General features: G+C 43.8%; 31 protein-coding genes across 54 annotated transcripts in view; 14 read left to right on the top strand and 17 right to left on the bottom strand.

The window, feature by feature from the left end:
• Nucleotides 1-11,536: 11,536 nt before the first annotated feature.
• On the bottom strand, nt 11,537-67,007 carry LOC126565326 (metallo-beta-lactamase domain-containing protein 1). Its single transcript, XM_050222498.1, has 3 exons — nt 66,833-67,007; nt 57,972-58,139; nt 11,537-11,892 (listed from the first exon to the last, which is right to left on the bottom strand). Exons 1-3 carry the CDS (start codon nt 66,999-67,001, stop codon nt 11,537-11,539), a joined length of 693 nt encoding a protein of 230 aa, XP_050078455.1. The 5' UTR covers nt 67,002-67,007.
• A 12,897-nt stretch (nt 67,008-79,904) lies between these two features.
• LOC126563907 (uncharacterized) lies at nt 79,905-104,927 on the top strand. The gene is made up of 8 exons (XM_050220698.1): nt 79,905-79,939; nt 100,197-101,522; nt 101,610-102,100; nt 102,171-102,306; nt 102,395-104,071; nt 104,209-104,355; nt 104,429-104,585; nt 104,660-104,927. The coding sequence occupies exons 1-8, from the start codon at nt 79,905-79,907 to the stop codon at nt 104,924-104,926; spliced, it is 4,236 nt and encodes a 1,411-aa protein (XP_050076655.1). The 3' UTR covers nt 104,927.
• Nucleotides 94,792-96,364, top strand: LOC126565866 (pyruvate dehydrogenase [acetyl-transferring]-phosphatase 1, mitochondrial). Its single transcript, XM_050223076.1, has 3 exons — nt 94,792-94,930; nt 95,014-95,322; nt 95,396-96,364. Exons 1-3 carry the CDS (start codon nt 94,799-94,801, stop codon nt 96,362-96,364), a joined length of 1,410 nt encoding a protein of 469 aa, XP_050079033.1. The 5' UTR covers nt 94,792-94,798.
• A 588-nt stretch (nt 104,928-105,515) lies between the features above and the next one.
• On the bottom strand, nt 105,516-106,082 carry LOC126565908 (uncharacterized). The gene is made up of 2 exons (XM_050223116.1): nt 105,847-106,082; nt 105,516-105,780 (listed from the first exon to the last, which is right to left on the bottom strand). Exons 1-2 carry the CDS (start codon nt 106,080-106,082, stop codon nt 105,516-105,518), a joined length of 501 nt encoding a protein of 166 aa, XP_050079073.1.
• An 882-nt stretch (nt 106,083-106,964) lies between these two features.
• LOC126564649 (DNA polymerase delta subunit 3) lies at nt 106,965-108,623 on the bottom strand. Its single transcript, XM_050221737.1, has 4 exons — nt 108,522-108,623; nt 108,292-108,447; nt 107,230-108,220; nt 106,965-107,158 (listed from the first exon to the last, which is right to left on the bottom strand). The coding sequence occupies exons 1-4, from the start codon at nt 108,588-108,590 to the stop codon at nt 106,965-106,967; spliced, it is 1,410 nt and encodes a 469-aa protein (XP_050077694.1). The 5' UTR covers nt 108,591-108,623.
• A 2,242-nt stretch (nt 108,624-110,865) lies between these two features.
• LOC126564016 (vacuolar protein sorting-associated protein 54) lies at nt 110,866-114,166 on the bottom strand. Its single transcript, XM_050220917.1, has 2 exons — nt 113,880-114,166; nt 110,866-113,593 (listed from the first exon to the last, which is right to left on the bottom strand). The coding sequence occupies exons 1-2, from the start codon at nt 114,086-114,088 to the stop codon at nt 110,866-110,868; spliced, it is 2,937 nt and encodes a 978-aa protein (XP_050076874.1). The 5' UTR covers nt 114,089-114,166.
• Nucleotides 114,167-121,478: 7,312 nt separating this feature from the next.
• LOC126563940 (tyrosine-protein kinase hopscotch) lies at nt 121,479-128,420 on the bottom strand. The gene is made up of 13 exons (XM_050220802.1): nt 128,175-128,420; nt 126,018-126,340; nt 125,647-125,917; nt 125,404-125,561; nt 125,208-125,303; nt 124,413-124,526; nt 124,024-124,322; nt 123,802-123,929; nt 123,069-123,720; nt 122,780-122,893; nt 122,148-122,698; nt 121,699-122,036; nt 121,479-121,626 (listed from the first exon to the last, which is right to left on the bottom strand). Exons 1-13 carry the CDS (start codon nt 128,418-128,420, stop codon nt 121,479-121,481), a joined length of 3,438 nt encoding a protein of 1,145 aa, XP_050076759.1.
• Nucleotides 128,421-153,572: 25,152 nt separating this feature from the next.
• LOC126564854 (protein Wnt-4) lies at nt 153,573-160,211 on the bottom strand. The gene is made up of 5 exons (XM_050221975.1): nt 160,018-160,211; nt 154,504-154,753; nt 154,166-154,423; nt 153,885-154,097; nt 153,573-153,819 (listed from the first exon to the last, which is right to left on the bottom strand). The coding sequence occupies exons 1-5, from the start codon at nt 160,209-160,211 to the stop codon at nt 153,583-153,585; spliced, it is 1,152 nt and encodes a 383-aa protein (XP_050077932.1). The 3' UTR covers nt 153,573-153,582.
• Nucleotides 160,212-190,765: 30,554 nt separating this feature from the next.
• Nucleotides 190,766-211,659, top strand: LOC126564725 (protein Wnt-1). Its single transcript, XM_050221819.1, has 5 exons — nt 190,766-190,871; nt 198,547-198,809; nt 208,600-208,901; nt 210,870-211,183; nt 211,338-211,659. The coding sequence occupies exons 1-5, from the start codon at nt 190,768-190,770 to the stop codon at nt 211,642-211,644; spliced, it is 1,290 nt and encodes a 429-aa protein (XP_050077776.1). The 5' UTR covers nt 190,766-190,767; the 3' UTR covers nt 211,645-211,659.
• A 27,378-nt stretch (nt 211,660-239,037) lies between these two features.
• Nucleotides 239,038-255,870, bottom strand: LOC126564674 (protein Wnt-6). The gene is made up of 4 exons (XM_050221760.1): nt 255,741-255,870; nt 244,062-244,297; nt 239,622-240,226; nt 239,038-239,499 (listed from the first exon to the last, which is right to left on the bottom strand). Exons 1-4 carry the CDS (start codon nt 255,800-255,802, stop codon nt 239,038-239,040), a joined length of 1,365 nt encoding a protein of 454 aa, XP_050077717.1. The 5' UTR covers nt 255,803-255,870.
• Nucleotides 255,871-281,406: 25,536 nt separating this feature from the next.
• On the top strand, nt 281,407-295,170 carry LOC126565877 (protein Wnt-10a). Its single transcript, XM_050223087.1, has 5 exons — nt 281,407-281,657; nt 287,157-287,383; nt 294,061-294,446; nt 294,526-294,898; nt 294,983-295,170. Exons 1-5 carry the CDS (start codon nt 281,590-281,592, stop codon nt 295,168-295,170), a joined length of 1,242 nt encoding a protein of 413 aa, XP_050079044.1. The 5' UTR covers nt 281,407-281,589.
• A 3,982-nt stretch (nt 295,171-299,152) lies between these two features.
• Nucleotides 299,153-304,924, top strand: LOC126563805 (neither inactivation nor afterpotential protein C). Its single transcript, XM_050220552.1, has 12 exons — nt 299,153-299,455; nt 299,533-299,836; nt 299,913-300,193; nt 300,266-300,544; nt 300,619-301,007; nt 301,073-301,621; nt 301,695-301,845; nt 301,918-302,926; nt 302,992-303,242; nt 303,477-303,862; nt 303,938-304,310; nt 304,383-304,924. Exons 1-12 carry the CDS (start codon nt 299,162-299,164, stop codon nt 304,857-304,859), a joined length of 4,743 nt encoding a protein of 1,580 aa, XP_050076509.1. The 5' UTR covers nt 299,153-299,161; the 3' UTR covers nt 304,860-304,924.
• Nucleotides 304,925-305,497: 573 nt separating this feature from the next.
• Nucleotides 305,498-306,066, bottom strand: LOC126565535 (cardioactive peptide). The gene is made up of 2 exons (XM_050222721.1): nt 305,966-306,066; nt 305,498-305,890 (listed from the first exon to the last, which is right to left on the bottom strand). Exons 1-2 carry the CDS (start codon nt 306,053-306,055, stop codon nt 305,498-305,500), a joined length of 483 nt encoding a protein of 160 aa, XP_050078678.1. The 5' UTR covers nt 306,056-306,066.
• A 4,375-nt stretch (nt 306,067-310,441) lies between these two features.
• LOC126564895 (ficolin-2-like) lies at nt 310,442-311,786 on the top strand. Its single transcript, XM_050222020.1, has 4 exons — nt 310,442-310,572; nt 310,631-311,016; nt 311,087-311,319; nt 311,394-311,786. Exons 1-4 carry the CDS (start codon nt 310,442-310,444, stop codon nt 311,784-311,786), a joined length of 1,143 nt encoding a protein of 380 aa, XP_050077977.1.
• Nucleotides 311,787-313,130: 1,344 nt separating this feature from the next.
• Nucleotides 313,131-314,469, top strand: LOC126564903 (ficolin-1-like). Its single transcript, XM_050222028.1, has 4 exons — nt 313,131-313,261; nt 313,320-313,705; nt 313,776-314,008; nt 314,083-314,469. Exons 1-4 carry the CDS (start codon nt 313,131-313,133, stop codon nt 314,467-314,469), a joined length of 1,137 nt encoding a protein of 378 aa, XP_050077985.1.
• A 3,251-nt stretch (nt 314,470-317,720) lies between these two features.
• LOC126563969 (uncharacterized) lies at nt 317,721-335,365 on the top strand. Its single transcript, XM_050220847.1, has 6 exons — nt 317,721-317,853; nt 330,412-330,659; nt 330,739-330,914; nt 331,524-331,773; nt 331,868-332,014; nt 332,988-335,365. Exons 1-6 carry the CDS (start codon nt 317,789-317,791, stop codon nt 335,333-335,335), a joined length of 3,234 nt encoding a protein of 1,077 aa, XP_050076804.1. The 5' UTR covers nt 317,721-317,788; the 3' UTR covers nt 335,336-335,365.
• Nucleotides 335,366-370,159: 34,794 nt separating this feature from the next.
• LOC126563720 (neural-cadherin) lies at nt 370,160-1,048,424 on the bottom strand. Of its 12 annotated transcripts, none has more exons than XM_050220379.1 (23): nt 1,048,414-1,048,424; nt 553,761-555,288; nt 530,491-530,502; nt 529,970-530,408; nt 529,663-529,879; nt 528,807-529,592; nt 528,502-528,735; nt 528,215-528,406; nt 523,514-523,704; nt 507,454-507,643; nt 495,562-495,744; nt 492,602-492,791; nt 420,469-420,612; nt 410,940-411,055; nt 409,130-409,294; nt 395,939-396,076; nt 387,922-388,159; nt 384,356-387,743; nt 384,101-384,271; nt 376,306-376,547; nt 371,938-372,147; nt 371,675-371,845; nt 370,160-370,352 (listed from the first exon to the last, which is right to left on the bottom strand). In XM_050220379.1, the coding sequence occupies exons 2-23, from the start codon at nt 554,896-554,898 to the stop codon at nt 370,237-370,239; spliced, it is 8,871 nt and encodes a 2,956-aa protein (XP_050076336.1). In that variant the 5' UTR covers nt 554,899-555,288; nt 1,048,414-1,048,424; the 3' UTR covers nt 370,160-370,236. The 12 variants fall into 12 exon arrangements, with proteins under 12 accessions (XP_050076336.1, XP_050076329.1, XP_050076324.1 ...); XM_050220372.1 differs by lacking the exon at nt 1,048,414-1,048,424 and adding an exon at nt 606,291-606,296 and having other exon boundaries at nt 553,761-555,372; XM_050220367.1 differs by lacking the exon at nt 1,048,414-1,048,424 and adding an exon at nt 596,860-596,961 and having other exon boundaries at nt 553,761-555,495.
• On the top strand, nt 597,632-599,467 carry LOC126564534 (geranylgeranyl transferase type-2 subunit alpha). Its single transcript, XM_050221612.1, has 3 exons — nt 597,632-597,871; nt 597,962-598,143; nt 598,203-599,467. Exons 1-3 carry the CDS (start codon nt 597,708-597,710, stop codon nt 599,387-599,389), a joined length of 1,533 nt encoding a protein of 510 aa, XP_050077569.1. The 5' UTR covers nt 597,632-597,707; the 3' UTR covers nt 599,390-599,467.
• On the top strand, nt 753,317-893,191 carry LOC126563785 (neural-cadherin). Of its 4 annotated transcripts, none has more exons than XM_050220522.1 (11): nt 753,317-753,427; nt 835,064-835,207; nt 871,685-871,800; nt 871,970-872,134; nt 887,073-887,210; nt 888,027-891,646; nt 891,723-891,893; nt 891,988-892,229; nt 892,308-892,517; nt 892,747-892,920; nt 893,022-893,191. In XM_050220522.1, exons 1-11 carry the CDS (start codon nt 753,394-753,396, stop codon nt 893,138-893,140), a joined length of 5,133 nt encoding a protein of 1,710 aa, XP_050076479.1. In that variant the 5' UTR covers nt 753,317-753,393; the 3' UTR covers nt 893,141-893,191. The 4 variants fall into 4 exon arrangements, with proteins under 4 accessions (XP_050076479.1, XP_050076478.1, XP_050076481.1 ...); XM_050220521.1 differs by lacking the exon at nt 753,317-753,427 and adding an exon at nt 778,794-778,986; XM_050220524.1 differs by lacking the exon at nt 753,317-753,427 and adding an exon at nt 778,794-778,986 and having other exon boundaries at nt 892,308-892,513; nt 893,022-893,087.
• Nucleotides 937,061-944,966, bottom strand: LOC126560442 (tripartite motif-containing protein 45). Its single transcript, XM_050216402.1, has 7 exons — nt 944,101-944,966; nt 943,724-943,944; nt 942,589-942,749; nt 941,784-942,047; nt 939,466-940,042; nt 937,383-937,912; nt 937,061-937,318 (listed from the first exon to the last, which is right to left on the bottom strand). The coding sequence occupies exons 1-7, from the start codon at nt 944,964-944,966 to the stop codon at nt 937,061-937,063; spliced, it is 2,877 nt and encodes a 958-aa protein (XP_050072359.1).
• LOC126564943 (putative odorant receptor 83c) lies at nt 945,480-947,750 on the bottom strand. The gene is made up of 6 exons (XM_050222071.1): nt 947,523-947,750; nt 946,924-947,456; nt 946,749-946,848; nt 945,920-946,009; nt 945,700-945,855; nt 945,480-945,533 (listed from the first exon to the last, which is right to left on the bottom strand). The coding sequence occupies exons 1-6, from the start codon at nt 947,748-947,750 to the stop codon at nt 945,480-945,482; spliced, it is 1,161 nt and encodes a 386-aa protein (XP_050078028.1).
• Nucleotides 951,075-952,687, bottom strand: LOC126564942 (putative odorant receptor 83c). Its single transcript, XM_050222070.1, has 6 exons — nt 952,460-952,687; nt 951,857-952,389; nt 951,676-951,775; nt 951,414-951,503; nt 951,193-951,348; nt 951,075-951,128 (listed from the first exon to the last, which is right to left on the bottom strand). Exons 1-6 carry the CDS (start codon nt 952,685-952,687, stop codon nt 951,075-951,077), a joined length of 1,161 nt encoding a protein of 386 aa, XP_050078027.1.
• Nucleotides 953,935-955,409, bottom strand: LOC126564908 (uncharacterized). The gene is made up of 5 exons (XM_050222032.1): nt 954,637-955,409; nt 954,448-954,547; nt 954,287-954,376; nt 954,061-954,216; nt 953,935-953,988 (listed from the first exon to the last, which is right to left on the bottom strand). The coding sequence occupies exons 1-5, from the start codon at nt 955,407-955,409 to the stop codon at nt 953,935-953,937; spliced, it is 1,173 nt and encodes a 390-aa protein (XP_050077989.1).
• On the bottom strand, nt 957,160-965,752 carry LOC126565017 (plasmanylethanolamine desaturase). The gene is made up of 6 exons (XM_050222155.1): nt 965,588-965,752; nt 962,885-963,065; nt 957,947-958,158; nt 957,618-957,836; nt 957,355-957,524; nt 957,160-957,280 (listed from the first exon to the last, which is right to left on the bottom strand). The coding sequence occupies exons 1-6, from the start codon at nt 965,711-965,713 to the stop codon at nt 957,190-957,192; spliced, it is 999 nt and encodes a 332-aa protein (XP_050078112.1). The 5' UTR covers nt 965,714-965,752; the 3' UTR covers nt 957,160-957,189.
• On the top strand, nt 974,837-976,078 carry LOC126560441 (mitochondrial ribosome-associated GTPase 2). The gene is made up of 2 exons (XM_050216401.1): nt 974,837-974,992; nt 975,056-976,078. Exons 1-2 carry the CDS (start codon nt 974,837-974,839, stop codon nt 976,076-976,078), a joined length of 1,179 nt encoding a protein of 392 aa, XP_050072358.1.
• LOC126564023 (alanine--tRNA ligase, cytoplasmic) lies at nt 976,395-979,301 on the bottom strand. Its single transcript, XM_050220924.1, has one exon. It carries the CDS (start codon nt 979,299-979,301, stop codon nt 976,395-976,397), a length of 2,907 nt encoding a protein of 968 aa, XP_050076881.1.
• On the top strand, nt 981,812-982,909 carry LOC126565088 (WD repeat-containing protein 82). Its single transcript, XM_050222226.1, has 2 exons — nt 981,812-982,563; nt 982,642-982,909. Exons 1-2 carry the CDS (start codon nt 981,864-981,866, stop codon nt 982,881-982,883), a joined length of 942 nt encoding a protein of 313 aa, XP_050078183.1. The 5' UTR covers nt 981,812-981,863; the 3' UTR covers nt 982,884-982,909.
• Nucleotides 984,975-985,759, top strand: LOC126565257 (uncharacterized). Its single transcript, XM_050222420.1, has one exon. It carries the CDS (start codon nt 984,980-984,982, stop codon nt 985,757-985,759), a length of 780 nt encoding a protein of 259 aa, XP_050078377.1. The 5' UTR covers nt 984,975-984,979.
• LOC126565793 (uncharacterized) lies at nt 988,423-1,003,009 on the bottom strand. The gene is made up of 11 exons (XM_050223003.1): nt 1,002,804-1,003,009; nt 1,001,134-1,001,266; nt 1,000,897-1,001,060; nt 999,783-1,000,823; nt 992,378-992,516; nt 990,995-992,304; nt 990,596-990,916; nt 990,379-990,526; nt 990,022-990,230; nt 989,009-989,192; nt 988,423-988,687 (listed from the first exon to the last, which is right to left on the bottom strand). Exons 1-11 carry the CDS (start codon nt 1,002,922-1,002,924, stop codon nt 988,423-988,425), a joined length of 4,035 nt encoding a protein of 1,344 aa, XP_050078960.1. The 5' UTR covers nt 1,002,925-1,003,009.
• LOC126563985 (probable nuclear hormone receptor HR3) lies at nt 1,018,015-1,118,666 on the bottom strand. Of its 9 annotated transcripts, none has more exons than XM_050220876.1 (11): nt 1,118,359-1,118,666; nt 1,030,468-1,030,695; nt 1,021,355-1,021,520; nt 1,021,106-1,021,272; nt 1,020,165-1,020,755; nt 1,019,599-1,019,772; nt 1,019,253-1,019,356; nt 1,019,039-1,019,185; nt 1,018,553-1,018,796; nt 1,018,299-1,018,449; nt 1,018,015-1,018,209 (listed from the first exon to the last, which is right to left on the bottom strand). In XM_050220876.1, exons 1-11 carry the CDS (start codon nt 1,118,363-1,118,365, stop codon nt 1,018,086-1,018,088), a joined length of 2,103 nt encoding a protein of 700 aa, XP_050076833.1. In that variant the 5' UTR covers nt 1,118,366-1,118,666; the 3' UTR covers nt 1,018,015-1,018,085. The 9 variants fall into 9 exon arrangements, with proteins under 9 accessions (XP_050076833.1, XP_050076832.1, XP_050076825.1 ...); XM_050220875.1 differs by lacking the exon at nt 1,118,359-1,118,666 and adding an exon at nt 1,081,731-1,081,878; XM_050220868.1 differs by lacking the exon at nt 1,118,359-1,118,666 and adding an exon at nt 1,034,004-1,035,063.
• Nucleotides 1,118,667-1,136,869: 18,203 nt separating this feature from the next.
• The window catches only part of LOC126564042 (histidine decarboxylase), a 5,266-nt gene continuing 2,753 nt past the window's right edge, over nt 1,136,870-1,139,382 (top strand). For both annotated transcript variants that reach the window (XM_050220950.1, XM_050220951.1), the window contains exons 1-4: nt 1,136,870-1,136,935; nt 1,137,803-1,138,089; nt 1,138,159-1,138,560; nt 1,139,177-1,139,382. The exon at nt 1,139,177-1,139,382 is cut by the window's right edge and continues 24 nt beyond it. In XM_050220950.1, coding sequence (XP_050076907.1) covers nt 1,136,908-1,136,935; nt 1,137,803-1,138,089; nt 1,138,159-1,138,560; nt 1,139,177-1,139,382 — 923 coding nt within the window. In that variant the 5' untranslated portion in view covers nt 1,136,870-1,136,907. The remainder of the gene's footprint in view (nt 1,136,936-1,137,802; nt 1,138,090-1,138,158; nt 1,138,561-1,139,176) is intronic.

Here is a 1,139,382-nt window from a genome sequence, read left to right as displayed (position 1 = left end):
ATCAGACGAACGCCGGAGAGCATGTTGTTGAATATTCCTTACCATGGAGGGAAGTAAGCAAGGAAACAAAGCGAGGTAAGGATAACCGTAAGTGTCCTTCTCATTGGCCGGAAGGTTTGTTCTCTCCATGAGCACGAACGAATGCTGAATGAATGATCCTCCACGTACGCTTCACTCGTCGGGTTGGCAGGTCAAACCGTTCGTCGGTGGAAGACTAGGGTTACGGGTGGCGTTCTATTTCTGAACGGAAAAGGATTAATTCGCTCCATGAAATGGGTCGTGCTGGAATTAATGTACGCATGCACCTCCTCCCCCAAACTCTCCTTCGATACCTCTCCAGCAGGTGACATCCATCGCTTTTTTCTCTCTCTCTCTCCAGGTTGAAACCCGTCGGAAAGGATTGAATTGGTTATAATTTCCTCCAAACACAGGCCTACACTATTGGAAGCGACGTGATTTAAAGGGATACCAGATTTGAGCGACACCTTGCTTGGCTTGGGAATGTTTGCGGACCGATAACGTCCGACGCTCAGGATTGACGTCAGACGTCCCCTTTTTAACGATGTGACCGCTAAATGATGAGTTCGGGCGAAACCCCATAAACTAGACGCAACTGTGAAAGTATAGATATTATCTGTTGTGACGTTGTTGTCCTTTTGTTTTTTGGGAAAGTTTTTCGGTGACGGACGACAACACAACAGGTGCAGCGGCAGCCGTGGTAGTGAGCAGCCAGCGACAAAGGGGCTGATCTATCAAAAGGGTACAATCTTGAAACCGTAAAGCGTCGTAAATCATACATCGAGACAGTGGGACGCTTTCCGGTAGATAAAAGACGAAAGCTTGGGTGGATTAAATTCATTAAATTTAATATTTCATCCATAAAGTCTGTATTGAAATTTGAGCGAAAGGCACGGCCTGCTGGGACATTGTGCTTTTGGAGATGAGTTATGATTTAATTAGATTAAAATCTGATGCAGAGAGCGATTAGCACTCGTCAAAAGATTAGACGAAGAAGAAATCTTTTAATATTTCTTTCATAAGCTTTATACAAGAGACGTAAAGTTTTTAATCCAGATTTAGTTGATTCTAAAACGCTAAAGTACAGAAAAAGCTGATATAAGTTACTCATGCGTAGGGTAGCGCATAACAACAAAATTTCATAAAAAATCTTAAATAATTATAAGTCAAATATACTCCTTCAAATTAATAAACTGAGTATTGTGGAAGTTGTCTTAGAGAAGAAAAGTACCAAACCATTGCAAGCACCATTGCAATTATTGAAGCTTTAAAGCCTTTTAACGAACTAATGAGACTAAAATCTGATGCATTTGACTGGCTACAAAGTGGCTGTTAAAAGTATTAAATCAGTGTAATCAAACATTAGTTGTTATTTGCGTTAAATAAAGACACCAAATGTCGCATCAGCTCTTGGCGCCTATGAGTATGCAATGACAAAACTCCATAGTCCAGTGGCTAGCATAAAAAATATTTCATGAAAGGCCCAGCGATTTCGATCGTATTGTTTAACAAATGAAACCATCTATAAATGGGAAATGAAATTTAATCTATTAATCGTGCAAACAAATCGATAATCAATATCGAATACCACATGATCCCTCCTTTTTTTCTCCATCCCATACGTACCCAAACGGACAGACAATACACCATTTCAAGTGCACTTTAAAGCTTATACCTTAATTGATTTCACTACCACCTCTGACCCTTGTGCGAATCGATAATGCGATTATAAACACAAACTCATTAAATGCATTCAATTATGCATTTTTATACCCTTACCGCCGCGCACAGCCATGCACTTCAAGGCAGCGAAGTTAAGGATCAAATTTTCCAACACAAAAATAAAAAAAAACCCCAGCAGCAACAACACGATGTACGATGTTTAATAAATATTGCAGAACAGCTTTTTAACCGAGATGGAGAATTTTGGTGCCAACATTCCACACAGCTACTGCAGAATAATGCTGGGCGCAAAATGGGAATGGCCCGCCAAGGACGGCTCCAATCCAATCCACCACGAGATGGATGAATCACCCGGTGGGAGCGCAAAACCAATTGCCTTGTACAAATGTGAATAAAACATTCGTCGAATTATTCCTAGATGATGATGGAGATGGTGATGATGCTGTTTGTGCTGTACTGTACGCGGCACCAGGCGTCTCCATTACCCCGGCGTGATCCACTTCATTTCATCCGTTCGCATCCCAAACGGCTACGGCTTTGTGCAAGTGAACTCCGTTCGGCAAACACTAAACAACCCAAAGCATACGGGTACGCAGCTCGAATGAAGTGAAGGCACCCCAAACGGACGATTCCGCACTTCGGCGTTGCGTGTGAAGGAGCGGCGAACCCAAGTGTGGGCTAATTGAAAGGCTTACCAAACGGCTTGTGATGAATTGAATGTTTGCCCCATGCATTTGGGATGTTTGAGTGGGTGTGTGTGTGCTTCTTTTTTTTTAGGCAAAAGCTTACTGCCCTTGCACGCCTTACATTAAGAGGATTTTTATTCTGTGATGTGTATTTCATTCGGAAAAATTCAACGGAATCGAAGCGGATGCAGCTGTGGAGGAGTGAAACAAGCAGCCTTTTTTGCTATTTGCTTCCAGGAGTAACATTAGCTTGTGTACATCATAATGCGAACATATTCCCAGGAAAAATGTGATTACGCCGATGTCATAAAAGCGAAAAGAAGTTTTGTTTGATCGTTTTTTTCAGCTGCCTTGGGCCATTTCCGCTTCATTCAGCTCTTAATTAGGCAAAAGGATAATTATGTCTTTGAAAACATGACAGTGTGGGTAATAAATTGTTATCGTTTCATTGTTATTAGTTTTGGTTAGCTTTTATTTCAACATTTAGTTTGCTATTGTCAAATGCTAGGGCAATTCATTCAAAAAATGGCTAAATTAGGCAAAGACAGAGAACAAACAGCAAAAATCCTTTGTTTTGTATACGAAATGTTGCATCGTAAACTTGAATCAAACCGTTCATTGTGGATCATTCGTCTTAAAGGCAAAAAACAAATTCTCGACACTCGACGGACCGACGACAAGGCCTACAATATGGCCCAAAATGGGCAACTTACAATGCCTTGCCTTTCCGTAATTGAACGCATCATCGATCGTAGCTGACCGTCCTAGCTGACCTCAGCAGTGAGCAATACATTTTTTGTACGAATTTCCCTTCGAGAGCTTTATTTAACCATTTTGTTGTCTTTTATTGCTGTAAAACTGCCACCTCTGCCACCTATGAAACTTGCTACCGTCAAATGGTACCTTCAGATATTTAACAACGAAATTTTAATTATTGTTCCGCCCTATAATTCTTCGTTAATCGTAAGAAAGCGTTGCTTTGCATACTGATCACACACTCACACACAAACACACGCACCGTCCATTAATGAATGTAATGTTCCGGCAGCATATTCAACAGCGACATTCCCATTGCAACAAGTACCGCCATTTTATGAGTTTCTGTCCTCACCTAACCTTTCCCTTTCTCACTACGCTCATTGATTTTGCTTCAAACACATTACGCTTCGATGTAAATTCCAATTAATGATGATATTACTCCATAAATATTGCCACAGTGCGAGCAACACCTCACACCATTCCCCATCACGTGCCAGGCCGCGAGGGTTCCCATTATCGAACCTTAGTTACAGTTTATCGAATACGCTGCCAAACGATCGCGATTGTGTGGTGGTGGTGTGGGTGTGTGTGTGGCCGAAACGCAACGAGAGAGCGCACGGTTTCGATTAGCAATCGTGGAAAGCTCGACCGCGCGTAAAGCTAATGAGAGTGTGATAATTTGTAATACAAGCCAATCACGCGATCCTTACCGTGCTCTTAGCCCCCCGTGCACAATTTTGGGCTTCGGAAGTGAGTATGAAATTTTATGTCTTTTTTGTAGCTTTGGGTAGGATTTTTACTTCTGCGTAAAAATTAAAAAAAAGGAAAAATAACGAGACAACACATTTAGCACTAAAGACAAAAGGTAATAAAAAAGGCCACTGACAGACACGATGGACGAGAAGCGTTTTTTGACCAAAGCGAATTTTCAATTCCACATTTGGGAATGGGAAAAAGAACCGGACCAAGCAGAAGACACAGGTAACACTATCGGACTCGCCATTTTGCCCTTCGCACATACACTAGGAGAGATAAATAAATACAACCCGCCACACCATCACTGCAAAGAGATACATTTTACGATCGAATGGTTTAGCTCGGGCGATGAAGTATCAGCACAGCACAAAGGCCAAGACCTTGGGGTCTCGGGGTTTCGTCATTTTCATTAATGTTGATGAAAAGCTCTAAACAACAATCCTTTCTTAGACGATGATGATGATGAGTACAGGGAGAGAGCGGCTACAACGGAAGCAGCAGCAGCTTACCCGGCACCGATGGACATTCCATTCGAATTCCCATTCCAATCAAGCACTTAAACACTCAACCGAACCGAAGCACCGGCAGTTTCATCAACCGAACTGCTGGATAAAAACGGGCCAATCCCTAGTCCTGGGACTTGCCCATGTTCACTGCTACATACGGTCACGATTCGTCACACACGTTCCTTCACGGTCGTCTCTTAAAATCCACAAATCCCAGTCACAAAAACGGATTGTACCAAACGCAACGCAAAAAAGGGTTTTTTCTGCCACTTTTTTTGCGCTTTTTCCCAACTTCCTTTTGTCTTTCCGTCTTTTCTTCCGGCGGCCTAACCTTTCGGGGGGTTCCTAAAACCCCTTTTTTTTCGTCAAATACCATGCCGCGCATTGTATTGGATTAAAAACGGCTTCGGGGGTTAAATAATTGATGAACTACACAATCCGGCCGTACTGCAACCGTCGTGGAGGTTCCTCAGAAGGTCAGCTTTGTTGTATACACAGTGTACACATGATGTCTTGCCTGTGCCAAAGGGCCGGCGCTGGGGTGCCTGTGTACAAGTGGGACTGTTTCGTGAGGAAAACGGAAAAGCCTTCTGTTTTATCTCCGCCGGGAAGTAAACGAACATTGGACAACAACACAGCCCTTGACACGGAGTCGTCACACAAAGCAAACATTCAGTTAGAAAGAGCAAAACAATAAGATTAAAATAATAATGAATTTCGGGACCAAACTCGCTCTAAACAATAAGCGAAAAAATGAACAGAAAATAAATAAAACACACCAACACTCACACGCGAACACGCCGAAGCGGGCTAGTGTGCGTTTTTCTGATTGTGTTTTTTTGTGTTTGCTGTTTTCTTTTCTTTGTTGTCCTTGTTTTGCCTTGTTACAACTGTATCCGGAATTGCTGTGCAAGCGGCTACGATTGCAGTTAGCCATGTCCGGATTTACTTCTGCTCTTTTTCACGCGCACACATTCACATTCTCCTTACTGTTGGTTTCACTTTCATGTTGTTATCTCTTCTATTTGATGCTTTACTTTTCTTTTCTTTTTAATGTTCTTCTAGTTTTGCACATTTGTCATGCTGTTACTTTCACTGATTTTTTTTACCTTTTCATGATGTTACTTCTTCCATTTTTATGTTTCTTTTTTCTGATTTCCATGTTGTTACCAGATTTTCTGTTTTGCTTTTTGCAACATATCTGCGTTTCTTTTTTCTCTATTAAGCACTTTTCTTGAAAGTATTTGTAAGACTACTGTGTGGTTGATGTGTCGCTTTTATGTGGCTAGCGGGGAGAAGATGCTGAAATTCAATTAATCATTTTTCTGCTTGTATCTTGCCTTTCAAGTAGCCGTTAAGCATGCGAAAAACACACGCCTTATTGGTGTGCGTGTTTGTGTATGTTTGTGTGCATATGTGAATTATCGTTTGCAGCTTGTTTTTTTCTTCTGTGCTTCTCACGGTGCTTTTCTTACTATTTTTTCGTGTGATGCTTGTATTGTTTGTGTAGCGATGTATATTCCTGTAATATATGCTCCTGTATGCTGGTTTCACTTTTTGTGCATTTTTGTTTATGTTTTTCTTGATTTTTGCATTGTTGCTTTTACTTTCATCAACTATTTCTTTTTATCTTTTTGTTCTCTTTTGATGTGATCTATTGTTGAGTTTTCATCTGTGCTTATTTCTTACACTGTTTTGGTCTACGCGTAGTACATTGTTCCGTTCTGTTTGCTTTTATCTATTTTTTCATTTCCAATCTGTAATAAGCATTATTACATCATCCTGCTAGCTCGCTTCCAGTGCTTCTGTCATTAGGTTGTTATTTGTAAGCTGTGTGTAGCTGCTTTTTCTCGCTTTCTTTTTCCTTCTCTTCCTCCCACACTTAACCTTCACTTTCAACATGTGTGTTTGTGTCGTTACGGCAAACATAATGTTTGCGCGCCAGTCCTTCATCTTCACTTGATGGATGTTGTTTTTATCACCTGATTTCGCCACACCACAATTCCACTTTCTGTCCACAGCTTTGTCACAGATCATTACGCGTATTTATCGGCACAGCTTTACTGTTGCACTTATGTCATACATTTGCTTTCACTCAAGCCTGCCTGGATTGCTTGCTTTCTAGCTTCTGCGGTGAAGCGCCGGTGTACTTGCTATCACTGTAACGCGTTTTTTATTCTGTTCTTTTAACGTTTCCTTACCTTTTCCTTAATCCGCCTACTATGCTTCCGGTTTTGACACCAAAGTTTAGCGCTTTCCTAAAGTGCTAGATGTGATTTATGTCCTGTTTTTGGCGCACAAACTTATTTTGCGTTTCTTTTCGCTTTTGCCGCTCAACATTGCGTTTGCGAATACATACTTAACAATGTGTCTGTGTGTGTGTGTGTGTTTTTTGTCTGTTGTTGTTGTGTGTTTATTTGCTTCAAACATAACGAGCTTCTCTTACCTTGTTGTTCTGTTTTTCATCTGCTGCTTTTCTTGCCTTGCTGCCTCGTTCTTTTTAACTCGCATACAGTTGGGGAGGCTTTCTCTCTATTGCTATCACTCTACCCCCCCCTCCCCCCCACTCCGTTTTCATCTTCTCAAAGTAGGTTAAATGTGTAATAGCTAAATTGTGGCTGTCGCTCACATCAGCAAGCGCTGCAGATGCGTTTCGTACATTCTAATGTGTTTTGTGTTCCTGAATGTGTGTTTCTGAGAGCTGACCAGCACACGCACGCATGGGGGATGAGAGGGGAAGGTTTGCTGTGTGTATGTGTGTGAGTGTAGCTGTGTGTGTGTGCGTGCGTGGCTGCGCTTTCTCAAGCGTTTAACAAGTACAAGCTTAAATAATGTGTATGTATGGGTTTGTGTCTATAACTGCCCGCCCATTATCAAGTTCGTCAGCTACGACATTTTGAGTTCTTCACCATCTATTTGTTATGTGTGTATATTGTGTTCATTTTATTGTTGCATGTAAAGATATACTGTGTGTGTGTGTGATGTTTGCTTTTTAAATGTACTCTTAATGTATTTGGTTTTTGCTTTAATTTGTCTCGTTTCCTCAAACAAATATGCTTGCTCACTATGCACTACTCGCTCCACTGTAACGTCTTTCATTTATATGTATAATGCATGTATATATATATATATATATAGTTGTGTATTCATTTATCTGTGTATATATCATCAGTTTATGTGTTGAATTTTGCATTCTTTCGCAGTAGTTTTCGCTTTCCTCTTTTGTCATTCAACATTATTATCCTTGTGTCTTGTGTTTTCTTCTTCTTCTTCTGCTTCTTCTTCTTAGTTCAATCCTAACACACATACACTCATGATAACTGATAATAATAATAATAATCATAATAATAATAATACTAATAATAATAATACACTACATTAGTCATATTCAGATGTTTTTTTTTTTAATAGGAAATAGATGTTTAAGTTCTACAGTTTTTTTTGTTCTCCTTTTTTTCGTAACTTCCATTTTCCATCTTCCAAACACTACAACACTATCGCCAGCTAGGGCGTGAATATGGATTTTATTGATTAGTTTTTTTTTTAAGTATATCTCCATCTCTTGCTTGACGCCTATTTTCCACATCAAACATCAAAGCTCCAGAGCACGCCTACAGTAGTGCTGGTTTTTGTGGGTACGTACCCACCGTCTCCGCCTTTTTCTCCACTCGCTCTGTTTATGCTAATGGTCGAATTATTGTTTTAAGTGTACTAACCATCCTTCCTGCAAAATGTTTGCATCGCTCCCGTCTGTTCGGTACAACATTGTACCCATTCGCTTATTGTGACAACTTTTTTCTCCCATTGTGTTCGTATCATGTGTGACCTACATGTGTACTCGTTCGTTCTTTTCTACTATCTTCAATCCTAAAGCAGAGCTTCCCATACAATGGCTGTGGCCTTCGTTTTCCAGCTCGTCATTTCCATTTTTCTCCAAATAGTACTGGTGGTGATACTGGTCAGAGTTCAAGGAGTACACTGCCTCCGTAGTGGTAGAACATCATCATCATTAAATCAGTTTTGCATTTGGTTATACATGTGTGAGTGTTTGTGTACCGCTTACAATGTATTTTTAGGAAATAATTAAATGTTTCCTCTTTTCTCTTCTTGTGTTTTCATCTGTGTCAGTTATCGCATGTTATGCTTGAATTTTGCTTCATAGCTCTCCCTCGTTCTTTCTCTGTATGCATTCTACTGCGCTTTATGCGTTTTTTTTCCTTTTGTTTGTATATCCATATATATATATTTGCTTGTATATATGTGTATGTGTATGTATATATATATATATTGTACGAATAAATATTCTTTAGTAGAAAATCGTGTTTGCCAGGCTTTTCTCCACATACGCTTGCCCGCCTGCTGGGGATCGTAGCTGTGGAGAAAATCGTTCTAATCGTTCCCTATAACATTTGCTCTCCCGTTTTCTCTCATTTAACTGCTATCGTAACGTTTACTTGTTTTTTTTTTGTTTCTTCTCTACTAATATTAATGCTCTTATCATCAAACATTATTCATTATCTGATCTTATTTCTCTTAGTTTGCCAGGGTTTTCTTTATCTTCTTTTTCTTCTTCCTCTTCTTCGTTACTTATCGACTAGAAGTTTTCGGATCCAAGTGGTGTAGAATGGTGCGCCCAGCTCGCAAACGGTTCGATGTTGTAGTGTTCCGCGAGCCAGGAACGCACACACGTGTTGACCTTATACGCCTAAAAGGGGTTTTGCACTTAAATGTCTAGCTTATTTTTCCTTCCTCTTAAGTTTAGTTTGATGAGTTGGGTGATTCATGAGATGAATATTTGCTTTGTTTAATATATATATATATATAACTCTTATTCGATTATTATTACTTTTTTTCATGTAATTTGTTTTGTAGTTTTGTTTCTTGTGTCTGTGTTTGTGTCTTTTATTTCTTCTTTGTTTGTTTTTTTTTTACGAACTAAACATCCATTATACGTAGAGTTATGCATTTTACTGGTTGTTTTTTGTGTCTCGTTTTTGCTGTATATATTCTGTAAATGTATATTTTCATGTTTGTGTTTTCTCCTTCCTCTTCATCTTCTGTATGAAGCTGTGTGTAGTGTCTTACTATTCCAACTAACTTCCACAATTTGCTTCTACATGCGCTGTGTATGTGTGTGTGTTTTTATTCCTTGTCTGTATGTATGTATGTGTGCATTGTCTCAAAAAGTTGGCAAATCGGTAGAAGCATCAGTAAAGAAAGGCATCAGGTGTGTTGTGTGTGTGTGACCCAGCGCTTCAGCGTCCCTTCTGTTCCCTTGTTTAAGCAGAAGGAAAACCGTCTGAAGGCCGGCACACACCAGCAATCCCTGTCGTAAGCCCATAGATTTCAAACGTGTATAGATATATATATGTGCGTATGTGTATGTGTAGGTGTTTGTTTATGTCTGTTAATTCTTTTACCGTTTTTTACTAGACTGCATGGGATGTGTCGTGGCGGATCCCCTACTGGGATTGGGTAGTTTTCAGCTTGCTTTTGTTTTGTTTACTTTGCACAACCATTTCAAAATTGGTACCATTGGTTTCCCGTTTTTGTTTTGTTTTGTTAGTGTGTTTCTGTTTTGTTTGCTTTTGTATGTTTGTTTTTTCATGTGTGTTGCGTACTTCTGTTACTATATGCTTTGCTTGTTTGTCTTTATGTTTGTTTCGTGAATGCGTATGTGTGTGTGTGTGGTGGCGTTTGTTTTTTTTATTTCTTTTTGTTCTTGTTCGCTTGTATTTTTAAGAAACTTTTGAAACTCTAAGTCCACTAACGTTTACATGTATGATCAATAAACTGCTTATTTTAATATCGTGTATTATGTAAATTGTGTATGTATCGCTGCTCCGCTCATTTTCCAATCCTTCCATTACTTCTTTCGAAATTGAAAGCTAGTTTTCTTTGTTTTCCGCTTCTCCATCTCACTTTTTTCTTCCTTCTTCAGTTTACCATAAAGCATACTTATGTAAGTTTGTTTTTTTTTTTCATAAAGCTTGCGTCTCTCAACATTCAATTAAGAACATTTCGTAAGGGTGTTTACGTTTTTTTTTTTTTCATTCATCCAGTTGTGTGCAGTCCAGGGGCTGGCAAACTTTCTGGAGCACTTTTTTAGGGGGGGGAGGAAGTGTTTTTCCTCCTCATTAATCTCCGGTTCTCGTGTTTCGATCTGCAAACCGGTAAGGATACGGAAATAAGCGGTTAAAAAGCGATCTTATTTTGGGTTAGCGGTTCGCTATCGTACCAAACCACATGACTTTTCCGAACTGCACCTGCGTTCACCTCAAACCATACCACTCCGCCACACGACCATTCCACCCATTCAGCAGTCATCAAAAATGGCGAACGATACGAGCGTTACTGTAACTAGCTGTAATATGCAGCAACGTCATGTGCGACGTTCTTCATAACGATTGTGAGAGAAACAAAAACGGAAAAGCAGGAAAAATAACACATTTGCTTTCGATACAAACAACAATCAACACTGCACTAACAATTAGAGTAACATTTTGCATTTTGTTTGTTAAATATTTTGTTAACACATCATCAGCATCAATCCATTTAATATGGCAGAATTAATTTGCGTGTGTTTTGCTTCGCTTTTACGCTTTGCTAAGCGTTTGCGGTTTTTTTTGTGTTTTTGCTTTGCCATAAACATGAACAACACTATGAACGAACAATCGATAATTCTGTAATGCACAATGAATATAGCAATCTTTGTTTCATTTTTGCTTTTGTTTCCAGATACACGGATAATAATCATATTTAATAGTTCACTTATATTAATATGTTTTGTTTGCATTCGCATGGCGTGCGTGTTGATTTTACTTCCACATATTGTATACTTTAAAAGCTGCTTCCTTTTAATCTCTTTTAACAGGGAACAAATGAAAAGCACATACGCTAGCGGCGTTTTAAAATGCCCTTTGCAGTGGTAATTCAGCTTACAATCAAGCAAGTAAAATGGTGTTCAACAATAATTGGAATAATATTATCAACGCACACGAAACAGAATAATTGTAACTGGGAACATCACACCCGCTTCCATTTTGTTTCGATTCCATTCCAATAATTGATTCAATTCTACAATTTTTCTTTTGCCTGTCACTTCAATCAATTTACCGCAAGCTACCGTTACATAACACTTTCCACTGGGCCGCCGCTGGATGCTGCCGCTGACTGATGTTTTAACTTGTCGCGTATCGTTGCATCCACACGGAACAGTCCACCGTGTCCCGGTATGATCCAATCGGCCAGATTGGCAATACGCGCGCGATGGAACCGTTGAGCGCCAGGGTCCTCACTGCCAGCATCAAGCCACAGCCGGTCATCATCGATGTCCTGCTGACGTTCGAACAGATCGCCCACTATTGCCACCGGTAGTCCGGCCGGGGTAGAGAGATTGTTCCGTGCTACCAGCACCGACACGCAGGACATGGTGTGGCCCGGTGTGGCCTGAATTTCGATGTCATCTGTTAGTGGGAATGGAGCTGTAAGGAGAAGAGAAGAAAGGGGCATGAAAACGGGGGTGTTTTATTTGAACCACGGCCAAACATGGCTAATGAATGCAGCACCAGCGAAAGGGCGCCTAATGGATTGGCAGAAAAACTCATGTTTAACTATTATCGACGATGTGTTCAGGTGACTGGATGAGATATTGGGAGGAACGGATATTAACAAATCTAGTTCATGGCGCTTTGTAAAGCCTTGAGTCACTTACAAGCCTTTCATTCTAGACAGTTGTGCATTGTTGGCCACAAGGATGAAAGCAAATAAAATGGTTTCCCAATCATGCTTTGCTTACCTAAACTCAACTACCAAAACAGATCTATTCACCTCGTACGAAGGTGAGCAATATTTATTTGCTGAGCAGAGGCTCTTTGTCCGCTTCGGACGCTCTCAATTTCTATCTACTGCAAGGAGCACACGGCACAGAAGTATCGAGACTGACGCAGGATCTAAACCATGAAGATTACCATCATGATGGTCATGGTACCGTTCATCCGTTCGATTCTCTATCTATTCGACCCGCCCGAACTAGCGCTGTAACGACGCAAACTACGCTTTCCATTCACGTTCCAGCCATGAAAACTTGCACCACCGCACACCGTTTATCTTCGCTACCACTTTTCTTCCTCGCTGCAAAACCGCAACGCGCAACATACCGTGAACGGAATATCGTAAAAAGAAAACAGAACGAGCCAGAAAGTTCATTTCGGTGAACTTTCCACCGCACTGCAGGGTTCCGTGTGCTCATCCATGTACCCGTCCGAATCGGGGTATCCTGCAGTGCATACACATTTGCATACAACCTTACAGGATCACCGCAGGAGGCGAGGTTGTTTGATTGGATTGGTTGGCAGAAGAGTGAGAGAGAGAGAGAGAGAGAGAGAGAGAGAGAGAAAGAGATGAACCTTTTTCATCAGCTAGCCAACACAGGGATGGCCCTACAAACCTGCAGCTTCGTCTAAAGGCTTTGTTGCAACAAATTATTACATCGCAAAAGTTCATTGGCGCTCCGGTTGCCCAAAGAATGCGCACCGTGTAATTGGTTTTCGTACACTTCGACCCTCACACACACACATACACACAAATAGAGAGTACGCGGGCAAATTTTGGCTATAGGAGGATGAGAAAATTAAACTGCCCCAGTCCCAGCACAAAGAGCCAACTGCCAGCTACCGCAGACTCCGGGGAGCTGCTCATTGTATGATGGAAATTGAATACTTTGATGCTGATTAAATATTCCGGTCCGGTTAGGTTGATATTGTTGCCTCCTGTGCAGCACCAGTTGCAATTCCCTATCACAATAGCGAAAGGAACGATCGGTTTTGAAAGCAAAGAAGAAATGATTAGCGTATTGCATACCTTTTAGGCGCTTAAACGATAATGTGACTGAAAGGAAATGAAAATGTTGTTCTAGGCGTTTTAAAAGAAGATAAGTTTGTTACTATTCATCACAGAAACTATTTTTTAAAAAGTTAATTGTTCAATTATTGTCACTATTAACAATCGATATCAATATTAACAAGTCTGTTTTTGCGTCAGTAGAACAAAAAATCACTTGATTAGTGCCTTCCAAGCGCTTATAATGTCTGAACATGAATCAAATAATTAAATTCCTCCTATGTTTCATTTGTTGAACATTAACATTGAACAAGTCTATACTTCAAGGATAGAGAATGTTTAATTGTTGCTTGCACTAGCCTTCAATTGCGACAAACACTAAATGTCAGTTGCATTTGCAAACAAAAACACGAATCAAAGGGCATAAAAATGCTGCACCCAGATTGAAAAATAGAGATAAATAGAAAATAAAATAATGATACGTTTCATTCGATGCATTTGAGTTTCGCTGCTCTACCCTCAGGGGAAAGTTCCACTTCACTTCTACTTCAACTGTTGCCCACTAGGCATCAATCAAGACCAACACTAAAACACCAATTACCAGGTGCATTTGCATTATCAACACAATGCAAACAAATCGACGCGTGATTTTGAAATCAAATTAACACCTTCCCAACACTCGCAAAAAAAAAGGAAAACACAACACATACACATGTTCAACGCTCCAAGCCGCTTCCTAGCAAGCGAGATGTCCCGGAATAGTGCGCAATTAACGATAATTGAATTCCTCGGCACGAGCGCCCGAACCTAATCGCTACATTTAATGCAGAAGGTATTGAAGGCACCATCTGAAAGCATTACTATTCTCCACATTCAATCGCTTATCCTTGGTTGATGACGATGGGACAGAAGGATATAATTTACCCACCATCCTGGGTTGCTCGACATCTGGGCGTTCATCAAATCATAACTCTAACCAATTCCGAACGGACTCAACGCGCAATTGAGTTGGAAGCTAGCGAGAGAGAGAGAGAGACGGATCGTTTGATTTGATTTGTGATGTTATGATTCAATCGTCGATCGTTGGTCCTTCTTGTGTACTGCCGTTGACAAGCCGTCTGCTTTGATTCGTAATGAAATTTGTAATCAGTTACAGAGCAAAAAAAAGGACTTTCGTTAGCCACTAGCCAGCTCCCGCCTCCATTTGCACCAGGACAGTTCCAGTAACCGGTAACCAATGCTAGGGCGTTCGTTTCTTCGACTAAAGAATGCATGATCAAGTACGATCGAGATAAAATGTGCCTCATCGTTCGATCAAAACCATCACGGCGTAGTCCGAGCGCATAGTTTTGGGGGAAAATTACTAACTTCAATCAACGCTCAACAACGCCATCACGCTCGATGACAGCCGTTGACAATCGACTATGCGGGTGTTCAAAGCGCCGCCCAGGGAACAGGTACACTTTATCTATCGTTGGAGCTTGAGGTGAAAAGCCAGACGAACGCTCAACATTCAAATTAAGCATTCCATTGAAATTCATTCCTGTCCACGTCCACGCTTCCTTTTCCGTTTTGCAGAATGAAAACTGATCCCAAAACTTGATGTGCTACCTGGTGTACTAGGCTTCAATGAACACCGAGAACACTGAGTATACACTCACACACCGTCCTCTCGCAAACCAATTTTACCCCCCTTCCCCCTCCCCTCTTTCCCCACAAACAGCCGGAAGTTCGCTTTGAAGTGTAGTGATGCGTATTAAATTGTAAACTCCAATCTACTGCTGTTCCAGGGAAAACGTCCTCACCATACGATCCCATACTTTGCTCTTGTACGCCTCTCCGTCTTCCTCTTACCTTTCCTTTTTCTTCTCCCGCTCAACCCACCGCCCAAAAAGCGTACAGCAGAGACACGAGGGACAAGGGTAAAATATTAATGTTTCTCTAAAAGCGTCCAACAGCGATTGCATTAATATTTCACCAAAAGCTTAGAGTTGTGTCCCTCCAGGGGACGGGGGATGGGACCCACCCGCACAAACTCGGGTGGGAGTTGAAAAGGTGAATCATCTCCTCCCCTTTTCTCATGCTGCCTTCACCTGTCTAACCTTAAAGCGGAAGCTTTCTATATTTGCTGCTGATGATAGCGCACTGCACAAACGATAAATGCATGATATACAGGGGGAAAAACACGTTTTCACCTGGCCCCAAAAATTACGCCCAACATCACGGAACTCACACGCACGTGCATACGTGCCACGTAGGGTAATTTCCCACCTAACATTGTGGTAACTGATTCGATGCAGGGAAAGTCTTGATTACTGTTTGTCGATTTAAAAAAAAAGATAAAGAATGTTGGAAAAATCTGGACAAATGGTTCCGTTCCCAGTTGGTCTGGTTGCCTTTTTTTCCTCAAACAACACAGACACTGTTTCGAGGGGTTTAAGGTTGCAGAACAAAAATGTTTCTTTTTCCTACCCTGGGGGCGTCTCAAGCAAAAATCTTGAGCGAAAAACTTAGACAGTAGTAGATGGAATCGCTTCTTTTCGTCGCTTACGAAAGCAGAGGGGCTCATGTTTAGTGTTTAAACAACAAAAAAACACACAAAGATAATTTTTCAAACTCTCCATCGTGCCGTTGCGTAACTTTGTTCCCAGTTTTTACAGTGCGAAAAGTTGCTATTTTTTATTCCCTCGTTTCAAATGGAGTTTCATTTCTTTTCTGTGTGTTTCTGTTTTCTCCCCAGCCCGAATTTGCCATAATTTATTGAAACTTCTCGCTCTTCTCGGAGGGTCTTTAACGAACGCTTTTCTATAATAACATAAACATTTAAAAAGTCCGGACGCACATAAAAACACTACCGTGCTCGATACACCCGGCACCGGTGTATCTTCTGCTGCCCATCCGTTAAACGGAAGATTACTTTCTTACACTGTTCGCGCTTCTCGTATTTTTTGTTTTTGTCTTTGAAAAGGGGAAGAGAAGTTCATCACCCGCTCGTTGGTGTAAAAGCGGTAGAGCTCAGGTGTTTTGTAAAACCGAGCACCGAACCGAAAACTCTGAAGCACGAAATTAACGAACATCGGTTACAAAATTATGGGACGAAGATGAAGAAAGAATGCGCTCGAGCGATAGAAAGTAAGCTTTTGCGTCAGTTAATATTTTTCGCCAGTAAGATACCTTCCGCCAAACGCCCATTGTTGCTCCATGGTAAGCGTCGAGGTGGTGATGAAAACGATCGTAGGGAGAAAAAAAATGGCAACAAACCACCCAGGGACGAGTTTTTCCAACCGTTTCACCGTGACAACAAGAAAAGCACCAACAACAAAAATCGTACAAAACACGAAACAGCTAATTGAAAAGAGCTTTTCCGAAAAATGGTGTGATGTACACGATCGTTTCAATACTAGCACCCGTAGGAAAGCACCCATGGGCAAAAGGTGGGAAGAGAAATTGGGCTGAATGATGCTCTTACACCGGTAGTCAAATATTAATAAGCTAGCCCCGGGATCGGTTAATGGTAGAGCTCGGGATGGATCGCTTCTGTGAGGTAGCATTTTATAGCATACCGTTGATGTTTCCACAGAAGTAACCAGATACACGAATCAACTACGGTTGTGCATTAATTTATGTGTTCGAGCGTAAAAATTGCTCAAGCTGAAGCAACGGGCTGTGTGAGTCGGGGGTGTCTACGCAAAGGAAAAACGTGTATAAAAGTGAAAGGTTTTGGGTTTTTAATTAAATTAGAAGAATTATGTATTTAGTTCCCGGTAAACAGGGCGTTGCTTGTGAAATGTGTTAAAGATACGATAAAAAGGTTTTTGTATTTATAATAACAAAAATGAACAAAGATATACTCTTTTACTTTAATGTAAATACAAATAGGCGCTGAGAAGAAATATATTCTTTTCAAGAAGATAAATTCAAACATTCAATAACTAAAAACCTTGTTCAAACAAGAAAAAGGTTCAAACATCTTTTGAAATTGCTAAGTTACTTCAAATACAGATCTTAATATCTGATAATAACCAGGCGGGGCCTCCATTTCAAATCAAAAAGTTTTATTTATTTTTTTTATGTTTTTGGTTTCTTAAAAGATGAAATTTCTTAAAAGATGATTTTTCTATGTTTCCATGATTGTTATAATAATTGAACAGGATACTGGGAACGTTTTTTGTACAAAAGAATCTCAAATGTAAAATTTCCATGGCTATCAACACTCAATAATATCAACCAGGCGTCTCCATTTACTCACAAGAGAGACACAATTTATCTTGATAAGCTCGAACGCGATAACTTCAAAAGGATATATTTATTGAGGGATTTTACATATATATATTTCCTTAGCTTAGATTGTTTATGATAATCTTTTTACATCTTTTTCCAATCTTCTTTAATCTTACAATTCCGACGAATAAGAATAAATAGACGAATGTAGTTTTAGAAACTCAAAGCCTCTAAAAAAATGAATAATACAAGTAAAACTGATATGAAAAATAACACTCTATCCACCGGAATAAAGCTTTATTTGTGCTAGCAACAAATCTATACAAACTAACAAACCCAAACGTTCAATCACTTCCACGCCTTCGAACTACCAAGAAAACTCAATCACCCGTGCTAAAAATTCTCTTCCCACTCGTCCGATTAGGATGCAGCTGGCTCCGGACAAACGAACGAAAAACGACCCTCTTCGTCTTCAGTGGAGCTGCGCCATTTTTCATCCACCGTACCAACGGAAATGATTTATAACTCACACCAAAGCATCCACCATTTCCGTGTACCATTTTCAAAAGCATTATTGGCGTACATATACATTTGCTCCCGTGTTCTCCCCCCCCCCCTCCCCCCCTCCCCCCACACCATGCCCCAACTAAAATATATATAACTATGATGCATGAAAAATCATCTAACCTCCACCCCAAATCGAACGCTGGATTCGTTCCAATGTGGGCCCGAAGTGTTGATCATGAAATAAATGCGTCAAATTTGTTTGCGAGTGCAAAATAATGAGCAGCACTGGCTGAGCAACTTTGTGTGCCATTTTCTTTCTTGGCGTGTAGCGTAAACGAAAGAAACAGTGGTGCCCAATACACACACTCGTAAAGTAGCACATTCTTTTCAATAAATTTGAAACCTTCCATAATGCTGTAATCTATGATTTTTCGCTGGTCGTTTTTCGTTTTTTTGTTTTCTCCCTCTCCCTTTCCGTAACAGGACGATCCGGCGAAGGATAAATTGAATTCGGCCCGTAAGTTTGAGTGGAGCTTAACGAAAAATACAAAAAAGGCACAAACAGCATCGAAACGAACCACCATCACCACAGTCACACGGGCGCATTACGAATGGAAATCATTGGATGAATTGAAAACGATTTTATGTAATCGATGGATGACATAAATCGTCGTTAGAATTCGTCCCAACCTCATTTTCTCGCTCTCTCTCTCTCTCTCTCCCGCGTTCAAGTGGCACCTTCGATGGGAAAATGTGTTCCCCTTTTTTCTCGTTTTGCTTTTCAAAAAACAGAAAAAGATCACTCTTTCACCACTCCAACTCCAGCGTTTTTTTTTTCTTCTTTTCAACTCCGTTCGATGGTTCAATTTATTCCACTTTGTGCAAAATATCCCATCATCCAACCGGGGGTATTCGCTGCTAGTTGCCAATTGAAATGGCACTCACGCCAAGTGTAAAAGCTCCTTTTCCGCTACGGAACGTACCGAAGCGGAACCGAACACAGCCAAAATGATTAATTATTAGCCAGCGTTTGGGGAAGGGCAGCACTAGCATTATCCCGCGTGATATTCCATAAATTGTTCCCTTTTATAATGCTGCTTTATGTGCTGGGATGCTGCCCTAGTGTAGTGTGCAGAAGAAAATGCATGCTGATAGAAGATTAAGTTTTTATTCTTTCGATTATGCCGTGAACTCACACGAAAAGCAAAGAAAGAAAATTTTATACAAAATTGAGCTAATATTGAATGAGATTGGAGGCCTTTTAAAACAGTTTTAGTTGTGAAGAAAGGTTTATTTTTATATGAATTTTGAAACCTTTTCAAACATGCATAAAACGAAATAACAAACATGGTAATTTCAACAAAGAAATCTCTCAGGATTGAACTGATTCCATTACAAAACTTAAGTTACAATCACCTCACACTAAACAGAATGCTCGCATTCATGTAACTACAAAACAAGGGATCAACTCACATAAATACTAACACCCAGCAGAGGAAGTACATACACACAAAAACATACTCCTGATCCGTTCCACTCGAGAAACTTTGTTTGCTGCACATTTGTGCTACGAAAAAAAAGGTGGAAAAAACTGCATCTCCAAGCATATTCATTTCCCTTGCTGATCCTTCGGTAGGAGAGTTAAACTTCCCTGACTACAATAAATCGTGCACAATTTCCGATAAGAAAATGGCTGGATAGTTTGGAATGTTTTTCCACCTACTTGTAGTATACATCCTATCGGTGAGTGGGAAAATGTAAGGAAAAATAGGGGAAAAAAATCAGAGGAAATATCATCGAAGATTTGACCGGTTCGTGCTCCGTTTGTGTTTTGCAACAACACGCTGAACACAAGACAGATTCGATAGATTTTAGCAAAAGAAAAGTTTGGTTCTTTGTGTGCTGGTGTTTGAAATTGTTCACCCTTTTTCCCCCCCACAAAAAAAAAGTTCTCACAAACTTACATAATACGTAAAAAAAATAGAAGGGAATCAGGAAAGAAAAATGATTACTCGAGGTTTTTTCGCCCTTTAAAAAAGCGACATTAATTTATCCTTAGCTGTCTTTGCCTTTTTTTCCTTCTCCTGCACTGCACGATGACTGTCAGTTACTGGATTTCGGTCGTTCAATAATCGAGTGCACACATACACCGAGACTCAAGGCATTCAAGCCATGAGTTAACGTATTAATCCTTCCGGTTGGTGTCATCCCGCGTTTCGCAGTCGTACCCACCCGGACAGTGTAAAATTAAACCACTAATGGAAAATGGCAGCCACAGCAGCGCACCGTACCGGTTGACCGTGCTTGTTCGTGTTGTGATTGAATTAACAAAAAAACGAAGATAAAATTCATCCAACGCGGAAACGAACGAATCTCGTTCGCAAAAATGTGATATTCAAATAAATAAAAATGCACTCTCCTGGTCTGGTTCAGGGCACAATTTATGGTTCGCTCGCTCGCATATAAAACGCGCAAAAGGACAGATCCATCCGGCACCGGGGTTCGTGTGTTTCCGCGGATACAGTTTATCGCGCACGCCGGCGGAAATGGAACCAACAGGCGAGAGAGAACGAGAGAAAACAAATACGACCCTACATACAGCCACCGGAAAAAAAAACCTTACCGGTGACGGTGTGGTAGAGCGTAGCCGGATCGATTCATTTCAATTTCGAACGGTTTCAGCCAACACAAACCGGCGTTCGCTCTGGAAGTGTCATTTTGTGTGAGGGGTTGAATATTGATTTATGTATAAAAGTCGCTCGCTCTTAGTGTGCTGTTCGATGTGCAAAAAAAACACACACAGCACCCCGACCCATCACGGACACACTTTCCCGGCACTCTAGAGAGAGAGAGAGAAAGCATCGGCGTGTACCACTAAGGCTAAGCGGAAGCTTGCTGACGTAAATTAAATCTTTTCACAGTATATCGAGCAATACCGGTGAACCAAGCAGCAAGTGGTGGGGAGAGATGGGTGGGGGAGAAGAGAACTAGAGGATGATGACCAAGGGGAAGGCACAAATGAAGCACTCGGTAAGGTCAAATCGGTTTATAGTGTTGGCCCCCGGTGTTTTTGCGCTTCTGTGGTGTGGTCCTGTGCGCAGATAACAGCCTGTGAGGCATGAAAAAGCATCGGAGTACGCGGGGGGGAGGGACAAAATAAAATCTAAATGCAAAGCACAGCAGTGGCGAACGCTTCCATGAACTTCCGTCCGCTGTCTAAACATTGCCAATAAAGAAGTTTCAAAGTAGGTAATTGCTTGCGAAATAGCGAATGAGCGACCCCTGGCCGAGAAGACCCAAGAAGAATCGCTTCATCCGGTTGCTTGAGATGGCCAGCGGAAAGGAAGGAGAAGGGGGAGGGGGAAGGCTTCCGGCTCACAAGTGGCACGACTCCAACAATCCGGCACCAGTATGTATGTGTGTATGTATGTACGTGAGATACATATTCGCCTCAACCGCAAAATGACATTAAACCCCAAACGAAGAGGATGATATCCAACTCAGCTTGCATCGTTCAAGACGTTCCAGCTATCAACCAACAAGCGCGAGAGAGTGTCGGAACGAATGGTTCAGCAGCAGCTATACGTCCAATGACAAGCACCCTTCCCGCACATGGGGAAGAATGGATGTTGGAGTATGTGCAGCATCAAAAGTGTGAATATTTATGGAATTCATACTTTCCCTTTTCCGAACACTCCAACATACATGTTGGAGCTGCTTCAAGGAGAACCGAGTCCACCTGTCCGAACAACAGCAGAGGAGGAGAAAAAAAAATGGAAAATGCAAGAAACTTTCGTGACACATATTAGGTGCATTGTGCCGAGTTTAAGCCCTTTGCTGTGCTGTGCAGGGACAATTTATCTTCCACAAATAATCGAGAAATTTTCGGCCCCAATCGAAACCCGAGAAGGCTGGCTGAGGATGAGGTGTCGGGTGAGTGTAATAAAGGATATTTAGCAAGATAACAACTTTTTTTTAAACTTTCCAGCGGTACTAGAAGCGTTGCCGCTCAAGAAGCTAATTTTGTTATGCAGATTGCATAGGTTTTTGGCATCATGATACGTAATTTAATATTTAAATTGTAAAATTAAATTACCTTACGAGAGCCTTCTATAAACGGCCTGTTTCTCGGGAAAAATCTCTCTTTTTATACATGAATCACTGATTTAAGGTGTTTGATTATGCGAATCACATAATTTGTGCCGAACATTGGCTAATCGATTGCATCTTAGCTTACTTGTTGCACGGCAGCGATAGAGCTGTAATAGCTGTTCTCGTGTGGAAACATAATCAATAATTTGTAGGACACAAGCCCTTTGAGTTAAACCATTGTGGCATCTACCAGCCTAACAGCCACACAATATTGATTTGTGGTGTGTTGTTGTGATATTCCTAGGTTTAACAAGTTTGAGTTTTCCAAGCAATTTATTTCTAGTATTCAGCTTAGACAGTATGTTTAAGATTATATGGCATTTTAAAATTCAATTGCATACTTTCAGGCGTTATAAAAACAGATGGAAAGGTAAATATTTTACCGCTCACAATATTCCTTCAAGCGTTACATAAAGATTTTACCAAAACACTTGACCAACCACAAATATTATCTAATCAAGCAAAAATTGAAAATGCATTATGCAAAATCATTTCACTTGTAAGCAAAATTGCACCAGCCGGACTCGAATGTCATCACACGGCCAATTGGTTTGCCAATCAATTTGCGGTCCCTAGGTTATTTACGAACCACCAACCGTACTAGAACCGACCAACAAACCCGAGGCAAGACTGATTTCCATCATAATTATCAAACTATCTAGCGTAATACCCGTACCGCAACTCTCACAACCCATCAGATGCATCCGATGCACTTCCCGGAAGGTAACACGGTACTGGAAAATTTATTACCCCCCCCCTCCCTCCTCCTCCTTCTCCTCCTTACCTTTTTGCGCTTGCGTTTGCAAAATTAAATAGGTTCTTTGAAATTATAAATTAGATTCGTTCAAAACCGCCGCGATCGATAATGGACGACGCAGACCAGTGCAAGAGCTCTGTCCTTAATGAAACGATCAAATTGCATTCCGTAATTGGTAGCCGTAGAGCGGAACCGGTTAGTGTGTGCATTTTTCGCAACCAAATGGAAGTACTGAATCAGAATTAATTTTGAAATAATATAAAATAAAAGCTTACGTGTCCATACATACATGAGCACTGTAGTGTGGCTGTTGAAACAGCGTATTTTATGGATAAATTATTAATCTTTATATCATTTCAATACTTTTCGGAGATAATCCAATGTTTATCCAAACATTTTATCGTCCAAACCCCCATTACGGGCATCATAAATAAGTGTAATTTTGCGTGCCAGCTCTAACTCAAACAGAGGAAGACAGATCTGCCAAACTCCCTGAACGAAACTATTCTTCCTGCCTTCAAGCACAAGATAATACCCGCTGTGCGTGCTTTATGTGTCCCCTCACTTATTCTTTGTCTTTAACACCTCTCCCGGCGCGCATTCCACCGCACTATTACCCCGATGCGTACATTGGTCGAGATTTATGCACAAACCTCCTCGGCAAAGACCTTATCTCATCTCCCACATCCTTTAACCTTTTGCCGACATTCGGCCACAAGATAGGCTACAATCACGGGGATCCCCATTAGTTCCGGCACCGTTGGTGTCGTTTATCAAACTTAATTACAAACACATTCCCGCGTACACAAACTCAAGCAAAAACACACAAACACAATACGAAGAGATTTAACTACAGGGAAGGGCATTAGACGCAATTAACGCATCCAAAATGCTTTTACTAAACTTCAACACACACACACCGCTGTAAGAAGAGCAGAGCCACCTAGCGACGGTAAGGCAAAATGGCGCCAACGTTTACCAAGGGGGTGGAAAAAAGAGGAAAAAACTGGCAAACATAAATAAGCGAAAAAAGGCAAGAAAAGGACGTAAACATGCACAGTTAGAGAAAGAAATAAACCAAAGGCGAACTGTTCTCCTTCTCTGTCTCTCTCTTTCTTATTTTCTCACTAATTCCGCTAGAAGAAATTTCATACATGAAAAGTATTATCCTTGCCGCGGAAAGCAAATCCATTCCCGTGGACACACACAGGACACAAGACCAGCGCGCTCGGCAAAATAACGCCGTCAGCAGCCGGTTATTGCCGTTTCGCGCGAAGCACCCGGGCACTGTAGCAGTGGGCGCGTAATTGAAGAAATTATGAGCCCAAAATTGATCCTTGAGTTAAGCGCTCGTAAAACCACGTGGGCGCGCGAAGACGGCGACGCCACCGCCAAAAGCGAACGGAAACCATAACCAAGGCAAGTCTTCCCAAGCAACCCCAAAACCAGCCAACCCTCGGGGTGCTTAGCCAAAGTGCAATCACAAAGTTGCCAATGTGGCTGGATTTTTTTGTTGTGTATGTGGCTGCTGCCACTTTTACTTCTGCCTGCTGCTGGGGAGCGAAGCAATAAGACGAAGAAAACCGCCACCATTTACAGGCTGTTGGCAGAAAAACGGAACAGGCAAGATTCACCGCCCGTGGTGCACAACGAACCGGCGTGTAATGTAGCACAAACCGTTAAAACTTTCCTTCCCACAACCACCACACACGAGCTTTCGGAGCCGGGGACTATGGTAAAGTCACTTCGTCTTCTGCTTCCTGCTGGTACGTCTGGTAGTACTTGGAGCCTCGTTACAAATATCCTCCAATATTGCTCGAAACGGAAATAAAACTCCACGTGGCACAGGAGAGCCTTAATTTGTATGGTTTCGAGTGGTGGCAAAAAAAAAATTACTCGCTTGAAACCGCAAGTTCGCTTTCTTATCACGAAAATCGAAACAAAATATTAATAACAAAAAAACAAGTCCAGTACTACAAGAAATCTTTAGCCAACAAGACACACAGGGTTAAGCTTCAACGAAAGCCACGAAGTGTTTCTACCTTGTAGCGTCATGTTTCGCGTCCAAAGAAAGGAAAAACCTGCTCCAACCTCAAAATCCCTGGCGCGATTTTACCGGCAACTATTGGTGGGTATTTTACTATCAAAGAACACCAGAAACAACCCCAAGCACATATTCGTCGATTTTTCCACGTCCGTTCATCACACGGACAAGCAGCAAAGGATGAGAAGTTTTCGTGTTGGCACGTGTGTTTTTTTTCCTTTCACCGTTCTTTCTGGTTAAGATTTCTCAAAGTTCGTTTCGCTGCTAAAAAGAGTATGAAAAGAAGGGCTGTTTTTCAGCGAACTTTGAGTGGGATGAGAAGTTTTTGGTTTTCTCGCCACTGCTAGCAGCTTATGATTGTCGATGCCGGCGATGCGCCCGACCGAGGTTACGCTCGGTTGCCGCTCGGTCAAAGTGAAAAGAACGGCGAACAACAACAAAGGCATCCGGCACTGCACGTATTTCTTCCCATTTTCCCATTCTCAGGGTGTGCTCCTTTCCAAAGAAAGTCCCAAAAGTGGATGAGCGGACGGTTCTTTCGATCATTTAAGCACAGAATATCCGGCAACATACACACCGATGCATGCAGTGACCCGCGTTATCCAGTCTTAGAGAAAGTGGCAATAGTAGGTGGGAGTGGTTCTGGCCCAGGAAGCCATACTTCCGCAACCTCCGGGCGCCGCACTGTGACTAAGTTTTAAACGAAAACGCAAAAAGAAAGAACTCTCTCTATCTCTCTCTCTCTCTCTCTCTCTCTCTCTCGTGTGTTTTTCTTTTCAGGGTAGTGATGAAATCAGAACAGCGCTTGCAAAGGAATCATCATTTTCCAGAACAATCAGAGTTCTGCCGATGGTTTTGGCCCCAAAAAAGCGAACCCCATCCCAAACAGGATAACATGGGGTTGGTGGAGATGCACGAACCAGGAGATGATGATATGGTAACTAGGCCAACCAGAAAGGAAAATTTGAAAGCGGGCACACCGACCAACCAACACAGCTTCAAAGCAATTTCACTCCATCTCCGCCACTACTTTGTCTGCTCTGTTTTTGCTGCTCTCACCCGGGATCACCCGTCGCCGGTTCTGTATGGCTAAATGTGTATATGTTTGAATATGATCCCCGGCATCACCCATTGCTACCGACTCGTGCAGTACTCATCTTCCAGCCTTCATCAACATCATATGCTCACGTCAAGGCTGTACATACATGCTCGCTGTCCTTGCTGCTACTACCACTACTACAGTCCATTCTTGAAAGAAATTTCATTTTTCCACTCGTTTCCCATTCTCCACCGGCCTTCCCTTCCCTTGACATGAAAGAATTAAAATAGGATGCAAAAATACAACATACCATTCAGAAGCCGGCAAGGGACAACAAGTTCTCAGTGCTGTTAAACCAAGAACGCTAAAGGAACGAAATACCAGAATAAATCATTTACAGAACTATAATGAACTTGCTGATGCGAACCGAGCGCGCTGCTTGTACTTTTGCTAGCAAAAGGGGGAATTTTATTCAGATCGTCGGATGTAAAGTATGGAGGAGCGAGGTAAGAAGGAGGCAAGGTTGCAAAATGCTGTTTTGAATGTGAGTAAAATTATTATAACCTCCATCGGTGTGTGTACTGTATGCTGGAGAGCAACCCTCAACCAGATGGAAAAGTTGCGATGGCGGTTGATAATGGTGTGTCTGTGTGCCGTGGTAGGCCCCTGGAGGACAATTTCGTTTCCAATGTTGGATTATTTATGATTCGGGACGCTTCTTGAGCGAGAGCGCGTAATATTACAAGGAAGAGTATTTTTCATTATCATTCGAAATAACAGTAATAAGACGAGAGTACAGTAATGAAAACAGTAATAAAACAGTACTAAGAAATAACAGTAAATAGATTATGTGGTAAATGATAATAAAGTGCCAATTTTTACCTCTAATAAACGTCAGCAAAATTGGGTCGGCTCGGTGGTATAGGCGACATCGGCGCTGGTCTCCAAACGGCAGGACCGGGGTTCAAATCCCATCCGGACCGTCCCCCCGTAGTGGTGTGAGGACTGGCTAACCGCAATACGTGGCATTCATTAGTCAAGCAATATGGGCAGGCTGTTCTTACGAAAAAAAATTCAGCCAAATTATTGTCATCAAATGGCAAATACCGAAGAGTATGGCGTAACGCTAATTCCCCGGTTTAAAAGTATAGCCGGAGTGATCTACATGAAGGAATGACTTTTTTGTTTTTAATACAGAAATGCACGCATACAGACATCATACCACAAGTACAGTTACATCCTCATCCTCATCCTCCTATATCCTCAACATTTGATTGCTAACAAGGATCATGTGTGATCCTGAGCCGTTCGTTAAATAGCCATCTACTGCAAACCAATACAGATCCTGGGGTATAGGGATGATGAACACCACTATCTTCAAATGCATTTTCTTCTATTTTCTATTCCAAAATTATAGCAAAATCTTCTTCAACGGATTTCAAGTAAGTTGGAGCTTTGGGCTGTGTTGGAAGCTTTGGATCAAAAGACCTGTCACAACGATGTTGTTGAGATTCGTTAAAGTGTGCTAGCAGTTCATCATATGACTGGTAAGCCCTCAAATAATATTGGACATTTATCCAGCATGGACTGTCAAAAATGTTTGCATGTGTGTACCTCGGACATTGAAATACAGTCTCAAGGCTCCTATTAAATGGTTATGACACAATTACCCAACCACATGACCTAGCCCATAAAATCATTGGACCATTCATCTGAAAAGATAAGGAGAAGCAAGCTCAAACTCATAACAATCTTTAAACGAACTACAATTAGTCAACACATATCTCAATTTCGCACTACTCAGCAAAATTCATTGATTCATGGAACTTCTCTTTCCAAGCACTCTTTTGATACCAAATGAGTCATCAATGTAGGCTACACAATTTCAACAGCACAAAGTGTCAATAAAATATCCTGTAACAGCACATAACTCATTATAACACAACATAAAACAACTTCAATCGAACTCGCAATGAAATGATCAACTTTTCCACTGTGTACCTACCACAACTCATTTGCGTAACGAACAAACATCCTGGAAACGGTACTGACGGGAACGCACAGTGCGAGAGCTTCCAGGAAAGTGCCAGCTCCACAAAACATGACACTCATAAAATTCTCCGTACACCTCGGTCTCTACCTGCTGCAATCGATACCGCAACCACCGATATCAATTTCATTCGACTTCTCGGGAAAAAGGTGGCTTTCCATTTCGCACACCGGCAAAACCATCCAAAACTCTCTTTGATCGTTCCCCAATTTCCGATCCCCTCTCCGTACCCCCTTTTTCCCGCACCTCAAACACATGTTTATGCATTTGTAAACATAATCCTTCCGGGGAAGTGCAAATACAGTGTGCAGTGCTGCACAAACCGGTACAAAATAATAACAGCTTCCCTTGGTTTCACTGAATGCGTTTGCGCCAGCTGGCTTCTCCAACCAGCCAGCCAACCAACGTAAACCGGTGAGATGCAAATTTGCACACGGAAATACCGAATGCCAATGCACCAACATCAACAACATTCAGCTGCTGCTGCTGCTGATGCAAAATTGCTAACAGCCTGTAGCACTTTCCGGAGTTGGGCGCCATCAGGTGAAATACTTTGCAAAAACCTGCCTCCTACTTCTATCACCCGTTTTCCTCACGCTTCCAACGGGAAAACAGGGAACATGTTTTACATTTCCCACCCAACTCTTCTTCTTTCATTTTTGCTTGTGAGCAGACAACTGAATCAATTGCAAAAAAACCGCCCAATTACTCACTGTGAGACGAAACTGCGAGAACACACACACACACACACACACACACACACACACACACACACACACACACACACACACACACACACACACACACACACACACACACACACACACACACACACACACACACACACACACACACACACACACACACACACACACACACACACACACACACACACACACACACACACACACACACACACACACACACACACACACACACACACACACACACACACACACACACACACACACACACACACACACACACACACACACACACACACACACACACACACACACACACACACACACACACGCTCGCGCGAAAACTTGTAAATGGGTAACTTCTACTTTAACAAACAAAAAAGAAATTTCAACCCTCCAGTGGGACGAAATTTTCTGACTTATTTTCCGCTTTGCTGGTTGGAAAGCAATCTTACTCCCGGGCTTGGGGAATTGTTTGACAATTTGTTGCCTCACGTTTATCTGCACGATTTGATGTCTCTTTTTTGGGTGGTGGTAGTCGATACGAAGGTCCTACCAGAGGATCAGAGGGATATAAGCGAGGGATTGGTGCCTGCCGCTACACACTATAGAGTAACTTTTTATTCATTGTACGGAAACTACTTACGGTCTGACCCTACGGGTAGTAAAATCAGTTGAGCAAGGTACCGAAATTAAACTGCAATGAGTGTGTGTGTGGGTGTGGAATCAGCCCGACGTCAAGTGAGTTAACGATTCGCCATATAGATGCCAACCAAACGGCACAAGCGAGTGCTTTGGTGCTGCTTCTGCTACCGATTACTTGATCTTCTATTTGGTGACGCGTTTATGGCGTACGGCCGAGTACTCGAGTAGTGTGTTTAATTGCATGCACGTGCACGTCTGTAAAGCACACACGGGTGTGAAGCGGCAAACGGCAAGACCAGAAATTAATTGAAGGATGAAGGACCGCAACGCACATACACAGATACCGGTCCACGTCCAGAGATCGTGGGGTGGGGTTGAGATTCTATGTAGCTTCTCGAAACTCTGTACGCTCCGTTGTGTGTCTGTGTGCGAGAGTGATGGTTTTACACATACACGCTGCTGCTTGGTTGCCTCATCTGACAGGCTACATAATTTTAATTAAATGACTCAATCCACAAACACACAGCTTTGAGGACACAGTGTGTCCTATTGAGGGGTTTCACGCCGAGGCCGCATCACATTCCGTATCTCATTTAACCGATGTGATTTGCAAAGGACACATACGCAACGTCCCTTCTTCCACCTGTACCTGTTCCAGCTGGCAACGTTCTACGACATCGTTAAAGCTTGTTAGTCAGTAACCATCCATCGGGTGGTCGGCTTTGGACAGCGACGTTGCTCCTTCTGATGGTCTTCTGATCGTACCCTACCACCCTGGAAGGGTACCTTTTTCGAAGCCCAGCTTGGAATTGGAAATAACACGATTACACGAGCCTGTGCGTACCCCTTTTTGCCCGGCCACGGCTTGGCAGAAAGTAGCTTATCAGGGCCCGATCCACCATAATTCTCCATCGACCGGAAAGGCGAAGTGATTCATGTCATGTTCCGGTGTGCATTCGGTTTTTGTGCATGTGTAATCATTTTCTACGTCGCTAGGCTCTCCTTATTGCTCTAGCCACCTCTGGCTCTGGGATTCAAAAGCACGACCACAGCAAAATCCAATAAACGATCACATACAACCATTTTCACGGAGGTAGACAGCTGGCCGGTAGCAGGCTGGTTTGAACCGAGTGGTTCGAACACTAATCGATAGTGTTCGGCTATCGGGGTAGCACACTTCGGGACACGTTTGGCAAGACCCGTCGTGTCCAAGTTCCCGGTGTCAAACAAATGTGATAATTAATGTTGAAAATTCCATTTCACAAGGTTTTTTTTACGGAACTGCTTTCCACTCTCTCGCTTGCTCACACGCTCTCACCGTTATTCAAAAGCCACATCAGCTAATGGAGTAATGCTGCAGGGCGTGTTTTTTTTTTTTTGCATGACTGTAGCACATAATTTCGCATGTTGAAAATGCCTGTACCGTTTTGCATAGTGGGCATTGAGGCAAAAATCGAAAGGCAAAATTTACGTTATGCTTTTTGGTACTTGATCCTGGTATTTTGTCACACAATTCTCTAACACGATAATTTTTGCTGGTTATTGTACCTTTCAATTTAATAATCAAAATATCAGCGAAAGGATTCATAATGGAGACGCCTAGTACTTTATGGCTATATTTCGATTGAATCCGTAGTTCTGTACGTTAAACTTGAAACTCACTTTTTATTACAAAACGGTCACAACTCATCAACAAATAGAAGAGGTAACTTTTTTGTAATAAAACTTTAAATGCAATAATTTATCAAAAATGTGTACAATACACTTTTCATCGTGTGAGACTGTAATTTATGTGAAAAAAAACTATAAATACTGATTCTAAAAATGCAAAACTGATTTTGCTACTTTTCTCCCAGGCAGTTCTATTCCACTGTGCATTGGAGAGATGTCGATGAGATGATTGGTTTTGGGGGTGAAAAAGCTCGACCGCCTGAAAGCTCGATAAGCTCGAAAATCGAACCGACCCAGGATGTGGCGGGTAGTTAGCGCATTCGGTCGGCCTGCCCACCCTCTCTTCCTTTCTACCACCCCTGTCGCTCTTCTCGGATGCGTCAGCATATTTATGTTTTTATCGCCCGTTTTCCATAGGACTCTGTTGAAATGGCAAAATCACACTACCCGCCGCCAAGGCAGTACTGTGTTGGGGAAGAATTTAGGAGCCTTTCTACTCCTTCTCTTTCTCTAACCAGCTAAACGACAGTATCATGCTGGACATGCTGGAATTTTCGTTCAAAAAAGGGGTTATCAGAAAGCTGGCTGGACCACACTTTTGTTGCCCGGCATGAGAAAATTGACATTTGCAACAAAATCCGACCGTCCGACGGGTGGCGCGTGGATGGGTGGAAGTTTACTTTTCCGCAGATTTTACCAGCAAAAGACGGTCCCGATCCGAGCAGTGCTTGCGCTGCTTATGCGCTGAACCGTCGGTTTAGATAACAATCGGGCGGGCGGGCAGGAGTCTGATGGTTCTTTGCGCCGTAATGGTTTGCGGGGGATTTTTCAAAAGAAAATCCGGTTGCCAGCCTTTCTTTTTCGCTCCCCGGCAGCGGACGCTTTCGAGTGAATTGCGTAATCGCCGGAAGGAAAATATACACACTGGTGCGCCCTTGTGCGCATTCAAATTCCTTTCCGTTCGGCGCGTTACACTTCTCAGAAGGCGCCAAAGGCAACATTTTTATTTGCGTTTCGTTGCTTCCCGGTTGGTCGGTAGTATTTTGAAAGGAAAAGGTACAGATTCCACGATTATGCCTTTCAGTTATCTGATTCTGGTGCATTCCGGGGGTTTTGCCGACGGGAAGTACAATGCGAGAGAAGCGTATTTTCTATTCTGTCTCATTTATTTATAATCGCAAGCGTCGATGTGGCTTTTTTGGTGGGAGAAAATTTGTCAAATCACTTGTTTCTAAAATTACATTACATCAGTAATATTTATGTGCAAAATATTAAACTGGAAAATAGACATGTTTCCATACACTAATGAAGCACAACCCCAATAACGTCATTCGGTTTTAATTTGTAGACTGCGATCGACAGCAACCCAATAAGCTAATCTGAAATAATTTCCCAAACCTCCCGAAAAATAAACCCTCTAAATAAATACGACATCCGAGCTCAAAGCGTACAATCAATTATGCTTTTCGTTGCTCCTCCATCTGCTTCTCTGCTTCTCTGCTCTGCACTCGCTCTGACTCATAGTTCATATTGGACGAGATTTTCGATTATGAAATGCAAACAAATCTGTCCAACTTTTCTCCTTTTTTCCCAAGCACAAACACACACCACCACCACCATCATCATCATCACCACAGCGAGAGATTAATACGCCAAAGCACTGTTTCCATCACAATCAATTGCCATGGGAAAATGGAAGACCAACGGCCCCCTGCTTCCGCTAATACAAACTTTCCACCACCTGGTTTTGGCCTTTGAAACAAAAATAATAGCCAAACACCATTGTGTGTATGTGTGTGTTTGTGTATGCTTGTGGGAGCAAAAATCGCAGGGATCGTGCCAAAAATAAAACCACCACCGACCAGCACACACCAAAGCAGCAATAAAGCAGCAACAAAAGCACACTTCCACAAACGAAACAAATTGATATTACAATCGAACGCCGTCGTCCTTTGCTTTCTACCAACTGGGGAGAGGGAGAGAAAAAACCGTGCTGAATTATTTATGATATCTGATAGGAAGATAATGGTATCTTTATCGCGCGGGTATCATTCCCTCCTCCCATCCCCCCCCCCCAATTGTCCTCGCGCCTCTCCGATAACAATGTGCACGGTATCGCATAACATCGCGCCCATCAGAACATCCGCTAACGAGCCCGCCAAGCAAAAGTGCAAAAATGAGGAGGCAAGCTGAAGACGAAACAGAAAGCATAAGCAGTGCTATTACTCGTGACACTCGTGCTCGGATGTCGATTGTCGAACGCTTTTTTCTGCTTGTCTTTGAACGCCAAATCTAATCTCTCCTTGCTTTGTGCCATTGCATCAAGAAAATGCTGCGAGCGAAACGAAGAAAAAAAAGGATCATCTGCCACAAAGTCGTTAGTGTTCGGTTGTCGATTGTCTGCCCCTTCGAAATGCAAACAAAGCATGGAAGAATTCGCGAGTGCGCTGATAGAGAGAGAGAGAGAGATGACAACGAGTAAAGCAGTAAAACATTCCTAACTGCACATCGCACACGTGTGATGGTACTGCCAATTGTCTGTTTTCGAACGGGTAGGAATGCATCGATCCGCAGCATGCTGTTTCGGGTAGAGCAACATGAGCTGCATGACAAATGAACACCGAAAGGCTAACAAAGACAAGCTTTTGTAAGAGTACTGACGGGGCGTTAAGGATGGGAACGTGGCAGAACGACAGACAGAAGGGTTGAAAAAATTAATGACATGTCTCGAGAACAAAGTGGTAACAGTTCTGGTTTACATCTAGATTAGGTAAACTATCAATTTCCAGTCAGTAAAGAACGAGAACGAATGTAAACCATATAGTGTATAATCATGGAATAGCTACGACTTTCGGAAATTGCTATTATTTTCTCAAGTGTTATTTGGAAGGATTTAGCACTATAAAATATATTTTAAATGCCTTTAAGCATACGTCCCAAGGTGTGAAACATTGCTGAATGTTCGATAATAGTTCTAAATGAGATGCAACTCAAATAAATTATCATTATTAAAATGCTTCGAAAATGGCCCTACGTGGGCCATTTTCTTATTTTTTTAAATATTGGACGTTTGTAAACGGAATCGCAATACATATATCAGATCTTGTTTCACAACTAGAAATTTTTTCACCAAATTTGTAGGCATCTAAAAACAAATCAAATAAATGTACGGAATTAGCATACCAAATTAATTTGATAAGCTTTTAGCACACTTAAATTCTTTTGATACCTAAAATGTAAACTTTGCAACATAAATCAACTCACATAGCCAATATATTCTATTCATAGCAATGACTAAATTCGCTATTTACATAGATCCTAAAATTCTGATAATCTTATCACCACCCCCATCACTACATGCGCAAACGGCAAACATTCATTTGCCTAATACTAATGACTAATATAATCTTCACCCGAATTAAGCATACAAACGAAAATTCCTTCCAGGCTCTTCCGAGCGCTATGCATTAGCACCCTAACTGCTTCAATGCACACACACACAACCCGTCCGCCGCACATGCAAATGCACATCATAACCATGGTGCAGCCGTGGCGGGTGTCACGTTCATCACCATCTGGGGCCGTGGCTCAACCTACCACTCCAGATGCACTCGACGCTTTTATCTGCAATTCAAATACAATTTTCTGCTTCCAAACTTTGTGCGCCCAGTAAAGCTTTTAGCTTTCCTCACTCACGCCACGTCCTGTCTTTGCCACCGGAAACCGGAAAACCTTCAAAACTTAACTATCTTCGAGTCGAGTGGGTTTGGGACTCGGGCCACTTGTTTCGCGACCCTCAAACCCCACAAAGCCAACCCGGTTGACGTCATTGTTGAGACCTTTAAACCCCGAAATACTGTGTCTCCGCAATGCATCATCAGTTTCGTGGGACTGACGGGTGTGGGAAAACGAACCGGTGTGACTTGTGTCTGTACCGTTGGGCTAGTCACTTTTTTCATTATGTTTTCTTTTTTTTCTTTTTTGCTGCCCACCCTTAACCAGTCCTGAAGATAGTTTTTATAGCCTACTGGCTCTTTCGAGAGCCGATATATTTGTCACACAGGCGCGCATCCCGGGGACCTTTCGGGGAACTTCGTTCCTTAATTTGTTTCCTAACTTTATTGCCGGCCACCGCAATCATTCGACTCGTCTTTCATGATAATTTATGTCCGTAGATAAATAACAGCAAAGGGGACAAACAGGTCATTGAAGCAGCGGGCAGATTGTGTGTGTATGGGGGTGAGGGAAATGGGGAAAGAAACGCCTAGCACCGGATGGCCAAACTGGACCCGAAACTCCCTCCCGCACGTTGAAAACTCGGAAGGCTTCGAAAACGACCGGAAAAGGCGAACTTCTTCGACAAGTTCGTTATGCTTATGGTTTGGTTGTTTGGCGTTGTCTGTGTTTTTTCTCTTCTGTCCTCTGCTTCTACTACGGTCACCAGTAAGGTCCTTTTTTTTCTATAATCACGGGCGCTTTTATAATATTTTCCTTGAGATTTTTTTCTCATTCTCGTTTGCCCCATTCCTAGTTTTTATCTTCACCGGAGAGCCCGGCAGTAAAGGACACCAGTTTCTTCGTTGGTCTGATCGATTAGCATGCGTTATGCCTCATCAAAAGCGTAATGAACTGGACACGGCTGTACTTTATTACCTGATTTTCTTTACCATTTTTTTTTGCTTTTGTATTTCATGGTGCTTTTTTATTAGGACAACATTGTTATCTCATCCTTCGGTCTAATAGTTCTGTCTTGTGCACAAAGTATTCGAATTAAAAAAAAATCACGGTACTCATTTGCCATCGGAAGTAATTAAACGAAGCTACAGAAATTTGTTTGTGAGAGAGTTAAATGGAGAATATCGTTGTATACAGGTTTTTTTTTGGGTTCAAGGAAGCCTGTACATCCTGAAAAATATAAATTCCCATGTTCCCTGTAAATTAAAATTCATACAGCAAATTATTGAAATTCCATAACTGTAAAGGCGCTTTGCAAAAAAAAAACTCCTTCAGAAAAAATCGAAAATCGAAAACTAATCATGCGTTCGGTTACGCCAGACAGACGACCACATATAAACATTTCACGTCCACGACCACAGATAAAATATTATTTCGCAAAGGGCGGCAAAAGATCCCATAGGGTGGCCCAACACAAAAACGAAAAAGTGATTCTGCATTCGATTTCATCAAAGCTATCGAACCTCATCACCACATATCGATATTGATTTGCCTAACAACGACACGTCGAATGTGCCAAACACCATGTGACACATTTTTGAAAATACAACTAGAGAAATAGATAGCAACAAACAAGGCGAGGCGAAAAAAAAAATCTCGCTCCGTCCTAACCAAACCAATCAAAGAGCATTTTTGACAGAACGTTCCATTCGTTCGGAATATCAATATTTACACGAGCCATACGAAAACCCCGCAAAGGTCTGCCGGCACACCAATCCCTTGTGGTGCGATGAAATGATTCGTTGTGAATTACGTTTTGACACGATTGCTTCCATTTTTTTTTTTTCGTTCAACTCCAATAAGTCCAAGAAAAAGACGGTGAAGCTTTTCTACGAAACCCTCCCCCCAAGAGTATGAGGTTGATTCAAATTTTTGCACGAACCATTTCACATTCATCCCGTCGAAGGGGCAGGGCCACAGGAACAAGGAGTAGTCCACAAAGAGAGCCCACGAACCGGGCGCGATAGCGAAACATCGGATGCACGGCCCCCCAATCTTGTAGGTCACACGCAAACAGTCGATTTCTTTTATCTGGATGTGGGTTGCGAAGTCAGCCGTTGCCGCTGTTGGTTGGCAGGCAGCGCCCAACTTTTGACACGCCAAACGACCCCCTCGTTCAGTCGACTTGGTTGTTTGACGCCGACCTCACCGACAACCACGCACACATACTGATGCCGTTATGCCGCAATCAATTAAAAGACCTTCTTAAGCCTCACCGTCTGGTACGCAGGCATGCACAAGAATTGTGCGATATCTTCTCCGACCGACTGAATTCGTAGCAAAAAGGGGATTAGGCTCTAGCAGCGTGCCTAAAAATAAATCAGTTTTTTAGTTCCCAACAAGCTCTCGCCCCAAACCTATGCTGCCATTAGAGAAGCACCACAATAAACATCACCTATGGAAGGTCCTGTAGGTGGTACTATCTTCGGCAGCCCACACAAACACACACACACATGATGAGCTGACAAATTTCAAACGAATCACTGTACTAGCGTTCTGATGCATTCCGACGGTTTTGATCCTACCCAATAAAGTCAAAGCAAGCGAAAGCCTCAAATCCAATTCCATTCCAGCGAGCGGACCCTTTAGTCCATTTGACTAGCGCTCGTCGTCGGCTATTCTATTGCGTCCGTTCGACCGTGAAAGCTCGAAAACACGTGTCCTTTTCCCCAGGCGCCATCAAAACCGCCGATCAAACTAGCCTGCAAATGCTAGCGAACTGATCTCTCCCCGGTTTGCCGGTTGCTGGAGTTGTGTCGCCGCTGTACGCTCTCCACGGCCAAATGGACACGAATCCCGCAAAATGGCCGTCGAGTGGGGTTGCGCGCTGTAATAGATAAGCCGCTTCATTAGGTGACTTGGTTTTAATTGATTTTTTTTCTGTACCGTGCTCCGGGCTTCTGACGGTGGTGTTGATGATGACGACGGTGGTACCGAACATCACGGTGCGATATAAAACGGGACACCAACTTCCAAGCGCCCCATCAACTTTATTGTTTCCATTCGGTCAACATCAACGGCGACGACAATGAGCTCTCGGTCCGCCTCTATGAGATGCGATGTACTGTCCCTATTCGACCGTACTCTTGGTGCTGTGTGTGTGTATATGTGTTTGGCGTCCTTTGGCGCGAATTATCCTTCTGCTTACTCTCTATACGTTCCTTCGTGTTTTGCTTAAACGAAATCAAACAAAAAAAAAAAATAAAACAACCACCAAAGAGACACCAAATCCGAGTACCAAGAGATCTAGCCAGGGAGCTGGGGTTATGATGGACTAAATGAGGAAAAAAGCCATCTTTCCCTGAAAGCCTGCGGGGAGTTGACCATGTAGCCGATGTAGCATTGGTAGTGCAAACACCGCTCCAACAGACGAAGGATACATGCTCTGAACGTTTGCTGAGTTCCGGGGCTCGGGACTCCTAGCGACCCTCCATTCCTGTACTAAACTGGACAAATGTGTTCCATTTTAGTTGCTGTTGATGCGCTCGTCGTTTTTTTTTCTCGACTCGTTTTTGTTGGTAGCAAATTCGCGCCCAACCTTCTCGCCCGCTTTCCACTCCACCTTCTGTGAACTCGTTTTTGGGATCGTGCAGCAAATAGTGCTCTCCCACAGGACACCGTCCGGTGTGTCCTTTTTCGCACAACAGCACACTCGTCATTCATTAAAAGCAATCTGAGCTTGAGCGTTAGTGAGTGTGTGCGGGCCTCGGTTTCGTTGTGACCGGTCCCGGGCATCGAGAGTACAGCGAAATGCTCTTGATGATGAGTTCCCCGGTCCGGCACAAGTACCGTGTACCACTTTCCGACCGAGGTAGCAGCACAAAATTGGGGCAACAATGCAGCAACGGCAGCATCGCATCTCTCGGCTTCGTCCGGGTCTAATGTACGGGCTTCGCTTTTGGTCACTGGAGCGTCGGTGTCATGTTAGAAAGGATTCAAAGGAAGGGTCGGTTGTGGATGGGAGCGCCATGTTGAGGCGGAAATAGGATCACGGAAAACCAAGGTAACCGTGTGCCGTCATCATCAACAACAGCTCTATGGAATCGTTGCATCATGGGAGAAGTCCAGCATCAGTAGTGGATACACAGTGTGATGCAAACATCTTACCGAAAGTCGACAACGAAATTTTGATGTGATCACTAAACTGCAAACATTTCAAAGCTGAACTAACCTAGATAAATCATCCGATTTTTAATTTATTTTCTTAATGCCTTTTTATTTTATTTTCTTTTCTTGTTATACAATCCTGTGTTTGGGGAAATTTCTGAGACATTGTTTTTTTTTAATATTGCACGTTTCCTTTAAATTTATATTGTTATCTGCATATTATTCTATTTAAAAATCTATACACCAACTTCCTTGCTTCTGCCCTCCATCTTTGCGATTATTGCAGCAAACTATTCTTGTTTTCCTTGCTTGAATGATTGAAAATAAAGTGCTCATGTACAATTGATCAAAACCAGTCAAACAAATGCACGTCAAACAAGCCACTCTTCTGACCATCACTGTAAATTGTTACGAATCGTGCCGTTGAGCGCCGTTTGAAATAGGATGTATCGCACCAACAATACTCAGGCCCCCATTTTTCCACCACACGTTTTACGCTTCCCATGGGCATCAAGTTTTTGAGCCATTTTTGAACCGCTTTTCCGAACGCGATTTGCCAAATATTTCCTCGCTCCGACCCTGCCTTACCGTCCTCACCACAGTCGTTCATCACAGGATGTCCTGTACTCAGCACAAGTGACTCGAAAACTTTCGTCTCACAAAAACCTAACCTTTCCTAAGCTGCGTGCTTTGTCTCTCGCTCTCTCTCTCTCCCTTTTGTCCCTCGGTACCCAACCGACCTGTACAGGAAAAACACAAGTTTCATCCGTTTCCCTGGTGAATGAACCCTGGTGTGTGAGTGTTGTTTAGAAAAACCGTGTACTGTTTGTTGTTTCGGTGCAAAATTTGATAAACTCTAATGCCTCATGCGTTTTTGTTTGTGTCCCATGGTTTTGTTTATTTCTTTTTCTCTGTTGTGCTTGGCAATCGTGAACAAGCTCTGGCGATTGGAATGGATTGTTCTTGTTCAAATCCCACCTGCATTGTATGGGGTCGATGGGAAACTTTCCTTGCAAAAAAAAAAAAGAGGTAAATACACAAAACACCATTCTGTTCACCCTGAAGGCCAAAGGCCCAACCGTTTTGGTGAAGCGAAAAACTCCATTCTGTCAAACTCTAAACCATTTTAGAATTCCCACCAGGATCGACCGCGCATTACACGTCGCAAAAAAAAAACAGCAACAACCTGCCATAAAGGTGGGTGACCCGTCCGGAAAAAATTAAACTCACTCTTGCCAACAACAAAAAACTGTCCTTGGAAAAAAAGGATGAAGTTAAATTGCAAACCGTTTTACAAACGAGCTGACGTGTTTTGCTAATGGTATCAATTAAAGTGAAAACCACACTAACACACAGGCTCGCGAGGAAAGAGGATGATGGCGTACAATAACCCGCTACGTGCTAATAGTTGCTATAAAAGTTGATGTACAGCCCGCATTTCGCTTGCATACGAGCAGTTCAGAGTTCAGGGTCCCTGCTTCCCGAAAACCGCGCCGAGTGCAGGCGCAAATAATCATTTTAACTTTATAAACTCCTAATGGGTGTTTGCGAAAAAAACGATAACTAGACTCGCGGCTCGCAATAACAGCAACCCTGAGGCGCACGTATCACATACGATCAAAGATTCCACGTAAACGATTCCGACTGAAACTGACACGACACGTGCACGTGAATATTATATGCGCCTAATCGGACTCTCTTAACGGTGTGACGGCGCTTCATCTCGCTCCTACTGTCAACCACAAATGTCATTTGTGAGCTTTTTTTTTTGCTCTTTCGCTACACTGCGGACCAAGTTAAGTACTCCTAATTAATAACACTTCCATCTAACTCTCCGGTGCTTTCGGTGCTTTTCAACAGCAAAAGTGTCACAGCAACAAAAAATCACAGATATGTAACAGACTCTTGATTCGGGGAGCTCTCCAAGCGCCCGCAAAGAACTCAAGTCAATCAAACCGTTAAAAAACATGAAAAGTACATTATTACATTCGCATAAAAGTTACCGCCAGAACAGTCGGTGCGGTCGTCGCCGTCGCCGTCGGGGAGAAAGTAATTTGCTTCGCATGGGTACCGAACGAAACCAACCAGAAAAGTTGTTTCCTAAAGTCCAGCGTTACCGACATTACCCAAAATGTCGACAAGCCACGTAGCAGCAGAAGAAGATTCATAGCCTAAGACCAGCAATCTGGCGAGGAGAAAAAAAAGAGCCTGCAAACAAATTAGTATGAGTGTTGGTTCTTGACACACGTCAAAAACTTTTCTATTCGTTCCTCAGTCAGCCTATCACCACCGCGGGTCCTTCGAGTCTAGGAGGTTGGGTGCAGGAAATTAAAAGCTTTTTTTACTGTTCCTAAGGGGAACTGCGGTAGGCAACCATGTTGTCACCATGAGAGACTGCCACCGTTGGATACAGTGTTGGGAAGCGGGAAATGGTTTTCCGATAGGGAAAAACTTTTCCCTTTGCAGGCTCTCTTTGATCAGGTAATCGATTCTAGGAGCAAGCAGAGAAAGAATCACTCAAAGTATCCACATATTCCAAGAAAGTCTCAGATTACTTAACCACAGCCACCGGATGATGTTTGGCTTTTTGTGGTTTTTGGGGGTGTGCTCAACAGTTATCAGTTGCATTTCCTGTGTTACACAGTTCAAAATGGCAAAATCTCTGATGTTTTATGGTTTCGCTTTGAAGATTTGCATTTCCCTGTGATGATTAAATACATCAAACTTTTATCAATTTCAAGCAAGAAAGCGAACCGAATACTACGGTTTAGCACCTCGATACTTCCTAACCGGTGTTCGATAAGCATCAGACCAGAAGTAGTAAAACAGACGAACGATCCCGAATGGGTTATAATTTTCGCTCCTTTTTGGTTCAGCAACCGTTCGAAGAAGCTCGGCCAAGCTCAACACTTCAATAGCCAAGAACGTTCAGATCTCCAGGGAGACGACCTTTACGACACAATCTCCCAACACACAAACGCACACACACACACAGACACGCATTCGATTCGTTCGTTTCTGCCGGATGTGTATTAATCAACTGTCCCACACGTATCACACTTGTCATGTGAAGCCGTTATTTTGATTTGGGTTTTTGGGGGCCCATACACACACAAAGACATGCACAGCTGGAAAAGCGATAAAAATCGACCGGTCTAGGGGGTTTGACCGGCGGGTTTATGCATTCATGGACCATCGCCTGGGACCATTTTTCTGCTGGCCGAATATAAAATATGAGGTTACAAAACGATCATCATTTTTATGAGGCTCATCGAACGAACGGGTCGCCTCGCCTTTAACACGCAGGATCTTGTATACGGTACACCGGGTTTTACGGTTAATGGTTTAATGGCCTTCAATCACGCGCTTCGGGCGACAGGGTTGGAACGCAGGTTTCGAAAAAGCACAATAATGTTAAGACAATCAATTATACGAGGTTTCGAGATAGATTTTTATTCTCCAATAAACATGACACTTGGGTATGGTTGGGGGAGGGGGGCTTCGATCGGCACAAAATGTCAAGTAGAATTGTTCCCATTTTTGTGTGACACATCTGTCAAATCAGCATCTTAGTGCTACCAACAAAAAAGCTTCCTGGTCTGTTGAGTGCGTGTAGATGTAGACTGCCAAGACTGCAAGACACATGATGCACAGCATAACACGAACAAACAACATTTATTTAAATGATACAGTTGATCACTCATATTTCTATAACCTCTAAAGAGATCTAAGGCTCTAAAGAGATCCATAAATAGATAAGAGGGTTCACATGAAGTACCAAAATTTCTTGGTAGACGTGTGCTTTTTTGTGCTTTTTTTTACACAAGCTCTCAAAAGTGCTCCAAAATATTATCAATGCTTCCTTTACGAAACTCATTTTGTTCCTTTTTTGCAATTTCAAGCGCTGTATCAAAATTACCTGTAAACACACAATTACCTCTACTTCTTCCACTGACACAACAACAAACACTTCAAAAGACTTTCCGACTTTCTTTTACTTTTTGCGGTAAAAGAAAAACAAGCATTCGAGCATTCGCTTTTATCGAGAATGCCAACTTAATTCGAACCGATCTTCACTTTTTCGCTGAAAAGCGAAACATTCGTCCTACGTTCTGTTTGTTCCGAAAACAATTTAACACATTTTCAGCTCGCATCAAGCGAGCGCAGCACAGTATGATTTTCCCGAGAAAAGCAACGCGCCTGATGCTGCGTGTGGGGAAGGGAGGGGAAGCAGTCTTTTCGCTTAAAACGAGGTTAATAAAAACAAACCCTAACAATAACGCACAAAAACAACCACAACCAGCCTTTGGGAACCGTTTCTAGTGCGGGACAGATTTCAATGGCTGGAGACACAACAAAAACACAAACACATAGACAAAGACTTTGCCTAGAAAAACAGCACATCCTTTTTGGGTGATGAAAAACTCGTTCCCTTTACATACCACCTTCCGAAAGAAAGAAAAAAAAACAGCAACCTTTTGTAAGGTGAGCTCGTGAAGCTATAGAGCCCCTTGCAGGGGAAAAACCATTGCAACATAAAATAGCGGACAAACGTGGCAGCGTGGTCATACTTTTCAGTGGGCGTTTAGTCAGTGCCGCACAGTAGACGACTCATCAGGGGTAGAGCGATGGCGATTCAGCATCCCGCCGGAAAGTTGATGACACTCAAATGAGGGCGATAGGACGACCAGGTCGAACAAAACCCTCCAAACGACGACAATGACCCATCCCGAGCTGCTGAGTTTCAACGTGCACTTTTAGCTATCGCAATTTACCGTAACATCTCGCCTCGCTTTGCCGCGGGTTTTCTCCGCGCGCCATTAGCATCCCTTTGACTCGGCGCTTAGCGATGGGTGGAGAGTTTGGTGGGTAAATTTCCATCCCAAGCTGCACAGCAGAGCACAGTGACCGTAATGGATCGTGCCGATGGGGTACACTATACTACGCTGCAGATGCCCGCAAACGATGCGCAAGGAACGAACCCCTCGCGCGCGAACTGGAATATCACCGGCTTCATCGGGCAGTGCTTACGGCACCGGGAAAATGCTGCTAAAATTTATTCGATCAGCGTCAATTTAAGCCCAGACCCACAGCCCACTGCGAGGCTCACTTCGCGCTGGTGAACATCACCGGGTACCAGGCGTCTCCATCGTCGGAAAGCTCACCCAAGCTCGCAGCAACTTCCCATTGCGAATGATGGGATTTTTCGGAGAAAAAAAGGAAGCAGTGCAACGGAATGGAAAGAAAATCGGGCGGAAAAAAAATAATATCCCATCTTTACGAGCCTGCGGTGAAATAAAAAATTAGTTCACCTTACTGGAAACCTTGGGGGAGACTGAGAGGGTTGCAGGGTTTTCCCGGTGGGTGCTTCATTAGAGATTTAAATTTTCACACTGAATTTAAGAAATGATTAAAATATTCCATTTTATTTAATTCAAAATATCGAAAATATTTACTACATCAATAAGAAAACAAATAAGAATAAAATTTTGCATCAAATGATACACTCCGTATTAATGTTATGTAGCATTTGAGAGCAGCCCTGTAAAACCCAACCCAAACACAAAAAAAGGACAACCACCCCCTTAAAAAAGCTCTAAAACGGCGAGATTGGTGTTTTTGCATCATTCCGGCTGTCAAATTTAGGCAATTCGGTGTCACCAAAGCAGTTTGCCTCGAATACGGTCGCGCCAAATACCGCCGCGCAGAAGAAACATAACACTCCAGAACACACAACATAATGACTGCTCATTTGTATTGGATTCACCCTCCGTGACACGTGCACCAACACACAAACACACACGCCCGAAACGCACACGGCACACGGCGCACCATTTCGAGCGTGGTACATACCGTGGGGAATTTAAATTAATTTTACCATCCCATATCCTTGCGCGAACACGGCGAAAAACGTACACAAAAGAAGAAAAATACTGTTAGAATTCCATTCTCTTTTTTCCTTTTTTTTGTGGGGGGGGGGAAGGGGGGGTAAAGAAAAATCGGCGCGTTCGAAGGAAAAAAAGGAAAATCAAAGAATGAATGATGATAATGAAAATGCTCCTTCGCATAATAATGTGAATTTTCGCACGAGCTGTGCGAATCCGACGACGACAGCGACGAGTTGAACGATCGCGTTCGCACCCTCCCAAAAGAGTAACTAAACACACTACGTTTGAAGCTCCAACGTCAACCAACGCAACCGTGAAAAACTGAACTCACCCAAACCCACCTCCCAACAAAAATAGGGCGTGGAAAAGTGGGAGAAGCATTCTCACCGCTCATCACAGCAGCACCATTCCTTCCCAGTTCCCGGTGGTATCATTGATTCAAATGCCTTTTTTCCCGGTTTTACCAACCTTTTCCTAGTAAGTCCACGAAACTTCTTCTCCTCTTCTTTCTTTACCCATCCCTCGGTCCCACTCTCGTTTTGTGGGATACATTTTCATCTTTACGAGTCTATCGTAGCGCTTTCACACTACATACTGACCAACCATCTATAACGTTTTCTCACTTTGTTACCTGATGCTGCCCATGCCCATGGTTCAGTTTTCGGACACACACAGCAAACTCCTACAGACACAAACAATTACACCTGATGGTTGTTGCTAAAATATTTCCCAGGCATTCCTCGTTTCGCCTTCACGAGCGAAAGGAAACTGTGAACCTGTGCTGCCTCTTGGAGTTTTTTTTTCTTTATCACTTGTGCCATCTGCTTTGCTCCAATCCTCTTAGCTGATTTTTCGCTTCACTACCAGCACGGAACTCTATCCATTTTCCCATCCGCTTCCCTTGCTCTTATGACACAACCCACAAAGGTTCATCGCAGAATGTCCATCACGTTCGTTGCTTATCACCTTTCGGTGAGCTTTGTTTTGCTTCTTCTGCTTTTTTTCTTTTCTTTTTTTTTTGTTCCAAATCCTAGCAACCTTTTCTGCTTGCTTCTTAACAAACACTGTCCCACGCGCTTCTTTACCCACCCACAGAAACATACAAACAATAAAGAGAAAAACAAAATAAGAACGAACATGGTGCCAAAACATTCCATTCCATTCCTAAACTACACCTCTCCCTGCCATCTACAGCACCCACTTTAACCAGCACGATTTCTGACCTGTTTTTATTGCCGCTTCTCTACCTTAGGATCACAACCAGCAACTAGCAAGCGCAGCATCAGCAGAAGACAAAACGTCCGAAAGCTCTGAGAAATGGATACAAATTAATTTTCCATGCCACGCGGTTTCTTCTTACAGTTTTGTTCGCTCTCCATAACTCGGCTGCCCCGGACTGCCTGCTGATGGCAGCAAAACCCCGGCAGAACCTTGATTCTGATTGAGACCATCCGTTTTCCGGCCAGGTGAACACATCACCGGCAATAAAGAAGCAACCAGCTGCTACTGTTGTTGCCGTCGCTGATGCTGATGCGAGACGAGTGGGCAGTTGCTCTAAGCGTTGCTCGGACGTTACGGTACATGATACGCAAAAAAACAAACCTTAAGAAACAAAAAAAAAAGCTCTTGAAGCGGTCCACCGGACAAAAAGGAAGACAAAAAAACGGCTCCACTGCGGAGTGGTTTAAAGATTCTACGAAAATCAGCAAGCCTGTTTGTTGCTTCGGAAAGTGGACGATTCTACGATCCGGTTTGTGGTGAAGCGCAATTGTGCACCGAGCCCCCAACGGATCGAAAAAAAAAAAACAAACCAAAGAAAAGCTTTCCAAAAGCTTGGAAGGATTGAAGGATCGGATATTTGCCTCATTTCTGGATTTCCCAATCAATTCCCGAAAAACTCAATTCACAATCGCTTTCCCTCTTTTTATTTGGAAGCCATTTGTGAAAGGGGACTCCATTTTATCGGGACAACATTTTTTCAACTCCAGCAGAAGGAGAGGCTTTCCCCGGCGTTCCCCATTTCCCAAAACGCAACCACGGTTCGAAACGAAAACCAAAAGGTTTGTTGTTTAAGTGGCCTCTCTCAGTTTATTGCGCTTGTTACATTGTGATTCTTGTGCGCACTTGTGTAGGAGATGACGAACCTCTTTCTCCGCTTTCTTCCCTGTTCTCCATCCCCAACCAGGGAATAAGAGGAAAATTGGAACCAAAGTACCGTTCGAGCACTCTCCATATCGCCATATCGCTGAGAGGCTCATTCTTGATGGGAAGTGCATCGTTGATGGGAAGTGCTGTGGGTGTGTATGTGTGTCAGTGAATTTTTGATTTTTTTTTCTTTTTCTTATACTACCTTCCGAAAACAGCACAACAGCTAAAGCGAACGAAAAGCATAAACCACTACAGTCCGGAAGGGTGAGTTTAGAGAAAAATTAAATAAAAGTTGTTGATCCTACAGCGGCGACCGATGATGCTTTGGCGGCATCATCTCTCCTGGTATTTTCGTTCGCGTCCTATCCCATTTTTCTAATGGTTTATTCGAGTGCGTAAGTGTTTGCTGCTGCCATTTTTGAGGATGGCAATTTCGAGTTCCCGCGGCTTTTTTTTTATAGTGCAGCACGCGCTGAGGGGCTAATAAATTTTCTGCAAGCAAGCTGTTCAGCGTCCGGAAAGTGTGCGCCCGTGGCAAAATACGTGGCGCAACGGCTTTTACAACGTACTGCCGTACACAAGGATCGCTCGCGAAGGCACATATACACGCGCCGTCTAGATGATAATCAATTTTGTGCGCGTGTGACGTTTCGGGGTATGGCGTTTCAAAGCTTTTTTTTTTTATTCAAAGCTCACTCGCTGTGGGTGAGTGATTTCTTTTTCTTGTTTTTATGTGCTTTAATTTTACGCAAAACATTATTTTTTTTTGGTGTGAGAAACTCTTGTAAAAATGTAAATTGATGCCCAATAAAACAAGGATTTATCGTCTGCGGCAAGAAACGTTTGCTCTGCTAACGACGTTTGTTGGACTGAATCGTCAATATCCAGCTGTTGTAAAGCTTTGCTGACGTGTTTTATCTTTCACTGAGGTAAACTGAAACTGCTGAACCATTATTTTTTATTTATTCCTATTCGATGGTATTGTTTAATTCGCCACACAAACCATCATGAAGGAATCGTAATTTATTTTATCAATATAAAGCTTATAAATCACCATTCCAAATTAGTTCGATCATGTGAAGATTGTCCGAAAATTCTAACGAATATCTCTTGAAAAATCATTTACAATGTTTATGCTGTTCTTTTTTTGAATATTTTCAATAAAATATTCAACATTAAAAGAGTCTCGTACTAATTTAAAAAAACTGGAATTGATACGAGTTTCAAGAAGGAAGTTTTATGGAAAATTGTATTTTTAATTATATTCTACGGTAGGTATTACGACGGTTTACCTCGTAAGGTAATTTTGAAAAATTACTGATTTTTTAAATTTTCTTTTATGATCTATTTTTTTGTTTGAATAATGAAAATAAAATTTTAACCAAAAAAAATATGTTGCTTTAAATCATTTGAAAAAAGTCGTAATCCCAACTCTTAACTTACAAGAAGTTCCAGTAATATGCTATGAAAAATAAATAATACTAAATTGCTTTCACATCGTCCCAAACGGCCGGCATACTTCTAAACACCGATAGAGATGTATTTTTTATGTGACAGCATAGAAAGTACCTCATAGTAGACCCTTCAACCGTCTAAGCTTTAGTCCTCTCTTTACGCCTATTACACACAGCTGCCAGCAAAAATAAGTACCTGACGGGTAAATCCGTCCTTTCAAGCCACAAGCTCTACACCATATTCTTCCACACACTCACACACATAAACCGACAAAAAATAGGCTTCGAACAGCCGGCTAGAGGGTTACTGAAGGGTGAAAAGAACAGTGCCGCCCAGGGACCAACTGTGACGAATAACAGAACCATAAGTCAAACATAGAAATTAGGCAGCAATCAAGCGTTGCTGGTGCAACCATTTGAAGTACGCGCTTACGCTGGCGGCGTTGTTTACCGGGCAACACTCCGGCTCCCGTCACACCAGTAGCCCGGGGTTTGGTACGATCACAAACTTTTCCATTCCATCTCATCAGTTCTCATCCCTTTCTTTATTCACCACCAACAGTAACCAACAAAAAAATAGCAAACTCACGACAATAAAGGTAGTGTCTGCATAGAAGGAGGAGGAGGGTCCAGAAGCAAACGTCCCACCCGAATACTCTTGACTGGGTTTCCACTCGACTGAGGAAAGGATAAACGGTACACACAAACTCAACGAAAGCAAACACCAACCGACCCTCCGAAAAAAAAACTCCCAAGCAAACTGCACGTTCTGATTCAGCCTTCCTGGAATTTGTACCAACCGGCTCGGTGTGGTCGTTGAAGCTGCAGTTCGTGCAGAAGTTCCATCCGGCACGGGTAGAAGCATATGGGTGTATGGCCGCGCGTGTTGGTACCGATTTTTGGATAGGCCCCGGAGTTGAATAATTAATCACGACCACCAGGCCGGAACGTTTGGCCCTTCCCCCGTGCGTAGCGACCATTCGAACTAATAACGCCACGGAACAGCAACAACCACGGCGGAAGCACACAGCCCAAACCAAACATACCGTCTAATCCGCACAGAACGCAACTTTGTTTCGGAAGCTTCTCCAATATTGCTCCCCAAATCCATTATTCATCGTTGTCTCGCAACAGTTTTAGGAGGACAAGTACATTGCGAGCGAATTGCTGACTTGGTTTGGATTCGGTTCGTTTCTGTTTTTCCTTTTTCTCGGGGCAAGAGTCTGAATTCTGAGAGGATTTCTGGGTTGACGCGAACAAACGAACGCCACGTTCGTGACCTTTATGCTTAAGCAAAACGGCGGCAGCATGCATCGCCGAAGACACTCTGCAAAAGTTAGCGTCAACAATACAAACTTCTCGGCCAAAGGGGCAGCATCAGCTGGATGTTTTTTGGGGTCTAATACACCAAACAAAGCGACAAGAAAATGGAAAACAATCTTAACTCAAAGCCTTTACCCTTAATCAAAAAGCACAACAGAAACACGGAACCGTACGCCGATTTCGAATGCTGGGATCGGATGTTTGAAATAACTTTTTCACCGGGCAAGTAAGCAGACAGCAATCAGCCTTCATCACAGAAGGAAGATTCTTTTCTGTGTGTATGTGTGTCTTAATTAAGGTAGCTAGGCCTTCTCGCGCCTGTCATCGAAAAGAAATATTTTCACAAACAGCTAGCCAGCGAAACAAAGCCGTTGGAAAAACTTCTCTTATTGTCTTCGCAAACGATAAAGGGGACAGAATAAACTGGCCCGGCTAAAGGACCTCTCTCCCTCAAGTAGACAGCTATGATGGAGCAAACATGGGGCATGAAAGTAAGCAGCACCTACAATCAGCAGGAGATCAGCGGCAGCAGAAAAAGGGATTCGTTTCGCTTTTGTAAAGCTCGGGTTTTGAAATATGACTTGAAAAATTCATAAAGTCACCATTTTTTAAGCCGCAACGATTTTTCTTCACGCTGTACGTTTGTGTTCCCCCCCCCCCGTCTTTTCATCCCAAGTGTCTTTATAAGTATTCTTTACTGCCACTTTCATCAGCAAACTCCACCAAATTCCGTGACCGATTCATTCGCGCCATTTGCCAATCGAAAAGTGGAAAAAACCCAAGAGCCACTTGCCAGCTGGATGAGCGCCCACCAGCCCAGAAGGAATAAATTTTCGGTTGCAAATCAAGATGCGAGAGGGCGATAGGATGGGGCCAACCACACAACCGCTACCACCCTGCAATACACCGCATTACGCAGGTGTTGCGCCCGGGTGTCCCGGGAGGTGGAAACAGCAAGAAAGCAAGAAGAGCGAACAAAGTATATCGCATTATGAGAGGCGCACTGCAAAAAAAATTGGAATAAATGATGATTTTAATGTCTGCTTTCCGTTTTTTGGTAGCGCATTTTAGATGAGATTTTCCAATAACTTCGCGGGTAAGTAGAAAGAAAATGAGATTTCCGAATGATTTTATGCTTTTTTTCTCTCTCTTTTGTTTTTCGAGAGCCTTTGAAGCACAATCGGTGCGTCCTAAAGGGCGAGAGAGACCGGTAAAGCGGTAACGGAAGTGATCTAAAATATCAGGTAATTCAAGGTTTTGATAACGGCCGGAACGGCATTGACCGACCGGGAAGGGAAATTTAATGATCTAAATGAAAGTTCCCTGAGATTTCGTTGGAACTCTGCCCACACGGTGCCAATTCGCTAATCGACTGATAAAAGTTAATTTGCCGGAAAGGTTCATAAACATTTGCTTTAAAAGGAACGATTTAACGTTTCGTGAACGAGCACTGTGCGGCGGTGGAAGTTGTAATTTGAAGTTGACGTTGGCATCTTTCATGGCGTAAAAGGTGGACGAATTTTCTCAATAAAAAAGCACAGTTGTACTCTTGCAATATGGAACATCGTGGAAATGTTACCAAAGCATTAATGGGATTCAATTATTATTCTTCTTCTGAGCTTAACGAACATTCTAGGGCGGTCCGGGTGGGATTTAAACCCCGGTACTGTGGTTTGAAGACCGGCGCCGAAGTCGCCAATACCTACGGGCCACCCCAATAATCCAATGGGAATGATTGTATCTTGTAAATATTGAATAATTGCTGGCCCATTTCTGTCCTTTTTAGACTAATGTAAGATTTTTGTTTTCTTCATAACTAGTTAGAGAAATCTGGAAGTAGTTATTGGTCAATTAGTACATAGATTTCCAACCATTGCTGGATTAATAAACTATAAAACCTCTTTTCACCAACAAAATTGTCAGTTGATCCTTTCCGGATGGAGGCAACTGTAGGTACAGAACGACCATAATACGCATCTACCTAACCGACAATTACAATTCCCGCTAATGGCAGTTATTATCATCAGGAAAATTGTGCCTATATTGTGCCTCATGCATCTCCAGCCCCACCAGGTGTAACGTGGTGAAAATTTCGGCAAAGCGCCACCCCATATGGAATCAGGGAAGCTCGCAAAAGACACATGTCTCGCTTTAACGTCACCGGAGGCTGCGCGAGATACGTTCGCAGTAGAAATCGAATTTCCGCCCACCGGAGGAAATAATATTACCCACCAGCAGATGTGTGCGCGCGCGTGTGTGCGTGTGTGTATGTATGTATGTCTTTCCATCAAGTTCGTTCCCCTGTGGACATTAGCACAGTGGGAGATGTGTGAAGAATAGTAAAAAAAAAACTCACAAAACCTGTTTAACGAAACACTTGAACCGAGCCGAAGCAGCCCCCTCGAATGCCTGAGGTGTGGTGATATTAAAATTGTCCTGGGATCTGGTCACACCGCCAAAAGAAGAGACAAAAGCGCCACCCTGTGTGTATGTGTGTAGCGCTTCGGAGGAACCCATCGCAAGAATCACTTCAAATGAGGTTCCGGTCACTGGAACGATAACAGGACCTACATCCGGTAAAAGTTAGTCCGAACGGAGATCTTCCGGAACTCCCTCTGGTTCGAGTGTCTCAGTCTCCTACCAAGCGCTGGCCAAAGGAAGTCTCCATTTTGTGGCATCCCTCAGTAACAAATGGCTTCGGCTTAAGACTGCCAGCAGCAGGACTGGCATCATCGAGTAAAGCAGGTCGCTTCCCCCCGAGGAGCACACAAAAAAAAAATGAACGATGAACTCATAACCGTCTTGATGAAAGTTGGACTCGGGACGAGATATTGTCTCCCACGCTACGAACGTTGTCCATCCTCCCTCCGGAACCGTTTTGATCGACTCAAACTCATGTCGGCAATGTTGGTTCATTTGTTCACCGCTAGCAGGAGAGGAGAGGCGAAGAGCACAATCCATATGTGGTATGCCTTTCGTCGCACACAGGATATTACCGTCGCCACAAACCTTGCGAAATTGAATTTTAGTTTCCTTCACTGTCGCAACACCCCAACCATGCTTCCATCCATGGAGCGCGTGGGACAAACACAACAACAAAAAACATCGATCCGTGACGCAAAATGCTGCGAGAGATCGCTTGGGTACAATGAACAACAAAAGATTTTCCTTCGCTCATTTTCCTTTTTGTTGCTCTCTATTTTTTGCCTTCCGCTCGGGAAACAGGGAGGCCAGTTATGTGGAAACACCTTCCGCTTTTTTTTTCCAGGAAACGAACAGTACAAAAGTGGGACTCCAGACGGGAAAGACAGCTAACCGGAGGGATGAAGCCCATATCCGTCAACTGTTTCCCGATGCCTGTATGTGTTCCGCTCTCAGTTAAAGGCAACTCGATTATGGAAATGTCACGTCGTGCGGTACCACACAGCGTGATATGGATTCGAAGCTGTCTCGTCAAAAAAGAAAAGCCGGATCAGCCTGGATCCCTGGGACACCAGCGAGGGTTCGTCTCTATGGGGTGCGGAGGAAAGCGAACGGATGAGTCACGGGCAGGCGGATGAGTGTGGAATTTCACACTGTTTCTGATAGCTTTCCGGCCGTACCGTGCAACGCCACCGAATCGTCCCTCGGTCATGGTTGCTCTGCAACAACCAAGTGGCAGCTTAAGCAATGGCGGCGGGCCCAAAGTACCTACTATCATCATGTTACTCGCTCAAATTTTCCTCTTCCGAAGCGTCTCACACCGTCGCCCCAATGTGCACGGTGTGGCGGAAATCAAAATCCCTCCTGCTGATGCTGCTGCTGCTGCTGCTGTCACTGGATGGATGGATGGATGAGGACAGGGACATGGAAAATCTTACCACGAGCAAATACGTGCCGACTTACGTGTGTATCGCACAAATCGCGACACACAGTCAAACACACACACACACACATACAAGTACCCGGGTACACCGCAGCGCAGATGAAATTACAGCGAATCCTAGCAACTGCGTGATTTTTTAACTTGACAGTGACAGAGACGTCATCACAGCGAAACGATCACAGCGCCGTCAGAGTGCAGTTGGCAACGAAACGGAAACACCTACCGGATGTCAGATATTTCTTTACGCGCGCTCGCTTTTTTGTCGTTGTTTTCGTCGTCCCTTTCGAAAGCACACAAAACAACGCCCTTTCGTTATTTTGTGTCGTGGTGCACACACACACATTGTTGCCAGGGAACGCAAGCTCTCAAATCAAAATTGCATTCAACTCTTTCTGTGCCAAGAATTGGCGAACAGCGAACCGGCGTAACACTCGAGCGAGTTAAGTACACGTGATCCGCGATCCGTTCGCTTTATAATCAAGATAAAGGAATGGCGGAAACGCACACGTCACACACACAAAGGAGCTAACGAAGAGAAACGAGTGCTGGGAGGTTTGAGTTGCCAGAAAAAGCATATTGGAAACATTTGATATTTATTGTTTGGGTTGTTATTACCTTCACTATGGTAAAGCGAACAATGCTGCTTGACGTAGGATGTGAGTTGAACGGAATGACAAAGAGCTGGAAATTCTTCTATGAAATATTAATTTGGGATTATAAGGCGACAAGTGATTAAAATGTTCCCAGAAATATCCTCGATTGAGTGATAGCAGATGCTGAAGCAGTTTCCTTTAGTCTGCGAAGAAACCTCGTTGTTTTAAGCTTTGTAGGGTTCCGAACTCCTTATCAGAATAGGAGAACAAGAAAGAAATTTCCGGGAAAAAGTGGGATGAGCCTACACTAACAGTTGAAAATGAAATGATGCTAATATTAAGTTGCATTCCCTCTAAAACGATTTCTTTCAAGGTGCAAAATGTTATCAATGTATAAAGCGTTGTATCCTTCACGATGCGAAAATACAATATCTCCACGACGCACCTTCACTGCATCGTCTCGTTTGGTTTCAATCTACCGTATCTTATCCAACCGCACAACATTGTGTGATCACATTTAAGTGGTCAATTTTCATGAAAATTTTCGAATATCGCACCCCATCCCATTGCTTTTTCAGTTTGCTATTTATTATCACGCTAAAAAAGCGAACATACACACAACAAACCTCCCCAAATTTCTCTGAGTCACCCTAATCAAGCTTGTTTGACACGTTCGCACTCTGTTGCGTTTTTGTTGCGATAAAAAGTAAGTGGGTGAAACATACCATTGTCTTCACTTTTCCCAGAAACTGCCTCCGTAAAGCATAGGGCCACCGCTCTCGCAAACTCGCCGTAAACGAACTGGAAAAGACTGTGAAGGATGCTTGTTTTTGCTATCAGTAAGCGAGCCGAAAAATGGTTTTGCGATCACCCCGCAACAAAAAAAAAAAAAAAGATCGCAACGAACTGTATCGCCTGGTAATGTTTCGTCGTAACAAAAACAAAAGCAGCAATGTGTGCGCAGTGTTCCAGGCGAACGTTTTCATAAAATTTTATCTAAATCCTTTTCACGACAGTAAGCGCCACCAGTCAACCGACCGGTTCACAAACAGTCTCTATATCGCCTGTATTGTTTCTAGACGATGGTGACGAAAATGAAAAGAATCGCGAAACGCGTTCCTGAAGGATATTCACCGCGTGCGATGCAGACAAAGGCGCCGTCCTACGGTGGCATCGATTGCGCTTTTCTTTTGATTTGCCTGCCGTCTTTTTGATGGCACACAGAAGACAAAACATCACAATGGAAAAGTTAATAAGCATACGCAGAGCGTCAGTGTATATACTCTGGCATCTCAATCTTTGACTTCCTTTACCGCGGCAGCCATTATCGCGTTGATGGTGGTAGTGATGCTGCAAAAATAAAAATCACATCCCCAAACCTTGCCAACATTCCCAATCGCACACACAGACACAAAAGACTTCGGCAAACAAACACACCCGACAGAAGAACCGTAACACCCGTAGCACAAAGAAGTTTAAAAAATACCTTAAACTTCCCAACTTCCACTTCCGCACCGCCAACCGTAATTGAAAAGTCTTCAGGAGTAGCACCCAGCAGCAGCATCACCACCATCCAGGGCAGGATTCATAAAGCAAACAAAACGGAACTCGGGCACTGGCAGCACCGAATCTGTATCAGGATCGTACCATTAATTTGCGCTACGGGTTTTGGGAGTATGGGTTTTGTGCCAGGGCGGAGGTTTTATGAGACACCGCCGTACCTGTGTCCCGTATCATTTTCCGCAGTGTACAACCGCACTATCTGACGCAGTCACGGTACACGAGAGCATGCCCGAGAGCGGGCGATCCGCGGCGAAACACATTCCGTTCATTCATGCTCTGCCATAACGCGAATGTTAAGTGAGCCGAAAATGGTAAACGGTAAAGTAGTAGTTTCAAGTTATGAGTTGAATTAAAATTATCGATTTTTGGGATGTTCAAAGGGAGTCCAGTCGATTAGTAACTGTAAGCGTCTGAAGGTATGGAATTTGCTTTTTATATCGTCAAGGATACGGGTAGGATTAGGAGAATTTAGGATCGTTTGTTAGGATTTATTTTATTTAGGATTCAGGAGAACCTTCAAATTCAGAAAAATTCTTCGGAACATGAAAGAAGCTCCAAAAAAACAAAACACACCAATTGCATAGCTGCAGGAAATGTCCTACTCAGCCCAATCTCTAAATAATGTCCTATTTCTTTTGTCTCTCAAAACCCTGACGAAAATAGTCCCCCGACAAAGGGAAACTCATAACGCACGATTCCAACATATTCCTGGAAGTTAGCTCCAGATATCAAAATGGTTTCCACGAAGGAAATAAATTTATTGCGAAACCGAGCTACCAGGAATTCGGAATTCAACCGTAAGGTATTTCTTCAAGACCAATCAAACACCACCATGGCGACTAAATTGCCTCTTGTGTATACACACACACACACGCACGTGCACGCGTATGACGCTACAAGGCCGTACATCTTGTGGTTTGTGATAGCTGCAACCAGCCGGAAAAGTAAGCTCAGGTCAAACTACAACTCGGCCGGAAAAGAGGCGAAAACTCTCCCACATCCCCCACCCATGAGTAACGAGCATGCGAGAGTCGATCATGCACAAAAAAAACGAGGAACCACCGCCTGGAATTGGCACGCTGATCGGGAACAAATTCCGACGGCAAGAAAATAGCAACGGACTCCGAAAAGAAAAGAAAAAAACCTGGCACCCGCTCAAGAATGTCACCGGGCGAAATGAGGCGAAGAAAATAAAATTCCACAGCTCGCCCAAAAGACGTCCTACACAGGGTACACGCGGGGTGTTTCTTCTTCGCTTGCGCTTACACTCGGCAGAAGGCAAAAACAAGCCCCACGCCAATAAGGCCACCAGGGCGAAAAATGATACATCTTTTCCCCATGATCCGACACGGGAAGGTCCCAAGAACGAACGAATCTACCCATCCCCAAAGCTCACGTTGCCGGCTAAATCGCGACCGGAACGGCACATCCGTAGCGGCTTGGCAGATTGTGCCGTTTGCTGTGGCGACGGTAGGTTATAAGAGGGTGATCTAATTTCGACTTGATTTTTCGCATTCGTTAGTGCCCAAAATCCCACGACATTGCCCCCTCGTGAGTGTTGGGGGCGGTATTGGGCTGGGGAAGAGCCTTTTTCCTTGCAGTCCATCGGCGCACTGGCACAGTCTCTCGCTCGCTGCTGGTGACGTGTCAATTTTCTGTTTATTTATTTCGGTAAATAAGTTTATGTCGCACGTCGCCACCAACACCGTCGTCTTCGCTCTTGAATCCCCCGAAACCGTACGACGAAAACACCCAAGATCATCATTATCGTCTTCATCTCTTCTGAGTCGCTCTCGTCTGGGCTTTGCAATGGGCGAAAGATTTTGCTAAAACGGTATCAATTTCGGACAACGATACCAGCTTCACCGTTAACGCTGAAAGACGACGGATCCATGATCCCAAGAGCGTCACTTACTACAGCAAACGCATGCAGGAATTGGAACCGCTTTGAAATGAACATGATTTTGCTGTCGGATGTCCCTTCCTTGCCAACGTGCTTCGTCTGCCCGTTTGCACAGTCGGCTGCGGATGGTTCGTTGTCTTAATGTCAAACAATCAAGTCCATCCGGGAATCATCCACCAAGCTAGACACATCAAACCAATGAGCTCTGCCAAGTTCTAGGGGGAAAAAGCGATACAAACAGGGACGGCATTTTGCTAACGAAATCGGGACCTGAACCTTCTTGTGGGACAGTTCTTCTGCAACAACAAAAAAGCAACCCCCTCTCCCCGTGCCAACCCAGCCCAGCTACTTACCGGCGTCGAAATCATGGACGTAGTAACGATTCCGGTGGGAAATATTAGTGCCAACGATGTGCCGCTTCGCCCGCAGGAAAAGGTTATTATTCCCCAGATGGTCGGAATGTCCATGTGTGCTCACGACGTAGTCGATGTCGTCCGGATGCAGCTGATGCTCCTGCAGTCCTGGTTGTTCAAACGCGCGCGCATCGTCCACGAACGCATTTATCATCGTGTGAAGAGACATGGGAAAATAAAGGCAAGAAAGTAAAAGAGAAAAATAAGTTAGACAGCAATCAGACACTTGGTGCATGTCGGTGAGACCTTCTAGAGCGCAGAAGTATACGTACGAACTGCACGAAAACACTGTCAGACCAGCAGGGTGAAGTACAATTGGACACCAGCGACTGACAGATGGTACAAAACGATGAGAAATGTGATACACTTTGTACAGCTTTTGTGTGGCGCTTCTCGCTACAACAAAAACCTCAAAGATAACTCCGAATCCTTCCTGTTCTTCTACCGCTGTTTGCACAGCTTCCCTCTTCTGCCTGCCGATAATAGATCTTCCAGAATCTTTTGATGATGCATCACCATCATCATGCGTCACACATGACATGCGATCTGGACCAGACTTTCGCCGGCACCCGGAAGTGTTTCTTACAATCTTTGGAAAATGACACAGAAATGACAGAAAAAGGTATCATACGACAAATCGTCATTCCAAACGCTCTGGTACGCTCTCGGGCCTCTCTTTCTCTCTCTCTCTCTCTCGTATGCTATTGATTTTCTCGTCCCGAAAGTCTCAGCTTCCCGATCTGCTGTGGATTTGCCAGTGTGGTGGAATTGAAGGGAGGTTTTATCACCTTCCCGGCGGTACCTAGCAACCACCCGCAAAGCTGGGCAGGGAGAATCGTTCGATTATGAACCCACGTGTTTCCCTTTTTCCTTCCTAACACCAATCCCCGGGTGCGATCCGATGCCTCCACAACGAGTTAGGTGTCGGAGGAGAAGAACAAACAACAAAAGCGCATAAATCGCACAATTGCCGTATCTTGCACGTTGAAGCCACCACCATCTTGCTCCCGTTGTTTTTTATTACCACCACAACCACCTTGCAGGCGGAACCATGAACAAGGCGGTGGAAAACAGGACGACGGCATTCCCAAGCAGCGAATGTCTTCGGTGGTCACGTATCCGTCGGCTCGCAGATTACGGTTCTCGGGTTTTTACGGAACCTTTTTGTGTTTGAGTGTGTGCGAAACTGTACCATACGTTTCCTTAAGCCTCTCCGCCAACCCTTTTGGATGCTGTTTCCCCGTCCTTGTTGGCTGGCTTATAATAATCAATAACTACATTCATCTCCTGATTCTCCACTTAGTTAAGGGAATGCCGAGGGAAACCCTCACATTGGTGCTGCAGTTTTCATTCCCTCTTTTCCCACACACATATACAGACACCCGTTCACTCATGGCAGTGAAGCCTTTCTAGAGCCTAAAACAACTCCATGTTCATACTCGCTTCCCAGTGTGTGGGGAACGGTGTGTGGTCTCTCACCCATACCACTGCACCGAAAGCCCATTTTCCGTTTTTCCTCGCAGTAACACCACCGAAAAGGACGAACACGCTCGGGTCGGGTTTCGTGAGTGCTTCGGTACGACTAACACCGCATTCCGGAGGCGAAGTACACACAGTACACAGACACCACCATCTCAATCCCGATGACCCGAATGTTGTGGTTTCATCGTGATGCTCTGGAATCGGTCACGAGGTTTCCTCCCATCTTTTTGCCCTTGCGCTTTTCCACCACTTTCCTACGGAGGCCAATAAACTATTGCCACAGAGTGATGCAGTGGTCCTTTAAATCTGGATCCCTTCCGGATTTTGCCAGCAGCACACTGTATCCGACCTGAGCTCCTTTCTTTCAATAGATCCGGTGATACCGAAGAGTGTGCAGCAGGTAACAAAAGCATCCGTATCTTCCCAACAACGATGGTGGTACGAGAATGATACGAAAATTGAATGAAGATATAGAAATGAAAAACGTAAGCCTTCGTAAATCCTCATAATCGGACATCAAAAGGGATTAGACGATGTCTCGGAGCTGCTAAGTTAATGTTCTTCTGTAGAACTTCCTCCGCTTCCTCCAGGCGTAAGCTTCTTTCCAAGCGATTTTGTTTCCTCGGGAAGTGGATATTTTCCACCGGCAGGTTTTTGCTCGTGTATCCGCTCACCCGAAACCGAAACGAAACACAACACGAATCTGAAATGTAAGACATCAAATTAAAATTATCGATCAAAAGGAAAAGCTGCCCTGAAGGAGCCGTACCTTTTATTGGTTGTAACTGACATGCTCGAAAAGGTGCTTTGTTGCCGATGGAAGACAAAGTGGATGTTGCAAATTTGCATTTGCCTTAAACACAATGCCTAACTTTTTCGGTAGCAATGAGGGTTTCTTTCCCATTTTTGTTTCTTTTTGCTTTGACCGAGATTACCAACCATTCCACCTTTGCAGGGCCCATGAATAATGGTGCGGCCAGCCCCGTTCACTTTAACGTCAGTGTAAGAAATATTGCAAAAATATTCATACACTGGTGTGTGTGTGTGTGTGTGTATGTGTGTGTGTGTGTGTGTTCACTTTAAAGTGTGTTTTGCTTCTTTCCTGTTTTTTTGTTTTTGTCGTGTGTCTGCTGTTTACAGCAATATCCACTACACCATGTCTGCCAGCGCTGCAGGGCACGTGCTAGAGGGCGATGAATATTCATCAAAATTTCATACTTCTACCACAAGAAACCAGCAGCAACATACCGGGGCTCATTTTCGCAAAGAATGCCACCCGCTCATCAACTGCAGATTGGGGAGCGGTTGGTTCAGCGCTCTAAAAACATTGCTGCCTCCACGCCGAAATGGGAGATTATTCAAATCGACATTGCACATCGCCATTTTGCTTCGCCAGCTAAAACCAGGGCAAGTAAGCGAGAGATGGAGAGGGATATCCTAAACATCATGAAACAGGGGTTTTCAGATAATTGCCAGTGTCTCATTTGATATCACAATATTGGCACATAATTGCACACAACCTGCAATTTGTGGAAGGTTGTTTAGGGAAGTATATTACTGAACTATCTTGAGCTGAGGTTTTTAGAGCATATTTATGCTTGCTTCTCACACACCTTTAGTCCATGCACTTACATCCACTTACATCCATGATTCCGAGATATGGAACTTGTACAAAACTGTCAAAATCCTCTTAGCTGCAATTTTTTTTTTCTTTTTTGTTTATTTATAGAGACTTGGAGTCTTAGAGACTATTTTCGCCTCTCTAAACTTAGCTGCAATCAAGGAGAAGATGCTAAGGTTTTTTTTAGGCACCATATGCTTCGAAAAACAATGCATGACCAGCTACCAGCTGAGAGTAATGGTGTGGATGCGTCCACCGAGACTCCAGAACGAATCTTATCTACTGCGAAACGATTTCTGTAGCAGACCGAGAGCTCAAAGAGGTTGTGGCGCATGATAGGTAAGTAAACAAGCATCACATTAGCCGCCGTATTAACTATAAACCGTACAATGGTAGTCATCAGATGATGGAAAGAATGACAGGAATCGAGCTCTGGTTCTAGGTCATCTAACGGCTAGAATCTAACGGCTTATTAGACTTGCCAATACCATGTTATTACCCGGCTGGGATTTGAACGCCGGTCCAGCCGTTTTAAGAACGTCGCAGCTGTGTCGGTCCACTCCAGTTCCCAATAACTAGCGGTACTAATGTTTTTTCTCCTGGAAAAACCTCCTCTTCATCGTGAAATTATTTCACAGCATCATTGCACCCAGAGCTGGTATTCTAGCAAAATCAACTATAAACCCCTGCAGGTCCGACGGACGAAAAACTGACTAAACACACATGAAACACACACACATGAATTCACAGCATCAGTGTGCAAGTTCCATGCTCTGGTGTAAAGCGCTGTTGTATCTAAAAAAGGCCTCTCCCCAGTGCCGTTAGTACGTACAGATTAGAGGCTGGCCGAAACACGAATGAACTTTCGTACTGCGGGAAAACACATCAGGACCAGGCGTGCTGGAAAGAGGCGATCAGGGTTGGTAAGCAAAACTTCCCGACCGTTTGCTAAAACCACTTTATGAAAACTACCAAACTAACGTCCAGTCCAGTGCCAGTGTGCTCGCCCGCCTACCCGGAAACCGGAAGCACCATCGGTGAGAGGTTACGCTTCTTCCGTGTTCCTCCTCCTGCCCTTTGTGGAAAGTCGTTCCAGCCAGTTAATTGTGGTAACGTTTCTTCGTTTCGGGGCAGCCGGTGTATGAGTTGATAGAGATAAAGAGATTTTGAGCAAGCGAGCGAGCGACAGAGATAGAATGGAAAAGTTTTCCCGCGAGATTCTCCAATCCGATTGTCCGATGTGCAAAAACGGTCCGACGGAAGATTAATCCTCGTTTGGCTTGATTGGCATCATTATGAAGTTTGGAGGATGTGGCAGTAGGAGAGAGAGAGAGAGTGAGAAAGTGAGCGAGAGTTATTAGACTTCGGTCAGAATTGACAATCGAAATCGAGGGGGCTGTGGACCAGGCACTGATAGCGATGCAAAAAGCGAGCAAAATGCTAAAATAATTTGCTTCTTCTCCGGCCGGTTTGGTTGGTTGGTTTTAGCTAACTTTCTATCGTTTCCCATTTTTATTTGTGACTCTCGCGAGAGTTTCATCGTTCATTACTGCACTGGTTTGGCTGTTCGAAACCCCCGGAATCGAACTTTTATCCCTTATTTACATAACCCGAGTGCGTTTTTGCTTCTACTAGGTCGGTCCAAATTGTCGGGAATGATTAATGTTCATGAGCATGTCCCTTTAACCGTTGTGGCTTTTCGTCTCGATTTTCCATTTCATTCGTTTTTCTTGTTAAGGTGTGGGTGTTTTTTTTTAATTTCCAGTTTTTTATACCCCCCCAAAACTGAAATTCATCAATCAAGTTTGCTCCTATCACGTGACTGTTTCTCAATTTCTACTCAATTGCAAAACGAAAAACATATCACTAAGTCAAACGCAGCTCAGAAAGCGCTCTAAGCGCCGACCCCGGCACCTTGCACCGGATACGCGATGAGATCAATTTATTTCGCAACTTCACAATCATGCTGCGAGCAATGATTCCTACCAGTGACCTGTTTTTTTTGCGCTAAAATATCGCACAATCAATTGTGAACAAAACATCGCTTCCGGTAGCCTGATACAGTTCGTTTTTTTATTTTCTCTTCGAAATGGAAATGAAAAAACTTTCTAAATTAGTGTTGCACTGCAAAAGCTGTGCGCACGTTATTTTCTCGGCTTTTGTCCATTTGCTTTCCTTTTTAAAACGTCACTATACGATAGTCGCACCGTTTTAGGTCGTTTCCCAGTTTCCCTATCTCAGTCACTTGAAGAAGGCAGCCTGTTACCGTGGAAGGTAATACAAAGAATGAGCGCAAAATTAAATGAACTGTACGGAATTGTTTTTTGAAATATCGTTCAACTTGAATGGTTCGCATCGAATCGATGGTGATTCCTAGTTTATTGGGTGCTTAGGAAAGTGCGTCACAGATTTGATTTAATTTGACGGAAAAGTAGGGAATGCAAAAAATGGCAAGAAATGTTGAAACTTACGAGTTGACTGAAAAATACTTTAATTGTTAATCTTATCTTCTGATCTTTTTTGGGAAGCTATTTGGGTAGTGTGTATTATTCTTCAACGTAGTCAAAAGGACAGGCGCATGTTTCTCACTTGTAGACGTTCATCTTATTTTTATCAAAATTTCCTCCACTTTGACGTAGAGATATCTCTACCGTTTGAATGTCATACAATCCCTAATTTGACGTATTCATACTGATTTAATATAAAGTGCCTGAAAAAGTCATCGTTTGCTTTGAAGTTTCACCATTGATAATGACATCCGACAATTATTAGCGATCTTATAAACCGCCTAGCACAATGACTGGCAGCATTGTTTGTTAATGCCGATTCTCTTTTGATTCACACTTGACTTGGATCAAATCATATTACGGCAGAGCGTTTCTGGAGCGTAGTTTTACTAAAAATGACATTCTTTGACAACTACATTTGAAGAGTGCAGGACCTTGAGTAGCCCCATTACTACTCTTGGTTGTAGTTTCAAAAAGAAAAGAGCCACTAAAAAAAAAACTATATTTTTAGGTGGCAGAGCCTATTGGCAACGGTAAAAGAAAGTTATTTGAATGTTGTGAAGTTTTACTTCAATCGTTAAATGTTCAACAAGCCTTCATATAGTTTGTTTCTTTACCAATTGTGTATTTTGATTTAATTATCAATTTTTCCATAGAACTGGCGTTCTTTTCGGAGTTTTTCCACGCATCCCCATTTATTCGTTACATTCCTAAAATGTATTTCTTTACCAAACTCTCATCGCTAGAAGCTAGTAGCTAGAAGCACAAACTCTATTTGACATTAATTTTTAAAAAGCTACTCTTAAGCTACATAAATTGCTTGCATAATTTTGCATATTTCTTCCAACCCAACACAAAAGCAAATCGAGAACATTATTGCCATAGCCACTGAGAGAAACCTTATAAACTGAACAGTGAAATTGAGTGTAAATAGCATCACAACTTTCACACACCCCCAACCGGTTAACCAAGTATCGAAATTTTCTAAATCCACATCCAATAACCATTCCAAAACCGGGCCTCGGTACCGCCTGGCTGGTTGGCAAATAATATTTGTCTACATCCACCCTCCCTAGGACACTGCGTTCTCCCATCATCTAACAAGTAGTACACATCGATTGGACAAAAAACCTTCATCGTACAAAACTTTCTTCTAAAACCGTTTGCAATTGGAGCAAAAGCAGAAAAAAAAGCGATTGCGAGAAAACGCCAACGCCAAAAATTCGCTATCGTACAACCGTCCTCGGGCAAACAATTTACCCGTCGCGGTCGCGCGACTTCATTCAACTGTTCCGTCGCCTTTGCGAAGAACAAGCGACGGCAAACCATTCAAATGACCACCGTCATCATCGGCAGGCGGTCGAGCTAAATCGTGACCGTGTGGCGTGTGTACGTTGCGGTATGTTTAAGCTCCAAAGCGAAAAAGAAGAAACGCACCAAACGCGCAAAACGACAAAAGCTTAATCAAAAGTTCACCAAGCAGCAGTGGAACGAGCGCTGACTCGAACTCACGGTAAGCCACACCGTGTTTCCGATGAAGAAACAAGGGAAAAAGGTGGTTCTGTAGGGGGATGGGAAAACGGGATTCTAAAACCGTACCGTATCAGCGTTTTGTTGCTGCTGAATGTTTCCCGTGTTTGTCGGTTGTTTGGATGACGGTGCTGCAGAACTTCTTGCTCGTCATTGCGTGCTTTTCCGATGTTTCACCTCGTTCCGGAAATGTTCGCAAGCTCGCAAACATACACACACACCGACCACATTCTCACGCTTAGTTTTCAACCCTCGTTTGAATGTTTTATTCTAACTGCTCCGTGCCCTGTTCGTTCGTTTCCATTCCTAATCCCACCAGTCCATTCTGAATCCGACTCCCTGGAAAGGCGAATGATTTTCCACTGTCTTACTACCCGTCTATCTGCCGCGCTCTCTCACTACTTAACGATAGTTTTTCGCCTTAAAGACGATGGGAATACACAAAAGCACTCCCTCTTTTATATCCATTCCGGGTGTCCCTTTTTCCTCCGGCTTCCTTTCACCCGTTTTTCCCTACCGCGTGACAGGAATTGATTGGTTTGCGGGAAAACCTGTGTACGAAACCAAAGAACCCACTTTTCCATTTTCACTTCAAAAAGGTGGCCGCACCGCTTGCTTTCTGATTTGTGAAGTCGTATCCCCCGCACGAATCGAATCAACCCCCAAACTGCCCTTTGAAAACGGAAAACTATTTCAAACAGTTGTCTTCGGTAAAAGGCTTCGCTCGCTTGCTATCAGCATCGAAACATCACTTCGAAGCACATCACCAAACTTACTCCTTTCAATCGTGCACATATACATGTGTGTGTATGTGTTTACAAGTGCCACAAACGCTTCTGCGAATCGTTTGTTCTTGTAATGCGTGTAGCTGTATCCACCATGCGTCTCCATCGGCATCATTACCCAGCGCATAATGTTCTCGAAGAAAGGGTTTTTCGAATGGAGCCAAAACAAAAAATTGAATCCTCTGTATCCAAGCTACCGAGCACCGACGAGTCAATGGACGTAGTAAAACTGCGCACTCGTGAATATCGTGAAGCACCGAAAGGATATTGAGCCATTGTGTATCGGCGAACAGCACGTTAAAGTATCTTCTTCTGTTCGAGTACATCGAGAGCGAAGCGAAAAGAAGGTTTCTTACCAAGAGGACCGAACAGATTAAGGAAAGTGGTTATATTTTCCACCACACACACACACATATGTGAAGATACATACATACGAAACCTTCATACGGGGACCGTTGGAACCGGTCCAGAGGAAAGTGAAAATGCTTCTCGCACTTGACCCCTGCCGAGTGTCTATCTCCGTAGCGTAGTTGCCAAAATAAAGAGAAAAAAACCCTTCAGAATGTCCAAATGGCAATTCGATTTCAGACGGCTGCTTTCTGCACCCACCCATCGCTACGGTGCCCGTTGAGGTAATGAGCTTTTTTGCTTCTTCTTGCCCAATAATGCTCGAAACCGGCCATCAGAGCACGAAGATACGATACGGGACGTATAAATAAAGCTCGCTAAACTCTTAATTTCCGGCCATCTTTTCTTGTGAGTTTTCTTGTATGTGCTGATGTGAGATTCTTCTTGTCGTACAGTTCCTTATAGTTGGAGAAGAGTATGGTTAAGGCCATGACTGTATAAATTCCCAATGTACTTCCAAGTACTTACGCTGCAAAAGCAGATCGCCATCCCAAGGTGTCATCGTGTCGACGATGACGTTGCAATCGGGGCCTTTGATCAGGGTGCAGGTGCAGTTGGCCAGCATCGGATCGTCGGGCTTCGGGACCTCCACCTCGTACTTCGAGTAACCCTCGCTTAGGATGATTATTTCGTTCATAGTTTGCTGGTCGAGTTTGCGGTATCTTTGCAGAGGTAACGAAAAATTGATTATTTGGCTGCCGCGTTTCCTGCTCGCTTGACACAGTCCGCCGGGGTGATGCACCACGCATAGAACGATGTGATAAACCGAACCGAACCGTTAAGAAAATACAAAACAAACTCTCTCAAACGCACAACGCAAAACCGAACTAAACGTATCCTTCTTGTCGCTTGTTTTAAAACTATCTTCCCCATTCCGGAGTTCCGGCGTTCTCCGGGAAGGGATGCTTGGAGCATATTATCATCTCCAAAGCAAACACGGGATCGAAATGATTCCCGATTTACCCAGAAAGGAGGACCACGGCAGGAGCGAAACGAACCAACGGACCGCACCAAAGGGCCGGATATCGGACGACGCTAGTGACGACGCGCGTAGTACGCGTAGCTTTTTTCTTCCAGAGCCAGGATTATCACCTTCCCTGTTCCATTTTTCGATTCGAAATTGGAGTTGATGTTTGAAAGAACATCGGCCGGTTATCTTTCTACGGGTTTCTTTCACACACAAATCACTTAAAGCACAGTGCCAACTTTACACTTTTCCGATCCACACATTTTTTTACCAACGCGGAAAGCGATTTCCGTTCCAGCTGTTTTGCGCTTTGCGGGCTTTTCTCCCGTATTTTCTTGCATTCTTTTCCCTTTTTTTCTTCTTCTCCTCTCCCTCTTGCAGTGCTTTATCTTTTGCGCACGCAAAAACACTCACGCCCCGTGTACACAAACACACACACACGCAAAAAACTGACCGATGCACACGCACATATACCGACACGAAAACACAGATACAAGCGCGCGCGTGTTGGCCGCACATACTCACATAATACCCGTTCAGGTTTTGCGGGTTCCGATGCGATTTTCCCGTACCGCATTGAAGGGAGGTGAGTTTTTCTGCACACCTTCTTCGCAAACACTGGCACCCGAGCTTGCACTGTGTGCCGTGGGAAAATCGTGCGGGGTCAACGGGCCACTGCTGCGGCAACAATAACAACAACGCGCGTATCACACACACGCATATTCCGGTACCCCTTCGGCCGCGTTTGTCACCGACCAAAGAAGCCAGGAAGATTTTTGCTAATGGCCGGTCACGCACATAAACACACGCGCGCACGCGGTTCCTCACAACACGATATCGGCCCCGGCCTGACCCGTTTCCCCGTTTTGGCAAACGCACCAAAACAACAAGCTCTTTGCCGTCCGGGCTCTTTTCTTTTTGCATACGTGGTTTCGAACTTACGGTACGAAAAGGCGTCAAGCTACGCGTACTACGGGGTGCGTCCAAAACGTCGTCCGCTATCCGGCCACACGGGCTGGCTGACGGTCACGTTTGCGTTTCTGTTCCGCTCCTGCCGAGTGATCAACCTTGACTGGAAAATGGAAAACGGTGAAAATTGTGTGTGCGCGCCCTTGTTCGACACCGGGGACAGTCGGTTCCTGCAGTTCGGCGAAAATTTTCGCCCCGTACTTCGCTCCACCCGCGCCGCCTACGTTGTTGGTGGTGAAGGTGGTGGTAGAAAATCGGTCATCGAGCATCGGTTGTATCGTCGTCGGCTTATCATCGTCGTTCGCCCGCATCGTCAGTCGCTCACGGTGTGTGGCGCACCATCACCGCGCGGTCACTCACTCACTGAGTGGTTTACTCGGTGTCTACCGTGTACTGTGGCAGTGCGGTGTGTTTTGCACTCAACTTACCTTCGGACTGTGATGCGATGTTATTTGGAGCTTTTCCGAACGGTTTCTGTGATAGTAAAGGGCCAATCTTAAAGAAAGAAAGAAAATTCAAAATGAGCTACAAGTAAAACAGTTGATTAAACAAATATAATTTAATATTTTCCTTTATTTCTTTCGTTACATTACTTACAATACGGACACATTGGCACACCAATGGTGGTCGTATTTTTTTCATTTAAAATCAAATAGAGCAGTTAAAATGGATCAACCGACTGTATTACTTTTACTTAGAAATTGTAATTTACTTAAAAATGCGGCAAAATTCAAATAATCACACCAAGTGCAAGACGATGATTTCCAAATCCAAACAGCTGCGCTGTCGCTGACGCTAATGCTTGACGTCACGATGGCAGCATAAGAAAGCTCTGGCCAAGCATGAGAGAGTGAGCACACACTAACGCGCCATACAACAACACTAAACATGGGTTGTGACTTTAACGGAGGCTTATTGTACACAACAAAAGCTCAAGCTGCCTCAATTGTGTGGAGTTCACTTACAGGGTGACTCGTAAATCGCAAAACAATTTTATGTTACAGATTTAATGTTAATATTTTTATAGTTATAGGGGCGGCCCGGTGGTATAATCGAGTAAGCCAATCAATGGCCGGAGTGACCTTAGAGGGTCGTTAAGCCAAGAAGAAGAATTAATTTGCAGTTCATTTATTTGATTTAGCAACAAATAACGAGTATTGCTATATGGTGCGATTTTCCCAAGTTCAGGACACAATTGGCTATTTCTCATGGGAATTAGTAACGGACATAACAGACTCGGGCAGCTTACACATCGTACAAAGGATCGAATAATACACATTCCGGCACCTAACGTAGATCAATCGACGGATCGATTCCGTACTTTTGCATGTACAAGATAAGAAGATCCTACGTTAGATGTTCTTTGTAAAATCTATTAAATCCAATATCTTAAAAAGTCTTGGCCTGTCATATCGGGCTTCCTTGACTAAATGATGATATAAATAATAAAAAGGATAGATAAAATTGTGATAAAACATTTCATTTCCAAACATTTCATAAACATTTCAAGTCAGCAAAGATTCTCATTATTATTTTCATGTTCGCATGCTTCACTTTGTTTGTTGGTTTAGCACTTCAATTAAAATATGAAACAGGATTTTTCTCCTTACATTAATTATCTACCATACAATTTCAATGCCAGACCAAACACATCTGACCACTCATTGTAAATAAATCACTTACATGTGAAATTGCCAATCAAATTCCGAAACTCCGTCTTACCGTGTACAAATTCCCACGTAAAACTCCGTCGTTGACGACGTTGAACTGGTCCTTCAAAGCTTCTCCTGTTTTTTTTTTTCGGGTCGTCCCTCGTTCAGCACGTTTGAAGTTCAACGACAAAAATCTACAAACCCACTCGATTACAACATAACCCACTACCTCACAAACATGTACCAAGGGTGAGGGTTTACATCGTGCCCTTGTCCTATCAGGGTTCAATACGACGATTGAATATCAATTGAAAGATGCCATACCACACACTCACACGCACACGGACATACGTGGTTATTACTGGTACTAACCCTCTTCAAATCGATCATGTCACGCCGGTCATGGGGACGCTATCTGAAAACGCACGAAAGGAGAACAAACTTTTAATTATAATTTCGCTCCGTTGCACTCCGCGCACCGTTGGCGCTTTCCTTCGCAAATCGGCCAACAGACACGGGGTTGACGCGTTTTTCAGCAGCTGCAGGTGCATTTTTGGGATCACGGCCATAAGGTGGTGCACGATTATGCCGCCAGCAGTTTTTTTTTTTCATGCTACTTCCATCGCATAATGTGCGTGGAGATGAGGCTCGATTATGGTTATTGGGGTCCAGAGGTTCACCGGTAATGTGTCAGGCGAGCGACAGACAGCCGGTGAGTGCGGTTACCCCCTACGCAATGGGGTCCTCTTCGAGTACGCAACCGAGCCTAAACACGCTGGCAGCGGCTGTGTTAATGCCGCATAGAATTAACGTACTGTGAAGGCACGCTTGGGCACGGTGTGTGATGTGCAGCAAAGCGATTGCGCTTTCGCAATCGATCGATGCCTCTCCAAAGTGTCCGATTCCGACCCCCGAATCGGCTCCCAAAGCCAGGGCTCATCGCAGGGCTTCATCGCGCAATCCAAGCCCGCCAAAGTATTTCCTGTACGCATTGCAATGCAGGCTTCCCGCTCGGTATGGGTCGCTGTGTGGCACGATCGACACGCTCACGTGGTGCTCACGCGCCATGATTATGGCTTGGTGCTTGAAGTGGACAGAACCTTAAGCGGTACCGCTGCCAGCCCTCAAGCCCATACAAACAACACATCATTGCATTATTGCACAACACCTTTTAAGGGTTGGATCAAACAAATCGCTTACACATAGATGTGATCCAACCAGAGTTCCAGTATTCACAGAAATGCATTCGAATTCGCATAGCTACGTCCGTTTTCTTTAGCTTAGCAAAGAGCTCCCAACCAACAAAAAAAACTGAAGATGAACTATTAAGTAACCGGAAATCTAATGTGTAACAGTCGATAAAAGATCACTCACGTATTCACACACCGGACTACCGGTTGTCGTCTTCGTCGTTTTCGTCAACAAAGCTTCGTAATCGGATGCGATCATCACAAAAAAACTGCGTCGCCGTCTGTCGTCTGGATGTTGTCTCGGGCGCCAAAATATCGGCAACATTTCTTCCCTCGAAAGTTGACCAAGTCCAGAGTAAAAGTCGACCGCGATACGGTGAGCCCAGAAACACAGAAGCAACCGAACCACGCGGGAGAGGTTAGGTTACGGTTGCGATAATCCAAACATTGCCAACATTGTGAAGAAAGAAGAAAGCAAGTAAAAAAAAAACTGCGTCATCGTCGTGAGAGTGATAATGAACACTCTCCTCTATCTCCTGCATCGTCAACAAGACACGAGCACCGGGGCCAGATAATGTGTCCCACCAACAACAACAACCACGGCCGGCACCGGATTCATCGGCAGCAGCAGCAGCAACAGTGGTATGGCAAGGTGCTGTCACCTGTTACATAAATGTTGATCACTTTCATTTTGCATTTTTTGTTCCCCTGGTATGCCCCGTTTTTTCTTCTTCTTCGGCGTCGGCGGCGGCGGCGCTGGTTGTTTGCGACTCGATGGCTCTCCCCAGGAAGAAAGCGGGCACCATGGTAGGTGAAGGGCGAAGCAATGTTTCCCTTCTGGTTTTGGTTATGTTCACTCAGTCAGTAGGTTTGTCTGTCGATTCCATCACCTTGCCCGGTACGTGTTGTTGGCTTAAGCTGTTAGGCTTGGGTTCGTCGGGGCTGAAGATTGAATTTGAATGCGGCTCATCCGATGAGAGATTTGAAGCGCTTTTTTAATTGCATTTTAATTTAAGAAAACATAATTTACCATTTTGTTTATTGATTGAACTGCTATTGAAGCAGAAGCTCAATATGTTTATACGATTTTTGAAATTCTAGGCCAAAGATATCATATTTTCAAAATCTAAGTTTAATTAAAAATTCATAAACGATATTAGGAAAAGCTAAATTATGCGTCCTAACAGAAGTTTCAAAGAGCAAGATGAAACAAATGCAACAGCACGACAGTGATCAGATAATTAATGTAGACAAATCACAATCGAACTAAATTCAAAAGCTTCGTAAATTCAACAGATTTCACGGATCAAAAGGAAAATTTATCCTTGATAGAGCAAGACAAAGGTTCTTCTTCGCCTTCTAGAACACTTTATTTTTGTTAATTTGTTTTTTTCTTCTTCTTTTCTCATCTTTCGTTTTTTCATTTCTATCTTCTCTGATTTTAGCTCTTTTACATTTTCCTTCTATTCATTTGATTTAGTCCTTTTTCCTCCTCCTTTTTCCTTTACTTTTATTTATCTTCTGTCTTCTTTCTTGCATTTTTCGCTTACTTCTTCTTTTTGTTTTGTTTCCTACAAATGTTCAAGTTACAAATAGAGCTAGGAAGCCGAAGAGAGCGAGGAAACCTCAAGTTAGGAATAGAGGTTTAATTCTCCAGGTAATATTTTCTTTCTCCTCCTTTTTTTCTTCCTCTTTTGACCCAAAAACTAACCAAAAACCAAATGTCCCGAAGTATTTCGATCGTGAAATATTCTGGACACATTTCGTAATATTCGGTAAACCGCCATGGACCATGGATACAAACTGCCAATTTATTTTGTCATGATAATCGAAAGATGCAACAATAACAAAAGTTGATAAACTAAATTGAGGTGAAAACATTTGTCAACAAGGAACACACACAATTCTTCACTTTATTACACAAATTTTCTTGATGACAACTTTATTGATGCTTCATGCAATCATTCGAGCAACCTTGAAGCCTTGCTATTGCAAAACCGTACCATACATTAACGCTGAATACATTGGCCATAACACCATGTACCGCAACGAACTACGCGTATCCTTCGCCCGCCGATAATGCACGTGCTAAAGTGCTAAAGTAAACGCCATTCGTGCAATTGATCGGATCCCCATCGGCCGGGAGGAACGTGCTAAAATGTTTGACAACTTGTTTGCTAAATGTCTAAATTATTACAATTCATCGTGTGGTTTCCACCAAACGCGCCCAGGAAAGGAAATTCGGAAGCAAAACCACCGATCGAGAAAGTAGCAAATGCATCGGCAAGTTTGCACGTTCCTCCTAACGCACATTAATGGGTAAAGCAAACGCTTTCTGGCGTCATCAGCTGGAATAGCTGAAGATGGAACAGATCGAATAGCGGTGTGGTTTCAGAGTTTTGCTTCAAACGATGTGAAGCCATCTTCTCTCCTGCTCGTTACCCGTTTGGGCGCAAAACAAATCGCGAGCCTTGTCCGGGTGAATGAGTGCATTGTTGCACCACACCGATTATGGGTTAGTAGCAATGGCGATAATGTTGGCAGTGGGCACTGCTTGGTGTTACTTAGGTAGTAGCCCTTACAACTTGCCCCACGAATAACTTCATTACCGGCTTCATTAGGCTTTCCGGTGGGGAGAAATTAGACCAGACGCACATGTACCAACTCCGGCATACGCATTACGATACTGTGATTACGGCTTCACAGAGCTAAAGCTAGTCTTACTGATACATTTTTCGAGCTCTACCAAAAAATTATGTCAAATAAACAAACACAGAAAAGTGCTCCCAAAAACTCACCTTCACCAAAGTGGAAAGGTGAAATACAATCTTTCTTCCCGACGTTTTGGGCACAAGTTTCCCCGCGAAAGGACCTGTAGCGAAAGGTTGTGACCGGGCGTCCCGATAGACATGCATAGCTCCAGAAATCTCAAACCAAAAAAAAACACATCCAGCCATCCCCAAAACAGCCCCTCGGTGCCCTCACTATTACGCAATTACGTGCCACTCGGGCGCTGATTATGACATTTCTAAATCACATAACCTCATCACCTTCCGCTCGATTGAAGGAACGCCTCGGGAAAGAGTGGCTGCTAACCCCTGCTCCGACCAACAAACACCTTCCCGCGGCCCTTTCGCTTCACCTCTCTTGTTTAAGGTGCCATCTAGCGCCGCTTAACCGCTGATCGTTAAGCATGAAGATAAAAGTTCAGCACCACTAGCAGCAGAAGAAGCCAGAAGGACGGCTAACGCTGCTGGCAACACTGCCTGCTTGCTTGCCCGATGAAGGAAAACCTCCCTAAAAACAAAACCTACCCTCTCTAGTGTTTGTCTACTCTCTGGGAAGTGTGCGAAGAGCGAAGAGTACCTACCATCAAAAGCAATTACTTGCAGCAGTTGTTAATCTGCTTCTTCTTCACATTTCCCCCCCCCCCCCCCCCAACCATTCAACCCCTTCGTCTCTCTAACTGGCCAGGAATGTTTTGCCTATCTACGGACGGTGCTGTACTACTCCAAACGGAGGATGGAGCATTATTACTCTGTTTTTTTGCTATGACTCGACTACCGATGCTAAAACACTAGTGACACAGAAAAGCCGTACCAACGAGACGTGTGGTTATGCGCCTGATCGAGCATACGAGTGCACCGGGACCGGGGAGCCTATGACGAAAGAGGCTATTGCTGCTGCTGCTGCTGCTACTGCTAGGCAATAGTGTGAAACGGTGGCGCATCATGCTTATGCTTTGTTTATGTTTGAAGTTCTCTTCACGCTCGAGGTACCCTTTTCCATTTCGAGTACATACATTTCCGTTGACTAAATGGGTTTTGAATTTGGTAGTTTTATACAGAGGATGGTTGTCAATGTTCATGATTTAAATATGTAGTTTTACTTGTTAAGATTTGATACTTTGTAAAGGAATAAACGGGAATTAACACGATAATGCAATCTGAAAATAGCGTAGTAAACTTATTGTAATAAACAATTTAAAAAATACTATTTTTGGGTGTCCTTTTTGTTTTATTCGCCTTTAGATAACCATTTTTGTGATAATAACAATAAATTTCAATAATTTCGTAAAGATTTAATTAGATTTTTGCGGCAAACTTTTGATCGAGGGAAAAATATTATCAATTGGAAAAACTGGAAAATTGAGAAATGTTACAAAAAAAAAACTGCGACATTCTTATAAAAAATTCTATTAACATTGAAGCATGACGGTGTATAAGAACATATGAATATAAATAAATAAATAAAAAAGAAAATATAAAAAATAAAAAATACATGAAAATGTAACATTGAGTTATGTTTTTATGCATTAACTCTAACTACACAAAAAACAATCAAAACAGAAACGGTGACTCTATTTGCCAGAACTAATTGAATTATAATTAAGTAACAGACGATAAAAAGCCATTGCAAAAATCCATCCATCCTCCATCCAACCCATTTACACCACATTGAACAATTCCCAAATCAGTTCAATATTCCGCCTGTAAATTATTACGAACTGGTTGATCTGAAGTAACCATCATCCAGTTCGTTTCTTTTTCCCACCGCATTACCATTTCTTTCACATCCGCCAAAAAATGCTCCTCTTCCTGGTGACTGATCACGAATTGGCAAATTTCTGAAAATTTCCTCCACTAATTGGCAAACCATTGATGGGAAGGAAATTTGTACTTTCCAACGGGCGAAAAACATTGTCATGATGAACGAATTATCGTTTATCACGTTCGCGATAGTGCACGAGAGTAAAAGGTTGTACATTTTTCCCTTGGAGAAAGAAATACTAAATTGCATAACGCTTGATCAGCTTAGTTTGCTTACCCATTCACGGGACTATGCTCGAAGTAAGCTTTACAAATTAATACAAGGAAGAAGAAATTGATCCTAAAACACCTCATTCGTGGAACATAATTTATGGTACGGACGAAATTATGAAACAGTTTATGATAATACACGTTCGCGGGTTTAGATTAATGATATGAAATTTATCCTCGCTCACGTGCCACTAGCACTAACGGCCTCCGTGTGCCTGTGTGCGAGGAAAATTAATCGATACAGATTTGCCTGCCCTGGGGGTTAAACTAACGGAGCGAAACGATCAACCAGTGCGATCTCCATTAATCTGCAATCGAAATCATTTAGATGCGCGTGCCTAACTCCTTGGTTAACGAAATGATTAAGCATAAATCTATTTGATTTTCTTTTTTCTATTTCTAAAAGCAATATGGTAAAATAGAACGTCCCATAGAAAATTATTTTGCTCTTTAACATTTATCACTGCCAAACCGTGCTTGGAAGACAGGTAGTCTTGGGTCAGCTGATGCAGCAATTATGTCTACCACTAATAAACGATGACGACGGACAATCCCCTTCCAGACAGGCGGACCGAAACGAAGAGGACTTACCCAGGGACATGGGACATGAAGAGAAACTACCAGAAGACCTTGATGGGCGCCATCCAAAAAACCAACGCATAAACTCCTTCATCGAGGTCAAGTTTGACGACGATGATACGGTGGCCGTTGCATTCCGAACCCATAGTCTTTCACATCGTTTTTCCTCACGTCCATCTCTACCAAACCTTACCGTAAACCAACAGCTAACAGCAACAGCTACAAAATCAGCACACAATGTCCGTTAGGTAGCGGTGGGAAGGTAGCTTAAGATGCGCCACTCTGAAACTCAAGCTTTCAGCACGACACAATACGAACGAACTTGGACGGCCTTCCAGTCGTCCAGTCCAGTTTGGTCCGGAATCTTCAACCACAAACCCCCTTCATCATCGCATTTGTCCCTGTGTTAATGTGGTCGTTGCGCAACGGCAGCTTAATTATTAATTTTGTGCACACCCGCACACGCACGCACGACAGCAGCACGACAACACCAACAGGTGGGCCTGTCCCTCCGGTCGGACAGGTTTTCGGTTAAACGTTGGTTCCGGCTGGTATGTTTACTCAGGATTCGCTACCCGTAAATAGGTGATAAAATTTTTAAAACCGTTCTGGTTGATAACAATGTACGCCGAGAGAAGATTTTGAACAAAACATTCTACCATGCTATTAGCAACCGAATCTGCTATTCAAATAAACCAAACAATATTAAAATATGAATTTTCATCTTTCAGAGTTCTGGTGCTAAATGGATGAGGGGCATCACGTTTCGCAAGCCAAACCAGCAAGTCGACGACAACAACATCAACTGTATCGTACAGTTCACGGTCACACCATGGCTACACATACTATTGATTCACAGCACACAATAATTTCACAACTTGAGATAACTCTAGCGAGAAAAACCTCCCATCGAATACATTCCGACGCCAGAAAGACAACCTTATGTCTCAAACAATATTATGCTGTTAAATGGTATCTTTTAGCAACAACCTTAGCACAGGATTAACCATTTACAATGAGCTATTAATGAGTTGTGCGGAAAATTATTCCAACCGGATGCTACCAGCGGACGTGCCATTTCATAAAGTTGGATCTTTTTTTAAGTTTATCCAACGAAATTATGCATTGGCATAAATTCACTCACAATTAACTGTTTCTAATTCAGGGACACATACCTTTATTTTATTGCAGGTGCTCATAAAATAAACTGCTTTCCTTTCTTATCGTGATGTTTGCTTACGTTAAGCTTATTTTGTTTGTTTTAAATTTTTAGTATTAAATTCAAATAGAAAATTCAAATCAAATCAGAATTACAGGCTTTAAAAATACTTGTAAAGCGCTTAGGCAAAACAGAAAGATATATAATCTAAAGCCAGCTAAAAACAGAAGCTGAATTTAAGTTTAGAATTAAGGCAACCATAAAATCAGGGTTCGTTGCTTCATGCCATATTGAGGAAGTCATTTGATATTTGCTTTATTATTCTTTAAAGGATGTAATCCTATATTTTTTGATATTATCCTTTTACAACAGTCGATTTGTGATTAATCGACACATAAAAATATACTCTTGACACCACTTAATGAACATAATATTGAAAAAAGTTAAAACAATCATTTAAATCATAAGATAGGCATGCATAGATCTTCTTTTAATTAACGAGCACGGTCTGTCGGCATTGCAAGGTAGGACATGTAAAGGTAGGTGCCATAAAATATCACAAATGACACCAGAAGCCTTAAAGAAACGATAAAATTGAGATTCACTGCTTGTTGCCTAATAGCGGAGATCTTTTGATATGATCGTTTTAGTACTAAGCTGAAAGTGTTTTATTTGCGTACGCTAAGAAAAGACACTTTTAACTTATTTTATACTATAAATAAATCAATCTAAAGAACAGAAAACAAACTTCTAAAGATAAAATTCGCACATAAAGATTTTTTTTATTCAATGGAGACCTGTCCTGGTCGTCCAATATCTCTAAATACACCACAAGCTTTTAAGAAGCGACAAAATCGAGGTTCATCGCTTAGTACCGGCTTGCGGAAATCCTTTGAAATTATCCCATTAAAACACAGTACAAAACTGGACAGTGATTCATCGATTCAGATAAAGCATCTGATACAATAAGAAACAGAGTTCTATCATTATGTTCGTCCAAAATCCCCCCATTTTTCAGCATGACGCCAACACGATCGTCTTCACACGGATGCGCGAGCTTTTTTTTTTTTGTTGTTGGCTGATTTTGTTTGTCACTGGAATTCTTACCTATGCAAATGAAAATCACTCGCACACGCTCACACACAGCCTTGGCTCAGCACTGTTTGCTCACGATCGACACGAACGGGCGCAGTTCGCTGATGGGGGTTGAAACTGCAGCCGCACCATCAGCATCAGCAGACTTCGTGGGACGCTCACAAAACTTTCTCCACTCGGGTGCCGGCGAAGATCGTACGAACCGTTCCGCACGAGAGATGCGATCGTGCGATCTCGCGGATCTCGCGGATTTTTCAGCACAAAAACAAAAAAAGCAACATGAAAAAAAAAGAAACAAACCACCACATGTACGTTGAAAAACGAGCTTTAACCGTCTAAAACCAGTTCGCCCAACGCGACCAGGTGCGCGGCACGAGAGCAAGAGAGTCAGCCACCGCGAGAGTGCCGTTACGACTTTTGATTTCATAAAAGCACGATCAGCACCACGCACCGCAGGCCAGTCGTTGAGAAGTCGTTGCGGAGTGAGCACGTGTACCCCTTACGGTTTTGGTTCCATTGTTTCCCTGTTTGTGTTCTGTTTTTTTTTTTTTGGTTTCAATTTCTTCACACAGAAGCCACTGTAAAGTGAAGAGGTGGTGCACCTTACGGGGGAATAAGGAGCCAAACGTGTGCGAGGAATCGGTGGGAGATTAAGGGGGCAGTATGAGGTGATTCAAAAGTGTTTCAAATCGATAGTATAAGAAATTCGAGGTGACTTGAAATGTAGATTTGTGATTTTCGATCCAAAAGTGCGCATTTTTGCATGATCGTTCGCAAATTCGTTTCGTGAGGAGTGCAAAACAAGCAACCACTACTACAGATTCAGACACGAAAGTTTCCAGCTTTGTGAATGTGAATTAAGTGCTTCTGTTAATTTTTTTCTTTGTCCATACATCTTCTTTAATGCATCTCGCTTTATTCCTTTTTGTAGATCAGTTAAATTAATTATAAAGTGATAAAAGTGTTTGTGATAAAAGTGTTAAAGTGTGCATTCAAAACTCGAACCGAAAACAAACCCTGGCCCTGTGAAGTGCGCACCGTACGTTCAATTCTGTGTAAACCGTTCGTCCTTAGAGAACACACACACACACCCATATCGGTTAACAAAGATGAATCGAAGCGTCGCAACAGTCCGTCCAGCAAGGTTGGTGATTTTTATTTTTGTCAAATTGCTATTTTTCCATTTTTCTGTGTGTCTGTGGCTAGTAACGTTGTGTATGGTGTTTCATCGTACCAAAAACATAAAGCTATTTTCAAATAGAATTTGAATTTTTAATGAACACCAGCATAACTCATCCGTATTTTATAGTCGTATTTACATTGACGCACTTTTGTTACGAATCGCTGGCGCCTTAATGTATGCAATGTGTGTGATAAAAACTTTAAAACACTCTTTTACTGCGTCTACGCTTCAATTCGCCTTCTTTTTGTATGGTTTATGATAATGTTACGCAAAAACTGAAATCCTCAAAGGTATATGTACTCGGACAGCTCAAGAAACAAAAACAAATCGAAATAAAACCCTCTTTTCCCACTCATAATGGCTTCAGTTGCCAACAAGACAGCCTTGTTTGCATTAATTTGCCCGATGCAATTTACTTCGCGATTTCAACCCCAGATTAATTCGATGCTGCAATTATTAGACCAAAAATTGCAAAACAATGCCAAACGGCGAACTGCCTTCCGGGCACAAAGCTCCATTCCGTTCTTGTGACCGATTTTTATTCTCACAGCCGGGCTCTGCTTCCTACCCTCGGAAGGTACTTGATTTATTATGCACACCGCCAATTCTGGCCCACTTGTACAATATTATTCATCACCCTAAAATTGAATAAAAACAGATGGGTTGCCCACTCCCTCCAAACAATTTATTTCCCTAACGCTTTCGTCTACGCAACATTCCAAATTCCTGCCTGATCTTCGAAAGGCACGCAGGGCACACAAGCGACACCCGAGCCACATTTTACTTCCTTCTCGCATTTACACAATCCAAACCCTAAATCATTGTGCCATGGCAACGGCGAGTCGCTTTTCGCTGCGTAAAATCACGACTTCTTTCTCACACCGCACACCAAAAACGTGCGTCATCTTCTTACCGCTTCGTCTCACCACGCTTTCGTGATAGATAACTTTTCAGCATCGACAAGTTGCACTGTGGTGATGTTTATGCGCACACACCTTCCACCCGCCCACCCAGTCTGATCCCAACATCTTCCCCAGACTTGATGTCTTATGTCCAATGCGTCGCTCGTTTTCGTCTTCACCTCCGCCGAGGTTCACTCGGCTGTTGCGTAAGATGCAAAGGCAATTTCATTGAGGTATCTTTGGACTTTTCCGCCTCGAAGTTTCTCCCCGAAAGCGTCTCGTGATGCGTCGTGTTGTGTACGGATTGCGAGTGCTTGAAGCTAAAGCTTGAATTTGGCACCCAAAGATGGTAAAGAAAATGGTTGTTCCGTTTTTTGCTGAAATAAAACACCCACTAGTGTTGCGAAAATATTGTTGGCAGCCTACAATTGTTTATTTATTGGTGAAAAAAATAGCTGGACCATCGTTTGGAACCATTCATAGCCATGAGAAATCGATGTGAAATACTCGAAGCTACACAAAAGGGAATTTTGTTTCCATTTATTTTAAGCCACACCGTGTTCGAGGTGTAACAATTTATGTCAATTTACAATTCTTCGCCAACTTTTGGTCAATTTCGCTTTTTATAGATTCATCCAAAACAATCAAAACACAAACTAAATTCCTCACCAATGAAAGCTAGCAGGCAATAAGTAGGAGAATCGAAAAGGTAGAAAAACAAAACCCATTTTTGTTTGGCTGTGAGTTACGAATTCGCGATTAATTGACATCATCTTTTATGGCAAACGATCAGCATTTGCATCCGGCTGGCTTTGGTTCCGTATCAATTAAATGACTGTTTTGACAGTTTTATTTGCTGGCTTCGCTTCTGCCTAGAAAGAACAGTTTTTCCCGAAGAACTATTTTTATGTTCCCAAATGCGGAACACGTTGCAGTCTTAGGGGCAAGCAAAACCTGTTGTCCTGTTACTAACTGTGCCAATGGGGAGGATTGCTTCCTACATTTGGTTTGTTTTCCGTTGTCTTCCTGAAACCCGACCCAACGAACCCTGATGGTGCCTTGCGGGCCTATTATCCAATTCTCTCTCACTCCCTCTTGGGGCAGGAAGCTACAACCCACCGAAAACAACTCTCCTTCACCCAAGGGACCGGTCACCCAACCGAAATGACCCGAAAGACCTGTTGTTGCGGTTGCCTACCTGCCACGATCACGATCATTTGCAACGGACAGAAACATTATTGTACGCTTCCTGCACCTGCTGCTTACTGACCGATACTGACGTTAAACACGAAGCATAAAGCAAACTCACAAACAAAAAACAATCAATTTTGGCAAAGGGTAATAAATAAAGCCTCCCGTATCAGAATTCATACGGAGCACTGAATACACACACACAGTTTGCCGATGGTGACGTAGTCCTGTCGTCAGCCACGTAACATTTTGAAGCGATATTTTGGCTGTCGCGCCTCTCCTCCATGTGCTTACGGATCCGGACCAGGATCATTTCGCCTTCACCGTTCATGGTTCATTAATAAAACATAAGCGCTTTCCCGAAGCACCACACTATTCGTGCAGCACCAGGCCACTGCCGATAACCTTCTCCCTGTTACGCCACAAAATATGAAACTCCAGCCGAAACAATTTATTATGTACCCTAACACGCGGTTTGTTACGATTTTATTTCTTTTCTGCAATGCAAAACATACCGCACAACGTTGGCATGCGCATGTACCGCGTTCGCAAACACATGTAATGTGCATAGTTTGAAAACAGTAGGGCCCCAGTAACACGGTAAACCAATAAGGATGAAAACTGCATCTAATATTGCAACGCCAAAACTGACTGTTGCTAACCCGCATCGGTCTGTGCAGTTGCTGAATTTAGGTCACCCGGATCTGTGGTCAGCTTTCCCGTGTTGGCATTGGACGACATTCATAAGCGCATGCAAAACACATCCCATTTGAAGGGCAACTTGACGCGAGTTAAGCACTTACGCCAAGTGTATCGACAGACACCATTGACGATACACCGCTTACCAGGAGATCAGTGACGCGACGATGCACGCAGACAACGCGACACGCAACACGGCACATGAACGAATCGTGTGAATCATCCACAATAATTATTTTATCGAACAACATCCAGGACATTCCGATTTAGAAACGTCATTCTAAAGAGAGTAAAGAAACATTCAAAATTAATCTTGATTTTTTTATCTCCTTAAGTGTTTTTTTAAATCATATATATGATTTCAATACTCATGAGATGCATCATAAAAATTGTTATACATTTTGGAGAAACCTACTACGACTACCAGTACGTTTCAACGGAGTTTCTCTCTTCAAAATTCAGTGGAATCCTTTGTTCTGCAGCGAGAAGATAATAATCAAATGTACGGACTTTGCTTAAAATGTGGCTTTTTTCATTAAGAATCATTAAGCGTTGAAAACAGTACCAAAATGATAAAATCAGAAGTGACTGATTAATTGCAACATGTGTTTTATACATCCTATTGCGGCTTAATAAACCTCACACATCATTTTAGCATTCATTCGATGCATCAGATAAAATTAGTAGAATACATTTATTTGACAAGAACGCGGAAGAAATGAATCATTATTGACTCACCGTGACTTAAAACGGCATGAAATATTTGCTTTTTTTTAAAGGAAATGTAAATTGCATTTGTTTACTCATCACTAATTAGATTTTTGTTTTATTTTGATTTCAAATAACCTCAATAACCTAACAGTTAATAAAATAACCTAATGAATTTCAACACTCAGACAATGCATCAGCTAAATTTTAACGACTTCTCATAACAAAAAAAAATCAAAATTACGAGGAAGAAACAAATTACGATCGATTCCACGTGGGGTTCGTCGCTTCAAGTCTTTTGTTTCAACGAATTAAACTAATTTTCTTTTCTATTTTGTGTCGATTTGGATACAAAATTAATTCAAGCTAATCATCGAAAATCTTCATAACTTCTTTTCGCATTTTATAATAATTTTTAACGATAAAATAATTACTTAAGTGAAAGTGTACAGTTCCTTGATTTACTAAGCCCATAACGTTCTAATCTACTTTGTATGCTAGAAGAATCAAAAAAAGCCTCCACCAACCTCCACTATTCTGCACTAATATTAACATAATCCGCCACCGAAGGTGAATGAATTCCGTATAACCCGTGCTGTCTGGTGGTTGGACTGAATCCGTTTGTTAAGAGCTTGATCGTGACCGGTTTGACACGAAAAGCTGCCAAACCCGCGAGGCGAAACTTAGAATCTTGGTTGTTTCGATCTTGTTTTCTTCCTTCGCATATATCTACTTCCATCACAGCGGAGATCATCAGGAGGAAGAAGAACAGGGTTGCTGGTGTCTTCGAAGCAGCGACACCACATGACATGCCGACAGTTTACCGTGATTGTGGAGCCTGATCGTAGCAGCTGTGCTTACTGCTGTGTACGTCAGCCAGTCAGCCAAGCCAGCAGCTGTTGCAATGTTGGACGCTCCCACGGAAATACTTAGCACGAACGCAAAACGAGCATCGCATTAGAATTGATCGTAATGCCCTCGATCTACCGACCGCCGCATGCTTCTCCCGTCATCATGCACCACACTGCTCTTTGTCCAATTAACATCATTAACCTTTTTCCTCTTCTCTTTCTGCTCGTCTCATCCCCCCCGATCGATCCAACCCGAACCAATCGTTCGATGTTGTTTTTGAACTCTCTGAATGTGTTTTGAGATATGGTTGCATCTCGAAAGCTATCTCTCTTAGTCCCGGATTCTGACTCAAAGCGAGTAGGAGATTTTCCGGAATTCACTCGTGTGTTTGTTGGTTTTTTTATTATTATTTTCTACTACTGTGCACGTTAACGCAACAAAAAAACAAGACCCCGAGCGCGCGCACGTGTGTGTAATGTGAGGCTGCGACATGCCGATCGCACGCGAAGATCCGGGATCGTAGCCCGGGAATCGCTATAGGTAGCGCGACAGGCACCACATCTCAGCCCATAAATCTTCGCCTTCCCGGCTTTTTTGGTGGTGTCGTGGAGATGAACATAAAACACTGCGGGTGATTTGGTATTATTTTTGACACCGAACGGCATCAGGAGGGAAAAGATTCCCCATTGCCCGAGACACCCTGTAGGGCATCCGAAAACGAGTCTTGCAGTGCGCTCCGGTACGGCACAAAGAGGGTTGCGCCCCTTCTCCGGTTTGCGGTTTTGTAATACGTGCACGTGCAGAAAACCGGCTCCGGTTTTGTCACCTCCGACGATCGTTTGATGAGAAGAGTAAGCTTGCGTCGTGCTTCTCCATTTCCTCCATCCCAAAACCCACACACCGTGCAATACGACTGACATCATCTTCGACGAAATCATCCGCCGACCTGTTCGGTGTCAGTTTTTTTTTTCTATCACTTCCTCAGTCACCCTCTATCTTTTGTTTTGCTGTATCGATTCCGTCGCCATATTTCACTTTCTACTCGCGTCCGGATCTTCTCGAACAGCTTGTGCCCTTCCAGCAATCGGTGGAGTGGTGGCACGATCGCCAATGAGCTGTCAAACCCATGCCCGTGCCAAACTGTCAAACTCGTTCGCCATCGTGTGCGCGGTGCATTTCCTCGTTCCATCTTTAATTAACATACAAAGCCTGTGCTGATGCTGTGAGTGTTGCAAATATACACAACTACGCGTCACCGACACACAAACACACCGCGGCCAAGAGGAGTTGGTGATCTTCGCGCGTCACCGCGTACCAGTGCATGATTGATTGCTTCGCTTCGAGGCGACCTTAACGTTTCGGGCGCATCATACTACTACGTCGACGGCATCTCACCGGGCGGCGCGGGGTTATCTGGCGTGAACTTGAAACATGACAAATGGTGACATTAAACACCTGGCAACACTACAACGACAAAAAAAACGAGCAAAATGGCCAGGTTCTAGCGAACTCGCGGGAAAATGCATTTATACAAATTAACGCAAATTTGCAGCGATATATTATTGCAAATGTGTTTGTTTTGTTTTTTGCCTTCCATATATTTAAACCAACACTTTGTCTGCAAGGTTATTGCTCCTTTTCCGATTTTGCGACACCCACGATTTTGCAACAAACATACACACATTAAAAAAAACACCTTCCAGACACCAAGAGCAATAGGATGGCGGATGCATTATACCGGTCCGTCGCCAGTGCTGCATCCAAATCACCGCTCAAGGCGAACCGGTTCCGGACCGGTGAAGATGAGCACAGAAAATGTCTCCCCCTGAAATCATCGATTTGCATTAAATTCTTCTTCTACGTCGATTTCGAAGCAGCAAACAACTGTGTCTGTGTTTGATTGTATACCTGTTCTGATCGGCTGCAGAATTCACGGGGCACCGCTCTAGCCAACCAATTAGCACCAAGTGTAATGAGACAGTTTAATTTCAGTTCTCACCTTCACACGGTTTGATTTTTTATTTTTTATTTTTTTGCGCACGAAAAGTAGGACTGCTGGTGGATAATTTAATGTAATTAGTGAACAATCGCTAAACATAAAAAAGCACAGCGAGAAGAATAGGGTTCGTCGCTTAACCGATCGTTGATGTTGTTTGATGCTGTCACTTGAATACAATTCCCAGGTTGCCTTATTGGGAATGTTTTTCATTTTTGGGGTGTGTTAATTTGTACATAAACAAAAACTAGGAATAAATTCACACTCTTAAGCTCCCTAGGGGAGTGTTATAAGGCGATTATTTAATTCACACTAGCTATCTAGCCCTACCTAATAAAACAGAATTAATCAAAACGGCAACCTTCACGACATTATCTCGCTTCATATCCGGCGTCACTCGCCGACCGGATCGGAAGAAGCTGATTTTCTTCGCATGTGTTGTAACATCTTGTTTTTCTCTCTCTCTGTATTCCTCTTTCTCCCAAACAAACTTCACGTTATGTTGCCTTGGGAGGGATGCTGTGTGTGTGTGTGCCTTGGCATTAAAAACACCCAAGATGTTTTTGAAAATGGTGAAAGAGCTTCATTTCCTATCGTGATCAACACACACAAGCTCACGCGCGATCGTAAAAAACCCATCAGTCGATCGGTTACCAGGGCTTGCACACCGTGCACCCGTCTGCAGATGAAGTAAGCAGACGAAGCCGTACCGATCGAAAGTGAATGCCGCATTGCGTGAAAGTGTGCGCGTCCACGTTTTGTGGGATTGTGCTAGGGATGCTGGAGGCAAAGTATTGCTTTCGTTTTCCGCACACCGTTGAATGGAAATGATGTGATGCGTTTCATTTGAATTTGAATGTTTCTAACACCAGCGCCAGTTTAACATCCATTTCGATATTTTATGCCCCAAAAAGTAATAATTTTGCTCCCTAATGGTCATGACATTTTGCCAAAGATCTATAATGGTTAAGCTTTACTCGCAGGGCGATTGCGATAAGGAGAAACACACACACACAAAACACACACAGACTAGCTTGCATAAGCCACGACCAATAAAGCTTACACAAAAATGCATCATTTTTAATGAAATGTTTCCTTTCTTTTTTCTCTCTCTCTCGCGCTTTCCAGGTCAGTATCGGTGTCATGTGTTGTTTGTACGGGTAGCAGTGCGTCGACTCAACGACGCAGAGGGGAACCAACCCCGCTGGAGAGGAGTTGTTTGCAGTTTGTGTATCTCCGCGTTTTGTTTTTTTTTTTTTTTTTTCAATTATGAGTGATAATTTAAGCGCGAAAGCATCCAACACTCACGAACACTTCTACTTTCCACACGACGAAAACCATATTGTGTGTTAAATATAACCCCACACGGTCTGACACATTGTGCTTTCGGTTGCATTTCCGGTTGTGTTTCTTTTGCATCTCGCACAAAACACACAGCCCCGAGGACCTAAAGACTAGGAGAGAAAATCGTACCCACCCGGAAAAAACAAAAGCGAGCTGAAGCCGGCTGAAGTTGAAGAATGCAATGCACTTCAGCCAGGAACGCGTTGAGTTCGGCTGCGAGAAGGGTTTATTGAAAATGAAAGTTCCCTAACCCAAGCTCGCCAACCACTCGAACGTTCCAGTGATCGCTCTACTTCTGATGCGACGCTTCGGCGATGTGGTTTCTTCTTCCTATCGATCGCGTGGGGAGTACTCTTTGCCGGTGTAGGAGATATCCTCTCACGTGTCTGCGCTGTAGTCAGAGTTGTAGGGTTGTTGCCGTTTGCAAAACTTTCTCCTACAGTCGGGCTCCAGCAAAGGGTGATTCTGTTTGACCTTCTCTCTGTGAGCCTGAAGACACAGGGTACGAACCCTTCGGTGAATCGACTTCCAATTTCCGACGTAATTTCTAACAGTTTTATCCAATTAGAGGGACGAAAAAAACACTCCTTCTTCATCTCTAAAGAGTAACTGGTCAATATGAAATTTTTAAAATAAAGTTTAGCGGATGTTTTGCAACGCAAACATGCATACCTTGTCCCACAGTCTGCCAAAAATGTTTAGTGCCAACGAAGGCCGACGCCGATTTCGAAACTGGCATGCACAAATCGAAATTCCTCTTCAGCTGTGCACATTTCGGTCAGTCTCTCGGCGTCGTCGTCGTCGTCATCGACCGCAAAAGACGACTCGATTATGATATTTTTTCTGCCATCGCGCGCGCTTTCAAACGGTTGTCCAATTCTGCAGCGTGCCGGACGGATTTCACCATTAGCTCACGCTTGCAAAACACTTGCGTTTAGCCCTGACATCTATGTGCTTTGCGGTGTGCGGGTGTTTTGAAAGAGCTACCGTTTGATTTGTTTTGGCCTGCAACAGGCGGTCAAGAAGTTCTGAGACCATACTCTATGGGAAATACTATAAAATTGCTCCTAAATTGATGCCCTCGATTTACATTTTTATGCTATAAGGGTACATTTTATAATCCCATTTTTCATGGTTGTTTTGAAAATTGTTCTTTTTACTTAGCAAAACTTTTATTTTATCTCTGAAATAAATCCCTCCATCTCAACCACCGACAGAGGCCAAATCTTAGCTCAGCCCTGATAATTATTTGCTTTATAGTGGAAAGTTTGGAAGTCTTTCAGGCGAGCTACTATAGCTGTTAAAGTCTTAGAATATTAAAATGTTCTGACACCTTTTCTTGAAAATACGACCTAAAGCACAAAATTGTTCACATTTTTTGCCACTCATTAATGTTTCAAAAACTGTTGTTTTCATGCATCAAAACCCTTCATTTTCATCTTCTTCACCGATTTGATTCCTCTCTGCAGTTAGAAATCTCCTCCTAAAACTGTATGAACTATGGTGTACGAACTGTTCCGGCGATCGGTAAAACAGTTTCAGTAATCGGTTTCCCAAGGCGATTGTCGACGTATCTTGCGGAATCTTCAAACTTTACGCGCTGTACTCAATTGAACTGCATCACGTTCCCACGAAAGCTTCGGAGCCTCCACTATCATGTTCGAACCATTCGTCCCGTGCCGTTGATTGGAGAAGAGAGCCTGGGAAATTTCGCGCTGTCCAACTCTCGAACCCGAGCCGACGAATAATGGCCGCCGACAACCGGCGTTTGTGAAGCTGCATGTAAATGGCGTTAAAAACGCTTCCACCCCGAACAACGTTTTATTGCGGAAGTTACCAAGCTGTGGCATGGGAAAAAACGCGTCCTACGAGCGACTTAGTAGCATGATTTAAAATATTCATACCAATTCGCATTCCGCCGCATCGCCGTGTTGCACTTCCTGATGGAACGAACGCAAAGCTTTGCCGATATCTGCCAAAGGAAAGCCATTGAACCGAGTCAGCTGCGAGCAAAAAAAAAAAGTAACAACTCGCCGGTCCGAAAACTGTTAAAACACCACACACATAATATTTACCGTGCAGATTTCGGTTGGAGCACACCAAACTTTGTTGTTGCTTGGGCGGCAGTTAAAAAATCGGTTTCGCCTTTAAAATCATCTTACCGTGGCGCGGTTTTGTAATGAAGCCGGCGCAAACTTCAACCACCACCACCATTCAACACGACGAGCTAGTTAATTGCGTGGAAAGCGATTAAGAAAACTACGGTAGGAAACACCGGTAGATCGATATGTTGAACAATGATAAATATTTACAAACAGCTAATGGTGCTTATCTTGCTTTTCTAGATACAGCACGATAAGATAAAAGGGTGTCATTGCCCTTAGACAGGGGAGGGTGTATGACGATGTCTGATGACCTGGCCGATGGACCTTCGACCAGGTCAGAGCTCTGGTCATAGCGTCTTTCGTTACATTACATGTTTGTTACATGTTGTAACGAAACCTCAGCCAAGTTACGTATTTTATAGCTCATGATCTACTGCAGACCCACGCAGTTCCTCATTTAACCGTTAAAATAAAAACATTTAATTTCGCAACCATTCCACGGCCATCCGTCTGGACAGGATGGTATGATGCATTGTTCGTAAATTATAGCTTCATTTATGGCAAAACAAATGCAACCCTCGACGAGGCGTCTCGTTTGGTTTGCTCTGCACCTACGCCAAACGTCACGTTAGTGCACATTAATTACGTGCAGCGCTTACCAACTAATGTGTCAATTGCTACCTGTCGTACGCAGGGCGTCTGCAAACTGTCATTACTGCATCCACGACGACCCACTGCACCAGAAACCCGAAAAGGGACGACAAATGATTTCGCTTTCGATAAACGATGCGACCGAATTGATGGTTGTGGCTACGACCACGACGTCGACGACAGTATAGACGACGAACCCTTTTCCATCCGTACGGTTGGGACGGTATTAGATGGGAATCAGCTGTGAAGTGATTTCAAATGAGCTTGTTGTCTGGTGCGTTACCTTGCACACTTGTTTTAGAGTGTGCCAAGAAGCATAGCACAGACTCTTGGCGGAAAAGGGACCTCCCCACTTTACCGCCGGTACACATCGAAAAGCACTCGAACAAAAAGCCATTAACGATGAATCCTAATCCCTTTCGGTTTGAGTTTTGCTTTTGTAATATGATTTCTGCAAGAACGACTCTTGCATCGAGCTTTTGTAATATGATTTCTTTCTCTTGGACTCTCGAGCACTGATTCCTATAACCTTCTAGCGCAAAGCTCTTTTGAATTGATACATTACTCGACACAGTGGCACAGATGGATGGGATTACGATTTGGTTTTACTAGGTCACGTGAGCAGCTCAAGGAAATCACTTTTATTTGTTGTTCGTAGAATCGATCTGCTGTGACCAATTCCTCACAACGGATCCTCTTTTATAAGATTCTTCTTTTTTTATACAAAAAAGATCAATATCGCCACATATCGACTAGCTGAAAATGATCAATTTTTAATTATTATCCGGCATTTTCCCACCGGGGAACCGTTCGAGAAATTTGAGTTTAAGCTTGAGGTTGAGGTGAACGAAAAAAAATCCGCTCAATGTATCAATAAAGGTCGTACACGCTCGCTGCGGAATCATATTTGGATGTGTAGTAAAATCTCCCAACCAATTTAATTCACCAACTACCGCCGATGATGGTGGTTGATGATCGCATCGATTCAGGGATTCCCCCACGCTGTGTTCGCAGCTTGTTTCCTTTGCTTCGTTCCTGGAATGTGACAATGAACTTTTGGCATCTCGTAGAACGCTTCACAAGAACCTCACAGCGTGAGTAAAGTATTTGTCACGAACGGCTTCACTTGTTGGCCGCTCGTTTCCACTTACGAAGAGACGGCTTGAGCCGAGCTAGAAGTGCTGTGCAAATAAACACTGGTAAGGCAAACATTCCATTACATCTTCAGCTCTTGAGGACCATTGTTGGTGATTGCAGATTTGGTAGATTAACGAGGCGCGCGTTTTGTGTGAAACTCTCCCATACACACTGTGGAGCTGTCAATACGATTACCAAGATCAACTGGCAGGGCATAATTGTGATACTGAGATCATCTGTTCTTTTTGTTTTACCAAGCAATATTGTATGTTATCTACTAGCAAGATTTTATCGGGCACGTTTGAAGGGTTCGTCGCCAGAATAATGCATTCCTTAACGAGAAGTCTTTTGTTGTTGTTTTTTCTTTACTCACCTGCCTCCGTAAGCTTATCCGTAAATCATTCCTAGACCGCACCACAACACAATGTAGCATCGGTGAGGCGAGGACCGCACAATAAACACCTCTCCAAAACCCATTCATAATTAACCAACCGGGCTGACGATGATGATTTAATCAAACAGGGATCGCAAACATGCATTCCTCGCAGCCCTCTGCTGCTACTGCTGCTGGAATCTCCGTTCTCGTGGCTGTCCAGAAGTCACGTTCAACGACGAACCTCCGATCAGCGAAAATAAACGTCAGTAAGAATTCAAATTAGCATTCCGCGACATACTCGTCAACTCGCTTACAAGCGCACACATATCACTGCCTATCCCTAGCGGCGAAAGTACAGAAGCCGGTCAGGGCCTCTACCACACGGGGACAGGGAGATATCTCGTGAGCACGACCAGTACTACCCATGACGCTTGGACGATTTACGATGCCTGTTAGAGTCATAAATTGGCAGTTGCACGGGCTGCAATTCTCCTCACGAAACGGGCAATCGATGAGCGCCTCATCAGTGTCCCTTTTCGCGCCAGAAGATGACTTTATTCAAGTCACCCTGGCACGAATCGAAGCGTTGCACGGATGGCGCTACAGTACGGTGTTAGATAATTGTAGTCCTTCTACGCTTTACGGTTAGCCCAAGTGCTGCGGCCAAAGCCGATCTCACCAACGTCACCGAGCGTTTGATTTATATTCTTATTCACACTGGAGATCGAACTCTCGAGGGGGAGTGTTTGAATTGCACCATCGCGCCCATGCCCACCTTTCAGACACGGTTAGGGACGATCGGTACCAATTTTACTTTCACTTTTTACCGAGCAGGTATTATTGGGTGCCAACGGCACATTCTTGCCTGCATTTAATCGATCGCCTCGGGGCTTTTCGGGAAGGGAGGAAGGATTGATTACCGCATGGCTTACCGTGACAGCGATATACGCAGATAGCTGTCTATCTACTCCAGTAAGCTGCGGATCCATTTATCTAACGCAGCATGAATGATAAAGGTCAGCATTGTCTGTCCTCTCCAGTCAAACAGCTAGCGTAAAACGGACGCTGGGCAAGAAAACAAGCTGCTTGTTTGCACTAGCGCTACGCAAACCCTCCGAAAAAGGAAGTTCCAAACTGGTGTCATCAATCATGAACACCAACACCGTATCATGAAGATTCTCCCGAAGGTCATCGAAAAGGTAGTAGTGTGTTTGCACTCAATCTTCATGTCATTTTCAACGCTCTTGGCTGCATGGTAGAACTCTGCGAATCTCGCGATTGCGACAACAAATCAGCAAGCAAACCTCCACAATACACTGGATTGCTCTCCACAGGTTCCATTCTAGAGAGTCAATTTTTTAACCGTAATTCAATTATCACGCCAATCAAGCTACAGATTCTTCTTCACGATCGGCAAACAGCGAGCGGCTGATTATCTCACCCCAAACACGCTAAACGATTCATCAATGTTTGTACAGAGCCTTCACACGTTAATGGTGCAAAACCGTGAGTTTCATTCACAACCCTACCGGGTGTTGGTTTTCGCTATACTACTGTCTGCATTTTATTCGCGCTCGGCATGATCGTTACACACAGCGCAACCATGACAAGTAAATTTTTTGGGCACGAGCAAGGATCACGCGAACAAAATGTCGAAATTTGTATTGTTCACTACACGGTAGTTCGGTTCAATGCGGTATAATCCGAGTTAATGTCCGGGATCGATATCTGCGATTTTTTCCCCCCAAATACCAGCTTTAACTGGAAGACACTTGAAACACGGTTGAATGGTAGAAATGTAATATCCGGGTCCTGGGTGGCGTTAGTTTAATATCCGGGATGGAATTGCAAATGCCACACGGATTTGATTGTTTGGTGGTTGTTGAATTAAAAAAAAAACTAATAGCTTCTTGATAATATTCTTCTTTGCCCTTGACATCAGAAAATCTCTTGGAGATGTTCATCGATCTTTTCTGGCTGCTTTGGCTTAGTATATCTGATGCACAACTTGTTTTTTCTTGCCTCAACGATTTACCAAGGCACAACGGGCATCTTTGGCTGACTAGACTTGCAAATTCCACGTAGAATTTAATAGTCAATCCTCACTACGGGGGAACGATCCAAATATGATTTGAACTCCGGTCCTGCCGTGCACCGTTGTCGCTTTACCACCGGGACGCCCATCGCACACTCACAAATTATAAAATCAAATAAATTTTCAGGTCAGATGGCGATTTCGAATCTCACCAAGAAACGTGCTCTCGCCTCACACACAAAGAGAACTATATTATGAACTTCAACCAGTTGTCATTGGACACATACCAATATTTACAACGATTTAGAATATTTTTAGCTACATAAAATCACATGTTTGCAATACCTAAATTAATTTATGAACCAAATTTATTAGCTTTACAAAATATTCACAAAAACCGTTTTCGCCCAGTGTCGCCCTCTACCAACAATCTCATCATGAAAAACGAAGCGAAAAACCATTCCCTAGGGCGAAACCACCGGAGCGAAAATCTATAAACGTCAAACTAGAATCCACACGTTTGTTTACGTTCTCTACCGATTACGTTTGTCTCTCACTTTTGTGTCCCGTTTCGTCGCGAACGAACGTGAAAAGCAAAACAGACGGCGCCTCAACGGAAAAGCGCATTCCCAGCAAAGTGCAATAAACCTATTTTTATACCACGGACACGGTTCGGCTCGGACGGGTGATAAGCGTACAGTGTGGTGTGTGTGTTTGTGTCCGGTGTTGTTCCGTGTGATACAAATGTAAGCAGAAAAGCGGTGAATTTCTCGCATCGGAATCTTCCACCCGTCGAGCAGTCGGAGTGCCAGTACTGCCGAAAAATGTCGACTTGGTCGCCTAAAATTCTCGCCATCCGGATCCACTCGCTGGCGGCAACGTTCAACCGAAGAAGCTACCATCGTGCCACTGCCCTGCACCGTCCGTCCGGACCACCGAAACTCTCGCCATACGATGTACGTGCGCAGGAAGAAATAAAAAACAGGTTCCTTACGGAGAATTACCCATCTTTGTTTATCCATCGTTCCCATCTTCGTAGGTAAACTGTATACTGCGAGCGAACGAACACACGCAAGAGTTTTTTGGCGGGTCCGTTAAAAGCTACGACTCGAACCAGCTCGCCTCAAATTCACCGATCGAAGACTCGCGCAGCGAAGCGAGCTGTGTCCATACGTCCGGTTTGCTGGTGGGGATATTCGATGGCCACGGTGGACCCGCTTGTTCGCAGGTTATCAGCAAGCGGTTGATGCGATACATTGCGGCATCGCTCGTACCACCGGATGATCTGCGGCAGCATATGCTTGGTGGTGCTCAGAGCTTCTCCTTCCTGAGCTGCCACAATGATAAGGCAAGAAGAGGCGAATGTGGTAGTTTTTGAAATACTTCCAAGCAATACTAATGTGGAGGATTATTCATTGCAGCTTGAATTTGTGAGCGAAATCAAGGAACTGTACGAGAAAAGCTTCAACCAGTTCGCGAACGAACTCACCAACACCACGCTCGCCGGTTTTCAGATGCATCAAACGCTCGAGAATGCTTTTATCCGGCTGGATCAAGATCTGTCCCGGGAAGCGATTGAAATGCCCAGCCTACGCACGATGTCGGTTGCGATGAGTGGTGCTGTGGCGCTCGTTGCACACATCGACGGACCCCATCTGCACGTCGCCTCCGTAGGGGATTGTTCGGCCGTGCTCGGTACCGTAACCGATACCGGCCAATGGGTTGCCAAGAAGCTAACCAACGAACACAACTCCGACAATGTTGGGGAAGTTCGCCGACTGCTCAGCGAACATCCGGCCACCGAGCGGGACACCGTAATACGCGGTGAACGTTTACTCGGTCAACTAGCTCCACTGCGTGCGATGGGCGATTTTCGCTACAAATGGACACGCGAACAGCTCGAACAGCTGGTCGTGCCTCAGTTTGGTGAGCAAGTCATCGCACCCTACTACCTCACGCCACCCTACCTGAGCGCGTGTCCGGAAATTACGCACCACATACTAACGCCACGGGACAAGTTTCTTATCATCGCAAGCGACGGTCTGTGGGACACGATGAGCGCCATGCAGACGGTACATCTGGTCGGGGAGCATATGTACGGGAAAGCGTTCCTGCAACCGTTAACGCTCCCGAAGCAGGACATAACCCTTGGGGAAATCAGTCAAATGCTAAGCACCCGGAAGGCGGGCCTGCAGAAGAAACCGCTCGATCGTAATGCGGCAACGCATCTCATCCGCAACGCGCTCGGCGGTACCGAGTACGGTGTGGAGCACTCGAAACTATCGCACATGCTATCGTTGCCGCAGGATATCGTCAGGTTGTTCCGGGACGATATTACCATAACGGTTATTTATTTCGACTCCGAATATCTCCGGAACTGTCCTACCTGATGACCGGGTCGCGAGGAAAGTGCTTCACAGGAAACGTAACTGCCGTTCTCCTAAGCATTTAATCCCCGGATACACGTCCCCATTAAAAGGCTGGCCTTTTTCATGTGTGTGTTTGTCCTATCGCTCAACTATCCTGGTAACTCTCGGCTGAGGCCTCTTCGATGTGAATTCTTGCTGTATTTATGTTTCCGTTTTAAAATAATTGTTTCTAGGCGCGTGTGACCACGACCGATTTTTGTTTGGTGCGAGAGTCTGATTTGCGTGTGTGAGTGCGTCTCAATGACGGTAGAAATTTATTTAACGGAAATGGGAAGTTGACGAGCAAAATCCTTTTATTCTTCCTTCTTTCCGTTGTTTTATTTGTTGAATTTTGTAGCTAAAAGAAATAAATTACAAAAACCTTCTTCCGAACAGTCAGACATTCCTTAATGTGTCTTCCATCATTAAACACGCCATCTTCGACAGCGTGTTCGGTAACTGATTGATGTGGTAATATCACATCTGAAACGAACGGACTGAAGGTCACAGCTCAATCTCTCGCGTGGTCTCGTCGTCTTGAGTCGAGTGTGTTAAACCGTCTTATATCGGGAATCAGCAGTAATCCGGAGAAAGTGGTTCAAATTATTACGCCATTTTTGCTCATCAACTGGGCAACCCAACGTCCAGCGTGTGTGCGTGTTATTCAACGTCAACCGCCAATGGAGTCCGTGAAGAAGAATTTCGACCCGAACCCCCTTGGGCGAAAAGTTCCGGCTGGTAATCGTCGTTTGGGCGAACCAACGAAAGGCAAAAACAAGTGTGTTAATTTGCGTTGCGCGACGAACCTGTTTGCTAGCAAACGAAATACCGGGCCCCACCATGCGCGCGTTGTAAGGTGTGTGTTGTTCCTCCTTTCGCCCGGGAGCTTTTTGGGGAAAATAAATAATAGCCAAAGAAACTGTGTCTTTCCGCTCGGCTAGCCTCTCTAATGCGGTCCAAGAGGCGTGTGCATCGGGCCAGCAGCTGATCGATCGAATGGCAAGTAGGTGTGTTGTCCGGTCCCGATGGCTTTTGGCCGGTTTCTCGCTCAGTTTGTAGTCTGCGCGTCGGCGTGTAGGCACGAAACCGAAACCAAAATATAACCTAATTTTAAAATTACCGTCGTGCTTGAACGTACAATGCATTAGCAATGAGTATCAAACAGCTAAAAAACTGCGCGGGATCCGTAGCTACTGTCATACGTATCCGTCTCTTACTTACAATAATAAATATATCACAATAAGTACTTACATTACGATGTATGGAACAGGAAACAAGTAATTACACACACACACACACAAACTGCACTTAAATCACTGTTCTTACCACAATAGTGGACACCCCACCTACTAAGATGCTTTGAAGATTACAAGACTTCCAAGAAAGCACCGCGGCGCAACGCACTCTCCCTTTTGACACATGTAAACAGAGAAATACAGTGACAGCCAAAAAAATGTATTAACATTTTTTAACATTTTGCGCTCTTTTTGAGCCTTCGCATACCGATCCCGGACTCTATGTCCGCAGACGTCGTCAGATTTATTTGGATACGAAGGGCGTCAGCACTTTTGTAAAGGTCGGAGTGTTAACCTTTTTTCGTGGAATAGTGCAAAGAAGCATTTAATCGCTGGCCATGGTTCAACCATCGACGATTCCCCCTATTTCATCCGACGGTGCGTGGAAGTACTGGAGTCCGGGACAGATATCCGTAAGGCAGGCAAAAAGAAAACTTCTCCCGAATCTGAAAAGATCTTCACAATGACTTACATCAATCGTACAGTGAGACTTCATACCTAGTTTTGCCTTGTGGCAGACTGGCCCCACTTACGCTGAGCTATCCGTCCTTATCTTATTAGTCAGCTTACTTCGAAGTCGAAGTCAAAAAAAGCCAGAGAAGTGCGCCTAAAACATCTTCAGCTTGTAGGGCCAAGGCAATCTTGAAGTTATCAGTTTTAACTGGTTTCAACAATGTAGGACATCCAATAAATGTTCGATAACTTCCACATAAATCCAGCTTCAGCTGGAACTTACCAACAAAATACAACCTCATTTCCATGCACCACGAAACGACCACTATACCGGCATAGAATTTGCAAAAACCGTTTGCGTAACGCCATCTTGTTGACGCACTCACACACGACTCGGACATTAAGCCTTTCCTATTGCATTTTTGAATGATCCACTGCCGTTCAGCTGGAAGTAGGAGTTTTCGTATCATTCATCCCCTTCTACGCTCAAACGACAGTTAAGTTTCAACGCAAATGTGTCTTCTCCGTGTCCAAAGTAAAGGTCGAATTCGCAAATGATTTATCCTTTGCTGGAGATCTGCTGCTAGGTTTGTTGCGCAGTATTTCAAGACCGAGTCCAAGACGATCATTCGAATCGGTGCGTTAAAAGACCTTTCCGCTTGATTATTCGATATCATCAGCGGCATGAGATGTACCGCAAGTAATTTCCTTATTGCTTTGCCGTTTTGATCGATCTCGTTTGATCGTTTTCTGACGGTGCTTTTAATGCTTGATTAAGCTGTACGTTAGATAACTGTCATAAATGCGACGTGCGATCAAGTGCTTCTGAGCCTGAGCGCTTCAAGACACAACATCCTTTCAAGAGCTTCCTTGATCAATTTGCACTGCTTGCACGATCAATAAATTACGCACACAATTTCCTACAAGATTATTATTTGTTTTTACCCAATGCCTAAAAATCACGCAGACGACATCCGTCGAACATTGATACCACGCCATGAGGCATACCCTCTGAACAATATAACCGTGCCAAAACAAACATGGATCCTCCTCTCTGTTGGACAAACATCGCGTGCCGTTGGGCAAGTCTTGCACATGAACAAGACTTGTTTTTGAATGTCGATAAATTTTAATCCAACAAAAAACGCTTGTAAGCTTGGCGTGCAATAACAAATTTACCAAAAACTCTCCTCGGGAGGTCTTGAGAAATGAGGTGGACATTAATTTCAAATAAAGGCGCTTTCCTTTTTTGTTAAAGCCCGCTATTGGACACGGGAAGGAAACTCGAAGTATGTTTATGGTTCTGATCGTAGACAGGATGTTCAGCTCCATAAATGGATACGAAATGACCGGAATAAATAAAATTTACAACAACTAGAGTCCGGATCAAGAGTACGATAAATTTAAGGCGAAAAGAAAAACAGGATCTTGGGACAGGCTTCTTGTCTGCAATAAAAGACATTCTCTTTCTTAGCGAAGACAGGATTATAAACCGTTTTGTGCAATATGCATAGTCACACTTTCACTCGACTATTGCTCCAAATTTATCCACATCATCATCACATCATCTGCTGGCCCAACTGATGCGAAATTCGCAGCATCCTGGTTTAGTGATAAACAAAGCAAACAGGTTACCGTCACTAAAGATAGAATTCCAAGAATGTTTCCATGCCACCATTCGAACCGGATTTCATATTATTATCATTCTATTAGGCCTTCAAGCGCCATGGTACGCGCGACTGCCCGGGGTGTGACGACATTCCTTCGTGATATCAACGTAAACCACATGGACACCATCCATGACGCCTTGCCAATCAATTAAATATTCAAATCATCTTCATCTTGATCTCAATAGTAGCGTGCCCCGGGCACATTTTCACCGAAATCGAAGGCTCTCGAACCGTCTGTCTGCAAACCGGATTATGAGAACTCTCTTCACTCCACCAATGAAAACCAATGTTTTACCAAGGCCGCCAGATAGAGCGTCATTGACCTTCGAAGAAATCCTACGCATTGTTTTAATGTCGTTTGCTTTTCTCTCTCTCTCTCTTCCTCTACCCTTGCAGGTACCACCCATGGCGCCTGGCTGGATGCGGTATACTACTACTAGTAGTCCTGGCACATTCCACTACGGGAGCCGACCTGAAGGAACGGGCCCGTGCCGCTTTACTGCTGGAAAAACCGAACGGTCCTGCCAGCTGTAAAGTTGAACAACCTCAACCCTGTCCACCGAGCAAGTTCCGTTCGGCATCGGGTGAATGTAACAACTTCAATCACCGGTTCTGGGGTGCCCGTGGAGATGCATTTATCCGTCTGCTGCAGCCGGACTACGCCGACGGACGGTTGAAGCCACGTACTTCGATCGGATCGCATGCATTACCTGCACCAGACTTCATCGTCAGTCAACTGCAACGATCCGTAGATGAGAAGGCTATCCATCCACACATTACGGCTATGCTGCCCGCCTGGGGACAGCTGTTGGCGTACGATCTGGTGCAAATCTTGTCACCAAACTCACGCTACCGTTGCTGTCGCAATCAAACGCAAGCTGACGAAACGCAGGACGACGTTGTGCAGTGTTACGTACGGATGGGTGAAGGATGTCGCGAGTACAAACGATCAATCCCATCGCACGATCCTGCCAACTGCGAGTTCCACTATCGTGATCAGATGAATGCCGCTTCTGGCTTCCTAGATGGTTCGGGACTATACGGTACGACGGAGAAGGAAATCCATGCCCTGCGTACATTCCTGAACGGCAAGGTAGATACCGGTGCCTGTCTGCGCTGTAACGAGCCTGGTGCGATCGGTGCATTGCACACGGTTCTCCTGAAGGAACACAACCGCATTGCCGAACAGCTTGCAAAACTTAATCCGGAATGGAGCGATACTACGCTGTTCTACGAAACACGTCGCATTGTGATGGCCCAGATTCAGCACATCACGTACAGCGAGTTCTTGCCCATTTTGTTGGGCAGTCAGATCACGAACAATCCCGACCTACGGTTGGAGAACGGTGGATACTTCAGCGGATACTCGAGTGCGAATCGAGCCGGTGTCTTTGCTGAGGTAGCGGTCGGTGCTGTTCCAGCGTTCCTCACGATGCTTCCACCGGACATGTACAACGATTCTATGTCGGCCGAGATTTTGCTTTCGTCACCAGCCATGCAGCAAACGTTTATCCCGGACCATGCTAGCTTTAACGACGAGTGGACACCAATTTCTCTGGCAATACAGCGTGGACGCGATCATGGCGTACCGGCGTACCACAAGGCGATCAATTTGTGCGAGAAGCGCTTCGGCAAACCATTCGGCAGCAAGCTCAGCTTTGACGACATGCAATACTTTGGACTGGGTCAAGGCAAGCGCGAAGTGTTAGAGAACATGTACCAGTAAGTAGTCTCGTGTTTTGGCTTGTGTGACCACCGTGTTGTTCTGTGCAATCTCTAACCAATTTCTTTTCATTTGACAACTTTCAGAGACCCGGAAGATATCGATCTGCTGATTGGTGGACTGATGGAAACGCCAGCCTTGGGCACAGTGTTTGGACCAACGCTATCCTGCCTGATGGCGATCCAATTCGCAAACATGCGCAGCAGCGATCGATTCTGGTACGAAAACGATCTTCCACCGTCTTCGTTGACACTGCCCCAGCTGCAAGCCATTCGACGGGTAACGCTCTCCGGGTTGTTGTGCGAAACGAAGGACGTTTCACGAGCCCAACCGAAGGCCTTCATCCGTGAGGATCCTTATCTGAACGCACGGCTTAGCTGCGAGCAGCTTGGTGGGCTTGATGTTTCTGCATGGCGTTCGGAGCAGGATGATGTGGTGGAAGAGTACATGCAGGAGGAGCAACCGACACCGCCCGAGTTCGAAGAACTCAACATGGATCTGATCTCGAGTGCCATCAACAAAGCAAAGACGAAGTTGAACGAACGCAAACGGCAGGAGTACGAAGCATGGGTGCGACGTAAGTAATCTGGCTGACATGTGACACGTTTTACCGGGTTATTCTTATGTTCAATATATCTCACCCACAGAGGGAGGAATCGATGCCAAGTCACCGGACGGAACAGCAGCTTCCTTCAGCAAGGCTAACCGAAATGCACTGATCATCGCCAACACCTCACTGTTTTACGAGCTAGCAACGAACGAGATCGTCAACTCGCTGCATACGTAAGTAGACACTGATCCACTCCTACGATCTTACCACGGATAACAATCGGTTAATATAAATTCTTGTCCCTTTACCTTCTTTCTCCAGGCTACGGCGTCGCAAGCGTCAAGTATTTGACAATAATCTGGGTGGATTCACTAGCGATGACTTCAGCAATGCCCTTCAAAGCGTAGATGTCAATCAGTTCATTACTGGCTCGATCTCGCCCATCAATCTGGAACCTCAGTGCGAAAATCTGGAAGCACCGTGCGATACTTCGACGCCCTTCCGTACATTAACCGCCCACTGTAACAACCTGCGTAACCCTGAGCTGGGTCAGTCACTTACCGTGTTTGCCCGTCTACTGCCAGCAGCATACGATGACGGAATATCACAGCCACGATCACTGTCCGTCACCGGATCACCGTTGCCAAATCCCCGTTCCATCTCCTCATTAATCCATCCGGACATTTCCAACCTGCACACGCGCTACTCGCTCATGGTGATGCAGTACGCCCAGTTCCTCGATCACGATCTCACGATGACACCGATCCACAAGGGTTTCCATGAATCCATTCCCAGCTGTCGATCGTGTGACTCTCCTCGTACGGTACATCCCGAATGTAGTCCGTTCCCGGTGCCACCCCGTGATCACTACTATCCGGAGGTGAACGTAACCAGCGGCGAACGGTTATGCTTCCCATCAATGCGATCACTGCCCGGTCAGCAAACGCTTGGACCACGCGAGCAGATTAATCAAAACACAGCCTTCTTGGATGCGTCACAGATTTACGGCGAGAATGGGTGTATCGCGAAAAAGTTGCGTGGATTCTCAGGGCGACTAAACTCCACCATCCATCCTATTCAGGGTAAGGAACTGTTGCCCCAGAGCCCGGTACATCCGGAGTGTAAATCGCCGAGTGGGTACTGCTTCATTGCTGGTGATGGGCGTGCCTCGGAACAGCCAGGTCTGACCGCTATCCATACGATATTTATGCGCGAGCACAACCGAATCGTCGAAGGACTTCGTGGTGTGAATCCTCACTGGAACGGCGATCAGCTGTACGAGCAGGCGCGACGTATCGTCATCGCTCAGAATCAGCACATCACCTACAACGAGTTCCTGCCCCGTATCCTCAGCTGGAACGCGGTCAACCTGTACGGGCTGAAGCTTTTGTCGCAGGGATACTACAAGGAGTACAACCCCACATGCAACCCGTCGATTGTGACAGAGTTCGCGACTGCCGCATTCCGTATTGGCCATTCGTTGCTGCGTCCGCACATTCCACGACTCAGTGTGCAGCATCAGCCGATCGATCCTCCGCTACTGCTGCGTGATGGATTCTTCCGCACGGACAACTTCCTTCAGCCCGGACTGGTGGATGAGATTGCGCGCGGTCTCGTAGCGACACCGATGGAAACGCTCGACCAGTTCATTACCGGAGAGGTGACTAACCATCTGTTCGAGGATCGACGCATTCCATTCTCTGGGTTCGATTTGATTGCATTAAACATTCACCGTGGACGCGATCATGGCGTACCTTCGTACAATAACTATCGTGCGCTTTGCAATCTGAAGCGGGCACAAACTTGGGAAGATCTGGGACGGGAGATTCCGCCGGAGGTCATTGCGAGGTTGCGTCGCATCTACGCACACGTCGACGACATCGATCTCTTCCCGGGCGGTATGTCCGAACGGCCGCTGCAGGGTGGACTGGTTGGGCCAACGTTCGCCTGCATCATTGCAATCCAGTTCCGACAATTGCGCAAGTGTGATCGTTTCTGGTAAGTGTTGCATCGGAAGCCTTGCTGTCCTCACTACGGAGGAACGGTCCGGATGGATTTTGAACCCCATCCCTGGCCGTTGTCGCATCACCACCCCAACAATTTCCATTATTAACTCTACACGATTAACCCAACAGGTACGAAAATGAAGATCCGGTGGTGAAGTTTACCGAGCAGCAGCTGGCCGAAATCCGGAAGACGACGCTGGCGAAAATCATTTGCGAAAATCTCGACATCACCGGTGATATGCAGCGAGCAGCTTTCGATCTGCCAAGCAACTTCCTGTGAGTACTGTAGATTTGGCAAAGCTGGACAGAGGATCTTTAACTGACCCCGTGTTCTTCTTTTCCCTTTCAGCAATCCACGAGTGCCGTGCAATTCCGTGCCACAAATTGATCTCAGTGCATGGAGGGAAAACGTCGTCCAGGGATGCCAAATAGGGGGCAAGAACGTGAACGTAGGTGATTCGGCCTTCCCATCGCCGTGTACGAGCTGTATCTGTACCAATGAGGGGGTAAGTTAGCTAGAGAAATTGCCATCTTCTTGCTATTTTTACTTAAAAATCTCCTCCCTCTCTCCTCGAAACAGCCTCAATGTGCCTCGCTGCGCATCACCGACTGTGCCCAGCTGGCCCGCGAGTGGCCCCGTGATGTAATCCTGCGGGACGATGTTTGCAGTGCACAGTGCGGACTGGTGCTACAGAACGTTACTCCTCAGGGCCGCAACATTCCGATCAGCTTGCGGCCACCTCCTCAGCGTATTGCGCGGTCCCGCATCGTCCAACAGCAGACGGCGTCGGCACCGTTCACCTTCCAGGGCTTCCAGTTCCCCGATCTGTCGCAGTTTATCGGCTAAAAAGCCGATTGGAGAATGCATGAGAAGACGGTGCCTATGCCACGCCTGTGAGCAAAGACACCTTTATTGTACATATTGAGCGGCCATAATTGATAATTTCTCTTTGCTGTTTTTTTTTTATTTTTATTGACCACTTTATTGACGCATCCAGCTTGAATGTTTCGAGAGTTTCCGGTTTCCTTTTTCTGTCCTATTATTATGATCCTAAAATTCTGTCCTTAAATTATGATCTGTGTATTACTGAGGTTATGTACATAAACGTGTACTGTACTACTATTAACTATTACTGTTCAAACACACACTGTCCTACCAGTTTTAACTACGGCGCGACTTTCGATTACAAATTAGAGCGGACGAACATGGAAATCAAAGGTTCAAAAGCGTGATCTAAATGATATGTGTAGGCATATATTTACTATTTCTTAGCTAGCAAGAAACGATTCGTACAACCGTATAGTGTTGTTGTTAGTCTATGGGCGAATGCGATCCAACAGGGATCGCACCAAACCCACACCGTCGATTTAAACTGTAATAAAGTGTAATACAATTTTTCAACCTTAAAACCCAACGATCGTGTTCTCTCTATCTATCAATCCGGCGACAGTCCCAGCAGGCCGAACACGTTCCGAGATAGAAACCGGTACAGATCCCGTGCATCCTCCGCACCGAAGTAACCGGCCAGCCAACTCTGCAACGTACCGCCACCAATCTTCGAGCTGAGCGGTTGAAAGGTGAACGTGTACATCAGCAAACACTTGGCCACTCGCAACTCGGCACCGAATTTGCGCAGAAAATCACCAATCAGTCGAAACAAATAGATGAGAATCTTGACGCCACCGACAACGCCAGATGTCCTAAAAAAATTTCGGATGTTTAAGTCATACGACGGATTTTCTTGAACGAAGACGCTCTGTACTTACATGCGTGAAGAGAGAGAATCGCGCTTCATAACCTCCACATTGGACAATGCAGTTTGTTGCTCCGCAATACCACCGTAATACATTGAAGAATGCTTCAACCTGTTCCACTGACCAATTTGTGTTGGAGGAACAGTTGGTTCAACCGTTCGCTCGACAAGTTCACCGGAAGTTGCGTTTGTCAGCTGTCCGGAACAGAAAGAACACAGCAGTAGCACCATCCACAGTATGGCCGTCATCCTTCATGGATATGTTACGATACGTTTGATGCGGTTGAAGTTTGCGAAGGAACTGAACGGTACGCGAGGGGAAAAAAGACGATGCCATGCCGGGATAACGGCGCTATCGTCTCAAAGGGATGGCGCTAGCGTAATAGAATTTAAATGGGTTTTGTAAAGGGCGCAGAAAGAAAAGGTAGAGATAACCGATGGAAAGGACATCACACACACACTCTAACTTAAGCCACTATTACCGGGGTAGACTTTACATCACCAAAAGGGCATAACCATTATCGATTACCCAAGGTACATCGCCGACACGAAGCAATTGAACAGTGCCTCGGTACAAACATCCTAGACACATGATCTTTCGTAGCACGTGGCCCATGAATCGAAGCTGATCGAGTTTTACTCGAGGCTTGATCCTATCCTTTTTTGCTGTCCTACGCTCCTATGCTTTTTTGCTATCAGACTTTTTATTAAAGACCTAATAGATCGAAAACTTAATTAAATTTATAACACCAGCACAATTCATCAATTTGTAGATACCGACCATCCTTAAGAACTGATGCTCGTTGAACTTCCTATTGGTGCGATCCTCATCACACATTGAGGTGAATAATTCAGGCTCCGAGCATTTGTTTTGGACCTAAGTCAGGAAATTTCCCTTCTTAGCACAAATCATCGTTTCCTACCAAGTTTTGTCCCCAATTATTTCTCCCCGCACTCTACAACCAGAGACTCCAGAAGGCAGCTGCTGTACCTTAGAGCTCGTGTAGAATACCGGACTGTTATTTCACATCCATAAAGGTTAGTTCATTCGACCTCAAACTACGTTCATCTTTCACTCCCAGTGAACATTTAACGGAAAGTTTATTTTACTGCATTTTTTTACGATGAGAATTACTTCTTTGCAAAAAAGCTCATAATTGAACCTTGCTTGGTTTTCGGTGTTGGTGGCGTTACCTTCTTCTCTACCGAAGAGGCTTTGCCTTGGGCCCCGGCTTTCTGTTTTGGAGTTTCCGTCGGTGTTGCAGTTTCTTTTTCTGTAGCGCTAGACTCATCTTCCGATACCATTTCGTAGTCCTTCATGGTGACTGAAAATAAGACAAACAATTTTTTTTAAAGAAATCCTTTTTTAATCCCTATAGAAACCCAACAAACTCACTCAAATAACCCTTCTCATCGGTGTAGGTTTTAGTGATCAGCTTCTTAACTTTGCTCCGATTACGGTTCACACTGTTCGAATCATTCTCGACGGGCTTTTCCGGTGAAAGCGATGACGGCTTCTGTGCTTCCGGCTCTTTCCCCTCTTCCTTCTCATGCTGCTGCTCCATTTCTTCATGATCAAACTCCACCAATCGTTCCTTGCGTTGTTCGACCGCCGCTTCCTTTTCGTCCAGTTCCTCATCGCTAGATGAGTCACAAATTTCCAGAAGACGTGATTTCTTTGAAGGATTCGACGCCTTTTTCCGCTGCAGCAAAGGTTTCTTGCTGGTACGCTTCTTACTATCGGCCCTCTTCCGGTCCTCCTGAGGTGTGTTTGGGATGACATCTTCATCCTCTTCTGTGGCCTCCTCATCATCGGTGTGGGTACGTTTGCGTGTTTTTTCTTCTTTTTTCACTGGTTCCGGTTTTTTCGTTGCCTTTTCCACTGCTTTCGTAGCAGGTGATGGAGGTTCCTGTTTGATGGCAGCTTTCGGAGCAGCAACAGCAGTAGATTGACCAGGTTTTGAAGAGAAAAACGATGAAATTGCTCCCTTCCCAGTAGCGACAGCTTTTTTCGTATCCTTTTTCGGTGATTGCGTTTTTGGTGAAGCTTTTGGTGGTGTGGCCGTTTTCGGTTCCTCTTTTACAGACACTACCGGTGTTGCTGGAGGGGAATGTTTCTCTTCCTTTACCGGTGCTTTGCTGGCCATTGCGAACATGTTCGGTTTGGAGGGTTTCGGGTCCGGCTTTACCGGTGTTGGAGCCTCCTTTTGGGACGGTTGAGCAATTTGACGCTTTTCCGAATTCAGTCGTATTTTCATCACACTGAACTCATTATCATTTACCACGTTCAGCGGCCTAACATCCGACGCAATTTCAACGGAATAAAGCATTTTCATGCAGTGCGGATAGTTTTTGCTTACTTTTTCCAATTTTTCCGCGTTTGCCATCTGAAAAAGAAAATTTAAACGCAAATCAAAAACGGATCATTATGAAGCAAGCGCAAAGCAATGCTACGTACGGAGATGAAAAGGTTTCCATTTTTATCGATCCCACGGACGACGTACTCCACCGAAAGCTTCTTTGACTCTTTTTGTTCTTCGAGCCATTTCTGCAGCACTTCTATGGCTTGCTTACTATCCAAACTCCACGTGTTACTAATTTTCCGTATAGTAATCTAGGAACAAAAGAGTGAAATTTGGAGTTAATCTTGTGAATCTGCGCTGTTAATAATGGCATAATTTGACTCACTTTCTCGTTGGCATCAAATACGATGTGACCTATTTCACGGTGACACGTTTTCTGTAGCTCTGCATCCATGGCTAAGGGCACTTAATACATCCAACTTCCAAACTTAACTATATTTAACTATTTGGGTAAAGATTTCGCCCGAGAGATTCCCGAAAGGAAGCTAACAATTGAAGCACAGAAATGCACAACACAAAATATTCGCGCAATTTTCCACTTGTTGTGACAATTTAGCTGTCAACCATTTGTTTACGTTGGGAGGAGCGTTGACATATGAGCGAAATGCGAACGCCATCTGGCAGAACATGTTTGAAGAAGCAAAATTTAAATTAAAAAATCGTGAAAAAATCGAGAAAACGTCCACGTCCAGTTACATTCTACTGCTGGCTGTATGATCGCCAATTCTTTTCCAAAAAAATCGGTCCATGACTGCAGTCCTCAATTCACGGCTATTCAGCTCTCTGACTGGTGCAACTCCACCGGATCCAGCCAACGGGCTCGCTTTGCTCCTCTGCGGCTCGTGCTGTACGGGTCACTGAAGAGTACCTTCTTGGTGGGAGCATAAGTCCGGGATCCGGCTCTGACTACCGTCAGGATATCAGCAACACCTAGCAGCTCAGCTGATTCGAGGTTCCTTCGCCACACACACCACCAAAGACAGCTCCCGCCGTTCGAAAATGACGAGAGCATTGGCGTCCTCCGTTCGCAGGAGTTTGTGGAGCCCTCTTAGTAGACACGATTTCCGAGAACATTGCGCAATTTGAATTTAATTGCTTACGTTATTGTGTGATGACACACACTTGGCATGAATTGGAATGAGACACAAAACGATGAAGACGAAATAACTTAAGCAACGATTTTGTCCTGGGGATACGTACGTACTTTGTTGCTTGTCGAGTGGCTCTAGTTGAATTAGACCTGCCAGCGAACGATTGCCACTATAAAGCCTTGGATCATGATTCTTGGACGTGGATTAAAAAGCTTTGGTACACACCAACGACGAGAAACAAACACGTGTGCCACGTACACGAGAGCTGCCAATTTTATTTATTTATTAAATCCACCCTTCCACGACTGCAAGAAGTATCGTCCATACAATGATTACCTAAACACCTCTCCCCATCCTATATCCAGAAAACGGCCACTTACTTAAACGGCACGGAATTGGTCAAAAGTGTGTGTATCTTGATTAGCATGCGCAACGCTAGGCTGAAGAATTGTTTCGGTTTATTTTTTTCCGTAATTTATCTACCATTTTGCTGGTGGGTGCTTGTTGGTGGCGTTATAAATGTGTCTTTACTCGATTATATCATAGTATTCTCCATCCCTCGTTCCCTTGCTCAAAGCCTTCGCGTAATTACACTTGGAGTACACACGCGCAATACGCCACAGTCTTTGCACATTGCCCACACTGGCCCTCGGTTAGCTATACTTTCCCAGTGAGCGAGCAAGGCTTGGAAAAGAAAATTGTAGATGCCCTACTAAAATTAAAATAAAGGAAGCAGTAGAATATGCCCTTTCGGCACAACAGAAACAACACCTGACCCTGAATCGTATATAATACTCTAGCGTGTTTACTTTTTGGTATGAAATAATATAATGTAGCAGTAGCAACGCATATTACTTAAGTAAGCAACCATAATTAAGTTTACTACTGGTTCGACAAATGAAAGAAAAGCGTAATTAATACGTTGCAGTTGTTGCAGTTGGCTTCATTATGCCTGTAAGTCAACCAATTCTTATCGCTTATGCATGAATTATTGTCTCAAGGTTAAAAGTAAAATTAAAAAAAACTGTAAAGCTGTTTAAGCTGAATTGCATCAGTTATTATAAATTAAGTGTTTAACTTAGAAATTTTGTGTACAAAATAAATGAAAGAATTCAAGCCTAAATGACAAAAATTGGTAACTTTGAGACAAAATTCAAATCCAACGAATGTCTTACGGTGTAATGCTTTTCCCTATCATTTGCATTTCCCTGTATATATATATATATATATATATATATATATATATATATATGTAAAAAAATTATTATATAATTCTGTAACTGTAACTTCGCAATGCCCTACCACAACTGCTTACTGTTCCCTTATTTATGTGACGAGAAATCTAAGACCTGCAAAAGTAAACGCCTAATTAGTTTAACTAAATCGCACAACCACAATACATCAAACACAACACATTTGGCAAGGCGAAGGAGAATATGTCTGTGCTTACCGAATATAAAATTAAAATAAAGGAAAGTATATACGTCCGGTATAGTTAAACAAGCAACAACAAAAAATGCACCAGGAAGCAAAGCGTCGTGTGCTGGAATGCACCAAAAATCCCAACCAACTCCCTACCTACTTCAGCCAAATATCATCCATCGTATCGTCGTGCAGTTCGTCGACCGGCATCGCTTTTAGCGTCCGCAACGTTTCCATGTAGAACGTTAGCTCCGACACAACGACTCCGTGCTGTGGGCCACCATTGTTTGTGATGTTGTTCCGCAGCAGCTGTTCCCGTAACTTATCCTTAAAGTTGCGCTGCACCGTCCGATAAATGGCGTGTACCTGCTTTTCCGGCAGTATTGGTGCAATCGCTTCGTGCAGCTTTACAAACTGACGGCTAATGTTGCGGAACGGTTGCGAAGGAACGGGTGGACGAGCGTCCCAGTTGTTAAGCTGTCCAGTCACAACATCGCACACGATCGAAAGGACTTTGTTTTCGATCTCCTTGATGTGGCTAACGAAATCTTTCTCCACCGAATCGTACCCGGAAGTGGTGGTGGCGATCGGATGCGATCCGCCATTTGTTAGTGATCCGGTCGTTCCGGAGGTAGTATTGGTGTGGTTGGTGTTGCTATTAATGATTGATGCCGAGCCATCAAGCGACCGGAAGTGACGTTTTACGTGTGGCAATAGCCAAAGGACTAGTTCGAGCGCTCGGGACACGAGCGCCAGATTGCTGCTGGTGATGGTTTTAAGGCCAGCCACGTGCAGTGCTCCGGCGCCGAGGACTAGCTGACAGCAGCGCGAATTAAACATACGAAGCAGATCGACTACGTTACGCCCAAGCTGAGGAGCAATCACTGGAAGTTGTGTGGCACAGCGACAATATTCGGAAACGATCTGTACCAACAGTAAGGCGGCTCCAACGAGGGCAAACGGTTCACCTTCTACCTTGAGCACGGATTGGGGTGGTGGTGAAGCAGTGCCACCGTTCGTTTGTGCCGGTTTACTCCAGTGAAAGTCCCCCCGAGCAATGCAATCGATCATTGTCTGGAACTCGGCAGGAACTTCAGCTTGCTTCCAGCGTTCGCTGTCGAGCAGAAGGGCCAACTTTGACTTCCGTTCGGTGTGGAACTTTTGCGCAAATCGATTCCCCTGTGCAGAGAGTGCTAGCTTTAGTGGGACACTCTGCACACCACACGCCTCCTGACATCCGTCCGTAAAGCGTTCCACAATCTGTGCCAGCTGTGCGATCTGTTCCGCACTGACAGAGCTTTTTTCGAGGCTTTGGTTTGATACGAGGTTCGCACACCGTTCATGACAGTAGTTACAGACACTCTGGAGCAGGTTCGCCAACTTATCCTGCACAACGGTATAATCCGGCGCGGAAAGGAATGCTTCCGTATCGATAAAGCTCACATCGTCCGTAAGACGTCCAGCACTAGCGTCCGCCGTTTGCTGCATAACATCGTGCACCGCCCGAATACGGCGTAGCAGCTTTAGCAGCGTTCCTGTTGCACTTTCCAACAGAAGGATCCATTCGGAAAGTGATAAACTTTGCGCTTCCTCACCGGCCCCGGTTAGACAGACTTCCGCATCACCGGAAGCGATCACCTCGATCACGAGCTGCTTCACAATCGCCCTCACCGTCGTAATTGCTTCATCCCGGTACGTGTCGATAAAGTCCAGACTGCGCTTCCTCAACAAACCGGAAATGATGCAAATCAGCTTATCCTCCTCCAGCACACGCTCCTCCCCATGCGGTTCACCGTTCGCAAACGGCCGATTCAAATCCGCCGTCGAGTACCGTTCAAAGTCCGTCTTGAGCATCTTATCGATCAGCAGCTCCATCTCGCACAGCTGCGAAGGCAGATGACGGAAGCAGTGCACCCCGGTCAGCTCCTGGCCAAGTATTTCCTGCGTTGTACTTATTAAATCCAGTGCGGCCACATAATCCTGCGTACTTAGCAGCAGCTGTATCATCGGTTGCGTTTGATGAACCGTAGACATCAGCTTCAGCTTCTCCAGCACCAGATTGTTGTTGGCCCGTATCCTTTCCGCCCGGATCACCTGCAACGATTCCTTCACGATCATGTCGTCGATCTGCTTTACCTTGGCCCGCAACCGTTTCACATTCGCTAGCGCTTCCGTCATCTGCTCCATAATTGCATCCTGCGAGGTCATCGCGTGGAAAAAGGCGGACGATTTATCGGCCACCTGTTTCGCTATCAGCACCTCCACAATGTCCAGATAGTGGCTAAGTCGTTCCTGTAGCTGCCGGCTAGATTGTCGCGTCTGTTCACCACCTTCCGTCCCGAGCCCGGCAAATGCCGCCCCAAACGTTGCCGGACGATGTAATTCCAGCTGTTGCTTCAGAAACACCTCCGGAATGTCCTTCAGGCTGGCCGTGGCACCATTCGGAAGACGATCGCTTACCAGCGCCTGCTGACTAGTAGCGTTCGCTGTCGGTACATTCGCTATACGTGTGTGCACTCGGTACCGCTTCCCGATCCGCTTCAGATAGCCATCGAACGCTTCCCACCGGATGTCGGCCAGTCGGGGTGAGGGTGCAACCAACGTACCCTCCACAAACGTATCGCCCCATTTTTTCGTGAAAAAGCTCGTCTGCTTACCCCGGCTCGGATCGTTCAGCACGGCAGGAAGATTTTGGGCGGCGGAAAACACCGACCACTTGACGTGCGGTTCCCTCTGCTGGGCGTTCACGTGGCACCGGGTGACGTGCATGTCGTAATCGCGATCGCTAACACCGTCCAGCGGCAACGAGGCGCACACACCGTTGTAACCATAGCGACACACGTACGAGCCACCTTCAACGGTGCAGTGCTGCTGGCGAAGGTGCCTGTTCCAACGTGCCGGAAAGAAAAGTAAAGAAGAGTGAGTAAGCGAGTGTGTGTGTGTGTGTGTGTGTTAGAAAAATGCAAAAGAGGAAAATGTGAAGGAAAAACTGTAAAAAAGCAACTATACTGATCAATTTCCTTCCCCGTGCTGGCATGCGACAAGGAGGAGCTCCCGCCAGAGGGGTTTTCGACAATTGGTGCTAATTAACCTCGGTTACTGCTATAGAGAGTCACAGTTGACCCCGGTGGCGCATTGCACGCTATCAGTAAGTCAGTTTCTCTCCCTACCTAACAAACTCTGCGGTATTTTTGAATAAAAACAGTTGCTGCTGCTGCTGCTGCTGGTGGGGTGACTGTTGGTCGCATGATGGCCACTGTTGCTGTTGCGGCAACGTTTGATCGCCGCCCCGGGTCGATACGGGCGATAGGCAGTATTGACAGCTTTGCCAAGGCGGAGGTTCCTTCAGATCGAAACTTCCCGAGGTAGACTTTGCCATTGGCACATATTGTTGGAACGGGAAGACTCGCCGCCCGCCTAAAAAAATACACCACGCACAATCGCACACACGTACACACACACAGAATTTGGTACGATGACAAACCGTAATCCAACCGCTTTGATGGAATGTTTCGAGGGTCTTTATCAGTGCAAACAATAAACTACGGTCGACGTGGGACACCACACGGGTACAAATAAATGATACGGAACGACCAGTGCCGAAGGAGGGATTGGAAAAATACACACAACGTATCAAAATTGCTGCTTCAGCTGACACAACACCGATTATTTTTTGCTTTCGAGTTTTGACACTAATGACGTAAGCTTATGTGTACGGTTGTAAGGTGTATAGAGCTTTGAAGGGTGTGATTGTACAGGCGGTGATCAAATAACACCTTCGACGAGAAGACAGTGGCGCGAAAATGAAAGCAAAAATATAATTAATGACGCAAATGCAAATAAAAATTACATTTTGGAGACAAAAAACTCATCAAAACGAAATAATGAAAGAATCCTGCATCAATTTGCTTGAGGCGATCTGGTGACCAAGACGGTAGAGGCAACAGTCTTCACACAGCAATACCTAGTATCGCATTTTATTCGGATTGTCCCGTCCTGTTTCCCATAACTCAAGGAAACCGGACATGTAGAAGATGTCGATGCTTGCACACTGAAAATTGTCTTAATACTAGGAAAATAATGGAGCAATATTTATTAAAGCGAAAATCATGTAGGAGGATAGTATGACAAAACGAAGAGTAGAAAGAACGATAAAGAATTTCATTGAAGACAAGGGAATCTGATACTGGTACAGAAATTTAAAGCCCCCACAGTACACGTTTGCAAATCCGAGAGAAATATATCCTATCTGTGAGGAAGCGGTTTGGTAGATAAGTGGCGTAATATCGACGAAAGTCCTAGTTTTAACTCCACCCCGCCAGTTATTCCATGAACAGGACTGAACTGACAGACCAATCACGTGTACATAGTTGGTAAGAGTAGGAGTATGGTAAGTGTAAATGGAAATAAAATGAGAAGGCCACGGGCCACAGGAAATTTCAAATAGTTGAAAATTATGTGGAAGTTTTAAAAAAGCGTCATAAATACGATTGCAGCTTTGCTACGTTACCTCGTTAAGGTAGATTGTGTGTATGCGCGAGTTTCTCAAAAAGCAATTTCATAGCGAAAAAAGTTCAAAAACACGAAAGCGAAAAGCTGAGATTTTCGGGAGAAATGATGCGCTCTAGAATGAAAGCAGCAACGTCGACTACCCGTGAATAATTTTCGTTCGTGAAAAATCCAATGCCGGCGATAACAGGTTGGCTGATAAGTCCCCGGTCTAACAAAGAAAAACATATTTTTTTGTCAAAATTCGTTTTTATTATTCAACATAGTTCCCTACAAGAGCGATACAACGATTATAACGACCTTCCAATTTTTTGATACCATTTTGGTAGTACTCCTTCGGTTTTGCCTCAAAATAGGCCTCAGTTTCGGCGACCACCTCTTCATTGCAGCCAATTTTTTTCCATGCGAGCATCCTTTTGAGGTCTGAGAACAAGAAAAAGTCGCTGGGGCCAGATCTGGAGAATACGGTGGGTGGGGAAGCAATTCGAAGCCCAATTCATGAATTTTTGCCATCATTCTCAATGACTTGTGGCACGGTGCGTTGTCTTGGTGGAACAACACTTTTTCCTTCTTCGTTCTTTTTTCGTTCGTCAAGCAACCAAAAGTTGCTTGACAAAAGACGCTCTGTCTCACAAACTAATTGACATACAGACGTCAAATTTTGACACGAATCATTTGAAGGTTGGTGCTATATAAAAATAATATGCATTTAATACTAGCGGCGCATTCTATGTGTCAGACCGAAGACTTATCAGCCAACCTGTTAGTCCTAGAAAGCTTCTTTCGTGTCGTAGAGACCGGGAACGATGATTAGAAAACAACTAAACCTTCGTTACTATCACAGGAAAACCATTCAAATCAGGATCATAACAAAGGTTCAGTGTTCTACAACACAATGATTTGTTCTTCAGTACTTACCCAAGTTCCCCGTACATAAAAATGTGACTTATCTATCTGGCACAGTGATTCCATACACCCACATCGTCTTACCGACGACTTAAACCGCAATTGAGGAATGGAGCAATAATTTAGATCACCTTTCGGATATTTTCGATCGAACACTCTTCGATTACATTTTGAATTGCACGATTTATTTTGCCTTATCTTCTTCACCTTCACTTAAATCTTGTTTTCACTTGTGAACACCGATAAACATCTAGTTTTTTTTTGCTTGCATTACTCAATCTCATTACGAGGAAGATAACCTTTTTTTCTCTTGTTTACCACATTTGTGTGTGTGTGTGTTTTCTATAATGTTTGATCAATGTCCTGTGACGTGTGATGGGGGCTGGTGGATCAATTGTTTTTTAGTGTTGTTCACGTTTTGCTTTCACGACGAAGACAATTACATTAAAAAAGTGGGACAATTGATCTTCTAATTCGTTTATCCGTTACAGTTTTCATTCACCTAGCGCGTGCGCCCTCCCCTTGGGATAATAAAACAACAAGTTTTCCACAAGTGTACAAGGGAAAGAAGAGATGGGGAGAAACGGGGAGCACATGAAGCGCCCCTTTCACCAACATCTTAATAGTTACATCTCGATCGTTACACAAAATCACATTTCCGTTATTCCCAAGAAATTGCCCAATTAAAATGGACGAGAACAATTTAAAACATGCACCACACGTGTGCATCTCGGTTTACATCCTTTCTTTTTATTCTGAAAGCTGCTCCAAATGAGCCTTCTCAATTCCCTTCATGATCAATCATTCTGACCCCGCTTGTGTTCTGATGGTGTGTTCCATCGATTTTGTCGATTTTGTTCAAGCAATTAGACGCTACTTGGAACTTAAAAAGATGGGCCTGGTTTCTTAATATCTTTATCAAATCCTATCCTGTTAGAGTATGCTCGAATATTCAAAGCTTAATGGCCGCTAACGAAACGAAAATAAATACATTCGTAAGCAAATCAGTTCGTAAAAAAAAGCTATCACTATCTAATCTCGCAACCTAACGCGATTGGTCAAAAAGGCAAATATAGAGTTGTTCTTCTCAAAGGTACTTGAGTACTTATAAAAAAGGGGAGGTGAGAAAATCGGAGCAAATCATTTTCCCTTCTAGCGAAAAGCTCATAAGATGTTGCTGGACAAAACATCTTGCCAACTGTTGGGTCAACTGTTTTTGTTTTGTTTTCTTCTCGTATCTATCTAAGTATAAGTAAGCCTGAATTGGCGCAACTCGTAAGGCGCATATACATACATCATACATATATAATATATATATTTTAACACAACCATTGCAGCAGCGCGCGTGCACACAAACGAAGTAAGTAAAGGTGGCTCAGTAGTAATAGTAGTAGTAATAGTTTTAGTAGTAGTAGTAGAATGAATTAGCCTGAGGCATTCGCTAAACCTTAAAAACGGCGTTGTGTGCTTATTCTTATTATCGTCCATTTTCTATACAACAAGCGCAACAGGATATATAATATTAACAGAACGATTTTCCTAAGGGGTCAACGAACCTTGTCACAATTGTTTTGTGTTGTAGCGCCTTCAAAAAACAAAACCCAACAGGGGATGAAACCGGAGCAAACCTAAGTTTTGTTTAAAACTAACCTTTTTCTTGTATATAAAAATAATTATATGAATTCATCTCTCTCTTTCTCTATCTTTCTATCTCGCTTCGGACCGATAATCGGGATCAATATAAACTATATACTACGTCAATCACATTCCCTTACTTTTCCTCGCCTTAATCTGATCTTAATGATCTAAAATGACTAATAAACAGACCGGGGCGCTAATCTCTTACATGCGCACTCACGCAGACACACGCTTTATACAGAATGTTGTGAAATGGTAGCAGCATCATATACTTTTTCTATTTTTATTTCGTATATCGTATAATCGTATCTAGAATAAATTCTACATACAGTTACCATTTTGCAACACACTGCTAAACCTTAAGTCTGCGTGGATGATGATGATGGATGGTGGGTGGGTTTTGGAGGAAAAAGCAATGGAAAACTTAAAATTATCGAACAATGTACACAACAAACACGCCTTTTTTCGCGTAGTTTTCTTCCTTCGTCATTCTATCATCCATCAACATTTTGTTTTGTGTAACTACCGCACAACAATTCCATTAGTCCGTGTATTTTGGGGTGGAGAAACCATTTGTTTGACGACGCTCACTCACTCTATATCAACACTTTTTTTTCTTCTTTGTTCTACTACCTTAAGCAACATTCTTCCGCCTCTTTGCTAATTGGCATGAACTATACACACTCACACACACACACACATATACATATCTTGGAATTAATTTCTTTAAGTCCTTCGTGCGCTTCAGTCAAGATTTTATCCAAGAACGTGGAAAGTGGGGCGCTTTGTGGTAAAGTATCGTGCGGTAATCTAATTACACTAACATGACCGGGCCTCCCCTAGCCAAACAACGTTTTTTCTCTAGGCCCCCTACAAATACCTTTTCACCAGGACACACATCTTCCATTTTTTTTTCTAAAGCAAAGTGTGTACTTCCATTGGTCAATTTACGTTTTTATGAATTCCGAATTTGCATATTAAGTTTGCATTCTTTCATTTCTTTTTGTTCTTGTTTGCTAGTAGTTGCGAATAATTTGCTTTATCTATATCATTCCTTTTTTTGTGTCTCATTAATTGTGTGCATGTATATACGTATTCTTCTTCTTCTTTTTTGTTCATTAAAACTTTTCTACGTTTTTTTCTCTTTCTTCTATATGTTGTTCTTTGTATGTTTGAAACCACCGTGTGCAGAATGTGTTGAAGCAATATGACTATTATTATTATTGTTAAGCGACTACTCTCGTAAAAGTTTCCTTTTCCTGGCGCCTACTGTGTTCTACATATTCCGTGCTGTTCTACGCTTACGGTACATTTTGCATGTCTTTTTAAGTTTCTCTCCTCGTTTGTTTGTTTCCCAGATAGTGTCATGGCGGCTGTTGTTTTTGCGCTACTGTTTTTTTTTATCTCGTTGTTTGAACACACTTCAATTTGTTTTACTTTATCTTTTTGCTATCTTTTTTCCAGGTTTTTTTAAACTCTTTGTCTTCGGGTTTCAAATTTAAGTGGCACTTTGAGAAATTGATCTATGTTTAATTCATTACGTTAATATTTGTTCTTAGTTTTGTCTTTTTTCTTCTTCTCTGAACTTGCATTTACTTCTTCGTTTTTCTCAATCGTTATTATGTGTTCAACTACACTTTCCTTCCTGGTCAGGATATGATCAGGATCAATTTTTTTCTTAATGACGGAAGTGTTTGATTCACACATTCCTGTAACATATCAGGGTGAATTGATTTACGTTTCGAACAAGTATAGTAAAACTCCTATCATCGATGGTCGTTTGTTTCTTTTCGGAAAGTTGCCACACTACTAAGTATCCGCGAGTGTGTGTGTGATCAGGACGGTTGTACCGTATAATCCCGGTACACACGCACACAAACACATGGTTGGCAAAAACTTTGAACTATATTGGAAGCGTTTTTCAAATTTGGTTCGCAGTAATGTGGTCGTCCCTCGCGCATTGTTGGTCGTCATCGTTGTACTGAATAACAAACTCAGTTGTATTTTCTACATCGTTCGGTCTTAAATAACTTTTTTTTCACTATCTCAGCCTTGGGGAGGGGAGATCCTAAGCGAAAATGCTCCACACCCGGCGCACTATACTAGAGTTCAGAATAAAATTCTTCATAGTAAAAAAGTGTAGTCAGAATAGATTATAGAAAAAGAAAAAAAAAACGGTGCAAAACTATTGTTTTTTTTTTCACCAAAAAGGTTTTTTCACAAAAATCACGCTTGATGTTGCGTTTCATCGCGTGCTTGTTGCTAGTAGGTAAATATTTCTTCGCTGGTAAATTGTACGAATTAGATCGGGTTTAGTTTCTTTTTGTTTCCCTTCGTTTAGAAAGTTTTTTTTTTACTTCAGAGTGCTTTCAGCTGTGGTTTTGTGTATTTTTTTTTCCTTTCTCCTTTTTAGGCTACTTCTTCGATAAACTTATTCGAGTTTAATATAGGACCATTTTGGTTGTTCGCGTTTCGTGTGTTTTTTTTCTTCTTCTTCAAATTTCACTAATAAGCCACATCTATGTATACATAATCACGGCACATACATTTCATCTCATTCCTCGGTTCATGTTTAGGGAGGGAGGGGAGTTTTAGCAATTATTCCTTTACGGTGTTTTTTCCCCCATCTGTTTTCTTCTGCTTTGTGCAAGTTTAATTGCTTTTGCATCGCTTTTTCAACCATTATTTTCTTCTTATTACGACATTAGGCGCACATTGGCAAATACAAACTACACAGTTTTTTTACGAGTAAAGTGACAACATTACTTTCAGTTAGTTAGGTGTGTGAGTGTGTTTTATCTATTCTTATCAGTTTTTTTTTTAAATTCTATACACTTGTTGCGTGAAAAGCGCAAAAAACCAAAAATCAATACTATTTTTATACACCACCGCTAGAACACGGGACGAAGAGTATTTCTCTTGTAAAAAGGACAACCATGAAGATTCGTTCACACAATACATTTTTTTTTTGTACATTGCAGCAGGTTTTTCTTCTTTTCTTTTGTCTCCTTTTTTCGTCTAGGGCTTACCAGGAACGGCTAAAACGTCATTAATTTTTTATTCTGCAGTGTTCTGTCTTTGCAAGTGCGAATGTTGGTTTGGATGTTACTGTACTTTCTCTCTACACTACTGCACAACAAATAGCATGTATGTGTGACTGTGTCTCTGGCTAATGATCATCAAAATTGACAACATTTGAAGATGTGTGTTGGTGAGTATAGAGAGGAAGGTAGCATATCAGTGCGTGCGAATCGTAACCAACTGTTAGCAGCGTTTTTTTAATCTTTTCTTTTAGGCAGGACGAATTGTTCTTTTTTTAACAACCATTTTAGGTCACAATATATAACTCACCATGGGCGATGGAGCGTGTGCGGTGTGCACGGTCGGTTTTTTTTTTTTTTCTATACACATTACTATCAATTCAGAGTCATACACGCACACACGTTCACACGCAGCATGGTGTGATGCTTATCTTTGAGTTTAAAATATAGATCTAACACAACACCCTTAGCCCAGCGGAGTCAGGCTTACGGGGTTTTCCTCCTTTCCTACGGTTAAATTAAATTCTTTTCACATTTGGATCAAACCATGGCTCATACCGATACGGCAACAACATGATCTTTAGCACTATTCACAGATTCTAACATATGAGTCGAGAGCTTGTTTTTGAAAAGAAGAGGCTCACCCATCCGCATATTGCACGTAACCTCCCCCCTTCAATAAATCGGTTCACCGTACTGATTTATCATATCGTTAAGTTCCTCCAGCAGTTCGCTAAACGTCATCCGTTCGTGCGGATTTCGCTTAAAGCAGGGTGCCATTACCTTGTCGTATACATAGGAAAATGGTTCTGGAAGCTGTAATCTATAATGAGGGAAGACGAAAATAAAAATTATTTGAAAAGAAATAAAAATTTTATAAAGAAGCTATACGAACATCTTAGTGTCGCGCTGCAACAGTTGATACAACTGAGTCGCACTTTTGACGTCCACGTGCCCGTACGGCACGTTGCCGAACGTAAACATTTCGTACAGCGTCACACCGAACGACCAGACGTCTGATTGGAAGGAATATTTCTGCGTTTCGAGCGTTTCCGGTGCGTACCAGCGGATCGGAAGTTCGCGGCTGTGACGTGCAACATAATAGTTACCACCTTCGGTCACCTGTGCCAGTCCAAAGTCCGATATCTTTACGCAGTTTTTACTTTCCACCAGAATGTTGCGTGCCGCCAGATCACGGTGGACGATCTTCTTCTCAAAGAGATAGTGCATGCCCTAAGGAAGAGAGAGAGAGAGAGAGAGAGAGAGAGAGAGAGAGAGAGAGAGAGATAGAATTTTTAATTATACTACTTTTTCGCTTCCTATGCAAGAGGATTTAAGTATTACATTTGCAATATCCCGTGCCATCCACAGTAAGTCCGGATCCTTCAGATCGCATCGCTTGTAGCCAATGTAATCCAGTAACGATCCCATTGGGACATACTCCATCACCACCACCAGCTTATCATGCTCCTCGATAAAGCGGATAAACTCCACAATGTTTTTGTGCCGCAAACTCTTCATAATGTCAACCTCCCGCCGGAAATCATCCTTCACCCGGCCCAAATCGGGCCGATCGTCGTAGATCGTTTTCAGCGCAACTGCTCTTGCCGGATGGTTGTCACGCTCGAGCGTACCCCGATACACCCGACCATAATTTCCTTCCCCGAGTATATTGTGGAAGAAGATGCGTTCGCTACTGTTAAGCTCAATGTAGTTCGAACAGTTGACGAAAGTTTTTTCGTAGTACGAATCACCGCTGAACCGGTTGATGGGATTTGAGAGTAGCGGGAGGGAACTGCTTCCGCTTGATGCGTTGCTGCGCAGCTCGCTATCACTTCCATTGCTGACGTACGATGAAGAGGTGCAGTCGGTGCGTGATCGAACCAGCGTGGAATCTGTGCAGAATAAATCGGGAATATTTCATGTTTACATTGTATCTATTTAAATTTTTAATTTTCAAAATTAAAATTACTCACTCGTTTCCATAGACAGGATACTATTTTTGAAGACAGATCCATTAAGCATGTTGCTTGTCGAATGACCGTTTACATGCCCATTTCCTACCATGCAATAGCTTCCGTCTAATTGACCTGTTTTAGGGTGTAATTAAAAAATAAATTAAATGTCAGTAAAAAAAAATCATATTGTTCACTCGAATAAAACAATTGTCGCTTTTGTATGATGACACGTCCGATATGGACATAGCTTGCTATAAAATGAACTACTGCTTGTCCTTTGCAACTGGTGTTTAAAACGAATACTTACGTGCATGCACCAACAGTCCCACGATTGTTTGCGGTGCCAGTCGTTTGTCCGGATCCGGATGCCACCCACAGCTTAAACACTCATAGATCTGCTTCGATTCCTTCAGCTCCTGGGGCATCGTCTGAAGCCATTTCCGAGACGGCAAGAGCTCCGCCGGCTTGTACACGTGCATTTTAGTACCTCGGCTAAATATTTCCCACAGCGTCGAGGTGCAGGCCCACACATCGGTGGCCGGATCTTGCCGCAAGCTGGCAACACTCTGCTCGCTAAGATCCTGATACTCGTACGGTATCCAAAGCAGATCGTGCTTGGTCAACGGTCGCTGCCCATGCATACCCGGATCGCCAAGCTTGGCAAGAACGCGCTGTTCCCCATCGTCGTACTGCGTCACCAACATCGACGAACATCGTATGTGCCCGTGTATGATGGAATGCTTCTGCAAATAGTAAAGCGCACGAGCAAGCGAATGGCCTATCTCGATCAGTGCCGTCGGACGGACCGAAGTGCGCCGTGCTCGCAAAAACTCATCCAATCGGCCATAACGCGGGAATTCTAGCACCATCGTGATTGGCTTACACACGGTCATACCGTAAAGCTTAATGATATCGATCGAATCGATCGTTGCCCACTGGCCGGCCACCTGCAGAAAGTCCTGCGGAAGAGAAATAGCACCAGGGAGTGGTTAGTAATGAAAGGGGGTGGGAGATAAACGTGGTGAGATTATCACCCTTACCTTAAGATAATCTCCTTCCTTTTCGTTCTTGAGTAATTTAAGCGTCACCTCCATCTTGCTATTGTTCGGAAGCAAAAAGTCTGCCCGCGTACGCTTCGTGAATCCATCGCTTTCGTCTTCCACGGGATCTGAGAGGCAATAGTACAAGAACACGGTAATAGTCAACAGTGAAAAATAATCATTTCGCCTAATTATTTGACAAACTTTTCTAATCATACGCACTTCGATTGATAACCAGCTCCTTGGCGGCATTGATAATGCAGGCCCGTTTTTGTCCCAGCTCTTGCGTACCGCCACGCAACAAGCGTTTCGGGGAGGTCTTTTGGGTTGGCCGGCAGAGTAGTAGATTCGGGGCGGTATCGTTGTCAGACGGCGGCAACCGATACACGCTCGTTATCGCTGGGTTGAGGTTTTTCAGCGCTTCTGTCAGCTGGTTGTAGCGGTTTACCTGTTCCTCCTGCTCGCTCTGCACGTGCCACTGATCTTCGACGTGAATAAGCTTGTACGTTTTTATCAGTCCACTGCGAGACGAAGGCGAGACAAAAAACGTAGAAAGCAATTGATAGCAAATAATTTACAAAACTGACGTCGCTCTCCTTTTGCATACTTACTCGGTTTCTAGCATATCGACATAGTACGTATCGTACCGCTCCTCGCATTGACGTATAATGCATGCGCCGCAACTACTGTTCTTTTCCCGAATTTTGTCGGTGGAATATTTTCCGCTAAAAAGGACGAAAGCGTAACGAAAGCGAAAATGTAACCAATACAGTCCCCTACTCTTGCTAATTCCCTTAAGGTATGCAAAAATTCCAGTTAAACCACGTGGCCGTTAAAAGGTTAAGGACATTTGGAAGATTTCGTTGCAGCTTCGTTTGCTTTTTTAATATGAATTCTTCGTGCGTCAAGAAATTCTACACCAAAGATGTTCCAATCCGTTTTAGAACTTTTCCCCCCAAAATGTTTATAAATATGAATTGTAACAACATCTTTAGGCGTTGAAAATAATACACGGTTCATTCGTAAAATGTATCCCCAGCGCTTGCGTTTTCAGCACGTACGACCGAACTTTCCATTCACATCTTCTTGGGCCTCTAGGATTTGCGGCACGGTAGACGACACGCCAGTTCTAGGTATTGGCGGCAAAAACCGATGCCTACCCATCGCTCCACCGAACAACTTCAGGGCTAAGCCCTTTTTCCAAGAGATCTAAACGGTCTAACGGTACTGGATCGTCGCAATGCGATAGGAAAAACGGATCATTCGGGACGCAGGTCGGTTTTATGAATGAAACCCTACACAATTTCGTTGATTTTGCCGGAATCGGTTCCACTTTAACCATACCCAATACCATCAGCGTCACCCCACATCATCCCAACCAACAAAGGCTTTCGCTGCTTACTTACCCGATGGGTCCGTGGCACTTGAGTTCTTTCAGCAGGTTGAGCATCGGCGATGAAAGGTAGTCCTGACATAGATACACGGTCCATTTGCACATTAACCTGCAAGACGGGAAAGACAGGAACGCCGTATTTATATAAACCCTTAACCTGAATCGGCTGCATAATGTAAGCAAAATTTCGGGATGTCCTGGTCTCTTACCTATAGTAACCGGCTAGACAGGTTACGAAAGAGTTCAATTCAGTCTGATCATGAAAGTCTATACAGTATGGTTCGGACTGGTCTTCCAGGGCGAGTTTCACCGTCAGCTTTTCCACCAGTATGGTAAGTATTTCATCGATATTCGTCACATGTTGCCACTGTTGAAAATGGGAAGGAGAAGATAAAACTAAATAGCCGGCTCTAGAATTGAGGAAAGTGCATCTCCCTCTCCTTCAACGTTACCTTGCTGGCGTAGAACACCTTCAGGCCGGGTGTTGTCGTTGCTTCCTCATGCTCCAACGTTCGCTCCAGTCCACCACCGGTGGAACCGTACTTGGTTGTGTCGCGTGTAGTTGGCACCGTGCCGTAAGGTTGAAACCGTAGCTTTACCGGGCACTTACCGGTCCGTGAACTGAACTCACCGCGCGGGTACTGAATTTCGGCCGTATACTCCTCATACAGATAGCCCGGCGCGATGTTGTCGATATCGTTGATATACACATTCTTCACGTAGCTGATGATGATAATTGAGCAAAAGCGGGGTACACGAAAACGTCGTTAAGATATTTCGAAACGGGGACACAGGCGAGAGGGTGATCAGGTTTGCCACTTACTTGACGTCGTGATCTCGGTTTTGGATCGAGTTGAGTGATTCGAATATTCGCTTCTGTGCCACATTGACGAAACACACCGAATGTTCGCGGCTAATCTTGCGCGGGATGTACTTCTCGAAGTCGCGCTTCAGCTCGTTTAGGCCGACCTTATCCTCGATCATCTTCCGGTACATATCGTTCACAACATAGCCGAGTATTTTGTTCTTGTACTTCCGGTAGTCGATCTCCGGGATGCGGTTGTGCAGCAGGTCGTACCGGAGCTGGCTGTAGTAGTAGTTGAACAGCTCTTGGTCGAGCGCTTTCAGACAGGACAGATCGGGAACCTATCCATTACAGATGAAGGAAGAGAAGGAACGTTTCGGTGATGTAAATTGTCCAGAAAGTTGTATCAGTTCGGCTAACTGCAACGCAGTATGCGACCTCTGTTTTTCAAAGATTCTGTCTGTCTTTCCCGGTGGTACTGATGCTCCTGCTCCTAAATTGTTATAGCTAATGATGTATTAACACACCTTTTTTAGCAAGATTCTGAAGATTGTTTCCAATCGTGGTAGGCGAAACGCATATCCACAAATCCTTTAATAATCGGTATCATTGATGACCAAGTGAGTAGCGACTCTGGCGATCAAGTGTCAGGATTTTTTTCTCGATATCATTAGTCCACAAATTCTCAGATACCTTAGTATCTTAGGATATAAAATTGATGATAGGACATCACGTATACCACGAAAAAACATCTCAATTCGACTAGAGATCACCTGCCCTAGTGTCGTACTGTGCTCTATAGCACTGTCAACATTACGGGGCGTCTAGACACCAAAATGAAAGACAGTAAAGATAATAAGCTGCCCAGAGAAGCGACAATGTTTGCCAAAAACTGATAGACGACAACGATGCTGTTGGGATGCGATATAAATGGCGAGCTAGCTAAACCTAGCCTCCTTCCTCGTGAGGGAAACGGCCAACGATAAGCTTAGCTACGTGGTAAAAGCAAAATCCCATGAGGTGCAGAGTAATGCGCGTGGGGGTGTAGCAAATTGTTTAAAGCTCCATCATCATCCCTCTGCAGGCACAAGAGGCAGGCGCACTGTGTGTGTGTGTGTCTGCAATCCGGGAATGGGTAAATATTTTGCAATCTCATCACTTTCGTTTGTCTTGTGTCCCAGCGCAACAAACAGAGGCAGTAAAAACATCAGCAGTTTCTCCCGTGGTGTCTTCCGAGCGATACGGTCAGCTAGAAGCTGCACTCACCTTCGTAGGCGAATGTACGAATTCCACAAAATCGCAATCTCATCCCAACACACCGGTTGTATGTAAGGGGTGCGGCCCAACAGAAGTGAGACATTTAGGATACGGAACATGGGAACATGGAAAGATTCGTTAGTAGTAAACCCATACGATGATTATGACATTGGGTTACATTTTCATCTAAAAAAAAAATGTTGCAAGAAAAGATTATCTTCTTTACACCGTCCTGGAACTGGTACGGGGAAACGTATGCAGTTAGTAAGACAAATTGTAGGCTATTTGCCAAGGACACTGGACAACACGGCCAACTGCGGCGATTGACAAAGTTTAGTCAATCTGTTTGTTGTTCTACGAAAATGGCTAGCCAAGAGATAGAGCGCCAACGACGACCGTGAGGACGACGAATTAATTATGGATGCAAACGGGGGAAAACGGAAAATTAATATCCCGACCCCGGAAGCTTGCTCTGTCGATCGATGTGCAGTCAGCCCCTCCTGTCCCCGGTGTATCAGTTATGCATGAGCTGATGTTTAATGTATTAATGCTGTACGTAGTATTTCCCTGCTAGCTCCCTCCTCTGCCGATTCATAGAAATAAAATGCACGTTTTATACGGCGGTATCCGAGCACGGTGTTACAAATCTGACCGCTAAAGGAGGCTACGCCACAGCGCTAAAACCGCAAAAATCATCCATTATGAAAAAGGCTCAATTAATTTTATTAGTAACACAAGATTAATGCTGCTGGTGATATTTGCGTGGTGTTTCTCACAGGTACTGGTAGGTCTACTGTAGGTGTTGCAAATGAAAAGTTCTTTAGAACTTTCAATGGCATCAATTTGTAATATTTTTCTACATTTTACTATAATTCTTTAATGAGTCCATAAAATGTCTCCTCCTCCCCCTCGACTTACCTTGAATCGAAGCCGAAAGTCGTACTTCTTGTCCGCCGACGGACGACAGCATCCTGCCAGAAACCATTTTTCCCCATGCACTCGCAATCCGACCAGCGCAAAGACGACTGGTTTAATCTTTAGCTGCTGGCAGATCCACCGGCAGACGTGCTCGCACGTATTCTCCTCCTCCCGACCGGCAACTGGCACGTTGATGAAGCCGTCCGCCACATAGTTAAACACCTGGTACGATACTTCATCGGGCATAGCGCGATTTTCTTAGGCGTTGTATCGTAAGTCACCACGACAACACACACTATGGGCGGGAATAATGAGTGCTATAATATGCCCTCGCTTCACGCTGCTTAACAAATAGGACGTTTTACACTTTTTATATGGACGCAATTGCGAGTTACTGTCACTGCCTCCACATACAATCCATCCTGTGGCTGGCACCTTTTCTCTCTCCAACTATGTGCCACTAGCCTAGCGTTTTCCTCTTGGAGGATATATCAACGCGGCCAACAACTACATTCGCAACTTACTGATCTAAAACAGGTTCTAAAATCCCTATCCTGCTGCTATATTGAGACAACTTAGTCACTGCAGCATTGCGGAAGGCAGATACGCGCGTCAAGAGTACACATTAAAATTGGGAAACCTGCTAACTTGTGTGGCCACACATTCGAACAGAACTGGCACACTGTAGCGTGTGTTTTATCAATGCACATCTAAACGCACTTTGAACATTTCACAATATCACAGATCAAATTCCACGATTGAATCTCACAGTAAAGTTATCTAGTGTGCCTTTGGGGGTTTTGGGGGTACGCATAGATTAATAAAAGAACGAATGTCCACACAACTGGCTAATCTAATCGAGATTTTTCCTATCATCACAAATGTGAGCCGTTTTCCGCGTACTTGCTGATGACGCACTGTCGGGTGGGAGAGCTTTTTTCCGGGTTTTGGTTTTAAATAAGAAGCAAAATGGATGGATGCTAAGTTGCGATCCGTTTTCAATTCTGGTTATTTAACGACACCGGTAACAATTCACGCACAACAATTTGCATCTTTGCTCAACGAATGGGGCCTCTATCTAGTTGTATTTCGTTTGCTCATTATCCACGCATTACGCTACACATCCGGCTGGTCTGAAACGATACAAAACAGAAAGAAAAAAAAGGTTAATTAATGACATGAAATACATTTTAATCAATAGGAGCTATTGTAATACGGAAAACAAATAAATACATTTCAATCCAAAATCCCACCCCAACTGCCAGCTCCAATGCAATGGGTGTGGGTGTGTATTGTACCTTATTTATGCTATTATTTGATTGATCTAGGATTATATGTAGTGCAAGCGCGAGCACGAGACCTCCTTTTCGTGGAAACTTTAACTGGGCAATACTATCAAACGTAGTTCATCCTTTTACCATCATAGGTAACCACATAAAGCATGCATCGTGGTCGGTCATCATCACCAAATTGGTGCACCATAAATGAATGGTGAAAAAGGTGACCACTGTCAACATTGCGCCGAGCGGATGATAACGAGAAGATGAGTTAATATACGCGGCCGCAGTAATGTGGCCGGTGCGGAAGGTTTTCGGGGAGAGACACCTCAGCACACATTCGCGTGATGCTGATTGATGGCAGGATACGGGAGGATGGAATTAAAGTCGCCCATATTCCCCCACTCACCGGGTGGTGTAAATGTTTAATTTCGGCGAAGCCTTGCCGCCTAATGGTTGTGTGTTAATGACATCGCTCTTGAAACATGTTGCATACAGCTGATGCAATTTTAATAATTAAAGTGTGCTTTAAAGCTTTTTGTAGTTTTTTTTTTATGAAGCTCACCTTTCCGATTAGTGTGGGAAGTCCTGGGATTCTGGTGTGTTCAAAACTGAATTCTAGAAGTTCAGGAGGAAGCTCTGAACATTTTTATGATAGGAGATTGCCGATTTGAGCTCTACAACAGTTTAGAATTTCAGCATGGGGCATGATTACGGCTGATTCAGAAAGTCCAAGACTTGGAGGTGTAATAGCACCGCGCTTTGGACTAAGAAGCCGGAATATCCATTGAAACGGTCAAGCAGATTAGGGACAAGATGAGCCATTAAGATCAATTAAGCCATTAAGACAATCCCCAGTCAAATCTCACTTTGTGTCCACTACTCACTATCAGAGTGAGTTCTGATGCACAGAAGCTACACCCAGCTTCCCTCAGAAGCGATCAAAAGGATGTTTAAGCAATCCTCTATACAAAGAGTTTCCGAAATTATATTTCGGTCCAGGTAGTGGACCAAATGATCACCAAGGCAGAACTAAAAATAGGAGAAAGACATCCATCGATAAGGCCCTAAATAAGTTCTGTATGTCTTTCAAATTTTTGCACACCTCAGGCTCCAGTTTGGCTTTTACGTTTTATCAGGCTAGCAAAAAAAAAGGTCTGCAGATTTCAATTTTTTACAGTAAAAACGTTAAGGTAATTTTATGTACCAAGGTTGTTTACTGCTATCAACCTGCCTCCAACCTGAATCTACGCCTGTAGATTCAAGGCAACGATTCGTCGTCGTTAGGCAAATGTTTGTTGAGCAATTTCTATTTGCACAAAGTAAACAATCAGTCAAAATTCGCATTAATTTCGACCATTAAACTCACCACAGTAATGCCCGAGACGACGGCTCGGAATCGGAAATCGGCTCGGCACTCGTAGTGGAATATTCTCCTCATCAATCATCCGGAAAACAAAACTCGAACGACGAGCCTTTTCATCGTAAAATGGTTGGAAAAGGCTGGTTTCTAGTGCTGGCTAGTGATACGTTTGCCCAGCATTCCTTTATTGTTTTACTTTATTCGCAGCACGTGTACGAATAGTTAATGTTTTTAGGTGAAGAAAGCATCAATCAAGCTTGTAAAAGTCATTAATATGCTTATCAACAAACGATGAGCACGAAGTGAATGAATATTTAAAGTCAAGTAAAAGTAAAGACATAATCATATGCTACCGTGGAAGTTGTTCTCTTGGGCTTTCGTAGAAAAGTTCATATTTGACCAAAACAAGGTGAACCTGCAAAAAACAAACATATTTTTTTATTGAGCAAACTTCCCTCGGGATTAATAACGGCACAGCATAACTGAAACAAGTATTTCAAACGTTTTTTTTTCGGTCCGCAGCGCTCTTCGGCCTGTCGCGTGGAACAATCAATATTCGAAAATGGCTCCGGGGAAGAAAAAAAAAACAGCCAATCCATCATATCAAACACCGCGCGTGCGAGTTTGCAACGAGTGAAAATGTCGGTCAAAAATCGTTTGAATCTGTATGACGCGTTAATGACGTTCGCTTGCACCAACTACAACTGCCCGCTGTCGCTCGACTGGGCTGGGTACAACACGCATGGTCCTCGTGGAAAATGTATATTTTAAGAAATGAGAATGGAAAAAAAAAACACACGAATATCTCAATGGCGTGTGTGTCCCATTTTCCAACGCGTGGATGATCGTGCTCTGTGGCACATCCAACCATTTTCGCTCATCTTTGCTGCAAACGTTCATCAACCAATTGCTCCAATCGTCTTCGCACCAAACAAGGAGAGAAGTTGTATCGAATTTTCGTGACCAAAACCATCAGCAAAAGCGAAGGATGTCCGCGAGAAGGATGTTAAAAATAATTCCAAACGTACATTTTATCGATAAACACACAGGCACAAGAAACACTTGAAAAACTGCATCCTCCTAACGAGCGTAAACGGTTGAACTATAATGCATATACGACTTCGTAACGCACGCCGAGGTATCACGCGGTAAGCTTTAAACCTTCGCTTTCGATCTCCCTCCGCGCGATAGGGCCGCGGAACGCCCTTCAGTGAGATAATTAATGCACACACATTAAATGCACACTCTGACTGCCCGTGCCCGCCAAACACGCAAGCAATGGGAGGGACGAAACGGGATTAATTCTTGGCAAGTTCGCGCGCGCGAACGAAACAACCAATCGTCGTCAGTGCACTGCAATTCGCACTGCACCTCATAGGAGGTGGTTGGCTCAGGTGTTTGGGTGCCGTGCGGTCCATCAACGCCGTCACGCCATCTCGCATGACTTTGCTGCTCCCTTCCAGTGCTAAGAAGCAGTCGGTAGGGCAGTGCCCACAACCACCAACCCTCCTTTCGCCGTTTGTTGACAATAGACGAGTCGTGATCAGAGACGTACAAACACGCACACAAGTGCTTCGCTACAGTCGCATCAAGTTTATACGGATGGATGCATTTTCGCCGTTTGTTAAGCGTCAGCGCGTAGAGAGCGAGAGAGAGAGAATGAGACGAGATTTGTTTTAATTATTTTCCTTTTCATGTTTTTTTCTGTTTTCCGCGTGTTTCCTTCTATGGTGTACGGATGGGGATGATAAAGATTAAGCGCGGGAGGTTTGGTTTAATTTCTCGATGTGCCCACAAAAACACACATTCGACGGGTCTGACATTTTATGATTCTGTTTGCATTTAGATATACGGATATCAGACACCTTTACCGGGGGAACGATTGCCGGCGAATATGTGTGCCGATGGTATTTTCCCTTCTTGCGTTTGGTGTCGCTGAATTGCTGACAACGTCACCTCGTGTGCACTTTCTTCTCCACACGCTTTTAATTTTATGGCTAAACAAACATGTTGCAACGCTTCCTTGCTCAAGCGACATGCTTCAACACCATGCTTTGACCGCATTCCAGTATAGTGTGGGGTTGCATTAAAAAGCTAATGCAACAATTTTTAACAATTAAAAAAAATGTTTCCATATTTTTGGTTTTAAATTGTTTGAAGTTAGACGCTTTAATTTTTATATTTTATTAATTAATTGTGTGATTTTATGTCGATTTATTTTTATTATTTGTTTTATCCATTTCATTCTTCTTTAAATCGTTTAAATTATGTATTGCTAAAATGAATCGTTTAGAGCAATTATGCAGCAATTGAACACGTACCATCTCTTCATAGATTTCAAGACCGCATATGATAGCATAGCCAGGGTCAAAATTTACGAGGCCATGAGCTCTTTTGGAATCCAGGCTTATTAGAATGACCATGACCAACGTCACATGCCAGGTGAAGGTGGATGGAAAACTCTCAGGGTCCTTTGCTACCAAAAAAAGGCCTGCGTCAGGGAGATGGGCTCGCCTGTCTCCTATTCAACTTGGCGCTAGAGAGGGCCATCCGTGACTTGGAGGTTGAGACTTCGGGAACCAGCTTCTATAAGCCAACCCAGATCCTGGCATACGCCGATGACATAGACATCATTGGTCTGCGGCTCTCCCAGGTAGCAGAGGCCTACCAAAGGATCGAACAGGCGGTAGAAAACCTCGAGTTGCAGAATAACGAGGCAAAGATCAAATTGATGGTGGCACCATCAGCGACCTTACTAAGAAATCCGGAACTACGTGGGGGTGATGTACGGATAGGTGATCGCAAATTTGAAGTAGATCAAAACTTCACCTATCTCGGATCAAAAGTCAGCATCGAAAACAGCATAGAGTTGCTGAGTTGCTCGCTAGGATGCTGGCTGTCAGCCGGTCACTCTACAGCCTGAGGAAACATCTCACCTCAAAAAACCTGTCGCGTCGGTCGAAGCTGAGACTGTATCGTACCTTTATAGTCCCAGTACTCACATACGCCTCTAAAACATGGACCCTGTCCAAAAACAGACGAAGCCCTCTTAGCCGCGTTCGAGAGGAAGATGCTCAGAAGGATTGTTGGCCCCGTATGTGTGGAAGGACAATGGAGGAGCCGCTACAACGAAAGAAAATCCTTTTAGGCCGTCCACACGAACAAATGAGTTGTGGTAGGATCAGATTGAGGTGGGAGGATGGCGTGGAATCATCTGCCATCAAGGCCGGGATAACGGAATGGCGGACGACGGCGCCGGACCGTGACCGGTTCCCTACTCTGCTGCGGCAGGCCAAGACTGCAAAGCGATTGTAGCGCCTGATAAGTAAGTAAGTAATTGAAAGCAAATCGAGAATAAATCAAAATGTAGAAAATAAATTAAAACGCTTTTGTTGTTTAGTTTTTGAATTGTTTAATTTAAAGCTTTATCTGTAATTCTTGTTTCAAGTGCAAATTTCTGTTAGTTTCCTGTTTTATATCTTTATTTTATTATTATTTCCTTATTGATGCATAACTTTCACTTTGCATAGAATTGTTTTTGACTTACTATGACTTAAGAAAAAATCAATTAGATAACAAATTATACAAACAGCATTGCAAGATTAAATGACATTCAAAACAATAAAAAAGAAGAAAAAGAAGAAATGATAAAACTTAAATTATAAATATTATCAAAGTAGTACGTAAAACCAATAAAATAGAAAAGAAATATATGAACAGAAAAAAAACAAAATTGAGAGAGCAAAAATTTTTCAAACTCGTGGAGCCATAAAATTTGCTTTTGAGTAAACCTTTTGGCATGCAAAAAAAATGCATCAACCACCACCACCGCCACTGGTTGTGCGCCATGCTACTTCTCCATGCTACGTGTTCTATGAATTTGAAAAATGGACAAAAGAAGTCTCTCTCTCTCTCTCTCTCTTTTGCTTTGGTTTTTAGTTGCAGTAGTTGGCAGTTTGTTGCTACTGCATAAGTCAGGCGTTGTGTGTTGATCAGTCTCAAAGTGATAGGGATCCACCAGAAACCCACCACCATCCCTACTCGTGCTTTCTCTCTCCTTGCCACCCTCTATCGGAGGGTAAATAACACTAACAAACTGCATTTATTATGCAGTGTACGAGCGAGCGAGTGAGATAGGAACGAGAACACACACACAGCACTGACTCCGGGTGCATAAATTAATAAATTTTGCATTGTTTACACTTTCAATCCATGTGGATTGAATAGGGGAGTAGGCAGCAGGGGGGGGGGGGGAGGTATGTGCGGGTGGATCGCGGTTATCTATAAGTTTGTGTGTCCGTTTGCAGGCGCGCCGGTGTAACCGTATCGCTGGCTAGATGCTTTCTTCGATAATTGCAGTAGCAGCCCTTTGCGTCCCATTTACACCCCACCACCCGGTAAGCCCTTCTTCCCCTAGCCCGTTTTGCAGTAGAATGAGAGTGAGAGAGTATCAAGAAACCGAGCGAAGAAAACGGGAGACAAAACGCCAATGTGCCGTTTTAAACATCCTCGCGAGAAATCCGATGAGGCAGCAGAGACGAACGCGCGCGCACACACCGATTATGTACACATTTTACAGTGACGGGGGATGCACTTGGATGCAAGCCCCCTTGGCCAGCACCTAGCTCCCCTTGCCCTGGGCAACCCTGTTCCGCTCACAAATGCATACAGTTGCATAGTTCTATTGTTTTTTTTTTTTGCTGAGCTAAGTTCTGTTGACGGAGGCGAGTTGAATGGAACAAGAGGGCCTTTGCTTTCCACCGTGAACCGTTTCCATCTCCCTTTTCTCATTACTGGAACGTGTTACTGGAAGGAGGAAGGTGTTTTGCAACTGCGTTCGAGTTCGCGCGCGCAAAAGGAAAACAACGAAAGAGAAAAAGTAAACATACACACGGCTAGGGCGAAGGTGCGTTCGTTGCGCGCACAACCAGCAAATGGAGTTATGCTTTCAGTGAAAAATCAGTTGAGAAAGGCTATAGGAATGAATGGGAAGGGGTGGTGGTGTCGAGGGGTGAGAAAAAAAGCCAAGCAACTGGTCGGTCATGGAATACTCATTAATTTCCACTGCAATAAGAACCGGTATGTGTCAACTGGAGCGGGGCAAGAGAATGACCTAAGCCCGGGAAGCGTTGGTGGAATGGTTGGAAAATGGCGCACGCATAATTACTGCGAAAGAAATGCACCGCTTCGCTCCCTCGTGTGGGTGGGACGAAAATCTGCAACTGGTATGCAAATTTTTAAATCATTCAATAATTATCTAAACTCTAAAGGAAAGAAGGACACAACTGGAATGTAGGAAACAGTGCAGCGGCAAATAGCGCAAAATGGACGAGATTTCGCGAGATTGACTAATTAAAATATTTATCCCACCCATGATTGGAAATTTTTCATTTTCTACCAGGCACGTCGGTGCGCTTGGCTTCTGTGATTGATGTTTCACTAAAGCTGCAGCCGAGCAGAGTATATTGTTCCTGCCGTTGTGCAACTGCTGCGTAAAAGTACCCCCAAAAAACCTATACCTTCCCCACACGCTATATTTGCATTTGCAGGGTAAAAATGGAGACTTTTTAGCCGGGTTTTCCAAAGCGCGCGAGGGATGGCTGTTCATTTTCCGCCTGGTTCACTGCTACTGTGTGCACCCGGCATCAACAGCAGAACGGACGGGACGACGACGGGCTGAGTTCTGTAATTGATATTTTCCATTAGCGCTAACGTCAGTAGTGGTGGCAGCAACGGCGACTATAGCCTGGCCCACGGAAGTGGTTTGAATTACACAAGCATTGCACACATTGACTGCTGCACGCCTGCATGCCCATCACGGGGGCACACACGGCGGTGGAATGTTTAAAAGGGTAAATATTGTGCGCTTGCTGCTTACGAATCATGCATATCATTCCGAGGAAAATATTTGTAAAACGGACGAAGGGAGGAAAAGAGAGGGCGCGCGGGTGGTGCTGCATCAACTAGAAAAGGACCAAGGCAATATGCAGCTCGCCCCCGTTTGGTGCATCCTACGTATGCATCAACAACACACAAAATATTTAAATTTAAGATAATTTAGCGTGTTTTTTTCCACGGTTTGAATTGTTGAGTTTTGTGAACTTTTGACTATTGTGATAGTTCGTCCCGTTTCGAGTGAATGTAGAACTTCAACACTCCTTCCGCCCATAAATGCCAAACAAACCCAAAAAAGTGAAATTAATGATAAAGTTACGCGATAAAAATCACATGAATCACATGATTGAGCGTTTAAGTGGTAGATTCATATGTGGGTGGCCAATGTGGAATGTTGGATATAAATTTACAAAGGCAATTAGAAGACGATGTGAGCATTATTATGCCAATGATGGTGAGCTGATAAGTACGACCAATGTGGTGGGCTTCAAATTGTTATAAAATTAGTATTTATCGATGGTTGTTGAACAAGGTTAGGTTAGGGACCCAGGGTCCTGCAGTTGCCGGTTTACAGTAGATAACTAAGCCTATCCCCGATAGGCCTTCGCAGGACAGCAATTTCCAGCATTTTTGTGGAAAAGTATGGCCATTCGACCAACAACCTAATTTTTATGCTGACGGATCCTCATCAGAACAAGGCATCGGTTTTGACGTATATAACATTGTATCCGAGGCATATTTCCGGAGCGGAGCTCGTCGCAATCTTTTACGCCTTGTTGATTACAAGTGCTTGTCCTCCAGACGACTGTTTTATATTCTCCGAAAACTTACGCGCTGTCGAAGCATTAAAATCTGTGGAGGGTATTAAGAGCCCGGACTATTTCGTAAAAGAAATATTAAAGGTCTTAAGCTCATTGTTTGAGAAATCATTCCGGATATCTCTTGTTTGGCAGCCTGCGCATTGTGATATTGCCGGCAATGTAAAGGCATACCAATTGGCCAAAAAAGGTGCTTCGGAAGGGTCCTTTTTCGACAGGCTTATCCTACCTCACGAGTACATATTCGTGCCTCACAGTCTCTCTGCTTGGCTCGGTGGCGATGAGCTCGGGAGGTTTATATATTCGATCACTCCCCAAGCGGCTTCAAGCCTTGGTTCCACGGCATCTCAGGTGATCGTGCGATCATACGCATGATGTCTAGGTCTAATCTTTCGGTTTGCGTACAGGACAGGTCGACTTCAAAGTATGTGGCTACCGGCCTCGGATACCACGACATAGTTCATCTTCTATTGTTTTGTGTGGACTTGTTAGACGCAGTCCAGAGCATTGAAAAGTTGCAAAATTTCCGATTGGGGACCAGCTGGGAGACTGCGACGAGATTTACCTGAGGACTATCCTCCTTTTGTGCCGTGCTAACGAATTATTAATGTGCTCCCCTTCCATGGAAAACGATCAAGACCTCCGCTACCATAAGGACTACGAGCATGGAAATGCCCACACACACACACCCCGGGATAAGGTGCCCTCACACGATAAGACCCTCGCTATGAACACGACATTGGAAATGTCTCTCAGCAAAGATGAAAGGAGTATCTTACTTTTAAGTTCATTGTAAGCAAGACGGCCTGGACGTCCTTTATGAATAAAAAAAAAAGGTTAGAAACATCGCTACACTGGACATTATATCGAGATAGTCGCTTCTAGACAAGTTTTCCGCTGAGACCTGGTGTCTGAAACATTTTCATTTGTATTATGTCTGCCATAAGTAGGTTGAACAAAAACTAAACTAAATCTAAAGAGTTGGGAACGGTTGATAATTCGGGGAGAAAACGCGGGAATACAAGGTTAGGGAAAGCGCTTAGAACCGATGTCGGGCCTGGTCGTCGCATAGAAAAATGTCGAGTGAACTTAATAAATGGAATCCGCCGCCAACTCCGCGCCGGACACACAAACCGGGACATCAAGACGGAGACGCAGTGTGCATTAAACACGGTGAAGGATATTCTCACAAGCAGGTTGAAACCTGCAACGGAGATTTAGGGGCTGTAGTACAACGGAAGGATCCTATCAGGCGATCAGATTGCTTACGGATCGACGATTTCGTCGACATTTCTTCGAACAGGTCCCGAGGCTAAACGCAGACGACTATGCGAAGCTGCTGGACACGGTCGCCAAGCCCTGGATGGTCAAATGGTGGGCCGTATGTGTGGCAACAAGATTCGGCACAAATCGCAAAAGCTAGCTTAAAGACAATTTTTAAGTTGAAAAACCGGTGAGCGACCCACCCGTTGGTGGTGTAGGCGACAGCGGCGCCGGTCTTCAAATGGCAGGACCGGAGATCCGTCCCCCCGTAGTGGCCAGCCAAGAGGATGAACTATGTGTTCTTACACACACGCGAAAATAATTTCTATTCCTGTTCTGTCTCTTAATTCAACAATAAAATGCATCACCATCCAATCCAATTCAATCCATCAACTAGTAGTATAACACTCACTATGTCCTCTTTCTCTCTCTCTCTCTCTCTTTCTCTCTCTCTCTCCCTCTCTCTCTGAATGCACACATCGGACGGATCATTCCGGTGTGATTGATCACTCGTACTCGCACAGCATAAACTTTAATCTTATCAATTTTGAATTTAATGAAACAGAAACCGAACATAAAACAAGTTTTCGAGTTCCAGTTTTGATACTTCAACAAACTTGACCACAGATCGCATTACACATTGAAGCGATGTTCGTAAACCAAAAACCGAAAGAAACAATCAGAAAACGCGAGTTTAAAATGCTAAAGGTTGCTTTACGTTCCTTGGTTCCGCTGGCGAAGGGTTTGTTTTGCACCCGGGTCCAGTGTGTGTGTGTGTCCATGGAAATGGAAATGAAGCGAGGAAACATGTTTCTTTAATTCGAAATTTAGTGAAATATATTCTGCTCCATGTCAGGGCAGCATCAGCAGTCAAATTGGAATAAAAACTCTTACTACGAAAGGTTGATCGAGGGAAGAAGCTTGGAAGATGAATTGGACTTGGAAAGGCACAGCCCCCCCGTGGGGAAATGGGGTTTGGGTTAGTTTAGCTCTCTTTTTCTTTCGTCGTAGTGGGAAAATCATAAAATGTAGCAAAAATACCCTTCGTGAAACGGGTTAAGGATACACATCCATAAGCAGTAGACAGCATGCAAGTCCAAAAAAAGAACGATAGCGAAGGATCGTTTCGCTCTTGTCCTAACAGTGGGTATACGGGAGGTTTAGAAACCTTTTATAGAGGATCTGATGGTGTCATTTAAGAATCCAGAGAGAGAGAGGGAGCGAAAAAGTGAGATCGTCAGAAAGACGACAGTCTTAAGTTTGCTGCTGTCCTGCTTGGGATCCCGGGGTGGGTTTGGGAGGATGATATTCTTCGATTAATCAAGCGTAGATTCGCTCAAGCGAAGGAGCATAACAAAAGGAGAAAACACAAACGATCAAACAGCACAAAATGCTTTTTCTTGGTGCGTTTTTGACGCTGACTCGGGGGTTGCTGGGTAGAGAAAGATCGTGCCACACCAACAACTAGGATAGAGCCAAACCGGGCGAAGGAAAGAAGAGAAGCAGCGGAGAAAAACGAAACCAGACACATAAATATCAACAACCGTGAAGTCAAAGTCGCAGATCCCGCGTGTCCGCCACGGGTTTCCAGGCAGGCAACGTCGGTCAGAAGCGGGTGCGGTGCGCATGAGCAATTAAATGTGTGTGGCGTGTCGCTTTTTTTCTCTTCCTTCGCATGACCATCCCACCCAACATACAAACACACACACACAAACAGGCACGAAAAAGGGTAGCAGCATAAGAGAAGAAATCAGAAGGCAGCATAAAAACTCACCACATTACGACGAGAGAAAAGGAAGAACCCGAGTTTGGTTGGGGGCTTTGGGTGAGGGACTGTGCGCTGTATTTAAGCAGCGATTATCAAGTCAGTCGCGTTGCGTCGTTTTTTTACACTGTTTTCTGGCCATAGTTTATGCTTCTTCTGGTTTTAGCTCCGGCCGGCCGTTGCTCCACCGCACACGCGCCTGTCCTCCACGTCTTTTAGAGAAGTTATGGAGCGACAGGAATACACATCGGTCGGTCGGTCTGTGTGAGCATGAGCATATGCACGACTGGAACCGGGACACACAGAGCTATACGCATTGGTAACCGAGGGCCCTGAGAGACTTCGTGCAACACAACCCGTCCAGAAAAGGGAATCCATCAAGGAGAAATACCTGATGAAGTTGAACGTCGAGACGTCGTGCCCGCGGGATTCGTTTGGAACGTTGTAACGGAACTTCGGAGCGGCTTGGGGCTTTGCTGCAAACCGAATGACATCTGGACGTTTTGATATGGGTTGGAGAAAACTTTGTGTTCCAGAGTCATGACAGAACGGACGCTTAAACCGAACCAATCGGAAAGATTAACAATTCTGCCAAGTGTTTGGGAGGACCTTATAAAACGTTAATTTCTATTTTTGATCCCAACATTAATCTCCGACTTTCAAACATTCTTCCATTTCAATTTACAGTTCACATCCAACTCAAGGTCAAAAGCGAGTTCGATACAATGCGTCAGTTACCCATATGCGATTGGCGGGATTGATATTAACCCTCTTTCTTTCGCAATTGATAAAGTACATTGCGAAATATTTGCTTGCTGAAGAACAGCATGACCTCACACTATCAAGAATGTGCGGGGAACGACATATGAGTGTTTTTGGTTGGATTGTCAAACATTTTTTCGATTGATAATCGGTGGCAAAAGTAAACAAAACATTCTCATCTCTTGCCGTACACCTCATTAGTCAGCGTATGTCGTAGAGAAGATAGAGGAGAAATCAATTGGTTTTCAGTTGTATTTGGTAAAGGTTGGAAATCAAAGAATCGTTGCAGACAAGCTGTCGAAATCTTGCCTCAAGTTCTAGTATCATGCGTTGTACTCATTTGCACTTTGAGAAAATATTCATGATTTCTCGTTGTACTTTGAAACGGGGGGAAAAGTACATTTTAACACACATTCAACACATTTTAGCCATGCAAGGTATCATACGATTTAAACTAAATTCCCTCACCTCGTCGTGTTTGGAACGTCAACTTCATACGGAGGAGATGTGGTACACCTGAATAATGATCCTGCATGAGGACAGGATTTTTGATTGGTGACCAACATGTCAGAGCATTTGAATTTCTACAACGCTTGAAGATGTACGAGATCAATATTTATATTTATTTATTTATTCACAATTGATTATTACGGTCCAGTGCCGCATTGTCACTGTTCATATTTGATTAGACATTTATTTTAAATTTCTATTTTAAAGGTTTATCATCGATCTCTAGTTGTAATTTGGGATGTTATAATATTAAATTCTCTTGGAGTCCCAACGTGACCGAAATCCTACAAACACACAGGGTATCCCGAGGTTTTTTGACGCGTAACCATACCTTTTCGTTCTCGTCCCGAGGTTTTTTTGTCGAGTGCCCATAGATTTTTGTTTTTGTCCCGTAAGTTTTTGGCACGTTTCAATATTATTTTAGGTTTCATCTACTGATTTTTTATTTCTCGTTTGAAAGTTTATTAGTACTTTCGCTTCGGAAAAGAAATTGTTAAGGAAATTGTATGAAATTTATATTAGCTGTATATAAGTTATAAGAAATATGACCGAGCCGTTCTTTGAAATACAAAAATAAACTCATAATGTTATATCACGCTATCGTTATTACTGTTGTTATGGTTGTTAATGGTATATTTAACGAAAACTTTCCTGCTGCATTAACTTAATGAGAATATGAGAATATAGAGAAACGCGCTTAAAATATAGTAAGAATAATTAATAAACTTGTATATGCTCTATTTCATTCCCTTCCATCAGTGGCAAGTAAAACGGTAAGCAAACTAAGCAGTTGAGGGGGGCTAATGGGACCCTCGAACCTAATAACGGTTGTGGAACGTGCGGCTGTGGTGGACCCTGTTGCCTGAACTACTCGTCCTGATACGCCCTGATCTGCATGGACCCAATAGACCCATCCTCACCAACCCAATTGACCAACAAAATGTTTTGTTATAGGAAACAGTTTTTGAATAAAGCATAAAGAAGCAAACACTTAATGTGTAAGTATAACAGTATATTTATAATGTTTTAAATTGGACAACGATAAATCGTCTTCTTCAGAGGAGCACGATCGAATCTGTGCTAAAAACTAAATCAGTATACAATTTTTTTCGAATCAGCAAACAACCGGAGTCGACAAACAATTAAATAAGCCCAAATTGCTTATTAAATTTTTATGTTTTATGCCATAAATCTTCATACGTCCCCATGAATTTATAAGCGTTATATTTACAGCTTTACAGAGTTCTAGGCTCTAGTATAGCAAACCGAAATAAAAAATCAGTAGAAGAAACCAAAAATATATGGGCACTCGTCAAAAAACCTCTGGACGTCAACAAAAATTTATGGTCAAAAACTGCTGGGATACCCTGTAAACTTTTGCCTTGAATTAGTGATAGGAAAAACGGCTCCGGGGCCGGTTCTCAATGTCTCAAGGAAAAGCAGAATACCGCGGCTCCGAACCAACGGTGTGAGTCAAGAGAAACCTTTCTTTCGAACCATTTTAGAAGTAAGAGAAGTTGAGAATTCAACATGCAGCGACATCACGTATTGGTTTCTTATGGTACCGAAAGGAATATTCTATTGGCCGTAATGATAAACTCAAAACCGTATTTAACAACCATGTCCTCCTACGATAGACATAATTCATCCAAAAGACATACTGTAGACGATTAATTATAAATCCACAATACCGACACACGCTTCTTTTTGCAATCATTGTGTCCTAAACCCCTAACTACTGCTAAATTTATTCTCGTGCCTAGCTCATCAACATTCCCAAGCTGCCTAAACTGAGGCAGACCTCCGCGTTCGTGCCGTGTTCTTGTGCAAACGCACCACACAATTGGGACCGCCAAACATGAAAATCAATTAGCCACGAGGGATGTCGTTCGGTCAGTCAGTTCGCCCCAACCGCAAACCCATCGAGACAGACAGGCTAGGGCCAGGTTTGAACGGGCTGGACAGTGAAACAAAAAGCAATAAGCGCTGTACACACACGCACAACGTTATGAAGTGCCTGCGTCTGGTGAATTAATTCCAAAGACTGGAGAGACTCACCCCGGTCGGTGGTAAGCTGTAATATATCCTGACCGCGAAGGTCTTGCCCGTGCAAGGTCTTCATCAAACATACATAAACATCACAGTTCATTCCGGAATCGGGCATGTTGCGCGTCCCGATTCTCCGAATGCAGCAAGATGACATGCGGGGGTGTAGGAAGGATGGGTTTTGGGGCCTGGTGGAGGGCAAAATGTTGTACCAAACGGTCAAATTAAAATCCCTTCATGCCAAATATTCCATCATTCGAATGCGGATTCTTTCATAAGCAACAAGCGCCACGGCACATATTGGTCTCTGGATGAAAAAAAAACTCCACCACTGCATTCTCGCTCTGATGTTATTGTTTTTTCGTCGTTCGGCGTTTGATCGGCATAATGGTAATGGGATGTAGGTATTAGGGTTCCCCCCGCTGGGGACGTTCAGACAAGGCAAAGAAGGAATAACACACCGAGCCCTGGCTGTTCATAAATTCATCACCACACATTCGGTGCGTTTATGCGCGAAGGAACGTAGCTGATGGGGTATGAATACCCAATGAGCACACCCTCCCTCCGAAAAACTCCACCAAGAAACGGAGAGAAGACTACACAAACATAACACATAACCAATTCGTTTAAGTAAAAAAAACGAAAACACGAAAAGAAGACTCTGTGTTCTTCAAGACACACTGGGCACCAAACGCCAGCAAAAAGCACATCAGCAGAAGTCGTATTTCTTCGGGAGGTTTTCTACTCGAGCATCAAAGGTTTTTTTTTTTTTGGTTCCGACTTTTTTTTACAACAACTCTCCGGGGTACGGGATTTTCAATATTCTCAAACTTCTTTACCTTTCGCTTAAAATCTAACCAGTTTTAGAAGAAAACGGAACAACCAGAATGGGAGATGGGGACTTCTTCATCCCCAAATCACCCAGCTCAATGGCAAGCGGTATCAACAACACAAACAAGCAGCATCTTTTTCCATCCTTGTGAATATCCAACCGTATCCCTCCCTTGCAGTCTTGCCTAAGAAGCAAAACTTCTCCCCCAATAAATATGCTGCGTTCGTGGGGTGGTGGCAGTTCCACAGTTCCGTCGTAGTAGTACGGCAATCGGCAGTGAGAACAACTTCTTTTGAAAGCTTCTGATCCGGGGCCCCAAAAAGTTTGTTATAGCTGTGCCGTCCTCTTGCATGTTTCGCTTTCTCCCCGTTCTTATCATTCGTTCGGTTTTTATTGCGCGTCACACAACAGCCCATTTACCAAAACGTGCCTAATGCTCCGTCGAGGAAAATAAACACATGCACACCTGTTACTGCAGCTTTTAGCTGCTTGCCTTATGCTAACCTTTTTATTTTCGTTGCTTTCCCAATAAACTCTACACGCTGCGTAAAATAGTCGGGCACAAAATTGACATATACTTTTATACATCACTGCTTAAGGAAAGATGGGACACGGCCAAAAGGAATACTCCACTCCTTCCACTCCTTCCTTTTTTTGCACCCGCTGTCTAGCTGATCTCGAAAGCTGCTGTCTTTATTGGAAAGATCGCCGATAGGCACACACTTTAGGAGGTAAAAATAGCGCCCGAATTCGGAACTAGATGAAATGCGGGCGAAAATGAAAAACATGTCATCTCCCGTAAGGCAATCACGTTTCAGACTATGTTTTCCCAGCGAACACAGCACAACCTGACACTTCACTATAGTCTGAGCAAACATACAACACAACACACAGGACATGCATTTGAAGAGATGCTTGGTGATGGACGGCAATGGAACACGAAACGAAATCAAAATCGATCGAGCTAAATTTAATCAAGAATTGAGACACAGAGCGATAAATATACAAACTAGCTTGTCGCAAGTTGCATCAATTATAGAAATTGCAGTTCAATTTTTGTATCAGAGGGAATATTTCTCTTTCGATCTTTAACACCTCTTCCATTTATCAGGGGATCGCATCCATTGGGGAATATGAAACTTAGATATCTTTCAAAATCACTAAACCCTTTACCTATAGCGCCTAAGCCACCCACAGTGATTCGTACAAAAGCTGGGTCGCGTTAAGGCACAAACAGGTTATGCCGCTATTGATAACATTTTACCGGAGAGATAACCAAAGCCCCAAAATCCGGATCGGTACGCAATCCATTCTCGAATGTCAAGAATTGTTTTGGTACAGTGTTGTGTCCTCAACAATTTGGGTTTTGTAGTTTCATTAATCTAAGAAGTCATCTGCAACGGCATATTTGGGAAACTTTCGGCACGTTTGGTAAAACCCATGATGTCATCAGCGTATGTGGAAGGTCTTTGCTCCCGCGATTATCATAACCCTTCGTAGTGCCCTGATTTTAAAATGAAGGTCTTTAATTCTGAACTTGTGTGTGAGGTTCCTCATTCGAGGCAGTAAGAACAAACACGTCATCCAGTCTTAGACTTGAGCTATTTATGATTTGGATTCGGGGTTTTTTGTAAGCTGGCTCTAGATAGAAATGATGCTCATTGGCATAATTTAAAAAAAAATTTATCTTGACATCGTAATGTACGGAACTCGAATCATTCACCAATATTTATAATTATATATATTTATATTTATACATATTTATTTAACGAGTTCTTAGTTCTTAGTGGGATAAAAAACACCATAATTTCTATGCAAGAAACTAACAGTATAATGTGGCATGATCGCCATACCACCTGATAGTTAAAACTTACCAGCGCTAATAGGGTTATAATTTTGCTGTGTAAAAAATCCCCAAAAAATGGACACGAGTTGGAAGTTATATGTTATATATCCGAAAAATCGTGACCTTTAGCAAGGTCCGCTCATGTCAATGAGGCACTTGATATGTACGACATTGGTCCCAAGGGACCAACAACTTACTTTCCCTTCGACCCAGGGATGACCTAACATGCTGACCTAACCGACAATGACGTTTTGATAGGCATACTTTTTGGAGCCGAAAGCGCTTCATCGTCCTTAGAATCGTGGGTTGGCAGGATTGACCGAATGTGTTTTTTTTTTTTTTTTACAAAACATAAAAATAGATTTGGTCGTTTTGTACAATTAAATCTGTTTCAAGTTCTACAGTGGGACTTTAAAGTGTTAAGGACAATCTAAGCGTATTGCTCAACAATAATTCACACTTTGATTGGGAGATTTTTCCTCCTGTGAACTCTGAATAGGGCACCTTATTCTTGATGCGCTCTGTTGCTCCGCTGCGTGGCGTTCCGTAATCCACAGAATAAGTCCTGTTCATAGCGAGGACCTTTATCATACGAAGACACCATATCCTGGGCGTACTTAAACGATTCAATGTCAATCAATACGTAGCCCGTTGAGAGTTTTGACCATAGCGAGGGTCTTAACCGGGATCCATGTCCATTATACATATCTTGGCCTAGCTTGGAGCTTTCGGTGTGCTGTAGCGAACCTACCGATCTACCATTCTGCCGACCGAAACCTTCACATGGCGTACTCATTCGAACTTTCTTTCATTCGTCATCATACATAGAAGCGAGATATTCACAATTCACAATAAACAGACAAACAGCCTAGAACAGGATTCTAAGAAATGATAACTATTCGGAGTTTATATCATCTCGACATGCTTTTTACACTGTTAAATAGCCCTAAGCAGACATGCTGAAAATTTTTAGCGCATGAAAGCTTCCCAGTTTCAAGTTTGTGATGCGTTTGCGGCACACAGAATTTCTAGCTGAAGCCTGCGTATAACCTACGTTTCGATCTTCTGGACATGATACTATGCATTGCCAATCCTACCTATACTGATTGTGTTCCATTTTAATGAATTTGTGGCCATACCAAACTCCAAACTAAATGAAATTCATTACCCAATTACCGATAATGACAATAATCAAGGAGAGGAAAACATATTTCATGTGCGGCGATTGATTTCTATTAATCCTTCGCAATCGAATTAGCGAATGGTCCGGGAAGTTCTCGGAGAGCTCTTGGGTGTTCCGGCGAAATTCTGCATTTGCTCACCCAGCCAGCCAAACGCATTTCCCGTATCCCAGGGCCCCGTCTGCTAATGCATGTATGTGTTGTGTCTCTGTGCGTCTGCATGCTTTACCACGAATGTAAGCCGCCATTACCTTGAATTGCGTTTTGGTTGGCAATTTTTGGAACTCGAACTGTCACCAGACGCGTGGAAGTGGTCGCTCTAGTAAATTCGTTTTCCCCAGATGTTTTCCGACATTTTCAGCCCACAACAACAATGCCCTAATAGCCCCGAGATACATCCCGGGCTCAACAAGGGTGTGTGTATGTGTGTGCGTGTGTTTACAAAAAACACTTTCTCCCTTGTAAATTTGATCACAAGGAGAGAGAGAGAGAGAGAGAGAGAGAGAGAGAGAGAGAGAGAGAGAGAATGTGAGCGAAAGGAAATGGGGGCGCACAACGCAGTCTTTTAGAGCGAACCGCTAATTCTACGAAAAATGAAGTACACGCCGGATCCCTAGAACCGCGCGTCATCATGTGGCGTGGCACGTCGCGTGGAACCAAAACAAGGCTTCGCGTGCCGTGCCCGTGTCGCGCTCTTGCTCGTTCTCTCTCTGGCATCGCTCTGCTCCCGCGCATCATCCTTCATTATTTATTCCACGAATGGAGTTACTGTAAAATGCCCCGGGATAACCTCGTGCCGTAGGAGAAGTGCGTGCGTGTTGGTGCGCGGAAAAGGACCTCGGATATTCAAATTCGATTTCTGATTGTCATGAGCTTCGCCGAAGTCTGAGGGCGCGTGGTGGACGCACCACTGCTGACCGTGTTGCAGCCAGTTCTCTAAAACAAAAGGGAAACCATGTTGGCTGCTTAGTATCCAGTTGGTACTTACTCTTCCATCGAACTCCGACGGAGTCCCATCAATACAAATTGCATGCTGGCGCGATCGATTCTTGGCGGAACATGGGAGGAGACACATTAAAAAAGGAACCTTTTCCGATTGCTCTCGCTCGCGTTACATTGCTCGCTCTCTTGCTCTCGATTTTTACACCAACCTGATGCGCTTCTGAGTGATTTATGCTGTAACTTGTTGTACGGGGTTGGTGATGTTGGGATGTTTGTACTGCTTTGTGCTCTTTTCTTCAAACTTTCACGAATGTTTTGTTTTTTCGGGATTGAAGATGAGACTGGAAAATACAATTTAGTTAATGTCAATAGAGACAAATATCCCAAATTTTGACCCAAAAAGGATATGATATCCCACACCTGGACGAACGCCCATTTGCTCCACCTTTTCCAGATGAGTTTTTCCCTCATTTTCTAGCCCTCGATGTATTACTTTCTCTCTTCTTCTCGCTCTCTCGCTTCATACGCCTCTCACATAGCACGACAAGTGCAAAAAAGGTAGTCAGTAGGTTGTGTGCTAAGGGAAAAAGAAACGGTTAAAGAGCCGAATGTAGCCTCGGAGGCTCAAAAGCCTCTATAAATAAATGAAATAAAAAGAAGTGGCCGTACGGCGACGGCGCGCACCCGGAAAAATCATTCCCAAACTGGATGGACCCAACGGCGAACGACACACATTTTCCGATCCTTCACAGGCAGTGGACCTCCGGCAAAATAAAGGGGCCGCACGCAGGAGTGTGCCTTCATTCATGCAGCCCTATTACCAGGAACTACTTCCTGAACCGGTGGGCGAAAGTTGGATGGATTTTGACAGGGCGGGGTACGCACCACCAGAAATGCGTGAGGGGGGTGCTGGGGGGGATGGAAAGGATCCTGGAGAGGTAAACACACATTCACACACACACACACACACCCATATACAAGCGGTCGTTTGCGCACGCGATGTCGATGAGTAGGGAGAAGAAAAACCATTTTCCCGGAACCCGAAATGTTTACGTGCAGTTCAAGGAAAATGTCCAACGCTTTTCACAATCCCCACCGGAGAGCGAGGTAAAGAGAGAGAAAGAGTGAATCGGATATTTAGGGTGGCGCGCGTGGCCTACCGCTTGTACGTTGGCTGCCCAATGCACTTACATGCACTAGCCCTTGTCGGGAACCTTGAAGAGTAATATGCAATTTTTGAAAGACGGAAAACCAGTGAACTAACGCTCACCTGCATTTCATCGTTCCGAAAGCTGATCAAACGTGCGACGAGTTGCTGACATTGCTGTGTGTCATGGCACACTACACATTCACCAAAAGCGACATAATTTTTCTTCGGCTGTGGATATTTAATTCCAACGCATACTAGGATATTCTTTTTTGATGGTCGAATCCTCGTCTCGGGAAATCAGCATACGAGAAAAAACACTTTTAGACTCGGAATTTTTCACGTAAACATTTTTCGAACACATTCACGTAGGCACACACATACACAAACACACACACATGCTCAGAACAAATGCACATTTGGATGTACCAAAACACGGACACATACACTGCACCCGGGCTGCAGCTAAGGAGGGTTGGAAGAACAAGAGGGAGGGTGTAGTGTGCGTGTTTTTATGCTTTATATGTTGTACGCTTGATTCTTGCTGCACTGCACACCACCACCACCAACACCATCACACCTACTGCGCCCCGCTCGTGTATGTATGTATATACGCTCGGAAAGCCCTTCTCGGCTTACTGCTGCGCTTCCGGATCCAGGAAGAAGCCCCAGTGTGCCCCGAACCAGTAGTTTTATGCCCCTACTGCGCCCTGTTCCTTTCCTCCATTTACACGCTTACCACACATCCACCCCGACCCTGCTGTTGCGACCTTAGAAAACAATTTCGACCTGCCCGTGTGGTGCGCGATGTTGTTGACTGCGTTTCAAACAGCGTAGGTGGAAAAGGGATTCCGAAGCACACCACCATATCACTCACACATACACAAATACACTTATACACGCACGGAGAAGCTTCCCATGCTGGTCAAAAAAAGGTTGCTCTTGGTTGCATTTTTTATCCCAAAATAAAACGAATCACAGAATAACGCAAAAAGGACGTTCGCACACACACTCACGATCACTTCTGCACTTTAGAATGCACCACGCACATACACACGCGGAAAACTAAGCACAATAAAACGGAATTTTCTCATGTTTTTCGTTACACTGCGCTACCATTCGTTGTTTTTTTTTTCTATCGCGAGTTCAATAGTTTACCTTTGCTGCATTGTTTTCGGCTATGAAGTTTTTCTTTTCCTCTTTTCCATCCAATGGACAATTGGAAAAGTGGTCGGAGGTGGAAATCTTCAAACAAGCACGAGCGAAAGAAAACACAACTGCGTCCGCTTGTGGTATTTCTGTTTGTCAGCGCTGCGCTTGTTTTGGTTCTCGCACTGACAGGCAGGAGAACTGAACCCGCCCGCCGGTGATGTAAACGCGTTTGCCGAAGTGGAGCCGATCGTGTTCGAAGCATTTCGAATGTGTTGTTCGTCCGAAATTATTTTAAAATGCCCCAGTCGACGATCGTTGCCTGCTTCCAGGGCAGCAATGATGAATTAAACTCCACAAAAAATTTTAATACATTCGACGCGCCAAATAATGCTTTTTCTTCATAGTTTATAAGTTCATGTTCAACATCAGCTGTTCTATTCTCCTCACTGGTGTATGATCCGAAGTTGTTGTGCTGTTGAATTATGTGGACGACACTTTTCTTTTCCAAAACGTGAACAATTTAAAATGCATTTCATTTAGTTTCGTCTTCATCACGGGCAAATTGTACTTATTGTTGTAGAAGACTCGAGAAGGTATCCCCTGCACGAAGTTTATTCGTCACTAAATTAAAAATCCTCTAAACTAAGCGCAGTACATGTTGTCAAGGCTTCACAATATTTAGTCCAGGCAGAATGAGTTGGATGAATCAAGAGAAAATATGATTTTAAAAATCGCCTTTCCTCGACCCCTTACAAGCATCCGTTTTTATGATAGTATGCGACATCTCGTGGTCGGTTGAAGGTTGATTAATTTGGTATGGTACATATTCTTCGGAAGCTTTTTCCGGGCTTAGATGTTTGATGCTCTTAATAAAGAGCAAAAAGAAACTGGAAGGCTAGTACGTTATTCACATACTCCTTGATAAATCTCCGTCAGCTGACCAAGGATGAATAGTAGCATCCTGAGGTTAAAAACTAGAGCTCGTAAGGGTAAGAAAAGGGATCTAAATTTAAATTCTAGCTATATTTTATACTAATTAATCAAAAAAAAATTAACACACTGAATTCACACTTCATCCTGGGCGAAATGAGCTGCGCATTGCATACATTTTGGAGTTTTTCATGGTAGGTGGGTGGTGGAGTCCACTTATCAAGCCCGCCCATGTATTTTCAGTGCTGGCATCCTAACTTGATCCCTTAGCGTCATCCAATTCAACTTGATGCAAGCACAATCAGGTTGAAAAATGTGAATCACTTTTGAACGCGACTCACAACAAAGTGTAACTTGGGTGCCAATCTTGGTTTGATGGAAAAATGCATTGGGGCCAAGACACTAGTAAACGTGTTATGCTGTGAGAGCCATTGACTAGTTGTGAACCTTCCAAATCGATAGAATAAAATAGCCTCTCACTCAATGAAAAGCATATTGGAACATAAAGCAGGAGCATAAACCATGCTTCTCTTCTTGGTGGAGCAAAGGAATATAATGGATAAGCCCCATGCGGAAGAATGCTGTTCATTCCTCTTTGTGTCTCTCGCGTTTTGCGGAGCAAATGATACAGTAGAACCTTAACGAAAGTTCTAGATTTCTTTTAATAATGAGGGAGTGCGAGATCTCTAAATGCTCCAAGCTCCAGGAGCGCACAGGCTGCTTAGAGAAAGATCCTTTATGATCCGCACCAGGCGCCCCTTCGACAAGGAGATCACTTGATTGAGAAAGTCTCTTGAATGTCCTCCTTCTTCAAATATGAGGCGTTTTTGACTACTATATCAGAAGGACGGACCATTGCAAGGACTCTTCGAAAACAATGCTGAACCGACGGGTCCTATAAGAATTTATAGGTTATTAGAAGACGTGGTATCCAGGCCGGAAAGTTTGCGGGAAAATAAAACTGGAAAAATAAACACGTTATCATTTGAAAGAATGATTGTATTCTACTACTATTTTAGATTTATTTGTATAATGTATGCCTCAGTTTAAGGGCAAGAGAGAATAAGGTTTGTAAAACTAGCCTAGCTTGTATGTTAGCGTTTGGATGCTATTTTAGAGTAAGCTTTCCACATGCGCTACCATTCCACGGGAATAAGCTACTATACTATTAAAAACACGATATTTTAAGGACTTTCCACTTGCACTACCGTTCCACGGGAAGAACCTACTAGTGTTACAAACACGATTGACATCGACTATGATTTAATGGTTACTAGGGTAGTAGTGGTAGCGTTGACATTCCGATAAAGATACACGAACTAGAAAATTTTCTGTTGATGGCCACCAGAGAACGTAGTGAAAAAAGCCTATGAAAAACGTAGCGAGCAGACTAATCCTGCTGCCCCGATTAGTGTTGCTCACCAACGTTTGCAGCTCAAATGTACACGAAGCAACGGGCTGACTATGTAAATCGTTGTTTGTTCTTTGCAAATAATCTCTAACATTAAGATGTCTGTGAGTACGAGCATGTGCTTTTGCCGCTCCAGTGATGGGAAGCGATTTCTTCTGTCCACTTTTGCTTATAATGTGGTGCGATTGCTTACAAACTACGGTGAATGCGAAATAAATAAATGTGTGTTTGCCTTCGTTACAGTAGGGCAGATGCTGCGATGAAACTATTATTTACAGTAATATCGATCCTCGTACTTTTCACAGTAATCGCACACCACTTGGCAGCAGCGGCCGTTCGTAAACCGGCAACGACACTTTTCGAGCGTCTTGATGACCTTGGTGGTGTATCCGCGTCCGCAGCAGAGTGTCGCACAGTTGTCCGGATGCAGACAGCGTCGGCCACGTGTCACCGAGCAGAACGTGGGTGAGGTTTCGAAGTAGTACAGCTGATCGTAGATCGTTTCCTGTAAGCGACGATCGTTTTTAAATGTTTTCTCTATGTTTCTTTTAGGAGAAATGCAAGCCTTACCCTTGGGCGGTAATCTCGCGAAGCTGATCGGCGAGATGTTTTATTGTTAACAGGAATCTTCCGTATGGCAAGATGATATTTCGTCCTCAGCAGTGCAGCAGTCGTGTTAAAATCGCCTAGCCTTCTCCAGCAAGTTTTCATCGAGCAGGATCCCGACACGCCGTGGCATTTGCAACGATCCGTCATTGCACTAGTAATTGCACTTATGCCAACCTGCATCACAAGCGATCACATGATTTTATTTGGAATTGTATTTGCGCTTCCAACAATTCAACACTTACCTCACTATCGTGTCGTAGCATTTCAGTGACGGGATCACTATTTCGCGGCTGCAGCTCGAGAAAGTTTCGCGCGACTCGTTTACCGTGCTTTAGATTGTCGCTGCAGCCACCCCATCGAAAGGCAAGTCTCGTAGCCTCGGGTTTTCGCTCGGAAGCACACTGGCATTTGGTCATTCTTCCTTCGGCGCACGCACGTGCAACTGCGTGTGTAATCGCGGCAGCAGTGAGTGCGTGCACAAAAGCCGTTTCACGATACACCTGCCGAAATGATAGGAAAAGAAAAAAACGTTTTTTCTAAGAAGTTTTCAGCTATTTGTGTAGAATGATGTGAATGCTACCTTTTTGAAAATATTACGCTTGCCTCTCGTTTCTATCGAACAGTTCCACCGGTCGTATCGAAACTGTTCCTCACAGTGCGTAACGGCTAGTCGGCGTGCTTCCTTGATTGCTTCTGGAAGTCCGATATCACGCCGGCACTGATGGTTCTGTTTGCGTGTACCGGACAGAAACTTGCACGGCCCGGGTGATTTGACCATTGGACTGAATACGGCCATTACTGTATTTTTTGCTGATATTGAAGGAGTGTCCCTGGAAGAGATAAATAAAGCAAACAGATAGGTTCATTAGTAAAATTTATTTTTCTTTATTCAAATTTGTTGGAATCGATTCAAAATTACTGAACAATTCTGCACGCTTGTATTGAAAGTTGCATACGGTCAGGCATAATAGTTTCATACAAGTTGCATACGATCGTAAGTCGATTCGAATCTCGAGTTTTGTGTGGTATGCAATCCGCAGTACAGTACTACCAACAATGTATGCAATTCTCTATACACATGAAACCAAGAGTTATAGAGCTAATGGTTCCATGGCGCGTGTTTGTTTCAATTTGAATTTTTAGGTAATTATTCACGTGTTTTCATTCTGTGCACGAATATATAGAATAATAAATAAATAGACTTCAGTAAATAAGTCGAGCATTGCAGCCCTTATAAAGCCATAATTCGGATTTGTACTCCAATTTTGATAACAACAATTAATATATTTTTGCTTTTAGCTGTTGAAATTTCTCTTGGTAATCCGAAGCATTTGTCTTCCTGAATATTCAACTACCGTCCTTTCATGTGAAGACAGGTGCCGTTATCACCTCTGCCACGCGAATCTGCCACCTGCTGCTAAAGTGCTGCTAAATGTTTATGACCGAGTGATTTGTATGGGATCGATTATAATAAAGATAATATAAAATAACATGAACATTGGACAGTTCCTAGGCTTTAAGAATACTTTTGTCACGTTAATTCCAAGCATTACGTTACTACAGAAATTAAAACTCGTGGTGGGCAATCCGTTTCACTTGGCCACGGTAAGAAGTGATTCGTCACAATATTTAGCAACGAATTAATTAGCCTGAGTGGGGCAAGCAAACGTCTTCAAGTGATCAAGCACCAATGCAAACTGAAATCAATATACTCTCTTGCTGTTACTGTCGCAAGCTTCAGTCACAGCAAAACAACGTACTATTTGTCTTTGAATCGGCAAGCCTAAAGGCGTCCCAACAAACCGTGGCCTGCTTAAGACGGGGAGATTCCGTTAAGCATGTCAGATATTGCAGTCATTTAGCGAACATTATCCAACCAGTGTACCAGCGAACACCCATCCTACATCAGCAGCAAGAGCCCTTCGGTTTGCCACAAAAAATCCCCAAAGCTACTTAAGCACAAGTGTGTGTGTGTGTGTATGTGTAAGCAGCTTCATGCCTGCAATTTCCATAAGTAACGAAAGGGTGAGGTGATTGAGGGGTGAAGTACGAAGGTGACCCATGTTTACTGAGTGTCATTTTCCGCTAAAAACCCTCTCATTGGTGGCATTTAACATCGAAGATGCAATGGAGTAGCATAAAATTAATGAAAAACACACACACACGCACAAGGTTGGGTAGCTAGGGACAGGGAATGGGTTGATGAGTAGCTGGAAATTTCTACAGACGTTATAATAGATATTTTCATAAGGAAATTGACTTCAACTGCACCGGTTGGTGGGGGAAACGATCAAGACAAAAACCAACGACCACCATTCATTCGACATCGTGCTCGCGACACGATGCAACATGTGCAACCGGAAACTTCGCGGAAAAAGATGTTTTCATATCGCGGTAAAACCGCCACCACGGTTAAAGCCGTCGTCGTCTGTTTAACAAAGAATCGTTAACGTTAAAAAGCGAAGGATACCCATCTGAGCCGCGGGACACGTGACTGTGGATCGAGATCTGAACAGTTGTTAAGCGGAGGGGGCAAGATTTGTATTTTTAACCATTTTTACTTAGATTTGTCGTACAGATCGTGTTGTAGAAAGGTAAGGTTGGCCGTTAGAATCCTCAGACAAGCACTCAAACTCAGTACAGACGGTAATTTCAAACACAACCCGCTGAAAGACACAATTCTAAACCTTCTACCCCACTCAACAGACCGCTAAATGGAGCACTGCCGTCTGCCGAATAGGGGCCACTTGTTGAGTAGATTTTCCGCACCATTCAACCATTATGTTAGGGGACCATCATCAACTACCGGTGGGAGAGGTTTGCCGAAGCATCCATAGGATGTAGTATTCGGGAAAGTACTGCAGACAAAAGTCGTAAAAGGAATCAATTCAACGTACGGTTTGAAACATTTTTGTGGAATGTACCGTGAAGAATGCACCCACAAAAAAAATAGAAGGGAGCGACTCGACTTAACTGAACAAACTAGACGCAATTAGAAGGGAAAAGGACGGTTAAGTGTGGCATGTGAATTTAAAGCGTTCGGAATTCGAGACAGTATTAGGAAAAATATTTATCCAGTTAAGTCTCATTGCTGATTTGAAAAATATGTAATAATTATTTTTAAAAATTCATCAAAAAAGAATTATTGCCAAAGCTTATTTTATCGATACGTGTAAACTGCAGTTCATCCACTACTAGCAAACAGTTCATCCGCGGTGCAAAACGCCATTGCCTATCTTAAGGCGCTACAATATGTTTCATGCTGCAACACTTTACTACGCCAATAAACCAACTTACTGCAAATAAACCTATCGTTCAATGGCTTTGTTTAATGCATAAACTCTCCCCTATTTTATTCACCATCTGTTTCTCTGCTGGGTTGAATTGAAACAATGGAGTAAACAAACAGAAATCGAAACTATGTGCACATCAATACCGAGAGTGAAACAATTTTTTTTTCGATTGCCTCGCACTCGAATCGTTGACATTGCTGTATGAAATATTCATAAATTAATTAAAATATTTGGTGATAGCCACTGGGAAGATTCGCAAAAGGGATGAAAATGGGTGGTATTTGGTTGGAAAATAGTTTACCATTTCAGGTAACTCGTCCTGTGCCTACAATGTACACACACATACTCCACCGCCCAGCCGGTCAGTATGTTGCCTTCGAGGTAGCATGTTGATCGGGGGTTTGCTATTGTTTAAACACAAAAAAGTAGAGTATCACAACAACAATCTGATTGTATCGCCGAACTGATTGATGTACTCATCATCACAAATCATGCCACCTCCAATGTCATCGAAGTTGCAAAACCCATGGCCACAGAACGATCATCGATGTCACTTTTATTTTCTTTGTGTGTGTGTATGTGTGTGCATTTGCTGGGGGAGTGGGTGGGAATGGATAAATTTTTGATGATCCGTATGCATTCCATCGGATTGGTGTATGTTGGATGCTATTTTATTCGCTTTGAATACAGCAACCCTTCTCCAGTGTCTCCGCCGGAGTAATCCACACCGCCCGGGGACGATCTGTTGGCGCGATGTGGGAAAGTCAAACATTGCCATCACGCAGAAGGAAATGTCTATAAATTTTAATTCGATTTCACGTTATCGCTCATTTCGAGGACTTAAGTATCTTCGGAATGCTGCTCATCGGTACGTGCAGCGCTACAAATGTAAATGGAGCATGCAGGTTGTTGTGTGTGTGTGTGTATGTGTTTTTTTTTCGAACGTTGACTCTGGTTTGAGTTTGATTTCCTTTTTTTCTAGACTTCCCTGCGAATTACGACGAATCGGAGCGAACCTGGCCAGTGTATCATATGCTTCCTATTCAGCCCGGGATTGGGGGGCTGGAAAACATGGCGAGGAGCAACCAGCTTGTGGAAACGAAATGAGGCAAAGCATGCGTTTGGCTGTTGGTCAATTATAATAATTGATGTGGGGAAAATTTGCAAACCGATATCGATGTAAATTAATTCTGTCCTTTCCTGTCGTTGCCTCGCATCGTGCCTTTCGCAGCCACGCACGGCCATCCTGCCACACAACGGTTAGGCAAGTTTATTTAGCAGGATTTCGGATATCCGGCTTGAGCATTAAATGAGGTGCGAGGAAGCGTGAGACGGTTGCCAATCCATCGGCGAGCATCGAAATCCGAAGCAATCGATCGTGGGAGAAATGCCGTAAGTGGTAAATATTTGACAAGCCTGTTGAGATAGATCACGGTGCACGGTGTGCTGGGTATCGGGTAAGCCGTTTTTCGGGTGCGTCAGGCCGTAAATACAGTTGTTAAGATTATTGACTTTCAGCGAAACAACTGCTCGGCAGCGGCAGGTGAATAATTGGTTGAGCGAGCAATGTAAATGAGTAGTGCTTTGGCGTTGGTACATTGTGCCACAGTGGTTGAATACAGCAGCACGGTGGATGAGTACATCTTCTTTGAATGTTGATTAATTTACTCAATAATCATAGGCAAAATCATTCTAGAATTTTTACTAATTATGGACGAATATTTCTTGAGCAAAAATTGGTCGCTTTATAACTCAAATTTAACTGAGTATGCCCAGGATAAGGCAAAGAATAAGGAGATAATGCGTTATCATTATATGTATACAAGTTAGTCAGCACAAGCGGCGTTGACAGTACGGCATTGTACCGTAATAATTAATTGTAAATAAATAAATGATTTAAATTTAACAAATTTCTTTGCGACAACCGAATACGAACGGGATAAGGCAAAATCCAGGGAGTTTTTTGTAATTCCAAGGATTTTGTAATTTGTCAACACATGCTGTGTTGACCATACGGCAAAGAGCCGTCATCTTAGAGCGATACATAATAAAAAAAAGTGATAGAAAAATTAGGTTTTTCTATTTGTATGGAATAAGCACCTAAATTTATGATGTTCAGTTGAAGTTAAAATAACTGCTTGTTTGCTTTAATCATATACAAATTACAAAATTTTTATTAATTTTATTACCATATATTCAAAAATTTAGTCAAATTGTTGATAATAATCAATTACGAATCCTTCAGCGGTTCGTTTTATATAATATGAAGTTGGTTCTGTTTTATTCATAATTGATGACCTGACCTGTTAAACTTAAATTAATTTAAATACTTGAAATTAATCTTATACACATGTACATTGAATCTAAGTGCCATTCGTGAGGTACAGTTTGCTCGAAATTGCATTAAATTTATTTTAAGCAAGATTATAAAATGCATCTAAAAGTGTTTTATTTATTCCAGTGGTTTCTAAGAACAAAACGTATTTTGAAATTAAATGTCGATTTATGTTTATACTTCAAGCCGCATTAAAAAAAAATGAAGAAGAAGAAGAGGAAGAAGAAGAAGATGGTTCATATTTCAAGCTTTTTGCTAAAATAATTTCCGTTTTGGTTTGAGATAACAATTGAGATTAGTAATCAAATTATTAATCGAATATTTCATGTTCGAGTTAGTAAAAGCTATTTGAATTTAATGTTCACCCTAGTTGTAAAATCACTTCAAGAAACATTTTCAAAATAATATTCAAATCACACTAAAGAGCAAATAAATATAAAGAGGCTTTTTAAACATTTGCACTCACCCTTTCGACGAGATGACATCGTTACATTCGATGAAGCAACAAATCGCGCTCAGTATGAGCAAACTGGCGAATATATTCTTCTGCTGAAAGGACCCATCGGACCGACAGCGACCGACAGCGCTGCTCTGGCACTGGCCACCCCCACTACCCAATGGCTCCGGCATCCCCACTGAGTCTGCCCGGCCCTTTGCCATCGAGCCTCACAATCACACAAAACCCAACACGAGGCACCCCAACGAAAAACCCCTTTCTGGATGTCCACTAAGGCCGGCCAACGGCCATCACCTTTCACCACGATCGGCGCACAATGATGCGATTGTTTCGCGCGCTACAGCTCAATGTCTTCAGGCACCGTGGAATCCTTACAGCACGATCACTTTTCGACGGCAGCGAAAACCAATCCACACCGTGCCACACACTAACACCGACTAACGAGCAACTGTCAGCGCGGGAACGATGGCTTCACCTTCACGGTACCAGCGGCGCTGTCGCTGATGGCCGTCCATGCTCATGCCTGGTCCGGTCCTGGGTTGGAAAGCTGCAGTTCAAATTCGAACATTCGATTGCCACAATTTCAGCCGCCTAGGGTCACGAAAACTTTTTTGCAAAGTTGAGTAATTTTTTTCGGAAAAAAACTCGCCACTATTCTTTCCTGACTGGATCACGGGCTCAAAGCAGATAGGGCCCCACATCACACACATCAGTTTTGCATCCTCTGTCGGTGTCGCTCGTAGATCGACTGTGGTATTTCGCACACATTTTCCGCTGTCTCGTATGACGACACCCGACCGTACACGCTCGCTATTCGCTTCGCGGTGTCGGTGGTTGTTCTTGGTCGATGGCTTGCTAATGGCGCCGTCTCGTTGCTCGATTGCCGGTGGTTCGGTTTTCCATTCGGCGTCGACCACCAAGCAGGGGAATCTCGTGCGAAGATGAACGAAAACAACACACTAAACACAGCTGCGTACCGGCTGACCAAACCAACGCACGAATCCACTGGGCCGCAAATCCTTCGGCATTCGGATTCGGTTCGTCGGCTTCCTTTTCGCTCACACTGTCGCGCTGGGTGTCGCTGCTTCAACCGATGTTGTATGGGAAATTTATCTTCCGCTTGGCTGTATTCACGCCGGAACGATCGCGCGGATGTCCTCCTTGGAGGGGGGGGGGGGGGGAGGCGAACACGTTATAAAGTTCCAGTGACACTTTTTTCGGAACGGAACTAACTTCACGAACTGAGGCACACGTTCAACAACTTCGAACCGCAGTTCAGCGTCGTCTGAGCACGGTCCGATCGCATCATTAGCGCGGACCTCGATGATGCGTGCGTGTGCGTGTATGTGTATGTAAGTCCAGTGCGTGACCACCGTGGTTTCCCTTTCTTTACCCTCCCCCCATCTTTACGCATTGCATCACAAAACGTTAAAAGATGTGCACATTGGCCCATTGGTTTTGGAAGCTTTGGACACTGTCACGTGCGGATGCACTTTTGCCCCATCAGACAACAGCAAACAACCGGAAAGGCTCCGTGGTATGGTAAAGCCGTCCCAAAACAAAGTTCCGAAGGCAAATTACCTGTTTACCTTATCGGGAAAATAGAGACAAAACGATACAGCGACGAGTTCGACGACGAAATAATGGTTTTGTTTGTTCCCTTCGGTTTAGGTGATCGTAGATTTTTTTTTTTTTTTTTGGTTGGTATTGGATGGCGTGTCCTACCTATTTCTACCATCTAGCTCGCCTAGCGTGGGATGTGCTGATGAGGTGCTTTTAACACATTTTCGGGGTTTTGGGAACTGGGTGCTAGCACAAGTTGGAATGTAGCATCTTTTTTCCCCGTTGGGCTATGGTCGTCTAAGGTCGTACGTTATTAAACTTATCCGTGGGAAAATAAGTAAGACATTGAAGTCATTATTGGATGCATTCGATACACTGTTAACATCACCGCATGTATGACACGCGAACCTTTTTCTTGACGAATCAATCCCTGTAGTAAGGCCGCTCGAATAAGCCGTTCTTACCCATCGCAGCGCGCCGTTTGCTGTCAGCAAAACGTCACCCTTCACTGCATGATACGACCGTAGTTGTAATAAACGCTTGGGCCAATTTGAGCTGACGATTGCGCTTTTCCTGTGGAAAACTCAACCTACGTACGGTATTCACACACGCACACACGAACCGTGACGCCGTTAACGTGACTCTTCTCTTAAACAAATCAAAACAAAATGGAACACATGATGGAAGGAAGGCAGGAAAGGCGGCGGGATGTGCAACGGCAGGAATCATCATAAAAATGGTTCGTTGCTTTGAATCGACCACCGGCCGGCCTTAACCGTGTAACGGAGGGGTTGCCGATCGTTCCTATCAAAATCGTATTAACTTTAATTGAAAATAGGGCCGATGACATGTGACCGAATACACGCCAACAGTACACCCAAGATACAACCCAGGTTGGAATGGATGGATGGATAGATGCAAAAAAAAAACCCCACCTCCCAGCACCGAACATCCCTCCAGAGACCAGGCGGACGAAATCGTCCGAGGAATCGCCGGAACCGGAGGCGAGTCGGGTTTATACGGTTTTACGATTTCGCAGCGATTTCGAATCATGTGGGACATTAAATTTTAATTGCATCGTCGAACTCCTGGTTTCTGCGCCGGCTGAGATAACCGTTTATGGGTCTTTGTTTTTCCTTCCCGGTTAGCGTAGACTAGCCGGTTGGGCAGGATTAGAAGTCGTTTGAAGCGGTGCTTTTCCCGGACGATGGAGAGCTGCCGGGTAGGGGTATGAAAATGGAATAAAAATACATAAAAAGTATTGACAGTTCGATAGAAGAAGCTCTGTCTGTAGTGTTTGGGATTTTGAGTGTGTGTACTAATATTACAAAAAGGTTTGTGACACAGTTGAGAATTTTTATCGGAAATTTAGCTCCATTTCTTGCAATTGCATTTAAATATTGTATACACGGGGTTTGTGGATTCTCCATGCCGCAGTAAGAGACAGGTTTTTATGGTTCTCCTTGTGACGAACATATGTCCTAGTAATTAAACCCATGTCCTTCTCCTTCTTGAGTTAACGACGTACTAGGTTACATCGGCCATCAAACTTGTTAGGCTTGCTGTTGACCAAGTAAGTGGGATAGTCATCCCTCATTACGGGGGAACAATCTGGATGGGATAAGAACTCTGATTCTGCATGTTGAAGACGGCGCTTCTGTCGCAATAACCACAGCATTTCTTTCATACTATTGGCTTAAACCTTTTACAAAGAAATGGAATAGAGTTAGACACATCCTATAAATATTGCGCCTTCTAGAGACCAAAGACCAACACTGATAGAGACGAATGGTGGTCCAAGACTAGTAAAAGTGTTACATCGCTCAACAGTGATGCACCAATGCATCCTAATACGGCACAAAGCCTGACGAAGCCTTACCGATTTTTTGTAGGAACGTTTTGCATTCTTTATCCTTGGTTTTCAGAAAATCTAAGTATATCCGGGATAAGAAAGACTTTAACTATATATTTCAGATATTTCTGTTCATGCTCATGACTTAAAATGAGCTAGGAAGATAGTACTTTTATGATATACAGTTTTATTGATGTGCCTATCGTCAATCGTTTTGTAGCAAAGTCAAGTACCAAAAGCATCTGAAGGAATGGTGTATCCCGGGAAGTATTTTTGTTGTGACAATATTTTTAAGGCGCAATTCCTGGATGTGGAACACAAGCAATGTGGGATGCATTGAGTTATCTAGAGTAGATTTAAATTATTTTCTGCGAAACATAGTTCTTTGTAATACACCTATTACCTCCTAGAATTTATTAGCAAAAAAAAAGTACTTCTTTGAAAAGATTTCTTTTGTCAAGTTGAAGCCCTTATAGCTGAGTGAAGTTCCAGTTTTCCGGTCATAAATCGCAAAGTAATTTTACAGAGCATTCCTTGCTAAGCGTAAAGCTTCTTTTACTAGCTGCTTCGGTCTGCTGTTGAGTTTTTCAAATGATCAACCATCAATGCCGTTATGTAAATAGTGCCATCCTCATCTGTCAAGGGTGTGTCTCGAATGTGTGACGACGATGGATGTTTGCAAACGTGCAAAAGCGTGGAATGTCTTCGCTGACCCACAGCCGGGCAGACGAGCGTAAAGACGGTCCGAAAGACAGACCGCACATCATCTTGACTGTAATTTATTATTTTCTATTGAAGTAGAAGGGATTTTTTAAACCGATGATAAGGTAAGGTGAGGTGAGAAATTTTAATGAGTTATTTTAGCAAACAAGCGTTTGATAGAGCGCCCTTCGTAGGTGGTACGTGAAAGTAAAGTTTATTGTGCAAAGATTTATTCGATTATCAATACAGTGTTTCACAATTTAAGTTTCTATGCTGCATGAGAGAAAGGTAATTGAAATTATCGTCCCTTTTTTTCAATGAGCGCGTGTGTGCGTGAAACTCCAAAGACGTTAAGTATCTATCCATACTGCGCACTGCATGGGAGTTCCATGAGTCATTAAATAATTGCCTGAAGATAAACACACAAAACGCTCCAAGCAATGACGCCGGCGAATAACACAGAGCACACATCGTCCAGAAAAGGGCTCGCAGTCACCGGTTCGGCCCGATACATGCGGCCCGGGAGAAGTGCTGCTAATGTGTTATGACTCAATTTACTGTGAAAATTTAAATATTGATTCGAAGCAACAAACCTGCACCAGGAAGAGAGGGGGAGGAGGGAAAGAAAGGTCCACATACAGCACGGTGGGGAGTTAAATAAAATCATAAAAATACCACACGCCTCTCGGCGATCACCGCTAGAAAAGTGCATCCCAAATGGTGCAGTCAAGAGCATCCCTGAGCGCTCGGTTTCGGGTGAAAGGAGGCGCAGAGGTAGATTTGTTTGCGGGAAAAACACTTTAGAAATTAAATATGAAGATTCTATCGCGCTGACTTTTATCTCCATAAATAACGATTTTATGAACTGACGCGCCTGCCATGGCCGCACCTTTAGGATGTCTTCGGCTGCGCACCGTTACCGTGGTCGGAATACAGCGGGACGGTGGCAAGATAAACATATCGGCGTACCCCTTTTGTTTTCGTTTCAATCGGTACGGGTGGGACGGTGTGGAAAGGTGGCGGTGGCTTATGTTTAGAATACTGTCCCAACTTCTATTTGGGAAGGATTTTTCGGGGTGAGGTGGTGAGTGACGTTCTCCGCGACAGGCAAGCAGCAGTAGAAGAAAGTCACTCTTGCTGCCGACAGGTGCTGCATATTTCTGCTGGTGGTGATCGGTGTTCCAGATCCTCTGGAGACACTATTCGATCGATACGATCATCTACGTGGCTGCTGTATGAATCGCTTTCGATCTGGGTGGTTTTGGAATGGGTGCCGCGACTGTCGGCGGCACCGGAAGCAGGTATAATTAGGTTAGCGCCACCGGGCGCCACCCGAATGCCACAGGGGAGAAAAAACGGGTTTGTTAAATTTTTTGGTCGTTTTTTATTTCAAACCCCAGTAGCTACCGTTGTCCTATAAGTTAACAATTTTATGACGATCGTACGAACGTTCCTCGAATTTAAGCTATGGGAGTTGGCTGGAACAGTCAGACAGCTAGCTTTAATGGGATTTTGTCTGGAGCCTGCGATTAGTTCCTTTGTGGATGGAAGAGGAAGCGTTTTAAAACTTTCCGACCAAACAGGAGTAAAGTATCTGCTTACTGTTTTCGAGAATTGGGCCTAAAGTGCCAGCGATGTGGTGTACACCACACAAAAAAAAAACAAAATCATTTTTGGCCAAATTAAGAACGGGAAAATTATTACACAAACAACATTTAATCAAGTGGCCAACCTGGAGCCAGACACTTTCGGATGGAATGTTTGTGATGTTATTCCGCACATCATAAAGTGCATTACCTTATTATGGAGCATTATGCGCGGTAAGTAATGATCGCTGGCATTATTATCATTTTTGGTACGATTTATGGAAATGTCTAATGGTACAAGAAATTTTATGAGAGTGTTTACACCTTACTAAATGAACTGTACTAGTATAGGTTTGAAAGTTAATGCTTCTGACTACTCCACACAATCAATTTTGTTCGAATCCTACATGTAACAAATATTCTAGAAAAATATCGCTAGCCGATCAAGGGAAACTCATATTGGAACATGAGAAAAATATTGAAAGCAAATCAAGGGGTTTCTCGTCTATTTCTTTTGCATTTGGAGTGTCACTACACCAGTCACTAGTACACTGGTCACTTATAGGTCACTACAGCCATCGATCGGCTTGCTAGACTTACCGATACCACGTAGTTGGATAGTCAGTCCTCTCACTAAGGGAAGGGCGGTCCGAATAGGATTAGAACCACGCATCTGCCGTCTAAAGACTGGTGCCGCTGTCGTCTATACCACCGAGCTGCCCCCTATAGCTATCTATTTTTTAGATAATATTCACGCGACAAAACATAGACAAGATGATGAAGAAGATCGCTGAGGAAAGGACCATTCCTCAGTTAGCCATTAAATGCAGTAATTTTTTTTATTCATGTAGGACGGCCAGGCCCTACTGGTAGACTCAGTCATTAGTCAGGAAGAAATCACTAAAATCAGTCTATATTCTCAACGCATGTGTTGATATGTCTTGATGAAAAAGAAAGCAATTGCTGAGGACAAATTATGCGCCATAAATTCCAACAAACGAGCTACTTTCTTTTATCGTGCTACAACAGTCTGAGCACTTTTATCAGACGAGAAGGTGTCTTTCCACGAATTGCTGGAGCGAATGGATAATATTGATGCAATAGTCTAATGTCGCAAGGCACAAAAGGATCGCTGAGGAATGTTTAGTGTGTGAGTTTCCATTGCGGTTCGCCGAGCGGTGCATTTATGATCGGTAAACAAACAGCGGATAGGGCGTGAGTGCGTTCGTTCTTGCGCGAGCCCTGAGAAAATGTTTTGTTGCCTCGCATGACAGGTTGAACTGTTGTGAATCAGTTTGTAAGCTGCAAATAGTCGTTTCGTTCTGTGAACTATCGCAGTAAAGCTCGTAACCTACGACAGGAAGTGGTGACCGCACCTTCAGTTGGTGGATGTGTGTTTCGTGTTTGAAACCGGCCATTACTGGATTGTGTAGAGTTTTTTTTTTGGTTATCAGTAACTTGGCGGGTATTTTGTTCCCAGAGTAAAGCAACAAAGATTTCGATCGAAAGTATTTATCTTAAACAGTTCGTAAAACTACTTCAATTCAATTTATTTCTTCCGATTTTCTTAAAGTCATCGACATGTCACTTCAAAGTAAATCCGTTTCCAATATAGTAGAGGTAGCGGTAGAGGCAAAATAACGATTCTTTCCTGCTCGTTTAAATCCAAACACGAGCGACAGTTTGCTAATAAAACCCGTCTGGTATTGTAATCGAATTCAATCGAGCTTGAACCAAAATGGTTGCATCGTTAACCGGACCATACAGTCTGATTTTGGACCATTATGTGGTCTGGCGAAGGGCAATGATTGTTTCTGGACATTTTTCTCTTCCCCTAATGTAGGACGTTTTTGGCGTTCGAATGGGTGGTGTCTTGGGCGCTATGAAACGGCAAGTGTGTAGAAAATTAAATCATAAATCATTACCATCGCAACAAAGTAGTAGCCTGAGCGAAGTGGAGCGTTCGGGAAACATCAACCGATTGGAAAACCGAAAGCTCCTCTTTGTGGCTGCATTTCAAAAGCTCACCGCTAGATGGCAGGCGTGACCAACAAGGGTTGAAAATAGGGGTTGAAGTTAATGAAGATGAGTATTTCTAAGAAGATTCTTTGGTGTGATTTTGTAGAATATTTTTATATTATTACAATTAAGACACAAAAATACAAAAAAAGATTTAGCAATTCATGTCTCATTTCCAAGCGGAAATCTACAGCTCTAAATTTAAGCACTTTCCCTCCCAAATCGATCCGACAGGAAAAATCATGCTAACAATGCCCGTTTGAACCACCCGACCGCTAGCTCTATGTATCCGTCTCGTTACTTTTGCTCTTTTACATCCACTTCTTCATCCACGCATACGGTTGTTTGACCTGTCTCATGTGCTCACTCAGGTGGATGTGCGACCATGCATAGGCTGTCCTGGACCGCCCCTAATCCCTCTGAATGCATTTGCAAATTTCGAACAAAAGACAGCAACTCGCATCGATAGCAGTGATCTTACTTGTGGATGTGGATTAGCAGCATTAGCCACTTTTTCTTTTTTTTTTTTAGGTTGTGCGTGTGCATCCAACCAAACCACGGACCGGCACTTAACTTCGTACGATGTACCTACATGGAGCAAAAGTGTTGATGCGCACTGCATGATATGATGATACTCATTACACTCATTATTCGTTAAAATATTTGCGCTCCCGGCTCGGGGAAAGCATAATTACAAAAGTAAACAATCCTCTTAGGTACAGCATCTCAGGCTCAGGCTTTTGAGGTTTGGATTTGGGATGCGTTCGGGTCATCCGTGCGCATTCGACCATCCTTAGAACAAAGGGATCCGAATGTGAAAGAGGCAAAGTACAAAAAAAGATGACAACAAATCCGTATGGATGGATGTGCATATCGTACTGCTCGTGCTCGTGCTGATCCAGCTGCCGAATGCTGATGGGAGCATGCTGTCTGACAAATCAAGTTGAAAAAAAAAAAACCGGGACACGGGTCCCGTTAGCCCTTCAGGAAGAAGAGCGTCCGAAATTAACTTAAATTCTTCCGCTAATCAGCCCACCTACAGGTACGAAGGATCTGCTCACTTTTGGGCCATATAATGTACCCCGGAACGACTCAATCTACCTGAGGGCCAAACAACATCGCATCACAGGATGAGGTTGTGAACACTTCATTCAATTCATTTCATTGATATGAAGTCGTCGCACATTTGTTGCCACCACCAATCGACATGTTTGGCCACATTCCAACTACTGATGTGTGTGCGTGTGTGTGATTGCAGTGATCGATCATTTCGTAATCGTTCCATTAAGAAATCAACAAATAGTTTAATTTACCCCTTGTTGAAGCTGTACCCCGTATTTGCCACGGTAGCAAATGGCCTCGAAATTGATCACGTTAAGGGTGCACTCGATCAAACATCGCTTGATACCTGCCCATATGTAGTTGCGCCAGGTACCAGGTGAAGCCAGGTGAGACTACTCGGATCGATCGCTAGCGAGAACGAAAGGTAGTTGTTTTCGCTATGCCATGTTTGGCATTAATCATGCATAATAGCTACATTAGTAACGTTTTTACTGTGTGCTAATTGTATATCAATTTGTCTTTAATTAATGCATGTCCACCGGGTGGTGCTCTGACAGCGGGGCTTAACAGCTCCTGTGAACAATCGCTAACCGCTACCACCACCACCACCACCACCAACGAGTTGTGTTATTGAAACCGCTCCCCTCGAAGACAAGAGTTGTTGAGATTGTTAAGCGCGATTCCGTAATCCCACTTAATGATCATGTTTTTGGAGAAGATTTCTCTAGAGCTTCCAGCAACAGCGCCATTTTGAATTCCAACAAACTGGTTGCTTGCTAGCGAACACAGCACTGTGATCAGTGCATATCAATTTCTCTACCGATCGAACATAAACAACGAGAGACGATCTTCCCAAAACAAACGAAAAAAAAGCAACGCTTTTTTAATCCTTCTCAATGGCACCGGTTTCAGCTTCATTCGGGAGCTTGAGCTTATCGAGCGGTTCGTTCGGTGCTATATTCGAACGCTTTTCGGCGTGTGTATGCGTGTGGATCAAGTTTCAACAAGTTTTGCGGCCTGTCATAAGCCACCCCAAAATAGGGGTGCTTCAAACCTGCCCGCCACATGCGAACGCTTGATAATTGATTTCTTTTCATGTTTCGCCAACACATCACCGAAACCCGTAGAACCTCTGCACGCCACCGCTACGGTAGGAGGATCAATGGCGATCGTCATCGAGTATGGGTTCGCCGCGGATGACAATCGCCACCCCATGGACCAGTTTCCGAGCTACCCAAGACCACACACACAAAACGCCAAACGCCGTGACCGTTGCTTGGCGAAATCGCAAAATCGCCATTGAGTACCTCCTACCGGGCGACCAGATAAAGTCTACCGCCAGCCTTCCCAACATTCCAACAACAAACGGGACGGGTTGGATAAAGCGCCCAGCGAGAGTGAGCGTCACATCGATGTCTGGTGGAATTGAATCATTTCCTCGCGGCTTGTACGGCGCATGTACTGCTTTGACGCAATCGGGGGCAACCTGTTTTCCAGATGCGCCTCCGGGCTTCTTATCACTTAATTCCACCGTCGGCCCATATATTATCATTAATTTGTAATTTTTTAATAAATCCACAAGTTATTGCAGTTGTGACGGGAGGTGAAGCTCGCTTGGAAGTTGTCGTGGTCATTAGTCGACTGATTGAACATGCGTGCGAACATCATCGATCGGTTTCGGATTGACGATCGGGCCCGTTTTGCCCCTGTCCAGTCTATCTTTCCTATAATGTCTCATTAAGGATGACGTTCCACGAGAAGCCTCGTAACGGTTCACTCTGGCAGGGCCCCCCCGGAGGCGATTATATGCGAGTTGTACGGTACAGTAGGGAGGCCTGGAAGAGTGTAAGTGAACCCAGGCGGTGGCGGCAGGCAACATTAACCCATCCAACATGCTGCACATGAACGGAAAGCAGCGAACCGGGCAGAATGACACGAAACAACAACAGAAAAAAAACGACAACAACTGATCGTTACTTTTAATCCACGTTGAAATATCGTATAAAACTGTCATCCAGTGGTCAAACCTAATGGACTTCCAGTGATAAGCGGGAATGTTACTGCCCGCTCTTTATTATTGCCATTGCTTCTGCAGGTTGTCGATTGGTGGGGTGAAAGGATAAGGGTGAAGAAAACACACATACAGGGTAGCAAACGGTTTTCGAGCAGATATATCAGTATTACTCCCAAAGCTATCAAACAGGGGAATGGAAAATGGAACATGGGCAACTGTTCCCATACCATGCGGACCTCCGGAGCGTTGGCTGTGTCGCCGGTCGCCAGGAGATGCTCGCGTATCGAGTAAACTCACCTGTTTGCTTCGGAAATCAGTTATCTGGAATATTCTAGATAGTTACGCGTGACAGGCGCAGCCCGTTGGCTGCCTGTTGTGGGAAGCACAAATAGGGACCCCACATGCTTGATGTGCTGCTGCTTGGTGCATCGCAATCGCTCGGAAATAGTGATGCGTGTTTCTAAGGAGTGGAACAGTACGTGAACCATTTCCGAGACGGCAGTAAACTGTCGGTGTAGGCTTTAGATTAGATGCTTCCACCGACGTGGACTTACCTCAAAACGGGGGGTTCCACGATAGTGCTTCCTAGTTTCTGTGACTGTAACAGAACGGCAGGAGCATGGGAAATTGGAATCGTAATGCTAGTAATTCCAGATAGAAAGCACACTCAAGCAAGTGAGAGCCATCAGGAACGATTAACTAATAGTCGTTCAAGGCTTAACGTGTTCTGGTGCGCTCCATTTGTCCTGTTAGGCCAGAAGTGATTTAGTGTTGTCATGTGTGGCAGGTTATCGGCAAAGTGTACATTTGGTTGTAATATTTTTACTCCAAACTGTCTCATACGTTGTGGACGAGACTTTAAACCGACCTCTTTTAGTAAGTCACCGAGGAGCTGATTCACCAACAATATATTATTCAGCTCAAGATGTTCTGATAAACGGGCTGGGATTTATAGCTGAACGTTAGTCGCAATGTCATATCGCGGCAATGTGTTTTAAGAGCAAATATCTAAAGATTTGAAAAGCTTTACGTAAATGAATGTTGTCGTACGATAATCGGATGAAAACATTTAAAAAGGAACGACCTGCTGTTACTGTTTTATTAACATTTGTTCTCTCTCTATCTCTCTGGAATCAAATACCTGCAAGAAGTTCCATTTTTTATGATTCACTTTATTTATGTAAAAGTCTGCACCATTGTTTTGAAAAGCGCTGCAATACCTTCATTTGCCGCCATTGATGCTTCCGGTTTTGTTATTTTACTGTCCGGGAGGGTAGTTTATCATCAGCTGACGATTTCTTGTAAGGCAGTTAATATTTTTAGGAAACAATCGTTACTTTTTGGTTTGGTCAAGGGTAGATATGATAGGTTTAATGTGCAATTTAGAAGATGTTTAACTTGTTTCCATTGCCGACATTTGGGCTGAATGCATTTGTTTTGTTGTTCTAGCTGTCTGGGCTTTGTTATGTTTTATTTGTGGCAACATTCGGGGTTTCAATTTCAGGTGGTGTTGTAAACTTGTAAACTGTAAACTCCCTAAGGGGAGGCAATATTCGTTTACAAGCTGTTTCGAGGACTACTAATGGGTTAAGGAACGTTTTCGGAAAATAGGAGATTGAAGAACTTGATCGACATTTTTGATTCTTATTCATACTATGGGATTTGAATTAGGTAACTATTTTGCAGCTCTTTTGTACAGCCTTCCATTAAAAATATGTTTTTAAATTATTTACAGATGAATTCAAAATGGTAGTAAGCAGGACTGACTATCTTACTGCGGGTAAGAATCCTAAGAGATCCTAAAGTGTCAAATACAGTTCAATAAAAGTCTTGCTAGATCTGTTACAAATTGTTTGTGATTTTTTTAAAATGATGATGCTGAGTCTCAAATGTTTGTAAAACCAATTTTCCCCGATCATAATCTCGTACATGGCATTTGTGGCTACGTACGTGTAGCTCAAACACTTGAACTACGCTTGGTATGGATCAAGAGCAGAATTTCCTGTTTCTGCGGTACTGTGCAATATTTGTAATAAGATGACTGACTTTATACAACCAATTAGCACCGTGGAAAAGAGACTTTACGGTTGAAATATCTGTTTGCACAACACTAGTTTGACAGGGTCAGGAGAACGATCGTTTCGTGAAGTTGTCCTCACATGTCAAATGTGAGTGCCAGGGGCACTCCAGCGAAAAGGCTATAAATAAATGTAAAAAAACATTGATTAAACTCTCTCTCTGCTACAAAACGCTACACCAAAAGGTAACAATTTCGATCGTCTACAAACCGAAAGAAAACCATCCGAAATCCGCGAGTCTGTTCAATATCCTTTATGGCCAGCAAGTCCCGTACCAATGTCAATGTATTGGTCAAATTCTATGTAGAAATAGAGCGTGGCCTAGATCTAATCAACTCTATGTATCTATCGGCTTTCTTATTTTAATTTTTAAAGGGATGCTTGATGCAACTTCAATATTCAGAAATTTTTTGAGAGTTTTTCTGTAAACGACTATCACCTCGAATACATACATCTTTACTGCTTTAAGTAGCAGTTGCTTATACTAAGTTAGCTTATTCTAAAGGCTAAAGAATAAATCGCATTCCAAATAGGGCTTCATACTATATTAATTTCCCTTAAAGAAAGATCATTAAGAATCTCAACAGCAGACAGACGTACACATCCGTTAGCTGCTGTTAAAAAATTTCTTCTGGTCAAGACCTCCCCCAAGATACTCGTTCGGGATCCTTTGTCTCTCGGCAAGCACTGCATTTCAACGTCCGGTGAATAAATTAGCACATGCGTATTAATTTTATTATGTTTGCTCATTAAAAATGCCACGAAGGTGTTCACTGCAGGGAAATGACGAAAAATCTACCACCGCCACCGGTCGACACTGGGGGTGATGATATTTTAGGCAGGGTTTTGTTTACTTCCCAGTAGTAAACGCAAGTTTGTGCGAAAGTGTGTGGACCGGCACGGCAGAACAGCAGCCGGGAGAAATCAAAACACGATAATATGGTCGGTGGGATTTGTTTGCCAGACGTCCTGTCGGAAGAGAACGTCCGTGGACGAAGTTTGGTGCCTTCACATGCCTGCCGGGTGGCAGGTTCGGGGTTTATTGCACCAAACACGGTATGGAAACGCATCCGAAAATCACACACCAGAAGTCCTGCTGCATGTATCATGAAGGTGCAATTAAACGGGATCCCGGTACGCATCGTCCCCGATGCCGAAGTGCTACTGCTGGGTACCTGTTGCGTTTCGAACGTTTCAGAACATTCTCAGAACTCACAATCCTTCGTGTCGGTACGGGGCAGAAAAGGTTTTTCCGTTTTTTTTTTCTTTCGACGAGCTCCCTGTCGTGGATGCAGCAGGAGCAGTCATCGAAATCTCGATCTTTCATTGAGCATTCGTCGCGCATGGGACGCCTGCTGGTGATCTCTGGTCAGCGCCATAAATGTTTCCCCCATGCAATGATTGCCATCATCTCGGAGGCTAATAAATCCATCGAACCACAAAGTGTGCAAGGTGAGCCAAGGTCGTGCGTTCAGCTCATAATGAAGTCATTACGGTAACCGGAGGTTCGTTCCGGGTAGACCGATGACGTTTGCGCAATCTTTCACAAAAAAAAAAAACAGCCTACCAGGGGCTCCAGGTGGCTGTTTGGGTTTTGAAAGTTGCAGCAGCGGATCTTCTTATCAGGCTGTCAATAATGTCGTGAATAGGCCTTTTATCTGCTTGTCTCATTATCAACGACCAAAACCACTCGAGTTTGAACTAATTGTGTATATAGGCGAAGAAATTACACTTCAGCTTGTGAGCAGCTGTTGCAGCGATGTGAAGCGAAAGACTCTGATCACGAGAAAACGCTGGCAAGCTGAAGCACAGCTATTGTAGAGCCCGGTGTAGAGTAAATCAAAAATTCTCCACGCCCTAGCTTAACAGTGTCGTTCGAGTGCATGCAATGGGACTTTGGACGGTTATTTTTGGTAACGCTTCGATGCGGCATCCGAGGGTCAGTCTAGCGCCACTTGACCGCACGCACTCGAAATGTGGCTGGGCAGCTTGCAGGCAAAGAACAGTTTTGGAAAAGCACAGCTGTTAGAATGATTACCGATCGTACTTGTGACGAATTACAATCCCAATTGGGTATGAATTGTTCTGTTTGGGGCAATTTTTGTCTCATTTGATGCGTTGTTTTGCAAGCTCTGGTTGAAATGTTTGAGCTTTATATGGATGATCTTGTACAAAAAGAATTTGCAAAATTCCCACCACCAACTCCCGAACTTCTTAAAGTTTATCGCACTTAGTTTGTTGGTGGGCAACCGAGCTGGATTTTGAGTAAAAATTTATTAAAAAGCAATAAACTCGGTTGAGCGCACCGTTTGTTCTGGGTTATTATTGAATTTCCGACTCTACCCTGTTAGATGTTGCCGACAGCTACCAGGAACGTTGAAAGCGGGCTGTAGGTAAAGGCGCTCCAGAATCGATGTTTGACCGGCACTGTCAGTTGTATCGATGGGCCGATGAAACCCATCGCAGCGCAAGGTGATAAAGTTGTTGGAACCACCACGAAGCTGCAACCGTGTTGTAAAAAAAAGCGACCAACCGGTACGATTTGTCGAAAACAATAGAATAGAAGAATAGGTCGGAGAAAGGAAGAGATAGATGGAGCGAGAACCAATTCTACAGCTTTATTATATGTCTCAGATCGGGAGCAGCAGTTCTGTTTGTCTGCAGAAGGACAACGCACAAGAGCAATCGGGACTAGCTTGTCGGTCGATCTTCCGGATCTCGGCAATCCTCGAACCTTTCACAAAGATCCTTTTCTATTTTCGTTCTTTCTTTCACTTCTGCTTTGCTCTATCCGGTAAGCCGGTAAGTTAGGAACATTTTCCGGTGTTGTTTGATGCATTCGAACGACAAAAAAGGACGAATGAAAGCACACGCACAGAAGTGTCTATTTCTCCATTCGCACCCGTAAAGAAAGAAAAAAAAATTCCAACGATCGCTCCCGCGATCTCGGTAGACGGAGGAAACCTGCCGGAAAATAACTTAATTTTTTTTTTTATTAATAGGCTGTTAAGACTCGTGTGGGCGATTAGCTTAATACATCGCCCCGACTCCGACAGTGAAGCACGCTTAGAAGCAACACATGCCTCTCTAAAACGTCAGAAGGCATTTGTGTTGAAGAGGAATGGGAAAATTATCCCTGAGAGGCGGGTTCGATTGCTTTTCGTTGCTGTCTTGACGTTTGGAGTTCGCTTCAAGCGCGTGATCCTTTCTGGGTTGGGCATCCCTACGAATATTGCCGCTGGATCGCAAATGGATCGCGATCGGACGATGATCGGGCGAGTGTGCATGATGGTGAACGAAACCCGTAGAGAGCGGGGACGACGAGATGGATGGGATGTTAAGTAATTAGTGGAAAGCGAGAGATTTTACTGCTGTTTGTGTTGTTGGTTACTCGTAATTATATACACAGCGCTATTAATTAACATTCTATCGGTGTTTAGGACTCGGTACGCCCGGTACCCGGGGCCACTTTGGTGGGGTCTTTCCTTCGTGTGCCAGCTTTTATGCTGTGCGGGAGATCGCTGGATATATAAGAAAATAAAAACCACCTCCGTAGGTCGATAGGTGAGAACACGGATTGAATGCGATGCGTTACAGCTCACACTTCCGTGAGAAGCTCGGGGAAGAGTTTAATTCAATTATTGCCAGCTTAATCTGACCGGGAGAAGATTCCTTGTTGTTTTTCGGAGATGCTGATCGTTTGATCGGACACTGTAACACTTCTGTAGGGCTGGGTTTAGAAGGGCGGAAAAAAAACGTTGAGAAGCGTTTCCGATGATTATCCAAATGAAAGGGTAGTAGCAGCGCCTTAGGAAGGCGTTTTTCAAATCACTTTGCAAAGAATCTCTTGGAGCATCGATGGGATAAAAGGGGAAATAAATTTCCGGTATTGCTAGCGAGCGTCTAAGTAAGACGTTGTGGTAAAACTAAGCAAATATATAAATCTTTTCTACCTAACTTGATTTCTTATCTCTCCGCCCTTTTCCGTTTCGCAGGATGTAATGGATTATGGACATTTTTTTTTTTGCAAAACAAACACACCATATTAAGCTTTATGGTGTTACCTGCTACAAAACCTGGCCTAGGATGAAGAAAACAGCCGGTCCAAAGCCCACCCACTCGGCGGGTCAATCGACTAATTCTCGGCGTAAGCTAAAACGTCCGCGAAAATTCACTTCCCGAGCAGCAAGCCTGTAACCTGTAATTTAATCGAAATTGAATCTTACCCGCCATTAATAACTGCCATTAGAATCAATAAAATGGAATTATCCATAATCAAGCCACTCTCATGCATGCTCATGCGCCCGCAAGTGTACTTGGGGCATGGAAAAGGCGAGACTTATCTTCTGTTTACTCAACTCGATTGGTGTTTCGATAGGACTTGCCCCGAACTCGTTTGCTTATCAGCCAGGTCAGCCAGGTGGACTCAGGTGGGACGGTGGTTTGGAAATTTTTTCGAAACGGTATGTGTCATACATGGTACAGTGAGTGTTCGGTAGTTTCTCCACAAATTGCTCAAACTTCAGATGAAGTAAACGATAAACTTCGACAGTGTTTGAGTGAGGCTAGAAATACTGGTTGCGAAAATGGTAGGATCTTAGCACGAACGGAGGCGACATTTGGTTGTTGTAATTGTTGGTTGGGGCGGCTCGCTGGTACATGCTTCAAATGGCAGGTTCGAGGTTCATATCCCATCAGGACCCTCCCCCCGTCGTGAGGACTGACTGTCCAACTACGTGGTATTGGCGAGTATAGTAAGCCATTCGACGGCTGGCGTGACCTTAGAAGGTCGTTAAACCAATAAGACTTGCTGGTCATTTTGATGAGTTTTGATGGAACGGGACGACCTGGTAAAGTCCTGATGTGAACTTCAACTCTGGAAGATTTCTAAATGATCTTGTAATCCTCTGCATATTTGCAAGCAATCCTATGTTGTCTCTTTCTGCAATAAATGAAATAAAATGCTCCAAAATGGCGAATTATCTAGACATTCATTAATCTGTTGATTTGATTCCCCAGACATGAATCATTGACAACTGTTTTTGTCAAGTGTTCACGCATAACGGTGAGACAGGAACTTGACGAAGAGCAATTCGTCAAGTGAGTAGTGAGTTCACTGAAGTGAGTAGTGAATGAGTGTCATTGGCATGAGTGACACTCAAAAACTTATAAATAGTAAAAATTTTGATAATAAATCTCTCTTGCACTTTCAACACAAAACACGACGACTACACTTGGTAACTATAACGCAGCGAATTATCATCCGAAACCTCCGCGAACCAACATCAAGTAAAGGATAAAAAATCATATTATTTCTGACAGATTTTTGCAATGTTGACTCATCGCCATTCCTTCTAAACCACCCATCTAACCTGAATTCCATTCCATTCATTCCACTATATCCATAGCAAATTACACTAAAATACGGACAAAAAAAAGGCAGATCTCGCAGATCCTCAGTTATTAGTCTGGTCGTCTTAATGACCACTCTGCGATTAATGGCAATAAGACAGCAACGTCCTTAGCCTCGGTCAGTGGTTTTCGGTGGAGAAACAAAATTAACAGCAGCATAAAAAAAAATAAATAAAACGATTCGAAAAACAAAACATCAAAAAAACACAGTCAAAACTAACAACATGAGCATGATCAAACAAGTTTGTTAAAGTGATGTTGATACGCGCCGCGCATTCACTCTGCTCCCAGCCTGCCCAGTCTGCTTAGTCATACGTTGTTGCTTTCGTCGACCCTGCTGGCAACGGTCCGCGGTGAAACAGTTTCCGAAAGAGGCTGTTTCTCCGCTCATCAAACAACTTCTTTAATTTAATTTGAATTTGTCACGCTTCCGTGGCGATATTTCGGCGTTATTAAATATTTTACTGTTTCGTTACATTCCACCTGAATGGGAATGGGGGATGAAGGTGGATTTTAGCGGGGTGGATGAGTGGAGGATTCCACAAACAAAAAAGCAAACTTGCTCCATCACCGCGGTTTGGAATGAATTTTATTTTTGTGGTGTGTGCGGTTGGTTCGTTCAGGATCGTTTTAATAACATACACCGTTCCTGCTGCTATTTGTGTTACCTTCGATGCCGGGGAATGATCATTTTCATTAGGAAGATTTGAGGGTGGAGGTTTGAAAAAAAAGGGGGGGGGGGAGTTTTTAACGTGGTTCTTTGGACATTTTCCTTTTTCAATCGCAACAGAACTGTCCGTATTTGAGTAGAATTCCGAGTCCATAACCGCGATCAGGTATCCCATTTTTAATCCCAACGAACCCCAAACCCACAAACGTCACGTCAAGTCATGGCGATAATGATGATTTCGGTTTTAGGATGGGCAATAAATTAGATACAAATACTGTGCGGCTTTGCTTGGGTGTTTGTACGGAATCGAACGTAAGGCCACCTACTAATTGCCTTCATTGCCTACAGGGGCCTACTGTGAAGGAACGGGACGAATCATCTCGGTGGTCGCGAGGAAAAGATTAATTACTTAATCAAGTTATTAGCAAAAAGGGAGTTGACCACGGATAGTGTCTGTGTGGTCCTTGCTGGGACGGGTCTAATCAACCCAATCGAGGAACAACGCATCATTAGTAGGCAGAACGAGCTGCCAGAAGCCCGGTCTAAATATCTCACACGTTCTTTTTACCTTCTTCTCACCTTAAACATCCGTTTTGCTGTACTGTATTTTGGACCAAACAATAACCTTTTCTACACCATTTTAAGGCACCCACACGAATCTTCACCTTTGAAGAAAATATTTCACTTCGCAACCTTTTAAGCGAGGTTCGTCATCTGCGCTTAGCCAGAGTAATTAAATCTTTCCGATATGGTGATGATGATGGTGCTGACTTTCTGCCAGCGAACGGTGCATTCTTTACAGGAATACCACTGTTCTGCTGCCAATGCGTGTTTTCTAATCCCCTCAGCGGAATGGTTCAGACAGATTCGCTCGCCCCGTCAACTCGGTGGTCGCTCGCCGGGATACTTTATGTGTAATTCCCTGGAAAGGAATTTTGACGCCCCTTCCAGCAACACTAGAAGTATAATTAGGACTGTTGGCAGTGTACCTGGCTGCGGTAGGATGGCGCTTGCTTCCATCTTCGGACGTCGTCGATTCATCCTTTCATCCTGACCACCGTGGTAGTTTAGGACTGGGAAAAACGAAGCTATCTATCGCCATTTAACTATCCCAAACCGGCACCAAAGCGGATTGAGTCATTCCGTAACAATCGTTCCCACTCATCGAAAAGGATCCTATCCGCGGACTTGGGGTTTTAATTCGAGTGTGAAGTATCAATTTGCCATGCTTTTAACATTCTTTCCCGATTTTACGCCTCGCCTAAGTGTCTGTGTGTGAGTGTGTATTGTTTTGAGCATGGTGGAATGTCTTGAGCTCAATAAATAGCTAAGAAAATTGAGTGATTTAAGCTTTTCCTTTGTTTTGTTCAGTTGAGCTGTTTTTTGTTTGTTTGCTAAACGTTGACGATTCGTTGCCGGTGGCAAGCCATTCAAATTACAATCAGCAAACGTTTTAGATCTCATCTCATCAACCGTAACACACTGATTTAGAAGGGGCAAACTTTCATCCAGCGGTTAAATGATGTTGATATCTTAGCTTACTGGAAGGGAGATTGGCGAGACTGTGGGTGGTTTTGCTTTGACTAAAGCCTTCTGAAGGTCGTTAACATGCTAATGAGGATAAAAGAAAATGCAAAGCTACCCGTATTGGGTAGTTGGGAAGTTTTTTTTTTTTGGAAATTGCAGAGCAAGAAGTTTATGAAGTTGTACCAAGAAAAAACGTTACCGAAGATATAAAAGTATCTAGAAAAATACTAAACATTCTGGTCGCACAGCACTCGGAGTACAGGCTAGATAGTCGAGAACGGGAGAATTTTTGTCAAAAAAGCCAGAAATCTTGAGAAGGAGTTGAGGAAAACTTGTCAACAAAAAATTAAGCTGAAGAAATTGTTAAAAAAAATTTAAGAGATATTCTACCAGACAGTTGTCCTCTCCGAAATATCTAGTCTGCCAATAGTATCACACAGATGTATTAAGATTTCAGGTAAACATTGAATCGGTTTCGTTCTGATTCTGTTCTAATTATCACGTTTAACCTCTGCCCTGGAATGCGCTCCTTGCGTTTGATCCTCTGCGGTCAGTGATGAAGAAAGATCGTACAAGGATCACCCGCTGCGCGATACGCCCGTAAGTGTGATGACGGCATGTGTGGTATGTCGGGTTGTTTCTCATCCTTTCTGCACCGTTCAAGACCGGCAGCACCACGGCTAGGGTCTCAAAGCATCCGCCAACGCACGGCCAATTCCCGTTTGATAGAGATGAACGATCACCGCACCGCAGTAGCTTTTTGACCCGAAAGCAAGCTGCTCACACGGCTGACGATGATGTTGCTGTCGATCGCACACGAACATAAATCACACGCTCGCTCTCCGCAATCATTACACCCACGGGGAAAAAAAAAGAAATATCCGAAGGTGAGGAAAACATCCCGGCCTGGAATCGATTGAGCAATAGACAAACTGGAGTGTATCTCAATGGAGAGAATAAAACAAAAATAGGAACAAAACACTAAAGTGCAATAAAACTGTGCCCCAGAGCCCTGAAACGTAAGCAAACGTTTGCAAAGGAAGCGTTGCGCTGCCGCTGCTGCCAGAAGCGGGAACACTGTCGGCTGTCAAAAAGTTGTGTAAAATGTTTGAGAAAGATCGAAGATCAAAGGAATGCATGTCGGGAAAGAGCGAAAAGCAAGGAAGGAGGCTTGAGAAACAGGGACGAAATAATATTAATTGTTGTTGGTCCGATCGGGTTTGCGATCCCATGCGATGAGGACCACCAAGGTGTGAACGACTGACGGCTTCTACCGGCTAGTGAATGGTGGAATGCTTTTGCCTGGGATAAACTCATTACAATCGACTTATGACGACTTGATTGACGACCACCTGATCCGAGAGGGCGCACCGTGTTAAGGATGTTTCAATCAGCGTTAATGCTGACATAATTGCAACTGATCCTTCCCGTGAGGAGGTCATACTTGGTTTCTGTAGGCCGAGCTCTGAAGGTATGCGCTGATAGCTGAAGGTGTGGTCTCGCTGTTGGACGACTTGGTGCACACCTCCGGGTCGTCTGCAACGGCCCCGCTGTGCCGTTGTTGTTTTGCTCTCGAAATCAGGATGGTGTGGAAGAAATCTCAGAAATCACCATGCTGCTCAATCTGCAGTAAAGGTTGCAGAAACGTGGAAGCTAATCGATCAGTTTTGAAGCTGCTATCTTAGCAGTGGCAAACTCAGCCTGTCCCCGTAGGGTGTTGTTTCCTACCGGCGGAACTTATTGCCCAGCACAATGCAAGAGGTGATGCTACCTGACCGGTAAGGTGGGTAGCAGCGAGGCAACCAATGCATCGTACTGGATGTGTGTGGCCATGATCTGACACCGCTCGGTGTTGCAACAATTCCGACAGAAGCTACAAACAGCGTGAGGTTCCTTAAGGTTTTCTTCCCGAAGCTGCTGGAGTTAGTTGTTTTTATTCTCCAATTCAAGCTACAGAATATCAGCCACACGTATAAGACACTACTAGAAACGTCCGGAAGCAGATGGTTGCTAATTTTAGATCGGATCGGTGTTCCCATTTTCTTGTCTGTTAAGCAGCCCTGGCTGTGGTTAGGGCAGCAAGATAAATCAACCCCGACCTGACACAAATGCATTTCTAGTGTGGCATCTGGATGCATCGGCCTGTGTAAATCGGCAGCAGAACATCCTTCTCCAACCTCAACGCCGGCTGGCCAAAGTGTTTGGCCCATTGCCCATTGGGGGTGGTAAATTTATGGTCCAAGATATCAGACGTGCGCGTGCATTCCGTCAATTAAGTGGAGCAATTTATCATAACGTGCTTCCATGTGAGAGAAACATCAAAATATAGAGCAAGATTTAGAGCAATCACGTGAGGCTATTTATTGTACGTTACTTCGTAATGACCTTGGTAAAGTGTATTGATTGACGGTCTGCATTGGTGATTTAATTTGTAAAACAAAGTATTCAAAACGAATGTTCAATCATGATCCTGAACGTTTTTCAGCTTGTTTCCCGCACGATCAATAATCCGACAAAATGCATATAAATTGCACCGATTCGCAATCGGTAACGCTGACCGTCAAGTGCAACTAATTCATTCAATGATCAATCCGTTCTGTTGCGCTTGCACCAACTGTTCTTGGGCACCTTGTCAATCCGAACTGGCAAAAACTCTGTTTTCATCAACCCTTCATCGCGATCGTCATGATGATCGTTACACCAACGGACATTGGATGATTGAGATGATTAATTCAACAACACCTGTACGGTTGCGGGTATGCTAATTTCAATTAAATGCTAATTTACTGCATTATTGATCGTCCAATGTCTGGTGAGTGTTGCCGTGTTTGCCGATCGGGTGAGTAAAACCGAGACGAGGCGTCGTTAGAACTCAACTCCAGCTCCACTGTTTGACGCAGACTGGTAGAATGAAGGAGCAAAACCTTCACAACGCGGTGGGACGCTAGTTCTTGTGCCCGCAAGGCTTCGGCAACGTTGGTGCATCAGCAGCAAGGCATCCACGGAAGGTGAGTGTGTACAATTGAAATAGACAACAATGCCACAGCAGAATGTGCGAGTCGGTGCAGTAAAAGAAGTCGTGCGCTTTTCTCATTATGCCCCGGTGAACAGAGAGACAGATGCTCGATTTTCCATGGGCAGACAGCATTTGTGAAGCGGAGGCTATAATCGATGGTTTCGTTCGTTCGTGAAGCTACTTAGGAATGGCGATTTGAGTGGATTGGGTGCAGCAGCATCTTCCCTGGTATCGCTGGAAGCTTTTTTGCAATTGTGGTTGGGATGGGTGGTGAGCAGTTGAAAGCGGATTGCGCTGCACGATCGTTACGATTTTATTGCCGGCAAGCTAATGCGCTCGATGTGCTAGGCATGGAAGCCTCAATCGCAGTTCAATGACTAAGGCCAGTGGTAAAGATTTGTTTGCAAGTAGATTAGATTGCATGGGTGGAATGTGAGGTTATAGCTGCATGCTGCAAGCGATTCCAATTTCAATGCATGCGTTCTCTTGCTGCAGTAGCTGGGCAGGAAAAAGGTAATAAAAGACATTTACATCTCTAGGTGGTCTGATGTGCAAAAACATAAAATACAATGATTGATTGGCACAATAAACTAAAGAATCATAAATTTGTTAGAGTGCATCAGGCTGGTTACTCTTCTCTCAACAGTTGAAAAACATTTTTACATCGCTTAAAAATCACAGCTAAACCTTAAGTGGAGTAGTTGTGTTCCTATCGTTAGGGAAAGGAGGAGATGAGTTTTCCAACGGAAATATCTTTTACCCTCTAGACGGAATCTCGTCAACCTCTCAAAACCATCCGATGAAAGTTTGAAAGATTAAGCCGGAAACAGTAGCTGTTGGAAGTCCTCGGAACCACTTACGGCCCTTGTTTTGGAGGAAATGAAGGAACAAGAGCTCTCAGCGCTCCAGCTGTAACTAAGCGTGGTCTCTGCGATAGTTTGACCTCCCATACTAGCAGGATACAGCAGAATCTGCTACTCGGAAGAGCATGCATAACTTTCACCGAGCAATCACTTTTCAACCGCGCGATCGTTTTCGACCGTCTCAAGTGGGTGATTGTGACCATCGAAGGGAAAGATAATTTACTGCTTGAAGTCAATTTCTGTGTCTGTTATGGCGAAGTGTTTCTTGGTTTATTTTTGTAACTCTATAGCTTAGGATGGCAATGAAGGGACTCTGTCTGTTTTTTTTTTTTGGGGGAGTTAGCATACAATCTTTCGGTAAGAATCGACACATTAACAAACCTCAAGATGTTGTCTGTTTAAGGGTGGTGTTAAACATGTCTGCATCATTGTAGCATAAGCGACCTCCATTTTGTTGCTCAGAGAGATTCAGCAAACCGAAAGGTTGCTCACTCACGTTCATAATCAAGTAATAAACACAAGCTTAAAACCACTTAACAACAAGTAATACGCGTAAGAACTACATGTTTATTAAATAATAAAAGTTTCCGCTTCGTTACACGATCCGGTCAGCAAGCAGGGGCGGACAGACGGCGGCGAAACACGTTCGTACGCTTTTCTTCTGCCGTTTCGTTTTCAACCCATTTTCCACCCCGTTTTCACGGATCCCCACACAAAGGCAGTTTGATGGGAGGTTGGAGGGAGGGAATGGGGATTGGAGTGCAGACTTTACCCATTTCATGGTCTGTTGATTACCCGCAGTCACTCATACCCAATCCAGTCCAGCTCGTACCGCGCACTTCTTCAACAGTCGTCTGAAGACATCGTTCCCTAAAGATGTACTCCACATCGGGTTGCTGTTGGTGGACGCTTCTTCCGAAGGCGCAGCGAACACTGGAACTGGTTTCATTTCACACCACGTTAGGAAGGGAAAGGCAATCTTTGTTAAATGAAAAATGATTCGTACAAAACAATTGCGCTGGGCAAAGCATGAGCCGCCATTTTAGAAATAAAAAATACAGCAACCAACACGACAACGAGCGAGTGCGGTTACGATTATGTCGTTGGAAGTTTTTGGAAGGGACATTGTGACTTTGTAACGTTGTGCATTATTTAAATTGTGTCTTCATTAAAATTAGTTTTGTGAGCCATTCTCGGGACACATCGCAGAACTGGAGTTTCTTTTTTTAGGTTTTATTACATTATTATTACTAGCTTTTTGTGCGCTTTTCCTGATGGCTATCTTACGCGGCTTCTGCATAATGAATGGGCTCTAGATAAGAATGTAACAGATGCACTGAAGCTAACACCGGACAGTGTTATCTATCGCAAGACCCAGAAATAATGTTAATGTCTTCATTCTGGCCACGAGCGACAACGTAACGAGACGTACAAACCCCGAATCGCCATCGCCGGGATCCGTTGCGGTCCGAGGAAATGCAGTTTTCTTCGGCACGTTCAAAAACACGATGCCTGCTCGAAACTGCTCGAACTTCAACGGGCCACCGCGCTAAGCGATCCTAATCGACCACACATTTTTCTTTCGGCCGCAGCGTTTCGCGGGAAATTCTCGATCGTGCTCGGTTCTCACGGTTTGAGTGGATTGTTTAAATTCTCCATTTTTTATCCAGCCCCGTTTTTTAAAAGCTTCCTACCATCCACCCCACTTTGCCCGCTTTCCTCATGCTTTCAGGGGCAAGCTATCTTCGCGCACCTTACGGTCTCAAAGCGATCGTTCAGCGCGCCATCATCGCGATTGGGAGGCAAGGCGGCTGATTGTGGCTTTTTTTTATAGCGTTCTTTCCCCCAACCTCCCTCAATTCGAAGCAGCCATTCGGAGGCTTTTGGGGCTGGGGATTAATCATTCCTTTCCGCGACGCCATTTTGGAGGATCCATCCATTCTGCGGGAAAAAGGAAAGCGGTGGCGCGAACGCTGGCCACACTGTTTTGCGGTAGTAATTTGAAAATCACTCTCGCATAAACGCATTCGGGGCGCTCGCATTTGCTGCGTGCAGGGCCAAGGGATGTTGGCAATTTCATCATTCAATTCCCGTTTTTAGCTGCTTAATTTTCTCGCTTCATCTTTTTGCTTGCTGGAAGCCCGGGTGGAAGGAATTTGAAGGCTGCCCACACTGATTGTTGGTTTTTGTGTTTTGTGTTGCGCTTTTACCACTGCGGTGGCCACGTTTGGGACTCGTGGCTGTTAAAACTCACGACTTGATTTTTGGCTTACCATTCGCGGCTTTGAGTCTCGAGATTGCGGAGTTTTTTGCTCGGGTGAAGGTAAAGCTGTGAAAAGCCCACACAATGGACGTTCGGTGGCCGGGGGCTGTGGTCCAGTTCGCCATTTACTGCAGACTGACTTTACTGCAGAGGAGAATTTAGTATAATTTAGACATTCTTTTAGCTTCTCTGCGTTTAAGATGAGGTAGTAATACTTCGACGCAGTTTTTGTTGCTTTAGCTTGAAGCTGTGCAAACCCTCATTGTTGTTGTGTATTGCAGAAAAGAAATAAAAAACCAACAAAGCTCTTTGTTGTTGTCTGTTTTTATTTTGCAAAATTAAAAATAATTAACCCAACCTCGAAAGCGTTAAACGGCACCCGAAAAGGTTGGAGGGGTCGCAGAACCACTACATCAAAACAGGCTCGTAAATGTCGCCACACACGACGACGAGACTGGTGACTGGTTTTTTTTTTTGTTGTTGCCGTTGTCTGCTTGCGGCTTGAAGCTTCTTGCTCCACCAAGTCCACTAAAATGCGTCGCCTTCGATGCATAATTTACGTGTGCAGTGACCATGTTTATTTGGCATGTTTAACAAGCGAGCTTTACGATTTGTCGCATGCTCCGAAAAGGACAATGCAAGAACACGTGTTTACACGCCGCCAACCAGTGTAGGAAGATATAAAGCGTTTTGATGTGGTTTACAGGCTTGATTTCTTGGTGTTGTTGTGTGATCTTTCTCTTCCGAACTAGGTTCAACATTTAATTGATCTTCCCTTTACACTCCTGCTTTGCCACTTACCACTCAGCTTCTCACCTTGATCGTCTGACCTCAATTTTCTCTCAGACACCCAAAAACATAATCTAGATAGTGACTGCGATAGGTTTAGAAAGGCATCGCCACGATCACAGCTTCCCAGTGCGCGTCCGTTCGCTTATAATTAGTGACGTGCCAAAACATGGCCCCAGTAAGCAGAGCAAAACAATAATAAAGCTCATTGTTTTCGCCCGGTCATTGTGCGATGTACGGACCTTTAGCGCCACTAATGCCACTTGAAGTCAATCAAAGTTCAGCTGCATCCCTGCTGGTTGCTGTAAAGAGTGCCTTTTTGGAGCGCTTTTTGTGTTTTGCTTCTCTATTTTGCTTCCTTCACAATCCTTACCTTCTTGCCGTTCTCCCGTTACATATTATTTAAACACTTTTCTCCTGTAATTGTATCGATTATCGTCATCTGATCATATCTCGGATGAACGGAGCCGAAGGTGCGCAGGCTGCTTACATCCGGATCGGAACGCTCTTACTAATATTCTCTCCCATTTGCTTGGCCCGAGTCCTGCTGGGGTGCCGAGGGAAAAATGGGAAGCGGTCACCTTTAAAAAAGCACCCTTAAAAGTCAAAATTCGCACATTTTCCTGGTAATTATGACGAGGCATAATTACACCGATTCTCTCACCCCATGCTAGCCGTGCCGTGCCCAACGTTCACCGTCTACCTGTCCCGTGCTCGACATGCTAAGGGTGCAGGGTGCCGGTGCAGTCCCGGAGTCACATGAATAATCCGCCCAGACGCCACCACAAACACGAAGGGTTTTATCTGGGTGGATGAATCGCGACAAGACGCGCTTCCTAGAATTGTCATCGCGCGATTGGGAAGATCTCGCAATAAAGCTGGAGCTCTTCCAACTGGGCGAATTGATGAATGGTGATGCGAGTGAATGGGCTACGGTCGCCGTGCGCCCCGATCACAATCGGGTCGGCGGTAGGTCGTTCACTTGATGCGTGATTGCAACGTGCGTCGGGCAGCCTACTTGAGAGACGATTGGAGCTTTGATTTGAAACTTGTTGCACGGTGCGCTGGATGAAGAGTTGACATGGATTGCTTGCCAGACTGTTTGTGTGTGTGTGTGCTGGAACAATCAACAGAAGCGGATGCAGGGCAGGGCAGGGTCGCGGGTGTCAAGAGGGCTTGAGATAGGCTGGTCAAACATGGGTAAGAGAAACATCATTCACCACTTTATCTGGCTTAAAAACGGGGGCTTTCGGGATGCTGCATTACGAGCTCAATTGCGTGTGGATCTTGGGTTTTGGTTGTGGTGGTGGTGCAGTGGGTGCCTGGTAAAGGGCTTAAGCATCGTAATAAAACGTGCTTCAAGCGCTACTGCTAAGGTACCGGACAGTGAGCAAATGCATTTAGAATAAGAGATATGTTGTTCGTGTGTTTAGGAGAAGGTTTTTTGGAGCAAGAAATTGAAACTAGAATTTGTACAACATTTTTAAAAGCTGGATATAAAATTGTAAAACACAGTTTCGCTTACAAAGTCATTATTTTGAACTTAAATGGTAACAAAATAATGGAATCTTGGCGTTGCGTTTCTCACCACTGTTCCAGCACACGTTAAGCGTCAGTTTAAACAAACGTCACACGTGAGCCGGCTTCAGAACTCTACAACACTGGTTGTCACCGTCAACATCGTACGCAGATTGCGTCCAACATTAAACAGTAAGGTAGCTGGGTCTAGCCGAAGCAGAGTCAAACGAAACCCATGGATTAGCAGTGTGTTAGCGACCGCTAGAGCGAAGGGATGGATTTCGACAAAAAGCTTGTTAGAAATCGCTACAATTTTTGGTGAAATCGTGAAGTTTGTGTGTGAGTATTCAGATTCGTGGTGTGATTGTTTGATGTTGATGAGTGAGTGAGTTACATCATAGTGGCGAAACTTGGTCTTGCAAAATAAAAGCATCATTCACGATTGCAATTCAACGACTTTAAATGGAAATCAGCACGTAATTAATTATTTATCTACTTTCTACCTACAATATGGCGGTTTTTAAACTACGATTAATCGCTAGAAACAAATGAACCTCTCAGATGAACTCAGTTTCCATGGAAACAGTGAGAGCACCGCGGTTTTCGCTCGCCGTCACCGTCACTCTCTTCGCTTCGATCGGTCTAGTGAGATGAAGCTAGACTCCGCCCACTTTCTTCACCATGCACACCATGCACTATGTGCCAAGGTGGACAAAACGCACGCGTTGAACACATATTCATCGGTAAAGTGTATCGCCATTTGCAAACCTTTGGCGAATAGTTTTGTAAAAATTAATGTCCTTTTTGAGTACATATAGAAGTTCAGAAATTGAAGACTAGTTGTTCGAAGTATTTGGTGTTAAAAAAGCAGTCGCAGTGTGATTTTTTTTTTGTTTGCATGAATTGATGAATGAAGCGCCTCAATCGTAACCGCGGGACGAAACAGGGCAGAGCATAAGAGTTTCGGATTTCGGAGGTCCGTAGCTCAGTATGCAATTTTGCCTCGATCGGTGCGGTTTTATTTGTGAGCTCGTGTGTGTGCGCGTATTGGATGAATCGGGTGGGTTTCACCGGTGCGCACAGTCTAGCCGTCCCGCTCGTACCAACGCGAGCCATAGCCGAGCATAACCAGCATAACCATAGCATAAGTGCGCGATCGTCGTGATTGATGTTCGCTCTCCCGGAGGAGGAGGAATAGGACTTTCTTTCTTTTCCGGCGCTCACGCCGTCGTCGTCGTCGTCGGCTCGTGTGTCGGTTCGGTTTGTGTGGTGCGTGTTCGACCAGCGACTCTAGCTCGTGGCAGTTAGCATCCTTGCGTTTATGGTGCAGGACCGGTAAGCCCTCGTGTGTGCATGATCCCCGGATGCGTGAAAGTGTACGGTCGTACGAGTGTGTATGTATGCCGGGTGTGCGGGTGTTTTTAGTGCACGTGAGCAAATGTTTGATGAGTGATAATGTTGAGCAGATCGAGCTATGCGGATGATCGTGATCGTTACTCTTTGCAAGAGCGGATGCTAAGTAATGCGGTTTGTGATGATGATTTTGCACGATAATACTGGTGTCAGTCGTCTGCTAGCAACAATCAAAGTTGGTGCACAGTAGTGGTTGCCTTTTTGCCCTTGAAGTTGGTGCGTGTATAGTTGAATGTTTTATTTGGAACACGTGTGCGCAAGTGTGGAAGTGAGCCGTGTAAAGCCTGTGTATATTCCAGCGGTTTAGTAACTAGAAAGCAACAACAACAAAAACCCAAAACTTCCTAAAACACAGTGTCAAAATCTAGACGAATAGTGAAGAAATTGGTCAGTACATCTAGTGGCCAACAACATGAATCTAGTGACGGTCGTTATGGTGTGCCTGATGGCCATCAGTGCCTGGGCGGAGGTGGAAAGCAAATCAAAGCCCGGCCGGGGACGAGGCTCAATGTGGTGGTAAGTAATTGCATCAGAACTACTTAACCTCGCAGGGCATGGAGATACGCCAACCGAACGCATGCTGCAGCACGATCGTCACCCGTAATGTAGGGTTGAATGTGGATGAGTTTGACTACGATCATGATGATGATGTCGATGACATCATTATGAGGGAGAACAGGGCCATTAAAATAGAGAGAAAGAAAAAGGCACACCGAAAGCGCCTTGGTGCAAACTTAGGGGCAGAGTTGGAAAGGAAATTAATATTTCCTAATCGCCGCTACTTAAGTGTACCATTAGGTAAAGCAGGCAGAACGTTTATCTAAAACGAATCCCCACACACTTGCCCGTGCCCGCTACTCTTCCCGCCCGGACCTAATAGCAGCTGCCTTTTGCTCGATTATCGCCTTTCGTAGGATGGTTGCTTATTTATTTATATGCCTTTTTATTTTCATAGTCTCTATTTTGTCTTTATTGGTTAATCTTGCTCCTCGCTCCACCCTTCATTTCTTCTCCTTACCCTCCCTGCTCCAGCTGAATATCGTTCGAATTTGTAGTGCGCTCCCCAGCGACTCGGGAGACACAGCGCAGAAATAATCTCGCACGGCTCGCGTGATAATGATTAATAGAAAATTTATGGTTTCAATATCAGTGTTTTATGGTTGCTTTCCGTCTCGCGATCTTTTATGTGATCGTGTTGGCTAGTGGTGTGTGTGTGTCTATTTTTTTTTGTGTAGTGTCTATTCAACAGTTTTGGTGCCATTTTCGGGATTTAATCCCAAACAAGCGTCCGGTTCGGATGGGCTTAACATTTTATTTATTCCTCGCTCCGGTGTTCCGCCCGCTCGCTCTATCCACTTTGTAATCACCACCAGGTTAGTGTACCGTGTTTTGCTACCTTTTTGAAAGGTGTCACTAATAGGTGTTGCGAAAGGCGCAAGTGTTTAAAGCCGTCCATTTTGCACCACGGTTCCTGGGAAATGGTTCGCGCCGCGTCTCACTTGGGATTTATGATTTAAACTGTTTTTTGTTATTTTCACGAGCTCATTTTTAACTTCCTTTTTTCCGTTTTATTACCCGCTCTCAAGTTGTTGAGAGGGGTGTGCCCTTTCGGTCGACACCGGTGGCCTCGAAATGGATATCCAACTTTTCACACTCCCGCGGGTGACAAGTGACAACACGCTGCTGTGCCTTCGCGAAGGTTTCTGTCACTTTGCATTATATTTCGCTTGAGCCATGCATCCTGCTGCGTTGAATGATCCAGCAAGGGAAGATCGTGTAGTTGATCAGCTGGAAGTAAGCGGACGAAGAGAAGGACACACAAAAAATACTGTTTTAATAAGCATAATAACGATCGTAAATGTTGATTATTATTATTTTCGTAATTTGTTTTATTGTTTAACAATTTTGAATCGCTTTTATTCAAGTCAATCACCGAGCACCGATAAACTGCTGAGTGTGAACAGGTGTAACCAAATGCAAATTATCGCAAAGTTTCCCTTTTTTCACGACGCGAGACGAGACAGAGAGAGAGAGAGAGAGAGTGAAAGACAGAAATTAACACAGAAATTGATTTGTATGCATCACTCCGGATACTTTTGCAGGCCCGACGGTAGGGGCCCCTGGCTCAAAGTGATGGTTCCCCCTTGTACGCTTGTACTGTCGGTTTTAATTAAATTAAAACCGATTTCTACATCCCCACCAAATAAACAAAACAAAACGCGAAAACAGTCGCACTAAAGCGAAACCTTCACAAACTGTTTCGGCCAATGTGCGTTTGGTGTTTCGCAATGCGCACCGGTATGTCTCGGCAGTATTGCAGTGTCCAGGCCTTTTTGTAGCTTTTGTTTGTTTTCGTTTTAATTAAGATGGAGATATCTTTTTAACCACAATTGATCGTTATCGGTGGAAGCGTCGTCGCTTGTCGTTGTCAGGGTTTTGGCCTTTAAGTATGTTTGCTTGTGGTGCAATCGCACTTCGCGGAGGTTATGTCCTCCATTCGCACATTTCACCAGTCCGCTTTCGGGGCTAAGGAAGCTAAAGGCAGAGGAGGTGCTGGTGGCAAAACAAATCACTCGCGATCCTCAAGCCCGCAAGCGCTCACCCGTCATAAAGCGTGTGAACGAAACGATTCCTTTCCCTTTTTTGGGGATGTCCGGACGGAAAGATGATCGGCACGGGATGATGCTGGTCGAGCGAGATTTATTCATTTTCAGCAGTGTGCGCGAAAATGTCCAATTCTTTCGCATCTTTCGGTACGTCGGAATCCCATCCGTCAGTGTGAAGGATTTTCTTTTTCCGTTTGCCATTTAGTGTGACTTCGTTAGGCTTATTATTAAAAGAGGTTTTGTTTGTCTTTCTTTTGCTTGTCATTAAGAATGTGATCCTTTTGTCTTTTACAGCAGAGTTCTATTGATGAAAAGTGCGCGTGGATTGGTGCGAAACGATTCGCATGTGTATTTGAAGGTGTGAAAATGGAAGCTTCCCTAGTCTCGGAAGCGACTTACGGTGCGATGTCTGCAAGATGACTTCACCCGTTTGCGTGGCACGTCCTGGACGTGAAGCATTCCAAAATTCCATCACCTCGAACCGAGCGGAACGAATTTTCTCACGAGGATTACCGTGAGCAGGGGAGGGCAAGTAGCGGTGTGAAGGGGCTCGCTTCACCTCCGAGCATTTAATTTAACTTCCCAATGGGCCCCCGCAGGCCAGCAACTGATGAGTGGTGTCCGCCGGAGAGCTTTTAGTGTGCGGACCGCGAAAGACTTCAACGGCAATTAAGCGACAAACCCACCCGCAACACGGCGGTTGGCGAGTTTGAGCTCGCGCGCCCCCGAAAGCACCACGCTGTTCGAGTTTCCGAGCTTATCGTTTGCACATAAATCTCCGCACCGAAACATTACGCCGCTTGACGTGGTAAGCTTCAGCGTCGTTCGGTTCGGTTGGCTGCATTCCGGTGGTGCAGGTGCAAGCCGGTGGAAACGAGGACGCACGGAGTGTTGTTTGGCTTAGGGCAGAGCATCTTCGAACCGAACGAAACGCACTGAACTTAACGCATGAATCTTTCGCTCCCTTCCCTGCATGTTCCGAGACAGAACAAGAGCAAAACAGCGCGTTGGGAGTTTTGTAAACCTTCCTCCTTCAGTTCTTGTCGATCCCCGTGTGCGCCATCCGTTTTAGCAAATATGCGCACGAAGTCACTTTTTCCCAGGCTCCAGGCTTGCGGGTTTTTGTTGCTACCTTGCGAAATGTTTGTTGGCTTTACATCGCGTTGATGCAACCGGATGACGGCTGGACGTCGCTCTTACTGCTGCTGCATCCATCCGTGCATGCACAAGCACCACCGTGCGGCTCGAGTCGAAGCGTTTGTTAATAGCGTAATAAATGACAAATTAACACCGTAGTGTCATTTTTCATTCGATCGTTCGAGCGTTAGGAAGGAACCTCCGATGAACTCAGGCTCCACGGGTGCATTCCTGCACCGTTGCGCCTGCCTGCCGTTCCAGACGCTTCGGCCACACCAGCCGTCCCGCGTCCGTGTGTTTTGTATGAAAAATGATTACCGATGTGATTAATAGTGACGGATTGTGGTGGTGTTGGTGGTGGCGTGCGCCACCATAACCTTACCCGAACAGTCCGGTCGAACAAGCGCCCGGTTCTAGGCAGCAGAGTTGAGGGTTTTATTCTTTTTGATAAATTAATTTAGCTTCTCATTCCACCGAGCTGGTACTCGGTGGCACCTGGTCGCGCTGACGCGATGCTATCTGTGGCGAACCGATCCATAGCCTTCCGTCACGTTTGCCGGACCGAATGTGTGCGGGAGTGCGGTCGCGTGGTGCAGCAACTCTATTCGACGACCCTTGGGGGGACCCACCCGGCAGTCGACGACGACGGCGGGGATAATTATTCCAACACTGGGCAGATCGATTGATGATCTGTTTTCGAGCGCTTTGGCTTCATTTGTTTCCGATGCCAAGGACGGTGTGGCTAAGGTGGCGTCCCATGCTCCGGTCTCCCCGATGATCGGGTTGTACAATTTTTCCCTCCTTCGTGTGCTCTCGTTGTCACTTGCATTATCATTAATTATTCGATGAAATATCGTTTGCATTACGCGCATTAAGGGTAGGTGGCCGTGTGGCCAGGTATTTGACAAATGAGGGACGCAATTTTCCGTCAGTCTTTGCAACCGAGGGGAACGGAATGTGAGCGGCACGAAGTGTATTGACTTTTATGCAATCTCTTCACAACGGTGGAAAGTTGCAGCGAAGTTGCAATTTATGGACCTCACACAACATTTGCTTTATGAGGTGCTTGTTTATTGCTTCCCCATTAGCCCCACTCGTTGCTGGAGTCCGTCGGCCCTTACGGCTTGGGTTTGATAATTAGTTTTTCGATTATCTACCCATATGCTGGAGAGCCATTTTACAATCGCCAATCGCTCAATCAATCGACGTTTAATTTAACCTGAATTCCGACATTGCGGAAAACCGCAATTGCTGAGCTGTGACTGGGCGTGAGGTGTCACGTGGCATGAGGTTTGTGCGGTCTGGAACGGATTGGCAATAGGTAATTTGATAACCACACGCAGACGCAGTGGTGCAAAAGTAGTGCTGATTTTCTGCTCCATTTTTTTCCTCGTGTTTTCCGTCCGGGACGCCACATTCTTTAGATTTGCAATGTGATCTATCCGATTTTCTCGGTCTGATATTGATAGAGTTCAGTTAGAGGATAACCTGGAACGGAGCTATTTATTCGGAAAGAAATATAAAGAACATTTTCAACTAGAAAACAATAATCTTGGATGGATGGTACAAAGTGGTTTTTCCATAATGGCTAGCTGGATAGCGGACACGATTGGAGCCGCTCGTAACTGTTAAAAATGAATAGAAAGGAAGCACCTTACTGGCGACGGTTTAGCGATCGTTTATGTTTATTAAGTGTTTGAAAGAGCGCATGGAACGAGCAGAAAAAAAGACGAAACCACCACCATTTGAAGCGTGTCTGTCAAGCGCAACTGCCGGCGCTTATCCAGTTACCGAAAAAGGACATTCCAATCGGTGCCAACGGGAGCGAAAGAGGCGATGATCAAGTGTTGATAAGCTGTAGCGAAAAGCGAACTGGAAAGTGATGAAAGCTGGTGCTGGTTGCCGATGCTGGTGACAGACGCGCAGGACAAACTTCTTGCCGTTTCGGTACGCATTACAACGCTATCAGCACCGGGCCGCAGTTCGCATGCTCCTTACGATCAAGATCAAGACTCAATAAATAACGCATCAAAACCGTCCGTATCCGGCACGCATCATAAATTGTGAGCGCACGTCAAGCCGGCGGCACGTCCCGGCAGAACCTGCGACCTGCGTTGAGTTGATCGGGATTGATAGTGGCGACGGTGTTGCGGTTGATTCTCACACTCGCCGGCTGGCGTCGGTGTCGTCTCGGTGATGTATGATGCGGCACTGCCTTGGGCGCACTCAAGGCCTTCTCCGGTGGAAGTGCATTTCTGTTGAGATTTCGAAGTTCTGCCACACAAAACAACCGGACGATCGCATTTTGATACATTTTCTCGTGGATGATATCGATCCTTCATTTTCTTTCCTTCCTTGGTGGCACGTCGGTGGTGGTTCTTCGCTCCAACACGATTGAGTCGCTGTACAAGCAAAGCTAAAAAAAAAGTAAGATTCTTCACGAGTGCATGCGTGCAATGTGCCGGACGCACAGTCCGGCAAAATCTGTTAGTAGAGTAAGCGCATACACAAGACAAAAAAGACTCGAGCACTAATGCTCACATTCGCAACGCGTTCCAATTGCTGTTCCGCGTTCCGGATGCTTCACACGCGATGCAGAACACAAGACAAGCTAATTTATGTTTACAACCATTCGTTCCATCAGTGCAACGGTGCATTATGTAAGAATGGCCAAAAACGAGCTGGAAAAGTATACACAGTTTTGGAAAAACTTGACCACAAGTATGTGAAGGATGCTGTAGCCCTTCAAATGCCTGTTGACGTGTTGGAATGTTTGCTCGCGATGCGTATGTGACAGGTTTCCGATCGCAGTTTTATGATCGCCGTCCTACTGACGGTGCAGACGCGCAAAAGCCCTCGGTCACGTTTCGGCAATCGACGGTGCGATAAATGGACGCAGACGGACGGACAAACTGTCGAAAATGGTTGTCCGACACTTCCGAAACTGCTGGTGAGACAGTTTTCGTACGATCGATGGCCGGCCGTGACAGGGTGGGAAGGTGTTTTTGTTTGCTTCCAAGAATGTTAGATTGTCCACTTATCATGAATCATCGTGAGCTTAAGGGTTGATTTTTTTCTTCCTTTTGCAGTGCATGACAGGCTCAACAAATCCATTTCAAGAGCTTTAAATTTCATTCGCAGAAAATAATTCAAAAAACAGGTTCGTCGCTTGATGATTTTCTCATCCCGAAGTCTTTCATTTAATCAAATTATTAAAACCCACATCCACAGTTCGATCACTTTCACCGGTTTGGGTCACTTTCGCCATCCCGCGGGTTGTGTTGTTGTTTGACGATGACGAATGCTGTAAAGCACACATTTTGCTTCCCAGCTCGAGAACGCCACTAAAACCACACCGGATCCGGCCACCGGCTGGAACCGTGGGAACGCAGCATTTGTCCACGCAGCAGTCACGGTCAAAGCAGCGCCGGTTCCGTTCCGCTGCCATCCATTCGGCACTATAACTTACGCAATAAGCACGTACAAAAACTGGTGACAACAGTGGCTGGTGACGGCGACGCCACCAACCAAGCTATTGATCCGGGGCGCAGCCCCATAGGGAAGACCCGAAGACCTTCGACCACCTTCGCGCGGCATGCGGTGATGATGCTGACTGTTTGTCCAATTAATCATACGCCAGGCTACTGCAGGAGCGACGCGTTGTTGCCGCTGGAACTGGAGCTCCGTTCGTTGCTGGTTGCTTGTTTTGGGGAGGGCTTTTCGTCTCATTTGCATTTCGTGACGCTGCGGCACTTTTCTGGGAGGTTGATTTTTTTTTTTGGTGGTGGTGTTGGTTGTTGTTATGCCGAACCGTCGAAGGACGGAAATCGGGTAGAGCCGTGTGGAGTAGCCAAATATTGATACAACTAATTTCTTGTGAAACAAACAAGGTTCGGGGTATTCGTTTGTACGATAAACTGCGAACTGCGATGGCGCTTGTCCAAGCTTGTTGCGTTGTGCGGCTTGAACAGGTTGGTTTTAAGGGTGAAAAAATCAGCTCACCAAAGGAAAACAATTCAACCAAACCTTGTGTACTTCGTCGAGATGTGTTTGTATCGGTGGAAAAGGTTTGTTGGAAGGTTGGAAAGTACCAAACTGCAACGACACTCTGTCTACCGCTCCATGTGTGTCACCTTGACAGTATACTGGGACGGAGAAAATGGTACATTTTGGGGTTTTCCTGCTTACAGGGTCAATCATCTGTTGTTTGTCAGGCGTATTAACACCTTGCTGATTGAGATGTTTCTCTGTACACCATGTGTTGGTAGTTTTCGGTTTTTTTTCGGGAAATTTAAGGCCACAAAACACTCACTCAATGCCATGTTATGCTAGGTGACCATCCAGGCGAAAGTTGGTGCTACACTGCGAAAGCAAAAGTGTTGTGTTTCTCTAGGGTTGTGAACAGTGTCACTAATTCGTGTTTCTCCTATCTCTTCTCTTTTCCCCAGGGGCATTGCAAAGGCGGGCGAACCGAACAACATTTCGCCACTAGCGCCCGGTATGACGTACCTGGACCCGGCCATCCATGCCACGCTGCGTCGCAAGCAGCGCCGGTTAGCGCGCGAAAATCCAGGCGTTCTGGCTGCAATTGCCAAGGGCGCAAACCTGGCCATCAACGAATGCCAGCACCAGTTCCGGACGCGTCGCTGGAACTGCTCGACGCGGAACTTCCTGCGCGGCAAGAACCTCTTCGGCAAGATCGTTGAGCGGGGTAAGTGTGATCATTCGCCCGCGTTTACCGTGTAGGTGGATTACCAGGTTAATTACTATTCCGGTGAGCGCCTTCCCAGCACGACTGTGTGGAGGTGGGTTTTGCTTTATGGACGCCACGATGCTGCAACGGAACGCGCGTGTCAGCCTACGCGGTTTCATGTTTAAACCCTGAAATTAAACCGAGATCTGCCCGGGAAGATAGATAGCTACTTGCCGCCGACCGGCAAGCTCACGTAAAGGCGGTGGCGTCGCTCGTGCGTTTCGGGTTTCAAGTTTCGGTACGCAAGCCCTTTTTGTGATTGTGGACACTGTCACACGCGCAGATACGTGCCGTTTATGATATCCGTCAGTTCGTTCGCCTGGTTTGCTCGTGTACTGCTGCCGTGTAATACGATGAGACTTGGGAAGTTGCTTAAAGCTGGTGAATAAATATGCACAGCATGCAGTGTGGATTAATGAGATCGTTTCAGTTAATCCTTCATGTTAACAGGCCGGCCACTTCTCGATCGGAAGATTGCATGTACAACACATGCGCTTCGGGATCTGCAGAGTGCAAAGTCTTCGGATTTCCCCCTATTCTAAACCGTGCATCCCTTTGTTGAAAGAAGCGAAAAGAAAGCAAACCGACACGAACACACGTTACATCTGTTCGTGGCTGGTAAAAGTCTTCATATTTCCATCAACTCATCAGCCCAAACCTCAAAGCCCGATAATGCTCGCAATAAGCCACTTCAATTGCATTCTCTTTGCTTTGCAGCAGGCTCTTAGTTTGTGTGTGTGTTTTTATCATGTAATCCGGAGGGCATTTGTCACAAACCGCTTTCAAGCTAATCGCACCATTCAATTGCACCATTTTCCAACGATTCTTACCGTCACACAATGTTGCCCTACTCAAATTGGGTGTTGATTTTCCATCCGAGCTCATCGGTTTCCCGTTACAAGCAAAAAGCGATGGCATCACGCCGGAGGCTACTTTGGCGGTAAACGGTGTTCATTTGCAGGCCGGCAACTTTCTGCGGCGTCCTTTACCAATCGACCGTTGACGTGGAGAGAATAGATGGGAAAGCAAAAGACACGCCTAAGGGTCGGGGCGGGCTTCAATCGTTTAGAAATTGTAGCAATGAATTCAAACAATTTGTTTTTGGAAAATGTTTGATGTTTAGAGAACCCAAAAAAAATCATCCCAAAGACCACACAAATTGACGCTTGGATTGCCTAACGCCAGGAGTTGTAAGGCACACAGCGGGTCTCTATCATCCTGACAAAAAAATCCTTCGAAAATAAAAAAAAGCAGCAACGAACAAGCATGACAAACGACCGATGTGGGAACTAATCGACTCATTGACCTGTCGTCAGTCGCCGCGGGATGCTATGGATGCGCGCTACCTGTAGCCGAGGGTTTGAAAAATCCTTCGCCAAAGCTTCCTTCAAACATACCTCGGGAACGGACCCGTCGGTCCGGTCTCTCCCATGTCCCAGGTTCGTTCCCGATTGCGATAAAAAAGTGAGCTGAATTGCAGCTGGAAAATGCACGCGAACTGCACATTGTGGTGCCGGCATTGGTGGGTTCATCCTCGCGTAATGAAAATGTCTCTTTTTACAACATAATTCCATCGATCTTCGCTTGCCGGGGAAGGAAGTGGCAAAAAAGGAAGACGACCTGGCTGTCTCATCAACTCGGTCCCGGTAGGCCCTGCGGGCTAACGATTTTAATTCTATCACCATCACCGCATCCCGTTCCACATCCGTAATTGATGTGCGTGTGTTTGTGTGTGTGGAGAAAGTGCACTTCACGCCCCAACCACCGTCACCTCGGAAGGAACGGTGGATGCACGGTGTGGCCGAAGAAATTAAGTCATTATTCATCGCTCGCTTGCCTCCCGGTGGCAATCCATTAGCATTTTTACTGCAGCTCCCGCTATCAATAATTAATGCACTCGCGATAGTCCACGGCACGGGCGTTCGGACGATTTCCCTTTTTTTTTGTAGTTGTTGCTGCTGTTATTTTGCGTGCCGCATCTGGTGCAGTTTTGTTTGAAGCGGCATCGCGGCGTTTAAACGGCTGCGTCGGTGTCTGTGTACGGAAATTGGAAGAAGGTGTACTGTTGGTGGTGTTTTGGTTTCTTGCTGCTTTTCTTCGTCTTTAGCTCGTGGTGCGAAACCCTGCGCGAGGTGGGCGAGGGCGATAAATTATAATAATTGTAGGAAAATTAATGGCAATTTACTATCTCGCTCACCACACTGCATGAAGGACTACGGATTGAACTTGGGAAGCGATGGGGTAACAGGCGAGCGCCAGGGGGGAAAAAAGGTTCTTTATTGATTAACCTACCGTGTTATTAATTGAGAGAATGAGTTCACAATTAATAACGCTGGTAGGTATCGTTTGGAGTGGTGGAAAATCCAATAACTTCATCTTCAAGTCGCTGTCCCATAACAGAGTTGTGCTCAAACACGAAGGGCAAATGGAGGAGCTTGTTTGCTTCGAGCTCGTTACAAATGTTACCACATACCTTGACTTCAACTTCAATACTACAAACCGACACGATCCGCTCTGTGTGTGTGTGTTTTTCGTGTGAAGTATCGAGCTTTCCCACCGTGCCGTGACCGTTTGACAGGCTGTTTGTTTTTACTATTAACAGCAACCGTTTGAGCTAGCAGCAGCAAGTGGGTGGCCACACTCAAGTTAGGTCAGTCTTTTCCACTGCCCCGGGAACAACGGCTCCAACTGATCGAGTTTCCTCACTGATCGCGTGTTTGCTGTTGATCTTTCGCGTCACCGAGTATTGGACGCACTCGACAAAACAAGAACCCCGGCTACCGCTGCTGTTGCTCGAGTGTGACCGGTGGCAAATAGGAGTTGGCCAAACACAAACAGCCCCGAGTTGATCGAGGCCTCGGGCCAGCTAGAAACAATAGCTTCATTCATTGCTCGTCGCACTTGGTGAATGCTTTGCGGTTTGTAATGATCGAAAGGATTTTTGTCTCTCGTGCGTATTCTGAGCTCGAAAGATGCCCTGGTTATGGGCTCTTGATGCGTGTTTGAAGTGGGTTTGAGCGATTAAGAGGAGTGCTTGTTCTTGTTAAAACCACCGATGGTGGTCTCCGATGATGCCCGGTGGCACTTATCGATCTGCTTCTTTTCCCTGACACACACACATACTCGACACGACACGACTCCATTTCTGATCGATCCGCTTGATAGTCACGGCTTGGCTTCCCGGCTTTTCCAGGCTTTTATTACCCGGACACACCGTGCGCACCGTGAGAATGTATCCCATCTTTATCGCAATTTTATCTCTATTCTTCGATTTGTTTATCGCAAAATCGCGGAGTTTTTTTTTTTTTTTAATATTTTTATTCTTCGGTGTACGCGAGCCGGACGACCGGCACCGGTCTTAATTGACCGGCAAATTAGGGCCTCATATAAGTTGAGGTCTGGTGTAGTTTTTTGTGTGTGTTCTTCTTCGTGTCGCACACGTACGTCATCGGGTGCTGCCGGTTGCCTCGTGACCGCTGCGGCAAGTTGCGGCCGGTAAAGCGCCTCTCAACAACTTTATTACCGAAAGCCTTCCCTTACCCGAGAGCAATTAAACGCTATAAATCTTGTCACACTTTTCAAGATCCCGAGATCATGGCAGCACCCACCAGGCTTTCGCGAAGCTTCCCGTGTTATTTTTTTTAGCTTCTTCTCCTATCCTTCTCCCTTTCAATTGGCGACGGATTGTCCGCAGAAGCTGCTTTGGTCATGATCGGATCGGGCTAGCAAAATCATTCTCCCAAGAGCGGTTCGACTTTGAGGGGTTTTGTTCCGCCTATTTCCACCGCTCGGTGAGCGGTGCCTAGAAATGGTGTGCCTACCGTGTTTGCCGGTGAAACATCATGCCGATTTTTATGATCGACCCCCGGTCCCCGGGGCTGATGATGGTGATGATGACAGTTTTATTTTTATAGCACACGGGTACCATAAAGAGGCACGATTCGAGATGAGCAAAGCCGACTAACAGCACGGGACTAGTGTTTCGTTTACGTTTATTTGAAGGGAAGATTTTGTCTGATAAAACGGTAAGTCGATTGAGTGATAGTAAAAAAAAGCCGACTGTTTTGTCGGATTGAGAATGTCTAAAATGCAGCATTAGTTGTAGATGAGCGGTGTAATAGTCGAAGAATCCCGTCGACACGTTACGTTCACTCGAACTTGGCGTGTTGCGAAGAATCCCTTGGTAAAGGAAGGGCATCGCTTCGCCTGAGGGTTCCTTAGGACGAGCGGATGCAATGGGACGAGAAAATGGTCATGGGTGCAAGCGATGCGGTGCGGGCTGAGCTGTGCAACGGCAAAAGCTCGATCGGTTCGCAACCTACCGAAGACCCCGTATGGAACCGTGTTAAACCGTAGCGATATATATTAATAAAAGATTTTATACGCTCCATAAATCAGGCAAGCGAAGAGATGAGAACAGAGAGGGAAGGCAAGAGAGAGAGATACAGCAGGCGTGCATCAAAACTTACCGGGACCCGGAGGTCCAAGAAAAGGGACCCTCGGTCGGTCACGGAACATTGTCTCGCTTGGTTGTTGTTGTTTTCGGATGTGTCTTGGGTGTTGTTTTTTTTGTCCTGTCTTTCACCGTGCCACATCTTGCCAAACCTTAAAACCTTTCTAGGTTTAGGCAAAACGGCTGACAACATCTACTACGGCAGACCTACCGGGTTGCTGGAAGGAAGCGATAAAATATTCTGCTGGGACAGTTTTTCGGAATATTTGCGCACAATATGCGCCTTCGGCTACCGGCAGACGGACAGGGCGATTGGTAACTTCGCAAAAAGTGACACACACACACAAAATTACAAGAATGGACACACACAAATTGCCAGACAGATAATTTCCGTATCGATCTAACATAATCTATCCAAAAAAAAAGGCCTTAATAACTTACCCGATAATTAACATCGCTCCGAAATGAGGAATTTCGAATTCGACCGAAATAGCGAGCGAAAACCCCCTCAAAATTGCCCAAACATTCCGCAAAAATTAGACAATGACCATGATGAATGTTACGTTGCGTTGATCGTTCGTTTCATTTTTTGGGTTGTTTTATAGTCTGGGGTTTAATTTTTTTTAAAATCAATCTAAAACCCTTGTTTTGCTTGCATCATACAATCATACAGACTTCCGTTTGGTGAAATAGGTTATCTGGGCTCTAAGCATTCGCTCACAATTGGAAAAGCGTAACCTGTTCCGATTTTTATTCACCTTGCTAGTCTGGAAACTGCTACGCCCCGCGCTATGCAAATGCAATACATGCGCCACGTGGTTTTTTTTTTAAACAACGGAAATGATCTCATGATACACGCATACAAAGGAAGAATGTAAAGAAAAGGACACAACAACAAAACAAAGCTTGTTACCGAAAATTCGATTCATCTATATATTGCCTGCAAAAACAAGCCAACGACAACCTTGAGCAAATCGTGAATGAACGACCAAAAAAACCAGTGGTGCAATACGGATGCTGTGCTGCGAATACAAAACTCAAACGTAACGCCCAAATTGAACCATTAAACTAATTGTTTGTGGAGTTTGGGTTCTGTTTTGTTTTGTTTGTTTTTTTTTTTACCTTTAAACTTCCCTCCCCAGGTTTGTTTTACTCCTTTGCCAGCGCCGCGTAGTGATGCGATCGGAACTGAAACCCTTTCATTATTATTTTTGGGCTCCCAAAGCTACGCGAGATGCCACGCAGCCTACCGAATCAGAAGGTGTGGTGGAAAGGGGACGAGAAGGTGAGGCGGAACCCCATTGTGTGATTGCCAATCGAGATGAAAATGAAATCGAAAACGAATAAAAAAAGAAGCTAGGATCAAGCTGAATGACGGAAGAAACAACACCAAGCGCCCAAGAAATAAAAGCGCCCAGACACATGAGACAAGATTGCGACCGGATTTCCTTTCCGTACGCGCGTACATTTCACGAGGCTTTGGCGATACACAAATTTTGCTTCCTTTTTGTTTGATTTACCTTCTCACATCACCCGAAAATCGTTTGTTTGTTGTGTTGTGTGTGTGTGTGTTCCTTTACTCTGCTCTCGTTACGTTCCACCCGGTGGACATTTGTTTGCAGCGTGTTTGTGCAACCGAAAAAGCTCAACGAGCGCTGCAGCGACGAACCCGGCAATTATCGAATTGTGCGAAAACAACCTAGACAGCATTGAAAAAGGCTCCACGAGCTGTTGTGGGAAGGGACGGGGAACAGCACAAAAAGACGTGCAAGGGAACGAACCGAAAGTGAACCGTTTTGTGTGATTTGAGAGATGAAAATATTGTGATTCCATACAGGAGAAATAAGAAAACCCAAGCGCATTTGCATGCCACGGTAGGACGTAGGACGGTATGAGGATCGACAGGAAGCAAACGGTTCGATGCCAGCACGCAGGCTGTATGAAAGGTCTTGTTGTCTGGCTCAACTGTAAACCGGCTGTAAGGAGCATGAATGGATTTGAAAGAAATTCTTGTTCTTTTTAGGGAAGGAAACGTTATTTTGATCCCCTTCTCAAATCGATCGCTTTAAACCATACTAGCGATACGCATTATGCTCCACTTTATCGTCCCAGAATCACCGTTGTTGTTGTGGATGTGAGAACCGATCAAAATTGGAGCCCCCCCCCCCCCCCTCTCACTTCATATTGATCGGCAACCGTTAACGGCGAAGAAAGGCCAGGGAGAAACCTGATCAAGATGATGTCCGAGGTGATTATGCAGAGTTAATTTATTCATTAAGTAACCGATTGGATCGCGATCGCAAGTTGATGACCCCCGGGATGTCGATGATGGATTGCGGACCCCCTCCAGAATGGAGGTAGCCTGATGGACATGTTCGATCACGATCATCGTGCGACTCGGGCGGCTCACCGTCGGATCGTGAGGACCCTAATGTCTTAATCCAATAAAGAAATTCATCGATCTCGGGACCGAGCGTTGTTGACTGTTTGTGGTAGCCGGTGGTACCGTTTAGGACACCCATCCCAACCGTCTAGTTTTGGCTCCCTTTCTTTTTCGAGAACTCGTCAACTCGTCCCCAATCACGTACCGCTGCTGATCCTAATAAATCAATTAATAACCGATCAATCACTGACGCACAGGCAGCGCATTCTTCATCGATACACTCGAAACTCGTCCTGTCATCTATTTTCGATTGTCGTTGTGCTGGTTCTTGCTGGAGCAGCATGAAAACCGGCTAGGGTCGATTCCGGACCGCTCGTCAACCGTCGGGACCCGTGATCGGTGACAAACGACATTTGGTTGAATATAATCCGGGCCCGTGCTGGAAGCTAAGATGCCAGGTGAACATTCATCCTCTTCAGCGTTGGGTTTTTAGCAGTTTTAGGCGGGTGTTCAATTACCTATCTTCTGCTAGCTCCTAACATGTAGACGGAACAGCCGATAGGCGAATGAACGTAGTTTTATTTATTTTTTGTTGTTGTTGGTAGACAGGAGTTCGTGTGGTGAGCAATCGTGTCAGTTGATATGACAAATGAATTGTCACAAATTAGTGCCGGTTGACAACGGACGCGTTTCGTTTTTACATTCGATATGACAACATTCCAGAAAAATTTATCGTTCGCACACTGGTTTCCACATTGAAAATGTGTGTGTAATTTTCACTTAGCGTAACACACGTCCCTGCTATAGAGCGATTGATCGATAAGGGTAATTAGAGTCACAAAAAGAAATACCTATAAGTTTACAACGTTACACAAACAAATCACACTTAGCAGGGTCTTATCTTTATTTTTTTTTGTCTCCTCGAAACTGTACTGATATCGCTAGGCCCAGGTGTAAAATGGGCTCTCCATTTGCCTTCAAACAAAGGCAAAGGTGAAACCCATTACTCGCTGTGGCCTGGTTAGCCTGGTCGTAAGGAGTGGTTTGTGCAGCGATCATAGACACTGTTTATGGCAGTGTTAGCAACTTTGTGGCTCACTAATGATCGGCTCGTAAAAAAAAAAAAAAAAACTACAAACCCACCACTAACCACCATCCCATAACCTTGCGTTACTGTCGGGTGCGTAGACAATCGAACTGATGTACCATTTTGTGGCAAACCTCACCTGAATGGCCGGGACGCCCTTTTGTTCCGACCGACCGGCTCGTTATCGATTGCAAACTGTTGACGTGTCCTTGGTGAGTTGTTGTGCATCGCACACACACACGAGCTCACATAACCAGTTTATTCGATTCCAAACCCGCCGGGAGGCTTCATCAAGGTTTCCGAGCCGTGTACTGATGGACCGAGATGATGGATAGAGATGAAGAGCGTAACACATTTGACAAATCAATTGCTACCAGACCCTTGTTTTTCGGGGGCCAGCCCTGTCCGGTGCTCTTTACCTGCACGAACCGGTAACCTCTTCCGGGATGCGTTTTTGCATTCTCCTGGCTGGATGTCCGGCTCGAGGTCATGCACGAGAAGTTCTTCCAGGTGTTGGTTCGTTGTGATGTTCATTGACACATGCTGCTTCACGCACAGTTCCTCAGTTTCATGGGATGCATTTCAAAGCGATGCAGGAAGACATGCATGATTCCGCTGCTACGCTCGTCTTTAGCTGCCCTTTTCGGTCCGTCACACTAGCTCCGTCAAGGGCCCACTCGACTGGAGCTTTATGATGATTGATGATTGCGAGCAGACGTACCATCGTTACCCCTCGAGGGAGTTGCAGTTTATGACAAGCTCCGGACAGCGCTGTTGTGACCGTACGGGTCGCAATCGTTTAGCAGAGATGATCGACCAACTGCAGAGCACACCCACCGTAGTAGGTGTAAATGTGTGAAATTGGTCCGGAAAATTGGTACTAAAAGTACGGTTATGGGTGTCGAAGAGCGTCGGTGAAGAGCGTCCGAACTGTGAACCGGAGACGGAGGACATGGAGAACCATCTTCATAATCAGTTCCAGGCAAAACCGTATCCTTGACTAGGTGCAATCGATTATGTGTAGCTTTCTAGAAGACATTCTAGAATCGTGTTTGAGTTGATGGACGATCTAATCATTCTTCTGACCGCAACACTCGGCCCGATGCTGTAGATCTTTTCGAACGCCTCGAAGAACTTTTGTGTCCAAGAACGAAAGAGACTCCTTTCAAAAGTATCATCGGTTACAGTTTACCTGAGGAATAGGTTTTGTCCTCAAGAGTGGTCCTTCTAAGGCACAAAACTGGATAGAGTGGACGTGAGGAACTCGTGAAGGTTTGCTAGCACGAACAAACACTTTTCAACAGCATTCAGATTGGATGAAATTAAAGTCCCGAATGGTAACAACAGATCACCCTTCTTGAAAAAATCGGCTATTTATCCGTATTTCAACAGCTAAGCCTGCCTCAAGACTCTTGGATGGAAAGGAGTGCGCTTTTGTTTTGTGTTCTGGCACGCTTTGCCTCGTTCGTCCAAAAACCGATTTTTCGAAGGGATCGAATCGCAAACACAGCGTTGCATCTTAAGCTTCTCCGTAGCCTTCGGCTTACCGGTCATGATTAGACCGTTCCAGCCGTACCGAGGATTACAAAACGATTTAATTTATTTTAATCATACCACTGTCTCACTCACCCGCTGCCCAGTTGATGGACAGCGGAATGAAGTAAGGGTTCGAGTTCGATTACTGTTAAGCCGCTCGCCGTAGCCCCCGGCGAGGCCTATTTGTGTCACTTTCCTTTAACGTTAACCCTGCAAGGGAAATGTAGGTAAAATGTGTCACTTTACTGATCGCATTGGTTTGTTTTTTCTCTCCTTCTCTCAACAACAGGTTGTCGTGAAACGGCATTTATCTACGCGATCACCAGCGCAGCAGTAACGCACAGTGTCGCGCGGGCTTGCAGCGAAGGTTCGATCGAATCGTGCACTTGCGATTACTCTCACCACAACCGCGAACCACAGCCGATGAACAATATGGGTGCGGTGGCGGGCGTCGGCGACTGGGAGTGGGGTGGATGCAGTGACAACATCGGATTCGGGTTCAAGTTTTCCCGTGACTTTGTGGATACGGGCGAGCGTGGCCGGACATTGCGCGAAAAGATGAACCTGCACAACAACGAGGCGGGCCGAGCGGTAAGTTTGTCTATTATTTATTTGTGTGTGTGAAAATGGCGATAATAATCATAAACGTCCGTTTGTACGTTTGCTGCATTCGATCAATCGATCGTTCAATGGTTCCACTTAAAAAGCGTGACCCTTTTCGTTAATTTCGCCACCCGGGACGATTGCCTGACGATGGTTCGCGATTATCAAGAGGATTTTAAATGCAATGGCAAAAAGGGAGAAAGAGAAGAGGGTGAGGGTTGCCACACAAGTGGAAGCTCCTTTTTCCAAGCTACAGAGTGATTGCGCTAAACGTGTACCTTAAAATTCGATGCCAACATTACCTGGGGAGGGTGGTCTTTCGTGGCTGCCGGCTGTTCGTGTGGCCATCGATAAAACGATTTCGTAACGATTTTTTCTTTCCACATTAAGAGCTTGGGAGGTAATCACCCCACCACCGGGTGGGTGGACTGGATCGCACTGAATCCGGAAGGGGGTAAAAATCAAATAAATAAAATTTATTTATATCCTTTTCTGCCCGTTTGCCACCGTCGAAGTGACTGTGGATTGTGGTCACGGTGGAGCTTAATGTTGTTCACCGGTTTGGTGGCCGGAGCGATTGTGCCGGGAAGTGTTTCTTTTCTTTCCGCTCTCGATCGCTTATAAAATACAAAATGCCTCCTTCGGGGCCTTCCTCGATCGGTCGCCCGCCAAGTGATCCACCGGCACGATGGCTCGGTCTCACGCGACATTCAAAAATGGGGTGGAACTGTGGTTCGCCAATAATCGGCAGGACGGAGTTTCGATTCGCTCCCTCGCTCACGTCCGTCTCCAACGGACCCTCCATGCGATGATGCGATCAATTTCATTAATAAATGTTTTAATCCCTTTTCTGCGTCGATCGTTTGCTGAGGTGAGGTTTGGCTTTGCTTGCTTCCAACCGATTTTTTGTTGTTGTTGGTGTGTGAGCAGCTTTACAGTATTTGTCTGATTGCGTGATCGTACGCTTCAGGTGGCTTCTTTCAGCTCATAAAACGAAAACAAATTTCTTACAAAGAGCGAAACAACGACAGCAATAAAAAAAATCAATTCACTCCCATTCCAACGAATGCACGCAGTGGGGGTTTCAAAACGCATGCATTAAATTGTTGACAGCTGATAAAACTGGAATGAATTCATTTATGCATGTTATTAATTCGTGGCGATAGTAATTAAGTGACATATTATTTGAGCTTCCTCGCTGTCGTTTCAGGTTGTTTTTTTGGTGCTTAGAAAATTGTTTCCATCCCTTGCGATCGATGATTCACACAAACAGAGCATCCGAAGCATCCAGATATGGTTTCTGTTGTTGGTAGTCTTCTTTAAACATTCCATACACCTCTGCAAGAGGTTCCACCGTTCGTGTGACCATGTGCGAGAATTGATAATTAAATTTGATGACTCGACTCGTGGGATGCATTCGACGAAGGAAGGGAGTTTAAAATTGAGAGGTTTAGCAATCGAAAGGATTAGCAAATCGATGCTCTTAACGAAAATGGACAGAGGCTGCAACCACTTCGGGACTCTCGGGAGACATCCGCAATCCCCTTCCATGCAGTTTTTTGCAGAGGAATTTTGCTTCAGCTCTTGGGAACCGTGTAGAGGGAGGGAGACGTTTAATTGATTTTTATTGCATTTTATTTGTGAATTGCGAAAGAAATGAATGGGCCTTTAATGTGACCATAAATCTTGCCCAGACGTCGATGAATTGGACCTGTGAGACCTCGTCATCGCAAACTACACACACGCACACAGATACATACGCCATTAGCAGGATTAGCTTGTGCGATCGATCGATCGATCGATCGATTGATGGAAACGTTTTTATGGCAATTATCGCTTAGGATTTAGCACGAGAGATTTATTTGATTTCTACCCAAAAGTACGTGACAATATTTGGAGTTATATTTTCAATCTTTTTTTTCTTTATTTCCATTTCATTTTTGTTCCATATAACAGCACGTACAGGCAGAAATGCGACAGGAATGCAAGTGCCACGGCATGTCCGGCTCGTGCACAATGAAAACGTGCTGGATGCGGCTGAACAGCTTCCGCACGATCGGTGACATCCTGAAGGATCGCTTCGATGGGGCATCGCGCGTCATGGTCAGCAACAGTTTGCGCAGCACCAGCGTCAACGAGAACACGCTCACGAACCGGGCCGGCTCGAACAATCTCAAGACGAACGCGAACAGCGTCGGCGGCGCGAGTCCGAACAGTGTGCTGAGCAATTCGTTTCATGCCCGTGGCCACCAGCAGAAGCGAGTGAATCGGTAAGTGGTTCCCTGGACGCGTTTGTTTCTTTTTTTTTCCAAATTCCGTGTACCGCTGTGGCAGGATTCCGATTTAGTTCGTCACTTAAGTATGATGAATTGTAACATTTTCGTGTTGTTTCTTTCCGTTTTCTCCTTCTTGCCGTGCGTACAGGTACAACTTCCAGCTGAAACCGTACAACCCCGAACACAAGCCACCGGGCACGAAGGATCTGGTGTATCTGGAACCGTCGCCCGGATTCTGTGAGCGTAATCCGCGGCTCGGCATCCAGGGTACGCACGGACGCCAGTGTAACGACACCTCGATCGGGGTGGACGGCTGTGATCTGATGTGCTGCGGCCGGGGCTACCGAACGCAGGAGGTGACGGTGGTGGAGCGCTGCTCCTGCACCTTCCACTGGTGCTGCGAGGTAAAGTGTAAGCTGTGTCGGGCGAAAAAGATCATCCACACGTGTCTGTAAGGAGCTGGGTCTGTCTGGACGGTCGTTTCTTTTTTTTTTTTCGTCTCCTCCGATTCGCCCCACGATCGTCCCATGTCCTTCGTTGTGCTCGAATGCGGTGAATCATAATCGTCAGCCATCGTTCGAGTGAGTTCAGCTTTGGTTTGGTCTCGCTGGCTTCTCCTCTCTTCGGCCTTCCTTATCTTAAATATTCGACTTTTGTTTTTCGTAAATGTGTATAATGGATGATGGCGACTGTGTTGATGTCGCGAGTAGAGTTGCTGGAATGTAGCGATAGTGCGCAGGCGGCTGGGGGGAGGGGGATTAATAATCTCATCTTGCGCCTGCTGCAATAGGGAGTATGGAGATGCGCGAGGACAGGATTTATCGTTTGTACAGTGAGATACAGAGCAGTGGGTAGGGAAACCGATATCTCGCTCTTCGGAACGAAAACTATCAAAGTGGGCAAGCGTTTCGCTTTCGATAAATGAACTCGAAGTTGTCTTGATGGTTTGAAGACTGGGGAAAAAAAGCGACAGATAGCGACACTAGCGACTGGTGGCCGTCTCTTTCGAATGTGGAACAAAGATTCGTTACGAAAAGTCCAGGCAGGCAGGCATTTGTAAATAGATTATTTTTTTTTAAATTTGTATTATCATAAATTCTGTACGATTCTCTCTTCTCCGCTAAAACCGTCTTCACTTACTTACGTTTTGCACACTTACCACACGAAGTAAAGTTGAACCTGTCAAAGGTTTACGGTTCGGTGCTAGTTTCAGCTTTATCGTGTCTGTTTAAGGGCTTATTAACTACCAAAAACAAAACAAAAATCAAACAATAATACGTACGAAGCTAGCTAAAAAAAACCGATAAGAAAACCAGATGTTAGGAAACTTTGGAAAAAAAAAAACATTTCTTATAAGCTCTTGGTTGCTTTTGCTGCATGCAAAAGTGACAGAACTTTAGAGAAAAGAAAAGAATCCTAGAAAAACCAAAATTTATCACACACGTGTTGGAACATTTCGGCATGACTGGTTTATAGGAAGTTAACTTATTGAAATGCTTACTTAAAAAAAAAATTAATGGTTTTTTTTTTGTAACAAATAGGTAGAAAGCTTTGGCGAGGTGAACAAATTGTTTCAGTATTATAGTCAAATGCACACTGGAAAAGGAAATAAATTACCCCACTCCCCCCTTTCCCACCCTTCCCTAGGAACTTTCTGTGCTCCATCAACCAACAGAATCCCTTTTTATCCCCCTCCCTTTCCCTCTCAAACGGTGCCAGTTAAGTATGTGTGAGTGTGTACAGTAGGAGTAGTGTTAGAAGTAGGGTGGAAAAAAAAAATGGTGCGCAAACGATATCCCAGTTATTTTTTAATTGTTTTAGGCATCGTTTTGACTTTGATGCATAAGTGTGTGTGTAAGTGTATGTGTGAGACGATGAAAACATTTTTAACCCCTGTTGGGTTCAGCCCACATGTTGTACATAGAGTGAAACATAGTAGTTGTGTATGTGTAAGGTGAACATAGCGAAAGCAGCAAGCAAAAACACAATACAACAGAAAATAGAAAACAAAAACACAAGAAATTATAAACTTTAACCCATTTTCTACAGCGAAACAGAGGAAAAGAAAGTAGCAACAAAAAGGAAACAAATGAAATAGAAAAAAAAAACACGACGAGAAAATGATAAAAGCGTAGCAAACGAGAATCCTGAAAGACTGAATAGAAATTAAAGCGCCAAAAAGGTTTTGCTGTTTATTTTGTTGTGTGTTTAGAAAAAGAAGGAGAGTAAGAGAGAGAGAGAGAGAGAGAGAGAGAGAGAGAGAGAGAGAGTGAGAGAGTAAAATCCTACAGAACGTAGTGTTTTGTTCAGTGTTTTTTTATTGTATGTAATTGATATGTAGTAGTTGTCCTATCTGCGATATAAAAATACCTCGAGTGGCTCGTATGCTGTGTGACAGTTTGAAAAAAGAAGTGCGCCGGGTTATCTGGGTTAAATTTGGAAGAGTCGGTGCGAATGACGGTGCGAATGAAGCAGACGGATGCACTGTCCAAAAGCGGTACTCACTATCAATCGGAGCAACCACGTCGCACGAGACCAAGGGATGGCTTTACTTTGTGCTCGTTTGCAAACGTTTGTTGCTCTTGTGTTAAAGCGCTCGCTTCTTTCTTGTGGTGGGAAGATTAAACTTCGTTTCGCAGGGTTCGTGAAGGGGTGAAGGAAAGCTTGGTCGGAAGGTACCACACGATCCACAATATCCTCACAAAAAATCGTTCGACACTCACCATCTTCTCGTTCGAACGTGGAGCGTGTGATTCTTCCTGCTTTGCTTGTGCCTTCGATCGAAACGGGTGCTCTTCAATCTTCTCACTACATCCGCGTACAAGGAAACCGGGCGTGGTGAGTGCCATTTTGTACCATCTGGCTGTGAAGCGTATCGGTAAACCGTTTGTTAAACCCAACCCCAAACAAACCCACGCATTTTTTTGCAATTCGAACTGTAGCATGAACCCGTCGGCCACTCGGCGTAGCTAGAGCTAGAGATGAGTGGGGATGAAAACTGTTCCCATTTGCAGTCGAGCACGCGACTACGACTCATGCTCGTTAGTTTGCATCTCTTCCTTCGTATGTGTATGTGTATGCAATTGTTCGTGTAAGCAAAACCAAACCAACTCAGAGCGATACAGTCCTTCGGCTCTTGCGTTGGTAATTAAAAAAAAAAAACAAAAAATGCAAAATTGTTTTATATTGTTCATAAGGTGTAAAAACAGGGTAGAACGTAATGCACAGCCTGGAGCTAACCGAAAGGTCCCGTTTTGAATGTGCTAGTAATAGCTTGTAAGCAGAGTAGCATTTTTTTTATTATTCGTAAATGTATTAATAATTAATATTGGGTTCTCTGAATGCAACCGGAAAACCCTGCTGTCTGTATTATTGTGTAATGCATAAGTAATTTATTAACATCGCTTCCGAAACTGACGCACAGAATAATACAGAGCTTATTGAAAAAAAAAAATTGGAAACGGAACGCGATCTTTCTTTGCTTTATAGTGAAGCGTACGCTTACATGCCCTACCGCGTAAGCGAAAGGATAGCAGCAGTAGTGGTGTGTTTGTGTTTGTGGCTTCGGTGTGTAAATAGTCGCTTTTAGTAGATCGGTTCTGTTCATAGGAACGCAACCGCCAGGCTCACAGGATGAGGAAAGCTAACGAGGACGCTTCTTAGAATTATTAGCTCGAGTAAGGCAGGCAATCAAAACACCCGAGGGCTCTACGGTTGGTTCCAGCTAGCCAGCCGAAGAAACAGGAACTAGAAGCCAAGTGCGTGAAACAGGTGAAATTTGTTATGTTAGAAGCGTTCGTAAACGAGGTGAAGTTTTTTGGAAGTCTTTTATCTGTACTATCACGTATGTACACGGCACGGCATGAAAATCTTGTGCAAAAACGAACAAACAAACAAAAAGTTGTGCAGGCATGCAGCGAAATTAACTGGTAATAAAACGAAAATAATCAAAACAATTTAAAATTGTCAACGGTGTTCTTTTTTTATTTGAATAATGTACGAAAGAAAACGAATTTTTAGGACAATTTCTTCAGCGTAAAAAATGTAAAAGGTAACTATAAAATTTGTCAAAAATGAGACAGATTGCCATAATTTTCATGCTTTTATGTTTATGACGTATCCGGACTCGAGGAGTCCTGTGACGGGAATGACTCTGAGCATGGCAATGAGGTTTCAACTACAAGCTTTTGTTGATAGGTAAAGCTTCCATCGTAACGATACTTTTTAGACGAAATCCCTTGGATGATCCTCGATATAAAGTCACGTGGTTGATGGAGCTGAGAAGACGAGAATACTTTAGTTACTAGGTATTTTTGTAAATAAGGTTCTTTGGAGGACGACCCTTGTTAGGGTACAAGGTCCTTAAGATGATCCATTGCAAGGTTTCTTGGAAGCCACTGTGAGCTGCAAAATTGAAAGACCAGATTTCTGTCATCTCAAGGACTCTTGGACTATAAAGATTCTTCCATTAAGAAATCGTTGGTACTATAAGGTCTTTACTATGAGGTAGCTAATGATGATGGACATTGAACGTCCAGACCGCCCTTCAGAATCCCTTAGAAGAAGAAGTTTTATTTGGGAGATGATTAGTACTTTAGATTAAATGATAATTTTTCCTTTTAGGTCGACTATAATCCTCGCACGACAACCTGATAAATGATGAGTAACAAACGAATAAAAGGTTGACACACGTTTAAGAAATGCTTTTTATTAAATCCGAAAAACTAAATTACGTAATATTAAAATTTCTTGTTTTGTATGACACCTGGAAGAAGCCACTCCGGTTATACAATTTTTGAAAAATAAATAAAAGAATTGTACGCACACGTTTGGATGGATTACTCATGACATTTGTAGCTCATTGTCGGCTCTAAATTGCGTCATCGTGTCAGGGAGGAAATTGCTCATGCGTCATTACACGAAAACCACCCTACCATGGCCTCGGCACGGAAATCTATTCCATTTTTGGCAAGCGTGGTGGATTATACGGCACCCGTTCCAATTTGATTCGATAGGAGATGCACAGATTGACTATTTGCTAGTTGCAGTTCCTTTTCCGGGGCAGAAAACGAACGTACGAACAATGGTTCACAAACACGCACACTCCCCGGTGGATTAACACGGTGAAGTTGTGTCGCATTCCGAACGCCGAGAACGTCGGGTTTTATCATTCGGTGAAGGTTGTCCTTTGGAGTGTATTCGAGTGTCAGCCCGTGCTCGTCACCATCTGCAGGTTGATGCGACAATTTTCCCCACGATGAACCGCGCTGTTTCGCTCAATATATGGAGCTACATGCATGACGCTACGAGTAGGTACCGGGAGGGAAAAGAGGGTTTATTTAAATTAATCGTAACCACTGGCTGCCGCTTTCAATGTCACGGTCGACTGTGACACGGTTGGGTTTGGTTGGGCATCCGTAAGGAATGCCATGCCAAATCCGTCGAAATGAGACGAGTTGGCCTGCGCTTGATGGAATGCATTAATCCACGGAAATAAGCGTTGCGGAGGGGGTGGCTTGACTCGAGGAATCTTCTCACCGGCGCAGTTTCGTCGATCGTACGATCGATAATCGATCGAACCCTATGAATATGTAGACGCGTGCAGGTAAAGGGTTTGCACTTGTCGGTTATGCAGCGCACAGGCGATGATATGGCCACCCATCGATCGTCGGTACCATTTCCCTCCTCAAGGAGTCACAGTAAGACGGTGACGAAAAAAGGCGTGCATGAGAGCGAGTAAGGGAGTTCCAACCAGCAACAAAAAAAAAAAAAAAAAAAAAAACAGCGAAACTCACCGCAACACCGATGGTATGAAATTGATTTAAATTGAATGGCTACGACACTTTTCATGCGCTGCGAGAGTGGCTGTAAAAGGATCGAGGACGTACCGGTGTCACCGAGCGGGATAATTTACTACGTGCCAGGTTGTTAACTGCTGTTGGTGTTGCTGCCTTCGCTGAGAGTGGTTTTTTTTTACTAGCAAGTGTTTTTAAGTAGCGTCCCTGAATTTCCTCCAACAGGGTTGCAGCCAACTGGTGCGTTGAGGTAGGTCGGCAAAGAAACAAACGACCCGGCGTGCGCGCAGGAAGCAAAATAAACACTTGCAAAACCGATTATGTGCCGTGTTAACTGCAAGCCGGAACAAAACGGGGCTTAATCCGAATTAAGTAAGCATAGAATGTTAACAAGCGATCGATGTCGACAGCTTTTTAGACGCGCGTGGTTGAGAAAAGCCAGAGTACGGGGAGCGAGATGGAATAAATTTCAACAAAAAATAAAACGATCTTCACAAAGGACTATGTTTGCTTACAAGCAAGCATAACCGCTTGCTAGAAGGTCTGCTGTACATTGCATACCATTATCTAACTCGCATAGATCGCAATAATTTGACCTTACGGAATGAAGTATCAATTAGTGAAACATTTTATTTTAATTTAGTGCGCTCTTCAAAATGCGCTTAATCTGCTGCACGATCGTACTTGCGAGTTATTTCTTGGTGTGCCTGTCCTGTGGCCGTGTGCTATCGATCCAGAACCTTGTGGAATCTTTGACCGATCGTTTCTCATGCGTTCCTGCGTGAAAATACCGTGGAAAGATTCTACATTCCATAGCGATCGATATCTGTTGGATGTTTTGGTGGATTGCTTGCGATGCACGACTTTAAAGAATGTGGTTGAATGTGGTGAGCGAGCGTCGTGCAAAAGGAGAAAATTGGGAAATGGTTCAAAATAGGTGGAAATGATTTCAAAAGATGATTCAGGGTGTATTAGCCCATAGAACAGGCCCATAGAACAGGCTGGTAAACGTTGTATTATATTTGTTAAATATGTGCTAAAGTAATAGACAAAACAGGCTCGATTATCGATGAGAATAGAAGTCTGTAGTACGCTGCTAGATATGATTTAAAAAATGGGAAACACTTGTCACGAAAATAAACCGAATGTGCACGTGAATACAACAATGAACAATCATCAAAAACACTCCCAGTTCAATCGAACCCAATCCGATGCTTTTGTGTATACGAATCAAATTGTTTGTGTTATGAAACCATTATTTATCTTTTAATTTTCGACGTCCTGCACACCGAAACTCTTTAATTAAACTTCAATTGAATAATCGAACGCATGCAGTTCATTGTGTACTGTGTGTAGCGCGAGCAATAAATTTAGAGAGCACGACAATCTCACACTCCAACAACATGTTCGTGCCAAACATCCGTGGAGGTGATCTTTTGATCGGATTAACGCCTGTAATGATATATCAATTATTCCATTTTAGCCTTCCCAACAACACACATGCGCGTGCGATTAAATGGTGATCGAAAAAGGGTGGTGTAAAGGAGCTTTTTTTGCTCTCTCTTCTCCACTCGGCAAGAATTCCTTCCCTTTCAGCCTTCAATTTCGGCGCTCTGTTTCCCATGCGCACGGTCTAACCACTGTGGGAGCCACTAAATGTCCAACTAAATGAAGAGTCATTCGGTTAGGAGATGAATATTTTTGTCAGTGACAGTGCAGAATCGCGCGACTACCATTACCGTGCATGCCTGCACCGCACAATGGGGGCACAACAAGATTAAGCGGCCATTCAACGTGGCCGGGGCAGTGCGTGGGCCAAGCCAGAAAAGGCCACGACGTTCCATCGCATTGGAGGCGAACGCTGTGGTTCGGCTGTGGTCAGCTGCTGGGCGAACCGCCGCAAAACCGGCATTCATGGGAAACCGTGGCGGAATGAATGAATTCGAATTATTTTTCTTCGATACGGCCTAGAAGAATAGAAAACTATTTCACGGATAAGCGCACGCGGTGAGCTATTTCGGTGGTTTTTCTTTCTGTTCGATTCAGGAACGGTCGGAGAATCTGTGCGGAGTCTTCTCGTACGGTGTGTTTTTGTTAACTTTTTACTTGTTTATTTAGTGCTCGAAGGTTTTTTTGTGTTCGATTGGATCCAGGAATGATGTGGTTTTTGTGCGTGATTATTTAATCTCAGCTCAATAGCATTGTGAGAGTTTAGTACCGGAAAAAAGTTAATCGCAGAAATGGATGTCATGAAAGAATAGGACAACTGCTCCGTTGTCTCCAGTACGTACCAAGAGGCGTTCCTATAGCGGTGCCATGCCCTGTACGGCTAGACCATGGTTCAAATCCCATCCTTACCGTTTTTCCCGTAGTGAGAATCGATGGCCGGCATGACCATCGATGGCTGGATGGCTGGACGTAAAGCTAAGAAAAAAAAGGGAAGAAGTTGGTTCCAAATCTCACCAAACGAAACCAAAAAGCTGATGAAGGGAAGCATCCTTACTCATAAAATAAATATTTCTTCACTTCATGTCGCCGGAGGGCAACCAAATGAAGGCAGCAGATAAAATATGATACGAACATGCCCCCGGTGTCATTTTCGGCTCGTATCTATTGGTCATCTTCCGTTGCTCATCCCGGAAAGCACAGAGGGGAAAAGAAAGGCAAGAAAAAAAAACCAATGACTTAAGGCAGTCGTGATGATCGAGGAAGTTTTGCATTTTCCAGATCTCATTCCATTCCCGTGGGTCGTTCTAGTTTGGTTCAGCGTTTTGTGTTTGGACGTTCGTTTGAGCATCCTTTCTTGCTGGATGACTTGAGCCGAGTGTGGTACCCGGCACGCGAAAGCTCAGGCTCGTATCGTACAGTGCGGGCGTAAAGAACATTCCCCCGTGACGTGAACGTGCTGGAGCCCTGAGCTGTCGCTGGCCGGTGTGGTTTTTTGTGGTTTGGTACATCGGTAAGGCCGATGGGGTAAACGTTTTTATGTGATGATTTCTGTGAGTTGGCAGTAACTGATTTTGATGTCCTTTGTGACTTAATAAATGGGGGAAATATTTTTTTTTTGTAATAGCAGCAGAGGTTTCCTAAAAGCTAAATATTTTTGGTTGTAAAATTGAGTTATGGCAAGGGATCTTAATAAAAATCGCAACTGTATTAGCCTCCCAATAACCAAAAACTACATCAACTTCAACATGCCTTCATGAAACATCCCCAATGTCAACTGTAATTGTTGTTGAAAAGCTCAGCTCACACACTGCCCAAAAGCTTTTAAAGCCTTATTGAACCACTTCGACGGCTCGCATAATGACAACCGAAAAGGAGAAACAAGTGCTGCGGAGTAAAGCAAAAGCATTATTAAAAGCATTAAATCATTCGTGCCCAGCGTGAATCCCTCCGCATAAATGCTAATAGTACTGTTTAAGGCTTACTCTCACGCTGTGTTTATCGGGTTATTAAACCACCATGATGCTGGCTGCTGCGGGTGCTGCTGCAGACATGCCGTTGGGTTGCTTATGCCAGCGCTGCATACCATTGCGCGGCCCCGGGGCTCGAGCCGAGCGAACCGAACGAATGGGGGCCGTTTTTACGATTGCTTCTCGACTAACGAAATGGTCATCCCGTGCGCCGTGTACTCGTTCTGATCTTCACGCCCGCTGAACTGATGCAGTACCACGGTTGCATCGATAAAAGAAAAGAAAAATAAAAACAAAGATAACTTGTTTCCTTCTTAAGATTGTGAATTCCACTACCGGTACCACAAACAAACCAAACTTTTGAAGCATAAATAAACCAGTTCTCCTGTTGATTTTGACGAGGTCGCATCACGCAGGTTGAAAAGGTTGGTTAAGATGTTTTTTTTTTTTAAAGAGAAACGCCCAAAACCTTTTGCATTGCTACGGGATTAGCTACGAAAGAAACCTCTAAATACTGATCGAAAGACTTGCGCGCTGTAAATGTCAAGTGACGAACCCCTTCAAAACGCAATCCGCTGCATTACACAATCGTCTGTTTTGGGTAATCCTTTTCGGTCGGGTTATTGTGCTACTTGGCTTGTGAAAGTGTGATATAGATACGGATAGGAGATGACGTTGAATTGATCTATCAGTCATCAAAAAATCCTATTTAGCTGTGGATCAGAGCCAACGGTTTGGATCGATGACAAAACTCGTATTGTGGCCTTGAAATGTTCCGAACGAGACAGAAATGTGTTTGGTCTGTTGTTAGCTGCAGTCACGTTCGTTTACATTGCACATTGAATTGTGGGAAAGTGTCAATACTTTTTTGGAAAAATTCCCATCTTATCTGCTTGCATTTGGAGGTACACTTTAATTGCAATTTACAAACCTTGTTTATGCGTATAACAAGAGAAACCAATTAAACGATCGTCTGATATTGCATTCAATTTTTTCTTATCCTTTTTCCCGATAGTTGCGCTGTGAGTTTGATTCGTTGAAACAATAAGCTGATAACGCTATCAGTTGGCATAAAAGAAAATAAAAATTATCTAACTAAACATGAATCATTCAAACCTTATTTAGAAGTAACGTTGGTCAGCATTGTAAAAGTTAAATAGTAGAAGATTGATTTTATTGGTTTATTTGAACAGGTTACATTGTCTAAAGTTTATCAAAAGTTCTTCTTTTAATCTTATTGTTTATTTCTTCACAAATAACGATTCCTGTAGAATCCGCCCCGTGCATGTGTAATGTGGGATCCTGCAACCTTTATCAAAAAGGAGTTTGCCATTCTCTTAATTGGTGCACATTTTTTTCGGTTGTTCGACTGATAACGCCGACGATGCTTGCGGATGTCGCCGGTATGGAAAAAGGCACAGAAATACAACCGTTGGTCTTTTGCAGTGAAATGATTAATAGGCACTTTAAAACGTTTAGCCCAAGTTAAATGGCAAAATCTGTCTTCACACGAAGCGTGGCAGTGAAACCGGGTCAGCTGACCCAACGTAGTGAGAGTATGGGAAAGACTTTTTTTTCTTGGTTTCAGAATGCTAATATCATGCATATTTCGAGGGATTTAAGGAAGAGATTTGTTCTACAAAGTTAGTACGACAAAGTTCCATCAATAATAATTTCGTCCAGTTTGGTCCTGTATGAAAAAAAAAAAATCTAATCGAACAGCTGTCTCCTACCACTCCAGGAATAAGGTTGTCTCACGTCGATTGAGAGACAATCCTTACACGAACGTTGATTATGTTCCTTTCTCGACTCTCGTATCCTCGGACGTGAGCGACAAACATCGGAATAAAAAGTAACTAAAAACAAAAGGAAACGCTCACCACTTCACCGCAAAATGTCATTCCGGAATCGGTTGACCGTCATTTAAATTAGCATAAATTAATCGGCTGCAGTTTTCGTCCCATTAGCCAGGCCCAGGGCAGCGGGTTCAGTAGCAACCCGCAGCGCCACAGCAATATCGGACCAGAGCGATTCTGTAACCTCTACCACGTCTTGATTACTCGAACCCTGATGGGACTTGGATGGCGTTCCGGCTTGGGACATGCCATTCGAAACGATTCCACCCGGTGACAGTTTCATATATTCGTTGGCCAAAAGCTTAAAAGAAGGAAGAAGTAAAAACAACCTCCACATCCATTCGGCTTTGTTCGAATCCCCCCGAGGAAAGACCGGTCTGCCGGTCTTGGTTAGTCAATAATGTGGGCCCGAACGCGTCCCCTTCTTCCGTGTCGGCGGCAATATGAACAGTGGGGTGTTTTTTTTTTTTTTGCTGAAAATTGAGACTTTAATGGGTTCGCACACTAATCAGAGTGACAAATTGAGATTCCGAAAATTGATTCCTGCCACCCGCAAAAAAAAAAAAAAATAAACCGAACAAAAAGCTCTTCAACCCATTTCGGTATGAATTTCACCGGAGACGGAGAAATCCCAACGATACTTCGCGATGCATACCGTACTGTTGAATGTGATATTAATTGAAATGTTCCACATAAAGGACGCATGATAAAGTGCCTTAAATGATCGTGCAGGAGTAAAGGAGCAAGAGTGCAACAACTGCTGACTCTACCTACGCCCACAGAAGAGAAGCTATTGATTGGGATCTTGCATTAGGTACAGGTGTCATCGTCCTTTTCGGATGGTTTTGGCTTGTGTCGGTGGGAACCAGCAACGAGGAAGGGCAAATGAACAGCACAAGAACATAATTTATGCTGCCTTTGCTTCGGGTTAGCGATGGCGCTGTTGCAATCGGTTCGATTAACCCCATGAATCATTCGGTCGCTGAAACACTACATGGGACGCTGGTTGTACTGCGTCATGACGCAACGACGATGCACCATCGCAGGCGTGCAAAACGTCGATGCTTACGCTCGGTTTTGCTTGTTCTGCAGGCAAGTAATGTGGATCGCTAAAACAAACATAAATGGTTGTGGCTTGGATCGTCGAGCGGATCGTGCGCGCGATCGAGCGGGAGACTCATGTGGTGGAGGTCAAGCAATGCTATATCGAAAACATATTAACTTATCAATAATATTTATTAAGACATAAATTGTTGTTCGTGAATATTAAAATACACAATATTTTAATATCGTTTGGGGTGTTCCAGGGGGAGTGAGGAGAATGATATGATGCAGAAATCATTGAGCAATCGAGAATTGGCGCACGCCGCACAGTAGACAAAATGCTTGGACAGAAAAACGAATCGAAGAATTGGTCAAAATTCAAGTCACGGTAACCATGATTGACGGATTCACAAGGATTTTGTCAAAAGGAATAACAGCATCATTCGTGATCTTGATCTTGATCTACTACAGTCTTCCATACCGTACACGGTTTAGCGCTGTTGTGCATATGTTCTATGTCCTAGATTTGTTGGCTGAAGCATGAACTCCGTATATCTTAGTTTGAGTTTTACATGAAAATTTTGTCTCTGTACAAAGCTTAGCTAAAGAGTTTAAGAATGAGGACGAGTTATATAATACACAATTGTGAGGCGACTGAACAGCTTATATAGTAAACGTAGAATTTAATGTCCGTCTGTGTACAGACAATAATAATTATGACGTTGTTGTTTTCTAGGGTTAAACATTAGTTTTTATTATTATCAATAACTATTACTGTTCCTCTTCTTTATCTTATCCTTTTTCTTGGTTTAACGACCTTCTATAGGTCACCCCAATCATCGAAGGGCTTTTAGTAGGCTTGCCGATACCACGTAGTTGTATAGTCAGTTCTCACTACGGGGTCCGATTTTTTTGTCCACTTCCATCGCCTTAGCTTACTGTGCGTTTGCAAGGAGCGCACGCGCGTTATGGTTTCGCATGATTTCTTTCCCCATATCCACGGTGGTACCACGACATAAATTGTAATCGCGCACCAACCAACAACCATTTCCAAGCCGTTCCCGGCATCGATCGCCTGAACGATTCACGTCGATTCTCACCATCCTTCAGGACTGCTCGGACCTACTGGGACGTGGATGATGCTGGGCGTAGTTTTAACACGAACGGCACCCCAAAAGGGACGCTCACGGACCACATCCACCAGACACACGCAAAGACATCCGAAGGGGTGATTCCCAACCTCGACTCTACAGGGTTTGGCGAGCAATCGCAAAACATGCAAACATTTCCAATCGACAAAGTGATATTGCACCATCTGGATCTGGGTAGAAGGTGAACCAGCGGAACTGAGGATGAGTTTTGCGGAAAATCGAATTCTCCTCCCTATATCTTTCAACCGGGGGGGGGGGGGGGGGGGGGGTGTTTATCGGGGTGGTAAGGATTCGGTCGTCTTTCTTCATCCGGTGAGCTGTCGTGTATGTAAGACGGGGATGACGGCAGTTAAGGGAGCATTTGCTGTGAACCATTATGCTTCCCTCCCCAATACACAGTATTGGATTTCGGTGCCGAGGTTTGACCATGGTGGCAAGCTTATACTTATTATTTTACCCTTAGTCCCCAGATACTTCTCCCCCCTGAAGTCTTCGCGATCAGCGTAAAATGAACGAATCACGACGCGTTTTGGGCTTTGCCAACGATCACAAACACCCCCGCGCGCGTACCATAAGGGTCGCGAATTGGATGATCGTGGTGCAGCGATAAGAGGAAAGGTTGTTTGTATTAGCTGAGAATCTTGCCACGAAGAAGATCTTCCGCCCCCTGTGGTACTCCTGGGTGTCTCTTTCGCTCCATCGTTGTGCCGTAGCCTTGTACACCACAAGCCAGTACGGACAAAGTTGGGCTTTCGTGTTTTGTGGGTGAAAAAAAGGTTGAATTCGCCATTGCTTTATTGATCGCAAAACCAAGGCACCGTAATTGAGCAACACGGAGGAAAGTGAGTGGTGAAGCTCCTATACAAGCTCATAAGTTTTCGTACACGCGTACACGATCACGTCCAGATCGAAGGTTTACCGTACCGTTTCGCGTACGGGGCACGGGGATGCAAATGAAAATATTATTATTTATTGAACATGATACTTACAACTTAATCCATATATCATACGACGCTTTAAGCGGGCGTATATCGTGCTGCACTCTTTTGATTGGCTTTCGGGACAGCGAACTTCGCGAGCACGAGTTCCGGCGGGCAGAAAAGGTGTAGTGACCTCTTTCGGGAACTGCATCGTTGCGCGGTGGTTTCGCTGCAGTCTGGGCGGTCAATCGTGGCACAGTCGTGGCTTCTCTAGGCTCCCCTTTTTCGGAACGGAACGAATTAATTTTGCATTCGGCGTTCGGTGTCTCGATTCCCACCGGCGAAGACAGGGGCACGTACAAAAAAAAAAAAAAAAGGCGAAAAAAATCCCCAGAGGAACGACGAAAAAATGTTTGCTGCACCATTCGCGAAACCGAAAATTATCTAAATAACTTTATTTACACACCCGTACCACAGTGCACAGTCGCCCTGCATCGCTCATTGCTGACACGTGAAAGCCGAAGACTTTATCTCACGCCTGGTGGTCGGCCAGCGCTTATTGCTGGTAGAACGTTTCGGTGTTTACTTCTTGCCCGTTTTGTGTTGATGCCGTCGGTCCATTGCTTGTATGTGTGTCCGGGTGGGCCAACAGGAAAACATGGACATGCGTGCCTCCGCAGTGGCGTTGATTACAGCCCCGGAGGGAAATTGCAACGCGCCCCGGTTTTTCTGGGCGAACAGAACCCTTTACGATTGGTGTGTGCGTGTGTGTGGATCGGTGGATGGCAAGCATCCCCACATTAAAGTCACGTTTCTGTGTACAGAACTGCTTTTGTTCCCTGGGTAATGAAGCTAATGGAGTAGGACCACTGAGTTTCGAACAGAGTGTGAAGTCTAGCTGATGGCATCGAATCGGTATGCAAATCGTTTGATTATATTGCTGATGCTGTAATTGTGGTTGATGATTTTTTTTTTATGGCATCAGGTCTTCATTAGATTATTTGGACAAAATTGGAATAATGTATCAATTTAAACCTATTTTTGTAGGAATTTTGCTCGATAAGTTCGCCTGACGAAATTTCCTTTTCTCATTCAGTTATTCATATCGGTTTGTAAAAGTTATTTAACGTCCACATCAATACTAATTTAAGTCAAACAGCCAACATACTGCATCAAAACAAAACGCTCATGCTTTACAACACTGAGCCCTAAAATCGAGAAACGAAACGAAACCTTCTCTCGCGTAAAGTAACACAGAAAACCAGAACGATGACGCAGCGACCACACTTAGCCTCGGGCAAAAAGTTGGTTCCTGTTCCTGCTGCTTCTGCACGGGACGGGATATGGGATGCAGCAAGCCAAAGGGTACGCGGCCCAAAAGGTGCACAGAGCTCAGAGTGTGCCGGAGGTCTGCCCGAACTACCACCCCAGCCGACCAGGCTCTAAATAAAGACGTTTCGTGACCATTAAACGTATCTAAATAAGGGTTATTAGTCTTGCTTTCGCACCGATTTTGGCGTATTATGTTATTATTGTTTTATATTTTACCCTCCATATTTCATTTTTCGCCGCGTTCGGTTGTGTGCTTCTGCTGCTTCTGCTGCTGTCAGGGTCTATCCTGCTTCGGCCTACTCTTTTGAAGGTTAATGGTTCTTTTGCACACACACACACATGGTGGTAAGGAAAACGCGAAGATCACGCCGGATCCAAAGTGGGACGGAAGATTGAATTTTTCGGATGAACCCTTTCGTGTCCGTTCGGCGTCACCGGGCTCTCTCCATCGGACGGTCCGCGCCGTGGATGATCGATACACATTTTTCAGAACACCATCCATCCTTAAGGAAGCCAAACCCACCACCACCTAAATGGTCTTCTGCGGGGAGGTGTTGCGCTGTGAAAACTGTGGCCACAAAGCGACCACATATGCGCTTGATTGACTCCGTCCACATGTATGGGTGTGTGAGGCTGGTGCGGTCAACCCGGGGCTGGATTGTCCCGTGCTGTCGATATCTTCTTTTCATTCTCCGTGCGACTGGACGGCGGTAGTCGAAGGGACGAGGGACAACAGCACGGTGCCACGCAGGTTCGGTTTCGGTTCAGTCAATAATTTTGAGGCGTGAGGAACACCAACGTCGATAATTACAAAAATGATGCCCGGAGAAATGGACGCGTTTTCCTTTGCACACCGCGCGTCAAGTCTCACTCGAAATGGGGCTTTTTCGTCGTTTCGTTCTTCATAATGTGTCCCCCCCTCATCCCTCCCTGGCTCTTTTTTGCGCCCTCAGATCTTTGACCCGGAAACCGAAGTATGTTCCCTACATAATGTTCGCTTGTGTGTGTGTTGTTTTTTCGGTATGAATTTATGATTGTGCGATTATGAACACACGCAAAAGAGTGCTTCAGCGCCAAAGGTCGGTTTGTGTGCATTGCTTAACCAAAGCAAAAAACCTTCACAAACCTGAAAAAGGAAAGAACGGTGGATGCAGCAGGGAGTGCACATGCTGCCAGGTTTTGCTTCATCCACTCTAAGGTGGTTGTGGGGTCAAGCGTTGCTTTCTTCCTTTTTCGATGCTTGAAATATGTGACCACCATTAGCATTAAATTGAAAGCAATCTTCCGGCTGGGGCAAGCTTTAGTGGTTCAATTTTTCGGGCGACAATCACGAGGTGGTCCGTAAGTGGAATCGACTAATTAACTGCAATTCCGACAAAACGGTGGATCTCTCTACAGTGTGCATACGTGCTGGGGTAGATTTGCATCGGAAATTACGCTTATAATAAGCTCCTGGATCACAATTTACGGCTACTTTCGGACAGGAATCGTGATATTGTTAATTAATAGTAATGTATGCGTATACTACAGGTCATTTAAATTCATTTTGTTCCTTAGTAGATACTGAAAAGCATTTTTCAATTGCTTGACGGCCAAAATAATTTTTAGCAGGCAGCAAATTTTGGATTACTATGAGAGAACAACAGTTACACTTTTACCATTTCTTAATTGATTTTAAAACATCTTTCAACAGCATTGCCATGGAAAAACTTATGAGCTGTGAGGTTTTTAAAATTCCCAGAAATTTTTTTTCAGGTGTGGAAGAATGACAACGACCTATAAAAAATCAGTGAAGATAGACGGACGTTTTTAGGCAATCTCAAGTAACACGAAAAGATTTGCATCATGATTATAGGATTGCTGGTCAACATAGCGCTAGAAAGAGCCATCAGATGACCCGACGTGGAAGCTTTTCGGACCCTCTTCTACAAGTTAATCCACAGCATAACATACGCTCTGAAGACTTGACATAACTTGAGGTTCTCCTATGTATCACAAGCATACCAAGCATACCAAAGAATCAAGCAAGCTCCTGACACTTTTGAATTTGTAATTTGGATGTTTAACTACGTGATCGAGCCTTCGTTCTACACGTAGTCTATCTTAGTGCAATAACATAGATGTTGAGATACGCGAAGCGGTCATACTATGAGTCATCTTCTTCTTCTTGGACTAACACCGTAAGGTCACGCTGGCCATGACTTACTAAACCTGCCAACACACCAAGTAAGTTGGATAGTCAGTCCAGTCGTTACTACATTTGGGACGGTGCGGATGGGATTTGAACTCCGGTCCTGCCATATGAAGACCGGCGCCGCTGTCGCCTATACCACAGAGCCGCCCCCATACTACCAGTGTATAAACGGTTTGATGTTTAACATCTTAACACAAGTTGAAAAATAGTGATAACGGTAGCATAACCTTACTTTTTTAATTTAAAATTTCGATTGTCCGTAACTCTATATTCAATTTAAAATTAAAATTTCTTAATTTTATTGAACGCATCGAAGAAAAAATCAGTGAAATTAGTACGATTTAATTGTCATGAATCTGGAAAGACCCGTACGACAAATAATCGCACATTAAAAACGGCACAAACACACGATCACTCGTAACACCGCTTTAGATCCAGCACACGCACCCGTACGATCGGTTATAAAATAGGAGATTCCCTTCTTATTTTTACAGCCTCGCGCACAGCAGCTTCCGCACGCTGCTACAGCGCACCTTCCCCATCACAGCGTAGTATAATTTAGTTGTAAACGTTTCGATTTTAGGACGCACGGTGGCTTTATCGCTACGCTCTTCACACTCCCCGAACCGTTTACCGATATCCTCGTCCCCATGCATCCTGAGATCCACGGATTTCCCTGAAACCGAACCAACCGCTCCCGGTGGTCGTGCTTGTCCCTGCTGCTAGCGACGACGGTGGCGGAAAGAGGCTGCCAAAGGGAAAGGTAGTTTTTATTATTATTTCGGAACCCCAGAATTTATGGTCATAATATTTTGTTCGCAGGAATTGATTTTGATTCCCCCTATCCTACCGCCGCTCGTCCTTTTGCCACCTACCCAAACCCGTTTGACTCGTTTGCACTCAGCACGGACTGCACACGAGACTCTTTCGTTGGGGGGAGAGGAGGTTTGCAAAGCCATCATGCACGCCAGGCTTGCACCGTACATCGAGGGGTTTGTTTTGATTTCTGCTTTTGCCCTGCTGCTGCTGCTGTTATCTGGAAACTATATTTTATGCCACTGTTAAAAGCTTTCAGCGCGTCGATCGTTCGATCGTTACTCCGATCGGAGTTGCATCGCATTGAATCGTCCTCGGACGCTGGGGTTACTAGTGGGAGACTCTTCACCGGTGGTTGCTCTGTTTCGAAGGACGCAGCACACGACGATTGTTGATTATTAATTAAAATACCTCACTACCTGAGTGTGTGGCAATCCGCATCCGAACGTCGCTGGTGCATTCTGGCCCGAATCGGGCCCGTTACCATTAGCATCAAAACCCAATTAATCAATGCCAAATAAATGTGTTTGCAATGTTCAATATCAATCATTAATATTTTTACCTCTGCACCCTGCCTTGGTGGGGGGTTTTTCCCCTCCCGTTTTTTGCTTCTTCTTCAAGTGCACCCGAATCCCCAACTGGCACATTCCTAATTTACACTCACCCGGCAGCCGGGCAGCTCATTCCAGACAACCCTACGAAGGTCTTCCCCAGTCCTGGCTGACGAACATAAAAGGGCGTCAGAAGAACACGGAACATGATCTTGAACCTCACCAAAAATAAATTCAAAATTATGATGTTCACCCGAGGCCGGGGTGGCTGACGCACGGTGAAGCGTCGATCGGACATACTCAATCGGGACAGTATGGTTCCATGTAAGGTGCCACCGGTGGCCGGTGGTGCCTGCGCGAGCTGCCCAACTTGTAACAGCAATCCGCAAGCGCTATTTACAGCCAATGACGCGCCACTGGCGACACGGACCGGATCCTTGGTAGTCGCCAGCTCAAGCTCATATTATTCACCTCCCTTTCTGCTTCCCTTTTATTGTCGCTTCACTTTTTCCTCATGCTGCGGTTGCGAGCATTGCGGCACAATGCAACGCACGGTCTTATGTTGCGCCCTTTGCGGTGGGTCGTCGATCTTACCCGTGTGCGCCCGGGTGACCGCAGCGGGACACTTTTTAATTTCATTACCATCACTTGATTTAATAACTTTTATGATTCCACACCGCGTGCGGACAGAAGAAAACCGATCTTCAGAAGCTACTGCGCGCATCTTACTTTGCGTGTGTTTTCTTTTTTCCAACAACGCTATACAATCCACCAACCCGTGGATGGGAGAATCAACCATGAAGATCACTTGTAATAGGGGGCTTAACTCCACTCACGGCGATGATCCTTTTGATCGAAAGGGCAGCCACTCGGTGGCCCACCTACAGCAGCGATACGATTTCTTTGTTGAGCTTACAACATGATCATCAAATCGGTTACAGGCCTGTCGAGAGGAAATGAGAAAGTCAAGTGATCGTCTAACAAAGTTTCGTCTACCAAAGCTGCACTGATCGGGAGATTGAACGATGAAGACTGATGAAACGGAGTTTTTGTTGCTGTGCTGTGTTTAGATTTATTAAATTAATCTTTTATCCAGTGACTCAATCCACCGGAGGTTTCGTCGCTTTCACTCGCTGCAGTCTTTTGCGGCGAGGAAGCCTTCTGCGCAGTAAATCGCTTCAGGGTCGGCAAGAACACTTTCAAATGGCGCCTCTTTTCGATCGGAGGCAAGTATTGAGTTGCCGCACGCTTTCCTTGTCTTTACTGCAAATGTACCGATAGTGCACCGGTTGGTTGGTGCCATCTCCGTACCAGCGCCGGGAGCACTCGAAACCCCCGAGGGATTTTCCGTCTGATTGCATTAACTTTACAGCGCACATTGGATGCGGTGTATGTCTTGGTACAAATTAAATTTACCCGTTTTTGATTGAAATAAGGTTGGTAGAGACGATGCTGATAGCGTTTTTTTTTAACGTGCAAACCATTTTGCGAACGTCGTCGCAGCGTTCGCCGAGGAAAGCTCAACGTGAGAGAGTACCATACCCTCTGGGAATGGGGTTGCTGACATCGATCGGTGGCCGTCTGTCGAAACTATATCGGTTTCAGCGAGGTAGCTGGTAATTGAAACTGATGGTTTTAGTGGTGTGCCAATTAAAAAAGTGATTTTTTCGTGTGTGTTTTTTCTTTCCCAAGGCTTCCCAGGCTTTTGCTAGCACCTGGTAAATGGATTAATATAATGATGCGAGGATTTATTTTTCAATTAATAGTAGTCGTCCGATTCAATGCTTTTTTGAGTGTGAAAGGTAAGCGTCCTGGAATAACAAGCGATAAAAAATCGAATGCGTCACTTGTGCAGATGAATCTTTGAAAATATGTGGGCTAAATAATGTATTGAAGTGATGTTTTAGGAATGTAGATTCAGCCAATAATTACACCATTTACTATGTCCACTTACAGCAATTAAGATCGACGCCCGTTCTAAGCAAACGAAGCACAGCTTCCTTCCACTGATTGAGATCTTCCGAGCAATCAAGATGCAGCAGCCCATTAGAATTAGTTAACATCACGCCAAGCAATCCCATCCAGTCGGTTTGCAGGTTGCGGTTGTATTCTCCATCCACTCCACTCTACTCGAACGCGCAAACAGAACGGAACGATCGAAAGGATCGCCGAGACAACGGAAAGCAACCGCAGCAGAAAAAAGCACACCAAAGCAAACCTCTCAAAAGCCAATTCACCGGACCGGACCTCCGGACACCCGTAAGGCAAACATCAAAGTACAAAACAAAACAATAGCCATCCGATGGGTGAGAGGAACCGGCATCGGGGCCGAGCAAACGGTACGAAAGCAGCAAAAGTATCATCTACTAATGCATCCTAATAACATAGGCATGGTATCAAAATCTTCACGTTCGGTGTTAGGTCCGAAAAAAAACGTGGCAAAACGTGGACGACCTTCTGCGCCTGTCTGCGCCTGCCCCTCTCCTTGCCCTATGCTGTCTAACCGAACCTAAAAGGAACGTCTCTATAGACGGGATCGGAATGTATCGGAGCATCGAAACACGGCGAAAACAGGGACAAAACAGGAAGAACCCAACCTTTCCGACCCGGTAGGTCCCGGTAGGTTGAGGCGTGTAAATTGATGAGCCCCTTTTTGCAGCAGCGCAAGAGCGTTTGCCTTTGCGTGAGCATACCGCCCAAAGAACGCATACCCATTGCCGGAGCTTCCAGCAACAGGTCGCCGCATCCTCGTGGGATGGGGTGGGGTGCCGCGGAAAGGCACAAGAATAACAAATTTCCAAATTAATATAAATTATACCTTGCGGGGAACACCTTTTATGTTTCGTTATTTTCCCAGCTTTTCGCCTGGTCCGTCCGTCCGGCGAGCTGTGACCTTCCAGAGCAAAGCCCGTGGAAGTGAGGGGAGGGGGGGGTAGGTGCTAGTGTTTTTCCTATGCTTAGTTCTGCTCGAAGGAAAGAGATGAACTAACTGTGTGTGTGTGTTGGTAAGATTTCATGGAAGGATGCGCTGTATATCCCCGTGCCAAAAGATCATGATCATGCCGATGATGATGATGATGACGATGAAAATGGTGATGGCCCACGGAAGCGCAATATTTAGACCACCGTCTCCGTTCGGTATCGATACCGGCACGGGAATCAAAGAGGTTAGAGACAGGCTCTATCGGGCATAGCTTTTTCATGAATGGGAACTTCGACCCGTTCCATTCCGTCCGCATAATGCTACGTCATGCGTGCTCGTACCACACTTAGCCGCTCCATTAGGCTCGTCGTTCGGTGCAACCGATGTTCGATACCGATCGGTCCGATTGTTCGGTACGGGCGAAGGGTGTTAAAAACATTACGGAAAATCACAAAGCTCACCGTCGACCTGGCGCCGTATTTTTCCCACGATATTTGCTTCTCTTGTGTTGCGCAGGATGTTGCTGTTGGGATGTTTCTGAAAACATCTGAAAGCAGCCGGAGAAGGAACTGCAGGACGAAACCCATTTCATCACTGGGGCAAATGGAGGAAAAACATTTATGCTCTCTTTGGAGCTTCTAATGCCTGTGATATTAAGGGTAATCTTCTGCCGGACCGGTCATTATGGGAACGTGAACCAGAAGCACCCCACACGTGTGTGTGTGTGTGTGTGTGTGTGTGTGCGCCTGTGTGGGTGAGCATTTGTTATTTTCAGTTATTGGTCACTACTCTGGCAAAGGTGATCCATTACTGCCATGTAACAAGCACCGAACGTTGTGATTTTGTGTTGTTTTACGCGAAACACTTTTGAGGATAATTTTAATGTTTGCACATGCACGCTCCTGTGAAGGTCTTGTGGGCATTTCAACCCCCTCACTCCCACCCTCCTGGTCGATAGTAGTTTGAAAAGCATTCCTGAGAATTGTGAAGGCATTTTCGGATGGGGAGGATCGTCTCGCCAATACCGTAGTGTGTGGTCCTGCGCCGTCGGTCGGCTTTAATGATTCCATTCGACCACCACGAGTCCAATGAAAGCTGCTGCCAGGTTTGCGGAGTACGATGAGCCATTATTCACCGCCGTATACACGAAACTGGAAGCCCCAAAAAGCAACCCCCTTTTTTTGCAGGATATACACCAAGGGGAAACAAAAGCTAAGCTAAAGAAAGACAACGACGAACAAACGCACAAGAAAAGGGTAACCGCTTGCGGCCAAGTTCCGTCAATGTGTCGGGAAATAAATTATTACATCGCACCACGCAATCTTTTTTTTTTTTTTGGGGGGGAGCCAGGTCACATGGAAGCCACCTTCGAGAGGATGGTGAGATGTTCGATCGAACCCAAAAGGTGATGCAAAAAGATGGAGGAAACACCAGATATCGCTACTCAATCATCAACTTGCATCGAGCATGTAGAAATCGAAGCAAGACTGGAAGTTTGAAGCCTGTTTGAAATAAAATCTTACAATTCTTGCATGAAAATAGAAGAACAGTTTTAAACTTAACACAATTTTCCAAAACAAAAACCACCCGCGATCATCCAACAACAAAATCAATCCAAAGAATCGTCCCTCCTTTCGCCACCAGTTTTGTGTCCTTGCCTCCAGAAGAGCGCAAACCGCTTGTGATAATTATGCAAATTGATGCTCATTAAATTAAAGCATCTTTTGTTCGCTCTTGGGCCTGAATGAAATCGGGACCCCGCTGATGGGGATGGCCTTTTCGTGGCAGTGGGTGGGCACGCGTGTGGTTCCCAATCGAAATCTCCTACCCGGGTAGGTGGCGAATCGAGCGATGAAAAAGCGTAGACATTTGGAAGAGGTTTCAGCCTAAGTGGAACAAATTAGCAGTGGTATTGTTGTAGCGGCGGGGGCAGTTCGACACCAAGCGAAAGCGGAAACGGAATCAAAACATTCCGTGCTGGCGGCCGGTCTTTCGTTCTCTGCTCCTTTTCGGCCTACATGGGCCGCTGTGTGGTTCGTTGGTCCTCGGCCGATGGGTGAGCTGGGTTGTTTAATTAATAATTATAGATGCCTCTGTTGCCCGGAGGTCTCAACGGAGGCCGAGCCGAATTCTTCAACTTCAGAACGTGCCCGGGTTAGCTGGAAGAAACATATTAGATTTTATTACCATATCACCCATTATAGACGTTCGGGTGGGCCGAACGATTCGGTTGGAATGTGTCCACCGACTCGTCATGGTGAAGGTGGCATGGACATTTGTTGGAAGCAAACCATTCACACTATTACAAATAGCTTTATTTATGGCATTCCTGCTGCACCACCCTGATGCGATCGATCGGAATCGGGTTTGAAAGCATAGGCATTACCTAGAGCTGATAAAAAGTCAACTGCGTGTTAGTAACCAGAATGGAATGAAGACGAATTAAGTCTCATGCTAGCAGCATGATGAAATGAGCAGTATCGATGGCATAAATTTGGAGGGAGAACACTTGTGACTCACTAATTGGTAATAGGCCACGTCACAAGGAGTGAGACTTGAGATAGTATGCATACAGTTACTACTCGATGTAACAGCTACTTCTAAGAAAACCCCATTACTGGGGCCTTTTTGGGTGCTGTCCTCATGGTGTCTCATCCTGCCCTAACCCAGGTCCCTGCGCATCCATTTGCACAAACAATGGCATCCGTGATTGCACGCATTACACACGTCGATCTTGATGACTCGCTACGAAAACGGTGATTCATTGTACCACATGTGCCAAGCAAAAAAGGGGATCTCAGACTCAACGGGTTGGAATTTCGCATCACATCAGTACGCCCGGGCTAGTGTTATTTTTCCCTCCTAAAATAGTCCCATCACAGGTGCCCAACCAAGACATCACAGAGGTGTATGAATCAAATCTTTTTGGTGAGCTTTTTTTTTTGCTGTGTCATGGCAGCGTTTCACAAGGGGAAACCCTGTCAGCTTTCCTTAGCATACATTGCGATAGGGAGGCTCAATGAAGGTGGGCTTGCAAGGTGGTGGGTGCATTTACTTCTAGTAACGATTTATCAGGCTTCCAACTAGACGAGCTTATTAAGGAGCCTGTTTACTTAGCCTCGATCGGTGGCTGCATCACAACAAATGCAAACCCAAACACAATAGTACAAGTGACTACAGGGAGAAGGATTAAGGAAAAATGGAGTTTCAACATCCGAGGGCGGAATTGCGACATGACTCTAAATAGCTTTAAGTAGTTGTGACAGCGCAACGTTTCGCTATTGTCACCGTTGCAACAGCCGTCGCGTACGTAGGGCTCGGTGTCCAGGCACCGCGATTTCCGAAGTAGCTGTCGATCTTGATGATCGTCGGATTGAAAATGAAAACATTTTGACTTTATTGTATTACCCGCATTCGTGTGTATATGTGTGTGGGAATTTATATATCCAGATCCCACCATCCAAGGCGTTGTCTTCGGTGTCTGTCTTCCTGAATGCCTGCCCAACCATGTCCGTGCACCAGGATGACTGGCGTGCTTTTTCGTCGTACGGCTTTGCCGAGGGTCGGTCGCGCGTTTCGAAAATGGATCGATGTAATTTATCATCATCACCATCATAAGCACGATCATCAGCATTGATCTTCATCTGCTCACCGTCGTGCCGGGTGCGATCGTCGGCAGGCGAGCTTAATATCATCCCTCCTTCGAGGCTGATGCTTGGGACGAGGCTGGCTAAGGAAACGCTCCCACTCTTCCCTGCTCTTCCCTTGCAGGATGGAAAGCAAATGTGCTCCTTTGCCTGTACGCGGTGCAGGACATCTTAAAATATTTGTATTCATCAAATTGTAAAACTGTCATAAAGTAACAGTTTCAATAAAATAGAATTGTACTGACAAGTCCATTAGTCCATTTATGGTGAGCGATGGGTACGACGTAAGCAGTCGGACTATTGGAGCATGAATCGGGTATGGTTGGGAATTATTTTGGCCCCGATCTGGTGGGGCTCGGTGGGCATTTTTCCTTCTCGCAACTGTCTCTCGTTCGGTGGAGCTGCCCCCTCCACACATAATACCTTAAGTCGGACGTTAACAATATATAAAAAAAAAAAACGAGCGGCCGTACTCCAGCGCAGCACTCCGTAGCACCCGAAGTCAAATAAAATGGAAATTAAGATATCGATGATGATTTGTTAATTTTCGCCGTTTTCTCTGATTCCCACCATGCTGTTCAGGTGTGCCTCGAGCCACAAGGGGAAGAAAAAAGCCTCAGAGAGAGAGTGGGAGAACGATGGGCAAGAATGCTCCATAACAAAGAATAAATAAACTCCACCCGTATGTTGGTGCCGAAACCGCATGATCGTCGTTAAGATGATCGTTCAGATTTTTTCCTTTCTTCCTCTGGCTTTACTTTATGCTGTGTTTGTGCTGTTATTTGGCTCGTAATTTCGGACACGATCTTGGTGCGGCGATAAACGGGTCGATGGAAAAGCTCGACCCGACGGACGCACGATTAATACGATCAATTTCAAGCGAAATTAGTCGTCGCCAGCGCGCGATCGATGAGGCCACGATCCTGTCGCACGTCCCGGGGGATGGCCTTCCGCGCAGGGCAGGATCTGAAAGGGATGACTTTTGTGTGCCTGTTATTGTTGCTGGTTCTGGCTGGTTGAAGGCTGGAATTCTTTATTTTGGAGTGCTTAATTGCAAAAACATTCAATGGTTGAGGCGTTCGGAAGGGAGATTTTTTTTTTGCGGTTTTGAGAAGCGGCTTACCAGTGGAAAGAGGTAGCATTTAATGTTTTGCAATTTAGGTCACAACAGGTGATGGGAGTATATGCTGGGTTTTGTTTTTTTTTTTAACTCCCCATTTCTTTCTTAACAAAGTACGGCTTACGGCTTGATTGAGTGGCAAATTAGGGGAGGAGGGAGAAAGCTTCGACCCGGTTTTTCGGCTGACTCTTTCGCATTTTGCATTCAACATTGTAATACATCGTTTGCGTTTGTGTGCTGCATGTCTGCAATATTTTTTTTTTTTGCATTTTATTATGATTTCTCATAAGCTCTCTCACTCTCGCTCACTTACTTGCATCTACCAAAGAAGCTACTAAATTCGTTCGTTCGATTCGTTCACCCTGCAATCAAACCGTCCGCTGCACAGTCATCGTTCGATCATACACTCGATCAGCACTTAACAATAAATATCATAATCGGTTTACGGTTGTGTGTTCACCACAGATCACAAAAAAGCATTAGAGTAGTTAAATGATTTCAAAGGAGAGGGTGGTGGTGCGCGTATGGTAGGGGGCCATGAAAAGGCGGAAGGAAAAAGGAAAACTGGGGATGTTGTTGGTCGGTATATACACACAATACTCTCTAGTTTTATATCTCGCTTTCTTTCTTTCTCTCTTTCTCTCTCTCTCTCTCTCTCTCTCTCTCTCTCTTCTATTTGATCCTTTGTGGCAACTGGCTTTTCATCCATCACTATACGATTTTTTGCTTTAGGTAATAACATGTGGTGCGCTCAAATATGTTTAAACTTCACAAATAATTTCATCAGTCTTTAACATTTCTGCTCTAACGCATTGATGCCTGGCTTCATCGATTTCCCTGTTCGAATGATAACTTACATACACTTGTCAACGCTTAATTGTCCTTGCTGTCACTGTGCAGTCCACTGGCTCCATTTCATCTCTTCTCTATCTTCCCCTCAAATCCGTACGCGTCGTCTACACCACATACTGTGAAGATTTGTGATTTAAACCACCAAGAAACAGAAAGACCAACATTCGTCTAACATTTAATTCCTGTCACATCACACACACACATACACACACGCACCCAGCAATACTCCCCTCATTTGCAGGTGTACACATCCTGGATGTCGATGCAGGTGCTGCACGTAACCTCACAGCACCATTTGAAGCTGCAGTTACAATTCCGCTTCACCTCCACCTGGCTATGGGACTGGCCGCGCTTGCAGCACATTAGGCTACACCCATCCACCCCGCTCGACGTGATGTTACACTCGCGCCCGTGCGTCCCGAGCGAGCCCGTTTTGGCGTTCGGTTCGCAAAAGTCGTCCGAATCTTCGGTGTACACCAGGTCGCGCTTGGTCGGCAGCTTGATCGTCGCATCGTCCGGCATGAAGCTGTGCCCATCGTTCCGTGCGATCACCTTTGTCGCACCGTCAAAGTGTTCCTTCAGCCGGGCGCCCACCTCCGAGAACGGTGGCAACTTCATCCAGCAGGTCTTGGTCGTGCACGATCCGGACAGCCCGTGACATTTACACTCCATGCGCATAAACTGCTTGACGGCCTGTGTCCCGCGACGGAGCCGAGGGAGCGAGAGAAGAAAAGATCCAAAATAACCATACAAGTTTGGTAACTGTTTAGCGTACAGTACAGCCCACACACACGCACACACACGTACACACTTACCAATCGTCCCGCGTCATTGTTGTGGAGCCGTACGAGCGTCTTAATGTCACTCTTCTTGCGCAACCGTGCGTCCAAGAAGTCTTTCGATTTTCGGACCCCAAAATTCACATTATCATCGCAACCGCCCCACTTCCATTTGTCCTCCTGGACGGTGAGTATCGTGGGAAGTTCCTTCGGCAGGCCCGCCGTAGGAGCGATCCCCGTCATCCCACCAACCGCCATTCCGCCCGCCGCGTTCACACCCTTGGGTGAATGGCGCTGGGCACGTCCGTGCGGTCGGCGAACCGATCCCGGTACGCGACCATTTCGCGCAATCTCGGCCGCTGTCAGTGTGCTGTAGGCTGGATTCGCATTGACATTTTGCTGATAGGGCGCAATCGGGGTGCCCAGGTTCTGGTTGGCCCGGTTGCCGACACGGCGACGGTTCCCACCGGCTGGTCTGAAGCCGCCCCCGCGTCCACCGCGACGCCCGTCCTCGGCCGGCTTTGATTTCGAGTGCTTCTGGCAGGAACATTCGAGCAAGTCGCCCATCGTGCAGGCCTTCGTTACCGCGTACGTAATGCCGGCGGCGGTGATCGCGTGCACGAACGCTGTTTCGCGCGTATCTGGGAAAGAGAGAGAGAGAAAGAGAGAGTGAGGGAAGTAGGGAAAGAGTTAAAGAACATGAGAACGGCGAATGGCGGAAGTCAGCAGCTGATTAAGGTTCGCTGATTAAGGTGCGGCCTGCTATTTGCGATAGTCCTGCCGTAAAGTGATACGACAAATATCGTTTAATTGAATTAGGCATCCGATCGATCGAAAACCCACCACAATCTGTGCATCATTTGCATAACTCGACGCTAATATCTCTACCCAAATTTCGCTGGATGTTACAGGTGAGGATCTTAAAAAAGAAACCCGTAACTTTTTTTTTTGGAATCGTTTCCCTACCAAAGCAATCCCTTAAAGAGCATGAGTGGGAAGCAGGATGCTAATTATTTGCCCAAACATATGCACATAAACAGCCTGCTCTAACCCGCACGGACGGACCACCGTTCAGTGTCTTGTGTGCCAAGCCGAGCGCCTCCATCGTGAAGGTGGAGGAAAATTATCAACACCAAATTTGAACGTTCAATATTTGCTCAAATTTTAGGCAACTTCCAAACCGATATCGCACCCCATCAACTTCAAAAAAGGTGTAATCTTCCGGCCCGGAGTGTTTCATAAACCGGACGACAAGCCGGTGACGGTTGTGAAACTTTGGAGTCTCCTATTGGCGCTTCCTAGCTGGGAAGCTTAGAATTAAGCTATTTTAACGGCAACCGACCAGTCTTCCTCGACGTCAGGTTTGGAAACAGCAACCCGCGAACGCATGGGTGGTGTTTGGTGGAAACAGTTTGCTGAGTGTTTTTCGGTTCCACAAGGTGTATTACGTTGCGTTGGCGCCCACCTTCACGCCTGCAATGTAAGGGTGAGATGGTTTCTCCAGCTTTCGATGTTTTTGATGTGGTTTTTGTTTGTTGTTGTTGCTGTTGCGATTCCTCCTTCTGGTTGGTGTTGGTGCAAAGTTGCGCAAAGTCGTTAAAGTTTATGGATGGCATTGATTCATCGTTTTCGGAGGTATTTTGTTTGATGTCTTAATCTCTCGAAGCGCCTGGCAATTTCCGGACGGCGCGCGCGCACCGACCCGTTTGTTTGTGCATCTATGTGTTAGTCAAAAGTGGGCAGGGACGATAAATTTTCGATATTTGTTTGCCAGCTATTTGCTTCCCAAACAAATTAAAACTCGCATCAGTATTTATGTTAACGCAGCCCGGGGGTTTAGGAGATTAAACATTCCAAAACTTCGGATGGTTCAAAGTTTTGTGCGTTGGAGGTGTACTGAATTTAGAGAACTTTGACGTAGTTCTGAATTTCCATTTGACTCATATCAAGCTTTTTCCATTATAATTATCTCGTACGTTAAAATTCCTAACGCATATTAAAACAAATCTGTCCTATTTGTTCATTTTCTCAATCTCAAGCTCGATCGATCACTATCAAGGTGTACGGTTCTGCCTTCTGACAACAGCCGTCTTTCCGTCCACGTGTTTAGTCACGTACGCGAGATTGAAGTGGACAGCAAATGAACTCGGCGCAATAATGAAACCCGGCAACACGGTTTTAGGCCAACGCCAATTGCCGACGCCATGAAAGCGTCCGGCCAGCGAAACAAAAAAGAGATTTGTACCAAAAAGGGGGCAAAATAAATCTACAGCCGAGATTTTTCTCCCTTTTTTGCTGCCCGGTGTGCCGCCGCGGCATATGCACTTTTGCACTTGGTTCAGCACCGTCCGGCCGAAAGCCACAAATGGATAATGATGGTGTCGTGTTTGCTTACAAAACATGTATTACATCGATCGTTTTACGATCGATTCCGAGCAAGCGTAACTGGCAGCTGCTCCAAGGGAGGACTCTGAAGGAAAGCATCGGGGTTTGCGGGGAGGGTCCCGGGATAGAAAGTGTTCCGCAGTTGCGCGATTGGGGAACGGGTGTACAGGTCTGGCACGCACCGAACAACCGACGGGAACATGATGTGGGTTGGTGGATTATTATGCACCCGCGGCACCCATCAGGAGCACTTTGTCAGAGCTGTTGAGCCTTGAGCTGCTTGGTAGTCAATTCAACCGTCAGTAATCCGTCTCGATCGATCGGGATCTCTCGTACGGATCGATGGATCGATCGGGATGGAAGGACCAGGTAAGGGGATAGGGTGACTAGAACTGCAACTTCTTTCGCTCTCTCGTTCCATCCCATGTGTAGTGAATAAATCCCAACCCGGGTCTAGATCCCGAAAGCTCGTAACACGATCACGAAGCGGAAGAACAAAGTCCGCGCACGGTAATCGCATCGGCAGCGGTACAATTTAACTGTCAATTTGTGAATAACTTAAATTAACTTTATGGCGAATCAAAATCAAAATTAATGTTTATTGAATTAAAGTGATGTAATCTTGACAATTGCAATGAGATTGTTTATCTTCAAACCGCGGTGGACGAGTGGACGGGTTTGGCAGCCGAAATACACTCCACCCAATCGGGATCATCGGCCCTCTGGCTTGGCTGAACTTGGCCTGAAATTTATCTTCCAAAGTTCCCCGTGACAGCGGTAGACAGAGCGTGCGCGAAACATGAAACAGTTTACGAGCAGAGGAATTGTCATGGTTTGAATGTCAGACCATGTCGCTTCGCTGTCGGTGTCGCGTCCGTTTTTCCCCACAGTTACGCAGCAAAAGGGTTTGCCCTCAGCGTGGGACAAGGCCCTACCGACAGTCAAACCCCTGTATAATGGCTCACAGCTGAAGAGATCTCAGAAGAGGGAGTGCGTAGGGAAGCCCCGACCCATCTTTATCGGCGACGGGTTAAATGGTACTGACGGCGAAACACACGTGACACGACACGACGACGATAATCCACAGTGCTTGGCTTGTATAATGATCAATCTGTCCTTTTCGCACGTGGATGATGCGATCGCCGGTAGGCATCCGGTAGCCAACCCTTGTCTTTCCCTTGTTTGGGGGTTATGAAGGTCGAGATGTATTAAAAAGTGAACTTGAAGCAAAGCAAAGCAACGTAGAGCAGGTCTGACATCTTCGAAACCTGGTAATTCGTTAAATGTAGCAGTACCTCAAGTAATGCTTTTAATTTTTCTCACAAAACTACAACAAGTATACTGTATAAAATCTACTCTCCCAAGCTCTTCACCATCCTCAACATAGGAAACAATCACCGGACGAAGGGAGCAACCCAACACACAGCATTCCAGATGCCAAAGCGACAGATCGCACAGATTCGGACATTCGAATGTCCACCTTTCCGAATGTGGAGAGGGCAGATTCGTTCGTTCGTTTGTTTGTTTGTTTGTTTTATTGATCCGATCGGGCAGCAAATCAGAAGAACCAGCTCTCCAGCTCGGGAACACCAGAAATGTCCGTTTGGTTCTTCAGCGAGTGCCACAATTCAAAGGCCCGCGACAGGGCCACGACAGAACAGCGACAGTACAGCGACAGATCCGCAACAGTGCATGCTTTCGACAGACAGACAAGTGCAGCATGTTTTCGACCCTTGTCCTGCCTGTGTGAAGGGTCGGTCAATTCGGTGGTCGGATTCGGTCAAATAATAATCACACAAAACTGGCTGGTTCGCGGGGCGAAGCGGGCAACATTCGCGTCGTGCAACGTTCGGTGGATTGAATGTAATTTATAGCGATGACAATATCGTTACGTTCGATTTAAATTTTTCAATTGCGGGACAAGCACGATCAGAACTCGCCCAACATACAGGAAACTTTGTGACTTCACCAACGATTCTCAGCAGTTCGAATGAAGATCACTCCTGCATTGAAAAAGCACCGGCATGGTGGGGCTTTCCGCTCTCGTCAATTATGTACAATTTACGGTGGACTCGGTGCTGGGCAGCGTACCTTTGGCCAAAATGCGGCGCATGCTGCGTTTGATGGTCCAGGAACAGTTCCACATGTTGTGCCGGAATTGGTTCTCGCATTCCCGAAAACCGAGGCTGATTCCGCGGTGAATCTCGCGCATCAGCGATGTGTCGTTCTTGCAGATGTCGGCCAACTTTCCCGAAAGCCGTCGCGACTTCCGGTGCTTGCTTTCGCAGACCCGATCCGGATCGAGCAGCACATTGCTACCTTCGGCTCTGGAAAGAGGAGCAAAAAATAAGAAAGAAAGATAAGTTTTATGCTGATATGTATGTGTAACAGTTTAATGCGTAAAATATGATAAGATGAGCTAAGCCATTACTAGAAGTGGTAGTAATTGCTGTAAGCTTAATGGTAGCATTACCATCCCCTTATAGGTGGCATCTCGTTCCCTTAACACTTCATTAGCGCAATGTGCAGCAACACGCAAAAGACACGGCTTGATGATCGTTGCACAAACACCGTTTGCAGCCGATTGTTCGCGAACATAAACAGCCTCTTTTGCAGGTCAGGTTCAAGTTCAATGTGTCAGCAGCAGCAGTGTCTTCCGACACTGGGATTTGGCTGGAAACCGTCCCGTCCCAGCTTACGCAATGGACACGCAGTGCGAAACAGTAGTTTGCTTCGCAAAACCGTCCAAACAGTCACACAACCAGCTTCCAGAACACACCACATGAACCAACCAATCAGCGCAATCAACAGTCTATTGCACAGACGTCAAGTGCAGGTGAGTGAATTAGTTGGTTCCTGCTGGCTGGCTGGCTGGCTGGCTGTTTTTGCTTCCTTTCCCGGGTGAGATGGTTTCACACGACAGCTAAATATAGCTTGCGCCCTTGGCAGGGGCAGGGCCATAAAATTCAATAATGAAGATCGTTTCTATCCATTGGCTTCAGCTTACCCGTCGGCCGTACCAGTAATGTGTCCGTTTTTTTTGGGTGGGGGGGGGGGTACCGCGCGGCCCCATTGGGAAGCGATGGTCGGGATTGAAAAAGCCCCATTCAAAACCGATTATTAACCACTCGTGCAATTGGCTGTTGAGCATTTTTCCAGCATTTTCAGCTCATTTCTGTTTCGTCGCTATTAACCCCTTACCCATCTTCCCTTACCATGGCCTCGGCACTATGCGTATAAAAATGATCATACCACCCCCTTATAAACACTGCTCTGCTGGCGATGGTTGTGAGACAGAGCGAAATAAAGCTACACACTGGAGAAAGAAGAAGGAAAAAAACGCAGAGCTACCTAATTTCTTCGTATCTAGCTCGCTTGTACAACTTGTTCCAGTTCATTACATTGAAAGGTAAATAATCGTGAGTTAAAATAAATAATTTTCACTTTGCGACGCACTTGGCAACCGGCAGTAGGCCCCTCGGAGGATGCACGAGCATGTACATTTTCCAGACGCCGTTATGACGTTTTTAACGGTTTCTCCGGTGTGCTTTGGCCCCAGCACGCCATCGCGTAATGATCCGGACGGATAGCAGGCGCGATGATTTTTACGACCGGCTCAACGGGCAGCCAAACAAACGCAATGACTAACCCGGGTTGACTGACTAATGGTCGGCAGTGGGCGAGTGACGAATGAAGGCGCTAATGACTAACCGTGATCACCGTGTCACCTGGAGACTGCTGCGTCATTTGTTATCATCCACGCGACCACATCCACAACATCTTATCAGTCGGCATCAATTTGGCCGAACTTCAAAATGCAAGTTGTTCCAATCGTTCTGGAGAAGCAAAGCAGAATGGAGTAGATCGATGGATTGACTAGTGTTTCCACCGTTGGAACACAACATTTCACGATCAGTCAAACGATCGCAAACGGCGGGAGATGAGATAAAAATCTCTGAACCCTGGCCCCTGCTCACCCGTAACCGGGGCCTCACAGTCCGAAGCGTTTGCCTACCGGGAGAAAGAAATTATAAATTTAAATAGCACCCGTTGTTGATCGCCCGCTAAGACCAATCGGTCCGAATGGTAGCAACCATTTGTCTGTGGCCAATAAAGACATAAACTTGTAGTATTGCTGTTCCTTCACCGATCTTTCCCGAGCCCACGGGGCCCAGGGTTAGAACCGTCGATAGCAAACCTGGGCAGCAAAAAAAAACGGACAACGAAACGAAAAAAACGAAGCATAAAACTGTTGATATTCGGTTTCAATTTGTCGCTTTATTTGATGAAGTTGGTGAGACGATTTAGAGAAACATTAGAAACACGAGGAAGCCGGTGTTTATGGCGGTGTGTCGTAGCTATTACTAGGCTTTGCTGAGCTTTAATTTGACTAATTAACGCGTCGCGCCTTTTGTTGTGTGCGATGTGTGAGTTGATGGGTTGGGTTTTCGGGAGACCAATTTTGAAGGGGTAGCTTGATTTGAATTTGAAGGATGAAGCAGGAAATGAAACACGTTGCATTTCTGGTTTCGGATGGATGTGTTAGTCAGAGTTTGGAGCACGATGGGAAATGGAGTTTATTGGAGGAGGGGTGGTGATGTTTTAGAGACAAATTACAAATGAATGAGACATTTTGTCTTGCTGGTTCGGTCAACAGATGATGAATGGATGTGTTGTTTGAACAGGACTTTAATGTTCGCTTTGGATCAATATCTTTACACTTGTGTGTGATATTTTGAAACCATAAATTATTTACTAATTTCTACTTCGCCGATGCTGCAATCGCTGCTCCTAAGTTCCCAAGCTCGTCAGGCACGACAAATCATCTAGAATGCTGCCATAAATTACGTCAAAAGCGTTGAGTGTAACACCGGAGCACGGCACATACTAGTGCTTACTTTGTCAACCTGATTTTATGACTCATTGCGAGGATATATGGCATCATTGTGTAGTGGCTGAATGGAAACATTATCATGCAACTGTAGCCCTGCGGGTTCGCGAGTTTGTGCGGTGATGTATCCGGCACAAATCAACCACTAACGAATGCAACGAATTCATTGAATACTAATCACCGGTAACGAATAATTTCAACAGTTGTCGGAGCGTTTGCTACTTGTACTTGCCCGCGCTCCAACTCGGCCATCTGTGTTTCTCGCGTTTCGCAGTCGATCTTTGCTAAGCAATGGTTGCTTTTCTTCCGCAATCGTGAGATGCATCGTGAGTCTAGTAGCTTTTTTTTTGCCCTCCCGTTTGTCAGCAATTTCATCTTGCCCTAGCACACTACGAAACCCGCCACGGTGTACTACTGTACCGACACGAGTCTCGAAACCAGCAGCCAGCATGTCTTGTCACCGATCCGACGTAATGGACGTTGATCGGAACCATGCACTGGTGGTGTGTCTGTTTGTTGCAACGATCGCATCCCCCCCCCCCACAGGATGGTTGCCAACTGTCGCTACGGATGCCTTAAGCATCTCGACCGGAACCACACCGCACCGACTTCCCATTCCGAGCGGTACGATACAGGTTGAATTCGTGCGAAAATAATCGCTTGTCACTCAGTCTGTCCCGTGCCGATCTTCGTTTGGTAATGGCGGTACGTTTCGAGCGAAAGCTGTACGAAGCAAGTCGTTTTCAGAATGTTTCGCCCCAACGCGAAACACTTTTCCCTGCTCGATTGCCTGCCGTGTGTCTACTACCTGTGCAATCTACATCGCTAGCTTCCGAAATGAGAAAGAGCTTCCAACGGGAGGTTTGCTGTTAGGTGCTGTGTTTAACTTAATTTTCTCAATTATGCATTTAGATTGATGCACACACACCGGTCGACATGGTACCGGCCTGGTGAAGTGTAAATTTACCAACCCAACTGCGACCACCACCGGTTCGCTTCGTGGACTTCTTGCAGCCATCGCAACGATCCACCGGTACGTACCAATCCATACTCCGTATCCGTGGACGGCTCAGATCTTCGCCGCACGATGGTGGCGTGTTTGAACATGGCCGCAAACTCGACGACCGCCCCACAACCGATGGGCACAATTTGAAACGCTATTAACACTCTTCAGCTAGTCGTTTATTTACTTTTATGAACTTGTGCATTTTAATTTCAATTTAAACAATCGCTAACCATTCATGACACACCGTACCTTCCGGTGGATCGGAAATGGAAGGGAAGGAAGGAGTGGGATGGGAGTCGGTCCTCCCATTCCCATGTCCAACAGCAATCTTTATGATGGACACCCGACCCCAAAGGAAAGCCGTAGTCTTTTGTGCCCCACGCACGTGCGGACGAGTTCCTTTCGAAGCCTAGACGCATTCGTCACGCTAGTCGTCTGTGTGTCCTAGGAAGAAAATCTCGTTCGTTGCGCAAGATTGCACACGAAGCCAGCCAGCCAGCCAAGCAAGCTAGCGCGAGGAAGAGACTTAACTCATTTTGTGCAATTTACTTTTATTTGCGTAAGAGGTTTTTTTTGTTTCGTTCTTCGTGCGCACCGATTTGCAGTTAACAAACATTGTTTTTTCCCCCCCTGTTGGTGAATGCGTGAAGTTGGACAGAGTTGGACGAGTTGATCTTTGGGAAGTAATAAAAGTAATGAGCTTTTAGTAGGTTACACAAACAAACGGGAATTTGTTTGCTTTTTCGCGGTAAGGCTTTCTGCATACAATAGTTGAGGAGCTTTCTATTTGTGCAATTGTTTTTCTTTTGGCTATAATTGATGATGTAGAACCTTTTGTGTTGGAAGTCTTAACTATTTTTTTTTCTGATGAAGATGTCATCTAAAAGCCAACTGGACTTAAAGATACCACCTAGTTGTATAGTCATAACTCAATAAGAAGGATGGCATTTGATTCCAGCTCCTGTGTAGAGCGGCGGCACTATCTCTTTCACAAGAGACAGACACTGGAGGACATGCTATGGTACTGACGATGATTTGACCATTGTGCAGCGAGTTGGGCTTGTGAGGCCCCAGGCATAGGCTAGCCATGTCATGAGAATGTCACAGAACAACCGAGTTCGTAAAGTCTTTTAGCTGTCCACGCGAAAAGATCCGGCGTGGTAAGTTTAAATTGAGTTGAAGTAATGGCGGTGATGCCTTTGGAAGTACGGCCGAGAAATTGGGATGGATTGAAGAACAAAGCTTCAACTTCTTTGTATTTTGCTATGAATTTGCTAACAGAGCATACAATTTGGAGAGCTAAAATTGAACGTTCATAGCCCTGTGGAAATGTCCTAAAAGAACTTTATGCCGCGTTTTCCAATATTGAGTAAGAATGAGACTTATTTTTTTATTTTTATTTTTTTATTCATAAGGGACGGCCAGGCCGTATTGCTAAGAATGAGACTTAGTAATGGAAGCATTTCAAGAAAAAGTAATACAGTTTTCTAAAGTACATTAAAATTAAATTTTAAAGCAAAATATTTAAAAAAAGTATTTAAACGGAATATTAAATATTTGGTAAATTGGTAATATATTCCGATGTAAAACACAGCATGAAAAAAGGTGGACATTACTCGATAAATCTACAATATACGTTTCAAATATATTGTTTCTGTCGAATATAATTGTTGGCCCGTAAGTACCAAAAGCGGGGCATTTTTTCCCAATATTACCAAACATAATCCCATAGTGCTGCAACCTCCAGAGTATTACGAAGTCAACTCGTCTAACTGTTCATTAGTAAAGTGTCTCTAGACGGCTGGTGTCTATTCCCTTCGGTGCTTGTTAAATCATCGTAAATTAAAACGACATCAGGCTACGACCACCTCGGATCGGCTTCACGCACCACCACCACCAGGGAACCGCTCCGGTTCCCAGGGTGCCCCCCGCACACCCGCTGACCGCTGTTTGTACGTGATGATTCGCTTAATCAACTCCGAGAGTCGCTCGGGGAGATAAAAGATCAATATTTCACCCATCGCGGGTCCAACCGTCAAGAGCCAACGAAATGGAAGAAAGAGCCTACAAACAGACACGCTTTCAGGACCAACGAAGCGGAAAACCGTCACACTTTGCTTTGATGCGACGCGCTCGGATCGAAAAGCTTTACCGGGCAGGGATGGTGGATTTACCGGGCAGGCAAAGGGCAGCCACTCCTTATCCCACCCGTGCCGTAAAGCCGAAAAGGTAAAGCAAAAAATGCATTTAAACCCACATTATCCTCCACCATTTTTTTTTTTTTTGTTTTGTTCACATGGCCAGTTTGCTTTTGCAAACGCAGCCACAAGCAGAGCGACGGGCCCTTATGGGAGCAACGGCAAGAATGCATTCAGCTTGAGCAAATACAACATGACAGAGCCGCAGCATAAATAGCTCCGCACACGGGTCCATAACCGTTGGTGCGCCTTACCCTTACCCGATTCTCGATCCCAAAGGCCAAACAGGCTCAAAGTGCATCTGAAGATGCTTGCCTATTTATTCGCCGTCATCTTGAAAATATTGAAGTAGTTTGTTTTTTCTCGTCCTCTCGATACGGGACGGTCCCATGGCAGGGGTTTTTGGTGGTGTATGCGGTACGGATGAGAGCCAGGCGAAAAGGTAGTGTAACAAAATCATCAAACATTTGACTCCTTCGTTCAAGTGGGTGCCGGCACTCCACAAACCACAGCCACCCGTAATTTGGAACCTTTACCGGGTCACAGTGGTTCGGGGTGACATGGTCCTGTCACCCGGGGGATTGAAAAACATATCTTCATCGATTTTTTTCTATATATGTGTGTGTTTGCTTACCAACACACACACACACACATACACACACACGCGCACGAACACACACTCGCTTCGCAAAGGAAGCGCAGGAATGCAAATGGTGCCCGTAGGCCAATAAGGGACCGAGGTGTAGCTTTACAAAGCAAAACTTACCGAACCAAACGATGGGAAACCCGGCTCTACAGGTGCATGCACGCACAGGTGAAGATTGACAGATCGCCCGTGCAGCGGATGCACGCTAGACGGATTCCAGGGAGAGCAACGACGAAAAAACAAAACCGACCCCGAGTGACGCATTCCGCCAGGATGAGCCTGATGGCCTGGGTTGGCAACAACAGTTGCAATTAAAACGTCCCATCGCCTACCGATCGCAGCTGCCACTTCGGGAAGGAAACCGATCATCAACCGCAATGAAATAATCAATACGATCGCCGCTCCCGGCTAATGAGTTGATCCAACGCCGCTAATGAAGCTAATTATCGCCGCGGTACGCCGAACATCAGGTTGATTCGTAATGTCGGCGCGATGACTCCCGTGAGCTACGCGTGGTCGGATTGTGTTAGCCGAGTGTGTGGCAGGCGTGCGGTGTGGAGTGTATTATTCAATGTAAACATTGTAACAGCGCCGAAACGGCTCCAGTATAAACAGTGATCGATCTCCGTTTTGCTTCCACTTCGAGTGGCAGGTTGAAAGTACACAGGACCGAACACGGGCGTGGAAGGCAAGAGGGAACGGATTGCTCCGTTCGGAGAGGGAGACCTTCCAGTGCGGTATGGATTACGGATCACTGAGCCAATTTTATGATCTTAACCGTCGATGCGCATCAATGTTTTTGGAAGAATTTTTTTTATGTTTTTGTTGCTTCGCTATGTTGCCGTTCTTCATCAATTCAGCCTCATGCGTCGACGCAGGACATCGTCCTGGCGATTGGTGGAGAGGTGGAGGCGTGCGTGATGGGTAATGAATATGACTTTCGACATGATTGGCTGCCATCAAAGTGATGGCCGCCTGCCGGATTCGATGTACCGATCGAAGCCGTTCTCAAGGATATCGGTTCCGTTACGCTTTTACGCTTGCTGGTGGAATCGATCGCTCGATACGAGATCCTCGGCTGGTGAATGGGTGACACAGGATCCAGCCCAGGTATCGCTACCCAAAAGCGCACTGATGGCCATTACTGTGCTTGATGGGTCGAAAGTATCCGGTTACGGCTGTCCCTAGTGACAGCCATTTTCAGCAACGCAAATGTCTCCGATGTAATCGTAGACGGGCCTGTACGCGTTGTTGATTCGGTTCGGGGTGGACACTTTTGGAGCTTTCCGGTAAGTGATTGTTGGCACAACAGGGATGCAAGGGATCGTTTGCAATTGCAACAAACTGCAACGGAAAGGTGGTGGCCATTTTCTTTTCACTACCCGTTCGATACAAACATACAAAAAACGAGGACCAAAGCCAGAATGATCCCAAATTGTAAAGCTTGTCTGACAGAATACTTTCTACTGGATCAATAAATCCTGAAGTAAAAGATGATGTCTTTGTTGCGAAGCAGCAGTATCATTCCAGCAGAAATACTGCCGAAAGGTACAAAAATCCTCTCGAAGCTTCCAGCAGCTACCGCCCAGCAAGCGGTTGGGTAAATGCAAACTCCTGTTACCATTATCTCAATTGTCAAATGGTAGCCATGATAAGGCCGGTTGAAGCGATTAACCCGCTTTGCCTTTACAGATTTTTCATTTTGGCGCACCAAATACCAACCGTTCGGACAGGTAGATAAGCCTGCTCCAAATCGGCTGATGAAATGATACATTCTGCAAAATTAGCATAGGAAGGTTTAAGATTTGAAAAATCTGGAGCCCACACTGTTACCGCGCTGGAGCACTTTCGCCCCGAACCCTCGCGAACGTGGAGGAATGCGTATGCCGGGACGCGTCCACGATTGCTAGCGAACGTCAGGATTTGTGTCGACCCTTCTCAACGCCGCACGCCTTCACCCGTCGCGGAATGCTTTGCTGACGTTCGTCTGCTTCTAAGTCTCACCGTCCGCGTCCAGCTTGATGGGTCTGACGCTCGCGAAAGACGGTTTGAGGTTTTGGGGTTCAAAATCGTAAAGATTTAGATAACCGTGGACCTTCGCGGCGGTACACGGGGTTGTCGCCAAACGTACTGCTGGTTCAGCATTTCAAGTATGACCTCTGGATGTCTACGCGCCGGCTACGGTCATCGGAACGCGTCATCTCCCGAAGTGCCCGTGATCATCCGTGAAGTAGCCGCCGTGGCGCTTGGATGTCCTCGCACGACATGTCCAAATTCCATGGAGAGGAACTTTGTGTGTGTAGCGTTTATCTTTCGGGGGCTGTTACAAAACGTGCGTCGTTATGCTGCGATGCGTGCAACGAATTTCTTATAGGATAATTTTTCCACTGGCACTGTCTTTGCGTATGCGTGGCTACCCGCTCGCACTCATTTATGAGAAATGATCCCAACGGATTCTGAGTCGTCGCGACAGGGAACTTGATTAAGGCACGATCATCAAGAGATTGGTTGCGAGTGATTGTACCGTCTATGTGCTTATGTCTGCTTAGGAGGATCGTCCAGCCAGCAGCAGCAACCGGTCGACGCGTTGCGGTCCAGTTCTCCAGTTACGTACGGTTTGTTTAACTCCCGCTTATCTGACGTACACTGCCGTAATACTCATCAAATTGCGATATTGCTTATCAAGATACACTCATCCCGCTCTCGGGAGGCCAAGTAGTTAGGATCCTCAACCTCCCGGCACCCTTCTCCGGCACTCCAATTTCGCCTTAGGCTTTCGCCGCAAAACGGACAGCGTGTCATCTGTCGCTCACGCAAGGTAAGTGTAAACTTGTGATATGATGTGCTAGCAACCGATTTCATGGCTGCATGCGTGTCCGGGTGGCTTTGCATTTCCATGTCTTCGGTAGCCAAGCCGGTAGAGATAGCCATGTGTATCGGCGTAGTAGAGTAGAGTTGTAGCGTTGGGAGGGCCGCACATTAGCTGACGTTTTCGCTTCATCCACAGACGGGAGAATCGACGGGCTCCTCGAGGCGGAACGTTTAACACAGACCCAAGTCCATATCGTGGTGCGATCGTCTCTTCAGGGGATGACTTTAGGGCGAACGATACGGTGGGACAGGAGTGGATCCCACCATGTCAGGGCCAAGCTAGGTGAGAAGCGGGCCTAGCCTCCGTCAACTAGTAGGCGACCGCTTATCACAACATCATCGCTAATGATATAATGAGGGGCAGTTTATAATATTTATAATCGCTTCTAAAAGCGTAAATGTAATTAAGGATGCATTTAATGGCTGCTCAGCAGTTTGTCGTAATCGTATCTCTTCGCCGTATTGCTGGACGATGAGATGGGGAGCAAGATCGTTACAGCTAGCGAGGTGATTGGCGTTCTAGTGGGCCGCGTCCTTGCGCACCCCCAGATGAAACTGATCTTTTGCCCCCATCGGCTGACCATCGACACTAGTTTGTTTGCAACAGTGTAGCGCACAAATATGCTTGCTACGGCAGCAATCGCCGACACACGTTATGCTTACGGTGCGGCAAATTGCGGAAGAAATAAACAGAAAAGGAAACGTTCTTTTCCAGCATCCAGTAGAAGCGGTAGAGAAGCAAAAAAGAGGTAACCGTCACCCCACACACACACACAAACACGCTAACACTTGAAGCTGCGGATTGCAGCTTCCATCAGGTTCTTGGGTTAATTATGAAATTATTAAGATAAAGTGTTGAATACATATCGATGCGGCCGGCAGATCGTGCCGTCCGTGCATCTTGCAAACAACGGTTCGGGGCCCAGATGCCACAGGTGCAAATAATTTATTGAATCGCTAAACTAGCGCTCCCGCCTGTTCGCTCGGCCAGATTCACACAACTAAGTAAGCGTGTGCGGTAGAGAGCACACGTTTCATTTTATCTTTATTTCTGCTCTCGGACTTCCCATTCCAGCCCCGGGGGCACACTGAAAGCATTCCACCGTTAAGACTGGGCGCCCGCCTCGAACGCTCCTCTCCCTACGCCATCACGCCGCTAGAGCAGTTCATAATTTAAGCGCTTGGAATTTAGTGTCGCCCGAGCATTAAAATGGCCGCAGCTAATGGGCCGCAGATGATGATTACCTAGCGCATCGTAAATGAGACTGAAGGATGGGAATTGTGGGTCAAGAGGCACACAAATGGATGCTAAACAGTTTGACGCTAAAAGTGCGCCAGCACAAAACGGTGCTATTTTAAGGCGTTTATTTTGCGGAGAGATGAGCTTCAAGAGGTGATCGATTTCGGATGAGTTGAGATCTTGGAAACATGTCAATAGTTGTTCAATTTTGAATTACAGTTTATGTGTGCTTATTTTTGCTCTCAGTTAAAGACAATTTTGTTTTAAAACTATTTTGTCTTTATGGTTATGGCCTGAAGGTTTAAAATAAAGCTGATAATAAATTAGTAAATGTAAAATAAAAAAAGGGATTTTAAAATATTCTATCAAATAAAACGAGGATACTTAAGGGTATTCGGGTCGTCAAAAGAAAAATTAATTCAATAGAGAAAAACTAAACGCATAAACTCCACAAACAATTCTCTTTCTGGCTTTACGATCTACTAAGTCACACCGGTCATCGAATGGATAGTTGGATAGTCCTCACTATGGAAGAATGTTTCGAAAGGAATTTGAACTTTGGTCCTGCCGTGAGAAGATACTATCGTTGTCGCTTCTACCACAAGAAAGCCCTCAACTATGTTTAATAAAAATATGATCGATTCGTTGAATGTCTTCACCATAACCTCACTTTTACTGGTTAAAAATTTAGTTACCTCATTCTTTGTCCTTAACAGTTAGGTTACAATTTCGTTGTGCTAGTCTAGTGAGAGTTAAGGTAGTCATTCAGTTGATAGAACTCTTTCCGAATCGCATCCAGAACATTCTTTCTAGGAACTAGCTATCCAGCTCAGCTCGAAGGCTGACCAATTTGTATTATATTTAAATTAAACATAAGAGATAAAATTTAAAACCAAGAAAAAATAAAGCCTCGCTTACCTCCACAGGCCGGTGATGGGCATTATCAGTATCAGATAGATCACAACCAGTACCAAACGCATACTTATAACTTCCTTTCCCGGTGCAGAAATTCAGTTCAGTTAATCGAATTGGTCTTTGTTTGCCAACTCGCTGTCACAACGCACATCTACATCAACAGTGTGGTACGGATTTTTTCAGCAGGTACGGAACGAACAAAGATTACACAGGAAATGGTTCACACAATCACACGACAACGACGCACGCAAGCAACCCGACCGGATACACACTCCCCCGCGATATCAGCCGCACCAAACGAAGATAACTCACCACGGTCACTGCGGTACACTTGAAACACTTAACTGCACGCACAAATACACGCACACACACACGCGTACACGCACGTACACAAAACACACTCCCCCAAAACCCCGGAAATGGACCAGATCACACCTCACTGGATCAACTCCAACTGCATCCCCTGTGCAAACGGCTTGAACGGGGCCATTTGACGTTCACATTGTCGTTCGTATGTATGTTTTTCTCGCTTTCGATGTTGAGAATGTTGAGGATATACTAGCCACTGCTGGAAAAAGGAGAGGAAGGGCGTCACTTAGCGACGGGAAGGGCGTCAAAAGGACGGGGAGGAGGGTTTACCGGGGGTTTGCGGTATTCACTTGAAAACACGATCTTGACCCTGTGTCTTTGATTTTTGACCAAATAACGCTTTACCACACAGCTTCACTCACATGCCAGAGACGCAACTGGCCAGTAGTTTCGTCACAGGACGCCCTGCCACCGGTACGGGTTGTGTACTGATCGATACGCTACACATGGTGCCGTGTTATCCTTGTTTTGTCTGTGTGTTGGCTGCTTTAGTAAACCAATGCTTACTTAGGACCGTTTTCGCACTCAGCTCATCAGACACCTACGATCGCACCACGACAACTGTGTGTCCCCTGTGATCCAGCTGCAGGGGGAAACACAGCCCTACCGGATGTCTGCTGTACCATGCACACATGCACAAACTCACGGACACGGATCTTCCTCCCGGTTTGCGCAAGGCGACTGCGCAGACGAACGGCGAAACGGCGAAAATTCAACTGCAACCAGCGGCGCTACCGCACAGCCGTTTTCGGCACCGGCAACCCAACGAACAAACGCGAACGAGTGAGCGCGATATTCAAAATCGAAGCTCGGACCGATGCGCCGCACGTCTGTTCACTGCCGTTTTCGGGCTGGCGCACGTACAACCCGCCACAAACACACCGACGGTGAAAAACCGGGGGGCTAAAACCTATACCTACACATACATGCACAAATACACGCACGGGGGCACCGGATTCGTCGTAGCCAAAAGACAGCCCGCAAACGCGCAAGACCAAGCGGCAGAACGGAGACTGGTAAAGATGGTTTGCGCGATGCGAGGAACAAGCGCGCACATTAGCTCCCTCCCGCCACCACACTCCACCCACCCCGGAAACCTACCACACTTCGACCGGGTCTGGTGGCCACGGTTTGTTCTTCTTTTCGGGTTCCATTCTCCCATATGATAGGCCTCTTTTTTCGCGAATCCGCAAAAAAAAGGGGAGAGCACACATACAAACACACACACACATGAAGGAGAGGTAGGGGTGTGCACCGAAAGGTATAAAACCAACAACAAAACCGATTGTGGGAAATATAAAATAAAATAAAACGGTCCACTGTGCTGTGCCGGTGGTGAGCGGATCGGATGAGATGCAGGTGCGCCGCGAGGTACGCGCATACGGCGGTGAATGAAATGAAATTAAAAGCAACAAAAATTAAAACAGAACCAACAAAAAAAAAACACAACACACATACACACACACACACATCTCCCTGTACACGTACAACTACACAAACACACGGAGACGTAAATACACACACACACAACTTCTGCTTAAGAAACGTGCGTTCTCACCGGCACGAGCAGCAGCAGCAGCAGAAGGAAACAGCCCGACCAAAACACACATATGATGATGGGGAAGACATGCTTATTCTTCTGCTTCTTCCTCCACACCGTTGCAAATGATATATATTTTAAAAGGTTATTGCGCGCGCGGATTTCCTTTCATCTCACCGCGCCGCTGTGTGGTGGTGGATGGGATGGGGGGTGGGCGGGAATGGGTGCGGCGAAGGGGGATTGCGTTGCCGGAGTGCCGATTGTTCTGCTTTCGAGTCTGCACGGTCTGCTCACTACTCACTGAATCGTTCACTCACCGGCACGATTAGCTCACGCACGTGTACTGTGTTTTCCTGGTATTGAGACAATGAGAGCGAGAGAGAGAGAGCTATGGTGGAAATGTGCAGCGGAAAATCGATCACAGCTTTCCTCACAGGTGGAGGAAAAAGGTAATGCTTCCTCCTAAGGTGCACCTGGCTGGCCGGGTGTGAGTTGGTAGCGCTGCCAACAGCAAAAACAGAACCAACCGTCCGAACGGTGACACTATGAATGGCGGAATTAGAGCTTTTCTCACTGCGCTTTCACGGTGCTCATTCACTGTCGGCGGGAGATGAAAGAGTGTGTGAGCTGGGAATTAAAATTCTGCCACCCTATAGTCCTTACCTACACCCCCCACACACCACCTCCCCCTACCCCTCCCATTCCCTCTTTCAGCAGCATAGGGAGCGAAACAGCAGAGGGAAGCCGAAATGTGCCGTTTTGCGAATATTGGCGAACGAATATAAATATGAAGCGAAAAACTATATGTGAACGTGGCGTGGACGCTTGTTTTGCCCCGTCTGCCGAAGACACACACTAACGAAACGCACGCATAGACTGGCCGGGTTGCGGGAGCGTGTGTTTTGCACGCGCTAATAATCAAATGAGAGCCAACCGCACCGAACAGCACCGACCAGAAGCGGGATCCGCGTAGAGAAAGAAACTTAAAAAAGATATAAAAACGCATCCAAAATTCGACCACGAAATCAATGTTAAGCGAAGATTAAGAAATGAATATCTTACAGTGCTGGACGACGGTGGCGATACACTTAAACGAAGAGGATTCTTTTCATTTGCCTGATATGAATCACTGTTCATTTGTAAAGTTGAGCAGCCTTTTTGAACTTTGCAACATTTTATTTAAACATCGTGGTGTTCAATTCGATTCTGTCTTAAGCTATATCTGTAGTGTGTGAAATCTGTAGTGGGCGGATGTTGCACTGCAATATGAACAGTTTCTTTTCGTCCAGAGGATGAGATCCTCGCCTACTTAAGGCCCTTGTCTTTTAAGAGACTTTTTGCGTCTAAGGAATACCATTTTTCGCACGGCTAAAGTATACCAATAGACCTCATCGTTCAATAAAAATCGTCCATGAGGCCTCGCCGGATTAAAGCTTGTGATTAAAGGTTTCTGATCTACCAAAAATACCTTTGCCTAACGTATCTCTTAATCCACGTAATCACGTCTACTAAGAGACCTTATTGTCCAGAAAGCCTCGCCGTCCAAGGTGTTGTGAAAAGATGTAGGTAGCTGATTCCAAGAGTATATTTCTTCTTCTTTTGTCACGACCCTACTTAAGTCTTGATACGCCACAGTCTATGATTGGATTCTATGATGGCTTCAAAAGTTGTGAACCACTGTAAATTAAACCTAAATCTCGGTAAAGAAAAAAAAAATCTTTACGTCGATCGTTCTTCGTTTTTCTGTTTAATCGAAACTAATCGGAGGGTGGCTCAAAATTGAGCCACATAGGATCGATCAGTGCAAAAAAAAAAAAAAAAATGGGAAGCGAAACGGATCCGATCGACGTACGGCAGATAAGGTGAAGATGTCCGGTCGATCGTGCGATGGAATTGATTCGTCCTCCCATCCAACACCCTACACCACCGTGTGTTCTAATAATGCCCGAGCCGTTTTTAATGGATATCATCGAAAACTGGAGTCCACCGTCCGACCGAGGCATCCTCTCGTTCTGCAGCGATCGCGAAAACTAATCGACGGTCTGCAATCACTGTTCGCTACTAAATAAAACGAAGCCACGAACGAAGGAGCGTAATATAACAGGAACAAAAAAGTGGCAAAACCAAAAGGAAAGCGCTTTCTACTTCTTTACGCAATAGATTTGGAACCGTTTTCCTCGTGGACTTTATTTGCTAGCACTTGCTTGGTGCGAACCGTGAGAATAAAATCACTTGCCTGTTGTGATTTTCTCATCGTTTTTCTTTTCCTTTTTTCTTTTTGTTTGCTTTGGATTGCAGTTCACTTTTTACATGCGATTTTTCACTTCTTTTATTTCACACTTGGCGTATCAACGTCACTTGCAATCGTACGGTGCACACCGAAACGCACTCAACGCCACCGATACATTGGCCGATTTGGTATGCAAAACGCCGGCAACAATCGTTTAACACTTGCCACTGCCGGACCGGGGGCCGCCGGTACACGATCGCGAATCGATCCGGGGCCTGGTGTCGTCAAGACGTCCATCTCACGCACCTGCAAGACGTACTGGCACGACTATCTCACCGCGCAATGCCAAACACGGGTGTTGGTTTATCTCGGCACAGCCCGGCATCTCTTATCGGGCTACGAACCGTCCGGGCGAGAGAAGGGATGACGATTATAAGATCTTTATCTCCCGTTTTCATCGCTTCATGCTTCTTCTGCTTGCCGTTTGCAGCCTGCCAAAGGCTAGAGAAATATTAATATAGAGCCGTATCGCTTTTCTGGGCTGGCTGGACACCCTCCATCCGGTTCTGGTGTGGACCTTCCCCGCGCTGTAACACCGCATCGTAAACCTGCCGAAGATGCCGCGTGTGAGTTTTATGAGTTCTCGGGAACTGTTTACCCGTCACTTCTCGATGAACTGGTGCGCGTGACGTTAAATTTATTTACACAGAGCCGCACACACGGCGTACTTTCAGCTTCCTTTCCGTCTGTGAGTGGTTGTAGTGTGTGGTGTGCCAGCTCCGGCCACCAACCTGGCAGAGGACACTGTTGCAATGTGGTTTGTACGCTTCCGGTAGCAAGGTGTAGGGTTTAGTTCTATTTTTGGCTGAAATTGGTCATTGTTGGAGGGGTTGCGGTGGACATCTTGACAGCATCCGATCGGAAACAGATTCATCAGTCGATGGAAAAGTGTATATTTGAATAAGAATTGTTGAAGGGCAATGTTAATGGAGATGTTGTTGGACATCAAGGGAGCGAGTTCAATTGTGTAACTGTGTCATGAAAACATTTGAATCTGTTTTTATATTTCACCAATTCTTGCGCATTTTCTTGTCTTTTTTTCATGCAAAGAATATTCAAACTATGATTATAAATTTATTTATTTATAATTAATTTAGATGGTCGATATTATATTGTAAACGCTGCTTGTGACGACTGAATTCTATTAACAAAATGACAAGGAATTTCCTCCTAATTCTTAGCCTTATCACAGGCATCTAAACTATGTCAAGTTTCTAAAATATTATAATTTTTAGTAAAATATATTTAGAATCATTAATGACAGTTGCTTCAGCTCTTTCTATTCTGCTTGCTTTCTATGCTTTAACGACCTCTAAGGTCACGCCGGCAATCGAAAATGGCTTACTAGACTGCGGAAACCACGTAGTTGGATAGTCAGTCCTCAATGCGAGGGAAACTGTCCGGATGGGATTTTAATCCCGGTCCTGCCGTGGGAAGTCCTGCACCTCTGTCGCCAATACCACCGGGTCTTCCCTCCACCGAGTCCTTCAATTAGTTTAAGCAATAATCGGCATCATCTTAGGTTATTATCATAGATATGTCTTCAAAAATATGATTTTTTGGTAGTTTTGCAATGGGAAATTTATTCCTGGGATTAAATTAGAATTACATCAATTGAATAATGTAATTTTTAAGTCTAAACTCCAGCGAAATCGATAACGAATTTAAGAAACAATTTAAATGTATCATATAATTTTTAATATTGTAATGAATCATTTGTCAAAACAATGAAATAAATTTTTTAAAAATCTATTTTATATCTTTGTTGGATGGTGTGGCAAAAAAGGGAAGTGCTTACATTTTTACAGTTTAGTTCCCATCGATATGGCCCAAACTAAACAACCGAAAGTCAGCGAAAACATTGCTACAAAAAAAAAAAAACTATGGTTGATTTTTTTTGTTTGCTCAAACATTCCTCATGTATTCATGAGCTTTTTCATTCAATGATGGAAAGGCAAAATAAAAAACCGATGCCTTCCAACATTCACATTCTACTCCAGATTTATCCCACACGTAACACACGGGATCGTAACAGAGTTGCGAAACAAAAGCTTCTGAAATGCTTAAAATATATTTTATCCCACATCAACTCGCATCATTTCGTCTCTATGGATGCTGAACTGCATTGCCTTCAACCCTAAAGGTACTTTTTTATGTGTGTATGTGTGTGTGACTTTTTGCGATGCATTTACTTTTTTTCTGCTAAACTTTATCGCCATACAGGCAACAAGCATTCCACGAGGAAAGAAATCACTGATCACTGACAAAAATTAATTCACAATCCGCAAAAGAATTCTCATCATCCCATCAGTTTTCAGCGACGACAACGACGACGACGATGAACTGCCGTTTTTTTAACTTCTCAAAGGCAATTTTCTCATACCTCTCTGCGACGCAAGAAAAACCACCAAGACTGTCCACTGCAGCTCATTTCGTTTTCTTTGATTCATCGCTAAAAACTGGGGAGGAATATTTCGGTGAGTTTTTCAGGTTTTTTTTTATCACTATCCATCAGGTCTGAGCCGAATAACTTTTTAAGGTGATTTTTACCGTAAAACAAGACGGCACTAGAACAACAACAAAAAAGGCGTACCACAAAATATAGCACACGGGCTGGCCAAAAATCACGGCTTGGAGCAAAAATAATGAGACTAAAAACGCGAACCGCAGTTTAATGTGTTCTCGGCATTTGGTCGATGCGATGGTTTTTGGTTAGCCACTCACTTAATTCAGCAAAAACTATGAAATTTTCCGTTTTATAAAAGCCACCGGTTGATAAAAACGGCTCACAGAACTGCAGCCGTACATATTTTCACCCTGTTTCGTCCATCGTTTTTTTTTATGCTTGCTGCTTCCATGTGCCACGGCTTCGTTCGTCGCCCTTGCGACGTGATTATCCTGACCGGAGTGATGGAATACGGCGGGGCGAAAAAACAAAAAAAAAACCCAAATTTCCAAAATGGACAGCCAAAAAGATCCCAACCCAACCAGTGACAGGATGTTTGCGAATGGCAAATATTCCGGTAGAAGAGCCATTCGACACCGACAGGGAATCAGTCGATCGGTGAAGTTTTTCTCCGCCCGATCGAATGCTTTGCTTGTTTGTACGCCCTTTAAGGGCTGACCCGTCACTGGGCAGTGGTACGGCGTGGCTCGTTTTTCCTTTCACTTCTGTCACCGTACGAACCCTTTTCCACCTCATCATCTTTGAAAGGATCTTTCTTGCTTGGGTCAGCGATTTCTAGTGGGTGATCATCGGGCGTACGTGGGACACGGCGATCAACAAAACGCGCTAAACGCGTTCCACAAAAACACAACAGCTAAGCGTCGTTGCACTTAAATTGTTTTTCGGTTTGATGGGACTTTTCTTAGCCGATGTATCGGTCCGTTTTTTTTAGGGTTTTTATGTGCCCTTTCGCAAGGATTGGAAGAATAGTCTTGGGATTGGAAGATCGGAGGATGAAACGGATCACTTTTCCGTACCCCGTTTGTCTTTATGCGCTGTTCCATATTCGAACGCGTGGACCTTATCGCTTTGCACTGTGCAATTGACTGCTTTTTGTGTGACAAGTTTCAAGCCAAAAAACTTTAACGAAAATCCTTTCAAAAAGCGTATTATTCATTGAGAGTCACTTTCTTTTTTTTTGTATCAGTGTTAAACATTATTTTACGCAACTTATGATTCACGTCCCGGTGTAGATCCCGGTCGAAACGTGATGAGGTGTGCTGATGGTTCCGATTTTCCACAAGTCCACAAACCGTTTGTTTTGTATCAGCGAGATGTCTACTTCCATAGTCCCAAAAACCAGTGTCTGTGCTGCCGAGATCGAGTCCTTAAAGTAATGTTTTGAATAAACCAATGCTTCCAATATCGACGCACTACACAAGGCTGTCCCTGTGCACAGGAGGGACAACAGCAGACGATCGCGAACGATCCGGAGGGCAAAAGATTTATTGGTAGTTAAAATAAACGAAGCGATTCACATCCCCCAAAACATCGACTGGGAGAATGGAGCCCCGTTTAATGCACGATTTCGGCTCGTTAAAAATTATGGATCTTTAATCGGTTGCCGGATGACATCGTTTCATTACGATGTGGTGAATCGGTGGCGAGATGGTGGACTGCATCAGCTGCATCGGTTGCCAGTAAGCATCCAGAACTCTGATCATATCACTTTCACTTTCCCTTGCGCAGAGATACCCTTAGCATAGTTGTATTTGCAGCTTTATTTATTTCTACAATGATCACAATCATACGTACGATGTTTAGGAAGCTGACAAGCCCTAGGGACGGACTCTCAGCTTCTGGTGAGAGCAGCCTTAAAAATGTGTCTCAGTTGATCTCGTGGAACGAGACAACGAAGTTCCCATACCGTGTCATAAATCCTTCACACCAACAGCCCACCACCCCTTCATCGTCACTCCCTTTCTTCTGCTTCTCCTCCATCCATCGAAAGAATCCAAATAGCCTAGTAAAGGTGATTTCCGGCCTTTACGGGGGATGATGGTATGCGGAACGTGATAAACCACGCACCGAGACGAAAACGCACGTAGATGAGATGATGATGATTTTTACTATCAAACAACGACATACACACGCACACACACATTCGGACGCACGTACCAGCAGACAGAACAGACACGGGCTGTGTGACGGCCAAGGTGCATTATATGACCCGTTTCGTTGATCCTCTTTTTTATCTTCAATTTACTGTCCCCCTCGTGCAAGCATAACTCGACTGTTGACGTGTGAGCCAACAGAAATGTGGGGTTTTTTTTTTCTTTAAAGGTGTTTACAGCATTTTTTATGGTAAGTAGCTCGAGTGAGAGAGTAGCTTTCGGTGTACTGTTTGAGTATAAAACATCCATTAAGGATGGGGTTTTAAAAATGTTATCCCGTAATCGATTAGATCGTGCGCCGAGAGTGCATCCGAGGAGATGCATATGAATATCTTGTTCGGTTCCGATCGTTAGGGTTTTGGGATCGTGCAACGGGTGAATTGGGTGGGATGATATGGGTTGACCCTTTTAGCATGTTTTATGATTTTTGCTTACGATTGCGTGGCGACTGTTAAGTTTAAGTAATAAACAATAACTCAAGGCAAAGGAATAAGTTTTGATGCAAAAATTGATTGATGAGCATTTTGACCTAAAGTTGATCAACTGAAACAGGGAGAGAGCAAATCGCTTGCAATTCTTCTTGTTTTGTAGTTCTACACGAGGTTCAAACTTAAGGCAAAATAGAGAACTATTTTGCCTTAAGTATTGTACAGTGTCAAGTCTTGAGGATTCATCTCCAAAGAACTACTGAGAGTCCTGAAAGCTGATCGTTATTTGATTGTATTTACCATGCGAACCCTCAACAGTCTCTGAAACTGGCGATAGCCGAATACATAATATTCTAATCAGTTTCAATATTCTTCATATTGGAATATAGATAAATGTCGTTCGAACTCTCAAACCTGTACATCGCGAACAGATTCTCGTCTGAAAAACGGCATTAATGTGCAGCGTACCAAAGGAGTAGATCGCTATAAGTTCACAGGTTAATTGAAGTCCTTTCCCACACAATTTTGAAGTTCATCATCGCTTAATACTAGCGATCGGATCTCAACAAACTGGACAATCTCTCTCATCATTGAAGCAATCTACCTCGTGTCGTCGAATAATCTTGTGTTTTAGCGCAAGTCTACGCTATGATGACCGTTTTTATTGGAAATACCATCGACACTTTGGAGCGGCCCGGTGGTGTAGGTGACAGCGATGAAGGTTTTCAAACGGCAGGATCGGGGTTCAAATCCCATCCGGGACCGTCTTCCAGTAAGTGAGGACTGACTTGACTATACAACTACGTGGTATCGGGAAGTCTAGTAAGCCTTTCGATGGCGGCGTGTTTTTTTAGAAGAGAAGGTCGTTAAGCTAAGAAGAAGACCATCGACACCGTGTTTAATGCTTACCAAGTAAAACCATAACTTTAACTGTCAGAGCTTCGTTTCAAAGCATTATTTTATGTAATACTCAACTCTAACAAAATATTCCATTCATTTATTCGAACATCTGCTATGAAACGATCGCTACTCCAGATGTTAATTTCCAACTGCTGCACAGTATCTTCAATGACTTAATTACCTTGACACTATCTTTTATTCCAAAGAAAATGAACAGCTTTCCTTCACCGCACAGAGCACTGTTACTGTCAGCACCACGCATTCATTCATCTTTTTTTTTTTCTCCAATGTCCCGATACCGTTGCATTCCATTCTTTACTTCATTCCCGGGCATCTATTTCACTTCCCCCTCGTGGTTGTTTTTCCCACTTCCAAGGATCCAACGAGAGCTGAACAAACCTTCTCAAACCCAAGACGGTCTTTCCCTCTTCTCCCGATTAGTTCGAATCAGTTCCGCTTTCTTCGATTTCTTTAGATTCTTTATTCTACCACAATGCGAACAGGGCAGAGGATGTACAATAGAGGGTGCGAGTGGGACCGATGTCTAAAAAGTCAGAGGAAAAAAAAAAACGCACCACTGAAATGATATGAAATAAAGCAAAAGCGAAACAAAACGATATGAATCCGTTCGATGCGCCGATTCTTCGATCGGTTTTTTTTCCCCTCCTATATATTATTTCCATTTTTTGTTCCCTTCTGTCTGTCTACGTTGACCGACCGCTCCGCGTATCATCCCCTTTGCTCTTCGGCCGGACATTCCCGGTCACGCTGATTTTAAAACCAACGTCGATGTTATTTATATTCATCGAAATAGACATGTTACACAGCGGGTGTTAATTATATTAACAACAGTTCGAACAATAGGTACTGGCATCGTCGAGGAGGTCTTTCAGGTCCCGGACACAAATGCTTGTGCCGCCCCCGAGGGCTCATCGGCATGTGGTCTCTTCATTCTGGGCATTCGGCTGGCGAAGCAGATGATGATGGTAGCTGAGCTGGTCACCGAAAAGCGCATCATCTTCATCACCGCCTTGAAGGTGCACAACAGGGGCTTAAAATGTCTCACACGTCGCCGAATGCCTGAGCTTTGGAGCGCGTGGTTTTGTTTCTTTTCAGCCCGGCAGCCACACAACGGAAGCTCGCGTCGTGGTTTGGTGGCTGCTGTTGTGTGCGAAATTGCGTCCGAACGGACCAAGTTGCAACTTCCGCCGCTGGCGTTGACAGGGCAGGACATGTGGGTATGTGTGTCTGTGTGTGTGTGTGCGTGTTTTTCTTGCCATGTCTTTGCGACCAGCAGCAGACCACATACGGTGCAAGGTGGCTTTGTGGCTGTGATCATTAGGAAGAATTCACACATCTTCCCTGTCAACCCCGGATTGCGGATGCACTTTCAGGCTGGAGGTTGTGGTTTTGTAAGGTTCCTCATCTGAATAGATCCCGATCTGTTTGTGACTTAGCACTGAAGATGATCTAGACGTAACTATTCAATAAGTATTGCGGGACAACAAAGAAAAAAAAAAGGAAATCTCTGCTTCATGACCAACCGGTCACCCGGACTGTCAGACAAAGTGTGGTACACGTATACACTTAATGATGGAGTAAATTGACTGTGAAAAAATATTATAAATGATACGATCGTGAAATGCACTTTTGCGCTCTCCCAATCACCGGGATTAAGAGAAGCGAACAGCGAAGAAGCAGTCTAGCATTCTCTTGGGCAGGATGCTTCGGGCGACCAGCTTCCTACTACCACTGCGGAGATAATACGTACCCGTGGTATGTCGGTTTTTGTGGTTAAGTTGTCTGCTTGCACGAGGGAGGCCTTGATGGTTTTGTCACTTTGCCACCTCAGTTGGGGAGCTCGTTATGCTTCTCCGCGTGTCAACGGGAGGAATCAATCTTACCGACCTGGTCGCTGGAGCCAGCGCGAAGCCACAATAATGCGATAATTTATTATGTCGCTTTGATTGGCAGCTGGCAATGAGGAATCTCGCTCGTTCTGCCAACTGTCTTTTTCCCGCCAAGAGTTGTATTGCATTTTTGAATGCATAAAGCATTTTAGACGAGGTGCCCTCGTGCGCATCGAGTAAAGAAGGGTTTGGTGTTCTATTTTCAGGAAGCTGGACCTAATTTTCACTAGAAATCCGTACGGTGCCCCTCATACTGTTCCGACACCGAAAATTGTCGGCTCGAGTTCAAAGCATTAGCGCCGGGAAAAGCCAACGGTGGAAAGGTGCAATGGGGTGTTGGTGGTGGTAAATTGAAAGTACATAAAATCAGCCCCCTAATTGGCAGTTTAAAAAGGTTAATTGACCATTAAAACAGCAAGGAATGGATTGCGCACACGCAACGGCAACAACACCAGGCACACACACACGATCGCCACAAGTGAAAAGCGTTGCAATGTACAGCGGAGGGGTGGAAAATCAGGATGGGGCTAGGGTTGAGGAGGACTTGGGGAAAGAATTTGGTTAGCGCGTTTTTGCTAGGCACTAAAATTGAAACACACACCCAGGGCGTGCTTCATTGCTTTGATGTTGTTGACTAGGATTTTGGAATTGAAGCGTTGGCGGGCTAGTTTATGCAGTCGATCAAATACGCGGAGGATCGAATTGTACGGAACGTAGTTGGGAACCTGTTCTAGCAAATGATACGAATTGTTTAGACTAGCTCGCTTATTGGTGAGATGTTTATAGCTAAATTTATTAATCCATATTTTTACCACCGAAAACACAATTTTCGTTCAAGATGGTGCATAAATTAGCTTATTTATTTGAATGGTGTGGCATGCTAAATAAATTCGGCCTCAAATGAATTCTCTTTTTAACACACAGCACCTGTTTAATCTCATGGCTTTAAAATGTTGTCCGTAAAAAATGTCGGTAGTTAGCAAATTCTTGTGGCAAATAATATTTTCCAAATAAATATCTACCCCAGTGAGCAGTTCATCTCACCCGAAGCATCTCACCGGGTGAAGCAAAATGAACACGCTCTCACCGCACCATCACGGAGAGCGAGAGCGAGAGAAATCGTGTTGGTCGTGTTTCACGCTCAAACGCAAACGCCTCACAAGCGAGATGGAGCCACTAAAGGTGGAGCTTAATTGATTGTGCTTTCCACGAATCGAACGAATACGCAAGGAAATCAAACACGTTTTCGCGCAGTTTCGTGTTTTCGTTTACATGCACAATAAAAAAAAAACAACGATAATTGTGTTCTTTTTTTCCCCCTGTGATGGAATTTCTTAATGCGTTTTAAACGACAAAAAATGTCTGTGGCTCATTTGCACACAGTTTAGTTGGAAAGAGCTTAAAATTTGCTACATTTAAGCGTAGATGCGCGGTTTGCAACAGGTTGGTCCGCTATTAGTATCACATCGTGTTAGTGTGCAAATTGGCGATAATCACACGGCCCCACACAGAGAGCCGGAGCCTGAAGCTGCATCCAATGCAACGTGTGAGGTCGACCGTCAGCATAAGCAGCAACGGCTGCACGATTAGGTTGGGTGATAATGCAGACGGAACAGGCTGTCGGCAGTTAAAATACTGCGTATGTTTATTCAAATATGATACAGAGCAAACTAATTTATTCGTTGTAACCAAAAAAAAAAAACTTGTTTTAGGTAAGAAAAAGCCTTAAAAATTTGCAGTTGAAGTAAAATTTCAAACTAGTCCTCTCAATAGGTGGATAGAAAACAGGATCAATTATATCGATACACCTCTGATATTCGACCCGCTTCCACTAACATGCTCACTATGCTAATAAATCCTTATCATGTTAATCACTCGCCGCACTTGTCGTACATGTTGCACTTATGCAGGGTGTAGTAAGTACGGCTTTGCCCGTGACCATGATTGTGCAAATTATACTGCAAACACACATACTCTTTCCCTGCATCGGAGCATTGCGTACGTGTAATGCAAGCTAAAGGGAACCTGATTAACCGTAATTGTAATCAACGCAACTGATGAATGAGGTATGAAAAGCGTGCTTTTAAAAGTGAGACACCTAGACGATCGGTGGTCAGCAAGCAACAAGATCATTTCCGGCACGACGAGAGCGCAATTTCCTTTCCCGGAAAATTGACCGAACAAATTGTAGAACTACTTCCAATTGTTTACAAGGAAGTCGCGCGTAGAATTACGAACAGGTAAATAAGCTTACGAGGGAGGACCACTTTGTCGAAAATCCCCAAAGTGTCTTAACACAAAAAAAAAACCTAAAAAACCGAGCCCATCCTGTATGATTCGTTTGCTTGTCGCTTCCCATAGGGCTGCATTGCTTTACCGGAACTGCGATCCGAACGCGTCGGATGGGTGGCATGGACATCCGGTGATAATGGGAACATCAAACAAATCAACATTCCAACAGCGAGCGGTTCGCTTCGCACCAATACGTAAAACAACCGAAAAATTGAAATCAAAAACCCTGGCCCAAACCCCTTTTCGGGGTTTCGGCTCGCGTCAAGCAATTAAATGAATAACGTCTTACTTTGGCCGGCTGCGGGGTTATCTTTTGTTTAACCAGCTCAAACAGTTCGAATTAGTTCGACAAACAGTCACGTCGCGTTTCGATGGGTGCGTGCGTCGTGAAGTGGTGCGGATAGTGGCTTCGATTACTGAATGAAGTTAGTTTCACTGGTTTTCGAAGCATGAACCTCTGTTTGTGTTGTTTAGAGCTTCAAAGCGATACATGCTTAGTTTAAGATTGAATGTTTGAATGTGGGTTGGCATAAAACAGGCTTCAAAAAAGCTTTAAATAGCATACCGTGTAAACATTCTCTTGCTGAAAATGAAATACCTGCTTTATCTAATCTCCGTTGATAAGCGGAACGAGTACGTCTTTCGACAGAAAAGATTTAACCCGTCGGGAAGAAATTCTGGTGCGTTACCTTTAGGGGTTTAAAAGCGCTAAAACCCACTCCAAAAAGCATTCCGATGACTGTTTGATGGATTTGACTCATCCGTATGACGACAGTCCCGGCGTGCCTCCCAAGCTCCACACACTGTACAGAGTTGCGCGGTTAAATAACCTCCACCAGCTGCCCCTTGGTGCCACCGATTCGTTCGCACCCGGGATCGAGTGTGTCATGGGAAAATGTTGCACTGCCTAATTGGTTCCTCAGCCGAAGGGGTTCCAGTTGAATTGGTAGATGGCATGAAGCAGCCAAAATGGAAGCATAAATGGCTCTGCGCAAACAGAGCACAAACAACAATTAATTGTTGGCACAAGAGAATTGACTTGCGCAAGCCAGTGCGCGTCTAGCTCGGCAGGTTGGTTTAGCCGATCGGCCGTTCCTGCTTTCCCCATGCTTCCCAACTCCACCGAGTTTAAATTGACACTTTTGAACGTTTGACGGAAGGGAAGGATTGACAAAAGCTCGGTACAATCTCCGATTTAGCTTGGCGCTCGTACTCGGGCGCTAAGCGCTGAAGAGCTACGGGAGTTGTTTATTTGCCAAGCAATCGTGTCCAGTGGTAAGAAAGGAGAATGTAGGGAGGGGGGAAAAGGAACTGCGAATTGGAATTGTCCCACACAGTGCCGCACACAAGCGCTTCTCACTACACGCTGTTTGAAAGCGTTTTGAAACGCGATGAGCTGTAAAGCAAATGTTAATATCGGTCTGAAAGGTTTCCATTCATCGTGGAACCGCGAGAAAATAAAATTTACTGCATAAGGGGGGTTGTGTGTAGGGGTATGGGATGGGTGCAAATAGTTATAGACGAATGAATTTCTATGCAAATGCCACCAACAACGCGCCAGTTGACCACCGACGGAGGGCACCGATTCATTTCGACTGTAGTCGAACGGTTCACTCGACGGAAAACCACCCACTGGTTGCACACAACAAAGACACCGACTGAGCATACGTGGTTTTCCACCCCTAATCCCTCCCCTCCTAGCTGCTTATGTACCACAACATTACCTGGGGTTTTTGGGGTCAGCAATGTTTATGCCAAAGACACACATGCTCGTCTGGCAATGATGCTTTCGTAGGCAAATACGCGTGAAATGTACTTCTGCAGCATGTTGCGATCGAACGTGATCGGATTTAGTCGCGGGGAGTAAATTATCGGGACAGGCGAAAGAAAGCGAGTGCGAACGAACCGACGAAGTAAAATGAAAACTTATTAGCCGTAAACGCAAGCATAAAAGTAGCTGGTAATCAGGTAATAAACCATAGCCAACCATCATGTATGCATGAAGTCGTATGTGAACCTAGTACTTAATACCTTCAGCTTGCCAGCCCTAGAAGCCTCCCTGCTAAAGACAACCTTCGACATCGATACGCTTTGCTCGCACCTTGCACGTTCCTCGTCCATACTATCGCGCAGCTCCTTCATGTATGGCTACGGTTGGTACTTTACTGCCTTCTCGAGGCGGTTGTTTCTCATTCGCAAAACTCTTCAACTCTAGTCAGTCTTTTGCAGAGCATGCCGATTCCTTTCTCAATTTTCAGGATCACTCCCTTTAAGAACAGTGCCATGTGCTGCTGCCATGCATAATATTAGTTAGTCGAGTGCTATTTTTGGGATGGAATGTTTTCTTTCTATTACCCCCTCTTGTTCGAAGGATAAAGGGAAGCTGGATCGTTGAAGAAGACGCGGTTAGATCAACTTAAAGCGTACCGTGTAGGTGGGCCTCTGCTCCGATGGACAGACATCCTGTGCAAGCGTTGCTGAGCCCTTTGATGTTGCGATGAGTGTGCGAGACTGAGGAGCGATTAAAGGGTGGAATTATTCTGTGGCAGGTTCCACCAGCCCGGGCAAGAGCCAATGTCTCTGCGGCTCAACCGAATCCGATGCTGTCGCTTTCCGGTACGAGGTTAATCATTCAAATTCGTAATGTCCGCGAAGGTGTATCCATTCCACCGTGCTTGGGGGGAGGTAGCATTGGTATGCAAAATAAAGAACTACCGTACTGACATGTCCGGGAGCGGGAGTTTTCATTCACTCTTCAATCCACAGGAAAATGCTACCGACTTTATTGAGCCAGGTGAAATGCACGCGCCCGTAAAATAACCAGAGTTAAAGGATTAAAGTGTTGTAGCGTGTTACTGATGAGTGATGTGCTTATACTACGAGGCTTGAAGCATCCGTAAGGAAGGGGCTGTTTCCCCTTTGGTGGATAAATTGCAGAATTAGAAACGTCACACGGAATCGTCGACAGGTACAGGTGAATTGCTAATGTTGGAGGTACCGCGCGTCATCTACCTTTTTTTGCACGTGCAGCAGTCGAGCCTTTATGCACACGTGTTGGGATTATGATGATGATTAAAATCATTAAAGTTAACACACGCTATAATTGGTAATAACATTGCCGCAACGGTTTCGCTTTGTTATGGGGTGAATATTTTGTTGAAATTGAATTTTAATTCCAACAGACGGGTATTTGCAAATCAACAAGCGATAAATAATTAAAGAAGTGAAAACGAAAGGAGATGATTTCAAAGCAGGTTCACTGGATGTTTTATTTTATATATAAAGTACTAAAGAAGCAATATTTATCAGCACGGTTAAAATGAGAAAGAGTGTAGCAATGTCTTTTAATCTTGAAGAACTTCTTTGAGGTTATTTTGATATATTTAATATTATTTACAAGAACAAACGGCTTTGTGTTTGACCTCGCCAAATGAAGTCCAATTTAGCAGCCAAATGTAAGCAGCAAGGACATAGCAAAACAAGTGGTTTTCAAATGGTCAGAAATGGTCACTAGGAGTCTTTCGTCATTTCCATAGATGCAGAGTAAGCAAAGTCCATCGGGCTGGGCCTCCTAAAAGCATAGTTTCGACCATTTTGGACACACCATGTCTTCGGCTTAAAATGAAGTAAAAATGTACAAAATTAAATTATGATGAGCCTCTATTGTTTTAAATAATATTGTTTAAAATTAATCTTTGATCTACTGTTCTTAGTTCTATGTTAAAACGAATGATTTAACATTGGACAGTGATAAGATTTTAATTGATTTGGAGGTTTCAAGACATTTTCTTCTGCTCGCTAGTGATTAGGACTGTGGTATTTTACAACATAGAATGAACTTATCTGTCGACTGACTTTCTGATACTTCCTGATGACTTCTCGGAGAAATGTAGTTTGGAAAGCCTATTCGGTGCTCTAATAGCATAAATGAACCATCAAGACAAAAACCAGCGCGATCGCTGTGCAGACATTAATGTTAAGGACGATATAAATATTGGTTAAATAATTAAAACGATGAATGAGTTTATGCTAATGCTTTGGATACTTTTTGTAGTCCTAGCAGTTGAAAGCCTAAAACTCTCTACCTTAGAATTCTCATTCGTTGCCTGATTCCTTGTACTTGGTTAATAAATAGGTAAGTAATTAATTTATAATAGTAAACAAAACAAATAGATGTATTATCAGACATGCTACAAGACTCTCTAAATGATCTAAAATCTTTAGAAGTCTTTCGACAAAAACCTTAGGATTTGTAAACATAGAAAAGCGTCGCAAGTGAATAAAACAAAATTTAATATTATTACCAGAATTATTTTACAAAGAACAAACTTTGTGCTAAATATTATATAAAAAGGCAGGAAGGCTCACAAATTACATTATTCTTTCATCTCCATTAATTCAGCTCTCCTGGCTCACGCTTCCACCCCTTCTTCTGTAACCATCACCGTACCTTACCACCTCCAAAACGCTCAACGCCGGTGGTCCTGCTGAAGGTCGATCGAATTATTCGCCATATGGGTGCAAAAATTCCACCGCACATATCTCACACCTTCGGATGCTCGAGGGCACCGGGCCCGACCGCAAAGGAATGTTAGCCATCGTGTGGCCTTCGTTAAAGCTTTAATCCTTCACCCTTTTATTACGACCCGGCATCCCCGGCACCAACGAATCGGCTCGCATTTATGGCGTAGCAAACGGTGCACATTTCGGTGCATTGATTGTTTATGAGAAATAAATTATCCACGCCTCGGCCCATTCGGGTATTTTTATCACCATTCGTACCTTCTCATCTTTCCTCTCTTACCTTCCAAACTGAAAGAGCAACGCTCCACTCGGGGCAGCCATTTTGCGATCCTGCAACACGATCGGATGCAATTGTGGTTTGTGAAGCAGCATGGCAGCTGGCCACCACAAGGCGACCATATGGGATAGTTTGTTGTATCTATGTATATATATTGCATCCGTCGAGGTGGAGGATGAGGTTGTTTTGAAGAAATATTACCAGCACCTTATCCGGCGCAGGCCTTTTGATTGCGACCTGGCTTAGTGAAAAGCTTGTAAAATGGTGAAAAGAAGGCGTGTGGTTTAATTCGGTAGGATCGTCCATTGTGCGGGGTGAAAAGAAAAGCGCCCGGACCGAAACAACCGATGCACGGGAACGGAATGGCCACCATGCAAGCCATAGCCGTACAGTGCCACCAAATGGGGCAATCCGGCAAATGAAGAAAACGGTACAAAAATAAAAGGCCCAAAAACCCCGAAGGAGTGACGCAATGGAATGGTTTTTGGTGAAAATATGTTGAAACAGCAAATTAAAGATGCTGGATGAACTCGGGCGTTTTCTCTTCTCAATCTCTCCGCAAGTGTCCCTGCGGCCTTGGTTCGATGGGCTCTCTGTGGACCGGGCGTTCATACGGATGATGTCTCGACTGATGTCGAATCATTTTGCGTTGAATGCTCATCTACAGCGTATAACTCTGGCTCAGACAAAAGTATGTGGCTGCGGTAACGGATTCCACGATGTGGATCACCTTCTGTGGTCCTGCGTGGAATTTGAAACCGCAAGATCCTCCTTGTTGAGCGCAGTCGAGAATGTCGGCAGACGATCGGGTACAGAAATCAGAGAAGTGTTGGCTACCAGGGACCTCCTCTACATGAGGATTATTTACCGATTCGCCAGAGACAACGGTCTTGTCCTATGATTCCACATCCCAAGTATCCTTCCAATCCTTGTTCGTATTCCCCAATTCCTTTTTTGTTAAATGTTGTGTTGTCTATGTTTTAAGTGTATTTTTTGTAGTGCCACGGGTGATCCGATGACTGGGCAATAGCACTCGAGGGTGATTCCAACACTGCCGTAAAAGGGAGGCAGGCGTTGTTCAAAGTGCAGTGTTCTCCACTCCAGTCCAGTTTTGGCACATTGAGTTTGACAATGTTGGCGTCGGGTTCGGGGTGTTCGGCGGGTTCAGTCTCGGGAGTAGTGAAGTCGCTTTCGCTGCTGCGGGATAGAGCTTGTCGATCATCCTTTGATTGGACGTTGACTAGATTGAGCTTGGAATGTCATTGCTGGAATGCACTGGAGAACACTGTACGAAGACAAATAAATGTGCTGTCTAAACAATATTTGTTTGTTTGTTGCAGTCCAGACCAATCCACAAAGGACAACAATAGAACGGCCACATCACCACTATAGCCGGAATTCGGATGTAACCAACCACCATCATCACAATAGACACAGCAATAGCCCCGGACCATCAAAACTCACAACAACCACCACTACATCATCATCATCATCATCATCATCATCATCATCATCAGCATCATCAACACCATCACCACAACCATCCACAACCGAGTATGCCCGGGATAAGGCAAATAATAGGGAGGAAATGCCTTATCAATATGATTGTAATTTTTTTTTTTCAACACAAGCGGTGTTGACAATACGGCATTGGACCGTCATAATCAATTGTAAATAAAATAAATAAATAAATTAAAGATGCTACACAAATTACAGCATACGGTGTCCACGCTTTTGTCTTCCACGCGTGCTGTTGTTCTTCTTTCGCGCCCGCTCACGTGCACTGTGGTTTGGCAAAAGGGAGGAAAAATACCATCTCATCGTTTCGTGCCGGGGATTGGACACCGTGTTTTGGTACTCCAAAAACAAAACAAAAAACGCATCGTAAAAGGATCAACCTGGGCCTGATAGCCATCGCGAAGCCACAGCAACCATCGACCGAAAAAAAGCAAATTGATTCTTGGAAAACGATTCCGACAGAAGAAACAAAACACTGCAACAACCAAGTCGAATTGGCCGTGATTTTGTTCCCAAACTCCCGCAGTCCAAGCAGAGGGTGAGATGAAACAATTTAAGGATAATTATTTTTACTTTGTAACGGACCGCTGCCGCTTAAAAGAAGCATTGCCGCCACTCCAAACTCCCTTACCCAATGGGTCCCTTCTTTCCAAGCTCCACGAGTGAAATGGATGCTGTTTATCTAGGATCGAGCGGCTGGGATTGTAAATCGCTTGCACATGAATGACACTCGCCTCGGTCAAGCGATACTGCAGCCAATTTACATATCACTTTCAGACCCGATTGCTGGGAATGTATTTCATTTCCCTCATCCGGTTGCTGTTGGGTTGCTGCTGGGTGGGAAAACGTTTGCCATCCGCTGTCCACAGTGCTTCTACAGCACATAAAAAGGGGTTGCAATTGATTCACATGTGCTTTTTTTTTTGTTATCCACGAGCTCTTTATTGCTCTTATCCGCGATGTAGGATTTCCTGTGTCATTTGTCACCCGAGAAGCGTTTTTTTTTGCCCACGATCTGTTTACCTAAATTGCACCACAGCCGCAGCAGAAGCGAATCGAATCCATCCCCATCTGCGAAACCCGGTTAATCATAATGTTAAACACTAATTTTCATGTCATCATAGTCGTCGGTGTGTCGTGGCGCGGCACACGTGAGCGGATATGGATATGCTCGTGCTGCGGTCGTTGAAGCGGTGCAACGATGCAAACCCATCCGCACAAATAAAAGGGAACCGAAGAGAACCGTATGAATCCTGGGGAGTGTTGATCGCACCGACAGAAAAGGGAATTTGCGCACACACATGCATCCTAACAACAGCAAATAAATAAAAAAAACGGTCTAATTGACCCCTTCTAGTTCTTAGCGGCAGCTACGCGGGATTTACCGGCACAATAATTCACCTTGTTTCGAGAGTGCATTCTTTGGCGTGCTTTAGGGAGGGTTGCCGGCAGCAAAGGGTTGTCAGTTTGGGTTTCGGTGTGTGAGAAAACCCTTCAAATATCTGTTCTCCGGGTCTAGCTGTTTGTAGCTTCGATAGATGTGATTCGATCCGCGAAATGGTGGCGTTGCGGTGATGCGGTTTGTTTAACGAAGGATCTGCTTTTTAGCTATTATGAGGGTTTTGTTGCGTTGTTTTACGATTGTGCGTGAAACACCCAGATGAAACTGTTAAAAATACTTTCATGAGAATATTATTATGTTTTTTTCTGTCTGAGCGAAGCCAAGTACACAGCGAAGTGCACATAAAAATTTTAATTAAAATCAAAAAAATTAGCAGTAAATGTTAAGCTTGCATTTCTTAATCAGGATAAGAGATTAAAATAAATATTTTAATTTAAATAAAAATTGTTTTGAGGCTTATACAAAATACATATGAAAAAATAAAAATTACATTGTATATCAAATTAAAAAAATTGACATCAAAATTAAACCAGCTACCTTCGTAATCGAGCTAAAGTTAAGTTATGGTACTGATATTTAACGAATCATAGTAATTTTCTTTTTATAAAGGCCTTGAGAAAAGAAAAATTGCTTAAGATATCTTTAACATTTTGGTGGCTCAAAGATTCTATCTGGAATTCGACTCTGATTATGAGAATCTGTATCCTTCTTTCACAGAGGGCTGTGACGGCAAACTGAAAAGATAATACATTTTGTGTAGTTTTGTACAAATTTTCCTTTGTTTATGAATTATTTGAGGCATCTGAAGCAGTAGCTTCAAAAACAGATAGTTAATTTGTCCATCAAGGTATTTAAATATGTTATTATTCTTTTGTACAAAAATACTAAAGCCGAAAAATGACTAAAGCTCAGGATTCCGTAGTGTAAAAAGTGCTAATTTTCATGCAAGCATTTATCGCATCACGCTCGTCTCTGGATCGTCATCGTCTGTCTGGATAAAGCGAAACACAAAACATCCCCCAAATGGATGGCCGCTCCCACTTCCTGGCCGCAGCATCCGGAACCACCGAGGACTCCGCTTTCAACACGGGCGCTGTTTTTGTATTTCCAACATTTCGGTTTCCGGCCACCGTATCCGCTTGTCGGGCAGCAAAAAAAAAAACCAAACAACAACAAAAACCCCTGCCAAATCCACTGTATGCGCTTCCAAAGCTTCGAGAAAGAGATAAAACAGGACCCTAGACTCCGTCCTATTGGGATTGGTCCGGAGGAGAAGATCGGCCCGGGCCAAAAACTGTACCATGCGCAGTAGCATAGGGTGCGCATCGCTGCTAACAACATTGTTGTCGCCCTGCCGCACACTCGTGTCTTTGTGTCGCTCTGTGTGTGTGTGTGAGTCGGTTCGCGGCCGCATTGTCCTAGCGGATGTATAATATCATCTCAAACGGTGAGCGGTGCACACTTGGTGAGATTGACTGGCAGCACTGGCTGCGTTGAGAGGGTTTAGCGGTGGGCGGTCCGGGGAGGGAGGTATGGGTTGGAAACCATGTCAAAATCAATGCTGAAAGACACATAAAAATCGGTCGTGTACTGGGTGAGATTTACGCGCTCATTCAGTTGTCGTCCTGCGATTCTGCGGCGTGGAAGCCGCGCCTTTCGTACGGTGTACCAACGCACTGTTGTGTTGTCGTGTTTCGGTGAGTGTGTGTGTGTGTGTATATATGTCTGGTTTCGTGTGCTTTCGGAGTCGTAGGGCTAGAGGGTGGGATCACTACGAACAGAGCAGGAATAAAGAAAAAGGAGAAGAAATCTCAAGTACGATTTGAGGTCCAAGAGCTTCAATTTTGCTAGTTATTCGCGACAGGCCACATAGTTGAAGGGGAGCATAGAAAAATCACAACAATCCTCCCCCCCCCCCCCCCCCCCTTCGGAAAAAGACAATTTAACGCCGCCCAGGCTTAGTCACCGTGGTTTGCGTTTTCGAAATCTCATCAAACAGCTCATCATCTCGGTTCATCTCGGAAAAGACGGGTGAGCCTAACGGGACGCAACGTCAGAGAAGAAGGTGGAAACGTGGCGAGGAGGGAAACAAAATCCAACGTCGAATTCCTTAACTATCTCCCCACCAAAAACCACCATCCGTTACGTCGCGTTTCATCGCACTAGAGGGAAGTCTTGAACGGGCGACGTGCGGATGAACTCGCGTGCGGACCCTCGCTTGGTGAGCTCCACTGAGCGACAGTCTGTGGCACTCAGTCCGGGCGTCGTGCCCGTGGTTTTTGCTGCGAAGCTCCGAAAGCTCCCCAGCACTGCCCGGGACAGATCGCCGACGAGAACTAGAGAGAACTAGTGTTTCATTTCGCGCGCGCGGTTTCCATCCGAGGTTCGACTGGCAGACGAAACGTGTGCCCGTAATTGTTTGAGGTTTTTTTTTTTACGTGCGGAACACGAGATTCACTAGCAGCAGCAACATTTGCGGACGTAGTGTGTGGGGTCTTAGTACGTCGGAATGTGAAAACAGTGCACCAGGGCTGGAAGTATTTTTGTGTGCTTTTCTGTAGGGAACGAGAGTGGTGAAGCTACTTTAGCAGTGCAAAATTTAACGTATTTTCAACGGTTTTTAGTGTCCAAACAAATGAAAAAATGTTAACCTAAAGTGTCGTACGAAAAATCGATATTTTCCACACTTCTTGGATTTAGTGAAGTGGATAAGTTTTCCCAAAACTATAACATCTATGCCAGCCACTATCCCGCTGCTAGAAATTACGATTGCGTGTGAAGTGCTAAAAACGCCATTACGCCATTTGTCTATCGGCTCGATCTGCAGCAGCAAAGCGAGAAAACAAAAGCCAACCGGACGATCCCAGACTGTGTTGGCATCTGGAGAGATCTATCCATCCAAAAAGGACCGAATTTCGACAATAAAGCCATCCTAAGGAAAGCTGCGCGCCAGTACGCGTGTGAGTGCGAGCAAGAGCCACACGCGTGAGTTCCCTCTTGCGTTGTACAGGAGGCATTAAAGTGATCCGCCGTACCAGAGCAGCTCGTTCGACCAATCGGAAGGACCACCAGGTATACCAGCCATCGGTGGTCGGCGGATTGTGCTGTGTTTTCTTCTGTGGTGTGCTGTGCGTGTGTGAGGCGTCCTCTGCGGGGCAGGGAAAAGAAAACACGCACAAAGTGTGACCAGTGGCAGCGCGATGCGGACGGCCGCAAATCGACAACAAATTCCGAAACTACTGCCCAAAACACGGCTACGACCGCACGGTGACTGTGGCTCGATACGACCCGAAACCTACCACAAATTGTCCAGTTGCTAGAGAATGTGTGTTTGGGCCATTTGGGCCACGCGCAAGAAGAAAGTCTACGGAAGCGGATTAAAGCACACGGTGGATGTGAGAGGAATTTCGGTTGACAGTAGTGCGTGAATAGGCGTAATCACCTCCAAAACAGAAGGGTGAATGTTAAGCATTGTGCGTGAAGCATCCCCGATTGTGTGTGATCGTGTGATTGATTTGAGTGATCGGTGGGCGTTGATTTGAAGCTTGAATGCAGTGGGCTTAGCCGTGGTCGGTTGCCAAACTTCGTCCCCAGTCAAAGTGTCCGCGAGTGTCCTCCGAACGCCGTGCAGTGGTTGAGATGCAATTGCAAAGTGACCGGTTGTACGATACTGGCACGCAATGGATTAAGCAAGCGATCGCACTGACACTGAACTGCATACCACCGTGGTGCACCGTGCAACGGGTGCATCCTTTCGCAAACTTTTGCAGCGAGGCGAAGCAATGGGGAACTGGGAGGTTCGTGGTGTACGAAGGCTTATACTGTGGTTGTTTCTAATTGCACTGAAGAGGTAAGAATTTCGCTAGCAGTATAATATTTCGTGTAATCAAGTGAAGGATTCGGGATGGAACCTTGATGAAAAGTTCATTAATTTATCGACAAGAATGTCAGATTTCTTTGGTTTAAGATCGGTTATATTAAGACTTTATTCTTACGAAACAATCATATGTTAATCAATGAGTGTGTCAGATTATGTTACAAACGTAGAATAAATTGGCTTATATAGTTTATGTCTTACTCCACAAGGTTATTATTTTATTTGGGTTTTTGCAAGATTTAATAGACATTCTGTTTACTGCTGTCTTACGAACAAAAAACCTGAGGTCTAAAAGCTAAATATATTGTAGCTAAATTATTTAAGAGGATGAAAATAGTTGACTCCTGCATATAGACTCTATTTGGTAGAAACTATAATAGTTATCGAGTTTGAACTAAGGACAAGATTCGATCTCGATTTGCTAGTCTTAGCGTCAAAGCAGGAAATTATGAAACAACCCTGTAGTCTCGAATTCTATCTACCCTTTCCTGCATAAAGGGAAGGTTATCAAAGAAAAACATTATGAGTAAAAATCGATATAAAATAAAAGCTTGCTTTTTTATTAAAATATTATTCATAAACATTTAATGTGCCAGATCATGACAGTTGGCCCATGAAAAATACGATTTTACTTCAATTCTCTAGAGGCGAATTCTCGTAGAAAGGCGTCAAAAACTGTGACTTAATGTCAACTTAATTTTGTAAATTATCCTCTTAATTTTGAGCAGAGTCTACAAAGAGTTCAAACTTTACCAGTAGCTAAATATTGACAACCTGCGATAGACCAGTAACAGACCAAACACAGCTACAAAAATTCTGCTAACCTCGTTCCTGAGCGTACGTGAGGAATATTTATCTGAAATTTGTTTGTGTTTCAAGCAGCATTACGTCTTCTTTGCTGGGTATGGCACTAGCACATTAAAAAAAAACACAGCAATTGACTCTAGCTGCTACTAGTAAAGCAAGACGCTCAACTTCAACCAACGCACATTAATCAAGATTTATCAACCACAGCTTGAACGTTTGCCAAAAACGGAACGCTAAACAAACGCGCTACCAAATCCCATCTCTTCACTGTTCGAATCCGTCGAAGCCAACACGAAGAAGACTACCCTGCGTTCGGGTACACACCCGTTGACGTACCATACCGCAATCAACGCCCGTAAATCAACATTATACCAACCTATAAAACATTTGCGAAACTATTTCAAAAATAATAAACTGCTCTCCGAGGCCAAAGATCATTTGTCGTAGAGCCTCGGGCGTAAAAACACTGCAGCAACTGTGCAAGAAAACAAAAGATGCAGCTGCATCGGGTAGCGTTCACGTCCGTGTAACAGAGTCCCTCTGATGGATGGATGGGTGAATAGACCAGCGCGAGTCTGGTTGTCTGAGCTTCGATAAAGATCCGATAAAGTGATGCACTGAAATGAATACAAATATACACATTATACGCTCCGTGCGGCAGTGTGCGGCTTGACCGAAGAATCCTGCAAGGGTTTGGGGGGGGGGGTAAGATGCGCCTCGCACGAAACTTCCACGTAGACGCATCATGCCAGCAATGCATTTATCTTGTCAGCAAGTTAGCATCGAACTTCGCGTATGCATTTTCGCCACTCTCCCGACGAGAAAACCTGGCAAGGGATCCGTTTGGTTCCCAGCAGATCTATCCGGTGTGATAAGCGACCAAGAGCGAATCCTCTCCGTCCGTGCACAGACACACGAAACCCAAAACACTAAACAAACACGGCGGTAAACAAGCGCAGGAACGCATTTGTATGTGCAGTCGAGTCTCCGGGCAGCTTCCTGTCCGGGGAAAGCTTATCTTCCGCTTCGTTTCCGTACTGCCAAAAAGGATTTATAAATCGCCCAAGTGCCGCTTCGTCCATTTTTCCCACCCTGCTGTCCAGATGAGACGGACGGTCTCCATACGGATTTCCATTCAACAATCTGTGTTGCGTGCTCGTTGCATCAGCTGCTGCACCGGCGTCTGGGATAATCCGAATCGAATTCGTGTGGCCGGGACGAGATTTTGGCATTTGGTATTGTGACATCGCCCTTTTGCTAGATTTCCGATTTCGTTCCCGATGCCTATCCCGATACCGATCGGCAAGCAAAAAGAAAACGGGGAAATAAACTCGAGCCGGGTAAGAAAGCGAAGCGAAAGGCCCAAGTGTGTATCAAGATCAAGATCGCAGATAAGCGTCTCAGTGACAACGGGACGATGATGATGACGACTATGGCAATGGGTTCGCTGGTTGGTTGCCTGCGTTTTTTTTTTGGCAGTGATCCGAAGGGATTAATGGCATCAATCAGGGAGCTGCGAGGATCTATGGCCTGGTCGTTGCGGGATGACATTCGATACTGGGGATTGTTTTTCCTGTTTGTCGTTTCAGATCGTTGCGTTCGATCGCTTGACCAGTGTGAACCAGTTAGATCCGATCGTGCCCAAGGCGGAAAGTGAACGTTTGGCTCAACTTTTGGGTCATTCATGATTTTCGAAACAAGCTTCTATCGTATCAGCTCCTGTTCTTAAAGCGCTTTAAGTAGTTGACGTGAAAGTGATCGAACCGTTCAGTGGCACACGTGCACACGAACTGAAATATAATGTTGTTTTCAGCATAAAAAAAACTCCAACTCGATCAAGCTGAGGATCATCGAATGGCTTGCGAGCTGGACTATTTGAGAAATCTGTTCCACGCTTGTTCCCATGCGTTACAAAATTTGTTCATTCGAATGCTTTCCGTGGCGTGATTAGGAATGCAACGAGTTCCTGCATACCCGTACGCTGCATCGTTGAAATTAATTTCGTACATTGCTCTTCCTCTGCTCACTATCATCTCGTATGAGTTTTTTTTTTTTGGAACATACATTGTGGCAATTAAAAATTTAAACCTTCACCCGGTTTGAAACGGAGGTGCATTAACCACAGGACCCGACCCTCTAGGACGATCATTCGTCCATACGCTTGATAATTTTCTTATCCTACGCAGAATTGCACTGTGGCTCCCCAAATTGTTGGCATATTTTTGAATCCAGGCATCTCAACCGAGAGTGCTGGCAGCGTCCGGGCCCTCGAGCCCGCGAGCAGCAATCGCAAATTAGTATAAAGTTTCATCACCTCCGTTAGTATGTTACCATACGGCCCTTCCAGTGTGTGTGAAGGCTCGGCCATGCTCCCATCCAGGGTAGCATAAATTCCTTAATGGAGTGATTATTTTCCACCGGGTTCCACGCATTTAATCGCCACCGCTGTACGGTTGCGGACCGCGAACCGAACATGAAGCAAAACCATGCGAAGTACGAAGCTTTCGCTGCAGTCGTTAGCTTCTGAGCTTGAAGATCCCTCCGAGCAGAAACGAGCCCGTGGAATGCGCTTTGCGTTCGAGTGCGAGATGACTAATTGGTTGCAACAGGGCTGAACCAACCAGGGAAGTGATGCAGTGGAATGCTTTTCTTGAGCAGGGAGAGGGAAAATCGCTACGCTCGCTTGTCCTAGTATTTATGAACTTTTCCTATCAAATAGCGCCCATTTTACTGTGCAATGCGATAGTCCTTTCCTGAGATTGCAGAAAATTATTTCTCAAATAACTCGCCCAGTCAGCAGCATCAACCTCAAATAGCATCTGCGTCCTCCGATTAAATGAATAAAATCTCCTTCACTGATTGAATCACGAATTGGGTACGATCTTGAACCCCCTGTGCCTAACACTCTTCCATTAGACCCATCGGACCCATCTGCAAGCGGACAAGGAATGTCAAACATTTGGTGCTATTGGTTTTGCTTTCCGTTGCCTCTTGCACACCCAGCGATAAGAGGATCTCCTTCCAAGAGACGAGCGGCTTCGCTGGCTTCGCTGGCTTGATTGTTGTTTACGCTAAGATCTTCCCAGATCGCGATTTACTCCCGCGGGAGGGAAACAAAAGAAAAACATCCGGGGGTGAGGATTGAAATATCTTTACAGAGTTCTCACGGCCCCAAACCGTCCGCTAAAGTTTGCCGCGCAAAGGGTCAACAAAACGGGAGCCAGAGCTGACCGGTGACGTTTGTGGGCTTCGCGAAGATGAATGTCGAGACATCGATTTAAAGGGCTCATATTTACCTAACCCTGGGCCCCGCTGGACGGTATGCACACGGCCCGTCGGGACGGCGTCTTCTGACGGGAGCTTTCGCAAACATCCGACCCACCAGAAAGGAATCTAGTGCAAAGCAAGCAATTATGATGAATGTCGTCCCGTCGAATGTCCTGAATGTTCCCAGGATCACGAATGCAGCGAATGCTTGAGCGCACAGGACAGGACGATCGGTTTCCGTACTGGCAACTGGGTCTTGTTGTTGCTACGCACTGGCCAATTGGTGGGAATCGGAGTGAAGAAGTTACAAAAGAAATATGTTCCACCGTTCCACCGATGGGTGATGAATGAGATGAATGTTTAACCGGTAGACATTAATAACCGATATGAATTTTTTACCTTCATTTTATTGAATTTCTCATGGTTGTTTGGCATCGTGAAGCCATCTTTACTGCAACCCGAATGGTGGCAGCACATTCCAAAATGGGTAGCAAATATTTCAAAGCAAGCATTTCGCTTCACTTCAGCTACATATGCAACGCGAGGATAACAAAAGCAAAAGCATATAAACAACAACAAAAAAAAAAACAGGAGGGATGAATTGGGATTACAAAAGCGAACCCAGCGATGGACATGATTAACTCATAACTCACCGTTGACACCAATTAGGCTCGGATTAATGCGCACTGCAGCGCGAGACTGCATCGCCTGGTCGCTAATTGATAAAATTAATTCTACCTCCCTACCGCACGAACACCCCCCGAAGGCACAGAAGAATGCAGCCAAGTCCACTCACACACACACACTCTCAGTGACTCACACATGTTCCGAAACACATGCGGTTGCACTTCATTATTAATGAGCATCTTCGCACACACACACACACCGGGTGCAACGGGTGTTAAATGCCGAGCGTTTTGCAGCCAATATTTAAACCCCTTCCAACTTCCTCATCCAACCCCTCCCCCACCCCCACACACACACACAAATTACAAAAAAAAGGACGGGTCAAACTGATCGTGTTCCACATTTAGGGACGAGCTGGGGTGCCAAAATGGAGCATCAAATTAGTAAGGGGTAGCCTTAAAAGCAAAGAAACCAAGATTCGCGACAACCGACGAACATAATGTTGACTGCTTGCACGCCGTACGCACACAGGATGCATAATTTATCTGCCACACATTAATTGGCCTACAATTAAGTTAACGAGCCGAAATTAGCAACCATTTCCGTGGGTCCGAGATTGTCTTCCGATACCGTACCGCCCTCGTGTGTGTGCGTGCGCGCGCTCGCGTTTGTGTGTGTGTCTGTAAATATTAACCATAATCGGTGTGAATATTTGTATCCAAGGTTCACTTTCTACTGCATTCTTTCGCTTCTCTTTGCTATTTTCCACAGGGTTCAAAGTTTGCCGGATGTCCGGGCAACGTGTCGGACGGTGCCGGGTTTGACTCGGGACCAGCTGGAACTATGCTACCGAGCCAGCGACGTTACGGCGGCCGCCATTGAGGGGCTCGAGCTGGGTGTGCGTGAGTGTCAGTATCAGTTCCAATGGCACCGATGGAACTGCTCGTCGCTCAGCACCAAAAGCCGCAATCCACACACATCGAGCATGCTGAAACGAGGTAAGTTTGAGCAACCGTTTAGTCCTTCCAGGACCGATCATCCGTTCTGGGATGCATTTTCCTTCTCTCGAATGCAGCGAACGCACACGTCGTACTGTCTGAGCCGGCAGTCAAACTCTCCGGTTGGTCCTATCACAAAAAAAGAAGCAAAAAACAAAAACCGGACGACCCTTTAAATGCGTGACCAATGGGCTTATGGGTCATAATTGTCTCTAATGCTACCTTTTTCCTTCCTTCATGTACCGATCGGGAAATCTTGGCCGTAAACTTACCTACCAACTGTCTCATCACTGGAGACAATTTTCCTCCAGAATGTCATCCTCACCGTTGGGTTGGGACATAAAAATTGGAAAATTTATGGTAAATTAAAGCTGCTCGCATTTCAAGATGGGAAGGTGTCGCTTTATGCACCCCGAGCGAGTACTGTGGTCCGCTGACCGGCGGTGGGATTGCTCATTAGCATAGTCTTTCTCTTGGGCTGACACAACAATAATGGACGAAACAGCGGTAGTAATTCGTTCACCTTGCTTCTGATGAGGGTCCCGGGTGTGCTGTACGTTGTTGTTCTTGGGTGTTCTCGGATGGTGACAAAGAATTGACACAGGATGACACAAAATGCACAAAGGGTGTCGACTGGTGAAGGTGACGTAGACATTTTCAAACAATAGAACGAAGGTTGTGTGTGTGTGTGTGTGTGTGTGTGTGTGTGTGTGTGTGTGGTTCCCTGCCCTGTTTTGGACACAATAATTTAAATTTATGTCTTAATCGAAGCGATCTTCATCCGGGAAGTTTTATTATTAGCTATTAGCTTCAGCGAATGATCAAGAGACATTCCTTTGGCGGTTGATCGAGAATGTTGCATAACTGCCAGCATCAATGGACAGTATTGTGACAGACACTGCATTCTTTCGACCACAGTGTCCAATGGGAAACACTATCACTTTCTGTATTCTCGAAAACCATAGGCACGCTTATTGGCTACTCGTAACAGCGGGTATTTGCTGATTGACTGTTGCTCTTTGGCCGTCCGGCACACTAACAATCCGGCAACCCGGTCCCATTCAATTGTCAAACCGTGTGTCAAAGCGTGGTCCATCAAACCGGTGGTCCACGTCGGTTCGTCCGTGCATCTCATTCAATCGTCAAACGCAACCAGAAGGCAATCAATCCTTCAACCACCGGACAAAGAGCGACCAGTTGACAACCCGACCAGTGGTGCCCTCGTGCCGTGTGTTGGCGTGTTGGAGTGACTTTCTACTCCGTTCCCGGATGGATGGGTGAACTGAAACATCAAAATCGAAGTATAAATTGATGTAAATTTCGTTCCTCGACGATTTCCGACGACAAACCCGGCACACGGGCTCGTCCAGTTTCGCCCCAGTGTATGTAAATGACACATCATCATGTCGCAGCATAGCGCTGCGGAGCACTCTGCACTACGGATTGGGTGGGTTCCACCGGAGCGGAAAGGCAAATTTAAACACGCGAAGAACATAATTTGTCATGACATATACATATGTCAAAGTGTAGCCACCGCGATCAGCTGCAGAATGGGGTGAGGAGGGAAAGGCCTGCCTCCTCCTTCGCAGTTCGGTCATCTCATCGACGTCGTCAATCCATCGTACGCCCGGAAGGTTGTTTATGTTGTTGCGATTCTTCGCGATTTTCCCGCTCGTCAACCGGTTGACATTTCGACTGCTTGCCGATTTATGCAGTTACAGTTGCAGTTGGCAGATACTTTTCTCCTTCTTTGCATCGCAATCAATCGATCGATCGATCAATCGTGGTACGCAAGCGGTATATCCATTCGTCAAATGGATCGTTTTCAACGAGCCGTGTTTGAGCGTGTTGCAATAAACCGTCACCGGCAGCAAAAGGTTACAGGAACACCGGGAAGCTAGTACGGGATGCGCATCCTTACTTATGCTCTGCCGCAGTTCTGGGCGATTCTGAAGATTTGCTCGCTCCTCGAAACAATGGTGACACAACAAGCGGTGAAGAGGGATTGCTAATGGAAGGGAAGGTACTTATGCGCGTGTGTTTGTTAGGGACCGGTGGTGCGGCCGCACGGACAGATGGTGGTGAATACATTTGAATGCACTTACCGAATACTTCCTTTGATGTGGATGACGCAACGGGTGATGGTAATATTTATAACCACGTCAAGCATCGTGTCGCTCCAGTAGCTAATACAGCCATCCATCTACGTCAGCAGGATGCTTCACCCGGCACTGTCATCCAATGCGATGAGAAGGATATATTTTTGAGGCATTGGGGGTTTTTCCTTTTTGCAGGACAGAAATGAGACAAATCGTCGGCGAATGTCCCAAATCCGCGAACACGCGATTGTGAAGAGAAGCAAACGACGTCAGGATCTCTAATGATTTGCATATCTGGCACACGTAACCCGAAGCATATTGGCACTAATGTTGCTTACTGTTTGTTTTTACCTCGCTCCAAACCCTTCCATCAGCGTCTCATAATTGCATCCAAATCGTTCGAATGTAGTTCAACCATCGATTCGCTGAAACTGAAACTCACCCCTCGAAGCAGTGAGCCACCCCGGTGCCACTGAACCGACTGGCCAAATCAATTTAATTGAAACGCTTCCGGTGGTCTTTCGCAACAATTCCGCCTGCTACACACCACCTCCAACACGAGCGCTCAACTTCAATGCGCTCTAAGCGGAATCATTAAATTCAATAATAATTTTCTTGATTGACTTCCAATCATCTCGCCCGGCCCGACCGAGCACGTGTGCGTGTGTGATTTCTTCGCCAATCGCCTCTTTTCCGTCTGCTGTGGCCAGTCCTGCTGCGATTACCGTTAGGGCTGGTTTTAATCCATCTCACACCCACGACTAATGATGGGGCTCGCGTGTGGCATGTTTTGTGTACACATTGGCGCATATCGGCGCAAAATATCGTTCCCAATCTTCCAACCGCCCCTGTCCGGTCGCGCATGATATGATCGATTATTTTTACATTTGCACCCCGAGGCGGGATAGTGGCGAGAAAATTCACTTATCTAGCCGCGGTGACGCGGTGGTTCCTATGCGTGCAGATCGTGCAGTCCGTTCGTTCGGGTATTGATGGAGCCGTTCACACATTGCGAACTGGCGTGCTGGCCGTAGTAGCCGCAAGCAGATGGAAAGGATTTCAATCAATGTTGGCCAGCAATTTTTGAAACGAAACTGGAACGAAGCGAGTACATAATGATCCGATCACTGGAAGGGAACGACACCGAAAAGACGATGTTTGCACAAGCCAAATGACGCAAGTTGATGTAACGACTCGATAGGGCTGCTCGTGTACACGGGTGCCGATTAAGTGGACATGAGTTATTGAAAGTAAATACGATATTATTAGCTTTAATGAATAGGTTTCGAAGAGGGTAGACTTCCGTGTGCTGCATTAGAATTAATCCATTTTTGATACATGTTTGCGAACTATTGTGAACCTAAGCGTAATAAGGTTACTTTCAGCGTAAACTGGGTACGATAAAAACATACGCTTGCTTTCGGTTTGATGTGCAGATTTCCTACCGACTGCTCTCGCAAATACTCGCTCCAAACAATGCGAAAAATGTCCCTTCTAACCCCACTGAAAAGGCCCACTTTATGCCGCACATCATCAGCTCGGAACCTTATCATATGGAAGCATTTTCATTGCTCATTGTCAACACTCGTACGATGGTAAATTGCGATGCAGCTGTCAGTGTCCATCGCATTGGCATTATTCCTTCCCTCCCAATCCGTCCCAGTCTTCGAAGGAATCTTGCGCTACACGGTGAGTGGCCCGGAGGACGACTTTCGATTTAGACGATTGAACACAAGGACCATATATCTGTCCAAGGGAGGCAAGGCATCTTGCATGGAAGCAGAAAAGTTATCCCGTGATTGTGTCTCCGAGCTTTGAAGTTCACCAAAGAAGCTGGGCCCGTTAACAAAGCAAATAAATTCACCCAACTACACGATCAGATCAAATCAAATCAGATATTTTCCACAATATGTGAGGGGTGGTCCGTCCCCTGTTCTGCCCTGTTGTTCTCCCGGTGAAGAATTCAACCAAACGAAACGTATCTCCACTGTTGAAGTGATACGAATGTAAAAAAGATCGACGCGAATGTAAAGATCATTCGTTTGCTTGGCTTGGCTGGAGTTGGTTTTATTTATGCGCACCTTCGGGACCGTATTCAAAACCACACACACACACGCAAACACACAAAGTGACGTTTATTTACAACGGAGCAGCGTAATACGGGAACAAGCGCTTGAAGTTTCGGTGGACCTAGAATTACTGAATCCTTTTTACATCGCAACGCATTGTCTCGTGATATCTGCACCATTGGACGGCAAATCGAAGCAACTTTATCATACAATGTACTGCGAGCCTAGGTAGCCTTAGACTATTGACACTTTGCCGCCTAACGACAGCGATCAGGCGGCAACAGGCAGAAGGTGTTATTAATTTGATTGAGCGTATCCTAGCCATCAACATCACGGCGCGCTGCTAACCATCCTATCGAGACGGTTCGCGTCCGCACTATCATTTGCTTAGTCTGATCGATAGGCCAACCGGTGCCCCACGCGGGAACGAACCAAATCTCGATACTGTTGTCATGATGGTGCACGAGCGTGTCGTTTCGGGGCGTTCTGAAAGCGAGCCTCAGAACCAACAGCATGCTTACCAATGCAATGGACCGTGCAGCGGATGCAGGAGACCGTGCAAATTCCCTCCTATCAACTTCAGCTCGGTTGGCAGGTTGTAATAAATAATTCAAAAATCACCAGCCAACATCGTCTGCGTCCTTGCGATCGCAGCATCCAACCCACCTTTCCCCGTGCGGTGCGGGTTGCATGGAGGAGCACTTTTCAATTTAATTTCCATACAAATGAAATAAAATTTATTGGCTGATTGTTTTCGGATTTCAAACCCTACCTCCGTTTTGCTACCATGCAGGAAAACCGGGGCTCGAGACCGATTGCAAGCGTCATGCGACATCTTGTCTGTCTGTCGTACGTGGCCCGAAGCTGCCAATTCTTCGCGGCAGAGCTCGTTTTGCTTCGATGCTTGAGGTAGAGGCGTGTGGTGTGGATGGGCAAGCAAAAAAAGGGGCACGAAGGATGAATTTAAACGTCCATCCAGTTCGGTGTTTCTGTGGATCATGTGGCGAAACAGATCCCACGAAAAGGATCATCCAGGGGCGGATGGCAAAAGGTGGATCAGTTTAAATCCGCTACGCTGGAACGGGAACTGGTGTGTTGGCAGTGACTGGATTGAAGACGGAAAGCTAAATCAAACATTGAATGTGCAGCAAACTCGTTGGCTAACGAGCGCTTTGAATTTGTGTAAGTCATAACAGAAGGGAATAAAAATTCTAACTAAACACGATAAAAAGATGTGCTTGTGATATTCATATAAGCTTGCTCTTGTTTTTGTGGTTCAAAAATGTGAATCAAATGTTATTAGACATTTTTACACATTCATCGTTATTGATGTAAGGGTGAACAGTTAAAATAGGGATCTCAAACCTCATCTGGACCGTTCGATCGTAGTGAAGGCTGACTACCCAATTACTTGACATCAAGTCAAGTAACTTGAAGTCTCGTAAGCTGTCAAATGGCCGGCCAGCAGACTGTAAAGCAAGAGCCAAAATTAACTTGAAATATAAAAGTAATTTTAAAATAATTACTTTTTGAGGCTCATTACTGAAGTTAAACTTTGATTGTTTAAACGCACGATTAAAAATATTATTATTAATAGTTCAGGTGTGGTAAAAAGGAGCTTGGGAAGGGAGGACCGCGAGTTATGTTCTGCTGATGTAATACCGCACGCGTGATCTGTGTATGCGTCTACGCTGTGATCGTTTGATCGGTATTGTCAAGGCACTGATGATTGGAGCTATAAAACATTGAATTATTGGCGACCAAGTGAAGTTCAAAAACAAGTTATTTTATGCAATAACGACTGGTTCCATATCATATAGATATTGAAATAAAAGTATTGCTTGAATAGCAACTGCTGGATGCTGCATTGTTAGGTATTTTCTTCGGAACAGCTCGGCAAAAAATTGTTTAACATCAATCCAAAATTTTAATAGTAATAAAGCGAATGAATGAGCGAATAAAGTGAAATACGGCTATCCAACTTCGTGGTATCGTAAAGTCTAGTAACCTAAGGGGGCATGAAAGCATCACGTGGTACGTTCGCCGCAACATTCATGTTGGTCACAGGTCGGTAAGGGTATACACTCAACAGGTTTTCTAGTATGAAGCTATTCAAACAGTTTTAAAGTGATCCCGGGTCATACTTTGAAGATCTGTGCGATCAATTTTTAGTGCTTATGACATCGTCATAATCCAACGTTATAGTAATGGCTCGTAGAGTGATGCCTTGAGGATCGTTAAACTTCCAATTTTGGGATAATTGGACTACAAATTATTTATCACTGTAGTTTGTTGGCGAAACGATTGTACATCAACAGGGATCACTTAAATACTTATAATAATTGAAATGAAATTTGAAAAGAAGAAAATAAGTACACCAACACTGAACTGCATAAAACCCCTTCATATATTTGCACCTTTGTCATTTTTAAACGGCGAAAATTTAAATCAAAATCAAAAATCGTTAATTAAAATATCCAACAAAATTCTATCTCTTCCGTTCAACCAGGCTACCGAGAGAGCGCTTTTGCGTATGCGGTCGCAGCAGCCGGCGTTACGCACAGTGTGGCCCGGGCCTGCGCCCAGGGCCGTCTCATCTCGTGCGGTTGCGATCCGTCCGTCAACCGAAAGGGCATGTCCAAATCGTTGCGCGAAAGCTTGGAAAAGGAGAAACTACGCTTCCTGGACGCTATCGCGGAAAGCAACAGCGTGTTCGAGGAGGGCGATAGTTTACGCAAGCTGAAGGTGAAACAGGCCAGCCGTTGGAAATGGGGCGGCTGTTCGCACAACATGGCGTTCGGGGTGGAATTTTCCGAACTGTTTCTTGACTCGCGCGAAAAGGGTGCCGACATACAGTCACAGATCAACCTGCACAACAATCGGGCCGGTCGGAGGGTAAGTTGAAATTTTGAAGTAAGCTTTTAGGCAAGCAAGTGTCATTATCGGAAGTTACGTCTGCGTGTGTTTCTTGCAGGCCGTCTCGAACAACATGCAGGTACGATGCAAATGCCACGGAATGTCCGGTAGCTGTCAGTTGAAGACGTGCTGGAAATCGGCCCCAGACTTCCGGGTGGTTGGGCGCGTCCTGAAGCAACAGTACCGTCGGGCGATCCTCGTCGACCAGTCCAATCTCGGCAATGGGCCACCGATGATCGTCTACCGCAAGCCAAAGAAGCGCAAGCACGTGTCCAACCTAAGACCCCCGAGAAGGCAACCGCGGGAGCAGCAGATGGTGCCGCTCGGTACACGGCTCGGCGGTCCCGCGAACCGGAAGCTGGAGAATGCGCTCTTCTACTACCAAAGATCACCGAACTTTTGCGAGCGCGATCAAATCTCCGACATACCAGGCAAGTGGAGGATTGTTTTGTCACAGTTAGTCTTGCTGGCTGTCGATTTTTAACTTGATGTGGTTTTTTTTTTCAAAATTACAGGCACTATCGGACGACGCTGTAATCGGACGAGCAGTGGCAGCGAGGGTTGCGCATCGATGTGCTGCGGCCGTGGGTACAATCTGATCCGCGAAAAGCGCATCGATCGGTGCAATTGCAAGTTTCACTGGTGCTGCTTCGTGGAATGTGACGATTGTGAAATCGAGGAGTGGATCAGCGTGTGTAACTGAGGCACACATTATGCCGTGCACGTTCGCAACGCTGGTCAATTGTTTCTTCGTCCCGAACTGTAAGGAAGAATCCCGGGTAGGAAGACGGCAGGAAGGATGGTGGCAAACTAATTAAAACCCTTTCCAAGCTTCTCGGCACTGACCGAGCAGTGGACAGTGCAGCAACTAAGCAGTATTACGGAACGTAGCGTGGCGTTCCCCATCGATAGCTAATCCAGTTCGGCTGGATACTTCTGTACAATGTTGTACAATTTTTGTTTTACCTTTTTTTTTTGTTTTAATGCGTGTGTGTGTATGAGTGGTTGTGTTAAGTCGCAGTCTTTAGACAGGCTACAGCATTCGCCGTAATCCAGTAACTCACCACCCCAAAAACCCATGCTCTCGCTTCTCCAGTGACAGTGATTTCATTCTAGCCCCCCTAAGGACGGTGTTATTTATTCGAATGTGTTTTGCGTTTAAATTAATTCTAACCCAGTAAGAGCTATTACACTTGTAGTGTCATAATGTGCCGCACGCGAGACAGTTGTTTTATTTTTATATCGGCTACCGCACACTGTACATGACAAACTTTGAAGCTGGCTGGTGGTGTAATTGCCGGGTGCCATCGATGTGAAGCAGAAAAAAGCGAGAGCGAGACGAGGGCTCTTGGACGGCTCGAGCGACAAAACCGAACCGAAGGATCGTATATGAGGCAAACTGATGGTTAACGCGCAAAAATGTAGACTAAAAGCACGCGCATACGTAGAGTAGCAGCATTAGCGAGCGCGCAAGTAAATGTAGCGAATTGATTCGTGATAATAAATTATGTCAGTCAATAAAATGTAACACGTGTTTGGCGTTTCTCTTAATGGAACACTGCCACAATAATTGTTTGTTGTCAGGCATTGGATGGATTAATCTCGATGTGAGACTTGATGAAAAAAAAAATGATGTAAGAAATGCTTTTCTGTCCTTACTTTCGACACTTTTGAATCATCTTGCACAAACAATGCAACATTACGCTACAAAAAATCCCATTGAAATGTGTTTTGTGTGCTTGGCCTCTTACAACTTTAATACGTCAAGGGTCACCCAAATGGAGATCGTTTTGCAACAACGATCCGCATCGATTCATAGCGCACTTTTGTTTCAGTAATAGTCCCATTCATGCTATTTCGAAGACTAAATCCTCCAGCAATACTGTACCCATGTGCCTAGAACGGTCCTAGAAGACAAAATGGACGTTTGCGCAGAAAGCGATCGTAAGGAAAGAAGCAAAGAAGCACAGAGATAATTACATCGCCGGCTCATCATCATCATCACCATCAGCGAGTCCTTCGAGCAGGCTGAGTAGGCAGCTTTATGTCCCATTGATAAATCTCTTCATACTCGAAATGCTCTAAAATCGTGCTCAGGCTAACTGCAAACCGGTGGCGGAAATGCAAGCTCATGCAACCCGCTCCACTACCTGTGATGCCCATAACGATCGGCGGTGAAAATCTCGCCCCCGACCTTAAAAAAAAAGGATCGCCTCACGACGTCTGCCTTTTAATCATCGTGTTGTTTCCTGTTCGGAGGTGGATGATAGCTTCTTTGTTTATTTTCAGCACACCTTCAGCGCTAGGCTAGATGTCTTTTGATCTTGCCGACCGGGCGCACGGAAGGACACGTAAGGACACACGAGTGAAAGCACTTCTGCCGGGATCGATTGATTTTCTTGCTAGGTTCCGCAGGAAATCAGGGATTGTTTGGAGGTTAATCTGATCATCGAATTATGCGCCTGAGTGCATCTTAAGCTGAGCTATTAAGGGCCGAGAGTTGTTGTGTTGTTCTTTCTGTGTGCTCTCGTCAAAAGTTAACAGATTGCCCTAGGAAGATACCCGCAGCAGCTCGCCAGTGTACCAGCGGCACGATACATCTTGGCAGTCTTTTATTATGAACTTTGCAGGGATAGAAAGATCTGAAACAAAGTCAAAACAAAACAGCACGAAATCAGCTTACAAGGTCCGCAATACGATGCGTGAAGCAGAAAAGTGAAAACAACTAACAAGCTTACGTTTGGCTGTCTGGCTGCGTGGAAATAGTGAAAGGGAAATTGTGGCCCTCTAAACATCGTTAATAGACATCTTACTGCAAGAGCGTAAGTAACCGATTTTATCAAGGGCTCTGGCAGAAAGAGAATTAAATCAAATCAAACTCGATTCGAATCGAGCCCGCTAGCAATGGGCGAAACTTGACACTCGCTGGTCAGTATTGACTTTCACGTGACATCCCAAAACGCATCTTAGTGTTGCATTAACACCAACCCAGAGTGTCGTTGCAAATAGCTGCTAGACGAATCACGCGGAAAACCTCGACGTTACTTGCATATCAATTAGGTCGAAGAGAATTCAACTAGTTGCCACTTTCTAGCAACCATCTTCACAGTGACGAACCTACGCTCGGCTACCCGCACTCACACTATACCACCTTTACCGTTCCAGACGGAAAAAGTTTCAAATTTTGGAAGCTCGATATGCCCACCGATATGGTGGACTCTTGATGGCGTAACCGTGAATTAGACCAGGTTGGTCCTGAAGGGAACTGAACAATTGAATTAGCGCAAGTAGTAGCAACTTTTGTGGCTTCCCCGGGCGACGTAAGACTAGGCTTGCCGGGTCGGTGGTTTCCCGTTCAACATCGGCAGTGACTAACGGTCAGTAGGTGTTTAGAATTCGCGGTAAGCAGTCGAGCCCTCCTTGGAGCTATCCGTTCTTGCCAAAACGGTGACGGTGTCGAGTTGAGTTGCCACAGAACAGCCCTTCATAAAAGTGCTTCTTTAAAAAGCTGCAGGAATTGTCCATCAGGCATCGAAGAAAGTGTTTAACAGAGTGAAAAATAGTGTAAAATTCTGTCTTGGTAATGATTTTTGCTTTAAAGTGTTTAAATGTGTTTTTCTAGTGAACGAAAATAAAATCAGCTTTAGAAGCTCAAATTAAACTTTTTTGCATAATTTAACTTGACCAATGGTTTCCTCACCTAAACGAAGTTAGGCAAATTAGGCGAACAGTGTTGGCGCCGGAAGTGTTTCAAGTGCTCCTCCATCCCTGATAACCTAACAGGATTAGTGCGCAATACGACCTCGAACTCGAAAACTCGAGCAAGAATTTCGAGCAAGGTTTCCTGCCTTGCAGGGCAGCAGTGTCTTCGTGTGGTTGGGTTTACGTAACTGCGGTACGAACCGTTGCAGTACGAAGCTACTTCCGGATTGGATGCGTTTATTTAATTTTGTGTGCAAGCAACATTACAATGGAATCGCATCAAGTGGTGTACCTAATATCGATGGAGTGAAAGTAGCAACTGTCACATTTTTGTTGAACCAGTTCACTAATGAAGGAATGTCCATCTAATCGAATATTGGCAATAAAATGCAGCACCCTCCAGGGAATCAATTATTTATCACGCGAACGAACGTTGGTTGGTTGAGACAGGCCAAGGCTTGAAGTTATTCGCTTGAAGGATGTGTTTTTCTACCTCGTTTTTTCAACAGTTAAACCTTGACACATTCCAACCAGTTAACTAGTACGACCTCAATCACCGTTGCAATCGTTAGCGTCGATCGGAATTTTAAACCACAAACGGGCGGAGTGTTATACGTTAGGGTTGGAGGCTGAGAGGGGCGAATAACTCACTCAACTCAGGCTTCGCAAGTGAGGAAAATGAGTGAAATTCCTTCCCTTCAATCAATCGTGGTTGAAGTTCGATCGTGGTTTTGTCATCCATTTAACACTATAAGCGATTGAAACCATGATGATCTTCTAGGAGAAATAAAAATGAAGTGTTCTACTGGAATGGAGCTATCAAATACTACTTTCTGTATTTACTTATGTTTGTATTTTCTTTAAAATAAACAAAGGTATCTATTTGTTAAGCGAAAACGCATTTATCAGTACCTTACAAATTCATGGACGTCAAGATTGCATCCGGATAGTATAGAAAGTGACACGTCTGCATCAAATCGTATCCCGCAGCGATGGCAAACCTAAAAATCGAAACCCTCCCCGATCCGGGCACTCGGTACAAGCTCGGTGAGCTCATCGGAAGTGGTGTGTGTGCCAAGGTGTACCGGGCTACCGATACGCAAGCAGGCAACAAGAATGTAGCGATCAAGGTGCAAAAGTTTGAGGGCGAAACGAAGACGGCGATCCAAGAGGAGTTTCGCATTTTGCGCGATCACTCGAAGCATGCGAATCTGATCGACTTTTACGGTGTGTACCGGAAGAAGTGTCCTGCGGGTGAGTGTGACGAGATATGGTTCGTGCTGGAGGTGAGTGTTTCTTTGCTAGCCGTTAAGTGGTGATCATAGCGGGATGGTTATATTCCGGTTGACAATGCATTTTGCAGTACTGCGAATATGGTCCAGCGGTGGATGTGGTCCGGAAACTGTTTGTGAACAATCGTCGCGCTAGTGAGCTGCAGCTGGCGTACATTTTGCGTGAAGTTTCGCGGGCATTGGTGTACCTGCACGAGCATCATATCGTTCATCGGGATGTGCGAGGAAGCAACATTCTGCTAACGAAGGATGGCGAGGTGAAGCTGTGCGATTATGGGTTAGCACGCGACACGAAGTCTACGCTCGGGAAGCGAGGCACTTGCATTGGATCGCCATGCTGGATGGCACCGGAAGTTGTTACCAGCTCAAAGAGTGGTTAGTATACTGCACAAGCACACTGAAACAAAGTTTCGTCAGAACAGAAATACAGATATCGCCCTCGCCCTTTCAGACAAAGATGTGTACGACAATCGATCGGATGTGTGGGCTTTGGGCATAACGGCGATTGAGCTGGGCGATGGAAAGCCACCGTTCGCGGACATGCATGCAACACGGGCCATGTTCCAAATCGTACGTAACCCTCCGCCAACGCTCTATCGGCAGTCCAATTGGTCCCAGGAGTATAATGACTTCATTGCCGAATGTCTCGAGAAGAATCCGGATCATCGACCGTTTATTATGGAAATGATTGAACATCCGTTTCTGACCCAAGTGCCCGATAATGATTACCATGTAAGTTGGACCAGTGTGTGTGTGAGCTATTTTCTTCTTGCGAGTGTCACATCTTTTTCCATCCCTCTCTAGCTGAGCCAAGAGTTGAAAATGCTGGCCGATTCGGTACTCAACATTCAGCTACCGAAAAGTAAGGAGGAGGTGGCGGTGGTACGTGGTATGCTGAAAGCGGCCGAAAGTCGCCCGGAAAAGCTACACGTCGAGGATCTGGCCGCACTGGAGCAACTGTCCGAGGAAACGATTCTGGAAGAGGTTTCGCAGCGTTATAAAAACGGCAACACGTACACTTTTGTGGGTGATGTGCTGATTTCCCTTAATCCTAACGAAACCATTCCGGAGTATGTACGTGGGGTAAGCTTCATTCGAGGACACGATGGCTTATGAGGGAAAGGGCAGTTAGTTACGATTTTTTGTTTGCTTTACAGTTCCACTCGAAATACATGTTTAAATCGCGCTCGGACAATGCACCACACATCTTTGCGATCGCCGACAGTGCGTACCAGGACATGTTGCACCACGAAGAACCACAGCACATAATTCTGGCCGGTGAAAGCTACTCGGGAAAAACGACGAACCTAAAGCTGTTGATGAAGCATCTTGGGGTGCTGGGCGAAGGAAATCCGGGTGTGTACGAGCGTATCGTCAGCGGATACAAAGCACTGAGCGCTCTCACTAATGCCGGCACGCCGCTGAATCCGAACTCGACGCGCAGTATTGTACAGACACAACTCACTTTTGGCTCCACTGGAAAGCTTTCGGGAGCCATTTTCTGGGTGTATCTGCTGGAAAAGCTTCGTATTTCTTCCACTAACATGTAAGTTGTTTTCTTTACAATATTTTCTTAATAATAAGCTTATGTAAATCGTAATACCATTACAGGAATCAATCTAATTTCCACATCTTCTACTACTTCTACGACACAATGGATGTCGAGGAGCGGTTGCTAGACTTTTCGTTGGAGGGTGGCCGCAACTATCGCTATCTGCGCATATCCGAAGCAATGAGTTCGGATAAGCTAAAGTATTGTCGCGATGACATCTCCGGCAACGTGAGAGCCTTCAAGGAGTTTGAGGAGCAACTGCTAGCGCTGGAACTATCGCAGGACATTCTCGAAACGATCTACCGGACGCTGGCAGCAATCTTGTTGCTGGGTGAGGTACGCTTCAAGGAAACGGAAGGGTTGACCGAGCTGGAGAGCTTTGAAGTGATCAGCAAGATCGCGACTCTGCTGCAGTTGGACGAGAAAAAGTTCCAGTGGGCTTTGCTGAACTATTGCGTTATAGTGCGTGGATCGGCGGAACGTCGCCGACATACGGCTGATGAGGCACGGGATGCACGAGACGTTTTGGCCGCCACCATCTACTCCCGGCTGGTGGACTGGATAACGAACACCATCAATCAGAAGCTTTCGTTCGGTAGAGCCATCTAGTGAGTAGCTTCTCTAATGTTCTTTGGCATTTGTACACAAACACAGTATCTTCTCGTTGGTTTATACTTGCAGTGGAGATAAACACTCCGTTACGATCACAGATCATTTTGGCTTTGAGTGCTTCCATCGGAACCACATTGATCAGCTTGTCGTGAACTCGCTCAACGAGCAGATGCAGTATTTGTACAATCAGCGAATATTTGTTTTTGAAATGATTGAAATGGTAAGTTCTAAGAAGAAATTTGTGTTCGACTGTACCAAAGATCATGACGATGTCGTTCCTTCTCGCCCACAGGAAGAGGAACAAGTTCCGGTAACGTCTCTGCACTACTACGACAACAAGATGGCCGTTGATCACATTCTCACCAAACCTAAGGGTGTGTTCAGCTTCATCGATGACGCTAGCCGTGGACGCCACGGACAGAACTACATCATCGATTCGATTCAATCGAACAAAAGTCCCTTCATAAAGCGTGCCAGTGGGCACGAGTTTACGGTGGCACACTACACCGGGCGCATCACGTACGATGCACGCGGTATGCCCGATAAAAACCGCGACTTTATACCGCCGGAAATGGTCGAAACGTTACGCGCTTCCGGTGAAGCGATCATCAAGATCATGTTCTCCAATCAGCTATCGCGCACCGGCAATCTTACGATGGCAGCCGAAGAGGCTCTGGGCGTACAGTCGGACAAACCGACCAAAAAGAAGCGTTGGGGAGCGGCCCTTGTAGCCGAGAAGAACAAGGCGAAAAAAATGAACACACTCTCCAAGGGCATGTACTCGCAGGTCCACAAAATGCGCACCATAGCGGGCGTATTTCGGGCGACCAGCCTCGAGCTGTTCAAAACACTTTCGATCGGCCCGAACAGTGGCGGTACGCATTTCGTTCGCTGCATACGGGCTGACCTTGAGTACAAACCGAAAGGCTACTCGCCGGAAATGGTACGCCAGCAGCTGCGTGCTATGGCCGTACTTGATACGGCTCGCGCTAGACAGAAGGGTTTCTCGCATCGGATCCCGTTCCAGGAGTTTCTGCGGCGGTACCAGTTCCTCGCGTTTGATTTCGATGAGAACGTGGAAATGACGCGCGATAACTGTCGTTTGCTGTTGATCCGTTTGAAGCTGGAAGGATGGGTGATTGGAAAGACGAAGGTGTTCCTCAAGTACTATAACGTGGAATACTTACAGCGGTTGTATGAGACGCAGGTCAAAAAGATTGTCAAAATTCAAGCGATGATGCGTGCATTCCTAGCGAAGCGTACCGTTGCAACCAAGTTGAAGCAGATCCATCGTGAATCAAGTGAGTAATAGCGAATGGTATATACATTTCTTCTTTTTAATTAAAAATATCTCTTACTTACGTAGTTCGCAAACGCCAAACAGGTAGCCAGGACAACCAGGATGAAGCGGCTCTTAAAATTCAGTCCGCATTTCGAGGCCACATGGCTCGCAAGAAGTACCGTCCGTTGATAAACGAACGGACGGGAAAGCTGGACGCCGAAACGGCCGAATTTATGAAACCGTTCGTCTATCGTTGGAGAAAGAAGTCGATGTATCAGATACTACTGCAATACCGTGCGGCGCGCTACCAAGATTTGGTGAACTTGTCCCAACAGGTATTTTACTCTTTTAGTAAAGCTCAGTATTAATAATGTAGTTTTTTGTTGTAGTTAATTACAATAATTGTTTCATGTGTAAACGACACAAAATTTTAAATATTAGGTTCGGCTATAACTGCTCAAAACCTACGGACAAGCGTTACTCAACAACATGTAGTACAAATTGCATACTTTTAGGGGCAATACCCGAAATCGAATCATGTAACGCATTTTGTTGCCTTTTCTCCACAGGTTCACATTTACAATCAACGACTCGTTGCTGGGTTTGCTACCAACAGCAACTGCATCATGCTGGACAAGATCGATCCGAACCAGCGTAATCCAGCTCTGCTCGGTGCCCAGCGGCCACCGGTATGGAAATTACGCTTCCTGTTTGACGACATTCCCTTCTTCGATACGACGTACATGTGTGACCCATCGTCGGCATCGTACATCTACACCGGTAACGATTCCGACACCGAGGACTGGGATGCACCGTTACGGCGTAGGAAAAATCTTTCCTCCGAAATTACCCGTTCCGCGCAGAAAGGTATACGGGCGGACGGACCCGGTGAAGTCGGTGAGCATACGCTCGCCAACGAACCGTTCCATCGGGATCCAAGCTTACCAATAAAACGGTGAGGATCGCAAACGCTAGATGAGTTCGTAAAGGGATTTTGAATAGATGGCTAATTTGTTTTCTTAATTTCCAGCCTTTCTCCGCATCGTGTGGTGGAACCGTACGCTATCAATCGTCCACGGTCGCCGATTCAACCTTCGGTTCAGATGTCCTCGGTTTACTCACCCATCCCGTACGCTCGGCAGAGTGTGGATGATATTCGTAACAAGTTCAGTGGCACTAGCTTTGATGAAACGGGTTCCATAACCAGTAAGACGGCCGTATACAAGAAGCGACAGGCACCGCGAGTTCCGGTGCCCGAACCGGAAGTACCAATGGCGGCCGAGTTTCCACAGAAGGGTATCAAGAAGCGGCCTGCCCCACAGCCGCAGATTCGACCGATTACACCAACGAAGATCAATCCGATCAAGGAGATGGAACTGATTGGCAAGAAAAATGCCGACGAGGTAGCTAAAGCCACGTCTCTTTTTTCTTCTTAAATTCAGTGTAAATGAGTATGGTTCAATTAAATTTTCCAGAATGACAACTCGGACGACGAACCGCCGTTCAACTTCCAGGGATTGTTGCGTAAAACCAACTACAACCGTGCCTCCATGAAGCGCAACTCGGAAGGACTTTCACTCACCACCACCAGCATCGACTTTGATGACGCGAACAATAACAACAACGGTAACAGCTACTACCCCACTGCCAATGTGGATGCCAAGCGCCGGGACTCGTCCTCCACCAACGTGGTCTATCAGAGCAAAGCGACCGAACGCCCCAAATCCTGCCAGGGTACGGAGAATGGCAACAGTAGCCACAGTACCTCACCCAACCAGCGCAAGCTATCCCTCACGCAGGACACGTTCATGATGAACGAGCAGAAGGCAGGACCGTCGCGAAGTCGCTCGACTACACCGCACGACGAGAATCAAAACAGCCTGACCGGTGGCTTTATCACCGAAGAAATCGTTCCGGGCATCATCGTGGAAGGATACGTGGAAGAGTTCTAAATCCCGTCGGTGGGATCTATATAGCTAGGTGTTCCGAAACCGGCACACCATTATTCGCAATTGTTCTCGTTTATCTGTTGCAGGTTTTGTGCACCCTTTTATGGCCGAATAAAGTCTACATCTTCAAGTAGCGCTCAATCGTTCGATGTTTCATTTCAGATTTATACTCGCGATTTTTATTGCATTGCAGAACTCTTGCCGTGTTTCATTAACTCACCGTACGGCGGGGGATGCCCCAGGGTCCCCAGGGTCGTACAGAAATGTATCGTGTCCCTTGTCTCCAATGACAAGAGTGCCTTGTCTACAGTGTGTTAGGATTTGGTTTAGTGTACGGGCTTTTTGCTTCCTTAAGACTAGTAACGATCTACAGTATAAGAAACATTCCTCTTGTTTCTTGAGGGCGTCGCTCGCATGCGACCTTGCTTATGTGTTGTGAGAAAAGAGAAGTAACAGTGTTCAACCGTGGAGCTTATGTCCGTTTCCCTAGCCAGTACAGTTTTTAAAAGAGATTCACAATTCGCCCATCAGTGCACGGTTTGCCGAGTGGACTATTTATACATCAAGAAGTAGAAATATTGGTTGCTTGGTAAGCGATCGTTTGGTAACGGTAACCGGAAACGGTGCGATACAGCTACAGCTTACTGCGTGCTGAACGTCAGCGGGAAATCGGTACGCTGCTCCTTGACGCCCGATTTCTGCAGGTAAATTTCCCGATTCGCTTCCTGGATCGCTTCCCACAGCTTTGCCTCGGACATGATCTGCCGCAGCAGATCTTCGACGGCCGGTTCCGTGTTGAGATCGAGCAGACTGCTGATGGATTCTTCGTTCGGGTCAAAGTCGCTGCTTATTCTGTCCCTTCGGTTCGCTTCCACGTTCTGCATGTGGCGCTGCAGCATGGCGGCGGCGGCCGCAGCTGCCGCAGCGCTCGGTGGACTAGACGCGGACGATCGCTTTTTGCCACACCCGGTAAAGGCATTGCAGAACGGTCTCTTCTGTGGTTCGGTGTTGTACTGTTTATAGGCTCGAGGTTGCTAAAACAAAATAGTCCATGTTGTATCGATTAGAGCTAGTGTAACAATTTTACGGAAGATTTGATAAACACTTACTCGATCCACTACTCCACACTCCAACATTTGAAGTACGCAGAACAACGATACCAGTGCCAGCACCAGCTTGGCCGAACTTCGGTGTGCCATCGGAACACGCTTTCGGGACACGGTTTCGTCTGTAAGTAAAACGAACCAAACAAATCATTTCCAGACACACCAACACCATTACGTCAGCTTTAATTAGGTGCAATCCGGCGCATCCCTCACATCACTCAGTAACCTTGACCGAATGTTGAATGGCTTCGGGCAGCACTTCGAGTGGGCCGGTTTGATAAGAGACAAGCGTCTTTTAAAGGCTATTCCATTTTCTTATCCACCTTCCACTAGCCCTTGTCAACGCTTCCCAGTTTTGCAAACGTACGGCTTCCATGCATGTTTTCCAAAACATGACCGAGAGTCATCTGTCTTAGCCACACATGCTGCTCCGGAAGGGAGGTATACGGTGAAGCCAAACTGGAACGGGAGGCAGCTTCCATGCTGTTATGGGTAAAGTGCGAAAAACTGGGCACTCGCTTCCCGCAGCGTGTTTTCAATTGCATTAACGTGTTTGGAAAATGTGCCTCCGGACAGGGCTGTCGAAGGGGGTGAGGATCAATGGGGGTGGTATGTTGGGAGTAAAAGGTTGTTCATTGATATGGGTTAATGATTGGTTTTGGTTTTGATAATACCATAATCCTCTTTGAAGCGAGAAGTGTTAGTTTAAATTGAAACAATTTAAGGCACACAGCGAATAATCTAAGTCTTATACAGTCAGGATATAACACTTCCAAGAAGACAAAATTTCAAAAAATATTTTAGAGTATTTCCTGAAACCTGTAGAAGGATTCGCATACCTTTTGTGCTTTAGAAACATTAGTTTAGAATAATTTTTACTGTTTATAACTTTATTTTACAAAAAGCATTACTTCTGAATAAAAAAATCTACCATCATCGATCACTTCCAGCATACAGTGATCGATAAAAGAAAAAGACTTGTTATAACGTAAAAATAATACTTAAAATGAGTATTTCACACTGTATCGTTGAAACTCGAATCAATTCATTTTTGGGAAGCTAAAAAACCTTAGAAGATCTCCGAATATCTGCAACTAGCTTCCTAAGTCACTGTTTTGTCAGGTGTTCTACTCAATGAAGGAGCTGTAGCAATGGCAAATACGCAACGGCTGATCGAGCGTCAGATTTCGCTGCTCGCAAAGCTTTTTGAGAGGACGCCAAACGGCCAAGATTTGGGCTAATGAAACAGATACTTTCGTACAACTTATGTTCAATATTTGTCTTCAAATTGCATCTATTTTAACCAAAGGATGCCAACATGAAATGAAGTTTACATAAAATAGACCAATTTTCTTAAGGCCTCTAAGCGAATCCATCAGACAATTTTCACACAATTTGTACAGGAACAATCTTTGAGGATTAAAGAAAAAAAGCACCCTGTCATTTCTCACAATTTTCACCATTTCTCCGAACACGACGAGTTCCTCTTTGAACCGGCGGTTTAATATCTCGCAGCAAAACAATCACCCTATTCTAGTCCCCGCCAGACATTGTCTCCGGCAGACGTTTCTTACTTTCATTTTAATCCCTTCCTTCCCTTTGCGTTCCTGCGCGTATCCACCACACTCGTACCCATGTATATATCCCATATATCTGTGGAAAGCACGTTTTCCTTACGCGCTTTACTTACACCAAATCTCACTCACGCGCTTGGGCTCGCGGTTTTGGGTTGCAATTTCACGGCAACGCTGCCTGATTGTTTGTTCAGCAAACGATAACGACACGCCGAGCACTAAACACAACCACAGGAAGCAAACGGGACCGATCACTGTCGCGGAAATGCACTAGCGTACAAGTGGGTGCGTGTGTGTGTGTCCGGGAAATTCACTCCGTCTCGAAACACTATCGCGGAAATCGGCTATCGGCAGACACGCTTTAAGGATGCTGAGCTAGCGTGTGTAGTAAGCGGCTTGCGTGCTTGAGACTGAGCTAATCTTCACTGACTGAGAATCCTTTGCCAAGGGCCTTGTGCTTTTATATAGATTGCAAACCGCACATCCGAGCGCCACCGAGCACGCCCGAAAGGACCGCCCATGGTGTCTTTTTCTTGTAAATACTCTCCGCATCCGGGGGAGACTCCCACCAACCACCTCCTGCCAGTTGGCAAGTTGTTGTGTGTCGTTATATAAATGCACATGATTTTTGCATAAAATCCTCGTTTAGCGGGTCCTTATGCCGGTGCTGCGGTGGGCGGAAAACAGGGCTCGGAAAGTGTGTCGCGGCAAGATGATTCTCGAACGGTGTACTGAAACGTGCACTAGACGGTCGCTTCGTGCTCCGATAGCGATAAAGATACGGCCAGGGTTCGGGTTTTGGGCCGAAAGGCATTTGGTAGCCGTGACCGTTGGCATCCGATCGGCGTGACAGCGCTACCCGCGGTGGAAGCGGTTGTATTACAACGATCGTTTTGCGTTGGCATTTACCAGCAGCCATTTTGACGCCCTGACCGGACACGGACCTATTGACAGGCGATAATGAACAAACCGCAAGAATCGTTTTTAAAAAGTGAGCCTTTTCCTACTTCCCTCGGAACCACTGCCGGCAAACAGCGACCCGCGGGCGAACGGCGGGCAAAAAGAGTGTAGCACCAAATTTCTATCGAAGTGACATTTCTTGTACCAAAACAGCAAGCAGCAGAAAGGCAAACGCACTCGCACCGGCACCGGATTGATGAAGGAATCCATCAATACCATCCGTGTGGAGTGCTGAGCCGGCCCGACATGCTTTTGACGCGTGATATTTAGGAAAAAAGGGGAGTAATGCGCCCCGGCGGGTGGTATTCACCTACTGAACTTTTATGCGGTTTAGTCTTCAACCGACTCATCCCTCGCCATTCTGCCATTCGAAATCCTTCCCAGTGCAAGCTCCTGGCGTTATGCAATTGCATCTACGGGAGAGCACGCACACACACAAACACGCACATGTTGGAGTGCATCACAATTACAGATGCAGAAAGGGTATTTAATTATTGGATTGATTCGTTTGCCTTCGCGAGCCAAACTGAAACTAGCCCATCCCCCTAGCCAAGGATGGGCATGCACATGCGAGGCACTCAATGCGTTTTTGGCCTTGTGGTTGGCAACGTGTGAGCGTAATCGATTGGCTGGCAGCGGGTGATATAATTCCGGATCGTGCTTTTATTTTGTGTTTGATTTCCTTGCGAGTGTTTGCTGTAGTTGATTGCCGAAGGAGCATGTTTTGACTACTGGCTAATTGATCCTGATAAGCCGACCCCGTGGTAGTGAAAATCACATACCGATCCCTCATTGGAGTTGTTTGTTTTTGCTCTTGGCGCTGATGAACATTTACACTCTTTGTGGTTTGATAATTCATGTTTCTCAACCAGGACTCTTGGTCTGTCTGCAATGCCGTAACATAAGGATAACATACTTCAAATGTTCTATTTGGCACCCGCGTTTAAAGTCATTCTTTTTCATCTTCTTCTTCTTCTTCTTCTTGGCTAAAAGACCAACGGTAACGGCTGACGTGTGAAGATCGGTAAAATAAATAAAGTAAGTTAGTTAATAATTAACTTTAAATGGTAAAAAAAGAATTAATTTTCGTCTAAAGCACTTCGGCCCTCCGTGTTCTGTTTATTTAAAATTTGTAAAATCATACTTTATTATTTATTTGCTTTATTTATTTTTTTAAATGTGTGATTTTGATTACGACTCATTCGTTCCATGTAAAAGAATACTCTCAACAGTATTAAAAGAAAGCAATTCAAAAATAGTCTTCTTTCGCTGAATTATGTGGCGCCACCTATTGGGAAGTAGCAATACTACACAAAAAGGCTGTACTGTTGTATCTAAAATCTTTCTTTTTGTGTTGCTTATTATGCAAAACCAATTGATTTGCTAATCCACATACCGTGAATCAATACACCAATGGCTAAATATGTCATTAATAATTTAAATACTTAAAAAAATCCATCGAACCATTTAATAAAACCTGTTGGCATCCAAACACTTTAACTTCAGAAAGCTTGAGCGCTTTTTGTAACAGAAAATTACAAATTTCCTTTGCTGTACTAAATAAAAACAATAGAATAGCACAACCAAAAAAATGGGTCTTGATAACAGAGCTTTAACCAGGCAGTATTAAACTCCAGCTGATTAAACCAACCGCTCTCACCTAGTGATGCGCGTTCCTTTAAAAACAATCACATTCATTCATGCGAATTTGGTCAGAGACGGGGAAACGGTGCGCGTGACTGACCTAAAGTAGCTAACATAACCCTTGTTAACCCCGCGGATTCAAGGTCAATGCATTTTATTTCTTTTTGCAATATTATTCTTCATCGAAAAATCACAAATCTGGTTCTTCGACTTAAACGGCTGTTGTACGCTGCTTACGATCAGTTCATTACAAGTCGTGTAGCAATCCGGTTCTGTGTAGAAGTCTTCCTGTAAGCACAATATGGCGCTGAAGGTGGCATTTTGTGTTTTGTGTGTATTTCTAGCGCCTGTACTGTGTGACGAAAGCTGTTCAAAACTTAGTGAAAGCTTCCTATCTAAACTCGCCATGGAGATTGCTGTTTTGGAAAAAGGGTTCGAAGAAACCTGGTTTATAAAGTGATCGCTTAGTGAACGCATGTATTTGCTTTAGGTTTGTGGAACTTTCTGCCTTCACAAAGGACGTTGTATGGAACACGATGCAAACTGAGATGCGACTTCGTCAGATGAAGATGGAGATGGAATCATTTCGACAGTCATCATTGTCTGTTACTGGAACAGAAAAAGTATCAGAACCAGTTACGAGCTCTACTGCAGCCACAGCAACATCCTCATCCTCAGCGTCCGCAGTGGCACAAGCATCAGCTGCAGTAGTTTCGTCCAATGAGCTCTCTTCAAATACTCCCTTAGCTTCAAGCACATGCAATCTGCAGCAGTTGCTCAAGGATCAGTTTAAGGGGAACGTGTTGATCGAAATTAAAGCCGCTCCAGCTACGGAAAACACTACGCCAACGGTTCAGGAACAAACTGCGAAAACAGGTTAAAATACTTCCTAGAACCGCTTACTTCACTTAAATGAGAATGATCCCTTTTTATTTTAATTTCATAGGTGAACTATCCTCATGCGCTAATGCAACTAAGACCGGTATTTATCGGCTAAAGCTATCAGCGAATGTATCGATGGATGTGCTGTGCGATACAGAGTTTGATAAGGGTGGATGGGTTGTGATACAACATCGGTTCAACGGATCGGAAGAGTTCTACCGTAACTGGACCGACTATGAGAACGGATTTGGATCGCTAAATGAAGAGTTCTGGCTGGGAAATGAGAAGATTTTCCTGGTGTGTTTAAGAAAGAGCGGTGGGTACCATTTTTAACTGCCATTGCTCATTTGTTGTTCGTTTTTCCATTGCAGCTTACCGCTGAAAAGCCTCGTGAAATAGCTTTCGTGATGGACGATTTCGAAGGCAACAGAGGAATTGCACGTTATGCCTCGTTTAAGCTAGGTGATAAAACCGAGAAGTACACGCTTAAAAGCCTAGGAACATTTAGTGGATCAGCGGGTGACTCGTTGTCGCGTAATGTAGGATCGAAGTTTAGTACGCACGATATGGATAACGATCGATCGTCAAGTCATTGTGCGCAGCTGTACGTTGGTGGATGGTGGTACGACGATTGCCATTTGTCGAACCTTAACGGAAAGTACATGAAGGGCACTTCAACTGTTTATGCAAAATCTATGTGCTGGAGCTCGTTCAAAGGATTTTACTACTCACTAAAAACATCACGCATTATGGTACGTTTTTAAGATGGGCTTTTATCGAAAATTGATCATATGGCTAACTTGAATCTGATTGCTAGCATTCTTTTATGACTTTGTACTATGTTAAACACACGAAATACATTCTAGAAAAGCAAAATGACTCAAACTATACTATTACTTGGGACATTTATTACCAACAACATAAGTTAGCATTAAGGTATAAAAGCACATTCGATGTTTATGGTCAGCGACGAGATTTTTCACTGCTTGAGAGTTACCAGCTTCGGCTTCGGTAAGAACAGATATCGAATCGCGTCTAAGCCGCTTCCTTGTACACAGGACATGACTATCCATCTATGGGTAAAATAAAGCCTAGGTAAGTCAGTAATAACTAGTAAATAGGCGTTATTGAGGCTGTAGTGCCAAAAAACGAGAAAAAGAGCCTAAGAAATTCATGTGCTATTAGCTTTGCTGTTGCTCTGAGTTATGATAATTATGTGAAGTCAAAATTTCCTAGTGGTATTATATCCTGTTTCCTCCTAAATAGCTTTTTTAAATAGCTATTTTAGCGAAAATCCTATCATTTGTGCCGAGCCCCACATATGGGCTTAGTTTGCTAATAATATGATCCATCCCTGGTCACGACCATGCTGCTACGTGGAAACATTGAATCTAGTAAATCAGCTTAAGACCAGTAAGATTTTTAATGATGTCAAAACCAGTTAATTGTTGTACAAATAACCTACAACGATGTTATGAGATATTTAAATATCTATCAAATATTTTCATTTCTATCTAGATATGTCTCCCAGCTAAGATGAAAGGTGTATTTTACTTAAAAGTTAATTGTAAGCAATGTGGTCTGGCCGTTCTACAGGAATAAAAAATCTATTTAAATAAATATAGTACCGGCAAAATTAATTATAAATAAACAAATATCTAAAAAATGCATTAATACACCAAACAGCTACACTTTTGGAATACAAACCAGTTTTTAATTGCCATTATTTTCGAAAACATAAAACAAAGAGATTAGAAAACTACATAAAACATTGTCTGCTGATAATAGAGCTGTGACAGGATGGTATTAAACTGATGCTGATTAAGCTCACTAAGTGTTGAGCGCTCCTGAAAAAAACAACAATCTCATTCATTCATGCGAATTTGTTAAGACATGTCGGCATGTGATGGGCCTAAAGTTTCCTCTAGCCACCATGTTAACCCTTATTAACCTCCAAGATTCAAGGTCAATGAATCTTTGTTCTTTTAGTTTTCTTCATTCAAATCTGGTTCTTTGACTTAAACGGTTGTTGTACGCTGCTTACGATCAGTTCATCACAAGTCGTGTAGCAATCCGGTTCTGTGTAGAAGTCTTCCTGTAAGCACAATATGGCGCTGAAGGTGGCATTTTGTGTTTTGTGTGTATTTCTAGCGTCTGTACTGTGTGACGAAAGCTGTTCAAAACTTAGCGAAAGCTTCCTATCTAAACTCGGAATGGAGATTGCTGTTTTGGAAAAAGGGTTCGAAGAAACCTGGTTTATAAAGTGATCGCTTAGTGAACGCATGTATTTGCTTTAGGTTTGTGGAACTTTCTGCCTTCACAAAGGACGTTGTATGGAACACGATGCAAACTGAGATGCGACTCCGTCAGATGAAGATGGAGATGGAAACTTTTCGACAGTCATCATTGTCTGCTACTGGAACAGAAAAAGTATCAGAACCAGTTACGAGCTCTACTGCAGCCACAGCAACATCCTCAACCTCAGCGTCCGCAGTGGCACAAGCATCAGCTGCAGCAGTTTCGTCCAATGAGGTCTCTTCAAATACTCCCTTAGCTTCTAGCACATGCAATCTGCAGCAGTTGCTCAAGGATCAGTTTAAGGGGAACGTGTTGATCGAAATTAAAGCCGCTCCAGCTACGGAAAACACTACGCCAACGGTTCAAGAACAAACTGCGAAAACAGGTTAAAATACTTCCTAGAACCGCTTGCTTCACTTAAATGAGAATGATCCCTTTTTATTCTAATTTCATAGGTGAACTATCCTCATGCGCTAATGCAACTAAGACCGGTATTTATCGGCTAAAGCTATCAGCGAATGTATCGATGGATGTGCTGTGCGATACAGAGTTTGATAAGGGTGGATGGGTTGTGATACAACATCGGTTCAACGGATCGGAAGAGTTCTACCGTAACTGGACCGACTATGAGAACGGATTTGGATCGCTAAATGAAGAGTTCTGGTTGGGAAATGAGAAGATTTTCCTGGTGTGTTTAAGAAAGAGCTGTGGATACCAGTTTTGACTGCTATTGTTCATTTGTTATTCGTTTTTCCATTGTAGCTTACCGCTGAAAAGCCTCGTGAAATAGCTTTCGTGATGGAGGATCCCGAAGGCAACAAAAAATTCGCCCAATATGCCTCGTTTAAGCTAGGTGATAAAACCGAGAAATATATGCTGAAAAGCCTAGGAACATTCAGTGGATCAGCGGGTGACTCGTTGTCGCGTAATGTAGGATCGAAGTTTAGTACGCACGATATGGACAACGATCGGTTTTCAGGTCATTGTGCGCAGCTGAACCTTGGTGCATGGTGGTATGATAGTTGCCATCAGTCGAACCTTAACGGAAAGTACATGAAGGGGAATTTTTCTGCAAAATCTATGTGCTGGAACTCGTTCCAAGGATCTTCTTTATCATTAAAGACATCACGCATTATGGTTCGTTTCTGAGTTCAATTGATATTGACTCGTCAACATTGAGCGAACAATAATTGAATAACAGCATAGAGCAGTTATTAATCGTGTTGGTTGTGGTATAGATGGTACTGTTGTGTGAGACCAGGGGTACGGAGTCTGTCTCGAGTTGAGCGTAATAAAGAGCAGTCGTGCGCTACTGTACGGGATGGTGTTTTGCATTGGAAATCACATTTATGACTAAGTGGTATCCGTTTACTAGCAACAAAAACAGATTAACACTCTGCTTTGTCATATTAACCACAATATGCTTTATGCTCGCACCAGTATTCTGAACCATTTAAAAGCGTGCTTGGAGTAAATTTTATTATTAGAAAACGAGTTCTACTAAACTACGAGGTATCACTTAAAATAACGAGCATAAATTCGAATTTTCATTGACAGCTGTCACTGCTCAAACTGTTGTTGGGTCGATAGCACGTGTAGCCGCGGGCTAAATTATGCTGACACACGCAATACAGGTCGTAACAAAAAAAACTACGCATGTGAGAATTCCGTCCGTTTGTTGTGTTGCCAGTGTTTGGCCAAAATAATGGTCTGTTCCGTACGTTTGCTTCAGAAACTTGGTCCATATATTTTTGTGTTTTGAGCAACTGGCTAATAAAGATTTTTTACATATAAAAAACAAAATTATAATCAATGCTCGTTTGTGCCGTTGTATTTTGGGCGGCTCTGTAAGTTTTGACATTTCTGATAATCGTTTTTGTGTGGAAAAGCTGTGAAAATCATGCTTTTACCGCATTATCAAAGTGTACACATTAATTACGTTTAAGAAGCATTTTGCTTAAACAAAATCTCTGTGCTTTTCGATAGTAATTCGAATGCCATCGATCATAGTTGTGTGCAGAAATAAGGAGAAAAAAAGGCAGCATATGCCCGTGTGGTGGTAAACGTCAGTGCCGTAAGTCATTCGTAAACACGGGCAAGCTTTTTATTGTTTTCCTGTTCGTTGTTGCGTGCGGTTGTGTTCGCGTGTTCCGTGAAGCGAAAAACTTGAACGTTCCTGCTTTCCCGTGTTTTACCGTCCGTGCCCCGCCAGCTCAAGTGTAAAATGTTATTCTAAATGGTAAATGTTCCTGTGCTCACACATTTAGTGGTGGAATTTGGTTGCGTATTTCAGGGTACATGCGTGGTAGTTGTGAGCCGTAAAGGCAATCGGAGGAGGTTTCCCGTGTCTTATTTTGGTTGTGCGTTTGATGACCGGTTTGTTTCGGAAACGATACCGAAGGCTTTCCACATTGGTTTTAGTGGAAAAAAGGGTCCGATACAAGTGCATAAAGTTGGCCAAGTAATGTGCAGTTTGGGCCTTTTGTTTGTGTGTCGTGTATTGTCATCCCGCGTGACCGCGCATGTTCCAGAAGGTGTGACGGGGGCCGGGGAGCTTTCCATGTTGAATGTTGGTGTTCTTGTGCGCCCCAGTCAGGGTGCATATGTTGTGTGTTTACTGTGAAGATGATGCGATATACGGTCAGTGATCGGTAGTGGCATAAGCTGGTGCGGTAATGGCAAGCGAGAAGAGTTGGCTAGGGTTAGTTATTCTAGGCGATCTATTTTCGGGTGGACAGACGAAAATATAGTAATAATTAAATTATATCGCGCTTGCTTTTAAGTACGATCCTGCATCTTCTGTGTATGTGGTTGATTTGCGAACGTCTCTCGATTGGTATGCGTGTGTTTGTGTGGCTTGTTCGCTGTGTCATTTCGCAAAGCCAACTTAGTGTACGATCCTGGACAACACAACCAACAAGTGCGGTCGAATTCGTCATCGTCAACAACAACACAACAACGACGACAACAACGGCACAACGATGATCAATCCATAGTTTGGTCGCAGAATGCCCATACGGTAGTGTGCGTGTGCTTAAACAGTCGATCCCGTACCGAATCTCGCTGTGTGTGACGGAATGCTGTCTCGCTTCAACCAACACGGAGACACGTACCGTACCCGGATTGTTTACTACACACAGGCGCCCCGCGATATATCGATTTTCAAGGGCGTGTAACGACGGCACTCATCACACAGAGACGCAAAGACCCACGAGAACACGAACGTACACGCACGCAGATGAAGGGCGCCCCGTTTCGTGCGTGATAAAGGACGTAAACCCGTGGCAGCGGGATGCGTGTCGAGGCGACTGCGCGAGAACGCGTCATCAGTGTGTAGTGCGGTGTAAGTGTGTGTTGCGGTCACTGTTTGTGTTGCCGTTTCGATGATCTCATGCTTTTTTGGAAAAAAAATACACCATTTCTCATCCCTCGAATGCGAAATTTAGCTTGAAATAAGTGTTGGCGGAAAACAACGGATAAATTGTTAACTTCAAGAGAGTTTCTAGTGATGATGTGATATTTTTTTGGAAACATTTTTGAAGTACAAAACTTTAACCTTCCAACCGTAAGATATCGAACGAAACCCGTGAAGCCTACGAGGGTTTATTGATTTCTTATCTGGACAACATGCCTCTCCGCCGCATGCTCTGCATCTTGTTTTACCAGCCCTCCACCGTTACAGTCACCCGCTAGGTTTATCTCCCCTTTTCGCAACATCAAACCACACTGAAGGGTCAGCCGTTGAAAGGGAGAGCAGCGAAGGGAAGTACTTGTCGTGTGGTTATCAATCGCGCAGTTTTAATTCCAGCACACACAAGTGTGGACACGGAAAAAACGGGAACACAAAATAGCAAAAACCAGATAACAGAATCGAAGCAACCCGAACCCGAAGAGATGTAAGCGTGGAACTCTCCTAGAAAAGTGTGTGTTGACCGCGGTTGGTCGTTCAACAATTCCTTACCCAACACGCAGTCGGCTAAATGGTGTGATTCACGACACGGCACCAAAGTCGTGCCATTGGATTGAAGTGTTTGGCTCAGCATTTTTTGTTTTCCCCCCTCACGATTCCAAAATTATCAAATCGTTCATTATCCTAGGGTCTCTAAGGGTGTGGTTTTTGTGAGTGCATGCGTGTGTGTGTGTGTGTGTGTGATATTGTCCGGTGTAATTTACATGACCATTACTCGCCTCGTAAGTGCGCACACAAAACGAGATTACGAGAGATCCGGCATCGGGAGTCCCGTTTACGTTTTGCGCTGGGGTGCCATCAGATCAGCTGCTCTGACGACGACGTTGTTGTATCTCTGTTCTTTTCCTCTTACAGCCACTTTTGCAAGAAATACTAGCAAGAAAAGGCATTCAAACACACAGCTTTGAAGCGAGTGGTGCCAAGTGAAGCGCGAAAAACTTAAGAAAGTGCAAAAGCTTAAATGCATCTAGTGACAGCGCCCCCCGGAACGCGTACCGAATGAGCAGAAACATGAAAAGGCAGCTGGAAAAGTTCAAAGAGGAACTCAAATCGAACCTATCGCGGTAAGTCACTGAGCAATTCCGGAGGACTCTTCGGAATATTGTAGCATTTCCCACCACCAAAATCATAGTTGCGTTTAGTTTAGGAAGTAGAGTCCCGAAGTAGGTTACTCGCAAACGGATTATGCCGACGAACCAGGTTTTCCAATGAAAAGCGTTTAAAAGAGGACATTTTTTGGAAAAATGGCGAGTACGACAGCAGCAAGCAGGAGAGAAGGGATTGATGGTGTGTATTACATGTTCGCATCGTTCGCATATTAAGCGGCTTTTACCTCATTTGAATCACAATTTAGCGAAACATCCGCACACCAAACTGCCATCCGCCAATGTCGTTGATCGTGGTTTTTGTTGTTGTTTTTCTTCTTTCAATTCGGTTACACTTTCTTTCCCCACCGACCGGAAAGCTCTCCGGTGTCCATCAAAATGCAAATGAGGGCGTTTATCCACTTGGTGCGCTAAAGTGTATGGTGGTGGTTGCTTCAATCAATTCGGTTGGTTAGCTATAATAGTGTCGTTTCTTGGTCGTTCCGCAGTTCTCGCGGTTCGCCGCTTTCGACTGGAGTATGAAAAGTTTATCACTTTACGCATCATCGTCTAGTGGTGAGATTAGACCGTGAAGAGGTGGCCAGAGGTGCCGTACGAGTATTGAACTTTTCACGGCCATCTGAGTTTACAGCTAGGAAGAGTTGTACCTCCATAGCCAACACAGCCCACTGACCGGTATGATGACCCCCACCCCGGTAATCGGTTCCCATCCGTTAACAATCATAAAACGAGGTGACCTCGGTGTGCGGTGAGGGGACAAATAAATGGTGAACGCTTTATGACTCCCCTTTCTTGAAAAAGATGTCGTTGAATGGTGGACTTTGACGAGGGCGGAAAATCTGCAAGAAAAGAAGCATAGAAACCAGTAACGATGCCATTTCTCCACGCTTCTCTTCATGCTTTCTCAAACCCTATTTTGGGATGAGCGGTGAAACAGTCCGGTAGCTCATATGTGGCCATATTTGTTTTGATTACCTCACACACACTCATGCTACTTCAGCTGCAGCTGTTGATCCCTCCCCTCGTGCGTATCGGCTGCCTTCGGATGGCCAACGAAGACGGTGAACTGAAGCTGATGGGCTGCTGATTGTAGTTATGTGATAATATGCCTCTATCTGGCCGTCTCCATCCTCCCCGCACGACGCAACATCAAAGCAGCTAAGCAAATGTGTGGTGGGAATGTGTAACCTGTTGCCGACGGTCGAGCAAGCCGGTTGTGTTGCACACTGACACGCTGGGTTGTCTATCAAAGGGGAGCCAGCAAACGGGCTGGATCGAGACAGACACTTTGATTAGGCCAGGAGATGTGCGAGGCGTGGAGACACATTGAAGAAGATGCGTTAACAAGCATTGTGTCATCTGGCGAGAGGGCAGAATGCAAATATATCGCACTCGGGAACAAGTTTACAGTACGTCGGTAAAACTTATAGTACATTCGGATTAGTTAGGAATTTTGAAGTTTATTATGTAGGATTGTTGCATTTTATAACGTTATAACTAAGGGGAATAAGCCATTATTGGAACACCTTTTGGATCAATGGGTTAAAGGACAAAATCCTCTGGAGTCCTTAAAACGATCGAAGGATTCATCAAATGCGATATTTGACGAATCGGCGACTTGAAAAATTAAAACATCCCTAATATCCACAGAATCCGCAGGACCTCATTGTTCAAAAAGATCTTCTAGTCGTTGCTACATTAAAACCTTAACTTATCCATTGATACAGGGTGCTCCCGAAAGTATAAACACGATTAAAAATTTGCCAAAAAATAAAACCTCTTCCAGGAACTGAATCCAGAAACGATAAACAGTGTTTGTGGTGCGTTCTGGACTATTACCCGAAATTAAAAAAAAAAATCATTCGTATGCTAATGATTACACTTTTGATCTGACGCCTTCCATCAGGTTCAGCACATACTTGCCCCAAACGATTTTCGACGCTTTCCTCCAGTCTTTTTTTGAAAACTGTCGTTGTTTTTCGCAGCTTCAAAATGCTTTCTCAATCGGTCGTAGGTATCGGTCCCCATCGTCTCCATTATCACAAGCGGTTCGGACATCAGCCGGCATTCGCTGGTTTGCCACACTATCGCCTTTTTCCGATTTTTTTTAGAAATACAGATTTTTTGGGCTTTTTCAACATTCTGGCTTTCAGGCAAGGTGTAGTATTAACTACACGGAAACGTTTTGTAGTCAAAATTGGCGTACGACTCATCGTCCATCGCGATGCATGAGGATTGTCGACTTTATCGACAATGGCCAGGATTTCGGCCACTTTTCAGCGCATCCTCGAAGCTGAACCTCATTCCAAAACTTTCGGATGATGGTTCGTACGGCTCCGATACCCACACCTTTCGATTTCGCTAATTGGCTTAGCGAAATGTTAGAATTCGAGCACCATTTTTGCACTATACTTTTGCCCCTTTTCGACGGAAATGCCTCGCATTTTAACAGATGCCATTGAAACAAATAGTTTGCAAAACAAATAGTCATCTGTTTACTAGAAACGTATCTTAGAAATCGTGCTTATACTTTCGGGGCCACCCTTTAAATTTAGCAAGATATTTCTGTTCTATGTTCTGTTCTCTGGACAATGGAGGAGCCGCTACAACGACGAGCTGTACGAACTGTATGACGGCCTCACCGTCGTGCAACGAATTAGGTTCGCCAGGGTCCAATGGGCTGGCCATGTTATACGCATGGCACCGGACGACCCAGCTCAGAAAGTCCTTTTAGGCCGTCCACACGGACAGAGGAGGCATGATAGGCCCAGATTGAGGAGGTAGGATGGCGTGGAATCATCTGCCTTCAAGTCGAGAATAGCGGATTGGCGGACGGCGCCGGACCGTGAGCGGTTCCGGATTCTGCTGCGGCAAGTCAAGACAGCAAAGCGGTTGTAGCGCCTGATAAATAAGTAAGTAAGTTCTGTTCTCTACATTGTGAGAACAATGTCGTATGATATCTTGTGTGACTAACTGTGTCTACCGGATGTCGAAGAATGGGAATCATTGATCTGACCGAATAATCTTCAAGGTCTTAATCCGGGGTTTTACCTAGCCGAAACGATAAGCAAGGCTCAGGCCAAGAGATGAGTTGTGGGTGGATCAGTCAGGTAGCGCCTTACTCTCTGATGCATTGCCCAGAAAGGGTTTCCATTTTATTAAAAGTAATAAAATGGACCGAATATTTTGAACACACAAAATATTTTTCCTAGCACCAACATGCAGGTGAACTCCCGACTGTGTGATGCTCCGCGAATCGATCCGTTCGACAGTTACCGGTTCGCAGATGGAAATCTTATCAGCTTCGAACACAGGGAGTGTGGAGTGTGTTTTCTGGTCCTCGGCTGATAAGGGACCATGACTCAAAACCACTGTCTAGTACGTGTGAGTGTATTTGTTTGTGGCATGATGGAAGAATGCCTGAGCAAGGTGAATGTGTGAACAGCCCCACCGTAGCTCTGAACGGTGGTGTGGGTTGTGTATCAATAAAATTGGATGGGGCCTTTATTTATCTCGGTTCCTGCCAATGGCCCCTCCTCGTACTTGGCGTTGCAATCGAGAAGCCTCCGCCAGAAGGTGACCAATAGACGATTACGGTTTATGGTTACATGGATATGGATGGTCCACTACTTACCAATAGCAGCAGCAGCAGCACCAGCAACAGCAAATATCACACCAACTACCATCTGCCAAATGGAGCATAAAACGAACCATTTAATGCGATGCATTTTTCATGCTTTCCCAAAAAAATCAAACCCTTAAACAAACCACAATTAAGCTCACGCTGAAAGGCGGCCGATCTAGATCGTGTACACCCTTCTCCAGATGCTCCAGATGCCAAACGCAAGATCTGTCTTTAAACGGTGCCCAGTTGCCAGCTTAAACGGTTGGTGGATGACGAAACAAAGTGGCGAAGAATTGGATCGGAAAACTTTCTCAATTCACTTTTTTCTGGTGTCCAATCTTTCCCCCAAGTTGGGTGGGACGTCGCCATACAGTTTTGCTTTCAAAAAAAAGGGGAGAAGATTAGAAAAAGTCAGTAGAAGATTGACCGAAAGCCAAACCCTCCGGGCGATCTTCTGTGGGATCGATCGATCGTTTTTGCTCCAAATTTTCGTTCCAACATAAACATTTTGTGGTTGCAAATGCACAACAGCTAAACGAGATTTCCGTCTCGAAATGACTCTGTTCCGTTCTACTTAAGCATTTTTCCGAATCTTTCATTCCTGACAACCCTTTTCATTGTGCTTTTCGTGCCGGAGAGCTGGTTATTCGAAGCCGGAAGAACGTCGGACGGGGCTACATCCGTGTAAAAGACAACCGGCAGCAGTATTCGCCCTGCGGAAAGGTTTTTTTTTTGGGACTTTCGTCATTCTATCGCACCCAAAAATCGCGGAGTTTTATGGCCTTGTCTCGTCTAATTCGTTAGATCCGTTCCGAAATGATTCAAAATTAGCTAATTAATTGCAATTTAGCTGCAGAAACTAAGTCAACTAGTTCAAAATTCAAAGCCAATATATCGTTAATTACTTGAAGTTTGCTGGGTTCTCTATTTATGGATGAGCAAAGCCCGTACGCATACAGAATGAAACAAAGCAAATGCCCTCGGTTTGGTTTGCGTTTCCTACTGATCGACTGAAACACATGAGTGCGAACTAATAATATTTCATTCCGATATTATTAGAACACCCAAACTGGATCGTACAGCAGAGCAGCGAGACTTGCATTGCAGAATTTGCAACACTTGCCTGCTGATTGCTTCAATGCATCGGAGGTATTTCTGGAATTTTGTGGCGGCGGAAGGTCTCACTCTCTTCACGGTGACATTCCATTACGATGGTACGGTTCGGTGGAGGAAAAGAAGCGTTAGAAGGGACCTGGGATTAATGTCATTTGCTTTTGCCATTTGGTGGTGTTAAACGAACCCAACCCAGCGCATCACCAACGGTTGGTCTGCGTCTCTGCGTCTAGCCAAAGTGATTTATTTAAAATCAACGCACATTACTATTATTTATGCTTTCGTTGTTGCTGTTCGCTTTTGCTGCAAACGAACGATAGAAGCGCGTCAAAGTTGGTGATCAGACAAGGGTTTGCTTTATTTTGGGGGAGTCCCTCATTTCAGCATGGCAGCAACGGGAGAAGAAATTTCCGCACACAAAAGACATCCCCCACTACCCAGGTTGGATGACTACCAGTAGAAATCCCTCGCATTGATGCGAATGACGGCGAACGGAAAAGGTCGGCCCGACTGGCGTGGGTTTTTGCTGACGAGAGACCTTTACTTTCCGTCTTGGTCGGGGTGTCACGGGTGTTCGACCCCCACATCCTCCGGGAGTGATGGAATGAAGAGAATACATACACAGGATTAGTCACGAACCGGAAGCCCTCTCGGTATGACGACGACGCCGACACCGTGGCTGATGATGATGATGTATTCTGCACTTTTGTCTGGGACCAGTGGGACACACCGACGCTTAATGGTTGACGGTGACATCAACGGCAACGCAACAGTAACAGTAGAGGACGCACCGGAAGGAAATGCATGGGACGGGCGGCAAGTAGAGCCGAGACTTTCGCTTTCATTATTTTGATGTGTGAATTTGTCACAACTCTGGTTGTCGTGAGGTTTTGGGGGTTGACCGGATTTGTGAGTCAGAGTCAGTGTCATTAAAAAAGGGAGCGTCACACGAATCTGTTTTTTTCCGGAGTAAGTTATTTCAATCAGCATATTGGCCCGTATGCCTTGCGGAAACTTGATTGTTTATGAATATTTACATCCAACTCCTAATGGCGATCATCAAAGCAAAAAGTTTTCCTCAAAAGAGCTGAAATTTTTGTGCAAATTTTTGCGTATCAAGCAGAGCGATCTTACATTGTTGCTTAGTACTTCGCTGGAATGTTTTATTGCTCCAAAATTTCAAGTGTTTCCCTGTTTCTCCACTAGACCAGCTTTCCGGGAAGCTCGCGTCACTCCCGTTATGCTAGAGCTACACCAACCCAGCTTCATTAATCATGTCGATTGCGGATTTATTTAATTATCGCATCCACGTTCTTCTGTGCCGGACTTTGCTGTTGAACAGGACAAACAAAGTGTAAAGTCGCTCAAGATTAATGAGCTATTTTTAGGGCTATATTCGTTCAGTCGATGTGAAAATCCATCCGTTATAATTGGCGAACCATCCCGGGGCAGGCAGTCTCGTCCGAAACGACCAAACCTTGCGTTGCAGTTGGTGTGTGTGTCGCTTTTGTGTGAGCTGGGTAATTCCCCGCAGAGGGGGCTGCTTCAAACGCATCGCATGATGCATTGGCAACTGGCCAGTTAGGCCAGGCATACCAATCCCGATGACCAATCTTTACCGCCATTTTTTGGTGCTCGAAACCCCGCTCGAAAAACCAACCTTTTCCCACTGCTTCCGGAACGAGTTTTATAGGTCGACATCACATAAAATTGCAGCTTTATTGGGGCTACATTGCAGGTAGATGTAAATCGGATGGACGGACGTTCTTTGGGTCATTTGGGGGTTTCATTTTCTAGAGCAAACATCAGTCTGAATGTTTTTGCTCTATTAAAGTGTCATTCATTTAGAACTCGGTCACTCATCACAGGCTGTAAAACGAGACATTTTTAACATAGAAATATAATTTCTACATCAAACGACGGGGTTTTTCAGGTGCTCTTTTATCACATAATTCAAGAAATTTTTTTTTGTTTATGTACAATTTAATTTAAGCAACTTTCTGGCCGCACAACTGGTTTATCCACTTCAGTAGCTGTTTTTTCCGACTAGTGTCCGTGTTGGGCAGTAGGCAAATCAGTCCAGAGCTTAATTGGGCCTTCATGAGCTTTAATAAAAATCAAAAAACACTTTTCCAGGCACTGATCTTCATAAAATGTCTATTTTACAGCAGATTGATTTGTTATAAAAACCCATGTTTTGTGGCCTCAAAGCTGCAGATGGCTTACGATATCAAGAGTTTGTGGGCAAATTTGTCAGCAAAAAGTGGACAGATTCCTGCCTCAAATCTATTTTTACAATTACAATTTTTGGAGCACGTGGTTTGGCGATGTAATTATGCTGCAGAGTTCTGTTTGGTTGTTTTGAAACACGAAAAGACGATTCTTCTGACGGTATTTATGCTGCACCGTATTTTTTTGCAATATCCCCATCCGAAGGTCCAAGGTTCTACACTTTCAACGCTTTCAACACCTTCCAGCTCAGCCGACGACCCACTGTTCGTGAAAGACGATTTTGATGTACCTTTCTAGTGATGCTTTAACGTTCCCGAAAAAATTTCAACACATATTTGAAAGAAGAAGACGCGTTTTTATGAATTTTTCCTGTTTTTCTCCCCGACCAAGATGGATTTTCGACGTGGGTGTGCACAATTAATCGTCTACGTTGCAACTCCATCGTTAATGATAACTGAAACAAGCACGATCATGCCAAAACCACTCCATAAGAGTGCTCCAATACCTACTCATATGTGTCAAAAAATTCCAATAGATAGAGTGACCAAATTCTAAATGAACAGTGCTTTAGGCAAATTAGCCCAGTTATTCCATGTACGTCATCCGAAGTCCGATCGATCGATGCTTGCTAGGCTCTACTACTTCATATTCTTTTTGGCTTAATGAGCTTCAATGGGGCACGCCGGCCATCGATGGCTTACTGGGCTAGACCGGATGGGATTTGAACCCCAGTCTTACCCATTGAAGACCGACGACGCTGTCTCCGGATGCATCATGCTATCAGCTTAAAAATAAAAAGATAAAATTATTGGAAATTGTTGGTGTAAAATTAATGTTTTTACTTTTCACACCCTTCCGACGTGCATTTGCCAAATAATTTCATTGACCTTTTTGGATTGCCGCATTACACCCGCAGATACGCAAATAACGGTTTATGTAATCGTGATGAGCTGATTGGAAAGCAAAATGCAGCAACAGAAAAATGGAAAGTTTTCAATAATTCACTGCGTTCAACATCGGCATCTGAACGATATCATCCGTTCGGACAAAAATCGACAACATTGTACCCAGAGCTCTGCCCACCGGTGGAGAGGCTTAGTCTCAAACCCGAGCTTACTCGAAGTCTCGCCAATAATTGCATGAATGTTTCTCCAATCGCCTTTTCCTCTCGTTGCGGAAGTAATACACACACCAGAGCAGGCTGAGGAATATCAACAACAACCAAAGAAAAAGATAGCAACCTCCCCTGATAGATCAATGATCTTCTTCGATATGCACACAAGATTCAGATTGGGCAGACAGTAGAGGCCTACAGCAAGGAGGAAAGGAAGGGAAAAAACAACCAACATTATCGCTTCCTCGAGCGGAAAGTCCAGCCGCAAACGAATTTGAAGCCGGTGTGCAATGTTGTTACATATTTCTGTAACCGCCTATCGTTGTTCCCCCCCCCCCCCCCCCCTCCGATCATGCCTTTTCCGCTGTGTTTCAGTGTGTGTGTGCAGTGTAGTCTTAACAGCTGTTTGTCGATTACCAGCGTCTAGCGCGAAAGCTCCAAAAGAGACGATCTACTCCGCCCGATCGTCTTTCGCTTTTTCGCCCGTTCCGTTTCACGTTGGGTGATTTGAAGCTGCGCAGATGAAGTCTTTACCCGGGGGTGTCGATTTGATTCCCTTACCGCTTCTTCCTTCCCTTTGTAAGGGTACTACCACCACGAACGTTTGGTGGATGGTTTGGATGGAGAAGGAAAATTTTGGTGCTCTCGCTTGGGCTCGCTTTGTTGTGCTTTTTTGTTGCGTTGCACAGTTCGATTGATCGTACTTCCTTATGCCGTTCGTTCGCAAATTTACGCCTCTACACTCATCCCCTGATGTAATTCGTTGCCGCTCCCTTTACCCCTTTTGCTCTCTGATGCTCCTGTTGGGGCTTTTATTTGTCTAATCTCCCGGGCTGGTTCGATTGTTCGACAAAGACTCGCGTAGTTCGTTGCGCTAGTTCATAATGGGGTGCGCTGCTTCCAAAGGCTGCCCAACAGCAGCAACACAGCGCCGTTCAATTGTGTTTTCCCTCGTTGCACTTAAGACCAATCCTCCCTTGTGGTGTGGTTTGTTGGGATAAATATTTCTGTGTTTTTCTTGTTCCGATTTAATAACGTACTTCCTTCCCAGTGGTGTACTAAGGGTAGGTTAGATTGGGGCTTGGGAGTGCGTGTTGCCATCCAATCCACGGTATGGTTCGCGGGATGAATGGCTGCACCAATGCGCACGTGTGTGATGCGAGCAGCGGACGATCGTACAAAAATGCCTTTTGTGCTTGTGCTGCGTATGGTTCTTTTGCCTCCGGTGGTTTGGGTTAGGGTTTTGTTTTTTCAGATTCACACCCCCCCCCCCTCCCCCCCCGCGTTTATTGTCTTGTGCATAAAAATGGCCATGACGCTTTTTTTTGTTTTCTTCCCACTTGTCTCTTGGTGGTGATTGTTTTGTGCAGTTCGTGTGAAATTTATGCTTGCTAAATGTTTACTTTATTTTTTTTCCCCGTGCCCCATTGCTACCCTGGATCGCTATTTGTGTGATATTTCTCGCTGGCCGAGTTTTTTCATAAACTAGAAAAAAAAAAACACACGCTAAACAGGCTCTTATGCTTGAGCAGAAAAGTTCGAGCGATAGAATACAGCTTCTGCTAATGAGCTGCTGTTGGTGCAATCAATAAGTGTGGTTTCTGGTCAAATGGGGGTAGTGGGTGGGTGCCAATGGTTTGTGTTCTTTGGGAATGTATTCATATTTTGCAAATCGGCTTTTAACGTTGCCCCACAGCCTAGTGTATAAATATTGTTTGCATGAGTTTTTGAGGAAATCGTTGCAAATCGGCTTTCGAAATCGTTTTAGTTTTTCTAGTTATGTTTGTGAATTGTAAAATAAGCAAAAAAAAAAAAAACAGTTATTCGATCTTTACTTGGGAAAGTAATGTTTGAAAACAATTTAAAACATCTGGGCTCACGATTATGTTCGGGTTTTTCTAACGTCAATCTTGACAACTGATTGATTTTAACGATTTTTCATGCGATCATAATGACAATTTCTTTTAGAGATTCATTTTGCTGTTTCAACTACCAGTATGTCGAGGCAGATCAATTGATTTGTAGTCACCAATCTCATAATTCGATCGATAAATTGTGATATAAAATTTGCTGGGCTCTATCCCTGAGTGAAGAAGTTGCAGATCGCCAGGAGCATCCATCAGGAACTGGCAATCGTCAACTCGACTTTTACAATTCTTCTCTTTAAACAACGTAGCTTTAGTTTAGCTCAACATCCGTCCTGTAATACCCTTAAATGCGCCGTTAAATTTTGAAAAATTCTGATGAAGATCCTCAACAACTCTCGACGTAGTGAGGACTCACTGTCCATCTACGTGGTATCGGCAAGTCTAGTAAAGTCATTCGATGACCGGCGTGTTCTAGAAGGTCGTTAAGCCAAGAAGAAGAATATCCTCAATCATTGAAGTCAATTTTTGAGCATATACAATTGTGAGGCTCTTTGCAATCGAAAAAATCCATAGTAGAAACTCTTAACTTCTGTGAGTTTTCTTTCTTTTATTCATCTTTGACACTACAATCGCCACTGATAGTGGCACACCACATCTGGTTTTCTGGTTTTTTTTTGACGTTGTTTTACCCAAGGCTAAATGTACGGGGAGATGGTTTGGATGGGATTTTATATTTGGTCCTGCCGTGCGTTGTTAAACATAATTTTACGAACAAATTTCAGTTGGAAGGCGTATTTCAATCATAAAGTGACAAAGATGGATGCTCAACTAATCCTTAATCCTTTGAAACTGTTTTGCTGACCGTCCAAGACAGTTATAATTGGTAAAAACTAGACGCCGATGGGGAGGATCAACAATATTTTTGCTATAAACCTCTTGCACATGAGATTTGAGTAAAATTCAATCCATGGACTTACCCTTTTTTAATTTAAGTCTTCAAATATGCAATTTTTAATGCTTTTTGAACACAAGGAATTATGGGTTTGAAATTTCTTGTAATTTATGGATACAAAAAATTGCTTCCTGACTGTGATGGATTGGCCCTTTAACTTCCTCGTCATATGAATGAGGTTTATCTTCCCACCTTAAAAACTGTCTTGCACTTTGCTCACATAGAACTCTATGTTTGAGTCTTCAAAGGTTAGGTTAGTGAAGAAAAGAATGATTGTTTTCCTACGTTACTTACAAGAAAGTGTTCAAAACAATTGCATCCCTCTTTCTCTCTCTCTCTCCCTCGACCGGTGACAACAGTCTGCTTAAATGACCGTTTTTCACATGTAGGTTGGGACACGTCCCGTACGCCCGGACACCCCCCAATCGTGAACCTCTCGAAGGACGGGGGCAACAAAAAAATAAAAAAAAACATCGCACAACTAATGACGTTCTCACGAACTGCAGTTCGATGCAGCAAGCGTCAAACCAAAAAGACAACAACGTAATGGAGCTCTGTCAAGATGCACTCGTTTCAACTTTGTCGTCTTTGTTGTTGCTGTCTGGAAGGCAAGATCACCCGACTGGCTGTGGCGAGCCCCGTTGTCTTATGTGGGGTTTAATTGTTGTGCTGTCCGCTCTGCTGTTAGTGCAATTATTGAAGTCTACCCTTCAATCCATCGGAGTCGTCTGTTTTTTTTTACTCCTACTTCATTCATCCCTTTTTGACCGTGCGGTGTAGGGATAATGGTTTCAATTAGACACGAAGATGCTATATGGTGAGGTTTCGACTTATCATTCTCGCTACGTGACAAATCATTACTTAACAGAGAAGTTCGTGCTGAAACTGACAGACAATCAATGAGTTAAATTTTTGAAGTGATAAAAAATGCATATGCTTTAAGATTCCTATTCGTCAAGAGCCAACCATTGTTAGCCAAGCTAAAAGGAGTTTGCAATAATAAATAAGAGTATCCATAAAAGCAGATATGAATCGTTTTGGGTAATAAAATATTAAAATGCCTGAATGCGTAAATACAAAAGGTTTTTGCCGGAAAACATAAAACCGTTTATCGCATTAAAGCACGTCCTTGCGCATACCAGATGCACGATTGAATGTTTTGAATCGATTTCGAATTTTATCGCACAATAAAAATGTGACTAAAAATGCACACACACACCGAATAGAACAGCTGTTTCATTTCAGTAAACAAGTGCCAAGCCGGTTCGGGTTTCGGAAGCATTGGCCATTTTTAGAACATTGTATCACTTTGCACCACACTTCGAACGATGCGTAAGCCGGTTTTGTGTACGACGAAGGCTGTGTTGCATCTGGAATGTGTAAATAATTTTCTACCAACGTCAATGTCTTGTGCGAAGTGCCGAGAGAGAAGACGCACGATGCGATACACAAAGTGGCAAACGGCCCAGTAGAAGCTGTTGACCATTTACATGCATTTTACATTGAGACAACGTGGCAGTGGTGCCGTACGAAGTCTGTCTGACCTTCATGAATTCTTGTGCAATTAATTCGCTATAATCGTTCCCCGTTCTCTTCTGCTACCACGCTGCAGGTCCAGCAAGGCGGAAAAGAATGCCGACGGACTGCAGGAGATCGAGCGTGAAGTCGACCGCTACAAAGACATTCTGCAGAACCTTAACAAGCGGATAGCGACGAACGTTTCCGCCGGCCAGCCCCAGGATGCGGTGGCGCGCGAGAAGCGCTGCAAGAAGGTGCCCGAGTTCCAGCTCGGCCAGCTGATGGAGGAATCGGTCAAGGATCTACCGACCGGCCTGCTGAAGGATGTGCTGGACACGTGTGGTAAGCAGTGGTGGACAAATTATTTAATCAAAAGCCGGCCGGGTTTCCAACCTTCATCCGTACGTTCGTTCTTTTCCAGCACGCGTCGAGAAGCGAATAGCGACGGAGATTGTGAACAACGAGGTGAATGTGGAGAACTCCGTCAGCAAAAACCTTAACGACATCATCGAGCGCCACTTGTCCACGATCCAGAAGCAGAAGCGTGTCGTCACCAAGTGCCACCAGGAGTATGAGGCCTCGCGGCAAAAGTATGATGTAAGTGGCAAAAACTCATCGGTTTGATTCATGTCCAATCCCTACCCTGCTGTTTGCGTTTCACCCTTCCGGCAAATGGCTTAGTGTTGGTGGTAAACGGCTCACTGCCCACTCGATACTACTATATATATATTGGTGATGCATCCAAGGCAGAGAATGCAAACATGAATTGCTTGCAAAAAAGCCCACGGATCACGGACGATGGTGCGAGAGGAGAGGAACATACGGTATCATCTCGGTGCGATCGCGCTCAAGTACCATCGCAATGAGCTGCCACCCAGTCGTTATGATTCATCGCCCTTGTTGCCCCCCTTCGTCGATCTGATGCATTCACTTTTTCGTTGCTGTTACTGCTTTCGTCTGCTGTTTGCGTCCGCTGCAAATGAATCACTCGTTTATCGTTGGCAATGATCCAAAACCCGGACGGAACGGAGAACGAGTAGAAGCGTGTTACTGCCGTGGTACAAGTTCTTTGAACTGTGAAGAGCTGTTTTACTTCAACTTGCCCGCCTCGCAACTACATTAGATCCCATTTTTCATGCTTGCGCCTTCGCGATGACTTGTACTGCTCTTGTTCTAAGCAGTTTCTATTCTCGTTGCTCATTTTAGTCGGCCCAGCGCAACAGCGATCAGGCGGGAAATCAGGCAAAGATTACACAGCTGAAAGATGATCAGGAGGAACTGCACACCAAGCTGGAGAAGGAGCGCGATCTGTACGAATCGTACATGTACGAGCTGCTGGCGGAAGAGGAAAACATCGCCCTGTTCGTGAAAGAGTATGTCAAGCACCAGGAGCTGTACTTCACGTCCGTCTTGAGGGAGATACAGCACACGATGCGCAGCATGGATGGGTTGTTCCGTAAGTTCGCGTCGTCCGCTGTCTGCAATTGCGCTTCTTCTAGCAAGCATCTTAATGAAGTGTGCCTTGTTTCGTTACCCCTACTGGCTTCTAGGTCGCAATAACAAGCAAATCTTCAACACACCCCTGCGGGATCATCTGAAGGCGACGGATCGTAAAATTGCTTACGTGATCGAACTGTGTGTTTGCTGTCTGCTGGAGAAGGGCCTCTACGAGGAAGGGCTGCTGCGAGTCGGATGCGGTAAGTCGTGGAGCGAGCGAGCGCGCGTGCGTTTGTGTCTTGATTGTGGGCACGTGAATAGAAGCGGGGTATCAATTCCATTTAACACTCGGAGCAACTCGCTCTTGTCCAGGGTGCAGCTTCAGCTGTTTATTTGTTTATTAGTTTGGGTTGAAAAATGATGACGATGATGAACTCTCGTGTCAATGTGAATCACGAGCGGGTGGTCAAGTAAAGTTAGATTTATTGTACCGATTGTTTTATTGAACGTTTTTTTTCACTTTAATTGAAGAAGCGAGTATAGGGCATCATTCGGTCTTGAGCTGTTTGTTTGACTTGGTTCTAATCAGTTTTGGAATTCAGTTCAATTAACTGCTTTATTGGTGGTAAACACAGGAATATATGATAAATAAATTATGTCATTATTCGTGTATAGGAATGAAATAGCTTTTTCCTTCTTCCACCTTACAGCCCATGGTTACAGATTTTTTTAACCATAGAAGTTTGCGAATGGACAGGCACAGTCGCAACGTCTAATAGGGAACCGATTTTGACCAGACAACAGACCATACACACGTGTTATGACCTTTCAAATGCAGCAAAAATTCATGACTCATGTTTGAGACGAACCCGTTCTTATGACAATCCCTCATTATGAGCGACTGACGAAGTTGAAAATTGAAAAGAGTGAGGGTGCGTTATTGATCAAAAAGACTGTCAAATGAACATAATGGCGATTCAACTTTTGGGATGAACCCTTTTCGAAGGATCTTACTAAATCATGGAATGGTTCAAGCAAATATGCAGTGATCGCTAGTTGGTACTTTTATGGTCGGTTCTCAAAACATTTCCATCCTTCTGCTAGGTATAACTATACCAAATGTAGGTGCAATTGGCGACTACTGTAAATTAATTAAATTAGCTAAATAAGTCTATGTTTTGAATGCATTCATTAATATCCTTTTTTTCTCTCTCTCTCAATTTTTATTTTTAGCATCATCCAAACTGCGCCGCATGATTTCGGCGATCAACGCAAACTACGTGTCGCCACCGCTTGCCGACAAATACAGCGATCCGCACGTCGTGGCGGGCGTACTGAAAAAGTACCTACGAAGCTTGCCGGACCCGCTGCTCACGTTCGAGTTCTATCCGGACTTTGTGCAGGCGGCACAGAAGCCGAGCGATGCGCAACGGAAAGCGGCCATCCTCGATATCGTGAACCAGCTGCCGAAGGAAAACTATGACAACCTGCGCTACCTGACCAAGTTCCTGTCCTACCTGGCGGAGAAAAACCAGGAGAACAAAATGTCGCCGCAAAACATTGCGATCGTAATGTCGCCCAACTTGCTGTGGTCGCCGAACGAGAACGAAAATTATATGGATCAGGTGAATAGCACCGCCACGGTGAACACGATCGTCGAGGCACTGGTAGCCGATTGGTCGTTTTTCTTCGACGGTGAGGTGAATTTCTACGTCAGCATGACCCGGGATGCGCTGTTCCCGGACAATGGGGGGTTCCCGTTCGACAAGGATCAGCACGTACGGAGCGTTCCTGGTGCGGGTGGTGATATGATGTCGCGGTCGATGTATGTTACCTCGTCGACCGGTGGCCAGCCGACGGTCGCTGTCACAATGACGGGTGGTAGCAGCCAGGACGAGCTGCGTCTCGGTCGAGGAGAGGGTGGCGGTGGAGGAGGAGGAGGAGGAGGTGGTGGTAGTGGCGGAGGAATAGGAGTGTCACATTCCCGGAGCAGCAGCCACGATACTAGTCTTATTCTAATCAGTAGTAATAATAACAATCATAACAGTGGTGGCGGTAGTACGGACCAGTTAAAGTATCGCAGCCAATCGAACAGTTCACTATCGGATCATTCCAGCCCGCCCCAGGAGTACAGTCCGAAGCTACCGATCAGACGAAAGCACAACAAACAGGTAGCACCAACACCGCCGGACAACAATCACCATCATCATCATACTAAAGGTTCCCGGGAGGGGAACAACAAGCTCCACTCGTCGACGCATTACTTCAAGCAGCTGAGCAGCAGTTCGGCAGTTGGCATAGGGTCCGCGAGTGGCACACACAACGGGGACGGAGATGACGGATTTGCGTCGCTACAGCATCACGCGTACAAGCAGGCTCAGGCAGAGTACGAACGGCAGCCAATGTTGCGGGCTGAAAGTCACGACAATCTGCTGAAGCTAAAGTCGACCGACAAAATTCCGCCGCCCCGACCAGCCGCCGTCAGTATCAGTGCCGACAGTCAAGTGCTGGGCAAAATTAAGGCCAGTGTAGCTAGCAGCACTCTACAGCAGCACCAAAATAAGCAACCAAATGCTCCCAATTGTGATACAACTAGTAGCAGTAGCAGTAGTAGCGGCAGCAGTAGTAAGGACAACAAGGAAAACAATAACAGGGCGGCGGCATTGGGTGCGGCGGGTACGGGAGCCAACTTTCCTCCGCTGAAACCCGTCGCTCTACCGAGGACAACGATTCTTGGTTCGTCGACGAAAGCGCCGAGTGGCGTGAGTGCTGGTGGGAATAGCAATAACAATAACGATGACGGATCGGGTGAGAATGGATCGGGCGGTGTGGTAATACGGGAGAAACCCGTCATACCCGAACGGCCTGCAACGTTAATGCGTCCGATGAGTTTCAAGGGTTCGATACCGGAGATCTCGAAAGTGAGCGAAGGTACCAACACGATCATTAGCGGGTTATCCACTACTTCGGCAAGTTCGCTAAAGAAAGCGCAAAGTTTCCGTGGTGAAACGACGACGGGTGGTAATCGGATAGGAGGAGGTGGTGGGTCGGAAAAATCTTCCGACCTAGAGCGGGGCACGCTCGAACGGACACAAATCTACAACATCGACAAGCAGCAGGTTGCATTCATCGACGTGGTAGAACGATCGTCCGATGAGGATCAAGGTTCCTCGGGTACTACGGGTCTGTCGAAGCCGAAACATTCGAGCACGCGCAAGGACAAACCGGACCCACTGCCAGCCAGTGCCGTGATGAACCACCAGCAGGTGGATTTGATCCCATCCTCCTCCGGCAATACTACCGTTCCCCAAGGCACACCACCACTAGCAATGATGGAATCGACCGGTTCACTCGGCAGTGATGTACAATCGCCCGTCAACCCGATGCCACCACCACCGACTGCCTCCACGACACCACCGAGCAGCGGGACAGCCAACAACAATAATACTACTACTACTACTAGTCTGCAGCATGTTCCACAGTCGCCGCGTGGCATCGATCCGAAAATTAAGCGACCACAGGTACCGGCACCGCCACCACCGGTCGGGCGACCAAAATCGTCCGACTCGACCGATTTATAACATTTCGGGGAGGTGTTGATTTAGAATCCGGCTTAGAGTGCCGCTACCGGACGACGACGACGACAAATTCGCTTAGGCGCAGCCCTTAGATCTAGCGGGCCAGCTTATTACCCACTTTTTCCCGTTGTCCCCTCTTTTCCACCTATGAACTGTTTTCCTGCTAAATGTTGTTTGTTATACTAGCATTTTCTTTTCCAAAACTCAATGCTTCGGTTTCGTTTTTCGTATAGGACAATATTATGTTTTCCTTTTTGTAGCTGATTGCGTTTTACTACCACACCACCCATATTCAGTGGATGGAAGAAAAACATAGTGAAAATGTTGTTGTGATTACGTTAGTTAGTTTAGAAACCTGTAAGAATCAGACCGGAAACGAAACGTGAGATGAAATTAGAGGAAAAACCGGAACATTTTTCGAAGGTTTTCACGATGTACACCTTCAGTCTATTTTTTTTTCGTTCTTGCTTCAATGTAGTAACCTTTTTCGAAAGGAACCGCATTAATGTTTAAGTGAAATTGATTAAGTTAAGAATCATCACGAACTATTAGTGACGCATAGAAAAAAAAAGCCGTGAATATGTTGAGCCTTTTTGTTTTTGAATTAAGGATGAAGAATAAATGTGCGCAAATGTCATCACAGCTTCGTATGGCAAGGCATACGCATCACAGCAAATTTTGGATTAAGATTCGTTAAGGGAGTGTAATGTTTTAAAAGTAATTATTACTACTACAAGCATGTACATACTCTGTTTCTTGTCCGTTTCTACCCCAAAACACTTGCACCACACTTGCAAACACTTGCCTTTCATGTGTGTGCGTGTGTGTAGGGAAAAAAGGAGTGTAGAAAGAAATAATTTACCGATAACTAAAAAGAAATAGTAAACAGCGATAATTGAAAAAAAAAGAAATAAATTTGAAATGTTTTATTTTCTTGCCCGCTCATGGTTGAGATTTAGCAAATGATTGCCATTTTGCCTGTTTTTTTTCTGTTGCTCTTGCGGAACTAGCAATTTGGCGTTTTTTTTTCCTGGCGTCGGAAAGCAACCACGTGGAAGCATTGTTGCAATTTTCGTTGCGTCTCATTCTTGGACGTTTGATTAATGGTGGCGGCGGTGTGGACTGCACACTTTACACTTTGTGTGTATGTGCGCGCGTACAGACACGATTTATCGTTTTGGGTCGGAAATTGAATTTTTACTGTAGAAGATAAAACGGAAAACCAGGACACAAAACTAATGAAAGCCAAGCGCGTGTTTTTTGTTTTGGAGATGAATTTTCTTGGCCCCGAAAAAAATACGCCAGAAAGCACTGCATTACTGGCTAACATCACATGGTTTCCTTTTACTTGTTCCATCGCTTGAAAGCTGCCTTTTCTGACTTCACTAACCAACGCCGAACAATATGCTCTAGACGAAATCAAATGTCCAAAGCAGGTCAATGCTAGCACGCCAGAGCATGGTGCAGCACCAGACGGAAGCATCTGATTGCTGACCGAAAAAGGAGCGTTTTTCGATGACTTTCAGGATGCAACTGAACACTTAACACCGTGAAGTGAAAGGTCATTTCGGTAATGTGCAATAGAGGAATGGTAGAAATGGCAACGTGATTGGCATAAGGAACCAGCGTAACCAAACTTCCAAGAAAAAAGCAAATCTTAGCTAGAGTTAATTAAAGCGTTCAAAGCTATCGCTTACTATTTTGCAGCATCACTTTACAAATTTGTGGCATATTCTTCAAAGGCTTAGCTTAATTCTGATAAAAGGGGGTAGTACAGTCTGGTGGCCAGGAAAGGACGTAGTTTTCGAGCAGATTATTAAAGATGACCGCAACCTTGTCGCGAATTCACGAAGTTTCAGCACTCACATACGTCTCCGAGGCATAAACTCTGTCTAATAAAAGTTAAGTTAAGCCAAGGGGACTTTATTGGAAAACTACGGCGGCATCAAGGACTTGTTTTGTACCTCCGACACTTATCTTCTGATCGGCTGATGCTGCTGTCTGCTGATCCTGACATCAGCAGACTCATTACTGCGACTTTGCTGTGCTTTTCGTCCATAACTTTAGTAGTGAGTGTGTCAAAAACTTGAGGAAGAATTTAAATTGCCGTCAATATTTCAAGAATTTGGTAAGCAAAACATAACAAAGCTTTTTGGACACACACAGTGCTTACTACCCTCTTAAATACCGTAAGGTATCGGATAAGGAAGAGGATTGCATCTAAAAGGTACGAAAATGTATAAAAATCTTTTGAAAGCATTGAAAAAACTAACAGGAAAATGTACATAATTAAGCATCATGTACAAGCAACAAAGAAATAAATTATGAATGAAGATACTTGGAATACTTACTTCATAAGGAAATACGGTCATCCTATCCGCATAAAAAGCTTTATACACCCTCTTTTTTGTAGGGGTGGTTTTTTTGATCGAAAGATCGACGTACGTTACACCTTGCTAATGATAGGAGAAATGTGTTTGAATAAAAATTTACTAAGAGAAATCATTAAAAGAACAGGAATGATAAATCAAAAAGAAATCGCAACGAACATATCAAAAGTAAACGCTATCTGCTATCAATATATGCTTCTTCGTCGCAAGAAAAAAAAAACGATGATAAATATCCTCCACAACGTGCATTACTCTTGCATTATCATTACGATACTAATTAGCTTTATAAAATATACAAAATGTTTTGCAAAAAAAAAAAAAAGAAAAAAACAAGAGATTTCTCGTGCATTTCCGGCACAATGCGTGTAAGCATTTGAATGCATTCAGCAGCAGCGTATGTTGTGGTTGCATACCGAATCAGTATTTTGTTGATTACAACTGCCTAACCGCGTGTAAGCTGGCCACTTTTATCCTGCTGCATCGGTGTGTGCATGTGTGGTTAAGGGATAATCTTGTCCCACCGGCAAAAACCGCGGGACGGTCCCCAAAGGTCCCCATAATTTACATCACAAATCCTCCTGTTGCAGATCGGGGAGGTTTTTTAATGGACAAATAAAAAAAAAATAACTGGTAAATTACCTGCATACATGAGCTGTAGGGTGAAGGATACAGCGCAAAATACCAATAACCGGGAATGACAGCATGTGTCGGAGAAATAAACGGGTGAAACGGTTTTGTGCGTCTCACGTGCGGTTTCGTACCTCACTGTGGAGCAACGCGGAGCAACTAATTTCGATCTCATATCAAATGCACCGGAAGAGTGATGGAACTAGCACATAATCCGTTTTTTTTTTTCGTTCTATGTACAGTGTGTCGAAAAAGTATTTGTTTAGCTGAGTATTTTATTTCAAACAGTAATACAGAACGGGAAAATAAAACAAAAAACAAGCGTTTGATTTTAATTTGGTGAGTCTTATTTTATAAAATAAATTTTAAGGCTATTACAGTTGAAAGTTGTGGCACATACGTACACAACATGCATTCGCTTTAAAAGTTTTTTGCTATCGCAGAGGCCTCGTTTCAAGAACCTTACCTTTCAAGAGAGAGATTGTTCAAGGGAACTCTTAAACACAAAGCTCTGGTAGCCGAAGTCTAATAAGAGACTTCATACTCGGAGGGGTTGCTTTGTCCAATGAACCTCGTCTACCGGAAGACGTCTCAAACCGAAGAGATCGAAGAGGTATCAAATAATTTCTACCAAGAAGCCTTGGTCCCGAGAAGTCGTTGTCCAAACTTATCTACTAAAAGCCTTCATAATCGAAGGGACCTTACAGTTCAATCTGAAGACTTGTTTAGAGCTTTTTCCGCCTCCTGAAAAGTGGATTCGCCACTCATTCTACACGATTGCTAGGCTTGTGTAAGAGTCACGGCTCACAAAATGGCAAAATAATTCAAAATGCCTTCATATTTATTGCCTTTTTTGGTATTTTCTATACCCCGAAGACGATTGCTAGCCATTTCCAGTAAAATTTAACGTCAAAACGCGTAAAAATGAAGCATCTAAGTGATGTCATTCTATCAATTTTTCAAATATCCCAACTCTCTTTCTGGACTAACATATGCAGCTAAACGAACGCTCATTCGACGCACTGTAAAACAAACAGCCACCACAACACAGCTTATTCGGTTGCCAAAATTTCAAAGTAGCAAAAGCGCAGCATAACACAGCAAACGGAATATCGGGGTTTTTATCAACGGCAAGCTCCGGGTGTCCGTTTGAAATGATGCTGACAGCTGAGGCAAAGAATTTGTGCAAGAAGCGGAACAATCGTGGAGTGTCACATCCGGCCCGGAACAGCGCTTTACCGTTGTACCTCCGACGTTCGGTCCGGTCGCGCGGGTCGTCACTCAGGGTAATTAGCATTTAAACAAAATCATCATCAATATTCATTAAAATTTGTTACTTCCGTATTCTCGTGGCTCGGTGGAAGAGAAGCCCTTCTGATGGGTGGTGGATGTGTCCAAGGGTACACCGTGTGTGTGGACATTTAACGATCCAGAGGAGGGTTTTTTTTTTTGTTAACGTACTAAGGGAGCGTAATAAACCGCAAACAAAATATAAACACACACACAAGAAGGGCGCTAGAAAGGGTGGAAAACAGTTCCGCGTTGCCAGGTGCGTTTTTCGATTGCATCGTAGCAAGCTGCCCGGTGTACTCACATCATTATGCTTTTAAGTGGACCGTGTTTTTCTTCTTTCTCTCGCGTTTGCTATTAAACGTGTGTATGATGGTTGGTGGTGAGTGTGATCGGACTTGTGATTATGATGTTGATTGTGCAAACGGCTAGTATGTTTCCTGCGGCACTTTTCGTCGTTCATTCCTACAAAAAAGAGCGAGTGAGTGAAAGGAAAATATATCAACAATGTGTCAATGTAGCAGCAACCAACCTGTCCGATCGTTTCGCGCACTTCACAGCTTTTCCAGTCCTTCAAAATGGGAAAATCTGGGGATGTGAAAAAATGATCCGATTTTTTTTTGCACTTGTGTGTGTCGTATTGCCTCGTTACTCCGGCAAGCGCTAATTACGATCGATTGTTTCGGTGGTTATGTTGAAGGGATTTGCAATGTGACTCGCAGCACCGGTTTTAAAGTTCTTTTTTCATTTGTCTCCGGAATCACCATCCCAACACGATAAAAGAAAAGCCTACTTTAACCACTGGATAAGTACCGATACCGCGTTGAGTGTGTGGGATTGACCGATACAGCTCATGATTTCTGTGCACACTTTGATGGAATGTAAAAAAAGGGGTTTACTTTGTTCATTTGTTCTTCCATTAGCTGGTTCAGTTCGATGATGTTGCGTGTTAGTTTTTTTTGTTGGTTATATCGCATTCCTTGCGATAAAGCAGAAGGGCTGCTAATACTTAGACAGTTGGAGGCCACTGTCTAAGTATTAGGCATTTTAGAGTGGATTTTGAAACCGAAAAATATTTTTTTGCTTATAATTTGTATATTAATAAATGTTACTGCTGCTACTACCCAATACTATCACTACTACTACTATTACATTTTCTTCTACTTCTTCTATAGCTTTAATATTGGATAGTGATGTATGCAAAGAACTTTTTTTAATAGACAATTGATCTAACTATTATTGCTTGTGCTTAGCTAAAAAAATATATATATTTGCAATAACAAACACAAAAATCCAAACGCTTTCTTTTCTACTAACCTAAAACTCCTCGTAAGTGCCCCATTTTCTGCTGCGAAGCGAATAAGAGAAAATTAAGAAAATCAAAGAAAAAAAAAAGAAGGAGAAAAAACGCTTTTTTGCCACATTAAAAGATAACAGTGTAAAGTGCAACTGTAACACTGAAGAATTATTGAAGCAAAGAAAAGAAAATACAAAACAAAAGAAAAACTGTGTAAGTGTAAAGTACGTTAGTGTAACTGTGAAAAATGAGATGAAAAACATGTAAACCAAAACAAAGGTGATAAAAGTGTTACATATGGAACAAAACGGTTCGAAGGCATCTCGAGTCACCGCGCTACCTAGTGTGGATCGCTAGTGGGAATGCGCTTTTTCTTTAGATTGTGTAGCTTGCGGATTGAATTCAATTTATATTGTACTTTCCTTGTTTTTGTACTCCCTGGTTGCTTCTCTACTATTAAAAGAAAAAAAAATTGAAGCAAATCAAGAAAAGAACACAAGAAACGCTTCTCGTTGAAGGGTAAATTCATAACACGGCAAATGCTTGCTAATGATTATTGGCAAACGCAAAACAGCGAATCGAAACTTATTATTACAATCAATTATGCATTAATAATTAGTACGGCTGCATTAATGATGAATACAAGCAAAAAAAAAAAAAACAACACACACGCAAACGCTTTGTATATGTGTTCTCGTGCGCGCTTATTTGTATGTAACAGATAATGAAATTTACCGAGTAACGGTAAGCAAAAACTGGGCAACATGTTTTTTTTCGAACCAGAAATTGGACGGTTTGGGGTGAAGAATTGGTTCTTGAAACGTGTCGAACCAGTAATATGTGTAATGTAATAGGGCAAAACTGTATTAATGAGTATGGGGTACCGATGCAAATAAGAAGAAGGCAATGCGAATCGTTACAGCAACAACAAGCGCATCTCGCACTCGGTAACAGATGTAACAAATTATTAATTATTGAAAATAAAGCGGCAATGAAATGTTGAGTTTTATTACAGTGATAATTATTATCGGGCATGTGTTTGTTTCTTCTCCAATTGCATTGCACGCTGATGATGATACAAACTTGTGGGAAAAATCATGGTGGTAGTGTACACAATCGACAAACCCACAATGGGTCACTAATTGATAAGGGATAGAGGAGAGGGGTGGGAGCCTCTGGGGAAGGGTTTGCGTTGGATTAATTTTTGCTGTAAAAATTGTTGCGGTATTTAAATCATGTGACCGCATCGATGGTAGTTGTTCTCGGTCAAGCTGGTAATGGGGTAACGTTGTGCATGCTTAGGGGGCGTCCTTAAATTACGTAATGCATGAAGGGGAAGGTGTGGTAATTGTCATATTATTTCACTCTCTCTCACTCATGTTGACGTGCTCTTTTAAGGAGCACGTCGTCGTGACATGGCCCGGTCAACAAAAGGTTTCCAGGAAACTCGATCCCTGGCTGCAGCTTCCCATCCGTGTAGGCACCCCATCTCCGACATGTCACCCTTCACCTGATCCAGCCAACGAACTCGCTGTGCTCCCCGACGCCTCGTGCCGAACTGGGGGTCACTGACGAGCACCTTCTTGGCGAGGCATGAGTCCGGCATCCTCATAACATGCCCCAGCCATCGTATCCTGCAGGTCTTTGTTACCGTCAGGATGTCCGGTTCTCCGTATAGCTCAGCAAGCTCGTGGTTCATCCTTCTTCTCCACACTTCATGCTCGAACACACCGCCAAAGATGGTCCCGAGGATGCGACGCTCAAACACGCCAAAAGCGTTTGCATCCTCTGCTCGGATGGTCCAAGACTCGTGGCCATATAGGACCACCGGGCGAATCAGTGTGCGATATATCTCACATTTCGTGCGGTCTCGAAGTCTTCTGGATCTCAACAGACGATGAAGGCCGTAGTAGGCACGATTCCCCTGAACAATGCGTCTCCGGATTTCGCTGCTGACATCGTTATTCGAAGTTAGGACAGTCCCAAGATAGCACAACTCCTCTACTACCTCGAAGATGTCGCCGTCGACTAACACGCTGCTTCCCACTCGGGCTCTATCGCGATCAGAGCCTCCGGCAAGCAGGTATTTCGTCTTCGTCGCATTGATCATCAATCAATTCTTGTTGCTTCACGCTTCAGTCTCGTGTACGCCTCACACACCTTCGCTGTCGTCTTGCCCACAATGTCAATGCCATCGGCGATATCATACATCATATATGTCATATTATTTCATAATGTTCGATTTATATGACCATTTGTCCTGGGCCATTTGTGTTACACGGCAGGAACTTGGGGTTAAAAACTCATCCAGACCGTCCTCCTCCCTTAGTGAGAGGACTTGCCATCCAACTACGTGATATTGGCAAGTCTAGTAAGCCATTCGGTGGCTGGCATGATCTAGTAGATCGTTAAGCCAAGATGAGAAGACCCGTAGTCCAATCTCATCGTTTTTTGTATTATATCTCTTTGTTAGAGTCAAAAATTTATAACTTCCTGTTGTGGTAATACTTCTACCACTGGACCAATCTCTTTCGTTATATTTGCGATAAAAATACCAATTTTAGCGTTACGTAATTTGTGGACCGTGCCTTACTGTTATCAATTAGCATGCGACAAAGAGGGGATGACCAATTATATGCTGGGAAAAGGCACATTAAAGCTAGCAAATAAATATTGATTAAATCCACTAATGGATAGAGCATGTGGATGCGCTTTATAAATGAAAAATGGTTTTGTGTGCGTTTTGTGTTTTTCTTTTTAAAGTTGATCACTATAATTTACTCATTACGCTTGAGAGTGAAACTCAGTAGAAAGGGTTCATATTTTTAGTGGTTCTAATTTATGGCATTAACAACGAGCATTGGAGCATTTTTTTTTCGTTCGCTAATGTTCGATTAAAGTACGGCTCGAAATCGTTACAATAATCCCTCGTGCTCGTATCCATCTCTGTCCATGCCAACACCGACCAGCTACCTGGCTATCAAAATCCAATCGAATCCTGGCCCTCGGTTTTAATTAAAACCCCTGTCAGGTGCGGACAAACTCTTTTTCTAATTCTCCCTCTCTCTCTGTCGTTTTCCGAGCACTGTCACAGCAGCGTTTCAAATCGGGTTCCCTGGCCATAATTTTGCTTGTTAGAATTACGCTCACTGCCAAACTCACTGCCAGCTTTAAACGGTGGGTGAGCGTTGTAGGGTGATGAATAATGTTGATGCCCCTTTTTGCGAGCAAAATGGGCACGGTTTGCCAAATGAAGAGTTTTATTTTTTGGACAATTAAATTACGCCAATGATTTTGAACACAGAAAACTTAAAAAAAAAACACACACACAGAGAGAAGGAAAAATGTATCATCTTGTCGTGACAGGTGAAGATCACAGAGGTTTGGCCAGCGATAGTAAATATTTTGTTGCTGCTTTGGCTGAAAACGGTTGCGGATGAATTTTTGAACAAAAGAACGCTTGGATTGGAATGTGTTTTAAAAACAGTTAAGTAATTTTTTGTTCGATAAAAGTTTAAAAATCGATAAATATAAGACATAATACATAAGGGTCATTGAAATTGAGGCGACAGTCTTCACACGGAAGTTCCGTGGTTCACATCCAATGGATGGAGTGATTATTCAACTAGGTGGTATCCGATGGCCGGTGTGACTTAATAAGTTATAACCCAAGAAGAAAAAAATTAGTGCTTTTTGTAAGCTAGCATAAGGCTTAATTAATTAGCTAACATCGAACTACCAGAATAAAATCTCTAAAACTAATTTTTGGTATCACGATGAGTACTTTGGATCCTGGCAACTCTCAAGGTACAAGGTAACTACATTGGTTAATATTATTACAAAATCTCTGCATTAACCACAAATTGTTGTATTTGCCTTTAGGTTGATTCTTTGGTCAACTTCTACTTGGAACATGGAAGAGCATCAAACAAATGATGCCTAATTCATCAAACTATTGCAATATCTGAATTAAATTTATAAGATAATCCACGTAGATCCCACCTACGAGTCTCATGTGACCATCTTTAAGTGAATAAGTGAGCTGATCGTCGACTATATCTTGAGAAAACCTTCCGACTAAAAAAAAACCTGTAGCGACGGAGGAAGCTGGGACGTTATAGCACTTTTAACTAAGATAAATCCCCTGTCCAAAACTGTCCAAAAAGTTCCTGTAAGCCATGAACGAGAGGAAGATGCTCAGAAGGATTTTGTTGGTCTCCTCCTCTGTCCACATGGACGCGATAGGATCAAGCTGATATGAAATGATGGCGATGATTCGTCCACCAGAAAGCGGTATAGAGTATTGCTGAAGCAGATCAAGACCGCGAACTTTGGAGGCAGCATTAACTTCATTGGCATAGTTGAAGTAATTCTGCAGAAAATGTGTTGTGAACAGAGGCATTTTGGTTTTGGGGTCCTTGGGAGAGCGGAACAGTGGCGGATGAAGGTGTTAGAAAGCCCATGGCGGAAGGGACATTGAGGCCTCATAATCGGTGAAGTTTCTCTCTCCGGCGAAGCATCCCTGGTCACGCTGCCTTTCAGTCCGCTTATAGAAAGATCCGCCTCTGGATGTGAAGCAAAGATATCCAACAAATTTTTATAAATTAACTACTAACTAGTTTAAAGGAATTCACAGTTTACCTAACCCTATCCTATTAGCTTGAAGTACAGCTAGCTACACGCAGAAAGAATTTTAAACACAAAATGATATTTATCTCTAATCCTATTTTCGTAATTCACTACTATCACGTACAACTCGGGACACTCACACACAAACACACATAATCTATTGATTAAGTCATGTGAGTGTGATTTATTGCTGAACTATCTAGACCGACATACAGTGTGTGTTTTCCTTCCAGACCTCATATCTCATAATATTAACCCCGTTGGAAAACACGTCACCTTTTACGGTGCACACACTCCCAGACAAACAAGGCTATCATTATTTGCTCACGTCACCCAGATTCACACAAGGTACCCATCTTCCTATTGTCCCAGGGGAAACACTAATAACCCGGAAGGCGCAACATAATCGTACGTAATTTCTGCACCCGTCATCCATCAGCATTCACCGCACAACAACAATGCATCGGTGGCTGCCATTCCTGCATAAAAACCGCCCAAGATATCCTTTACTTATTCCGCTCCCTTTTTGGCACGCTCCCCCGCCTCTTACCAAACCAATCCCCTTTCCTAAGCTCATTTAGGTTCCATTAGGTTGGCAAAAAGTGCATCCGTATCCGCCCTGTTCGTGGTGATACCTTTCGGTACAACGCACGTTGCAGACAGGATTAGGAGCGATTTTATCGCAACCAACCAGCATCATAACTCCGAAATCAGTACAAATGTGTGTGTGCATGTGTGCGAGGGAAAGGAGTGTTTATGAAGCTGGAGCATTATTTATTGCACCGATGGGGGGATTGTGTGGGACAGGAAAAGAAGAACCATTCTTATTCCGATGTGAAACTGAAGTAGAGGCGTGTACGTTTTTCGGAGCGCACCGAGATCCGTCTGTTTAGTGCAAAACAATGCAAAAATTGTATGAATGAAGTCACTGTTTGGACCACCACGGTACGGTGTATGGCGCACCCAAGCAAAAGTATTGCGGATTGCATATTCATCTTGGAATGAAAAGTTATGGTGATGAGACAGTATGTGGGGAATCTTCCATTCCGAAGACTCTGAAATATGTTAATTCCGTTGGATTGTGTTCCAAGTTCAAATGAGTCCTTATCAGATTTTCGGCTGTGGAATAAAAATAGGAAATAATGTGATTGATGGCATGTAATCACCCTTTTTTGTAACGCTCCAACAAATAGCTATGCTGACGAAGCAATGCACTAGTCTTCGGGTTCGATTACATAGCGCTAGTGACGTAAATATAAAACCCAGAACTTTCACAAGCAACTTCATCTCTTCCCAAGATGCGAGAATTGCGCGATAAGATCATAAATGTCTTGACATGAAAGAAAAGCTAGTCAATATGCAGTGCCATAGAAATTCCCTCCGAGCCTTCCAAAAGTCCTGACATGTCCCGGGACTCCTGTTTCCTGTTTCCGCGCCAATCTTTGGCACCATGCATTTACTGTTAGATCGCGTTTGCTCTGCCGAGCAGTAGTTGCAAACCGTAGCCGGAACCGGATGCCAGTGTGTTAAGAGAAGTTTCCGCCGTGTGAGAGTGTGTGTGTGTGTGTGTGTCTCCCGCGCTACTTCCGCCCTTTCCGGCGCTGCTTCTCCAGCACAACGGTCCGGGTGAGACACGTGGGAAAGTGCTGGAAAATAAATGGCCAACATAACTCAAATGATGCCAAGTGATAATCGTAAAAACAAACTTGTATTTCTCACACGTTTCGCACACGTTCGCACAAAAGGGTGGAGAACAGAAACGGAACACAGTTGCATTCGCTGCTCGGTATGGAACTGCTAGGATCGGTATGTAACTAGCAGACAGGAGTTCCGACCTTACCGGCACATACACACCGAGCAACAGAAGAAAGTGAAGCAAAACGAACCCTGGTCCCTGGTCCAGGTCACAAGCGTCTTAGTAGAATATTCTCCGAAGTGCAGCTTTAAGGTCTGAATCATGGTCGATGCAGCCCTGGTGACATGCTTTTGGTTACGGTGAATAATTTTGTCATTTAGCTGCTAGCGTGTTGTGCTGTTGGCTTTCGATTTGTGTTGCTACTGCCAACAGCGGTGGAACTTTCACGTCTGTCTAGAGATGGAGTGAGTCAATATTTACGAGATGAAAACAGGGGAAGAATTTTTCAAAAGCTTTAGCTTAAGAGGGCCCTACATACCGGGAAGCTTAAAGCGAGCATCAGAATGTTAGACAGTGAAGGAAGTTTTAGAGCAGTAGGATTTTAAATACTATTATTTGGGTTTTTAAATTCTAATTCTTTACAAAATAGTCAAATGGAATAAGAGTATTAGAGAAGGTGTGGCCTCAGACGCCAGGAAAAGCATTGTCTTATGATGAATGTTGGATACTGGGCGACACTTACACGTACTGCTTCAGAATACCATACGACTTCAGTTTTCCTAGCTCAACAAGTATCTATGGGACGAGCCTTAATGTCGGAAGCTGGAAATTAGAAGTCCAAGGACCTCGCGCACACCAGCCGTGATAAAATCGATTCGTGTGGAAACTGGAAAATGGATCAGGAAAACTGATCCTGCGAGAATCCAGAGAAAACTTCTAGAACGAGAGTGAAACGTCACTTGATTATGAAACGTGTACAGCAACTATGAATGGTTCGTTTTCTTAGAAATTGCGTTCTTTGTTGAAGAAAGAAAAAATGATATTTTCAGACGAAAAACTGCTTAGTATCGGATGTTGTTTTGAAAGAGACGATAGACACTTTAGATAGACTCTTTCATCTGTTGGTTCATCATATTCAAGGATGTTCCCGGGAATGTAAAATTTAAACTTCAAACTGATGTAGTGATTTTTGGCTTTGGAGTGTCTCTCATGGCGTGTTGATGGTGTGAATTTGATAATAATATGTACCATAAGTTTGAAGCACTTTTTATATCGGAATGTAGCTTCATGTTACAGGTCAGACCCATAGAAGTCTTAAGGAAAATGTAATGTTTTGGTCCATTTTGGACTATTATGTTGAAGTACTAGAGTGAAAACTATTTGAATCTAATGAGAAGGTTTGGAAGGCTGTTAGAAGTCTTGGTATCGTGGTCTTGGCCTGCTGGAATAATCCCCGATACCGTACACTTTCCAGCGCCATCATCTGCCTTTCGATTATTTCCGCCATTGTGGTAGACGTACTATCCTAGCCATTGCTTCTGAACCTAGGTAGCCTAAAAGAGCTTTATGAGCCGAGTTGTTCACAGTTTACCGCCTATTTAACCCAGCTCCTATTCATGGCGGTTAACGGACCTATAGATTACGTCGGCCATTGCATTACTGACTGGACATGTCGTTACCAGTTGGAAGTTGGATAGCGCTAGTACTCCAAACAGGATGGTTAGCAAATTTCATTGTCAATCCTTTAGGACTGACATGGCGGTTGACGAAAAAATCACGGGACTAACGTGGCTCGAAATGAATATTTCACTGTCAATCACTAGGGACTGACGTGGGGGTCAACCATAATTTCATTGTCTTTCCCATTAATCCAGTCTTAAGGGACTGACATGGCGGTGAAGCAAAATTCCGTCAGTTCATGAAGACTGCCGTGTGGGTTAACCAAATAAAACTGTCATTAAGAAACAAATTTTCACCTTCAAACATATCTCTTCGCACGGAAAGAAATTTATTTTGTCCTCCAAAAAAAGTATCAAGTGGTACCTCTTCGCCTGGTCTGCTCTTCTGTTACTCGAAATCGAAATTTTGTGCATATTTTCCAGTTTTCCGGCTGGTGTTTGGTGCTGGAACAACCTGATAGTAACAGAAGAGCATGAATTTGAGGAGGTAGCTGGTACTTTGCTGAAGTTTTAAATGCAGCGGTTAACAAATAAGAATTCAGTTGGAGAAATACGTTTTCGCTCGGAATTAAATTTATTTCGTCCTCCGAAAAATTTAGCAATTGCTACCTCTTTGCTTGGTATGCGCTCCTGTTACTATAAATCGAAATTTGGTGAAAATTTGTCTCTTTTGCGGCCGGTTTTTGGCGCTGGAACGACTTGGTAGTAACAGGAGATCATGCATTCGAGGAAGTAGCTGATTATTTGCTAAAAATTTCTATTTTTCAGTCAAGAAATAACATTCAGTCGGAAAAATACATTTTCGTTCGGAAAGAAATTAATTTCGTCCTCAGAAAAATGTAGCAAATGTTACCTCTTCGCCTACTATGCGCTCCTGTTACCCGATATCGAATTTTGGTGGAAATTTGCCACATTTGCGGTCGGTTTTTGGCGCTGGAACGATCTGATAGTAACAGGAGATCATGCATTCGAGGAAGTAGCTGATTATTTGCTAAAAATTTCTATTTTTCAGTCAAGAAATAAAATTCAGTCGGAAAAATACATTTTCGTTCGGAAAGAAATTAATTTCGTCCTCAGAAAAATGTAGCAAATGTTACCTCTTCGCCTGCTATGCGCTCCTGTTACCCGAAATCGAATTTTGGTGGAAATTTGCCACTTTTGCGGTCGGTTTTTGGCGCTGGAACGACCTGATAGTAACAGGAGATCATGCATTCGAGGAGGTAGCTGATTTTATACTAAAATTTCAATTTTTCAGATAAAAAATAAAAATCCAGTTGGAAAAATATTTTTTCGCTCGGAAAGAAATTAATTTCGTCCTCCGAAAAATGTAGCAAATGCTACCTCTTCGCCTGTTATGCTCTCCTGTTACCCGAAATCGAAATTTGGTGGAAATTTGCCACATTTGCGGTCGGTTTTTGGCGCTGGAACGATCTGATAGTAACAGGAGATAATGCATTCGAGGAAGTAGCTGATTATTTGCTAAAAATTTCTATTTTTCAGTCAAGAAATAACATTCAGTCGGAAAAATACATTTTCGTTCGGAAAGAAATTAATTTCGTCCTCAGAAAAAATGTAGCAAATGTTACCTCTTCGCCTACTATGCGCTCCTGTTACCCGAAATCGAATTTTGGTGGAAATTTGCCACATTTGCGGTCGGTTTTTGGCGCTGGAACGACCTGATAGTAACAGGAGATCATGCATTCGAGGAGGTAGCTGATTTTATACTAAAATTTCAATTTTTCAGTCAAAAATAAAAATTCAGTTGGCAAAATACTTTTTCGCTCGGAAAGAAATTCTTTCCGTCCTCCGAAAAATGTAGCAAGTGCTACCTCTTCGCCTGCTATGCGCTCCTGTTACCCGAAATCGAATTGTGGTGGAAATGTGCCACTTTTGCGGTCGGTTTTTGGCGCTGGAACGACCTGATAGTAACAGGAGATCATGCATTCGAGGAGGTAGCTGGTTTTATACAAAAATTTCAATTTTTCAGTCAAAATTTAAAAATTCAGTTGGAAAAATAATGTTTCGCTCGGAAAGAAATTAATTTCGTCCTCCGAAAAATGTAGCAAGTGCTACCTCTTCGCCTGTTATGCTCTTCTGTTACCCGAAATCGAATTTTGGTGGAAATTTGCCACATTTGCGGTCGGTTTTTGGCGCTGGAACGACCTGATAGTAACAGGAGATCATGCATTCGAGGAGGTAGCTGATTATTTGCTAAAAATTTCTATTTTATAGTCAAGAAATAAAATTCAGTCGGAAAAATACATTTTCGTTCGGAAAAAAATTAATTTCGTCCTCCGAAAAATGTAGCAAGTGCTACCTCTTCGCCTGCTATGCGCTCCTGTTACCCAAAATCGAACTGTGGTGGAAATTTGCCACTTTTGCGACCGGTTTTTTGGCGCTGGAACGACTTGGTTGTAACAGGAGATCATGCATTCGAGGAGGTAACTGGTTTTATACAAAAATTTCAATTTTTCAGTCAAACTTTAAAAATTCTGTTGGAAAAATATTGTTTTGCTCGGAAAGAAATTAATTTCGTCCTCCGAAAAATGTAGCAAGTGCTATCTCTTCGCCTGTTATGCTCTCCTGTTACCCGTAATCGAATTTTGATGGAAATTTGCCACATTTGCGGTCGGTTTTTGGCGCTGGAACGACCTGATAGTAACAGGAGATCATGCATTCGAGGAGGTAACTGGTTTTATACAAAAATTTCAATTTTTCAGTCAAAAATAAAAATTCAGTTGGAAAAATATTTTTTCGCTCGGAAAGAAATTAATTTCGTCCTCCGAAAAATGTAGCAAGTGCTACCTCTTCGCCTGTAATGCTCTCCTGTTACCCGAAATCGAAATTTGGTAGAAATTTGCCACTTTTACGGCCGGTTTTTGGCGCTGGAACGACTTGGTAGTAACAGGAGATCATGCATTCGAGGAGGTAACTGGTTTTATACAAAAATTTCAATTTTTCAGTCAAAAATAAAAATTCAGTTGGAAAAATATTTTTTCGCTCGGAAAGAAATTAATTTCGTCCTCCGAAAAATGTAGCAAGTGCTACCTCTTCGCCTGTAATGCTCTCCTGTTACCCGAAATCGAATTTTGGTGGAAATTTGCCACTTTTGCGGCCGGTTTTTGGCGCTGGAACGACTTGGTAGTAACAGGAGATCATGCATTCGAGGAGGTAACTGGTTTTATACAAAAATTTCAATTTTTCAGTTAAAAAATAAAAATTCAGTTGGAAAAATACATTTTCGCTCGGAAAGAAATTAATTTCGTCCTCCGAAAAATGTAGCAAGTGCTACCTCTTCGCCTGTTATGCTCTCCTGTTACCCGGAATCGAAATTTGGTGGAAATTTGCCACATTTGCGGTCGGTTTTTGGCGCTGGAACGACCTGATAGTAACAGGATATCATGCATTCGAGGAGGTAGCTGATTTTATACAAAAATTTCAATTTTTTAGTTAAAAATTAAAAATTCAGTTGGAAAAATAAAGTTTCGCTCGGAAAGAAATTAATTTCGTCCTCCGAAAAATGTAGCAAGTGCTACCTCTTCGCCTGTAATGCTCTCCTGTTACCCGAAATCGAATTTTGGTGGAAATTTGCCACTTTTGCGGCCGGTTTTTGGCGCTGGAACGACTTGGTAGTAACAGGAGATCATGCATTCGAGGAGGTAACTGGTTTTATACAAAAATTTAAATTTTTTAGTTAAAAAATAAAAATTCAGTTGGAAAAATACATTTTCGCTCGGAAAGAAATTAATTTCGTCCTCCGAAAAATGTAGCAAGTGCTACCTCTTCGCCTGTTATGCTCTCCTGTTACCCGAAATTGAAATTTGGTGGAAATTTGCCACTTTTGCGGCCGGTTTTTGGCGCTGGAACGACTTGGTAGTAACAGGAGATCATGCATTCGAGGAGGTATTTGGTTTTATACTAAAATTTCAATTTTTCAGTTAAAAAATAAAAATTCAGTTGGAAAAATATTTTTTCGCTCGGAAAAAAATTAATTTCGTCCTCCGAAAAATGTAGCAAATGCTACCTCTTCGCCTGTTATGCTCTCCTGTTACCCGAAATCGAATTGTGGTGGAAATTTGCCACTTTTGCGGCCGATTTTTGGCGCTGGAACGACTTGGTAGTAACAGGAGATCATGCATTCGAGAAGGTAACTGGTTTTATACTAAAATTTCAATTTTTCAGTTAAAAATGAAAATTCAGTGGGAAAAATATTGTTTCGCTCGGAAAGAAATTAATTTCGTCCTCCGAAAAATGTAGCAAGTGCTACCTCTTTGCCTGTAATGCTCTCCTGTTACCCGAAATCGAATTTTGGTGGAAATTTGCCACTTTTGCGGCCGGTTTTTTGCACTGGAACGACTTGGTAGTAACAGGAGATCATGCATTCGAGGAGGTAACTGGTTTTATACAAAAATTTCAATTTTTCAGTTAAAAAATAAAATTTCAGTTGGAAAAATATTTTTTCGCTCGGAAAGAAATTAATTTCGTCCTCCGAAAAATGTAGCAAGTGCTACCTCTTTGCCTGTAATGCTCTCCTGTTACCCGAAATCGAAATTTGGTGGAAATTTGCCACATTTGCGGTCGGTTTTTGGCGCTGGAACGACCTGATAGTAACAGGAGATCATGCATTCGAGGAGGTAGCTGATTATTTGCTAAAAATTTCTATTTTTCAGTCAAGAAATAACATTCAGTCGGAAAAATACATTTTCGTTCGGAAAGAAATTAATTTCGTCCTCCGAAAAATGTAGCAAGTGCTACCTCTTCGCCTGCTATGCGCTCCTGTTACCCAAAATCGAACTGTGGTGGAAATTTGCCACTTTTGCGACCGGTTTTTTGGCGCTGGAACGACTTGGTTGTAACAGGAGATCATGCATTCAAGGAGGTAGCTAGTTATTTGCTTAAAATTCAAATTTTCAGTCATTAAATAAAAATTCAGTAGGAAATGTAATTTTCCGTATGGAAAAAAATTAATTTCATCCTCCGGAAAATGTAGCAAGTGCTACCTCTTCGCCTGTTATGCTCTCCTGTTACCCGAAATCGAAATTTGGTGGAAATTTGCCACTTTTGCGGCCGGTTTTTGGCGCTGTAACGACTTGGTAGTAACAGGAGAACATGCATGCGAGGAGGTAGCTGGTTTTATACTAAAATTTCAATTTTCAGTCAAAAAATAAAAATTCAGTTGGAAAAATATTTTTTCGCTCGAAAAGAAATTAATTTCATCCTCCGAAAAATGTAGCAAGTGCTACCTCTTCGCCTGTTATGCTCTCCTGTTACCTGATATCGAATTTTGGTGGAAATTTGCCACATTTGCGGTCGGTTTTTGGCGCTGGAACGACTTGGTAGTAATAGGAGAGCATGAATTCGTGGAGGTAGCTGGTTTTATACTAAAATTTCAATTTTTCAGTCGAAAAATAAAAATTCAGTTGGAAAAATATTTTTTCGCTCGGAAAGAAATTAATTTCGTCCTCCGAAAAATGTAGCAAGTGCTACCTCTTCGCCTGTAATGCTCTCCTGTTACCCGAAATCGAATTTTGGTGGAAATTTGCCACTTTTGCGGCCGGTTTTTGGCGCTGGAACGACTTGGTAGTAACAGGAGATCATGCATTCGAGGAGGTAACTGGTTTTATAAAAAAATTTCAATTTTTCAGTCAAAAATAAAAATTCAGTTGGAAAATTATTTTTTCGCTCGGAAAGAAATTAATTTCGTCCTCAGAAAAATGTAGCAAGTGCTACCTCTTCGCCTGTAATGCTCTCCTGTTACCCGAAATTGAAATTTGGTGGAAATTTGCCACTTTTGCGGCCGGTTTTTGGCGCTGGAACGACTTGGTAGTAACAGGAGATCATGCATTCGAGGAGGTATTTGGTTTTATACTAAAATTTCATTTTTTCAGTTAAAAAATAAAAATTCAGTTGGAAAAATATTTTTTCGCTCGGAAAAAAATTAATTTCGTCCTCCGAAAAATGTAGCAAATGCTACCTCTTCGCCTGTTATGCTCTCCTGTTACCCGAAATCGAATTGTGGTGGAAATTTGCCACTTTTGCGGCCGGTTTTTGGCGCTGGAACGACTTGGTAGTAATAGGAGATCATGCATTCGAGGAGGTAACTGGTTTTATACAAAAATTTCAATTTTTCAGTTAAAAAATAAAATTTCAGTTGGAAAAATATTTTTTCGCTCGGAAAGAAATTAATTTCGTCCTCCGAAAAATGTAGCAAATGCTACCTCTTCGCCTGTTATGCTCTCCTGTTACCCGAAATCGAAATTTGGTGGAAATTTGCCACTTTTGCGGCCGGTTTTTGGCGCTGGAACGACCTGATAGTAACAGGAGATCATGCATTCGAGGAGGTAGCTGATTATTTGCTAAAAATTTCTATTTTTCACTCAAGGTATAAAATTCAGTCGGATAAATACTTTTTCGTTCGGAAAGAAATTAATTTCGTCCTCAGAAAAATGAAGCAAGTGCTACCTCTTCGCCTGTTACGCTCTCCTGTTACCCGAAATCGAATTTTGGTGGAAATTTGCCACTTTTGCGGCCGGTTTTTTGCACTGGAACGATTTGGTAGTAACAGGAGATCATGCATTCGAGGAGGTAACTGGTTTTATACTAAAATTTCAATTTTTCAGTTAAAAAATAAAAATTCAGTTGGAAAAATATTTTTTCGCTCGGAAAGAAATTAATTTCGTCCTCCGAAAAATGTAGCAAATGCTACCTCTTCGCCTGTTATGCTCTCCTGTTACCCGAAATCGAATTTTGGTGGAAATTTGCCACTTTTGCGGCCGGTTTTTGGCGCTGGAACGACCTGGTAGTAACAGGAGATCATGCATTCGAGGAAGTAGCTAGTTTAATACTAAAATTTCAATTTTTCGGTCAAAAAATAAAATTTCAGTTGGAAAAATACTTTTTCATTCGGAAAGAAATTAATTTCGTCCTCCGAAAAATGTAGCAAGTGCTACCTCTTCGCCTGTAATGCTCTCCTGTTACCCGAAATTGAAATTTGGTGGAAATTTGCCACTTTTGCGGCCGGTTTTTGGCGCTGGAACGACTTGGTAGTAACAGGAGATCATGCATTCGAGGAGGTATTTGGTTTTATACTAAAATTTCATTTTTTCAGTTAAAAAATAAAAATTCAGTTGGAAAAATATTTTTTCGCTCGGAAAAAAATTAATTTCGTCCTCCGAAAAATGTAGCAAATGCTACCTCTTCGCCTGTTATGCTCTCCTGTTACCCGAAATCGAATTGTGGTGGAAATTTGCCACTTTTGCGGCCGGTTTTTGGCGCTGGAACGACTTGGTAGTAATAGGAGATCATGCATTCAAGGAGGTAACTGGTTTTATACTAAAATTTCAATTTTTCAGTTAAAAATGAAAATTCAGTGGGAAAAATATTGTTTCGCTCGGAAAGAAATTAATTTCGTCCTCCGAAAAATGTAGCAAGTGCTACCTCTTTGCCTGTAATGCTCTCCTGTTACCTGATATCGAATTGTGGTGGAAATGTGCCACTTTTGCGGCCGGTTTTTGGCGCTAGAACGACCTGGTAGTAACAGGAGATCATGAAATCGAGGAGGTAGCTGGTTATTTGCTTGAAATTCAATTTTTCAGTCATTAAATAAAAATTCAGTTGGAAAAATATTTTTTCGCTCGGAAAGAAATTAATTTCATCCTCCGAAAAATGTAGCAAGTGCTACCTCTTCGCCTGTTATGCTCTCCTGTTACCTGATATCGAATTTTGGTGGAAATTTGCTACTTTTGCGGCCGGTTTTTGGCGGTGGAACGACTTGGTAGTAACAGGAGATCATGCATGCGAGGAGGTAGCTGGTTATTTGCTTAAAATTCAAAATTTCAGTCATTAAATAAAAATTCAGTTGGAAAAGTAATTTTCCGTAAGGAAAGAAATTAATTTCATTCTCCGAAAAATGTAGCAAGTGCTACCTCTTCGCCTGTTATGCTCTCCTGTTACCCGAAATCGAAATTTGGTGGAAATTTGCCACTTTTGCGGCCGGTTTTTGGCGCTGTAACGACTTGGTAGTAACAGGAGAACATGCATGCGAGGAGGTAGCTGGTTTTATACTAAAATTTCAATTTTTCAGTCAAAAAATAAAAATTCAGTTGGAAAAATATTTTTTCGCTCGAAAAGAAATTAATTTCATCCTCCGAAAAATGTAGCAAGTGCTACCTCTTCGCCTGTTATGCTTTCCTGTTACCCGAAATCGAAATTTGGTGGAAATTTGCCTGTTTTACGGCCGGTTTTTGGCGCTGGAACGACTTGGTAGTAACAGGAGATCATGCATTCAAGGAGGTAGCTAGTTATTTGCTTAAAATTCAAATTTTCAGTCATTAAATAAAAATTCAGTAGGAAATGTAATTTTCCGTATGGAAAAAAATTAATTTCATCCTCCGGAAAATGTAGCAAGTGCTACCTCTTCGCCTGTTATGCTCTCCTGTTACCCGAAATCGAAATTTGGTGGAAATTTGCCACTTTTACTGCCGGTTTTTGGCGCTGGAACGACTTGGTAGTAACAGGAGATCATGCATTCGAGGAGGTAGCTGGTTTTATACTAAAATTTCAATTTTTCAGTCGAAAAATAAAAATTCAGTTGGAAAAATATTTTTTTGTAAGGGAAGAAATTAATTTTGTACTCCAAAAAATGTAGCAAGTGCTACCTCTTCGCTGGTTATGCTCTCCTGTTACCCGAAATCGAATTTTGGTGGAAATTTGCCACTTTTGCGGCCGGTTTTTGGCGCTGGAACGACCTGGTAGTAACAGGAGATCATGCATTCGAGGAAGTAGCTAGTTTTATACTAAAATTTCAATTTTTCGGTCAAAAAATAAAATTTCAGTTGGAAAAATACTTTTTCATTCGGAAAGAAATTAATTTCGTCCTCCGAAAAATGTAGCAAGTGCTACCTCTTCGCCTGTAATGCTCTCCTGTTACCCGAAATCGAAATTTGGTGGAAATTTGCCACTTTTGCGGCCGGTTTTTGGCGCTGGAACGACTTGGTAGTAACAGGAGATCATGAATTCGAGGAGGTAGCTAGTTTTTGCTTAAAATTCAAATTTTCAGTCATTAAATAAAAATTCAGTAGGAAAAGTAATTTTCCGTACGGAAAAAAATTAATTTCATCCTCCGAAAAATGTAGCAAGTGCTACCTCTTCGCCTGTTATGCTTTCCTGTTACCCGAAATCGAAATTTGGTGGAAATTTGCCTGTTTTGCGGCCGGTTTTTGGCGCTGGAACGACTTGGTAGTAACAGGAGAGCATGAATTCGAGGAGGTAGCTAGTTTTTGCTTAAAATTCAAATTTTCAGTCATTAAATAAAAATTCAGTAGGAAAAGTAATTTTCCGTACGGAAAAAAATTAATTTCATCCTCCGGAAAATGTAGCAAGTGCTACCTCTTCGCCTGTTATGCTCTCCTGTTACCCGAAATCGAAATTTGGTGGAAATTTGCCACTTTTACGGCCGGTTTTTGGCACTGGAACGACTTGGTAGTAACAGGAGATCATGCATTCGAGGAGGTAGCTGGTTTTATACTAAAATTTCAATTTTTCAGTCGAAAAATAAAAATTCAGTTGGAAAAATATTTTTTCGTAAGGGAAGAAATTTATTTTGTACTCCAAAAAATGTAGCAAGTGCTACCTCTTCGCGGGTTATGCTCTCCTGTTACCCGAAATCGAATTTTGGTGGAAATTTGCCACTTTTGCGGCCGGTTTTTGGCGCTGGAACGACCTGGTAGTAACAGGAGATCATGCATTCGAGGAAGTAGCTGGTTTTATACTAAAATTTCAATTTTTCGGTCAAAAAATAAAATTTCAGTTGGAAAAATATTTTTTCATTCGGAAAGAAATTAATTTCATCCTCCGAAAAATGTAGCAAGTGCTACCTCTTCGCCTGTAATGCTCTCCTGTTACCCGAAATCGAAATTTGGTTTAAATTTGCCACTTTTGAGCACTGGTTTTTAGCGCTGGAACGACCTGATAGTAACAGGAGATCATGCATTCGAGGAGGTAGCTGATTATTTGCTAAAAATTTCTATTTTTCACTCAAAGTATAAAATTCAGTCGGAAAAATACTTTTTCGTTCGGAAAGAAATTCTTTCCGTCCTCCGAAAAATGTAGCAAATGCTACCTCTTCGCCTGTTATGCTCTCCTGTTACCCGAAATCGAATTTTGGCGGAAATTAGCCTGTTTTGCGGTCGGTTTTTGGCGCTGGAACGACTTGGTAGTAACAGGAGATCATGCATTCGAGGAGGTAGCTGGTTTTATACTAAAATTTCAATTTTCCAGTTATCAAATACAAATTTTGTTGGAAAAATACTTTTTCGCTCGGAAAGAAATTAATTTCGTCCTCCGAAAAATGTAGCAAGTGCTACCTCTTCGCCTGTTATGCTCTCCTGTTACCTGATATCGAATTTTGGTGGAAATTTGCCACTTTTGCGGCCGGTTTTTGGCGCTGGAACGACTTGGTAGTAACAGGAGAACATGCATGCGAGGAGGTAGCTGGTTTTATACTAAAATTTCAATTTTTCAGTCGAAAAATAAAAATTCAGTTGGAAAAATATTGTTTCGCTCGAAAAGAAATTAATTTCATCCTCCGAAAAATGTAGCAAGTGCTACCTCTTCGCCTGTTATGCTCTCCTGTTACCCGTAATCGAATTTTGGTGGAAATTTGCCACATTTGCGGTCGGTTTTTGGCGCTGGAACGACTTGGTAGTAATAGGAGAGCATGAATTCGTGGAGGTAGCTGGTTTTATACTAAAATTTCAATTTTTCAGTCAACAAATAACATTCAGTTGGAAAAATACTTTTTCACTCGGAAAGAAATTCTTTCCGTCCTCCGAAAAATGTAGCAAGTGCTACCTCTTCGCCTGCTATGCGCTCCTGTTACCCAAAATCGAATTGTGGTGGAAATTTGCCACATTTGCGGCCGGTTTTTGGCGCTGGAACGACCTGACAGTAACAGGAGATCATGCATTCGAGGAGGTAGCAGGTTTTATACTAAAATTTCAATTTTTCAGTTAAAAAATAAAAATTCAGTTGGCAAAATATTTTTTCGCTCGGAAAGAAATTAATTTCGTCCTCCGAAAAATGTAGCAAGCGCTACCTCTTCGCCTGTTATGCTCTCCTGTTACCCGTAATCGAATTTTGGTGGAAATTTGCCACATTTGCGGTCGGTTTTTGGCGCTGGAACGACTTGGTAGTAATAGGAGAGCATGAATTCGTGGAGGTAGCTGGTTTTATACTAAAATTTCAATTTTTCAGTCGAAAAATAAAAATTCAGTTGGAAAAATATTTTTTTCGCTCGGAAAGAAATTAATTTCATCCTCCGAAAAATGTAGCAAGTGCTACCTCTTCGCCTGTTATGCTCTCCTGTTACCTGATATCGAATTTTGGTGGAAATTTGCCACTTTTGCGGCCGGTTTTTGGCGCTGGAACGACTTGGTAGTAACAGGAGAACATGCATTCGAGGAGGTAGCTGGTTTTATACTAAAATTTCAATTTTTCAGTCAACAAATAACATTCAGTTGGAAAAATACTTTTTCACTCGGAAAGAAATTCTTTCCGTCCTCCGAAAAATGTAGCAAGTGCTACCTCTTCGCCTGTAATGCTCTCCTGTTACCCAAAATCGAATTGTGGTGGAAATTTGCCACATTTGCGGCCGGTTTTTGGCGCTGGAACGACCTAACAGTAACAGGAGATCATGCATTCGAGGAGGTAGCAGGTTTTATACTAAAATTTCAATTTTTCAGTTAAAAAATAAAAATTCAGTTGGCAAAATATTTTTTCGCTCGGAAAGAAATTAATTTCATCCTCCGAAAAATGTAGCAAGCGCTACCTCTTCGCCTGTTATGCTCTCCTGTTACCCGTAATCGAATTTTGGTGGAAATTTGCCACATTTGCGGTCGGTTTTTGGCGCTGGAACGACTTGGTAGTAATAGGAGAGCATGAATTCGTGGAGGTAGCTGGTTTTATACTAAAATTTCAATTTTTCAGTCAAAAATAAAATTTCAGTTGGAAAAATACTTTTTCATTCGGAAAGAAATTAATTTCATCCTCCGGAAAATGTAGCAAGTGCTACCTCTTCGCCTGTTATGCTCTCCTGTTACTCGAAATCGAAATTTGGAGCAAGTTTGCCAGTTTACTTACCACTAGAGAACTTACCATTTATATGCAGCATCCATCGACTTTCTCGTTACGATTTCGGTTCATTTTCGCTACACAACATTCCAGCATGTATTTAAAGTGCAATATTTCCAGTTTATGACAGTTACTTCCCATTGTAGCAATTTATTTCAGTTTTCTTTTTGTCTTACTGTTTTCCTTACTCCTCTAGTTTCGTTTTCTCTCCCAGCAAATGACTCTCCTATCCAACATTCAGCATTTCCAGTGTTTTCTTGCATGTTTTTCTTGTATAATGTGTTCGTGTAAGTGTGTTTTTCCTCTCTTTCTCTTCTATTTCATAATTGAACGATTTCGATTTTACTTTTTACGTGTATATGTGTTGTTTTATGTTGCTTTTCTTTCTCATTTTGCTTTGTTAGTCGATCGTTTCTTCGCTTGCTTCTCTCTTGGCCTTTGTTACACCACGTGAAGAATTAGTCTCTTTACATTGAGATAGTGTGAATGGTAAGTATGCGTGTGTATTGCACAAAATGAGCACTTCCACAGTTGCTTGTTTTCTTCACAAGGGGATGATGATGCACGTGTTTCAACATTAAGATGTCGTTTTTCTTTTGCTTGCTTCAATGTTCACTACTTTTCGCCTTGTGTTCTCTTACACTTATCTTATTTAACGATGTTTCTTTTTATCTTCTTGTTTTGTTTTCGGTGTTCTTAGTTGGTATTCGATTGAGGGGATTTTTCCATTTTCTCTCCGGCTTCTTCTGGTTACATTAGCTTTTATTCTGTTTTCGTGATTTTTCTTCTTTAATTATTTTTCTTCACGTCCGTTTCCGAAGAACAATGTTCATCTAGGTGATGGAATTCATAGAAACTGTGGAATTAATGCATCCTTTTTTCCTTTTTGACCCCGGAGAAGAAAAAACAACATGAAACGTGAAAGACTCCCAACTAGCGCTGATACGGATTTTGTATGTAAATGTCGTCAATGTTCAACGCATTCTTAACCGAAGCCTCTTAACTGGAGTTTGTAGGCTTTGCTTGAGAGGACAAATTTTTGTGTGATGTTTCCGCTCCGGGGGGGAATGATCCGCTCATGTGTGTTGGGAATGATTATAATGTCTGTTATGTATATATGTGTATGTGTGGATGGTGTTTGGAGCAGATTCTTGTGGTATGTAGAAGATATTACTTGCAATGGGAGGAAAAAAAGGTTTCAAACTTTCAACACCACCATCACCACAAACACACAAGCGCTCATCGTTTACAGTGAATGTCTGTGTGTGTGTGTGTGGTAGAGTGTGTTTTTGCTTTTGCATTCTTTAATATCATTTCACTATATTTACAACTAGGATTTTGGTATCGCTATTAATTAATATTTACTGCACACCCTCCCCTCAGTGTTATCCCTCCTATTTCACCCCTTTCCCCACATTTTCTGCTCTCTGCTCTTTCCCAAGAGGCTCGTGTTTCCTTTCGTTAAACATTCTTAGCAATTTATGTTACTCTGCGCGTGTGAGTGTTGGTTTCTCTTGTCGTGATAGGTTCCTTCGTCTGAGCTTCAAATACCAGTAGGCTCCTTTAGATCAACGTTCAACCCCCCCCCCCCCCCCCCCCCCCTATATGGCATCTTCTATCCAGATATCAATAAAAGTAGATGCGTTCTGCACCAATCCACCGACGGATGCAACTGTTTATAACTTTTTAAAGTACTTTTCTCGTTCGTGCGGTGAGGAAAAACACTGAGGAACGCTTTATCTGTTTGCTCGTTTTCTTAATTTTCTTTTTTTAGGAATGTCCCCAGCGCCCTTTCGCTATTTTCCATTACACACACACACCATTAAGATGTGTTAAGTTGCTTGGTTTTGTTGGGTGTGTGTCTGTGTGTATGCTCATTTATTATAAACTCACCCAACGATGACACGTTGATGCAGCACACGCGCACACACACAGCAACAATTTGCATTGTTTGTTTTCTAGACTATCTGGATTTTGCGGACTCTGCTTCTCTCTGTGTTTTGTTTGTTTAAAAAGTCACTAATATATAATATGTATAATAGTGTATATATCGTTTTTTTTGTTCACTCAATTAACTAACGATCTCGCAAAAAATGGTTTGTTGGAGAAATGGGGGAGATGGGAACAAGGGATTGTTTGTTCGTTTTCGTTTTTTTTTTCCTTTTTTTTTGGTTTGGTTTGGTTTCTGCTTTTCTATTTTCCTTCTCTGTTATCTCTTCTATGGGATTTATCGGTTTTTCTTTTGTTTTTGTTGAAAGGTTTTTCTCTATTGCACACTTTTTTATATTTTTTATATGTTTTTTTTACCTGCTCCGTCCCACGTTTTTTTACTCGTCCTTTTTCTTTTTTCTTGCTATTGTGTTCGTGATTAGATTAGGATATTCGTTCGACCCAGTCCGGCGCTCGCTTTCGAAACGCTGTCGGGGTTTAGATTTGGTACTATAAGTCTAACATTGTTTAGATTTATCATTTTTTTAGGATACAGAATCGGTTTTGCTTGCTGCTCGTGTGCGCTTATGTTGCGGGCTCATTGTTGCCGCACTGCTTTCTGTTCTGTTGTATGAATCGCACTTCGCAGTCGTTTCTCGTTATGTCGTAGTGTGTGTGTGTTTGTTTTTAAATTTACATGACCATTTCTATAAATACTACCATGCAAATGGCTGAGCATATGTTTTTCTTTTCTTTTTCAGATGTGTGTGAATGTGTGTCTGGCTGTAAGTGTGTGACTTGCTCCTACAGATTAAAAGTGAAACATGTTAACTCAGCCAAAGAAACTTTAATGCAATTGGGAATGTGTATGTGTGTGCAATATATGTATGTATTAGGTATAAGTATGTAGAATGGTTACGGCTGAACGAGAGTGGTGTTAAATTGTGTTAAAAAATAACACAATAAAACATGGAATACAATGACAAACGCCGACGTACGGCGCGGGCAACAGATAGTGGGTTCTTAATTTGAAGCTGGAGACGATTAGAGTAGAAGTGATTTTGGGAAACATGTTCAGTTACGTTTTGCTGTTCGTTCGGAATCCGGTTTTGCTACGATTTTGCTACGATGTTTGCATCTCCCTCCTGTATTCGATTTAGCTAATTATGCCGATTTTTACTCTAAATGTAGTGCTTGAGTTTTCTGTCTTTCGTTAACAATTAGGTAAGGGTTTTTATTAGTTCTTCTGTTCTCTTAATTTCATACTCGTCGCTTCGTCGCATAACCCTTTTTGTCGTGTGTTTCCATTGCCTTGCACTACTAAATAACTACCGATGTGTGTTTTTTAAATATTTTTTTTTGGTGTGTGTGTGTATGTGTATAATAAACGTGTGGTTGTGTAATGAATACTTTTGTAATGTTTTTCTTGTAAATTCTACCGCCCGGAAAATGTACGATTTAGGCGCACCATTTCGTTTTTTCCCCCCAAATATAAGTATGAGTATAAGTGTATGTTTGAGCGCTTCGATTTTGCATCCTGCTTCACGCCACCCACTGCTTAGGTGAGCAACGATAACAAGAAAAAAAAAACGCACACAAATATCATGTCATTGTTTTAAAATTATTTCTATCTGTGTAGCCCTTTTTTCCGTCACGCGTCACTAGAGACAGATCAGATCGAGAGGTGCCTCCCACTCAGGGGGTTTTTCTGCTGAGGTTTTTGTTCTGACGTAGAAAACTCAATAAAAGTTTCATGGGAATAAAACTAGTTTTGTGGGGATAATCGCTTACACATATTGCAATAAAGATACCTGCTGAACGATTCCCCGCTTAATACATATTATCGCCTTGGATTTGTTTGATTAAATTTAAAACTTCTCGCTGCTGTTACGCAGCTGCGTTACGTTACCCATCAATTGCCCACCGATGATGACTGGCCTTAGTACCCTTTCACGAGTCTTACGAAAAATAAAATATAAAAAAAAACATATTTTCTGTACCTCATGTACAGGGAAATGTGTGTTCGAGTTTCCGTATTATGGCATTGGCTAATTAAATCCCTTTTTTTCACTCTTAATCAATAGTAATCGATCCTCAACTCAGTACGCATCCACCGGATAGTGCTCTAGCCACTAGAACGGATGACGCACAAACGACTGTTTTATCAAACTAAGATTTTAAATAAATTCTTACTAACTTAGGGATGGAAAAACAAAAACCTTAAAACGGCTTACTATAAGCATTATGAGTATAATATAATTCAAAGTATTTTTTACAGTCTTTGGATACGCATGTGTGTGTGTGTTTGTAATATCAGTTTCGTTTTGCTTTGTTTTGCCTTGTTCTTGACTTCCATCTTTACCCTTGTTAATAAGTATCTTATCAGTTAAATAAATTGTTACTTACGATGACATAATGTTTACCGACCTGCACGCGACACTTCACCACAAAAAAAAAACTAGTCGCTTTAATACTCATATAATGGGATGAACCCGGGGGGGGGGTGGTTTTTGCTAATTGGCAACACTTCCCTCCTTTTGCATTGTGCTTTATATGCACGCACCTTTTGCTTTTGTAAGACAAGTTTCTCATCAAACGTTTCGTGCGGTGCAGCAAAAATAAAACTGGTTGCGAAAAACGTGAATCAACTTGCTTTTGACGAGATGAGTGCAATGAGGGTACACCACCGGTGGTGAAAAGAAAATTTCAACCTACGCGGTCGGTTCTCGTTAGGCGCTGCTGCCGAATGATACGATGCATGCAGCGATCGCTTCGGAATGGGATGTCTGTGAATGTGACGAGTATGTGCTAATTATGCGCGCGTTTCCCTTTGCTGTGGGTGCATCAATACTTGTTAGTGGTTGTATATTTAATTTACTTACGGCTAGGTTTACACAGTCACTTAGTTCTGTGCTGCTAATCGTTCGGCCAATAGCTACGATGCGGTTGTTTCGTATCTGTTTATCTTTTTATCCGTTACTAATAATTGTTAAAAAACATGTATTCCTTTACCAACGTTTCTTTTCCTATGTTCCCCCCGCATTGCCATACAAATTGCTGCACCAGCAACCCATCCATGGTCGAACAAAAATCGTCGACAATCAAAAGTTCATCTCAACCGTCCAAATGTAAAATGGCCACCCGGAATAGCTCTTCTACTGCTGTGAAAGCTAAAAGTAAGTGCTTATCGTACACGTTCCCTTCACGAAAAAATGATGGACAAACGATGTTTTCATAAAGGGGGGAAAAAAAACAATCGTAACACGGTTCTGTTTGCTTTCCCGTTTCGTTGTGTATGGTTGTAAATGGAACGGAGAACTTAAAGTAAAAACAATGCAAAACAAAACAAAACGTAACATTGTTTACTATTTAGAATGTATCTCTTATAGCTATTGTTGTTATTCTATTTTTAAAAAAACCGAAAAAAAAACAATAAAACAAAGTAAAAACACTAAACCTAAAACCATCTAGAATGTACAATCAAAACAAAACTTTACACAACTCTTCAAACCTTTCCGTTTCAGGCGTGCGCGCGCGCGTTTGTGTGTGTGGCCTCCTTTACGCTTCCTTGACTTTTCGAGACAAGTCTTGCAAGTTCGAAGTTTCTTGTTTGTCTAATTTCACTGGTACAAATGTTCCAGAATGAAAAAAACACACACGACAGTCGGTAAAATTCGTTTCTGTTCCAACCGATTCACAGCGAAAAAAGACCAACAACAACTACCGGCACATGTGGTTCGTGTTCGTGGGTAGAATTTGGGTTCGCCTTTGCAGTGAAAGCGGAGAAAAATAGGGAAGCGCTTAAGCGTGAAGATAAATAGTGAGGCGAGTAGTCGCACGGCTAAAAATCAACAACTGGACAGAGTCGAGCTTGTTTATCAGAAAATAAAACAATCAACATGTTTGTGGCAAACCTGCTCGAAGGTTGAGGTGAGCTTTGTGGTTCGATTATTGATTTTTCGATCAAAAATCCATACCAACAAGAGTGATGCATATCGGTGTGTATAATGCAATTAGTGTTTTGTAACGCTATTGTTAGGATGAAGCTTTAGAGGTTTTTTGTTGTTGTTGCTGTTGATGGTGGCTAGCTTGACTCGTTGAGAGGCTTAATAAAGAAAAATGACTGTATGGAAAAGTTTATCCTTCCGTGCACTTCTCTTTCTATTGGCATTCTGTACGTGTTGTGAGCGTGTTCACTTGAATGTTTCATTTTTTAAATCCTTCATACCTTGTATGTGTGTAGCCGTGTATAAGTGTGTGCGAGTATTTTGTAGGTTTGTAAAAATCGTTCATATTCATTTTCCTATTGCAGTATATGTACAAGGGTATAAATTATTTGAGTGTAATCATGTTTTGCGGACGAGCGCGTTAGCCCGCATTCCTATGGTTTCTCCCTGCTTTTAAAATTGTATATTTGTAAAAGAAAGTGTACAGTAAAAAAGTGTATCATTATACGTGGAGGTACATAGAGAGTTGTTGGAAACAAGGCAACAAATTAAAAATACGCTTGGGAAAACTCCCCAATAACAAAGGGAGGTAGTAGAGAAACAGTGCTTACAAAAACCACTAACCAAACAGTTGCGCACTATAAACCGACCTTGATCGGACTAAGGAAGGAAAACAAAACCGTGGAAAATGAAATCCTTCATTTGTCTCTGTTGAAACCACTCATACGTTTGCTTTCGGGGGAGTATCGTTGCTTTTACAAAGAGGGAAGAGAACTTGCATACTTTCGCTGCCGAAAATTCTTCTGCAAACCCGAACCGAAAAATAATGAACACAACTTTCCGCAATGCGTTGAATAATTGTAGCATAAGCTTATCCAAACGCTTTCCAAACAAACAAAAACTGTGGGCAATGTGGAATATTTTTCTACCAATATTCCACCATTTATCACAAATCTGTCATCTGCTTTGCGTACCCTCGCTTTTTCCGTTTTCCGACTCCCGACAGCTAGCAAGAAGGTTAGAAATGAGGTGCAAATCTATCTTTAAGAGTATGAGATTTACGCCATAAAACGAGACAAAAAAAAGCGGTCATTTACGTCCCGGCAGAGAGTCTTCAAGAGATGTGTCCTTAGTGATATGGTACAGACAATTTGTCCGATATATCCAAAAGGACATAGAAATGAATGGGAGCAAAAAAAAAAAACATTCTGCGCCTGTCCATTCTCCAAGCCTGCTCTCGCCAAAAAAAAAAAAAAAAATGTTCCTCCAAATCAACAGTTTACAACACGATAGCTGAGCTGGCTGATATGAAGTCGAATGGTAAGGTGGTCTCCCGCCGCCGGGTGTGATCATTTCAATTTTTCACGCTTCAGCACTTTCTCATTCGTTTCGTACGAAAAGGAAGAAATATTGCACCCTCCATCTCCCCCAGCGCACGGTGGAACTGGACTCAGAGGAGAGGCATTATTACTATTCCACCCTCATTTTGTCTTCAAAAATTTGGACAAAACGGAGCAAAAAGAAGGTAAAATGTGCTGAAAGCTGGCCGGGGAGCAGTGCGTTTTGTGTCTCTTTACTTTACGGTACCGGATGATTTTGCTTGGAATTTGGCCACTTTGCTGGCAGGCATCACTTTGCTTTGCCTGCTCGTGCGACCGGGCGTGTGATAGTACCGGTTGCCGCATGAGTCGTCTTCGCCTTTCTAGATCAAGCAACGATAATTCATGCGCTCACTCGTTCTCCCGTTGTTTTCTCCTTCTGTGCTCGGCTTCCCCTTTTATCTTTATCCCACCGATCGAACTGCTCGATAGCGTTCGGCAGTGCGGGAATGACTTTTTCCCCCATCTTCCATCGAAGCGTATTAACGCACACATACACACACACAGACTTTGTCCACATTCCTGGGGTCCAATCTTCTAACTGTACGCGAGCGCGCGCTTAACCGTAACCTTAAACTGTAATCTCAACAATGATTATAATTAAACTTTGGTTTAAGGTATGCTTGCATTTGTTTGTTTTTTTGTTTTTTGTTATTAATGCTCGGCTTTCTTCCTTCCTTCAATCTCTATGCTTAAACATATACCCCGCTTCAGTCATTTCCCCGTTATGGTTCCCCTCCATCGAAGGGACCCAGACACACAAGCATGGCAGGAAACCTTTTCATCTCGTCTCGGTTTGTTTCTTTTTTTTTATTACGAGGGACAATTAAAACTGGCGATTGAGACAACGAAAGCACAAAGAAAGGGGAGGGAACCAAATGTTGCATTTTGTTTCTCCTTTTTCACCTCCGGTACTGATACAAGTGTGGGGCGCAACCAAAAAAAAGGTAGAAAAAAGTCCTATTCCTCCCTTACAAACGCCTTTTCCCTCTTCAAAGCACTTCAAGTTCGCCAGCCCGCACATTTTGTACCGGGTACTGGGCGTCTCCATCGAATTGTGAAACGACCGTAAATCATCACACTCCGACAGTGGACCACTCTGACCAGGGGGCGTCGCGCAGTACGGTTCATTTTTCATTTCTCCCTCGTCTAGAATGGACTTTGCTCACTCACCTGCCGTCTGTCTTGATGGCGCGTGCGGGGAGGGGAGTCCCGTCCCGGTCGACTTGCTTAGGCCTAGCAGAGACCCGATTGTGGCTTATAAAATAAGTACGCCCGGCGCGTGATCCGAGACCAAGTCCCGGGCTGGTAGATTAAATGGCAGTTCTACGGTTTCATCATATTTGGGCGAACTGTATATGTGTGTGTGAGGATGCGGAGAAGAATGTTGTATGTACGGGTGTACTGTTGCTGTTACAGATGGTTTCGGTCACCGGTGACGACTCACTCTTCAAAAGAGAAAAATGTAGGAACCACTACTTGCTCGTTGCTCCTTTGCTTTTTTCCTCCTTCATAGTCGAGCTCGCCGAGCTCGAGAAGTAAATTATACTAAAACGCACAACCCCGCAAATCGGTAGCTGTTGGCAACGAATCTCGTGTTTCAGTCGTCTTTTGTTTTGTGTGTGTGTGTATGTGTATGTCTCCAATTTGTCTCTCCTTCGTGACCGTGGTGTGGTGATGGCGGCGGTGCGCGGGAACCGGTCGGTGCACGCTGTTCACTCGATTTGCATTCACCTGTTCTGTCTGGGTGTCTCATCTCTGTTTCGTGTTTTGTTACGTTTCGGTTTCGCGTTGCTGTTTCTACGAGACTCTCATTCGTTCGTCCGTTTCGCTCGTTGTGCTTTTGCTTGTATCATCCTGTCACACTGCTTTACATCCAATGGGTTCCCGAACTTCCCACGTACACCTTCATACGTACGGTCGAAGGAGACACGCGCCCATCCACGGTGGTATCGATCGAGCGAGCTAGGATTTAATTTAAATCATCAAGCTCAGTCGGATGATGATCGCCGTACATGTTGGCCAGCTTGTCGAACCGAGGACCCCAGGCATCCAAATAGTCGAATTCCTGCACCTCGTCATCCGTGCCTATTTGGTGCAAAAGTAAAGGGAAGAAAATACATTGAAATAGCACGCGTAAGCTGCTTACACCCAGTAGGTTCTGGGAAAATTGTCATTGGCAGAAGGACAGTCGAAAGGAAGCTTTAACGTGAAATGGTACAGCGAGCCCAATAGTGTCGTTGGTCGCATGCGTCCCAAGAGGTTTGTATCATTTCTGTACAAAAAAATAAAATATAAAATAATCCCCATGGTGAAGAGAGCAAATTTACTGGACATACATTGGACCAATTGGTGGCACAGGCAAACCACATCAACCACAAGCTAGAGTACAAAAACATTAACTAATGATAGATATAAAAGGCAATTCGATAAGATGAAGGGCTTATCGAAGGTACCGAATATGATTTTTACCATACAATAATTGAATGATACTGTCCTGAGGTTTAAGAATTCCTGGAAATCCTTGCAATCAAAACCAACAGATCAATGCTTCATCACAGTTTGACGCAAGGTTACCGATTGGTCCATTTCGCAAAACCGGCGTTTTGATCCCCGTTTTCTAGGAAGTATCGCGTCATGTTGAGGACGTGAAAATGTGGTTAGTTTTTCATTGCTGCTGTTGTTATTTGTCGAACCTCTCAACGATTAAGCACATCAAAACTGATTTTAAAAATCAATTACCCAACACGTGCAATCATATCGCAAAACCTCCGACCTCAAACGTGTCACGTAGATCCATCGCCCGCGGAAGCATAATATCAACAAAGAATTTATATTGATAATTCAATATTGTCATGCAATTTTAATGTACGTGAAGCCTTGGAAAACATCATTGACGATATTTGTGGCTTTTATTGGTGGTGGTGGTGGTGCCGTCACCATCGTCGGCAGTGTCGTCGCCGGGAGCGTTCCGCGGGACGATAAACATTTTTATGATATTTGCTACCGGCTTTTGTTTATTTGATGGATCAGTGAAAAACGTGATAAAAATGACTGTGTGCGAAGCGATATGAACGTGCGAAAGGTAGATAAAGGCAAGATCATGAATCATTAACAGCAGCAGCAGGCTTCAGGCAGAGATTTAGCATAATTTACGCGCTGGCTTTGCCCCGGCTCGTCATTACTGTTATTGCTAGTGGAACAGTTTATTTGCTCAGTTTAATTGATGCTAATGTGCACCAATAAATTCCATATTAATTATGACGAAGCCAAGTGCTTTGTTGTTTATTTTAAAATATTTATTTTTTAATACAAATACTTGTTATTAATCGAGAGGGTGATTGGAATGTTTTTCCTGTCCTGCTATCCGTAAAATACGGATAAATTAAAAGTAAAGTAATGCAACTCACCTGACTGTAGTGAACTAAGCGATCCAGCCGTACTGCCACCACCTTCGTAAGCATAGTTGCGCAGATCATCGAAGGGTGGCGCATTAGGGTCACTGTCGGCCCGCTTCTTGTGCTCCTCGATAAACATGCCAACGTTAGGTTCGTGTCCCGGTCCCATCGTCATGACCGGATCTGAAAAGAAAAATAACAAGCAAACAAAAATAATCATTAGTCCTCGTCGTCTACTTGCTAGAGAGATTCCTCGCAAATTTCGCTACACTTACACATCAACGGTGGCATCTTGCACTGCGTCAACTCCGGCATCGGCCCGATCGGGATTTGCAGTGGCGTAATGTCGTACGCGGTCATATCATCCTCACCGCCCCCTTCATCGTCGTAGTTGATGATATTCTCCCGCACGTCATCATCCGGGCCCGGATATTTGATGTGCGACTCTCGCCTTCGGTTGTACACCACGAACACCAGCACCAGGACTGCTCGCGGCGAATGGAAGGGAATATAGTAAGGTAGAAGAGAAATGCGACGGATTTTAGTAGATTTCAATTTCGATGCATTAAAAATGGAAGACACCGTATGAGCAGGCCCTTTTCGCATACTGTGCCGTCCGGTAGTGGTTTATTCTGCTTCTTTTTGGTGCTTGCAATTCTGCAGCCACCGACCGATCTGCTCATTTCCGTTCGATTCGAATTTCCTTCACCAAGCTACTGGTGGATTGCGTTTTTTTTTCTTCTCTCTGTTTCATCTTACGTTTGTCACGTGTTTTTAGCAGCTTTGCACAAAATCGTACCCATTGCGGTTGGTGGTTGGTGGCCTCCTGCATGCTTGCATAATCTTTTACGATGCTTCGTTCACTGAATGTCGCTTGGATTGTGGGCGAACGAACGAAGGGAAAGGCGGGCTAAATTCAAGTAGAACATGAGCTAAATGGACCGAAATGACCATTGCATCTTGGTTTTTATTACCATCACCCCGGAGACCACCCGTACCACAATGGATCGAAGAAGCAGTACTTGCGCTAGCTATTTCTTACATCAGGAAAGGATTCGTATTTGCCCCAGACACGAACAACCAAACTCTCCCCCATGATGATGATAATATGGGGGAGTTTCTGCTCTGTCTGAAAGCTGGCAAAGGAATAACGAATCGTGGAAAGGCAGATACTAGTCGGTGGACCGGCAGTGGAGGGTGCTTATACGCCCGAGCAAATGAATGCAACTTGAAGGAGGAAAAAGAAAACACTAGCACAATGTTGTCACATTTTCCCCATTCAACACACACACACACTCTCAACTGCACTGAGGTTGGTTTTGTGGATTTATCGAAAAAGTAACACTTATGCAATTCCACACTGGGAACGCGTATTACGCACACGCTTAAGGTCGCTGGAAACCTTTTAACGTGCCGGCGCGTTCGCTAATGCTTTCAGCTCGGCGTTCGATAGATCCACAAGGCTTACCAACTGCAGAGTGCAGAGATGTTGCAGATAGATAGAAGGATGCTAGCAAAACAGAGGCTAGAAAATACAATATCTAAACTAGTATAGTGGCTAGATGCTAGAAGTAGTAGAAATAGTAGAGTTGAACAGAAACACCATTACAACTAGAGTGCTTAATACAAACCCGTATTGTTGGACTCGATTGGGTGCGAAAGGAAAGGAACAACACGAAGAATGTTTCACACATTCGCAACGTAACGAAACTTAGAAACCAAAAAACAAAAATACGGGGAGAAACATTCAACGGGTAATAGCAAGTTGGACGTGTGAGGTGACGATAGATTGAAAAGTCCTGTAACTTGAACACAATGCTACCGGAGTGGTGTATTCGTAGCGATACATAAACACACACATACGTCCGGACGGCTGCTGACGTCACCGACGTCACAGAATAAGCTGTGAACCCGCGCACATAAAGCTTTTGAGGATAACAAAGTAAAGTATAAGCTCACAAACACAAAGTGTGTTGAGTGTAAACGAAGAAGAACAAAATAAAAAAAAATGGAACCATTTCGCGAGAGGATTTAGGTTTTCTGTGTTTGTTTTTAGTTTATACTTTCAATCGACACAAAGTGAATGGTCGCTTTTCACACGGCAAACCCCGGGAAATCTGGGTGTTGTTTGAAGGTGTTGCTTTGCCCAGCTTGAACCCACGTGCTCCATTGACAAATTCACAACCTCAGCTGGTGGGTACACACACACACACACACACCTACACGTGAAACACGTTTCACAATGAGGTAGAATATTTAAAATCCTAACATTTTGGTGGGTGGAAAACAAGGGAACACGACAAAAAAAACCCACCCATACTTTTCTATATTGTTGATCCTTTTCCCGGCGCTCCAACATGACGGGAGAGCGGGGACGCGGGGTGAAAGAAATGCACAAAAAAAAATGGGGAACGAAAAAAAGGAAATCTGTGAAATTGAAAGCTTTCAGTGAAAGCTTTCTGCCTCTCCTTCTCGCTCTCTCTCTCTTGCTCCCTCAGAGGAACGTCACGATTTTCCAGGGCGTGTACCTTCTTTTCGGTTCAATTGTTCTTGTGGTAGATTTAGCATTTTCCCATAAAAAAAGAAAAGCGGAATGATATTTTTGTTTCAAATTGAATACACGGCATTGTCACAACAATTGGCACAAAAAGCTTTGAAGCATGGTTGGCGTACCGGGGCGCCATTTTTTAAGGATGAATTTTGTTGCTTTCTAGAGAAACATTGATTCCTATTCCGGTTTTAGATCTATCTGAATTGGATGAATGTTTCCTTTATGTACGTTTGATTGTGGGGTGGGGAAAGGAGGACCTGGTAGTGGAGGTAGTCTTCACACGACAGGACTGGGGTTGAAATCCGGATCTTTCCTCAATAGTGAGAACTGACTATCCAACTATGTGGTTTTAGCAAGTCTAATAAGCCATCTGATGGCTGGCGTGACCTAGAGGGACGTTGGACCAAGCGAAGCGAGAGAGAGACTTGTGATGGGTTTTTGTATATTTAATTATGAATCATGTTTTCAACCTGAGTATGCCCGGTATAAGGCAACATCCAAGGAGGAAATGTATTATGAAATTTGTAAATGGTCAACATATACAATGTTGACCATTCGGCAAAGAGCTACCATATTGGAAATATATAAAATAAATATGAGTCATGTTTTGTGATTGACTTGAACATGAAGGAAAAAAAAAACGGTTCTAATAACATATACAAATATGCGAGTAATACGATACTTATTAAGACGGATAATATTTCCATTTATAGAGAAATATTCTCTGCAACTCAAAGCACCAAAATGCACCCGTTTCAATGAAGCCTCAAAAGATTCGTCGAACTACGCTACCATCATTTCCCCGTCGTTAGTGTTGTTAGTAAGGTTTTGTGTGTTAGTGTTGAGCGTTGAACTTCCGGCCGCTGAATCAGACTTCGGAAGGTATACTTACGTATGAGCGTACTGACGCAAATGACAAGCGCTATGATGAAGTCCCGCGAGGGCGTCAGGATGCCGGACGCGAGCAGCTCAAGCTCGCAGTGCGCACCGGAAAATCCGAGCGGACAGACACACTCATACGCTTTGGGCGGATGGTGATCCCGGCAGCGGCCCCCATTCTGGCACGGATGCCACAGGCACTCGTTCGCGTTCACGCATCGCGGCCCGGACGGTTTATACCCGGCAGGGCACCTGTGCATCCCGAAACCATTACGCGAACCCGATCGTGTTTGTGTGTATGTGTTTGTTTACATTTGAATGCGTCGGTGATGTGTCACCCAACCCCACAGCGAAGACAAAACGGGACCATTTCGCATTGTTCGAGTCACGTTTAGATGGCACGTAGCGGATGATAGAATGCCGTGGTCCGCGTACAGATTGTAAAAAATTTATGTGTGTTTGGGTGTGGTGGGGGTTTGATTTTTTTTTTTATTGAGATGCGTGCGTGATCGAAGTGAGTGTGGATAATTAAAACCCAACAGAAATGTTGCAAAAGTGCCATAAACATGAACATCGAATAAGGACACGAGACAATTGGGCGGGTAGGACCGCATGGACACAACACACAGGGGATGATGAAAATAAAATGAAAGAAATAAAAAAAAATCATTAGCACAGCTATCGGGGGGCTACTTACCAACATTTGGTGACCATTGCTTTATCTTATCCGATCCGATTGGGTACGTGAGTTGGGAGAGTGGCTTCTAAGTCACAAAAAAAAAGGAACGATAGTCTATTCTCTATGGACGAGATAGTGCTTTCAACTTTTTTCTCACGCAGTCTTTTGCGGAGTGTTGATACAAGATTCAGAGAACGAAAGCATAACATTAAAGGATAAATTGGAACAAAATTGGATGGATAAGAGGAGGTGGGTATTATGCAAATAGTACAAAAGCAAAAGCAGGAAAAGCATGCAAGAAGAAAGCCACAATGGGGTTTTCTTAAAAATTACACAAAAAGCTACACATATAAAGCTATATACACTAATAAAAAGAGACAGAGAGAAAGAGAGAAAAAAAAACTATCACCAATAACAAAACAACAAAAATATAATTTTATTCAAAAACAGAACGGGCTACCCGCAATTTCTATCGGTTATAAGAATATAGACAAAAAAAAACACATCGTTATGTGAGAAAACTACAATGCTCACTCAATATAATTAGCAGACACACAAGAATGGCCGCCAGGGCACCCATGCTCAGCTTGAGCGTCTGGCCCTCCTGGATGAGTTCGCAGTTTTCGCCCCAGAATCCGTCCGGGCAGTCGCACCGGTAACGCAACCGTGGCTCCTGATTCACGCAGATGCCACCGTTCAGGCACGGCAGATCGAGACACTCGTTTCGATCCATGCAGCCCTTACCGTCCGGTGACATGACGCGCCCTTCACCGCAGCTGTTGTTAGTTGTTGGTGGTCACAGGTTGTTGGTGCACGCGGAAAACAAAACCCCCCCCCAGCACGAGGAAGTGGGTGGGTGGGTTGAAGAGAAAGAAAGGGCGATTGGTCAAAATTTTTGAGCCAACAAGAATGGTGCTTCGGTTAGTGAACACAGGCGTTTTTGTCTTGCCAGTGGAACATGGATACAAAAAGGATCGAAGCGAATCGATTGATTGGCTGATTGATTGGTAGGTAGGTAGGTAGGTAGTAGTAGTAGTATGATTGATTCGCGGGACGGTTCATTTACTTTAAGGGTGGGTGTGCGCTTGTTGTGTCTGTGTGGTCGCGCGCCCCCTTTTTTTCGGATCAATTTCCGCTCCAGCAAGGGAATTATCCGTGATACACCGGAACCGTTCGAACCCGCGGTTGGCCTAAGTGGCGCTGAAGCATGCAAAATGAGTGCCGCACAAAATAACGATCCCCGAGAAGGTGGGGTGATTTTGTGTTTTATTTTTACCACTGGACGTTTGCCCTAATCGGGCGCTCGTGTGTTTGTGCGTGTGTATGCTAATAATGGGGTCAGAATCGTTATATGATGCGGCAGATGATGTACGGTTTTTCATATTTTGGGGGAAAAAGAAGCGAGGACGTTCCCGCGTGTACGAAGAGAAAGGTCGAGATATTATATATGGTTAAGTGGAAACTGATTGGCCATATCAGGGCGGGAAGGGATTTTCACGGGCAGTAGCATGCGGAAGGTGCGTATGTTGGTGTGTTTTTGATATGAAATTCCGCCGGAGGTGCTAGGGCATAATAAATCCACCACCAGGGTAGGAGTGTTCCTTCCTTTCATCTCGAACAAAAACATAAAATAATCCGCCGGCATACGCGGTGAGGATGACGTTTGGGTATTGTAATAATGTTAATGATGGTGATGATGATGTGATCATGTAACGCGTAATGCTTGCTGGTTATGATGAAAGCGATGTGTGTAATTACGGAGAATAAATATGGGCGTGAAGTTGTGATAGTGATGGCCAAGGTATAGAGGCAAATACGGTGACAAAATAAGAATAAGATAATAAAATATAATATCAACGCAAAGCAACAGCTAAATGAAAGACAAAACCAATATTCTATTCTACGAAAATCATTCACAACCATTCAGCATGTAATTACATACAATTGTACTCATTCGAATTAATATAAACGGCATGTTATTTATTGCACCATAATATTAGAGCGAAACTACTGCAGCAAAAGTCCTCGGTATGATAGAAATTAATTAAAAGCAATTTCAAAGCGTGTTTCATTCCAGCTAAAGGCACAACAATACACCGTACAAAGTATTCGTAATCAACGTGTAATTTAAGATAATCGCACAAGCTATCCAGCAATCCGTTCAAAGTGCGATGGTTCGTGGAACCAATCCAACCCGAGCTCAGACTATTGGACAAAGTAATTGTAGTGCATCCGAAATCCGAAATCCTTCACTAACCAGCCGGCCAGCCAGTAGCCAGGTTTTGCGTTTTTGAAATTTCAACTTCCGCATAAATCAAATCAAGCCTATGCGAGCAACGGGGCAATCGAAACCTCAGCACTCAGGCAAGAGCTTTTAGGGCTGTTTGAAGCACGATGCATTTGCAGCCGGTAGGGCCTTGCCACAACAGGCTTTGCTTTTGCAGACCATTGGTTTAAATTACATAAAATAAAATCCAAAGCCCAGTGCGTCCGGTATATCACACACGTTCGTGCTGTTTGATGGATTGAGTGTATGAAATGCATTCCAAAACCGTGCGGTGCACACCGCGTGTGTGATCACTGGCGAGGATCAAGATATTGCGTTAGTTTTGCACGGGACATGGGAAAATTTATGCCCTCAGCAGAGAGGTACGGTGTTGAATAATTATTTAAATTCGCCTCTGGTGGTGAGCAGACTGACTGTGACCACAGAATGTTTACATCGCACGCTGTAGCGACGGCAGATGCTAGGAAAGCTCGTTATTATTCATGCCATATATTAATCAGTCAAGCATCAGAATTCAAGTGAAATATGATACACTGCAACAAGAGAGGAACAGTTATTTTTTCAAATATATATTCCACTGATTTGATGAAGGATAAAAATTAGTTGTGAAATTTTAAACTACTAATGGAAACTTAATTTGATCCTAGCTCTTTCAACAACTCTCTTCAATCGGCTGTCAAAACAAAGCCCAAAACAGCACAAGAGAAATGGAAAAGCGGCTTATGAACGATACTTGCGCACAAGAAGTACTGCTCAAACACCCCCGTTCGCCCGGTCCGGGTCAAGATTGCTACAAATAAAGCCTTCTTTTGTTAGATTGCAAGTAATTTCTCTCTCCAAGCACATCATCACCGTTGACCAGTTTTCTGCCGTGGTTCAACGTTTTTGTTAAGAGTTTCCAATCCGGACGAACGCAGCATCTCGAGACTGGCACCGAGCCTTCGCTTCCGGATCCTACTTTACAATTCCACTCACAGCTACGGGCCAACGTTTTAATCTATCAAAGCACAATTCACACCAGAGAAACAGGCGAAAGCAAATAACTTCCCAACTCAATCAACTCCTTCGCTCCACGGCAAACCCGGTTTTCCAAAACCATGCACAGCACCAACGCTCAGGCTTTTCTCCTTCTTCCGGGTAGGTTTTGAATTGATTTGTGAAATGGCGACAATCGTTCACCGTCGCTTCCGGATGGTGAAACGACAGACGTCCACAATCTCGCCCAATCTCTTGCTGGAAGGCTTTGTAATACACGCTAAATAATAGATTTAGCACCGGCAACGAGCTGCTACCGATGTCGTCGACTTCATCTCAACAGTGGTGCGAAACGTTTTAAGTTACAAATCTCATCGCATCCGGTGCGAGATGTTGAATTTGGTGGCCGTTCCGGGGGTCTTTCAAAACCTGAACCTAGTTGCGCGAAAACGGAAAGCGGAAATGACCTAAAGACGGATGACATCGTCCATTGAGTTTGGCTTGGTGCCGCGGGACCATTGCGTATACAAACATAAATCCAAGCACGGAAGATATCGGCAAACTCGGAATATATGTAGAAACGCCGAGAACCGACAATAACAATTCCTGCATTAACATCGCCTGCACTTCGGTTCTTGGGAAAGCAAAACCTCGAGACGCATACAGTTCTGCGAACGGAGAGGAAGTCGGTTCGGGTTTTCGGTCGATGGTCAACAGGCTTTTCTGGAGCTTTCTTGAGCGTTGATCGCCAGCAGGCTTCCGGGAATAATGGATCAAGAGCAAAACCTCGCCCCGGGCGGGAGAATAAATTATGTATTAAAAATGTGTTTGTTTTTATTACCGCTTCTCGTTGTCGTTTGCAGTTAAGCCTTCGATAAGAGAGAAGGAGAAAGAGAGATGGTTGGTTGGTTGACCGAGACAAACAAATGGCCATTCCGAAATAATACAATTTACGACTGTGGGCATGGTTTTGTCGGGAGTTGGGTTCTCGTTTTTTTTTTCTCCTTAACATCTAACCCACCCTTGTGTGCGGGATTCCAATTAGTATTCCATCCTCGATTTCGTCAACTCGCTCATAAAGATGGTGCACGTGAGCGGGAAGGTTTGAACGGATTATATCATCACCGCTTCTTAGTCTACCCTTCCTTCCGGATGCTGGATTCTATTTCAGTACCCAGAGCTTCCGGCCCCTTTGGTTGGTGCAGGGGAAGATTTGACCGATTTTCATAATATGCTTTACGGGTTTAGTTTTGTTGTTGTTTTCCTCGCTCAAAATTTTCTTTTAACCCGCGTTTTAAAACATTCAAGCTTTGGATGGTTCAACAGCGTAACAATTTTTTTTTTCTGTACGACTTTGGGCAAGCGACGACCCAAAAAGCACCGTATTGTGATCCTTTTTCGTTAGACAAAATAAAAAAAATCAACCTTACTAAACACGAACCCTTCTGTTTTTGCCGCCAGTCACCCTAGTTAGAATACAACGGTGTGATTAGCCTGAATATGGTCATAGTACCGTTTTGGGTGTGCAGTAAAGTATACCGCTGGCAGATACCTGGCTTTAATATCTCTCTCGGTGTTATTACACACCACGGGATCTTTCACGGACGATCGATGTACGAAGCAAGCACAGGGTAGTGATGAATTTTGCAATTAATTTTGGGCTTCATTTACGAGAAACCGGTGGATGATACACGGTCAAGTTGTGTGTAAACATACCACCAGAATGTTAATAAAACTGTGTAGATTTTTTTCCAAACCATACCGCGAGGAGTAAATGGGAGGGGTGCAAGGATTGCCCGAAAAAAAATGCGACGATGTTCAATAGCATAAAAAGCAATATCTAAATATGCACCCGCATGGGCTTTTCGTAAGCCAAAAAAAAAAAAAAAAAAGGAAACCGGGAGTCTAAATCCCAAATAAAAACGCCATACAACGGCGTACCAAATTTCGTGAAAAACAAATTTTGAACTCCATAGAGTGAAACCTTTCAAAGCATACACACACCAACCCTGTGGAGAGAATGGAAATCAAATACCTCCTACTCGCAGTGGATGCATTTTGTTGGTTGCACTTTTCGGTTTGCCCAACCTCATCTCGAGCCGAGCTCACGAGTCGGAGGATTTCATGAAGGCAAAAGCTCGCCTCGAAATTCCTATCATTTTAAACCCGTGGCTCGATATGACAACATGCAGGTCTCAGCGGAACACAGTTGCTGTGGAGATGCACGGTCTGTTTATGAAGGATACCCATCATCCGGCCACGGGTACGGGTCGCTACCAGTCGTAAACATCTATCGAGGGATTTTTTCCGAAACTGATTGGTTTTTTTTTGTTGTTGCCTTCTTCACGTTCGCTGGCTCGCCTTCCTCTAGCGGTGCGGTTTATCCACAAAACACCAGCCAACACTACACAGTCCGTATGAGGGATTCAGCTGGAGGAAAGAATACCCGTGATTACCATATTGGGTCGAAGGCTGTAAAGTTTCTGCTTGCAATTACTAGTTCACTTCCTGTGTCTCTGCATTTTTATTTTTTTTTTGTTGGTTGCTGTGTTCCATCATCGGGACCTGTTACCGAGACCGGCGTGTGATGCAAACGAACATTAACAGCAGTACAACTACACTCGCCACCATCATTGGACACCATCATTACGAGTTCGCAGTGCCATTCACCGTCGTCTTACACCAGCTGTAAAGGAACACGGGTGTCCTCCACACGCTCATCGGGGAGTACCGGCTCTGTATGCGGTGCTTCAAACTCCCCGTGTGTACGGTTGGCTGGAGTTTTGGCACAATGACAAGCGACCCAATAATGGACGAACGAGGAAACCTCCGGAGCAGGCGTCTCCGTGCGGGGTAAGTCGCGAGTGCGGGACTAAAATTACGACTAACGCGTCTGTCATCAGCTTTTCAAATCTGTCGAAGGAAGATTCGCTGGCAGCGGATCGTAACGCTAGACGTGGGAAAATGGGAAACTCCCCAATCATTCTTCATCCGTTTCGTTCGGTGAAAACGCCGCATCGCATCGAAGCATTGAGTCGTCGTTTGTGACAATGGTTGTCCCAGCAGAAGGGGTACACGCCGAGCGCATCCTGCATGGTGGCAAATTACCACAAAAGGAGTGACTCCGTGAGGTGATGATGGTGAGAGAAACTGATAAGAATCTGTCTGTTCCATCTGGGCCGCGGTTGTCGGGGGAAAGTGTGTTTTTTTTTACGATCATTTTTCCCTTAAGAAGAAACCATACTCTGGCTGAGGACATATTATAACGGGCATGTGCTTGGGAAATGGCATCCACTCAACCAACTACTCTCTACCACCTGCACTGCACAACCATGTCTATGATAGACGCCTCTGAGTGTACTTCGCAGGGAGAAGCATTTTCATATTCTATAGCAACTGAGACGGTTCTTTTGAGATGTACAATGGCGTCGTTGAGTAGGTTGATTCTTCAAAGGTATTGCTGGTTGAAGAAATGCATACTGAGAAGGGGTACAGAATACTGATTTGTAGATAATCAAGGGTTTGTCTTGAAGGAACTAAAAAAAAAATAAGCAAACTGTCATTTGAAAACTTCAATAACATTATTATAATTGCAATGCACATTGACAGTAAAATAAAAGGAATACTTTTGCAGCTTGGCAATGTCGCAATCATTCTTTAACGAATTAACGAATTCCTTAAAGATCCAATAAAGCTGTTAAAAAAAGTCGTACGAATCAACGTTCAACAAAATTGCACTCAACCGCTCCGCTAAAGCTTTTTGGATCAACAACATGCGAGCCGGGTGTGGCGTTCATCTCGGCACAGCAGGCCAACCTGAGTTCCAAACCGGCTAGGATTACATCCATTCGTGTGAATAAATAAATAATAAATGATAACCAGAACCACCATCACCACACCGGCCAACAACACCTTCGGCACCGGATTGCCGGGATTCGCCTTTGCATTGTTAATGATTGTCTTCTCATTTTTCTCCCTTGATCTTTAGCTTTAGCCTGGAAAATTTTCCGCCTCTTCCGTGATTAACCTATCCGCCAACGCAACAAAACACCAGAAAAAAGGTTATCCGCTTTTAGTAAGCTCATCGCTCTTTTCTGCACCATGGTGATTCATTTTCCATTCCGGGTGTTCCATGCTAGCGTGGGTCAAAGAAGAAAATTGAACGGCAACCAAAAACAAGAGCCCAAAGGGCAGTGCTTGCTGATGTAACCGGAAGTAGATGAAGTTCGTTCCGTCTGTGTAAGATGGAATTACTTCTTGTTATTTTTTCGTTGGTGTACTTTTTCGCGAACCACCCATGAAGGTATGCCCTACGGCGATGTGTACATGTGCACAAAGGATTTCTATTCACCTCGGAATATGCTCGCCTTTCGTAGCGGCTAACGCTCGCAAACCAAGGTCAAGGATTAACTTTATGCCCTTGCGTCTAATGAAACTCGCACACTCGTTCTCATTCACCCACACGCACAATCACACTTAGCAAAACACGAAAATAAACACATTCCTTTCACTTTCCGTGGACATGCAGAAATGATCAATAAACAAAGGTAAACCGAAACGGCACACCGATGAGATGCTAAAGGGAATGAGATGATGCTCGTTCCGAGGAAGGAATGAAAGGAGATGGTGATGAGATGAGCAAGCAAGATGAAGTAATGGTATGGATGTTTATGCTTTCGTGTATTGAAAATGAATGACTACCTGAATGAATGGGGAGGGATGAGTGGGTAACACTAGATGGTGGATGTGTTTTATTTAATGTAGGTTTAAGGATGATGTTTAATGTAGGATCAATATGGGGGGGAAGAAGGGCTCTCGCAATCGAATGATTAGTTTGTTGTGCGCTTCAGCAGAAGCTAGCCCAGGAACAACGTAACACCCGCAGGCATGGAGCAGCATGGAATGGAGCCTAGACTTCATTCTGTACATAGCTCATAGTGCCAAGCTAAACGTTTGTCTTGGGTTGGTTTCATCTGCCGAAGGCAAACCGGGATCGGTATATCATGGCTCACCGAAATGACGGGGGGAGGATGACGCAACGCGTTTTGTTGCCTCAGGTTTACTTACGTGCACTCGTATTCGTTCCACAAATCGACACACTCGAACGGATCCGGACAGATCACGTTGGCGCACGGTTTGTTCGATGGACAGTTGCGCTCGAGGTTGCGAGCCATCGTTGCCTGACCCCATTGCGTACCGTTCATGGCCGGTGGCAGCGGAAGATGTTTGCCCTCCAGTCTGTTTTGCCAAAAGAAAGGGGAAAACAAGCGCTTCGTTAGCAAGGCAATGTAATTTGTTGAGGAAAAACGATCCTGCACCTACCTGATATCATCCAAACAGCTTTTTTGATAGTCAGCGTACACCTCGAATGTGCGGACACCGGTATACTCAGCTTTACCACCCGCATATACACCTTCCTGCTTATCAACCAGCAACCACTGGTGCCCATCGAAGGTGAACGTTTCGTTGTATCGGCGACCCTCACCACCATCCAGCTCCAGCGTGGCGGCCGATCCATGGCGGTTCACTCGCACCACATGCCACTGACCGTCGTCCACGGCAATCGCATTCAACCAGATATCCTTCTCCTCCGTACGCAGCGAGTTAAGATTGTAGCGGAACCGTAGACGTGCGTCCTTAATCTCGAGAATGCCGTACTCACGGTTGTGCTGATCGCTCACACGGAACAGCTCACCGTGCTGCTCACGTGTACGGAACCGCAATTGTATCTGTGTGCTGAAGCGATCCGGTTCGAACGACAGTGCGTACTTGACGTAGCTCTGCTGCTTAAAAGTGGTCGGTATGGTGGGAATGTTACAAGCCGGACCAGTCCAACCCGGCCGACACTGACAGCGTGCCTCGGTGAAGCTGCCCACACAGTTGCCATGCTCCCAGCAGCGGGACGTTTGCTCGCTCTGACTGCACACTTCCTCCGTTTGCGGGCAACCGGCCACACTGTTTCGCGACAATCCCGGATGCGCCAGATCATAAAGTTTGCTATTGTGCACCAGATTCTTAATGCACCCATCGAAACCCTTGCCCATCGGCATATAGTTCCAGCGGTAATGTGTCGGATCGAACTGCTCACGATAGAACCCGCCGATCTGCAGCGGTGCATTCACGTTCAAATACTCGTTGAAGGGTGGAATTGTACCCCGAGCCTGACACGACGAATCGTCAAACTCTGGCGGTGAACCATCCTCCATCTCAGCGACTTCGGCAGACTTGCAGTAATCCACCACCATGCGTACGTTCTCCGTGTCCCAGAAGATGTCCAGCCGGTGCCATTCACCATCGTCCAAACTTTTCTTCGTTTTCACACGCAGCTCCAGCGTGCCGGAACCAAAGTCAATCAGCAGTCTTGGGAAGCCTCTCTCCAGCTCGACGGAAATGAAGTCCGACACTAGCAGCTCGTCACGCTCCGGTGGTACGATCGGTCCGTTGTACAACAGAAGCCCATCAGATTTGCGTGTGATAAACTCAAAGCTAAGATGGGAATCGTCACACATTGCTAGCGGTGGATACCAGGCCCAACCATTGCCGCGGAAGCTGCGCGTCGTCTGCTGACACCGTGGCCCAGTGTATCCGGTTGGACACGAACAACTCAACCCGTACCGTGTTTCCATACAGCGACCACCGTTGTGACAGGGTGACGAACGGCAGGACTCAGCCTTGCTGAAGTTTCTAGCGCCGCAGGTACATTCGGCAATCACGTCTACGCGGACACCCACCAACGACGTTTTGTTTGCATTTACCATGTACGGCAGTGAGCTAATGTCGAGCGTATTTGTGCAGGAACCTTCGCACATTTGATTCTCGTACAGACACTCGTCGATACCGACCATTGTGATGTTCACACCGACATCCTTTTCGATTTCTTCGCGATGCATCAGTACAATGCCGTTTAGTCTTACCGGTTTGTAGTACGGTGATCCATGGGCAGAGAAGCGTACGTCCGTTAGAGGGGGATGCTTACGTCTGAGCTGCACACTGAAAACGTCCACATTCTCCCGGTCGATGTTGAGCAAATCGGCTAGCTTGTCCTTAAACCGGTCGGCCTTGCTACGTGACAGACTCTGCGTCCGATAGTTCCACACACGTATAAAGTCTTCGTCCGTAATGCCTGCTATCCGTATTGAGCCACTGTTGATAACGGCATCGTGTGGTATCTCGCGCACAGTTACGGTCACGTTCGCTGGGACATCTGCTTGCGTGTGCTTTCGATCGTACACCTTGAACCTTAAATGGTACCGTCCATCGCGCGTTCCCTGTCGCATCGTTATCATGCCCGTATCCTCGTCCAGTTTAAAGCGTGGATGCTCCTGCGATTCCCAGTGGAATTTCTTGTCCGGCAGATCCCAGTCGTCCAGATCGTACACGTACACCCGGCCTATCTGCGTGTCGGGCGCCTGGCCGAGGTAGTTGTACACGAATATGTCCTTCGAGCCAGGCTGCATCTTATTGTCGTTGACGTCGCCTATCACTACCGTTAGTGTGCTTGTGCCCGTCATCGCAGGATTACCGTGGTCTTTGATTACGATTGGAATCAAATATTCTTTCTGCTGCTCACGATCGAACGAGCGGAGGGAGGACACGATCGCCATACCATCACCGTTAGCACCCTTCTGGTCCTGCTCCACCTTGAACGAGGCACGGATGATGTCGTCCGCGCCCGGGTCCAGCCGGAACTGGAACGGTGGTCCGTTGCTCTTCGATCGGTCGTCATCGTCGGTTGCCAAAATTTCGACTACCTTGCGCGGTGGCACATGTTCCGGCAGCACCGGTCGATAGTCTTTTAGGAACTTGGGTGGATTATCGTTGATATCCTGCACAATTACCGTCAGCGTGGCTGTGGCAGTTTTCGGCGGTATTCCATCATCGATGGCCAGTATCTTCACCTGATGACGGGGCGTTACCTCACGGTCTAGGTTTCGTTGAATCGTAACCGTACCCTCCTGGTTGATGGAGAACTGCCGTTGCCGATCGGACGAACGATCGATTGCGTACGACACCTTGCTCTTGCCACCCTGATCCGGATCGGTTGCCTTGAATGTTTCAAGCGTTTTGCCTACATCCGCGTTCTCGTAAACCGAAACCTCGATGTTGGGCCGCTCGAACTGTGGCTTGTTATCGTTGATGTCACGCAACTTCACGACTACCCATGAATACGCTACGTGATACTTATCGTTGTCATTATCTTCGCCTTTGTCGTTCACTTGGATGCGGAACCGGAAGCCATTGCTTTGCAGCGGATCCTCGTAGTCCAGCGGTTGCACAATCTTCAAACTGCCGGTACCGTCGTTGTTGCGCACCATGGTAAACTTGTCTGCACCGTACCCACTGTTGTCGATTACCTTGTACTGGAACTTGTTCGTTTCGTCCTCATCGTGCACGGTGACGGTGAGGATGGGCATCTCCGGTAGGTTTGTACCATCCGTTTCGTCCACTTCCGTGAACCATTCGTCCTTGGTGAACTGGGGCGGCATATCGTTTATATCTTTGACGCGTATAGAGGCCGTCCCAGTCCCTTTTAACCCCCCGCCATCCATCGCTACCACCTGTATAGAGTAGTCCGGTGTGCGCTCGCGGTCGAGACAGCAAACTGCCGTCTTGATAACGCCCGTGTCCGCCTCTATCTCGAATATCGGTGAGCCTGTTTCCTCTTCTATCACGTTCTTTTCGATCGAATATATCAACTTTGCATTCGTACCTGTGCGCGCGTGTGTTCCGGTGTGTAAGAGAAAAGTGTAAATCAATGAACATTTGCGAAAGGGGCCACTGGCCATCGTAAAAGTTCGATGCGCCCAATTATGTGGGTATCTACCATGGCGCACACAAAAAATAAACCCCCGATTGGGAAAACAAGCGTAAAATAAAGCACCACTTACCTTCGTTCGGGTCATCGTAGTCAACGGCCGTCATGGTCATTACAACCATGCCAGCAGTACCGTTCTCGGTCACATTGCCGAAATAGACACCCTGCGGGAAAATCGGCGCATTGTCGTTGATGTCCTTTAGGTTCACCTGTACGTCCGCGTATCCGACCAAACCTTCGCCACCTTCATCCTGGGCGAACACTGTAAATCGCCATTGTGGTCGTCCGTTTGGTTGATCTCGATCCAGTGGCTGTTGGGGCGCGCAAGATGAAAAGAAGAAGCAACAAAAAACACACATTCTGTTAGAGAAGATTCATTCGAACCGTTTGCACAGTCCTGCCCGTTGACCAGTCGGTATCCGATGATAAATCCCTAATTTACTCAATCGACCTGCTTATAGGGGTAGGTCAACCGTGTCGCCTCGAATCATCGACAAACGACAATGTAGGGAACGCCTCCGGGAACTCCAAAGGTTTGCCAGAAAGGAATCGAAGCGAAAATCATTACAAATACACACACACACCAAGGCTAGCAGTAGAGTGTCATAGCCGTGAAGGGACCTCACTTTCGCTCCATTGTAGTGCCACACCGGATGCCAAATCGTACAAGCAAACAGTGCGCACCGGCAGAAGGGCATCATTATAGACGGGGTGAGAATCGATCAGTGTTCCATTTCCCGTTCAATTAACTCAACAAATTGAAAATGGCACTTCATGTTCGGTACGGTACGGTACCGGTTCCTGGGTGGAAGTGAATTCGTCAAAGATCCAAACGAAATTAGATCCGTTGCCGGTTGTGAAGCGAGTTCCACTGGATCAGGTGAACAAAGCACGGATTTCCCATCGGACCGATGGAGTAAATGGGGTAATGGTAAAGTTGTAGCATCGTGAAACGATTGCACTATTAGTGTTTCCTCTTCTTGTAACAGTTCCGTTGATTCTGTACGATGAATCGAGATGAGGGATAATGATAGGCAGCAAAAAGTTTCAAAAGAATCTTCTAAATAATAGAGGAGAGGATGAAGTATGTCCGTGTTGGAATTATGTAAAAAATTAGCATCAATTTGCAAGTGAATATGGAAAAAAAATACCGATAAAACCAGTGCTTTGAAATGTCTTAACACAATTCCATTCGCAAACACATTTCATCAAACACATGATAACATTCATCAACTAAGAGAACACAAATATGCCATAGCAACGTTTGCAAGAATGACGACATGAAGACAGCATGCATCAGCTTCACAGTTCCGTAACTTGGAGTATGGTGCTGATTCGTCGGAGTACGTCCTGCTGACACTGAGGTTAGTTGCATTGCAGTTCTGCATGTTACCCGTATTCACCAGGTGTGCCACCACATGCAGGCAACTTTATTGTTTTACCAGCTTCCCAGTGCAGTCGCGTTGCTAGCAACTACTCATAGCGAGATAGGTGTGTGGCAACAATTTCTTACAACATTTAATAAATTATTCAACAGCTCAAACGAAAGGAAGACAGCGAACGGGAAAGCTTCCCGGAAACCGTTTGCTGCACGATCACGATCAGGGGTGCTAGTGCTTGAGGAGAGACATTTCATCGCTTGTAAAGAGAGTCAACGTGTGTGTCCAAGTTGACCAAATGTGCTTTTCCCGATGGTAAATAATTAATTAAATACAGCTGGACAGAATTGGCTTAAATTGTTCTCTGCCTCGTATGTTTGCTTCTTGCTCTCTGTCCGGTTCGGATCGGTCAGGTATGGGGTGGTATACGGATGCAATGCATCGGTATAAGCATACTTTTGAGGGAGAATACCGATGTGCTCACCGTTCCGTACACGTGTGCGTGGTGAAGACTGATTAAATTAAAGCTCCTTTTCCCATCTCGCAACTGACCATTGTTGATGAAGCTGCGTTGCAAACCTGCGGTTAATATGTGGCTAACCTGTGCACACCAGGCTGGCACACACGAGCTTTCATCAGAAAAGCTGCATGGGTGAAAATGTTTTCCTTCCACCATCAACTCGAAACGCTCGTTGCGAGCGTTCCTTTTGATTGTTATGTTTAAAGGAAGCATCGTTTGTCCATAACGAGTGCCTCAGCTAACAACTGTAACTGTGGCGCTTAATGTAGGGAAGTTGAAATTCTTGTACGATTTTGCGGCACACGATGGCTGTCATAAATCAGGGTCCGATTCAATTAAACAACGTGCCTTGCAATCGAACGGCAAGGCCTCCCCGTTTGTTACGACACAAAATTAATATTAATTGATATTGGAAACGATCTGCGCCTGATGCTGCTGTTGGCGCTTGCTTGGACGTCGTTTTCGTCAGCAAAAATTGACGATGGGGACATGTTTGCACTGGCATTTTCTTGGTTCACTCACGGCTCAACAGCAGCAGCCAGTTTCTTCTAGTTCCAGCAAGATTCTAGATCTTTTATTTTCGCTTCACCAGTCAGTAAACGGAAGAGTTTTTTCAACCATCATGCATATTTTTCACCAATTTTCAACCCGTGTCCCAAAATCCTGGCAACGATCTTTTAGTGGAGGATACTCATAAAAGTAAAATAGTATCAAGTGGAAAACATGATTTCGCCGAACAAGGTTGGAGCGCCCGTGGGGTAGAGTTGTAAGAGGACGAATACAAGAAGCAACGTTTGAATTGCGCCCATCAGGAACATTTACATGAATATTTCAGCGACATCTCCACACGAAACACCAGGCTCAACCCTAAAGCCATTAGCTTTTATGACTTTCAAGATGCGACTTCTTCTCCGTTCTGTGTGCGCGTGTGTTTTTGGTTGGCAAAATTTTGCTGTTCTGCAATGCTTTCTCACGAACTCGCGCCCAGCGCTGCAGGACGGGCTGGAAGCATATTTTCACACTTCCGCAGAGCAGTTCGCGATCAGCAAGGTCTCTGCATGTTTCTATCGTACGGTTCAGCGGCATTCAACGAACCATCAAACTGTCGTTAGAAGGTAGTGCCGGGAACAGCCAAAAAAAAAGGCTCTGCATCGCGAAAAATTCGTTAAAAACGGCAGTCAGCGATGGTTCAGAGCCCGGAAACAATGGTAAACAGACAGGGAACGATCCGACAGCGTTTCGACAGCAGTTTGAAGCGGCCCAGCGAAGTTTCGGAGCATTCTAAGCACAGCACAAGGTATCATACAACCGATGATAGGGAGAAAAAATTGCACGACAAATTGAAAACAAAAGCAATGAAAGCAAGACAAAAATCAAATTAAATGTACAGCCCAGATTGAGGTTTTCCGGGCTTGCCACATTGCCAACGGTGACCTTTCCACCGCCGCTGGTAAAACTCCAAACGGAACACGAAACCGGGAGGACATTTCCTTTCCACAGCCGACAGAAGGATTACGGAAAGAATCGGATCAATTCTGGTTGCTTGAAGCCTTCAATATTTTAGCTGGCGGCTGGAAAATGTGTTGGATTATGGGTGTGTCGCTGCGTACGACCGATCGAAACAGTGGAGGACGAAGCCGGAAAATGAGATGAGAATAAAAAAGGAAAAATTTCTCCACCTCACCAGCACGCAGCGCAGGAGGCTTGCGAAATGTTTGGTCGATCGATTGAGAAATCCAATAAAACACACAAATGATGGATAAAAGTACATAAATAAATGGCGATTGAAGGTTCCATTTCGATTGCAAATAAAAACATTAAACATAAATTCCATCTCTTTTGTCGGGTGGTGCGGGTGGTGAGCATCATCCCAGGCACTCCGGGAGCTGAGCTGTGAGCAGTTTTCGCGAAAATACCCGCATTTTTACAGTGAATTAAATTTCGATTTCCGTGGATGAATAAATGGTTAATTGAGTGTATGAAAGCATCGTTAACGGGAATACATAGAAAACACTTATTGCACGTAAGAAACAGCAGATTTTGTGAGGGAGCGAGATACGGCGTGTTTAATTACTATTTTATTGGGACAGTGTTTTACGCTACGTCTGAGAGAGATTTATAATGTGTTTCGGGGAAAGTTTTCCTACTTCATCGGCCGGAAAAATACATCCTACAGGCATGACTTAAGTAAAACACGATGTCATGGCTGAAGCGTACCAAATGTCCAAATTAAACCACTTAAAGCAAGAGCGTTCCGGGGGGCTGCAAACCGACCGACGGCAACGCAAACGAACTATCATTAGTTAGCTATTTAATGCCAACGAAGAGTAGAAACACGGAACAGGCGAAAATAAGCAAACAATTTCATAATGTTCCTGTAATTTTTGATAGCTTAAGCTGCCGGTGGCAAACAGCAGCAAGCCAACTTGCCACCATCCAACAGCAGTGCTGGCGAAAACTCCGGCTGGCACTTGTTTTCCGGCGTCAGACGGTTCGGTTCCCTATCATCGTTGCACACGGGGGTAAATGGCATGGCATGGCGCAAGATGTCTGCGGGTCATGAAAAATGCATCAATGAAAATGTTCCTCATGACGGCAGAGCATAACCGAACAGGCAAAGTTGGACCTCCTCTTCCCGGTAATCGAGCTGGGGACATTGTGGTACCGGGACGAAACGTTCACAAATTCGGCTGCTTATCATAATTACGTTGTGCTTTAGGGACAACGGAACGAAGGCAGCAAAAGAGCACCGAACCCCTAGCCGATTATATTGCTGCAAGCTTCTTTAACAGATTTTTTTCGCTCTTGCTCTCCAGCGAATGGTGTACGTCTTTTCGGCGGAGGATGGCGAGCATTGAGGCGAAGAGAAATGAGGCAATTCTGTGCCAAAAGTCAGTAAAGAACTACCCTTTTTTGTGCCATTTTTGTACAGCCGTTTGATAAGTTCGTGATAAGTTTACCTCGTAAGTTCTGCTATCATCCACCAAACCACCACCTATCCCCCAAACCAGGTAACAAAAGTTAAAGCAGAACGTCTCCTTTTTATGCCAAGCAGCTTTTATTGCTCCTTGAGTGACACTTCCGGAACTCGAAACGATTGCTGCAGGATTACACTCTTTGCGCGGAACGGAAAGTGGATGGCCGAAGAAGCAAAACAGGAAATCTCGGGCTAAATATTCCAACCTTTCATTCACCACACACCATCATCACTATTGCTGTACCTTAGTAGCAGAAGAAGAAAAAAAAAAAAACAACGAGCCATCAAGGCAGTGTTTGAGTGGAAACAGAAATGTTCCACAAAAAAAAAAAGGTGGTCAACTTTGGCACAAGTGGCTGCGCATAAGCTTTCTTTCGCCGTCCCGGTGGGCAAAGCAGGCACACACGCACACACTTTTTGCGCTACGAATCCAATGTTTAAGAGGGCCACTTTTTAGTGCCTTCTAAGTCGACTTAAATATTATTTATTGAACCTTTGTCCCCATCGTTCACCATCACCGAACACCGTCGTGGTGGTACTACCAGGCCGTGCGGTGATAACCGAAAAAGTTTTGTTCACTCGCTCTCGTACGCTCGATTTGGAGATGCTGGTTTTTGTTGCTTTGCTTTATTCCCGGCTTTCCCGAATTTCCCGGAAATTGGTGTATAATTTCTTGCCTTCTTGGCCTCGTTAGGGACAGCCTCTGTAACCTCTACCTGGCAAGCGTTCTTTTTATGCTGCCAAAAAAAAGCATCGAAGCATAAAACAAGTAGAAGAGACAGAAAAGTTTTCGGCTAGCGAGATGAAAAAGTAAAGCAAGTCTGGAGACATCTTTTCTCATTTGTTACTTCCAAATGGGCCCATCCGGTCCGGAGAGGATGCGTTTAAAATACGATCTAAAGTAACCGTGATCTCCACACCGGTGGAAGGTTTCGTGTTGAGGAAGAACTTTTTGCTTCCTTTCGCAGGAAGCATACAGCGCTGCTATATAGATGAATAAATAGTGATCTTCACAGATGGTGTCCTGCAGAGAAGCGGCCTGGAACTGACGGATTTTGGCTAGTGCAGTGATGTGGCTCCTTCGATGTAAGATGTCTAAGATCACAAATTCAACGAAGATCACATATTTCACGCATCGATGGAATGAAAACGATGTGTGTGTGTGTGTGCTTGCGAGAGATTCCAGAGAATCGGCAAAGTTTTACCAAAGAAGCTCAAAAGCAGACTGACTTTGGTGGGATTGAAAGCTGAAAACTTCTTCCCTTGTTCTATTAACTCTCAGCCAAACGATAGACGAACTGTGCGACAAAAAGGCACACACACACATACACCGTGCAACAGCGACACACACACGGATGATATTCGATTCGATTTGCGATGTTTTTGTTTCATTCTTGGGTTCGCGCGTCCCAAACGATCCACTCGCTGGGCAAGCGTTAAATTTGCTAACTTTTAAGTGCTTCGCACAGACTACCCGAGAACGGTTCTAGAATCTGCTTTCGCTGCTACTAGAGCCAAGCAAAGCGGCACAAGTTGCCACACGTGGGTAAGTGTCGTCTACTCAGTAGCAGAACATTTCGATGTCATAAAAATGGCATCACAACCACCGGAACTGACTGCTGGCTGGTGGTAGTTGCGTCAAAGTTTTGTCTACCTTTTGCAAATGTATTTTTAATGGCCAACTTTATTGGCTGCGAGTTGCTTGAGTCCCTGCATTGGACTTCGTGTTTTGACTTTTTCTCTAAAATCAAAGTTCCCGTTTGGTAACCGCTGTCCGACTCAACAGGTGACGGTGGTCCGTTGGTTTTGTAAAAGCAAAGGACAGTTTGCATCGCATTTTGATGAGTGGCCGTTATCTTTTGACTGTTGTTTGCTTTCTTTGTGGGAAAGTTTGATGGAGTTCGATTTGGTGGTATCGTAAATCATAGTTACGACTGTCTGCGCTGTCTTTGCGGAAGGTTAGAAGGATTATTCTCGCTTTAACAGAAAGATAACGCAACGAATATTATCTGACAGACATTTTCTACCATCTCCATTCTACCAGCAAACTTTCTAACACAATCGACACAAAATTTCGCACGAAGCATTTTAATTGCAGCACGCGCTTTGACGCGCCCTAAATTGCATCCAATTAGTGCGCGAGCCAACTTTTCGCATCGGTAAGCTGAAATCGCTCATTTGAATTTATGACTTCTCGGTTCTCGGGATAAAAATGAAGCTTCCCGCTCGCCCGCCGCCCACGTGAGCTGCCTGTGAACGATGTGATGAAGTCATTAATTTACCGGAAGACCACCAGCAAGCAGATTAGTTCCGGCATTTTCATCGTTTTATAAACGAATGTTGACAGCCTCCCATCGTCGTTGCGTCGTTGCGTTTTGCTACACCAAGCCAAGCACTCCTGCTACGCCTGCCTTCTCGCCTGGTTACCTTATCCAACCAGCATTCCAGTTCCAGCACTGATATCGATGTCGATGTGAGGACATGGCAAGATAAATTGTGCAAAGTTTTTTGATTTATGACAGCTTACGACCGGAACCTCCGGAAAATCCGACCGGAGGATACTTATTGCAAAACGGGGTGTCGAAAGAAAGCGGTCTTCTCGGTCTGCTGGATGGCAGCGTTGGCGGCGGTTTCTGCAACCGACACATATTGAGAGGAAGCAAATGCTCATAATATTCTTGTCGTCGACGACGTCGTCGCATGATTAAGCCAATCTCCCAGTAGAGTCTATCGCTTGCGCTGAGAGGCTGAGATGACCGAAAGTGGGGAAAAACTTTCTCATGCTTCGTTGCCCGCAAGCTATTTCTGCATGCATGGCGCTCCAGAGAGACAGCACTTGCCATGCCCGGAAGTCAAATGGTCACACGACGGTTTAGAAACTATTCAATTTGCTCTTGATGTCAATGAAGTGATGTAGTGTGGTGGCTAAAGCTTTGGCAATGATGCGAAACCGAGACGGTTTATCGATTTGTTCGAATTCTTGCTGACTCTAGCTTGGAAGATGGTACACGATGCTTTCGATTGGTCGATGAAGGTGCTTTGGGTGGAAATGTTTTAGACACCAGACACGAGCGGTAAACGTACACGCATTTTGCTAAGCATCATTCGTAGGGCGGACGGAGCCCAAGTTCAATGCTGACCGAACGATGTCCGTACGAGAATACACGAGCGTAGTTAATTAAGGCTGCAATAGAACAGTGATGTGACGACTTACCTTGAGGACGAAAATCTCTCCGGTAGTTCGATTGATGTCGAACTTGCTGTTGGCAGGATTGTCCGGATCGATACCCTGACCGGTAAGGAAGTAGACGATGTTCTGTGGCCGATCCTTGTCACCATCGGTAGCCGTAACCTGTACACCACGAAACCACATTACCAAGGGTATGTTGTTCGGGTATGTATGTATGATATGAAAAGAGTACAACGAAAAAAGAATCAATCAGCGATGATACTTCGATTGAGCAGTAAGCAGGTTGGATGTCGCCTTGTAAAGGAGCAACTTATTTTTACGAGATTTAATCTACGACATGCAGTACTGGGACTGGGAAGATTTATGCAAATTGGATAAAACGAATCAAATCGGGATAAAGGGATTAGTACTAATAGCAAATTCAAAGCAATCTACGAGCAAGATGGTTAGTCAAACAGATTTTCCTTTTCCATTAGAAGATTTTCGAGTTAGTTTTGATGACCATCACCACTGCACACTGATGGAAACAGTAGACGAGCTGGTAAGGATTGAAAATTAAATGAATTAAATTTAAATTATTTACAACACAATTCTTTAGAAACAGTGCCATGCGCAACGATAAACACTGCACGCTCTCGCCTAGGTCGTACTTATATTGATCGAACGAAACACAGATTCAAGATGATTAGATTTCGCTAATCAAGACCATGTGGTTTGGGATGAGAAGGTTCTTTGAAGATAGCTGGATGGAATCGGTAAACAAGCGACGAAATTGAACCACTACCCGAGTTGGATAGAATCGGGTGCAAGAAGCAATCGAAGTAACAGACAAACAAAGCACATTGGTGGTACATTTTCCACCCGGCTGGACATGAAAGCATACTGTGTCGAACGGGTAGTCTTCGTCTGTGCGTCTGTTAAACGTGTTTTAGCTGCCCCGTTGCGTCGCCGACTACTGTTTGGTGCCGCTTGCATTAAAGAACTTTTCATCCCCGAAGCGATTCTTCGGGTACGTGCAGAAACGCACCTGCACCAACGGTGTGTTGTGTTGCAACCCGGATATTTCGAGTACCGCCCGGTTGACATTTTCACTCTCATAAAAAGGCCTAATGTGCGAGAGGATGGATTAGAATTTAATTAGCGCTCGGATCAAAAGGATTCCGTTGATGACACTATTTTGTCGCGTCGCGTCTCGTTGGCGATGCGCATCTTGCATCCTAGGTGCAGGTATCGCAAGTTGCATTTGGCAGGATTAAAGGATGTTGGAACCGGGTCGCACTAATGAGTGACATAAGCGGCCTGAGGTGAGCTCTGGGTGTACGTGTACGAATGCACCTCGGTTGCGATTTATGCATTGAAGGCATGTGGTCCATCCATGCGATCAGCTGCTGCAGCAGCACGCATACAAAGGGGTGTGCTAAGAAGCTTAACGGATTCCGTTGCGTGTGCTGCCGCCCGTACTTGGAAGTGAATCGAATAATCTAGCACTCTTCATAGTTAATTTTACGAATGAAAGCACGTCATAATTGGATCTAAGATGGCTCATTTCTTCGTTGCCATTTGCTGGAACGTGTCGGGTGCGTTGTGGATGTGAACGGTGGATTCTAGGGAACTTACAATGTACCGTCTTTCATTTGAATTCACCACTTATTAGCTACGAAGAGAAGATGTACATTATTTGCATATTGATAAAGATGCTAAACCACCATACAATTCCTGGTTAAAAGTGTATTTTAAGAGAAAATATTTTATCACGATTATTTAAGCGAGTTCTCAGAAAAATAGCACAGCAAAGCCAAGATAAAAGGTAAAACAACCGAGCATTCTGTCACAGCAACGGTAACACTGCGTGGGCTATCGGAAAATCAGGCTGTCTCGGCCGGCTCACCATGATAACGCGGACTTGTGCTAATATTAAGCACAAATCTTGGCTTCACTCCATCAAAGCATCGATCCACAAACCGGCTAGACAGTCCATCCATTTCGGTACTGGGATGCGATGGAAACCCCAACCAAATTAATCGCCCAACCTCGGCGTGGTTTTCGTGGCGTTGGGAAAGCTTGATCGGTTTTCGATTAAGTGTAAATTACGTCAGGCAGATTTGTTGCGGCAGATTGTAGCGATAAACGTTGTGGCAGCGCAGCAAATCAGGAGCTGATTTACGATGGGTTTGGGATTTGGAGCACCGGTCCGCTTGTCATGCTAGACAACGTTAATGCCCTTAGTCTTTTCGTCCGTCTGATAATCTGGTGTCGATTCGATAGAAGGTAAATTTAATCAAGAGCGATGAATGAAGGCGCTCGGTTATGTTTGTGCACAAAAGATCAACACACTGGATAAATTACAAAAACGGTAGGGTCAATTATACAGCGCACCTCTAGCATGTGGCCCTCTTTAAACTGTCGTTCAATTTTGATTCAATCTAGATAATAGCACGGGGGGGCACAAATTTAGATGAAACTATAATCAGCAAATAACTTTTCATTTTTGCTGTCCCACTATCGAAACCTCGTGTGCAGGGTAACAACGTTACAGTGCCGAAAATATGTTCCATTTCCCCGAGATGGAGTGTATCGTTGATAGGGCTAATGCAATTAAGTATGTTCGAAAAAGGTTCATGTCGATTTAATCACAACACAAAACTATCGACTGAATCGCAATCAGACAAGGGTGGTCGAGATGGTTGTACTGACCTCGCAGATTGTCGGTGTAAAAGGTTGGTGACTAATGGGCCGACTGGGAGCGTGTTACGACAAATTAGTGATTTGTTTCAATTTGTTCACACTCCCTTGGTGTATAAATTTGATACTTTATAACGCACCATGTTTCCCGCTGGAAAGGCAATTAACCTGGCAGGGACACATCGTGGCTGATATAAATGGGTTACCAATTCGATTTGCGATATAAAAGCGGGATCGTTTGGAGCTTTTTGTATTTAAGCTCGAATTGCATAGGAGTTGTTTTTTTGTTTGCCGATGAAATCATGCTCATCGGTGCACGGAAAAGGAGGGTGTGAAACAAATGTTTTCATGCTTTGTGATGGGAAAAATTTATTAAACATTTGCATCGTCGGCGCGGTGGGAATTTGTGAGGACTCCCTTGGTTGATTATAGTTTTTGGAAAATAATAGCTGATGTAATTTACTACTTCCGTCTGAGTGTTTTCCTACGCTACCGGTTGCCGGATGCTGCCACACATCGGTGGTTCAGGTGATTGGAATAGCATGTTCCAACGTTCCAGAGCATAGTCGTTTTTTTTTCGCTTTCAACCACACATCCTATCTCATAGGAAGTTTTAAATGATTGTTGAATAAACTATATGCTTGTTGGTTGAACTATGTACTACGCAATCGCTGACAGATGCAAAATGTAACATAAACGCATCGTAATGAAAAGATTAAACGTTGGATTAAAGTTGTTTTAAGTGTGGTATGAGTGTCAAACTAAATAATGCTATTCGCATAAACCTTTTATCGCATGACAAACTTTACATCAAAGCACTTTACATCCTAAGCTGTATGTATCCGCTTCACCGTTCCACAGACACATGCAAACAAAGGCCACAACGTTATTATAACATTTGTGCTACTTTAATTTCATTAGCTTGTGGAAAAATCTTGCGTGCAGTGTCACGATAAATGCAGCGCACGCTTAAAAGTGTTTTGTTTTAAAAGAACACAAAGAAAACTAGAGAACAACTTGGGTCAGGATTACTTTCTCCCTTAAGAAGGTGCCTTCCGAGCAGTGCTGTGAAAATATACCACTCAACTGGGCTTTGAGCCGCCTAAGATGAACGACCGAGTTTTCGAGCTTTTCTTCCAATTTCTGTGAAAAGTTAGATAATAATAAAAAAAAAAAACGAAATGATCAAGTATCGGGTACAGGTAAACCGTACACCGAAAGGCGGTGCCCAGGAACCGTGTGCTCAAGTGGAGTGAGAAAAGTAATTTTCATATTTCATATCTACGATAACTTAGCCAGACAGATAACCTCGTCTGCACTGCCTGTCTGTTGGACAAAGAAGAATTGTTGTGAACTATCGGTGGCTTGGGGAACGTACGGTGTGCGGGAAGGCCAGGGCCAAAGTGTTACCCTGGAATAGGAGCAAAAACGAGTGCAGCAGATAATCAACATCTTCTACCACTTCATCGGTTCGAGGTTTTGAATGGCAAGCTTACCTTTCGCGAGGTCGCTCTCAAAAGATCGCACGACAAAGCGCACGGATGAAATATTGAATCTTAAGAAATTCCTCACTTGCCTGATGGTGCCTGAGGTACACTCAGGGTGGAACAAGCGAAGGCGAAGGGGGGCTATAGTTTTGTAACGAAATCTGTCGAACGGCTGCGGTTGAACGGTACCGAAACTTTGTAATTTAGCATCCTATTCGATTTTCGCTACTATCGCCCGCTATCACACGCTGCTTCTTCGACACCATCATCATCAGTAGTTGCAAAATTGTTGTTTAGTTTTTGGTTTTATCGTCGGATAATGCAGCAAAAAGTATACATACACACACACACATACCTTTCGCTGTAATATTAGCTCGTAGAAAGCTTTCGGTAATTGGTTTTCTTTGCAAACGGGCTGGTAATTCTTTACCGTCATCGGATACTGCAGGAAAAATGCTACAACAGTAGCACGAGCATCAGCCGACAAGAAAAAGCACTAGCGCAGTTGTTCTGGATGAGCGAAGCTGTTTGGCAAGATTGGCACCGGTAGGATGCACATGCCAAAACTGCTATGATGGGTAATGATGCACAATAAGGTCAACGACGATGGAGAGGCGCATAAAAAAAGTTGCAAGAAAAGAAAAAAAAACAAATCATCTAAATAATGTTACGTCAGTTCGGTGTTAAGGCACCGCAATTGGCAAAAGTGCATCCTTCTTAAAAGCGCACAAAAAAGAGAGAAAAGCGTACAACAGCTATTTTTTGCCCTAAACTGATCCAACCCAAAATATGCTGTGGCACGTTCCGATTTCTTTTCACCGTATTTATGCGAAATGATTTATTGCCAGTAACACAACGTTTATAAAAGCAAGCATCGAACGTTTGGTAGCAGAGGATATCTTCATACACTTTCCATGTTTTTAGAATACTTGGCAATGTGTTATTCGTGCGAGTAATAGGGTGCGGGTTTTGAAAGCAATCGATTTCGACAGACTTCCGAAAGCAGTCATAATTGTGCTGGTGATCGCAACATTTTTCCCACCACCAATTCCTTATTCGGAAAGCATGTGTTCGGTGCCGGAAATGATGCAAGTGATCCCAAGAAAGTCTTCGATAGTCTGGTAGTTTTCGAGCAGCAGAACAAGCTGGCAGACGAGGCAAAGGTACGTTAAACCAACAATTTGGTTGTGTAGTCATTCAGCAAACAACTGTAAGCAGCAATTGATCATTCCTTTGCAAATTTGCAAACCGAAATGCTAACCATTCATCTTGTTCGCATCACGTTCGAAAGGAAAGGAACAGATTGTGTGAAGCCCAGTCAAACCATCGGAAGGTTCAGCATTGGGTGAATGGCTTTGTCATTTGTTTTGCTGTCCGGGGGGCCAATTTTCAATGGCCAGTTTTTTCGTTTGCTTATTTTGGATCCTTTTAGCTAGTGGTATGCATAATTCATCAAACAAATGAGCTCTTGTCTAGTGGTCCGACAGATGAGATTGGTAGAAGAGCGAGTCCAACATTTTCTCTCGCTTAGCCTTTCGTTGCTCAACCGAATTGGTTCGTCAAAATTTTAACACTCGACCTTTGATGTTACCTCACCGGTCAAGATGTGCAAGAATGTATCGTTTCGGGACGGAGTAGATAACGTAAAAAAGCATAAAACAACAATAACATTTCAATTCAGAAAACTGTCCATCCATCAAAAAGGGGTCCTTCTTCCTGACGACCGAGTTAGTTCGTTGGGTTAGGTTTTAATGGAAAAACGGGGTTTACAATTTCTCTCTCAAGCACAGCATTCTTTCACATTTTCTTAGAACTCAAACCCAACAATTCGTCATGTTGGGTACCGGAGCCTGGCCGGCAAGCAATGAAAACACAGCTTCCGAGAAATGGCACAACAATAAAAAAAAAAAAAAACGCAAACTAACTCCCACCGAACAACTCGGGAATAGTTTTGCACTAGAAATCCTATGCTTCCCTAGACGAATCGAGCTGCCACAATGCTACCAACTTGTCTACATGCGTGCGCTTCTATCGTTGGGAAATAGTAACCTCGGTAACCTACCCTCATCGTCCTATGCAATGGGCAAAGCAGCAAAGTCGCACCGACAACGCGATGTGGCGCAAACAGAATGTTCATAAATTTCACTCGCGTTGAACCAAACTGACAGTAGCTGCATTTGCAGACCAGATTCGTGAGGCAAGCTGCCGGAAACGTGGGTAAGTAATGCGAACGGAAACAGCAGTAAGAAGACGCGGCGCGCACACTGACCCTGCAGCTATTGGTGCGCAATTTTTGTGATGCTTGAATGGAGGGAGAAAATGCACTGAATAAAAGGAAATCTAACGATAAGAGAGGAAAAAAAGACTAAGCGTCCACTCGGTTCAAATGAAACTTGAATGAAGAATCGGAACATCGGAAGAAAACGCTAGCAAAACGATCACTAGGTACAACTTGAAAAGATACTCAGAAATTGTTGCTAGCTGCCAGGAATAGATACAGAGCGAGCGTGAGAGCGAAAGAGACAAATAATCGCATGAGAAAGAAAAATGCAACAAGAAAATTGGCACACGCAAAAAAGGAGCCAAAAAGAAATGGCATGAAAATGGACAAAACTGTTGCCTAGAACAAATTGTTCTAACGAGATTTTAATTGAATTTGGAAAGTTGGAATGCTTTTCGTTTCTGCGTTCTGCATTTTTTTTTGTTCCCATTTTGGGGTTTCATTGGACGAAACAGTGAACAAACACTGTGTATCGGGATCGGCGTGAAGCAGGTGGAAGCATTCCAAAGCTTTTCCCGGTGCGCCCCATTTCACCTCATCCCACCATGCGATGGAAAATGCTCCATAGAGGGAAAAAGATACAATTTTTCCACACTGTCACTACTACTTGTGATCTTCCGCTTGTGATTTTCCCATGGCTTTCCCCGGTTTCTCACAGTATTGTAGTGTTAGTGGACGGAAAAGCTTCAAAGGCAGCGAAAGCAACAAAAAAAAACGATGGTCATTTTCTGCATCGCATTCGTCATTCCGAGCTGGCACCGCTGGCAGACAAGGTTGTGTCGGTCACGGTAGCGATTCATCATTAAAACTCAGCTCAACTTCCGTTCTCCCGATGGGCAAACGATGGGAAGCACAGGAATAGACAGGTAAATTACTTAATTTCCGTTCATTAGACAGCACCGAGGCACCACCGGGTAAAACTCACGGCAAAGTTCTTTGAAATTTTTAAGCAGTAAGGCGCCGATGTGCTGTGCTAGAAATAACTTAGAAAATATCGGAAATACTACGAAAAACTGGCGCGTCTTTATACGAAACGGAGGCTTATGTTGTACGTAGACTCAAGACACAAAACTGTTGTCTCATTCATGTAACGCGTATCGTTTAAAGTTATTGAGCTACTTAACGTTTTGTCAACGCGAGAAGATCCTATCGGATAAGATTACCGTCACCTTCAAGCGTCTGTCACCGTGACGAATTTCAACATGGATCGCACGCGAACGATTATCGCCAGCATCGACACGGAAAGTGCCATTGTGCCTTACGCACTCTTTAATATCCATTAGTGTGCGCCACTCAGCGTGTTATGGGTTTAGCGGGCAAGAAGTTTAAATCTGAGGGTCCCATTTTACGCACATGATAGTCATGGAAATTTGCCTAAGTACCACATAAAAGGGGAAATATCATTTTGGATTCGTAAATTGGAATAAGGTTGGCGTGCGTGCAGTTTAATTCCGACGGTTGGCTGTGTACGAAAGAAAAAAGGCGGCCAACGATCAGCGAGCTTAAATGCGCAGACATTGTGTGGAAGGCTATTGAGCGTTTTGTACATTTAAAGAGCTTTAGTTTAAATATCACCAAGCGTGATGTAAGCAAGATAATACCCGAAATAACAATTAATGACCATGTCATTATCCACTAGCACATGCGTGCGTGTGCCCGCTTCTTTCACGTCCACATCAAGGGGTAGTTGCTTTTAATTCCAATATTTGGTGCTTTAACAAAACGGACCAACGCACAATTATGGGGTAGTCGGTGGCCGACAATTTTATTCCTATTTTAGGCACGCAGCTGGTATGCGATGATTGTTACATTGAAATCATTGGAATTGCGAAAAAGCGCCCTCCCTCTCTCTGGGGCAGGATTTATACATCGCTTCGGTTGATGGTGAGCTTCATTTGCGTGATTGCCGATGAACGCAATTTGATAATGAAACATCGTCCAAAACCAAGTCGAGCAGGCAGAAAAGATTGTCCAACAAGGGGACAAGCGACGTGGTACAGAGTAAGGCAAGTCATTCCCACAGAAAGAAAAAAAAATCGACCCATAACACCATGGAAACATGGTCGGAACGGTTGATTTGATAAAGAAAATTCGTTTTTCCTTTCCGGGTGGACAGCAACTATGTGCATGTGGCTTGCGGCTTGTTAGTATCGAGAGATTGAATGTGTGTGTGTGTGTGTGTATGTGCCTATTTTTTCGTTGTTGTCTTGTCTTGTTTTCCACTAATTTTGCTTTCAGCACGGCACATCTTTCTGCCGGAATAGGGGGAAAAAACACCGGAAAACAGACGTCGAAGGACGATTCAATCGGAAATGGACCCGGAGTGAGATTTTGCTTGCAGTTTTTCTTCCTCTTCTTCACGTTTTTTTGCATTTCTCATTCACAACCGCAAGCAATAGAAAGCGTAATCCGGTAGTTGGTGCAAGGCACCAAAAACGAAAGCAAGGACGAAAAGCGTTTCCAGGAATGCTTATTCGTTACCACGACACAGGACACCGAACCAATGTCACTGTTGTTCGTTTGTCCTTGGCATAAATATCGAATTAATTCCCGGATGAAACATTCTCTTCCCTAGCTATGCTTTTTTTAGGCTCCAATTCTTTTATTTGTAAACCATTCGCCAAGCGCACAGCACATTGAGCAATGTCACTGTGTTCTATCGTTTTAATATTGAGTGGATTGATTTGTTTTTCTATTCCAAAGAAAAGGTAGTACAAAAAGCGGACCTGCCTGTTGGTACATTGCTTTCGGGCACGCTGGGCGCAACAGAAAGATCAGGGAGCAAAAGCGAAGCTCAAATATGATGGCACACTGCGGCAAAGGAATGCCGTCTCGGCGAGTGTGGAATGTATTTTCGTTAGTCGGCTCGCGGCACCTTATACAAAACTGGATGACGATGTAACGAATGTTCCGGTTTGGAACGTCAAAGCCGAAGCTCTCCGTGCTCAGTTGCTCAAGGTGGGATTCAATTTTGAGTAGCAGATAATTGAATTTTCAAATCCAACGCCCATACGTCGTCGTCGGGCGTGGATATGCAAAAGCGTATTTTTTTTTCTTTTTTATTCCTTGAAGCTGCTGTTTCGACGTTTTAAGGAAAAGAGAAAAATAGCAAAGAATTTCACTTCTACAAAATCTCACGCTGAATGGGATCATGCATTTCTGGTGAACCTATTTCCCGGTGCAGCTGTACCAGGGGTGGCCGCTCTGCACTGCCATTTGAATGTTACCCGTGCGATTTGCTGGCGGTTGGTGGCTCTGGATGCAATTTCCTCTCTAATGCCCATTTTCGCCTTTACACTCTTATCGGTTCGTCTTTTTCGAACCGCACTTGTCAAGGTGTGAAATCGAATGAAAAGCACCAAGTCACCTAAACTCGCGCATGATTGACAGAATGTATTGCAGCGTACGATCGAGCGAATAACTTCACTCCATTTCAATCTTTCAATTTTACGCGACTTTGAACGCGACATCACGATGACATGCGTGCAGAGCATAAATTTGTGAGCAAACAGGTATGCCGCCGTAAATGAAGTCGATGGCATAATGTTTGCTTTCCAATTTGCAAACTTTGGTGCTTGTAAAAGGAAGATTTCACGTCCGAAACAACCCCGTCGTCAAAACAGCAAACAGCGGCTTCGTCGGAAATGGTAACTTTAATGTCAACAAAACCACACGTAAACCTTCTGGGAATGGGAATTCCTGCACATTCTTACGTAAAGGGGCCAACTCTGCACGAGCAGCATTAGCTGGAAAGGAAAGATTTAAGCAAGTGGTACGGATATTTCGTAGAATTCAAAGAAACAAGCTTGAAACAACCAAACTGTGCTGGAACGCGTTTGCAGGGGTCTGTGGGTTTGTAGAAAGTCCTGTTGGGGATATACTCGAAAAGGAAAATACCTGGAACTTGGTTAGAATGATTTTTGGTACACACATACAATTCAGTTACTGTAACATTGTCTAGGACTGGGGAAGCGTCACCAGTGTCTTCAAACACAATTAAACTAATGTGAGGAAAGTGTGGGTACTGAGAACAAAGAATTTGCACTGTGGCGTACGTTAAATGGCTCGCTGGCGGAAAGTAAATAACGTTTAATTAATCCTACACTTAGTTGACGATGAACGGAACACCTTCCGCAGGTAAAGAGGTATGGAAAAACGGAGTAGATTGTGTTCTTCTGATGAAAACCTTAGCGTATATAGGCAAGAAAAAGATTATAAAAAGATCGAAGTATATCAGAAACCAGGAGTTTATCTGGAGATGGAATTCCGGTCGTTTGTAAGATAAAACTTCATATTGATAAAGTTTTATGACTTGTAGACTGGATTTTTTCTACTTGCAGTAGTATAGCCAAGCAACGGTCAGTTCTATACAACAATAAAGGTTAGTAATACAGAAAGCGATTGTGCAGAAAACCACTACCATCAGCAGGTATACTATTGTATCCCTCCCTACATCCCTTAGTAACCATCAGGACTGTCAGATCTGGCCCGAGTTCGGCCTGTAGGTGTTACCCAGCGATAAGGCCTTGTCCTACGTAGAAGTCGATTTACGCCAACTGTCAAGTCGATTAACATGCTACCCATACTCTCGATTGAAAGTACACGTAACCGTTGTTAAACGAAAGCCATGGTACAGTGACTACGAACAGAGCCCTCAGCAAGCGGGAGAGACAGAGCGAGAGTAGCGACAGGGAGATAATATTGAAAGTTATTGTAGGCTTGGGTTTTGTTCGATTCAGTACCACTTTGATGGATGGATTAACGTTCACCCGTTGGTACGGGAATACACCGGGCAAGGCTTTAGTGGCTGTGAGAGTGAGGACAAAGCGTAAACAGGAAGGAATCGATCAGTAACGCAAGCAGCAGAGCCCACTATCGCACGAAAACCATACAAAGGGAAACATTTCCCCGTAAGACACCGTCACCAAAAGCAATACCACCACCACCACAAAGCACTATATATATGGGGAACAACCTGCATAATCGGAAACGGGACGGCCAGTTCTTCGTCCATCGTGCGCTCGTAGACCTGCTGCGGGAAGCTCGGCGGCATATCGTTCACGTCCTTAACGTTGATCACAATGATCGTTTCGTTTTCGTTCAAACTATCGGAGGCAACCAGCGTCAGATGGTACTGATGGGCAAAAACGGGTAAAAGGGAAGAGACCATGTTGCAATTAGTTAACGGTTTGCTGCACGTATTGCGCACCGCGGAGGCGGAAGGTGTGCGGACTTAAATTTTGCGTGATCCGATTAACTACCCCCGGAGGTGGTTTGGAACTGTAACGGAGAAATATGAAGGCGCACGAAGAAAAACGATGACGGAGAATAGAGGTGTAGCCTATCAATTGCCGGGCAAAACCGGAGAGCGCATACATTATTCAACAAGTTGTAAGCCGATCGGCCCATTGGCAAAACCACGGAAAATCGTGGCATACGGCACAGCTGCTACCCGGCCCATCGCGGACTCGGCCCAGCGCGGATGGTAATTTACATCACCCACCCGAGCACATCAAACTCTGCGTTCGATTGGAAGATTTCAGGAAGACACAGGACCGGAACCACAACGGTGAAATATTTACGATTACTTTCTGTTTGATTTGCGGTGGGAAAACTTCAACATTGGGAACCGCCGCTGCGGGGTGACCGGAATTTTGCGTCAAACTATCAGCATCGCCGGGCACATCCGACAGAAGGTTCATAAATTCTGCCGCAGCTTGCAAATTTCCATTCACTCCCGCCCATCAGTGCGCACCTGCTTTACCAATAAATAGAGCACTCTCGCGGCACCGATTAAAAATGGCCACCAAACCACGACCCACACGGTTGACCAATCCGGTTGCTCTTCTTCCCTTCCGGACATGGGTTCGCATTTTCCAACGTCCAGCAACAAAACCGCAGACTGTGCGGTACGAAACAGTGCAAAGCATTCGCTTGGGAAACCATTCTGTCAATGAGTTATGGAAAATAAATGAATTATCAATTTTATAGCCCATTTAGAATTGCCGCAGGTCGCAGCAGTGGTAGTTTCGCTCCGCTCGCACTGTGGGAAACACACACACGCACAGCCCGTGTTGTTACCGATGGAAATTAGGTGATAAAATTTAATCAGTTGTAAATCTGATTTCGAACATTAGCGAAACATATGGTGCGAGTACTTGATGGGGTTTGTTGGCTGTAGTAGTGAGTGAAGAGTAGATCTATCCCACGGAAAGATAAACGCATTATGCGATGTTTTAAGATATGCGTACGTAAACACGTACACGAAAGCGTTTAATATCGCCACAGTGACCTTGTGCATGGGTTGCGACATTTTGATACGAAAATTTGCACCTGTAAAACATTCATTATCTGCTGGAATCGATGTGGTTTACAAAACAGCCCGAAGTTTGAACAATATTAAGGCTCAAATTGCTCAACTTGGGTGCAATATTTTCGAATATTAAATTACTTCGATGGAGCTGTAGTGTACGGTATCTTCAAGCCTATCTGAAATTATTGAAATTTGTGGAAATCTGTTGACCAACCATGCAGATATTAAAGGAATATTAAAATTTTTCAAACAAGCATTCTTAAAAAGGTTCGTACGTAGGACAGTTGAAACTATAAAACACTCGAGGAAGGTTACAAAATGAAAATTCGAAATGGATCAAACCATAGACGAGGCAAACGAACTCAATGCTGGTTAAATGAGGGCAAAAGGAATGATGCAAGGAACGGAGAAAAAAAAACAGGAGGACTTTTGAGCGAAATTGCATGTTCGACCTGCAGGACACGTTTGGGTAGGTTCCGATCGTCCTCCTCGGTAATCTGCGTTCGGTACGTTGGCCGCTCGAAAACGGGCGGATTATCGTTGACGTCCTTTACGTGAATCACGACGGTCGTGTAGTTCTCCTTCAGGTTATCCGATGCTGCGAGACGTAGTTCGTACTGGTGCGCCGAGCATGTGTGCGTGTGAAAGCATTGAAGTATAGGGAAGAGACACAGAACAGATTAATGGGTGAGAGGATAAAGCAACTCCCTTCGTCTACAATGGTCCATTTTGATGAGTGGTGAAAGCTGTTAGGGTTTTCGCAATCCGTCAACGGTACTTCTTTCCTATGGTTACGCGACATAAATCCTGGGGATCGTTGTACCGTTTCGCTAGGTTCCAACGAACCCACAGGCACTCGTGGACTGTGCAATGCTGCTCATTCTCAAAATGGATTAGAAAAGCCATTGACCACCGCTGTGTTAAGCTATTACCAAAACCCTAAGGGAGTTCAATCAACGCAGAGTGAACTTTTAGCAACAATCCACTGTAATGTGCGCTATTGGTTCGAAAATAAATCGCAAAAAAAAACCGAGGCATATCGCTCATAAACAATAGCCATAAAACGTTTCGTTGTAAGCCGAAAGGAACAGGCCAATCTGGGACACAAGCTAACTTTGTCCTCGGAACCGAATTTCTCCACAGGCTATACACCGATACACCGCTGTTGGTTTTGTTTTATGTCAATTCACGGCAGGAAATCGCCCATTACCTGATTATCCCTACAAAACGATGCTGTGCTGCGCTCTCTTGAACGCTTTCGACGATAAGGGTGTCTGAGTGCGTTTCTGTAGTCGTTATATATATACACATCCAATCTTATGTCCGCTGCAATGGAGGGCTTTCAATTTTCAATCGCGTTTACCACGCCAGATTTAATGCGGCATAAATTTTCCACATCATTGTTACGATTAATCACAGCCCACTCACTCCCATTCACACACATATCTATGCATACGATGCGCAAAACGATCGAAATGTTATGTCTGTTATTGAGTAGTGGTATAATATATTTAAACTGGGAAGAATTAAACTCTTCGTTTTTTGTTCGGTGGGAAGTTTTTTTTTTTGCGCTGGTTTTGATTTCTACATCCATTTTTATAGTCATCGTCACAATGCACACCAACATTTTGGATGTGAACGTACGCTTCCGTACCGGAAGGCACGTAAAAATAATAAATCTATCCATTTGATTTTTGCTGCGTCGTCGCCGGTCGTTTTTCGTCCGTGTGTATTTTTCCTTCTTTGCTCTGCCACTCCTGGGAAGAATAAACGATGATATAAAACTGTGCGCAGATCGAGCACTTGCGTGCGAACGCGGTTTTCATCCACCCGATCAAAAACCCCGCGATAGGTGTGATAACGTAAATCGATGCACTTTGAACGTGCACGAATATCATATGTGCAGGACGGAACGCAAAACGAGCGCACAAAACCAACAAACGCATAAACAAATAGAAACGCACTCATGGCACCACTTATAAACGTCGGCTTTCGACAGAGAGAGAGAGAGAAAGAGAGAAAGCAGCGTGGTTACCCATAAACTGTAGCAATAAAATGTCGAACAAAAATAATTCCATGTCAGGGAGTTGTGTTCAGCATGTTCCTTTGTGCGCATTGTACGTTTTCACCTTGAACGATGGAGGCGCCCGGTAGCTTGTACCGGCTTAGCAAAGTGAAGTGATCTCTCGCTCTGTTGGGTGGATACGGCACAAAACGTGTGCCGCAATCGAAAAACCATTGCAAAACGGTGCTTGTACTTACTCGTTTCCTCGTCTCGTAGTCTAGGGCGCCGGCGACGTAGATAGCGCCCGTCATGTTCTTGACGGCGAAGGCACCGCCTATGTTACCGCTCGTGATCTCATATCGAATACGCGACGCTGAAATAAAAGGAGCAAACAAGTGGGTTAAACATCAGGTGCATAAAAGGAAACAGTGTCTGGAAAGAGGTTATAAAATAGAGACAACAGTTTAACTCAACCTTAAACACACACAAATTGTGATCACTCAATCAGTGCCAGTTCGCTGTGTGTTAGAGTGATGATTTAGACTTTGTGTTTGTCGAGCGCATGTCGTTACCTTCTATGCGAACACGTGTCACGATAATAATTTCTTACATGTGTCTTCTAAAGTCTTCAGTCGGTAGTGAGTGTTTCGATTCAACAGGAAGAGCTCCCGCAAAGTGAGTTGAAGAGTTAAGAATTAAAATAACTGCTCTGGGAAATGAACGTACTTCCCATGACATATTGAATAAAAGAAAGATGACAACGCTCGAAAGTTTCTCCTTTATATTGTTTAATGTATTCAAATACGCTTGTACCGGTGAAAGATAAATGCAAACAAAAACAAAACTACGCTCGGAAACAATCAAAGATCAATCCTGAGGGAGAAGATTGGATTTAGTTTGACATGGGAGAAAATTTTACAACCATAAGTTGTGCCTTACAAGCATACACCCAGCTACCGTTTTCATGGTGGTGTGGTAAACAAAAAAGCTAGCACCAGTCGCAGTCGTTAAAGAAGCGAAAGGCGAACCCAACAAACCAGAATTCACTTTACCTTGGCTACGTTGACACTTTGCAGGCATGCCGGAACATCAAAGGAAAATAAATACTATACCGCCACTGTTGGCACCGTTCTGGCCCGTGTGCGTTACATTATACTGTCGAAAAGGGCGAGAAAACGTGCCAGAACAACGGAGCAGCTAGTACGCTTCGTGCTTTTTACACGATGATGCAAATAATGGCAACAACTTGCGTCACCGTTCATGCCAAAATCTCCCGTACAAAAACTGTGGCCGGATTAAAGTGTCAAGTACATTACGATTAAAGCTGACAGCAACACACCCAACCGTCGGTTAAAGTTCCGACCAGAGCTTTGCTTGGGGTGAAAAATATTCGAACAACAGTCTCGATTCTTGGTAGGTAACAGGTTTAAAACGGTAAGCAGATGCAAGGTGTGCCAATTGCCAAGTTCGCCTACCGAGAACGACTCAAACGACCCTGCTCAAACGACCCTCAAACGATCACGCAAAACGGCTCCGATAAGCTTTGTTTGTTACGTGGGGAGGCGGTTTGATCCACTTGTGTGCTTTAGCCACAAAATAACCTGCCAAAAAGTTCGTTCGATCCTTTTCCATCAGCAGCCACATGTTATTTTTCAATTTCAATAGAAACACATTGCACATTGCGAGTGACAATACGTTCGTGGGGTAGCGTTTGATATATTTTTGTACTTATTCATGTGGAGTTCCATGCTTCATAAAACAATTGATAAAAATGAACATACACCACACGAAAAATCGAATGATTTTTATTGACAAAAAAAAGTAGCAAGTAGCGACGACAAAAAAAGGAAAATACAAAGAGCAAGAAAGGGAAATAATAATGGTGAAACAACATAAATATCGCTGTTGGCGCTTAAAACTTAACCCTGCTCCGGGGGGTTTGGGTTGGCAACATTTATGAGGATGCACACATAACGTACATCCAAACACACACGCATAACGTTATGCATTGTACCCAGAAGTGATCCCTTTTTGGCCGGAAATGAAAATTACTGTTGCGGTGTAAATAGATAAAAGGGTAAAACAAATTTGGAGATAATGCTAACCAAATACGAAATGCCATGTCTGTTGTTTATTTCACCCGTTGCTGAACCGTTTTGCTGTAGTTTTTGGAAACTTCCAGATATGGTTGCGTCGGTGTGTTTCGACAAAAAGTCAACCAATGTAGGAGTGGTAAAACATTGGTATCACGATACACTCGATTCCAGAACTGGCTAAACCTCAATGCCAAAACACTCGAGCAATTGGATATTCGAGTTTTTCGGGCAGAATAAGCGAGCAAATGAACAGACAAAATATGAACTTTCACGGGTCTCTACTACTGGCAGCAATGTTGAGATATGGGAAATGCTGTTTTTTTCTTGTTCGATTGTTAGATGGAGAAGGAATAATTTGGAGACTCCACGAAGGATAAAACGTTCACCAGGAAATGGTTCGTGCAACTTCACACAGAGAGCTTTGAAGTAGCGTTTGAATTTACCAGCTAAACTATCAACACCAATTTATGACTGAAGACCACAAGCAGACACCACACACGCACACACAAAACATCCAGCCACTGGTAGCAGAGAGTACATTCGGAAAGTTTTTGGGATGCATTACGCCGTCACTTCGAAAGCCGGATGCCTTGAATCGTTTTAATAGTCTGTCGGGTTCACTGTAGCGCTCGCATCCCCAGAAAGCACACGCGAACGAAACAATGTTGCAGCGTCGCGGGACACGTTCTACTGTTCGCAACTCACACAACCGTCACACGAATGCGGCGATGACGACCGGATTCGTTTGTTACCACTGTTTGGCGGACATTTCCGTTTGCTTCTTTTTAGCAAAACGAGCGTGCCCCGGCGTACGGTAGGAAGCGTTGTCAGATAAATTATTGTTGACATTTATGCTTCGTTGCAGCAGCCCGTGTGCGATGCGCGTCGTTATCATCGTTCCGTGGTAGTGTGGTTTCATCGCGAGCACGACACGCAACAACAACAAACAATGAAACTGACAAAAAAAGGCGCCCTTGGCTGGTTGTGTAGTGCATGCGTGTTCTTGCTTAGATGCATGCGCTGGTGACATGGCGCATGGCTTCACGAAGGCTGACCTGATTATGTGCCGTGCTGGGAATCCTTTTAAGCGTCCCCGAACCGGAAGACTGATGACGAAAAGAAAGCTCATCCATTTTCTGATCAGTACTCCCCGGTCGAGATCGGCGACGCAGCGGAACCGAAACTTCGTTGATTGGAACGGCTCAGCACAAAAGGGATGCTCTCGGGCTGGGGCATGGACGGTTGCTTGTTTGAAAGATGCTGGAATTAATTTAAATTAGCTCGTCCGGTTACCCGGCCGTGTGCAGCAGTACGCCGTGTTTTCATGCGCGATGCATACACGAACCAGCACCGAATGCAAATTTATTGCATTCCTATCGATGCATCACCTCATTTGCAAGTGTCTACCGCGTGACATGTCACTTAGAAACTTTCATAAAACGAAACTTTCGGTTCATATTTATCTTGGCTTTTTTCATTTATCTGAAATTTGCTATGAGATTTTATTGAATGTGGTTTTAAACCAGAAACATTTAAACGTTTTTTATCCACATCGGACTCCAAAGCTCGATGAGCCTGAAAAGTATCTTTAAATTAATTTTGTGGCCGTCGTTTCCTCGCAACGGGGCCAAAGTTTGTGTTATTTATTATGCTATTTCCTTGAATTTCTGTCCAAAGAAACCTACATTTGTTTCGATTGGGCTTCCTAATGGATACTTGTTTACAGTTTCCAACTTCCCTGCCTGGGAGATAATTTTCCAGTTCATTGCACTCGGTAGTTGCCGTCGTAAAAAAAGCAAATCAGAAGAATATAGAAAACCACCAGAACGACCCTTCGCGCGAATGTAGGAACAGTTGGTCCAAGAGAAGCCATGAAACCATAAAAAATAAACAAATTACTCTCACACAGCGGCACATCTACCGCGCGGCTATCCTACCGAGCGTATTTATCACAGAAACCCCGCGATCTTCTCACGATCTTGCTCCCAAAAATTTGTCCAACCGAAATTAAACTCGTTCATCATTCAACCAGGACGGAACGTCGGCCGGAAACCATGGCGAGTTCTTGCTTTTCGGGTTCGCCAATGATTCGCTACGGTGGTGAAAGTTTTACTGTGCTCTTCAACCGGCCTCTTCGTTTGGTGATCGATACCCCAGTAGTCAGCCCAACGAATGTACAGAAGAAAAAATGGTACCAAATCTACCACATGCCGACCAAAGCAGCATGTCCCGAAGTGCCACTCAGTGCGGAAAAGGCACAAAATTTACTGCAACTCGAGTGCCCTTAGTGAAGAATAAAAGGGAAGCGAAAATTCGAGAGGACGTGCACGTGAAGAAGAAACTGTCCATGATCCGCTCTCCGCTTTTTCTATCTTTCGCTGCTATCCGACACATTTTCGGTCATGTTTTACTGCAAGCACAATAACTCGCATGCATCCTGTCTACCGGGGCGTGTGCTTTCGTCGTTTGTTCTATTTCATTTCGAACGATTTATTTCGCCCTGGCCTGCGAAAGACCACCGAAAAGGTCTAAAGTTAGTGCTTCTTGATCTCTTCTCTCTCTCTCACACACACACATACAAGAACACACGTCCACAGAAGGAATGCTATGTTTCCGATGGTTCAGACACCGGAAAAATAACCGAAACCGCCGGAAAACCAAGAAAGGTCCATCATGTGAGAGATTTTCGCTTCGGGTGCTGTTGCTGCCCCAAAAGGTCAAAAAGGAAAAGCTAAAAAAAAAGCGATAAAATGTGAAACATACTGAAACTACACAAGTTACACGGATGAAGTTGTTCCGATGGCATTTTTGGTTTCAAAATAAACAAAATTATTTTTCGACGATACCCGCGACGTGGCATGCACAGCACAACACAAAAAGGAAAAAAGCGGCACGGAACGCAGCATCGTTTGCACTCAGCAAGGGTCCGAGAAACAAAATATAAAAACAACACATGAAAAAAAAAACCCCGGAAATTAGTCAGCAGTCGCTGAGCGAGAGTCAAAAGTTGTAAACAAGATCGTTCCGGTTAATTTAATAAGGCAATTAAAATAACAAATTGAACTGGCTGGATGGCTCCGGCTCTGTTTTCCCGGTTTCCCGGGTTGGTTTGGAAATTAATGCCATCAGCTTTTTCGTGACGGCACTTTTCGGAGTAAGTGAATGGAAACAGGGCGGCGTGTTTTCTCTTGTGCGTAATAGAAATGTCTTACCCTTAATAAAAGACAAGCAAAAGCGAATGATCAATGAATACTAAACTTCCATTGTGCTAGCACTTAAGTTGTGGTAATTTTAGCAGAAACTAGGACGAGTAAATGAGGTTTAATTAAAAGCGTTCTTTGAAAATCTACCTCTTCATTTGATGTCCAGCAAACAAAAACACTAAACCATCATAATTCACAGAAAATGGAGCTTCAGTTAGGTATTGAAAAAGGACACGCTTAACGCTTTTATAAGTGCTGAACGAAAAACGCTTGCATTGGCTGGATATCATCCCTTTAACAAGCATTTTGTAGGTTCATTCTGCCATTTTTAGCCTATTTCTCTTCCGGTTGCAGCTCTTTTAGAAGCTTCTGATGGAAGCCATTCTCGTTAACAGTTAAAAAAAATAAAATACCCCAATGAGCGTAAACAGTTTTCCAGGCTTGGCTGCGTCGAGAGAATGAGGCATAAAAATAGCTACCATCTCTTGCCAGAAGTCAACACGCTGCATACTCTATAGTGGTTGCCGCCAAAATCATAAATTATGCACCGAAGGAACTGCAGGTTGAACGAAAACTTCTGTTTTTTCGATGAAGGAAAAAAGCACTTTTCTTTCATAAAACTAAGTCTCTGAGATGTTTGATGGATGCTGATCAAAGAGCTGATGGGAGCAGGGAGAAAAGGGAGAATGACCTAAAGAAGATAATCTGCTTTGTTGATGTTCAACTCTTACCTGGGACATGTTGAACGTCAGTCAGCGAGAGAGATTAATGTAAGGCGATTTTCGAAATGAACAATACGATTTAAATAAGCAATAAAAAATAAAAATAAAACATTATAGGAAAATGGTGAAATAAAGCTCGTGATGTGCAAACAACGTTCAATTAAAATATCAGTATCTATTACTCATTTAATCCGGATGCAACCACTTCCATCGCAAGCGTTGTTGAAACGAATTATACAAGAATGATGTGAATTTTGAATTAAATTCATCTCTGCTTGCACGGTGATTAACCGTTTCGTAGGACAAACAAAAAAGGAAACAAAATTAAACAAATACGTCCCTCAAACATCCCCCAAACCCACCACCGAACACCGAGAGCACCGAAAAGTTCACCCAAACCACGCACACAGCAGACGCAGTAAACAGTGGCCGCCGCCAACGAGTTACCCCGCGTTCAGCTCGGCCTAAAATGTGCGCTGCTGCTGCTGCTGCTACACGCTCATTGCACGTTGATATTTTAATAAATTTAGAATGGCCTGCGTTATTAAAATTCATAAGCTTTCGCTATCTCGCCCCGTATTGCGTACAGCGACGGGACGGGAGTGGACCGGTGTCGCCCGGTTGCAGCTGAGGGCTTTTGTTTTATGCGCTTCCCGAAAGCACAAAACGAACCAACCTGTTTTTCACGTACAATATTTCGCACATTGAACGAAAAAAGAAGAAAGGCAAGCATGTCTCCACATACAGGCTCTGTACACACGAACACACAGGCGCAAAGGACATATGCATAAGGCTGTTCACCCGGGCTAGAGGTGGAAAAATGTTTGAAAGTTTTTTTGTTCGGTTCATGTGTTTTTTGTTCATCATTCCCGGAAAGAACCGCAAGACGGAAAATACGTTTTCTCCTAGCTGATGTCGTATAATTGGAGAAGCTTTATCGGTTGACTTACGTGGGTAGACCAGTATTTTTTGTCTTCCTCAAGTTTCAGAAGCTCTGAAAAAAGGGCGTCTGAATCCTTGAAAAAAAAAATCCAAAACGAAGTACGATAGACTCTATGACACTCGAAGAGGATCATTTTAAAGTATGTTATATTCAAAGCATCTAATGCCAGCAAACACGCTGGCAATGTGCAGCAGTGTGATGTTTACTGTGTCTTGCAGTCAAATGCTTACTTTTTGGATTTTAGCCTACAATAGAGTGGGTTTTTTCACTGCAGTGTGTTGCAAATGCAACATTGGCCGTCATCGTATCAAACCGCCACCTTCTACAATGTGAACGTCGAACAAGAGCTTTCTTTGGCACATTGCTGAAAACAATGCAGTAGAAGAAAGGGCTTTACTTTTCCCTTTGTTATGGTTTGGTTTTAGTCAAAATAATAGTCAACAAATACATTCTGTGGGTTACAACCACAATGGCAAAAAGATCTTTCTTTGTACGCTAAATTGATGAACCTTGGCCTAGCAGTGTGCTCTTTTTAGTATCGTTGGTTGAGCACAAAAAAAGCATTCTCAAAAATTCAATCACACCATCTGCCGGTGGGGATGAAACTGGGCAAAAAACATACTCTAGCAGAACTATGGACAGGATTCTGCTGGCGCCAATCGTAATAAACATTTTACTGCAATAAGCAACGCAATGTTTATACGAAAACTTTTCTCTTTCCGGATTGCAGCAACACCAGTCCTGCTGCAGATGCTAAACACGAGAGCGAGTATTTGATTGTGGCAACTGCATTCAACTACGACCACAACACCATGGCTCTGGACATGGAGATCGAAACTTTGATTCTACCCATTCCAGACGCGGTTGGTGAAGCCGAAATCGTAACCAAACGTACATCGTGCGTAAGCACCTGGGCTTGGAGCGGTCAACGTTGAACCTACCTCCCCCACCACAGATCATACGAGTTTTGTAAGCCAATGTTTCATCACTTCACTATTCTTCCTCCAGTGGTGTACGCTCTGGAAAGTACATTTCCCAGCTGCACAAGCAAAAGAGAATAGTGAGCATGATTAAGAAAGCCAAAAAAAGAAGTAGCATTGTGACCCATGGTTTATGTTGCTTGTCGAATCGAATAGTCCTCGGTCTATTTCATTCTCCCAACTAGCAAGACGGATAGAGAAGCCGGGATGGGGTGAGCTACACAAAAAAGCCAAACCAATGTTTCCTGTGGAGCTGCTAGCAGTGTTCTGGACGAAACCCAGACCGAAGTCCTTCTGATCTGACCTCAATGCAAGCGAGCACCAAAATTCATCCGACCGCGACTCCTTTACACCGACCACAGGTTCAAGTCCGAAGAGGGAAAGCGAGCAAAACCGGAAGCAACTTACAATTGCAACCGGGGTCACACATTGTTGTATCCGGGTTTCGACCGCTCGACTGGAACGTCACAAGCGAACTCTGTCCCTTTCGCACGTTCACCTTCTCGCTACACAACTGTCGGAAGTTATTAAATATATTGCTAAACTTTGGTCGCCGCTAATGGCAAGCCGGGATACGGACGGACGTAGTTGTGCAGCGCATCCAGGCGCGCCAGAGGACTGTGTATTTACGAACCAAAAGTGACACTATCAATTTTGTACAATCGATACCATAAGTGCAGTGGGATCGTATGAAAAAGGGGAGCGCCGTCCGTTATGCCTCCAGCTTTTGGCCCAGCAGCAGGCACATCTGTACTCGGGCAGATGCGAGTGTAGCCGCTGGGGCTTATTTTTCCGACCCTGGACTAAATGAAACAATTTTCACCAGCTGCATCAAATTGTCTGCGTTTCTGTTCGCCAATGATTGCAGATAGTCTTACTGGTAGTTGTAAAATTTGACCGGACGTACGGAATTACATCATGCCTTTGCCTTTGAACCGCTCATCCAGCAGTGGCCCCGATGCTAAGAAGCTAAGCTGCAGCTCAAATCCGGCCCAAGTTCTGAAACCATCCGGCAAAGCGTACCAATCTTGGCCGTACAATGTTATTGCTCTTGTCTGCTAAGCGTTTCCATTAATCTCGAAGATTATCGCCCACAGTTAGCCGTTCTCGGGTGAGTGTGTGGGCGTGATGCTGCTACTATATCGCCCCGGGACTCATCTCGGCAGCATCCATGGTTTCAGAGCCCCATGGATGGGGTATATGGGTGATAAAAAATCATAGCTCAGAACACGATGCGGTGTTGCTGTGGGGGGTTTTTCTTTTAGCCTGAGGTTAAACATTCTTGCTAACTGTGGTCATGGTTGCCGGGAGAAATATTAGAAAGGATCGAGCTCGTTGGGGTAAAATGGGACGAGAGCTCGGTATCGTCTCGGCTCGAATAAATGAAAGGAAAACTATTTTATTTTCTACGACTACGTTCGTATGTAGCCTTTCAGGCACATATTTCCTTCCGGTAACTTTCTGTAGCTGGAGGTGGGAGTCTGGGTATGGGTTGGTCAGTGAGTAACGCGTGGTGCAGACTTTTTACCACGTCCCGAAGAAAGTAGCTCGGAAAATGGCACAAAATCAATGAAAGCAAAGTATCGAATAAATTGTATTCCTGTACGAAACTAGGAATGGGAGATGGGAGCTCAAATCTCACACGTTGGAACGCCGACTAGATGGACTTTCATTCCTTGATAGTTTGAAAATGAGCTCAGAGAGGATTCAATGTTAAACGTGTAAGAATTTGATGTACAACATAAATACTAGCCCGATTTTTCCTATTCCATTGAGTGTAGCTTTCAATAAAGGTAAGAAGTACTCTTCCCATAGTTACATGTAATTTAACCGTTTACTTACATTCATCGTGATCCTTGGCGGTAACAGTGAGCACGGTATGCTGTATGTCTTCGTTTTCATCAACTTCCGCCTCGTATAGGGCTTTGTCGAAGTACGGTGGGTTGTCATTCTTGTCGGCAATACCAATACGGATGAATTTGGTGACTGTTGAAAGAGATAAAAAATAAGTTTAGTTCAAGTATTATTTAAAGCTAATTTATTGAAGACAAAAAAGACCTTTAATTACTAAAGTTGAGATGTACAATAAAGCTGAAACCTTTAAGTATTTAATAACGTTATTACAGGATTACAAAGCGCCTTATCAATCCAGCCAATCCTCGAATCCACTCAATAGTTTCATTCATCCGGCTCGATAGCAGTAAACATTGTACACAGGGCGTTCCCTATCGGAATATATTTTTTATTCTGCCGTCCATCATATCCTCTATCCCGCTATCAATGATCCATTAAGTTACATCCCATAATTCACCTCTGTGTTGTGTACGGGGTATGCTGCTACCGGAAACAAATGTAAACATCGTCCCCGGACACCGCGTTCCAGCACTGACACAGTGCAATCCCAGCTAACCAGTACGATGAACGATACTTTGTTTCAATGCATCGCTACATTCTGTTGCACATTCTCTGCAGCTAACCTTCCGCGTCAGTCGTTAACCGCAGCACTGGTAGAAGCTTATTTTAACGATCTGTCACACCAAGTTCGGCTGAGGCGCACAGACCACCGTGGCACGTGAGTGAATGCAGATTTTTAGACAACCGGCTCCCAGCTATGCTGTGCGGTACAAATGTTCGGCAAAGTATAGAAGTGTGTGTGTGTGCGTGCAATTTTTAGCCGGCCAGAGTTGCATTCAAATTTAGTAGGACTCCCGCGGGTTAGGGGATGACAAGCGCAGAAAAGGCTTGGCCGAAAACTGTGGGCACAATTTGGTGCACAATCTGTTCACCACCCCATGGAAAGACTTAACTGTATCAGTAGCTGTGCATATTCGTTCTAGTAAAAAAAAGGGCCACCTAGTGTAGACCAAAAGAACCACCGTTTGACGGGACACCACGCTGGGCTTGGAGTACAATAAAATGTTTTATTTAGTTACCAGTCAGACACACACACACGTACATACACCACTTCCGCTTTGTGCGGGGTGAAGAATGTAAATTCGGAAGTTCTGACAGTGGGTGTGCCGAGAGCGAGTGAGAAAGAGTTACTATATTATTCTCATTACCATAATAACTCCTCCTGGGTTTATGCAGGACAGGGTTGGTTGCCGGGCAGCGGCAGACAGATTAATCTGATGCACGGCATCCAACGCTAAGGAAAAGGTGTTGTGAAATAGGTGGTGCGAGTTTTCCGGAAACAATCTCATCCACCCCGTGCAGCCAGCGTCCGCGATATTCATGGCCCAGCGAACGTGTGCGGTGTGCGCGACTACAGTCCCAAAGCCAACTACTGCCACGTCAACGCGGCTCTCGGCCGCCGGACTCGCACGAGTTTTTGGCACTAGCGTTAATCCCCAGGAATGTGGGCTCGCTCTGCCAGTGCAGTCCGTGGCGATGGCGGTGAAGCGTAAAATTACATTCCTCCATAATTAGATGATGCAGCGGTACGGACGTGCGCGAGGCTCTGGGAGTTTACTGCACTGTCAACGCAGCGTGTGCATAGAAGCGTGCCTCGGTTAAAAGCGTCCACAAGCCAACCTGTAAGCGTATTCTGCATAATTTGTACGTGCTGCTGTGTTATGCGGTGAAAGGGGTCATTTTTCGTACGGCACGCGCGCTTGCAGACGAAATTAGTTAAAATTTCAAAGCGATATGGACGCTCACCGTCGACATGCAATAATTGGTTGCAAGGTGGTTTATTTATTTTTTTTTTCGATTTCAATTTTGTGATGGAATTTTGATGAAATGAATAATGGAAAGGAAAATAATAGGTGACGCAACTTCACCACCATACTGCTGTAACAAAAATTTTACGGGCTAAGCATACAACAATTTGATTTGCATGCATGACAGGATTAGTTTTGGTCTAATTTTTTTCCCCCCTTCTTTCAGTTACCGGAAATCTATTGCAGTTATGAGCACCGATCGATTGGCAAGTCTGCAGCAGCTTCTCACACTCTATTTGCTCGGTTTTGATTAACCCATTCGCCTATTCGCCTAAGATGGAAGGTATCGATTACCCGGACCCGGGCATTGTGAATATCTGGGTACTGACAATAAGCTCCAGTTCACCGTATGGAAAGTCTCAAATTCAAAGCATTCGATTGGATTGGATTTATCGGGTGATTTTTCCCTTACCCCGAGTATAACTGGAAAAAAAGGTGAAAATGGTGCTTCTGTGCCACACTGTTTGAGCACCGGTGGTGAAGCATTGCAATCACTCACGTACACGCACTTACGCTACCCACTAACCCCGAACCTCCGTAGGCTCTAGTACGCGCTATCTAGAGTCAACACGCTGGTACCATCCTTGTCTGTGCTTATCGTATCGTCCTGAAAATAGGCTGACAGATGCCGAAGAATTGCCCGTATGGCTGTTGATAAAAAAAAAAGACGCATGAAAGCAACATTCCAGCAAAGCGAGCTAAACCTCCCACCGTCAAACTCATCCGAACTATTGAGACATTTCAAAGCGGTGGTGAAATGATTGAAGTTCGGAAAAATGTTTTGCCCATTGAACAGATAGATAAGGAATGTGCGTGCTTTTTTCGTGCAGATTGCAAAGAACACCACAATACTGGGTCGATCGGTCTCGTGATATTTTTTTTTTTTTGTTTGCTACAGCTACTTCTTTTATGTATCACTACTTTTACGAGCTGCCGAAACTTTTCTATCTTTCACCTGTCGCACACGGTTTGCGCCTGATTGGAAAGTTTGAAGTTGAGATTGAAATACCGGCATGAAAGTGTAAAGGGGCGGACCGGCGGCTGTGTGGTAAAATTCTTCTCCGAATGTGAGCAGGACGTGACTAATCCAGAGCAGACGTTGAATTGCAGGACAAACATTTGTTTCTTCCTTCCAACTCCATCATCCAGCTTGCTCCAGGTCCAACGTGTTCGTATCAGCCGCATTTTGCGGTGCGAATTCATCGGCCCCGATAGGCCGACAGATGGGCAGGTGAGTATCACAAGAAATACGCGTCAATATGGCGCACAGGCGGGATACTTTTTTGTTGCTGCTGCTACTTGAAGGCCGACACCTGGAGAGCTATCCTTCCACATGTTGATGGGTTTTTCGAATGTATTGGTAGCGATGCGTGAGGATGCGTTGCGAAGCAGTAATCAAAGCAGTAAACATCCTGTAACACCTGTGCCGGAAACTTTTTCTTTAAACCTCAAATCACCTCATTCTGCTTGTGGCTGTTTTCATCCGACATTCAAAAGAAGTTTATTCGATTTGAAAATGAAATGCGTGCTTGCGGGAATTCTCCTTCGCCAAGCGGTACCACACAACCGCTGCGTGATTTCTTTCGATGCATATCAATGAACTAAAACTCCAACAGCACCTGGAGCAGCGATCGGAGTTGTGAGTTGTGGTAGTAGATTGATCATCATATGGTGCAGAAAGAGCATAATACGAGTTTGGCTCGGTTTTGTTTGCTGCTACAAATAAGCAAGTTCGATCTTTAACAAACGCTGAAAAACAATTCCGGATTCCCACAACAAATTAGAAAACATAGCGAGCAAATTATTTTCTTGCCAATCAATTGAAGAAATAGACTCAATTGCTTTAATTAAACACTCTTCCGAGAGTTTGAATGTGGATTCTACAAAACATATAATTGTATCGATTTTTCTAGAGGTCACCTCTACCACCGGACCACCTGACCGACCGCTTTTAAAAGACCCTAAATCTCTCAGAAATAATTTCGTCCTCTTTGTTTGCTCTGCTGTCCTTGCACGATCTTTTTATAAATGGCACACAATCCGATTGAAGTACAATAATTGGACGTTAGTGTGGGTGTGCCACGTGACGATCGATTTGTTAGACAAAATTGATCCCGATACGTTGTCCCAAGTGGCGAACACAATTCAATGATTGGCACTTTTTCTATCGTGAACCATCGGAAACGGGACAATTGGGAGCAGAGCAGTGTGTGTGTGCGCAATTGTTTGATCTTCGATTCTTACTTCTGTCGGCCTAATATACTATATTCGCGACAGCACTCAGAGGACTTCCGGAAAGAATTGGTCAGCGGGAGGTTTTTTTTGTGCTGCACAACATTTTGTTCGACTCGCGCATTGATGCCGGTTTCGCTCCAACGGAAGCTCCGTTTTAGCTTAATCGGAAATGCACTTTGTGGTTGTGACCTATCGTGTGGATTTATTCCACGGAGCGTCATACTGCAGCTAACTACGACAAACACTAAATTGTGCTAAACGTATACATTTCACCTAACAGCACGAACGGTGAACAAAAATACGCGCCACTGCACACCCGAACGCTTGCGGCGGTGGCGCTTGTGATGGAGTGCGATGACAGGCTAGGGCAGGAAATGCAACCAGCGGTAACCAAGCCCGTGCACAGTTTGTGTATACAAACATATAAAAAAAGCAATGGCACACCAATAGACACACATTCTGCTGCCAGAACGTGTACCAGCGTCTAGCCTTTCTATGGAACTGGCCGCACATCTAAAACCGGCGAGCTGAAGTGGTCACCTATAGAAGTTATCGAGCTTGGACCTGCATCAACGGGGGAAAAAAACACAGTTGTCATCTGAACCGTGTGTTTAAGTCTACCCATTTGCTTCGTTTCTTATCATATCTCGCTCTCTCGCTAGCTTCTCTTGCTTCCTCTAACATGATACCGATGCAGATAGCAGATCGGAAACAGGAGTAGGAAATGGCAGTCCACAACCTCCGGCATCCGGGAAATACGGGACGGAACCATTCGAGAAGTTCGTTTCGGTTCACCGCCTGGTGTGCCTGCATGTGCTTGCACCAGTAGATTGTGTGAGTGATTGTTAGCAAATAACAGTGGTCCGTTTGTTTTGAGGTGACACATTTCCACCTCCTACAACCTCCCAGCCCACCTCGCTCCCCCCCCCCCCCCCCCCCCCATTACGAAAATGAACACCGGGCACACATCGGTCCGATTCACGGACCGTACTAAGTGTGCGATAGTTGTAACCCGGGCAACAACGCTCACAAAAAGCACGAACCGGATGGGTTGCGCATTAGAACATTACTATGCACCTATTACCCCTTCGGCGTGACATTTTGTAAACCGACTGACGAGTGGTGTGGGTGAGCGCCGGTTGGTGTTTGAGCGAAGTTTGACGGTTCTAGTTTACCGTGTGACTGGGTGACCGCACGAGATTTTCCTGCACCGGATGTAAATGATGGACTGAAAGTGGCTGCTCGGTGGTGCTGCATGACGTTGAAGGTGCCCACGGAGTCACATGCTACCTCATGATACGATGATGATGATGAAGAGGAAAATGAGCTCGGAAACAGACGTGTGTATGGGCGCGTTGAATGTGAAAAACGATTCACACTACATCGTTCGCTACCAGCAGAAGTCACAGCGCTGCGTCGTGCCATTTGGAATGAAAGTTTTTCCTTCATGAATGTCTTTACCCTTTTCCGATACTGGTAAGGTAAGGGTAAGGTTGGGTGGTGTAAGGTAATCGCACAATTTTGTGGCTCCCGAGCGTAAACCGCACATCATCAAACATCGGTTACCGGCTGCATATGGTACTCATTTACAATGTGTTTGCCCTAAGTATGGTGCAACGTGGCACGGCACAAGTAGCAGTGTGTTAAATAGTTTCCATTTCGAAGACAAGAGTCAATATCCATACTACTCACGCACACGGATTAGTACGGATGAGTGTACCATAAGTTCGGTGTGATAATTTACTTAAACAAAGCATTAAATCTTGCTGTTGCTGTTTGAAATGCTGTTTCGTTGTGCTTTAAAGATTGAGCTATGAAGTATTTTTATTTATGCTTCCATCATAAAACAGTACATAGTAAAAAGAAGTAATAAAAATGCATTTTTATTGGGTTTATCACCTGATCAGCCGCTAGTAAAAGCATTCAGATTACCAAAAATAATTCCATCTCCAACTTGCTGTACGCTCCAAGTCCTTGTAAAGAATGCTCAGGTTCTGTGAAGAAAGTTTTACGCTTTCTCTTTCAACATTTTAATGAGCTACGAAATAAAGAATTTATTCGTTGTCCTGTTAAGGGAACTCTTGCAGCCTAACAACATTATAGAAACATGGAAAAGATAACGCAGAAAAAAAAAGGATGGAATGTACACAACAATTTACTGTTCCTTCTAAAACCAACTTTAACGGTTTACGCTACTCCCTCCGCTTGCACATGTGCCATTTTACCTCGAAGCATGGAAGAATTTCGTTAAGCAACTCAAACGCCTTCTTCTTCGCATCGGATTTCAAAGTTTTATGATAACGCACACACACACACACACGTATGATCGTGCGTGTATGGAGCCTGCCCGTTTTCCCTAGCCGACGCAATGCAGCCAAGCATATCCTCTGCTACCTTAGCATCGTTCTCCAGTTACTGCTGTTTTACATCCGAAACTCTTTGCAACAATACGCCGAAAGAGCAAAAGAGTTTAAAATATTCGTGAACAAAATGGAAGAAATTAAAGATTTTTTTTTCTCCGTTCATATGAACGTGATGATACAGAAATGCTCACACGAGCACACGCTCCCGGGTGGAGCCCACTCCCCCGGGGCAATGGGGTTGTCTGATTAGAATATTTTGCGTCACTCACCGTAAGGCTTTGACCTACCGCCAGCTAAAATGAATCACTTAATATGTATAGTCGCGGCAAATGTGCTTTGGGGCGGCGCAGCCGAGCTGGTTGAAATTAATTTTTCCCTCCAAAACAATCATCCCGTGCGTGCGTGAGTGGCGAATGCCATCCTTCTTGGTTAACTTTTTATTCGATGTAAGTAAGAAGTGTCGATAAGACGTTCGTAGACGAGCGATAAGGATAAAGAACAAAAAACATAACAAGCAACATTCACCCGAAAAGATGTACCCTAGTGAGGTGAAAGTTGTGCGTAACTTGCGTTTCCGCTTGCAAGGAAGCACACATTACGCACGTTTTACACGCACCCATCGTACATCGTGTGCCCGTTGTTGGATGAGACTGAAAGGTAGTATAAATATTTACAATGTGCCAATGTGGATTTCCATCCCTTGGCGCGCAGTTCCCGCTCGTTCAGGAAGCGACCGAGATACACCACAAACTCACGTGTGGAACTTTGAAACTGTGTGGAAGGCATAAAACTTTAAGCAATCTGCATCGTTAGCCAAGTGGACCGAGAGAGCACGAAGCGCGCGGGAAAGGAAGGATGCCGTGCGTGAAGCCGGTCCGGTTTTTGATGATATGCAAATGATTCGACCCGCTGTGGTGTCATTTGAATTCCGAGCATAAAACGCACTGTTGTGACCATAACGATGATCCTAACTTCTATAAACGGCACACACACACACATGCTCTGGGTTATTCAAGAAAGTCTTGGTAGAATAAAATTATGGGTTTTCTCTTTCTCCCACACTATACAGGACGAAAGGAGTACGAATCGGTCAGGAGGCTTTCATGGAGAAGAATCATGAGGTTAGTTATGGATTTTGAAGTGGCAAAAAAATAAAAAAATAAACAACAAAACCACACCAAGAATAATAAAAAGCGTTCCACCCATGACAGGCCACTAACACTCCAATGGATTCAGGAGAAGAAGAATTGCTTTTAGTACGTCACAATGTACGTGTACAGTGCCGATTGTTTGTTGCGTAGTTGTTATGCCGCATTTTCCACCAACATACCCACAAGATGCCATTTGACTCTCACTGTTTTTTTTTCGTGCCGTGCTGCGCTGCTCTCTTGCTCTCTGGAGTTGACTTTCCGGCCAAATATTTCAAACGATACGAGCGCACCATACAGAAACCACATCCGGATGGTTAACCGAAGCTGTTGTTAGCTGGAGATGCTATAAAATTTATAGTCCTTGCTTTTTCCGTTTTCTCAAACCCCTCGCGCAAACCCGGACACATGAATTACCTCTTTTCCACGCTCTGTCGGTACGAAGGAACGAATGAGCAAGAAAAAAAAAACAAGCGTGTGACTATACAACGAGTTCTGTTCTCTTCATGTGAAGAGTTCCTTCGAACAGTGAAATTACTGCGATAAAGCAGTACCAGCTCCGGAACCAGCGAAGGAGTCACCGACCCTAGAACCATAGTACGGTGGCTAGATGCTGCAAGTCTCGCAAGAAATAAGCGCCAAGACTTTTAGCGCGCACTGCCAACGGAAAACCGTTTTCCAGACGGTCCCGGTTGGGTCTTTTCGGAATCGTTCGCGAACCTTGTGCATGGGCGTTGCGTATGCCAAGGATGGTTGTAACCATGCTGGCGAACGAACACAGATTGTGTTTTATGCTGGTCGTTACAATCAAAAACATTTACATAAAACTTAGATGCTGCACGTACGATAAAAACTACATTCGCGTCATCTATGTCATTCGAATTGGTGGTTAAATAAAACATTTATGGTAAGTTATGCTGTACAAAAGCGTATGCGACACAGTGTTGTGGGCTAGAAAAACAAACTACAAATGTACTTAGGGGGATTGGTTTAAGGATGTGTTTCGTGTGTTAAATATGTTTCATATCTTTTTGTTAAGATGTGGCTTGGCTTTTGCTCCAGCTTTTATTTGTGTAAATAAATTAATTACAACTCGAGATCATTTAGAGCACAAACTGTTTTTGATTGACGTCAGGGGTTAGAAAGAAGACGTTGAAGTATATATGATAATCCATTGTATAAATACACGGTTTACTAGTTGTTAGAGCAAACGCTTTTAAAGCAAATACAATGCCAAAGTAAAGGTGCACGACACCAGTAAAGGATTTCCAACTTGACAATTTAACATTTGCTAGAATTTTGCGAACAATTGGCGATTATTTTTGCAAATTTGGTACTCTTTCTTTGCCTTGATCATGGTTATCTGTTGTTCAAAGTTTTGTATCAAGATCGCTTTGCATATTCTGTTTACCGTTTAATATCGATTCCTTAACAAGATTTTGATGAAGATTGTTAATCATTCAGTATAAAAATCTAACCAAGAACTCTCCTTGATATCAAAAGCATGTCTAGCATCAAGGCATCATCTGATTTAAACCCTCAGCGGAATGAAAGTAGAGGGAACATTCAATCTGTTGACATTGAGGGAAAGTTGTTTGTGGATTAGAAGCCTCCGTGCTCATTCACTCCGCGTACCGTTAAACCAACCACTGCATTAAGGTTTAAAATACATGCCCGACAACTTCTTGAAATAATTGTAAATTATGATATCAACTGAAAAAGGTAGCGTTAGCTTTTCTATCGCTTTCTCTATTAGGCTACTGCACAACAAAGGATTTCTCTTAAACATTCTACAGAGCTACGATTTACCGTTCAAAAGTAAGTAGCAAATTGATTTTCTTTTAAATTACCCTTAATAAATATAGCAACAAACATCGGTGCACTTCCAAGGGATTGCCTCGTCGAATGCTGAACAGGAAGAATTAAGAAACTATTGTAAAAACATCAAAAAAGTGCTACAAACAATGAAGGAAAAACAGAAACAGAAACAGAACGATTGCCTATTCACTCCACTGCGCTGCCGGAAATCCTATACCGCTTCGTACGGCAATGACTCTCTCCTGCCCAAAAGCTTGCCGGAAGACGATAAAAACTGAAAACTTTCAACTATCGGTGCAAACACAGTCACATGCACAGCTGGCGCAAGCAAGTGTGCAGAATCAATAACATCAAACGGCCACAATGCTGCCACAATGTTTGCCAATGACCGTTAGCACGGGAAAGGGAATCCAACCAGGGCAACATAATCCGGTGCCATAAATTGTACCACAAACAGACACACACACACACACGCACGGCCGAAACAGTTGCTGCCGCAGAGTAAAACTGCAGCAGCACATAACGTGGCGCGCGCGCTACAATTCGGTGAATGAAAAATGGACGCTTTTCTCGATATTGAATTGGCTGCTCGCGGTTTTGGTGGTGGTTAGCTTTTGGCAAACAACGCGAACACATTTTGTCACCAACCCTCTTGGGCCACCGGTACTGCCGGTGACAGCAGTTCTGCACCGCTACGGTTTAACGCGCGTACCGACGCTTGGAAGCAGATTCGTGCCGGTATGTTCCGCGGTACGAAAATTAAGGAGCAAAAAGAGAAAAAAAAAACAAGTTTCACTTATAGAACAAAGCAAACAAAATGCAAACCCGTGGAAGAAAAATTGCGCCATCCAAGGGATCCGCTTTTGGACGGGGTGCACAGTTTATATACACCGACTACTTCATCGATGTCTTTGCATTAGAAGAAAATCCCACAACAGGAAAGCTTCCAACGTAAATAGACACACGGAGGCGAAAAAGTGGATTTTTTCTTCCCAGCTCCGTAGTGGTGCTGTGTGCCGCACGAAAGGATTCTACCGGGATCAATATCACACCACACGCTAACGATAATTTATTACCTTTCATGTGGTGCGCGATTTTGCAAAGCAAAATTTTTTGGCTACTGTCACACCATTGATGTGGTTCGAGGAGAGAGTATATATTTATGCCATGCTGCTTATGCTATTTTTGCTGCTGGCTTCTGGGTGGGTTCAGCGTATGGCCTTCCCAAAAAAAAAGGTATCCGTTTTATTTATTCACTCGTCTCAGATTCGGCCTGCCTTTCTGTATTGTTGCTTTCGTTGCGGAGATAATTTATTGCCGTCTGCTGCTGATGCTGGCAGGAAAAAGATTATTGCTACCGCTAGAAAGACAAAATAGTTTAACATTGATGTATTTGAAAGGGTTTGAGGCGGTACAGGCAAAACGTGATAGTTACAGGTAGTTATAACTTTTAGTTACAAGGAAGGTGGAGTCCTAGTGCAACTCGAAACTACAAAGTTGAACGAGCCAACTTTTTTCCAATTATTTATTTATAATTAATTATGACGGTCCAGTGCCGTATTGTTGACTTTTTTCCAATTCTAACCAATGAAATATTCATAAGCGAAGTCCCCCTTCGACCAGTAGTAGGAGCGAGCGAGAGAAAAGAAAATGTACATGTTCCAAAAAACATCACCAGCAAACCGAGGAACATCCCGTGTTCCATTAGTGTCATCCCTCATACAAAAGTGTTAATTTTATGTAACCCATAATAATGCATCCTCGGCAAGGGTGGTGTGGATCTGATATCTTTGGCCGAGGAATAACGAGCTGCGAGACCGTAAACCCAACCAAACTATCCTACCGCAAATCGACGGCACGAAACTCGGTACGTTTGCTCTGTTCAGGAATTTTGGGCACGGTCTGGTCGGCTTAGCAGCGCGTACAGGAAGTTTTAGCTTAAAATTTATGACAAACCATTAAACCGATCGACTACCCACTTAACGCTTTCAGGGCTGGCAAGTAGTGCCGTTTTTACCATCAAAATGACCTGGAGCATAGCCAGCGCTAGGAAAATGTGGCCGTGATTTAGTACACCTTTCGAAACGAAGCGAGTCGTACCTACTTCCACCAGCCACTTGATTATCTGACCATACACGGCCGAGGTCCGAGAGTAAACAAGTTTTTATTCATCCCTGTTCTGCATAAACACCTCTCACTGCAGTGGTAGTATCGGCACGGCATATAGCTAAATCGCTCACTTGGTATCATGCTTTGGAATCGCATTTGAAATCGCTCAAAAAGGTACGAAAAAGGGAAACTAACGACTCTCAGCCGAAGTTGCTGGACAAGTTGGACTTGCTAATGGAAATGTAAATTGGTTCGGAATTGAAACCTATGGAGGAAGCATATTAATTTGCAGCAATTTATCGTTACCATGCTCAGGGCCCTGGTACACACCGTCCGAATCGAAGTTGGAACGTTCAATTCGTCCCGATGAAGTTGGTCTTTACGGACGTGGTTCGACTATCGATGGGCAGCACACGGTTTCTGGATGGTCTGCGATATCGTCGGTAGCTAGGTGGAGGGTTTTTTCTACGACGATTTAGGAATAAGGATTATTTTAAGCAATTTACTATTGGGATTGTGACGATCATCGTGAGGGTTGTGTTGAATAGATTACTGTAGCTATGATTTTTCTTGCCCATAATAAACATCCAGGTCCGTTAGGCTGTATGGAAATGTTGCGATAAAATAGAATATAAAATTTGGAAAAAAATTCCGAATCAACAAAATGGTGATTCATCGATTGTCTAAGCCTTCCAATGGACCGCAAGTTCAAGCAAGTTCAAGCAAGACACTGAACAAACTTTCAAAGGCTCACGACAAATAACCACAGGGAATCGCTAAAAGCTTGCAAAAGCGCACCACTACCACGTTTGCAACCGAGTGGTTTTGTTATTCCAATTGCACTCAATCCTTCAGGGATGCACTGCGGCAAAATATACCTTTGTTGGAGCTAAAATCAACCAACGCTTTGCTACGGGACAAACGACCACTCGCCAGGATAGCATTGCGAGCTTGGTACCGGTGGACGAAAGTTTACTTTGTTAAATAGCGTACCACAGCCGGCGAGAGCTTAACTAAATATTGTCAAACAACGGCGGCAAACTCGTAATGCAAAACCGCTACCGGTATCATCGCCTCTGGTAAAGTATGCAAGTATTGCAAAGCTAATGCCATCGAGGAATCGAAGAGAATTTCTAGCGCTCACCACTTTGAAGCACCTTTGACAGTTGCCATCGTTTGGATCGTCGTCGCAAGCCGTACACAGCATTTACCCCCAGTATACCGCCGAAAGAAATTTACCAATGAAAATTCAATTAGCTTTCAACTTCGAGCTCAACAGCTCCATTTGTGCGCGGGGAAATGCAAACGAAAAAAAAAAACCCCATCACAAACAAAACAAAATGAAAGAACGAGATTGCTGCTGTAATACACAATTGTTGAATACCAAACAGCGATCAACGATGGTTCGCTTTCACCCTATTACCCACCACAAAAGGCTCGAACACCGGACGAACTTTTAGATGATACATAGAAGCTCTCGGTATTTCCAATCAAAACTGCACTCAAATTACAAGTGAGAGGGAAAATTGAATCGTGCAATCAGTATTGAATGTCGCTCGAATAATAGGCATAAGTTTCTACCGAATGAACGATGCATTTGATGCGAAATGCGAGCCGAAAAAAAAGAGGGAAAAGGAGGAAAAAGAAATGGAACCATTTCCAATGCCATCCGCGACACAGTTGCAAGGTACACGCTTTGCACTCCAACTATGGTCCATTGATCCGGGAATCTATTCCTGCACCATCGGGTTCGGTTCATTGACGATGCAAGGCGACGCACCATTTTTCGATTGTCCTTTGAACGCGAACGGGATGAAAACAGGATGGAAGGGCACGCGAGTGTACGAGCAGTGTTGTGATACAACTTTGATATCGGTGATTTTTTTATCAGGCTGGTTTTGTTCTCCTCGGCAAATGGTGCAAAGGTTGTACGCAAGCCCACGGCTAGCTGGAGTACAGTTTGGGACAATGTACACCTAATCGAAGGCGACATTCAGAAAACTCTCAATGGCAATGGTTCGCCATCGTACCGCTCTGTTCGTTTGTTGTGAAATTTTGGTGCTTCACTCTTTAATGAAATTTCACATTCGTACGATGATAAATCACGGCCCAGAAACGTGACTTATTAGCTGAACGCTCGAGCAGAACGGACGACATGAAAGCAATCGAAGCCTGACTGGGAACCTTAGGACGGAGTATGCTCCAAAGAAAAAAAGGTAACAACAAAAAGATCCTACTACCGGGCAACCGGGTTTCGATTTTTCTTAATAATGGCAGACGTACACGAGGCGTTCAAAAGAAGGCAACTAGTGGGCTACAACTACAAAGCGCACTGATGGAGATAGATTGGCTTCGTTCGAAAGCTCAGACGACGGCGTTTCGACGGGTAGGAGAAATTCTTCAAAATTTTGCCATGATGTTTTCGAGAGGCTTTCATGAAAGATTCGCCTTTTTTCTCACTCCCTGCAGGCGCTTTTTGGCACCGATGCGAAAGTCCGTGCGATTTCGATGTTGCACTTTTCCTTCCGTTCGATTGGCTGTGACATGAAATATTGTACCGTTTGTACCTTCGGTGGCACCCGGCCGCGTCTGTCCTTAATTCCGGCTCGGGGTGTTAAAAGCCTGACACGAATACTGGTGCCTGTTGGCGGCTTCAAGCATGCTACAATGTTTGGTTCGAGGTCGAAAATGAGTGACAGGCAAGTCAACCGGTGGTCAAAACAGGGCATTGATTGACATTTCAAAGCGGTATCTCTCTGGAGGTTCTGTTTCAAAGGCTACGTTTGTGCGTTTGGTTGTATGCGAAAGAGAAAATGCTTCAGCCCGTTGGTTGCATAGACGTGTACATTTCACATACAGATACTTCAACTGCAAGCCGCCGAAGCTTCTATTGAATTGCTAGAGTTAATTGCAGATGTTGTGTTTGGGCAAATGTACTCCCGTATCACGGAAGTAATTAGCAGCGATGTGTTCACTCATTTCTCTTGCTCACATGGTACCGATTTAGTTTCGCGTTTGAAGAAACGATAACGTCAACAAATACTTATTTCATCAAAGAAAACTTAGCTACAATTTTTATTCTTCAAGGAAAATAATGACCTTTCATATTGCATGCTAGACTCATAAAGAAATAAAGCTTCAAGTTCATCCTGAACATATGTAATCCAGCTCTCGTAACCGTATGGTTTGAGGTTATAAAATTTCGAAAGTATCAAACACATTCTGGTAAGAAGATGCATGTGTGTAGGAGAATAAATGCTAAACTTTTGGTTCGTCCTGCTTTCGCTACTGTGGCGTTGCTTGGTTTATGAGTTCCCATCACAGGAACCATCATCAAGAGAGGGCAAGGAAGGGGCCTTTACTAATGAGAGTTTAGCAAATTTCCACTTGTGTTAGTAGCTGTTGTGCGTCATCTTCTAATTTACAGCTTGGCACGTCTCAAGATCTCCAGTACCGAGTACTGACGTGGGGCGGTTTTCGTGGTCGGTAACGAACACGCCATTTACAGCCCTACGAAACTGACAATGGTTCTGAAGAACGTTGAGGTCTGCGCTGTAGAAGACCATCAGTGCGGAAATTGAGTGTGAAAAGTTTTACAATTTGTACCCACAGAGCAAGTGTTACCGACCGCACACCACTGGCAGCTGGCGCCAAAAACGGGAAGGAAGTCTCAAAACTTCGTATCAATCTCCGCCTTTGGACGAACCCAAACACGCGATGGACTGCGGCATAGTGCATCGTCTACTGAGCAAACCCGTCCCAAATAGGGAGTTCTATCTGATAAAACTACTTCCGCTACCGACTGCGACAGCCGGAAGCAGCTTCCCGGCAGCATCGAGGCAAGCGGAAGCATGGCAAAAATATGGCCAATAAGTGATATCCCCACTCTCTCTCTCTCTCTCTCGTTCACTCACTCCTCGGGGAAAGTTTTTCCCACTCAAAGTTATGGCAACTGGTGGAAGAGTAACACTAAAAAGTGTCAAATGTGGAACCGAGACACACAACTGGATCGGACAGCAGAGTGAGGCTGGATTTCTACTTCTGGACGAACGGGACGTAAGGTCGTTTTGTGGCGAGAGTGAAAAACTTTCCCCGTCGTGCAGGACGTCATGTTCACTCAGGGATAAAATTTTTCGTCACGGCTGAAATCGTTTCGGCCACTTGAGACACGCAAAGAAGCGTGGGATGATTCTTGAGAACAAATTGCAAGAAAAGATATGCAGAATACACACCAAACAGCGATTGCCTTTTTGTTCCATTTTCATACTTAAAAAAAATGGGTAGATAAGAAGTTATGAATGAATTTATCTCTTTTTCTTTGCTGCGTCACTTTATGTTGATTGTCAAACTTTACAATTTGTCCGCACAACTGCAATTTTTCCATTTATTTGCTTCCATTTTTCTGAAGCACATTCTCAGAGCCAGTATGAATTTGTGAAAGATCAATAGCTATCACACACATGATGAGGGTAAATGATTGTTACTGATAAAGAAAGTTAATAAAAGAACTCGGACTGAAGAAGTCCCTGGAGGAATACTCTACATGATTGTATCTTGAGGGTTACACAGCTAACATATTTATTAAGGCATTACATAGCCCAAAATGTTTAAACTAGGCAACATACAACAATTCCTTGTGTTTGAACATCCGGCTCCGTGTTTTGTGCTAACTTTAAACCACACAAAACATCCTCAAGGCACAAACCAACATCGGATAGTTTGGCGAACAAACACACAATATAAAAGCAACCGAAAAGTTGGAACCGCCTTCAATGAACCACCTTTCACTTTTTCTCGCCCGGTTACGGTCGAAGGAGTTTTTTTTTTTGGATTGTTCCGTTGAGGGCTGGTTGGTTTCTGTTGGCGGCGCAAAACAAACCCATTACACACAGAACACCGAGCATCATGCGCCCCAAAATTACATGTAATCGGACTAATTCAATCGAAAACAATCGCCTCTAGCAAACAAAGCAAAACCTCTCTCTCTCTCCAACAGCAACGAACCAACAAAACAAAGAGGTTTCATTTTGTGACTTAAAACTAACGAACGAAAGTACAATCTTCAACCATTGTCTTTAGTGCCGTTCGTTATTAAAAATCTTCCATCGGCAGATTCCGGCGATGAAATAGCTTTAAATAACAACATCTTTACCAGCACGGCACGGCAGATAAGCAAGTTTAACCACGAGGCTCTTTTTCCTCGATAACATTGTTAAGTGTTGAGTATGGCTCCAGATTTTTACAGCCGCGGTTGAAAACTCTGCTTAACTAAGGATACCCGTGCTGCGTTAGGTTGATTGGAATAAAAGGGGTTTTATTAAAGCAGCTAAAACCACATTCGTTCTACAAAGTGCTCTTGAGTGCGGACTATGAAAGGGTGGCAGCGAAAAAAAAAAACACTGTTCACGAGGGGCAAAAATTGGTTCGTCCTAGCTAAGACCGAGTTTTATTCAAATTATATACGGTATTTCAGAAAGATAAAAACTTCAAAACCGGAATCAACGAACGGTCCGTCTTAAAGCGACGCAACAAATGGTAAGAAGGAAAAAAGTCGTAATTTCTTTAACGAATTAACATTATACAGAACATCATCGTCAAAAAGTAAGTATCATTTTTTGAATTTGAAAAAAATCAAGCCACATGGTTCAAAAGCTTGCCGTGCTCCTCACTTTTGTGGACAAGAAGGATGTAAAGTAGGAAGCTATTGCACACTGGACTACACCATTCATTTCACAGCAGCCAGTAGTGAACAACAAATTTGCATAATCCTACCCAATTACGAGCATTTAAGCTACCGCAATATAGAGTGCGTATGCAAGTTAGACCTGAAGCATGTTCTTCTTCAGACAGCTGCTAAGGAGATTATAAAATGCACATGAATGGGCGAACAACAGAAAATGTGCATAATAAAATTTGGTGCCACACCAAACGGCCGTCAGTTAACTGAACGAGCTAGATCCGGCTGTGTAGTTTAAATTTTAATTTATATGTTTCATTTAATCATGGTTATGAAACTGGAAAACAATCCACCTAACAGGTGCGTTTATCGCTGCTGATGGAGACGCCTGGTAGCTGGCCTTAATGGAGACGCCTGCTTGGTCGTTGTTATCATATTGTGTTAAACGCAACCGTTGGTTAGAAAATCTGGCCGTCAAAACTTATCAAATCAAATTTCAAGCTCTTTGCATCCCACCAAAACAACAGCTCAGTTGGGCCACAGTTGACTATCTTTACCAAATGGTTCCTTTTACTATCGCCAGGGAGAATTTACACAACTCACACTATCCATCTGTCTGCTACAGTGCATTTCGCGGCCAGGTAGATGTGGAGCGCGTACAGTACGCCGTGTTTTCCATTTGCAATGCAAATATTATGATAATTGTCTTGTCGACATCGCTGTCAACGTTGGTATGGGTTCCTCCTGTCGAGGTGTAAAACGCTTCATGCTATGTAATGCTGGTGAATTCGAAGGACTAGACAAAGTTTTCACCAGGCTCATTGTTCGAGCGACAAGACAAGGACCACCCATGCTGGGTCGGCGGGTAGCCATCGACTATGGCGCAGTGAATGGCTTCAAAAATAACTTTCAACAAACACTGTTTGACAAATCCGCTTTAAAGAAACAAATGAAAGGTGAAACAACTTTACCTAGATACGTGCTATTCGTAAGTACCCAGAATATCTTGAGTGGATCTACCATCACTTCTAGTAGATAGACGTGATGCCGCTGTAACGAGGCACTGCTGCAGAATAGTGTTGCGATTAGAATCACTAGTCACCAACAGGCACTGTACTCCGCTTGGGGCGATGCTTTCACGATTGACAATTGTGGCAATCGCAGAGCAGCTAGACGGCTCTGCTTGCGGGTGTTGCAGTGGTAGTCGTAGTGCTGGTGGTGGTTTGGGTAGCTCTCGTTCAGCGAGATCACTGCCGGTGAATCTGTTAGCTTTTCTAATGGGAATAAACACAATGGCGACGGTTCTAACGGCAGTACCGCGTAGAGGAAAATGACCGGAAGCAGACACGTTGGAACACTTTTCATCGCAACGGATGTCGCTATCGCTCACCGAAAAACGCTTTTAGCCACAGCTCTTGATCGTAGAAGCACATTCACACATTCACTTTTAATGTAAACGCACTAGAGGCTAGGATGTACGCATGGATTTATTTTACAAAGAAACAGATTCATGATTTTCTTTTCTTTAAATCTTTAACCATCACTTGTTTAGGAACACATCACGTTTATATTTTATTACATATGAAATGAGAAAAACCACATTAGATGATAGCTCCTTTTATCACCTTAAACATAATCCTAAAAATTCGTAGATTTACGCTCAATCTACGTCAACTGCTGATAGATACATAAACATTAAATTTTAAACGACCGTTTCAGTTACCGAACGCGTCCGCGTTTCTCAAACAACTGCCAAGACGAGATGGAATCGTAAAGAATCCGAAAGCCTCAACATTCGGTAACTCACGGACCCGACCGCTCTGTCAGTGCTGGATTCAAGCTCTGGCATCAAAGAGCTACCCGAACTTTGGGTGCTAGCTTAGTCTAGGTCATTGGGCCACAAGGACGAACGGAGATTGTATGATCTGCTGCAAGCTTCTGGCACCGACAGCGACACCGAAAGGTTAACTGAGAACCAAAACAATCGGCTCTCACTAGCTCGTACACGGATGCGCAGTAAATTCACGGTCACAACCAGAACTCACCGTGATGTGGCGCGAAATTTTCCGGGCTGTTCCTCTTCGGATGGTAATTAAATTGTCAACCAGGCTTGCACACCGGTTTCACCGGCCTCTCACCGGTGGAAACATGATTTAGATGCTCAGCGTGCAGCAAATGTGTGGCGATGGTTTATGCCTTCGTTTTTGGTTCTTGCATTCGCTTTTGCCTGGGTGGAGAACCCTTGTAGAGGTCCCGCGGTCCAGTTCGGCAAACAAAAGAATGACCTTCGCCTTCCTTTAAATTTCTGTGAAGTGCGCGAACTCGAAACAAGGTTGCACCTTTCAGAAGGGTTTCATCAAAGAACCAAACTTTGGGTAAACAATGCTTAAGCAACGCTATACGATATTCATCAAAGTTTTCTTATTGTTTCCCTCCAAATAAAAAAGTTTTTTGTGCTAGTGTTGATATGCGATAGGATCCAGCTTCTCTTCTGATACGTCTGTATTTTGTCAACTGCCCATCATCCTGTGGTATGTAAAATTATTGTGTTTAATTAAAACTTTTTTTAATGATTAACAACAACCTTTTGCTTGGCACGGAAAGAAGATATGTTGAAAACTTTAAAAGCAGGGTCTATATAAGTAACATTTTTATATTTGAAACCAAAAATTTGACGGAAGAACTAGATAAAATGCAACATAATGCAAAAATAATGTTAAGATACGCCAACTGAGAGCTTCACAGGCTTAGAAGTGGTGAAGTTGATTGACAAATTATTGAATCATTACAAATTCAGCATGATGTAAAATTAATTTATCTTTATTATGTCAAATGAAAATCGAAACCTGCTAACTTTATTATCCCTGTCTTGAACAGGGAGAGTAACAGGTAGAAAGGCAGATTCTTTTTCTTTGTTGTACATCGTCTTAAATGTTGATTTCTACGGTCGTACGAGTTCTCTTCGAATCGTTGATTCGTACGTACACTTGTTCACCCGTCATCGTGTCTGTCTGGAACGTTAGCTAATAAACTATACTACTGGCAGAGGCGAGAGCTAAAACGAGCCAAGCCAGTGCACCGGGCACCCGTTCCAAATGCACCGTCCCGGCGTAAAAGCAATCGTTAGCTTCTTGAACTATTTCTCAAATACACCGTGCTCGGCAACGTCGTACATTTGCTCAACACTGTACCGGCAAGATGCTGTATCGTGAAGCTAACCGGGGCACATTGCATGCGGCGGAGAGGAAATGTTCGATCCTTTCGTCTGCAGGATATGTCAATTTATCGAATTGTGCGGTAAAGATAATCGTTGTCAGTGAAGATGCAGACAAACCGGTGGATGAGAAATCTTAAAGGTAGGGCATGCATCGAACACGCTCCAAGCGACAGCAACAGAAGTAGCCGGTGCAATCCAATTTCCTTCATTGTGTCCGAAAAGTAAATCGAACTTTTCCCAATAAGAAGAAGAGTGATAAAGCAACTAGATAAAGACGGGTTGGGGCTAACGGTTTTTGCAAGGATCAGACATCTTTTCATTCGTGCAGGTGATGAACTCGAAAACTTGGAACCCGTGCAACATCGGTAGCTTAACAGATTATCCTCTGGAAGACATCGAACGAGTTGCGAAAAGGAATGAGCTAGGACACAGACAATGGGAAGTTATTTAAGACGATTGTGAAGCAAATTGAAAAGTAACGATTTCAATAATCCATTCGTTACATTCATCAGGACTATAATTTAAAGCTTCGGTTTTATTAAGACTTTCGAACAAGACATTCGGATTAAATCCAATTTGTAATCAATTTTTTTATGTATGATTTTAATAGAACATTTTCCATTCCAGCACACAAGCCAACCAACCTCAATGCAAAGGAAAAATATTGTTCAAATAGCTGCTAAGTACAAAAGCAAACCATTTAATACTTCTGCAGCTTATTAAAATCGGAACAAAATCAACAATCATTAACAAATTGTGAAGCAAACAACTAAAAAGAAACAACCATAAATACAAGCAATCTGAAAAATAATCAACCCGTTAAGCAAACAGTCTTGACTCTGCTTCCGCATGCTTCACTATTGCTTTACGGAATGTCCTTTCGTTGCAAGGAGGAACTTTTTTCCAAGCAAAAACCGTTTTAATTTGCTTAACGATAATTAACTCCTTCTGTGTACATTATTCGTCGCATTTTTCTCTTTCTCTTTTTAGTGTGTGAATGGAGTAAGTAAATTTTCAACGTTTGTTGCTTTGAACAATTTTGCCGTCCCGAGAAGGAGAAGTAAAGGTAAATTTTCACACACAAATTCACTACGCCCATACAGTTTTGTTTTACTTTTTCTATTTTTGCTTGATCTCTGTAGCTTGGGGTTTGATTACCTTTTTCGCTTCTTTTAATACCTGCACACAGTATTTTGACAAGGTATTATAGAACAGGGTGTTGGATTGCAAGAAAACTTGAGCGTAACAATTTAGCAACACGAATAATGCACCACCAGCCCGTAGAAACGCTTGCTTCAACGGAGGCTGCTAGAAAGACCTTGAAAAACTGACAAAAGTAAGGCATTTTTGGTGTTTTTGTTACACGTGGTTCTTTGCTAGGGTGTTTTATTCAACCCTGACATTCAATATGCTTGCTTTTCATCGCGCTGGAGTCAAACAAACCAAGCGGACAGTGGCCGCTTTTTGTTGCGATTTCAAGACCGTACTTTTGCCTGTATTAAACATTAAACCAACAACAGCCGCTATTTACATGATGGTTTTAATTAAACCATCATCGCACTCCTTTTTTTCCAAGCGAATTGAACGAACTTTCAAACGGTGACTAAAGAAAATTGAACTGTTACAGCAACAAAAAACAAGAAAAACTCTCCGCGTTTCTGGCCCATTTCAAGCTCTTCTTCACGTGCTAGCTATAACGCCAGTGTTTATTAGTAGAACCTAATCGAGGCTAACGATTGTTGCATAGCGTCACAGGGCACTCAGGCACGTGGCAGTGGGTAGGAAACGGGGGTGGCAAACCGTCCAACTTCTCTGATGTCTGCAAGAGATTTGAGGGGAATAAGCTTGCCGAAGTTGGAGGAAACTAATTGAATTGCTTGCTTTAAACATTTGAGTGAGAATCGGTCAAGACGTGCCACACGGGTGACATAATTAGCAAGTAAACTGAGCATCATCGGCGTCATTGATTTAATTTACGTGAAATGATACACTAACGAGTGTTTGGTGTAGTTTGGCATAATAAATGAAGATGAATTCTGACAGTTTTGCTAAACGTGCAAATCGTAGTTGGAATTTAATTAGGTAAAATGCCACATTTTCCTATCGGGTTTTTTTTCGAAATTTCAACGAACTGATGGAAGTTTTATTTTAAACAATTTATCTAATAATTTACAGCTTGGAGAATGGTGTCATTGAGAGGAATTTCGCAAAAGTTTTGAAAGGTTGGTGTATGTGATAAGCTTATCATTTGAATTACTCATATCGCAAAACATAAGCTAAATATTCCAACATAAATTTATATTATGCTTATAGGTTGCCCACATTTCAACTAGATGGAGTTACGGAATGATTCACCTTTTCCAAGACGAATCAAATGTATGGCAAACACTTCCTTTTAGAACAACGTTTCTCGTGCTATACAAAATCGTGTCCTGTTTGGATTTTATCCCATCTCGCTTGAACGAACGATTATGGAAGGATGATTGCTGTCCAAAAATCGTGCTTTTCTAGAGGAAAATAACTTGCCATAAAAGTAAGGACCAAAAGCTTGGAGAGAGTAAAACTAAGACATGCGCACTGTTCCAAGCTGAAGTTGAGAGTATTATAAAATTTTCCCAAAGCTGAAAGGCAGAAAAGCTTCACTCATGATATTCAGCAAAGCTTCTGCGACACATAGGTCCTTGAAGCTTTCATTTATGTGCTTTTGCACATTTCATACCTCATGAATTCAGAGCCTAAGTTAGGCAGTTTAAAGATTTTAAACTTCAGTCATTTGAATGTGTTTGAATACATACGATTAATTTCCTGTTTGTTTTAACTGCGTTGAAAAGGAATGAATCCCTTACCTGCAATGAAAGCAAAAATAAATTTACATGACAAACGAGTAATATGTGGCTGTGAAATAAATGCTGTGTTTTTTAAAGAAATTCCTAAGCTTTCCGGTTACATAATATACCGCCAAAAAAGCCACTGACATTTCCACGAACGTTTACTTCCGGCAACCAACAGCATAACGATGAACATGAACATGAACACAGGAAGTTCAAAGCTTCATTAAGACGGCGTAATTAAATAATGTACTTCTAACCCTTGTCTTTCGATTTTATCACTGCGCAATGTACCGTGCAAACACTACTAATGCGGCCAACAGGTACCAATTTAGGGCTAGAATTGATCGTTTACGATTTTACTAGCAAAGTAAAAGCAGCATACGGTTCTTTTCGGGTGGGTGAAAGTCATCTACAGGCATGGGAAGCGTCTGTATGGCATAGTCAGCAAGACAGTGTATTGACAAACACACAAACATAGAACAAATAAAGCTTAAGATATGGAAAATTGGCAACCAGCAAAGCTGGAGGGATTCTGTTTAACAAAATTACATTTAAAGCAGGTGTGGTGCTTACACAAATCATCTCATTTCAACTGAATTTCATTTTCTTGTCTTTAGTTTGGATTATTACACGTCATAATCTATTCTTAAAGATTTGATTTCATAAATCCGACGCTTTTCAACCAGAAGATTGTGAAACCACTGCCTTTGGTAGGCCGTTTGTCTTGTAGATAATGAGCAGCTGAGACAGTTCTCACATCGGTTGATGATGCGAGAAACATCATTGTCAAACCATTATCATCTGCTGGACATACCCCGTGAATGATTCGTTGTCAGTCTTTGGTTCTGTACGTGCAGAATTTACTGCTGTTATGATATTATGCAGCGCTGGAAGCTGACAGCTGCCGAAGCCAAAGGGAGTCAGTACCAGTATCGTTGCTGCCGAATGCACCTAAGGCGTCCTTCGACCATCGATGTGACGTGCAAAGCTTCTAACCGCACTGTACAATAAAGCTAGAACCACGAGATTGATGATAATGTTTTTGCAAGCGTAGCAAGCGCGAGGATTGAACTCCAAGGGAAGATTGAGCAAGATTTTCCTCAGCGTACATATATACACACACCTACACTTCTTCTCGCAAATGGTGTATAGAAATTGGTGCCGTACGCTAGACACTGTTCAAGATTCTCAAGATAGCAGTAAATAATTTTGCAAGCAAACCACAACATGATTGACATGCACACATTCGCAAACATACGTACCGGGTGCGTCTTGACAACCTTGCAAGGCGAAGAGTGTACGAGACATATTGTGCTGCACTGTGTGGTGCAAACTTCGTACAACCATCGAGGGAAAAATATACAAACTGTTTATCGACCAACAATCGACAAAGATGATGATGGGGGACCAATTTCCCGACAGCACCCGTTGTGATCGATACGCTGACTTTCAGTTAGTCAAACCAGGCTAACCGAAACGGTCATTGGTGGGGTAAGCTGCCGGAAGCCCGAGGGTGGAAAGCGATACCGTTTCTTCACGCGGTTGCCTGCGATGGACGCAAACCAGCGTTACCCTTTCGACCACATCGTTTATCAACAAAAGTACCAAGTGTATTATATGCCTTCGCCTCCGTTGGTTAAGGGTCTCGTCGTTGGCTGGCAGTGTTTCTATCGAGCCATCGAGGAGAGCCCTAAGGACTGAAAATGCATACGGCCTATGTAGTGTACGCTGCACAGACGCACCAGTACGGTAGTGTTATGACGTTGAACCAGCATCAATATATCGCACCAAGATTGACTATCAAATATCAATAGCCTAAAGAACACAACTGGCAAACCCTTCCAATTTGGCATCACTGAGTGAAGCTTACAATAGTGCTGACGGGAAGCGGACAGCTTACATGGCTTTAGCAAATGTTCTACAACGGTCATACAGTTCTGTATAGCACGTGTTTGACGTAGGATGGAATTGTTAGCGAGAACAGCAAACAATGCTTTGTAACTTTTCTACCAAAGAAAAGTAACCATTGATTAGTTTCAATAAGGAAGATTTTTCAATGTAAAAGAGCCAATCGGGCAGCTATTATTGCCAGTTGTAACATGATAACCATAATATGCATCAATAATCAGTTTTCAAATAAATCCATTACAAATTGTTATCATACCAAAGCAAGACAAACAAATACAAGACTATTAAATTAATGCTTAAAGATATCTTAAAGACGTTCCAAGAGAGCGTCGAGCGGAAATCACTCCATCAACAATACCAAATAATGTACGAAACATTGATGGACAGCATGTTAAAACTTTGCAAAACTGTCTTCGCTTCCACTTTAGTTGCACTGAAACAAAGACACAGCATACCTTCCTGTTAACTTCACACGTAAAATGTATGCAAAGAAACCGGTGAACCTACCCACCGCTTGAAAATTATTGCGAAACTTCTTTCAATCACCATCCTCAGTCTGACAGAGTATGCATGTTGAGATCTTTCTGTGTGGCTGTGTGTACCCACATAACAGTTTGATAAATCTAATCGAAACATACCCAAGGAAAGCAAACAGGTAAAACCTTCTTTATATGTTCTCTCGGACGGTTTCAGTCCCGGATCGTTCATCGTATCCGTACATTCTCATTTTCTCATCCCTGCGTCCAAATCGAAACCAAACAGGTGGGTTTTATAGATTTGGAACTGAACCCCACAAAGAAGAAGGAAGCAAAGGCTAGCACATTAACAACCGCTGTGTGTGTGTGCTGCTGACTGATACCCCGAGAGCTTTTTCCAACACCTGTTCACTTGCCAATTTCTAACTGCTCTCGATGGACTCGCCATCAATTGGGACGGGGATTGAGCAGACAGATTTGCATATGTTTGACCTTACTCAAACAGCTATTATCAGTTCGCACTTCTTAGGGGGATATACGAGACCCCTCCCCCCTCCAGCCCCCCTGTCTGTTCCATTGAATCCCTTCTCCCCTCTCAAATCCTCCACGAGCCGTGTGTATGGTGCAGACAGCAGTTGGAAGCTTATCCGTTTCGATATCGGCAGCAGAATTGGGCACCCGTAATTGATGATGATCGAGGTGGTTACTCCCACAACGGTTGTACGAGGAAATTTGTAGACGTAACCTACCCTTTGCCGACACGTGCAGGAAGAACTTTTGCTGGTTGGGGGGGTGTAAAATACAAGGTGATGGTGAATTACTTTTCACCACTTTCTCTGGGCACGAAAAAAAAAACTGGAACTGGAATGAAATCCGTACGAACTTCACAATTCTAAAGACAACGTCAGCAACTGTCAGTGTCAGTTACGGCTCTTGGACATAATTTAGAGTGAACCGATTTTCAAGAGAATCGAGAGGGAAAGAAAAGTATGTTCACCAACCGATTGCACTCCAATCCGTTGCACATGGGAAGGTCGGGCTTGAGAGCTACTGCTTTTCAGCGAGCTATAAAATGGTACTTTATCGAACATGGGAAAGCAGCAGGAAAAAAAAAGCTTGCCTCCACAAAAGAAAACTCCTTACAGTCGATTCATTTTAACGCACACCTTTGCCGTACGGATTGACTCGGGGAGAGGGAATTGAAATGCAAATTTAATATCTCTATTCGCTCCGCTTCAGCAACCATTAGCTTTAAGCTTTTGTCGATACTTTACAAAGAAGTTATGGGCGAAAGGCAGGCCTGCAATTGATATTCGCTTTCCACAACCCCTTTGCAGTCTTAGTTTCTAAATTACGAAGAACAAAAGCTTTTATAAATTTCGAGTAATTTTAATTTTATGCTAATTTTATCGTCATTACGCTGGCGAGAATGAGTAATGCTTTTTTTTGTGTGTGTGTGCAATTGAATATTTCTTTCCAGAGCAAATTGCATCAGTTTGCATTAACCGGTTTTGAGAACGGTACGCGCACGGATTGAAATGCCATTCCAATTCATACAATAATGGGTAATTTACACCTCACCCTATTATTGAGTGAAACGGTTCGATTCAAATGGAGGACGAACAGCAGACCGAGTGGCAAACATTCATAAACACCACCACCATTAATGAAGCGTTTACAGTGAAGATACAATTAAACATGAATCAACCGCAAAAGAACACAAATAGTACAATGGCCTCAAACAAACAACTGTGGTTGAGTGAGTTGCAAATACTTTTGCCCATAATGTAATGCAACATACGACCATTTCGCTCTGTATCCTGTGAAAATAAAAACTATACAAGGAACTTCACCAATGGAGAAAAAAGCGAACATATTGAAATGTGCAATTTATTGTGTTTGATCAATGGGTAGTGATTTTTTGCAACAGAAAGCAGCTTCATCCACACTGTGATTACAGACCAATTATTCATATTAACACTCCATCATTGTGGAGCGTTATGTTGACTTTGCGTTTTTCTTCATTAAGTTTCGATTATGACTGTTGATGGATGCGAGCCGCACACAAGCTTTTCCCAGCAAACTTACATAAACGATTGATTCAATTCATTCTTCAGAAGCGCCATGAGGTACGTTCTTTTTTTTATTTCAGACAAAGCCCTTCATTTCAAAGATTAAACACCCCCAAAATACACAGTTTAATCGCAGCAAACAATATACCAAAATGAGGCTTCCTTTTTAGCGCGTTTTTTAATTCTTTTTCACACCACTGAAAAGCAACGTTCGTGGACAGCAACATGCGAGAAGTTGTTTTATTGCACGTCGTTCACAACGAAAAACAAACCTGCTGTCACGTTTCAATTAAAAACTGTCGTCGGTCGCTTAAACTTTGGCACCCGCATTTGATTGCGTGCAGTAAATAAGAAAAGCGACAATTCGATAAGTGTCGAAATGCGTCGCATTGCAGCTTACAACGAACCGTTTAGCGACGGATGAAGGTTGCGTTCACATTAATCAAATTGACAGTGGCCATGTTTGATGGAGTGTGCCTCGCGTGAGGTAGCAGGTACACTTCCCGATAAGTAAAAGTGAACGATAATCGCATTATGTCATGTGGGGTTTTGTATGGGAGGTTGATGAAGAGGGAAGTGTAAGTATGAGCCCTTCAAGGAATGGAGCAAAACGTGCGTCGTTAATCAAATTTATGGGTTTGAAATTAGCATCTTTATTGGTAACGCCATTCGGCATTACTTCTGCAACCATCGGAAGGTTTCGTTCCTTCAGATATTCATATTTATTTATTTATTTGTGCGTGCGGATGAGTTTTTTTTTTCCTTCAAGCAATAGAATGAGGCAAAATGAAAACGGCTTGCTGAATGTGAAGGTGTTCTATGGGATTAATAAACAAGAAAAAAATATAAAGCACGATAAACCGCATAGGAATGCACGATCATTTTGAACGGTGTATTTGGTGAGACAAGGCGAGTGATAGAAAAAAAAAGCGTTAAACCGTACTTGTGTGGTTAGGAACAATTTCGAAAAATTCCCATTTGCTGACCGGTGCAAAGCTCGCAACCACAAGTGCATTTGCTGCACTTTTGCTGCATCCGTTTGAACAAAATCGGCCCGGCAAAGTGAGAAAATGGAATAAAACAGACACACGAAAAAAGCAATCGCTTCAACACAAACAGACTCATCTTAGGGGTTGGTGAACATTTGAATAGATACGCCCAGTGCGTCAAAACATTCCGGACGGTTCGGAACGCTCGGGTGTTCTCACCACTATCAAACAGTTTACCCAATTTGTACTTTAATTCCGGTGCGTTTATTTAATTTAGCACACGGTGCACCCGCACACACAGCCACGCGGAACAACCGTAAATACAAACAAGGAGGAAAACGATGGAAAAGAAATGCAACAGTAGGCGCACAGTTTGGCTCGGCAACACTAGCGTTGGTCGGACAGCGATGTGAGCGATTCGCGTTTCGATATAAGTTAGATCGCAGTTCTGCAAGATGGATGGTAAATATCGCCAACAAGCCAAACTAGGGAAAAAGTTCTATTTCAAGCGCCATACTAAAATCGATGATATAGGTGCACCTTTTCGTCGCGCGATATGAACCGTGAGCAATGAGCGTAAAAATACTCTTCGAACGGGACACACACACGGGAGGAAAGGGAAAGAAAAAGTGTAACAAAAAATAATTTTTAAACAAACACAAAAAAAATTTACTAAAGATGGGGTGTGCGTGTGGGAAGCGAAACAACGTATGCAACCGATGGTCGCTGCTGTTGCTGCTGCTGTTTGTATCTCAAAACTAGCATGGGGCAAAAACACGTTGTTCCTCAATTTCAGATTTGCATGTTCAATATCTCGAACACGTTCCATTGCATGTTTTCGATTTCGATTAAAGGCGCACATTGCTAGCTGCCAATGCAGATGGAAGTGAGGTGGTTGGCAAGAGAGCCCTCCGATTGGTTGGATTGTTGAAAATAGAAATTTTTTGGCAGTGGGTTGAAAATTCGGAGGTGGTTAAACCTCGTTACCTCGCTTCGCAATCGCACAACAGGGAAGCGTCACGGCGGAAAATGTTCGTTTGTGAAGCATGCTCACCCACCCACTCGACCGGTCGGTTTTAACGGTTCACTTGGTTGGGGCATAGCGCAAAAGTCGGGCTTTTTAGCTTAAAAAACAAACCAACGACAGCGAGCAGCGCAACATGAGTTTTGTTTTGGTTTGCAATGCTGGAGTAAACGGGGGAAAAAAATCTGAGCAAGAAAAACAAAACTTTTACAATAGCATGGGAAGCACACGAGCGAAAAAAAAAAAAAACAAAAAAGCCTGGACCAGCCAGGCTGTAGCATTTACCCAGGACTGGTATAGTTTATTTGCTTGTATGCCGTTTACCCACTTTTCGACGCTCGAGACATCCAAGTTTGTTTTGTTGCACTCTATTTTGGACGGTTTGTTTAATACCGTTGCTGTTTTTCCGATGCTAGATTTTGAATTTCCAGGATTTTCGGTTTTGTTTTTCATTATTTTAAATGCTATCCATTCCTGCAATTCACTAGTTCGTAGCTTGAACCGTTAAACACGATGGATGTAAATTGGTGGACAATGAAATGGAATGATGCAACTGTGCAGAAAAAATGGATCCTTCTGCGCTGATTGTTGACATCCATGGTAATATTAGAAACGATAGCGACCGCTGGCATACTATTTTAGCCGACTAGCCGATAAACACGTATACGGGAGCTACGAGTGTTTTGACATTCGCAGTCTAAACGTTGAAGTGGTTGTTCACAACTTTGCACTGGAAACGTCGCTAGATATATCAAATATTCAATGACACACCGTTGGGTGAGGGTTGATTAGACAAGAAGAGGAAGATCTGCTCTCACTGGGATTCGTTATATTAGTGCAGACATAGCTTGACATCCATGCATCCATGACCTCTTCCTTCGGATATGCGCTCACGAATGTCAACTAGTTTTGCCTGGTTTGTGTGTTTATAGAAGTAGATTGAATGCTGGTATTTAAACTCGAATGTTGCATTCAATTCATATGATGAAAATACACAACAACTGACACGATTTGCCGATAAAAGTGGAGGATTAAAAGGCTACAAGCTTGTCGCTACGAACCCTAGCGAATATTCAACCACAAATTCATAGCTGATGCAATTGCTGCATGTTTCATCTAAACTATCACACGCATAGATGTTGTTCCCGCTTGGATATGCTTCAGAGATAGCATCCACAAAAGCCATCCAAACATTAGTTACGTTGTAAATGAACAACTGTTGGCAAAAAGGGAAGTGGAAACGAATTCTGCTCGCAACTATCGCTCGGCTGATTGTGTCCGTATGACATAGAGCCTAGCACGTTTTTGCTCATTTTGAGGGCAAAACGGAAAATCATCACCCATCGGATTGACACTGATGCCCAAACAGGACGAACCGGGCATGATCCAGCACGTTTCCGTAGTTTTGAAACTTTACGTTGTTTGCAACGCAATGCAAGTATTTTTTGGTTTTTTTATTGTACGTGTGCCTACAGGAACGTTATCAAACTGGAAGCTCACACCAGACGCACGGTTGACGGAAGCACGATTTTTAGGTCTTGCCCACTTTTAGACAGCTCGTGTGCATCATTTGATATTCTGTGACATTGATTAGACAGCATTCGCTACGCCGGAATACACACCCAGAGACATCGAAAAAGTGACACATCAAATCATGCCCGTGATTTGAAACGCATGGCTCGAATACGAGCGCAAAAAAGTTTTAGCAAAAATTAGCGTTCTTTGTCGTTACCCTATTGGGTAATACGGTGGGCTTTGACGTTATGGCGCGATGAACCTACACACTAATTAGAAGAGTTTCGTTTGCCTGCACAAAAGTTACAAACAATACATTATTAGGATGAATCGTTAGGAGAACCTTTATCCCCAGCTTTCGTGTCGGGATAACCTTTTCTGAAGTAATGAGCGACACAAACACACACACACGCACAGTAATACAAAGAGAAAGAGTGAAAGCTAACATAACAATGCCCAACGCAACTCTGTTGACAGTTGCGTCAACTTTAAATAGAGTTGTACTGGAGCCTGGAGTATTTTGCTGCCCTCTGCTTTGTTCCAATCCCTATCGAATTGTTTGTGGTGCCGCTCTTTAGTTTGGGATGCCGTATAAACATTCGCAAGCAGAATACTTTGGCAACCACTTCCGGCCTGATGGAAGTCTTTACTATACATACACACACACATAAACAGAATGCCTCCTGCATTTAAAACGGGACGTAAGAAAGTGAGACGGAATTGTAAGCAGCTTGCCCTAAACACCCTTGACTACCTGGGATGCGCTCTCGCACGTAACGGAAATTCCATTAATTTCAACAAAGCCATCCAGTTTACCGAAGCTCTTCAGCATGGGCGCGATAAAACAGCACTTGGACTTTGAAGTTACGAACTTTTGTAACTATTTACCGAAACCGACAAGTCAACAGCAGTCCGCCGTCATCGTGACCGTGCACCGTTTGCGTCTTCCGTGCCCCGGTAGCATGCTACACTCCAATAAACGAACCAAATCGAGACGACCGAGCAAGAGAGAGAAAGCTTAAATCATTGTATCTTTTGGAAGCCGCTAGGAATCAAGAAGATGTTTCGCAGCGGGCCGGGGATGAATATCTTCATTATCCACGGCTTGGGCATGAGTAAGCACTAAACGAACGAACGCTACTCATTCCGAGCCAATTGATTCGCCTGAAGCAGTTTAAACATTCGGCTGCGAAGAAATTTATCTCCTTCCGTTTTTTGGAATGTTTCGGAACCCCCTCCGAGAGCTGCGGTCCTTTGCATAATGCAATCATGTTTAAAGTTTATATTCACCACATTGATAACATTTGCTTCGTAGCCTTAAAGTTTTAAATTCCGACAATACGTTCCCAGTTATTTGGTTTACAAAATTCGTCAATAAGTTCATTAAACAAGCGCTCATTGCATTTGCATTCAAAAACGGTTCAATCATTAAAATAAATACGCTTTACGATTGTGTTAACATTTCACCAGAAGTGTGTTGTGCCAACCTCAGGACCTCTACTCAATATTTATAATCCAATGTGTGATTCTGTTTGACAATATTACTCTCTCACACACATACTTGACGTCTCGTGGGCCACGCTCCTACTCCGACGCACTGAACGAGTGGGAAGCGTCGGAACGGCTTTTCAACACGATCCCTAATTTATTACATTTCCGCACGCACCCACTCACGGCAACCGATCCGCGACCGCTCAGTATCATCATCATCAAGATGGTAAAATAAGAAAAGTGGCAAATAAAAACACAAATTCTTCCTAGTCACCGTGCGGCAGTAGGCAAGCGCAAGCACACCGAATCAATGGCCATGCATATGTATGTACATCCGAGAGCGCGTCATATCCGATATCACTTATTGGTGTTCTTAGTCCCGGTGGCCGGAAGCGAACGACCGCCCTCTCATGCTAGATATTATTATCACCGTGAGAGCCGTCTTCCGGGGAAAAAAAACGTCTGCGCTTGTGCTTGGCAGGCGGGCTGGGTCGCCCTCCGACTGCTGGCAGTACTTTCATTTATCAGCGCTTTTCTTTACGCTGGCGTTACTTGCAGATCACATTATCATTACCATCGTTTGCCGCATGCTGTCGTTTTCGTCATCATCGGCATTCAATGTTGTTTAAATGGGGCAGGATTTTGGGGGCGGCCGGGTGTCGCTTTCTTCTCTTAACACATTTTCCACCGATTCGCTTGTCACCGGTGTACCTACCGGCAAAGCGGGACAAGAACAACGACAAAGAGAAATTTCTCAAGCGACACGTGGGTACCGCAGCTTCCCACATTCACATGGTTAGCCGGTTGGATGACTTTTGGGTAGCGGTTGTGGAGTAGCAGCAGCTACTCGTTACGCAGTTACAAGTTGATTTCTTGCGGATATACCAAAATGTAGCCATCACAACATTTGCCACGCACTTTTTTTTTTGCTTTGCAGCTTCCGTCGGCTCCACTGTACACGAGGCACAGGCCCGGAATTGATGGCGGAAGGCGAGAAAATAAAAGCAAAGGAACTTTGACATTCCCGCCATGCTTATAACTTCCAACAACGAGGCTTTTCTTTCTGTCTTGCCTTGTGGAGGTCTACCGCGGGTAAGATATTTATGACGATGCCATCAGTCTTTGCTGGCACGGCAAGAATGTTACTTTCTTACGGACGGCACCGATGACAAGGGATCGATTTGTGAGCCAACTTCATAAATTTACCACACGAACAATAAATTAATGTAAAAATTACACACACACACACGACATGGTACGCAGTTGATAATCGAGGGTTCCTCCCTCCCTCTTTGCTACATGATCAAATTGGTTTGAATTTTGTTGTAACGATTTCCCTTCTACCAAACACCAGACAAGCAGCGAGCAGTGGGCAAGAAATTGATGCTGAATAATAATTGCATTTATCGTGATTCGTGTCTGTGGAAGAATATGCTACCGAACCTCGCCGTAATCCAATTTTGGTAATTCTCTTTTCCGACATTTTGCCCCCGATACGGTTATTCGCTTTATCTTGCGGTATCGGTCAAGGTTTGAAGAGAGCTGTGCTTGAAGCTTCTTGAAATAAACCCGTATTTTGATCAATGTTTTGTTCAAATTTTGATGCTGAATCGGGCACGTTCTCGTACTGCAAAAAGGAATAAACTTGAGGAACAAAAAAAAAAATGATAAGGACACACAAGAGGAAGCATCATTCATTCGATATTCGAACTTCCTGTTCCTGAGATGACGTGTGTCTGTGGGTCTGTCTGCTGTTCCAAGACCAAGCGATGCATTTGTACAACCAATGCAATTGTAGCGCCAATGCATTGCACAACTGGATTAACGCTAGAGTGGTGTGTACGATGAAGCGCAAACGAACTGAAAGAGGCAACAGCACAAAAAAAAAGAAGAAAGTCGCAGACTCTTCACACATCGCACAGTGTGAAAAGCCCAAAAAGGTTGTCCACAGGATACGCCTTCAAGATGCACCAAACAGAACAAGGTGAGCCGGTAGGTAGAACACTAGGTGACAGAAAGAATACAACAAAAAAAGAAAACCCCGGGTATACACACAAAAGATATTCTTTCGCCTCAATAAAGGACCACATGTATCGGAAGTACAAATGTATCATCCTTCTCTGGACTTCCTCCGGTCCAGGATCCCATACTCGCCATACACATTTAGGCATGATCGGGGGTGCTTTGAATTTGCTTTCGAGTGAAGAATTGAATGAAAATGTCCTCCTGTGATGTATTTCTCCGTCCAGCTAACCCCCCTTTTTTTTCCTCGCCCATATTCTATGAATGTAGCAGCTGCAGATGCGTTGCTTCAACAAATGGGTGCTATCTGTACGGTCCCGTGCTATCATTGGTCGAAATGAGATGGAATTGAAATTTCCGTATTGCCTTTTGTACAATAAAAAAGCGAACGCCAGAGAGAAAAAAAAACACACTCACACTACCCAACCATGGTTCACTTGCTGGTGAACCTGGCTTTCACACAAGAAGTCCAGAATGCGAGATAGTTGTTGTTTTTTTTTTTTTGGTATTCTTTTCGTCACACAGTCCTAACCTCACCATATGCCTTTTTCCACAGCCAGGATCTGTGTTTGAAAAATGAAAATGAATTCTGGCGCGTTCGGTTCGCCCGACTCGCACGAATTGAAACGAACGACAACTGTTTCACGTTCGTACAACTTTTCCAATTTAAAAAGCTCCCTTTTTTCGCAGTTTTCGTCTACTTCTGTTCGATCGCTTTTCTCGTGCCCGAAGAGCAGCACTACACGATCATACTGATTATTCTATCGTATGCTGTTTCACCTTTTTTGTCTACTTCCGGGCGTGATGCGAAAGCACATATTTGGCCCTTTCGAACCGGATGTGACAGGATGCATGATTCGTAAACAAGTGCGAGCACTTCACACCTATTCCGGTTTTAACCCCGGGTTTGGTTTTCTGCAGGTGTGCTTCCGAATTGTATACTCGACTAATGACAATGATGGTACATATAAGCACCGTTCCGAGGGGATACAGTTCGGTGTAAAGGTTTCAACAACGCTATACCTGACTGCAGTTTTTTTTTTGCTACGGAAATTGCCTCCAACACGAAGGATGCAACGGAAAACTTCTCCGAGATTTTTCCAAAACCATCACGTACACAGTCCGTTTCTCGCTGTCGATGTCGAATGTAGGGCTTTTGAATGATCATTTTCGTAGGATGAGTTCCATGGAGCAACATCGACGACTAGTAGAGCATGGTTCGTACAATACCTTGCCATTGCTGCAGCTCCGATCATCATCGACACGATAGAACATCGCCTATCCGACATTTGCCTCATGTCAGTCAATCAAGCGAAATAATCCGCCATCACTGTCTAGAGTACGCCAAGCCAGCGATAACCGATGGAAATGAAAACTCGACACAAAAAGCTGCCGGTTGCTATATTTGGTGGTGTAGATCGGTCGTAAAAAAAACCCCCCACCCCATAACAAAACCGCAAAGACAGAACTTTCAACAGACAAATAATGGGGCGGAGATGATACACACAAAAAAAAAAAAAACAATCTACCGTGCACTTTGAAAAAGTGCATCAATTTGCTACCGTACGCGTACAACGATGAAAAGCCATCAGTTGACCGTACGTTTTGTGATGTCTGGTACGGTCTCTCAATCGCCACGTTTGCTATCGAAGGTGTTGTGCATCCTCAATTGAGGGGAGGAAGGTGAAAACGAACAACATGTGTCGCTGTGTGCTAGCTCTATGGTTCGCAACGGCGATAGAGCCGTCCGAAAAGTGGGTCCAATCTAACGATTAGAAATGAATTTGGTGTCGTACGCAGGATAATGCAGCGGTAGGTGCAAGAGCTTCCGCTGTGCCAAAGGTGCTATGCGACAACACTAATGATTGTTTCTGTCAGCGGTTGCAGTGCTACGAGTAACGAGAAGAGTCTATGCAACATAAAAAAGGCAACGCAGCTCACTCAGTTTATTATTTTCGGAGAGTTTTTTCCTGATCATTTGTACGCAGAATGGGGACTGAGCTGAAGACAACATTTGGTTTACAAAATTTTAACAATAATTTGATACAAACGGACTAACATTTCTAGTCCTAATTTTCATCTAAACGAATGATTTCATTTATTTTATATAAATTTCATGGAAAAAATCCCCATCAAACTGCTGAAAGACAGCAATATACAGTATCTTGCTACCGATACTCAACAGATCCCGTACGGAAATGGAGCCACTTTGTCGTTCTTCGTAAGCATAACACTTCACTCACAAACACGCATTCCCATAAGCTTGCCACCGTTGCCGGGGGTGTTGGGCATCAAACGAATTTTGATCGGAAAAGATTTAACTTTCCGTCATCATTACGGCGAAACGCATATCTGACGCAAGCTGGCGTTTTCCATCGAAAGAAACGACCGTTACCTTGACCGTGCGTCTGCTGAAGCCTCGAGGCCTTACGGTACACGACCAAAGTGAAAGCAGAAACGAGCAAGCTCTCGATCATCCTCGCCCTGCCACTACTTTACTACCCTAATGCTACTATCGCGAATGATCGATCGCGATTTTCTCGCATAAATCATAGTTTATCTAAATCCCGTCGTTTACCCGTCATTTTGTGCCATCGGTCGGTTCGATCGAGCGATTTTTCCTTCCATGGAATAGCAAGCAGCACATGTGGGCAACACAATAACAAAAAGCCCGGAACTGGATGTTAACTTCCGGGGCCGGTTTGTCGCCATGCTACAGGCTCCAAAACGGTGCGCTTTTGATTGACACGTTTCGCACATGAGAAGAAAGCATGGGGTTCAACTTTCATGCGCTTGTGTTAGGTAGAAACATTGCTGAAGTGTTTTTCAGTGGTTTAAGCGCAATTTTTCGCGAGGAAATATTGAGCGCAAAGAATTCAAAGGTTCATTCTTCGGTGGCCACACCAGAGCACCACCGTAAACAGCTGCTTTGAAGGTTGTTGTAAATGACGGTTTATTGTCGTTTGCCTTCATCGACATGATCGAGTATCATCAATCATCTTTATTATTGCTCATATCCTTTTGCTTGTCATTTCCGTTGTGGGGGGAAAAAAACGCCACGTAGTGAAATCGTGGAACTAGAGCGTGGAAATGGGGTGTTATTTTGTTTTTCTTTGGAACACATTTGGTGGAAAAATAAGCTTCCATTTAGGAAAGTTAATAGCCATATTTAAACCAACCTCAAACACCAGGCGTCTCCATCATTCGGTGCAAAAAGCAACTACTAAGGGACGAATAAAAAAAAAACGTTCCTTCACTTATCGAGCGATGAAAATGCATACTTCAGCACAATGCTAATATTGGAAACAATACCAACCGTTGCCCAACAGCGAAATGAAACAAAATGTGCATAATAATTCCAATCTCACCGAACAATGTCATGCTTGCTTTGTCCCCTTGTTAATAGGCGGAACCGTTAAGTCAGCAACATTACTTATTCACATACAAGTAATAAACGAACGAAACCACCGTTGTTGGCATGAAGCAGAAGAAAAAAACTCCCACATGCACATCATAACACAACACCCATACCTAGCATTGCACATTTTTCACATGAGTGTCGTTTTGTTATTGATAGCGTCGTAAATTATTTAGCGAGAAAAACTAAAAATTAACTGAATTATGGCATGAACGTTCAACAAGTTGCTGAAGCACGCTGCGGCATGCAGGACGCGCTATGAATTTTGGTGCTTATGTTTCAATCGATACGCTCCGTGCGTAAAATATTCATTCAAAAGACTTTTCGCATTCGTTTTTACAGTATGAACGAGAGTTTAAAATGGTTTGTCTAGTGTTTTACTCACAACTTTTATGGCACTTCAATGTCTTTTTGTGTAGAGAAAATCCGCTTACCTGTAGAGAGATAAGAAGAAACAAAGACAAATTGAAAAGCATGTTAAAGTGCGGGGTGGCTGAGCCCATTAGTTTACAAAGCAAATGGATTTATAGACACATATATTTCAATTAAGCATGGTACATTTTCGCTAGCATAGGTTATAAGCTGTCAAAGCGAGGACTCGTACATGTAAAGAAAGATCCCATCTCTAGGAAGATAGTATATGGGCAAAAATACCCCAAGACACAAATTCTGGGTAAGGAATAAACATGATAAATGTTTGTTCAGCTGATATGTGGTTGCTTACGAAACATTAATCTATAGAATCTACCGAGTAATTCTACCTCATCAGAGTTGGGCGGAGTTCTGAATACACACATGGAATTACTCGTCTTGCCCAAGCACAGAGAACAAATAAATGATCTGGCTTTTACTTCAGGGCTCGTCATTTGATCTATCGATTTGCTCCAAGTGCTAGCCGACGTTCGCATGAATAACTTTCCCAACAATTTTACAGATGGTTTCGCTGGTAAAACTGGTTAAAAGCGGTGTAAAAGCAAAACTACAAAACTATTCAAATGCAAGCACCATTCAAATCGGAATCACAAATAAACCTTTTCCCTTTCTATCCCATTCCATGAGTGTGTGTGTGTGTGAGTGTGTTTTGCTTTTCAATCCGTTTTGCATCTCTCCAACACCGCAAAGGATTCTTCAATTCAAGCAGAAATCAAGTAAAATCACGAAGCTGCGGTAAGACAGCGTGTAAGGCAACAACAAAAAAAAAAGAGCCTGGGAGCGAAACTCATCTCGAACCAATACAACCCGAAAGGAAACCGAAAACTTGAATAGCTCGCCTCTAGAAGTGGTTTTTGATTGGATCAGATAGCTAGGCATCAGTAGCAGCAGCAATAAAAAGCAGCCAGAAAAAAATAGTAAAGCATTATAGGCCAACATAACCCTTGGCTCTTCTTCTTCTCAGCTCGGTACATTACCTTCTTCAGAAAAAAAGCACACAAACTCGCACACCCACACACAGTCAAGTGATATCTCTTGAGCGTTCTTCGATCGTAAATAAATCACGACCAGCGACGCGTTCGCGAAACCCACCTCGATCTTAGCGTCGGATGCGATGGGATTTGAAATAAAATTCCGGAAACGCAATCCCCCCCCATGTTCAATTCGCTACCCCTAGAAAACGTACGTTTTCTTCCGATTTTTCCCTTTTTTCGATCGCCTCTTTACATACGTTCACACTGCCCCTGTCAGTGCTCCTTATAGGTTCGATTTATCGCATGCGTCGGCTTGGAATCGATGATGATCCTGATGAAATTTTACGACCACTCTCAACCCTCGTTCTCTCTCTCCCTATCGCAGTCTCTTTTATTCGTCAATGCGGGCACGTGAGTTGAAATCCTTGAGGAAGGAAACTGATTAAATTAGCATCACTAACACGCACGCGGTCCGATCCGGTACCGCACGCGTGCCATTGCGCTCGTGAATGTGAAAGAAAGGTGTAATGTGTGTGTGTGTGTGTGTGTGTGCACACGCGAGCGACACGTTACGGGGGCAACACGTGAATGGCCTTAAAAAAAAGACGAGCGAAAGGAAAAGTCTCAGATCATCGCACACACCGAGGATGACGGTGTTTCGCACGCGTAAATCAATGTAAAGGGAACTGCAGTGACTTGCAGAATGCGTAATTTTCTACCACTGCCAACAGGGATTTCGCCGGCTCCGGTACTTTACGGTTTGGCGGCAGCCAGGCCGGAAGGTTTTCATCGTTAAATCCACGAATCATCATTTACGCGGTGCTTGGTTTACGGTTAGTGCAGTGGTCCGTCATCAATCTCAATGTATCAATTATTGAGCACAGCCGAAGAAATGACTTCCAAAGAAGCAATAAAACCGAAATCTGATTAGTGGAATGCGCAAATCAAGTTCCCAGGAAGAAATTTAATTCAAAACCAAATTTGTGCAGTGCGAGTGGACATTTCTCCCCCGCGCAGCCCGACACAAGGGCAATGAAAGTTTGCCGAACCACGTACAATTTTCGGGCGAACTGTAATTCAATTCCATTTCGCCCGATTTGAGCCAAAATTACGATACAAACGGTCGAACGAGTAGCGTAAAATTTCCATCGCGATATTCAGTACTCCGAACCGGACAAAATTTGTTCCGTGCTTCAAGTGGCTTCGATCGATCGTTTATAGTGCATCGAATCGAAATACAATCGAAAAACAATTTTCTTTACATAAATGAATATCATCTTGTCCGGTCGGTAGACCGTGCACAATCGTACCCTATAGCGAAAACCTCGTCCGCTGTCCCGTTGGGATAGTAATTTCGATTCGATCCAGCCCGCTGCACACCGGGTGCCGGGACGGGAGTACGGGGCAGACGAAACGTCAGAATCGGTTTCGGTCGCGATCGACCGTCGCCACACGGTACACGCTCACCACGGTGAGGTGGAAAATTTCACCGGAAAAGGGAGTACACAACTAAACCGTTGCCGGGCCCGGGTTTAAGCTGCATATTAGCAATCGAGTTGTGCATCGCTGATCGTCCCTGTGCCCGCGACAATGTGCCAGCAGTGCCAGCGGTAAAGAAGAAACAACTCGATGACGAGATAAGGACTCTTCGCCCCGAACCAGTGATAGCGTGGTGCACGGATGCATTGTATCGTTATGGCGTCGCCGACAATTTCCGTTCAATCGATCGACAGCAACCTGCAGTACGCCCTTAGTAACGCGATGGACGGACAACCTGCAGGGACGTGCCTGAAACGTGTTCTCTCTGTCATTTGCTGTTTCACCAGGTTCGGGTAGAATGCAGCAGCTGCAGCTAATGACTAAACAAGACAGCAAGCGATCATTCAGGTTGTGCGGTGCATGGCGTCCAATGTTTGTGTTTGCGACTGTTGGAAGACTTTTGTAATTAATTTAACCTCAAGTCACCGGAAGCTTGAAATGAGTACGGTGAGTGAGCGAGCGTTCGGAAAGGACGAGTTATGCGGCGAAAAGCTTCTGCTGCTCATGGAGAGTATCGGTTTAATATTATTCGTATCTTGAAGCGTTATTGATCCTGGCGCCGAGGTTCCCTGCCAGCCCTCGTTCGTTCCCACCAGCATTATTAAGTATGTGCATTCTCAATCATCGTTCACCGGCCAACCAAAGGGATGATTGTCAGGTGTGCTTTGCCGATGCACACATTCCCCTCATAGCATCCCAAACCCCCAGCAAGCTGTATCCGAATTCGCTGCGTTTGAAATGAAAAACCGAAACTTCCATTATGGAGCAATTTCGTGAGATGATCGCACTTGATTGGGTTGCGATGCTATCTTCGAACGAAGAATAACGTTTCAGGACGCAGCGCTTCGAATTCGTTTGCCTTTTGGGTGAAGCTTCTCTCAAGTGGGTTTCAACGGGAAGGTGCCCTAGACAAGGAATGCAAAGTGTGTTCACTTTGTGCGGACGTTTCTTCAAGAAGCGTACATTTCATGTCGAACCGATTGGAACGAAATCGACCCTGACATGTTTACTGCAACGACGGAAATAATTTACTAATCTACGGGTTTGCTCGTAAATTATGGTATTTATAGTTCATGTATATTACTCTATTGCCTCAACGACGATGCTGAAGCATCATAAAAGACGGTCTATTTTTCGACAAAACAGCTCTCAATGGACTGCTCGCTTGGCTAGACTTGGAACGATAAAAGGGGCATAATAAATAAACATTAATAGCAATCGATTGCTTTTGATTTGTCAAATAATTTTCATCCAACATTGAACAACGTGCATGATGGTCTCCCAATAACAAAGAACAACATCGTACATTGTTGCTAGTTTTGATGGCTTGTGAATGGTGGTTCTATTTTCACTTCACTGTTTTTTTTCCTTTCTCGTCACACAATACACACTGGACGCGTTTGAGCGAATCAATAAATGAGTTGAAGTAAAATGTAAATGCTTCTCTTAGTGTGTTAGCAATAAACTTAATGCTCGTTGTGAAAGCTCATCGGCAAATGAAATCGAAAAAATTCGATTTTCAAAATTAGTTTTAGCAGGCAAGCTATTGTTTTATAAAAGTACCTGGTCGCATGTTTCCGTGCTATGAAATTAACGGGCCAAGCGAGGTAAACCGTAAGTAATACGTAAGGTTTTAAAAATCGAAAACATTAAATTCCAAGAATGATTTTAACCGAACAAAATGGAAAAGAAATTAACTCCAGCGCTCCTGTGGCAGGTAATTGCATCGTACGAAGAATCCATTCCAAATGGCAATGAAATGGACCAAGCACACACACACACACACACCTGGTTTTATGGCCTGTTCTACCGATGGATATGGCATACAGTTTCGTGAAAACTACATCACAAACGATCTCCATCATGATGATTGGTACAGAGAACAAGCGCATAAAAAAAAAGGATCAAAACGAAAAGAAATAAACCCCTGCTGCAAGCTGAACACTAGCAGGGCACTCTACCAAGTGCACAACACACATCCACGCACACATGATTTAGATGTTGCTTCTAAGCAATTAAAATGATTGCACTCAGCCATGGCTCAGCTGATTCCTTTCGCCACCCACCCGCAACACAAAGCATGCCACTCGGTAAACGAAACCATATTTTGACTTTCCACACCGGAAAGTACCCCAATTCAAAAGCTTTTAACCGAATCGTAACGCTGCCACTACTACTACAGCCCACCATTTCCTCCAGGTTGTTACTTTTCTTGCGCCACACATTTCGATACAGCCAATTTTTTGTGGAAGGGTTTGCATTTTTTGCAAGGGAGGTTTTTTACATTTCATATTTTTTCACAAGCTACTGGCATCTTAACAAGTACAGCTGGTCCAACATGGTACTTTAATGATGGATTTAATTTTTGTAAAATTAAAATGTAAAAATACATACTACCGCCACTTTTCACTCATTGAACGATAAGGCTGAAATGTGGTACATTTGCTAGGAACGATTTAAGACATTTAAGCTGATATATAATCAATCTTTGGCAGCTCGGTGATGAATGTTGTATCGGCGCCAGCCTTCAAACGGAAGGACCAGGGTTCAAATCCCATCCGGATCATCCCCCTGTAGTGAGGACTGACTGCCCAACTACGTGGTATCGGCAGAAGGTCGTTAAGCCAAGAAGAACGGGGTTCAACTAACTAAGTGGTTTAGTCAAACTAAGTGGTTTCAACAAGTCTAAAGGCCATTTTCCTCCGTTACCTTGAGGATCGTCAAGCCGAGAATAAGAAGCAGTAAAAGATAATAAATTTTTTGCATCACATTCGCTAAGTCAAAGAAACGATGTTGAAGCAGATTATGAAGCAAACCTGTTAGCGGCTTAGAAATGTTAATATCAAAACTTTCATGAAAGAGGTCCATTTTTCAGACCGATTGGTGCAGAACTCATTTTTTCTAGTCGGATTATGTGAAATATACCATCAGTAAAAGAAACTCAGAAACTCATCAATAATAAGAATAATCACAAGCCAGTTAGTTGAATATGCAGTCCTACGCGAGGTGAGACGATTTAATCAATTTGGCAAAGTCGTTTCTAAGAACAGCCGACAATATTTTATCCTTCAAACGTCAAACAATATACAACAAAGTTATCATAAACCGTCGCGTTCATTAAGAAATTCAATACGATATTTCAAACCGTAAATGAAGCAATCAAAAAATATTGTTCACACATGTCCACTTTATCCACTTTCGAAAAGAAAATCCCAACGTTCACATTTCGCTAGCTCATCGTCGGTTGAGCTTGCACCATTTACCGACGGAATTGTTTCCGTCCAGTTTTACATATTGCCAATTGCTTTAATATCTTTCTTCTATACATCGCTTTTTTCCTTCCTCCTTATCCACACCATAAACACACCTTGAAATGTTCCACAAACGGCGGAAACGACCGTTATGTGTGTGAGTCAGAAATTCATTTATTTATGGTGATGAAAATAAAAAGTAATTGCCAAACAGGACAGCTGCTGAATAAAACATTAATTAATTTTATCATCTCCATTCGGACGGTAAGTAAAGGCAGGTTTTTCACATCGAAATCGAGTTGCGGAGAGCGAACCTGAAACCTGGATGCTCGCGGTACCGCCCGCCACCACCACCGTTGGAATCGTGTATCGTGCACACCGAGTCATTTCCGGGCTACAGCAGGGCAAATTAAAGCTCAAGCAGGCTGAACGGCTGTCCCGTGTGCCGCTGGCATTGGTCACCGGTTCGGGCACATTGACACGCGCCCGGCAGGTCGAAAGTCTTGCGGCCAGTTAGTAGCGGTTTTCGGTGAAATTAAAATTCACTTCCGTTAACTAATTTCGTCGCTGTGTCGCTTCGTTTTTTTATTCGCAACCCGGCACGAGTAGTGTTTAATGTTTGATTGCAAATATCGGCCGACGGTGGGTGTGAGGATGAAACCTTCAATCCCTCAATTGAAGGTTTTCCCATTCGCGGAATGTTTTCACTCATTTTTCGTCATCATCGATGAAGAATTCGTCATTGGATCACGCACGGCAAAGGCATCCGGTTATAATGGAGGGCACCGTTTTTTTTTCGCATTTTTGTTGCTACCATTTCATTCTTCTCAATTTCACAAACACTCTCTCTTTTGGCCGTAACTTTGTGCGCCTCCATCATTCATCTGTGAGGTCAGTCATATCTACCGGTGTGAGTCTGTTGATGTGTGTATGTGTATATACGATACGGTACATTACGCACCCCACTGAGGGAGGTCCACTCGTTCTACGCCACATTTCGGGAAGCATGACAGGTTTAACGTTTCAACCGATTGCATTCGAATCTTTATCGTTGACCGCAGCAAATATATAGCTCGTAAGCAGAGCGGTGGTAGCTGAAGGACACGCTCATACACACATACACATACACACACACACACAACGAGAGCTCTCTTAATTTCGTTTTCATGAAAGTATAATTGAAATTTTATTTATTTACCATTAACTGCCCGGGTAACCGAGCTTTTACCTTCTACGGCGAAAACAAAAAAAAAAAGGGAAAGCAGAAAAATGGCTTGTACAAGAGCTGCCATATGGAAACGTGTCCCAACGGGTGGGAAAACATTCCACGTGGGCACACGGCTGCCGCCATAATCATCCACCGAATCCGACCCGAGGGTGTGGGTAAGCGTGGTGAATTATTTTTATTTTGCCTTTTGCCTCGTTATAATGTTGGGATTAATGAAACAACAACAATGCAATTATCAACGCGCAAACTACTGCTTAACCGGTGGATATGTGGACAAGCTGTTGCGGCGGTGGAAATAAATGCGTTAAAATAACGTTTTCCAACAGCATCGCATCCGCTTTTCATAATATTCCTTTCCTGTAAGCGGACAATAAGGTTATGAGTACAAACAGAGGAATGAAAAAAAAAGCAAGGTAAAAACCAACCAAGCTTCAATACAGGAAATGAACCCGACAGTCGATCAGTTCGTAACAAGAGTGCCACTTCCGACGTCCTGACACATCATCATGGGTGCTTCCTAATGGAAAATTGCATCCATTCGAAACCGAAAATTGTAACAACGCGGGTATGGCACGCGGACGCAATTCGATAGCGTTGAGCACCCCCGAACCGGTGCTACACATCACACAGTCACCTGACAGCGTAGGGCGTTAAAAGAGTGATATTTTTCTCACCATAACCACAGTTTCGTGGATGTTAAGCTACAGACAAGTGAAGGCTCCCCTTTTTAAAGCTTCCGAGTTTGTTTGGCGTCTGAACATGTCACCGTCAAGAATAGTTGTTTGGTTTTGGTCAAGCAAAAGCTGTCTTTCTATAGGCATCATTCTGTTATTCTTTTACGTCAACTTTCTGTGCTATTCATTTGATTATTCTTTACTCCCTTAGATTCAACGAAAAAAAAAAAAGGTAAAGCGACAAGAAGAAGAAAACAACAACAAAAGTCAAACAATTTTATGCAACCGCGAAGAAACGTAATCAAAGAAGAGTTCAAGCCATAAATCACGATGTTTATTTACCCCGATTGACAATTGTAAGCAAACTCGCTGGACCGATCGCACAAAACGGCGTAATGGGCTAAACAAAAACGAAGCTATAAATATTCCACCGAACCCGATCCATGACCTATTTCGCTTGCGTTAAAGTTCAACAAAAGTCCAGTCCGCCCAGCGTTGGTAAAACACTCTTCTCTCTTTCTCTCTTTCTTTATATTTCGTAACCCCTAAAGTTGGCATTCATGCTAGTAAACCAGCGAACCGTGGTGGTGGTGAAGGGAAGCGGAAAGCACAAAAAGTTGGTTGTTTCACTGAGGAGACTGTTTCCCGGTGGCGTTCTGCAACCATAATCCCAGCAGTAAAACGGTTTTCCAAGAACGAGCTAATACACATCAAACGGTTGAGCGAGCGCTTGTCAAACAGTCGGCAGGAATTCATCCACTCCAACCAAAGGAAAACCCTTTTTTTGTGCCAGATGCCCACGTCTGCGGTAGTGGTCCTGACGTTCGCTGGGTGACTGGAAACATCAATCAAACTCGAAGGTGCCGCCATAAATTAATGACAGGCAACAACGAGCCCTTCCGTTTCTCGGTGGAAACTTTCCTCGGAAATCTTTTTTGTTGTTGTTGTTGTTGCTGTTGTTCCGGCTTGAGAGAAACACAGAGAGCATCCCAGGAGTAGCAAATCCTATTCATTTGCAGCACTGTGCAGACATCCAACCAGCGGGATCTCTCTTCATCATCGCTTCATCTTACTGCAGTTTGATTCCACCATTAGGAGTAAGCCACTCGCAACGCTATTAATATCGTACGCGTTAAGTGAGTGGCCACGGTCCGAAGGTCCTGCTGTGATTTGCACACAGCAGGGACCGGTTATGTTCATTAGCTGCGCAGGCTGGTTGGTATAACTACACGTTCAGCGTGAGACGTAACGTGCCCGGGTCATTCCTAGTGAGACAGACACCGGTCAGGGTGGGCCACACAATAGGCTTTAATTAGATCATACATCCAAGTGTCTTATATGATGTGCGGCAAGCACTTCCCGAGAACTGGCAACGGATAATGCACTGGTAACGAAGGTATCACACCCGGGGATGTCCTCTCCCACTTCAGCTAGTAATTAAGATATTTCAAGGACCGGACTTTCGTTGCTGTGGAGGAAAATTCACTAACATAATTAAACGAAATCTCCTGCTAAGCTTTGTGCTTTGATGGGACAATGGGTATCGTGTACGATAAATAATTAGAATCAATTTCAAAAGACTTGACGCCATCATAGGGCGATCTTTAAGTTTATTACATAAAAAAAGCTTTCTGAATAGCAGAACCGAACCATCGGCAAACAACCGCAACTATTTAGACAAGTAAAATGAAAATTGTTTCCTTGCAATACCCACTCATCCATTTACTGGTTGCAATTTTATTAACATCCCCTTACCTTCCTCATACAGGTCTTTCCGTAGAGAAGAAAAAAAAATCTCCAGCAAATCTTCGAAGGAATATCCTTCATCTAGCTGGCTGCAAGACACAGTTTCAAAAGCTTCTTTAGTACCAAGAGTTCCGAGCTGCATACTGACCGCTCCCAACTTCTGCCACACCGAAAAACAAAATCCTGAAAGCACTTACCGGATTCAATAGGGCAAACTGGCAAACCGACAATAACTGCTATTACAACCAGTAGCACTGCTAATACTCACACTCCCTGTCGCAGCCGTGCTGCCGGGGGTAAAAGTTGATGCAAGTCTCATCGTTTAACTTTTGATAAAATGTTGATCATCGAGACGAGGCCAAACGGGTTGGCAACAATTTGTTACAGCGTCTAGCCTCATCTGTGATGCCCTGGTCTCTTACCATGTACAGCAACGTACAGACATATTCTGGCCGTGTCGGTGTGCGACTGCTATAGAATTTTCATCAGCATGCTCAAGTGTTTGTGTAGTCGGTCCCATTGGTACGTCCATGTGAACCGGGGAGGGAATGTTTCCGGGAACTTATCCATACCTTGCATGGCGGTGGGTGTACGAGGAACAGGTGAGACGGCTTCAAAACACTATCTAATTCCCTGAGCAACTGTTTTACATGTGTCGAATAGTGATTTTCTCAGGAGTCGTTTTTCCTCAGTCGTCTGTCTTTTTTCCTCTCCAATTCGCTCCAGCTTTCCTGTTCTTTCCTTACATCCGTCCTTGGCGAGTGATAATCTTTGCCTGCTGTTGTCTCCTAATAGTCGTACGGTGGAATGAACGTACCAAGCCCGTACATCACAAACAGCTGTCTTGAGGCCTTAGAGGACGCACATACGGAGCACACCGCAGCATACCAAACCGAAGAAAAGCGGTCCGGTGGGATTGGTTTTTGAGAGGAAATTTTTCAATCTGATCTTCCGCTCCGTGCCTCACTAGGCAAACAATCTCGGCTGTGGCAGCTAAGTCAACTTGGCACAAGAAAAACACCACCCTAACCAAACTAATCCTTATCATGCCCTGTTCAGATGTGGTGTGTTATGCAACCGGTGGGGATTCTCGTTTTTCATTACAATTTATTTCATTGTTGATGATGAATCATGGTAATATGCACCTTTGCTTCTCCCTACACAGCTCTTTCCCAAAATTCAGAAAAGAACAAAAAAATACTCATCAGTATGCAACACCAACACACTATAAGCGTAGAATTGTTGCTTGTCGGTTCACCACCGTAGATCATTCTACAGCAATCAAATACTGAAATAGCATTAAAATTAGCATCAAACATTATACAACCAACCGAGGGATGGTGGTGGCACCGTTTTCAGAAGGTATAGAGGCAAAGTAATCGGATCGTGCACTGATTCAACTCTTTGTCCGTGGAAAAGCAGCAAGCGGCAGTTGGGCGGGTGGTATTTGGCAATCCGTTTAGTTGGCATTTCAATGCAAATTGCGGCAATTAAAATGTGCAATTATTCATTCATCAAAACCAGCGAATCATTGAACAGTCACTAGCGCGGCCGCCTAATGAGGCCCATATGCACCGGGAGAGCGTATGAAGAGCTGTGTACGTGTAAAGCTGGCGGCATGCGGCGCCAGAGGGCAACAACGAAGGGACATACAAAAGCAATAATGTCACATTGCCAACACACGCACAAAATAATAACAAAAAAAAAAAAAAGGAAAAGCGATGCATTGAAACGTGATGCCAAATCCCCACACTACCACGGGCTAATAAATTTGTTCACAAAACGCCAGTTTGTCAAATACCAGCGCACCGCACCGACCTGTGGGTGGTTCCCGAAAGTCCCAGTGGATGTACACACAGGAAGAAACAGTATTTATGTCGGTGATTCCCACTTTCTTTCGCTCTAGCAGCGACACACATTCTATTTCACAGCAGGCGGACGGCGGTGTTTGTGAGGGTTTGTGAGGAAGTTCAGGTGGTACGCATCGGGCGAAAGTTGATGAGAGAGCATTAATTAATTGTGTGCTTCCTGTGCTTCCGGTCGATGAGAAAAATAGATAGAAAGTGGAAACAATTGCTCAATTGCGATTCCATAGTAAAATAGATGGTTAAAATTTGTTGAAACCATCATTCATCGATTGTTCAATAATTTTATTTTTATTTTTCAAACTTAACCGTGAGCTTTAAGGGCGACGAATGAAAAAAAAAAAAACCGCCAACCTACTCCACCCGATACGTTGGTGTTTCGATTGCGTCCAAAAGCGAACGAATGGTTTGTTTACAAGGAATTTCATCAGAAACCACCCAAACACGATTAATTGACCTAATGGTGCATGCGCCACATTTCCCTCGAAGAAAATGTACTTCCAGTCGGAAAATAAAGCTTTTAAATTGCACTCCCCTTTTTTTCCTGGAAGATGCACAGCGAAGTGGCATGGAAATCTTTCTGCTTTTGCTCTGAAACGCAGGAAAAAACTTTCACCACACTGGAAGAGCCCCGAGTTCCGGGGTTGTGCTTTTGACAGTATCCAGCAGGGAGGAGAAATTATTGGCCAACGAAAACTGATTCCCCAACGGCAATGAGCACAAGCGCGCATGGTCACCACATCAAAACAACCGAACGTTCGTTGTACGACTGGAACGACCCGACCATGATACGACTTCCAACACGACGCGTGATAGAAACTCACCACGCCACTATTTCACCACTCAGGGAGAAAGCGAATTTTTGGAAGTGTCCGGATGAAAGTAGACGAGAGCTTCCGAATGACAGGTTTGACGGTTTCCTATGGTAATGTTTTTGCCGGGAAACGGTATGAAAGCGTTTTACTTCCTTTCGGAAAACTTCCATCGTGAAAAAAGCGTGCTTAGGCTATATGAATCGTATTTTGACTGTTTTTGCGATATTAAAGAAGGGAAAAATAAACGTCAGAAAATGAAAAAAATGGCGTTGAATGTAAGTATGCAGTAAACAAAACAATAACTTTAATCCAATGTCTCCGTTAAAAGTTGTAGTTTCTTTGGCTTATTTCCTTTTCTACGTTTGAAATTAATTGAAACCCATTTCAAATTTGAGTACACAATTATGGTGTTGTACCAATTGGTGTCAGTCCATACTTCATCGTTCGCTCATCGCACTTGAACTTTCGGCAAAACAATCTCATTTTACGACCAGTCCAGTCGGTCTGGTAACACTTCGAACATGTGTACCAAATGGGAACAAACACCGTGTCCGGGCCAGTTTTATATCGCCATACAAAAAAAAAAAGGCGGCCGTTTTAGGTGTTTTATCACATAATCAAACGATTTATGATGAACATCCATCGTATACGGCCTAAAACGGTGTGTATGTGCGTGTGCGTGTAAAGTAGCAAAGAACTTCCGATACATAAAGACACTGTAGGCCTCTCCTACATCTACATCCCAACCCCACACCACCCCCAACACGACATCAAACGTTTTCGTGCTTTTAAATGAATAGACGCAATACTGGTCACCAGTTTCAAGCATGACTCTCCATCAAAGGACATCCTTCCTATGCGTTCTTTTCCGTATGTTCTCGTCCTTTTGCAATTTGCATTGCTCCGTCGCTCTGACACTTTATCAAAACAGTGCCATCACGAGCGACTTTCTTTCATTTCATCTGTAATAACTTGCCATCGCCCGTCGGTTCCGAACGCACCGAAGTTAAAACCGGGTCGCTTGCTCCAAACAAGATGTACGTGCCGGGTTTATGCCCGGACACGGCTAGGGGAGGGGGCGATACGAGCATCGTGCCGGGCAGTGCTTTCAAGGACGTCGTCATTTTGTGAGTGTGATGGGCCGTGAAGCTTTGTGTGAGAAGCAACTCTAACGGCCGCCCCCAAACCCACCCTACTAAAGCAGCTGCACCGAGACGTAAGCAAACGCTTGTCGAGAGCCCCGAGAGCGGATATGCGAAGTATTAATTAAGATGGACGTTAAGATACGGCTGAGATTTTAATTTTAGCGGACAATTTTCAGCTTGTTGGGAGGGGCGGGACGTTGGAAAACGCTCGGTGGTGGGAGGTTATGGGGACGGCGCACCGACAAGAAAAGCAAAGTTCTTGTTCGTCATGTCTTCCACCTCCGCATGCTACTATCTGAACTGTGTAATCAGCGAATGAGCACTGGAGCTACGTTTCCAATTGCGACTTCGCCTTTTTCCAGCTGGATGTGCTGGGCACCGTATCGGTGCCACAGTTTTGATGCTATCGCACCCCTCTTATCTTATAATTCTGCTTGAGCTGCAACAGAATGGAGAAAACGACCTTACGTCCCAACTATTGGCCGTTGAGCTGCAAAGCAATGGGAAGGTTTTTTTGCGTTTTCATATGCATCACCGGTTGTGTTCAATAAATGCGAACAGCAAATCATTTCATCCGTCCGAATCGTGCCCATTTATAGCTGACCGAGACAGGGAACAGGGTGCTCGAGGTACCGGAGTACGATTGCTTGGATTAATAATTAATATTCCTTCCTGTCAGTTTTCTAAGCAAATTCACCATTCTTTAAGGCCGGCCATTTACCATTCCACGACCATAATAGCTCCGTCCGTTCTACAAACCGGTGTCACCCTCCTCCCCACGAAAGCGAAAGCTTTGCAAACTTTCGCAAAACGAGTGCTGCTGTTTGATTGGTGAAATGTTTGTGATGAAATTAAATTATCGTCTACAAACAAGCGATCGGGGCGCAATATTGCTTTGGGTTCGAATAAATACCGGCACCTAGCATTCAATACACGATCAAATAGAATCGCACGGTACAGCGGTAACAGAGGCGGAGGTGCTCCTGCCCAAAACGGGGCCCCGTCTGTGCATCCATGCGAGTCCCAACTCCGATGAGTTCTGCGCGCCTGGTGCAATTACTCGCAATCATCCAAGCAAACAACCGAACGGAAGCATCACTCTCGCATCACGCCATCCTCCCCAGAAGCCGGACGCGAAAAAGTCAAACCATAGCTTCTCAAACAGTGCACCCAGAGCACCGGTGCAATTTACGATGCACATGGCTTCGCCCTCGTCCTGCACGTACGGTGCTATGGAGAGACAGTGCTGGCGCTTTGTTTTGGGAGAAGAGATCACTGTGTACTGGATTGTTCCGGGCACCTTTGCATGCATAATGCACCGAAGTTTGTTCCAGTGCAAGCAAATAGCAAAACCGGGTGCACGGTTATCAATATGATTTTACCTGCAGAGATGCCAAATTCAGTACAACAGGGACGTATAATAATTTGTACAAAAAAAAAAATAACACACACAAAAATTGTGATGAATACAAAACAATGCCAGATGCTATAATTTTTTAGCAAAAATATGTATACATATCTAAAATCGGAAAGAGTCACGTTGTAAAGTACAACACAACTCGAAACAACGTAGCCAATAACGCAACAAACGTCACGGGGCCTTCAACAGCAACGACCACAGCAAATCTGCTGAGTCGTTTGCTTTGACACGCACCTATCGAAAACCAACAAAAAAGCAACGTAACCACCAGAGCCCATGGTTATAACGAAGGGAAAAACCTACTCCCCCTCTCCCCACGGTAGGCAAATTTATTACTGCAAAACCCAAATCCTAATTGATAAAGCTTTCTCATTAGCGGCTACACGTGTTCTGCACAATCGCAGCAAATGCAGCACATAAAACACACACGCACACACTCTTTTCCACAAACCAAATTGCTGGGTACAAACGTTAGTTCTCGTGCTGGGAATGCTTGACGTGAAAAACACATTTATACGGAAACACACAAGCTACAATCCGGTCGGCTACTGAAAAGAGTTCTGTTTGTATGCGTGTGTGTGTGTGTGAATGTGCAAGTTTCAATTATTTGCTCGCGATGATATCGCTGCAGCGGTTGATGGAAACCGTTAATGCTATTGCCACTTCCGGATGTTTCGAGTACTCTACCAGGGGCAAAAGGTAAGGGGAGTGGGGAAAATTCTGAGCGGTATGGTGATTGAGAGAAACGCGCGGAAGAGTGACAGAAGGTGGCGTGTGTGTGTGTGTGTGTCCTGTCACTCGGAGCACCACTATCAAATCGACCCAGGCAGACATTCATCACGCCAGCAAAGCGCACCGGACGTGCCGGAGAGTAAATGCACATGCAATCCTGCCTGCCTGATGCAACCGACCGGGGCATCAAACCATGTTTATTCAGTGGCACGCACCAACCGCACCAGGCAGAACTGCACGAGGGAAAAAGGGAGATGATTTCCGGGTACGTCAAAGTTTGCGCGTGCAACGCAATCGGATCGGAAGACTCTCTCTGTGTGCTGCATTCCTGAAACGTGCGAGGGCGCGAGCGCGCGCGCGAATGCTCGCAATGGTATTTGAATTTTAATATTATCAAAAACAATTTCATGTATAATTCTATTTGGACAAATGTCCATCTCATCTCACCCACTTTCCACCCCGGATGCACCTCACCCGTGTGCAGCGTGTGCCAAGCGTAGGAACACAATCACAAGCGCTTCACAACGCTACGAGCATGTCTGTGTCCTGGTTGAACGTACGAAACCGGGGAAACACGGAACAGGAGAAGAAAAAAAACCACCTCCCCCGGAAGACTATAACGAATGATTTTGCACATTTTGGAGAAACAGATTTTAGTTCCGCAGTTTGGTTGGAGGAAAATCGTACCATTTCCCGCATAACAACCGGACACAATCGTACTGCAGGCTGCCGTTTTGCGGAGCGTTCTATACGGAGCACAGTTGGCAGTTTACACAAGCACACACTGCCATGCAATGTCCGGTTTCGTTTAATTTTTCTTGTCTTACTCAAGGCGACTATCCTTTCCCCGGGTCGCTTCGTAACGCGTCAGGGGATATAGTGTGCTGGAAGAAGGTGTGCTTAAATGCATGTATTATCGTCAGCACAGACCGAACGCCATCACATGCGCCGGGATGCAATAATCTCGGTGGAACATGCGGAACATACAATGGTATTGCTTCCCTTACCGTTGCCCTTCCTGCCCAATACAAGACTAGCGAACGCGATTAACACATAAAAAGTGACCTTTGGGGGAGGTTAAGCGAATAACACTAGCAAAAAAAGCTCATTTTATCTGTTAGTTTTCGGCTTTTACCACAACTTTCGTATAAAGAGCGAAGTGCAACCGGAAACGGACAATAACTTTCCGGATGATTTTCTTTGTTTTCTCGTTGTTGTTGGTGAATTGCGTACGTATGTGTTGCGCTTTGTTTCGCTTTCATTTAACTAACACTGCTGCCAAACTTGACCACACTTGACACTCGCCTCGCACGGTTCACCGTGCACTTGCACACAGGAGAACTCAGGCGACAAGCGCTTCTACCACCGTACCAAAGCTTAATCGTGGATTATGGCTGACGATAACAATAATAATAACAGGCGGTAATAACAATGATAATAATAATCAGCCACAAACCGCTGTCCCGTTTTGCGTTTGCCCTATTATCCCATCCTTTGGCACGCAAAACGTTGGAGAGTGACCCAGTGAGGTGGGGGAGGGATTCGAGTTGCCAAACCCAAAATACCACCGCAGCCCAGAAAGCCAACCTTTTGATCCGGCTGATCGGTACCCTCATGCATCCGATTTGCATCACGTTGGTTGTGTTGGTGTGTGTTTTGGGGTGGACTGGTTCGCGCGCACACGCTATGAAATAGAATGCACCTTTCGGTGCTGGTTTGGTTTCGATTACCAATATATGCCAGGAGACCCCCACCGAGAGTGATGTTTGCCTTTTTTATTTGATTGCCCTTGTGTTTTTCGCATCCCAACTGCTGCCGAATGCTTTGCAATTCGTTAAGGTCAATCGAATGTCTGCCCCCGTAACCGACACGATTCACCAAACTATTCACTGCTAACCAATATAGTTACCCCGTTTTTTTTTTCCTTTTCGTCGCTGACCAGTATTTTTCCACCCTTTTCTGCTCTGTTCTCAGTTCCATCTAGTGCCCAAGTGTTCGTCAATTTCCACCAATCAGACCGAGGTTTACAGCACTTTTAGATGGTTATAGCCATTTCAGTGGTTTTATAACGCATCGGTAAACGTTGTGCACATGGAGTAATGCTGCAAAAAAAAAGTACAGTGTGCAAAAATGTGCAACCGTAAGGGGTGCGAGCGCTTGTGTGTGAGTGTGGCCAAGCAACTTTACCAAACGAGCGGTTTTGAGTGTGAATCGGTAAAAGGTCAGTACTCGTTTCGCAAGCCTTTTCACGATCGAATGCACACCAATTTTATCAGCGCAAAATAGGAAATCAAAACAAAGAGGTTTACTTGTGCTGGATGACTCCTTTATTTTTTGGAAAACCATCAACTCCATATTAACAAAGAAAATTGAGCTACGTTCATTCGCGATAGCGTGCATATAATTGCTTGGATCATTGCTTGGGTTTCATCTAAGTTGTTCGTGCTATTTGTTCAAGGTTGAAACAAAACCACAATCAAAATTTTACGACATCGATACATTTGAAAGAAAAATCAATCCCAACAAGACCAAAAAGAAAATCCATCCCTAATATGCAAGGAACCAATTTAAATCATCAGTTTTATCGCTAATGAAGAAAGTTTTCGAGCGCAGGACATCAACCGGCAGCACATCAAGCAGTTAGAAAGCTATAAAGCGTTAAACTTGGCTTTTCCTTCTCCCGCGTTTCGTCTTTCCCAGATGGCCCTAGATGTGCGATGTTTGATGTGTTTCATCAAGCACATTCGTCTCCCCCCTCGTTCTACCACACCAAGGGCCGAAACGTGAAACCGATGGAAGCCACGTATCCACGAACCAAAGGAGGACTCAAGCAATCAGACTTAATGAGTGTGTTCCGCATGTTTTTTTCTTCTTTTCTCGTGTCCTGCGGATGTGTCCTGTTCGATTTCCTCCATTCGGAACACCATACGTATATCGAAACGGAACAGCTATCTGCGCATGTGTGTGTGTGTGTGTGTGTGTGTGTGTGTGTGATGGAACAGATCTCGTTATTATGTTATTGCCCTTTGAAACATGATGCACAACAGATCGTGACCGGCAGGTACAGGTCCGGTTGTCTGGGTTGTGTGAAATGATTTCGAAAGGAAAACAAAAATATTCCGATTGGGAATGAGAAGCCTTTTCGCAATAAAGTAAAGCAAATAAATCAATTCCCAGACATAACGCACAGCATGTTGGAACCAAAATCGTAACCCAACGTTCGGTCTGAGATGTTTCAGATATTTGGAACTGTTATGCGTTTTTCTGGTTGCGTGGTTTGTTTCGTACATATTATTATTAGTTTTTGGAAGACAAAAATATGGCAAGCTGTAACGCGTGATGCCGACCGGTTCCGATAATAACCAGCGGGAATCGGTCGGCCAACAAGAGCTAAATCTGTCCTTCATCGGGCAGAATGTATGAGCCGTAACACATCGATATTCTTGCGAAAATTTGTAACTAAATACCTTGCTGACCCAAGAAAAAAAAACATGTAGCTTTACCCCACGGCATCCCAAGCCAACAACAGCACCAACGATCGCTTGAACACGTCAACCATAAAGTGAGTGGATCTTACCTGCAATGGGAAAGAAGGGTGAGAGAGAGAAAAGAACGCCATGAGCAAAAAAGGTAAACCTGATGTTCCGCTTTTCGCGGCACAAAGGATAACGAGTTTAGAAGTATGATTTATAGCCTGGATAAGAGTATTCATTACACGGACCAGCGTTTCTCGCTAGCCGTTCAAAGCTTACGCTGGAATTCTGCCTTCTTCTAACCCAACAACCAGGAACTTTGCCACTTCGACCGGGTTAGTGGCGCTCGTCGGGATGATTTTTTGTGTGCTTTCATTTTTGTTTTGTTTCTCTCGCCCTCCAATAATCCGTACAAATAAGCTTTTCAGTGTGAAGTGAAGCGGAACAAATAAATGACCGATGCAAAGAAGCAGCATCGTAGAGCATTGAAGAGGGTTGAACGAAGCGTTTCGTTCCATTACGTTGCACACACATATACATAAACAGAGGAAATGAGTACGATTGGAAGTAGCAGATAAAGCCGGAAAGGAAGAAAACCATTGCATAATCAGAAGATCAGCTGATTGCTTAAGAAGCAGCTTGACGGTGCTGATCTAAGAATCAGCACTCAAGCTAAACTCCGCTCAACCGGTTAACGCGTAATATTTTAACTGCGCAAGCTTTACTTTTCTTTTGAATGTCCTTCTGAAAGCAATGAATGCATTCGGACCGGTGATTTGCATCTCATTTGAGTCAAGAAAACATTTGAACCAGGAAGGTGCAAAGGATAAGTTATCCTGATCACAAAAAGCGAAAGGAATAATAAATGTTATTTGTGTTTTCATAATTATTTTAATAATTATTTTGCCAATCGAAGCCTTCGTTCGGTTATGAACGAATGCTTAAAAGCGCAGAATCAATAAGTCTTGTTTTTATTTTCCACCATGAAACACTCTCAGATACCATCGACCACAACAATAAACGTGCATGAAAACCGGCGACCGTATTGTAGCCGATCGGCTACTGCCCAATGGAAAGAGGAAAAAAGCAAGTCAAAGCTAAGATAAATAAGCAATCGTGCCTCAGTCGTTTCTACGGCTAAATAATCAAGCCATAAAAATGAGGTCAATATAGCGACTGAATTTACTATACCCGGATGTCATCGCCCATTCCGGGGATGGGGGAATAGCGGAAGATGCTTAACTCAATAACGAATCTGCCACCAGCGGGGCCACAACCATGTCATGAGCGTTTGCTGTCGATAGCAAACCATCTCGTTTGTAACAGAAAAACCAAAACAACGAAAAAAAAACTCACACCAACGATCCCTAGCAAGTACTTCTATTTTCCCACCAGCAAGGACTACGCAATAGTTGTCGAACGTAAGTGGTCACATTTTTGACTCTTCTTGCTTCGTGCGATTATTTTCCATTGTTCGTGCTGGTAGGAGTTTTCGAAGAAATTGCGAATTCCAGCGTAAACGAGAGTGAGGCGAAATGATGACGCTTCGAGCTTATTATTGCTGCGTCCGGCAGCAGCAGATGAGCGGATCGTATTCTTGTGTTTTTTTTTTCGTGCTCGCTTAGTTTTATTTTCCATTCCGCAACGGTCGCTTTTCACTGCGAAAAATCGTTAGTTCCGGTTGACGTGCGGTACTGGGAAGCAAACGCAAATCCAATTCTGCGTCCATGCGAATTGGAATAATTGGTTTAGCGGCAATCACTTGCTTAATGCTGCAAACAGCTTTCTTCCAATTCTCGTCCAATTGTGGACTGTTGAATAATTTTATTTCCCTTTGACTGAAGCTTAATGGGTGCGCAACCATCAGTTTGAGGGCTTACTACACAATGGGTTCATAAAAAGTGAATCAATATAAAATTTTAAAATAATTGACAATTGGTAAAAGTGTCGCTACAATACCCTAACCACTGCCGATGGTACTAGCCGTACAGTAACAACCGTGCACCAAATGCTAATCATAAAACCGATCATAACTCATCTATCCAAATTAACCGTCAGCTGCCAACTATTTCACCACCCTTCTACCCACCGCCACATACCTATAATCAGTGTTTGCAATTAAAATGACCGTACCAATTCACGCTAATCACACCGAAATGATCTCTTGGACGGTGGGTATAGAGCCAGTTCCCTTGGCCAACGGAACAACAAGATCGGAAATGAGCAGTATCATTACGGGACGAACTTATCATTTTGAACGCTGTGTGTGTGTCTGTGTGTGCGTGTGTGTGTGTGTGTGTGTGTGTCGCATCCCAATCGCTTCCCCACCAAACATCCCAACGAGTGAATCGGTTTTGCCGGAATCAGTCGAATAAATTTTCCCACGTTTCCGCAGTAAAGCTGCTTATCTTTGAAGCAACTACACAGGGATTTATCTCTGCCATAAACGTGCATCACCACACCATTTTGCCAAACGTTCACGGCGGCCATTCGTCTTGCTCGGCTCGGCTGCTTGCTGCTGACGTTCTTCCCGCCCGCGCTCGGTCTGTTGATTCTAATCAGATCATGTCACTCCGATAAGCAAGCACACCTGGTAAAGGTGTGCCGAGCAATGAAAGGAAATTTGATGCTGAAAGAGACGTACGGCAGGCAAATGCAATTCGCAGTTCGAAATACGTACATAGCTCACCGGAAATGGTGGGGTTTCAGATGCAGCGGACGCATAAATTCAAACCAACTCCTTCACAACCCATCAGGTATGGGAAATAATTTACCAAACTGCCATCGATTTGCAGACCCATGCATAGGCAAATATGTACAGTATAAAGTTTTCAAGCGTAAATTATACGAACACAGCCCCTTCCCAACAGCCCCAGCGGATCGGTTTGGATCGTCTTCGTGTAGCGCACGTTCCGCGGCATAGCAATAACTTCCATTCCGGCGGCGAAAGATGCAATCAAATTTTCCACTTCACTCAAAAGTAAAAGCATCATAAAATGCGATTTTTATCTATCGGATGCAAGATAGCCTACAAAGAATAAAAAAAACAGAGCGAGAGAGCATACGACTACCGCGGAACCAAACAATGAATTTAAAGGGGGAAAAAAGCGACAGTTGCAAATTCTCGAAAGATACAGCATTAAGTCGCAAGTATCCATTAAAACAATATCACTTTACATTTCCCGCGCCCGGCGTCACGCTAAGAAACCACTTGAGAATGTTACTTCTGGCCGCAGGCATCTTGGGCGATGAGCCATAAAAATAAAAGCCTTCCGAATGCCCGGGCAGCACGATTTAATTCAATCATAAAAATACATCAACACAAACAAACAAGAAAAAAAAACGCTTACAGAATATCTGAGCTATTCCCCTTTATCACAAAACCCTTCAGTGTACTGCTAGATAAAAGGGAAATCATCCAAACACTACCGTCCCACAGTGGTACATCACACCGGGACGGGCACAATTGTGAATGACTGAATCCGTAATGAAGTTGGCAGGAGCGTGAAGTACCGGGCGTCTCCATTAAGACGGCTATGAGGGGCGATGATGATTGCTGCCGGGTTCTTTCTTTCCATTTCCTGAGACTATGGGGACTGGAAAGGCAGCAAAAAAAACAAAACCCTGCTGCCATAGTGATGATGATGGTGTTAATGTCATGTTAATAATGCGTCACCGGGATGGAAAACGTACATGCTGTTCTCCGTTCTGTTCGTGGACGTACGTAACGATCTGGCCCCTTCCTGCCATTCTCCTGTATCACGGTAATCGCTACTCCCTGTGTTTTTTTGTTCACAAACCTCGATGGAATCAATTTATTGTTCGGAAATGAAAGATGATGCCTTCATGACCGTTGCACAACAGACGCACGTACACGAGTGATGGCGCGAGACTTCATACTGACTATCAATGACATTTTTTGTTTGCTGTCCAAACTGTTATGAAGTGCTGATGATGGATAAAAAAAATCTGATCAACCAAAACCTGAGAGTTACCACCATAATCGTCCTGCAGTAGGGAAAGAGTAGGAAAATTGTGCAAGCAATGTATCCAACAAACAGTTGCATTTTTCGCTATCGCTGCACAAGTTTACATGAAAAGGACAATGTACAGAATATGTGCATATGTTTGCAAATCGATCAATGTCAATCATCGACTGAAAAAGCAGTTTTATTCTTTTTACTTTGTCAATAGAATCAATGACAATGGATGAAACAAACTGGTGCGTCTGAAAACATCTTAGTGTGCAAACATGTTTGACAAATTTTAAACACTCAAGTCGATCTATTTTTTTTTTTTTTTGCATTGCTATTTGAGCATCAGTTAAAGAAACTCTTTCAAAATCAACACAAAAGAACTATTTTTTTAATAAACTGTATCTCCTAACGCTGTTAAACAATCTCACAAATTGATTAAAACTTAAAAAGAAAAACAACACTTGACCGTTCACCGCATGACAAAAAGTAAGATTTATTATTTTTTCGAGCTGCCATCTCAAAACAAAAGAAAGACACACATTCCAATATCTCTGTCATTCTGCAGCCAGCCATCATTTCAACCTTCCGGTGGGTGGGTGGCAAGACCCAAGCCAGCAAACCAACCAAGCAGACACGATGGGGCAGATAATTCGATTCGATGGCCCCAACTGTCACTTGTTTTCCAACCGTCGGCCAAGCTTTTAGCGTCAAATTATGTCTGCCATGGGAATTTCGTTCCTCTCGCAAGCTGAAGTGCCATGTGCTGGCAGCAAAACCGTCTCCAGCCCGTTTGCAGCATCCCTCCCAGGTATTGAACACAGCACGAAGGAAAACCAGGTGAAATAAAATTAAATTCTTTCCAGTCCACCACAACCCATATACGTAAGGAACACATACTTAAACAAAATTTTGCCCTCCGTTTCTGTGGCCCAACGGGTGGCAGCGTTGTCCAATACGCTTGAACCGATCTAACCCCATCAACCTTTACAGAGGCCTGTTCGGGTTGATAAGAGTAAGGGTGTGTTAGAGACATATAAACGATAGAGCTTGCTGGCACATACTTCATGCATACGTTCCCTAAACTAAGGAATTTGCTTTACAAGATCCATGATACATGTATGTATTTGTGTGCGAGAAGACGGTCTGTGTACGTACGTGTGCAAGCAGTTTTGGTACGCTCATCGTATCCATTTATTTTATTATCTCTAATCCAAAAAGCTTGTCGTCACAACCACACGCATCCATCCCTGTGATCGGAGCAAGCCCACACCAGGAAGCAAGAGCATGCTCGAGTTTTAAGATCCTTACAGAAAAAATACGCTTGTAAAAGTGCGTAGAAAAAGGGGTTTTCTTCCTTATTGTAGCAGACAAACATCTCCAAATGATCCAAGCTAACACAACGCAAAGTGCTCGAAGGTGTTTGATTTACATGTTACTGGAAGGCCCGAATTGTTGAAAACTGATTGACTCTAGCATCCTTCCTCGTACGCTAGTTTCTTAGGCAAAGAGTAAAGGGAAGAAAATGGATGACAAAAATCGAATCTTACTTCCAAGAGTATGGCAATACAACTTGTGAACGATGTTACTGCAAACACTTTCCACTTCCTCCTCCCGTTGCGTTTAAAGTACAAGGAAGCGGAAAAAGTTTTATTCGATAAACTGAATGGATCATTTCCCCGTAGGCTACAAGCGGCTTAGAGAGGCTGTACGGTACAAGTAGCTTACACTACTCCGTTTTGCTTATTTTATTTCCAGCTGATCCAACATCCACCACCACCAAATACGGGAACATCCCTCATTGCCTACTGCAGCATTCGTTTTTCTCTCCGTTCACTTAATTCTTTTCTATTTCAATTTCAACCTGTTCCCCGAGCTGCCTGTGAGCTGGTAAGCGCTACAATTCGGGAATGAAACAAACTCTCCAAACAAACTAGATTCTTCCTTCGTTTCTACCGTGAAGAGATTTAGGGGCCTCATACGAATTGTGTTTTTGAAAGGCTCGGATTTTCACCCGACAATACTTACAGCCTTAGTGCTGTGGTGTCGACGATGTGCCAAGTACCCGTCCATAACCCCGACGGGAAACTTGGGTCCAGCACAAGCGGAAGCCGCTTGACACTGGGTCAATAAGGGTGGGTGGGCGTTAGTACCTAGCACCAGAAGCGACAGCATCGAAATCACCTAGGACAAGGGATGCCATCGCTATTTTTGGTAGTATCTCCCATACGTTGCCATCGCGATGGGAAGAATGCAAACTGAGCACACACACACAAAATTCAAGATAACGAAAGCCAAAGACACGATAAGCAGTCGAAACGCGCGACACCCCAAAGGATACCGTCGGTGGGAGCTCCACGGCAATATCAAGACGCAAATTGAATTTGAATTCAGTCGTTCCGGCGCAAAATGTCGCTCACTTTCATCGTTCGTACTTGAGGAAGACACAAAAAAAAATGGAACCGTGCGCTAGTTCTTTACTTTGGCAACCGAAGGCAAAAAAAAAGAATGAATTCCCGACAAAGCCTTACACTCGTGACTCTGTTCCGGATGAAAAAGGAAGAGAATTTCTTACAAGACGGGAAGAAACATTCGGTTTCAACCTTGTAAGTAGCTTGGGCGAAGAAAAGTTTTTTTTTGTTACTTGCTACACCTCGTACTGTTGTACTTTTTCGTATCTCATCACGCTTTACTTACTTTGCCATAAGCAATCTTTTCATTTGATAGCAAAAAATAAAAATGGAAGTCACCAAATAAAAAAATCGATGTGCTATGGTAGCATTGTGCAGCAGCTTCGTGTATATATGAGTGCATCTCCCAAATGGGATACGGACAGAACTGCCGATGGCGCCATATGTGTTCAACTGCACCCGAACATTGTTTTACAAAGTCGTCATAAAATGCATCCCCTCGTTCTTTTGCTCGTCAGCCCTACGCTGCCCTGACGGAGAAACGGCACTTCGTTAGCTTTGCGCTGCACAAATCGAACGAAACCTGTGCGTCTCAAGTCGTACTCGAAGACTTATCCACGAGATCTGCCACATCCTCAATACTGTAGGGCACCGCTTGTAGTACCACTTTGTGCTACGATCAAATTCACATGAGATTTACTGCCGAGGAAGTTTCGTAAAGGTGGAACGTGAGTGCTTACTTTCAACGGTTGCCCTACAGACGTTCGGCTGATGGAGACATATTTAAAATTCATGATCAATTCGTTTTAGATTGCTATTCTTCTTGCAGGCTACTCACGGCCACAAGCACCAAAACGAAACTTCTCAGAACACTGTGTTTCGGCACAACATTGTCCACAGGCAATGTCCCGTTTCAATTGACATACTTTTGCCCTCGAATCGAGGCAAATCCCGAAACAAACCAAAGCCGTGAAAGAAAACATCCACGACGCCAGGGAGATGCGGCACAAATCAGCTTCCGGGCATGACCACGGCACGCACGAAACAAAAATTACAAAAATCAATTCCATTTGCCCACCACCCAAAATGTATTGTCGGCGCGCACGAACGAAATAGCTTCAACGCTTACGGGCAATGATCCCCCTGTGGTCAGGTCGTGTCATTTCCCAGTTTTGAAACCATCGCCGGTGTACGGACCAATTCATCAAATTCATTATACATCGGGCCACCGGTAAACGAAACCTTGGATGGGACGTGAGCAGTAAGAAAAATTCAATTACACAATCGGTAGGGAACTGAGCAGGATTCCGGAACAAGATTTCTGCGGAAAGGAAATTTCTGTGCTTCGTCCCAGAGTTGCCACACGTTTTGTTGACAAGCTCAACAAAGCTGAATTGATTCGGAGAACGTTTACATCGTTTGGAGATGCGTGGTGCAATAGAACAACAAGACTTTGAAATTTGTGGATTTCCGGGTGACCGGTAACGCAATTTTGATCGTTTCCACACCGAAAGCGGCCGATACAAATGTCATTAAGCGGAATGGTATTGAACGGTATAAGGATTTTAAAGAAAATTACCAACAGACATCTGTTTTGAGACAGGAGAAAAAAGCTTTTGCACAGCGAAACTCGTTGCTCGTTGCAATTTTGCTCTAAATCATCACTCTGCAATAATTCTTTTCCACACTAGAAATAACAACGAGCATATTCCTTGTACGAAAAGTAATTCTATTTCGCTTATTATTACGCGATTGTTCGGCGTCATCTTTCGGAGCACGTTTTTGATCCGCGTGGACACTGTGGACCGGAATAATAACGCAAATAATAATTAACATAATGAACTTCTTCTGGTGTACGCTGCGCTGTGCCGGTGGTAGGGCGATTGGATGCAGCTACGTGCACGCATTTGCATCCAAGACGACGAGCGTCTACAATCTGCACCAGAGCTCGTCTTACTCCCCGGTGGGCAGCGGTGCTGCGATTGCTGGTCAACCATTAGCTGCTTGTTGATTGAACCAACCGTTCGGCAATCAGCGCCCTCGTCAAGTCGTCAAACAGTGCACACCAGCTGGATCCCACACAAAGCGCGTGGCGTCTTCACACCGGCCACTAAAAGGGCGGGAGGATCAGAGCCACTTCTCGACTGCGTTTTAGCGTCAAAGCATGAAGTAATGATTGCGGGAAAATTGAAGTGAAACACTACCATCGCTGCCACCATAATGCGAAGCGAGCACCGGAAAACCATCGTCCCACTATCAGTTCCTGGTAGCACGGTGGGGGCACTATCATGCATTTAAAAAAAAAAAGTAGACACAAAACCCCATCTGCACGAAACAACACGACAGATATTTGTTTTTAATATAAATGTAAATTTATTTTGCTGCTTCGCTTCCTGGTGCATGAGCCACCACGGCCAGCGCTGAGCAGCCGGGGCACGAATGCGTACGGTGCGCACCGTCGTGTTGTATTTGCGCTGGGAAACGCTGATACTCCGTGCCGTAAGACACCGGCACTGGGAGTCCTGTCTGTGCCGACCATGATCGCCTGGTGAGAGGATTGGATGCTCCAAGACAACTAGCGGGACCCGGTAGAAAAATATGAACATCACACCTTAAGCTAAAAAAAAGCGAGCAATCCTTGGGTGTGCATTTCTTGCCAGCACAAACGCAACAGTGCACAAAGACGACTGCAATCACCCCAATGCACAAGGTGAGTTTCAAAAGACCTGACAGTGCATGGATCACGAACCGTGCCAGCAGCACCACACATACATACACACACACACACACACATTTAAGATACTTGGACTCGGGTTTCGCATTTCTTTTTGTTTTTCCTACCCAAAACCCAATCAACCGACAACGATGCCAACATCGAAACGCTTCAAAACGAAGCAAGTGCAACGCTAGCACCATCAAAATCATCATTTTCGCACCAACAGATTGTCCCCGTCAAAGTGATAAGTACGAGTAAAACGATTTGCGAACGGACGGATCCCACCGCTGCTTGGTAACCGAAAGAAAGCGCACCTTTGCCATGGGTGTTCGAGCGAATACGCTTTCTACAAAATACACTTCTGCACGAAATAATTAACTGTCAACGGGTAATGTTATTTACCACCCAGGTTCTCCGGGTTGGTTACTACGAATATCAGCAATCTGCAAGAACCGTTGTCTCAATTGCATTGTTCTATTGCAAGTGGCTACTGCACGTCCGAAGCTGGCCACGTACCGAGTTGTACCATTTTCCTGCTAATGGAATCTCCAAACGGAAGACGAATGAAATGTGCCATTAAAATGTGTTGCTCGTTTGTCACAGAAAAATACGATCCCCAGCTGCAGCACCGGGAGCGCTGACAAGCTTATGTGTTAGTGTATAAATTTTTAGTTAACTAAAATGGCGTCATAACGAAGGCAAGGCTGAAGAAGGACAGGCTACAAAAATGGAATAATGGTAAGATATATTTATATCACATTACATCTCATACGAACCACAAGTAGTGGGAAATGCATTTTAATTTCTAACCCCCAACTCAGTTTACAATTTAATTTGTGGAATAGCCACTGAGAACATTAAACTATTTTTCATCCCACGACTTCAATGATGAAAAAACGTTTCATTTCAACAAAGCGCAAACGAAACTGCAGCTACTTCTTCGCCAAAAACCTTATTTTGCCATCAAAACAAATCAAATTCATGAAAATATGTACCCGCCGCCGGGCTTCCACAGCACACAAAACCCAAACCATATACCATTTAGAGTTTCTCATAAATGAGTAAAATTCATCACTACAATATCAAACCATACCGTCAAGGTACGGAGCAGCACTGCGCTGTGACCTGTCATAGGAGAAATTGATTTATTTAGCCTCAAATTGAAATCCAGTCCAGTCGCTGGCACAGGCCCGAGTGCACGAGCCAGGCCCGTTGACGGTTTCCTTTCCGTGTTGAAACAACACGTTTCCAGCCCCGGCTGTTGGTGGTAGCGTGACGTGAAACAACACATTTCAACGCAAATAAAAACCTGACCTCAAAATCCTAATCATAATAATTTATGCACCACTAACGGCCAGCTGTGGGGTGGGTCAGAGACAAAGCCATACGCCATGCAGCACCGTACGTGGTGGGAAAACGCAGCTATATGCAGGCATAAAAGCGAGACAGCGTACGTAACGGATTCGTTTGTGCTGAACTAGATTCGTTCCACATGAACCGAATGATCGCCGATTTCAATATGATTCGGTTGAAATCCGGCACAAAACTTTGTCCTTTCAGGCCACACGATCACACAGGATGATCCCATGTGTGAATGTGTGCCCAGCTGTATCTGCGCGCGCGTACCCACAGTCGTATAGTTTGGGCACAAACCGGTGTATAAATGCATGCCGTGTCGGATCTGATGGGAACAGATTTGTATGCATACGGTAGGAAAGTTTTATTATTTCACATGAAGTTAGAATAAATATAAAATGTGACCAGCACACTTTCACGGCCGTTGGATATTCGACTCAAAACACAGCCGGATATTCCCAAAAGTGAAGCACTTCCAATCCCACGTTACGTTTCGTTAGGGGCGGTATGGTGTGATAAAAAACAGGGGGCGGGGGTCACTGGGCGGGTCACTTTTTTATGCTTAATCTAGAAAATGCACATTGACATAGTTCAAAGCCACAAAAGCCACTGTTGCACTGTGCTTAGGCGTACCAAAAGCACAACACAACGAAAAAATCTTTGCAAATGAAAATCCCGAAATAACCAACCAGCACGACCCGGAGAGAGAGAGAGAGTGCCCGGAAATTGTGAGACATAAGCCATAACTTCATTTTTGACTTTTATGCAATGCAGACGATGGTTGCTGCAGCGATCAAGTCTATCTAGGTTGGGGCAAGAATTTCACATGACACTCGTACCTACTGTCGGCCATTTCCCAACAGAAACTTCATCTCAGCTTCGTTGCTGCCTGGTACAAGCAAGCAGCCACGCAAGGTTATAACCGTACGACCGGTAAGAAAAGTTCAAACGAGAGGAGCCTTACTCTGATGTATCGGAATCAAACCCCATAAGCCTCGCTTTTCTTCACTACCGTCGCGTTAGCGGTGGTGTGAGTGCTTGCTTTGTGATCTGACCCATAAAGGTGAAAGCTGTTTATATGCGAAGTGCGTTATCTTCCCAAAGACAAGAAATATACCCTGGTGAGACTTAAAGATTGGCTCTCTGGGAAGGACTTTCGGATTTCTTCACCGGGCTTTAAATTGAGCCGGGAACAGGGCACGCAATAAAGCGTGGCATCGCCTTTCAACAGTAGCGTGTCTTTTGTTTGGACGATGAAATAAGAGCCGATGTGAAGTATGGCTACGAACGTACCGTCCCGTTTTGTGTGTGTGTGTGAGTGTGTGCTCTTGCAATCATAGCTTTTGCTCATAAATTCGCCTCGAATTAACAGTGCGAACCTTTGCCATTTATGAATAAAACAAACACACGTCGCTACAACCAAACCACTCTTTCATGACCCCAGCCCAGCCCAAACTGTCTTCCTGTGTTTCACACAACTAAAGGTCCTACTGGTGCTGGTACGATAGTAATAAACATGTTAAACATTATCATCCCCCTTAAGCCACACGCACATATGCTTACCGTGCCCCGACTGGCTTGCCGACTACTACTCAAAATCCTTCGCTGGATGCATGCATGTAGAATTTGATTTTGAGTGTGTTTGCCTTTCAGGAAGCGAGTGTGTACACCAAAAACCTTACAGCAGGGTAAACGAGCGACGGTGCATGACTGCATGACTCGCAAATCTCGGTCGGATGAGTCGTGGCTCAGCGTGCCTTGTGAAGTTACCCTCTTGCTGTGCTGCTTTAAACCGGCCTGTGTGCCGATGCTCTAGTTTCGTTTAACGCAGAGCCACATATTCACCATAAACTTTGTACGATGTGACATAAAAGTTCCGAATTAAATTAAAGAGGGCTCGGGACTAGCTTCCGGCGAACAGTCTGGCCAAACCGGTGGTCTACAGTTTGGTTCCATTTCCGGAGCAATAGCTCCGCTGCTGGTAAGCATCTTATAACTCCATTTCCAACAAACCACTACTGTGCCTTTTGGGCAAAAGTACACAGGAACAAGGCAAACGAGGAAGTAGTGCTGAAGAATGAAGGTCCCGGTTTCGTGTGTAAGTGAGTTTATTTTAAAAGTTATTGGCTGCTCATAACACCTCAACCGGTGGTAACCTATTTGCAGGCAAACCTCCAGCCGGACAACACCTAACCAGAGAATCCATTTCCGGTCCATCCTGGGAGTGGTTTGTAATTTCGTCTCTTTACCGCAACTCTCTTTACCGGAAAGTGATGTACCTCACAAAATACCTGACATTGACGATTGGTCACTTTTCTGGTCACTACGTAGCGAGACGGCAAATCCTTCGAAGAGATTTAATCCGGTACGGCAGTTCAATCCTTTTGCAACCCTTGGCGTGTTTCCGGAATTTGGAAGGATACGTATACACTTCTTCTCCCTCGCCTGGGGTTTAAAAGCAAAAAGGGCATAAAAAAACTAATTTCAATCATCATCACGTCGTACTCAGTGGTCGAAAGGGACGATGATAGGGGTTTAATGATTGACCGTAAGGATGGAATTTAACTTGCCATTTAATGGACGGATATGGGTAAGGTGCTACATGGTTTTAGGACCAACCCACCGACTAACCGCAAGCCGATTGACAAGCTGCAGGGAAATGTCGTTTGTCGTGCAAAATCCATTTCATTTGTGGTTCACAAGCTTGTAGCGAAGATAATCCATTTTCTTCAGACTGGTCCGTATTTTTTAGATGGCAAGACCTGGTTACAAATTCTATTCGTACTGTGTCTTGAACACGAATAAGTAACTATCCAGATTCAGGGCAAATTAAATGCTAAAATTGTTGAGGTAAAAATGAAATAGTGAAGAAAAGTCTTTTGTAATATTTCGCTTATAAATGGGAAGCTATTAAGCATATGCATAACGATAAAAAACTACTTAATCATGTATGGTACCGTGCGTTATTTAGGTACAAATGTAAACCCTGCGCAAACTATAAGACAACAAAATGCTCAGCTGGGCATCATTTAGTGTAGTAATGTAACGAAAGTCATTTATCATAATTTATCATCTTCATTTGCTTAACACGACCCTTACCCATTAAGTAATGATTCCAAAAACGTTTCATCAAAAATCAAGTTGTTAATGATTGTTAGTGATCTTCTTTGATACCAAGACAAGCAAACAAACTTAGATGTACAGCACAAAATCAAACTTGAAAAAAGAGCTCATTAAAGCGCTACCAATAAAACGGTTAATTGCATCAAAACAATCTTTAAGTAATCGCTTTTTGCTCAGAATCCATCACCGGAAACGCAAAAGGCTTTTTTCCGGAAGCATACGCGTCAGATACGAACGATTTCGGGCGACAACAATATTACTTGCCACGAAGCATAACGAAGAAACCTCTTTGCGTCCAAAAAATTAGCAGCGGGCCAACAAAAATGGGAAACGTTTGCCCTTTCCTGCAGCATTTCTTTAACTTGAGAAAAAAGTATGTCACACACACACTTTAGCAAGGTTTAAAATTGTCCCTCATTCAAGTAAAAAAGGGGACTAGAATTGGACCCTATTTTCCGCCATTTTAAATTTTATCATCACGATGATTGTTGCGCGTCTTTTGCTTCCCGCGTGGCTACTAACCAGGCTGCTTCCGGGCGTTTCGCGTGCCGAAAACGCAAAGTTATTAATTCACAAGTAATGAATATTAAAAAAGGGATCGTTAATTGCTTTTCCCTATTTCCGCTACGCGCTCATTTTGCTGGCATTGTAACGCGAATGGAGAACCATCTTGTGTTTTTTTTTTGCTTGACACCTTTTACGGCACGAGATAGGCCTTGCGAAAGATCGATCCACTCTTTCGCAAGTTTTGTTCGGTTGAAGGCTAGTTTTGCAAACGCTTCTGGAAGACACAAATGTTTTCTAGAGCACGTGCGTGTACCGGAATGTTGGGGCGATGATCATTTATTTAACACGTGACAGAAAGCAAACATATTCCAGAGAAGAAAAAAAAACGTATACGTATACAAGGTACCAGTCCTTTTTGGGCGTAATAATCAATACAGCAAGACAACCGTCGCGGTTCATACGGATCGACAAAAAAGTACCCATCCCAAAAACGATAAGCGAACGACAAAAAATATAAACATATATGCATAGCAAAAACGAAATGTACGCCAAAACTCACCTGAATTGGGTTGCTGATTGCTATTAGGCCGGGCGGATGGTGCACCATCACGTGCCTCGACTTCCAGAGCGTAGGCACCCTGCTTCTCACGATCGAACACAACTTTGGTGAATATTTCACCGCTCTGGAGGTTGATTTCGAAGAAGTCCTTACCCTCGTTTCGGGGCGAATCGACGATGTAGTAGTACACCTGCAATTAAACGAAATGCATGAAATGCCGAACAAGCCGAGAGGAGAATACACAGAGCAATTAGCATTAATCGTTGCATTCGGTGGATTGCACACTACTACCCATGTACAGCCATCATCCCACCATCCCACCATGACAGCACCATTAAAACATCAGATCGAACGCAATGACACGATAAGGAGCATTTTCGTCGAACGCTGGGAGCGATTCAGGTAACATCTCATCCGGAACAAACCTTTCCTCGAATTGCTTCCAAGTGCACCTGGCCAACATACACACTTGGTCGGATAGGCAAAAACTAAATAAAAAGCACACTCATACCAAAAGCATCTCCCAAACACCCGCTTTCGAAGTAATCTCGTCCTCATTAGCATCCAGTGCCTGCAGCCCTGGAGCACGCCGGCGCAAACTTTCGACTTCATTCTAATTAGTAAACATCGAACCCTTTTTATAATTGAATCCCTAGGTTCAAGGTTGGTTCACCACCGTCCGAATCCTCAGTGCTAGCCAAGGCTCACACGCTCAGTTAAACGCACCCCATCGTGTCGTTGAAGCGTTAGGTTAAACCGAGCAAAAACGGCTGCACCGGCGCACAGTTCGTGCTAAAATTGCCATAAAGGAGTTTGTGCAAGTGCTGGATCTTTACTATAAATGACTGGGGCGAGCCTCGAGGGTACAATTAAAAATTTTAAATCGACAACTTTTGCATCCTTAATTCACACGAAAAACACATTACTCTTTTGCACCGAGCTCCCTTGATTCAAAAGAAAATGTAATCAACCGAATGTAACACGGTTGAGAAGGGATCACAAATGGCAAATGCCAAGAGTTCATTAGCACCCTGTTGATAGGTAAGTGATTTTTTTCTACTTCTTCTAACGATAATAGACTGTCCTCGGAAAGCATAGCGGTGCTTAATATTCAGCGCAAGGAATAAGGATGATCGTTGAAAGTGAATCATAAAGAGAAAAATGAATCAGTTGAGTTTGGAAGCTGTGCACTTTTATGAGAAGACGTATCATAAAAAAAATATTTCAACCATTTTTGTTCCTTTATTTAATTCCTCTTAGCAATAAAATGAGAAAAATAATCATCGATCGAAAATTTAAACACACCGATCGCTACTTTAATGAAATAAATGCGGAAAAGCAAAAACAACCAGTTCAGCCACTGTTACACATCCGGCCGGATGTGTATGCTACATATTCTTACCCCTTTTTAAAAAATATGCTACCGAATGGAGAAGAACAAGAAAAGAAAACAAGAACACACTCCCTTCCATCTTTAACAAATATTGAAACCCTCCAATCCATAACGCACACTGGTTAAAGTTTTGCCTACACCCCACTCTGGCTTATCTGATCATCTTTTGGTTTTTGTGGTTGCAAAAAAGTTGGTGTCAGGGAGTGGAATAATCTGCTTTCCTTGCCGCACGAGAGCCGCACCGGAAACCACCCCACAGCAAATGAATATTTCATAATCCTTCTATAGGGAAGGCAAAAAAGTGAATGACCGGTGAAATGGAAAAGCCAAAGCTCCGAAAAAGGGATCGATCCTGACAGGCGATACGGCGGGAGGTAGATTGAGGACACGGTGTGCGGTCAGTCGAACAAAAACTCGGGTGTGTATGTGTGTTTATGTGATTGCAAACTCGAGCCAACAAAATGTCGACTTGCGTTGTGCACAGTTCATAAACACGATCGCTCCCAGCCCGACGGTTAAGAAGAAAACAGAGGAAGCTGACGCCACTCAACGAGACTAAACTGGAACCTCCTTCAGAACTCGTCCTTAAAAGATCCCAGCGCAAACCCTCCGGCCCCATCTGCGTGGGGCAGCAATGTGCCAAAAGGACGAAAAACAAGAACCACACAACCATGATGCCAATTCGCCGAAATCTCGGATCAAATTCGCCGCTTGCATTATCATGAAACAACATCCATTTTTCCAACCCGTTTCGATCCAATGCCGACCCTCACCAAGGCAGAAAACCCGAAACGGAAGCCACCATCAAACACTGGGGTTCGGAAAATCTTCCCACCAGCGACCGATTCCAGACGAATCGGAATTCAAGATTAAATAATCAAATGGAAAGTTATTTGCGATAAAATTCTTTTCTCCTTGCGATTTGAGGCCGCGAGGCAGCAACCGCAACGACAATGCTAAGCTGATGTCGCAACGACCGCGAATCAAGCGTGGAGGGACGCTTAGCGGGGGGTGGCTACCGCTATCGGTGAAGCAGACGAATAAAAGAGTTGGTCTGTGTGGTAAGCAAATGCTCTGGAAAACCACATCTCGCGCTACAGTTTTGCAGCAGCGAAAATATACCTCGAAACGATCGGTTGTGTGTGTGTGTGTAGCTGAATCTAAAGAATGTTTGGGGTTTATTTGAAGCCCCAAGAAAAAAAAATGAAAAAAAAGATTATTTCGGTTGTGAGATTAGAAATACTTTACCGATTTTAAACCTTTCGCGAATCTAGCAATTCGGAAAGAGATTTGCCAAAAAAAAGCACACAAAGATTCGATACCTTTCTCGACCGCGAATTCGTAAAAGGGTTGGCGTTTTCGTAAATGTTGCCGCTCACTGTTTGGCATCATATTGAATCGCATCACAAATGTATGCATGAAACGTGATTGAATTGCACGCGGCCTTCGTGGGCGAAATCCTCACATACAAACACCGAAAACCAACATAAAAAATCCCCTGCGATGCTTTTGTTTCATCTTTTTCCACCTTCTGCATTCGATGCCGCGCTGCACACTCACTACTCACCTGATTGTTTGGGAAGGTACCGTCCTTATCGATTGCATTCACCTGTGTCACTTTTGTACCGATCGGTTCACCCTCGAGCACGGTTTCCTGTTCACGTTCGGTAAACAGCGGTATTTCGTCGTTTACATCCTCTAATTGTATGTAAACAGTCGCTTCCGATGCAAGTTGCTGGGCACCGTTGTTCTGCAAAGCGCGACCAAAACGGCGCGGCGAATAGCGTACGACGAGAAGGAAGCCAGCCAGCAGAGATGAGCGCCAGTGATACAGCGATGATGATGATTATGTTGAATGTTGTGAGGTTGTTTTAATATTGTTTTGTGTTTGTTTTCCAGGCACGAAAACAACACACCGGAGCAGACAGGAGCATGAAAAAAAAAGAAGAAAAGACAACAAAACGTTACCAAACGGAGTCAGATTGTCAGTCGGCCATGAAGGTAGCCCGAAAGAAATGAAGGTTGAAGCAAAATGAGCATTAATTTGATGATGTTCGACATAAATTTTAAATTTTACACCATTCCACCACAACGGGCGAACGGCCTCCCTTTGCCACATTTGTCGGCACTGTCGCCCTGCTGTGGCGCTCGTGGCAAACAAACGCGGCGGAGATTTCGTGACGGCAAAGGTGAATGTGGGGGCTCACTCATGACTTCGCTTAAGGTGGTATGTAAATGTTGTGGCGCATTTTCGTACCTGCTGTTTGTGATGAGAATAATAAGACATGGCTGCGTTCATAATCTTTTCCACATACACACACACAGACACAGTGCAATGAGAGTGAACTACCAATCATATAATTTGTGGGAAGAAAAATTTCCTCATACAGACACGCAACGCTGACCGAAATGGGTTCGTTTCTATTGTGGTACCGGGAATGGGGTTGCTTGCCGGCAGCAATTACATTTATTCATTTTGGGGCAATAATTCCTCCAACGGTCGTGCAATGACTGTTTAAGCTTGAAAAGTGATACTGAAATTCGAAATTACTTGCAATCATTTTTATGAGTTCGTCACAATTTTATGCATGCACACGGATACGTGTGCATAATGTCTACTGTTTTGTATGGAAAATGTAAAAAAGCTCTATCCTTTTATGCGTATCAGCATGCAATAAACTAGAAAGCTGTTCTTTTTATGGAACTTTATTTTCTCAACCTTCCATTTGCATTTAAAAATGGAGTTTCTTTTCTACAGTCCCAGGCGCTATTCGTAACACTAGTAAAGGATTACTTTAACTTGACCCTAACCGATAGCCTTGGAAAGATTTCTTCCAAACCCTGCTACACAAGCATCAGAGTTTGTCATCTATCTTACAATCTGCTTCTTCCCTCGGACAGCTCGCCATAAATACATTAAAGAACTTTGGCAAACGTTTTTGTTTCATGAACGTCATAACGAAAAATCCTTCCCACCGTCGTCCAGGACTCTCTACACCCCACAATGGTTGTGCCCTGCAAACTGCAAACGTGTATGTAGCTGTGTGCGCCTTCGTGTAGTGGTGTATAGAGCCGAAAACTTTCGCAATCACCAAACAGCACGCGATACCGCGCGCGTACATTCCAAACAATTTGATCCTATTAAAACTGCCATCAAAAGTGTTTGAAGCTTTTAATCGTCCTTTAAGAACGATTTCACCCCAACCGGCTAGCCGCGCTTGGGGAAACGCGCAAAAACACAGTCGCGGTCGTTCAATTGAAACAAAGACACAACTTTTCCACTTTTTCACTATTTTGCAATGGTTCGCGGTGCGATATTGTTTGCCTAGAACGCGAATGGAGGCGCCTGGTGGCTTTTAAAATCGATCATTTCGCTCATTTTTACGGACTCCAATGCCGAGCCCGTATCAGAGCGTCCATTTTCCATCAATCATGGCAATTGCATTAGAAGCTTGCTTCCTTCACTGGGTGATAAATCGCTTGTCCCGCTCAATCATACCGAAGCCGAGTAGAAGTACTATCGGTGCCGTAAAAGAAAGAAATTAAATTGCATTACTTCCAGCGGGAGACACTAACGAACGGTGTATAGAAATTCCCCATTTGCAGAGCAATGCAAATCGCTTACTATTTAGTGCTGCTTTTCTGCCAACTAGTTGCAACTGTTCAAGATTTCCAGCGTCACAGAGATTTGCGTGACGGAAGAACTTTGTCCTCATTTTGCTACCTCAGCAAACCGCTTTGGGAGCTGCAAATACTGCTGCAACAGGGTTGCGAGTGATACAAAATGATACAGAGATAAACAAGTTAAGTAATCATCTCTTTGGTTAACATGATTTCTCTATACCGCTGGAGGGAAATTGTAAGCTTCCTGTGTCTCGCAAGGCATTTTACTCCTTACCACCATTCCCAGGGCTCTCCTTCTGCAAACAATTTTCCATTTGTTTCTCCGCCCTGACACACCACGGAAGCAGCGACAACAAACATCGATGCAAACGGTCGATATTACACACAAAAATGCCTCCAGTGTTCTCATTCCCATGCCCAAGATATCATCCCCGCATACAGCAAAACTAGTATGCACGTCTAGACGAGGGCTCGTAAGAAATTCAACTTCACCCATATCTCGGCTCAACTGCCCAAAGGCGTGTACGCTCATACTTTCTCTTACACATTATGTTTCCTCACTCGCACACGGTTCACTGCATAATCGCAGATGACCCAGTTCCGACCGGAAGCATAATCTATCATCGAACCACTGCTCTGCATACTACCCCGGTCGGTGTTGCTTTGCTCGGAAAATGCTTCCCGCTGCTGCAGGCGTAAAGAAGGGCACGTTGGAGATGATGGTGTTCTTACATTGTCACGCTTTCCTTGGTACACTTCAAGCGGCAATGAAGGAAGCTAGAAAAAAGATTGCACTTTCCTTACGAACATTAATACCGCTACTCTAATGACCATCAGCATCAACAGTGTCGCTAACGGTAAGCAACACGAAGCACAGTGCTTGCGCTAGCCAATTTATCGTATAATTTTGTCCTTTATTATAATAAAAGATCGTTTTGCTGGCAAAAATGGCCAATCATTTTTAATGCCATTATCTTAGCTCACTGGCGCACTGCTGGTTGAAGCCTTCGCTTGCAAAGTCTCACGTAATGGAGAGACTGGCTAAGAAGGTTGCTTTATTTGTCTTTCCGATGATTTAGTTGCTTTTTTAAAACGCATTTACCTTCCGCCATCGAGTCAGTCATCTTTATCATGATGCACTTGTTACATCAGAAAAAGGCGTTAATGTAGCGCCTGAACACCTTTGAACGCCTTGATAAAGGTTAAAAACTACACTAACACTATATTGTATTCAAGTCCTTTGTTCCACAACACACTGTCATTGTCTGGGAAGAATTCAGCTGTATTGAATCGGATTAAGACACCTTTCATTCGTTGCAGGATATTTTTTTTTGCCTGACAAAGAGTATTTCAATAATCCTGCCGAAAAGACAATTTAGTGCCAGGGGCGGCACCACCCCGTAAGCCGCTTAACTATGCCACATAATTATTCTCGCAGCAATATCCTTCTGTTCATTACACGCAAAGGTGCCCGGTGCGCAACGAAACGTACCAAAGGAAGGCAAAAAATGGTACGGAAAAAAATGAAGCACCAAAAGAAAAATACGTAGTCCACCCCTGGCGAAACAAGAAGAGCTCATTAGCTACATTCTGCGCTACTGGTTACACGATTCCCAATTAGAGCTATCCTGTGGTACTGACACAATTCTTATTCAGTGCTTACAAATGCAAAACGTGGCTTCATTGGAGTCCGCCGGCACCGCAACCCGGTGACGATAAATGGGAGCTTAAATTTTGTTTAAAATTTCTCTTCCATTGTTCACCGTTACATGCAAGTTCAAGGCACGTCCAGGGAACCGTATCTAGCGTTTGTGTCATTTTATTTATTCTCGCTTGCGAAACCATGCCCCCAAACGTCGCCTCGGAGGACGGTTTCCGGGCCACAAAAATTAACACTTTCGGTCGTGTGAGACTGCATCAAAGAAATTTCTTTCCATTGTGCCCCAAATGTGTATCAAATCCCCACGTTTGATACCCAACACTCCATACGGCTGGTCTACTTTGCTTTGCCGTATACCTCACAGAGAAGAATCCCATATTATCGCGGCAACATCATCATCCTCATCAACGCCTAGCTGCTCTAGTGGCATGCCACACTCTCACTCAACTGTGCACCGTTTGTATGCTGCCAGTCCGTTTGTCCTATCTACACCAACTATTTCTCTCACAAGCTCTCTCTCTCTCTCTCTCTCTCTCTCTCTCTCTCTCTTTCTCTCTCTCTCTCTCTCTCACTCTCTCTGTCTCACTCCAAAGGTATGTTTAGTGCTCTACAGCTTTCCATTTCCCGTCCAAAGCTGTGGAGATAAATAGATTATAGCTTCCGGAATATCTATGTCGCCCGATTTCGTATTAATTTATGAAAATGTAATTTATATGCAAATTTTACGCCCCTCCTCCCTTCCGAGTCAACCGCCCTACCTCTCCGTTGCGAGTCGTGACAAAAGTGCATTCAATGGATTATTATTAGATTGCATTAGATGGAAACGAGACAGATACGGCTGGATCGGATACACTGGCTGGCCCGCTCGCTCGTGCTGATGCATATTGTACTCGCTGCTGCTGCTCAATGATGTGCTGTTCCTACTGTACGTACAATCGTTATACATGCAGCAGGGCGTTAAGATGGGTGCGTGTCTCACTGGAAGGTTGCCACAACACACCACCGCACACACCCAGCGGAACCACAATAAGCAGAGATCGTGGTTCACCTCCAATTCTCACGCGTCGGTTGGTAAAGATAATCCACTTGGCGACAACCCATTGATGAGGCTAGGCTTATGGTTGGTTCCGGTAGGGTTTCAAATCATCAGCCAGCTAATTCCACCAAGGGTTTGCATCTATGGTGCGATGTGTGCGACTGTGCTCAGGGTTTGGTGGGTGGGAAAAATAAAAATACTACAAATCTGTTCAGTATAATACGCTCGGTGTTGAGCTTAATGATTCTGGGAAATGTACAATGGGACCAGAAAGAGAAACAAATCATTGGAACTCCGAGTCGAACCCCAAACATTGTTGACTGAAGGAGTGAAGCAAAGTCCACTCTGTCCAAAAATTACAATTTTGTATTAACCATTCGTGCGCATTGAACCTTAAGTAATTTAGATTTCTCCCTTGTTGGTTACGTACATATCCTGTGGTACACAAGCATCTACTGGCTACTTTTCCGAAGTTCACCCGATACGTAGCTGCCGATTATAGTGGGAGCAAAAATTACTTTTGTCGCGTTGGCATGGCGTCCTACTGCAATGGAGGAGAGCATTTTCCATCAACGTACCGAAGGAATGCTACCAACCACAACCGTCCTCCCGGAACGTTCCTCAACACTTTGATGGAAAGATAAAGTACTTCTCATCATGATAATCACCGTGCACCACCTTCAGCAGCCGAGAAGCTGCCCACGGTAGTGTGCCACCGTTGCAAAGGTACGGAGTGGAATATTTTCCCTGAGCTGACTAACCCGTCTGTGATCCACCGGAGAAATGCGCTGGTAATGGATCTTTGTTTCCCGCTCGTGCTACGTGACCCGAGGGGAGGAGGTTGGACCCGAGTAAGATTGGAAACTGTAACATCACCCAACCGCAGGTGTTCATAATTTGCTGCTTCATTCATCAAGGCACTGGGTGTAAGTATGCAACGTATGCACTGGACCGAGGTTTGTGATGCAGTGGAGGTTAATGGATCACCCCTTCACCGCTGGTTAGTGCAGTGACATTTACGGTTGCAGTGCTGTGCCTTGATTTTTTGTCATTTCGAAGGGAATGTGTCATACATTTCACAGGTATGTAAGGTTTCAAAGCTATATTGGCAGATGCATCTGTTAAAGCAGGCCTTTGGCGACTTAAGCAAGAAAAACGGACGATTTTAACCACTTTATGTCTAAAATTTAAACAACTAAACATCTGCTAAGCTAGATAGAAATACTCATTGCCAATTTATATGGAAATCTAATAGCTTTTTAACCGTCAAGCATCAAAGCACTTACGTCAAAAATAGCAGAAGCAATACCGATGCCAATGGTAGTATTTAATAGCTAATTCGATTCATCAGATGAGCATCAACTTCCAAATATTTACAGCGATACATCTGAATCATGAATAATCCCTTCGACTTGTAAACGTAAGGTTTCTTACTTCAACATTTGAATGCTCTTTGCTATAATTTAACAATCAACTAATGAAACCTCAGCAGCTTACTCCAGGGGTTAGAAAATAGATAACAATTCATCTTCATCGTATTGTTTTCTATACTGCCCTACCTACCAACTTCACTGCTGCCCAGCTGCAATAAACAACTGGAAATTATTTTTCCTACATGTTTCCCAGCACACGTTGCGCCAGAAAACAAAAACGCTCCTTGCTGTGTGGCATGTTTTAGCGAAAGGGGCGAAAAAAAAACAAACACCCGGTACTACCATTGTTTTGTCACTTTATATGCTTCTTGAGGGTAACATTCGTACTGTCATATGTTCGGTACGTAGATATATCGCTTCTATTTCAGTGCCATTTTGTTTGCACCATCCATATGCGACCACCATCCCCACCTTCCAAATTTGCCTGTGAATGTCGCGTTGCGGTGAACAGATTTTTATGTTTTGTACCACAACATGTGTGTCCCCTTATGACATCTCCTCACCGACACCCACACTTTAAAACTCTATTCCAGGGTCACCGACGGGTTTTTTTCTTTCTCTTTTCCGTTTGCATTGAAGCAAACAGCACCGTTTTTTGGATGCAAGCTCGTTCGCCTCTCGACACACGGTGAAAGAAAAAGAAAGGACCGGGAACGAGACGAGGCGAGGCAAAAAGTTTTACCAGTCAACATACTGAAACGACATCCCGCGCAATACAACACACCAGCAAAGGGGGGGGTTTTCGCTTTTCCACTGCTAATGGAGTAACTTTTCATAGAATACCACAAATCAATTTTGTAAAATTACCCCCCAGCGACATCAACATCGACCGCAAATATTTGCCTACGCCGGCTTTTAGCTGTGCAGCACTTTGCAAAACAACAGTCGTACACGAGGATGCGCCACTTGCCCTCCACAGGACATACCGAGCGTGCCATACGCGATGTTACAGCAGCACACACGCGAGCGGGCGGCGAAATGAACTTTAAAATTACCGTAAGAAAGGCGACATCCCATCCAAAACCCACCTCTACACGGCGTGGCTAATCAAAAGTTAATCACAACGTCGCACAACGGGCGCCAAATTCATGGAACACTGCTTTGGTTAATTTATTTTAACCCGGCCCTTTAACTCGGTCGAATCGAGCCCGCGTACTGCAAATAAAAACGCAAATTCAATACCATTTGCAGCAACAGTTTCACAGCGGTGCGCCCATCGCAAAAGCAGCTGAGCGAGAACGCACGATTTGTTTATTAATCGCAAACGGATTTAATGCTACATTAATCTTTACACTCTCCGGGACTTCTCTAATGAGTTGCGACCGCAAATGTCACTCCTCCCTATTCTCGCGAACTCTCAACCTAGTAGGGCCCCCCCTCTCCCCTCCATCCCGAACTCTACGCCCCAATAAGCACAAACGCTATCTTTCGTTTCAAACGGTGCGCAATGTCTCCATTTTTCATCCACAAGAGGCAATATGATTTCGTACTCGCTTGATTGGTTCCTTTATCCGCGATACGATCGGTTTCCCTTCTTCCCATTTTTTTTTTTTGTTTTGATTCCGCTCAGCGAGAAGTTTTTCCGCCTAAAATCATTTTCAGCCGAGCGTGCGTTTCTTATTATGATTGTGTGTTGGCACTTTGCGCCAACCCAATCACTTCCGCCAAAATGGATGGTGCGAGAAGGGCATGATCAGCAGAACTGCTTCCTAACTGTTAGCTCACTTTTGGCACGAGCGCGTGTGCCGTTTTACTTTGTTTGTTTTGTTGCCCCCTTTTTTTATTTAGCTTTCTTCCAAAACGCACCAAACATAAATCTGTTTCACGCTTGTGAAATCATTTTAATAAATTATTCCCCAAAAAATAATACACAGCGTAAATGCATATTTATAGCGCAAAAGTTTCGTAATTAATATTCAATTTATTTCCCAAACCGCAAAACACGCACACGCGATGGGCAACAGTGTCGGTCGGCAATGGCGGCACACATTTACTGTTCGGCAACCGCAAATTGGCAAGCGAATATCGAAGAAGCTTATGCGCTTTTCACTGGAGGATAGAAAAAAAACGGGCCGCAACACATTATTCGCTAGAACGGTGGTGGTTTTGTATTGCGTTCAATTCGGAATCCAATGTTCTGCTCAACAAGCACTGCTCGTTTAACGCAAACTCTTTGCTAAGCGTTGAAACGTATTGAAACATTTGGTTCAAATCATTTACTTCCGGCTGCCTAACACACGCACCAGCGACAGCAGAACGTAATGAGCATCGTATTGTTTCATTCAATATTCTTCACTTTCAACGCGGCTTAGCAATGATTTTTGATCTCGCGGTTCGATGTTTATCAAACGAATTGGTCTTCCAATTCAGACACTGAAAACGCTGAGAAATTGTTATTAAAACAAACTAATTATCTTATCTGCAAGGCAACTCATAGAAAAAAAAAGTGCCGCAAATATAAAATGAAGGCGAGAATAGAGAACGACGAATAGAAAAAAAGCAAATCGAAATGAAAATATCGCTTCATTTAAGCTGCAAGTGCTGCACAGCTGTACCGACCGAAAGTCGGGCGCAAAGTTAGGACGAAAAAAAAATTCGACCGTCTGTCTGCAGCAAAATTTAAGCAAACGACACCCGTTATAGCTTGCCCGTGCTACATATCTGCAGCCCTAATTAAAAGTTTCCTGCAACAAATCCATGCCCGCGCTACAGATGGAACCGATATTTCTGTAGCTGCTGAAGACGAAAAGTGCTGGCAACAAGAAGAAAAAGAGAGAAGGAAAAACGACGAACGGAAGAACTTTTTCCATGCACCAACCTTCCTTCCCCCTCATAAGCTGCTTCTACTACTACTACTACGGACGCCCCAAACTCTCCGATCGCATCAATTTCGAGCGAAAGAAAATCGAGAACAGGAGAAACACAACTTGAATCGTTCATACTTCGCACGAATTAAACACGTCTTTATCGAAGAACTTTTCACTCCTCTTTTTTTGTTTGTTGGTGATGGTCTGACTGGTCATGAATTGCTCTCGCTTAACCACGGCAAATCAACTTCAGCGGAAACGATCATTCTTCGGTCGGTCGGGAGAAGCGGATCAAAAAACCTGGGAGTGGGCGAAACAAACTCCAAAGATCTTGACACTATTTTCACCCGTAGCGCTAAGTGTACTTCAGTCTGCTCGTAGTGCCCAGGGATGGACGAAAATCGCCACGAGAAGATTAGCAAGACGGGTAGAAATGATTTTCGTACGATATGAAGCAGAAAGCTTCTCGGAACCTTTCGATCACACGTTCGGTGAAATCAGCTTTTTCCTTCTTTTTTTGACGAAAAGCAATGTTAGTGTGCCGGAACAACTATCGCGTAGGTACCAGTTTATGGTTCAAGCGTGGGTAAGTTGTTCAAGAAAAGCACTAGAACCGATATTCAGTTCTGTTAGTTAAAAAAAAAGCAAGTGTAGCCTATCGAGCCAAAACTAAACCGATGGAAGGAACGACCACCAAAAATAGACTCTATTCCCCGTGCTGTTTGTTTGCTCGAAGGAGAGGGAACGAAAAAAGTTGCTCCACTCAACTCTTCAGCTCGTGATTCGATGCCCAAAGCGAACAAAAATTCGCAGGATACTCATTGATTTTTTTCTTCCCCTTCCGTTGGTCCTACCACAAACTACGGTAAATTGAGAATGCCCGAGAGCCCGAGAGCGATGCCCGCAAAACGCTCGGGAGGATATTTGTTGGAAGTTGTTTTTTCTTTCTTCTAAGGACAGAAAATTCAGCTCAGTAGATAGTTGGGAGGACGAATTCCAAACAAAAACTACTTCTAACATGCACCCGAAAGTGCAATTCTAACTCTTCGTCGTTCGCCGAGCACTACACCTCGATCGCAGCATCCACTCACAAGCGGCACAATGACGACATCCGTCCAATCTGCCACATCCGGTTCTTTAAACATCTTCCGCAAGTGCTCTACACCATCCGCATTCTTCGCAACGATCGTAAAAGCAGAAAATAGGCCTTGAAACTCATTCTAGCGCACATTCGAAAGCCAGAGTCCGCGAATCCCATTATGGATGTGGGGGGATCCGAAAAATTTTCAACTAGGCACGTTCCGACCATTGCGTTTACTCTATTTTTTAGGTTTGCTCTTTTTTGTTGAATATAGTTGGTAGAAGAAAAACAATAAAAAAAATACCAAATTTTTCGCTTAGTCCCAAATAAATTCATTTTTGGCTTTACGCGAAAAAAATCGTTGCACGCAGCACAAATCTTCAACGAGCGATTGACCAACACAAATACATCCCAGTTACAGCTAGGTTTACGTTTTTTTTTTCAGAGGAAAAAGAATTAAGAATAAAAAGCGACTATTGTAAATTCACACCAATTTTCAAATGGCATCGCATAAACCTACTTCACTTTGTTAGCATTACCCTTGAAAATGGTATCATCGAGGAAGGTAACAGCAGTACGGTTTCCGTATTGAGTTTAGGTCGGCGAAAGCCAACCAACAACAGGCAAGACTAAAAAAAAAATAAAGCCAATCTCCTCCCCAAACAATGAGCAAATGCGCGAAAACGAGAAAAATCTGTAACATAAAGCAACCTCTCCCAGCGCCTAACACTTTCCAAGCTACCGATCTTCTTTTGCTCTAACTTACTGCGTTCCACCACGCAGGCGAGAGAACAAGATCTCTAGCCAAAAGGGATAAAATCACCTTTATCTCTTTGCCTCGTACGCCATGGCACTGCTGCTGCGAGCAACGAAAGTGGGGAAAGCGACCGAAAAGTTAATTTATTCAAATTCAAAGTTTTGACTTGCCGTTTTTCATCTTAGCGCACGAATAGGCCCCAGGCCGGCGAGGGCCGGTATGGCGCTAAACTTTTCCAACCAGCTCACATTTCTTTAACCTTCGCGGACCGTTCCGAAATGTGATAACGACGATCAACCTCCCGGAACGCACACGTTTTCCCGTACAAGTTCAGATGCCATTTTCATTCATAACGCACAGTTTTGCAGAAGAAACTTTTAGCGTGGATGTTTTCTGCGCAAGGAGCAATTTTTCTTTTATATATTTTTTCTTCTGTCGAGTAGAGAGCGATGAGTGGATGAGCGATTATGATAGGTGGGCGATAATTCGCGTACCAGCTGATACTGGATCGATGCTAAGGCGAAAATGATCGCATTCGATAATGATGGCCGGCGGGAGGCTGGGGAAATAATTACGTGCTGATTGGAATGTTGCCGTTCAGCATATTAGTTACGCTTTACTTTAACCGAGAAGTTATTAGCCATTTTTCCCGATTTAAATAGCACTGAAGTGAAGTTTTTTTTTTACATATTAAATACCACAAAGTGTTAAGAGCGTTCTACTACGCTTCTAAAAGCACCATTTTCATCGGGCTTGCTGATTGAATTGCTTCCTGGAAGCAAAAAGATGCAGAACACTGTCCAATAATCACAGTTCCGGAAACGTTTTTAACGAGAAACTGATAATGGTGCTCCGCTATGGTAACAAGGAAACTGCTGAAGTTTAACGAAGCGTTGCGTCGCGTTATGCTACCCTAATAAGCCGACGCTTAAGGACACACATTGATCGTACATATTTAATTAGTTTTTGGAATTATTATCGCTAGCTAGTGAGCCAATTTATGTCGAACATCATGAGGAGTTATGATTTGATATAGAGAAATGGCAATTTGGTTCACTTACCTCAACACGAACGGTTAAGTTGTACTCTTTGATCGTTTCAAAGTCCAGCGGATGGTTCACCTTGATGTCGGCCCACGTATCACCATTGTCCGGTCTTTGCTGCAGATAGAACGTGTGCAGCTTGTTCGTTTGTGCGGTCGAGCCCGGCATAAGCCGATAGAACACCGTCGGATTACCCTCGATTCCCGAGCTGTGTACGGTGGCGTTAGGTGTACAACAAAGTTGGTGATAATGAAATTTAAGAAAAGAATATATTAAAAAGTCGTTCACCCTTTATCGCTGCCTGTTACGAAACAACACTACTTAAAGATAGAGTCTACCATTACAAGTTAGTATTGTTAAAATAAAACAGAACGAAAAAAACCAAACGCAACGCAAGAAAAAAAGTACATCTTGCCGTAAATAAAAATCAAACATACAACTAACACGTAAAGAGAACCCCCACGGGGGGTGGTTTCATTGGTTTGTTTTTTTTTATCTCTGACTCTTCCCCAGCTAAGCTTCGCAGAATCAAAAACATCCTTTCAACCAGCCCCCGTGTCGTTGTGTACGGATCCTTCCAGGAAATAGATCTTTTCTGATTTTTGAGTCACCGGTTCCAATTAGCGAAGGTACCATTAAAATAAGGACGAACCCTCTTCGTCAACAGGGTGCGCGAGCCAGCTCGTGAACCGGGTTTGTGTTTCGTTTTTCGGAAACACGGGTGTACGGTTTCTGTGCTTCGCGAAATCCGTGCCGGAGTGACAAGAATTAAAGGAAAAAAGCGTACTTTTCTATTTTCTCCATTTCATCATACACTTCTGGACAAAAAAAAAAAGAAGAGAAAGTCGAACACAACTAAGACAGTGCTTCGACAGGGCACATGGTTGATGAATGTCCTGCAAAACACTGGATCCCGTAATCCCGTGCTCACGAACAAAAATAAACCTCGATGTAGAAGAAAAAACCCTTTCTCTGCACGAAGAGATGAATTAGAAGCAACAAAAGGATAGTAGTGGTTACTGCATAAATTGGTAACAGACCGCAAAAGTGTGCTTTACGGATGAAATATTACACCTTGTATAATAGGAATTTACTTTAAAAAAAAAGAGCACTACAAGTAAAAAAGACAAATATTTAACAAAATGTTGTAACCGACACAAAATTCAAAAAGTTTCGTCGCTAAGCTCGAGTAAACAGAGTTCTTTTACAGCATAAATAAAACTACATAAAAACCCCAACATAAATCAGCTCGACCAAATCTTTAACCTTTTGCTTAAGCTAAAGCCTGTAAATCAAATATGTGATGATAAGCGCTCCTGCATGATGGAAAAATGCTTCCACTAAAGTAATGCTGCTGCTGTGTGCTGTCTCTCGGTAGAAAAATTTCTTCGCACAATCTGTGCACGGCCATCGTTATAAACCCCCAGCGAAGGATCCTGCCTGCGTGGCGAGTGACAAAAGGTACCGTCTTAAGCTGCCTCTTAAAGATATGGGGCCATAAACGGGCCGCGGCGCTTGTACGCTCGCACAATAAGCCGTTCTTTAGAGGTTGCAAACGAAGAACAAAAAAAGCTCCAAAGGAGCAAAAGAGCTTCCACAAGGCTGCCAAATATATTCACGAAAAAATATACAAAACTTCAAAAAACTGCCACACAGTCAGTCCGGAAGAAACAAGCTTCTTCTGCTTCTTCTGACAAGCTACAAGGAAGGGAGAGACAAAAAAAAATCAAGCGAGCTCCGTAACAGCAGACGGCATGTCTCGCAGATTTACCACGACGCCATGTGACGTGTAAAATGCAAACGAGACGAGTGGTGATGAGAAAAAGCGAACGGCAAAACGGCAAGCCAACAACACAAAACATTGTAGAAATGCTCCCTGCTTTCGTTTTCCCTTTTCATAAATAATAACGATCGGGAACTGGAGTAGAAAAAGAAAAAAAGGCGCCCGAGGACTCAGGATATCAGAAACAAGAACGCAAAGAAGGGCACCCTCTTTGCAGGCGAACAGCTAGCCCAGGGTGTTACGATAAAGAGGGTGAAAAAAAAAGCCTTCCGAAAGACTCTTGTTGTTCTCGTACCGTCAGCCTACATATGTTGCCGCCGGAGATAAAGCCAATCGGCAGGCTTAGACCCAAGATTTACTTACAAACTTTCCATTATGCTCTGTGTTTCTTGGACTCCCCCCACGCGGGTTTTTTTCCGTTTCGTCTTCTCACATGCCGGTGTACACTTTTTAGTTGAAAAAGGGGTTTTTCACTCACAATTTTGTTCCCCTTCAAAAAAAAAAAAAAACTTCTCATTTTGAAATGGGCTACGGGAAAGGAAAACTTCAGCCATCCATGATTGCTCTTGTGCCTCATTTCATGAATGCAATCTCATCCACCCCATAAGGGCAGGGAAACCGTAACGCGTGTTTTCCTACTGATGATTCTTTCATTTTCTTGCTGGCTCACAACATTATACGAACCTTTTGCAGCAGTTCTAAATAAAGTTCTAAAATGTTTGTATGCGCGCCTAGCGATCGAAAAGTTTGGTCAACAAAAGTGTATCCTCCTTTTTTTTAACAAAGATTTTCTTCATTTTGATGAACTATGTAGTCGCGTAGTCTACTGTTCCTTCTGAAGGGTTTTGTGTACAACACAACTCTCCCTTTCTTTAATTCTACAAGACCGAATGTTTAGTAGTCTCTTCCAGGAAACTTCAACCCAGGCCATGTTCCAGGCGATACACATGGGCTTGATGAAAGTGAATGGAAAAGTTCGTTCGCAGTGAGAAGATAAATGAGTAAAAATGAAATCCATGCTACCCGCTTATGAATTATTCAACCGTTGGCGGGGCCGTTAAAGTTGGGGCGCTACCACCGTTTTACAACAACATGTTGATTTCTTATACATTCACAGGTCCCTTCCTTCACTCGGTTGGCTCGAGTGTGTCAAGGATTTGTCCTTGAAAATGTCCTCACACAAATGAAACGGTCGCATTGGATCAATGTACGTGACACTTCCGTGTGCCAGGCAATACGCACGGCCATCATTTAACGATCGGACGATAGTTTGAAACTACTGCGGCAGCAAAAGCGCACGGACTTTGGTTTCGTTGCACAGATGGTTGTTATATCGCAATGATGCGAAAATCATGAACGACTTGTTATCCTTTGTGGAGACTACATTTTTTCTTTTCCTTCGCAGGAGCTAGAGCTTCCGATTGTTCAGCTAGAATTTCTGTGTAAGTATGTACCCAAGTGTGTGTGTGTGTGTGTTTGTCATTGTCGTGGACAAGCATCGGTGAGGGTAATTGAATTTTTAAACTTTTTCCACCCACCCAGACAACCCGGCAAACCGGCAACCCTACAGCACCGGAAAAAATATACATTAATCAAAAGTTATCCCAGCAACACACTGACCCACACGGTCCACCGCCGCCACCACTTGTTGGCACTGAGTCAACGGGGATTAGAGAGCGTCTGTGCCGTGGCAAGAAAGTACGCTGAAAACTTTACCGCCCAGCCACCGAACCACAGACGAGCGTAGCGCGATTTGCTCGGGTGGAAATTTTTGTCCTGAAAATCCTTGAACGGCAAATGACAACAGCAGGAAAAAAAAACGGCGGCTCACAAAATACATTTCTATTGCTCACAAAAGCGTACCACTTGGACGACAAGGGTCAACCGGTGCCGGCTGACACACCGTGCGCGCTGTGTCACACACCCTGGTTCATCGAAACACGAATCGTGGAATGATTATTAATTGTTATTTTGAGCCATGATTTGTTCACGGTGACAGTTTGCTGCCACGCTCAGGGGAAAATTGTTGCATAAAGTACTCATAATTTTGAAGCAACAAAATGTTCAATTTGAGGAGCCTTTTGCGTTACTTCTTCTTCCAGATGAAACCTCTGGACATGGTAAAATATGAACCAGAATGAACCAAGAGGACGAAAATAAATACGAAAGGCGATGGAATCAACCGCGATTCGTAACAAAAAATCCCTCAAAGCCGTCCTTTCTTCGCCCAGCACCAGGGTGTACCGATTCCATTACAAAAGGTCAAAAACTTTTGCAATAAATATCCGATTTATATTTATCTCCTTCGATGGGAAGGAACGATACTGCAGAGAGCGCCTCTGTCGTTTGATCCGTCTCTGAATCTGGCAGCGCCAACGACAAACTTGCAAGGGCAGCTACAGTTGGCCTGTTCCCGTAACGCGCTTCCATCCGGAAAAGAAGTATGTGTGTGTGTGTGTGTCTCTCTTCCTAATTTGTGATATTTAGCTTCGGCCCAAAGCACCTAAAGCTCTCAGAAATTCCCTCGATTCGCGGTGAAATTGAGACGAAGAAAAATGATACCTTCAAACTACTTACCACCGCCGAAGGCGCAACACAAACACATTGTTTAATGGGATCTGATCCATGCTTTCCAGAATTGGATTGCAAGCAAATGTTTGTACCGGTTCGGGATGAACGGAAAAATTGAGGAAATAGTCCTTGAGATCTTCCGACCCTCCCACTTACCAGGGAAGTTCTGTAAATATTTTACTGCTAGCCATAAAACAAAACGCGGCAACACACTACAACCGAAACCCGATTCGGTGGACCCCAATTGTGGACCCCGTCCCCTGCCCGAAACGGAAAGAGAATAACCACATTACCAGGCATCCTTTGTTAGGAAAAGTCTTTCTTTTTTATTGACCTCAGCGTCTCCATTACCCTTGGATGAGATGGGCAGAAACGGGAAATGATCACAATCGAAAAGGCTCACCTTTACCTGGAGTTATGGATTTTCCGGTCAGTTCATATTAACGATCCTAAGGAAAAAAGCATCCCTCCCCAACATCAACACGTAGAGGGAAGCCAAACACATACGAATACACTTGTTGCTTACGAAAATATCTTTCCAACCTGGCCGACTGGTCATAGCTAAAGAGTGAATCTTTTAGGAGACTTTCAGAAATCGACGATCTCTCGGAAGTAAACCCTTACCCATCCCTAAGTAGGGGACTTAATCTCAAGGTAAAAAGAGCCATACACAGTGTAAGGAAATTGGTTCCGGAAGCAAACATTCATCCTTGTGCACGGTTCCACTGTCGCTTCCAGGTATTTTTCCCCACGAACTGTCGGAAACATGAAGCATAACTTCCCATTACTCACGCACAAGTTTTTTTTTGCTTCTTTTTCCTGTATTCGCTGTGATTGTGCGAAACGCGTGTACCCATCATCTTTTGTTACGTGTAATGCATCTTTTTACCTTTCCCCATTTCCCATTGCTTATCGCAGTGGGATGGGATTTCCAAAAAATATTTATACTCACACACACACACCCGCGCGCGCACATACACACACTTCATGAATTATCGTTTACATCCCCTCGTAACTTCCCAATTACTTTGTCCTTTGCCCTCTTTGGCAGGGCAATCTCGGAACATCATTGGTTCGCTCCGTTTTGCTCTCGATTGGGTAGATATGGGAGCTATATTAAAATCCGGCACTGACCATCCTTCCATCCCTTCGCTGACTTTTCAAGGGTAAGGGAATGTACGGCGGTCGTGATAAAAAGAAGATCACACACACACACGCAGGACGCAGATCAGACCGTGCAGCTATTTTATCGGCATGTTTATGACAGCATAAAGTGAATCGCACCATCCAGGAATCAGGGTGTGCGGGGGTTTTGTTGGTTGCTGATTGCTTGTACCGATGCGGATACACGAGAAATCACTAAAAACCGGCACTAAAGTCATGGTGGATTGTTTTGGGGGAAAGAAAAATCCATGTTCCATTCCGATAATCAAACCATACTCAACCAAATGTGTGCATAATTCGCGTTCCCGTTTTCAGATGTCAGATGATGTTTGGGAACGTTTTTGTTGTCTCCGATGCTAAAGCAGTTCTTCTACTATTTTGTCGCTGACGTCAAGCGAGAAAGAGGGTCATCAGTTGTCCTTTTTGGAGCAGTCAAAATGCCGAATCGACAAAGACATCTTTAATGCACGCAAATCTCGAATTGGAATCTCTGATTCGCAATCATTAAACGTGTTATGTCTGATTATGATTGTTTGATGCTGGAGCTGGAGAAACTTAATAAATTCAACATAAGCGTGCGAATCGATGCCCTTTAACTCCGACCATTTAATCATTCCCGTACGTGTTTTCTACGCCCTTCATTTGCTGATACTAAATTTAATCGTCTCTGTTTTCCCATAACTGATATAAAGTTAAAGCAATTTTCAAAACGTTACAAAACGCTTCCACCAATTTGCGCACCGGCAATTTTAGGAAAAAATGAAAGATTTCATTTTCTAATTTCGTTGTACACCAAACACACAGAGAGAGAGAAGGTCACATTCCACGCCATCAATAAATTATGCTTTTACACCTGGAATGCAAAAGAAAAAAAAAACACAACTCCAGGAATTTTTACCATTCACCAGAATGAAGCACACACACAAAAAAAGCTCGTTTATCACAACTCAATTTCACTCCCGCTGCCTTTTCCAATGGGTGGCCCGGTGAACCGGGGATAAAAAAGAAGAAAAACCTGGTAATTGAATGACGTCACAAACATCGATAATCGTCGTTTTTTTTAAATTCCGTTTTTTAACTACATCTCACACGGGTCCTTGGGCTTCACCGAATTGCCACTCGAACGTACCGGAACAGGTGATGTGTTTGTGAAAGACCGGATGCTCGATACACGCTTACGCCCCACGGTATATGCGCTGATAATGAATTTTCATTTTCAATCCCCATCTTCACAATCCCCACCCTGCCCATGGATGAGAAAAAGGACACACACAAAGCATCCGGTGGAGTTTTCTGTTTATTTGTACCCCACACAACCGCACACACACATGCAGTTGGCAGGCTTTTTCTGACAGTGGAGCATATTTGCGAACATTCAAATATAACTCTCTGTGCTTCTAACTTCGCAGAGTTCCTCCTCCCATCGCTAAACCGTCCATATTAAACCAAAGATGGCATGCACTTACCAGGCAGACTCGGTACCACACTCGGTATACATTTTTACATTTTTCGCACTGAATGATATCAAAAAATTGTCCAGCAATGCTGCCACACTAGATGTGCACTAGATATGCCACTCTCACAGTTCCTCTTATCGATGGGCTTTCTCGTTAAGTAGCGTTTTGTTTGCGTTTTATTTTACAGCCGTCACAACTGAGCAGCGGGAATGAGCGCGGGACGAGAACAAGATAAATACAAAAGAACCGGGAATGGGACAAACAGGCGGAACTATCCCTTCCATTGCCAGATATGCCTTGCAAAGACAACATACATCCGCGCACACAGGACGCAAATACCGATTCATTTACATCCCAATCCATCCATGCGGGGGGTGGTGTACATCCATGGACGCTGATGACGATGCAATGGTACGTAGGATATCCTTCACATTCATTTCTCTCTCCCTCACACACACACACCCATACAAGTTCCTCTCGCCGGTAAATGTTCGTTCGGAGGTATGACTTAAGTATCGGGATTCGTGTGAGGGCCTCCGTTACTGTGGTTACACAATGCTTGTTTAGTGGAGGAACGGCAAAACGTAGCTCCCGCACTGTGTCCCAACACACACCGTGACACAAATGAATCCGATGGCTAGCTACGATAAAGAGGCAAAAGCCCCCAAACAGCTGTGGATGAGGTTTATGGATGACTTGTTGCGGAACACAGAAAAAAAAAAACAAAAACAACGTCATGGAAAACCAAAACCCCTTTTTTCACATACTGCACGACAAAGTTTTTTACTGTACTCCCGTCGCTTTCCTCTGCTGCTTCCGGTAGCAGCCAAGGACTCCCCGTTTCCATCGATCAGCTCCGTGTGCTTCCGGGGAAACACAAAACGAAAAAGCGGGAATATGCTCCATTTCACTCAGTGAGCATGAAGTTAGTAGATTACAAGCGGAACGTATGGGAATGTTACCGCTAGAGCATCCCGGCAATTGGACACGGAATGCAGACAGCGAGAGAGTGTGAGAGAAAGTGAATTACATTCGAACTGTGTCGCACATTACACGCGCCCGGTAATGCGTACCATCTTAAACAACATAATTACAGTTTCGCCTAATCTCTCACTAATCCCGGGCTGTGGGTGGGCGCCCCAGGCCGTAGTGCGGTAGCATGCATTAAATCCATTCCGATTCGTGCACGGTACGTCAAGCCCAGCGCACGACCTGGCAATCGCAGACGTGTTCGCACTGAGTCGGAAAAAAAGGGAGGAAAATCACCAAAGTATGCATGATGTAGGGAATTTTCTGTCAATGTATTAGGACAGCTTTAAAGCGAATTGATTTGGGTAGTAGAAGTCCGAGCAATCTGCTTTAAATCAATATATGTATCAGTCTATTGCCTATTGATGATATGCGTAATTTGAAACACATAGTTTTTGATAGAATCATGTTCAATTTGTACTTTTGTAAGCACCAGGTTAGAGGATGGAATAAAAACATTAATAGATTCTCGGAATTTCAGACAAATTAATGCCAAATATCAGAACATATTAAGTTGAAATCGTTATCTCCTGGAAGTATGTTAATCTAGATAATTATGAAAATTTGCAAATTTATCTATTGTAAGTTTCAAACTATTAAACAGATCTTAGTTATTTTCAACTCAAAAATAATAGTAATCATTCAGTATTAGAATGTGTCTATCAAATCTCAAATTTGGAGATTTTTCTGGAGTATAGATCAATGACAAGATCTTTTCTACAAAAATTATAGGAACCTTAGTATTATTTTAAATTTTGTAACAATTTTGACGACCCACTATGAAAGAAATTAGGATTTCACATGTAATTTAAGGGTTTTAAGCATGCATAATTGGGGCAGCTCGGTGGTGTAGGCGACATTGGCGACGTTCTTCGAACGGCAGGACCGGGGTTCAAATCCCATCCGGACCGTCCCGTCCCCCCGTAGCGAGCACTGACTATCCATCTACGTGGTATCGGCAGTCTAGGCAGTCTAGATGGCCGGCTAAGCCATTAAACGGCCGGAAGAAAAAGAAGCATATATAATAAGCCCTGGATTTGAATATTTTACGTTGTTTTTAAGAAGGACTCAATTGCAAAACTTGGTTTCAGAGCAAGCAAATAAATTTGTCCCTCGCATGGCATCCAATATTTGACCCATAAACGTAATTTTAATACACGTTATGTTTGGTTTAGTTCCATCTATATCATACCGCACAACTTCAATAGTCTAGCTTAATACTTGGACTGTTAAATTTTTACTTCTGTGCTTCACCATATCATGCACGTTCACTGTTGCGAACGCGAGAAATAAATATTAATCCTTAATCCGTTGCATTGTGAAATCTAAATTCATCATCACAACGCCGTGTCAAATCAAATCCGCACTCGGATAATTCAAACGGCATAAAAATATTGTAAACTTACTAGAATTAGAAGAATTAGGAGAAGGTACCATCGGCTGTGCTTTCGTCCGCGGTTAAAAACTTCCCTTGGCAAGTCCAGGAAAAAAGGTTCACCCGCTTCGCCTCAGGAAAGCCGGTGACTCGCGTCGTCCCAACGCGTTATCAGCAGACACGCGGATCCACTGGTAGGAACTGACCTGGTCGACCCAGGAATAAACCTGTCCGTCTGATCCATGTAAATCTGGTAACGCCAAGAAACTGCGCGAAAGTTTCGTATTCGATCAGTCCTTCGCGTGATCGGTCCACCCAACGGCGGATGCATTGCGTCCGGTTTTATTCCCGTCAGCAACATTCATACTAACATTTTTGTTGCCTCTGATAGTCATGTCAATAGAGTTTTAAAACTCTTCTTAAAGGCAGCCGGATTCAAAGGATAATATTTTTCAATAATAGTAAATAAAGAAGAACGTGAAATAATCAATATTAAATTATTTTATCCTTTCAAGTAACCAGCTATGTTTCAAGTTTCAAGCGTTGGCAACAGTAATTTTAGAATTTTATTTAACAATGCCACTCATGTATGCTACACCAACCTCTTGAAGGTCCGAAGACAACCCTATAAAATGCTTGTTTAAAACTTTAATTCACCGTCTCGCAAGCGAAACGAATTTCCGCCGCCCTCCCATTTCGCAACCACTGACCATAATCGGTTGCGCAGGATCAAAACCAGACCCCCAAATGAGAATCCGCCCGAATCCCTTATCCTTGTGACCAACGCAAAGGGGGGGGGGGGGGGGGAATCGAAAAAACGACGACAGAAAAGGTGCTGCGTGCTGGTGGAATTACTTGCGATAACAAGACACAAACTAACTGCAAACAAAGCCGAAAAAGAACGAAATAGGGGGAAAAAAAGTGTAGAATCGCTAAACAGGAAAAACTTGCGGGCCACAGAGCGAGTGTCTGCTATTCTGCTTCCTTTTTTTTTTTTTTTGTATTTTAGCTGATAATGCCAGACAGCGGATCAGCCGCTTTCGGACATGGTTTTGCCACTAGCTAAGGCTCCTTGATAAGTACGTGTGGCCGCGTGCGCACGCGTTTCCCAGTGTGTATGTGAGCCTTGATCCCTAAGGATCGTCAAATGAGACGAACCCGGAGAGGTCAGCATCGAGCAGCAATGGTAGCAGCCACGCGTGACATTTGCAAGAGAAGCGCCATCGTGATACAACATCGCAACAAGAGAAGAAGAGGGGAGAAAAAAGCACATCGTGAGAATGTTATTCCTTGCATGAAATATTCAAAAGCTTTCCAAAAGCCCCAACGGGTATATGTTGGTGTGGGCAATGTACCGAAAGAGCACCGGTACAACAGCCTCCTTTCCGGCCCCGAATGTCCGGAGGGCGTGTGTGTGTGTATGTTTTTCATCAAACAAAAAATGATGTCCCTTTTTTATGGTTGGTTTCGCAATGGCGAGAACCACGGGAAAACCATTTGGCCTGGTTGTGTGTTTTTGTTTTGCTTCGAGATTTCTGTTTGGTTTTTTTCTCTCTCTTTCTACTTTTGTCCACCCATTCCAAACCCTCCAAAGACAACCACAGCTGTAAGGCAAGTGTGTATGTGTGTGTGTGTGCTTTAGAATGAGACTAAAAAATCATCCGCATGAGATATGCATGGGGTGTTCTTTTACCCCACATCATCTCCGTAAGAACCAACCGGCCTAGAGCAAACCAACGTTAAACCCACGACTATCCGACACATGTAACGGGGGGGGGAGGTGGTGCCTTTTTTTGCCTTTTTGTTGATTTTGGTTTAAGTCGGATATCGCGTAAAAAATAAAAGAAAAACCCGAAAGGGCGGTTTTGGGTGGTAATGTCGTTTTTGTTTCGCCAACACATTTCTTTTAACTACCGCCACTCCGGGTCGCAACGGCACACTGTTTTATTTGCTGGCCAGCACACATTGTGTATGCATCGCACGAACAGACCCCTCACAATCGCAAAAAAAAAGCCAAAACCCAAAAACCACTAAATATTGCGCACATCGTGGGATCAAACCTTGACAAAAAAAAAACGAAGCTTCCGGAGGTTGCTGCTGTTATTGTTTAGTGTCGTGGGCCCGACTTGTACGTTGCGTTGGGACAGAAAAATAATTAATTTCCTTATTACCAGCTGCGCTCGTCATATCGCTTTGGGTGGAGGGTGTTTCCATCCGAAAAATAATGGAGCGAAAGAAAGCAAACGGAGACAACGGAGAATGATCAGAACACGAGCAGTGTGGGTCAGCGAAATGTTAAGTAGAATTTTCATCATACGTTCTGCACACACCCGGCAACTGGTTCGTAGTAAATGAGAACCCCTTAGTGGGGACAAAAAACTGTTTCTTCGTGTTCAACTACCGAAATCCAGGAAGGAAAACCAACAGCTCAACCGAAGGACTGCTTAACTTAGCATATAACCAACACATCCCGGGATATGCTTTCAAGCAACCGTTACGCTTCCAATTACCATCCCTAGCAATGGGACACACCTCTCTCATTTTGCAGCACGTTTTGCGCCGGGATCAACCGTCCAAACGTGTGTAAAGGATCGTAGCCTATCAGTAAATTTCTTTTTAGGTTCAACTCTTCTCGCTTATGCAGTTGCGTCCTCATTTGTATGACTTTGTGCACGGGCATCACATATCATCTCAGGACACGGGCACAAGCGTGTGCCAGCTAAACCTCCACCCACTGGTCCACTGCTGGCTGCCGTGATACGCTAAACAAGCAGTAATTTATGGAAGTAAATAATTCATAATGTGCCGGCGGTCAGTAGCAGGCTGGCAACAAGCAAACAAACAAAAAAAGGGGGGTGCACCATGAACGTCCAGCGAAACTACTTGTGAAGTTCGGAACACAAAAATTTGCTGGACTTCGTTGCTCGATTGTATAACGGATATCAATTAACTAAATATGATCTTTCCCTGTTGCATACTCTTAATTTATGATGCAAAACAGCTAACACGGGTAAAGAGGCGCATCCGTACTTTCACGGTAAGTGAGCAACGCGTTAAACGTTGGACACCGGAGTGGTCCTCGTGCGCTCGCTCGCAAAGAGGTGATAATGGTAATGATGCTAATGGAAAATTAATTAACTCCCGGTAAACTGTGGAGATTCTTACGTAGATTTTCGGTTACCTTTGCCGGATCTGGTGTAGTACATTCAATCGACTACCAGCAGCAAGGTTTTCTGTTGGCTAATGAGTAATTCAACAACCGGTTCCCAGCTATCCGTTTACGCTGAAGCGATAGTAATTACATGCTCATGTTACATTCCGGTACACCGTGGAATGTAAACTATCGGCAAGAAGCTATTCAGATTCCCGATGGAATCTTCCTGCACACCCAACTGTGCCGTCTCAATCCGCACAGCATTCAAGCATTACAATGCATTTCCATGGGGGGGAAAAAAATGTCCCGACAGCATAGTTGTGGGAGTTGGAGTTACCCGCTAAACAATTGCCATTCAAATAGTTATTTGCATGCTGATTAGTGTGCTTCTTTCACAATCTGTGGCGCTTTTGCGAAGTTGAAATACCGATCACATTTCTCCAATTCTGCAACGTTGTTTCACGTACTGTTGTGTCCCATCATTTTGCTTTGGGAACGTGCCCATTATGGATGGCATTCCATTTAGTAATTCTTCGAGCACATTCATTTTGGTATTTCAAATCAAACAGGCCTCATGACATAGTTTCATCGTTAGAATGTCGACCACACAACTAGAAACAATTCGATCGAAAAGAATAAACCATTCAGCCCTGTGGATCGTTGAAATTGCAAGGACCTAATCTTAGGATGAAGGTATTCGAAGGAGATTTCTAAATTTTCTTTATCATTATGTAAAGAATGCAGCGCACTTATCGTCACGTTGTTTAAGATTATGTACCATCGAGCTGATTTAAGGTTTAGAAAACGAAAATTATACATTTTATCATTTTTCCCCCCATTTAAAAAAAATTTAATAAAAATATCATTACGACCCGCCACAAACGGCTCGTTTTGTGTGTTGTACAGAATGACGTAATGAAACAATAATTTCCTTGCGAAAACCCGAAAGCAAAATTCAATTTTTAGCAAAACAAAAATTAAAAAAAAAGTATACCGCGCATCCAAGCGCATCAACACAGACCTGGCTTTTATCGAGACAACCTTTCCACCGACAGGCATATTTTCTTTGACGTAAATCGGCCCGTAAACCGTATTGTCCCACACCGGTGGATTATTGGCCCGATCGACGACATCGATCTGCACCTCGACCGTCCGCGACAGCGGCGGATATCCTTTGTCTTGGGCCATTGCTTCGAGCTTGTACGTTTCGCGCTACGAACAAAAGACCGTTGTATCGTAGGTTTGGTGGATTTGGCGATTGGCGGTGGCGTTGATAATTTTTAAGGCGAAATAACAGCGACAGGGGGAACAACAAAAAATGGGATTTTTTGTGTACGTGGGTGGGAAGGTGATGGTGGTGAATTTTTTTTTTGTGTTTTTTTTTCCACCCGAACGTTAGAAAAATTTGTAACAAAAATATCACAACCATTGCACGAGATGGAAATACACAGTAACAAAACACAAATACAAAAATCAAAATGTAACAGCAATACACGCACACACGGACCAGGGAAAAAAATATACATCAAAAATCAAATTTGTCCGTTCCGAAGCAAGAATCAAAAAATTTGGAAACAATTTTGAAACAAATTCAAAATGAACATTGTAAAAAAAATGCAAAATGTTTCACGCAAATGCAATTCATCGAAAATGTGTTAAAGTCGTAAATTATAGCAACAACAAAGAAAAAAAAGGAAACATGTACCACAATGTGCACGTATTATAACGAACCAAAATAACAGCCACATTATTGAAACGTGTGCATGAGAACCGTGTAAATCGATCCACAAAACAAAAAAAAAAAACAGAAATTGAATTTAACAGATTTACAAAACAGGTTACGTGCGTGTGTTACAGGAGCACAAACGCAAAAAAAAGAAACAGATGAACAATAAAATAAACATCAATCGTGTGCGTTTCAATCGTAGCCATAGCCCGACAAACGGCAGGAACGAGCACAAGAACGAAAAACAACAACAAAAAAACGCATAATATACAGCGAGAGTGAAAATGAATTTTGATTTGTCCGCGCGTGTAACGGTGAAGGGTACACAGTTAAACGTCGATCGTGTTGTGCATTTTCCGCGTTTTATTTGAAGAAAATTCGTGGTCCATCGTGTCGCAAAAAATCACGCGTTACGCCCCGGATCGATCGTTATCGTTTGCAAAAAAGAGATAAAAAGAGAAGAGAGAAAAGAGAGAGAAAAAAGAGAGAGAGAGAGAAAGAGCAAAAAACAAATTTCGTGATCAAAAATTAGTTCACTCCATTTTTCGGTGGGCCGTCCGATTGCCCCGTTCTGCGTGTGTGTTTTCCGTTGCATATTGCTGTAGTAGGGGGGGGATGTAGTTTTTTTTTTTTTTTTGTTTCGGAAGGAAGGGATTGTGTGTCCCGCCTCCTGGTTTACTGTTCTGAACGTAACGTGAAAAAATTTTAACTTCGTTTCAAATGATTTGCAAAAATCGATTAATCGCCGGAAAAATGATTGCATACGATACGGTTGCAGGCCGCGACGAAGGAAAAGGGTTTACTTTCTTTAGAATTAAAAAAAAAATCTTTTTTCAGTGGGCAACATTTAAGCATCGACCAATAAAATGCGAGAGTGAGAACGAGAGAAAAGCACCAGTAGTTTATTTAAAAAAAAAAAAAACACAACGACACCGTTAAACAAAAATAACCGAACGCAACGCAGTACAAAAAATTAAAAACAGGTTCAAAAACAAGAACTCGTTTGTTTAACAACATAAAAGTGAGAAACGGTTCCGTTTGAACCATTCCGGAAGGTGATTTGATTCGTTTTAAAGCAAACACACAACATAATATTGCTGTAAATATGCGTCAACAGGTGGTGGAAATGGTCTCGATCCGATCACAACGAGTCGATCTCGCTGGATCCCAGCCCGGAATGTCGATGAGATTGTTGGTTAGGATAATATATGTATATCCCTGCTGCTTCGAATCACTATACACTGTTCATTTAGCATTTAGTTTACATATAGTTCAATATAATAATATTTAATATAAATATTATATAAGGCATATAGCTATGGATAAATATTAAATACATATGTTAGTTGAACCAACGGCACACAGGTGGTTCGTGCAAAATGTTTTCATCAAAAATTCAGGTCAAAAACATGTTCCACGACTTCCATCCCGTTGCACATGATTCGGTTAAATGGAAGTTCAAGCTAGCTTCAGTTCAAACGTTTAGGCTTCATATTTGCTAGAGAGCTACCGGACAATCGTCGATGAAGTCTATTTCCCCTCCAGCAAATATGAGCGCATGCGCACAAACCACATCGAACGCATCGAAGTTGAAATGCTGAAAACGCTTCGACAAGAGGTGTGTGCGCTTGGGTTGCATCGTACTTGGGAATGCGTTTTAGTAGATACATTCGTACGTAGTAAGGGTTTAACACAATTCATTAACAGACAGGGACAGCTTATTACAACAGTGCAGTGCGGCTTACGGAGCTAAGTTACTGGGTGAGTGTGTTAAGTAATCTATGTTCTGGCAGCTTCCGGAACCCAATTTTATACCAACCTTGCTTTCACCGATGTGACTACCGTACCGACAGTGACATTTTCCCTAATGTGAATTGGGCCATATATAGTGCGATCCCAGATCGGCGGCTTATTGTTCCGATCGACCACATCGAGCTCTACGTCCACGTCGGCCGTGGACGGTGGGTCACCTCTATCCGAGGCGTACACCTTCAGCCGGTACCGTTCACGCTGCCGGGAGGGAGGGGCGCCATTTACGCACAGAGTAGACAACACAAGATGCAGACCGTGTTGCATCCGTGGAAAATGAATATTCGAATTTTTAGATCATTTCAGTTTTGCCACACAACGCGTCAGTCAGTTTTTTGTACAGGTTTTTTTTTTTCGTTTGGTTTTGTTTCGCATAGGGAACCGGGTGTAAGCGGGCGTTCGAAACGTTCGTTGGTGTTCACAAATTATAACGTTTTGTACAACCAACCGAAAGCGTACGGAACCGCGAACCGCGCAACGACAAATACCGCCGACAGCATACGACCAGAAAACCAAAGCAAACGGAATATGAAAATAAACAGAAAGAAAGAAAATAACGAAAGAAAAAATGAAACAGGTGGATTAATACAAGGTTTGAAACATTTTTTATTCTTCTAATAATAGCATTACCAAACACGAAACAATAAGTTAACACAATTGAATAATTATAAAACATAAATGAACGGGAATTACATGGGACAAATAAAGCAGATGAATAAGTAGCGCACGGAAAATGGGATGTTCGACAAGGAGTTACGAAAACTAACGAAAAATGGAAAGGAAAATTTTACCATGTAACGCTATCGATATGTGTCTTGACTATGTCGTTACAAACCAAAGGAATGAGCGTTATGCGTTATTGTGACTGTGAGCGCCACCTATAGGTGACTAGCGGAGTGACAATGTGTGTGCTATTTGTTTTATTTTCGGGAAAAAATAATAATTCGCTATGTAAAGAAAATTATAACTAAATATTAAACAAAACTGTACCCAAATCATTCCGAGTACAAACGTTTAAGTTAATAAAACATGTTACATCTTTAAAACGCAGACTAAAAGGAACTTTTAGTCTAGCAATTACGCAACTTTCTAACAATTACGCATCTCTACCGTTTACTCAACACTAAACTGTTTGGAACTGTGTGTCATGGGAAATTCTTCTGCATGATCATACTAAAGCAATCATTGCTCAAACGTTTTGGCTACCACAGATCATGAAAATCCGAAACATATGTATTACGATATGGTTTAAATTGTGCGAGAAAATATGTAGTTTTGGCTTCATAATTTTTGAAACATTTTGTGCCTAGGTGAATTGTTTAGTTACCGAACGGGGTGTGCCCACAGCACGCGCTACAACATACATGGATCAAATTATGCCGGATTGAAACATCGAATTATTAGAACGGATATAGCGATACAAGCTCTCAGTGCTATCAACATGGTGGACATGGACACGGAGGAGCGGCTACTTACGGAGTAGCAGCCCTGCACACGATTGTATTTCGCAGACCGAGTTTGCACACAATCGTCAAGTATGAATTCGATTGTATGCGAAGAAACGGATATCCAGAAGAAGAAAATCAAGAGCAACGGAAAAAGAGAAAAGAAAAGTACATACATTCAATAAGAACTTATCGAAACAAATACCACGTAACAGTGCAGTTGGAACGTAAAATTTTAAGTTAATCTAACTGAAAAGGGTAAAGAAAAATATCAGAGGTTTGTTTAACTTGAAACGATACAACACACCTCACTGGAGTTACCTCACTACCGTTTGTATTGAACAAAAAATAATGTTGAATAAACATTCCCGGAAGCAATGTGGAGAAAGATGGAGAAAATCGCTATGTTCGAGTTGCTCCATCTTTCCTCGTGATTTGCTGACTGCAGTAGTGATCTTGCTTTACAGTTTTGGAAGCAGTACAGATAAATAACCTAAAACAGGGTACTGTCATGCATGGAACGCGTGTAGGTTTAGGATGAACGAATCTTAAGCATTCCAAAAGGCAACCAAAACTGGGGTGAATTGAATTAAGAAAAAAAAAAAATGTACACAAAATTCATAAATAACCAAAAACACCGGTATAAGGCCGTTCTTGAACATATCGGTAAACAATAAAACACATTTTTATATTGCAATTTCTACAAAAAGAAAAAAGAAACCTAAAGTCAAGGTGATGAGTATTGTCTATGCTGTTAATTTTTGTAAGTGTACCGAGTACCTTTGTACCCGAATGAGCGAATGATAAATAAAACCGCGCCGTTAAAAATCTCACTCCTTTCACATACCTTGAAAGGTTGGTTACTAGTCTGACCACAACTAAAAGCCAAAAACAAAACAACAAACAAGGGAAGAAAAATCCAATTTACTCATACAAAAAACTGAGACTGAGTAGATCGTTACCGGAAAAATTGGCGAACACGAAAAGTTTGGCGAATGATCAAAAAATAGGTTCTTGTAAAAAGGTTCTTGAGCTCGGTTTGCGACAGTCTACTGACTTTTTTTTTCGCTCTCTCTCTTTCTCTCTCTCTCTCTCTCTCTCTCTCTCTTTCTTCCCATTTCAGCACGCTGTGAAAATGTCACTTACAATCGTGTTTTTTTTTTTGTTGCTTTTGTACGGGTAGTTAAAAGGTTCTTTTTTTTCTAGCAAAGTTGGGAAATAAAATCAAAATCTCAAAAATGCATTCCACAATACTGCTAGTAGTGTAGTAAAACCCTCCTAAACGAATGAATCGTTACCGCCGTTGATCCCCTACATCTCGAGAGCCTTTAAAAGATAGAGAGCTCCACAGGTGGGATGGAATTTATGCTTGAAGAAACATCCTTCGTGTGATCCTCAGTCTACGGTGTTTGCGTGGCTAAAATTGTCCAAAAATTACTCCACCCGGCTTTTTCCGCAATGTAACACTACAAACGACGAAAAGCGTACCCAAAACATCAAAAATGTTTTTAAATTTTACTTTGGATGATCGTCTGAGTGGAAAAATATTGCTCCAAAACGAGGAATTTGCAAAGGGTACAGCAAACAAGCGACCAAATGTACAGGTACCGTTCAAAATTTCTCGTTAGTAGAACATTTACATCGAACGTATCAAAACGCGTTTCTTTTGTAATAAACCAGTTGTAAAACGTAAATCAAGATGGACTGTGATACGGAACGGAAAGTGCTGCAGAGAATACGGTGCCGTAGAGGTTATCATCATCATCATCATCATCATCATCATCCATCGCACAGTGCTGAGTGCTACCAAAAACACACTAAATAGTGCAAATATAATGTTACAGAGAGATATGGTTCATATAGTTTGGTGCATCTAAAGAAAGAAAATAACTAGGGCAAGTAGTGTTGGCACACTAACAGAAAAGCTAATACAAGTGTTACTCGGTGCAGTGGAAACCATACATATTACATATATACTGGTGCAGAACGAGAGGTGTACTTCTCCTCACTACGGATTGTACGCGGTGCAGTTGACTGAAATGAACAGAATATGCACATTTGGCATGTACGAAACAATCGCTAAAGAATACAAACTATAAAATCAATATGTGCTGCGAAGAGAGATCGAGCCATCTTCATCCATTCGGGCGTATTTGTGCCCACCGATGGCCTGGCTGATGATTAGCAGAACAACACCCCCGCGGGGGCGCAGATCGGCCGGCTTAACAAGAAGATGTCTAAATCTCGTACAACTGGCAACTGAAAATGTAACTGGTGCTGTAAATAGTAGAACAAGCTTCTATTGGCATGGTGAAGCTTGCTGGTGCCGATGGACGACCACAAACCACAATCATAGAGATGCAGGATAAGCGAATGGTAGTTTCGAACCGAGATTTAACTTTTTTATTTAAATTTTATACATCTTTTTTTAATTTAACTTCAATGTTTTTCAAACAAGCTTTAAAAAGGCATAGATGCAAGTTAAATCTTGATAAGTTAATTAAAAATTAAATCTTTCGGCTAAGCCACCATACCTTTATCCATCTGGTTTTTCAATCAGTGTAATATATTCACAGTATTATAATCACTCGTTATCTCGAACGAAGAACCAACAAAAACAAAATAAAAAATAACATCACTTAATAATACGGTGCAGTATTATGATAACCAAATCATTCAAACCAAATTCCATACCAAAAAACGCAAAACGAAACAGAAAACAATAGACCATTAACATCGCTCAGATCCGAGAGAAATCATAACGACTTTTGGCAGAATCTAATTATTTTCTCTCTTTCTCTCTCTCTCTACCTAGATGAAACATCTATACTTTACGACTCATTCATTTCAAGAACAATCACGGTCGTATTACTGTTTTTCCAAGAGTATGTAAAAGGATGATCCTTGTACACCTATCGTATATCCTATTTTCGTACTATATCTGCGGCAGCCATGTTTAGGAGAAAAAAAAACTCTAGCGAAGAAACCACGCGCCTTGACTTGACATCATTCGCAAAAGGATAGTCTTGCAAACGCTAATTAGCTGCTAAGACTGTCGCTACTGCTCGATGCAATCTCTTTCCGGAACACAAATGCACTGAGTAGTAGTGGTAGTAGGTATTGCAAACAATTTTCAAACAAATGTTTCGAAATGTTCTAGACTTCATTAGAGGACAGTGAACAGGAGAGAGACAGGGGTGGACGTTGTGGGTGGTATTCGAATCGATTGATGTAAGCCGGAGATAATCGAATCAAAGAATACTTACGTCTAGCGGCTTCTTCAGTACGATCCAGCCGGATTCCGGCTGAATTTCGAAATACTCTAAATCGTTCGGACTATGCGGAGCGCTCAGCGTGTACACGATGGCACCATTATTATCTGCATCCTCATCGGAAGCGGACACACGCAGGATGTTTGTTCCGATGCTTGCATCTTGTTTCACATTTTCGACATATTTCTAAAAAAAGACACAAAAAATAGAACGTTGGTACATTGAAAATTCATTCTCCGATAATTTGAACACTCCCTCCGGGTCGGTCTGAGCTATATTACCTGTCGATCAAACAGTGGTGGGTTGTCGTTCACGTCTGTAATTTCCACCGTAAATGAACAAACACCTTCTAGGCTGGGTTCACCCTGATCGGTTGCTTTCACCGTGACAGACACAAATTTGCCATCGTCACCTTCACGATCAAACACCTTGTTTGTGGAAACTTCGCCCGTTTCCTCGTCTACGGTGAATTTGGTACCTTTCTGATTTGGCTGCTGTACGATCGAGTACTTCACCTGTAAAATGTAACACCACCACCACCGACGATTATTTTTTGCAACGGAAATACGATTCACTCCCTGCTTACCTGTCCATTGACACCCTTATCCTCGTCGGTGGCCTGCACCTTAATGACGGGGCTACCGTTCGGTGCACCTTCCTCCACCTTCGGATAGTAGGTGCCGCAATCCTTAAACACCGGCTTGTTGTCGTTCACATCGGTGATGAACACAACGACAACAGCTGTAGATGTATGGATCGTCGCGTCTCCATTGACGCAGCACGACCCATCATCCATAGCTGTTACATTCAATTCATACTTGTCCCGATCGAGCGAAATCGCCTTGCTGTGCAGCCGGATGACACCAGTGATTTCTTCGATCACAAACTGTCCACTGCTCGTACCGCCGCCCACGAACCCGAACCGCACATTATCGCCATCCTTGTCCGAAGCGACAACCGTCGTCACGAGCGTGTTTGGGCCCGCGTTTTCATCCACATTCGGTGTGTAGACCTGCTGGCTGAACTTGGGTTCCTCGTCGTTCTTGTTTTTCGTGTACACGCGCACGGTAGCAGTGCCAGTCTTGGCCGGTTCTCCCTTGTCCTTGGCAGTTACGACAAATTCATAGTACGCATTGTTATTATCCGCATCCAACTGCTTGTTATTCACGATGATACCGTTCGAATCTACGGCAAAGTGGTCATCGGACACGAGATACTCGATCTCCGCATTTGCACCGGAATCAGCATCCATTGCTTTCACCTTCAAGATGCTCGTTCCGAGCGGAATGTCTTCATCCACATTATGTGCTTGATAATCAGGCAATTCAAACTTTGGTGCGTTATCGTTTACGTCCGTTACGCGGATGGTAAGCTGTGGAAGGAAGAAGGGCACATCATTAGAAATTGCGCACTTCGCACACTCATCGTGACTATTAACATACCTCTACTGATGTGGAGAAGCCACCCGAATCTTCCGTAGCTGTAACGACCAGCGAATAAACGTGTGGCTGTCGTAAATCCTCAAAATCCAGCTCCTTAGCCAACTTCACGATACCGGAGGTGGGCCCAATATTGAACGTTCCCGCACCCTGGCCCTGAGCTTTCAGCGTGTAACGAATCTCCCGATCGGCGAACGACTTTGCCTTCACGGAAATGATGCTGCAAAAGAAGGTCAAAATGGCCGTTAAGAATGTGCAAATTTCCAAGAACATTCCAAGTCGCCTTCAGCGTTTCATTTCCCCTACTTACTCGGAGTCCTTTTTCTGGTTTTCCGGAATTTCTGCTTCATAGCTCGGCATGTAGAATTGAGGCGCACGTTTACCACCGACAATCGATAACCGTTCTTCCGGAGTGCTCTGGAACCGCCGATCATCCACCTTACCGTTCTGATCCTCCGCCTTCACGTACAGCACATACTCCATGTCCAGCTGGAACAGATCCGTACCGCGCGTCCGGACAACACCCGACCGTTCGTCCACCTCGAAACGACCGCCCGTACGGTCACGTACGATGAAGTAATGTATGTTGTGATCGGTGTCCGGATCGCGTGCCTGCAGCGTGAACACGGGAGTGTTTGGCGGAGCATTCAGCTGCACCACCGCCTGCATTGGCAATGGACGGTTGATAAAGTACGGCGGCTCATCGTTCACGTCCTTCACGTGGATTATAACACGCTGATTGTCGGTATCTAACGGGGTGCGGAGTAGAGAAGGAAAAGTAATTAGTTTGGTTTCCTGTAAAACCACCCTTTTGGTGATGTTTGTACTTACATTTTAGGCCAGCTGCCAACGGTAAAGATGAGTGGGATGATCCGTCAAAGGCAAGGACATGAAAATGGAAAATGGAAATCCACAAATTAATACCGACGGAAATTGGATATTGGTCAAAAACAAACTTTTTCCCTCATCACATGGTTCTCCAAGTCAATTTTCTGGAAACGGCAAAGACATTTGGGACTTAACAAACTGGTTCAGGATTTAGTCGTTAAAAACCATTATAATTTATTTGATTTTCATAAAGGATTGCTTATATTGATTAATGCAAAACACTAAAATGCATTATTGCTCTGTAACTAATGAGCTGTTATGCAAATATGACTCCATCACCTAGCTGTAGCTTTAATATAAGTTTAAGTTTCTATCCATTCTCCATTCACCACCCGTTTCACTGGTATCATACCTTTCCGAGAAATGTAAATCAAATGAAATTCCTTCCATTAGTTCACCAATCCTCACTTCAAGCGTAAGATTTCCGCAATACCATCCCAACCGTCCATCAACTTGTGTCAAGTGGCTCTGATAGCAATCACTGGTAAGCCGGGTTATGCAAGAGTACTCTATCCACAGATCTTAGCAATGCACCAAAGAAATGCATTAGATATGCGGAGAAAATCTATCGTTCCAGATACGAAACACCTGCAAATGAAGCTTCTCGGTACTTCTCCGGAATTTATATTCCAACTTCGCAAGACATCGACCCATCGTCGACCAAGCAGTGGAAAGTGTGCTCAAGAACGACAGTCAAAGTTGGCGCACAAAGTATGCTCAAGTGATGAGATTTACTTTCTGATAATTATCATCTAAATTGGGAAAAGGCAGAGAAGACGATGCTTGATAGTCACAACGCTTCGGCCGTTCCCACAGGAACACGCTACCTGGCCCATTGGTTTCACGAAAATTCGGACGGAGAAAGTGAAGATTATCCGGAAATCGGTCGACCAAAAACTACCTCCGAAACTAACCTCCCCAACAAAAGGTGCCAAAGCGTGGGTTAAATAAATTTCCTCACAATGTTTATACACAGTGCTGGAGAAGAGTCACGCTGTAAATTAATTCAATCAAGTCCCTCTTGTGTTTTGTTTTACACCTGACCGAACACAACGGTCCGGTGAGTGGATCAAACTACTAACATCATTGTTGTTTATATGTTTCATGTACCTATCTACCAGCGGTTGTGAAGGGATTATTCTGGTTTTTTTTCGGCATGTTTTCCTCATTCTCATGCACGCGTTTGCTTCCTAGAAAACGCTCATTTTCCCAAAACCTAGTTATTTTCAACCCGCCCGGAACGCACCCCGGTACGCGGTAAAGCGAACTGCTCAACTGGGACACGATCATTTCACGGATAAGTGCCGTCCAGTGCCATCTAATGTGGCGGCTATCTTCGGTGATAGATCTAATTTTGACCCGATGTTGCCACCTCTTTTTACCACCTTCTTGAGGGAGCAGTCAACCGGCCGAAACTATTACTAGTTGACCATTGACTTTTCACGGCAATTTCCCACCACCGCTCGTTGGCACATTTACACACTGGACACACTGGTCTCCGTCTGGCAATTGTCACACGCCCCTTTTTGGCGGTCATACCTGCTTGTAGCTGTAGCTGGTAACGACGGAGGCGACAACGTGCTTCTGGTGGCTTTATTTTTATCGTGTATTGTAGCGATAATTTTATTTCCACTGATAAAATCTAATACCTTTTCCCACGCTAACTACCGGCGGTTACAAGTGCTCCGGGTACTGAGTTTGCTCCATAAAATACCTTTCAAACATCAGAGAGCTGCCTGTCATCATGACACACGGGGGAGAGCAAATTTCTTTTTTTTGTTTTGGGACGCTGGCAATTTTGCGAATAAAAAGGGGAACAGGTGTCTGGTCACGAAGATGAAGTGCCGTGCTCCCAAATGCGAAATGTCTTCCGGCCTTTTACATCAATGTTTATGGACCGTATTAAATTATTGAGCCACGAATGACACATTAACGAGATGGCAAGGTATAAGTCGAGTTGCTAGTTATCTACACAGGTCCATATTAGATCCGTTAAAGCAATACTTCAAATTTTAGGATACATCCATTTGAGTGCACAGTAAAGAACTATATTGAACAGGAAATCAAATTTAATACAACAACATTTACCTAAATGAACAAATAACACCTTCCAAATCAATCCAAGTCGATCCTTCCGCCTATCCAGAACTATTTGTGCTTATCGATCTTATCCGGCAAATGAACATCATTTCCGAAGGGACGATTTGTCCCTTGCCGGACTCTACGGAAACTCCATCATCAATAGTTTAAACAGAAACACAATGCACCTCCAATCTATTATTTATGCTAAGCAAACTAACCTCCCACATAGCAGGTGTAGCGTGACGGGAAGTCCTTCGCTAGCCGTAGCCTGATAACAACATCAATATCATCCTGTTATAAATTCATGAACTGGATGAGACTTCATTTTAGATTACTGCGTATCGCTTTTACCCCAAATCATGCATACAACCGAACATACGTCGGAACCAGCATCCTGCTGACCAACAGGCTGTCGAGAGTTACGCTGTGAAGAATTTTCCCTGCATTCAGTGTGCAGAGGTTCACATCGAGCGTAGGAAGTATGCCGTCATGCCAAGAACAGCAAAACCCTCTTCGCTGCAAACTCCCATCGGAATTTACCATAATCCTACGTAAGAACGTAAGGAGTAAGGTAAAAGTCATCTCAATTTGATGCCGTTTGATGAACATTCTTGCCAGGAATGTTAAAAAAGAAGTTCACTTAGCTAAGAACTAGGATCTGTTTTCCGTTTTCTTTGCACAATTTTCGTCGAGTATTGCTCAGTAAAATGATAAAATATTGAACTTATAGGGAATGCAAGATATTCAACAGTAAAAGATTGTTGAGTGGGTGCAGAAAAAACAGACTTTAATAACATCGTCGGTTTATGTTTTCAGTGAGCTGGAGGCTTGATGTCATTTTGACTCTCAAAATGGTATGAGTATCTTGCGATTTAAGGGAGTATAAATTTAAGTTTTTGCAGGCATTCTCGAGAACATTTTCAAAACATTAGAGAATATCTCCAAGTAACAAATACATTTCCCATAAATTTTAAATTTATATCATAATAGCTCAAACGTTTAAATTTTCACTAAGGAAACCAATATGTCAATAACTTATAACATAACGCCCTGACGAAGTTCTCTAGTTTCTTAAGGCTCTTCTTTTAAACAAGTACACCCACAATCTGCTCCAAGCGTTACCTCCTTCAGAGCACAAATACCGTACACCAAAGTAATTGAGCAAAAAAAAAAGGAAAATTTTGTCCCGCCTTCTCAGCCTAACTACCAACAAGTCACGGAAAATGTAGGTATGATCAGAACGTCATCGGAGCGCTTAAGATAGCTCTCTTTCTCTATGTAGGTGGTCTTGGGATGGATAGACTAGCAGCAGCAAAGGAAAAAAAAATCTCCTCCCGTCTACCAGAACCTGACATAAGTGGGTTAGAATTCAGTTAAAATTGATTGGATCCGTTCCAGTGTTCCACTAGCGGTAGAAATTAGCGTGAAAAAGCGCACAAAATGAAATTGTGTTCCCCAATGGAATTATTTTCCACTTCCCCGAAGCGAGATTAACGTTGACTGTGGGGGGAAACACTGCATTCCCTGTTCATTCTTCTTTTGTGTTGTATTTTGTAGACAAAAAAAAAAAATACATAAATAACAAAATTTTCCTAACACTATACTCAAAAACTGTACCAAAGCGAAAACATACCCAGCACCTAATGGCGTAGGACATTCGCTCACAGAATAACATGTTTACGAGCCAGTGGTCGCTGCGGATTTCACACTGTCGGTTGATGCATCCAACAAAAACGGAAGGGTATGCGACAGTGGTGGAAACATAACCCTAACAACCACACAAAATAGTCCGCTTAATTAAATATTAGTCCTTTTCGCTGATGGTTTTACCGTTTGCTAAGTGCCTATGCGGGTGGTTTTCGGGTCACCACAAAATCAACTCATCAAACACCCAGCGGGCGAACGGGACAAGCGTAAAACGCTCCCTTAGAAACAGTGGACACAATAGAACGCCCGGACTGCAATTTCTGATCGTTCGCCAAAATAAACTTGAGTAGTTATTAAACACAAAACGATGAGAGCCACATCGTTTAATAAAGCCTAACGTTTAACGCTGCATTCCGAGGTTATGCCCGTAACTGGTAAATTGAGCCTCTGAATATCTCCCAAACGATGTGCAAGCACTTTAAGAATGTCTATAAATTTTTCCACCCCACAAAACGCACTGTTATACTTAATGAAATTGCAATTCTACCCCAGCAGCGCACCGAAGATATATTGCCACTCTCGCCAGGATGATATTAATTTAATTTACTTCTTTCACACATGCGTGCACACGCGGGGCAGATCGCTCGAAGGCTTGTCTCGAAGGAATAAGGTACACATTTGCTAGCTGATTTAGTCCTGACTCGTCCAGAGACGTTCTCCGCCTCGAATCGTATATATTTCTTCATTTGTGTTGCATCCGCACCATTGCTGAGTTGAATCGTACTCACAAACGTACATCAATACCGTACAAACAGGATCGAAACATTCAAAACAATTGCACATAAAAAGGGATTAAAACCCCTTTGCGGGAAAGCATGGTGCGAAGGCAGGTGACGGCAAATTCAATTCGCTCTTCAAGCAAGAATACATAAATTCTTCCCTCTCGTTCTTCCAATCCAACGTCGAAATGGCAATGATTCTTATATAGTACATTCATCCATCCAATCGAACATTGTACACGAGACTTGAACACAATCGACCAAGATAAGCCGTCAACACAGGGAAACAGGGAAAAAGCAGTTCGTCATCCCGCTTTAGGAGAGAGAGAGCGAAAAAAAGGAAAACCCTAGACAAAAGGCTGCTTCCGGCAACAAACTACAGCCAAACCGTCTCTGAATACCAAGAAATAAAGGAAAAACTTTCTTCCAATAATACACTTTTTCACTCCTTTTTTTTATACATCTCAGTCTCACCATCGATTGTCTCGAGCTCTAATCGGAAGTTCGGTACGAGCGGCGTCCGGCGAATGGCAAAATGAATGCTTGTCTTTATCACGAAAGCCCATCGTTGCAAAAAAAAAAAAAAATGATTCACCCCGAAAGGGACTTTTGAAACATAGCCACACCAGAGTATTCGAAAGGGATTATTTGTAGAAAATCGAAAACGGCAACGCCACCGCACAGAATTGTCTGGAATCGATTTTTCCAAACCATTCCACTCCCAGCGTCCATTGAAGGGAAAGACTTCTGACTCGATAGACCCGCACCCCGCTCGGAGCAGGGTTTGCCACCCCTCAGAACGGTTTAGGTAAGTGCAAATATATCTCTAGTGACGATGCCGGCTGTTTGGGCCGTTTCCGTTCAATGTCTCGGGGTGGAGTAAGTTTTTGCTAACCCCCGGGAAAGTCTCCGGTCGGCTGACCAACAAACATGGCGCGCGACTTGACAGACACCATTTCCCGGTGGATTATTCTCACTCTTCCCCCGGGTGCCTGGGGAGCGTGCCTTCATTTCCCCGCAAAAATTCACCCGCCAGACATTATCGTCGAATAGGAAAATAATTAATTTTTACCCTTGGTTGGAATTTTCCTGGAAAACACATACCTCGAACGCACAAGGAATACTTAATCCTGCTGCAGCTGGCTTTAAGTCGATTGATGGGAGGTATTCGAAAGGAATTACTAATTGTAAAAGAAAAAAAACGGACGCCGGGTGCGATGGGATATACTTTTCTTAAATAATTTAGTGCTGACTTTGTGCAGTAAAATATTGTACAAAGAAAAGGATTGTGAATGAGTTTCGTACTTCCTTACAACAACTAAGACTAAAACCTTATTTGGTGCGTTGCCAATTCTAAACACCATCATTAAGTTCAATGCAAAGTTTCCGTACACTAAAACAAAGAGCGTGAACTAAACTTTCCGAGCCCATCCCCAACAAGGCGTGTGTGTTCGTTTATTTGCAACTCTCGCAAATTGTGCTCTGCCAAACATCCAGCAAAGCAAACTGAAACATGTCTGGTATTATTGCATGTGTCATTCTATCTCGGAATCGGAATGCAAGACGAACTCCTGCAGCATGCTCGTGCGACTGCAAAGCTGGGACTCGATAAGTGAAACCGGAAACCGCCCCAAGGATTGAAGCTGATGACAACAAAGCGGTTCGTTTAGTAACCGCTCCAGTCCACAACGGTGCTGGCGATACGGCACATCAGCAACGGGTTCGTCTTCACCATTGCAAGTAGTTAGTGTTTGTGTGAGCTGGAGCTGGATATTCTTGCAGCGAGCAGGCACCGCTTCACGAAAAGGCACTGTGCTCAGTATTTTATTTCAACCTAACGCATGTGGCTCGTTCCGTTCTCCTTATCTTATCCACTTTCTTGAAGTGAAACTTTTCCCCCAAAATGGCATTTGCTTAGCACGGCACACATTTTGCAACGATTGTTGTGCTGCGAAGTGAATCTAATACGCTATTGTTTAAATGTTAGCACCCTTTAGCACCGTGCCAAGCTGGGGAGGAAAGATGATACATCAATGTCTTGGCAGCAGCAGCACCAGCAGCAGCAGGGCGCTGCTGATCTACTAACGGCTTCAGCGTGTGTTGCAACCGATATCGGGTTTACAGTGCTTGAAATGGGAAACGGCTTTACCCAGGGAACATTTCGCTATCAACCACTCCCCAAAACGTCTGTTCAATTTTCTATTAAATTACTTCTTCGCATGTACTCTCTCTGATGCGATTCTTCAATAGCACAATACTTTTATTTTCGCACGAAGATAAAATAAAACTTCCATATTCGCCTTTCTCCTTTCCGAATCTATAAATAATTGGGAGAAATATGTGCACTTGCGCACTTGCTCAGTGGTAAATCTATTATTCAAACTATGGCAATACCTTATTTTATTAGATTTTATGATTTATTTCCGGAACGTGAGGTCGATGATTTAGGTGAGCGTGTGCCCCGATTGCATGCTGCTTCCGAAGCGAACACGCGCGGGAGGACAAACCTTAATGGCCGCATGACCGTCCCCCACCCGACAAAGCGGATCTAAGCGTACCTAGAGTATGCGGATAAGTATGCAAATTGGATCTAATTTCATTTCGGTGCGCTCATTTTTCTACCCCACGAGAGAATGGCGCCCGGTTTCCTCCCCACGAATCCAGCAGGTTCGACAAAACCGTTGACTTGGCGAGCATGCTTTGGGCGGTATCGTAGCCGGCCAGAAGTTGACGATAAAATCGTTTGCGGTTGACTGTTTTAATTTTTCGCAAGCAAAACCTTCACCTAACTGTGTTAGGAGCAAATATAAATGCCTCGAGATCTGTGTGTCGAGAGATTTGTGTTTTCTTAAGTGGAGGGAGAAAAACCCTGTTAATAAAACAATATTAAACTTTGAAAAATACGTTTACAACATGGCTCGAGTTTAGTGCTTGCTTTGCAGCAGTTTTAAGCATTTATCGCACAAGTACCCACAAACAGCTAACTTCAAATATGGAAAACAAAAATCACTACTAACTGTGCCGCAACGTGGAGGAATTGGGGGAAAAAAAACTGCGCAAAGTTTATACTGTATCTAGCTTTTGCTATTCTCAAACCAAACAAAACATTTCGCTTCCAGCATTCGAACCATCGTTTGGGACCGGATTTGCCTTCTGCGAATCGAAAGGCGACAAACACACCGGAATCACTTGAACAAGTTCCAATTCAATCCCTGGATGATTTCTACCAAACGGAGTAAAAGGAATATACGTCCGAAAACTTTCCACTGCCACAGACTGACTGTTTGTACATTTTTTCCCTTTCATCTTTTCAGTTTCGCCTGTTTTCCTTCTCATCTTGCCAGGAACACACTGCCAAACGTAAGTGGCCAAAGTTATGGGAGCAAAACAAAAAAAATGTCATTCCTTAAAAGTTTTCCTTCCCCGAACTGTGTAAAGCACACGTTGCCACGATAAGCGCAGGGAAACACAACCACAGATTGTTCTGTGACTTTTGCTCCATTGACCACTGCCTTCTACTCTCACCCGGTACGTGATGTTTGGAACTGTGGGTAGGGGTTTTATTTGTTCACGAAAATTGTTCCAAGAGAGCACACGCGTGTACAACAAACATCGTCCGTAAAATTGCATCGAAAAACCTCGCCTCGTTGGGCGTTAACCAGCACGGAATATGTGCAGGGGTCGTCCCCCTTGCAAGTTCAAACGTAAAGCTATACTAATGTTTGGAAGTTCTTCCTGTATCGATCGCAATTTGTCATGTTGAAATGATCTTTGCTAACATTGTGAGGAAGCTGGCTGCGTTTGAAACATTGCCTGTCCACTAAAAAACTATAACTACGTACGGGGCATCAGTTTCATCCATACTCGGACGTTCATTGCTTCCTTAGGATACTTCAGATGGCGAATCAGCGAACAAACAGGGGAAAGTGTTCTCTCAGTTTCACACTGCACGTCTCGACCGAGGGAAAAGTAAATTTTGCATGAAATAGCATGTAAATTTGCAACATAAACAAAGCACCGTACACCGTAGTTCACCATCTCCAAACGTATCATCGATCTATAGTGTACGGCTTGTCTCGAGCACGGCAACTATTGGCTCCAAACTCCAATAAGCTAATGGAAACCACGCTTCTCTTTCTATCTACCGCCATGCACAAACGTGGTGTATGCTTAATGCAGTACAGGTTGTAAACATAAAACCAACCGTACGGATGCTTCGCAAACAAGGAAGGAACAGCGCCAAGAGCACAGAGTATGTCTCGCTGCTAAACTCGTCGGGGAAGATATAGCATTCGGAGAATTTCACTGAAATGTTTGGTGGGAATTATTTCCACGATTAACTTTGTTTGTATTATTTTATTTTAAATGTATTACAAATCGTATAAAATTTGTCGAAAACAACACTACTCAGACAGTATAATGAAACACAAAATTAAAAACCACAAAAAATGATAATCACAACAGAAAAAGTATACAAAAGAAAATGAGAAAAATCAAAAGTACAATAAACCCTTTTTTTCTATCTCATTTTCCACACCCGAAAAAAAACCCATTCTCCGTGGCAAATCTTTAGCCACGGATTCGAAGGGGAAGAGAAACGAACCGAATTACGTCACACATCTGCAATGCGCAATCATATAACTAGGAATCGACAGGAGAGCAATCAAACAATACGCGTTTGTTTACTTGCGTCCCGGTATTTCTTCGGTTTGTTTATTTATTTTGCCATCCTCCATCGACCATGTGGCTCTCTAGAGCACAGCTTGCGCTACGAAAAGGGAATGACAACAAAAACCCAACAATTTTTAGATAGAACACACCAGGAATTGATCCTCCGCAAAAGGATTCTCCGGCGAGATCCCGGCCAAACGATAGAGGCATTTGAAGTGCATCCCGTTTCCTTTGCCCGTATCGGAGCGTTTGTAGGAACAAAAAGCACCGTCTAAGACGACCGAGCGTAAAGCGTGAAGGCAACAAATTCATCGCAGTTGTTGGCAGTGAGTGGAACAATTGTTTGGTAAGCGAAAGATTAAGATAAACGCGCCGAAATTCGTCCACCAAGAGGTTCATTTCCGCAGTGCCACGACCAATACGACGAGAGCGAGCACAACCCTACCGTGAGTTCACCGTGGCCGGCTTCTACCGAGCGCATTCACCATTTCTAGTGCGCCAAGGCACTGAAAGGCTCAACTCCCCCGGAGAGTAAATTATTAAAAAACCACCAGACCTAAGGATATTGCCGCCTTATGTGTGTGTGTGGAAACCGAGCGCGTGAAAAGCATTCTGAGAGACAAAAATCGAAACACAAACGAAGGCGCCGCCGGCAGTACCACGGTAGCGGCATGCAGTGGGAAAAGCAGCTATCATCAAAAAAGAAACCGCCGACAGCGCAGGCCACACGGTCAACTCTTTCATTTCGCTTATCGCGCATACCCATTCAAACGGATCTGAAGAAGCGGAGCGCCGTGAAATGTGCACCGCGCACCGCTCGTACTCCAGGATGACACAAAAGGACCTGCGACGGCCCTTCCAGCGCTAGCGGTTCAAGCAGCATGAATGCCGGAAATGTTTTCTTGGATATAAATTGAATCCTTGCGGTTCGCTGCTGATGATGATGCTGCTGCTTCATCTTCCGGCCAGCCGGCGGGACAGTTGCTGCTACTGTTGCTCAGGAGTATGTGTGTCCCTGGGCGAAATATACACGGGCAGAATAGGCGAAAGAATGAACTGTGAGTAGTAAGGTATCTTCCCATTTGTGGCGTTGTTTGACTTTCGGTGAGCCAGCAAAGAGGATTTGCTTGCCTTCGGCCCAAAACTACCAAGCTCAGGAGCGTGATGCTTCAAGCACTGTAGCGCGCACTACCAACGAAAAAGGATAAAACATATTTTCTAGCTTTTCAACAAGACGAGCGATATGGGAAGGTATCGCACTATAAATTCTAAGCAGATTTTTCCAAAGGCATGTTAAAAGCATTATTGCTATAATACATTCTTATCGTCGAGGAGAACATACAAGATAAAATGTAGCTCTTGCGGAAAATAGTTTTATCAGGACACTAAAAGCTTTTCCATGTTATGCGCGATACGTAGAATCGTGTAGACAGAGATTGTTTAAAAATATTGAATCAATTTCTACGAAACATAAAACATTGCATGCTGCTTTAGTGCTGTTGCTTTCCAACATATTGCATTTTCCTTCAAAGTACACAACATAAAGATAATTGTCAAACTGTTTCCAGTTGCATCCCTCATTTAAACAAACCACAGTGTACGCTCGCTCCCTCTCTCTACTGGCGTGGCCCGCTGAGTCAATATCAATTAGCTGCGCTGGCCACTGCACACCAACCCAGCAATAAAGCAATCGAATTTGAATGCAGCAGCGAAAAGCACACACGCTACAAAACTACAGCCCGCGTTCAGCATGATCGAACGTTCTCATCCAGATGCACCCCCCAAACAAACCTTTAAGGGACCTACCCTACAAAGTACGGAGCTTCCGAGGCATGAAGCAGGGCATATGAAGGGAGATCCCACTGAACCCCCGGCCCTTAACCGCAACGCTCAGCTGCAGGAAAGGCTTTCCGGTTTGGCATAGGACGTACGCGGCTTCCGTTACCCCAGCGTTACTGGGTTAGTCGGTTTCGATTTTCTGCAACGTTGCGATGACGACATCCACTCCTCCGCTGTTTGGATGCCCTTTTCCGCTATATCTCTGCCCCTTGCTGGATTGGAGCGACTGGTGAGAACCGCAAGCACCAAGAGGAAACGATCTGTCAATCCGTCTCGCTATCTTCGCGCTTCACTTTCAAGAGAATGATCGTCGTTCCGTGCCGATACGCAGCTACGCAGGTCGGGCGTGTTGCTGACAACATTGTGAAGGATATTCGAGAAGGTGGAAGATGTTTTGATTCTCGTCGTATCATACACGAGCCTTTCATCAACCTAAAGAATCGTTTCTTCTTACACTGCTGTTGTTGAGAAATGTAGCTTCACATGAAGGGATTTGTGTTTTACTTTCAACGAAATTGTTCTACCCAACGGAAATGCTTCAATGAGTCGTTTTAAACCATAAAAGCAAAACCTTCCCGACATCGCACACATCAACTTAAGGTCCAAACTGACCGCGATCACACCGCAACAGAGCTCATTTTGCGGAACGGAACTAAAAATAAACCCTCGATTAATCATGTTACTCTCCCCCTGTTTTCAAATCCCAACAAACGCACCCAGCCGAACCCCATAATGCATTTGTGTTTACTTTGCGAATAGCAGGAAACGTGTGCGAATGGGAATCCGTGTTCCGAAGTTAAAATACAACAAATTTTATCCAGAGACAAATGGCAATGAATTAGCAGCAGCAGTTTGTCGCTGTGTGTAGGGATTTTATTTACCTTAATTTCTCCCCCTCCAAAAAAAAAAAACAATCTCCCCAACTTATAATGAAAATTGGTGCGTACTGGAGATTATAAACAAACAATAAAGATTGAGGCACGCATGATTATGGCTCAAGGGATGAGGCAAGCCATTCACCTCAACGACAAACGAGCGACAACATTGTTTGATTTTTCACGACTCATAATTTCAAAACGACTCTCTCTCCCTACCCCCCCCCTCCCCCCCTCCCCCGGGCATTGGTGCGATGAACTGTATCGACATGTGAAGCCCAAATGCAAACAAACGAAACAATGTTCAACAGCGGAGGGTGAAAGATGCCAGCCTCATCTGCAGTCAACCTTGACCATGGAAAGAAGCATTCAGCGGCAAATGTGTGAGCGCTCTCTCTCTCTCTCTCTCTCTCTCTCTCTCTCTCTATCTCTCTCTCTCTCTCTCTCTCTCTCTCGTGGAATCTCGCATGAATTCGCCCGGCCAAAAACGATCGAATTGATTGAGCATTTTTTGTTCCCTTTCAATAGTTTTATGCGATCGTTTTCCGCTCCTTTTTCATTCGTTTCGCGTATTCATAGTGGGCAGAAGGATGAGCGGTCCCCGCAATTATTTAGTTTGTTAATAGTTTCCTGCTGCCAGTAAGGAGGCACCCAATACAGAGCGATCATTGCATCGCTTCGGAACGAGGATCGTTTTTCTGTACAAACAATCGGGACGGAAACAATCGTAAAGACGGAAATAAACATTAGACGAACGATATATTTTACATCACAATGTAAGAAAAAAGATGGAAAGAGAATGTACGATGCATCGTATAAACAATTCAACAAGGGTCACACCAAACACAACAATCAAACATTAATCGAAAGCATAACAGTAGAACAAACGAGCAAGCTTCGATGAATCAAGCCTGCTGTCTGACAAAAGGAAAATTTACGTTTGATCGTAAATTTAAAACAAGCTTTCTCGCACGACAAACCACTCCGATTGTGTGTGCAACGCAGGAATGTGCTGCTAAGGCTTCAACAGCATCGAAAAACGCGATTCGCGTTCTTTGATGTGTATGCTAAATTCGTATGCCGTGTATCTTTCTTTTTGTGTTCGATTCTTATGTGCCCTGCAGGAAAATTCAGCACAGGAAATCACGGCTTAGAAAAAGCATCCACACAAACAAACACACTCGACGCTATCATCAATTGAGTTATCGAAAGGAAAGGGGCCCGCAACAACGCAAGCCCAACGAAGGGCTGAACGTAACATTCATTTTTTTGAAATTATAAATTAAACCTACGTCGAACTCAATCAAGTAACCACGCAATCGTGCCCGATCTGCCTCGGGCAGCCACGCCAAAAAGGCCCGAGACCCTTGTTCTCTTCTTACGCAGATGGATAAGCATAAAAATATACATCAACACAAAAATAGAAGCATAAACGATTCTTTGAACGATCGTACAACAGAGCTGTAGAACATGGCGCAAAATCATAACAATGCTACTTCCTTTGAAACCATACGCACGCGGGTAGTGGTGGTGGAGTTTTCCGAAAAAGGACTCCCATAACGTAAAAAGAAAACGCTGAAAAGGAATAAAAGCATCAAATCTCAAGCACTTCATGCATACAAAAACAAGGAAAAGCCGTCGTCTTCTTCCGACGCCAGCCAGCCACGGACCGGAACACAGGCTGCCGATCTCGTACCGCGGGACGTCCCTTTATGTGGAGGCTGGCGCGCATGAAAATGCTTTGTTTCACACGCGTGCTCTGTCCTGCAGATTCCTTGGAAGGGGTAGCGGGTAATGCCGGTGTGACGTCGTCGTACCTTTTCCGTCAATTTGTTCAACATGCAGCAGGCACAGTTGAGGAATGAGCAGCTTGTGCTGTGCGCCCCTGTTTCATCTCAACTAAAGCCTACACACCATCAGACCCTTGTTCCTTTCTGTGAGTGTGTTTTTCCGCTTTGGAGGGGTTTTTGTTTTGCACTCAGGTTAGGAACACCTTATTCATGAAAAGTGGTATATCCTGTAGTTGGTTTATGCGAAAAAAAAACTCCGAGAAGCAAAAAAAAAATACACCTTTCGTGAATACTCCACACACACCACCGTTACGGAGTAAGCGTGCGCAGTTACAACATCAGGGCAATTTGTAGACCACTTCGACAAACGGAGAAGCACACGGGGAGCAGGAGCAGCGTTCTATGCTTGAAGCGTTCTCGCTTCTGCATGAAAGCCATGTGGCTACCGGAGTTCCCTGCGGAGAAGCCATTATGCTACGTGTTTTTTTGCCAGTTATGCTACGCCGCACGAAGAATAACACTGCACAAGCGTATCGCAAAACTTTCGCAAGATGGTGATCCGAAGACGGGAGAGTGAGAGCGTGTGTTACCTCATCAGCCCATGACGACGGTGCCGAAGGAGGCCTACATGATGCGCTGGGCATGTGCGCGATGTCAAAAATGATTGGATGGATCAGGACCAACGGAAAGGGGGCGCACCAGGACACGAGACTTCAGCAAGAGGGTTTCAAAAAAACAAACAACAACAACAAAAATGGGAACTCGCACATTCATCTTCCTTATGGTAGATGCTTCCGTCAACTTTGCTGCTGCGGAAGATTCTGCAATGAAAACATCCTCGTCTCCGATGATGTTGATGCTTGTTCCTTTTTGACTCAACGGCATTTAGAGAAGGGAATCGTCTCCGGGATGAGAGTCTAACGCTAGGCAGCAAACTTTGCTTTCAGATGGATGAGCCTCTATCTATCGCACTGAACACATTAAAACTTTGCAGTCGATGCAGATACACACGCCCGGTGGATGGGAAATGGTGGACGATTTTTGGGGGTAATCGTAGCGTCATGATGAGGAGCGCACTGGCACCACATGTGCATAACGCGTTTTCTTCTACCACCGTCACGTCTGATGAGCATGACACAATTCGGAGCATCGTGGAAGGGTTGGATCAAGTTTCCGGCAGGTAGCAGTGTGTAGGTATCCGGATATGTATCTCATTTGCAAAAAAAATACATTTATTGGTCAAAATTATCAGCTAAACTTTTCGTTTTAAAATAAATACAAAAAATATTACGAATTTCATAACATCTGTGAACAGTCCTCTTCCGAAATGGATTAGAGTCAACATTTACGAAGATGTCCATTACATATTTTGAAGGAAATGTGAAATGCTACCTTGGTACGATCGTAACTTTGGACAACAACGTGAGCAGCGAAATCCGAAGGCGCAATGTACTGGGGAATGGTGCCTACTACGGACTCCACAAACTCCTGCGAACCAGAAGACTCCATCAACACTAAGATACGTCCGGTAGTCCTCTACGGGTACGAGTCCTGGACTATACTGGCGGAGGACGCCAATGCATTCGCCATTTTCTAACGGCGGGTGCTAAGGACTATCTTTGGCGGTGTGTGCGAGCAGGGCGTGTGGCGAAGGAGAATGAACCACGAGCTAGCTGAGCTGTTTGGTCGTGCAGAATCCTGACGTTAGTTAGGAGGACGTCGGACTCATACCCCACCAAGAAGGTGCTCGTCTGCGACCCGTTCAGCACGAGGCGTAGAGGAGCACAGCTAGCTCGTTGGCTGGATCAAGTGGAGTCTAACCATTCGGAGAGCGGATGCAGGTCAGTGGATGGAGGACTGCAGCCCTAGACCGTGTTTCCTGGAAATGGATTGGCAACCAGGCCATGTCTACGCGACTTGCTCGACCCTGAGCAGGCCAAGAAGAAGACGAAGGAAGAAATTTGTTCTTCTCAACAAAAACATAATGTAAGACATATTCTTCATATGCTTTAAGTTTCTTTTTTAGGTCACGACAAAAAAGGGTAAACATCCCACCACTTCAGTAAGTGCGCATGAAGGCGTAAAAGAAAAGTAGTTAAGATAGGACGCACACACTTCTTCCAAAAAGTTTTAATCGCTAGTAAACATTTTAACGACACGCAAGCCAACGCCTTACACAAAATTGTACCTTTGAGAGACGATGTGTTTCCAGAGCATCTATTAAATTGAAGAGCTCAATCTCAAACCCATAAATCCATATCGCCAACCCCGGCACACGTTTTCCGAGTGGACCCCCAACCCAACCGCTTTGGTGTTGCGTTTCTGGCGACTTTTGTTTTGCGACACTTTCGAGTGGTCCGCTTCAAATGTCACACGGAAAACCGAATCACAACACCGAAAGTACCACACCCGTTTGCCACGCACGCCACACGCAACAGCGCTGATGACGGACTGTACTTTTACTCCGATGTCCACAGCACATCAGCTTTTTTCCACGTCGAAAAATTGCGTGTAAGAGGGAGCGCACCGGACAACACAAACAGACTATTCGGTAGTTTTGATTTATGTTTTTAACCTTTACCTTTGGAGCCGCTCCTCACTGAGCGTGCTGTAGTTACTGCTGTTGGCCTTTTAACAGTCTTAAATGTCCATCCGCGTATCTCCACACACCTTGCCCCAGGTTTTCTAACCCTCGCGAGTAGAAGAAATCTAAAAATGTTACACTTTTCTCTACCGGCTGCCAACACGCACCATCGGAATGCACACGTAACCTTGTCAGCGAGCAATTAAAGGATTATTGGTGGTAGGGATATAATAATCCACAGCAAAAGTTGTTGAAATGCTTGCTGCTCACAGCTAACCGATGGGTGCTCCGGGCGGTGATGCTTTGGTTTAATGTTTAATGCTTATTTTATGTGCCCAACCGGACACACCTCCTCACCGTTGGGACACACACACACACACCAACTCTGTGCGTTTGGTAATAAACTGCGCTTATCACAAACGCGCACAGGGGCACATCCACTTTACAAACAATTAATTTAATCAACACAATCGACCCATTCCGATGCATTGCGTCGATTTTGGTCGCTCATCTTTACGCTTCGTTTGTTGTGATGGCGTGCCAAACAAGTACGAGGACTCTACAGAGCAAAAACGATCCTTTTCGTTTTCGGATATTAAAAGTACTATTCATTTAGAAGTTGGTCACTCTATTTTATGTACAGTAGAGCCCCTAGTGGAATGCTATGTGGAATTTTTTGACTTCTATGAGTAGATATTGAAGCACTCTTCCCTCTTATGGAGTGGTTTTGGAATGATCGTGCTTGGTTCAGTTATTTTTAATGATGGAGCTGCAACGTAGACAATTAATTGTGCACATCCATCCACTTCGAAAATTCAACTTGGTCCAGGAGAAAAATAGGAAAATTCCTTAAAAACGCGTTATCTACTTTCGGATATGTTTTGAAATGGTCTCGGGAACGTCAAAGCGTTACAGGCTAACCTTGGCCTTTCGTATGGGGGATATTGCAAAAAATGCGGTGCAGCATAAGTACCGTCAGAAGAATCGGATTGAGTGCAGTATACCGCTCTTTCCGTGCCTCAAAACAACCAAACAGAACTCTGAAGCATAATTATATCGCCAAACCACGTGCTTCAAATATTGTAATTGTAAAAATAGATTTAAATCAGGATTCTGACCAATAAATTTTATGTTGCCACAGCACGGGGCGATGTTCCCAACAAATATAAGTCCGTTCTCGCTGACGAATTTACCTGCAAACTCATGGTATGACAAGCCATATGCAGCTGTGGGGGCACAAAACAATGGTTTTTATAACAAATCAATCTAAGAACTCGACAGGTTATGAATATCAGTTCCTGGAAAAAAAAATTTGTTTTTCGCTTGTTAATAAAGCTTATAAAGGCCTGATTTGCCAACTGCCCAACACGCATACTATTGGAAAAAAACAGTTACTGAAGCGAATGAACCAGTTGTGCGACCAGAAAATTTCTTAAATGCATCCGTACATAAACAAATATATTTTTCTTGAATTTTGTGATAAAAGAGCACCTAAAAAACTTTTTGTTTGGTGTAGAAATTCTATTTCTACGTTAAAAATGTATCGTTCTACAGCCTGTGATGAGTGGCCGAATTTTAAATGAATGACACTTTATGTGGTAGAATTCACTCCTTTTTTTGTGAATTTGGTGGTTGCTGCTTTGTTCCAAGAAAACAACTAAATTCGAGTGCCAGATGAGAACATCAAAGTTTAACCATCAAACGGTTCGATAAACATAAGGTATCGTTAGTGTCTGTTCAGCAAATTCCACAACATCAACACTGAAAGTATGTTATGTTTCATACAAACGAAGCTTCATAATTCGCTCGCCCTCGAAGCGTACTTGATTTTGTGACTGAATTACCAAACGCATACACTCGAGGTTTGAACATCAACTGTGCCGTGCGGACCGAACAGACGAACGTCTAACAACATTCGAACGCTCGTCCGGACACTACTCGAACGTATCATGCATTTTTTGGGTGGTTTGTCGCTGCACACCCTGATGCAATAGCAAATTTCCGGTGCATGAGTAATTAAAACCGACGCACAAATGCGCACCGCACACTAATGGATGAAATATGGATCATCGCTAAATGCATTCCGACAAAAAAAACCCACCCACCCTTCACCACAACCGTTGTGCATCACTCCTTCGGCAGTGGGTGGTGGCGTATGCATACGAAAAAAAATACAACCAGAATCAGCGGCCGCGAATAAATGCACATTATTGATGCTACCTTGTGGACGGTTTGCATACTCTGCTCGTTCGCTCGTCCCGGTGAAAATCGATTCATAAAACATGATCGCAATCAAACCCGCTGATTCAATTAACGAGCAGGACGTCCGATATGCATCGTTATCGAGATGCCGATCACGATGCATCACCATCCGAGAACCAAAGGTGGGTTGGGATCGGGATCGGGAAGTTGCTGGCGGTGGAGAAGGCTTACCCAATCAAATTTAAAACCCGACAATATTCATCCGTCGATGGGCATGCTTTTGGGTACGCGGGCACGCATCGTTCGTGCAACAAAAGGATCGGTCAGGAATGTTTACATCGCAGGCTGTGTTTTTGTTTTTAACGCGGTAGAAAAATTAATTCTCACGCAAACGGGCAGGAGCGAAACAAGATGAGTTTCATTTTTGTTGGACCCAAAGTAAACAAACGTTTGGCTCCCGGCAGCAGCTGGAAAACATCTCTGCAATGATGGATATTTATATGAAGAATTATTTATTGAACTATTTGAGCTATTTCTAGCGATTTTGAACTGAAATTCTTATATAATTAGTTGTACTGGCTGTTTCTTACTTAAAATGACAACAATTTTCTTCAGAATGCCGCCGTTTAGCGTCGTCGGAGCCTTTCAGTATCGCAAGCAATTGAATTGCACAATGAACAAATCAACTCAAATCGGCTACGCATATTCTGGCGCTAGAGAGATGCGACTCGCCCCACCAACGCACATACAAACACATACCTTGGGAGAAGATACAGCACCGTCATAACATTGATTCGGAAAGAGGAAGAGCATGAGTCAGCTATTTCCCCGCTACAACTGACTAACAATCGAAGCAAGATGTGTGGTTTCGGAACTGGGAAACACCAACCAAACGAAGGAGGGGTTCAAAGTTCACTGACTTGCGTGAACGCACACGTAGTTTGGGCGCCCGAAAAAGATGGGCCGATGGGCATCATTCGGCGGCAATATTCGATAGAAACCCATGGGAAATGAAGCAACAGTAATCGGAACACGATTCTTCCGAGCATTCTTACTGTGGACGAAGAGGTTTGAAGAAAACGATTACTTTGAAGATTATTCCGGCAAAATACCGACCGAGAATGAGAAAACTCTCTAGCGCGTGGAGCAAAAATCAATTTAATCATCTAAATAAAATTAACCACACAAACAGAAGAGCTTGCAGATGCAGATCGCCCAAAAGTATCACAAAAGCTTGAAAGAGTGCAATACATGGGAGCAATGGATAGCAACACCCCGCTGCAACAGGACGGTGCCAAAAATAGAGCATAAAACCTGACATTGATTTGGCCACACATTTCAACAATATCATAAATCTGTCAACGAGCAGTACGATTTTTGTCCGCCCAATCTTGCCCCTAAACCTTTGCCTTTTCTACCCGAAAAATGGATTCAACGGTGTCCTATTGCCGGTGACGTACCGAAACAGCAGCACATAAAGGCACATGTCCTTTTCGGTTTTGTAGCAGTGTTTTCCATTTTGTCCATACTAGAACAAATAACGCAAGCAGCGCGAGCGTGCGCGCTCCCCCAAAAGCCCTCTGAGGGGTCTGAAATCATGCATGTTTGGCTGGCACTTTCGTCATACGAGTGACACTACACTTCGCGCAGCAACAAAGCTCGCATCGCAAGGACAATAAATTCGTCCCGTTTTCGTCCGCAGCCAACCAGCCAGCCGTGGCGTGGAAACTACTTTCGGCGTGTGTGACACTTAAGCAAAGCGTGTGCCATTTCGGTGACAGGGAAACGACAGGGAAATGAGAGTTTCCCCTGGCATTGCTCAAGCTCAACGTTTCAGCGAGACTAAACTTTATGTGTTTTTGCGATCGTTATTTATTTATCGTCCTCTTTTTTCTTTTTGGCTAAGCTTTTCAGCACAAAAACGAAACACTTTCTATGGCTACATCATCGTTCGGCTGCCGCCCGGTTGATGGACAACATTTTTATTTGTAGTAACAGCGGTTGGTTGTTCTCGTTGTACGAGAGAACAGTGTGAGCTAGTGCAAAATTGTGTACAGCCGTGCATCAGCTGACAGTGTCCAATATCGCTCAAGAGTGAAACAATTGCAAGCTTATCGCATCCGAGGCGAGTTGACTGGTCTTTTTTTTTCGTACTCTCGTACTTGTCACTACGTGTCACGACAAAAATATATGACAGCATGTTGTGACGAATGACTAATGAATCCATTAATGGATATGCCTTTATTCCTGCCTGTATTGTTGCGCGATACAAATGCACAAGTCTTCTCTTATAGCCGAAGCTACCATCACTTCTGGCATCTATTACCTATCAGGAAAAAGCTGCACCAGATCGTTTGTTAATAACTTGCCCATTAAATTAACGAATCCCGCTCCTGCAAACATCCCTGGTAGATCTCTTATTTGGGTGTGTGTATGTCTCCACTGAAGCTATCCCATTTTTGCGCATTGACACCATCTGTCACTGCGGGCGAACGCAATTACAAATTATGATTGGCGCAATGCTGCTCAACGATGGGCGAGTTGAGGGGCTCGCGTCCAACTTCTTCGGTATTCATGAGTTTATATTCCCTGCTGTAGCAAAACCCCTGATCGAGCGATGAAATTGCTCTAAACGTCCAGTTCGTTCTATGGCAGTAATATTCTGCTCCACCCTCTTACGAGACACGATTAACATTAATGAGTAAAATAGCAACGTCGACAGTAGAAAGTGTAGCCACCCCTAATGGTTAAGAAAAAAAAGAAAGCAAATGCCAATTAATGCTAGCCGGATAAGCACCAACAGCCCGATGTTGATGGGTCCGAGAGCTTACATCCGCGCTGGTAACTGGAAAAAAAGGGGGAAGCCCAAGACCGTGTTCGAAGAATTGTTCAAAGCTTTGGACATTTTCCAACATTCGCAGAAGGTTGCTGAGCTGGTTAGGATGGTAAAATAATAAATTTTCATTACGGTCAATTTAGATATTTATGCTGCGTGCATGAGAAAAACCCCTTTTCGCCATTCTTTACGAAAAGAATCCTATTACCAGCAATTGAAACCCTGATTGAGAGCATTCCTTAAAGTGTCATAATATGGTGGTCGTCGTCGACTTGACTTAACTTATTACCATTTTCTTTAAATATATAATGCACAAACCTACTTCAAATCAGTTGCAACACAACATCTTTCAAGGGCCAACAGCCCAACGAAACATACCAACCGAAGATCAAATTTATGCACACCCTCTTCGTTTTCTCGAAACGAAACGCATTTTATCACACAATCTTTTGCTTCCGGGCCCGTCCAACCGGCTACCGTATCACCCGGCTTGACCGGGTGAGAAAAATCCATTCCCAAACCTCCTTTATTTAGCGTTTGTTTACATTAAGCCCTTCGCCAATGTACGGCTTCCGGCCAGCATAGAGAGGCCTGCCACTTTCGTACGGCCAGCTTTTTTCTCAAGACAGCATACATATGGTAATCATGTGCTTTTGTTGCGATCCAACAGCTCTAGTCTCGTTTCGCTCGAACGGATCAGTTAAAGCATCGAAACGCTCACCACCGGGCCTCGATCGTGCGCGGGAAGTTGGATTGAAAATAGACACTGAGCGACAGCGCGTCTTGATAGGCAATTAGTCGCCGGAAGAAAACAAAACCGGCTGCCGGCGCTGCGATGGAATAAAACACTGACAAACAGTTCATCAAGATTGTTTGCTGTAGCGTCCACTTTCAACTGTCAAAACTTCAATTGAATCGCCAGCCGCATTGACATCGATATCAGTTTACATAAAAAGAGCCTGCGGGCTCATTAATTTGGAGATTGCTCGGTCAAACGGAGGGACAAACGGATCGATAATAAGTTAATTGATCGATCTGATCGGAGCAGAAGCTAGACGTGTGTCTTAACATAAATTTACATCTGTAAAGGCATTTCTAGCCGATAGTTACATCGCTCTACCTCAAGAGGCTTGCTATGCACATCTATCAATAAATATATTATTATTCTCGGGCCACCAAAGAAGTCGTTTCTCTTCCGATCCCGCTCTAAAAGGCCTGTCACTGTGTCTAATCTGTGAAATAAAAACATAATTCCTACTACAGACAACTACATAATCCCTCGGCATCGTAACGCACGAGAGAAGCAAGAATGAAGACACATAAAAAGCATCAACCAAACCCGAAAAGCTTTTCATAACTTTTTGATATTCAAATGTGTCGGTGCCACTTGGCGTTGCCCTTTAAGATCGCTCTTAAAACTGCTCACGGTGAACGCGACGGTACCACTGTTCGGGTGATAATACCATTGCTAGTGGGTTCATCGGTGTTTGCGAACTGAGGGGAAAAAAATGCTGTCCAATAATAATTCTACCACAACCGGCTCCATAATCCACCGGTTCAAGCAAAATGAAGCTAACCTTCCTCACAAAAGCCTCACTCTACGGACGCAGAGAAGATTAAAGCAAATCCACGATCAATTAATGCACGGGAACAAAGCGAGAAATCTCGCCACCATTGCACCCTCTGCACGGTGTATGTTCGCACCCTTGACTCGACGTTGTTCAAGGAGGTTAGGAGCACGTATGCAAATGTTCTCTTTTTTTCACAACTTCCCCGAAATAAGATAACACTGTACGAGATGAAAATGCTTATCATCGACGTTAATCGAGACCTCGCCGCTTCGCTATTCCCTCCATCCCTGAGAACGCAATTTGGTGGAATTTGACTTTAAGTTTGCCTTTAACTCACCGTTGTGACCCTGATTGGTGATGATCACCCAGAAATCGATCGTTTTCTCCGGTCCGAGCTCCTCGTAGTCCCACTTCTTCTTCACGCGCACCGCACCATTCGTTTCGACCGTAACCCACGGGTTTTCGTCGCGTATCTTGAACGTTTCGCGGTCCGTTTCCTTCTCGAGCTGAAACACGTTCCGCCCCTCGGTGTCGCCGTCCGCTTCGGTAAACTCAATGCGCTTGGTCGGACGGACCGCCCGTGTAACGCGACGCTTGTCACGCCGGTGCGAATGCTGATACTCGTGACCCATATGCTGCACAATCACCGGCAACGGATCGGGCGCAACGAATTCGATCAGCACGCGGGCCGGCGTTTCACTCTTCTGGCTCGGCGTGCGCAGATCGTGCGCTTCCACATCGACGAACAGCTCCGACACGTCCGGTTCGCCGGCGAGCAACAGTTCGCCGGTTTGCGGCACGATCACGACCGTGTTGCTGGGGTTCGTTAGCCGGTAGGCAACCTTGTCTCCGTCGGCATCCTTTGCCTCGACTCGGCCAAGGCTGGTGAACCGTTCCCAGGTAACCGTTTCGTTGCCGGCCGGTGTGGTCGCCTTAACGCCCGTCACCGTAAAACGGTAATCTGGCTTACCGAACACTGGCCGGTTATCGTTCACATCGGTAATGTGCACCGGCAGATGAATTTCCGCTTTGTTGATGCGTTTAGCGTCGGTCGCTTCAATCGCGATCGTGTACTGTTCGCGATGCTCCCGATCCAGCGGTTTGGCCGACACCAGCCAAACACCGTGCTTGCGCGGATCCTCAATACGGATGGTCAATCCGATCGTACCGGTACTGCTATCTTCGAGCGCAAATGAATCGCCCTCGTTGCCTCCGATAATGCTGTAGATGACCGTCTTAGCACCACGTGCCGAATTGGCCTGCAGCAGCGGAATGTCGCGCACACGCGTACCGGCGTCTTTGTTTTCGCTCAGCTGACCCACCACGTCGGTCAGCATGGTCGGGAAGTGTAGCATATCCTTCCGATTCATCACGTACAGCTGCAGCTGATGGGTCGCGGTCGAATTTGGTGTCTCTTCCAGCACCACCAGCTTCACCGGTCGATTGACCAGCGGTGACAGATCCGCCGTCGTCATCACCAACCCATCCTCCAGCACCGTAAAGTACTTCGAGTAATCCGTCTCCAGCAGCCGATAGTTGAGCGGCTTCGACGAGTAGGAGGAGATCGACGAGAAGGGCGAGTTTGGACCGGTGAAGTTAGCGGTGAACTTCTGGATACTGTAACCGGGATATGTGTCGTGGGGCAGCACTAAACTAATAAAGCTGTTCGTTGGATCGAATTTGAACTCCTGCCCACCACCGCCTGCACCACCACCCTGGTGATGATGGTGATGTTTGCCCTCCACTGGGGCCACGTTAAGATTACACACTAACACTAGATATATGGCTAACACAAACACACTGACTTGCTTTGCGGATGCACTACTGTGACGGTTTCTAGTGGCACCGCCGCCTTCACCTCCACCCTCACCACTTTTGGCCATCGTGACCATGCCCACGGGCCGCACTCTGGTAGCGGCTCCGAGGCTGCACATTATTTGCGCCACCACCTACGACGCACGCTTCTATGCACTAGTTTTTCACACACACACTTCGATCTCACTTACACCTTACGCACACGGGAGTTATGACTCCTCCTCGATAGGAAACAGATTCCAACAACACGCACCTAGCTTAAATTACACAAAAAGAAAGAGAAACTTTAGCAACCCATTTTTGCACTCACTGCTAAAACAAACCCAAAAGCTAACACACTGATTCACTGCACTCCACACACCACTCTAACCACATAACCACAAACTGCACATGATTCCTAATGTGGCACTAGATCGTGCCTTTACAAAACACTTTTCATATAACGCGTTTCGCGTTTCGATCGTACGTGTTAACACACGCCTACAGACACGAGTGAAGAAGGTTTCTATCTTTCATTCTATCGATTACGACGCCCTTTCGATGTTTCGAATCCACTCCAGTGCGGCGATCTGTAAGTAAGGAACAAAAAGTGAGAAAAACCCCATTAGTGGTGTTGGTTAAAACAGCAGCTCGTGTGAGGAGTGGCTGCTGAGCTGCATCAGCAGCAGCAGAAGCCCATTAAGCGCAGCAATACAAGCCTCCGGCCCGGCAATTATAAGTGTTCGATCGAATTTCATTCCCCCGACGCGATCGTTACCCAATCGATCGATCACATGTATACGGAGAGTTCTGTACCATCACGGGTACGGGTGCCGAACAAGCGTCCAGTTCCCGAGCTCCGTTAATTATTGTTACCACATTGTGATCTAATGCTGTGGGGGCTTAGTGATCGCGTGAAACGCAACTATTGCAAGTCGTTTGCACCATGCAGGAAATTGAATATGCTTCCTCGAACGCACCGATACGACCGCCGGCAGGATGTACACTGATCTCGGGGTAGATTGGCCTGCTTTACACGAACGGAAGCGTACAACTTAAAGCATAACTACAAACGTATGTTTCTTAACCGTTCACAATCAGAAGGAGGCGGGAGAAGAAAACAAACTTCACCATTTTTTTTTTTTAATGAAAGCGAAAACACACATGGCTGCCAGATGCGGAATAGCGCGCAAAAGTTCGAACGGGAATCTGGAAGCAACAATTTAAGTCGCTTCAAATACGAACAACTTCTAGGAAGCGTTCATATTTATGACATCTTTTACATATCTTCAAGACTCACTCACACCCATCTGCAAATAGAGTTATTCCTGTGTTCCATCGCCCCCATTAAATGGGCAACAATTAGTTTCGGAAAGTCCATTACAGTTTCATGGAAGTGTAGTAAATGTGTAATGCAAATTCTTGCCCAACCGAAATAGAACCATAAATACCTTGATAAAGCCAACGAAGAAAAGAAAGAAGAGGAAAAACTCCCCGACCCGGCAATTACCCACCGAAGTGTAGGGACACAAAAGCAAAAGTAATTATCTCATTTCGAATGAAGATAGTCTCAGACACCGAGGCGACACGGGAAATCCAATTTAGGCCTATTTTTTCCACCCGGCTGCATGGCTGCTAATCAACATTAGCATCAAATCCCCATCCCTTGCAGCGCGTCTACAAAGCGTTTCTTGGACGTTGTACATGGTGTAGCGCGATGCGATTTTTTTTTTCAGATGATTTTTACTCCTAAAAGTGTCAAACGATGATTCGTGGAAAATTAAATAAAATGCGGCGGTGGAACATTTCTTGACAGAACGATACGCGAAACGAAGCGACTGGAAAATAAATAAGCAAAACCTTACAAACGATCCCAGACGCGCAATACGCAAATCGATTTCTGCCATCCAAAAACGAGAGAAAAGCTAGACACACACATCCAGTTGACCTGTGAACCCTTCGCTCCGGGTTGCCGATGCCCGGTGACACCAGTTGGTGAACGATACAAGGTAACACAGCAAAGTTGATTGAATTTCTTGCCTTTTTCACATCCTTAAAACCCTTGCTAAGCATGTAAGAGAACGAATGAAATATGGAAAAAGCTGCACAGCTCTCGGAATTGAAAATTATGAAACGAACAAACAAACCCACGCATTTCATGTTTTTCTGTTCGTATTTTGAAATGATTGAAAAAAAATATTGTGGGTGGCATTTGAACAAAACCGAAATATCACCATGTGTCAGATGTCACCAGGCGTACGAATTTCCGATGAATCGCACCCAAAGCATCATACGTACACGCAGATGACGCGAGACCATATTCTGGCTTATCGGATGCGAACCATACCGGCTGAAAGAGCTGAACCACTTTTCTCGGACTCCGCGTTGGAACGCTGCACATTCTCGAGCGAAAGATTAACAGTAATAAGAGTAGATAATAAAAGTCATCGTTAACTTTCAATATTCATTAAACAACGAACGCAAAGCAAGAAGCACAGCAAGAAGGATGGGCAAAGCGCAACAGACCCTTACGCTTTGGTGTGACCCTGACAGAACCGACCCGACCCGACCCGGTGTGTCTTTGGATAGCTCGATGCAATGAAGGCAATAAAGAATGCAGTAAAGAGGAATCCTACGGCTGTACCGGCATCCACCAGCGACGCGGAAGACTTCAATTGGATGATGTTGCTGGCTGTCTGCTTTGCTCACGCTGGACAAGCTGTCACGCGGATCGAGTTGTTCGAAGCGGGGGGCGAAAGGATGAGATCGAGTGCTCCTTTAACGGATCCCGCCACACGGTCGGATGGTAACAGGCGAAAGGTTAGGTACATGATGACGAAGATGAACCCATCTTGTGAGCGCTCTTCAAACGTCTCTCTCTCTCTTTGCTCCAACGAATGCCGACCGGTTAGGGGGTAATGTGTGCTTAACTCCCAACAGCGAGTGCCAAGAGGGAGTACCAGAAACTGTCGGCAAAACCCGGGGCATGATGGGTCCATTTTAATCATCTACAGTCGAGCAACATAGTGATGCGCTACTCTCAATTCACAAATTGAAGCTTCAATTTCAAACAGACGACGTTAGACGTTGCCGATCCGATTGGAACGATGAAGATATTGAAAAGTACGTCCCTGCGATGTATGCGATTGGTAAAGGACCACTGTTCTGTACGCAGATATATGATACCTCAAAACAGAAAACATTTTAGCACCTCAAAAATTCAGCATAGGAACAAGAGTGTAAACTCTTGTGAGAAAACTGATTGCCTTTTGACTAGTTTTACAATATACCGATAAAGTCCAAGCTGGTGGTTTCTAAACAAACAACCATGCAGAACGAAAATCTATTGAAACCGTAATAGCCGTTTCAATTCCCAGCGGCAAGATTTTCTTCCCGAAAGATGACCACCAGCAAACAAACATCAAACAAAACCCGGTCAGTTAATAGTTTACGAGTGACCTACAAATCAAAACGATGCAGGACATTCCCGAAACAACAGTAACACACCCACACGGACTTCTTTGAACGTCCCTTTGATCTTGGTTCGCTGCTCCCTGCCACATACATGCTTCGATGAAAGACCATTCTGCCGGAAATACGTTGGGCCCGTAACGAAACCGATTGGCTACGAAGCCAATGAAACCACAAGCGTAAGCGTCTCGAAAAGGATCGCCCGTTGGCTAAAGTTTCGAAGCATATTGTTCCAGTATCCCTAAGGTAATCTGACCACAATACAAACCAGCACCAAACCGAGTCCGTCCGGTGTACGTCACTGTCAAAACCAGGTGAAATGTGTGGTGCACGTCAATGCAAACAATTGGTTGACAATTATGAAGCAGTATTTGTTCACGTTGAGAATGCAGTGAATGTAGTCGATGAAGTAGCGCCGCCGGTCTTCATGCGGAAAGATCGGGTATCAAATCCCGTCCAGAGACTTTCTTTCCCGCACGCAGGACTGTCTATCTAGGTACGAGTAAGGTTGAACGAAGTCAATTAAAGCTGGTATCAGCAGCAGGCCCAAGACTTTTTAAGAACTGTGGTAGATCCAAAAGTAAGAAAAAAAAAACCCATCTGAAATCTCATAGCAACTTGCTGACAGTTGATTAACAACCTTATCGTTCAACAAAACTAACCGGTAAAGTTCATGCGCGAACCATGCAAATGCCAGCAAAACCGCACGAGACATTTCGCAGGTTTGATGAATTGTTTATGATTAAACTCACCAATCCGATAGCATCCCGCTGAGACGACGCAGGACATCTACGCGTACCGTGACAGGCACCGAGTTCTATCGCCGGAACGAAACTCAATTTTCACGCCCAATTAGCCAATGATCGTTCGCCGTATCTAGACGGATGACCGCGAGTCTGCAAATGAGGCGTCCCAACGGTATGCGGAATAGCTAATAACCCACCAATCCAATCCTCCGGTGCGTTTCCAATGGAAACAAATCGTGTCAGAATGTCTTCTTACGCGAAGTACACAAAAAAAGAAGCTACCCAGCACATCTTCGCTTCGTCCGAACGTGGAATGAAGTCACGCATATCTCGTGGTCCGAAGGCTAGTCAAGCACGTTCTTCCCTAATTGGAGGAAGATCGTGAATGGTGCCACATCATCATTCATGCATCCGTCAGTACACGCGGCGTCTCATAAATCACAAGTGTAATTGAGGCTCTCACACATCCACAGCCATCCTGGAGCACGGCCGCCCCGTACCGAAGCCACCTCTAATTGATTGACAACAATTAATTCACAAGACAAGCGGAAAATTACCCTTCGGCGTTTCATGTTTGCATTTGTATGCAGCCACGCAACGCACTCTCGCATGCTCTCTTCGTCCGCTTCATCATCCGGTTCGGCGTTACTGGCAAGGAAAAAAAAAAGGGGTATGCTCAGTGTTACTCGCCAAAGCCTGTTCCATCGAGCCTTGCCAAGACGATGAAAGAGTCTACCGCAAACAATGTCAGCGCGTGTGCGGACTTCGCGATTACCGCCCGCCGAGACGCGAAGGAAAACGAAAGCGGAAAAAATGAATTATTTAAAACTGGCAAGATCTTTATCGATCATCGTTTACACCTTTCCTTCTATCGTTGAGGTACGCGCGCGCTACAGTGTTCGCCTCGTTCACGCCGATGTTCTGGTTTGATACCGATACTTCTCAACCATTTATTCTGACATATTCACCTTTGGAGGTTGCTTAGACATCAGCATATTCCTTTATCTGCATGTCACAGACGGGTGTCCATACGGTATGATCTTTCTTATTGATGTGGCGCACAGTGTGGATTGTTATTGTCCAACTCCAAAAAAAGATGATTGATATTCTTTGAAAAAAGTATGAGATTTTTCAAAGCGATAGGTTTGTTTTGTTCATTTTAATGTCGAACGAATGAACGCACAACAAAATTACAAACAAAAATGACACCAACATCCAACCTTTAGGAAACTAACTCTCTTGACCGTAAGGCGGGAAGGGTGTCTGTGACGTAGATGACTTGAAAATCGTTCAAAATTACGACAAACGACATTTTAACGAGCTGCTCGAGGTTTCCACAATGACACCTTTTGCGCCGCTAGTTTCCATTACAGGGTGATCATGGGAACGCTAAATTCTGTAGCTATTGCAACCAAACGCCTGCTTCACAAAACCTCCGCTAACCTTTATCTCTGTTTGATGAATTTATCAGTCTCGTGAACTTTTGTCTCTTGAGCATCGGAGCCATTAGGGCAACCGATTGTGTCGCGTCGTTGAGCGATGATGGATAGCTGGATAAGATTTATTTAATGACCGAACGAAAAACGTGCTTTCTAAACTCCCGAAACAGCAAACGAAGCTTCCATTTACTGGGCAGGAACTGCTCTCCCTGTGTACAGTTTCGTGATGCGAAAAAGCATGTCGCTCACCTGGCAAGTCTCGAAGGGAGCAAATTTGATTCCCCCGCACATGACTGGGGCAGACAGTCTGTCTGTCAATTTATGCTCCCGTAAAACCCTGCAGACTGAATCATCATGTCCCGATTCCATAACAGCTCGCATACTATACTGTTACCTTAGCCAACTTGTCTATCTCCCGTGACGCCAAGCGAACATTCGTCATGCCAGTTATGCACAACCCCCTATTTACCAACGCACATTGCAGACCCTGACATTGGCATCAAACTCAATTTTGATTCCCTTCTTCCGAGTTTGACGCTGAAATCATGACCCAACGTTATCAACCCCTCGGAACAATCCTCCCTCAACGGGCTCACTCACTTCCCCTAAGCCATAGCCAGGCCCTAAAACCGAATGACGTTCACATGCTGGTTCCCTAACGCTGTCGTGCTAGAGTTTTCCAATTTGGTGTTGGCAAAAAAGGTAACACACAGCTGTTATACTTACAAAGCTCCGTAGGGTTGCACATGCTTTTCACTTCCACCGCACAACCAGAGTAGATGTTTGATGTACCATCAAACTCATACTCACCGACGGTTCTGGAGGATTTATCGGAAAATTCCGATTTGATTGCTACCTATTCAGTAAAGCCAATCCCCGAAGGGAGTTCAGAAACACTCGCTATCGATAGACGCCGATGTCAACAGACCGAATCTCCCGCGGGGAGTGTATATAGCGTCCGACACACTGCCGCAGCAGCCGCGACAATCGCTAGACTCTCCCGTACACGCACAGACCGGCACGACACCTATGCGAATCATCGTGATTAATGGCGTTGTGCGTTGCAGCAGCAGACTGAAAATCCATCCTGCGGATTGTACCCATACTCTACCACCATTCGCTGGCCCGGTATATTGAGCTTAAATCGAAAGATTCTGATGCTGCGATAATGATGCACACTTTTACCACACGAGCGCGTTCCTTCCGCAGGACGCACCACCATCGGTTTAACGATGTCCAATGGCAGATGACAAAGAGAATAAAGAGATTTTTCACGCACGATAACCGCACGAGCTTCGCACATACACCACAAAAAAAGGCGACGACAATTCAAGACCGCTCCCTTTACCCGGCTAAATTCCATTCAAAAATTATGACCAAACTAAATTAAACCCACTTCACGATGTCCTTTTACGATCCGGAGGGATTTTCCGAATAGCATTACGATACGAGTGGCTGTGTGCATGTGGATTTTATGGCACACTTCTAGCAACTGAAATAGGCCTAAATGGCTGTCTACATGTGCGGTCGGCAGTCTTGTCTGCAACGGAAGGAAGGTAGAATACCGCGCAGGACATGGTTGCAGTCATCATCTTCTTCCGGCTTCGCTTCGCTATGTGTGAGTGAGTGTCCGTGTGTTAAATCGTACAGAGACAGACAACCTACCGCAACATAGCTGCAATGTATGAATCTCTCAAGCCGGGGCAGCCGGTTTGAGTGCACCAGAAGCATTCACAACTTTCACAGTGCCGTAGTCATGCTACGTTCTATCCAGCGCCTCACTCAATGTATAAACTTCCCCATTAATGGCATACCGTAGTACTTGAGCGGACAGCGGTACCCCTTACCATGTATAATTTCGTTAATGTTGAAGAGATGCAAGGACGACGATAACGAATACAATGCACGTCCAACATTAGGCCTGTCCTTAATACATCATAAGCGAAAACTATCGTGATATCGTCCGTACTGTTGCAATACACAGAATTTTGTTTTCCGTAGCTCAGCGATTTGATACATAAAGTACTGTTCATTTAGAATTTGGTCACTGTATCTTATGTAGACTAGAGCCCCTAGTGCTGCTATGTGGAATTTTTTGACACCTATGAGTAGATATTGAAGCACTCTTCCCTCTTATGGAGTGGTTTTGGCATGATCGTGCTTGGTTCAGTTATTTTTAATGATGGAGCTGCAACGTAGACCATTAATTGTGCACACTCACTTCGAAAACTCAACTTGGTCCAGGAGAAAAATAAGAAAATTCCTTAAAAACGCGTCTTTACGCGTCGGCTTTGACGCGGCGTCAAAGCGTAGCAGCATGGTTCAATAAAATCTTCTTTCAGGAAAAATGTCAGCTGAATTGGAAGGTGTTGGAAGCGTTGAAAAGTGTTGAACCTTGGACTTTCGTATGGGGATATCGCAAAAAATACGGTGTAACATAAGTGCCTTCAGAAGAATCGGATTGAGTGCAGACTACCGCTATTTTCGTGCCTCAAAGCAACCAAACAGAACTCCAAAGCATAATTATATCGCCAAACCACGTGCTTCAAAAATTGTAATTGTAAAAAAATATTTAAAGCAGGATTCTGACCAATAAATTTTATGTTGCCACAGCACAGGGCGATGTTTCCGTTAAATATAAGTCCGTTCTCGCTGACGAATTTGCCTGCAAACTCATGGTATGGCAAGCCATATGCAGTTGTGGGGGCACAAAACAAGGGTTTTTATATCAAATCAATCTATGAACTCGACAGTTTATGAAGATCAGTGCCTGATAAAATGTGTAATTCGCTTTTTAACAAAGTTCATAAAGGCCTCATTCGCAAACTGCCCAATACGCATTCTATTGGAAATATACAGCTACCGAAATGGATAATCCAGTTTTCCGGCCAGAAAGTGGCTTAAATTCATCCGTACATAAACAAATATATTTTTCTTGAATTTTATGATAAAAGAGCTCCTAAAAAACCTTTCGTTTGGTGTAGAAATTCTATTTCTACGTTGAAAATGTCTCGTTTTACAGCCTGTGATGAGTGACCGAATTCTAAATGAATGACACTTCATACTAAACGATTTCCAACAGCTTGTTTGATTTTTGCAAGAGCAATAGATCAAAACACTATGAATAAACTAACAAAAAGACCTTATCATCGTTCTATTTTACACGAAATTCAATTGCCCTGCTTCTGGCGGAAGGTTCAATCGTATTTCTTTAGGATTGTTAGTCATTTATTTCAATATGCTGATCACGCTGCACCCAAAACAAAAATGCATTCTTTCTACCACCGCGTTATACCTGGTACCTAAAACACGTCCCTAAACTCTGTTAGGCTCATGCGACACACAAACAGCGTGCCACCAAAGTACAGTAAACCCGCTGGATGTATTCTACCAAGAGCGAAACATTTCTTTGTACTGCGTGATGCGTCCGTATGCCATGCGATACAATCACCGCCCTAGGAATTCTACCGGAGGGAAAGGTCAAACAATGGAATATTAAATAAATTCAATCAACACATTTCGGTTAACGCTCCTTGTGTGTGCACCAGTCTTCTGTCCGAAAACTTCGAGGCCTTTCAGTTTGGTTGGAACGCATCTCTTGTGTCGGTGCAAACAATCTTCACTTACGAAGCACGTATTTGTTTCGTTGATCACCGGCACATAGTGGCCGCCGGGCGTGTGAGTAAGAAGTGTGGCAACGGTGAGAGCGGTTAAAGAAAGATCTGGCCTTTTTTCCGACAAAGATTGAATTATCTTTGCGTCCACCAAAATTCATCACCCTAGGCAGCAAAGGGCGGCAAGCGATTTGGTTTTTGCGGTCGTGAAATTGGAGGAAGAATGCTAACATTTCACATACCAACAATCGGGCCTATGCTAGCGAGGGACTATAATTTAATTCACAGCCATCACACGGCAATCGACCGGGAAGATGTTGAAAAGAAAAGACAGGCGCTAATCAATCAGAAGCGAACGTCAACTTCTTTCGAACAGTGTCCACGCGCGGAACCGTCTTCCAGGTCGCAGCAATGGCGCGTTGGCCATCTCTAGCAGCACCATACAGTCGGTGGAGAAATACGACACTCAGTTCGATGCGATTGTTTACAGCACTGAACGATTCGAATTCCACGCTTTCAACGCATAAATGTGATCTCCTGGCCCATCGCGCTTTGTTTACGGCCGTGGATAGGGAAAGAAAGATGCCATATGACCGTAACCTTGAGTGAGGGAGACCCACAAGAACGGGCGTGTGTGTTGGTGGTGGTAATCGAAAACGAAACTTCCGTCCATGCGTTACAGCCGCGTTCCGCTTTGCATTACCTTCTCTTTGCGTCGTTCAAAACCCTCGGCGACCGTGCGTAAATTGAACCGAGCAGAAGAAAGCAAGGGCCCCCTTGCGTCTAGGATACGCTAGTGCGTGAGTGTTTTGCTGTGTGGAAGAAAGTAAAAACGGCGACCCTTCCGATCTTGTTTTGGGACAGAAAAACGCAACGGTGCACCACTCTGTTCACCAGCTTCGCTAGCGAGCTTGCTGAGTCAATGAACTCGCACAAACTGCACCCTACAACGCCACCCCTAAATACTGTACCTCGGGGGGAGGTAAATTTTGATCCTGAATCTTGAACGTATCCTTGTCATCTCTTGCGCATTCTGCAACCCCTAAACAGGGGTTGATTTTCTGCTCTGTCCCTCGGGCCAACCAGTTCACCCTAGAGGCGCTTGCAACCGAGACCGTCGCACCCAAACAAGCACACGAACACATTCGTGTCCCATTTGATGTTTGGTGCTGCGAAACACTTCAGCAAATGCTGAACCTTCGCAGGCACTACGATGTACCAGACAAAATGAACCTTTTCTGTCTGCCACATCCTCCGCACAAATGATTCACATCGTCAGAAAATACGAAGGGACAATATTTCGTCCTTTCAGCACGCGACAATTTCGTGCCGCATCCAAGGCAAAATGCTCCTGTCTCGTTTGCTGGCTTAGCACGCTTAGCAGTATTCTGCGATATGCCAGAACCTCAAGCACGTTAACAGCAAGCGTTACATTCTTCCAGGCACAGCACCGGGCTTAGGGCTTTTCCGTTGAAAATGTTTCATAATTTACCTGTTCGCGACAGACTTTGAACTTTTTTCGAGTGTTTTTTAAGCAACGCTCTCGGGGCGTCGCCTAGTCTTTGCTAGCCCTCCAGATTTTCCCGTTCTCTCGGCGTAAGAAATATTTTCGGAACCATAAACAGAAACACTTATAAAGCATACCAGCCGTAAAGCATCACCGTGCAAAGCCGTTTTGCCAATCGGAACCTAAACAATCATGTACAACCGTAGCCAGCAAATCGGCTCCTAACCGTGCACAAGGAAAACGTGACGCATTAATTAAGCACTGCTTCACGGTGAACCAACCATCCAGTGCAAAAATTGTCTTTAAACGCAGCGAACCGTTGTCTGGCAACAGTCCAAACGGAAATTCCCTTTTATCCGCGAGAGCAGGACAATGTAAAATTGATTATCAAGCAGATGAGCATGGGTAGCACGCGGCATAATCACCTGCTGCGAACTGTAGTCTATAGTGAACATCAGGACTTATTTCTAACCCCCTGTGCCTGAACGGTTTCGGTGGCTGTGTGCGGTCTGGTCTGTCCAAAACTAGCAAAAGCTTGCTGCGGAACATGATTACGGTATGCATTCTCGCGCGATAATTAACCCACGATTGTGTTTTCCCAGCACTGGCTCAAATAATGACGAACTACGCGTTTAAACGATGATGGTCCATTGATTAACTCCCAAGCGTGGGGATCCATTCTTCTGGTGGACACAGCATAAAACAAGCATTCGACGAAGCTATACACTTCTGTTGTTGTTCACCATATAAATGTCCTAAACAAAACATCCAATTTCTCTGTTTTACAGCGTACCATAAAATCAGACACACATTATCTCACACCATTCTACAACACCCGGACACAATGGGCAGCGAAGGTGATGCTGCCGATGGACGACGCATAAGGCAAAGCTTTTGTCCAGCTATGGAGCACGATTTCCAGTATCGAACCTGTTTCTAATTTGTTTTTCCACGAAAGCCAACCCGACCGGAGGCGTTGATGAGCCCATCAGTGTTTCTAATATCGTTTACAATCATCGCGCTCTTGATGTGGTTTGCGTCTAACTTTTCCACATTGGCTTACGGCACACCGAAAAGGGACGGGCCATCGCTGGGGATAAGGAACGAAAATTGATGATGTATTCTTTTTGAATAGTTAACAAGAAGACGAAAAAAAAAGGTCCTACTATTTCCGAGTTTGTTACGGACGGAGATCCCTTGCAAACCACACACTTCGATCAATGCCGGATTGTGATGTTTCTCCTCTCTCGTCGCTTTCTATGACATCCTTTTTCATCGCCTTGCACAACAGCAACGGGACGGACGCTTTTGCCTTTGAGGTAAACTGAATCCATGTCACTGGAACTGTATCTTATTTTGACATGTTTTTGGATCAACAAAACTAGATCCCTGACGGACGAGTGTATCGGCTTGCAGCGGCTACTGATTAATGGGCGTTGAAAGGTACGCAACCAGAACTGTCTCGGAAAAGGTATCGAATAATTTGAACCTTTACGTTTAAACCAACAAATAGAATCGAAAGAGGGATTGAAGCTTCAAAAGCAAATGATTATGATTGGAAAAATATGTTTGCTTCAACATTGCTCCGAAAGAGATCCAATCTGTGTAATGATGTTGTGAAAATCAATATTTTATAACGTCAGTAACATCACAGATATTCTATAAAATTCTGATGTTTGATACTCCACTGTTTCATAGCCATCACCCAGCGAAATTGTATGAAATCGATACTTTATCGACTGTTTCACACGAAATACATCCCCCGATCGCTATAATCTACTGTGCGACGGTATCAAACAGTTCAAAACGCTAATTCGCTACATGCAAGTAGTCCAGTTAGTCCAAAACCCCTATTATACCACCTCTGATTCTGTTGAATGATTCATCTGCTCGATAATTATAAAGCAACATCGACATGATTTACCAAATTGGATTCAGCTTAATCTGTTCACCCTTTTGAGCAAGGGGAGAAACTCGCTTTCAGAGATAATTGGTTCCAGTTAAAAACGATACCTACTTTTTACCATCTTTTCAAAAAGGGTACTGTTTAACACCTCGAGTTCCGCCAGGACCACCAGTGCGAAAAAGTAACGAAAAGTAGCCAGTAATATTTCAACACGTCATTCACCAAACCCTATCATTATAATTTCTTGCCACGCCAAAACGATACCCAACCTGCTCAGTGCATAGCTGGAAGGACCTCATTCACGCGAAGCTACCTCCCTTTGTAGTTCATATCGATCGTCGAGCATAATAAGCATCTTTCCACAGAATTCAATTATCCAATATAAAACGCACCAGACAACGTTTGTTATGCTGTAGCTATCGAAGTTTGTAAAAGGCAGTTGCAGAAATCAATCATTCCCAAGGATTCGATCATGTCTCCTGCAGCCAATGGTTGCGTTCTATTAAACAGAATAAATAGATTTATTGATTTTCCAAACAACAATCTTGGGCCTTACGATCTTCCGAATAAAATCCATTCTTGAACATCATACAAATTTTGCAATGTGTAAAGCGTAATTATTACCCCTCCTTGGATGTAAAATTTTTCTCCATACAAACTGTATACGAAAGGACGAAGCCATAGACCAGATTAGATTTTACCCGTACGCCAGGAACGAGCTGTAGCGCGAGGGGCGTACACAAACCATATCCAAGGTGCCCTGTGTCATCGGATTGGAGCGTTTGATCGTCTTCCTGGGCATGTAACGATATATGTATGCGCAGTTATATTTCCTCGATTCGAGTCGAATGTGGAGCAACAATGAAATGATCGACGTGCGGTTCGCGCTTAGCAGCATCCTGGACCGGGTGATTGTGGCTACCCTCCAAAGCATGTTCTACGCATACAATCCACTGGCTGCCATATTCCGGCATGCGTACGAACGTAAAACACTTCACGCAAACTTGCAGTTACGTATCAACGTAGGATTGTCAAGTCTCGATATGCATCGCTATAATCGTTCATATGACGATGAAGTTGGAGGCATATTTGTCAGCAACGAACAAGGACAGTCGCGTGATAGTGTACTCTAGAACCGTAGTACCGGAATTCTCAGCTGTAGTACCGGAATTCTCAGCCGTCTTTACGAATCGCATCAGGTTTAAGATGCAGAAGTCGGATGATATCGTCGTTTGATATCGTTTGTGCGGATGGCTTTGCCTCATCGAAGCAAATGACTCCTCGAGAATATGCCATCTTCAGGCTATGCACATTATGGACTTTGTCGGTCCAGCCGACCAGCAGTTGCAAAATGGAGCACCTGAACAATCCTAAACATTAGAACAAGCAGTAAGGCGTGTTATCCTTGGCACATTGTTTCCTGGCGGAGATAGTTTCATGCGAGCTGTGACCTGCGATTGGTAAGCCTGATCTCTTCATTATAGTGACGTGGCACCCAAAGTGGCCAGAGGTGACCGAGTCTTTATTACCAGGGCTGCAAGCTTCCGAACAACCAGATCTCACTCAACATGTTTTTCGATATAAACTCAAGGCAATGCTGGAGGACCTTTCGGCGGGAGTGCTTGGGCTTCAGATCGCACGCATTCATGTGTTTGAGTATAAAAAAAAAACGTGCTCACTGTTTGCTGATCCTCGCGAAACAGAAAGCAATTGCGGGCTGCATGAGCCATGCATTAAGGCGAATCCATAGGCACCTTTCATGAAGGATGAAGTATGCTCGAAGCGCTTCCCGAAGTGTTAAGATATTCCTTGCAATTTTGTTGCGTAGATTTGTAACCGGGCCAATTGACAAGTCGAAACAAACAATAAGCATACCGCAGCATGTGTAAGATTGCTTCATAAACACACGACTCTTACGATGCCTTTTCGCCAGCTTCACATAAAACAACCTTTTTGAATTTCATCTCTCTTTATGCTTCGCTGATACGCTGTCGCAAACAGTTCGCTTTATGTCGAGTGGTGAACCGGAAGTGCCAAAAGTTCAACGGTTTCAAGTGCTTTAGGTGAAATGCAATTGACCATAACGCTTCTACATGATGATTAAAACCACTCGAAACGACTGTTCTAATCGTCTGCCACTGTCGTTCTGCACCATGCTTCTCAGAAAAGGAAATACCAAGAGATTATACCCTTACGAGCTACTTAAGCTCATGTTGCCTGTAAACAGAAGATGTTCCAAAACTTCACAGATATGACACACCATCTCCTAACGGTAACTTCACAGAATACCGAAGGGACAGCGAACCCAACACGAGGTAGTTATATCCGATCAAACCGGTCGATTGCACGTTCGGAAAGATAATCCTCCTCACTTGAAAAAGGACCATCTCGTGGAAAACAATTAACGAACAGCACAAACCGTGAAAAGTTGTTCATGTTTCACCGTGTACGAAAAATTCACCCGGATCATTTTGAAGCATTTTTCAATCGAAAGAAGGAAATAATTTAATTCGATACACTTAACCATAGAGCGCACGCGGAACACGTTGTAGAACACGATCAAAGTACATCGCATTTCGGGGTACGTGGATGAGGAGGAAGAGGTACACGCTTCCCAGTCAACCCCGGCATGACCATTTCCAATCTTGCATCAAGAGTGGAAATAAAGCACTTGAAAAGCAAACTCAAACAGAAGCCCTACCTGCCCAACGGGAATGCCAACGGTCGGAAAAGCGAGGTGTTCGAACTCATCTCGAGTCTCGCCTCAATTTCAAAGCTAATGATGATCCGGTGCCCCGGGATGACGAGGCTTGTTTCTTTTTTCGGCATCGGAAACATGCGAAACTCGCCTTCAGATGTTTCGACACTGGCACAACACTAAACTAAGCACGCACACACACACACTAAATCCAAATCCGAACACAGCATCGTCGTTGAGTCCAGCGTTCGCGTCGTTCGCTACAGTAAATTCCATGTCTTTTCTCGTTTAGGGAGACGGCATTTTGGTGCGAGAGCAGAAGAGTAACTCGGATTATGCGTCATGGTCCAGCGCCTCACCAAGCGCACATAGTTCGCAGCGTGAACATGAATTCAACGCGCTCCAACAATTGAGCAGCAGCAGCATCACCACTTCCCGTTGCGTGGGGCGCCCCTACTGCACGGGCGCTTGCTTGATGATTTTTCGGCCCGTGTCACAGTCCATAACAATCCGGGGAAAGGTTCCGAAAGGTGGATAAGCCGAACATTTGCCATGCCACGCTGGTATGCTTCGGAAATGGGAATAATGAAAGAAGGAATACAACCGTCTCAAATATGACTGTGTTCTAGTTCACGCACGATTGGCCGTTTTTTACGGGCAGATGTTTCGAGAGCGAAAGAGAAGCATCCGTCACCATTTTTGCCGTAGCCGTAACTCTAATCCTGCCCGCATATGAGCCGTTTTACGTTCCAACAATATTTGACGTTTCTTTACCAACCCCAACACCCTAATGTGCGAGCTCTCCATTACAAAGAGGAACAAAATATCTTCCTTCTTTGGATTCTTTGTAACCAAATCGAACCGTGCCAGATGATTGGGCTCAATGCGGGAAGAAGACCGCATACGAACTACAGTTTCAAGCAGCATCACGAATGAATGTCAATCATCCACCATCTCCCAAGCCCAGTACACCGCGAAGGTGAACGGGAACGACGGCACGATTAAGCAATTTTTGTACCGAACCGTGAAAGTAATAACAGAGCAATGGTCGCAAGTGCGGGAAAAAGCCGTACATTGGCCACCGCTGGGGCACACCCGCCGTGCACGGTCAAAGCGAGAGCGGCACGCTGGTGCAAGCGAGGACAGGGCGAAGTTTATGTAGCGTGGGAAAACGTGACCGAGAACTCCAAACGGGCGCGAGAAGCGTTTATCTTTGAAGCACACGCAAAGCACCGGGTACTAAGAACGCAGACAATCCACCCACGGTGTGCCGACCAGCACCAGCCTAGATTGAGACGCAACGAAATTGGGTTTTAAAGTTTTTCTTGCTTGGCGAGAAGTTTTCGGAAACGGTTAGACAATCTTTCCATAGCGTTTGTGAGGGACGAAAATTGGGCCTAGCGGCCTATAAAGCACCACACAGAAATGTTTCGAAAATGCTAGACATTTCGATGTGTAAGAATTCGCCTATTCTGCTCACACCACCATCAATCTTAAACCTAACACAAACACATTCTTCCACCGTTCGGCATTTGGCAGCAAAAAAAAAAAAAACATGAAAGTAATTCGCACATAAAACTATCAACCGGTTCGTTTAACGTGCGATCTACCATAGAGCGACCTAAGACCTCCGTAACGCATTCTAGCATAAATCGCTCCATCTTCACCAGAATCATAAAAAACACATACCCGCTCTCCTTCTCAACCCTTGCGTTTGCAAACGCTACAGTCTCGAAATTCAAAACAAACGGCACCAAAACCGATGCCCAGAAAGCGCCAGGCAAATAATTTGCTCGTAAATATCGTCAGCCCAGCGAGAGAAAAAGTTTTTACCGCCCGGAAGAGAATGCACGGCACTTTTTCTAGTGTCAGTGCTGCCTTGGTGGAGGGGTGTTAGCGCTGGTTAGACAACTAATTTACTAACCCAAACGGAACTGAACCATAGAAATGCGAGGAACAGAAGAAAAAAAGCCAAACCACTGCACAGAGCACGGCAAACCTAAATGAAGACAAACGAGAACCGGGCGACTTGTGCTTGGGAAAATGGCATCAGTCATTCTGGACTGAGCTGGAGCCTTGTGAGAAGTGGCCGTGGGAACCTCTCTGGATGTCCAGTGTCTTCGCATTCTGGCAAGGCTCCTGATGCTGTTAAGTTTTATGACTACCAAATGCTACTGATCTTCCTTTGTTTGTTCCCTTTTAGTTGGAGCTTGTTTGTGATTGTTTAAAGCCCTCGGTGTTTTTTTTTCTTCTATTTTGATCACTTCCCAACATTGAAATAGGCGCACGTCGAACGTAATGCTGTAATAGGGAACTTTTCGATCTAATGTCACTTCATTAGAAGCTTCCTATCGCTAGAATGGTTAGTGATAGTTGGCACACAGCATCAGATGCAACTATCAGTGGAAAAGGCGCACCATTATTGACTGCACTTGTAAATCAGTAAATCCGATTTACGACCTGGTAGTTCATTTTCCACCACTTTACGTGTTGTTTCTTATTATCCCCATTTTTAACACAGCTACCCGCGCTATAAACCAACATCTTGGTCACGTCACATAGCCCTAGCGAGATTGTTGTTGTGCCCTACGGAAATGAAGTGCACGATCGGGCCGGTAAAAGTTAATCACCCTTCCGTGAGCTAAGCAATCTTGTAGCTTAATGTAATTTTCCTCTTCCGCCTAGGTGTTTCCGATGCGTTCCGTTAGCTCTTTAAGACACGTTGGCATGAAAAGCGAACTGCATTCCACATCCTGCACAAAGGTGGCATCGGTTGTAGTTCGTTATCTTGTTTGCTTCCACAAAATAAATTCTTCCCACTCCAAAAATATGAAGCTTATTTTAATGTTGCAGTTCAACGTTTCAAGAATGTCGGTCTAGTCGATCGATTACTTCTACTTCAACAGCCAAGCCCCGGGACGATCGTCAACTTACGAATGATCGTGCCTTCAAAAAAACCGCACAAATGAAGTCGTGTTACAGCACAAAAATCGTGCCAGGTCGGTGAGTGCGAAGACAACATCTACTACACCCGCTCTGGACAAGGGCGAACGATTTACCCTCTGCTTTCCTATTTCTATTCAAATCACGTCCACAAAACTCTTGTACCCGTACCAGCATTTCCTTGTTTCTGGCGTTTGTCTTCTACACTGCGAAATTCCATCGATCAGTTGAGTGAAACATCTCCTATTTCTTGAAATTTCACATGGACTTTCCACCATTTTTATACTTTCTGTAGCAGGTGATCCGTGTTTGGTAGAATACAACCTTCTGCATGCACAGGCACTTTTGTCCGTATCTTGCCTTAGCCTATTTCACCGCCCTTCCATCCGAGGTTAGTGTTAAATTAGCGTCCAACTGTGGGATGCGTCGTGACCCGGCGACCTGAACTAGCCAAACGAACCGCACCGCAGAGTCGTGATTTCTTCCCATTCTTCTCAATCAATCGTTTTACAATGGTTCTCAGTAAACAACAGCGTAAAAAGCAATCGAACAGGTTATTTGCATTCCTGCACGACTGCTGAAGGTTAGTTGGCTGGTTGAGAAAGTTGGCTCCAGCATATAGTGATTGAGATCTTCTCTTGTCTACAATTTTGACACCGCTATTTCACGTTCATTTTAAGAGAGCATCAACTAGTTGTACATCTCATAGTGTTCATAAAACCACATACCACCAGTGTCCGCTAAATTCAATCTACTTGTCAGCTTCTCCAATATTCTATTTCTAGCACCCATCGGAAACTATTCCAAGTGCTCCCCACGCATGATTGATACGACCCGTAGTTTTAGCTAGTCGTGAAACCTTTCGCTATCACCGCTCAAACACCGACGTCGATTGGCATTTGTTCTTACCGCGTTCCGTGCCCGTACAGCGCGCCCGTAAGTCAACCGTAATTGGTGTCGCTTGGCTATTACCGCAGCCCAACGAGAACACGGGGTCTTTGTACCGGTTTTTGTGTAGCCGGCACCGTAAGAATCACGCCAGCAGTACACTGGTTGAACTTTCGCTAATTGGATTAGTTTCGCTGCATCGCAACGTATGGTGCCGATCGGGAAAACTCAGACGGTGGCCACCGCTGGCTGTGGAGGGTGCCCCAGCATTGGCAGCTTCCGTCGCCATGCAGTTTATTGCATTTCCAAGAAAGGAACGTTGAATAATTGAATGCTTCCTTCATTGGACGAAAATTACTCTCCACATGCGTGCTCTACTAACGTCATCTACACTCAAGAGCTGTTCAGAAGCATTAGCAATCAATGGTGTAGGTAAATGGGATTATCAAACTCTTGGAACGGAAAAGACGTCGTATAAAAGTATGGTAAAAATAATATTTAGATTACTTCACGGCATTTGACATTAGTTCGAGAAAAGTTTTGATTGCTTAATCGTTTAAAGGGCTTCCTCTATTCAAGATAAGCGTTTTTGATTTTTCTTCTTATTACAATCATTATTACATTCTAAGGGCGAATCCTCCAGACCAGTATTTTATGTTTAATGACAGCCTCAGCGCTGTCGAAGCACTGAAATCCGTCGAGGCATTAAAAAGCTCTGATTATTTTACAGAAAAAAACTGAATTTCTTGTTGCTGAAGCTCTTTGTTTAATAAAGCTTTACGAATATCGCTTACATGGCTGCCTGCTCATTGCGGGATTCCCGGCAATGAAAAAGCAAGACTCCTTGCCCAAACGAGGTGCCTCCATTGGCAGTATTTTTGAGAGGTCGATTCCCCATTACGAGTTCCTTCGCACCCCACAACAGCCGTGCATGGCCCGCTGGCAGAGCACGTGGGATGAGGACGAACTCGGGAGGTTTCTGCACTCTATCTTACCATAGGTTTCCCTGCGTTCCTAGCTGTCGAACCATTATGCGATGAATGCACATCTTCCACGTGTAGGCAGCACAAACTCCAAGGTTTGTAGCTGTAGCAACGGATACCACGACATTGACCACATCCTCTGGTCATGTGTGGAGTTCGATGCGGCTAGGACCCAGACTCTTAGCAGCTGTTCGGAAATCAGGAAGATTTCCGGTGCTACCGATGCGCGATATCCTGGGACAGAAGGACTACGAATATGCGCCGATTCTGTCCCTGCGAATATGATTCGCATGTCGGTGGCGCCAACATGCGCCGGTCGCTATTTCGGCCCAGGAGACGATAAAAATTGGTTTAGAAGATCTAAGATCATAACTGGCGACCTTGTCGTTAGTGGAAAGTCTGGATTCGATTCTGCAGTAACCTTACAAGGATATTGCGGCTATCAGCTCCATGCGTTTTGCAGGCGTCAGGGTCGCCCGCGACAACAACAGATCACTGAACCAATTGAATTAGGTTTGGACGACGTGTAGTTGTGACTGGCGGCTTTGCTGTTGGCGGAATGCGTGAGTTGGAAGCTACTGTAGCTTCACAAAGTTATAGTGGCTTTCGGCATTCAAATTTTGGCAACGATATAGAAAAAAGGAGGTTTTCCCAAGAAACCTCCCAAGAAAGGAGGTTTTCTTGGGAGCCAGTTTTTGGTCTTCACGGCACGTTGCTTCAAAGAGGCACTAACCTCTTAGCGGAAATAGAAAGGACAACATCATAACCATGCCTGTCAGCAACACATCCATAACTGAGCTCACCCGGGATAAGGTACACTAGAATTGAGGGAGAAGGAAATGTCTACCCACCAAATAGGATATAACTTGAATGAGTTGTAAAGCTAGATATAAGATTAGATTTTAAGGAATAGCTGGCCTGGCCGTCATTACGAAATAATAAAAAAAAAACCATTCAAACATTACTGTCAAAGCATGTTTTCCCAGTCAAAATTCCTGGTATTAAATCAAACCAATTTGCTAGAAATTACTGCACATCACAACCAGCAGCACAAATACCACAAACCATTTGCATAGAACCGCAATAAAAAAAAAGTAACTTGGTTGCTTTCGATGGTTTCCTTGGGAAGGATTTCGACTATTCGCAGCAACATTTTCTAAAACATAAAAGAGAATATTCAAAACGGTCAAAGTATCGCGCTGAGCGTGTGCAAAACGTACCAAACACATCTATCCCGTGCGGAGGGCACGAAGACACAAACCTCCCTCGCTTGAAATAAAGAGGTGTAAAGCGAATCAGAATGAAGCCAACATCAAGCAATTCCTGCGAAAACCACAAACCATCGCACAACATGTTACGCTTTCTACACGAAAAATTCTCAAATGAGTGCCTCCACCATCACCACCATTACAGTAGAGTACTGCTTCTCATGTGGCGTACCACTCGTCGTTTTTCCGCGACAGCGGACACTAAATTGAAGGATCATAAAAATTAACATAAAATCATGAATTGTTAGCGCTACGCGTTGTTACTACCCATATTTCGCTACTCTTGCCAACGGTGATGGACTGTGTGCACTAAACTGCTTGCCTTGTTGGTCGGAAGAGAGGAACCTGGGGAGGTCCCTCTCTTCCGCCAACGTACCACCCACGGACGCGCGTTACGCTGCCGCAAACTGTTGTAGCCAACATGCAATAGGATAATTTTGTCAATTATTACACCCGTACGCCGATAAACGTAAGCGCATGCAATCGTGTGGTATTCGATGTATTTTCATGATTACGAAGCAAGTTAAGGAGGGACCCTAGTGCGCGTAGCAAACGGACGCGTATTCACACACCGATCGATTCTGGCGGACAGGATTTGAAGGGCTTTCGAGAGAGCGAGCTTTTCGAGCTGTCATTCACGAGAATCGGATAAGCAAACGATTTACGAACACAGTAAACCTTGGGTCGACGACCCACTTTACGTACGCTTCAGAATTGTTCAGCCTAATGAATAGGCACCATTGCCACTTGACGCTTTAAGGATTGTGGGATCGTAAGGGCTTTTCAAGTGCTTTCATCATTATCAATAAAAATGTAAGATTATTTGACATCCAAACAACAGGTACCCTTGTGTGCCGATGTGCGGTTAAAGGAGTTAAAGATCCCGCAGTACGATAAAAGCTTGTTCGCAAGACGCTACAAACAACAATCATCAACACGCACCATCAACACGGAAGGGGAAGCATCAACCACAGCGGTCGATGCAACAAGATGCAATTAAAGTTTTATCACCTTGATTGCGGGTGCAGCAATTAGTAATCACATCCTTTTTTTCTTCGCATATATTCACGATCAATGTCGAAGATGAAACATACCGCCAAGAAGTGGCAGTATCCACACACCGGTGTAAAATTGTATTTTGCAAAAAAATAAAACCCACAGAACACATACAGCTGTGTATCGGTTCTCGGCGTCGAAAAAGTTGCTTACCAGGCGGTAAGCAACTTTAATTGGTTTTGACACGGTGTTGTGTTGCAAAAGCAAATTTCCACAATAAAAAATAACGACAAATTTCATTTCGCTAATGGCTCTCTCGCGCGCGCGAAAGACGTTGCTCAAATAATTGCTTGCCGTAGCGTTTTGTGTGCAACTGAGGTGAGGTGTGTACCGGATGCTAGATTTCTAACGTCTGTACTGGAGACGAGAAATCCTTGCAGCAAGCATACTTTGCAGTAAAACCCTGCTGCACTCGTTTCCCTTATCCGCTCACGCGTTTTGTGTTGCGGCATTCGAAAATTCAATTTCCAGTTATTAATTCTACGTTTTGTATAACGTTCCTTGTGCTGCCATTCCCACAAAAGGCGACATCCTCCTTTTTTCTTCTATTTGCCAATTCTGGGAGGATACTTCCGCTCACGGTAACGTCCAGCCAAAGGGGCTTCGGTATTTCTATTTTGCTGTGTTACATCCTCCTCTTAAAATACCTCACTTTGACCGAGCTGTGGTCTATGGTGAAGAACCCATTTGGCCTTCGGGAGAAACTTTGCTAACGTTTCCGATTATCGTCACCAGGTTTTGACCAGGCTGGTTCGGTCGGTAGTCCATGGCATTAGGGGTTCAGGTGTCAGAAATCAAACTCTTAAGAGCAAACGCTGCAGGGTAGCAAATGTCATGCTGTTACCTACGGTACAGTGTTTAAGCAAGGTAGATGTACGTAAATTGTTACCTATGGAAGTAAGGAGAAAACCCCAAACGAAAGTATCTTTCGTCTTTGACGAGTAATTAAATGTAGAGTGGCGCCTCGTACCAATCGAACCGAACCGGAAACTGCGCTCCATGAAAGCGCACCACAGGGCGTTCGAGAGGCGTGTTTTAAACAGGATGAAGCTGGGTTTTAAGGTTTTATGACGTGAATTTACCGTAGTGAGGTTTTCCTACTATTTTTAGCATGATGAGTGGTGGAATAGAAAAATGCATCCACAAATTTAGCAACTTTCAAACATTAGTAAGAACTTGTTAAGAATTTCCGTCGACCCTACCGATACTGTGCAGTAGCAGCGGAAAAATTTACATCACAAAAAGCAACGCCATAAAAACCCATGGCGCTTGCATTCATCCAACTTAAAGCTACATTATGCAGGAACAAAAACTCGCCAATTCAAACAAATGCTAAGGCACAAACGAATGGGCTGTACCGTGTGATTTATGCAGGGCTGAGACTGCTGAGACCGGACTCGATGGAAATACTGCGGACGGAATTTGCTATCCCTCGTAGCGAGCATAGAAAAACGACCGATTTTTTTTCCACTATCATGCCAATCCCATGCAACGGAAAAAAAACAAACAAAAACTCCTTCTTGTCCGTGTGGATGTGTTGCAAGTGGAAAATCGTAGTGAAATCATAGTGGAACGCTTTTTTGGCTGACACGATTTGTTGTGAGCGAGAGAGAACGAATGCACCTTACTCAGATATTCCGAATGGTTGGGTACTCATTCGTACCTTTCGTTTGTTGGTTTCATATACGAATGGCGTTTTTTTCTTTCCCCAACATGCTACTGCTCCCACAAACACTGCTCAAGGATAACAACTCCGGGTCTCAAACTCATTATATCATTATGTATAGTGAGCGAATTCCACACACTAAGCCGCTCTTTCGCTGCGTTAAGTGGGATGCCTGGCAGGATTGCACTTTGGTGCTGCTACATAGAGAAAAACAAAACCCCATTCTGACTAAGACTGTGGGAGAGATCCTTCGAAGAGGAACATTACACCACAGTCGGCTTAGATCGTATGCTTTAAAAATGTGCATGTAAGAAGCATCGATGTAGTATTTGTTCCTCCATTCTTTTTTGCAATAAACTCTCCTTCTATGCTGGTTCTCTCTCTCTCTCTCTCTCCCTCTATTTCTCTCTCACCCATACACAAACACACGTAATCATCAGTATCATATCTCTCTTAAAAGCGTACTCAGCAGCATAAACGCATACATATTAAAACCGCGTTCGCTTCATCATTACCGTCTTTCCCCCCGTCATTTTCCACAACGGTCTCTCAGGATCTGGTCTCGCGCGTAGTAGTATTTCCCGCCTACGGGCACTTTTTCCGTACCACACCTCACGTACAGCCCCGTTTTGCTGGGTGGTGGTTTGCTATATCGGAATTTTCGGTACACGAGAACTCGTGACAGCTGCCGTTCGCCGCCATATTTGTTTTCTCTCTTCGCAAAGCTTTGGGACCAAGGCAAAAAAAAGGGGAAGCTCGAAGAAGGAAAAAAAGAGGCTCCCAATTTTCCAACACCATTTGTAGGAGCATACACCGCCGAGAAGTTTTAAGTTCTTAAACCTTTTTTTGTTGCAACGAAATTTTGCATAAACAGTTTACACATTTTAATACCTTTTTTTGGTATGTTCATACGTTGCTATACACACACACACGCACGTCAGCTTGAGATTCCGCTTTTCCCGTGTCACAGCAGTCAGGTGAAAAGTCCATTCATGCTCGCCAACCACACGCGCATCACGCAGATGGAATCGGAAATGAGGACACAGGCTGCGCCCATTTTTCCGGGCGGTTGGTGTACAGCAGAGCTACACGATTGAATGACGCAAAATGAGAGGTTTCACTCGGTAGCATTTATCCATCATGCTGCTCGGAGGCCATGCGTTTCTTACCTGAAGAGGAAAGGACTCTTTCTTTAGAAAGAAAAATCCTTCTTTCCTTGCATCGATAGCGTTCTTCAAATCCTTAATGATGGATGGAGGGCAGAAGATGATTATTCCATGTACCCCCTGCCGATGACTTCAAAGATGGCAGAACAAACAATAGTTAACCTTCCCACGTTCCCAAGTGTACGCACACTTTGCGCGTCTTCAAAAATTATTTTCCACAATCACATTCACTGCGTTATTGCTTTCCTTTAGCTGTACAACACCACATTTTGTATCCTTTTTTGGCACAAAAATCGCAAATTTGAAACACAATCACACACCACACACTGCCGCGCTCGGTACTGCCCGTAAAGAATTTTGTTTTTTCACCGTACCACAAACTGTGCACAGATTTCTCAACAGCTTCCAATAGCTCGACAAAAAAGCCTTTTATCAGCAGTTCACAGCACAGCACAAATTCCTGATGGCAAAGCATACAAAACCCCTGTGCAAAACTTGCCTTCAAGAGGGACCGGATAGATTTTTTTTATTCCTTCCTTTCTGCTACTACTAATCGATGCACGGTGGCAACTTTCTCCAGACGACTTCTGCACAACTTCACCACAAACTGAGGATGACCAGCGCCGAAAGAGCTCGGAAAATCTTCCACCAAACACGCAGAGCAGCAGTAGCGGTTAGTCGTACAGAACTTTGCTCTCTCGCGGCAGCTTTCCCGCTTTGGCGCGCTGCGAAACAAAGCGAGAGGGCAAATGTACACTCTCACGCAGGAAACACTGGGATTTTTCCACTGGGCTCCTAGCTTCGTCGGTGGTAAAATGGTTCTGACGGTAAAATCAATAAAATTTACCACCACCCTTACAACAGGGCACTAACGCACGCGCCACCGTATCCGTACACACGAATGTTTCGTCCTGGCTCTCTCGCATTAGGCTCGGCACCAGGCTCTCTGGGTGAGAAACATTTTCCCTGCTGTGTTTGTGTGCGAGCATAGAACCTCTCTAAAGGATGGCCGGAAAAGCTAGCGCTTGTCTGCGTGTGTGTGTGTGTGTGCGAGGGTTTGTATTGAACTGTGAGTGAATTTTCCTGGCTCACTAACACCAACGAATTGATAAATCAGCATTGTTTCGTGGTAGGGGGAACCACAATCTCAGACGAGCAGTTACAATGTATTGGTCGTGTTGGCACTAATGCTTTTAAATTATTGTATTCAGTACATTTCCGAGATCTTTTTCTGAGAAATAATGTTCTAACCTAACCACTTCCATACCGTTCAAAAATCTACTGAATGTGTTGGAAAATAATCCACTTTTTTACGTGCTTCATTACATATTTCCATCTCACCCATGAGGGTCTCCCCGCTCATGTCTTCAATAAATGATCCCGGCTGTACGGTGATTTTGCAAAACGCGACCAATATAGTGGTGTTGGTGGTGATGCTTTAGAGTACCAATTTCGCAAGGATCACAACAAGAGAATAGCGTCAAGATACGAGCAAAAAAAAAAAAAGTCAACCACCCTCTCTCACACCCAACACACGGCATGGATATGTACGACAGGTCACACTTGCGTACCAACCCCGTTGGGGTGGGAAGAAAGAAGAAGACCACTTAAAGAAATTTTGTAAACATACTCCATACACGCACAGGATACACACAAACACAAACATACTAAAACTCGGAAGTGTTCCTGACAAACACACACGCGGTTCGGAAAAGCGTGCTGTAAAAGTGCGTCCTTTGCTGCTGCGTGTACACGCGCTCTTCCAAGGGGGTTCGTCGTCGTCCACATGTCCACATGGTGGTGGCGCTAGCACCGAGTATGGTGCAGTGTACGATTGTTTTCGCCTACTCAGTCCTAAATTTACGCCAGCCGTTCTGTTGCAGTGTGCGTGTGATTTTGCTGTGGGTGAGAATTTGTTTGCCAGTGGTTATGAAATACTCCGCACACTAAGCTCCGCATGAGAGACCCCTAGCTCTAGGGTGAGTCTTGCTGCTTCTATGCATTGAACCATCCAGCGTAGGGTGTGCAGACTGGCTTCATCCTCCCTAGTGAACAACCTGCCAGTTCCTGTCGTTCCTACCGCCCAACCGTATCCCTCTGTTCTTTTTTCTTTCCCTCCCGGCCAGTGTCTGCAACGTTTGCGTAACGAACGTGTTGATTGGGTTCTATAACCTTTCGGCCCATAATGCCCACCGGACGGACAACCATCGGGGGGCTGCCAATGGAGTGTTGTGAAGCAAACGTGCCCGGTACTGCAGCTATTTTCAACCCGCAATCAACTCCTTTTCCAAGAACCACTATGTTCTGTATGTAGCGGGTTGCGCCTCCACTAATCTGAAGATACTACCAGTCGCTTTGTTGGTTGTGTTTATATATAGAAGCTTGTCGATGTCTAATACGAATCATCTCTTTTCAACACCCATTTTCATGGCTGCAAGGATTCACAAAAAGGTTGACGATGGTGGCGAACCAGTCAGTCGTACATGGCAGCTAAACACGACATCGCACCACACCATGAATGATCTGACCGAGCACTTTGCTTTCCACCTTCCAATTCCCGTGGCACCAAAGGTGGAGAATCCACAACCAGAACGTCTGCCTGTGCTGCTCTGTTCAATGCCCCGAAAGCCAAAATCTATGCCCCCCTGCGGGGGTTACATTGATTCGAAAAAAAAGTCAAGCGTTTCTGTTTTAACTTACCGATACGCTAGCGCGATAAAGCCATTTTATGTCGTTAGGGGTTGTTAGGATTTCAACGCAACTCTGTTTTTTAACTCACCGCCTGAAAAATAAACAAACAAAAAAGGTGAAAACAATATATTTTGGTGAATTAGGAATGCATTTTTTTGTTTCGGCACACACACATAGAGAATGAATCTCATAAAAAACTGTAAAGGAACATGTGTCAACTGGATGTAATAAAATCTCCTTAAAATTAAGTTACAAAACTTTATTCGATGTTATTTTTAGCTGGACATGTGAAGAATTTCCAATTCCATTTTTCCCCTTCTTTAACTTTCAGCTTTTCTCTGTGCAAATCCGCACATGTTACAGGGTTTACCAACTTAGTTTGGACTGGCTGCCCACATTTTTTGACTGATTTTTGATTGGGACCATTGAGTTTCATCCGCCCGATATTCGACAGCTAGTAAGGCCGTATGTTTAACCGAGTATGCATCCCGTAGAGAAAGGTTTATATCCATGGATTGATTTCAAGAAATCAGTTACGCACATTTAATTCACACGATTTTCGTATCACAATAAACATAACAGATTGCTTGGCTCAATGTTCGAAAAAGCGTTCAGGATCTCGCTAATTTGGGTCCCTTCTCTTTATGGAATTCCCAGAAATGAAAAGGCTGACTCACTGGCCAAAACAGCTTGTAGACGCCTGTAAGGCACGCTTTATGACCCAGGAGTTCCTTCGATTTCCACAGTCACTTTTCCTGTCTCGCTGGCAGAGATGTTGCAATCATTTTGCATTGAATGCTGATGTACAGCGTATAACTCTGGCTCAGACAAAAGTGTGTGGCTGCGGTGACGGATTCCACGATGTGGATCACCTTCTGTGGCCCTGCGTGGAATTTGAAACCGCAAGACCCTCCTTGTTGAGTACAGTCGAATACATCGGCAGACGATACTGGTACTGGTATTAGAGAAGTTTTGGCTACCAGTGACCTCCCCTATATGAGGCTCATCTTCCGATTCGCCAGAGACAACGATCTTATCCTATGATTCCGAATCCCCATCATCCTTCCAATCCGATAATCCCTTTCTGTTACATGATGTGTTGTCTTTGTTTTGTATGTTTTTTGTAGTGCCACGGGTGATTCCAGTCCAGTCCAAACTAAGCCGGTAAACCCTGTATGTTGTCCTCTTTGCCTTTTTTTTCTTATCGACGGATCTTCTCTGGTTCAGCAACTTTCACCATAAGCGAATTCCAATCAAATCATATTTGATTCCAATGATGATTTGCCAGCACTGTCGACCATAAAAATCCTTGCAGCGTACTTTTACGTATTCATGGTGCGTGCCTGACACTGCGTTCTTCGTTCTAAGTGATGGTGATGGCTTTTCCCTTTTCCCTTCTGCCACATCCCAACCAACACCCGCCCCCTCCATCGCTTTCATCCACCTTCGCAAGGGCTAGCAAATTCGATAGATTGTATTCACGTGCCGTTGCTATAAAAAATACATTTTTTACATGAAGCAAACACAATACATCCATAGACGTTGGGTTGGATCACTTGACCAAAACATCGGTATCCTGATGCTAGTCGTCGTCAAGCCCCTCGCCACACATAAACATTACTGGCGGTATTTTGGGATCGTAGCTTTACGTCTTTCCTACGATACACTTCCCGACTAAGAACCCTTTTGGAAAACGACGACGTAGGAGGATTTTTTTTTCGCCGTCCCAAAACATACTGAGTGAAGCCGAAAGAAAACTAGGACTCTCTGGATGTACCCCTTTTTATGCTGTGTGCCGTCGTAGACTCGTACCCCACAAAAGGACAACAAGAACTGAAGGCAACACATGAAGTAAGAGGGAGAGAAATATATAACGATGTAAGGAATTAGCATAAAATCGAAGAATCGATTATGGTAATTTGAATTCCACTCGCACGTTATGCTCGCGAGCCTCTCAGTGTAGCCGCTCAAGAGGGAAGACACCTCCGAAAAGGGTAATGCCATCAAGCGGAGGAGGTTTTGGGGAGAGCAATAGACAGACGCTTTCGTAGGTAGTACATACACGCCATAATTTCCCCATATCTGTGTAAGCGATCGGCGATGTGCACTTGTGCTAACAGGCACGAGAAACACTCTTCTCTGTTACAAGGCTCGAAAGATTTCGCCCACTGCCCTTGCATTCAGGGACAACAAAAACAAGAAGGGAAAAATTGTTCATCAGCTCGCTTTTGGGAATTACGCCGAAAGCGGACACCACTGCTGCTGCTAGCTGCATTTGCTGCAGCGGTGACGAGAGCTAAAAGTGCACCCGATCCGAATATGTGCTTGTACTTGCAGCGCACACGACAAATGGGTAAAGTATGAGCATAGGGTGCTAAGGCGACTGTGGTTATTGAAATTCAAATGCGATTCCATTCCAAAGTGACAATGCGATTCTTATTGGTAATCGTTATCGAGTGTAATGTGACGTGAATGCAGGCCAATCTGCAAAGAAGGCGACCAGTATCAGCGTTATCCCTTCCCGGGAATGGGTGAGGATGGTTTTGTGGTTGAAAAATCGTTTATCGTGGTACGGCAGTGGGACACTTGCAAACAATGTTCTGGCGTAGTAAGCGTAACCCATCATAGATTTTAAAGCATCTTCGCCTTGTCTGCTTTTCCAAGTCCAATCGGGATAAAGATAAAACGACACAACAGCAGATGGTCTTTATTATACCGGAGCTTGATGTATGTCCACGGTTACCGTTTCTATGTCGCTTGGAGAGCTGTGTCCACTTGATCGGTACGACAGAGCACAGGAAACCTTCCTTCCTTTTACTGATTGGAATCTGAACCACTTCAGTTAGCAATTATGTGCCCATGTTCATGTTAGAAAATCTCTGATAAATTTTAATGGGTTGATGAATTTCTGAGTTGTGTTTAAAACAATTGTAAACCTGGGTTCTCTAAATTTGTATGGCTCTAAAATAGGAAGAAAAGCGATGGTTATCTTTGTTAACAACACCACACAGGATGGAGAACGTGTTGCGTTGCTTGTGATGCTTGCAGCTCTAGAAATATTTTGTTGATCAATTCTTTGCAATGTCACTACAATTGTGGTTTAAAGTGGTTTACGAACCGCATTATTTATAGTTCTTGATTGAGTTATCGTGTCAAAACATACGATACGTCAGTCGAAAGCCACAAGTGTTTGGAGACAGTGAAAAAAATATCAAGTTAGATTAGTAAGTGAAGCCCGCCGGAAACTATGGAAGCAAATTATACAAGTATTGATGATCCTCGCCGGACACACAAACCGGTACATCAAGACGGAGGCGCAGTGTGCATTAAACACGGCGAAGAATATTCGCAAGCAGGTTGAAACCTGCAACGAAGATTTTGAGGCTGTTGTACAACGGAATATGATCCTTCCAGGCGGTCGGATTGCTTACGGAATGACGAGTTCTTTGACATTGTCCTGAGGGACTGAGGCTAAACGCAGACGACTATGTGAAGCTGCTGGACACGGTCGTCAAGCCCTGATTAACCAAAGTGGCCAATGATAGGCCGTATGTGTGGCAACAAGATTCGGCACCTCATCATACGGCCGCCAAATCGCAAAAGCTGGCTTAAAGACAATTTTTACGTCTTTAGCACCCCGCAATGTTTGGCCTCGCTCCCAAAAATTAAGACTGCTTTGCGGCCCTACCCAAGGCTATGGATTCCGGAAGCGGATACAGGCGGTCATCGATGTCGAGGGTGACTACTTTGAGTAATTTGTACAGCCAATATGGTAGAAAAACAGAAATAGAAAAACAGTTCGTAGAAAAACATTTTTTCCTATTTGCTTTATTAAAACAAAAAAATCTTTTTTTTCAATTCCTTCAGGAACTGTCAAATTATCAATTCGTACCCAGTGATTGTCTTGTTCATTAAATTTTTTATTTTTTTATTGTTTTTATGAATTTTTTTCTTATGATTATTATTATTCATATGTAATTTATTTTAATTCTGTTTAATTTATTTTATTTCATTTATATGTTTGATTTATTTATTTTTTTTTTGTTTTATTATTTTTCCCTCCAAATTTCACTGTACAAACCAGTGTCTTTGGGGAAGTTTATCAGTCAAGTTGCGTGGTAGAAATGAGTCTCGTAAGCTTTTACAGGGGCTGTCTTGACCTTGTAAGCCGTGCTTAAAAGTGCTAAGTCATGTAATGACACACCATGCATTCTGCATCAACATATAACACTTCTTTATAATGATGATGACGATTTGTGCATTGCCAAAGGAATCTAAATATCATCCTCGGATTTTTTTACATAATCTTCAACTTCAACGTCTCGTCAATCTCGACTGCAACTGCTTTTTTCGCACTTCACACTCGGCACTCCCATTTACGAGTTGTTGAAGCCAGTTCGAGTTTCGAATGAAGTTTTATCCCACACTGAGTGACTTATCACGCAGTCCGGCTTGTTAAAAAGCAATATACACCACGCAACCCATACCTCTCTCGTCATTATCCATCTAATTCGATCAAATTCAGCATCCACCACAAAGGTACCACACAATGTATGCAGCAGAGTACGCCCACCCTTCCCATCACAGACCCGCACAGTTTGCCGGCGGCTGAGGGATGCGAATATGAGAATAAACTGCCGGCCCGAGAGTCATCCATCGAATGTATCTCCTATGTGGCTGAAAACCATTTTCGAGGATCCTTGGACTCATTAATCAATCCAGCGTCGAAGAACACTTTCGAGATCCATCGCACACACAGCATTCCACGGCCGAGAGCGCGCACGGAAGCATCAATTTCGGGGTAGCTAATTAGATCACGAACCTATCTTTAAGCTGTCACGAAGGCGCTCGTTTAGCGTTCCTCTTCGGCGTGCCATTAGATCGCTCTTGCACGCTGGCGATGTTAGCAGCAGTCGTCCTCCGCTCAAGTGGCATTAGAGACAGCAGCAACAAAGCTGACTGGTTGCTCCACCATCACAATATAAGAAGTAACAACGCGAACGCACACACACACACGGGCTCTTCTGGTAAACAAATTTTCACTCTGAAACACCCAGCAGTTCGTTTGGGGGGATACCAAGCAAGTAACGGAAGAAAATCAAACATCATTAGCTGTGGCTGGGACAGGAAAGGGCGGTCGCAGCTGTAATGATGGGTTCACAGTTCAGTTCAGGAGACCAGAATTATTTTTGCGTTAGAGCATTGTGCGGTTTTTCTCGCATTTCTACAAGCATTTTTTTTTCATCGCGCTGCCGGACTAATTAGACGTCATTTGGGCGCGAGTGTGCTAGTCGTGGTAGGGTGTTAGAAGCAAAGGGGGTTTTTTACACACTCCTACACGAATATACTCGTTAAAAAAGCCCCTTCTTTTTGACACCACTTAAATCCCTCACACACTCCAACTCGCATGTACGCGCTGCTCTTACAGAGGATGAAAATACATCAAACTTGAGTACCGTAAAATACACTGTTTGACCAATTTGTAATTTATTTTCTAACGCCTTCCGCACACCGGCCGGGTGCTGGTATCGGTGCGGTCAGTTTCAAACTCAGTTTTGAGCCTGCCTACACACGACGAGCGCCACTGCCGAAGGCGTCCAATAATCCATGTAAAACAATAACGTAATAGCAGCTATTAGCTCGAGTTATACAGTTTTTCATCGAGAGTGCAAGCGCATCGATGCGAAAGAAAAGCAATTATACAAATTGCCACCCACGTCCGGTTGTTGCAACGCACGGGGGCAGAAGCGAGCGAAAAGCTCATTGCCGTCGACAGCAATCCATTATTCTGGCCTTACCAGCCTGACGGAATGGAAAACGTTTTGCCCTAGACAAGGAGGATTACACATCCTTCGAGCTCTTCTGTTCGATAGCCTGGGCGAAGGACTCAATCGACCAGTATTGGGATGGAATCGTCTTTATTAGCCGTACGCCTACACACACACACACACACACACACACACACACACACACACACACACACACACCTCCGGAACTGAAAGCAACTTCTGCCAATCTCGTTTTAGTGTCGGTAAGGTAGTTTTGGGTGGAATTAAAATTTTTCTACGTAGGATTTTGGCTCCACCAGCTACGAAAGCTAACGTCTAAAGCATGGCCCAGTGCAAAACCCAACGAAAGCATGGAAGCCTCTGTGTCAGAAAACTTTCGCCTTCGAAAGACAAACCATCGTTCCATCCACACTGCAAAGCAAAGTGCACACGACAAACTCACTCGTTTGGTGGGCCGTATTTCAGGCGGGAAACTTTTTTTAAATGAAAAACAAAATCAATTGTACGCTTAGTAGAATCCATCCTTTTTTTTTTTTTACTTGCCAGCATGGATTTGGGTTGTAAATTGTGTAAGGTTTCACCACAAACCTGTCCCTGGCTGTGACAGACTCACGAGAGCGAAATGCACCAGAGGAAAATCCGCTGTTTGAAAGGAGACCCCGGCTTTGTGGGATGGAAATTAAATTTTATGAGAATTAGTTTCACTCCAGCAGCTCAGCGAAGTAGTCCTTTCCGCAACATCGGCCGCCCAATATCCTTTGCGAGCCACACAACGATCGCAACACCGCACCAGAAGTGTATTACACAACCGAGATATCGACCAAAACACCAACAACGGCAACAGTTTCCCATTATTTCCACTGGCACTGTCGTGTGTGTATGGTGTGTGCGGAAGGCAGAGTTTTCCCGCTAGCCACCAGCCAAAAACGGCCACAATGCCACACTGTGCAACTGTTGTGCTGGTTGTGGCAAGTGTTGCTGCCGGCCAATGTGCAGTTGTGTACAATTGTGTGCCTCGTGTGCGCGCCAGCAGCCAGCAAGCAGTTACTTTCATTTTCTCCCCTTACTGGAGCATAACAATTGCAGCAGCACCAGAACGCCAATTTAACGGACCGCGCGCAACCCGGGAGGACAATTCAGTGCCACCGGTAGCCTGCTCCAACCGGAAGGATCAACTATAAATATGGTCGGAAAACCGGCGATTGTACGACGGCAAAAGGAAACGCGTGCGAGGTGGAACCGCCATTGCACCAACCCTACCAACGAGGAAAACGAGATAACACCGAACAGCGGATTCCGTTCGGGATTTCAAGTAATCTTGCCCACCCGGCGCGCGCACACACTACCGTACGCTCCGGATCATCAAAGTGAGTCTTCTGCTCGGTTGCAATAGGCTGCAATAGTTATTAATAAATAAAAGTTGCCGTTCGCGGGAGGCTTCATGCAAGTTTGCACGCGAAAATGGCGGACGTACCACCAACAATTGGTAGAAACGCGGAACGCGCTACAGTACAATGCAATTAAGCTGAATCTCACTCCAGAGAAAGGATGGAACAGAGCGGTTTTGGGTTGGGTAATTCATTCATTGCATTATGGAAGTTGTTTTCAAGACCACCGTTCGTATCAGGGAGCTATGAATTCTGCATACGCACTATGCTATGTGTACAAATGCACTTGTAAAAAGTGATTCAAACTGCTAGGATTATCTTGTTCCATAAAACGGACATAAAAAGTAGCTCAGACAGCGATTACATTTTATATGCGACACCGAAACACCGCCAATCTAGTCACGTCATCAAGGCGAGAAAAAGAGTTTGTAAGACACATTCAAAAAGCTTTCATAACGCAGATAGCACAATTAATCAACTCCAGCCAGTGAATACTTCTCATCAAGAATTTTTTGTAGAACCCCAAATAGTAGTCCTTCTGCTTTGAGATCCGATAATGTTGCTCATTAATTTGAGAATAGCATGCACATGGAAATGGAGGAGTCGAACCTGGGTGTCATTCTCCCATTCTACAAAAAGGGCGACAGACTGGAATGTTCAAACTATCGTGCCATTTTAGTCCTTAATGCCGCCTATAAGACCCTATCCCAGATCTTGATCTGCAGACTTACCCCCATTGCTGCAGATTTGTTCGGCAGCTACCATGCTGGGTTTGTTTGAGGCAAATCCACCACCGACCAAATCTTCACTCTTCGACAGATCCTCTAAAAGTGCCGAGAGGGCCAGATCCCTACGCACCACCTGTTTATTGACTTCAATGGGTTATGGAGCATAATGCAGCGGTATCACTTTCCTGGAACGATGATCCGCAGAGTGCAGAGTGAGGGTGTCGAACATGTTGTCGGAATCGTTCGAATCTCACAGGGTTCTGAGGCAAGGGGACAGACTCTCCTGTCTCACGCTGCCTGTCTGGATGCAGCGTGTTAACCGATTGCGACAACCTCGATGTGGTAGAGGAGTTCTGCTATCTTGGTACTGTCGTAACTTCGGATAACGATATCAGCAGCGAAATCCGGAGGCGCATTGTGCAGGGGAATCGTGCCTACTACGGCCTTCTTCATTGTTTGCTGCAATCCAGAAGACTTCGAGATCGCACGAAATGTGAGATATATCGCACACTGATTCGCCCGTTGGTTCTAATGGCCACGAGTCTTGGACCATCCGACCGGAGGACACAAACGCTCTTGGCATGTTTGAGCATCGCATCCTCCGGGACCATCTTGGGCGGTGTGTTCGAGCATGGATTATGGAGGAGAAGGATGAACCTCGAGCTTGCTGAGCTATACGGAGAATCGGACATCCTGACGTTGGCGAAGACCGGAAGGATACGATGGGTAGGGCATGTTATGAGGATGCCGGACTCATGCCTCGCCAAGATGGTGCTCGTCAGTGACCCCCAGTTCGGCACGAGGCGTCGGGGAGCGAAGTCGTTGGCTGGATCAGATGAAAGGAGACCTGACGGTAATCGGGTGCTTACATCCTGGAGATCTATTGTTGACCGAGCCATGTCACGACAACGTGCTCCTTAAACGAGCAGGCCAACATAATGATGATGAGCATGCAAATGGCAATGCACTCCAAAATACATCAAGCAACCACAGCCAACAAAAAAAAAGCAAAATGTAACTGCAATGGTCTGTGGTAACATTGATTTTACAACCAACATCTACTATGCGAACGTTGGACGACGTTTATAGAAATATCATCCAATTGACAATAGCTAAACTTCACCTGACTCATATCTCCACTGCACATGTCGGCGTTGGAGACCAACATGAATGTAGGTTACGGACAGGACGTTGTAATGCATCGATACCAATATATATCTGGAACAGATTTGTTTGAATTAATTTGGAACTCACTGAGCTCAACCTGCCAGCAGACCAATGTTTGCCACAATTGTGTTGCCTGTCTTTTGCTTCACAAACATACGGACTTTGGGTATTCCTTTTTGACTTTACCAACCTCATAAGAGCTCAATTTATCATAATCAGCAACGCACAGTAAACAGTGCGTTTGTTTCCGTGACGACAACGAAATTGAAACCAACAGAACATAGAATCCCGTTTTAAGAGGGGACCCTAAGAGCACGAGACGATGCTTTAATACTTTCCTGATCCTATTTAACGGGTAGCGCAGATTGTGGGGTTATTTTTCCCTACTTTTTTGCTTGTTTCTTCCTGAGAGACCCATGAGAAACTCGAGCTAGAACGCAACGGAAATGTACGGGTAAAAGAAAAATCACCGAGGGCCACAAGCATGGACTTGGCGAAGCATAATAGTTTCCCGATGTGAAGCGTGTGTGTTTGAGTAGCGCTTTGGCGCTACTAAGCAGGAAGAAAAGTTTTTAACCGAATTATGATTTTACGCTCAAACTGAAACTCATGAAAGATAATTGAATGGAACCGATGGTTGAGGACCCCCATACTACGTACGGGCGACACTGCTGATGACCATTGCTTGATCAACAAAAGGCAAAACCCCCCTTAGAAACCCGACCACTTCTTCGCCCAAGTCCGTTCGAATGTGAGAGAAATCTTTAATAATTAAACTCACCCACCAATCTTCGACAGCTCCACATGGAGTAGCGTGAGGTTCTGTGGCAAACTATACATCGTGTGGAAAAAGTCACCCGAAGCACCGGGCCATGGAAGGGGGTGGCGAAGCGACCGTAGTGGAGCAAAATTTAATAATCCCTTCCATCAGTATCTACGCATGGTCGGACAAATTAAATCAAATAATAGATTCCTTCTTCGTGACACGTTCGCGACTAAAAGGGCGAACTTTGCAACTTGGCCTCGCAACGAGTCGAGAGGGCGGAAGATTTTCTGGTTGGCAAGCAACACTTTTTTGTGCCGTGTGTATGTTGATGTTGGCTGATACGTGGTTGACTTTTTCCCCCAACTCACTGTCCAGGGAAGAAGATCTTAATGAAGAACTAATCCAAACTCCCCCTGTCTAATCAAGAATTTTATGAGTTTCTTGTTCCCTTTTTTGATCCGTATATGTCCATTCTGGAATCGAACTTGGGACCAAGCAAAGATGAATTTTTAACTTTTTCAATTGGAAAGTTGGAATTGAGTTGAGCATTAATCTTTCACTCATTGATTCAAATATGCATGCACTAATTGATGTCGAAGATTTCCAAGGATGCTACGAGGATTTAAAAAAGTCTGGCTGCAACACACAGTTCCAATGAAAACTCAACCACATACCACACACACATCACGTCAACCATATTGAAGGGTCATTCTTGTTTCTCGCCAGAAAAACCACCAGAAATAGCTCTGCTTGGTGGTGTGTGATTGGAATGTGTTTTCGGAACGAGACCCACACATCGGATTCCCCAACAATGGACAGACGTGACATGCCGATAGATGACCGACGCACACAAACCACCAACGGACCGTGGAGCAGCGCGTTTGAGTGATGGATGCTGCACCGTGTGGCTAGACAATGCTCTCTCAGGGCATAATTGATGAACCACCGCAGACCTGCCAACCAAGCTGCGATGCCTCTCACACGTTCCACCAGGTCTGGGGGATCATTTTTCATGAAAATTTCTCGCGCGACAGAGCTTACGGAGGGAAAGCGATACCTTCCGCGGGTGACTTCTCGTAGGAAACAAAGAGTATTCTAAGAAGATTATGCGATCGCAGTCGGTAGACCTCGAACCTTCAAATTCTCGTACGAAATAAAAAAAAGAAACAAAATCTTCACACAAACAGGAAGGGTCGGACAATCGGAAACATCTCCCGAAAAAAAATCATCGGTCACGGGCAGCCGAGGAAAGGTCAGAATCATTAGCAGGTGCAGAAAGAAAGACCGATAGGAAGAAAGAGGAAGGATCACACCGCGCGATCGCGCACACGATCACCCAACCCCAACACCAGGGGTCAAGGGTTCAAGCTATAAACAATTGACCTGACATACGCAACGGCGCAACGAATTCTTGGCCTGGTAAGCAAGAGGAACACACCAACCGCAGCATAAACAAAACTACAGCAACAAAAAAATCTCAACAATTCGTGTGAGAGGTTTAATGCTCGCATTTCCAAAACTGTGTATCTTCTCCTATTTTCTTTTTGTCTGTTCCTTTTTTTTGTATTTCTCTCTTGTTTTGGCAGTTGTTTTGATCGTTTTTGCACAGGGCTCATTCGCTTGCCCCTCTGCCGGAAGCTGTGGTTTATGCTTTCCCGTATGTGGAGCCAGCCAATGTTTTCGTTCCTTTTTTTTTTGTCTTTGATTCTGCCTTTTTTTGATTTCGTTTTTTTTATCTTCTCTCCGCGAGTCTGTTGCTAGCAGCAGGTTTTCCGACGGCGACATTGAACGCCACAGCTACAGCTCTGGAGCAACAACAGCGCGCGCTCGCGTTGGTTTTATGCTTCACTCTGCTTGTTGGAGCGCGCCATTTAGCGTTCCCAGGGAGCTTGGGTGCGTGCGTATGTCGGAGGTTACGTTGTTGTGTGTGTGTTTTTGTTTTCCCTGCTAATGCCCGATGCATTTAAAGCGGAGAGCATCTAAATGAATCCAGAGAGGGGAATCTCACGACCGGGTCGGACATGTGTAAGGCACGCCGATGGGCGATGCGCCAAGAGCGGTCTGCGCATTTATGCTGTCAAGTGCGCGGAACGTGAACGGTGGAGCAAGCACGTTCCGGACTAAAATATCCCATATTCCATGGACAAGTTAATCGTGTTTATGTTCCCTTTTGGGGTGGGGTTCGGGTGAAGTATTCTAAAGTCGACTTGGAGCATTTGAAATGGTTGAATTTAGTCCCAAAAACATAGAGTCTTCAAATATCTAATTCTAGTGTCGCTTATAGATTTTGTTGTACTGCTTCGTTTTTTTCAGCTTTATATAACTAATAATGATTAGGTTTAAACTTGTTTAAACACAAGCCTTGAATGAATAGCAATCAATGCTCCATTTCAATCAAAAAAGAAGTATTTTTACGAGGATATAACAGCAAAATTTGGATGTTATCAGGGCCAGTCTTTCAAGCGGCAGGTCCTCAATGGAATTTATTTTCAAACCTTTTCTCCTTACACAGAACAAACTGCCTAACTTGGGGTAAAATCAAACCAAGGAAGCCAAAAATAACCTCACCAAGACCTCCTGAAGCTGTCTTGCCAAAGAAGACCCAATGAAACCCATAGAGCATAGAGACAAAAGAGGACTTAAAACAGAGTAATAATTGAATGCAACAAATATTAAAAATGAGCCAATCTGACTTACCATGTGGATTGCTCGAACGCATAACTTTCTTCGATCTGCATTTTCCTCGATGCAGAATGTCTCTCCCACAGTTACTCCACGTTTGTACCGCCAAAACGATCCATGGATAGCAATCCTGTGCGATCCGGCGCTTCTTTTTCAAACGTTCAAGGTTCACCCACCCGCCATCTCGTGGGGAGGTCACGATCTTGGCTCAAGCAAACCCGAGGAAGGGAACGTTCGAAAAACAAAACCAAAAAAATTCACCCTATACTTGACAGGCGGGAAAATATAAATAAACCGCTTTAATGTAACAGCTTCTTCTACTCTTCAACCACGCTTTTCATCTCGTTCCAACACGCGTTACAAACGGTACACCACACTAACATCTGCCGTGGTAGGGGCCATGTTTTTTTTTTTTACTGATGTTTGCTGGCGCATATTTTCTTTCAATTCCAATTCCAATTCTAATATCTAGGCAATATGGATTGCCAATGCCGGTGATTACTGTTTTGCCGGGATATTTTACGACTTGCTATCGGTTAAATTAGCACTTGTGGGAAGAAACACTTTGCGCTTAGAGGAATACTACCAAGTCGTAGAAGCGCATCTGGCTCAAAACGAACCATCACTAGAGTAAGGATTAACTGACGAAGCACATGGTAATCATAACTATAGTAAGCCATTTTTATTGGGCATGACCTACTAGGTCACAACGCGAAACGAGAAGATAACAAAAGCACTTTTACCAACAGAGCTGGAGTACATTAGCTCCTTCTACCGGCATTTTTTGGGCAGTAGAGATGGTGCAAACAGACACTATTAACCACAAACGCGTCATACATCATATAGTACACCTGTTTTTGTTTTCTATTGTAGAATCACATCAAACACTAACAGCTTTTGTCTCACTGCGCTTTCACTACACGACACATAAATTTGAATAAAAATCGATCACACTTGCTCTTAGTGCGTGGTTTTTCACTAGCACGGTTCAGCCTAGCATTTAAACGACTGCAAACGTGCTACAAAGTGCCCAAACACTCCACAAACGGACCAGAAACGAAGTTTAAACAATTAACATACACTAAAATTCTATTGTTTCGTTAATTACCCGCACTTCCAAACAAATCGCACGCAATTTTCAATCCGAGAGCGCAACGGCATATCCTCTCCTGCCGGCGTTTGATCACAAACTACTCGGTCGCGTTTATCCGGGGCATACAAAAGTGCCGCACGAATCTTGCGTGAATACTTTGCCGCACATACGACTTTGCTTCCAATTTTTTGTCAACATTATATTTCATTATTTCTATTTTGAATGTGTCATCTAAAATGGTTTTAAATTTTGATTTACTACACTCTTTTATGTTTTTGTTATTTATTTAGTTACTAAGAAGTAACCGAGTATGTCTGGCATAAGGCAAATAATAAGGAGGAAATAACTTATCAATAAGTTCATATAATTTATTCAACACAAGCGGTGTTGACAATATGGCATCGTACTGTCATAATCAATTGTAAATCAAATAAACTAAATAGATACTAAGAAGTTCTAGTATCTAGTAGAAATAGGAAAAATCAAATTAAATTTGATCAAAAAAAATCGAAATCTCACCCACTGTGCCAAACACCAAACAATGCCGGCGAAAATGGTTTGTTGTTCCATCTCACTCTATGGGCGAAATCCGCGTGAACTGTCAAACTCCAGTCAACGGGAAACAACAAATCACCAAAACAAACCGATTTGTGAACACACGATTTTCTTATCACACCGTTTCAGCTAATTATTTTTCAAAAATGGTATGTTGATTGAATTAAAATTCTTCTTTTTTTCTAGTGTTAATTTTTTTTTCCAGCACGGACGATTAAAAGTGCGTACCAGTGCGGAGGAAGCGGCCCGCAAGAAGCTGGAACAGCAAGCAAAGGTCAAAATGTTCCGCGCCGCAATGGGTCGTATTTTCGAGAAGAAATCCACCCAAGAGTATGATACCGAAATGATGGACCTAACGACGAAACTGTTGGGAAACAATCCGGACATTGCGACCCTATGGAATTTGCGTCGGATGTGCATTTTAGCGCTAAAAGAATCAGACACGTAAGTTAAAGTCGGCATTTTGTTTTTGCTGTTGCTCCACGCACGGGTGTGACTCATCGCTGCTCGTTTTTGATTATGCTTTTCCAACAGTGACGACATTCAGAGTGTTTTCGATAAGGATCTTGGCTTTACGGAAATGTGTCTTATGGTGAACCCGAAATCGTACTGTGCATGGCACCATCGTTGCTGGATATTGGAAAATGCACCCACCGCCGATTGGCAAAAGGAGGTAGAATTGTGCACAAAGTATTTGAAGCTGGACGAGCGTAATTGTAAGTAGCGTGTTGATATATTTCCCTTACAAATATTAACGCTTTTTATCGTATTCTAGTTCACTGCTGGGACTATCGGCGGTATGTGGTGGAAAATGCGAAAGTAACTCCGGAGAAAGAGTTTGCATTCTGTACGGAAAAGATCGAGAAAAACTTTTCCAACTACTCGTCGTGGCATTATCGGAGCAAACTGCTGCCGGTGCTCTACCCAAACGTGGATGATCCAAGCCGTCCGATAAGCGATGAGAAGTTGAAGGAAGAATTGGAACTAGTCCTGACCGCAGCGTTTACCGATCCGAACGATAGCAGTGCTTGGTTTTATCAGCGCTGGTTGCTCGGCTATTCACAACCCGAGCTTGATGTGGCCACCTGTCGGGTGGATGTGAGGCAAAACTTGGCTGTACTGTCGTTCAGTGTACCCATCGACCTAACTTCCGGTGGATATAAGTTGGACGTGCCGTGCTGTGATAAGTGCAACGATATTAGCGATTGGATGCCAGCTACTGAAGGAAACAATTTTGATACAACTTGGATAATGAAAGGCACATTCATTGTTAAGGAAGAAAGAGGCGCAACTGTTACTCTCATCACACCGAGTGACGTAAAACACGTACTCAACCTCCACACCGTATCCCGGGAAGGGGTGATCGGTGTAAAAAAACCAAAGTTTGGCTATGAGTTTGGGTCTGGTATCGTGGACGTGCTGAAAGCACAGCTCGCTTCCTGCCAAGAACTGTTGGAGTATGAACCGGACAGCAAATGGACGCTGCTTACTGCCGCACTACTGATGAAAGCGATTGATCGACGCGGATATTACGAAACGATCCGTCAGCATCTGGCAAAGCTCGAAACGGTCGACGCACTCCGGAAAGGATACTATTTGGATCTTGCTAGCAAATGGTCTATCGAAAATCGGTTAGAAGAATGGATTGAAGCTGGCAAGTTCGGTATGGAAATTGATCTATCCGGTCTTCAGTTGACCGTCCTGAACTATGTGCAATACCTCGCTACAGCGGATGCGATCAATTTGAGCAGAAATCGATTGATAGATCGTAATTTGGGTGTGCTGGGAGGGTTGGTGTTTTGCAGAAAACTCAATTTAGAAGACAATGCATTGCAAACTGGTGCAGCAATACAGAAACTCTCGCTTGTGGATGAAATTGTACTGAAAGGTAATGAGCAGCTTGTAAAGAACAATGCAATGGTGGAAGAATTGCGAACCAAAGTAAAGAGCCTGGTGCTTTAAGTACATTCCTCTTAGGTAAAGGGAACAATTACTATGTGAATTTAAGCACAAATAAATATTTCTTCAAAGCACGCATACAATCGATTCCTAGCTAGTTGTTTAATCTTTTTTTCTTTTCAAAATAATAGTGCTAACGATTAGCAAACTATTGCATCATGACTGTTGGCGCCACCTACAGGGCAATAGCTGAGGATTTTGAGCAATTTCCACGACACATTTGAGCGTAACGAGTAACGTAAAGCGTAACGGAGGTTAGCAAACATATATTAATTATTAACGGGTAACGGCTATCCGAGACACAAAGCGTTACTAGTGTTCGAAAACGTTACTCGTTTGAAAAATCAAATATATCTAACGATATTGATTGGCATTACAAAAAGTACAAAATACTTTTGGATTGTTGTAAACCAGTTATGCATATAAAGAATAAGTTTTATAATTTCAACCTTTAAAGGACATCTGGAGTAGACTTATCTTGCGCTTTGGTGTAAGGCTATACAAATAAATGAATGAATAGACAGTTGCAAACATTAAAAGGGAAACTTTCATTTTCATTTCTACCAACTTTCGTCGATTTTGGAAAGGAAGACATAAATTATAAATAAATATTAGCCTTTCAGGCCAGACCAGAAACGCTTCATGCTTTCTCACCTGTTGATTTCAATGTTTCCCCTATTCTTTTGTGGCTAAGGAAAGTAGGGGAAATTCAGCATGTTTAGAGTACGCAGTAGAGAACGAATCGAGAGGTCGAGAAAGAATTGATAACATGTAAATGTAAAAAGACCTCTCTTATATCCGACACACAAACAACTGCTTTTGGTACTTTTAAAACAAATTTAAATATTCTTAGATTGATTTTGTGACACAAAACAATTAAATATTGTTATATCAGAGAGCCACTAATCACCAAGGTGCAAAAAATAAAGAAGAGATTTGTAAAATATTGTATATATAACTTTAAAATGAAAAATATTCAGAATCGACTCTTTTATTGATTCAGGTAAAGGATTGTATTGCTTAAATCTCCAACATTTTTTTATTTATTAATTTATTTTTTTTTTTTAGTATGACGGGTCTACGCCGTATTGTCAAAATCTCCAGCTAAATTATACAAAAAAACTAATCTGACTGGTGGAAAATCGGAACTACCGTCTCATTTTTATCCATCTTATTCTTTAGAACATCACCATGAATAACAATTTTAGGACAGCAATTGACCATCACACTGCTAGACTGTGAACGATCGATCGTGGGTTTCTGTAGCGTCAAACCAAGTAGCAATTGTAGCGCCTATAATTATAAGTACTTTAGTAAGTAAATTATAAAAGCAGTGTATTTAAAAAATTAAAATTCCTCAAATTCTTAAGACTAATAATCACACACATCGTGGTTAATTATTCATACTATGCTTGACAATATGCCGGATTAAACTGTTGCAACAAAGATCATAAACTGTCTTTACATTTTGGCTTTCGGGGTTACCCGTTGGGCAATATTGATCTTGCGGCTTTAGAAGAAATAAATGCACAAAAAACTAATACACATGCCCTTCCATAGCCCCCTGTACCAGCATCCCCAGCAATCCAAAAAATCTCTTCCCTTTTCGTAACCTACATAATGCATTTTCCTCAAACCTACATTTTGTGATACATCCTCCAGGACCAACAAACACACTAGCCTAATTCCACTCCTACCCTCTGTGGGTGTTTGTGTGTGTGAGTTAAAAAAAAGTTCCGCCTGCAGGCATCATCAGCATCCATTCGCACAAAAGGTGAATGATTCTCAAACAGTTTGTACACGCGTAAGTCGCCAGGCAAAACAGCTAATGAAATGCTTGATGATGCACAACTTGTTTACCGTCGTTTTGCTTTTAGGATTCAGGTTTTGTGCATCCTCTCCTTCTTATTCGTCCACTATCGCTTTTTTATGCTTCGGAAAACTACTGCAAAACAGTCTGTGTCCTTTAGGCTGTTTCTAGGCACCGAAGTGCTAAAGCGAGTAACAGAGAAGAAAAGCTGACGCTGGAAGAGAAAGAATACCACACCAGGACGGCGAAAGATAATCCCTGTTTCGAGCCCGTTCCCTTGAAGGCACCCGCAAAAGTCGAACGGACGAACGAACGGCACTGTCGCCAATGAGTCGTCGTCCCTAGGCGTTGTCGCCAACCAGCCAGACGGCCTACCGACGCAACCATCGGGTATGGAAATCGTACCGTAAGGAAAAACCGGGTGAATATCGCACACCGGAAAGCGGACACAAAGAATCACCCGACGTCCCAGCAAACAAAGACTGGCCGCAGTCACTGATGGAAACCCGGCTGCCAAAGAAAGGCTGCCATCCGCTCGCAGTGAGCGTGAGTGTGTCGATTTCTTGGTCTGCCTGGCTTGGTTTCGTTGTTTTGTAAGTGTGCATTTAGCCCCCCCCCCCCCCTCACATTTGGAAACCCTTCCCCCGATGACGATGAAGTGTCCTCGACGTTGTTCGTATGCATTTCATCACACCGGTAAAGCACCTGTGCTGGGTGCATCCTGTGCGAGAGAGAGAGAGAGAGAGAGAGAGTGCAAAAAGAAAAGCACGGTGTCCTCGTTTTGGGGCCGACGAGAACTCGACGACGATCGACATCGAAAGGTACGCTTCATTCTCACCGAAAACAGGCGAAACACAACAAACGTGGCCTGTGGGATGATGACTGTGTGATGTAGGATGCTTCTTAAGAACCGCGCAACACAATGATAACGTGCCAATGATGATAATGGCGATGTTGAGAAGCAGCGAAAATTACGTGCGCTTGTTGCCTGCTGGCGTTTTGTAGGATTTGGGTTTTGGTTGAATTTTTTGGAGCACAGAACTCTGTGCGTGTGTGCCTTTTGGACCGTTTGCGTCCGATCGTTATTGTTGTGAATCACTAAATCAATCACTAAAAACTTTTCTAAGTATTTTCGATACTTATAAATAAATATAAAGCACACTGAAGCACACTGAGCGTGGTATCGGCAAGTCTAGTTTTGTCTAGTCATTTCGATGGCCGGCGTAACCTAGAAGGTCGTTAAGTCAGGAAGAAGACACTGATCAGAAGACATGTCCTTCCTCAGTAATTAACCCTGGACTGGACTCGGCTGTTTTGTATTGTAAAGTCTCGTTCCTTACCAGGATATTAATCGTGATCGGGTGTGTGTGGGTGTCTTTTAAGCTCCTGAGATGACGAGATCCTGACGATCCCCTGAGATGCCGTGCAACTAAAGCTGTAAGAATACGCAAGAAGAGGACGAATAGGAATGATCTTCAAGGTACTATAATCCTTCTCGTGGCCTAGCATCCCGCAATACAAGAACAAAGAAAAAAATACCAATAGCCAATGACCTTCCAATGTTTATTCAGAGTCCAATTCAGAGTTTAATAGAAGATAAATTTTTATTGTTTTAAATATTCAATAAAATACTTGCTAAATCTGAGAATGCAAACATTAGCATTCTGTAAGCTCGCGAGCTCACCATCGAGGAGGACCAGAATTTGCACATCATTTGAATCAAATCTCAACAAGCGCTTACAGTTTGCTCTTTAACATTGTGAACCTTTCCCAACCTGCCCATTCAATAGTACGCTAAACATTAATAAATTAATGAAGTGCAGCATGCACCGATGGTACTACAGCCAGCGAGGCGAAGGGATGAATGCAAATAATTTACACAAAAGCATGGACATAAAGAAGGGCAGAACGAAAAAAAAAACCAAAACCAAAACAGACACTTAATACCACTCCAACCCAACGAACCTGCAAGCTATTTAGACATTAACCCGAGTGCCCGGGTGAATAGTAGCTGGCCTTTGAATCGGATCCTTAACTGGAAGCTTTTGAATAGCAGAGTAGCGAGTCAAACAGGGTAACGACGACGGGGCCATAGAATAAAAAAGGGAGCCCAATGGAGCGTATGGTTAGCGATGGTTTCGAATGTGATAAACTATCTCTCTCTCTATGTGTGTGTGCTCATTAGTTTCCATATTGCTCATCATGCTTTCATAAGCGGCTTTCCCATTGTAATGATATACTTTTGGTACATTTTCTGCATAATTTTTGGAACTATGTTTTCAAGCGTTGTTTTGAATAGCTGCGATAGGCGTAGAATTCCGAAATACTTGGGGCTTGTCTGAACAAATTATTGCTACAAGAGGTTTCACGATTGATTGGATAAAATAATGTTGATACTATAATAAATGATAGGAAATATAGTGCACCATAAAAATCATATGTGGCCAATTTTTCTACTCTATTTAGTCACTAATGTCACGATGAGTTTTCAGTACTTTCGTTGTTTTTTGGGTTTACTAGAATTTCTCTGTAAGAATCCTAACACCCTTTACCTCAACAATCAGTAACTCTTGTTAAATGTTTTGTATTCGATATTGCAATGATATTTAAATAAATGTCAACTGTTTTTCTTGTATTTCTCAAAACAGGTGTATCAGAACATGTTATAACTATTTTCCTCCATTTTTCGGAGGCTTTATTAAAAGCATCAGTATCCGAGGCCGCAGACTCATATTTTGGAGTCGACCTGTCATGTACGCTGGAGATGCGCGGCCAAAAGCGAAATGATTAGACCTAAGCCTAGACATCATTCGAATGAACGCACGATCACCTGAGATGCCGTGGAACCAAGACTTCAAGTACACTTGGGGAGTGATCGAATATAGAAACCTCCCGAGCTCATCGGTGTCCCACAAACTCTGCAAAGGAGCGTTTCGAATGTATTATGCTCGCCTAAATTCTGACGAATGACACCGCAGGTTTTGTTAATGTTACACTTCTTCTTTCCTCGTTTTAATGTTTCTTCCTTAAATGAAGGATTTTCAGTTTCGATTATCTTTCATCAGTGATTCTACAAAATTATCCATGGCTTGCGATGAAAACTTGAGTATAAAAAGTGGCAACAATAACTCCAAGCCTCAAGCTGATTGAACGACTCAAAGACATGCTAGCTAGCTGTCACGCTATGTCCGGCCATACCGTGAGCGCCGGCCGTCCGGAGTAAATCCGAGGCTGGTCAACTTCAACAACCCCCAATGGCCAACGAGATGACTTTCATCTCAGAAACCGTCAGGACGTTGACAATGCAACAAGACCTGGGGGAAAGCAAGGGCTCTAAGGGCTCCTGAAGACTCACATTCAACAAAAAGCATCAACACGTAAGGAAAATGAGTTATTACGAATTAGTTAATGTTGCCTGATCAAACACAAAACTTAGAGCAGGGAGGCGACGATTATACGAACTGAAGGGAAGATGATCACACCAATTGCTGATAATAGGAAAACCCAAAAGGCCAGAACTGTTCTTGAAGGAGAGACGAATGTAGATTGTAAAACATTACAATAAACATTATGTTTATTTGAAAAAGCTATGTTGCGCTATGGAAGAACATAACATAAATGAGATTTGAATCTCTCCAAACCAACGAACCGGTCCATTGGAAGAGGGTATTTACTGGAAATACAATCTTTCGTAAAATGTGTTCAATAGAATCGATTCCAAGGCATTGTGATCTGTCATGCATCAAATGCAGCCATGCCCTTCAGGTTCGTCATGCTACTGCAGCCCAAAACACCACAATTCACGATGAACTTATGCTCGGATCGTAAACATAAGCTCACACGACATTTTTTTCTCACAGAGCAATCTAAAATTGCGCTACATACGGTAATTATCCAACTTTCGATCTTTATTGTATGTTTTTCGCTTCTGTTTGTCTCGTTTTTCACAAGCACAATCACAATAAACCCAGGCGCACCCGGGCCATCTTCATCTTCTGGCTAAAATTTTGAAAGCTAATGTCTTTCAAGGACCACCGGCAAGATCCGTTGAGGATAGCAAACTTTTAATGAATTACTCGAACAATGTTGATCCCGTGACGTCGAGGAGCGTGTTTTGCTGGCACACAGCTAGATGGAATATGCATGCATGCATGTCGCATCCTATGCGTTTGAGTTTTACGTCTCATCATCCCAAACGCTACCCACTTCGAGTGCAGGCAGTGCTAATGATGATGATAACACAACGTTCTGAAGAGTTTTCTCCACGCAAAAGTTTGTCCTAACCTTATCACGAACAAAATGTGATTGGAAAGGAAAAAGGTCGTTTAAAAATGTAAACATCATGACAAGGTGGGATTTTTTTTTTAAGTTATTCGGCAAAGCTTACCAGCATCTTGTGATGAATTTAATCAATTTTCGACAACAACATTCTACCCCTTTACGATTATCCTAAATTAATCAAGCTCCTCTCATAAGTTTGCAATGGTTTTAGAGATGTTCAACTAGAAAATAGAATTTGGGCATGTAAGTTTCTGAACAACGTGAATTTTCCAATAATTAATATTCAATAAACTCGGTCTGGCTTTATTGCAAAAGTCGAGGAATTATTTTATAAATAAATTACTTCCCCAACAACATACAGCTTACCTAAGATATTTCTCCGTATTCCAAGTCCAGCAAAATTTACCAGGCTATAAATGATCTATGCAATCTCATTGCAAAGATTTTCAAACCAGTTTACGTTGTTAACCAAGATTTGAGCCAAAAATTTAACAAAATTGGTTCCCAACAAAAACCCTCATCGACCGTACGCCTCAAATGGAGCGATTTGGAAAATTCTCAAAATAATACCTAGAAATCAGCAAATCAATAATTGATTTTCCAGAAGTCTAGCTCCGTACTTTCGAATACCAAGAATCAAAACACACCAACAGAGGCTTTTAAGAAATTCTATTTTTAATAGACCGTACCATACGGAGTGCACAACCGTCAACGGTTTGCACCTAATGCGCTCCCATCTGCTGAACATCTCGAAGACAAATTACGGCCGTAAATAGGACTGCAGTACGCCTGAACGCTTCAACGATTAGCAACGAGCGAGCGCACCCGTTTTGGGTTCGCTTTCGGCGGCTGCCGGGCAGAGGACGAGTGGTAATGCCGGCAAACAGCGTAATTGATTTCGTGGTTCCGTAGACGGTTGGGATGTGTTGAGACGTATTGCATTTCCTGGCTTGCTGTAATACGTTCCAGCGTGCAAAACCCGCTCGTTCGCTCTTTCTTGGCAATACCGAAATGCGACCGTGTAGTGTACGATTCCACAATAAGTTCCACAGTTAATTAATATCGGGCAAATATTTAAGTATCCTTTCCCTTGATTGAGGATACGGTTTCCGCAACGCTAGGTGAAGAGCGAACCCCGACGTATCAAATGTCGGTGTCCTATTTCAGCAAATCCGGAAAAGCCCCAAGCCGAACAGTTGGTGTCAGAGTGGGTCCATCACATCCGGCATGAGTACGGAGAGACCCACCGGATGGGAAATCGATGTCGGTACGAGTCGTTAGCCGATGCTCTTATCCTTGGGGTTGGGCTAGCAGTCACTTACTTAGTCGGAAAACCTTCCTTGGCACCTTGTTGTAGTTGCTTGTTTCGCGCGCTCGCTCACTACAGTGCAGTGCGGCCCGGCACGGGGCCGCAGAGAGGACGAGAAGAGGCAGTGTCGGCTTAATAGGCCGTAATCCAATCAACGTCTCGTTCGGATTGCATTTAAGTAACGGAAAATTAACTCAAACGTTGAATAAGAAATTCATTTGCAGCAATCTAATTTAAGAAATGGCATTCCCTGCATACCGCCCCTGCTTTACGCCAGCAATGCAATCCTCCTGGGCACGGAGGGATCGTTAGTAGGCACACCAGGAGAGAGAGAAAGAGATTGAGAGATTGCTTCGTTTGCTCCGCTACTACCTGCGGAAGAACATCTCCGGACGAGCACCGGAAGAGGTGGCAGATTGCAAGATCATCATCATGGTGATGGGCGTCGGGAGACTGGGTGATCGGTTCATAGGGGGAAGAAGTGTACAACCTCCATTTGGATCATCAGAGTCCTCGTCGGCGTCTGTGCAGCTGTGAGCAGGCGAGTACACGGGCTGCATGCAAAACTAAAGCATCGTTCCTTGGAATGCTCGAACCGTCGGTTGGATGGTGTGGTGTGTACATGTGTTTTGCTGGTTTTCCTCTCCATCAACACACACAAACACACATAGTCACACACTCTTGTTCAATCTATGCAGTTGGGTATCGTACCATACCATCGATGAAAAACATCCACCGCATACAGTACACACACACAGGAAGTACATGAACTCGGAGACAAACGTCTTTCGCCGTCAGCATGCAGCAGTTCGTTGCATTGCAGTCGGGCAAGCATCATTCGCGCGGCTGCTTTTGCCGCGCGGACGGATTTGGCCTTGTCCTTTTGAGCAGGATCATCCACGGCTAACGGTCGGCAGGAAGGCGCGGGCTCGAGAAATCCGGTCGGACCCAACCGGGACGGGTATCTTTTCAATTAATCTGATTTATTCCGCCACTAGTTCTTCAATTTCAATGCGACTTGCATTCGGATGTTTGCAGCGCGCGGCACGCAATCACAATTCACAGCTTTCGCTCGGTTGGGCAAAGCTGGCGGCCCTATACTATCGCCCCCGGGGCGTTATAGCTGACAGTAATCATACTTCTCAGTGCTAGAACATAGCCACACATACACACAGAAGCACCACCGAGAAAAGCTTTAAGCTGATGTCCTTTCTTCGTGCCTAGCAGTTAATAGGAAGCAGGGAGAGCGTAAGTAGCGAGCCCGTACGATTGAGTGGCACATCTTGTTGGTAGCGTCTTGAGCTCGGATTTAGACGCCATCCGGTCCAAGGGAAGAAAGTACCCACGCTCGTATTTTGATTTGTTTCGTCGCACGTTAGTCTCCCCCATTCGGAACAGGCGCCTCCAGACAGGATTTGTTCATTCGCTCGGAAGCATTTTGTCAGCTAGCTTGCACTGGGTGCAGTCGTTATTTTGGGACGAAACGGATCAGATGCACTCGCAACTGCAGTACATCTTGTAGCAGTGCAAGTCGGTGCCATTTGCTTCATTTCCCGATGCCAGCACGTCAAGGAAAAACAGAACCAACGGTTGTTGTGCTACGACTTGTCGGGTGCTAGGACTTGCCATGGCCAACAAAGCTTTTGCAAAACTAAAGACTGACCTCGATTAACTCGAACCAGAACTAGTAGTGGGGGAGAAAGGGCATTTGTCGATTTTTTTTTCACCACCACCAAAATCACCACTTCTTCTCGCTCCCAAGTAAATCATTTCAACTGTACGTGGGCGATCTGCCAAACCGAGAAAAAAAGGTACCGCATTCTCTTAACTCTTTTGCCGGTTTGGAGGACTGTTTTCTTTCCGAGTGCAATAAATACAAATCTCGCCGTCGAGACGAGAGTAATGTTGTACCATTACCTCCTTTCCTTTCTCTCAGTACGCTTCTCTTAATGCCTAGGGTGCGGGTTTCATGTCGCAAGAAGCTTTGATTTTCGGTTAACGGATACAATCAGGAGACTGATTACTTATCATGAGTCGGGGTGCTGGGTAGTCTAAGGAAAAAAAGGACTATAAAATTAATGTGATTGTTGTGGTTGGAACAGAAAAGTTCTCAGAAATTACCCGTTTGCCGAGAACACAGTCGTTGGGATTTGTACTATTGGGCCAAATATTTCGGTGGAAGAAAATGTATTACATGCTGTGTTCTTAGAAGTAGGATTTGTGCGACATCATCAGTAGCAGCTTTGCTATTCGTTTCTTAGCAAAGTTGTCGCTTTAACACATAATGGTGTAACACGCGAAAACACATGGCATGATGGATGCTTGCGTTGGTACAAATGGAAATTTAAAAATTGTTAATAATAGATGAAATGGCTGGTTTGTTATCCAGGCTACAATTTTCGGTCGAATCCTTTTTCATTTCTTTGGTATTGTGGATACCTTAAATTATTGCGTTCAGTTGCGATGCGACGAAAATAAAGCACTTGCTTGGCAGAGGATCATCGTGAATGAACTTGACTGGAAAGCAGAGTCTCAGATGATGGCGATGATCATGCGTTGGTGGAAGGGTTCTGATACCAATACACGATCGAGACTACGAGCGCTGGACATTGCTGACGAAGGACGCCACTGCTATTGCCAGTTATGATCGAGGGCTGCCTAGGACCGTTTTTCGAGAAGCGTGTGAACAGTGCGTGTAAAGCTAATTGAATTGTGGCGGAACAGTCAGAAAGTTAAGATAGAAGTGTAGTGTAGCTGTATTGAGTGGCTGTTTCCTAGGACAAGCAGACACATTGTTCTACTTCTTCTATGGCTCCAAAAGCTCCAGAGTTCTTGACATATAATAAGATACAACAGTTTGATATGGTACGTCGTTGAAGAAATGGTAGCGATTTTTTCCCGGAGCATCTCACTTCAGACATTTTATAAAAGCTCAATGTGAAAAATATATTTATTTGCTTGTTTCAAAATTAGTTCAGAGGAAAATCGATAATACCAAATTAAATCAATGCTTTCTTACTTTACGCAAAAAAAGCTTCCATTACTTCACTAAAAAGATGAGTACGAATTTCCTCCATTTCTCACCAAGGGTAAACACACAAAAAAGCACGCAAATGATGATGAATTTGTCACGCAAAGCAAATTTATTTACCAAAACAAAAAAATCCCAATCCATCACATCATATTTACCATTCTCTCTGGAGGATCGGGCACAGTTCCGGTCTAATTGACCGGAGCCGTTATCGGCCATTTTGATGTACTGAAAAGTCATTAGTTTAAACTAGGCAAAACCCTAACAAGCTTGATTAAAATAAATGCCACTCTAGTGTCCCTTCGATGGGAAGCCGCCCATCGCTGGGACGGTAGTAGCACCAGCATCATCATAAATAAAGCAAGCAAGGTGAAAAAAAAAGTACACCAACCATGAACCACTCGCTAATTCATGGATTTGTACGAAACCCGGTCAACGAAGAGAGAAAAAGGGAGAACGAGTTAAATATTTGTTTTAGAGTTGCAAAGACAATCACGCAGATATATGTGTGTTTGTGTGCGCTTATGGAAAAAGAACAGACAGAGCTAGTGATAGAGATACTGCTGGGAAAAAGGACTTTTGTTCCATTAATGCCCTTGCAATAGCAGCGTTAAAATGGTCGCCTTTCAAAGTTGACACCTTCCATTTTGACCATTCTTTTCCATCATCATTTTGTAGTGCTTACTGTGTCGGACGACTTATGTCTTCCCCTTTACACATCCTTTTTTTTTAACCCTTTTTTCACCCTGCCCTAGTAATTGTTGTTGTGTGTTGTGCTGTCGTCTGCAACTGACCCAAACCCTCGGGGGCAGTTTACGGTGTTCCCGGCGCTGATGATGATGACGATGATGATGTCCGAGGCGTGACCTGGATTTTAAATTACTGAATAAATGTTTAACTGGTAAGAACGGCCCGAAAAGCGGTATCCTTTTGAGAATTAAAACGCTCTTCCATCAATTGAGTGCGAACATAATAATTTACCAAATGTGCTTTTATCGAAAAACCGTTTGAAAAGTGTGCTTCGAACAGAATGTGTCGTGAAACGATAAGCCCTTTTTGGTTTTAAGCATTCTTTTCAAACTTTTTGCCACTAAACGAGATCATTTAGGGGCAATTTAGTGTTGGAAGTTTTTGAAACAGTTTCATAATTTCTAGCATCGATATTATCACTCCTCTGGTAGCATTTTTCGCTCAATTCGTGTAGTGGATATTGCTCATGAACGTGTGTGCTGTTACACCAATTTGAAGGTTTTCTTCGTTATGTTTTCCTTTTAAAGTTGTTTAAAGTTTTTCATTATTATTTCAAAGGCTTCTATCAACTTTCGGTTTTGCACAAAATCTTCAATGATGTCTGAGCACAGGATGGACGGCTTACCATCGTTTTCACCTGGCTTAAATATAGTTTTATGAGTTGCTTGATTTTTTGTACCTTTTCCCACACCATCATCTTTAAAAAAAAGAACTCCATCCGGAGCATGACTTAGCCAAAGGGATGGTCATATATTGGGATGTTAGAAATATCTCCCATAACAGAAACGCATCCATATGGTCCTTGGTGGCAAGCATGTCAGTAAAACTTTACTCATCTTGAGCGTCGCGCTTGTCTCGAGCGTCGATCGCCTTTCCAAAACGAAACCCATCGTTCCCGGGTACGCTGGCAGCAAATATACGGCGGCCCACTTGCTGAGCTGCTGACAAGCAACACGGAGCCGATGAGAGCAACCGGTGTAAAAGTTTGCATAAAGCAACTGTCTTTTTGCGCTGCTCCGGTCCTTCCCTTTTTTTTTTTTTTTTTGGTTCACTTTCACTGTCCTCAGTCAGTGTGGAGGGCCAAAACCATCAACTGGGAACTGCAACAGGACGGTGCGGAATTGAACGAAGGGAAGCAGCAAAGTTTGGAAACTTCACACATGAACATGGGAAGCGATACCATTTTTTTTTGCGATGAACAAAATTGTGTTAAACAAAAAAGGAAGAAAACATCGACATGAAATATAAAACGCCCGGGAGAACATGGAGCGCGTGCGTAGGTGCACCGCACGAAACGTAACAGCGAGTTGTGAAACATTAAAGAAGTGGATGGGTAATATTATGAAAGTAAAATTTATTTCCAAAGTTCCCAAATTCTTTCTGCTTCATTATCTTACCTTGGTGTTTTCATTCGATTTCTTTTTTCTTTTTTTCTGGTCTTGCGCTTCTTCTTGCTATGTTCTGTTTAGAATCGTAAGGCTCGATTCTCGGCGTGCGCGTGAACCGCGTACGGTAAAACCGCGGGTTACCGCACGTGTACCAACAGCACAGCAAGATTGTGCTGGCAGTGGAAAGCATGTTTTTTTTCTTCTCGCTTTTAAGACTCACCACTCACCATAGCTACCGTGCCCGGCAGTCGGTGATGGGGTTGCAAAGAAGACCGCGTCTCCAAGCTACACAACTGGCTCGGTGGGACGGTTGAATCATTCGTGTAATGAAAATAAAACCAACCCAACCATAATAACTTCCGCCAAGGTGGTCCGTTTGCAGGAGAGGTTGAGCTTTCCCGGGAACGGTACTTTATATATTTTTTTGAATTTTGCTCTTATCGCGTTGAAAAATCTCTTTTTCCTGGAGGTTTTGTTGCGTTGTCGAAAAAAAAGCCACCGCGTCGCCACACCGGAACCAGCAGCAGTGTCCCGAAGGAGAGAAGGTTTCGTGTTTTTTTCCATGTTGTGTGGTCAGTATGCGGTGTTTGGAGGCATGAACATAACACCCCGTTGGGGTGATGAAAATTATTCATAGTTATTAAAAACATGATGTCGTTAATACACCTTTTTAACGCACAGTGTAAAGCACATAAGTAATTGATATGGATAAAGCAAAACAATAAATACTGGAATAAGGCGGTAAAATTGCTCGCAAAACGATCAATTTATTCGATTGAACGGAATAATTAGCAAACGTTTCTAAGTACTATTACAAATAAATTATTTTAACTTAATTCATTAACCAAAAGTTGATTTAAGTGCAAAAAGCAGACATTTTTGCGCTTGTTGTTGTGCACTTATTTCAAGAATTATATAATCATTAATTAAATTAGCTTTTCGAAGTAATTTTTCATTTGGATGCACATAGTCTATTATATCAGATAACAAATCCTTGGTACTCCTATTTCTACGAGCTTAATAAATTTAATTTTGATTTAAATTAGGATGTTTGTGATTTCCTAATTTTCTACAAAATTTTGTGTACTTACTACATCAACCATGAGTAATCCATTCAATGAAAAAAAATGTGCGCGGAAAGGTTGTAATAAATAAATTAAGCTTGTAATTGTATTACAAAATACAGCAAACAGTGGCTTGTTCGGATCATGCAGATCAGATTTGGACGTATCGTTAGCTTCATAATGCTTGGATGTGTTTTTTGATTAATACATCACCGACTATAATGCATCACCGTGAAAATCAATAGTGAACGATCCATAAACCATTACATGTTTTCCGCAATGGTACACGCCAGAAAGGGACGAAACAAATGTCAAGCAGCGTATTATTGTGCTGCAAATGTGTTTCCAATCCATGTTGATCGATTTAATCCATATTGATTGATGTGTTGGGAGTATGATTTTCAGGGTTTTATCGTATGATAGTACAAAGCAGGTAACAAGAGTCACAACTGCAGGGGATGACAGCTCAACGGCGGCGTATGATACGACAAAACCCGAACGCTTAGAACAAACGTGGCACATTGTATGGCAATGGAAACTATTGTAAGCCGAGTCTGGGTTCTGTAGGAGATGTAGGTTACTGTAAGATTTTTTATCTGCAACATTTTAGTTAGATAAATAGATGGAACTGTTGTAAATAACAATTGGTCAGTTTTTTGTTGCATAGAAATTTCCAAGGATCAACCAAAAGTCGGGTTCGTTCTTACAAGAATCGAGTTCGACCCGTGAGTGCAACGAGTTCGGATCAACCAGTGCAGCAACGGGCATGGTCATCCCGAACCTATTGCCCCTCCTGGTTGATCCGTAATCATTGCACTCACAGACGGAAGAATTTTAGTCGAAATCGTGCTTTCATTTTGGCAACCATAAATGCAAACACATAATGCGAATAGTAAATTTAACAACGATAATACCTATGACTCGATTTAGAGGACTATTGCCACAACAGAAGGCTGGATGGGATAGGTTTAACGTTTTAAAATAATAAAAAAGCTGCATAAATATAGATATAAAAGGAGCTTAAATATTTTGTACCTATTTTCAACTAAATATTTAGTGGGAAAAAATCCATTTCACGCCAAATTTTTCTCACTTTGCAGTCCTTGAACTTCAACGAAGATGATGTGCCCTTCGAGCAAGTAAGTAGATTTGTTAGCAAAAGTTTTCTACCATTCCCTTGCATTTTTGCTCCATTTCAACGCTACGGAAACACATCGTGTGAAAAATAACGTTCGAGTCTATGCCGTCGGGCCAAAGGGAGACACATTAATAATGTTTTAAGTTTGTCTGACCTCGGAAATGGTCGCTCAAGTCAGTGCGAGCTGATAAGAGCGTGTCGCTAGCGTTTCCAACATGCATACATTTGTCTATTTCTCACATTTTTCTTACAGGTTGTCCTGTCGAGTTGATTACAGGAGTGGAGCATGTTTGTTCACACCGGTATTTTGGAAATCAACCGCTCCACAGTACAAACCATGATGAAATAATGGTGTGTTTGTGTGCGTATATGGTGATAGACGCACAATTTCTGCACCACTTGAAAGATATGTTTCACCTGGCCATTACGTGGAGGAGATCGTTATGTCCACCCCGACTGTTGTTTCGTGGTTCCCTTTCCTTTGCTGTGGAAACCGGGGGTAAGTGACTAGAAATTCCAGCCACACAAGCAGGAAACGCACAGCCAGGGAGATACCGGCATCATATTATTTATCGCATTCCTATGGAAATTAAGTAAATTAATTAAGACGAACAATGCTTCGGGCGGGAGATAAATGTAATTACGCCATCCACACCTTGACGCAGCAATCTGCCCTTCTCTCTCTCTCTCTCACTCGCTTGCTGTGTCTTGTCCTTGGGACAAGATCATGGGCCATCTGCTTCCTTTTGATGTGTTCAAAATCGACATCGCCAAGGGACGGTCAGTCACGTGTTCGAAGAAGCAGTCCTGCCCTAGCTCGAGCTGCTCTTTAAAACATTTCACTGCCGAGAAGTGGAAGGCGAATAATGTGAAAAATTACACACAAACACAGATACATCACACCGAGCGCATCTCGTGTCCATAAGTCGTGGAAACTTCGGTGAACTTTTTATCGGCAAAAGTGTGGTGCATCGGGTCGCGAGCGCGCGGGACAGGTGAGCAAGCCGGCCAATGATAATATTATGATTTTAATTTGTCTTTCCATCCTCGTTTAGCTTCCTTCTCTTCGGTTCGACTTTTTGTGACTTTGAAAGGTTGACATTTTGGGATAATGTCACGTTCACAGCGTGCTCGGTGTGTATAAAAGTGGACAAACATTCGCGTGCAGCAGTTGATAAGAGCATCAATTGGTTTGCTGGTGGCCATTCCACTGCGAGTAATTATATTCGTTAAGGTTCTTCCAGGACGAATACATAAGCATAGCTTTAGCTCTCTCAGGCGACGTCCCACGACAGCGTCACGCTGTCCGTTGAGCAATGCCAACCATTAACGATGCGTGCTGGTTTACTTACATTTTTATGGTTTAAAGCGTACCACCTTCTTCATCCCAGCACGTAAAGGATGCTAAAACGATTAACTAACACGCTCGAGCATCATGACGGGATGAATGGATGGCTAATAAAGTGGTTGGAAGTATGTAGAAAAGCAAAAAAAAAAGTAGAAAACACAAACGACTCTCCATAAGTAGGGAACGACTTTTTGCTCCGGCGAAGAGGTTGGAAAGTCACGACCTCCAGCACCACGCGGTTCGGCTGAGTCGTGCAGCGAAGTAGCAAATTGAGCATTAAATTTGTTGCTACTTTACGAGTTGACTTAGTGCGCTGTTGCTACACGGATGGTTGGCGCTGGTGGTTATTACCTCCCGCACGCATATGGGACGTCCGTCCGTCGATTGCTGGCCACGTGGAGAGCACAGCGCTGCGATTTCCTCGCCATTAATAAATCCAACCGAACGAACTGTACGTGTGCTGCAAGTGCTGCAGAAAAGTTGCTCGTTTCGGGCGTTCTAATCTTGATCAAATAACGCGGTCAGATCGGGCCCCGGGATCTCGGGGTACGTGTTGAAACGGTGACTCCCGGGGCCCAGGGAAATTGACCCTTGCTAAATGGATAGGTAAAGTTTTTGCGTAAATAGACAGGGCAGCTACAAATAACAGCACCGGAAACAGTGGATTATGTCCCAGCGAGCATTAATGCTGCGTAATGGTTGTTTCGGTTGATTGTATCTCCAAAGGATTAAGAGCGTTTGGAGAGTGGTGGCCCTGATGCAAGATAGCGTAAAGACGATGGATGGAGCAGTGGCAAAAAATTACAAGCTCGTTTGATAGAGTATCAGATTTCATATGTTTGGTTTGCTGTGGTTTCCTTTGGAAAATATTTGCAGCGTATCGAGAACGTTTTATTTGGTCTTTGTTTGGAAAAATGTACTTTGCATTGCTTTGCAGTCAAATAGGGCAAACAATTGCAATGCCTTCCAAACTGCTTGGTCATGAAAAAAAATTAGAAAGGATTAAAAGACCTAGTTCAGTAGTCCCTGCCACAATCAGTCCAGATTAAGCAGACGAATTGCAGCGTACAGTGACTGAATATTCATACACTCTCTAGGATAATCAAGATGAAAAATGGTCGATTATTCGCACATGTTCTTTTGCGCCACCTGCCTAAAACGTTTGAATGGGCAGGTTGTTAGGACGCTGCAAAGATACCGACGATATAGACGGACCAATCAGTCTTGTGTACTGAGAGACACAGTTAACATGAAATTTGATATCGAAGGCGCTGCTTGCGTCCTGGTTTGTATTGGATTATTGATTAAGCTTGTGCAGTTTGTAATAACTATATCAATTGAAGGGTTACATAATTACCCAGTTTAGATTGAATCCTGCTTAAATTCTGGGCATTCTGTGTATAACATAAAGATCAAGCTCTTTTCTGCCATCGGACAGATCGGTTTATCAGAGAAAACTTGAATATAAATGCTTTTTTATTTATTGGTAACACTAAAAGATCAAAAAGATGTCTACGCGTTTTCGAAAACCATATCACCATATCATAGATATCGAATTTAGTTGACTAACCAAACCATATCAATAGGATTCAAAACATCCTTATACATGCTCTCCAACAGCATTCCCAGCAAACTCAAACAGTCAAACGCATTCTTATCAACCGCACTGTGTGCAGAGCTCTTTGCAAAATTGAGGTTGCAAGAATATATCCCAATAAAAACCTTCCCCGTGCTGATGCCGTGCTGTCATGCCGCCATGACGCACAGAACGAACAAACAGGCGATGCGCTTCCACCAGTCACACCGGGAACCGATAAGCGGATTCTTTATCCGTACACGCTTGTCAAACGTCTTTTCAGGTCTATGCAATCGATTGATTCCCGTTTTTCCACTGATTGCAAATCAATTTAGAGTATCGCATCACAGGCACCTGGTTCCCTGACGTTCCAGAGATGCTTAAAACGCTGCCCTCCCAACCAACCATACGTTTTTCTCCAGCAGCACGGACATGCTTTTCCTGGTGAGATGAGACACGCACCGGTCGGTAAAGGTCGGAAAACAGTGAGGCCCACGGCACGAGCACATCGGTGGGTGCTTACTACTGTGCGTGTGTGTGTGAAAGTAGGATGGCACATTGAAAAACGTGTGTGCGTACCCCGTTACTCTCCAGCAGGATTGATGATTACGCTCCCACGAGAAAGCGAGGCAAAAGCGAGCGCACATTTTCATTCAGCACTGTCACTTTGATCGTGTAATTGAATTGATTTCGCTTCCCGGCAACCATCCCGCATGCTGCCATGCTACCGTGGCTCCGTTGCGGCTTTCCCCAATCCTGGCATCACTGTTTGGTTGGTGACTTTTATCACACAATCATCGTTTTCCTCCGCTCGGCACACTCGATCACGAACGGCGGAATTTTCAATAAACAACTGTGGCTCAGACCACCAAAGTTCGCCCGTTACCGCCCGCTTGTGGTCTCTACCTACGGAAATTTCACCATTTGCCCCCGCTTTTTCTTCGCTCTAGTCGGCGGGATTAATGGGACTAGAACGGGAGGGGCTAGAAAAGTTACCCCCATCGAAAGAAAAGGGACGAAAAGAACAGAGCTAACGGGATGGAATTTCGCAAAGTGAAAAAGCGCCACTAGCACTAGGCGAAAGTAGTGGCTTCCCGGGCGGTGTGGTTCGTTCAACAAGTTGCTTCGGTTGATTAAATTTAATCGTTTTGTGTAGTGTTTGGTGGCTGCTGCATGCGCGGCTTTATCGTGGCAGAGCGTGCAAGCGTGTCCTGAGTGCTATTGTTTCTAGCGCTACCCGCGTCCGCAATCGCCAAGACGCTATCGAAGTCTGGGATCGTTCCAGCACGGTGCGGGGCATGGTGTATCAGCCAAATGTAGGATAATGCGGCACCAACCGGTTTTGCTGAAATTTCTACTTCACTGTAATGGAAAGCGTTAAGGAGTTGACGCTATTGGACAGCAACAAGAACAGCAACCACCACAAAGAACCAGTATTTCACGGTAGCTGGAAATGTACCACAAGAATCTTTCCTTTCGAATGACAGCGTCCGAACGGTAGCATAGTAGCAGCTTTGCGTGTTGTTCGCGTACTAAACGAAGCTCTTGGAACGTAATTCGACGCTGTTGCCTTCTGCTGTCTTTCGCTATTGACATAACATTTCGTCTCGGAACATTTTCTTTGGAAACGCTTTGTTATCAGTATTGTTGGCATTCGAGAACGAGATAACCACGGTTGGTTATTGTGAGTTCTGGTTTTTTGAAACCATCATCCATGCGTGCACAAATTGTACGAACTACAAGGACAGAAGCAGAACAGCTATGGGACTGTTTAAATAAGTATTGAGCAAGAAGTACCTGTTGAACTAGCAACTGGAGAGGATACTTTAAAGACCATCAACCATTTCAACCATTATCTTGTTTAAAATAAATTCTGCACGCTGATCATTCCGATCATCAATTTTATCGCCAATCAGAATGTCGAACATCATGTCGAATCTTGTAGGAGCAAATACTGATGAAAAATAACCCTAATTTTTCGACCAACAGCAACCTCCGTCAAACCAAATATAACTTTCAATGACATTTTGTTAAGTCAATATTAACTTCCTAGGAAATTGAAGATCTAGGTCGCCGAAAAGACATCTTCAAATAGAAAAACATTACCCATTCTTTACCCGTTGTACATCGCTTTTTGGTTCAGTATGCGCCTTAGAAACAATAAGCTGACATTTATCTATCTTACCCACACACGTTCTTGGCCCTTTTCACCCTCAAACGATGCTGCAAAAACATGCTTTCCTGGGTATGATGAAGTTCGATCACGGGTTTCCCGGTTTCGATGTTATGCGGAAAGTAGCAACAAAATAATAAATACGAACACAATCCGCCTCAAGCAGTTTCGGAAAGTGCTTCAGGAAGATGCGCTTGTTCGTCAAAACTTTCACCTTTTCGGAAGTGCTCCGCTTCTTTCGGATTCTTCTTGAGGTGAGAATTTTCCCCATATTTTTGGTAGGGAATGTGAAGAACTTTCAGAAAATAAGGGGCATTATTTTGGAGCCACGGAAGCTTCCGTTGTATGACAACAATGCATGTGTGGTTTGCCCGGCCTGTGAGTTTGTGGATTTTGGACGTGCATTCCCAGTGTGTGTGTGTGTCTGTATGTGGGTGCTGCATTATTTCGGTGCGTTAATGCAGCTTCCGAGCAAGCTCATAAGAGTGACCTAAAAACTAGCCCAACTACTTCACTTAAAACCACCGCCGACGGGCTCGGCAACAAAGGGCAGGGAGTGTTCTAGAGTGTTTGACGGGAAGAAACCTCACCCTATTGCGAAAAACCGACCGTGAGGAAAGCCGGCATTTCGAGGGATGAGAAAAAGCGATGCATTTAGTTCTCAAGCTTAGCATATCATCAAGATAGCGTGAACCATCGTCACGGCGCTCCGAGCGATAGCTGCTGTTATTTTGAATATTCATGAACTTAAAACATTAAGATTTTATCTGAGCATGACGTCCGGATGGGTACGGTGGGGCATCCGTTCGGTATGCTGGAGGCTGCTTCCGGCGTACCACCAGGGCGCCCTGAGCGGGTCAGTCGCTCAAAACCAGCGACCGACCGGTTTGATGAAGCGTGTACACAACTGAAGCTGAAGATTTGATTGTGTCGATCATAGGAGTGGGAGCATACTTCACTTGGCACCATGGTAAAAGGCTCTGGAAGGGTTGCAAATGGAATAGAATATCCAAACACCACCTGAAGCACTTTCGGCGTGCCGAGCACAGTACTTGGAAATGGGAAACAAAAACCGAAAAAGAATCAAAACCGGATGAGGAAAGATGAAAGCACCTGAGCTAAAGGAATAGAAAAACAACACACAAACACTCAAACATCAGTCGACCAGCAATTTTTTTCCTTTCTTACCCAACTGTAAGATTGGGTGACCAGTTTGGTTGGCCAGAGGGTCGCAAAAAAGGGAAGGGTGTTCGCTTTCTACATTTACTTGCCGCAGCAATGCAAACACGCACCACAACCATTGCCACCACCCTCCAGTGTGTTTGGTGTTCTTTACGACCGCAAACATCGACCACGATAGCGTCACGTTTCCGGATTTCGGAGGAAAACGAAAAAAAAAACATTTGGTCGAAAAATATCGATTTCATTCGGCACAAGCCGCGGAGGAGAAAAGTGGGCGCTTAAAGTGGGATAAGAAAAGAACAAGGGCGAAGGAATAAAAGTAAAATATCGACGAATGGCCAATGCTATGCAGGGCATGAAATTTGTTTATTCGATTTCTTTCTTTTTGTTTATTTGTTGGTTCAACTTTAAGCGGAGAAGGGTACATTGGTGGAGGGCCGGTTTCCGCCAGTGAAGAAGTTTTTGCTTCAAAGCAAACTCCACTTTACTTTTTCTGGATGGCAGGATGTGTTGGTACACAGCAATGACTTGGTTGGGTGTTTTCTTATTTGTGTGTGGATGGAATGAAACGAAGCAATGATATGAAGCTGGGATAAATGGAGGCAATCCTTTTTTGACGCCATGAATCGAAAGACGAGTGTCCCGGGGGTGATGACTGGTACTTGGAGGTCGTCTCTTGCGAGGCACAAAAATTGTCTTGAGCGTGCCGATGTGTGCGCCTATGAGAAGTCTCGCCACGACAAGAGTCGATTGAAGATTTTGCCCTGGGAACCCTTTAGGGCATGTCACATCGAGCCGGGGCAAGGGATTGTCACACCAGCACCAATTCAATCCCACTCCGGATCCGAAGCCAAATACTGTGCATAAAGGCTCCCAGGGTATCAAAACACGAGCAAGCACGACGTCGGCCTGCTGTCTTGCGGACGAAGCGCATAAATCGAAAGCGAAATGGAACGGCAAGAGGTCATGGCACAAGCGAAGAAGAAAAAAAAACGACAAGGGCATAAAAATGGCAGTAAAACGAATCATGTATCACCTCCGGGAAGAGCCGCCATCCACAGACAATTGGTTTTGGCATGAAGACGAGTGGAAAATTTTACTATCCCAAGATCCCCAATCTTCGACGCCTACAGAGAAACGCCCGATGTGTGTGTGTGTGCAGCCGTCTATTGTCTCTGCATCTACTTGTCTCCTTTGCTGCCACGACAATCGCGTAAGATGTTCCATGCCCATGTCTACCGGTCCTAGCCGGATGACTCGTTCAACCGATTCCCCTTCCGAAATAAAGCCGATATCGATTGTGCCCGGCTTGTGGAGGAGATTTATTATTTGCCGAAGCTGACATAAAACATTCGTCCTGCTTGCTTGCCGAGTGGCACCGATTTTTTAACGCTCTTAACCTCCACCGCCAACGTGGTGGGTATTGGTCAACGTATGATTTCGGCGTGCGCTAGTGCCGTACACCGTACCGAATGGCTTCCGGTGAAAGCTGCGGAAAATTGTTGAAATGGATCGGCGGCTGTGCTACTACGCCACTCACCACAGTGAACTCTCCGGGGGGCTTTTGTGTTGGATGGGGATGAAAAATTTGATGGATTTCTAAATCGGACACTGGTTTATTGGTTGGTCGGGGAAAAAGGGTTATCGAACTCTATGGGGTGAAGGCAACTGATTGCTCTTGCGGCAAAAGGCTTGTTTCGGGAAGCTAGGGCATTTATTATGTTGTGATAAAAGATATCGAGCCGAAATGCTTATCCTTGTGGGAGAGATAAGATAGCTTGAAGTGAAGGATAGGAGATCACAAAAGGTGCAAGAGTGAATAGGGAGGTTTGAAGCTTAGGAATATGTCGTAGAAAAAATAAAGCACAAAATCGATGAAGTAAAATTGATCCAATTAAAGCAATATGGCCGTCTTAACAGAATAGACAAGAATGTTTCAGAAATAATTCTATGATACAGAATCTCACCAAAGGATCAAGTAGGTAGCAAAAACCTCAGATTTAATATTGACAAGGCATACGCAAAATTTATAGAGGCTTCTCTAGCCATAAATAATTTAATTTCCTGTGCGTCTAAAGTTAGCTCTAACAACAATATCGATACGCTCAAGTGTGCTTGCTTGCTGGTAATTACGTGATATCAATAAGTCTAGTAAGCAAGTGCGGTCTTGTGATCTACAAGATTAAACATATAAACAGAAGAAATTGAAGCAGAGTTTCAGACAATGAAGGATCACTGTAATGATGATCCACAGCATCACTGTGATCTTAGAATGTTTACTTTCGTACAGGGCTCCGATGGGCAGCTCAGGTCACGAGAATGTCAACGAGCAATCGGGGGTGATATGAAGTGATGGCGTTGATAAATCCCTCAGCAAAGTCAGATTATTAGATTAGCAATCAAAGGCGCTATACAGTAAGCAGTATCAAGTAAAACTAAGCCAAGAATCCCAGACACGGCTTACCAAGCCCATACTAATTACTATAGTATAAAATATGAAGAAGAGCAGGAATAAGAAGGAAACAAAAGATTAAAGCAACTGAATTATGAGTACAAAAACTAAAAAAGCCCATTACCTTACTATTTTACCTTAAAACAAACAATAGCTTTCCAACAACTTCATATTGTAAAGGATATTTTGTATTCATATTCACATTCACGCACCAACTAACTGATTGTCATCAGCTTTGACTGAGTTTTCCACGCTTTAAGCACTAAACTGTTTGTACACACTGCTGCATTAGCGCAGCATAGCAATTACCGCTCTTTCTTAAATAATGCACAGAACGCTTGCTTTACGATTCACCTTTCATTTTGGAACGATTCGCTCCAACAACTCACCGTTTCCCAGAAAGCAGTTTTGCAATTCAATAAAAAAAACTTTCAACTTTTCGCTTCTCGCGCCGTACATCTTTGTTTCGTGATTGTTTACCGCTCGCTGCAACTGGCACGCCAGCAGCCTACCGCCAGCCAAAAACGGAAAGATTTTATTTAATGTAATAATCAAATGCACGGTAAGAAACGCTCAAAAAGCGTTGCTCTCGTGGTAGTTCGCCAGTGCTACAGCAGGCACTGATTCGGATTGCGCCACAATGCAACGTCGGTTTACGCGGACGTCCCCCCACCCCGCCAGCCCCCCACCGAGCACCGACAACACCGTGCACCGAGCCAATGATTAAAATTTCACGTACCTCGCACGCTTGGCAGCTCATAGTTTCCGCAGACAATTTGGCTGGTTCCAGAAAGAAGAGAGAAGAAAAAAAACAACGCACCGAGGACATCCACACGCCCTTCAAGAGAGCAAAGCTGGCGTTGGCGGCAAAATGTAGAAGGAAAAGTTTTATTAAGAAAATTCCTTACACAGAGGTACGTGTATTTGCTTGTGCCCCGGGGTGGTAAGTAATCTCCTGGAAAAGATTAAGAACGATAATTAAATTTTAATTCAACTACATCACATTAAAATGTGTTCACTTGGGTTAAAAGGGGGCAGTATGGGGGAAGAAAGAGAGATACGGGAAGAAGAAGATGGCAGCTTTGTGCTGGGAGCTGTTTTTGGTTACCCCCACCAAGTTGCCAAGTTGCTTACAATCCGAGCGTAAGGAGTTGTGAGCTTATGGGATGGGGATGAGCCAAGACGGAATACGCGGTTCATTTGTAAGAGATGTTCTATGCCCGAACCACGAAAACGGGAAAACGAACTTCACCAATGAAGACGCTTGTCTCGAGAGCGATTGTGTCGATGTTACACTGTCGGTCTAATGAGTCTTGTAGTGTTTCGGTAGATGGTTCTTTTTGTTTTTGCTTGTATTTTACAACTCCAAAGAAACAATCTTATGTGAAAAGCACAGCCAAGTTTTTGCACCACCAAGAAATGGCGCCCAATTTCGTCGGACTTACAAACACTTTCACAGCCGTTTGCCACACTTGAGCTAGTTCCGGCAAAGTTCTGTCTGTCCGCGATAGTGGGTAAACGTCCTTGCCGTAAGTACTTACAATTTTGACAAAATGCCTGTTGGGACATCACGACTTCGGTTTCATTATGGACGAAACGGGTACGAAGATTTCGTTTGGATGTATATGTTTCGCGTTAAATTAACTTTGAAGCAGGTCCAAGCCCTTTTATGGACCTCAAGTTCGGAAGCTAGATTGGCGAGCTGTTGCAAACAACAGCAGGACGGGGTTAAATGTGAGTGTTTGTGCCCGGAACACAGCTTCACACGCTTCATATGAGCAGTTTTTGTCACAGCAGTTGATTTCTTGATTGCTTGCGGTTGGTGGAAGTTTGATCCGGTTTCGGCACAGTTTTGTGATGTAGAAAGCAGCACGCCACCGTTGTGCGGTTCGGTTCGGAATGGACGGATGGACTTAACTATATAAAGGACTGAAAAGCTTCTCATCCGAAATGACAGAAGTTTTGCTCGGCAAAACAGCTATTTGGTGCCTAAAATTGTACTCACTCGGTACAGTCACTGATGAAAATGTTAACAATTGTGTAATTTTTCGGTAAACTAGAACTGCTCATAGTTGATGCAAGTGTTTTAGAGCGCTGAAAGTTTTCATAAGCAGCAATTCCATCGTTGCATGAGTTTCTTGTCTTCATTCGTTCATAACACGGGGTAAGAAAGAATCTTCTTGCTTTTTTTTCTTTTCTAGAAGTTTAAAGCAGTTGCTGTCACAAAGATGAACGCTTACTCCCAACTCAACTCTCCCCAATCTGGTGTCAACTGTGTCGTTGAGGGTGGGTATGATCGAAGCGTACGCATTAGAAAACATTATTCTACGATTGTGGCTAGGCAGCGTGGTGCAGAACATACAGCTCATTGTTGATGAGCGTATGAGCAACAACTGGTCCCGCAAATGGGGCATGCCTCGCCGAGAAGGAAGAGACACGACATCAGGCGAGGCAAGCTGCTGTGAATTAATGTGATGAAAAGTTGCTGCCGGAAGTGTTTGAGTTTGTGTCTGCGTAAATTAAATACCAGTGCTCTACTTGGCTCTATCCTTCTAACGAGCGAATATATGTGTGTGTGTGTGAATAGGAATAAACTGCTGCAACAATGTGTGCGTTTGTTTTCGTGTGCCATTTTGTACGTGGAGGCAAAGTCTAGGGGACCAGGGGAGAGAAGTATTTGCGTTGTTCGGTTCTTCTTGAACGGTTCGTTCTATTTCACTGCACGCAGGCACACTCCGATGGGTAAGTGATTTGCTTCGAACATGTTGCTAACAGTTTAATTGTGTTTGAATTAGTCCTAGTGCCAATTTGAGCGAGCACGCTTGTTGAGTTGTGAAGAGGGATCGAGTCAGTTCAGCAGTGCCAGCGAGGGTAGGTGATTCTTTTAAACGCAGTTTAAATTTAGCTTGGAACAGTTGAATTCGAATTGCAGATGAGCGATCATGCATGTAGGTTTACAAGCATTTCTGTGGAAGTACTTTAAGCGTTTGGAAAGGAATGAGTCAACACAGGAAAGCGTAACAGTTTCTAAAAACAGCTTATTATTTACCAAAAAGCAGTATTAGAGTCCTCGCTACTCGTAATTAATGTAATATAGAATACCGAGTACAGCTCAACGCTACATTAATTTAGCAAATCAAAACGATTGTAGTGGTAGTATCTCTATGCATTGTAAGAAATTGTATTATGATCCAATGGAGGCGCCCAGTTGCTCTCGCTGTTTGAAAACCGTTGCACGATCGATCAATTTTTTCCGTTCCCTTTTACTTATGACAAATTTATCTGTTTAGTAATCGATATCTTCTTCAACAAAACTTTATTTATAAAATCAAACGAATCTTCTCATACTTTTTTTGAATATTATACGAAGGCATTCCATGGAGACGCCCGGTCACTCACGCTGCATGCAGACCGCTGTATGTACGATCCATGAGCATGGTTTATTTCCCTTTTACTTACCACAAATTTATCTGTTTAACGATCGATTACTACTTCAACAAGACGGACCGCACCTCGCTACGTACGAGCGATTCGCTCAACCGGGCAGACAAAATGTGTTTGGCATATTTACGAGCAGCGCACAACCACCAAAAATACCGTCAGCGAGGCGAAAGTGTTTTGAAAAATCTTTCATCGTTTGCCGGGCTCGTGCCCGAAGAGGGAGAGCAAAAAGGAAGATTTTTCTTCATAGCGCTCGCCCATTCACCCCTCCAGTCACTGCAGGCTTTCGAAGACTTGCCGTTGAAGTTTACGACCGTCCGAGTTATGCGATATTCATGGTAAAGCAAGTTGAGCGATGGCGCAAAGATTCCCCCTTCCCACCCTAAGGGAGATATGGATGGGAGTAGAACGTGAGAAGGGAAAACTGTCGCCTGGGTACACATCCTTCTTGATCGGATCTTTGACAACGAAATCGGAAGAAGAAAGCTAGCCACAAGATGTGGCAAGATGTGTAGTAATATTATAAAACTTGTATGAGTTTCGTCGCCATTTCTGGAGTGCCAAGTGGAGAATGACGTTGTATGAAGGAGGGGGGAATATATCTGCATACTTCAACAACATCCTGAGTATGGCACCGTATTGATGCGTATAAAAAGAAAAACGCGTTGCTATGGAAATTGTCATATCGGTTGCTGAGGAGGTTGCCTATAGTTCCGAGAAACGAACTTCCTCGAAAGCTGGAACGGGTTGTGCATGAATGGGTAGTTAAGGAAGGTAGGAAAGTGAAAACGCTTGTAAAACATGATCGAGTTTATGGAAAACATGCCAACACGTTTGTAAAATGCTAGATAGGAGCAAGTTTTTGGTCGTCAGAATGTACCAAACGGTTTAAAATGAGGAAAAAGCAGTGCTGTAGGCGAATGATATTAATATTAATAATTCCTTCTACACTAAGTGGTGAAATTGTGGTACAACATTGTTCAAATTTGTCCACAAATGAAGCCATCGCAGCTGTGATTGAATCAGCTCAATACTGTGGTCGACTGCGTAGCGTTAACGGGACAGTATTCACGAACGCCTAATATCTCAAATCATGCCGTAGGCGTAATGGTTTACATTAACTTCGTAGCTCGATGCCTTTTTATCGGTTGCAAATTATTTATTCAGAGGCAGCATCTCCTTTTCGTTCCTGCCTGTTCGTCGGGCGAAGGACAGATGGAAGTTTGGGCCTCTTTTTTTTTGTTGGTGGGCACTTTTTACCAAAGAGAAGAAGAGTACCGAAAGCGTTTGAATAATGTATGAAGGAGCTACAGGTTTGGAGTCGATAATGTTTGTAAACACATCGGTTAAAGTCGATGTGGGTGGGGCAAAATGGAACAAAAAAAGATAAAGATGAAGCGAATACCCCCATTCCAGCAAAAGTTTGAAGCTACTTTCACCACGCCAGGTGTAGGTAACGCGCCAAGTATTTAACGGTTCGTTATCGAAGCCAAGCTCGACGATGGGAAGGATGTGGAAGCATTATTTATCACAGCATCATCGGCTTCCGAGTGATAAATGCTTGCCCATCAATCCCGCGAAAGAGATAAACGCATTTCAATTCATCGCAAACCATTTTGATTCACATCGAATCGAATAAACAGCCCATTTCGGGTGGCCTGGCGAACGTAATTTGTGTTTCGCTGTGTTGTGTGCCTAGGTTTTTTTGGTTTCATTCCCTTGCTCTCTTTCTCTCTCTCTCTCTCTCGCCTTGAAAAGAAAGCTTTTTTTGTGGCATGAAATCTGTACGGCTGGAATTGAAACACTGTCCCAAGAGTAATTTGATTGTCGTACCCCGGAAGTGGACGGAGTTGTAAATAAACGTTCGTTTCCAAGGGTACATCATCATCATCATCAACATCATCGGTTGGTTGGGTTCACTCACATTTAGTAGCACACGGCAGCAGTAGAGTTTACAATTTTCAATCTAATCAATCGTCTCGGTACGTCGTTCAGCCATAAAACCGGCTTCGTTCAAATTCGTTCCGCAGGTTTAAAGCCTTAGCAAGCGTCATTTAGGCTGGTTGATTTTATTGCTCCCGAGCTTTTGTCAAGCTTTCGTCCCTGGAAAGGAAGCTTCTTCGCAGGTGTGTGTTTGAGAAAACGGGGCGGATTAACAAGCAATTTGCTTGTGCGTAAATGAAGCCGATAACTGAAAGTTTGATGGCTTTGAATTAGGTGCCAGTGCGGATGAGGCTTAGGAGGCTTTTAATAGCAGTAGCACACGATGGAACCGCCACAGTTCCCCATGGCGACATGGCGGCGTATAAATCTGAGGCAGCCCCAGACACCGTACTGGTTGGCAGTTTTGAATAATTTAGTTCGAAAACTGGTCTGCCTTCCCGACTAAACCTCAGCCTAGGATCGAGCAATGCTTTTTAAGAACCGATGGCATGGCCGCAAAAAGACATCGCCCACCGTATCCTTATCCGCGGACATCTCTCGTGGGAGCGACTCTTTGTGACGGGCTGCTCCATCGATCCATCAGATTGCGGAGAAGAAGTAATTTCATCAGCGACTCACTGTTCCATCCCCACCGTTTGGTCGCTTCGCGTCCAGGGTCGTCCGGCCGATTCGTCGCAGCAGACGGCCCAGCGAACGCGCTCGCTTGAAGACAACGTCATAATCAATCATCTCGTGCACGGTACCGGTACGTACTACTTGGAGTGCCATTGTGTCGGCTGGCCTGAGTTGGCGTACACTTAGCTGCCTGACGGTTCCCGTCCATACTGGGCCGATCGCCGGTTTCGACGAATGATGGCGAAACTTCATCCGGTGCCAACGAAATAAATCTGTCAAAGAAATGTGAAATCCGTTTTCCCCCCTCCGTCTTGGAGAGATGAGCCAGAGGTTTATCGTCCGGGACTGGTTGGGAAGGTAAAGCGGGGGGCAAAGGCAAAGGTTGGTATCTTTCGCACGGCGCCGGTTTTGCGATCTAAGGAAGCAGATAGTGGTATGCTTTTTACGTTGGCGCCAAGGCTGCAGATGACGTTGAAGTTCGCGGGAGAGCGAGGTCTTGACATGATATTACTTCCCAAAAGAGCTGAACAGGCAATTACTGTGAGCATTAGGCGCGTTTTGTTTGACCTCAAGATGAAGCCTTGAAGAGGGCTCATAAAGATCGGTTTGATTTTAAAAAGCTGCTTATTCTGTTGAAGTAAATGCAGTGGGTGAAAATAGTCGAGTCCCAAACTCGTGAAAATGAAAAACTGACAATAAAAAGGGGAAGGAGTCAGCATTCGCGTTAAAAAACGATTTTCAAGCCAATTTTTTGTTCTTATTGACAAATTGACATTAGTGTATTGTTTTCCGTCAAATTTCCTTTACTGAGAATGAAGCACAGAAAACGGGAGAATAACAATGGCGGATACTATTCCACGTCCAAAAGTGATCGTAGTAATAAGAGTTCCTTTATGAAATGAGACAGAAAATTGCACAGATGTCAGCAGTTTTCCGATAGCTGCCTGTCTATCAGCGTTATGAATCGAAGTCTCCAGCTGCGTTTCAAACCGCAGCACGCGTCTGGACGCTTTCGGGCACAGGCACGATAGGAGGAACGCCGATAGCAGGGGATGTTTTAAAAGATATGATTCTTTTTCCTTTTGTTGGAGCTGTTTGTTTGTTACCCATCGTCTACATGGGGACTCCGTTGGAATATTGGCCATTGGAGGATATTTTTCGTCCGGTTCTTTTGACAAATTGAGCGGCATTTTAATGGTTGTCAGCTCTCGAAAACCATCCAGCGATGTGGCGAAATAAATAGCAGGAAAAAAACTAAATAAAAAAAACAACAAATCATCACCCAGCTTTGGGATTTTTTGTTCGGTACGGGGTGCCATGTTCCGAGAGAATAAAACGAAAGAATAAAGAAAATAGTAAAAAAAAAAAACCGATCCACTGTGGAACTGTTGAGCAAGTGAATGAAACGAGACGGTTGATGAAGGCGAGACACGAGTGCGTACATTGAGTTTCCTTGTGTTTCCCGAACACTCCCAGACCATCTCGCCACAGCCAGCTAGACTTTTATTCGGTTTAATGAGAAAGAAATCTCGCTTGAAAGGAACAAAAAAGCAGCTAAGGAAACACACGGTTTGGTCCATTTGCACCAGAGTGAGTGTTTTTTTTCCTTCCTTTTCTTTGGGCAGCTTTCTGTAATTTTTCCATGTCCGTGATCCTCACACTTCCTTCCTGAAATGTTTTTTTTTTTTTTTAGTTTCCAGTAAAGCATAGGTCATTTTGCTTGATATTTGCCTTCCTCAAGAAGATGGCCAGCTCGCTAGCTTTGGACGAACTTTTCTCTTCACGCAATAACGATACGGGAATGTTTCGCTCTACACCTTCCACACCGATTTCTATGCTCCTCTGGCAATGGTTCTTCACCCGAGACAACAGGGAGTGAGTTCCTTTTTTTGACTTTTCATATTATTATTTCTCTTCATTTTAACGTTTCACCTCGGAACTCGGAACAGCTGTCAGAGCGAAAAGCGAGATTTGAATGGTTTGGGGCGGGGCGACGTATGGTGGCGGGGTTGAAAAATTTATGTCGAACCGTCCGAATGATTCCGGTCGATTGCGAAACGAAACAATATATTTCCCCGCCAATCGGTGATCGCCCGGATCGGCTGCCTTGTTAGTGGCAGCCGAAACCTGGCAGCCGCTAATCGAGCGTTCGGCGCGTTCCACCGATCGATGTCTGATTTCATGTCTCGCCCGATTTTTTGCCATTAGCACTGGGAAGAGGATGTACAAAATATGGCAGAAAGAACGAAATCCCAACGGGAAAGTACAACTGGTGAACGTATTAGCACGGTGACAGTGATGCTTAATGGCATTTCCCTTTTTCTTTGAGTTGAGTTTTTCTGTAGCGTTGTTGCTGTTGCTTGAAGACAAATAAATAAAAACGGTCATTTATTCAGGTGATGTCTTGTGAGTGATGAGGTTTTTTTCCTTATCGGCAGAAAAGCCTAAGATTGGCAACGGAAGGCAGCAAGGTGGTTGTGATGCAATCGATTGCATGATTAATAAATCAAATGGAATTATAAATCATTGGCCGCTTGATGTCTGCGCTTTGGCACGATGTGAGCAAAAGCGCACAAAAAAAATAACAAAACAATTAGCAAGTGTGTGAGGTGAATCTGTTTGAACTTAAATTTTAAATTGAATTTTAACAACCCCGGACAAGCATTCCCCGGGTGTCCTTTTTCTGTCGCTACTTTGACACTGTGTTCCTATGATTTCTATTTCTTCACCCCTGAACAGCCTCTTCTCTGGTTCACCTTCTGAGAAAGAGGAAAAAAAGGTTGCCGGTGTTAAATCATCAAAATATCGCCACACTTGTAGCATTCCAATGCCGAGGTATTTGCTCGAGTGTCATTTTTATTTTCGTTGCTTTTGTTCTAAATACCGCAAGATCAAAGCCCTGGTGACTGGTGATGATGAACTGCCCGAGCTCGAGTGGATCAGCATCGGTACGGTGCGAGGAATGCAGTGAAGCGTCAAGGAAATTAGTTCGGAAACCCGGAAACCCGACACTTTCCCGATTCCGGCCCGTCAAGTGAGAGCATCGGTCATACGAGACATGGTGATAGGATATGATATTTTTCACTTGGAAATGTATCAATCATGGAAAGATTTTCCATCCCACTTGATTGCAGACGGAGGCGGCACCGGCCGGTGTGCCTGTTTGGATATGAAATGTGCAATAAATCAAGAATAAGACCACTTTCCATTGCCACTTCAGCTTGAGCGAACGGTTGAAAGCTGGTATGTCCATCTGATGCTCTGCTGGCTACCTTTGGAAGACATTTTAGTCGGTGCTCGAGTGAACGAACCAATGGAACGAACACCATCAAATCCGGTTCAAGATTGTGTGAGATAGTTGTGTGTCCCATCGCGTTGGTTCTCAATAGCAGAACGCAGACACAGAACGGCTTTGGATAGCGACGAGTGGCAGATCAACCTTGCTGCTGCAGGACACACTCACACCTCCCCCGAGAGCATGAGCGATGGAAAATTTTCAATTTCCTTTCCTTCGTTTCCCATTTCGAAGACTGCAAAATGCACCGAGTCGTTGATCCAGCAGAGGGAAAGCATTCCGGATGCACTCGAGTGGCTTATCGGTTATCGGTGTGCCGTCGTCTAGCCAGTGCTGAAGGACAGTTTGTGTGGCGATTGGCAGCATATACGGATCACACAGCATCTCGTAGTGGTAGTGGATGGATAAGGATATTAATAACGATCGGCAGTAGAAGAAAGAAAAAGCATTCATTCCCCGTTCCGGGAAAATATCCGAAATGGCACGGTGAGATTACGGGGCTGCCGTGTGGTGACAGAAATCAAACTACCAGCGGATATGAAAAATCGTAAATAAATCAAACTTTCTGGTACGTTTTGCTTTTCCCTGCTTCGGCGTCCTGCCCTTAAGGCTGCGAAAGGATGAACAACTTTGACCCAGGAAGCTGGCAAAGGAAGGAACTGCTCACAGCCATTCTACTGCTGCTGCTGCTGCTGCTTCTCAAGTGCATCAATTTTCAATTCAACTTTTCAAATTTCAGCTGCCTGGTGGAAAGTTTTCCTGAGGTTGTTGGTTTGGAAAGTCGTTATTTTGGACTCGTTTTTTCTCCCTTTCTTTCACGCAGCTCCCTTCGAGTCTCGACGAATTCGTTCAATTGAAGGAAAAATTCGCGTATCAACGTTTTCTGGGGCGCAGTGGTTTTCGTAGAGTAGTTTCGTAATTTGGCACGAGAATAGAGGGCCCGCTTAAAATTGGCTCCAAGTTTACCCAACAATGGGCAAACGCTTTTGTGCACAGGAAAAAAATAAAGGAAAAGCCATCGACGGCCAGCTACGGAAAGAGCGGATAAAAACTTAAACACCGTCGCACAGCTGAACGTTTGCAAAACATTTGTAACAATTTTGCAGCGAAAAATCAACGCCATGGTGGAGTGTGTAGGTGTATTCCTTTTGTGAAAAAAAGACCCGACGCTACACTAGTGTGTCGTGGAAGGCAAAGGCATGCAATAAATATTCATAGCGTTTTGCCGAGACAGCGTCCCAGCATAAAGAGTTGCTTGCGTGCGGTTGGCTGTGAAGATTGTGAAATCGACCGCCGAAATCGAAGCAACGCTGAATTGGTACACAAATTGGCAAACCTTCTCCGGATCCCTCTTGGTGGGTGAACGGGCTGCATGGAAGGTTTTCGGGCGGGATTGGGTTCGAGAACGAGAAAGCAACGGATGCTGAATTTTGAACTAATAGGGTGAAAAGCTACCAGCTGCTACACTAGCTTTCACTTTGAATGGTGCAACTGTTGAGGAGCCACTGTTTGGATCTGTTGTGACTCTGTTTTTATGTGAGTGTGTTTGTGGGTGGGTGTGCATAAACTAGAAAGAAAGTGAAATAAAATGATCCAAACCGCTCGAAACTTGCTGCTGGGACAGAGCAATCGAACCATCTGGTCGCTTTAGTTTTGAAGAAAAAGCAAAAAATGGTCACCATGAGACTGTGTTTTATAGAACAGCTTAGAGGGCGAAGCGCTTTTTCCCTTCTTTTTGCATATTTAGTTTACTGACAGTTCATTGAAAGTGTGCCTATTGTGGGTAGAATCTGACGCTGAAATCAAAACTACATGATAAAGGTAAGCAGAGTGTAATCAAATTGTAGACAGACTTTAGTAGACAGTTCTTAATGTTGTTCTTATTATTGCTGACATTTTTAATGCTTTAATATTTTCGATAAGATTTTTATAGGTTTTGTTTATTGGTTATGGGGGCGGCCCGGTAGAAAAGGCGATCGGCACCGATCTTAACACGACAGGACCGGGGCTCAAATCCCATCCGGACCGTTCCCTCCGTAGCGAGGACTGATTATCCAACTACGTGGTGTATCGTGTAGAGTCTAATAAGCCATTTGATGGCCGGCACTACCTAGAATAGAAGGTCGAAACGCCAAGAAAGAGAATAACTTTATTGAGGCTTAAACGTACTGAGCTGTAAATAATAGAAGAAAAATAATAGATAAATAGAATATAAGCATACTAGGCCTTTTCTGGTGGACTTCATTTTTTGACACCATTTTACGTTTTGAAATCCTTGAAATCAAATTACTCCTGCTTAAATGATAGTTTGTTGCATCTTCCTATTTATTTGCATAGTTTCCGTAAAATAATATACATTCTATCTGGTCTGGATCTGCACAAACAATTTTAATAATCTGAATGTACAGGCTTAAATGAACGTAGAACAAAATTATCGGTTGCATGTCAACTCTTGTCATTAGCGCACCATGGCGAAAATTCACCAGGGCCGTCAAAATCAACCGTTTTGATGGGAAAAACGATCACAGTTAAATCAAATGCACGTTTCAACGGTCGTGTCAAAGAAACAAAAACACATAAAAAAGATTTAAAATCGTTCCCTGAAATCACTTATTTACAGCAAACAAAAAACAAAACAGCAAAAAAAGCAGTCACACGAAGGTGCAATTTGTTGGCAAAACTATTTAGCAGGATTTCCGTGTGGGAAAAGCAAATAAACAAACACAAAATTTTGCAACCCAACTTTGGTGCCGGTGTGTTTTTATTTTAATTCTGCTTTTAGAATGTCCCTTCAACCAAAACTACACACCACGAATGCTTGCCAAAGCGGTAGCATCGAAAACTTTTACTACTCACCGGCACGCTATTTAAAGGACACTCGATTCCGTCCCTCGTTGTTTACTTTCAAACACGTTAGCTTTCGGTGCGGAAGAGAGACAGAGAGTTAAAACACACACACACACACACACACACACACACACACACACACACCGATGCAAACACTTTCCAGGCAAACTTTTCATTTGGTTGCTCATGCCACTGCCACTGTCTGGTTGTGGTGTTCGGTCACAATTTTTTGCTTTGCTTTTGTTTCCCTGCACGGTGCACTGTTCGTGTAGTTCCCCCTTTTTGCACCGGTTCTGGAACGGAGCAGCTGTCGGGTGTTTTGGGTGATAGATGGGAAAATCTGGTTAACTTCGACGGCCGTACCGCAGGGAACGAATGTCATGCTCAATGAAACGAAACAAAAAGGCGTAAAAAAGCGGAAAAAAACCTCCCGACAAAGCACGTGACTGTCGTGTTCCAATGTCCTATCCCTCCCTATCTCTCATTCGCTCCCTTTTGGTAGCTTTGTTCCTTAGCGTTTGTTTAGTATGACTTGCACGAAAACACGCGCGCCAAGGAAGCGTCGCATGCCTCGTGGCAGATACGACCCGATGGGGAGCTATTTGGCAGGTTCAACCACAAGGGCCACCAAGCCCGCTATAAAGGGAAGGCGCAACAATTAGATAATAGCGTTTCTATGTAAATGGTTCAATTTCATTCACATTTCACGCAATGACACCGGGTAGGCGGGTGGGAATTGCTTCTTCACCCTCAACCGGAATGAGCCGCCGCCTTTTTGGGGTAATAGGAAAAGTAAGGCGTAATCTTAAGGCGGATTGAACGGACCGATAGTTAGGCTTCCCTGGTACGCTGCATAATAGGCGCTGGCGCTGGTGTTAATTTACATTGCTTCAATCTCGTTGTGGCTCGGGAATTTTCACCAGACAGGGCTAAGCTTACGGTGCTGAAGAATTTTAAAGAGATGTAATTGCGAAACAGAACAGCTTTAGTTCTAGTTGGTTTGAATTCTTCCGCACCCCGTTAGGCAACAATTTGCAGTAGTAGCGGCAGCAGCAGTCCGAATTGACGTGCTAGTTGAATCGAACGGCTTCACCATAAACTTCCTCTTTTACTTTCATCCCGCCTGCAGGCTGGAGCAGCACCACAGCGATGAAAGCCCACCGCCCAGTAGACGAAAAACGACACGCAAAACATGCAAATTTTTCGCTGAGCTATCCACCATCGCGCGAGCAATTGTGAATTTCCATTTAAATGGACGCAACCACGACGATCGGGAAAGGGGGCGCGGGAGTATTGTTTACCCCGGAAAGATTCTCTCCCGTTGTTCCGGCGCGTGGATAAGAATTCCACCACCGGGATCCTCGTGGAGCATCCCGGTGGCAAGGGAACATTTTTGTACCGAACGGATAGCGGGGCTGATGAACTCTTAATGAACGGTTGATAATTCCCCATGGAAAGGGTACGGGAGAAGGCGGGAGTGCTGTCGATTTAAAGCTTTTCACTTTTCGCTAGACCAAGTGGGAACGGTTGGCTGGCAGTATTATTGGTTTAGTGGGCAAGCGGGATGAGGAGGGGACCGCGTGAAAGACGAGGCCGAATGCGCGGGAAGGAAAATGTGATGGGTACAGTTTAGGATTTATGCTAGAGCCCGGTTCGCCTAGCCGGTGGTTGATTAGGAAAAACTTTTAATTGGTTGGTAAGTGAAAGCGGTCCGCAGCGACTGTTTTTCCAGTGAGGAAAGGGAATAGGGGGTAGGTGGTGGAGCTAATGGAGGTAGCCACATGGAAAAGGGATCACTGGCAACCGTTGACACCGTGCAGGGCTAGGATCGGTTGTAGATTCTCGGGCGCTGATAGTTGGCCGTTCTGCTGGGAGTTAAGTAATTGGTTTGAGAATTATCTTCGTCACGTACGAATGTGTTTTGCTTGGGGGAGAAAGGATCCAGATTGTGATTGAATGGAGGCAGTTGAATAAAGTGGTGGGTAGGATAGCTTTGCTGCAAAGTTTGGCATAAATTCTTCAAGAACATATGGCGTGGAGTGAAAAAGTAAAATATTAAAGCTTATGCAAAACATATGAATAAAAATAGTATATTTTAATTGTTAGTGCTTAGAACATTAATACCATATCTTTAGCAAAGGAACTTAAAATTTAATGATTCGGTTGATTGATCGTTTCAGACGTTGATATTACCCGAATGTCCAATATCATTGTTTCCAAGAAACGCTATCCATCACACGATAGTTCACCATGTCACGCTACTTAGACTGCTTTATTTACGACATTTTTTAAACCATGGTCAGGCCTCATTTGTTTTCTAAAAAAACTACAGACAGGTTCTATATCACTTGAACCAACCAATGCGCTCTTAGATTCCCGAATTCTCATCACATCCGGTCAGCTTTAGTCAATTTATTCTCCGTCGATTGTCTTAGCTAGGTTGTTTATTCTACTTTGCGATTGCATGAAAACACTGCCAAAGATGGTTCAAGACCGTAGTTTCGCGCTAGTTTGTCTCAGATGGGATCACAAAATGTTTTGAAAGATCTTTAACACGAGGCTTACGATGTAATGATCTTGATCAGACGATCATTCGTACTTTTGTCAAGACGTCCAGTAGTAGATCGGCTAAGCTGATTATTGCAAAACATCTTAATTTGGCATAGAAACATCGTTTCGACTAGGCCAACTTTCATTTCTAGAAATTGTAAGTTCAAGCCAGTCACTAAATGGGTCTCTAACAGGTTGGCTGATAAGTCCCCGGTCTAACAAAGAAAAACACATTTTTTTTGTCAAAATTCGTTTTTATTATTCAACATAGTTCCCTTCAAGAGCGATACAACGATTATAACGACTTTCCAATTTTTTGATACCATTTTGGTAGTACTCCTTCGGTTTTGCCTCAAAATAGGCCTCAGTTTCGGCGACCACCTCTTCATTGCAGCCACATTTTTTCCCTGCGAGCATCCTTTTGAGGTCTGAGAACAAGAAAAAGTCGCTGGGGGCCAGATCTGGAGAATACGGTGGGTGGGGAAGCAATTCGAAGCCCAATTCATGAATTTTTGCCATCGTTCTCAATGACTTGTGGCACGGTGCGTTGTCTTGGTGGAATAACACTTTTTTCTTCTTCGTTCTTTTTTCGTTCGTCAAGCAACCAAAAGTTGCTTGACAAAAGACGCTCTGTCTCACAAACTAATTGACATACAAACGTCAAATTTTGACACGAATCATTTGAAGGTTGGTGCTATATAAAAATAATATGCATTTAATACCAGCGGCCCATTCTATGTGTCAGACCGGGGACTTATCAGCCAACCTGTTACTTCTTCTTGGCTTAACAACCTTAAGGTCACGCCGACCATCGAATGGCTGGCGTTTTAAGACTGGCGTAGATGTCGCCTATACCACCGAGCCGCCCCAAGTAATGGGGTTTTCACTCTCTTTTATCGGATGTTCCAGAATTGATGATCTGCGCACGAGGTTATGCCTAATCTTGGGATTACAAGACTTAAGCCTAAAACCGTTAAGCTTTAGTATATCTATCTTATTAGTTAAAAATATAGGTTAATCGCTGTTACGAATGGAGAGTGAAGAAAACTGTAGTAATTGGCAGTGTATAAAATTTGTCAATAAGCATTCATCAACGCTGAAGGATTAATTTAACAAAAAAATAAACTTATTTTTATTCCCAACAACAAGCCTTTTGTTAAATTTATTAAACCGATCTAAAAGTGACATATTTACGATATTCATCGATTATGCACTCATAACACTTTAAGCAATAACAGTCTAGCGCTGAAGTACGAATTTCACAAGCAACTAGAAGAGTAAAGTTTTGCCCCAAAATCTGCCGTCTACTGTGCCAGCTCATCCATAGCAAAGCATCTTTTATGATAATAGACCCAAATCAGAGGCACACCATAAATAATGGCAAATTATGAAACGGCTTGTCATGCGCTTCGGGGGAAAATGTTTCTCTCACCCGTTTTCCCAGCCTTCAACGAGCGGCTCAGCCCATATGTACTTGAGATAGAGCAAATTTGCATGCGTCCAGCATTTGCCGATCCGCATTTTTTGTGTGCAATATATGACACCGGCCAGGGCGGCTCTAGCTTCGCCGACTAAGGCTTCATTTTCCACTTTATGATTTTTATGCCATCGTTGTCTCAGCCTCATTTGCTTCCGCAAGGCAGACATGAGGCATCCTCCGGTGGCGTCGTGAAAATTAAGCTTCGCAGCAAGAACGTACCATAATTGTGCATTGTATTGAAAGATTAACAAAAAACATATCCATTCTGGCCGTGCCGTCATAAAAGCATACACTTCTGAGAAACCGAATGCAACCGTTACTTTTATGGATGTTCGATTATTGTTCTTTTCCTACGGTGGCATATTTTTCCTACTCCATGCAATGCCACAATCAGTTCTCGGCCATGTTGTATGAAGGTTCGACGATGATTCACTTTAATATAGAAAAAACGAAACAAAGCAACAAAGCAAAAAAACAATAATAAACGTGACAGTTTTTATTGCGATAGTTTTCCTCCATACCCTCGGTTATACTCGAGCACTTCGGTAAATCGGATCGGCTGTGGGAAGCTTTCGAGTAAGCATTCATATAAAATGCACGTTTGAGTTTAATTATTTTTTACCCTCGTACACGTAGCCGGTTCCGGGATGCACGCGGGATGCAAGACAAATAAAAGCGGAACGGACAGCCAGCAGCAGCCGTCCATCGTCTTTCCGGTGTGCTCTATCGAAGTTGTCACAACACTATCATACGGTCTGACGCTGTCGGCACTACGTACGGCCGAGAGGTAGTGCCTTTCCTTGACGTGCTCAGACCGACCATATGAACAACGGCGACGAGAAGGCGATGGGAACGGCATTCCGGTCCTATTTTCCTATTCAAACTGTAAGCTTTTATTGCATAAATGAAACGAATATTTTATAGCTTTATTATTAAGCCGATTCTCGTTTTCCCGTTTGTTCCGTTTTGCCATCTTCACACACCGAGCACATCTCTCACGTTCTCTCCCACACACACACTCTCGCTCGTGCTTTCGTTCACTGTTGGTGAGAAGTTTTCGAGGGCTGTTATCTATTTTATCCTTCCTGTTCCGTTTTCTTTTCCCTTCCATTCCCTATCCAACAAGCTCGACGCCTATCAAACGGTTTGTGATTGTTGGTGCCACTACTGCTGCGGCCTCTCACAGCGTTGACATTCGGTTGCGGTGGCACACATTTTTCCGTAAGCCAACGCCATCGCTTTTTCCGGTTTAACGCCAAAGGCAGATATCGGTAACGAATGAACACTTGGCTGCCGGCGAGAGTTTCCATCGAGTGGCAAAAAGGGGGAACGATAAACAGGAGGGGATTGATAGAGAGAGAGAGAAGCAGAAAGAGCAAGAGGAAGGGAAATCGGGGCATGTATCATCTCCTAATGCCCAGCAGCTGAGACGACTCTTCGCAGATGCGACATTCGGGAAAAGTGGGTAAGGATAAAGCTTCATGCTTTCGCACAGCGATTGAGTATTGTTTATTTGTCTTATGCATTGCAACTATCTCTTCATCACTCATATTTTCTCTCACGCTCACTCACACAAACACATATAAACTCAAACTACTTCTGCTTCAAGCCGATGCCATCGGGGCCACCACTATTTCGACATCCAGTTTGGCCACACAGCCGCTCATGAAACGATAGTGCACTTCAGCTCGAATATTCCTTGAGTTTCCTTTTTGTTTTACCCGCTCTTATCTTCGCTCTTGCTCTAGCGCAGCGGGAAACCCGGAAAAAGACCGTTTTTCTGCACCCACCACCGTTTGACGTTTTCCACCAACGTTGACTGATGCAGTGAATCACATGACCATGCAGACACGCTTAAACACACACACACACATACCGAAAAGGAAAACAAAAAAATCTGAATTCTGGGTTTGCCTTCAGGGAAATCTGGTGTGTGTGTGTGTGTATGTGTGAACGAAAGCGGCCAGATTTTTCCGGGTTTTTCTCTCTCCCCTTTTCTCGCCCAACCCTCCTCCTTCCAGTACGCTCCAAATCCGGGAGCGTGATTGTGGCGTTGCGAGTCAGCCTGCGGAAAATTTCATCATCGTTTCCGATTCGCTTTGTTTTTCTTTCTACCACGGTGTTCGTGCTGCCACCCCACCGAGGGTTGCGGATACCGGTGTCCGGTACCCGATTCCGATCCGATTGCCGATGCAAATTTTGATTAGACTTTAAACTTTCCGGTTCCGCTTTCGATTGCTCGGGTTTTAGGAGCGCTGAGCGAAGCAGGCTTTTTCCTTTCCATTTTCCGTATCCTTTTTGCGCGTGACACTGGCTGTGGGTATGCTGGTGTATGTGGGCTGGCATGCTAGATCGTTTGACCCAGTTCATAGTATGCGATTTGGTGCGGTGTGTGGGTAATGTCGATCTAATTCCTTCCCATTGGAAGGATGGAAGAGGACAAAATTAAAGAACCATGAAGCGTTGCTGAAGGGACAGAGCTTTCCCCCCCCCCCCCCCCCCCCCCGAACGACACCAGAACTCTGAAGCAATTAGAACTGTCCCGGAATCGGGAAAGATGTCTCTACCAGAATGAACTGACCGTTTGACGGACGGAGGGGCATGTTCTTTTGTTCTGTTCCGTCTGTTCTACCATCCGGTGTGACTTGGTTTTTTTTTTCTTCTCTCGGTTTGGTTATGGCACAAACCTCCTAAGATCAACAAGACGGTCAGCAGAACCGGTTCAGCGTGTTGGTTGGACTAGGTAGGTGCTGTTTTGTTGATGTTCATGAATATTTATCAAGTTGAAAGGATTTCGACTACGATTGAAAGATTGAAGGCTAGAAGATTTTTGGTTTCTCCGCAGGCCGGGAGGACCTGTGTCCCTAGCAACTGGCAAATTGAACCCTTTTTGGCCCGAGCCATATCACGGTGGTCACTTGACACGGCAAAAGGATATTTGATGGTGTATTCGATCGGTCCTGGTACCATCGAGTGGTGCATATAAAGACATTACGAACCGTAATGATTAAGCCTGCTGGGACCAACGCTCGATACAACAAATTGTGGGTTTCCTTATCCTCACGGGACAGTTTAGATTGAAACGATATCGGATCGGGTTTGACGCGTTTGCCGGAGATGGGAAATTGATGTGATTGGCACTTGAGTGGCTAAATGTTTCATTCATTAGGGAATGAAGCTCTTAGCAGTGCCGGTACATTATTCCGATCCAAATGGAATGTGTTTGTACCATTTACCATCGTAAGGGGTATTTTTTTAGCGTTGGGCTAATCAGAAGAAAAATAATGGATTAGTTGTTGTTTTGTTGTATTTGCAAGGAATTCCTAATTAATTCCTCAGTGACGTTCTATAGCAAATGGTACAATGTGAAGAAAATGTGCACAACGCATTAAAAAGAATATGTTATTGATTTAAATTATAATTGAATGGAAATTATACTACAAAAACATTGTTGAAAAAGCTTTTCCCAGTTTCTGTGAGGCATGTTTTGTGTGCTTTTATTAATAAATATTACCCAAAACTGCCTCCCCATGCGGTACAGCTCCATTACATGAGTACAAATTACGAGGAACGAATAGAAACAAGGACACGTACTACAAAGAAAACCTCTTTTAAGGTTAAACACGGCTCAGGTAGAATAAAAAAAGGCCAACTCTACGGCGCTTTTACTGGGAAACCATTACATGGAGTGCACAGGTTTTCATTACGGCTATCGAATGTTGTATCGTATTTAGTACAAATCATCATTACAATCCGCCAATCTGTAGGAAAGCATCCTTGCATGCCCATAGGGGCGTACTCGCTGTTGGGAAGCACAGCCTATTGATGATTTTGCTTGCAAGCATATGACACGCACCGGTTAGCCTGGCCTCGTTACGATAGAACAACCCTCGAGCAAGACGATGCCTGTAGGCATCATCGAGCGGAAGATTTCCGTTGTCTCGATTATCGCCCCCAGGGGAGCCGAGCAGGATTCAAAGACTGTTCGTGTTGTGTTTTTGTTAACTTTTGATTGACTTGAGCAAACACCTGTTACAGAGGATAATTAATTTTCAATTTAATAACCTTCATCCGTACGAGAAGGGGGGGCAGAGTAGTGAAAAAGGCGTAATTGGTGATGGGAGAGCTATTGTTCAGAGCAGGGTGGCGGTTGCTCCAAAGCATGACCAGGGCAGGCGAAGATGGGCGAACTTTCGCAATGTTCACAACGAGCTGAAGAACTTTTCATTCGCTCGTTTGTTAATGTGTCGGAAAATTGACAGAGTTTTCTGAGGCGTCTTTCGGCTGACCACACCGCACAAGTCCGCCTAGCACGGGACCTGGTTTATCTCAACCCGGTCACTCAGTCACTTTCTTCTTACGTGCTTTCGTTCATTGTCGCTCTCTGTCTCTCTTTCGACTGAAGATTACCCTGAAAAGCACAAAGGGGTTGGGAAGCTTACCGTGTCGCCATCGCTGGACGCTTGCGGATGTAATAATTGATATAAAGTATCGTCTTAAATGTTTCCACCGTCCTTCGGGCTATTATCTTAACGATGCTTCCTCGGTGAAAGAACCTTCTTCCGCGGCCCGTTGCAATTATCGGGGACCCGACTAAAAACTAAACAACAGGGCAAGGATAAGTGCTGCTAGAGTGCAAAACGTTGGCCATCTTCTGGCTAACCTTCCGAAGCTAATCTGCGGATGCGTCCTTACATCGACGTGTCAAGCTGACACCTTAACGAGCCCGCGCGGACACTGCGAAAACTATGCTGCCTAATTGCCGACCGTTTGTACCGTGCTGGCTTTAGACAGCCGGGCTTTAAACTTCTCCGTGACCAACTCCGCGGGTGGAGAAAATCCGGACACGCAAGATTTCCCCAGGGTGCTTTCGCCCTTTTGTTGAGCGGGCCGAGAACCGGAGAACCAAACGGCACATGCCGCGACAAATGGCGATGATAATATTAATGACATTATTAAAGCTTTCAGATGAGCGTTCTGCTACAATGCGCTCGTGCCGGGACACAGTGCTTCGCTCACCGGGCTCCGTTCCGCTTCTCAGCCAGTTCAGCGAAACCGGTTTGCAATCGTTCCCTTGAGGGACATTAAAAATTTAAATTTGAAAATAATTTAAAATGTGCTAACGCTTGCGCTGGAATGTGTCCGTGTTTCTGTGGATGCTGTTAGATTTCTTTTCGCCTGTGTTATTCGGTCGTATTTCAAGTCTGATTACCCACGCGTGCTTCGGTACAGTTCTGGTAGTCCACTTTTCATTTGCTTTCAGTCTGCCTGTTCGCCCGCTTTTCTGTTCAGGTTTTTCTTTTGTTTTTGGTAAGATTCTTCCACTTTTGGTGCATATGATATGTTCCAGGTTGGTCGGCGAGTACTGCTAGCTGGTAAGATTCGATACAAAATACAGGACACACTAGCCAGCAACACGAACAGTGCCGGGTGTCGTAAAATTCTACCTCAGGCACTCAGGTGAGCTTTCGGTTCACCCTGGGGTCGTTTGTTTGCCGCTTGTTAGCGTGGTTCGAAACTTAAATTACCGGCCCTGTCCGGGTGACCATTTTTTCGTCCTTGTTTGATCACGGCGAGCAGCGAGGACATGAGTCCGACCAAAAAACGCCACTTGTGGCCAGTGCTGTTAAGTTACCCGGTGGCAAAGGAATCAAAAAACCAAATCCGGAGGTTTTCGAGTAAGGAAGCTGCAGGATCCAGGTACCACCGTATAAAGCTGCAAAGTCTTGAGTTTTGTGTTAAGAACGAAAAGAGCAAAAATCCTTCAAAAGGCAAATGGTAAACTGCAACAACGAACACATTGCCCTGTAGCGATGGAAAGTCGTTTCGGCACGAGAAGAAATAAAAACTAGAAGCCGAAAAACAGGCAAACTTTGCCAGATTAGGTGTAATGGCTTTTGGGAAGCGTTTCTCGGTGTCGTTTGTTAGGGATGCGTTTTTTTTTCATCTTTTTGTGCAAAAAAGCACGAAAGAAAAACAAAAAAAAAGAAACCCATTCCGGATTTATTTTAACGGCTTTGGACAGCAAAGACAGCAAATGGCTTACGGATGTGTTGGCTGAGAGTTTACATATACCTGGTGCCCGAGCAAGAGAAAAAGAAATGGCTCCGACGAAAGCTACACAAAGATGTGGTGTAGAGCAATTATCTAAAGTTTAACGAGTGACGGAAACCGTAAGATAATGTGAGCTCGTTGCCTAGGAAAAGTGGGTGAAAATGGTCCTGGTAAGAAATTAGTATTCGTTTTTAATTAGTAAACGGCAAATGCTAGGGTGAATGAGTTTGCGTTTGGTCAACTTTTCCAGGTCAGGGTTGCGTTGAGGTTGTTTTCTTGTTTTCGTTGTTTGTTATTATAAAAATAGATAGCACTTGTAATGGCTTGTTTTGGGCAAACATTTCGCTTTTGTTAGCTATTGAGCAAGAAGTTAGACGGCTAGCTTCGCGATGTATTCGGACAGGCCATTAGAAAAAAAACCCAAGGCTAGCATGCATTTTTTTACGTTCCTTGAGAGCATGTTAAACAGTTAAGCTTTTACAAAATAATTTTGGAATAGACGAAGTTGTATTGTTCTATATTCAACAATTTACTGATTTTTTTTCGTCAGAATTGAAGATTTTTGGTAGCAATATTTGTGAATTTGGGACAATACGGCGTTGAGCTGTCATGCTTAAATAAATAATTTGTGTGTTTGTACATAATAAACACAACTATATAGCATGGAAGGTAGTCTGGTGATGTAGGCGACAGTGGCACCGGTGTTCATACGGCAGGACCGGCGTTCAAATCCCATCTGGACTCCCCTTAGTGAGGATTGACTATCTTCACTACGTGGTACAAATAAGTCAAGAAATACGTCCACGCCGTTCCAAAAGAAAATATAATAATTATGGGGTGTTTTAGTTTTTCAAAATCGACACAGTAGAACGAGATGTGAAGGAAGCAGTGTTAAAGGACAACGGCGCCGATCTTTACACGATTGGAGCGGAGTTAAATTCTCATCCGGACCGGAGTTAAAAATATCGGTTTGCTGGCGTGACAAGGAGATCGTTAAGCCAAGAAAAAGAATAAGAACAAGAGCGACAGATGTAGGAAGACTAGCACACGGCTTTGAAGCTATCCGAGACATACACGAATGATTTAAGAGTAACTTCTAGAATAGAAGCGTTCAAAACAAGTAAGGATATCTTTTCTATTTATGGTAATTCACATAATTTCCTTGATATGACTCGAGGCTACGATCGTTTTCAGGGTTTATTATTGTTTTTAGTATGACAGCTCTACGCCGTAATGTCCCTTTTCAAGGTTTGATGAACAAAATACCTCTTAAAAATGAGAATGGTGACATTTATATGGTTTAGTTCATCGGCTTGACCAATCGATTCAAAACGAATCGTGAAGAAATCAATGAAACAATTTTTAAAATCATTTGATGTTAAAGAAGACACAAAAATAAGCTAAACACAGCAGAAATCTAAGTTCAGATGTTTCTAATCAGGGTGACATTTTCTTCAAAACGAAAGAAAAGTCAATTAGTGAAACTGAAAAGCGGTTTTCAACATAAATTTTCAAACATTTTGGCAACAATCACCAAAGTTATGAGAATGTTTCTTTGGTCTAAAATTAAATGCGAAAAACTTTTCACACCCATCTCACACTGGTAACCGTTCTCGGTAAAAAAATGTTTGCTATCGAATATGACAATCGCCGAGTGAACATTTTCCAAACTGGCCGGCGAAGACAATCATGCAAAGTGTTTTCTTTTTACTCTCTGCTCACCAAAAGTAGAGAAAAGGCCAAAATAAAACAACGCAAAAACCCTTGCTTATTTTCTTCGCACTAGCACACTACTTCTTTGTTGGGCAAGCGATAGCTACCGGAAGGCAGATGTGGAGTGGAGATAATACTAGAAGATCCGCTGGACAATGGTCGGCCATAAACGTCCTCCAAGATTTGTGTGTACAAATCAACGTAATGGTTTGTGGCAGGAAAATTACGCCATCGTCGCATTTGTGCTGCCTGCCTGCCTGCCTGCCTTGCTGCGAACATTCAACATTCCTGCCACCGATTACCATAACAATAAAGCGTTTTAATTTCGCATCCCGGATGCAGATTCGAACGTTTTTTTTTTTGTTTTGTTTCTCCGGCAGGTGTGGCCGGCTGTGGTAAAGGCAGCCAGGCAAAATGGATCCACATTTGTGATCAAACAGTGCGCTAGCAAAAGATGGCGGCTGGATGACAAGAAGTTTGCTAGCTGATGGCGGCACAAGAACGACGCGCGACGCCGTATGTTCATTAACGTATCCCTCTTGTTGCCACTTCGCTGACGGCTGACGGTGGGGGATGCGAGTGCGACAAATACGCAAAATGGTACCGGGTGGAAATTCCCACAGGATAAGGAGCCTCTTGCAGACGTTATGGCACGGACTCGTTTCGCTTGGTGGATGTTATAGTATGTAAGTATGCACGCGCGTGTGTGTGTTTATGTAGCCTGTAGATATTTGTTTTTTCATCAGCACGTATTTTGCCACACAGATTGCTCGCTTTCACCCAAGCAGCACCGCGATGGCACGCCACGTGCCGGCCATCTTCATTTTCTTTTGGGGGGCCGTGCAGTGAAAATCAACGCAAGCACCGTTCCACGGTCGTGGCCGGCAGTGGCGCGAATCCGCAAATGTTTTATACCGTAATCAAGCGGAATTGCGGATAGTGCAGCAGGGGCTAGTCCAAGTGGCGGTGAAGAAACTGGACGTAAAATAAGGCAAATGAGACGGCCAACCAAACGCCTCGGCTGTGGAGTAGAGGTAGAATCGGACGTGTTTTTCTTTCCACGAATGGGCAATGTGTATGGCCAAAGTGTGAGCTTGGATTTAGATAATTTTTCCCATGAATAAAGTCACTGGAATACAAAAAACGCAATCCATCCTGTTTAAATGGAGTGCAGCAAACGCGTCATTTGTTTTTTTTTTTATTCGTTCTTTCGCTTCTGATAATTCTTTCCCTCTTTAGCTATGAAGCGTTTTGTTCCTTGAATTCTATCCCTCTCTCTATCTCTCTCTATCTCTCTCTCTTTTCTCTCTCTCTCTCTCTCTCTCTCTATCTGTTTAAGTCCCACAAAGCACTCAAGGCCAACTCAAAGAAACGATGAGCATCGCGCGCGTGAGACGCTTGCATGTTTTCCGGTGGGAATAGTTTTGGGGGAAAATAAAAATGCACGTTTGCATTTGAATGACGCTTCCACCTGCATCCTATCTCCTACCCCAGGAACGAGACGTTGTGCAACCAGTTTTACCACACGATTCTTAGCATCTACAACGATTCAACACCATCTCCCAATGGGGATGGAGATGGTTAATGCTTTGCCGAGGTAAATACCATCCCACAATTGCACGACAAGCGAGCGAGAAGGTTTTGCGACTAACGAACGAACAAACGAACAAAAATGGAGCGTATTTGTGGAGTCTGCATCCCGATAGAATTATCCACATACATACAAACGAAGCACAAAAAAAAAAGTAAGATGGAATCCACCGATAAGGAAACGGTGTTGTGTGTTTGGTGTCCCTGCGAGGAAAAAAGAAGGAATTAAAAATTAATGCACGTTCACGGCAGGTGTGTTATTCTTAAGACTCTTTCGAAAAAAAAGGAGTGTGGTTCCTTTTTTATTTTCATACTATCGTATCCTTCACATTTCAAGTCCACCCAGTGAAGCGCGTCAAGAAGTCTGTGTTGTGCAACAGCATTTTCCTTGCACCTATCTCTCTCTCTCTCCCCTTTCGTGGGGATGCATTTTGATTCGATAGAATTGTGTGGCTCATATTGTGTTGGTTTGTTCTGGCGAAATAGCTCTCTAGTACTGCGGGCTTTGCGTTCGAATGAATAGTTGACATTGAGTGGAAAATTAGCGCATTGATAGCAATCTTTGCGTGGTTTAAAAACTCCCATACGTATCAGTGCGCATCGGTACGATGGTGCCAACAGATATACGATGTAACTGGTGGGTCCTGGGTACGATTTTGTAACCGTTTGCCTGTCGGTTGGATTGTGTTTGCAGTTTTGAGGTTAAATTGATCGCCAACCCGTTGCCTGCCGCTTGCACCAAATACATTCCCGACGGAACCGAAATAGCAACCGTACACACAGAGTGTGGTGTGGTTTGCGCGTTTTGTTTGCGATCGGTTGGTTTCTAGTTTTCAATTAAGCTTATTTAAAATAATCACAATACACGATTGCCCTCAGGCACTGTTTGTATAGTCTTACCATTAAAATGAAAGCAAAAAATAGCAGCAATGATAAAAAAATGAAACTATTGACGGTTTGTTCATGCGAAACAATTTAATAGCTCATCAGTAAATACACTCATTAGCAGTGATTGTACCTTTGAGCCAGTTTGTCAGCGTGCCTCACAGTGGAATGAACTAGGAATGCTCGAGGAAAGTGATCATAGATCTATTAATAAAACGTAACAAGAAAAACACACACACACACACACACACAATAATTTGTATCGTTTTTTTTTCGTTACAATTACAACACAATGTAAGAAGCTTGAGCATAATTTAAATGCCAACAAAACGTCAGCCGTCAGTGATTGATGATAATTTGCTGCACGAATAGTAATGAAGCAGCCAAGCAGCAAGAGGCTAGCCGTACAAAACGCATGAAAATCTCCTCCGGGGAAGAAAAAGCACGCAAACACACCACATGGTTCGAGCACGCTTTGGGCTAGGTCTTGCCGAATGGTAAGCGGCGTGCAATGGAAAAGCTTTACCGAGACATGGGCCGAGAGGGTTGTCCATCTGCCGGCGTACGGTAGGGCAGTGTTAGGTGTGAGCTTTTCTTTCCTTTGCTGATTTTCCCCGGATTCCCAAACCTCAGACTGGAGAAAGCCAACATTTCCAGTTCCAGTCCCGTTAGGGGAAAAACGGAGTCCACAGTGCGCCGACTCAACACACGCTCGCCCGCTGCACGAAGCACAGCGGGACACAGCGTACCGCGCCGCGAAGGCACGATCTGAGGCGTTGTATCTTGACTGGAAGTTGTTTGCTGCTACGAAGCAGTGAGGCACGCGTTTTGGTGGTGGCACTGGTGGGCGACGGTGGCAAAACACGACGGAAGCTCGGAAGCTTCCAGCAGCATCCCGTTCGGCTGCTCAGTTACTTGCCGGATTCTGTGACGTATGGTTTTTTCCCGACAAAAACGGGCGTACCCCCGCGTGGCGTTCTCTTCGACGTGCGAAACCTGTTTGTCCAGTGTTTGTGAATGTTTTGCTCGCTCGTGCATAAAAGGATTTGCAGCATCGTCAGCATCCCTTCCGTGGCACGAAACCGCGTGTTAGTATTTGGCTGGGTTTTTTTTGGATTATTGTGACCGATTAAGGCGTGACGTGTGTGTGTATTTGTGGGTGAATCGTGCTTGCAAAAAAGGTGATAAAAGAGCAAGTGAATCCACCCAGCTTACCATACTCTGTGTCGAAATGATTGTGCGTGCAATCGTGCACTTGCACGTGTCACGGCACGTTTGTCCCATACCAGAGGCCCTCACCTTTTCACAGCTTTCCGTCAAGTGTTTCGATATAGTATTACTTATTTCCTCCCAGTGTGGCTTTTCCTTCGCGCTCCCCAACAAACCCCATTAGGCACCGCAGTGTGAAAAGATTTTCGCCGAATGGCAAACGCGCTCGTTACGCCAATTGCTTCCCTGCAGCCCTTAAAATAAGCCGCAAAAATCGTATCCAGACACTGGAGGGACGGCAGACAAGGGGGGGAACAGTCTGGTGGGGAGGGACTGTCAGTCGCAATCGAGTTGGACGAAGCCAAACATTGCTCGTGGTGCTCGTTTTTCGATAACGGTACGGTAGATCTGTGTGTATCTTTCTTCGTACCATTGCTGTGTGTTTATTTCGTGTTTCGACAATCTGCCGCAAAAGTGAAGAAAATTAAATTTTCAAAAACTCTCCACCGGGAGGAAGCTGCTGGAATGCACGCCGGTTTGCGGGGTGTGCAGAGGGGGAGGGTCACCATTTCTCCTAGCAAGTGGTTCAATCGTGCTTCAATGGCGTCACTTGAATAGAGCAAGCGGGAGCGTAATAGAATGCAAGGCGTAGCAATAATAACTCTGGAACTGTTACGGTTGTTGCGGTGGTTTGCGTTGATCAGTGGCTCAGTAGCGTGGTATCTTCGATACTTGGAATTCTTGGAAGGAACGAAAAAACCAAGAATGATTGGGTACGCGAGATAAAGAGCATCATGCTTGGTGTTGGTTCGTGTTCTTATTAAAAATTCTATGACTTCAAAAAAAAAAACCGTCCATCTTACCTGCCATTCGAACTGTGTGTATTGAAGTCCGATTCGATTACCCTTGTCTATGGACGTGATAATACTGCTCAGTGCTATAGTCCCATAAAGCGGTCAAATGGATGTGGCCAACTAAAAAAAAACCAGACAAGGTGATCAGTTTGATTGTGAACCATTATTCTTCCGCTGTGAGAGGCGTTCCTTGAAGGCCTCTTTTGACCTACTCTGAAGTTGATCTTCACCCCGTCAAGTAGCAGCAGCTTTCCAATCGCTCCGAAGCCTCAGGCTGCTGGCAAAGGCAGCGAAAAGCGTGTGCTAAAGCAATCGACCGGAAGTTGTACGTGATAAGACCAGGAAGTATCAGGAGGACCCAAATCCAAAAAAAAAGGAGAAACGCAAAAAACAACCGCAAAAAAAAATGATATCCACCATTCAATCGGGCTGGATAGGCTGAGGGGGGTTCCGGAACCGGTGTTTCGAAATCGGATTATACCGGGCACCGGGGGTGGTTTGGTACCTAGTGGCTGTGTTCGACTGTGTGAGTCCCGCTACTGATCCATAACATATCAGTAAAAAAAAACCGCGTTACCGTAACTGTAGCCGGTAGAAGCTGTGTGCGTGTGTGTGTGTGTGTGTGTGTGTGTGTGTGTGTGTGTGTGTGTGTGTGTGTGTGTGTGTGTGTGTGTGTGTGTGTGTGTGTGTGCATGTACTCTCGATTGCAGTTTCAAGTGGCTGTTTGAGTGGCTGTTACCAGCTTGTTGGACGCAGCAAGGGACCAACTGCTGATGTTTCACAATTCGTTTTGGATTAAATTTTCAAAATCAATTCAAGCTTTCTGTCTGGGAGGGCGGCCAGTGTTGACGGGGAAAATCCGGCCCGAGGTGGTTGAAGCGTTTTGTGGTGTAATCCTAGATGAAGGCGTATGTACCGTACGCTGTGGAGTGTGTGTGTGTGTGGTGGCTGAATTTAAAAGCTTTTTTTCTGGGTGCTGCTCGTACAGCTAAAACAGTTGTGAAGCGAAGCAAAAGCAACGTATGTAAGGGCCGGCATTTTTTTGTTGTCAGTGCTTACCAGGAAAACGGATTCTTAAGGTCTTTATACGTGGGACGTTTGGGACTGATAGTGACTTTCATGGCGAAAGCGCACTTTGCGGCTGTGATAGCGAATGCTTCCGGACAAACACATCAGTGGCAGAAGAGGAAGAAGAGAAGGAGGGTTGAAAAAAAAAACGGATCCTTCAAGGCAAACCATTTTTACCAGAAATTGAACGGATAGCGTGTGGTGTGTGGGTCTGGTTTGGTTGGGTTGTGCTGGAAAGTCAAGTGTGTGCATTTTAGCAGTGATTTCCAAAACGAGTGCTTGATGGGCTCAAGTTACGCGTTACGGAAATCCGGCCTCTGTCAGTGTGCGCGCGCGTTCTTTTTCCACTCCGGCAGTCAGTGCTTCGCTAGCAACAAGCATTTTAGCGTTCTTATTCCATTCCCAGTATCCAGCAGTGCCAGTAGCATCGGCAGCATCAGCAGCTGTTGTTGTTTTGTGAGAGTGTCCTCATTGAAGCGTTACCAAACGAAAGTGAAGTGTAGCATACTTACACACACCCACAGAAAGTGTGTAAGAAGGTGTTAGCAAGAAGGTACGGCGACAATATTCTAGCGTAAAAAAGAGGTTTAAAAAGGTGACGTAGTTTGTCTGTCTGTATGTTTGAGTAGGCCAGTGCTGCTTGTGGGTGTTTACGTGCTTGCATATCCGTTTCAAAAAGGGGTTTTCCGCATGAAGCTACCGCGTGCATCTCTAACTGTGTCTGTGCTTACGTGTTGAAGTGTGAGTGTGTGTGCATGTCGAAAGGAAAGTTGTTTTTCAGCGAGAGTCCTTTTTGAGCAAGGCTTTACAAAAGTGGAGGGAAAAAAATCCTTCAACCCATTACGTCCCCTGCTCTGGCTTCGGTGATAGTGGTGAAAGGTGCTACATTAAGGTTACGCGATACACGCTGAGCGTGTTAGTGGAAACGTGTTTGTGATGCCACGCCAGCAGTGAAGTGGTGCAGTGCTAAGAAGCTAATTCATAGCCTTAAGGATGTGCTACCGGTTAAGTTAAGGCGAATGCAGCCGGGCCCATAGCAAGGGAAGGCTTGTGCATTGCGACCCCGTTTTGTTGTGTACAGCCGGCAAAAAAAGGGGCAGTGTTTACATAGCTCGGTAGTGTTTCCTGTTTGCTGGGTAGGTGTGGTGCAGTGAAAGGTGGTGAAAACGAAAGGAAGCCAATTGTTGCCTACTGCTTGTGCAGCGTATAACGTGAGTGAAACTGACCGACGAAAGATTACCGTCCTACTCGGTAGACCGTTTCCGGTTTGCAGAAGACGTGTGTACTGCCCTTTGCTAGGATTCATGGAAATAACGACTCGATTCGATTGCTATGCGATATAGATAAGGTGCGTTGATGATTGAATTTGTTATATAGTTTTTACTGGGGAATTGTGTATAAATCAGCGAATCAGAAGAATTAATCAACGTAAGGAATTCTTGTGAAGCGATCCTAAGTAATGGATCAAATAGATCTTAGTTTTTGGAACCTTTTATGTTTGAAAACACAAGATTCTAAATAAACTATTTTTATAGATAAAATATATTCATAAACCTTGAATTGGAAAAGTCTTCGATCGCCGCCTGACCTCATCCTTTAGATTGAATTTATGAAACCAGTGTTCTTCTTGATTTTTGCCAATTTATACAACTGGAAAAATGAGCAGATTGACAAGCATGGCAAGGTGTTACAATTGGAAAAAGGTGTTAAACCAGCGTACAATTAATTCCGTTCTGTATGCTAACACACCAGTTGGATTGTTGGATAGACGCCGGAAGTTGAAAGTCCTGTGTCTGATACAGGAAAAAGCAAACATGAGGTGCACTGATGGAACACACCCATCCGTTCTGCTTTCCGGTACAAATGTTAGAAAGCATGGATGTGTAAATGACAGCAAACGAGGCAATCACTCTAAACATTACGCTTTATCCGGTTTCAGATTGAAAATTGTAGGAAGCATCGCTGAGCTGAGCTGAGCAAAAGGTACCTATGCAAAGATGCACTACAGTTTTGACGAATGTAGCCTTATATCGGTAATTATCGGTCGATGGTTCAAAGCGCACAAGGTCGGTGCAAAGGTGAAAGTTATTGGAAGTAATTTCATCGCATCGGTTCCAGATTTCCCGGGAAGCAGGCTGTGTCTAGCGCAAAGTTGTTTACAAGCGTTTACCCGCACCCGTGCGTCGGATAACTAGCGTCCAACGCGCCACCAAACCGACGTACTTCAGCACCCATCGGCGAGCATCTGGCACAGAGTAACGCTAATGAACGTTCTTGGTAGCAAAACTTACACTGAAGGTTACGGTTGCTGACAGTGTGTTCCGTGCTGCTGATGGTTTTGACTTGCACTGAAAGCTAGAAGAAACTGTGCAGCACTTAGTGCAATTGCAATTCGGGTTGATTAAGGTGTACGTTCGTTACCTTGACGACCGGCTGAATAAATTAGGCAAAGTTGAGGCATTAATCACACACTTCATGCAACGTTTAATATGAAAAGTTTGCTACGAAATGGGGTTTGCAGGCTATTTGAGAATTTAATAGCTCCGTTGATTGCCAAACTTTACGGGCGATAGTTTAAAATTGAAGCATATTTGATTTTGCAAAGGAGCACAAAAATAGTTCAATCTCGAAACAAATCACACACATTTGTTCTATCAATAAACATGCTATAACAGCATCAAACGGCAAAGATGGGACGATTGATCGATCGATCGAAGAGTCCGGATGATAACGACATCTTCCATTTCCTGCTGTTACTGTGTTACTTACCATCCTGAAAACGCATCAAATGCCGAACGAGAGTTTTGGGCCGAAGCAAGTAATAATATAGCACAAGAGATAGTGATGTAAAAGCCATACCGCTCATGTTGATGACCTTCTGGTTGGACAAAAACGAGCACCGGAGAGGACGCCTTTGTTGTCTGCTTCAGTTGGTGCGTTATGATGGATTGATCTTCAGGCACCACTGTTTTTGTTCGCTCAAATCGGTAGCTTTAACGATTGGTAGCGCCTACCAGCCGGCAATATTTTACTACCATTTAAAGAAATAACGTATGCGGTACGGTGCCACACAATACGGCTCGAGTTGAGCACTTTCTTATTTCTTCGAATGCAATCAAAAGAACGATACGGTGGCTACCGTACTAGCTGAAACGGCAAAACATTCGAATTTGACTCGAGGATTTTTTTCCGAAAGTTTTTGCTCGGGGAAAAGTGTTTTGCCTCCGAGGCGTACATACACACATACAAGTGACGTAAGGTTGAGAAAACGCACCGTCAACGTGTCATTTCACGCACGTGAGTTTAGTACAAACCGTAAGCCCTTAAAACGTTTTCATGGCCCATAAATCGGTATTATATCTGTCAGCGGCGTGAAGATAGTGTGGCTGTTAGTCTCGTGTTTGTGTGTGCGGGGCGTGCGTATGCTTAGTAACAAAACTGTACCCGGTGTAACAAGAGTTAAACCAGCCAAGCTGGAAGAAAATAATACGCTTGAAAGAGACAAAAATCAATGATAAATCTGCGAAAAATTGTTCCCTGCTTCATAGCAGTTTGGACGTTGCCTGAAGTTCTGTTCAACGCACAAACAACAGTCCACACAACAATCCGAACAGTTCACGAGGAGTAAAATTGTATTACTTCCACGCAACTGCTCCGTGTCGATCGGTGTGTGATGTGGTATATTTGCAGCAGCTTTAACTTTCCAGTTTGCTATCCGAAAGACCGACCGACTGAATGCGTTACAACCGAATGATGGTGATCCTGCCACTGTTTCGAGCCAAGCTCTACTTCTTTAGGTCGGCAAACAAAAATCACACGACCCAACACATGCCACGCTACGCGGCCGACGGGAATCAGCGGCCCGAGTGTCCTTTTAACACAAGTTGACGAGCGCATTGATGCGCTTGTTGTTGCCAGAGCTAGCGTATCATTCGATTATCGTCTTCCTGCCTTGATAGTTGACGTCCACATTAAGGCTTTTCGGCTAGCCCGACAGTCTGAAGGTTCGGAGTAATCACCCATTGTCATGTAAGCTCTGTGTATGACCGTGTCTCGAAACTGGCACCGTGAGACAACCGGCGCTGCCGGCGAGCTTATCAACAAACACGCACGAACACGACACCAACTGACCGAGGAATTGATTTGTACTGACGATTTGTGCTGCTGGCGAGTGGTAAAGATTTGTGCCGTGACTCATCACCGGTCCGTGCGGATGAATTTTGATCACTTTGTGTCAACTTAAGCAGCACGGTGGTACAATGCGGTGCGGTGCTTGGATCGAGCCTTCGGAGGGATTAAATAGTTCTCTCCCTGATGATGGAGAACGTACAAACATTCTTCGGTTTCGGTACTGATTCCTCTGATAGATCTGATAATTGGCTCGACCCGGTGCCGAATGTACGTACCGTATCGTGCTAGCTGCTTGCAGAACGACCGATAGCAACACTCCGGGTGTTCGCTGGGCCACACAATTGATGTGTGCATGTTTTTGGGGTGAATGTTTGGTAGGTTTCATCCTTTGGGTTCTTTAAACACCAGTCGGCGTAAGTAGGGTATTGCTGTTGGATTGATACACACGTTCTTGTAAGATGAGACGAACAATATAAACCATCGTTAAGATTTTGTGTGCTCTGGTCGTGTATGAGATAGCGCATGAAACTGTTTGGATCACTGCTGGTTGTTTTGAGATTTATAGATGTTTTTGAAGATTTTTGTACTTTTGAGATCGAAAACAATGCTGGAAGCTAATTTGAGTGTAGGCTTTTTATTTGAAACTGTTTCATTTGAAGGGAATTATGATGACAGGATAGATTTTTATTTAAAAAATCGCTTTTTCGTTCATTTAAATTTACTTATTGCTCCTTGGCTGTAGGTTTTCAAATTTTTTATCATACTTGAACAATTATGACAGTTTAGGAAAAAAAATGTGAGCTATTCACTCCTTCATAAAGCTACTTGTGGATTGTTCAGTGATTACATTTTGTTAATAGTGGTCACTAGAAAAGTTTTCAATAGAGGGGTGCAACATTTTGAAGGCCTGCATTCTAGGCAACCTAACCAATGCTCAATAATCGCTGTAGTAAACGGTACACCGATACCTCGAGCAGAAACGAAAGCAACAGCCATCTGGCAGTAGGATTCATTTGAGGTTTTTTCGAGGGAAACACGTGAGAGCACTTGCTGTACGTCCCAAATGAACAATGAAGTAGGAAGACTTCAACCATACTTTGAAAAGACTATCAGACGGGTGTGAGCGCAAAAAGGAAACGTTGGTCCTACTTCCACCCTTGGTAGCATTAGAAATACGCCAGAAGTCAATTAGAGACGCACACAGTACATCCGTTGCCATTCGCCATTCCAATCCGGCAACGAAATCGTCATCGTTCGTACAAGTTTTAAGGTCTCACATTTGCCCAAAAGTGCACAAAATGATAACGATAATTTCACGAGCATATTACCGATCGTTAATGGCACGATGGCGTTCCACGCCAATGCCGCCGGCCAGAGATCTGGTTTTCTTCGGGAATGACTCGTTGCTCGCCAATTGCTTTCTCGTGGCACTCAAGTACGGGTACACCGTATCCGAGAGGCCAGATATTATTTCCATTAGATTTTATTTTCCGACCACTAACCTCCGCTGCCACAGCGTAAACCACCAGGCGCCTCCATCGAGACCGGTATTTGAAGTTCATTATTAAGCGAGTTTCGGGAGGAAGTCGTTTGAAAGCCGATAGCCGATCTTGCTTGGCTCCAGCAAACTTTGAAGCAATTCGGGTACCCACAGCCACCCACCGAGACAGAGGCATTGCATTCCATCAATAGTACATTAGAAAACCATCGGCAGAGCTCGATGGATTTTCTATGGAAGGTAATTTGGCGTACGGTATTTTTGCATCATTGCGTTGGAACGTACAATTGAGGCATACGATATAGCAGTGCATTGGAGCAGACTCGGATCAACCGGGTGCTGAATGTAGAGGTAGTAGCGCGATGAGGGTCTTTTTATTCACTGGAACGGTTCTGTGGTTTTCCGAATATGTTCATCGGTTCACGGAGCAAAGTCACCCGCATCTTATCGCTTGCCGGTGATCGCACCGGCACCTGACCACACTGGTACACATATCGTCTACCTTCGAATGCAGCCACCAGGAAGCTAAAGTTTTGCCCACTAATAGCGAACTAATTTGGATGAAGAAGTGCTAATTACCTTTCCTCGATAAATTTGATTGAATTATTCAACCATGCTAATTCGATATAATTAGTGAGTCGTGTGTTGTCGAGCCCACCGCCAGCTCGATGGTGCTGGACGCCGCTGCACTGGTCACTGGGCTTTCAGTGTGCGGCGCTTACGGACGCACCTTTAACTTCTCGCCCTGCATGGTGAGTCGCGCGGTGCTTACAAACGCCTGCGACTAATTATCCCTTTTCATCGTACCCGTACGGGAAAAGGACATTTATTCCATGGAAAGGATGGATTTACTTTTGGAAGAGAAGTGGTGCCGGCCCGTTTTCGTTGGGTTTGGAAAAGTGTACATGTTTTTCTGTGAGGATTTTCTATCCTCGGCTCTATATGGTTCGTGCCGTGTTGTCCTACGTCGGAGGATCGTTGGTGGATTTCCTGCAGACAATGGTGGCCAATTTCAACCAACGTGACATACGGGTGCCAGTGTCCAGCGCTTTTCGTGCTAGAATGTGGTTTTACAAAATTATTAAGCATGTGGTTGTTCCTACTTTACACAATGCAGATTCATGAGTAGCTTCAAAGGGGTTTTGTTGTATGAATAATTAACTGAGATGACCTAACAATGCAAGTTATAATTGTACCATGAATATAACAAGCATTGAAAGTTTTCGGGGTCCATACTTTTAATAACATTTATGAACGTTTATTTAGGTATTATATGAGGAACATTCAATACAAAGAAGCTGTTGTACTTCATCGTTCACATTAGTAGAATGGTTAATAATTTTTCTTTCCTGTAAGCAAAGGAAAAATTATTTGAAATGAAGAATTATTTGAAATGAAGATGCAGAAAAAACTGCCCAAACCTCTAATCAGCTCTAATCGAATGGTTAGCTGAAGTCAACAAGAATATCCAATTTACTGACCATCCCAAAACAGGAACCTTGTACCATTTTATGGGAAATCTTACCCAGGATAATGATAGGTTTCATTATATTTAACCTTCAGTGTTACGGAGACATATAGTTTGCTTCTGGTTCACTGGTCCGGAGTACACCGTTCTGATAAAAAGGTGTCTTCCGCGGTACACAGTACGTGTCAATCGGAGTAATTAATACTGCCATTGGTATGAGATCAGCATTTCGTGGAAAGGACAACGACATTTCCGTACGTTTGACAAACAAAAACGCTGGCTGAACGATGCCTTCGAATCATAAGACACGCGATAAAGATGAGTGGCTGGGCGTTGGGCAGGAAAGGTGTGCCGTTATTTAATCAGATGAGATTACATATTAATTAAAACATTCCAATCTTGCCCATCTCCGTGCTTGCGGATTATGCTTTTCGTCTGAACATCCTGCCCGTTGTCGGGCATCCTGCACCTACAGAAGCTTTTCAAACAGAGCGTACCGTACACCTTTTCTGTTCACTCAAGCAAAAAGGCCTCGCCACATTATAGTCCGCAGTAATCGTTAGTGCACTTCGTTGCTGTATGTGTACGTGTGTCTGTGTGCCATCAGAAGCGGACTTCGCTATAAATCGTACCGGTGCTTGTGAGAAACGGAATCGGTGTCTGCCACAGGAACTATACCTTCCCAGGCTGGTGCGCATACGGCTCGTTCCTTCAGGAATGGTCGTTGCTGGTGTGAACGGTTTGAAATCGCAATTTTAACACCCTCATCAGCCCCCGTTTTGCAATGCCAAGGACACTCAAAAGCAGACGCCGGGACAGTGTGCAGTTCTGCAAACGGTGTCCTTGATGCTGCTTCACCGGCTCGTGGCAAAGTTTGCTGCAGTGATTGTGGGTGGAGCATAGTTTCCTTCGGCTGCGCGCTAGGAGCTACAGCCGTGTTTTCTGCTGCTCTTTAGGCAAACACCCATACGCAAATGGCGTGTCATTCAAATCGCTTTAAATACCGACAATTCGTGGTGTCATATTCCCAAACGGCTGCGTCTTACGGGCGATCCATGCACAGCGCAACACACACATAGAGGATATTTATCCACACCCAATTCAAACGCAGTCCACTGAGTGGAAACGCAACGTACACCAAGTGTTGAATAAATCGAATGATCCTTCTAGAGAGAGTGGAAAGCGAGCAATTAAGATGGGTGTAAGTGGGTGTCGTTACTTTGCCAAGAGCTTTAACAACATTTAAACGCCGAAACAGTGCGTTTGCCGTTTGCTTAGCATCTTTTGAGACGTTGAGAGCTGGAAAACTATTTCCGAGACCAACGGGTAAAGCAGAATGGAAAGGAAACACGATTGATGTTAGGAAACGCAATCCATCAATTGATCCGCTTAGCTGGTGGTTGCTGCTGTTCGCCGTGGTGGAAAAGTTGATGAGCTGTTGCTAATTAAAATTGATGGAAAGTCGATTTAATTTTACATCGTTTCTTTAACCTGTTCACCTTTCCTCCTAGCAGGCGCTCTCTAGATGATCGATTTTCCGCATAGAAAAAGAGCCCAGCCTGAGTGGACAAAAGAAATATGTCAGCTGCAGTCATATTCGTTTTGTTGTGTTGTAAGGCTAGAAGCGTTTGTTGATGATACATCTTGTAGAAATTAGTTTAATCACAGCTAAATGATTTGTTTGCTAATGAGAGGCGATCACCCGGTATCTAAACACAAACTGTGGCGTTGGTCTGTGAAAGAAGTCGATTATAGTTTTTACGATATACATAATTAACGAGAAGTGTCAAGTTTTCTGAAGCAGAATAAGAAAAATGTAACGACTTATAAGGTGGTAAGGATTCTTTCCCCTAACCTTTTTTTTTGCCTCCCCCAGCTCAGCTTAGCCCATCAATATTGGACCACAAAAAAGGGAACGAATCGACTTAACTAATCACATCCAATATTCATGGAAATATTTCATCCGCCTCGAACGGCCACCGAGACAGAGCGAGAGAGAGAGTAGCGCTGGACGAAAACTAAACTAAAATCTTATACCCCAATGGTGAGTGCCGGGTCGAAGGGAAGTCGAATAAAGGCACTGTTACTTTAAACGGTCGTCTGGCCCTTTCCGGAAGCAAAACCGGCACACTCCTGGGAGACTGCTTCATATTAATGAGTCCATTTATAGTTGGATTCTTTCCGCTACTTCCCGGCATTTAATGCTGGAGGGAACTCACGTTCTTCTCCAGCGCGTAGAAACGTTTGGGGAAGGATCTGCATCGACATCCTTCAAACCGTTGTGCTTCAGGGACTAATCAGTCCCATTCATCCGTTGCTAATAGCGGCAAAAGTATAGCGCTGCGGGTCGAAAGGAGGAACGAAGCGAGGTTAAGCAAGGGGGCTGATTTGTCTTCTTTGGTCTTGGTAGTTTTTCCCTGCCCTGGGGACTGGCAGTTGATTTCTGGCTGCAAAATGACCAGGCTGACTGTAGTGTAATGATTTTCCGGTGGAAATGCTGCTCTAAAGGCAAACCTAAAGTAGCTTCTGGTAGCGATGGTACGCTCAGCTCTACCACCAGGGAACACGGAAGCAGTAAGAAAGCACTTTGAAAAGTGTCCAGCGCCAGGAGGGAACGCATTGTGCGTGAGCATGGAGCAGCAAGGGCAGCTTTAGTCTGCCGTACAAAGGTAAGACATTGCAGCGAATAGGCGGCAAAAGCCGGACACTCATTGTTTCAAAAGGCGAACAAAAGGCCGGTTTTTGTACAAAGTTGCTTTTGGCTGGTTGGTGCAAATATAAAACGCAAAAGAAAGCAAGGTAAAAAATCACCTTTCAGCCGGCGGAGGGGCACCCAGCAAGCCCGCAAGAAACTAGCGCCGGTTTTGAGCCATAAGTAAGCAGGTAAGTCTTTATTTTCCCATCGTCTACACCGGGCAAGAACTGGGGATAGACAGTCTCGGGGTTCCGTGAACACTGGCGAGGGATGAATAAAAAATGGAGTAAACAGACGTACGAAGCAACAGCCTACCGCCTTCTCGGTTGGCTTTGTGACTGTGTCCAAAATCCTGGTTTCGAGGGAAATCTCAATTTATTATTGTTTGGGGAGGGTTCGCCCGAACATGTTTGGTCATCCGGCGAAGGGTGGAAAGAGCATTGTTATCGTGCTTTTGCTAACTAAGAAAGAAGACTAAAGCGAGGGAAAGAAATTCGAGCAAACAAGAGAGCCTTAACAAGCATCAGGGACTGGCAATACAGTCAGAGACTTGTCAGTGCTTACCTTACCGGTCGTCCGTTGTTGCTTTCTTTGCTGCACACATTCGAGCGCAAGGTTTGACCAGTTTTTTTTTATGTTTTACTGGTCACCATTTACGATCCGACGACTTTGTGTTCCTTTTTTGCATGCTGGGTGGCAAGTGCTATTTCACCAAGGGAACGAGATGGCTTAATCAGACCAATGAATCTTGATAGGGGATATTTTTGTGGAAAAATATATCCTTTGTTTTATGTCTTTGTTAGATGCATCTTCTCTGAAACATATTTTTGGAGCAAAGAATCTCACAAATGAAGACTTCAAACCGAGATAGGGCAAATGCAAGAATTCGTCTCAAACGTACCGATACTCATATACACGTCTCACCCGCTGTGAGGATATATTGAAATTGAGAAAAGCAATTAAAATTGGAAAAGAAATTAATACCGCACCACATGCAGCGATCCGTTTCTGATGCATTGATGTTGGCACCCGACGCACAGGCATACGATCGACTCTACTGCAGCACAAACGAGGGTGCCCCCATAAGTTAGGCGAGTGCAATTTGAATGCGTTCAGCGTTGCAGCAAACCATCGATATAGCTCCGATCTATGATATCCCAGAAGAGATGCTAAGTGCATCCGCATTGTGGAATCGTTTGTCCACACACAACTTGCTGCTGCATCTGTTCCGCCGTCTTTCGCACAACTGCTCATTACTCAATTATCGAACCATCGGTGAAAGGGACCGTAGATTGGAGTAGGTGGCTGGGCACAGCAATCACAACAAAACCGTTAGAAACGGCGAAAAGCGTTAATGCACCGCGGCAAACACGCTGCAACGGCATTCTGGCTCGCTACGCAACACGGACACGAATGCTAACAAATTAACAACTGCGTGGACACGTCTCTTGTCAGAGCAAAAACCTTCCCCTCGCGAGCAAAAACCTCCCCGTAGGAGTTTTATGATTTTGTGTTTTCATCGAACCTTGCGTACAATGTTGTGCGAGTTAAGGTAAGAATGGAAGAGAGAGAGGGAGAGAGTCTCAGGGTGCAGGCGCGGGTCGCGAACAAACGAGCGTACACTTGTTCGCTTTTTCACAAACTCGTCCGTCCGAGAATAAGAGTGACCTGGTGCATGAGCACTTGTGTATGTGTATTATCATTATTATTATGTATGCACCGCATGCAACAACGTTTGGTGATATCGGGAAAACATGAGGGGGGTTTACGGTGGCCCCACGATCACGGCTCGGGAGGAAATTGTTTGATCCCACGGGTACGGACATGCACTAACCGTGCTCGCAACGGGTTTAAATGAGAAATGATGCAAGTTAAAATAAATTGACATTATTCATGAAATTATATGGATGGCTTGATGCCAGACTGAAGAGAGCGAGAGACTCGTACTCCGCTTACCACTTCCCTTCGGTCCGTCGGTTCCTGTCGTGTCGTACCGTGACAAGCAAAAGCATAGGGTGTCTTGTTCGGACATAATTTGACCAATTTCTACCAGACCTGTGCACCCCCTAGTAGTGTTGGTGGGTGGAAATATTGAAGATGAATATAAAGGGCAAAAAAAACACGTACCCCGAAAATGAACGAATACCGCAAATCCAATAAATGACGACCACTAGCAGAGTCACCGAGCTGGAAGGCTGCAGCACAGGATGGGCTGGGTGACGTTAATTTGCATTCACCTTTTGCAACAAGCCGTTGTGCTGACAAGAGCAAATTAGCACACTGACGGCTTCGATAGCTTGGCATGTTTTTTCTTCACTCTCCTCACTATGCTTCGCTCTTCCGGCTCCCCTTAATAACATATCCACAGTACACAGGCAGAGGTCAGATGAGTATGATAGCCTGTTTCATTCCACGATCAGCCAACAATCACGTTTTGAAGGGATGAAGATCTCGACGCATCGTACACGTGCGTGCCGGCAGGGAAAGATAAAAGGGATTGATTAATTTTCGGTATTAATACACCATCCATACATCATTCGGATTCGGCTGGCGGATTCCTGCTGCTATTGGCAATCCTCAGATTCGGTTGATGAGCACGGGATCATCGGCAGCGCTGCTGATTGTGAGCTGGTGTGCATGTGCTTGTGAGTAGATGAATAATTGCATTATCGGTATGCGGTAGAAAGTGTTCAAAGATCGACAAACGGGCATCGGGACGCAGCAAACGGGAAAAGCTGATGCTATCGAATGCATATCACGATGGAGATATTAAGTATTGTTGGAGTGTGTATGTGTGTATGTTTTGGTGAGTGAATGTGTAGCCTTACTTAGTAGATCGAACGGACGATGATAATCCACACATGATTCGGCACACGACGCAACATGTCTGATTCCTGTTCTTTACATTACACACCTTCCGATACATCTCACCCAATTAATGGCCGGAAAGGCGATTGCTTCAGGGGTACAGTAAGCTTGCCAAACAGACGGAACACATTCACATTGATAGGAATTAAATGCTGACTTGATGAGCATCCTTTTTTGGTGTTTCGTTCGTTGCTCCTGTGCCGGTGGATTTGGGCGCCAAACGATCCAACGATGTGGATGTGGTTCATGAAACGCCACAGATTTGGGGTGAGATTTTCTCCCTTTGCTGGTGCTGGAGTTTTTATTTTTTCCCCTGTGCTGTGGACTGATAATTCTGTGTAAATAATTACGAACATGCGAAACGGGGTTCATGTTCTCCACACGCGCCATATCACATTTCGGGCGTTTTGGGCGTTTTCGGAAAAGATACAGAACAGATAACACATCAACGCAGATGGTACATAAACGTGAAGCGAGCTTTGGTAAGCATTGTGTGTGTGTGTTGTGTTTTAATGCAGACAAATTCCAATGAAGGCAACGAGTAAGAAGCAAGCAGATAAAACAATGAAATTGAAACATTAAGATCGGTTCCACTGAGAGGAAAACTTTGTCGACTCCATTAACCGGTCGCGTGTGTGAAGCTCGCTAGCGACTGACGAAGGTGTTCCGTTGCCCGGTACGCGAGCAAGTACGTATATTTAATGTGAAGAAGTGTCATTCGTTTACCGGGCTCGTTGTTGGCGAACTCCACTAGCATCATCTTCCCTGGTCCGGTAGCAACCTTTGACGGCGTATCTTTTTTGACGTCGTTACACACGGTACCATCGCGATATGGATTGCTGGGGCCCGCAGGACCATCTACTGCTCCATGATGATGATGATGAGGATAATGTTATGTCGTTTTCCGTTCGTTTGTGGTATCGTTTTGCTTCGGTTTCGGTTTTCGGGGTTTACCAGGTTGCGCCCGCCTTATTCCGTTGCGTACCCAGCGGATAGGGCATTATCTAGCGTTGGTATCTACAAATGAAAGAACCCCAAACATGCAAAGGCATCCGAGGTCTCGAGAAGGCTCGATTGTTTTGTTGAGGGGGAGGGGGGGGGGGGGGTAACAACGTGAATGAAGCGTGAGTTTGGGAGCTGTGTGTGAGGCTTGTTATGTATGGGAAAGAAAAGGTAACCATGTAAAACTGCCGGAATTCAATTACCACTTTCTTGTACGACTTTGTTATCGTAATATGTTCCCCTTACAAGCGCCTGGAGGGAATCCAGCACAGCGCATAGCGGGTTTTCTTACGCCTTCCGGGTGTAATCTCTATTCCCGCATAGACTGGCTGTCAGCACTGTACCGGCTTGCGAGTGTATGGGGAGTGAGCGTGTGATGTGATACGGATGGTTCCGAGGATGGTTCCATTAGCCATTCATTTCGACCCATTCGGTACAAATTTTCCTTACATTTAATTGGCTCCCGTTTCATCATCGTTTGCGTTAGACGAGAAAGGTTCTCGTGTATAATGAAGACGCTGGTTCGCCCAGAAGGGAATAATATGAAGGACAAACGTATTTCTTACGTTCAGTGTACTTTTCCATACAAGTACGTACGATGGGATAATCGTTCCAACCGATCCGGTTTGATGTGTGTAATATTCACCGTACAACACCCATTAAAGCTTCCGACAGTTCCAACAAAAAGGAAAAACGAATCAAGCGAAATTTTTGAACCCCTGTTGGGATAAGAAATCTTGTACAACTTTTTCTGTGCTGAATTTCGGTACCAAGTTTAATAACTGGTAGTATTTTGTATAATCGTTTCATCATTCGTGTTCCTCTCACGGGAACAATTTCATCCGAACCCACCGCTGGAGGCATATTACCACGAACAGAGGCATTCCGTTACACCTACTGGACGAAAGTATTTAATCATGAAGGTGGTGGAGCTGATGCTAGGATACATTTGCTGCAGTAAAAGTTGTAAACATTTTTGGTAAAAGCGGAGCAAGGAGAAAGTTCAACCTCGCCGTTCCTCCGTGCTGCCATAACCACGCACAACAATGTAATGTTCCACAACACACTGGACGCAACTAATGCCCAACTAATTTTGTAACTGGACCGTGATTGCTAAAACCTGCCACATATCTGCACGTATGTATAATGTTTCTTTGTTGAGTGATACCGCCCTACTTGGAACGCGCGTAGCGTAACTGTTCGCGATAGGAAATCAAATCAAAATTAATTAAGCCGCCAGCCTCATCATTTCGGGTATGGTGTTGAGCATTATCCCAAAAAAAAAACCGCTCCACGGTGACACGCACGGGTTTTGCCCCGGTCAGCAGCAATCCCACATCCGGGTTCCGATTGGTCTCTCGCTCGAGTGCCGGTTGTTTACCACTCTCGGCTGGCTCGGTTGGTTGGTTGATTTAATCGGAAAATTAATTCGATGATGAATACGACAATCCGTCCACCGGCTCCAAGACCACCACCAGCATATCTACTTTGAGCATATCGCTTGCAGAACAAACCCGTCCCGGCGTTCGGGTGAAATAGGACGGTGACACATTACAGAGATTGTTAGGACGAATTATTATTTTCCCTCTGTACAGTCGACCGTAGCTCGGCATTGGTGCGTACTTTGCACAAACCCGAAAACCACAACTCACCACCAAATTCTTTGTCCGGTTTCGATGCAAAGTGTTGGGCTGTTGGGTTTTGCCCGAAAAAGGAATGCTGCATAAATTCATCATCATCAAGATTTCCGATTACCAGTTGTGTAATGTTTTATATTTATTGTGCAACATAATTCTTGTTGCTGTTTGCTGGTTGATTCGTGTTTAACATTGCATGCAGGAAGAACAACAATTAACACGCGGTTAATAGATTGATAAGAAAGGTAGGATGGCTTTGGCTGTCAATTTAATAGAACGATACCGATCTTTCAAAAGATATTTTTCAAAGTTTCTACACGTTCTCTAACCCTTCGGCCATAGTTGCGGAAATATAAATCCTGCAGGTTCCCTGATTATCACCCTTTCTCTCAGCTTTCAAAGCATTTTAATTCCTCACATGGCTGACGGGTCGTCGGGAGCTACCTTCCATTGAAAATACAATGTGTTTCCCAGACAGGATGTAAGAGAAACATATCGAACTCTTTGTTTGTAGTTTTATGGAAGTTACTCTCGGCCTATAATTTATTTGACCAAGAATAGTGCTAGTGTACTAAAGGAAAGCGCTGAGGGTACTAGCAAGGTTGCATGGAAATTTAGATTAAGCAGTATTAGAGTCGCAAGACTTATTGAATTACTTCTAAATACAAAAGTTCCGACTTCAAGGCAAAAGCTGCTTCAAATGCAGTTATAGGTCAGTAAGACTTAGACTTAAATGTTATTAAATTAATTATTCCAAATAACCTTGGTGATTTGGTGGATCCCTAGGACATAAAATTCCCCCTAGGACAATTTACCGATTAAAAAAAACCAAATAAAATCGATGACCTTCGTTAGTTTAGTCAAACGAATTGTTGTTGTACAGCAATATTCAACGATGTTTATAGCATTAAGGCCAGGCGTTTCCAATGGAATAATTAAAAATTGTACACATTTGTTGTAGCATATCATTTAACAATTAAATTCTTCACATTTCCCTATTTAATAATTATAATTGCTATAACACAATGAAAAAAGTAACATTTTCCCTTGTATACGTATGAAAAAAAAAAAACAAACATCCTGACATTGTTCAACAGTGCATTATGGTTGCCTTTAATTTGCCGGCATGCATAATCAAATAATGTACCCATCAGCAGCAAATAAGGGCACTATGCTAATTAAGGTACCACGCCAAACATGGGACAAAAACCACTCTCATTACTTCAGATCTTGAAGCGAAGTGTATACATTGTTTTTAAATAATTTGGATGAAATAGCAACACTTTTAATGCTGCTGCTGTTGCTACTGCTACAACCTTACCCGGAGGCCACATGACATTATAATCATGCTGATAAACTACAACAAAGCGCGAAATGTTAAAAAATAAAGGTTTTTTTTAAACTGCGCTACACAAGAGCAGGATTAAAAACCGTCAACCGTTCTGTGCTGCATGGTTTAGCTCGAGTACTCATAAATTAAACCCATCACGGTGAAAGCTTTCATGTGCTTAGAATACATTGTACAGGCACAATGAAGCACAATGGGATGCCATATTTATTTTGCAATGCATTTCACTGGAATGTTCAACAGAAATAATGGTTTGTCGTGGCTTAGCCGTTATCTGTTCGCATTTGTTCTGCGAAAATAATCTTTTGCAATGCTTTAATTAATCTGTTTTTATTTTTTTTTCTCCATGCAGGTATGGATCACCCCTAGGACGTGTTTTAGTCCCAATCACCGCTCACAGCATCATTAGTATGAATGCAATCTAGATGCACGATTGCAGCTCGACTGCAATGTTTTGTTGTGCGAAAACATTATATACGTATCGAAGCTATCGGCCGCAGAACGGTCAATATGTGAGCCCACCGGTGGGTGGCGTTCTGGACAGTGCCGGACATCGAAGTGGCAATTATGGCAACAGGAAAACAACGTCCCTTTGTTGCTCCCTAAGGGTGTAATGTGTTGCTAGTGCCATCGCAACAATAATGCTCTTAGCTGCAATCTCTTTCAGTGCTTCCGCTTTGCAAACACGGTAAGCCCAACATGATATTTATGTCCGTTACCTATTGCGCATCACGCTATGAATATCAATAAAATTAATAACCAAAATTATTTACGTCGATGACGAGTGTGTTTTCCTTTGTTTGCCGGGATGCATAAGCTAGGAGATGCTGAGCTGAGTCCTATTAGAAACGTGCATGGAAACGTCACGTATACCAACGGTCTGGTAGAAGAGACGGCAAAAGCATTGCATGGGAGCTTGGGGGGCGTGGTTAGGGGGTTGAGCGTAGGCTTGTCTGACTGCCTGTCGATATGTTAGGATGCTACATTTTAAATTAAATGCGTGGCAACGAATACACCAGGCAAGTGAAAAAAGGGAGATTAAAAGAAAATGTATCGAGTGTTTGAATGCAAACAGAAACAAAGTGCATCAATGTATCCCACATGCAGTAACTAGTAGGAAGAGAGGAGCCAAAGAGAGGGACAGAAAAAAGGGGTCACAGATTTTCCTGATGTACAATAGTTTTTTTTAAATTTCCTTTTTACTTTATCGTTATGTTTGCTGGGATGCTTGAAGTTAGCTTTGCCCTCCATTGAGTTGAGCTCCGGGACTGTATGCAAGCAGACGGAAAACTTCATCCTACGCATGGCATGATTTGGTTGGTAAGCGGTCATTTCCATGATGTGAGTTGAGCCGCAACATGGCAGCACTAGTGCAGTACAGCAGCCAGCCAGTGTGTTGCAGTAGCGCTGGAATGGCAATCAACACATACCATGTCTGCAACTTATTGAAAGTGAGTGAGCGGAATGGGACTTCTGTTGGAAAGCTCTGGGCTGGAGAATGTTGGCTCTGCTGCTGTTTTGCGTTTGTGAGAATCAGATAAAACAGCAAGAAATCGATTGAAGCTGCACTCGAGCAAAAGGGTGGTAAACTAAAATTCTTTCCAACCTCTCCCCCCCTCTCCCTTCTCTTTCTCACTCTTTGCTTTCTTCCCACCCTAGCTCCACTTCCATAAGCTCCTTTCAATAAACTATTCTCGTCAAGGAGAAAAAAAAAACATGGCGCCTTAATTGAAAAATGAAAATCCTCTTGTCGGGCTGGTTTTTATTTATTTTGCGCACCGAGGGACTTGACTTGAGGATATTTTCCGATTCCATGCGACCATCGGATGATGCAGATGAATGTTGTTTTATGCACAAACAGTGTGGCAAGGTTGCGAAAGGGGCTCCCTATGTCACGAGACTTGAAGCGGTCTTGTTAAGAGGATGGAAGGTCGTTCAGCAGATGGGGAGCGGATGTAGAATATTTTAAGATTTTGCAACCCACCACAAGTACACACACACACATAAACTGTGTGTGTTTCTGTGTTTGTTTCGAAAAACAAGCGCATAAACAAAATAGGAGCTAAAGCTTGCAAATGAAGATATTCTCCCAGTAGCGTCTCGTTTGCATCGCCAACAGTCAGACAAGCGAGACGTACTTACCGCATTGGAATAAATTTGTAGCAAACACCCCGAAACCAGCAGGCTGCAACGACTCGTTGACCATCACGACCACCACCGCCACTACAGCTGCAGTGTTTCACTGTCGCAACTCGGGCAAACAACACTACAAAACCCTTTGGAAAATTCACGCTTGGCCAAAGCGTCCGTGATGCTGTGCCGTGAAGGAAAATGTCTTTACCCCTATTGCTACTACAAAGCTCCCCCGGGAGTTAGCTTTGGTCGAGCGTGGACGTACAGATAACGAGGCAAAAATGAGGCAAAAAGGAATAACGTTAGTGTGGTTAATAAATGCAATCTTGCTGTTCTCACCCAGCTTTCCAAGCGTTTATGATCTTGAAGAAACCGAAACGTACATATCTGCAAAGCTCGCTTCTTCCTTTGCTGCGTTTTTTTTTTTTGCTGCCATCATCCGCGGCCAGTTGGTGAACTGTGAACCGGTGGGTTCAAAAATGGAACAAATTCTCTCCCAAGGGTGAACAGTGAACCGGGCAGCTGAGCCGTGTCAGAATGGTCAGCAAAGTGGGCGAAGATGATCAGTAACGAGCAGCTGCCATTACCGTTAAGATGCTGTGCATTGAGCCGTTCCCCTGGGACGGCGTTTTTCGCTGCACTTTGGCACCGACCACATGCAGCCTGGTCTGAGCTGTTTATGAATACTTTATTCGCTTTTAAAAACGTAGTTTGGCTTCAGCAGTGGTTATGGTACTAATTTCCTCGAAAATGCAATAAGGGAATGGGCGCGAGATGGTGAGATGTCTGGTACATTTTATGGCTTGCTTCCGTTAAACTCCTGGAGGTGAAATTGAAGCATTAGAGGGAGAAAAAAACAAGCTTTAAGGCTATAAGGAAAAAATTATCAAAAGAGCAGTTACCTTCAGCCATACACATTTTCAATAGAAAGTCCGTCATACATGGATGGAAGTTTTAAAGCGTTTGAAAAACGACCCACGCTACGAGAAATCAAAAACTGGGAGCAAAAGCACTGCGATAAATTCTGCGTAGGCTATAAATAAACGGTGCAACAACTAAACAAAGTGCCCGAAGTTTGCTGTGAAAATGGAGGAATAACACAAGAGGTGAAGCAAATGGAATGGATAACGGATACTCCGTTTTGTTTTTGTCCATCTCCAGCGTGGTCCGGCGAGGCGATACTTAAGGCTACCACCAGCAGTTGGCCTGTTTCTGTGGACGTGAGTATTTTGCCAAATGGTGCTAGTAGTGTCATATATCATTGAGCGTACTATTGCTGCAGCTATTTTCTTAACGCTCTGAACCATGGTAGAATAGAACTGGACAGCAGCCAGCTAGGAATTGAAATCATAACGGGAAAAGCGATAGTAGAACTTGCTAACGAATTGAAATGGTTGATTTTTAAGACGGGCAAGTTGTTGTCAATAACCTTTGTGGTGCAAAATGAACGTTAGTATGAGTTTTGTTTTACAAATCACTCATCACTTTCAGTATTTTTCATTGCAGATTTTTTTAAATTTCACTTTCAAAAACTAAAAATCCATCCATCCATCCATCCATCCATCCATCCGTCCACCTTTCCAGAAGCAAATCTCAGTACAAATATTAATGATAATAATAATAGCTCATAATTCAATCAATTTTTTCTGCAAGGTTGTATTGCTTCATATTGCAAGCATAACTTTCGATAATAGCATTTTGAAAAAGACTAACAAAAAAAAAGCTAGATGATTGATAGGATTCAGTTTTGTTTTATACGTTGAGCGAATATTTCAATTAATGGAAGATTTATCGTTTTCAATACAAAAGAAAAGTTGAAATTATGACACATACTACATGGTTCGTAAATTGATGATTTTTGCAGTAGATTGAAGGTGATTGTGAAAGATTGAAAACAAAACCAAAATTGTTAATGCATCATAAACATGAGATACATTGTGTTAATTGATCGATTAGTTAACAGCTCTTATGTGCCGTTTCAAACCAATGATTGAGCAGAGGAAATTTTTCTCTTCAATACTATGTATTTATTACAATTTGCTAGAGGCAACAAATGGCAACGGACTTCATATGGCACGACCAGGGTTTGAATCCTTCCAGGAACCGCTGACAAAAACAGACTCTAAAATATGAAAATACCAGAAACAATTCCATCACTAAACGCAACAGTTTCTCTGCAATCGCGCTCTTCCCCAGACGTTAATCATTGTGATGATGATCTTCATCTTCATCGCTTACGGTGTCGGTTTCGATGCGACTGGTCCTTCGGTGTGTCGGTGTGTACAATAATTTATTCAAAACGAGCATGTCATAATATTTAATCCTCGTATGTCTCCATTTGAATGATTGGACCGGATTATGTTCGAGCAAGCGGATCAAGCTTCATTTTCAATGGACACCATGCACCCGTACGAACGGAGCGGGCGAACGGAGCAATTTCCCACGTAAATTGTACTACCGAGCAACGAAAAACAAAAAAAAAAGAAACGGACCACCAGCATGGAATGCCTTCCCAGGAAAGCGGAGACTTACTCACCGTTCGCTTGCAACAATGGTACGAATGCTTTTATGCTCAGTTACAGCTTGCACGGGGAGCCATCGGGCGCACACCCAAGTTCCGGGTATGTAAGCGGTGATCAAAACGAACGTCAACTGTGGGGGCCGGTCTTTCGGGAGAAACTTTGCCCCGTAACTGGCACGGATTTAAATGATGCATCCTGATGCAGTGCCAGCGCATCGCTTGAGGCGACACGTGCGTGTATGCGGGAGCGTGCCTCGGTTGAAGACGAAAGCCGGCTTGGAAGGGTTTTTGGAAGCCGTTCGGTTCAAGCGTTCGATGCCAGTTTCCATCCCCGTTCGTAAGTCGTTTTGCGACTGTGGGGCGTTGTCACTTATTTTGAAGCTTCCCAGAGCGAATCAACCGTCCGACAATTTGGAAACGGTCGACCAGCTGAGACCGTGAGCAGGAGCAATGCCGAGCATGTGAATGAAGCGAATTCTTTCATCCCATAATGGGGTAGCCTGTCTGGAAGGGAAGCTTTTGCCGAGATAACCTATTGTTCCTTTTCTGGGCAAAAGCTTCCGTGCCTGTGAAGTCTTGTACGGAAGTGTTCGTGCCCTCGAGGGGTTTGAAATGGATATAATCAAATGTCGGCACGGGAATCTTGACAAGCATCGTCTAGCCTCTGTGGTATGCACCTTCAACTCGTCATGCTGGGGAGCACGCTAAAGAAAGGAAACCTAAAAGCAGATCAAGGGTCTGCCATTCATTGTGACGCTGAGAGCGATTCTAATCTGGATGAACTAAACGCATAATGATGCACACGGCTGCTTTCTTGCCGAAAAAAACTGTAAAACATTATCTTGCATGGCCAAAAGCAAATAACCGTGTGTTAAGTTTTGTAAATGTTTCTGATGTCAAATCATATTTGTGCTCTTAAAGTAAATTTCCAATAAACTTGTATCATCACAAAAGAGGAGTAGTTTATTCATTCACATTTGTTGTATGTAATTTGCATCGCGTTTAAAGTTTTCATACTAAACAATGGTGCAAAAACATTGCATACATTACAACCGATCATCATTTCCCCAGGTGAAATGAATGATTCGGACAACCCATTTTTATGTACGGCACACTGAACACGGACACGAACAGGCAATAAAAAGCGAAACAGAGGATGGAGAATTTATTGTTCGATTTAAAATGCGGAGCTCTTTCCACCAATCCAATGCCGGGCCATTGGCCCATTTCTATTGAATTATGCCACCCATACAGAGACGGTTGCTTCAGGTGGATTTTTCACAGCATACTCCACCCTGTACTCGCCACTGCCACGCTTCCGAGCAAGCATCGTTTAACAATGCATAAAACATTGATCATTGCAAGCATGCGAACAATTTGAAATTCACATCCGTCCCGTGCGAGATAGGGTCACAGGATACGAAAACTGATGACGATTCGCAAACAAACGGAGCTTACGACAATAGGCAACAAACCTAGCACCGGGCCAACAATAACGAGTTCTTCAACAGTCAGTCAGTCAACCGGTGTAGTTCGCCGGTTGGATTGTGTCATTCATTTTACCCCGCCGAGGTTGCGTTTCGTTTCGCGTCACGCTCGAGAATGCTCGTTGTACTAAGGCACACCCGCGTGGTTCATCGATTTATGCGTTTTTGAAAAGCTCTCTGTACCGCACCTCAAAACACACGATGACTCCGCCGTACACGGGTGTCATCACTTCGCGCACAAGTAAAATCCAAACCCGTGCAGCTATTTTTGATGGGCGGTGAACATTGTGAACATTCCTCGGAATTTAGAGTCCCGATCTAGGAAGTGGAGGCGGTTGTATCAAAAAATCATTTGTCAAAAAACCGCTTCCAGAAGGTTACGGGGGAGGTTAGGGTCATGATTCAAATGGGGCGCCCCATTTGGCGAACCATAATGGCTCCCATGTGAGGGAATCTAGCAAGGGAGTGAAGCCAGAATCAGATGGAGGCACGAAGGTATGGAATATATGACGAAGCCAAGGCAACAGTCATGAGCCCAAAACATTATGCTCTCCGTCATCGTTCTTCATTTTAAAGCCATCAAATACCGGCAGTAGTCGCTGGTGCGGACCTGCGATATCCATCGCATCGCTATTATTTGCGCCACTACCTATTTCAACTGTAGGACCTCACCGCAACACATGCATCTCGGAGAAGGAACTTTGAGTTTGCTGCTCATAGGGATGGTACTCTACATGCACACACACGTAGACACGCACATGCACAAATACGTGCGGAAGAAGAAAATGATTCATATGCTCTCGAACGTAGCTCGAATGAACCACCAGCCAAGACGGCACACCGTGCAGTGTGGTGAGCCTTTGAGGCTACCCAACGTTGCGGCCCACGGCTGCCTAACGTGAAGTGCAATGCCACACGATTGCAGTTGCGTCCTGGGTAAATGCATCATGCACTTGCCATAACTCAGCCACCACCGGGACTATGATGTATTGTCTTTTCCGCTTCATCAACCGGCCGGGGCAGGCCGAAGGCGGAGTGGGAGGCTTTCGGTGGCGGTGGATTCGGAAAATGTGGTTCTATTGGATAGGGATAAGTTATGATGGTCTACTTTAAGCGGTGCACTGGTTGTCTCTGTAGGAGTTGAAGCGTATTTGAAAACAGATCTATTTTGTAGCGATTGTGTGGGACGATGGTTTCGGTACAGGTGTTGTCATGTCAGATACATATCAAAGTGACACCGAACGAGAGAGAGTGAGTGACTGTGATTACATTTAATGAAATGGGAATCAAAGCTGGCTGTAAGGGTTCAGGTGCAAATAGCTTATGGATTTTTCCATCATCAAGAAACATTCTTATCAGCTATGGCACATCCTAGTTGCTAGACAACATAATAAATTTTTGTTTTTAATAGATTTTTAAATAATATATTCAGTACCTAATCCTCATAACTCATCCAGGGTCTGGAATTGACTAACACTTTCGTTCAACCATAAGCTTTCTCAAGGATCAAATTTCGGTTTGAAAGGACAAAAGTTTGACTTCACGTCACAGCAACAGCTGGTTGCGTCCCAACGCAATCGTTCAGAGCTCTAATCGATCAGTGATATTGGATACTCGGCACCGACTGAAAGTTGAACACAACACTAAGCACTTAATTAGTGTTGGCAGCTTAGAGCAATATCCAAAGTTCGTCCCTCTCGTCTCGCAGCGCGCCCGGACGAACAGTGGTGCGTTGAGCAAAGCATCAACCATCAAGAAGTTTTAATTGGTTTGATTGAAATGCTTTTGTGACCACGTGTTCGATTGTTCTTGGTCGGGTGTCCTTAAATGTGGAGAAGCGGTTAACTACGTCTTTCCCTACATTATGGACGGGAATAATCGTACCCAAACACGGTATGTACATCGCATACGAGCTGAAGTGTTTGAGGACTAAAAAGAGAAACCTAGCTGAGTCGTCCCTTGTTCGCCCTTAATGAGATGCAAACGAGCACATTCAGTGGGCAACATTACATTCTACCACCCACATAATTTTTGCCCCACTTCCGGCACAATGGCCCGGCTGGTAACTATTTCAAACTTGACTTGTTGATAGGCTATTACCGGATTTATCGCTACGAAGAAATACCGCGCCGGATCACTTGATTGACCGCTTGTCCACTGCACCGAGCACTGCACTGGAAATTGAAGCCAGGTTTTCAATATCCGGCCGGTTGGATTGGTTTTGCTGATGCTGTACTTATTGTATCACCTTTGCCACTATGCCTTTGCACCCACTTTGCAAAGGATTTATGAAGCTGAGTGTGTTGTTGAACGTATCGATTACGCTGAGGTAAGAGAAGAAGGATATAGTAACCGAATTGAGGGAAAGGGACTGTGGTCAATGTCGATGGTTTATATCTGCTAAAATGCTGTCAATTATCACGTCAGCTGTGCTAGACTGAAACTCGACCATTAAGGATCGGAGTAACAGTTGTCCGTTGACTGTGGCGAGGTATCGATTTGTGGTTTCGTATGAGTGATATTTATTGATCGATGAGTGGGAATGTTGCTTACATGCTTTTAATCCATAATTTGACGTAGGATTTTCGGTCCATTGTCATGTATTAAAACTAAAAAGATTCCACAAGAAGTTTCTAGCAAAAATAATAATAATTCGTAATCCTGTTTCTCCAATTACACTTGGTAGCATGTACTCAACTGTTATTCTTTTGATGCCAACATTTGCATTTCGTTTGCAAAAGCACCAAACACCACTCGCTTCCAGGAAACGCTGTACAGAATGCTTTTTATGTGCAGAAGAAAATTTGCATTCCTATTGTTTGCATTCTTTTACGATCCGAAAGAAGCTGCCTCCAACCTCGAGAATAAAAAACCAACATCCAACACAGTGGGTGCGTAAACTGACGCATGAAAAGCAGAATTACCCTGCAGCTGGAAGCGTTTAGCAACGACAAGCATGCTGCCACATGCGTGCTTGTAATTTCAGCTGGAAGATATGTTTCACTTTAAGAAAACTGATCTGAAACGCCGCGCTTGGCGCGTACAGGGAAAGCGAATTCCAGCTCGCGGAAGCCACGGCGGGCTACGTACTTGGCACCAGTGTAAGTGGCTAAGGGGTGCCAACATACCAATCCACTACCCTACAACATCAAAGCCTTCCTTCTTCTGTTGCTGCGTAACACCGCCGCGTGCCTTTTTCGCCCACGATCGGTAAAAAAGGTAGGGTTCGGTACTGTGATTGTACACCGGAGTGAAAGTCACGAGCAAAGCAAGGCAGAGAAAAATAACTTTCCCATCGTTGCTTAACGAGCCGCGCTACTGGACGGGGACGGGTTTCAGCTTGCACCGAAAAATGATGTAATTCGCCACTCTTTAGAGCCACCTTAAGGAGAATTCTTGATCTTCCCACAGTTTTTTTTTGTTTCGTTCGGCATACTGCAACGAGATACGTCCCATATGGTTACCATCGTTGAAGCATTATTACTCTAATCGTTCGCACTGTTCGACGTTTGTTGAACGTGTTGTTTTGTTGCATTTTGTGGACATGGATGACGCTTGCCTTTCGTCGTTACTTTTCTTTACAGTTTTGTTTGTGGATGTAGCTTATTAGTTTTTGTGTGTGTATTTGTTGAAGTTTTCCTTACTTCGCGCGCTTTGTTCCTTCTGTGCACGAACGAAACGAGAACGGAAAATATTACACCATCAAGGATAGAAGGAACGAAAACCTTACGTCAAGATTCAATAGAACTCGGATAAGTTGGAAAGTTGCAAGGCGCAACAAAAAAAACGTTGACATCGTACCGTACAACGAGTCTCGCACTGGTCGAATGCACCGTTGCGAAAGCTTGCACCACCTTTTCCCCCCATACACACACACACACACACATATATAAGCACATAAACACACGTACTCTTACGAGCAGGAAAAAGCGACGAAGCGCTTAAGCCATGTTACAACCAAACATGTAGCCATTACATCCTCCCCATTTTGGAGGCTACGTGTCGGCGCGAAACTTAGCCCCGATGGTGCTGGCCGGTGCAATAAATCATTTTCCTTGCGCTCGGGCTCTGCCGATGTCTGCAGATGAGCAGGTTCCAGGAAGTGGCCATTTTTTCTCCCATTTTTTCACCGGGATTTAGACAAGCAACGTACTGATAATCTGCCATGGCAGGGCAGAGCCAGGGCTGGCAAACTGTGGAAGATGGGAAAGTGGCCAGAGCATGCAGCAAGAAAAATGGACCCAATGTCCAATAACGGAACATTAGTTGTGTCCATTCGGAACTTCCCTTCCTTCGTCCCAAACTCCCCTTTTTCCGCCAGCCTTTATAGGATAACGGGTGAAAACGGTAAAGCTGTCTTAACGCGACCGTACGACAAACATCCGATCCGTGTAGGAGAAGATATTGAACGAAGGAAAAACACCATCCATCGATGGGTGCTGAAACATGGATGACAGCCTCGACCGTCAACCATACGATGCATTGCATACGCGGCTTCCTGTTCGGGTGTGTGTGTGTGTGTGTGTGTGTGTGTGTGTGTGAAAGCCGTTTTTTCTGTTGCATTTGTTATCATGCCTTTGGCTGTACGTTGGAAAAGCAGGAACGGCTAAAGCCCCGATAGGAACAATGACAATCTGCACGCTGCACGCTAGCAAACAGTGAGTAATGAATCAACAGATACACCGCTGGCAGAGAATGGTGGAATGGATCTGGATGGATAATCTTTGAAAAATGATTTTAACAAGACAATAAAAGATGTCCACAAGTGTTCTTACAGAACCAAGGATCGTATGGAAGCGGATCAAGGTACTGGTAATCTCTCTATTTCCCAGCGCTTCAGATGTGTTTCACTAGGTCGTAGCGTTTGTCCAATCAGCCTACCCTATATTCCCCAAAACCGTCATCAGTACCATGACAGGCAACTTCATAATCCGAGCCAAAATGGTGCCACCATACTAACGCATCTCAGATCATCGTCATCGGTTTAGGAGAAGAAACATTCTCAGGCGTTACGAAACTTTTTTTTTCATTCCCCATCAGGACGACAATCACACCATCTTGCACAACCATTTGAACCCTTCGAACCGAGCATCTGACATGAGAGAATGTGCGGTTGGGTTGGGCAGTGGACGGGCGAATAACCGAGACACACACACACACACACACACAACTGGGCAGCAGGATTTAGTTCAGCCCATTATGAATGGCCGTTAGGATTGTGGGGGCCGTTTGGAATGCGAGAAAATATTTAATAATGTGAGCTACGGTTATAATCCTCCGATTTCTCCATACTGTCTGCTTCGTCTCTTTTCTGTCACCCGACAAGTTCGAGCAAATTCGCTCGAGTTGGTTGGGTCGGGCATTGCAACACGAAAGGGAAGGTGTCTTAACCCGGCATCGGCAACCATTTTCCGCTCTATTTTATTCCAATCGCGTTGCCAACCATTGCCGTGCGAAATGATCACACAAGTGGCATAAAATTGTTTTTTTCCTGCGGCTGTTTGGCGTGGGATGGCAAATTCCCCGGTGAAGCTCGCTTTCCGATGCTTGGTGGATATTCGTTAGGTACCAGGCACCTCAACAATGCGGGCGCAACTGATCCTGTGAAGGAGATAACTCACGCAGTAACACACTCACACAGGCACATAAAAACACACAGAAACTTTTTCATTCATTTCTTCATCTCAGTATCTTTCATTATCGTCTTGCGCCAGTAGAGAATGTCACCCGGTGGTTGGTGCATTATGCAGAAAAATCGAGAGAATGCGCATCGGGCTGGGGTTTTTGCGCGTCTGCTTCTTTTTCTATGATGCAATCCTGCTCGTCGTGTGGAACAGTCTTAGGTCAAAGTGTGTGTACTAGTTGTTTTTGCCTTACTCCATGCAATCCATCGGGGTTGCAGGTTATGTGTTGCTTTTCATGGGCAAAAAAAACGACGGTCCTACCATTCACTGTTCAAAGACTGCCTCTGTTGCACTGTCTTTCAGGGTACTTTCTCTTGCAGTGGACCGGTCTTTGTACTTGGTTCTTGATTCGTTTCTCAGTGACGCATAGTTTACTGCAGTAGGCTACCTTCTTCCCATTGCGTGGACTTTCGCCACCGATAGGAGCAAACCGTCCTGAACGGGCTCTGTGTATGAGGAGTGCTATGAGAGGAGAAGATCTTATAAGTAAGGTAGGTACGGTAACAAGGAATGCACCAACGAACAAAAGACACCCAAAGCAGGAAGCAAATGACTCGGAAAGCTTTCCTCAGCTTCTTGGGGCTTGTGCGAGCTTCCTTTTTTTTCGTCTTGCATTTTTTTGCACGTCATGTGAACCTTTTGGACGCGTCGTATGGTTTCGACGCCAATAGAACGCCCTTTCTCCGACACATACTTGGGAACGATCATCACGCTGTGCTGCTCAGTGCTTCCTTATCCAACCATCGTAGCATCGATAAAATTGCACCATAGTGAAACCAATTAATCACGGACAGTGGAGTGAACGGTCCTTGCTTTCGTTTGCTAGCTATTTGCAAGTTAATCGATTCCAATCTTGCCACATGGTAGAACTTTAACGCTGGTGACGGTGACGATGTTATATTGGCTCCGTGTGTCGGCTGTGAAAGATGGAACGGGGGCCAGAGCAAACAATCGTTAAGAAAGAAGAAAACCGATCGTTTGCAATTGTTGTCACCTTGGTTCGGAAGGGTTTTCAAAGCGGTGGTTCTGCCTGACAATTGATGAAAGGAACGGAATGATGAATGGGGCCTGATGAAACTGGTGAAATGAACATGCATTTTCATTGACTTGGACGATCATCCTGAGATTATGTGAGTTTTTCGTAGTAAATTGTTTTGCCGTGTAGCTATCGATTGGTTTATTAAAGCTACAGAGAGTTGATACTTGTACCATCAATCAATTAATCGTGCTAAGAAGTGTTTCATCGATGGCAACAATCTTTTAGCACAATTCCAACTCTGGAAATAAAATAACATAAAGCTAACATTGCAGAAAGACAAACCGAATTGAATTTACCAAATATATTTACCATTGAGTGCAACTCTATGCCTCATACGGCTCATATCTAAACGTACCCAGGATGGGCTTGTGCTCAATTTCTTCCAAGAAATAAAGTTCATGGAAAGCTAAGCACACATTTGCTCCCTTGAACTTCATCACGAAGACTATCAATAAAACAAACCAAAAAGAAAAGCAGATCCATAAGAAAATATGACCAGACCGCTGACATTGGTTGATAAGAATTATATCAGCGTCGGCGGCGACAATCCCACTCTCCTGGTGGTCTCATAAAAATCATATAAAACAACCATCAGCTTCACCGCCCTCGCCGTGCAACCAACCAAATCAACGTCTCCCAATGTCTCCGGCGAACACTGGCTCCGTAGTTCACCAGTGCGTTCGCGACTGATAAAGACTTGTACGCTGTTTAGCCGGTTCCAAGAAAAAGACACACCACATAAACACGATGCGCTTGTGTCACGTGTGGAACGATAGCAGAAATCGAATAGGCGACCACGAACAGGTCGGGACGTCGGAGCTAACAAGCTCCGGTGAACGTGTTACACCGACACAGGTCGAAGCCACGTGGCGTTGGGCGAAGCGTTCGTAGATAAATCTATACTGGCTACCGTACAGCTTGTCTTGTAAGGCTTTGAAAATTATATCTTTACCAGCTAGCTTTGTGAAATCGAGGTTCTATTTTTCGTTGCATACATTTTCCTAGTTGTGAACTACATGGGAAGTACTGTTGTGACACGTTTGTTGAAGGCATGAAGCTATAAAAAACACACTCAAAATGAAAGCGATCATACTAAGCGAGCCAATTTTTCTCTACAAAAGTGGTCCGATGGTGATACATGAGTTGGTTTTGACAGGACTTGTTGACGTTATTTTACGCAAAAATGTCATGGAACAGTTTTCAGTAGCTGGAAACCTTCAAATGGGAAACTAATCAGAGAAGTTGAGTATTAAAACTTGGAAAAAACAAATTTGCAAACTTTGTGTAAAAACGCTAAAAAAATTGCATGCCCGTTTGATGTCCAGAACAGTTCCTTTGAAAAAAACTAGTTTTTTAATTGAAAATCTTTTCATCCCCCTGAATAGCTCTGCTATGTGTCACGTTAAATATGACCCTTGAAACTACGATACATGTTGGCATACCATTGGTGTTGAACAACCTCACACCATATTGCGATACAAATGGTCAAATCACATGTCATTGTTCGTGGCACATGGCAGAGGGAAACCGTGACCGGGTGTGTACCGTTGTGTAGCAAAAATATTATTTTGAAGTACAACATTGTTTAGCCACCTGAGCACGAAGGACAAGAGCAATCAACCAGCCCTCGAACGGGAGAAAGAGCTTCCAGTTGCAACCTGACGCGTCAGGATGTGATGATAGTGAAAATATTTGTTTCACGCTTCACCGAACCATGAAGCGGTAATAAAGAAGCGAGATGGTGGTTTGGGCACCGAGCGATTAGGGACCGCACGAAAGCCTTTCAGCTCATTGGAAGTATTGGTTTTCTTTGTTTGCGTGGCTTTGCGTACCCTCTCCCGAAATGCGTCATCAGTCACTGTACCGAGTCGTTGTGTGGAGCAGCAGTTTTGGCTATTAGAAATTCACCCCATTGCACTCGACTCGACGGGGAGTTATGGAGATTGATGGGCCGGAGAACGGAGTGGATGTGTTTGTTGAAAAGTCGAGAATGCCTGAGAAAAGAGTGGTTGTTTGAATAGTTCAAGCAGTTCCGTACGTAGAATGCAGCCCGAAGTCGTGGTGAGAATGTGAAAATACTCATCCCCCTATAGTCCGACAATGTGTGTATGAGGTTCCTCTGTGTGAATGGTGCTCAAAGGACAAGCAGCGCCTCTTCTCATTCTCGCCTAGTCTCATTAGACACAAACACTGGCTGGTGCTGGATCGTTCCGATTTCGTTCACGCTACGTCAAGCACATGCCACACAAGCGGGAGCAAAACTATTGCAGAAATTCAATTAAAAACTTCTCAAATGAAGTTGAACTTTTATCAATCCGCACTTGCCGAGTGCCGTGGAAAAGCCGTCGTGTGGAACTGGTGTGTATCGACGCTCACGACGGGTTAAAGAGGCTGCATTGCTATTGAGCGACTGGCAGAATTGCCGTTGAATTGCCGTCAGCTTACGGCAAATAGAACTTCAAACACCAGCTAACGCCGGCTGTGAAAAGGGATGCCTTTTGTTATTGCTCTTGCAAACGCCCCGTTTCACTTGGCGTTTGCGGAAGTGTGTGTGCGCTACTCCGTGCAAAGTACCTCTATTATACGTCACGAGGTTTCAAATGCTTTATTCCGCGACTGGCTGCTTCGAGCCGCCCGGGACAAGAGCTCCGGGAAGAAGCCTTCCATCAAAGCAAGACAGTGCTAACCTTTGCCTTTGGCAGGCTAACCAGTAGATTGGTGAGTAGAATCGACAGAGTTAGATCGTGTTTCCAGTGGTTTACAACAGTGTTGGCAAGACTGGTTAAGCTTCTCGTTCCGCTCCTACCACACGCCGTGCTTCTGCCAAGCTTCCGAAAGCATTCAGAAAACTCTCGCCCCTTTGCAGATTCAACCACAGATGAGACAATTTAAGTCAGCTCAAAACCCACATCCAGCTATCGAAAGAGCGTAGAAAAAGTTTGTTTTCTTTTTGTTTTTTGTTCGGCTGTAGGGCTGCACAGAAAAATCAAAGAAAAAGCTAAACAACCGGGCCTTCTCAGCTTTTTTGGGCAACTCCCACAACTGCCAACCGGGCGAGTTTCGAGGAACTGATTTTGGGCTTTTAATTAAGCTCCTATTCAAGGTTCCATCTTGTTCCTTCTCTGTCGGTGATTCTCATTCCGTTTCGGTTAAGATTTGTTCTTGAGGATTTTAATTATTCTCTCTCCTTTTGCAGTTTGACTGCATGCCACCAATCTGTGTCGGTTGGGAACGTGAGGAGCGCAAAAAATTTTATGTCTAAAATATTTGCTCCAGAAAACTACTTCAGTGAGGGCGACGAAACGATAGCACGCACCTGCACTAGATCGACGCAAGTCACAAGTCTTGCTTGACAGCCGAACAGCTTAACAATGTGCCGATTGTGGTTAACGACTTTTTCCACTTCCACCCTCTTTGGAGTTGCAAAAATTGCATCCTAACAAAAGCGTGTGATGGTCGCGTCTTTCTTCGTGCGAATGGTTTATTGGCTTTTATGTGCAAATGGGAAACGGGGAAAAGTTTATGTGACAATCACGGGTGGCTCGAGGTAGAGCACAAAAACCTTTGTCCTTTCTCGTTGTCCGTGTCTCCATATTTGCCATCGAGTGCGTCACGTTCGCAGATACTATTAGCTGCCAATAATCCTTCGCCCGCTGTAACGTGCGAGGGTGAAACTGTTTTATGCCTTACTTCCTGTGCCGTTTGTCCTGAGAACGCCCCATTCACACCCGATGCGTGGAACAGTAACGTGCGGTAAATGACCGAAATCAAAAATTAATTCCTACTTCTACACATCGTCCACATTGGCGGAGGTTACAGCTGCAAGACGATGCCAAAATGTCATTCTCTGGGAAGTCGGGAATCGGGAGCAGGCGGATCGGACTGCAAGGAGCGAAAAGTTGCGCGCTACTTTACGATGGTTTGCGCTGCTGGTAGCACCATAAAAAAGCTCCAATGCCATTCGCAAGCCATTTGGTGCTGTGCTCATTACGAGCTCCATTAGGGCAGTTAGCATTCGAAAGATAAGGACTCAGCTCCCCGAACCCATTTCGCAGGGGGAGGTGAGCGCTTCCCGGGGAAAGTAGCATTGGGAGGCATAATATTGGAACTGTCTCAAGGAATGTTTTCATGCTAGGGGGGAACGCAATGGGAACGAAGGTGGCGACGCTTTATGACAGTTGCGCCCGCAAGAGGAACACGATGGAGTTTATGGAGACGCCTGGTGCTTTGTACCGCGCTGGCTGTGATGTGATGGATGACCCGATAAGAATGAGTTGAACAGGGAACCGGAGAAGGTTAACGGTATCGTATAGTAAGGCCTAATGCTTAGAGATGAAACGCGTTCTACGAGAATTGGAAACCGTACCATAGGGCAACGTGTTGTGTCGTTGATTTGGGTCAGGGAGATGGAGTTCTTTCGGTTGGCAGGAAGCAAAAAAGGAAAGGAACAGAAAGTTTATTTTCGCTGTGTACTTTTGTGGTGGCATCGGACTTCGAACGGATCGAGTGTGGGTCAGTGAGAGACCGAACGATGATGTACCGATAGCGCTACGCTGTACGGTACGGCTGAAAACCGGCATGCATCCATCGAGAGCAATTTTCCCATAAACGACCGAAATGCGTACGTTTTCTTTCATCATAGAGAAATTTCATGAATTATTCATGCAATTGACATATGCGTACGATTTTGTTCGGGTGTCCGGTTTCGTATCCATATCCGGAACCGGCGTCAGATTTTCAATGTCCATTCGATCGTGGCAAGATGAATCGGTTCGCAGCCCAAAAGCCGTACATTCCTTACCGCCGTATCGTATTTTAGTGTGTAAATGTGCGTTTTCCTAGAAGCTGTTCCGCCCTCTATCGCTGTGAGAAAACATCTAGAATTTAAGCATTAGACTCCTCATGATGGAAGAATAAATTGCCTCACCACCGTAACGTGATTAGGCTCTGGCAATTTAATTTCGTTTCATTCGCCTCTTTTCGTTGCCGGATGTTCGTCGCACGATGGGCGGGGATTTTGAATTTTCACCGTACCTGCAGCAGAGCTACGAAGGATTCCCTTGGGATTCTTGCCATCTAGTGGGTCGGAAGTAGGTTCAAAGAATGAAAAATCCCGAAAACAATCCATCTCATTTCACTATCACTCTGTTTTTGTTTTGTGTTTATTTCGGTTTACTTTTCGTTTATTTTTATTTCTGTAAAGCTTAGACGGGCTTTTCTTTGGACAGCTTTTATTTAAAGTGCCGAACCGGAAGAATATTCACTGTTGTGTACGTTCCTAGCCATGTTTTTGCTTCTGTGATAGCAATCAAAAGTAAACCAAAGCTGGTAGCAATATGTTTTTCATAGAAAAATCTTCTCTCAGCGTAGACATCGTTGACGCTCTGTAGCTGTATGGCTTGAATTTTCTATTTTTGGAAAACTTTTAAATGAAGTAGTACAAAAAAAAAGGAAAAGAACACTTGATGGAATAGGTTTTGTTTTCAGTCTGACATGTGTTAGGAAAAATAAATATAACAAAACATTCGCTCACTTTGAGTCAACATTTTGTGTTCATTTTTCCGGTTCAGTTACGCCGAAACCAGTCAATTCTATAGTTTGTCCTGCCAAAAAACTCCAAACCTTGCTAGCGTACAATCGTTTCAGGCTAAACTGTAAAACCAATAAGTCTGGTGGACTGGCCACACCGTCCCTGGTGAAGGACGTGTTTTGTGAGTGTCAATTTGGCGCTGTCTAGCGTGCGGACGTCTAGCGTTTCGTTTTCGGTGACACCGTTTTCCCTAGCCATGGCGGCGAGATGGATTGCATCGTACAAGGCCGGTGACATTTTTATTTCGATCCGGAGATGGATTTTGGACGGCCCGCTGCTGTGAGCTGCTCTAAAATGGGATGCGTGTGTATTATGCCAGACGTCGCAATAGAAATGGGAAAAAACCCAATTCACATTTCTTCTTTCAATTGTGCTCGTGATTACTTCCGTGGGTGGGCAATCGCGTAGGCGATAGTGTGCGTGGTTTTCTATGTGTGCCGCTGCTCTTATTGTGAATTGCTTGTTAGCGGATATATAAAAACGCACGGAAAGTGGCACGCTTCAGCAAACACTTTCGATCAAATGTCGAATCGATCTCGTATCGATTGAATCTGGATCAGGAGGTAAGCTGTGGCGGTGAGCGGGGAAGTTGATCTGTTTGAGGGCAAAATGCAGGACAGTTTCATTCAGACGACATTTCAAAACGACTCCTTCACGAGGTACCGCGAGCAAAATCGCATATTATCGAATCGAATTCGCGTACACCCAAGGTGTAGTGTTCGCCGTCAAAGATCCATCGCTTGTAGTTGAAGCTTTTGATGCTTGGTTTTGATGGTGAGATTTCAAAAGGTACTTTATACAGAGCGGTTTCTACTTACGTACCTTCCTACCTTCCCGGTGTGCTCACCTGTTAAACTTTCAAGACACGTCCAACAAGCGCACCAGCAGTACTGAGCGGTCCCCTCCCTAGGGAGCTCGTTGTCGGGTTGATAGAAAGTACGAAAATAAACTTAATTCTATTTCCTAGAAGGACAATCTCTGCAAAAGCTAATCCCAACAACACACGCACACTCATAACGGTGTGGCGCGCTCGGTAATGTCGATGAACTGCTGCGCGGCTTTTGTGGCAGATTTGTGTGGATTCCGCTGCTAGATTTCGAAAAGTGTACAAAAGGAATTTCCTCTTTAGGTGCAGAAGATGAAAGCCGGCCTGGCGAAGGACAATAATGGCAATCGCGATGCTAGAAGGACATCGAAACGATGTTGGGTCACATTGTGATGTGGTGGACGGTGGATGGTGGTCTTTGAAGTTTTCTTTGATTGAGTTTAGCGTACTCGGCAGGTGGTACGGTTTTAGGAAACGAAGCGCCGCGATGAAAATGTGTTTTCCTTTTTTGTTTTTGCTTTATTGTTTTGTGAATAATTCCCAAGACAATAAGCTGGTTCGCTGCATTGATGATCAAAAGTTAAACGACCGTTTTAGGATCTACACAAGGCTTCTTTCCAGATGAAGGCGTTGTATTGTTCTTCCCATTTTTTTTTAAATCTGTCGAATGTTGAGTAAAATTGTTTAATTTATCGTAGTTTATAAAGAATGAAGCTAAAAACCAAATTAATTATAAGACAATGAATAACAGGTATAAATGTTGGTCTAATCGATTGAACAATGGATATATTCTTCTCTATCAGGACATAACCTGTCAAAAAATAATAGAAGATTGAAACGAATTTGTCAAAGTGTCGTTTTGAATATCCTAATACATTATGTTGCAATTGCCTTCAAATTTCTTGTACGCTTTGATAGTATTCTACTGAAGTTTCCCCGGTGCAGTAATACTCGTATAAATACGCTCTCCTCATTTGAATTGACTTTTTCCGCATTTTCTGCTAGCAGCGTTGTGTAAAGCAAATTTAAAAGATAAACATTAAATGAATACTCATACACATCGTAACTGCTTCAATCATGTCAAGTAGCACAGCTATAATCTCGCCATATCTCACTGGTATTCCTCTTTCCATCTTAAGACTATTGCAAATTGTAAATGGATTCCACTGTTTACGCACTGTGTGTGCCAGCACTACCAGTAGCTTTGTTTATTGTGAAGTTGGAAACGATAAAAGTTATTCCAGCTGAGGCTGTCTCATGCTCTCGTATCGCCCTACCGCGCATCTGTCAGCTGTTCCGTGCACAAGCAAACAAAACCACGTCATCCAATGACATCCCGTGCACGACACAACCGCCGTCGCAAAACACTTTCCATAAGGACGTCGAATGTTGAGATTCCATTAGAAAAGAGTGATCGTCCCGGCTGGCAGATCTCCTCTGCACCGAATCCAGCGATCCATTACGCGCGCAGTGCAAACAACGTGCGCAACGTGCACGCTTCCCTAAGACCCAACGCCATTCACTATAAATATCAATTTGACCCTAGAACCGCTGGATGAGAATAGCTCCGGGGAGTCATTCCGTGAGTGGCAGGATTTGTGTTCGTTGTCCTACTGAGTGTGTGTTTGTGTGTGTGTGTTTTATTGTTCCGTCCCATTGCTGACCTTCTATCTTGTTTCCGCATCTGTACGATATGTTCGACAAAACGAGCCTGAGCTTGCTTAGCGTGGGTTAGTACGCGTTGTCGAAGAACTACAATTGCAGCGAGCAAGAATTACATGCTGCCACCAACTACCAGCACACTGACAGCACTCACATGAGTGGACGTTTCATTCCTCTACCATTCCGCACGCAGCATACGTACACTTGAGTGCAAAGCTAAAAGGGAAAGAAATCACTGACTAAATAAAATAAAATTTGTTTTCTTCTCAGGCAGACATTTCGCCACGAGACATGTATAGAGAGCCGGCTCCAGGGACGAACAACATAAAAGACCGAAAGTCATAAATTTCAATTTCTTACAACAATTTTTATTTTGCGCTTGTGCACATTTCGTAACCGAGCGTGTGTGGGACTTGCGTCCGATTCTTACGGAACTCGGCATGGTAAAACGTTGTCCCCTTACCGAGACGCACGGGAACATGTCCCCTAAGTATGGCATTCAGAAAATGTCCAGCACAATCCATGATTTCGATCGGTGAGGAAGACATGGGCATGAGGTCGCCTTGAGGTAGATTTGGTCCCATCATGGACGCGACCCAACTCCTAGACGTTGCAATAGGTGAATTTTTAAATTTATTTCACTTCCTCATGTGATGCTGTTTAACTTTCTAATCCTGTGCCCATCCGACTACTGATGGTTTGTGGCAGAACAGCGGCAAAGCTGAACTGTTGGTCGCCCGACGGTCTGTTTATTCTTTGCTCCGAGTTCACCGAAAAGTTTCGTTCCAAGGTCCTTCCGTAGCACATGCAAAGGCAGGCGACAGTGGCGCAACGATGACGCTTTTGCCGTTGTTGTTCGTCCAACCAAAAATCGACCGACGTGATGGATGGAAGCTGGCTCCGGCATCTATCATGTTTATGCTCGTTAGTGCAACCCGAAACCCTTACGCTAACCGTCGAGCGCAAAACGACCGTGGAAACGGCTCTTGGGACGTGGAACGAAACGTCCCTTTGTATGTGGGCATGCCACCATTTTGGAAAGAAGCGTGATGACACCAGATCGAGAGCAATAAACTGCACCGACAAACATACGTGACATCCGGATGATATGTGTCCGAGCTGTGCCGGTTTGCTTTCCGGCTTGATTTTTTCAAATACTGTGAGCACAGCCACGACAACAGCCCCACACAAGCAGCCCTTCGAGCAGTTCCATTTGTTCGTAAACGGTCTTCATTTCTCACTGCTGCTGCTGTGTACCGGCACTCCGGGGCAAGGCACATGCTTCAGTGTCCTTCGCTTTCGTGCGGCGCATTGCAGCGTCGATTGCAGTCGTCGTCTGGTCGGGTAGGTGAAATAAAATTTCAGCACACAACGAAAAATTACATTCACCGCTCGGTGTTTGAGGATTTTTCTCGGATTTCTTAGCGTTTGATGGTGCTAAAGCAGCGTCAGACCGCTCCGGGAGCATTCCTGCACTGTGGATTGTTTATTGCACTGCACATCGCTGGACGATGTTGGTACGGGTACGCGATGTGATTGGTTCTCGTTAATTAATGTAATCGGAGCAGTTTAGCTTGGGAAGCGGTAGTTGCAGCTTAATAATAGCCACGTGAGTCCCTGTGGAATGTAATAACGTTGTGTCGTTGATAAACGGAAACTTTATCTATGCGAAGGGTGTAATATGTTACGCTGTCCAGCAATGTAGTCGTAATGGAGTGTCAGGTTATTATTAAAATGGAAATTATAAAATTTCTTTTGTGGCATATCTGCTAATAAACGAGACCATTTTTTACAAAAATACCGCAAAAACACATCGTCATAATATTTCAGAAAAAATGCTAATTGCAATTCATTTATGTTTTACTCAGAATCTAAATAGCTAACCAGGCGAGTCACACGTTGTCACAAGTGTGACGATGTCGCTGAAAACAGAGCGGTCCTGCGGTCCTACAAGAACGGTCCTCCGTACATTGCATTCAGTCAGAATTTGGTACATTGCTACAATTAAACTTAAAGAATTTCTACCAATAGTAAATTTTCTGCGATCCAGAAGACTCCAACAAAACACGAAATGTACGATTTACCGCACCTTGATGATGTACCTAGCTATCAATCGTCCGGTAGTCCTCAACGGGTACGAGTCTTGGACTATGCTGACGGAGTCAAAGACGGAAAGATACGTTGGCTGGGGTACGTGATGAGGATGCTGGACTCATGCCACACTAAGAAGGTGCTCGTCAGCGACCCGTTCGGTACTAGGCGTAGAGGATCACAGCGAGCTCATTGGCTGGATCAAGTGGAGTCTAACCTGTCGAAGATCGGATGCAGCCATGGATGGAGGAATGCAGCCCTAGATCGAGTTTCCTGGAAACTGATTTGAGACCTGGCCATGTTGACGAGACGTGCTAAGTCTTGAGCAGGCCAAGAAGAAGAAGGCACCCGTCTTCAAACGGTGTGATCGGGGTTCAAATCTTATCTGGAATGTCATCCCGTAGTGAGGACTGCCTATCCAACTACGTATATCGGAAAGTCTAGCAAGCCATTCGATGGCCGGCGTGACCTTTACGGTCGTTAAGTCAAGAAGTAGAAGGAGAATCAACCGATCAAACATAAACAATCTCACGAAAAACTCGGTCAAAAATATTCAAATTCCTTAGACAGTTCATTTAATTTGGAAGAATGCTCCGGTTTTCAAATAAGCCGGAATCAATCTCAAATCTTCCAATCAAGTTTGAGGCAATCCAGTGGAGTCGGAGGTATTCTTCAGTCTCAATCTGTTGAACGGGACAAGGGTCGGGCTCAACATTCATGCATCGGAACTTGCCTGGCCAAGTTGATCCTTCGTTGAGAATGTAAAGCACCCCTTTTTTAAATAATCTCTCAATATTTCTAATACCATGATGGTTCGTGTTGATCTCTTTTGCAATATTCACGATTGTTTGATTGATCGTTTTAAGTCGACAGCCTGTAGTCGTTGTTCCGAAATTATCACGTAATCTATGTGAGCCTAAAGCTAATGCATGCACCCTCTAAGACAAATATATAGTTGTGAAATCCTTGAGATAGCAACGATAAAGCGAAACACTACCACCGCTATGGCATGAGAGGATCACACCGACGAAGACGAACGAGATAGGATGACGAGAATGGATTCCCAAACGCTGTCGCCGATCACGATGGGCAAAGGGTCCATCACCGTGAAGAAATAAAGAAATCCGAAAGAAATCATCCGTAGCAATACGGAGCCCCAACAATCTCCAAATAACCAAACTAAAATTCTAACTAAATTTGTAACATTTTTGCTAAGAAAACGATAACGACTGATAGTTAGGTACATCATCAAATATGCTCACATTTTGTACAAATTAAAAAGTTAAACAAAAATAAATTAGTAGATAATTCTGCTTTCGGTTTAAAAGCAGCATTTCTTCAGTCGTTGCAAGTGATAAGTTTGTAATTTATTTCTTCACATGCAATTTAAAGCAATGCTTCCCAGAAAATGAAAATGAGTACTATCCTCACCCGAGAAGCACCGTACCACAATATGGTGCCATCTCATCATGCACTGAATGCTCAAGGTGCCTACGAGTTGACCTCAGCCAGCAGCTTCTAATTCATTACGAACTAAAGCATAACTGCACACTTAAGAGTAACTTTTCGAAAACAAAAACACAAACACATAACGGTCAAACAATCTAACGGTCGACGCCCGCCCAGCTGGCCCAGCTGTGTCCTGTTGAGTGTCCAAATGAACCTTAAAACAAAAGAATGAAGGGCGATATACACACTACCTCCCGTTTCGGTGCGGGGCGTAAACTAACCGCAGCGCAAAGGGGGAAAGTTCAACCGGTCACCCATTAACACCAAATGGGTTCGAATGCGAATCGGAATACCCCCGTTCTATGGCACAACAACATCGGCACATCTCTCTGCGGTGAAATGGAGCGTCGATGATCGACGGAACATTTGGCATTATCACCCGTGGCCGAGCACGATACCAAGGCTTGATGCTTGGGACCGACCGACCGACCGAAAGTACCATTAATACACCAACCCATTCCGGTTCTGAATCGCACCATTGTGCCTTCCCCTCGTCAGGGTGATGCTGAACTTTCCGCCGTGATTTCCTTCATACACACACACACAAACAATTTTCTTCTATGGCGTCATCTGGTGGAGCTGTTATTGTATGTTTGACCGGGTATGCGAGTGTGTCAACCTTCCTGTTTCCCTTGGACCTCATACAATTGAAGTGAGCTCGTTGGGGGTGCGAAAACTTTTCGGACACCCCAATACCGGGTCAACAAGTTGAGGGGTATTGGGGGTGGAGTTTTGTATCCACAGCGCACGCAACGAAGCGTATTGCCGAGCGCTTTTGCACCGAACAAACGGCTGGCTCGAGCCGGAAGTAGTAACAGTTGCTGGGGCGTGAATTATGCTTCTTAAGTCAACTTGGTAGCGGAGACAGGTGTTGAAGGTGCAAGGGATGAAGGGTGTGGGTAGAGTGGTGGGCAAATGCAAACCGGAAAGTATGTAGCTTTGCCAGCGAAAGTAGCAGCAACTTGTCTAAGCGTTGTTAGCAAAGTTTAATATTTGATTGCCAACTGCCGAAAGCAATCCGAACTTGTTGGTGATGGGCTACCTTTTTTCCCCCATCTGAATGGACACGGACAGCAACGAGGCTCGCAATTGTGACGATTGCCCGGAAATGCTGCGTTTGTTTGAGTTGCTATCAGACTTTCCATCCGAGTCTTTGGGTCGTGTTTTTTTCTGTACGCTTCTCTTTCGAGAATCGGGAGGCCGGCTATGTAACATGGTGGATTCAGGAGGAATAGCGAAAGAGAATAAGGGTGCCTATGTGTGCTCTTTGATGGCTTGTTGCTGTTGCTGGCGCTCCTGCTGCTGGAAACTCGACACGGATCGTCAGGATAATGTCTCGCTGATTTGGGGTGAGCTGCGTACTGCACGAGCTTCCACAAAGTCGTCATGGAGCCGTTCCGGACCTAAGCATGAACCATTCGCTACGGTTGCTTGTTGCAAAACGACCCATCGAACAGGCAGCCAGCAGCAGGTTGTAGGATAAGTCAGCAGACATTCACTTAGCACGAATCGACGCGCATGGCCCCACCAATGGTGGACCGGAAACGGACGGGGATTGGTTGGTTTGCCATACTGAGAAAGGTAAACGCTACCGGTAAAACTATACCAACTGAAACTACCTAAGCGTATTTCTCCGTACTTGGCCGGCCGTTACCAGCGCGCGCACACACACTCGAAAAAAAGAACACCGAAAAAAAGGGAAAGTTTTGTGTGTATAGAAACGAAGTACAATTCGCTTATCTTCCCTCGGCTCTAAGCTCGCCTTTTCCCAAGCCTAGGTGTATGATATCTTACTGAGAAGCTTATCTGTTTAGGCTTCCGTCCGAGCGCATACACACACACAGACATGCGAGATTGGTATGCTCATGTTGCGCCGCATGTGATCCGACAGTATTTAGGGCCGCAGTGGTGTTCGCGCTTATTTGCGCTTGCCGGAAGTTGGAAAATTGTGCACGCTTCGCCAGGGTTTCGAGTGGAGAAAAACTCGCGTGCATAGACACACACACACACGGTGCGTTGGTGGATTCTCCCGGTCAGTGGGCAAATAGAAAAGTAAATGTTTACAACTCTCGCTGAAATGTGGTTATGTGCTGGGGCCAAGTTTTGCACCGGGGCTTTTTGGAGGAAACCCTTTTATATGGTATGCACACTTTTTGCCACGCGTCGTGTTAACGGGGGCAGTGTGAATTAAAATTCTCTACACTAACGTTTCGCACGCGGTGCAACCTAGGGCAGGCAAGACCTGGCTGCATCATATCGGGCTTACCCGTGAATCGGATTGCTTGCCACGAACTCCATCAACGACCGATGCAAAACGATGGTGAGGAAGATGATGATGAGAATGTTGATGGCGAATGGTGCTTGCGGATCATCAACGAAAGCTGAATTTGGGCGATTGTTCGAAAAAGCTGCTCGCGGAACGCAATGAGACCGAATTTATTTGCTTGCATGTGTGTACTAAGAAAACAAAACGCACCCAGAGTCCTAAAGCAAAGCAAGAGCTACTCTGTTGTGTGTGCGTCTGTGTGCGTGTGTTTGTGCTAGTTATGTTTTTCGGAAAAGTTTCCGATTTTTGGGTACCGGCTTTGGTGCTTTTCAGGATGGTAGCGAGTACAGGGCGCCACATCAAAAGCCATAAAGCCAGTATGGTGGAAAATTGAAGCATATTTCCTCGTTTTAGGCGCAATTTGTTGTGCGAAGGTTTTCGGTCCGCTTTCCGGCTTTCGTTTACACTTTCGAGTGATGTTGTTTCGTGTGCTTTTTTTCGTTTCTTTGCCTGATCTTTCCCACACGATAGCGAACATAAAAATACAAAGCTTAAGAAAACAAAGGACACTTAGAAAATGAAGCAGGGTAACAGTGAAATCCTCCAGTCCAGCAGGAGAGGGTTTCGGTTTTTTTTCGAGGAAAAGGAAAATTACTCACACTTTTCTTGCTCACAGTTGCGGTGCGGATAAGAACAAGACCCCGTTTGCCCATTAAAGCGGACAGTTTGGGGTTGTGGAGCCGTGTGAAAGCGAAGAGATGCAAGCACATCCATTTCGTGAAGATTGTGTTGCGTTTTTCGGTTTGGCGCTTGGACTGTTCGCTGTTTGCTTCCCGCTGGAAGATGCTAGTAGGGGGCTGGGGAAGATTCATTTTGTTGCTTCCTCGGATGAAGGATCCGATTTCGCAAGAAAAAAAAACCAAGAAAAACGGAGAACCTTAGATGCTCTCGTGCAGGACGATATGAGCTGGGCGGTAGTGTAGTGAGCACCAACATGCAGTAATAAATTGTTTCAATTTTGTACGCCAACCTTCAACAATTCCAACGCCGCAATCTCACCAATCTCTCCCGCTTACGTACCCCTGTTCGTTGCAAGAAGCTAAAGGATAGCCTCTTCATGACCAGTGGCATCGGGCTGGTTTGGCTAGGTAGACCGTGAGCAGAAAATGGCAACGATATGTTATTTATATTCAGTAATACAAAGTCATAAAATAAAACGAGACGATGAAAAAGTGTTGAGTTCATAAAACTTCATAGCATCAAAAGAGACTGAAGGATGGTCACACACTGGCCGGATTAGAGCGGGCACATGGCCTGGGTAAGACAGCATGAGAGATGATTGAACAAGACCTTCCAAGGCGGGCAAGTGTGTGTACGTTGCCTGATGCTTGCCGGTAATGAAACGTTCATTTATAACAGTAAGCTTGGCTCGTTTCGGTTTTAATGCGTTGGCATCTCGGTGAGATTGCACGGATGCTTCCGGGCTTTGATGCACGAGGTTAAAGTCGTGTGAAATTATGTCTAACTTCAATCGAAACTTGTTCGTTTTTTTATAAACGTAGGTTGAATATAATTTGCTGTTAGCGATAATAGCAACTAATTTTTGCTTATTCTTCCTCCTTGGAAATTGTTGTTACATTGCTAATCCTCCGAAGTAGCTTTTTTTTCTATTGAGTGCAATTGAGTGTTTTCTGTGCAATTGGAAGCAGTTTAAAGGTTTTTAGTTTAATTGAAATAACTTCAAAATCCCCATGCTACTGCCTATCTTTTCTATGAATTCAATATTACAGGGTACCTCTGCAAATTTCTGTTTCTCGCTCTACCCTGTCCTTCCAAATATAACATATGAAGCAAAATCACTGGAGATTAGTCACTGATCGTTTAAATTCGCTTTAATATTGAAATATATTTTTGTTGTTTTAGACTAATTTATTACTAATTATTTTATTATGGAAGATAATGAAGAATTTAAAGTTTTTTGAAAATTGTTTAACAACTGCTAGGTGGCCCTGCGGAGAGCTCGTTTATGCATATTTAAATTTATTTTATTTAATTTATTTTAAAATTTATTTAATTATTTTATAGTATAAAATAATTTTCCATAGTAAATTTATACTTAATAAGAACGTTCTGCTTGCCGAAGCGGCATTTTCGCCAATCTTCATACGACAGGATCAAGTGTCGCATCCATGCATGTAGAAAAATCAATTTGAAGGTTTGAAATTTCACATAACAAAAATCCGCAGAAACGAAGAAAAAATATTTTTTTTTGATGAAATACTTAAGTGAATCGACATTTTTTTTTATAAAGCTTAAAGACTTTTAAACTCCTGTAAATCATTCATTATTTACCTACAGAACGAACAGTTTCCCAAATGGGGAATGAATAAAATCTTAAACTTGAATAAAATCCATTTACCAGTTTTCGTTTCTAAATCGTTCACAAAAAAAAACTCTCGACAGTAACAGGTAAAACTAACGCGGAACAAAATCATTGACCGGAAAACCTTTTCCAAACTCAATTTTTCTAGTCCAGTCATCCAAACTCAAACACTTCGATTGGCATCAAAACAAAAAAGGCGGCATTTGTTTCTAGCTTTTGAATTAGGATTTAAATTTAGCTGTGATTGCAAAGGGGTCGTACGATTATTTTCGTTTCAATTATTTCTGTAACTGTACCATGTTTGTTTATGGTAACAGAAGGGAGCATGGGTTTGTTTCGTCCTCGTTTTGTTCTGCTCTGCCTAAAAGCTCTCACGTGAGGTACATGGAAAAAAGGTCTAGCTGGTAAAGAGTGACTGTTCAATTTGAATATTTTTTTCTCCGATTTTCATGCGTATTCGGTTGCATTCAAACGCTCCGAACCAATCTGCTCGAGTGGGTGAGAAAGTGAGTACAGTACAGAGTTGTGTTCAAGGAATCCATACTTGTTTTGTGATTGGTTCGAGGATCAGACTGTGACGAGCTGCAATCAATATGCAACTGAGAGTGTTTGCTTCTGTTTGGATTGCTAGTCCAAACAGTAGTTAGTTGGGAGTTGAATAATAATAACCAAAACGTTGGTTAAAAAGAAAGTACAAACAGCTTTTAGAAGGTAAAAGTAGTCTGGTGAGACTTACGATTGAGTTGAAGAAGAATTGCTCCGATGTCAATCATGTTTTGCACCCACGAATCTAATATTCGAAACGCATTTGTACGCAACAGTTCAACCTTCCAAGAAACATCAGGACCAAACACCCATACCAAGAATTAATTTCCTAAGTAAACTCGATTCAAAGTTCGGTCCATTCGGTGGAATTTTAAGTGTGATTTGTTTTCGTAAATTTCCACACTTTTCCCAACCCTTAAAGTGAAAACCAGATCCATCCGGTGGTATTGGTCTGTATGTGTGTGTGTATGTGTTTGTGGGTGGGAAGGAAATGATAAAGTCTTGCTTATATCGAACATTAATCACATCCTGCTGCATTCATCCCACGGCTCATAAACTGCTACAAATCGCCTGTCTTGCCGAGCAGGAGCAGCTTCTTCATCATAGTTAATGATTCCGCTGCTGATTGTTTCAATTATCCTTGTGCCACTTTCGACGCTTCGTGCGCGCGCTTCGGGGGCGCGTTTTTCACTTCGTTTTCGCGAGATTTAGCGCACCAGTTATAGAGCGCGCGCGCCGGGGGACGGAGAAGACGGAATTAGAGGAAACCAACATAACGCGAGGATATCTTTCCGGATGCGCTGCTGAGCCATAATTTCATTGAGCTCAACGCGCGCGTCCTTCCATGAACGTGGCTAAGAGCTGATGGGTGGTTTAGTGCAGCTGTGTGGCAGGGCAGGGCAAGGAAGCGGGCAACATACATGCGGTTATGAATATTTATGCCGTTCGTAACTTTTGGCCTCGATTTTTTTTTTGCTGGCTTTCCACTTAGCTTTGGCAAACGAGCACGTGGGCTTTTTTTCGGGTTTGCTTTGTTCGTCCTTTTCCTGCAGTATGTAGTAGCGGCACGCATTTACTTCACTTTATCGGCTTGTCCGTATCTTGAGTATCTCGAGAATCGAGCGAATCTTCTCGAGTAAGTGTACTTGAGCGGTGGTTTGAGAATGTTGATAGCAAAATCGGTGAAGGAGGTTTCGAGAAGAGTTTAAAAAAAAATCTTCACCCTTCCATGAAAATAAGGCACAAAATCCCGGAAAGGAAACACAAAATGTGATCAATTTTTCTTATCGGGTTTGGTCCTATTTCCTGCTAAATTTCTTTTTTCTCACCTCAATTTTTATGCCCTTCACCCAATGTTCTATCCATGCCCATGGCTTTCGATTAAGGTACATACACGTCGTTCCACATCCCGAATCTGGCGCCTTCGAATTCCGTAAACCGGTGGCCCCCGTTCAATATATTCATGACCGAATCCTTTCTGCTCATTAATTCAGCTCGTGTATCTTCCGCTGCTTGTATATCTCTGCCACTGTTGCGGAAACGCGAAAACAGCACTGAAAGACTGCTCTCCGGGCAGCGAAAAATCTTCCTTTGCCGGGATATGGCTTTCGAGCGTGTTGGAATCTACCGGAACTACACATATGGGACACCTACCTGGTGAGTACACCTCGAAAAAGGGGAGGTTGCGGAAACCCAAAAGCTGGAAACAGGAGGCGGGTCATTCGCGTTTTGCCAACTGACACTAGGTGTGTATGGTCTGATGTGTGTGTGTTTTTTATGTATGTGTTATCTATTTGGGAACGAATCAAAAATGAACACATTATCAGTGGAGCGAGCGAATCGGGGCTCCAACATTGACTTCACAGTATGTGCCCGTAAACCAGCAAAAAAAAAAGGAAGATAAACATAATTTACTGCCTATTGGGTCCTGTTTTGGGGGTTGTATTATCGGTACCGTAAATCGGAATTCTGCTCAAAGGTGTATCGGGACGGTAGGTGTAGGTGACCCTCGGGTAGGATGCCAATGTTTCGGATGTGCAGTGCTGTAACCCCAACCTGTAACTGGAAGGCACGGGCTAGGAAAAGCATTCGTTTGGCATATTTTTGCGTACCATTGAATAAGAAGTACATTACTCTTGCTTTTGTGCCACTTATTTATGTTCTACGGGGCACGATTGCTTGTCGGCAGATTTCCCGGCCAACGCCCGGCAATCTCCATCGTCTTTCTCGTAAGCTTTGAAACCAATACCAAGACGTACCCATATGGTACGCCCATTTCGCAGTCGTTTCGCATCCTTACCATTGAAACGAGCTCAGTTCAATTAATTTGCCACAAAAAGGCAGCTGTGAAAAGTGGAACCACGTTAGCCGGGGAAGCGTCCTCATCGTCGTACGGGTTTCGTACCCACGATCGGGTTCGAATTCAATCTTGAACGTTTGCAATGGGCACCGTGGAACGAAGTCTTTTGTTGGTTGGTGGTGTAATATTATGTGAAAACATGAAAGTGTTCTCCCGGGAGCGGTGGAAAACGACGCCCGTTAACGGTCATATTTCTGTCGATGAATCGGAAAGGATTGTGTTCGTGTGTAGAGAGGGCAGACAGAAAGATAGCAAACTTCATTATCGCCCTTGCAGCTCCAATATCATGTACCGTGCACGGCGATGTATACGCATACAGAAACTGCGAATCTGCCTTTTTGCAAGTTCCTTTCATGGACGCGAACAGATCCGCACAATTATCCTTACATTCAGTAAGGACGCTAGCCGACCGCTTCGATGAAGAAGGCACGGCTTTGGGAGATGTGTTTCTCTGTCTTATTTATTTTTTTCGCTCCTTTTTGTTTGGTAAGGATTTTTCCAAGCCTGAAGGCTTACATTTCCGACTATTACAGTTCGTTATTTTTCCTTCCAGAAGGCGAACGGACTCAAAAAAAAAAAACACACAGCACAACGGGAAGAAGAAAACGCCGAGAATGAGGAAAGCACAAGTAATTAACGAACAAAGGAAAACGTTAACAAAGTGATATCGAGTTTAGTGAATATACCGGCACACCATACGCACACACATTCGAATGGAAGCTTACGCGTTAAAGAAGGACGGTACACGTTCGACGAATCGTTGCACCGTATGGGGCAGTCGGAGTGTGTTATTCTTGGAAAAGTTTCCCCTCGATCTGCCATTGAACCTTTCCATGAATGCGTGTGTGTGTGTGTTTGTGTTTACCACTAGCCACGTCAATGGGTTCATTAGCTTGAAATCCCATAGACAGGCACGCACATATACACGTGCGCCTGTCTCGTTGCAGGGAAAAGCTTGACTACACGAGTGAAAACGGTAATTGTCACGTTCATTAAATTATGTCACATCTGCGTGCGAACCGGTTCGATGTTTTCAGGGCTTAGGTAATTTATATGGCCTGACAGGTTTAATCCTGACCAGTCCCATGCACTGGCCCGAGATGGTTCCGGTGGATTGGAAGTTCCCTTTTCGAACCCAAACAACTGTTGGCGAGTGGGTTTCGAAAGTTATCACAGTGGATGTCTTTTTTTCACTTTGTTTTTTTGGAGGTTGGTATCAGAAGTTTACGGTATGGTAGAGAATCTAAATTAATGTGGGATTGTCTGTGGAAAACAGATGTTTGATAAATATGTATTGTTTGGTTTCAGTGATAGGAATTAAAATCTAATTATAATTTATTTAATTATATTTGGTTTTCATAATATTAGTTAATTAAAACCTTATCAAATAGTATTTGTCACAGGAAGATAACCAAATTATTTACTATTAAGTATGACGGCACGTCACAATATTGTGACAAAACACAGTAGATGAAATAAATTTACTTCTCAGAATCAAGAAAGAGCAACTTATCCCATGTGAGTAAAGCTGTTTCGTCAATTGTAATTTCACCATCCAAAAAGCAAAGTCCAGTTTTGAGTAAGAATCTTAGTGTAAGAAGTCACAAAATCCGGAGTATACTTGAAAGATCGTTATTTATTTTTTTTTTTTGCGGTCCAATACCGTATTGTCAACACCGCTTGTGTTGATTCGATTTCTACAGATTTATGAGGCATTTCCTCCTTATTCTTTGCCTTATCCCGGGCATACTCGGTTAAACATCGTTAATTATTAGAGTTTTTTTTAAAGATGTTTTAATATTAACCTTTTTCTTGTTTTCGATCTCCGGGGTCATGCAGGCTATATAATAACTTACGAGCCTTCCAGATTCCACATAATTTGTTTATCAGTCCTGCCTCCGGCGAACGGTCTACATGGGATTTGTATTGATTTGTGAAGATCGGCCCTGTTGGTTTGGCACATCATGAGGCAGGCCTGGTGCCGAAGTCTTACACACGTCCTCAATAGAGCTCACGGTTTAGTCTCGGTCCTATCAAAGGATTGTAATTCGTTATCAATTTGGTTGTTGTATTTTATGAACATTGGCAACAATATATTCTTCTTTACATTCTTTTTGCACAAATTTCTACAATTTTGCGCCTTGCTTCAACACAGATTAATCGGTATTTTTATCAATTTCTTTAAAAAAAAACACACGCTCTCACATTAGCATATTTCCATAGAAAAATCTTAAATCGAAGCCAAACAAAATCAGACGATAGAAAGCAGTCAAAGCAGTGATTCCAACGGCCAATTTGATGCCAGACAAAATTATACATCAAACATTGGCCGTTTGTTCTTTCGCAAAATGGCAATCCTTTACCAGACCGTGTTGCCGGGACCGGCAGAAGAAAGTTGGCAACGAATTTTGCTACCATGCCCCATCTTGATTCGTATTTGGTGACGGCGAAAGCGAAAAACAATTTATTCCAACCGAACTTAAACCTAATTTCCATTATGCCCATCCATAGCGGAAGAGCAAATGCGGAGAATAGGAGCGAAAGAATGCAACGCCAAATTTCGGCCCCAAACGCTTAGCCGTAACGAGTTGGGCTGGCTTTTGTTCCACACTTGGCGGGTGCGGCTACGCTGGCACGTTTCGGAAGCGGTGGCATCGTAATCGATAAAAGAAAATGGTTTCACTGCCGAGATGTGTTTGATTTTTGTTGACATTTTTGGTCATTCAATTTTGTTCCCTTCCTTCACCCGCTATATCGCTCCTCTTAGACTGTGGGTTTTTCATCTCAACTCATCTGAACGTGCAAGGAAAGGGAAGAATATGTCGAGAAATTGGGCACCAAAACCTATACAGAGAAAATAAACATTGTTCATCGAAAGAGCCGAAAAGCGTCCCCAGCAACACCCCTCCCCCTGTGCTTCACGAAACTTGTGCCAAAAGCCATTTCCCAGGGGCTGACTGGTGGAAAACAGTGTGGGAAAATTTGTTTGCTCATAATAGAAACAATTTCCATCAAGTGGCAGCTGGCGATGGGTAAAGCAGCGGGAGAAAACAGTTTTCCCAAGCTCATCGTTCCGAAGCATCATCGAGCGGAATGGCACATCACGTCACTCAGCGTTTCAATATTTTCCTTGCCCACCCATCCATATCCACATCCCACCGTGCAATATGGTACCCATGCTGGGTGCTTATCAGAGGATCTGATTCCTTGAAGTGAAGAATAATACTTCTCGCAGAACGGTGGGCAGTACCGAAATGGGTGCCTTCTTTTGCCAGCACTCAATCGTTCAAACTCCATTATCCATTATACGAACCAATACAGTTGGGGCGGGAGTGTATGAGTGAAAAAAAAAATGGACGCCAAATTAAGACGGCACAGCTCATTCAAAGGTTGCAATCAATTTTCAATGAAGTGTAAATATTTCGACGTCAATATAGCGACAATTGTATCGTTTCCCATTCCTATTTTGATTGTGCCACGCGCCCCAGTGCTGGATCGATTTTCCATCAGCTTATTCTTTTCGGTTTTCGTTCCGCCCTAAGGGGGAAAGGAAAGTATTAAGTGCGAAGTATTATTGAACGAGGTGACGGGGCCATTTTTGCACCATTTTACTTCTTCTCTCAGGAGGGAGTGGAATGAAGTTTAAGCGACAACGTTTTTCTCGTCCACTAGACAATAATCTCTCACACACACAAATCCAAAAGTCCAGAAAAATCGCAACGAGCGAATTGGTTAAAGTTGTGCTAGCGCCAACCGTGAAAAGTTTTTGTTTTACGATTGTTCAACTTTTTAAGCGGCGAAAATCGAAGCCAACATTCTCTGTTCCGTGGGTTTGTGTTTTTGGTTGAAGCGTCTTTAAATCGGTTACCGAGACTCTACGGCATGGAGACAACGGTGGCTTGCTTCGTCTGCTTGCAGGCCGAGCACGAAACAACTGAATTATTCGATTTCCCAAAATGGTGGCGGTACGCCAAATGCGCCATTTTACTAACCCAAAAGCGGTGTTCGGTTTGGTGTTTTGTGCCCGCGTATTCGTCTCCGTTTTGTTTCCGTGCTCCCTCCCTTGCGTGAACCTCGCAGCGGAAGATGTGTATATGCTCGGCCACAGTTTGGCAACAATGTTTAAGATTGTTTTGTGAATTGGACTTTAAGCGTTTCCATTCACCGTCTAAGCTGCAGAACTTCCACTGACAGAGATAGAGCTTTCCCGGTAGACTGCATTGGCGAAGGTACAAAGCACCGCAGCAACAAAGAGCAGTACGAGAGAACTCGCGAACAAGCGGCACAAAAAGACGTTGTGCTGTGCTAATAAAGTATCTCCTTACGTTTGATCATCCTCTTTCTGCTGTTGCAAAGCCGGACAACGACAAACTAGTGAAGCAGATCCTGCAGCAATTCAAGCGTCATCGTAACAGGCGCATAACAAAAAAAAAATAAAGGAAAGACACGCAGTTCGGCGTATCCCCGCCGGGATCGTGTTCATTTCGCGTGTTTCCCCGTGCCCTAAGGATACACATTTCAAGATTCAATTACTGTAAATTAGTATCCACAACTTTCCGTTAGCAGAGCAGAAAGATTTCGCGCCCGAAACGAGCAAACGCACAGACAAAAAAGTAACCGACACTGAAACCATTTGTCTTCAACTTTTGCTGGAAGCTGGCCGCGCTTTGGATGATTGCTTTGTGGAGCAGGTCGCGGATTTTGCGTGCCGTAAATCTTGCTGTCCGGCGAGTGAGCTTCAAGAACTGTTGTGCCTTGGAGGAGAAGAGTACCAAACAAAAACCAAGAGGACAGTTTAACAGGAAAGCAATGGCAAACGAAAAAACGCATTTCATGCTCGAAACGAGCACTTGGCAGTAGAAGAATCGAACTGACTAAGCTCGGACACGGCAGTTAATCGTTCGGAGCGCCAACCGATGTCAGGACGTATTCATGTTGAAGTCAGTCGACAACAAAGCCATTCGTCACGGTTGAGATAGGAATACCAATGAGATGGACGAGGTGCTGCTATATGCTTAGACCTACCATTTGTATTTGATTGCGGATAACGTTAAGTGATGATGGTAGTTGCCAGTTGTGCAGGGTGGCTTTTTTCCGGCTGGTACTTTTCCGAAGCGATAAGCTTTTTCTGGCCGAGCGTGATAAGGGTGTCGGTTGCCATAGCGTTAAGGTTAACATCTAGCGTCTATTTTCAGTTGACGCTTTATGAGCATATCGGGTTGAGAGTGTTTTTTTACGGCACCCAAAGTCCTCCAAGTTAAATCAGCCTCACCATCGTCCAAACTGGAATCATTCAAGTGTAGCCCATAGCAATGCCGGCGGTTACCGGGGTTCGGGATGTTCGGGAGTTCAATCCATTTCCAAACCGGTTGCAAACTATTGCGACAAAAATGTCGAGCATGACTTCGGCAGCAAACTAGTGTCCTATACGTGCAGGGTTAGACTGTAACAGAGTTTCGGCTTGCGGTCAACCGACGTCGGTATTTCCGGTCATAAAATGGAATTACATCGATAATCTAATAGCCCCAAAGTCACATAAAAAGTTGTTTTATTGTTTTTTTTTTTCGGTCCTCCAATGCTGGTGGATCCACACGATCGTCCGAGCAGTTTGTGGTTGCTGCTGATGATGGTAAACGGATACGGAATCGCGCCCGGGCACGCCTTACCAAGGGAAGGACCATGAGTAGTTCACTTTCACGACCGGAACCCCCTCTTCGTAGCATTACAGCGCGATTTTACTTCCCAATGCGGTGTGATATTTGTAGCCCGGGAAGTCCCAGTGAACGGAGCATTCCCGGATGCTGTGAGTGAGTGATGGGGCACAATTTTTCCAATCGATTTCGGATCTGGTGGGATCGGGGGTTTTTTTTTAGGTTCGTTTTCTGCGGTTGTCATGCTTCAATAAGAACTTCCCAATGCAGCGGTAGCCAGTGCAGGCCGCTTCCTTACACGGGAAACTGCAATCGTGATAGGAGTCGCGTTTTCTGAACCCGTAAACTCGTTAGTATAGACAAAAGAGTGTTTTTTTTTTGCAATCAATGGGCCAATGGGAAGGTTCATCGAGGGGTCGAACTTTTCCTACCATCGAGGTCAATCCTTTGTTGAATTTCGATGCTCCGTACAGAGCGGAAGCAAGAAACGAGAGGAGCAAAAAAAAAAACAATACCAAACGCCCAAGCTCAAAAGGTACTTAATGGTGAGCACGACAAAGCGTGGCAAAAAGCGTGTCCGGGGCGGTTCGAAAGAGAGAAAAATTAGCTAAATGAAAAAGAGACAATGAAATAAATGAATAAATATTCAAACACGAGAAAAAAAGGCCGATAGCTTTAGCAAATTTATCACATTCTCTCCATTGGGCTTGGGATGGTGTGATGTATTTTGTTAGCTTAAGTTTTTGTTCGTTTGGGTTTTAGCACGTTTTTGTTTGCTGCTGAATCCGTACAGGGTAAAGCAACTTTCGGTACGAGGCATTGGTGCATGCACAATTTAATCTTGGACGATATTTGATGAAAATCTCCTGTTGAATATTTATGTTAACAAGCAAATAAAATTGATACAAAATTTTCATTTCTTTCAATGTGGGAGTTGTAAATGACGGCACGTACCTTTAAACAAGATCTAAAAAACAAGAACTAAATTATAATTCCTCTCTCATTGCACACTTGTCATTAATCAAATCGGGGAAAAAATTGTGTATCCCTGCATCGTCGGGCATTAGGGACGACTGTTTGTGTACTGGTGCAAAGCTCAGAATACGAAACTTATTCTTTTTTTTGCTTTCGGAACATCACCCGCCACGTATTGTTTATGCAGCAGTGAGGATTATGTGTAATTATCGCATACAAAACGGCACCACACACACACGCACACGTGCTTCACGCATTTTGCCTGTGCCGTTGACATGATTGTACATTAATTCTTTCAGCCATTACACTTGCGACCCATTTGCGCGTGTTGTTGTGTAAAGGGATTTGGTTTTGTAGATTCTGGTGGTTAGTTATTAAACGATTATTGTTTGTTTGTTGCCCACTTTAAGCTTTGCGTTGAGCTGTTCTGTTTGTTTCCATCGGTGTCATACTTTACTGCTACTTGGACAGGAGAAAAAGAGAGATAGAGAGACACAGGGAGGTTTTCCACATTGTTCAATTTAAGGACAACGCAACACCTAGTGGCTTTGTAATCCTCTCCTCAACCCTGGGCCGCGTACACGATGTGAAACGTTACCCAACGCGTCCCCATTTCACCGAGCAGATCTTTTCCCTTTGATGTAGATGATTGTTTGCATAGGGTTTCGGGCAGAGTTTGGGAATTAATTGAGCTACTAGCTAAACAACATAATAACTCCCATTAAGCGTGTGTTTCACCGCTGGGAATTATAGCCAGTATTTGTGTGTGTGTGTGTGTGTTTAAAAATTTCAAATACAAATTTACCAACCCATAAAACGAACTGATTGCTCCCACCCCGTAACCCATCAGAAGACCCAGCGGATCCAATTTTTCCACGGGAAAAGTACTCTCTACAACCGGCACAAGCAGCAACAACTCTCCCCGGTGGCTGCCAGTGTTCGAATTTGTTGGATTGTTTTCGTATATTTATAGGCTAGGTACGCTTACAAATGAAGCAATTAAGGCATTACTCTGATCGAATAATTTATTTTCCCAACTAATCCCGATGCAATTTTCCACCGGAGCGCACATTCGATGCAAATCGCTATTTTATTTGATGCTAGATAAACCTCAATTACAGTTGCATGTAAAAAAAAACGGCAGACAATTATACATGCTGGCAACGGGATGGGGCGTTGAAAATTTGATTTTTTTTTTTTTGTTTGCCATTCAGTATCCAGAAGTCCACGAACAAGTTCAATTGAAATGAAAAAAGTACAAACTGCATGAGAAATTTATCTAAGAAGGAAGCAACAACTCCTATTACGTTGTCTGGGGCGGCTAAACCATAAAATAATTAGTTTTCTACTGCAATTCAAAATTACGGCATAACAAGCCACATGAGTTGCTGCTGCTTTTCCTTGGTCCGTTGCATCAGTACGATTTGGCTACCTCCGAACCGTCAAGCAGCGACGTAACCAGTACGAAACCAAACATCCTCAAATCGGATAGTGAAAGCTTCTACCTTACTTGAGGCTACAAAAGCATTCGAAGGTTTTCGCCATCCTCTCCGACGGGCTGGGGCTACAACAGGGAACGTCGTGAAGTGGAGTGTGTGGGATTTAAATGGGTACACTGGTAGAAATAATGTGCGCTCGGAATGTTGGGTTTCCCGGTAATAATTTCTCTCGAGTGCCGTTTTGGGGTTTTGGAACACTTTCGCACTCGTGTGTTCGTTTTGCTTGCTACAAGGCTAAACATAACGAGAGCTGTGCTTTAATGCACACACACACACACATACCAACAGAGACGTGTTTGAAAAGCAAAAGCAAACCAGATATCTGGCAAAATTTAAAAGATTGTGCATTTAGCATGCGGAACGAAGCACAACCGTGTAAGGTGGATAATGTTACCCCATTAGCATGTAACCGCCATTCACTGCAACGGAGGCAATGTACCGGACCAGGAAGTAGAACAGAAAATTGGGCAAATGCTTTTTTGTGAGGAGTTTTTTTGTCTTTCTACACTATGAAAAGCGATACTTAGTCTTCAATATTTTTGGTAACTTTATCATAAGAATAGTGTCTTATTCCGTTTTTATACGAAAACATTTTCCAAAAACCAAATGAAGACGTTTCTATTCATTCTATCATCAGATAAAAAAGACAGTAGAACATGAGTACACGTACCAAAAACATTCTGCAGACGTTCCACACGGCCATGTGATGTGATGATGTTAAACTAAAGATTGTTTTCCATCATGAACGTCCACCAGCATTCGTACTGCGACTTGGGACACAAGTGAACTCGAATTTCTCTTCGCAGTACCGTGAAAAACGCAGTGATGGTAATAGCAGCTTCGTGTTGTACTTTGCCCCGTACAATCCCTCTAACAACATCATTGAACATTTGCTTCTCATTTCTTTTCGGTTTCAAACGAAATCTTCAAATAGTAGTGTGTCAGCTCACTTGCTTTTATGTAGTGGAGCTGTTTTTTTTTTGGTTTTTCTATCTTCCTCCATAGTATCTTACTGGTACGACCTTTACCGAGCACTCGATGAACCGAAATCGAATCAGATTGCGAAAGCATCATAAAGAAAGTACCCAGGGTACATGTGTACACTGCAGACAAGGGCGTACACAACACACTGTGGGAAGACGATCGACAAACCATACACGCATATGTCTGCTGAAGGGAAGGGAAGAATGAAAGAAAAACTCCCAGCAGCACTAGAACCATCATCATCATCATCATCAGTAGCAGTTGATGTAATGTGCAGAGATAAATTAAGAACAGAGGTAGAACGTTAGTAGGACCAGCCATAGCATTCGTTCGTTGCTCGTTCTTAATGGTAGAAGATGTGGCTGCTGGAGATAGTAGTCGGCACCGTCGTTTCAGTTGTTGAAATATGCTCTAATGTCTTTAGTCTGGTAGATGGATAGAGTAAGAATCGTCGGAGCCGAATGAACCAAAATCGCGATTGATGGAAGGAACATTTATTCATTTTGCATGAATACCTTGGGTAAACAAAAATTCTCAAGTAAAGCTACAGGAGAATGAATGTTTGCTGCAAAATTAAAGAAGTCAGGGAAATAAGTTTATTAATCATTGTTGGGTTTGTTGATTTAAAGACTGCGAAGATTTCAAGCAACATTTTGGCTGATTTTTTCAAGCAATCCACAGTGACGTTGAAAAGGAATGATTCTTCACATCTGCAAATTCTATGATAATCCAAACTGCAACTTGAAATCACTAGAAAAACAGTCGTAAAATTGTGGGAAAAGCTTGGGCTAGGTGGAACATGATAGAGTACAACTTTTGAAACATCAGTACAAGTTACCTCCTTCTATCTTCTTTTCCATTTACGGTTTCAGGTGGGGGCGCTTACATCGCGACTGTGCAACCTTCATTCCTTGGTAATGCTGTAACTGCAGAAAGTGTACAATATTGGCAAGATTACACCGAGTTTGGAGGATTTCCCGGTAAGTTTAGTTGACCTGGTAGCAATGATGAGCAGTTAGAAATTGTGTCTTTTTAAAGCTGTCGGAAACCACAAATAACTTCTTCCAAGCGAACAAAACAGTGCGATGGAATTAGTATTTCCACGTAAACATGATGATTTCAGTGCTTTGGCGTTGTTGCAGCACAGAATTAGTTTGTCTAGATGGATGTGTAGCAAAGTCTTTACTGATGATTCTGTGAGAAATGAATTCTGGAGAAACGGTTTTAATAATGTTTAAGTTTTGATATCCATAACTAAGAAAAAGGAGATAATTTTTTTTATTGAATTTGACATAAGTTTGGGCGAATGTTTTAAGTAATTGTTTTACATTAATATTTCAAAAACTACACAAGACAAGATTACTGAGACTTATGATATCCTGAATTCAAAATTTAATGTTTCTAATCAAAAAAGTTTTGTTGCCACTGTTCATCTGTGCATTGATAAATTACTTGATCACAATTAGTTAAGAGCTGTTTGACAGCGTTCCACAAAAGGCTATTTACAGTACGCGCCGACGAGAGCGGTACTACGAATGTAAAACAAATCCAATGTTTATCCTCATCAACGTTCACCCAAAGAACATTCCATTAATCAAAACCAGCTAATAAACCCATCCCCAGGAATGTAGCCAATTGTTAGGCTACCCACCGAGACAGGCTGGACCATTTCCGCTTAACCGTTTCTATGGCATTAACTGGAGTAGCAGTAGGAGCAAAACCTTGACCCAACGATAACGTAGACGCCTCAAAATCATGCTTCATGGTTTGCTCGTTTTTTTTTTTTGGTCTCTTTTAGCTTGTGCGATGAGTGAATGGATCGGTTCTTCTTTACTTAACCACCGGAGCGTGAAGTAAACTAGGACCTTTTTTCATTTCGTTTTGTCTATTGTTATTTTATTTCAAACGATTAAGACCGAGCACCCTCCACCGAGCTTTCGTTATCTAAACCTTGACAAACATAGAAACAGCTGGATATGGACCGCTCCTCTCTACCTTCCTATCACTCTTCGACCAACATCAAGCGAAATTGTATTTAAAAGTGAATTTTCTCAGTGAACTTCGCAAGACAGAAAACATTGTTTAACTTTGCTGCCTCCGCCTGCGCGTTGGTTTGCTTATTGCAACATAAACATCAATACTCGGGTTGGTTCACCCGGTCGGATATCGAATGCTTTTGCTCCCTTCGAAATAACCCGTGCAAAAAGGCAAGAAAAGGAAAAGATTTGCTAACGCGGGGGAGTGGAAAAAAACATAGAAAACGAAAAAAACAAATAGGGACAATAATACCGAACAAAGTTCAGCACCGGTAAATAAAGACCGCCCGCAAAATGGACACCGGACACCGGGAACAAGGTAAATCCTTGTCGTTGGTTTGTTTGGTCCCCGGCTAAATTGATTCCCGGATGCCTCGGGCCTCGCAAGCCGCTTGCGTTGAACTTTATTTTGCCCCCCCCCCCCCCCCCACGAGCAGTCCGGACCCGTTGCTGGGCAGCATTAAAAGTTCATTCATAGGTTTGTTTCTGCTCGTGTGACGGTGCCATTAAAGTGATCATCAAAGCCCCCGGAACCCGGAACAGTAGTATCGTCTCGGTGATGGTACGTCGTTGTGTGTGGCAATAAAAATCAATAAACTTCAGTGAAAATTCGCTAGTCAACGAGGTAAAGGGGGTTGGGTGTGCGAACGGAGGTGGCATTGGGTTGGGGTTAGCAAGGGAAGCAGATATAAGAAAGCTTGCTTGGTTTGAGTTTTTGTTCATTTTTTGCACACGTTATATGCGAAGCGTGCAATCATGCTTCTACATTCCTTTGGCAGTGGTATCAGAGAAGGGAACAAGAAGAGGGCACACACACACACAGCGAGGGAGGAGAAAGAGTACAAAGAATCGTAATCGAATAAACCCGGACAATATTGGATCACTTCTTAGGGTAAGCAGCGGCCCTTGCATACTCCGGATTGGTATGTACTGCCGACCGACAATAACACCGGGCCAAACACACGGCCCAGGCAAAGCAACGGAGGAAGAACCCGACCCTGGACGACGTGCAGTACGAATGATGCGGTTTAGCTTTATCGTGCACCCCGTTTACCCTGCTGCAGCTCTCCCGCCCTACCGCACCCACCAAGTATAATGCCGTGAGTCGTGAAATAATTTCATCTGTTGAAGCGATAAAATTATATGATAATGGCACGTTTAGCTTAAGGGAGAGGCCCAACCGGGTTATTCCTCTAGCCCAGAGCTCTGGACCACCACGTCCACACGCTGATGTCTGTGTCGTTATGCACGTTTCGCCGTTTTTGCCGACCCAGTCACGTAGCCCAAGCCAAAGGGAATCGGCATCGCGCTGCAATCGACGTTGGTTTCAGTTCGACGCCTTGCGCCGAATGAATCCACATGCGGAAAATCTGTTTCCGCACAATTGAAGGTATTTTCCAACGAGGATTCCTGGGCGTTTTTTTTTCCTTGTGTATGGCATTTTTTCTTCTTCTTGTTGTCGCTACTGCTGCCACTGCTGCTGCCCATTTTGCTTTCGATGTTGATTGTACCAATCCCGATGGTGTGGGTGCCGAGTAGTATAAGAGTGCCGCCGTAGGAAAGTGTTGAATGGTGCCTCAAGAAGGAAGCCTTTGATACATACACACACACACGCCAGTGTGAAAAAAAGGAAAAAAGGCCAACAAAAGAATTACGGACTCTGTTGAGTTTCTCCACCCACAAACGGCTGATTGCCATTTCGGGTGGAGGTGGAGCTTTCAGCTTAAAGCAGAAACCTGGCTCCTTTTTCATAATGCTTCAGCAGAATGTGCTGCCGGTTTCAACCGCATTTATTGCCGAAAACACCAAAGTATGTTTGCAACATAAATTCACTCCTTCCTGGTGAAAGATTCTGTTTGCGACAGAACCGCTGCAATCAAATGGAACCCGATTTCTGGAACGGCCAATCTACGGAAACCCCACAAAAAGGAAGGGAGCTCGCTTTTTGAAGCTATTAGTGGGGGTTTGAATGCTATTTTAAATCACACTACGCCACCGTACCACGAACGCTTACCCAAACACCCTGGCGATCGTGGGAAGTGTGAAAGTTCAAGTAGCAAAAAATATCATTCAATACCAACATCACATTGACACACGGTGGCTGCGGTGTGTGGTGGAAATTAATTTTTCTTTCCCTTCGTTTTGTGCCAGATTTCTCTCGGCCTCAGCACAAAATGGGTTCATTTTTGCACCTGTTTTTTTTTCTTCTGTATGCATGTTTGGTGGATAAATTAACACACTTTACTTTCCCGCCTCGTTCGTTGTAGCAAAACAAGCGAATTGGATTGCTTTATATCGACTCCCTTCGGTGTTTGACCTGTTCTACTACCTTTGTACTTAAAAAAACATAGCAGTTTTTGCCTTCCGTAAAGGTTACGGATTTTTTTGTGTGCTCGAATTTAGCAGGAATTATCAAAGCCCTCCAAAATGGAGTGTGATACAAAATGATAATACGGAGACGCAAAAAAACAGACTGCCCGAAGTAAAGATGATGATTATGGTGATAGGGTCGGGTGCTGGTTGAACCTCCGAATGATGATTCCGATGCTGATGGGGATGATCCTTTTGTATTGATTTTTGTGTCATATATTTTTTGAGCCTGCAGTTGAGAGTACCCGAACACATCTGCCCGGCACCCAAAAACAGAGTCTTGTTTATTTCCCAAGCCTAAAGAATCAGAAGGCCTTATCACCGCTGCCGGATCGCATCAGCCTGTCCCTTGACAGGCTTAGGCGAGCATAATAGAACATAAAAGCGTGTAGGGCGACAACAACAACAAAAAATAAAACACGCAGAAACATTAAGGATCAAAAGGGATACAAACCAAACACAAACGGAACCTTGGTGGGTGGTTTGCGGGCAAAAAAAATATCTTCTTGTCAAGTTGAAGGCATTCGTCGTACGTTTTGGTTCAGCGGATGTCTCGGAGTGTGTAGGGTTTGAGGGAGAAACTTTTGAAAATTTAACAACCGGATTTTACCCTCCAACTCCCCGATCTGACCGATCAATATTTGCTGTAATCCTTTTATTTGGCGAAGCAAATACACCATACCTATTGACTCAATGACGTTTACCACTTCAGGGCTACCCGGTAATGGTGCTATCGTGCGAGCAAATCTGTTGATCATCGATCGCTTTTGATGATGTTCGTAGAATTGATTGTGGCCTAAGAGGGGAAGTGAAGGACCATGTAGCTTATTAGTGATTAAACGGCTCAGGACTTACTCTTTCTTGGAAATATATGGTCAAAGAACTGTTATTTTCGCTGCAAATATTACAAGAATTTAAGTCTTTAGGCTTGCGCAATCCTTTGGAAAACATGATTCAAGGAGGAAGTCTTTTGGGATTATGTGACACCGTTGGGAAGACCGGATGGATGATCCTGCTAATATGATGAGGTTTCTTCATACGAAATACCCGGCGAACGAAGAGACTCTTCTGACGGGTTGGTTTCTTGTCTCGGTTCTAGACAATTCGATCCTAACTTCTTCGAGATCGTAATACAGAGAAATTTTACAAAAATTCTTAGAATTCCGAGTCGTCGACAGCAACAAGGTTTTATGAACCCTTTGGTAAATTTTTAACTGTGGACCATTACAATTTTCCAACTTTTTATGTATCTAAAAACCGTTTTACTTTACTCATTCATTCACTATTTATTTTACCCCTTAGAAAATAATTTGCACTGCACCTTCAACTGCTTGGATAACATTACTTTTCACGAACATAATCTTTCCCAGTTCTCAACTTCAACCCGTACTCTTACGCCTTCAGACTGGCACTGTCGGGAAACAATTCCCACTAAATGTCAAATGATCCCCGGTGGTTGAATTATTCATCAGCTGCCATATTTTTACGTACCGCTTACGCATCAACAGGCTGACATAGTGAGAGGATCCCGTCAGGCGTGCGCGAAAAACATACCATCGGCAACATATTACACGCTAATCTTATTCAATTCAAAATCTAGCCGGCTTGATACAAGGCGAGCAAGGATTGCTGGCTGCCGTGTTGGTGGCCAATAAATAATTCACTCCTTAATTAACGCTGTCACATGGGATTGAAATACGGCGAAGTTTCACTGTACGCTGACTGCCTTAGATTTTGTGTGTGTGTATGTGCGTGTACTCCAGCAAACAGCACAGCATGCGTTGTTGACCTTTGTAAGCCTCCCGTTTTTTTTTTTTAAGGGAAAACATTTTGTGGATGAGACTTTTGCCGGTGATGCTTTGAACGCCCGGGCGGTTGGCGTGTAGCATTACAACGAAGGAAAATTGGTGAAATTGTGCCCGGAGAAAGTTTCCCTCTTCGGAGACAACAAACAAATCGCAGAGGAATCACACTAACCTCTGCTGTTTCGCAGATGTCTGGTGGCGCGCGATGGCACTTGGTGTTCGTGCTCGAGTGATAAATATTTGATTGTTATTATTTATTGCTGCGGTAGTAATCTGGTTTCACTGATCCTACGCGCGGCTCGGGATGAGTTTTCGGTACGGTAAGGTAAGGAGTTAGCATCGTGTTTGTACAGGGTGACGGGCCTTGAACGGATGGTTACACGCCGTGGCCGTTGAATCTCGGATAAGGCCCAGCGGAAAGTGGCAAAATCTGAGCCCGTGTTTTCTGATGAATCGCGAACGCAGCATGTGCTCCGCTCGGATCTTGTGCGGTATCAGTTAATCACGCGACAAGACGCGCGACTCCATTTTCCGACCCATAAATTATTTATTGCTCACTTCACACAGGATGGCTGGTGTGTGGCCAGCCGCTCTAACGACCGGATGAGATAAGAGGGAATGCGCAAATGAACCGGTGAAGTGCTTTCAGCGCGGACTCCTGACATCAACATACTCGGGTATGCAAATTGATATTCTCTGTTTGCTCATTACTAAAAACGATGACTAGCGGTGAACATGTTTGGATGATGGGGCATCGTTTTACGGCCCGCTCATCCTTACCACACTGTACAATGATTGCTGGTAATGGGTCGTAAAGTTTTAGGTTCCGTTTTTGGTTTTTGTGTGTTTCAGTTTCAATTACGCTGAGGTCAAGCAGGGCTGAACATTCAGCGGAAGGACACTCAATCAGCATAATCATGATCTTGTGAGAAGGACAGGTGAACCGTACCCGTACTTGATTTTGTTTGGTTGTGAAACGATTTAATGGTAGATCAGTCGCAGTCATAAAGATTCGTAATTGGAAATAAACGATTCAAACGCCTCAAGCGAAATTCATCAACTATAGAATTAATTTCTATCGATAGTGGAGCGCGACTTATGCCATTTAGCCGTAATCGACTTCATCAACAGTTTTCCTCTAATCAGTTAAACAATCCTCCACCGCGTCAAGGCGGCCGGCGCCACGCCAAGGATTTGCATTCCGCTGCAGCTGCACCGATTTTGCGCTGATTAATTACCTCGTTAGCATAATCGGTGCTGTGAAAACTGGCGAAGTCAATCAATGGTCACAAATCAGTCGAGCTAATCATATTATCCCGATCTTCGGTGCTGCTTTCGCCTGTCGGGATCGTTGCGAAGTTGAGAAGAGTTTCGTATGGCTTTTTCCCGTGTTTGTGTCAACACCCTTTTGCCAGCAAGATTGAATTTTTAGATACTGTTGATGGGTGGCACCATTAGCGTCAATCAGCGGTGGATCGCTGAGCCGGGGAGTTGAGAAAAGGTGTGCAAACTTTCTTGCTGACATGGTCACTTATCTCGCGCGCACCGTCATTGTGCGTGAACAATTATTTATTTAACTCGTGCACTTTGATGCGGAATGAAATTAATTAATGAGCCCGGTTAGTTAGGCCCGGTGGCACGGTTTAGCGTGCTTTTGGTGGTAGTAAATTAGTGCAAAAAAAAAAATTAAACAATTCTAACGATTCTTGATTGACCTAATTTGAGAAATTGTATACTCATTCTTGTCCCGATTTTTTTCTCAAACTTCGAAAACTACAATGGTTTAAATTATTACAAATGAGAAACAGTCCTTCAAGCCTTTGCTCTACAGGATGAAATAAATCACGCTATGCAAAGCACCTGTAACCGCACTACACCTCAGACAAGATTGTTTGCACATAGTTCCGTTCTGGCTTTCGAACGTGTGTAGTCCACGGTTACAATTAGATAAGTCATTTACCGTGCCTGAATGTGTTCACCCGTGTTCCTCCATGTCCACCCGGGTAAGATGAGCGGAGGTGAAGATCACATTTGCAGGTATTTGCACTGGTGGCCATGTAAATTTTACGCTTGTCCTGCTCCTGGCTCGTATTGTGGGAATCTAATGCGTCGTCCGTAGGCAACGTTTTGCTCGTGTTCGTTACATTCGTGTGTTGCTGCTGCTGCTGCTGCCCGAATCCCGGTTCTCACCTTATCACACAACCATTAATGTTTGTTGACGGTGTCGCACACACAGCACAGACGAAGTTTGGGGACACGCTGTTTGTGTGGTTTTGTGCGCACGGGAAAGCATGGTAGTTGACATCGCTGACAGCAGCGAGAGCGCAACACCACCAGCAAACAAACGCGCCGGATGCGCGATAGAGTGTGTACTTCGGCACCAACGGAGCACACACACACATACGCAAAAGCTCCGGACGCTCCGGACCAAAGATGGGAGAGATAGAGTGTGCCGAAACGCTTCAAAACTCCAGGATGCAGAGGGACGGCAGCGATAGCGACTAAATTGTGTCTCATTGCGGGCAATCAGCAAACGGAAACGGATACAACGGCAAGCATAAATTCCCGCCACGCTCGCAATCATAATTCGATCCAAGGCTTGACGCGCGGTTCGCATCCGTGCTCGTCTACCCGCCCGCGACTTTTCCTTCCTAATGGTGCCTTTCGCACTGTTTGTACCGTTTGTCACCGCTGCCACCTTCCCGAGGCAGTGCCCGAAAGGACACGAACCACGCGTAACGCACGCACGGCGTAATCAATCTGATAATTTATAAATTTGTTTGCCCGGCACACCATTAACGAACGGTTCATAATTTATGCGCATTGGGTCGTCCCGCCAGCGAGAAGATGTATGTCGATCTCCATGGTACACTGGCGTAAGGGAATTTCCTGCGAAGGTAGGCACGGTAGTTTGGCCGTTGCCGTCGACACGATAAGCGCACCTAGCGACGGTAGCTTTACTGACGGGGCTTTAAAGTTAATACAGCAACCATCCTCGTGATTGTTCCGGTTGGGGAAAGTCGCCTTTTCGTAATGGCCCAAGCGCTCACGCACGCACAACCGCACACGGGAGATGAAGAGTATTCTAACCGAGTTAGATAATGATCCAGACTATCGTTCGGGTGATTGAATCGGTGAGAGGTTTCGCACGCAGAAGAAAAAAAATCAACCAGGAAACAGAATTTCTATACTTTCCAATTAAGCGCATCTAGTAAGTACTCGAGCCGCATCGAGTACTTGAGCTTGCAAACGATAGCTCTCGAATAACAGCACCACTGTGCAACACGATCAAAGCACCGACGAGTGAGTGCACGGACGTGAATGCCTTTGATGACTAGCGTACCACTCAAAACCTGCCCATAATGACCCGGTATCGGCGTCGATGGGTGCCTGTCCGGGAAGCATCGATATTGCATTCCCACCTGAAGTGTGTTAGAATTCCGAAACGTGCCACGCACAGCTACCGATCGGATCGGCGGTGCCTACTAATGCTACCCATCTTTGGAATTTAAGGACCTACACCGCCCAGCTGCCCGGAGTGGCGTCCGGACTACAATTATCCACAAAACTCGTCAATCGTACCACCGTTGCGTGTGCCGCCGATAGGTTTCGACATTCAGCAGCTGAGCAAAAGCTCGCAAAGCGTGATCCGAGCACGTTTTAGAGTAATGCCATCGTATCGGACTACACCCAAAGCGCATCGGGCACGGTTACAACTTAGGGTCCCGAAATTGGTTTTCGCTTTTGGAGTGCATTTGTTGGTTAGTGCGGTAGAAATGAGTGTACTTCATGGGAACCCGAACGCCGAACGATGGCAAAAGCTTTCCGAAAAATTAAGTACACTTTTGTCCGCCGTGTGATGATCGCTGCACAAAGGACGCTGGAAAGAATGAACGTTTTTTGAGGCTTAAAGGCTTAGTTGCAATATTTAGCCACTAAGATGAGGAGGTTCGACCGGGTACCAGGGTAGACTTTAATGAAGATTTATGAATGGAGCGGTTAGGGTTAAGTGAAAAGGGGATTGTTTGGAGACTATAACTTTATTGTTATTTGTATTTTGGGAATTTTCAAGCCTTCTGTTGCTAACGTGATAATTATTTCTTCTTCTTCTGCTTTTTGACTTAAAAACTCTCAGATCATGCCAACAATCAAGCAGCTTACAACACTTGTCCATGTCACGTATTTGAGAAGACAATCCTTAGTAACTGGCGCCGCTATCGGCTTGACCAAAGGGTCTTCCAATCATTATACATCATTCAACGATTTTAAATAAATTATCGTAAATACATCTACAGAACTATGCAATGTTATCCGCAAGCCGTAAACTTAGGCTTTATATTCTTCTAATAAATTAAACAAAAGCCTTGAAAGCAGTCAATACGATTTACTCAATGTTTAAGGCGACAGTCTATAATCCATCCCTGCTTCAGGAGGTTGTTTTCAAAGACTCGGAATGATTGGGTTTATAATACTTGAATTTTTAGGTCTGTTACTGTTAAAGACAGCTATTTTATGCGTTTTTCCGATTCAAGACTTAAAACGTGCTCGATCATCAAACAACCTGACAATAAAAAATAATCAATGCCAAAGTCATTTGATTTTTGTGAAGCACATGGCATGAAGTAAATCTGAATATATTGGAAGAGGGCATGCTGAATGAATTATGACATTAATATGAGTGTAACTCGAATGAAGTGCCATTTATAACAATGATATAAAAAGGACAAAATAATGCAAACTCTTCCAATAATTTTTTGAAGTGTAACGCTGCGTTAAACCATACTTTATATTGCACAAATGTTTAAGATCATATAAGATTTTTGGAAAAATAAATCAGAAACCAGCGTTTTTCGTATCGAATGTCAAAATGTCAAAATGTGAAATGCCAGAGAAGGAAGAAAATTTGGCTACTTTTGCTTATTTGCACTGATTTGCTTCCAAACAAATCAATAATAAATCACAAAACAACCTCAACCTCACCGAAAGTGCTACAATGTTTAAATCACATCTTCTCAACAAAATCATCAAAATTGATTAAAAGTAAGCCACACGTAAATACGGCAACGTTAGTAAATCTTCCCGCTCAACTGCAACTGGAATCTAACTTCCTTAGCCATTTGGCGAAAATTCAATTCCACGCAATATTGTTTATTCGGTTCAATTCGATAGGAAATCACCAATCAGCAAAAACCTCCCGCACCGGCTCTTGACATCGCCGGAACATCACCTTACACCGTATCACTCCAGTGTGTGTGTGCGATCTCGCCACCATCGACAACGACTCAGTGTTAAATAAAGTGGAATTTCCAATTACAGCTAAAAGCACTGTCTCTCCCTGTGTGTGTGTGTAGGTCTGTTTGTGCACCAACCAATCAATTTTACAGCAAAAACCCACAGCTAAATGATGCTTAAATCGTAGTTCAATTTCGATGCACTTGTGCTGCCTGTAGTTGGTTTCCGGTTTCCCCAGCAATACCAACGCTGTCGGCAATGCCGGGAAATGTACCGTCAATGCCCGAACGTCTGGAAATGTACCGTCCAAGGGAAACCGTAAAACCTGCCGTTGGACAATGCCGAAGCAGAGTGGTAGTAGCAACAGAAAATAAAAAAAAAAAACCTTCTCCTCCGACACTAAAGTTGGACAAGTCTTGAAAAGCGATCGCAAGCCCGCGGAAGTTCCGCAACACCAAACATCCCGGGGGCAACTGTCGGTTTTGAGGTGATCGATTGGGGAAGGAGAACGGAACGGTAACAGGGGACAGAGGCGTACCGTTAAAGAACTGGCCGCTTCGGGGCGAAATTGAAACCGCGAGCGCGGAAGCTTGGAAATGTAATTTTCTCACCGCCAAGAATAGTGCCAATAAAAAAGTTGCAGCTCGTAAAATGGTGCTCGCGCGCCTGGGGTTAGTTTGTAGGTCTTGCCTGGTTGTCAGTGACTTTGGGCCACTTTGGTGTCCTCTCGGTGGCGGGTTGCATTTTCCTGTGTATTTTTTTGCTGTGTTAGTTACATTATACGACTCGTAAAGAAAATGGAGAAGCAATGAGCGAACAAAAAAACACACACACACAATCTGTGTAATCCGTAGTCCTGCTTAACAATCCCATTCCGTCAGCAGGTTCCGACCGTTTCAGCGAAAGGGGCAAGAAATACTGAGCAACCCAATACATCCGTTACCTGAGCCGGATGTTTTTCGGTTGCATCCTCCTACCGGCAAGCAGAAAACCCGACGAAAGAAAAGCCATGAATAGCAGGCAGAACAAAACGGCGCTCCATGAACGCAGTACGGCCGATTGGCGTTGATGTTTCGTCGCGCGCTGCAAATCTGGCAAGGGTCGCACCGGTGGGACCGGTGTACGGGGAAAAATGCCTTTCAAATGTGTAACGACAGGTTGAATGGAGTGAAACCAGCAGCTTGTCTGTACATGGTGACTGCCATCGCCGCTGGGAAAATTGTGCAATGAAACCGACCCAAGCTCGGCCAGGAAGGCCAGACAAGACAACAACGCTAAGGGAACGATGTTGTCTTCCGCCGATTGCCTCTTTCGCGGTGTTTCGTCCGTCCCATTCGAACACTTCTTCGAACATTTCCGGCCGACCGTGGGAAAATATCTCGCGAAACACGAAATAACACGTTCTAGCTTTCAGCTGATGATGGTGGTGGCGTCATTGGTTTGTTGGTTGTGGAAGGCAGTCGTCGTTCCCGGGAGCTAGACTCGCTACCTGTAGTATGCTCCTCCGAATGTTGCTCATCCGAGTGTCAGGTTTGAGCGGCGAAAGGTGCAAAGTAAAATTGAATTTACTAAATTGACCTGAATAACTGTATTTTGCAGTGTTTTCGTTTCCTTCGCTCGTGCCGAGGCGTTTGGTACTTTTTTTTTCGTAACAGCGAGCGCCTAGAGAACTTTTTAGGGGCAAGATAGAGAGCTCAATCATGTTTTTCAACTGCACCAACAGCTCTTACCTTCCTATTAGTGCACACGGAAAGGGAGAAAAAAGATGCAGGCACCCATACACAAGAAAGTCTTTCTTGAGATTCTCGCTTTGCGACGAGTAGCAGGTACTTCGTTAGTGATTGCTTTCATATCTTCATCGCGAGGGGTACTAATGCTCGCGATGCTGGTGCCATGCAGAGAAGCCGTGATAGTGCATTCGCTTCGGTTGATTTGAAGGAAATTTCATTAGATGCCGCCCAGCGTGGAATCAATTAGTGCCAAAAGGGGAAGATGAATTGCGTCAACGATTGGCACGGACAGGATGTTTGTTTGCTTTGGAATATACCACATCATGTTCGATCGAACGACTGTGTGAAACGGAAGAAATCCCGGAGACAATCCTGCTTAATTAAGGGTACGTTTAGGAGAACGTTTGCCCCTCTGCTTTGTTTGTGAGTGTAAGCATGTGTATCTTGCCAATTAAGTAAAATATAAAAAAAACAGAGAAAGTATTAATGCAGCTTATTAAAAAAAATCGTCCGTGATTCATTCAAGTTTAAACCATTTTCTATGCTGAAAAAACTAAATACAAATAACACAACAATATTTCAAAAATAATCTCAGAAAAATTCACATCTGTAGCCGGGGTGCCACAGAGTAGTATACTTTCCCCACTACAGTTCAATACCTTCACTTCAGACATTCCTCACATGAAAAATTGCACACAGTACTAATATGCAGACGACTTTGCTTTAACTACCACATCTGGAAATGCAAATACAAGGATAAAAATTCTAAGCAATGCATTTAAAGTTAACAAAAATAATTGCCCAAAATGATAATTAAAAAATAACTAATCTGTGTCATCGTAGGCTACCTACCAAGACCTTACATTACCAATGTCACAATAACCTGGCGCAATAAAGTCAAATATCTCGGCATACTATTGGACAAACGTTAGATGTTCAAATATTACATATTACATGTATTCAAACGTTGTAGAAAAAGCAGAAAAACTTATCCAAATATTAAATCCATTCTTGAATACAAAATCCAAACTTAATTTGAAGAACAAATTATTTATTTACTACAGCTTTATTACACCAACAATAATTTATGCTTGCCCGATATGGAGTTAAATTGCTAAAGCTCATTTAAAAAGCCTTCAAGTACTACAAAACAAAGTAATTAAATTATAGTGAATGTACCCATATGCTCCAGAACATCCTCAATTCACAATATAAGTAATTCCTTAGTTATAACGGAAAACGTTAAGAAACATGAATTCAATTTAAAAAAAAAATGCCAACAGCAACAAACGCCCTGTAATCAACGCATTAGCTAGGATTTTTTTCCTTTTCTATTTTTCGTCATCTATAGTCGTCTATCATTATAATTTTTGTTCTTAGTTCTTTCGAGGAAGATATTTTAAGATTACTAGTTCATAGAATAGGTTTAAGATCTTTTCCATTAATTGTGGGTTTGTGTGTTTTCGTGGAGATTTAAGAGTCAAAATAAGCTAATGTTCATTTTTTTTGTTGGGGAGCATATATATTACTGGCCTGAAAGCAATTTGAACAGATTAAATTTCAATTACACTACTTAATTCTAGATCGCACATCATGTCAACTGATTTTAAAACTGAAAGCAAAAATTACAGCTATTTCACTTGCAAACTCGTTCACAATTGATGTATGTTGGATATTTAACACGCCATCTATGCGTAGAAGTAGGAACTATTATCACCATTGTTGAAGTACTATATAAAGTGACACAAAGTTTATACATCACTAACGAAGCACAGCGGCTCATGGTCGCTCGACTAGGAAATCATTGGAATAAGGGAGAGAGTCTAGAGAAGAATTTTCAGCAAAAGCTTTAGGAGTAGAGTTCATTTCGTATCCCAAGTCTGCCTAGTTCTGAAATCTTACCAAGGTCCTTGACGGGTAGCCGAAGTAAAACACTTCTCCGACAGTGTATTCGAAGCCTGAGTTGGGAATTCAAAATCTCTTCCCGGAGTAGGCCATAGCTCTACAATGTTAATTGTATATTTTCCATCATATAATCTTAAATTTTGTGCTTTTAAGCATGTAAGTATTAAAGTTTGTTACAGAAAATACTTAAACTTTCATCGTCATGTTTAAGATCATTTGGGAGAAAAAAAAACGACTATCACAAAGCTTTCAGAAGTTCATGAAAGTGGCTAAAGCTATTTAATTAATTGTATAGAATACAAAAAAGAGAAGGGTAACTTATAAATGTGTCCATGTGTAAGCTTTGTCACAGTTTGAACTATTTCTTAGAGCTTTTCTTTAATTTTCTAAGTGCAACTAAGTGTTTGTAAAAATGCTTTTAAGACTGTACGATTTGAGAGCGCTTGTCAAACGATCCGGTTTGAAATCGATGTAGCATAAATTAATTTAAAATCTATCAAATGATGCAAAATTAGCCAAACAACATTAGGTGATCCATACTATCAGTCAAAATATGACGTTACATTTTAACTTGTCACATTCTCGAATAGATCGACAAGCATCTGTTAAACTGAAACAAACCCAGAAACCACGAACCGTATGTTTATCACTTCTGTAGCCATTGCCGCACCGATTCCCAAGGCGATACCAATGCTTCACGGCAATCAGCATCCATTCATCAAGAAATCCGATGCCGATGAATTCGATTTATAAATCAGTTTTTTTGTGCCGGTCAATAAATCAAACCTTTCCCCGCTGCCTGGAGCGAAAGGGGGCCAACCGGGTAACACGTGTTACACATCGCGTCAACGCAGTGTGTGCAAAACAATGGCAACACTTCGCCGAAGCCAGAGTGGACGGAAGCAAATAAAACCATTACGCCACCCGAAAAAAAAACTGAAGGTGACAAATTTCACGAAACACCTACCACTCAACGTGAAGAGATGTGTGGGAAGTAGTAGCAGCAGCATGAGCAGGAGGAGGAGTGTTAGAGAACGATGATGCCCTTGGATCGTATTTTGATGCCCATTCCGAGCATTTGCTGCCACGGATCAGCCACCTTCTGATGGAGCAGATGCAGTCAGCATTAGCACGCACAGACACACGTACACATATGGTTGAGAGAGCGTGTGGGATTGATGGAAATCGTTCAATATTCTCGTCGATCAATTGTCCGGAACTCCTCACCCCGGGAGTTTCAGACACCTTATTGACTGTATTGTCCCGATGTTCTCGTCCTTGTTGGCGTTGCCTCGTTGTCTTGTTGTTATTTCACCGTCCAGCGTTCGTATTCATACCTTCAAATCGTCAGCATTCGAGTGCGTATCAAAAAGCAAAACAATCAATCAGTTACCAATAAATGGCACCTTGCATCGGAGACCACTGTTGGCCGTGCCAGGGCGAGTACGAGGAACAACTGATGCTGATTAATGACAGCCGGTATGAATGGTTGAATGGAAAAAGGCACCATCAACCGTTTTGTCTTCTGCTGCTTCAGCTGATTGTTATTTTGTCGCAAAAAACGGCTCCACTTAGACACACGCGCGCACACTCACCAAAGAAATGTAAGTAAATTCTTGAACAATGAAACGAAGGCTTTCATGGGCATGGGGCTGGTCTGGATTTGAGAAGGGCAGCAAAGCTAAGCCTCTTGCTGTGCGGATGAGAAGTCGTTGAGCTTACGTGGTTCGATTTTGGCTGCTGAAACTGTTGGACCGTTTGCGGGCTCTAACCTAACAGGTTGTGCTCTTTCTGCCACCGGGCAGAGAATGACTGCAAGTGAAGTTCTGCCGTTTTTTTTTCCCGCTCAACTTCAGTTGGAAAATGGCTTCGCTTCTTTCCCGGCAGAACGGCAGAAGTCATTCGATTGTCTGTAGCCGGAGTCCCGGATGAATGTTCTGTGGAAGCAGGTCGAGTGATAGATCACTTCCGGCTCATTCAGTATGCTTCCTGCGAGACTCTTTCATCCGAACCTTAATGCCACCCTCCGGAGTTCTGCTGGCCGGGGAGAACGGGGAATGGAGGAGTGGAGGGGGGGAGACACTGAAGTGGCGGGACCAACTCCAACAATGCGCATCCACGCGGTGTTCGCGGAAAAAGCAGCATGCATCTTGTGCGCCGACTGTGCTGCAAAAGGCATCCAAAGCGAGCGAGCTCTGGCTGAAGAATTGCCTCGCGGTACATGGGTACGAAGATGAATTATTTCCCTGTGCCGGTCGATGTATTCATTTGTGAAATGGCTTCACCCGGAGGATCATTTTTTATCGCACCGATGCCATGGCCATGTTTTCCGTACCAATGCTCTCACCGTGCACAGCCAACCACTGTTTCTGCTCCCACTGCTGACTGGTGTTTGAAAGCACTGACTGCCTCTAAGACCTTGGGAGCATGAGAGTTTTCATCACCATTATCAGTTTATTAGCTGCGCTAATGTCAATGACTTCGTTTCACTTCGGTGCGTTATTTACGGGTTTTTGTTTGAAGTATGATAGAAGGGGGAAAAAGCGCATAGTTCCCGACGGCAGCTGAAGTCGCTGGCACTGACGGATGAATACTGCTGCGCTGGCAATGAAAACCTTTCGTAAACTCGACGGGAGTGTGAAAAATAAAAAGAAAATACCACCGAGTGGCGACATAATGCCTCACATTTGTCATCGGGGCGCGTGATATAATTAATGAAGCGTTTAGGCTTGCTCCCGTGACCAAACGTGTCTCGCTCGGTGGTAGTGGGAGAATCCCGGACAGATATTTAACAATCGGCAACACTAACAGGCGGACACTCGCTGTCATGCGTTTTTCGTTTGCGGTTATCATTATCGGTAGAAAGGGAAACAAACCGGAGTGCTTTAACACTCCGCTGGGAGCTGTGGCCACGTGACAACGGATAGCTATCGCACCTTCGCTACTTCACGCTACTTCGACTCATCATTGATTTATTATTAGCGAGGTGTGGTAGTGCGAGAAGCCATAGCTCGGCTATACATATGTGTGGGTGTGTGTGACTGTGTTTTGCTAAAGAATGAGCTTTTATCTCACATTACGGCGAAATTCAATTTCAACAGTGTTCCCCCGGGCATCATATTTCATCGCTCGCAGCAGCTGTCATTCGCCTGCTTTTTATTATCATCGTTTCAACCGTATTTTTTGTTGTGGCGTCGACTAACGGTTGCCTCGCTTTTACCTTGCTGGTGAAGGCTTTCGGTCAGTAGCAGTGAAATGTTCGTAGATTTGCGCGAGAAAGTGCAGTATAAATAGTCACTTCTTGTGAATTTAATTGCGTGCCACGCTAATCACCATCGAAGTGGTAGCGTTAAGTTGCCATGAACTGGACTGATGGTAAGTGGATTATGATGAATCTCATTAAACAGTACTTAGAAAATGGAGGAAGGCGTTGATTTACAAAATTGTCTGGAGGAATCTTATGCAGATTCTCAATTATTATGTTCAGTGGAAATGATCTATCAAGATAGTCAATTCAACTATAAATATTTTAGACGAAACATACTTTTTATCCAATATTGTTAAAATAAACAGATTAATTAGTGTTCTTTTTAAGTTAAAAAATATATTTCTTTAAATTACTGACATGTCCTTTCGGCCACCATACAGTAAAGATCATTAGTTAAGCACGGTTAGACTCATTTTGTTGCATTGTTAGCAAAAGACTTCACATTGAAACTAAGAGAATAGTTTGCTTCTAGTGGCTGATACTTCTCTCCGAACGAACACAGCAAAGAACCGTGTTTACGTTGATGAATAAACTAGTATCAAACAACAACGGGTAACATCATTGAACGCTATCCTTTCACTCGCGAACATACCCACCAACAGGCCAGTACGCAAAGCACTCGACTCCTTCATGGCTGCCACAAAAGCCCAGAGTACAGCGTCCAATCCACCGCCCACGTACGCCCATCGTGCGACAAACGGAACGCATATTGAATCAAAAATCCATTACTCACATGGGAAATTAACTTTCGCAACAACAATAACAATCCATCTTGGCGGTTTGGGAGTAGCTGGCGCGGAAAGCAATGGCCACGAGACCACTACCACGCATTACATCCGAACCGGGCAACAAACCGGCTTGGAACGCTTTCCAAAAACAATTGCAGAATAAACCAGAAACGGGGACGCGGGCGGGAGGACGAACAGATCTTTTTTTTTCCGCGGCTGGAAGTCCCCGAAGTCTTGGTCGAATATGGCCGTACTTTGGCGGCCGGGGTGGAAAACTTCCGATCGGTACTTTGGTGTGGCGTTTCGTACTGCCACGGATTAAAAGTAACCCACCTTGGTAGCATTATAGCGAGTAGCCCTGGACACTCACACGCACTAACACGCCCAAGCTGAAATAAGGAGGAAAAGTCGTTGAAAGAAATTCAGCAAATCTTTTTCCTCCCATTCCCAACCTGATTGTTCCCTGTTTGCTACGATTCGTAGGACAGCAAAGCATTTGCCAAGAAAGTTCCTTCACCAACGCACACCACCAACTCCATTCGCTGACCATTAGGTGTTTATCAAAAGTGACAAAAGAAAGCCCACCGCCGTCGTCGGCGTCGTGCAGCGAATGGAAAAGTTTTCTTACCATGAAAATGTTTTATTAATTTTGCTTTGACGGTGGTTGTCTTCGTTAGGAAAATGGTCAGTTTTGGTTACTTTGGACCATCCCTCCTGGCACTTCTTAAGTTCACAAAATGGCGCTAAGGCAACAAGCATGGCGCAGAGCCACACAATGGTGACGGTATTTTGGGCTGTTTTTTTTTTTGGGTTGTTGATTTGTTTCATTCGTTTGTTTGTTCGTTTCGTTTGTTTGTTGAATGATTTTTCCCAGGTTTGCCAAAACTTTTCCTACCGTTCGGTCAAGCGAATCACTTCACCGTTCGATTGCTTGAGTTTCGATGTGAAGCGGAACGGTTCCGGGAAAGCCTGATGCGATCGGTGCCGCTGGTAAGTGGATGAAGGTTTTCCCGTTTCGTCCTGACCCGGTCGATACTCTGCTAATAAGCTTGTCAAAGTTACGATTTTACATTTGTTAACCTGCTCGGAGTGGTGAATGCGCTTGCCCTACGACACAGCTTAACCAATGTACCAATGTTGGGATAGTTTTAATAACAGTTTATTATCGGTTTTATGTGACATGCCTATTCGTTGGCATAGCCGAGCGGGCATGGAGTTTTCCAATCCGTACGCTCTACTGCTACCTGCTATGGGAGTACAGGTTACAGGTAAGGCAAATAATCCGACTGCGAAACGGATCTCCGGCTCCAGCAAGACGACCCAAGCTGCCACGACATTGTGTTGTGCCTTGCCCGACCGCAGGGAATCGGAGCGGTGGCGGAAATGAAGCTTCCGATAGTACTCGGAATCAGTTTCTCTGATAGGGCGGGAGACATTCAGAAGAGAGGCAAAACCAGCGGGTGCCATCAAAATCGAATAAATTTGAACTTAATTTTAGCTCGAGAAAGGAAGCTAAAGGAAGCTCAATCCCAGGCGGACGGCGGTATTGGCGCTTGTTGTTAAGGACCAAAGTAGGTTACGGCGAGCGTTCGATCGATTTTAAGTGCAGGATTGAGAACGGCAGTTCGGCCCCAACGATAAGTTGTCGTAGAAGCACACTAACACACGTATTTGCCTAAGCGTTTTCCATTTTACGTGTCGTCCGTTTGGGATGATGCCTTATTTGTTGGCATGATTATTACTATCCTACCAAGGTGCCTTTTTGCTTGAGATTACACTACTCTCTGGCCTGGTCCAAAAGGATATTTAGCAAAGAAATTTAGTTTACATTCTGCTTAACTGCCTCTGGCCGTACACAGTTCACATATTTTGTTCGAGTGAAGATATTGCTACTGGCGCCAGGAAAAAAAAAAAAATACCACCCAAAAACACAAGCTGTCGGTTTGGCACTCCTCCACCGCCCTCCTCCACAGAACTCCTCCACCGCCGGAAAGAGATACATCCGGTCGCGTTGGATCGCGTCCAATCCGACGCCTTAAACAGTGTCCCGAGAGGTGGAAATTTTGTGGTCTTCCATGCGGCAACAACCGAATTTGTCTCTTTTAATCTGTCCCGGGCAAAGCGAAACAGACGGAAACGGGACACGCAGCACGTGTTATCTATTGCCGGCCGACGGTCGGTACACAACAGCGCATCCCGGGCAGTCTCCCCATGGGGAGCCACATGCCGCATGGAGGGATAATTTTTTATCTTCAGTTTGTCCGCGTTCGCTACACGCTCGGAATGCGGTGAAACAAGAACAAGGGGATATCTTTTCCGTTCAATTGACCACACAGGCTTCGTGGGAAATATATGAGCCTACGCGGCACACGGTGAGGGTAAGTGAAAGTGACACGACGGGGCGGTGCACGGCGGGCTTTAGCTATTCGGGATGATTGGTTGAATGTCTGGCCGCGGCAGCGGTACGGCAAAGATACCCACTCAAGGAGCGCTTTACCGAGTGAAATTTACACTCGTTTGGAGAGCGATCATACTAAAAGTGTCAAGATGAATTTGTACCGTAATTATGGTGCTATTTTTCTAGAGCATATTTGAGTTCGTTTCTTAACCAGAAGGTTTTGTATATTTTTAGGATGTTTTCACACTGATATCCTATCAAATTTCGAAGCAAAGACTTAATGTGCTTTGAATGCTTACCCTCGAACGGAAATTTCCAGTACCCTATGCGTAGCGGAAGTTTGTGTATCTTTTGGGCCCATTTACGATTCTCGTTTCGTACCATTTCATTTGCTCATTTCCCGTCGGATGGAGAGGAAATGGTTTTGTTTTTCTTTTTAATTATAATATATGGGGCTTGGGCGGTAGGACGATAACGATGCAACCGGCACTTTTTCGCACTAATACGCACAGGGAATGTGTTGGGCATCAGTTTAGTGGGTTTTCCGTGCCATTATGCTGATGGTGTTATAATCTTGCGTCCTGTTTTTCCTACACCCAGCTCGTGTTTCTTGCATATTTTATACAGCCAGTCAGCTTGAAAAGATGCTCTTTTCTTTGCAGGGCAAGATTTGTTTTGCAGATCCAGAAACTCCTTTTAGCCAGTTTAAAAGTAGTTAAAAAATGCCAAATGCGCTCGCTCGAGAGTGAGTGGGCAAGCATTCGGAGCATTCGGAGCAGATAAGCTGTTACGGTCCAAATGGAGTTGGTCGGTTTTTTACAGTTGTTTCGTTTTTATTTTAACTATTTTAGCAAAGAAATTCACGAAAAAGCTTAAAAATGGGTCCGAACTCGTCCACGGCGCTAGCTCGACTGACCCGGCTTCTTTCCCTCTCTTTCGTCTCTCTCTCTCTCTCTCTCTTTCGCTCCCAAACTATGCGCCTACCCAACTAACATATTCAGTCCGGGTGACATCTGTCATCCGAACATCCCCCCGACCGTAACCCAGTATACCCTTACTGGCGTTACTTTCTACTGTACTTCTAGTACAGCAAGATGATGTACTGCTCGCTTGAACCTTCCGTTCTGTGTACGCACCCATGCTTGACGTACCCGTCCGTCTCCTGCCTTTATAACCTGTTCAACAATTCCACGCACCCATTGTTTCCTACATTTTCCATCTACCACATAAACTAAGTCGCCTACTTCCAATGATCGACTATCCCAGAACCACTTTTTTCTTTGATTCAGTGTGGGCGCATACTCCTTTACCCATTTTTCCCACATCAAATCTGCAAGTTGCTGGGATCTCGCGTATGTATCGCGCATTGCTATTTTAGGGTTAGTAGGGGGACTAACTCGCTCATCTCTACCATACATTACGCGCAAAAAATTATTAGGTGTTAGTGTTTCTTCGTCACTACCGTGTTGTGACACCGTTACTAGTGGTCTGGAATTGATGATATCTTCTGCTTCAAGAATACTGGTGTGCAGAATCTCGTCCGTAAGACGCCGCCCATCGTCGACGGCCTTGAGAATGTCCTTCACTGATCGTACGAGACGTTCCCACACCCCTCCCATATGGGGTGCTGCAGGAGGATTAAACGTCCATTTGGTCCTCGCGCTCGTCATCTGATCCGCACAATCCTCGTCAATCGCGCTGGCTATCTGCTTGCTGGCACCTTGAAAATTGGTGCCATTATCCGACAGAAATTCCATTGGCCAGCCTCTACGACAGACGAAACGCCGAATCGCCATCATGCAGGACTGCGTAGTCAGCTCACTGGCCACTTCGAGATGAACTGCTCGCACTACCAGGCAGGTAAAAAGCACGACCCAGCGTTTCTCCACACGTCTTCCAACGGTCACGGTAAAGGGTCCAAGATAATCCACTCCAGTAAAACTGAAAGGTCTTAAAAAAGGAGTTAGACGTTGAACAGGTAAAGGCGCCATCCTAGGCACCATCGGTCGGTTCCGGTGCACCTTGCACCACACACAGGCTGACGACACTCTTCGAACTGTACTGTCCAGATGTATTATGTAGTACGTACGACGGAGCTCGTTCTTTACTGCATCGCGGTACCCGTGTCCGTTTCTCTCGTGGTAATGACGTACGATGGACTCAGTAATCGGATGCTTGTCTGGTAGGATTACTGGGAAACGTAGACTAAATGGAAGGAACTCGGCTCGTTCAGTTCGCCCTTCCATGCGGATAAGTCCGTCCTCATCTATTAATGGAGATAGCTTGTAGAGTGGACTACCTTTGTCGATAGTCATCCATTTACTTGTGGGGCGACCTATATTTTTAGTCAACACCTTTATCTCATCCAAAAAGCAATCACGCTGTGCCATCTTCAACAATAACTTCTCAGACTTTTCGTACTCGTGCTGTAGAAAAGGAGTCCATTTTGTATCCACTTTCGTCTTTAGGTGCAGTCGCCAATGATTCTCCTTCGCTCGCAGCGTTTCAAGAGGTTCTCCTTTCGCTTTTCTGCGACAGTTGGAGATAAATCGTAGTACGCATGCCAATGTTCGAACCAGTACTGTCCACTTGGATATTCGACTGGCATCTATAAGTGTTTCATGTACAACCACATCGTGTATCAGCAAATGTACTCGCATCTCCTCTGCGGTATTAAGCTCCGGTTTCTGTTGAGGTGGCCATTCGCTTTCCTTCTCTCTCATAAAAGAAGGTCCATAGATCCAAACACTTTCATTTATAGGGCTGCTTGACTTTCCCCATTTAGTGATCACGTCTGCTACGTTTTCACTCGAAGGCACCCAACGCCAGTCCTCTACGCTGCTATGGCTGAGAATCTCTCCCACTCTGAGTCCTACGAATTGTTTGTATCGTCGAACGTCGGATCTGATCCAGGACAGCACTACTTTGGAGTCTGTCCAGAAAAATTTACTCGTTATTACCAGATTATGGGACTCAACAATGGTTCTAGCCAGTCGTATTCCCAGTACTGCCGCCTGAAGCTCTAAACGCGGCACCGACATCGGTTTAAGTGGTGCAACTTTCGACCGACTCATCACCAACGAACAGCATATTTCGCCATGCGCAATTGCTCTTAGGTAAGCCACACATCCAAAGGCTGTTTCGCTAGCATCTGTGAAGATATGAAGCTGGATGTCTGATACGTCTGTAGATCTTGAATCTCCGAAATAACATCGAGGTATCTGTAACGATTTTAGACTCATTAATAACTTCAACCACAACATCCACTTCCTATATGATTCGGCGTCTATGATTGTATCCCAATCACATCCCGATCGCCACAAATCTTGTATGAGCATTTTTCCTCGTATTGTTACTGGTGTAATGAAGCCCATAGGATCGAATTGAGCCATAACTACACTCAATACGACACGTTTTGAAGGATGGATGATTCCGGTGATGTATTTGCTCATTTGTGGCTCAGATGTGGTTTCAAAGCAGAAGACATCCTCTTCAGATCTCCAGCATATTCCCAGTACACGATCGATTGTTGATTCTTTATTATCCGTAAACCGGAGGGTCGACGTCGACTTCTGTTCTTTCATAGCTTCCAGGAATTTCACACTATTGGAAACCCAATTTCGTATGTGAAATCCTCCACGCGAGTGTACGTACCTGACATCTCTTGCCAAATCGATTGCTTCACCAACGCTGTTTGTACTGTCGTAATAATCATCGACGTAGTGATTCTCGATGATCGCTGACACTGCCTTGGGAAATTGTTCGGCGAACTCCCCTGCGTTCAAGTTCTTCACGTACTGTGCCGAGCATGGAGAGCAGGTAGCCCCAAAGGTGGCAACGTCCATGATGTACACGCGAGGTTCTCCGCTGAACTTTCTTCCGAACAAAAATCTCTGGGCATTTTTATCTTTCTCGCATATCCGCAGCTGATGAAACATCTCCTTGATGTCTCCTCCAAACGCTATAGGTTTCTCACGGAACTTACAGATGACCTTAGGTAGCGGAACCAACAGGTCCGGTCCTTTAAGCAGTTGAGAGTTTAAAGATACCCCGTCTACAGATGCTGCTGCATCCCACACAAGCCGTATCTTGTCTGGCTTCTTCGCATGCTGTACCACATTCAATGGTAAATACCACACTGGATCACTGGAACTCTCGGTTAGCTCCGCATCCCCTAGCTCATGAGCGTATTCTTTGTCCTGATACTCTTGTATCATCCGACATACCGCATTGTTCAGGTCTGGTTTCTTACCGAGCTTTCTTGACAACTGCATCATTCTTTTCTCCGCCATAGGGTAGCTATCGGGAAGTTTTCGAACATCGTCACGCCACAGCAAGCCAGTTTCGAAACGATTTCCTACTCGACATGTGGTTTTCTCAAGTATCTCTCTGGCTCGTTTTTCATCGTTTGCTATAGGCGGTTTATAGTTATCGCTTCGAAGCTCTTCCAGCTGGTACTGTTGTTTCATCATATCATGCAGCTGTCTGTTGTCCCAAGACTGGATTTGGTGTATATTTACGGGAACATTATACTTTTTACGATTTCCATCGATACCGTACACGGTCCATCCAAGCTTGGACCTTACAGCTATCGGTTCACCACGGTTGCCGATTCGAGTCTCTAAAGCTGCAAACAATTCTATGTTATCTAGTCCGATAATCATAGATGGCGCTTCGTTTGGTTGATCTACTATTGGAACGTCAGATAGATGTTTGTATCTCTTAATCACCTCAGCTACTGACATTTTCGGCTTTGGCAGCATAAGCTCAGATACTGTTCTAACGTTTAATAGATTCCACTTCTCTGACGAACCTTGGGCTGAAGCCTTCAACGAAAGCCTCATGGATTTATCTTCTTCACGCCTGATGTTCTTCGTCCACGAAATAATCAGCGGCTCAGTTGGTCCAGTAACCTTCAACCTCTTAGAAACTTCGGCATCCAACAATGTTCCCGAAGAACCTTCGTCTATGAAAGCGATGACATCAACACTGTTTTGTTCGGCATACAAAGTGATCGGCATCGTTCGGTAAATGATAGTACCAGTGCCTTCTGTTTCTGAGTGGACCTGTAGACTCTCTTCTGCACAGTGGAGTAATGTATGATGTCTACCATAACACCCTTCTACCCGACATTTGTAAATAGTTTTACACTTACCGCGACAGAAACGGGTCAGACACAACTTACATAGTTTAAGCTTCTCCAGCGTTGCTAGACGATCGGTGAGAGTCATTGCTTTAAACTGTCCACATTCCTTGAAGGTATGACCCGGTGCGCTACATATCCAACAGGTCATTTTGGTCAAGCTGGCTCCTTTGTCCCGCAAGTCATGCATATGGTTACGAATTTGGGCTGCATTCGATTTCATCGGCTTCGGGCGTTGTCTTGGAGTATCCCATCTTCCTGGTTTTTGGTTGCTCACTGGTGTGTAATCAGCTACTTCAGAAACATCGTCCATTACGGTTTGAATATAGTTTCCAAACCTTGTCAGAATGCTGTCGGTCTTATCTCGTTTGAAGCGAACCCACTCAACCTGGAATCTCGGGGGAAGCTTTTCAACAAGCTCTTCTACTAGCAATGGATTATTCAGGTGGTCTTTCATATCGCTAGCTACCAGGTGGTCACACATTTGCTTCACTCTAATACCGAAAGTGATGAAACTCTCCAATCGATTTTCTGTTGGTGACGGTGTTTCATGGATTTTCTGCAGTAAAGATTTCAATAACTTTCTTGGTCTTCCAAAAAGATTTTCCAGCTCTTTTATTACACTCGGTACTGAATCAGGGTAGATTAGCCTGCCTTTCACTGCCTCCAGTGCATCTCCTCCCAGACTGTCCATCAAACGCTTCATATTCTCAATATTGGAAAGCCCACAAGCCTCAGTTGTTGCTCTAAAGCTGCTTATGAACAATGGCCACATATCAGGTTCTCCGCAAAACTTCGGAAGAGTCATACAAATGGTGTTCCGAGTCGACATTTGTTCCTTTGTTATGCACTCTGAAGCCTGTTTTATCGCCTTTGGTTTTGCTTCCACTTCAGCGTTCAAAGATTCCACCAACTCCCGAAGTTCCTTTTGATGTTGCCTTTTCAACTCGATCAGCTCCTTCCGCAATGCCATTTCAGTAGCGTGTTTCGCTTTCTCATCTTCAATCAGTTGCTCGAAAACTGTCACATCTCGTTCGCTATTTCCGTTATCGAGGGATTCTAAAGAAACATTAGCTGCTGAAGAATCGGTCTCTTGCGCATCTGCTACTTCTGCAGCTGCAATTTGAGCATTCATTTTTTGCGCCTTCCCTGTTGATTTTCGTGTTTTCGGCATTGTTCAAACTCAACGATCAGTAAAGTATTTCTGGAAATTCACTACGCTTCGCAGTCTATGCACACAATCGTAACGTTTACCCGAATTTCGGCAGAGTTATCGAACACACACAATCACACAACAATACTTCGGCGTGTTGGCAAAACGCTACAAACTTTCAAGCTGCACAGCACACACCACCGTGGTTCCTGTTCCGACGCGACTCTTCCGAGAACAGCACGAACTCACACACGTACGCACAGTACTATCTTTGGCGTGTTAGTAAAAGCTATACACTTTCAAGTTGCACAGCAACGCGAAACCACGCGACCACCATGTACGATTCCTTTTCTAACGTTTCTCTTCCGAGGATCACACGAAATCACACACGGACACACTATACTTTTCGACGTGCTGGTAACAACGCTGTACACTCCTACGAGACGCACAACGTACACGACGACACTTTGTACAGTTCCCGCTCAAACGTGTCTTTTCCAAGGATCACACGATCTCACACACGGACACACTATACTTTTCGACGTGCTGGTAAAACACGTTGTACCCTACTACAAGACGCACAACGCACACGACGACACTTTGTACAGTTCCCGCTCAAACGTGTCTTTTCCAAGGATCACACGATCTCACACACGGACACACTATACTTTTCGACGTGCTGGTAAAACACGTTGTACCCTACTACAAGACGCACAACGCACACGACCACTTTGTACAGTTCCCGCTCAAACGTGTCTTTTCCAAGGATCACACGATCTCACACACGGACGCACTATACTTATCGACGTGCTGGTAAAACACGTTGTACCCTACTACAAGACGCACAACGCACACGACGACACTTTGTATAGTCTCTTGGTCCTATATTCTGAGTCCTTAGCGCATTAAAATTTGGCCATTTTTAAGAATTGTTACGGTCCAAATGGAGTTGGTCGGTTTTTTACAGTTGTTTCGTTTTTATTTTAACTATTTTAGCAAAGAAATTCACGAAAAAGCTTAAAAATGGGTCCGAACTCGTCCACGGCGCTAGCTCGACTGACCCGGCTTCTTTCCCTCTCTTTCGTCTCTCTCTCTCTCTCTCTTTCGCTCCCAAACTATGCGCCTACCCAACTAACATATTCAGTCCGGGTGACATCTGTCATCCGAACATAAGCATGCCGAAGGAAACTTCTCGATTCCAATGTGACTGTGCGTTGCAAGAAGCTTATACAGTGCAGATCAAAATGTAAACCATATTTAAAACTTTATAACGCATATCTAATCAGCGGGAAGGAATGTGAACGATGCATAACATTTTATCGAAAACATTCCATTCCAACCACATGAAAGACTGGGCGCCTCCATCAGCTGTTCTTATCGGTAAGTTTTGGCCGATTAGATGGATATGCTCGACTAGATATAAAACAAAATATGTTTGTCGCTTAGCTACGCAGCAGCAATGCACGATTTAATCAACTCCAATTCACTTATTTAGCATTCCTGAATGCCGTCCTGTTTGATGTCATCTGTTGAAGTAATAATACCAGTAAAACTCTCACCAGTCCAGGCACATTGGTCCAGGAAATGAAAGATATTTTAATACACACCAGCAGTTCCAAAGTTACCGAACGAGTGGTGTGCTTCTGGGTGCGTTTTTTCTTCCTTCGCTTCTCCATGCTAGCTCATTTTTCTTCCTGCGACGTGCTGCAGAAGTAAAATTACTTTTCTACCATCCGCGAAAGGCTCTGTTCCAGTTTCAACTATCGCTCGGACGAAAAGGACCCCGGAACTTGACATCATGCTTAGGATTGTCCGTTATGGGTATACTTTTTTTTTGCTGTTGCTCTGTCCTTTCTTCTTCACTGTAGTTAAAAACACATTTACATTCAATGTTCACAAAGCTAGAAAACCGGGAAAAACAGTGTGCACACGCAAGGAAAAGGAAATTGTTTTGTGCTCAGTTTTGCCGACTATCCCGTGTCACGCCTGTCCAGAGCGTGCGGTAACAAGGGATCGCTCGTAACGGGGTGGATCAAAAGTTTCCGGCTAGTTTCACTTGCCGGCTCACCGAATCCCTGAAAACTGACTTTAAATTCATACCACAACAAACCACGACATGATCACGGTACGATGGTATCTCATTAAAGTTTCTCCGATCGTACTGGCTGCTGCCGCTGCTGCTACAGGATAGTGAGCTCGTGCGTCATGGTGAGGGACACAGCGGACACAGTCGGGAAGCGGAAAATAGATGTGCTGAATGATGAAACAACTTACCGGAAATGAGTTGAGTATGGTCGCTAAGTTCTCCATCCTCCGGCAACCGGGTGCCGGGAAGATGGTGCCGCTTTTCAACCGAGAAAGTTGCTCTGTGATGCACCGTTGCATCGGCACCGATACAGCAAACCGCGGCAATGTGTATGGTTTCTTCTTCGCTCAACCGAAAGTCTCCTGTGCTAATGTCATTTGTGCTGCTGACGACTAGCAAGCGTCTTTGCAGGAGACGGCGCAAGAAAGGGGCGGGGTGACGTACGAGTTAAAACTTTCGGTGCACAAGCGGGCGTATCTGAACGAGCGAAAAATTTATGAATAACACTTCAAACCTCAAGCACGCTGAAGGAATACACAAGCACCCACGTAATCGATGTTGACAACGGCTAGAAAGAGCTTTCCAGAGAAGGATGGGGGGGGGGGGGGAGTGGGAGTGGCATATCGGGTCAGAAGCGGGTGCTTGGAGTGCAGAAAGTTCATGACAGGAGGTCGACCACAAACAGGTCTCTGCGCGATAAACTCCGGCACAGGCAGTAAGAAATCATTCCCGCGCATCGAGTCCTTTTTCGAGCGTTGTTCTTGATTTTTTTTTTGTTTCAATCAGGCAAGATAGTGGCTGTGGCAGTGCCTTAGGAGTGATAAGTGCATGCAGTGGTGCATCGGTCGATGGGATTACGTGGTGGCCAGACCACGACCAATCGCATACGTGAGCCGGATCCGTAAAGCGGATTCGATGCTGTATGTTTGACGTGATAAAACGCGGCTGGCACTAAACACGGGACGGAGCCGAGGTCGGGATAAAGGTTAAGAGATGTGTTTTTATGGGTAATATTGCTGCTAGGAGTTGGTCGCTGCATGGAGCCTGATGCAATTGTGCGAGTTGCGAGGGGGAAAGTTCCTCAGTCTTCATGGAAAATACATCCGCGGGGCTTAAATCATTGTAAAGGAACTTGCGCCTTTGTACGCTACATTGCACCATACGCTGATTAGGTTTGACGGAGTTTACGTACATGTGTATGGATAAAAAGTGCTGCCGTCACAATGCTTTAAAAATGTGAAGTATCTTCATATTCATAGCAAATGGAAATATGAGAAAAAGGATTCAACGAATGGCTCCGTGAGCGAGCGATCATATTACAGTGGGATTACATTTCTCTGGAATGGGTGTACTTGAATGGTTTTATTAAATTACAGCTACGCTGATTTGAAGGGTTGCTCTTGAATACAGATATGTTTTTGTTGACTAACAAGAAATTAAATTTTCAGTAGAGTTTCTTCAATTAAAGTTGCAGGTTTTGTGCCAGAAGAACTCGTTACTTTACGATTATTTATTTAAAAAATAATACAAAACTAAATTTAATTCGTAGAAACTATGTTGTTGCATATGGGTAGAGTAGTTACTCGTTGCACGAGCATCGATCACAGCTCAATCGCATACAACATTTAGTTGATAAAGTTGGTCTATAAAAAAGCTTATCCTTCGATTGCATCTCGGTATTTCGACATGTCCTGAATTTGTATTGAAAAAATTTATGTTCAACAAAACGAATATTATTTTCAAAAGCATCATCTTAAGTATTATAATTAAAGAATAAGATTATAATCGTAATTTGTCTGCTTTTATTTGACTAAACTAGAATCAGCTTTACCAATGAATCATTAACACAATTAAGATTCTTTGCATCAAAAATAAAGAAAAAATTCATCATTGTCAAATTTTTCTCACTATCCAAACACATACAATCAAATTTCATTTAAAAAAACATGCATCTAAAGTACAGATAAAATCACCATTCTAGGGAAAATGGGACTCACTCACGCTCAATAATCAACTGCTCGAGCGGAACTGGACACCATAAACTCAACTGATTGTCAAACCGCACTGCAAAAAAGGCTTGCGCAGCCCATGAACGGGAAATTTCGATCTAAAAGTATCACCGGATGTGTCGAGGCTGAACCGTTGTGATGCGCTTTGTGTTAATGAAAGGTGTACATTGTAAATAGTGTTGTTGTTATGTTAACGTTTTTTTTTTGTTTCGTGTGTACGTATTTTCCCGGAAAATTGCATACTTCGTGTGGTTTTTGTGCCACTTTTCTTTTCTTTTTATTACGTACGTTCGATCATAAATTGGATCAATTTGCAACTGGTACACTTTTCAATAATATTTCGCTGCCCGACAACAAAGCCGTGTAGATGAACCCGTTTTTAACACGTGCACCACAAATGCTGTTGCTAGCATGCGAGGGGGAAAAAAAGCGCAACTACATTCCACTGTGAAGCCGGGCCTTGGTTGGCTAACCGTGTGGCATCATGAGCTTCATGTTGATGGTCTATTCAAATGTGTATGATGCGTGCACGGGCATCAAATGAAGCGAAATTACGGTGTAGAGCAGAACAAAATAGGACAAAAAACAGGTACAGGTGCAACTACGCAGTGAAGCTATTTAATAAACACACTATCGAACATCCGTGTCACATCGTTGAATATCGGTACAGTTAATTGGCATCGTTGTTTAGGAAGGCGCATAGTTGCACTCAATTTTGTTGCTAAGGTTTTTGTGTGTTTTTTGAAGAAAAGAGTAGTGGTCAAAGCTTAGTGAAACTGTTGCAAACTGTTAGGTTCGTAACTGAGTGACGAGCATTAAGCTATTTTTGAGCCTTTTTTTGACATATCCAAACAATCACATATCAAGTCCGTGCATAGAGCGAACAATTCTAACTGTTTTGAAGTGATTTCTTAACATTTCGTGATTAAAATTTTGTTTGTGATTTTTCAACAGCATTCGTTTTAGCAGCATTTTTCATTTTTCAACCGCATCCGTTTTGTGAAGTTTTGGGTTTGTTAATGTTAGTCATTCTCGATTAGCTCTTGCTTTGGATTTGTGTTTTGTGCTTTAGCTTTAAGTTTTCTTTGACTTGATTTGAGACGGTCCTTTCAATCCGTAGAATTATGAACTAAAATTGATACTCTAGGTTTGTGCAAAAAAGGTTTGCTTTTAAAGGGCGCCAACTGTTACGATTGCCCAAAAGACTATTAATAAGAATGTGTTTGCTTACAGCAAACACGAACAAGTACATACGAGCTGATTTCTTCTCAACAAGCGACCTGTCCGACCCGATTTCCAAGTGTCAGTGTTCTTTAGAAATGCTACGAAAACAAATTTCAATTGACATGCTAGGAAATTTTGACACCTTTTAATCGATGGGAAATGGGCAAGCTAACAAGCAGATCGAGTCTTATGGCTAATTGCCTCCAAAAGCATTGAGTTCTTTAAAATGAAATTCAAATAATTATTGAAAACTATGAAATAGTTATAACGCACTATGGCAAATAACTTGATTGACATACTTTTCTGATTAATTTAAACACTAAACGTCAATATTTCCTTATGCAAATAAGTTATGTTTTTCAATGAATCTAAAAATATCGGACCAGAAATAAACACTGAACCAAAAGCTCTGAAGAAATGGGGTACAAATGTTCCATTTTGTGTAAATTTTGTGCAACAAAGTATGCAAAGCTCCAATCTCATCGAGCTCGGTTTACAATAATACCCGTCCATCATTTTGCATCCACGATATTAGACATCGCTGCACAACGAATAAATAGCGCTGTCTGTCTGTTCGTGCTTGACCAAACTAAATCTCCGGCTCCGTACCCGATTAGGTCATGTTTTCACATAAAGCTCATCGATTACCAGCGGCATAGACATGGATAGTTCCAGTCTATGAGCTGTCCATCCAAATCAATGCTCTGCTCCGGCATTCCGCCACTGCCCGTCACTCCAACCCTACCCTAAAAAAAGACCCCACCGGGACGCGAACGCATCGCTGTCAAACCGTTGCTTCTAATTTTCCTCGTTGTCATTATTCATTTGCTTACCCCATTTTGGGGGTTTGGAATCCGGATCCGCGAGTGTAGACACGAAACTGTGCGACGTTTTCCACCCGAACGGGTTTTCGACCTGGGTACCACCGACCTGTCAGCAGTAGCGTTATGTTCTTACACGCCGTATATCCGCTGGCTGTGCTTAGCTTGTGCTTGTTTTTATTCTTCCGGCAGCTCCTATCACGTTGCCAGCGATGCTTTATTTTCATTACGCATCGGGCACGGTCAGAGAGATGTTTCTGCAACGTTGTCGTCGTGGTGTCAACCGGCGTAGGGTGCGTCGGTGTTTTGGTGTAACAGAAAATAGACCAACGAAAAGAACACGTGCGCCTCGTCGTAAGCTTACTAACTTACGTATGCACGACACGCTGTCGTCGAACGCCTATTTCCCTGCGTTGTGTCTGCTGCTGGTGGTGGCGGCCCATCGAGCTGATGCCGCCGTATCCGTTTGCGGGCGCGATGAAGCTTATGGAAAACAACAGTTACAAACAAGGTTGCGACCGGGCGCGTGACGCGAGAATAAGGTTAGCGGCAATACTGGCAGCAGCGCACCGAATCGGGGTTTTGTAGGCAAATGGTGCGTAAAAACGAGGTTTCATTTTGGAGCAATTTCATGTTTGCAGCGCGTTGAAGCGTTTTTTCACTTCTTGTTAGAAGCAATTAGAAATAATTGCCTTGTTGCTTCGACCTGACAGAAGGTACGTTAGTATCAGTGGGTCGTTAATTTTCAACACGCACACATGGGTGAAATATCGTGTGAAAAGATAGAATTGTTCAACTGAAAACATTCTAACCTGAAGGTAATTTTTTTTCATTCTACATGAATCAGCAAATATTTCCTCTGCAACATTCTCTTTAAGACTCTGAGACCAAAGCCTGGACCTAAACAAATTATTATCATACAAGGAAATACACGTTGAATTAAAAATTAAAAAATGTAGATGCCACAAGAAATATGTTAAATCGTCAAAAGAGCTAACTTAAACTTTTACCGAGCAGATTGAAGGTCAAGTGGTCTTCAAATCCTTATTTGTTTTAAGCGTTTATTATTTCTGTAACTTCGACACCTGGTGGTCCTGTAGGTGAAGCACCTAAGACCCGGAGTTCAACTTTCATCCAGGATGTTCCCAAGTAGTAAGGCCTGCCTAGTACGTCATGAAGCCAAGAAAAAGATTTGGTATGCTGTGTCACTAGTGCAAAATGTTGTTTTCTATCGTCTAGATGTAACAGTAAAAAATTATATGAGTTCTTAAAATTCTATGATTAAGAAGTGTAGATCAAACAGGTCGTCAAAAGTTCCACTTAAAGTTTCAGCAATGACGAGACAATTTCTACAATTGCTACACGATTGACTAGAAACGTCTTGCAATATTTTTATGTACAGCGAAAACACTGAGCAAGTAATAATCCCATGACAATACTATTTACATTTATTTGCACTACTTGTCATACGAATCGGCAAAAAAAACTTTTTTCCTCTTATCTTAGCCAAGTCGTGGCTAGCGTGCTAGAAGTGCTGCACTTTTATGCTTTGTGCAAACGATTGAATGCAGGCAAGCAGCTCATAAATTTGATTTCACACTTTGGCATACGCGATGGAACAGAAAACTTCATTGTACCCTGTCAGGATGGTGCAGGATGGAATCGGTACATTGCATAGCGGAAGCTATGGTGTGATGTTGTGTGATGCTTTTTCTTGAGTTGACGTGTACGCTACACCGTGTCTGTATCGCTTTGTGTTCCTTGCATTGAACAACAATTCTTTCCGGTACTTTACGGTACTCAACATCATGCTGTGAAGAAGTCTTCACAGACAGTGGTTGTGAGCAGTGTGGTATTTGGTTAACGGTTGTCAGCCAGTTTAAGCTGGATGTTCCGTTTTGGCTTTCGGTGCGGTGAGATGAAAATGTCTGCCCCAAATAATAACAAAATAGCACAATGCTGCCAGTTTCTGCTTGGATGGCTGGATGGATGACAGCGAACGCTTCAGTTTAGCTGTCGAATAAAGCTAAAAAAAAGGGTAGTGGTAGTGTGAAGTTCGAAAAGGAACAGCATACTCGGAGAGTTGTATACGCATTGGTCACTTTAAAGTGTTTCCTACTTTCCATCCCAACGAACGAACTACCCGCTAAATGATGATCAGGTTAGTTCCTGGAAAGCACCATAGTTCCATGTCCAGGCTACTAGTAGTGATGGTTGGCTTGTTTGTTCTACTAATTAAGCTTTTTTCCCTCGCTCTCTTTCTCTGAAGCATTGCCATAGCCAAGCAGGGGGATGATCACCGGGAACAACACAGGACGACAGTCTTTTATAAGCATTTCCTGGCCCCGGTGCTGAGGTTGTGTGGGAAGACCACTTTTTGAGAAGTGTTTTGTACCCCCGGCCAGAGGCAAATGCAATTTCGTCCCTGCCTGCGGTTGGATGAGTTCCGTGTGCCACATGGTGTGAATTCCCGGTACGGGTTTTGGGGAGCTTGGACCGAATGTTTTGTGTGCATAGTTAGTTGCTTGGTTGAAGACAATCCTTCTTGGAAATGGTACGTTGCACGGTACACGGCACGGTTGAACTACAGCTGGTGATGGACAGTCTGTGGTTGGCATTTGTTCTATGCTCTTATTAGCGTTTACTGTGCAAATGACCTAAGGCAAAGTGTTTTCCCATAGAGATTTTTAAGGGAACTTAAGCACACGTACACAAATGATAGTGTACACTGAGTTGATGCAAATGTTATGTAATTAACATTTGGTCTTAGAGGCAAGAATAGCTTAAGAAGTTTTAGAAACGCTGAACAATACATCAAAATCATGCCTCTCCCATTATCAACAAAACTTGCCTTCACAATACCGAGTGGAATCATAAATAATTCCTACAGGTATTGCTGTTTATCGATGTGCTTACCGTTAATGTAAAGTTAATGACAAAAAGCTCATCGTATCAGGGTGACCAATTTCCTTGGGAAGAATTACCAAGAATAAAACCGTTTCACCTGCTCTCACCTTCTGTGCCTCGCAAAAGTACTTTCCAGCATAATTAATGTCTGCCAACAAACTTGTAAATGTACCTTCCTGTGGCGGTTCGAACAAAGAAATCTCTTTGTTTAGAAACACCAAGCCATCACAGCCAAAATGTTGGTAGACGCTTACAATGAAGGACGCAATGAGGATTAATGGGCTTATCATGCTTTGAAAACTGATTTTCTTCATTTTGCTCGAGACAACCGAACGGCCAAAATTGCCCGATAGCTTCCAATCGAAGAAAGGATTGAATCCGGGAGCAAAGATTATAATTATGATGATTATTTACATTGTACGCGAAATATTCTCGCTGGCGGTACCCATCTGTTAGGTTTTACATTAAATTTATCATTTTGCTAGTAGATGAAGGATAGACAACAATGGTGAGGTGGCACCAAATTCAATTATTTATAACATCCAGCAGGAACTGTCACAAAAACGGAGAGAAATTATTTTTCATCTCTTATTCATGTGAGGTTAACCGTGTCAGAAACGCCATCCACATCCCCACACACACACACACATATGTTCGTATGTGGAAGGCAGAAAACGTCATGGCGCCAGCAAACGGTTCAGTACCACACTAAGAAAAGCAGCAAACAAAAACATCAAACTCAACAAAAAGCTGTTAAAAAAAACCCTTCAGATTCAAGTTCTCCGTTCGGTGTATGTCAGCTGATTATGGCTGGCAAAACCGTTTGTGCAACCCCGAACCTGGAGTCGTGTGCGACCAATATTCCCTCCAGTGGGACAGTTGGTTTGCGTCCCTCTCCCAAGGGAGTGGAAATTTCTCGCCGGAGACATTCAACAGTACTGGAACATTCTTGAACAACGACGACGACGGCGGCACAACGATGCTGGCAGTGAAGCAATTTGTCAGACGATGGCACACATCTGCACACGTATGCACACAGCGAGCACAGTGTCCCGAATCGAATGCCGAAACACCAAAGTCATCCATTTTCCCGTTCCCGTGTGCGTTCGGTAGCAAGCGGACAGATGCACAATTGCTCGAGTAGGCGGCTCCGGTGTGCGAGAGTTAAGGCGAAGAAATGGCGATATTCTAACGTTCGGTATGGTTGTTGGTTAGTCGGTGGTTTCACGAATGCACTTCGCAGCTTTGCTGCAGGATGTGGCCCGCCAGTCTCGGGGGCGGGTTTTTAATGTTCTTCGAACCATCGAACCAATGCACTTCCACCCGCGATGCCATCCGAAAGTGGTGTGCCGCTACTAGTAGCATTAGCTTCGAAATAGAACACTTTCGCCTGGAGGGAATACAGAATATTCGACCTCGCGTGGTGGTACTGGTGGTTGCAATAAAAATTTAGAACAACGACAATTGCAAAGCAAAGAGGTCCATCTACCGGGAGAATTTGCTTGCGGGCAACTAACGAAAGCGTTCCCGAAACCCGGACGGAAACCAGGCGCCAAAGATGGCAATAACAAAGACTCAGCGGGAGCACGGGATGCTGCCCAATTCATCCGGGAACGGTCGTGTGAGTGTGTGTGTTGAGTATGTGTGCTTATGTACACGAAATCCAGACGCCCCCGTTTTTGCAAATTTATGATTGCATGCCCACCAGAGCCAAGCGTTTTCTTCTGCGTGTGTGATTGCGTTTTTCGGCATGACCCCCTTTTTTGTCCCACGACAAGCTCGGCGAACGGAGTCGTAATGGGATTGTTTTCATTTCGTTCGCACCGTCTTCCCGTTTTTTGTGTCGGTTAGTTCAATAATGGCTAAGCTATTGGCAGTTTGCTGACAGTGCGAACAGCAGTAGCAGCAGTAGTAGTAGTCGAGTTTGGAATGCAAATTGAATGAATACCATTCGGTGTCCCACAAATCGTGTCGAGCATATCGTGAAGTCGCGAATGTATTTACGGTGAATAAGGGTTTGCAAACGGAAGCGAGCTCTTGTTTGCTATTTTGGCTAGTGTTTGAGAAAAGATTAAGTAAGACATTAAGTAAGTGTTTACTACCAAAAAGATTGAAGAGCCCCAGTGAGCCAATCTGTTACGGCTGCATTATCCGGAGCTGTGGAGAGTGTCGCGCTCAAGATGAAAGGTAATTTAAATTCGTTCTTTTGTCCGCAAGATGTTACAAATCGGTTTTCATAAACAATGATTACGATCGACGAGGGCACTTTTGGAATAAATTGTTTTTATTTGTCGCCCACTATCAGAGCGAAACCTTTTTCTCACACATTCCCTTGAGACTCGGTTTGGCCGCCTTCCCGCAAAAAAAGCTTTCTTGGGCGCGTTCGTTTTTCGTGTCACGCAAGATTTATCCTACCGACCCAAAAAAACTGTCTTTTTGAAAGCGGAAAATTCATGTTCCTGCGGTAGGATCTTTTTGTTCCGGTAGCGTCCAGAATTTACCCGAGGCGGATCGGTTTTCTATCGGTCCTTTTGGTACGGCATCTACACAACGTCTTGCGTAAATCTCGGTACACCTCAGCGCCTGGCCAATTGTTCGCTCACACGGTTATGCACGAAAAAGCAGTTCTTACTTCGAAATGGAAGACAAAGGCTTGTATTTGATCTTACCACTGACCGGCCAGTATTGTTGCTCAACCGGGGCTGACAGTTCCATTGTGCGCCATATCCGGTTGGCTCCGAGCGGAAAGTGTTTGCCGTAAGCGACCGTTGTTTTCACCGTTCAAACCTGGTTGAGCTGGAGTGTATTTGATTATGTTTTGCAACGGTAATCGGACGGAGCTTCTTGTGGGGTGCATTGCATTGTTTTTACGCTTTCGGTGGCTTGTTAAAACAAGCGTGTTCAACCCTTAGCCCTAGCAACCGTACTGGAAAGGTGTCCTTAGGTTTTCTTGGATCACTAAAGTTTTCTGCCGCGATGAGTGAGTTCAATTGTCCCCGAAGAACAAACAAAACATTTCCAGGAAATTGGAACAAAAGACAACCTCACTCAGGGCGCCCTCGGTCGTCGATGATACGAGCGTGTCATTAAAATGTGAAATATGACTATCGTGATACACGTGCTACATACACATCCAACCTGCAAACCACATTCGACTCATTTACTCGCTCGGTTGGCAGCTTTTTGTTTTTTTGCTGCCTGGTTTAAATTTGCTCCAAATACTTCTCTATTTTATTTCCATTCAGCTTTTGTTCTGCTTTCAGATTTTCGCATTGTTAAGCTGGCCTGGTACCGGTTTGAAATTATCCGCACAAGGGCGAACAAGTGGGAAATCTACCGGAAACCCCGTGTACTGTGGTGAAAATAAGACTGATAATGTTTCCACCGTGTTTATTTCCACCAGCGGGTCGGCGGGCGGGATCCCGTGCCTCATGCGCAAACGACCTCATCGCGTGCTGGTGACACTAAAAACCGCCAAGCCTCGCGATGCCATCCGACGACAGCTCCAGTCATTTATCTCCGGGAAATTGCCACACAGTTTGAGAAATAACTTTTCTCCTGCCATGTCATTGCGAATGAGGTTTCACGTGGATGGGTGGGTAAAAAAGGGGCAGATGGGGGGGGGGGGGTGAAGCAAGAGAAAAGGGGCTGGAAAATAGCCCGGGGGAAGAGCGACAGGTTAGCGATGCTTTTCTGAACGAGTTTTAAAGTGTGTCTCCCTGTTGTCCTAAGAGCTCAAGTCTCGGTGAACAAACTAGTGCGAACATGCCTACGGAGGCATTTGTATCAGCATTGATCTGCTTCGTACAAAATCGTTCATTTCAAATACTTTACCACCCGTTGTGTCGATTGTGTCAAATGGTATGGAGGTGTTTAAAGTGAGACTTTGGGTATGAAGTTTTTGCATAATTAAAGACACAGCCACGGGCGTTTGGGCTACGGGCAAACTTCGTAAAGTTGGCGACAAATGTGTGTGTGTGGCCGACCGCACACCGGAATCACACGTAGTCATAAGCTTCTGACGAGGTAAAATTTGTGTCCAGCCAACGCCACCAATGCCAGATGTTGAGTTGAAAGTGTGAAAAAAAGCTGTGCTTCGGAGGACTCGACCACAAAACGACATCAATTTCTGATTTAAACAGAACTCAGTAGCTGTGAAGCATAAGGCGTTGGTGGTGTTGAATAATGCTAACGTTTACCATATTTGATGGTTTTTTTGGTAAAAAATCAATGTCAGGTGCTGAAAGTCCCTTTCATTTTAAACGGTAAATATGACCTGTGGTGGTGCCATTATTACACGACAATTTATTGGTTGAGGTGTTCCACGTTTGGGCTCATCGAGTTTGGTACTACCACTGATTGAATATTCATAAGCCTTAACCATTTTAAATGAATATATGCATACGGCCTGCAAGCGCAATCAATCTCACTGCCACAATTTACCTCATTTTTAGATTCATAAATCGTTATGATAAATTCTATACAAAGGTGCTTACAATCGAAAGTATGCAAAACAATCGAAACACTAGCTAAATGCCACATTTGTTTGAAGTCTTTACCGGCGGTTCGAACATTCGGAAAACAGCTCGCTCACTCAAACAGAGGGAAATCAATTTTTCTTTCCTTAATTATGACACTCATTGCACAAAAGCTGGAACACACTGGGAATATACAAGGCCCTATTGGTCATTATGCGATACCTCCCATTGCTCTTTTTTTTCCTCCCCTTCTACGCAACCAGCAATCGATGCTATAAATCTTCTAAATTAGTTTACCGTGAGGACGATGCCCATTATCGCAGCACTCATTAACTCCTGACACTAACAGCAGCTTAACGGGCATTCCCTTGCCGGAGTGACTTAGTGGCTCGCCCCGTTAGCAAGGAAGGATTACTCCTTCCTGGAAGCCCATGTACCAGCGATCCTGCCACTTTACTTCTTACTTTGAAAAAGAAACCTGCCATATCGTAACTCAAGGATTGTTTAATGAGCTTCGAACAATTTCGGGGATCATGATTCCGGGCAATAAAGACGATTGGAGACAGGTGCCGTTGTAGTGGTAGGAGCTGCTTGAAAGTGGTTTATTTGAAGGTGCTTTCCCGCCGAGGTCAGCAATTATCAGCTGTAACAAATCTATTCCTGTTTCCCTTTGGATCTTTTGGAACCGTTCGCTAAAGCTATTCCCCCACTCACTTCTAGGGCGAACAGGTAAGGCTGTAGGCTGAAAGCAGGGGTACTTACGTTTGAGTTTTACCGCAGGTTAAGCTTTACCGCGAATCGAAAGCGCCTGGCGCTAGATGAACGTGTCCGGATCGGTGTACCTGTGAGGGCAAAATTGGAAGGGGATTTTAGTTTTAAAAAATTCCAGTCATGTTCTGTTCGCTGCTTGCTCAGCGGTTCGATTGGATGATTGCAAACATTGGCTGGTAAAGTTTCGATGTATTTGCTCTTCCCTTTGGTGTGCTCTTCTGGCTCTTGCCACGAACAGCACGAAGGTTTTACCTGTCGCCGTCGATGGAATACTAACACCATTTTCTTACCATTTCGATTTTTTCTCGATAGAACGGACTACCGTTCTTGTTGGAATTTAACCATTCTAAAGCCCGGTTTTCTTCTCCTTTTTCCTTCTCTGAACGACTCTATTTGCAGGTATTGGCACATCTGAACGCGGAAACGGCTAGGACGGTGCTTGTGAGTGATAAAATACGCAACGAGTCTCGTGACCTGCTTGCGACCAGCTGTGCATGAATTTCGTTATCCACAGGGCGAGACTAGGAAACAAGAGCAGCAAAAAAAGGGGAAAACTTCAAGTGTCCCAAAAAGAAAGTTGAGTGTGGATGCAATTCGATGAAAGTGCAACTCTCCTAGCTGGACCTCAACGTTGCGGTTGTGATAGTGAAAATAGAAAACGAACGATTGAAGGCAGTTTTACCGCGCTGGAGAACTTTTTGTGCGAGGGATGCGATCAAAAGGTGCAACCCGAAGTGTGATTGGTGTTTGAACAGTTTTAAATGATCGATCAACGATCGCCAACCTGGGTAAAACGGTGAAGAGATATGCTTCGTTCAACCAATGACCAGCAGCAATAAAACAGATTCCGGTCAAGGACAGTGAAAAGGGTAGGGACACAGTTCTAGTTCTAGAAAACAGTGTTTTTTTTTTGCCGTTGTTTGCTAACAGCTTAACCTAAACTTTGTAAATTGTTTCTCAACTATTAGGCGCACTGGACGAGCACGAGACGACGAGTCCCTCTTTTTATGCTGCATCCAGACGGTTCACTACTAGACGATCCCAATGAATGTGGTTGGATTGCTGCAAATCATAATAGGTAAGCCATTGATAGTTTGTACATTTTTGCTCTTACAACAACTCGACACGATTTGAGCTGTCACTTAAAGAATGTATTTGCCGTTCTCATTCCTGTGTTTACACAAACACTCAATCCTGGAATTTTAAAAGAGCTTCATTAGGTTTCTAGAGCTTCCCAACAAACATAGCAAACAGCACCTCTCATTTCGCTTTAATCTCGGAAAGAAAAGAAAAGATTCATTTACATACCCTTGAACAATTAGTTCCTACATTGCGTCCATTCAAGATTTCCATCTGCTTTGTCGCTTTGTGCTAAAGAGTTCGAATAGGACAACATTTACGCACTACCCAAGAGTGCCCCAGGGTGCACTGCCCACCCGGTGGGATGATGCTATCCATTTTGGTTTCATTGGTCCTCCCCCAATCCCATTCCGTTGTGTCCGTCCGGTACTTCAACTAATTGATTGAGAATTTCATTCAATCTTGTCATGGTAATCAAAACAAAGGCACTCGACGACCCATTCTGTTGAGATCTGTCCATGTAGCTTGCCTTTTTCTTGCGCACGAAGACGATGATGGTCATCTAAATGACCGACCACCCGTTTCATCGTCTAGTTCCACCCGTTCCCTTAATCGTAGCGAATGCATGCCGGAGAAAAAGGAAACATTTGGAGCTGGCATTCTATCGGGCGGAAAATGACACCAAGATAAGATGGCTAGCACACGGCAAAGAAATAAGAGCTTGGTGTCTCCGCCCTACCGGTTAGGATAGGGTGACATTTTTTTTTTACTTTTTATCTCCAAAAGTCAGCATTCCTGGTGAGGCTCCTATTTTACCTCCATCATCGTTGCCAACAATGGGGACGCAACTTCCGGAAATGCTGCCGCCGAGTTCTCCTACTACGATTGCTTCGTGTGTTTTCGTCCGTTTTCCATTTTGCTTTATATTAACACTCCACGAGAGCGCATAAAACAAATTTAACTGTCAACCATCGTTAAAACGGACACGAGCGATGCCAAGCGTCGCAAAAGGGCTCTTACTTGGTGGCTTTTTTTTTCTTGCTTCGGTGTTGTTTCTTTCGACAAGAAAAAGCTGTTCCTTCACTGGCGGAGCAGCACGGAAAGCACCAAGAAAAGCGGTTAGGCGTACGAGACTGCTAGAAAAAGGGCGACGGTAAACTTTTGACGGACGAAACCGGACGACAGCTCAAATTATCACTCTTACTCGCCAACCCAGCATGCTAGACATCTGGGCGGGTCAGCCATCATTTACTGAAGGGCTTTCAGCGAGGAAAGGAAACAAAAAGCCTCGTTATCACAGCGACGATCAGGCGATCTAAAATCTCGGTCCCGAAATTACCACCCTAATTGATACTTGTGCGGACGAAGATGACACTACTGCAGTGATTGAGGAACAGTTTCGTGTTCCTTTAAAAAAAATGTAGACTCTTGAAAAAAAGGTCTCCAATATACCATGTACGGCCGTGAACACGGTGGCCTGTGAGACTTTCTTCTCGTGCTCATCTTCTAGCAACAGACGGTGTGTATTTTCGTGGAGGGACGAAAAATGTAAGGAAAGAATGAACGAACGGTCCCGCAAAAGAAAAGTAAGCAAAACAGAAAATGGGAACTATCAAACCAACAAAAAAAAGCTAGCAAACCCCTAGAGCATACAAACCCAGCATAGGGACGATAAAATCATCATCTTCCGACTCACCCAAAAACGTAACCTCACAGCTACGGCTTTATCGCACTTTCTCCAATGAAGCGTTTTTCTGCATCCCTACGGTAAACGGTGGAGAGTGGGGATGTACCCAAGCAACGTGCCGTCGTGCGTTAGGTTGGTTTCCCGAATGGTTTCCTTTTGATCTTGAGTTTCAATTCCCCGGATGGCTTCATTTGCATTGAAGATTAACCTTCGGTACCTTACGGTGAGGTGAGTGCGTGTACGATTTCGTTTAGAGGTTCGATTGGCTTAGGTTTAGAGCTTGGTGCGATGCGGTACGCAGCAGAAACTTTTACACCCGAAAAGAGAAAGTCTCAAACTCGATTGCAGCGTACCAAACGCCAACTTTGGTACGTGAAATGACGTAAAAGCTCGATGGGGAATAAAGCACTACGATACTGTTTTCATCAATGGATTCTATTTTGATCAGACCCCCTGTGTGATTGCTTCTTTGCCAGATAAAGTTTTTTGATTGATTTAGATCCCATCAAGAAAGTCGTCAATGACACTATTAACAGTTGCAGTGAAATAGTGTTTACCAGTCTACCATAATGTAGCAAAAAATTATTACAAACAATTGCATTGTGTTTTACAAGATTGTATAGTTGATTACAAAAATGTAGGTAGCATAAAAATCGCATCTGAATACTACCGTTTTAAAATAAAGTTGATTGTTATAAAAAGTTGACATAAATAATTTCAGATATCTCATATTCAAAATAAAAAAAATTTAAAATTAAAAAAAAAATTAGGAAACCTTATGAAAATCTATGCAGATTATGTTTTGCACTTCAAATCATACTGTCACACATTTAAGCACAGTAAAATTTAAAAAAGGACTCAGTCCAGCTCAGTTTTTCAAAAGCTTACTTAAAAGCTTGCAAAAGCTTTCGAAGTTTAATCAGCGTATGAATCCTGTTTCTAGTTTACTTTTTCCAAAGGATATTGAAACAATGTGCTATAAATTCGAAATTTATGGCATACTTTATATCATGGAAGTTATAGCATATTTCTATTTCTTATTCTGCGTAGATGCAAAAAGTCCATTTGCTATAATGTAAAGCTTTTGCAGTTGAATTCGAGTTGAAATTTCAATTTCAAACAAAATGGAGCTATAAATATGTTTTGCCATAATAGCTTTTAGAACATCCTCATTCGCCCACTACCATGCAAACAACGTATTACAAAACAGAGCACTAAAAGCTCATGCTGCCTAGCGGAAAACATGCGAAACGTTTTGCAGCCACCATGTTTTTTTAATGCAACTTTGAACACCATGCTATAAAGTTCAAAAGCTTTGACACTTTTGTGTACGAATTTGTACACATAAGATTCTTGGATGAGTTTGCACTCATTCGTAAATTGTAGCTTATTTTAACACAGCTATTGAACAACAGGATAGTTTTCATTTCAAATCATCTATTTATTTTATTTGCGTGCAACGGTCACCAAACTTATCCTTATAGCCAATACTTGTTGACATGGTTTTACGCTAAGTTTTATATCGATCCTGTGCAAGAAAATAACCCTTCAAAGGATAATGGAACAAAACCACAAATAAATCGACGAGTTTCATCGTGTTTCCTTTCGTTCAAAAAACAGGTATTTTTGGTTCGAGTGACTTAAATTACCGTTTATCTGGATAGTCAGTCTGCAGCAAGAAAGGTCATGAGAAGATTCGATACTAGTTCTTGCAGCGTGTTATCAACTGCGTACAGAGTCAATCCTGCAAATACATTGTCTCTGTATACCAAATAGCGCGACATTGTTTTCACAGTGCAATACACCTACGGTCAGCACATCGTAATGGACAACAGAGAGGGCAATTATTGAGGGCGTTGTCATACACATATCCGGGGGTCAACGATACACATAACCCTTGGTGCTATCTCCTGTTCCAGCGCATAAAAGATGCGTGTGCATTCCCATGCAACGGATAAGTTACTCTTTCCTTTTGTTTGGTGAGCTGGAGCTTTTGCCACCAAAAGTGGATCCGGTCAGGATGAATTATCATAAATGCATAAATAATACGTTAACAGGCGTACTCACTCCACTTGCAGTCGTATTGAAGGAAAATACAATTTTGTCGTATTTTCACTATAGTTTTTTTACAGTAATACTGTAGCAAATCGTTGATTGTTTGTTGAAGTTTCTTTTTTGTTCCGTTTATAAGTAGATTTGTGTGGTGGTTTCGATTCTTATTGATAATAAACATTCATCGCAAAAAGGATATAAATCCCATTTGTCGGTTCCGATCAATTTGTGTGGTGTTTTTTGGCTAACACTTTTTTACCACACTCAAAAAAAGGCACCCACTTCGCGCTCGCGAACGTATCATTTGGGGCAATCGTAAAATAAACGATGCCGATCAGCTAGCCCAATTTATGGTGATTCAAATTGTTGTCACAATAAAGGTGAATCATCATCGAAATTAATTATGACGATGGTAATTGAATAATGATAATTAATTGATATGCAACACTGGCCGCGTGGTACTGATGGTTGATCGGAAGCGGCACTCGTGGGCCCGACACAGGAAGCGGTACCAACCACGGAATGTTTAAATTGGTGCAGCTCGACGCATACCGCTAGCCAGTGCTTTACCGACTTCAAAATTAATGTTGCTCAACTATTTTGGTGGTCGATAAAATACCACCTTCCCTTCGCATCATCTCGGAGCCTCGTGCCCACCCAGAGAGTGTTGATGATAATTTAATGCTTTTCAGCCGCAGGGTCTTTGATGGGCATCGTGTTTTTGTTGTGTTTTGTTTTGCTATCGCTTCTTCGCCTGTGACTGTTGATCAGTCCAGTGGCTGGCACGCGGGAATGAGCCACCGGCGGCTGAAGATTGAAACTCCAAACCGCACCACTCCGTCACCGGGCCTGAATGCCTGGCCGTGATGTTTGCACCAAACATATCAATCATTTAACGAACCGCGGACGAAGGACCACACACTGAAAGGAGGTAGCAACCGCGACGTTTGTCGATTGTGACATATTTGTGGCGTTGATTGATCGGGCGTGTTTGTGTCGAATGGCGATGAAAGCATTCCCAGGGCACACATGTGCGTGTGGGGGGGCGGCAGCTTAAAGTATCCCATCATAATCTGGATTGGTAAATTAACTGAAAAATTGCTGGTTGGCGCAATGGCATGAAATCGATTCACGTGATTGGAACACATAACATTAGCTGTCCTTCCCCGTGTTGAAGTTGTACTGCTGAGCTGCCTAATGTAATCAAATTAATTAAAATCAATAATACATAAAACGTTACGTCCCACCCATACAATCAAAGTTGAGTATCGAAAATTTTACTTCCTGTGGAAGCATTATGACTTAATTCTTCCATAAAGCATTTTTGTTGGTCAACAAATATCCAGCAAATATAGCCGGCAAATCCTCTCCTCATCATCATCATCATCAGCAGCAATCAATCAATGGGATCGGTACGCACTCGTTTTATCCTTAACCGAAATGGGGTGATCAAGCAGGGTCGATCGTTTCACGGATTGTTTTAGGCTTCGGTAAGGGCCTTGTCAATTTGGACTATCAAAATTTCGCCCGTTCCGAATCGTTTGACCGCCGTGATAATGCATATGGAATAATCCCGCTTCAAACCAGCTGCGCCTAGTGATTCGGACGAGATTTAGCGGTTTGAACCACCCCGAAACATTAACAAACAAAACAAAGAAAAAAGGACGGAAGTAATAGCTGACCATAATCCATTTACATCCTGACGATGTGACTGATGGGATGGTCCTCTTGTAGGAAGCCGTGTGTCAGTTTGAATTCTTGCCCCATCATCACCATCATCAGCATCGTCGTCGGGCGAACCATAGAAATCCGCCATGTTTCATATTTATGGATTTATTACAATCACATACACACTACAAAACCTTTCCCCTTATACCATCATGCCTAATCGAATTTTGCTCTTCCCATGTGCACAAATCAATCGAAATGAGAACGAACGATGGGTGCGTGTGTGGTTGCTTGTTTGCTCCCGACACACGCAGACCGAGCGTAGTCCCGTCGGCTGAAAGTGACCTTTCCGGATGGTGAAAGGTTCGTAGTATCCAGCCGTTTTGCTTGTCATGTCATCGCTTGCGTTACAATCACTGGTCTCACTGGCGACGTCCAGTCCATCCTGGAGCTAAACAAAACTGTGAAAGAAAATAAAACAAACCACCATCGAAATCATCTCCTACTTTCTGATTTTTGCTCGTGTCCAGTATGGCAGCGAGCTCTCGACGATTCCCTGACGAGCCTGTCCGGCAGCAAGAATCGGGCAAGTTATGACATGAATTATCACCAAACATTTCCTTTCGCCGTTCGTCTATCGTCAGGTTTGAATGCATTCCTTTTTCCACCTAGGACAAGCACGTCCAACTGTCAACGGAGCAAACCGTCGGTAGCGTAATTGTCCTGCTGTTTGTCCTTCGGCTGAGGCGTGCGTGTGGCGTGCGGTATTCTATAGTGCCAGTGCATCACCCTCAGTTATGATTAAATCGAGAAACACAAGTCTTTCCCTACTGTTGACCATTCGAGAAATGGAGCGAACGGAGCAATCAAAACATTTGTTCCACTTTGTAAGTCCCTTCGAAACGCTCGTTTTTGAATAATAAATCTCCCTTCTTGTCCAATACTAGCCTCTTTAGATTGTCCTAAAATCATTCCCTTTTTAAAAAACAGCTGCCTGAGACACGTGTCATATCCATTTCGTGGTGTGTAAAATTTTGAACCATACTTTAGCGACAGTTTATTGCAGTTTTATTCCACCAACATTTCGCCACAGCCAGCAAAAGAATTAACCGAATAGTTCACTCAATATGTTGAAGTAAGTGACGCATAAAAGTTACTTGCTATAAGTGGGATGGACTGAGGGTTGTGTTTAAATTATATTGTCATATTTTTTTACGACCACCATCAAACGATGTTATCCAGCTCCGTTTATTTTGATCCTCGGAAAGGAGTAAAATTAAGTCCCGCTCGTATTAAGGAAGATCGAGTTGAGCAAAATCAGTAAAAAAAAGGATGGATGCGTACGCGTTTGATAGCTTTCACTTGGAGAGTTTTTGTTCTAACCCCCGTTGGACTGACAGGCTGGACCTTGGAAGGTTGCAAAATTTAGCGCATAGAACGGTAATAAATTCTTCGACGAAAAGGTATTACTTGCTGCATCGAGCAGCGGTACGGCCCCATTGGAGAGCTTGAAGCGCGGACAAGGATTTCGCTGTATACTGTCGACCGCAAATCGGAACAGACTTTAAGAGGATAATCTTGCTGAAGCAGTAGTCCAACCCACTCCACCCAAAAGTACCAAACTGCCCCAAACAAACGAACGCTGGGTGAAACTGGTGGATTAAAACCAAAAAAGGCAAACCTTTCGGCCTTCCTACCAGCGTCGCCATTCGGAACAAGTCGTGCTACGCAAGGTCAGTACTAAAGAACGCGAAGGAAGGAACGTGGAGCGTGTGGTGAGTTTTTTTTTTTTTCACCAGAAAACGCAACCAACAAACCGACCGACCAAACGAACCGGTTGATGGCTGTCGGTCGACGCCTGTCGTTGATATCGGCCGCAGCCTGCAGCAGCCGGGATGCAATAAAGAATGTGAAAATTTAATGACCTTCCAGCCTGTCGATAGAATGGGACCCAAGACAGGGGTGGAGGTTGGGGTGCCGGAAATCGTATGTATGTGTTGGTTCTGCTCAGCATTTCCCTTTGACAACGATTTTTAAACGGTCCTTGCACGGTTCCCTATCGTGATCACCGATGTGACCGGGTGAGTGTGTGTGTGTGTGTGTTGATTTTTCCAGCATTTCACTCCCCTCAATCCTCAATCCAGTTTGCTTTTTTGCCAGCGGCCCTGTTATCAAGCGCAGGGCTTTCGGTTCGCTTTAGGGCGGCTTGCGCCGGGAACTGCCCGAAAGCATCCCGTGTTCCGGTTTAATGGTTACCGTCGACTTTTTATGGACTGGTGATTAAGCTGATGATATTTTTATTCCACCATAAAAAGCTGAAATCCATGGCAATCGATTCCGAACGCTCTGCCGACCGGTTGGACCGGTGCCATTCGCGCTGTACATGGGCTTTCGGTGTTGTTGTTTTTGTTGCAGCTATTATTACTATATTTTTTGTTGTTTTCACGGATCATAGAAGAAGAAGGAAGGGGGGGGGGGGAATGTAGAAGGGTAAAGGAACTGGATGGTATCGGGTTTGGTTTGGTTCCCGTCGCCCGTCGAATGGGTACTATTTTTTATGACTTTATTAAAAAGTATTCGTTTTGTCACGTTGGCCGTCACCACGCGCGGTGGCGGTTTACACCGGGCGTCGAGGCTTTTGATGTCCTGCTGGGTGTATGTATTTATTTTATTTTATGTTTTTTTTTCGATCTTTCCACATCGAATTACCGCGCATAACCCCGGAAAGGTGGCAACGCTTCAGTGGATTTGAGATTATCGATCAACGGGTAAGGAATCCTGAAGCTTCCTATTTAGTGCAGAATGAGTTGATAAAACCCATCGTAGCGAGACAGAAAATGCAAAAATCGACTGTTTATTTAAATTTATAAATAATTTTAATTTATTTATTATAATTTTTACAACAAAACCGTTACTTAATCTTGCACGAGAAGCAGCTTAAATACATAAACAACTCATTAAGCTTCCAAGGGATGTGATCTCACACTATAAATTCAACCATAATCATCTGAATGCGTCAAACTATCGGAAATACTTCATCAACGTAAGCCCAATAAATCATTTCCGAGGAAAGATACTAACAAACCAAATTTCACTTATCAACAAGCAGCGGCTCAAGCATATTTCACCTCTTCAGTGAGCCATTGCAAAACGGACAGTAAAAACGTCATGATTTTAATCCACCTAGCATCACATTCAGCAAAAAAAAAAAAAAAACGCTGGCAAAAAAGTCACATTCAACCGGAAGCAAGTGCCGCCATGAGCGGGCTGAAATAAAAGAAGTGGCCAAATTTTTCATCCACCATTATTCCGATAACGAATGATTACGAGATGAAGCAAATTATGTCATTCGGAAGAATGCGCACTGGCGGCGACCGAAAGTAAGCCAGTGAAGCTTTTCCGCGGATCAGGAGCGTCTACCGGCGTTGCTGGATAAAGTTTCCGCTGCGCTTTTCATTGTGTTCTATGCGAGCGAGCGCGCGCGCGTGTGTGTTTGAATTCTCTTTTATGTAGCCAAATCTGCCAAATGGTACACCGGGTCTGCTACCATCGTAAACTGCCCGTTCCATCGCGTGCGCGCACTTCTGCACGTGCAAACGGAGCCGGTCATGCTTTCCGCTTTTGATGGTGAGAAGTATAAGAGGTTGGACAGGGATGGGGTCAGTCGGGACGACGGAAACGCTTGAGCCGACGTATTCTACCAACTCTTTAGTATGCCCCTCGGTGGTATTGAATTGGAAAGTTCCTCCCGGAGCACGCTGGTACAAGCGTGGAAAGCTTCCCTCTTTACCCGGCACTCACAAATTGCATGGCGCCTTCAGTTCGCGAGAACTTCCTTTTTTTGTAACTTTTGCGCGTGTCTATGAGTGTATTTTGTGTCGTCTTTCGCGTCACCCTTTCAGCGAGAATCAGTATGAGAATGTGAAGATTTTATCTAGTAGATTGAATTGGAACTACACGACGCCAGGCTCAGTGACTCGCAGCCTGGCAGTTCGCCCTCTGCCATGTTTCCTGCTTCCTGTGCTCTGGATGCGGGTTATCTACCTTCTTGTTTGACCGTGCAGTTAAATCGCAATTTTCCTCTCGCGCTGCCACAAAAAGCTTCCCGTTTCCAGCTTGCATCCAAACCCAACAGTATGATAGTGAAAAAGTAACTTCCGCTCACCGCACAAAAAAGACTCATCCGCGGGCGCTATCTCAAGCAATGAGCGATAGCGGTTCACAAAGAAGACGTTAGACAAACGCTCACATGAGTAAGGTAGAAAGAGCTCTAGCGAGGCCAACCAAAAAAAAAAAAAAAAACGTGTCACCTATCCAATTTTTCCACGAATTTGTTTGATAGCAGCGAGGGGGAAAATTGATGCTAGGAAGCAAAGTTGATGCTGTGGCACGCAGTTAAGGATACCATTTATGAGCGTTTCGCATGCGACCGTGCACAACATCAGCATACGAAAGCACGTGAAAGTGGCACGTCCGGACTGAGTTAAAGCTGATCTGTGCTGGTTCCATGAAGTTTGTGAGAATGCCGCTGAATAGTTGCACCGTACACCGGGTTTTTTGTTGTGTGACCGGTTGGAGGTGATATAAAGTGACTTTCATGGCCAAAAGCAAGGCAATCAAATGATGCAGCTGGTGCTGTTTGCTGTAGGAACCGGTAAACTTTAATTGAGATTGATTGGAACGAAAAAATTTTCTCACTTGTTGAAAATTTTCCAAACAATGAGTACCAAGGTGGTGAAAGTCGATGGTGAAAGTCGTTTCTTATCGGATGCATAAAATGGACTGGATCGTCCTTCATACGATTGTTGGATAAGCAATGCCAATCAGAAATGGGATCCACTGATAAATGCTGATGTAACTAGAACTTATTGAGAATCATTCGTGGAATTTATTGAGAAATAATCCTTAAATTTTCTCAGAAATTCAACTCAATTACGGATTGTAATGCTTTGGAAGGCGGTAAGATTTTTTCCGAGAAATGTATGGATTGCGATCGACCATAAGGAAACCATGCTCATTTACTGATGCCTATCATATACAGCTTTTCCTTGTTCAGCATGCTTGTCAAGTAATGTAAAATCAATGAGGATTAGTTTCGAATGGATCCACCTTCAGAATTGTATTAGAATGTTATCAGCTTTTTGTGTGATCAGTATTTTATGGATTTTATTCAAGTGAGTTGCGATGTATTGAATTTATCTCCCACGTGTCTTTAAGGCAGTTTTATACATGTTTATTAACCTCACTAAATCATTTAAGTGCATTTAGATGTTGTTGAGATGGATTTTTTGTATTTTGGTCATTTACTTTAAAGTGAGCCAATTGCGGCGAAGATTTCGAGTCTTTTTAAAGGTCCAGGTGCGTGTAGGTTTCTTTATAAATCTTCTTTTACAAAAACAAGCATGCTTGATACAGTTTAGACGGGATTCGACTTCCCATCTTGCCGTGTATAGAACGATTTAAATAATAATATTCCATTTTAAATAAATCTTTAAACTTAAGCTCTCGATAACATGTTGAAAATCTCAACAGACATCAATTCATTACTTAAAATCTCCCCGACACCAAATATAAATGGCTTGTGTTTCGAGAAGAGCGTGAACCCTAGCAGCAACGCTCATCAGTAAAAGACCGTTACAAACTGCCCACCACCAAACGAAGGTTTGACGTTGGCCAATTTATGCTAACTTGAGTGCGGATCAACGAAATTACCTTCCCCATAAAAACCACTGCACCCAAGATGAGTGTTAAAAAAAAAACACACACACACACACACAAGCGCAATGATACAGACTGTAGCAGGAAGCGGCTGCGCCGCTGTCAATGACCGACATCAATTGAGCAAGGGTGGCGCAAAGCGTTAAATGCCATTCTGGATGCCTCCGTTCGTCAAAAGAAATTTCCTTGCCACAGTCGCTCCCACCTGAAGATACCAGCAACCGGGCCAAATGCCTTTTTTATTAGCAAAACCATAAAACAACGGCACCCTCCCCAACGGAATGGGTTTCAAAAACGTTTCTTGACCGGTAAAATTTATTTGCCATGCTTTCACATTTGTTGCGCCGCGGCATTAGTGGGCCCGGAAGATTTATCCATTTTCTTGCCAATTTCTCTAATTTTGACGCCTTCGCTGGCGCACAACCGGGAGGGATGTTTGTTATTTAATATGCTTTACCCTGGTTTTAAGTACGTCGCTCGGTGGTGTGTATGGTGTACGGTGGTATGGTGCGAACTGGTAGGCCATTTTGGGTACGAGTCCGCTGTCAATTATCTGCCACAGAGACGAAAAAAAAAAAAACACGACGGCGATGTGAATCATTTTAGCAGTAAAATGGCACACCGGACAGGATGAATCGTTTTCATTTCGTAAGCAACGACAAGAGTGGGCGAACCGTTCTCCTACCGTTCCGTGCTGCGGCGGAAACGAGTGAAAATATTTGCTTATAATTTGAATACATTATCATCTGCGGCCTGACGATCGGACCCATTTCGCATCCCCCTGCAAAAATGACGGGTCGAAACTTCGCCCGGTATGTGTATAATATATTTTTCTTTTCCCAGCCATTATATTTGGTTTCGGAGTGATTCCAATCGAACGTGTGACTTGGCTTGTTCACGTGGGGTTTTGGCTTTTTTTCCTTCCTGGTAACCAGTTGGTGCAAAATTTAACTCGGTATCTGATGAAAATGGTAAGGATATTTTTCTTGTTAAAGAGCCCGGCAGGAATATGGCGAATGGAATACAGAAAGTGGAGAGCAAAAACTTTATATTCAAACAACAACAAAAAAACACGCACACCCCAACGCATGAAGCGAGCAGTCACGCGAGTTACCCTACCTGTCCCGGACACCACTCCGCAGCGCACGATCCACCACGAAAACCTAACTACGTCTGAAACTTCCGGTTGAAAATTCGCGATGCCGCGTTCTCCTGCGGCATTTCAATAAATTTCAATCATCACCGCACGTAAATTATGTATTACAACCATATGAAATGGTCAATATCAGAACCGTCCGTACGACCATATTGAAAATACGCGCTTCGCAAAAAAACGCGAGTGGTACGGAGCTGTGTAAAGCATCATCATCTTTCCCCTTCCAGCGCTGGTATGTGTCCGTTCCGTTCGTTGCCGAATGTAATGCTTTCCGCATCAAGCACCAATTCGCAGCAGGGCGAGTATATCATATAGTTTGATTCATCAATAACGCTACCGAAGCGTTATCGCAACGTAATGAACGGTAACTGCTCATCGGGGCTATAAAAGTGGTGTCATTACTATTTGTGTACCTTACTGCCCACTTATGGATCGATTTAATTCAACTTCAGCTGTGCAAACTGAATTAAAATGCTCATTGACGGTGGATTGGCAATCGCATTGATCAAGCGTGTTTTATGACCATGGATGATGCATGTTTTGCATAGTCACTGTCATGCGCAAGCTCGTGTTTAAATTTATAATTCTTTTCGCTTTATCTCGAAGAATGAATTCGGCCAAATGGTTGCATTTGTTGCAAGGTGCTATAAGTAATCTTCGACAGTTCATGCACACTATCAAATAGGTCGATTTTTGGAGCCAAAACACAAACTTCGATGCTGATTAAAAGGCCGTTGGACGGCTCATGAACTTTTCTCACTTTAAACAATGCTTGGGTGGGTAATTGGAGATTTTTCCTTACGTCAAACACGATCCTTGAATGTACACATTGGAAATGAAAGATTATAAATGTCTGCAATAATGGGGTGTTTTGCACTAATCGCAAAACGACTTCTCTGCATGGCAAAGCTTTCTGAGCAATTACTTCCTTTTTTATTACAACAATTTCTTTCCGTTTGTGCGTGTCCGTGTGTGCTTTTTCGTTTTGACTGATTTTTCTTCCCTTATTATTTCTACCTCTCTAGTCTTATGCTCTTAAGTCGCACCCTTATCTTCCAAGTGACCATTTGTGCGATCAACGAATAATTCACGCGCTTAAACGCTTGCGAAGCGTTTCGTCCAAGCATGGGGTTTCAATGAAATCAAAAATTGACGTGGAAATTTTGAAGCAATAATATCAACAGCTTTTTCCTTGTGACACTATGTTTCAGCGACCAAAACGCCTATCGAACCATCGTCTGACATAGAAAACTCGTCGTATAGATCTGAAATGAAACAGTTATGGGAACATGACGCATCGTGTGACAAAGATTTATTTTACGAAAGAGAGTGCCGTCGATGTTAGAAACTCCCAATTGACCACAACCGAATCCTGTTGGATCTTCTGTGGCTAAAATTTCATTAGAGAACTTTATTCAATCCGTCTTTAAGCAGCATTGCATTAGCACCTGATCTTCGAAACCCAAAAAGTGCTGCAAAGGCAAATTAAAATTAAATTAAGTCCACCAGAACCATAGTCTTAACTGATTGCTGCAGTCTTATGTGCATCATCAAATTCCATTCAAATCCTAGTGAGGAAGGATTATCCAACTCCTTGGCATCAGCAAAGTCTAGTAAACCTTTCGATGCCCATCGTTGCCTAGTAGGTCGTCAAACCAAAAAGAAGATGATCTTAGCAGCATGCAACTTAATTTATTTGTTGCATAGCTGTCCCCTTCTGAGCTAAAAATATTTTTTTTAAAAAATCTACCCTAAAAATGCTACATCAGTTCAGAATGAAGAAATATTTTTTAAGTGTTTGAATCTCCTAAAGCCAAAGTTGAGAAGAAAAATCCAATGGAATTAAGTACGATTGAATACAACCTAAATTCTACAAAATCAATTATAAAAACTTCTTTTTCAATCGATCTACTGCTTTCCCCAATAGATTATGGTTTATGGTTTTTGTGGTGTAAAAATCGATAGCAGTTCTTGAAATTCTCTTTCATTTGAAGCACTTCTTTTCCGTTCGAATTTTATAGCGCTTCATTATGTGGATGCAAGGAAAGCAACCACAACAACAACAACAAAGCAATGCATCGTACATTTTTATTCACCCTGCAAATGTCTGCTTCGCCCTGAAGCGATCACGAGAGCGATTGCTTGACCTGCATTTTCCATCATCCGTGCATATCGAGAGTGTACGTGAGCGTTATACATCCCTTTAACCGGTGGATGCAAACCTGCTCATGCATTCCACCATTTTTCATCTAACACACACACATACACGCTAACACGCACGGTGACACGTTTATTTATTTTTCTCGTTTCTCCGATGCATCGTTCACAGGTAAGCATTGCGATGACGCGTTGACGCTTGACAAATCGTTGTGCCCTTGAACCTATGGCCTGGGTAAGTCCTCCGGCGTGAGATGAAGGTAAGTTGATGGCCTTGCACTCCCACATATCGGCTGATGGAACAGCTTGTCCTGCGCTGCGTGGAGATGAGAGAAGGGGAGACCATTTCTTCTGTACAGGTGACTATTTTTCACGCAATACGATTAGGAAATGGAGCACTTTTACATGGAGTAGGACAGAAGAAACTCGCATGGTGCCGGAATGTGAATAACAACCATCATACGTACGGTGGCAAACATAAAATTCATTGTTGACAGAACTTTCGAACTATTTCAGCATGAAACATCGTTAGGTTTTTCCTCAAAATCTCATCACCAATGAACAGCCTGGCATGAGCGACCTTTTAAATATTAAAAAAAAAAAAACATTACAAAACTCCAGGAAGAGAGGCGATGAGAGGAGCGGGGAAGAGCGGCTCGTTGCTCGGAACGTTAATATCAGATTTAACTTTGACAACGGACGGACAGCACAAACGGACGGGCGTTAGCTCGTTAGGTTTACCGCATCCATCAGTGCCATCTCTATGTCTTCAATCTCGTTGGAGGCCTGATTCCCATGCACATTTCCGCAAACGATTCTGACCGTGTCACCTAGGTGTATGCAGCAGTACTCGGGGCAACTGACGGAATGAATTCGATTGTTTTCACTTATAGTGCTTCCGTTGATCCTGTGCTTTTTTGCTATCGGCTTGCGTCTTTCCCTTTTTTTTTGCAAACCGTGTTGTGTCGTAACGGAATTTATTCCATTTCAAAACCGACTGATGACTCCTCCGTCAGAAACAGATGTATGGTGCACCTTGCACCCGGACAGTACAATCGATTTGACCGTTGGTTTCACCTACGGTTTTCTTTTTTTTTTTGCAAGCTGATTTACCTTCTGGGCGCATTTGAAGCAACAATGGAATTGTTCCTCCGCTAGGCTGTCCACGTGGGTACGGTTCCCTATGGACAGCTGCAGCACTACAGGTGCAGCATGCATTTTTATGCTTTCGTAGCACAATCGTATGAAAAAGAAATTTATTCCACATTTATAAACCGAAACGAAGCGAAGGTTGGATGCATTTTTGAAAACAAATATATATGAATTTTGATTGAATCTCCCCGAGTCCCCGGGAAAAAAGGGTTTGGATTTCCAAAATGCGAACTCGAAGAGCCATTGTACCCGTGTTGCGAAACTCCTCACTGGCTCACTATTCGTGGGGGCTTTGTTCGTGATTGTGCTACTCAACACGGGCGATGAATGGGCTCGAGCAATGGCGACTGAATTTCCCAACAGTGCGGAACAATTTTGGCAAACGAAGCTTCTGACAAGCTCAATGTGACTTTTGATTAGGAAACCACTGGGACTGGGTCACCACCACCATCACACCGCTCGCCGGTGGCTGTTTACTCGCGACTCGCGATACTCGCCCGATATTACCGACCCGTCCGCGGGAACCTCAAAAGCCCTTCTCAATCCTTCACACGGTCCCTGCTTTCAACACATCAATCTGTGATGGTATTGGTTCCGTGTTTTTGGTGCACATCGGTCGGATACAGGGAATGCTGGATACCGAAACAACGATGCGGTACCTCAACCGAGGTACTCATGGTTTTTGGAAAATGTCGTGTTTTCGTCATGGCGCGACTTTTCCGTGCATTGCCATCACCATCATTCGGCGCGAGCCGTAATTCATTTCAAGATTGATGTTTGCTTTCGTTCCTTTGCTCAAACATTGACCCAATGTGTGGAAATAGATGGGGGAGGGGGGGGGTTGGCGGTGGGGGGAAAGGTAGTAAAATAAAGCAGCAGAAGGGAGACTAGTATTGGGCGTTGGTGGCCTTTAACCGCTCGTCTCGCGGGATGCTGGCAGAACCAAAGAGTGAGCGGGCGCGCGGCGAGTGTTTTTCCGGCCCCGTAGCTCGTTTTGGCTGGCTGACTGACTAGGTTGGATGGATCGCACTCGAACACCGGTTACTGATGCTCTAGCGAGTGACCACAAATGTGGAGGAAAAAAAAAACGACAACCGACGGTCTACCACGACAGGCGCTATTTTCCATCCACTGCACTCGCACTGACGCAGTAATGGATGATTGAAAAAGTTTGATAAGATAGCGTTGCACCGAGGGCGGGGGGCAATTTTGAATTTAAAATGTTCATCTATCGCACCCAAATGGGTTCCGGGGGCGAATGCATTAATACATCTGGATTTTGTGTATCGTAAAAGTTTTATGCGCCCTCCACAAAGTAGCCAGTACCACACAACCGTGTACCATGGCTGCCGGTGTTGTTTGAAGCTAAATTTTCATGCGCTACAATGTTATATATTTAATATGTGTTAATTTTATAAAATACAAGTTTACAAACAAATTCGAGAAATAATATTTTTAGCCAATAATTGAAATACAATTTAAAAAAATTCTATAAAAAGGTAACTACCACCTCACGAATAGCCTTGTGAAAACAAATCGACAAATACGCCATGAAAGTCTTCAACATAAAAATGTTCTTTTTTCTGCCCTAGGCTGAGTTATCAGTCGTTTGAATGTTTAAGCCCCACAACGATTGAATAAGGTCTTTGAAAACGATAATGAACTTGGAAATTTCGAAAGATTCTGTTGGTCGCTGCTGAGGTTTGTCGCGAGTCTCTTGGGTCGACGACGCTTTTACATTTTATTTTGTAGAGATTTTGCAATTGGATACTCACTCCAGCTTAATTCTTGATTCTAAGACTTTCGATTCAAGGAGTCCGACCAACAACGTTGAGTGATTGGAAACCATCTCCCTGCAGATTTTACACCTTTTTCCAAGTATGAGAAGACGTTGTACATCTCATAGCATGATGTAAGTGAATATCAGGTAGTGCAATGCTCTTTTTAACTTGTGTTGGTTCGGAAAACAAACATTGATGTCTGCAGCGGTTATGTACAAATACATAAATCATCACACCTTTGAAGGTGTTTAAAATTATGTGAGGCCAAAAGTCAACACTAAGAGCAAAATAGATGATACATGCAAGTGTATTGGTTACCATCATGTTTTTGCTTAAAATATTTTTCGCAAACGATGAAGTTTCTGCCTTAGTTTAGGCAATCACACCTCAATACCTGAATTTGTATAATTTGCTGTAGTTTAATTAATTTCAGCAATTGCGATAAGGTTCCTGATTGAAGGAAAAGCTTAATATTTTTTCCCGTATCTTTGCTGTAACATAAAAAAACTTTAAAATTTATGGATGGACGAATTTCACATATTACAAGCTTCCATTACGAGTAGGAGTTAAAAATCAAATCTGATTGAGAACAAAGCACCTACTCACGGACCTCTTACTACCCACTTGCGATCGAAACCGTCACCGGCGGGGTAATTTCAATTATTGAATGTTAAGGAAATTGCAAACCAGCTACCAGCATTGTAGCAAGAGCACATTGTCTACCAGCACTGCCTGTATCAATTACTGCAAACTGTGTCATTTTATTTACCGGCCAACACTTTTCCCACACTCACCCCTCCACCATCTCCACCAGGTCATCATCATCTTCGCAAAGCAAACGTACCCGACACAAACAAATTGTGCCTTGTTTCATTTTCTCCTTGTAACGCTAGCCGTTGATTGTATTGGCTCCCCCCGAAGCTGCACCGTCGAACGTTGCACGCAAAAGCGGCCACTCCCTCCACTGCCCACCCTTCGGGGAGTTGGCAAGAAAAGACGAAACAGCACTAGCACTCAAGATTACTCGAATTACATAATTATCAGTTCGTTTGGCTTATTAAGTTTAATGGCACTCGACACTTTCGACGTCATGCTTCGGAGGGTGCTGCTCGAAGTGGGTGCCGTAAAACGCTTTCGCGTTTCCCAAAAACATCATCCGCTTCACTTTCGATCCATTGGCACACAATACGGCTAATGAAGATAACGAATAACGCTGTCTGGTTTAACGATGCTTACGAGGAGCAAAATGGTTTGAAAAGCAGCCGTACGGACAATACAATATGATGGTGCTAAAATCGATTAGCAGGAAAAACAAGCAAGCAGGAAATTGTTTTCGGGATTGTTTCTTGCGATGATGGAGCGACCCGACGGAAGTAACGGGTCGTTGCCGGAACCCCAGTACAAGGGGTGAGAAAATTAAATAAAATCATCCTGCCCCTTCATCGTCCCCAGGCTTCCGAGTCCTCGCTTGCTCTACTTGCAAAATGAAACAAACTAAAAATCGCAATCATACCACACTGGGATAGACATTCCTTCAAAAGCAGCAGAGTTTTGGGGTTGGGCCATCATCCAAACAACAGGCTTCCCTGGCGTGGACAGGTTCCACTGGTTTGAAAAATGGAGAATCAGTTTTCCTCGTACCACCTCCGCCCAACAACGCGCACACCGATGAAAGACCAAACCGGAAAAGTCTAATTGATTTCGCAAACAATTTCTTTCCAACGCTCGCACCGGCCCGATGGCTGTAAGTGTCCTGGACGGCAAGTTGGATTGGATCAACAACAAAAAAGGGGTTTGAGAAGAATGTTCAAATTACCGAACGATTTGAGCTGTTGGGCAAATAGCGCTGAAGTGTTGGTTGGTTTATTTGTAGATTGTTTTGTAAAACGGATAAGTTTATAAATCATTGTGTGGCACGGGGAGGGTGGTCGGAGCAATTTATGATTCGGGTGAACGTAATGGAAAGGCTAGCCTTTTGCACCTCGGTGGTGGTTTCCCCCTGCAGTGGGAAATGTCATGGCGCATTAAAGCTTTTCTGACCCGCAACACATTTTACGAAACATAAATTGGAAGTGAAGCTTTGATGTTCCAGCAGCATAAATCAATGGAATCTGGCGAAGAATGTCCCCGACGAAAGTTTTCTTTGTGTTTTTGCATTGTGTTTGTCCTTTGCTCTTGCCCTCCAGAAAGGTCGTTGAATTCATTTAAGCGCAAAATATCGTTAGTTTTCAACTTCTCACATCAATAAAGTTCTTCGAAAACCATAATGCCTTCGTTACTGTAGTATCAACGGAGCAAATTCACCCAAAAGTTTCCCGCGCACTCGGTTCTGGATTCATCAGCAAAAACCATGCTTTACTTAGAACATTGTTTCTTACTGGCGTCTGTGTGCCGAAGCTGTTGAATACTGCTCTACTTATTAGCATTCTTTGCATAGCTGCAAAACTTTACCCTCCCCAAAACAACAACCAAGCGCCAATGCAATGGTTTGCGGCGGTCCAAAATTACTTTTTCAGATTTAAATTAGGTTCAATTTCGTTTGCTTATTATGGTCATTCGTTTATTCGTCGTCCACGATTACTACGGTTGATTTGAGGGATGTACGCTGCGGTGATGCGAGCCCGAGTTGAAGAACGGATCGGTATCCGCTGCCTCGGCAAGCCGGACGCCGGTGTGGATGTGGGGATGTTTTGGTAATTGAATTTTTCATTATCAGGCGGTTGTCTTTTGCAATTCGGAATCATTTCCCAGCGCTAGAACGTTTTGCAAACATTGTTTGTGGAAAGCTGCCAACAAAAAGTCCAAAGTTATTCTTGCAAAACGAACGAGTTCTTGGAAAGGCAACATCAGGAGTTCACGAAACGTTAGGCACGGTAGAAAAAACTGAGGAAAACGATGCTTTATCCTTATCACTGCTTAATGAGTGAGACGAGTCACAAATGATTTTTTTTTTGCATAAACAAAATATTAAACAAAACGAATCCTCTATTTTCTCAATGCTCAATTTGTAAAGTTCACGATTTCATGTCATGTTAATCATCTCCCCAATACCATCTTGCGCTCGATATTATCCCGCCATTCAAAACCCTGTTAGCCATTAAGTGATTTATGCCAGGATTATATAGTGCACAATAAAATAACAATTGTGTTCATGTCCTTCGCTTTAATATCCCTCACCAAACCACCAAGCTTTTACCTAAAACCTCAAGAGCATCTGCACACAAAGGTACGACCGATGGTCATTTCGGCAGGTCGTTAAACTCTTCAATTATTCCGACGAGCGTTTCCGTTGAAGAACCACCGAGCAAAATCTTGCAGCACTATCTTTAGGTCAGGTCGTTTCGGGTGGTACAGTGCTGGGCTAGAGATCAATCAATGTACCATTTTACGACCATACAACGTCAGTTTAAGGATATGATGTACTTCACCTGTCAATAGAAATCATTGATCGTGTGTTTGAGCTGCTGGATAAGTTTTGCCGTCAACCTTGTCAAGCTCCATCAAAATTGAGAATTCATTCAAAATTTTGTCCAGCCATCTGAACCGTTCACCAACATTCATGGGAAAGATGTGCACCATAAAAAACTCTTATTGCAACGTAAATTTAACAACCACTTGCAAGCAACCCTCACAAAACTCGTCGCTTGTGTTCGGTTCAGGCATGAACAAGGGATGATGAATTAGAAATTTCCCAAGGGTTGCAATGCGGAGGTTTGTCGACAATTAAAGTCCCTTCTATTGAAACTATTCAATTCTCTGATTGGGGTTTGATTTACGAGACACAAATTGCAGTTCTTCAGACAGTTATGATTTTATACTTTTGATTTTTTTTTAAATAAAATACTTTTCAACAAATCCTAACACATACGGTAGCAAATCTTTAACTGATATTTAACGCATATAAATTTGTTCAACAAATTTAATACAATCACTGCTCAAGAAACTTTTTCCAAGCTAATATTTTCTAGTGCATGAAAAGCATCTACCAAGGTATTCTTAACAGCGCACCGACTAACATCTTCAAACTTTCTACAATAAACTGTCACAGATTTAGGTACAACTTTTGTCAAGCCGGGAGAGACTTATCAAACACTGTTCACTCTTCCGACCACTTTTTGTGCTGCTTACACAACGCTCAACCTGCCTGCCCCAGTGCCGGGAATCAGATAAGCTTTTAGTAACTGACAATGCAGACTGTCCTCGACTCATCTGTGAACACATGGATCAGAAGCCTTGGTTGACTAATGGGCCGAAAGCAAGCTGATGGAAGCCAGACAAAGGGGGAAAAAAGTTGTGTAAAAAATGCTGGGAAAGAAGAAGGCATTTCAGTTTTACCAAGTGTCTAGGCACTAAAGTTACCTTGAGGGTATATTAGCCCAGAACAGTGCGTGAGTTACCAGGACAAGAAAAGCTTTATTTATATGCTTGAGTTTATCTTCCCTTTTTTGCTGATATTGTCTAGTTTCCTTTGTCTTTGGCCTATTGATGAGAGGCTATCGGGATGCGCAATATTGAATAGTAATATTTCTACGGCGTATGATGCTACGATGAAAGCACTCTGGAAGGTTGAATCACACGCTGGTAAATATTGGAAAAACAAAATAATATCACTCAAAGCTAGAAATGATTTGCATCGCACAATTTTTGACGATATTTGTTCTATTCATAACATATTATCCATGTGTCGTATAATTAACGAATAATGAATTACGAACCAATGGACTGTTGAGCTATTCATTTACTTGCTCATAATGTACTTATTTCATTAGCTTTGTAACGAATTGAAAGAAAAAAATCAATTATTAAATGGTCACCTAATTAGAATGATTACAACAACATTCCTCTCGAATAAATATGTTCGAGTGTCTACGGTGCCCATCGCCGTCTTGCTGCTGTGCGTCGAATCCTTCCATATCGCTCCGTTCCTCTCCTTGCCCTATTGCCGGAAAAGCACCTTTTTTCGGTCAGTGGATAATGAGCATCTCTTATCGGTGCTGCTGCACCACAAAACCGTTCAGGGGCGTGAGGGCGATGGGGAACTGTGGGGATTTTTTTTTTGCGCCTAGTCGTAATGCAAAATCGAATCGCCAAAGCTCGCCCTACCCCAACATGGAATGCATTTGCATGGTGACGGCGAAAAAAGGCGTATATCCCGTGCCAATGCAACACGACCACATCGGGAAAGCTTTGACGATAAAGCTGCGCATGCGATACCCGAACCGTACCGAACTTTTTCCGAGAGCGTAAAATGAACCTGTTTCACCGGGTGAAATCATTGAGAAGCTTTTAGCATAGCTCCGATCGGAGCTTTTTTTGTTTATAGTGGCTGTGTTCACCCGTTCGCACGTTTTGAAATGAACATCGATTCCGTACACCCTTATGCCGGATTCATCGGGCATTCAAACGGGGTTCGGGTTCGAGTTTGCCGATCGTGCCAAACACAACAGCCATGGCCCTGATCGTGACCGTCCGCCAGTTTATCTTTGACCGCAGACGGGATTGGTTCGACTACGGTGTCTAGATTGACGGCTGATTCTTGTGTTATCTGAATCGGGAAGATACATATAAGCAATAAATGCTCGATATTATCAACGTCCATCTAATGTGATTGTGCCTAAGTGTGATGTTCTAAAAAAAAGCGATTATATGCATCAAGAGTGAGTTCAGTCATATTGATGCTTAGCGTTTCTTCATTATGGCAGATTTATTTGATAAATCAACTGATTCGTAGTTTTGTTGGTTGTTTTTACATGAAAAAAAAACACAATAAGTGCCTAAAATAAAATGTAAAACCATTAAAGAAGAGGATAAAATGTTCTGCTTGAAAAAATATTATTGAAATAATGCTTCAAATCCTCCAAGCAGTATGTGAAAGTGTTTCTTTACGTGTGCGTTCGTTTCTGAATAAACCCGAAGGCCTTCCCGCATTTCAAGCATATAAAAAGCTAAACATAATACAGGGAAGAAACTCATCTACCTGTGAAGTAGTTTCAGTTACGTTCGGAAAAATCAAAAGAAACGCTAAACTTCTTTCACCGTAATGCGCCAAAAGAACCGTTCCACGCCAAGCGACGGCATCACATTATTCCCGGTCGCGTTTGTTGTATAAGGTGGAGCACAAGTGGATCAACACACTTCACAACAGCAAGCGTTCGGTAGCGCGTTCCGTAGCGGCAGAAAACGTTCCCATGCTCGCGTACTTTGCATCCCTTCTTGCACTGCGTATGGATTAACGTTTCAAAAAATAATCCACAACGCGGCAAATGGATGACTTACGGCAAGGAGCACCGGTCGTCCCACGATGTGCTTTTGGAATTCTTATCAAAGTGCAAAAAAATTGAGCAAAAAGGTTTCTCGTCATCTTTTTCTGTTCAACTTTTCGATGCGATGCAAGGGTGCGAGTTTTTTGTTTGTGCTTTTGCACCTTTCTAGCGGTGCGTGTGACAAATCGCACCGACGGATAATACGACCTTCCCGTGCGTACCTTTACCGTTGTGATGCTGATTCTATTCCATATGTTCCGTTTGCTGACGCCCGCTGTAAGCCTGATGTAACCGACGACAGTCGGGAAGGATAGTGTGTGCGATACTGTGAGTGTATGTGAGTAAAACAAATGACCTCTTGTGAAAAGCGGATGTACAGCGTCAGAATACTCTGTGAAAAAGGTGCCCAAAGTCATAGGAGGCACTCACCCTCTGTGAGTACACTAGCAAAGGATGCTTCTGTACAACGCCGTAAAAACCAACAGCATACCCACAAACACACAGACAACTACAATTCAACCCAGCCTCAGGATTTTCTGCTCTGTACGAGATTACGAAAACGGGCATCCGGCGCCCCTTTACGGGTTTGGTGAAACCATTTATCATCGGAACGACACCGGAACGTGGCATCTTGGTGACGCGACAGTCAGGCGCGTCCCCGGGCGCTTACCAACCACACAAACAAGTGCCCAACAACGCGCACACATACACAAACTCATGAGTGCAATGAAAGTGGATTATCGCGGCCAAAATCCACTCGAATAATTGCACCGCAGCGCGTATCGACGTCAAACCTTGGCTTCCAGGGAGAAAAAAAAAAACCTTCCAATGAAAAAGGTGTAGCAGCTACACACAATGGTGGGAATTTTCACTGGTCCTGGGGATGGGAGGCACAATGATAACCACCTCTTCCTGCACCGGAGAAAAGTTGTTCAATTATAACTGCATTAGCGTACCATAATACGGAGTGTTTGAGTAAGATCCTCGGCAATTTTCCCACTTTGCATAAGTTCCCAACGTAATCAACCATTCACGCCGGAAAAGCATCCACTACTAATAGTGTATAAGAGCGCACGTGTTTGTGTGTGTGTGTTTAATTCAATCTATATGTGTGTGTGTGTGTGTGTGTGTGTGTGTGTGTGTGTGTGTGTGTGTGTGTGTGTGTGTGTGTGTGTGACAGAAAGGAAGGAAAGCGATTCTTTGCTTTCCAACCGCACTCAATATTCGCCATTGCCGAAGGAAAGAAGACATTTCGGTTTAGTGAAATTCCTTTGGCACAGTGCGAACGGAAAGCAAAGTGGTAGCATACAACCGGAAGCCTGCCTCGGTTCCGGATGCTCCGCAGACAGTGCTTGCCAAAGTTTTGCTCTTATGTTGAAAAAGCAAGAAAAAATTGTGCTTGTGTGTGTATGTGTGTGTGTGTGTGCTTTTTGTATGTGAGTGTTGAAGTGTGCGTGTGTATGTGCGAGCCCGTTCGTTGGCTGATGTTCATTTCCTTTCCATTTTAGATGCCATTAAAACTGGAGTGTAATTGAATTTGATAATTTTCCTCCGTTATCTCTCTAGCAAATTATTCAACGTTAAGTCTCGCTCGAAGTATATTTGTGTCCGTGTCGGAGTATATATGTGTGCGTGCGTGTTTTAGTGTGCTTGTGCCAACAGTGACAGTAATCGAAACCGAGCGACGAAAAGAGAAAACCTCAACAACCGCGACCGATTCTATTGTGCGCATTGTGATAGAAGTGCAATCGCAGCTTGCGTGGTACGGCACCCATCCCTACATAACCCCACATACCTAGTGCATCGCGCAAACCATGTGCATTGAGTACGATTTGTGGTTTTGACTAGTGATACTGCAACTGATCGGCGTTATGGTGGATCCACTGAAAATATTCTGGGTACTGACAAACAGCACTTATTTAGGTAAGTCGAACTGCGTGAGGAATCGACGCGTGCGCATTTATATTACATACTTTTGCGCTTTTTTTTCGTAACTAGAAGTGCCCCGCATTTTAGAGTTTTGCAGTACAAACCAAATTGCTACGGTAGAAGAGGGTACAATCTGCATCGTAAAAAGACGGAATTTATCATGTTTTATGCTCATTTTGGTCATTTTAAAGTAGATGGAGATAGATTTGCTTGACAAACTTTCTCAGCAAATAAGGAACGGTTATGTGAATTATCGAAAATAGATTTATTGAGAAAAGACCTCACCACACGATTACCCATTGTTAGAAATTTGTGCTTGATGTGCGGTTTTTGGGCCGGAGATACAAGTGATCCGAGCTTCCGAACGTACGCCATTCAAACAAGGCTTAATCACTTCTTGAACGGCGACGTTGTTTCTGGTTTAAACTGGATGATACAGATCTGGACGAGAAGTGTTTGAGATATGAGTAAGTTCACATAAGCGATTCTCGATTATCTTGGAGGATTTTTGACGTGTACGGGGCAACAGTACGTATGAGATTTGAGCCCCGGTCCAGTAATGTGAACGTCGGCGCTGCTGTCGCTCACCACCACCGGAATACCAATTGGATATCGTTGTAAACTTGAACAAAGAACCCATAGTAAAGAACTCATGCAATCCTCGAAATACCTTTTCAATTAAATCAGGCCCACGAGCTAAAACTGAGTTTGACATCTCTGATCAAACGGCTCTCTTTGCCGTTCCGAGGCGCGTGGTTTCGCTTTCTAATCTACAAAAGCAAAACAAAAAACTCCTTGGATGAGTTTAATGGAGTTTGAAAACTGTGCTCCACAGTGTCCGCCTGCGCATATGTTAAACGAATGTTTTCCACTCTACATCGCTATCTAGCTATCACATATCTATTGCAAATTTGGTTATTTTTTCGCCCACTTCAAATCATGGGTCTTGTGCATTTCCATTTAAGAAATCCTGGATTTTTTTTGCCTTTTTAATGGCAAAGGCACGCTTTGCTCGGATGATTATTTTTCGAGCGAATTGCAAATCTATACTACCACCCGTCAGTGTGTCCTTCCGTTCGGGTTTCCACTCTAGCAAGCGTACATACGCACATGGGTTCAATTTAATCGCTTCGGGCTAACGGCTTTCGCTTGCCAGTGAAATGGTTTCTGGTGAGAAAGAAACATTGTTTTGTAGCGAATCGAAACCGTAAGCTGTCAGTTCGTGGAAAATCTCGATAGGAAAGGCAACGACGAATCTCTTACCCTTCGACAGGCTTCGTCACTCGTTCACCCGCCGAAACACGATGATGGAAGGGACGGCAGCCACTACAAGCCGTTTCCAATCGTGGGCGTACATAAGCGCGAGAAAGCTTTCGCGATCCTCCTGTGGCACATCGTCTGGACAGGGTTGTAGCAGGAAGCGCACGTGCGGTTGCTGGTCGTGGTGTGATGGGATGCGCATTTTCGGTTCCATTTTCTTTGCCAGCTGCTTGCTAGACGACACGTAAAATTGCTTCGAGGAAGGTGTTGTTTTCTTGCTTGGGCAGTAGTGGCTGGTTGATCTTTTAAAGCAAGTTTATGTAAGTGAACGTTTGAAGTCACCGGGAGGCTTGGATTGTTACAATTTAGAGACGGTTTTCATAGCAATTGAATCTAGTAGGATGGAAATTTAAGAGATCTCATTTTATGTATCCCATTTTCCTGGCTGTGCTTCGACAGTTTTGACAAGCTTTGGTTTATTCATGACGTGTGTCACCAGCAGTCAAACCACATAACCACAGTGAACAACACGTAGCATTTCAGCTGAAAATCATCTCGAAAAAGTTACATTTATTGGCAAAGAATGTGTTAAAGCTAATCACGAGCTGTTTAAACACGCAAATGATAAACATTGTTCAAGTGGTGAAAAAGTGTTTGAATTTTCGAGGAAAACAACATAAATATGCAACAATCGATCATAAAACGAAACCAACACATTGTGATTATAATAATATAACTCAATTTTTTTCCATTTGTCCCTGTTTTGGTCTTAAGCACGAGGCTTATGTCATCAACATTGGAAGATGAAATTCATTAGTTTCTTCCGCTTTGTTTGTGTCGTGTCCAACAAGGTCCAGTTGGAAGTAAACTAAATCACCACGGCGTACCACCGTCGATTGCAGCCTTTGGATGACGCGTTAAGAACCACGTCCGTTAGCGAAACATCGATCGGAAGTAAAACGTTCCCATCTGGACGGTATCATTACTGCTCTGACAGCAGCAAAATAATGCCAAATATTCAATTGTCATCGTGTTGTGTTGTGGGGATCGAAACGAGCTTGCCAGCAGTACACAGCGTGGCACATATTGCCATTCCCGAGATTTTGTGTGCGGGAAATCTTCACAACCCGAAACGGATAATTAATCATCTAACAAAAGCGACTCACGAATGAGCCAGGGAGGCAGGTTAATAAAAATATTGCCACAACCAGACCAGACCATTACACAACGGTGCTGCCGCTGGATGATAGGCGAGCAAGAAAAAGGAACGTGCAAACACAGAATCAGCTTCCGGTCAGAAGTGTTAATGTTGAATGAACCGCAACTGAACCCCAAGGCAACTCGTTCGTTTCGAGCCAGGAGGGAAGGTGGGGTGGAACCGCTACGTTGGCATTGCGTGGGTTTGCTTTCATCTCGATAAAGCTACTTGCAAACTCGGTAGACCGTAACGTTCCCGGAAAAGCGTGAATAATCATTTTTTTCAACGGCACAGTTCGTCGGACAGCTGTTCTTGGTGGTGGTGCAGACGTAAGTCATGCTCCGAACGGGACAGTATGATTCTGACAAACTTTATTATTTGTCATTCATCTTATGCGTGGCTTCGGAAGGCTGGAGGAAGAAAGGATTTTATTAAGTTACACGCTAACTGCTTCGAGCGCTTGTGAGGCAATAGCACTCGAGTAAATGACAGCGAAGATAGCATTTTGAGTATTTAGTTTTAAGGAACTTCTCTCATATACCATTTTTGAATGATTGCAAAGAAATCATTAATTGAGTAAACATGAAATCCATCATCATCTCCTTTCGAATGCTTCAAAGAGATCGCTCAAAAGCTTTTTATTTCCATCAACCAACCAACGAACCATCGAACTGTCAAGCCCAAGATTAGGACTAAGCAGCTGAGTCAATCAGGCTTTCTGTTTTCCCTTCCAAAAGCTACGCGTCCTACAATGCGATGCCATAAGTATCGAACGGGAAGCAAAGTTGCCGATTCACTGTGGCGTTCTTTGGCGTCGTTTATCAACGATGGAGACGCCTGGTCGTTCAACCAGTAATCGTTGGCCCATGAGAAACGGTTCGAACCTTGGCAGCTGCTAACCAACGATTGGTGGCTATTTACATCATGTTTTCACTTTTCACTTTTCATGCAATCATGCAGGAAAAGAAAAGGAAAAGAAAACATCCTACTCATATGTGTAGTATATGAATGAACACCGACAGCGAGAATTTGCCATTGCCTCGTAACGCTGCGTACTAACCTCCGCATTATTTTGCATTCTTCGACCTCAATTTTCTATGTGATTGATTACTGAGGTGCGGCTAATTTTTGCACTCCTGTACTCGTCATATTTTATCGCAAAACGCTGGACACGAGGGTAGAAAAATCGCACCCTCAGTATGGGCAAAAATCAACCCTCGTCTCGCTGTCACGATGCCATTAGGTGAAGCATTTCCCTCGCTGTCCTTAATGCTTCGCACGAGCAACGGACTTAAGAATGCTTTTGTACCGTTACCCTTGTCAAGCAGGGAAGTGCGGATCGGTGTTTTTTTTTCGGGGCAAAGGTCAACCCAATGGTCACCCTCAAATGGACGTGATCCGTTGTTGTGTGAGAGGGAAAAGAGTTCACCTAAGCACCAGGCGAAAACATTTATCTTGGGATGTTTTCGGGGGAATTTGTTGCATCATATTTTATCAGAACACATCTTCAATTTGTGTGGTGCTTGTAAAGCCACATAAATTATTCGTTATCGAGTCGGTGTAAACGTTCCGTAACGGATCTTGTTCATCTGCCTGTTTTATGAACCGTTCGCTTGAAGCAACTGGCTAAGGTCTTGCAAAACGTAACACAATCAAACTGACCAACGTAAGCTCGGCGGGCTTGGGGAAGGGAATAATTAAAACAATTATCCCAACCCGTGCTTAGCTTTCCTCGTTTCGTTCCCTACCCATAATCCACGCTTCCAATGGCTTCCTGGTGCCGGCATTCACTGCTGGTGGAGTTGAGATGAAAAATGAAATACCTCAACCAGACCAGCTGCTATCAGGCGAAAGAAAACCAGCATCCATATTAATCTTCATGCCAAAAACGAAAACTGAAGACCATCGTGCGGCCACGCTTCTGCTCGCTAAACTTTGATTTGCCTGCCACCGTTCGAGCGCGTAACGGCGTAAGAATCGCTCGCCAGCACGCACGCAAAAGCCAGAAAACAACACCCCAAAAACATTCCGCTAATAAGCAAACAGATTAAAATGATTTCATTTGCGAATAATTGGTTTTTCTTGATTGCTTTTCTTGTCTTTTCCAAGCGCAATTTCGAGGTGCTGGGTGGCAGGTAACCGTAGTGGATCGAACCAGCAAGAAACCAGAAGCCAGCAGTGTAGTGTTGATTTCAGTCGCGTGAAGAGAGGGCAAACATTGTTGGTGCAAAGAAATTTAGCGTAAAACTTTCCTAATGAAATTGAGAGTGAGCTTTTTTTTGTTGTTTCGTTTCACCATCAACGAGCGTAAGAATGTACTTTTTGGGCCTACGGAAGACCGGTTGGTTCGATCGTAGGATTATATTACAAACAACAGCTAACGCTAGGCAGTGTTGGCATCTGTTGAGTGTTGGTGTGTTTTATGCGCTTTGCAGGTTTCTTATCCACTCGGTTAGCACGGCACACACCCAATTACCACTATCCACCCAGTCAGGGAGTGTTTATGTTAAGTTTGGTTTTCCTTTTTTTTTTGTTCATTTCCACCCTTCAAACTGGTGTTACATCTCGTTCGTTACATCCGTTGATGTGAATGTTCGGGTTGAAGAAAGTTCGCTTTTGATTTCTTTTTGCCGGGCGCAACTGTCTGGTTGAGTAGTAAAAAGTGCAACAATATTGCTGCTTTGGATAACTTCATGAATTGGGACGCCTGGTTAAAGCATTAGGTCAAACGTGGGCAACCAATAAATTGTACCGACGAGGGTTTGTTTCACTCGTGCTTTTTTCTTCATCCTCCGAGAGTGGCGTGAAATAAACACAAAACGGTCTGTGTCAGACCACCTTCAAACTGTAACTTACCGGTTGCGTGTTGCTTTAGCTGTAACGAAAGCAAGGAAAAAATACTATAAAAAACGACGCTGGAATGTAAAATCTTAACGCACAGAAAAACTCCTACACAGTGAAGTGAGCTAGCGAAGGGAAAGAGACAACAAAAAAGCCCGCCTAGTCTAAATATGGAAAACATCTTCTCTGTACAAGAAAAACTGGAGCAGTGTGACATCGTAAACGAGCAAAACTTTAGCACGGCCAGAAAGAAACCAGCTCGTTTGAAATCAGAAGCTCTTTTTCTGTAGCGGATTATTTCTACACCTTTTCCAGTCAGTTGCAGAGTTTGCTGGTCGACTGTCGGGTAGTTCTGCTAAGCGTTTTTCCTTTCCCAGCTATTAATAGAATTTAAATGGTCTCCATTAGCAAATTGCTCCAGGGAAGAGCGAATCTGCGTTTGAAAACTGTCAAACTTTCAACTGTTTTCCATCAACTAGCGCACTCGTTATGAGGCAAATCAGATTAAGGTTGATCGATAGTACGCTTTGCCGACACCGGTTTTATTTCACTTGCTAAATGTTCCACCAACGTTCTCTTAATGGATACATTAAATACACCCATTACACGTTAACGAGTGTAACAGTAATGGATCGCATTGGATTAGTGTTCAATGTCAGCGCAATGTAAGCTTTTTTGTGTAAAGCATCCGGAATATTGCCTGTCTCGTTAATGCCCCGTCTCAGTTAACCTACAACCCAACAGCTAGACTGCCAGGATGTGAAAAGGCGAATTTTTAGATTCAATTATGATGGGAAGATCCGGTTGGCGATAGTAGCTGTTTTTGTGACAATCCCGCTGGTACACTCTCAGCACTCAGTACACTACAGTACGATCGCAAAACGCAAAACCGAACACAAGCCTACCGACATTAATTATTCATGGGCATACTGTTACGGAGAAGTTGGGAACCCGCCCGTAAGGAACGTTTAGGAATGCACACCAGATTGGAATGTTACCTCTTTTCTAAGCGCTTCGGCATCTTTCGTTCCAACCGCCACATTTTTCGCTTTCTGTCTTGCTGCAGGCTCACGCTCACCTCTTTCCATGCTAGCTAGCATGGTAAAAGTACAGTTTTTCCCGTCTTTGATGTTGCGTCCTGTGCAAAGCATTCAAGGTAGAACTTTCATCTTCCTTGCCGAGCGTATCATATGTGTTTGCCCGGAAAGATCTTCTGATGAAATTAATGTCTCACATTTCATCGTGTTTCTCGTTCTCCGGTTCTAGCAAGCTGGTGGTCGAGGAGGCATGGAAATAACAGGAGGAACACGGGAACATAGTTATCATCACGGAGTTACTGAGCAGACGAGATTTTCCACTTTTGTACCCTCTAATCACCCGGACAGGCCCATTCGTTTTAAACATTCTAACGATGTTCTGTACGAGTGCGCCCGGAATATCTTGACGGTCGGTTGATTACCGACTTTGGTGTACGTAGTGCAAGATTTTCCCTCCGTAGTTCCCTACGCTCCACCCTTAAACGTTCCTCCGGCGGAAGGGTTCTGGTTTCTGTGCCGTAAGAGGAGTAAGTTATTTATGATATTGATAGTCATATTTACCGAAGCGGAAGAGATATATGTGAGGAATGTTTTGTGTAAAAGAAATCTGCCTCCCACTTCTTGCAGCTTCCCCAAACAGAAACGGGAGACCGGAGCGCATCCTTGTCGAGGTGAACCGATCATATTGCTTTAAGTTGCTTCAGTGAACCGTGTGAACTGGCCTCGGTACGCGTGGTAGCACAATGCAAAGAAGCTGGGAAAATGGTTTAATGGTTGAAATCACATAATGGTATTCTTGCCCCAGCTGCTCCACTAATTTCATTCCTCTTTCATTATTTCACCCTCCTGCGATCCGTAATGAACGTCATTATCCATGGAATGTCAAATTTATTGGTTTTGCAGACAGTGGCTGGATCTGATGCATGCCTTACCGCGCGTGGTTGGACGTGCGAACCGTGTGATAGGTTGTACAGTTTTCCCATTTTTTGTTTTCGTTCTGCATATTGGTTATTCTTTTTTCCTGGCCCGTTCGAACGACAGCAGTAGCATCATCATCATCATCATCATCACCATTCGCATTGGCATCGCAGAAAACTTCATTTACTATGCATTATATGCAACCCGTACGAGCAATTGAGCCGCATACGGAAAGCAACGGCAGCGAAAAGCGGCCTTTCACATCCGGTATCACGAATATTCGACACGTCGTTAATTTTCATTGCCACCGCTTGGTCCGTTCCCGTATCGTACCGGTTCGAGGCGTTCTGTTTGTGGATGGTTTGCATTCTTTTGTTGTTTACATATCCTCATCCTTGCCAGTACGACACTACTGCAGTAAGGTTTTGCTTTTACTTTTTTTTCCCTTCACTCGTAAGGCAATCGAAGCGCTTCTCCGTTAGACGTTAAGTCTACATAAGCCAAGAGGACGTAACAATCTCCGCGTAAAAGCGGGATATTTTTCAACAATTTTTCACTCGGCTTAAGCTGAGCCGTGTGCTTTTTCCCTCTCATCTATTTGAGTGTTCCTTGCTCGGATACCGTAAGGATGATTGTCAGCTTTTAGCGCAGCATCCCTACAATTCACAAGGCAGCGTGGGACGAGCTGGTGCGAGCTAGTTAAAAAGAGAACAAAGAAAGAATGAAAAGGAAAATCACACACACAAAGACTAGCTTGTGGAGCCAATCCAGTAGTAGCGGATGGTTGTGGCGCAGCATGACAGACAGGCAAAGATGCATGATAGTGCATCAGCGACGAAGCGAAGGCATTTCCCCGTGATCGTTTCGCTGTTCGCTTGCTGTCGCTATGCTGCGCCATCTTTCACACCGTCCATCCTAAGGTGGTGGTAGCGATAGGCAGTATACCCAGCTTGCGGGATTAGCTCCGATGTAAGAAGCGTTCCAAAAACGTACCGAAGCGTTTGTGAACACGTCCGCCCTGCGAGCTGTCGACCATCCATCCGGAACGCGTTCGAAGTAATTGCGTGCATAAGCCGGTAGAAGATATTGGGAGAGTTATCTTCGTTGTATGTGTGTTTTTGATGCTGCTGTGTTTGTGCAAGAAATAATTCATCCAGTTGCATTCAAAATGGCTATCCATTAGCAGCGTACACATCCCTTGCCTCACTGATGCTGCATGGTGCGCTGCTTTAAGTATGGCCAGCTTTTAAGAAGCTGCGTGCCGAGATTTCCATCCATTACTAGCAAGCGGAAGCAAGCGAACTGTTGTTGGTGGTACGGAGCACGCCTCAAGAAGGATTAAATTTATGGATCGGAAACTGTCGCTTGTGATTTTCAGTATCTGCAAACTGACCGTGAATAACAGATTTGGTGTGCATTGTACGGGCAGCTTCAAACTTCACCCTTCATTGGTTCTTTGTATATGTATGTGTGTGTGTGTGTTTTTTTTTGTTGAGCGTGTGCGCCTGTTACAGAAAGTAACGTTGACTAGCCGGAGGAAGCTGCCATCGTGTCGCGTGACGAATATAAATCAACGCCTGCCATCGGCGCCTGTGTCATAATCAAGCGAGAGTCCGGTACCGGGGTGAAGCTGGTGAAACCGGCAAGACTACGAGCTCGGTGCTCAGCACGCCCAGGAAGAGTGTTTTCGAGCGTGACTAAAATATTCCTACGCAAAACAGCAGCCCGCGCAGCAGTGTTTGCCGGCAGGAAGATAAAGAACGTGCACATGCTTGGGAATGATGTTCAAGCACACTGCCGTCTTATCACGATCGATGCTTTTCACTGTGCCTGCTTTATTGGATTATTTTTAAGGGGTTTTCTTTTCGTGTCCAGTATGCTTCGAAAGGGAAATTTTCAATGGCAAACTTTTTTTTTCGTGACTTAAATGTCAGCCGAATAGCAGTGCTTTAAAAGCACGGGTGATAAGAATTATGGTTTCTTTTGAACGCAAGTTTGCTTCGTGAAGAAATCACTAGCTTTTGGGGACCGTTACTTACGTGACTGGATTTTCGAACTATGAATGCAAGGTTAAACAATGAATAAAATATTTGTGTTGTTTGGATGATTAAAAGCAACAGTATGCTTTTAATAATAGGGCGTTGTTTTTGTGGTCTTATATGATATTTCGCATATAACGTGCGTTGTTGTTACGGAAACACTATAAGCTTTCTGTCGTAAAATCGTAAAACATTGTGGTTTTCCATCTCCATCAACTTAGGTTTCATTATTCCTGGTCATTTGAGTCTTGTGGTGTTTCAGATATTAAACAATCTTAAGCAAAAATCCATGGGAAGGATTGACACGGCACGACCGAGGTTCAAATCTTATCCGGACCGTGCCCCCGTAGTGGGGACTGATTATCCAACTAAGCGGTATCAATAAGTCAAGTAAACCGTTATCTAATGGCGACGTGACCAAGTAGATCATTAAACAAACAAGAAGAAATTAAAGAGTCGATATCGAGTTTCAAAACGAAGAACAGGAAATCCATGGTTAGTCAAAGCATTGTTTATTGCATGCCTGATCTTCCAAGAGACTAGACATGTGGAAAGTTCTGAAATTGAATGTTTACGTCCCCAAGTAAAGTTTATGCTATTTGAAAAAGGGAAGTCACAAGTTGAACCCTGCCATTTGAACATAATTTTATTAAAGCGACTCCTATAATTACTAAAGCTCTTCAAGAATGTTGAGTTAAATGCTACCAATATAGCAGTTTAATTAATTCTTGTTGATAAGATAAGCTCGCCAATAATGTGGAAGTGAAACGAGCAGCTTAGCACTTCCCGGAAGCTGGTGACAGTTTAATTTCCCCGAGCATCCACACTCCACTGCGAGTGCGGCATAAGTGTAAACATCCGTGTAGACTTTTCCCACCGCAAACAATGCGGCCGCTGTCAAATATCGATTTGATGAGGCATGAGGCTCACACACACGCGTTACACCGCAATCGTCTATCTGAAAACGTTTGCCCCTTCTTCGCTCATTGAAACTCAGTTTGTCATCGGTAATCCTTATCAAATAGAGCCCACCTGCGTCCTCCTCGCGATGGGTCTTCATTTTCATCGTCCTCCGATTGTTCCTGTGTGATTCCGTGTGTATCTGTGATTTTGTTTGTGAGCAGCGTAATGTATGTGTGTATGGTATGGGAAAGTTTTTTTTTTCTTTGACAAGTCACTACCCAGGCTACCCGGCCAAAATTCATCGCTCCGCTTCAAGCGCCAGCAGTCGATTTGTCATCGCTTCCGTTGGTAAATATGTTCGGCGATGGTCGCAAAACATGTTGACAACTTGACGACAACAACCCGAAGGGCCATCCGTGTCGTCAGCGTCGGTGGCAATTCTTTTCATTTTTGATCCGTATCCGTAACATTGACACACGCTGCCGCCTCTTTGGAGTGTCGAGATTGATGAAGCTATCTGCTCACCGGGCGTGAGATCCGGGGCGTGTTACTTCGGCGTGTACGTACCGAGTGCGCTAAATCCCAGTGCAGATCAATGTCTTGTTGTGACTTCTCTCTTTCACCTGGAAAGAATTGGGGAAAATTTATCATCTCGATCGTTTCATTAAGATTGCAGCTAGACGTTGCCACCCTCCACGGTGGACGTTAAATCCTTGAATGCGTGATAAGGAGATGTGTATAAGCTTGGTAGCTTACAGAGTACATCGAATAGCTCACCGAACTTCTGGGAGGGATGAAAGATGCTGGTGATTGGTGTTGTGATTGGTAAAAGTCACGCTTATCGATGTTGTCACTTGTCGATTGGTAACACTGTGTACCGTAGTGTAGGTTTTGCTGAGAGAAACGTGCTTCTGCTCGCCAGACGCCAACGAACGGAGGGTTTGTGCTTCAAAAGCAACACAAAACCGTGCTTGAAGAGGATGGTTTTTTCTTTATGTCACTTCATCATTACGCTGACACTTTTTCCGTAGTCACAAGGAAACGAAACCTCCGATAAGAGGCTTTACAGATGACGAGCAGTGGGATGAATAAGTTCGTAGCTGTACGGAGCCTTGTCTTGTGTTCTCCATGAAAACTGTTCTGGCCTACTTTCGGATTAAATACACTTGATTGAATCTCGATGTCATGAGCACGACTCGCCTTACGAATGCTTTCAACTTATCCCTTTATCACAACTTTGATATCTTTCGATACTTTCACCCATGCACAAGCATACCCCAATGATCCTTATATGCAAAATATGGCTTTAAAGGATGCGTACAAGCGTTACGTATCATAACCGCACCGCATATTTCCCGTATCATACCGCAATAAACAAAAAGCTCATGGGTTGCATGATGGCGCATCTCATAATTTTATCTTTCCATCGAATTGACTTTAGATCTCATCATCTTCCGCCACTTTCGTGCTCTGCTCGGCGGAAGTGAACGATACCGCAACGCGAGACGACCCCTCGTCGGAAAAGCCTCGCTGACAGGACAATTTTTCGCCACAAGACACATTCCCCCGCTTAGGTTGACGCGCGATCGTTTCAGTGAAACAATAAAATATTGTTTACGACGTCCCGTGTTGTGCCTGTGCGGTGAGGTTCAGAACGGAGGCTCGGCTCGGTATTGGAACCGTTCCGCACTCAGATGACACAGCGTGCGAGCGTGTATACGGTAATCAGCTTCCGCGAAATTGAATCTCCAAACCGCATGTTGTCTGATGGCATTATGTCGGATTTGCGATCTAAGCCCTATTCACTGCACATGATGTGCGCAGGTCGTACAAAGCAATGTCTTACACCTCGTCGAAAGGTGCCCGTGCCCTTGTCAGCCAGTGGCCATGACGATGGTTGAAGTTGCGTTGCGGGAAAAGCCAAGGTAATCTTCCCACCGCCCCACGCGGATGGTGGTTGATCTTTCTTCCTGGCTAATGACTTTATGGAATTGTGGATAGGTTTAGGGGTGTGACGATGAACAAAACAAAGGGAGTTAGAGATAAAGAGAGAAAGAGGGAGAGTATTTCTTCCTCTTCGTTTACCCATGTCATATGTGCAGAAAGCCAACAAAGTTTGATGTTTGCCACGGGTTGATTTTGTATGCAGGCATCTAATGAGCAATGTGTTCCTTGTACACGTTCTCGCACTCAACCCATCATCAACAGTACCGGCGCCGCCTCCTTTCACACCTCACCGATCACACCGCCCCCACTAACCCGCATCTTCCAAGCTTAAGTTCGCACCCAACGGGCTAAGAAACATCCCTCCGAGAATGGAGGATGGGATCGAAAGCGCCTTTCAGTCACTCGAACATCAGCGTCATCGTTGTCACCCGTAGTCACGTGGTTGAAAAACGGCTCCCACTTAAAAGCCACGGCAAGTGATTGTATCTGTCACTCAAGCCTCCCCTCCCCTTTTTCCCGGGGTCGTAGGATACGGATTCCCGTCCCAATCACCACGCGCCAGTGGCATTGACAACCGACGCAAGTAAAGGGAGGCCACCATTTCCTAAGGTCGAGCTACTTCAGTCACGTAGCGGCTTCTATTTTCAGCCAGCACACCGAAACACCGTAGCTATCGGGCAATCTGCCGTTTCGGGCAAATTGTGAAGCGAAATTCCATTGCTGGAAGGATCATTAATTTAATTTTCCCGATTTTACCCCGTCGGCGGACCGAAACGCACACACGCGAACACAATGCTGACAGGAGGTTAGTGGTTTATTGGGATGTTATTGCGCCGGAACAACGGTTTTAAAGCTCCCCGTGCTCGAGAAGTGAGTGATCGGATAACGAAGCTTTATTGCCAAACGTGCGTCTGGTGGGAACGCATTGTTTTCTCATTTTCCCATGCGCTTAAATGGACGAAAAGAGTATGAGTTGAAAAACGCAAGCCATCAGCAAAAATCCTTCCAAAACCAACCGCAGCGATAAGCAGATCCGGCTCGTTTGGGTGGATTAGTGATAATCGTCTGCGAAATGATTGGCGTTCAGTTGGACGAACCGAACTCTTCTTCGACTCATTTTTCAACAGATTAGGTAACCGGCGAAGCTAAGCTTTTGAGCAAGAAACAAACCGGAAAACTAGCCACCACTTGTTCCTTTTGGCTTGTGGAGATCAATTTAGCACCAAAAAGGTTCTCCCCGTACAGCCAGCGAACCACTCTAAATGGTTCTGATCACCATCACCATCCCAGTGGCTGGTCGCATCACCCTGACCTCTCGTACGGTTGAGTGACACAGGAAAGATAGAAATCAAATTAAAAAGTTCTCGTTTCTCAACCATCAACCCGAAAAGAGCTTTGTGTGAAGTCTGTTTGAGTGGGACAGCAAACTAAGAGAGAGAGAGAGAGAGAGAGAGAGAGAGAGAGAGAGAGAGAGAGAGAGAGAGAGAGAAAGTAAAAAAATGTTTCCCTTTAAGAGACATTTGTCTTATGTGGTACAACGTAATTATGGCTTTTCATTCTTCACCGGAATCCCGTACAAGGACGCTTCGTTAGCAGTATTTGTTTTTACCCTACCAGAACGCACTCACGGCACCGGACATCTTCACTGGCGGTCTCTCCCCCATTGCTCATTTCATCATTTGTTGGGCCGGTTTTGCATGAGCCCATTCCTGGAAAAGCTTTTCTCTTTTAATCAAGTTTTTCGGCTTCGATTTTAGAAACCAATGGTGTTGGTTTTTCTCTCTATCTCTCAGATGCACCTCCTTTAACGGTCAGTTTTTTTTTCCTTTTATTCACCGTCGGTCCGAAGGACAACAAAACGAGAGCGACTGATATTGGGCAACGGCTGAAGTCAGACGTTGCCTAGTGCAACACACAGCAATCAGCATTTCCGGTTGCTTTCTGTGCTCTTGTGTCCTATTCGCCAAACGGAACTAATTCGATTCTCGGGACGAAAATCAAGGTTTTTCCCTTCGGATGAAACGATTTTCAGGGATGAAAAATCCAATTGATCGGCTTCTCGTCGTGCCCGATAAGTGGATGTTAAGATATACCGGTGGACACTAGCAGGACACTCTAGCTACCCTACTGCTACAGAGTGAGTTTTGGCAGTGAAGGTGAGTGCGCCAGTCGGAAGTGATTGCATCCCAAAAAGGCGTCGGGAGTTCCGTTCATTATCGATTTGCTAATGCTAATCAAGTGCCACGTGCAACGTGGGACTGATTTGTTCGGTACCGCTTTTGCAAGCGTTCGGGTAGAGTACGCGAACCGATTCTTCGATTGCAATTTGAATTTGATGATTTTTTTTCCTTTTTTTCGTTCCAGGTAAGCACGATGAACAGACGATGGATTGTGCCAACGCAACAAGAAGGCAACGACGTTCTTCATGACGGTGCGAGCAAGATGGGAACAGCAAAAACGCAATCTGTATCGTACAAAATTGCAACCGATTTGAATCGTTTTCACATTACAATTTGATTCATGTGATTTTAAATCGTTATTTAGCGGGAAACAGAGCAAAAAGAAAACAAGCAGAAAAAAGAATAGATGTGCAATGGAAGTGCACATCATGACTTTGGTGTTCAACCCTTGCGAGAGCCCTCTGTCGACCGCTGTGGAAATGGCAGGAACATATTTCATACCAACTAACGTAACACAATTAGTGTCATGCACGAGCAACCGTTTCAGGCAGGGTCGCATGGTGACGGTTGACCGGTAAAAGTTGGTCATCGGACAGCATACGGTCATTAGGTGTGCTGATGCAGTGCTCAGGAGCGATGTGAAATTTGGTTTCTAAAAATCATGACTTATGACACTCCTAATCCAACCACTGGACTTGGTGCTTCCTCCAGGAAAGGGGGTCAGCAGTTGGCTCACTTCTCGACCTAACCTATGCACCCATTGGCGAATAGATGAAGCCAGGATAGTGCTGTTGGTGAAAAGTTGATGTGGTTTAGCATCTCGTCTAGGTGCTACAAACACGATTGTGCTCAGGATGCGATAGGGAGAAGCTAGCGAGCATGCAATAAGGTCGTCGTGGTGCTGAGGAACTATGACAGGAAACCGCAAATAAATTCTTCTTGTCTAGCAACAGCAGCAGCAAGGTACATGTGCATGAAGAAGTTAATTTTCGCAACAAGCAAAAAAAAGAACATGTTTGAAATTATCAATCATCTACATGTTCAAAAACACCGGACCACTTATCCACATTCTTCCCGGAAAGTGGGCAAACATTTATTAAATGGATAGTGGTTCCTCGGAACTCTCTTCCCAGGTTTATGACCTATTTCACACAAACAACCTTTTAATCTAGCCATCACGACGCACTTCATGCGTAGCGTGTGAGCTTGTCAACTGTTTCAACTATTTAAAGCTTGGGTGAGGCTATGTCACCGTTTCGATCATCGAAACAGATGCTAGGAGAATGTGGATTAAACATCTTATCTGAACCCATGGATCCACCATCTATGCTTCGTACTAGGCTGCACATGAACACACCAGTATGTAGGTGCATCGCTCGCACAACATCCCTTCTCGCACTGCACAACTTTTACATTGAGGTTCGACACAAGGTTGCCTTTATCCTTCCCAACGAATGTAAAGCTGCCGCTTGTGGTAACGCCTAGATTGTAGCGGTTTCCACCGAGTTAAGTGTGTTCGTTAGTGTTGGTGAGAAGTTGCCTCATGCTGGCTGGTGCCAAAAAAGGGCAAAAAATGAGGCATGCACAGATAATGGCGATGCCGTGGGTTGTATCTAATGAAATATTTATTTCACTTTTTCTTCTACCAGAGGATACGTTGCGACTACGTTCCCTTGGCAGCCAGGTCAACTCCCTCCTGTTAGTTTGTTGTAACCTAAAACTGTACCAAACCTAGCACGATGTGAAAGTGCAACTGCTGCAGTTGGTGTTTTAAGCATACCGACAGACACCCAGCCGTGGTTTGCCAGGTTCGATCAGCAACAAGGTCCCCGGTACAAGGTCCCGATGTCTGGTGTTTCTGCATAATCATGTCAACAGTTATGGTTTTGTGAACAGTTCTCCAGTGGCTACACTTGCTGCACCGTGCGGTTTTGCTGTTTGCTGTGAGAAAGAAAGATTGCTCGCCATATTCAAATCCCATCACCACTTGTGCTGCGCTCGTCGGGGAACCACCGTAGGAAGAGCCGGCTGTTTGCCGCTAAGCTGTTCCAACGCTTTGAGGTACGATACTTGCAGCATTATTCCACTGCCAGTTGGCAGGCTAGTGCCAGCAATTGTGCCGAGTGTCTACGGCTACTTTTACACCGTATTCGCTCCGCTAGGGCAGCAGTCCCGGTCGGAACTAGCAAGTGAACATAAATATTTGCGTTTTGTACCGCTTGCTTCTGGCAGTTTTTGGATGCTTTCACTGTCAGCATAACTCGAAGCTACCCATTACGATCCGTGGCGCAAAAACCACCAAGCCATTAACGGCAGCATAGAACTGCTCCACCACCGGACAGCTGGAGTGCCGCAGGGAGAAAAAGATTTCATAAAAATACGATTGTTGCATGTCCGTGCGGTGTAGCGGCTGGTCCTTGGGGGGTTGAGATAGCGATAAGTTCACCAACATTGGTAGCCGATTTCTTTTCCGGTTCCGTTTTGGCTGCGCTATGTTTCACCCCGATAACACCCGGTCAACAACGGGCGCAATGCGTAGAAATATGAATTATGTATGCTAGAGCTCAGGCTACGCGCAGAAGGATATGTGCTCGGGAGCATCCCATAACGGATGCATAAAATAACTCAGGTCTGCATTCATTTTAAATAACAATTGATGCTTCGGCTTACGATGTGCTAATGTTGAAATGAGATTTTCCGGTAAATGTTTCATGCCATGCCAAGCCGATCGAGGTTACACGGAACAAGGAGAATACGCTCATGCAATCGAAAAAAAACATGGAGCAGAACATGTCTCGTGTGCCCTCCATGGCGACCATCCTCCATTCAAGCTGTCTTACACTCACAACTATTCAATCCCAACAAGAGTTTCCAAAACCACTTAGCGTCTCAAACGAACGCTGAACGGTCACATTCACTCGAAGTTCCAATCTTCAGCTGGAGAATTCCACCGCGTCCACAAATTCCCTGTTCATGCATAATAACGAAAGTGTACCGACTCCGGGGTCTCCCGTGGTCTAGCCACCGGTAAAGCTCAATGAACAGTGACAGCACTTTTCTGCCTTCCACTTCCTTAGGATCAGCGGAATGGTGGCAGGAAAGCGACCACGTGTACAGTATTGCGAAACGATGAAGATGGATCAGGTTAGTGATGGTACCGGGCGCACGTGCGCCCCAGCCAAAGTCTTCATTGCGATCGAGAAGAAATGATTGTAAATTGAATTCTTCACATTTCTCATAGGACACCGAACCGGGTCGCCCGTGCACCGTTTGACGACACTGTCGATGGTCGCTGATTTACTTCGAGGCGACTGCCTGCTGGTCCTGTTGCTCATGGTGATGACGTGCCATGTTTGAAAAGTTTTTTTTATTATACCCTGAACCGTGTCGTGCTGTGCCCGTTGAATGATATGAGAAAAGAGACAGTGTGCCGTAGAATTGCTCTTGGCAGATAAAATGAGGCGTTCAGTTTCAAGATGGAAAAAAACCCAACAAATCTAGCTACGAGCCGAAAGTATTCATATTTTATTGAGCGCATGTTCTTCAAATGCACAGAATGTGCGAAACAACCCCCTATCGAAATTGACGTAAACAGTCAAAATTTATCGCTGTAAGTTAAATTATGTTCTGGAATATGTTTTATCACCATAAGCAATTGTTTCTTTCTAGAATGATAACGTATAAAATTCTAATGATAACTACGTAACTTCTTGGTAATTTCTTCTTATGAGGTATAATGTGCCTCCAATCAAGGTTCAAGGTTCAGATTTCAAGGTTAAGTATTGCAAAACCCAAACCCATGTCGTTGTGGAAACGGAAAAAATAGCAGTAAACGAATGTCATATGAATAATTTTCAAAATTATTTTACGATTTTTTGAAATGTACAGCCTATAAAATTATTGATACGCTTCCAAGAATTCCTAAGTAAATGGAGGCGCCCAGTACTTTGCAGTAAGATAGGAGTACTGAATACACATCGGTGTTTAAATATTTAACGTAACTCTGTTTGATTTACATTAAAACTGTATTTGATAAAATTTTAAACCAAGCTTTCTGTAGCAAGCAACTAACTGATTATCACACAAAAGGTATTGTTTTCCTTACATTAATTAAGATGTTTAAAATCATTTACATTTTTCATTATTAAGGAAACCAAATTAAGCATATGCTTTTTTTTGGCTTAACGACCTTCTAGGTCACGCTGGCCATCAAATTGTTCACTAGACCTGCCGATACCACGTAGTCGGATAGTCAGTCCGCCCTATGAAGACCGGCGCCGCTGTCACCTTCACCTGGCCGGTGGGGGGCCTCTTATATATGTAAAGGATGCATGTTGAAATAACTAATTTTTACGTTATGCTTAGTTAAAATTGTCTTTTCGTATTGTTTTTTACTATCGAAGAAATTTACTTTTAAACATGAACAAGATTTTTTTTTACTTATTTGTTGATTAAATCCGCAATAGAACCAGCTAAGCCATCTATTCACTCATGTATAATTTCGTTGTGGCTGATTTGTGAAACAACGAATAATTTACCTCCATTTAGAAAGATTTACTTAGGTTTAAGCATTTACATACGATGACAGGCTGGATTAATCTCAAATGTGTTTCTTTAATCAGACGATCAAGTGATCAAATATTGTCTTCCCATTAAGCTGTACCGTACAAACTACAAGACATTTTTCAATGAAATTTGTTCAATTACTCGAAACAACACTGCCGGTTGCCATTTAGCCCATGAATTTTAATGTACTTTCACACGAACACAAACCATTGAACCACCATGGTCGATCGGAACGTTCCATAGACCGTGGAATACAAAAACTCCCTGTTTGCAAAACCCATTAAGCCTTCGTCTCCGGTGAATATTCAATGTGCGCCTCATTTATTCGCTGTATTCCACATTAAAGAACACCCAATTCTGCACCCAATTCCCAATTTCATCGGACACCCACGCTTGAGTCTGTCAAAATTGAAGTCCCTACACAAAAGCACCTCCAGAAACGCCGGTGAACAAATATCGATCGTAGAGTACGGCAGCTGGCGGTGCCGAAACATTTCCGCTAGGTTCTACATTTATCGCATTAGGAAGCAGCCACCGACGCTGATTAGAAGAGCTCGGTGTCGGTCCGTTCGCCAAAGAAAGGGGGATTGAGGTTAGGCAACCCATCCGCGCCTGGGCAAACACCGACAAAAATGCCAATCTTTCGCACGAACGCTTTGCCAAACCGGCATGACTTTCGGCCGTGCCGATCTGTCGAGATGCGGCATATTTCTGTGCGACCGTGTGAGCTTATGATCGGGCGCTTTTGAGTTGGGGTTTTTTGGGGAAAAGAAAAATAAGCTTCAAATTTATAACAATCGTCAGTTTGCGTTTGTTCCGAGTGCCCGGGATTCGGGAAGTCTAGAATCTTTCTTCACTAACATACTGTTGTCCTAGTCGGCATTGGAAGTAGCCTTTTTTCTGGCCTTGCAACGAAAGAAACGGGCACACACACACCGAGTGCGGGTCATGGTGTTTCACCGTGACGAGAACGTTCTGTCATTTATATGCATGACTGTGTGGAGCACGTACTCGTGACAAATGTGTTCACAACGCGAGAAAATGAGACCCGCCGACTGTGCTTGTTTGCGCGATGAAATGAATTTTGTACCATAACTGACTCGTATGTCAGCTTCTCGACCGGGCAAAAACAACGGCACCGATGTTTTGAAAATTGTGTGAAGTTAAAATTGCATCCGGCGTTCTTCTTCTGCCAGAATATTCCATCGGAGTGGCACATTACATGGCTGTTCTAGCCTGTTTCTCTGGCTGCCTTATGCGTGTGCACATTTCTTGGGTGTTTGAGCTGGGTGCTTGATATTATTTAAGTGCGTGTGCTCAATCCCATGGCCATGTCTGCTTGTAGTCAGCCGCCCATGTAAAATGTACACCTTTGCTTACCTTGACTTGACAATTTAACCGTCTCCCAAGAAGACACTCTTACACACACACACACATACTTTGAAGATGAATGTCGTTTTTGAGCACATGGCACGTTCGAGTTACGGATTGTCACCGCAAGAGGAAGTAACGGCCGGAGAATGTTCTATATCACGTTACTTCTCACCGTACAAGCAACACGGAAAGCCATTCGCCCGCTCCAATACCCCTCAAACCAACAGGTCGCCCACTGGTCCGCTGGAGGGTAAACACAAGCGCATGCTAAATACCTCATCATTGCGCACCGGTGCGTAGGGCGTACATTTCATTAACATGCAATGAAGCACTTGCCAACGATACGGTTCAAATCACTCGCTTTCACGTACCATGGGAAAACTTTTTCCTTACGCGTGTGTGTGTGTGCGGATTTGTGTATGAATGTATGAAATGCGATAGTGAGCCGGCGCTTCTGAAAATGCGCTGGAAATCCATTTTACGTTGGCCACGCCACGGTGGCGGGTGTGTATTTGCGTTGAAAGTTAGCCATTCGTTACGAGTTCGGTAAATATGACATGCGACTGGGCATGGGTATGGCCAAGCAAACTCCCACACGAAGAAGCGTCCGCGAAATATATGACAAATGTTTTCATCTCCCCACGGGAAAACTAAGATAGATGTTTACCAGCATGACCCATCCCATTAGCTGCGTCAAGTCATGTGAAGCGGTCATCACCTGCGCAGTACGGTGGACTGGTAGGCAGGTGAAGTGTGCAGGCAGTCAACTAATTTCGGTGGCGCTCGGCCAACAAATCGTTTGTCGTCGTACGGTGTCGAAATATGACTAACTGCCGGACTGCGCCGGGGATTGTGATAACTTTGGGCCACGGTTGGGCTACTCGACTCGTAAACTTTGCTAATCGCTGTCACGAAGCTTTGTCGTGGTGATGTTGGTGAGCAGCTACTGCTGTAAGGATGCCATAAAACACTGGACCAAAACGTGCTTGGAAGTGAAAACGAGCGCCAGCGCTCAGTTCCCATTCTTGTCCGGTGTATCGATGGGAAAAGTTTTTCTATTTTTCCAGCACCTTTTTTGCTGCTGCTGTTGGGATGGAGTAACAAAAGCAAAACAAGATCGCTCTCCCTAATCCTTAATCTTCTAGTTTATCTTCTAAGTAAAACCTTAGGAATTCGTCGGCAATGCGTAAGCTTTGTTTTCGACTCGTACTCCACTTTACTCCTTCCTTTTCCTCTACCAACTTCAGAGGTTTCTCGCCAACCCTTGAGTGAGTGATAGCTGCTCGGGAGCGCTCTTGTGTTTTAAGCCAGAGCATTGCGAGCTTACAGCATCCTTTTGCTCGTTTTTGCACGGAGTTTCGCCGACACTAGTTTAAGCAGTTAAAACATCCCAAAACCGCCATTAACGTGATTCATGTTCGACCGCAATCAAGCCGCTTTTTGGGGTGAGCACTGGCCAGCAGACACTGACGCCAAAGCCAAAAAGCCTACCCAAAGAAAACCTACACACACACACACAAACACATGCCTCCATGGCAGAGCTCGCCCGAAACCTTTCCCCAAAAGCACACCTACACGCACACGGCGAAACCTTTCCCAAACCCCGCCGCAATGGATCGATGGCGATTTATAAAAATTATCCAGGTGCTTACAGACATTATCTTGCCGGGATGTAATCCTATCATAAATTTCGACCTTCGCTTTGTACAATCCGGCTCACACGCAGCTTACAGGCGGGTACGTTTGAGTGGCAACATTTCCTGTACTGTCGAATCCGAAACAATCCGAAATAGGCAATGGCAGCCGAAAACCGTCTGTCGACTCACTAAATCCTTACGGGGGTTGTGTGTTTAGTTAGCTCGGTGCTAAGGCAAAACGGATAGACTTGAGCTAAAATATACGCACGCACACGCTTTGCTTGCTAAACAATAGACAAAACAATACGCACCAACGAAGGAGTTGATGGTGTGGAAAAACGAAGACTTCTACCGTGGCCTTTTGTGTCATGAATCATTCCAGCTCCAGATAGGGATCCCCCGTTGGGAAAGGCTGACAGCGACTTAAGGGCACGTCGTCCGCGACATTTCGTTCGGTGGGCCTTTTGTTGTGTGCTGTCGGATCAGTTTCGCTCGCTGATTTGGCTTTCATCCTACCGAGCACGCTTCCAGACAGATCATCTTCAAAATGGCAAACAATTTTGCTAGCCTTTCTTCGTGTGGCTCCGACATTGAAAGCAGGAAATGAATTTATTAATCAAAAAATAGGCCAGCCCTTTTTTCCCGTTCGGCATGGGCTTGGTGAAGTTCGGGAGATTTGCACTGTGTGTGTGTTTGTGGGACTCTCATGGATGATTTACACACCAGCCCATTGATGGGGATGACAAATGAGAGAATAAATTTTCATTACATTATAGTTTGTCACAGTACGGGAGTATGGCCGAAGGGGATATGATGTTGACAGAACTAATTGGAAATTGATAAATATATTTACATCTACTTAGTGTTTGATTGAATGCGTTCATTAAGCTGCGCATAATCAACTTCATTTGTAATATTTTGTCGAACTGTAATGCTGATAACTGGATCTGGTATTTAGTGTAGCGTGCTATAATTTGATTAGACATGCCATCGTCTTGCAGGCAAAACATCAATAATATTGCAAGATTATTGTTCCTCGAACAGTATGCCTTACATCCAACTGCAAGAGAGGAAAACTCGGCAAAAGCGCAACCGAATCTGTTTTAAATTTTGATTAAAATCATCTTACAACAACAAAAGCCCCAGTGCGGCATTGGATGTGGTGCACCGCCCGAAGTAGTAACGCAATGCCGCATCATAACAGCATGTCCTTAACCATCGCATACTCCACTGCCAATACAGCAGTATCGCTTGGAGCGCTTTTAAATTAACTTTTTCGTCGTTATTTGATGCGGATGCTGTTACTTTTTTTTTATTCACATTTTCTCACTCCTTTTGCCAGGCGGCTAATTGTCAAAAAGTTGCAGAAGCTGGGTGCGCTTTACGTGACACCAACCTCAACCTTCAAAAGTACTCGGGCTGGCAAATTGAAATCGAAATTGGAAAAAGGATCCGTTCGTGGGTTGCTAGCTAGTGGCTGTGTGTGTGTATGCGAAAGTGTAATTGAATCCATTCGTCTTTTAACACGTTCCTCAGAAATGGTCGAGTTCACGCAAAAAGATCTGCTGCAATCGGACAACGACGGTGAAAACAGTGAACCCGGACACAGCTAAAAGACCGCACGCACGCTGTGACGTGATCGGAGCTGGTAAAGTTGATAAAAATAATTACTCCAGAGGTACGGTTGGGTCCGATTCGAAAAATAAAACTCTGGGAAAATGGTCACACTGCGACTGCTGGCATCCCGAGAGGCGTTGTTGTTTCCGCCTTATTTCGCAAGCGGACCCACCATCTCAAGTTGCTTTGCTTTGAAGAGTGCAAAAATTAAATGCGCAAAAGCATTTCAAAGCCAGTGGACAGAAAGGAAAACCGAAAATGGAAACTGCTTTTTAAGCATCAACCGTCCTACGGGTTATGAATATTTTATCGATCAGCCATAAACGGTCCGGTCTCGGTGACTGCACGACTACCCATCGTGTGTCTGTTTGTTGTTCATTTTATTTTATTTTCACCGTAGTAAAAAATCAAAAGGGGAAGAAAATGAAAACGGAAATCAGACGAAAATTTAACTATCTGCAGCGAAAATCTGCACCGAGGAACACACGACGGTCGGCATTATAAGCCCGAGCCGTGACTCGTCCGACTGTAAGCCCTTTGTCTCACAGCCACAGTCAGAGTCGGTGAATGAAACACAAGTTTGGCCGGGCAAACTATTCTTTATGGCAGCATTCTTCCGTTACGAACCGCCTCACCGCTCATCATTTCTAGCCGGAGTTTTAGTGCTTTACTCGGTACTGAATTTTTGGAGCTCTAGCTTAAATATCAATCACCGAAAAGTCCTGTACAGTAGAGGAGAGCAAACACAAAAAAAACGGAACCTCTCCAAACGAAAACCTAACGGAAATGACAGAATTCCATCTCGATTCTTTATTATGAGATTTTTTTTGTTCGTTTCGCCTATTTTTCCTCATTTCCACGCGGAAAATAACATGAGACGAAAAACGGAAAAACGGCGCAATTGCTTGCTTCCGAAAAACTTCATCGCCACCACCATTGCATTGCACCCTTCGAACCGATTTATTTTTGCCAGCTTCCGAAAGTCAGATTCGGGAATGGAAAAAGTGCGGACGTAGTGCTGCTTGCGAGGGACCAAGGGAAGCACGGGGCAAAAAGTAAAGATATATAGAAGCGAAATAAAAAGCATAACTTTTCTCGCATGATGAATGGGTGGTTGTTCGTTTTCGAGATGGAGAAATACCTCGCTTCCGCCGGACAGTTCCATCCCATAGCGAAAGGATTCGCCTGCAAAAGAATGTACGCCACGTCAGAAGAGTCGTTTTCGGGCAAATTTCTTCATTTCACCAGGTGTGGGGCGTGTATTGGGTCTATTGAAAAGTTTTCCAACGGGAAGCTGTTTCTTCTGCTGGAAGGTTAAGAATGGATAAAAATGAGCTCCAATGATCGTTGCAATAGATCAACATCGTTGTAGAAATAGCTAAACCGAACATACACTCGAGCTAATTTGGTGATATCTTTCCAACCAGCACGCTCGTTTTTCATTGCTCGATGTAGTATACCATCGGTTTGGAGGTACTGTGTTTGGTGGATGTTTTATTTCATGGCCCATTTGTCCACGTCGTTCGACCATAAGGCTCTTCTTTTTTGACAACTCCTGGCGCTCGTTGCTGCGTGTTTTCGGAAGTAGCAAGCAATTGATGACCAGAAGATGGTTTTATGTGTGACAAATGAGCAAAACAAACATCAGCGTCAGCAGGAGTGGCTGCACAGGCCTGACAATAAAAAGAGGAACAAACTCAACGAGGGAAAGTACTGCAAGGAATCATTTCAAAATGAAACATTATTAATACTCTGTAGTCTAAATAACGATCATCAACAAAACAAACGACAGCTACTTCCGTACACTCAACATTTCAATGTAAAAATTGTCAACTCGCATTTCAGTTTTAAGACAGGGAAGCTTTAAGCTACTTGCTTCATTACACTACATCCCAGCTCCGTGGGCTTAAGATTTGTTCGTATCTGCTTCAAATGGAAGCATTTAATGAATTTTCTCTTTTCCATAAAGTGAAAGTTTAAGTGATTTAATCTGACACAAAAATCGTATGATAAAAATTATCGCACTTGATGCTGCGTTGTGTACAAACTACGCGCGTAAGCCTCATTAACTCTACTCTACACAATAAAGGTATAAAAAATTGGTTTGACTTTTACTCACTCCTTATCGCACCGCCAGAGTGTTGGGAGTTGTGGTTCGTGCTGAAACTTATTTAAAGCTCTCACGTCACTCACGGGTCGGCAAGAGTACAACAAGCATAGGGTGTGAGTTGCTTTTTATTTTTATTTTCTCTAGAGAGGGGATCTATCCACTTCCGGGGCTCCACCTCGTGAGGGGTTTTTTTTTTCTGAGGATTTACGGAGCTGTGGTTGAAGCTGAAATCGAAACGAAATGAAATGCCGGGTCAGGACTAATTAAAATTTTACTCATGAAATTCGTGGCGGGCCTTTTCATTTCGCTTCTGCCGGTCCGTGCCCATCTGTAGTCGCGTACGTGCCGTGGGAAATGAGCACGCCGTCGTCGTTCCCTACGCCCGACACTCATTTCCGGTCGGTAAAGCATCCCTGCAAAACTGAAAACCGTTCCCTCTGCCGAATGTTTTTTTTTTTTTTTTGGGGGGGGGGGGTCAAATCGGTAATTTATTCGCACCGCGCATTGCTGTCCGGTTGAACTTTGGACACGTTTTCCCAATGTGCGATAGTTGCAAGTGGAAGTGTTGTGTACAGGGGGAGCGATCGTTTGCGGAGGATTGGTTATTATGTTTATGATAATGTGCCCTTCTTCCCTTACAATATTTTGTGTCCAATGTGTTGGTTACGGTACACAATAGCACACCAGAATCTTCCCCGCACGGAAGGGATCCCTTCCGAATCCCTCCCATCCGAACCCAGTCAACGTGACGAGAAGTTCTCGATTCCGAACGGTTTGTTCACTTGCAATGCGTCAGCAGCGGGATGTTGTCTTCTTCGATCGACAGTAAAACATCTCCCATCGCCGGATACTGGGTGCCTTGCGGTGACCCGAAGATGCTGCACACGCTTGGAAAGGTCATGGCCGGTGCCATTTGTGGCATTCGACCCGTGCAGTTCGATTTTCCCGTTCTCGGCAGCAGGAGACGATGTCTTAGTTAAGGCAGTTGTGGTCGGGTCGTACACAACAATGTCATACCAATAGTGCAGGCTTTCCGGATGGGTAGCTTTGCTGGAAAGATGGTAAACAATTTGTTGCGAGCCTATCAAAAGCTGCCGCAAACAATGGGACGGACAGTGGTCCTGGTGCAGAAGAAGCGACCCCGAATACTTCCGTACACTACACCAATTTTCTTCGCACATGACTTGACAACTCTGGAGACGTTTGTGTGTGGTAATGTTACGATGGCAACAATAGCAAAGCGGGGCCAACACGTATGCTGAAGCCCTTCAGTGCGAAAAGCACCGGGCTTAGTTCGGGCGAATGTGAAGCGCACCAGCAAATTTACCTAATCTCTTATTATCGTTATTATTCAGTGGTGAATATTTTATCCCATCACATGCTTCGGCTACCTCAGGCGCTGTCTCAATGTGCCATTATCAGCATACCACACGACGCTCGACGTTGACATTAGGCTTTCGGCTTTCTACACACACGCACGCATTTTGGTTTCGTGAACCAGTGTACCGCATTATCACACACTGGATTCATCTGACAGCTGTCATTGAAATTCTAAATTTCACCCAATCACACCCACCGTGCAGGGTTGGTGTGATGGTGCCGGTGGAAACGAATTTAGACAGGGTCATACCATCCTTACAAGAGCATTAACCAATGTGTAATTCAAATAACAGCAGGTGTAAAATTCAAATTATCGCCTACCGAAAAACCCGATCGTAATCGGCAAAATGGAACGGTACGGCATTAATTATGCAACCGGGTTCGATCAGGTTGGCTGGTGTCTAATGCGGTTGGATGGGGTGGGTAAAATGGGTAACGCGAGAGAGAGAGAGAGCAGTATTGAAAAGGTGTTCCCCGTTTCAGTGGTTTCGATTGTCTGCACCGTGTGCTGAAACGATTCCCGAAGTTTGCTTTGCGTTCGTGGACGAGTCAGAGCCGTATTGTTTCTTTTCCATTACGCAAACGATGCTCATGTGATGTGTGCGGGTGCGTATGTATGTGTGCGGTTGGAAATGGCCGTGGTAACTGTTATGCGTCGAAGAATTATGTGGCGTGCGGTCGGTGAGCCAATCAACGCGTTCTGAATATCATTTGCATATTGAACAACTGGGAGCCTGTAATCGTGTCTGAGCGTATTTCAGACACCGTGCACAGGGAGCATCGAATCTTCGCTGAACATGTACAACAGACATGTACACGGATCGGACCGGTAATACCTCATCAAGCGTGATGCGTGATGAAATAATATTTCCACGAACGGATAGTATTATAACATATTTTCCCGCTCACTACAATCATGATGCATTGATCTTACATTTCGCCTTACATTGCTTAGGCTTGAAAAGGAATACTGTAGCATGCTGTACGTATCCACAATGAGGGAAGTTCACACGAGGTTTCATTCCACCAGACGTTGAACGTCGGTTGACGGACGTACTAGTTGTAACATGTACACCGGAGTAATTAGTGCAAGTAAAACCGTTGATCTACAGCCCAACTTTTACATCCACGTGCCAGCGGTACGTCCCGTCCTGTGCTTACGGCATTTGTACAATTGAGATATTTTGCACATCCATGAATCAAGTTCTCTTGTTCCAGTAACTTACCGTAGCTTACAGCACGGGCTGCATTCAAAGAAACCAAGCACACAAGACACATCCAACCACTGCCTCGTAACCGGCAGTAACGTACTTTCACTTCGCATCAGCCAGGTGTACTTTTTCCATCACCTTGCCCATTAACCTGCTCAGTCGATGGACCGTAAACCGATTGGAAAAGCTGTGCGTGCTGCTGACCAGGTACGGTCGGAGGAATGGAAAACCCGCCCAAGCCTAATGAAACCCCGTTCGGTCGATTATCCTTTCCTTCTAGGAAACAAAAAGCAGTCCTACGGAAAATAAACTGTTTCGATATTTGTTTTGTTTTTCTTCCCATCTTAGACATGTTCCGGTCTAAGCTTCTTACGGCGTACTATATTTTACATCGAACATGTCCTCGATGAAACGATCCCTTGTGTACCGAATCCATTGTACTGTAATGGCCATTACCGGCTTAGCAACACAAACAAACATGCGTACCGGACAATGGGCAAAAGGTACTAATTTCACTGCATTAGGACCGTGGGCTTTGGAAATACAAATGTGCCACATCCATTAGGACGCATCCTTGGCCCAGGCATCACCACCTTCTTCACGCTGCGCTGAACAAAAGTCCCATTACATCAAACAAAACCCACTGTCGTGGACACGCGGCGAGCTGGTGGAAGTGGGCCCGTATTTCCCGGACTTCCCACTCTGCCCTGCCGCTGTTAAGCGTCTGCACCGAGGTAATGACCGTATGGCACAAAAAGCGGCGCTATCTTGTGTCAAAATCAACTCGCTTTTCTTTTCCCCCTTTTTCATTTTGTTGTGTTCTCATCTCCAGAGTTATAATGCAGAATTGCTAGCTGCCAGGGATGAAGATGCGAACAAGAAGGCTTGGAAAGAAAGACACACATTAGGAGAAACGAACGAGAAAAAAAAATAGCAACTAAATGGAAAGAATGCAAACAAAAACTCTGAGCCGAGATGAGCATGAGATGAAGCGTTTTGTTGCTTTTTTGTGAAAATTAGAATCCGAACAAAATGACACCAGAATGGCAGGGCGTGTGTGTGTGTGTAAAAACACATACACCAAAGTGAGCAAAACAGGACAATACGTTGGGTGTTCCGATGATACGGTACGAAAGGAAATGTTTTATTGTTTGTCTGTCGAAAGAGACAATCGCGAGAGGGATGGTGGGGAAGACGAAAGGGATGGCCTTCTTTCCAGAAGTCTGTTTTTGGTTCTTGGGACTTTTTGTTTTTTTTGTTTTTTTGTTTCTTTGCCCGTTGTGTTGCTCAGCTTGCTTCAATTACCTTGACACTCGGGGAAACTCTTGGCCGCCCACCAGGAAAAAAGGGCGTAGATGGAGGCACTTACATTAACAAATCCATTTTCAAAAGGCCTACGGAGTACGGTGGACCCAACGAAGCCTGGCAGAGACTCGCAGGCCTGGAAAATGAATCCCGCGTACCCTCCTTCCCATCAAGCCGCACACTCCAAACAGACGGACACAATGCTCCGTCAAATATCGGCTCTCGAGGGCGTCATGGGTTCGTTCTGATTGTCTTTTGAGTTTGACACACGCGACCCATCGAACCAGGGGCGGGCATGGCGGTAAAGGGTTGTTCCGAAAAGCAACCACAAAAGGCCTAGCCCAGCAAACGAAGAATCCTTTGGTTCAATCGAAAGACACACGGTCCATGGTGGGCACGAACATGGAGCGTGTCTTTTTCGCGGCCGAAAGTAACAGTGGATGGGTTTTTATGTCGTACGGGCAAAATGGGTGATTTGTGTTCTATGACGATTCCCTGCTTCGTACGAACGGACACACGTGTACGCTGTACAGCGCAGTGAACACATGCCGACATGCCGGAAAAGCCCGGGATTCGAGTGCGGATCCGGTTCTGTGCGTTTTATTTCCGAAACGAGACAATTCCATTTATCAGAACACAATTTATACGATCATATACGTCCAGAATGGGTTGTTTGCTTTTTCCTCTCTTTTTTTTTCGACTGCTTCCCTTTTGTTTTCCAGCTCTCGCCATGCTGGGAGCTTTCTCGGGAATGATGGTAAAGCTTAAAAGCAACGTTGGTACGATCAAGAGTGAATCCGGGGGTATTTCGTGCGCATGGATAGGTTTACAGTAATAGAATACCCTGTAAAATCCGGCCGTATGTGCTGTTAGGGCAGCCCAGTTACAACTTCCTGGATCGATTTCCTAGCGGTGGAGGTAAATTATTTAGCTGACAAGCCTTATCGAGCACACTTACTCAAGCCTCAGGCCGGTCTCGAAACGTGTTCACTTTAGTGCGGTGCACCTGTATGAGCTGATGAAGATATGTAACTCAAAGTGTTTTGGTTTCAAAGTTAAGTCGTATGTCCGGCTCCGAAGGATGAGAAATGCGATGTGGAAAAGCAAAAGTAATTAAGAAAAGATGATGATATCTGCTTGCTGAAGTGGACAGCTTCTAAAAGAATTTATTTTATTTTTTAGAATGAAGTACAGAAAAATGTGGTTGTTTTTGCGAGGAGTATAATCGTGAGCTTGTCTGAAGAACATTACTCATGCTACATTGGAACTAAATTTTTAAAGAGCGCAACGTGCTTAGAATTTGCTTTTTGTCGGGACATCCGCTCTGTAAAGCTTCAGCTCTATTTATTGTACATTCAAGCGCCTCTCCTTATGCATAAGATATATTCAATACGAAACCTTCCAAATAATACCACTTCGTACCACAGCCGGAGGAAGGAAACCCAACCGAAGTAGCATCTTTAACAACGCTATTCTACCGTAATGGAAAGCACTTGTGAATCTGTCACTGCGGATAGGATCTATTTCCGGCATTAAGCAAAGCATGTTGAAACTCTATAAATATCCTGACAAAATGAGGATTCCATTGCGAACATGTTCTGCACGGTAGCACAATGCAAAACTATTGCTTTGTGTTGTATTTTATGTGAATTTTACCAATTTTAACGCCATCAGTGAGTATTTATCAAAAAAAAAATGGAAGGAAAAATCCCCATATCCCACTTCGGTGTGTTTGTGTGTGTGTCTTTTTTGCTACCAATGTATCCCATTCGTAGGCGTGGATTAGATTGCTGTTAAATAGATCGATATATTTCACGCTACGGCCTCCACTACCACCGTCACTACCAGTTACGGTATTCCGAACCACAAATTCAACGAACAAGACAGCTTGTCCTTAACAAAAAAATGGCGCAACATACAACGACTGAATGTTGATTTACGGTTTTGCGTCGCCGGGAAGTATTTTCAATGACAGTGTTTATTTTTGTTCGTTTTCGCATCGTTTCGCTTAATCGATTTGATGCCAGCCCGTTTCTCCTCCGATGCACGGTCGAGACCGTTAAAGGATAAGCGGCCTGATGGTAAAGCGGATTCTTTTTTGTTTGGTATTTAAAGCGACAAAAACGATATTCTAAAACGACCACCGTTCGACACACTATCAGGTTTGCCGTGTGCAGACCGATTGTGTGTATCTGACAATAGTCAGCTTTTTTGTGGTTGAAAGGCTTCCAACAACGGTGCCGGATGCTTCCATCATTTCGCCAATGGGCATGTCGGATGTCGGAAGGCATTGTTTGATTTACACCGAACCAGCGTGACCATGCTTGCTGAAGTGTGTTTATGTTTGTTTCGTGTTTTACCGTACGCTTGTGTCACTTTTTGCCACTGTTGCAATGCATCGATTGAGGGTGAGAAAGAAAATAAAGAGCAATAAAATATTGTGCACCGTTGTGGTCAGTGGGAATGTTATGATTGAAAATCTGGAAAGAACAGGAAAATGGTAGAACAACACTAATGCATTGTTAAATGTCACATGGTGTACTGGGAGGGAAATAATAAAATAATAAATAACAGCAAAAGAAAAATCTTTAAGTACCACAAATATTCATGTTTAAAGTCACTTTTACTTAATTAAAAATACAGCAAGTGTGTATCCAGCACTTCAGCAATGCCCAACGGCAATCAGTGACGCATTAATTATTACACTCAGGTAAGTGGAGCTTATATTTCCACCAATAACCCAACATACCTACAATGTCGGAATGCAATAGAAGCTGGTAGCTATTTTAAGCACCAAATACTTCACCATGATGAGGAGCAGATTTGCTAACATTCCTTGCGAACAAAATTGAAATATTTGCTTGCGGTGATAAATTGTTGTGCGCTTATGTTAGTCCATGCGTGTGTGCGTGTCAGCATGTTTGCATCCTTTTCGATCTGTACTGGCAAGTTAATTAAAATGTTTTTCATATTCATAATGGACCAACATTGGCTTACTTTTTGCGCAAGTGTTTAGAATGATTTATGTCTAGACCGTAATGTTGCTCGGTAAGGGTTGCTTTTGGAATTTTCTCAACTAAATATAGATTACATTTATGACATTGAAATGTTGCTGTGAGAGTGTACGATTGTATAGTGCATAGTAATGAACTTTCTATACAAAAGACACCCATTTCTATATAGCCACCAATACGAAGAAAAAGCTACCACACCGGTTCGTGACCGACGGTGAATACGCTGAAACATTTCGAGATTGATAGTCGCTCTCTGACTCTGTACCATTCATCTCGGGAATAAAAATTGAACACATTCACTTTCGCGCCGGAGGTAGTATGAGACTAGTCCACTAACAGTACACCGATACTAGTAGGATAGGATTTTTTGTACAAAACAAAAATTCCCATAACCACTTCACCTTGGAGCATTTTGCTTGAGTCAAGGGAAACTTTTTCCTGTACTCGAACGCTGGTACCTTACACTGTTGCGAGGAATTCATTTTATTGCGGTTATTAAGTTGCAACCACTGTATAAAATGGACCATAAATTTTCCATTCCCTTCGGCCCGGGGCGTCATCATACCGCTGGAGAGAGTGAACGAGAGTTAGAGGCTGCTTTCCCACGTCCACATACACAGCTTCAAATCGGCTTCATGACTTAATCGTCCTTCGGGAACGGTTTTTCGATCTTGCGCTCTTTGCCGGTGCCGTAAGGAGTCGTGCGGAGTCCATTGCTTCCGTATCGAAATTTTGCCCAATAAGCATGTTTTTTTTTCTTTTCTCGCCTTCATACTGCCAACCAAGCTTCTACACCCTAATTTTCGCGACCGAGTAAGCATGTGAGCTTTTCCAGCGTGTTGTTGAAGGTCACGATGTTGGTGTGGTTTGCTGATTTGCCGTAGTCCAACGGTTCAAACGCGTCAGCAAAAGCAGCAAGAGAGAGGGAGAGAAAGGCGATCTAGGGCAGCTTTTTGGTTCGGGTTGGAATTGCTCGAGATGTACTGCTAGCTTGCCCGATGCCATCCGTGACCTCCGGCTGCCAGGCACACTATTCGGCCCACCACTTAACCGAGCAAATGGAATCAAGAGACGTGCGAAGCATACATTTAGCGAACAAGCAAGTGAATGAATCTCGTGCAATAAAATTGCGGGTACAGCGTGATTTTATCCACGATGGTTGGGATGAACTGGCAAGTAGATGAAAAATCGTTTACACCGTAGAGAAATTGTAAAACTATCAAATACATCTAAATGGAAAGAAAGATAAATAAAACTTCAACTATTTAAAATAATTTCTTTTAAAACTCTTATTGGAAAGAAAAGATCTAAAACACATTTCCAAACACGACTCATTTTTCTGTCAAGCGACTGCAATTTACTTTTATCGACTTTCCGTATTTATCTAGCATCAACATTCGCCTTCCATTCCATTGCACATTATATGGAACGTTACTTTACCGATTCCCGTTTACCGTTTCCCGAAAGTCAGTTCGATGTAAAATACAAATTGCCTCGCTCGATTCGAAAGTTTGCTTTTACCAGCGCAATTATTTACAGCCAACCAACCATCATCCTGACACCGTCTGTACTGCCACGACAACAGGCAACAGCAGCATGAAATATTGAGCATTCAAATGAAGCATTAAATTTGTTTGTTCTGCTTTATTTTAATGTGACCAAACCGTGCTTTTTCCTCGCCCCATGTTAAACACCTGGCCGTGAAAGAATTTCACGAATTGCACAAAGATTGAACTTCTACCAAACGAAAAATGCACGAGAGTTTTGTGCTCATTGGGACAGAAGAAAAACGTTTTTCTTTTTTTTTTCTTTTGTTGTGCACAGTATCGTTCCAGATCAACCGATAATTGAATTCCATTTGCTTATTCACAAAACACGCTTTGAAATGGGAAAGAATTTTTAAACCCCCCGAAAAAAATGCAAAAATGTAAACTTGAACAATAATCAGGCAGTTTGCTTTCCTTTACCAGGTTGTATTTTGGAAGCTGTTTAACACGGGCCACATTCTGGAGCTTAAAAATGCTCCAACTTGTTATTTTTGCTTATCAGAAAGTGTCGGAGAGGCTGCCCTTCCATTCCATGCACTGTTTGTTTGACTTTGTTGATGCGTGGAGGATGGAATGAAAATTTCACCCAAACAAAGTTGAAATAACGTTTTAGCAGCTCACAATGCGCACATAATCACAGAAATTCAATGGAGTGTAGAAGGTGCTACGAGAATTCAATTACGGGTCACAGGTTAGTAAGTAAAGGTTCAACCTTCTTCCTAGCTTCTAAGGCTGCAAAACGAGATGGAAAAAGTTGAAATTGAAACCGTTAGGAAAGGAGTTTATGGGTGAACTACCTTTCAGCGCCCGAATGGTCGGTAAAAAAACCGTTCCGGGAGAGCCTTTAAAATATAAATTTTACAGTATCAACTATTCGTTGCTGCCGGAAATGTTTTCCGATTCTTTGTTTGTCTTTTGTTTCGTTTTTTTTTGGGTGGAATTATTCTTTTTAAGACAATTTATCTGCAAGCTCAGCTGGGACTAAGAAAAAGAGTAAAGCAGAACAAATTGAAATATACAGAAACTTCAACAATTATTTTAAATAATTCATACACTTTTTCCAAAGTTTTCTGTCCCAGAAATGGAAACAAAGTGTTTGATTGAGCACCAATCATTCAGTATTGAGATTTTACTTTGATTTCTAGTTGTGTAAAACGATGATGGACATAACATCAACCAAAATTAGTAACATTAAAAAGCAAATCTTCCAGTTTGAGACTTCCGCTTCTTCTCCTCTCCTTTGCTCTTTTTATTCGCTGATAAACCACCATTTGTGGTTGTCGTATTACTTGTTTGTCTTGCCCAGGTGATCCAAAAGCACATCACCAATGGCACCATACCCAATGCCCAGCCCAAAACTGATGATTTATGCAAAGCACGCACCGCAAGCCACATTGCCACCAAGTGGAAAGTGTTTTTCGAAGAGATTAGCCTAAGATTTATGACCTCCTTCAGATTCACGTCACCGACGGCCTGGCCGAGGAAAAAATATACAAATCCGTACACGCTGCTTTCTAGTAGGAGGATGGCTATAGAGAAAGAGAGAGAGGAGTGTTTAAAAAAAATCGAAACACGTTTAGTCCGGGATGGGTCCGATCCATCAGTCACCTATAACGCAGATCACGTGCATTTCCGATCAGCCTCGGGGCGTCTTTCAATCGAGGAATGGCGGTGATAAATTGGCTGAGAAAAAATCGCCAGCATGCCTCCGGTGACACCTTGGACACCATTCCCTTGGTGACATTTTAAGGTGAACGATTCTACTCGGGGAACAAGGCAGTCGGAAGCAGCTGAAGGAGAAGAATAATGAAAACTTGCTCGAAGCACGAGTAGAAAATATCAGGAAAAGGTGGAAAAACGTTAGTTCCCCTTAGGGAATCTCAGGGACTCCAAATATCGGACCAAGATAATCATAGCAAAATTTGGTCAACGACATACCATCGTTTGGGTCATGTTGAGCACCGTGAAATTGCTATCCAACACTGAGCAGCTTTTCTCGAGGCGGCTAGAACCGACTGCCTCATCACCTCCCAGTGTGAGCTGTTCTTTGTTTTGCTTCCGCTTAATATAAATGACCAAAAATTAATCGGCTTATTGGAAAGAAGATAAGCCTATACACCACGAACACAAAATATGAAAGACGGATGGGTACACAAACTAAACAACAACGAAAAAAAAAAGCACCCGAAAGCAATCAGTTAGTTTTCGTTACCAAACAGGAACACAAGCTTCGTCCGGTGTGTCCTTTTGCTGTTGAGCCTATTGTCTTTCGGTCAAGCCGACGAATGAAAGATTATTTCACCGGCAACACCACCGGATCTCTTGCTTTGGCAAGAAAAGCACGTTCGAGGACGAAGACCCTGCTTCACGATGTCCGGTTTCACAACTTGTTCGTCAAGCGTGCTTGCGTGTTCCGGAGTCATAATCCAAACAACAATAACCGTACCCTCACACTGACAAACCGTAGAAAATACCGATCCGCTGGAGAAACACTACTACGATGGTGAGTGGAATTTGAGGCAATCCGGATGAGAAGCTGCTGTTGCTGCTGCTGCTGCCGAGCTGACGACCTACCAGCGGAAGCTGATTTTCAAGCGCCTATGTCATGGATCTTCCCACATTGTCCTTCAACCTTCAGGACCTACATCGGATCAGGTCAGCAAATTGTGCTGTGGGTGGATGGATCATGAATTCGGGGATCGCGGGAGCAAACATTCACTTCCGCGGTTCGTTAAATTGCCTACGATTCGGACGTTTGTTTCGGTGCTTTAAAACAACACACTAAACCGCCAAGCTACATATTGTGGTGGTCCACCGGGGTTTCAACGTCGTCAGAATTTGTATATTTAACTGCAGCACCACTACCCGCGAATAGCGTCCTCTCGGTTTGGTGAACGGTAGTGCACGCACCGGAGAAGGCTGGGACAAACTGGGTTCAGCTATTCGCCGGATGTAAAAGTTAACCGAACAAAGTCGAGGTGACGGAACGTGACGGTAAAAGTGTGCTAAATTATGATGCATTAATTAAATTTGCTTCTCGGCGGGTGTGAACCGCAACGTCCAATGTTTGAGTTGGACGCGAAACATGCCGGCTGCATGCAATGTTCTGTACGCTGGCAATGCTTTCACCCGACCAGCTGAACAATGGTCAACCGAAAAACCCATGTTCTCAACTGCCTTTTACGATGGTCTACATTAAACCAGTGCCTAGGTGCTAGAATACTTTACTATGCCACGCGGTATGTTGGTTTGAGGTTATGTTACCATTTTCATGATTATTCGGATCCGATCAGCGACGCGAGCGCACGATGCAGTTTGGCGTAAATTTGTGCAAACATACTAGTATCTGCGCGAGACACAAGGACAGGAATCGGTTTCCCATTTTCAAGCGATTGAGTGAAAACCAAAATGCGGGAGAAGGTACAGTTTAAAAGATACATTTTCTATTTTGTGGTCATTTGATTTGACACAATGGTGCGGAATAGCAAGCAACACCAAAACATAGCTAAACGGCAGCAAAAAACGGTTGTCCGGAACATAAACCTTTTTTTGTGAGGAAGACGGGGGTGGTGGGGGTGGGGGGATGTGTTCGATTGGTGTGCTTTGAGCATTTAGTATTCCTAACCAGCAGTTCCGGAATTGAATGCGTGACAGTCACACGGAATCGGAAAATCCACACATCCACGCAAAACCTAACCTCACCGGCAGGATCAATACTTAACCTGCTTTTGCTATAATTTATTGATGTTATTTTTGTTGCTCACGGCCTGTTCGCTGCTCTAATGTGGTCCCACATTCGGTGGCAAACATTTTGCACAAAAGCTGCCTCCTGCCCCGTTTATGTCAAACGCCCGCCACTACTGTCAGTGCGTCAGTGCCAGAACAAGCGCACGCCAAACGCCCGGACAACAAATGGAGCAGCAGCAGCAGCAGCTGTCGGCTCATTAACATTTAGATGAGGTGAAAATTTATTGGGAAATAACCAACCGCACACTCCTTCACCCTGTATCACAAAGCGAAGCGGGTTTTTTTTTTGACGGGAAAAGGGTCACGAGGAGGTTGATTCTGATTTGACCTGCAAACCGAATTCGCCAAGGTGTGACTTGGTTTTCTGACTGCAGTGAGCAAAGTTAGCTTTTGCTGACGTGAATGCGTGTCGTATGGATGAGTTTCGGCTAAACTGATGTAGATTATAAATATCTTACCATCTCTAAAAGCACACAAAAAGGAAGCTTAACAAGGACCTTTTCTTTGAAGCGTCGTCAGTTCAATATGTTGAACTTATTTATCGCAAAGCAACGATGATGAAAGTGCGTCACTTAAGCGGCAAAGAAGAAACCATTTTGTTCTCTCGTCAAAGCTGTTTAAAAAGCGCTTATCGTGCTATTTATTAGAAAGAATAAACTAAACAACAAAAACTGTGCCCCATTTTACGCCAACTTTCATATCTTGCTCGCGTACCCTCCTATGATAAGGGTTTGGCAGCTTTCAAAATGAAAGCGCTGTAGGTGCGTGTACGTATGATTCAACAAAGAAAAACAGGAAAATAAACCAAAATAAAGCAGAAAAGAAGTCGTTGAACAATACGGAACACATTTTATGGAAAGCACAGTTGTGAAGTTTTTGTTTCGACTATGAAAATTATTCTACCGATTGCCCTGAAGGAATGGGCTGCGCTTGGAGCCGTTTTCGGAAAAGCGAAAACATGCCACTCACAGCAAACTCATACAGGCAGCAAAGGGATTAGAGCAAACAGATCCCCTGCCTCACTGGATGGGTTCGATATTGATAAAGATATCGAAACATCTGCCGTTGATTTTCCGGAGTGTACGAAACCCGAATCGATTCAATGCGACCGATAATACTGGCAGGTAGGATCTCAACAGTACGAATCGAAAGGAAGAAGCCACCCTCGAACGTGATCTTCGTCAGGGGAAACCTTGCACGGCGTTCTTTTTCAAGGGCTGGACGGGTGCGTAATTTAGCAACCATAGCACAAGCACTGCAAACATTAGCTCATCAGTACGTCGTGTGTACGACTGCTTTCTGAAGTGGCGCAGATCCTTGCCCTAGGATTTCCAGCGCTTCACAAAACACAACACCCACACTGATTGAATTTGGCTAAACATAGGCGCTCGTGTGTGGGTGGTTGCGGTTTTTTTTTTTGCGACCCCTGCGTGTGTTGCGACTTTTCCGTTTGGCTTGGTATCATTCTGGGAGTACCACAGTTTTCCGGCCAGTCCATGGCTCTACGGTGCAGATTATGTCTAGGAATGCGACGAAGGCCGCTGGCAGCTCTGCCGGTGGAATCTTTTGTGCGTTTTGTGCAGCACACTGGAAGTGGAACAACAACGAACTAGATTAAACTTTACTGAGGTCTACACCTTGGCAGCAGTAGCGTTGATCTTTCGCACAGCCTTGCTGGTAGGCGCGCTGAGGGAAGAGAAGCTGGTTTACTTTGTAACCAACAGCAGCAGCGCTATGTGGTTGCTTCGCGGCACTAAGTTGCGTTCTACACGGGGAACGAAATAAAAAAAATAAAAATTCTCCAACCACTTTGCCACGGACCAGCATAAGAACTGTTTGCGCACGTGTAGCATTTACACACCGCGTTGAGTTTTGGCAAGTGCGTCGTCAACGGTGGGCATTGTTTGCGGGCAATATTTACCTCGCGTGTATGTATTCCCCCCCCCCCCCTCCGGTTTGCAGCGTAACCCGGGCTCACCACATTACCATCATCGGCTGGGTTTTGTGTGGGTCAAAAGTTTGCATTTGAGTGCTAACGCATGACTGCAGCGGCAACTTTATTGCGAAACAAATATTGCATCACGGGGGAAAAAAAGCTCGACAATGAGTGCTTTGCTGCAGTACACGGAAATTGAAATGCGTGTATTTATAGTTTTTCGTGCGGTAGAAAAGTGGCCTTTTACAATGTTTCTAACTGCTAGCAGCTCTCCCGCAAAGGAGAAATTCGTGGAATTTTTATATCAAAAGCACAGTAGATTGGTTTCAGAGAAAATTTTTATTTTCAACTTTATTAAACATAAATTAACATTCTCGTTAAGAAGTGTCAATGCAATAATATGGAAAACGTTGGAATTAACATTTCATGGAAATTTAAGCATCAGATTTTTATGTAAATAGATCGTGGTTGATGACGTAGTTTTTTCCGAAAATTCATTACCTTCAATATTTCAATGGTAACTCTGAATGAAAAATGGTGTGTAACATTAAAGACATTTAAATCGATACTTATTAAGCTTTCATTCGTCCATTCAAGCCAGATAAGACAGAAAGTGTTTGAAATATTTTTTCTGTGTTTTCCATCCACCCTCCCAAATTCGTTGCTATTAAATTAAAAATTGAAATTATTTATAGCTGATTTTTAAGCTGTTTCGATGACTATGTTGAACCGTTTTTGCAATTCAATTTCGTGAAAAAAAGAATTACGAAACTCAATAATAGCAGTCAAAGACAACAAGATGCTATAGATCTCTATAGTAAACTCAGTTAGCTGTGCTATTTATTGAAGGTTTTGGAATAACTTTTAGCTCCAAGCTACCTGACTTCAAATGCTCCCAAGCTCAGAAGTTCAGAGATGTGAATGTAAAGTCGTTCAAATTAAGGACCTTAAATGAGCTCACCCGTAGCCCAAAGCTTACACTTACCCGACGCTCTGTCATTCAATTTATTTGTATGATCTATTTTTTACCAAATAGAATTCCTTTCTCAAAACAGGTAAATAGACTCTTCTTCAAAAATAAAAACCCACCGTACTCAACCACCCACCGTTAAGTTCGTTTATTGATGTCAGTTTGCTGTCGTTTGCGAATTCCAATCATACCATCCCGTTTCATGTGTCAGAGGAAATTCGTTTAAAATTCAAACACAACTTCTCGTGCGACGACCATTCCAAACCCGTGCCAACGCATCCGATCAAATTTCACTTTACACCGGTTTTAACGACAACTTTGGTTGGATAACGCTTTACCGCGGGTCAGGGGCGATATCCTGCAATCGGTTGCCACAGAAGCGAACACGTAATAAGCGTTTCACGATTTCACAATCCACCAACGCCAGTTATCACCAGCTTGCGAATGGCGCACAAACGAACTCGAAATCGTTTTTCATTTTCTTGTTTTCTTTGCTTTTTTCCTCTCTTTGCCTCTCTGAATCTGTTGGAAGGTAAATAAAGGAACTGTTTTCGAATACTATCGTTCTGTGCCTCACATCGAGCAGAAGGAAAAGCATTAAAGTGATCGCGTCCTTGCTTGCTGGCGTGATTTCCACATTCGCCATCCACACGTGGAGCGGATTTCCCACAGCCATATGCATTTTATAGATTATAATGATTTTTATAGCGAAGATAGCCGCACCGATGTAAAATATGTAGAAAAGATGGGATTCCATTTACCGGAACGGGCCGGATACATTGCCGGGTAGCTTTCCTTTTGCAAATCGTATGTGCAATCATGATTTGGGGGTGGAGAAAAATATCAATTCCTATTCCGATAGCGAACCAGACAAACGGACAAACCGGACGGACCTTTCTTATGAATTCAGTGCTACGCTGTGGAATGGAAATTGCTCCTAAGGGGAAAACCGATGGTTCTCGCAAATACCTACGTTGGTCGTTTTGAAATCCTTTTTGGGCAGATTCAATGCACCGCAGCACGGGAGAGGGTTTTCGTCCCGTAAAACCGGACGCCAACGGACAAATGAGATGTACGCTTGTCCACCTTCTTGAACGACACACACACACACACACGCATACATCCATAGCACAAATTACGAATCTGGAATTTCGGACTAAAATGTAGATCCTTACGCACGGATACAAAAGCGACCATCACTTATGTGTACGATATGTGAGCGGTAGCGTTTCATTATCCCTTTTTTTCGTGTTTTCCCTCCCTTCCACCATTACGAGCAACATATTGGTGTTGTTGTGCCCTTTCCTTCCGAAGACGAAAGAGGGTGGGACGGACGTACACACCCAATCTCACCCAAAACCACCATCTGGCAAAACGGAGGCGAAACAACCTGAGAAAAGGCACTGAATTAGACGGTGGTTCGATTTTATGCAAATTTATGCAGCCCACGCTTCGGGCTTGGAGCTGTGAGTGTCCTCCGTTGCTGTTATCGCTCTCGTCCGGCCGGTGTATCTCGTCGGTGGCCCTTCAGACGGTAGGGGAAGTCAAAAGCTCTAGAAAAGCACGTTGCCTAACGCTTGTTAGGAGAAAACGCAAGGGAAAGATATACAGAGCTGCCGGATTGCCGGATTATCACCCAGATTACAGCCTTTCGGTGAAAGTGATCCGAATGGAGCCAGCATATGGTCAACGGTGAACTAGGGGTGGTGAGTGTGATACGCTTTTCTTATTTAGGACCATAGCTGGCTTTACTCAGGCAGCCAAAAAAGGAAACCAACCAGATGACCGATTCCAAATGACCAGATTATGAGCATTCGAACCGTTTCGGTTTCTTGGAATGTGCCGTCGAGAATGAAGCTCACATTTGGCGGCGCAATCCAGCGTTTGCTCGTTCTACACTTCCAAAGAATTGGTGAGAGAACTGCGTAGTTTGGTAAGCCTAAACACATGCTATTAGATGATTGAGATGATGGTGTGATTATTACATTAACTTCGAACTAGAACGCAATAGTCTATAATTGTTCCTATTTTTCCCGGTAAACCTGCCTCAAATATTGAGGAAATAATTTATTTCCAATCCTGCGTTACAGCAAAGAATCATGATCAAAAGATGGCAACTCGAACCACTCTAACGATTTCATTGTTGCAGTCAAACAGTGAGTGAGTATCGCTTACGCTGTGATGTTTGCAAACACCCATCAATTTGCCCTAGCACATCAGCAACAAACTGGACAACCCCATCAGGAAGCATTTAGACCTTAACAACATAACGTTTCCTCGTTTTTGTACAAACTGCCGATCAAGTTCATGCGAGGTGGTCCCGACACAAAGGACGATTGACTCGCCCGTTGATTTTCATCAATTAATTCTTAGAAAGTGGTAATGAACTCGATTGCGGTGCTGCGCACACAACGGTAGTGTGTATCGTACGGTGCCTCTGATAAACCTTTCGAAAATTGCAATGGACTATTCGTTCCCGGAAATACTATCGATACATCCATTACCGACAAAGCAAGGGGAAAATTTTTTGTTGTTAAGGTTCAGCTCTACAGCATTGCGTGTGTATTACCGATGCGTTCGATGTATCGTACGAAACACTAACATGATTGAGGCTTCTGCGTGGACAGCTGACAGGTGAAAAGCAACAGTGAGCGTTTTTTTTTTTGCGGTATGAATGACGTCCTTATTTATGATAACTAGTCCAAGATAATACTATTCAACGTGCCAAATAAGCCTATCTTTTCTACGAGCTTAATCATTTCAAATAATTTAAACCCCTTTTTAATGAGAAATTTTATCAGAAAAACGTGTAAGTTTCCATCTACATACGTTAAAGCTTGAACAGTTCAAATTCAAATGTTAAAAAATCTTGTTTTTTGTTCTCTTTACTATACAAAATCGAACATTATGTTACATCCCTCCCCAAATACCAAACCCCAAAATAAGTCCCTTTGATCAATAATTAAATTAAAGCATCACTCGGCGTTTGGACAAATTTGTGTTTCCCGCATTAAAGGTCAGCTGGTTGGAGCGCACAAAAAGCACGTTTGGCTCTTTTTTTTATCACGATCTATCACTGTCACTCAATAAGACCCAAGGCCCGGACATTTTGCAGCTTGTTCACGATTAAAATGTGGATTTGAGGGTTCCGAGTATCCGCTTTTTTTTTATTTTGTTGGGTAATACAAGGGGTTTATACGTTCATCGCATACATTATTCATTTAACAACCTTTTTGTTCCATTTTTTTGTGACAAATATTCCCAAACTTTTTCCCAGTACAGCAAACTTTCACTACTTGGGATACATTTTTTTCCAAGTATGCTACTTTTTACTCGAAACGCTGGAGCCACCATAGTACTGCGACTACTATCTGTCAGCGAAAGTTGTGTGCTCTACGGAAAGCCACCGTGCGGATGTAATTTGTTTTGAAGTGCCTGTCAACGGTGGCAAAAGTTGTGCCAGCCGTGGATGAGATTAGCAACACAGGCAAAAACTGAAATATACGTTTTCCTGTTCAAGTGGCAAATGGTTCTCCGTTTTTTTTTTTTTTATATTTCAGACGCACATACAATCCTGCACAGTCCTTACGTGCGTAGTGCCTCTTTCGGCTACGTGTAAACTTGTTAGGAGAAATTTTTTATCCAGCCGCTTTGAGCGATACTCCACCGTCCAAAAAACCGTCCTGTCAGCTGGTGTAGGAAATTAAATTTCATAAAAATCCGACTGTAAGTGTCAGTCGTTTCGGTTTCGCTCATAAATATTCTCTCCCTCTTCGTTCTTTCGCGTGACACTAACCCGGGTGGCGAGCATCGAACTGACCAGCCCTAGATTCCAACATTCAAAACTGGATCAATTCGCCAACAAGTCCGAAAGCTTGAGGAGGTGACAATTTGGCACAAACCGACTGGTGCCTGCTAATTGATTGATGGTTCACCCGCCGCCGACACGAAACTCCCACAACTTAGCCGTGAAGGGCTTTGCTGGCGAAACAAGCTCGCTTCCGGACCGGATTTGGCAAATGTCAGACAGAAGATAGCGCGTCGTACCAGGCGACAAACGAGGACAAAGTTTGTCCGTCGCACAGGATCCCGATATAATCAATCATCATTATGTTTGTGCCCGTAACCGTGCAGCAGTATTATTGGTTTATAAATCCATCAGCAAACAGATAAGCACACAATGCCACGGGTGATGCAGGTTGGCACAGGACTGGTGTTGACTCTAACTCTATCCCGCTGTTGCCCAGCACGAGCTGGCTGGGCACAACGCTGAATCGGTCTGCCTGTCTCGAGCAAGGGTTGGGATGAACTGATGCGGAATAAAAACTCAGACGAGCAATGCTGTTTGACATTGTTCGTGTTTTGCTAGGAAGAAAGCATCCGATGGACCGTAACTGGATAAGGAATTGCTGTAATGAAATAAGATCGCTGGTACAGCTTTTGCATTGGTGGACTTAAAAGCGATTTTAAAAAGATTAGCAGCTGAACCGAGAGTGTGAAAAGCTGACGCACTGGTCGTGACTTGTTAGTGACCTCGTGTAAAGAAAGAAGTGAATCGGGGCATACAATATTTCTTTTTTGCAAATTCCCAAAAACTACTCAAAATTACGACGAATTGTGTCCCAAACTTTGCCTGTTTACATGCGTCGTAAAATTAAGTCAATCGATAAGTAGATAAATCGATAGATTTACGAGCAGTAAATGGCCAGTCGGTTAGTACACGGTGTTCGAGTGTGCAAGCTGCATCGTCAATCATTGCTTCGCGACTTGGTGCAGCAGCTAAAAGCTTCTTCAGTTTCCCTGTATTCCTTTTTTTCTTCTTCTCCCAGTACGCTCAGTCCTCACAACACATGCACCGAACAAAAGTCACTTCGCAATGAACGTCAAATGAGTGTTTTCCTCGGGTGCCGGTGCTACATTATCGTCATCCTGTTTTTCTCGTTCAAGAGCCCAATGGATCATCAGTCCAGTCGGTCGGTCGGTCAACTCACAACATAATTCAGCCCGAGTTGCCCGGGAGAAACTTCTGACATGCTTACTAGCTCACCGGCCAGTCCAGTCATCCGACATTATACTATCACCTCAAACCGCGACCCATCTCTGGTGCAATGATTTTCACCCCCGGGTTTTACCGTGAACATAATGCTCTTCGAGCAGCCCGCAAGATAACGAATGAGCTGGAAATGATTGTTTGATTTATGATTTTGACATGAACAGCTAGCCTTCCTTACTCCCAACCCATACTCCCTCTGCACGACCGGAGGAGAAGTGTGATTCTAGGCACCAAATACGATAGCGAACATAATTCAATTACAACGCCGAGGATTACTGCGCACCCAAACCACTCGACCCAACGGGTAAGAAAGGGCGGGTCTATGTTTCTCGCTTCCACGCTCACCAAGGTGATTGACGATTCTGCCAAACGAGGTTGAAATGTGGTTCCGGGAATGACGAATGCTCCCCGAGGCCACCAATGCAGACATCGATGCGTGGCTGTGTTGAAGGGCAAACGACGTGTATGCTCGTGTGCTTTAGGAAGGATGAAATGCGCTTTTTTTAGTGTGCTGCGTCTTCCACCCATACGTGGTCTCGGTTTTCTCCATCAATCTTTTCCCAGTTGTATGTCCTTTCGATCGATCGGTTTCCTATCCTTTCCCGGCCTATCAAGTGCCACCTTCGCGCACCCCTTCAGTACCGGGCTCATTTTATGCTTGGTCGGATGGAAAGCTTTTAGGAAAATGGAACCGGATAGTTTATTGCGATTCGCCATCCCTTCATGTTGGCGTCATCTACATTGCTTGCCTTGCTTTGCGCCAGATCAATAAACTCCAAGCACCCTCTGGACTGTTTGGATGATCATTTCGTGTTCCCTCGCCCCAACAGATGTTGACTGTCCGGTGTACCGGGACGAGTTGACTGGACGAACATGAAAACTACTTAAAATGACTGCGAGCAGATGAAATGGGGAAAAAATCGAATGCAATAAATAGCGAAGCTTGCGCCGTGACCGGGGTTATTCAATTCGACACTGCAATCTGTGCCGTGGATGTGTGCACTAACAGTTCGCGTGATGAAATTTCTTCACACTGAAGCTTATTGTTAAACATGCGCTAGCATGCACGCGTTCGGGGGCTGGGACTTTGGCCGTGATGAAACAATTTCCGGCTCAAGAGCAAGCACACTAGCTGGCACGCTTGCTTGATATATTCAACGGCACGTTTGGCCTGTCCGTAGATGACGTCGGCCATTTTTCAATCGAGCTGCTTCCAAATATGCAAAACTCATTAAACTTCCATCAACTACTTGGTAACTTTCAAAGGGATGGTTTGAGTTTGAAGGTGTTCTTGATCTTCAAAACTTACTTCACTCCTGTTCAAAGCATATCTTTACCTTGATAATCGTGTTTTAAGTTCACTTAAAGAGATTTTTTTCGATATAAAGGGTATTAAACACGGTACAAAACTCCATTCTTTCATGCGTCTTAATCTACTCATGCCTTTGAAGTAAGCAATGAATGTTTCAATATCGTGTCAGTATCGGCATAAGCTAAAAAAAATCGTGCCAGTCGTTAGCATAAGGAGGAATTATGCTCACACGCTCAGTGGTCTGGTGATTGGGTTTAGCACCTCATCCCATCCACTACCAACCACACACCGTTATTATTATGTCAAACATGTCTTGCTTTGTAAATATCACCCCAAAATATATCTATTTGCATGAGCCGTCCCATGGATGGCCCAGCCAGGACCTGTCCCTTGCTGAAAAAAAGGACAACTTCACAGTCCACACAAAAAAAAAACCGTAAAGGATACGAAGAACAAGATACACAAAAATCGTTAAACTCGAACCGCACATCGGCATCGGTTTCATCATGCATAACCAACGACCGTAACCGCTCTGGTAAATCAGAGCCCAAATGATCCTTGCCGACCTTTCGCACGGGTAGCCCATCCCTATCCTGTTCAAACTTCCACCCCGGACACCTTCGGTGGCTGCAAATTGCCGAGCCGCTTAAGCCACATTCTTCGGGCTACAAGTTAATGGCATTTTGGAAGCGGCCAATCGACCCGCATTCAGAGAGGAGCCAAGCGTACTATGCTTGATGTGCCGGGCCCGATAAATCCCTACTCCCTCGGCAGTTAACACGGGCACGTAATCCCGCAACGATGGGCGCGCCTTCTCTCACCAAGCAGGTTGTTTACCAGCTGCCCAGCTGTACGCGCTCCTGTGTTACCCATCTTTTATTTACCGGACCTTTCGCTTGCCGGCAAAGTGAAACCAGATTATGCGGGTACTTTAATTAGTAATCCTCTTTCTATCGGTACGACCTGGTTCGGTTTCGTCCGGTAATCAGACTCGGAGTGACAGATCTTCGACGAACGGCGGAAGGGTAGATCGAGAAAAGATCTACCGGGAAGGATCATGATGAGTTTCACCCGTAATCGATCTTAGTAAGAAAGAGGATATGAGTTTTTCCCTTTGTGCTATGGACCCGTTATGAACTGCTTCGAATGATGAGAATAGCGTATGACGGGCAAGAATCAGAGGACACTTGTGTGAAGAACTTCTGGACTTAATTAATATGATTGAATGAATTGGTTCTAGCGTGTGAAAGTTGGTCTTGTGCCATGAAAACAATCGTGTTTGCTTGATTGACGGACAGAGCAATAAGACTATCTGCTCTTTATGGAGCAGCTTTTTTTCACAACTACATGCTAGAAATTAGTTCTAGAACTAGCGCTAAACAATAAGTTAATTTATTTTGACGAAAATTTGTCTAAAATACGCCAAAAGACAGCAGAATGATCAATTTACCAGACTTTAACTTCAACGTAAATATGTGCTTGTTTTTAAATGTTGTGTTTGTTTGCTAGTGCCTCAACCTGCTATTTCATTCTTGATTCTAACCGGGGCTATTTCAGAAAAGAACACAAAATTGCAATGGTAAATTAAGATAATGCTATTTTTCTTATTCTTAGCATAAAAACAGAGAGAAGTTATTTCTTATTTAAAGTGAATATTTTTTTGCTTAATAATAATAAATCAGGGTGAATAATCCGGGGGCTCGGTGGTGTAGACGACAACGGCGCCGGTCTTCTAACGGCAGGACCGGGGTTCAAAACCCATAAGGATCGTCCCCCCGTAGTGAGGACTGACTAACCAACTACGTGGTATCCGGCAGTCTAGTTTGCCATTTTGATGGCCGTCATGACCTTAGAGGTCGTTACGCCAAGAAGAAGGAGATTTTTTTCCTGTTCTTTGATTCCTCAATACCATGAACCTTTAGCTAGCAATTAAAGGCTTTTTTAATTCCTCGATTGCTCCTTAACTGAATAGTCAAGACAAGGTGTTTTGCGTGAGGGTTTAACACTCCTTAATTGATTATTCCTTCCTGCTCTATAATGTTTATTGTTTGCTTGTGATTGGACTTACTTTTTTGTCCATCGTTCCTTGAAATAATCTAAGAGATTATAGAAAAAACACTGCCAAAAAACAAATTATTGAAAATAACGCTAGATTTCTGAGATAATTTAATAAATAAAAAGAATATGGCCTCTCTTTTTTAAAGGATGAAATTGTAACCAACTCAAAACGCCGTAATTTCATTCATTATCTATTTATACACCAACAAGATTTTATCTAACCTCACAAAAACTCTTCAGGAAGTACTACAGAAGCACGATAACTAATTTCCGCCTGTCAAAGAAAATGCAGTTCACTGCATCAAATCAAGACCAGTTTCTCCAAAACAGACACACTAGCCACACGCGCTGGCAAGAGAAAAAAAAGTCCCAAATTGAAATTACGGTCTGAAGATAAATCACCATCATCAATTAGAAGTTCGTCTTGCCAGCACACATCCAAAAACAACCCACACGCCAACTGTTTCGGTGGATGGATGATGAGCTGCCAGTTATGGTTCTTCTCACCCGTTTTGACCTCATTACGCGTCGGAAGCGTGTCGTAGACGCAAACGTCGTCCGTCGGCGACGGTGACAACCGAAGGGAAAAGGCAAGATTGCATCCGGTCGGTGATATCCTACACCAGAGTACGGTACCGACAAACAAAAACCTCCATCAAATCCCGGTGCGCTTGTACCGTTGTCATGAGTGGTGGTGGTGTCCCAAAACGTGAGTGTCCTCAAATAGGGCACCAGTAGAAGCAGCACTATCATCAGAGACTTCCCATTTTCGTCAAACCAATCTATCTCCACAGCCGTACACCATTGCTAGGGCTTCGTTTATTTTTTGCACTTGATTGCATGTGAATCCAATTGCACCAGCACAAGAAGAAAATTTCTCCTTGAAATGAAAAGAATGCACTTCCGCCACGGGTTTGTCAGAAAGCGGGATGAAGCGGGAAAGAGAAAGAGAACGAGAGAGAGAGCACCAAAACAGCGAAGAAAGCATAAACCCAAAAACGCTCCATTGCCCAGCATCCATTCCACTTTCTTGCTTCCACCACACTCTTCCTGAACCCATGTGATGGAAACACTTCCAGAATGGCAACATATTTTTACCACTAGCAGTCCGTTTTACTTTCCCTCCCCCGGTACCAGCACTGTATTTCTTTACAATTTCTTTCCCTGGTGGTTTTCTTCATTTTCCCACAATATAAAACCCAGATAGGGGAGCATGCAGCAAAAAAAAAGAATCCGATTCAGGAGCTAATAAACAAATATAAAGGGAAAAGTACAATAACACAAATTGAGAACCACTCCTGGGACGCCTTGTGCAAACGAATCGGGCAAAACGGTGCCCACCATCCCCGAGGCAGCAGCAAAAAGGCAAAAGAAACCTTACTCGGACGGAAAAGTGCACCACTGCAACAAATTGATGCAATTTTTTATTTAATTAATTCCACTTAGTGTTTGTTTATTGCACCAAAATGTCGTCAACGGGTGAACAATACCGACACGTTGTTGGTGCGGAAGGGATGGAAGCAATGAGGTGTACCGTGCAGGTCCGCCGAACGTGTGGAAAGGAAGCTTAAGAATATTATATTTTCCAACCCGTGCCTGACTTGAATGTTTGGGAAGGGGGAGAATGAGAATGTTTCGGGAGCAGAGAAGCGAAAAACAGAGACGGAATGTTGTTTTCGGGTTCTGCCGAACAAAGAATCATGTCTTAATCCCAGCTGTCGGTGGGACGCGCGACTGTGCTTGGTTGGGTTTTATTTTTAAGCTTGCGATTATTTGTTTTTGTTGCGTCTATATCCATTCATTTCTTCCCTAATAGAGAAAACTCGTGACACAATGAAGAGTTGTGAACAATCATGGGATTGTACGGAGCAAGAAGAGATTTCGGTTCCTTAAATGGAAGTTATGGTGGTAATAAATTGAAGCACCAAGATGGCATGATAACGGAAGCTTCTACCGGTGTGTTAGATAAACAAGTGCAGTAGAATGTCTTTTTTTAAAAGAGCTGAAAGCATTTGAAATCATCAAGTTATGATCAACAGATCCACTTATCTAATAAAGAAAAATTATGAGAAAACGATATGCTTGCTTTTTCCATATGCCCAACGTCCCATTAAAACGATATTAATACATTTATTGATAAAACATTAACGCTTTACTTTATTATAGCAAAAAACAGTAGTCGAGAATCCCACACTCTCCCTCTCCAAATCTTTCAAACAAACCGCCTATCCCGTCGAGGCGTTAATGCGCGACCAGTTCTGTTGCTTTGCAAAAAGTTTCTAATTCCAGCCTCTCGCTAGTCCTCCAGGGAAACGTAACATTGCACAAAGATACACTCACGCGGTCCCATTTTAATGGACGGTCGTAAAACAAAATATTATTTCATCCTAGAATCAATTAGTCGCTTGCCAGAGCGGCTCTTGTTTTTGTAACCTCTTGCCCTTCTCATTGGTACGAGGGTTTTGCACACCAGTCCGTTCGCAAACCGAACCTTTTTCAATAATTGGGTCGACTGCTGGCCCACGCCACAGAGATTCCGATGCTGACAAGAAAGAACCGTCATAAAAGTGCGAGAAAGTGTCCTGGCAACCCCAAAACTGGGGACGAATCAGCCCGAAGAGAGCGTGCGAGGTTTTATGTCGCCTAGGGCGAATGTTATCATCAATGTCGCTTAATAAAATGTCTTTGTTTTTGGGGGTAGGATTTTGTGATGCCAGCTCTTATTGCAATCATTTGGCTTTATTTTTATCTAATTTGACGTGTATTTGCTGGCTGGCGGTGTGTTGGTGCTTTATCTGCGCGATCCAGCTTTTTATTACCATTGTACATTTTTCCTTGCAATGAATTTTCCTGATGAGGGATGATGTTTCATGGCCGTGGTTTCATTCCACAGTGCCACACTATAGAACACCGTGCTCGAGTTGAACGATTCGAAAGCGACAAATACCGTTGTCGATAGATTGTCATTAATTTATAGTGCTGGTGGAGGCGCCTGGTGCTTTGTACATGCTGTCTGGCGTTCCAAGGTTCGGCGCTCGAACAACTTTCCGGTATGAAGAAAGCATACAATATGCTACATTCGGATGGTTTGGAACAGACGGTGAAGCAGGATGATTGAAAAATGGGAAGGAAATGTAATAACCCTGATCAATGCAAACAACTGGCGCTATGTCCTTCTGATGTAGTTTTATTATGCTTTTCTCTACTCTGGTTTAGCATTGAACGAATTGAAGTGCAGTGTTAACTTCTGTATCGACACGTTTTCAATAAATTGTGAGTGAAAGGCCTATTGAATTGAAAAAATATAAAAATATTTAAATTTTTTTTTGGATCGGCAACCCATGAGTTATTTTAACATAACCCTTAGCCAAATTTTTCATCAAAACATGCCAAGTGGTTAATCGATTCTAAACTGATTGCTTTTTTAATTTCGCAGTTTAAAATAGATGCAATTGAAAATTCAACTAAATTATTTCGCTTGCACTTTAGTAAACTATTTATTCAAATCCTTCGCCTATGACAGCATAACACACTGCACTATGCCCCGGGAACACCAGCAACCAATCCAACACCAGACATCAAGTACACCAGAAACGATACGATATGCTCAGTCCCCTCCCTGTTGATGAACACATCATACCTGCTGAACGAAGAAGGAAAACACGTTGAAAAGTGGATAATTCAATTTTGCCATTTTCACCCAGCCTGCACCAGCTCGAAACGCGGCTTCGGTGTTGCTGACGTATGCAACGACACTCTAGCATATTCATACAAACGGTGAATAGCGATCGAGAAAAAAAAGTACTGCTCACGAACGAAGTCATATTTGACTAAATAATAAATTTCATTTCGTACTGTTCGATCGGTGCGCGATTCAACTATATTTCTACCAGCAAACTGCTTCACTGCATGTTGATTTTGGGAACCGTTCGATCAGAATCGATCACGGTAAGGGTGAAGCGTGAGCATACGTTTTGGTCTAGTTTAATTTCGTTTCGTTTGCATCTGTCTAGTGCAGTACGGGACGCTACCTCTAGTTATCTACGGCTTTGACAGGTCGTCTAAGGAAGCTTTAGGGCTCGGTTGAGATGTGCTGTTAAGTACATACGCAGTACAAAATTGAATTTTTCTGCTTAGTTTTCTTAACTAGAGCCATTTTGTTAATAAGAGAATTTTGAGATCTTTTTTGTCTTGTGATTCCTCTTGCGTTCAATGCTGGCACGGATAATTTTTAATTACTATGCCAATTGTACACGCAATTCAAACACAAATCAATTTTAAGTGTGGATAACTAAATGCCCAATCATCACATTTTTAAAACGTTTGATTGCAAATCCTAAAACAAAAGCTAATCGTTTGTTTTAACAACCCTTTTAACAATAATAGATGCAATCTTTTTTAATGTTATTTCAATGTTGTTCAATGCTTTGCTATATCACTGGTAGCCTAAATTTAACTTTTAAAATTTGTTCTCGTTTGTAGAACCACAAGCATAAAGAATAGATGCCACGAGAACGATACTCTGTTGTTGTATTAGTTCCACGCTATTGCATATTTTCCTGCACTTTTTTCAACCACCCGTGTTTTTTTTTTTTTTTGTATTTATTTCACAACCTTTCACTGGCCTATCGTAAATACTGTATTTATTTATTGCAAACTGCAACCCAAAATCATATTTACTCAATTCAATTCTTGCTGTGAATATTTTTCAATTCTGAATAACTTTGTGCATGCCAGTAGCAATAAGCAAAAATAAGCAGAGAATGCAGACAAACTATAAAACGAACAACAAATCATATCAAGAGGTATTGCTTTGTTTCTTGTTTTTTCATAGCAAATGTTTTTTAAATATGCGTCAGTTTGCTTGGGCGGTTTGAGCAAAACTGTTGCCATTTTCGTTTTGCTCGTTGTGTAGTGCATCAAAATTATGCAACGCTCACTGAGGCAGGCTACTGTTTGCAGCTGGGGTTCGTCATCTTAAATATGCGGGGAATAAAATGTGCAAAGAACGTGGGAAAGCAATGTGGGGTTTTTTTATAAAATGTTAAAATAATCAACATGTTAATACTATTTGCTGCATTCCACAGCGAAGTGAATTTGGTGCACGGTTCATTGATTAATGATTTTGCACTTTTATCCAACAGTTTGTTGTAGCTTGCATTTTTTGTTGAATGAACATTTTGTATGAATTTTGCCTTGACGGCGAAGTTATAATGAATTTTGTGAATTCGTTTATCAAATGTCTTTTAAAAAAATGCAAAGAATGATCATAAAAATGCAAAATACTTTTCAGCGAAGTTGAAAATAGCTTTTTCAATTTTTGTTTTCATTCGAGCGTCGGGATACTGAAGTTTGATCATTTTATTTCAAAATATTTATTGTTTATTACAGTGTGTTTATAATAAAGTACCTTACTAACATTAAATATTTTATTTTCTAACTTTATTCTTTTCTTCACACAACTGTATTTGGAAAATGTTGTTGTTCTTACGTTTCCTCCAACAATGTTTTCGTTCTCGATTTTTACGCATCAAATGCCAGAAACGAAACTTTTCGCTTAAATAAGAATCTCCCACTCAAAGTTTTGTGTCACAAAGTAATCAAAAAGCTTCAACTTAATTTCGATCTCTAAGGTGTTCCATTTATCGGTATCGGACACTGCCGTACACTGTGCTTGTGCACGTGCGCTTCAGTAAATACACAATATGGTCTGCTAAAATCACCACAAGGCATTCGATAAAATTGGGTAGCAACAAGCCAAACGATCAGAGACAAGCTACTGCCAGCACGAAAAATTCTGTGACCTCGTGTCGACCGTGACTTTGCTGGAGTTTCAAGCAGAAACCGAAAAGCACACTTACATACACGCTCACACAAGAAGCTCCAAATTGAACCCGGATGGTGGCGGTTTCTTACCGATTGCTTCCTGGCGATCCCTGACGGTCGCTTCAGGCAGCTCCAAACCAAGCGAACGACCGTACGAACCGTACGTACCCAATCGAAGTCAGAAATCATGGTAGTAGAAAATGGATTTTAAATTGTTTCAAATTGTGCTGCCTCGTGCACTTCTTGATGCGCAGCACGAAGAAGCACGGAACCAGCATGCCCAGTGCCCAACGAAAACCCCGCTCGCCTGAGCCCAATGCCGTACGGCGATTGCAATTGCACCGTATAAACCTCAGCCGGAACGCGAACTGCGCGGTACGCGCGGTTCGATGGATATCTCTGTTTGGATTTGAGATTTGTGCCTCAGTGCGCTCGCTCACGGCTTCTCTTCCCCGTACGGGAGTTCGTTCCCCGAAAAAAAAAACCCCAACCAACCGTCTTTGCGTGTGTGCCGATTCTTTCTCACTGGCTGCCCCATGCTGGGGATGGGTGCATATAATGGATGCATTTCCAGTGACACCAAACCGGGGTTTGGGTAACGAGCGAACAATGTGTGTGTGGTTTTTCCTATTTGAACTTTTTACATTTCTGTTTTTATTCCTGCTCTTATCCCTCCTCGTTGTTTTTTAAACCTCCCGTTTTCGCTGCAAGCTTTTACCGTGGAAGAAGTCTTGGTTCGTTGTGTAACTGCAATTACCGTGGATCGAAGCGAAACGGAAGGGAAATCGAAATTTATCGTTCTCGTTTTCCATTAGTGGTCACTGGTGCGCTTGGAGCGTCCGGACCGGAACCGATTCCGAGTGACATATGCACGACATCGCCAAACGACACTTGGAATAAAATTAAAATATTTCCCAATCGTATCCGTCTTTTCGGACGGCGCTTTGAGATAGGAGCGGGCGCTTTGTTTGCGTTTGCGAAAAAAGAGAAGATGGCGTTTTTTTGCGCGCTATATTTGTACACGTAAAACAATCGCACAATGCATACTAATGAATGCTTCTGTGTCTCTTGGTTTTTCGTTTCAGTTACTAAATTCATCAAAACAGGTATTGCCGACAAGAACGACTATCCGCTCTATTTCGAGAAGGTTATTTATGAGGCGGACATCGACGAAAATGTGGAAATCAATCACAACTTTCTTAACGTCACCGCAAAGACGCACGGTGAGGGTAAGTACTCTATCTTGGCTATAATGGATCAATAAGAGATCAAAAAAAAAAAAAAAACTGTCCGATATTCAAGATTTTAAAGAGTTAAAACCTTTACCTCCCCGGGACTAACACGCCTCACCGGAACAGTCCCTAGACGCCTTAATGGCTGTTACGTAGTTTGAAGCTTGTAATATTACTCTTATCTCCCACACTCTTTCATAATCGCGATAAAAAGTCCACAAGGAAACACACGAAAATGTTTTGCAAATATTTGCGTCTTAATTCAGAGCCATCCCCTTGAGGCGAAGTACGCTCCAGAAAGCAGACCGAAAAAAGAAACGCCAGAAAACATCCTAACGCCACTCAACTTCCGGGGATGATCGTGGTGGGAACACAAGCTTTTACACCCCAAACCATATGCTTCGTGCCTTAGTGCCTTTAGCTTTTTTTTTTCTCTGGGATGTCAGATGAGTACCAACGATTTGCTGTATTTTTCTCTTTCTATCCGACCTTTACGTATTCCCCATGAATGGAGAGGAGTGGTTTTTTTTTTGCTTCTTCAAATTCTCTAGAGAAGTTCCAGTGTAATGCATTTACCGGGAACATGTACAACCGTCTTCACATGACGCATCTATTCCCAATGCTCGTGTAGCATCCCTATCCGGTGAGCTGTTTGTGCGAAGAAAATACAACTTTAAGTATGTTTATATCTTTCTCAAAAGCTAACCTTACTTTTTTGAATCGAAACACTCGACGCTTCAAGAATTTCTTGAGCTTGCAAGCGTTTTGAGAATAGTGTTATCTTTACTAAATTAAAAACAGCTAAAGAAATGTGTGCGAATTGGAATCGAATCCATGGAATCTTGTACTTAAGTCATTTGAAGGTAATTAACAATGGCATCATAAAAACTTCCTTAATTCTCGTAATCTCTTACCATCAAAAACCAATTAAACATAATCGACTTTGTACATCATCATAAAATGTGTTAGACTGGCACTTAAAACATGGTCTGCTGCTTCTAGTAATGCCCTTCTTAAGTTTCTCCTTTTAACTGTAAACAATAACCCTAATCGGTTTGGCCCTTGTCTTTCCTACAACTTTTCTCAAGAAGCCATGCATCATTCGAATTCTACACAAAAACCGAAAACTTTATTCTCAGCCTTTCCGGTTCGCCGGTAACAGGCCACCACGGTTGAGATGTTTAAGGGTTTAAAGCGAAATGTACATAGTGTATGTGTGCGTATACAAACACACATTGACGAATAGAGGTCGTCAGTTGACTTCAAACAGTATGACAACCATGAGCGCTAGCAAAACATTCTTACGCCAGCCAGTTCATGGCGCTCGACAAAAGTAAGGCAAATATTTATCGCTGGTGAAACTCTACACAGCGCCTTCACTTCCTTTCCTTTTTGCACCCTCTACTAACCTCTCACCAGTGGAATGTTCGCAAGGGACACGCTTACACGCAGCTGTAAGATCAACGGCGGAATGTTCTTGGGGTCCGCTGGTGAATTCCATTGACGTTTTCTGTGAGTGCACACGCGACTATCGTGGAGTAGCTTAAATGCTTCATTTTCTTGCTATGGCACTAATTTTGATAAAGCTCACTTTCACTTCACCTCAAACCAGAATGTGCCACAAAGTAGGGCACGCCTGAATCCATGAATTCATTCAGCTCAGACCACAAATACTTACACTAACAAACAAACAAAAAAAAAAAAAGGAATCCTATTTCCGTGACGGTGAGGGAAAGAAAAAAAAATCGTAAAGAAAATCTGATCATCGTGGCGGTGGCCAAATCTCACCAAAGTATCAACCGCCGCTCGTTCCAAGTTCCACAAGAGTGTGTGTGCGAGTGTGACCGAAAAATAAGGAAGGAAAAGTAGAGCGCTTCAGAGTCAATTTATTTCGATTTCATTTGCATTTCGAAGCAACTTCCGCTTGCTAAACCAGCTTCAAGTGATGATGCGAAATATGCTACAAGGAAAGAGCTTCTTTTTTGCTTCAGCCTCTTCTCCCCACCATTCATTGGGTTGGGAGCAGCTAGCAACTTGGCGACAATGATAGGACGAATATTGAAGCATTTTTTTGAAGCGGTAGAGGAAACAGGGAACAATGGAACAAGCGGGGAGCGTAACAAGGAAATACGATTCGATTGGATTATTAGCACGAAAGCTTTGCGACTGTGCGTACGGAGGTTTGGCACCGCCATTTCGAAGGACACACACACACACACCCCAACTGAGCCCTGTAAATGACAAGAATCGAAGCAGACGAAGAAAACAATTTCTAACCCGGCACTCGGCTTTACGGGTGCGAACCGGCTGCGATTGTCACAGCTCCCCAACAATCACCAAAACCTTCTGGTAACAGCAGTCTGATGTCTACCAGCCCAATCACACGACCTCGATAGCGCAATCGATGAACGGAATCAGCCCGGTATTGCGATATTAAAGAAATGGTCGCCGTCGTTGTCGTCGCCGGCGTGGAAAGGTTGGCATTAATTCAATAAATTAATCCCTTTTGCGAAAGTCACTCAAGGCCATGACCATGGCGGCGTAGTAATATGAAGTCGTGTGCTTTTTGCTATTTTTTATACGCCCCGAGAAAACTTTTCCTCTCCACCGTAGACGTCACCTAGATCAAGCGATTTTTCAATCAGTGTAACTTTTCAATCCACTTCGACCGTTTTCAATAGCCGGAGAAGTTAATGGTAGCCGCTTTGGTTAAGCTTGGCTGGCTTAACGATAGCCGTTTGCTGTGGGCATAAGGAAAATAAGGGATATAAATGGATGCCAGGAGACGATTTCACTGTGAACGTGGCGAGAGAGAGAGAGAGAGAGAGAGAGAGGGAGAGAGAGCTGGCTTCCAGCTTTCGGGAAAGGAACAGAACAGGGGCAGAAGGATTAAAATGCTATATTCTTGCTACCGAAGCGTGCAGGCAATAAACAAATCACCCCAGTGCTTATTCCACGGTACCGTGAAATGAAACCCGGAACCCAAACAAGTTGTCAATTGGATCCTACAAATTAGGTCGCGCTCCCTTTGATGTGGATCGTGGTGCAGGGATTTTGATTTGTGGAAGGTTTTACTGTACCGTTTCCTTTTTTTGTATCGTGGATTTCCTAGTTTCTTTCCTGTAAATCTGGCGTGTCGGCTTGTTTTTGTGTGCCGGGGATCGTCGGCTCGGTACAACACAAATTAATGGCCGTATAATTAACCAGTTCTTAGCTAGCTTTACAACCTGCTAAGCGTACTTATCCCTTTCGAGCTTCAAATAGGCTTATATGATTTGTTTTTGATGTTACGGCATTATCCGAGGTATGGGAATATACGAGCTTCGAACATAGACGTAACGGATGCTCAACCGTGAAGGATGTAAATCTTTTAATTATTTCTTTGTATTACCTTACCACGGATCAAGTTCTGGATTGCTGGATTTTAGTTGATTAAGCACATAATCTGGTAGATAGAGTGAGGGAGAGAAAGAGAGCAAAATGTTAAAAATAATTTAAATATTTTTTATTACATGCAGTAACCAAAAAAAATCTTAAGTTTTCCCCACAGTCACACAATCAGATTTTGGTAGTTTTGAAGAAATGTACTCTCAATTTCTTATAGACATCAAGCGCTTCATGGAGTATTTATTTTCAGCTTCAAAAAATATTATCAAATGCGTTTTGCTTTCATTGGCTAAAAAAAAGCAATTTTATAAAAAAAAAATAAAAACATAACATGGTGCATTTAAACAACCTTTGAAAGCTGAATAATTACTCTTGGGACGATCTTACAGTAGAGCCGATGTGACATTGATCTTCATACAGCAGGATCGGCAATCAAATATCGCCTGAACCATCTTCCCGTACGCAGGACTGATTTCCAAGCTGTGGAAAAAGCGTTGTCAATGATAACTGTATGATTACTTATCTTGCTACTTTTACTTGTTTCTTTGCGATAAGGCAACAAATAAGATTGATTACTAACAGGTTTCTTCGTTAAGCATTTAAAGATTTAATTCTTAAAATCCTTTTTTTTTGTAAAAGATGAAGACTTGTGTAAAATAAACCAAAATGTAAAATAAATCTGAGTTAAATTATTCCCATAAGCATCAGCCTGTTCCACAAGTCGTCCTCGTGCGATCATACTCACAGATTTTACATTTCACATGTAAATTCAATTTGAATCTCGACACTTTTTCATAATAAACAAACCACCGCATACTTTTTCCCTTGCGAATACTCATAATTGTACTTCCTTACCGGCAAGAAGTGCACGCAATAGCTTGTCACACACTTTCAGCTGAAGTTACGAATTCATTCATCAGCAGCAGCAAGGTAAATAACGCGCAGCATCGCAATCTAACCAACCTGCCGCCGTGCCGGTGGTTGCAAAAGGTGTAGCATTTCTTTACCGAACTCCACGAACCGGCTGTAAGTGTGTTGTGTTTCTACGAGTGGATCGGAATAAAATCACTCGTGCTAAATTAAATTTCCTCGTTCGCACACCAGTCTGCCAGTGCGTTTACGCGCTCCACGGCAAGCTTGGCGTGTTTGAGAGCGAAGCAGAATGTTGGTGTGCTCACGCTTAACCCATCCAATTAACTTCAAACAAGGTAGCTCGAGGAACGGGTAACCGGGTATTCTGTGTCGGTAAATGTAAACCCTGTCGGGGAACTAAGCTCACACATAGGCAAACACACGCGATTCTACGATAGACACCAGAAGTTTAGCGCAACAGGCTTCGAAGGTACACGCACACGGCTTCTTAATATACCGGCCGTGTCTCGAAGGCAACTAATGTAAACATTCTGATGAAGCGCACGAGGGAGCATGTTGGCAGAAATCAGGCAGTGCTTGTGTATTAATTATGTACAAGCCCAATAGTACCATGTTTCAGATTGTTTTCCGAGTGCTCGACTAAAAGAAAGGTACACAATCTTGGCCCAATTTTGTTGCAACGTTGCAACGTGGAAACATTCTTGATCCAAAGGCTAAAACATGTTTACCTCACTTTCTAATTCTTGGTAATGCACACTTCAACGGCAAGATGATGCTTCATTGGAAAACTTTGAAAGCTTGCAGCAGCAAGAGGCAACATCAGCGAAAATAAAAAGGATTACGTCGAACTCGAAGACCGACTCTGGGGATGTAGTTCGTTGTAGTTTTCGAAGCACACAAAGGTACCTACTTACTGTACCTTCTACTTCTTTCTTCTATCACTAATACTACTACTACTATTACTTCTACCAGTAACCAGGGGTTATCGTGTCTTGCATTGCAAATTGAGTCAAGTGTACCGTGCTGTCGGAAAAAGCTTGCAACAGTACAAACACATCAGCATGTATTTAAAGATGGACGCATATTTTAATTAAGCTAAACGTAATAACGCTCGTTCGTATCGTCTGCACCGGTGAAAAGGATATATACTCATGCCACCTAACTTCATAATTAGTTTGCTACATCTCATCCTTGCTACTGCCAGCGCGTCATGTTTCATTTGATCAGCGAACCTTACTTGCCCTCAGCTGGGGATGCTGTGGATTGTTGCTTAAAAGAATGTTTGTACGTATGTGTGTGTGTGTGTGTGTGTGTGCATATACATCCAAGCTCCGAGTGGTCCTGTAAACATTCTCGTTCGGGTTAACTTGGCGCTCGTTAGCTGACTTCTCTTTGCTGAACCAGCCAGCGTAAAGAAATCAAACAAATCATTGTAAAGTCATGTTGGGTCTTGATATTTATGAAACGGTTTCCGTTTTGCTGGCAACCGTACACCCGCAAGGCACCAATGGGTAGAGAGTTCTTGCGTGTGGCACACAACCGAACAGCAGCAATTGGAATGTACTTCGGTGAGCTACAAAATACATTCCGCTGCTTCGTTCCAATTTCTCAACTCCCTTCCGATCTTGATTGGACACCTAAAATTTCATTTCGATCTTCATTACACTGCGACCAAAAACTCATAACCGGTGAATGTATCACCGTCGTACCCTTTGCGACAAGAGGTCCGGACTCCCAGCATTGGTGCTCCAGATTCCATGGGTCATAATCAAAAACTCTAGCAATGAAGTTGGGTTGCCGAGTGGCATCTCCATGTCCCCGTCGTGCCCCTTCCCACACCCACTGGTACATCCGGTAACGATACAAAATATCACCATCAACGGCGGACGGAAGTGAAGTCGTCGTCTTACCGTTGGGGCAAGTCGTTTCATGATGTCCCACTCATAATCTTTAGCGGTCTTCGGGCAGCACTACACTTCCTGGCAAGTCCGCAAGAAGTGTCACCAAAGAAAGAAAGAGAGGGTGAGAGTCACACGATACCAAAATTCGGTCTCGAAACAAGCGGTTTCTGCCCCGGCAACTTCCGGGGTTTGACAATTTCTCTCGCTCCGGTACGATGTTTGTGGCTTTGCCGGTCAGCCCGGTACGGTTGCCAGTTGCATAAAACAGATTTTGCTCGGCACCGAAAACACGATCCATTCCGGGGCGCGTTGGAATGACTTGCCGGAATCAGAAATGACTTTCTCGTCCTTGGCAAATCTCGGCCTGGTGAGTAGATTAAACGCTATAGTCACAGTGAATATCGTACCAGAAGTACGTACTAGTTCTTCGTTTTTGTTGGGGTGGCGGTGCGCTGCGACATAGCTACGAGACGAAATGAGACGACGACGAAACTTAGAAGACGTTGCCCCGGTACTGTCCGGACCTGCCCTCACCGGAAGCACACGATGGATGACTTTGCAGCGCACTCGGATAAGCACATTCCTTTTTCCCACAAGGTTTCACAAGACAGTTTTGGGCAGAAAGTTTATAATTACGAAAACTGCTCCCGCTGTGACGGGGAAAGCCAGAAAGGATTATGCCCCCGGAGCGGTCCTCCGCTCTGAAGGGTCCCTCTACCCACTTCTCGATTGCCCCGTGTTTTGGAGGAAACAAACGATGTGACGATGGGATTAGTGTTTGTGTTACCCGTAGGGCACTAAAGACCCTGTTTTTCCCAACCCTTTCACACCGGCCCAACTCCGTTACTTCCTTTCTACGCTCAGTGCGATCTTTCGTAACAACAAAAAAAAAGGCTTAAAACGAGCTTGAGACAGAGCATATAATCCTATGCTTGCCTGCCAGTCCAAGCTTTTTTGCTTGGAAGCGTTTTCAACGGGGAGGTGGTAGTTGAGCGAGGCGGAAGTATTCACGGTATTAATTAAAAGCAAACGGTACATTGAAGCAAAACAAGACCAGCACACACACACACACACAAACATGAACACTTGATACAAATATGAGTTCTTGGAATGCGTGAAAACAGCGCTATGTTAATATGTACAGGATGCGTGCGAGTTAAGAGTAAGGTGCGATGCGTTGTTGGAATGTGGCAGAGAGGCATAAATTTGCAAGCAAATATTGAACGGCATTTCATCACAAATCTTTCGCTTCTTTGAATAAGTTATTCGATGTCATTAAGGATGGATAAGGTTACGCATTGTAGGCACCAGGAAACGTTGACGTTGCAAACAGCTATTTATCTATGAATCCATTTACTTAACATGAAACGTTCTACCAAACTTCTCAAAAACACATCCATAAGCAACGTATCACATCACCGTACGGATGATATTTGCTTCAAAGGTAGGTTTTTACTTATTTTGAAACAATATTTGTCAAAGGGGTTCTGTCGGTCAACTGTACGAAACTACCGTCAAAATCAAGCTTGAGGCTTACTTTTTACGCTTGCACCTAGGCACGCCTGAAATACCCCGAATTAGAAGGATGCAAATATCCTGATATGAGGACAGATTCTGGGCGTGTGTTTGCCTTGAACCCGAAACCGAAGATAAACATGGGCATCCGACAACAGTTGATTTTGTTGCAACCTATAAACACACAAACAGGGGACCAAAGCTCATGCACCTTTTCACCTATTGAGGGAGATGCTGTCTAAAGGGCGTCATGACCTTGCGTACACTTTTTAAACTGAAAAATGCTGATATCCATTTTAAAGAAAGGGTGCTGGAGTACTTAGTGTTTATTTTAATTATACCCCATCTATGGGGCGTAGTACAGGGCGTGAAAACCCCTTAGCTTTTGCTACACAACAATCACCGTCAAGCTTTTAACCTATTCTACAATCCTCGCGCACTGAAATGAGGTGATAGGCTTCTAACACGATTTAATTACACGCAATGTAGATTGCTCGTAAAAGGTTAAGGCGCTAACGGTAGACGGCCGTTGCTTTTGTCTCACCGTCTTAAGATGCCCTCACAGATTGAACCTCACCTCACGGGGTGAAAAAGCTTTCCGCTGGGGTTTCTTTCATTTCACACAGAAGCAGAAACATGGTTTTATCGCACAAGTGGAACCACTTATCGCTATCTGCCATGTAGCACCTGGTACGCTACTATCTTCACGCACCCGGCTATAGAGTCATTCCTTTGTCATCGTGGAACGGTTCGGTATGCTAATCAGGGAAAACTAAAACTAGCACTCACCCTCACACACACAGGTGGGTGAATACGGCTTGCTCTTCGACAACTGCTGAAACACTCACAAAAAAGCATACTTGTCGGTAGAAAAAAAAGCACACCACGACGTAATGAAAATGCCAAAGCCACTCGTCCGGACTTTTCACGATCATTCTTCGGCTTTCTTTCATTGGCATCTTTATGGTAAACGCGTCCATTGTCGTTTCGCCGTTCGTTCTTGCCGCGCCGCGTTACACGCAGACGAACTGAAAGCGCTTTGCTCCGAATGGTAATTAGAAAACTGATTTAAAATGATAATTACTTCATTAACTATTACTTTGTATGTAAAATTAATTAGAATCTTATACAGTGAATGAGAAATGGGAAGAAGAAACATGGCATACAGTTTTTCTTCACCGACAGCTTCCATGTATGTTTTTACCGCTACTGTACAACGATGCTGTTGCTTTCAGGGGACACCTGAATGCGCTTTCCTGATTATGCAGCGTATGAAGCAACAGCATAAATCTCACAGGTATTACACACTGTCAGGACGCAACACCCTTGTGGCGTTTAATTATTGCCAAAAGCTGGTACGCTTTTCATTGCATGGTGTGAAGTATATAGGTTGAAAGAAAAAAATCCACATAAAAGCTCATCAAGTAATGATTGCTGGAGAATAATGTATAAAATTGGAATGAGTCTTATCAATTAAAAAAATTTTGGTAGAGCGAACAAGAAAAAAAAACCGGTTTACGTCTCCTGAAGGGGGTGGAAAACAAATTATTCTTCCATCCCACCGATTCACATGAACAAACTGAGACGGTTGGAAAATGCCACACCGTGAGCAGCAAACCAGCTGGCAGGGCCTTCGGCGGTTGGAAATCGAATCTTTCAATAATCTACTGTATCCCTCCATCGGTGTCCGTGCCGTCCGTTAGCATCAACTGGCGTAAAATGGAAGCATCTGTTTCCCTGTAGTCGTCGGCTCTGTCGCCGCCCGTCACGCCCGGCACGCCGATGGGTTTTCGGCCCGTGTGTCCATCGCCCTGCCATCTCCCGGGCCAGCTCGCACCGCGTGTGTCTGGGAATTGCTAAATTGAAATTATAAATCAACAGCCGTCGCCAAAAGGGCGATGTTTTAATTTAATTATTTTGATAACGATTTTCCGTTCCTGCGAATCGAATTTCCTTCGAACAGAGGGTGGCATGGAAGAGCCACCCCGAGCAAGCGAAAGTGGCAGCCAAACGACCATCGGCGATGGAAATGGGAAGCAGAAATGTTACGCTCATTGCAAGCGAACGGGCACAATTTTGGAGTGGCATCATTGAAGGAAGCGACCGGTGAAATGTGTTTTCGAGGTAATGGGATCCGCTGGAGAGGTGGAGAGAGAGAGAGAGAGAGAGAGAGAGAGAGAGAGAGAGAGAGGGCGAGCCTCCTTCGGGGCATGCTGTTAAACCGGTTATGCGTAGGAGTTGAACCCTCCAAAAGCTGTTTAATTCAAAGTTTAATAGTATCAAATATTCAATTTTCGATTCAAATTTGTTGGTTCATTTACAAACGATTACAATAATTGCAAAAGGAGTGTTTTTGATCAGCTTTAGTGAACTGCGACTGCTTAGGAGAACTGTTGAAGGAGAAATTTTGAAGAGAAAAAATCTTTAGCTAGAATTCTAACAGTTTCTTAAAATTTTACCATAATTGCATCGTTTGAAATCATCCCGCATAAGCACGAGCTGGAGCTTCCTTTTTTTTCCCCCATTCCATTTCAGCAGGCTTAACATTTTCTCCGAAATTTGTTTGATCATTCATTTTCGTTGCGCAACACACGCCCAGAAGCGGAAATTCCAGTAATGTTTTCACCGCAAGGCCTTGTATTTAACCTCAATCCTTGCCATCGTCATCCATCAACGTTGGCCGTACTCGCAAGGGCACAAATTTCGCATCCGTTGCAAAATCGGCTGCCATTAATTAAGTATGCAATTATAATAATGACAGAGTATTATAATCATTTAATTAAATATCTCCACCTGGCATGGAGACGCACACCGAGCGCAAACAGTACGGAAGCCAGTGCCAACCGGGTTTCGATTTGTGGACGCACCGTGAAAATTCCCACCATTGCGAAGCTTGTCTTCTGGCGCTTGCTTTACAGTGAAATCTATGGCCTTCAACCTTCGTCCCGTCATGTTTTATGGTGAGCGGAGAGAGCGAGAGAAAGAGAAAGAGAGGGACCGAGAATCACAAATTGTACGTCGCTTAATTCTGATTAAAATGGCATAATTTATTTTATTTACATTTGCATTTATGCCCTTCACGGGTGGCGATGCAACGAGTGGGTGTGGACAACTGTGTGTACTCACGGGTGGTATCCCGCTGTTGCTGCTACCCGCACATCTTGGCACATTTGCAACCCAAGACAGAAGATACCACAGCCAAGACGATGCGGAGCATTAATAAACGCTTCTCGCTGCCATCGCTTAGCGCCTAGGCACAGTGTCGTGATTTGCGAAAGCAGAAACAAATCTCCCAACACTAAGCCCTTAGCTTGCGAAGCAGCTTCTTCACCGTGCCCGCCCCGGGATCTCCAGCCAGTTGAGGCTTAGCTGCAGCTAATGAGCTCCGCTAAACGGTGGCAGTAGAAAATTGCAGAATAATACGAGCAATCAAGTGTGAATCTTTTACTACTTCCACTGCTTGCCGGCAGCAGCACCAGTAACCAGGCGCCGGTTGGTGACGACAAAAGATGGCATTTGCGTTCGCCTCGGTTTGTGGTTATTTGCAGGGGTTTTACCGAAACCATAAACGAGTCATTTCCTTATGCTGGGTGGTCTTTCATATTTTGCTCGTTTGGTTATAAATTTTACTGGTGGCACACTTTGCGGTTGGGAATGAAGTTTTGGGATGTAGTTTCAGTCCAGGGGACACGCCTTGCAGCAGGCCACCGCTCTCGGAAGCAATAGCCATCATAATAAACGAATTAGCAAAACTGCACCAAATAAGTGGAGCAGCTCCGGTAGGTGGACAGAGAAGGCAAGTAGTAAAACATAAAAACTATAATGCTCCCAACGCACTACTATTGGGGAACTTGAGTCGTCAAACTTGTGGCGTTAATTGCACAGTACACGTTGACACTCATTTAATGGGTTGCATGATAATTTTACAAGCTTGGTGGCAACAACGTTACAGGCAGAAGAGAGCGTTTTATGATAATTTGACTCTTTCTTTATTGGATGCAATGGTCGTCTCATCTGGGTTAATAGCTTCAGGCACTTATTTAACAAATTACTTGCTTAATCCTCCTGTGGAAGCCCTTCCCATTGCCTCACGTTACCAATTTTTAAATTATCCATCCTATTTGAGCACAGTTTTTAAAAATTTCTTCGATCCTTCCGAAGTGCCCAGACAACTGATTGAATTTTGTCCCAGCTTTGATGTTTAATCGCTAAATACGTCGGTTGAGCAAAATTGTTGTACCGATGTCGTACAGATTCGGTCCCATTCTCAAGCATGTCAAAAAATGAGCAGTTTGAGCCTTCCCTTTTCGTCTTCCGAAATTCTTGTCTCTATTCCGTCACCCACTCCCCCTGAATGTCTGTGACCAACTGAAGAAACTTGTACTTTTGGGGACAGTTTTGTATTTATTTTTTTGCTCCCCGCCGCCATCATTGCTATCAGATTCTGTTATAAACTTTACGAGGCCTCAATTTGCTCCCGCACTCACCCGAATAGCGTTTGTCGGACTTGCGATGCTAGCGACCGTCTCGAGTAGCCAAATCTTCGAGTGGTGAAGGCACAGAAACTTGGGAGAACGGGAAGAAAAGCCAAATGACACCGGCATCCTGGGATTCGGAAACTTTTACCCTCGTGGTGTAGCATCGGGCCTGTCAACATTAAATTTTTCTTGTTCTTGGTTTTGTGTGTGAGTTTCTTGCTGAGCTGTTTTATTTTTTGCTGCGCTTAAACCGAAACCATCCGGGCGAGGACCTTGAGTCCGAGTGTCCTAAGATTGAGGGTGAAAATCCTGAACAAACTTCTTCCTCTTTTGTTTTGTCTTAACCATGTCTTTTGGTCGGTTCGGAACGTACAGAGAACAGCTTCGGATCGACGGGGGGAAACGATTTTCCTATAAAGCATGTGTACATGTACCTGTAAGCATCCCCCACGGGGGTGGTCCTTATTTTAAAATCATTTTCTACTACACTCCTCTGCTTTCCCACTGCTTGCCAGCGTTCTTGGTCCCCGCAAGTACCATCCAAACAACTTTCAGATGGGCATTGTGCCACGCCTCTCACCACCTTCAAGAATAATCTACAACAAGTATTCTAATAGAACACAACATGCTGCTGCTGCTGCTGCTGCCGCTTGAGAAGTCAAAAATGATTACTTTTTAAACTGCCGGAGAAAAGTTTATGTCTGCTAATATGTATCGGCCCGTGTGCCCACCTCCAAGCAGCAAGCTCATTTGCGTACTTTTTGCGGTTGTTAAACACCACACACACATACAGATTCAGTGTTTTTGTCGTTGGAAATTGATAAAATGGCTACCATTTTCGTGCAACGAGCTCACCGGGGGCGGTAAAAAAAACATTACGGTTTCTTGCTTGCATAGTGAGTTATCTGCAACAGATAAAACCATGACACGGTTGTCTAGATTGTGGTTAATGCTAAAAATACCTTATCACTACGGGACGCAAGATAGAGAACGCAATTTTTTATACGTCCTTGCCTTTGAATTTTCCATCACCAGTCTGTGTGCTGGTAGCGTTGGGGCCCGAAGTAGTAGTAGTAGTAGTAGTATACAGTCATCCGAATGTTTGTCATGGGTGAGGGTAAAATTCGTTCCCTCATGTTCATTACTTTATCCATTCGCGTATTTCCCAATCTATCTTTTCACCCACAACTTGCCTCTCTTCCGACAAGGCAAGCCATTAGCCACAAGTGTACTCTATCCTCGATGCTGTCTCCCCTTACAGGCTATCCGCTTCAGTTTTTTTTCTCTTTTTTGCTCTGTATGTTGATAAAACTTTATCAACGGATATAATAAAAATTCCAATGTTGTTTCGCCACGCTCTAAACGAACACGTTTCGCGTTGCTTGGGAGAAAGAGGAGTTTCGTTTAGAGTTTTTCTTCTGTTTGAGTGTTTGGGACGTGTGTATTCTTGCGTTTTTTTTTCGCCCACTCCTGCATAGCTTCCGGCATGTCCGCGCGGTGTTAAAATAGCGCAGCGAACATATTTCCTGGAACCCGAAAATGGTTCGGTTGTTGTTTTTATTCGCTCTCTCCAAAACACCGAAATGTGCTTCAGTGGAAGCGTAGGGTAAAGATTCTATCATCTCCACCTTCTTATCGAACATGCGTCGCTGGATGGTACCAGCAGCATACGAGCCACAACCCCCATTGCTCGGGAACATCGCCCCGGCAGTAAGGATGAAAAACGATGCCTTTTACCCTCCTGCATGCAACCAGCTGTATAGAAAAGGGTGCGAAGAAGCGTTCACGTTCGGGCGAGTTGATGCGAAAGTTTGACGGAAACATATTTCATCGCACTGTTAGCGAATCAAGCGAGCTTTAAATGTGCCGAACGAAACCCATTTACGATTATTTATTGCACTCACGGGAAAGGCAACCAGCTGGAGCTGGTGTGTGACAGTACGAAACGCTAGGGAACGCGTTCCGAACGGTGGCGAGAACGACGACGACGCTTGTATGTGCAGGCAGCATATTTTCACATACTGCAATGTACGGCACGGTGTACGTGAGTGAGAGCGACTTTACCGCCAGCCAGTGTCGGATCGAATGAGGTGCAGTGACAAAACACGCCCGGTAGGCTACTTGGACGGGGCAATGAGTTCCTATGATCGGTCCTGCGAGAGCACTTGAGCGCCAAGCTAATGCCTGATGATGTTTGTGATAATTTAGGTTTTATCGGTCGTTCTGGCGGAAAGTTTTCTGTCCAAGCTCCTCCTCTCTAGGCCCCTTTCCGCCACCAAACACAAGCCCCATTTCCGTATCGGAATTTCACCAGGGGAGAGTGTGGTGGTGCGATGGCCCGAAGGCAAAGAAGATTAACAGCCGCACAAATAAGAAATCGTTTGTTTGAAAGGATTTAGCGCTCGTTGCTTGCGCTTCAATCGATCCTGGGGCATCCCCGGGTGGGGGAAAGTCGGGAAGGATACTAAAACTTGTTCATTGATGTTAATTATTAATGGACCATAAGTCATGCGAACGGACCTTACGGCAAACGGGATCAACATTTATGAGCGAGTTTATCGATAGGATTCCTATGCAGAAAGTTTTCTTGACTCCCTGGTGTTTTTGTTTCCCTCACTTTCGCTCACTGCTGCTCTCGCACGTAGACTTTGGAAATACTTATTGAAAAATGTAATAACTCACTGCAGTGGCTGCACTGCTGAAAGGGGATGTTCGTTAATGGATAAATGTTTTACAAATTACTTGCAAACGTTCCATACCCGTGAGTGGGAAATTAGCGAAACTTTTCTTCTTAGGTCGAACCATCACTTTATGCATCACCTTCTCGATAGCACCCTGGGCATCATTTTCACCATAAATGGATACTTGAATGTTAAATACTTGGACCAAACATTCACCGGACGCTCTCTACTGCTCCCGGAATAGTCAAAAAATAGACATGACGTTGCAAATTTTACTCTATTCTTCAACTTACCAGGAATCGGCGCAATTGTTTCGTGAAAAGGCAAACACACAAACCATGGAACTGCTTTAAATGTGAGACAACAAAATACAAAAATACAGCGAAAAAAAGCATCTCTCCCAGGGCGCTTTATCTTTTCAATCGACATTTAATTTTCCAGTCAACCAAAGTAGTGACCAAAGTCACCAAAAACGAACATCCAGGCAGTGTTCCGTGTACTGCATGCTACCATTTTTATCCAAACTCAGCAAAAGGCGCCCCGAACGGCAGGACGTAGGCGTCACATTTTGCTATGGTCGAATGCACGGAAGGACGTGGAACGTTTGACTATGCTGCCGAGCTGTTTTCCATTACAAACCGCCCTCGTCATGCGAAGGCCTCGTTCTTTGGAACAATTCCATTTTTGACTAAGCCCATTGAACAGCGCTCACTAACTCACAGTATGAGAGGCTTGACTAAACAACAACTAAATAGAACGAGAAAGGAAGAAAAAATAAGTGAAAAAAAATCCGTCATTGCCGTACGACAAGAAAGATTACATTATTTGATTTTGTCTTTCCCTTCAACGGAAAGACCCCCTCCGGTCTCGACGGCAACACGGGACGGAATCAAATACTTTCTTCGGTCAAGTCTTTCAAGCGAAAGTCGGAGATGGAGAAAAAAAACATACAACAGTTCGAAGAGGATCTAACATTTCAAAGAACCATTAAAAATCACTTGCCCTTGCTTGTGAGATGGCAGAGGACTGCCTGTGTAAGTGGAACAAGGAGTCCCGGAAAAGTTGGATGGTTCGAAGAGAATAATGTTTAAAAATCCGAAGACGCTGGCAGCTGTGGGTTTGATTTAAATTATTCATTTTTTTTTCTGTGAGGTATTTACCATCGTTGGTTGACATTTTGGTTAAAGCTTTCCATTCTCTTGGCTGAATGAACCACTCGGAATGCGTAAAGTACGAGCTAAAGGATAAAAATGTGGAACACTTAACATCAGTTCCACTGAAGTAACAATGTGCCAGGGCGGACCTTAGTTATTCGCGGTTAGACACAACACAACGTTGGTAGGTGTCAACAATAACTATCCGCCCATTAGCCTGCTCTATAAATTCACCTCTTAAAGGTTTAGTGTATGTTTTTCCCGTCCGAAACAGAATTTGTGTTCCCATTACACAAAAGCATTTACTTGAACCACTCGCTTGCAACAGCTTTCATGCACGATTTCGGCGCAAAATTCTATCGACCAACACCAACTGTCTTACTGAGGAAAAATAAAACAACGCAGTAACGAATTTACGACGTTCCGATGCGAAACGCTGATCCAATGATAAACTAGCGTCTAATTGAGCCTTAATACCACAGTTTCCGGACAACATGCTCGAACTCATTCCGTTACCTCCGGGAACACTCGCCTCGCCCTGTTTCGCACTCTGAACCAATTCGTTTTCCTTCATTAGCCAGTAATCCTGCACGGAAGCCAAGTTGTACCCCGGACAGCTCACCGGTATCGCGTCCCGTTCCCCATACAACAGCGATGCCCATTTCGCCCGAAACGTTTCACCCTGGCGAAACGCACTGTCAAGTTAAGCAGCTTGAACGAACAATCAGCAGCGAAGCACACAAAATGGATGGTTCGCTTTATTCGGCTGGAGTTACCCGGCGTTAGAACGATGGCGTTCCTGGCCGTGGCCGTGGCTCCATGTCTGCTTCGTGGCGGTAGCAGTTGGTTGGAAAATTTTCGCCGTTCCATAAATTAGCAACCCGTGCTGCTAATCCTTCCTGATGACGACATAATCAATTAACGAAGCAATCACCCGGCTGCGTTTTGGACAGAGCGCAAGCCACCAACTCGTTCGATGGGTGTATTTTGATTTGCCTCGCGCTACGGACGGTGCTATCACTTTTGCTGTTCCGGTATCGTAGCTGCAAGCTTGTTACAGCTGTAATAAAGTGTGGTACGGTAATCTTCTTTTTGTGCAAAAATTATGAAATTTTCAGCTAGCTTTACGAAGCACACATTCTAGAGAAAGGATCTGGGCTATCGGAGAGATGAATGGCTAGACAACATCATGTTGTTACTACCTAGATATGATACTGCTTGGATAAAAGTGTTACGCTGTGACGTCGCTATGTTACTGGAATAGGTAACTCTAATGCTCCAAATTTTAAAATATCCTTTGAAGAAGATAGCCTTTGGATCAGTGTTTAAATATTAGTTTAGGTGACCAAAAATAGTTATTGTGATTTGAGACATATTTCAATTTTCAGTGATATTTATCATCTCATCCGTGATTCCGTTTGCATCATTTTAATGCCTTTTAAGCGATATTTTAACAAAAAAAAAAGATATTTCAAACGTATATTTCCAGAATATACAATTCTCTAGGACAACTAAACTTAGATGTCAATATTGTCAATTTCTGTCGTGCATTGTCTTTCTCTACTGGTTTAAAATAAATCGTTGATTGACAAACTACATGAATTCAATAATGCCAGCAAAATATCCTTCTTCCTTCATTTTTTACTGAACAAACCAAACAAACAAATTCTATCCTTCCAAATTCAAAACATGAAATTTTATTTTCCTCCCAAAGCTGAAACGCTTCAAACCACTGATTAAATTCTAAGTCAAACCATATAACGGTACAATTTCCACGAATTTTCTCCCAAATGGTTTTATTTCCCGATAACGTGTGAAAATCCACGCCTGCTCCCAGACGGGGGCCAGCAATATTAAAAAGAATTTGAAATGACACCCAAACTGCCGGTCTCTTGACGATACCGTGACAACCGCAAGACGAATGGTAGTAACCTTGTCATCCGAAACGTTCGCCAGAAATTACTTCCACTATGTACCAACATCATGTTCACTGTCCCGTGGTTTTGCGATTGGCTGTGATCGCATGACACGAAGCGCTGTATTTAATCTTATCCGCACGCCCCAGAAACAGACAACAATCATTTATTATTGATTACAGCGTTTAATATTACTGTTTACTGGCAGGCAGGCTAACGAGAGCTGAGCAATCGAAACTTATCCGATTGGAGCGGGTGGGAAGAAACGCGGAAGGCAGAAAAATGAATTTATCAGATGGGCCGACTAAAGTATCCAGTGCGCAAGGTTTATCACTTCCCTGTTGGAGCTTTTGTCGCTTTTCGTTGCCCAATTTTGTCGTGTGGTAGAAAATCAAGACCGGGCACAATAAAGCATGGGAAAATATATCTCACTGGAGGCTTTGGCGGGACAAGCAGCGAAGGCAAACCACTGCAGGAGTGCACAAGGACATTTTGTTGGCGTTCTTTGTTTTTCACTTTCTCTTTGTGGGCTTTCCACTCGGGTGACTGCTGACAAGACCATTGGGACAAAGGGAAATATCGTTGATTTATTACGGCGAGTTTTGAAAACACTGAATGAAAACGAATGGCCCGAGTGGATGATGATCGTAAAAATGAGTCAACTTTTTTTTTTAAATAAGAAAACTCGCTAAAATACTAGGCAAGATTTTGCACTACGACCAACAAAACCACAGCGGCCCGACTTGTGTAGTGGGTTCAACCGAACTGAAGCAACGCCAAATTGTTTGAAGCGGCGAGTAATGATTAATTTTTTCTCGTTTTTTCCCCCAACACAGCGAACCATTTTTATTCCCACTGCGTACTTTATTCAATCATTCGCGTTTCTAAGAAATGATCCAATTTTCATATTTTCCACCAGAAAACGTGTTGGTTCTCGTTATGCGCATCGAAGACGACTAAGAAGAAACACAATCTAATACCATAAATAATGATTTCTGATAAATAAACAATAAAGCTTCCGGCACAAGCATCCATGAAAATGATATTGTAGCAGCGATCCATTTATGCCCCTTTAAAGTTCCTTCCCAAGCTAGAAATGCTTCACGTGCGTGAATGGACATTCTTCCCAGCTCGACAAGACACGAAACACGCGCGCAATAATTTCTCATTTTTTATACCGCTATCAGGCGTGCGTGTGAGCAGAATCGGAAAAGACGCATCATTATTAACGGTTAGCCACCATCATACTGCCCACCGCGGTGTCAAGGTGAACCACCGACAAAAACAAAAGCGAATCACTCCCGATCATGGCCGTGATTTACGCTGCCTAATTACGAGTGACCGGAAACAGATTGAAGCTGACCGGAAGGAACATTTCGACTGAGCTGCGCTACTTTTCCGGCAGTTGTTAGGTGATTGATTTATACTGGTTTAACTATCACCTGTACCGGCTTGCCGGGAGGCTGAGCATGGGAATCATGGCGCTGCAGTCGGGGAGTTAATTATCAACCAAACCTAGCCTATTGGCAGGCGCAATGTTTTTACCACCGATGCCCGACGGTCTTTACTATGGGCTAGCTGACCTAGTGAGCTGTTTCTCGCTTCGTGGCTCCGTGTTGAACGTGGGACTAATGTCGATGCTGCTCGTGACCATAATGATTCGCCGAGCGAGGGATAAAAAGGAAGATCGATGGTTTAGGAGGGTTACCGGATGCCGGAACTCATCGTACAATCCGTCAATCAAGCGTTGTTAACGATTTTCCGACCTGTCATGCATGCTGTGTTTCGCTATTATTAATGGCTCATTAGGACAGATTTGTGTCCGGTTTGGTTCGTCTTGGTGCAGAAGATTCTTTTATGCATAAGATTCTTTCCAAATTCATGAATTTTTTGTTACAACACTTGGTGATGCGCATCACAATATTTAGAGAAAAGTAGAGCAAAGAAAATTAATTAAATAAAAACTTTTGCAACAGAAAATCTATAAATGTTTATTTTTCAATATCAACCAAACATGCCCAGGGTAAGGAAAAAAAAAGCAGGATATACCTTGAGAAATTATACCAAATCATTAAAATAGCAGCTGAGAATATGGCAATTAGACGTAGTACTTAAACTAAAATTTAAATTAATTTATTATTCTCAAAAACTCTATTCAATGATACAAACCATTTATCATTCTCGCAGCACTCATTCGAGCAAAAGCTTCATTGATTTCAAATCCTAGACTGGTTGTGATCAGTTCTGCTTTTCGACAGCGATTCTTTCGCTCATATATCTTGTAATGAAATCACTTCAGTGTAAATCGTTCAGCTACTCAAGCTTTTACAGAGGGAAAAAAAAAATGGTGTGTAAGTAAAGCGAAAAACAGACACACTTTTTCACTCCTTTCATCTACCAATGCGTAAGCTAACAAGTTTCCCGACGCACAGTAATTACCCAATTAATCTCAGGTCATCGTGTATCGTGTAAGGTTTGACTGTGTTTCTCTCTTTCTCTCTCTCTTATCCTCTCTGCTTTTCTCTCTGATCGAGTTTTCCCATTCGATAACGACTTCGAACAGATCAATAAATTTAACCATCCAGCAGTCGTTCAAAGGCCTCGTTGAGATTGATACCGTTGCCCTGGGTAAGGGCTCCCATAAATCCAATGCTACGATGCGCACAGATAATGGGGCCCGGTGATATATTTTGCCTCGTCAATAAAGACGGTACGTTGGAAAGCAAGGAAACCGGTGTAGGGTTGATTCCATGGTTTCCCTTTTTTTTTTTTTTTTTTGTTCTGATCCAACGAAAACCCTGGCGTGGCTCTTGTTATTCAAGTTGATGCATGTTCTTTCTTCTTTCATATCAAAGCTCAAAGCACCGCAGTCATATCATTTCTTCCGGTTTCATAAGTCAGCCCAGGGTATTTGATACCATCCTTGCGCTGTTTATCATGCGCTCAATGTTAAGCACCATTCGTAGGGCGAATGCCACTTTTGCAGCACCGTGCACATTTGCGCTTTAGCAAACATATGCAAACATTTGCCAGGGATGGAAATGCTTCTTTTTGAAAAATTCGACGAAAGAAAGAGACCTTCAAGCACAACCACTCGAGCATTACTCCAGCAAACCAAAATGGTAAACGAAAATCAAGTATCAACCTCCTATCCAAGGATAGTTTGCTCTGCACGAGCGTATGATTGTGAGCGCTGGGTATTTAAAATAGAAAAACCAAAGCGAGAGCATGTTTTATGTATAAGTTTGTTTGGTTGGGTCGTTCCCGGTTTGAAAGCCATCCACAAAAGGGGTGCAAGATGCTCGTAAAGGAATCAATTTTTACTCTCGTAGAAATGATTTATTCACGCAGCACGAAACGAAAAATCACGTTCCAGCGATCGCCGTACGGGCAGCTGATGCGGCATATTACACTTGATACGATTCGACAGTCTAAATTGGAAAAGAGGATTTTCGTGCAAGAAGTGATGATGCTTTCAACGATCAATTTTCAATTTTCTTGTTCACCGATAAAACTACAAGCGCCACGCATTGTGTGGGGCAAGGTGCCATACCTTAAAGGTCACTCAATTTGTATCAAAGCTGGGTACAGCGTTGAATTGGGTTGTGGTATAGAATTCCACTCCCGTAGGATAAGAACAGACGTACAGATACTTATGATTCGAAAAAATGAAATAATATCAAACAGATGGTTTGCAGCTTTTCCCGTTTTGATTCCACTCGCAGGGCATTTAGAACACAGCAAACTAGAAGCGTTCAAGTGCTAAGCCCACAGTACTATCAATAAAGTGGATACAATTTCACAGAATCTTTGTTGGAATCGTAATCTTAAAACCATTTGCGGTGGTACATTTCTGATGAATCAATCACTGCTTCCTGAAACCACGCTCGTGCAAATCAATCCACCGATGTAATTTGTCACTGCGTCATGAAAAGAGCATTGCCGTCACTTGTGCCGGACAGTTGACAGCGGAGAAATTAACAGCCATCGATGATGACTGTAAATTACGATGCTTTGTGATTTGCTGCAAGCGGTTCTACAAGGTTATCGTTTTCATTGACGCCAAGCCATGGTCGGATTTGCGAGAAAGTCAATTTGGAAAATCGTCTAAAGAAAGTAAACGCACGAACCAGGAGTCGTATCGAGTCTCGAGCGTAAATAATCCAATTACTCAATGTCAAATGTTAGGTTTCATGCTTACGAGAAAAAAATAAAGCGAAATTAAAGACATCCGATGTGTTTTTCTTCATCTGAAATCATTAAATGGCTTTTACTTTAAGGTGTTTGTTCAATGTAACCTAGTTCTTGTCGTTTATTTTCTTCTCAGATATATTTTCTTCTCCGATTTTTGACAGCACATCAAAAACCATCGCAGTATTATCCCAAAATGTTAGTTTAACTTATTTACCACAATCATAGAAAAAATAACATTTTCCTATTTCAAAGTACGGTGGCAAAGTTACTTCAATAAATCTGTCAAAACTGTATGCAATCCATGTGCATGGGTAAGCTCAAAAAGTTTCACCACGATTCCGATGGAGGCGCCTGGTTGCTCAGTGAAACAAGAAATCCGTCCACGACCGCTAATCGCACAAATCGTTTGACAATTTTTGCGACAGCCCAACACACCCCGATGGTGTGGCATGTAAGCCACACAGTGGATAAATTTATGGATAGCCCGCACAGCGCTGGTCAAATGCAAAGTGCAAAACGCGGGCCAAGAGCGTACGAGTGGGCTGGAAGCTAAAATATGCAAGCGTAGCAACGAATGGACCCGTCTACGGGCTGAAGCTTTGTGCCTTAGTACCACTATCTTTCTTTCTTCTGCCCTTTTGCTTATTTCTTTTTTTCTTTTTTTTGCGTTTCGTATCTGTGCACCATTCGCTCATACGATGTTGTGTGTATCCAGGCGTGGAATATTATTTCCGGATTTATCGTTATCACAAAACTTTTCAATACCAGACGCTTTTACTGCTGAGCATACCATACTCTCGGGTGCCTGCTGATGCTATTGCTTGTAGGATTTCTTCACACACCACACACACATATGTGTATATTAGCTCTCTTGCAAGGATGCTCCTGCTCCAATGCAAAGGGTTGCAATGAGCAAACCATACATACTACACCACAACGCAAAGAAAAAAGCTCCACGGCTCCAAGTCATATCAGGATCGAAATCAAAGTATGAATAATTCATCACCCCATATTATTCGACGAGCAAGAAAATTCGGGTTTTGTGCACGGCAGGGATGAAAGCTTTAGGGCAGCGCTTTGTAATCCAAAAGATATCGGAGGGAATGGGGGAAGGGGGGGGGGGGGGGGGGGCTGGAAGGGTCTAGGAATGCGCTCACTGTCAGTAATACTACGTCGTCTAGCGATGTGCAAACGATGGAGATGGTGGAAGCTTCGTATCACTGGCAATTTTTGTTTTTTTACGCGTGCAGACTTTTAGCCTCTTTGTTGGTCTCTTTTCGGTGCCGGTTTATGGTGCAGTTGACGAAGATATATGAATGTTTCGAGCAATGTATACAGCCCTCGGGAGAGGGACCCCCGTTTTTATTGCCCCTAGAGCGAATGTGACATTCGTTTATTTGTTTTACGGATTGATGAGAATTTTTCTTGTACTATATTGTCTATTAATGGTTGCATGATAGCATCGAACGGCGATATTGCACGCACTTTTTTCGTAGCTTGTTTATTTATTAGCATAACACAATTTTCATGGAAATTAAAATCAATTTTCCGTCAAATTGAACTCAAATCAATGCAATCACGGCAGTGAAAGCAATTGACATATTTGATTCAAAAATACTGCTACATAAATTACAACGATAGGCAAACTATTATGAGACTAGAGTGTGAGTGCAGCACCAGAGTGCAATCAATTTTTAATTTCATACCCAGCGTATTGAACGGAATTGCAATTTATCAAACCATTCAGGCATCAATACTCGGACCAGATTAAAAGAAAACTGTAATCCATGCATGCGTTTCACACCGTAGCCTGGATACACATACCATGGTGTAAGGCTATTATGTTTGACATTCGAGACCCTTCCAATCAATCGGTTGTAATAGCTGGTTTTATTTTTACTCCCCAAGAAGATTCACGGTTGCATTGACTCGCCCCCAGCAGAGGAGGGTGTGTATGTGATATTTTTTTGTATTCTCGTATCGATGTATCAGCAATCAATAAAGGTAGCACACCGAAAATGAAGTTCCAATACAAAAGGTACTGCGTTACTAACACTCATACTTGAGTATCGCTTCAATTGAATGTATAGCAACAGTGGTCAAACAGAAAAAAACGCACATAACAAATTTCAGGTCAATGTAATTGAATCAAATGTGGGCTGGTACAATAAATTGCATTAAAAGACGAACAATTATGGAGTCATCCCGGTGGCAAACTGATTCACTGTCCTAGCGGCGATGACATCAAAATGAAACGGGTGATATACTTCCCGCTTTTAACTCTGTTATAGGTTGCATTATTCAGATGAAGTGCTTTTGAGTGACTAATTGCAAATAACCTATCAATCGAAGGATAAAATGCAATTTATTTTTAAGCCCGTTTGGTTGACGTCTATGCTCGTTTTAAATAATTCGTTTGTAAAAATCGTTTTGCTGTAATGATCAAAATTTACGCTTTTGATTTGAAGCACATTGAAAGCAATCTTCATGGAAGAGAGCAATCATCTTTGCCTTAAATAAATCTCGATTGCTCTGCCGTGCCTGATTAGAAATTGATTTCATGTTTTCCAACGAAAGCTAATACTTCCCCAAAAATTGCTTCAAACAACCGATTATCCTTGGGAAGCAGCTACATCTTGAACAGCGGAACAACGAACAATAAAACATGCATCACAACAACTTGTGACTTCTATTCACATCAGCAGCACGATGTTCCCTGTCCTTGACTTTACCGTCAAATGGAACTGAGCGTTGGCTGAAATTTACATCTTTATTGGCTGCGTGCGCTTTGGTACGAGGCACAAGATGAATGTTTGAGTTGACTTTCAACAAATTTCGGCGATTTCTTTATTTACATTCGTCATTGGGAAAGGAAATATTCGAATGCAGAGCTTGAAGGTGACATTAAAACAGCAAGTAAGGGACATATTGACGGCGATATAAAAGCAAGTTGAAATGTGGAGGTATATAGTGATCGTCTCAAGTTTTTAAGATTAAAATACATAAAACTTGTCAGTTCCTCCGATAGCAATTATTTTGTCTCAATAATTTACTTCCAAATAAACAAAAACAAGCGTTTTTCAATTGCTTTGTTAAGCTATGTTTCATCATTATAGCAAACTATTTTCATTACTAGTATCACAGCAACACACACTTCAAAAGCGTATCATGATGATATCATAGAAAAAACTTTTTAAAATTTACATTTCACAACACTTTCCTAACTTTTTTGTTTGCTTATAGGATGTGAATTTATTTTGTATGTGCAAATTCATTCATTGTATGACCCTTTACTTTTCAAGTGAACGTCAGATTCCAAGCCAAAAGCCATGCTTATTTCATCTCACCACCCTTTAAGGCTCTTTTGCAATGCTTGAAATTCATAAGTGTGTATTGAACTTCGCTTCAAACAGGCAAACACTGCTCCATTCAGCCCCCCAAAACAAGCGCTCACTTGTCGGCCCATCTGAGGGGAAAATATTTCTAACGAGATAATTTTACTCATAATTTATTGCCGTTTGAATTTTAATTTCCGTCATGCTGTTTAAATGAAGTCCTCGCCCCGGCATTCAACCTCGTCGCCGTCGCTCTATCATACAGGTGCGAATCAATTATGACAGTGGCTGCCATCGTTTCATTTATACCGGTGCTTAGGTAGGAATCAACTTCTCCAAACGTGATGCCCAGCCCAGTGAGAAAGTCTACCGTAGCTTCGCGAAGAAACACATTAAAGGAGAAACATTCAATTTTCATCGCTTTTTTTTACTCCCGCTTGCGGAGAACAACTTTTAACGGAGCGCTTTTACGATTATGTCGGTATAAAATTATACTAGTACAAGCAGGCGCTGGACTCGGGCTCTGGGAAGCATTTATTTACGCACGCGGGTGCGCACCATTCTTATTAAAAGGCAGTAAAGTTTAATTTTTACGATACCGCACCAGCCTTTGCGGTGACCACCTGTCACTTAAGGATCGAAACATTCCTTTCCACGGTAATGATTAAATCGAATTTGGCGCCTTTTGAACGGTGGCTGGAGGAGAAGTTGAGACACCAAATTTTGAGCCCGTCCTGAACGAACTCTTATCAATGGTACATTTTTCAGCTGTTCCCTCCACTGTCAGTCGTGATATAGTTTTGGAAAGTGTATGGGAAAGGTATTTACGCAGCAGATCCCTTTGGACCAACAAGGTTAGTAGCATCGGGCAATCGAGAAGGTGTAGCTTCTCGTTTGCTCATTAATCATTCTATTTTTTCCAAGTTATCATTCCTTTGAGAACATGGCAAGTCGGCAGGACTTATCGATAACTCACCTTTATCATTTGACCTGTGACAGAGGTGTGTAGGAAACCTTTTTTTTTTTTTTTTGTCAAAACCTTCCCAGCACCGCTGACCAAAATGACTGAGGTCCCGGAAAACCCACCGCTTTCCGCAGAAAAAGGGATGAAAAAAGTTCACCAAAAAAAAAAGGCTGAACATACTTTGTTATGTAGCTTGGAGTTCGTGGGAGCCTAAAAGTTGGGCACAATCTTTCTTCTCGCTTGCCCTGGCCGCTGATACTGGAAAGAAAAGTAAAGTTATTTTGACATGTTTTCACCTCGGGCTTAAACATCGGGTCTTCGCTCTCTCGAGGGATTTTGCGAAGCCGAAGCGGTTACGCAAATATTCGCAAATGTTTTCCAATCCATAATAACGAGCAATGAAAGAGAAAAACTTTTACATCCCCCGGTTTGCCAATGGTGCAACTCTCCCCTTGCCGGTACACGACGAAGGATACTTTGAGACCTTGATGGGTTGGGATCAAAGCATGCCTGGCTGTATCGGTTGCGTTAAGGGGCGTCTCCATCCCCTTTTTTTAAATATTTGAATTCCCTTTGCCTCGGACGCCAGGGCCTTTAAGATTTGCCCTTGACAGTGATGGAAGACCTCGCCAACAGTAGCGAGGGATACTAAGAGGGTAAAATCAATTGCAAATCAACCTTTGTCAGAAGAAAATTTATTGGTCTGCTGCGCGGAAGCCCACCTTTTGCGTGCCGAGCTCCGAGATCCGTATCCGTTTCCGGTGCTGCACCCAACCGGTGTGTATTGGAATAAATTGATATCCCTTCGTTTTGTTATGTTTGTCGGTGCTGGTTCTGAAAGCGAACCACAATCCTATTTTCTGTAACACCTTCTAGCTCCTTGCATAAGCCTGCTCGTGCTGTCCGTCCAGCAGAAGAGCGATGATGATCAACGATGCTGCTGCCGAACGGATGTGCAAATGGGCTCCCGGAAAATGGTGTGCAAGGGACGTTTTCTTTGTCCACTCTGCCACGCACTGTCCAGTTCGGTTGAGCGATAATTAATTTACAAGTAAGCAGGGTGCCCTTAGCCGCAGCTCGGCTCGAAATGAATCGCTCCCTCCTCTGTGGCTTATTGTTTGCTCATCTTTTATGTTGCCGCATTCCTACGCCCCGGCCCCGGGTCGAAGATTGCAATCCGTACATACGAAGGTGATGAATTGAACATATTTCGTTGACATGATGGGTTGATGGGTTTTCCTATAGCCATCGGTCAGTCATAGAAGTCCAATGCCAACAACGAACCAATGGATAGTTTCTTCATGACAGATGATGGTCTGACGGACGATTAGAGAGGTAGGGATGGGAGGGGTGCGTTATGGCCGTACGGCTTGGTGGAGGTGATGAAGATCTCTTTACTTAATTAATCTGATAGGGAAACTCGTAAGCCTATGGCGATCCTCATAGAAAGAAACCATTCATCGCTTCATCGTCTTTTCAACTATGTGGCAGAAGATGTGTTAAGCTGTGAGAGCTCTATGTGCTGAAAGAAAGACATTAATTTAAGATAGAATTCACTTGCAGGAAAAATCGTATTCAAACGCCTTTCAGATGCGCAACATAAAGTTATATTATTTTCCAGTAAAAAGGCGCCTTTTATTTTGGAAGCCTGGTTCATACCATTGGCTCAAGCCTGTCCGCTTTTCCTCGGGGGCCTTTTAAAAACACTATTAAAAAGCATGCAACACGTACCTAATCTCATCGTTGTTCCAGTACACGAATTACAAGAGCAAAAAGAATAACTCGCCCATTCGGGTACAATTCTCTACGTTTTCCTTGAATCGTTTATTAAATAGCACACAACCATTAAACAGTTTATATGCTAAAGTTTCACTATTAAACGCGCTTCACTTCACACCACTGCAGCTAGCACACACGTCGTGGAATGTGTCGCGAATGCCTGGTGCTTGTTGCCCAACCCATCGTTTCCCAAAAATGGGCTTAATTGTGGTCTCGTTTAATTTCAACCCCCCAAACCTTTGCATACTGTAGTCCAACTGATGCTGGGTGGTGATGGCACTAGGACAACGAATGTAGATTTGATTCCGGTAGTGGTGCTTCAATTAAAATAAATGGCCCATCATTGTCACGCTTCGCACTAATGCTAACACGTTCGCAACGAGCAAAATGTGACCAAAGCCCGGGTTCATGGGAATGCCGAAATATAACACAGCGAAAACTCGATTTGGACTTGACGACAAAAAAAACGAATAAGCACGTAAAGCTCATTTGAGATTAAAATTAGCTTACAACTTGCTGGGTTGGGTGTGCTGACCAAATTGAGTAATTTTACAAAAATCATATTAGTTTTGGTAGTTTTCCCACTAAAGATTAACAAAACAAATTGCATAAAAACGGGGGATAATGTTCACATCGCTAACAAGCTCTTTTGTTAGCCAACTACTCAAATACATTCTTCTATTTCTGTACAAAAAAAGCTCTCGTTGCAGAAAAAGCTTTCAGCAGCCTTTTTACATCCCCAATCCGATTGCAGTTATTGCAATGTCGACAGTACCAAAAAATTTGTAAAAAGTATCAAATTTTCCCACACGAAACAAGCACTCGCCGGAAACGCAAATAGAGAACTTCTTCTCCTGGGAACTGCCAGCCAAATAGTCAAAAATCAGTTTACATTCATCCGTTCATCCGAACGGGGGGGAGCGAAGATTTTTGCATCATCAGAAAACAGCAACGACCAAAAAAAAAAAGTGGCTCACCAACAGCACCAGAAACATGCCATAACTGCACATAAATGCAAACAGGATCGAACAAAACTGGCAAGCGAATAGCGGACCACAATCGGGCATGTTATGTACCAAACGAAGGAGTGGAAGCGAAAAAAAAAACCTTTAAAAAAATCCAGCAAAACTTTTCAACAATGAGCAACTCCTCCGGTTCACTATTACAAATCCATTCGAAAACCTCTCCAAACCGTCGTCGACAAACGACTTCTTGCGAAGCGTGCCCATCGATGACGCAGACAATGGGTACAGAAAGCAACTGTTAATGACAAAAGTTGCTGTGTGCCGGTTTTCGTCGTACCCTGCCCGTGCGCTGATTGCTGAATTCAGGCTCGATGCAGTCGATGCAACTACGGGTACGGGCGAAACCACTACGCTCGTTTTTCTTTGCAGCCCTTTGGCACAACATCTTGTGGTGGCGGGTGTGTGCGTGTTTGAGCGAGAAAGCACAATTCGTTTGTGCGTTTGTAAACACATTGTATCGCTGTTGCGGGAGCGTTGTAACTGCACGGTTTCGACACGATCGGACAGATCGTTCAAAATAAAGTCATAAATTCTATCTAATGTTTCCGGTGTGCTCGAACGAGTGGCGCCGTTTCTGGTGCTGGTAACTATATCACACCAAGAGCGATTGTATGCATTTGAGCTTAAGAAGAGTTGATATCGTTTGCTTGCTTTTCAAACATAAATTGGATTGAAAACACTAAAGTGATGATATTTTTTTAAATTTATTCAGCTTTAAACTAGAGTTATTTAAGCTACTTTTCATGTAGTTTCTCATCTTAGTTATTTATTTTGTTCGTTAAATTAATTATAACTCTTCTTCATGATAACGGGCGTAGCTTTGTAGAGGTTTTTTTTTGTAATTAATCTAGGTGCCAGAACAATGTGTGGCCAAGTGAGCCCTTCCATTTCTGAATGGGATCTTCTTAAGGCTTTACATTAAAGCAGATTCCAATCCAATAAGCGTTACAAAAAAATCATAATCTTTGCGCTAAAGTACTTTAAGTCGGAAAATCGATACAAAAACTATCATTCTATTATACTCAAGTGAGTACACAGTGGACTGTTTAAATTCGAAAAGAAACCCGCCAACAATCGGACGGGTCAAAAGTTTTATTCATTTGCAAGTATTTGATTCGCTTTCCATTACAGATTCTTTACTTTTTTTGTCTCGATCTACCTAACCCCGCTCGATCTGGCACGATTTCTTCCACGTTTATACCATTACGCTAGAGAAACACGTTTCACTGTTCCGAAGTAGATGAAATACTTCTCCCATTTTCCACAAATGTCACGACCAGCGTCATGTATTGCTCACCAAAGTTTTGATGGACAATTGGATTCGAAATGGGTGCAGCAGGGCAAGAGGATTTTGAGTAAGACAGAGCAAACTTGTTCACAGCTGAAGCACTATCTCGCTGAATGATTGGTTTGCCTTTTGAAGGACGAAAACTCGGTGGGAAGGTGGAAAAGCAGCACGTGCAAGAGCGTGGGAAAATGGAACCAAGACAACTGCGCAAGGATTTAGCTTCGGGCAAAAACGGTGCTGAAGGTAAGATGGTGCTCTATTCGACCGTTTGCCAGGAAGAAATGGGAATGAAATGAAGGGACATACTATGTCGCATACGCACACACACACACGCACTTACACACTGACAAAAAATCTCCACATTCCACTTGAACGTAACAGCTCAACGGTGAAGTGATTTCAGTAAGTGACTTGCCGGATCTCACGTGCATTTTGCACAACGCTGCATAGCGAATCGGTACATTGTACGCTACCTGCCGCTAGTGCACCGAGTTTGCCCAGTCTGCAGGAATTCAATCGGTAAGATCGGGACGTTCTTCATGTGCACTTTCATTCAGCCGATCGTAAATCCGTGCGGACAAGAATGCACTTGGCAAGGATGAGTTGTCCAACCGTTGTCGTTGTGGTATTTGCAAGGGGAGGGAGGCAAGAAAAATAGACACAAGAGTCAGGAAAGAGCCGAAGCACTGGGGTTTAGAGTATGTGTGTGTTTGTATATATGTGTGTCTGTGTGTGTGTACTGCGTACGGTACCGGTACGATTGGAACCGATTTCCATGCATCAAGTAGATGAGCCAATATTGGCACACTTCAACCGCACCCGCCATCGGTGGAACTCTTGTGTGCGAGATTTCGCAAATGAAGGTTTTGCGAATGCCCGCCGGTTATGGAAAGAGAGCGTAAAAGGAAGATTTCTCTAATGTACTGTTGTGATCTAGGGCATCAGCACTAACAAACCGCACAATCTTCCCTAATCATCTCTAGAGTAAGAGCTTTTGTGGTTTCTTCGTGGGAATCGTGGTGAAGCCAGTGGAAACCGCCACAGCTGAAGAACCAATAATTGAAACTAGAGAAATCACTTGCACGTTAAAGAAACTTAAGCCACTCGTACGTTCATTCGAAATTATGTGGCTGATGTGCAAAGCAAAAGATTTTAGAAACTCTATTTTAGCTCATAAAGAGAATCGGTATATATGATCTGTTTTTTGAGCTAAATCGATTAAAACAGCAAGCAACAGATTTATCTAAAAATATATTAAACCACATTGTATCAAGTGTATTGTACAGTTTGTATCAAGAATAAGCTTTCACAGCTCAGCATCATTATTATTTTCATGTTTGAGAAGGTAAATTTCAAAAACTTTTACTGATTGCACTAACTACGCGTCATTTAAATAACAAATGTAAGTGGTTCATGTAACAAGAGCCCAATTTATTTATATTTCGCTTAAAATAAATCTTTTTTTATGAAATGATTGAAACAATCAGAGTTCGCTATAAGTAAACCATGCATCTATGAATATGCCTGCAAAATCTAGCACAAACAATATTATGCTTTTTTCGTTTGTGACCGATTTTGACAAACGACCAACACCAAGCATTGAGCTTTACTTAAACAACCCTTATAAAAATACCCAACACAGCAATGATGTATTATTTTTTTAGCTAGTTTTGAAACAATCCTTCAATTCCTTCGATCGAAACCGACACCCCATTGCATTAACCTTCCAAGAAGAAACGTGCCCGCACAGAAGAAAAAATCCTCTCATCGTGCTATAAACAGCACCAACAGCACAAACTCCTACGTGGGTTTTAAAATATGAATTGCAAAAACGCAACCTCGGTTCCGTAACCTAGCCGCGGGAAAGGATTCACCGTAACCGCAACCGTCATCCATCATGTCAAACTGACCAACAACAACTCTCCCCGGGAGCTGTAGGCGGAAGGCGGCGAGTTCCATCGCATCGCTGCTACGGCGCAGGACATCCGACATGACAGTGAGCATGTAATTTTGGGCTTAATTTTCCCACAGCACAGACGAGACGTGGCTGCTTTGTGTACGCGTCAAAGTCGTGTGGTTTCTTCTTCTTTTCAGAAAGCTTGTCTAGTCACGGTTCATGTCAAAGATCGGACTGTGTTTGAGTCATTGTTTCGGCTTTTTCAATGCATTGTCACATCCCATTCGATTGTGCGAGAGCTCGCTGAAGTGTTTTTTTTTTTTATTTCCTTTTGTAGCCTCACCCAAAACACGCTAGGTCTTTGTTGCTGCTGATCACGGCTCACGGTTTGAAGTAGATTTTCATGTCATTGAGAAGCTTTTGCTCTCGGTTGATCGGTACTGACAGTTACAGTGACGTCCGTTGTTGATGACAGTTCGTTGTTCCTGTGTAAATGTAGCTACTGACATTGTACGTAACATTGGAGCACTATCGGTTCATTTTTTTCATCACAATAGACGGTCCGGTCATATTTGTAGAGAACTATCCTCGCAAGAGGATTAAATCACCAACTATCATGACAGCTAAAATTTCATTTATTCAGCTTATCCTGTACGCCAAGTATCATGTTGCAGGAAATGAGAAAAATAATGTCCTTGACGGTACCTTAACTTACTGGAGCCAATCCGATGGAACAATCGACATTGGTGCCGGTCTTCACGAGACAAGATCAGGGATCAAACTGATTCAACTGATTCAGGGATCAACCTGAGGACTAACTATCCAACTACGTGGTATCAAAAAGTCTAGTAAGCCTTTCGATGACTGCCATCACCTAACAGATCATTAAGCCTGGTAGAAACCAGTCATTCTACAGCATCGGTGAATATCTGGTGCCATAGCGGTGCCGGTTTTCACACGGCAGAACCAAGGATCAAACTGATTCAACTGATTCAGCTATCAAACTAAGGACTGACTATCCAACTACGTGGTAATCAGCTAGTACAGTAAGTCTCTATATGCCTGCCATCACCTAGCAGATCGTTAAGCCAAACAAGAACCCGTAATTAAACCATTCCATTTCAACAATTTCCCACATCGTTCGTAGCTTTTCATTGCATAACCTTATACCTGTTTCTGTGAGCAAAACGAAAAAAAAAAACAAAAATTCTTACAACATCTCGAATCAGCTTAAGAAGGTCACATTGTCATTGATTCGTTCCGACATTCGAGCACAGCTTCAGACAAAGTATTGCTAGGAAGAAAGGATAACATTCCTAACGATCCCCGAAACCACCTCTTCAAAGGACACCGAGAGATGGACGGCCTCCCATAAACTGTTACGGTTCAATTCCTCCCAAAAAAACTTTCTCGACCCTTAGGTCTCGTGCAAGAGCTTAACGGCATTGACAGAGTGAAGTGTGTATAGCGATCTTGTTGGCAGCGGGTGAATTCCAGCGGACAAAGAATTTCCTACTGAGAAACCATCTCCTTGCCATCACTCAAAATGTCGGTCGAGTTTTCTGGGAAGGGGAGGGGGGTGGACAAATTAAAAACAACAATTACACAATCCTTTTCGGGTGATTCGGGAACGGCAGGAGAGCGTTAACTGAATTTCGAGTTTCATCGTGCCTTTAAAACCAGTCAAAAAACGTAGGTAGTACAAGAAATTTTACACCTGTAAAAAAAAGCAGGAATGCAGCAGAGGTTTGTGTAGAATGAATTTCAAAATAAAAAGATAATTTTAAGTTGAACATTATTTTCTTTATTCCCTCGTATTATTATATATGTGACCGTCCGGTTGTTCTTCTTCACACAGCCAAGCCGGCGATCGAAGCTTTCCTGAATCGCTTCCACATACAAATATCTGACTATTCAGTTATGACTCAAATCAAATCGAGGAAAAGGGAGGATGCAACCTTGCGTCTTGCCTGGACTAGAAATATAAAAAAAATCGACACAACGATATTGAACCTATGTTTCAGTTCATGCAAACAAATAATGAATTCTGTAAAAAGTCAAATTTTCATCGTCTAGTACTCCAGAACAACTTTTAATTAATATCCTTCCATTGAATATGTCGCATAGTTTTCGATCTTAACTCAAATCTCCGGCCTGTTTATTCTACAAACCATAATGATGTCATATTCTTTTCTCTAAACCCTGCCCTCTAATAGCTGCTTTAAAACGAGGTACAGCACGGTGATAATTCAATCAAAGTTACACTTTCACGCGCCAACATGTCGCTGACTTGAATATAAATGTAGTCTAATTCGACAACTCGGTGAACCACGAGACTCAGCCGTGGTGCCGTGGTGAAAAACTTTTGTGGAAAATTTGTCTCTCTCCTCTAGAATGCTCCCTCTTTACTCGTACGAGCTCAAGCCACTGTTCATACTTTCCTCTCCAGGGGGTAATCTAATTTTACACGACTGGTTCTAATCAACTCTAAGCGCACACTATGTAAAACTACTGCTCTCGATCTAAACTATTGTTACATTTTAGACTACCCGTAGCATCAAGGGCAGCAGCCGCAGAACCCGTGCGCTGGGAGCATGAACAAGCAAAACAGAGTGTTTTGAGAAAATGTGTCCCATTCTCTACATTGGTGCTGATAGCAATTGCTACAATCACTTCTGCTTCCAATCCGAAAACCCTTGGTCCCTTCGTGGTGAAAATCCACTGGGCGCCTCCATTTCGACAGGCTACAGCGTTTTCCTGCACTTGCGTAAACGATTCTTGCCCCCTTTTCTGCTGGAACAGTCTCCCGAAAATTCTGCACAAAGCACAATACATTGCAGGCCAGCTTCGTGGTTGTACCGGTCCGAATGTACGACAGTGGCGAGCGTGGAACAGTAATTTATGAAAATTTATGTTAATAAACATAATAAATCCAACCGCACACGCGAACGCCTACCGACCGGCGTACACTTTACGGCGTGATACGGAAGCTCAACAGGGATGTACAATATTTTGCATGAAAAATGGATGACCAGCGTGTACTACCGCTACCGTTGCCTCATGCATTTTGGAAACGATGCATACGAAGCCGAACACAGCGGTACAGCGATGGTCACTTGGGTCGCCGCACAAATTCCTATCAAAAATGTATGCCGCCATGACACATGATGGAACGCGTCAGGGAGAAGTAACGTACTGCGTACGAGCGATATTTTCTCACAAGCCAAGAACAATTCAAATGCTCAATTTCGTGGTCTTGTTTTTTCGCTTTCACTACTCTCTCCACCCAACCAGCTGTGTTGGTTTTAGAAATTGGTGAAAATAATAATCAGTTTGCCATGCCGAGGGCTCGATGCGTAGTGATTGAGTGTGTTTTAACTAAATCAACTCCGTTGCTACACTTTCATAGCCAGTTAAAACACATCTAAACCTAGCCGTTGAAACGAAACCATCACCTACTTAAACAATACGCAGCTTCGCTGTGGTTTGCTCTCGCTGCAAACCAATTCCGAGCATGGTGCGGTTTTGGAAATTAGCATAATTTTAGATCTCGCTCCCAGTCCGGAAACAACAAGGCTCCCAACCGGGTTGGTTCGTGCAGAATATCAAATAATTGCCTACCACTGTTTTGCTAAACCAACTTTAAAATTAACTCGCTAACTAGCCCACCGAACCTAGGCCGGGAGGTTCGGCTTGAGTGCTGCGTTAAGCCAGCACAATGCCGATCCCGTAGTGCAATTAAACAGTTCCCACTACACGTGCGTGGATAAATTGCACGCGGTGAAGCCTTTCAACACGTACCCTTTTTGTAACGCTACAGCTCGCACAGGATGTGGGGATGGCGTTTTCAAGCAGTACAAATCAACCACAGCTGGAAAAAAGGGGTTGAAGACATTTCCCTCTCGATATTATCTCCCCTAGCAAGTCCAAGGGGCGAGAGCTAATTATCATACATTTATAACACCTCGACGTTGGGTCCTGTCGGGTTGAGTTAAATCGGTCGAGAGCGTTGGGAAAAATTAAAGCACATTAAAGAGACACTTCCGGAATGGTAACGATATTCTTCTTCCTCATTCTACCTTTTCAGCGGCCGGTGTACGATACAAGATCTCGAGCGGTAACATAGGCAACGTGTTTGCCATACGCAACACCACCGGCGCCCTCTACGTAGCCAAGGCGTTGGATTACGAGAAGATCAAAAAGGTAAGAAGATACTGGGTGGCACGCGCGTGTTATATCCTCCAGATTATGCCTGTTCCCTATTTTTAATCCTGGTCCCTCGTGTCCCGTGGGTGAACAGAACAGCAATAAGCTTGAATGATGTCTACATGCTTTTTTGTCTTCTTCCGAACGTTTCGTTTCCCGCCGGCAGTACGAGCTACGGTTGACGGCATCGGATAATTTTAAGGAGAACTACACCACCGTTCTGATCAACGTACGAGATGTAAACGACAATCCGCCAGTGTTTGAGAAATCGTCATATCGCACACAAATCACCGAGGAGGATGATCGAGGTCTGCCGAAGCGTGTGCTGCGGGTAAGTACCTGGGACTGGGTCGTTGAGTTGTTGGATAAATCCAACAAGCGGTCGGCCATTTGTGCCAAACGGGATGAGGAAAACCGTCTGGGCGATGGGATTATTTCGGCAGGAAACGACTTATTTTAAGGGAACAAAGCTAGCCTTCCTTAACAAAGCCAGGTCATGTATCCTACCCGACCCGTTGATCCGTTGGGATGGATTTCGGCATTCGATTCGATGCCGTGTTTCGATAGTACACCCCGAAAAGGGACTCAAATCTTCTATCTCTCCGTTTTCTTCCACAACTTCCCACGAGCTGCCCACTATCTCATAATTTCTCACGATTCAAAGCGTTTGGGAACGGTCCAGCACCTTCGACACATGGACAATGGTAGACATGATACACGCTACAAATCCATCCACTCCCGTATGGTGTCAGAGAAATGGATCATTTGCACCAACCTTTTGCCCGTTCATTTCCTTTTGCGCACATCCGGTTCAGTTCACGTGAGTGGCCGCATACATCCCGGGGATCGATGGGAATCAACGATCTGTACTGGTTTCTCTTCTAAGAAATTTTTAACGAGGGTCACAGGATCTGATTAAGCCGAATTGCAAAATATAACCAAATGTTGAACAGTACAGTGGCAAAGCATGGGTTGAAGAATCACACACCATATCCGGACCGTTTTACCATATCCAACCAGAATCATTCCATTTCATACCGGGCTTGTTAGCTAATGGGCACACGCAAGCTTTTTTGCTCGCTTTACAAGGACTTGAAGCGCCCAAAGCAGTCAGAGCGAATCTGAGCAAACGATTTACTATTTACAGCACGATCGATGCACGATGGAGGAAACAAATCAAACATGATACCCTTTTTTATCGCACCAAACCACTTTGAGAGCGTTTTCTGCTACGCTCGGGAGAATTCCCTTGAAATTAGTTCAATTTTGCAGATCAATATCGGGCGATAGGGAGGCTAGCATACCAACCTAAAAGGTGTCATATTGTGTGTATCTAATTGTCGCCTGCCACACCAAAACCCCTGACGCCTGTAGGCTATAATTTGGGAAAGTCATTACAACTAGATAGTGATGTTGGTCGATTTTCGCAATAACTTACTCCCATCCCGAATAGCATATCGATGTAACGGAACGGACAGCGAATATTTCAGGCAGTTAGAAACATAGGCAACTTTCGACTGCTGATGTAATGGCCCGTGGTAGTTGGATTCTAATTATGAATTCAGAACGATTTTTCAAACCTCGTTATCAATGAGCTTTACATTCCAATCGACTATTGTAGCACAACCACACAAACACTCACAGACAAAATTCACACCCCAGCACCCGTTTGCCCAATTAATAATTCAGTTAAAAGCGACAATCCATTGAGAAGGCTGCCCGACCACAGAACCGGACAACCAAATGGATGCGTAACAGTGCGCAGATAAGCTGCAAACGATTGCCCCCGGGCCTCGTAAACTTTGACCCTTGACGCACCCGGAATGCTCTGGGTGACCAGTGGCTGGGCCAGGAATATGCAGACAAGCGGCACCAAGAAGCAACCGTCCTGCCGTCTAGGATTCGGTCATGGGGGATGCTTACGCATTCCTGATGCCGGTGAGCCCGTTCCGCATTGACCGAAAGCGCAAAGCAGAGATCGAGAAAAATAACAATAAATGTAAAATATGTATAAGAATAATAAACATTAAAAATAATGGCTCGAACTCGGATGAGTCCTGGGAGAGATTCTGCGGCGGTGGCAAATGGAATTCGTTAGAGTGCAAAAACTGTATGCGGCCCCCGGGCGCACCAAATACCATCGAGCGTAGGCTAAGAACCACACCCGCAAAGTGGCTTCGAAAAGCATCGGACGCAAGCAAATGGACAACAGAAAACGAAACACCAACTGTGGGAGATAGAGCCAGAGTACGAGCGAGAAATATAGGGTGAAGAAATAAAGAAAAAAAAAACAACCTTACCCCCGACCAAGTCAACCGAAAATTCCCAAATCACTGAGGCATAATAACACTTCCCGGGTGAAGTTTCCACGAATCGCACGAAATGGCTTTCCAGTTGAAGCCCCGTAGTCCCACATGAGGCAGCACGAGGAAAATGAGGGAAAACACAAATTTTTAAATCCCCGGCCCGCATCCCACACGCGCACATCGTAGGCTTCACGTTTTGTGATCATCTTTGTAAGTAGCTCAACAATGCGATTTCGAAATAATTCCATGCACCACATGACTATTCTGCTATTCTGGGTTTCCGAAAATCCTAGCATAGCAAAGGTACACCAGAAAATGGCCATCAACTTCGTGTGGCATATTTTAGTTTTCATGCTCTCTTTTTGTCACCTCTACACTCCCTCCCTATCTTTCCCTCTGATGTTTGTTTCAATAAACTTGCCAGGGCGTGCTTAAATCTTTAAGAACACATCGAGCCGTTAGCTTAAGGGGAAGGATTCCTTGAACTTTCGCCTTCCCTCCGGTGGGAATAAGCACCATACCACACGGAGTCATACGATAGGAAAGTTTTAAATTAATAAATGTTAATTATCTTTCATCGTCTAGAAAAGTTGCTAACTTTGCGGTTTCGGTTGGGATGAAATATGAACGTGGCAAATGAGTTGATGAGGATATAGCAATGTCCGCTCCGGTAGTTCACATCCAGCTGCAAATAGGTCAAACACAGTCCCAGCGCACTGCGTGCAATAAAAACTTTAGCTTAAAGAAGGATTAGATTTAAAGAAAAACCATCAATAATTGCCATGCTGTTAGGTTGATTAATTCATCCATCACAAAGCTATCGTGAAAAGTGCCAAACCTGCTGCATTAAGAGTGACATTGGGTAGGGCTACAATGAAGGCTGCTTATCTCGAAAAAACTATTCCTAAGCGTACTGGCAATTCGTACTGATTATCCATCCTTTGTACACCCGCTTTCCCCCTGAACACTAATTCAACAGATGAATTGACATTAAAGTCCGGGAAATTACCGTAATGGATTTATTTACAACCACACAATATTGGGGATTAAGCACTGGGGATGAGTTTTTCCCACCTCCGCCCAACTAGGATCGATTTTACACACCCGCATGAATTCTGGCACAGAATTTCGTACTCCGCGATTGGCTCATAATGCTCTTTCAATTCATTGAAAATGACATTCATTTCCTATTACAATCAGATGCAATTTGCACATCCGCCGGTACCTCTAGTTCCTCTTCCGAGTTCGCCCCGCTCCCACATGTAACCTGCAGCAGGTCAGGCGGAAGTCAATCGATCCTTCCACATCAATATTTGTACGCTTATGCAATCGTCATCATCCTCATCATCACTCTAATAGTCTGGGATGGTGCTGGGCTACCAATCAGTAACGCGAAAACAGATACGCCTTTCCCCTTAGTTTGCAGGAAACTGTTTGAGCGTCAGCAATCGCTACGTTTCCCGGGGATTTTATGCATCCGGCGTGGGCTGCCACATACCGAATCGCATTGTGCCCGGTGGCCCTTTTTCCGAAAGGATTCCGTTCTATTTAAGCTTTAATTAACTTGCCTGTTTGTAAGATAAAGCACCAGACAGGGCAAAAGCCATCTTAGGCGATAAATATGGAAAACGATTTCCGCCTAAAGATGGCAAACCGTACAACATGGTTTTCCAAGCATCATCCACACGTTTGCTGTAGGACTGGAAGGATAAACTTTTTTTTTTTTTGCTCTTCTCTGCATTTTCTAAATCCAGAGCTCCGGTAGCAAAACTACAAATGGTTTCCAGTCTACGTGCGCCTCCATCTGCTAGCTATTTTGCGTTGACCGAGTAGTCGTCAGCACGGTGGCCGGAAAAGTGTGAAGAATTCGTGCACACATTCTTCTTTTTATGCAACAGAAGACGATAATTCATTGGACGGTATAAATCTCCCTATCTGGTCGAGGGCAGATCCAAACACACCCTCCTACATGCACGCACACATGCCGTGGCGAACGATTGAACTCCCACTGGGATGGGACAAGCTACCGCGCTCCCTTGTCGACCGCGACCAACACATGAATGCAAGGGGTTTTGCTTCATCGTGCAGGACAAGCGAAAAGCTTAGTCAAAATGGGGTTTTTTGGAATTTTTCCCACATGGGGAAGCTGGGCTGGGATTAACGTTTTCAAGTAGTTTTATGTAGCCACTTTGCTTAATGTATTCCACATCATAAATAACGCTCAATCGTTCCCAACTTTCGACCGTAAGCCGGGTAGTAGAGCCTGGGCGCCACTATTAACAAAACCACAGCAATTATAGAAAGTTGGGTAAAGCTGGTGGCTTGATTAGCGTCGGAATTTAAAACGGTTGCTGCTAAATCATTCGGGAGAAAAATAGTGCTTGGGCTGGGCATTAGATACGTGCCGTGTTAATAAAAAGAAATGCACATAAATCATAGTTTTACGATGCTTTCGTCGTGTTTGTTATATGATGAAGCTATTTACTACAGTTTTTTAACGGCTTTATGCGTTTTTAGCCATAGCTTCAGATACATTTCACTCAGGTCTACGTAAAAATATTCATTTATTCAATCGTCGCAGTTAAGTTCATTTCGATCCAACATAAATTGGTTCTTCGGCGCACTGAAGAACTAGTTCACCCAACTATTAAAAATTTAATTTCCCTTAAGTTTTGCTTTCGTTTGCTTTTTGTAACATGATTTGTGAGTACGATACTTTCTCTAAATCCATCGCTTTCATATTATGAATAATTTATTCCCACTCCCACTGGTTTCGACCAATGAATCCAAAAAACCGTTGGGAAAGAATGTTCAAAGCCTCTTCTATCACCATGAATACAACGCAATTTCCACAGAAAGAAGCAAGCTTAGAGCCAGCCTCAAATGCACGATTCCGATGTGCAAAGTTCGTGCTGTCTCAGCACAAAACTTTCCATTCCCAGGCTTTTCCGGTGGGTGTGTGGAGAACTGTGTTCGGCGAAAAGTTCGCCCCCAGTGCCTCCCTTTTAGAACCGCAGGCGTAAGACTTTCGAAAAGTTTTACGTGCACACTGGCCGGCGGCCTAGCTTGACCGTAGCAAGACAATGTTTCTGACCGGGCACATCCCTCTTTCGCACAAGATTGTGGCCGGTGGTCACCGAACCTGTTCCTGCTTGATGTTTTATCTTTAACCACAGAACAGACAGACGCCGTCACGTTCGCTTTGCACGTCATTTGGGGCGTTGATATTAATCTGCACCGCAAGGGCAAAACCGTTGAGCATTGAAGGGCGCTGACTGAAAATCTTAACGTCGTATTCCGGTCCGGAGAAACGGGTACCACAGACATCTCCCCCCGGAGGGCCTGTCTGTATTCACTCGAACGAAACAGGCACCGGAAAACCCCATTCGAATCAACGTTCTCCTTTATTCGTTGCTTGCCTCTTCGCTTCGAAACCCCAAACGAACATTTGCCAGAACGCTGACTACGGTACGAAACCGGTGACACAATTTCCGGTTCTTTCATTTACCGATATGGCTAATGAAAGAAACATTCGGCTCACGGGACCACAACCCGGACCAACCTTCGTCTGTCCGGTTTTGTGTCCGATAGTACGATGAGAAGTTCCACGAAACTACCCTTCGTTCGAGAACCGAGGTTTTACTGACCATTTCAGTAAAATTGGAACCACCAGCTCAACTAGCCCTCCAAGATGCCGGCGGTTTCGGTTACAGTCGAAGAAAAAAGCGCAATTTGATAAGATTCGTTACGCTTTTATTTTGACTGTTTTCCGGGGTTTTTTTTTTTCTTTCGTGTTTTCTTACCCATTGGAAAGGGTATACGGTTGAACAATACTCTACCGCACGTCCCTGGTGTGCTAGGGAGTCGATTTGAAAGGCAGGTCGGTTGGAACAATCCTCCCTATCCTGCTATCGCATCTTAACTGCAGTGTGAGCAGATAGTTAAGATAACTCGTACCTGTCCGATGACGGTAATGGTTATTGTCACTCGAGTAAAGGTGAACGGCACCCGATAAGGATATCGCATTTAATGACCAGACCATCCAGGCGCGCCATTAACGAGGCGCACCGGATGGTTTGCTAATGTGCCATCGGCGAGTGAAGTTTCCATTAAGCAATAAATATACGCCGATAATATGGCACTTGAGCTGAACACAGTTTGATTTTGATGATCAGTCGTGACAATTTATCAATCTGCTGTAAATGACTTCAAAAACGAAGTTTTTGCTAAATTAAGGGTTAAATATTGATTGTGTTACGATCATTTTGCAGTTTATTTCGTTGTAGTTTGAAAACAAAAATTTTTTGCATTCTAACTTACTTATGAAGCGCTGCGGACCGCTTGTGATCTTTTCCTACCATTGAAGTAATCGTTGCTTTGCAACGAGCATCCTTTTTTTTTGTGAGGAGATTATAATCACATCTCTGCCTTTGCTTCGTTCCATTTTTTGAACATTGCACACGTGAATGGCATTTGTTTACCGAAACAAGCTCAACGGAATGCCTGTCGCTGTCTTCTGATAATACAGTCAGCAGCACCAAACTGCACATGTTGAGCTGCAAGTAACCAATCGTAAAAAAAAACATTGTACTACCACTTCGTGTATCATTTCCCTCCAGCATGTCCCCAAAATGCTCACTAGCATACCATTAAGCCATTTAAACAATGCAGAATTCTTCTATTTGTTCCAATACCTTCGGGGACGCCTCGCCTCGTAGGAAGAATACAAAAGTTTAATAAAATACATACAGTTACATGCGGATTGTTTTCTTCATGTCTGCAGGTTCTTATGCAATTTATCTGTCTCAACTGCATTTGGTGCACCACCACTTGCCGTGGAGCAGAAGCGTGCAGGAAATCACTTCACCTCGTGCAGTAGTACTTACAAGTTCAGTAAACTATACGCTTTGTTTGGCCGAGTTATCGTCCGTAAATGACACATACAGACACACACACACAAACACACACGCAGAGAAACACGCTTCTACCCTTTCAAAATAGTACAAGCAGTAGAAAAATACGCATGGTAATAGAAAGGTACATTTGGTCTCGCGCGCAATGCAGTCTCTCCTTCGCCTGAAGTATGAACTCGGCAAGTAATAAGACAGCAGCAATGAAGGAGGAAAAACACACACACACACACACACACACACACAGCGAAACAACTCGGCAGCGAATATTTCAATAGAAACAACAAACGCCAAACAAACAACACGCTACATCGTATGAAATTTCCTCGGAAAATGTACGATACTTCTATCTGACAACAGTTGGGCGAAAATTGTAAACATACCGGGTGAACACAGTTGCATATCTTGCCAACTGTAACTGCAGTTGCAATCCAATCGCAGAACACGGCCACGGCCGTAGGTACGGTTGCCTGCCGGGGATGTGCACCGGAGCGGCTATGCAATGCAACAGGATCCATCATTTGTTTGTGTGTTTTTCTTGAACAGCATCTCCTTTTGTGAGCGGTTTTCCCAGCATTTATGCCATTTGCTGCCCCGTTTATTGTTCGGTCGTGTCTTGCATTTTTTGTTTTGTTTGTGTGTACACAAATCACAAGCCAAACCCAAAAGTACGATAGCATTGTTTGCGTAGAAAATATTACAAGCAAAGCACGACTATTTCGAGACAGCACGGAGCAGGAAACATTGTGCATTGACACATTTTTCCCAGCACGGATGGGTTGTGCAAATAAAAGTATAATTCCAACTGATATAAATAAACAACTTGCTTGGTTGAAGAGTCTACACGAACAGCTTGCAGAATGTATTTTAGCTCTCGATCTCCTTCGTCGAAGAAGATTTACTCTCCTCGAAACTCAAACACTAAATTCCGATTACCTGTCTATTCAAACTCCACGCTCCGTTTTCAAGATAATGTAGTGAATTTAATAATTCTCGTTTGATCAAAGATCCCCATCAACTTCAACTGTTCGCAGCACGAGCTTTTCGATTCTAGCATCAGGTCATTAATCAACAGCATGAAGTATTTTCAAAGCACAATCAAACACCCGAAACACTGCCGACATTCTTCTTCACCAACCCATACGCTCAAGGAGCCCCGACACACACACACACACACTCACACGTAATGGAAAATGTTTGCAAAAGTCAAGTGACGAAGACTGTTTAGCTTCACTAATGTTAACTTACTGTTACCCATTCCGCCAGCATTCCCATCCCATTCCCACAAAACAAAGCTCCGCACCGAACAGTGTCGTAAAGTTTGTCTTGCTGGCATGCAGTGTCGACGGCGAGTTGCAAAATTCCGTAAAACACACATGCACTCCCGGCGACTTACGGTCGTTAAAGTTAGATTCGAAACTTTCTCGTGCACTATTTACCAGCACTGTCATCGAGAAAGTGCCATCCGGTGGTACCGTTGGCCTAGGTCATGTACCGTACGACACTCGCTGTGAGTTTCATTATAGACCGCTTGCCCACCCGGTCTCGTAACACTCGCACCGAAAATAGTTACGTCGTGTGTTAGATCATTGGATTTCGACCACGTGTGGCAGCGGTGTGGATGGCGTGAAAACGTAAAACAATTCCACTCTTTTACGACAAATGTACCACCGCTCCAGCGTGCCTCACATATGCCGGCCTCACTTGGATTTCATTTTCCCCAGCCGCGTAAAGCAGCATACATTGCGGGACTGGGGAGCAACTCAACTTCCATCGAATGAGACTTCACGAATGTGTCGTTTTATAGGCCAAAGCATGGACCCACCCCACACGAACCTTCAGTTCACTTATCAAACAGCCTATGGAACGGCAATAACAATTTCAAACAACATATGAGCGTTAGGGGGAGAAAACTCGCTTCTCACGCTCCTTGTGTCATGTCGTAGTCAGAAGGGTCTTGTTGCCCCAAGAAAACTGGAAATAAAGAACGAATCCCAAGAAAACAAATTGTTCCATAAAAAAGGGGAACAAAACAGCATGAACCCTACCGGCATTGCTTCGAAAATCACGTCCGTGCAGTTACGTGGCCGTAAAATGTTGCAACTGTATCCGCGCACCCAGGAAACCGGGCATCCATTTGCAGATCGCAACACATGAACTGCAAACATGTCGATTCGATCGTAAAGCTCAAGCTTCTTTTGAACCAAATTCTTCTCCTTCCCAAACAAGCTGTTTTAGCTCACACACCAAGATGCCGTGAACATAGGACGCTTCGTAACGTTACACGGCGACACTTAAGACCACCGTAAAGCGAAGCGTAACTTATATTAGCCCTATTATGGTCCATTTTTGGCGTTCTCCATTTGTTTCGATTGCCCCGAAACCGGTTGTGGCTGGTGTAGGAACGGGTGCGAAAACTACAGAAAGGCGTAACGCGACATCGATGATGACGACTACACCACCACCTGCACCTGGTACTCCATCTTATCCGTTTGACTTTTGACCGCGAAAACTAACTCAGATTGGATGGGGAAAGGGAATGGGTACACTCGAATGGGTTTCCCCAACCACTATTGGTTCGTTTTCCGTTTACACAAAGGAGTCCGACCTCCGAACCATTCTATTCAATTTCAGAAACAAACCGTCGAGTTGCTGAACCATACTAGCTTTCGCTGGAGCAGCGTTTGCAGCGCGCACAAAGCATGCCAAGAGCGCGATCGACCAGTCACTTGAAGCTTCCAAAACGGGGATGCTTACACGTACGGCACGAGTAAGCTTTTACGAGTGCTAGAAAGAAAAAAAACGAGGAAAACCTTGTTCCAAGTTTTCATATCCTTGAACCGTACAAGATGGTGCTAGAATTGAAAAGGATGTTACACTAAATACCGATAGATCTCGGTACGCCTTTCGTTGCTGCAGAGATAAAGAGCGTTCTAGATGACGTGCGCTGATCAAAGAAAAGTGGTCTCCCGAAATGTGTTCCCTTGCCGGTACCCATCTAAAGACTTCTGCCTTTTAAAATGTGCCCTGGGAGGCGAAGGATGACCGTTGAAGCTCAGTACGATGCGTACGTGGCATAGTGTCCTTGTTAGATAGCTGACGTTACCATTGGTGGTAGTAGTTGTAACTAGCCCTTTCCCACCAGAACCACCAAACTCTTCTGGCTCTCATCGATGGGCAACTAGAAGATAAATTGTATTTTTCATTAGCTTCCTAAAGGTTTTGTTGACGTACCCTCCCCTCCAAACTGCACACGCATCCATACGTGTCTATTTGTGCATGTATAAATGTGTATGTGTGTGTGTGAGAGAGAGAGTTCGGCTTTTGGCAGCACTTTCCTCGTGGTAGAAGTGAAATAAATGACCACCGTACGATAGAAGACACTTATCAATTTTATTGCTTTCGAACGTTCAATTATGGCTCTGACCGTTACACTGCTCTTCTGGTTGGTACTACTCGTAAAACAGGACTGCTTTATGACTCCGGCACACATCCAACCGTACGTCCGACTAAGCTAAGCCAGCTTATCTTGACCTCTGGCTCGCCCTCCGTTCCTTGTCTGCTCTGTGCCCCGTATAAGCCTCACACATTCCATTACACGGTCACTGCTGCACGCACCAGCCCCGGGGTAGAATGTCTTTGAAAAACATTTATTTAATTTATGAGATAGTTTGTCGAACGGTCACAAGCTTACCGGCCATGGACAGTGGTGGTGCAGCGTAGTGGCGATGATGATGCTGATGAGGATGCTGATGTTGATGGAAACAAACATGCTTTTAGCCTTTAGCAGCCCTTGTCGGAAAGGTTGGCTTGCGGTATGTGGTTGGTTTGAAACAAACAGAATTTAGTGTGTTTGATTTTCATATTTAAGGCAACTAGAATGAATTTAAAGAGAAAGTATTTTGTTTATAAATATGGTCGTCGTGGTCAATTTTCTCCCACCTAAAGAATGTGATTTAAACAGCTTTCTGCTTTTGTACTAATTGTTTGAATTACTTTTGGAGTTAATTTATTTAAACAAGCTTTCAGCTTTCAATGTTTTCAAATGTGGTTTATGATTCGAGTTAATCTTTCTTAACGACCTTCTACTAGCATAACGTCGGCCATTAAATGGTTTATTAGACTTGTTGATACCACGTAATTGGATAGTCAGTCCTCAATACGGCGGAAAGGTTCGGATACAATTTGAACTCCAGGTCCTGCCGTATGAAGATCAGCACCACTGTCACCTCACCACTTGACCACCTCTGCATCTCTCGAGTAATTAAGATATTTAAATAAAAAGCTATGTTCAATTAATTAAAATCCAATTGGTGTCTTCGAGCGGGCTCCCTCTCATTTCCTTCTCCAAACAACCTCGTTAGACACAGACCTCGGTATCGAATGAGCGTACAAACAAGCAACTATTCTTATGCCTGCAAGACGTCATATTTAGCAACCCTCGTCTTCACACAAAAGCGAAAGCACTTTCAGCGAATCGAAGCATAATCTTATTTACCGAACAGCGGCTTCAGTGCCACACGTGATCTCATGCCTTACGTTCTTTTGCTTCTTCCTCATGATTGGAAAAGGGGGGGAAGGGGGGGGGGGGTTGGCTGTTTGCTAGCAGCATTTGCAACGTGACTTGGGTGTATCCAATACGCCGTACAACAACCATTCCCATCAGGGGAAAACGATAACGACGATAATAACGTCATCGTACGCTCAACCAAAGCCTCTGGAAAAGCAAATTTCCCTGCATCCAGCGTCTGGTCGATCTGAACGCCACCCATCAGGACTGCAACGGGTACCGATGGCGGTAAAGTCAGTGATCGAATGGCACGTACTGCCAACGATTTCCTACTTACGTCAACAGGACCTCAAGCCCGTCCTAACGAGGCGAAGGATAAATATTAACAAGCTTATGACGGGGTAAAGATGTCATTACGAAATATCTATCCTGAAAAATGCTTCTTTCCCCGCTATCGAACGGCAAACGATCGTTATTCGTGGGTTCGCTGTCCGTCGGTATGTTCGTATGCCACCGGATGCCATCTGGTGCTGCAAAGGACTGCAAGACGCATCCTGTTAAACTTAAGTCTAGCACCACTCGAGAAGAATTCTACGCCTGTGTTGCATCACACTCTGTCATGTTCGTATGCACATCGGTGCAAGTGGCAAGCTTAGTTTGTCATACCCACCCAGCTGCGATAAACCATCCGGGAGCGATGTGTGAAGCGTTGTTGTTTAACTGACTTTCGAGCAGATTGTATCCGAGAGATTTCGTTGGAATTCACCATACATCTAAAAGGTGCTCCGTACGCGGTTCTGATCTCGGATCCGTGGTGATGATTGATGGTACAGCTGTCACAATTTAAAGCGCCACCTGCAAAACTCCACCCAACCCCGGCAAGTGAGTCAGCAGAGCGATTTCGAAAACAGATCGCTATTTAATGCTACGCGGGCGCTTTGCACATCCGGGCCACATCCGGGCGCCGATGAGAACGGTCCGGATCGTTTGCCTAATTATGAGATATCACCCCGAAATTAACGCATCACTAACCGACGTGATGAGCTTTGCCATTTGTTTTACCAACCGTGGCGATAATGCTCCGTTGCCGACGGTGCTGGTGTGTCGCCAGCCACAAGTTGCCTACCCCGAGCTCGAATAAGCGTAAAATGCGAGAAGTAAACTTTTTAATGAATATAAATACACATCCGTAACACACTCCTTCCGGGTGGCAGTATGTTGGCCGGAGCGCTCTTTTTTGGGTAAAGTGGAAATTTTGCGTGACCTCCACCGCACGGCGATTCTCGTGGCGTCCTTGACACAGATGTGTTTGCGAAGACGTGAAATCCAACCGTTTGCCTGCCTGCCACGAGTGGGAACGACGTTCGTAGCTATTTGCATAAATTTGACCATTCTTTCGTCTTGCTGCACCGACGGCAATGCACAGCCATGTGTACAACCAGAACTACAAGCACTAATGCGGAGAGCTGAAGAAACGAACGAACGAACGAAAATAGCTTCCGGAAAGGCACATGGTCGTGGTCGGAAACCGGCCTGGTTGCCTGGCAAAGGGTGGAAAACTTATGCAGCTATCAGGCGGAATGAAATTTCATTAAAATTTACATAACCACCGGCAAAACAGCGAACTTCTTGTGTCGCACAGGTTCACGTTTTCTATTCTCTCCTGCTGCAGCTTTCGTACGGTTGCGTGTGACAACCATTCCCCGTTCTTTGGTGACTCTTTTCTATTTACTCGATGCCAATTTTCCATGCTATTGTATTCCAACTGTTCATACCAAACCTCGGCACATTGTTCGGTGTGTTTTAAACACACACACGGGCGAAACTGTTCCACTCAGCACGACGACATTGAACATCCTTGTCGCTGAATGTAGCAAAAGAAATCAAACAAGAAAAGGAACGCCATAAAAAGGAACGATTAGTGCACTTCCTGCAGAGTCCTTTTTTGGTTCTGTTCATTTTTTTCTCCTTCTTCATCTCGCAAGTTCTCGTATTTGCTACATTGCATTAACTGCGAAACCTTGGTGAGAAAAGTTTGCACCATTCCTGTAGAGGCAAAGTCTCTTGCAGCTCACGTCGGTGGTGCACTAATGTGCTGATGAAATTCAAAAGCCGCATGAGCACGCGAACCAACCAGCGCACAATGTAATGGAACTTTGCTTTTAAGTGCCAGCACCGCCCGTTCGCCGGTTTCGCCGATCAGTTTCCATCTTCAACCGTTCCTGCCCACGTGCACCATGTGTCTCTAGATCTCTTTAGCCCCCGTGGCATGGTGTAATTGCATCGGTAAACATGAGGTTTGTTTTACCAGCAAATAGACCACGTAGATATCCACCTTCGGCGGATCACGATGCATCTGGAAAATGGTAAGCGTTTCTCGATAGTGTGTAACGACGACTTGCAATCGTTGCACTCTTGATGTACCGCATCAAATCTGCTAATGGATGTTACGTTTTGTACGTGCCGTTTTATCACGAGTGCATCGAATCCCACCCAGAGTGGAGAACAATTGTGATTACCGTGAACGAAGCGAATCAGGGGAACGAAGGCTTTCGTTTATCGAAACGATAATATTATTCACAGCTGACCTATTCCTCATATTCATCCCGGACAGTCCATTTATTGTTGGAATAAATTCCATCTGCACCAACGCCACGAGTAGTAAATTAATATCGAACCACTCATCCCTTCTATCCCTTAACCGGTGTAAACATTAGCACCGATTAGTTGCAAGGAACGTTGGAAGCTTTTCGTAACGATCAATCATGAAGATATTCTAGTGCCCTCTTTCGCTCAGAGCTGACTCTTCCGAGGTAATTCTAGCTGGCAATAAAATAAACAACAATCAATCACAAATGCCAGCACAACTCAGCTGACTGTAATCATAACGACTCAATCGTAATAACTGGAGCAAAATTCATGCAGAGCCCTAGACTGGGGGTAGGGCTTGCTCCAGAACCCAAACATCTCACAATACCTGAGTTTAGTGTTCGCTTTAGTCTTCTGCTAGACGTTCCTTCGTGTCAAACCGATTAACCGAACGTTCCTGGAATGTTTTTAACACACCCACCAAACCTCCCAGGAAATGTCTTTCGTCCTTGCCATGCAGGCATATCGAGCAATGCAATTTGCAGTAATAAATGAAAAACTAATTTTCCAACTGACAGACGATGGAATTGAATTAGCTAGGGCTACGAAGCGGGTACGGACGGCCAGGTGTGTGTGCGTTGATGCTCGTGTCTGTCCCAGCAATCGAACGAGAAATGGTCATGCCAATCATCGGAACGAAGAATTCATATTTCGTCCTTTGCTGCAATCCGACTTGCGCTTGACAGGGAACCCCGAAAGCCCATCGCAAAGCGAACACCGTTCATATTCGTTGTGCCAATCTTCGTTGTTTCCTGCGAAATCGGTTATTTTCGGAGACATGGTTCTTGCGTTTGTTTGCCTTTACCGTTCATCTTTGTTTTTCACCCATCCCCCTGGCATTCCTTTTTTGTACTCACTCAATCTGTTTTTGCAAACCGTTTCGTTTTCACTCAGGTCACCGCCTCGGATGCCGACGTCGAACGGCCGAACAACATCATCTACTTCCTGACCGGGCCCGGTATTGACATCGAAAATCCCTCCGACAGCAACTTCGACATCAACAAGGCCACTGGGGAGATATTTGTGCTAAAGGTAGGTCCGGAATGGTCTGCATTAAACGTAAAAATTTCAACGTCCGTTGCGGCAGTGCGGACAGCAAACCAAATCCGTGCCGTGACGCCAGGACGAAATTAGACGAAATGAAATTAGAGCAACATGCGGCGGTGCAGTGCGTAAAAATTAAGAAAATAGCTAAACATACAACAAACATCCACATTGTTCCTTTGACAAAGTAGCGGAAGGTATTGCAAAGTTCCAGAAATTGAATGGTGAAACTGTTTTGCTTTCACGCAAACGCTCCAACAGGATGGACATTTTGTGCTGAAGTTGTTGTGTGGTTGTAGAATAGCAACTTTGTTCTTCCTCACTCTTCTCTTCCAACGATGCAAAGAGATGTTCATGTTTCTCGGACAAAAACTTAAAACGGTCTTCAAGAGTTAATGCTCTTTCCATGGTGCGGACTTTCGATGAAGAAAGTTTTTTTCCCGGCAACTGGGTTCTGGTTGCTGCAGAGTTTCATCTAACTTTCCGGTATGCCTGTACCGGTCTCAAATGATTCGTGCGGGACCAAAGTCCGTGCGGGCACTGTGCTGGACACGAGTTTTTACCTCAAGTAAATACTCTTATTTAATTAAATCAAGCAATTTCACAAACTTTCTCTTGTCGATGCGCATACAAACAGTGGCCGGAAACAATGTCAACCGCTTTTTAGGCTTTGCCTTTGTCAAACACAATTCAATTTCAACGCTTTAATTGAGTAGCGCAGTAGCCAAGCGTTTATGTTCGTGATGAAAATATTAACTTCACTCATGTGTCGTACATTTCCTCCATGTCCCCTTCGTTCATTAGCCGCTGAACCGAGATCCACCCCACGGACGGGCGTCATGGAAGTTCACCGTCTTCGCACAGGACGAGGGCGGTGAGGGGTTGGTTGGGTTCACCGAGGTGCAGATCAACCTGAAAGACGTCAACGACAATGCACCACAGTTCCCGAACGGCATCGCGTACGGTAATGTGACCGAAAATGGTACCATCGGCATGCACGTGATGACAATAAAGGCCGAAGATTACGATGACGTCAACGAAGGCACCAACGCAAAGGTGATCTATTCGATCGAGAAGAATGCCATCGAGGAAGATACGGGTCTGCCGATCTTTGACATCAATCCCGATACCGGCCTCATCACAACCGCGGTATGCTGTCTCGATCGAGAAAAGACGCCCGATTACTCGCTACAGATTGTAGCGACCGATGGCGGTGGCTTGAAGGGAACGGGCACGGCATCGATCAAGGTGAAGGATCTGAACGATATGCCGCCCCGGTTTACCAAGGACGAGTGGTTTGTGGAGGTGGAGGAGACGGACGGTAGCGTGCTGCCGGAGGCGCCCATTCTCACCGTGACGGTAAACGATGACGATGAGATAAATAATTTCCAGTACAAGATCATTGAAAGCAGTGGCTACGGGGCAGACAAGTTCGCTATGGTGAAGAACGCGGATGGAACCGGTAGTTTGAAGGTAGTGCAACCGTTAGACTACGAGGACCCTATGCAGATCAATGGGTTTCGCTTTCGGATACAGGTCATCGATAACGATGGAATAGACGAGAGCGACAAGTACCATGTTGATCATTCGTGGGTGATTGTGAAGCTGAAGGACATAAATGATAATACGCCACGCTTCAAGAAACCACACATCGAAGCGGCCGTGTACGAAAATGCGGAGGTGGGGAAAAACTTGGGCACATTCAAGGCGGTCGACATCGATAAGGGTGGCAAGAGTAAGATCACCTACAGCATCAACCGTTCCACTGATCGCAAACGTCAGTTTGCTATCAACCAGGAAGGCTCGGTGACGATCCAACGTGAACTCGATCGGGAAACGATGTCGAAACATTCGCTTGAAATTCTGGCCACCGACGATGGGGTCCCACCACGCACGGCGTCCGCCATCTTGACCGTGCTGGTAAAGGACATTAACGACAATGCTCCCGTGTTTGCGGAAGATTATCGGCCTATTTTGCTGGAAAACTCACCACCATCGAAGATTATTGAAATCTCCGCGATCGATAAGGACGATCGTATGAAGGGCAATGGGCCACCGTTCCAGTTCCGCATGGATCCGGACGCGGACGATGTGATTCGCACCTCGTTCAAGGTGGAGCAAAGCAACAAAGGCGATGGGATGGCGATCATTTCTTCGCTGGGATCGTTCGATCGAGAGTATCGCAAGCAGTACACGATCCCGATAGTCATCAAAGACTCGGGAACGCCGCCGCAAACCGGTACCAGCACGCTCACGATCACAATCGGAGACTTGAACGATAACATTATGCAGCCCGGCTCGAAGGAAGTGGTGGTGTACAATTACCAGGGACAGGCGCCGGACACACCGATCGGACGAGTGTTTGTGAACGATCTGGATGATTGGGACACCTCCGATAAGCTGTTCTACTGGGACGAGGCAGAGAATCCGCGATTCAAGCTGGACGATACGTCCGGTATGGTGACGATGCGGCGAGGGGCTCGCGAAGGGCGTTACAAGCTACGGTTCAAGATTTACGACCGAAAGCATGCGCAGGAATCGTACGCCAACATGTCGGTGGTGGTGAAACACATCTCTTACGAAGCGATCGTTAACTCGGGATCGATCAGGCTCGTTGGTATTACTGACGAGGATTTCATCAGGATCTGGAACTATCGCACGCAAAACATTTTCCGCAGTAAGTTGGAAAGGTTCCGAGAAAAATTGGCCGAGCTATTGAACGTGGACGTCAAGAATGTGGATGTGTTTAGCGTACAGATGAAGGATAAAACCGTCCCTCTGACAGACGTACGGTTCGCGGTGCACGGTGCTTACTACTACAAAGCAGTACAGCTGAACGGAGTGATACTGCTTCACAAGGAGGAAATCGAACAGGACGTTGGCATTAACATCACGATGGTGAATGTGGACGAGTGTCTGCTGGAGAATGCTGACTGTGCCGGTTCCTGCACCAGCATCATCGAGGTCCAAACGAACCCGTGTTTGGTAAACGCAAACAAAACCGCTCTGGTCGGAGTGCAGATTAACTCTACCGCGGAATGTGTCTGTAGCTCTCGAGAGTACAAACAGCAGCAAACTTGCAAGTCCCACCCTTGCCTAAATGGGGGACGTTGCACGGATTCAAAGTCGGGCATCAAGTGTTCGTGTCCGCCGGGATATACGGGCCCACGCTGCCAGCAGGTGGTGCGTAGTTTCCGTGGTAGCGGTTGGGCCTGGTACCCACCGCTCGACATGTGCGACCGTTCGCATATTAGCGTCGAGATCATCACAACGAAACCGGATGGTTTGATTTTTTACAACGGACCTATTACTCCACCGAAGGAGGACGATACAACGAAACAACTGTCGGACTTTATTGCGCTCGAGCTAGAGCAGGGCTATCCGCGGTTTCTCATCGACTATGGCTCCGGTACGCTGGAGCTGCGGATCACTACAAAGCATCCACTGAACGATGGCGAATGGCACCGGATCGACCTGTTCTGGGACACGGAACAAGTGAAAATGGTGGTCGATTTTTGCAAGACGGCCGAAATCACCGAAGCCGACGATGGCAATCTGGTGGATTTTGTTGACCACACATGCCAAGCGCTGGGCAAAGTGCCCCAGTTTAACGAATATCTTAATCTCAACACACCGCTACAGATTGGCGGAGTGTTTCGGGATAAGTTCGATTACACCTACAACCGTTGGCAGTACATGCCGATTGGGGTCGGATTTGAGGGATGCATCCGTGAGTTCAAGCATAATGGAATTCTGTATGATTTGTCTCATCCGGGGCTATCGAAGGGCAGTGCACCGGGGTGTCTCTACACGCAGGAAGTGTGCGATCTAAACCCACAAATTGCACGGTGTCTGGAGCATGGAAAGTGTGTTGGTAGCTACGATGAAGCCAAGTGTGAATGTAATCCTGGTTGGACAGGAACGTACTGCAGCCTGCCCACTACTCCTACAACCTTCAAGACGCACAGTTACGTCAAGTACGCGCTCAGCTTTGAGCCGGACAAGTTCACCACCCAGATACAGCTACGGTTCCGTACGCGCGAAACGTACGGTGAACTGTTTCGCATTAGCGATCAGCATATGCGCGAGTATGGGATCATTGAGCTGAAGGGTGCTAAGGTTTACTTCCGGTATAGCTTAAACACGGGCCAGGTGGATGAGCAGGAGGTTGCACTAACGGCGGTCGAGGTGGACGATGGGCAGTGGCACGTGGTGAAGGTGCAGCGATACGGCTCGGCAGCTATCCTGGAGCTGGATGGTGGTGAGGGAGCCAACTTCAATCAGAGCTTTTCCTTCGACGGCCATCAGTGGTTGTCGGTCGACAAGCAGGAGGGTGTCTTTGCTGGTGGCAAGCCGGAGTTTACCGGTGTAAAGACGTACGATGTTAAATCTGACTATCAGAAGAGTTGCATCGATGATATAAGGTAGGAGATAATAAATTGTATTTTAAGAAGGCGAAGCTAACCAAATTGGTCCTCCCATTTTCCAATCAATCTACAGGTTGGATGGCAAAAGCTTGCCACTCCCGCCGGCCACCAACGGTACGCAGTGGGGTCAAGCCACGATGGCAAAGAACATCGACCGATACTGCTCGTCCAACAATCCCTGCCAGAACGCATACTGTCCGGATCCGTTCGAGTGTGTCGACCTGTGGAACAAGTACGAGTGCGCGTAAGTATCTTCCCATCATCACGTTTCCATTATCTGTGAAAGCGTCCGGTTTTTAACAAATTGAAACGATTCGCCAATTTCTTTGGCCGTGCAGTTGCGGTGATGGTATGATCATTTCACCGGAAGGCAAAACCTGCATCGACCGTAACGAGTGTCTGGACTATCCGTGTCTGAATGGTGGCACTTGCATCAACCAGGAGCCCCGCCTGAAGTACAAGTGCATCTGTCCGGACTCGTACTGGGGCGAGAGTTGTGAGTTTCTAAAGGAACGACAAGCGCTTAAATTCAGCACCAGTGCCTTGGCCGCCGTAATAGCCTGCCTATTACTGATCATTAGTAAGTGTTGTGCGTGCGGTGCGATGCGATGAGCCGATATGCTAACCACCCCCATTGTTGGCCCCTTTTGTTCCACAGTTTTGCTGTTTGTATATTTCTCCTGCTCTCGGCGTCGTTCGGCCAACTTCAACAAGAAACCGGCCACCAAGGACGACATCCGTGAGAACATCATCAACTATTGCGACGAGGGCGGTGGCGAGAACGATATGACGGCGTTCGACATGAAAACGCTCAAAATCCCGATCGGCCCGCTGCCGGAGCTTGTCCAACATAAGGCACCGCCAGTACGTAAGTAGCGTGGTTCGTTTGCATGTGCTGTGTGTGTATGGGGGAAGGGGGTACGCGCTAGCAAGCGAGCATACCTTCCACCGTACGCTAGAGTTTGCGATTTTGTAATCCAGTTGTTGCAATTATACTGCATGTATGTGTGTTTTTCGTAAAACAATTGTCCGCCATTGGCTAATGACGTTCTCCTTCTCCTTGTCGTTCTCACCACTGACCGGTACTGCAACACCAGGTCCAGATATTGCCGTCGTGTCCGACCAGGTCGTCGGCAAGGTGGACGTGTTCCTGGACGACCGGAAGCGACGCGTCGACATCGACCCAGCCTCCGGGCCATTCGACGATCTGCGTAACTACGCCTACGAAGGTTGTGGGAGTACCTCTGGCTCGCTAAGTTCCTTACAGTCAGGTAAATCAAAAAAATCGCCCAAACCCATTATAATCTTCCACACCTGCCCCGAACAGAACACTATAATAAACTCCTAAAAACCCTCCACTGTTCCACCGCAGGTACGGACGATGAACCCCATGAGTATAGCTTTTTAACCACATGGGGTCCCCGTTTCGATAAGTTAGTCAATATATACGAACCAAGCAAAGCGCAAATCGAAGATGACGATGTTAGTTAAAAGTAGCTGTCTCGCGGTATCCCCGGGTGTATAGGTCCGTAAACCCGAAGGCCGTGTTTCGTGTGGGGTTTGTAGTTTTGTTTGGCCACGCCAGGGACAAAACAGGAAACCATTGACACGCGCGGTCCTGTAGATAAAAATTGCGTACAGTTGTGAGCATAGTAAAAAAAAAATCCTAACAACCCAATAGTCGTATATACATCTGTATTTTCCTTGTCGAAATGTCGAAATTCCCTCTAACCGGGGGGGAAAATGACGGAAACGGTGCGAGACTAGCTTTCTCGCGTAGATATTCTTTGTAAAATACACTCAGCAGCAAAAAAAAAAACAACCCACACAAACATCTAACCATTCGCGCGGTTTGCGAAAGCTAACGCAATTGCTCCCGGATACGGGAGCATCGTCAGCATCGTCCGCAGCAAGTAGTTTTGAGGACCGCGAATGGTGGGCGAATAGATAAGGACATATTTAAATCGATTTTACTAACTTCCAACACACGGTTCGAGCAGCGCAGGTATAGCAAGGGCATTTTTCATCTTCGTTGCAGCGTTGATAGATGGATGATGGTCCTGCACGAGCATTAAATGCTCGGGATGATTGCCTAACAAGAGAATGGAAGGCATCATTGTAATTTGCTCTAATTATGCGAACCGTTATACTGTAAATACTGCATGTAAAAATCAAACTAAACTATTCGTCTCGTGAAAAACTACTGCACTCCATCTAACCGGCCAGCCGGTGCGGAGGATCGAAGCTGAACGTTCTTTATGAAAGGACATAACGAAGGACATAAAACTCCATAGTAAAATGGTGAATGGCCGAGGGTGATTAGCTAATGGGGAACGGGGATGAGATTTTTTTTATAAAAAATATTTTATCATCCATTCGCAACGATTGTGTCGGTGTCGACTCCACTGGAAAATATAGAAAATAAAAAGTTGAAGGGTTGCCATGTTGGTAAAAATCATACACGTGATCAATGGGAGCGATAATCCTTAGCAAATCCTCACAGTGAACCACAAGATGTAACAATCCATCACACACTGTTGATGCTGTTTTAGTATTCCTGTTTGTTTTTTGTTGCTCAAATGGATGTAGAATGTTAATGAAATAGGTACAGGTGCTAAGCTCGTGGTAAATGGAATCGAACGCCCTCACTAAAGCGTGCAGCAACTGCATTCAGCAAACCATGCCCTTCTTGGTAGCGCACCATTCAATATGACCCTTAAATCCCTCTGAAAGCCAGTCGCTTCAAAGGCAACCTAAGCTACCGGGATGCACCCACTGATAGACCGCTGATAGAATGATTGAGCAAACCCGTGAAACTGGAAATGGTAAATCAAACTGAAACATACAAAACTGAAAAGACAAACAAACGAAAGCTACGTACAGCAGCAAAGCGAAAAACCACAAATAGTCAAACATTTACGAAACAAAACTCTCAACTCAATCACAAAACCCGGCAAAAGGGACAAAGGCTTAACCGGTACATTTTACAAGCAAACACACTCACCAAAAATGCCGGACACACTGGCCTGGTTGGTGCCTAACAAAAAAAAAAACAAACTTTTCAGCAAAAGAAAGCCAACCAAGAGGGGCCTCACAAAGCCAAGCTCTTTATCAAAAGAAAGCGATTCGTTTCAGAACTTAGATGGGTTTCTGGTTTCTTTCTGGGGGTTTATTTTCTTTTTTTGTTTGTATGGAAACAAAACAAAAAAAAATCCAACAACACTCCACCGAGTCATATCTGGTTTTGTTCTTCTCCTAAGGACCTTTGGCTTTAGTTGACCGTTTTGTGAAAAGAGTGAATGCAGTCCGGGTGAAGGTCGCTAGCGGGCGAGCGTCTTTCGGCGGTGGCCAAATCTCTTTAAACATTCCATCGTCGTTCTTCACTTCTCTTCCTTCAGCAAACCCGGAAAACTTTACAATTTCCCATTCCCTGTTTCACTATTTGATTCTCCCGCCCAGCACGAAGAACGCTGCTTGGAAACTTGATCCGGGCTGCTCTAGCCCCAGTTGCGGGCTTCGTGAAGGATCAATAGAAATTGTGCCAGCTTACAAAGCGAGACAAATGAAGCCACTCACTCGTGCACCAAGAATAACTTGTGTTTTATCAATTACGATGAATGTTCCTTTTTTTTCCGTCCCAACGTTCTGGATGGGTTGTGTGGCAAATGGTTCAAAAGTGATCGTTCCGGAGGAGGAATACGGATAAGCAGAGCGAGAGAGGAGCAGATGAGCGATACGAACCAAGCTTCTGTTTACCAATTTGAAGCGTTTATTGAGCGTACGTGCAGAAGACACAGCATTCACAACTTCAATCGGTCGGCGAGCGCAACGACTGGAGCGCTGGTGGAAGTGTGCTGCAGTTGCAGGCATTTTTATGTGGTCCCCACCCCTGTTCATTGCAACTGGGGTTGTCTCGCTTAGTACTAATGCCAGAATGCTGCATTTCTGTGGAATGAAATAGCAACCAATGAAAAGATTGCTGGGTGTTGAAGGGATGTCTCTCCGGCAAACCCTTCATCTTTCCGTTCTGTTTGAGCATGAATTTACATACTTTATCAGATTATCGAAGGACCCGGCATCCGAAGTCGGGATGCCCGCAGTGCCCGTCGACGAAACGGGTCGATTTTTGTTTGTTTTGTTGATCGGCATTGATAGGTGTTCCCACTGTTGGACCAGGAAACGTTAGATTTATAGAGATCTCCCGTTTAAGTATTTTATTTGCCGGCGACCAACTAACCGTCGAACGGAAGAGTTGTTGATTTTTGCGTTGTTATACATCCTTCTTCGAATTTTGCCTGCTTTTCGGTGTATTCATGTCAGAATATCCGGAGGGATGGGAACGACCATCCACTAGCCATTGATGCTGTCGGGCAAATAAAGGATTATTGTTTGCTTTTGCTAGTTAGATACCGCAGCCCGATTTTTTAAGGATTGTTATTCGGTTCACCGAACCAAGTTCGAACCACGTTTGATACTTATCCTGGAAGGCATACTGAATGGCACGAAAAGGACTGGACGAACGAGGAACAGATTCGATGCGTCTCAAAATGGAGTAAACGATACGAAAATGCAAGAAGCGCTATGGAACGCGTTCGGAAACCGAGTCCGGGGTTGTTTACGAGACCTGATTGATTCGCAAATATAGTTGATTCATCTAATTGTGTGTGTATGTAAATCGAGGTGGAGGGAATTGTAAAATACAAATACCAATCGATAAGTGTAGTATCTGCAGACAGGAAAAAAAAAACTAAATCAAAACAACACAAACTAACGCGGGACAAGTTTTGTCTTGATCGTAAGTGCGATACCAAATAGGAATGCGACGACTGTCACCGATCATTTCATACCGAAAGGGTGTAACAGCAAGGAAAGTGCGAATGTTTGTGGAGGTGCAAATAAAAATCAAAATGAAATAGTACATACAAATGGCGGAAACATGTAGTGTTCAGCAAAACTAAACCAGCAAAGAAAACAAAAAAAAAACAAAACAGGCCATAAACGGAACTATAAATGGATTATATATAACGATAACCGAAACAAAACTGAACAAACGAACAAAAAAAAGGCATTGGCAAACATTGCCGGTACGATATTGAAACAAAACACTCAACTGCATTGGTTTGTGAGACACAGACATATTATGTTTTGTTTTAGGTTTTTAAGTAAACTATGGACAAGGGGGAAGAGAAACCAAAAATCCACTTGAAGGCAAAACCAGGTGACAAAAGCATGTGAAACAAAATAGACGTAAAAAAAAGACATGTGAAGACCGTACGTTGTAAAGATAAGAGTTTAATAAAAAACTATTAAATACAAAGAAAACTATTGACAGTGTGTAATTAATTCATTTTTGTTTGTTTAGCTAATTTTTAAATTTTTAATCATTGAGAAAAGAGTTCAAAATGATGGTTCATATTCATATGCGTTGGTATGCAATTTACCTTCTTGTTTCGGACCGGTGCTGGGAAGAGCTTCGTCGTTTCAATTAAAACGGTAATGAAGTGAAATTAATTTATTTTCATGAAACGTCTTCAATGATTTGCAAATTATTCTAATGGTAATTATTGTTCACTTTTGCAAAGTTTACACTTAGTCGGTTCAGTGTTTGTTCCAAGAAAATGCTTGCTGCATTTAATTAATATATTTTCTGAGAATCCTGAGAAGAGCAGTCCGGTAATGGAGACGACATCGGTCTTCTCACGGAAGAACAGACGTATAAATCGGATCTGAAGGGGTCCCCCATAGTAAGAACTGACTACTCAACTATGTAGTACCAATAAGTTTGGTAAGCCATAAGATGGCCGGCTTAACTTAGTTGGTGGTTAAAGCAAGAAGAAGATGATGATTTTGAAAGAATACTTCTGCTAACTACATTTCCATCGTACCCTAAGAATAGCCCTTTCAGTGGTAAAAGATTTCTAAGAACTAATCTTTAAACATCAGAACGAACCATTTCCCCCCCTTGAGTAATAGTTACCAAGCAAGACTTCCACTGTTTGGTGTTTTTCCCTGGCCAAAGTAAATTATTGAACTTTTGCTTTAGTCTCCTGCGTCGCTGCCGGAAGCCTCTAAACATAGGAAGCCGCACAATGCAGCATGCAAAATAGTCTGCATTCTTCTATCCATCATCATTCGCCATAGTATACTTTCTGTAAAGACGACGGACAGAAGTTGTAGCAGCACCAGTAAAACCAGCTAAGGACCCGATAAACAACAATTTAGCATAAATTTTACTACCGCAAATATCTTCACCGTAGCCCCGAGCGTAGCATTGCAGACAAGAAAGCGTCCCTAGTGCGGCGTACACTGGACGACAAGTTTCTGGCCCAGGCCCGTAACCACCGCACTGGACAATCGTGCCATGGGGTTTTGAGGAAAAGGATTCTCGAAAGAAAAACAAGACACTCTCGACACTCGGTGGATGGTCGGTTACGGAGACGATACGGTTGTCGGGTGCTGTTTGGTTCTGGTTTGCAATTTGACTTTGCCTTTTGGGTGAGGGCCTTCAAGTGCTGGAACTGGTAATTGTCTACAGAGTCTCTGCTCGGACCCAATCATCCATCCCAACTGGAGTTGGCTAAAGTTTAATCGAAAGCGCTCTTTCATAGTCTTGCATCACAAACTTTTACTGAAGGTTTAGCTTCCTGGGCTATTTTGTTTTGAACGGAAATTTGTTCTATTATGTTTGATTCTATTGTACCACATGGACATGTTCAATGGGTTTTAAATTACATACGTAGCTTACATCTAGTTTTCGTAAATGCCAAAGCTTCTAAGCCACAATAAAAAGCATAGACCAACGAAGAAGCACGGTTATAAATCAGTAATAAAGTAGCTTTATATTATCTTAGCATTTTTTTTATTTATTTATTTATTTATTTACAATTGAATATGACGGTCCAGTGCCGTATTGTCAACACCACTTGTGTTGAAAAAAAAAGTACAATTATATTGATAAGGCATTTCCTCCTTATTCTTTGCCTTATCCCGGGCATACTCGGTTATGGTTGTGGTGATGGTGATGATGATGGTGATGATAATGATGATGATGATGATGATGATGATGATGATGATGATGATGATGATGAACATGTATTCGTGGATGATGGTCCGGTTCTATTGCTGTGTCTATTGTGACGATGGTGGTTGGTTAGTATTTTTCTAAAATTTGTTATAAATCTTCATCGTGATATTGCAATATTGCAAAAACAACTTGCTCTTGGATTTTATCAAATAACATTTATAAGTTTTAGTTGAATCCGTGGTGAGGTCTGACTATGCAACTACGAGGTATCATCATTCATGCTAGTAAACCTTTCGTTAGCTGACATGTTCTCGGAGGTCTTTTTCTTGGCTCAACGACCTTTTAGGTCACACCTCCAGCCATCGAATGGCTTACGAAATGTGCTGATACTACCTAATTCGAAAGTCAATCCTCACTACTGTGGGAACGGTCCGGATGGGTTTTGAACCCTGGTCCTGACGTGTAAAGACCGGATCTGCTGTTGCTTATACCACCGGGCCGGAATGGCAGAGACCGATCTTCACATGACTATCCTGCGTACTGAAACCTACCAAGACCGAACAATACTTTATAAAATATTTTATAATCATAAAACATAAGCTTCGCACGTTCTCATTGAAGCCCATCTATTAGCGCAAGCACGTGTGTAAACAATTATCCTAACTTGGCTTAATTTTACACCACAATATGTTCTTACGCACCTAGACCTAGCGATTGTAGTAAAAATGAAATAAAATAAACAATTGTAGCTAGGCTACGCACCAACCCATTTGCTCGGCACACGATTGCACACACTCACCCAGAGGGCCACTACAGCGCTTAGGCATGTTTCCGCCATCAAACCGTGAAACGTGCGTCGAATATTAATCTCGTCAATGTACCATTTCCACCGGCGTGCACCAAGAACAGTACGACGGCTACACTTCTTACGGGCACTTCATCAGCCTATTTGCTAGGTGCTTTATACAGCCTCCTGTGTGCCTTTGCCGTGTACGGGTACGTATCGATGTGTGGTCTGCTTGCAGAGATGGAGCGCAAAACCGAACACAGGTAACCGTTTTGTACCATTTTCAGTTTTCACGCTTTCGAACATCAAACAACAGCGCCAAATTCGTGGTGCGGCACTGCATCGGTGTAATGTTTCGTTTTTCCTTTCCTTTTTTCCCTCAAAGTAAATCACGCACTCTTTCATCCAGATGGATTACGACGGATTTCCGCTTCAAAACCCCCTAACGAACTAACCGTTGTGACGGAGTGGAGCGTTTGGCATTGGTACGATATAAACTCAACGCGAGTCCGCGCCCTACTCACCGCATCGTTCGTTGCTTTGGTGCGGATTTTACCGGCAAGAGGTGAAAATGGAATCCCTTTTATTAATGCACTACTAATTTATGCAACTGCACCGCTATAAACGGAACAAGAGGAACTAAGTCGATGAACACTGTGAAGCTTAATTTCGAAGAAAAAAATAATAATAATGTAAAAAAATAAACGCAAAAAACGCAACTTTACCTCGTATATTTGCACCACCACGGCACGTTAGATAATTTGCACCGGTTGTATGGAAACGCAAACAATCGTAGAAGCAGATGAATTTTTTTCCTGCCTCTTCAAGCACCAACCAGAATGCAGATACAGAATGAGGTCGACTAAGAAGTGCAGCGTTGCTCTTTAATATTCCGACCATCTTGAGCTTGGGCTGCGGTAGCTGAATTTTAGTTAATTACACCACACTTTCTGCACGCCAAAACTCTTCTTCTAATGTGCATAGGAACAGGTGTGCGAAAGATTTCTTTAACATATACATACAATAACACGTAGAATTTTCTTATGGAAATCATTTTACGGAAATTTTATTTACTTTTAAAATGGGACAAAAAACCATTTTTTTCGAAAATGTACGAAAAGCTAGCTTTGAGAATTTTCAAGCTTATGCAACTTCAAACTTACCCTCAAGTCAACCATATCAATTTTATGTACGGTACGTTATACCCCACCATGCAGCATGTGTGAAGAAGCGATGTAATAGCTTTTTCCGTTCGTAACCAGGCATTCAATTTCCCTTGCAGCACGTGAACAGCATAAGTAGTGCTGTTAAGCTGTGCTGCACCGCTATGGCTGCAAATGATATTTATTCCTTGCACAGCACATCCAGCACACAGTGCAGGTGTACTTGAACTGCAATCTTCAAGAAAATGTGTCCCTGCTACGGCTGCAACTTGATACTGTTCTCTGCTGCGTTCGCATACGAAACGGCAGGCGCATAAACCTGCTACTGACGCAGGAAAACGCCATTCCTCATCACTAATACACACCGCACCGGGAAGGGGTTGGGGAATTGGCGTCCGTAAAACCTCACCAACTGCAATTATCAAAACAATCCGCAATCGTGTCTAATGAATGGTGAGCTAATTTAAGTTTTGGAGCCGTACGCTAATTTCTTTCCTCGGCGCGCTCGCTCGCTCGATGTTTGATTGTTGGTTTTATTCGACGACATTTGTCACCGTAGTTTGGTGGTGCCAGCACGGGGCACATTTGCCTTTTTTCTGTTCTGGTGGTTTTTGCACAATAATGGTGCAAATGAACAGCCAAATCGGCCAACAAAATGGCTACTAAGAAAATCGGTCTTACTCTGAATTCTCTCTCTCTATCTCTCTCTCTCTCTCTTTTGGTCATTCTTTCCCACCATGGCGCCGGGTAAGTTTGCGCGTGAATAGCAAAAGTTCTGGCTGGCTGCAACTTTCATGCCCCAGATTTCCCACCGCCCTACCTTTCGCTTTGGGTAAAAATGGTTTGTGAAGAAGATTTCGAAACCGAAATGCATACAAAACGATGACACAGAATCTCCTTCCCATGCAATAGGTAACAATGGAAGTGGAAAAAGAAAGAATTCTCACACACACACAGAGACCAATTTCGATTGGCTCCCGCGGGACGCCTATGTTGTTGGACACTTTGGGCAGGAGCTTTTAAGGTGACGGTATATTTTTCCATTTCTCAAACACTTTTTTTATATTTTATTCGCATAAAACTAGCTCTTCCTGGTTCATTGTTGAGCAGCAAAGGGAGAAGCATGTCCCATACCCAACTGCGTCGACTATGACTTCGAACAGGAGTGCAGCAGCTGCAAGAGCCGTAGCAGCAACAAAAAATAGTAGCACCGGCACCGGTTGATTGCGTTCGGGCAAAAGTTTGTCCATCGGACCGGATTTCAGCGGGAAGACCGAACGCTTCTCACCTTATTTGCACAGTTGCTGCAGCAATTTAGCTTATTGTCTTTTTTTTTTTATATTTGTACCAATATGGTTTGGCTCAGGACGGTGCTCGGTTAGTTTGGGGCGAAACTCAAAGCTCGCTCAAGTTTCTTTTCGTTCGATTGCGTGTCCATCCCGGATGATTGCCATAATATTTGCACAATGGCAGCTGTCATGTCGTTGATCGAAGTTGTGAATCGAATGCGCGCGCGAAAGAGAAAAAAAGTGGCACACCGGACCGGGATAAAGGGAAAGCGGATCGAGGGAATACCATTTCTCTTCAATCAATTCCAAAGAAAGTCTCGCTTTTCAGTTCAACGGCAAGGTAACTGTGTCTTTGCGTTTTACAATCAAAACTAGCTCAAATGTTATTCGAGCACAGAACTGTTATTCGACGTTTTTTTTTTTTTTTTTTTTTTTTTGTTAGGTAAGGTTTCAAAATTGACAGTTTTATTGCTAATCTTTTGCTTTATGGAGTAGATTTTCAATTTGCACCTTTCCATTAATCCTATTTGTGGGAAGATAAGAGGATTTTGTCGTCGGATGAGAATGAATGGTAAAGGGAATCCGATGATCATCCCATGTTTGTGCGCAACGGCTAGGTATGTAATCTTGTTCGTGTTAATACTCGATTTATGCTCGAGTATCATGGGGAAATTATCTTTTTTTTTTAGGAGCAGCGTTTTGCCACTTCAGAGATTATAATATTACAAATAAAACTAGAGTTTTTGCGTCCGTGCCGTTCTTACAGAATAAAAAATTCAGCGTTTTGAATGATGAATGATGAATCCTTGTGATTGCAAAGGATTAAAAGGATGCAGGACTCGAACCCATACCCTTCCATACTCGGACTCACGTTAACATTTGTATCGTTTCTGCTATTATTTTTTTAGTATGACAGTTTCACGCCATATTGTCGTATTGTTTCGTTTCTATTTATTTAAATTATTCATCGGCCATTGTTATGCAAAAATTTGAATGAAAAATCTATGAATTTCGAATCGGAAAAAGTTCACAGATTGCGAATAATAACAAAAAGGAATCAGATATTTGTAAAACGTCGTTATATAGTGAGCCATATTATTATCATCGCCTTGTCCAAAATTAGTCACGTAACGAAAAACTTGTAACAATTTTCATAGTCTAATTATTCTCAATGATCCTTAAGGTAAGATAATATATGTAACGCAGAATTACTTACTTAATTACTTATTAGGCGCTACAACCGCTTTGCGGTCTTGACCTGCCGCAGCAAAATCCGGAACCGCTCACGGTCCCGCGCCATCGTCCGCCAATCCGTTATCCAAGCCTTGACGGCAGATGATTCCGAGGCCATCCTCCCACCTCAATCTGGGCTTACCACGCCTCCTCTGTCCGTGTGGACGGCCTAAAAGGACTTTCTGAGCTGGGTCGTCCGGTGCCATGCGTATAGCATGGCCAGCCCATCGGAACCTGGCGAGCTTAATTCGCTGCAAGACGATGAGGTCATCATACAGTTCGTGCAGCTTATCGTTGTAGCGGCTCCTAACATTGTACTTCCACACATACGGCGCCAACAATCCTTTTGAGCATCTTCCTCTCGAACGCTTCTAAGAGGGCTTCATCTGTTTTGGATAGGGACCATGTCTCTGAGGCGTATATGAGTACTGGGACTCTTATACGCCTCTGAGACATAAGGACTCATAAGGACATGCACGATCCTTTGGTAGGGCTCTGTTACCTGGGAGAGCCGCCGACCAATGATGTCTTTATCATCAGCGCATGCCAGGATCTGGGTTGACTTATAGAAGATAGTTCCTGGAGTCTCCACCTCCGAGTCTCGGATAGCCCAGGCTAGCGCCAAGTACCTGGTATGTGACGTTGGTCATGGTCGTTCTAACAAGCCTGATCAGTTTGGCCGGGATTCCAAAAGAGCTCATGGCCTCGTAGTGTTTTACCCTGGCTATGCTATCATATGTGGCATTGAAATCTATGAAGAGATGGTACGTGTTCAACTGCTGTTCAACCATTTTCCCCAAGATTTGCCGTATGCCAGTATTTGCCGTTGCCGAAGATCTGGTCAGCGGTAGATCCATCACATCTCCCTTCTTGTATATGGAATAGATGATGCCGAGATTTCAATCACAAGACATCGTTTCGCCTTCCCATATCTCAGTAACAAGTTGGTGAACCTCATTTTCTAGTGAGGCACCACCGTTTTTGACCAGTTCGGTTACGATTCCGTCGGTTCCGAGTGACTTATAATTCTTTAACCGACGGATAGCTTTTCATGTGTAACGCTGTTAACGCTGAATTGCCCATGATTAAAACACCTTGCATCGTATGATGGCTACGTGTCTCCCTCCTTCTAAGTGTGTAGATTTGTTTCTAAACTTGTAAGCTACCATGGCATTGCCTCTACATGCGCCAAAATTCATTTCTGAAGAACAGAAACCGATTATTAGCGATCATACTACTGTTTCAAAGGATGGATAGAATCAGGGAATGAAAAAAAAAGAGAAAAGGTATGATAAGATCAAAATAATTTTGCTTGGGTAATGAGAGATTCGAATTGGGGTTTTAAACTAAGGAGACTTTCGAACAAGATATAGAAGTCGCGAATAAAACAAATATGTTCTAGACAAGAATCCTTGATAAAGCGGCAGTAAGTGCATCGGTTGATATTATGAAGGTACTGATCATACTTTCTGACTATAGATAATTCGCTTATGGGAGTTCGGAAATAGCAGACCAAGGTAGAAAATAGCAGACTTTGACAGTACTATATACAGGCACCGAATTAAACACACCGCTAACTTATGCAGCAATTCTATATGATCAATGTTTTCATCAAACAAGAATCTACGTTTATTTTACAAAAGAATTTGAACAATCCTTCTCAAAATTTCCTAAAACCAAATGACCAAATTCACTGTACATACCGCTGCTAAGAAAGGGTCATTTTACCCATTGTCCAGCGTGTAACCAGCACCATCTAGCTTGAGATTTATTCATGAGCAACGAAAGGGCCGTATACCTGACCACCTTCCATTTAACGGGAGCGAAATCGTTTGGGTAATGTTTAAAGTGCACCATTACATTTTCTATCCACACTCTCCAAGCAGTCAGGACAATTCGCTTCAGCGCAGAGCGCAATGCAAATATACCTACCCAAAGCGTTTTCAACTCAATCCATTCATTCCGATCATTACATTCATTTGTACGGCAATTTGTGTGAACCATTCCGTTGTTGCAACCTTTGTCGCGGTGCATTCTTAACAAACGAAACTCATAAAAGCCCCGTTTTGTGGGAGCGCTTTTCTTAATATCGCACCTTACGCGCACCGTGCACGAACCTAGACTTGGCAATTTTGTCAACTTATTGCTTAAACGACAAGCTTTTACGGCTTCGTTCAATCGTTGACTGTGAGCAAAACTTTGTGTCCTTTTGTCGGTATTACTCGATACAGACTAATTAACGGTGTGCACTCTAATCACGTACCCTTTTTGTGTTTGTATGGGTGTGTGTGTGTGTGTGCAATTCTTCCCCTTTTATTTTGGCTACCGAATGCTACCGAATAGGGGATGAAGATTTGTACCGGTTCGTGATAAACCGTGTCCCAGGAGCGTTGTGTGTTACCTGCATTTCGCTGCCTTTTGAATAAGAAATAGCAATGGTAGCGGTGTACCACCGTGCAATAAACCATCATGACCGCCTGGATCCAGGGACTGTTGTTACCGTTGGCAAAAATGGAATAAAAAAAAATGGAGCAAATGTTTCTTCCCACCTTGGTGTGTGCCAGTAACAGCGAAAACGTAGTAATATTAAGCTCTTGTGAGAAGAAAATTTGTTTTCTTGCTGCGAGGCAGGATATGCAAGCTCTCTTTCCACACTTCGAAGACATACTTTCAGGCAATAACGTTAAAGTTTTTCACTCGAACAAGGCTGCAGCAGGAGCTGAAGTCAAGATTATGCACAAGTTTTCTACAAATGCAGTTCAAGTGTAGGAAGTGTGCCTTCGCCCATTGTGATGTCGAAGTTGTCGGCCTCGGTCGTATACCTTTGGCGAATTGTATTCCTATTTGTGGAATGCACGATCGAGTTGAGTGTCGTCTTTATAATACTCTCAGCAGTAAGTATGCTCGGTGCGGGGAAACACCCAAACTTCATCTCATCCAAACCAAACCACCAACCCCGCAAAGTAATAGTTTTGACTTAAGCAGTGGCAAAAACTTATCCTTCTAGCGGCAAAATGCAGCCACAGTAAAGATCTCGCAAATGCAAGTTGACAATCATGATGAACAGCGAGAAAGCGGAAGAAAAAGGCTCACAATGAAAAGCTTTCTCAAGAGCACAGAGAGAACCGCATCTTATCGCGGGTAGAGTGCCACATCGCCTGCACCTTCTTTTCCGAGGCCGAGGATTATATCGGGCTTACCACGCCTGGTGACGAATTGCATCAAACTCTCACCCATCGCTGTCAGCTAATGCAAGCCGACTGGGGGGATGAAAACCCACGTGAAAGGTCAACGAGTGTCCCACAAAATCTGCGAAGACTAACGATGCAGCTGATAGACCACGTGCAGTTTGTGTTTTGTGTGCTAGCTTCATGACGCGATGAATTTTACACACCATCGCGTCACACGATCTATCACAGCGATCGGCAGGAGCAGGGAGAACCATACTTCTGCCATCCGGGTTACAACGCAGCAAGAGATTTATGTGTGCACCGTATGTTGTGCCTGATGCTGCCAATGTTTGCCAATGCGAAGACTGATTTCACTCGTGATTAAATCCCTTTTCCACCGCACCAAATCTCTCGCAGTTGGGTGTGAAAGAACGCGGCTTGATTTGTGATTGCGGTGCACGTTGTAGCTGGTTGTAAAATTGAAGGAACAAAACCAGTTGACGGTGGCACGAACTGGTGGTGTTATCAGATGAGAGTGAAACATATTGATAAAGCGCGTGTTTGAACATGCGTAGCGAAATATTTGTCCTACCTGTGGCCCTACTGAAGGTATGTAGTGGATTCTGTAAACATTTATTTACATAATTATTTCAAACATTTGCTCTACATTGACCCACCACCGTGATCAACATTTGCTAGCCACTTAACACCGGTGTTTTATCGGTGGCCCAGCGAAGGATGACGAGGCGTAGGAGCAATGATGAGGATACAAATAGATGAAAGAGAATGAGACCTCTTTTATTAGCTATCGCTAATGCACAGTTGCTGAAAATAATGTAGAGTCGCAACCAAGAACGACGACTCAATTGGTACAGTGCTGGGTATTCAAAATCGACCCCTTCGAATTCAGCCGTTTTCCCTCCATTTCGACATATTTATCAGCTTCCCAGAATTGTAAAACGTCATTTAAAGTGTGCAGTGGGCTTCCTCTACTTCCCTTCTAACATAGTGATGTGAAGAAGGAATCGAAAATGCTCTTTTCTACGAAAATAATGGGGTGCAAATGAGCAAAGTCTTTATATTGCGCTTGGGCATTCAAAGTCGGACATTGTGTTTTCTTACATGAAAATTAAATTGTATTTTCTTACGTGTAAAAGGGTAGAAGCGTTAGAGAAATCTGTAAAATCACTAATATTAGCAAATTTACCGCCCACGACATAGTAAAAAGATACAAAAATGAGGATAAAATTGCTAATAAAACACCTACCAACGAATCAAAACGCAAAATGATATAGACGGACGACACACTATTTGATTGATTCGAAGCAATGTCTTCCTGATCTCTGTTGAATTTAAAGACAACATCACTGATATTCGTAGATTCTTCAACATTTCGGCATATATAAAGCCAAATGTTCAGCCAAGTGTTGTACAATTGGGTTCGATTGGGTTCAAACAATTGGGCAGATGATGTTCTATAAGCACTATGATCTGAAGCATAACCCATGGACGACACGAATGTGATTATTGTACAACTGCCCCTGAGTAATAACAACTCCTCCACAATCACCAGACCTAAATAAAATCGAGCAAGTTTGGTACCAACTAAAAAAATTTTTGCAAAGCGCAGGTGAACGAAGAATGGCATAAAATCGTTTCAAATATTTGTTTGAAATTGGCCCAAGGCATGCCGAAAAGATTACAAACTGTAGTAGATGCTCATGGAAATGCTACTAAATATTAAAATAGCTTTTTTCAAATACATTTTAAGGTGTCCGGCATTGAATGCCTTCACTTTATATGAAGTCTTTATATGAATATAAGACTTTGCTCATTTGCACCCCATTATTTTCGTAGAAAGAGCATTTTAGAATCTTTTTTCACATCAACATGTAGAAGGGGAGTAGAAGAAGCCCACTGCACAGTTTTTATGAGGTTTTACAATTCTAGGAAGCTGATAAATATATCGAAATGGACAGAAAATGTCCAAATTCGAAGTGTCCGATTTCGAATACCTAGCACTGTATGGAGTAGGTTTTTCAGGGCTTCCGGCGATATGGATGATAAAAGATAATGCCACCTTGTGGCAACAGTTCAAAAACTATGTTTTAAGTGATTACAAATTTTTGTACAATATTTCTAGTATGCAAATCAGAACAAAGGACGAACTCAAAGAAAAGCAAATATTTTATGACACTTAGGAACTACTGATGTGTCAAGAAAAAATGTCTCTTATAGAATATCCACTTTAGTAGCTGCATAAAACAATTTCTTAACAAGCTTAGACGTTAGTTATTACTTCTAGAGGTCATCAAACGTATTATACTGATTTTATTTTCCCTTTCGCATTTTCTATCATTATTTAGAAACGGAAACGGCTCATCACAACTTTATCTCATATTTTCTCATTTAACGCCTCTCAACGAGCTTCGTTCCTTTCGTTGTAGGATGTTGTTCTACGATAAAGAGACAGGATATAACAACAACAAAACATCACTGACTGACGGTTGTCATAGTTTTTCGCGTATAAAAAATGTCTTTCATCTCGTCCAGGGACGCTACTTTCCTGGTGAGGATGTATGGAAGAAATCAGCACACGGACACCGACGGCAAAAATGACACGTCCCGTCTGTGCGTTACGTCGAACCCGAACCGAAACACGCCACCGACTCACCGGGAAAACGGTCCGTTATCGGCTCTCAACTGTGATCAAAATTAATTCCACTAAATTGATTCAAAATTCCCCGTCCGCGAAAGTAAATTATTGGTCCCTAGGCTGGGACGCCCCGCCTCACGTTCTCCCTCTTGCTTCGCGCCGAAGAATCCTTTGTGCAACTGGGTTGGTCGGGCAGCGCGTTCGAGAAAGGAAGGCATGTGAAGTGTCCCTTGTTTCCTATCGCTTCTTTGCAAACGTCGACCGTTCCCACTCAGCCAAATGGGATTGGACCCTTTCAACTTCACAACAGAAACAACTCAAACAGTGGCCCCGGGACTGAACTAGCGAAACCGCTCAGTTGAATTCATTTCCCAGCGACCACCACCACCACAGTGTATAGTTTCCCATCGGCACTATTTACAGCGTCGAAACGTAACGATTTTCCCGAACTGAGACCTCTTTCACCGCCGGCTTTCGGAGCTGTTCGGAAAGGGCGGGCGATACTAGAGCTTGTGGTAGAGTGGGTGAAAGAAAGGCGGCAAATTGAGCAGAATGGGTGTAATTGAAGGCGTTGAAATTTATTGTTTCTTGTACTTGAAGCGTACAATTTATATCCTCACGGATGGATACACAGCCACGGGCAGGGCTGGGCGACGGTGTTTCGTGGCATTTGCGAGGGGATCGCACTCCAACTGATTTCAATTCCGTGCACCTATTCTGGCACCCCTCACAGCTTCAGCCCCATGACAAAGCAATTCTAGGCCAGTGAAAGTGTAGAGCCACGGTGGTGCGAAGGTTGATTCAGATGAGATTTTTCTTCCATGCATCCACGGGCGTAGAAAAAAGAAAAGAAAATAAACGTAAGTAAACGAAAATGGAAAAGAATTTAATTTCGTACTACTCCATTGCGCCTAGTACCGAGGAAAAGGGAGACTTGGTTCCAAATCTGGTTAATGCTTCGGTACTTGAAAATTTTCCTACGAAACTGCGAGAGAATCGAGGAAGCTTGTAAGGTTCGGTTCGGGAGAACCAAAGGTAACATCCGCTCGAATGCTACGTCCCAATCGTGTTGCACCGCTGATGCTTAGGCTGCAAAACGACTAAGAAACGATGTACTGGAAGAAGAAAGACACAAAAACGGTACACACCAACACTCTCACAAGGTGAGCATCCATTGTAGGGGGTGGTCCCCGACCGAATCTACTGTCCGTGGGAGACTAATTCAGTGAAGCTTATGAATAAATTATGAATTGCTCAAGTCTCCCGTGTCTATGGTGGCGCGCACGTCCTTTGGCAACTGTGGCATCGTTAGGGTGTTTGCTGCTTCAAGGATTTCCACTCCTATTTCTTTCCTCTTCCACATCCTTTCGCTATTTGCTCTCAGCTATTCATGGTGATAGTCCTAGGCAAAAACAAACATTCATAAAGTAGTGCAATTACGGTACGAATACCAATTAGAGCTCGTTGCTCGGCGGTTTGCAGGATGTGGATCCTGGTTCCTCCGCGTATTGCCGGTTTTTTTTTTTTCTTGCGCCATCTTGCTTCTGGTAATTTTTCCCTTAATGTTACAACTCACACTGCAACTAGGAATGCTTTGCGGCCAGTGCAAATGATAGCGCACGACAAACAGACCGGAAATGAACTTTTAACTCCTTCAAGGCGCTAGCGGTCCGTGTACCATTTCATAAACCGGGGGGGGGCTAGGTTTACTTTTATTAAGCGGACAGCTTGCTTTACTACCCGTCCACCGACGAAATATGCTCTTTTATTCTTGTCCACGGAACGATTCCTTCCCACCAATGATCATTTTTTTCTGGTTGCTCACGCAAAAACATCGCGTGTTATGCACGTACTGCAAGTGTTATGCAGTTTTGCGAAAACCAAACCAAACCAAACCATCATCAGAGCTACCGAATTGGTAACAAATTGGGTGCCAAACCACCACCAGCTCGCAAACCGGATGCGCCTGCTATTCTCTGGTTCAGATTTGCAACACCACAAAGATATACAGCGGGAAAGTTTCCAACAGTACACGGTGGCCGGAAATTGCAGACCATTTCGGTACGCCGGCAGCCGATTTTAGTAGCCACTTCCGGCTACTAAATGGTTCCCAGTAGGTACATCGTACGCCCTGCCGTTGATTGGCGGGTTGGTAGCTTGTGCCAGTGCGACCAAAGACCGAACATGCCTGACTTATTCATGGATTATGAGTTTATTAAATAAAAGTTATGCATCGCGTTTAAGCCTCGGTTCCCGCGTGGCAGACCGTTCCGACGGGGGAGGATTTTTTTTTTTTTTTCATCCGTTGCTTTGCTGTCTTGAGTGCCTTGCCTAGGACAATTACGGCAGCTTGTTTTGAATGAATTATTGCACAATGCACGGCACCCGGGATGCTAAATTATGCACGTGTGGATTATTGGGTGGGGCGGCACGGTAGAGGTTGGCCGTAACCTACTGATTACATGATGATAGGATGGCTTTTGTGGGCAAAAAAAGATATCCTTTTATTTAAAAGGAGGCAGCCGGCCAAGAACCACGCTATTAATCAAGCACAATACAAAACTTCCGTTTGTAAAGTGTGCTTTTAAGCTTATTGGAGGATGGGAAATGGTCGAACAATTACATTGTGTGAAGAAAAAATTAGAATCCATTCCATAGACTTACAAATGTGATGCAAATCTTATGCAAATTGTCCATTTACATTAGTGTTACATTGCTAGAAATGATTTTAAATTGCGCTTGTCTTTCAACAAATTCCATCCCATTCAAACTATGTCAAATTTGAATGAATTCGATGTAATCGAAACAAGAACTAATTAAAATAATTTTCAACTTTACGCCACGGTTCACCCTCTTCAACCTTTGCATCCAAACCCAACAGTAATCCAGTAATAATCCCCGAATCCGTCGTCAATTCGTACAACATCTGGTAGGGAAAACAATTCAATAACACCTAACCCTTGGCCCTACTAGCACGCACCAGCACATTGTTGCAGGAATGCAGATTTGTTAAAACACAATCTAAAAGCAACAACGGAAATCCAGCTCCGAAAACTTGTTTCAATTAATCCTCAACATTGCAAACATCAATTTACAGTGCAGTTAAATAAATTTTCTAATGAATCAGGGAAAGTTATTTCCAACTTTTTCGGGACGGCGGGGCAAAAACTTTCTCCCGCCGTACCCGCTCTAAGTCGTGCAAGTCCAGTAAATGCAACTGCAAGGGTTCCAGCTTTACCGTGCAGCATATTTCAACATCAGCGTGCTGATGCTCTCTGTCTCCCGCTTTCGCTAGCTCTCTCTCTCTCTCTCCTTTACCATCACTTGATCCACTTCGAATCGAGCGCTAGGAACATGGTGACGTGTTATCGTGACGCTGTGTAACGTGGCGAGACCAAGTTAATGGTTGTTTGTTGTTTGTAAGGACGAAAGTTTTCGTGATATGCTTCGTGCCAGAGGCTCCCAAACGTTCGGTAATATTTACAAATTTCGTACTCTACACAGTGCCACCGACGTCTGTACACCCGGTTTCCCCTTCTGTCCTGCCCTAACAGCAAAAAAAGGCAAGGAATTTAACCCATTACAACCGATTAACAAGAAAAATAAACAATCTTAAACGCTTCAATATACTCGCTTTCCCCTTTCCAACTTTCCTGCCCGAGATATGGGAAGGGATCCAATGCACATATTTTGCAACCGACCAGCTGCACACAGAGCCCAACAGCGCTGGAGACAAGATTAAGTTTGAATTAGCCAAGGGAAGATAAACTGTGATTCGTAATCCGGAGCAATTCATCCCGAAACACCCGAATGAAATGAAAAGTGAGGATAACAGTGTTACGGATCAGCAGCGAATCTTCTGAGCTTTATCAGACATAATTGTGCTGGATGCTGTCACTAGAAATCCCTACAAATGAATACCATTAAGGCATAACATAATTGTATACTTTAGATACAGCACTGGTTTTTTTTTTAAACCGGTATGAAAGCCTGAGAAAAGGTTATGGGTGAAAAAGGAGCACACTTACCGTAAACACACGTCCGATGCGTAGATATAAACACTCACACACAGAAACACACACTACACTATAAACGCCGATCGATACGATAGCGCAGCGTCGATACGCTCGCTTATCGCAAAGGACAGCAAGTACACGCACTCACAACACCGAAAACACGCGCCGAACGCCACACGATCGATTTCGAAAACGACACAAACTCTGCACGAAGAACGAAGAAAGGCGGAAACATCGATTAGTGCGTTACGGGTCATCACGTCGATTACGCAATCGCACTCGATAACAAAAAAAAAAATAGCTACCTTATGATAATAGTCCGTAGAGACGCTTCCGAGCAAAACACGTGCTATCGCAACAGGAGCTGGAGGCAGACTGCTCATACAATGTTTAATTACATTAAAATGCTTATTTACGCATTTTAAAGTCAAATGTACAACCTTTAAATTACTCGACATTAACAACAGTTTTCTAATAAACCCGTTTGAACGTCCACGCTCACGTCGTGGCGGCGTAACTCTAATCGTCTGTTCGGTAAACTTTGCGTGTTCGGTACTTACACACACTAACGCTTCGCTCGGATCACTTTGGATACGCATCAAACTCAATCATCGTGTTTTGTGTGTTGGTGTTACATATATTTCGGAGGGGCGGCTCGGTGTTTAGAACACGACAGGACCGAGCTTCAATTCCCAACTCGACCCCCCCCCCCCCCCCCCCCCCCCCCGTAGTGAGGGCTGACTAACCAACTACGTGGTATCGGCAGTCTAGAAAGTCATTTCGATGGCCGGCATGATCTTAGAGGTCATTAAGCCAAGAAGAAGAAGAAAAAGATATTTCGGAGGATCGATGTTCATCTTCAACCGCACGGTTGCCATGCACGATGATATGCGAGAGAATGCAGGCTGCCGACACGCTATTATTATTCGCTTCTTCAATATATCTTACTCCTTGTCGATCATCGTCGATCATCATGTCGCTCTCACTAATGGAATGGTGTTTAATGGGATTCTTCAACTATCCGACGTGAAAAGCGGACTGACCAAGACAATGTACCAGGTTGCCAGAGGTACTGACCGCGATGGAGCACGAGTAGGAAGCAGAGTATCAGTTGACGGTAATGATCTCGAGATGGTAAAAGAGTTCTGATACCTTTTTTTTTTTTTGTTGACGGGGAGGGAACCTTCAAAAGGTCCCCATCTCGGAAAGTGGTCTGCGACTACAGACCAACCCTCAAGATGGGGTATGTGGGATTCATCGTGACGCTGGGCCCGTGAAGCGGACCCAGCAGACGATGCGACCCATTTAAACCACTCCTCGACCTGATCCGAAACCTGCCGATGCGCTGATGTGCGTAGTACTCCATGCAAGTTCGTTTGTGCAATGCACTCATCCCGTTGACGCGCGGTTGCTGCGTCATTCGTCCTTGTTGTCTCAGCTGCTGCTGCTGCTTCGAGCCTTCCTTTCCGCTGCTGGTGCTCAGACCCGTCCGTCCGTAGCCGTTACTCCCGGTTGGGTCTAAGCTCCTGCTGCTGCTCTGGTTACTCGTCGCTGCTGCTGCTGCTTCCGTTGTAGTGTAGTCCTTTGTGTGCGGTTACGGCGGCAGCTATTGCTACCTTGGTTGTTCCGTGTTCCGCCGTCGTTGTTGTCGCCTCCGTCTTGCCGTTGGTGGATTTTCCACATTCCACCTCACTTGGAGGTTTCTGAAGATGGTCCGAGCGGCAGTCCGGACTGCTTCCCAGGTGTCGCGGTTGGCACACATTTCCGCCGCCAGATTGTCCATCGTCAGGCGGGCGTGGCTCTGCTGCTGCTTCTCTTGTTGGATCCGAAGAGTTCTGATACCTTGGAACGATCATAAGTTCGGACAACGTACACAGTGAAACCCGAAAACGCATTGTTTTTTAGGGAAATCGTGCCTACGGCGGGTTCCACATCCAGAAGACTACAAAAGCACACGAAATACTGGATGTAGCGCACACTGATACATCCGGAATGTCTCTACGTAAACGAGTCCTGGAATATGCTGCCGGGCGATGTGAGAAGGTACCACGAGCCTCGGTAGCCGAGACGACGATATCAATGTCGGAAAGATACAATAATTGTGGCACGTAATGAGAGTCCTGGACTCATACCTAACCTGGATGATGTTCGTTAGTCACCCGTTCGGCACGAGGCATAAACGAGCATCGAGAACTCGTTGCCTGGATCAGATGGAGTTGAAAATGGTGGTGATTTGATACAGCCGTGTGTAATAATCTACAGAAAAATCAGTTTGATGGTACGAAGGAACGCTTCGGATTAGATTTAAACTCCGGTCCTGCCGTGTGAAGACCGGCATCCCTGTTGCTCCATTACCACCAATTCACGAATCTGAACTTAATGTAATTTGGAAGGTAGTATGAAAATATTTGCATGCTTCAACCATTTCAGCGGATGGTGTAGACAAACAAACGATTATTTATGTTATAAGTAAAGCTAACCTCAAGCTTTCCTTTACCTTTCTTGATGATAGAATTCGACCACTTATTGTGAAGCGATTCCAGTATTCACACATCCGCACAATCACTAGCACTCCGATGCAAACACCTGCTCTCTGCATAAACTACCAATAAAATGGCTGCGAGCATGTTTTCTATATACTTTCACCAAAAACGCACCACGAACACAAGCTTATAAGCGAACCAGCTTTGCAGGAACAATCAGGCAAACTCTTACTTCGATGCGCCTAGGCTAGCCGACCCTAGAAAAAGGTAAAAATAGGTTAACACAATTGTTATTCTTTTTCACTATGGCGCGTTCCAGCACACTGCAGGACAGCGTGGTGAGCTGAGAATCCTTTGCGCACTTGTACACCCTTCATTGCCATTCTTCCTTCGATCGCTGCACAACCCACAACCCACGGAGGGAATGTTGAATAACAGGAAGGCAGTAAAATGGCATCGGCGACACGATTCTTCCTTTCACAGGCGACTGCTAGACCGTTTGCTAGTAAGAACAAGTCACGAAACAAACTATAGCCCGAGGAATTGTCGAGCGCCTGTGACCAAGGATGGCTCGGAAAGAGCGGCGTGCAACAAAAGTCCTTTGTTCCGACGTTTATCAAACCGACACTATCGTTTCCCTTCAATATTTTCCCAAAAAACCAGAGCCCCCGGTGCAGGAGGCTGCACTACAAAGATGGCCGGCCGCTGGCTGGTTATTGTTGCTATTCTACTGCCAGTGGAGGCTGGCAGTGTTCCGTTCTATTCAAGCTTTAAATGCAACAAAACCCGTTCACAAGTGTGCCAGCACTCGACACCCACTTTCGGACGATATCTTAAGAAGCAAAACTGAAGCATGCACTCGGGTTAAAATACCTTCTGCGCAACCATTAGTGGTGTATTTGATTTATGCAATCCGTTGCTGTATGGTAGTTAAAGCATTCCCATTTGAATCGTATCGTAAGCGTGTTGCTATACGGGCGAGAGAGTAGATTGATTAAAATGGCCAGAGCAGATTTTCTTAGCAAACTTTTCATTTGCTTTGTTTTACTTCTTTGCCTACCGACTAAACTAATAATTGTTCGGCGTAATGTATTGCCCACGCTTACAGAGGATTATCGTCAGGGACTTTATGTAATGTAGATATTTTCACTTAATGGTAATTCGTAGAAATCTTTAAGAAGGAAACATTTAAAATATTTTTTTGCCCTTTTAGAACCGTTCAACCACAATTTTTGAGCATAAAAATGTTTATATCAACCCTTCCGAGGAAGAACACAATCGAAAACTGAAACCAGCATACGAAAAGTGCAAGATGAATGCTAAATGTAAACACCTTACCGTTTAGTTTGACTCGGTGCTGAAACGTTAAATGAAATATGGAAGTTAAACTTGACATTACACACAAACCGCATGGACGGCCCTTTTACACGAGGGTGGAACACCCAACCAGTCCAGAACACTCATCACCACCAGCACCAGAGCCGAGGATCATTAGAATTGTGTTTAATTTCCACAGTGTGCCGGAACACACTCGGACAACTGAAGCTACAAGCACCAGTCCCACTCCAACCATCTTCAATCTAGCCGGCGAAACGAAATGTTCATGCAACAATTATTTCACACATAAGTTTTCCCTGAGCTCACGCGAATGAACAAACCCCGGCCGCTTGCGAGGCTCACTGATTTTACCACGTCCCGACCGTGCAAGGAAACTAGGTAAGCTCTGGTAGGTTGCAGGTAGGTAGCGAAAAGCGGTTGGTTGAATTGTGCAAAGTAAACACACCGAGCACCAACTGCGACCGAGCCGGAACAACTTTAACGACCTGATGATGGTCACAAATTTATGCTTTCAGAGCGAAGACAAACCACTCTCGACACCACCGTTGGGCTCCACCGATGGGCGATGGTTATGTTAACGAACGGCATGGTTTAAAATGAAAAATTCAAAACTACTGCTGCTTGGTGTGTGGTGACAAAAACTATCAACACAAAAACTTTTCGCTAAGTGATTAAAAGGAACCCACAGCTACATATAGCACGCGATATGACTCGAATGGAGAATAGCTGGCGAAAAACGGGGCAAGGGTACAAGTGATTTTTACACAGTGATTGTAAAACTGTATATTGTTGTTTAATATTGATTGTTAAAGATAGCTTTTGGGTTTTATCCTCGTCACCCTAGAATAGTTAAAAGAACTAAAAAAATGATTGGTACACAAAAAAGAATGTGAAAGTAAAATTATTGTTGAAAATCCTCGGACGATGCCATCGTTTCGACTACGAGTAAAACGATAAATGGATCCTTTAACGGAGATAGTATCCAACAAAGGATACAACGTGACCTCTTCTACTGCAAAAACTCAAGGAACATGAGACTACATCGATAATGTGGTCTATTTGACATTGAGGTCTCTTTCATAACATGATCCTCTGGTAAATGAAGTTTGGAGAACGAGTCCCCTTTAAAGTTTAGTAAACGAACTTAATTAAACAAAGAAGCCTGTTCACACGAGCAGAAGCCATTTCTCAGGCAACAAATAGAGATCGAGTTTCATTACATCATGCTCATGTTTACTCATCGTAGTAAGCATGAGCCTCCTTCTGACTGCAATATCTTTTGATAGATAAAGATCATTCAATGAAAGCTTCTTTTGGTGAGGACCCAGATATATCATTCTAAATCGTCACAAATTCTTCCATTTCAATGATCCTTGTACGATGAATCTTTCTGTTTTCCCTTGGATGATGAGGCCAGAGTTAATAAATAGTAATACTAAATTTACATCCCTCTCTTTGACGGGATGAGTTTAGATGATGTGTTTCCTTATGTGTATTTTAGATGGATTTTTTATCGGGGAGGTAAGTTTTCTAAGAAGATATGACCCCATATTCAACTGTCAAAATGGAGACGCGACCGTCCATTCCGCGCACAATAAAATAGTATTGCTGTATCGTTGTGAGCCGCAATCAGATGCACTGTATGGAGAAACTTTTATGGACTCCATACACAGTATGGAGAAATGGACTGGATCAGAGAACACTGTACTATGGAAAACGCCTTCCTCCTTTTTACGGTAGAGTTGTTACCGTCCTGGAGTAGCATTGAGTCGTCAACGTATACTCCCGTGGCACTATAAAAAACACATAAAACAGAGACAGCACAAAATGTTACAGAAAGAGATTGTCGGATTGGAAGGATGATTGGGATTCGGAATCATAAGACAAGACCGCTGTCTCTGGCGAATCGGATGATGAGCCTCATGTAGGGGAGGTCACTAGTAGCCAACACTTATCTTATTTCTGTACCCGTTCGTCTGCCGATATTCTCTACTGCGCTCAACAAGGAGGGTCTTGCGGTTTCATATTCCACGCAGGACCACAGAAGATGATCCACATCGTGGAATCCGTCACCGCAGCCACACACTTTTGTCTGAGCCAGAGTTATATGCTGTAGATGAGCATTCAACGCAAAATGATTCGACATCAGTCGGGACAACATTCGTATGAACGCCCGATCTATAGAGAGCCCATCGAACCAAGGCTGCAAAGACACTTGAGGAGAGATCGAGTAATGGAAACTTCCGAGTTCATCCGCCTTTCACATGTTCTGCCAGCGAGACAGGAAAAGTTGCTTTGGGAAACGAAGGAACTCCAGGGCCGAGATCGTTCGGTCATAAAAAGCGCCATCTTGGACGCCTGTTTTGGCCAATGAGTCTGCCTTCTCATTGCCGGGAATTCCACAATCCTAAACGAGAATTAGCGAGATTCTATACGCCTTATCGAACATTGAGCTAAGCAGTTCAATGATTTTTATGGTGAGGAAATCCTGACTCTTAACAGCCTTCGGAGATCTCAGTGCTTCAATAGCAGTGAAAAGAAGTACTGATCCGAAGGTCTCGCTGCTATCATCAATAGTGCCCTCCTCAGAGGATGATTCATCAATGTAGTACTGGGTTATTTGGTCTAAATGACCATACTTGTTCTTTAAAATGCCCGGAACTACCCTCGGGCGAAGATCATTCGGTATGGTCTTAATTTCCTCGCGCAACGAAGAATCTGTTGTTAAAAGGGAACATAGTGAAACAACTGTTAGAGTAAAATTTCCCATTTGCATCTGCTAGGCTTCTAGCTCATCCAAAATCAAATTTGCCACCATTTCCTGGATCCTCATTCCCAAACAGCCCTACCAGTCTGTCTCGTTTGATTTGTTCTGATACTTAAGTAGCACCGTATTAGGGTACTCGTTGCAAATACGGGGTAATCGCTTCCCATCGAGGCCACTAAATCATGCTCGTACGCTCACGGGAATCATAATCTGCACCAACACTAGAATGGCACACTGAACCACCGAGTGGCAGATATTTAAACGAAGCTCAAATGGTTGGACTGTGGCACCGTTCGTTGCCATTCTTTCCGCATCGGAACCATTTGCAGGACTGTTTCGGAACAGGAATCCATTACCGCAACTGAAATGACCACCCCAGTGCCATAAATATTCGCTCATAATAATGAATTTTTTGGCCAATCACGTGTATTCCGGTTGCCAGTAGCAACTCCTGCACGAGAAGGATTTTTAGTGTATTCTGGACACTGGGATTTAATCCGATACGGGCGGTAGAATTGGATTGGTGAGCATGGAAACGCATTTCACGTGAGTCTTGTTTCATATTTTATACCAATCTCTCCTTCTTGTTGACCGTCAAGCTGTCCATTTGGCTAGCTTAAAAAGGTTGTAAAAAAAATTTCTTTAACAATAACTTTAACAAAAATAATTCAGAGATATTCTGTAGCAACGTGATGCCACTCGTATGTAGTTGTGTGAATATATTAATTAAAGCATTTTTATTAAAGTCGAATGACGAATGGTGAAACCAACAACTATTCTACCCCAAACTATGTTTCAATTATGGTAATGGTTTAATAAAATTAAAAACATATTCGAAACAAGATTAACTTATAACTACATTCCCAAGTTAAACGTATAACTTCACCCCAGCATAACTATTATTAGTTTATGAGTAACGAGCGATTGCGCCCTGCAATGAATTCGCCTTCGCTCACCATGTCTATCGTTCGCGCTCAATCTAAAATCCCCCAAAGCGTTTGCCACTGTTTCGTATGCACGTTTTTAAACATATTCATACACACTGCCAGGGCGGGCAACGATCAGGTCAGCACGATAGTATTGTCAACCATACGGTCATTTCACACATGCTGAGCATGCTGCCCCGGGCGTATTATTTATAAATAAATGCAAAGGATTCCTTTAAATACATGCACGATACGCAAACCAGCTACCGATCCACATAACCTCACACACAAATACACAAGCGCAGTACAACAGTGCAGCAGGGAAAAAAGAAAGAAGCAAATAATTTCAGATATTTATTCCTGGCTGAAACGGCCAAAACAAAACCCAACCCAAGCACGGCGAACGACCTGGAAAGTGGATCCGGCGCGGTGAGCAGCGAGCGCGGCATTTGCACAAACCGTTTGCCATTTTGCCTCCGGGTGTTCCTGCACTATCTTCCGGTAGGCGAGTAGTTCGTGCGGCTGCAAATGCATTCAGAAATTATAAATTATTAATGAAATATGTACGTTTTCAACACCCAACTGCTAGCATCTGCTGGCTGCTTGCTTTTGTGTGTGTTTGTGTTAGTGGTGTTAGTAGAACATTTTTCATTTAGTTGATTTGCAATCTTTATCTGGGTTATCTTTATCGTTAAGCAGGAACAAAGCTTACCCAGTTCGATGTATCTGTTTTTGCTCCACCATACCAACATACTGCTGTTTTTGTGCAGCTACTCTATCCACTGCTTAACCTCATTGAAAATCCCATCACTAGTGCTGTAAGGATTCAATAATTCACCAGAAGAAAAGCAGCATAAAGCGAATTACATCCCTAAACCGTTCACAGCAAGCAGCTGGCCGGTAGCGTTGCAAATTTGCCACAAATCATTTGATCATCTTATCTCGGGCATGCGATAACAGTAAGCAAAACAGCACAAACCACAGCTGAAACGAGTCTTATTGGCAGCTGTGCTCGGTAGTGCCACAAAACCCTCAACAGCAGACATGATCATTTGTGCACAATGCAATCAGACCAAACTGATGCCGTTCCGGGTACTTGAATGCTCGAACAGAGCATAAAACTGATCCATTCCTGTCGAGGATTACGGCGAGGAAGAGGAGAACCTCTTTTTTGCTTGTTGAGGGGGTAGAGAAAAAGTGAATTTTGGAAATGAATTCCTCTACAGCTACTTCAGTGCTAACTAACCCGCTCCATGTGTACCGTGTTGCGGTATGACTTTCCCCTTTTTGGGATGTGTATGCGTGTGTGTTCGTTTGAGCAGGGTGCCACTCCGTTTGTGTTTGCAATTTGCAGCACGCCTCTGGTATAATATTTATCATCTTCACTTCCAATCTCCAAATGCTGCCCCGAAAAGAATGAAAGCGATTATTCCTTGCTAAGCTCGTTCTCGTCTTCACCGTGCGCCCAGTACCAAGAAAAAAAGGGCACAAAAATCGTTCCGCTCGACGACAAACGAACGAACAAAGGGAGGGACAACGTTCATCTTTCTTCACCCTCGAGAGCATTCGCATCACAAAACCCGACCGACCAGACGGCACGTCATGCCGACGAACTCGATTTGTATATTTTACCATATAGATGGTATCAGCTGACATTCCAGGCTGCTAAAGACGAAGCTACGGCGTTTCTGTGAAGGAAGCAGGAACGCACGTCACGGCACCGGGAAAGGATTGGAAGCACACGACACCCAGGCCCCCGGATAACAACAGCATCAGAGTACCGGAATCCGAGTGAGCGAGCCGTGAAAGTTGAAGTGTTTTCTGCCACCCGCGGACGACCGCCTCGGAGAATCTGCCCCGAAGCTTGTGCACCGTCTGTCTGAGGTACTGACATTCACAGAGCTGCTGATGACGGACTCCAAGCCGATGGACGATGTAGCCCGAAGATTTACCAGCGGCTAACATCTAGCATTCCCGTGTAGAATCGAAAGGACGGCTTGACCCCATCGCAAGATGGGAATGGAGAGAGGGCATGCTGTCGAGTGGAAGCTGAATGCTAAGCAGCTCGTCAGCAGTGCCAACCGTCTTTCGAAACCGTAAGGTACGTGATGATTACTGGGTTAAGGCTTCAACCCACACTCCTACTCGGCAGCCACGGCTAGTGCAAGATGTGGGACAGTCCCAGAAAACGGGTTATAGTTCAACGGGAAGATGAGCAGCTTCAAGCGACGAGGAAACGCCCGTTACGGCGTATGGAAATAGAGCCAGAAATCAAGACCACATGTGCGCTTCCCTTTACGGAACAGGTAGTGGTGCGGTCCGGAAATTCGAAAGCAGCCCTCTAAAGAACCAGGACGCTCCATCCTTGCGTCTTCACTGGTCGATGTGTGGGAGGTTGATTTTCAGTAAATCACCCGTCTATCACCCAACACCCTCCAGAATAACGTGCCCGTTATAAATAGGTTATATCTGATCGGAGAGATGAGAGTTGCTGCTACACACGACTTCCGTGTCGGGGATGATTCACGTGCTGCATGCTAAACTGTCCTTGCTTGTTTAGCTCCCCTTTGCCCGGGTGGAAGGTAACGGTAACGGCGGTACTGCTCGGGACATACGGAAGCGCAATAACTTCATCATACTCAACCTGTCGTTTTTGCCTCGGGAGGGTGGTGTGTTCAGTCAGTTTGGACACAACTCACGACGGTTAGAGGAGTGCAAATTTCAAGGTAAGGATAACAAGCCTTACCCCATCCACGGTGCCTGCCGCAACCGCACACAATCACACGTACCGGGAGGTGAGCAGCTTGAAGTATGCTACGGTTGAGACGACCTTCAGCAACAACATACCGTACCTCGTCCGGAGCGAAACGCACATATCTTTTTTCAAAGCTAGCACAAACTGCTCCGGGCACGAATAAATAGGATGCAGTTCACATTGCATCTCAGCTTCCGTCTTTATGCTGTCCTATTCATCCGCAGGAGCCAGCAACAGGATAGTACTCGCGCCTGAGCCTGAAATGTAGTACCGTATTGAGGCATCACAGTTCGGCTCGCAAAGAAGCTGCTTGTGAAGCTGCATTATGCATCACCATATACCGCGCCCTACCTGGCTACCTTCTGCTGTCCGCTAGCAATCGGGACAATTTGTATTGTGCCGATGCATATTTTTGTTATTTTGGGCACACACACAAACTCTCTTCCCTTCGGTTGCATCCAACACAATGAGCGAGCAACAATACCCTGGCCGTGCCCGTGCGGGACTATCATGTGAAAATAATTCCTTTCTAGTGAGAAATAATCGTAATGTGTGCGCTGCTTTGGCTCACACATATATCTGGTTTTGTGCTCAAGATCGCTGTCACTGTCATGCGCCAGCTTTCTTCTACCTGCTATTGCTTGCAAGAAAGTAAGACTCTGTTAGAGAAAAACTATGAATGCAATGCCCTGCATCGGTGGATTGTGGATCCGATCTGGGAAACGCTTTATCTTCGGGTCGAGCCCAGATGCCGTCGTCTGTTCCTAAATAAAATGTACTGTCTCAATCTTTTAGCTAAATCCCCTTTACTTTGGCCTTTTATACACCTTACCCACACACTGAATAGCCACAGACGAAACGAAACCCGCCCTCCCAAAATGACAGAGCACAGAGATATGGAATTAACTTCCCGCCCCGGTGCCAACAATGGGAAAAATGCACACGGTACGCACCAGTCAGACACCAGCCATACAAACACAATTGCTGGTATGCTTTCTGCTGTCAGAGGGTAAAGAATGGTGGCACCTTGCTGGAGCAAACGAAATTTCCGACACATTCAAATTCAGCACCCGAGACCCATTTTTCGATGCCATCCTTTCTCCCGGGCACAATCACTGAGCCAGGGTTGAACTTTCAGCAGGGGATTAAAAAGAATTACCAAGCATAATTTGTACTCACAAGACGCATTATTGTGGATTCCGGTTGAAGCACTTCGAACTGCGAAGGAAGGGAAGTGCAATCACACCCGACGGGGTTTCAGATGCAGTTTTTTTAGTACATTTTTTGCCTTTCGTTTCGTTTCGCAAGCCAAATCGCTGGTCGTGTGTGCTGTGGATGCAAAAGAGTTTTTTTTTTGCTTTTTCCATTTTATGTATTTCTATTTCTTATTCCCATCCGATTGCTTGCAGGTATCTTCAACGTACATAAAGAAACAAAATAAAATACCAACCGCTCATTCGTACAGTTCGATCTAAACCTATCACTTCTGTCGATATCCGGCAGATAGTACAGTTTAATCTGTTGGTCGAATTATGATTTGCTTTTACTTTATGAGCTTTGATTGGCAAAAGTTTTGTTCCCCGAACTCAGTTTATAGAATAAACCCTGCAAGCTAATTGTTCTACAATGCTTACATGAGCACTGCAGATGAAGAATTCACTGAGATCGAAGGGAGTTTACCAGGGATTAACAAAGTGATTTATGTTTGTAGCACTAAAATTGAGCATGATTCTAGGAAAATTTACGATACGGTTGGATTTAGTTTGAGAGGTTCCGTGTAAACATTACTAAAATTGTATTTATGTGTGAGGTTCCTCTATAAAATATTGGATTGAATTCTGAGAAGGAAATGAGAAGCTTAATTTTAAACCAGCGTCACTAGCAGCTCTCGTTCAGCACTATGATGCAGATTGAGTGAAATTCAACCATCTCTCCAAGCTCATAAAAACATGATGTAATTATTTTCTCGATACGGTAGCTTTCGATGCGTATTCCTTTGATGATTGCAAATGCACCAGTTAAAAGAATTATTCGTCAAACTTTTCATACTTTACATAGAATCGTAACCCTTCAATGTTTAAATCACGTTTGCGTGATATGATTTAATGATTCGTGTAATCAGGTAATGATCAACATTAATACGAATCGAACATAGTCATAGTACACCCATAATTCTGTTTTGTTGCATTGCAACGAAGCTAATCTTCATTTCGCATTTTGTGAATTTTATAAACCGGGGGGCAACCGGGAAATCAACTTCAGATCCGAAATTCAAGTCCATTCCAGACCGATTCCCTGCCGTTTCTCTAATTACGTGGGATCTGCAATGTTTACTAAGAAAGTCTAGTAATAAATTCGATGGCCGGGTCGGGCTAGAAGGTTTGTGAAGCCAAGAAGTAGAAGGTGAATCTCAACTTCTCGATAACAACTTAAAAATCATCATTAATCGTACACGTTTTCAATGCTGTACAGTACGATTTTATGTAAAGAAAAAAATGATACTGAAAATTAAGCAGAAGGTTGTTGTCGTCTGTTTGTTTTTTCATATCTTGCTTATTTCTAGTAAGCAATAAAATAAATATTTTCTATTTTGAACCATATTCATAGAATCACGTTCTACAGCTGCATTTCGTTATGCTTCCAAGATATGACTATTTCCACTTAGGCACAAGTAGCAAATACGAGTTACTGCATCAGGATTCACTTTAAAGTCCTGATTTTCATCTTATTCCCTTATCATACACTTTTCCTATTCGTTTGAGGGTGGGTGAGTCCATCTGCTATCTTTCCACATTATTACCAAAAACGTAGGACATCATTACAAGTAACGATGTACTCGCCATCTCGTATGTTTTTCCTCAATCCACATCCTACACAAGCACTAATACAGATAATTCGTACGACTTGTGTGAAATTGACTAGCACACCGGTAGCCTTTATATAATTATGAAAAGGCTTTTTGCTCGCATGTTGCTTGCTAATCTTGAAAAAACTTTGTAAAGTTTCATGTTCTTCGAATGAACAACCTGTTAGATTTTACAGTCTAATTTTCTAAGTATTTCATTTATATGTAAGATGTGTGCCACCAATTGGTATGAGAAGTGGAACAATTTTTAATTAATTTTCAACCATCCGAATAATGAGTATCTCTTCTTCTTCATAGACTGTTCAGGATTGAGCACGTCGCGTTGATATGGCCAGGTCACCAATCAGTTTCCATAAACTCGGTGTACGACTGCAGTCCTCCATCCACGGCTGCATCCGATCACCGACAGGTTAGACTCCACTTGATCCAGCCAACGAGCTCGCTGTGCTCCTCTACGCCTCGTGCCGAAATGGTCGCTGTTAAGCACATTCTTGGTGGGGCATGAGTCCGGCGTCCTCCTAACTAACGTCAGGGTTCTGCACGATCAAACAGCTCTGCTAGCTCGTGGTTCATTCTCCTTCGCCACACGCCCTGATCGCACACACCGCCAAAGATAGTCTTTAGATAGACCGCCAATACACCCGTCGTAAATCGTGCATTTCATGTGTTGCTGGAGTCTTCTGGATCGCAGGAGTTTCTGGAGTCCGTAGTAGGCACGATTCCCCAGAACAATGCGCTTTCGGATTTCGCTGCTTACGTTGTTGTCCAAAGTTATGATCGTACCAAGGTAGCAAAACTCTTCTACCGCCTCAAGATCGTCGCCGTCAACTGATGCTATGCTTCCGAGCCGTCCTCTATCACGGACAGAGCCTCCGGCAAGCAGGTATTGCGTCGTTCTGACTGGAAGGAAGAGGCGAACTGTTGAGTAATTAGCTCTCTTAGCTTTTCTTTATCGCGTTTGAGAAGATAATGCTCAGAAGCATTTTTGCTCAGAAGAACGAACTTGTACTTTACGAGCAATACGGTGATATCAGTAGTCAAACTTGTTATTTATTTATTCAATTTTACGAATAAATTATTGTCCCTTGTTAAGCTGACAATGTCCTAGGAATGTTACAGTAAAAGCCAGCCCGTAAAGTTTTTTTTGATATTAAGTGGATTTGATAAAGTGGATTTGATGGTGGAGTTTTGATAAAGTGGAGGCGTGGATTGAGATTTTCAACATCAGGCCAAGACTTTTAAATTGTTTGTAATATTAAAATACATGATATTACAACGAAAAAAAAGCTTGGTTGTCCAGTTCAACTACAACACTGAAAAACAAGAAGATTTTAAGCAGAAATTGGTAATCTAACTAATTAGGAATTGGTAATCTTACCGTTATTTACCGTTCATTGTTGAATAATGCAAAAAATATTCCGAAATTCTAATGTTTTATCTTTTCTACAGCTTCCACTATTCATAAAACACCCGAAATGTATTGTGTCAGCCATAAACCACGTACTGCAGTCCACACACTATCGATTGTGCGTATAGCAAACACACCCACGTTCCATCCATTATCCTCGTTGGCACAGCGTTGGTTACAGATCGGATCATTGTCACAAATCAACAGCAAACCTACGCAAGGATGGTTTATAATTACGCACCCCAGCCCAAATTGTGTGGGGAAATTGATATTCTACGGCTCGTCCGATGATTATCTGATTGAACGGCAAACATTGCATAATCAACGCTCGACTCCCTCGGTCCCTTCCCACTTCCTCTCTTTCCCTGTCTGTGCAGGGGCTCGTCCCAATCCAATTCCCTGGTTCACCCATGTTGATTTGAATAAACTTAATAAATTCCCACACTCGACACTATGGCAAAAAACCCCCCGTTTTCCACCCATTTCAGTCGATTCCATCGTCATTAGTCTCACCGCAACACCTAGCGCAAATTAAACCACCCACCCATGAACGAAACAGCACCAAACACACAAAAACTTCAAATGCAAGCACCACCAAAACTGTCCGTACTATAGTTAGCATTAAGCATTAGCCCCGGTCCGGGAGTATCACGCGATTGCTTTCAATCCCTTTTTTTTTTGTTCAACCTCAACGCTTCAGCCGCCCCAGAAAAGTGGTTATCTCCGATTGGCACTAATGAATATAGAATCGGTCGACTCGGGTCCAATATCCGCAAACGGCAAACAAAATAAATTATTTTCCCGGCGTGCAGTTCCCAGCGTGTCCGCTCCGCGCCTTTCGCACGCCCGGAAGATTGATTCTGTATAAATTGTTTAACTTGTTTTCTTTTCTCTCGCTGACCACCTTTCATTTGTGCCACCGTGCCAATTGTGGCCGGTTCTGGGATACGGAATAACCCGAACTCGATGATAGAAACATAATTTAACCGCAATCGTACTTGCTCTTTGCCATCGCTTAATGCAAGTTGCACTGGATTTAAATTGCACTTCAGTGTTTGAATCGAAGCGCTCTGGCCTGGTGGACTCCGGCAACAAGAAGATATTGCCCTGTCATCATCCTGCACGCTGGTTTCGAACCGTGCGCACGAAGTTTCTTCAAAAAGGATAGGCGAGATTTTGCCCTTCCCACACTAAGGCAGTTACCGAATCCAATCAACAATCAAATATAATGCAATGAATATTGTGGGAGTGTATGTGGCTGGTTGTGCATGAATTTGATTCCGGTTTCGTTGTGAGAAACTCTGATGGTACGGAACTTCAATCCATTTCTGGGTATGATGAACGGTTCGAGATTGTTTGCTTCACCTGGCGAAACTAAAGCAACAGAACGTTCTATTGACCCGATTGTCGAAACCTTTTGCACGATGGTTTGGAAAATTTTAAACTGAAGTCTTCCTCTAGAGTATAGATGTGGTTTAAATTTCACAAAGAATTAATTAACAAATTGCTGTGTGGTACTTCAATTGCCAGTTCTCACAAGTTCTGTTCTTCATTGGTTGTTTAGGAAAATGTATGCACCATGTCCCATGTATTTCGTTATACATCGATCGGAACAATTTATCGGAAATATACGAACGCTCCTTGCGACCTATCTTTGGACAACTATTTCAACAATGCATGCAGTAAGTGATATAGAAAAAAAGTGCATAAAATTGAATTGCATATACAAGAACTTAAATACTCGTTCAGTCTCGGGAGCAAACCCCCGGACAGGGACAACTTTCAGTGCCAGTTCCGGAAAAACGAAGAGATGAAAGTAAAATAAATGCTGCACTGCATAATAAATTCAATGTTCGTCTCCCACGCTGCTTGCCCTTCCCACCTGCCCAGAAGTTTATGTCCCTTTCACAAACCAACACCCCCCAACAAAACATAGCCAAATTCCACCAACACGTACGGTGTAGCAGAAAACTTCGCTACGGCCAAACTATCACGATACCACCTGGAACTGCTTTCGAGCGTACCGTGCAACATTAACCATTGGAGGGGGGGCACGTAGACGCTTTAGTGTTGTATTTGTGTGCTTTACTGGACCGGTGCTGGATGACCGGCCAGCTCCGGTTCGTCCCGATGCATTGCATGTCCCGCACATAAAGCAAGTGCAAAGCATAACAATTAGTGCACACCCGGGAAATGGTAGCAATGGGAATTAGCATGAGCACCGAGCAGAGCATCGTTACCGCAGCTGCCCGTCCCGTAACGTCCGTACAGCAACAAAAAAACTGAGTCACGAGTCCAAGGGTGACAAAGTCGGGCAAAACGATGGACAATGCATGCTGTTGCCGTTTTGTGTCCCGGTGACTTTGACACTCCCTGATGTGTGTTTAGAGTAAAACGCGGGATATTTCGGACGGATCGGCTAGCAGGCGCTCTTCAACTAGTACGCCACCAAGTGTGAAGCTTCCGGTGCATTCAACAGTTCGAATTAGTGGGTAGTGGGACAAAGGTACACGGCCACAGCATTTCTTAGAGGTACGGCGACAGTGTTAAATACCAGCGGGTGCTTTATTGTGTTGGTGTTGTGCAACACGATGCCAGAAATACCATCCACGGATGCGTGTGCATGTAAGACAGCAAATTCATTTAGAATCAGAATAGCTCGGTTTGGGTGCCTTGCAGTTGAAATGAAAGCAGTACAGTTCGGTTCGTTTGGTTAAAGCTCTGGTGGTGCTTTAACCAGCATTTGTATCAAATGCAGAAAATGGTTGAATCAATCCTAGAACTGGCTGAAAATAAATACTGTCGTGTAAAGTACGCTTTGTGGCATGCATCGCCATAAAATGGTAGTTTATTTCAGCTCACTTACAGCTCTTTTCGTGGAGAGAAATTGATACAATAGTAGCTACGGAAATCAAACACAGATGAATCGTTTGTTTTCTTGTGAGATTTATAGAATTTCATTTTGTCGTAGTGTAGTGTCAGGAACACAACATCAACTTTCAATTTTCCAAGACTTTGTTTTCAGTTCCATGTGTAACTGGAAAAGTATTTTCTTATATCGTTTTTCTGCTTTCTCTGGTTTTTAACAGGAAAGTCAATCTTTTTAACATTTCTTAAGGGTTGGAATTCGAAAAAGTCATAGTTTTCAGTTCCATTTAGGTTCTTCAATTTATGTTTTCGAATGATTTGAAGTAAACTTCCACAAATAACATTTTCACATCAATACTCACAATTTTTCTGTGTTTGCATTACACAATAAAGTCTTTGGGGGCTGACTGCGAGTAAAAGTCTCATAGAAAATGATCAATTCACACGACGGTCACATACGCACAATTATCGATAATTTGCACTTTAGTCTGCTCGTTAATCTTTACACTCGTTGCGTGCCAAGCTTCTGCCCAGTCACCTTTAAAACGAGCACACGGATCCGAGCATAGATACAACGGAAACAAATACCATTAATAAACCAACAATCACCTCAAACAATGGAAGCAAGCATGGTTGGTCGCACCAGGTTTCCCACGATCGAACGCACGCAAACACGCACAGCATACACACGATGCCCGCTGGCATAGTGTCTATTGAACGACGACGGACGACGGGAACATCGGATGCCACTGGCTAAACCAGACCGGATGCAGGGCCGGAGTGAGAGAAACGCACTAGCTCCCATTGCTCTTTCCCACCGCTACAGTTCCGAGTCCCATACAGAGGTTGAGTTTGAAGCGCTGGTGGAGAAAACTAAACTGTGGCCAATCATTGAAGACTCGCTCATACTCTACTTACCAAATACCCCTGCCTGTGCCTTCGTACAGCTAACAATACCAGTGAAAATATGGACGTGGGAAAAGGATACAAATAACCGCTAGAGCCTGGTCGCTACTGTATCCTTTAAACTGATCTGGCAACATAAACTTTGACCAGCGAGTATGGTTTTAGTATCAAGCATGCACATAATAGATTAACATTTGGTTTGTTCAATTAGCAGCAAGCCAGTCACATCTTTCGCTCTCGTTCACTCTTCTTTTCCTGCCTTCTACCGTGCATCCCCAGTTCTTTGTCTCACGTAAGCAAATACCCACAGACACACACACAAACACCTGCTTCATCATAACTCCAGACGCAATGTTTTAGCTCGTGTTCGAAAAACACTTGTTTTATGTTCCAAGCTAGGACAAACGTACCTTCGCACACATTCGCAGGAAAGCTCTCGTTCTGCTCGATCGTCCTAAGCACATTCTACCTTCGCCGTATTCCAGCTCATGGCGCTCACCTGTTCCACACACTAATTTCCTCGTGCACCTCGTGCACTCCACACATCGGCCGTGGTTGGGAGGGTTTGCCACCAAAAACTTAGGATCGAACACACCGTACCACTGGAGTACTGTGGCGTTCCCGGAGCAATATTGGCCGCTATAAAATGATAATTTCTATATTCATGATAAGACTCATCCGGTGTTGCGGTGCGCTTTTTAGCGAGATGCATATCATAGCACCATCTGCCATGCTCACTGAATCTCCTCCCCCTATGTTCCATCCCCACACCGTACACCATCGGTGGTTGCTTTACCATCGACTAGCTCCAGAAGCATGGTATTTCCCGGATGGTACGCGCTTAGAACCACTGCATTATCATCTAGCCGGTTCGCAGCATTAACGCGACTGTAGAAGCCGAATCAACGCTTCGGCGCAGCATATTTGATACCCGCTGCCTTGGTCCGCGTACGCGCGTACACCAAACAGCCCAAGTTCATGCATTCATTAGTCGTTAGGGTGAAATATTTATCTTTAAAAATCAATAAATTTTCATTATCATGCTTTTCATCACAATCGCACCACCACCGTCACAAGCTTGCTCGCGGGCAGACTACGGGTTTAGAAGAAAACTACCGGGCGCCTCCATATTGTCCGTGGGTTTTACTTTTCACCAGCAAACCGTTGTGCTATCCCGCCGGATTGAAGCATATTTTGCAAACGTGCCTTTGCGCCAATCATGCACATCCCTGCCATTGGTGGACTATCAAGCACGTGGCGTAAAAGTGATTGAAAACGAAATTGCAAATGCCAGGAAGATCGTTTTAAATGATTCGCGATTGTACGCGACGCATCAGGCTAACGTACGTACGTTCGGATGCATCATGTCCGAACGTGTTTGGTGCTTTTGGAAAGCGTCTGCATTCACAATGAATTTCATATGATGCAATCAGGCAGGCAGTATTTGATGAGTATTAAGCTTAACATAAAATACAGCGAACAGTCAAATAACTTTTGAGATGGGTTCAATTTCAGATTTCTGTGAATTTTAATAATGCACAGAATGTATGAGTTGAGGTTGATTGGTATGAGGGTATCGGATGGTTTTTTATACCTTTCTATAATTAACCTAAAACCTGATGGCGCCATGCAAAGTAAGTTACACTTTTCTAACTAACTTTTCTTTTATGGAAAATATTAATATGAATTATTATTATTATTATTATTGTAAATAAACTTTTCGGTTATAAAGCCAGTTCCAAAATAGCTGTTACCCATACGGTTTACTCCAATTATTAATAAATAAAATGCAGTTTCCCATTCCTTTGTGAAAATATTTTAATTTAAATGAGTTTTTCAACCATTCAATTCATTTCTTTCGTATAATTCAAACAAAACAATCGCATTTAATCAGCCAACTGGACATGCGACAAGATAAAGAGTTTACAAAGAATAATCAAACACATACTGAAATAACAAAACATATACATAAGTAGAATAAATTAACATTTTCAACAAACTAATTCACCATGACTGTCCAGATGCTTGAAACTCATTGATAATTTCAGTAAAGATTTCCGTTCAAACGAGCATCAAAACTGATACCATATATTAATCATCCACTCAAGGGATGAGATGGCTTTATAGCCGTTTCCTGACAACGAGATTTATTGCGTAATCCAGCGGACGCTCCGAGGGCCCATCTGTCGCAGGGCAATCATCGGTGATTTGAATATTACATACCGTCAAGGTACGGTGTGTTTATGCTAATGGCATCGTGCCATCTAGTCAAACCAGCCCAACCATGCATATACACACTGTTGCATTTCTCGTTACGTCCATCGATGGCCGTCTTAGTTACTCCACGGTTATTGCCCACGATGTCCGGTGCTCGATTTGTCTGCAATCTCCTTCATCAATAATTGATGCACCGAGAAGAATAACAGTCAGCACCGAGAGCAAGACACCCGGTCATTATCCCGGTGCCAAAGTGAGCCCAAACAACCTCGTCGACGGTTGAGAAGAGTAGATGGGCACGCGTTCAGACGCTGGCACAATTGACAACTGCTGCCGAATAAACTGCAGTGCAGTGCATCTGCAGAAATCAACTTCCGGGCCCGTCAGCAGCAGATGTAGTGTAGGCACGGTAAAGCCAATCTCGGTGCTCCCCCAGATCCAGACGCACATAAATCTTCTGCATCGAATGCGCAGCCCATTGCTGATTGCATTGTACTGTTTGAAGGGTTTCTTGGGACGGCACACGATGGATGGGGGAAGAAGAATTTCATAATCGCAACGCCATCATCTGTCACCGGAACGTTAACAACGCCCGGCTTGGCAGACGGAAAAGGAGACATTTTCTACGGAATCTGCACTTACAAGCCTCTTTACGAAGCACGGCATTCAATCGCAGCAATTGTATTGTGAGTGCAGTGCAGCGTATTGATCGTCAATCTGAGCCCAGCTGTCAGTTCGATACAGTTGCCACTCCATTTTACATTTCAAATCAGTTCGCTTTTTATCGGCTCCACTGTGCAGGCTGTGCAAATGAACTATCGCTTGCATTCGAGGAAGCAGAAATAAATGTGAACAACAAGCTTGTATTACAAATCAAATGACATTTTGTCAACGGAAAACAAAAAAAAATTGCCAAGCAATACAAAACCAAGCCCGAATCGAGCCTTAAAAGCATAACCGGTTCCCTTTCCTTTCAAGCCACTCAGCAACCGCACGAATTGCAGCTTCTTCTAATTGAGCCACAAATCATTTGCCGGAAACTGACCCACTCCCGAAACTGGGAATTATTTAGCTCACAATTTCGGCCACGCTTGCAAACAGGGAAGCATCATAAATTTCGAACCTCCCAATGGACACGGTAAATTTGTGTGCTTCCTCCCACTTGGCGCTCACACACCATCACCATGGACCCACGTGCTGAACGGTACGCAAAGTACACAAACTTCGATAAATTATGCTACATTAAAACGAAACCGAAGGAACGTTCAAAACGAAGCCAAAATAACATTAGAAACGCAACATGGAAAAACATTATTGCGGAAGTGCAAAACAAAAGCAAAACGCGCATAGGGATGGGAGGATGAGCATTTTTTTTTTGCTCCCACCATTCAACGTGACGAGCGTAAATGAGGAAAAACGGAATGTTTTTTTTTTATTTACTGTTCCGTACACCCTTGCCCACTGGGTGGACGTGAGTGGGATGAAATATTTGATCAATTAGTCCCTCGGCGGAATCCCAATCATTTTCATACCGATCCACGGCTTCAGCAGCATTCGATAGTGCAGCAAAAACCTTCCGAATTGGCACTGTTTTTGGCGGGAAAAAACATGGAGAAAACAATGGTTGAAGTATTAAAATTTGTTTCGTCTTTTGCTCAACTACCAGCAGAGGTATTGGGCCAGTACTGAGACGGACTCTCTTGGTTTGATTTTGTCAATCCAGTGCTTGAAGAGACGATTTGGACGAGATTTGATAGCCCGTTGCAGGTTTATGGTGATCGGTGCCGTTACAGACAGGGTCATCGTTGGGCCCTTGCTATAAAACTAAAATTTAAAGTATTGACTCTTTAACCTATGTTCTCCATTACAGTTCTTTGTTGATGTCAATATATGTTATATATGTTGTCCTGTCCTCTGTATATCCTAAGCGCCAAAATAAGCTCAGCTAAAGCTTGTTGCTATGATATCACATGCATTATTTTCAAGCTGAAATGTTCCATCTATAGTAATAAGCCGGTTTTTTTATTCTTGTAGGACGGCCAAGCGATATTAGTAGCCGGCATTTTCAGAGCAGAAATTCGCAGATTTTGCCTCTAATTCAAGTTAATTTTCATGGTCGTTAGCAAAACTAAAACATGAGTTAGGATTAAATTTGTATCAAGCTAACACCAGGCTCTCCAGGAATAGATAATTAATAAGTATGATTTGATTCGTACTCGAAGCAATCAATAAGGAACTTTTTTTTTTGCTGCTTTCATATTTTAATAATTGCTTTGTCGAAGAGAATATGATGGACAACTTCATGATTGTAGTAATACCTTTACCGTGCACTGAAAAAACAAGTTGTTTGCCATCTATTGTTTATTGCATAATAAAAATGTACTTTTAACAGTGAATTAAAAATAAACTATCATACAAACATCAATTTGACTTTGTACTCATTGATAACAACATGAACCAGTACGCAGCGGTATATTGCCGTTGGCTTACAATACCATTAATCTGGTAACATTCTCCTCCACATCAATTTACCTCGCTCAACAAACAAAACTCTGTATCACACCATAATCTACCCATTTGCAGTAGTAAATATTAAATCAAACTACTGCCCTATTATTTATTGATGCACGTTGCGCCAAGTACCGTGCTCCGATGGTATTATTTATCACACTCCAATCATTTAATGCTCGATGCGCTAAATAATCTGAGCTAAGCAAACAAAAAACTTGCAGTCAAAAACGAACTAGAATCGACTAAATCAATTACACTTTTTTACGCTCATTTCCCCCCCCCCCTCCCCCCTTCTCCTTCCAGTCATAACAGAAGTCGAACAAATTTGCCAAGTGCTCATTTGATTTAACGTATTTACTCTGTACTCATTGTGGATTCCGTTTTTTTTTTTTTGTGAAAGCCCTTATCCCACCGTGCAACAAAACCAACTTTCCGATGGTCCTCTAAACGCTTCGCCTGTCACAATACGGGACGGAGGATTGATAGTTTATTTCCCTTTGTTTCAATAATCTATTGGGATGCATTTTGGGAATTGCGGCTTTTCTGGATGGTGGATAATAATTCTTGCCGTATCGCGGGACACGTATTTGGTCGGCTTGAGTGCGACACATGCCGAAAGTAGACAAAACAAATATGACCGGGTATACTGGTGAACAATGAACACAATTTATTGCATTAAACTCGTCGTACGCGAAAGCATTCAGCGGACAAACTCGTGTGACTGGATCACACGCGTTCATAAAGAACGAATGCCGCTACTCGACTGGTGCTATCTGATGATTTGAAATAAGAAATAGGACTTAGTTTGTATTTTTACGAGTATGCGTGTGCGTGCGTGTGTGTGTGTATGTGTATGTAAAGAAAACACTATCGGGTGAGCTTTTCCGAACAAGTAAACTTTCCCCGCTGGCCTCTTTTACACATGCGCCACACAAAATCCGAACACGAACACCGCGAACCGCTTTTTCATTTCGTTAGGTTTATAAATTTTCCCGCCAGATGGCAGATCGGGTCTTCACTTCTTCTTTTTATCCTTTTCGCTGTGTATCCTTCCCGGCCGTGGCCGTACAGTCGGAGTACTCCTGCAGACTCCCGCAGCACGACCAGTGGCGCTGTCCGGGATGGCCCTCGTGTCCGTGACCGCAGCCTCGATATCCTCCGGGCATGATGCTTCCACAAGCGCACGTACCACCGCCCTTGGAACCACCGCTGGAACAGAACGAGCAGCAATGATACACACCGTAGTGAGGCCTTAGCTTGTGAATACGCAATACAACTGGACATTCCTGCAAAGTGCGACAAGTCAAACATATTACCCACACGCATCCGAGTACGGAAAACGCCACACACCTCCAACATTTTCCCATCGACAAACAGCGTCAGATGCATTACACCGGGGCGTGGTGGGACAAACGTCAGCCCGTAGGACCCATCCCGATTATCAACGATAGCCATCGCAACCGAGTGATCGTCGTCGTCTCGAAAACGGAGATCAGTTTGCACGGTAATGCCACCGTGCCCGAGGCGCCGACCTTCGTAGTCCCGCACTACCAGCGTCAGCTGGACGCGCTTGTGTGCCTTTAGTGTGGCCAGCTCGCCTGCCGAATGTTCGATGCCGCTTTGCCGTGGGTCGGCTTTCTGTGTGGTCACAATGCCAAACAATGGGACACCGGTCTGTACACGTACGGTCGGTGCTTCCTCGTCGGCCAGAAACTGTATCGTATCGGTTACGGTGCTATCGAGCGTTCGGGTCGGTTTGAGGCATTCCTCAAACCGCTTCAGTAGTATGCTGACAAATAGTAGATTTTCCACATCACTACCCTCTGCTAGCAGTTCCTCGGCAAATTCGATCGCAGCACGAGCATTCTGGGAACGACATTCTGTGGAAAATGGAAAATGGAAGCTACATTTAAAATACGTTACGGTTATCGATAAAGAAGCAACTAGTGGGTCCAGAAATCACTGCCGTACTTTAAATCGAGAAATGCTGTATGTTTCAAAACTGGAAAAAAGTATTTTATAAACTGATTTAATTCAAATAAGCATGGTAGTTACTACCTTTACGAGTAGCTAAACCAATTTTCATCGACTTGAAATGTAAATCTAGTCTTTCTATTAAAATATTTTTGAATTTTTCAAACCTGGTAGAACATTGTTTTAACAATTATATTTTTAAATACTATTATTCCTGGTGACCGGGGGATTTTCAAAGTTCATTTTGTGGGTGTGTGTTGAATATTACAGAAATAACATAATTACAAATAAAGGTTCAATATATTTACGTCAATCACAGCATCGTTGATTCCAGCGATGTGGATGATATCATTTGCAAAAACCTCCGCCTAAAATAGGAGTATGTAAATCGTTGTACCTAAGTACCTCATTTGGAACTGCGGTTTGTATTGCTTGCTGCATCATTATCCATGCTGAAGCGACCCTAGGACATGAAGCGAACCACGGTTTCATCCAAAGAACAATACGCGCACTTCGGAGACGATATTCTTTGCGTGTCGAATAGATTAGATGCATGCGTTATTTTTTTAGTGAGCAAGAACAGGCCAAGCCAGGTGTATTAGCCTGCACTTTTATTGTATATTCTTGGAATTCGTTATTCAATATCGATGTAGAACTAAGCAGAATGTTAAGTTCCTCTTCTTTTTTCGCACTACAACCTCAAAGTCCGATTGTCCAGCAGGTGATGCAAAGATTTGTAACGCTACCGTGTAGGTAATTGAACCTAAGCGCCAAGAAAATAAACTTTTTAACTTAAAGTTAAAGTTTCAAACAACTGATCGATGTATTTTTCTATTAGTTTTCATTAAAGCAACTCAAATAATTCTTAGAAAAAATATTCAGATCAACAAGTATTAAAGAACTAAAACAAGAAAATGACAGTCGAATGAGCTTTTTACATGATCTCTACACAGCTGATTAACATAAGAATTCACTGAAATAACTGTGCACTTTACACTCCTCCACTGAACATTCGGCATACACACTCATTAAACAGTAATAAATAAGCCTTCCTCAGTCATTACTAACAATTATGAACATGATCATACAAAAAACAGGTACACTGCATAATGATTCGTACAATTAAAAGATACTCACAGAAAACAGGCAATCAAAATGTATATCCTTAAATTACATACAACTCCATTACAAATTACTCGACCGTTTTCGTCCAAATGGTAAAAATAAAGTTTCGCAGAAAAACGGTTCACCCACCTAAATGGGTTGTTTAATTACAGTTTCATTTTACGTCATTCCATCACTTTACTCTCACCATTGTATCGTAACGGCATGTCTCACATGTCTTCTGAACGTTCCGGGCAAATGGTTTCATTTGCCCGGACAGTCACCACCGTCACGCGGGAGTTGGTTAATCTTCAAATTTTGCAAATTGCTTCTCAACCCGTCCAAAACTTCTTACCTAGGTCCAGTTTCTGTGCCATAATCATCTCCATCTTTGCCTGACGGATGTTACCGATCTGCTCCGCCAACGCACGCCGATGCTCCTCGAGGGCGGCCACGTACTCGTCCACGAACGCATCCACCTCCTGCTGGACCGCCTCGCAGCGACCGTTGATCCGCACGGTCAAATCGTTCAGCCGTCCGACCGACTGAAGCGCATAGTCCTCGAGGGGACGCGTCTGCTCGATGGCACCGCGCACAAAGCGTCCGTACACTTTGCCGGCCCGTGCCACCGTCGTGCAGCGGTGGTCCCGGTGCAGCAGCGTACTACACTCGCCACAGATCACCTGGTGGCAACTGGTGCAGAATAGGTTTAATTGATGTTCCGGATGCATCGGACATTTAATCGAGCGCGGCACCGGCTCCGACTCCCCCGGGACGCTGGTTGCCCACCGCTGGGGCCGAACTTTCATCAACTCGTTCAGCCCGACGCCAAGCCGCACGATACCGTGCGAGGCCGTGCCGCGTTGCCGCCTGTGCGCTTCCTTACAAAAGTTGCACAGCTTCAGGGCACACGTTTGACAGGACGCAGTTGCCTGCTGAAAATCAATGCAATAGTTACCGGGAACGCAGATGCACAGTGGTTTCAATTTGTTTTTGTGTTTCGTTGTGTCCAGCGAATTTGTAGCCGGGCGCCAGTCGGCCAACGTTTCGTGGCGTGGGAATGTGGAATAAAAATAAAAAAGCGGGGAAAATCGAATTAGTTTTTAACTCGACTAAGGCGCGTGAAAATTGAACCATGAGCAAAACACTGTTGCGCATTTCGCCGTTGGATGGAAGCGATGGATTCCGAAGCCGGGGATTTAGCTGGTTCGAAAGAGATGTGAAATATAATTCCATAAAATTGTACGTTCAAGCTCGGGCTGACGGAGAAGGAAAAAAAACCACGGCAAAAAACACAAAACAAATGGTGACAAATATCGCGATCGGAAAAGGGGGTGACGAAATTGAACCGAGAACAGTATCGCGGTGTTAGGGGTTCGGTATTGCGGTTGAAATTGGTTCCGCTGACCGCTGACCCCGTTTCAATGAAATTGGATTGCGAGTGAAGTGATGATGAAAGATTAGTGGTTTAGAAAATGAAATAAAGCTTAAGCGGACAGTGCTTTGCCACAGCAATAACAAGTCTGGCGGTTATAAGTTTTCGAGATGACTTTTCAAATTTATTTGGTTTTTGTTTGTAATTTCTTTTTAATTTTCAAACATTTTTAACACTTTCTTTACTACGCTGTTGACTTTGAGAATCAGTTTTGGTCGAAAAAGCATTAATTAAACAACTTTTCCTACTAGTTTTCTCGAGAAACCCGAGCAAATATGAATAACTAACGGCAGGCTGATGCAAACATACAATTAGATGACATTTCTTATTTGGCCGGTTTAATATGGAATTAGCAAACGCTGAACCGAAACAGCTGATTTCCATAAACTGAACGCATGGTTCCACTATATGTTTGCAAATTTTCTCAAAAAACTTGCTTTATTGACGATTTATTAAAAAAGCTCCACTTAGTGGTTGAAGATTTCCATTATATGGAACGAAACTCTGTAATTTGCTGTACATTCAAAACATTTTTAGGAGTTATTCAAACGTGCCAACGATTGAATCTCCTTAAAACCAGTCAATGATGAGTGTTGTTTTTCACACTGTCATTAAAACAATTAGAATGATATGTTTTATTGAGTTTGTAAAAAACTACCTGCCCTTACAACCATTCATAAACACAATCTGAAGCACATTCGTGGAAGAATATTTTGATTTTCATTCAAATCACTTTATAAAATAGCAACGTGTCGCTTTTAGCATGCATATCTATGTGTGGAAAGTTTCACAAATTATTTTTCCTCACAAATTGTTTGCCAATAAACAGTTCAGCTCTATTCTCTTACAAAAAACCAACAAGTTAGCGTTGGACCCGTAAACAAAGTGGTACTGCGTGTAAATATCTAGAACTCGTTTTCAAGCAGCAATATCCTTCACATTTATCAACAAAATAACCTACAAAGATCAACAACCACAAACTGCCCGTATGGTAAATGGGTGCAACAAATAAAAACACAAAACCGGCAAACATAAAACTTCATGCATTGAATGATAAATGCCAAAACTTTGAGCCACTCACTCCAATCCAATCCAATCCGATGTTTTCGTTTCACCCTCGGCGCATATCACATCCGCTCGGTATGCACCCTTTCCCCATCATGGCACCATGGGACCAAACAAGGTGTAAAACTGATATCCTTTTTCCAGGAATATTCCCCACGTCATGTATGACTTACCGTAACCTCGTCAGAGCATAACTCGCACAGCGCCAATGCGATTGATGATGCACAGCTGGTGGGCGAGCCGGGCCGGGAGGAGACCGGAGACGGCACATGCTGCGAAATGATGTTCTCGATTTTCCTTGCGAGCACAAAGTGCTGCGGCAGTTGGCCAACACCGCCCGGTCCGGCCGGCAGCTCCGTCGGATGGTTACAGGTGGGACAGACGAGAACTTTTTCGCTGTCACCATATATTACCTTGGCCTTAACTTTTTCCCTGCCCTGCAAGCGGTAAGAGAAAACGCGGATGGGTGAGCATCGGGTAAGACACATGGTAGGGACGTAACAACTCGCTGATCGCTCTCGTAGCACGATACCGTTGCTGCCTTGGAAATATGCTTTTGAAGGATGTGCCTGGTAACGATGACACCTGCTTGGTACCGGTGCTTTCCAGAAATATGTGTTCACCCAGAATGTGTGTGTCATCATTGCTTTCTTTGGACGACACTACACCGCATAAAGTGGAGCGCAAATTGAGAGCTATTCATTTTGTGCGGATGAGCTTTAAACTATACGCTGCATGTTACACGATCACTATCCCCATTTTGGGTATGTCTTGCACAGCTTGGATCAAACGTAACACAACCTAAGTAAGGATTTTTTCTTTTGCACTTTTCCTTAACATTGTAGGAACAATCATTCCATATGCTTAGTGATTGCTTGTGAAACAAAACCCCACAAAAATCTATTAATTTACTGCATTTTGGTGCAACCTGCAAAGAAACGCACACAAGCTGTGTACTGTCAAGGTGAAAGTAACTACCTTGTCTGTCTTTACCGGCGATCGCAAACAGTTTTGCTCACGAAAACTCTGAAAGGAGGCGCGCAGCTGGTCGAAACGTGACTCCCCGATGGTGCCAAACAGTGAGGGAGCGTTATTGTTTATCGCTTTACCATCTTCGGCGTCTTTTTCGTTAGTTTGAACTGTATCACAATAAAAGAAAAATGTCACTGTTAATAATCTTTGATCGAAAAAGCGTAATAGGCGCAGCTAGACAGGAAGTGAAGTCATTGATGAATCCTCATGTTGGATGAGCAGACGACAGTGCTCAACCGTGACCGGTATTGCTCATTTCTGCAGCAGGTCCAAACCAAAAAGTAACTATGAAATGCTTGGGGCGGCCTGGTGGCGTAGGCGATAACGGAGCCGGTCCTTATCGGCAAGACCGGGGTTCAAATCCGATTACGGTTACGGGATACGACTCCCCCCATAGTGAGGACTGTTCTATTGAACTACGTGCTACCGGCAAGTCTAGCAAGCCATTCGATGGGCGGCCAACATGACTTTAGAGAGAGTTCGTTAAGCCAAGAAAAATAACTATGTAATAATCTACAAAGAATAGATAAATCGGTGTACTAATAAATTATTCTATCAATTGTGTTTTAAAAATTATACAAGTCACGAGGCACCTACATAAAATAAACAGCAGAACAATACATACATACATTTAAAAAAAAACATAGAAATACAACCACAGAAAGAAATGAGGAGCACTTCAATCACACCAAACTAAACAAGTTGACACACAAACACACTAATTGTATCCACAAATCACATTCAAACAACTAATTATACACATCCACGGCAACTTTTTACGTGAAAATCACACAACAAAAACCCTTCAACTATTTGTTTATTTTGTGCCAAGCGATAGTTTGGCCACGCTAAAAGCAACGGCAAGCGTTACACCAACAAAACACACCCCCGTCACGACGAGACAAGTGCTTCGACCGAAGCCATACCGATAGCAAAACGTGCTCCACATGTGGCCCCAATAAATCTTTGCTTATCGAAGTCACACACAAGCCCACGGACGGAGGCGCATCACACGAAACAACACTAACACACAGACGCTAGCCCGGAGGTTTAGCCTTTTTAACGGCCCCCTCAAACTTACGGTCCCAATCGAAGCTGGCACTTTCGTTGACGCGCTGCCAGAACAGTGCACTGTCCTGGCCGTGCGTGACCGACGCTGCTGCTGCTGCTGCCCGTTCCAAACACGGCCGGCAAAACGTGTGCAGACAGTCCAGCACACGTGGCTCCCGCATCAGCTTCTGGCACAGCCCGCACCGGAACTTTTCGGGCAGAAACTCGGTCGGAAAGTGGTCGTAGATTGTGCTGCCATCGGAAGGTAACGGCAGCTCGTGCACGAGAACGATTGCCGGTTGCCGGGACGTGTCATGCGAGAAAACGGGTGAACGAGTGGCAAAACGGTGAAGTAAGTAAACATCAACGAACCGACCAGTAAACGACCGCGTCCCACTAGGTACTCACGATATCTCATCAAATTTATGTTGTGCCCTTCGTGGGCCACCCATCGATGCCCGCGAGCTGACCGAGGCCCTTGATCCGTTGACATCCTCCGGGCGTGCACCTTCGGACGGTATCATCATCAGCATCATCTTCACCGTACCGGTAGCGCTGGTCGCCGCCACCGGTCCTGGACGTTCTTCACACGCTAGCCCGGAGCAGCCACCCGGAAGTATATCCGGATGTTGGTCCAGGGCGAGCTGCTTATCCATCTCCGATTGATTGCTGTACGCCGAGCTACGCCGGAGGCTACTCTTCCGTGGACATTCCTCCCCGGTGGGACTGGCTGTGTTTGTGATCATTTTCTCCGTAGAAAGAAGGTAATCTCCCGCGGCCAAACATTTCCTAGCACGGTTCGTACGTTCCGCCGTGTTTCGCACACCTAGCTGCTCCGGGGTTAGATTAAAAGTCAATTTCCCACCACCCTTGGGCAATGATTCTAGCATCGGTTCCGCTCTTGTCGAACCAATCCCGTTCGTTAGCACAAAAACGGACGCTTCAACGTGCTCTTCCTGCAACCGGACATAGCGTTGCACTGCATCGGGCCCATCACGGGCGGGCGTAGGCGATCTGGGCGAACTGGGCCGACCCTTGACCGATGGTGGCCGTTGGTCATGGCAATCGCTCTCTTCACCATCGGTATCTTCACTTGCCCACGGTGCATGCACCGTGACGGGCGCATCCACTCTCGTCCGTCCGGTGCAGCGTACTCTCGGGGATTTCCTTCGCTCATCTTCCGCCATCTCCCCGTCCGTTGTGGTGGTGGAGTCAGCGTGGGCAAGCATTGACTGATGGCACCGGCTCGGTGCGTTCGGCGTTTCACGATCCATTAACAGTTCCCAATCCGCCAAGTGCACCACACAAAGCTCAACAACAACAACCAAACAGCCGTTTGTAGAGACGACAAAAAAATAACTCAAGAGCAGGAAGCGTCTGACGGACATCCATCACCACTGATCAACATTTCCCAACTAAAACTCAACGTTTTTCGACCGGTGCGGTAGCCCACCGGTATCGTTAAAACACACTTAGAATACCTGATAATTGAATTAGTTCTACAATTGGTTCAAGCGTCCACGGTCACATACGCTAAGCGTTATGGTGGTAAGTGGTGAGCGATGCAGGTGATTTGTTCTACCGACTGCCCTTTACCTGGATGTGCATACATTTTCAAAAATGATTTGAGCTTGAATGATGTTTTGAATTTTGATTTGTCTAAACATTTGTCAAAATAGGTGTTCTTAGAGTGCTATCGATTAATGCAACTATTAGTGCTCGTGTCACGCTAGTAAAATGTCGATTTGATTGAGTACATTCATTTACTTTTCATTCAAAGTCATGTATTATCCAACGTACTGCAGAACCATTACGAAAAACTGGTACAAGCCTCTTAGCACCTACAATGAAAGATCAAGAATAATTTCAAGTACTGTACTATTTAACAATTAAATTCGTGCGCAAATGCACTCAACCCGGGCTTTCGCAATGATCGTCAAACATTCAGTGAGCTGGAAAACTGACAGCATTCGTGCATTTTTCAACCTACAATATAAAACTACTTACAGACATGTATGCCTCAAAATTCATTGGATGAAATCCATACGCTGTAAACATCATGGGACGCTGTTGTCTGGCCATGAGAAAGCAAAACTCTTTTTGTGCCTTCGCTGGTAACTTATACCACGGCATCGAGATTATTTTATTGTACATTTCATCAATCTGTGAAACGTATAACATAGTCAATTAGCAACAGTAAACCTCACGAAGGCCTTAATAGACCAACCTTAAGCTCAATGATATTTCCAACGAGAAAATAGATTGAAAGTTCCGTAAACATAACCAGGAAAAAACAGTACGTAGGATACCAATCTGTCTGAAATTGAATGATTCTTGATTGAATTAAATTATGAAATGAAATGATCATAAATAATTATAATGTGCTATTTAAGATTAATAGGCGTAGGCTAAAGACTAGTAAGATTAAAAGCTGCAATGGTAAAGTTTTTAACGTTCTTTTAAACAATTGCAAAACGGATAAAATAATATTTAAAAAATTACAAAAACTGCATCCACATAGCATAACTTTAGCTCATTGACTGCTTCCACAGAAATGATTTAGGGTTTCAAACCAAATTGAAAATAATTTTAATAACAATTCAAACATTGTATTTACTCCTATTTTCTACAGGTTTGGTTCCTATTGTCGTCAATGCAAATACGGAATATGAAATATTGTTTGATCAAGAACTTGATAAGCTTTTATTCAAAGCCTATTTATACCTAAAACCTATTTATCGATCAGAAAAAAATGCTCAATTGCAGTGCACAGTTGTGTCCAAATTAAGTAAACGACCGAAAACTGTCTTTATACGATCCCGAAACCCCGATAGTTTTTCCGCAGTTAGAACTGATTATTCAACTAACGTGGTATCTATAACATCGTCTTTAGTGCCGGTGGGCCTGAAGCCGGTGGGCCAACAAAGAAGAGAAACGTTGTAGTGGAACCAGCTGTTAACGTTTAAAAAACGGGCAGTACCTCGTTAAACTCAAACCTCGAGCAAATTTAAATTATACCACTTCCGACAGGCTCATAAAGAAGAAAGTGGACTTACCAACGCTACTAGCAGCATACAATCGCATAAGGTAAACACACCCAACGTCACCTGTGCGAGGCATTGGAGTCCTAAGACGTCTTCTGCGTTGTTGAATATACTAACCAAAAGACACAACAGGTTTCACCGTATAAGGAATCCAATCGAGAACGTACGAAAGTGGTTTAAAACTCACCTGGTTGCCAGCTGATGATCGTACAAGCACTGTGCCCATATTCCTCGTACTTCTGGCCTGTTTGTATTATCCTGCATTGGATCATTTAACATGGATTCCAGTTCTACGAGATGCAGTATGAAAATATCTGCTGCCGCCATTGCGTACATTCCAAACATTATGTACAAGAAGTCAGACAGTATTACTCCCATTACACCGTTTACAATGAGATTTAGTTGGAACAACAAATTCAGAACGTATCCTGTAGTGGTGGTAAAATCAAGGTACGGTAGCTCGTGGAGCAAGAACGGCACTGCTATTCCTATTGTCCAATAGGCAAATAAAGGATACAGCAGAAAGATGACTGCTGTAACATTACATACTAGGCGCATAGTTCGATAGATGATCCAAAGGTAGCGCCCGGTTCGATCGAGTACTGCAACTTCTTCCTTCGTTCCATTCTGATATCGTTCCAGAATTTCACGCTCTATTGTTTCTGTGAGTAGCATTACATCGATTCCCTTTGTAAGTGCTACGAAAAATTTCACGTAAAGCTACAAACGAAAGTTTGCAAATGTCAAACATTTTTCTTCCTCAAAGAGTATGTTTCAAACACATACCTGTAGAGCAGTACCTAGTGTAACGAGAACTTTCATCAAATGAAGTAAATCAGCTCTGTACTTGACTGCTGTAAATACAGTGCTGATGAGGTAAATAGCCATTTGTACCGAAAGATAGCACGATGCTGGTAGAAATTTTCCCGGAGCCGTCCACATTTCCACTCCTATTATTTTCGAGAAAACGATCAACGGTTTCAAAAGTGCACGAAAGCTTTCAACGGTAGCCATTGCTGAAGTGCTTTGAGTATCACTTAAGATCTTCTGGAGATGATCTTGTTTTGTCACACAAGCAACACTTTCCCAACTAACTTATCCAATGTACCAATATGATTTACTAATGGCAATAAATTCTCTCGTGATATAACTTTTCACTTCCATTTTATTCTTGAGATGGGTGGAATCAACAGTTGATTTCCATCATTATTTATGAATAAGCGATCGGAACATCTGCAATCAAAGCTGTATGGTGAAAAGTTTCATTAAGCCATATTCTGCTCACATATTTTATGTGAGTCAATTATGACTGCAATTAAAGCCATGGGAGACAATTATACAAATTCATGAGAATTTTTTACCAGGCATGCAGTAGGTGCTGTTTACGGTAACATTGCATCTAAATTATTAAGATTTTAGTAGAACTTGATAATGTTACCTAAATCGGTAACACATCAACAAGCATCATTGTTTACAGAGTTATCAAAATAGAACTATTTCTGTAACTTTCACTACTGAATTATTAATTCAATCAAGTATGTTTTCACGCGAACTTAGCACAGAAATTAAAGCAGTGAGTCTTTTGTCTTCTACTTGGTTTAGTGAGATCGTACTGGCCATCGAATGGCTTATTGCACATGCTGATACCACGTAGCTGGATGATTAGTGTTTACTACAGAGGAACGATCCGGATGGGATTAGAACTATCTGGCTTAGTGCGTTTTTATCATTTATGTAATAATTTCATTTTTTGGTATGAATGGGACCATTTCTAATGGAAACCAAATACAGAACGAGGTATTTTATAGGAAAGTAACTGAAAGGGATAATTCGTGTCAGAGGTGGCAGTGGCTGTCGTGTTACTTATACGTCTATTTTGCAAAATAAAATCTTCAAAAGATCTTCTTTTGCAGATGGTTTGATGTTTAGTACATGGTTTTAACCAAATAAGGACGAATTAAACGGTGATTATAACCAGTAAACACTACGCGAAGCTCAAGAGTCTCTTAGCGAGTCATCACAACCTACTTGTAACAGAAGCCAAATTTCTCAGATTCAGGCTCAAACTTACCAATACTATTAGCAGCATACAATCGCATAGGGTAAACACTCCCATCGTCACCTGTGCGAGGCATAGGAGCCCAAAGATGTCTTCTGCGTCGTTCAATAAGCTAACAACAACACAAAACACACTTCATCGTACACAGAATAAAATGGAGAACGAAAAAAATTTTGTTTTACTCACCTCGTTGCCAGCTGATGATCATACATACACTGTAACCATATTTCTCGTACTTCTGACCTGTTTGTATTATCCTGCACTGGATCATTTAACATGGATTCCAGCTCTACAAGATGCAGTATGAAAATATCTGCTGCCGCCATTGCGTACATTGCAAACATTACATACAAGAAGTCCGATAAAATAAGACCCATTACACCAGTTACGAGAAGATTTAGCTGGAACAACAAATTCAGAACGTATCCTGTAATGGTCGTACCGTCGTAATACGGTAGTTCATACAGCAACAATGGCATCACTATTCCTATTGTCCAATAGGCAAATAAAGGATACAACGTAAACGTTCCAGTAGCACAACTAACTGTAAGGCGCATTGTTCGAAAGATGATCCAAAGGTAGCGACCAGTTCGATCGAGTACTGCAACTTCTTCCTTTGTTCCATTCTGAAATCGTTCTAGAAGCTCACGCTCTATTTTCTCGCTAAGTTTCTTTAAATCATTTCCCCTTGTAAGTGCTACGACAAATTTGAAAAACAGCTGAAAAATGATATTTTCTAATAATCATCATACTTTCCTGCACTTTAAGCGTGTTTCAAACATACCTGTAGAGCAGTACCTAGTGTAACGAGAACTTTCATTATATGTCGTGGATCAGCTCTGTACTTGAGTACTGTGGATACAGTGCTGATGAGGTAAATGACTACTTGCACTGAAAGATAGCACGATGCTGGTAGAAATTTTCCCGGAGCCGTCCAGATTTCTACTCCTATTATTTTCGAGTAAACTATCAACGGTTTCAAAAGCTCACGAAAGCTTTCAACGGTAGCCATTGCTATTGAACAACACTTAAGATTTTCTTAAGATAAAATCTTTTTTGTGACAGAAGCAACCCTTTCCCAGCTTACTAATCCATTGCGCGGTGAACAAATGGCGATAAGGTTTCCCGAGGTTTAGGTATTCCGCTTTCATTCTATTGTTTAGTGGGGTGGAACCAACCGTTTATTTTCGCCATTCGGCATTATTTATGGATAAACTATGGATTGGAACATCTGCAATCAAAGCTGTATGGTGAAATGCTTCATTACTCATATGCAAACTATACATGACTGCAATTAAAGCCATGAAAAACAATTATCCAGATGCATGAGAAATTTTTACAACCAGTGCAATAGGTGCTGTTAAAAGTAACTCATTTTTCCCAATCTAGAATCAAAATATCCTTCAACTTCACCCTACAATTAACGTTCTTATGTTGGTGTTTAAGAAAATTGTGCAACAGTGTGAAGAGCGGCACCACGTTAAAAATAAAATCTATTTCAACCCATTAAATGTGTTTGTTGTGTTTGAATTCATCTCTGTCTCTGAAAGCTTTCAACGAAGTCAATTTGATTTCTTCATAAGGTTCTTGAAATCATCAACAGGCTCTCAGCAACATCTTCCAGTACAAATGTAAAGCTTTCCATCCATTGATTCAAGTTTGATGACGTAGTTATCGAGGCTGGAATCGATCTGCTGACGCTAAATGAACGGAGCCGTCTATGCAGATATAACCATGTTGTTTGTAGATTTGATCAAGTGGATCAGATCGTAAATGTATTGTTTAGAAAATGGTTAATAAAACATACATTGTTGAATTAAGGCTTTATATAACTACTACAATAAATGTTCCATTTTCTTCAAGAGCTTCCCAAGTTCGGGAAATCTTCAATAAGTTAGTAAGGGATATTCCTTCCAAAAAGTCACCTAGCCAATTTAACCCTTTGATTAAGAGGTTCATTGTCGTGGATATTGGTCTGTCGCCGGACGTTTCATGGTGCGTCAGCTGATCGTTACTTCAATTGTTCGGTCGATCGACCCAACTCAACTCTTCCTGGAGGTCCGACGCCATCACGTTGCAATAATTTTGTCATCAAGATACCCTACAATCGTTGCTCACCCCCTCAAATTGGTACCTCGTAGTCGTGTTCTGTAGCACACAAGCTAATTTATTACATCCATGCATTGGGTTTTTTGTATTGATAAGGGCCACCCACTCTTTGAATGATGCAGATTTACATACGGGAGCTTTCTGACATGTTCATTCATCAAAACTATGCTTTATCCAAAGTACTGCATGATCATTACGAAAAACTGGTACAAGCCTCTTAACACCTATAGACGAATATCAAGCAGAATAAATGACAGTTTGATTTTTCATAACGATAAAACTACTCACGCTCATGAATGCCTCAAAATTCATTGGATGAAATCCGTATGCTGTAAACATCATGGGACGCTGTTGTCTGGCCATGAGAAAGCAAAACTCTTTCTGTTCTTTAACTGGTAACCTATACCACGGCATCGAGGTTATTTTATTGTACACTTCGTCAATCTGCGTTAAATACAACTTACACCATTAATAGTAATGAACCTTACAAGAAAAAATATCTAACTTACCTTAAGTTCCACAATATTTCCAACCACAAAATAGAAAGTAAGTTCTGTAAACATAACCAGGAAAAAACAGTACGTAGGATACCAGTCTGTCTGAAATGTTATGGTTGAAAATAAAAAAATCTTGTTGCTATTTTCAATCCAAAATGGTTTGTTTGAGTTTGAATCGGTGGCCAAAGCATCTGAATTGGTTTTGATGCGGAAGGACCGTATATCGAATCGACGAATTTCGGAAGTATTTGGAAATATATGTCGGCGAGCTTACCAACACTACTAGCAGCAAACAATCGCATAAGGTAAACACTCCCATCGTCACCTGTGCGAGGCATAGGAGCCCAAAGATGTCTTCTGCGTCGTTCAATAAGCTAACAACAACACAAAACACACTTCATCGTACACAGAATAGAATGGAGAACGAACGAAAGTTGTTACACTTACCAGGTAACCACTTTCCCAGCTGATGATCATACATACACTGTAACCATATTTCTCGTATTTCTGACCTGTTTGTATTATCATGCACTGGATCATTTAACATGGATTCCAGCTCTACAAGATGCAGTATGAAAATATCTGCTGCTGCCATTGCGTAAATTGCACACATTGCGTACATGAAGTCAGCCAATACGATCCCTGCCACACCGTACAAAAGAAGATTTAGTTGAAACAATGCATTCAAAATGTATCCCGTTGTGGTGTTACAATCGATGAAAGGCAGCTCGACCAGCAACAATGGTACTATTGCTCCTGTTGTGAAGTAAGCAAATAAAGGATACAACGCAAATCCAGCAACAGTGCTTAAACAAGCTAGGCGTATAGTTCGAATAATGATCCAAAGGTAGCGACCGGTCCGATCAAGTACTGCAATCTCTTCCGTTGTTCCTTTCTGAAATCGTTCAAGGACTTCAAGCTCTATTTTCTCGGTTAATAATTTGACGTCGTATGCCTTTGCGTGTCCCACGAAAAATTTGAAAAACAGCTAAAAATTGATACTCTATGTATAATTTACGTATGCTTAAGTCCCTTTCTTAAACCAATTTCGATCATACCTGTACACCAGTACCTAGTGTAACGAGAACTTTCATAATATAGAGTAAATCATTCCTGTACTTGAATACTGTACTTGCAGTGCTGATAACGTAAATCACCACCGCAGCTGACAGGTAGTACGATGCTGGGACAAATTTCCCCGGAGCCGTCCAGATTTCTACTCCTATTATTTTCGAGTAAACTATCAACGGTTTCAAAAGCTCATGAAAGCTAGCAACGTTTGCCATTGCTATTGAACACCACTTAAGATTTTCTTAAGATGATCTTCTTTTATGAGACAAGCAACCCTTTCCCAACTGACTAATCCACTGTGCAACGAACCAATGGCAATAGGTTCGGCCGTGGCATATCTTTCTACTTACATTCTATCGTTAAAACGCATGGAATCAACAGTTTATTTCTATCATTACTTATGGATAAGCGATCGGAACATCTGCAATCGGAGCTTTATCGCGCAACATCGAACCTTTTGCATAGATCTGAGCAATTAAGGCTGTAATTAAACCCATGGGAAACAACTGCTCAAGTGGATGGGAAATTGTTACCAGTGGTACAGTGAATGTGGCTTATATTCTACACAACAACTGTTATGATGGGGGGTTTAGTTTCCACACGGCCGAACTAAGGTTTAAATTCCATCCTCCGCAGTCCGAACAGGCGGACTCAGTGGTGAAGCGGAAAACAAAATGGAAAAACATGGAGATGTCATCTTCTTGAGTCATGGCTATTTCCGGAACTATCTTTCCCCCTTTTCCGACAAGACTCGTCGTCCAATTGTCTTGCATGTTTGAACGACGTTGAAACAGCGGAACACATTTCCATTCCGATACGTCTCCTTTTTCTGGGACCTCTGTACGTCCTCCGGTGTACGTGGTGCAGAAAAAGTCCGAAAATTTTGCGCCCGTCTAGCAGATCTATTGGCTACTCATCAGTTACTTTCTCGCTGTACCATGTTTGTCGTCATCTTTTAAGCTTAGATGATCTTAGAAGAATCTTTGTAGTTTGTTGGATTCATTGACATTTTTTATATTAATAGCATTCTCTGCTCGGCATCGGTGCGCTAATTGTTAACCATCGTGCAGCCATAGGCTGCAGATTACCGACCGTATTCTACCTGTAAAAAAAATCTTTCTCAATCTGTTAACCCACAGTTTTTTGAATGAGTTGAAACCAGTTTTTGCTAACATGTATTTCTACACACTGACTTTATTGTTGAGATGTGCGGAATCAACCGTTATTAATTATAGATTAGCGTGCAGCTTATGTGTTTTGCGTTGCATAAGGCTACTGTTTGTATCTACGCCATTACAGGTGCAATTAAAATCAGGGGAAACTTCCAATCCTATCTGAAGGAATCGATACAACCGACGTAGTCGAATGTCTGACTCATGTTAGTATGTTTTAATAATCTGTTTGATTGTAAATTGTGCAAAAAAAAACTTTACATCCATCCTGAAAAATCATACAACCTTGCCTACTTCAAAAAATTCATTGCAAGTGCAAACAGTTGGTACAGCATTTTCATAATCTGTAAGAAGTGAACGATCGTTAGCTACTCATTGATAAGTACATTCTTCAACGCACACCAACAGCTTCTTACCTGTGTGTAGGTTTCGTAATTTACCGGCGTAAGACCAGCAATCGACATACCAGATGGCTGTTGCGCTCGTAGCAGAAGCAATTTATACTCCTTCTGCCTACGATCGTCTAGTAAATACCATGGAAAATGAACTAAACTAATGAGTAGATCATCGACCTGGAGTGGAAGCAAAAGATAAAGAAACAAATGAAAGTGGTACTGCAGTATGCGTGCCAATTCCTCTTACCTTCCTTTCAATGATAGCACCCAGCACAAAATGCACCGACAGATCAATGAACAGAGCAAACAGTATCGCGTATGCAGCGTACCAATCAGTCTAGGTGGAGAAAAATGGTCCATCGTATACTTCATGCCGTGCTAAAGATACAAAATCGTACTAAAATTTACCAGAAAAATTATCAGCATGTTAATGCAAATTCCAAACACACTGCAGCCGACTTGCGCCAAGTTGATCATGCTCCATAAGTCGGAAAACTTGTCGTAATACCTGGAATATTCATAAAGCAAACGTCAGAGGCATTCACCGGTTTTTCTTTTTTTACTTGCCGCAGAACACTATCATCCTTCCATTCTTACTCAACAATTTGCTGATGTTCCACTAGACAGATTCGCCACTTCCGGTTAACCTTCTCTATTATTTCCGGAGCACTGCGCGTTTTATAGCCCGGCTCAGCCAGCAGCTCGCTCAACTCGTTCAGATGAAAACGCAAAATGTCCACATACAGTGACCCATTGATGGTAAAGTATGCACACAAATAGTCGACCAAAATCAACCCACAAGTGCCGGTAATGTAGAAGGCAATCTGCAACGTAACCGTTATCCAATACCCCCTGTTCACCGTCCAGTCCACGTACGGGATTTCGCAGAAAAAAAGCAACATAACACGGCCCTCGGTAAAGTACATGAACAACGGATTGATCCAAATGATAAACAGCGACCCAAAGTATCCACCGATCATGATATGGCCAGCAATATACAGCACGCGACCATACTTTAGCAGCACCGGATATTCGTTGCTCGTTTCCTGATACTTTGTGTACGTATCCCGCTCAATATTGCCCGTCAGCTCGCGGACGGGATCACGGTTGCGGATCATGGTGAAGTACTTGATCATGAGCGCGACGCCCGTACAAATGAGTGACTGAGATTCGAGCATTTCGAGCGCATTGTCCCGATACTTGTAACCCGTCCAGACGTGTAAACCGAGAAACATCACGATCTGCGTCAAGCTCGCTATACGGCCCGTGGTGAAGCCGTACTTCTTCTCCCAAAGACCGGCGCCAATGAGACGGCTCGAGAGCTTAAGCCGATTAAAGCTGGTGTGGTAAAGTTCAATGGCGGTTCTCATGATGGTCCCTTCGCCTTCGAATTTTCGCGTGAAACTGTAGCATTAGCGTTCTCGGCGCGGAGTTTTATTTCTCAATCCTTTCTAACACCAGGGGCGTAAGTTATTAATTCATCGTGACATGTGTTTTTGTGTTGACAGAGTAGTGAATGTTTTATTACATATTTTGAAAGAAGATTGACAGAATAGGTACCTGACATAGAGCTTTAATTAAATAATGAGGTATGGATTCTACATCACATTCTTTGAATTTGAAAAAAAAATCACATGAGAGAAAAATAAAACCAACCTTTTCTTCAAATTGATAGTTTTTATTTTTGTTTTACAAGCAAATTACTATGCAGTTCGTTGCAATAAACAATCGACGATGAATGAACATAAACATAAACATGTTCCTTTGCTTTTATTATTTTCCATCGCTTTCTTAATGAGGTTTGATTCTTTTCTCTTCTCTCTACACGAACTACAATACAAATCTAGCTCGCTCTCTCTCTCTCACTCTCTTAACACCTGTCGCATAAAAAGCTTCCATTTCTGTCTCCATTCCTACTTCATCAACCCCACAGGCCCTCTTAGTATCTATTGTGTCGCATCGCCTAAAGCATCAGCAAATATTCTAACCTTGCGTGTATGTTTGTTTCATCTTCTACGTCGGTTTCGGTACTTTCAATTTGTAAAATTCACTGCACTGCTTGTTTTAATCCAATCACAAAGCTATTGCAGTGTTAAAAATTGCAGCACAGTGTTGTATGTGTTATTTGTTCCCCGAACCTTTCCTTGCTTGATGCTGCTATAATACATTCGAAAAATATGATTGTACGATTAGTCTTTCGCTAGTGCACAATGATTTTTTTTTTCTGCAGTACATAGTGTCACTAGTGTAGTTATGATTTTAGCTAATGCTCACACGATTTGTTTTTGTTTTATTTTTCCTATGCTTATTCTTATGTTTATTGTTGAACTTGTTTGTGTTTGTGCTTTGGGCAGCAGGCATTAGGTGTTTAAAAGAATGTCCACATTTGCCACGGTTGGAAACAAAACATATTTTTTCGTATACATTTAGGTTTCTCAACAAATTCTAGCATCAAAGCATTTTGGTAATGAAATTTACCAGAAAATGTTTTAAATTTTTGTTCTCAAAATAAGAAGCTTGTTTTTGTTAATGTTTCGCTAAAGGACATCTTTATTGACATTCAGTTTATTTTCTCGATCGTTAACTCATTCCCAAATCGTTTATATTGTATTGTTTGTCTTTTGTTATCCTGAGGTCTGAGGATGCTCTGGTGCGCAATGTAACGATTTAAAGCCACTAGTGCGTTCTACCAAAAGTTGAAGCACATAAAAATTGCATTTAAATATTCCGTGCTGTAACTTTCCAGCTCCATGGCAAAATAACAGTAAGTCTCAATCATTATTTCCCTTCCGGTCCAACAACGCTGCACTTGTGTGCATATCTTACTAACATACGGTAGCGTTGATATAAAGTATCAAAATTGTCCGTAAGTGTATGTTAAAAATATTTCCAAATAACGCTTGCGCATAACGTGTCTATGTGTGTGCGAGTTAAAGCAGCACTGCCGAACATCAACCCACTTTTTTACAAATCTCCGCAGAGCCAATTTGGTTGTTGTGCTGCACGAAATGCGATATTACTAGCTATTGTGCGTATGATTCCGCGTGCCATGTATGATTTTCTCTCTTCCGAACTGAGCGTTATCACGTGTTACAGGTCCGATCAATGAAGCACTAATGCCCACAGGATGGATGCCATGGTGCAAAAGGATCATGTACGCTTTTGGGCCCACTTTAAGTCATCCGCACGAGGTTTGTGGCCAGTCGATAGTTCAATAATTGCCTCCAGTGTCGACCAGAATCTGTAAAAAGGAAGTTGACGTTGTTATTCATTCTCCAATCGATTTCGGTTGTGTGTGTGTGCATGTGTGCTTACTTAATCTTTTCCAGCGGCCAGTTGAGCCAGCCAGTCGTTATACAGAAGTACGTTTCGTGCGGTGCAACGTGATGAATGCGATGATGACGTCTGGGCAAAATGATGTGATGATTCTGCAGAAATAGCACCCATCTTGGCAGGCCCCAGTATGTGTGCGACCATTTGTGAATCTGTTAGAGCACAAAAAAATAAAACGTCACCAGTTAGCAACTGCATCTACTTCAACAAACGATGCTCCAAAAAAGACAAGTGCTCCTTCTTACCTGATTCGTCATGGCGATAAAGATCGAGCAGAGGAATAGGTACGCACTGATAGCATAGTCCTGCTGTATTTCGGCATTCGTTCTGGTGAAAAAGTTCCACGCCAGCTTGCCGAGTATCGGCAGTGCGACCATAAAGTTGTCCCCGTTCGTTTCGATGAAGTCATGCCGCGTGATGGACGTCGGATCAATATGATGCTCTCGGAAGGGCCGAAGAAAGTTCTGTCCGGTGAACGAAACCCAAAACAAGTAAAAAAAAAAACAAAAAAATGAATATCTTCGCACAAGTTCGATGAAACGATCTGGATACATCACTCCCTAGTGTAACGTACCTTACCAACGATGGGCAAATCAACGGAGCCCCAGGTATCGGCACCCCAATGTACCAGCCCCGAACCAAAGTCTGCCGTCAGTATGCCGAAGATGGCCGCCACCACGACGTTGCTGACGCGCTCGAAGCGAAAGTGTCTCAGTATTAGGCCGAGATTTAGCACCATCAGCGAAATGCAGATGTACACACACACTAGCTCCTGGGTTCGTTTGCCTGCAGTTAGAAAGAAAACCAAAACGATTGTCACATAATTAATGTACTACTTCAAAGCAATTACAAAACCAGATGTGTAACAACAAAGCATCCTTTCACCATACGGTGCACGCGGTGAAAGTTTTGGGGCTATTCACTGCCCACCCAATGAGCCAACCACCATTTTGTTTTTTTGAAACCGCAATAAATGATATTCATTTGATGTTCCACGCCTCAAACGTAGGCAGAGGAAAGATTAAAGCCCGTCGCAGTCTCGAGCGAAGATAATTACATCAAACCGCAACGAAATGTCAATTATGGGTGTCAAAGGCCACCAACCGCTTGCATCAAAGAGCTGTCTTTAACCCTTTTTTCAGCCAATTAAAATTTTCTATCAGTGAGTCTGTAGCGGTTTTGCTTGATTATGATTGTTACAAATGTCTCTTAATCTTAAATACTCTTATTCAAGACTCAATAAATAAATGGATTTTACTCACTATACTTGTTTCACACCACCATTCTCGACTTGGTAATCTACCACATCGAAACTAAGCGTAAATTTGATTTATATAAAAATTTAAGCTTATTAGTTTTTGAGTGATTGTGAAAGTTAAAAATATACTGATAAATATACTGATGATGTTAAAAGAAAAGTATGTGTTTTTATCTAGATTTATGTTTTGACAATTAAACAAAATAAAAAAACTCAGTCTTTCGTTTTTCAAAAAGATTTAGTGGAGGATTTTATAATAAGAAGAAAAACAACCTTAAAACTTAATCTAAAAACTTATTTGAATGCATTTACGTAATGAAAAACGAACTGCGATTGTTGCTACAAACCTATCGTCCTAATATTATGATAAGTAAATGCTTAAACAACAATTCCCTTTTGTTGCAGAACCATAATAAAACAAATGTAAGCCAACAAAGATAAAAAATACGATTATTTATCTTGAAAAGATTGATTTAATTTTTAACTTAAGTTAAATCAAATTTATTTAAAATAAAGGAAAGATTTTAAACAATGTTCAACCAGCTACTAACACTGACTTTATTATCCAAATCGATCGTCATGCATTGAAACCGAAATCCAACTTCAAACCCATCGATCGCCCAGTAACGTCCAGCGCAAGAAGCTTTACGCCTTGCCCCTGCATTTCATTGCTGTACGGTCAATTTCGCAGTAATCTCCAATCAATGTATGCTAACCGCAAATCCCGTGACCGACTAAGCATGCCCCATTAGTGTAGCGCCCGGAGTACGGTACGGGGTCACTCAAAACCCAACCCGTACCGTTTGTTTCTCATCGACGAACGTGCCAGCTGGAAAGAAACAAACAGTGCCAAATGGAACCCACTGACCGGCCTGAGTAGCAGCGGAACGGCCCGCGAGGGTAAATATCAACAGTCAAATCTCATTTACATAAAACAATCTTTCGGCACTGGCTAATGACCAGGCGTCTCCATTGCGCGGTATACTAGGGGACGTTCCCGGGAGCTTAGCATTTCCCATCACCTATCGAGGAATCCTGTAGCAAAACATTCCGTAAACCAAACTAAACAAGACTTCTGTCCAATGGGGATCGCCTGTGGTGGAACTATTTATGTCCAGCCACGCGAACAATGCTTGGGCGCGAGTTCTTGTGAATCGCTGTGTGTATGTATACGCTTCTTGATGGAATCCACTCTTCTCTTACTTCAGTCTACGGTGCGAATCGTTGGAAATGGCTCGAACGATGAAGGATCAAATATGAAGTGGTGGATGAAACGAGTTCACGAAGTGGAAAACCGGCACAATACATCCGGTTCCAATGGCTTTCCGTTCTTGTGTTCCGTACACTAATGTTTCCTTGCGTGGGACTCATGCAGAGCAACAGTACAACCAGTAGCAGAAGGGCAAACAGTCTTCAACGAACGAATGGCGCACACAAACGCCTTACCATTTTCAAAGAGTACAAATATCATCAAGAACTGTGTTTGTGTGAAGAGCTTTTCTAATTATTGTACCCCAAAAAAAACCGCCCTCCAGTGTTCTAAATATATCCAACATTTTGTACCCCTTTCTACATGCCAAACAATGATTTCTTTTCGGTTAGGCATAACACAACCAGAACAATCGACATATTTAGAGAGGTCTACACCGGCTAAACAGTTTTCAAGTGTTGTACGCTGGCAAGTCGAACCATTTATTGTCATCGTCATTTGAACGCTTCCAGTGCGCCCAAGTGCGGGAAATCGATTGACCTTATCCGTACGGTGGGGTGAAATGTTTCGGTGCCAAAAGTGAAACGGAAAGAAACGTTCAAAGCATACACTATCCTTGACCGTACGGTGCACGTCTCAAGGTTTTTGTTCTTCGCAAACTGGAAAGAAATTATGCAACTGTCTCGCAAACACTAGCAACAGTATGCGGAGAAAGTGCAAACGATTGTAAAACGTCACTTATTGCAGCAACAACGCTACCAGCTAGGTTTGCTTCTAAAAAACGGTTTTGGCAAAGTTGCAGCTAACTGGAGTAGGCGAAGATGCCAAATGTGTACGGTTCCGTTTGTTTTTCTTACCCATTTGATAGCTTAGCATGACTATGATTTTTGTCTTGTTTAAATGTAGGCTAAAATCTTAAAAATATTACGGAGAATGTAGGTATTATGTAGGACAAATGTTTGTCCATAAGTCGTTTGAATAAAAATTAGTACATTGACAATTATTTTAATGTAAAAAACTAAATAAAATCAACCGATTTTTATCTAAAATTTGTATTTCCAAAAATACTACTAAATTTATAAAATGCTATAGTAAGATCCTGAAATAAAATCATAGGTTTCAGAGAAAAACAAATACCAAAAGACCAAATACAACATTTTTTAAATATATAGGGAGAAAAATTCGAGCAGTTGGTCTACGAATTATTCCAAACTTACTAGGTGATACCGGCCATTAAATGGCTTATTAGACTTGCCGATACCACGTTGTTGGATAGTCCTGCGGTCCTGTAGTTTGAACACCGGCACCACTGTCGCCTACACTACCCGATCGCCCAAAACACGACATTCAAATAAGTTTATTGTTGATTTTCATATTTTTATTTACAAATCTATCACTGCTAACATAAAACAACTCTTTTTACAACTCTTTTGAAGAAACTTGTAATTAAATGAATAAAAAACTAATTACACAACACATTACAAATTCTGACTACATCGGTTGTGTAGTAGTTAAAGAAAATCTGGCGATTTGTTTTGAACAAAGGGAAACCAAATTAAGAAAGGTGTTAGATATTGAAGGTATCTCGTGATGATGTTTTTTTCTTCGTTCAAATCGTCTTCTCGTTCACAGGACTGATCATCTCAGAAGACTAATTCCAATAAAACCAATAAAAACTGTCCAAGACCTCGTTGTGTTGTAGATTCTAAGAAATAGGCAAAGACTAATAAATTGTTGAAAGGAAACTTCTCAACTAGGAAAATGGTCATTCTTAGAATTACCATAACAACTACCTCTTTAATAACTCCCAGAAAATCGTCTAGTTAGTGGTTACCTATTTCATGCTTACTGAACAGTTGTGAAATATGAATTGACAATAGTGAAAATTTTCTTGAAGGATGTGACTTATAAATTTAATGGCGAAAAATGGCCCTATAAAGAAATGAGCAAGAAAAAAATACAGTTCACAAGTAATAACAGCTTGTAAAACCCTGTATGATTGCAGCATTTACAACGCTGTGTTCTATCTTGCATTCGTACTCTACAAAGTACATCACAAGATAACTGTTTGATTACATGTTGATCTGCCAAATGATTCTCAATCATTGTTCAACCTCTTTCTGAAGAAAATTTACACTCAAACTCATGTAAAAGTAACTACAGAGAATGAATCTTGTTATGTCTGACCGCTAGGCTTGTAATATAATATAATTATCCAGCGTAATAATAATAATCTAATAATATAATTATATATTATTAGATTGGTTGGTGTTCAAATTCTCGTCTGAGATTTCTTTGTCTGTGAATAATAATTTAAAAAATTAAAATAAAATAAATATTATCAAAAGAAAACAAATCGAGCAGCAGACACCCTTACGGAACAGTCTATATCACTCCAATATAAATCGCTCGACTTTTTGATTCTATGAACCCATTTAACCTGAAAATTAATCCACATTTTTTATGCACAAACAATCTCACAATCCAGTTGCAAAGCCCATTCATTTCAATTGCCATTTAGCGAGCACTTTCAACCTTATTCGCTACATCGGCTGAGCTCAAACTTGACAATTTAATAACCACACTAACCGGCACTAATCGTCAACTGTTCGCCCACTGTGGATAGTGATTAAATCACCCTCCCATTCACCATCCAATGCCATCCATTCGCAACACAGACGGAGCATAAACCCGCGACTAAATGACAGCTGTGCTGGCATGGCATTAAAATATGTTCTACGCCGTATACTGTGACTTCCGACCGCTAGCCATACACAGCACACCTTTGGCTGCTGCTTGTCTGCTCCCGGGCGCCACTCGCGACATCTTATCGAGTGCACACAATCGGTGCATACGACGCGAAACATCACCACCCCATCTCCGACCCCTAGTTCGCATCGCATAATTAAGCCATCAGCTCTGCGTTGCAGCTGACACGTCCTCGGGCGGAAGAACAAAAACCTGAAACCTCCGCTCGCACCATATCTTGTGCATGTGGTGCGATTATCAAAGCAGAAACGTCTCTCCTCCACGCTCCTACCTACCATTACTGTACAGCTTCGCCAGCTCCTGAGCGCCTTTGTGCTGTGGTCCCCAGCGTGGCCGTTTCTCGAGGTTCGCACTGTTGTCTTCGGTCAGGCCGGTGCTTGCCAGTATTGTGTTGGAATTAGGGTCGTCTTCAAGCATCGAGTTCTGGAGTATTTCCTGGTCCGTCTTGACAGGCGTCTGGAAGCAGATGTTCGATACAACGGATTAGATTAGAGAGTCCGACAGCCGAAACTCCAAAGGGCAGAACGAGACCGAGTTCAAGACCTACTGCCAGCGACATAACAACGTATTAAACTGTTTTAGTGGCCTCTTCCTCTGATCCGTCTTACTCGTCTGATACATTTGTCCCAGGTCCCGAACCCGCGCACAGCATTCGGCACAACCCGATGGCGTCAACATTCTTGGCGTCAGCGTTCTTAACCATCTAGTGGCTTTTGTGTGGTCGTCCCCAATGCCCCCCGCGCAAGGTAATGCTTTGTCCCGGTTCCGTTGTCAAATTCACTTTGCTCGCGAACCGAGCTGCAGTTTCGTAGCCTGCAAAAATGGGCTGGCTGAACCGATGTGGCGCACACGCAACGGAACCGTTTGGTAAGTTTTGCTAGTTTCGTTGCGTGCAGCATGGTAGCCAACCTCAGCCTGGCGCCGGTGAATTGCAACCTGCTTAATGCTGCTAATGTTTCGACAATCGTGTCTCCTTTCTATTGAGGAAAAACATGAAGATGCAAAGCAGCAGAGAGGAAGCAGGTTACTCCAGCAGGGATGCTCCAGAAAGGACACGGTTCAACGGTACGACACAAAGGACAGCATCTCCTTTCCTCTCTAATGGAGCGTTTCATCGGTAAATTATTGTTTTCCTGCTAAAACAAACCCACACCCTGATGAGGCAATGATGACGATGATGGCGATGACAACCATCTTGTTCACGATGCACTCGATGCGAATCCTCGTCGGATGCACATTCCATTTACGTGTGTGTGTGTGTGTGTATGCGTGCACAATTTAATGCACGAACTATTTCGCCTTGATATGTGCCTTGATATAATCTAATAATACGATGGAATGCCGCCTCATCAGTCGCCGGCAAAGGCGTCTTTATCTAGTGGGATTTTCTTCACCTTTACCATCGCACAACACGGTTAATAATATTTGCATCAGTAATCAATCAACAATAACAGCCATCCTGACCGGCGAAGGTAAACTGACGAGCTATTGGATTTAATTTATCAGCCCTAATCATTGCCGGCTGCATGCGTATATAATGCGCACGCACATGCACAGTGGAATTGTAGCTTTCGAGTGGAGTATTGTGCGGAATGGTAGCAAATGATGTGTATGATAATTTGATTTTTCTGAGCAACTAATGATTCGATCAAGCATAAAATTCTAGGAAGGAATGCAGCAGTGTAATTTGCATTCTTCATCGAGCATCAATTAGAAAATCCTTAAGAAGCTGGATGGGTAGCCAAGCAAACGAAGGTTTGCAGAGTTTATAGATATAATTATAAATTGTGTTTATTTTTCAACAGTTGAATACAGCGATTTAAAGGCGTTTTTTATAATGTGAACCACATTTTCACTTTTTTAAAGGACTTTTCCAACGATGTACTGAATGTTTCTTCTCCGTAAATCTAATTTTATATTTTATTAACTCATTTTTAAACACTTTCGCATTGGGTGGCTTTATACCACGACCAAGCCAATCGGTCGGAAAAAAATTGAGCGGCATTTTAGCGTTTTTCAAGCCACATGGATGCTGTATATAATAAAGGCTCGGAGCCACGAGAGCTGAGAAAATGTTGTTAAATTTATCAAATGTCTCAAAAACAGTGATAAAAAACTACACATAAGCAACCCGGTCTTGGGCAAACATAAAATGTTTATCAACATTGTTCTCAACTTCTTCTCGAGGAATTTCTACGAGAATATTTTTTTCTCAAAAGCTCAAAAGCTATGTTTTGGGGAGGTTACCATGGTTTTCTCAGCTCTCGTGGTCCTAAGCCTTAAAATAATTTCTAATAAAAAATTGAGACACATTCAAATAGAATTCTTTAAACTCATTTCCACATAAATGAAAAAATTAAAAATGATAAATGACTTGGCAAAATAGGGAAATTAAATTTTTCTCCACGATGAATCTTTTGCACGAACAAAAAAAACAAAACGTTTACAAAACGACAAATATGGTTGATGCAATGGCAATTAATTTGTTTATTTTAACTGTTGCGCAATATATAATTTCCCAATATTGCAAAACTGATAGCAATACGGCCCAGTCGTCGCTTAAGATATTTTTTTTTTTGCAAAACTTACATTGAAATTAAAATGTTTTAATCGAAACGTTCAAAGTAAAATAATATTTTTTTATTAATGGACTTCACCACAAGTCACAAACAATGTGGTTCATTCACTGCTCCACCTTCCAAGAAACCTTTTTCCCTTCGTGGGTCTGTTGTATTCTAGGGCAATGCTAAGCAAGACGGATCACGCCCAGCTTGGGGACGCTAGTAAAACGCAAACAAAACATAACCATCGATATTCCGTTTTTACAACAAACTAAGGCAACTCAATGCAGGAAGCTGTCTTTCTTCTTCACTCTTCTTCGGTTTACAAGCGACAGCAGTTGTAAGTGTGAGCGGGAAAAAGTAAGAGTGACCCCCGATTTCCCCGACCCGTACAATTGTTTGTGTGTGTATGTGTACCTTTAAAAATGTCGTCGAGATCTTAATCGCCGAGTTGGACGCAGGCGACAGTGCCATCGGTTGTTCGTTCACCATTGTCGTCAGTTCCAGGCGTCTCGAGCAGGGTGGTAGCGATATCAAATCCATGCTAGTTGCGTTCCATGAAACCGAAACCGTTGACCAAATACACACGCGAGCCGTATACTTAGAAGCTCGTCCAACCACTGCCCAAAGAAGGGAAGCACACGAAAGTGGGCACACGATTTACGATGTTACGAAGCAACAGAGTGGGACCTTTTGAGTTGCTTTTGTTACTTCACTTTACACTCACAAGCACACACACCCACACAGTCACGCACACGAAAAACACTTAGCACGTAAAGGCAAAGGGAACCTTTTCTTTGGAACCGTTTATTTTGGAGATTCGCCTTAAAGTGTAAGATATACTTAGCAACAACGACACTAGAAAAAAAAAACACGAGCTGGGGTACAAGCTTTCCTTCGCTAGCTTCCTTCCTTATGCCGAACGAACACTCGCTTTCATTTCTATCCCACAGGCACACAGATATATCGTACTCGATGACCCTAATCAACAGTCACGGAATGGTTGCAGTCAGTGTCATCTCTATTCCCGGCACATAAGAGATTTTTTGGTTGCTTTTTTTTTCGCTATTGAATCCACCCGACTAACAAACGCTGAAATTATTTATTCTATTGAGTGTATACAACCGGGGCCGGTTCCCTTTTTCGACCGACCGAACGCCCACGGATTATCACAGTTTATAATTTTTATCTAAACAAAGCGGCCGCACTTTATGGACCTGAAGCCACTTGTGTCCTTTTGCCGCGTTTTTCGTGCGGGTATGAGTGTCCTTTTTAAGAGGCGGGTGAAAAACAAAAGTGTACCTAAAAACATACAGATAACAAACAGGTTAGACAGGCGTAAAATATCTCTCCGGGAAGGAAAACGGGGCAAGCACCGCTGCTGACTTGAAGGATGACTTGATTATACCACCCTGCGGTTGACACTAAATAAGCTACTCAACATCCTTCCAAAGTATGTTCGCTTTAGTTTCTTTTTTCGGGGGGGTTTCCACCATATCTGCAGCAACAATAAAGAAATAAACCACCTGTTGCAGCTACTCCCCAAGATGGTACTGTACCGGGGAAAACAACTACATTAAATTGTCCAAACAACGCACCGTATCTCTATCAGCGTTTTGCCAATAATGAATCACATCGCATACTTTTTCCTCCCTACCAAAACCATTTTGTGCGAAGCATTTTTCCTTTCACCCCACGACTCACAACTTAAGCGAGCAGATAACTAAAGCCACTGGGCGCCTCCATCGGGTAGAAACGCCCAGCGAACCAAAATGTCCTAGCGTGAGGTTAAAAAGTGCAACACGTTTCATTTAAGCGGTACGGTACCATTAATGTTCCCACGATGAAATATGTATTGACGGTGATACCCGATTTCCTCGTAAATCTTGCACACCAAGCACTACGGGAAGGATCGCTTGGTTAAGGGAAAACCACGCGACTCGAAGTGATGTGATTTGTATAATTCATTAGCCGTACCATCAGCTATTGATGGACAGCAAATGTTTTTTTTTCTCACGCATATGTACACCACCACCGAAGTGAACGCCTTTAAAGACTATTCTTCTTTTAATCTGTTACTTGTTGTTGTTCAAATGTTTTTCCTTCACCAAGCGTACTTGAAATATTTCTCGTGAACGTATAACTTTAGCTAGCTATTAAGCCACTTCTCAATCGCGCCCGGAAAACTTTCTTCAACTCAAACCAAAGTAAAGTTACACTGCAGAGTAATTTCCCGAACGGTGGCGATATGCTGTGCTGAAGTTTCCACTACAATCTATCCATCACATTGACCTTCGATCACCAAATGCAGAGCAGTACGTGGTGACATTCACTGTGTCTGTCTGGTACGTAAAGTCATTCTAGCCCGCTCCCCAAAAAAAAAATCGCTGGCACGATCCTAGTGAGTGTCGTAGTATGACGTCATACGCATCACACCATGCACCGAAAAAACTGCGGGACACCGAACAAACTGAGCACAGCAACGATGTTGTTACCTTGCGTGTCGGCATACTTTTGTGACCGCGTGCAGCCACTCAACGTTCGTTAGTGGCAACGAAGAGAGAGAGAGATAGAGAAAGAGAGGGAGAAAAAAACCCCTTAAAAAGCCAAACTTCCCTGATGATGTACATTTCATAAAACTGAAAACCGATCCATACCGCGTCCCAAGGTGTCACAGTGTTGCGACCGACCGACCGGCCGGCTCGCAAAATTCCTCTGACCTCGATGATGGATTAGGACAACAACGAAATGAATGTGGAAGCTAATGGAAGCGCGTCTATGTTGCAGGGAAGTAGTTTCCCGTCCAGAAGCAAAGAAGGAATTGAGAGGCGCCATCGGTAAAGAACAACCGAACGAAAGAAAATACACCTAGCGAAGGGTAGGTTTTTATGGAAGGTTGTGCCGTCGGATGGCAGAAGCATGTGTAAGGGCACCTAAAAATAAAACCTCCAAAATTAGTCGAAAGAAAGTGTATCACATTTGCCGGTCGTGAACGGTTTTACTCCGAAGCGTTCGCAGACTGCTTGTACACTCGCCATCGGTGGCGTACTGTGTAGCTGTTCGAGCTGCCGAACCTCATCAACGTTACCCGCCAATGGATCAATCACATAATCGACGTAGTAAACGCGTCATATTTTATGGTATTTGCTAGTGTGAACGGTGCCAATCACCATCGTGCGGGCTGTATTAGACAAAAAAAAAACTCTATTTTTGGGGTCTGTTTTTGTCCTACACCGGACGTGAAAATCGTTCTAGCTGATGTGCTGTTCATGCTATATAGCTAGAACCAAAGCTTCCCTTGAATATGGTGAATAATTTTACTTCTTAGTCCTTTATGTCATGCTGTAAAATAAAATTTTCCCCTTTATGCATTTTGTACACCTGCAGTTCCTATGAATAATGTTTTGCTGTAAGTCAGGTGTGTCAAACACGCGAGTCGCTTGTTCTTTCATTGCGAACGGCTTATGCTTGGTGCGAAAATCTACTAGGATTTTTTGGTTTTGAAGTTAGATTGTGAAAAAGCATTTCAAAAATTAATCCAGACATCCACGCACGGGTAAAAATCGACATGCCTCGATTCCATAAGAGTCCTCAGCAAATTCAATTTTTCCAATGCTCGCTTCACGCAGAGGACGAACCGGGTTCGTAATGTTTTTGGCACTTTTTAAAGCACTACAACTCTCGCTAGTCACTGATTAGTCCTAAAGAAAAGAAGGCTGAAAGTGACATCCTTTTACAGACTGCGAACTACCTTTTCTGTTGAATGCTCTGGTTGCTTAAAAAGGGCTTCCTTTTCTAAAGATTTCAACTTCGACATGGTCCCTATGGTCCAGGTACAAAGGCAATATTTTTAAAATGAAAATGTCTTATGTTGCGTCCATTTCGAATCAGAAATATCGTGTGATCTTACTTAATAAGTCTTTTGTTTGTGTCTTGAAGGGCTCAATAGTAGCAGAGACGCTAGCCGCGAATGCAGTGGGACCGAAGTCTTAACGCGTCCATCCCATCTCCTTGCACGAAGAATTGATTTTCCAAAAATGACGTGTTTGGCTCTCTGTAGGTCGATTGCTAATTTTAGAGATTTTTCACTATGTCTATTTCTATGTCAAATAGGCTACAAAACGAAATACAAATCGATTTATGAGCCAGAGTACTGAACAAAACTTCACACGGCAGACGTCACAGAGGAATGGTGTCACAGTTTGCGGATCAAAATGGGTTTGACATCACTGCTCCTAGTAGCTCTTCTTCATCTTCATTCACCGGCGCCAGCTCGGCCACTACAATTATGCACATTAAAACTTTTTCATATCTCCTTTCAATCCGCCCTATCATGGTCCACCGAACAATTCGGGTTGACATATTTGCTGACGTCCAGCGGTTCCTCTACCCTGTGACTATCAACCTCATACCTCTAGTCCCACTTTGAGCATTTCTAGGAAAGGTTAAACTTTACTCTTGATGAGCCATCAATTACCTCGGTGAAGAACCAACTGAATTGACTCAAGTGACGATGAATTTTTGCCCCTTACGCGAATGAAGCCAAATGGAAGAAAGTATGGCAGAAAAACCACAAACAAAAAATCCACTGCCTCTCCCCATTGCTGGGCTGCTCCCCATAATGAAACAGACTAAAACAGGAACCCAAGGTACAGTGGTCGCTTTACTACATTACTGCTCATTCCACTCGTTTATTATCTTTCATCCATTAAACTTATGACCGGTAACGGTCGGTCGGTCGGATATCCGTGAGTGATCATCAAGCTGTGGTACGTGGAACGCTACTCGAGCCGAGCCCGAGTCATGACGTTTGGTCTCGCGAGTACCCGCGATGCGTTTGCCTTTCCGGGCCTTATCAATTATTTGATCTGTTTGGAGTACGTCTTTGCTAAGCTACCAAATTAGAAGGGGCGCGGGACAGGTAGTGTTGGTGACAGGTGAAATCATTTTCTCCGTATGTGCGTGTGAAAGTGGGCAGTCGTTATCGTTTATTTAAGGTGAGGATTTTGAGCATGACTTTACGGTTGCATTATGATATGTTATCCACCTTTTCTTCGTCACACAAATAATCTCTTTTCGGCATACCTCGTGCTATATACGATAACGATAAAAAACGCTCTAAAGTCACAAGGCAGGGTGAGAATTTTTACTTTACTATAAAATAAAGTAATACTAAAAAAATCCTTTATATTACTCCCTTTCACATTAAACAGCAGATTTTTCCAGAGACTTCTAGTATTCCTCACTCAAATTATAGCTTTACTAGAGGCAACGTCTCTTACAACCACAAACAACACCTCCAACACTATCGATATTGCAACCGTCTGCATGAATTATTAAAAACCCAACAAAACGCCGCAATTTATACGCTTCCCGACGCGACGTTTATTTACTGTAAAACAACCGTAAAAATTGTATCACAGCCTGCACCACCGTACCTTGGGGTCGGTATCTTATCGAAATTTACTGTCCGCTTCGCCAACGCTTCGTTCTCCAGTTCTGCACGATACGTTGAACTTGACTCGTAAAAACTTCGATCACAGATTTACGACTGCACATTCTGCTTTGCACCGGGGAATGCAGCATGTGAAGCATCAAACCGGTACACCTCACCGGACTCACGGGTTACTTCATCATGTGGTCAAATACCATCGCCACTAGATTGCGCTTCTTCAACAGTTGAACATTTTTCAGCCTTGCATTCTTCTCATCGCATTCACACACAACAAAAAAAATCATAGAAAGAGATGCTTCATTCCATTGACTGTGTGATTTAAAAGAGTTGGACGAGTTCCAGGTATTTGGAGTGAAACATCAAACCAAAGTTACACACAAAGCTAAACGAACAGCAAGACCCATTGAGCAAAGAACTGCTACCAGGGACGGATGACGGCAGCAGCAGAAAGGCCGCAAAGCTTGTTGAGCTGCCCGCCTGTCGAGTCTTAACTTTTTACTGCAAAACGTCAGACTCGATGCACCATAACATCACCGGAAAACGTTGGCTTTTTTATTCCTGATGCTCTTCCTTTTGTTTCATCGTCTCTTGTTTGCCTTCCTTCCACCAGTTTTGAGGGTCCTTTTTTTACATCAGGCTCGCTCACAGACCGATGGATGTAAGAAAAGGATTGTTCGAGAGTGGTACCGTTTACGTCACGCTGCAATGTTTCCACTCCTTGTCAAATTTTCAAAAATGACCAACGTGTAAAAGGTCATCACAGTAGGAGGCAAAGAAGCAAAAATCCTGCCTCGGAAGCTACCTTTTTCTTTATGCCAGCTATTCCGTTGCAACTGGGCCACGTTTCGGTTTCGGTTTGTAGTATTACATTTTTACGCCATTGCTCACCGGTCAAGAAGTCATGCCGGTGGGATTTTTTGCTAGACTTTTATGAGTAGAGCGCTGTGTTTGCTTCTTCTGCTTTTCCATTATCTTCATCATGTTGCATTATCCATGCAATGAATAAATACTAATTCTTGGAAACCAATTGCTGTCTGCATGAAGATAGTTTCTCATTCGTTAGCGTTGCAATCTGTGTCCTGGATTTCTACCAATATGTCCGACAATTTGAATGTCCAGAACCTCCATTCTAAATCCCTTCTATACTGTTCCACTTTTCCCCATTCAGTAGGTCAACTATTACTATCAAAGAAAGCAAATTGGGTCACAAAACGCTGTTCACTTTTCGACACCTTCACGGGCATCCATTTTTTTGTTGGTTCTCTCAGTAGCATAGCCGATGATTCACGCATTCTTCATTCTCATATGGTAAAAGCGTCAGCAGTTCGATGGCCCCAAGTTCCAGCAGGACGAACTACACACACACACACACACACACACACACACACACACACACACACACACACATATGAGGGTAGCATACGAACGAGCTCCTATTACAGGGAAAGCAACCAGTGAACTCGCCGCTCTCAGGTCGACCCCTTGCTGGTGGGACAATTTGACAGCCCGGTCGGTTTCCGGTTGCTTCGCCCGGCCCATTCCAGCTGGGGCGTGCGAGTGTCGCAACGGGAATCATTAATAATTCACCAACCACACGCTTGCTCGAATCCCTTCGCAGGGAGTAGCGCAGAAACACAATGCGAACGAGAACGGTTCACCCACAAAGCACTCGATAAAGAAAAAAAAAATTGCTTGAATTGATTCAAATTTATTTGACGCTCAACTTTCCTTCTTAGCAATACGGCCTGGCCGTCCCTTATGAAAAAAAAAACTTTCCTTCTTATGCACTCTTTGATTTGTAAACCATTACACAAATTTTAAAAACACAACCTAAAACTTATCACTCGCTACACCAACAGTCACCGATGATCTCATCGCGGCCAAAAATCACAACAAAAGACCAAGAACGCTCGCTGCCTAACCATGCTTCACACTCGTGTGCATGTGTGTGTTTAATGCTCAGCGCACTGGGGTAGCAGCAACAAATACAAAAAAAAAATCTGCTCACAAACAAACACTAACTCACTCACTCACTTTGCTCAGCTTTCTGACCGAACGACCGACCGACCGACCGAGAGCCGTTCCCGTATGCCCCAGCAAACCAACTTACACGATCTTTTCCTGACCAGCGACAAACGGTGACTGAAAGTCGCAACGGAAAGAATGTTTCAAACGGGCGCTCCCCGTCTAGTGCCGGAAAAGGGGGAGGGTAGGGTGGAGGTACCCGTTTCCCCCGACTCCATCACCAGCAACAGCAGATTCTATGCGGGTCTGTGTTTCTCGCGCCGATGAATGTAAGTTCCGAAGCTAAGCTTGCTACTGGAACGGACTGGTCGTGACTGGTATCGTCCTCTTTCGTCCTTTCGTCGGACACAAGTACCCTTGCGTTTGGGTTTCGGTTTTTTTCTTACCCGGCACGAAACCATACCCTCTGTCTGGGGGTTTGGCACCACCGGCCCGATGGGGTCCTTTCTGATTGGTAGGCTTACCAATCAGCTAAGTTGTTGTTTGAATGTTGAGCGGAGGTCTTGTCGCCGCACGAATTACTCAATGGAGACGCATGGTTCGTCACGCGTCGCTTACAAAAGGTAGACACATACACACACACGCGTCACATGCAACTTTTTTGTGAGCGTGTTCTTACTTCTGCCCCTTATTCGACAAAAATATTCGCCAAGAATCAGAATTTACTACCCTTTCCGAGTGACACACGCACACACGAAATGGGCAGATGAAGAGGTTAAAATCGAATGGAAGAACTTATTCGATTAATAACATCCCAATCAGTTGCAGTATGAAAGCTCCAAACAAGACGGCAGGATTAATTTCGTTGGTGATGGTTCTATGGATTTCAATTTACTTTTCACATCAGTTCCTCGTATCCGAACACAAACACAACAAGCGCTAATACAAGCTGTAAAGCAATTAGAGCCTAGTACGAACCGGAACGTGTCGATGACTGCAAAAACTCGCTGAATAACCCTCCCATCAATAAGCTATTGAGGTACGATTATCCAACATTACTGATGAGGCCAATTACTGGCGGCAAGTAAATGTACATTTGTTGTTGATTGATTCGTTTTGTGTTTGTTTTTTAAATCACACTTTATCGGTTGTTTGTGAATTTTTTATCTTATCTTGTCTATAGATATTGGATTTAAATTACAGTTGAAGAGCTTATCGTAATGTCAATAAAAAAAAATCGGTTTTACTTTACCTTGACATGCGGTGAAACGTATTGCCATTGAATCATAAGATGACGCCTAAAACTCATTATATCACCAGAGTTTGTATAGTCTTCCGGGTATTGGTTGCACTTGGTAAAATCATTCGTGGTGGGGAAGTGTTTAACGAATTTACAGGCTAGGCTAGGTATCTCGCTTATCACGTTCTACTGGTTGTTTCTAGCTTACTATCCAAAGCAATCTTGTTTCAGCTAGCCCGAAGTCTGATTTCATAATTCACACATTTCTGACGCTTCAACACCTCTTTCTTTGCGGGTTTTACATGCTTTGGTTTGTGCCTGTTAGCGCCGGTCCATGTTGGTATCTCGACCATTAGCTTTTAGATAGCAAATTTCACAGTATTCCGGTCCGAGCCTGCCGAGGGTATCTTTAATGTAAGTGCTTCAGCTCTTTCTGATCTTCAACAATATGTTGCTACAACTTCTTAACTGTAGAATTGCTTTAAAAAAGTCTTCCCATTATTGTTCATTGCAGAAGTTAGTTGAGAGTATTTTCAACTACTCCTATCAACTAATTTGTATTGAATAGAAACGATGAGAATTATGCACACCTTGTTTAATATATTTTGTGGGTGAAATCTTTGCTAGCGCCTTTGTAGTAATATTTATTCGATTCGTTTGGATTAAATGTACACTTTCCTCATTTTGAAAATACAGATAATAATAAATAAACATCGAAATAAATTAAAAGATGCTCACAAGGTCATTTCGCACTAGTTGCAAACCGATTTCGAGAAAATCAAATTTAAATCCGATCTAAAACTAGCAACCGGTTCAAAATGGTTTAATTTATAAAGATCTAAATTCTACATGACCGAAAGCACTCCCATAGTCACCCACAGTGTCAGCTGTCATTGGAAAACAATAACAAACCGGCATTGTAAACAAACGTGCGCTGAGCATAACAAAATCACCGCACAATCATTGTGCAACCACGTAATGCGTATTAATTTAGGACTGTTTTAAAATGTGGAGTTCTATTTTACGTGCTTTTGCTACACGCCAAAATCAATGTGTGTTACCAGTAAGGCGTGTGTTGCTACTAGACGCTACTGCCCGTTACTCCAATCAACGAATAGCTGTTCCACTAAGAAGCAAGAAACCTAAATCCAGTAAACCAACGGTGAGTTAATAACGAAAACCATACTGTCACCTCCTGTTTGAAATTATGGACCGTCCTTTCCAGACCCAATACTTCGTCGACAGTCGACACGTTCGCACGATCGGTGGTAATGGAGGCGATGGATGCGTTTCCTTCCTACGTCTCTGGTGTAACGAAAATGCTGGTCCGGATGGTGGTGACGGTGGTAATGGAGGGCACGTAGTGCTGCAAGCAACACAGGATGTAAAAGATTTAAACCACATAACGTCACTGCTCCGTGCGGACGACGGTGAAAAGGGCGCAACGAAAGATTGTCATGGAAAAAATGCCAATCACACGGTAGTGAAGGTACCGATTGGAACGATTGTCCGAAATCCGCAAGGGAAGGTGGTCGGTGATCTGGACACGGAAGGAATGATGTTTGTAGCGGCTCGTGGTGGTGCCGGTGGTAAAGGAAACCAGTTTTTCAAGAGTGATCTCGAACAAGCCCCGCAAGTGGCGGAGTTCGGTGCCAAAGGGGAAGAAACTGCGTACACACTGGAGCTTCGCAGTATGGCACACATCGGCTTCATTGGGTTGCCAAACGCGGGCAAAAGTACACTGTTGCGTGCCATTAGCCGGGCACGGCCGAAAGTGGCCGCTTATCCGTTTACCACCCTGAAACCGCATCTCGGCATGGTACAGTACGATGATTACGAGCAGATAGCGGTGGCGGACCTGCCCGGCCTGATTGAAGGTTCGCACAAAAACAAAGGCTTGGGTATACAGTTCCTAAAGCACGCGGAACGTTGCAATGCGCTGCTGTTTGTGGTGGACGCATCGATCGATGAACCTTGGCTGCAGTATCACACACTCATGCACGAGCTAAGCATGTTTAGTGAGGAACTGATAACACGGCCGCGGTTTATAATAGCGAACAAAATCGATCTACCCGGTGCGGACCGGAATGTGGAGCTGTTGGCCCATCACGTGGACGTACCGGTCATTCCGATCAGTGCCAAGCTGGGAACAAACATCGCCGAAATGCTACATGAAATTCGAGTTTTGTACGAATCTTGTCGCGAAAATGAAACACCCACCGAACGACAGGACGAACCACCACGATGAGAGAACATCAAACGGGTGTGAGATTTGACAGCGAGAAAATTTCTCAAAAAACTCCTGAGACCCTTTTGAATTAAAATTTTTCTCGTAGCCCGCGTCCTTTTCAGGGAGCTCAACAGATGCTTTATAGTATGTAATAAACGTTAATCTTTATTAAGCTTCAATCAGCGTTTGCTAAAAATGAAGTGTAAAAAAATGCACCGCAAAATATGCCGAAAATGCACACGCGAGAGGTCCTAAAAATGCATGGGCTTGTGTTGTTATCTCATTACGTTAGTGTGTACTACATCCGGTATCCGAACGGGAACCCCTTTTTTTACTACTCCAACTTCGAAGCAGCGAAAAGGCGTGCCAATTCCAAGATTTCCTCCACCTTGTCGTAGTTGCCACCAGACGCCTGGGCCGATTCTGGCTTACCGCCACCCTTACCCCCCATCACAGGTGCAATGTGCGAGATCCATTCGTTCGCCTTCAGGCCCTTCTCGACGGCAGACTTCGGTACGCTAGCGAGACAGAAGATTTTCTTCGTATCCTCGTCCACCGACAGGAACAGGGCGGACTGTTCCGGATTTACCTTGCGTACCTCCTTCAGTGCGGCATCAAGCGCTTTCGTGTTGTTCAGTGCTTCAAGCCTTTGCACCATAAACGGTTCGTCCCGGTGTTCTTGGGACAGTTCCTTTGCCTTCTCGACTACACCGCTGGCAACGGCAGCCTTGGCCGCACGTTCCTTATCATCGAGCGTTTTCTTCAGACCCTTCAGAACCGTGCGCAGTTCGTCCTTCTTCACGTACGGTATGGTCGCTTGCGACACGTCGTCCGTTAGCTCAACAATCTGCTTCACGTGCTCCTTTGCGTCCTTCCCGTCCTTATCGCTTTCGATCGTTGCTTTCAAGCTGTTCAACTCTTGCTCGAGCAGTTCCGTCTTTTTGAGCGCTTTCAGTGCTTCCGGTCCGGTTAGGGCGACAATGCGCCGAATGCCCTTGGCGATCGCTTCCTCGGTAGTAATTACGAAATCCACCATATGACCCGACTGATGCAGATGAGTACCGCCACAAAATTCAACCGAATTAATTACACCCGCCTCACTAGTCGGATCGGATTCGAGCTGTTCTACCGGCACGCCGAACGAAATGACACGCACCGGATCGGGATAAACCTCATCGAAAACGGAGCGTAATCCGCGAATCGTTTTGGCTACGGCTAGGTTAGCTTCCTTGGCGTACACCTGGACATTCCGCTTGACAACTTCGCGCGTTAGTCGTTCCGCTTCGGCCACCTGTTCGATCGTCATCGCCGACTTGTTGGTGAAATCGAACCGCAACTTTTCCGGCACCACCAACGAACCTCGCTGATCCGTATCCTGCCCGAGTACCTTCAGCAGCGAATGATTGAGTGCGTGCGTGGCAGAGTGATTTTTCATCGTCAGCTGACGGCGTACTGCGTCCATGTGGCAGTGTACTTCATCACCCACCCGTAGCGTACCCTCAACCACGCCGATGTGCAGTATGTAGCCACCCCGGTTGTACACGAGCGACACATTAAATTCGCTGCTCTCGTCGTTCACCTTCACCAGATAGCCCTGGTCGTAGATCTGGCCACCACTTTCGGCGTAAAAGTTTGTACGATCCAGTATGACGCCACATTCCAGGCCTGCCTGTACCTCGTCCACGAATGCATTATTGTGGCGCAGGGCCACAATCCGGCCGGTGCACGGTTCGAACACGTACTGCGCTAACGGATCGATCGATTCTGCCTTGTACCGGTACTTGAACGAATCGTCCGTCGTTGGGACTTTGCGCTCCTGCAGCTCCGAAATGCCATGAACATCCAGATCGATTGTGGCCGTTTTGGACTTTTCCTTACCCTGCGACACAATGTACGATTCGTGCTTGGCCTTCTCGTACCCCTCCATATCGATCGTTAGCTGTTTTTCCTCTGCCATCAGCTGGGTCAAATCGATCGGGAATCCGTACGTGTCGTATAATCGCCAAGCGACATCACCCGGAATGACCTTACTGTCGTGACCCAGCTTAGCAATCGTACGGTTTAACAGATTACGTCCGCGGGTAAGCGTCTTCAGGAACTGTTGCTCTTCCTCGTTAATTACGTTCTTGATGTGTTGCGGATCTTTCCGGACCTCCGGGAATGTGTCTCCAAGCAGCAGCACTACCGTATCGACAAGCGTGCCAAAGAATCCTGGCTTAGCGTTCAGCTTTTCCGTCGCGTACCGCACAGCACGACGCAAAATACGCCGCAACACATACCCACGGCCCGTATTGTCCGGGAAGCCACCATCAGCCAGCGCAATCGTTATCGTACGAACATGATCCGCCAGCACACGGTACGCCATATCGACACCGTCCACATCGTCTCCACCAACACGTCCCTGGTAAGCCGGTGCACCCGTACCCTTCTGGATGGCATCAAACAGCGGCACAAACACATCCGTATCGTAGTTCGATCGCTTGTCCTGTATTACCGACACAAGCCGCTCGAAACCCATTCCGCAATCGATATGTTTCTTCGGCAACAACTTCAACGAACTGTCCGGCTCCCGATTGTACTGGATAAACACCAAGTTCCAGATCTCCAGCACATCCGGATCGTCCATATTTACCAGCTCGGGCACGCTACGACCCCCGATACGATCAAAGTGCAGCTCGGAACACGGTCCACACGGTCCCGTCTCACCCATCTCCCAGAAGTTGTCCTTCATACTGCCCGGCAGTATATGTTCTTCCTTTACGCCCAACTTCAACCAAATCTCCCTACACTCCAAATCCGGCTCCAGTCCCGATTCCGGATGCCCACCGAAGTACGTCACGTACAGGCGCTCCTTCGGAAGCTTCAGCCGCTCCGTCAGCAACTCCCAAGCCCACGTACAGATCTCCTTCTTGAAGTAATCGCCAAACGACCAATTTCCCAACATCTCAAAGAACGTATGGTGATACACATCCTTACCAACATCGTCCAGATCGTTGTGCTTGCCGCCTGCCCGAATACACTTCTGGGTGTTGGCCGTCCGGACCCATCGCGCCATATCACTGTTCGGATCGACCGTACCGAGAAAGATGGGCTTGAACTGGTTCATGCCCGCATTGGCGAACAGCAACGTCGGATCATCGAGCGGAATGACCGACGACGAATGTACGTACAGATGTTCCTTCTCCTTGAAGAAGTTCAGGAAAATGCTCCGAATCTGGGAAGCGGTCAGCGAGGTATCCATGGTTGAAGCGAATAAAGGTGCTGCGAATGAAAACATGCAGAAAAATGATCAAAATTGTGACTTCCAACCTTAAAAACCGGTTTGAACTTGTTCTCTAGATCACAGCAGTACTTTCACTTCTTGTACATTCCGAGCATGCAATGTGTGACACGCGTCCAAATGGGAGGCTTATTTCTAAAAGGGGTGGGATTGCTTTCATGGGAGCCCTATTTTAATGTCTTAATAGCCTGGATTGTTTCGTCAGCCACATTGATCCCGATTAATGCTTAATGATGTCACCTTTACGCACTTAGGCCACTAGCTTCTACTTACCGGCAGTGATAGGGATACGACAAACTATCGATGCAGTGTTTTTTGGGGACTAAAAATATGCTCCCAATGCGCAATGCGAACCACGATAAGCCGTTGTACCGTAAGATCCGTCTTTATCCACGTTTTATTTTCCGGCACAAACACCGACACGCGAGCGGCGAACGAAGGTAAAAAAAACAACGCACTGCGTACGATCCCCTTGGTCAGCAAGGCTGCCAATTGTTTGACAGTTATTATGATTAATTATTTTTTTCGATATTTTTCAAAAATTATCTCTTTGAATGGGATTTTTATTCTGAATATTATATTAATATTGCTGAAGCGTGGTAAAATTGTTCATGATGTTTTTATTTCGTAGAAAGAAGAAAAAAAAACTTCGTTTCTTCTACCAACACGAACACCCTGTGCATAGTGATGGGCGGGTTGACTCGATGATACCGGGTCGGGGACATCTGTAAGGCTAGTGTCATTGCTCGGTTGCATCCTACTAGTTGCAAGCGAAATGTATGGGATTTGACAGATGAGGTTGAACGTCAAATTTGGTCGTGCCATCAAATAAAAAATTGATTTCGTTGCACACTGGCTTGCAACAAATTGAACTCGGTTGTATAAACGCGTTTCTCTGAAATTGACAAATTAAAATGTAAACAGATGATTTATAAACAAGGATACTTTTCATAAAATTCAGCAGCTCATTCTTTGAAGTAATCACTAAACGACCAATTTCCCTACCAATCTGATCGTACAATAAAATCGTATGCCACCGTGCAATAACACCAGCCTTATTCAGTTTGTGGACCGGAAGTAGGTAGAAACTTATTGATACGGGTGGAACCACTTCGAACGAAGAGTGAGTAAAAAAAAAAAGAAAGTGTGAGTCACTAGGACCAATTGGTCACGTGAACGTGAACCAAAAAGAGTGAGTGAGTCAGCCATAAGCCAACACAAATGAGAATAATAAGAAAAGAAAGAGTTATAAAAATTGAATAATGTGGAACAAAAAGAATGACAGCGATATGCCGTCACTCAAGAGCTAAAAAGGAATGAAAAAAAAACTCTTGTGCTGATTTGAAACCATCGTTACTCATGCAGGATAAAACTCACTCATTCGCTCTTACTGCATGTACACATTTTTGCAGCACGGCCTCTACATGTAGGGGGTATGGTTTCCACAGCAAGTGATAGTGAAGCACCATATGATTTATGGGGTAATTAATCAGTTTTCGTGACAATTTTATCAATTCAAATCCTTGCAAAATGGTAGCATCTCTTACTGTGTGTAAGTGCGTCGCGCTAAGTCTATTTTTTCATCGATGCGTGTTGAGTATGTTAGTGCAGTACCTGCAGATACGCAAATCACAAAGCCATCGCAAACTTCAATCTTGCGATGGCTCTCTCAGAGCGTGCAACTGAGAGAGGACCTCTGAGCGGCTGGATCCTTTTCATCGAAGTGTAAACGATTTCCAACTCGAGCGCGACATCTCTCTTGATTTCCATACAAATAAATCCACTCATGGCCGGACGGGATGAGTTTCTGACGACCATTCGGTCGGATTTCCACGCATCTAGGGTGTCTAAATCTTTTTATTTCCCGCAACTGGTGGGACCCTGAACTATCAAACATGACAACCCAACTAGCTTTTCATTGTTAAATAAAGTTTGGCACCTACTTGGGAAGCTCGAAAAGTGGAAACACGACCTTTGCTTTGCTGCACTTACAAGGTCCATCCGAACTCACGGATTCACGGATTGTACTCGATACCTATTGGAACAAGCCTAGCTTCGGATCGATCCGTAAAAAGACTCGTACAACCCATCACTACTTCAAACGGACCGTATTCGTACAGTACGTGTAAAGAAAGATTTCCATGGTCACAACAAGAGATTTCCTACTTTTATTTTTGATCCTTGTTAGAAATAATTTTAATACAATCCTTCGAATCAATTCCTACACAAACTTTTAATTAAAACGGTATATCAATATTTTCAACAAAAAGTAATAAAATACCCCACCAACTGTAATGACCGATGGTGAATCCCATTGTGCACGCCTTGGAAGTTTCGATTGCTGCAACGCTGTCGTGTTGATCTACACAAAACGTAAACAACTCCCAATCCACCGGCATTACCGCAAAAAATAAGCTTCCGAGGCAGGTAAACCACAGGAAAAGTGCCGCCCAAGACGTTTACCATTTTCCTTGAGACCCCCCGTACCCAACAACAGCCGGCAAAGTGGCGGACGTACCGAAAATGAAGCTCATCGACTCGGTCGTGAGGAGCTTCAAAGTGGCAAAGGTGTTCCGCGAGAATACCGACAAAATCAATGCCATCGACTTTTCCGCCAACGGCGAAATGTTGATATCGTGCAGCGAGGACGATCAAATCGTGCTGTACGATTGCGAGAAGGGCACCCAGATCCGGACGGTCAACTCGAAAAAGTATGGCGTTGATTTGATACACTTCACACACGCCAACAACACGGCCATTCACAGCTCGACCAAGGTGGACGACACGATCCGGTACCTGAGCCTGCACGACAATAAATACCTGCGGTACTTTCCCGGTCACACGAAAAAGGTGATTTCGCTCAACATTTCCCCGGTGGAGGATACGTTTCTGTCCGGGTCGCTCGATAAGACGCTCCGATTGTGGGATCTCCGGTCGCCCAACTGTCAAGGTGTGATGCAGCTAAACGGGCGTCCGGTGGCGGCCTACGATCCGGAGGGTTTAATTTTTGCGGCCGGTGTAAATTCGGAAAGTATAAAGCTTTACGATTTGCGGTCATTCGACAAGGGACCGTTCGTGACGTTCAAGCTGAACCAGGAGAAAGAGTGCGATTGGACGGGGTTAAAATTTTCCAGGGACGGCAAAACAATTCTGATCAGCACGAATGGTTCCATCATACGGTTAATCGACGCGTTCCATGGAACACCGCTGCAAACCTTCACCGGTAAGAGTTAAACCAAATCGGGCGTCTAGCCATCCACATTGCTTTATAACTAAATCGCATCGAATATTCTGCTTTTAGGACATCTTAACAATAAGGGCATTCCCATCGAGGCATCGTTCAGTCCCGACTCGCAATTTATCTTCTCCGGCAGCACCGACGGACGGGTGCACGTGTGGAACGCAGATACCGGGTACAAGATATGTGTCCTCAACGGTGACCATCCCGGCCCGGTGCAGTGTGTACAGTTCAATCCGAAGTTTATGATGCTAGCGTCCGCCTGCACTAACATGGCATTCTGGCTGCCGACCGGCGAGGAATAATGTGAAAGGGGAAACATTTGAAATCGCTGTTTTGCAGATGTTTTGACCGTTTCCTAAACAATGCTATCAACAATACAACCTCGAACAGGATACTGCGAGATCAGTTGATTTTAACGAAAAGACGGGCTGATCGGGTTTCCACTTGTGTTCGGAAAGCTACGCATTAGCTTCAATATTGTAAAGGCGACACAATTAAGAATCAAATGAAATAAAAACAGCATATTTTTCGAAATGCATTTTGCATTTCGAAACTTCCCAAAGCTCACAGATGCAGTTGGCATGTTGATGAAGCAGGAGTCGAACGTACCGCGAAAGTGATCCGCGAATGACTCGAGGACGATGGAGTTCTCTATGGAGTTTTTTTTTGCTTCGGAATTTAAATTTGATTGCAGAAGCAGACGCATGTGAGCGATGTCCTAGTTCTGCCCGTAATGGAGTAACTCTGAGATAAAGTAAGATTTGCTCGCAAGGTCATGTGCAATTTCAAACTGTTAAAATCAATGTGAAATTGTCAAAAAATCTCACAATTCATATATCAGCTTGTTCTCCGTTGACAGGAACTTCTTAATTAGATAAACATATCCGAAGAAGACCATGCCCCATTTACTGAACATCCACAAAGTTTCATAGAGTCGCGTTTGTTGTTTCGACAACTTTAACGTTCGTTTATGCGCTTTTCTCCTTTGAATCCTGCCATACAATTCTATTGACTTTTCATTGTAAATGTAGTCCTTAAGGCATGTCCTCAAAATCGCTCTATCTCAATATTTATTAAGTCTTTGGTTGCTACAGTCTAAAAAGAATTTGTGGATTGAGTCGTGAGGTGCCATTCTCATGACAAGTCAAGCCTGGCAAAGTCTGGTGCTAATTCTAGCATCTGACCGAGTAGATTAATCTACTGCACGGTGGCGAAATCATCGGTAAGTCTATTTTTTTTTTTATATATATTTAGTTTGGTTTTGACTCGTGATTTTAACTCGAGTATCTTACACCGGTTAATTCACTGTAACAGAAAGAAAATACACTATAAAAAGAGGAAGTTCTGTTGTCGGTGCATGTAGCAATACCGCAATACCAAATATCTGAGCTTGAGAATACGGGAATACCTATTCCCTTGGGAGAATGGATCATTCGGCTAAATCGAGTGGAGGAGGATGACTAGGTTTTGTCCGGGCTTCCCACGGGACTCTAAGCTGCTGAGAATCTTGTGTTCTCCAACTAAACTGGAGGTTAAAGAAAAGGCCTTTCATGCCACCTCTAGAAAAAAAAAAAAACTAGACACAACGAACAGTCAACAACAAAAAGTACTGCAGCAGGCTAATCGATTCAGAGTCATGGAAGGAAAAAAAGGACTTACGTTTAGAAGCTAGGAATCTGATACTGCAGATCCCTCACATCTGACGAAAGTACGTTAAAGCTGTTGCATGAGATCTGGACCAACGGTTTTGAGATACTAGCTGGAAAGGTGCAACGGTGGAGAGAAAAAGTAGTATCTTGCAGCAGAGCTCATCAACACCCGAATCGGATACGGCATCGTACGTGTTAAACAGCTATAAACGAGCATAAAGTCTGATTTAGATGCTATTTTCGATTAGTTCTTTTACTGCAGTTTTAACAATTTTGAAGTATTTAAACGAGTTTTATCAGGTCTATTCCCATGCAAAAACAATCAAAATGAAAAATGAATGTATAAAATAAAAAATTGCTAGCTGCTGGAATTTTTTTGCTAGCTGGGAACGTGTGTTGAAGAAATTGTCAAATTTATCAACTTCGAAGATGACAGCCAAACTATTTGCGATTCGAAAATAAAACATCAAGCTCGAGAGTGATACTCTTCGATGAAGTCATTTGTTGCTTGCTCAACAATTTACAATTACACTTGTTTCCTGTACGATTAGTCTGCCGTAGATGTAAGTATTGTTTCCTAATGCATTTTATGTGCATAATCTACTTCCCAGTTTGTGCAGTAAAGCTCAATATCGATACGAAATATTCAGTCAGGCTATCATGTACCTTGAAGCTAATAAAAATCCCCTTTTAACACTTGTTTTCTGCTGTCCGTCGGTATGCGTATATTGCCCACAACCGCCAGCAAGATGCACGACTTCAGTGCAGCAGAAGAGGAAATCGACCGGGAGATCAACAGCTGGGGATACACGATGAATGCCACCGATTACATGAGCGGCTTACAAAATGTCCGCCCATCGGCAAGCTTTGCTCGAAGCGCCGTACCGGGTCGTGGTCGCGGTTACGTCGATGTGTCACGGGACAAACTGCAGCAAATCCGGCTGGCAGCTCAGATCAATCGGCTGGAAGCGCATAAAAATCCAATCGGCCACTTGCCGACGACCGAAGAAACGCTCGATAAAGATGTAGGACCGGAAATTACGGCCGGGTTGCGTTCGGTCGGTATTCTCAGCTCGGCCCGTGAGCTTAACGACAACAAAACGTGCCGAAACGTTAACCATGAAGATTTACGCATCGATCGAAATGTACCACTAATGCTGAGCAGCGATTTTTTCCATGCCCGTTCCGATACCCCGCATGCCGATGAGCAGGAACTAGCGCCTCTGCCAACGCTTGACTACGATCCATCAAAACCACTGAACGAGCAATTTACCACGATCAAAGAGTTTCAACCACAGCCACCAGCCGACAGTGCTGATGAGCCGGAAGAAGCTTCATCTAAACCGTCGAAAAAGAAATCTTCAAATAAGAAAGGTAAGAAACAAAAGTGGGTAAAGGTACCGGTGGGAGAGTTCCTAGCTCCACCTAGCTGGAGCGATTCGAATCATGGACGTCCACCACTGCCGGTAAACAGCGCTTACGAGATGCGCAGCGTGTATGGATCTGAGGGGAAGCATATTGTTAATTAATCGGTTTGATCAGGGTCAACCAACCATACATGTACATATAATAACATCTGTTCATTTTACAGCGAACTGCAAATGATAGCGTGCGGCAGGCCAAATTCAGAGAATACAATACAATACAATTGGGCGGTGGTTCAGGCGACAACGGCGTCGGTCTTCATACGACTGGACCGGGGTTTAAATCCCATCCGAACCGTCCCCCCGTAGTGAGGACTGACTATCCAACTACGTGGTATCGGGTGTCTAGTAAGCCATTTGATGGCCGGCGTGATCATAGCGGTCGTTAAGCCAAGATGAAGAATACAATACAATAGAGAATAGCTTTTTTATTTTTGTCGTTTGACGGTAAAAACCAAATACTTTTTTAATTTATCATTATATAAAATTAATATTCATTTGGTTTTCACCCGCAGAAACTAGGTAATTTTATAAATTATTAACGTAAAAAAGCTTGCTTACAATTTTTCAACTCTCCAACCGGCTAGTATACATTTTTCATATCAATCGCACCGGCTTCCGGAACTATTTGGAGGATTTTGTGTCTATTTTTGCTGATTCGCTAAAGTATTGGGGGGTTTTATATCAGTGGTCGGGGATTTCATAAGCGCTTGCGATATTCGCTAAAGTTGGTCCGCCGCACGCAATCATTTGCATATTTCTGTAACTCTTTCATTGGAATGACAATGGGTTTGTACTTTTTCATAGGGTTTTTTTAAGAAATTGATTCGAGCCTAAAATACCCAACCATCAGAAATAGGTAGCAGTCATCCTTGAAAGCAATCGAGTAAATTTAGTAAATTTACTGAATAAACTAATTTCTTATTTTGACGTTGGATTTAGGCCAGAATAAGATTTGCACACAATATCTTAACAATCTTGCTGTCTATTCCATCCGAAAGAGAACCAGTTAGGCGCACAACGGTGTTCCACATGATATTAAGGTTGAGGAACAGCGGTTGGGTAGACGACGGTTACTCTGGGTCCCGTCGTTTGTCTCTTATAAGGGGACCATTAAATCAAAGTTGAACGAACCTAGGGCAAGACTCAACACATATAGGATGAACCAAGCTAATTTTGCAAGAAATTTCGCGATCGATCTTGGGAAGTCAGATTATCCCTCAAGCATCAAACGCGGAAAACAGCAAGAAAGAATGGTTTGATGATGAGTATGTAGACAGGCGTAACACTATCCGACAACAATGCGTCGAATGCCCTAAATATCCAGTGCACATATAACCTATCCCCAATAGCAGATGTAACTTTGGGTGGAGAAGAGGACCTCGGAAAAGGGGCTTAGTTTCGTAGTAGGGTCTCGTACTGCGAAGTTCGTGTTTGACCACCAAATGTTCGTGTTTGACGCTCCATTAAACGAAAGAAATTGACCCTCACCGTTACTCTTCCACCGTCTACAGTTTCATTGTAATAGGAGCCCTAACTTTCTATCCAGCGGAGAGCCTTCGAGGGGCTACATCAGAAAATGCTCTCGCTATCTGTCTTACGAAAAGTGATCGAATAGAGGAAATATTTACTTGACAGACACCAGGAGAGTGCGAGAAAGAACCTGGCTCAACAAGAATACGATAGACGAAGTCATCAGTGTACTCATTGCTGGCAGCGAACGAACGGAAGTGGAGTTATTCAAGAACCTTTCTTGATTATTCTGCTGTTTCGCTTTTTTTTGGCATCGATCTTCACACCAGTAAGTCTAGTCAGTCATTAGATAGCCGAAATGACCTATAAGCTCGTTAGGTCATTTCGGATAAGGTCGTTAGGCCAAACGGAATAAATCCTCCTCATACATGGGTTCTGAGTTATGCTGGTAAATGACGTCGTTTTTTAACTGTCAAATCCTAAGAAACTTATTTAGCGGACTAAGCGAGCGTTAGGTGAAGTAATGCATGACAAGGGATATCCGATAATTCGGCGTCATGCATATAACTCAGCAAGGCTTTACAACACTAGGTGAAGCTTGAATTAAAAAAACTTTTTGTTGCTGTTTGAACTGTAGACTAAATTTATTATAGAATTGTTGTACCATTAGCTCATCATCTATTACACGTTAACTTTATAAGCATTACAATAAATATTTAAAATTCCACTCACTCAAAGTCACGCCCGCTTACTAAAACCCTCTGCCAAGGATCTGCATTCTTTCCTATCACAACCCAGTCGAGCGGACATTCCGCTATTCGGGTGTGTTGTACAGGGTTCACCGGGTTCATTTGTCCTCGCAAATTTCGCAGCCTAATCGCACGCAGGCGCACAAAAACTGCGTATGATGTTTGCATGTGTTTTTTCGTGGTCAGAAAAGTGACACAGAGGTTGAGTTTTCGATACAGAGTCTGACAAACCTGGACGAACGTGTGATGAAGTTAATATAACTATGCTCCTAAACTTAATACACTAAGCATTCTTATTCCAAAAGCCTGTCGGTACGATGTACCGACGCTGGAGATTGTCCCTCATTTTGCAAACGTAGTGCATCCAGCATCACTTTTCAATCGACGGACAGCCTTGTAATGTACTATCTACCTTTTGCTTTTAAAGTACTACAATCTTTCAATGCGTTCGCTGCAAAAATGCTTGCATTAATGTGCGCGTTTGGCCGGATTCAATATGAGTATGTGTTCGATTGTCCTGTTGGCTGGCTGGTTGCGAACTTTGCCCTAACACTTGTCCTTCTTGCAGTCGATCACATTGTTGCTGATCTCGGTCGCGTTCGGCGGACCCTTCTCGTACAGGTAGGTGACGGGCCAAAGTTCGGCCGGTGCGGTCACACCGTCCAGATGTCTCAGTCCTCCCGGCTTCGGTGGTGGCTGATAGATTTCACCCTTTTTATTCTTGTTTTGATAACGCGAATCGTGCTGTTTCTTGGGGAAGTACTTATCGCTGCACTTGCGCCACTGATCTGGGGCATCACCCACGAAGCACCTGGAAAATGGGTAAAGGTAAGAGCGGCGATCGATTAGCAAAGGACTCGCGGTGGGAAATTTTGCCGAAACCACGAATTACGTTCTGCGGAGCACGCCATGCACTAGGACAAGGTAGACTCGATGGTAGGAAGAATTTTGGACACAAATTGCTCAAACATTTACAAAACATAACACATGGAGTACAAGGGGTGAGTGTACGAACACGGAACACGGAACAGACAATTATCGCATAACACCGAAACCGAGCGGACGCTTGTCTTGGTGCTGTTACAACCGCATCGGCTAGATCTGCCATCCCGTACACGGATGGATTGCTTACCATGGATAGTCGAACCCTTGCGAGTAGCCGCAAGGGTGTTCGGCCTTACAGCAATAATCCCATGAACCAATCTCACCACCCTCGATCTCGCAGGAGTAAAATCCTGTGATCTTGTTTCGCTCGCATTTGGTACCGATGCGGCAGGGTTTTCCCGAGACGGTATACTGACGCCGACTTCCATCACCTTGGGAGGTTCGATAATAACAATGAACAGAGAGGGTAAGTGTCACGACAGTTATGCTTAATGTGTGTATAGTTTTTGCTTGGTTGAGTGGGTGGGTGATTGATGGTGTGTCTGAATGTGGATGTGTTCACGCAGGACGATACGCAAGCCAGAGGAAGCTCTGATGATGATGGTGATGATCACCCCATGGATGAGATGACACGAGGCATACTGACAGGCAGCTAGGGCTATGTTAAGTAGTATGCGACACTAAGCAAGGAGTTTGATGGATGAGCTAGCTGAATACGGTTAGACAATAGTATGCATAGACGATCCTCATCTATGGGTAGCAATATGATGTATGATTAAGCAACTAAACGAGCGATGGTCGACCGTAGACCACAGCTCAGCCAGAAGTGTTTAACTGTAAATACTAATTCTAATTTACTGCCATCATGGGATGAGTGCTTGATGATGCGCTGATGTTAGCAATAAAACCCATGTCCCTTTCATCCGGCTCTACCGGATGGGGCAGTATTCGAGGTGCTGCTGGCGTATTTACCAGCAGCTCGCGACGATCGAGTGTCACTCTCAACCACACGCTCCCCAGTTGCTGCACCGGTACGGTTTACCGAACTTCCGGGAAGCAAAATGATGAAGCTGGAATTGGTAGAGTTAGTGGTTGGTGCACTATCGGAGGATCGATTTGCAGTGGTAGTGAGCATGGAGGTGGAGGTGTTGCTATTCTTGTCGTGGTCGTCCTTGTGCCGGTCGATAGTAGTAGTTTTGGTGATGTTGTTGTTGTTCGTGCGATTGCGATCACCAGTCCGACCGTTACGGCCGCCATTACCCGGTTCACGGAGGACGTCTATTCGGCGATCGTGATTCATCCGGGTGCCACCGCTAATGGTCGTGATCTTATCGCGGCACGTGTAGTCGAACGGATTCCAGGCGAACAGCCAAAAGTCGCGATCGTTCGTGTGCGCATAATGGACGCCCAGCTTCAGTTCGCTCTGGTCCAAATCCGACATTTCACAGTTGTACGTTGAAGCTTGGGAGCTAGTAGTAGAAAATGATAGCAAATGACACAGGTGATGAGTACATGCAAAATGGCACACTTTGGCAGATTCACATTAATTATGATGCAGCTAAGTACCGTTTAATCACTCTATACGGACAAAAGTCGTTCCGAGCGGATGACACTTACCTGAAACTAAACGAAAGACACTTGAAATGGGTGCCCTCGCGCAGCCGCACACACTCATTTTTGCAATCCAACTCCGTATTAACCGAGGTAACCTTCTTAATGGCTGAGGAAAGCAGTTTCGCCGGATATCCATAACCCAGATAGCAGACTGTAATGAGACATGGCAGGGTAAGGAGGGGGGGCCTCATAAAATAGACTCTAACCAGCAGCTACTTACACTTCTTGTTATGTTTATCATCGATGATGGGCTGAATCTCGCATCCTTGTCCGTAGCTGGCACGCTCAAACACATCGAAGCTTTCGTCCGGCAGCAGATGTCGGTCCTTGTCCATGTCACGCACCGGCCAATCGGAAAGCTGACAATTATCAATCACTGCGTTCACACTGTTCGGACCAAAGCTGTACGTGAAAGCACGGCATGTAAACTTGGACGCCTTGATACATTCCAACTCGCACTCGCCAATCGATCGAACGGTAAGCGAGTCGCGAACGATCGATTTGAAGAATCGTGCTGAATCAATAACGCGTATGAAGCACTCTGAAAATGGGAAGTTATATGGCGTAAGTATCCTTTTCGAAATTTAAAAAGAATTCTCATTCTCTAGCATTTACTTACGCGCATTGTAGTCCCGCCTGGGATGGCTGAGCTCCGGATGGCAGGTCTTTGCATCATCGCTCATCGAATAGATATCGTAATCCCGATCCGGTTCCAGGTCCGCGTAAAAGTCGAGCAAATTAAATGGCCGATCACAGAGCAGACAGTTTTCGCGGGACACTGCCGAGTAGCGGTAGCTAAACGTGTGACAGCGGAACCGTGTTTCGGAGTAGCACATCCGTTCACACTCAATCACCGTGGGCGTGTTCAGTGCGTACTTTACCACACCTTTATGCAGACGGAACCCTTCGCTGGACTTAACCGAGCACTCCTCGTGGCTTGGTCGCCGAATCCACTGCTGACCAAAGCCTGGCCGATGTTCGACGTATGGATGTATCGGGGGATGATCGTCCTCGTAACCATACTTACTACCACCGTAGCTCCAGACATTATTATCATCAAAGTGATGATCATTTCGCAGCTCAAAGTAATTGAACGAGGGACTGTCGTAGCGTTTGATTTCGTTCCGCAAGCCCCAGTAGTCTGAAATCGATTTGTAAGAATCCGTGTTAAACGATGGTCCGTAGGAACCACCGTAAATGCCACCATTCTTGTGTATATTCTGACCGATCAGGTACGGAATGAAAGTGCTAGGTTTGTTGCCGTACTGTTGGACGGTGGAGATGTGTGACGGTGGTGGAGCTGCCGGTGGCGGTGGTGGTGGATCTCGATCTTCGTACGGATGTCGTGGACGGTGAACTGGGCGAATATCTTCATGGTGGATGGGTCTCGGATATTCGGGCCGAGTTTCGTATGGTTTAAAGAAGCTAGGGTCTAAGGTACCGTAGCGATCAATTTCGCTGCCGTACTGTGGTTTGTAAGACAACGCAGGACGATACGAATCCAACGGTGCTGGTGGTGGCGGTGGTGGAGGGTAGTAGCTAGAGGAGGGACTGTAACGTTCGAATTCCGGCCGGCTAGGATACATCGGCGGTCGATACTTATCGATAGCCGTGATTACCGGTTTGTACCGATGATCCTCCTCATACGGGTGCTGCTCGGATGGGTAAGGCTTGTAGCTCTCAGGGTGATGGGGACGGTATGTGGTCGGTCGAACGAACTCCAGCGCTGGACGGAAAGGTTTGACCATGCAATCCTTACAGCTTGGACGACAATTTGCCGTCGCACTACGATCGCGCTCATAATAGTCGTAATCAGGATCACGAATTAAGTTCGAATCACGTTGATGTGGGCTGGAGTATAGATCGATCTGCGAAAGTGGCTGATCGATCAACTCGCAATCACCCTGCCCTCGCCCGGTAGGGTCCAACCTAAGGTGGATAGTTAATTGGAACACTTAGCTTCTAATGGCTACAAGTTAATGATGCTTTGCTACTAACTTACCGATAGTTGAATCCCTCGCATGAGAAACGCCTCTCATCACCACACTCACGCTGACAGTCTTCGACACGTTCGCAGATCAACGTTCTTCTTACCCAGTGTGGAGCGACACGCTTTCCAGCCAGCACACGGCGGTAGCAAGCTGTGGTAGTGAAAAGAAACGAAAAAACGGCATCTTCATTACTATTATCTTCATGCTTGCTCATCTTCATTTGAGGCCAAAAGTGGCTCTTCTTTTGTGCTAGAATTTCGCGAAAAGAAGCTTCTATCGTTCGCGAGAACGGTGATCATGTATGATCATAAGAAATCATCATCAACATTATCAACTATCGCGCCATTACATCAAACAGTGTCAGCGGAAATGGGCGACGGAAGATGTACATGGGCAGCACCATGAGCCGGAGGTTGCGCCGACTTTTGGGTCACCGCGTGCGGTCCAGTAATTCATGGCCAAGATCACCATCGACGCTTGGGCATTGTAAAACGCATTGTATTTGCCGAGCATCCAAACAATGCCTAACGTGAACACAGACACCGCGAGATAAACTTCGCTGTTATGATCTTCGGGGAGGGCGCTTACGGTCGCTACCCGGAATATGACCTCATCATAGAAAACATCAGCCTACAAAGGCGTTGAAAAGCAACACGGAAACACAGTTGCTTGACGGGAAGTGACGAGTACTTCCTTTTGGCGGTTCAGTCCATCGGGGTGTGAGACTCCAATGATTTTAAAGAAGGTTTTTTCGCCGCAGCTACCGTTCACGATGGCACGCTTCTAGCGTGCCATCGTTCTAGCACGATGAATTGAAGATGCTGCCGGTTTGATAAAATATTCCACCCAGCTGCACATGTGTCTTCGATTTTTTTGCGAACTTCTTAAGTTGTGAAACCTCGTGTCATGGACCGCTGGTGGCCCTCCTCTACTGGAGTGTGGTACAGCGGGGGGAGAATCAAATTTTGTTGCTGCATGTTTTGTGGTGTTCCGTTCTTTACCATGGCCATCATGGTGTGTATAGAAGGTAAGAATTTATTGGACACTTTTCTAGCTGAGCTGACTGCTGAAAGGGTTACACGCGACTATGTCGCGCCTGTCGCAATAGGGTTGTCGTGCAAGTTGGCGAAACACGGTAGCAGCTAGCGTTGCAACAATGCTTCGCACTCGAGATTTCGTACCATGCATCTCTAGCAGAACGGAGCGCACTTACAATGGGCGTATTGAATTCGAATTCCCCATATGCTGGTTTTGTTTGGACCGAATTTTGGAACCACCCCCCAGAGATCGCTCCATGTTTCTCGTTGGTTTTTCTCGTTTCGGTCGCTTTCGAGTTCTTGCGCAGCTTCGATTGTTTTTGTGCATCTTGTCAAGCTTTGATGTGTGGCTGTTGTTTTCTACCATGCCGCTGACCATTTTTTCCTTGTGGACTACGGCTCGTTTCTTTGCAGTAGCTGGCAAGAAGAAACGTGTGGTTGGCATTTGCAAATAATCAGCCAATCAATCAAAACGATCTCGGAGCATCGTTTACATGGATTTTTATGACGATTTCAACACCTTAACCTCTACGATCAGGCTGGGTGGTGTTGAACTTCGTGAATCGTTTGAAGTACTATTATTTCTTGCCACATTCCTTATCTTGTTTATGAGTAGCTGTTTTTATTTTGTGGAGCACATATGTAAAGCACATATGATTTATGTAAAGAAATAATATTCCTTTCAATCGTCCTGATTAATCGATTTTAATTTTGTAATTTAGATAGCCTAAAGCATGTGAAAAGCTCCAAATCAAACTTTATGGTATTTTTTGGGAATTCTTCGTGTCTTAACCAGCTACGGACTGGCTTGCAAGACTTGTTAAGACCACTTAGTAATCTACTTTGTGTAAACTTATTTGCGTGCATGAATTTGGGCAACGATCAAAAGGATATACCGTGATGGACAACAAAATAAGAAGACCTGCTATTGCACACTATGCAAAACTGAGATTGTGAGGCGCATTTTCAATGAATCTTCTTAGTTTTTTATTGTAAAATTTAGTAAAACTTTTTGAAAACACGTTGCTGTCATTCGATGACTCATGAAATCGATTATTAGTCGTTTTCGATTTTAATGAAAACATGGCTAAAACACATTAAACCTTGTAAGAAGTTCATCCATTAATTTCAAAATTGAAAAAGAAATCGTTTTGGGTATCCTTGCATTTTTCAACTCTAGGATTGGTTTCGTATGCCAATAAAAAAGTTAGATTTTTTGGAGAGTAAGAGGGGTTGAAATATGAATTTCCAAACATATTTTACTTTTTAAAGTACTACACACTCATTGATCATTGGGCGGCCTTAATGATGCGATGGTATAGGCGACAGTGGCGCCAGTGTTGAAACGGCAGGACCGGGGTCCAACTGTTCCCCCTTATTGAGGACGAACTATCCAACTAGGTGGTTATAGGCAAGTCTAGTAAGCCATTCGGTGGCCGGCGTGACCTTAGAAGTCGTTAAGCCAAGAAAAAGACAATCATTGACGAACTTTTTGACAAAAACAAAGTTGGTATACATAGTTCAGTTGTTGATGACCATTCTACGAAAGTCTGGTACAGCTGTACCTAGTAGAAGTAATTGAAATCAGTTTTTTGAAAAGCGGATATAAAAGTGATCTTATATTATTGTCTAAACAACTATACAACAAAACTATAGAAAATGGGATCTCAACCAATCTAGCTGTTTTTGTTATATTTGATCATATAGTCTTTAGAAACTCTAGTAACTAAGGTAAAAAAAAGAATTCTTGATCAAAAGTATTACTGAGACATGATTATAAACACGTGTCAGATTCTGAAAAAATGGACAAAAAAGGAGGATTTTTTTCACTGCTACACATCTACTTAATTCGAATCTTCGCTCACTTCCAAGTAGTTGGACAAACGCCGTCGATCGCAATTTTTGACTTCCTTGATATCATTATATTAACAGCTGGGTCGTCAGAGCCATGGGAAGACGCTCCAGACGGGATTTAATAATATGACAAGATAAGAATTCAAGAATATGATAATATGATAAGAAAAGTTCAGATCATTTTTAATCAATATACAGCTCTTCAAAGTTCAAACGTAGAACAGAATAAATTCTTCACACGAAACTTACATTGATGTGTAGGCATACGGCCTGGCCGTCATTACGAAAAAAATCTTACATACATAGTACAAATTATAATGAAAAAATCAGTTTTGAGTAACTTGATTACTCTTTCTTATGCATCACAGATAAATTAAATCACGAAATTATTCAGCAAAGGGAACAAATACGTAACCTTTCGCATCTTCCACAATGATGATCGTCGATGTGATGTACGCCGGTATTAAACTCGATAAGCTGATGCAGATTATCAGCGCCTTCGAAACGCCAACCACCATTATCACAAACCACAGGCAACGCTATCAACACTAGAAACGATGACTGACGGCTTAGTTACTCTTGCACCAGCTGCACTTCACTGCACTGCACATTTGCATACGCACCGCGACGCACTCAAATCCAAGCCTTATCTGGGGTGGGTGAATACAAAACTAACCGCACGACAAAGTATGATCCGTGCCAGAAGCTTCAATCGATAGGAATTATAGGCATGAGCTTCAATACAAAATTGGATCGCTCAATCTACGATAACCGAGATAAACGAATTCACATCAAACAGGGTCCTCCCCCCTCCCCATCAATTGTTGTCCACGTTTTGGAGGATACTTTTAATAGCACACCATACACGCTTTATGCACGCCGCAGAGTGTGTTGCATTGCTGCGTTTAATATCCGGTGCACACGAGCACAATGAAAGCGCACTATCCGTCTTGACCTGCAGCCTGCTGCCACTGCTCACACACCACTTCCCTATGGTTGGCCAGAACGGGAACCTATCGAATGCGCGATGCGAACGTCTCCACCGTTCGTACGAAACTGTGAGCACCTTTGCGGTGGCAGGCAAAGTTTAGGATTTTCGCGAAGCGAAATCTGGCAAAAAACAACGACCCACCCCAAGCCCTCTGCAGGCCCCTGGCTTGTGGGTACAGTTCGGGCGTAATTTAGAATGGTGGAAAGCGTCATGATGCCTTCACCAAACGGGCCAACCCCGTGGTGGGGATCGAATCGTTTCAATCGACAGTCCGCGTATGCTAGTTCCCACCTGCAGGGTGGTGGAAAATTGCACGCGCAAAGAAACACTGGAAGCATTCCGGCAGCTTCCAAAAGCGGTGACTGGCGGGAAAAATTGGTCTAAGCTCGCCAACGTTCGTGTGGTGTTAATTAAATTTGTACCAAAGTCAACGTATTTGGGTGGTGAACAGTGAACCATTTTCCATTCATGCTCGTGCGTGAATCTCTCCTACCTAGTGAAGGTCTTTGCCGAATCGGTTCGGTTAACCGTAAATTTAAATTTTTGGTTGTTCTACACGAACCGAAGCAAAGTTATTATGTTGCTCATTTGGTTTTTGTTTGTTTGGTAGTGCCGTGGAGACATTGAATATTTAATTAGCTGTGCTGGCAACACTCAACTGCACTCGTTGATTGTTGAGTCAACGCAAAAAAGTACAGTGTGACTTGTACCCATTGCTTGAAGCATGATGAGAAGACGTCAATCGCTACAGAGTAGTACAAGACAGCTAGTCAGCATGACCAACCAATTTGGTGTCGGTTTTGGTAATCGATTACCGTGAATTTTTTTTGTTTTGTTTGGCTCTATAATTTGCCTTTTGCTTCATAACTTAAAGAAAAATAAACTCCTCTGATGCAAGAAGCTCATTGAGCTTCTGAATTAAAATGATTCTAAATGACAAATTAAGTACAAATATCTGTAACCACAGCATCAACACATTCAACATGTCAGCAACTTCATCAGCGTTCGCAACCATCTAAGCCTAAGCGCTAAGCTGGCCGGATGCCCTGTCGCCCTCAAAACCATCCATCGAGCACCACTGCTCCTCTCGTGCGGTGCGTGCGCATACAGTGTGCGTGTTGGTAATGAAAACACGAGGAAGATACCCATCTGTATCGGAACTGCCAGAGGTTAATGATGGTGTGGCTCATTTCGATCATGCTTGGCAGGGGTCTAAATAGGAGCTAAATTATGCTAATTTGCGTTATTTTGGGTGAAGGTCCATTGTTTTGTCTCACCATAATGCACACAGGTATGCACACGTCGTTGTGTGGCCCTTTTTTTGTTGCTGTCGTTGTAGCTCAAAACCTAAATCAGAACAATTCATTGAGGTTTTTTTAACCGGTCAGATCGGTTAGACATTTTGCGCGTATGTTTCACACCCTAAAAATATTGCAGATCATCCTGAAATAGGAATTGAATACAGCACCATCTGTCATGTGCATTGTCTTATCCGGATGTGAAGTTTATCAACCTCTGCGTCTGGATATTTCCTTCAATGCGAACCTAATAGAGTCTCTTCGTGACTGTCTCCTGAGGAATTGTAATAAGCCTTTGTAGACAAAAAAACGCGGTCTAGGAAATTGAAGGAAGTTATACATAAGACAAAGAACATTACACGCTTCATGCGTGCCTCGCTAGAGCGATGGACATTAAATAAAACCAAGAGAGAAATAAGCCTACGTCCAAGATGGTGCTAGGAAACGGTGGCGCGAAATTGTCTACATTTTCCGGTTCACACAGTGGCGTTTGCTGAAGCAGCAGCAGGGCGTTTCGTAAGTGAAAACCGGCATCACGCTGCACTGACGGTGATGGCTAGCTAGCAAACGACTGTAAATCGACCAACTGTGGGCGAGAGAGATGTTCTCCTATATCGCGAGAGGCCCGAGATTCAAATTTATGTCCTACACGACTCATAAACTCGTCAAACATCACTACCGACTGCGGTCAAAGGTATGGGAGCACTTACAGGTTGGTTGATGCTGTTTGGTGCAATGTGTGAAGAAGGGATGAATCTCCCTTTAAAGCAAGTAACGTAATCTGTATAGTGATGAAAGTACAGAAACGTTAGACTGTGTGGATGTCTCGTAATCTGTCTGGACCGTCGACTGATGATATCATGAAGAGGGAAGTACAGCAGAAACATTATTGTCTTTCACTTTCGATGTTGGTTCTCTTGCTACTGATATCAACCATTCCCGATAACATATAAAAGTTTCCAGTTGGATCATTTTTAAATTTACAGTAAAATCTCCATTTTTATAAGCTCCTTACAAACCCTGACATACAACTATTCACCATTTGTTCCCTAGTACTTAATAATTATGTCATAATTAAATAGATGTGCTCTTCCTGCCCCGTGCTTGAATGCACCATTCGGACCCTACGCTCCCTCCAGTATGGAACACAGGTGTTTGATGCGCACTATTTTCTTCGTCCAGTGTGCATCACGCTGGGGTGTGAACCCCATTTGAACCGACCGCCTGTAATGAACAGCAATTACACTGCTTAATGGCAATGAAATGGGTCCTATTCGATGCGAGTGTTGGTGCCAACGCTGTGCACTGAAGTAGCCAACGTGATGCCCTTGCTCCGTTTAATGTACCCACCAACATTTGTTGGAGCATTGTCGAAGAACTTTCCGTTTCAGGGGTGCCTAATAAGCATGGCAACGAGTGTGAAAGGAAATAAAAGGAAGAACGATCATACAAACACTGTTAATTTGATAAAGATCTTATAGAGTATAAGGCTGCAAGCGTTTACGAAAAAACAAAATCATATTTAAGCTCTGTTTATCATATAAAATTATATGATACAGCATCAAGAAAGTTGTAATGTAGGCAATAAACGTGTTAAATTACTTGTTCGTTAAACAAAAATTGATAATAAACCTTAGAAGCGAGACTTTACTGCAACACGCAGTATAAATACTGCACCAAAGTTGGTAATGAACTAAATGTTCACTAGAACTGCCCATTCAAAGTCACTTCCGTTTGTTCCAATTTTCCGTCCCATTGCAGCGGGCCACTCTTTGTGTATGTCGCATTTAACACCCGATCTTCAGCTGTGAACCGATCAATACCTCACGCTACATCACCGATCGCATGAGGTGCAAACATTCATCAAACTTGTGCCCCACTCGTAACGTGACAGGCTAAAGTGCCCTCCAACACGCCAAGCACCGTGTGCAATATGGCGCGACAAATGTCAGTTGGATGGATGAGATGTTGAACCACGTGGATGCGGTTTGTTCCGTGCAACAAAAACAAAAAAGTGGTGTGCAAAGCAGAGAGCAACAGGTACGGTTCAGTGCATTTAAACCGATGTTCAGCAGAACAGAACGCAGAAGTGTTTGGTAATTATTCTGTCGTAGCCTATGCATCACACCGCAGCTTCATAATTGTGCAATCGGAGTCGTATGTGCTGTTGGAACCTGCTGTAATTCTGGAATTGTATGTAATTCTTAACGCATATAAAACTTTAAAGATCACTTACGGCGCTTGATAATGGTTGGTGGATGAAGGTCAAGTTTGTCCTCGTGAACGTTGTATCCTGCTCCCGCGGATGGTCCCGACTGGACTGGTGGCGCAGGCGCCGGACGAACGACTCCATATCCTGACGGACCAGTACCGGGTCCTTGTGCGGATGGACGTACCGCTTGTCCACCGTAACCACTCGATGTTGGTGCAGAGGGACGCTGTGGTTGGTTGCTGTCACTACCATAACCACTTGGCCGTTGTGGACCAGAATTGTTAGCACCACCACCATAGTTGCTACCGCTCGAGCTTGGACGTTGAACACCTCCGTAGCCAGTCCCCGCAGGTCCTGCCGGTGGTGTGCTTCCTCCAGTCGCTGTCGGTCTGCCGTAACTCGTTCCACCGTACTCCGGTCGAAGGTAATTGTTGTCTAGTGTCGGTACGTTTTGTGCATAGATCTCGGGATATCCATTCTTATCGTTCGGTAAGGGATAGTGCGTTTCGTACAGCATCGGGAACTGATACGGATAGTTGCCTGGTTTGGCGGGACCACTTCCACCATACGTGGGCCGGTAGTCCGGCGGATATTTGGTAGGATTTTCACGATCAGGCATTGTCGCACCGGTTTGTGTTGGTGGTAACCGTTCACCGGTCGCTACATTGTACTGTGGTCCGGCAGCGGTACTTGTCGGTAGGTATGGACTGCCTCCGTTCGGATTCGAATGATCCTTCGTGCTGTAAAACTCCTCTGCCGGAGCTGTCGTTTCGGGCAGCGTTTCTCCATTGGTTTGTCCGTAAGTCGTCCCCGGGGCGGTGGTACCATATTCGCTGGTTGGTCGTGATGTGTCTACAAAGCCACCGTTGGCGGTAGTTGGTGCATCTATACCGGCTGACAATACGGGAGGCCCAAAAATGGGTGGCCCCGGACGATCAATAATACTCGGAGGTGGAAAAGCACCAGCACTTGGTGGTTGTGGTGCGGTTGGAGGTGGTGGTGGAGGTGGCTGTCTTTGTGGGCCACCACCGGGCTGGAGTTCACCATTCGGGAAGATACCCAGGCCTAAAAGAAACGAGAAATTTGGTTGCTGTCAAGATACTTGTAAAAACTTGATGTCATACTACATTCCACTTACCGCCCGGTTTGGGTGGTGGGTTTGTGGGCCCATCTAAAAAACAGTTGTATTTACGGGCGTACAAATCAAAGTCCGGATCGAAGATGGTTCCGACCGGGCGCGATTTAGTTGCGTCAATTGTGTTCGCCGACAGCTGACACGTACCATTGCCTCGGCCGGAAATTCTAGCATTAGAAGAAATAAAAAAAGTATTTCATTAAGCACAAGATTAGGTAATGATGTTTCAAGTTAACCTACCCAAAGGCAAACGTTTGGCATTCCTTGTCGTTCAGGCAGAGCGTTTCGCAGATCTTTAGCGAATTAGTGTCCGAGTTCCGGAACGTTTTCTCAAACGGCAGCATCGCACCGAGCGCTATCCGTTCGAAACAATCTATTATGAAAAGAAGGTTAGCGAGAAGGAAATAATTGTAATTAGCTTGTCTTAAGTGCATGCGTGATCAATTAAATTGCTGCAACAATTGACGTGCCAAACGTGCGTCGCCATCCGCCAGCTTACGTAGCAAAAGTAAAACCAATTCTTCACGAACAAATAGCAGCGAAGGTACGAAGGGACACACGATCACTTTGTAGCAGAGTCGATCAAATGGAAAACGAGCGAGAAGCAAGCAATCGTTTAATCTTCCCAACATAAACACACCTAAAAAAACGCGATCGACGCACATTCCCTACGGCCGGGCCGGATCAAAAGCGAAACGTAGGTAAACAAATTATTATGCAATCAAATTGAATTCTCATTCCGATCATTGTTCACCTGCCGCCGACGCTACCGGATGTCCACCATTGTTAGGGCGCCCGCAATGATGGGCACACGCCAAACGCGTTCGTAACTTTGTGCCGTGGTGCGTTTTTTTTTTTGGAGAGAATGTGCAGGGTGCAGGACGGTTAGTATTACATGCGTACCAAAACGTGCCAATCGTACTACAAATGCAGGGCAAGAGTTAATGAATCAGAACGGCACAGGGGTAAAGTGTGCGACACTAGGCCAATACTAGTGTTGTATCGTAAAAAAAGTGAAAGTGATCAGGTGATGCGCTCTATTTTGTAACGGGTGTATTGTGTGGGATGTGTGTTAGCTGCCAAGTACGTCGTGCACAAAGTGTCGTTGATATTTTGGCGACGATCTTCTAGATTGGATCAATAATGTTCATGAGTGAGAATTTTGAAGATGTTTAGGTTTTCTTTAATTTCCTGACGTTTAGAGTGTAGAAGTTGTAAAATTATGTTCAATGTTTTGTTTCATAAAGTCTTAACCTTGCTTTCGTGTGTGGAGAATAAATTTTTGGGGAAGAGTAGAGAGCTGATTTACCAAGACTTACAGATTAGCCAGATGTAAAAAAAATATTGTAAAATAATATTAGACAGACCATACATAAGCTTAATATGTCTTTAAAAGTGAATGTCCCTTTAGCTAGATTCTGGCTTCAGTTGATATCGTGATACAACTGACTTCAAATCTCATCAACCCTATTGCCCCATCCGTAGCGATTTCTCATGTTTTCGTATTCATGCCCGTGTCTTTTACCCACAAAGTTAAAAAATGTAGAAACATGCATTGCATATCTATCTATCGTTATCCAAAGAGGTGATCAATAAACCTAAGGCATTAATAACACTTGACTAGTCGAAGAATATTTTATCTCTAAGATTGCGTAGTATTGAGCCAGTCATCTAGTTAGTAAATCAAATATCAGTTTAAGAAATCTCAACAAGAGTTATGGTGTACATTGTACGTTGAGTTTCAATTTTTAAAGTATACGTCAAATATAGTTGCATCACAAAAAGGGAAATAATAATAAGCCATATAATTAGCACCATGATGTATTTGTTCTCTACAAACTTTAAACCTCTTTTGTGCGTTAGTTCATTAATACAAATCATGTCAACTAACTCCGAATGAATCCACTTACCATGCTGTGGCTGTACGAGTCGATTATCGATTTGGATTGCAGTGGCGAAAGTCACCACTAGAAGAAGCAATCGCAGCTGATAGCTGACGATGATCGCCACTTTCCTTTCCATTTCCGTCATATCGTGTGTGCTGTTGATTCTTCTCCGCTTCGACGATGATAATGAGCCGCGCCAAAAATGGATCAACCAGTCCTCCTCACCTGCCACACGCACCCGACTTCACTGCTCCACCTGCTCCACATAGACAAACCTCTCGTCCAGATGTTTCACGGCTGCTCGGCCAACGCTGTCCGCGACGATGAGCCGCACTGGGCGTATCCTAGATTGCTGCTCGTGCTCTTGCGGTTGTGTTATTTTCGATAGTTCTTTTCGCGATTTCACAACTGGTGGCACCAAGTCCCGAACTTTCCGACCGCCGGGACGCCCTTATTCAATGTAAAAAAGGGGTTTAATTGCTTCCTTTATGTGCGGAACGTTTCCTCCCCTGCTGCGTGTTCGAAATCGGTTCCAGTCCCATTAATCTTGGTTCGGGACCTACTCGTACGTGAAAACTGTCCACGAAAGGCTTTCTTCTGTAGCGAATGGTAAAATGGTGTGTTGATTGTTTTTTCGATGAGGCTTTTTGGTACAGTTTTTTTATCGTTAGTAGCCTGGTCAATGAAGAAATGGGTTTAATTTGGTGTCGAGCGCTTCTTTATGTTTTCCGCACTGTCAGACAACTTTCGCACACGACCCCTACGCTCCGTACACGATCAAGGTCAGTTTCGTGCGGTAGAAACTGTTCCGGATATTGCTAAGTTTATGACAGGGAGGAACCAACTAGCGTGTCTGTTCCCGGTCCGGTTGTGGCCGATGTGCGATTTCTACTCAAATCTCTGGCCCAATCTAGCTCGAAAACGATACGGATGTGTTAGCACTGCCTAATTCCCGTTATGCGCCTGTAGTGATCACATTTCAAGATTGCCAACTTTACGCTCTTCCACCTTTGGGAAATCTCCAGTGACATTGGCACATCACTGTGCTGCGGGACGGATGGGTGGCAATTATGATTTTAATTTACTCTCTATCTACGCCGGGCTTAGCGCTGTTTCTTTTGCCAATGCACTGAATACTAGGCACGAAGACGATAGGTGGTCGGATTCGAACGATGTCACCGAGCGATAGAAGACGAACCCGTTCCTGTCGTCAGCATTACGGCCTGTCCCGGTCGCAGTTCGTTTACTTCAATCACAATACCGTTGTAAGAGCTGTGGATAAGACAAAAAAAGAGACTGTAATGTAATGGAGAAGCGGGGTGGATTTCAATTAACACGCATGCGGATAAGTTGAAAGAACTTGCGTTAATTGCACAGGAAACAAAACAAAAACAAAATTGGAGGTAAAGGACCTTTCGCCGACGAAAAACACATGTAATTGGATGTTTTAATTCAAATGGCTGTCCTTTCTTTTTGCAACCGAAACTGCTCTTCAGCACCGTGGTAGCTGGGTGATGAGAACTATGAACGAGCGTATCATTCCATTCTCCCAAATTCGGAACAAACCCTAGAGAATTGTTTGCAAATGGGATCGTGCGAATTTGTGCCGATCCGATCCCATGACGAATGATGCCACCCGTTAGTGATAAGTTATAAATCAACCTGCGCTGAAATGAGGCCAGGAGAGACGGTGTCGGCTGGACACCAAGCGCTAGGGCTGATCAGATTCCGACAGTTTTGAAGGGTTGGTGCCCGAATTCATTTCCCCATTTTCGTGCGATTTAAGCTTGATGGTCACATAACGCAACGAAACACAAAACATTACGGATGGAGGTGGCTACCATCGAATGAGGAAACATTTGGAGGTCAGACATCTCTTTTGATATGTTAAAATTTGATGGATAGTATTTGTTTTTGTTTGCTCTTTCGACTGCGATGAGGTGACCACCGTTTTCGTTGTTGTTTTACCGAGCGATCTGAGCTTCGGATAGGATTACGAATACGTTATGACAGGTTGGGCAGGATGGTCGAACATGAAATAGAATTAGGGTATTGAAGGGCATGGCAGGAGCTTTGTCTGCGATCTACGCTCCGTAGTATTTGCATTGATGGATATACGTTGGAATTAAAATTTGGTTTTATAAATAAACCGGTTACTTCAGTCGTTTTGACACACGTGTTTAGAAATTAAACAAGTTTTTAGAAAATGTTAAGAAAATGGATATTCTTATTCTACATGTTTTTTGTTAAATTCATCTGTTTTAGTTGCTAAGGCCTTTGTGAAGTTTGAGGAAAATATTAAGTAAAGTACATGACATGTTGCAAAAAGATGTTTTTAAGCTCTAAACACCATCTTCTCTACATAGCTTAAGCTTTTACGAATCCTGTTTTTCTTTATAACATAACCTAGGGTCTAAACCTTCTTCTTTCTCTCAATTTCCATGATTCCATTATTTTTTAAAGCTGGATAGTCACTCCTATCCTAGCATCTCTTTGTTCAGAATTTCTAATTTTATAGCACACAAAAACAGATCTCTTGACAAGAAGTTGACTTTACTCGACCTTACAGCCATGAACACCAAACGCCATAGAATTTGTTCCCATTCCCACAAACCGTGTCTAAACATTTCTAGAATCTGTACTCTACTTTCCTAATCCCGTCAAGGTTACTCTAGCATTCTACGCATTCTGCCCAACATCAGCATTGACCCCAATGTGGAGGAGTTTCTCAACTTTTCCAAAAAACGGTCCAAACGTCCGAAAATTTTTCACTGCCAAGCATTACGAAACTGTGTCTTAATTCTTCCGATTCTCGTAAAAAAAAAACCAACGCTCGCTCGTACGCGCATCACATAAACCGACGGGACAGAGTAGAACGAGAGCAGTAGCACTATACCCGTGTGGTTGGATAGGGATTCTATTGCTAGCTGTTCAAACACACGCAAAAAAAAAACCACTCTTGCATCCATCCAACATTTGGTCAGCTGTCAGTTGGCTCTCTGTTCTGGAGCGCGGTAAAACGAACGAGCGCGTGAGCCTGTGGACTCTGCTTCTAATTATCATGTGAATAATTGTCGTTAAATTTGAAATGGGTGTTGTTGCGGTGTGTGGATTTTTTTTTTTTTGCCATGCAACCGCCCTCCGCTATGCAACAGCGGCGATGGGCGCGAATGCAGGCAAGGTCAATAAAACCTTCCCATCTCCGAACCCGGGGAGGTGATTCGGGACGTTCTGGCAGAAGGGCGGATGAGCGTACGTGTACGTGGGTATTCTCATTTAAATCCGGTCCGGTTCGTTGGTAGATTGTTTTACATTTCAAAGCACATTTTTAGCTGCACACAACAGCAGATTAAGCATCGGCTTGTACTGACCAATCTGAGCCAGTGGAACTGCAAAAGTCTGTTAGAGATTGTTGGATATTTTGCGATCGTTTTTGTGCGCACTATAAGTTGATAGTTTATAGAAGTAGAAGTCTCTTTTTATAAAGTACCTTTGACAACTTTAATTTGCAACACTATTACATGTAATTTAATGAATTAATGAATAAATAACAAAAAATCTAATTATTAAATCATTCAACGCTCCTTCTCAAAAAGGACATTTTCAATCACCAATTATCACAAGCAATCCATTCATACGACACTCATCTACATCACTTCACTCTAACACACAAAGTTTTGCAACAAACACATGTCCACTCAATAGCTAGAAAAACACATATTCACCAGCCTCCCCTAGTTCTGCTGGCAATTATTTAAATGCACACTGGATTTCTGTTCTATTCTGTTCCCACTCCGAAATGTGACCACTGTTCCCGCGGGATCTCCCTTGTTTCGGGACTATTTTCCCACGCTTGTAGTAAGCCGTATTTGCTAGGACGCTACACATAGATTTCCACCAAAATGCTTACTCTGCTCACTGAACCGCACTGTACATGCACCGTATGCTGTTTCACAGTCCCAGACAAGTGGAAATTAAACAAAAAACCAGCGTCATCTAATCCAGCACCAGCTAAACGCGCGTCCCGTACCAGTGCGTCCGTACGCTAGCGAACGACGAAAACGACTGAATTATTCGGACGCCGTACGGGGTGATTTTATTTTTATATTTTAACATATTTTTCCACCACGCTCCGGTCAACTCTAGCGTCTTCCTCGCTGCACGCTTCTGTTCGCTTTCGAGCTGTTGGTTCCGTTTCGCGCGCGCAAAGTTGTGTACTGTGTGTGTACTTGGAGATACGCGCGCGAGCGTACCGGTGGGCGCGTACCCTGGCGTGGTTTTGTATGCGGACGGTGGAATGTTGGACGGTTTGGGAAGGAAGCTACGATGAAAATCACAGCGAAACTTCTTATTAATGTAATGTCTAGTAATTATCAAAAACTTTAAACCATTTAGTTTTAAATAAAATTAATAAACCCCATAATATGTCATTTAAATTGACCACATTTAGTGTAGTAAATCACAGCAAACAAAAAATATTTTTATTTATTTAAAGTTCATTTGTATTTAGATTCTCTCATTTTTTTCAAATATTGAAAGATATATTCATTACTTGAGCCAATATTGTACAAAAAACTTTTAAAATTCATATCGCTCAGTTTGCAACCGATATAATTTATGGCTATTGCTGTTTTGCCATGGCGTAAACTTTAATGATCATTTTGCATGGTTATAAACGAAAAGAAAACGAAAAGTGGCTTAATCTTTCGCACATCCTGTCCGGACGAAACCATCCTTACAAGTTCTGCGAGAAAACTTTTATATTTCTCATGTGTGAAATCGAAATCTCGCACTGCGTGCTAAGCAAACGATAGTCATTGTGCCGATTTCGTCGGCCAAAAACTGGATAATTAATTAAGCTTCCAGTATGCTTCGTGACTTCATGTGAAGCAACCATTAACGTAAACGAAAAGGAAACATCGAACATCTACAAGATGACGTTGTTATGTGCCCATTGGAGCAGAAGCCGTAAGGAGTATCGAAGCAAATGTACTCGAATCCCGATTGAGTTGTTCCAGAAATCATCAGCAAACCTGTTTTTCGGTATGTGTAACATAAAAGTATATGCAAAAGAAAAAAAAAAACACAAATCAAGCTAAAACACATCTCGCTTAAGGGCCCGCAAATACACCGAACAGAGTGAACAGTCTACTGGACAGTGATTTCGGCTGTCGTTCCTTCCGGTCCGGTTGAGTGGGTAAAAATCCAGCGAAAGACGAAAGGCGAGAGACAAAGCTATTTTTTTGGGGATTCCACGTTTCGAAGCGATCGTGTTCACCGTCATGCTAATAAGCTTGGCCAAATTGTGTCCAAAATTGCCGAAGAAAAAGGGTTGATTGTAAAATTTCTAGAACACTGTATGATCTCCTCAGTTCTTTCTGTATTAATTTAAAGCTAGACTACATTTTATTAGAATTATTTACATTAATTTTGATCCCTCATTCGATTCAACAAACGTTTGCTTACCGCATGTACGAGTCGCTGAATAAAATCACACTCCATCGCTTTTGAATTCACCCTCATCAATAATTGTGCTCACCCAATTAAGACCTCATTCGCTGGCTTAAACCGTCGACAACAGCAAACGTCTGCCATGTTCGGGAGCTGCTGTACTCCAACATATGTATGATAGGGCCTGTTAGCAGTTTTGTATCGTTTGATCTTCCTGAGAAGAACGAATCTGACGCGAGATGACTCAGCGGTCAACAAACCTACACGACACTGGAAAGGGGATGGTGTTTGCGCGCCTGTAATTAAGCCATTGCTGGCTGTATTAGTGGCCAGCTTAGTTCTTCTTTTACTGATTGGACCATTTGTTTATAAAACGTATCAATCGGTCGCGAGTGAAGAAAACGATGTACTCATTAGATAGATGTGTTAGATCAGTCTACGAAAATAGATATGTTGTCATGATCGAGGAAGATTTGTATTTGTTGTATCGTTTTCTAAAATACAGCTGAACTAACGCATGTTAGCTTACCTACGCAAATGGCGGGTTCGTTGCTTGCTGGATAGTTGAAGTCTTTTTAATTGAAAGGGAAAGATCTTTCGATTGGTTATTTTTTAATGCCGTTTGCCTTTTGTCAATTTAATATTTGTTCAGACGAGCTACTAATTTGATGTCGATCACTGTACCGTCCGAAGACTCCCAAGAGCTAATGCCCTTTTAAATAATTACAACCGTCACAATCCACTCTCGTGCCTAATTGAAATTCACAGCTTCTGAGCATTATTAATCATCTGCTAAAACAACAAAACCATTTCGGTAGTACAAAGCTTCCTGTTAACTATTGTTTTGCAAAAGCGTGCGTTCTCAGCACTGACGTGCGTTGTATTTAGGGCCTTTATGTGTGTGTGGTTTACGAGAACGTGAGTTTGTCACCCTTATAAAAGATTTCTAGTACTACCCGCCGGAGCATCATAATGTTTTATGATGCTTTGAGCGCGCCCGGTAGGTTACGAACCCAACCCAGTGACTGGTGAACGGTTGTGTCAAGGTTACAGCATGTTTGTTCCTGGAAAACTGGAAATTATGTACATTACCGCACGGTAGCAGTTAATTTTTGCGGAAATCGGAAACACTAAGGTACAAATCATCAAGGTGCTGTAGAGAAATTTGACCTCTAATAAAGTGGTAGTTAATGTTTTAGTAACTTAATTCCGATTCAGCCAGTTTCCGCCCAAAAAGTTAATTCTGGTTGGAAGCCAATGCGGCCAGTAATTATTTTCCAAACCCAAACCTAAGAGGCTTTCCTTTCATTCCAAGGCTACTAAAACCCCCAAAAAAGTGCTCCACAATAATCGTTCTTAACGGGGAAACAAAGACTTTGTGCGTCGGTTCGCACGGAAACATGGATGACCATCCCTTTTGTTACCGGCAACCCGGAGTGCGATTGGTCGGCTTGGTTTTACGGTTTGCAGATTTGGATAATAGTTGAATCTGATAAAGGGGCTTCCCTGTCCACCGGTAAGGCATGTTAATAAGATCGTTGAACTTGTTTTTTTTTGCTGCATTTTTCTCCTGTTATTGTACGCCACTGGTTTGTCGAAGAAGAAGTACAAAGACGACAGCCGTTGAGTTCTGCCTTCTTTTCGCGAAGGAGTTTTAACAATTCCACGAAGCTTGGAGTTATGTCTATTTAGCATTTATTTAACATTATTTAAGCCCTTTTAATTCTCGGTTTGGCCATCTGAGCAGAAGAAAAGAAAAATTCTTTTTTTCTCCAAGATTTTATACAATGCAACAATACGGGTATGTGGCTTAGTTACGTGGTGGGTTTTGTTTAACGTAGGTTAATGTATTATTTTTCTTTTAAATGATTTAAAATGTGGTGTAAGTAAAATTATACATAATTTAAGAACCGTACTAGCGATGTGAGTGTTGGAAAAAGTCGTGAGAACTAAATGTTGTATCTCGTTTTGGTTGAACCAAACGGTTTGTATGACCTGGAGTTAAAGTTTAGGGGCATTTTGTTGGTGTATCGATGTATCGAATCAAAATCTCAGGGGTCATTGCTATCACCAAGAGCCCGCGCCATAGAGATGTGCTTGTCTGTATTGGATATTCATTCAAAAATCAGAGGTGGCAGCTTCGAGAACGATTTACTCCACGTAAAACCAAGATTAAGACTGAGCATACACTGGAAATACAGACTAGCGGAAAATACTGTTTTACTCTGGAATGATATACGGATGAGTGATCCAATCTTGGCACAGTTTGGAAGCAGAGGCGTTAGCAGTAGATTCTTTGCTCGTCTTACCCGGTGCCAACCCAATCCAAGTCAAGAAAGAAGGCGAAGAAAGAGAAGGAGTGATCATCCTTCTGATGTTGGATGTTGAAACATAAGCAAAGGAGTTGGGTATCAACTGGTCATAAACCTGGCTCAATATAGCCACTCAAAACGGCGCTGGGATTGTGAAGAATATTTATAGTTACATGCAGCTGCAGAAAAATCGATTGAAAATGGAGTGATCGTCTTGAAGCATCTGCAAGAAAGATTCAACGAATCTGCTCGAACGTTAGTGGTACTGAGAAATTTTCCATCAGGCCAAGATTGCGACGGTTGTAGTGTAAATAGTACTCGTTCGATTGCACGAATATAAAGGACCAAATCACCCGAAACCTTTTAAGTTTATATGAAAACAGTGAAATAAAATTTATTCTTTCCATTCTGTCATCATATCATTGAAGCGCCAGAAAACGACCATTCATTTTGAATTTGACTAATTATGTTTCTTTTTGTAGTTTTACTAGGTTTTCGATTTTACGTTTCACTTGCTGTGGGTTACTTGTCTTGAATACAGAGTTCAGAATGTTGTTTTTAGTTTTGTGGTATTTGTTTTTTCCGCTTTGGAGTTTCTGTAGTCTTTTTCATCAAAGATATTAAAGTCCGCTCTATTCCTTACATTAATTTCCTTCGTTTCTTTCCGGTCAGCATTACGTTACGCCTATCAGCTGGGAAAAAACTACACACAAACGAAACACAGCGTGTCTGTGTCACAAAGTCCATCATCCATTTAGAAATTCAGTTAAAAAAAAACATAAAAAAAAAACATGTGAAACAACTGCTGTACATCATTGGAGCTGGGTTTTGTTTTTCCTGATCGCCTACTCCTAGCTCTCGTATGGTTTTAGTTAAGTCTTTTATCTTCTTCGTGTTTGTGCACATGTACGCACAAAGTGCAATGTCCACGTATCGAAAAAGAGAGTTAGAAGGTGTAGAATGTTCAAATTTACTTTTCACAAATGTACATGTACGATAAACACACCCAAACGGAAGAAAAACCCTTGTATACAATGATCTAAACTTGTTTGAACTCGAATTTTGTGATACTTGGCGAATTAGCAAGCTACAACAAAACTTAAAAATAAACCAACAATATAATCAGTATAGAGGATTGTAGTATGGTGAAATGTTTACGCCTTTCCCCTTTTTTTGTTTACATCCAATTCAGTTCTTCTGTATGCTTTTTGTTTTGTTCTGTATGGTTCCAAAAATGCGCTGTGTTGTGCTGTAGTATAAATTTTTCCAAAAGGATCAGTTCTTGCTTGTTTCCAAATTTAGTCCAAACAGTGAACATTCTTCGCACCCGGCCGCACCTTTACCGCGCTGTGCTCTTAACACTAACGTACAAATTTCTCAACATAACATAACGAAGGTACGAACTTTTCCCGTCCTCAGTTTGTTCGTGATTGCAAGTAGCTAAATTACCAATAATCCACCTTCTTTCTACTTGATCTTGATTTTTTATCTTCTTTTAGCTTTTTTGGAATTATTTCTCCTTCCCGTTCCTTTCCTCTCGTCTTGATGTGTATCAAACAAAGAATAGAAGAAGAATAAAATTTCCTTTACTACGTCATTGGTTGAACTATTGATGTGCGTTCTGGTTAAGTGTTTTGTGTGCTTCGTTTAATTTTGGAAAAAGTTTCATACATGCGGTGATACCTGGTATGATTGCATTCATTGTGCGTTAGAATCCTTGAATTCTTTTCTCTCGAGATTGTTTTGTTGTTTGGTTCTTATTGAGCCTAAAACTCTTTTACACGAGAGTAAAAAAGACAGATTGCCCTTTCAATTGTTTTCAACTGACTTCTTTGTTCAGGGAGCAAATAGTTCCGATTATCAAAAGAGAAAAGTATAGTCACTCTTCATCCTATTGCAAAACTAGTAAAAATCTTAGTACTCGAATAAATCATACTCATGTTTGGTTCAACGATAACATACATCATTAATGTAACAAAATTTCAGAACAATCAGCAGGAAGAAACAAATATGAAATACACACTAAACAATGAATCAATGAAACAAAATAAACACAACGACATTCATAATAAGGATTAATCAGTTTATTTCAAAAAGGCTTTTCCGTCCGCTCAGTGAATCATTATGCAATATTCTCATTAAACCTGTGTTTCTGTGTGTAAGTTTTGTGGGTGTGTTTGTATGGGAAAAGGGAAAATCCCGCACTGTTTGTTTGTGGCTGTATTTTTATTTTCACCCTCCGGTTTTTGTTTTTGTCTGCCTAACATTTTCGTCCTAACTTGATCTTGATGATGATTATAGAATAAATGTTCAGTGAACTTAAGAGCTACCCGAATTTTGCTATTGTGAGTTTTATGTACTATCATTTTATCAACGTTTTTTTCTCTTTTAACGTTAGCGTTTGCATTCTTTCGCTAATCTGTGGCGTGTTTTTGTTTGTTTGTTTATTTGCTTACTTTCTTTTCTCAGTCACGCTTGTGAATAAGTGTGGGTGTTTTTTTTTGTTTTTTCCAGTAATTTGTAGCTCTGATACCTGATTCACGGGTATACACACCCGATGAGCGAAAGAACGCATTCGCCTTTGTGTGTGTGTTTTCTTTTCCACCATTTTCACTAGTCAAAAATTATTCGTATCTAAAGTTTTGTTTTTCCTTCCTGTTCGCATCGTCGCATTTAAATTAATTTAAATTATATTAGATTTCATCAACTTTTCCTATTAACTATGTCACACCCGGATAGCGTGCCTCCCGTCTTATCCGTGTTTAAACCTTTTTTTTTATTATTTATTTTTGTTTCTCGCCATCCACACTTGCCTTAACACCTCATTCTTGCGCTCTGCTTACAACTATTGTTACTCTCTGTACTGCTTCCCCCCCGTACTATCATCACTATGTATATAGTCTATATGTATAGAATTATAGATAACCATTTAATCATCGTTTTACTTTGTATGCTTTTTGTTTTGTTTTTTTTTTCTTCGTCTTCCACCGTACCGTGTTTTGTATGTGTGTCTGTGTGTTTTTGTGTTTTTTTTCTTGTCTTCCATTTGTATCATCGCCATCATAATTTTACGCTTTTCGCCCTGTCCCATCGTGCGACGTGCATCGCATACAAAATGGAGTTAATCACTATACGCTAATATTCATTTACCTTATGCAATGTAAACTGCACGAGACCACCTGTAACAGGCTTTTTTGTCCATCTGCGAACGGTTCGCACAGGCGCACGTTTTGTATGTGAGTGATTCCCTTTTTTTTCAGTAGTAACTCGCCCCTAGCTGCTGTTGTATTAGATTCGTGTATTACTTGCTTGCAGTTCGTGCGTACGTGTGTTCTGATTCTGTATCGTTTTTATGTGTTTTTTCTCCATTTTATTTCTTGTTGTCACGGGGCATTTGTCCCTAACCATTAACAGTTCTGTTCGTACTGGGTTTCCTTGCTTGCGGTTTGTGTTTTTCTTTACCCCTTCGTACATCCCGTTCACCCCGTTTTAAATATATTTTTATTGTATATTTTTATGCAATTTATATATGTCGTTTGTTTTTTTTTTTTGTATATATCATTTAAGGCAATTAATTCATTACATTCATGAAAAAGTGAAGATGATCAGGCGAGTTAAGGAGTCTGATTTCTGAACTGTAACTGTGTCCGGTACGGCGCTGTCCTGAACGCCGTCCAGTGTCCACATAACCTACCATATGCTACAGTCATTTTTTTGTTTTGTTTTCGCTTGTCGGCTTTGTTTCGTTTCATTGAGTCTTATTTTGCTGGTTAACAGCCCTCACCAAATTGGTTTGTATAACAGTTTCATTATCTCTCACGTGTGTTTTTGTGTGTCTGTGTTTGTATTTAGTGTATTTTTGTGGTCTTTTGATGTTTGTTGCACTTTTTCCTTGTTGTTACACTTTTTTTTAACCAATTTTACCAGCTATAACCGCTTTACTAAAGCTTGTTGTTGTTAAGCATTTGCCCCAACCCATATTTTGCTACATTCCTTATTCTTTCTCTTATTTCTTCGATCGCTTTAGTTTTTGTTTGTTTTTTTAAATATAGATGTATATATATGTATATCATTCTGCTTTGTTTTCTTTTCATCCTCATCACCTATCTTTATCTCTCTCTTTATATATACCTATATATATATTTTTCATATAGAAGCACCCATACATTTATAAGTTCTCATTTCATTTTCGGTTCGAATTTGTTGTCCGTTAACCGTTTGTGTGTGTGTGTGTCTGTCCTGTGCCTAACATTCTCAATTCGAGCCAATTTACTGTTTGATCTGTTGTGTATTGATTTTGTTTATTATATTCATATCTTGTAGAGTTTGTTATCAGATTTCAGTTTAAATGGTTTTGGTTTCTGTATTTGTGAATTTTGTTGGTTTTTGTTTTTTTAATTTGCTTTCAGTTACCTGAAGAAAGATGATTGGCCAAGTGATGTGTGATCAACTACAAAAATAACTTTATTTTGTCCACTTTTGTCCTGAAGAAATGTTCGTATCCCAAAAATCGATCGACGCGTTTGATTTATCTATTTAGTTAGATGGAAGTGTGCGATTTTTCGTTCTGATTATAATTAAACAACACTTAACCATTTGTACGTAACTGGCAATAAAACATAGAGTAAATGGTTCTTTTGAAACGAGCATACCAACGTAAAGAGTTAAAAAAAAACAGTACACGCTTAATGCTTGTAATTTAATTTCCATTCTTTGTACGTAATGCAATTGCCAATTTTATGCTTGCAAGGATGGATTGCCAGGTGAGTGTGAGTGTGTGTGAGTGAGTGTGTTTCTGTGCTATTAGTAAGTTTGCTAGGCGAAAATTTGTTCTACAATATATCTTATTATATAATTTCAGTACGTGTTTTGAATTTTCTTTTCGCTTTATTTTAGCGGCGCTTTCTCAGTCCTGGTGTCATTTTCGTTAGATGCAATTCACTGCTTACAAAGCCCGAACCCGCAAAACGCATTCTGTATCGCGCACATTTAACTATCTTATCGAAAGAAACCAAATCGAATGCAGAACGCTATGACACAGGACAATGGAATAACAAAGCAAACAACAAACAGAACAGTGACGAATAGCCAAAAACGAAGTAACACAGCTCGGTTTAGGCGGTAAAAAGGCGTAAGAGAGGAGGTTTACCACGACTTAAGAATATGCCCTAACTGTTCTTCCACTTCTTTATTGGAGGGAAGTGATAAAGCTACGGTGGTTTGCAATTTGCTAAGCCATTTGTCTGTGTGTCTCTCCAAGTAAAACTCAACAACAGTTTGCCCTGCCGTCAACAACAAGCGAAAACTTGAAGCTGCTGGGTTGAATCGAATCTTTTCGGATGCCAAAAAGGGTCGATTATTTAGCTAGTTCGAAGGCAATTAAAATGAAAGAAGCTAGTGTGCGAAATGAGCGTGTACTTGGCGTAAATGATGTAGCAGCAAGTCTATTTCGGTTCCTTGGTTTTTGTTGTTGTTTGTTTAGTATTAAACTTCCTTTCCGTTCCGTCGTTCTAATACTGAGCGAAAAGGTGATCACCCTTAGCTGGGCTTGCGTGAAAAAATGCAGTACGCAGGCAGAGAAAACAAAAACGAATCTGAGTACTGGGATAGTAAGTTTGGTGGCTGTTGTCCTACGATTGCTGTTTCCTATATTGTTTCTTGCTTTTTCATACACACATGCCCACACAACTCATTATTTGCCAAATGTGTTTCGCCTTTTTGACAGTGCTTCCAGCAAATGTAAGGAATAAAAGGTATACTATAAGTCACTTACTCTAGATAAGAAATTAAAAACAAAAAACACGTACAATTACAGCGACCCTAAAACGAAAGAGAGAAAAATTGGGAGAGATTCTGTTCTGTCGTTTGTGTAAAACGTGCTTTCAGTTGCTTTTGTGTGTTGCTTTTTTCTTCTTCTTCATCGTTTTCGTGTCAATTTCTCTTTCTTTCTCTCGATCGCTTTCCATATCGGGAAGGTATTAACTAAAGAAATCAGACTATTCAGTTGCAACGGACCGACACGCACCGTTCGCATGGAAACCCGGTGCCAGTCCGCAAATTTTCCTAACATACCGCATCTCGCCTATTACTCTTTGCCACTCGCGCCCCTCGCGATACACAATAAGTTGTCCGAAACGAAAAAAAAAAAACAAATAAGAAAAACAGTAATTCATTCTCGTTTTGTACGTTAGCCGCTTGCCGAAGAAATAAGAGAAAAAATCCCTAAACGAAAGCAAAACAATGTTCACCAGTGCGCCACCAACCAGGTGGGCAGAACTCGTCTTAATCTATGCCAAACTATGCAGAGCAAAGGTGTCGTGCATAAACCGCAAAAATAAAACTTGTTGTCTGTTCGATACGCTCAGATCCCCGGGCTCGGAGCCCGAAAATCCTTCTTTATCCTCTTCTAGATCGACTGATCATTGCACTTTTTATATGTGTGTTTGTTTGTGTGTATGTGTGAGTGTTTTTTTTTTCTTTATGTACGTGTGCACGTTGCGTCCACTCCTTGTCACGGGTACACGGGTCTGATAGGGCTCAAATTCACCCAGTCGCTTAACTACAACAACACGCGTTTGCTTCGAAACAGTCTAATCGTTTGTGTGTGTATGTGTGTGTTTGTTTAAAAAATAAAAGAAACAAATCTTGTTTAAAAATAGACAATAGAAAACAACGATCAGTATATGATCCATGATCGAGGCACGAATATATATATATGAATATAAAAAAAATGGAAGAAAGGAAAATAATTTAAAATACATTTCCTTTCCATTACATTAACTCATTCGCTATCCTCATCCTGCCATATCATTGCCCTAGCCATGCCCCTCCTCGATTTCCTATGCTATGCGTCAGTGTTATTGACTTACGAGTTATTAAAATAATATAACAAATCTTGTAAATTCATTTACATCAACAATTGCTAAAGGGTGCATACTAGGTTTTTCCTTTCCTTCTTCTGTCCAATCTCCATCAACTAGCGCTTTCTCTTTCTCGTTTTTCAGTGTTTTTTGTTGTGTTTTGTATGTGTGTGAGTGGATTTTCTTGTTTTTTTTTTGTAGCGTTTTTCATACTTTTTCCGTTTTTTGCCACCTGCTTTACTACCACCTTCACCGTGTATATGGTTATCGATTGTAATGTATCGTTATTTTGAGCAGGTTACAACTTAATGATTGACGCCGGCCGTTAGATGACCGGCTTCATCGACGCCGCCATCGTTTTGGATGATGATGATGAACGTATTGTTGCCATTGGTTGTATTGCTATCCGTTATCGACGGTGGTCCTATTGCTTCGTCCAGCTCGCTAGCAACGATCGTGTCCTCCCGGCGACCGCACGACGACAATGACGAGGACGATCCGGACGACGACGAAGAGGAATGTTGGTACTGCTGCTGCTGGTTGGAATCGTGCGATATCGTGCCGATTGCTGGTTGCTGCTGTTGATAATGTGTCTGCGATGACTCTTGCTGGTGGTGGTGATGGTGGTGCTGCTGCTGATGTTGTTGCTGCGGTGGCGGCTGATGATAGCCATGATCATCCTGTTATGTCATCAGATCTTGCTGCGAGTCGATCGAGAACAGTTCCTTGTACAGTGCCGGGAAAACGTATTGCGGGTGATCCTGTTTGAACTTCTGTAACGCTTCCATATGCATGATGGAGAGCTCACTGTATGGAAAGAGTTGACGGGAGACATACAATGCATTAGATTTTTTTTTTGCTTCAACTTAGGCCTGCCCATAAGCCACACAACTTACCGGAAAGTGGGTATTTTGTTGAGCAACGTATCGAGCACCGTCACGTCACCTTTGAGCGGTGCATGGTTCGCTTCAATCTCCTGCCGGATTGCGGACATACTCATGTTGAACAGTCGCTGTATTTCCGTGTTACCTCGCACACCATTTCGTTCTGCAAAAAAAAAAGGTAAGGAAGTAGGGATATAGTTTGGTTGTACGAACAAATGCACCGATTGGCGAAGCCACTTAGGAAGCACATAATTGGACGTTCTTACCAGGCCACAGTAGCACCAGACTTTGATAGAGCGCCAGCTCCGTTTCTGTCAGCTTCAACTCCGTAATACTTTTCGCCGTCTCGAATATACACGCCACCAGTTTCATCTCGAACGAGTCGGACGTGTAGAAGGCTTCCTGCGGTAGCATAATGTCACCGTACAGCACGGAGTTGGTTGAGAGATCCATCAGTCGAGACATGCGCACGATCGCTAGCTCGAACGAGCCCGTTTTGAGGAGTAGAATCTGTGGGCAAGATCATAAACCCCGGAGCAATGGTTTAGCGAGATGCACAACAAACGAGTGTGTCTGATAGTTGTTAGAGCAATGAGTTGTAACAGTTGTACACCGCTCTTACTAAGTTACTACTGATTGAAATCTAACGTGGTAGTTAGTGGTCGTCTGTGTCTCTGTCTAATGATCATTAACTTCTGCAAAATCAAGCGCTACACCGGTAGCGCGAATGCAAAAAGATACGATCTACTTACCTGATCGTCTTGACTTAATCGCATAAAGCCCGGTATCAGCTTGGCGAACTCAATGATCTGCTGTATCATGGCTGTTAGCTTCTCCGCACAGTCCAACCACAGCTCCTCTTGGGTCATGTTCTTATAGTAGAGTAAGCGGGAAACATCCTGCAACCATACGGAAGTGTGTTAAATATGTATCGCAATTCAACGATGAACGCAAATTGACCCTTACCTGTGGTTTTCTGAACATTTCGTGCACTATCTCTAGCTTGTGGTTGGTATTTGCGTGCGCTTCAGCAAGCGTCTTTATCAGCACATCGTTGATATCACCTTCGGCTGCAAATAGTAAGAAAGGAGCACTATGTAGAAGTTTGTTGCCAAAACCTAATTCCAACAATGGACAAAACGTTTCATTTCAACATCATCAATTTGAGCATTAGCAATGAATAGGACATTTGAGCGGATCCGCTAACAGGAGCGTACGGTTGCAAGCTTCTAACTACGGTAAGGTTAGTGAGCTATCGATACAGGGCACTATTGTTATCGTACATACTAAGAGAGATTAGTATCCCCATTACCCCATCGTGTATGCGAATCGCAGGAGCTATCATCCTCGCCAAACGATACCGGTGTGTTCTGGTGATGGTGATGGTGTTGAGCCTGTGAGTGCGGAATACCATCCGAACCGGTGCCACCAGTCGTGACCGGATTCTGGCAGCAATCGTTCCGTCTAAGGTTACTACCAGTGACATCTAGAGGAGCCATTTCGAGTAAGGGAGTAGTAGCGTGCATTACCAAACATTGTGTCGTAGCATTAGTGGGCATTAGGTGGTGAGTGAGTTAAGAATGGGGTTCATGTTCAAGATGATTTACAGGAAATTTACGTTTAGTGTTACATGTGTGTGTGTATGCGTTTGTGGTGGTGGTGTATGTAGGAAAGGGTGAAGTGTCCAAATGCAGAGTGTAGGGAGTAGAAAGAGAGAAAGAAAAAAAGAAAGAAATACAAGATTCGGTTTCGGTTAGTAACGCGTGGTGGATAGCATCTACGGGTCAAGCACAGCACCGCGCCAGCAAAAGGATTGTGATGAAGAGGAGAGTGGCATTAGCGGTTGGAGAAAGCATGTTGTCGAACCTCGAACCGCACCTGATCCTGAAACGGGTGTTGGAACAGTTGTGGCTGCCACTGCAACCACCGCCGTCGTTGCGGATACCGTGCTCATGCCCGCAACGCCACCATTGGCCGTAACCATCGTCGCGTTGCCCAACTGGTGTTGATGGTGGTGTGGATGTTGCTGCTGCTGTTGTTGCTGCTGCTGACTGGTGGGCGGCGATGGCAAGAAGGTGGTTGAATCGACAAAGCTACCAACAATGCTATCGACATTGGTTAGTTGCTCTTGCTTGATGGTTATAATTGTACTATTATTGGTAGTGCCATTGCTGTTGCCGTTGTTGCCGGTGGTTTGATGGTTTGCCAGCGCCGTGACAGCAGTCGACTGTTGCTGCTGCTGCTGCTGTTGTGGTTGCTGCGGGATCGTGTGCTGGGCGGTGGTTTGACCTGCTTGCTGCTGAGGTGCAAGACCTCGGGGTCCTCCACCACCATCGTTGACACCGCCGCCGTCCGAGCCCGCGATCACATCACTGCCGGTGGTTGTCGTGGCGGTCGTTTGTTGCACACGCGCCAAACGAATATCGTTGAGCGTGATTGCCCGGTTCTGATCTGGCGAGCCATCCTTGTCTGGAAGGTGAGGTGTTAGTAGCAGAAGAAGACGGGGAAGTACGGTTATGGGTTATTTACATCGCCTGTCACTGAAGTTAGTATTCGAGTGTGGGCAGGGAAGATGACACGCACAGTGAAGGGGAAGAAAGTTATTGCGGACAGTGTGCTCTACAAGTAAGATGACATGCACCCAATGCCAGTTAGCTTTCGATTAATGGGAGTGTATATTAAGTGAAGAGTAATAGTTTACTTTTTACCACAACCATTGATGTGTATCATCCATATGAATGTCAAAGCAAAGGAACTAAGAACTCTTGGGGGAGAATTCTTGGAGAGGATGATTGGGATTGCGATGATATGATACTCACTGTGTCCACTTATGAAATCTGAGTCTATCATCGTACTTCTTGGTTCATAAGTTGTTGTACTATCCACGTAATCGGCCGAGATGTCGTAGCCCATCGTCTGCTGCGGTGTCACCGAGGTCGAGTAACCGTACGGGCTGCTGTAGCCAACCTCGTTCGAATATGTGTAGCTGCGGAGAGGGCAGAAAACAGAGCAAAGTTAGTGCGGATAATAAAGTGCATCAAACATTTCTCCTTTTTTCGATACATTACCCATTGTAACCGTGATGCAACTGATCGCTGCTGGAAGGTGTTTGCGTGTCGAACACGGAACTGTCCGGGGCTGCATCATTTTGTGCGCGCATCTGAGCCCGATGAAACCGTACCTCGTCCTCGACCTTCTCCCGTTGCTTCTTCGACATACGTCCAAATTTGACAGCTGAAACGAAGATAATCGAAAGCGTTTAATATCGGCTACGCGCGCTTGGGGTGTATCAGAATCGATGAACATCCAATGCATTTGCTTATAACACACACTCACAAACGCAATTTTCCAGTAAGTGGAAAACGCAAACAATCGATCCATTTGTTAATTGAACTGAATGAGATAACCATCGCTAGACAGTTGGCACAAAAAGTGGTATGCCTGGTGTTTGTTCTTTTCCCAGCGCCCAGATGCTGGTATAATGTTCCCTCGCAGCGGAACATATCGACCATTTTCACAGTCACAGTCTTTCCTATCGCTCCAGACGGTTTGGCAGACATCCCGGTACCGGATTCACATGTTAGCACAAATGTTGGCCCAGGTCCAGAGATTATCGATTAAAAAAGCATCCCAAGGCGTGCTGTGTGCTATGATGCTTTCCTCGCCCTAGCTTCATAGCTCAACCATCGAGCGAAACATCCGGTGGTATCGAACGCGTAACTCACATAAGCGCCCATGAGTTCCCAGCAAATGGCAAAGAATATCATACTACAGTCCCACAGCAGCGTGTACAAGGAAACATAGACGAGAAGGATCGATGCACCCGGTAAGATGCTTCTTGAACGTTCCCTTTTTTTTTGCCTCTAGCGGTAGGCTTTTTTACCCAGTCCTATCTGTACCAACTTTTTGGCATATCCCACTATCTGAAGCGTATCTTGCCAGACAGACGAGTCGCAGATAACAAAGCTGAGCAACTGAATGGCTGGGAAGAGAAATAGGACGCATTGTTCGTAGAGGGAGCAATTCCATCATCCATCCTGCTGTCGCGACAGTGAAAAAGCCACCAAGTCTGCATGTATGTCGGTGTGTGTGTGTGAAGTGCATGCATACGGGGTCCCATTTTGGGATAGGTCAGGTACGTTCGATAAACATGCACACCCATTCATTAGAAGTGCATCAAGCGCTTCATTGTGGCGCACGGCAACGGAACTGCCGTATGTTTCCTGGGCCGCAGCATTTGCCATTCCGTTGATGGACTGTTTTAATTTTGCGCTTTAGCTTTGTCGCTTTTTCCTCGGATGTGCTTGTGTGTGTGTGTGTCTGCGAGAGTCTTTTTTCATTCGTTTTATGGACGTCGTTGAGGGTCGATGCATGCAAAAAGTGCATTAGACGGATATGCAGTACAGGGCGTTTGGAGTTAAAGGGAGGTAATGTTACGGTTTTATGCGCACGCGTTGCATAATCGCTGCACAGGCGATGGCGTTGTACATTGACATCGACATGATGAGCCGCTGGTGCGCCACGCTAGAAGGCAGGCACGGCTGGAGCATCGTGCCATCGACCCTTGCCGTTCTCATTGCTGGGATTTGGCAGATGGAATGCTTTAGAAATTGGCATCCAGTGGATACCGTCCATGCATTCCAGGCAAGCGGGAAGTCTTGAACGACAACGAGTAAGTCGGACAGATGTGGTAGATGGCGGAAGTGATGCGATCTCATCGTCATTTGGCTTTGTGTCTTATGGCTCTTCTTTTTCCGCCGACGGACGCATGCATGCTGAACACCGAAGGGAATGTTTATTCTAGACACTACACCAACGGGATGGCACAGAGTGTGTCTTGACAACGATAGCTTTCGTCGATGGCTTTTAGAGGAGACGTTTACATTACGGAGCAAATGTTTACATCAAGAAACAGCAATAAGATGATGTGCTTTTGATGTGGACTGATGTGAAAACGAAAACAACTTGGCGTCTCCATCGACCACCGTGAAAGGCAGTGGTGAAGTTTAAAACACACAAAATTATTTAAATGAAGTTTTTTTTTGTGCCGGCCACCAAGCCGAGTGTCCTGCTCATGTAATGATTCATGACACCGTCGTAATACGGTTGCACCGGTACGACCGGTTTACTTCCTTCTTCTCTGCTTGCACGATCAATCGGTCCTAATTACGATCGATTATTTTGCTTTGCTTGAACCGCTTCGCTCCAGATAATGGGAGCCGGGGGCTTGTCTGACTGCTACCGCATAAAAAGGCTATCATTCCATCAACGCAACGATGTCTGCGCCCTTCGCAAAACGCGGCCAGACGCATCAACACTCGCGTCGGCAAACTTTCGCTTTCCATTAGGAAGAACACCGTCGCACCGTGGGAACGGTAGCGAAAACAAATACTCCAACCATGGTATGATGCAAACTCGCCGTTGACCCATTTTACGTGGCGGTGTACGTTTATGCAGTTTTCCAGAGAGGCGCTGGAGAAGAGCTTCGGTTTGAGGGGCAGTGTGTTATCAGAAATGTTTCCTGAGGAGACACGATTCCTTCTGAAAGCATCAATTTCGGCGCACCGATTGGTGACTGCGGTGGAGTGAGTGTCCAATTCAGAAACCTACCTCAACACGAAACCTCGCAACCTACTCTCGCGGTGTCTAGACGAGGGTGCCGTTAGATAGGAATCCTTCCCTATCTCCCCCTTCGCTCGAATCCATCGGCAGTAGGTTTTGCAGAAATTGGGGCCGAATTTAGGTCAAATGGCGCGACAAGATAGGAGGAAATCGTAGCAGGGGGGAGAGAAGAATAAACGGAAAATAAACAATATTCTTATTGCAGGCCGTGCAATTACCGTACGAAAACGCAAGTGCGCGCGAATCATCATGCTTTGGGGTGTGCGAAACGGAGCAATGATAGCTGCTGGAGCTGGTGTTTGTTTAGGTGATAAATTTTACACCACTACCGTTTCAACCATTACCACCACCAATATCATCATGCCAGTGTTTGCCAGTGGACGGGACCGATGATTATTGTCATTATTGGCTTGTTGCTTTGGCAAGTCGTTGCCGACCGTCCTCCAATCAAACGATAACGAGCGTGACGCGTGATACCGGTGAGCAAATTTTGGACAAGCCGTACGTGTGTTTCGTTGTGGAAAACAATCGAAAAATTGGACAACATTCTGAGGTATAGATTGGTTTTGATAGATCTTAAAGGAAAGAAATTAAATTGTGCAAATAATGTGAGTACATGTAAGTCATCAACGTACACGGTTATTCGACTTTGAAGAATTAATTTCAGACAGGTTGCACTAACGACAACCGTCGCATACCGTGCTTAATGAAACGAAACAAATAACAGACAGACGTACGATAGAAGCAAGCAAGATAATGTGGCCATTGCTTCTGCTGTTGCCGGCGGTGATGCGCACTTCAATAAACGTTGACTTAGGTCAGGAATGGCGAATAACAGCAAGCGGCCGCCATTGCTTGCAGAACTCGATTGCGAAATTCGTACGACTCGCAAACACACGCTATGAGGGCATCACGTCACTGTGTTGAGTGCGTACAAGTGGCATTTTGTTCCGTGCTGGTTGGCATTTTTATCAGTTCTGATGATGAACAGCTATTTGTGGTTTTGATAAGTGGAAGTGGTTATAACAAGTGTGTTAAGCATAATGAATAAAAGCGGTAGAAATGCATACAAATTGAAAATGCTGTGAAGAGTGTCATTGCCCTTACAATTTTGAATAACTTTAAATGAATTTAATTTACTTCAAAAACATATATTAATTTTATAAATTTGTCACCTAAGGAAAACACTCCCGCTTTTTATGGAAAAAGTGTCTCTTAGTCAGTGTTTTCCACCATATGGTAAAATAAATTACAGGGGTGTGTTTCATCTCTCTGGCGGAACATCAATCATATTGAATCGTCAGAAACTGAGCGTCTCCGGCTCCAGGGTGGTCGTATATTGGGGGCCCACCCGTTACGAATCGTTTGCATTATACTTGCGGGGAGTTCTATAAATATGCCACCCCTTCGACCATATTGGAATGCCGAAATTGAACGCATAGATCAGAGCTTCGCCATGCGTCTGGGAGCCATCTCGTTATGACGTCATGCACGTGATGTTCAAGTTATGAGCTAGTAGTGGGCCAACAATGGTGACGAGAGAAGCATATGCAAACGACTTTGGGCGATATGTCAAAATCAGAGAAAAGACGCATGTCAGATGATTAGCAGAACCATACCCTGGATCAGGTTGCCAATCTGTATGCCTGGGTGTGTTTTTTAAAAATTCACATAAAAACTCTCAAACATAGGAATTTTTAACCGATTTCTATATTTTCAATTCGATCCAATTCTTTCACACCTTGTACGCAGCAGGCAACGTGACACCTGCGATTACAGCTGATTCGTACGTGGCCACGATTTGTCATACGGCATTTGCAATGCAAAATGCGAAAGTGTGACATTTCCGACCTCCTCACAGTGACAGAAAAGACCATCAACCCACGGTGCGAAATCTCCTCGCCCGGTGCGGGCACGTTGGTGGCTGGTGGTGTTGCAAACCACTTCATTACTTCACGAGTGAGAGAGTTTTATCCTCCCACGCGCGTACGATGTGGATGGCAGTTGTTAGACGGAGGGGATAGATTCGCCTTTTTGCAGCTTACACTCGATACCCTGCTGGCAGCAGCCGTAGCAGCAGGAGCAGGAGCAACTAAGGGCATCAGTTAACATTCACAAGCATTACGCCATCGTTTAGAGACGACGAATGACGATACCCTCACGCTGCGTGGGTCCTTCACTTCACTCTCATCCGAATCCATCGTCTCTATACCACCGGAGGTCACTCACCTTGCACACTAAGCGACGGTATTGAAAGGCAGCAGGGAGAAATGATTTGCAAATTAAAAGCGCAAATGCACGTCGACACCGGGTTAGCGCCGTTAGCGGAAGAACCACTAACAGCCCTTGCAGCGGAGGGGGGGGGGGGGGGGTGAGGGATGGATGGTTGTAAAACTTTACAGAATCCAACCATCCAGTCTCGGGTGTGTAAAACCGAGCAAGAACACGGCCGGGAACATCCTGGGCGTAATGCACCCGCATGCATTGAGCAGAGTCTCGCCAGCCCTCGGAATGCACTGGGAGCAGAGGGACTTAATTTATTGCTCTGTTATGCAAATAAATGCAATTTTCATAGTTTTAATTATAAAGATTCATCAAACGGAACGATGTTTGCCGATTGTTTGTGCGCGTTGCTGTGGCGTCAGTTACTGTTCCTGCTACTTTACGCCCGCTTTCGGAGAGCTGGCAGCTGTACAAGGGTAATAATAAATCAGCCAAATTACATTCGAATCCCTACGGAGACATTACGCCGATTGACACCTTGCTTCGTGGGCTGAGGGTTGTTTGTTTTAGCCCCTGCTTTCATGGTGAAGATTGTCATGTTAAAAGTTGAGCAAAGGTTTCCCCCCTTTGCTGAAACTAACGTAAATTTAATGAATCCCACTCAAACACTTCCAAGCGTGCAGCGCCACCGAGACACTTGTTGTTTGCCAACCAAATCAATTAGCGACAGCATTAAAAACAACATTCACAATAGCACAAAAAGCATCCACTTCGGCAAAACAGCACTGCACTTGCAGCACAAAGTTGAATGCCACTTTCCAGGAGCAGTTAGTGCATCCTTTGATCTAAATGACATCACCACGGTGGCACACGGCAACGTCGTAATTAAGTGCGTCTTCATTACGGGCACTCGAGCAGGGCCGGAGGGAGAGATGGGTGATGCAACGGAAGAAGCTGGATTCCAATTGCGTGCTACCGGGGCTGGATATGGTTTTTCTCCGGTCCGGAGCAGGAACACTCGTTTACAGAGCCAACAGAGTTGGCCAGAGCGCTTTCATTCTGCATCGTTAACGGCACGCTCTACAAAGTAGCTACTTGCTAGCGTTGGCTAACATTTTTATTTTTTTGTTCATGCAGTATTTGTGAAACAGGAAGCTATTAAAGGAAGATGCAACTAGCAGCTAGATAGCGATTGTGTCGTCGTTCTGCTGAAGGCGGGATGATGCTGGATGTTAAGATGCATGCTCATTGCTTCCGGATGAATTGACCGTAAATCATTCGGCTAATGGTAAGTTTGCAGCTGAGAAGTTTCTTGATTTCTTGACTGGTCAACTTAGAAATTTAGGAGTTTTTGAGGTTTTTTTCTGAATTAACTTTTTTACTGTAAGTGCTCATGGGTCGTAGAACTTTGAATCATTTAAGCATAGTTTAGCAACTTATTTTTCATTTATTTATTTTTACTTTTGTAAAATTGGCGTTGAATAAATCTTTATACGAATTTATTCAAAAATTGCTTTTCAAATAGTGTAGGTAATTAAATTTAATTTACAAAATATACGAGAAAAACCCCGTATTTTGATGCATCTTTTGCTTAAATATGCAACAACAAGCATGTGTTTTCGTTGAATATAGAAATGGAATATGGATACTGCAGAAAGAATCATTTCAAACTAGCATGTTAATAATATTGAAAATATTAACCTTTTTGTCTCGTTTTCATATCATTTATCATAATTCACGCTTAAATATAAAATTAAAAAACGTTCTCAACATCATCCCAATTGAAAAGAAATTTTCAATTTGCTACTCACTAATAGATGGCGCTAGCAAATAGTGCCGGCATTTCGGTAGCGATAGTTCTGTTCTGGTTATGAATGTAATTAGACAACATGTTTAAAATGATTCAACAATGCGTATCATATGCCTCATTCCAGATATTCTTGAGTTTGGCTTCCTTGTTTACATAACAATGTTTTACCAAAATCTGCCATTTGAAAGGATTTTAACCAAATTCGATGTACTTTACATGACAAACGGAAGCACATTCTTTGTGAGTATTTATGATCCCACAATAAACTTGATGATCAAGTGTCGAACTATTTCTTAACTTGTTTTTTTTTTATTTAAATCATTCCCCATCGTGCATAACGCTGTTGCTTACATTGTAAAAATATTATAATAGACCAACTGGAACGTTTGCTGATTGTAGAACGCAAACAATGGTCATCACAATGTTTCATCCATCCCAAGCGCTAAATACTGTACCCTGTACCGCTTTATGCAAATTTTCCACCGTCACACACCTCATAAAAAGCCACCCCGTGACGGTAAACGAATAGGGCAAAATCTAATATTTTGTCAGCGGTCCTCCCTCGAGCACAATGTGTGTATGATGTGTCCGAGGGATCGCGACCATCAGAACCGTTCCCCATTTTCCGCGAATGCGTTCCGGTGCGTAGCACTAGGGTTGTGTGTGTGTGTGTGTTTTTTTAATATAACGCCTCACGCAAGACACTGCTCTGCGTGACGCACCGTTCCCTGCTTATTCTTTACCAAAAATAAAACTAGCCCTTCGCCGGGGGCTTCCCGTTTGCTGCCGCTCCACCCGCATGGTGTAAGTTTTTGGACGAAGCCTGGAAGCATAAACGGTTTGGGCCGGCCTCCCGCGAGTACTACTATCGCTATGCTACACACTACACCTTCCCCCTCGAGAACCATGCGGACATTCGCCACCACCATACCCACCACGGTTACCATCATCGCCACTAAACCATCCCCCCGCGGCCACGTGTACACACAATTCTCCGTGGCGCTGGTAATAGGCATGTGTGTTTGTGTGTATACAAGCAAGGTGAATAAACTCTGGCGCGGCACTATGCGCTCTATGCTGGCGACACGTGCGAGCGTGCGTGCTACTTCCCATTATGCTGCCCCATGCTAGTCACTCACCGACATGCTATCTCAGCACTCAGCACGAAACTATCGGAAACTATTCACTCAGTGAGCGGTGGTTGAGTGTCTCGATCTAAGCAAGCGGTTGACGAGAGTAAGTTTTCCTGAAAGCAATCAAATTAAATACATTTCTACCTCTTTAGAACTTGCCTCGATCGAAGAACTTTAATACATCTGGAGCTTGTTTCTATGAGACATTGAACCGTTCGGTGATATGAAAGGTAATGATACCGTGGGCTTTAAAATGTAACAGCATGTGCCCCTTGACGGTATGGCAACCAGGAAATGCTTTCCCAGTTACAGCAAAAAAGAAAACCCAAACTGTCGGTTCCTTTTTGCCTGTAGCGAACAAAAGCTTCGTCGCCACTTTGCCACATTTAAGTGCGTGGAGCTAGATTGTTAAATATTTACATTCGTTTACTTCAAAACTGACGAGCATAATGGTTGTTTGTTCTATCAGGCACCTACACCTATTCTAAGGACGGAATCGACGGACACACGCGCCTAGAGGGGCGTCCCACCCACCCTCTGACATCTTGAACTGTACGGCGCGTCCAACGCACTCTGTGCGTACGATTCGGGTTTGGATTTGGACGGGAAGCAAATATTTGATAAGCCCAATGCACTTGCGTCCAGTTACGTTTCCATATTAATTGTGTACCGCCGAACAAAGAGGCGTTTAAAATAGAGGGAAACGTTCATTGTTGAGGTTGCTTGCATCGTGGCAAGTGCAATCGGAAAGCTACATTTGCATTAGAATTGTGAGCCGTATTGTGAGCGTAGGACCATCGTTGTGTTCGGTGCACAATTACAATAGTTAATTTGATAGCAACATTTACAGCCCTATTCTACTGCTCCGAAAGCTGGTGGCTTTGTCCGCTATCACGAAACCGGCTTCGCGTTCGTCCCACGTTATCGATCGATTTCGGTTTCTTATGCCGGCGCGTTGCTTCCGTCTTCCGGACACTGCCGAATGCCGGACGGTGGACCATTACCCTTATTATGTTTTTCCTCTTCCGGCACGTAACGGACGCTTTACATTCGACCAGAAGTTGGGCCTTCCTTTCCTGCACAAGTTATAAATGTCCTTTGCGTTATGGTTGTTCGCTTAGTCACCGCACTTGGCGTGATTTGGCTCGAAGCACGAAGCAAATCAATCAGGTTGTCTTAAACATAAAGTAGATGTACAGGGTAAAGTTGGACGTTTGACTGCGTATAATGGAAGGCTTCATATATAGGCTCGATTGATTTGACCCAATCAAGGTTGAAATCCTTATATCCAGATACTACTTCCAGGATCGAGTAGTACTGTTTGCAATCAAACAATATCATTGGATGTCGATGGTGAGTTTCCTTATGCATCAATCATAGAATTCGTACTTACCGTCACGACTCATTCCCAGCTTTAGGCACTTTTGCAGTCGACAGTACTGGCATCGATTTCGGTTAACCCGATCCACCACGCACTGCTTATTTCGCGGGCACTGATAGTTGACGACGGAGCTCTGTGACCTTCGGAAGAAGCCCTTGCAGCCCTCGCATGTGATCACCCCGTAATGCACCCCGGACGACTTGTCGCCGCACACCTTGCAAGGTATGATCTCGATTTGAGCTAGAAAGAGAAAGTGTCAGAATGATCAAATTATTATTAGTATGTGATTCGATAGTGATGTTGAAAGACCCTACAAAACAATCGATGAAAATAATGAAATTAAATATATTTGTCATCCCCAGTCTCAGTTCGAAATTTACTTATTCTCCACCAACTACATCAATCAAGAACGTACGCAGGAGAAGCATTGCATGCGAACGACAAAAAACAAATCACATCCCAGAATGCTCCAAGGGTGTGTATGGGCGCGCGCGCGATGTGTCCATCATTTCGAACGTTGCTTTTAGCTACGTTCCGCCTCCTGTGTGCCGTCGCAACGAACGTCTGACTGACAGTATGTCCGTTCGGTCTGACGCGTGCCCCATCGGCCGGTCGTCCATCTTCCATGCATAAGAGAATCAAAGTAAATATTTGCCAAACTGCCAAAGTCAATAACCTCGGCCGCAACCAACTGGCGGCTGGCAACGTGTTCGCCCGAGGGGGGTGGTACTGGTAATCAGCCACCAAGCGTCAGATGCTGTTCTGCACACAACCGAATTGTTTTCTAAGTATGGAAAGGTAAAAGAAAAAACGATAAGAAAACGAAACGATTTCTTGGTAGTGTGTAGAAGGAGATGGAGAAATCTCTGTACGCGGAAAGATGAGTTTATATTTATTTGTTAATACTGAACAAAAATATACTTTTAAGCATGTTTGGATATACATACAAGGTGAGGTATCAAATATCTAACTTCGCTTCATTCCTTACTTTTTTTGTGAAAATAAATAAAACTTTAATTTATTAAATGGCATCACAAATCCGAACGACACATAACTCATCCTAGGCCTTCTAAAGCAAAACGAGTGAAGAATAATCTTCAAGGAGACATGTTGAATAAATTATGAGCTACAAGACAAGTTTTGGAATGAATAATGAATATTACTCATTAGGTGAATTGCAAAAAAAACTATCACCAGCGTCTCTCTGTCCTTCACGTTATGTGGAAGCTATTTAATATGTTTGTTGTATAAATGATTCAAAAATATTATTTAAGAATTAATGTTCTTTGCATCGGCAAAACTAAACTCAAGCTGTGAAACCAACGGCCAACTAAGCGATCCCAATCCAGGTTTAGACTCTGGAGGGTCATAACGTGGACACTTCCCGGTTGACTGGCCTGCCCGTATAGTGTGGCCCATTAGCATTTCCATCGGCTGCACTTCCTGGTGTGACCAACCGGCGGGAGGTTTGCAGATGTGCGACTAATGCATTGCCGTGTAATAGCAATAATAGTGTGAGGCATTTTAGTCGCGCACACCACCCATTCCCGGTGCCATGCGGTAAGGTGTGAAATGTCCCGATAGGATGCCACTCGTTTGCTGTTTTATTTCGCTACTCCCGGTTGGATGTTTCACTCCCATAAATCAATTCCAATAACACAAGCTCCCCTACTGGTAGTATTACCTTCGGGGGAAGATATTTTCATCAATGCACTAACGTCCATATGGAGGAATTTCGGCGCGAAACATTCGAGTAAGCCACCGTTAAAAACACACTCCACTTTCCACTGGACGGCCGATGTGCATTTCATGCAAATTAATGCTGATGCGACGTGATGCGCCGCTGCTGCAAGGGGAATGCAATCATCTTTCTCCTTTTTACCTTCGCGCGAATTCGCTGTTGTTTTTAAATTTACAAATTTTCCGCCCGTCTCACGTACACTCAATTTTTTGTCACCGATTTCTGCTTGGTGGCGCGTTGCAGCAGCACGAGACACGTTGGGACGCTTGCAGGCAATAAGGTACAATCACCCAATTCACCTTGCACCACCACCACCTTGTGACCACTTATGGTAATGGTGGTCCACCATCACCTAAATGGCAGCTCACTTAGTACTGGGGGTTATTTCCAGCTTGGCAGCACACACACAAAAGAGAGCACTGTGACTTTGTACGTTCTTCTTAATGTAAGCCATTTTACTAACAATTTATTTTTGTGGAATTTTTTTTTCTATTTGGTTTAAAATTCCAATCAATACCAGTTCCGACAGCAAAACGGATGGCTCACCCGATTGCCGATAGATATCCCGCATGCCACACCTTGGCGAAATTAAAATGCTTTTGATTGAGCCTAAGCTTAGCGCGTACACGGTGGCATAACGAATAATGCGGAAGAGAAATTGCACCGAGCGACCAATGAAGTCAACGAACTCAAGTGCATTTATGACACACTTTGAGGCGTGTATGCAAAGTGCAGTGCGTCATTGGCACAGCACGAGGCTCAGCCAGGCTTGCTGGCTGTTTGGCGGAAGATTTACCAAGAGAAAATTAATAACTTACTGGCGGTTAAGCTAACGATGTTTAGGCGGGATGAAAATTTTTTTGTTGATAATAATTAATTTGAAATATTTTTAATTCCTTCGGGAAACAACCTATCATCGTTCGTTTCATTGCACGACAAGCATTTATTATTTCCCTTTTCACACCCACTAAGCACTAACCCATCGAAAAAGGGGTAGATTTATGCTGAATCAGATTGGCTAAAAAAGCGCTCTCACACGCAGACAAACAACTTCAAGTGCCACAAACTTACTGCTCGTCTTTTTAGTATTTATTGCACCGCTGGCAGGTTTGGGTAAAACAGATAAAAACAAAAATCAATGACCCGCCCAAACCATCCGCACCACCCCCGAACGCCATCCTACTGTCACTGATAGGGCCCGGGAGTGTGCGAAACCACCACCACCACGAACAACCATTCGGTGCCATTGACCTTTTGGTCTTACTACGCAGCAAAATGCAATTCTTTCCGTTCGCTTCGGGTGTCATTTAGTTCTCGTGTTCTCTCGGTACGGAGAGACGCGCGCGCGAGACAATATCAACGGAAAACAACGTTGCATAGGTCATGTACCGAAGATCATGCCAATGACGCCATCGGCACCACTTATGTGCACATCTTGCCAGTCTTAGCAAAGTGATTGGGCAGTGGGCAGTGACGGAAGCGCATGTTGGATTTGGGCAGACAGATGAAGGTGAAGAGAGAGGATGCAATTTGCATCAATTGTGTTCGATCGATATCAGGAAGCAGTTCTCTCCTACGGTGGGTTTGCCTGGCGGGCAGGATGTGTGCATTATTTGGAGGATTCGAGTGTGATTTGGTTTGACACTTTTATGGATGCAGACTTTAGAAGAATGACACTCAAATGATAGTGATAAATATTGACTAATCAGACCTTCGTGTCATCAGTTGATATACGTTCAGGATATCATGCGAGAACCACCAAAAAAGCTTTTTAGTTCGCGCGGGCACAAGCTCAATCCACACTTACCTCTAATTGAATTGGGAGTCTTTTTCTCATGCTGATGACCATTCAAACCCAACAGTTCCCCGTTTGGGCCGATGTCACCTTCCACACCACCGTTGGCGTCGCTGTTACCTCCACTGCCGTTCCCCGTTCCCAGTCCCGCTGCCAGCAGTGCGCTGGACGAGAAGGGTGGCGGTGGCGGTGTTGTACTGTCAGCCAGATCTTCCTCTTCCATCGCAAACGAGGCAGCGGCCATCGATGCTACGGCCGACAGCGTTGAGCAGATTGCATTGTAGTCCTGTTCTGCCTGGCCGCTCCGCAGCATGCCAGTCGGAGCAGTGCAGGAAGCACCGGAAGCACCACCGCCACCACCCGGCGGTGGCTGATCATGCGAGTTCAGTGGCTGCAGCAGCCGATGGCTGAGCTTTGGAAACTCGCGAGTTTCGCGAGCAAAAGTACCAGGTCCGCCCATCAGATGGGCCGTCCCATTGGTGGTGGTGGTGGTGTTATGGCTGCTGTTGCTGCTGCTCGCCGTACTGTTGCTACTGGTGTTGGTCGCGCCGCTGGTACTACTGCTACTGGTATTTCTTAAAGGCCCTAGGTTTGTATCACGTAAATCAGTCGTTGGGGCACCTGCCGACACGTTGAACGGTGGCGCCGCATGACGGTTACCCACTGCACTGCCGGGGTTCGCCGTCGAGCTGTTGCTGTTGGTGGTGGTGGCGGGTTTGTGGTTTGGGGGTAGGTGAGCCAGAAAGTGTTTGGTGCTGGTGTACAGTGCGCCCGAAGCACCGCCGGCCGTAGAGCCCGGCTGCGGCTGCATAAGCCGCGAGGTGAGCTTGGGCGCCGCTGCCATGGCTGCGGCCGTTGCTGCAGCCGTCGCGGCGGCTGCCACTGCCGCCGTATTTGTGTATCCACCACCAACAACAGACCCGACGCTTGCCGGTTCGTCGCCTGTGCCCGCACGATTGGATGCCGCTTGGTACTTGACATTCCAGGATTGGCTAAACAGGTCCAAAAATTCTCCGTCATCCATTTGCCGAAACGTTTGTTCGTTAGCGCTGGAGAACGAGCTCTGGGAGCGAGTGGTCGCGGGTGTCGTCACCCCAAGCGGAGTTTGTAATTTGAACTGAGGTAGCTTAGGTTGCGCGGAGCGGGGCTATGACCGCTCCCGGAGAGGTTTGTCGAAGGGCTTAGCCCTTCCTTACTCGATTGTAAACGTCTTCACGATTCACTTTATCAGTATCTTGCCTTCTGTAACCACAAACACTGTACCCTAGCGTACACTTCATACACCCTTAGCTGGCCTCGCGGCCAGCAGGAAGGGTTTAGGTTGGATACAAATCCTCAATGCATTCGACAGTCATCCTTGCAGTGGGTTCGATACCTTCCTGACGACGAATTCTGACTAGAAGGAAGCTTCAGGCAATAAAGAATTTTGCTTTTGAAGGCGATTACACTGTGCTTCTCTATTCCTCACTGGGATAATAATGAATCACTTAGCAAAAGTTGTGAAACCGGGTATCACGTGCACGGTTTATGATCTTTTAGATCGTTTTGCACTTTGCTCACGAAATTCTTATTACACTATCACTAGGAAGAGCTATGAGAGTTTGCGGTAATAGATAAGTAAAAAAACACAAAAATCCACCTTACATATTCGGTAATTAATTTCACAGGAAGCAATACTCAATCGAAATCACATTAAATCAATCTGACACCCACACGTAAGCCGCAGGATAAATCCTTCTATAAACAATTGATAAGAACAAACACGAAAATGATATGTTTTTGTGATGCTACGGGTGGAAAAATGCAACAGCAAACTTGCGTACCAAAGCGTACAACACTGTGTGTTCCGGAACCGTCGACCTTAATCAGCACAGACGGACTGACCTAAAAATGCGCATCCCAGCCCCAGGTATACCTTCGATATCTTCGTGTGTTTGCCTTTGCCATTTGTTACCAATTTTTTTTTGTTATTATTATTGCTACGACCTCCCGCTACAATCAAAATACAAAGATGGATCCAAACCGCACTCACACACACACACATGTAGCTCAATGCATAAATGCATGGGTGGTGGAAAAGAAATTCATTGCACCATGTGGATGGGAGGAGGCTTTTTTTGGGTTTGTATTTGTGGATGATTTTTTTTTTTCGGTGCAGTTGCAAGCCTTACACTGATAAGAACCCCGGCTTTTTTGTTGGAAAGGGTGCAACAGGGAAATTTGTCGCTTATCGATATTGTGGTGACAAATTGGCTGGTTTGCACAATATATTAAATTGCTTGCCAATGTGGGTATATTTTATGTTGTTGTTTTGAATGAGGCTAAGTGTGTGTTAGTCTTGCTCAAATTCATGTTAATACTCAAGTTGTCTTCTTCAGTATATTGGCTTAATGAAAACTAGGCCACGCCGGCCAACAAAATGGCTTTACTAAACTTGCTGATGCTACGTAGTTGGGATAGGATAGTCTATGGGAGATGAGATTTGAACCCTGTCGAGTGAAGACCGGCGCCTCTGTCACTTCTACAATCGGACAGTCCCATCTTTAATATCTATTAAATGTATGTTGTTTTATAAAGGTTTCAGACCATAATTTAAATAGAAAATAACCGCTTTAAACACATAAAAATTGTTTTTCCAAACACACTACAATTACGTTTAAAAAAGAAAAATAAAATCATAAAAATAACAAACTCTTAATAACATATCAAAAAGCGAAAAGGAAATTGCTAATATGTTCGTACCAACTGCCCATGGGCAAAAGACACAGATTTGTATGAAGACGTTACCGGTAAAAATAATCAAAGCTACGCGACTGACAACTTAAGCAGATCATGTTGAGAAATTAATCGAAAATGAGTGATCGTTTAACGCGAAAACAGCAGAACGATAAAGTGCAAGCAATTCCCACCAGAAAGCGAGATGCATGTGCAACCGTTGGATAAAGAGAAAAAGAGACTAATGTACGCTAACCCACACTCAGATACGGTGTTCTATCCCCGCAGAATCATCCGCCCAACCCCGTTCACACACATCCTTCCCACACCACTTGTATGTGCAGGAAAAATTCGCAAAGGCAATGGCCGGTCGCACGCTGTGCAGAGGCAAGAGTGTGCCAACTGCATCGAGCAACCAGCAGCAGTGGCACGAGGCAAACAAAAAAAAAAAAAAGCAACGCAACGCCACCATTACCACACGCACACCACGAACGACGGTGGGATAGGTCAAGAAACGGAAATCTATTTAAAATGAGATTACGGCAGCAGAATCGGCATCGGGGGCATCGGTTGCGTTTTTGCAACAAAAACACGCGAAATGGGGCGAGTGTGTGCGAACGGGACACGGCGACGGTGTACGATTGTGCGCCGTTCGTTCTGATCTACCCTTTTGACCCCTCGTTTTCCCCATGACCGCAGCCCATCCGCTAACCGCGATTTCCGTGCCGGTAAAGTTTCGATCAAACGTTGCTTTGTGGTCACGGTGGGATACACAATCCATCGTCACAATATCTGTCGTTCTGTTGGCGAACGGGTTCGGCCGGGTATGGTGAAGGCGGGCGGTGAGCGGTGCAATGATATAAAGTTGCAAAAAAAAAAAGGAAGAGTAACGGAAAACTAACGCCGGGTTAAAGAGACGTCTTGATGGGTGGAATGCAATTTATAGCGCATTGGGGTTCGGGTTTTATCGGTTTCGGAATGAAGGATTCAATCATTCTAATGGCTATGTCGCTGTAACTTTATGATGAATAGCATTTAGCAAGATGGGATGGGCAGGTTGTTTGTCGTTTCTGTAGCATTTGAAAGAAAAACACACACTGCTACGATAAGGAACGATTGTGAGGAACTTATCGTAGTTTGAGGTTGAGGTTTCTAGAGAAATATTAATTGAAGCTGTAGAATTTATGGAAAAGTTGCTTTTACGATTAGAATAGCTTTTTTAGATACAATACAATAAATCAGTATGTAAAAAATGAAGTAGTTTAACATGTCTGTAATGAGAACGCACCACAAATATTTTATATTGGCAAGTCAAACCTAGACATTTCGCTAAACAACCATAACACCTTTTTAAACAGCTCCAATGACTAATAACTACATCAGTGGCCAATTATTTCGCACACAGCCAACTCGTCTCACGGCGCACATACGCCCGCGCGTACCCCGCGAAACGTTACGCATTCCAACCAGCGTTATCTGGTGCGAAAGCGAAAGTGCAATTACACGACACCATGCATTCTGATGCACCCCATGTCCCCACTGGCAGGGGTGGATCTGCTGTTCCGTTGCTGTCTGATGTATGATTCTTAATGATGCGAAGCCGCACAAAGGGGCTGCGAAAGGCAAAGGGGCGACTGATAGTTGCATATAAATAGAATCACCAGCTACGGCGAATAAAAGCACACGAAATAAAAACAAAACAACTACGTCGCCGCCGCCGGCACACGGCATGATGCGATCACAGGCTGGCTGGTTGTGCTGTTGAACAGCGTAAGCTTGCATCAATTGGCTGGCGTACATGGCGTACACGACCAGCAGCGAACACAGAGCGAACGTCATAATGATGGCGCTAATGTGCGATAAGAAAGGTGCATCGCTCTTGGTTTGTTTTAGCGACGCTTACTGTGTGGGTTTTGTCTCCCGGGAGTCGCTGCAGGCACGGTATAAAAAGGTTTAGATTGGATCGGCAAAAATAAAAATAAAACTTTAATTTGTTTTGATTTTTTTCGGGGTATATATTTTATGCTCGAAATTTGATCTGTCTGTTCCACTAACTCAACTGTCTGGTATTGCGAATTTGAGTACATACGTGCATAATTGTATCGATGCACTGTAACTAGCAACAGACAGCTATTTCAATTATTGCTTCACAATGAGCTCATCGCCTTTTCCCGTGTCTCTCTTTCTCCCAACACTCACCAGCACGTTCGGTACGTGACTTAAGGAAAATGTTTAAAAATCTTCCAATAGCACAACCTCCCCCAAAATACTTGCCTCGCGCTCCACATCGCTCGTAAATCTTCCTCACTTCCAAAAACAAACACACACACACACTCCAATAAAGTACCGTGGGGGGGGGGGGGGGGGGGGGTTAGTCTCGGTCTGGGTTAAACAGCATTCCCGTACGAACACACAATATTTACTGGACTCGCGTTTCTCCCTCTACCTTCACAGCCGTCAATGGGCTGACGCTGCTATTACGGTGCATAGCTGCACCTGCTAAATTTGAACCCTGGCGCGAAGTTTCGCGAAAAGAAAAATGCCCACCCCGCGAGTGGTGCACCGAAAAATACTCACACAAAAACCCTTATAAGCAAATAAGGAGAAAAGTTGTGCAAAAGAACTAATAACATTTTAGAACGTTCACGTACACAATCAGCACGTACACACCGCGGCGGATCCGAGCCAGCCAATTTCGTTTAAAAAAGTACCGACGCTGCAACTAGTGCCGTTGTCGTGGTTTGTTTTTCCGATGCTTTTTCTTTTTTTTTTTTTGTTTACGTTCCTGTTTTTCCTCGCTCGCTCACCCCAAGAGACATTAACCTCTAGCGAGAGACGCTCCCGCTGTTCGTCATCGGCCGGGCATCCGTCGATGGTCACGCTTAAAGGTTTTCTTTTCTTCTTGTCTGTCCGTTTGTTTCCCGTTTTGGTTTTGGCATTCTTGTCCATTTTTTGCAACAGCACTCGGCTCACGTACACGCTGCTGAACTGTCGAAGCGTGTGTATGTACATTGATCGGGGCAGTGCTTAAAGTTTAATGTACATGTAAATTGGTTATTTAAAAATTGATTACTGCACATTGCTTGTAGCGTTGTTGAGGCGTAATGATGTTCACTTCACTAGCTAGAGATAAAATTCGCCGCACTAGCATGCGCATAAGAATGTCTGGAAAGTACCACATGTTTCCCTCTGCAGAGCTGAGGAAAAAAAATGGTTGTGTCCGTGCAGTGACCTTGACCTTGTGCATCTTCAATATGCAAGTACAAGTTTTGCATGGTGCTTTTTTTATTCGTACAGGGATGCTCTCTTCAGCAGACATAAAATACAATCCCGAAACTGTCAATGAACGAGCAATATCCCCTATGGTAACGCTGCATGCAATGGTGAATTGCATCATGATGCACCATTCATAATGTCGCAGCTCCGATGCGTCACGCTTATCAGCAAAATGGGAGTCTGTGCTCGGTGTGTGAATCAGCATAGTTCGTTCACCTTTTGCCGGCAGGGGTTGTCGATTTTGTGTTATTTTCTTAAAACCACACCACCCAGCGATGGATTGGAACACACACACACACTGCAACGAGCTAGAATGAGCTTGGTGTATTTGTGATGGTGGCAAACTGATGTGCATTGGTAGTGTGAAATTATGCAAAGGAGTCAAGTACGTTTTGTCTGGAGATGCAGTGAAGCAAAGTGAGCCGTATTGGATTGAAAGTAGTGAATTGTGTGTTGGGAAAAATCTACATCAATCTATGAACCTTTCTCAATCAATGTAAAGCAATTTTTAGCTTGCAAAGTTTATTAAACTGCAACCATATGGAATGGATCCGTCCATATTCACATTCCACCACAGCTTGTACAACATAAAATGCTCAATCTGATGCACCATTTCCAGTCATTTTTATCCAAATTCCGACTGTCCCGGTGCGCTATCCCGTTTTAGAACGGTTGCATTGCAATCTTAGTACACCCCGGGCCAACAACCACCGTGTAAAACAAAACACCCGTGAAAGAGGAAGTGCAAATGGAGTGAAAAGAATGCACCACCTGAAGGACGAAGGCGTGGCAAAACCGCCCGGCAGGGAAAGCCTCCGGCACGGCCAACAAACAAAAACAGAAATAACAAAAATCGTGCAACGAAAAGAAAGCGGAAAATCGGCAAACAGAATCAAACGCACGCAGAGAAGACACTGAAAATTACGTCACATTGTGCGGTGGCCCTGGCGTCGCCAAAGCAACGGGAGCATCAAGCGAGCAGAGGACCCACGTTACCCCGACAGGCCCAACAGCCGCGCGGAACGTACGCAAGCAAACGCTACGTCGCCGTACACGATGAAGAAACATCGCAAGAACGGTTAACAATAAAAATAAAAACATCTGCGCGATTCCGACGACACCAGAAGGATCATTAACCTCAAGGTGCGCTGACTTTGTCGGTCTGTTTGGGTTGGTGGGATGGTTTGGAAACCGTTTAAAAGGGATGGAAAGAGAGAGAGAGAGAGAGAGAGAGAGAGAGAGAGAGAGAGTGAATGAGGGCTAGGGAGAGCGAGAGAACGAAAGGTCGAGTTCCTAAAGGGGGTGGCTGAGTTCGGGTGTTCTTGCGTAGCGGTACAATGCGAGTGAGCACCCCGGGTGCAAGAACCCTAAGGGGTTGGTTGAGTACCGAACAGGTGCTGGTGGAGTCAAAGGCGACAGGACGCATTTAACAATAATCGAGAAACATCCATCTCGGACGTGGAGTAGAATTAATCGATTTGTGGCCAAGTGTCAATTTGAACGCCAAAATATTCCATACTGAGCAACAGAACACACATGTTTGCGTGTGTGTTTGCGCGATCGCGAGTGATCTTTGCCATCGTGAGAGGAATGCATCACATCACATCCCTCACGCATTTCGAAGCAACTCACCGCGTGTGAACGAACCCCGTACGGATTTCCCCGTGCTCTCTGTTTTGGGTCGAACTCACGGCACTCACACACCCTCTCACTCTCTTGCCGGTAAGGGGTTTTTATTTTATTTTCCTTCATACAAACACATCCGCGCTCTCTCACACTCACGCTCGGCATCTCAATCTTTAGGTTATTGAACTAAAGCAAAACACACTGCCCAGGGAGGCGCAGCACCGGGAGCACAATGTCTCGCGCGCTCTTAGACTACCACCCGCTCGCCTCACCCTCTGTAGGGGTCCTCGTTTCCCTGCGTTCCTGTTCCTAACCTGTGCGCTAAAAGAGCGGGCAAAACACACAACAAACAGCCGCTAGCCCCGGTTCCGATGGCGGGTTCGATGATTTCAACCCTCACCGACTTCTTTGCCCGGCTTTTGCGCCTACCCAGCAGATACCCATCGTTCTTCGCGGCGTTCCAAGCAGAAGATAGCTCGATCCATATTGTTACGGTGCTTCGGGCGAGAAGTGAGGCACGTCTTTTTTATGTAGATTTTTTTCTGAACTGCATTTTTGGCTCATTTTTAATCGTTACCAAAATTTGTTGCAGTAAAACTTTTGCTTATGATTTTTGACAGTGTGGCGTTCTCGTTCGTTATGCAGCAGGCAAAGAATTCCTTGGGGAACGTATTAATGGAGGACGCCCATTGAATAGGCAAAAAAGGTGGGAGAAATTTTTCATTTTTATAATTTTATAGCCACTGTGTGAGGTTGATTTTATTCGTGATTTTCCAGACAGAAGCTTAAAAGAGTCTGGTAATGATTATGCCGAGGGAATTATGTCTCGTTGGTTCGATGTACTTTCGCTGTACAGGACAGTGCAAAATTGAAACACCGTTTAGAGGTTTCTTTGGTTTAGTGTGCAGCAGAGAAAGGTACGCAGGACTGGCTATCCAGCTACGGGAATCATCAAGCCAAGAAGCCAGAAGTAGAAGACCGAGCCAAGTGGAGGTTCCAGTGTCAAAAAAGCAGAAAAAGACACGAATTCTGTTCCATTGAGAGGACATGTAGTCCATCGCATATTTTGATAAATTCTGATGATTTTATGCTTGATTGGGTGGGCAAAATCTGATAAAAAAAAGTTACAAGTAACCGACCTGGACCTCTGGATAATACATAGAACATAAAGCTGTGTGACAGTACCGAGAAGGTTAGCTTTTTCAACCAGGTGACTGTGACCCCGAGATAATGCCATCTCAAAGCAAAGAACTTGTAGAAATTGAGTCACTCCCTTGGAATTAGCACCCTTAAATCATGCGTATCGATTTGTTCTGACAAAAGCAAAAACAGCAAAAACGCACACAGCAAATCATTAGAACCTTCCCAATCTATGTGATAGAAATCCCGTCCCAAGGGTACCTGTGACTCGCACTTTCAAACAATTGACACTGCCGTTCGGGATTTATGGCTATTCCAGATGAAGTGTGAAATAAATAAGCTTGAGCAGCGAGTGTGGCGAGTGTTAATATCGATTCCCATTAATTAAGCTGCCAATGTGTAGTGCTATCGGATAATGGTCCAGCGAGTACCGGGTGTAGCACCATTACCCAATGAGGTTCAATGACCGCAAACACTCGTCTTATCAACGTTCTTCTTGCTGCCACACTACACGCTCGAGTGTCATTTCTTGCACGATTTGATGGGTGACTGGCACCCCAAAGCAAAGCGGTAGGAAGTGGCTCGGAAAGGCGCCAGCGATCGGCACGATCAGACGGGTCATTGGTTTCCTCTTTTCACGCGAGACAGTTGAACTGCTTGAGATATGGCAAAGCTCGAGAGATGCTAGTATTTTACGTTGGTAGTGTTGAACAAACGGAACACACAATCAAACATCGATTTGCACTATTGTCATACTGGGAACCTCAAAACGCCTTGCCAGCAGAAGCAGCAGCAAGGTTGAAAGAAAGGCAAATTTATGTGTGAATTCTAGAGGATGAATTCGGTAAAAATGCACCATTAATCATCGTTAGGTTAGTTTTTTTTTAGTCTTCTATGCGTACGGCTCAAAGACGCAATCACCGGTACCCTACATTCGAATTGAGTAAAGGCGACGAGTGACGCTTCTTGAGCCGATCATGCTGATGATGCTTTGCGAATCGTTAAGAACTAGTGTACCACGGGGAAGGACGACAAGATAAGCTGAATGGGGTGGAAGTGGACGTATTGCTTGCTAGCAGTAGTTTCTCGTTTTTCTCGTCGATCTGATGCTTTTAAGACAGCATTTTTGCGATTTGTTTTTTTGTCTCCTTGCTGTCTTTTTCATTAATTTTGTCATGTGCCTCGGCCCTATATCAACCTCGTACCAAGCAAAACCGTTCCGGTGAAGCGATGGCTACAACATCCGCTACCTTCTCCTCACCAACGGCACCGTTTGCAGAAGTGTCCCCTGTTGGTCAACCGCGCGTGTCAACGGCCTACGGATGACACGCGGCGTGAGATGGCGCAATTTGTCTTGCAAAGTTTTGTTCGCATATTTTTTTCTTCTTTTTTTGTGGGTGTTTCATTTGGCACCCATCGTGCTTCCTTCCGCTCAAGCTATGACGAACAAGAACGAACGGTGGAGGTGTAAAAACATAAAAATTAAGAGTGAAATAAACCATCTGCATGTCTGGTGTGTTGTAGTGTTTTTGCTATGGAAAAACACACACACACAACACAATAAGTTTATTTTAAGATTTATGTTATTCTTGAACAGGGAATACAGGCACGGACGCCGGTTGTAATTACGGTCCATTGACACCGATGTTCAGTTTTTCTTCTTTGAAATTAAACAATTGTAGCGGGCAGTGTCGTGGTAATTGTGAATAATTTATGAATGGATTTTTTTCACAGAATGTCTATGTATGGGGGAAGCAAGAGAAATTGGCAATGCGTAAGAATGCCTTTAAGTTTAGGTGTAATATATAAATTCGACGACTTTTAAAACATTTAAAAAAATATTCGCAAAAAAAAGGACACTTAAATGCGGCAAACAGCATCCAAGCGGACGCCTGGTGTTTTATGCATTTATGATTCACCAGGCGTCCGCTTATTGCGCTTCAGTCCACAATGCAAATATAAAAAACACAATTTTTTGCGTGCTTTTTTCTCTTGTGCACAGAAAAAAATGTGCTTCATGGCTTGTCCATAAATGGCATTTTATTGGTCCACATCATGCACTGCAAGAAATGAAATATTCATCGATATTAATCACACCTACAGATCGATATGGCAAAATAATTTTTTTTAATAGTTTTTTTTTTCTATGGAAATCAGCAAATGATGATTGCGAATATTACACTTCATCGGAAAAAAAACCGGTGCACTGATTCAACGGCCAGCAAATTCAAAGTAAATAAAACATCCACCTGAATGCCTAATGATGTACAAACAATCACACGCGCGACAAGTAATTATGTGCCTCGCCCGCCGACCGGCAGTGAATGTTTCATTCAAGGCCATATGCTTAACATAATCGTGCCGTGTGTGAGGCAATGTATTGCATTCATGAACATTAAAAATGCATATTTTGAAACCCCAAACGCACAGATCAAAAGCAAACACCCATAAACAGTGGTCCATAAAGGCGAAATGCATTCATTCGACCGGTTTGAATAATTGTCAACGATTAACGGCAACCACCACCCGGTGCACCGTAGCGTATTGGAATGAACTTTGGTAGCTGAACGCGGTGGCGAGCAATTGGCAATCGGGTCATTTTGAGGGTTGATAATGTGATTCGATACGAGTACGCTTCCGCTCAGTAGGTTAAACCCTTAAACCGTTCATTGGGACTCGCATACCGGTTCGTTTTGGATACCTGTGAAATTATGCAATTTGGTAAATCAGTTCCGCAATCGTTCACCGTCGGTATTCATTTGCATCGATTTGCAGCTGTTCGATGTTGACACAATTGTTTCTAGTTCACTGTACGCGCACCGCGCACGTACGGGTGTTTCCGGCTTTACTTTACTGTTGATTTTCGTCGGTAAGAGTTTTCCTTTTTTTTTTTTTGCTCTTCTCTCGGTACTTTATGCACAGTTGTCGTTTGAATGCACTATTTTTTGGGTTTTCCTCTATGCACTGAGACACTTCTTGCGTCACACCCGACGTTCAGCTACGACGTGCACACGTGCTAGCGCTGCGCAGGATATGCCGGCGGCTGCAGGATCGGCCCCGGGATCCGCAAGATCGAACCGCACCCGGTTGGACGGAGCATGCAAAACGGGGAAGAGAGCAAGAGAACAGAGAAACGGAGACAGTGCGTGACGCGGTGCGAGATAGAGTGAGCGGAGAGAAAGAGAATGGGAAGTCACCCGGCTAAGCGAGCGAAGGCGTACCGCGTGTTACGAACCGGCGACTCGGGAGGGAGCACACTGCGTGAGCCCGAGTTCATTGACACCGCGCGAGCATCCTAGTGGAGTGCGGAGGCAAAAATTCCTGTAAAAATTCAGCAACCAAACAAACGGCAAAAGGGACCGATCGCCCGGATCCTTCCGCAGGATCTCTAACGGGAGACGGCGAACGGGGAGAGCGCTGGGTGGAGAATGGTGGTTTGGGATTTACGCAAGCATATGTCAGAGGTCAGAGCAAAAAAAAAAAAACCACTCAATTTTCCACCCAAGAAAAAGGAACTGTACAAAAAGAGTTTGCTTTTTGCAGATCGACTGTCGAACTGCGTGCGGTCGCAAACGTTACCGGATGCGTTACCAGCTTAGTGGAACGCTTGACTTTTCATTGTGAACGATGTGCTGTCTTATAAGACAGACAAACAAGTGGTTTTTAAGACGCTGGTTTCCTTACAGTGTTTATGCGTAAGCATGACAATGTGTTTGTGTTAGTTGCGTGTGTATGTGTGTAACGTTACAGCTGGGGCCGCTAATCGAAATACGATCCCCGATATCAAAACCGATAAGAAAACAGGTGCCCGACGACATACGGCTAACCTGACACACCTGATAATGATGTTTTCTAGCACCCCGCTCTCGCTATTATCATTCCCCAGTGACAATCATACGCTTCACAACGTCCTGCATGTGTATGGGTAAGATGTACAGAGCACCTATCTGCACACTGCACTTATCAAAGTAGCGGTGGAGCTGAAGTCTACAAATACACGCTCGATGTCTGGCGTGCTGACCACCCAAACGTTGAGCGGGGTGATAATTGTTAAAGGGATTGTTTTGGGTTGAAAATGGTGAACGATGTTCGGGAAGCTTAGGTTGTTAGAGACTTCTGTGTCAGTGCGAAGGGAAGAATGTTTAGTTACGTTGGAGTTACGTTTGGGATTTGTCTAACAAAAGCTCCACTGGCCATAGACGCGGTCAAGTAGGATGGAAATGGGAAGTGAATTTTCTTCTTTTCTTCTAATTTTTCTCTCTCACTCTTCCCTTTTGAAATCTCTTTCTCTTTCTCTCCTCCGGGATATTTCTCTTTCACTCTATCTACATTTCCATTGCACTCAAGTCTTGATGTTTGACGTTTCCCCATGGGAACCAGAAGGGGTTGTGAATTGGGTTGGGGTTAGTGGTCCATGCGATTGAACTGTATTTTCCACCCTCTCGCTCACGTAGCATTGTGCGCTCTCGCTTCCTCTTTCGCTACATTTCTTCCACTGTCTCCATACTCTCTTTTCTTCGCTTTATCTCGCACTGGTCATTCTGATTCGTTCTCTTTTATGCTCTCCTATTCAGCGGGCAAATGGGGAGAACAGATTTCAAAGCTGATTCATACACTACACATACGGTACAGAAACACGCGTCTCGTGCACTATCATCCCTTCTTTCTCTCGCTCTCTTCGCTTGAGGCGCACTCGCTCGCTCACACCGTGTGAGGTGCCGTGTCATTGAACCTATCCATTTTTCATGTAACAAGAAAGGGATCCACACGCACACACGCACACACACACACACACACACACACATACAAAGGCACGCGTAAAGAGCCGGGATGTGGGAGGCTCAAGTGTCAAATCACGCCGCTCGCTTTGGGGTACGCGATGGGATTGGGTGGATTTTTCCGCAAACCCGTACTATCATCGCCAAACAGGAGAGTAATGTTGTGTGCGTGCTCGTCACTCTCTTTCACACTTCGTGCGCGCACTCTGCCCACGATTAAGCGGCGTTTTTCGTTAATTTATTTGACATATTTGTCACACGTTGCAGCGTGATTCCGTGCTTCCCTGTAATCGATCATCAATCAGCGCGGACACGTACACTAGCATCGCACCCGCGCACACATACAGACGGAACGCACTCGCACACTAGGCGGCTAGTGGTGTTTTGAGGGAAAATATTGGCCACCGCACACATGCACACGGTTGGAAAATTTGCTAATCAAAGCAGTATTTTTGCTTTCCGGTCAAAATCATCGGCAGCCGCATTTCGTATCCATTGGCTTTGCCGGGAGAGTGGCGCACACATACGATCGCTCTTTCACACGCACACACATACACACACGCACACAGCAGGTGACATGTAAAACAACAGATTTGACGAGTCGCGAAACATCATCGTCAACAAAATCGTATCGAGCAGATAGCGCAACACAGCCAGACACACACACACATACACAAAAAAAAACTCACACTTTTTCATTTACATTCACACAAACACACCGTAAACAAACACACACGCACGCACGCACATTCACTGATAGGATATTAATTAAACAAAAAAACAAATCCCTAAATCAAAAAATTGCAATTGACTAACAAAATGTGCATCATCGTGCACTCTCATTCCACCAAACAAGCTTCAATCAGCCAAAGGTGGGTGTTGAGCACGATGCCCCTTTTGGCCAAACTATGACCAGGCGTATGTTTTGTTAGGGGAGAGCAAAAGCTCAGAAGCATAAAAATTGGGATGAAAAACTTTCAATACAAACGTAGAACGACACGTTTCATTCTCGGCGGTGTGTGACACGACGCGGGATGCGAACAGGAAAAAAACACAACAACAAAAAAAACCAGACGTGAACGACGTGGAGTGTATCGAACTCGGCTCTCTGCTTTTGCCGATGCACTTCGAATGCACCAACGTAACGCGAACGCGGTGACGATGATAATACTATGACTAAAAACCAGCACCAAACACCGGCTCTAAGAGCTGTTTTTTGTGAACACTTTTCCACCAAACAAACACACCATTTAACAGAAATATGTTTTACTAAGACACATTGCAACAAGCAAATTTTCACATCCCGTGAGGATCTTGCCCGATGGTGGCCGGTTTTGCTTTTTCTCTCCCTCTCTCGCCCACACACACTGGCACACGCAGCCTCAACACACTCTGCTTTTTGGTTGTTGAGGATGAGGATCACACGATCGTGTCACAGAATCACACTGGTGCAAAGCACGACGCTTGCTGGATAGGGCGCCCTTTTGCTGTTTCAAACTGCACAGCCAAGCCCACAGCCAATGGGTGGTGTTTGTTTTCTTTTCGATGATTTTCTTTCGATGTTGCGGAGTTTAACTGACGAAAACCAACAACAAACACGATCGTAGCACGGGGTGAGCAGCAGAAGGTCACCACCGCTTTAAAGCAACGCCTAGAGCAACACAACGGAGAGCTGGTTTTTCCCGAAAAAGCGTCCCGAAAATTTTCCGTTGCGTTTCGAGCCGCGCGAGAAAAAACTCAACAGAACCGCTTCACACTAGCGCACGGAATGCGGGATGCGGGATCACTCAGCAATTCCCGCGGTGTTGTGCATGCGTTTCGCGGTGCCGACACTCACACCGCATAGAGCGAGAGAGAGAGAGAGAGAGAGAGAGAGAGAGAGAGAGAGAGTGGGCCGCGTGTGAGTACCCTCGGAGTGGGTTGCTGAGTTCGTGCTGTCGCTGTCAATGAACGCTGGCGACCCGCGTGGATGCGGCGTAATGGCAATAACATTGCGTATCAATTCCGTCTTCCCACTGCTTTAACCGACCATTTTCCTTGCGATGTGTGTGTGTGTGTCCGTGCGTTCTTTAACAAAAGAGGAAGAATCATCTCCCGTATTCGATAAAGCGAAACCAGCTGACTGGCGGAATGTCATCATCATCACCATCCTCTCGTCTGGTGGAACGCCAGAAGTCATGCCGAGAATCGGGAAGGTTGTCATACCGATTCTATCCGGCTACCATGCACGTTCCCATCGCGCACCACCACGTCATGGGCGCCATGAACTTGATTCTTCGGATTTCGCAACGTTTCGCACCGGGGGTGGATAAAATTTGTACGAAAATTGGAAAATCCCACCAAGTAAAAGCGCAATAGAACGAATCAATCGGACGAAACCAATTCGTCGTGTTTGCGCTGAAGCCCTTTCATGTGTGCCATGGGGAACTTTAGCGTCAGCGTTCATCTTTAAGCGCGCACAACGATACCCGGCTGCGGTCATTGTCCTCGGGCGTTGGGTGGCGGGTTGAAATATTTCGCACTTCCACACGAAAAGCCGAAAACTCGTCGCTGGCGTACGGTTGTTTGAAGCAGAATGGTTTCGTACGAAAGTTCTATTGCTTATATGTACTTTGTAGGGTACTTTTAGTTTCTAAACGTTGAAACTTAAGCTAGATGCATCAATAAATTGAAATATTTTTAGCAAATGTGATTTGCAAATGAGATTTTCTCGAATAAATTGTAAGCCTTTCTGGGAATGAGTATAATAAGGTGAGATTCTTCATGGCAGCAGGAGAGTATCTTAATTCGACCGGAACTTATAACAGGATAACCCATAGCATGACTTTGATAAAAAGATACACATTTTAAATAAAATAAAGCTACAGAAGATGACATACCACTTAAACGGCCAGCATAAAGATTTGCAATGCTCACTTCCATTTCTAATTAAAACCAAACGATGATTATTTGTTGTACACTAGAACTTGTCATACCTGGAATGGAACAAAATAAAAAAGGAGGTTAAAATTCGTAGCAAAAGATGTTTTGTATTCTAGTTTCAATTTTATTCTAATTTTGAAGGAAATTGGAATTCCCATAATTTGTTCCATTTGAAAAATATTTGAAGAATATTCTTGGTTTTTTAATTTTTTTAACATCAAAAATCTTTTTTTATATTATGAAGGACGACTTGGAAATCATTTACAATTGTTTTGTAAAACGGTGATTAGTAATTTCTGAAATTATGCCAAATTAATAAATTTTCTAATAAGTTTGAAAAATAATAAATGTATTTCAATCTTTATTTTGTGACTAGAATGGATTTATTAATGCGTTTATTTGGAATAAAATTTAATTGAAACGTGAATCGAAACGAACACAGATTTGTGTACAAATTTACATTATTTAGCATCATTCTATATATTTGAAGTTTTTTTTGCTTCTATCAATTTTCCTTCGGAACAAATCCCCCTAAAAAGAAAATCTACACTCCTTTTTGTTGATAAAAATCTATTCCTAACAAAAAATATTACTCCAGCAATTCCAGATTGGTGTTGAACGTTCTGTCGTAAGAATGTATGATAGAGTATGAAAGAACCGTACCGAGCCCCGAGTGGGGTTAAGTAAAAGTCGATGTACCCGTAGCCCGCACCGAGAGTCTGCCTGATAAGACAACGGCTTTCGACTTTGAGTTTGAGTGCTGGTAGAAGCCCCGTAGCCGCAACGGATGGGAGGAGGGCTCGGAAGAGAAGCGGACGGACGCAGGCAGCAACGCGAACCACAATGGCCGGAGGTCGGTTTTGCTGTGGTTGGCGAGAAAAATTTGCTGTCCGCGGAAGCGCAACAGGATAAGTAAACACGTCAAAATCAAACCCTTCGAATGTGTGTATCCGCACTATCGAATGCGAGCGGGAAGGAGGGAGGCCACCTTCAGATCGTCACCATCGCCAAGCAACAACCCTCGCGGACACGATATGCGTCCGGTGTCGTTGACGTGCAGTGCGGGTTGAGTTTTTGGGGGAGGTTTTTTTGTGCTTCTTTGCCTTTAAAGCTCGGATTGATTTTTCGCAAGTTTGTGTGTGTGTGTGTGTGTGTGTGTCTGTGCGCATGTATTACCTGCCTGGGACGCTTGTGGGTGAGTGCGCGCCTTGGACGGGATGTACACGCACGTACCAAAAGGTTTTGCCAAAAATTCGCGTCAACGACAGAGTGACGTGTGCGTGTGGATGTGTGAGACTTTTGGCGGAATCATCCAAAAACTGACATTTTCACACGCGCACACCATCGGCGTTGGTTCTCTGGGTGGAAAAGGAGGTTTTGAAGCTGCGACCGTCTTTTAAACCATCTTAACAGCTAACGAGGAAAAGAAGGCAAAAAAAAAAAACGGTCCGTACGCACACAGAGCGTTCGGTTATGGTCGCGGACGTACGCAGAGCCCGCATCACCACGCAAACACACAAACACACACAAACATATAGAGACGACCGGTCGTTTGCGCTTGCCGGCTAGTGTTACGCGCACCGAAAACTACAGCGGCCAGCTTAAATGCGAAGTGACATACGCAAGACGCAAGCAAGGCACGAACGAACAGGGCCAAAAACGATAGAACAAGAAAAGACGCGCGCGCGCTCGCGCCTCACTGTGCCTGCGGTGTGCGTATGTGTGCGCTAGCGCAAGAGTGGGGTAGAAAAAATTTGTTTGATAATAATTATATTGTTATCTTTGTCGCGCGGTCGGTCGTTGACCCCTTTCGGTCAGCTGTGAGCGTAAGTCGGTGCACGCGAGGGCTCTCAGTGAAACGAGGGAGGTTTGGAACTCGCGAGCGGACACCTGCGCGCTCAGTTGCGCGAGTGTACGCGAGAAATAGGGGAGGATGAGTTATGCGAGTGCGTGAGAGCTTCTGTCTGGGGGTGAGTAGATGGAACTCAGCTCATTCGACGCCGGACTTCATGGCGTTAACATCACGCTAGCGCACCAAGCAGCGATAACCGTGCGTAGACAGTGGTGGAATGTGCTTTTAAATGTCGAGTAATAGTGATACTTATGCAAATGAAATGTAATGAAGTTCATCTAAATACTGAAGGAATTCCATCAAATTTATTGTCAAAATACTTCTGAATGATAATTTCCATATGTTGAGGTTGATGAGCTATAAAAAAACGGTCAAATTACATTATTAGAGTTAATGCGATGATAGTGATAATGTTGCAAGGAGTCCTAATTGAATGTGGCTGTGATATAAATTAAATTTAGCAATTTTAGCAATTAATTTAATTTCTTAAGAAGATATATCCAGAAGGGGTGGCCCAGTGGTGTAAGGGACAGCGGCACTGGTCTTTAAATGTCAGGACCGCTGTTAAATCCCTTCCGGACCGTCCACCCGTAGTGAGGACTTGATTATCCAACTACGTGGTATCTGCAAGTTTGGTAAACCATTCGATGGCCGGCGTGAACTTATAGGTCGTTAAGCTAACAAGAAGAAGAAGTATTATGGGAATTCATTCCTGAGATTTGTTTATAATTGTTCCTTTGAATAACTTTGAATACTTGGCTTGAATTGAAACTGATGGGATTGCATTCAAATTTGAGATTTTATACGTAAAAATTTAAAACAACTAGCGTCGCCATAACCAACAACCCAAGACAAAGAACCAAAGCCCAAACGAGTGCAACCAAGACACTGCTGCACTTCTGCATGATTGATGTTGTGCGGTTGGATTTAGTTGGATACCAACAGCAGACGGAGACACATGGAAACACAGACCAAGAGAGAGACAAGAAACAAAAAAAAAACCAACCCCAAATCGCCCCAAAATAAATATTTCCAGTAGCAACCGACGTTACGCTAGCGACACGTTTTCGAACATGCCACCAATCTCCGCAGTGCTCTCCTTCTTTTTCCTTCCACAAACACATTAAGAAGCTACCGTTCGGATGCCGCGTTAAGCCTTGCTTCCCAATAAATCGTTGTCCGTAATTAATCGACTTCGGGAGCGGACTAACCTCTTGTCTGGGGACAAGTCGTCTCCCACAGTTTCAGCAAACACATCACTCAAACACGCTTACGGCGGGCCGGATTTCGGATACAATGATTTAATTTAGATAAAAGCGAACAAACGGCTTAACGAAGACAGAAGGAGGCAAGAAACATCAAAACGTCCTGATGGTTAATAAGCCCCCCTCGCAAGACGACATTTGGAAGCTTGGGATGGGAAGACAAATTTTTCATCACCCACTGGAGAGCATGTTTCATTTTTCGATGTTGTTTTGTTTGCTTTCCACGATAGTTTGTGAATTTATTTGTGGCAGCGTGGTTCACTTTCACTTTTTGGTTTGATTTGTTGTTTTCTGAAGCTGTTCTCTTTGCTTTAAATAGCCTTAAATCATTGGTTAGAAAGTAGATTAAAATACAATATCTTTACATCTGTTCTAAAGCGGCTTGAATGTTATTTATTGAAATCATTTGTAGAACAATAGTAGAAAGAATATTTTTTTTTAGTTTTTTCACAGTAATCCTTGGTCTCAATTTCGTTTTCGCATAGAAAACAATAATTTGTTCCCTTCTTGTTGCGTAGTTTTAGGAACGCTTTTGCCGCACATATATTCGATAACGGCGCATTAAAATATGCTCGCCTCCATATACACCTCGCAGGAATACTTTGCGTGACTAAAACCAATTCTGCCACCCTCTTCTTGAAGGTTTCTCCCTTTTACGAATTTCCAACTTCTGCTAGATGTTTGAGAAACAAGGCTCAAAAAAGCACTTGTGCCGGTGTATGGCAGTATCGTCCACCGGTACGGAAGTAGGCTAATTGTATGCATTTTCACGAGCCCTCTACAGCAACAACGAAAGGTAAATCTTAATAATGAAATTTATTGATGATACGCGGAACCGCCCATAAATCACCAAAAAGTTGTTTGGCGATGAAAAAAAAAAAACAAAAAATTCCCCGTTGGTGGGTGCTTTATGGTTCTATTCCTTCCACTACCGAAAGCACGACAACACGGCACTGCGGAACAATCGCTATGTAGCTCACATTTGATATGATTGTCATCGTCAACGTGTTTCGTATCGCTATCGGTAAAGTTGTGCGAAAAGTAAAACTAATAATTACATTCAAATAGAGGTCAATGCTGTTTACGCTTGAGTCAGTGTCCTCGCAGTGGGTCCACCTAATGATGGCATGGTTCTAAAACTTTCCAAAGTGAAACCACACACACACACACACACCTTATGTCTTTGAATTGCACCCTTTTTGATCTCTCTATGTCCCGAAGCGAAGAAAAAAACCAAATCGAAAAGCCGCAGCCGATGCAGTTCACACCCCCGTTCTGCATGCAATTTATGCTCTCGCATTGAAACTCGCCCGAGCCGTTGGTTCAAGGATAGGAAGCATTTCATGGTCATAGTCGGGGAGCGAGCAGTGAAAACATATCAGAACGGATGTATTTTTTTAGCATGAAAATAGCGTACGGGTGGACGGGCTGGAATGCTAACTGGGGTGGTGGTAAACACGCTGGAAAACGCTGCTTTCGGTTCACGCCTCACGATCGACGAGTTCGGTCAAGTGAAACCACAATTCACGTGAGCAAACAAAAACAAAACATAAAAACGGATGTTAAAGAGCGCGGTGCACAGACACACGCAGACACATGCAGACGTCTCCCCAGCACGGTTAAGAACAAAGTTTCCAATTTGTAGCATACTTCGGTCGGTTGCACTTTGTGGTGTTTCTTTTCTTCTTCTGTCCGGTAGCACTGGTGGTGTTGGGCAGAATGCACCCTGCAGAGGTCGCACTTGCTGTATCATTGTAGTGATCGTGGGAGTTAGCTGATGAAGGGTGCTGAATTTCACTGGTTAAGTGAAACGATCAAGACGGGATTTTGGATTCATAGCTAATAAATCGGTGATTGATTCCTTTAATTTAACAATATTGATACATATATCGTATCGTTTAATGCTAAATTCATTAATTTTAAGTGTAATATCAACTAGAATGATATAGCAAAGAAATTCGGCAGCAGAGTATCAGTTGACGGCGACGATCTTGAAGTGGTAGAGGAGTTCTGCTACCTTGGCATGATCGTATCTTCGGACAACAACGTAAGCAGCGAAATCGGAAGGCGCATTGTTCAGGCGAATCGAGGCTTCACAAATTCCTGCGATCCAGAAGACTCCAACAACATTCGAAATGTACGACTTATCGCACCTTTATACGTCCGGTAGTCCTCTACGGGTATGAATCTTGGGTAGTCCTCCACGGGTATGAGACGCCAATGCACTAGCCATTTTCGAACGGCGGATGCTAAGGACTATTTTTGGCGGTGTATGCGAGCAGGGCGTGCGGCGAAGAAGAATGAACCACGAGCTAGGTGAGATGTTAGTCAAAACCGGTAGGATACTTTGGCTGAGGCAAGTGATGAGTCATCAGTGACCCGTTCGGCGTAGAGGAGCACTGCGAGCTCATTGACTGGATCAAGTGGAGTCTAATCTGTCGAAGATCGGATGCAGCCGTGGATGGAGGGCTGCAGCGTTAGATCGAGTTTCCTGGAAACGAATTGGCGACCTGGTCATGTCTACGCGACGGGCTCGACCCTGAGCAGGTCAAGAAGAGAGAGAGAACACTTTTGTAGTTTCTTCGTGACAGATTCCAGGGTAAAGGATGCTAATGATCAACATCATACACCAGATATAGATAGATGGGGCCTAAGAGCGTTTTTCTACGTTTTGGAAGTGTCTTTTCGATAAGTCATTTATTTCTATAAGTCAACCTAGATTCTGACGTATGCTGATAATATAGACGTCCTTGGTTTGAGGCTATCCTACGTAGCAGAAGCTTAACAAAAAATTTTGTATTGACTTTGAAGACGTCCAACGTATCTTGAGCCAAAAGTTAGCACTGACACTAACATAAATGTTAAGTTTCGTATAAAAAGGGTCTACCGATCATACCTCTTTAGTCTGAGGCAACTTTTCTATGCGACCAGCTATCGTTAAAAAAGAATAAAAAATTACACCCGCCAGGTGCTGGAGGGCTGGAAAGGTCATTTTAACTCAATAAGAAATTTTACTTAGTTGGATATATTTATTTTAAATTCAATTACAGCCTCCTTTCCGCCATAGTACAAACATATTTTGTATATACATTTCAAAGGGACATTTTTTCACAACTAGGAGCAACGTAGTAACTTTTTAATTATGTTCATAATTTTACAAGCCTCAAACGCTAACCGACCGCGCGATCACACCCGATGACAACCGCACAGCCCAAGGACATTAGCCACAGTTGCAATTGCGTGCCGTGTGCACTGCGATGCACCGGAATCATGGATACTGGTACCGATCAGGGGCAGGTAGGCAGACCGTGCCTCAGCTAAAATAGCAGCGCATTTTCAGCGGGGCTACACACACACACACACACACACAGTACATTGACACTTTTGTAGTTCAAGGTGTTGCGGTACGTCGTACCATGTTTATGCCCCTATGCGAATGCCCCCCTCATTGCTTGTAGCATGTTGATTAGGAAAAAAAAAAACAGAAAACCAACGCACCTCATCAGCACACCGGTTCGAGAAGTTCTAAGCCCGCCCCTGCACGTTCGGGTGCCTTCCGTTCTTAACGCGCTGTCCGATGCTTTCCGATGCCGTTTCACCGGCTCACCATTTGGACAACTTTAGAAACTTGCACATGGGGCCACATGGGGTGCAAAATGCGTTACGCAATGGTGCGAAAAAAAAGCAGTAGACACAGACAGTTAGTTGCATAGAAAAAGCAGCACAACAACAAAAAAAACGACGCTCAAAGAGAGGTTTGCTGCCAGCAGCGTGGTTAGAAACGGATAATTAGTATCAATTTAGTTTCCCATCGTAGACCCTCAACCCTCCGGTGCCCTTCGTGGACATTTTCGTGCGTTGTTGCTGATGATGGTGGTGGTGGTTACAAGCGTCTTGATGGTAGCTGTCGATTAGATGACTCCGATGGTGGTTAGCATCGTTTTTTTTATTGCGCTTTAAAGACGCAAACGTAGCTGCTTTTTTATTGCATTCGAAGGAAGATAATGCAGAAGAATGAGTCTCTGTGTGTCACGGTGTCAATAGGAATGTGTGTTTGTATAGATTCTGTTGAACCCTTCAAGGAGACTTGTTTTTTCTCAATGCTATGTGTTTTCTTCGATTAGTTGTGGAAGATTTACCATTTTCGCAAAGACAGGTTTACTGCACGGCTGCTTGAAATTGCATGCCGATATCTTTTGAATATACATTGTTACTTTAGACTAGATTACAGTTGAGAGACAATCCTGTTAAGATTTGAACCACAAATTTCAAAGTATTTAACTGAAACATCATGTCATCGGTTAACCCTACTAAAAGATTTCTCTCCAGCTCAACATTGACATCATGGCATGTTGTCGGTGAAATGCCATTCTACCGAAAGGATTAATCTTTCTCACAAGGAATGTACGATTGTCGATCGCCCGTCCGTACCCGCTGACCATCTCTATTGTGTCAATTATGCAACCCAACGCTTAGTGTCTTTGTGTAGCCTTTTTTTTCACATCGTCTAGCATTTCTTCGCCGGCGAACGCACTGCCGATCGCCAAAGATGTACCACGCAACGCCACCCCGAAGACGACGGCGAAGACTTCGAATTTCCTTTTCTCACACTTTGATCGAACCGATGCCGTCCCCCACCCGGTCGGTCCGGATGCTGTATAGTGTATGATTTTGTCGAAACTCACGATTTAGCGTGATGATCGTTTGATTGCTCCCCGGACGGTGGCTTGGTGCCGCACGCAGGGCCATCGCTTGCATGGCTGGTAGCGTACGATCATTAGATTGCGCTTAGATTCAGCGTTTTGCTTGGTGTGTGACGGGTTTTTGCGGAAGAAAAAGATTGCCCCTCAGCAATTTTCAGCTGCACGGGTAAAGTTGCTGACCGTTAATTATTTGAAGATGATGCAAGTAAGCTTTTTTTCCTCCCCATTATTCGTACTACTTGGCGGTAGAGCAATGGCGGCTATTGGTTGTATCAGTCACAAAGCTAGAATGGTTTGTATTTGGTTGTTTGCCCTTCTTATCTTAGAACAGCGAAAGATAAGATGTGTGCCATTTCTTCAAGTAAAATAATAAACCTTTGCGTCGATGCATTTCGATCCGATTGAACCTTTAACAAAATTCTAACGGACCGGTGGAAGTGTGACGGAATGTTGCCATATGCTAAATAGGGGTATGCTTGGGAAAAAGGAAAGAAAAACAGTTTCTCCAACCAGCTGAGAAGCATCGCTAAGCATTGGGAGAAGTGTACTCGCAGCATAAGCATAGAACATTGTACTGTTTCTCCGATTGATGAGAGAATGTGAGTAACAGAGGGAAATGTGAGGACGTTTCGCTCCTGACGTGAGTGATTCTGAGCGAGCGAGAGTGAGAAAATGGAGGGTTTGGTGGAAGTGTGAGCGAGAAAAAAGAATAACATCGACGAGCGAGATCGTTTATGCGTACAGTTCTTGTTGGAAAACATCGTACATTACTATAATTTATGTTTCTGAAGTAGTGCTGCAGAAAAATCTATTTTTGATAAATAATAAATGCTTTGAAGTCCTTTGAACCATTCGTTTATGAATTGGTCTGTATTTTTTTCCTCAAACCATCTGTGTACAGCTTCGTAAGAATTAGAATTGTATATTGAGAACAGGCATTAATGGATGAACGAAAAGAGGAAATAAATACAAATAAACTTCTGAAAAAATATAAATATTTCAAGAAAATTCAATAAACAGAGAACAAAAGCATAAATACTGCGGAAAAAAAACGAACATTTTTTAGTATCTGCAGGCAAGTTTTTTAATCTGAAGAAACGGCCTGACCATATTGCTCTCTGCAGGCGAGTATTATGCAGCAAATTTGATTGTATTATAATTTGTTTATTTTTATTTGTATTTTTATATGTTTTAATACTTGTAAAACAAATTTTCAATAAAAACTACTTCTTGCATTTTTTAAATACATCCAATCCTGGGGTATTATAAAAAAAGTTTCATCAACTGCAATAACAAATTAAAACATGTTTTAAAATTAATTCCTATCTCCTTATACACAAAGTTCTAGCAAATAACTAGCTGTACGATAACTTTTGAGCATGACTGTAAGTGCATTGACCCAGCATGACGATGACCCACTTACGAAGCGAACCACGGGTATGCATCTTCGTTCTTTTTTCGCGTTTCGCTCTCACACCCCATCCAGACGAAGCTTGTGTGTGTGTATTTCTATTCACAGGGGGTTCAACCATCGTCATCGAATCGATTGAAGCGCTGAAGGTGTGTGCGTGTGTTGGGTTTGTCGCGGGGTGGCGACGAGGTTGGCGGCGCTTCACGACGTCAGCTATCGACGACGTCGCCATAGAACCCTGCCCCTTCTTCCTCCACATCGGGAGGGTTGTTTTGAGAATGGGAAACCGCTCATACACGAGCGGCGGGAGCATTAATTTTGAAATGCTGCACCATTGGAAGGTTTTACTAACAGAGCACAGCACGGTGACAGCACAGGGACAGTGGAGGAGGAATCTTGAAGAATCACGTGCCATCGTAATTCGATTCAAATGAAGCAGAAGCAATCATCAGCAAGGATCGATGGAGAGAGGATCGATGGGGGAAGCGAACGGTCGTAACAGTTCCGTTGCAGTTGCAATACGGCGGTGGCGAATGGGAGGGCATTCGCGTGCCTGGTACGAAACGATTAGTAAATTGAGGAATGTGATGAATATGATTTTGCGGAAATTAAATATTTTAATACCTCAAATATGGCGCTACAATTAGGAAGCTTGAGGAGCAATACAATTTGAAATCTGTGCTTTGTTACAAATTGAAAAGATGGAATAGTAAATGAAAATAAATAAATAAATAAATAAATAAATACAACTTAATTAAATGGACAAGCGTTTTGAATTTGAAACACTATTCTGACTTATTTGTTGGTCAACTTGAGTGTGAAATCAATTTTTTCAAACCCATAATGTAGATTGATAACATTGAAAAAAAAATACAGAAAAGATTGTTGTACTTTTATTTATTATTATTATTACTGCTCGGCGTTGTAATAAAAACGCGAAAGCAAAGCTACAAAATAGCAAATAGGCTTAAAGAAGTCGGAACAACGTATTTATATAACATATCGTAAATCGAAAACATTCTACAATTTGTTACCAGTCACGATGAATATCCAAGGGTTTGCTACCTACAAAATAAACATAAATGACCTTTACACTGAACAATGAAGCGTATTTACAACGGGGTTTTTTTGTTTGGGGAGGTAGAAATTTCAATCAATCCTCCAAATTGGTCCTGCACGCATACAATGGGGAAGGAATCCCTTCCTTGATGGAATTTCTCGGAATTGAAGCTCCATGAGCATGGTTTGTGCGCGGCTTTAACGCACATAAACAAACCGAGTTCCGAACAATTTGGTAGGAAATACTGCTATTTATTGTATGTGATCACATACGAGCGCTCCTTCTTTGGTTGAGGAATTTGCCATTCGCCCTGCCCAGCAGTGGTCACCACACGCACTCACACAAACACACACACACAGACGTTTCGCATCCCCGTTATCCTTGAGCTTACCCGGTTGACGGGTTCATTGGTAACCGAATCCGACGGGAGCGAATCCACCGTCGGTATGCAAATCATTCACGCAATTGTACTCCCTCACCGCTACTGCCCAATGCTATCCGGAGATTTTGGTGGCTGGTGTGGAGCGAGCTGCTGCTGTCAAGCTTTTCGAGTTGAAAATGAAATGTGTCAAAGCTTGACAGCTGCTTTCAGATATCGATTGATACGAGTGGTAGTATCGCCAACCGGTGATCGTGATGCCTGTGCCTGAGGGGGTGCAAATTGGAAAATCCCGAATGAATATGTTTTCTCAATGTAGGGGAAAAAATCCGATCTGGATAAATAAAAAATCAAACAGTAATCGCCAAGAGGTTGTAGATAAAATAAAATAAAATATGCAAATTAATACATCAATTTCAGAAGTCCTTCAACAACTACCTTTACGGAAAGCATTTAACAGACGGCAGTTTTTGTTTCACTTGCCCGTCTCAACAAGATCGGATAACAAGGTGTAAATGGGATGGTTTTTACTGCCTGCACCGAGAGGTTCAGTGCGTACTTTAGTAGATTGCACTTCGCCCGCTAGTTGTCGTACTAAAGCGCGTGGAGCAGTAAAAAATGAAGCACTCTTTTCTTGCCGAGCATCATCAGCGAAACACTCTCACAGCCCATCCCTTTTTATAGCATGCACTACTTTCCTGCATTTTACTCTCTTTCTCTCCCATCCGCCCATCCACCTTCATCCCCTTCTCGCCTTCATTTCTTCCTTCCCTATTGTTGTGTAGAGAGTGCTGCGTATAAAAACAAATCATAACACAAACATATGGCCGAATGCACGAAGCGAGCGAAAACAAACTGGAGCTCTAGCGCCACAACCATTACCGCCGCCGAGCGTGCTGACGCTGATGATATAACACATGTTACAAAAGCCAATTAAAAGTCGCAAGCAAGCACGCGTACGGATGACTTCATTACAGGCTCTTAACACCGACCGATGCGTGCACCGAAACGCCTTGTTGGAGGCGAACCACGGGAATGGCACGGGGTCGATCGGTGGCTTTCCTTTGGATTGCACTTTTTTATTCAACAAAGCCAAGAGTCGGAAGTAAGGCGTGTCAGTTCTTGCTCGCTCTCTTGCGCTTCGGATCGTTTCGTTGCAGCACTGCACCAGAGCAGTGTGGCAGAGATGCGTAAGGGTTGGCACCGTGGGTGAAAGTGACTCATTTCTTTATTTATGGCCCTTTTATTTGACAGCATCCTTGTCGATTGCGGCTCACACATGTGTTGCACTTGTCGCATTCGGTGGGAAACCGGGGCTGATTGGTACAGTGTAAAATACCTCACAAATGCATCGATGAAACTTCGAATGCTGTAAATAATAAATAGCTCTGTATACTTTCATAGCATATGTATCGCAGTACATAGCATGGCCTGCAAGACATTCTTTTCATAGCTAAATTGCCATTTTTTTAATGTTTGTGTTCAAAGTTTAATGTGTTTGTGTTTAAGGGTTTTAAAGGAATATTACAATGTTCGTTTTCATTTTTGTTATTTATTTCAACGATAAATCTTTTTTTTATCCAAACATGCCCGGGATAAAGCAAAAAAAAAGAAGGAAATGCCTTAAAAAAGTTGTACAAAAACAGTTCAAGAAGAGCTGAGAATACGGCACCGAGTCATAATACTTGAAGTAAAATAAAAGAATAAAATAAAAAATCTAAATTCTCTAAGTAAAACAGCTCAAACAGGCCTGTTAGTTTTCTTTTTTTGTCTTGAAGACATTCAAAGTCTGGTTTGTTTTCCTTTTTAAAGTTGCACCGGTTAAGGGTTAGTCAGGTTTTCCGAATGTCAAGTTTATAAAATATTTTATGAAATATTTCTGATAAACATTCAATCAAGGATTTCCAGTTTAAGTGCAGAAATTCTCATTTACGCCTCCGCTCTCTCCAGTGCAGTCTTTGCAGACGTTATAAAATCCACAATTTACAAAGCATTAGTTACTTTTATGCTTGATTTTATGTTAATCCTCATCAGATCTGACCACCAATAAATTCTTAGAGAGTAACAAGCCAATCCAAATCGTCACTACAAGCATTGCGCATAATTGCAAGGAAAACGCCACCGTGTTAACCTTGTCGCCTGCTTTGTATCGATCGTCCTATTGCCATTAATCTTCGGCCTGTGACAACCAGCACTTCCATCAACTGCTTTACAAATAAATCTACCATGGTGTAGCAAATTAAGTTTCAATAACTTTATTGCTACGAGAGACCCAAGCGTCTCGTAAGCACCGGAAACTAAGGGTGGAAATGGGTTTTGCTTAGCCGCTGTAAAGTCACATCATGATTGACGATTTATTTTGCAGTCCGTTTGTTTGTGGGTATGAAAAACAAACCACAAACAAGACGCAAAACCATGTTTAGTTTAACAGAGAAAAATCCTCACAGCAGCAGCACTATCACGCAAATAGTAATTTGTTGGGAAGGGGATACATGCTAGTACCGTAGCTAGTCAATCCATCAGATCACGATCGGCTACTAAGTCAACTTTTCATGTGTGACCAAGGTTGCGTTGCGAAAGAAACACAGCCTAGCTCAAGAGCGAACAAGAAGAAGCCGAAGCAAAACAAACCAAAAAGCACCAACGCACACCGGTGTATGGACACAAATCGGATCCCTCTCTATCGCGTTGGTTGCTGATGTGTCTACGAATGGGCAGGTTGCATGCGGCAATTGCAGGCTTCAAACGGTGCGAGGGAGAAACAGACGCTCTACCAGTGGCTACCGTGTTTGGTGACGACGTTTGCCAAACGATCGCGCTTGCTTTGGTCTTTGAATTCGATTAGCACCGGTGGTACACGAGAGCCTTCCCCGGGAGAGGGTTTGCCTTTTGCTGGTGAAAAAATAATAATAAAAAGTCTTTTCGAAAGCTCAGGGTTCGTGTCTTGTGGATGGGGTTCGTTTTTTACACTGGTCAATGGGCCCGAGTCACTTTTGGAAGATTTGCGTACGCGAGGGGGCGCAACATTGACTTCATCGTTTCACCTCCCATCCAGGCGTCCATTGTTTGATGACAGTCCAAACCGACCCAGCTTGAAGCGAGAAGTGTTGAAGAATGACACACCGATCGAAAAGCTGCATTGTGCAGATATGCACCTTTCCTGCTGTACTTATTTGCATCCTTGAACGGTGCCTAAGGTTTTGGCCAGCTGGTACGGCTGCATGGGCTGCAAGCGCCATGGTCAGCTAGATATGACCCCACAGATTGGCAGCGCGCGTCCAACTGCAACATACTGCAGCTTTAAGAAAGGGCAATTGCATGCAGTGCACATTGCGCGGGGCAGCTTAATTAAACGCTGTTGGCCTTGATTTGTGAGAATGGAGCGATAGGAGGTGGAAGGTACATGATTTTCTTTTAGAAGCCGTGTTGGCTCTATCGTGGTCGAAAGTTTTCAATTCTCAAGCGACATAAGCCTTCTTGCGGTTGTTTAGTGCACATGAGAGTGCTAGCTAGCGCAGTGCATGATCATGTAGCGTATGCATGCGTGCATGCATGTATGCATGCCTGATTGAATGCAGCATTTTCATGCCGTACTCCGTTAGGTTAGACGATTCGTAGTTTAGTCTGCTGTTGCCAAAGCCAGACCACAAGCAAGACCTTGAATTCGTCTCGATGGTAGAGCTTGAATCATAAACTAAGAGAGGCAATCGTTCAACAAGCTATGCACCGTAGAAGTCTTTTGATTATCATTCTTTGATAGATCGGTTGACGTAGGGTGGAGGCGCATGGTGGTTTGTAATCAAGTTGATGATAAATGGGTAGTTATGATGTTTGGACATGAGTTCTTTATCATGACAGACATATGCAACTGAGAAGGGTTTCATTCTAAACTTTTTTTTGTTCGTGATCTTTAGTCTTTGTAAAGGGTTGATTTGATTATTGTGGCTTTATTCGTTCAAACATAATGATCAGTAACACTTATTATGTATAACAATATAACAAAAAGGTATTACAATACATTTATATATTTTACAATAAATTCAAACGTTCTAGAATAATTTATTGAAATTTTATGCACGTTTATATACCTTTCTTAATTTCACATTTTGTTAATTGATCAAAATAAACAATCCCTTTGAGGTGAAGAATTCAATCGAACGATACATTGCTGACAATCGTGACTCGTTTTGCAACACGGCCACCAGGTCCGAGTACTTAAATTGACAGTAGGCAAATAACTGGAAGTCACTCCGTCCAGATGGTTGTCCAGCGAGCGCCAAACACTTGGACCACCTGCGTAGTGAACGCGTCGCATTGTCCCGTATGTTCTTCATTGTTTTCTTCACTGAGTCATTTGTAAGCTTGGTTTGCTTGCGAATCGAACTTTTGCGCACTTATGCTTTTATGCGCTGGTGTAAGCAGCAGGACCTACGTTGTAGGGAGGGCTGATCTCCTAAAACTTGTCTAGAAATGTGTTCGGTAAGCTCTAGGTGTGTGTATGTAAATGAAAACATAAATCTCAACATTTGGCACATCGTGTTTGCGGCCTGCTGGCGTTGAATTTGGCAGTATGTGACGACCACCGAACAGACGCATTCGTTCGCTAAGTCTGATTGACGTATTTTAATTTTAGACCCAACGCTCCCTCGCCCAGCGTTACCACGTTGCGCCTTAGCATTGAACGTGTTGGATTTGTAGTTTTCTTTTATTGTTTCGCTGTTCGGTGTGTGTGTGTGTGTCACTCCCGGTGATCACCTTCGCTCCATCTAGGGTTGACATCTTCGGGGAAGAAGCTTGTGTTCACAGGAGAGCTTTTTAACGAGCTGGCGACGAATGGTGCAAGGGAACCGTCGCAGGAATATGTGAAAGCATCGTCACCTCACCATTCAAACACACCACTTTCGGCCGGGCGAAAAGCGAAAGTAAACGGCGCGGTGCGTGTGTCTGTGTTCTGCGGTCGGTACTGTATTTGGCAAATGGCGCGTCGGCGAAAATAAAAATTTGTTCGAGCCCTTGCTCGTTACACGACCGCGAGTAAGTGGTTTCGGTGTTGTTTTCACTCACGAGCTGCAGGTTTTGTTGTTGTTCTTGTTTTTTTTCCTGCCGTCCGACATGATTAACGATGTCATAAATTGGAGTATTGAAGCAGATTAGGAGGACGTGTGTGGCTGGAGGACGTCTTGCAACACAGGATAAATGCGCTGTGTTTGGAATGCGTGGGCTTCAGGTAACAGGGAGGAAGAGAATAACTGATTTCGAATATGTTATTTTGGATCGTTGGACAACGTTGATGAAGGTTTGGTACAACGAATTCGCTTATGATTGCCGAGAAAAGCAACAGTTTTGCGATAGTATGGAGTGTTTTGTACGAATTTACAAAAAAAGGATATGAAAATTGTAGTGCTTGTTGGTTACACGACTAGTATCGATTTCCGTTTCGAATGATAAGATTTCCTTCCTATAAAACTAACTTTATAGGTATCAGGTAACTCTACTCTTGAAAGTCAAAAACGGCTATTCACGACCAAAAAAGTTGTAACAAAATTTTATTTCAATTTTTTATCAGGATCGAATCGAAAATTTAAACTCAAATCAATCAGTTCTAGAGAAATGAGTATTCTCTCTTTGGATCATTGGATGCGGACTGTCGTTTGGCAGTTTAAGTGGCAATCGCTCTTTATACTACAGCACAGGTATTTTAATCGACTAAATTAAAAAAATATCGTGTAAAACCAAACGATTTTTCTTGCTTTCAATGCATAAAACAAACTGATGATACTGAGGCACACAAATTGGATTATATATTTATTTATTTTTTAATTTTTTAGGATGTGTTTACCGATCAATATGTAAAAGAGATATTTCTAGGCCACTTTGATCGTACTTTTTCTTCTTAGTCTTGACTGAAAGAACTCTTGACTGATAAAGGATGATAAATTTACATCATAATAATCCAAAGCTGGTACGATTATCAACCATATTAAAATATAAAAAATCAACTGTGTGAATGATCGATCAGCTATATGTGTTCTATCAGCACATTCTGCACACTTAATCAACTCTTGATGGAAATATAAGCATCCCAGCCATCACGCTTAATTGTTTGCGATAGTAATTCTCATTGTGAGGCAAAATAATCGCACGAAACAATATAAATCCATATGCATCCCCTTGTTTAATTGTTATTACGCGGCAGCCATAGTGTTAGTGGGCCTATCTGTTAGTAAGTGAGTAGCAGACGCAAAAACACGCAAAAACTACTAACGTTAAGCGAAAGAAAGGGGGGAAGGAGAGAAAGAGAGCGAGCGAGAAATAAAAGAGAAGCGTGACACACAAATAGCATGGAATAAAAGAGACCGACCAAACCGGTACTACTAACATAGTTTTGCGAAAAGACGTCGCTGCCTGGCGCCTTCTCCACACTCCGTGACTTTGAAAGACAGGCCAACTGATCCGGCACTGGATGGACCGGGTTTTGTGGATGGGGAGGAAAACTTCAGCGTCATCATCGTCATCGAAGAGCCACCATCATACAACGCAATGCATCGCAACGGCTTAACGCTGGAGGGCAGGGCAGCAGCAGCGGAAGGAAACATCCACCCCAAAAGGGGGGGTGTAATGGTGATGGTGGACCTGGTAGCGGGTTGATTTGTGAACCGTTGTGATGGTGCTGCACGAACCAGCGAAGAACCAACGATTTGCGAATGGAAGTGGAACAAAGTTGAATAGACCGTACCAAGGACGGTGGGTCTGTGTTGGTGTGCCATGTCCGAGCGCACGTTCTTTGGGTCGGCTTTTGTCGCCTGCTGCTGCCCCTTGCCCCACAGCCACGCAACAACTTCTTGCATGTGTGATTCCAGCTGAGGCTTCCATACTAAGCTCACTGTCGTTGTTGGTGTTTTATTTGGTGTGTTGTTGTGCTTTTTTTGCACCACGTTCAACCCTTCTTGGGCGCACAGTGCCTTCGTTCTTGCATAAAAGAGGAAGGCACAGCACGGTTGACCATCTCCAGCCCGGTGCGCTACATCTCCCTTGGGGTCATCTAATGTGGAAACCTCGTGTGTGTCTGTCTGGGTAGTGACGTGGGTAAAATTTTTGCATAATTTCTAACAAATTGGCACGCGATCGTTACCAAGTGGAAACAAAATGGCGCTGCGATCACGTTTCGACGATGTTCTGGGGTAAAAAATGAAGATGTTTCAGCGAAGTACAATTCAAATTTTTCCATACTATAGCTAATCAAGATAGTTTTGCGTATCCTCAATCCTTTTTTACAAAACCAGTAGAAGATACATTCGTTTCATCCTAGCTCCTAGTCTAGTCATTCATTTCTACACAACCGCACGTGATCGAGAGCGAGATGGGTAGCGCCCCAAGCTGTATTAAATTTATTTCAACCCCTCTCATGTACCACACTTAACGGCAGATTTTCGTCGTCACACTGTAAGGATGAGCAGAAACCCTAGCAGAAGGGTCTTGCCCGTTCGATTGCGCAACGATCAGCTAGTTGATCGCGTGATGAAGCTTCTCGTACATCCTCCGGGCGAAGGGATGGCAGTACGAATTCTTAGAGTTTAGTAAACAATTTGGCTGTCGCTTGTGCTTTTGCAGGATTGAGTCTCCCACGTGATTAAGCCTCCCTATCAATGCTGCGAAGTCCATTGTGTTTCCGGCAAAGGGGTGTATCGATCGAAACGATCACTATCGTGATGGCTAATGGGTGTATTGTGTCGTTCGATTGGGCGTTGTTTTACCGATAGAGTTTTTTTTTTGTTTTTCTTTGCTCATAATAGCTCTTACATCTTAAAAAGATAATGCTTGATGCTTAATAGCAAGCACTCAAAATTCATGGGAGTGATTTCTTCTTCTCTTTCTGTAACGTAACAGATTGCCAAGAGAGCTTTGTCAATCAAAGGATTATGATAGATGATTAGAGATACCCGAAAGATACATTTTAGAGAAAATAGTGGTTATTATGGTTCTCTAGCAAACGAATCCTTAAAATAAATCGAGGAGGAGGAGTATAACGGCAGGACTTCAATGGCAGAAAGTTTCATCCGGACAGTTCCGTGGTCTGACTGACTGGCTCGTTTAAGCCAGGAAGCAGATTGCCAGCGTTTGAGAAAAAACTTTTACCTTGTTTCAAAGTTTTTTGCGCTGTCTAACAGATAGCCAATTTGACGACCATAATAAACAATGCTCAATTAAGAAAGCTTCTGTCAAACATCAGAGTCTGATTTTTGTTTTATTCGAGCTGATAGTAGGACCGGTAGCTACTATGCCGAGACCAGTATCAAATCCCATCGGAATCAGTTCTAAGGAAGCAATACAAAAGTGCCGGTAATAAGTTAACAAATAGCAGAAGGACAGTTCTAGCGGTATTATGTATTGCTAGTCAAGTAGAAGTAGTCTCTGTTTTATCTTTTCCAAGCTTTCCAACATGTTTGGACTTCCTTTCTCAACATTTTCGACCATACTTTTGATGGAAAAAATTTCTCTTATTTATTTATTTTTATGTTATCTATTCCCCTTTTCCTTTAAAATCTCCATTGAAGCCTTCAAACGTTGCGCAAACAAATTGCTGATCTGTTTCTCATTAGAATGCCAATTAAATTATGCAACGAGTCTTCATTTATTTTGCAATAACATTCCGACAAAAAAAAAAATCATGACTCCAATTGCATCCCTATGGCCATCAAGCACAAGGGAAGAATATCAGGCGATACCCGCCAGAAGTTCTTGTGCAGGTCGGAAATAGCTTGGCACAAGTGCGAAATAAAAGCCCGAAAGGTGCGCGGGAAACGATAAAAGATCGGAGTAAGCTAGCGTCATAATCGAACGCTCGATTGCACAAAGCAAACACCGAGGTGGCCGGAGATCGGCTCGGTTCGTTTGCGCCATGTTATTACGGTGGAAATTAATTGCAGCAGCCGTTATGAAATTGATTAGCGAGTTCGGACGAGCGAACGGTAAAATCTAACGCTGACCACTCGCCTGCAACCCAACGATGGAGCCGATCACAGAACGAGTGTTTGGCTCCTTCCGCGGCAGCTCCGCGGCAAGTTTGCAGGTTGGGTTGGGTTAAAACAATGACAAGCAGCAGAAAGCTTTCCCCCTGCTCGGTGATAATTGGTTCTTCGCATCCTTTCAAGTGAGCTTCAATCTGTTTGATTTGGGCTGAGGCAGAAGTGCATCTCCATTATCGCTGATTGGACGCACACGGAGTAATTTTTGCGCTTTTCACTCAACAACTGCTGGAGCGAGCTTTAGCGACGTGACGCAAGGAAAGCCAAAAGACCGGAAGCTCGGAAGCGGAAAGTGGGTCATTCTCTGTGTCTTCTTTTACCGAAGCAAACAAAAAAAAAAAAAAAACACAAAAACTGCACTAATGCTAACGGTGCTTCACTTCCTGTTGCGATTCCGATCGATTGGTTCGGGGTTGTTGTTTCAGGTTTTTCGTGTTTTTTTGTTGTTGTTGTGTTGCCTTCCCTCGGGCTTCTCTAGTAGAGGACACCAGCAGCGGAAAGGTTGGCAGCTATGACTGATTAACTCATCGCGCATTTGAAGAACTGGTTTGGACGCCGTTATGCCGGGGCCAATGGGTTAGTAAGTGAGCAAGGGCGTACCGGCCAGGAACTCTCCACCCAAGCCAACCAAGACTAGACCTTTCAGGTTTCAGGATGGTTCAAGCCGGGGCCGGTTAGTATAGCCATCTCTTGCGTAACGTTGCGTCTATGTGCGTAGTTGATATTTCTTTGCCTCCTCTGCACCTGCAGACTTTGCAGGAACTTGTTGTCACAACAGTCGGCAACAACATTTCTCTTGGCGTGACAAAAACGCACAGGACTATTAATTGCGCACCGGTAACTAAAGGTGACTCGAAAGGGCTGGGCTGCGGTTCGGCTTGGATGGGTGGTAAGGAATGGGAGAGAAATATAAAACGAAACAAACCCGTTGATCGGGTGCTTACTGATCGTTCGCTCAATAAATCCATAAGGCTGGGGTGGTCGTTTTCCCATTCGAATGTACGGCTGCTTTCTCGCGTGCCGCGTGCGTAGGGCTTAGAAATGAAAATTTGCATAAGTAGACAGTGATGCGTGCGGGGAATCATAAAGTGTGCGGCGCACTTAAGCTTTCCGAGTTGCGACAGGTGGTGTTCGTTGGCGGCGTCGATGGTGGATGAAGTGTATGATTGAAATTGTATAATCGAGGTGTTGCATAAAAGTTCTCTGATTAGCAGTGTTTGATAAGGTACGAGTGATTTGATCGTTTCTGTGCGAAAAGCCGGGAAGGGGAGAGATTTATTGCTTCAGGTTTATGCTCACAGGGCTGCAAGAAGTCGGGAAGCGAGCAATCAATGAGCATGCCAGCTAATCCATGTATCTTGGAGAAATACCTTGTAAAGTTTGGTCCTTATTGATGTTGCTTCTATGGCACGTAACAAGATAAATGGTTTTGGTGGACGATCACAATTTTATTGAATGGATCTGTAAAATATGTGCAATAATGTCTTGAGAACATAATTAAGTTTATAACATTCTTAGTTCTTAAACAAACATAATAAACCTTCATTTCGTCTGTTCTGCCACGAACCAAAAAAATCACTTAAAAATCGCATTGTATGATTCGAAGAGCCGTTTCCGTTCTAATTAGATAACGCTTCTGATCAAGTCAGGAAACTAGTAATGACTTTCGGTCAATAAAATTTTGTGCCAATATTTTCTTCTTCCCTACCTTTCCTCGCCAGTGTATACGTCTTGCGGGCAGCCCATCTATTTCTGGTACCAAATGTGTCACCTGTGCGTGTATTGCCAACAACTGAAATAGGTTGGGCCGCTGGTTGGATGATTGTCGTAGCGACAACACCCTGACACCTTAAGAGCATTAAACGTGTTGCTATAAAACCGATTCTGCAACGGAAGTTCTTACTTTCGATTTTGCGTTGCTAGAAAGCAAACGAATGCGGGGGCTGTATTGGGGACAGCACAGCCGAGTCCCGTTCTTAGCATTGTTTGAAGCTTTTGCAGGTGTTGTAGCATACACAAATACGAACGTATTGATAAATGTGGGAGGGTAAACAAATCGCGCAAAACCATACGCCACGGTAACCGAATTTTTACGCAAAATTCAAACAGCCAAACTCTAAAGCTAACGCTGGTGGTGTTCCCCGGGGGAACAGCATGTGGGTTTGACGGGAGTACTGTTTGCGTCGTCGACTTTGGCAGCTTTGACGACGCGCTAGTCGATATGGTGACGATGGTAACATTCGTTAAAGTAGGTCAAACCGGCGCGAAGCGAAGAGAAAAAAGTGCGGCATTTCGTTTGGATGAACGACGATGGAGGCGGCGTCGACCGTTTGCAGAACCGCGGGCGTGAGAGATTCCGGTTTCGGGTTGAAAATCGCAAAAGCCGGATCTGACGGTACGAACCGGGAGGAACCGCCGAATGCGGCAAAGTTAAGCGGTTAATGTTTACGTCCGAATGGTGGACTTTTCGGACAATTATTTCGTTTGTTTTACGATCGAGCTGCAGACTGTAGATTGTAATCTTGGTATCATGGTCTTTTACTTGTACCATTGCTGTGCGCTGGTAAGGGATTTATTAATAATTCGTTGATTTGCATTTAGGGGTGGGTTTATGGGGGGTCCACCAGGCTGCTATTTTAAGGAATGAGTATATTATTGAATTGCGAATAAGATTTTTACTTAAATTGCGGAAATGAGCGAATGTTTGTTTAAATTTGTTTGAATTTTTTATTTGATTTTATACAACAAGATCCTCCAGTAGTTCTCTTGGACAGAGAGTCCTTTAGGAAAATAAAATCTCTTGATAGACAAAGTTTCTTGGATCAAAATATTCCTTAGACGTCGAAGTCTCTTAGTAGTCAATAAAGTCTTGCCTCTGAAGCCCTTTTGGGCTGAGAAGTATTTTGATAAACAACGCCCGAAAGGAGAAAATAATTCTTTAAGACTTGAAGACTTATCACCAAAATATTTCTTTTTTTAATTTCGTAATGACGGCTAGGCCGTATTCCTTTTCATACATATAACAATAACAAAGCTCCTTCAAAATAGAGACATCAGAAAACTTTTCTCATCTTTTCTTTGTCGAATAAAGAATTAAAAAAGAAAGCACAATCGATGACGTATGCTAATGATGATGGTGCTATGTGCCATACACAAATGATAACCAGACATAAACAAAAAAAAAAAAAGAAAGAAAGAAAAAGTCACCGTACAGACAGATACATAGTTCGAGCGGCCAAAAACCCACTAAACTACAAAACTGAAGAGGAGGCGATTTAATGAAACGTTGCAGTATGATGAATTGGGAGGACGAGAAGGAACCACAGGAAGTGTGGGCAGGTGAAATAGCAAACCGAAATGGAAGGTACCCAGGGTATGGTTAAACCAGCTGAAACGCAACGAAAACTGAAGAAAAAGTAGCGGTAGAAAAGCAAGTTACTACGCGCGTTTATTGCATGGGTTACCAGTTTACACGCATTTACTTTGATCGTAGCAAAGGAACGCGCAGTGAGACGGAGCGCGATAGAAAGGAAGAAACAAAGTGTGTAAAAGCTACAACCGTACCCGTAGACGGTGCGAATGTGTGTGCGATGCCGCGAGACGGGGAAAACAGTTAGGTAACTGTACATAACTTATGATGTACGCGCATCGACGGGATCGCTTGATTTCGGCCGCGATCAAGCGATTGAGATGCGTGGCAGGCCGAGCTTTTGAATGGAGTAGATTTATGGGAAGTACAAGAGCTGGTTCCCGGGGTTCTGTGTTTGGCAGATGTACCGTGTGCTTCTAATGACGGTCTATAAAAGGGTTCTTTAAACGCTTCAAGTACACTTGAGTTAATCCACGCAAGCCCAACAAGATGCTGCTCGTAATGGCTCGAAAGAAGTGTGTGAAGAACCATTTTCTTACATTTTTATATAAAGGTAACTACGCGCATAACTCTCGTCGATATCGACAGACACTAGCATCATTTTAATTAATTGCTCTTATTGTCAATCCCACTGGCGCTTCCCTGAAGCTTGAACACACCTTCTTGAGCTCGCATAGTGAAGCATATCATAAATTGTCTATTAACTTTCTGATTGCAACCTAGCTTCTTCATCATCGTAAGCATAATAACTGCATTTTGCTGCCGGCTATTGCTGGGGAACAAAGTTCATCGAAGATGCACCCAAACTTCAAATCGATAGTGCCCACAAATTGCTGTCTGACACGACACTGATGGATTACTCACGATAAGAGAAGGTCCCGCCATAATAAAGAACCTTCAAGAATCTGCTTCATTCGTTGCATCTAGATAAGCCTTAAACGTACCTGTAAAGAAAGCACAAGAAAAGAGAAAGAAATCGTTAGAAAAATAATTGGAAAACGTCTTTTTGTCTATCTATAAGCTGAGAGGGTTTTCATCCAAACCGAATAGATCATTATGATCTGCTGCAATCTTTTAGTGTTTCCTCAGTACGTCTTTAAATCATATTGCTGCTGATTGTAGTCAGTGTAGCTTGCGTAAAGTTTAATTTTCATTCTTGAATATTGAACATGTTTCATTTGTATAAGGCAAAACTGTAAAACGAATTGCATTGCAGCTGTAACAACCCATCAGTAGCTGTAACAAGCACCAACAGCAAACAGATAAGCCGAGCTGCATTTTTCCCATCGAAGGCTTGTTGCTTGCGGCTAGTGATGTCGCTCGTTCGAAAACCCATGAAGAAAGCTATCCATTTCGACACATTTTCCCGTCGGAAGGCGTTGATTTCGGTGTCTAGACTACGCAAAAAAAAAAAACCAAACAGCGCAGCAAAACCTACAACATAATTTGCTCTCTTCATCCGGTCCCTTCTAATAGAATGCAAATGAGAAGCAAATTTTCATTCATTACCACACGAAATAGATCGCTGCAATAGCAAATTGTACACTCGTGAGTCTTGCAGTGGGCCGACTTACCCAGCCCGGGATCGATAGTGCAGCGAATGCGCCGCACAAACCATCAAAAGCAGGACCGATCGCCGATGTTCATGGTTAGGTTGAACCCTGCATCTCTCAACTGGTACTGATTTATTGAGAACGAAGTTCGTGACAGACGATCGCTCCAAGGCACACAACTTGGGCGCGTGGTGAGGATCGCTGGACCGGTCCGTTGCAAATTTGATTGGATTAGCAAGAGGTGATTTTCGCTAACGATTGCCTTTTTTTTCTTTCTTCTCCCCTTGGGTTGGACAGAGTTCTGAAGCAAGAACCGAATGCGCAAGTCTCGTTGGAAGGCGGAGAACCCACCCAATATCATGATCTTGAAGTGGAAGTCGTGATTTTTCCATGCAGCATTGCAGTCGCTGGCGGCGTTTTTATGTGGCCGAAGCGAGCCAAAACGAATGACTAATTTTGCGAAATTGATTCCTACAATCACTCGGCATATGGCGAGCCACAGTTTGGGCTGGTGGGTTAGAATTGGCTTACGAAAAAGTTTAGTATCAGCGGGCGGCAGATACTGGTAGAATGACTCATACAATAGAACATTATTTGTTGCTGTCCGCGAGTCCATTTGCTGTTGCGAGCTTGTTCTTGCTTGGCACATGTGTTCTTTGTGGGTTGCAGAAATTACCTCGACCATAATAACATGTCAGGGGGGACAATTAGAACATTTGTCAGTTTAGGAAACGGTTATTCGAATTGCTGGTTCGAGCAATTTAGTTGTCCCTTTAGATAATTTATTTTATCGATGAAATGATGAATGGGAAGCCGAATGAAGCCGATCACAACAGATTTTGGTGAACAAATGACGGTACAGAAACGATTGGGCGTCTGGAAAATGAATGTTCTGGGCACAAGTTCACCAATAGAATAAAGTTTATGAGAGTTTTTCACAAAATTTGTTTTTAAATTATTTTTAAACCAGTAAACTACCAGCTCTGCTTGTAATTTAAAAGAAATTGTTTAAATTTGCTCATCATTCCTTGGTTCAAAAATCATTTCTTTTTTCATTCTTTTTCGAATAACATAGTTTAATAAATAAAACATTTTAATTTACATTACTAAACCTATTTCTAGCAATTTTTTTTTCCAACAAAAATATATCTCCGTCGATTATTGTTGCCCGTTTTGGTGGAAACCGATGCTTGCTAGCCCTGTTTTGCCTATCGCTTTTATTGCTTTTTATGTCTCTATGAAGAACCGTAGGTCATTAAGATTTTATGCGACTTGTATTCAAATTTCCATCAAACGACAGCTGAACGTCAAGAGCCCTTAAACGCTCCCTGGGGGTAAGTGAAGCATTCAAAACCTAGTTTATCCATTTTTTAATTGCCACCGAGTTCTTTTGCCATGGGTTTTGGCTGTCGTTTTGTAGTGGCTGAAGAAGAAAAGTCTGCAATTAGCTGTGTTGCCTCGTGTTGCCTTTTGCTACATTACGGATGGTATTGTGCATACTGACTGAGAATTTTAAATGGTAGTTTGAACAACTATTTTACGGTCGAATAACGAAACTGTTTTTTTAAACAGTGTGGTTATTGTGCGAAACTTCATAAATTCTGGATTTCAACTATAGTAGGAGAGATTAATATTTCTCTGAAACCAAAATCATTCTAAAAATTGTTTAAGGTTCTTTGTATATTTTTGAGCCAAAACTTGATGGCTTGTATATATTTAGCCTGACACTATTTGTGCCCAAACAAACGAGGTTTCAAAGCATGTACTTTATAAAAATATTCGTTTTCATTCGCAGCGACAAACTGAACCCATCGGCAAGTAACAGCTCCACAAACACGAAGGGGAAAAATGCATCCAAACACTTATTTGTGTTTGGATCGAAGCCAGCTCGAAAGCTTCCAGGCCCGCCAGCTCAAAGTCAATGCCCTCCTGTAAAGAGACAGAGCTACCAGCACGAAAAACAATACCTTTCCACCAAAAACTAACCCATCCCCATGAAAATCATCTGTTCAAACGCCTGCAAACGCGGGCGAACCATTCTTGCACGTGCTGGTTGTTTAAGGCAGTTTAAACAAATGATAAAAAAACGGCAAAACAAAATTCAGTTTTGGAAAATACACAACAACAAACTTAAAAAAAAAACTATACGCGAACGAGAGGCTAGGTCGCACTAGAACAAATCGAATCAAATCCGTTCGGATTTCCCAATCGTCGCGGCTCGACGCGAATGCTGACTGGATGGATAGACAGGTGAAATATGGTTCGTCAGCCGCTATTTCGCAATGCCTAGCAGAACACGGCCGGGGTGACGAAAGTGCACTGGCTGTACGAGTGGAGAGTGAGCCGGGAGCGTTGGTAACAAAAATAACAAAATGCCAATTGGCAAACTTATTTCCAGTTCGGGATGTGCCGTTCGATGTGTAGGAAAAAAAAAGGTGAGGAAATTATGTGAGTTTGGTTTGGGTGGGGAAAGGTACACCGAAGGGGTGCAGGAGGAGATGTTGGAAAAGCTGCAGCGAAAACAAACGAAACGACCGACAACCACCATTTGATTACACACGGCAGGCGACCGAGGACCTGGGTTGGCTTGGCGCGGGCTTTGCACTTTTTCCCGACTGACCCATATTCCGCTGTGGCATGTGTTTGAGCAGCGAACGTGCCGTACTCTGGCCCACCCCCAACGCTTCCGTGCTAGCGTCGATTTTCGCCTCCCATCCATGGGGGTGCCAACGGCCACAAACACACACGCGCGGGAAAATAATCATTCCGTCGTCTACCTGAACGAACCAGCAGAGAGACGGAGAGAGAGAGTGTGTTTGTAAGTGGTGGTGGTGAGAAAAAGGTTTTGTTCCGGAATGGGATAAGCGAATGGAAGTTCTTTTCATATTTCCATTTAGAATATTCATGCCTGCACCCTACACCGCCCGTGTTCTAGCATACTTTAACACCTCGCGCCTGGGAAGCCTTTTCCCATCCATCAATAGACACTGGGCAGGTTGCATCCCACATTCGTGTGCATATTTATGCTGATGACGAATGCCAACTGTACCGGGAGTGGTTTGGATAGGGAGGTGAGGTGTGAATAGGCAACGAATACAACAACAACAAAAACTCATCATTCTCAACACCCCATCCCTTTTTGAATGGCCTTTCTTTCGTCATTTCATTTTCTCTACCGTTCAAAAGCTTGACGCATTTCTGCATTAACAGCAGCAAACGAATAGAACGAGCATTACGAGAAAAAAAAATCCCCAACATCAGCACGCTTGAGAAATGCAAAACTGTTCTCTCACCCACGAGAATATCAATAGCTGTATGGGCTGTACGGGGAGGAAATTCAAAAAAAAAAAAAAATAGCGACATCAACGCTGGGTTTTGCTTTCCGCGGGCCTTGTTTTTTTTTCATTTCTCCTCAACAGGGGTGAGTTTGTCATTTTGCTTTGGCTTCTGCCGATGGGTGAGAATGGAACGGTGCCGGTTGTGGCCATCGGAGCGAAAACTCAGCTTAGCGCCGCCGAACGAGGGTGTTGAATTAAAAAGGCTAAGGCATAATTATGCTGCTTGAAGTAATGTATACACCCCAGGGAAAAAGTGGGAAATTCGCGGATGATCTAGAAGACTGCACGAAGAGAGATCGGAAAAACAAAGCAGGAAAAAAGCTGGAAATATGAAACGGGATGCCATATTCTCGTAATTATGTTTCATAAGATAATTGCTTCAATGTATAGGTTCGCCTCTATGGGTAGGCAGGCGAAAGAAAACACTTTAATGAAATGGTGGATTAACGCTACTTTAATGAATATTTGACTGAGTTTCTAGAGTAGTCAGTGAAGGCACATTATCTGAGGGATTTTATCACGTTTTTCTGGATGAAGTATCAGTTATGGTTTAGGTTTTTAGGAGTTTATACGAAGCGTTTATAATAGTTATTTGAATAAGGAATATTTTTTACCTTCCTTTTTTTTAACTAACTCTCAGTAAGGAGCGTAAATAATGACTTCAATACTTTTATAGTTTTTTTGTGAACAAAACAAGAATGATTGTTAATCGTACCGAGGTAGCCGTCGTAAGACAGGAGCAGACGACTCGTTGAACGGTAAAATAATGTCAACTGAATGCAGAATTGCATGCCTCTGAAGACCTCTGGAGATTGTACAGATAAAGAAAGAAAATAGAAGAGGACTTTAAAGATGTTCTCGATATTGGTCCGTTATGCTGGCGATTTATTAGTTCATCCATTGTCTATATTTCTAGTCTAGCCTTTGAAATTGTATGAAGAGACAACATATTCCAGCGGTATTTTATGATTTAGAGCAGTTATTAGAGAGTTTCAGGCTAATCCTTGCACTGTAGCAGCAGGCAGTCGATCAACGATACTGGAATCCATTCCGGTGGCCGGCATAACCTTAGAAGTCGTTAAGCCAAGAAGAAGAAGAAGAGGAATGCCCAGCTTATAATGACGACTAATAATGTCGTCATAACCTGGCAATGTTTGTTGAGGGCTCATAGAAGTTTGAGGTAGCAACAAACCTAAAAGTGTCCAGGGGATGGTCAACAGCTTAGACCACTAGGGTGACGGTTTGCAAATTTTATTCCATGATTCAAACAGCATATAAAATGAGAAAGACCTCTTCGGGAGCATTCGAGAAAATTAATGCATTATTCGTTGTAAAATTGATCGTGGTAAAGTCTAGTCTGTAGTCTGCGAGAAATGTCGACTATGAGACACCCAATCAGAACCATTGGACGACCAATGTGTAACTGAGGGCACATTGTTGATCGAGTTTAGAGTCTAAGTGGAATCTAATTCACCTCTATCAGAGGTCTTAGGATAAAACAGCAGTTAGACTGACAGCTAAGGCTCAGTAAGAGCAGAACAGTAACAGTGTTCAGTATTTTTACGCAAGGCAGGTGAGCTAACTGATAATTCCCGTAAGGCTGCTAGTAACCATATGGCAATATTTGAAAGGCTTTGAAGGAAAATTTGTTCAAGTCTATTATCCTAGTTAATCTAGTCAGGCTTTAAATTTCAAAATCCGTAGTAAGACTTCACTTAATTTATTGAGAAAACAGAAAAAAATGCTGCCTCAATTATTTACGTTTGATTAAGCTATTAGATGAATTTAGAAGTGAGTAAGTTTACAATACACCAACCATAACACCAAATAAAAGCAGACATGTTCCCATCGAGAGTCAATACTAAAACAGATGAAAAGAAGCAACACAAAGAACACTAAAAAAAAACGGCAAACACTCACTAGTCCAGGCAAACGGGCAAACGCAAACCAACGGTACATTCTATTCACAAACACAGAAGCGTGAAACGAACAGAAAAAAATCACACAAAAAACCCTGGCTGGCGAAATAGTGGAAACAGTGCGCTAGAGGAAATAGTAGAAAAAGTAGCAGGGAAAGTTGGAAGAACATAAAGCGTAGCCAGATAGCGTCGATGGAAACGAAAAACTACCCTTGCCAGCCGAACCAACAGTACCAGCTTTGAAGGTAGTTTGGTTTGGAAAAAAAAGTTAGACAAGAACGGGAAAGCTGCAGAAGATCATGTGAGAAATAGTTGGAAAAACTAGCTAACGGATCGTGTGCAAAAGAGAGCTTAAGGAAGGAAGATTGAGCGAGAGAAAAAGTGGGAATAAAACAATTTCTAACCCCTCCCCACAGCAGCCTAGCGCGATCGAGCGCATAGAAAAGAGGCGAAAGAAAACGGGAACTTAGAAGCAGCAATCTGTGAATTCACAGCAAACGAAGCAAACGGAACGAAGAACAAGAATTGTTCTCAGGTGTAACATATTTGTTAATAGCACCAGACAACCGCTATGTGGCGCAGTTCTGTTGTCGTTTCCTCTTCTTCATCATCATCAGCCAGCACAACCTTACCCGCTTCTCACCCCGTTTGTTTGGTGTGAGGTGGCCGGTAACGGTGCAAAGAAAAGCTTGCGTCTCGGCTACAAAAACCGTCCCGACCAGGGAACGGGACTGGCTCCGTTACTATTTCGCGTTTTCGTTCAACGCGCAAGATAACGAAGCGGAAGAGGGCGAGAGGGCACTTCGGAAGGTCGCAGAAGGTAAAACAGAAATGGATGATCGCAGCAAGCTTCAAGCTGAAAAGCTTCTTTTTTGGCTCTATACGGACTCGAGGCAAGATCACGCGGTAGTTGCACACGCACACCGCGAGATCGTTTGTTTCTGTTCCTTTGCCTACACGGTGGGCACGGATTCTGCGCCGAGAATCCGTTAGCTACTTTTGATTTCAATTATTTCATTACATCTGAATCGCGTCACGATGACTCGGTCTTTTGTGTGCGGGGATTTATTTCATACTCCTATCGCCTCTTCTGCTCAGCAATCAGCAGACTTTCCCATCACAGTCGGAATGTTCGCAGATCAAGAGAATGTTGGGATTTTCTGGGCGCCTTTAAGATTGCATTTAAATGATGGACTCTGGTACGGAGCCTTGTATGGTTCTGGGTGCTAAGGCGAAGACAGCTGAGCAGAGTTAAATAGATAGTCTTATTTGCATACAGGTCGTTTTATGTGTAGGAAATTAGAATGATTACGCTACGGATTGTTCAGCTGCAGCTAATCGTTTGACAGAAAAGTAGCACAAACAATAATCTTATTCTACATCACACCTCGATCGCTCGATCTCACCTTTTATCGATCCGCTAGACGAGTTCTGTACGGTGGACGCTTGCACATTCGTTTGCATGGGTATGTGCGCTTCCAGCTTGGACGTAACATTGCTCCACATTTCAAACATCCTCGGTGTAAACATTGGTCCGCGTGTCCCGTACGCGGCACTACAAGATGCCTCGGGTCCAGGTCCTGTGTAGGGTTTAACACCTCAAAAGCAAAACGTTCCCCAAAAAAACACTTCCACAGTCTTGTATCGCACACCTCACACCGAAACGGATCGTTCACTGTACTGGAGCCTTGTATTTGTACTTATTTTGAATTTGGTTCTGTCTGTAGTGCCGATTGGTTAAACGATGTGGCACAATTGTTTAGGCACCTCTGTTAGGCTGCTGGCGTGTCAGAAACTTCCCGACTCCCGCAATGACCCATCGAACGCCATTTTGAAGCCACGGGGGGAAAAAAACCACTCGTAAAACGCTGATGCGGATGCTATCTCGGCGGTCCCGGGATACCGTTGTCCATCAGTCTCTTTACAGAAAGGCACGCAAAAGTTTACAGATTCGAGGGCTCGTTTTTACACTGCGTGATGTTTTAAGGCCCAAAAAACATGCGATTATTAAAGCTGCATAGTTTCGTAGACATAAAGCTTGAGTTATCGTGTGTTTGAATAGTTTTTATCCATCCAGTTGCTGGGTAAATGTCATCTAAGCTCCACCGTGGCTATCCTGATCCGTTCGAAGATGCGCAACATGCGCAGATGTATGCCTTATCTCCAAACAGGGTTTTATTTCCTTGTTGAGCGATGTTTTTACCACAAATCGTTTTGTGACTGACTTTTTTTTTGTGTCTTTTCTTGAACGATCTCGAATCTTAACCAAAAAACCGAAATCTCCGGACCGACCGAAAAGGAAACAGCGCGGCTGGCCCACTCGAAGAAAGCTTTCTTACGTAAATCGCAAGCTTCGCCACACACACACACACACCACCCTTTGCGCACCAAAATATTCGGTTGGGGCTTGGTGGACTTTCACGAATTTCGGTACCTCCGCCGGTTTGGTGGCCGGTTTGGCAGTCTGAATTCAAACGAAAAAACGCGTTTTTTTTGCTGCTGCTGGCGTTGATGGTTGGGCAGTCGACTCGCTTGCGTCCGCTTATTTTTTTTTTGTCGGTGCTCTTTCACTTCATTAGCAAATGAAAGGTTGCTATTATGATAGGTCTGTTTTCGGGCGGAATTATGCAACGCGCCTGATCGTGCCACGCACACGAACACTATTGTAGATGTGTAAAACGGAACACACGAATTTGTTTTCTCGCGGCTCGCTCTCTACCGCTTGTACACACAAACACACAATCACGCACGATCACGAAACAATAGATCTGTTTGAACTAATGGAAGGGATTTTTATGTTTTAAACAAATTTTAAACAAACATTTCGAACAGAACAGACACTTGCTTTGAACACAACAAACACGCACACAAAAATTCACACTGCTGCAAACTGATTATTTTGGGTGGTTTATCCTTTTGTTTTCACCGAAGAACACAAAACGCTGGTGGTATAGAAGAGCGAAGCTAGCTGAAGCACGAAGGTTTCATCACATTTTTGCACTAAATACTGCAACACGTTACTTTATCACCACACTCCACCGCACGCCGATGCACTTGGATTCACTGGCGGTCCACGGGTGGTGTTGCATTCCCAGCGACGGCATTGACACGACAGTCCCGGTGCACGGTCGTGTAAGGTTTTATCTGAATGAGTGAAATGAATAAGACAGCTTTCGGTGAGCGATAAATCATTTCACTGCATGTTATGACGCCAACTGTCCTGTTGGAGACTCCAGTTTGGAGTAGGCGAAAACACGTACGCAGCGGAATGGTGGTGCTAGGGGGGGCGATTACTCAGCGAAAGGATTTTCAAAGTGGCGTAAGATTGATATCAGTTGAATTGGGTGCTTGCTGTGAGGTGTTGAATAAACGGCTTCAAAATGGATTTATATTTACGGCATCTTTTATGTAGGAGCTTGTGTCTTCAAGATCTAGCTGACTGTCCTTATCATATGAATCAGATATTTCATACACAGGCCAAAATGTCAAAATGGTCAAAACAAGGTGTATCAATTAAAGATTTGTTCGTAGTATGAGTTCTAAACCGAAGCGAAGTAGTTGAAAGAAGTAAGACATTTCCTGACGACTGATTACAACTTTTTGAAGTCTTAGAACATTCTTAAGATTTTTCGTATAGATTCCAGACATCTTGCAGGGTTGCTGAAGTGATACTTGCAATGAAAACCGAGGCTTTATCATCTGAAGGTTTTAAAATCCTAAACATTTTTTTTTTTTGAGGTCTGATAATCCTTCTAACGAGAAGGAAAATTCTAAACTAGCTGTTCAAGACGAAACGGTCTACGGCGCGACGATATCGGTCAAAGAGATTCTCTACTGATCTAAGATGCTCTAGGATCTCTTGGCTTTACGACCTACTGTGTCACGTCAGCCATCGAATGGCTTGCTAGACTTGGCGCAAACCCACTATCCCGGTTGGTATTTGAGCCCGGTCCTGCCGTATGAAGGCCAGCGTCACTTTCGTCTGCACCACCCAGCCACCCAAAACTATTTTATTCAATGATTCTGCATGCAGCCAAAAAGACAGTTGATTTCCAAATTCCAGAAGGAATGTTTTTGTCTTTAAATAAGACTTCGAGGGTGCAGAATACAGACTCAAAGATGTTGCCATAATATAAGTTTATGACAAGGATTACAGAAGGACCAAATTTTTAAATTCATTTTCAATCGAAATCATCTGATACAAAAACCATATTGGAGTAAATGTATCGAATGGAAAGTCATGTAAAGATGCTTTTATTTTAATACAACTCGTAACAAAAATCTTAAAAGCTAGGATATTTGTCTGTTGAATGGTTAAAGTTAGGATGTATAAGGACTTTTCGAAGACATTCACGGTATGTATGATGTTTATTGTATAACCCGAGCAGGCTGGCATTCGCTGATGACAATTTTTCCAACCATATAATTCGCTCATAGCAGTGTTTCGCAAAGAAAATAATCAGACAAAAGAAAAATACCCTTCACCGAAAAGGGGGAAGAGAAAATCTCAGCTACAAACACAGCGGGACAGATATAATTTTCCATCAACCCAACCATCGACGCCGTTGGTTTCCGCCTTGTGGTCTAATGCAATTTTCTTTCATTGCTTTTTGTTCCCCATGGCGGCATGATGCGAGGGTGTGGGATGCAAGCTATCATATTCTATCAATTCTTCCTTGCTATTTCCACATAGTTACCGCACACTCCCCTTCTGAGGAAAAATGTTTTGCTCTTGATGCTCGACAAGTTGAGCACCAACGCACAGGAGAACTACATGAACAAGCTAGAATGGTTTGAAGAAGAACTATGTTCTTCTGACAGGAAAAAAAGCTAAGAAAAAGTTCGTGTGAGAGTTGGAATTCACAGACGCTCGATAGTATCGAGAGTACCAACCTTAAACGGAACTCGGTACGGTGCCATTTCGAGCGACTTGCATTTCCTGCTTTTGTTTCTCTCGTCAACACACACACACACACATACACATATATAGCGTCATCGAAGAAAAACCCTCGGTTATCGGTAGGAAGGTTTTCTCCCTCACATCGCCATTTCCTTCCTGCCGGCCGGCACTGATTTGCTCGCGGCTTCAAACACATCAGGGACATAGTGTGCAGCTCTGTTCGCTTCAGCATGTAGCATGAATTCCACCACTTCGCATTTCCCGCCTCTTACAACCACCACTCTCGGATCGGTTCTCTGCAAGGCACAAAAAGCCAACGACCAGCGACTATGTTGCTGCATGTTGCGAGCCTCGACAGAAAGGAAGTCCGCGTGGTTCTATGTATGTATGTGTGTGGAGTGAAAGATAGTACATAAAAATGAATCGATTATCGCGAGCGGGAACGGGAATGGTGGATCTGCCTGTGGGATAGCTCGAAGAAAAATAGACATTTTCCCGCTGCAGTTTTCCCTACCCATCCAACGTGTGTTTGTGTACATGCGCTCGCTCAAGAGTGTGTGTGTGTGTTTGCAAGAAGAAGACGAAACTTGAGCACGAGTGGAAAGAGGTTCTTGCAAGCCGGACAGCATGGAGCCAAGCAGACGAGCCATTTTGGCGGTCTTTTGTAACACACATACACAATGTGGTTTGCCACAATGTGGTAGACAATCCTGGGATAGTGAGGGAGTTTTTAAAGAGGATGAATTAGCGTCGTAAAATCGAAAGACTATTGTCATGAAATTTTACAGCATTGTGTAGTAAAGAGTCTTCAACTGATTTAGACAAAAAATTAATAATAAATTTTCCTTTAAAAACATATATTTTTATTGATAGAGTGAAACATATGGAAGTAAATCTTCCTTTCTACAGCACCCGACATAAAGAATTAACTCCCGAACGATAAAATAAATCGCTTCGGTCTGTTAGAGGAAATGACAGAACCTATTTTCCAACCATTTTTTCTTTTACTACTACTGCTACTACTACTATTATTCCTCCAGAACAGTCAAACCCACCAAAACGACCGCTATCGTGTGTTTGATGGCCGCAGCGCGTTGAGTAGCGTACACGAAATATCGTAATTCATACATCACGCAAACGCGTGCCTTGCGTTTTTTCTTTCTTCGATTCCTAGCGGGTAGTTTGGGTTATTTGACTTCCGGCTCCATTCACCAATTCCAGCGAGGTTCTATGGAAAGGTTTCACGTTTATCGTTGCTTAGCTGGAGGAGTAGCTGTCTACTTTACACGAAGGATTGATATTTCGTCAGACCATTCGCTACGTGCCTTCTAGCAGGACTCCCGGTAGTAGTGGTTGTGTGCATAGAGGGGAAATAGCAGCAATAGATTTGATTTAGAAGTTCCTGCTGACTTCCTCACTGGAACGTTTCGTCACGTTTCATTCGCGTGCGTTGTATCGTCTCCTTTTTTATTCTGTGCAGGAATCCTTTAAGCAGGAGCGGTTGAGAGAAATTGCTCTTTCCAGAAAAGATTTTTTCGAAACAATAGAAGCGTTTCGGTATTTTTACCTTTATTGAACCATTACGATATTTATAAGAAATAGATCGCGATATAAACGTGTCGTCTCTCTGAATAAACTGAGCAGGTTTAAAAAGGAATGTACCTCCAGCAGTCCATTTACTGGACGCTATTTCCAGTCAAACTGGAATGCTGAAATAAGAAGCAATTCCAATCCAGCAAAATGGACGAGCAGTACGATGCACGAAGATGGTGAAACTAATTTTAGCCTCCCGGCATGCAGATGGCAAGATGATTGAGGTTCGCTTCGCGTGAGGTCACTGGGACAGTGGAGCAAAAGCAATCAGACGTCTGCATCCCTGGTGCAGCGCGGCCATATCCAGCCCAAAGGGACAGCTAGAAATGCGCTCTACGATAGTAGCAAATGTAGCAAAAAAGGGGTTCAGTGACGTACTGCGGTACAATTTAAAAGTTTAATACAGTCAACCATGGGTGCAAATCCCAACTGGTGAGGTATGAGCTGATCATGACTTTTGCAAACGAAGATGTATAGTTACATAAATATAAACTAATCCTTTTTGTAGCAGCAGTAACCGAACTGTGACGTTACTTTCCCTTTCAGTGCCCTGTTCAACTGCATCACAGTGAAATGAAGTGCATCGAAAGATGAACAAGTAGAAAAAACAACATACATGTATGTGCGCCAAGAAGAAGAGGTAAAATCATTTTCAGAATAAAAGTTGATTCCGTTGGATACTGCAATAAAGCGGAGGAAAGAAAAGCGTTTGGAGGAAGGGTAATCTAAAACAAGGGGTTGATTTTATTTTTAGTACATCTGACCAAGGGCCTGTGCGACTGTGAGTGCATTTTGGGATGCACTTTTGGGTCGCTGTTTGCTCAGCCTATTGGAAGAAATGTATCCGAAATTGCATTCAATTCCAACTAAGCCATTAACGTATTTATTTACTTGTCTTTTAGTCTATTTATTTCCTCTATTTGTTTCTCTACAGTTTAGTTAGGCCGTTATTATAATAATTACAAAAAAATCGTTATAGTTTAACCAAGTAATTCGCTCACCTACTGAACGCAAACCGTTGTGCAATGCAAAACGTTTTGTTTAATCGTAACGCATCCAGCAAAACAGTAATGCATTCTAATCAATAAGCAATTGCACATCCTGCTTGGGATGCACGATACACAACCTAGGCCAACGAATGGCCAACATTTTGCATTCCGTGTGCGTATACGCACAACCCCGTGCAGCGCAATTGTGCAGCGCCGACCCACGGGAGGTAACCGAGCCGAATACCGAATTCAAAACAACATACCACTGACACACTAAATGAAAATGTGCACGCACATATGTTGCATCGAGTACGCCCCGGATGCAAACGGCGCACCGGCTAAAACGGCGAAACGACATAGAGAGAAAAGTGCAGTGCAAAAATGAATGCACACGCACGCACACCACTAAGGGAAAAAATTGCATCGAGTGAGGTGGAGAGGTGATGGTGAGGGCGATGATATAATAACGCAAGTTTCCATCCTTCTGCCAACCTGGCTGAAGAAAGGAAATGGTAAAAGAGCCCATAGAACAGGTTTAATGGCAGAGATGGAAAATGGAAACTGGTGGGCACATCCGAAGGAATCTCACTGAACGACGCAAAAAGATGCACATACAGAGAGACTTGCTTTATTATTCTGTGTACGTGAGTCTTGGGGCGTTTGGAAATGGGATTGCTCGGAGAGAAAGAGAGTTTGCAAAGGGTTTGCTCTGGCTTTTAATTTTTGCATGAGGATGGGAACATATATAACAGCCTGCATGCCACTTGAACAGGCAGCAGTGGAAGCAGCCAACTATCCATCGAGGGGAGATTATTACCTCATCACAACCGAGTGCATAGCGTGCATCCGTAGCAGAGAAACATAGCAAATCCGAGCGAATTCTCACTCTCTTCTAGGAAAATGCAGAGCGAAAAAGAGTGTTTTTGTATTGCAGGGCAACGACATCGTCTCGGTGCAGTGAGTTGCGTTTTTTGTTTGTGCAGGCGATGCATCGGATTCATGCTCATCGGCGTTTTACCACCCCGGCACCAATACACGCGAACGCGGGCGCCTCTGTGTGTCAGTAGGTTTTGGCGAAGATGCATCGTTAACTCAACACATGGTTTGATTCCGTTGTGCAATTTGCTTGCGGAAACCTGGAAGTTAGGTTCGAAAGGAAATACTTGAAGAAATACGCGAAACAATCATCAAGACGTTGCATGTGATGAGTGAAATTTTGAGTTCGCTATTTAATTCCTTGAATTTGAATCGAGTTTTAATATAATTTCAGACTCTCATGCTCAAGGGGTCTCTGATGTTAAAATACTCAACTTCTTAAGAATCTCAGCTTTTCAAAATTAGTTGCAAAAGCAGCAGACTGATGCTACTGCTCCCAAACTTATTGTCAGCCTCCATTTTTACTCATCTAGTAAAAATGTCTTAAATATAGAACAACCACCTTCCATTGCACCGAACGTGATGTCGCGCCTGCGGGTCCAAAATAGCATGCCCACCGCGGGACACTACTGGAGGTCCCTTGTCTTGTCGTCGGGATGACTGTTCCCTGTACTGGTGTTCCCTGCCCAGCAGCATTACACTACACCAGTCAATAACTCCCCACCAGTTGCATGTGCGGTGATGTGTGTTCCAGCGATTCGGTTCGTTTCGTCCTGTATTTATAGAACCTAGCAGACAACACCGACCATACACGGGACCCGGTGCAGTAGCTGCTTGTGAAGCGTTGGATAGGAAAACAAATCTTTCACACAACAACCGACCGTACGACTAAGGGTGGAGCTCTTGGCAAAGGGAAAAATCTGACCAAATTTGGATACTAAAACAAGAGCTGACTAAAATGTTTGGCGTCATGTTAAACCAACAGCTATATACTGCTGAGTGCAGTTTGCTCATGAAGGAAATGGGATGGTTCTGCAACTGGCCAACCGACACGGCGTCCAGTGGATGTTGTTTTGGAAATGCAGACATGTATGTAAGCGGGTCTCATCTTGAACATCACTCCCCGTCTGTGATACGTTGCAGGGAAGAGAATGCGAACTAGCATGCAGCATGTAGCATGCCATTAGGGAAAAATATTTTCTCCCATCCCGTCGACCGAGTAGATTGTACTTTCGACTCGGCATGATACGGAACATGCACTTCGCTAGAACATCCTCCCTGCTGGAGCTGCTAGAGCTCCGGGAAAGCAGATGGAAATGCCCTCCGATGATCATGATCCGCTGATGATGAGATGTACCGTAAGCCGTGAAGTCACGCTCGGCTGGGGCCACACATAAACAGTGCGGCTAGTGGAAAGCATGCACCAGCGAAACACTTTGGGGGCCGCCCCGTTCGTCGTTAAGATAAGTTTTGTTTCTTTTCTTGCCCTTCTACACCCGCTGCTCTCTCGGAAGCGCCTCGGATGGGCGAAAGGTATGTAGGCAACCGAGGGGAGCCAGCCAGCAGCGGTGCACGACGGGTGGTAAAGTTATGTGTGTTATATCACTGTGCCACCGACTCCCGTATCCCCAATCGTCGAGACCCCCATTTCTATCACACTCTACCAGAGACGACGAGCTCCTCCACTTCGTACGCATCGAATATGTTAGGCAGCTTTACGTTCATGGGGCTTTACGGTGAAGAGTGCACAGAAAGAGAGCGAGACAACGAGCAAGAGAGAAAGGAAGGGACAACAAAACAAAACGTAAAATGCATTTCCCTTTATTGTTTGCGTGATCCAATCGAATGCGCGCTGCCGGGTGGAATGAAAAGTTGCCAGGAGCAATGGTGGAGCTTAGGAGCGTGATTTTTGATAATTTTGTAACAAAAGGAAGCTTTCATTTATCTCCAAAGATATCAATTTGGTAGTTTTGTTTTGTTAAGTGAATATCTATGGAATTGTAATAGTTAACTTAATATTAAGTATTTTATTTACGTCATAGATAAAGGTTCAGATCATTAATAAATCGATCTTATGAATCATCTCAGGATCACAGCACTTTACAGTCTATAGTCTCGTAGCAATAATGACTCCCAGGTCAAGAAGGTCAAAAATAAAAGGCATCTGACAGCTGTACTGCCAGAAAAGAAGAAAATAAAGATATTGAATTGAAATAAACTTGAAATACTTCAACAGTACGACACTTTAATACGAATATCATTAAAAGACAAAAAAATATTACTCTTTGTTTGAGTAAATTTCTATCATTTTATGTATAAGTCGTGATAAATACAAAGTCAAAATCAAAGTAAAGAATTGATTAAAAAAAAACTTTTAGCAAATTACATTAATTATTATTCATTGCATGTGCCAAATTGTTAATCAGAGCTGCTGTAAGATAAATCGAGATGATTGATAGTCCTCTTACGGTCCAATTTCCCCAAAACTTATCATTTCTTCAGTAGCTCTCCTGGCACGATTCTGTTGCTCATAATATACCTATTCCTTGCACTTTGGAAAACATGTTCCAAAGATTCCCCCAAATAAAGGAAAAGAGAACAATATTGCAATAAAGCGGTGTATCATCGTAACAGAAGCGAAAAACCCACCCACCTAGCCCTACACAGAGGATGTGCTTCCATCAAAGCGTCCGGTCCAATGCGATCATCCATTATCCATCGCATCCCGTCGGCCTTAGAAGCACCACCCAGGTTTTCTCCCCCACCCAAAAAAAAAAAAAAAAACGCAAACCCCCTACAAGCGAATATAGCCTGTCCCGAACCGTAGCCTGTGCAGTTTTCATTCAGCATTTTCCCCCCCAGTTTCCATCCCACTCACCGTGGCCTGGAGGCGCGTACATGCTGATGCGAGTAGCAATTGCTCACGAATGCCGTTAGGATGCCGTTTTTGGCGGCAGGCTGGCCTTAATTGGCCTACATTTTCGGTTTCCCCAATCAAGCCCTCCGGGATGATGGGCAGTTTTCACGTCGGTGCTGCGACGCGCTCCATCTTCATCCGATCCATCTAATCCGATCCATCCCACCATCCTCCAGCTGATCCCATGCGTAAGGCTATTATTTCGGGAAATTCACTCCCACCATAACATGGCCCACGTAGAAGTAGGCAAAAGTACCGTTGCTCCTCCGGGTTTGTGTGGGAGATGTGGAAGCAATCGAAGGAAAACTCCCCACGAAAGAGATGAAGGAGTAATGAAGAAAAGAAAATAAAACCTCACCTCACGCAAACTCACACACACACACACACACACACCGACCAAAACATGCGGGAAACAGCTGGAAGATGGAGTGACTTCTTAATTCATTTATGCTTTCCCGAGCCTGGGGCACCGGCACCGACCCCCGCCGAGCGGGGGTGCATTTGTTGCGGTGGCTTTTCCTTGCCTTCCGGATTCACATCAACGTCATCACAGCCGGCAATTGGAGGCTGCAGAAAGGTCATTGCAAAATAATTCGGCACAAGGCAGCGTGGTACACGTTTCGGCATTAGGTGGTGAAGGCTCCAAAACCACTCAGCGTGCGCATTTATTAGCTCGCAGTGGATCACAGCGACAGGATCGGTTTCCTGCTGGGGTTAGGTTAGAGACAGGGATGGGTAATGCAATTTTTGTTCCTGTGATCGAATTATGCTTTCTAACCGAATGGGGATTATGCGCGAATGAGGCCACTGAATGATGGTGAATAGTGTGCGGGATAGCGTTCAATCAATCACACTGCAACAAACAGACCCATTTTGCCAGCCAACGTGCAGTGGGCTGAGGAGCAAAGGTTCGTATAATGAGTGAAAAAAGGGCCCATTGTCCGTTGATGAAAGTTTGCTGTTTATGGTTTGTATTTGACGTTTGAGATTGAGATTAAGAACAGTTTTTGCCAAGAGTTTTAACTAAAATAGTGCTAAAAATTCAGTACACAACAGGGGTTCACTTCCCATCCGAGGCGTTTCTGCGTGGTAAAGACTTAATATCCAACAACTTGACATCATCAAGTCCAGTAAGCCAGTAAATTATACGAGATAAAAATACAATAAAACAAAGAGTGTAGTCTCTATTGCATAAAGCGGAAATTTAAAACTAAATTTGTGCATCAGACATGCTAAGAAATCTTTTTTTAATGAGATTTCTAGTCGATTTTAAAGGCTTACATATACTTTATGAAATTGACTTACTTCAGAGCACTTAATTTTGCTCTGTTCATAGGTATTTTCTTCTCCAGAAAGATGTCGGAGATCAGTGGATTTTAGCTAATGGCAGTCTTTGAAATAAATGATATTGGACCTTTGATTTAGCTACAAAACGATTGAATAAGGCCCGATTAAGGTTTACGCGAACATAAATATCCTTTGAAAAATCTCTAAATGGTCTTTTGATCAGTTCTATTGGGTCAGTTGCGAGTTCCTTCGGTGGTTGATTTGTGCACCATTTAATAATTATTGTTTTCATGAATCTTCAGATATGTAAATTTGTAAATTTGTAAATGTAAGTCTTGAGAAGACGTTATAAAATTCTTTTACAACCGCCTTATAAGCTGAGGGTCAAAAATTCACAGTACGAACAAATCGTATGAGCCTGTTTCTTTGCTGTTAAGTCCACAGCTGCACCGTATAAATTGTCAATACAATTGTCTGTACATGAAAGACATAATGCTCGTCCCTTATGAAAAAAAAAAAGACATAATGCTAAACAAGATGAACTGGAATCTCAGGAAGACAGTTTTCTACTAACACATTTCATAAATTAATAATTAATTTTATGTTTATCTAATTGAATACATCAAATAAATCAATCATTAAACGAGCGCCATCAAATTTCGCTTCTGAGGAATTGGGTTTGCTCAATTATGTAACAGCCGGACCTGATGTTTGAAGCAGCTACCACAAATCATACCCTTAAAAGCTTCAAAATTTCATACGATACAGGCCAATGGAAACAGAACGTTATCATATCAATCGCGACTCATAATTATAGCTTCACAGCATCGTAAGCACATTGTTCAGTCCACTCAAATCAAACACACGAGAAATTGGAAATCCTTTTCGCTGCAGAATCTGCATATGAAACGGTGTCTCATCAAGCACGTCCATTCCGCTACCACCCGTTTGTTGGAGGCTGAAGCCATCCGTATCACTTTCATCACATGACATTTTCTCCGAGCTGGTCCAGGTCCACCCCGGGCACAATAAATCACTGGACACACAGGACAAGAGGAAAGCGCAACATCTGCACACAAGCACCATTTCCCGTTTATGGGTGACATTTGCGGGCCTTGCTCATGGTTTCGTTACACACACTCATGAAAGGACATAACTGTCCGGGAATATGCGTGTTTTTTTATATTCTTCTATGCGTTATCGTTGTTAAGCTTTTTGTGTTGTTTTGTTTGTCTAACACGGTCACGGAAAAGATCCCCAAAGCGATGGCTAAAGATCATCATCATCATCATCAAACTTTATAAACGAGCTACTCCAAAACTCACGATAGCCCCGTACCATAAAAGCCACACAGAAACACACACTCACTCACGCACACACACACACATAAATATTCCACACATTGGCCACTCGCGTGAGCAGAAGAAACAAGCCTCGGATTGCGTATGCGTAATCATCTTGCGTTGGCCGGACCATGTGTGTGTGTGTGTATGTGTTTCCGGACCGAAACGGAACAATAATAATATAAAGCAGTCGAGGATGAATTCAAATTTCAAATCACATTTTCGCTGTTATTATGTTAATTTCGTATCAATCCACTATCGGGGTGCATTTCCTACGCATAAACACGCACACACACGAGCGCACACACTCCGAACGCACATCGCGATGCGGCCGCTTGTTGCGGCACCAAAATGTGGGGCCTTTTCTTACTCTTTCACGTAGAGGGCGGAACGTGGAGAGAGAGAGAGAGAGAGAAAAGAGCGCGAGACGAAGAAGGCAGGGAGGTGCAGGATTGTCCAGTCCGGTTCCGATCGGACGAGACCGGGACGACGGCTGCCGAAACCGCACGGCACGGTCGGTGCAGCGCGGCAAGGGTTGTGCGATTCGATGTGTTAACTTAATGTGACGTTATGTAAGGTGAAATTTTTTAATGCTTCTTTCACTTCACTTTTCACCGACTGATCACCGACGGCACGAATCAGCGCCATCATCACGATGATCGCCATCGTCGGTGTTTGATCGTCATCGAGCAAATGGGCAGCCGGGGGGTGGGTCGAGTGAATGACAATCGTATACGGGGTGGCCGGGCCACGATCGTGCCACGAAAACGCAACGCAGAAATTTTACGCGACGCGTCGTCTGTACGGCGACGAATAAATTCACCGTTTGCAAACGCTAGATCGTGATCGTGAGGCTGGCGATGAATTCGGTTGGATTCGGAATCGAATCTGGCGGCGTCACACGGACAAACGGATGCAGTAAGGGTCACGAACGCACCATCCCCATACTTCCGAACCGAAAGTTTGAGGAGACACACTCTCAAACACACAGACACTTCACTCCTTTTTGGTGTTGTGAGTTTGTGTTAATTTTACTGTTGTTTTTTCTTCTCTTCTCTAGTATATTTATCTCTTTTTTTGTTTCATAAAGAGATACTCTTTGCTTGATACCTTAGGGTTGTTTCAGGTTTTCTTATGTTACTTTTTCATTTTCTAGTTTAACTTTGTGCCCGTTTGTGTGGTTCACTCGCGACAATCGGCGACAATGCGTTTCGGTGGTTGCGACTGCTTGCTGCCTGTCGTTCACGCACTTTATTTTTCATTCGTTTGTCTTCGCACTTCTGATGGACTTTTTTTGATGTCGCTTTTCTGCTGTTGTATCATTCATTCGACTTTGTTTGCACGAAAACTTTCTTTTACTTGTTGCTAGTTATCTTTCGATCATCTTTTGCCCTGGCTTCCTGCAGCCGGTTTTTATTAAAACACATCAATTTATCACTTTTTTCCGTTGTTGCCAGTGACTTGCACATTTTGCTTTATTTTTTGTTTGTTAATTTATCATTCCTTATTGCGCGGTTTCATCACTTAACTTGTTAATTTTGTTCATTGTTTACCTTTATCGTTGTTTACTCTTACTTAAATTTTTATCCAGTTTTGATTATTTAAATTATCTGTTTAACAAATATATTTGAAAAAATTCCGATGCACTCACATTTACAACTTTAAATGAGTAATCAAAGCCACAAATCACATTTACAAAATCACTTTTTTGTCACTGGTAATCCTCGTTTCGGGAAATCCCATCCAGAAACATCCCATCCGTCAAGATATTCACCGGAAAGGATCGGAAAATGCACTACACTACGGTACGCGAAAGAAAAACTCTTATCGCGATCCCGCGAAACTCGCACTAGGTCACAAGGGACGAACCCCACACGGTAGGAATGGTTCTTGCTGCCCGATCTCAAAAACCCGTGCGAAATGAATGACAACGACAGAACGAAAACGGCGTACCAGGCGGTATGACGTAACGATGAGGCACGGCCGTACGACGAGGAATGACGACGAAGACGATGGCGGCGAAAAACGATGACGACGACGATCGATCGAATCGCTCGATGCGTTCGATACGAGGTACGGCTTAAGACTGGTCCATAGAGAAAATACAAAACATAATATTTCCACCACCATTCAAAACCCAACCAACCAGCCAGCCAGCCAGGCAGCCTGCCAGCCTAGCGCGCGCTCTCTTCGGGGTTTTTCTCCGTTCCGCTCACCGTTCCGCCGCTCATTGCCGTCCGCACGCACCCGTGTCCGCGGCTTGTGTTGCTCTGTCCCGCTTCGTTCCATTCATACGCCGGTACCGTCAGCCCCCATTTTTTTAGCACGTAACACCCGTTACTCGCGTGCAACATCTCTTCTTTCACCACCACCACCACCGGCATCGATCCGCACGGCCCAGCAGCATCGAGCAACGGTACGCAACAGCAGCATACACGCCACAAGAGCCGCCGATTTTATTTTTTGTTCGGTGCTGTGTGTCTTCTCTCGTGCAGGCTGCTCTCCTACGTACGCTCTTCTTGGGGGGGTTGGGTTTTATGCTACAAAATGCATTCTCTCCACGCACGCAAACATTTTATGCACGCCCAACGCTCGCTCTCTCGGTCGGTAGCTGTTAGAGCTCTTGCACTATGAAGCCGCTCTATGTTAGTACCTTGCGTTTAGCGAGTTTTTTGATCGTTTTTACTATTTCGCGCTTAGAAATAGAGACTTTTGAGAGAAGCTTTGGCATTCTCTTTCTTTCTCTCGCTATCACCATTCACAAGCGGACAAGCGAGATGGAGCAGGAGATGTTATGTTGCTTTAAACTCACGAGGTTTTGTGGAGCGTTCTTGCATGCAATTTCGCTCTTAAATGATCTTTTCTTCTTGCTTTGTTTGTTTCTCTCCGTTTTTTTTTTTACAGCTTAGTGGCTAGATCATAGTTTTTCTAACGGATCTATTCTATCCACCCAACCCGCAGCTCTGGTTTCCCCGTTTTCGCCACCGGATCTGTGGCTTTATGCTGCTAGGCCGCGGCTGTTATGCTGCTGTGGAGTGTACAGACACTACCACCATCGAAATGGTAGGAGCGTAGTGCACGTGACAAGTAAGCTGGTGTTAGTGAACGTGTACAAAACCCTTCGAGAGATGGGGAATCATGTTGAGTTTTTTCGCCTCTCGCCTCAACCACCTACCAGGCCAATCCTAAAGCCCCAAACTAGACAACTTCTTACATTTATCTAGCTGCTTCTTTCCCATTTGCGATGCAGCTGGAGTGCAATTCGTTCTGATCGTCCCATGCCACTGTAGCAATATCAAGATCCAGTCGTGTTTTTTTTCGACCCTTTTCCTCCAAGACTGTGTTTTTATGTGTTCCGGCGCGTTCTACATTCTAACTTGGGCTGCTGGAGCTCGCAGCAGAAAGGAGTGTTCGGCCGCGCGATGCACGCTGGTGAGCTGGAAATGGTCGCGCAGCTATTCCTCATTTGGGCATTAATGTGATATGCACTCGATCCCGGGGAGAATAAATCAATGCTTGTGCAGTCAGCCGTCTGAGCTGCACATGCTGTTGTGATTCATTCTTGATCGTGGTACATAACTGTTTGCGCTATATTTTCTTCTCTGTCTCTCTCTCGTTTTTGTATCTAAGCTTCTAAAGCATGATTTCTACGATTATGTCGAGCCTCTAGTTTGTTGGGTGTAACGACACAATTGTAGGGTATTTTTTTGTCTTCTTCCTGAAGTTCTATAGAAATTGCATCTAGCCTCTTTTTCTTTCCTAGCTTTTTACGCACAAAAACACGGCACATACAACACTCTTCTGCACGATTATGATCATGATTATGGTTATGAGATTGTTCTCCGTTGTGTTTAATGTTGATACACAGCGTCTACGTTTGTCCCCACATACCGCGCCTACCCACCACAATGGTTTGCCATACACAACTGTTTCAGTTTTTCTTCTTCAGCAACCATAAATCCACACCACTCCATCGCTGGATGGAAGAAAAAAGTATGGTAACGCTGGGGCTAAGGCCACGTGTAGGCATATGTTGTACACACCGTCAGCTAATGTTGGCGGGAGCGGCCAGAGTACCGTATGGTTTGTAATTGACGCATGATACGGTATTGTTTTGTGCGAGCTTTCTTAGCTGGAAGATAAGCAAACTTGCGGGAAGTGAAAAAATCGTCTCTCTCAGCTTGTTGGCGCTTTTCGTTTCAATTGTGGATGAAAAATTACTTTATTCGTGTGGCTCATATAAAATTGCATCGTTTGCTTTGGAAAATTAACAGTGAGCATTAGACGAAATTGTTCTAAACAATAAACTGAGCAATACCAAAACCAAAAAGCCTGAGAAAGAGCCCTAATGATGGACATTAATGAAAAAATAAATTTAAAATACTCAATTAAAGGGTTTTTCAGGTAACTTTGAGTCTAAAATTAATGTTTATGCAAACAAAATTAAACCAACTTTAGATGGGGATAACAATGAAGCCACTCAACAGAGCACACCTCTTTGGTACCCTTTCACAGCACCAAAGGGGTGTTTCTTATAACTTTATTGTAACTTATAACTTTATTGTATTTGAATAAAAACAAAAAAACCACGGAAAATGAAGCTACTAGAGACAGCAGCATTGATTTAATTGTGGTTCTCAAATCCAATTTATGAAAAACATTCTACAAAATTTATTTTATTCCTTCATTCACAGACATTCAAATTCTTCTTTATATTAGCACGTTTACCACGGATTGTCGAAAAATCAATAAACGAAAATTTTCTCATAGTTTGAGCACTCATCATTTAGTTAATCCTTTGCCAGAAGTGAAAGCAAAGAACCTTCAACCAAGAATTGCGGACACAAATTTGTTAGTTGTTACTGGGGTGAATGGATGTTTCCTTTATGAAGAATGCTCCAATCATCGGAGATCTTTTTAGTTACGAACACCTCTAATCTCTAGTCTAGTCTTCTAGTCGAAGTCTAGAATGATCTTACCAACGATATCTGTAGGACAACGCCGGAGGATCCTTAGCTTAAAATGCTTTATTTCTTTTGATTTATCTTCATCATCCGAATGGAATGCCTTCACTCATTCTCCACCTTTAATTGAGCTACAAATAAAGATGTTAATAATAAAAACCTCTTCCACTTTCTTCGCCCTGCCCCTCGACTCCTCACATGAACCAGCAATGCGGCAGAGAAATTTCAAATATTATCATCACACACACCGTCACCGTCGCCGAAAGCCAACCGAAAGACCCTGCATTTTAATGAGCGTCCCGAACTGCATTGCATTTCGCGGGAATGTGCATGCCGAAACCGGCGTGGATGATTTTAAAGTATCCGTGTGTATGTGCGTTTCCCCACACTCATTACCAATTCCGTTCACGTGGAGCTGGCCGAGCAGCCGGACGGATCCCACGGAAAGATTCGCCTGTGCGCCAGTTGACCCATTTCTTCTTTCGTGGCAGCTTCTTTTTGTTTCTGGCTCCGAGCCGCCTCCATGTTGGAAGTTTTGGCCACGAAAATGTGGCCTCGCACACCTCAACACGGTAGCCGGCGATTTCTCACCGCGCGAACGTATTGTTGTTCGATTGTTTGTCGCCGTAGGAAACCGTTAAGAAGTGCGACATTGTAGCATACACGGTAGAGTGACTCTTTCTTCGTGGGTATGCTTGCCGCTTCCCGTATGGAGGTAGAGTGCGTAGTGTCACATGCTTACCTCTTAACGGTAGTTTCAATGTTTCACACTTTTTTGAAACTTTACACGACACTTCTGTGCTGCATATCATTGCATAAGTTTCATTTTTATGTTCGCGTGGTAATTTTTTAATGTCTTTATGAACCTGCACACATGGTTGGTAGTTGAGGGCAGATTTGGGTTATGCGAGGAAAACGGTACAAAACAATTCCCCAAAACTTTAGAAACAATTCTTGAAGAAATTTGGCGTACATATTGTTCTACGTATAATTAACTACGATAGCTAAAAACGTTGTCTGGTAAACGGTCGCTTGGCGGCTTTGCTTGTGTGAATCGTAATTATGTTGGACCATTAACACGCGTAACAGGTGTGAATAAGTGAGGGCCTTTTTGATACCTAAAATCCCTTTATTTTCCCGCGTAGCAAAGCAGGAAGTGATCGATGATGTGATGAGGTCTAACTGAAGCAAATGTTCTTGTTTTTCTGCACGTGTTTCGGAGCAGGTTGTGAGTTCAATCATAACATCTTCTTACCAAACAAATCATGCACACGCGCATTCGGGGGAACAAAATTGAAGAAAAAAAAACCGCACACACACACACATCACTCACCTGTAAATAAAAAGGAAACAAGAGCTCAATTAGAAAGCAGTTCCAATAATGCTTCGAAAATAATGCACGAATCCGAAAAGTCATACACCAGATTCCCGCCCGGCTACTTCGCGCCTTGCGCACGGTACACGGCAAAGATGACGGCCTGGTGCCGCTTCTGCAACTGTTTTCCTTACGGAAAATGGATCATACAGCAGACAATTAAAGCGATTACCCTACAACAGCAAACACTTCATCGCTGGTGTTGTTTGCCGTGTCCCTCCTTGCCACCCGGTTCGTACGTTCCCCATCCTCTTGTACATGGTTGGGGGTTGTGCAGCATGGAAAATGGTTTCGAGCGAGGCTTCTAATTGCAGAACAACCGTACGGGTTATTAGCGTTCGCATTTGATCCCAGAGTAGGCTTACGTTTCGTTGCCGTCGAATGGGGCACACGGTACCGTTAAGCCGACAATTATCACCAGCGCATCCGCAACGGGGCAAGGAGCGCGCGATCGGGCGAAGATCAACTAGACCATCGTCGACGGTGGATTGTATGTAGATTAGTTTTGGTGTTTACGTATCGGCTATTCGAAGGGTAATTTGAGTTGGATTAATCATATTTAATAAAATAAATGCAAAAGGGCCGATGGGGGGAAATTATGTTATTTTAATTTGACATTAATGAGCCGACTAAGGAACGTAACTTTGAGCGATAAAAAGGAACCTAAAACAAGTAATTGAAGGTGGAATAAAATAGATCAAATGTGACTGGTTTAGACCAATCCAATCGTAAATCTGCTCTTGGTAGAGATATCACTAAGAGGATTTTCTTGATTATGGTCAGTTTAAGCTTCCAAAATAAAATAAATCTGATTTCAAATTCAATGTTCAGGAAGACGATAGCTTTTTTAAAGCAACTTCTTATCATAAAGTGTCTCTAGTAATAATAGACAACAAGTATATTCATAAGCCTTGGTTTTCATGAATCGGGATGAACATTTAATCCCAAAAAAAATTGGAAACATAATCAATTTTCATCCATTATATAATTATTCAATCAAGAAATAAACTCATCTGGAAGCATGTTTAGCGTGTAGCATCCAACAAGAACTATTCATTAGACGAAAACGATGCCCTTCTTCTGCAAAGCGTACACCAATTGTCGATCATTAGACATGTGGTTGGTATTTCTTTTCCTTTTTCAACCGATGTGTCCTTCCTAAACAGACTTTTTTTTGGAATTTCTAACGGTTACAATTGCTATAACGAACGGAATCATTTTACTCCGTCTAGACACCGTTTAGTTTCGGTTGCCTTCCTTCAACACCATGCAATGACAAAACGGATGCCTTGAAGAACCGGTGTACTGATGGATGAAGTGCTAGATAAAAAGAAGAAAAAAAAACGCACGCCAAACCCCGCAAATTACCTGTGCAGCCCTCGGGCAAGGGATCCAGATGCCGCGCAAAAGAACAGCTGTGTGGGTGCACCGAGCCAATGTTGCGCTATCGCATTACAGCTCTTGGGTTGCTTTGTGATTGTGCCGTGTGCTCGTTCATGCTGTGCAGGTTGCGCAACAATCGAGGGTTGTTTCTGATTCATTCTGAATTGAGCCAGAAGAAAAAGTTCTATCGGAATCGTAAGTCTTGAACCGTGCCTTAAGAACCTTGTTGGAAGAGATTTCTGCAAGACATGCATCCTTAGAGGAAGCACCTTGATTGGTGGAGGTTTTACACCTCCAATCGGAACAGTCCGTTATGTTTGCTTTGTACCGGTATCGGACGATTTGCGATACATCCACATCCGCCAACGCGCCAACACGGTAACCGTGCGGTAGTGTGATACGGAGCGTTCGACAGTTGGGAAATCGACCGAAGAAGCTGTAGGAGTTGGCGTTTCCTGTGCAACCATTCAATCGCTCTCGCTATTCAAGATATTTAAGGACCATGTGGTACACATTCGTCAAGAAGTGGCAAACGAACGAATCGATTGCAATGAACCTCGCAGTGATTCTTCCGAAAGGATTTAATTGTGGGAACTTTCCCGGATAGCGTAAAGGGAACTAAAGGGTTATGACGATCGCAGGAAGCTTACGGATACAAGTGGATTTTACAATTTTCAGATTAATAGTTTAAGGATCATCATTCGACAGAGAAAAATAGTTGAATGTTGTTTCTCACGCTTAAAGCACGAACAATTTTGGAAACACCATTAGATTCACTAGTATGTGTGAATCCAACCGTAATAGGTGAATAATGAAATCCCTATTTAACGTTATTAGCTGCAGTCTTGGCGAAGCATGCTTATTATGAAGCGTAGAAAATTAAACCAAATCAATCACATCACAACTCCCATCGAACCATTCGCGCAATTTCCTTTTTAAGCACAACCGGCAAGAAAAGCACCACATGCAAATTGTACATAAAATGACTAAATTACTTGAAATTTCTCATATTGTTTGCCTTCCGGCACGGGTCGGTATGAATGATTCGATCGAATAATGCCCAATACCTGTGTATGATGTTTTCTCCACCTTTTCTCCTCTCTATCAACCAACAACACACGCGATTCGCTAATCGAGTGATTGCCGTCACATCCAATAGGATGGGATTTCGTAACGTCCGATATTTGGCCATGTCTTTGGCCTGTGCGAGCTTTGCGAAAGCATCTTCCCCAAACTGGCAGGACTTGCTGTATCTTTTTTTTTGCTGCTTATTTCGAAACGGGTTAAATGTCGTCGCATCTTCACATCGCAAACTATCGAAGAAGATGGATGGTTTCCGTTACTTTGTACAATCAATCATAAGACAACGCATGTACCACGCACATGTGTGAGAAGGTGAATTTAGAGGGAAATATAATGTACTTGAGAAACATTTTATGGGGATGTTTTGCTTGTAAGGGAACATGTTTTAACTTTTGCGTGGTTGAATAAAGCTGCTTGTTTAGAAGTGCATTAAATAATCCTATTTTTGAATTCAGTAAGACTTGTCTAGCCACATTGGCAACACAAAATAAAGAGGAATAATAACAATAGGAATAATCCGCGAGTGTAAAAATTCCGCCAAGAAGGTACCACGCTGTGTGCTTCCGATTTTGTGTAACAAATAATTAGTGGAAACTCTGGTCAACTGCAATAAAAGTCCGCAAGCGTAAAAATTCCGCTAAGGAGGTACCACTGTGTAATCTTCTGATTACTGTAATAACTAGTGAAATACTACAAAAAAAAAAAATCATAAACAGAGAAAAAATTGAGACTCGTCGTAGACTACCGCCAGTTAAATAAAAAAATAATGCCGGACAAATTTCCATTACCCAGGATCGATGGAATATAAGACCTACTTGGCCAAGCAAAATATTTCACAACACTTGACCTCATGTCAGGCTTCCATCAAATCCCGCTAGATGAAGAATCGAGGAAATATACTGCTTTTTCCACTGCTACAGGCCACTACCAATTTAAATGGACGCAGGACAGGATGAATAATTATACATCGCCCGTTGGAGCGAACGGTCATACTATAAAACTATCATAATTAACAGCAAAATTCGCGTAAAACATGTCATAAAACTTTACAATTAACAAATAGAATATCAAAACTTCCCTTACCCACATACACGTCAAAACACTAAACATTTTAACCAGTTATCAAAACTTGTAATTCCCTTGGGCGATCGTCTCTCACCATTCGCTAGATATCCGGCGAGCTTCGGAGACTGCATCAGCAGGGTGCTGCACTAAGTTTCACATACGCCCTTCATGGAGCGTGTTTTTCATTTGCACTCTTGTAGCAACCCGCGTAAGGGGTTAGTTGTTTAGAAAGATAGAGGGAGAGCAAGAGCGTACACCACCATCACCACCATCTTTGCCCTAAACGCTGCCGTTGGGTGGTGGAACTTTGTACCGATCGTGATGCGATCGTACTGCATATGGGGTGGTCCAGTGTACGGGTTGATGGGTGTTTTTTTTTGTGTGTGGAAGCTTAACGTTCTTAGTACGCAGACGATGGTGGCCTCGACACGCTCGAAGTTCATCGATCTATCAAACGCGACAAGGACGGCCACACTGTCGACCCTCCCCCACTCGCCTCCGGACGCTTCAAAACCTCCCGACAGCCCCGAATGCGACATTAGCTAATCAACGCTTTATTAGAATAATTACCTGAAATTATCCAAAGATAGCTTGCACGGCGGAGAGACTTGGCCGCAAGCCGCGCCGCAGCTTTTGGCAACTGGAAGCCGGCACTTAGAACCGCCTGGCACTGCACCCGATATATCACCATTTGATTGGGTTGTTTCGTTCTAAGTGATTGGTAGCGAAGTACGCACCTTCAGTACAACATTCTCCACACACACACACACACAGAGGCAATCCTCCGAAAAGGTACATTTTCCATCGATCGAGAGTATTATTTTCACAGCATCAGCTTCTTGAGCGGTACCGAAGGTCAGCGAGGTTCACTCCATTTTCTGCTCCGGTGCGGTACGGTGTGCATATGGCGGGACGGTGGTGGTCTGGAAATTCTAGAAATCACAGAGAACGCAACGCGCTTTCGAAGCATCGCCATGGGCTTGGCAAGCTGGTCAAGAATCCGATCACCAAGGACGCACGGTGAGGCCCACGGTAAGCCGAACCGTTTTGCCGAGGCGAAAACCAACTTTCTGGGCTCGAATGAAAAATGGTTCGATCAAGGAAAGAACCTAAGCACGCTGCGCTGCTGGTGGTAGAATTTATCATGCTGCCTACTGCAAAAAAAAAAAAAAAACACTTGCACTACAACGAGTGGCGGTGGCCAAATTAACCGTCCTGTCCAAGGTTTGCTACCCAGGTTTGGCAGATCGTATCGTAAACATGGGGGGGGGGGGGGGGGAAAACACTGTATGGCCTGCTTGCCACCCACTGGGTAAATAAAGAAACGATTAAGGTTGGTAATTGAGGGCCGATAACATGCTTTACAATAAATAAATAAACTGTTAGAAGTATGTTAGAAGAAAAGATATGAAATGATGTTTTACTAGGACGTAGAGCTTGTTTGCGCCTAGTAGTTAGGCTATGCGCATCACGTGATTACTATGCAACGTAAAATCGTTCGCTGAAGCAGCGGTTTTAGAATTTTTCTTCTTCTACTTTGACTTTACAACCTTGGGAGGTCTTAGCCTGCCATTGCTGGTTTTCCTTGACTTCGTTTTACTCGCAGCAGAATAAAGTGTTTTGCGCACGGAGTGTCCTGCCGAGGCTTTTGAAATTACAATAAGCTTTTTTAAAATAATTTTAGAACTACTAATGAGACGAATTATTCGGTATATGTATGCTTTTTTCTAAGCATCATAATCTCCCTTTACCGTGTTTGCTTTTTTCCAGTCATGTACAATGTAAGCTTCATCAAAAAACCAACCATATTTGTATTTATAATTAATTGCCTGTAAATGGAAATTTTATTACCCACTTTATGTTGCATCCCGCCGGAGATTATGCTCTCTTGATGCGGTTGCTCGTACTCGTAGCTGCAGTTGCACCTTTCAGAATCTAGCACATTATTCCGGGCAAAACCGTTCAGTAGTACTCCGAAACCCATCCAACGGTGACGAGAGGAATGAACTCGTACAGTTATTTATCGTTCACCCACCCCTCGGGCTCTGGGTTGCGGCGAAGGGATTGCGTTTCAAGTGCTCTCACCCCATTTTACCGCCCCGTTCTTGGTGATGTACCGATGAGTTTACATTTCTCACGCAAATAGTGCGAAAAACTGCACAAAACCTACACCCGGCCATACACTTTCAGTGTATTGCAGAGCGAGGGGTAAAAGAATCCCCCACAACTGATAACAAAATAATGCAATAAAAGTGCAACAGAAGAACCGAACGTTGATAGTTTGCCATGTGCGTACGTGTGCTAGTGTGCAATGAGCTGTAGTAAGCTTCAACCGTTCGATTTGTTTCATTTCGTTTCATTTCGCGGAACGGATTCTGGGCAATGGGAAGCGTAAGGGAGGGAGACACCGGTGGTCGATCTGTCTTAAACCGTCCATAAAGCACATACGACGGAGGTACGAAGCAGTTGGTGCATCTTCTGCGCGGGTGCAAGCAGCTAGGCAAACAGACAAGCAACGAGAGAGATTCGTGCGAGAGTTGTTTGCTGTTGTACAAACATGGTAATAGAGTTTACGTTGCTTTGCGTTTGCACATGTAAACAAAGATTGCGTAACTGCAAGTGCATTCACACTGCACCGAACGGTGGACCGTGTCGGGTAGTGGAGCAGTGAAGGGTGAGAAACAAGTGAGGCGAGGGTTGTGTGTATGTGTGTGAATGTGTATATGGAAAAGTAAAGGTTTTGATCTATGGCCTATAGAACAGCGAGGCGTTTGGATGATAAATGCACTGTCCAGCGAGCTGCAGTGAAGAAGCAGTGACTTCTGCATAACGTCTTTTAAGCTATCAGTATCTTCCATTTGATTGATTTGAAGATAAATTTCCCATTTTTTACTTTTAATTTATTTACATGCATACATTGCGGAATATAATTGGCATTGGTTCCATAAGCAGTAGTCAAAGTAGTGATCAACTATCAATTAATTAAAAGAACATGAACCGTAATTAATCAAACAACTCAAGAATTATGACCCACATTTCTAGCCACATCTCTGGCCACTCAACTCCAGTCGCTGCATAATGTACACGCCTGTAAGCACAAAACCGGTGCTAAAACGGTTTATAAAGATAAGTCAAACGCCTCCTCAGCCGTTGGCCTTCCGTCTGACCTGCGTCACGCTTATCGGCAACATTTCTGCTAAGTGTAATTTCTGATTATCCAAGCGTCAGTGTAACCTTACGTCCATTAAGCTAACATTTTGCCTCCAGCTGACAAGCCGGTGTCCGCTGACAGACGGTTGTCAATGTATAATTTTTTATCGCTTAATGGAAGCTGCTTCTGGTTGTTCGGGCAGCACTGGCTAAACTCTGACGATCGCACAGGTACATGAGCTGCCCTGATCGCTGCCCAAGCGAAGGTTTTACTGCTGCACTAGCGGTGTTTGTGCGTTAGCACGCTAGTAATTAAATATTCTATGATATAATAATAATGAATTCCGGTAGAAAGTTGGTCATCCGTTGGGTGTTGGGTAATAGGGGGAGTGGGAGAGGGGTTTAGTCTGCTTTCCATATTGATTCGATAATCGATTGACGCGTGCACAGCTGTGGAGGCGTGGATGCTTATATTTGCAGTGAGCTGTGAGCGGCGTACCTTATTTGACACGATTTCTTCAAGCGGTTTCTGTGGTAAAACGCGTTAAGAATTGTTACTGTACGTTAACACTCGTATGAAGAGAAAGTCTCAATAGGGTACAAGTGAGATGGTCTCTTGTATATTAAAGTTTATAGGCTATGTTATTTTTAATTTGGCGTTCGAGAGGACTGTTCTATACTTGAAGTTGGATGTTCTGTAATTCTGCCTATGACTTAGCTATTCTATAAATTTACTCGACTTAATAAAACATTCATTGTACTCGCATACATCTTTGGGACATGGACACTGTCCTAACATGACAACATATTCATGTATGCGTTCGAGAGGAATAGGCTCAGATGAAAAAGTTACATCAGTGCCATTGTTATTTTTGGAAGTGACTTTAAACAGGTTTAGTTTAGCTTCATTTCAATTAAACGATCAAAACGTCATCATCGGCTGTACTCTTCCAAACATCAAAAATAATCTGTTGAATGATTCAGAAAGAGTTTGGGCGGCCCGGTGGTATACTGAGTAGTGAGTACTAACTATCCAAATACGTGGTATCGGTTGTCTAGTAAGCTGTTCGATGACTGGCGTGATCTTCGCTGGTCGCTAAGCCAAGAAGAATATTTAGATAGAGAAGGATAAAACTCAACAACATAGTGGCTGCTGATGAACTTGAGAGGTCTTGCTCTTCTAGCATGTGAGGATGATCCTTGTTCTTTTGTATATCCTTTGAAGGTGAACATTTTACTAGTTTAGCAGATGACAGCGATTAATTATATTATTTTCAGTTTAAAAAAAAGTTTGATTAAGTGCATGAATTCAAAATTTTCTGAACCGAAAAGTTCTTATATTTTCAATTATTTATTCTTGGTAATTGTTAACCATCCACAGAACTTGCATGATCGAAGAAAAAAAAAAAAACATTGTATGCGCTTCAGCGCCTCGACTTCCACAGTGCCATGACCATGAACACGACCCGTATCGTATATGTCAGCCAAGCAAAAAACCACTTTCTTGTGCAAAAACCCTTGACCATCTATCAGCCCCACAAACAGCGGTACAGCTCCATTCATACACAGGTATGACGTACGAATCTAAAGAATGGACCATTCGCACCTTCGGGCAGTGCATATCGCATAATGTGGCCCTTTGTTGTTTTACGTTTGCTTTTCTGCTGTTGTTCGATTTGGTGTTTGTCTTAATAGGCGGGTTTGGAAATTTGTTTTGTTCGGTTGATTCGCGCGCGAAGAACTAATGGGCGAACGGCGAACACAAGGCACAATCCATCAGCTGGGTATGCTCGCGCAACGTTGCATCCTTGTGCATCGATGGGTGCCTCGATGCAGCCAGCACCATTCTGCGGACAAGTTCTCTCCGACCGCTAGCATCGTGATTTGACGCGCAAAGATCACGGCAGCGAGTTATCGATCGGGTGGATCGATTGAGCTTCCCTTCTGCCGTCCGGTGTGCCCATTTTTCTCCATTTTCCAACAGAAAGCTTCAATTGTTTCCTTCCATTAGCTGCTTTATCAAGGTACGAAATCACACACTGTTGTGGGGAAAAAGATCTAACCGTGAAGAACAATCTGCACGGGGTGGAATGATCATCGCCTCGTCAGGGTGGTGCATGGGACGGTACGGAGGAGGGGAGCCAGCATCACAGTACTCGTTGAGCGTTTATTGATTTATGATTATTTACACAAAACAACGGTCTAATGTTCTTCTATTGCGCTCTGTGTGCTACCATGGTTGATTTATGCAAAAGGCCACCATCTTCCTCGGTCGCGTACCGTTCGTGGCGCGTACCATCTTGTTGGGGCGTCCTTCTTGTGATCACGAATTTTTTTTCTGGCTAGATCGGCAAATGCACCAGAGGACACGAGGAGCTGCGGTTTTTCTTTCATTACGTTCTTGGTCAGGGAGTAGGCTATTGTTTTTTTTTTTCATGTTTGCTGACTGCCCAGCGGCAAAGCATAGATGATGGATTGTCAATGCAATTAAAGAACAATAAAGCGAAACGTTCTTCACAGTGGGAATGTTTATCTCTTGAAGTTTATGTTCGCTACGCCAGGCACATAGCAGAAAGGTTTAACTTGCTTTGTACACAAACTTCATGTTTGTTTGCAGTTGTTGTAAAAATTTGCATCCAAACACAAACAACACTTACTGTGCTGCAATGGTGAAGGTTTGATTTCCTCTCCTGGCTATGGTAATTGACTTTTTCATTGGTGTGTAAAGTGTTACTAGAATTGAACAATAAATTGTGTCTAAATTTGGCATGGTCTTGGCCAGAAAATTATTAGCATTCTTGAGATGATCATACCGGAAACGGTTCTGATGGGATTCGATACCCAGTTTTATCGTGTGCGCTGCCAAGACGCCGTTCACGGACTATCCTCGAAAATGTTTTAGTTTCTGATAATTTAACTACCATAACAGTGTCAAAAGGGTAAATGCTTACGGTTAATTAGGATTAAAATTGCACAATTTCTAACACTTCCCCTCATCACAATATTCCCTTTTGCTGCATTCTATTGCTCAATTGCACTTTATCGTTCCGAACAGACATCACCGATTTTGAAGATCGTGCAAGACGAAACCAAACAAAAAAAAAGTTCCAAAAGATCACACACAAAACCTTCCACGAGCAGCCAGTCTGGAGCCTTCTTGGTACCGGTCCAACAGTTCTTCGGTATGCTTTGCTCTCTACCTTTTAATGCTCCGGTGCGTTATTGTACGGGTTCCCTTCCCGTTCGCCGGCCCAATCCACAACCGAGTGGTACATTCGATCGATCCTTTCCGCTTGGTCTAGCCTCGTTTCGGGATAGATCCCATGCTTTCCGCGTTTCTTGTGCTCGTACGCTCAGCCCCGAGTTTCGGTGATCTCATCTGCCTTACTCGCGCACTAGAAAGAGCACTCGGAGGGCAACGACCCCTCGTGACGTGTGCGATTCATCATCTTCGTTTGCTGGCTGTGCGCGCAGCCACATGCACCGGGCACCGATGCCCGGGCTGTGCCACGCCTCTCCTCGGCTGGCTCTTTGGGATCCGGGCAACGTGGTTGGCCTTTGCGGAGAAATGCAGACAGCATCGCCGCGTGGTGATAGAAAACCCCCCCCCCCCCCCCCCGCGAGGAACCTCAAAAAAGATCAATTCAGATGCGATTATGAAATGCGTCGGCTTCGCGTTTTTTTTTTCTCTCGCTCTCTGCTCATCTGTCTATTCCTTCCTTGCTTTGCTTAATGCCCCGGGAAGTGGTGAATCTTCGACCCGCGTGGATTGAAAGGTGTTGATGAGCCTGTTGCTATTTATGCTGTTGATACCCGCCGTAAAATGGCTATCGTGGCCAGAAACACAGTAACGAAGCTTTTTATTGCTATTGCCAAAGCTCCACCGGCCACCGATTACGAAATTATGCACCGAATTTTCCATATTTTCCGCACTTCCTCGATGCGCTACGTGGAACAGGTTTTTAGTATCGAAAGTGGGATACCGTTTTTTTTTTGTGCTGTTGCATCGAATGCTATTTTGGCCCACATTGCATCATGCAGTGGAGTTTGGCTGGGCTGAACTCGAATGACCTTTCGGCGATGTTAGATAAGCGTGTCCTGGTGTTGTACAGTGTGGTAAACGCGTTGCAGTTGGCTGATATTTGTAGCATTTCAATAAATAAGTCCAGTCCAAAAATATGTTTGGATAACCCGGTGACCAGGTGATAGTGGTGCGAACATTTTGGATGAAAAGACTGGTATCAATTTTCATCCTGATTATCTCTGCGAGCGCAGGATCTAAAATTCAGCTTCGAAAAAATTAATTCAAGGAAGACATAAATGCCAAACCAAGATCTCTTAAGTTTTCGGTGTGATGCACAGACTGCATACAAATACCTAATCATTTATTTCACCTTTGTATGCGTTTTTAAATTTCCTTTTAAGCGTTAGTTCAAAGGACTCGAATACGCTTGCAAATTTATTCAAATTGTAACATTTACTTGCTTCTTTTCCTAGTCAGTATTTCGATTTCTGAAGCTTGAACTTTCAAACAAGCACTAGCCCAATAGTTTGGCAATTGAGTGTGTAGTTGGATCGACTCAGACTCGTGTTACCTTGGGACAGTTTAATGTCACGAATTTTCACGCCAGTCGCCATGCTGCGATCAGCAAGCATGCTACACCGATCTCACAAAACACATATCTATGCGGCATGTTCTGAAAAAGTATGCTCACGTACAGCATGCTGCAAACGTTAATTAAAGCATTTACATACATCAATAAACCACGAGCAATAAGCACGAGCGAACTGAATTGTAACGCCGACGATAAAATATTCAACAAACAAAGCCAACGGAGAATGGCCAGGCTTTCTGCCATTTTAAAGACTTTAAAGATTCGTTTTTCTTTGAAAAAAAAAAAAGCAGTTCGTTTAAGCACAGCTACAAGCGACATTGTCACCGATCTAGCCGAAACGAAAGCCGTCCAAGCTACGGAAGCATGAAGTATCACCGATCAACCGATTAACACACATCGCATTACACCTCCGATCCGACCGTTTTGATTATGATTTATGGCACATTTGGTGACATCGCGGCTCTTCGGTTCGCGCTCTTTAGGTCACGAGCATAAAGGTTCACATCCGGGTCATCGGGGGCCATCCAGCAAAGCGAAGTCCGGAATGTGATTCCCGTGCAGATGGAATGGAAAGCTTTTAATTCCACCCTCAGTTCATGAAGGTTTGCTGCGTGTTTATCTTTGAGTGTTTTCTTTTTTAAGCACGTACATTACGCGTCTTCTTTGTGTGGAGCAGCGGAAAATGATGCGGTAAAATATGTCTTGAAGATGTTAAAGCTTGTCGTAAGATAAATTTGACATTAAACACTCACTGTTTGCCTTACGAATCGGTCACGAAATGTGTCCTGTTGCTTACCTGGAATGAAATAAAAAGATACAGAAAAATAATTTTAAAAAGGTGGGTTTTGAGAAGTTTTTTTTAAATGCTGGAGGAGTTATTTAATGTGCATATTTGCCATAACATGAAGATATTTGAGATCAGCAGCCCTTAATTATAAATAGTTTTAAAATATTTAATAATAAATAGTTATTATGTAAAGCTCAAATATCGTGATAGATCTCTTTATTAGACCTTACTTTACTGCTTCATTGTATCAATATTGGATGCGTCCCATTATGCTCGTCACTGACTCATACAAAATTCAAATTCTCGAGTCAAAAATCGATACTTTCGTCGAACTAAAGTCAACCCACCTATCTAAAGGGGAAAAAGAAAAAAAAAGCAACCTGCCACTACGTCCAAAGTGGTGATAAACAGATGCGCATGCTGCATGCTTCGGTGCAAACACTGGACCAAAGCACAGCAGCAAGAGAAGAACTCAACAACATGGCGAAGCAACAGACACAACACCGCAACCATGAACGAACGAGCGAACGAAGTTAAAATTCTTAACGACCAACATCAACCTGAAGTCAAGTGTGATCTCGGTGCGGAAAGCGACTGGTGGGAGGGGGGGGGGGGAAAGAATTAAAGAAAAGTGCGTGGAGTGGGGCAAAGAAACTCGGGAGGAAAAGAAAGAGATTCGAAACGGGACCGAAACGACGCAACAAACGGTTGGGCGGACGAAAGGAGAAAATCAAGCTAACAGTATTATTTGTATCTGGAAAAGATCCGTTATTCCGCTGGATCTTGTGGGGTTTGGGCTGGTTGGGTGGGGTGGTGGGAGACTAGTGTGTTGTTTTGCTTCGATCATTTCTTTGCATTATTCTTCGCGCTTTGCGTTCGTGCCTGGTGCGGTTTTCTTCGCTTTGCACCGTTCTTTCCACCCGATGACGCCAATGTCGCCTGCTGTCGACACCGGAGCCATGTTCCCGTTTTATGTTTCACACACCGAGATATGTGTGTGTGTGTGTGTTAGTGTGTGTGTTTGCCAATGGTGGCGGTGTATGGTGCGAGCTTTTTAATCTACCCCCAATCCAAAGCTTTTTTTTGCTTTCATCCCAACATACACATGGCTTTGGATGGCTAAAGACTGGTAGTGCATGCATTTTCGAATGCACTGTTCTGGAGCTTCTGCTGCTTTCCGTCGGCCGGGAAGGAGGCCAGCATTCTAAGAAAGTCTTTAATAGAAGAAAGAAAAAAAAACGCACGAAAGGAAATTATGCTCGTTGGTTTACGATGCTTTGCACTTTTTTGCCTGAAATAATCTTCGAGCATGATAAATTCAGCCACGTGTGGTTCTTGCAGTATGATTTAATGCTTAGTGCAACAGCGATTAGAGTGTACTGGGTGTACCACAACAGCACCGGGGGAGCAAAAAAGCATATGAATTCCTTTCCTTATCGAGCACCGCTCTATGCCCACTTCCCATTATCGATTAGCCGAGAGTTGCTGCATTTCTCTGTATCATTCCCGGGTGGTGAATGGGGTAAAAAATCGATTCCCGGTTGAAAGGACAGACCCACACACACATATGGATGAGGGTGATCACGAGGTGACAAAGTGGATCTGGAGAAAGATAGGAAGGGAAAAGAATCCCGTTCGCTTCGTTTGTTTGTCGGTTGGATGAGCATCGAATCCGCTTCGTCACATACGCCTTTGCTTGCAAGGGAGGCTGATAAATGCATCGATTGATGATGGTGCGATCGAAGAGGGGAAGGAAAAGTCAATGGAGGGTTGGAGAGGGAGAGCTTTTACAAAAGCAAGACAGGGGCTAGTAGTTGCGGGCAGGCTAACCCTTGCAGTTGCCACTAGCAACGGAAGGTCATTTAAAAGCTATTTGCAGCATTGTACCGGTTGGCTACTTTCCTTTTATTAGGTTAATGACTATGTTTTCGGAGCGAAATTAGCGAGCTGGCGTGTGTGTATGTGTGTGGTAACAAATGTTCCAGCAGCGTCTTGCGTGATTGAGATAAAGGAATATAAGTGCACAATAAAAATCTGATTACATTAAAGAATCTCTACATTTTAAATTTAAAATGAGTTTGAACAGCTAATGCAAAACCGATAACGACGATTAGCGGGTAAAACTGTGATAAAATCATTTAAGAAGCAAACTATGATCACGATAACAATGTTACACCCCTTCTCATCAGCATGGACAAGGATATTCCCTGTGTCATCCCGCTTATCCCGTTAGATGGAACAACAATTTCCTCATCCACTAACCACGATGACACCACGGATATCGGATTCGATGGTCAGAGAACTTAGACAATCTTGAACATTCTTAACTACTCCCTGCCCAGTATGGTAATGGAACGTATGTGAAACAGCAGCAACACACATTGCAGTGCAACATGCACTGCCCTAAGGGCACGAAGTACAGATTCTACAACAGTAAAAGCAGCAGAAGAAGAAGTGCAAAAAAAAAGAAAGAAAGCTGCATCCTTATCCGCTCGAATAGCGATCGCGTAGCCCATTAGCAAAGCGAACCGAACGGCGGATCGAAACCAGTAGAACCGCAATACAAATAATACAGTTAAGAATGCGCCGGTCCTTTGCCGCACCCGGCAAAGCATCCCTTTGCCCGGGCAGGTTTTTCCGTTTTCCCGCACATCGCTCGAATCTGCTGGAAGCGAAACGGTTTTGTGCAGGAAAACAGGAAAAAAAAGGGAATCAGGTTCCGCTTGTACGGTTACCGCCTTGCGGAACTCGATGTCGATGTCGGTGGGTAGATGCAATCTGCAGGATGGTTCAGTACAGCCGTTACATCCTGCTCATAATGGCACGGCGCAGATTGTGTGGCTTAAAAAAGGTGGAACGGCTAATACAATGAGTTTACAATTAATAAAAATTGAAGGGATAAGCAAATGTGGCGTAGGAATGGCATTGGAAGAGTAGAAACTGTTTTATTGATAGAGAGAGGAGTGAACAAAGTTACAAAGTGATAAATGCCATTCCAAGAATATGTAAATGTACTTATACCGATGAATTTTAACATCACAATTAATAGAGCATTTCATTGTCACAAAACTCTTTAAGATTTGTTTTAGCAGTAGATCATGAGAACGTTGAATGTTATGCACATTACGGATTAATATCAACAGAATCCATGTTTATATATTATGTGTGTTCTCTGATTTTATAAGTTTTTCAGCTTTTCCTGTGCCTGCTAACCACAACGCGCTAAGTTGACACCTCATTACTGCACCATAACCATTAGTTTAAGTCCTCCATTAGACATTTTCTTAAAAGCTCAAAAATAGTTGGTCAGTTGGGAGTTCATTCGATCATCGTGCTCACAATCAAAGGATAAATTTCAAAAACGCCACAACCTCATTTTGTTACTGTTCCTCATGTCACATCGACGGCTTTGGTTCGCAATCCAAGTTTTACGGCTAAAAAACCACAAAATAATGAATTCTTGATTCATCCATATTTTTTTGCGGCAAAAGTAAAATGGTTTTACAATATTGTTTAACCACAAGATCGAAGATAAGGACAAGATTATATGAAAAATTTTCAGGAAATATCTCGCAATATCACTATCATAATTAAAAACAGCGGAGGATCTTCCTACAACCAGACTGAGCAGGGAGCCTCCACCTCGTAAATGGCCCCGAGCTTAGGGATACCTCGTCGACCAGGAGGCCTCGCGGACCATGGTTTGTGGTCGCCGAAGAGAAGAGCTTCACCGATCATGGGGTCTCAGAGGTTAGCTCTTGTGGAAGGGATTCATCCAGGGCCTCAGAAGGACAGAATCCGCCTCCGGTTGAAACAAAATCAACAGTAGCAAATCTTCGGCTGTCTAGCCCATCCCAGCCCAGATCCAAAACATGTACCCAGCGACGGAGGTGTGGGTCTTAACACGGCAGGACAGGGGTTCAAATTCCATCTGAACCATTGCCCGGTAGCGGGGACTGCCTGTCCAACAATGTGATACCAGAAAGCCTAGTAACCTATTCGATGACCGACGTGATCTTTGCTGGTCCAATAAGCCAATAAGAGAGTGAATAAGTTAAACAAAAATGCTACCTTTTTTCAGAAGAATTTATAATTAAAGATTTCATTAAAAATATTCATATATAATTATTCATACAAGTTTTCTTGTTCTTTTTTTATTCCGATGGAACGACCTGACCGTATTGCTACAAGTTTTAAAGTTAAAGACACAACGATTCTATGAAGCACCATCGCTAGAATCATAAGGTAATTTTCTAAAGACGTTCGAAATGGACCGGAATGTTTTATCACACACATACGGTAAGTTATGCATCGTTTGAACTATTTATTTTCTACGATCTGATGAAGTGTTGACCACCGTGCTATTTTTTCCAATCCGATCCGCGCAAGACGTGTGAAAAATATTAAAACTTACCACGAGGAATGACCAGATGGTTACCGGCACCCGTTCGCGGCATCAGCAAAGCACATCACGTGCGGGCCGTAGCATTTCCAACCATGCACCCGATCTAGGCACCAGATCTATACCGCTCAAACCTACACCCCTCGCTAGACAATCCGATACGAACGCGTGCTAGAACAAATAGACACGAAGAACAACAGGCCGCGCTGCTTCGGTGCGTTTGACATTTGTTGTCGATTTGTGTCGAGAGTGATGGGTTTGCTGGTGCGACATAAATTCTCATCCCAGTCACTATTCATGTCAAAGATCAATCTTCGCTGTCCCGTCAATTTCAATGGCTGTGCGATCCACTAGGATATCGGACATCGGAGTTTTGTGTGCGATTTTCTTGCTACAATATTTAACACGCATGCAAATAGCCGAAGGTACAGGGCAACAACAGCAGCGTACAGCAGAGTGAACGGTGGTGAAATGTTGTGGCAACTAAAAATACGCACAACACTAGCAGCGGTTTTAGGGTAACTCCTTTCTCTTAAGCCCACCGGTACGGTTTGGGGCGCTTGATTCGCATTGTCGATGACATCAGAGGGGATGATGGCCGGAGAAAGGATGGAACCATGTTCTGCGTGTTACGAAGTGAAAGACACCCAATCGATTGGTCGGTGTAAGAAATGAGTGGTAAACACTTTTTATTGCCATAAAGCTATCTCAAGCGCGAGTGTATGTTTGTTTTTTTTTTTCTTGTTCTGTGCAATGTGGTTGAAAGTTCCAAAAGTTAATGCTCACTTTGGCTTATTGCTTATAGCTGTGTGCATGCGAAAAAGGTACGTTCTTTTTGTTCCAGTAATAAGCAAATTCGTTACACCGTTTTTCGACGCGGTGCAACGTGGCCAAGCCAGTAAGCTTTAAATGGTATTTTATGGTGAGAAAAATTGCTGCAATATTAACACAGTAAAAAACATTGTTTTTGTTAATGGGAATGGTCAATAACCAGTTAAATGAATGGAAAGTGATATGGAGTTGGCTTAACGAAATGACAAGCGTTGATATTAAGTTGCATTCGTGATAAATGTCGCAAAAGATCAAAAATATATCAAGCTTTATGTCTCTTCTTATTGAAGATCTCGTTATCCTCTTAGTACAGCAATAACTAGTTTTTGAATATACAAGAAATAATTAACACCATTTTATCATCCTCCGACCAACCTTAAACCTCTTTAGAAACCACCCTTCCCCTCAAAAAGAAAACATCCCAAGAAAAGTACATCCCGACACGCGAAATGCTTATCTGCCAACCTGCTCACCTGTCATGACGCTGGACGACGTAATATCTCGTGCGGTGCGTGTACCCGGCGTACCCGGTGCCGCCGTCACACCGCCCAGTGGCTGCTGCGCACGTGATGCCAGCTGTGGACAGGGCACTTCCGCCTCGGTCAGAATCAGTACGGGCGTGCTCGGATCCAGCACTATCGATGACGGTACGGTACGCACGGCCGAACCCTCTGGCACGGCCTGCAACGATGACGTTCCGGCGCCACCGTCCACCGTCGATACGGCGCGCAACGTCGTGAGCAGTATTGCCGACGATGACGTTGACAGCTCGCCGCCGCCACCCGAAGACGCCACTTTGCCTGCTGTTTGTGGGCGGTGTCCTGTATCTATTTGTGAGTACGTGTGTGTGTGTGTGGCGTGGAGAAGCTTGTGTTTGAATTTATGTGTTTTTTCTTCTTCTTCGTACAACCTCAGGAGGGTGTGTTGGGGAGTAGTAGTGTTACAAAAATCGACGACGAATTAATGGAATCGAACACTGTTGTCGCACAATATTTAGCACCATTGGAATTCTCTTTCCTTAATCATTGTCCCTACTAAATTCTGCTGGTTTCTAGTTTTTAGATTAACTTTGTCTATCCTTACATTAAGTTAATAGCTACATCTAGTATACAAGTAACGACTTCCAACGCAAGGTAACACATGGTAACTGGTACTATCGTTCTACTTAGCCTAACTGGTTACTGGTAACTATAGTTGCTATTGGCTAGAGTAATATCCACAAATAAGGAATCAAAAGTTAACATTAATTAAATGCCTTAGAAAAACGAGCGATAGGATTTTGTACTACAGAAAAATTGTTCTATCTATCTTATCGTCTACAATGGGTCTCCGCTCACATGCTACTTCAGCCTCCCGGTGGAATGTATTGTTAGGGTGAGATATTTTAATGATGCTCCTGCTTTCATGCAGTCAAATATCCAATGAATAATATTCTAACTTTCTTTTTCAAAATCTAACACTACTGAACACAATCTGTATCTGTATGCTGGTTTCGATTGCTGTCGCCTACTCCAACCGAATGCTGTTACAGAGCCTGCTGACAAGGGTTCATCTGCGTTAGGGAACGGGCAGGGAACTGAAGAATCCTATCCTTTTTTCCCCGTGTGTGAATTTCTCTGGCTGGTAGAAAAAGGGGAGCGCTACCGAGCACCAAAAAACCAACGCTATCGATCGACGTCGTCGTTCGGGAACACCTTTAATGCTATCCCTACTCCTGACGGTGCAGCACCATGACAGATCTGGTCGAGCTGTTTTCTTCTCTGCTCTCGTTGAAACGGTGAAGATTTATCGAGCTTAATTTTAACTCGACGGACTCACAAAAACACACAAACACATCACGTTTTCGACGATTTTGGTAACTTCGATTTCACACAACATTTCTCTCCATTGAGGAATAATTTTCACTTCACATTTATCCCGTTTGCTCGCTACACTTTCACCGGATTCAACTTTTTCCGAACGATTCTTTTAGCAGGATTTGCGGGAGCACATCGGAGCTGCACCGTTCCGGTTGCAAGAGTTTTCCTTCACAGTGGTGCCCAGAGTTGCACCTGCAGAGATGCACTTTCCGCTGTGGGCATCGGGAAGCGCCGGAGAGCGAGCGTCCAGAGACTAGAGTGTGAACACGGCCAGAGAGCCGAACACACGGCCGAGCCTAACGCTGTGCTCGGGCGGTTCTTACTTGCAACACTGCACTCGAGATTTTCCACATCCAGCAATCCTTTCAAGTGGGTCCTTTTGGGGAGATTGCTGGTAAGCGGGTTCGTTTTTCCGCTTCCGCTTAAAAACCAGGAGTGGCAGGAGATTTAATTTTTCACACTCACTTTCCCAACCTGCCAACTCGTCCAGCGCAGGTATGCGGCATTTCCACCATTGTTTTTTTTTTTGTTGTCTTCTATCACCGCAAAACGAAGGAGGGTATGGGTGTGAGTGTTGGTCCTGCGCGCGGTGTAGTGTGTGTGTGTGCGTGTGATGCGCTTCAGGACGCGTGGGCTCGTCCCGGTTTGCTACTTCACAACCGGCAGAAGTGGAAGTGCAGCACAGCGGTAGGAAAAATCGATCCCAACACAAACACAGCTGTTTTCCTCGTCGTCATCGCGTCGCTCGCGTGTGCGTACTGCTCTGCGGTCCCGTTGCCTGCCTCTCCCTCTTTCCTTTGCGGCTGACTGGTAGCGCTTTTCCTACTACCAAGACACGAGACGCACACCGTTACTGCTCATCCTACACCGGGAGTAACAATCGCACCCGCAGGAGTCATATTAAAATAAAAACCTGGAAGTCTTGTTAAGCTCTCGCTCACCGAGATTCCTTTTTTATTGTGCTGTTTCCACTTTTACCGCTGCGATTCAACCGGAAACGGGCACTATTTACTTCCGGTAGCGCAACGACGCACATAAACTCACGGCTAGCACGTCACCGATCGATTTTATCCTTTTTCTGCCAGTGGGCCACGGGTGGTGGAGATTTTCCACCCCTTCGTACCTCCCTTTACACCAATACGCGTGCAACGATGACGGCACACGTACAGGAGCCTTTTCCAAGATGGCGAGCTACGCCGATGCCGAAGTGAGAGTAAGTGAGAGAGGGCACACGCTCGCGAAAGAGTAACAAAGAGAGAGAGAGCGCGCGAAAGTATGGGCAAACGGCGCGTTTGTTGTTTATCGCTTTGTTTTTATCAGCGACTACTCCAGCGTTTCGCAACGAATGCAACAACGACGACGATGCACACAAACACACACGCGCGCACGACAATTTATGCTGCCCTGCTGCAAACTGCTGGAATTTATCCGCGGCACAAACCAACTGCTCACCTTGCGGTTTACTCCACGGTGTGCTCGATTCGGGCAGTTTCCTTCTTGAAACACTTTACCGCACACTTCGCTTTCTTGCTTGCTTTCTGCACGGGGATGGAAAAATCCTTCGGTAGGCAACTTTCCACCGGTCGGCGTGATTTTTTTTTATCTTCACTTCTACACAGTATGTTTGTTAAATAGCAAAACACACACACACATAAAGGTATTGCACACATTCACATCGAAATACACCGAAAAATTATTTAACCTCACGGCGAGTTAAATCACAAAATTATTACTGCGTTGCAGCACTTCGGATACAATGGACAGCTTCCTACTGTTGGACTGTCACCCTTTCTCGGCTGTAAACCTACTCATTCAGCCTTTAAGCGATGGTCAATACAAACCACCCAGTAGTCAGACTTATCGGGAACGAGCGAGGCGGACAAAACCGATCAACATCCTCGCCTTAGCTCGGTTCATAATTGCTAGCGTTTTCTTGATACTAGTGTATCGGTATTGCTCGTGGATTGCACAAATTGCAGACCGTGTCGTTTCGGCCCTTGCTTCTGCACTACACTGAGAAACAGTGCTCTTTTCACCCTCACAGTACGGGAGCTGCATTCGCTGCACTTTACTTGCACTGGGAGGCTGGTATGGATGCGTTTTCGCATGCTCCTGCTGGCTGCGATGAGAGAAACGCTCCATCAACACATACTCATAGACACCGACACTGACCCGGTCGTCTCCTGATGTCCTTTTTTTGCGGGTGCTGATGGCGTATCACGCTTCACGATGTGTTTTAAAATTTTACATTGATAGCAACAAACGCTTACTCACATGGAACAGCAAACTTTTAATGTCTTTAGTTTGTTTTTATCAATCAAAGAATAAAAAAACATTTTCCGCTCTTACGTTGTGATGTTTTCGTTTGCCGATGTAATTGTTTGTATTTTCTTTAGCACTGTTCATGGTACGACTCAAAATGTCAAAGAGAACCTAACAAGAGGTACGGCAGAGAAAGAGAGAAAGTTTCGTGTGTCGATGAAGTTGGGGACTAACTTGGTGGTGGAAAACGATAAGGCATGGAAAGGATTTAACCAATGTTTGTGTACAAATATGTACAATTATCAGGGTTGTTTCTTCGTTTGTGTTTCATAGCAGTAGAAGTTAGCATTTTATTACTTATGGTTGGGTTACTTTACAATAAAGGTAAAGTTGAAGCAAGGTATTGCATCCAGTACATTATAGTCATTTAGGTGTAGTTTATGTTTGTTCGTGCAAAATTAAATATTTCCATAAAATAATTTATTGGATGACTTTTCGATTTGACAACATTCAACCCTGCTGCATGATCCGAACGTCAAAGAAGTCCTGTGTGGAACATGCATTTCCAACGCATGCGTATAGCAAAGTCTTGGAGTTTGTTCTTTAATGTCAAACTGCGTCGAAGAGAACATGAATTAAACATGAATTAAAAACTGGATTTAAAATCAAATGTTAGTGACATAGCATTTGATAAAAATTACTTTAAATAAATTACAGTATTTAACAGTTCAATTCAGCATTAATACAATTTTAATCTATTCAAAGACAATACCATTTTCGTCCAGCGTTTTCACACGGCCAAACTGAATTTAGATTCCAATATCGACCGTCGGCCCATACGTAGGACAGTGACTATCCAGCTTTTTCAGCAAAATTGACTCAAAAGAAGCGATTAATCGTAAAGGTTTAAATAAACGGTAATCGGTCCGGTTAAAATTTGATGCATGATCCTGCCGTATGCAAAATTGGTGCCACTTTTGACTCGACGATAGGGCCGAACCTATTCTGTAGTCCATAGTTTTGGCCACAGAAACGCGTTGAATGAGGCTAAAATACCTGCAAATTAATTTTCAAAGAGCTGCTCAACAATGCAGCCGTTGCACCGCAACCGCAAGAATAATGTTTACTCTGCATTGGATTCCGGTTTTCCAAAGGATGGTGTATCGCTTTATACAATACTATATTGATAGAGAATTCTTCAATTATACAGCTTCTCACATACTCATAAGACAGAGCGATGAAAAGGAAGCTCATGTCCCGCGAGTGCCAAATTTTGCGATATTAAAATATACAAGAAACTTGTTGTTTTAAAGATGAATAAAACTTCTAAGTGCTTAGTATTGCTACGGGTTACAGATTAACAAGGCAAAGACCAAATTGATGATGACACCGTCAGCGGCCTTACTAAGAAATCGGTAACTACGTGGGTGTGATGTACGGATAGGTGACCGCAAATTTGAAGTCGTCCAAAACTTCACCTTTCTCGGGTCAAAAGTCAGCACCGACAACAGCATTGAGACGGAGTTGCGCGCTAGGATGCTGGCGGCCAGCCGGTCCTTCTACAGGCTGAGGAAACATCTCACCTCAGAAAACCTGTCGCGACGGTCGAAGCTGGGACTGTATCGTACCTTTGTAATCCCATTACTCACATACGACGCTGAGACATGGACCATATTCAGGAGAATCGTGCCTACTACGGACTCCACAAACTCTTGCGATCCAGAAGACTCCAACAACACACGAAATGCACGATTTACCGCACCTTGATACGTCCGGTAGTCTTCTACGGGTACGAGTCTTGGACTATGCTGACGGAGGACGCCAATGCACTCGCCATTTTCGAACGACGGATGCTAAGGACTATCTTTGGCGGTGTGTACAAGAAGGGCGTGTGGCGAAGGAGAATGAACCACTAGCTGAGCTGTTTGGTGGTGCTGATATCCTGACGGTCGTCAAAGCCGGAAGGATACGTTGGCTGGGCCACGTGATGAGGATGCCAGACTCATGTCCCTCCAAGAAGGTGCTCGTCAGCGAACCCCAGTTCGGCACGAGGCGTAGAAGAGCACAGCGAGCTCGTTGGTCGGATCAAGTGAAGTTTAACCTGTCGTAGATCGGATGCAGCCTTGGATGAGGACTGCAGCCCTGGACCGAGTTTCCTGGAAACTAATTGGAGACCTGGCCATGTCGACACGATGTGCTCAATCTTGAGCAGGCCAAAGAAGAAGAAGAAGAAGACATGGACCATGTCCAAAACAGACGAAGCCCTCTAAGCCTTGTTCGAGAGGAAGACGCTCAGCTGGATCGTTGCCCCCGTATGTGGGGAAGGACAATGGAGGAGCCGCTACAACGACGAGCTGTACGAGCTGTATGACGACCTCACCGTCGTGCAGCAAATTAAGCTTGCCAGGCTCCGATGGGCTGGCCAAGTTATACGCATGGCACCGGACGACCCAGCTCAGAATGTCCTTTTAGGCCGTCCACAGATTGAGGTGGGAGGATGGCGTGGAATCATCCGCCATCAAGGCTGGGATAATGGATTGGCGGACGACGGCGCGGGACCGTGATTGGTTCCGGATTTTGCTACGACAGGTCAAGACCGCAAAGCGGTTGTAACGCCAGATAAGTAAGTAAGTAAATAAGAATTTAGTATATAGCCTGAATTTCCGTCTCTATCTTCTTCTTCTTGACTTAACGACCTTCTAGGTCACGGTAGCTATTTAATGGCTCACATCTTCTTTTTCTTGGCTTAACGACTTCTAAGGTCATGCCGGCCATCAAAATGGCTTTCTAGACTGCCGATACCACGTAGTTGGTTAGTCAATCCTCACTACGCAGGAATGTCCGGATGGGATTTAATGGCTAATGGCTTTCTAGACTCGCTGATTCATCATCGCATCATCATGTAAGCATCATCGCTATGAAAGCTAGCAATGATATTAGTATTTCAGAGATTCAAATAGTTCCAATCAATCCGTTTCAATGCTTGATCTTAGTCGAAAGTTATAGCATTTAAGTGTAAAAGTCCAACTTTTTAGGAGAGAAAATTTGAAAAAAGCTTGAAAACAGACCTGTTTTTAATTCAAACCTCAGTCCGATTAAGCAATGAAACTATTTATGGTATTTTGTAACATTCATCCTATGTACTCGCCTATTGACCGTTAGGAAAAATTTAATTATTTATCCCTTTTTATAAATTATTCAGAGGTTTTATCATTGAATTCATTTACTCATTACCAATCCGAAAGATGAGTAAACATCTAGTAAAGAAACAAACACATTGTTAAAAAGTACATTCATCGTTACGAACACTTAGGCACATTCCTCGTCTACTCATTCATCAATTCATCGGTTCACTGAACGCTACGAATACGGTGTCGAATGTGTCACCGGGCAGAAAATTAACATTACCCAAGTGAGATGACAAATTACCAACAGTGAAACCCATATCTCTAGCAACAGAGACCCGAGAGCGAGTGAGAAAAAAAAATCTTAGAGAACATTTGCTAAGAAAGTCACTTCCCATGATGCTCCAACGAGCTGCCCCGTCTAGAGGATGGGCTGGGAAATGGTTCGACAGCTCGTTCCAAACTCGCCAATAATAGAACCTCATCTGTGGCCATTCGAAATTCTTAAAACCTCTTAAAAAAGATACAAAAAAAAAAAACGACCATCACCGAAACAACCGTGCACAACCACATGATGTCAGCGAGGCAAACCAGCAAGCAAGCTCGAAAAGTTCATTGGCTTTTTGCTCCAGAACCGCCAGCGGGGCCAATGATCGAAGACGCGGCTTTGCACGCACCGTACGCAGTTTTGCACGTTCCCATTGGGGCGAATTGGGTGGTGCGGGGGAAAGGTTGGAACGCTACGGTGCGAAAAATGGAAGACGCGGTGCCCTTCCCGCCGGTGCGTGTGTTTCAATCGCGTTCTAGGCTTTATCGCTAATGTTGCCAGTGATCGCGAAGCATCGAACGTCGTCGAGCGGACGGGAGGAAGCAGCATTAGAACTACAAAATGCGAAACCGGTGTGGTCGCGAGCTTGGAAGGAGGACGTCTATTCGCGAGCAGCAGAACAAAAAAGTGCGTAGATGGATTGGCTGGATGGGCGAAGAAGCGAAGCGTCCCGAAAGGGAATCACAAATCACGCGGCCGCGGCAAGAAGAGGCCGAAGCAACGGTGAGCGATAGAGCGAGAGATACCTTCAACATCAAAAACTCACGCACAATGTTGCCAGTTCCTCCCCGAAAAGCTAGCACACCGTCAAAAAAGTGCGTAAGGCCAATTGAAATAGGAGAGAAGGATCAAATAAAAAAAAAGCTCGAAACAAAAGAGCAAACGCAAATGCGTTGATGCCTCGCCATGGTTCTGCTCGCCTGTTCCAACTCCATGTCCGTGAAAAAGTGCGTAAAGAAGATGTTCGGACTGTTGTTGTCTTTTTCTTCTATGCCTCTATCGCACGCCCTGCTAGACGTTAGATTTGGCCGATCGCAAGCTACGAGCAGACGTTATTAACGCTGAAGCTTGTAAGCTCGTCGGGGCTGAAATTATTCGCGAACTAAGATCGATGCCCTTTGTGGTGTTCGGTTACGGAGGGATACGGGGTCGAGATGATATCAATGACGCTAATTTGATACGTTTCCATCTTTTCCTAGCACGACTGATCATTCCAAGCGTTGAGTGATGAAAGGGCATACGATTTACGATCCAGTGGAGTTTGGTTGCTGTCGGGAAAGATTATCGTCGAAGTTTGGCTTGAAGTAGTTAGGATTGATTGTGGATTATTCTTGCGGAAAGAACAACCAAAAAAGGTCAGGTATGACAAAAAAATCCCATTCCTTTCGGGGCTTTATTCCATCTATTATCAAATTTTGTTGCATAACTATATGAATGTACAAGGTTTGATGACCTTAAACGTTCTTGTTTGAACAGGAAAATTCATACAGGGATTTTTCGGTCTTCGTCTACAAAATTGAAAGATCAAAACTACTTGCATGTTTAAGTAATGTCTGGATACACTGTTTTAATAAATGATTTTATTTAAATTAAATGAAAATAAATTTAAAATAAAATTATTTGTGAAATAAACTTTTACTGGCTGCCAGTCCTTTTTATTCTGTAGAGTATTAAATTAAATTCATTCCATTTTCGGGTCACTACCATATGAAATATAAAATTATTCAATAACAGTACTCAAATTTACATAACGGCGTAGCGTCGACATACTAAAATCGATAAATAAAAAAATAACAGTACTTATGTAAAAAGGCTTCGATGAAATTAAACAAATATCACGGAAAGCTCCCATAAATTTAATGCAAAACTCATTAAAAGCAAATCGTTTTGGAACATTTTAAACAATTAGGTACTATATTTTAAAATCGCTCAATTATTCATTAGAAAAAGATTTTTGTAATAAGGGAATACTTAGAAAATAGTTTTAATTTGGTATTTGCATTACATAGTGAATAATGTATTACTGTTTCAATGAAATAATCATTAATTACTCAAGATAAGTATCAAATAAAGCTTACAATAATTGGTGATTGAGTAAATTTATAATACATATAACTGATCATGTAATATTGCTTATATCTCAATCATTGCAGCGTTATAACTCATGCTGTTTTCTTGCTTCGAACTGTTCCAAATTAATCGTCCAACATAGAACTTCCACACAGAACGAAATAAAAGAAGTAACAATTAGAACACAGACAAAACGGGAAACATAAAACAGGTAGCGAAACACAACGGCAGTATTTGAACTTAATGCATTTCTGTTACTGTGTTACGCCGCACGTTTCACTTTCTTTGTCGGGAAAGTGGAAAACTCTTTGGCAAAGCGTACTACAAGAAAATTGCCAACAAGTTATACAAAGCGCTTCGAATTTTCGTTTACTTTCTTTTACAGCAGTGAGCCTTAAGGACACTTGATGCGAAGCAAAATATTTTTCAATAAAAAAAAAATGTGTGATTCATTTTGCAATGTACATGAAAATGTGATTTGGGTGTGGAACAGACAATCTACTTACCTCTGATAGTGCTGGGCATTTTTGATTATCCAAAGACCTGCAAGTACTGATGGCACGATGCAAAGCTTTCCTGGCTGGAATCCTGGTTACAAACGTTTGTTTTTTCTTTCGGCACTTTATGCAAATAAGTTGTTTGAACACACACGCACACGCACGATCAAAAATGGCTAAAGCACAGAACACTTATGTTGCTTTAATTAAAAATTTCCCGTTGCTCAAATTCTTTTTTTTTTTTTGCTTTCACTTACGCACTATACACAAGATGTTTCAATTTCACCGTTTAAAACGCTTCTAGAGAAGCCTGTACGATATTCAACACAAAAGAACTAATGCGCGCGAGTATTTACACATTTTTGTAACGGATTTTTATAACCACTTGAATCATTTTCGTTTAATTCACCATGCATGCGAGGAGTGAAATATTTGTTGTTGTACACTCATAGAAGCGTGATGCTGAACAGCGAAAGCACGTGCACATTTCACATGTATTTTAAGAGAATTATTCACTGACACATTCTTAGCACTTTTTTGCTACCAGAAAAAAAATGTAATCACTTAAGTACAATTTGACAATGCACATTTATTTGAAAAGGATATTACACTGCGTTACTTACACTCACAAAGAAATGTATTATTATCTTTCTTCCATCGCTGAGATGAACCTACAGATGTACACCCCAAAACGGCAAGGTCAGTTGAGGGACGTTTCAGCAGCGCAAGCACAATGATCACACACACAGAAACTCTCTTTTTCCAAGGTGATGGAGTTTACACTGTAAAATAATCATACAAACACTTAAGATGATTTAAAAGCATTACTGACACTGACAAAGCATGAAACTATCTTTAACAAATGTATTAAGTACCAAGCACTATAAATATTAACTTAACAAACAAACAGATCAGACACAAAACTATCACAAAACCCACAGTCACAAACGATCGGTCCCCTTTGCGAAACGCGGTCGGCGCACACGATCAAAACAAAAGCGCCCGATCCTGTCCTGTGCGCGATCGTCGGTCGCTTGTATTCCGCGATCGATCGTCACCAAGCCCCAAAAAATTGGGTCTGATGGTCCACGGTTGGAGACAGCACGCCAGCGACCGCAACAGTAGGTATGTGACCTCGACAATGAGCGCTCGGATGATTACTGAAAAGGTGGCACCAAAACGCGGAAAAGAGAGTCCCACCATCCACCACGCAGGGCAAGCCATAAGCAAGAAGCAGAAGGAATTCTGTTCTGTTTGGACTCGGGGATGGAATTGGCCGAACGGAGAAGGATTGGCCGAACGGGCGGGATAAAAGGTGACCAACCGGTTGGGGGTGAAATGTTCTTCCCCCCACGAACAGGAAAGGGGCTGAGGGTGAGACGAACGAACGACAACAACCAGGCACCGGAGCAGCAATGGGAAACAAAAACAACCGCAGGAGAAACTCACACCGAAGAGGGTTCATTGCTTTGGGTCTTTCTTTTAAGATTCGCTTCTCCCGGCGAGAGCACCCCTACGAAACTTCTCGAGCAGGGTGGAACGGTGGAAGAGGTGACGGGCGCATTCGCCCAAGCAATCCCTTTGTAACTTTGAGGCGAAAACACAAGAATCCTGATCCGCTCACGCTGTGGAGCTCACCGCAAAACACTCTCAGCGATCTTCGAGTTCTCTTGCATCATCATCAATCCACCTCATCCTCATCGGGGGAGGGGAGTTGTGAGTGAGTGCCACCCACCGATCCCTTTTCGTGTGGCAAGCGGGGTTGGAAGGCCGTAGCAAAATAAAATACGCACACAAAGGAACGGTCGAACGGGTCCGGTGACTCCGGACGTGTGTCCAGTGCGAGCTTGAACCCGAGCCACAAAGTTCATTCCTCCAGATTCGTGTCGCGAGTGGGTCGCTGCCGGTTTCGGCGTCGTAGGGTGGAACGTTTTGGGAACACGTAACGTCGCGGGTGAGGAAGAAGAAAGGGCGGATTGCGAAGCGTGTGATGGTCGTTGGCCGGCCGGATGGGAAGCGTTCTTGCGTTCGGGGGTAGTAGAAACCGGTCGTAAAACCGTCTTGTGGAGGAGAGGGTCGCTGAGTACAGTATGGTGGGTGCAAGAACAAATCAGAATCCTCTGCGGAGGGTAAGTTGTGCAAAGGAGAGCGAGAAGACCGCTTCGGGTTGCGGACGAAACACAGTGCGAGAAGTTAAATGTTCTTGCGCTTCAGAATGTTTTGTCTGCGGTCTGAACCGGCTTAATGGAGGGCGAATGGAAGGATAGGGCAGCGAATGTGTACGAAAAACAGCATTAAATTCACACACATTTTGCTACGAACCCGGCTACGAACGACACGAGCGTATCGGAATGAGGAAATGATTTTCCTGAAGGTTGTACAGTGTGTGGATATGTCGGTTTCAGGGTGTGTGTGTGTGTATCTTTGAGCATGGCGACTTAAAGCTTCCCAACTGCTTAAACATTGGCACATTCCTTTTTTTTTTTACTTCTCTAATCGTGTATCGTCGTCATGATTATCATCTTCAGCTCAGTCGATGATTTAACCATCGCCACAGCTTTAGAGGTGTCTTTCTATTCGCCGGTAGTTGTGTGCGTGTTTGGGGCTTTTTTCCTTCAACCATTCGATTCCTCCCTTTTGGCTCACCTGTCCGTACAAAATGGAAGCTATTTTTGGACAAAGAAACGCAGGCATTCAGTCGATTAGCAGCAGCACAAGGCTTGCCCGCTGAACAAGTTCTCCTCTAAAAGGCAAATATTTATCACCGACTTAACGGTTTCGGAGGTTGTTGTCACCGGACCGACCATAACTAAGGAGATTGATCGGTTGAAAAAGCAACAAAAAAAAAAAAAAAACGAAACAAAAACACAATAAAAATGCACAAACACACACTGAATAAAAAAAATCAACAATCTGGAAGATACCTTGACCGAAGCAGAAACAAAACGGAAAATGAACGCAAGAACAACACGCGAACGAGGTGGAAAGCATCATATGATCGGTGATGTTGAGGTAGAGAATGAAAGCGATCTTGAGCGGTTCTGGAGGTTATTGAACTGCACGATGCCCGTGCGATGCAACTGCGCTGCAAACGGGTGCATCATGGGTGCACTGGATGCAGCTGGCACACGGGTTGGACGTTGCAAGATAACTGTTTCTTTTCCCGATTTTAACACCACACGAGAAGCGATGGGAAGCGTTCTATTTGTATCGTTCGCTTGATTGAGGAAGTTTATTGCATGGTTTTAATGGTATACTTCCTTGGGTATCGATTGTTATGAAGATTTTTAATAAGTTGTTTAGTTTTGAGGCTTTTTCTGCTGCTGATGACCGCCTGAAACAGTTTGTAACAAAGTTTGAAGATCGATTTCTTACCACTCGCTTCCCCAAAACAACCCTCACGATCGTCAATCGAACATGTCCATACGTGTTAAGCGAAAGATGATGCTACTGAGCGTAAGATTGCCTCCGAGGTCGCAACAACCGCGTGCGTCATGGTACGTCAAATTCGCGCGCAAAGCTCGAAAGACCACAGCACGATGAGTCCGAAACGAAAGCAAACAAATCTCGCACGCACACCACGAACGTGCCGTGTCTGAAAAATGAAGCCAAAGATCATCGAACGATAGTGCGTGGGAAGGAGAGGAGAAGCCACCAGCAGGGTGTGTGAAGGAACCGTGGAAGAAGGTTTTTCAAGAAAAAGGTTCTTCAGCAAGAACGAATGGGAGATGGCAAAGCGATCCGAAGAAGGTAATGGCGATGAAGATGCAAGAACTTGAAAAACGAGTATCGAGAACGGTGGTAGGAAGCTGGAAGTTGTGGATGCGAAAGGTGTACGTGACGATCGGGTTACCAGCGGTGCATGGTGAGAAGCAGGTGAGCCAGGAAGACGCGCGTGTCTGGGAGCGGAGTACGGGCGAAATAACTTGAATTTACCGCTATAACGTGATCCAGTCCCGTGCTGCCGTGGATCGACCTGGGCTTGGGTTCAACGAACGTACGCGCCCGACCACTCACCAAGAACGATCGCCACGGATTTGTTTACGCAAAGCTCAACTGCTCACCGTGAGCGAGAGAATGGGAAAATGTGGACGGGAGCGTGTGTTCGCCATAGCTGGGATCTCACGCACAACAATCGGATCGGCGATCGGGTGGCGAGAGATAATTTCGCAACCATCTCTCCATCCGCTGTGGCGATGGTGCAATGGCTACCGGCATCCCCATCGACACTTGTCACAAATGGCGGCCGTGTGTGTGTGTGTGTGTCTGTGCGCGCGCGCGTACCATCGGCATGCGGAATCGGAATGTGAGAGCGAGCTTGGCGCAATAATTTGGCGATACGCTTTGAACCCCTCCCCCGGGACGGACAGGTGAATTTTCCAACAGTTGCCGGCGGACACTCACACTCGAGCCCAACGGTCACTCATACGACGTGCGAGCACAGAAGGTGGGCTCGAGGTTTTTTTTTTGTATGTGTGGAGGTTCGCTCTACATTACGGTCAAAGCGTAAACGAAAGCGAGAGTGAAAAGCTGAGAAAATTATAGTTTTTCTTTTTTACTATGCCCGGGCACGTAGGACCCCTGTGCGCACATCCTAACCGGCAGGACCTCAAGTCTTGCTTTGGGCGTGTGTGTATATGTCTTCTCGTGCGTTTCCAGCACGGCTAATGTGGTTTGCGTGCCGGGTTATGCTAATTGAAGGATATTGTCCTCAAAATGCCGGTTGTGGTGGTATAAAACTGAAGCAAGAAATGAAGAGATTCCAGCAGTATCCACCACGGGGGAACTATACCGGTGGGACCCTTGGGTAAAACCTACCCTCTCCGTTTGGAGGACCCTCTCCTTTCCATCCTTTTTCCTGTAACTTACGTTTCGTTCTGAGTGTTGTGCTTCTTGCTGACGCCTTTTTTCCGAGAGGGAGCAGGGAACGGGGCGATACTTGAAGGAATTTGGTAACCCCCGCGTGAACAAAAAACGAAAGTAAAGCCCATCGAAAACAAACGAAAAATGCGACAACAGTTGAATGAACGCAAAAGTAGGTCTTTGGCCGCAGAATTGGGGTGAACAGTGAACTTTCTGTACTGGGTATTGATTACCGGCCGGTTGGTGTGTGAGGCTACTGATGCTACTGTAAGATGTTAGTTTTTGGCGGTTGGCGTCGACAGGCCCTTGGTGGACTTTGCCAAGTCAGGCAACCGGTGCCCAAAGCAAGCAAAGCACATAATTAATGCTTCTGTTTGACTTGAACCTCTCATCGATCGACCCGTTGACAGAGGGTTTGTTTTATATTTTTTTCAATCTGATCCGCACCACAGCTCGAAGGAGGAATAAAGCATTTTATTATTAGCTTCAGATGTAGGTCATATTGTTTTGGTGTAAGTATGTAATTGATACGTTAAACTCAAATAACACGAATGTTTGTTTGTACCGGTGGAGAGCAATGAACGAATGTGCTTGTAGTGTATTGATTTGAAGAAAGAGTGAAGTGAGTGCATGCTTTGCTCGAATCAAAATCAATTACAAAATTATCACAAACCAAAATTATCAATTTGCAAGGAGTTGCAAATTGATAATTATTGATGAAATACACGCGTTTTACTGTGAAAGAAGTTATACTAACGCTCAATACCGAAAGAAATTTAAAAAAAATAGTACTTTAAAAAGCAAATAAGTTGGTGAATAAATGTAATAAACTATTGGTACAATGATGAAGCAGTTGCGCCGGTCTTCACACGACAAGAACGGGGTTTAAAATCCCATTTGAAATGTTCGTGAGTACCTGAATAGTGTACGCGTTGTGGCGACATAGTTCTTAAGTAATCTCTAGATCTGAACATCAGTTTTTGTCATCTCAAATCACGTAGACTTAAAACATTTCTAAGATATTTTGACGTCTTTAGCATTCGATTTTTCCTCATTTTACGTATTACAACAACACTTCATAAGGTTATTTAAAGGGACATTTTTAACTGAAAAAAAATTTAAATATACAATAATTCTTATTATTATTATTTAAAAAATGGGGTCTTCAAACGGCAGGACAGGGGTTCAAAGCCCATCCAGCCCGTCTTCCCGTAGTGACGACTGACTTACCTCACTACGTGGTATTCATTAGTCAATACGGCCAGGCCGTTCTTACAAAAAAATAAAAAAAAATATTTTTTTAATTTTTTTAATTTTTTTATTAATAAAGGACGGCCGTATTGCTTACAATAACTTAAAAATAAGATACTCCTTTCATCTTTGCTGGGAGACATTTCTCCGAGTCGTGAAAGGGCACCATATCCCGGGTGTGCTCGGTTGTTCCGTTGTGTAAATTCCGTCATCCAAAGCCAAAGTCGTGTTCATAGCAAGGGTCTTATTGTGTGAGGGCACCTTATTCCGGGGTGTGTGTGGGCGTTTCCATGCTCGTAGTCCTGATGGTAGCGGGGGTCTTGATCGTTTTCCATTTCAAAGGTTCCTTGATTGTGTCTGATCATGAAGTCTCGTTCGTGTCCTTCTTCTTCCCGTCACTTGTTTGTCCATCCATAGCATAGGCCGATGCAACTTTTCCATATGCCACCCAAAAAAAAATATATATATATATATTGTAGTTACAAAATACACTTTATTAACCTATTTTATCTATTTAATGCATTTGGAATTATTTCCTGAATTTAAACAATTCACCTCACATGGTTGCAAAAACAAAGCTTTAACTGCACATTCCTCATCACTTAACTCCATTTGACATAATCCCATCAGGAAAGATTTTAACGCATCATTAAAAGACGAACTTATCGTACCGCAATGGTTCCGCAAAGGCCATGGCTATCGCCAACGGATGTAAGTGTGCAGTAAATGCACGAAAGGACATGCGAGGAATATGTTGCGCTAGTACGCATGACTTGACGTTCCATTCAAACCATTTTTTCCTCTTGCATCCAAATGTCCAGCAGCACAAATACTGTATCATTCACACAACCAGCAAACAATTCTCCCAAGGACAACTGTTGATTGGCGACGAAACCCGTAAAGCAAGAGGTGTTTTCCGCGATGCTGCGAGCAAGAGGGATTGCAATGTTCGCCTATTTTGCAGCTCACCGAAGACTATATAAAGGCTGCCAAATGATAAGGATGCTATCAGTTTCCTTTAGTTAGTGAGCGGCGCTAACAAGTTTTGTGCTAACCTAGCTTTCCGTCCACCACTTTCCTTAATGTGAGTGATGTATGTGGTGCGGTGATCAAATCTTTTACCTGGCGTTTAAGTACACCTATCTGTAGCTAAACCGGTTCCACGCAAAGATCAACAGTGACAATCTATCGAACGACCTTCCGCGAGGGAACTGGTTTTGGGAAAACCCAATCCTTCGTTGGGTGGAATGAAAATAATCGTATTTAATCCGCGGTGGGTGATAAAATCTGCAAGGTGCTATTTTTAAAACAAGCGACCATCCGACTCGAGACTGGTGGTGTGTTTTATGTTTCTTTCACGATAACGACCTCAATAGGTTCCACAAAAGGACTGACGCGTCACCGCGGTGAAGGTGCAAAAGGCTGAACGAAAGCTACGAAACGAAAGCGAGCTACACGGGAGTGATTTTTTGAGTGCTTTGAAATGAACACGTTGTGTCTATCTTAAACAAATAAAGCATAAACCGTCGCGTTATTGTTTGCATGTGAAAGCTTCTTAATAAAATATCGCTCTTTCGTACGTTTGCTTATTGCTTTATGCAAATAGCTTGCTGTTTTATGATCCACCCAAGCATTCGCTCTGGCGGATTAGTATGATGTATGGTTATGCATTCTTATAAGCAGCTGTAGAACAACGATCTTATCACAAAATTGGCAATTAAAATACAGTAATATTCAGTAAACGGTTTGATGGAACCTGCTCTCTCACATAAGACGGAATTTTAATGCGGTTTGTCAATTGTTTTAAAGCTTTAAGACATTTTTCCGTTTTTTCCGATAGAATGGCCTGGCCGTACTGCATTCCAGCCTATTGATATTCCTTCGTATTTTGTTATCAATATTTAGTTAGACAGATAATAAAAAAAGATTGAATTATTACTTTTGCATTCAAATACTAAGCAAATTTAGGTTTGGAAAATCTTTTTTGAATTTTGAATTTATTTTTATTTACAACAAAAAACGAAAATGTAAAATTTAAGCATTATTTTTCAGTTGATTTTCACACCTTTTTCTAAACGTTTTTAGAAAATTTTTCTTCAAAATATTGTATCTACATTTAACGAAAGACGAGATTTCAAACGAATTCATTTCCACAGCCCTCTTTCATCCACTTGTCAACGTTAATTAGCGTTTCAATTTCGTCACTGTTTCAACTGTCAACAAGTTGCACAAAAGTCACAAGAAATCAAACGTCTTCCAAAACAAGACAGGAAGGAAGCCCAACGAAGTCAGTACCATTCATGCATACAGTTGCGTTCTTAAGATCACCCTAGAGTTCCATTCGTTTTTCAACGATTTGTATCCAACACACGTGTGTAGTGCATGCCGCAGTGTAAAAGTAATTACAGTACACGATTACAATTCTCACTCGGACGAGTGGATTTTCGCACTAGAAACGCACCTATGTAACTCGCAGGCTCGTTTTAAGTTATTGGTTTCAGTTCACTCTACGTTCCTTCGCTGGTGGTAGTAAGCCAGTTCGAACGTTCCCGAGGGATCTTGTGTGTGTGTCTGGTGTGGTTTGTCATTTTTCAGCTGTGTGTTCAGCAGAGGGAAAAGTATTTTCTTCCAATGCTGTTCCTCGTCAACAGTTACTAATTGCAGTGAAGAGATACAAACCCAGCGCTGCTTAGGTGCGACAGTATTGTCCAGGCAGTGGTTGAAGCATTTAATCAACAAATCAACGCAGGATATTACAGACACGAAGATGGATTTTGACGAGTACCGTAGACAAGGTATGTAATCGGGTAATGGAGGTGTAATTAATTGTGACAGTAAAGAATAGGTTGAAGAAATTGCGAATGTCCGAAGAAATAACAAAAATTGCCGTTGGTTTGCACCTGGTTACCCCTTTTAGGTGGATTACATTGGGCAGATGAAGTTGCGGTGAATATTGTGCTAGAAACAAATAAAAGTGTGATGTTTATTGATTCACAATTCATGAAGGTTGCACAATCTGGTGTAAACCTGGCGTCTTAAAGCAATAGAGCTTTGCTTCCCTAATTAGCCACATTTAAACGTATTACACATGAATACCTGATCAAACACTATTTAAAGCCTAATTCTCAAAAATTGCTTGAATGCAGATATTGTTGCTCTAATGCCAACAGAAATTTGAACCTAATTCCTTAATTTTTTTTCAGTTTTTTTGTTTGCTTTAAATATTAGCCTAAATAGGACGAAATCTCTAAATTCTTGAGAAAGTTTCATGACAGTTAAAAAACTTCAAGTTTATAGACAACGCTCAATCAACACCAAGGGTATTTTAGAAATTGTATAAACCTTGGAAAAGAATCAATTTACAAAGAAGAATCGAACATGTGCATCGATTCGCTCTAGATCCATTTGTTGGGATAACTCGACAATAAAACTGGATACATGCCGTGCATAAGTCCACCGAGGCGATAAGCATAAGCCCATGCAAATCGTCCTAACGCCAATTTGAATCAATTTAGAGCTCCCGCTTACCCCACGCTCGCCTGTCACGCGCGTGTCTCCGTTCAATTTATGACCTTCCGTAATGAAACCATTTGCTTTGACACCCCGTTTTCTGGCATTGTTTCGTTTATCTGCGTGTGTGTGTGTATATGCGCGTATTACAGGCAAAGAGATGGTAGACTACATCGCGGACTATCTGCAGAACATTCGCGAGCGACGTGTGTTGCCGGACGTGCAGCCAGGGTACATGCGCAGCCTAATACCAGAGTCGGCCCCGCTCGAGGGTGAGCGGTGGGAGAACATCTTCGCGGACATCGAGCGCGTCATCATGCCGGGCGTAACACACTGGCAGAGTCCTCACATGCATGCCTACTTTCCGGCGCTAAACTCTTTCCCTTCGCTGCTAGGCGATATGTTGGCCGACGCGATCAACTGCCTAGGATTTACTTGGGTACACGGATAACGATTGTCGAATTCGGTTCGAAATTTATAGTCTGTTTTACTTACACCACCCATGCAGGCGTCTTCTCCGGCCTGCACCGAGCTGGAATCGATTGTGATGAATTGGCTCGGCAAGATGATTGGGCTACCGGACATGTTTCTGCACCTACCCGGCATCAGCATGGGGGGCGGTGTGATTCAAACTACCGCCAGTGAGGCAACGCTCGTGTGCCTGCTGGCAGGACGAACGATGGCCATTAGACGCTTTCACGAGCATACGCCCGGGCTGCAGGACGCGGAAATAAACGCCCGGCTGGTTGCGTACTGTTCCGACCAGGCACACTCCAGCGTGGAGAAGGCGGCCCTAATCGGCTTAGTCCGGATGCGATTCATCGAATCGGACGATCAACTCAGCCTCCGCGGTAACGCTTTGCGCGATGCAATCGAGGAGGACATCAAGCAAGGTCTGATACCGTTCTGGGTGAGTAGATTGTGGAGTAGGAGGTAGTGAAATGTACCGACGGGGGAAGAACTTTCTGCGACGAGCCAGTCACCGAACAGTGACAAATCAGCTTAGTAAGTTGTTGGGCTTGGGGTGTCCTCGGGGATCTCATTAGCCGTCAAGTCAAGAACTCGGTCACGAATGGAAGTTTTTGCTCGGACTGGTCGCGTTTCTACCGAGAGTTGTTGAATGGAACCGATCCCTCTTTGTAAATCTCAAATTACCAGCTGTGCTGTGGACTTGTGACTGTCGCCGACGAGTTTTCTGGGGAAATGAGGAAAACAAAAACAAATGAACTTGTTGATTTCTCGCGCCAATAAGTTGGTGTATTTTTAATTATACATGGACAAGTAACAATACAGGACGGTTTTTGGTGGGAATTTTTAGTTACTTCGGATTGTTTTTGTGTCCTGGATTTAGCCAAAGATTATAACCTCATCGGATTAATGAAGGGTTCTCTGGATTTCCTCTAGGGAAGCAACAGGGGCGCTTGTCTTCACACTACAACTAGAATATTTACTATTGTAACTACCCGTTACTATTCACTAAACTGTTCGCTTTGCCTACTAAACGTTTCACCACTGCCTATTGATAGGTTTGTGCCACTCTCGGTACAACCGGAGCCTGCGCCTTTGACCATCTGGCCGAGATAGGGGACGTTTGCGCGAGCTACAACATCTGGTTGCACGTGGACGCTGCCTACGCCGGCAGTGCGTTCATCTGTCCGGAGTTTCGGGTGTGGTTGAAGGGCATCGAGAAAGCGGACTCCATCGCGTTCAATCCCTCCAAGTGGCTGATGGT

This window comes from Anopheles maculipalpis, chromosome 3RL (assembly GCF_943734695.1).
Source record: "Anopheles maculipalpis chromosome 3RL, idAnoMacuDA_375_x, whole genome shotgun sequence".
NCBI lineage: Eukaryota > Metazoa > Arthropoda > Insecta > Diptera > Culicidae > Anopheles > Anopheles maculipalpis.
Note: the sequence above shows the minus strand (reverse complement) of the source record. Positions and strands in the feature narration are given on the sequence as shown.

What these genes read in the sequence shown, in the direction of transcription:
- LOC126563969 (XM_050220847.1), top strand. Translation starts at nt 317,789, where the DNA reads ATGAGCAGAAACATGAAAAGGCAGCTGGAAAAGTTCAAAGAGGAACTC. An exon ending in CTCAAATCGAACCTATCGCG is followed by an intron (nt 317,854 to 330,411) that starts GTAAGTCACTGA and finishes ACCACGCTGCAG; the next exon opens with GTCCAGCAAGGCGGAAAAGA. An exon ending in GCTGCTGCGAGTCGGATGCG is followed by an intron (nt 332,015 to 332,987) that starts GTAAGTCGTGGA and finishes TTTTATTTTTAG; the next exon opens with CATCATCCAAACTGCGCCGC.
- LOC126565866 (XM_050223076.1), top strand. Translation starts at nt 94,799, where the DNA reads ATGTCGACTTGGTCGCCTAAAATTCTCGCCATCCGGATCCACTCGCTG. An exon ending in CGAAACTCTCGCCATACGAT is followed by an intron (nt 94,931 to 95,013) that starts GTACGTGCGCAG and finishes CCATCTTCGTAG; the next exon opens with GTAAACTGTATACTGCGAGC. An exon ending in TGAGCTGCCACAATGATAAG is followed by an intron (nt 95,323 to 95,395) that starts GCAAGAAGAGGC and finishes TATTCATTGCAG; the next exon opens with CTTGAATTTGTGAGCGAAAT.
- LOC126565088 (XM_050222226.1), top strand. Translation starts at nt 981,864, where the DNA reads ATGAAGCTCATCGACTCGGTCGTGAGGAGCTTCAAAGTGGCAAAGGTG. An exon ending in ACCGCTGCAAACCTTCACCG is followed by an intron (nt 982,564 to 982,641) that starts GTAAGAGTTAAA and finishes TTCTGCTTTTAG; the next exon opens with GACATCTTAACAATAAGGGC.
- LOC126564534 (XM_050221612.1), top strand. Translation starts at nt 597,708, where the DNA reads ATGTTCCGCGCCGCAATGGGTCGTATTTTCGAGAAGAAATCCACCCAA. An exon ending in GCGCTAAAAGAATCAGACAC is followed by an intron (nt 597,872 to 597,961) that starts GTAAGTTAAAGT and finishes CTTTTCCAACAG; the next exon opens with TGACGACATTCAGAGTGTTT. An exon ending in GAAGCTGGACGAGCGTAATT is followed by an intron (nt 598,144 to 598,202) that starts GTAAGTAGCGTG and finishes ATCGTATTCTAG; the next exon opens with TTCACTGCTGGGACTATCGG.
- LOC126565326 (XM_050222498.1), bottom strand. Translation starts at nt 67,001, where the DNA reads ATGAACGAAATAATCATCCTAAGCGAGGGTTACTCGAAGTACGAGGTG. An exon ending in TGGCGATCTGCTTTTGCAGC is followed by an intron (nt 58,140 to 66,832) that starts GTAAGTACTTGG and finishes TTGAACAACCAG; the next exon opens with GACTGCAGGAGCATCAGCTG. An exon ending in CGTCCATGATTTCGACGCCG is followed by an intron (nt 11,893 to 57,971) that starts GTAAGTAGCTGG and finishes TTCTCCTTACAG; the next exon opens with CTCCATTCCCACTAACAGAT.
- LOC126565908 (XM_050223116.1), bottom strand. Translation starts at nt 106,082, where the DNA reads ATGACGGCCATACTGTGGATGGTGCTACTGCTGTGTTCTTTCTGTTCC. An exon ending in GATTCTCTCTCTTCACGCAT is followed by an intron (nt 105,781 to 105,846) that starts GTAAGTACAGAG and finishes AAATTTTTTTAG; the next exon opens with GACATCTGGCGTTGTCGGTG.
- LOC126563940 (XM_050220802.1), bottom strand. Translation starts at nt 128,420, where the DNA reads ATGCCCGATGAAGTATCGTACCAGGTGTTTAACTATGTGGCGGACGGC. An exon ending in TATCCTGTCTATGGAAACGA is followed by an intron (nt 122,699 to 122,779) that starts GTGAGTAATTTT and finishes TATTCTGCACAG; the next exon opens with ATTCCACGCTGGTTCGATCA. An exon ending in TGGCACGGGATATTGCAAAT is followed by an intron (nt 122,037 to 122,147) that starts GTAATACTTAAA and finishes TCTCTTCCTTAG; the next exon opens with GGCATGCACTATCTCTTTGA.
- LOC126563720 (XM_050220372.1), bottom strand. Translation starts at nt 555,357, where the DNA reads ATGTGCAGCCTCGGAGCCGCTACCAGAGTGCGGCCCGTGGGCATGGTC. An exon ending in ATAAGGGTGTCAATGGACAG is followed by an intron (nt 528,736 to 528,806) that starts GTAAGCAGGGAG and finishes TACATTTTACAG; the next exon opens with GTGAAGTACTCGATCGTACA. An exon ending in TACTGAAGAAGCCGCTAGAC is followed by an intron (nt 523,705 to 528,214) that starts GTAAGTATTCTT and finishes CCCTCCCGGCAG; the next exon opens with CGTGAACGGTACCGGCTGAA.
- LOC126565017 (XM_050222155.1), bottom strand. Translation starts at nt 965,713, where the DNA reads ATGGATTTGATATCGCTACCACCCTGCTCGAGACGCCTGGAACTGACG. An exon ending in GGCGAAGCTGTACAGTAATG is followed by an intron (nt 958,159 to 962,884) that starts GTAGGTAGGAGC and finishes TTCTAACTGCAG; the next exon opens with GCAAACGAACCCAGGAGCTA. An exon ending in ATTTGCCCATCGTTGGTAAG is followed by an intron (nt 957,837 to 957,946) that starts GTACGTTACACT and finishes TTCACCGGACAG; the next exon opens with AACTTTCTTCGGCCCTTCCG.
- LOC126564942 (XM_050222070.1), bottom strand. Translation starts at nt 952,687, where the DNA reads ATGGCAAACGTTGCTAGCTTTCATGAGCTTTTGAAACCGTTGATAGTT. An exon ending in CACTAGGTACTGGTGTACAG is followed by an intron (nt 952,390 to 952,459) that starts GTATGATCGAAA and finishes ATCAATTTTTAG; the next exon opens with CTGTTTTTCAAATTTTTCGT. An exon ending in GATCATCAGCTGGGAAAGTG is followed by an intron (nt 951,776 to 951,856) that starts GTTACCTGGTAA and finishes TGTTGTTGTTAG; the next exon opens with CTTATTGAACGACGCAGAAG.
- LOC126560441 (XM_050216401.1), top strand. Translation starts at nt 974,837, where the DNA reads ATGTGGAGTTCTATTTTACGTGCTTTTGCTACACGCCAAAATCAATGT. An exon ending in CTAAATCCAGTAAACCAACG is followed by an intron (nt 974,993 to 975,055) that starts GTGAGTTAATAA and finishes CGTCCTTTCCAG; the next exon opens with ACCCAATACTTCGTCGACAG.
- LOC126564908 (XM_050222032.1), bottom strand. Translation starts at nt 955,409, where the DNA reads ATGAGAACCGCCATTGAACTTTACCACACCAGCTTTAATCGGCTTAAG. An exon ending in GAACATCAGCAAATTGTTGA is followed by an intron (nt 954,548 to 954,636) that starts GTAAGAATGGAA and finishes TGAATATTCCAG; the next exon opens with GTATTACGACAAGTTTTCCG. An exon ending in ATTACGAAACCTACACACAG is followed by an intron (nt 953,989 to 954,060) that starts GTAAGAAGCTGT and finishes CACTTCTTACAG; the next exon opens with ATTATGAAAATGCTGTACCA.
- LOC126565535 (XM_050222721.1), bottom strand. Translation starts at nt 306,055, where the DNA reads ATGGCACACCGAAGTTCGGCCAAGCTGGTGCTGGCACTGGTATCGTTG. An exon ending in AGTGTGGAGTAGTGGATCGA is followed by an intron (nt 305,891 to 305,965) that starts GTAAGTGTTTAT and finishes ATTTTGTTTTAG; the next exon opens with CAACCTCGAGCCTATAAACA.
- LOC126564854 (XM_050221975.1), bottom strand. Translation starts at nt 160,211, where the DNA reads ATGGCAAAGGGCCGGGCAGACTCAGTGGGGATGCCGGAGCCATTGGGT. An exon ending in AGCGTAATATTTTCAAAAAG is followed by an intron (nt 154,424 to 154,503) that starts GTAGCATTCACA and finishes TCATTTCGGCAG; the next exon opens with GTGTATCGTGAAACGGCTTT. An exon ending in TGCTACGACACGATAGTGAG is followed by an intron (nt 154,098 to 154,165) that starts GTAAGTGTTGAA and finishes CTTGTGATGCAG; the next exon opens with GTTGGCATAAGTGCAATTAC.
- LOC126564903 (XM_050222028.1), top strand. Translation starts at nt 313,131, where the DNA reads ATGGCGCTGAAGGTGGCATTTTGTGTTTTGTGTGTATTTCTAGCGTCT. An exon ending in AGAACAAACTGCGAAAACAG is followed by an intron (nt 313,706 to 313,775) that starts GTTAAAATACTT and finishes CTAATTTCATAG; the next exon opens with GTGAACTATCCTCATGCGCT. An exon ending in GAAATGAGAAGATTTTCCTG is followed by an intron (nt 314,009 to 314,082) that starts GTGTGTTTAAGA and finishes TTTCCATTGTAG; the next exon opens with CTTACCGCTGAAAAGCCTCG.
- LOC126564943 (XM_050222071.1), bottom strand. Translation starts at nt 947,750, where the DNA reads ATGGCTACCGTTGAAAGCTTTCGTGCACTTTTGAAACCGTTGATCGTT. An exon ending in GATCATCAGCTGGCAACCAG is followed by an intron (nt 946,849 to 946,923) that starts GTGAGTTTTAAA and finishes TCTTTTGGTTAG; the next exon opens with TATATTCAACAACGCAGAAG. An exon ending in GTATGCTGCTAGTAGCGTTG is followed by an intron (nt 946,010 to 946,748) that starts GTAAGTCCACTT and finishes ATTCAATTTCAG; the next exon opens with ACAGATTGGTATCCTACGTA.
- LOC126563805 (XM_050220552.1), top strand. Translation starts at nt 299,162, where the DNA reads ATGGCAAACCTAAAAATCGAAACCCTCCCCGATCCGGGCACTCGGTAC. An exon ending in TTCCGGAGTATGTACGTGGG is followed by an intron (nt 300,545 to 300,618) that starts GTAAGCTTCATT and finishes TTTGCTTTACAG; the next exon opens with TTCCACTCGAAATACATGTT. An exon ending in GCAAGAAAAATGCCGACGAG is followed by an intron (nt 304,311 to 304,382) that starts GTAGCTAAAGCC and finishes TAAATTTTCCAG; the next exon opens with AATGACAACTCGGACGACGA.
- LOC126565257 (XM_050222420.1), top strand. Translation starts at nt 984,980, where the DNA reads ATGCACGACTTCAGTGCAGCAGAAGAGGAAATCGACCGGGAGATCAAC.
- LOC126564725 (XM_050221819.1), top strand. Translation starts at nt 190,768, where the DNA reads ATGAATCTAGTGACGGTCGTTATGGTGTGCCTGATGGCCATCAGTGCC. An exon ending in GGACGAGGCTCAATGTGGTG is followed by an intron (nt 190,872 to 198,546) that starts GTAAGTAATTGC and finishes TCTTTTCCCCAG; the next exon opens with GGGCATTGCAAAGGCGGGCG. An exon ending in CGGCAAGATCGTTGAGCGGG is followed by an intron (nt 198,810 to 208,599) that starts GTAAGTGTGATC and finishes TCTCAACAACAG; the next exon opens with GTTGTCGTGAAACGGCATTT.
- LOC126560442 (XM_050216402.1), bottom strand. Translation starts at nt 944,966, where the DNA reads ATGGATCGTGAAACGCCGAACGCACCGAGCCGGTGCCATCAGTCAATG. An exon ending in TGCCAGCTTCGATTGGGACC is followed by an intron (nt 942,750 to 943,723) that starts GTAAGTTTGAGG and finishes ATTGTGATACAG; the next exon opens with TTCAAACTAACGAAAAAGAC. An exon ending in CGCCGGTAAAGACAGACAAG is followed by an intron (nt 942,048 to 942,588) that starts GTAGTTACTTTC and finishes TACCGCTTGCAG; the next exon opens with GGCAGGGAAAAAGTTAAGGC.
- LOC126564016 (XM_050220917.1), bottom strand. Translation starts at nt 114,088, where the DNA reads ATGGCAAAGTCTACCTCGGGAAGTTTCGATCTGAAGGAACCTCCGCCT. An exon ending in AATACCGCAGAGTTTGTTAG is followed by an intron (nt 113,594 to 113,879) that starts GTAGGGAGAGAA and finishes ACGTTGGAACAG; the next exon opens with GCACCTTCGCCAGCAGCACT.
- LOC126563907 (XM_050220698.1), top strand. Translation starts at nt 79,905, where the DNA reads ATGAATCGAAGCGTCGCAACAGTCCGTCCAGCAAG. An exon ending in GCAACAGTCCGTCCAGCAAG is followed by an intron (nt 79,940 to 100,196) that starts GTTGGTGATTTT and finishes CTACCCTTGCAG; the next exon opens with GTACCACCCATGGCGCCTGG. An exon ending in CGCAAGTGTGATCGTTTCTG is followed by an intron (nt 104,072 to 104,208) that starts GTAAGTGTTGCA and finishes TTAACCCAACAG; the next exon opens with GTACGAAAATGAAGATCCGG.
- LOC126564895 (XM_050222020.1), top strand. Translation starts at nt 310,442, where the DNA reads ATGGCGCTGAAGGTGGCATTTTGTGTTTTGTGTGTATTTCTAGCGCCT. An exon ending in GGAACAAACTGCGAAAACAG is followed by an intron (nt 311,017 to 311,086) that starts GTTAAAATACTT and finishes TTAATTTCATAG; the next exon opens with GTGAACTATCCTCATGCGCT. An exon ending in GAAATGAGAAGATTTTCCTG is followed by an intron (nt 311,320 to 311,393) that starts GTGTGTTTAAGA and finishes TTTCCATTGCAG; the next exon opens with CTTACCGCTGAAAAGCCTCG.
- LOC126564023 (XM_050220924.1), bottom strand. Translation starts at nt 979,301, where the DNA reads ATGGATACCTCGCTGACCGCTTCCCAGATTCGGAGCATTTTCCTGAAC.
- LOC126565793 (XM_050223003.1), bottom strand. Translation starts at nt 1,002,924, where the DNA reads ATGACGGAAATGGAAAGGAAAGTGGCGATCATCGTCAGCTATCAGCTG. An exon ending in ACCAACCATTATCAAGCGCC is followed by an intron (nt 992,517 to 999,782) that starts GTAAGTGATCTT and finishes TCACTACCACAG; the next exon opens with CTTGCTACCGCCGTGTGCTG. An exon ending in TGATAAACATAACAAGAAGT is followed by an intron (nt 990,527 to 990,595) that starts GTAAGTAGCTGC and finishes GTCTCATTACAG; the next exon opens with TCTGCTATCTGGGTTATGGA.
- LOC126563785 (XM_050220521.1), top strand. Translation starts at nt 778,935, where the DNA reads ATGGTGGATCCACTGAAAATATTCTGGGTACTGACAAACAGCACTTAT. An exon ending in TGCCGAAGCGTGTGCTGCGG is followed by an intron (nt 872,135 to 887,072) that starts GTAAGTACCTGG and finishes GTTTTCACTCAG; the next exon opens with GTCACCGCCTCGGATGCCGA. An exon ending in AGTTGCATCGATGATATAAG is followed by an intron (nt 891,647 to 891,722) that starts GTAGGAGATAAT and finishes ATCAATCTACAG; the next exon opens with GTTGGATGGCAAAAGCTTGC.
- LOC126563985 (XM_050220868.1), bottom strand. Translation starts at nt 1,035,015, where the DNA reads ATGGATGACGGAGAATTTTTGGACCTGTTTAGCCAATCCTGGAATGTC. An exon ending in GACTCCCAATTCAATTAGAG is followed by an intron (nt 1,030,696 to 1,034,003) that starts GTAAGTGTGGAT and finishes TTCTCTTTCTAG; the next exon opens with CTCAAATCGAGATCATACCT. An exon ending in GATTAAGTCAAGACGATCAG is followed by an intron (nt 1,018,797 to 1,019,038) that starts GTAAGTAGATCG and finishes TCTTGCCCACAG; the next exon opens with ATTCTACTCCTCAAAACGGG.
- LOC126564674 (XM_050221760.1), bottom strand. Translation starts at nt 255,802, where the DNA reads ATGCGTTTGGTACTGGTTGTGATCTATCTGATACTGATAATGCCCATC. An exon ending in CCCATCACCGGCCTGTGGAG is followed by an intron (nt 244,298 to 255,740) that starts GTAAGCGAGGCT and finishes TCCTCTTTCCAG; the next exon opens with AGCCGAAGGTAGCAATGTGC. An exon ending in GCGCCGCATTTTGGCCAAAG is followed by an intron (nt 240,227 to 244,061) that starts GTACGCTGCCCA and finishes TCTCTTTCCCAG; the next exon opens with ATACGCGCGAAACAGCGTTC.
- LOC126565877 (XM_050223087.1), top strand. Translation starts at nt 281,590, where the DNA reads ATGGGGAACTGGGAGGTTCGTGGTGTACGAAGGCTTATACTGTGGTTG. An exon ending in TTTCTAATTGCACTGAAGAG is followed by an intron (nt 281,658 to 287,156) that starts GTAAGAATTTCG and finishes TATTTTCCACAG; the next exon opens with GGTTCAAAGTTTGCCGGATG. An exon ending in ACAATCGGGCCGGTCGGAGG is followed by an intron (nt 294,447 to 294,525) that starts GTAAGTTGAAAT and finishes TGTTTCTTGCAG; the next exon opens with GCCGTCTCGAACAACATGCA.
- LOC126564649 (XM_050221737.1), bottom strand. Translation starts at nt 108,590, where the DNA reads ATGGATGCAGAGCTACAGAAAACGTGTCACCGTGAAATAGGTCACATC. An exon ending in TATTTGATGCCAACGAGAAA is followed by an intron (nt 108,448 to 108,521) that starts GTGAGTCAAATT and finishes TTTTGTTCCTAG; the next exon opens with ATTACTATACGGAAAATTAG. An exon ending in ATGGAAACCTTTTCATCTCC is followed by an intron (nt 108,221 to 108,291) that starts GTACGTAGCATT and finishes TTTCTTTTTCAG; the next exon opens with ATGGCAAACGCGGAAAAATT.